Consider the following 898,182-nt stretch of genomic DNA (forward strand, 5'->3'; position numbering starts at 1 on the left):
GGCTGCTTTGGTAGGGGTAGATCCAGACTGCTGGTAAACAATCGGCAGAACATCCTCAAAGGTGAGAGGGTGGAGATGGAGGTCCCTCAGACCCAAATGGGAAGGATCTGCATGGGGGGGTGGGGGGGGGGGAGAACCTGGATTTACAAATCAGGATGGGAACCTGCAGGTGGCTGTAATCCCCTGCACTTGTCCGTCTAGTTGAGAGAGGTGATGTTGGAGCAAGTAACCACAGTGCATTTTGGAGACCGTGAATACCACACCACTGCAGTGGTGGAAGAGGTGCCGATCAAGTGGGCTGTTTTGTCCTGCATGGTTTTGAGAGAGTTGGAGACACACTCACCCAGGCAAATGGAGAATGTTCCATCACAGTTGGGGTGTCAGAGATGAGTTGCTCACCACAGGATCTCCAGCCTCTGACCTGCTGCACAAGGCACAGGATTTCCGTAGCTGGTCTAGCTGAGTTTCTGATCAGTGGTGACCCTCAGTATATTAATGCAGGGGGAAGGGGGAAATTACAGTGGCGATGCCATCCAATGTCAAGGGTAGGTGGGAAGATTCTCTATTGCTGGCATTTCTGTGATGCTAATATCACTTGTCACTTCCCAGCCCATGTTTGAATGTGGTCTTAGTCGTGCTATGTGCAGGCATAGGCTGCTTCTCTTGTTGAGGAACTGATCATTGTGGAATCATAAGTGAATACACCCTGTCTGACATAATGGGAGGATAAAGATGATTGGGCCCAGGAGGATGATTGGACATCTGGAGTTCAGCTCTTGGTCAAGTTCAGACTAAAGCCGTGTTGAGGCTGAGCCCTGTGGTCCTGCAGATATCCAAGTCAAAACTACAGGTGTTGGAAACCTAAAATAAAAACAGAAAATACTAGAAACACTCAGCACCTCAGGCAACTCCAGTGAAGTGCCTTCAATCGCTAACATTAACTGTTTTTCTCTCTCCACAGATGCTGCTTAACTTGATAAGTGTTTCCAGCATTTTCTGTGTTTGTATTGGTGAGTAGGTTACTGGCGGGTCAAGTGCTGCTTATACTATCTCTCACTGTGCTGATGTTTGAGTGGACTAGTTTAGGCAGTGATCAAGACTGACCTGGATAATTTTCTGCATTCTTGCCTGGGTACCGGTGTTGTAAATGTACTGGAACAGCTTGGTCAGAGGTGCAGGTAGATCTGGAGCACAGGTTCCCAGTAGTACAGCTGGGATGTTGTCAGGTCCCATAGACTTTTCTGTATCGAGTACACCAAGCTGTTTCTCTAAGGGAATTGCTAAGGGGTCTGTTTCTGCGAAACTGGGAACTCAGGAGATTGCTGAGACTCATCATCCACAGATCCTGGGCTGATGTTGGAATATGTCCACACCAAGTGGCCCCCATTTCTGCAGCCCTATGCCGCATGCCCACTCTGTCTACACTCACTGTCTTGATATGAAGAGTGCTATAGACTAAGGCCTTCCTCTCATTGTAATAATTGCTCTACTTGCTGGTTAATTTAATCAGCCATTCAACAGTCCGCTATCTGCTGGGATCGGGCAGTGTAGAATGAGGAACATGATGGGGAACTGGACTCTCCTCAACTAGTCAATGAAGGGTCAGTTCCACTGCAGGACAAGTGTGAGGTGAACATGTAGTGTTGATCATCAGGGACCACCGTTCTACTCCTGCAGGTATATGGGTCTGACTGTATGTGATTCATGTCCAATGACAGGGAAGTTTATGGCACTGGGCTCCACTGCATGTTAACAAATGCTCATGCACAGTACACACATTCACACCTGCTACACACACTCACACATGTTCACATACACTCACATACATGAATATACACACACACAAGTCCACAGACACTCACACAAATGTGCACACACACTCACACATCCCAGCACACACTCATATGCACTCATCTACACCCACACATATTCACGTACACTCATTCACACTCAGGCACTCATACACACATTCACACATGCCCATACACCCATGCACACGCATTCACACATGCTCACACATACACATCCACACGTGTGCACACAGACACATGCATACATGTGTGCACGTACACACTTGCACATACTTTCACACATTCAGTTCATTGTCTCCAAGGTGATCAGTGGTGGGAGGAGGGAAAGAAGAACATCGATATCAATCAAATATTTATCACAGAACAAAACTGTGAGAATGGCAGGAATTTCCCAGGGTCAACATTCAGGATCGCTGGATCATGGAAAAGACCATCTGGGAAAGATCCTCCTGCTGGAACTGACAGACTGTACTGGTGAGCCCCGATCATTATTTACTTCTTACCAAAACTGTTCCCAGTCATCCTGTGAATATATGTCTCATTTCCATATCTGTCACTTGATGGTTTGTAATCCCTACAGCACTTTGTTTCACAAGTGCTCAAAAATTAAATCTAGTCTCCCTTCGGGACCGCTAACATCGAAAGGCTGAAACCCATTCTTCCCAAACCACAAGATGACTGACAGCCAGGGTCCTGTGGCTCCCCCCAACCCCCCCACACAACCACCACCAGCCGCATCCCTCCCTCAGCCTGCATCTGCCTTTAGGATCTCCCTGGTTTAACAAGGCCAATCCGGGGTGGGGGGGGGGTGTCATGGGAGGAGAGAAGCATGGAAAAATAGCCAGAAAGAGCCCGCACTATCACCTGTATTTCAGTACCTTCCCTGCCACCGATGGGCCTTTTGTTCTCGTTGGTCACTGTCTACTTTATAAATAATGGGCTTCAATCACAGCTTTCCGATCAGTGGAAGATGTTTTACAATCTGTGGAATTCGAAAAGATGACAACTAGCATCCATTCTCTTCAACATCACCTCCTTCAAAAGATGCAGGTCATTAGTCCTGAGTTCATCATCTTCCAGATTCATCCATTTCCTCAGTACTGGTTTCCGCTGATCCTAATTCCCCAGTCACTCTTTGTCACTCCCCAGCTTTTCAGCATCTAAAAGATTTTATTTAATTCCTCCACTCTTTCTTGACTTCCGGATATATTTTACTCAGATCTCCATCTGTTAGGGACCCACATTCATTTTTGCCACTTTTCACTATTATAAACCCCCAGAGGCTCTCAGTTTGTCTTCTTGATTGTCACTCAGACTGGTTTGAATCCCACTTCTCAATTCCCGAAGTCCCAGTGTGGATCCCCATTCCAGGAGAACTAACTCACGCCACTTAATCCACATCTAATTTGCTTGGGCTTTCTTGCAGTACAGTACCACCAGTGTCCAACACAAGTCTCTACACATCGGATCCCTGAACTGGTGAAATGAACAGGGCTGGACTTCACTGTGCTGGGAAGGCGTCACTGAATGATGCAGGAATAACTGGGCTGGATTACCATGAGTGGATTACCAGCAATGACTGAGCTGCAGTGGTCCTGATGAAAGGCCATTGACCGGAAACATTAATCTGATTCTCTCTCCATAGATGTTACCCCACTAACTGAGTGTTTACAGAATAGTTATTCCTGTGCTGCAGTTGAATGGATAGGATGGCAGGAGTGGATAAGCAGAACTGGATTGCTCAGAGCTGGGGTGGCTTAAGGTCTGGGGCGAGTTAAGGACTGTGATGGGTTAAGGATTGGGATGGGTTAAGGTTGTGGCGGGTTCAGGACTATGGTGGGTTAGGGTCTACGGTGGATTAAGGACAGTGACGGGTTAAGGGCTGTGATGGGTTGAGGACTATGGTGGGTTAGAGTCTAGAGTAGATTAGGGACAAGAGTTGCCTGTTGATCAGGTTGGAGTAAGCCCTGGAATGGAATGGGATTATGCAGACAGGAATAGCTGCCATGAACTGCAGGAACTGACCCGAGACATTTTCCTGCATGCTGACAGTGTCCTGGAGAGGTGAGTAACTCTCAGTCAGACTGACGCCTTGCCATCGAATTCTGTCAGCAGCTCTGTGAGAGAGCAGTCTTTGCATTTGTTTCTTTGTCCCTTCACCAGACGGAGAATCCCCAGGATCAGACACACAATATCCCAGCCACCCAGGTTGTTGGACATGGTCTGTCAGCCAACTGTAATCACAGCCTCCACACTGCACTGCACTGTCCATGGTCTTGTGAGTTCCCCTTGCTGACGGTACTCAGGGAGCCTCACACTCTGGCCGTGGTGGTACTGAGAGAGCATTGTACTCTGTGAAGCTGGTACTGAGGGTATGCCACACTGTGGAAAGGGCCACAGCAGATGTCACTGCTTTTGGCACTGCCCCATCCACAGTGAGACCCTCCTTCAGTACTGCCGTTCTGCCAGCATGCTATTTCCTCTGTATTGCCCCTCCCAAGTGTGATACTCCCTCAGTACAGTCCCTCCCACAGTGTGACACTCCCTCAGTATCATCCATCCCATGGTGTGATGCTCCCTCAGTACCGTCCCTCCCACAGTGTGACACTTCCTCAGTACCGTCCATCCCACGGTGTTGGTCTCCCTCAGTACCGTCCCTCCTACAGTGTGACGCTCCGTCAGTACTGTCCCTCTCACGGTGTGACACTCCCTCAGTACTGTCCCTCTCACAGTGTGATGCTCCCTCGGTACCATCCCTCCCACAGTGTGACACTCCCTCAGTACCATCCCTCCCACGGTGTGACGCTCCCTCAGTACCGTCCTTCCAACTGAGGGAGCACTGCATTGTAAGAGGCGTAATACTAAGAGAGTGTCACGTTGTGGGTGGGGCAGTGCCAAAGGATGTAATGTCTGGTGTGGCCCATTCCTGCCTCTCAGTATTATTTGGGATTGATCATTATCATCAACTGATATTCACATAGCAGCTTTGTGTGATCTTGCTGTGCATGCAACGGCCATAAAGCTTTTATGGGAGGGTGGAATCACGCACCCTGTTTCACTAGCCCCCTTCATCCCAACCTGGTCCCAGCATCTGACAGTGTCTCTGCATTCCCCCTTTCCATTCCTAGGGCCCCTGTCACAAGGTTTCCTTCACCCAGTGATGTTCACATCAGCCGTCTGGTTAGATGCCCCAACGGAGAGCCTGATGTTTAGCTGATTCTGCAGAGTGAACCCCTCCCACCAACGTGGGTCGATGTGACCCCTTGCTCTGGTCTGATTTTAATGTGGAGTGTTCTGCTCCATCACCAGACCATATATGTTAACACTCAGTCTGAGAAGCAGCTTCCTTGCAGTGTAACACCCTCTTCAGTGAGACCCCTCACCTCTGAAAGCAGTGGGAGTGCAGCCATTCTTGAACTCAGAGAGAGAAGTTGGAAACACTCTCTGATGATGTAATCTGGAGCAATGCGCAAAACGACCTAGGAGCTCGCTGGGTCAGGCAGCATCTATGGAGGAAATGCTCAGTCTGAACTGAACGTGATAGGTTGGAGAGGGACAAGAGCTGGCCAGCAACTCACATAAAATTCTGGAGGAAATCGACAGGTCAGGTAGCATCCATCTATGGAGGGGAGAAAACAGTTGACTTTTCAGGCTGAGACCCTTTATCAGGACTGGAAAGGAAGAGGGCAGAAGTCAGAAGGTGGTGCAGGAGGGGAGGGAGTACAATTGCTCTGTCCTGTAATTTCAGATTCATAAGAACAACACGCTGTAAAAGAACAATGCAAAGCCTTTAACAGTAGAGAGATTTCAGCTTCAGTCTGGGTAGGCTCCATTGAGGGAGAAGAGGAGGGAGGACCAGAAGGCTGGAGTGGAATGGAGCAGACAGGAAGATGATGTGACAGATAGCCAGATAGCCTGATTACAGAAAGTTCAGTGAGGAAGTAAAAGAGTGTGTGTGTGTGAGAGAGAGAGAAGGCCAGCAGCAAGCGTAACATGGATTCAAAATTATCTCCCCTCCTCTCCCACAACCAACTCTTACTGCCTTCCCTGAGAATGGACTGTATGCTCTCCCCCTCTCTGCTGCATGAATGTTCACTACTCCCCTCCTGTCCTCCATCATTGCAGTCCTCAACTTTAAAACGGGAGCAGGTAGTTCTAGCTCTTGAGTCTTGACAGGTGGCAGGAGGAGCTGGCCTGCCACCTAGTGAGGAGACCTCAGCGCTAGGAGTAGGTGCTTGAAAAACATCTGTCAGGCTGGAGTGTGGGTAGGAGAGTTAGACAAAAGAAGAACACTTTTATAGGGCTGGCACATATGGACCCCTTTTGTAGCGTTCTTGTTTAATGTGTAACTATCTCAAGTTAAAACAATGGCTGCTAAAAAAGCAGCCAACAATCAGAGTCATTGATAAATCCAGCTGGGAATTCGGGAAGTTGGAGGAGTGAGTATCTAGCAGTGATTACTTGGGAATGGCTATGAGTAAATTCTGAGAAGTGATTTTCTAGTTTTGGATTGCTTGGTACAGACAGACTCCTAGAAATGGATTACTGACATCCGCCTCTCAAAACAGACCTTCTACTCCCAGCCCCACTATGTACAGACGTCAGGCAGAGGAAAACATCAGAGGTTTCCTTGGGAAGGGGAATGTTCACACATTCCTGTAGGAATCTCCAGAGCAGTGACCTAAGTGTGTTTGATGGGAGCCCAGAGTAATGGATAGAATATGAGTAAACCTTCCCATCAGGCCCCTTCTGTCCTCCACATTAGACGAAGTGTGGAGCTAAAGTAGTACAAGTCCTTCATACTTCCAATTGTCATAGAAAGAGGCCATTCAACCCATCAAGTTGATGCCAGCTCACACAGGAATCCTTTCTTCCACTAATTTTCCTTGTAACTTATTTTCCCCATATTCCCATGCTCTAATCTTTCCTTCCCCACATCCCTGCTTCCACAACTCACCAACATAATGTGGCCAGATACGGTGCCCACTTAACCCACTGATCTTTGGGATGTAGAAGGAAATTGGGGACCCCTGGAAAACCATGCAATCACAGGGAGAATGTGCAAACTCCACACCGACAGCACGCGATGTTGGAATGAACCCAGGTTACTGGAGCTGTGAAGCAGCAGTTCTCCAGCTGTCCGCACTGTGATGGACATTGAAAGAGAAGATATTGAGAGAGGGGTTGCTGGGGCTCACTTAAGTGGTGGGGTCAGAGACTTAAATCTGGAGTTTGTGGGTTTAAGGCCTGAATTGTAACTGGGGGAGAGGTACACACTGAATATCAGAGTTCCAGGGTTTGGGAATGAGCAGGATGTCCAGGGACCAGAGTATGGGACACTATGGTCAGAGATCAGATCTAAGGGTCAGAGCCAGAGCATAGATCACAACTAGGGGCTGGGTGGGGGTCATAAGTAGGAGGCTATGGGTTAGGAGTCAGAGCTGGGGGAGGGATGAAGGATCAGAACCAGGTGCCTGGGGGTTAGGGGACAGTGGTCAGAGCTAGTGGGACTGATGGTCGGAGCCTTGAATCTGGGAGCCAAGAGTCAAAAAGATGGGTCAGGAGTTGAAACTTTGAGCTTAGGGTAAGTGGTCAGAGTTATCAGTCTGAAGGTCCCGGGGTTCGAGACCTCAGATACCAACCCCAAGCCAGTGAGGGATATTCTGGTACACCCTGAGGGTCAGAGATGAGGGTGACAGTATTCACTGAGAATAAAATTAGGAAATGTTGTTGATAGTGAAGGTTACCTTAGATGACGGGGATCTTGACCAGGTAGAGAAGTGGGCAAAGGAGGAGTAAATGGATTTCAATACACATAATTGTGAGGTGATGCATTTTGGAAAGTGAATCCAGCATAGGACTGAAACCGTGAATGGTAGGGAATGAGGGAATGTAGTGGAACAGAGGGATCTAGGAGTACAAGAATGTGTAGTTGAAAGCAGCATCACAGGTAGACAGGGTGATGAAAAAGGTGTCAAACATTCTGATCTCCATCAGTCTGGGCACTGAGCATAGTAGCTAGGGCATATGTTGCAGTTGTACAAGTCATTGGTAAGGCTACACTTGGAGAACACTTCTGTTGGGGTAATCCATTGTATCTGATACTCCTGATGTGCCCACTTCTACATTGGTGACATCTAATGTAGATTGAGATCTGCTTTGTCGAGCACCTTCAATCCGTCCACAAAAAGCAGGATTTCCTGGTGCCCAACCATTTTAATTCCAAGCTTTATTCCCATTTTGACATGCTGCTTCTTTACAGCCATGATGAGGCCACTCACAGACTGAAGGAGCAACACCTCATATTCCAACTGGGTGGCCTCCAACCTGATGGCATGAACATTGATTTCTCTAAGTTCAGGTAATTTTCCCCCTTCTCCTTCCATTCCCCATTCTGGTTCCACTCTCACTTCTCCTCTTCTCATCTGCCTATGATCTCCCTCTATTGCCCCTCCTCTTTCCCTTTTTCCATTGTCAAGGTGGTCACTGGCCGGACTGGACCCAGGTGCAGAGGAATGACAGACTGTTACAGTGGGTGTTGCAACAATTCAACCCAAGTGCAGAGGAACAGTGGAGGAAACAAGAAGTTGTACATAGGAATACAAACAAAGCATTGGAGGCATGACTGAGCAACATCATGAGGCAAATTACTCTCCACAAACACAGTATTAAACGAGAGTCTCCTTCAAATAATCACAGCATGTGTGAAACCTGTGCCAGTCACAATTAACTTGACCAGATTAAACAGAAAGCACAAGGGCTTAATGATTCATGTTATAACACCAATTAGTAAACACAAGTGCTCGAGAAACCCAATGGTCCATGGCATGAAAGCTGTAGAGGCCTACAGGGCTCATGACAAACAAGAGAAAATCTGCAGATACTGGAAATCCAAGCAACATTCACAAAATGCTGGAGGAACTCAGCAGGCTGGGCAGCACTTATGCAAAAGAGTAGGGTCTTGGCCCAGATCTGTTCCATAGATGCTGCCTGGCCTGCTGAGTTCCTCCAGTATTTTGTGGGCTCATGACATCCACTCTCCTCTCCTATTAGATTATTTATTCTTCAGCCCTTTATCTTTTCTACTTATCACCTCCTATTTCTCCTTCCTGCACCCACCTGGCTTCACCTGTCACCTTCTAGCTGTACTCCTTCCCCTCCCCCTCTTCTTATTCAGGCTTTGTCTCCCCTCCTTTTCAGTTCTGATGAAGGGTCTCAGCCTGAAATGTTGACTGTTTATTCACTTCCATTGATGCTGCCTGACCTGAAGACCACCTGCAGCATTTTGTGTGTATGTTGTTTGCAGTACTGTGTACAGTTTTTGTTACCTTTTTATAGTGGTTAAAGTGGAAGGAGAGCAGAAAGGATTTACAGGGGTAGAAGATCTGAGGTGTAGGGGGAGGTTGGCCAGGCTGGGTTGTTATTTCTTGGAATGTTGAGGAATGACCCTTAAAATGATGAGAAGCATAGTTAAGATGGATGGATGGTAAGATGGATTTTTTCCCCCAGGGTAGGAAAGTCCAAAGTTCAGGTTTAAACTGAGAGGGAAAATATTTAAAAGTGACCTAAGGGGGCAACTTCTTCACCCAGAGGGTGGTGAGAATATTGAACAAGTTGCCAAAGGAAATGGTTGAAGCAGGTACAATAGTATGACCTAAGAAATACTTGGATACGTATGGAGGAGTGGGACTTAGAGGGAAATTGGTTCAATACAGGAGATTGGGACTGGCTGTGTAGACTATGGGTGGCATGGAGTGGTTGGGCTGAAGGGCAAGGATCTGTGCTGTATTGCTTTACAACTTACTGGTTGTGACTTGGTTACTCAGGGTGACTTACAAGGACTGTATTGCTCAGGGTGGGCTGTTAGAGGTCAGTTGGTTACTATAGGTGTTGCTTGAGGTGGGTTTGTTGCAGGGGGTGGGGTGAATATTGCTTGTGTATGTTGTTGGGAGCTGAGGGCTGGCTTTGGCAGAGTTTGAGTTGCCAGGGGTTTGTTGCTGGACTGCGCTGCACGCTCTGAACGTTGGGCGTGCGTGCTGTGAGCCTGGAGTACTTGCTGCGACCGCTGGTGTCACCTCTTGTCTGCATTGTGCCCTCCTCTCCTAGCGATGTTGCCGTGGTGACTGTGGCGGTTTCGGACTCAGGAGAGGAGTGCAGGGCTGGTGCCGCCGCTACGCTCGCCCGAGGCTCCGGCGCGGGCCTCGGCCTGGCCTGGCCTGCAGACAACCCTGGAATGGCGATGAAGATCCGCAGCGGCGGCAGGAGCAACCGAGGCCTGGCTGAGGAGCGGCAGCGCTGTCCGCCCGCCAAAACCAGGGTCTCGCAGAAAGGCACTAGCCCACGCCGAGACAGGCGGAGGGACTGCGCTGCCCCCGAGGCCAAGGCTGGCGGCTTGGGATTCTCCGGCAAATGGGTTTCCGGCATTGGGGAGCAGCTCGGCCTCCATGATGCAGCGATCAGCGGCCTGGGGACCACCATCCTACTCGGTGAGGGTTGGGAGTGAGAGGCAGCCTGAACAGGGGAGGATGAATGGGTGGAAGAGAGGGGAAGGGATTGTAGTGCAGAGGGTGGTGGGTTGATGCAGGTGAAATAGGAGGGGCTGGGGATCGAGGTATGGGAGAAGGAGGGGTGGGATAGAGAAAAGGGGACGGCAGGAGTTTGAAAAGGGAGATGAAGATAGGGAGGGAGGTGGTGGGGTCGAGAGGGATTGAAGAAAAAGCGACAGGATGGGAAAGAGGAGGAGGAAAGGGAAGTTAGTGAGATAGTGAGGAGGACAAGGTGGGTGGGGAGGAAGCAGGTAAAAGAAGCTGTGTTAGTTGGAGGGAATGCAGTTAGTTGAGGTGGAGTAGAAATGTAACGGAGTGAGCCGAGCAGGGTAGGAGGGGTAAATGCAGTTGCAGGGAGTGGTGGAAGGACAGACAGCGAGGGGATAGGTAACGAGAATTAACTCATTTTCATTCTGGTCTGTACAATCAGCTTTTATTGGGAAACAAAACTGGTGGTAAAATGTGGGATATTTAAAAAAAATCAGATCCTTATTGATCATTTGCATCCCTCTCTCATAGCTATCATCGTGGGAATTTTGCATTGGTGAGTATATTATGATTTGCTTAAAGTTATCAAAGCTGCTGTTTGAGTGCAGAATCCAGTGACATTTTAGTTTTGTCAAAATGCATTAATGTCAAACTGACTATAGCTATCCTTGTGAAAGAAAATAAAATGTTCGTCATTATATACCAATATTCAGTCTCCTTTAATAAGCTGGATAAGTGTCAAATTCTGTCACAAACAATGCCTGGGTAGTTTGGTACAATTGCATAGACAGTGTGGCCATTTTTTAGGTACAGGAGTGAAACTAAGTGTGGTCTGCTGTTGTATTTCATCCACTTCAGTGTTTTTCATGTTGTGCATTCAGAGATGATCTTCTGCACTCCACTGTTGTAACAGGTGGTTATTTGAGTTACTGTCTCCTTCCCATCTGTTTGAACCAATTTGGCCATTCTCCTTTGATTACTCTTATTAACTGCCACTCACTGGATTTTTTTGTTGTTTTTCGCACCTTTCTCTAAACTCTGTTAAAATCATAAGTTTGTGAGATACTCAAACCACCCTGTCTGACACGAACAATCATTCAATGATCAGAGTCATTTCCTCTCCATTCTGATATTTGGTCTGAACCACATGAACATGTTTACATTTTTTATGCAATGAGTTCTTGCCTCATTGGCTGATTAGATATTTGCTTTAACAAGCAGGTGTACCTAATAATGTGGCCACGGAGTGTATACAGGCAAGTGAATTGGAGATAAGAGGATGCAGAATATAATAAAAGGATGGTTTTATTACTTGGATTCAGATTCAGTTTATTGTCATTTAGAAACCACAAATGCAATGCAGTTAAAAAATGAGACAACGTTCCCCCAGAATGATATCACAAAAGCATATGACAAAACAGACTACACCAGAAATCCACGTAACATTTGGCAATCCCCAATCCAGAGTCCGGAGAGGCTGCTGCATATTAATATTGTGCTACCGTCTAGCGCGTTCCCCAGAAAGGAGCTCCAAATCCACCAGACAAAAACTAAAGCTACAAGACCTGCACAAAACCACATAATTACAACAGTGCAAACAATAGCATAATTGATTAAAAAAAAACAGACTATGGGCACAGTAAAAATAGTCCAAGATGTTAAAGGACTGTAAGTTCAAAAGAAATCACCACAGTTTCCACAAGTCCCCAGGGTCCTGACAGACTCGCCATCCCACGCCGGCGGCAGAAGGGAGTACCCCTGCTATGGACTTCCAAGGTGCTGCCGGACGCAGCCTCGCAGACGCAGCACACAATGGAAGCTCCGTCGAAACCAGCCTCGCAGACGTAGCACACACCAAAAGCGACCTGAGTCCGTCGAACCTCGGAGCCGCCGACCATCCCCTCCGGCACAGCTTCTCCGAGCTCCATCCTCTGCCGAATGTATTAAGACGGCCCTGCTAACGGCCATCGGCAACACGACTCCGAGGACTGGGTGCCTGTTCTTCCCAGCAGCGTCCCGGACCTCACAACAACAGCAGCAGCAATGATAAAAGTCTTCCTGGAATTTCCCGATGTTTCTCCGTGCTTCCACATACGTTTTCAATCGATTATGATTGCACAGGGCACCCCACTTCACAAAAAACAGATAATCAGTTCTGGATGACCTATTAGGTGAAAAAGATCTTTGGATTCAACATCAAATTTATTTTTCTGGGAGAAATTGGGAAACTTGAACTAGAGAGCTGAGCATATCATTTTCCCATCTTTCTCAATAATTTGCTGCAGTTTGTTATCAAATGAATTAGTGGCTTTTTTTTAGGAGATGCAGGGTTTTTAAAAGTAGGAACATTTATTTCCTCTGAATTTTGCTGAAATGTGTTCGGTCATATAATTTGAGTGCGATTGATTCCAGCAGGATACTGAGGGATATTTTAGTATTTATTTTGTACGAAGTTTGGTCAGATAAGAGAGCTAACAAATAATACCAAAGAGGTCAGATAAATGTTTGAGATGGTGGAAGGAGCTTTGCATTGAAAAAAATCAAAATACTTTCTAAACAGGAACAGTAGGAGGACTGGAGAGGGAGACTCAAAGTATAGAAGTTGAGTTAACCTTTATTGTTGGCTTGATCTTGGAGTCTATAATCGAAGAAACTTAACTGAATAAAGCCAAACTAAGTCAATATTAGTTTATTAGTGAAACTTGTATTTGATAATTTACCTGTGTTCCTTTGAGGATATGACAAGCAGATTTGATAGAAGGGAACCAGTGATAGTAGTGTATTTGGAATTTCCAAATGCATTCCATAAAGTGCCATCCAAAAGGCTGTTGCACACGATGAGTTGTAACACCGAAGGAAGTGTGGTTTGATGATTGGATATTTCATAGAAAGTGCAAAGTCAGAATAAATAGGTCTTTCTCAGGCCCCTACTTATTTAGTATGGAAGAGGGAGTGGTGTGTAAGGTATCCAAGTTTGCTGATGACATAGAGGCAGTGGAAGTATGTGCAATAATGAACTTATTTGAATTCTGCTGTAGGATGTAGAAGGCAAAAAAATTCAGCAGATGAAGTTTAATGTCGAAGGGCATTGACAGAGAATTTTCAAAACATAATTCTATTTAGTGCTGTATTATCAGGTAACTGAAGGAAAAGATTCAGAGTTGTTCCCAAAACTACTTTGGCAAAGTGTAGTATTCCCACTGACACCTCAGAATCTCTGGCCTGTGATTCTGAAAATGGAGACATTGCATTTTGGATGATGTTGAGCCCATTGACTGGGACACATAGAGCTTGGTGTAAATGACAGAAGGAGTATGCCTCCTCCCAACCGCCATTTCTCTCTGGCACTTCCTGATCCCCCTGCAACAAATGTCCTAGTTTATTAGCCATGCAATAAGCCACAGCACAGGGGTGGAATCAAATTGCCTTCAACTCCGCAGGAGTGCTGAGACTAAGGAACTGAAAGCTAGTTAGTCCTCTTCAGATTGCTTACATTGCAGTGTGCTCAGTGTCAAGGGCAGGGCTCTGTTGGTCATTCTTTAATATTTTCTTCTTTGTGCAGGATTATGGGTGATTTGCATCATTCTACTCTAATCCTGCAAGTTCAGAGACAACTGATGAGACTCGCAATCACTGCCACAGGCAATGGGTAGTTTGTGTGGTGAAGTCTCTGTCATTTATACTGGGCTCTGTTGGCTCCAGACAAATAATATCAGTCCTTGGTGCCATGCTGCGCACTACTTCTCAACTTCCAATGGTCATGTTACAGTTTTCACATGAGTTGGTAGTGTTATTAAATTTATTTCAAAGTGGCTTTGAAAATATCCTTGAATCCTTTTCACTGCCTAACTGGTAATCTTCTGACAGAACTCAGAATAAGGTGTCTGTTGGATGTCTGGAGTCAGGCACATGAAGGACTAGACCTGCTCCTCATTGTCAACTGTATGTAATTAGGGCCTAACTGCCAGGGATGTTGGCCTGGGAGAGATTCACTGATTCACTTGCTTGTTCATTGGATTTGGAAGGTTTTGTGGAGCTTGAGTTGGTGGAATCTCCTCTTCACTCATTTCTTCAGACAGCCAGTGATAGTCTTGGTACATTGGACTTCCTTGTCTTTGCCCTTCCTGAGGGCTGGAGATGAGTAGTGGACCATGCTTGCCAGGATCTTGCGGTGTAACTTTTTATGGAGGTTGCATTGTACAGTGGGGGCAGCTTTGTAGAGGACCATTGTTTTGAAGATGTTAATATGAGGTCCATCATCTCTGACACTTCACTGAAAGAGTTGGCAGTGTCTTTGAGCTGGGCTTCTGTGTCGATAATCTAAAGTCACAACTGGGTTGGTAGCATTGTTGAAAGAGACTTTCTGGTATAAATAAACCAGGTAACTTCAAACCTATTTAGACAGGCAGACAGCTTCTTAGCATCTTAATTCAAAATAATTTCCGAGACATTCAAAATGCGGAAAGTATTTTAGAAAAGTCATTACAAATCTGTCAAACGACTTGTGCAAGACAATTGTGTGTGCATGAGAGAAAGATTTGTGGCTGGTATTTCTGTGGGATATCAGAATCTCACCGTTAACAAAGCTTTGCAATCAATGAGGTATGCTTGATGTATAGTCACTCGTGTAGGGAATACAGAAGCTAATTTGGGCACCAAGGTCCAACAAAATCAGTATTATGATAATGTCCAGGTCATTTATTTTTAATATTGTTGATTCTTCAAATCAGGCTCAAAACTCTGAGAAGAATCTCCTTACCAGCTATAAAGCATTGCCTTTGGGCCTTCATAATTTTTGAAGTCTGTTTCAGTTTCCAAAATATGACTGCATTTTTTGAAGTGTCATGTGAAGCAAAGTTGTATTAAACTACACCAGAGATCTAGAGGAAGTCAGATCACCCCCCACCCCTCATACTTAGGGTCTCATATGTATATCAGATCTGTGGTTCTTCTGCTGTTAATATTCTTGCTTGAGCTCCGTGTAATTGTTTTCTATCCAGTGAGAGACAAATAGATTGAAGGAATTTCTAAATTGTTTGAAAGCTAGTATCCAACTGTTTATATTCACTGGTCATTTGGTGACAGAATTGTGTATGCCTGCTGAATAAACAGCTATTTTATAGACCTTTTTTCAATTGTTGAAGTAATGTTTAAACATTGTTCTAATTTATTTCAGGTACCACATAGCCAGCCTCTTTGAAAATAATCAACATTTCTCTCATCTTTCAACATTGGAACGTGAAATGGCCTTTCGAACTGAAATGGTAAGCGTTTGATTTAGCTTATTAGTGATTAAACTCAGAGTCCCAGTGTACTCAAAGACAACAGTATGGCAATTAATTGGTAGTTTGCCAGTAGCTTGTTTTCTATGTTAGTTGATTTCTGGTCAGCAACCTTCTTTTTGATAAAGTGCATCTGGTTTCTCAAAATGAGCTGCTTTGTCAAACCAAGTTGTAAGGCAAACACAATCCGCATAGCATTTCATACTACAGACAAAATTGAATTGTAAATACCTCAGATTTTACCAATTTAATTTTGCATTTACAATGATGGTTGGTCATTGGAAGAGATTGGATGATTGGAATATTCTGACATTTTGATACAGATGCCGTGGAGGAAACCAAATTAGAGAAAATAAAGAGGACTAGTTCTGCAGTTAGCACTTCATTCTGTTCCTTGAACATTAGGGCAATGGAAACCTTGTATTTGAGCATGAAAAGAGGATGGAGAATCATCATTTTTGTTTGCAAACAGAAAAACTATAGAAAATTGGCCTTATTGGCCTCAGAAAGACATGTTTTCTTTCAGGTTTGATGTGGTTCCATGGCACTATGTGGAGCTAGTCTGAGCTTTTCCTTCAACTGTGTTCTACATTTGATTGGTCAGAACTGAGTACCTTTATGGGATCAGATCTTGTTCCCACACTATATGTGGCGCATTGTGGTCTCACTATGACTGATCTCTGTTGTGTTTATTGGGATTTCTCATGTTCACCCAATGTCTTTCGTAATCCTTTCCAGTCTAAACAAAATTCAGCCGGTTTCCTTTAAGGTTATAATTCTATCCACATCCCACAGAACCTCCCCAAGTCTAACATGGAAATAAAGTAAGATGACAGAATGAGGAATTGAACTAAGACACTTGATCAATGACTGGTTAATTGTATTGTTCATCTTGGTCTTTCTCTCTATTAGATGTCATTGCAGGTAGTGTTAAGAAACAGTAACTGAGGTATTCAGCACATTGGCTCAGTGAATTTGGAACTGTTTAAGGATGAACAGATGAAATGGTAATTTGGTAGTTTAGTAATGTCTAAAGTAAATTTATTAACCTTGCCTACAAATCATCATTGTTCATTTAGAAATGAAAACTATTTATAATGTATGTATGTGGAGGGAGGTTGGAATAATCTTTGAATGAGAATAGTTAATCTGATATTTTAAAAATCTGGATATACAATCAATTGAAATATTGGTTACAATGCAGAATGAGTAGTTTTTAATACCGTTCTGTAATAGGAATAAACTTTAGCAAGCTAGAGTTGCATGAAGTATTCTTTCCACAATATGTTTGCACAGTGAGCTGGAGTTCATTGTTCCCTTGACATTTCTGGTTTGTTTTTCAAAGTCTGTTTTGGACATGTTGGAGTTTATCTTAGTTATATTGACATAATGCTTTAAAATATTTTCTCATTTTAGGGATTGTATTATTCGTTCTTTAAGACCATTATAGAGGCACCTTCATATTTTGAAGGTTTAATTTCCATAATGAACGATTGTTTGACTGAATATCCTTTGGTTATCAACACCTTGAAGCGGTTCAATCTTTATCCAGAGGTTGGTAATCTCCTGAAAGAATTTATTATTTTCATGACATCTGGTTCTGAATGACAATGCATCAAATTCTGTTTATTCATCAGTATAAAGATTAAAACAGGCAGAAAACTAGCTGACATTTAGGAAAGTTCTTTAATGTTCTCCCATCCTGCCCTGCTGTTGCACAAATTCCACATTATTTAAAACAGCATTCCCTAATGTAGGCTTGTCCATGATCCTGCACATGCAGCATCCTTACTCTTTCCTCATCAATCTCAACTCTAGTTTACTGTGTCTCCTATTCTTCCTGGGAACTTGATTCATGCATATTCCTGCTTGCCCATCAAATGGAATCTTAACATTTCCTGTGTCTCTGTTGCTCAATGCAGAGTTGGTTATTTTGTGACTTGCATTGGCTGCTGTAAGGTAGGTAGCAACAGTTTATTTGCCACAAGTGCCACAAGTGAATTTTTGCCAAGGGGTGAAATGTTGCAAGCAGTAATTAGAGTAGAAATATTGGTTGATAAACTCGTAGATGTCACTACACTTGAATTAATGCCTCCAGCTCCATAATATTTCCGTGCACTGACAGAAAAGCACCAAAGTCCTTATTTTGCATTGATATGGTATTGCTTCACTACTGTGGTGCCATGCACTTCAGTGTTTAAGTCTTGGGTGGGTTGCAAACCCTCAGCCTTCTGCCATACATTTGCTATTAACATGCATCATTATAATTGCTTTTTTCAAAAAAGTTGGATATTGTTGACAATAGTGATTTCCTCTCGTTTGCCAATTTTTGGGTGACTGTAGTCAGGTGCTATCAGGAATTTATTCAATGCTTGGGTGATGAACCCTATTACAGGGATTGGAAGGGGTAATGTTCTTGAGCCTGTTTAAGCTATTACTTCCAGCTATCACTTAGTGAAATCTATCTAAAGAGAAATAGTTTGCATAAAACTGAGCCCTGTGTAAAGGGTAAACCTGACTCTTTTGCTTTGGTAGGTAGTGTTGGCTAGCTGGTACCGCATTTACATTGCTTCTGCAGATTTTCTTGGCATTCCAACCAAAATATGTTGGCGTGTAGACAGAGGTCAGGGTTTCACTCCTGTGGAGAGCTGTGAAGGTAAGTCATTACGTGTACTTCAGAACCTGCTTTGGAGTATTTATGTGGTAATAAGCTTAAAATATGATTTTATTTTGTTCAACAGGAATGGGCGACCCTGCCTACTTTTATGTCACATTTGTTTTTATTTTAAATGGGTTCATGATGTCACTATTTTTCATCTATGGAACATACTTGAGGTAAGCATATATTCCAGTACCATTAATAGATGAATCTGCTACACGTTGTTCTGGGCCAGTGACTTGCTCTGCCCAACTAGAGGATTCAGTCATTTAGCAATGAACCAGTAACTGTGGGAATGTCATGGAAGAAATTACCTAAAATTTCCTTTGGGATCAACAGTATTTTTTTTTAATCAATGAAATTCTTGTTGATATATACATTTGTGTATTTAGGCTGCAATTAATATGTTAATAACTGTGTAAAGTATATTTTAGGAGGCTGCATTAGTTTGAAAAATCTCACATTTCCTTGGAAGTGTTGATGCAGTGAGATTGTGGCCAGTATTTTCCTATTTTCTGGTGAAATCCAGATGTCCAAATCACCTACAAAAATCTACTTCTTTGACTTATTATCTTCAGATCTGTATTGGTGCCAAATTTTGTGTGCTAATATTCCAGAGGAACACCTTGGGACATTTTATTGGGTTAAAGGTATTTTATCATCCTTCAGGATTATTCCAGAGAGGAAAATCTGACCTGGGAAGTTGAACCAACTGGTCTCTTTCATCACCAAACATGGACTTAGGCTAAAAGGTTGGCATCTGTGCTGCTCCTAACAGATGTGTCTTTCATTCCCTTTCTGCATCTCCTGTCAGTTCTAAACAAAGAAATAATCAGACATATTACTTATGAGAAAGTGCATTTCTTATAGGCCCTTACCCCCCCCCCCCCACAGACTTTACTGCTTCCCCCATTGAAAACTGAATCTCTACTGCAGTTTGTTGTTTTGTTGAGGAGAGATGGTTGGGGGGAGGGGGTGGGTAGGTAGCACAGTGGCATAGCTGTTGTTTCATAGTTTTGGTGATCCAGGTTCGATTCTGACCTCTGGCGCTATCTGTGTGAATTTTGCATGTTCTCCCTGTGAAAACAATGAAGTATTTACTAGTAAGTTAATTGGTAATGTGGTGGGTGATGGAATTGTTGGGAATATGGGGGGTGGTGGATGTCTCCCAAGTGTTAATGTAAAGGCCTGGCATTTGTCCTTATGTTCCTTTTTCTTTTTTGCATATGTAGTGAAGCTCCTTTTGTATATATTTTTTATATTCTGGTTTTATATTTCCTAATATTTGCTAACTGATATCTTCCATTATTTTATCAGTTTCTTTAGTCTTTGCCACATTTTAAAGTGCTCCCAGTCCCCATACTTCCTGCTATTTGTGGCAAATTTATAACCGTCTTTATTGAATATAGTTTTTAATTTCTCATATCGGCCAGAGATAGACTACATGTTTCTTTTTACAAATTGTATAGTATTTCTTTAGATGCCAGCCATTGCTGTCAAAACCTTTTAGTGTAGTTTCCGAGCCAACCATGTTCTTTTCGCCTCTTACGTTTTTGTTGTTCCTTTGGTTCAGAATGAAAACAAAAATTGTGTAAATCTTATTTCTCTATTTTGAATAATTCATTGCACCAAAAGGCAAACAGCTTGGGTAGGATGTGGAAGTGAAGGGAGAAGTAAACTGCCTGTGATGTATTAGCATCTCCTGTCTGTTCTGTAAGATGTACACAGTCCGAATCAGTTTGCATATCTAATTATCATGGCAATAACCACTCCTTGGAGTTCCTGCACTGCAGGCATTTCTCTTTTAAAATGTTAATCCATCTGGCAATTTTCTAATACCTCAAGTTTAGCAGAAGTGGTTTCTAATGGTTCAGTGTTTAAAATCTAGAGCTTTGGCATTTTTCAGCAACTGCAAGGAATCTTCCAATGGCTTTATTTAAAAGCTTTCACACTTTCACTCACTAATCAGAAGTAAATCTGGATTTTTCCACATTGTATGTAGGTCAAAACATATCCATATTTCATTTTTGGTCCTCAGAATTTGCATTTTCATTGAGCTTTTTTGTTTTTGGATTGTTTTAGTTTACTTTTAGAGCTGGTTTTGGTAATCTAACACAAGGAGTGGAAAATCCTCTTGGATTTAATTTCCTGTTAAGAATTCACTCTCTTTCAGTGTCTTTGCTCCCGGATCTTACAATCTCACTTCCTGAAGCGCTAATCAGTTTTTTAGATTGGAACTGTTGTTCGCATGGCACAGATTTTTAATCCTCTGAAGTAGTTCTTCTTTAAATAGTTTAATGAAATTCCTGGTATTTTACCAGGCAGAGAGGCAGTAGCATGGGAACTTCTGTCAATTTGTGAACTCACTTATATAATAAGCAAATGTAGTTTCATTTCATAGCTTGTAACACCAGTCAGCCATTCTTGTCTGGCGAGTAGTGTCAGGATTGGTCTCCTTTCGGATTAACCGGGTCACAGTATGAACGTTCCTGACTCGACTCTTGTTTTTTTTTAAGAGGCCGCATGGCTAGCTCGGTGCTCAACTTGGCACAGATGGAAAGCGTGCTCGGGGGATTGTAGTTGTTTGATGGGAATAGCTATGAAAAAATTAATAGTATTTGGTTGTCTCTTCCTTCTGACCTTCTCCATTCCCAATCATTCCTCAATGCTGTCAGGGAGGAGGAAGTATCAGATAGAATCAGTCTGTTAAATCTATAACAAATGGTGCAGAATGCATTGAGCATCATGTTAAATGTTATTTTAATCTCATTTGGCTTTGGATGTTATTGACAGGACTAGCATTCACTGCTGGTCCCCAATGGCTGTGAGAAGATGGTGTTTATCTGCTGGAATGTAAATCAAAAGAAGTGTAGATTCTGTACTTCTGAAATGAAACTAGAAAAGTTTGGAAGCACTCACCAGGTCAGGTGACATCTGCGGAGTGATATTGAGTTAACTTTTAGCTCATTGACCCATCATCAGATTGAACTTTGTCATTGTGCTTTCAGAACTGAATGGCTAACTGGGCCACCTTAGAGTAATTGTGAATCAAACAGATTCTGCCTGGAGATGTATTTATGCTAGATTGGTGAAGGGACAGCAACTGTCCTCCTTTGCCCATTAGTGAGTTAGATTAGTTTATAGAACCATAGAACATTACAGCACAGAAACAGGCCTTTTGGTCCTTCTTGGCTACGCCGAACCATTTTTCTGCCTAGTCCCACTGACCTGCACCTGGACCATATCCCTCCATACACCTCTCATCCATGTACCTGTTCAAGTCTTTCTTAAATGTTAAAAGTGAGCCTGCATTTACTACTTCATCTGGCAGCTCATTCCACACTCCTACCACTCTCTGTGTGAAGGGGTCCCCCCTAATGTTCCATTGAAACTTTCCCCCCTTCACCCTTAACCCATGTCCTCTGGTTTTTTTCTCCCCTAGCCTCAGTGGAAAAAGCCTGCTTGCATTCACTCTATCTATACCCATCATAATTTTATATACCTCTATCAAATCTCCCCTCATTCTTCTACGCTCCATGGAATAAAGTCCTAACCGATTCAACCTTTCTCTGTAACTCAGTTTCTCAAGTCCCAGCAACATCCTTGTAAACCTTCTCTGCACTCTTTCAACCTTATTAATATCCTTCCTGTAATTCAGTGACCAAAACTGCGCATAAACTTTGGTAGTTATGCTATTCTGCGGATATTCAGAATTTAAGTTGATGCATCCCTCCAATGTTATATGAACTTGTTCCTCCTGATTACTGATCTCTCTAGTAGACAGTCTACTGGTTTTGCAATTCTTTAGTGCTTTTCTTAGTCTTAAGATGGCACAAAGCTCTTTTCAATTGATGATGTGAGATCCCTGTTCCAGAGGAAAGATAGCAACCAAACCTATGCAGAAATGTGTTAAGAAGCAAGCAGTGTCTTTAGTTTTGTAACTTGATTGAGAGATCAAAATTGACTATAGAATAATTCACATTCTCTTCAAAATACTTCCTGTAATCTTACACTGGGTGGGCAGGTGAGACCCTCCTTTTTCTTATCTTTCTGCTGTGCTTTGGCAGCTTCATCCTAAAACTGTCAGCTTCCTTGTGCTGTTTGACAACTTGTCACCTTTAGGACCATCTCCTGGGTATTCGAGATTCAGTGCTAGTTGTGAAGAGATTTCCTCACACTAAGCTATTATTTAAAATTCTAGCCACATACTGAATTTCCCAACTACTGACTCTAATATCCTGGATATTGTCTGACGCCGATCCAGATTCATGATAATTCTTATAAAGGCTGACCTTGATGAGATCTAGACTGGTGATCCAATAATGTAGTTACCCTGCTAATCACCCTGTATGTTTAGACATGCATAAAAGAAGTCTGCATTTGGAAAGCCCTGTGAAGACTTGGTATTATATAAAATGTGAATTCCAGAATTGTAGAAAGTTACAACAGAGAAGAAGGCCATTTGGCCAATTGGAGAAACTCAGGTCAGGCAGCATCTGTCAGAACTTGCATCATACACTGGGGTGCTCTCTTCAGTTACCAGGTGAGGTAACTGTAGCCTTTGGCCAGGAGGAGATGCTGTCAGGTGTTCCTTATTTGAAAAAGGAGATATTGCTTTGGAGGCAGTGCAGAGGAGGTTCACCAGGTTGATTACAAAGAGGAAGGGGCTTAGATTATGAAGAGAGATTGAGTCGCCTGGGACCGTACTCGCTGGAATACAGAAGAATGAGAGGAGATCTTATAGAAACATATAAAATTATGAAAGAGATAGATAAGATAGAGGCAAGAAAGTTTTTTTCACTGGTAGATGAGACTAGGACTAGGGGACATCACCTCAAGATTCTGGGGAATAGATTTAGGATGGAGAAGAGGAGGAACTGCTTTTCCCAGAGAGTGGTGAATCTGGAATTCTCTGCCTAGTGAAGCAATGGAGGCTACCTCAGTAAATATATTTAAGACAGAGTTGGATAGATTTTTGCATAGTAGGGGAATTGAGGTTATGGGGAAGAGACAGGTAGGTGGAGATGAATCCATGGCCAGATCTTATTGAATGGCGGAGCAGGCTCGATGGGCCGGATAGCCTACTCCTCATGTTTTTATGAGCTGCTTGGTTCTTGCTCTTTTCATCAAGGCCCAACACAGACAGCAACCTCCATGCTGACCTTGCTGGGAACTCTCTATAGCCAGTCTCAACAGGGAATAGCTACGCCGGCCATCCTTTGTCCCTGCACTTCTGGACTAAGGACTGGAACTTCGGGGCCTTCCTCGCATGAGCCTCCTCGCATCCTTCCTCCCATGGTACTGTGAGCTCTACCAGGATGATTTTCTTGTCTTCAGCAGACCACAGTATGATGCTTGGTTGCAGTGTGGTTTGCACCATTTCCGAGAACTGCAGCTTCCTCCCCACATCAACCCTCATCTCCCACGATTTGGCAGTTTGCAGCGGATTGGATTTAAGCTTTTTTGATACATGGTCCTCTCCTTGATAAATAAAGACGACATTTCAGGCCAAGAACCTTCATCAGGTCTGGAAAGAATGTGGGTGTGTTATTTACACATTCTAATCTCACAGCTGTAACTCTGATGTCTTACAAGTTGTAGTTCGGGTTCTTATATGTGATGGGGTTTCACTACCTCTGTGTCTTCAGCCAGTGATTGAACCACGTCCTTATCTTCCAGTAAGCAAATGCTCCCAGGCCCCACCCCATCTTTTCTCATGGAGAAACAGGCCCTTCAGCTCGCCAAGTTTGTTCCAACCATCAGCCATACGCTTACATTAATCCCACATCCCCAGTTAGCTTTGCTAATAAGGGAAATGAATCTTCTCCATTCACCCTGTTTGGGCTGCTTGTTGTACATCTCAATTAAATATTCCAGCTGTTACCCTTGCTGTAAAGAAAACAACCCCACCCATCTCCAGTCTGTCCTTGTCGCACTTTACAGCACTTGTATCATTCTCTTGTTTAGTATGTCCTTCCTGTGGTGTAGTAACCAGAATTGATTGTACTACTCTAATTGTGATGTGATTAATGTCTTACACAGTTCCAACAATACCCCAAAACCCAATAATAGCAAATATCCCACATATTAATTTATCTTGAGTCATGGAGAAGTACAGCACAGAAACAGGCCCTTTGGCCCATCTAGTCCATGCCTGAAATGCGGATTGTGCTCTTTTCCATAGATGCTGCCTGGCCTGCTGAATTCCCTCAGTATTTTGTGTGTGCTGATTTATGATACGGAGAGAAAGCTGTTGCCCATATAGCAAGCACCCCATCTCCACACACCTGATGAATCCAAAGGAACGGCAAAGACCAGTACAATTTGGCACCAGCGTCGTTGCAGGAATTGCCCATCTATGTTGAACTCAAAGTAGGACTGCCTTGGGGACTCCAGCTCCAGATTTTTCCCTCTGGGTTTACTCTCCAGTCTTCCCCATGAGTGGTTATAGCTGCAAGGCAGCAGAGGTTTGAGATCAGAGTTTTCCTTTTTCTAGATGAGCTGCCAACCACAGCTTACGGGCCTTATCTGCCCAAAGTGACCAGTTTTAAGGCGCCAGTCACCCACCTTTTCCCCTTCTCCTGTCAATAGAAACGTGAAGGCCAGAAGGTGGACTTAGTTGTCAGAGGCTACTTGAGGCGAACGCCACTGGAAGCATTTAATAGGTAGTGGGAAGTTACCCTCACTATTACCCCCGCCTATAACAACTTTAGGGAACAGGTTGGTTCCTACCAAAATGCAAAACCTTGCACTTGTCTGCATTTAATTCCATCTGCCATTTTTCAGCCCATTTTTCCAGCTGATTCAGATATCCTGCAAGCCGTGAAAGCCTTCCTCACTGTCCACTACATCCCCAACCTGGTGTCATCTGCAAATTTGCTGACCCAGTTAACCACATTATCATCCAGGTCATTGATATAAATGACAAATAACAAAGGATCCAGCACTGATCCCTGCGGCACACTACTAGACACAGGCCTCCAGTGAGAGAGGCAACCCTCTACTACCACCCTCTGGGTTCTCCCACAAAGCTAATGTCTAATCCAATTTACTACCTCATCCTGAATGTGAGTGACTGAACCTTCTTGACCCACCACCATGCGGAACTTTGTCAAATGCCTTAAAGTCCATTTAGACAATATCCATTGGCTGAGCACCGAATGGTCTAGGGCCAAAATACATCTCCGATCTTGTGCGGCATTATGAACCTTCCCGAGCTCTCCAGGTCATCTGGGGCGGGTCTGCTTACTGTCCTTGGGGTCAAAACTAAATATGGTGAAGCAGCTTTTAGTTACTATTTTCCACATATCTGGAATAACCTTCCAGAGGATCTGAAGTCTGCCCCAAATTTAATCTCTTTTAAATTGATGCGTAAAACTTTTTGCTGTAGCTTTTAGTTAGAATCTCCTGCACTGTAACTTCCATTTATCATATCATTTTTAGTGGGATTTTATTCTCATATATTGTCTGAAATTTGATGTTTGTTTTTTATAACTTCTATGTAAAGCACTTTGAACTGCCATGTGTTTGAAAAGTGCAACACAAATAAACTGGCTTTCACTCTATTTGTATTGTGATTAAAGCAGTTTTGTTCTTTAAGTTGCCGAATGATTTAATTTTGTAGAGAGTTGAGGAATGAATCGTTTGATTGCAACACATACAATTCTAGAGGAATTCAGGAGGTCAGACAGCATCTATGGAAACAAATAAACAATCTGCAGATTTTTTCCTCTTGTTTGTAATTCTTTTTGGCCTGAGACCTTCAAGATTTTAATGGGCTGGTTGGGAGCGAATGCATTCCACTGGAGGGCGCTCCTGTTGAGCAAACTCAGTCTACAGGCATCTACTGATGATGTGGCTATTTTAATGTGTGCTTCCAGTTCATGGAAGGGTGATTTCCCCCCCCCCCCCATTTATCTCCCCGCCCCTGCCTCTTTAAAGAACCTGTGTTCTCTTCTCAATGTGGCATTTAATAATTTTTACCCACATATGTATTGTACCCTCAGTTTGCTCATTTCTGTTGAAATTCAGAATCAGTTTTATTATCATTGACATGCTGTAAAATTTGCATCAGCAGTACATTGAAAAAACTACTGTAAGTTACAATAAGCCTATATAAAAATGGTGTACAAAGAGAGCAAAATAGTAAGGTATTGTTCATTGGTTAATGGACCATTGAGATGTCTGATGGCAGAGAGGAAGAAGCTCTCCCTACGAAGTCGAGTGTGCCTTCAGGCTCCTGTACCACCACCTTGATGGTAGCAATGAGAAGAGGACATGTACTGGGTGATGGGGGTCCTTAATGATTGATGCCTCCTTTTTGAGGCATCACCTTATGTTCTCGATGCTCGGTAGGCTATTGCCCATGATGGAGCTGGCTGAGTTTACATCCATTTGCAGCTTTATTCAATCCTGTGCATTGTGCCTCCATACCAGTAATGATGCAACTGGTCAGAATGCTGTCCATGATACATCTGTAGCAATTTGCTGGAGTCTTAGGTGACATACTAAATCTCATATTCCTAATGAAGTATAGTGAGAAAAACAGATGGTTCTCTGTTTACAGATGAGTTATTGGGATACATTAACACAACCCAAGGTTGTGAAATTTTGAGGAATTGTATGTTGAAGTGGGGATGGGAAGGGGGCAGGTGGGGAACTAAATGAGTATGGGGATTGGCTAGACACATAAATCAGAATATTACTAACACAAAGGATAAACTAATATGGACAGCAATGACTGAATAGATTGTGCCCCTGCCCTAATTTCCGTATGTTTGAGATCCTATTATATTGAACAACCACCAATCTAGTCATTACATGTTTACCCATGCTGTGCCCAGCCATCCCTGTTTACTGATTGGGTCACTTTATCTAGTCTTAAGACTTGAGTGAAGATCTGATCACATTTCAGGTTATATTTATACAGAAATAGAGAAAATTTGAAAGGGCTCACTAACTCTCTAGCACCACTATATATCCTTCATAATTTTGTATAACTATCAAATAACCTCTCAGTCTTTTATGTTCTATAGAATAAAGTCCAAATCTATTTAACCGTTCTCAAGAACACAGGTCCTCAAATCCTGGCAACGTCCTTGTAAATTTTCTCTGCACTTTTTCAATCTTTATTTATATATTTTTTCTATAGGTAGGTGACCAAAACTCCATACAATACTCCAAATAAGGCCTCACCAATGTCTTATACAATTTCAACATTATATCCCAATTCCTGTACTCGGTACATTGATTTATGAAGGCCAGTGTGCCAAAAGTTTTCTTTATGACCCTATCTATCTATGATGCCACTTTCAAGAAATTATGGATCTGTATTCCCAGTTCCCTCTGTTCTACCACACTCCTCAGTACCCTGCTTCTCACTGTGTTAGACCTACTCTCACACTTGTCTGCATTAAATTCCATCTACCATTTTTCAGCCCACTCTTCCAGCCAGTTCAGATCACACTGCAAGCTTTGATTGTCTTCCTCACTTTCTACTATAGCCCCAGTCTTGGTGTCATCTATAAATTTGATGATCCAGTTTACCACATTATCCAGATTGTTAGTATAGATGACAAACAGCAATGGACCCCTGTGGCACAGTAGTAATCACAGACCTCAACTCAGAGAGGCAACCATCTACTACCCCCTCTCTGGCTTTTCAGACTTAATGAAAGCAGACTAAGCCTATGACTATGGTAGCTCATGGAAAGTTCCCAATGGCTCCTGTTCCTGCCAACTCTCAATCTTAAATGAAGCTAGCAATTCAACTAATTTATATTTTTATAGTGGCGGTATATAAAGGATGATCAACATAAAGTAAGTTTTCAACTCTTGAGTATATTTTCTCCCAAAGTGTTTTATACTGAACTACATAATTTTTATGTATAAATTTTATATTTGAATACTTAATTGTGTTTGGGGGACAATTTCTCTATCTTAATTTACCAATGTTCCATTTACTGCCTTTTATAAGCTATAGCCTGATACACCTATTTTATTGTATTTTGAGCCCAGTCCTGCACCTATAGGGTTTAGTCGTTCAGTGTCACTGTACTCAAGGTGGACATTCCCAGGCACTATTCTCCCAGTGTCCTAGCTAACATTTATCACTTTCCAACTTAACCAAAGAAGGTTATTCTTTGTTCTCACTTCTCATTGGATGTGGATTGCTGCTGAGACAGTAGTGGTAGAAACAAAATTCCAGGAAGAGGTGAGCGCAGTCAACGCTGACAGGTTGCATTTTGTTGAAGAGAAAATGGCTCTATACTAAGATGGTTAATGGGTATCAAACTGTGAAACTTAACTGAATATTGCAAAATGTTCAAGAAATTAGATTGTAAACAATATTTTTTTTCTTTTCCAGTGGGAGCAGGTTTGGTGGAATAGTCACTGTAGCTTGCTTTTTTTTTAATCATGGTGAGGTAAGTGTGAAAGTTGTTTCTTTTGAATATTTATTTATTTGTGATATTAGTATTTCAATGTTTAGCTTCAGAGTTGCTGTATTTGATCTTTTACCCTGTGTAAAAGATCATGGTTGTTCAAGACAAGAGCTGCTTTACTGTTGGATACACAATGTACGAAATTGAACATGGGAATCAGTAACACGCAAGCAACTAAACTCCTGTTGCAATGCAGGCATCAGTAAAGCCATGAAGGTTTTGCTGAACGTTTCTTCATCACCACTGTTTCCACTCTCCTCCATTCCCCTCATTCTTTGCCTACCTTGCCCACTGGGGCAGCAGTGACTATCCAAGTTCCAATGTATCAGTCTGAAAATTCACAGCTAATTTTCAAAAGAAGGCTTAACTGACACTTTCTGAAGGTTATTGAATCATGGCTAATGAATGTTGTTCATACCAAAGCATTTAAAATAGCATCTTGTTGACTATACAGATGGTGCAGATTTTAATTAAACTGTGATATGAGAAGAGTATTCACCTTTTAAATGCTGTTCAACAATAAGGTTAAAGTTCCTCTTTGGTACAGAACATGCTATTGTTATATCAGTGATTTTAAAAATCAGCATGTCAGGGGATAAAGCTTTCCATTAAAACTGAGGGTACAATCTACATTTTAACCTGTGAAACTCTGGTTAGGTTTTGAGAAATACACTGTATGATTATAATGGCTCTGTGCTTCCAAATTTTGTTTACTAGCTATAATGACATCTAGGTTAGTAGGCAGCCGTCGATCCCAGGGGATCATGGGTTTACGCCTCTGGTGGACTGTGTCCTCGACAGGGTGCAAGACTGGGTGGGAAGGTTTGAAGAAATGGCTGTTGCCCGTGCAGTGAGTTCTTCCTCTCCACATCACTAATGTAGTCCAAGGGAAGGGCAAATGCCGATACAGCTTGGCACCAGTGCCATCACAGAGGTTGACAGAGTGAAGCTGGAAATAACATCAAACTGCTCCAGATTTCTTCCTCGGGATTTACTCCTGAAGCCTTTCCCATGGGTGGGTATGGCCACAAGGCAGCGAAGGTTTAATATCGGAGTTTTCCTTCTTCTAGGCAGGCTGCCGTCCAAGGCTGATGAGCTCCTCTTGTCCGAAGCAACTGGTTTTGAGGTGCCATTGGTCTACCTTTGCCCCTTCTCTTGTCTGTAGAAACAGTTCCACTGGGCCTAGTAGCTAAGCCACACCTGATGGCCAAGAGTTGGACTTGGTTGTTAGAGACGTATGCCATTTGGAGCACTTCATAGGTAGTGGGAGCTTATCTCAGTGACAGCCTTAGAAACCATCTATTACAGGAAGAATCAGCACCGTCAGCACATCCTCTAAATGTTAGTGGATTAGAAATATTTGAAATGTGTTATTTTAAGGTTATTATTCATAAGCCCAATATCTGTAAGTGGTAGGTTGTAGTTGTAATTTTCTAAGTCGCTCATTCAATCCCACACACTATACCAAACTACCAGCAGAACAATACTGCTGTTCTCTGTAAAATCTGGTAACTGTGAGATTTAAAATGGCTGAACTTAACATAAATAGTACAGTACAGGCCCTTTAACCTATGCTGTTGACCTTTTAATCTACTCTTAAAATCAATCTGATCCTTCCCTCCCACATAGTCCTTCATTTTTCTTTCATCCATGTGCTTATCCAAGAGTGTCTTAAATGTCCCTAATGTATCTACCTCCATCCCCCCTAGCATGGTGCATGTTCCATGCATCAACCACTCTCTGTTTAAAATGAAACAACTGCTTCTAACATTCCCTCATACTTTCCTCCAATCATCTTAAAATTATGCCCCTTCATATTAGTCATTTCCACTTTGGGAAAAAGGTATCGGACTGTCCACTCTAGCTTTGCCTCTTATCACGTTATACACTCTATCAAGTCAGTGCTCATCTTCCTTTGCTCCAGAGATAAAAGCCCTAGCTCGCACAGCATATTCTCATAAGACATGCTCTCTAATCCAGATAGCATCCTTATAAAACTCTGCAACCTCTCTTAAAGTTTCCACATCCTTCCTATAATGAGGTGAACAGAACTGAACACGATACTCCATGTGGTCTAAGCACCAATTTTTTTGAGCTGCAAAAGAGCTCAAGAGCCTTGCGGCTCTTGAACTCTTAATCCCCCAACTAATGAAGGCCAAAACACCATATACCTTCTTAACCACCTTTTCAGCCTATGCAGCAACTTTGAGAAATCAGTGACATGGACCCCAGGATTCCTCTGTTCGTTCACACGGCTAAGAATCTTGCCATTAACTCTATACTCTGCCTTCAAGTTCGACCTTCTAAAGTGTACACACTTCTGGATTGAATTCTACCTGCTATTTCTCAGCCCAGCTCTGTATCCAAAAAAATGTCCCATTGTAACAAAGGACAGCCATCTACTCTATTCACAACACCACCAACCTTTATGTCATCTGCAAACTTCCTAAACCACCCTTTCAGTTCCTCATCCGAGTCATTTATAAAAATCATAAAGAGCAGGGATCCCAGAACAGATTGCTGCAGAACACTACTGATCATTGACCTCCAAGTAGAATACGTTCCATCTGCTATCATCCTCTGACTTCTGTATGCAAGCCAATTCTGAATCCATGTAGCTAAGTTTTTCTAGATCCCATGCCTCCTCGTTTTCTGAATGACCCTACCATGGGGAGCCTTGTCAAAGCCTTATTAAAATCCATTTACACCAAATCACCTACTCTACCTTCATCAATTTGTTTTGTCACTTCCTCAAAAAATTCGATCAAGCTATTGAGTCATGCCCTGTGCCTCAGTCATGCTGACTATCCTTAATCAGACTGCTTATTCAAATGCTCGTAGATCCTGCCCTTGTGAATGCTTTCCATAGTTTGTCCACCACTGATGTTAAACTCACTAGTTCTTAATTCTCAGGATTATCACTATTACCTTGCTTGAACAAAGGAATAACATTTGTCACTCTCCAATCTGGTACTGCTTCTTTAGCTAGTGAGGACTTAAAGATAATTGCCAAATGTGCAGCAATCTCTTCCCTGGCTTTCTGTGGTAGCCTGGGGTATTTCCTGTCAGTCCTGGGGACTTATTTGTCCGAATGTTTTTCAAAGGTTCCAGCACATCCTCCTTAATGGTGACATGTTCCAACATATTAACCTATCTATGCCGCCCTAACATTTATTAAAGTCCTTCTTACTGGTGAATACTGAAGCAAAATATTCATTAAGGAACTCCCCTACCTCCTTCAACTTCAGTTTCATGTTTCCTCTTTAATCTCTGATCAGTCCTACCTCACAATAGTTATCCTCCTGTTCTTCACAAACGTGTAGGATACCAAGGGGTTATCCTTAATTCTTTGTCAAAGCCTTTTCATGTGCTTTTCTAATTTGAAGGCCACCTTGTAACTCTTTGGAACCCTGTCTGATCCCTGCTTTCTAAACTTTTAAGCATTTTTCTTTCTTCCTCTTGACCAGAGATTCCACATGACTTGTCGAGCATAGTTCCTTCACCCTGCCAAGCTTTGCCTGTCTCAGCCAGACAAACCAACCCAGAATTGTTTTAACATGCTCTTGCTCTAACCTTCCTGCATCATCTTGGGGAGATGTTCAGAGGAGCCAGCCACTCTTTTTCATTTGTGTGAGCAACTATCAACATCAGGCTTTTTGGGAACAAGACTGTTTTTTCTGTGTTTTCCATTGCCAACCCCATTTGAGAAGTGTTGACTTCCTGATACAAAATGAATTCATTATTGACTATGATCGTTTGTTGGATTTAATCATTTTAATGTAACAGTGCTACATGTACTGAATGTTCTACGAATTAACTTTTTGACCATGCAGATATTTAGCAACAGGAATGTTAACTTGGTTCTGGAGTGCGTCCGTACAAACAAGTATTGCATAGTGATGCTGTTTTATCTGTACAAAAATAACCAGAGTTTTGATACTCATCTAAATCTTGAATCAGTGATTGGAAAATCATGGGTAACCACTTGGAGTGATGCCATCCTTCCTCAGCTTCGTACTTGCAATGAAGGGGTTGATGACAGTGCTGCTTTCAGTCAGAATCTGGCTGTTGAGAATCTAGCTGCAGAGAATCTGGGCACACAGCAGAAGTAGTGGATCCCTGGATCTGTCACTGTACTGAAAAGCTGAGTCATTGTTACCCAGTGATCGGTGGTTCTTCATTACCTTGAAGTAGGAAGAGGAATTTATGCTCATAGAGTGACTTTATCGTGCATACATACCTGACGTTCTCTATACATACCCCATTGCATTGTATCATCTGAAAGGCATCATATAAAAACAATTTGCTGAGTCCCTGGATGATCCCCTGATATTTTGCAGCGTGGCTTGAAAGCACAACTTCCCTAGCTGTTGGCCGTGAGTAAATATTTGCTTTTTCAACTTCATCGGTGCCCAAGTGAGAACAGTGAAGATGCATGGATCTGTCTAAGAGTGTTCCCAAGATCAGTTATCTTCTGTGTAATGGCCACTCTGGAGAGAAGAAAATTGGCAAGTAAAATGTACCAGGCTCAATAAAGGAGAGGCACTGTATGTAAATTGTAGTTTGTTTTGATTTTTTAAAATCCTTATCCTTACTCTCTGGCATGTCTGTCTGCTCTTGGCAATTTGACTGCTCATTAAATAATTGAGTGTTCTCTCAACACTTTTCCTCTGAGTGATAAGTCACTAATGTCAACTGAAACACTGGGTAGAGTATCAGGAGGGGTGGGGTTGAGGCTACCAAGTACTGATGTTGCAGTCCTTGTGCATGGGATGCAGCTGATAGTTTGATTGGTGAAATGGTTAGGTTGGAATAATATATTGGATTTACTTTACCAAAAATCTTTTAAATGTGTGCTTTCATTACAGTGCACAAGAGTCATGTGGACCCCACCTCTCCGTGAGAGCTTCTCTTACCCCTTCCTAATTCTACAGATGCTGCTTTTAACCCACATACTAAGGTACTAACCTCAGTCTCACTGCCTGAGAATTTCTCATGTTTATTGCTTGTGCAATGACAAGTGATTCCTCAATGAAAATATTTAATTTGTTTTTTTTCCTGAACAGAAGTGTCTGTGTAGAGAAGAAGACCTTGGCTGCATTTTGTATTGCAAATATCCTCTTCTTGCTTCCATGGCAATTTGCACAGTTTGTGCTGCTCACACAGGTGAGAGATGTTGGTGACAATGAAGATTCTGTTTAGAGATTTAATATTAAACTGATTATAAAGTTGATGTGACATAAAGAAGGAAGGTAGAAGGCAGGGAAGAACAGGCCAGTTAGTTTAACAGGCATTGTTGGCAAGATGTTAGGATCATTAATCAGAGAGGAAATAATTAATCATTTATGAAAGCTGAACATCGTTTACCTATAAACTCTTCTTTGGCTTCCAGCCAGCTGCAGGTATCTATTACAACTGATGTTTCGATGACAAACTCTGTCATCTTCTTCAGGGATGATGCCTGGGTATGTCTAGACTGGTGATATTTATACCCCTGTAATCAGTACCTCCTGATTGGTTAATCCTCATCCAATCAGGTTCTGCTCTCCCACCTTGTTTACAATCGAATTCCAGTTCTTTTCTTAGGACAAGACCTTTGTTTTTTGTTAAAGTTCTTTTCCTCTAGTTGTCTTTCAGTGGCTTCCTTTACCAGGCAGTCCAAAAGCCATTGCTGTGGCATAGTATTTTAGTGCAATCAAAGTCAACCTGTCCCATGTTCCCTAATGAGACTAAATGGTTTGGGCCTTTATTCTTTTATTCCTTGGAATTTAGTAAAATGAGGGGTGACCTTATTCAAACATTGAGGCTTTACATGGAGAGTTTGGAATGATTTTGGTAGTGGGAGTGTTTCAAGTATAACTACCGGGCAAGAAGCTATCATTTAAATATGAGGAATGTAGAAATGTCTTCTGGCATTGGGTGGTGAATCTCCGGAATTTTCAGCCTTAAAGGAAACGGAACCATTAGAGTATTTAAAATGGAGGCAGGTAAATATTTTACCATATAAAGCCTGTGTGTTTGAATAAGGTCACCCCTCATTCGACTAAACAAAGGAGTAAGTAAAGATAAATATTGATAGATCAAAGAATAGGAGATGGAGAACTGACACAGAAAAGGAGTTGATGCCAGCATAGATTAACCGTAAGCTTATTGAATGGTAGGGCAAGCTTGAAGGGCTGATGGTGTACTCCTAATATTTTCTTGTTCTTGTCACTTGCACATTCTTATCTATAGATCTTGGAAGCATAATTCAGGACATAAATGTTAGAAGTTGCCATTTCAGATAATTTTTTTAAAGACATTATCCTTCTATGCTTTTGTGCAATCTTCATACAACTTCATGGGGAGTTGGTGTTACTTTGTGGCTGCCTAATTTTACTGTACTAGCTCTCATTAATTCTCCAAGTGTTTTCGCACCGATTAATGGCTTGGGAGTAACACATTCAAGGCCACAGTTGTCGATGCTTTGCAGAATGTTCCCCTCCGATAATTAAAAATGTATTGTTTCTAATTGGTCTGAACACTGAGATTTATAAATTGTGCAGCCTATTTTAGTATGGTGGTGAATGTAATATCCGATGTGAGTTGATGAACCATGCTTAGAGGATTATCATGCAAAGCAAAAAGGTTGATGTACCAACTTCTTAAACTAACACATCAGATGTGCCTAGGGTGATGCCCATGACTCTGTTGCATGTTCCCTTAGTGGGACTAGACATGTTCTTGACATGCTGTCGTCCCTTAGTGGGACTAGTGGGAGCAAGGACCAAGGAATTAATGAAAAATGATGGTGTTGGTCTGCATGTTGACCCAGGAAGATAGTACTGAGATTTTGTTTTCCCACCTCCTGCCTGGGTCCTTCTTTCAATCTTTTGTTTTCATAAGACACAGGAGGAGAATTAAGCCATTTGGCCCATTGAGTCTGCTCCGCCATTCAATCATAGCTGATCATTTTTCCCCCTCTTAAGCCCTATTCCCTGGCTTTCTCCCCATAACCTTTGTTGCTGTGTCCCGTCAAGAACCTATCAAGCTCTGCCTTAAATACACCCAATAACCTGGCCTCCACAGCAGTCTGTGGTAACAAAGTCCATAAATTCATCACCCTCTGGCTAAAGAAATTTCAATGCATTTTGGTTTTAAATAGATGTCCCTCTATCCTGAGGCTGTATGCTCTTGTCCTAGACTCTCCCACCATGGGAAACATCCTTTCCACATTTACTCTTTCTAGGTCTTTCAACATTCAATGGGATTCCCCCCCACCATCCTTCTGAATTCCAGTGAGTACAAACCCAGAGTCATCAAACATTCCTCACATGATGACCCTTTTATTTCTGGATTCATGCTTGTGAACCTCCCCTGAGCTCTCTCCAATGCTAGCACATCTTTGCTTATATGAGGAGCCCAAAATTGTTCACAAATCTCAAGCTGAGACCTCACAAATGCCTTATAAAACCTCAGCATCACATTCCTGTTCTTGTATTCTAGACTTGTTGATTTTTGTGTTCCTCACCACCTACTTAACCTGCAAGTCAACGTTTAGGGTGTTCTGCACAAGGACTTCCAAGTTCCTTTGCATTTCAGATTTTTGGATTTTCTTCCCATTTGGAAAACAGACTGCACATTTATTTCTACTACCAAAGTACATGACCATGCATTTTCCAACATTGTATTTCATTTGCCAATTTTTTGCCCATTCTTTAGTACCCTTAGGTCTTTCAGCCTTTTGAGCACCTTCTCCCTTGTTATATTAACTGCGCTCACTTCTCTTCCTTCACACACTTCAACACCTGGCTCAATTCTGGTGTCTTCCACAGTGAAGACTGATGCAAAATACTCATTTAGTTCATCTGCCATCTCCTTGTCCTCTGTTGTTATTTCTCCATCCTCATTTTCTAGTGGTCCTATATCCACTCTCATCTCTCTTTTGTTTTTTTCATACTTGAAAAGCTTTTACTATTCACTTTGATATTGTTTGCAAGCTTGCTTTCATATTTCATCTCTTCCCTCCTAATGATTCTTTTAGTTGCTTTCTATAGGTTTTTAAAAGCCTCCCATTCCTTTATCTTACTGCTAATTTCTGCTTTGTTGCATTCCCCCTCTTTTGCTTTGACTTCCCTTGTCTGCCACAGTTGTACTATTTTTCCATTGGAGTATTTCTTCATGTTTGGAATACATCTATCCTGTACTTTCCTCATTTTTCCTGGTAACTCAAGGCATTGCTGTTCTGTTGTCATCCCTGCCAGCATCTCCTTCCAAACATAAACAAGAGAAAATCTACAGATGCTGGAAATCCAAGCAATACATTCAAAATGCCGGAGGAACTCAGCAGGTCAGGCAACATCTATGGAAAAGATTACAGTCAACATTTCAGGCTGAGATCCTTCAGCATGACTGGAGAAGAAAAGATGAGGAGTCAAGTTAGAAGATAGTGAGAGGGGAGGGAGAAACTCCAGGTGATAGGTGAAACTGGGAGTGGTGAAGTAGAGAGCTGGGAAGTTGATTGAAAGAGTTGAAAAAGATACAGGGCTGGAGAAGGGGGAATCTAATAGGAGAGGACAGAAGGCCTCTATCATTCAGCATCCTCAGTCTCACCTATTTGATCTGAATTAATATTTTGTGTGTGTGAAGTTAAAAGATAAAATTCATTCTTTTAAATAAATGCTTGGTCACAGAATTCTTTAAGTTACATGGTAATTCCTTAACACAACACTTCTTTATGTTGGTTCTTTTATAATTCTAATCAGGCTGTGATACTAAAGTTCTTTTTATTCTTCCCGTCAGGTTGCTTCACTCTTTGCAACATACGTTTTGGGTTATATTGATGCCTGTAAGCTGCTGGACATTGTATATGCACACATGGTAAAGTGAACTGTGTTCCCTGTTAATTTTATTATCCATTCGTGCCAATCTCTAAATGCCCCTACAGAAATGCTGATCAGCCACTAGCTTGAACTGATGCATTCTACGTGGAACACTACTCCCACAGTGTTGGTTCTTAGGGAGTTTCAGGATTTAGACCCAGAAATATTAGAGCTGCTGATATAGTTTCATAAGAGAGAGGTGTTTTGGAGGGGCTCCTGCAGGCGGTGGTGTTCTCATGCACCTATTGTCCTTGTTCTGTTTGACGATAGGAGTCACTGGTTTGGAATGTGAAATAGCCTTGGCAAGTGCATATGGTATGGCTGCAGACATTGTGTGACTACCACAAGTCACTGCCATAAAAGTTTTAAAAATAAGATGTTGTATAATTTTTAAAAAAAACAGGGCAGGACTGCACTTAAATGGTAAAGTCTTGGAAATTGTTGTAGAACAGGGAGACCTTGGAGTACAGGTGTGTAGTTCCTTGAAAATACCAACACAGGTAAATCAGGTGGCAGAGAAGTTGTTTAGCATGCTTGCGTTCATCAGTATGAATTGGGACATCAGCTGTACAAGACATCAGTGATTCCCTCTCTAGAGTACTGCATAGAGTTCTGTTTGCCTGCAAAGGTGTTATTAAACTGGAGATGGTGCAAAAAAAATGATTTAAGGATGTTACTAGGACTGGAGAGATTGAATAGGCTAGGCCTTTTTTCCCCTGGAATATAGGAGTTTGAAGGGTGACATTTGTAGACATAAAATCATGAGGGGCATAGATAAGGTGAATAGCCAAATTCTTTTTCAAGGGCTAGAGGGAAAAAAAAAGTCAGAGGGGAATGATTTAAAAGGGATCGAAGGGCCAGCCAGTGGTGAATATATGAAATGAGCTGCCAGAGAAAATTGTAGAGGTGGATACAGTTAAAATATTAAAAAGACATTTGTCAGGTGCAAGGTTTATGGGCCAAACACAGGCAAACTAGACTAGCTCAGTTAGGGAAATTGGTTGGCATGGGTCAGGTGTGAGCCCAAGAACAAGCTGATCTGAAGTTCCTCTGTTCAGCCCATAGCTTGCCAGGCCCTTAAAGGATAAAGGTTAGTGTAATGTACATTGAAAACACAGCATTTGTTTGAGTCAAATCAGCAAAGATTATTTTGGGCAGCCTACAAGTGTCTGATGGAATTATTTTGCTCTGCTAACAGCGGATTGATGAAAGGAATTGAATGAAATGTTGGGCAAGTTGCACTTGTATGTGTTGGTGTTTAGAAGAGTGAGATTGGACTTGATTGAAATGTACAGGTTGCTGAGGAATCTTAAAAGATGGATGAGGAGGGGATGTTTCCTCTTGTAAGAGAATCTAGGAATTAAATGCAATTGTTTAGAAATAATGGGTTGCCCATTTAAAAGTCTTTGAAATTCTCTTCCTCAAAAAGTGGTGTAAAGAAAGTTGGCTATGATTTTAAGGCAGGGGTAGATTTATTTTTCATGAACAAGGGAATCAATGGGACTGAAAGGTTACCATGTGATGACTACAGGTTGAGGTTATGATCAGATTAGCCATTAAATGATGGCAGGTAGTATTGGTGGAGAAAGAAATGGCAAACTGAATAAATATTTTGTTGAAGACACCAACAGCATGCCACAAATTTGAGTATATTAGCATGCAGAAGTGAGTGTAGCTGCTATTACTAAGGAGAATGTCCTTGGAAAGCTGCAAGGTTGAAAGTGGATAAGTGACCTGGACCAGATGGATAATTTTGGTCAGTATAGGAAACTGAGACTCTTCCAAATTCAGCACGAGCTGGCTGGGTAGGTGAGCAATTAGTTGGTGCACCCCTGCTGTTTACACGGGGTTTTTGTGTGCTTGCGATACATGGCCAATACCATTCTAAGTGCTTCTTTGCGCAGTCATGGAGGTTTCCAGGAATGAGTGGAATTTGCATTTCTTCAGGGAAAGTTTTGAACACTGTCTGAAATCTTTCCCTCTGTTCCTAGGTGATATCTTCTCTTTATATGAATGTGGTGTTGGGTATGTGCACAATGTTTCCTGCTCAGAAGAGCTGACTGAGTGTTATCATGGCTTAATTTGTGGTCTGGGGCCAGATGGTTCATGTTGTTCCAGTGAAGATGGATGACATTATGCAGACATAGATGGTAGAATATTTTCCAGTGCTTCAGATGCCCTCTGCAGAAAGTACAGGGCTCAGAAGCATAATGGAGGGCTAGGGGTCAAGACCTGAGATCTGGCAGTGAACTCTTGGTGTGCTGCACGATAGACCGTGAGTTCTACTGCCAAGTCTGAGGTCTTGATTTGCAAACACCCCTTTCCTCCATCAATCTAGCAAAGTTGAGGGAAGTCAAAGGCTTTGGTGAGGTTAAAGGAGGCCACTTGTTGTGGTTGGTGCTGCTCCCTGCATTTTATTAGTGGTGGTGCACAGTGAAGATCAAACCCATTGTGCTTTTGGATAGACAAAATCTGCAGTATGAATCATGGACTGGCTGTTCGGCTACTGGGGGCTAAATGGCACAAAGAGATCAGACTGTATATGCTCATGAATCCTTAAAGTTGGAGGGCACGTCAAGGGGTTATTTTCATAGCATCTAGGATCCCAGTGTTCATTAATAGAGGCATAGAGTACTAAAGCAGGGAATAATGTAAATTTTATAAAGCACCTGGTTAAGACATAATTGGAATATTGGTCTCTCGCTCTGGTCAGAAAGGATTTGAGGACCTAGATAGAATGTAGAGCAGAATTAATGGAAAGATTTTAGCTTTGAAGATGAACTAGAGTTAATGGGATTATGATCATTCTTCCCACCAGTGCACCACAACTACAAAGAGAATCTTTGGCATCTTCTACACTTGGGACCTGCAGCACTGAGTGAGAGGGTGAACTTTGCATGGGAACACCACCATTTACAAGTTCCCTTCTCAGTTAAACTCTAGTCATTTAGAAATATGTCACGGTTTCATCTTTACCCAGTGTTTTTCAAGGGAACAATAGATAATCTACTAGCAAACTCAATGCGTCAAGCAGCATCTGTGGTGGAGAAAAGAATTTTCATTATTTCAGTCCTTCAGTTTGTAGCAATTATGAATGGAGGCTTGGAAAAGAATAATCTAGTATGAGAAAGAACACTGAATGGCACTATAGTGCTGGGAGCTGGTACAGACTCATTGGAGTGAATGATCTTTTGTGCTGTTATGTTTAATGGTGTCTCCATTGAGATGGTCAGAAGAGCGGGGGGGGGGGGGGTAACATCTACTAATTACCCCTGTTTTTACTTTTGTTTTTCACAGATTTCCCTGTTGGTTTGTTTTGTGTTGATGTTCGGAAATGCCATGCTGTTAAGCTCCTATTATGCTGCCTCTCTGGCTGTTGTTTATGTAAGTAGATTGGACACAACAGGACCTAAATTATTATTCTGTTTTTGCTAGTGTTGTGAAATTGTGGTTTCTTTTGTTTCTCTGGTCTGAACGTATAACAGCTGTGTTAAGATCAGAGGGTTGGTTTCTAACCTCTATCACAGCCACAAGATCTGCAATGCCAACAAGCACCTCTTCTCCACTTTGCCCTGCTCTCCGTGAGAAGGCACTTCCTTTTTTACAGTGTTTTCTTTGTGCCGTAGACCAGATTTGATTCTCATCTGGGATGGAAAGCAGAAGCCTTTCCACAACACACTGAGAGCAAGGAAACAAACAATATGACTAGAGAGTAGATTTGGTCCATTTTTCAGCTCCTCTCTGTTTTTGGTTAGGTGAGAATAGCTCTCTCCACTCCCATCTCTGGAGAGCATGTGGATTAACATGGTTATCAGTGCTTGCTCTAAACAGGTACCTAACTCAAGGTTCAGATGGAGGTTTAGACTGAGTCAAAAGAATCAAGGTCTGGAAGTGTTTGATTCATTTGACTCATTCTAAACCTCCATCTGAAGTTGAGGGAGTAACAAAGAAACTAGTTTGAGAAGATCACTGGCAACCTTACTTTTCTAAGTCCAGCCTGTATCCAGAAGCAAATACAGCCAAGTAGAGATTGTAGGTGTATTTTCATAGAACAGTATTAAACTGACAGGGTGTGTTGTAACCAAAATGCAATGCATCCAGTTAAAAACGTTTATTTCATGCCAGGATCTTTCAACTCAGTGGTTGGTGATTTAAATAGAATTTATTCCTGCATGTGGGGGAGAAATAAATTAAAAATATATAATAATTACCAACTTAGAAATAAAGGCAAGTTTCATTTATAATGTATCTGGGTGATGGGTGAAGGTCAATGGGGAGGATGATCTGACAGAAGAGACTGTCAGAAGAAACAAGTTTTACAGCTTTGAGTTTAAAATGTGTTGGTTAGGTGGGGGGGGGGTGGAATTTAGGTGGAATGAAAAGTATGCGAGTATTAAACAATAGAAAAGCATAAATTACCAATAAATGATCAATTTACCAAATATCTCTAAATAATCCCACTCATTCTGTATTAAAATTAGCATATAGTATTCAGTAACCAATACCTAAGGATTATCTTTTTCCTTTTATTTAGGGAATGGTTGCCTTGAAATCGCATATTTCACAATTTTTGCCACGACATCTTCTGGGTTCATGGGTAGGTTGTTCTCTTTTTACAGCTATGTGTGATTTAATATTATAAAATGCATTATTGTGTAGCTGTATAATCTGTACATTCTCAAACCTCAGCTGCTTGTACGCTCTTCAGAACCTGTTTGTTTTAATGTTGTTGGTTTCTGCATAGATTATGGGAATTGAATTCTCTACCCTCGTTAACCTCAGTACCACGTAGTTCACAAAGCCTTTGGGACTGTGCTTCCTAGTCAACATGCCCCTCATGTAACTGGGATAGACCTGAGACCAGGTTGTCATGAGCTGGATTATTGGTTGTTAGTTCTGCTTAATAATGGGATAAGTAAGGGTTGTTCATGCCAATGTGCATGCAGCACAGGTTAGGATATGCTAATATCTACTTCTCCCAAAGTACAAGGTTGGAAGGCATCTTGTGGCTGTGATAGAGGTTACTGTTCTTCCCGAAGTGTCTACTTGAGAAAATGCCAAGACTAGAAGTGCAGTTTATTCCTCGGACATGCAATACAAGTTCAGATGTTGCCATTTAGGCAGCTGTGAACATTGCATAAACAAAATTTAATGCATTCTTCATCTGTGTTACGAAATGTAACATTTTATAAACGAAGCAGCAGCAATAGATTACACATGGAGTCTGGTTTTGATGTTAAAACCATTATCTTTATTATTAACTACTTATAGTAGCTTCAACAAAATAACTAGAAGTTAACAGTGTTATGTGTTTCAGGTTTCCCCTGCAATCTGAAGATAGAGTGTTCCTATGAAACCTTTCATAAGCCGAAATATCGTAAATTGAAGAAGCAATTACCATTAATTTATATGGGAAAATTTTTTGAGCATTCCCAGACCCAAAAAAAACCTACCAAATCATACCAATTAACACATAAAACCTAAAATAACACTAACACATAGTAAAAGCAGGAATGATATGATAAATTTACACCCTATATAAAGTAGAAATATTGTAGGTATGGTGTAGTTTCACTTACCAACTTGGGAAGGCTGCGAGCCAAAATCGATTTGGAGAAAAAAAATTGGCATGCACATGCATACACACATACACGCATGCGCAAACAACTGTCCGCACAAGGCTTCTCGGTCATTGTAGTCTTTCTCGGGTAAACACATGTATAAAGCGGGCGTCTTTTTTTCGTAAATGCGAAAATCTTCTTTGCTTAGCAAAAACAGGTACTAATGTACGTCTTTCATAACAGCGAGTTGTCGCAAAGCGAACATTCGAAAAGCAGGGGCCACCTGTATGTGTGTGTGTAAATATAACTCCCAAACTATTGAGCTTGGGGAGAAAAGGCTTAGAGTCTTGAGATGGTAAAGTAGGAAAGTTCAGTAAACCACAAAATAAATGTTGGGAGAAAGATACTTGTAATCCATGTTGTAATGGAGAAAGAAGGTAAGTACGAAGTATTCCACAGATTCCACGCTGGTAAAAACGAGTTAACAGTCGCCGTAGATCTTGTCTGTCGTGTCGTTCCAAATCCACATACAAATTATCACTGAAAGTGACCTGTCACAGGAATATTGTCTTCCAGTGGTTACCACACAACAGACCCAGGCAAGGGCTACACAAATGGTCCCACAAGATATCCCAAACTCCACTCCAATGGATTATACAAAGTGACACTCACACATTCGTTGTGCACTGTGTGCCGATGTTTAAACCCAATCTTTTGGGCATCGAAGAGTTCCAAACCTTAGCAGTGACAAGCTGAAGTTTCAGCTTCCCTATCCAGTCTCCTCTCTTTTGACTGAAGGTTGCTCTCTCTCTCGCTCTCTAAATCTGAAACAAACCATTTCAGCCTGAGATTGACGTCATAGTCCAGCCTCACGCAGACGCTTAAAGTCACAGTCCACAGTAAATGAAACCTGTGGGTTTGTAATGATCTGGCTGTCATGGGAACTGTGTAGGAACTCTTCTGACATGGGAAGAGTAATAGGAGCATCATACAACTTCAGCTTCGTGTAAGAACCATTTCTGTATAGTGCTAGAGTCTTTTTATATGTGTACGGATGTGGAATTCCTCTCTGGTCAGTTGTGGTCATTGAAGTAATTCCTTCAGACTGAATATAGGCTGATCTCATTGGTTGTCATCTTGTTACTATTTGGTGTCATAAAGTAATACAGCATAGATACAAGGCCCTTCAGCTCAATGAGCCCATGCAGACCATATTGTCAACCTAGCTAATCTCCAATTTCCTGCGTTCAGCACATATCACTTTATGCCCCACTCTTCCTTAAGACATACTTAGGAGCAGAATTAGGTCATTCTGCTCCATCATGTCTGATTTATTACCCCCCTCAACCCCATTCTCCTGCCTTCTCCCCATAACCTTTAATAATCTGATGAATATAAGTTGGCTTTATGGATAAAAAACATGCTTCAGTGAAATCTTGGTTATACTTTGCCATTTCATTTCTTTCACTTCAATGTAACCTTTGGAATGAATAAGTAAATGAAGTATAGATGGAGGTAACAATTGCAAGCAAGAGATTTAACGCAGAAAGCTCAATGAAGAATCAATGCTTCTTCCAAAGCAAAAATACTCAAATACATTTTGGAAATGACAATTTTAAACTTCTTAGGCCAGTGAACTGGCACATTCAAAAATACAAAATTGAATTACTTATTCAAGCAATGAATTTTGAGGTAGAATTTACTGTAACTGAAAATTTTGACAGAGTTTGCTCAAAAAACAGATAAGATTCCCCTCTAGCAACACATATGTCATTGTAAAGTATCTCATAAACATTAGACCATTTTCTTTTATTGCTATTCATGTTGTTGATTCTATTCTAATTTTCCCATTTTTGATGCTATCAAAGTTGTATAATTCCCAAATTAACAAAATTTTATATTTCATTTACCTATTTATATAATAATTGTTGCAGAACTGTAATTTGTCAAGGTATGAAGTCGTTTTTTCAGTTGTAAAGTGCCTTAAGCTTTGCTGAAAAAGGATAATTCCTTAGAGCCAAAGGTGTTGTTTGCTTTGCTCAGGGACAAAATTAGTTATCTCCTAAAATAATTATGAGCTTCATGGGACATCAGTAATTCCTGTATTATTTCTGATTTGGGAAGCACACCATATTTGTGTTTCTTGTTCAATTTATAATGATTTCTGAAACACTGTTCATTGTATGTTCATTTTCATACTACTTTCCTTAAAAGGAAGACACTTTGAAGTTAGATCAAGATTAAATTGAATAGAAAAATGGAGGGCTATGTAGGAGGGAAGGTTAAATTGATCTTAGAGTATGTTAAAAGGTTGGCACAACATTGTGGACCAAAGGGTCTGTACTGTGCTGTAACTTTACATGAATCAAGATCCTATCAACCACCACTTTAAATGTACCCAATGACTTGGCCTTCACAGCTGTCTGTGGCAATGAATTCCACAGATTCACTATCCTCTGGCTAAAGAAGTTCTACCTCATCTATATTCTAAATGGACATCTTTTTATTCTGAGCGCCACTTATAACACGCTGGAGAAACTCAGCAGGTCGGGCAGCATCTGTGGAAATGAGCAGTCAACATTTTGGGCTGAGACTCTTCATCAGACCTGCTGAGTTCCTCCAGCGTGTTGTATGTGTTGCTTTGACCCCAGCATCTGCAGTGTACTTTGTGTTTTGTATTCTGAGGCTGTGTCCTATGATTCTGGGCTTTCCCCATTAAAGGAAACATCCTTTCCATTTTTTCTCTCTCTGCTCTCCTCTCCCCTCCCCTCCCCCTCCCCTTCTCCCCTCCAAACTTGAGCACAACAACCCCAGAGCCCATTCATTCTTGTGAACTTCCTTTGGATCCTCCAATGCTAGCACATTCTTCCTTAAATAAGAGACTCTGAACTGCTCCTATTTCTCCAGACTTACAAGGCCTCAGCATTACATCGTTGTTTTTATATCCTGTTCCTCTCAAAGTGAATGTCAGAATATTCCAGTATCAGAATCAGGTTTAATATCACTAGCATATGTCATGAAATTTGTTAACTTTGCGGCAGCAGTACATTGCAATACGTAATAATAGAGAAAAAGACAACTGAATTGCAGTAAATACATATAGGAGATAGTTATGTTAAATAAGTAGTGCAAAAAATAGGAAATAAAAAACTAGTGAGGTAGTGTTCAGAACGTCTGTTCAGAAATCAGATTGCAGAGGGGAAGAAGCTGTTTCTGAATTGTTGAGTGTGTGCCTTCAGGCTTCTGTACCTCTTTCCAGATGGTGGCAATGAAGAGAGGGCATGTTCTGGTTGGTGGAGGTCCTTAATGATGGACACCGCCTTTCTGAGGCACCACTCCTTGAAGGTGACCTGGATACTATGGAGGCTAGTGCCCATGGTGGAGCTGGCTAATTTTACAACTCTCTGCTTTGAACTTGTGCAATAGCATTCCCCTGTCCCCCAACCAACCAGACAGTGATGCATCCTGTCTGGTACTCTCCATGGTCTATCTAGAAATTTGCGAGGGCATTGGCCTTCCTTACCACCAACTCAACCTGCAAGACTCCCTTGCAAGTGTCTTTAGGGAGCCCTGCACAAGGTTCTCCAAGTTCCTGTGAGCCCTTGTTCCTTTGTCAAAAATGTTGGAGTCAGCTGTTAGTTTTTGATGTACTTTAGACCATGGTCTTTTTGAGGGCTTTGCTGTTGCTGGCATGGTGGGTGGCAGGAATGCTGATGCTTTATGCTAGAATAACTGGCAGGTGGGGGAGGGTTGATGGTGCTTGTTTGTGGAGGGTGCAGAGGTATTGGGGTCCTTTGTCTTTTTTCATTCTTTGGGCGGCTTCTGTTTCGATGATGTCTGCAGAGAGTAAGAATTTCAGGTTGTATAATGTATATATTCTGTGATATTAAATGGAACTACTGAACCTCTGATTTTTGAATTTTCTGCCCATTTAGAAAATATATGCCTTTATTCCTTCTACCAAAGTGTATGACCGTGCACTTTGCTACAATATATTTTATCTGCCATTTCTTTGCCTATTCTCCTAATATGTCCTTCTGCAGACTCCCTGCTTCCTCAACGCTACCTGCCCCATAATCTACTATCGTATCATCTGCAAACCATGAATTCGATCATCTAAATCATTGACATATAACTTGAAATTAAGTGGTCTGATATCCAGTCTCGCCCCTCTCTCAGTCTTTATATATCTGAAAAAAACTATTTGTATTGCCTTTTATGTTATTGGCTAGCTTACTCTTTTTCATTTTTCTCTCCTTGTGGCTTTTCTAGTTGCCTTCTGTCTTTTCATAAGCTTCCCAATCCTCTAAGCTGCCACTGATTTTTGGCATATTATATAATCTCTGATTTGCTTTTGTTGTCTTTGACTTCCTTTGTCAACCATGGTTTCCTTATCCTCTCTATAGAATGCCTCTTCATCTTTGGGATATACCTATCCTGCGTCTTCCAAATTACTCCCAGAAACTCCAATCATTGCTGTTTTGCTGTCATCCCTGCTATTATCCCCTTCCAATCAATTTTGACCAGCTCCTCTCTCATGCCTTTGTAACTTCCTTTACTCCACTGTATCTTACTTTAGTTTTTCCCTGTCAGACTGCAGAGTGAAATCTATCTTATTATGATCGCTGGCTCCTAAGGGTTCCTTTACCTTGAACTCCTGGATCAAATCTGGTTTATTGCACAACACCCAATCCGGAATTCCTTTTTCCCTCGTGGGCTCAACCATCTCGTAAGCATTCTTCAAATTTCCTCTCTTGGGATCCAGCATCAACCTGATTTTCCTATCTTCCTGTATTTTGAAATACCCCAGGATTATCAAAATGTTGCCCTTTTTACATGCCTTCCTTGGACCTATCCAAGTCTTTCTTAAATGATGTTATCATACCAGATACAATCTTCTTCCTCAGGCAGATCATCTTATATACTTACCACCCTTTGCATGAAGGTCCCATCTAAATCATTCCCCTCTCAACCTAAATCTATCCCTACTCTGGGGAGAAGACTGTTATGTCCCACCTTATCCACACTTATAATTTGAAGCATATTATAAGGTTGCCCTCATTCTCCTATGATCCAAGGAGTAAAGACCTAACCTGGCCAACTTCTCCTCTAACTCAGGCCCTCTAGTCCTGGCAACATCTTTTAAAATCTGTTATTTTTCCAGCGTAACCTTTAAGAGAGTTACTTTCCTATAACAAGGTGACCAAAGCTATATACAATACTCCACTGTGGTCTCTGTGGTTCAGTGCTGCTGCAGTACTTTTTGCCCAAGGATATTGCATCTTCGGGCTGTCTGAACAGCAAGGATTCTGTTGCTTTCTGCTTGGCTACAATCCGTTAAGTTGTCCTGCAATCTCAAAATTTCTTTCCCTATGTAGAAATAGTAATGGGCTTTCTGCCCTTTTAAGAGCCATCTGTTTTCCCAAATGGGTACGCTTCCAATGGGTGCATGGATTTCATCCAGAAAATGTAATGACCGTGTTCTTCTAAAATAAGGCAGTACTGATGTTTCATTTCTTCTGGTTTAAATCAGAAATAAAAACTATATTATCTAGACTAATGGTTCTCAACCAGTTTCTGCACATGGCCCATTTATAGTCTCTGTTAGTTGCTGAAGTTTTTTTTTGGTTTAATTGTATTAATTATTCTAATATACAGTCAGTATTTAGGTTTTAACAGGTTACAAGTATTGTATGTTAAAGATAATGTTACAGGTGTATATGAGAAATAAAATGATTTCAAAGCTCTGAAAAGGATAATTATATTCTTCCAACCAGCAATGAAAATGCACTTAATATTATTAATTAGGGTGTTTAGTGAGATCTTTGCAATTATTGCAATTAATGCCAGACTATCTGGTTGCAACTTGGTTGAAGATATCAAAGATCACCCCTTTTCTCAACATCAAGATCGTTATGAGCTTTTGATAGCAGGTGAAGAACTTGTGTAAACCAGATTCAACTAGTTAAGAGGTAGGAAATCCAATTAAAAACAACTTCACTTTCTCCCAGAGCTGTGGAAACTTAATTTTGAACACCGCATATAATCCAGAAATTTTGCTTGCTGTGTTTGAAATTTGTTTGAGCTGTTATATATCATTCTACAGCTCAATAAGATGTTCTTGCAATGTGTTGTCAACGTCATTCACATCACCACAAATGGATTCACCATCCAATCTAGAAAATGCATCTCCAGCAGGTCTCTGAATCAAAATTCCATTTTCAGTGTGTGTTTGCTTCATATGATCAAGATATACAATCAAATCATCATCTTGGAGTTTTATTTCCACTGAAGGAAATTACATAAACTTGCATAGTCCAATAATGCTGCTGAAAAGTTTGAATTTTCCAAGGAAAGTGGTAATAACCTCTTTGCATGATTCGAGATTGTAGTTCCTTCCTTCTAACTGTTCAGTTTTTGAGATATACCTGACAGATAAAAAACATCAGATATAGCAGTGATAATTTGTTCTCCAAGCTGCTTATCACTTAGAAATGCTACAAAACTATCAAGAAAAACGATTTGAACTTCCTTTCAAAATATAATAATTACCAGGTGCAAACCTCTCACCTGGTTTGTATAAAAACTTGGCTTATTAGCTAACTCTGCTAATGGCCACGTGACTCAGCAGTGAGAAGACCTCCTTTCATAAGCAGGTGCTGCTCAACATCTTCAAGCTTCGCTGATCCAAACTGGACCTCTGTCACTAGCTATTCCTCCAGGACGTAACATGACAGGTTTAAACTGGGTGTAAAATACAGTTTCACGTTTATGCTCATCATACTGCTTAGGAGAAATTTGTACTTTCTCAAATGCAGCTCTGAACACTGGGTGAATAGACAAAGTTTTCAAAAAATTCTCCACTTCTTGCACACTTCTACGAGCCTTCTCACAGTGGGAGTATTTGTGTCCATATGCAAGGAAGTTTCATCTTTTTCAGACAGATTTGGGCAGACTGCCACTAGTGTATGAAGGGTCTCAGCTACTCCAGAATCTGCCTCTGAAAACTCCAGTTTCAATGACAAGTAGCAGGTAATCATCAGTACTATGGCCCCAAATTTCTAGGCCACTGAGTGGTTTCAAGGGTAAATGTGTCATATACTGGTTGTAAAAAGGATCTGTAAAGTAACTTGAGAACATGTGTCAAATTTGGCTCTAGCATAACTGTCCTCAATCTGTATGGATACATCGGAGCTTGGTCCCTCTAAACCTTAAGGAATAAGGTTTTGTACTTGCATATTTCCATTGGTACACTCATTAGACTGTATTCTCTCTGAGATGCCAGCCAGTTCCTTTACTGGGTCCCTCTGTAGTTTTGCTTCTTTTCTTTTCTGTTCGATTAACTGCTGACATTTTGAAGCTTTTCCTTTCCTAAACAGTCTCGCTTGAAATGTCCCTCTTCTCCACAGTTGTAGCAGAAAATACCAGTCGCCTCTCTGGTTAAAAGACCCTTTCAGCAACATTCCTCTGCTTAGTGAGTTCTACAGGTGGGTCAGGTTTTCCAACGGACATTGAAACATTAGCAGACATCCATTGAGTCAGCTCAATTCGGGCACTTCAGCTCATTCTTCAAAAGCTGTATTACTGTGGCATCAGGCATCACTTTAGCAGCAGAGGCTATCACTGAAGACCATACTCAGCTTTTAGAAATGTTCCGCTTCTCAGTCATAAGATCATAAGATATAGGAGCAGAAGTAGGCCATTTGGCCCAATGAGTCTGCTCTGCCATTCACTCATGGGCTGATCCAATTCTTCCAGTCATCCCCACTCCCCTGCCTTATCCCCATACCCTTTGATGCCCTGGCTTCTATGAGATGTTTCTATGAGATCCTCCCTCATTCTCCTGAACTATAGGGAATACAGCCCAAGAGCCGCCAGACGTTCCTCATATGTTAACCCTTTCATTCCTGGAATCATTCTTGTAAATCTTCTCTGAACCCTCTCCAATGTCAGTATATCCTATCTAAAATAAGGAGCCCAAAACGGAACACAGTACTCCAAATGTGGTATCACGAGTGCCTTATAGAACCTCAACATCACATCCCTGTTCTTATATTCTATACCTTCAGAAATGAATGCCAACATTGCATTCACCTTTTTTACCACCTACTCAACTTGGAGGTTAATCTTTAGGGTATTCTGCACAAGGACTCCCAAGTCCCTTTGCATCTCTGCATTTTGAATTCTCTCCCTATCTAAATAATAGTCTGCCCGCTTATTTCTTCCACCAAAGTGCATGAGCATACACTTTTCAATATCGTATTTCATTTGCCACTTCTTTGACCATTTCCCTAAACTATCTAAGTCTCTCTGCAGGCTCTCTGCTTCCTCAACACTACTTGCTCCTCCACCTGTCTTTGCATCATTGGCAAATTTAGCCACAAAATCCATTAATCATATAGTCCACATCATTAGCATACATTGTGAAAAGCAACGGTCCCAATACCGACCCCTGTGGAACTCCACTGGTAACCGGAAGCCAGCCTGAATAGGATCCCTTTATTTCCACTCTGTTTTCTGCTGATCAGCCAATGATCCACCCATGCTAGTAACTTCCCTGTAATTCCATGGACTCTTATCTTGGTAGGCAGCTTCATGTGCTGCACCTTGTCACAGGCCTTCTGAAAGACCAAGTACACCAGATCTATTGCATCACCTTTGTCTACCCTGCTTGTAATTTCCTCAAAAAAAAAAACTACAGTAGGTTAGTAAGGCAAGATTTTCCTTTCAGGAAACCATGCTGGTTTTGGCCCACCTCGTCATACTAAATGCCTCCAGCTACTCTGTAATCTCATCCTAACAATCATGTTTTTCTCCTCTAACTTTTCTGAGTAATTTGGTAAAATATGGAGGAGAATGCATCTTGTGGGTCATTTGAATACGTAGAGCAGTCATGTCATGTAACAATGCACCATTCCCAATTTGCTCCACCTTCAGGCATTTTCTCTCAGACAGTTGAATGCCCCCTTTGTGGCACAAACACTGCACAGTTTCTCCAGCCTGAAAAGATAGGCAGACAACTTCCTTCTTCCTCCTGGAAAGTGCGCCTAAACTTAATCATAAGATTGGCTGAACTTTCAGTAGTGCCAAAAGCATCTTCCAAAGCTAGCAGGTAATTAGCTGATGTGGCTATTGGGCTTTCTACCTTTAGGAACCTCACTCTATCAGCGACTGGACCCTTTCAACTTCCTACCAGTCTCTGTTTTTTTTTCATATTACCTGAGTGCTGCCATTCATCTAGTTACTGAGATTCTGGTTAGCCTAAGCCTTATATTCTCCTTCCCTACTGGGTGTGGGGGCTTAACTCCAGAGGATATTCTAAGCCTGCGTTAACTTTAGCTCTCCACAGGTACGCTTTGGCATTTATCAACCAGTGATGTAATAGCTGAAACCAGATCAGAACTTAAATCAATAGCTGAAAGACTTAAGACTTCTCACATCAAAAAACTCCTTTCCCTCAGTTTGCAGAAATGAGAACAGCTTGTCATTAAATTCTCCACCCTCATTAAATTCCTCCCTTCTCTAGAGATATGAACTGGCCATGGCACCACCTCTGCCTATCGGGAAGAGCGACTTTAGTCTTGTAACTGGTAGTTTGGACTAACATGACATTTATACCAGCAGATTGGTCAAAACGCCGTTCAGTCACTGTAACTTTACCTAACACTTTTACAGAACTTGGCACTCTAAGTAGCAGTTCGTCAGGAATTCAGACATCCACCCTGCTCAGAATACAAGCTTTACATGTGGATACGTGTATTGCACTAGACCTTAATCCCAGTGGCATCCGTAATAATGTACCTTAATTATGACGCACCTCACTTTCCACAAATAAGCCACTTAAGCAATCCTTATAAAGCATCCGAAGCCTGGTCAAGCCCCCACAAACCAACCCTCAAACTGAGCTCATATGCAAACTTGGCCTGTTAACTTACTCTGCTAACTGTCATGTGACTCAGCAGTGAGAAGGCCGCCTTTCATAAGCATAGCAGTAGAAATCTTACCCAGGGCATTACACAGGGATTTAATGGAAGTTGTAGTAGTGGATAGTGATGCACAGTTTCACCGTTTCTGACAGATGATCCCACTACAGTAGCTAGCCTTCATGTCATGTTTATAAAATGCATGGGTCAGTGAAAGGTAAACAGAACCAGCCTCCTGCAGCATAATGACTGACAGGCTTGCCCAATCTGCAGTTTGATTTGGGGGTAGATTTGGAGCAGGGCTATTCAGAATTCCAATTAAATTACACTTATTCATCTCTTTTTATTCATGTACATGTATTTTGGTGATATTTAATCAAAACAGTAAACTTATGGTCTATTCAGAAACTCCTGTAGCTCCCAGTCTATTTCTTTACTTGTGCTCTCCTGAGGTGCCATGTGGCCCATGTTAAGAACCATTGATCTAGGCAAATATGTTTACACTCTTGTCTGGCGTGGCAGCCTTGCTAATGCAAAGTACTTAAAGTGCTGCAAATTTGGAATAACATCCAAGTAGCAGGAGTGTTCAAGGACATTTTCAACTTCTCACTGCTACCGGCAGAAGTTCCCACTTGCCTCAAAAAGGCAACAATTATACCAGTGCCTAAGAAGAATAATGTGGGCTGCCTTAATGACTATTGCCTGGTAGCACTTACATCAACAGTGATGAAATGCTTTGAGAGGTTGCTTATGACCAGACTGAACTCCTGCCTCAGCAAGGACCTGGACCCATTGCAATTTGCCTATTGCCACAATAGGTCAATGACAGACACAATCTCAATGGCTCTCCACACAGCTTTACACCTAGACCACACAAGCAGCTATGTCAGGATGCTGTTCATCGACTATAACTCAGCATTTAATACCATTATTCCCACAATCCTGATTGAGAAGTTGCAGAGCCTGGGCCTCTGCACCTCTCTCTGTAATTGGATCCTGGACTTTTAACTGGAAGACCACAGTCTGTGCAGATTGGTGATGACATATCATCCTCGCTGACGATCAACACTAGTGCATCTCAGGGGTGTGTGCTTAGCCCACTGCTCTACTCTATACAAATGACTGTGTGGCTAAGCATAGCTCAAATACCATCCACAAATTTGCTGATGATATTATCATTGGTGGTAGAATTTCAGGTGATGACGAGAGGGCATACAGAAGTGAGATATGCCAACTAGTGGAATGGTGCCACAGCAACAACCTGGCACTCAACATCAATAAGATGAAAGAGCTGATTGTGGACTTCAGGAAGGGTAAGACGAAAGAGCACATACCAGTCCTCATAGAGGGATTAGAAGTGGAGAGAATGAGCAGCTTCAAGCTCCTGGGTGTTAAGGTCTTGGAGGATCTAACCTGGTCCCAACATAGCGATGTAGTCATAAAGAAGGCAAGACAGCAGCTATAGTTTATTAGGAATTTGAAGAGATTTGGTATGTCAATAAGCACACTCAAAAACTTCTATAGTTGTACCATGGAGAGCATTCTGAGAGGCTGCATCACTGTCTGGTATGGAAGGGCTACTGCACAGGACCAAACGTAGCTGCAGAAGGTAATAAATCTAGTCAGTTCCATCTTGAGCACTAGCCTACAAAATACCCAGGACATCTTTAGGGAGCAGAGTCTCAGAAAGGCAGCATCCATTGTTAAGGATGTTCAGCACCCAGGGCATGCCCTTTTCTCACTTTTACCATCAAGCAGGAGATACAGAAGCCTGAAGGTACACACTCAGCTATTCAGAAATAGCTTCTTCCCCTCTGACATCCAATCCCTACATGGATATTGAATCTTTGGACACACTTCACTTAAAAAAAAACAGTATGTTACATACCCTGTAACTGGGTGTCTTACCAGCAAAGATAGAAGTATCCGTTGGAGTCTGGTACTATTTTCAAAACAGTGTTTATTAGTAAAATATACAAATCAATATCAACAATGCAAATATACAGATAATACACGTTAGCAATACTAAACCTAAAAGTGTGGGTATAATAATAATAATAAAAAACAAGCTCTATCGATGTCTAGGGGATAATGAATTATCATATGTGAATATAAAGTTCAGTTCAGTTCATGTAGGCTGAGGTAGTTGTTGGTTCTTTTGTTGTACCCCTTTTTTGGGGGTGTGGAGGAGAGAGGGAGAGGGAGAAAAAAAACCAACAACAACACAACAGTGACAGCCAGTCAAACCTTCCTTTATCCTTGATCTGTCGATGTGTTGTTGTGGCCATTCAGGTATGACCCCTGCGTCCTTTAGCTAGACCGTTCTTCTATGGTGCACTTGTCACCCAGGCAAGGGTGGACACACACATAAACCCCCACCGGCCTCGCTATAAACACTGTGAGTTAAAATTGACCGATCCTTCGTTCGGTCACCGATGCCCCCACACATTCTCGTGGGTTCCAACACTTAAGCAGTGCTCACTAGTGTCTCTTGGTGCATCTCCTGGTGTGTCTGAGGGGTGTCTCCCCAGACCTCACTTTTATCCCTACTCACGGGGTCTCGGGTGTCAATCAGTTTTGAATGGCTTAGTCCATCAAATCAGCCCACTCCGGCCTTCACTGAGGAATTTTAATTAACAGAATTGTAACAAGTAAACAATCCTTCTCCGAAGCCATAAGTCTTTCAGGAGTCATAATATGGTGGAACAACGTCTCTCTTTCCCGGTGTTATCTCTCCCTTGTCTGAAGCAAATGTTCCAGTCCCAGTATGTTTTTGTTCCATCTCTTTCTCTCTCATTAGCAGCCTGGCAACAGTAATGGTTTGTAATTCTCCCAGGGGAGGGGGACATGGGCAACCCTGCACCCTTCTGCCCATCAGAGCTGTTCATCCTTCGTAACAAGTATTTCTGTATATTTTATTCAATACACGTAATTGGTTTATTTGTTTGTTTATTATTATATTTTATTTTATTATTATTTTTTCTCTCTCTGCTAGATTATGTATTGCATTGAACTGCTGCTGCTAAGTTAACAAATTTCACGTCACATGCCAGTGATAATAAACCTGATAATGATTCTGATAGTGGTCAAGTAGCCCAGTTGCATCCTGGAGAGAGAACAAGGGGAATGTTTAAGAAATGAAAATGAAAGGGGCCTTTCCTTCACTCCAAGATTCAAAAAGTGTTCTTTGTCTTCATTCTTCACCTTCTTCCTCGTGTCACATTGTCTCCTCCCTCCTTCTTTCAGCATTCTCAGTGTATTATTCCTTCCATGCACCTGATCCACTCTCCAGTTAGACCCTTCTTCTAACCACAGTTCCATTAGCAAAAGTCAAGTCAAGTCAACTTTCATTGTCATTTCAACCATAACTATTGGTACAGTGCATAGTAAAATGAGAATGTTTTTCAGGACCATGGTTTACATGACACAGTACAAAAAACTAGACTGAACTATGTAATAAAAAAAAACACAGAGAAAGCTACACTAGACTACAGACCTACACTGGACTGCATAAAGTGCACAAAACAGTGCAGACATTACAATAAATAATAAACAGGACAGTAGGTCGAGGTGTCAGTCCAGGCTTCGGGTATTGAGGAGTCTGATAGCTTGAGGGAAGAAACTGTTATATAGTCTGCTCGTAAGAGCCTTTTGCCAGATGTCAGGAGGGAGAAGAGATTGTAAGAGGGGTGCATGGGGTCCTTCATAATGCTGTTTCCTTTGCGGATGCAGCGTGTAGTGTAAATGTCCGTGATGGCGGGAAGAGTGACCCAGATGATCTTCTCAGCTAACCTCACTATCTGCTGCAGCAACTTGCAATCCGAGATGGTGCAATTTCTGAACCAGGTAGTGATGCAGTTGCTCAGGACGCTCTCAATACAACCCCTGTAGTGAGAGATGGGCTTTCCTCAACCTTCGCAAAAAGTAGAGACGCTGCTGGGCTTTCTTTGCTATGGAGCTGGTGTTGAGGGACCAGGTGAGATTCTCCGTCAGGTGAACACCAAGAAATTTGGTGCTCTTTACGATCTCTACCGAGGAGCCTTTGATGTTCAGCGGGGAGGGGTTGCTCTGTGCCCTCCTGAAGTCAACAACTATCTCTTTTGTTTTGTTCACATTATGAGACAGGTTGTTGACTCTGCACCAGTCTGTTAGCTGCTGCATCTCCTCTCTCTAAGCTGACTTGTCGTTCTTGCTGATGAGACCCACCACGGTGGTGTCATCGGTGAACTTGATGATATGGTTCGAGCTGTGTGTTGCAGCACAGTCGTGGGTCAGCAGAGTGAACAGCAGTGGACTGAGCACGCAACCCTCGGGAGCCCCCGTGCTCAGTATGATGGTGTTGGAGATGCTGCTCCCGATCTGGACTGACTGAGGTCTCCCAGTCAGGAAGTCTAGGATCCAGTTGCAGAGGGAGGTGTTCAGGCCCAATAGGCTCAGCTTTCCAATCAGTTTCTGAGGGATGATTGTGTTGAATGCTGAACTAAAGTCTATGAACAGCATCTGAATGTATGTGTCTTTTTTGTCCAGGAGGGTTAGGGCCAGGTGGAGGGTGGTGGCAATGGCATCATCTGTTGAGCGGTTGGGATGGTACGCAAACTGCAGGGGGGGGCGGGGCAGCAGGATCTTGATATGCTTCATGCTGAGCCTCTTGAAACACTTCATGATGATGGATGTAAATGCAATGGGACGGAAGTCATTTAGGCAGGGCACTGAAGACTTCTTTGGCACAGGGACAAAGGTGGCTGCCTTAAAGCATGTTGGAATGGTGGCGCTGCTCAGGGAGATGTTGAAGATGTCAGTGAGAACATCTGCAGGCTGGTCTGCACATCCTCTGAGCACTCTACCAGGGACGTCTGGTCCAGCAGCCTTCCGTGGGTTGACTCTGCACAGGGTTCTTTTCACGTCGGCCATGGAGAGACACAGCACCTGGTCATTCGCAGGAGGGGTGGACTTCCTCGCCGTCATGTCATTTTCTGCCTCAAACTGGGAGTAGAAGTTATTCAGTGCATTTGGGAGGGAGGCATTACCTGCACAGTCAGGTGATGTTGTCTTGTAATTGGTGATGTCCTGGATGCCCTTCCACATGCGCCGTGTGTCGGCACTGTCCTGGAAGTAACTGTGGATTAGCTGGGCATGTGCACACTTTGCCCCTCTGATGGCTCGGGACAGTTTGGCCCTTGCTGTTGTTAAAGCTGCCTTGTCGCCTGCTCTGAAGGCAGAGTCGTGGGACCTCAGCAGCGCACGCCCCTCTGCGGTCATCCATGGCTTCTGGTTGGCACGTGTACAATGTCCTGTGTATGTTACTCAAAATGGGTTTTTTTGGTTTGTTAAGAGTAGGAATGCTTCTTTGATAAGTGTTTCTCTCGCAGTTGTTTTGCTTTATACTTGTTGATATGGTAATTGTATTCATTTGTTAACCAATGGGGAATGTTATTTTGTCTTGTGAGACTGGGAACTTAGGGGAGAGGTTTCTCGCGGGCTTTTGGTAGAGAGCGGGAGGAAAACGTCGAGGAAGGTGGACGTGCGCTGCACTGCTTGGAAGACCACCGGGCATGGTCCTAGGTGCGAAGACGTGGAGAGTCGGGAGGAAGATGCCGAGGAAGGTGGATGTGCACTGCACTGCTTGGAAGACCACCGGGGGTGGTCCTAGGTGCGAAGACGTGGAGATCGGAGGCAAGCGACGAGGGGTCGAATGGTTCGATGTTTGAGCTCCAAAGATGTGCACTAAACTGACTGAACTTTGATAAGTTGGCGCCTTTTTGTTTTTTTCCCTTGCATATATATTGTATTGCCTAATACTCTTTTAATTTTAGTAAACTCTTTAAAATATTTCATAATGGTATTTGTTGTGGGTTTGATTCTGTGGGCGGGCACAAGGCATAAACTCGATTCTCACAGCACCTGCGTGTACGGGAGGTGGGATTGGTGTGTGGCTGGATCTCCTTTTCCCCTAGACATATACTAGCCTGTTGGGTAAGTGTTACATTCGTGGGGGCTCGTCCGGGATGGGATTGTCAGGGGCTGTGGAATCGTCCAGGCAGCAGAGCAGAGATGGACAGAGATAGATTGTTAGCTGGTGCGAATTTGAAGTTGTACCGGCGCAGTATGCCTGTGCAGTGAGCGGATTGAATTTTCGAGTTTCGGGAGACGCGATAGTGCGGGGCTTAAGTTCGGTGAAGGGTATTGGGCAGGTAGAATTGGTAGCTAGGCGGTGTGGTAAAGAGGTAGAGTCTAGCTGGGTGTTGGTTCGTACGAGTGCTGACGTCAGGACGTTAGAACTGCTGGCGACGGTCAGTGTTCCAGGGGAGGCGGGGCCGTGGGGCTCCACACCCTCTCCAAGGATGAAACTGAGAAGCCTGGGGTCTCAGTGGAGGAATGCATAGAAGTTTTGGAGGGAGCATTTGGGTTGTCAGGGGAACCCTGGCTGCTTTTAGCAGAGTTCCAACGCTTGGAACAACGGAGAGGGGAAAAGCTCTCCGAGTACATATTTCAGATGGAGGGGATGCTTACGGGATTGCAGCGCCAAGGGGTAGTGAAGGCGCCTGACGTGGCTAGCATGAGGATGAGTCAGCTATTCCGTGGCTCTCTGGAGGAGGACAAGGTGGCGTGAACTATCCGACAGGCTTATAGGAAAGGCCCCCCCTCCATCGTTCGGGCAACTGATTAGAGAGGTGCGGGAGGAAGAGAGAGCGTTGGGGCGGAAAAGGGGCGCGGGCCTATGGGAGCGATCTTCAGCGATACAGGAAGTGATGGCTGGGTGGAGGATTGACAACCCCCCGGGGAGGAGGGAACCCCCTCTAGAGGGGAGGGACAGGGGAGGTACCCACTCCCGGGGGCGACCAGTGCAGTGGGTTGGGAGCGGGAGCCGTCCTGGGAGAGGAGGGGCGGCAGTCAGCGTGTGCTTTAACTGTGGGAAAAAGGGGCATTTCAGGTGGGACTGTGGGTGGCCGAGGGTGTGCTATATCTGTGGAGAGGAGGGACACTTTAGGTGGGACTGTGAGAGACAAGGAGTCCCGCGGAGGACAAGCCCCCCTGCGACTAAGAAGGGAGAGGTGTCGGGAAACTTAGGAGAGGCTCAGTGGAACGGACTGGAGCCTCTGGAGGAACACGTTCCCAGAGATCAGCCAGAAGACCACCGGGTGCCCACGCCTCTATTCCGGATGGGCTGGTAGGACCCCGTGCCAGTGTGGATATCCAGTACGGATAGAGGGAGTTTACGCAAAAACCGTTCTTGATACGGGATCGCAGGTGACCTTATTGTACTGGTCTTTCTACAATCAATATCTAAAGCATTTGCCCATAACCCCCTTTGACGCCCTGCAGATTTGGGGTGTGAGCGAGGGTGACTACCCGTATGATGGGTACCAATCGGTGAGCTTGGAGTTCTCGGGAGGGTGATGTGGGAGTGTCTGAAGCTATTGAGATGTTGATGTTGGTGTGTCCTGACCCGGTGGAAACTGGTGGTGCTGCCCTCCTGGTGGGGACTAACTCCCCCGTTGTGCGACGGCTCCTGGGAGCTTGTAAGGAGAAGGGGGGGAAGTCTTTCTGGAGAGCCTCTTGGTGCATCCAGTGTTTCAAGCGGTGTTCGAAGAAGGGGTTGCCTCCCAAGGGCTGGACCCGGAGTGTAAACGAGGGACGGTATGGTGTACGCAGGCGAGGCCCAAGGTGATCCGACCAGGGGAGGTAGCACTAGTGATGGGGACCCCCAGATTCCCAGGAGTGCCAAAGGGCGAAGCCCTGTTAGTAGATGCCCCAGACGATCTTGAAGGGGAGACACGATTTCCGGCGGGGGCGCTGGTGAGGCCTGAAGTGCAGAGACCAGAGGTGGTACATGCGAGGCGTATAGCTATAAGTGTCAGGAACACCACGGCAAGAGAAATCACCTTTAAGAGGGGAATGCCGCTGGCTCATCTGTTCCCGGTGACGGTAATGTCTAGCGCACCAGTGAGGACCCCTAACGGGGAGGGATCGGAGCATCGAAGGGAGCTGACCGCTGAAGCCTTTAACTTCAGGGATTCCCGAGTGTCGCCGGAGTGGAAACACAGGCTAGTGGAGAAGATGCTGAAGATGGAAGCTGTTTTTTTCTCGGGGCGAGTTTGATGTTGGCTGCTCCAAAAGCACTCACCACACCATCCGGGTGACGGAGGACACCCCGAACTGAGAGAGATCCCGGCGGCTGGCTCTGGCAGATGTTGAGGATGTGCAGCAGCACTTGTGCAAGTTGAAGGAGGCCGGAATCATAGCTGAGTCTCGAAGTCCTTATGCGTCCCCAATAGTGGTGGCACAGAAGAAGAATGGGAGAGTGCGCATGTGTGTTGACTACAGGACTTTGAATCGGCGAACTGTCCCTGATCAATATACTGTCCCAAGAGTCGAGGATGCGTTGGCCTGTTTGAGCGGTGCGAAGTGGTTCAGTGTGCTGGATTTAAGAAGTGGGTATTACCAGATCCCGATGAGTGTGGCCGATAAAGAGAAGACAGCTTTTATCTGCCCGCTGGGGTTCTTTCAGTTTGAACGAATGCCCCAAGGCGTATCGGGAGCCCTAGCCACCTTCCAGAGGCTCATGGAGAGAACTGTGGGGGATATGAATCTGTTAGAGGTGCTGGTGTACCTGGACGATTTGATAGTGTTCGGATCGACTTTGGAGGAACATGAGGAGAGGCTGTTGAAGGTGTTGGGCCAGCTTAATGAAGAAGGGTTGAAGCTTTCCCTAGACAAGTGCCAGTTCTGCAGGTCATCAGTTAGCTATGTTGGCCATATCATTTCGCAAGAGGGAGTGGCTACTGATCCAACCATGATAGAGGCTGTGACCCCAGAAAGTGGGCGCTCTGCGCTCATTTTTGGGGTTCTGTGGGTATTACTGCCGATTTGTGAAAGGATACGCAAAAGTGTGTCATCCGTTGACTCAGCTGTTGTGTGGCTATCCCCCGGTGGTAAAGAAAAGGAAGGGGGACCAGAGACAGGACGCTGGAGGATACTGGAACCCAGCGGAACCTTTTGGCTCGAGATGAGATGATCAATGTGAAGAGGTGTTCCGATCTTTGAAAAGGGCTCGGACCCAGGCCCCGGTGTTGGCTTTTGCTGACTCCCAGAAGCCCTATGTGCTGCACACGGATGCCAGCCGAGAGGGTCTAGGGGCTGTTCTGTACCAGGAGCATGGCAAAGCATTGAGGCCGGTAGCCTTTGTCAGCCGAAGCTTGTCGCCATCTGAGAGACTATCCCACTCACAAGTTGGAGTTCCTGGCGCTGGTGGTGAACAGGCTGGGCGATTACCTGTACGGAGCCAAGTTTGAGGTGAGAACAGATAACAATCCCCTCACTTATATTTTGACTTCGGCGATGCTGGATGCCACATGACATCGGTGCTGGTGGCTTTGTCTGTATATGATTTCAGCCTGAGGTACCGCCCCGGAAGCAAGAATGTCGATGCGGATGCGTTGTCTCGTCGGGAGCCGGGGGGACAGGAGAAGGACGAGGAGTGGGAGAGTGTCCCTGCCCCTGGAGTGAAGGCGATGTGTTGTTTGCTATCACCGTGAAGGCCGAGGGAAGAGGGAGGATGGAAAGAGCCGTGGACCACTTGGGGGTTTTTGACGACGCCATACTCCTAGCTTACTGTGACCTGACTGCACTGCGGTCTAAACAGTTGCCGGAACTGAGTCCGGGGGAAGTGGCAGCTGCTCAGCAAAATGTCCCGGGCATTGGCATAGTGTGGAGAGCGGTCGAGAAGGGGGATGTGGCGTTGGCTGAGAAGGCGAAACACCCATTAGTGCCTCTGTTATTGAAGGAGTGGTCTTGGTTAAAGTTAAAGAACCAAATCTTGTACCGGGTAACGGCGCCTCCGGACCAACCCCGCGTTTGGCAACTGGTCCTACCGGAGGAGTATCGACAGGCTGTACTCCAGGCCTTACATGATGATTCTGGACAGTTGGGGGTGAAAAGACCTATGGATTTCTCAAAGACCGGTTCTACTGGCCCCGGATGAGGGGGGAAGTCGAAGAATACTGTAGGGGATGCAGTCGTTGCATCCGGAGGAAGACCCTGCCAGCGTCGGCGGCTCCACTGTCGCACTTGCAGAGTGTGGGACCTCTGGACTTGGTATGTATGGATCTCCTGTCGATTGAGCCTGACACCAGCAACACCGCGAATGTCTTAGTCATCACCGATCATTACACTCGCTATGCTCAGGCATTTCGCACTAAGGATCAGAAGGCGACGACAGTGGCAAAGGTGTTATGGGAGAAGTACTTTGTGCATTACGGCCTTCCCAGGCGAATCCATAGTGATCAGGGGCGGGACTTTGAGAGCTGCCTTATCCATGAATTACTGACTATGCTTGGGGTTGAGAAATCCAGGACTACCCCTTATCACCCACAGGGAGATCCTCAGCCAGAGAGGTTCAACAGGACCCTGTTGGATATGCTCGGGACGCTGGAGATTGGGCAAAAAGGTAGATGGAGTCGTCATATTGGACAATTGGTTCACTGTTACAATTGTAATCGCAATGATGCTACAGGGTACTCGCCCTATTATCTGATGTTCGGGCGGGAAGTGAGGTTGCCAATTGACTTATGTTTTGGGGGTGACGTGGGTGAATTACCCGGGAAGTCCTATCTAAAGTATGTGTCCGACATGAAGAGGGAGTTACAGTGGGCGTACGAGTTGGCCGAGGCGGCGGCTACCAAACAAAACCAGAGAAATAAGATGCGGTATGATCGAAAGGTGAAGTTTGTCCAATTATTGCCGGGCGACCGGGTCCTTTTACGGAATTTGGGACTCCCTGGTAAGCACAAGCTGGCCGATCGATGGGCGGCCAGCCCCTATGTAATAGAGAGCCAGATGCCGAACCTGCCAGTTTACTGGGTGAAACCTGAGGATGGGAAAGGGCCTGTCAAGGTACTCCGTCGGAATCACCTGCTGCCCCTGGGTCAAGCGGTGCAGTTGGATAAGGAGCCCGAGTGGGAGGTTGCGCCTAGTACAAGGACTCTGCGAGGGCGCGGAGAAAGGGAAGAGCCCGCTGCTGAAGAGCGGGGACGGGTCCCTCACCCGGGAATGGCTACCGATTCGGAAGAGGACGACTCAGATGAGTGGCCCCTGTTCCCATTCGCTGGCGCTCCAGTACCAGGAGAGGAGGCTCCTGGCCCTTCCCATACTGAGTTGGGTGAGAGGAGGGAAGGTCTTGAGGGTCAGATGGAGAGGCAGCTAACATTGGGAGGAGAGAGGGTGGAACCCGAGCGTGAGCTGGAGAGATTTCAGGTGAGGGAGGACCCCCGTGAAGAAGGGGGTGAGGGTCTGTCAGGTAGACCTGGAGAGTCTGAGACAGCGGGTTCGCAGGTGAAGAGGGAGCCCAGCGGGGCAGAAGGGGTATGGAGATCTCAGAGGATTAGGCGCCCCCCCAGAGCGGTTAACATATGTGGTGCCAGGAGAACCGAGTGTGATTTCTACTGCTCTGGGTAGTTATGTCACTGTTTTCTGCACCTGGGTTGGGTTTTGTGTGTTGCAAGAAGCGTTGGGGAACTCTGGTAATGCCATGAGGGCATGATATTTGCTGGTGGGGAGAGAATGTACAATGTCCTGTGTATGTTACTTAAAATGGGTTGTTTTGGTTTGTTAAGAGTAGGAATGCTTCTTTGATAAGTGTTTCTCTCGCAGTTGTTTTGCTTTATACTTGTTGATATGGTAATTGTATTCATTTGTTAACCAATGTGGAATGTTATTTTGTCTTGTGAGGCTGGGAACTTGGGGGAGGGGTTTTTCACGGCTTTTGGTAGAGAGTGGGAGGAAGACGTCAAGGAAGGTGGACGTGCACTGCATTGCTCGGAAGACCACCAGGCGTGGTCCTAGGTGCAAAGACGTGGAGGCCGGAGGCAAGCGACGAGGGGTCGAATGGTTCGATGTTTGAGCCCCAACGATGTGCACTAAACTGACTGAACTTTGATATGTTGGCGCCTTTTTGTTTTTTTCCCTTGCATATATATTGTATTGCCTAATACTCTTTTAATTTTAGTAAACTCTTTAAAGTGTATTTCATAATGGTATTTGTTGTGGGTTTGATTCTGTGGGCGGGCACGAGGCATAAACTCGATTCTCACAGCACCTGCGTGTACGGGTGGTGGGATTGGTGTGTGGCTGGATCTCCTTTTCCCCTAGACATATACCAGCCTGTTGGGTAAGTGTTACACACGTATAGTGATGGTCTTGGATAGAGTAACATCATCAATGCACTTGCTGATGTAGCCGGTCACTGATGCTATGTACTCCTCTAAGTTGGTAGAGTCGCCATCAGTTGCAGCCTCCCTGAACATTTGCCAGTTGGTGTTTTCAAAACAGTTTTGAAGAGCAGAGATGGCTCCTGCTGGCCAGGTTTTCACCTGCTTCTGAACTGGTCTGGAGCGCCTGGCGAGCGGTCTGTATGCTGGGATTAGCATTACAGAGATGTGGTCTGCGTATCCGAGGGGGGAGTGGGGCTCTGCCCAGTACGCGTCGGGAATGTTTGTGTAAACCAGGTCCAATGCGTTCTTCCCCCCCATTGCAAAGTCCATATACTGATGGAATTTGGGGAGCACTTTTATTTCCCATGGCAAATAAAATGGTCTGCATCGAACTGCCACAAACTCCACTAACATTGAGCAGTGTCTGGAAACCAGCACAGAGTTCTTGCATCATTCCGTGTCGATGTAAACACAGACACCGCCACCGCAAGCCTTACCAGAGACAGCTGCATCTCTGTCCGAACGAAACAAAGCTAGCCCGACTAGCTGGATGGCAGCATCCGAAATCCCATCAGTGAGCCATGTCTCTGTGAAGACATACGCGGAGCAAACTCTGTACTCACACTGAGTATTACATTGGAGTCGGATGTAGTCCATCTTATTGTCCAGGGAGTGGACATTGGAGAGCAGAATGGACGGGAGAGCCGGCCGGCTAGGGTTTGCTTTCAGCCTGGCACGGACCCCTGCCCGTTTGCCTCGCTTCTGCTTTCTTGCACATTGCTTTCGACATCTCCATCTCCGGCTCCCAGCATCAGGCAAGTCCGAGGATTGTAGGCCCGTTCCCCTCAGCAAGCCGACGTCATGTAATTCAGCCAGCAGATCTTTGTGGAGGTTTGTTTTTGGGCGATCTCTGTATTGTAGTAGTATCTGGCGATGGTAGATAGCCGCTCTGTTATCCATGTGCCCTAATCGAAAATTGTGTATCAAACTTAAAATAGAAAATTAAATTAAAGTAACACCAGGTCTGAAAGGCCGCTGCTGCCATGCCGCACCGCCTCATGGGAAAAGTACAGAATGTTGAACATTGACAATTTCTACCTACTGGCCAAGGCTCCACATGTTTTCAGGTGGAGCAGTAATTCAAATGCCTTACTTTTGAGTTTTGATGCAGTCTTTTCTCTGCTATAGCAAGAAACTTTTCTGATAAGCAGACTATTCTTAACCCAACATTGCATTCTGCAATTTTATATCAAAGCCTCTACTCCCATTATTGTGGGCAACAGTTTTTGGTAATAATTCTGTCTCTGACATTGTTGTTTTTTTCCCATTTGTTGTAAACTTCTGCACGTTCTTTAATCTTTTTGCTATTGTATTTCATGTTATTCCTTTTCTTCTTTCTCGATTCTTTTTGAACACAAACGCACAACTGATGCTATTTTAAAGCTGTTCACTCAAAACATGGTGTAGTGTCTAATGGCCACACAAGTGCACATGACTGATGTTAGTTAGAAACTGTTCATCAGCAGTTTTCTGTCTCAGCATAGTGTCCCAAATCCCAGCTATTTTTTGCTTAGTTTTTGTTCTTTAAGAGCTGTCCTAAATAGGTGGCTGCTCCAATTAACTGATGGCTCAATTAACTGGAATCCACTGTATTGTAAAATAACAAGTTCGCAAGAGTATTTCTCAAACTGAGATTTGCCGTGTGTATTAAATTTGTACTTTATGTGCAAGTAGAGTGAACTTATACAAATATAACCTCTTTAGTATTTCTGAATCTTTTGCAGATAGTTAAAGGAACTGTCTGGCTTGTTGGAACCATAATCCTCAAATTTGTGGCTTCTAAATTACTAGGAGTTACTGATGATGTAAGTATCCACATTATGAAAGAAACATACTGTATTAAACTTGCAAAAAAGGAAGTTCAAAGTAATTTTATTATCAAACATATAAATGGCTCCATATACTATCTTGAGATTCATTTTCTTGTGGACACTTACAGTAAATAAAAAGAAGCACAATAGAATCAATGTAAAATTGTACATTGCAAAGATGGACAAACAACCAGCATGCAAATATCAAGAATAAATATATTGAGAATATGAGATGTAGAGTCCTTGAAAATGAGTCCATAGTTTGTGGAATGTTTCTGATTTACAGTTCTGATTAGCCAGATGTGTACTGACTCGAATTCCCAAGCTGGTAGATGTGTGATGGTGCAATCTGGAGCAGCTGCTCTTTTGAGAGTGCTTTACATTATGCACCATGATACCACAACCTTTCTATATCTATTATTCAGGAACTACAGGTTCTGTCAAAAGCTAACAGCAACTGTTTATTTAGTACATTTAATGTGGCAAATGTCTCGTCATTTCATAGGGGTGAGATTCTTTTGTAGCTGCCTGTAAGGAGATGGATCTCAAGGTTGTATGATCTATATACATTGGTAATAAATGTACTTTGAACTTTGAAAGATTTTGTGTGAATACATTCCAACAAACCTCATTAGACATTAGTGCTGCTGACCTAGTGGTTGGATTTAAGGATCCAGAGGATAAGATAACAAAGCTCACAGAGGGAGACAGCTAATGGAGCTCTCATTGTGGAAAAGATTAAGGTTTAGAACTGGAGAAATGTGTGCAACACACACAAAATGCTGGAGGAACTCAGCAAGTCGGGCACTATTTATGGAGAGGAATAAACAGCCAGTGTTTTGAGCCAAGATTCTTTATCAGCATTGGAAAGGAAGGGGGCAGAAGACAGAATAAGAACATTAGGGGGTGGGGAAGGAGGAATGAAGTAAGTTGGGAGAGGATAGTTGGAAGAGATAAAGGGCTGAAGAAGGAATCTGATGGGAGTGGACAGGAAATCCGATAGAAGAGGACATGGAAAGGAAAGGGAGGGGGGGAACTAGAGGAAAATGATGGGCAGGTGAGGAGAAGAGAAGGGGTGAGAGGGTAACCATAATGGAATATGGAAAATGAAAGAAGGGTGAGGGGAGACTAGTTACCAGAAGTTAGAGAAATCAATGTTCACGCCATCAGGTTGGAGGCTATTCAGGCAGAATGAGGTGTTGCTCCTCCAACCTGAGTTTGGCCTCATCATGGCAGTAGAAGACCCATGGGCAAAGATGTCAGAATTGGAATGGGAAGTCAACTTGAAATAGTCATCAGGACGTTCTACCTTTTGCGGCGAACAGAGCAAAGGCACTGTTGGCATTGGGTCTCACCAATGTAGAGGAGGAGGCTGCACTGGGAACAATGGATACAATAAATGACCCCCAACAGACTACACTGCAGTGTCAACTGGAAGAACTATTTGGAATTCTGAATGGTGATGAGGGAGGAAGTGTAGGAGCAGGTGTAGCAATTGTCATGCTTGCAGGGGTAAGTACCAGGTGGGAGATCAGTGGGGAGGAATGAGTGGACAACGGAGTCATAAAGAGAGCAATTCCTCAGGAAAGCAGTGGTGTAGGAGGGAGGGGGAGGGAAAGATGTGCTTAGTGGTGAGATCCCATTTGAGATGACAGTTGTTATAGAGAATGATGTGCTGAATACAGAGGCCTGTGGGATGGCAGGCAATGAGAAGAGGAACCCTGCCTCTTACGATAGTGGGAGGATGGGATGAGGGCAGATGTGTGGGAAATGGAGGAGATAGGTGAGGCTAGCATCAATGGTGGTGGAAGGAAAACCCTATTCTTTGAAAATAGAATAGAAAGCCTCATCTTGAAAATAGATGCAGCTGAGACAGAGCAACTGAGATAAGACAATAACATTTTTATAAGTGAAGGGTATAGTTGAGTTAATTGAGAGTATGTTTGTAAAAGATGTCGGTAGGTTGTTTGTCTCCAGAGATGGAGTCAGAGAGTTTGAGAAAGGAAAGAGGGATGTCAAATATGGATGAAGTAAATTTGAGGGCAGGATGGAAGTTGAAAGCAAAGTTGAAATTGACAATCTCAGCTTGGGGTCAAGAAGCAGCACCAATGCAGTTATCCCTATAGCAGAGAAAAGTATGGGCATTTCAGATAGTTGGATATCTAGGTTGTTTAGATAGAAATCTGGATGATTGGTGTCAAGGGGGGATTGGACAACAAGAATTAAGAATTTAATATCAAGCCATTGCTTAATCCAGTAGAGATCTGGAAAGGCACTGGTGATAGTTCCTGGTGCCAGTTAGAACACAGGCAGCATGTTGAATGAAGGAGATTGACGAGATCAGGAGTAACTGAACCTTGAGATAACAATGGTGTTGACTGGGGGGGGGGGGGGGGTTCTGCAACAAGATGGCCTGTGTTATAGAAATACAGCAATGGCAGACGTTCTTATCTGCTCACTTATGATTTGGTAAGTGCTTGGCTAATTAAGCAAGGTGTTGCTGCAGCTGTGGAGTTGTTTTGTTTTTCTTTAGTCATGTTTTTCATCTAACTGTGTAATCTGTGGTCAATAACTGCAATGCTTTTCTCCACTGAAGATTAGGTGTTGCTTCAGAGATTTAACACTAACTCTAGCCTTACACATCTGGGTAAAATACTAAGGCAGTGCTGCACTGTCAGGAGCACAATTTTGAAAGATGTTAAATGAATGCTGCAAATCTGGACTGAAACGTAAAAGAATATGCAGCTTGGAGCCATGGATCATACTTATCCCAACAGAAATGGGAAGCATATGGAAGATTTAGTGAGCTGAAATGAAATGGGACCCTTGAGGAAAATGAAAGAACAAATAGGAAATCAAGAGGATTGAAAGGACCATGAAATGTTCTTTGAAAGGAGGATTAAAGTATCTCAAGGCATTTGTATTTCCATTAAAAACAAGAGAGTAACAGGCAGAGGGTAGAACCACTCAAGGACAAAGGAGGAAATTTATTTCAGGAGGTAGGAAATGGGTGAGGTACTAAATGTGTACTTCACATTGGTATTCATGAATGAAAAGGACATAGATGGCAGCAAGATCGAGGAGGAGTATACTTGTATTTTATGCTATGTTGATATCATGAAGGAAGAGGAAGGAGATCATAATTTTACAGCACAGAAACAGGCCCACTAAGTCTGTACTGACCATTAACCAGCCATTTTCACTAACTGCATTAATTTTTATTCACCTTGCATTCTTATTGACTACCCTTCCCCCCCTCCCCTCTCCCCATCCCTTGATTCTTCCAATCACCTTTGCACTACGGACAATTTACATATCTTTGGAATGTGAGGGAAACCCAGCACAACTGAGGGGAGGGGAGGGATCCACATGGTCACATGGAGAATGTGTAAACATCACAGATGCAGCATAAGAGGTTGTGATTGAACCCAAGGCTCTGGCACTGTGCTATAAAGAACATGGCTGTTTTCATGTTGTTGTTAGGGGCAGAGTGGCATAGTAACTACCTAGCTATGCCACTGTGCCCCTGATAACAACATGAAAACAGCCATGTCTTCATAGCAATTCAATTTCTAGTTCATATTAGTAACATATTTCGATATCTTAAACCCAAGGAGCTACGGCACAGCATCTGCAATGAAAAGAACAAACTTCTCTTCCTTCTCCCCCCCCCCCCCCCCCCGCCCCACACCCATGCACCTCCATACTAGCAACAATATGTGTAGGAACATAATGGTATGAAAATTTAGTTCCCATTTATGTTATGACCTTGACATTTCAGTTCATTCGGTTCTTTATATTTGAGAAAAATATTCTTTAAATTTGTGTAAATAAAAGCCATTAAGTAACATATTGCTGTGTCTCTTGAACTGCATTAAAAACTAGAAACATAGAAAACCTTTAGCACAATACAGGCCCTTTGGCCCACAACATCGTGCCGAACATGTACTTATTTTAGAAATTACCTAGGGCAGGGGTCAGCAACCTTTACCACTGAAAGAGCCACTTGGACCCGTTTCCCACAGAAAAGAAAACACTGGGAGCCGCAAAACCCGTTTGACATTTAAAATGAAATAACACTGCATACAACGTTTTTTTTGCCTTTATGCTATGTATAAACAAACTATAATGTGTTGCATTTATGAAATTGATGAACTCCTGCAGAGAAAACGAAATTACATTTCTGCATGCAACAAAAACATTTTGAACTCCGAAAAAAAGACGTTGAGTTGAAAGTTACTTTTAAGTAAAATACTCAATGTCTATTTGAGTCCTTCTTGTATTTATGAAAAACGCCGAACTTAAATTTTCCGCCAGCAGCAAACCAAAAATAACATCAGCCAGCTGTCAGCCTGAAAAATAAAAGGACTATTTCACTGAACAATGAAAAAATATGAATATACATAAAATAATAGGCAATTAAAATATTTATCATACTTGGTTAATGGGATTTCTGCTCCTGGACCTCAGCGCACAGCGTCTGCACATCAGGGCTGTATGACGTCACCTTCATCTTTACACAGGATCGCAAGCTGTCATCTGTGAGGCTTGCGCGATGTTTGTTTTTAATAAAGTTCATGTTGGAGAACACCTGCTCACATACATATGTGGATCCAAAGATCGACAGGACTCCAAGCGCATACTTTTTCATGTTTACATAAATGTCGGGCATAGCATTCCATGTTTTGAACACAAGTTTGTCCGGTTTTGGAAGGTTTTCAATATCACTCCATTTGTGATTCTGAGCAAGAACGGCCTTCTGACGGGCAACATCTTCAAGGTCTGCTGTCAAGCGTCTAAACTTGGACACCCATATGTCTTTGTCGGCTATGTCGGCCAGTTCCATCTCAAGATCAGGTTTACTCACACCTGCCAATGCAGTTGTATTCAGTAGGGAAGGATCGATGCTTAAGGGAGTGACCGGGAAGGATAATGTGTTTTTTTCCTCTCTGAACTCACAGAAGCGTTTCCCAAACGATGTTTGCATTGCGATGATTGCAGAATGTAAATACTCCGAAATTATCATGTCGTGACCTTGTTTGAACTCTCTCAAATTGGGGAAGTGAGACAAAGTGCCTTTCTGTAAATCTCTGGCAAGCACTGTCAACTTGCGCTCGAATGCTAAAACATCCTCCAACATGTGCAGGGCTGTGCGTCCTTTCCCCTGAAGAGCTGTGTTCAGCGTGTTCAGGTGCGCTGTCATGTCTACCATGAAGTGTAGCTTTTCCAGCCACTCTGGCTGTTCCAGCTCAGGAAAGGTGAGCCCTTTGCTGCCCAGGAAAGTTTTCACTTCTTCCAGACACGCGACAAAGCGTTTCAGCACCTCCCCTTTGGACAGCCACCGGACTTTGTTGTGCAGCAGGAGATCAGAATATGCGCTTTCCAGCTCGTCCAGTAACAAACGGAATTGACGGTGATTTAAACTTTTTGCCATTATTTTATTGACAATCTGAATGACAACATCCATTACTTCTGTGCATTCCGGAGGAAATGTTTGAGCGCACAGTGCCTCTTGGTGCAAGATGCAGTGAAAAGTCAGCAGCTTTCTGTCCAGCGACTTCTGCAGTAAAGCCACAAATCCCTTGTGCGTTCCCGTCATATTCGGTGCCCCATCAGTAGCTACTGACACCAGATGGGTGGTCTTTATTCCTTTGGCTCTTAAACAATTCAAGACAGCCTCACAGATGTCCTCCCCCCGTGTTTGGTCTTTTAGAGGTATCAACTCAATCAGTTCTTCCTGTGGCCCGGCAGAGTTTACATACCGGCAGAACAGCGCTATTTGTTCAATATCACCTTTGTCTTTAGACTCGTCACAGGCAATCGAGTAGGCCACAGCTGAATTGATGTCTTTAATTTGCTGTCTTGTGATGTCTTCTGCCATTTTTATGGTTCTGTCTTTGACAGTCTTTGCAGAGAGGGGCATATCCCTGATTTTCTGCACAATTTCACTCTTGTTTTTAAAGTCCGTGAATAGATGTTCTGAAATCTTAATGAAAGATTCTTTTATATATTCACCATCTGTAAACTGCTTCCCGTGCCTGACTATTTCCTGAGCGGCAATATAACTGGCGTATGTCGTTGATTTTCCAGACTTCATCCATTTCTGGAAATGATTTTTGCTCAGATCAACCTTCCGCATCAGTTCCGAAACGGCTTTTTTTCTCTCATCTCCATCCGGATATTTTTGAGCAAAGGCTGCGTGTTTATTCTGGAAATGCCTTGCGACATTTGACTTTTTGTTGTTTGCTAGTTTCTCATTGCATATTAAGCATACCGGTAAACCAGTCTCGTCAACAGTGAAAGCAAATGAATCTGTCCATGTATCATTAAACGTTCTGTTTTCTTCAGTCACTTTTCTTTTTTTAGAATTCTCCATAGTTGGCTTACCTTGGATCGAAAAATTAAAGAAATCACACACTGGCGGGTGTCAGGTATTGGCAGTGGTGACGTATATTAATAGCGATAAAAACACGTTGTAGCGGTGTGCTCACGCAGTCAGTAAACTGCAGTCGAATAACTTTATTCGAACTAAACAGCCTTGCTTTTAAGCCTCCCTCAACCCAGCCCCCATGGACGCGGATGCTGCAAAAGACGCGTACTCACAAACCCCCGTAGGCTATCTCCCTTAGCCGGAATGCTGGCTAATTGTGAGCCGTTTCGGATGTGCCAGGAAATGTGTCGCCACACTTAGATTGTACAAGATCACCATAATCTTCAAATTTAGAATTACATTTCAAAAGCTAACAAACTAACATAAAATACATTTTAATTAAATACTGACCAATTATTTCCCAAAGCCACAGGGAGCCGCAGCACAGAGGTGAAAGAGCCACAAGTGGCTCCGGAGCCGCGGGTTGCCGACCCCCGACCTAGGGTTACCCATAACCCTCTATTTCGCTAAGCTGCATGTATCTATCCAGTAGTCTCTTAAAAGACCCTATTGTATCTGCTTCTACCACTGTCACCGGCAGCCCATTCCACGCACTCGCCACCCTCTGAGTAAAAAAAAATCTTGCCCTGATATCTCCTTTGTACCTACTTCCATGCACCTTAAAACTGTGTTCTCTTGGTTAGCCATTTCAGCCCTGGGGAAAAAGCCTCTGACTATCCACATGAACAATGCCTTCCATCATATTATACACCTCTATCAGGTCACTGCACATCCTCCATTGCTCCAAGGAGAAAAGGCCAAGTCCACTCAACCTATTCTCATATGGCATGCTCCTCAATCCAGGCAACATCCTTGTAAATCTCCTCTGCACCCTTTCTATAGTTTCCACATCCTTCCTATAGTGAGGTGACCAGAAATGAGCACAGTACTCCAAGTGGGGTCTGACCAGAGTCCTATACAGCTGCAACACTATCTCTTGGCTCCTGAATTCAATCCCACAGTTGATAAAGGCCAATACGTTGTATGCCTTCTTAACCACAGAGTCCACCTGTGCAGCAGCTTTGAGTGTCCAATGGACTCAGACTCCAAGGACCCTCTGATCCTCCACACTGCCAAGAGTCTTACCATTACTACTATATTCTGCCATCATATTTGACCTACCAAAATGAGCCACCTCACCCTTATCTGTGTTGAACTCCATCTGCCACTTCTTAGCTCAGTTTTGCATCCTATCAGTGCCCTGCTGTAACCTCTGACAACCCTCCACACTATCCAAAACACCTCCAACCTTTGTGTCGTCAGCAAATTTACTAACCCATCCCTCCACTTCCTCATCCACATCATTTATAAAAATCAAGAAGAGAAGAGATCCAGAACAGATCCTTGAGGCACACCACTGGCCACCAACCTCCATGCAGAATATGACCCATCTACAGCCACTCTTCGCCTTCTGTGGACAAGCCAGATCTGGATCCACAAAGCAATATCCCCTTAGATCCCATGCCACCTTACTTTCTCAATTAGCCTTGCTAATGGGGTACCTTATCAAATGCCTTGCTGAAATCCATATACACTACGTCTACTGCTCTTCCTTCATCAATGTGTTTATTCACATCCTCAAAAAATTCAATCACTCTCATAAGGCACAACCTGCCTTTGACAAAGCCATGCTGACTATTCCTAATCATATTATGCCTCTCCAAATATTCATAAATGCTACCTCTCAGAATCTTTCTCCATCAACTTACCAACCACTGAAGTAAGAATCACTAGTCGATAATTTCCTGGGCTATCTCTACTCCCTGTCTTGTATAAGGGAACAACATTTGCAACCCTCCAATCCTCCAGAATCTCTCCTAGCCCCAATGATGATGCAAAGATCATTGCGGGCAAATCAGCAATCTCCTTTATTGCCTCCCACTGTAGCCTGGGGTATATCTCGTTTGGTCCCAGGGACTTATCCAATTTAATGCTTTCCAAAAGTTCCAGCTCATCCTCTTTCTTCTCTATATGTTCAAGCTTTTCAGTCCATTGTAAGTCATCCCTACAATTACCAGATTCCTTTTCCGTCGGGAATACTGAAGCAAAGTATTCAAGTACCTCTGGTATCTCCTCTGGTTCCATACACACTTTTCCATTGTCACATTTGATTGGTCATATTCTCTCACGCCTTATCATCTTGCTCTTCACATACTTGTAGAACACCTTGGGGTTTTCCTTAATTCTTCTCGTGGCCCCTTCTGGCTCTCCTAATTTTTCATTCTTAAGCTCCTTCCTGCTAGCCTTACAATTTTCTAGATCTCTATCATTACCTCGTTTTTTGAACCTTTTGTAAACTTTTCTTCTTGACTAGATTTTCAACAGCCTTTGTACACCATGGTTCCTGTAGCTTACCACCCTTTCCCTGTTTCATTGGAACGTACCTATGCAGAACGTCACACAAATATCCTCTGAACATTTGCCACATTTCTGCCGTACATTTCCCTGAGAACATCTGTTCCCAATTTATACTTCCAAGTTCCTGCCTGAAGCTTCATATTTCCCATTACTTCAATTAAACACTTTCCTAACTTGTCTGTTCCTATCCCTCTCCAATGCCATGGTAAAGGAGATAGAATTGTGATCAGTATCTCCTAAATGCTCTCCCACTGAGAGACCTGACACCTGACCAGGTTCATTTCCCAATACCAGATCAAGTACAGCCTTTCCTCTTGTAGGCTTATCTACATATTGTGTCAGGAAACCTTTCTGAACACACTTAACAAAACTCCACCGCATCTAAACCCCTTGCTCTAGGACGATGCCAATCAATATTTGGGAAATTCAAATCTCCCACCACGACGTCACTGTTGTTATTACACTTTTCCAGAATCTGTCTCCCTATTTGCTCCTTGATGTCCCTGTTACTATTGGAAGGTCTATAAAAGACACCTAATAGAGTTATTGACCCTTTCCTGTTCCTAACTTCAACCCACAGAGACTCAGTAGACAAATCACTCCATGACTTTCTCCTTTTCTGCAGCCATGACACTATCTCTGATCAACAATGCCATGCCCCACCTCTTTTGGTTAAGAAAGCACATGGCATACTCTCCTTTGGGTGTTGTGAATAAAACTTGCCAAATCATGTTGCAGCTGTATAAAGCATTTGGAGTGTTGTGTACAATTATGATTGTTGAATTACAGGAAGGATACAAAATCTTTTGGAGAGGATGCAGAAAATGTTCACCAAGAGGTTTTTTGGATTGGAGAGTATTACTTATAAGGAGAGGTTGGCTGAGTATCACTGGCTGAGGGATGAACTGATAGAAGGGTATAAAATTATAAGAGGATGTTTTAAAACATAATAGAGTGAGAGGGATAGCATTACTAGTCAGGGAAAATATCATGGCAGTGCTCAGGTCAGAGTAGAGAACTTGTCTACTAATGCAATATGGGTGGAACTGAGGAATGAGAAAGGGATCACAAATGAGAAAATCTGCAGGTGTTAGAAATCACACAAAATCCTGGAGGAACTCAGCTGGTCAGGCAGCATGTATGGAAAAGAGTATACAGTGAATATTTGGGGTTTCAATTGTGTTCAGGATCGTTTCCTTAATGAGTACATAGAGGTCCCAACTAGAGAAAGAGTGTGATACTAAATCTTTATTAGAGAATGAGATGGTGAGGGGACAGACACTTTTGTGTAGGGGAGCCCTTTGCAGCTAGAGATCATAATGCCATCGGTTTCAAGATAATTATGGAGGATAGGTCTGGTCCTTGGGTTGAGATTCTAAATTGGAGAAAGACCAATTTTGATGGCATCAGAAAGAATCTGGCAAGTGTGGTTTGGGACAGGTTGTTTTCTGGCAGAGGTGTACTTGGTAAATGGGAGGCCTTCAAAGGTGAAATTCTGGGAGTATAGAGTTTGTATGTTTGGAAGAATAAAAGATAAGCATAATAGCTTTAGGGAACATTGGTTTTCAAGAGATAGTGTGGCCCTGATTAAGGAAAAGAAGAAGGTGCTCAGCAGGTATAGGCACGAAGGAGCAAATGAGGTACCTGAGAGACTTATAAGAAATGCAAGTAAACACTTAAGAGGGAAATCAGGAGCACTAAAAGAAGACATGAGGTTGCTCAAGCAGGCAAGGTGAAGGAGAATCCTAAAGGCTTCTACAGATATATTAAGAGCAAAAAGTAGCAAGGGACAAAGTTCCTTTCAGATCATTCCGATCAGAAGAATGGTCAGAAGATCAGAATGGTCATCTATGCATGGAGCCAAATGAGATGAGGGAAATCTTAAAAGGATTTTTGCATCTGTATTTATTCAGGTGAACACAGTCGTGAGGCAAAGCAGCAGTGAGGACATGAATCGTATACAGATTCGAGGAGGAGTTGTTCGCTGTCTTGAGGCAAATTAGGGTAGCAGGGCCTGACATGTTGTTCCCTTGGACATTTACAGGATGCTGGTACAGAAATTGCAGGTGCCTTAGCAGAGATATTTTAGATGTTCTTAGCCAGGAATGAGCTGCCAGAGGATTGAAAGATAGCTAATGTTATTCTGTTTTTAGGGAAGGCTCTTAAAAATAAGGCAGGAAGTTATAGTTCGGTGAGCCTGACACTGGTAGTGTGTAAGTTATTGGAAGGTATATGTAAGTATTACTGGATATATAAGTAATAAACACTGGATATATAAGTATTCGGATGGACAGGGACTGATTAAGGATAGTCAGTGTGTAACCAATCTTACAGTGTTTTTCTAGGAAGTTGCCAGGAAAGTTGATAAAGGCAAAGCAGTGGATGTTGTCCACATGGGATTTAGCAAGACCTTTGACAAGGTCCTGCATGAGAGGTTGGTTGAGAAGGTTCAGGCACTTGATGTTCAAGATCAATTAGTAAATTGGATGAAAGATAAACTGTGCAGAAGAAGCCAGAGAGTGGTAATAGATTGATGCCTTGCTGACTGGAGCATGTGACTACTAGTGTGCTTCAGGGATTGTTGCTTGGTCCGATGTTTATCATCTTTATCAACAATCTGGATGAAAATGTAAACTGGATTAGCAAATTTGCGGATGACACCAAGGTTGGGATTGTAGTGGACAGCAAGGAAGACAATCAAATCTTGCAGCAGGATTTGGACCAGTTGAAAAAAATTGCCTTAAAAATGCCAGATGGAATTTAATGCAGTCAATATGAGAGTTTGCACTTTGGGAGGACAAACCAGTGAGGGACTTGCACTGTAAATGGTAGACCAATGAGGAGTGTGGTAGAACAGGGATCTGGGACTGGTCATTGTCCGGCCAGTGGTGAGAGTAGAAGTGACAGGCTTTGGCTCATTCAGGCTTCGGCGAGGTAAGTAGGTAGGTGGACTTTGTTTTTGGTTTTTCTTTGCATTTTTTTGAGGAATAGAGAACATGTCGGTAGGGTTAGTGTTTTGCTCTGGGTGTTAGATGTGGGAATCCTGGGAATCTTCCAGTCTCCCAGATGGCCACATCTGCACCGGGTACACTGAGATGCTGCTCCTGAGAGACCGTGTTAGGGATCTGGAGCTGCATCTCGATGACCTACTGCTTATTAGGGAGAGTGAACAGGAGATAGAGAGGAGCTACAGGAAGTCAGTCACTCCGAGTGGGTGATGGTCAGGGAAGTGAAGGGATGAGCTCAGATAGTAGAGAGTGCCCCTGTGGCCATCCCCCCTCAGTAATCATTACCTTGTTTTGGATGTAGTTGATGGGAATGACCTGACAGAGGACGACCACAGTGATCGGGTCTCTGGCCCTGAGCCTGGTTCCATGGTGCAGAAGGGAAAGAGGAAGATGAGGAATGCGGTAGTCATAGGGGATTCCATAGTGAGGGGAACAGACAGGAGGTTCTGTCAGCCTGACAGAGATACCCGCATGGTGTGTTGCCTCCCAGGTGCCGGGGTACGAGATGTCTCGGATCAGGTGCAGAGTATTCTGAAGAGAGAGGGTGAACAGCCAGAAATCTTGGTACACGTTGGTACCAATGACATAGGTAGGAAAAGGGAGGAGGTCCTGAAGAGAGAATTCAGGGAGTTAGGTAGGAAGCTGAAAAGCAGGACCTCAAGGGCAGTAATGTCAGGATTGCTGCTTGTGCCGCGTGCTGGCAAGTGCAAGAATAGCATGATCAGACATTAATGTGTGGCTGAGAGACTGGTGTAGGGGGCAGAGCTTCAGATTTCTCGAGCACTGGGGAGGTACAAGCTGTACAAAAAGGATGGGTTACACCTGAACCCAAAGGAGTCCAATATCATAGAGGGCACATTTAATAGACTTGCTAAGGTGGGTTTAAACTAATTTGGCAGGGGGATAGGAACCAGAGTGATAGGGTTGAGGAAGGGGAAAACAGAAATAAATCAGAGATAGCATTCCACAGAGATTATAGAAAGAACAGATAGGGGATGAGGCTTAATCACAGCAGTAGAGGCGTGGTGCAGTTAAAACAGAAAGCAGCAAATACTGGACTGAAAGTGTTGTTTGAATACATGCAGCATAAGGAATAAAATGGACAATCTTGAAATCCAGCTACAGATCGGCAAATATGACGTTGTGGCCATCTCTGAAACTTGGCTAAAGGATGGCTGCCATTGAGAGCTGAACGTCCAAGGATATACGGTGTATTGGAAAGATAGGTTAGTAGGCAGAGAGGGTGATGTGGCTCTGTGTATAAGAAATAATATTAATTCATTAGAAAGAGATGACATAGGATTGGAAGGTGTAGAATCTCTGGGTTGAGTTAAGAAATGGCAAGGGTAAAAGGACCCTAATGACAGTTGTATACAGGCCTCCAAACAGCAGCCAGGATGTGGATTACAAATAATGTGAAAGTGGATTGGGAAAAGCAGGTGAGTACTGGACCTCAAGAGATGGCTTTTTAGAACAGCTTGTTGCTAGGGGATCGGCTGTGCTGGATTGGGTGTTGTGCAGTGATCCAGAGGTGATATGAGAGTTTAAGATTAAGGAACCCTTAGGGAACAGTGTTCACAATGAAACTTGAGAGGGAAAAAATAAAATCCAATGTATCGGTATTTCACTGGAATAAAGGAAATTACAATGGCATGATGGGAACTGCTCAAAGTTGACTGGAAAGGGACATTTGCAAGAAGGACAGTAGAGGAGCGATGGCTGGAGTTTCTGCGAAAAATGAGGGAAGTTCAAGACGGATATATTCCAAATAAGAAGAAATTTTCAAAGGGAAGAAGGACACTACCATGGCTGACAAGTCAGAGCCAAAGTAAAAGCAAAAGAGAGGGCATACAAGGAAGCCAAAGCTAGTGGGAAGATAGAGGATTGGGAAGCTTTTAAAAAACTTGCAGAAGGAAACTAAGAAGGTCATTAGGAAGGAAAAGATGAATTATGAAAGGAAGTTGGCAACTAATATCAAAGAAGATACAAAAAGCTTTTTTAAGTATATAAAGGGTAAAAGAGAGTCGAGGGTAGATAAAGGACCAATACAAAATAATACTGGAAATATTGTAATGAGAGATACAGAGATGGCAGAGGAACTGAATGCATATTTTGCATCAGTCTTCACAATGGAAGATGTCTGCAGTATACCGTTCATTCAAGACTGTCAGGGAAGTGAAATTTGTACAGTGAAAATTATGACTGAGAAGGTGCTCAGGAAGCTTAATGGTCTGAGGGTGGATAAATTTCCTGGACCTGATGGAATGCACCCTTGGGTTCTGAAGGAAGTAGCTGCAGAGATTTTGGAGGCATTAACAATGATCTTTAAAGAATTGATAGATTTTGGCATTGTACCGGATGACTGGAAAATTACAAATGTTACTCCACTATTTAAGAAGGGTGGGAGGCAGCAGAAAGGAAACTATAGACCTGTTAGCCTCACATCGCTTGTTAGGGATGAGATTAACAAGTATCTGGAGGCACATGACAAGATAGGCTAAGACTGGTGGAGCATTGGCTAGTCAGAAAACAGAGAGTGTGAATAAAGGGATCCTATTCTGGCTGGCAGTGGAGTTCCACCGGGGTTGGTGTTGGGACCGCTGCTTTTTACGATGTATGTCAATGATTTGGACTGCGGTAATGGATTTGTGGCTAAATTTGCCAATGATACAAGGATAGATGGAGGAGCAGATAGTGTTGAGGGAACAGAGAGCCTGCAGAGAGACTTAGATAGTTTAGGGGAATGGACAGAAAGGTGGCAAATGAAATACAGTGTTGGAAAGTGTATGGTCATGCACTTTGGTGGAAGAAGTAAACGGGCAGACTATTATTTAGAAGAGGAGAGAATTCAAAATGTAGAGGTGCATAGGGACTTGGGAGTCCTTGTGCAAGATACCCTAAAGGTTAACTTCCACATTGAGTCGGTTGTGAAGAAGGCAAATGCAATGTTGGCATTCATTTCTAGAGGTATAGAATATAAGAACAGGGTTGTGATGTTGAGCCTCTATAAGGCACTTGTGAGACTACACTTGGAGTATTGTGTGCGGTTTTGGGCTCCTTATTTTAGGAAGGATATACTGACATTGGAGGAGGTTCAGAGAAGATTCATGAGAATGATTCCAGAAATGAAAGGGTTACTGTATGAGGAACATCCAGCAGCTCTTAGGCTGTATTCCCTGGAGTTCAGGAGAATGAGGGAGGATCTCATAGAAACATTCTGAATGTTAAAAGGCCTGAACAGATTGGATATGGCAAAGTTATTTCCCATGGTAGGGGATCTAGGACAAGAGGTCAAGACTTCAAGATTGAAGGATGTCCATTCTGAGTTGCAGAAAAATTACTTTAGTCAGAGGGTGGTAAATCTGTGGAATTTGTTGCCATGAGTGACTGTGGAGGCCAAGTCATTGGGTGTATAGGTTCTTGATTAGCTAGGTCCTCAAAGGGTATGGGGTGAAGACAGGAGTTGGGATGACTGGAAGAATTGGATCAGCCCATGATTGAATGGTGGAGCAGACTCAATGGGCCAAATGGCCTACTTCTGCTCCTATATCTTAGGGTCTTACGGTCTTATTAAAAGTGGCATCACAGGTAGTTAGGGTCATAAAGAAAGCTTTTGGCATAGTGGCCTTCATAAATTAATATATTGAGTACACAAGTTGGGATATTATGTTGCAGTTGTATAAGACGTTTGATGACATCTAATTTGTATTGTGTCCAGTTTTTGTCACCTGCCTACAGGAAAGATATCAAAAAGATAGAAAATTTGCAAGGTTTTCTTTTTACAGAGAATAGTGCTCTGCTGAGGGAAATGGTAGAAGCAGATGTAATGGATACACTTAAGACAGGCACATAAACAGGTCTGGAATAGAAGGATATAGATCATGTGTGGACAGATGTTTAAATTGGTATTGTGGTTGGCAGAGACATGATGGGCTGATGGGTCTGTTCTTGTGTTGCATTGTTTTATTTTATATTTAGATGACTATGTGGCTAGAGAGAGAATACAGGGAGGAAATATTAGGATTCCTGGGGCATGTTGACTCATTCTTGGGGTTGTTGGTTACATTTAGACCAGAGTAGAATCGATTGTTGCATCACAAATAGATTATAAATGGTTATGGTAGTGTTATTGGAGATCCACGGCTGTGGAGTAACCAACAGTGAGAACATAAGCGCATTAGAAAATGACCCATGTGTTCAAAAATGGTCATTATCATGCTGTATTTTATAGGAGTTGCTGTGGGCAAATTAGCTAGTGTGTTTCTTATATTACAGTAGCAACTACACTTTGAATGTGCTTCATCCATAACTAACTTAGTTTCTCTTTAATTCCAGGCACACATAAGTAATCTACTGAAATCCAAGTTCACCAACTACAAGGATTTTGACACTCTGATGTACACATGTGCTGTGGAGTTTGATTTCATGGAGATTGAGGTGATCTTTTATTGATGAATGAAAAATATGCAATGACAGAGCACTGGGAAACCCATGCTCAGTAAAGAATGTGGTTGTTCTCTCAAAAGAAGTTTGATCTTCACTCTTAAATTCTGCCATGAGTGTTGAGAGACAGAATGAATTAGAAGTATGCAAGGAGAAGGAATATTTTCTGGCTTTGCAAAGCACCTCGAGGAGACTGGCGGAGAGTCTGTGAACACCCAGTCTCTCGGCAGCAGTGGTGTAAGGCAAGGCAGACAGGCGGACAATGTATAACAGCAGCACAGAGAGTCAAGGTGCAAAATTAAGTTTAATAAGTGAATAAGTGGAATCTACTGTGTACATTTTTCTGGTGCCTAATCTTGAACGTGATTCCTCCCTTCATCTGCTGGGAGTTAGCAGCTTGATCTTAGCACTTGTTGTCTTTCTCCATTGTGTATGGCAGGACAGGGGCATCATATGTGATATCCCTACTGCTGTTCTGATTATGCCTTACCTTAGCTTCTTGGATAAACTGTTTAAACTTTCTATTATCAAAATGGTTGAATGAGAATTTGAGAGAATGCAGTCTTGCTTCAAGTCTAGTCTTGATTAGTATCCAGGCACTCTGCATTCCCTTGGCCTTTATCTTCTCAATTCAATCACCAACCATGTATAGTTTGCAGTGTCTTTTCAAAAGCAGAGCCATCTTTCCTTCATCTCTACTTAGTTTGATTCTTTATCTTTGGCTTCTTCAAATTAAGTATGTGAAACAAAAATCCCTCTTAAGAATCAAAATCAGGGTTAGTATCTCTGGCATACTGCATGTCATGAATTAGTTTTGCGGCAGCAGTCCAATGCAATACATGATACATAAAACTATAAATTACAGTTGTGTGTGTGCCTGTGTACACCCCCCCCCCCCGATAGAAGGATACAGTCCAAGTATAGGCAGGTGGGCAAATCAATTTGCATGAGTCGGGCGATTAATGCCTACTGCAACACAACCTTTCCCAGACTCATTCAATAGATCAGTATTATAAGTGTTAATCTGCCTTTTCATTGTTTTCAGACTCCTGTGAGATATACAAAAACTCTACTGCTCCCTGTGACTGCCTGTGTTTTAGCACTTATTGTTGCAAAGGTAAGTTCTGTCATTTTAGATTAGACCTTTCTTTAACTCTGAGTGAAATATTTCTCTAACCATGCTAACATAGTAAAAAAAACGCCTCAAGCCTCTTCGTTTCTGTAAAATCTTCCTGATTGGAAGGAAGTGCAATGGTCTTTTTCAGATGGATTGAAAATGGTGATTAGAAAAATAGTTCTTTTTATTAAATGTTGTGATTAATCTACATTGTATGGTGCATCAATATCAGGGTGAAAGTAGAGATTTCCTTTGCACCAAGTGCTGTAAAGGGATGGCACAGTAAATTTATAGCATCACTTTGTGAAGTTGAGAATTATTGTTATGAGGCACGAAAACGGTATGACTTATGATAGCTGTTTCTTTTCATGATCTTCTGCCAGACTTTGATCTGAGTCTATCCTCGGCATATGTTCTCGAAGGCATACCTTTAAGGTGATTTGCAAGGCAGTATTTTTTTTAAGGGAAGTAGTAGGTGTCTGCCGGAGTAGGTGGTGGAAGTGGACATAAGAACAACAATCAAGAGTCTTTAAAATATGCACATGAACAGTTAGAGAATAGATCATGTGAAGGCAGATGAGATTACTTTAAATTGGTATGGTTGGCACAGATGTCAAGGGTGCAAGAACCTGTTCCTTGTCTGTACTGTTCTATGATTTCTTTTCTCCAGTAAGTTGCATGTGCTTTCCAATGCCATCAAACATATTTGCTTTTCTTGTTATGCATTTTTTAACCTAAAGTTAAAGATCAAAGAGAAATATGAAAGTTGAGTAAATTCAAAGTGAACTTCAGAAGTGCTAATCTCAAGCTTTGAGCAGAAGACAGTAGTATCCTGCTGAAAATTGTCTGCTTTGCTGTGAAGAAATAATGCTTTACAGTGGTTTGAATTTTGATTGATCCATCCTGTTGTTCCACATCTTACCTTCCAAGAGGAAATGAAAGTTTACTTTCTGAAATACTCACCTTGTGAAGCAATGAGTGCTTGTCTGCAGCTCTGTAACATTTTCAATCAAAGTGCATATGTCACTATATATAATCCTGAGATTCACTTTCTTGTGGGCATTCACTGTAAATACAAAGAAACAATCGAATGAATGAAAGACAGCACACAAGATGGACGAACAATGTGCAAAACACAACAAGTCATGCAAATACAAAAAGAAAACAAAATAATAATTAATAAATAAGCAATAAATGATAAGAATGTTCGATAAAGAGCCCTTGAAATTTAGACCATAGGTTGTGGGAGCAGTTCATTGTTGGGCTGAGAGAAGTTATCTCCCTCAGTTCAAAAACATGATGGTTGAGGGATAATAATTTGGTGGTGGGGGTCCTGAGACTCCTGTACCTCCTTCCTGAAGACTGCTGTGAGAAGAGGGCATGGCCTGCATGATGGAAGTCCTTGGTGAATGGATGCTGCTTTCCTGCAACAGCACTCAATGTAGATTTGCTTACTGGTCAGGATGGCTTTACCCATGATGGACTGGACTGTATCCACTACGTTTTATAGGATTTTCCGTTTAAGGACATTGGTGTTTATATATCAGGCTGTGATCATCCAGTCAGTATGTTCTCCATTGCACAGCTGTGGAAATTTGGCAAAGTTTTAGTTATACCAAATTTTTCACAAACTTCTAAGAAAGTGGAGGTGCTGCCGTGCTTTGTGGGTAATGGCACTTATGTGTGGGCCCAGGGCAAGTCATCTGAAATGATAACACTGAGAAATTTAAAGTTGCTGATCATCTCCACCTCTGATCCCTCAATAAGAACTGGCTCATGAGCCTCTGGTTTCCTCATCTTGTAGTCAATAAACAGCTTCTTAGTCTTGCTGACATTGAGTGAGAGGCTGTTACTGTGGCACCACTCAGCCAGATTTTCCATCTCCCTCCTATATGCTGATTTGTCAATACCTTTGATTTGGCCTGTGGCAGTGGAGTCATTAACAAACTTGAATATGGCTTTGGAGCTGTGCTTAGTCACACAGACATGTGTAAAGTGAGTAAAGCAGGGGGCTAAGCACACAGCCTTGTGATGTACCTGTGCTCCTGGAGATTGTGGAGGAGATGTTGCCAATCCAAACTGACTGGGATCTGCAAGTGAGAAAATTGAGGATCCAATTGCACAAGGAGGTATTGAGACCAAGTCTTGAAAATTATTGATTAGCTTTGAGAGGATGTTAGTATTGAATGCCAAGCTGTAGTTGATAAAGAACATCCTGATGTATGAACATCTGTGCTGTCCAGATGTTCCAGAATTGTGTGAATAGCCAATGAGATAGCATCTGCTGTGGATCTGATGTGCTGGTATGCAATTTGAGTGGATCCAAGTTGCTTCTGAGGCAAAAGTTGATATGTTTTATCACCAACCTTTCAAAACACATAATCTCTGTGGATATAAGTGCAACTGGACAACGGTCTTTGAGGCAGTTTACCACATTCTTCTTGGGCACCGGTATAATTGAAGCCTGTTTGAAGCAGGTGGGTACATTAGACTGCCGAAATGAGAAGTTAAAGATCTCAGTGAACACTCCAGCCAGTTGATCAGTACAGGTCTTTAGTACTCGGCCAGGTACACCATCTGGGCCAGCTGCTTTCTGTGGGTTCACCTCCCTGAAGGTTGCTCTCACGTTGGCCTGTGACTGAAACGACAGGATCATCATGAACTCTGGGCTCATGGCCTCTGATCTGCCCCTCAGCAGATTGAGAATCTCATGGTTCACCCAGGGCTTCTGGTTGGGAAAGACTCTGAATGAAAGTCTGGAAAGGTCAACATTTGATGATCCTGAAATCCAGAGTTCAGTGAGTGGAAGCCAGTTATCAACTTGATGCAGCGTCCCAGTCTTCTGTCTGACTGAGAAGGTCATGAGTTTGAACACCAACCAGAATCTGAGAGCACCATATAGAGCCACTAGGTTTTGGAAGTCCAGTTAAATAAAACAATGCTTGAAACACTCAATAGGTCAAATAGCATTTATCAAAAGAGAAATGGTTAACGTTCCAAGTCATGCTCTTTCATTAGAATTTGGACTGTTGATCTGATGCTTTAACTCTGTTTCTCTCTCCGCCTGCTTTTAGTATTTACAACATTTTGTTACAGAACATAGAATATTGCAGTACTGTACTGTGCAGGCCCTTCAAGCCCACAATGTTGTGCTGACTTTTTAACGTACTCAAAATCAATATAACCCTTCCTTCCTACATAGCCCTGCATTGTTATATTATCCATGTGCCTATCTAAGAGTTTCTTAAAAGTTCCCCAGGTATCTGCCTCTACCATCACCTTTGATAGTACTTCCCACTCACCCACTACTGTGTAAAAATGTTCTGAAAAATGACAAAAACACACAACTTACCTCTGACATCATCCCTATACATTCCTCCAATCACTTTAAAATTATGACCCCTTGTATTAACTTTTTCCACCCTGGGAAAAAGCCTCTGGCTATCCACTCAATCTATACCATTTATCTTGTATGCTTTTGGCAAGTCGCTTCTTTGCTCCAAAGACAAAATCCCTAGCTTGCTCAGTCAATTCGCATAGAACATACTTCCTAATCCAGGCATCATCCCGGTAAATTTCCTCTGCACCATCTTTGAAGCTTCCACATCATTCTGGTGACCAGAAATGAACACACTATTCAAAGTGTGGTGTAATCAGGGTTTTATCGAGCTGTAACATTACTTCACCTTCACAGCCCTATCAACTTGCCTGTCTATGAACAAGATCCCTCAGTCCTCCACACTGCTAAGAATCCTACGATTAACCCTGTTTTTTGCCTCTAAATTCAATCCTCCAGTTTCCAGGTTGGATTTCATCAGTAAGTTTTCCAGCAGTTTGGTTTTGTTTGTAAAGGAGTTTGCACATTCTCCCTGTGACTGCTTGAGTTTCCTCCAGGTGCTCCTATTTCCTCCCACAGTCCAAAGGTGTAACAGAGGTGTAGGGTAATTGATCATTGTAAATTGTCCCGTGATTAGGCTGGTATTAAATAGGTGGGTTACTGGGAAGTGCGGCTCAGTGGGCTGGAAGGGCCTGATCCATGCTGTATCTCTAAATAAACAATTAAGTAAATAAATGCAGGTTGAGAACTCCTTAGCAGAAATTCCAAAATCCAGAAACCATCACAATCTGAAATCGTATTGTGTGCTGACATGATGTCACATGGAAAATTCCGCAAGGCGCTGAGAAGGTTCCACGTCCCTGCACATCCCAGACAGTTTTGAAAAATGATCTCACCTATGTAATGAACAGAAGTTAATGAAAAATAGAAAAACGCTGCATAAACAATAATGAAGATCTCGGCTGAAAATGGAATGTAATTGTGAAAATATAGCAAGCCAGTTGCAGAAATTTTTGAAAATTTTTAAAATTAAATTTCTCAATGTTTAAAATTTTTTAAAGATAACAGTGTCTGCTTATCACAAAGCAGCAAAGAAATTCATCAGTGAGATTGTGAAGACTGTCATTGATGAAAATCTAACAGAACAAGTCTACAATGCTGATTGTTTTTACACCTTACATTTTTAAAAATAGTAAAATATAAGTATGTACAGGGTACTGTAACTTTTTCATCAAAGCACGGCATCAGGGGTGGAGTCTGAAAGCCTACCATTGTTTGTTGTTGTTTAACAACTGATTCAGGTAATCTCCTGATTCTGCTGTGCTGTTTTTGTTATCCTGCACACATTATATTTTCATTATATTAATGGTATATAATAATTTGTACTGTTAAGTACATATGTGTGATGAACAAGTGTAAGATGAAGACTAGTTACTAGCACACTAAATTCAGAGTCAGAAGTGATGACGATCCCAAGCTATCTTATTATATATTCCAAAATCTGAAATACGTCCATCCCCAAGCATTTTAGATGAGGGATACACGACCTATATTAAACAAACTACCTCTGGTCAGTGTTGGGTTTACCCACCTTGGCAATATTGGTCTATTAGTAATTACCATTGTTTCTACTTCATTCCTGACAGACATGCTAATGTTATCCATTTTCTGCAGTACTAGCTCAAGTAGTTTAAAAAGTAATCCCTGTTAATGTTTAATGTCTCATTAATGTTCCATATGAATAAGCAGCCATATGAATGGGATGGAATCTGTAGTCATATAAAGAATATCAAAAGACTGCAGATGCTGGAAATATGAAGTAAAAACAAAATTTTCAGGAAAGCAGTTCAACCTTCACTCAATGAAAAAGAAACAAGTTAACGTCTCAGCTTGAAGACTGCATTTCTCTTCCACAGACACTGACTGAATTGTTGAATGTTCCTAGCACTTTCTATTTCTATCATAGATGTTCGACAGCTGAAATTAACTTTCTCAGTGCACTTTTAGCAGATGCAGGGCTATTTGACTGGGCCAGAAGCCATTGCTGTGGTTATATTTAAATCTTCGCTGCTGCTGTCATCACCAGTTAGTGGGTTAGGATACAGGTGATAGTGGAATATTGTCAACTTCAGCTCCCCACGGATAATCTATCTCCATTTTACATTGCTCCACCATGGCATACAATGGATCTGTAGTAGGACTGTAAAACCAGAAGATATAGGAGCAGAATTAGGCCATTTAGCCCATCATGTCTGCTCTGCCAATTTATCCTGGTTGATCCACTTTTCCTCTCAGCCCCATACTCCTCCCTTCTCCTACCTTCGTGCACTGACTAATCTATCGCTCTTTGCCTTAAATATACCCAATGACTTGGCCTCCACGAATTCTACAGGTCCACCACTCTCTGGGTGAAGTAATTCTTCATCTTCATTGTAAATAGATGCTCCTCTATTCTGAGGCTGTGACCTCTGATATTAGAGTCTCCCACTGTAGGAAACATCCTCTCCACATCCACTCCATTGAGGCCTTTCAGCATTCAATAAGTTTCAATGTGGTCACCCCTTATTCTTCTGAATTCCAGTGAGTAGAGACCCAGAGCCATCAAATGCTCCTCATATGACAAACCTTTCAATCTTGGAGTCTTTTTCATGAACCTCCTTTGAACCCTCTCCAATGTCAGCACATTCTTTCTAAGATAAGACAAAAACTGCTTACAATATTCCAAATAAGGCCTCACCAGTACCTTATAAAGCCTCTACATTACAACCTTGCCTTTATAGTCTAGTCCTCTCAAAATGAATGCTAACATCACATTTACTTTCCTCACCATTGACTCGACCTGCAAATTAACCTTTAGGGAATTCTGCATGAGGACTCCCAAGTCTCTTTGCGCTTCAGACTTTTGTATTTTCTCTCCACTTAGAAAATAGGCTACACATTCCTTCTACAAAGTACATGATCATACACTTCCTGAAACTGTATTCCATCTGCCACTTCTTTGATCCATTGTATCATGTGTCTCCAAGTACCTTGAAACCACATTCTTAAAAATCGACTACATCATCTTCCCAGTCACTGAGGTCAGACTAACTGGTCTTTAATTTTCTTTCTTCTTCCTCTGTCCCGTCCTGAAGAATAGAGTGACGTTTGAAATTTTCCATTTCTTCGGATCCATGCCAGGATCAGTTGATTCTTGAAAGGTCATTACTAATGCCTCCATAATCTCTTCAGCCACCTCTTTCAGAACCCTGGGGTGTACACTATCTGGTCCAGGTGTCTTATCTACCTTCAAACCTTTCAGTTTCCCAAGAACCTTCTCCATAGTAGTAGCAACTTCACACACTTCTGCCTGCTGACATTCTCAAACTTCTGGCATATTGCTAGTGTCTTCCACAGTGAAGACTAATGCAAAATATTTATTCAGTTTATTCTCCATTTCCTTCCCCTCACCCCATTACTCTTGCCTCTTTTTACATTTTATGTATCAAAGAAACTTTTGGTATCCTCTTTAATACTATTGGCTGTCAGTAGTATTAAAGGTTGTCAAGCTGAGGAGTGGTAGTGGGGACAAGCTCCCACTGCCTAAAAGTGCTCCTCACGGCATACGCCCCAAATAGCCTCTGACATCCAAGTCCAACTCCTGGCCTTCTCGTGTGGCTTAGCCTCTAGGCCCAGCGGAACTGACAGGAGAAGGGGCGAAGGTGGGTCCTGGTGCCTTAAAACCAGTGCTTTGGGTAGATGGAGCTCGTCAGCCTGGGAAGGCAGTCCAGCTAAGAGAGGGTAAACTCTGATTTCAAGCCTCCGCTGCCTTACAGCCATACCCACTCATGGGAAAGGCTTTGGGAGTAAACCCTGAGGACAAATCCGCAGCTGGAGTCCCTAAAGCAGTCCGATGTTGCCTTCAACCTCGTTCTAGCAACTCCTGCAGCGTCAATGGTGCCAAGCTGTCTCGGCCCGTGCCCTTCCCTTGGACAACATCAGTGTCGTGGAGAGGGGAGACTTGCTGCATAAGCAACTGCTGGTCTTCCATACAATCTTGCCCAGGCCTGCGCCCTGGAAACCATTCCAGGCGCAGATCCGTGGACTCACGAGACTAATGGATGCCACTATTGGCTAGCTTGCCTTTGTCTTCCATCTTTTCCTTCTTTATGGCAGTAAAGCCAAACTTAGTGAAGGCCTGTATTACATGAGGTTGCATCAAAATCCAACACTTTTCCTCATCATTCACTACACTGTTGCACCTCTTTTTTTTAAAAAAAAAACTTCCCTTGGGAATGAAGCTACTGAACTAAAGGGAACCTCTTCAGCCTATGACAACTATACATCAGAATCAAGGCCACCCTGGCCTGAGTAATGGAACTAATGATGTCTATAGTGTACAAACTCCATGGCAGACTCAGCTTGTTCACTGAAGCACATGAGAGGATGAAGCACACACCCACGATCTCGCAGGTCAACTTGGTCCCACATCACACTGCCCTCCAAGTCAAAGGTTTGCAGTGAGACTACCACTTGGTGAGGAAGGACATTGATGGTAACATTCATCCACCCCTTCCATGTCTTAGTTGATTTTTTAGTAAAAAGAATTTGAAGATGTGCACAAAGCTCATGGTTCAGTTGGTGGTTGTGATCCCTGCCATCGTATTTGCTTTGCAGCAGGATCCTCAAAGCACTGGAAAATTGTGAACCAATGTCAGCATCCTCTCCCAAAAGAGTACACACAATATTGCAGCCCTAGTTGGGTCCATTGGACAGGCCACATCATTCATGTACCTGACATTGGATTCCCAAAGCACACTCAGAAATATTAGGAGGATATTTCAGGAGAACATAAGTGATTAAAGGATGTGCTCAAAGCCTTATTAAAGAAATGCAACTCACCACTGACTTGGAAACTTCCATTTTATAGCTGCTCAAGGTGGAGAAAGAGCACTTGGGATGAGAGTGTAAATCTTGAGTTCATGTGTTGGGGATACACACAAAAGTGCAGTGTAAGGTGGCAGTAGAAATTCATCCACTCCCTTCTGGTACCAAAATTGGCCTCAGTAGCTAACCCCATCAAACAAGTGGAAGCAAATCATCTTTGATACCAAGTTGCTGGTGCAATCTGTTTCTGATGTCCTTCATCAGTTACTTATTTAGACTAATCTTGTCTCTTAAATTGATTCCTTTGTAAATCTAGTAGTTAGGCAGAGTAATAAAATAGCTGTTTTGTGAAGAATAAATTATAGGGAAAGTACCCACTTCATCAAGAATCCCAGGACCTTTAGATGTTGAAAAGGGAGTCGAAGGTTTTTTCAGTTTCTCTTGCATTGGTCAACTTCAGAGAATACCAGCGACTGAACTAAATGCAGATGAACCCTGCTGATCGTAAGAGTATTGTTAATCTTCCAATCAGGACTGAAATTGCAAACAACCATTACAATGACTTGAATCCATCAGTATAAACCAAAGGCATGCAAGACTGGAGATGGTGGAATGTGGAGCAAAAAACTAAACAGCTTAAGGATCTCAACCCGAAACATCGGTTATCTGTTTCCCTCTACAGGTGCTGCCTAACCTGCTGAGTTCCTTTACCAGATCGTATTTTGCTCCAGCAAACCATGTTCAAACGTTTCAGTGCTTCAGGGATGCTTCACTGTTACGAAGCCTCTGCACTTGTGAATGTTAGTTTTGAGAGCAAAACTTCCAGGGAGTGATGTTCTGCAAGTGTTCTTTTTGGAAACCCATATCTTTCAAGACAGCTTTATATGTGAAAAATTAAACTGAACTGGTCATTTTTCTAAAACTGTCATCACTTTTTCTATTTGTGGCATGATGCTTGGTAGTTTGGGCAGATGTACAGTAATGCCCTGTTAAATTTTAGAAGGCACTTTATCTCGTTGCCAAAATGAAAATGCATTCAGACTTTCTCTTGGTCAGAGCTGTACCAGAGCATCATTGGTGCTGCAGTCAGTCTGTCATGTGTCAATGCCTTCTCAGTATCTGATGCACAATGAAGAGCAGTGCAATGGGTGCTGCAGGTGGACCCTTCCTAAATGTATATGCAGGTCAACCTCAGCAAAGAATCATACCTTCTCTCTGATGCACTGTTGTATGTGAGTACTCAGTGCCCATCTTAGCTAACTGGCAACAATACTTCACACAAGGGTTGCATAAAGTTGCTGATAAGGCTGATAATGTCACCAACTGGAGGAATGGTTTCAAAGATGTTTTGCCTGTGAAATGAAGCAACCAGCAATAAAGAAACTGGTGATAGACGCCTCACCAACCCTCGTTTGGCTTTCTTGATCTCTTGAAGGTAAACAAACTCCTCACTATACCTCCCACTCCCACCTCATGTTACCTGATGAATTATTTAGATTTAATGTTCTAGCAGAAGAACCAACAGTACAAACAAATAAAACCTCTTCAAAACCATGAAATGCATAAAAACAAAGTTGTTTGCAACAAATTACCACATGGTTTTATGAAGGAAAGTGCCAATCATGTGCTGTTTGCTCTGGAAATACTGATTTAGTGAAACAAAATACTGATTTATGATTTGCAGGTCTGTCTAAAAGACATTAAGAGTTAGGAGCAGAATTAGGCCATTCAGCTCTGAATATGCTCTGCCATTCCATCATGGCTGATTTATTATCCCTCAACCCCATTTTCCTGCCTTCTCCCTGTAACCTTTTGGTGCCCTGACTAATCAAGCTCCATTTTAAATATGCTTGAGCAACACACAAAATGCTGGAAGAACTCAGCAGTCCAGGCAGTGTCTGTGGGAAAAAGTACAGTTGATGTTTTGGGCTGAAACCTTTTGGCAGGACTGGAGAGAAAAAGCCATTCTTCTAAACTCCTGTGAGTACAGGCCCAGAGCCGTCAAATGCTCCTCATATTTTAACCCTTCCATTCCTGGAATTATTCTTGTGAACCTCCTCTGCACCCTCCAATGCCAGCACATCTTAGATAAGGGCCTCTAAAACTGCTCACAATACCCTCATATGCAGATATGTTTTATATTACATCACAGCCAAAGGGAGCCACTGGTGCTGGATCACAGTGTAAAATACACCATACCTGAGTGTTCCTAGCCTGTCTCCCATCTTCCCATCTCTCCATTTCTCTGTTGCACCACGTCTTCCGCAAGAGCTCTTTGTGCTTTCACCCTATTCTTGTACTCACATCAGAATCAGAATCAGTCCAGCACTGAGTAGATGAATGGGGGCTTTTGTTTCCTTCTAACTCTGAAAGTCAAAGCTCACAAACTGAACTGTTAAATAGCAGCTGAAAGCAAATTCAGTGTACCTGTCAGATTGAGTATTTGATAAATTATAGTAGGGAGATAAAATTTCAGGCTCTGGGGAAAGTCGGACCGAGTGGAAGTTTCTTTGAAAGAGCCAGCCCAGGTGTTATGGACCAAATGGCTTCTGATCTCATGGTTAACCTGATGGTGTAGCAGGAAAAGCACAGTTTGTTGTACAGGGCAATTAACAAACAACAAAAGGATCTCCCTGAACTTCCAACTGCTTTTGGGAATTTGGAAGCTATTACAAAATTAATACTGTTGTTAATCCAGACAGCTAATTTCGCTAAATTATAAAGTGTTTAAGTTATTAGTACATTTGATTCAAATAAAACAAATTTGACCTCAAAGTAGAAGTATCTACATTGTCTTTTAGGTGAATAGGATAGGATGTCAAATCTCAACCTCCATCACGCGAGGCGCTTATTATAGTCACAACCTAAGATTGCCTGACCGATTCTGCAAAACTCGAATAGAGGTACACTCACCAGGTTCTATTTCTGTGACGTATAGGTTGGGACAAGGGCATCAGTATCTGATGTATAGGGGTAAGAACATTTATTTTTCTGTGATTACTTCTTGGACTTTTCTATAGTCTAATTAAATGTGTAGTGAGCCATGCCAGTAATACTAGTATATCTGGTTATGTCATTAGAAATGTATCTTCAGGAAGAGTTAAATTTGCAAATTATCATTATCACAGATTTCATGATTTCAAGCTTTTATACGAATTTACCGCTTCGGTATTGAAGTATATATTTTGTGCAGTGCACTCTGAAAATGCATTTGTCTCTCAGAAAGAGTAGATACAAAGATTCAGGCAACCTTTGTAGGAGCAAGTGCAAGGCCATTCCATTATCCGCTTCTTGCTGCATTTCCACACTTGGCATATTGTGTTCAATTCTGGTTGCCTCATTATAGGAAGGAAGTGAAAAGTTCAGAGAAGGTAGGAGGAGATTTACTAGGATGCTGCCTGGATTAAACAGCATGTCTTCTGAGGAAAGGTTGTGCAGCTGGGGTTTTTATCTTGAGCAGAGAATTGATAGAGGTGTATAAGATGATAAGAGGCTTGGATAGAGTGGACTCCTTTTTTACCAGGGTGCAAATGGCTAACACTAAGATGATTGGAGAAAAGTATGTGGGGAGGGGGAATGGCAGAAGCATTTCTTTTTCGCTGAGAGTGGTGGGTGCATGGAATGCACAGCCAGGGGTGGTGGTAGAGACCGATACATTAGGGACTTTTTAAGAAACATTTAGATAGGCACTCAGGCTATGTGGGAGTGAAGGGTTAGATGGTCCTTGGAATAGGTTAAAAGGTCAGTGCTGTGTAGTGGGACGATGGGCCTGTACTGTGCTGTGGTGTTTTATGTTCTACTGAGCATGCTGAGCTGCCAGCCGAGTTTAGCTGCAACTCAGATTAATATGTACTAAATAACAAAAATAATATGCTATAAACAGAGCTAAGTGGTCAAATCAAAGCTTTTCAGTTCTGCCATATAAATTCATTTATTCACAGTATGTTGGGGAATAACTAAACAAGTAATCATATAAAACTTTAGTTAGGCCGCACTTGGAACTATAATGGGCTACTTGGCTCAGTGAGTCTTTTCCCCATAACATTTTGTGCCCTTATTAATCAAGATCTTATCAATGCCTTTATTAATCAAGAACCAATCAACCTCTGCATTAAAAATACCCAATGACTTGATCTTCATAGCAATCTGTGGCAATGAATTCCACAGATTCACTATTCCGTGGCTAAAGAACTAACTCCTCATCCCTGTTCTAAATGGATATCCCTCAATTCTAAGGCTGTGCCCTCTGGTCCTAGACTCTCCCATTATAGGAAATATTTCTCCACGTCCACTCTATCTAGGCCTTTCAATATTTGATAGGTTTCAATGAATTTCCCTCCCTTCCTCATTTGGTGGCCCAGGGCAATCAAGTGCTTCTCATACGTTAATCCTTTCATTTGCAGAATCTTTCTTGTAACTTTCCTCTGGACCCTCTGTAATGCTAACACACTCTTTTTTTAAATAAGGGGCCCAAAATCTGTTCACAATACACTAAGTGTGGTCTGACCAATACCTTATAAAGCCTTAACATTACATGCCTTTAATATTCTAGTCCTCTTGAAAGGAATGCTGACGTTGCATTTGCCTTTCTTACTATGGTTTTAACCTAGAAGTTAGCCATTGGGAATCCAATACAAGGACTCCCAAGTCCTTTTGCACCTCTGAGAATTTTTGAATTTGATGTCCATTTAGAAAATAGTCTACTCCTTTATTCATTTTACCAAAATGCATGATCATTACTTCCCTCCACTGGATTCCATCTGCCACTTTTTTCATCCTCCTAATCAGTCTAAGTCCTTCTACAGACTCCTTGCTTCCTCAACATTCCCTGCCCTCCACCTACTTTTCTATCGTCTGCAAAATTGGCCACAAAGCCATCAATTCCATCATCCAAATCACTGACTTATAACATAAAAAGAAGCGTTCCCAACACCGAACCTATGGAACACCATTAGTTACTGGCAGCAACCAGAAAAGGCTTCTTTTATTCCACTCTTTGTCTCCTGCCAATCAGCCAATCTTTTATCCATCATTTTGTGTGTGTTGCTTTTATCCATGCTATATCTTTTCTGTAATACCATGGGTTCTTATATTGTTAAGCAGCCCCATGCATAACACCTTGTCAGAGGTCTTCTGGAAAAACTAGGTAAATAACCATTGACTCTCCTTTGTCTATCCTGTCAGTTACTTCCTCAAAAAATTCCAACAGAATTGTTAAATAAGATTTCCCCTTAAGGAAACGATGCTGTCTTCAGTCTATTTTACCATGTGTCTCCAAGTATAGTACCCTGAAACCTCACCATTAATAATGCACTCGAACATCTTACCAACCACTGAAGTCAGGCTAACTGGCGTGTAATTTCCTTTCTTAAGCCTCTCTCCGTTCTTAAAGAGTGCAATTTTTTAGTCTTACAGAACTATTAGCAGTGAAAGATTATTACTAATGCCTCCACAGTCTCTTCAGCTACCTCTTACAGAACCCTGAGATGTAGACCCATTTTCTACAGGTGACTTGCCTACCTTCATACCTTTCAGCTTTCTAAATACTTTCTCCTTAGTAAAAGTGACTACACTCAGTTCTGTCCTATGACACTCTTGAATTTCTGGCATACTGCTAATGTCTTCCACAGTGAAGGTGCAAAATACTATTGGGTTTACATAGAACATTGAACACTACAGCGCAGAAACAGGCCCTTCGGCCCAAAATGTTGTGCCAAACCAGCTAAAAAGTTCATCAAAAAATCTGAAAATCCCTCCTACCTACACAATGTCCATATCCCTGCATGTACTTTACATTTATGTGCCTATCTAAATTACTCTTAAAAGACTCTAATGTATTTGCTTGTATCACCATACCAGGCAACGCATTCCAGGCATCCACCACTCCGAGTAAAAAAAAACTTATCCCTTTGAACCTACCCCCTCTCACCTTCAATTCATGCCCTCTGGTATTAGTCATTTCTACTCTGGGAGAAAGATGATCCCTGTCTACTCACTCAATGCCTCTCATAATCTTATAAACCTCTGCAGATCTCCCCTCAGCCTCTGCTACTCCAAAGAAAAGAACCCAAGTTTAACCAGCTTCCCATGATAGCACATGCCCTCTAAACCAGGATCCTGGTAAAACCTCTTCTGCACCCTCTCCAAACTTCAACATCCTTCCTCTAGTGGGGGGACCAGAACTGTATGCAATACTCCAGACGTGGCCTAACCAGAGTTTTATAAAGTTGCAACATAACCTCTTGATTTTTCACCTCAATGCCTTGATTAATAAGGAAGCATTCCATAAGCCTTCCTAACCACTCTATTGACCTGTGTAGCCATTTTCACAGAATTATGAAGTTGGATCCCAAGATCTCTCTGCTCAGCAAGCAGTTAGAGCAGGGGTGGGCAAACTTTTTGACTTGTGGGCCACAAAGGGTTCTAAAATTTGACAGGGGGGCCAGACCAGGAGCAGATGGACGGAGTGTTTTGGTAATACACCTCATAAGAGAAAATAAAATATCATGGGATATGTAGAAAACATGTGCTTTAATTTCAATTGAAAATGAACAAATGCATTACAACAAAATATCTGTCTTTGAAGTCCCATGGTATTTAGCTATTTATTGAAATGACTTTTAAAACACTGAAAATTATGGTAAATGAATAAAATACAGCTTTTTTAATAGTAACAGTTATTATTTTAAAGCACTGAAAATTCTGTTATCCTTCCAAGATATTATCATCATCACTCTCCTCCTGACTGTCTTTATTTCAAAAACGGTAGGAGATGCAGGTCTACTTGTCCTGCTCCTTCTTATTCAATTGTCCCCTGTGCCAAAACTCAACAACGACCAGCACAAGGACAGAACACTGACAGCGCGCCAGTATGCGGAGCGCGTTATTTGATCTGGAGCGCATTTTTTATTTTGAGAACGTATCTGCACCTATGCACGACTCATGTCCTCATGTCCATCACTTAACAGAAATGACATGTAACATGTAAGGCTTATTGAAAAAAATACTTTCAAATGCATTTTTTACATAACACAACGAAGAAACTTATTTTTAATTTCAGTGGGAACATTGTTGTTGGTCTCCCTTTTTAGCCAGCGCATCAAAGTCTGGATTTAGTTTTGTTGTGGCGATTCTCAGGATGGATCTGAGGTGTTGGTCAGTTAACTTGGATCTGTGGCTGGCTTTGTTGATGTTCATGACGCTGAACGCCTGTTCACACAAATAGGTCGAGCCGAACAAAGAGTAAAGCGCAAATGTGGAGTAATACGCTGCACCTCAACAAAGGTCAATGTATATAGAGGGCGTCATCTATTGGGGAAAACGCCAGAATTGCGGGGAAAAAACGTTAACAAGGTTTATTAATATAATTTCATCAAGTTCTGTGGGCCGGATTAAAAAGCTTAACGGGCCACATATGGCCCCCAGGCCGTAGTTTGCCCATGCCTGAGTTAAAGTCTTACCCTTAACAATGTACTGATTCCTTGTGTTTGCCCTACTAAGGTGGAACACCTCACATTTATGTGAGGTAAATTCCCTTTGCCATTTCTCAGCCCATATCTGCAACTGGTCTGTATTGTGCTGTATTCTTTGCCAGTCTTCTACACTATCCATAACTCCACCAATCTTGCTATCACCCACAAACTTACTAACCCACCCCTTTACATTTTCGTCCAGGTCATTTATATACATCAGCGATCCCCGCACAGATCCCTGTGGAACACCACTAATTACAGATCTCCAGCTCTAATAAATCTTTCGTAACCTTAACAAAAAATAGAATCAAGTTGGTAAGACGTGACCTGCTTTCCTTCACAAAGCCATACCGGCCCTCCCTAATTAGTCCCTGGGTTTCCAAATGATCATATATCCTATCCCTAAGAATTTTCTCCAGCAATTTCCCTACAACTGACACCGGTCTATAGTTCCCAGGAATTTTCCTTGTTCCCCTCTTAAATAGAGCTACAACATTAGCCACTCACCAGTCCTCCAGGACCTTGCCTTTGCGTAAAGAGGACACAAAGATACTAGTCAAGAACCCAGCAATCTCATTCAGTAACCTGGGGTGAATCCCATCAGACCTTTGGGACTTATCCACCTTAATACTCATTAGGAGACCCCTCCTCCTTGACCTCTAAACATCATAACACATTTATACACTCATCACCGATCTCCTGGTCCTCCATGCCTTTTTCTTTGGTAAATACTGAAGCAAAATACTCATTAGGAACCTCACATACTCTGCATCCAAGCAAATGTTCCCCTCTTTATCCTTGAGTGGCCCTACCCTTTCCCTAGTTATCTTCTCGTTCTTGATGTATGTATAGAGTACCTTGGGATTCACCTTAATCCTACTTGACAAGGAAATTTCATGGCCCCTCCTGGCTTTCCTAATTCCCTTCTTGAGTTCTTTTCTGGCTTCTTTTTAATACTCACATGTTCCGTTCGATCTTGACTTCCTTTCCTTTTTCTCCTGGACTAAATTAATTGTCTCTCTGGACATCCAAGATTCTCTTATATTTCCATCCCTGTTCTTCCTTCTAGCGGGAACGTACCGTACCTTTTCTGTACTCTTTGTAAATGAACTTTTAAAACACTCCACAAGTGTACTTGCCAGAAAAATGGTGTTCCCAATTAATCATTGTTAGTTCCTGTCTAATGCTTTCAAAATTTACCCTACTTCAATTTAAAATTCTACCGCAAGGTCCATACCTATCCTTATCTATAGCTATCCTGAAAGTTAAGGAAATGTGGTCATTGTTCCCCAACTGCCCACCTACTGAGAGATCAGTCACCTGGCCAGTCTCATTACCCAACACCAGATCCAGTGCAGACCTTCCTCTCATTGGACAATCTATATATTGATTTAATAGACCCTCCTGGATACAGTTAACAAATTCTGCCCCATCTAAGCCCCTTGCACTAAGATCCAAGTTTATATTAGAGAAGTTGAAATCCCTCATAACAACAACCCTATTATTTTTACAAATTTCCTTAATCTGTTTACATATATGTTTCTCAATGTCCCTGACGGTCATTGGGGGGTCTGTAGCACAATCCCATCAGTATGATTGCACCCTTCCTATTCCTGAGTTCTACCCAAATGAGTTTTGTGTCTGAACCCTGCATTATGACTTCCTCGAGTGCAACTGATATTGTCCCTGATTAATAATACAACCATACCACCCTCCTCCCTTTTACCTCCTTCTCTATCTTTTATAAAACTTGGAAAACTTGGTACATTAATCATCCATTCCTGCCCCTCTCTCAACCAAGTTTCTGAAATGGCCACATCGTAGTTCCACATATTGATCCATGCTCTTAAGTTTATCACTTTTACCCATAATACTCACCCATAGCATTAAAATACACAATCATTTAAACTATCTGACCCATCATACCTGTTACTTGATTTTGCCTTTCATACTTTCCCTGGCATCTACTGTACCTTCCTGTCTGATCCTTCATTAACTGACCTGGTGCTGTAGTTCCCAGCCTTCTGCAAAACTTATTTAAGGTAGATAGATAGATACTGTATTGATCCGAAAAGAAGTTACAGTGTCATAGTAGCATTACAAGTGCACAGATATACAAATATTAGAAGAGGAGTAAGAAAGAATAAAAAATAAATTACCCCAAACAGTCCAACAGGAGGGGGTCATCGCTTCCCCAGTTTAAAGGTTGACTCATTGTAGAGCCTAATGGCCAAGGGTAAGAATGACCTCAAATAGCATTCTTTGGAGCAGCGCAGTTGTTTTAGTCTATTACTAAAAGTGCTCTTTTGTTCAGCCAAGATGGCATGCACAGGGTGAGAAACATTGTCCAGAATTGCCAGGATTTTCCGTAGGGTCCTTTGCTGCATCACAGCCTGTGTGTCCAGTTTGACTCCTATAACAGAGCCAGCTTTTCTAATCAGTTTATTGAGCCTGTTGGCATCACCCATGCTGATGCCATTGCCCCAGCTCACCACTGCTTAGAAGATTGTACTGGTGACAACAGACATGTAGAACATTTAAAGGAGAGGCCTGCATACTCCAAAGGACCTCAGTCTCCTCAAGAAGTAGAGGTGACCCTGGCCCTTCTTGTACATCGCCCCTGTGCTCCACTCAAGTCTGTCATCCAGGTACTTGTAGGTCCTTACCATCAATAATAATAGGGAGCAGTGCAGGCTTAGTTTTCTTAAAGTCTATCACCATCTCCTTTGTCTTACTGATGTTGAGCTGCAGATGATTCAGCTCATACCCTTTGACAAAGTCCTCCACCAAGGCCCTGTATTCATCCTCCTGTCCCCCCTTTATACATCAAACTATTGCTGAGTCATCAGAGAATTTCTGCAGATGATATGACTCAGTGTTGTATCTGAAGTACGAGGCATACAGAGTAAACAAGAAGGGAGCCCTGTGGGGCCCCAGTGTTGCTGATAGCCATGTCTGACACTCAGCTTTGAAGCCACACAGACTGTGGTCTCCTGAGTAGCATTAGCAAACCTCCCGGCCAGGATATTGGTTCCCCTCCAGTTCAGGTGCAACCCGTCGCTCTTGTACAGGTCACCTCTTCCCCAGAAAAGGTTACAATGACCCAAATGCCCACTGCACCATCTCCTCAGCCACTCATTCATGTGTGCTATCGTCCCATTCCTACCTGCACTAGCCCTCGGCACCAGGAGTAATCCAGAGATTCTTACCTTGAAGGTCCTTCTCTTCAGCCTCTTTTCTAACTCTGTATGCTCACTGTGTAGGACCGCTTCCCTTTTTCTGTCTATGTCATTGGTGCCAATGTGCACCACAACGTCTGGCTGTTCACTCTTCCGCTTGAGAATATCCTACAGCCGCACCAATACATCTTGGACCCTAGCATCTGGGACATCCTAGTGTCTCTGATTGTGGCCAGAGAATCTCTCCTATCTGTCTCCCTAATTATCGAGTCCAAAATCACTACCATGCTGCCTGACTTTACCCTTTCCTACTGAGCGTCAGAGCTGCCCACAGTGCCACCAGCCTGACTGCTGCTGTGCCCAGCAGTGTCCAAAGAGGTATACTTCACTGACTTCTTAATCCCCTTACCTGTCCTAGTGGTCATCCATTTACTGTCCAAAGCCTGTACTCACCTCTTCAAAAGTCTCATCTATAGTGTCTTCAGCCTCCTGGATGATCCTGAGTGCATCCAACTTCAGCTTCAACTCCCTGAGCTGGACAGTCCCCATTAGATCATCAGCCTGAGTTGTCAGTTCTGTTTCACTCATCATAGGTTTTACCTGACTTACTGAGTATTTCCAGAGTTTTCTGTTAATATTAGGACGTGGAGACTCTGAAGAGGGTACAGAAATGTTTAGCAGGATGCTGCCTGAATGTGAGGGCATGTGCTGCAAGGAGAGATTGGACAAACTTAGGTTGTTTTCTCTGAAGCATTAGAAGTTGAAAGGGGAACCTGATAGAAATTATAAAATTATGAAAGGCAGAGATAGTGTAAGCCAACAGTCTTCTTCCAAGAATAAAAATGAGGGCATATAAATATAATAAATATTAGAGAGCATGTACTTAAAGTGAGAGGGGAAGTTTTAAAGGAAATGTGCCAGCAATTATTTTTATACGGGCTGTTGGGTGGGGTAGTGTTGGAAGCAAATTTAATATTGGTGTTTAAGAGGCTGTTAGACACATAAACATGCAGGGAATGGATGGATATGGATGTACGGGCAGAAGAAAATCAGTTTAATTGGCATGGTGTTTGGCACAGACATGATGGGCTGAATGGCCTGTTCATATGCTGTACTGTTCTATGTAACCACAGGGAAGGATGGTCAGAATATCGCCATCCTCAGCTGTGGTTTAGTCTGATAGTGAGTTGGCTGAAACATTCAGAACCCCATTCAGCCAGAAGTGCTGGGTGCATAGTTCATCTTAGCTTTCTCCTGAGCACTCCATGGTCACAGGGTTAATTTCATTTGATTTCCCTTCCTCCACAGATGCTGCTTGACCCTCTGTGTTCTTCCAGCAATTTGTTTCTTTTGTTCCAGTTTCCAGCATCTACAGTCTCTTGTGTCTCGTAGTTTGTTCCATACGATATCAAAAAAAGGCTGAAGGTGTTGATTGTAGAAAACTATGGACCAAGCAACATGCTAGGTGTAATCCTAGAACCTTTCATCTCCCAGCCAGTAATAACTCCTGATCAACTGCTCCAGTTGCAACACTAGCATCTACCCAACAACAGGAAAACCTGACCAATCACAGATGTTTTTTACGAAACAGGACTAATCATTCCCAGCTTACTAGTTTGCTCTCCCATTGCAGTGTAGCCACAATATCTGTGACATGCTTTTCAGTGACTTGTTTAGGCTGTACTCACCAAATTTCAAAAGAGTACCTTACCTCCCAGTTTCGCACTTTCAGTACTGGATCAAGTTTTTCTATTCCTCTGTCACTCTTAGTTCAAAGTCCTAAAATGTGCTCTCCAGTAGTCTTACAGATGTACATTTACTACATGATTGCAGCAGTTAATGACAGTAGCTCACCACCACCACCACCACTTCAGGGGCATTGTTAGATTAGCTTTGGGAATCTGAGCATTGCCATCAAATGCACTATTTCTTGTCCATCCCTAGCTGACTCTAAAAAGGAACAGGAAGCTGCCTGTGTGCTTCCAAAGTGGTCATAAGGAATTCCAGAATCTCAACCCAGTCTTACTGAAGAAGTGGTGATATATTTTCAAGTCAGAATGTTTAACATGTGGAATAGAGTGCCAGTCAAACAGACTTTTATTTGTCCCAGATGGTGTCAAATTTCAGAATGACTAATACTGCACTCATCCCGAAAAGTGGATAATATTCCATTATAGTCATGACCATAGTCTTGGTGGAAAGACCTTGGGATATCAGGAGGTGAGTCACTCACCACAGGAGACCCAATTTCCAACCAGTCCTTGTACAAATATTATTTTTGTAGCTGGTCCAGTTAAAATTTTGATCAGTGATGACTCCCAGGATGGTGATAGTGGAGGACTAATGCTATTGAATTCTTAAATTCTTAAGGTGAGATGATTATTCTCTCTCATGTTGGAGATGATCATTGTCTGGCACTTTTAGGGTATACCTTTTATTTGTCACTTATTCAGTGTTGCTACTTACAGGCATGTTCTGCTTCACATCCTGAGGAGTTGTGAATGGAGTTAAACATTGTGCATTCATCACTTCTGAAGTCTTATGGGAAGAAGGTGAACAATGAAGTAGGTAAAGATGGTTGGGCCTAGAACAACATTCCCTTTTTTTTCTGCAGTCTCTGTTCCATCCACATCCTTGCTAGTAACCAGAGGCATTGGAGAGTCAACCACATTGGGTGGGACTGGAATCACATGTGGTAACCAGAGCTGTGCACAATACTGCATGCAAATTTATTGTTCACTCTTCATCCATTGACTTTGCTTTGAACAGGGGGCCTTGAAGTTAATAGCAATCACCTTCACCTTACCTCAGCTCTGGAATTCATCTCCTAGGACCATGTGTGCACCAGGTAGGGTAAGACTGAACCCAAATTGTACAGTAGTTAGTTGGTTTGGGCATCCTATATTTTCTGAACAGGACATATCCAAGCAATGTTGCACATTATTGGATGTGATGTAACTAATATAACAACTTGGCTAAAAGTGCAGCTCATTCTAGAGCTCAGCTCTTCAGTATTGCAGTGGAGATGTCTCATCACCCAGCTTTCTGAGGTGAATTAAATTGGTTGTTGGCTTTTGTGATAGTGATGATCTCAGGATGGTGAAATGTATCATCTGTTTGCCATTTCTGGCTAAACATATTTGTGAATGTAAGGTGCAAATCTGAGTACAGCTCTCTGAAGAAGATGCTTGCACTCTGTGGGATAGCTCTCACAATTTATTCTCTAGTCTCCACAGGTTTGTTAGGACAAGATCAACTGGGCGCGAGTGACTTTGCTGAGTCCATGTTGTGCCTAGGTACCAAGTGGTCTTTCTGGTTTTACTCTTCTATTTGAATGTACCAGTGATGGTAAAGCCACTTCAGAGGCATTGACGAATTCACCACATGGGGTGAGTCTGGAGTCACGTTAAAGGCAGCAGATTGCATTCCCTCAAGAACATCAGTTGACCAGATAGTTTTCCACATTATTACCAAGACTAGTTTGTGTTTGCTTCTCTAAATTGTTTCTGCTGCATCCCATCTACATCAAAGTTTGACGTGTGTTCAGAGATGCTGGTTCTGTACACCACTGTTGTAACGCATGGAGTTAGTGTCGCCTTCCTATCATCTTGAACCAGTCTGGCTATTCTCTGATTTCTGTCATTACCAAGGAACCTTCACCCACAGAACTGCTGCTCCCTGGATGTATTTGTTTTCAAGTTGAAGTTTATTGTCATTACACTATACGCATGTATACCAACAAATGAAACCATATTCCTCCGGACCAAGGAGCACAACACAGTACATATAACTCACACACAAAGATTAAGTAATATTACCAGAATTAAATTAACAAACAATCAGTTGCATCTATGACGCCATTTAAAAAGTAAACAGTATAATGCTACTGAAGTTTGATACTTGATGAGACCTGGTTGGTGGCAAGGAGTTCAGTAGTCTCACAACCTGGGGGAAGAAGCTGTTTCCCACCCTAACAGTCCTTGTGCTAATCCATTCTTTGTAAACTCTAGAGACTGTTGTGCATGAAAATCCCAGGAGATCAGCAGTTTCTGAAATAATCAAACCACCCCATCTGCCACCAATAATCATTCCTCGGTCAAAGTCACTTAGGCCATATTTCTTCCTCATTCTGATGTTTCTGAACAACAACTGGACCTCTTTACCATGTCTGCAAGCTTTTATGCACTGTATATCAAGGCAATGAGTATAGAAGTAAGGCATTGTGCTCCAGTTGTAGAAGCCGCTGGTTATGGCACAGTTGGAGTATTGTGTGTAGTTCTGTTATCAGACTTTAGGAAGGATATGAGTAAGTTAGAAATGGTGCAGCAAAGATTCTTAGGAATATATCCTGGACAGGAAGTATTATATTATCAAGAGAGATTGGATAGGCTGGAATTCTTTACTCTGAAATGAAGGAATTGAGATGTGACTTTATAAAGATTTATAAAATTATGCAGGGCATAGGAAGATGGTCTTTGTATCAAAGTAAAGGAGCCTCAAACTAAAGGGCATAAGTTTAAGGTAAGAGGGAAAAGATTTAAAAGGCGCTTGAGGGCAAGTTTTTCCACAGAGGGTGGTAGGTATTGAGCTTCCAGGGAAAGTAATAGAGCTGGGTACAGTTACACAATTTTTTAAAAAAATGGACAGGTACATGGATAGAAAAAGTTTAGGATCAAATGCAGGGAAATGGAATTAGTAGGCATCTTGGTCAAACTGAGCAAGTTGGGTTGAAAGCCCTGTCTAAGTACTGTATAACTCTATGAACTTCCGTTGATCAATGAGTTAGAACATTCATATAAATTTCCAGTTGGAGCAACACCATTTCTTCAGTGCCTCTCACCACTGCATTGCATCATGAGTGATCTTGTTGATATGAGGAAACACAGCAACCATTTTCTGAACAGCAGCTTTCAAAATTGTAGGCCTTTAGTGTTCACTTGTGAGGGCAGCAGGCGTCAGTTTAATGCCACGTGTGTAAGTAGGTTCCACCCACGGTGTGGTGCTCTCTCAGCACACTACTGGGAGAATAGTATGTAGGCTCAAACTCTCATTCTTCTGGCATCTTGACTGAAAGGAGCCAATCACCATTAGATCCTAGAACACTTCTGATGAAGGGGATTGTGGTATTTAAGGTGGGAGTGAGTGGTTGCGAACCAATTCTGTGGGCAAACCAGGGAATGAGATTCAGTCAGGTATATCTATTGACATAAGCAGATGTTAATGCCAAATAGCATAATAGTTTGTTTCTTGTCCTTTTAATTTTACAATAATAATTCCTATTTAGAAACATATTTCCCTTTATTATATTGGAGGCTGGCTTTATGACTTACTGAAATTTAATTACGTTGAGATCTAAATATTGAAATATACATCAAGATGTTCAGGATACTGGTAGTGTGCTTCACAGGGAGTGCACACGGAAATTTGGAGCCCACAGTTTTTCTGGTGCTGAGGCTTCATAGGCTAGAATTTTCCCCCATTTACTAGACCGCAGCTGGAAATTAACCGTGAGGTTGGCAGTGGATCCTGTGGAGATCATGGCTTCAGCTGGTACTTTCCTTATCTATTGATAGTTTAACAAATGAGTCACTGGGAATGACCCTATGCAGTTTCAGGTTGATGGCAGTTACACCAGCTGTCACTCTCACACTCCCTGTGTGCAGAGGACTTAGTTCAGCATCTTTGAGTCCCAGAGCCCTTTCTGAATATTTCTCACTCCTAAACTGCTATTCTGTGAACAATGAACTTGTCTAATCTGTTCTTTCAAACATACTGTAGAATGCAGTCTTTTATCAACTTCAAAAGTTTCTAAAAATAATCATCACGTGTTTTTATTTGCAGACTTTGAGGGAGCTGCTGTGTTTGTTAAAAGGAGGAAATTTACAAATCACAGAAGAGTAAGTGTATTGGAGGTTATCTCTGTGGGTTCAGAGTTTGAATTGCAACAGGTTGAGCTTTTTTCAGAGGTAAATAATGTAGAACCAATTGTTCCCAGAGCAGTGTTTGCTTTTTAAGTCTCATAATTTTGTAAAGACAATTGCTAAAACATCTAGGATCTCAGAACCCAATGCCACTTCTGGCTGCATGCATAGTGTTACACCACTGTCTTCCCCATGCTCTCTGCACTACTGACACTTCCCTGGGAAACTGATGTGGATGTATGCAGTTACCATTCTAGTGAGTTGGGTATAGGATAGGAGAAATGAATAGTAGGAGCTAGGTCACTTACATCAAGTTTCCTGTGGTGTGCGTGAGCTTGGTCTTGGAGGTGCCTAATGTGGTGAGTTGGCTCTGACTGAGCACTAAGTTGAGGGCAAGAATTTGGGAGTTGGCAAAGTGAGAGAAAGTAAATATATCATAGTTTTAGACCTTTGCTGAATTGTAAACAAATTCTAGCTCACCCTTGATGCGTGCTGTCATTTGTGTCAAACGTCTGCTTTAAAAGCAAGTGGTAGTTAGGTGTTGAAAATGTGTTTCAAACAGCAAATTTCTGGAGAAACAGCATATCCCATGACCTCCAGTTAAAGTGCATTTGTTTTTGTTTTTATTTATAGGAACAAGAGTGCAACCCAAGGAGAGGTAACGTACTTATCAATATTTTACAACAAAATGTTATGAATCATTACTAAACGTCTGGGGTTAGATTGCTGGAGAAAGGTAGCACTGAAGTCCTAATTCTAGACTCATAAAGCAGCAAGTAATTTAGAAGCCAGGCACCATTCTTATATTGGTTTTAAGTAGCACCTTTCTCTCCCTCTCCATTATCCAGGCTGCTGACCTTGAGGAGTTAATTGGATGTCAGTGTATTTATACTAGATATCTTCTGACCATTACCAACTGCACAAGTGCTTACATTATGAATTAAAGACTTATGTATTTAGAGCCCTGAAATCCCAACAGATGGAAGAATACAAAATAGGCAAAATCTCACTGTTCCTGAGAAACGTGGCTGGAATGGAAGTCTGCCCTATGTTACTCTAGATTGAGTGGCAGGTGGACCACTCTCTGTAGCTTCCTATCTCTGCCGGTTTGCTGTCATCAACTGTTTCTTGGCTAACTGGGAAAATGCAATCAGTTGATCACTTTGGACCCATTAGGAATAGGGATAGAGTCTATACTGATCTCTAACCAGAGAGGTCAGCATACAACAGATGCCAGGTATGGTTTCTGAAAACTCTCCTGCCATTTCAGGGATCCAGGAAGAGCTGACTAATTGGATACACAATTGGCTTAATGGTATGAAGAAGAGTGATGGTGGAAGATCGTTTCTCAAACTGGAGACCTGTGACTAGTGGTGTTCCCCAGGTATTGGTGCTGGGCCCAATATTAATAATATGGACAAGAATATAAAAGTAGTGGTTAGTAAGTTTGTAGGTGACACTAAAATAGGTGGTGGTGTCAGTTAAGAAAATTATCAAAAATTACAGGGGGATCTTGGTTAGCTGGATAAGTGAGCCAAGGAATGGCAAATGTTTAATTCAGTTAAGTGGAAAGTTTTGCATTTTGGAAGTCAAATCAAGGTAGGACTATCATAGTAAATGGTAAGGCCCTGGAAGGTGTTGTGAAACAGAGGGACCTTGAAGTTCAGGTATATGGTTCCCTGAAATTGGAGTCACAGATGGACAAGGTAGTGAAGAAAGCTTTTGACATGCTTTTTCAGTCAGAGCATTGAGGATAAAATTTGGGAGGTCATGGTGCAGTTGTACAGGATGCTGGTAAGTTCGCGCTTGGAGTATTCAGGTTTGGTCACCGTGATGTAGGAAGGATGTCATTAAAATGTAAAGAGTGTTGAAAAGATTTACAAGAATGTTGCCAGTACACTGAACTTTCAGGAGAGGTTGGACAAACTTTTTCTGACCTTGGAGTGTAAAGAGTTCACTTCATAGAGGTGTATAAAATCATGAGAGGCATAGATAGGGTGAATATACAAAGTCTTTTTGTGAGGGTTGGGAATCAAGAACTGCAAGACATAGATCCAAAGTAAGAGCGTAAATGTTTAATAGGATCCTGAGGGCCATTTTTTTCACATAGAGGATGGAACATATATGGAATGAACTGCCAAAGGAAGAGTCTGAGGCATGTTTCATTAATATCATTGCATGGATAAGAATTGTTCAGATGGATATGGGCCAAACATGGACAAATTGGGCTACTTTAAATGGGCATCATGGTCAGCATAGACAAGTTGGGCCAAAGGGCCTTTTGCTGTGGTAATTAACTTTATGACTATTCAGCTCCTAAAGAGTTCCTGCTGCTCATAGAGCAGCAAGAATTTTCTGACTGCCCCTAGATTAAAATGTCCTGGAGCTGAAGGGGTCACAGAGTCACAGAATTGTACAGCATGGCAGCAGGCCCTTTGGCCCAATATATCTATGCTACCAATCATATCACTCTATACAATTGTATAATTACATATCCTTATTTGCCCATCTTATTCAATACATGTCTTGATGCCTCTTCAATATTTTTTACTATTCCTGCCTCCACCACCACCTCTGGCAACTCATTCCGGAGACCAGTTACGCCCCAGATGCCCTTCAAATCTCCTCCCTTTCACCCAAAGCCTCTAGTTTTAGACACATCTGCCATGGGAGTGATTCTGGTTATCTACCCTGTCTATGCATCCCATAATTTTATATGCCTCTGCCACATTACCTCTCATCCTCTGTGGCTCCAGGGAAAACCAACCCAACTATCTGGTCTCTTCTTAACTTGTGTCCTGCAATCCAGGCAAAACCCTTGTGAATCTTTTCTGCATCCTCTCTAATTATATCCTTCCAATGATGTGGCAATCAGAACTGTTACAATACTCGCAGTCTAACCTACATTTGTACGACTGTGACTTGATGTCCTGACACTTATACTCAGTCAGTGAAAGTAAGGGTGCCATATGCTGCCTTTGCTACATTGCCACTGACAGGGAACTTTGTAGCTGTATGCTGAAACCTCTCTGTTTATCAACAATCCTCCAGGGTCCTGTCATTCACCGTGTATGTCCTGTTCAGGCTTAACTTCCTAAAATGCATAATCTGTATTTGTCAGAGTTAAGGTCCATGGCCCACTTTCCCATTTGATCAATATCTCATTGTAACCATAGCCAGCTTTCTTCACTGTTCACCACACTATGAATTTTGGATCCATCCATAAACTTACTAATTATGCTGCCTATTTCTTGACCAGATCAGTAATATATATGACAAACAGTAGAGGACCTGGCATCAATCTCTGTGGCACACTACTAGTGACAACCCTCCCATCGGAAAAGTTCTCCACTACTACCTCTGCCTTCTGCAGCCAAGTCAAATTTCTATCCATTTGACTAGCTCACCTTGCATCTGATGTTATCTAACCTGGATCAGTATACAGTATTGCTGAAGTCCATGTAGATAGTGCCTGCCACCGTGGCCTTATCAATCCACTTGGTCACCTCTTCAAACAACTGAGCTAAATTGGTGAGATATGATTTCCTGCACATAAAGCCTTGCTGACTAGGCATAATAAGCTGTTGCATTTCCTGTCTCACAGAATTCCTTCCATTAACTTTACCAGCACCACTGCAAGGCTGATCACTGGCCTGTGTTTCCCCAATTTACCTTAGCTTCCCTTCTTAAATAAATGAACAGTATTAGATATCCTCTGGTCACCTGTGGCTATCAAAATTACAAAATCGCTGGCAATCCCACCCCTCCCCCCATCCAGCAATCTCCTGCCGTGCTTCTGGCAACATCCATTGAAACAATTGGTCAGAGCCAAGGGATTTATACACCTCTATGCATTTTAGGGCCTCCAACACCTCCTGCTCCATATTACTGATATTCTCCATGGATCACTATTCCTTCCCCTGAAGTCATTGGCTTTTATGTCCTTCTTTGTAAATGCAGATGAGTAGTAAATACAGATGTACTGTTTCAGTTATAACCCATAGCTCCACATGTAGATTACTACACTAATCCGTAAGGGATCAACTTCCTCCCTAGTTATCCTTTTGCTCTTTATATACTCACAGAATCTTTCAGGATTATCCCTAATTTTATCTGACAGGGATATCTCATGTCCCCATTTAGCCCTTCTGGTTTTTGTTTTTAAGTCTACTCCTATTGTTACAAACCCCGTAACTGGGTAACTTACCAGCAAAGATAGAGACATCCGTTGAAGTCTGGTGATACTATTTTTAACAGTATTTATTAGTAAAACTAAACAAAAATAATATCAATGCAAATATACAGATAATATACGTCGTCAATACTAAACCTAAAAGTGCGGGTATAATAATAATCAATAAGAAATAAGCTCTATCATTGTCTAGGGGATAATGAATTGTCCGATGGAAATATAAAGTTCGCTGCAGTTCACACAGGCTGCCGCTGTTTGTTTGTCGCTGTGCTGCAATTGTTGGAGAGAGAGAGAAATAGGAGAATGGGAACAGTTACCGCTACGGGTTTTTCCAACCTTCCTTTATGATTTCGGTCCGTCGGTGTCTCATTGGTGTGGCCGTTCAAGTGTGACCTCTCCTTTAGCTAAACCGTTCTTCCGTGATGAGCCCGCCACCCAGGCAAGGGATGACGCACACAAGCTCTCACCCGATTTTGCTATAAAATGCTGACCCTGGATCTCTAGCGTTTCTCCTGGTGCGTCTAAAGGGGTGTTCTCCAGACCCCACTTTTATCCTCACTCACAGGGTCTCAGATGTCAGTCAGGTTGGGATGATGCAATCCCTCAACCAGACCACTCTGGTTGTCCCCTGAGGGGTTTCAATGAATAGTACAGTACTCAATACACAATTCCGTCTCCAAGAGACAATGGCAGTAATCAGTGGTTCTGTTCCGCTTATGTCAGGAGACATTCCACCTGGTTGTGCCTCTCTCTCATTACTGACATGATGTGTATCTCTCTCATTTCCTGGGTCTCAGACCCGAAATAATAGCGATCTTGCGATTCTCAAAAAGGAGGGGGCAATTTTGTTCCCTTCGGCTCCTCAGAGTTGCTCCACCTTCATAACACTGTATCTCTGAGCTCCTTGGGAAACTACTTGATTCCAGCTCCCTATACCTGACGTATGCTTCCCTTTTCCTGACCAAACTTTTGATGTCCCTCATCACTGAAGGTTCCCTAATCTTGCCAGCCTTGCCCTTCAGTCGTAACAGGCACATGTTGGCCCTGAATTCTCAATATCTCAGCTTTTAAATCCTTCCATTTGCCAGACATCACTTTATCTGTAAACAATCTCTCCCAATCAACTTTTGAGATTTTTTTGTCTGCTGTTATCAAAATTGACTTTGCCCCAATTTTAGATTTTAATTTGAGGACCAGTCCCATCTTTTCCATAACTATCTTGAAACTAATAGAATTATGGTCACTTCACTGGACCCAACATGTTCCCCCACTGACATATCAGCCTCCTTTTCCCAACGCGAGCTCAAGTGCAGCCCCCTTCTCTAGTAGGGCCGTCTTCATGTTTCTTCAGTAAACTTCCTGGCCACTGTTAGCACATTTAGCTCCATTCAATTCCTTAGTCCCAGTCAATGTTCAGGAAGTTAAAATTTCCAACTATTACAACCCCATTATTTCTACACCTATCTGTGATTTCCTGCATGTTTGAGCCAACTGTGGGTAATCCAAGTTGGGGTCTTGCAGCTTGGGACAATAATGATGGAGGGAGGACTTGAGGGTGTTGATATTGCCAGAGATGCCTCTGATTGGAACTGTATAATGCACATGTGTAATTTGTGTTTCTTTCCCCAGCTGGTCTATCACATTTTGCAGTTGGTAGCATTTGTATTGCTGGCCATTCTCATCATGAGGCTCAAACTTTTCCTCACACCTCACTTGTGTCTCATGGCTTCTCTGATTTGTTCCCGACAGGTAAGATAAGTTCTGGAGTGAAATTTAATCACGTGTGTCTACCACAGGGCCTGATATGTGACACTCAATTGAGATTTCCAACAAAAGTTGCTGCACTCTGTGGGACAAGTTTCAGTTTGTAGTGTTTTGGGGTTTTATTTAATCTTCCTCCAGAAATCCCTGCTTTCACAGAAGCCCGTCAGCAAGCAACATGAACATCACTGCAAGAGTTCCTCAGAGTTGTGACCTAGGCCCAACCACCTGTTTCATCAATGGCATTCCTTCCATCACAAGAAGTGGGAGATTTGCTGATGATTGCACAACATTCAAAATCATTTGCAAACTCAGCAAATACTGCATGCAGACACAAAACAACTAACATCTTCAAGAGGAGAAAGCTCAGCACCTGACTTTGAAAGCTGCAGATGTTAACATTTGCATTGAATGACCCTTCATCATCAGAATGGATCTGACGAAAGGTCACAAAATGTTAATTCTGTCTCTTTTGGGTAACCTGGGATAAGGGCAATCAAGCTAAAACCACTTTGTATTGACACTAGTTCAAGTGTGGCAGCTCAGAACCAACCTCCAGAACTCTGAGATGGATCAAGTTGACTTTCCCTTATCCAGGAGTACTGACTGCTCAGATTCAGACACATGCTCTGATTTCATGATGAGGTTCTGCATTCTCCCCTCTGGGACAGCTGCCTGATCTTTATCACTCATGATATCACTGGATAACAAAGACATTGCTTCCTGAATGCTTTTCAGTCCGTCTTATGAAGTTTGTGAAAATCACAATGACATTTCCATATCATGCACCATTTTTTAATAATCAAATATATTTGTTATTTCAATTCTTAATTCAAGTCAATTAAAATGTTGCCCACAATGTAAGTTGAGAAATTTTCTATTTTTTCTGGCAGGATGGACACTGCATGGAAGGACAGGTTTTGGAAAGGCTATAAAAGCATCACGCATACACTGTTCTATGCATTGCACTTATATGTATATCGGTTTGCGATCACGTTGATGCGTATGCTCTACACACGTAGCATGTGTGTACTCATGATAAAGTAATTGTTTTTTCAGGTGTACTTGTGATAGCAAATGCCTTGCTGATGTTGCAACAGCTGCAGAACTTTGTTATATTTATGATGAGTATATGCTTAAATCTCAAAGACAGAGCATGACTCCTCTTATTAAGAAAGCCCATGAGAGGTACTTTGGGTATAACATTGGTGACCAAGACAAAGCCTGGGATCCTCATATTAGTTGCGTTCCTGTTTAGACGACTTCCCTGCAAATCTTGGCACTGTCAGTGACGAGCATGGTGAAAGGTTTCATCCGGACATTGCGATCATGGAGAACTGGAATCCATCGATGCTGGCTGATTATTGTTGGACACTTTTAAGCAAGAAGATGCGGACACTGAGTACAAATGAAGATCATTAACAAAACATTTTTAGCTAGTTGAACTATTGCAAAGCATCAGCACCATTATGCAATTAAACACATAAAAGTTCATTTCTTGTTTCTCTAAATTCCTATGTGATACAAGTAGTCTTAAATTAAATTTGTGTTCAGCTTCAAGTGGTCTATTACAACCACAGAGAATTCCTGAAGGAGCAACAATTGAAAAAAATTGTTGTCCTGTGTGCTTTCCCATCATTAAAGTCTTGGAGTCTTCATTAATAAGAAACAGAATTAACCCGTTCCTGACAAAACACACAGTTGGGAGTGTGATAGAACTCTCTCCTCTTGCCTGGGTGAGCAAGTTCAACAATTCTCAGTTTTAGCATCACATTCACTTTGCAAGTCGATCAAAGTACTTACTCCTCTGACTTCAGTTCTCAACATGAGGAGAGCTGGAAGACTTGGGAAAAGTGTCCCTTGGTTAAGACTTCTCCTCTCTTCTGATAATTACTGCTCACCTTCCTGCACCTGTTTTAGAGGGAAATACTGAAAAACTAGGGTTGTCACTTTTGAAGAATGATAGGTGGGGAGAAATAATGCTTTTATACTTGAGAGATGTAGCTGAGAGGTTGTTCCCTCTGACAGAAAGAGCAGAGGGATTAAATTTAAAGTGATGGGCTAAAGAGCCAAAGGCTGCCTGAAAAGGAGCTTTGTTATGCAGTGAGTGGTTGCTTCTAGAGTTCATTTCCCGACGGCTTCAGCTGTGGCTTTGAGAGAAAATTGGATCAGTACTTGGAAGCAAAGCCACGACAAGATTACTTAAGAGAGGCTGAAGCAGGATCGCAGATGTGGGTTTGGGCAATGGTGGAATGAGTTGCTTTTTAGCGCTTACTGCTTGGTATTTTTATGAAGTCATCACTTAGTATCATTTTAAATGTGATGAAATTGGTCTTCGTCACCATTTCAGAAGTGAGATCTGGACAACTACTCTCCATGCAGAAAACATTCCTCCCATAATCCCCTACCACCTTCCCTCCAGACCCTCAGCAATTAAACAATCTTTCAATACTGATCTGTGCCATGGGAAAAGGGTTAATGTTGTACCTGTTGTCTAAGCTGCTGGTACTTTTCTGCACTCAGACTGTGGGAGTTATACAGCAGTAAGAGGTTGTAAAATCACTTATTTCCTCTTGAACCAGTTGCTGCTGTTTGTTAATGGTGGAGTTACTAGTCTTTGAATTTTCTATCCACACCAACCTGGGGCTTCCTTTGTTACATTGAAAATTTGTTCATGAGTTTTGATTTCCCTTCCTTTGTTGAAGCTCTTGTGGTGGATCAGGACTAAATCCCTCCACCAGATATTTGTGTGTGTGATACTGGCAGCAATGGCTGTACAAGGAGCCATGAACCTGAAGGAACAGTGGAGCATAATCGGAGAGTTCAGCAACTTTCCCCAGGAGGAGTTACTGGAGTGGATCAAAGAAAATACCAAGAAGGGTAAGTCACTCTTGAGATGTCTGTCATTACATATAGCCCCATACTAGTGAAAGGATCATTTCAAAATGTAAACCAGCAGGATATCACAGCACTAATTTATCAAAATTCATCTACACACCTGTTCCAAATGTGTCAAATTAAGTATGGTATTTCAGGTCTTCTTGTGGGGAATTTTTTTGCCAGATCCTGTCTCTGGGATTGTTGTTGTTCTGTTTTTTTGTTTATTTAGATTTAGGAGTGGTGTTGAGGGCATTTGGTGAATTCAGCTTTTAGTGGCTTTCAGTTGAAGGCAGTTATCCCATCTGTACCTCTTGCCACTACCTGGATCTGCAGACAGGCAGTTTATGGTCCCTCTGTCCCTCTACCTTTTAATTATGTTAACCATATGTTACATATGTTACTTTGGGTGTCATGGTGAAGATAAGTTCTCTACAAAAAGAGGTGTAAAGCTCTTCTTTCCTCCGCTAGCCTGTTGGTCACCCTTGGGTGAAGTGTAGCAGCTGCTTAGCCCCCTCCCCTACCCCTCTCCTGATCAGGGTCACGTGAAGTCATGGGAGCAGGTGGAAGATGGTCACTTGAGCAGCTGGTGTATATCACAAGTTCTGGTTATGACCATTGACACCAGGCAATCTCTTAAGAGTATTGATAATGGATGGGGGTCACCCACCTTATAAAGATACTGTCCAGAAGAAGGCAATGGCAACAAAACATTTCTGTAGAAAAATTTACCAAGAACAATCATGGTCAAAAACCCTGATTGCCCACATCATATGACACAGCACATAATAATGTTGATATGTTGCTAGCAAGGGGTTAAGATCATGGGCCAGTGATCCAGAGACTCGAGTTCAAGCTACACCTCCAGTACCCTATTAAAAAGAGTCTTGACAGCAAGGACCAAACCGTACCTGGTTCTATCCTGTACCAGTTGGTGTAGTTGTAATTGGCCCCTCAGTTCAATAGCTATGAGAATTGCACTAAATGATTGCCTAAATTCTATTGCTTAAAGTTATTATAAGACATTGGAGCAGAATTAGGCCATCTGGCCCATCGAGCCTGCTCCACCATTCAATCATGGCTGATATTTTTTTCTTCTCCTTCTCAAACCCAGATCCCAGCCTTCTCCCCGTATCCTTTGATGCCGTGTCCAATCAAGAACCTATCAATCTCTGCCTTTAATGCACCCAACAAGCTAGCCTCCATAGCTGCATGTGGTACCAAATTCCACAAATTCACCACCCTTTAGCTAAAGAAATTTTTCCACATCTCTGTTTTGAAAGGGCACCCCTCTATCCTGAGGCTGTGCCCTCTTGTCCTCGGCTCTCCCACCATGGGAAACATCCTTTCCACGTCTATTCTGTCTAGGCCTTTCAATGTTTGAAAGGTTTCAATGAGACCCTCCCTCATTTTTTTGAATTTCAGCAAGTACAGACCCAAAGCCATCAAACATTCCTTGTATGATAACCCTTTCATTCCTGGAATCATCCTTGCGAACCTCCTGTGGACCCTCTCCAATGCCAGCACATTTTTTCTAAGATGAGGGACTCAAAACTGTTCACAATACTCAAGGTGAGACCTCACCAGTGCCTTAAAGCCTCAACATCACATCCTTGCTCTTGTATTCTAGAGCTCTTGAAATGTACGCTAACATGACATTTACCTTCCTCACCACCGACTCAACCTGCAAGTTAACCTTCAGGGTGTTCTGCACAAGGACTCCCAAGTCCCTCTGCATCTCAGATTTTTGGATTTTCTCCCCACTTAGAAAATAGTCCACACATTTATTTCTACTACCAAAGTGCGTGACCATGCATTTTCCAACATTGTATTTCATGTCACTTTCTTGCCCATTCTCCTAATCTGTCTAAGTCCTTTTGCATCCTTATCTTTATCCTCAACACTACTGCTCTTCCACCAATCTTCATATCATCTGCAAACCTGGCAACAAAGCCATCTATTCCATCATCTACATCATTTATATACAGCATAAAGAGAAGTGGTCCCTGTGGAACACCACTAGTCACCAGCAGCCAACCAGAAAAGGATTCTTTTATTCCCACTCGCTGCCTCCTACCCATCAGCCAATGCTCTAATCATGTTAATAACTTTCCTGTAATAACATGGGCTCTTAACTTGGTAAGCAGCCTCATGTGACACCTTGTCAAAGGCCTTCTGAAAGTCCAAATATTCAATATCCACTGCATCACCTTTATCTATCCTACTTGTAATCTCCCCAAAGAATTCCAACAGGTTTGTCAGGCAAGATTTTTCCTTGAGGAAACCATGCTATCTTGTCCCGAGTCACAAGTACTCCAGAACCTCATCCTTAATAATTGACTCCAACAGTTTCCCAACCACTGAGGTCAGGCTAACTGGTCTATAATTTCCTTTCTGCTGCCTTCCTCCTTTCTTAAAGAGTTGAGTGACAGTAAACTGTCTGGCCTGATTTACTCATCCAAACACACTACCTCTTTATTTGAACTGAATTTTATTTCTCATTTCCCTGCCCACTGAGCTTTCCTTGAGAGCTTGGCCAGCAATAAACATTCTGTAATTATTAGCTCTCCCCTTAATCATTTTTTATTATGGGTGTAACTTCTGCAATCCTGCAGTACAACACTGGCCAGTGAGACTTTGTTAAATAAAAAATGAAATGCTGGAAGCACCTAGTCAGTCAGGGAAATGTTTAGAGTCAGTATATCTTCCTCAGGATAGATTTGTGTAATGTTGGTGGTTTAGCTGCCTTCAATATTGAATTTCTTTATTTATCATCTCCAGTATTTCATCATCTTCAATGCAATGTCTGCAATGCAAATGGATTTTCCTTCATCTTTCAGCCCAGGACTCAGGATGTACTGTGTGTTTAAAATATTCCCCTTTTTTGGCTTTAACTTTCTTTCCCCTTACATCAATGACAAGATAACTTCGGAAGCTTTGCAGAAATGGTATTTGATCTGAGTCTTCCTCGTAAACTTCACATAACCCTGACTATTTATTCCCCAATAACTGTTTGTAAATCACCATGTGCAACTGACTTAGCCCCATTTAAGAACTTCTGCTCCATTTTTCAAGTAGCAATGCAAAGTCTGCTATTGAAGTTCTCCTGATCACATCTCATCCAGCTGCCACCCAGTGAAATGGATCTCAGTATCGCATTACCAACTGCCACATAAGGTTCTGCTATAATGCACTAATGATCTTTTGCTCAGTTCTAGAGATTCCTTAATACACCAATGATTACTGTGTTTTGCTTTTGCCTTTAATATAGTCGCATGATATTTCCATTTCTCTGTAGTGGTGCTGGGTGAAATTAGTGATTTATCTGGCTGTTAAGGGTCCAAGCAAAAGAAGCTGCTCAGAAGTCAAAGGCAAATTATTTTAAGAGTAACACACAAAATGCTGGAGGAACTCAACAGGTCGGGCAGCATCTGTAGAAAGGAATATAGACTTGATACTTCCTCCCTTGCTTGCTGCATTCCTTCAGCATTTTGTGTGTGTGTTATTCTGTATTTCCAATGCCTGCAAAATCTCTTGTGCAAATTACTTTAAACATAGTTTTGCTGCTACTTGTTAATGCAGTCTTTGCGTACCCCAACCGGGGTGGAAAAAGGAAGCTGTGGAAATGTAGAAACTGGAATCTGGCTTAGATTCCAGTTTCTGAGTCTGGCTTAGTGCTTTAATCAGTCGTGTGGTCAGGGGTGCAAGATGGTCACTCAAAGCAGTGTTCCTGGGACGTTAGTGCAGAATACACAGGGAGAGCAGTCTGTAGCAGTAACAGAAATATCAGTTGTCATCTTTTTTTTTTCCAAGGCATCTGAAACACACATTCATGAGCCTGTGTGTTAGTTTATATGTGACTTAATTGTATTTTAAATGGAATAACTAGCCACCATTTACAGATATATAATTATAAAAAGATGGTCTTCTCATCAATAAAACATTCAATCTTCCCTCAGATGCTGTGTTTGCTGGGGCAATGCCCACGATGGCAAGCATCAAGTTATCTACTGGACGGCCCATTGTAAATCACCCACACTATGAAGATTCAGGTCTGAGGTGGGTGATAGCTCGGTTCACAGAGATGTCTACAGTGGGTTGGTTTAGGCAGCTTTTTCAATGTCTAGTGTTTTCAAATATTCATTGTTTAAAGGGCTATTTTAAATATCAACAATTTCAGTTATTAAGGGGAATAGAGAGATGGATAAACCCTTCAGAAAATACTTTGAACATTTTGTTAAAGAATAACACTTTGAAGGCAAATGGTCCTATTATATTTTCAGCTGAATGGTGACCTACAGAATTTTAACTACCTTGTATCTCCCTGATTCTCCCATGAAAGAGAAGCTGTTACCAAGGCAGCTAGTTAGCTGGCTATTGCCTTCCTTAGCCTAAACCCCTTCACTCATCTGAACCCCTTCTCTCTACCTGAGTCTGCCAGTCACCCTGACCTGATGCTGATCTCGGTAGCTGACTTGCTGCAGGAAATCTGGAGAACCTGGTGTTGACAGAAACATATTGTCACTTATTGTCCATTCATTGTTTATCCTTGCTCTCCTTACTGAATTACTGACACCCTCCCACTACACTGATGGCTCAGACTAGAATAATGTTTCTTCACACTACATAGTTGCACTACATCGATACTCATCCTACCTTCCGTTGCTGTCAGTAGGGTCACACTTTCTGACATGATAGTTGTTTCCTGAACCCTCCACCAGCCTCTTGCCCTCACCTCCCTCTCATGTAAAGCCTTGAATTCAAGTGTTTTCACGTGTTGGCAGAGTGTTATTAGTACTTTTCCTAACCTAGCAATCACTTAGCTGTCTCAGCCTCCTTGATTACTGTGGATCACTTATCTGCTGATATTTTGAGTGCCTTCCTTCTCTGCTTTCAACCATTTAATCCTAACCAGATTCTCATTCCTGAAGTATCCCCTCCCTAAACAGTTCCCCCCACTTCCCATCACTAAAGCCAAACCAACATCTTCATCTCTTCTCACACAGACAAAGAACAAAACAGGTGTATGCAATGTACAGTCGGAAGTCAGCAGAGGAGGTGAAGAACGGGCTGATTCGCATGGGAGTAGATTATTTTATTTTTGAAGATTCTTGGTGTTTGAGAAAAACAAGGTGCGTATGATTTTAAAGCTTTAATAGGACTCTGATCTGAGTTGCCATCAAGTCCTTCATACATGCTAATTGTTCCTCATTGCTTCAGTCTTTGTGTCATTGAGGAAAATCCTGGTTCAGTGCAGACTCAAACAGACTTCCTCCTCCGTCTTTATTTGAAACATCCAGATTAATGAATGATATCCCTTCTGTAATGCCAATGAAGTTTTTATTTAAGAATTCCATAGATAAGCCATTGTATTGCAGAATCCTTCAACTCTCTATGACCAGCGTGCCCTTGGGTATTATCCAGGCATCCCCAATATGTTGCTGGGTCTGTCTTTGTGTACTGAGTCAATCAGTGCTGGATCCCAGCCTCTGACTAGTCCGGTAGCTACTCAGTTGGTCCATTCGGACTGCTTCTCAGCGGTGGCTGCATTTCTGGGCAGCTGCCGGTTTGGCGTTCCCTGAAACGGATCGTCCAGAGGTGGTGATTATACTGAAACCAAGTCCCTTTAACTTGGTAGGTCTTTGCCATTTTTGTTTTGCTGACTTTAGAATTAGCAGGCATTTTTCAAAATAATTACTGTTAGGAGCAAGCTAAAAGCAGGCCAGGCAGTATCTGTGGAGGGAAACAAACAGGCAGCATTTCAGGTCAACACCCTTTATCTGCACTGAGTAGAGGGGAGGTAGCTGGTATAAAGAGGTGAGGTGAAAGGGTGGAGCGAGAGCTGAATCAAGTGAGGAGGAGTGATAGATGAGAGAGGGAAGTGGAAACAATGATAGAAGCTAGGAGGTGACAATGGGCTGAAGGTGATGGAACTTGAAACAAGTAGAGGTGGAGATGGAGGACCCTAGTGGAAGAGGTATGTGAACGCTGGGCAGATGAGTGGATAGAGAAGCAGAAAAAGTGAGGTGATGAGTACTGGGTTGGATGTAGGGTGAATCAGGAGGAGAGACACACAAGGGGAACAAGTTTACCTGAAATTGGAGAATTCAGTGTTCATACCACTCAGTTGTAGACTATCTGTGGAATATGAGGTGTGCATTATAGGAACAACACCTCATTCATCCTGAGTAGTCTATATACTGATGGTATATATATTGAATTCTCCAATTTCAAATAACCTGCTTCCCCTCTCTGTTCTTTCTGCAGTTGCCCCACCCACTCCATCTGCCCATCTCACCCCACTGGGTCCCCTCCTCCTACAGTTCCCATCTGCCTCTCCACCCTCCTTCATTTGGATCCATGCTTCACCTTCCTTTCCTATTAGATTCTGTCATCTGCAGCCCATGGTTTCATCTGCCTATCACCTCCCAGTCTCTGCTGCTATTCCCAATCATCACTCCTCCTCACCTAGATACACCAGTCACTTTCAAATTCTAGCTCCAAGGCTTCCCTCCACCTCTTTATATTGCCCGTCTCCCCTCTACCAGTCCAGTTTCTGATGAAACTGATACGAGCCTGTGCTTCAGCTTCATTGCACTGCTTCTTCTCACCCATAGAGAAGGCTGCAGTATGCCAGAAATTTGGGATGTGGAAGATGTGGAAAATGCGAAGAAGACTCCTTTGTGCTCCATGGTTTCTCAGTCGCCGACTCCACACTTCATCCCAGTCTTTCAGAATGATGTTTACAAAGTGTTAAAGATGAAGAAAACTGTCAACTGGACATAAAGGTCAGTGGATGGACAGAGATGGTTAAGCATTGCTGTGCTTAAAGGTCATCCAAATTTCTTCTATAGATGGCAACAGAAAGTATGATTGAACATGAGAACAAATGTAGAAATATGATCTTTGTAATAGTTCCTTTATAAGAGGTATTTTCATGTCTTTATGGAGTTAATGCATATGTGATTATTTTCAATAAAGATTTTGTGAATAAAAATTCAGCTTCAGTTATATTTTGAACTTTGAGAGTATTCCTAATTGTCCCATTTACATTGCTGCTGTTCTCTGATAGACAGTGGAGGCCTTGGGCAGGCGAGAACATCTATGTTCATAACATACTGGAAGAGGGCAGCTTCTTCCTAGGACTAATGCAGAGGACAACAGTATAAAGGAATAAAACTTGTTAGCTGTCGTGCGGGTGGGGGGGGAGAATACGCAACCTCAGCAGCTGTCTGGAATCATAAAGGTTACCCTGTTTGTTTGGAAACACCCAAGGGTGTTGGGTAGGAAGCAACCCTGGTCCAAAGGTGCAGCCATTCTGTGGGGCAGCAACTCTGGGGTAGCCCATAGTCCAAGCCGTACTTCCTGGTCATGTCTCCACCTGGAGCATCAAAGAGAACCAGTTCAATTGGCCCAAGGCCAGGCTCCTTTGCTTTTTGCTTCAGCTGAGAAAAAGAAATTGAATAACTTGTCCTGCAGATGAGGAAGAGGGTGACATTGGGAATCCTTGCTGAGTTCATCCGTTTACTCTTCAACCAGCAAACTCTTCAGCACACACACAGAAGCAGGGGAGGTGAGTACTAAAATGCATAAAATACTAAAATAAACCATTCCATTTGATCTTGTATTAATTTAAGGTTTTAGTTTTTGTGTACATGGCACACTTTTCACATATTCTGTCCAATGGCGTACTCTCTGTGTGCTCATTCCAGAAAAAAACAGCATGCTCCTTTGTTCCCTTCTTGTCTGTGTTGGAGATGCAGTGGGGGTTTCGGCTGCCCCAGATTTGCATTCTGATTACCTTATTCACCTTCTGGATCCTTGGGCTGTTCACCGGGGGCACAAGGATGGCTTGATGCACTGTCCTCTGTGAAGCAGCAAGTTTGCAGGGCAGTGGCAGCCTGCCACACATGGCTTATTGCAAGGGCCGATTTCATTCCAGTTTTCACAGGTCTTTGGACAGCCTGGTCCACATGTGTTGTACACAGCACCATGCTTACACTGAGTTGCTGCAAGGAGATAGAGCAAGGGTTAAAAAACAGTAAACACAATTATCCTGCAGCAAAGGCCCTGTCCCAATTTCTGCTGGCTGTATTCAGCAGTTACTCACCCGTTGGACGATGGTTATACTTGAGAATTAAAAACTCAGAGGACAATGAAGGGGGTTTATAGATAAGGGTGGCCCTTACACTTCTGCTTGTGTCCTTCAGTGGCAGCAGACAAGGGAGCAGGGGTCAGTGCAGTGGCTGAGCCTTAAATAGCACCCAACACTCCAGCACAGCCTACACCAGGGGTCGGCAACGTTTACCACTAAAAGAGCCAATATGGACCCATTTCCCACAGAAAAGAAAACACTGGGAGCCACAAAATGAAATAACACTGCATACAACGGGTTTTTTTTTTGCCTTTATGCTATGTATAAACAAACTATAATGTGTTGCATTTTTGAAATTGATGAACTCCTGCAGAGAAAACGAAATTACATTTCTGCATGCAACAAAAACATTTTGAACTCCGAAAAAAAGACGTCGGGTTGAAGGTTACTACATAGTTAGCCTACCTTGGATCGAAGAATTAAAAGAATGCGCGCACTGGCGGGTGTCAGGCATTGGCAGTGGTGATGTATATTAATAGCGATAAAAACACGTTGTAGCGGTGTAGCGCTACACGCAGCGCTAAAATAAAGACTGCAGTCAAAGGTAACTTTATTCGAACTAAACAGCCTTGCTTTAAAGCCTCGCTCAACCCGTCCCCGTGGGCGCGGATGCTCCAAAAGACACGTACTCACAAACCCCCGTAGGCTATCTCCCTTAGTCGGAACGGTGGCTAATTGTGAGCCGGTTCGGATGTGCCAGGAGATGAGGTCTCCGCAAAGTTTTCATATTGTACAAGATCACCATAATCTTCAAATTTCGAATTACTTTTCAAAAGCTAACAAACCACGGGGAGCCGCATCACAGAGATCAAAGAGCCGCACGTGGCTCTGGAGCCGCAGGTTGCCGACCTCTGGCCTACACCCACAGCAGCAGACAAGGCAATGGTAACTAACTAACTGATGGAATTTTCCTTTTGAATTCTGATTGGGCAAGGGTTTAAAATCGCACATTAGTGAGCAAGATACAAGATCAAAATAAATTGTCCTGTGATTAGGCTAATGTTAAATGGGTAGGTTGATGGTGGTGCTACTTGTTGGGCTGGAAGGGCCTTGTCCCACACTCTATCTGTTCATTAAGGAAGATACCTGAGCAGTGATGTGGAATTGGGTTGAACTGAAATCATGAGCATAAATTAGGAAATGATGGCATGTTTGAAGGTAACTACAATTATCATGGGAGATATTAATGTACATATAGATGGGATGACCCAAACTGACAATGGTATCATAGAAATTATTGGAACACATGAGCAATGCATTGTAGAGTCTATCTAATTCCAGATTTGTCTATGGAAAGAGGGAGGATTACTAAGGCATCTTGTGGGTAAAGATTCCCTTTGGGGCTAGTGAGCACAATATGACGGAATTCCAGGTACAGTCTGAGGATACACACCATAGGTCCATAACCAATGTCTTCAATCAAAATTAGGGTAATTATAATGGCATGAGGGAATTGTCTGAGGTAGACTGCGTAAACAAGTTATAAGAGGAACTGTGGCAGATAAACGAACAACTGGTCTATAATGCTCAGCAAGAGTTTATCCCCATCATAAAGACAGATTCTGCATGAAGTGCTGCAGGCAGTAGTTCCATAGAGACCATGTTAAGAAACTAGAACTGCAGCTCAATGACGTCAGCTCATAGGGGCAAATGCAGAGGCCATAGATAGGAGCTACATGGAGGTAGTTACCCCCAAGTTTCAGGAGGCAGATACCTGAGTGACTATCAAGAGATGAAATTAAATAGGCAGCAAAAGAAGAGCAACCCTGTAGCTGTTCCCTTCAATAGCAAGTGTACCACTTGGTACTGTTGGGGTGTGGGGGTGATGGAGAACCTATCAGAGGAAACCACAGTGACCGGGGTCTCTGGCAATGTGGTTCAGAAGAGAAGTTGGGAGAAGAAGAGTGCTGTGGTGATAGGGGATTCCATAATTAAAGGAGCAGAAAGCAGATAGTATGTTGCCTCCCAGGTGCTAAGCTCAGGATGTCTCAGAAAGGGTCCACGATATTCTAAAGGGAGAGGGTAAACAGCTGGAAGTCGTGGTACACAATGGTGCCAACAACACAGGTAGAAAAAGGCAAGAGCTACTTTAGACAGAAAATAGAGTGTTAGGTAGAAAGTTGAAAAGCAGGACCTCCAGGGTAGTGATCTCTTGACTGCTCCCTGTGCCAGTGAAGGCAGGAATAGGATGATTTGGCAAATGAATGTGTGGCTGAAGGATTGGTGTAGGGGGCAGGGTTTCATATTTATGGATCACTGGGATCTCTTCTGGGGAAGGTATGATCTGTAGAAAAGGACAGGTTACACCTCAACCCAAGAGAAACCAATATCCTTGCAGGCAGGTTTGCTAGAGCTGTTCGAGAAGGTTGAAACTAATTTGGCAAGGAGGTGGGAACCAGGGTGATAGGGCTGAGGATGGGACATTTGGTATACAACTAACAGCAGTGTGTAGTGAGACTGAGGAAGGACAAGCAAGTGACAGGGCATCAGTGGGATGAGCTGAAGTGTAACTTGGGGCAAAATCTAAAAAGGTGATGAACACAGGTCTGGAGGTATTATATTTAAATACACGCAGTATATGGAATAAGACGAATAATCCTGAGATGTACGTAGAGATTGGCAAGTATAATGTTGTGGGCATCTCTGAGTCATGGTTGAATGAGGAACATAGTTGGGAGCTTAACACCAAGAATACACACTGCATCGAAAGGACAGGAAGGTAGGCAGAGGGGTGGAGTGGCTCTTTAGGTAAAAATGAAATCAAATCTTTAGAAAGTGACATAGGATCAGAAGATGTAGAGTCCTTGTGGGTAGAGTTAAGAAACTGCAAGAGTAAAATAACCCTGATGGGAGTTACATACAGGCTTCCGAACAATAGCCAGGATGTGGGCTACAAATTACAATAGAAAGTAGAAAAAGAATGTAAAAAGCACAATATTGCAATAACGATGAAGATTTCAATATGCAGGTAAATTGGGAAAATTGGAATAGTGCTGGATCCCAAGAGAGGGCATTAGTAGAACACCTACAAGATGACTTTTTAAGAACAGCTTGAGGTGGAGTCCTCTAGGGGGAACAGCATTTCTTGATTGGGTGTTATGTAATGACCCAGATTTGATTAGGGAGCTTAAGGTGAGCAAACCCTTAGGAGCCAGTGATCCTAATATGATAGAACTCACCCAGCATTTTGAGAAGGAGAAGCTAAAATTGGATGTATCAGTAATACAGTATTAAAGGAAATTACAGAGGCATGAGAAAGGAGCTGGCTAAAGTTGATTGGAAGGGGACACTAGCAGAGATGATGGCAAAACAGCAGTGACTGGTCTGTCTGCGAGAAATTCAGAAGGCAAAGCAAAGATATGTCCAAAAGATGAAGAAGTATTCCTCCCTTGATGAGGAATCATGGCTGACAAGGGGAGTCAAAGACAGCATAAAAGCAAGAGAGAGGGCATTTAATATTGTAAAAATTAGTGGGAAGGTAGAGGTTTGGAAAGCTTTTAAAAACCAACTGAAGGCAATTTAAAAAGTCGTAAAGAGAGAAAAGATGTAACATGATGGTAAGTTAGTCTATAATATAAAAATAAGTTTTAGAAGTTTTTTTCAGATAGTGAAAGAGACAAGAGTGGATATCAGATCACTGGAAAATGAGACTGGAGGGATAGTAATGGTGGACAAACTTAATTAAGTATTTTGCATCAGTCTTCACTGGGAAATATACTAGCAAAATGCTAGAAATACAAGAGTGCTGGAGGACAGGAGTGAGTAGAGTTGCTTTTACTTAGGAGATGATGTTTGGGAAGCTAAAAGGTCAGGAGGTAGATAAATCACCTGGACCAGATGGACTATACCCCAGGGTTCTGAAAGAGGTAGCTGAGTGCATCGTGGAAGCATTAGAAATGGTATTTCAAGAATCACTGAATTCTGGAATGGTTCCGGAGGACTGAAAAACAGCAAATGTCATTTCATTCTTTCAGAAGGGAGGGAGGCAGAAGAAAGGAAATCATAGGCCAGTTAGCCTGACTTCAGTGGTTGGAAAGATGATGGGAGCCTATTATTAAGGATGAGGTTTTGGTTTATTTGGGGGCATGTGACAGAACAGGCAAAAGACAGCATGCTTTTCTAAAGACACAATTTTGCCTGATCAATCTGTTGGAATTCTTTGAGGAAATATCAGACAGGATAGACGAAGGAGAGACAGTGGATGTTATTTATTTGGTTGTTCAGAAGGCCTTTAACAAGGTGCTGCACATGAGGCTGCTTTACAAAATAAGAGCTCATGGTATTACAAGGAAGATACGAGCATGGATAGAAGATTGGCTGACTGGCAGGAATGGGAATAAAGTGGGTGTGTACTGTTTGGCTGCCAGTGACGTGGTGTGCCGCAGAGGTCAGTGTTGTGTCAATAATTTGGAAAGGAACAATGGTCTGAATGACAGAATTAGTGGTTTTGTGGCCAAGTTCGTGGACAACACTAAGATAAGTGGGGGTCAGGTAGTGTTGAGGGATCAGGGTGTCTGCAGAGGACTTAGGCAGATTGGGGGAATGGGCAAAGAAGTGGCAGGTGGAATATTGTGTAGGAAAGTGTATGGTTATGTTTAAACTTTGGTGGAAAGATTAAAGGCAAGGGTTATTTTCTGAATGTGAAGAAAATTCAAAGATCAGAGGTACAAAGGGGCTTGAGAGTTCTCATGCAGGATTCCCTAAAAGTTAACTTGCATGTTGAGCATGTTGGTGGTAAGGAAGGCAAATGCAATTTTACCACTCATTTTGAGAGGACTAGAGTATAAAAACAAGGATGTAATGCTGAGGCTTTATAAGGCAATGGTCAGACTTTACTTGGAGTATTGTGAGCAGTTTTGGGCCCCTATCTAAGAAAAGATGTGCTGGCATTGGAGAAAGTCCAAGGAGGTTGGTGGAATGATCCCAGGAGTGAAAGGGTTAACGTATGAGGTGCGTTTGATGACCCTAGGCCCATAATCACTGCAGTTTGTAAGATGGAGGGAGTGGGGATTTCATTGAAAACTATCAAATATTGAAAGGCCAAGTCAGGGTGGACGTGGAGACTATGTTTCCTATAGTGGGGGAGTCTAGGATCAGAGGCACAGCCTCAGAATTGAGGTAGGTCTATTTAGAACAGAGATGAGGACATTTTCTTTTTAATCAGAGGGTGGTGAATTACCACAGACAGCTCTGCAGACCAAGTCATTGGCTATATTTAAGGCAGAGGTTAATAGGTTCTTGATTATCAGGGCATCAAAGGTACAGGGAGAACACAGGAGAATGGGATTGAGAAGGATAATAAATCAGCCATGATGGAATGGCAGGGCAGACTCGATGGGTAGGATGGCCTAATTCTACTCCTACATCTTATGATCTTATTATTATCTAAATAGCCAGCCAGAGGTGCTTTAACATCAGCACCAGATTTTGAGGCGAGCAGTTCTGGGTTTGAATTGGGCCAGCTCCTTGTACATTTTACTTCTGTGCTGGGTTGATCGTTGAGCTAGCAACTCGGCCTCATAAAAAACATAAAAATACTAAAGAAACAGCAAGGTTGCCGCACAATGCGTCACAAAGTGCAAAGAGGAATAACAAAATGACAAAACATATCTAAATGGAGAGAGACTGCAAATGAGTGTTCAAGGGGATCTAGGTGTTGTGCATGAGTCACAAAAATATCAGGCAGGTCCAAAAGGTAATGAAGAAGGCAAACCATTTGGGCCTTTATTCCAAAAGAGTTTAAAAATAGGGAGCTTTTGTTCTAATTATCAGGGTGTTGGTGAGCTGGAATACTGTGTACGGTTTTGGTCCACTTACCTAAAAATTCTATGTAATAACATTGGAGGTGGTCCAAGGAGAATTGCCAAGCTGATTCCTGGGATGAGATGATTGTCCTATCAGCAAATACTGAAGACTCTGTATTTATTCCTTAGGGCTTACAAGAATGATTTTATTCAAACATATCAAATGCTAAGGGGAGGGGATTCACAGTCAAGGGAACATATCTACAAGAGGAAGGTCATTTAAAACTGAGATATGGGGAAAATTCTGATGGCAGTGACTCTCTGGGGTTCTCTGTCCCATTGAGTGGAGAAATCTGGATCATTTGAACTGGAGGTGGATAAATATTGGACAGATCAAAGAATACAGGGGAAGTGGCACAGGATTTGAAGGCAGTGTAAATCAGTCATGGTAATAGTAAATGTTGACTCAGGCTTGAAGGGCCAATTGGCCTACTCCTGATACTATTTTATTGTGGTTTAGGCTGAAGGAGACAATGTCTCCTGAAGAACGAGATGATCAGGATCAGTGGCACAGTTTAGAGCTGGTGTAGCTGTGTGTTAGCAGTAAACGTATGGAAGCTGCTGCAGTGCATGGGTGAGAAACAGCCAGGGTTGGTCACTAGATCCCTGGAGACTGAATGTTGTCTGAGGCTACTCTAGATCCATGCCACATAAGCAATGAAGGCCTTGTGACTAGTGAGCATTCCAGAGGCAGTTGCACCAAGTCCCCTGTGAATTCGAACACAAGGTGCCACAAGTGAACTCAGAAGACAGAAATTCCCAAAGCACTCCACACAGTCTTATCCCAGTACAAAGTGTGAGCTCTCATTGTGCAAACTTTGCTCACGAGTAACCAGATCAGGCTGGCTGCCTGTCCACTTACCCAGGCAGCTCATCTCTGGCTTCCAGTGCACATGCACACCTTCCCTCTGACAGGCCCGTGTGTAGGCAATTAGAGACTCGCAGTAACAATTCTTGTGCATGGGGCACTCACACATGTCAGTGACACAGGATCTGTGGGAAAGATAACAGAAGTAAAAGCAAAATGTCCACATCCATATCCACCATTCCCTGTCCACACCCAGCTCCGCCATTCCCACCTCACATTCACCATCCCTGTCCACATCTACTACTACAGTTCGATGTCCTTATCCATCATACCTTGTCCACATGTACAGCTACCATTCCCTATCCACTAACACTCTGCTGGTTACATCTTCAAATGCCTTTCTTAAATTTTCCTGCCTTTTGCTATGATGTTAAGCTCAGGCACCAATACCATCTCGGAGGATGTAAAAGAAGAGTTCATTGCTTCCTTTGTATCTGCCTGAGTGGTTGGATTTGGGCGGGAGGGGGGTAACTGGTGCTGGACTCAGAGTGACTCTCCCATTATCAGAACTAAAGTCAATAATTTGACAATTAATTTGCTGTTGGTGAGTTACTGCTATGCACAAGGTGCCCTGTCTTCCTGTGTCACAACTAAATACTTCTAAAACATTCAGTGATCGTGTGCCCTGCAGCCACTTCTTGCAGTAGAGATGCAAGTTGTCTCTGTGCAACCCCCTCCCCCTGTTCTGTGTCGAATGGGAAGTGGTTCACTGCTCCGAGAGTGACCAACTTTGTCCGAGTCACAGCAGGGTTCAGCATAAAGCATCTGACCCAACAGCAAGATTTTCACCTTTACTCCTGTTCCAAATACCACAATGTTTCTGACCAGCCTCATTGCACAATGCTCTGTTAGTCCAGATCTTTAATGACTAAACTGTCTGCCCTTCAATCTTCACTATTTTATAGAACAATGAACTCTGTCTTTCAATCAACTTAGTAATTCAGAGAACCAAAATATCTGTTTCCCACCCCCCACCTTTATAGGATGAAGTATCGTAATGCCCAGATGCCCCAGAACATAATGTGACCACAGACAGTTCAGACAGGAAAATCTCAGGCGCTGAGGAATTCAGTGATTTACTTTGTGAGCCAGTGACATTTCATGTGATGCTTTTGTGGTTTGCCAAGACTTCACCTTGGGTTTATGGAGCTTCAAGATCCCATGAACAAATCCAGTCATATTTGTACAGAAATTCTAAATCTCTGTAACAATTAGCAATGATACACACAGCAACAAAACCCTGAGTTCACACAAAGCCCCCAGTTAATGCCCAGACAAAAGTAAAGCACGGTTCTTCTGTGCCTGTAGAGATACCAATGTGGGCACAGTCTGCCATCTTGTGGTGAATCAGGACATAGCAGAATACAGTTCTTAAACCAGTAACTCCCAATGACCAGGTCAGATTCCCACTGTGTCTGCTCAAAGATGGTCCTGGACAATTTTGAGAACAGTGATGGGGAGGGTGATGGGATTTCACATTTCGCTGCCCTAACTCTCAGGGATGTACAAGTCAATATTGCTGTTACCTCTTTCCCCAAGTCATCCCAGAACCCATTCCCTGCCCCCCCCCCCCCCCCATCCATGGGTGTGATGCCAGACAAGTGAGACTGGAGTCTTATAGAAGCTGCAGCAGCTAAAGCAGTATCTTACCTCTCTCTGAGCCCCATTTTCAGAGCCCTTACAATCACTACTGACCCTTGGGTCACCCGACAATGACACTCTGGACACACACCTGTACCTCAATACCCAAATGATGATGCTTGGGACACACTTATACCCTCTGCTGACACAATACCTGCATCTCGACAGCCACTGGTGCCCCTTGGGACACACACCTGTACTCATACACCCACTAGAACACCCTAGTGACACTCACCTGTAGAACAAGACATAATCAACCTTGGAATGACAGTTCTTGAAGGGCCAGGATTTGAGTCTCTGGCACTCTCTGTGAGCACGGAACTTGACTTTCACAGTGCCGGAGCAGACGTGAGGCCAGAGCCTTCGCTGGGCCTGTTTACACACTTTGTTCCTCTCCACACGCCATGACTCAGCAAAAGCATCCACATCAAACTTGAAACTGCCGTCTCCACCGATCAGATCATCTCGTTTGTGTCCGTTGTAGTTTCCGCACAGACCGCAGAGTTTGCCCTTCAGTGAGGGAGCTGCCATAACCTCGACAAAACTGTCTCCATCCCACAAGATCTCAATACCTGTCAACACAAGATCTGTTACTGACCATAGTGTTCCCTCCCTTCACACCCGGGCCAACGACCGTTGTGCAGTACCGTGGGAGTGACACACCCTCAGTCTGGTCCTCACACCCCCACTACAGTACTTTTTCAGAAAAAAATATTTATTTATTAAATTTGAGAAAAATTACAAGAATAAATGTGATGATAAAATAGTAAGAAAAATAATATTAACCCTCCCCCCCCTTAACCCTAGTCTAAAGAAAGAAAAAAAAAGAAAAAAGAGAAAGATTGCCTGGATATCGGAGGATCCCCACATGCTCCACGGAGTTCAAAATAATTTTAATATTTATTTTTTCTTCCCCCAATTACCATATAATTTTATCTTCAAAGGACCTATGTATTTAATCCTATCTTTTGTAAGTATGGGAACCAAATTTTCAAAAATATATTCATTTCTTAGATTGTATGTAATTTTTTCAAGTGGAATACAACTATGTATTTCATTATTCCAACGATCCATAGTTAAATATAAATCAGATTTCCAAGTAACTGATAACTTTTTTGGCTACTGCCAATGCAATTTTTATAAATTTTTTCTGATACTTATTCAATTTAAGTTTCGGTATTGTCCCTTCAATGTCTCCTAATAAAAATAATACTGGACTATGTGGGAGTTGTACTCCAGTAATTTGTTCCAATAAAAGTCTTAGATTTATCCAAAATGGTTGAATTTTAAAACAAGTAAAAATGTACCAATTTCTTGATTACATCGAAAACATTGGTCAGACATATTTGAATTTAATCTATTTATTTTCTGTGGTGTTATATATAATTGATGTAAAAAATTATATTGTATTAATCTAAGTCGAACATTTATTGGATTTCTCATACTATCAGAACATAATCTTGACCAATTTTTTCCATCAATTTTAACATTCAAATCAGATTCCCATTTTTGTCTTGATTTATGAATTCCTGATTTATTTGTCTGTTTTTGAATCAAATTATACATACAAGATGTAAATTTTTTAACTTTTCTTTTCCAAATTAATATTTCTATTTCAATAGGTTTTGGCATCAACATTGTTTGACCCAGCTTTTCTCATAAATAAGCTTTTAATTGGAAATAACAAAAAAGTGTTATTTGATATTTTATATTTATTTTTTAATTGATCAAACGACATTAATATACCTCCTTTCAAAACAATCACCTATATATTTAATCCCCTTTTGGAACCAATTATGTAAAAGTTTATTATCCATTGTAAAAGGAATAAGCCTATTTTGAATTAAAGTTCTTTTTGCTAATAAAGATTTACCTTATTCCATAAATCAAGTGTCTTAATATAGGAGATTCTTTTTTTTCCCGTATCCATTTAGATTCCCATTTATATATAAAATCTTCTGGTATGTTTTCTCCTATCTTATCTAATTCTATCTAATCCATGCCGGTTTTTCTTCATCAAAAAAAGACGCAATAAATCTAAGTTGATTTGCTTTATAATAATTCTTAAAATTTGGAAGTTGTAACCCTCCTAAATCAAATTTACATGTCAATTTTTCCAATGATATTCTTGACATCTTTCCTTTCCAAAGAAATTTCCTTACATATTTATTCAATTCTTGAAAAAACTTCTGAGGTAATTGTATTGGTAAAGTTTGAAATAAATATTGCAATCTAGGAAATATATTCATTTTAACAGCATTAACTGTTATTGGTAACAATGTTATTGGTAATGTTATTGGTAACATCATCCATTTATCAAGATCCTCTTTTTTTTAATAATGGCAAATAATTTTGTTTGTATAAATTTTTTACATCATTATCAACTCTAGTACCTAAATATTTTATCCCATTTATTGACCATCGAAATTGAGTTATTAATTGACATTGATTATAATTTCCTTTGGTAAGGGGTAAAATTTCACTTTTATCCCAATTTACTTTATACCCTGATACTTTACCATATTCTTCCAATCTAAGAGATAATCTTTGCAAAGATTGCAATGGGTTTGTTAAATAAATCAAAACATCATCAGCAAATAAATTAATCTTTTATTCTTCTTGATTAACTCTAAAGTCCCCAATGTCTGAATCTGTTCTAATTAATTCAGCTAATGGTTCTATTCCAATACAAATAAAGCAGGTGATAATGGGCAGCCTTGTCTGGTTGACCTCGTTAAGCAAAATGGTGTTGAAATCTGACCATTTGTAACTACTTTAGCTTGAGGATTAGTACTTAAAGTTTTAATCCATTGTATAAAAAATTTTCCTAACTCATATTTTTCCAATACCTTAAATAAAAAATCCCATTCCAATCTATCAAATGCTTTTTCTGCATCCAAAGCAACTGCCACACTCATTTCCTCTCTTTTTGTGCCAAATGAATTATACTAAGTAACTGGGTTATATTATCCATTGATTGTCTGTTTTTAATAAAACCTGTTTGATCCATATGTATTAATTTTGGTAAATATTTAGATATTCTATTAGATAAAATTTTTGCTAGTATTTTATAATTTGTGTTCAACAAAGAAATAGGCCTATATGATGTTGGTTTTAAAGGATCTCTATCTTTTTTTGGCAATACAGTTATGATAGCTGTTAAAAAAGATTGTGGGAGTTTATGCATTCTTTCCGCTTGGTATATTAATTCCATAAAAGGAGGAATTAATAAATCTTTAAATTTTTTTATAAAATTCAGGAGGAAAACCATCTTCTCCTGGGGATTTATTACTCTGAAGTGATCCTAAAGCTTCTTCAACCTCTTTTAATGTAAAGGGCATATCTAATCCTTTCTGTTCTTCCAAATTTAATTTTGGAAGGGTTATTTGTGATAAAAATTTATCTATCTCAGCAACCTTATTTTGTGATTCTGATTGATATAGTTCAGTATAAAATTTTTTATAAGTTTCATTAATTTCTAAAGGTTTATAAGTAACCTTATTTACACTTGTTCTAATTGCATTTATTTTTAGAAGCCTGTTCTGTTTTCAACTGCCAAGCAAGAATTTTATGTGATCTTTCATCTAATTCATAATATTTCTGTTTAGTTCTCATAATTACTTTTTCTGCATGATATGTCTGGAGTGTATTATTTTGTAGTTTTTTATTAACAAGTTGTCTTTGTTTTTCTTCTGTCATATATCTTTGAGATTCTTTTTCTAACTTTATGATATCGTTTTCTAATTGATCTATTTCTGCTGTGTATTCCTTCTTAATTTTAGATTATAATCTGACCCCTTAAATATGCTTTCATCGCTTCCCATAATACAACTTTATCCTCAACTGAATGTAAATTTGTATCCAAAAAAAATTGAATTTGTTTTTTCATAAAATCACAAAAACCTTGACATTTTAATAAAATTGAATTAAATCTCCATCTATAGATCGATTCCTCCTTATCCATCATTATCATTGTCATTGTCAAGGGGGAATGATCTGACAGTATTCTTGCTTTATATTCCACACTTTTCACTCTATCTTGAATATTTTTTGATAATAAAAAAAACAATCCTTGAGTAATTTTTGTCTATTTGAATAAAATGAATAATCTCTTTCTCTTGGATAAATTTTTCTCCATATATCAATCAGGTTTAAATCTTTCATTAATGATAAAGTTAGTTTTATTACTTTTGATTTTGTAGCAACTTTAGTTGATTTATCCAAAACTGGATCTAAACAAAAATTAAAATCTCCACCTATTAATATTTTATCATGTGCATCAGCCAAGTTCAAAAAAACTTCTTGTATGAATTGTGCATCATTTTCATTTGGTGCATAAATGTTCATAAAAGTCCATAATTCTGAAAAAAATTGACAATGTATAATCACATATCTCCCCACAGAATCAATTATTACACTTTGTATTTTAATTGGTAAAGATTTATTAACCAAAATTGCAACTCCTCTCAATTTTGAATTAAATGAAGCTGCAATGACACTTCCAACCCAATCTCTCTTTAATTTCTTGTGTTCTGTTTCTGTTAAATGTGTTTCTTGTAAAAAAGCTATATCTCCTTTCATTTTCTTAATATATGTTGAAACTCTTTTTCTTTTCACAGGTCCATTAATTCCATTAACATTAAAACTTAAAAAATTAAGTAAATTAATCATTCATAATACCTTGGGAACTCTTTAAAATTCTCCATGTTGCTATGAGTCTCTCCCCAACCATCCAGGCAAAAAAGAAGAAAAATAGAAGAAAGATAACTAATATATAAGAAAAAAAAACAAAATACCCCCCCCCACTAATGTTGCGAATAAAAAGAACATATTACCCCCCCCCATTTTACGGGTCATGGCAATCGCCATGATTGTACACGTGAAACTTGCAGACATCAATCAGGAGCTCCTCCAGCTCCCCCGCAAAAAAAAGAAAATAATTAATGTCTTTACTCCCAATTAATACTCCTCGACTTTTTTTTTCTTATAAACGTCCGTCAAGTCCAACCTTGTTTCAGTCTTCATCATTAGTCCATTTCATTTCTATAATTCTTTACTCCTCTTCGTGGACATCAGGTAATTCTTGTACAAATTTCTCTGCTTTCCGGTAGTCAATGAAAAATCTTCTTTCTTCGTTATCCAGAAAAATTATAAATTTTGCTGGGTGGCTCAATAAAAATTTATCGTCCTTTTCCCTTAAAGATTTTTTCACTGGATTAAATTCCTTCCGCCTCTTCAGAAGATTGTAACTTATGTCTGGATTAAAAAAAAACTCTTTTCCCTTCTATTATCAATGGCCCATTTCTCTTTTTAGCACCTTGAGTAGCTGCCTTCAAGATCATTTCTTTATCTTGGTACCTTAAGCATTTTATCAAAATTGATCTTGGATTTTGATCTTGTTGAGGTCTTGGTCTTAAAGCTCTGTGTGCTCTTTCAATTTCAATTACTTGGCTTCCTTCTTTCATTTCCAAAATTTTTGGAATCCATTCTTGAAAGAATTTTATTGGATTTTCTCCCTCTGTACCTTCCATAAGACCAACAATTTTGATATTATTGCGTTTACTGGAGTTTTCAAGCGCATCTATTTTTTCCAACATCCGTTTTCTTTCTATTGTCCAGGCAAGATTATTGTCTTCTATCTTATCTATTCTTTCAGTGTTTTCTTCAACTTTTACTTCCTTAACTTTATTATCCATCTTCTTTTGTTTTTCCACCACATTATCGAGTGTATTCTGCATCTTTATTATATCTGTTTTTATAGCTTTTAATTCATTCGTCATATATATATCAGGATATCTTTTATGTTTCCTTTAATCTCCTCCTTCTTTTCCTCTTCTTCTTCCTCTGAATTTCCCAAAGAGTCTGATTCTACTTCCGATTCACTTCCAGTCATAGTTGGGATTTGTAGTTTTGTTAATATCTGTTCATGCATATTTCCGCGCATGCGTCGTTCTTGCCGTTTCTTCTTAGAGACCGCCGACATTGCTGCAACTTCCTGTCCCGCATCATCAGAAGTGCCATGCACTTCGCCGGGAGGAGATCCAACTTGAGTCCGAGGCTTCGCCGAGACGGTTAGGCCTTTTTCCCCGCCGATTTGCGCAGTCTTTGAAGTAGTAGCTTTCTTCTGTTTCGGTTTAGGAGCCATATCAAAAGATAATCCTGAGTTGCTTATAAATAGTTTCTAGTAGGTATTTGTTAACTCTTCTTCATTTAAACCTTATTTCATTACTTTTTACGAGGGAGCTGGATTCCCAACGTCTCGATCCTACGTCATCACATGATGCCCCCCCCCCACTACAGTACTGAGAGTCTTTCACATCATCGTTGGCCTGGTCTGCCCCTCACTGCAGTATTACTGGAGTGTCGTACAATCTCAGTATGGTTTATCCTCCCCCCGCCCCCCACTCCCCACTGCATCACTAAGGGAGAGTCACATTACCCTCGGTCTGGTCTGCCCTCTCAAAGCACTGGAACTGTCCTAGAGATCCCAGGAGCAGAGTGTAACCACCACCAACCCCAGCAAACTGATCCCTGCCAGCATCCCAGTGCTGCCCACACAACCTTCTCCGGACCAACTAATAATCTGCTGGAGGAGCTCAGTGGGCCAAGCAGCATCTGTGGGAGGAAAGAAATTGTTGATGGGAGGGGGGTGTGGGGCAGTTTGCAATTACAGGCCTGGATCTGAGGGGGGAGTGAAGGACAGTTGTCACCTCGGGTGGGAAGGTGAAGGGCAGATTTTACCTGGTGTGGAAAAGGAAGGGGTTCCACTGCTGCAACTCACCTACTGCTGTCGTTACTTTGAGTAAGTAGCCCTCCAGCTGAATGGAGAAGTTTTGACCCTGATGGGGCAGAGCGATCTTCACCCCATCCTTCTTCACAGTCAGGTGCTGAAGCAAGCTGACGGTCCCCGTGTTCAGCACCAGGTCGATTGACCGGGTCCAAGAGTAGGCCTGTGTGCGCCGAGCGTCGTTCTCCACAAGCACCTGGAAACTGGCAGCACGGGAGCAGTCCTTCACCAGAACATACTGGCACGTCCCTTGGAAGTTAAAGGCCCTTCCGTCAAAGGTGTTATAATGGGGGTCACCGAACACTGTACAGACGCCGGGTTCTGTGTGAACATAAACACACGGTCAGCCTGGTTCAGCGCCTCGACAGATCATTGTCCAGAGACAGGAATGATGGGACGGCACAGCAGCACATTGCTTTACAGTGTCAGCTTTTAATGATTGAGGGTTAATTCCCACTGCTGCCTATAAGGAGTTTGAGCTTTTCCTCCAGGTGCTCCAGTTTCCTCCCACATTCCAAAGACGTAGGGTTAGGGTTAGTGAGTTGTGGACATTGAATGTTGCCACTTGAAGCATGGGGACCCTTGTAGGCTGCCCAGCCCAATCCTCGCGGATTTAACGCAAATGATGCATTTCATTGTATGCTTCAATGTACATGTTAAACATCTGTGACCCCCTCTTTAATCCTTAATTATGGCCTCAGCACAGGTTGGACCCAGAGATTGGCCCATAACAGCCCAGCCTCAGTGACTGGGTGGGGCCAGAGGTTGAGATACAAAACACATCAATTGTTTTCAGTAGACATCATAAACGGAAATACTGAGTTGGTAATGAGGAAGTGATTGGTGGGAAAGTTTGGAACTAGTGTGTGTGATGTGGTTTCAGATGGTGCTCCATCTGGGGGATGTATAAACATGAATATGTGATCCTGAGGTATTTGTGGATTAAAAAGACAAGAAAAGGGAAACAAGTAAATGGGGTCTGTTTGGAGCAGTGGGTGGGAAGTGGAATTCTACAGGGATCTGTGCTGGCTGGCAGTCCAGATGTTCAGGGCTCATTTCATCTGTTCAGACTGTCAAAGTGTAGCACGTGGGGACTAGAAAGGGTTACAGTGTCCGGAAGCACTGTAGGGGCCAGTGGGGGTTACTGGGGGAGCATAGGGATCAGAGGGTTTATAGAAATGGGGAGAGGATTAGGGGCCGAAAGGGTTAGAGAGACCAGAAGGGGGATAAGGGCCAGAGATAGGAAGGGTGTAGGGGCTGGAAGGGATAACAGAGATGGGGGTGAGTCAGGTATGAAGTATAAAAGTGTTCATGTCCACGAGAGGTTTGCACTCACTTTCAGTACAAATTGCACAGCACCCATTCCTGTTGATGGTCTTTCCCTGTGGGTGAAACACATTGGTCAGTACATAGATCACAGTTAATTGTGGGATCTGCACTTTACCGGGGGAGACGGTACTTTCTGTCCAGCTTCGAGAACACGTCGACTAATTCACACGAGTGGATCAAGGACATAAAATCTGTCCGGAAGATCGTTCAGAGCTGTGCAGTCTGAGTGGAAACACAAGGGCTTTGATCTGACATTTTAACTGTCTCCACAGACACTGTCTAGCCTGCTGTGTGTCACCTTCAGGTTCAGATTTTGGCATTTTACATCGTCTACCTTGGCACTTTGTCTGTCATATTCAGGTCTCTGCCGGGGAGGGGTCATGACCACTGACTAGGCAGCTGGGGAACACCCGGAGTGGAACATTCACTGCGATGAGCATAAGCCCCAGCATGGAGCAGGTGTGTTGAAGGGCATGTTCCCTGCTGCACTCAGACTGTCCTGCACTCAAGTGCCAAGTACTGGAAGGAAATGTTTCTATGTCTGACTGGAAATCAAATCTTCACCTCTGGACAGGCAGTGCAGGGCTCAGCACCAGACACAGAACTGGGTGTCAGTGTGCGAAGGACAACTCAGATAGTCTGAGCGCAGCACTGCGTAAACACTAGATACAATGAGGAAGAAATGGTCTCATATACACACTGGACACAACGAACCCATACAGGGCACTGTGCACTGGATACACATTAAGCCCAGTGTGGTTAGGTGGCACTGTAAACATTACACTGGACACTGCACTCACTCACCACTGGACAATCCTTGACTGGGGGACACTCCTTCCTCCGACATTCTGTCACTCCCTTTTTACACACACACAGCGAGCAGTTAACTGCTGACCACATTTCTCCATCCTGCAGCAAAGGATCAGGAAAGACAGTGCTGGATTAGAACCACCTTCTCAGGATCAAACTTCTAAACCACATCACCACCTGTGCATGTTCCAATAAAGACAGCCCTTGGGTCCTGTAAAACCTTAGCCCATTTCTGTCACCTGTGGGTGCAGCAGGTGCTCCCCCTGAACAGGCTCACCCATCCAGCTGGTCAGGGTGTCCCACACCACAACCACAATTCTTTGCCCAACTGCTGGGTTCCACTGCTTAACTCTGTGTCCTGGGGCCAAGGCTGAGATCCAGAGATACAAGACCCAAGAAATCTTTGGGCTAAATACATCAGTTCCCTATTCCTTTCCAGAAACTCTACAATGTCAGAGTTCCAAAGAAAAAATAGGGACAGTGGTTCCCATTCTAGACCAGAATATGGAGAAAACAAGACGACCAGTGGAAAACAGGAAGCTCCATTGGGAAGAGTCTGGAGGTGTGGTTACCACATGCTTGGACAACACTAATGGATGATCAGGCTGTACCAACACTGATGGCGTCAGTCCACCTACAATATCACTGCTCTAATTGATTACTACCCCATGAGGGGTCCAGGGAGAGGTAGCACCTCTGGTGTAGGGCTTGTTGGGTCCACTCTGGGGTAGCTCACTAAGCTTTGGTCCCCACCGGTCACACAGATCTCACCTGTGGCTCCAAGTAGCTGTCTGCAGCAGCCACACCCCATTTCACCACTTTGACAGGTGATGGTAACCAATGGGCCTATTACACCAGTGAGATAGGGACATGCCTGTCCTAGCATGCAAAATCGGCTCCAGATCAGATCCAGTGGCTCTGCAACACCCTGTGGAATCGAAGCCATGACAAGGCATTACTGTCGTCATGGTCATCTACTACAACCAAGGAACACCTCAGTTGTGATGCTTGTTCATACCACTGGATCCAGACTTCTGGGGTCAAGCAAGTGGAACTGCCCCAGTACAACAGCTTTTCCACTTTAAAAACTCTCCCACACAGGTTTCCTGTCACCACCGGACACGAGAGACAACCACCACCCTATGGGGGTGAGTACTGGTGTCTGTGACAGCACTCACCTTGTAGACCCTGTTCCCAACTCGACAAAGTTTGAACTGCTCAGCGGAAATGTGGGACAGACATTCCTCACAGCACTGCCCTCGATCCCGGCAGGACCCGGGGGGAGAACAGTGCTTCCTGCAGATTACGCTGGAATCCTGTGTGAAAACAAGTGTGTCAACAAACTCCAGAATCAGAAACATGCCTCTGACTGTCACAGCAAAAAAATCTGCAAGATTTTATTAACAGGCACGTTAACTAAAGCAACAGCAGGGGTCACTCCACACTCAAAGACCAGCTACTCAACAGGATCACAGCTGGTCTTTGCTCAATCCCACTTCCCCACATGAAACTAACACCCCCAAAATCCACCAATCTGTGGTGCATGCTAGTCTGCACCATGAACACATCGAGTACCAACCCATGCCGTAAACACACAGACCGAATCTGCTGAACCTTCAGCTCCTGGGACACAGAGTTCTGAAGATTCACAGAAGAAGCTGTTTCAGATAACCAGTGTCTTTCTTGAGCATGGCCCCAGTCCTTGTTATCAGTCCAGATACACAGCCTCCTGGGATCAAGTCCAGCCATGAGCCACAGTGGCCCTGGGTGTTGGGTGCGGAGGTGCGTCGGGATTGAACCTGGCTCTCTGAAGTTGTGGCCTAACAAGTGCATGGTTGACTGTACCCTCTGCAAAAGCCAGCTGGACCTCTGCAGCACCCACCCCTCTCTTCCTTATACAGAGGCCAACTGTTCCAATATCCCTTAGATGTCTGGACACACCAAGGCAAAAAGTGGCCATGGTGTGTGGACTTGTTGGGTTTATAAGTCTTATCTCCTCTGAGTGTCAGTCAGGAAAACTGACCAGAGGACACCAGATCTAGGTCAAAGACTTAGTTCCCACCCTAACATGAATCCTCAGCACCCTTAGACTAAGATCACGGCTTCTCCCAATCCCATCTCTCCCACATCCCTTCTCTTGTCCTGATGCTATCTTTTCCGATCCAAATTCTCCCATTCACAATCACCTGTCTCCTGATCCCACCTCTCTCAATCTAATCTCTCAGATACTCATATCTCTCCCCCCAACACTCCTAACTCTCCCACCTGTCTTTCCTACCCCTATCTCTCTCCCCAGACACCTCCATCTCAGCCACCTTCAACTTTCAGCCCTCCACCATGTCCCTACTCCACCATCTAGTGATGCAGACACCAGGCTGTTTTCCATCTGCCCAGTGCTGACAGGGAGGATGTAACTGCAGCCACTCCACTCTCCATGCGATAGTATGCTTGTCTTCACTTACCTTGCACACACACGAGGTGCAGTTATCATAGGCAATCGAGGTTTGATGCTCGTAGACCTTACTGTGAAACAAGCAGCTCCTGGCACTCAGGTCAAACACCCGTCTCTGACCTGCAACAAGGCAAAAGCATGCAGCACGTTACAGGAAGGACTCACGCCCACCTTGCTTCCAGATTGAAGGGATGGCCCTCACAGAGACCAACTGCTTCTAGAGTATGTGGCACGGACTGTTCGGCTCGTCTGCTCTGTGCCGAGATTTCCTCTCCACCCAGGGTTTCTGCCCTGCCTTCATCTCCCCAATTAGAATCTTGCTCCTTGGTCCTCTAGAGAAGGCTGTTCTGTCTAACCTTCTCCTTGGTTACATCCTTAGTGTCTCCACGGAGTAATCAGTTGAACCACGCGTTGTGCCCTTGAGTTACCCAATGTTACTCAATAAATCTTTCCTTCAGCACAAGTGGACTTTACGCTGTGAAAATTGAATTCACTCACCAAAACACCGGGGGCAACACATTCCAGCTGGCACTCGGCTGAGGTGATGCGGGCAGGAGAGAATGGGACAGACCTCACGGACACAGTGCAATGCGCCACCCTGTACACAAACAGAGACCACAACATCAACACTTCTCCATACCGTCAGGGCCAGACTGTACAAGGTCAGTGAGAGGGATGACAGAATGACCTCTGGGCCTGGTGCATGGGCTGTGAGTTGAGACAGATGTACCAGTGCAGAAGAATCTGCTGGAACAGGACACAGAGCGGGGAGAGCACATCCCGTGAAGACAGCTGTCACAGCGGGAGCTTGCTGTGTGGCCTCGGGAGCCAGGAAGCTCAACCAACACGGGTTTAAGGTAGAACCAGGGAGGTGGGAAGGGTACGTTTCATGTTTCAGAAGGACAGACAGTAAAAGAAAGGAGGTAGGTAGCTATATTCATGAAGGATGAGATTGGTATTGAGGAATGATGGGGAACTACAGCATTAAAATTCCATCTGAAGCAGAATCAGTGTGAGCCAAAGGGGAAAATGGTGAGGGCGAGTGGGATATTGGCCACTGACAGGTCAGTGTCTGGTATGTAACACTGTGCCCTGTCCCACAGGGCAGTCAGGATGTAACCTAGCTTCCAGGACAGGATAATGTTCATCTGGAGCAGCAGACACGGGCTCACCGCTGGACTTAGAGGAGTTGCATGTTGCTCCATTACAGGGTGTGCCCACAGTAAAGCAACACAGGGCTTTGAGGCCCCGTGATCCCAGCTCTGTCTCAGGAACAGAGGACTGAGGGAAAGGTCAAACCTGCCGTAAAATGGTGCAACATTCCCACTGATTCCTGGTAACCCCGGCCTGTGACTATTCAGTGTGTGGAACCGTCTTTGGGATGGGATTGAGAGCATCAAGTCCCAATTGTGCATATACAGAGATCCTGGGTAAGGCACAGGAGAAGAGCACCAACCTCACAAACCCCTTCCCATAGGAGGCAGGCTATAGTGTAATGACATGGGGTACAGTGCAGCAACACGAGATACAATGCAATAAAATGGGGTACTGTGTAAAGAAAGATACAGTGTAAATGGAAAACAGTGCAATGACACAGGGTACAGCTTAGTGAAATGGGGTCAATGTCATGAAGTAGGGCACATTGCAATGAAATCGGATACAGATAATGAAGCAGGGAACAATGTAATGACATGGTATACAATGTAATAAAATGGGGTACAGTGTAATGACTTGTGGCACAATGTAATGAAATGGGGTGAAGTGTCATATAATAGGGTACAGTGTAATGAAACAAGAAACAGTTCAATGAAATGGGATACAGTGTAATGAAAGAGGTACATGTAATGAAATGAGAAACTGCAATGAAGTGGGGTACAGTGTATTGAAATGTGGTATGGTGTAATGAGAAGGGGTATAGTGTAATGAATGACATGGGGTTCAGTGTAATGTACAGTTTAGTGAAATGCAATGCAGTGCTATGTAATAGGGTACAGTGTAATACAAAGGGGTACATTAATGAGCCTGCAGTAATGGATTCCTCAAGGAGAAGCAATTATAGCTCACATGGCTTCAAACTCAGTTGTTAAGTTGGGCAGAGCAATGGCAGATGGAATTTAATCCAAATATGAGGTAATGCAGGGAACAGAGAGTTGGGGAAAATGGGGTGCTTGGAGGGAATAGGAGGTCAGGAGGAAGAGGTTCAGGTGGGATGGAGAGCTGGAGGCAGGAGCTAGAGATCTAACTTGGTTACTAATGCGAGCTTCTACCAATGCAACACTTGTCCACCTGTCCCCTGCAGCACTTTGCCAACTGTGTGTGGGTCAATAATCTTCCTCGGGGCTCCCGGGGAGCTGATGCGCTCGCCAGATTCCCCAGTCACACTCACCGTGCAGGAACATTTAATACAACGGTCTCCATCTGGATAGAATTGTTCCCCTTCCTGGTAGTGGTGTCCACCAAACTCACAACCTGGAGTCAAACAAAGAGTCATTGGGTCAGTCAGCAATCATCCCGAGTTGACCTAGTAACAACCTGGTAATGACCTGGAGATGACCCAGTTACGACCCAATGGGGAAGAGCTCAAGCTGAGGTTGCAGAGAGTGGGGCCATCTCACAGCCAGAACCCCAGACCCCACCTCCCCAGGTGGAATGGTGGTCACAGCAGAAACCTGTTCACTTTGCCCCACCACAGGACTAACCCTCTCGACAGCTCTTTCTGCAACAGGCCCTGCCCTCAGACCCACAGTTTCCTCCCTCTATTCTAAAGACCCTCTCCCACGGCCACAAGCTCCTCCCCCAGATACAAAAGCCAGCAGGGCCCTCCCATATACCATAAAACCCGCCCACTGATGCACGCTCCTCCCAGAACCCCTCCTCCAGACTTGAAGATACTGACACAAGCTGCCCTTTGCCTCCTGAAGTCTGCAAGCCAGACTTTCCCTCATACAGCAGCCACTCACCCGGACACACTGGGCAGCAGCCATGCCCGGGCTGGACGGGATGCTTGCAGTGGACCACACACAGCACTTCTGACTCAGTAATAACACCCTCCTGCAGGCGGAAATGACAAACAGAGCATCAGCTCAGCTCATGACAGTGGCAGGTCCCCACACTGGCACAGGCACTCCCTCAACACTCACTGAGTCCCTACGGTCAAATCCTGGTGACGGTGACTACAAGAGCATGTCAGGGGCTGCAGCTCCTCGATGAGTGACTCACCTTCACACTCCCCTTACCCCTTCCCACAGTTCGATGGCAACTGAATGGTACCAAGGAGGTCTCCATCCATGGCCACACCCTGACAGATCGGCTGAAGTGCTACAGGCACAGATCTAAAGCTCTGATTGCCCAGTCATATCTGCCTCCCTCACATTCCTGTGAGCCTAATGGATGCTGAGACGATGCATTAACAACCTTGGGCTTCAGTAACCTTGGAATTACGTCAGGTTAGTTAGTCTGGTACAGCTATGGCCATTTTGAACCCAGTCCCAGATGCTGGAGAGGCTGTGCAAGGCAGGCTGAACTGGGAACAGTTTCTTTAAACCTGGAGCCACAGTCAGTCCATTTTTATTCTTATTCTATTTTAAATCTAAGGTTTGGGCCAAATGTGGGTAAACGGAACTAGCCTAGGTGGGAATCTTGGCTGGCATGGACCAGTTGGGCCGAGGGACTGCCATATGTCTTGAACTTGTCAAAGGTCTTGACTCGCACACAGGCCAGGCCAGGGAGGGATGGCGGGTTTTCTATCCTCGATGACAGACAGGATGTTACAACATCCAGATGCTTTGTGGTTGCTATTATTCTTCTTTTAAGCTGCATATTTATTCATTCATGAAAGATACATTTCTCAGGAGCTGTGATGGATTTAAACACATCTCTGGGTTACCAATATCTTCACAACTCCACTACAGTCCCTTTCCCAGTCACCACAAACCCTGCATCTCCTATTTGATGTCAACATCCCAAGCTCCAAAGCTTGTTTCTTCCTGCATCATGAGCAGTACTGCAGGGGAGGGGCACACATCCTTCTGGGCACAACATCACTCCCAGATTCAGGAGCATTCGTGGAGGTCAAGAGTCTCCATGCTAATGGAAGGGGAGAAGAGGATGGTAAACTTTCAACAGACCATCTTTTGGGTTGATGGGTGTGTCACCTCCAGAAACTAAATGGACAAGGCCTCTACTCTCCATGGTAGAAAGTTGACCTCATGGAAGCCTGAGGGTTCAGAATAATCAGAATATGGTAAATAGAGGAGAAGGAGCCTCCCTGCTATTGTGGACCTTGGAAAAGCAGTGATTCAAAAGTAGGCAACCATCATTAAAGACCCTCACCACACAGGACATGTCCTCTTCTCATTATTACCATAAGAGATGATTACAAGAGCTTCAAGACTCACACATAACATTTTAGAAACAGCTTCCCCTCCTTCCATCAGAGCTTTGAGTTGTCCATGAACCCATCAACAGTACCTCGCTTTTCTTCTTCTGCACGTTTTAATTTAAACTTTTTGTAATTTTTTAAGTCTTGCGCTGTGCTACTGCCACACAAGAACTATGACATATGTCAATGATAATGATTCTGGTATTCCTCAGAGACTTCTCTCTGCACAAATGCCGCTTGACCTAGCAGTTTCTGTTTTATCTCATATCCTTGGACTCACTTTACACCGCATGCTGTCGGAGCAGTACTGCCAGGATAATCAGGGACACGACCCACCCAGCCAACACACTTTTTGTCCCTCTTCCCTCCGGGAGAAGGTTCAGGAGCTTGAAGATTTGTAAGGCCAGTTTTGGGAACAGCTTCTTTCCAACTGTGATAAGACTGCTGAACAGATCCTGACCCGGATCTGGGCCGTATCTTCCAAATATCCGGACCTGACTTGCACTACCTTACTTTCCCTTTTCTTTTTTCTAATTATGATTTATAATTTAATCTTTTATTATATTTACCTCGATTTGTACTCCAGGGAGCACGAAGCACAGAATCAAATATCGCTGTGATGATTGTACGCTCTATCAATTGTTTGGTGATAATAAAGTATTCTCAGTATCAGTAGGTATTTTGTCCAGCTTGTAGTCAGAACTAGGGCCTAGCCTCGGGATAGGGGAGCAGCAGTGTGGGGCTGGAAAGGGGGTCATGAAGTTTGGAAACTGTGGAGTCACTGAGTTCACTTAGAGATGTGTTGATTTCTGGATAGGGAGTGGAAGGATAGAGAATTAGTGCAGGAAGATGGGACTGAGATAGGCTACAAATGGAGGAGTGCGGTGAGGGGAACTCCTCCTGCTCTCCTGCTCAACTCCATAGTCACTCAATCCTTGATGACAACTGTTGAGTAGCACTCTGGATAGTGTAGAAGGTTGTCAAAGGATACAGTGGGATATAAATACTTTGCAAATATGGATGAAAAAATGGCAGGTAGAGTTTAATCCAGCCAAACGTAAGGTACTGCACTTTGGGAGATCAAATGTAATCAGACAGTACACAATTAATGGCAGAATCCTTAACAGTGTTGATGAGCAGAGGACCCTTCGTGTCCAATCCATAGCTCCATGGCTACATGGGCTGTTAAGGTGCTACCAAAGGGATATGCATGCTTGCCTTTATCAGTCAAGGCAATGAGTTCAAGAGCTGGGAAATTGTTTTGCAGCTTTATAAAACAATACTTTGAAGTATGGCATTCAATTCTGGTCACGCCATTATAGAGAAGATGTGGAGGCTTTGAAGAAGAGGCAGAGGATTCAGCTTGCTGCCTAGATTAGAGGGCATTCGCTATCAAGAGAGGCTGGACAAACTTGAGCTGTTATCTCTGCAGCAGTGGAGGTTGAAAGGAGACCAGACAGAGGTCTGTAAGATTATGAGAGGCATAGACAGAGTAGACAGCCTGTATCTTTTTTACCAGGGTCAAAACGTCTAATACCAAAGAGTAGGCATTTAAGGTGAGAGAGGGGAAGTGCAAAGGAGATGTGTGTAGGCAAGTTTTCCTTTTACACTGAGAGTGATTGAACCTAGAATGTGCTGCCAGAGGTGGTTGTGGAGGCAAACACTATAGATGCATTTACGAGAATAGAGGAATATTGAAATTGTGTAAGCAGAAGGGATTGTTTTAGTGAAGTGTATAATTACTAGATAATTTCGTTTGGCACATTGTAGGCCAAAGACCCCGTTCTGGTGCTGTACTAAGTCTATGTCTCACTGGGGAGGCAGCATTCTGACAAAACTTCTGCATTACGATTCACATTTCCTGGCCTGCGATCACCGGCAGGCCACAGACAGATTACGTACCTGACAGGTCCGGGTCAAGCAGGGTTTGGAGGGGACAAGCCAGTCTTCAGAGCTGTTGTACACCTTCCCATCCAAGACACACTCTGCAGAGAGACAAAGACTGGTGGAGGTGAAGATTGGTTGAGATCATAAGGTGATGACCCACCTTCCTCAGCACCTTCTAAGAACCATACCCAATGGGAGGCCATTCAGCCCACCTTAGAACTACTTAGGCTTACTCATAGCCCTCTATTTTTCTAAGCTCCATGTATCCATCCAGGAGTCTCTTAAAAAACCCTATCATTTCCACCTCCACCATCGGCAGCCCATTCCACGCACTCACCACTCTCTGAGTAAAAGGTTTACCACTGACATCTCCTCTGTATGTACTTCCAAGCACCTTAAAACTACGCCCTCTTTTATTGCTTCAATAAACTCCTGTCTCCTTATGCCCTTTGTCACCACCCTTCCCTCTACAGGACTGCCCTAGTCTCTCCTTAGATCTGCAGCTCTCATGCTGGGACCACTCCTGTAGATCTCACCTCCCCCCTACAGGACCATCTACTGGTGATATTTTCATCATCTGTGTCAATGTAAACATTTGGTGGCTTGATTTCTGCAAAGATGGACCAATGTCAGCAGGGACCAAAATCCAGAAGCCCTGTCAGTGGTTCTGTATCACTGGAGGTTGACTGGAAGGATAGCTGAAAACAAGGGGTTAAATTAGAGATAAGGCCAAGGGGTGATCTGAGCACAGTTTTCATGTTGTTGCACGCGCACGTGCGTGTGCGTGTGAGAGAGAGTCAATGCGCTTGCAAGAGTGACTAAATGAGTCTGTGCCTTTTTCAGAGAGAGACAGACAGCTGCTGCTTCAGGGTCTAGGTCTACATGCCTGACAGAGGTGAAAGGTGTTCAGTCCAGTCCCAACTCAGTGAGAGTTTGGGGACACAAATCATTCTCGGATAAATTGACGGACTACATCTTGAGCAAAAACACAGGCTTCAGACAAGCCCACAGATCATGTAACAGATGCATAGACAGGTGTACAGTCACACAGACAGGTACACGGACACAGAGACAGGTGTACAGACACACAGACAGACGCAGAGACACACAGGCAGCCGTACAGACACATAGGCATGCACTCAGATACACTGACAGGCAGACCGGGGCACAGACAACAGACAGACTGTAACCTGGGAGCACCTTTGCACTTCTCACAGCAGGCTCCGGTCTGTTTGATGACGAGCGCACAGTGTTTGGGCAGTGGGGGACACTTCTCTCTGGTACATCGCACCTCTTTGTTCTGCAAAGGAAATGAACAATGAACAGGGAACTCAGAGCAGAAGGAATGTATAACAGCAGCAGCACTGGAGGAGAGGCAGGAGTGGGGAGTCCTGGGGTGTGAGGATGGACCAGGAAAAGGGGAAAGGTGAGGTGAAAGAGGCCATGGAGGACAGTAGGAGGGTCAGTAGAATAAGGGGGTGACAATGGAGGGAGGGGTGGAAGCAGGAGGGGAATGGGGATGGGGGCAGGGGTGGGATTAGGGACAAAATGCAAGGCAAGTGCCTCTTTGTTCTCTTAGAGACATGTGGTTCTTTATATTCCAGCACAGACAAAGCCTACACGGCACAGGGATTAAATTATTGTCACTAAGATTGGTCAAAATTTGTAATTTGAAAATTAGAACCTGACCAATCTTCCTGCACTGAGAGCACTGGGGTTAAATGAGGGGGAGACGTTACACACCCCCACAAGCTACTGTAAATCCCAGGAAATCTCCTGTATTGACTCTACACAAGGAATTTATGGCCAATCTTCTGGCTTAAGTACTCCAGGTTTCAGATCACAACATCGAAGAGTATTGCACAGGAACAGACCCTGGGCTCACCATGTCTATACTGACCATGATGCCAATTTAAGCTAACACCATCTGCCTGCACTTGGTTGGTACGCTTCCATTCCCTGTCTGTCTAACCACCTCTTAAATGTTGCTGTCATTTCTTCTTCCCCCATTTCCCCTGGCAATGAATTCCAGGCATCCTCTAAATCTCTTTTAAACTATCCCCCTCTCACTTTAAATGCATGACCTCTGTATTTGACGTTTCCAGTCTTGGAAAAAGACTCTGGCTATCTGCCCCAGGGGTTCTCAACCTGTAGTCCACAGACTCCTTGCTTAATGGTATTGGTCCACGGCATCAGAAAGGTTGGAAACCTGATCTACCCTGTCTACGCCTCTCATATTGACTAGGTTGCTCCTTATCTCACAGCACTCCAGAGAAAATGCCCAAGTTTGTCCAATTTCTAATACACTCAGACAACATCCTGGTAAACCTCTTCTGAATCCACTGCATCCACATATAATTTGGCAACCAGAACTGCACACAATGCTACAAACTGAATTTTCACACAGCCGCAGCATGACTTTCCAACTTTTATACTCAACATCATGTCCGATGACGGCAAGTATGCAGGTACAGCATTACCACCCTCTCTACCTGTGTTGCCACCTTCAGAAAGCAATAGACTTTCACCCCAAGATCCTTGACAAATCAGAGGGCCTAAGGCTCCTGCCATCTACTGTGTACTTTCCTCTTACATTTGTCCTTCCAAATGAAACACTTCACACTTGCCAGAATTAAATTCCATTTGCCATTTCTTCACCCATACTGTATTTCCAAGTGATCTAAATCATGCTAAATCCTTTGACAACCTTCCTTACTATCCAGAATGCTACCAATGTTTGTGTGGCCTGCAAATCTACACCTTTTTGTCCAGTAGTTCGTATACTTCCATCCTCAGGTTAAACACACCAGGCACAGAGGAGTGATCGGACTGAGGTATCTCGGAAGGGGTTATCAAACATTCCTTCCTGCAGAGGCTTGTCGAGCTCTCTTTCACACACCACAGTTTTCAGGAACCAAATGACCTCGACATTTCATTCCTCAATCTTTACAACCCAAGGCCCGTCTGCAGAAAGTATAATACAGGTACTGATCACTTCACTTCCTGCAGACAAATTAATAAAGGCTGAGTGCAGTTGATCAAAATTCCTTTGTGGTGGCATAAACCAATACTTTGGTCTGCCATTCTGCATTCTATCTTTCATGAAATCAATAACATTTAAGTCACATCTGTGTCAAATTTAGTTAATGAAGTGGCCACGGGAGAGATGGAGTTCAATAATTATACCATCTAGAGCAAGGTTCAGTCACGTATTCTATTGATGGAAAGCCAATGATTAAAGTAACAAAGTAACATGCTCTGGATTAAGGACTACATATTGATAACCAGACTCCTTGCTCCGGTTTACTACTGAAGGACAACAGCCATGATTAAGTGTTTACTGAAAGAATGGTCAGGGATTGAAGTTACTTCTTGCAAAACAAAAAATACTGCAAGCTAGAAGATTGAGAGGTTTGGGCATGTTTAACCCAGGGAGGACATCGATCTGTGAAATCTATTTCTGTTAGTTAATCCAGTTTTACTGCAAAAGCCGGATCAGAATTCTCTGCCCAAACATGGATAGCCCGTTGCCTAGGCAACATAGACCAGAGGGCCCTGGAACTGACGACTGACCTCCACCCACCTCCTCCAGCTAACAGTAGCACAGTCTGATAATCAGGGGGAAGCTACTGTCTCTGACTTGGAGTTTCCTTCATGGTAACAAGTTTGAGCTAGCCTGCCTGACACCAGCCTCCACACAAAGTAGTGGGGCCCTTTACCACTGAATCCCAATTTCCAGCTCAGCAGAGACTGTGATGTGTGCCTCTCTCTCTATGTGCAACAATGTCACAATGGCTTGGCCAATTCCATTAGCTCATTCCTGACAACACATCCCAGAGGTTGCCAAGTAGCCTCACTGATAATTTTAGATACCCACCCTCCTGCAACCACCTCCCCCATCCCACAGGTAGTCAGCTCTCCATCTTGGTCTGAGCCTGGGACAGAGCTCCCTTCATCAGTGGTGACATCGTGACCCACGCCCATGTGTAAAACCACTCTGGCTCCCTTCAGTTCCTCCATTATCTGCAGCCACAATCTCACACCTCCAGGAAAGAATGGCTCCCTTACAGTGCAAGCACCAGGACCCTGGAGAGGTGTTAGGAGGGTGGGTTGGGGACCTCAAACATCTCACAAATACAAATTATAAGCAGGGTGCTCCAGGACACTGTTCCCTCAAACGTCTACCACTGTAGGTGGGTGGTACCTCCTCCCACCCCCTGGCTCATTTGGTTTATGATGGGAAGTTGCACAGAGGACCCTCACCCTGCTGGGAGTACTGAGACTAACTGAACCAGAGGTGGCTCTGTTATCTAATGACAGAGTGAAGGGAGGCCAGAAGCTCAGTGGGTGACCCTGCCGACATCACTCACCCAGCTCATTACCACTCCACTGTCCCCTGAGTGGCAGAAACCCTATCAGGCACGTTCACTGTGCACAAGGTTTCAGCCACACTAGGCTGTGGGGAGTGTAAGTTCCTGCCAGCCTGTGAGTGTGTGGTGTAGCTGGGAAGTGGAGTAGAGCTGCAGTAGATGGTGCTGCCACTGCATTGGTGATGGTGGTGACCTGGTGAGTAGTGAACCTGGCTGTGGCAGGGTAACACGGTCCAGCCACACACAGCACCAACCTCTGTGCAGGCCACCAAACACCTGGAGGGTCAATTCCTGTAGCAACATCAGATCGTCATGCAGTGAGAGATTCCCTCACTGGTGTTATCCTCACTATCGGTGATAGCTCACCCCAAACCTCTCCAAGGCATCAAGGAATGGCAATAAATACCATCCTGTCCAAACATGGCCAGATCCTGAAAGTGAACAGAACAAACCAACCAACAGGTTTGTTTGCGCCCCACTCTCACTATCAGCTGAACTCTCAGTCAGCTGAGAGAATGGGTCAGTTTGATACCTCACCCCATTCCCAAAGAAACATAGAAACACTGCATTGAAAAGGTTTGTTGTCATTGTTTTCCGTCTGATGTCTGGGTACAAATTTCACATACTGTGAGCCATGTGTGAAGCAACACTTTTCTCAGCAACCCTCATCCTGATTTGGTGTTTTCTCAACTGGATCACAGGTTGGATTACAAAATCACTTGCATTATGGCAACTAAAAATATTAACATCGGAAAACTGTCAAAACATTACCTGATCATATTCAAAAATTTAACCTGATCTTCAAAGATAACTTGGAAAGAGCCAGGAGGCCAGTGAAGCCAGTTAGGTCGGTCAGATAGTGTTTTTGATGCAGGGAGCTCTGTCTGTGACTCAAGTGTTCATGTGTGTGTGAGATGTGACCCTCTCTGCACCTTCATTCAGACCACAAATACATTATCACGCTGTGAATTGTGCACGAGGCACAGGTGAAATCATCTCCAATGCAACGAGCCACCAAACTTTTGATTTAATCTGGACAATGACAATGCACCAAATTATATCAAAACACATCAGCTAGATTTCATGTTTGGTTATAATATTAAAGCAAAATGCAGAAGATCCTCTGAAACTGGGCAACCCTTTATTGAAGAACATTTTCTCAGATTTCATTCATAGGTCCTTTGGACAGGTATCACTAGATCATGTGCTCCACAGATCTTAAAACTTACAAAGTTAGACAGGCTGAACACAGGGAGGAATTTTCCCTCTCACTAAGAGTCTATGACCTAGGATTAAGGAGGACAGTAGGGCTAAGATGAAGAGAAATCTCTTCACCCAAGGAATGGTGAACTTCAGAGTTCTCCACCGCAGAGGGCAGCAGAGACCAAGCCGCTGAATATTACATACAACATATAGCAGTTCGGGCTCTTTGATGTGCAGTGGTGTGCAGATCTTTTAATTTACTCCAAGATAAATCTTACTCACCCTCCCACACAGCCCTCCCGTTTTTCATCCCTATATAAGAATCTCTTAAATGTCCCCGATGTACCTGCCTCCAGCAGTACATTCACTCACCGCTCTGCAAAAACTTTACCTCTGAGATCCCACCCCCCATACTTCCAATCACCTTAAAATAATGCTCTCTCATATTAGTCATTTTGCACTGGGAAAATGGTACTGGCTATCCACTTAAGCACCTCTCTCAAGTCTCCTGTCATCCTCCTTTGCACCAAAGAGAAAAGCCCTAGTTTACTCAATTTTTCCTCATAAGACATGATCTCTAATCCAAGCAGTATCTTGGTAGATTTCCTCTGCACTCTCTCTAAAGCTCTCACACCATTCCTATAATGAGGTGACCAGAACTGAAAACAATATCTAAGTGTGGTCTGTCTAGAGTTTTACATCTTGAACTCAGTCCCCTGGCTAATAAAGGCAAACACACCATACACTTTCTTAACTACCTTATCAATATGCACTGTAACTTTGATGGATCTGTGGAAGGGGACCCCAGGTTCCCTGTTCCCTCTGCACGGCTAAAAATCCTGCCACTAACCCTGTACTATGGCTTCAAGTTCAACATTTCAAAGTGAATCACTCCACACTTTTCCAGATTGAACTCCATCTATCACGATTGAGCCCAGTTCTGCATTCTATCAATGCCCCATTATAACCTGTGACAACACTACCAATCTTTGTGTCATCTACAGACTTACTAACCCACCCATCCACTTCCTCATCCAAGTCATTTATAAAAATCACAAATAGCAGAGGTCCCAGAACAGCAACCTGCTGAACACCACTAGTCAGCGGACATCCAGGCAGAATACACTCCATCTACTATGACCCTCTTCCTTCCGTGTCACTTCCTCGAAGAATCCAATCAGGCTTGTGAGGCACAACTTGCTCCTCACAAAGCCATATTGACTATCCCTAATCAGACTATGCTTCTCCAAATGCACATAAATTATGTGTCTTCAACAATTTCCCCACCTCTGATGTAAGACTCACTTGTCTATAATTCCTAGGATTATTCTTATTACTTTTCTTGAACGGAAGAATAAATTTTAGCCGCCTTCCAGTTTTCTAGTCCTATTCCTGTAGTCCTGCTCTTAAGAAGCATAGGCGACAGAAAAAGTGAGGACAGAGGAAGGTCAACTGTGATGCACTACATGGAGGAGAAGACTTGGACACCATGGCCTTCTGCTCTTGTGAACCAGAAGTTAGCAAATGTCTCCCCTGACTGGAGGCTCTGGTGCCCCAAAAAGGATCAAATGGACATGAAGTCTGAATGGGTCTTTGTCCTCTCAACAACCCAGGTGCTCACACAACCAACCTCTCCAGCTGTGCCCACCTGAGCTCTCCAGGTGTCCAGAGAGTGAACGTAGAACAGTACAGCACAGGAAATCTTGGCCCACAACATCTGTGCTGAACACAATGCCAAATTAAACTCAATCTCTTCTATCTAGAGCTGATTGTGGACTTTAGGAAAGTACAGGCTAACCACTCCTCGTTGCAGATACATGGCTCCTCTGTGGAGAGAGTTAGGAGCACCAGATTTCTGGGAGTGTGATTTATGGACAATCTCACCTGGTTCCTCAACATCTCTTCGGTCAAGAAAGCGCAGCAGCAGCTCCAACTCTTAAGGAGATTGAGACAAGTGGGGCACCACTCCCCACCCCATTATAATCAATTTTTACAGGAGCACCATCAAGAGTGTCCTGACCAGCTGTACCACAATCTGGTACAGGAATTGCAAGGAATCTGACTACAAGTCCCTGCAAAGGATAGCAAGAACTGCTGAGAGGATCATTGGGGTCTCTCTTCCATCCATCAGAGATATTTATCAGGAATGCTGTGAATGCAGAGCTCTTAGCATTGTTGATGATCCCTCCCATCTGTTCAATGATGTCTCTTAACCCTTACCATCAGACAGGAGGTACTGTAGCATTAAGACAAGAACTATTAGGATGGAACAGCTTCTTACCCCAGGCTGTAAGAGTACCGAACTCCCTGCCACAGCCCAGGTCTCATCATTCATGAAGCCCCAGTAGCTTTATATTGTTTACTTTTAAATTTGTTTCATAAGTGCACCTTATTATTTGTTAATTTACTAGTGGTAATATTATCTTATGTCTTGTGTGTGTGAATTATGTGTACTGTCTTGTGCACCTTGGTCTGGAAGAACAGTGTTTCATTTGGCGAGATACATGTGTATGGATGAATGACAATAAACTGAACTTGAGCTTGATCTCCATCATTTCGTTCCTGCATATTCTGTCTGTGCTGCACTTTCTCTGTAACTGTGGCACTTTATTCTGCATTCTGTGATGGTTTTTCACTGCATTGATGTGATGAAGTGATTTGTATGGATGGCATGCAAAACAAGTTTTCCACTTTGGCTTGATGTATGTCATAGAGTCATGTTGATTGGAAAAAGGCCTTTCAACACAACTCGATCGTGCTGAGTTGCCCCGCAAGCTAGTCCCATCTGCCTGTGTTTAACTCACAGATCTCTAACCACCTCCTATCCATGTACTTATCTAGATGGCTTTTAAAATTTGCTAGTATGGCTGTCTCAACCACTATTTCTGGTTGCTCATTCCAAATATGCACCGCCCTTTGTGTAAAGTAGCTGTACCGAATGTCCCTCTTAAATCTCTCACCTCTGACTTTAAACTGATGCTCTCGTTTTTAGCTCCTCCTACCTGGAAAAAAGTCCATGTGCTTTCACCTTGTCTCCCTTGATCACCCCTTGATCTCTTACACTCCAGGGAATGAAGTCCCAGCCCATGGAACCTGCCCTTTTATCTCAGTGGACACTTCATTAGGTACACCTGCTTGTTAATGCAGACATCAAATCAGCCAATCATGTGGCAGCAACTCAATGCATAAAAGCATACAAACATGGTCAACTGGTTCAGTTATTGTTCAGACAGAACATTAGAATGGGAAAGAAATGGGATCTAAGAAGAGACCTGAAATGGATGGACTACAGCAGTAGAAGACCACACTGAGTGCAAGTTCTACTGTGTAAGTCTTATGTAGACTTGGCACTGCACTAGACACAGGCTTCCAGTTGGAGGAACAACCCTTGACCATTATCCTTTGTTTCCTACCACTGAACCAATCAGCTATTTCCCTCACCCCCACCCCTGCATCCCATGCAAGCCTAGACCACAGACAAATCTGCCATGAATGGCCCTGTCAAAGGCCTTTTTAAAGTCCACATGGACAACATACACTGCCCCATCCTCCTCTAACGTCTTGGTTACGTTCTTGAAGACCTCTAAGATTTGTCAGACATGACTTCCTATGCACAAAGCTGTGCTGACTGTTGCAAATCAGACCCATTTCTCCAAATGATGGTCTGATCCTTCACATTAGAATCCCTTGATGACCCACCATTGATGTCAGGTTCACTGTTCTGTAGTTTCCTGGCTTGTTTTTACCACCCTTTTTAAACAACCCAGTAACATGTCAGCCACTTTCCAGACTTCAGGTACTTCCAAAATTTCTGTAAGGCCTTCCAAAATTTATTCTCTAACTTCCATCAAGGTCTGGGAATGCACCAGGTCAGGCCCAGGGGAATTATCCACCATACTGCTGTTCTAGCCTCCATACTTCCTCCCTGCAAATTCTTCTATGGTCCAAGATGAATCCAATGATTTCATCCATTTCTTGATTTCCATCATTTTCCCCACAGTGAAAGTGGAAGAGAAATATGGGTCTGAGAGGAAAAATGGATCAGCTATGATAAAATAGTTAGCAGACTCAATGGGCCAAATGGCCTAATTCTGCTCCTACATCTTATGCTCTTAACTACACGTAGTCTAACATTCAACATTTTTATTCTCTTTTGTGAGTAAGGCATATGATGGGGAGCTAGAGGAGGAAAGAAGAAAGTTCATCTATTATATGCAGAGGCTGGATGAAATCAGAGGGACAGGGTCAGAATAAGCCAGGACATTATAGACCAGTGAGCCATCATTAGTGGAAAGTTATTGTAAGATAATCTAAGGGACTTGGATAGATGGGGACTGATTAGGGACAGTCAATGTGGTTTTGTGAGTGTAAGTTGTGTCTGACTAATCTTATCGAGCTTTTGAAGAAGTTACCAGGAAAGTTGAAGGCAAGGCAGTGCATGTTGTCTACATGGATTATAGCAAGGCCTTTGACAAGGTCCCATGTGGGAGGTTGGTCTAAAAGGTTCAGTCACTTGGCATTCAAGATGAGGTAATAAATTGGGTTAGACATGGAAGAAGCCAAAGAGTGGTTGTAGAGAGGTTCCAGCCTCTCTGACCGGAACCCTATGATTAGTGATGTGCGCAGGGATTGGTGCTGGGTCCCATGTTTTTTTATCTATATCAACTATATGGATAATGTGATAAATTGGATCAGCAAATTTACAGATGACACCAAGCTTGGGGGTGTAGTGGACAGTGAGGTACACTATCACAACTTGCAGTGGGATCTGTACCAGTTGGAAAAACAGGCTGATAAATGGTAGATGGAATTAAATACGGATAATTGTCAGGTGTACTTTGGGGGGACCAATCAGAGTAAGTCTTACATGGTGAGTGGTAGAGGACTGAGGAGGTGTGGTAGAACAGTAGGATCTGGAAATACAGATCCATAATTCCTTGAAAGTGGCATCACAGGCAGACAGGGTCATAAAGAAAGGTTTTGGCACATTGGTCTCATAAATCAATATATTGAGTGTAGGAGTTGGGAACTTTTGATGAAATTGTATAAGATGTTGCTGAGGCCTAATTTGGAGTACTACGTGAAGTTTTGGTCACCTACTTAGAGTTAGGTGTACAGTAAATAAGATTGAAAGAGTACAGAGAAAATTTACAAGGATGTTGCTGGGACTTGAGTACCTGAGTTATAGGAAAAGGTTAAATAGGCTATGACTTTCTTCCCTAGAATGTAGAAGACTGACCGGAGATTTAATAGAGGTATACAAAATTATGAGGGCTATTGACAGTGAGGTTGGGTGAGATTAAACTAGAGGTCATGAGTTAAGGGGTTGGGAGAGTGTGGAATGAGCTGCCAATGCAAATGGTGGATGCAGGGTCGATTTCAACATTTAATGGACATTTAGATAGGTACATGGCTGAGTCGGGTATTTCGGACTATGGTCTGGTTGACTAGGCAGATTAATGGTTTGGCACAGACTAGATGGGTCAAAAGGCCTGAATCTGAGCTGTAATGTTCCTTGACTTTTTTGTCTATGACTAGCTGGCAGTCACTACCTGGGATTTATTTACAGAAATAGGGTAGAAAGGCATGGAAGTTTTGATGAAACTTTATAAAACACTGGTTATGTCATAACTGAAATAACCGTGTCCAGTTCTGGGCCACAACTTAAGAAGACGTGAATGTTTTGGAGGATGCTGAGGAAATTTACAAAGTGATTCATCCCAGGGGTGAGAGGATTTGGAGTTTCCTCTTGGAACAGAGGAGGCTGTGAATGGATCTAATAGAGGAGAGAGAGAAAAAATATTTCCATTAATAGAGGCTCAAGAACTGGAGATATTGATACTAAAGATAGTGGTTGGTTGGTAAGTTGATGGAGCAGATCCTGAGAGGAAGGATTTACGAATATTTGGAGATGTATAATATGATTAGGAATAGTCAGCATGACTTTGTCAAAGGCAGTTCATGCCTTACAAGCCTAAATGAAATTTTTGAAGATGTGACTAAATACATTGATGAATGTAGAGCAGTAGATGTAGTGTATATGGATTTCAGCAAGGCATTTGATAAGGTACCCCATGCAAGGCTTATTGAGAAAGTAAGGAGGCATGGGATCCAAGGGGACCTTGCTTTGTGGATCCAGAACTGGCTTGCACACAGAAGGCTAAGAGTGGCTGTAGATGGGTCATATTCTGCATGGAGATTGGTGACCAGTGGTGTGCCTCAGGGATCTGTTCTGGGGCCCCCTTTTCTTCATGATTTTTATAAATGACCTGGATGAGGAAGTGGAGGGATGGGTTAGTAAATTTGCTGATGACACAAAGTTTGGGAGTGTTGTGGATAGTGTGGGGGGCTGTCAGAGATTACAATGGGACATTGATAAGATGCAAAACTGGGCTGAGAAGTGGCAGATGGAGTTCAACCCAGGTAAGTGTGAGGTAGTTCATCTTGGTAGGTCAAATATGATGGCAGGTTATAGTATTAATGGTAAGGCTCTTGGCAGTGTGGAGGATCAGAGGGATCTTGGGGTTCGAGTCCATAGGACACTCAAAGCTGCTGCGCAATTTGATTGTGTGGTTAAGGCAGCATACAATGCATTGGCCTTCATCAGTTGTGGGATTGAGTTGAAGAGCTGAGACGTATGAGAATAGGTTGAGTGGACTCGGCCTTTTCTCCTTGGAATGACGGAGGATGAGAGGTGACCTGATAGAGGTGTATAAGATGATGAGAGGCATTGATCATGTGGATAATCAGAGGTTTTTTCCCAGGGCTGAATTGGCTAACACAAGAGGCCACAGTTTTAAGGTGGTTGGAGGAGATGTCAGGGGTAAGCATTTTATGCAGAGAGTGGTGAGTGCGTGGAATGAACTGCCGGTGATGGTGGTGGAAGCGGAAACAATAGGGTCTTTAAAGAGACTACTGGATAGGTACATGGAGCTTAGACAAATAGAGGGCTCTTGGTAACCCGGGGTAATTTCTAAAGTAAGTACATGTTTGGCACAGCATTGTGGGCCAAAGGGCCTGTATTCTCATATAGGTTTTCTATGTTTCTGTGAATGAAGGTGATAAGCAAAATAACTAAAGCTGAAATGAATAGTGAAGTGATTTACACAGCAAGCAGTTGGGATTTGGGATACAAGACATTGGGGATGCCTTAACATCCCACAGGAGCTGCAGGGCTATGAGAGGATCAGAATGTGGGACTGGCTGGATTGAGCTTACATAGAGCTGGTTTAGACATGACTTGAATCTTTCTGTGCTATAACAATTTCCTTGATTCCAAGGTGTTACCTGACAATAGCCTTTGCAAACGACAGCTGTCAAACTGGTGACATCTTTTCTATCTGGTTTGTGGGTCATGTGGAGGGAGAAGTGTCCATGTGTGGGCGAGGTGGCCGTGCATGTCTTCTGTGAATCCGGTGAATAGTAAAGACAACACTAATAGTGCAGTGGTGACATTGCATTGATGGGTCCTGGGTTGCAGTGCCTATCAGGTGGCCTAAAACTTGCTGGATAAGCTGTAGTGAAGAAATGCCAGCTCCATCACCTCCAGATGCTACCTTCCAGAGAGGTCTTCAAGGGTCATAAGGTGATCCTTGCAACTGAAGACTGCAAATGTTCAGGAAACTGGCTAGTGTGATACAGTTTGGCACTGCACTTTACTCACAGGACTTGGTATCAAACTGAACCTCTCACCAACTGTAAAAGTTCGCATGGACTTTGACAAAGTGCACTGCACAAGCTGCCTGCGATCCAGCACAGACCGCAGCCAAATGAGTAGCTTTACTCAATGTGTTCAAACAGGAGCTGGACTTCCAAATGTAAACCAGTGTCTTGGCTCCAACCTGTGTTGATAAACATTTGCTCCCACTTCTCCACATACGAAGCTGTTAATCAAGCAAATAGGGCAGTGTGCCTGGTAAACATTCAGCGCACGCACACACATCCAGGAAAATAACCGATGTTGAAGCTGTACTGCATCGCTGAGGCAGCCAGCTTCTCGTACAGACACCTGCAGTCCCTAGGGGATAGGGCTACCCCAAGTGCTCAGCCGCAGTAATACAGAGGCCATGCTTCTTCTCCGGTCTCTCAGAGCCGTGACTAGGGAAGATATTCAGAGCTGCTCATGCACAGCCAACCCATCCAACAGAGCAACCAGGTTCAATCTCAAACCCCTTCCAATCCAAGATTTCCCCACTTTGTGGGAAAATATAAAGAATGGCAGAAGCTGTTGTGAGTCCCCAAAAATACTCAGGAGATTTTTTCCTGGACACAACAAAGGAAACAATAAAGCCCTGAATCCGTGTCACTGACAATCTTTGGGGTTCAGTATTGTGCATCTCACTCTGACTGTCAGTCATTGGACATCCTAAGCTAATGAGAGGGACTGTGGCGACAGCTCACTTTCTTTACACTGGAGACACGGTGTATGGGGGCTGAGTGAACGGAAGATCAATAATGAAAGGGCAAGATTCATGCAAACATACAACACAGAAACAGGCCCTTGGGCCCAACTGGTCCATTTGCCCAGATTGGTCTATATCCCTCCAAATCTTTCTATCCATGTACCTGTCCAAGTAGCTTTAAAATGTTGTTAATGTACATGGCTCAACCACTTCCTCCAGCATATCATCCCATATACTGACCACTCTCTGGGTGAAAAATGTGGCTCTTAGTCCCTTTAAATGTCTCTCTTTTCACCATAAACCCTTGCTTCCTAGTTCCTGGTTCCACAATTTTAGGAAAAAGACCACGTGCATTCACCCTATCTATACCCTTCATAATTTTATAAGTCCCTGTAAAATCATCCTTCATTCTCCTCACCACCTGCTCAACCTCTCTCCATAACTCAGTCCTGGCAGCATCCTTACTAAACTTCTATGCACTCTTTTCAGCTCAGTGGCACCTTTCTTATAGCAGGGTGACCAAATCTGTACACAATATTCCAAATGCAGCCTCACCAATCTCTGGTACAACTGCAACACAACATCCCAACTTTCACACTCAGTACCTTGACTGTTGAAAACCCAGCGTGCCAAATGCATTCTTCACGTAACACCATTTTCAGGGAAGAAGTACTTGTACTCCTAAATCCCTCTATTCCATAACACATATAGGTCCAGAGAAGTTACAATGGAGCAGGTTTCCTATGCAATTAGCCAATCCACCCAGAAATGTTGTAAGAGAAATGCCGAGGTCAGTTGTAGGGATGCTCCTAAGAGCAGATATATTCAGATTTTCTTTTACTTTCTATCAAGACAAGACCCCAGCCCAGAGTTATTATTCCCTGAGGCTTTCATACTTGCACCAGCCACAAACATTTCCTGATGCAAACCCACAATGATCCCAGCTCTGGACCACAGTGATTCAGCAGCCAGATATGCTCCAACAGGAGCCCCTTAGACACGCAGAGCGTCTCGTCTTCCGAACACAGCACCGGAGCTCACAGTGTGCAACTACCTGTCCCATTCACCCTGAGAGCAGAGGGTAACTGCTAAGAGAACACAGTGCCGAGAATTTTAGACAACCTACTGATCGGCTTTACACCGAAACTCCTTCGTGACGAGCTCGGCGTTTCAGAGAACGAATGCCAATAATAGTGAAAGTCTCGAACTGACCCAGTCCACTGAGTTCGGGTGTTCCACATGGAGAGGTGGCTGTGCGTTTTCGGAGCCCGGCAAACCTGCTGGTGTTACTGCACCCACACACATCGCACCTGCAGCCCCGACGCCGGCCACAGATCCGGGAGGTGCCCTGTACCATCAACACAGCCTAGTACCAAAGTTTCCTAAGTATGCTCCCTCTGACCGTCCCTACAATAATACTTTAGGCACCCCATCACCAACTGGACCGATAGACGCCCGGGTGACTTCTGTCCAAAGAATATAATCGCGCTCAGTCGGAGTTTGCAAATTATAGTCAGGAATGCAAGAAAACCAACAGCTAAACTGCAACCGGGGAGAATTAAACGAGAGTCCCGGGTGTCCGACAATGATAGACATGCGCTGACAAAGAATTGACAGCTGTCTGTGGGGCACAGGCCGGTGCAAGCGGCTGCCGGACACACACACACACACACACACACACACACGCAATCCCAATAGTGAAGCGGACAAAGCAGTAACAAAGTAACGAGCCGCACAGATTCATCCGCAAATGCAGAAGGAATGAACTCCAAGCACTGCACTCAGCACCAGAGACCAATGTGGGCACTGGTCCCTGACACCGAGATCATCAGAAATGCTTCTGAGAGACGCGGGGCCCAGGACAGAGTGCGCCGGGTGTATTAACAGCGCCTGGACACCGGTGGGGGAAGAGGCCGGGATAATGGTAGGGGAGGCGCATTTCCTTACCAGACACCGACAGGAGATGCAGGGGTTGTCTGTGATCAGTGGGATCTCTATCACGGCTCCTTCCTCCTCACAACCGGCCACGGAACCTGGAGCATAAACAGAGAGATCACAATGTGCAGTGACAGCGGGCCGCCGCCGTGTATTCTCGCCGGGCCACGACACTCCTTACCTGTCAGCAGTGACGGCGAGACGGCGAGCTGGGACAGAAGAACCAAGGCGAAGCAGAGCAGCTGACGGCCGCGGAGGCGAGGCCAGCGTGCGGCAGCGAGCCGCATATCCTCAGACGATGTCACTTCGGCAAGGGTTCAGGTTTGGGCAAGAAGCCGGCGAGGTATAGCGGGTGTCGGTATGTCCCAAGTCAGGAGCAGAAAGCAGAGGCAGCCCGAGCAAGTCATCACAGTGACTACAAACCGCTCACCCTGCTCTCAGCCCCATTCTCCCAGGCACCAGGCTCTCAGCGTCAGCGCGATCCGTGCGGTCCGCAGCCTCCCGCCTGATGCACTGAGCTGATCGCTGTAACAGAGTAAACATTAAACGGATCCACCTACAGCCCCGTTGCTGCAGACTTCGACACCCTACTAGACACGTGTCCCCCCTCTGTAAGGATCCAGCGACCCCACCCCCATCGAGACACAGACAGACAGATACACATACACAAACGGCTCCCCCGCTGCTCCAAACCCCCACGGGATCTCCAATCTGTGCATTGGTTGATTTTAAGGTTTATCCGCATCCTACCTGTATCCAGGAAATTCGTGTCCTAGCCCGATGGAGCGAGCGTTAATAACAGGCCCGCGGAATCTCCACACAGAACAGAAGAGAGAGAGAGATAATTCAACTTGAGCACGCTTGTGGAATATCGATGTGAGACTTCTGAATGAAACTGCCGCACTTGTAAGCATGCAGCAAAACCTCCTGCATTGAAATGTGAAGTTTGAGAGAAGTAGCAGTGAAACTTACAGAGAATGTGAAAGTTGCAATTAACTACCTCAGTGAAACTCGCAGGCAAAAGTGTTATAGTTAAACTGCAGCCGTGAACCGTGCAGTGACGTTAGTTTTTGCAAAAGATCCTTTACCAGTCTTCCAGATGCTTGGTTCAAATGCACTTAGTGAATCGCTGCTGATCGCAATTTTATTTAACCGCTGGGTGTTTCTTTATAGCTCCTGATGTATGGAGATGATTGCTGAGTTTACAATCAGCCCAAAATACGTAAAATAATTCGGCACCGTCTGTTTTTCATCTTCGCGTCTAACCGTTGGGAGCTGTGTTCGGAATGTTTCACAATGTGGCTGAAATATTTATATCACGGGCTTGAACTCAATAAATCCTGCACAGATCAGGAACAAATACCCTCAGATGGGGCTAACAAGGGTCTTTTGTCAGCAGTGCTTTGGCAACTGTTCAAGGTAATCTAACGTGTGACTCTTGACTGCGAGGTTAGTGTTAACCCACGGTCGGGAGTGCTGCCTACCTGCGCCGGTGAGTCGGAATATAGAGATTGGGTTACACACACACACCAATCAAAGCGGCCGGGCCCAGCCTCGCACGTCGCATTTGAACCAAGAGCAACGCTTGAGGGCGCCCCGTTCAGAATGAAGCGTCCCAGAGTGGGAATTCTCGCTGCCCGGTGTGTGTAGAGCGCGCAGTCTCGGCTGAATGGGGGCTCCTGTTCACTGCGTGCGGTGTCCGTGGGCGAAACTGGCTTCAGAAACATAAAACAAAACTGAGTCCAAGCCCCTCGGAGCAAGTTTTACCGTGTGATTTAAAGTTATGCGCATAATCTTTTAAATGTGGTCTGCATTCATCTCTGTTGGAGTCCCAATAGAAGTTTTAATGTCAAAAGCGAGTAGTCCGCTGGCCGAGGGCACGGAGGACGATACCGCAGGTCCAGTCTCCTGCGGCGCCCCGGGCAGTGGGCAAACGGTCCACAGGAAGGTCCCACAATGAGTTCTGCTCTGAGGATCACTGAGGAGCCCTGGTCGCGGGGATCACGAGGGGATACTCGCGCTCTTCTGAGAGCTCCGTGGGAACTCTGCTCAGTTTTACTGTCCTGCGCCCTGCGGCTCTGACGGGAGAGCCGAACGATCTTTAACTTCCTGAGACTGCTCACAGCTCAATCACACTGACATCAGGTAGCAGCAATTTATCATGAACGCACAGAAAAGGCTATAATGCATTGTTCTGCAATAGAGACTGGGATGCATCCGCGCCCCTGCCACATCATTTCAAACCTCTGAACATTTTAGCCCCGCATGCACACATGGACACGAGCACAGCAGTTCATACGCATTCAGTAGTGAACACAGATAAAGCTACACACACACACCAACGTATATACTCAGTGGCCTCTTTATTGGGTACCCTCTGTAGCTACTAAAGTGGCCACTGCCTGTGTTTGCGGTCTTCTGCGGTTGCAGCCCACTCACTTCAAGGTTCGATGTGTTGTGTGGTCTGACATGCTCTTCTGCACCCCACTATGGTAACGTGGGTATTTGAGGTACGGTCGCCTTCCTGTCAGCTTGAACCAGCCTGGCCATTCTCCTCTGACCTCTCTCATTAACAAGGCGCTTTTGCCCACAGAACTACACTATAGCTCACTGGATTTTTTTTTCATTTTCATGCCATTCTCTGTAAGCTCCAGAGACTGCTAAACGCGAAAATCCTCGGAGATCAGCAGTTTCTGAAATACTCAAACCACCCCTTCTGACACCAACAATTATTTTATGGTCAAAGCCACTTAGATCATATTTCTTCTCAATTCTGATGTTTGGTCTGAACAACAACTCAGCCTCTTGACATGATTTTATGCATTGAGATGCTGCCACATAATTGGATTTGCATTAATGAGCAGGTGTACAGGTGTTCCTACAATATGGCCACTGAGTGTACAAAGAATTGCACCCTTAAACATTTGCGTAAGTGCCTGGAGCTCACACACATGGCTACAATGTACTACAGACAACTCTACTTGACCTGAATAGATCACCACAAGTGGATCAACACACTGATTGTCAACTTTGGGGGAGGGAAGGAAAGTAGAGGTCCGTGAGCCAGTAATCACTGGAGGGTCAGTAACTTAAATTCATGGGAGTCACTATCTCAGAGGAACTGTTCCGGGCCCATCATATAAAGGTAAATGAATCAAAATCAGAATCAGAATCAGGTTTATTATCACTGTTATGTATCCTGAACTTTGTTAATAGCAGCAGCAGTTCAATGCAATACAATATAAATAAATAAATAAGTAGATCAATTGCACAAGTATACATATGTATATTGAATAGATTAAAAATAGTGCAAAACTGAAATAATATATATGTAAAAAGTGAGGTGGTGTTCATGGGTTCAATGCCTATTTAGGAATCAAATAGCAGAGGAGAAGAAACTGTTGCTGAATCACTGCATGTGTGCCTTCAGGCTTCTGTACCTCCTTCCTCATGGTAACAATGAGAAGAGGGCATGTCCTGGCTGTTGGAGGTCCTTAATAATGGACGTCACCTTTCTGAGGCAGTGCTCCTTGAAAGTGCCTTGGCTACTACAGAGGCTAGTACCCAAGATAGAGCTGTCTAATCTTACAACTTTCTGTAGTTTTTTTCAGTCCTGTGCAGTAGCCCCCCATACCAGACAGCGATGCAGCCTGTCAGAATGCTCTCCACAGTATATCTATAGAAGTTTTCAACTGTTTTTGTTGACAAACCAAATCTCTTCAACTCCTAATGAAGCATAGTTGCTGTCTTACCTTCTTTGTGCATCAATATTTTGGGACTAGGTTAGATCCTCAGAGATCTTGACACCCAGGAACTTGATTGAAATTGCTCACTCTCTCCACTCCTGATCCCTCTATAAGGATTGATTCATGTTCCCTTGTCTTACCCTTCCTGAATTCCACAATTAGCTCTTTCATCTTACTGACGTTGAGTGCAAGATTGTTGCTGCAAAACCATTCAACTAGCTGGTATATCTCACTCCTGTATGCCCTCTCGTCACCATCTGAGATTCTACCAACAATGGTTGTATTGTCAGCAAATTTATAGATGGTATTTGAGCTATGCCTAGCCACACAGTCATAGGGAAAGAGGGGGCAGAGCACACACTCCTGAGATGTGCCAGTGTTGATCGTCAGCGAGGAAGAGATATTATCACCAATCTGCACAGGTCTCCTGGTTAGGAAGACAAGGATCCAATTGCAGAGGGAGATACAGAGGCCCAGATTCTGTAACTCATTGATCAAGATTATGGAAATGATGATATTAATTGCAAAGACAGCACCTCTACTTCCTCAGGAGTTTGCAGAGGTTCAGCATTGTCATCAAAAACCTTGGCAATGTTCTATATAAGTGTGGTGGAAGGTGTGATGATTGGCTGTACTATGGCCTGGCATGGGAACACAATGCCTTTGAGCAGAAAATCCTACAAAAGGTAATGGATTCGGCCCAGTACATCATGGGTAAAACCCTCCCAACCATTGATCACATCTACGTGAAATGTTGCCATAGAAAAGCAGCAACCATCACCAAAGATCCTCAGCACCCAGACCATGCTATTTCCTCGCTGCTGCCATCAGGTAGAAGGCACAAGTGCCTCAGGACTCACACCGCCAGGTTCAAGAACAGTTACTACCCACAACCATCAGGCTCTTGAACAAAAGGGAATAACTACACTCACTCTACTTCTGGTGTTCCCACAACCAATGGTCTCACTTTAAGGACTTGTTATTTTATGCTTATTATTTATTGCTATTTATTTATATTTATATTTGCACAGATTTGTTGTCCTGTGAACTTCTCTACAGTTACTGTTTGAAGATTTGCTAAGTATGCCCACAGAAAAAGAATCTTGCGGTTGTATTTGGTGATATGTGTGTACTCTGATAATAAATTTTAATTTGAACTTTTCTCACAATATTCCAAGTTAGATGATGTGAACTGATTCAGAAATAAATTAAGAGGGCAAAAGGGGGCTTCAAGTATCCTTGGCGAGTCTCATTCAGGAGAACCCCATGACATTCCTTAAGTGTATTGCTGAAAGGAGGTAGGCAGGGATAGAGTACGTTTTCTATGTGGAGCCAAGGGGTGTGGGTAGATCCGAGATGAATGAGGAAAGCAAAAGGAATTGTAGAACTCAGTGTTTGGCTACAGTAAGCCCTTCCTCAGTCAAGTTCCTCAAGGGTTGGGCAAGTGACCTTGCTGTTCTGATGGATGTGTACAAACAGGCCAAACTTTGTATGACCATTAAGGAAAAAGGCTGTTGACAGGATCCCAAAGAGAGAGCACCACAGGATTTGAAACAAACAATGGCTTGGTGCTCTGTTTGTAAGTGAAAAATGAACGGCTGGGGCAGATCCATCACTGTGGAATGTAATAGCAGTCCTCTGCCAGGTTTCTGGGAAACCACTGGGACAGATCTCTGTAAATGGACAAGTATTCAATCTTTTACTTGAGATGAATCAGCTGACCATAGAAATGTCCATAGAAAGATCCAATCATGGTGCAGACAATGCTGGCTCCTTACCAGGTGAAAGGCTAGAGGTTATATTGGTTCTATTGATGACAGGTGCCTGCTGCCTGAAGGTTTCTTACTGCTTACCCAGTTGAGTCTTGTAAACTTACTTCCTGACTGAAACATTTTGAACATTCCCATTTTGGGGGAATTTGGAGACATCTCAGATTATGTGCAAATCCTCCAGACAACAAACTAACTTGAACAAAATTATTTATTTTGGCTCTGGAACACAGTCTTGCAGATGTCATAAAACATCTACCTCCACTCATAATTTATTGTTTTAAAACAACAGAACTGAACTTCCATTAATGTGTCTTGAAATAAGTTTAGATGTGGGTGACTTGCAGCATCCACAGATCATTGTAGCAGTTCTATGTTTGGTTTTATAAATCCACTGCACAGGTTGGACAAGGAGCACAGTGGTGATACACAAGGTTAGATCCAGATGGCTGAATTATTTAAAGTTAACTTGCATTTTTTATGAACTCCTAACAGATTAGGTACGGCACAAAAAGTTATTAGGTAAAGTAAATGGTAAGATGGCTAAGGTTAATGTAATAACATGAAGGACAGAAAACAGAATTGATAGGGTCTTTTTCTGATCTCCAGACCATTATCCACAAGTATCATTAGGACCTACAAATAACTTAGTATAATGCCTCCGTTTGTTGATTATGGAGTGGATGAAATAGTTAACTATAAAGTGGATAGCAAAAGGATGTGGACAGCTTTAGGAATAAAGTTAAGAAAAGTATAATGTGGGAAATGTGGGACTGTTATTCAGAAACAGATTTTTAAATACACATTATAAAAATGCTGGTAAGATATAGAAAGCAAGTGTTCAGGTACAACAAGCAGTCAGAAAGAGAAATACTGCACTACACATAGTGCTGCCCAAAGATGAGGATTTTTGACTGCAGTTATACGGGGCTTGGGAGTAACCAGCTTTGAGTTTTTGGCTTAAGGAAGGATGTACATGACTGGGTCCAGTATTCATTCGACTGATTACTGGGTGAAGGGGAATTACTTTACCCTTAGAAGAATGAACAGTGATCCCATTTAATAAACACAATTTTGTGGGTATTATATTTGCTCAGGCTGCAGGATCTTAGAACTGGGTGCAAAGCCTGACCAGGAGGAATTTCTTTACAAAGAAGGTTGTTTGGAGTATGCAGTTGTTCAGTTATTGATTATATTTAAGGACAAGGTTGTTAGAGGTTTGTGAGAATGGAGAGATGGGGATAAGAAACTGATGAGATGGAGGTTCAGCCATAACCCAATTGGATGTGGCACAGGCCTGATAGCTATGTGGACCCAATTAATCATCCACAGTGTCTTGTCCTTTAATCTGCCCATGCTGTCTTTTTACCCCTCATCCTTAACTGGTTACTTAATGCAGCAGATATTTGCACAGTAGATAGCCTGGTAGCAACTACGAACAAAATGTAAGCAGGTATGTAGATCCAACAACATCTTCAAGACATTGCTGTAGCTTCCTGTGCAGTTTAATTGTAAAGATTCTACCAATGTTCCCACAGTGGTCTCTGGCAACTGCAAACCACCCAACCTACTCTACTTCTCATATTCCAACGAGCTCCCCAAAAATATTCAACAAGCATTTGTGTTGAATGTCATTAAAATTTCTGTGCATCTCCATCTGTGAACATTAATGATCCTCATCATCCAGAACTTGCCATCTTCTTGTTAAACCATTAGGGAAGAAGGAACCTGAAGACCTACATCCAGCATTGCAGGAACGGCTTCCTCCTCTCTGCCATCTATCTGAACAATCCATGAATCCATGAATGCAACAAGCTTTTACTCAGCTTTTGGTCCTTAAAGTCTCCCTTTGTGGCTCATGGTTAAGTTTTATTAACCTCCAGTGTTGCAACCAGTTTTGAATTAGCTGCTGTAGAAGTGTGGTAATCTGTGCTTCATGTTAGAGCTTAATGTGGTGGGTTAACTGTGACATGGCTCTCAAGCACCACGGCATAGATAATAAGACTGTAAGACCATATGATATAGGAGCAGAAGTGGGCTATTCGGCCTATCAAGTCTGCTCGGCCATTCAATCATGGGCTGATCCAATTCTTCCAGTCATCCCCACTCCCCTGCCTTCTCCCCATACCCTTTGATGCCCTGGTTAGTCAGGAACATATCAATCTTTGCCTTAAATGCATTCAATGAGTTGGCCTCCACAGCCTCTTATGGCAATAAATTCCACAGATTTACTGCCCTCTGACTAAAGTAATTTCTCCGCATCTCTGTTCTGAATGGACAACCTTCAATCCTCAAGTCATGCCCTCTTGTCCTAGAATCCCCTACTATGGGAAATGACTTTGCCATGTCTAATCTGTTAAGGCCTTTTAACATCTGGAATGTTTCTGTGAGATCCTTCCTCATTCTCCTGAACTCCAGGGAATACAGCCCAAGAGCTGCCAGATGTTCCTCATACAGTAACCCTTTCATTCCTGGAATCATTCGTGTAAATCTTCTCTGAACCCTCTCCAATGTCAGTATACCAGTATCCTTTCGAAAATAAGGAGCCCAAAACTACACACAATACTCCAAGTGTGATCTCACAAGTGCCTTATAGAGCCTCAGCATCACATCCCTGCTCTTATATTCTATACCTCTAGAAATGAATGCCAACATTGCATTCGCCTTCTTCACCACCAACTCAACCTGGAGGTTAACATTTAGGGTATCCTGCACAAGCACTCCGAAGTCCCTTTGCATCTCTTCATTTTGAATTCTCTCCCCATCTAAATAATAGTCTGCCTGTTTATTTCTTACACCAATGTGCACGACCGTACACCTTCCAACATTGTATTTCATTTGCACTTCTTTGCCCAATCCCCTAAACTATCTAAGTCACTCTTCAGGCTCTCTGTTTCCTCAACACTACCCGCTCCTCCACCTATCTTTGTATCATTAAGTAACAAGTCCATTAATCCCATAGTCCAAATCATTGACATACATGAGAAAAAGCAAATGTCCCAACACTGACCCCTGTGGAACTCTACTGGTAACCAGCAGCCAGACAGAATTGGATCCCTTTATTCCCACTCTCTGTTTTCTATCTATCAGCCAATTCTCCACCCATGCTAGTAACTCCCCTGTAATTCCATGGGCTCTTATCTTGCTAAGCAGCCTCATGTGCAGCACCTTGTTAAAGGCCTTCTGAAAATACAAGTATACTATATCTACTGCATCTCCTTTGTCTACTCAGCTTGTAATTTCCTCAAAAAATTGCAGTAATTTAGTCAGGCAGGATTTTCGAAATCATGCTGGCTTGGGCCTATCTTGTTATGTGTCACCAGGTATTCCGTAATCTCATCCCTAACAATCGATTCCAACAACTTCCCAACCACTGATGTCAGGCTAACAGTTCTATAGTTTCCTTTCTGCTGCCTCCCACCCTTCTTAAATATTTGCAGTTTTCCAGTCATCTGGTACAATGCCAGAATCTATCAGTTCTTTAAGGATCATTGTTAGTGCCTCTGCAAACTCTCCAGCTACTTCCTCCAGAACCTGAGGGTGCATTCCATCAAGTCCAGGAGATTTATCCACCTTCAGACCATTAAGCTTCCTGGGCACCTTCTCAGTTGTAATTTTCACTGCACATACTTCACTTCCCTGACATTCCTGAACATTTGGTATACTGCAGATGTCTTCCACTCTGAAGACTAATACAAAATACGCATTCAGTTCCTCTGCCATCTCTGCATCTCTCATTACAATATCTCCAGCATCATTTTCTATTGGTTCTATATCTACCTTCAACTCTCTTTTACCCTTTATATACTTAAAAAAGCTTTTCGTATCTTCTTTAATATTAGTCGCCAGCTACACTTCATAGTTCAACTTTTCCTTTCTAATGACCTTCTTAGTTTCCTTCTGCAAGTTTTTAAAAGCTTCCCAATCCTCTATCTTCCCACGAGCTTTGGCTTCCTTGTATGCCCTCTCTTTTGCTTTTACTTTGGCTCTGACTTCACTTGACAGCCATGGTAGTGTCCTTCTTCCATTCAAAAATTTCTTCTTATTTGGAATATAACTGTCTTGCAACTTCCTTATTTTTTGCAGAAACTCCAGCCATTGCTGCTCTGCTGTCCTTCCTGCCAGTGTCCCTTTCCAATCAGCCTTGGCTAGTTCCCCTCTCATGTCATTGTAATTTCCTTTATTCCATTTGAATACTGACACACTGGAATTTAGTTTCTTTTTCAAATTTCAAAGTGAACTTCATCATATTATGATCACTGTTCCCCAAGGGTTCCTTAACCTTAAGCTCTCTTATCACCTCTGGATCATTGCATAACACCCAATCCAGCACAGCTAATCCCCTAGTGGGCTCAACAACAAGCTGTTCCCTTGTTGAAGAAGCCATCCGTTAGACATTCTACAAATCCTCTCTCCTGAGGTCCGTTGTTGATCAGGTTTTCCAAATCCACTTTCATGTTAAAATCCCCAATGAGTATCATGACTTGCCTTTTTGATCTCCTGCTGTAACTTGTAATCCACATCCCAGGTTTGGAGGCCTGTATACAACTGCCATTAGGGTACTTTTACTCTTGCCATTTCTTAACTCAACCCATAGAGTCTCTGCACCTTCTGATCCTATGTCATTCCTTTCTAATGATTTAATATTATTTCTTATACATAGGGCCACACTACCCCCTCTGCCTACTAACCTATCTTTCCAATACACTGTATATCCTTGGATATTCAACTCCCAATGGCAGCCATCCTTTAGCCAAGTCTCAGAGATGGCCACAGCATCATACTTGCCCATCTATAGCTGAATTTCAAGATAATCTATTTTATTTCTTCTGCTGCGTGCATTCAAATACAACACTCTCAAGTTCAGTATTTGTAGTTTTCTGTTTTAACTGCACCACACCTCTATTGCTCTGTAACTCATCCCACTGGCTATGATTAATGTGCAGAATATTTGATAGAGAGAAATATCCAAGGGACCTGGGGAAAGGCCCTGCTGTTATTGAGGGAGAAGAATAATGATGGAAGATTTTGTGTGGCCCAGCCTGATAGTGGGCTGCATTGTCAGTCACACATACACCCCACTGGTGATTTTAATTGGCATATTTCAGGACACTAACCTGATTGGAGAGATTCCAACTTAACAAGTGTATTTGGGAATGGGTATTGCTGGAGATAAGATTGTTGGAGAAAGGGTAAAAACTTAGGAGAATGATTAGTAGGGAGAAAAGCAGCCAAACCCATCTTCATGGAAGAACCATCCAGTGTCCTATTCTTCCTCAACACCACGGATTCTCTTACTTCAGTTATTATACAATTCCCTCATGAAATTTCCTGCAGAATTTGTTTCTGCCATAGTTCGGGCAGACAGGCAGAGTGCTGCTGATCACAGTAACCTGCTGGGCTAAAAGCTTTATCCACACTCTACTTCTTTTAGTCAGTTATCAGCTCATAGCAGCCCCCTTTTCAAAATAGCTTCTAAAGTTATTTGACTACACAAAAATTCATTCAGTTACACTTCTCCCCTACCTCATATTCCTTGATCTTGCCATGCTTCCCTCATGCAATGTTGTTACCAACCAGCGTTGGTTAGATGCAACTTTTTGAACAGAAGCAACATGCACACAATGCTGGACGAACTCAGCAAGTAGGGTCACATCTATGGAGAGATTATGTTTCAGGCCAAGAACCTTCATCAGGAATGGAAGTGGAAAGAAGCTAAAATGGTAAGGAAGGAGTACAATCTGGCAGTTATAGGTGAAACTAGGTGAAGGGAAGGTGGTGGATGGGGGAAGGAGGATGAAATGAGAAGTTGGGAGGTGAAAGGTGGAAGAGGTAAAGGACTGAAGAAGAAGGAATCTGACAGGAGAGGACCATGGGAGAAAGGAAAAGAGGGGCTCTAGATGGAGGTGATGGGCAGGTGAGGAAAAGATTTGGAGAAACCAGAAGAAGCTCAAGAAATCAATGTCAATCAGGCATCTCCCAGTCTCCATTCAGCTTACAGGATTCACCTGCTGACTCATTCCAGACTCATCACCTGCAGCCTATTTAATCCCAGTTCTCATCTACAATTCTTGTTCACTCATCAAACCAGCTAGCCTCAACCAGTCACTCCTAGATTTCACTCGTTGCCTCTTGTGTTTAGTTTTGTGGCCCTCTCGTGGCTTTATATGTTGCAGTCTATTATTAAAATTATTATTCACCAAAAAATTGTCTCTGATTTTCAGTCAAGCCTCCTCTATATCCCGTGACAGAATGAATAAACCCTTGATTGACCTAGCAGAGTATGCTCACTTGAAAGAAGTCATCCACCGACATGAGCACAAGATCCAGAAACAGCACGAAACCATTGACCATCTGTACAGCACTCTCAATCAACTCTCCACCTCAGTGCAGCAACTCCACACCAGTCAACCTCCTCCTTCTGTGCCCGAATGCTTTGATGGATTTCCAAACCGATGCCTCAACTTCCTGTCTCAGTGCATCTTACATTTCGAGCTCCAGCCATCTCTGTATTCTACAGACTGGGCCAGGATCACCTTACTCATCTCCTCCTTCACTGGGAAAACAAGGCCATCATTTTCAACATATACGAATTTCATCACTGAGATGCACTGGGGTTTTGAACACTCAAGAAGTGGAAGGGAAGCAGCGGATCTGATACTTCAAGGCTCACTCTTTGGACTGGATGACACCATGGAATTCAGAGCTTCACAGCGCAGTGTGCCTGGAATGCAGGCATGCTGCTGGCCTATTATCATTATGTATCCTCTGAGCTGAGTACCCAGTAGGTGCGGTCGTTAAAGCCTCATCACTCTAGCTCTTCATATTGACAAGCATCTTATGGAAGAATCCTCCAGATCATTAGTCAGATCCCTAATTCCATTCCCAGAAAGTGGAGAGTAGGGTGAGGGAAAGATGTGCTTAGTGGTAGGATCCCACTGTACGTAGTGGAATATACGGTGTGCTGGTGTGGAGGCTCAAGGAGTGGTAGGTAAGGACAAAGGGGACTCAAACCCTGTTATGGCAGTGGGAAAATAGGGTGAGGGTGGATGTCTGGAAAATGGAGGAGATATAGTTGAGAAATGATAGAGGAAAGAAAGCCCTGTTTTTTGTAGGAGAAAACTCAGATGTTCTGGGGTGGAAAGCCTCCTCCTGAAAACAGATATGGCAGAGACAGAGAAACTGAGAGAAGGCAATTGCATTTTTACAAGTGACAGGATAGGAAAAAAAGAGGTATAATCAAGATAGCTGCAGGAGTCAGTTAGTTTATAAAAGTTATCTGTAGACAGTCTGTCTCCGGAGATGAGACTGAGAGATCAGAGAGATCAAGAAAGGTCTGAGAAGTTAACTTTGTTTTGCACAGCTAATCGTCAGCTTTGGAGATATCAGGAATCAAGAATTAAATATGCTGACACCACCACTGTTGTTGGCCAAATCAAAGGTGGTGACTAATTAACATATGGGAAAGAGATTGAAAATCTAGTTGAATGGTGCACAACAACAACCTCTCACTCAATGCCAGCAAAAGCAAAGAGCTAATTATTGACTAAGGGAGGAAGAAATTTGTGGTCCATGAGGCAGTCCTCATTAGGGATCGGAGATGGAGAATGTCAGTAGCTTTAAATTCCTTGACACTTTCATATCAGAGTATCAGTCCCGGGACCAGCACATAAATGTCATCACAAAGGCGTCACAACAATGCCTCTACTTTCTTAGAAGTTTGCATAGATTTGGCAAGTCACCAGAAACTTTGACCAACTCTTATGGATGCACAGTAGTACACTAAGTGGCTGCATCATGTCCTGGTATGGAAACACCATGCTCAGGAATATAAAACTCTACAGAAAATGGCAGATACAGCCCAGTCCATCACAGGATAAGTCCTTCCCCAATCACCCGTCATCGAGCACATTTACATGGAGTGCTGCCTCAACAAAACAGAATCCATTATCAAGGAACTGCTCCTCTCTTGCTGCCACCATTGCACAGGAGATTCAGAAACCTTAGGTTGTACAAAAAAGCTAGATGAAATCAGCAGGTCGGGCAGCATCCGTCCTACACCACTGGGTTCAGGAAGTTAGTAAGCTACAGCCACCAGGCTCCTGAACTGGTGTGGATAACTTTATTCACCACAACTCTGAACTATTCTACAACTGTAGACTCACTTTTAAGGCTCTATAATTCAAGTTCTCTGTATTTTTGTACTTGCACAATTTGTCTGTTTTTGCATTGGTTATTTATCAATTCTAGTTTGTTTAGTTTTTTTTATAAATATTATTGTATTTCTTTATTTTCCAGTAAATGCTTGCCAGAAAATAAATTTCAAGGTAGTGGTAACATATATGTATTTAAATAATAATTTTTACTTAAGATGGATAAACTGGAAGTCTTTTATATTCAGTTGAACCACAACAATTTCAAACTTAGATCGCTTCCACTATTCTCTCCAACTGATGATCTCTGCTTTCCTGGTAAACCATTGCTTTGCCATTTCCAGACTTCTTTGTAACTAGAGCACTCTGTGCCTGAACCTATATTCTACAAAGCTAGGGAATTAAGCCCTTATTCGCTGTTGCTGGGGCAGGCTCTCTTCCTGTATCCATATACTGTAAATTTTGATTCTGAATGACCAAAGGGTATTTTATTTCCAGCTGTAGGAAAACTGAATGGTTCCAGCCAAAGAATTCTTAAAACATAAGAGAAAGTAGGATATGGATGAAGAATTTTCTTCCAGAGTTTTGGAACATACACGACTCATTTTCATAAAAAAATGATTAGGAAGAGGAAGTGACTGGTGAGGATAGAGAGCAGAATGTAAAGTCAATGACAAATCAAGCCAGTTATGGGTCAGCAGCTATGCCTTGCCATGGTGTAAGCTAAAGCCGAAACCTGGTGGAGATGGGGTTACTCTATAGACCATTTTGTCAACATCTCAGTATTAACTTGGCATGTATTAGAATTGTTGCACAACTTCAGTGAAATCACCATTTTTTACAAGGTACCAATAGCACTTTATGAAACACTGTGAAGGTCAATAATAACTACCGAACATTTATCTTGACCTGGAGCCATTGCATCCATGCCCCTGTTATAAAGATGAAATGTTTTTAAACTAGTGGAGGTGGAGGATACATACTGCTGTTTTGTTTTCAAGACTAGTAATTTTGCAAATTTAGTGTAAATCTTATTTAAAAGCCATTTTCCTGTATAAACTTTAGCAGATCCTGCAGTGTGCTGAGAAACCTACAACAGGTTAAGCCAAAATCATTTTAAAGAAATAGATCACTCGAGGAACGAATTGGAGTCTGGAATTCTGACTGAAGCAGAAAAGGGGTTTAAACTGCAGCCAAGGTAGAAATTAGAGAGCCAATAGTCTTACAGAACCATCCTGGTTACCTTGGTCCAGAGAGGCTGTGGTTCCTGACCTGTTGATATTGTTATTGCTACGGTCACACATCTAACCTGTGTAGAGAAAAACACGAGGTCATTAGGAATATCAGCAGAAAGACTACTTGGAAATAAACGATTGGGGGGTATTTATTTCTGCTACTGCTGGGTTCCAAGTAACATTACCACTATACACCCTCAAGCTGCTTTACTCCAGCTGTATAATGAAACAATGATCAGAGCACCCACACACCTTCAGAGGGGTAAATCCTTTCAGTAATTTTGCTGTTATATTCTAACTAAAACAAATCCTTTTGAGTTTTGCTTGATCCACTCTTCTGGTTTCCAGGGAGCATAAAAGTTGGGAACTTATGTTGTAGCTTTGGTCAGGCCATATTTGGAGTGCTGTGTGCAGTCTGGTCACCTATTACAGGAAGATGTGGAGGTTTGCAGAGGATGCAGAAGAGATTCACTAGAATGCTGCCTAGATTATAAAGTGTTAGCTACAAGGAGAATTTGGACAAACTTAGATTATTTTTTTTCTCTGGAGCTGAGTGATGACCAAATAGAAGTACAGTATGTAACTGTAAGCCTCTCTCAGTCGTCTAAGGGGAGCAACCGTTGGCCCCGCCAAACTGGGTAAGCAAGTTTGTGTGAATGGTGTGTAATGGCCCCAGAACAAACCCACAATGCAAAATATTAGACAGTACACAATGTATGATAAAGAATTACACTTTATAAATCTTACTGTGACTATGGGGTTAGTAGAGAAACAAAATATAAAATAAAAAGGCTCTGAGAATAATAATTAGACAGTTCGTGCACAACGTTGGAGCTCACGCAATATCCTCGGTCCACCATTCAATTTCCTCTGAACTCCGCAACCCTCAGACTGGGACCAACCACAGTGGTCTACCAGAGCGCTTCCAGCATGTCCTTCCTCTTCGCCGCTCCTCGCCGAAACTTCCCGTGCACTCCCTCAGGTTCCCACACATACAGGTAGAATAACATAACTTCCATTGGTTAATTCCCCGTTATCTACAATTATAACCCAAACATTTCAGCTACAACAAACATTACCTCATCAGTTAACATTACAGAGAAGCAATTTCATTATAACGCTTCAGAGAAGCCATTTTATTATTAGCAGTTAACAGTTAACATTACAGTTACTATGACTGAGAACCCTACATAACATTATGAGAAGCATACTTTGGGCAGATATTCAGTCTGATTCACCAGGCGGAAAAGGCAAATACTAAAGCCATATCTTTAAGCTGAGAGGGGGAAAGGAGATTTATCAGGAAAGTTCTTATAAACAGAGAATGATAGGCGTCTTGGACATGCTGTCAAGGGCAATGGTGGAAACAGATATGATATCACTTCCTATAAGGCGAAACCTAACAGCAAAAATGACAATAATATTTTACTTCCCAATGAGCTTGACATCCTTAATGCATACTTTGAAAGGCAGAATAACACTAAGCCTGTGCGAATTCCCACAGCATCTGGCAACTCAGCGATTTCTGTCTTGGGAGACCAATGTCAGAACATCCTTCAAGGGGGTGAATTCTTGCAAGAAATCAAGCCTAGGCTACTTGTCAGGTACTGAAAACCTGTGCTGACCAACTGGCTGGAGCATGCAAGGACATCTTCAAACCTAGTAGCACTCACATTAACTGTGAAGTGCCTTGAGAGGTTGGTCAGGGCTAAAATTAACTCCTACCTGAGGAAGGGCCCAGACCTGCTGTATTTTGTGTACCACCACAGCAGGTCTACAGTGGATGCAATCTCAATGGCTCTTCACTTGGATTTGGACCACCTGGACAGAATATGATTTAAAATCACTGGCATGCGTCATGAAATTTGTTGCTTTGCGGCAGCAGTACAGCGCAATACATAATAAAAACACTATAAAGTACAATGAGATATAGTATATATGATCTATTGGCAGAGGGAAGAAGCTGTCCCTAAAATGCTGAGTGTGTGTCTTCATACTCCTGTATCTCCTCTTTGATGGTAGTGATGAGAAGAGGATATGTCCTGGGTGATAGGGGTCCTTAATGACGGATGCCACCTTTTTGAGGCATTGTCTTTTGAAGATGACCTTGATGCTGGAAAGGCTAGTGCTCATGATGGACCTAGCTAAGTTTGCAACTTTCTGCAGCTTTTTCTGATCCTGTGCAGTGGCCACTTCATACTAGGTGGTGATGCAACCAGCTAGAATGTTCTCCATGGTACATTTATAGAAATTTGCTAGTATTTGGTGACATACCAAATCTCCTCAAACTGTTAATGAACATAACTACTTTTGTGTCTTCTTGTAATTACATCAATATTTTGACAACAACAATACCTACCATCAGGCTGCTGTCAACACCATCATCCCTTCAGTACTAACCACAAGCTTCAAAACCAGGGTCTTGAACTTCCCTCTGCAACTGAATCCCTGGCCTCATCAGGTGACCATAGTCGGTACAGATTAGTAATACCATTTCAATCTTGCTGGTAATCAATACAGCTGCTCATCAAGAATGTATGTTTAGTTCACTGCTCTCCATTGTCTACACTCGTGACTGCATGCTGAGGCACTGCTCAAATGCCATCTATAAATTTGTCAATGACATCACTGTTACTGGCAGAATTTCAGATGGCAACGATGAGGCAAATAGGAATGTGATAGATCAACAGTTTGAGTGGTGTCGCAACAACAATTTTACACTCAATGTCAGCAAAGCAAGGAATTGATTGTGGACTTCAGAAGGGGGAAATTGGGAGAACGTGCACACATTGATGCAATCAAGAAGATGGCAGACCAGAGGACTACTTCATTAGGAGTTGAGGGGATTTGGTATGTCAGCAAAGACTAGCAAATTTCTACAGAGCATTCTGACTGGTATGAAGGTTCCAATGTGCAGGATCGAAAGAGGCTGCAGAGAGTTACAGACTCAACCAACTTCATCATGGGCACAACCCTCCCCACCTTCGAGAACGTCTTCAAAAGGCAGTGCCCCAAGCAGGTGACAACCATCAATAAGGACTCTCATCATTTGGGACATGCCTACTTCTCTTTACTGCCATAACGGAGGAGATACAGGAGCCTGAAGACCCACACTCCTCATTTTAGAATCAGCTTCGTCTCCTCTGTTACCAGGTCCCTGAATAGTCCATGTACATTACCTTACTTTTCCTCTTTTGAACTATTCATTTATGTTTAACAATTTATTCTTATTTTACATCTTGCACTGCACTGTTGGTGCAAAACAGCAAATTTTACAGCATTTGTCAATGATAACAAACCTGATTCTGATACCAACTCTTTCAGGCATTTAGACAGGCAGAGGGAATGGAAGGATATAGACCAAGTGCAGGAAGATGGGATTAACTTAAATTGGCAGCATGATTGGCACAGACACAATTAGTGATATGGCCTGTTGCACTGATAAAAGACCTGCTGCCCACAAACTGCCTAACCTCTTCCAACATATATGATTCTGTTAACACCTTGATGACTTAAATACAGAAAGCACGAAGCCAGCATCAATGATTAATTGATATATTCTGTGTTAAAGAGTTGGAGCTGGAGCTGGAGCTGGATGAACTCCAGAACATTTGGGAGGTAGAGGGGGTAATTGAAGGGACATATATAGAGAGGTAGTTACACCCAAGGTGCAGGACACAGGGAACTGGGTGATAGTCAGGAAGGGGAAAAGGGTTAAACAAAAAGTTCAGAGTACCCCTGTGGCCACCCTCCTCAACAACAGGTATACCACTTTGGATACTGTCAGGGGGTGACCTACCAGAGGAAAATCACAGTGGTCAGGTCTCTGACACTGAGTCTGCCTCTGTGATTCAGATGGGAAGGGGGAAGAAGAGGCACATTGTAGTGATAGGAGACTTGTTAGTCAGGGGAACAAAGAGGAGGTTCTGTGGGCTAGAACAAGATTCCTGGGTGCCAGGGTCAAGGGATATCTCAGATTGGGTCCTCAGCATTCTGAAGTGGAAGGGTGAACAGCCAAAAGTTGTGCACCATGTAGGTAGCAATGACATGGGTAAGAAGAGCGACAAGGTTCTTCATAGGGAGTTCAGGGAGTTAGGTGCTAAGTTAAAGGGCAGGACCTCCAGGGTAGTGATCTCAGAATTGCTACCCATGTCATGTGCTAGTGAGGTGAGAACTAGGAAGATTATACGTGGCTAAAGAGTTGGTGTAGGAGGGAGGGCATAAGTTTTTGGGATCATTGGACTCTCTTCCAGGGTAGGTGTGTCCTGTACAGAAGGGACTGAAGGAGGACTAATATCCTAGCGGGAAGGTTTGTTAATGCTGCACAGTGGAGTTTAAACTAGAGTTGCAGGGGGATGGGAACCAGAGGACCAGAACAGTTAGTGGATTTCCTGAGCTGCCCATATTTCAATGCAATAAGTATCGTAGGAAAGGCAGATGATAGTGCTAAAGATGAGGTAGCTGGTTTACAAACTGAGGAAATGTGTAGTGAGGAGAGGCTGTTGATAGGACAAAATTGCAGTCAACAGGATGAGTTGCAATATAAAAGATGGAAAATATTGGAAAGGGTGAATACAGGACTGAAGGTGTAATATTGGATTGTGTGCAGGATACAGAATAAGATAGATTAACTTGCAGCACAGTTGCAGATTGTCAGGTTTGACATTGTGGGCATCATTGAATCATGGCTGAAAGAAGATTATAGCTGGGAGCTTAATGTCCAAGGATACACATTGTATCGAAAGGACAGGCAGGAAGGAAGGGGGGCAGCGATGTTCTGTTGGTAAAAATTGAAATCAAATCATTACAAAGAGGTGACATAGGGTTGGAAGGTGTTAAATCATTGTGGATAGAGCTAAGGAACTCTAAGAGTAAAAAGACCCTTGATGACAGTTGTAAGGATTTGGCCTACAAATTACAATGGGTGATAGAAAATGCATGCCAAAAGGCAATGTTACAATAGTCATAGGAGATTTCAATATGCAGGTAGATTGGGAAATTCAGGTTAGTGCTGGATTCCAGGAGGGGGGAGTTTCTAGAGTGAACACAAGATGGCTTTTTAGAGCAGCTCATGATTGAGCCCATGAGGGGACCAGCTATTCTGGATTGGGGGTTGTGCAATAAACCAGAATTAATTAGAAAGCTTAAGGTAAAAGAACCCTTATAGGTAAGTGATCATAATATGATCAAATTCACCCTGAAATTTGAGAAGGAGAAGCTTAAGGTCAGATGTATCAGTATATATATCAGGAATAAAGTGAATCACAGAAGCATGAGAGAGGAGTTGGCCAGAATTAATTGGAAAAGAACTTTGGCAGTGATGATGGCACAGCAGCAATGTCCAGAATTTCTGGAAGCAATTTGGAAGGCACAGGATGTATACATCCCAGAGAGGAAGAAGTATACAATAAGAAAGATGATACAACTATGGCCAACAAATGAAGTCAAAGCCAACATAAAAGCCAAAGAGAGGGCATACAATAGAACAAAAATTAGTGGGAAGTTAGAGAACCAGGAAGCTTTTAAAAACCAACAGAAAACAACCAAAAAAGTCATTAAGGTAAAGATGAAATACGTAAGTAAGTTAGCCAATAATATTAAAGAAGATATCAAAAGTTTCTTCAGATATATAAAGTATAAAAGAGAGGCAAGAGTGGATTTTGGACCACTGGAAAACATTGCTGGAGAGGTTGCAATGGAAGACAATGAAATTGCAGATAAACAAGAAGTATTTTGCATCACTGTGGAAGACACGAGCAGTATGGTGGAAGTTGCAGGTATTGGGGTCATGAAGTGTGTGATGAAAGGAAGAGGAAGATGGATAAGGAGAGGAAGTGAGGAGATGCAGCAAAGGGGGAAATGGAAGGAGGAGAGGGGGAAGGAGGGGGAGGGTGAGAAGGTGCAGGAGGGAGTGTGGAGAGCAATAGAGGGAGGTCAAAACAGAAAGGAAGTGTAGGGAGAGGAAATAGAGAAGGACAGAGTGAGTGAAAGGGAGAGAGGGTGAGGAGGAGAGAGAGAGAGGAAGGTAAGGTGAGAAAGAGGGAGAGGGAGAGGGGGAGAGCAGGAGGGGCAGATAGGAGAGTGAGAGGTAGAGAGGAGAGAGTGGGGAGAAGGGAGAAGGTAAAGTGGGGAGAGAGAGAAAGGGAGAGGAAATAGTGTGGTGCATTTAGGAAGAGGACAAGAGAGAAAAGGATGGGGAGAGGGAAAGAGGGGAGTGTTGTTATCTGCATCACAGCTGATGCAGACTACATTAGCCCAGAGTGTTTAAATAAACAGACAATACATCAAAAATAGTTGAAAGGAATCTCCTGACTTTGGAAATGTATGATGAATGCAATCCCAGGGATCAGTTTACCTGCAGGAGGGTGTACGTCAGTTCCTTTCAATCACAGCGAACCAAAAAGCTGCAAATGGACAATTGGGGATGAGGATGGGGGTCAATTATGGTGCTGCTGGGGGAAGTGTGTCGGGGGGGGGGGGGCTTGGCTGTAACTCATCCTCTTTGCTGAGTTTAGGAATTATCTAAGAACTTCAAACATGTCATTAACTTATTTTACAGCCAACTATCACGTGTTACTACATACGTCTGAAATTAGACTGTGGAATGTTACGAAGGTGTTCTAACAACACAGTGGGTGGTGATAATGCCTCTGGCGACAGTGAAATAGATTTGCTATTATCTAATCAGTGCCATTTATTTTTATCCTGGAGCTGAATGCTAAAAACAGCTTAAATCTGATCAGTGTAGCCAACAATTTTTGACTCCTATAGCATACCAGAACAACCCTTGGTACTGACTGCAACCTATAGGGTTGAAGCTCAGTGCAGATCTCCTCTATTAATGTAGGCCAAACGTCAATTTTCCATTCTAGAGCCAGCATCAATGTTGTTCAGTGTTGCAGACTGCACAGTAGGCACTTACCTCCCTGGATCTCTTCACTTGCTGCATTGCTGTGTTCCCTTGCTCTCTGCCCCTTAACTTCCCTTAACAGGAAGGAGTGGATGGCAGCACCATCAGCTACTAAACAAACCTCTGCTACCTTCCTTATAACTTCTGAAGATTCCAGAAGTTGTGTGAGGGAAGCCAAAGGAGTTTTTAAGTCAGCACTTACAATTCACATTTTTGTACAACGGCAAAGGACAATTTCATCCAAAGGGCCTGCATTTATATATCAATATTCACATCCTCAGTAAACAGCAGAGACCACAGCTGAAGTAATATTTGATGCAAAGTCACTATCACAATTAAGGTGTTGAGAAAATATGACAAAGTAGAGAATGGGTAAATTATGACCTCATCTCTTCTGAGATGTGCCTGGATGACTGACATTAACTTGGTAACCAGGGAAAACTCCCTGCTCCTCTTCAAGATAATCATTCAATCTTTTGTATTCACCTGAGAAGGCAGGTGGGATCATGGCTTAATAACTTCTTTCAGATAAGTTATTTCTAACAGAACTTCTTCACAGGTGTCAGTATAGGTTATACATTCAAATCCTTTAGCAGAAACTGAAACTATGTACTTTTGCTAAGATAGATTGATGGGCTGCAGGTGTCAGGGAAAGGACAGTGTGCATAGTCCACATCTAATCACCATTCACAGGAAGCAGGAGGGAATGCACATCATGAACGGCTTATGTCTGTGTGCTCTGGGAACTTGAGTTTAGTATGTAGCCCTGGTGATGATGAAGGGCCAGTAAAGTGATCACAATCAGGCTAGTGCGTAACTTGGATGGTGATTACTAACACAACAGCCTTGTCTCATGCACTCAGATCTGCTTTCCTCTGTCCTTGAGAGTGCTGATAACCACAAAACTTTTCCCTCTCACTGACTGTCTAATTGTCCACCATCTTTCAAGTTTGGATGTAGCTAACAGTTAATCTGTTGAACACAGGATTAAGGAGCTCGGTCTATTGCAGGTTGCTTTCACTGGTTAACTTGTGTGCTAACGTCGCTGCTGCAGTAGTCTGCTGTTATCAGGTCCGGTTCTTCTGCTCCCTTTGGCACTCCTCCTTTTCCTTCCTTAACTTGGGTTGGTCCCTGGTTTGATGTCAATTGCAGCGGAATGGAAACCCCTTTCTATGATCAGACCCAAATGATCCTGCAGGTCTGAAGCAATTTGCTCTCCAATTATTTGAATCTGAGGGAGATGCTAACTAGTCCAATAAAGCACACCTCCAATAACACATTGACAGGAAGTCAATTGAATTTAATAAAAATAAAAATAGGAAGTAGGTAGAACCAGTTGCCAAACCTCAGTCAAACATGTTACACCCACATACAACTAAGGGTCGTATCTCACTGCTGTTCCCATGTAGAACTCAGCTAATGAAGTAACCGGCTAAACAAAGTGACTGGAATGCCACATCAATCAAATGTGGAAACTACCAGTCTGACCAATGAAGATGAAGGCAGTGGAGAGCAATTACAAGATTCAGGGCCTGTTAACTTTTTAATATGTCCTTAGTGATCACTAATGTAACACCAATATAAATGTTAAACTTGTTTAGTTTATTTAATCATTTACTTTACATTTAATAAGAGATATAAAACAGTCTCTTATTTGCTTGAATAAGTATATAGAAACTGTAAAAAGGTGAGATTTGTCACACAACTCTGCAGCTTCTAAAAATGCACAAAAAGCCAGTTAACATTAACTAAGTATGTTGGGATCATATAACATGAATATTGTAACATTAACACAAATACCACATTGATGCTCTGTGCAATGTACGAAAGGAACACTATATTGGAGAGCTGGGTGTGCTGAAATAACATATGCAAATTGGGTAGTAGTCTTACTTACCCACACAGTTATCCCAGCAGCAACGCTTTACCACACTACAGTCATTTCAGCAGTGTCGCTGTATGTGTAGTGGACAGGGTCCATGTCTTCCCAGATGATTAAAGAAAGTGTGGTAAAATGGCTGGCCCCAGAATCTCCTTGAACATTTGAAACATCAAGTACTACAAACTCCCACTTTCCAAGCTGCTTTTACATAAGCTCCACGCTGGCCCAAGGTATGAGCTAGGGATATTACACAGCTGTTTTTGAGAAGCTATATCTGCATCTGTTTTGGCTCTGGCACCACTTGATGGAGTCACAAAAGGAACAGTTCTGGATAAGATCCAGCTATTGATCTGTTCTATCTGTCTTCGGGAATCATAGCATTTTCTTCTGTAGCACTCCGGGAAATATCTTGAAAAACATAAATGTTAGATAACATTACATATACAAATAAATTAGTTGTCAAGATTCTGACATGTAATTAAATCTGCTTCAGTTCTGTGATGTAACTTTGTTTGTAGACATTGTCATGATTAATAGGAGCAAATAACAAACTACTGCAGGAAGTCCGTGGGTCCAGCAGCATACATGGAGGGAAAGGAATTGTTGAAATTTCAGATCAAGAATTCTACACAAAATGCTTGAAGAACTCAGTAGGTCAGGCAGCATCCATGCAAATGAACAAATATTTGACATTCCAGACCAAGACCCTTCTTCAGGATGGAAAGGAGGAGAGAAGATGCCAGAATAAAAAGGTGGAGGAAGGGAAGAAGGATAGCTGGGTGATACGTGAAGCCAGGTGAGTGGGAAAGGGCTTGGAAATGAAGGAATCTAGTTGGAGAGGAGAGTGAACAATAGGGGAAAGGAAATGAGGAGGGTCACCAGGAGGAGGTGAAAAGCAGGTGTAGATCTAAATGGTATAGGCGAGAAGAATTTAGAAATGGAAAGGGAGTTGTAGCAGGTAAAGAGCTGGATTTTGAAAAGTTGAGTGTGAAAGGAAGGAGATAGTGTAGCAGAAAAGATTGCAGCTGCACATATGGCTGGGGTTGGGGGAAAGAAATTATTCAAAGCCTCTCCCTAATGGAGTAAAGAGAAATAAATAGGTATAATTCAGTGATCATTGGAGAGGTGGGGTTGCAAGGTAACAAAGTCTAGGAAGTAAATATTCAAGGTACAACATTTCAAAGGAGGATTGGAACTCTGAGAATAAAGGATGACATAAGCACAGGTTCGGAAAATCAAGATGCGGAGTCGATAGGGAGGACAGAAGTAGAAATGGAAAGGAGTCAATAGTGAGGCAACCCCTATTGTTTCTTAATTCATACCCTGTACCTCACAAAATATCTCTGCCTTATTCTCCCCAAAATGCTTTTCCAATAATTAAAAATTAGAGAACATTTCCATCCCATCATCGTATTGCAAATTATTATAAATCAGTAATATTAAAAATATAAATTACATACTGTAGCTTACATCAACAGTCTGGTCTGCCTGCTCTATTATGTAAATGGTTACCATAGTTTCAGGAATTTTATTTCTTCAGTTACAGTAATATCATTCTGAAAGGTCAGCCAACTCACAAACTTTTCAGCTACAATTAAACTTTCCATCACTCAAGTCCAGCAGTGCAGGATTCACGTGTAGCAGCAGCATCCCTCCCATAGTGATCCTACCCCTCACACAGTGACCCTGACTCCTTGCACGCGGGCCCACCCCACACAGTAGCTTCTAGTCCTCGCTGACATCCACCTCTCATTGCAGCCAACCCACACAGTGACCTGGCTCCCCACGTCACTCATCCCATACATTGACCAGTCTCTCACACAGCCACTTGCCCTCATACAGTAAGCCTCCTCATGCACCCACTATACAACAGTGGTGCACTTCACACTGATCCCACCCTCATATTGGAGACTAGTGCTCACAGACACCCACCCATACAAGAATCCCACTCTACACACACACAGACACCACCCAACCACAGTGACAAGGTGGAGAGCTCGTCTCTTCCCAATGCAAAACATCCACATTCCCATCCTACAGACTGAAAACCTTTGTTGCCTAAATTCTGGCCTAGTAGTGATGTAGAGTTTGGGGCAAAATGTGGGGTGATGGGAACTGGCCAAGAGTTCAGTGCTGGATAGATGGTTAGCTTATTCTCCATTTATATGGCACCCAACAGAATGCCCAACTTGGTTCACGGAAGCAAAGGTTGACAACCGCTAGGTCAGAGGAGGCTTCAAGCAGCAGCTTGATGTGTGAGGGGTAGAGATGCCTAGCGGTTTCAGAAGGCAGTCCTGAGCTTAGGACAGGGCAGATAGAAAGTATCACTACATGACTGTACCTTCTGTCATCCTGGGTTGCAAACACTGCCATTTGTTACCTGGGGGAACATAAACTGCCCTTCATCACCCTGGTGTGCGTATACACACACACACACACACACACACACACACACACACTCACTCTCTCACTCACTCTTTCATCCTGGGGAACACACACTGCCCTCAAACGGCGACAGGACAATTGCGTCCGTTCCTGGACATTTGTGTCCCAATATATGTATATTTCATAAAATATATAATAGTTTTATTAAATAAAAAAGGGATTATAGCATGCATTTTATTGATTAAAAATTTTAATTTTTAAGCCCAAACTTAAAAAGTATGCATGCTGTGGGCAACCCTTCGTAAGAAACTTAGTTTGTCCTCAGGATTGTAATTAATGATTGAAGGCACTTATTGATATTCTTATTTCTTGGTTGGACAATAATCCCTCTTTGGTAGTCAATTTTCTTCTTTTTGGCCATAGCTTCCTCTTTCTTCAATGCATCAATTAATTTCCAAACAGAGGGGTGTTGACAAGTAATTGAAATTTGGATAGCATTATGCCACCCCTCTAAACTATTGTTAGATCTAGGCAAGTCATTCATTGTTCGATCATGAACATTCCAAGATGCAATGGAAAAGATTGCTGCAATCCTGTGCCCACTTCTACCTCTTGCTTGGTCAATGTATGCAACTTCAAAGTATGTGATGAATTCGGGAGGTAAGTTGTGATCTTCACTCAGATCCAAAAAGCCTGCTACCATATCATTTACTGGAAGGAAAGCTAATGCAGAAAAATATCTAATTTTTAAATTGAATTCCTGATCTTCATTATATTATTGTCTTAAACAGAGGTTGCATATTTTCTTAAAGATGGATTTTGACAAATGGAAAATACACTAGCTTATTGTTGCATTAGGATATGCTTCTGCTACACTCTTTCTTGCTCCTAGTTCAAAATCCATCAGCACTAATTTGGAATTAAGTTGAGGGCGAGTCTGCAACAAAAGAGTGAATAGGCAGTCATATGTTTCTCTAGTCTTATTGGGTAGAAGAGCAAAAACACGGGGAATACTGAATGTACCATCTTGGACATGGATGCTGTACAGTTGATAATAGATTTGTGGGCAAATTTTAAAAGTGCCATCTGCTGCCCAATTCTGAAATCGTGTCAAGTCATCCAAACCCTCTTCAAAACAAAGATGAACATTCTATTTTCATCATTTATGCCAGTATCAATTGCAAGAAACCTTTGTTCAGTGGGGAGAATACAATATTCTTCTGGTATTTCGTAATTACATCTTTGGTTTGGTATAGATGGAGCATTTTGTGCTTCCTGTCTCCAACGACGAACTTTTCTCCCCATTGCTGAGACAGAGGGCATTTCTGCCATTGAAAATTCATCATGTTTTGACAAAGATGTTCCAGTGAGATGTGTTGTTGGTTCTTGTGAGGATATCGCACTTTCTTTCAACTCTAAAATTGATTGTCTTGCTCCAATTGCAGCAGCAGAACCGTGGTTATGCTCATTAAATCGTTTTGTTATTACATTGCTCTCAGTATGAATGCTTGCTTTGCAGGATCATACCACACATCTCCAGTAAGTTTTCGTGCCCGCAGCATTTTTCTTATGATAGTGATAGATATAATTTCTGTCATCAAGTATGTTTTCACCTTTGCTTGATTTCAAGAACTGTGGCACAGCTTAGTTTCTGGAAAAAAAAGTAAATTTAAAGCCAAATTGTAATAGGAAACATGTGGGGGTTTGTTTATAAGTAGCTCAGTTGCAAACGAGGCACCCCTCATTTGCCTACAATTACCCTAATTGATTAGACGGTTGCTTTTTGAGCTGAGATAAGAGGCTTAGCATATGTAACATGGGGTTTATTACTGTGGGATGCAAATAACTGGGACGCAAAAAAAACCAGATGCAAATGTCCAGGGACGCTAATGACCGGGACACAATCGTCCAGGACGGAAATAGCCTAGTACCCCCTCTGACACCATGGGGTGCACATACACGGCCCTCTGTCACCTAGGGGTGCAAGCACACACCTCCTCTGTCACCCAGGGGTACACACACACACCTCTGTCATCCTGGGGTGCACACACATTGCCCTCTGTCACCCTGGAATTACACAGGGCATTTCTTAACACAGTACTTCGTGAGTAGGCCATTTGTCGATGGAGAGCATCACTAATAAATCACATCCTGTTCTCAGTGCCCCAAAATATAAGATCAGAAGCCCAGACTAACTGTCCATGTGTAGTCCAGCCCGCAGTCCACAAAGTTCAAAGTAAACTTATTATAAAAGTAAATATATGTCACTATATACTACCCAGAAATTTATTTTCTTGTGCACATTCACAGAAAATAGAAAGAAACACAATAGAATCAATGGAAAAACACAAACCAATGTGCAAAAGACAACAAGCTATAAATATAAAAATATAAAAAAATTAAAAATTATAATAATAAGTAATAAATATTGAGAACATGAGTTGTAGAGTCCTTGTAAGTCAGTCCATAGGTTTAGGAAGCAGTTCATTGTTGGGGTGAGTGAAGTTATCTATGCTGGTTCAGGAGTCTGATGGTTGAGATGTAATAACGGTTCGTGAACCTGGTGATATGGGATCTGAGTCTCCTGTATCTTTAGTGGGTTCAGTGAGAAGAGAAAGTGGCCTGGATGGTGGGGGCCCTTGATAATGGAAAACCACCAACAAGAGAAAATCTGCAGATCCTGGAAATCTAAGCAACAAACACAAAATGCTGGAGGAACTCAGCAGGCCAGGCAGCATCTATGGAAAAGAGTACAGTCGATGTTTCAGGCTGAAACCCTTCGGCAGGACTGGAGAAAAAAAGCTGAGGAATAGATTGAAAAGGTGGGGGAAGGGGAGAGAGAAACACAAGGTGATAGGTGAAATCTGAAGGGGGAGGGATGAAGTAAAGAGCTGGTAAGTTGATTGGTGAAAGAGACAGAAGGCCATGGAAGAAAGAAAAGGGGGGAGGAGCACCAGAGGGAGGCAATGGGTGGGCAAGGAGATAAGGTGAGAGAGGGAAATGGGGATGGGAAATAGTGAAGGAGTGGTGGGCATTACTGGAATTTCAAGAAATCGATATTTATGCCATCAGTTTGGAGGCTACCCAAATGGAATACAAGGTGTTGTTTCTCCAATCTAAGTGTGGGCCATTGTCTCCCACACCATCACCAACCTTACTGACGCTGGGGATCTCCCATCCACCATTTCTAACCTCATAGTTTCTTCATCCCACACCCCACCCTGCCGTTTCTACCTCCTACCCAAGGTCCACAAACCCACTTATCCAGGTAGGTGCATTGTTTCAGCTTGTTCCTGCCCCACTGAACTCATATCGACATCGACTCTTATTTCCCCCTAGTTCAGTCCTTTCCTACCTACATCCATGACACTTCACACACTCTGGATATTTTCAATGATTTCAGGTTCCCTAGTCCCCATCATCTTACTTTTACTATGGATGTCCAGTTCCTATACATCTCCATCCACCACCAGGAAGGCATCAAAGCTCTTCATTTTTTCTGGACACCAGACCTAACCAGTTCCCCTCCACCACCACTCTCCTCCACCTAGTGGAACTTGACAAAATTTCCTGTTTGGCTCCTCCTACTTCCTTCAAACAAAAGGTGCAGCCATGGGCACTCGTATGGGTCCCAGCTATGCCTGCCTGTTTGTCGACTATGTGGAACAGTCTATGTGCCAAGCCTACGCTGGTGATCATCTTGCACTTCTACGTTACATCGACAACTGCATTGGTGCTGCTTCTTGTACCCATGCTGAACTCATCGACTTCATCCACTTTGCCTCCAACTTCCACCCTGCCCTCAAAGAGCATCCTCACTGGGTGCATCATTACCTGGTATGGCAACTGTATCTCCCTTAATCGCAGGGTTCTGCAGAGAGTGGTGTGGACAGCCCAGCCCATCTGTAGTTGTGAACTTCCCATGATTCAGGACATTTACAAAGACAGATGTGAGAAAAGGGCCCGAAGCATCATTGGAGACTTTAGTCACTCCAACCATGGTCTATTCTAGCTGCTACCATCCGGGAAACGGTACTGCAGCATAAAAGCGAGGACCAACAGGCTCCGGGACAGCTTCTTCCACCAGGCCATCAGACTGATTAACTCATGCTGATTTGAGTGTATTTCTATGTTACACTGACTGTTCTATTTATTGTAAATTACTATAAAGTACAATGATTACACATTGCACATTTAAATGCAGACATAACAAAGATTTTTACACCTCATGTATGTGAAGGATGTAAGAAATAAAGTCAATTCCATTCAATTCAAATTTACCTGGTGTATTTCCAATACCTCCCTCCCCTTTCTCGAACTCAATGTCTCTATCTCTGGAGACAGCTTATCCACTGATGTCTATTATAAACCCGTGGACTCTCACAACTACTTGGACTATACCTCTTTCCACCCTGTTACTTGTAAAAATGCCATCCCCTTCTCTCAATTCCTCCATCTCTACTGCATCTGCTCTCAGGATGAGGCTTTTCATTCTAGAACGAAGGAGATTAGTTTTTTTTTTCAAAGGAAGGGACTTCGCTTTCTCTATCATTAATGTTGCCCTTAACTTCATCTCTTCCATTTCAAGCACATCTGCTCTTACCCCATCCTCCCACCAACCAACTAGAGATACGGTTCCTCACCGACCACCCCATCAGCCTCTGCATCCAGCACATAATTCTCCGAAAGTTCCACGATCTCCAGCAGGATCCCACCACCAAACACATCTTTCCCTCCCCTCTACATTCTGCTTTCTGCAGGGATCTAAGCGACTACCTTGTCCATTTGTTCCTACCCACTGATCTCCCTCCTGGCACTTGCCCTTTCAAGAAGAACAAGTACTACACATACCCCTAACACCTCCTCCCTTACTACCATTCAGGACCCTAAACAGTCCATCCAGCTGAGGTGACACTTCACCTGTAAGTCTGGTTATATATTGTGTCTGGTGCTCCCGGTGTGGTCTCCTGTATATTGGTGAGACCTCACATAAATTGAGAGATTTATCCACCAGAAGAAGTGGGATCTCCCAGTGGCCACCTATTTTAATTCCACTTCCCAGTAATTCCAGTTCCCATTCCCATTCTGACATGTCAATCCATGGTTTCCTCCAATGTTGTGATGAGGCCACACTTGAGCTGGAGAAACAACACCTTATATTCTATTTGGGTAGCCAGCCTGATGGCATAAACATTGATTTCTTGAACTTCTGGTAATGCTTCCCAGTCCCCTTCTCCTTCACCATTTCCCATCCCCTTTTCCCTCTCTCACCTTATCTCCTTGCCCACCTATCGCCTCCCTCTGGTGATCCTCCCCCTTTTCTTTTTTCCATGGTCTTTTGTCTCTTTCACCAATTTCCCAATACTTTACTTCATCCCTCCCCCTTTAGGTTTCACTCATCACCTGGTGTTTCTCTCCCCTCCCCCCACCTTTCAAATCTACTCCTCAGCTTTTTCTCCAGTCCTGCCAAAGGGCTTTGGCTTGAAATGTCATCCATAGATGCTGCCTGGCCTTGATGATGGAAGTTGCTTTCCTGCAACAGTGCTCCTTGTAGATGTGCTTTATTGCAGGGAGGGCTTTACCTGTGATGGACTGACTGCATTCACCCCTTTTTGTAGGCTTTTCCATTCAAGGGCATTGGTGTTTCTATACCAGGCCACGATGCAATCAGTCAGTTACACTGTCCACCGTCCAGCTAAAGAAGTTTGTCAAAGTTCTCAGATGACATGCCAAATATTTGCAAACGACTAAGAAAGTAGGGGTGCTGCCATGTCTTCTTTATAATAGCACTTATGTATTGGACCTAGGACTGATCCTCTGAAATGATAATGCTGAGGGACTGACCCTCTCCAGCTCAGATCCCCTGATGACAACTGGCTCACTGATGACTGGTTTCCACCTCCTGTAGTTAATAATCAGCTCCTGGTTTTACTGAAATTGAGTGATAAGTTGTTCTTGTGGCACCATTCAGCCAGATTTTCCATCTCCCTACTATAAGCTGATCCATCAACATCTTTGATTCTGCCAATGACAGTGGTGTCATCATTAAACTAAAATGTGGCAGTACAGTTGTACTGAGCATGTGACTTTACTATACAGTGACCAGAGCAAGGAGCTAAGCACATAGCCTTGTGATGCACCTGTACTGAGGAAATTTGTGGAGGAGATGTTGTTGCCAATCCAAACTGACTGGGGTCTGCAAGTGAAGAAATTAAGGATCCAGTTGCACAAGGAGGTTTTGAGGCCAAGGCCTTGGAGCTTATTGTTTAGTTTTGAGGGGATGATAGTATGAATACAGAGGTGTAGTCAATGAAGAGCATTCTGATCTACGCATCTTCACTGTTCAGAAGTTCCAGGGTTGAATGAAGAGCCAATGACATGGCATCAGCTGGTGACCTGTTGTGACGGTAGGCAAATTGGAGTGGATCCAAGTCACTCCTTAGGCATCACCAACCTCTCAAAGCAATTCATCACAGTGAATGTAAGTGCCTCTGGACGATCATCATTGAGGTAGTTTTACCACATCCTTCTGGCATGACTGAAGCCTGCTTGAAGCAGGTGGGTTCCTCAGACTGCTGAAGCAAGAGTTTAAAGACATCAATTATCACTCCAGCCCATCATTAGCATAGATCTTCAGAACTCAGCCAAATACATTGTCTGGGCCAGATGCTTTCAATAGATTCATTCTACTGAAGGATGCTCTCATATCAGCCCCATAGCCTGAAATCATAGGGTCTTTGGGGGCTATTGATGTTCATGTTTTGTCAAGTCAAAGTGAGCAAGAAAGGCATTGAGCTCATCTGGGAGCAAAACTTTGTTTTCACCTATGTCACTTGGTATCATTTTGTAGGAGATGAAGGCGTTCAAGCCCACCACAGCTATTGAAAATCTTTCTGTGATTCAGGTTTGGTTTGGAATTGCCACTTCACATGTGAGATGGTCTTCCAGAGGTCATACCAGGACCTCTTATACTTTACTTGGTTGCTAGACCTGAATGCCATCGACCTCACCCTCAGATCTCTTGGTTCATCCAGGGCTTCTGTTCAGCAAGACTATGAATGATTTCATCTGTAGTCACGTGTGACTAACAGCATGGTGAATCACTCATTTAACAATCCAGTAGAAAATTAAGGCCAAGGCACAGGATAAAAGCGATAATTTACAAAATTGACACATCTTTGACCATTTCAGGGGGTACTCCCTCACATGGGTTTGGAGTCAAATATAGGCCAACCACATAAGATTTTCTTTCATCAGTGAACAAATAAGTCATGCAATAAACATTCTTGGATAATGTCCAACATTGAACCAGTCTCGGCTTCTTACACTGTCCCAGGCAGTTTAAATGGCTGTGTCCTCCAACCAAGGGCCTTGATTTCAGCAGAGTGCATTATAATCAATTTTTTAAAAAACATTTTAATTTGTCTCAAATGGTCTGGGTAACCTTTAGAACATATTTGAAAGCAACATTTGGCTCAGTTACCATTCTGTGGTGGAAGCTATACTTTATGAAGGGCTGGATAAATGGAATTAGATAGACAACTATCGACTGGTGGATGGAGAACCAATGCAAAGTGTTAATACATGCTGTTGATGCTGTAAGTTATGGCAGCAAAGCAAGAGTAGTTTGTCAATGTCACGAGAAATAGCAAATGAATTACATCTATGGCCACCACCAGCTATGCATTATTGTAAACACAATAAGGGTGACTGGGTTTGCTTCTACATTTGATAATGCTTGTTTTGCGCAATTGGTAAGGACATTCACCCTGAAGCAAAAGTCTTGATGCACATCAGCCATGTGGTTTGCAGTAATGGAACTGTTCATGGGCAACTGTTCATTGCAGAATGACAACCCTTTGATTTGAATCTTCTGTAAAGATGCAGACGGACACTTAAACAGGGGTTTCTTAATAGTGAAAGCAAGAGGTGCAGGACCAGCAAAGTTTCACCTTCAAATCAAAGACCATTCTAAGGACAAAAAAAAATTAACACAAGTTCAATCAAATGTTCACTATATCAAAGTTGTTCGATTAAAAATTGGTGATAAAAGCAAACAAGTTGTTCTAACTTTATTAAGATTAATACAAGGCCAGCTCAGAGAAGGATTAGTGCAAGCAGATTAAACATCACATTTTGGGAGCAATCAGTAGGAATAATTCCGTGAGTGAGCCAACTGAGAGACAGAGAAAGAGAAAAAAAGAGGGAGTGGAAGGGAAAGGGGGAGAGAGAGAGAGGGGGGAGAGGGGGTAGAGAGGGAAGGGAAAGGGGGGAGAGAAGGTGCGGAGTGAGAGGGATGGGGAGAGGGGGAGAGAGGTGGGAGAAGGGGAGAGGTGGAGAGGGAGGAGAGGGAGGGGAGGGGGAGAGGGAGTGATAGAGGGGTTGATAGTGGGGTAGGGAGGGGGTGGGGTAAGAGGTAGGGAGAGGGTAGTGAGGGGGAAGGGAGAGGCACTGGTGAGCAAAAACAAAGTAAAGTTAACCATAGAAGCAGTTGAATTGTAAGTCTAGGTGAGGTTGCTGAGGTAATTGATATTAACAATATGGACAGAATATAAGTGGGATGGAAATGGAGTGAAACATTGATGGGGTGGATTGCAGGCTAAATGCAGACATAGCTAATCTATCAGGAGTGTCTGTGTTCACTATAGCTCTCAGGGAATGCACAGTCCATGTGACCATGTGGGAGTTAGAAAACCACAGAACAAACTACTCAAATTGTCCCTGGTACCAAACAGGCCAAAGTAAAGGAGGATAGTTACTTGGTTAAGTAGCTGAAATTGAGAAATTAGGTTTAAACTTTACTGTAATCCTGTTGTGTTTAGTGATGTCAATGTAACATATGTGACCTTGTTTCTGACGGGGATTATTTTTGCTCAAACTATACTACTGATAAAATGTTAATTATTAAAAGAAAACAAGGTGAATGTTTCCAAGGAACCTGTCAGTGAAGCACAGTGGGAACAGGAGCCCATGGGTCTACTTCAGATTGTTTAACAATCCCACTGGGAGGGGCGGTAAAGAGACAGTATTGCACTGTGTGAGAGGTAGTATCGATGGGGTGTTGCACTGTGAGAGGGGCACTGCTGAGGGGGTGTTACACAGTCAGAAGGGCGGCGCTGAGGGGGTGTCACGCCGTGAGAAGGGCAGTGCTAGGGCGTGCTATACTACCATGTGCAGTACTCAGGACTACTGCACTGTCAGAAGATCCTTCCGTTAAACTAACTGGTGAAGATAATCTACACTGGGGTAGAAGACAACCTGAAGATGCCTCCCAGTAACCTGGCCAACCAATTCACTGGTTATTTCCTCACTGCCCACTGATCCATATGCTCAGTTTGGGCACCAATGTCTGTTCAACACTTTGGATCTGCCAATGAGTGAAGGTTGATTTAAAAATTGTTTCTTGAATCACACTTCTATATGGCAGCAAAACAAAGTTGTGAGACTGTGACATTTAGTATCTGTGAAATAGCTACTACAATGCATGTATACAAGTGTGTACTCTGGGTTATACCGAATTTGCCAATTCATATCTATTTCCACTTTCTGCGGTATCAAGTGGCTGTAAAATAAAAGTCCTTTTTACTTATAACTGGAGTTCCATAAAGAACAAATTCCCAAAACGATTTCAGTCAGTGGAAAGCTGTTGATGGATGTAACAGGGCTCAATACATCTTTTGAAGTCCACCCACCCTTTTCCTGTGTTGTTGCTTCTCTGATCCCTTAAATATTTTAAGTTAGCTTTCCTTAAATTTTCCTCATGATATGGAAGGGAATAAGGCAAAAGCAGGAGAGAGAAAGACAGGGAGACTGACATATTCCTCAAACTCTGAATAGGCATGAGTGGAGCTGATTTCATGTGAGGAATCTGTGAGCAAGGGAGAAGATTCTCTTGGAAGAAAGATGAGGGGTAAATGGAGATGTAATTCTTCCAGAGACACAAGAGGCTTGATACAAACAATCTCCCATTCCTTGCTGGTGCTTCTCACAATGCAGAAACCATCTGCTTCTTGCTGGGACTGAGTTGGGTAAATTACTCTACCAAAAGAGAAAAAAGATGGCAAGGGATCGAGAATAACACCCACAGAGCAGACCTCTGTACATTCATCCTTAATTTTGATGGATTGCTGAAAGAAAAGTAATCTCTCATGGCTCAACAAGGTTTATTTTTCATCTTTCATTTGACCATTGCAGGAGTACTCCTTACAGATAGAATTGAGTTATTCTCTTAATTCATTGCAGTTTCTCTCCAGATTTTTTGGATCTTTTCAGATGTTCAGAATCAGAATCAGAATCAGGTTTATTATCACCGGCATGTGACGTGAAATTTGTTAACTTAGCAGCAGCAGTTCAATGCAATACATAATCTGGCAGAGAGAAAATAATAAATAAGATAAAAATAATAAATAAACAAGTATATCAATTACGTATATTGAATAGATTTAAATATGCAAAAACTGAAATACTGTACATTAAAAAAAAGTGAGGTAGTGTCCAAAGATTCAATGACCATTTAAGAATCAGATGGCAGAGGGGAAGAAGCTGTCCTGAATCGCTGAGTATGTGCCTTTAGGCTTCTGTACTTCCTTCCTGTTGGTAACAATGAGAAAAGGGCATGCCCTGGGTACTGGAGGTCCTTAATAATGGACACTGCCTTTCTGAGACACCGCTCCCTAAAGATGTCCTGGGTACTTTGTAGGCTAGTACCCAAGATGGAGCTGACTAGATTTACAACCTTCTGCAGCTTCTTTTGGTCCTGTGCAGTAGCCCCTCCATACCAGACAGTGACGCAGCCTGTCAGCATGCTCTCCATGCTACAACTATTATAGTTTTTGAGTGTATTTGTTGACATGGCAAATCTTTTCAAACTCCTAATGAAATATAGCCACTGTCTTGCCTTCTTTATAACAACATTGATATGTTGGGACCAGGTTAGATCCTCAGAGATCTTGACACTCAGAAACCTGAAGCTGCTCACTCTCTCTACTTCTGATCCCTCTGTGAGGATTGGTATGTGTTCCTTCGTCTTACCCTTCCTTAAGTCCACAATCAGCTCTTTCATCTTATTGATGTTGAGTGCCAGGTTGTTGCTGTGGCACCATTCCACTAGCTGGCATATCTCACTTCTGTATGCTCTCTCATCACCACCTGAGAATCTACCAACAATGGTTGTATTTACAGCAAATCTATAGATGGTATTTGAGCTATACCTAGCCACAGTCATGTGTATATAGAGAGTACAGCAGTGGGCTAAGCACACACCCCTGAGGTGCACCAGTGTATGATCGTCAGCACCAATCTGCACAGATTGTGGTCTTCCGGTTAGGAAGTTGAGGATCCAATTGCAGAGGGAGGTACAGAGGCACAGGATCTGTAACTTCTCAATCAGGATTATGGGAATGATCTTATTAAATGCTGAACTATAGTCGATGAACAGCATCCTGACGTAGGTGGTTTTATTGTTCACGTGGTCTAAAGATAGGCTTGAAATGAACACAGTAAGTGATGTGGAGATTGGGTGGACAGAACTTTTCACAGTACAGCTCACGATTGGCATAGTGGCTGACCACTCTGACCACTCCTCTGACCACTCAGATTGCGCTGATATAGTGTACTCATTACCTGTTGTGTATTTCCCATATTCTGGAGCTCCAACATGTTTCAAAAGTGAAGCTGAGAGAAATGAAGCTTGCTGCTCTAGCCCTTTACTGAAAGTTTTGTTCTCCACCCCAACTAATTGTCCCGCTTGGTGGCACAATAATATCAGCGCTGGGCTCCAGAGCGAAGGTTCCCGAGTTCAAATCCAAGTCAGGTTGAGAGTTGAGCTAGTAACTTGGCCTCATAAAAATAAGAATAGCTTGCTACGGGATCACCGTCAAAAGATGGTGCCCCAATAACTCCACTGCCGAGTTAAGGGCTATTCTTCTTCTTCTTCTACCCCAACTAATGCTCTGACTAAATTAACATGAGAAGCATGGATTGCTGATGTGACACAATACTCTACTGGAGCAGCAGTAATCAGAAGTACTGACTCTAAAAAGCACAGGCCAAAGAAAGGTCAATGCATCAAAGTTAGTTAGGTAGTTGCTTGTAAAATTGGAATATTGAGGTTGTGGAGATTGAGCAGGAAGAATGAAACTTCAGAAGCTTAATGGCAACTTCACACAATTATGTCAACAAAAGTACCTTGTAAGAGTATTCCGCCCCCAACCCTTTGTTCACATAAATGAGTATCACAACCAGGGATTTTGATCGATTTAACTGAGAATTTTTATTTGTGAATCTCATGTTCCCTTCCTCCCTCACAGTACAGGGAAAATCGCAAAGCATGAATAACTAAAAATTTATAAATTGAGATGTCCACAGTTCAAAAGTATTCATCCCTCTTTGCTCAGTACTTAGTTGAACCACTTCTCTCAGCTATTACAGCCAGCAGACTTTTGGGGCAAGTCTCTATGGGCTTTGCTGAACATGATGGAGCAAGATTTGCCCATTCCTCCTTGCAAATTTGGTCAAGCTGTGCCAGGTTAGTTGGGGAGTGGCAGTGGAAGCAAAATTAGGGTCTTGCCAGAGATGTTCGATCGGGTTAAGGTCAGGTCTGACTGGGCCACTCCACCGTTGCTCTGGCACTGCGATTTGGGTTGTTGTCCTACTGAAAGACAGATTTCCTCCCAGCTTAACTTTTCTAGCAGAGGCTAGCAGGTTTTCATCCAGGATTTCTCTGTATTTAGCAGCATTCACTTTCCCATCAATTCTGACCAGATTTCCAGTCCCTGCTGATGAAAGAACATCTCCAGAGCATGATGCTACCCCCACCATACTTTATAGTAGGGATGGTGTTACCTGACTGATGCGTGATATTAGATTTACATTGCACGTACCACTTAGTGTTGAGCCCAGAAAGTTCCACTTTAGTCTCATCTCATCATAAGACCTTCTTCCACATCTTTACAGTCTCTTCTGGGTGACACTTTCCAAACTCTTTACAGGAAAAGGATATGCATTTTTTTAAGCCAGGGCTTCTTCCTTGCCATTCTTCCATACATACCCTTTTTGTGCAAGGCCTTGGAGGTTGTGGAGCCATGGATTTCATCTCCAGTTGCAGCCACATAGAGTGACTGTTGGTGTCACAGTAGCCTCTCTTCCAAGTGCCAATCTTCTCTGGTGTCTAAATTTAGAGGGTGTGGCCTGACCTCAGCAGTGTGGCTGTGGTTTCATATTTTTATCACTTTTTCCTGATCGACTGCACTGAGCTCTGAGATATGTTCAGTACCTTTGAGATGGTCTTGTCCTTCCCCAGATGTGTGCTTTTCTACTACCATTTCCCTGACTTGCCTTGAAAGCTCTTTTGTCTTAATTTGGGCTTGGTCTGTTGAAAATCTACCATATTGTTGGACCTTACAGGTAGAAGGGGTACTTATTCAGGTGATCCTCAAATTTTCTGCAATAACAAATTGGGTGTTTTGGTAAGGCAGTAAGTATTGCACCTGAGGAAAGTTAGCATAGTAATTACAAAGGGGATGAATAGTTCTTCAGCTTTACAATGTTGGATTTTTAACTTTTAGAAAATTGTTGACAGGTTGTGGAATTTTTCTTTTGATTTGACATGATGCAAAACATTTTACAGATTAGCTCACAAAATCCTACAATATATTTTAAATTATTTCACAGTAAAATGTGAAAAAATTTGTGGGGTCTGAATACTTTTTCAATACACAGTATTTAAGTGTTTAACTACTTTGAAACCTCTTCTATAATTCAAAAAATGCTGTGAAGGGATTGCTCATACTTTGAAAGAGTGGAAGCAGCTCATTACTGATGCATTAGTGGAATGTTGAACGATGTAAATGCTGCATTGGTTTCATTTCTAAACTGCTTAATTCCATCTGTAAATATCAATAAAAGGCACTCTCCTTTTAAGGCTGAAATCTACTGGCACACAGATAGAGCCATTTCATCTTTTGAAGTACTGCCCTGTACACACTACATGTGCCCCAAGGTGCCATGGGGAGTTTGTCTGATATCACTAGATCGGAAAAGCAATTTTCTAGCTTGCTTTTTTTTTGTGCTTCAAGATTTTGGCTTCACACCAAAAAATATTATATTCTCATTATGCTGAGTCATTTTAGTCCTAATGTTAATCCTAACAGTAAGACATATAGCTAATCTCAGCTGAGATTTTAAACTGCTTCATGATTGCTGCAATTACCATTTTTAAAAGAGATGCAACATTTCAAATGGACAATCTTAAATTATTAAACTTAAAATAAACTTCTATGCACAATCCAGAACTTTGTTATACCTTCTGAATGAAACAGTTGTTGAAAGCTTAACACTGAGCTCCCAGATGACTCAAGGATTCCATTTGCTGTTTACACACTGGCTCATACAGACCTGGATGGAGCCAGTCTAATTCCTGCTCTATGTCGAGTTAGCTTATCTCAACCAGGTTGGCAGTGGGATACTACAGCAAACCTCAAATGGGAATTGGGGAAACTGGTCTGATCTCTATCAGGATGAATCAGCAACAAGAGTGAGGCAGGATCTTAAAAGCCTGGTGTTTAACAAATTACAGCAGTCTTGTTATGCTCAAAAAAGATCAACTGCCAAATGAAAATTAGCCAGAGTTGAAATTTCTATTCTCTGCCAAACATGAGTTTTATCCAGGCATTTAGTAGTAAAGAGAGAATGTCAGTCAGGGAGTTTGTTTTTCCTCTGTAACTCCTTGACAACCTCTCAATACCTCAGGCTAAATGCTTCCATCACATACCTGTATTTCCATGCTTTCCTTTACAATAAAAACTTCCAACCACCCTGGTCAGGTGGTTACACTTGTGTTCAGTCAAAGTGCTGTGGTAAGACACTACACTGATATGGTGATACATCACAGTGGCTTTTAAGGATCTAACTGGTGGAACAGATGAGACTAATGCAAATTAACTTTAACATTTTTGATAAGACTAGTGATAAATTAAATGACATAGGATTGGATGTAATATATTCGATTGCATTGAAAATTGACAGATAGGAAATAGAGATTAGGGTAAATGGAACTGTTTCACAATGACTAGTGGAGGGTCAACAGGATCCAGGCTTGGGCTCCCAGCTTTTCACAGTAAGTGACTGGGGAGACTAAATACAATATCTACAATGGATCAAAGTTCAAACATTCTAAGTTCAATGTAAATTTACTATCAAAGTACATACATGTCACCATGAGAAAGACCACACAGGGCACTCAACCAATGAGCAAAAGACAACAAATTGTGCAAATACAAAAGGAAAGGAAAAAATAAATATTGTAATATTAATAATATGCTGAATTAAAAGAAATTGAAAGATTTTGGAACATGAACAAAGTATACATTGTCCATGTCTACAACTGGTATGATTTCAAAGGCACTAAACAATAGTATTAAACAATTAGGGCTACACAGCAATATCTATACAAATCTCCAGAATACTAAACACCACCAGAAAAGTTTGAAGGTTCCTAGCTATTGACAAATAAGCATGCTTGACTATGCCTATACCTCAGATTTTACAAGCTTGTGATAATAATAATAATAATGATAATAAACAAATAAGCAATAAATATTGAGAACATGAGACAAAGAGTCCTTGAAAATTAGTCCATAGGTTGAGGGAACACACACAAAATGCTGGTGGAATGCAGCAGGCCAGGCAGCATCTATAGGAAGAAGTACAGTCGATGTTTTGGGCCAAGACCCTTTGTCAGGACTAACTGAAAGAAAAGATAGTAAGAGATTTGAAAGTAGGAGGGAGAGGGGGAAATCCAAAATGATAGGAGAAGACCGGAGAGGGTGGGGTGAAGCTGAGAGCCAGAAAGGTGATTGGCAAAAGGAATACAGAGCTGGACAAGGGAAAGGATCATGGGATGGGAGGCCTAGGGAGAAAGAAAGGGGGAGGGGGCACCAGAGTGAGATGGAGAACAGACAAAGAGTCTGGATAGCCTCCAACCTGATGGCATGGACATTGATTTCTCTAACTTCTGTTAATGCCCCTCCTCCCCTTCTTACCCCATCCCTTATTTATTTATTTCCCTCCTCTCCTTTTTTACTCTCTCTGTCCCTCTCACAATCACTCTTTGCCTGTTCTCCATCTCCCTCTGGTGCTCCCCTCCCTCTTACTTTCTCCCTAGGCCTCCCGTCCCATGATTCTCCAGCTCTGTATTCCTTTTGCCAATCACCTTTCCAGCTCTTAGCTTCACCCCACCCCCTCTGGTCTTCTCCTATCATTTCGGACTTCCCCCTCTCCCTCCTAATTTCAAATCTCTTTCTATCTGTTCTTTCAGTTAGTCCTGATGAAGGGTCTCGGCCCGAAATGTCGACTGTGCTCCTTCCTATAGATGTCGCCTGGCCTGCTGCGTTCCTCCAGCATTTTGTGAATGTTGCTTGAATTTCCAGCATCTGCAGATTTCCTTTTTGTTTCCATAGGTTGTGGGAACAGTTCAGTGATGGGGCAAGTGAAGTTGCCCTGTAACTTACTCCTGATGGCAGCAGCAAGAAGAGAGAATGACCAGTGTGGGGGGGGGGGGGGGCTCCCTAATTATGGATGTTGCTTTCCTGAGACAGTGCTTTGTGTAGATGTGTTTAATGGTGGGGAGGGCTTTACCCATGATAGACTGGGCTGTATCCATGACTTTTTGTAACATTTTCTGTTCAAGGGCATTGGTGCTTCCATACCAGGAGGTGATGCAACCAGTCAGGATACTCTCCACTATGCATCTACTGAAGGGTCTCTAGACTTAGAAGAATGAAAGCAGATCACACCAAAATAGATGAAATTCCAACAAGCTAGATATAGGGCTAAAGATGAGGTAGCTGGTTTACAAACAGAGACAATGTGTAGTGAGGAGAGGCTGTGATAGGACAAAATTGCAGTCAACAGGATGAGCTTCAATGTAAAAGATAGCCAAAATTGAAAAGGGTACATACAGGACTGAAGGTGGAATAAGGTAGATAAGTTTGTAGCACAGTTGTAGAAAGGCATGTATGATGTTGTAGGCATCATTGAATCATGGCTGAAATAAGATTACAGCTGGCAGCTTAATGCCCATGCATACACATTGCATCAAAAGGACGGGCAGGAGGGCAGAGGGGGTGGTGTTGCTCTGTTGGTAAAAAAAAATGAAATCAAATCATTAGAAAGAGGTGACATAGGGTCAGAAGGTATTGAATCATTGTGGATGGAGCTAAGGAACTACAAGGGTAATGTTACATGGCCACAGTTTTGATTCTTGTAAGTGTCACGTGATTTTAGTTTTGTTTACTGAGTATGACATACCTATGGTCTTGTATTGTTGGAAGCTCTTAGTTTCAATTCCTGGGAATCCATGATTTTGTTTCTGTGAGCCTCACATGATGATATATCCCAATGGTATATAAGAGCAACACTAATTGTTTTGGGGCAGTTGTGTTGGAAGAAATTGCAGTCAGCGTGGACAGGAATCATTGAGTCAACGGGAAAAGAGTGAGAGTGAAGATTGCAATGAACCCAACAGGAGTGGGTTAGTTGGCAGCACGCTGTGCATTTCGAATTGTGGCTGACATTTCGAGAAATCCATATGTGGATTTGTGGCACCCACGTTTGGTTAACCCCTGCATGGTCTCGGGTGTTGTGCAGTGGCCATTCCGGCGAAAGGGACAGCCCTGTCAGTTATGCTGTGAAATCTCGCTCTTTGTGGACTCTTCAGGAACTCTTCAGAACATTATGTCACGGCTGGGAGTGGCTGCAACCACTACTTCATTTACCCAGTGTCCGAACTCTGTGGTCGTTGGGAAAGGTACTTTGCGCTGCTGTAAACTTCTCTAACGCATCTCAAATGCATCTTTCTCATTTCCCGCACATCTGTCCTCGCTCCATCCGCCTGCCACCCCACTCGGGATAGAGTTCACCTTGTCCTCACCTACCACCCCACCAGCCTCCAGGTCCAACGTATAATTCTCCGTAACTTCTGCCACCTCCAATGGGATCCCACTACCAAGCACATCTTTCCCTCCCCACCTCTTTCTGCTTTGCACAGGGATCGCTCCCTACGCAACTCCCTTGTCCACTCGTTCCCCCCATCCCTTCCCATCGATCTCCCTCCTGACACATATCCTTGAAAATGGAACAAGTGCTACACCTGCCCTTACACTTCCTCCCTCACCACCATTCAGGGCCCCAGACAGTCCTTCCAGGTGAGGCAACACTTCACCTGTGAGTCGGCTGGTGTGGTATACTGCGTCCATTGCTCCCGGTGTGTCCTTTTATGTATTGGTGAGACCCAACGCAGACTGGGAGACCGTTTCGCTGAACACCTATGCTCGGTTCGCCAGAGAAAGCAGGCTCTCCCAGTGGCCACACATTTTAATTCCACATCCCATTCCCATTCTGATATGTCTATCCATGGCCTCCTCTACTGTCAAAATGAATCCAAACTCAGGTTGGAGGAGCAACACCTTATATACTGGCTGGTTAGCCTCCAAACTGATGGCATGAACATTGACTTTTCTAACTTCCGTTAGTGCCCCTCCTCCCCTTACTACCCCATCCCTGACGTATTTAGTTGTTTGCCTGTTCTCCATCTCCCTCTGGTGCTCCCCCCCCACTTCCTTTCTTTCTCCTGAGGCCTCCCAGCCCATGATCCTTTCCCTTCTCCAGCTCTGTATCACTTTCGCCAATCACCTTTCCAGCTCTTAGCTTCATCCCACCCCCTCCGGTCTTCTCCTATCATTTTGCATTTCCCCCTCCCCCCACTACTTTCAAATCTCTTACTAGCTTTTCTTTCAGTTAATCCCGACGAAGGGTCTCGACATGAAACGTCGACACTGCTTCTCTTTATAGATGCTGCCTGGCCTGCTGTGTTCCACCAGCATTTTGTGTGTGTTGTTTGAACTTCTGTAACTGTTGCTTTGCCTCTGCAAGATTGCTTCTCCGGTGTATTTGTATACCTCTGCAAGACTGCCGTATTTGTGTAACTCTGCAAAATTGCTTCCCTGTGGTATTGTGTATCTCCAAGATCGCTTCTCCGCTGTATTTTGAATCTTCATTCCTTCAAGAATCACCTCTTTGCCACATTTTGAGTTTAAATGTCTCTCCTCTCAACTACCCCGTGAATTACTGAAACTTTTTGAACTGCCATTTTGAACCTGTACTTGAGTAAGACTTTGTTAAGAATTGTTTCTAAGTTTAACTGTTTAGGAGCTATAGACGCATAGTGTTGTTAACTTCTGTTTAAGTTAGTCGCTTGTTTAATTTTCTATGTTTCTGCGTGAGTGTTAATAAATTTTGTTGTTTTTCCATAATTTCCCGACTTCATTCCATATCTATTGTTGCTGGTTTTGTAACAGTAAAAAGACTGTGAAATGAGTTACATACAGACCCCCCCAAACACCTGCAAGGAAGTGGCCTCCAAATTACAATGGAAGATAGAAAATCCATGCCAAAAGTGCAATGTTACAATAGTCATGAGAGATTTCAATATGCAGGTAGATTGGGAAAATCAAGTTGGTGCTGGATTCCAAAAGAGAGAATTTCTAGAATGCTGATGAGATTACTTTTTAGAGCAGCTCATGGTTGAGCCCACTAAGGGATCAACTATTCTGGATTGGATGTTGTGCAATGAACCAGAATTAATTAGAAAGCTTAAGGTAAAAGAAACCTTCAGGGCAAGTGAACATAATATGATCGAATTCGCCCTGAAATTTGAGAATGAGAAGCTAAAGTCAGATGGATCAGTGAGACACAGGGAATTACAGAGGAGTTGGCTAGAATTGATTGGAAAAGGACACTGGCAGGGATGATGGCACAGCAGCAATGGCTGGAATTTCTGGAAGCTATTCAGAAGGCGCAGGAGATATACAAATGTACATCCCAAAAAGGAAGTTGTATTCTGAAGGCAAGATGAAACAACTGTGGTAGACAAAGGAAGTCAAAGCCAACATAAAAGCCAAAAGAGAGGGCATATAATAGAGCAAATGTTAGTGGGAAGTTAGAGGATGGTGAGTTTTTAAAACCCAACAGGAGGCAACTAAAAAAAACTCATTAAGAAGGTAAAGATGGAATACAGAAGAAAGCTAGCCAGTAATATTAAAGAGGGCACCAAAAGTTTTTCAGATACATAAAGTGTAAAAGTGAGAGAGGATATTGGACTGTTGGAAAATGATGCGGGAGAGGTAGTAATGGGGGAGAAGAAATGGCAGATGAACTGAATAAGTATTTTGCATCAGTCTTCACTGTGGAAGGCACTAGCAGTATGGTGGAAGTTCCAGGTGTCAGTGGTCATGAAGTGTGTGAAGTTACCATAACTAGAGAGAAAGTTCTGAGGAAACTGAAAGATCTGAAGGTAGATAAGTCACCTGGACCACATGGTGTACACCCCAGGGTTCTGAAAGAGGTGGCTGAAGAGATTGCGTAGGCATTAGTAATGATAGAATATAGAACAGTACAGCACATTACAGGCCCTTTGGCCCACAATGTTGTGCTGACCCTTAAACCCTGCCTCACATAACCCCCCCCCCCCACCTTAAATTCCTCCATATACCTGTCTAGTAGTATCTTAAATTTCACTAGTGTATCTGCCTCCACCACTGACTCAGGCAGTGCATTCCACGCACCAACCACTCTCTGAGTGAAAAACCTTCCTCTAATATCCTCCTCGAACTTCCCTCCCCTTAACTTAAAGCCATGTCCTCTTGTAAGGAGCAGTGGTGCCCTGGGGAAGAGGCGCTGGCTGTCCACTCTGTCTATTCTTCTTAATATCTTGTACACCTCTGTCATGTCTCCTCTCATCCTCCTTCTCTCCAAAGCGTAAAGCCCTAGCTCCCTTAATCTCTGATCATAATCCATACTCTCCAAACTAGGCAGCATCTTGGTAAATCTCATCTGTACACTTTCCAATCCTTCCACATCCTTCCTATAGCGAGGCAACCAGAACTGGACACAGTACTCCAAGTGTGGCCTAACTAGAGTTTTATAGAACTGCATCATTACATCGCGTCTCTTAAACTCTATCCCTCGACTTATGAAAGCTAACACCCCATAAGCTTTCTTAACTACCCTATCTACCTGTGAGGCAACTTTCAGGGATCTGTGGACATGTACCCCCAGATCCCTCTGCTCCTCCACACTACCAAGTATCCTGTCATTTACTTTGTACTCTGCCTTGGAGTTTGTCCTTCCAAAGTGTACCACCTCACACTTCTCAGGGTTGAACTCCATCTGCCACTGCTCAGCCACTTCTGCATCCTATCAATGTCTCTCTGCAATCTTCAACAATCCTCTACACTATCTACAACACCACCAACCTTTGTGTCGTCTGCAAACTTGCCAACCCACCCTTCTCCCCCACATCCAGGTCGTTAATAAAAATCACGAAAAGTAGAGGTCCCAGAACAGATCCTTGTGAGACACCACTTGTCACAACCCTCCAATCTGAATGTACTCCCTCCACCACAACCCTCTGCCTTCTGCAGGCAAACCAATTCTGAATCCACCTGGCCAAACCTCCCTGGATCCCCTGCCTTCTGACTTTCTGAATAAGCCTGCCATGTGGAACCTTGTCAAATGCCTTACTAAAATCCAGTAGATCACATCTACTGCACTACCCTCATCTATGTGCCTGGTCACCTCCTCAAAGAACTCTATCAGGCTTGTTAGGCACGATCTGCCCTTCACAAAGCCATGCTGACTGTCCCTGATCAGGCCCTGACTCTCTAAATGCCCATAGATCCTATCTCTAAGAATTTTTTCCAACAGCTTTCCCACCATTGACGTAAGGCTCACTGGTCTATAATTACCCGGACTGTCCCTACTACCTTTTTTGAACAAGGGGACAACATTCACCTCCCTCCAATCCTCCAGTACCATTCCTGTGGACAACGAGGACATAAAGATCCTAGCCAGAGGCTCAGCAATCTCTTCCCTCGCCTCATGGAGCAGCCTGGGGAATGTTCTGTCAGGCCCTGAGAATGCTCTTCCAAGAATCACTAGATTCTGAAAAATTGCAAATGTCATTCCATTCTTCAAGAAGGGAGAGAGGCAGAAGAAAGGAAACTATAGCCAAGTTATTCTGACCTCAGTGGTTTGGAAGATGTTGGAGTTGATTATTAAGGGGGAGGTCTCAGGGTACTTGGAGGCACGTGACAAATTGTCAGCATGGTTTCCTCAAGGGAAAATCTGTGTTGGGACCAATTCTCTTTATGTTATACGTCAATAATTTGGATGATGGAGTTGATGGCTTTGTTGCAAAGTTTGCAGACGATATGAAGATAGGTGGAGGGACAGATGGTTTTGAGGAAGTAGAAAGGCTACAGAAGAATTTGGACATATTGGGAGAATGGGTAAAGAAATGGCAGATGAAATTCAGTGTCGGGAAATGTAAGGATATGCACTTTGACAGAAGAAATGAAAGGGCTGACTATTCTCTAAATGGAGAGAAAATACAAAAACTGAGACTCATAGTATCTTGGGAGTCCTTGTGCAGGATTTTCTAAATGTTAATTTGCAGGTTGAGTCTGTGGTGAGGAAGGTAAATGTGATGTTAGCATTAATTTCAAAAGGACTAGAATATAAAAACAAGGATGTAATGTTGAGACTTCATAAAGCACTGGTGAGGTTTCACTTTGGCGTATTGTAAGCAGGTCTGTGCCCTTTATCTTAGAAAGTATATGCTAAAACTGGAGAGAGTTCAAAGGAGATTCACGAGAATGATGTCAGGACTGAATGGCTTGTCATATGAAGAACATTTGATGGCTCTGGGCCTATATACACTATAATTCAGATAGAATGAGGGCTGATGATGGCAGAGTCTGACCAGAGGACACAGTCTCAGAATAGAGGGGCATTCTTTTAGAACGGAGATGAGGAGGAACTTCTTTAGTCAGAAGGTGGTGAATCTGTAATATTCTTTGCCATAGGCAGTTGTTGAGGCCAAGTCTTTATGTATACTTAAGGCAGAGGTTGATAGATTCTTGGTTGGTCAGGGCATCAAGGAATACAGGGAGAAGGCAAGAGATCGGGGCTGAGAGGAAAAATGGATCAGCCATAATGAAATATTAGAGTAGATTTGACTGGCCAAACATCCTAGTTTTGCTCCTATTTTTAATCATCTATAGTCCTCTATGTTCTAGGTCATATGGTGAGACATACAGGTTTAAGATGAGAAGAAATATCTAAACCCTCAGTAGGTCAGGCAAGATTTCTGGAGAAAGAAGCAATCACTGGAGACTGAAAGTTTGGAGCAATTTTTTTTGAAAAGCTAATTCTGGGTTGGGAGCCTTTCTGGTATGTCCAGCTTTTACTGACTACCCCTAATGTCCTTCAGAAGATGGCTGGTGAACTCTCTCTTCAATGCTGTAGAGGGTGGTGTGAAGCTACTCCCACAATTTTGCTGAGGAGGGAGTTCTTGGGGACCAGCAATTTATTCCCAAATCAGAATATGTGTGGCTAAGAGAGGAACCCATAGCTTCCCAACCTTTTTTATGCCATGGACCTATCATTAACCAAGGGATCCGTAGGCCCTAAGTCGGGAAGCCCTGCTATACAGGGTGCTGGTATTTCCTGCACCTGATGTCTTGTCCTTCTTGTAGAAGTCCTAGACTTGTGAGGTGCTATCAGTAGCATGGGTGAGTAAATGCAGTGCATTCCGCAGATGCTGCACACTGTAGCCATTTGTATAATCACAGTCATAAATGTATAAACATCAGAAGTAAAACAAGCTGATAGATATGTAAGAAAAATAGTCTTCCCATGTAATCACAATACCAGCATTAACACAGCCAGAAAATAATTCAAAATAGCCATATAAATGCAGCCTACAAATAGAAAAAATAAGGGTGAAATTTCAGCTGGTTAATATTCAGAGTGAAATTGTAAAGGTATATGGTTTTATGATTTGATTATAGGGAATAATAGAACCAATACCTTCAAAAGCTGCAAGCCATAATGTCAGTTAAGAACAGGATGGAACACTGTAAATAATAAGAAAGTGAATGACAATGCACTTGATTCATAGCAGGCCAGGGACAGGAGTTAGATCCTCTTCACTTTGACTCAGCTGGGTTTTTCTATCAGTCCAAGAGTTATCATGGTGATGTTTATTTCAGTACAGGCCTATGTTACCCTTGATCAGCTGAATTTGGCAACAAATGATAGTGGGATTTTAATTCTTGATATCTGGATTACCAGAATTGCTGACCCATTAACTTACTGAACAAGTACTGGATTCTTTGCAACAAAACATGTTTATAATTGTGAAGAACTCCATGGTTAATTGTCCGTCAGATTATTTTTTTTAAACATGTATGAACTGCACACAGTTACTGTGGTAACAAACATTCTTTAGTCCCGTTATAAACTCTGGTGAAGTCGTAACTTCAAATGGCACGATCAATGAGATTTGTTAAAAAGGGAAGGAATTAACTCAGACAGGACACATGCACCCAAATGTGACCTATTTAGCTGCAGTTGTTGAACAACTGGTCAATTGGCTATACTCTGGTAATGCTGTAGGGAGGCATTATCATTATTTGGGGGAGTATTGAGAAAATGGGGCAGGATCAGTTTAGGCTTTTGCTAATATCCACAGGATTCAAGTTTTAAATTAAAAACATTCACCTTTTATTTAAATGCTTCATAACCTTATCCTCTCCTTGTTCTCTTCAGACTCCTCTAGCACTACAATGCTCTAATTCTGCCTTCACAATTGCCCACTATTTTAATCACCGTAACAGCTTCAAATTCTGAAATTTCCTCTCTCTCTCTTTGCCTGTAGCATTCTCCTAAACCTACCAAAATACTTCCTAATATGGTTCAGTGTCAACATTTTGCCTTATAAAGCTCCCATACAGAACCTTGTAGTGTTATTCTACATAACTGATATGAATTCAGCTCTGGATTTCTGCTGGGTGAGAGTACCCCAATTACCCACTTTTTTTTTGTGTACAGACATTCTCATAAAAGGAAGCAGACTCTACTCACATTATCACTTTCTGAGAAACAGGGGACAAGGATTAATAAAAATACAAATGCTATCTGCCACTTGCTTCTACATATAGAAGAGAAGGACTGAATCTTCACATGGTCAAACAGTATAAAGAAGCAGCATGCTACATGTTATTAACGTTCAGCCAAGTTCCTAGGATTGGGCATATGCTCAGTTTGATTCAAAATGTTCTTGAATCAGCAGAGATCTTTTCATCAATGTGGCTCATCCAAGTTTTAACAAGTCTCTTTTTCCTAGATTTAGATCTGTTCTGCATAATTTCATGCTGGTACTGAATGCCACTCTCAGAAGAAATATACTCTTCCAGCACATCTGTTTGGTGATCAACATTGGAAAAATCAAGATGCATCAGCTTGCCAGAACCTACAATAATTTTTTTAAAAAATCAATGTACTCTAGGAAACAATGGTGATCTAGTGGATTCTGAAAAACTGTCTCTACAGCATGAAGCAAATAGTCATATCAGTCCGTTCAGTGTAGAGTAGGTTTATCATATTTGTACAGAAATGTATATTCTTCAAATAAACTACAAAACACAAATGATCCAAACAGAACTCGCTGGTGAAAGGTACGGTCATCACTGCAGAAGGGACTTAAAAACTGATGATATCAAGTTTCCTCCAAGTCTTCAGAAGTGAACCAGCTTTTTAATAACGCACCTTCCCTTCACAGATTAAAAATCTTCCGTGCCTGTATACTCTTTAACTTTCCACTCTAAGTTCCAAAAGCAACATTTACAATGGAAGTTGCCAATATAAACGCACTAGGCTGTAATTACACTTGCCCACCAGGCGGGCAAATAACTACAGTATGCTGGTTCACAGGACTATTTTCCATTATAAAGGTGGACACAAAAATATAATAACAAAGTGGTAAATGAATTACATCTGTGTGCTCTATCTAAATTATCACCTGCCCTCTAACTCTGCTTACTTACACACAGCACATTGCGCATGCTGGACTCAAAGCAATGCCAAGGGGCACTGACTTGTCCTTCTATAAAGTGGATAACATCAGAGACAGAAATTAAGCATTCAAAATTGTGCAGCTCTTTAAAGTATACCTCATTGTCTTTCATAACTGATGATGCACATGAGACTAATTTTGCAACCTTAAGTCTGAATATGACTACAATATTAGTGACTCATAGAAAATATCAATGGTTTGTCAGAAGCCACACTACCATACACAAACTGCTAATGTTCTTACAGACTAACCAAAGTTTGAAATAATTATTTTATCTTTGCCATATCTGTGCACATTCCTGGTTGCTTGTGCAATGTCCCAAAGAATGTATCCTTAACTCTAACCTCAAAAAGGCATTCTCCCCCCTCAGCAGCCATCAATTTTCATTGCCCACTGTCAGCCAGAACTTGTCCACAGAAAGGTTTTTCTCTTGTTTACTCCTTCAGTCTGTCTGCCTAAAATGTGCTACAAACAGCTGTACTCTGCCAACTTTACTTCACTCAGGCTCAGTGACAGATTTCCATACATCATTTCTTCATCTGCATCAACATTTCCAACAAAAGTATCAAACACACACCGAAATCCACAGAAATATTCTGAATCAGGCTGGTGATGCCATCAATAAATGCAATTTTAGTAAAATGGTGGAATGTGGTGATAGGGCAAGTTTTTAAGCAGGGCTTCAACTTTAAATGTTGTCAATTCCTTTTCTTCCAAAGATGCTAATTGACCCCCTGAGTTTCTCCAGCTAATTGTAGTCTGAGCTTTGGTTCATTCCCACACACAGTCTTTCTATGGTAACAATCTAAAACCCATTATTAAAGCACATGACATTCTTTAATATGAAGAGAGAAAGGGGAGGGAAAATATTAATGGAAGGAAAAATCAATGTTCATGCCATCAGGCTGGAGGCTATCTAAATGAAACACGAGGTTCCACCCTGAGTGTGGCAGAATAGGAGCCATGGAGTGACATATCGGAATGGGAATGGGGTTAGGAATTAAAATGGTTGGGCACTGGGAAATACCACTTTTTATGGATGGAGCAGAAGTGCTCAACAAAGAGGTCCTCCATATTTACAGTATTTTGGATCTCACGTTGTAGAAGAGGCTGCATTGGGACCACTGGATACAATAGATGACCCCAACAGATTTGCAGGTGATGTTTTGCCTCATCTGCAAGGACTGTTCAAACTTCGTGCAGTCACTGAGGTGTAACAGGTTGGCTAAGTTGTTCACAGGCCCAACACCAGATTCCTAATCAGTCACAGTATGGGATCACTGAGAAGAATGAGGGAACATTTCAAGGATGTTCCCGATGCTCTTATGAGTTGATGGAACATCCTCATCAGCATGAGGATCCTTGGTCCTTGACTGCTCAAAATGATGGAGTAGAATATAAAAATAAGCTTGTCAGAAATACAAAACAAAAATCTTCTGCAACAAGAATTTGTAAGGTAATTAAATAAATAGTTTGGTTTTATTTGAGCGATTTAGACACAAATAACTTCCCAAAAATGCTGGAGCGGAGTGTCTATGAAAAGGAAGAATTAAAGGAAATTAGCAAAATAAAACTGGAGAAATTGAAGGGGGTGGAATGGGGGGAAATTGAAAGAACTGGAAAATGGGAAATCCTCAGACCTCATAATCTACATCTGTACAATTTCCTTATCATAAATCCATGCTGACTTTGTGCAATTTTGTCCATACTAACTAGTCTGTGGTACCCAGCCTCCTCCCTCCTTTTTTCCCGCATTGAGATTACATTGACCATCCCCCAATCTGCAGGAGCCATTCAATAATCTACAGAATGCTGCGAGATAACCATGACACATTAATTATTTCCATTGCTACTTCTCTCACTTCTCTGGGATGCAGATTATTAGAGCCCACCTACAGTGCAATACTCCTGCCCCTCCTACAATTCAGCATTCCCATGGTATTGCCCCTCGTACAGTGTGCTGCTCCTTCAGTACTGGCCCCACCCTCCCACAGTGTGGTGCTCCTTACCACCCTTCCTTCAGTACTGCTCATCTCATAGTGTGACAGCTCCATGGAATCTTCCCTCCCAGGATGAGGCTCCCTCAGTACAGTTTATCTCACAGTCTGATACTCCATTAGTACTGCCCCCCCCCCCCCACCCCACTGCAGCACTCTGTCTCTATCACAGTTGAATGTCGGTCTAGATTATCTGCTGAAATATCTGGAGTGTGGCTCTAACTTGTGAACTTTGGACTTGGAGATCGGCCTGGCTTTTAAATCTGTGACAAGAAGGCTATGAAACAGTGAAAAGCAAAAAACTGGAAACCGGAAATAAAGATGAAAATTTTTAGAACTGCTCAGCGGGTTAGGCAGCAACTTTTAAGAGAGAAAATGAGTTAATATTGTAGGTTATGAGCTTTCATTCAAATTAGAAACCAAACATGTTGCAGAGTGGTTAGGATGGAGGGAACAACATGAGTGCCTAACAGGATGGGAGTGGGAGGATCTGAATGACACAAGCAGTTCTGCTGCTGGCTGGGAGAGGGCAAAGATAGCTGGAGCACTCTAGCTGATCAGTAAATAGAAAGAGATGGGCAAGGATAGAGGAGAGAGCAAATTAAAGTTGGAACTGGGCAATCAAAACATGCACTCTAAGGAATTCATGTGATTACCTGGACTTCTATAAAATAACATCTATAATGTGTTGGTGTGGTGAACTACGTGTGCCTGTCTGGAAATGCCCCTGCTGACTGCTCCTGTGTCTCCTCCCACAGACCCCTGTATAAAGGCAATCTGAGGCCAATGCTCTCTCTCAGTCTCCAGGATGTAGTATGATGGTCATTCACTCCTGGTTCCTTCTTCCAGTCAATAAAAGCCGATATCTCGCCTTACGTCTCAGAGTGAGTTATTGATGGTGCATCAGTTGGCAATGCATAAAATGCCCTAGGGAAGCTTGTAGCAAGGAAAGCAGATGACACTTCGTATCACAGAGACAGGCAATGACCTGATAATTCGCAATGGGGATTTTAGAGAAGTTCACCTTCAATCAGTGCAGTCCTTTGGAACAAAAGAGTATAGGAGTATTAGTCTACCATATCTTCTCAGAATTGTTCTAGAAGTCAATAACTAACGAAGTCAAATTAACACCACATACCTTCTCTTCTATTTTACTGTAAATGCTAAAAATGGGGCAGCAACCTTCACGAGACTAGATGTGGCAACTGAGCAGACAGGTGGGCGAGTGTGAACAGTTCAGACACCACCTCTGACTGTAGACAGGAGTGGCAGCATAGTTAGGCTCTATCAACTTAATGCAACAATGCTGAACTGATTAACCTTCAATTGTTTGATCATTTAATTAAACTCAATCACTTTCATACATGTTACAGCATTGTGCAAAAGTCCCTCAGTGTCCTTCACATGGAATAATGTTCTGTTCAAGATCACTGCTGATCAGAACAAAGATTCTGATTCTTTAAAGATCTGTGATATTCTGACCTATCTTATTTCCAATGGAAAATCAGATCCAGGGAAAAACTGCTCAGGTTTTTACCACCATGGCAAGCTGGTTCTAAACCTCATTTGAGATCACAAGGAATATCAATATCCCAGCCCTTCCTTGTGTCATACCTACTGCTGGGAACAGGCAGGAAACCTTACAAGGAGATGTTGGATGGGCTGGGCTTGCATTCACTGGAGTTGAGAAAAGTGAGAAGGGAGTTGGTTGAGATGCCTAAGACGATGAGCTGTCTACACAGGGAAAATGTGGAAAGATTGGTTCCTCCTGTGGGGTAACTTAGAACCAGGGATCACTGTTTAAAACAAATGAGGTGGCTATTGCTGAAAGGGCAGTGGAAGCAGCGTCTCTATATACATTTCATCAGTGGACATGTACTTTACATCAGCCAACATAAAAACCAAAGAGAGGTAATATAATATTAAACTTACCATGTTCATACATATATTTTATGGCTTATGTCTTGGTAAACTCATTTAGATTCTAACTATTATGTATGTTTTTTTTCATATGTAATGGAATTTGTATGTTGGTAATTTCTTTATCAATATATCATTTGTATTCTGTCCATATTACTAATAATAATAAAAAGATTTAGAAAGAAAAGAGAGGTAATATAATAGAGTAAAAATTTGTGGCAAGTTAGTGGATTGGGAGGGTTTTAAAAACCAACAGAAGGCAACTAAAAAAGTAACTAAGGTAAAGATAGAATACGAAAGTAAGCTGGCCAAAATTAAAGAGGATACCAAAAGTTTTTTTAAGATACATGAAGTGTAAAAGAGAGGCTAGAGTGGTCATTGGACAGCTGGAAAACGATGCTGGAGATATAATAACGGGAGACAACAAAACGGTGGACAAACTGAATAAGTATTTTGCATCAGAATTCACTGTGGAAGATGCCAGCAGAAAGCTGGAAGTTCCAAGTGTCAAATGGCATGAAGTGTGTGAAGTTACCATAACAAGACAGAGTTCCTAGGGAAACTAAAGCGTCTGAGGGTAGATAAGTCACCTGTATCAGATGGTCTACACCCCAGAGTTCTGAAAGAAGTGGCAGAAGAGATTGTGGAAGCATTAGTGATGATCTTTCGAATCACTAGGTTCTGCAGCGGGTCTGGGAGACTGGAAAATTGCAAATTCCACTCTACTTTTCAGGAAGGGAGAGAGGCAAAAGAAACTATAGGCCAGTTAGTCTGACCTCAGTGGTTAAGATATTGGAATTGATTATTAAGGATGAGGTCTCAGGGTACTTGGAGGCACGTGATAAAATAAGCCATAGTCAGCATGGTTTCCTCAAGGGAAAATTTGTCGGAATTTTTTAAAGAATTAACATGCAGTGTAGAGAAAGGAGAATTGATTGATTTTGTGTACTTGGACTTTCAGAAGACCCTTGACAAGGTGTCATACATGAGGCTGCTTAACAAGCTATGAGCCCATGGTATTACAGGAAAGATTCTAGTATGAATAAAAACAGAGGATGGTTGGCAGGAGGCAAAAAGTGGGAATGAAGGAAGCCTTTACTGGCTGGCCTCTGATGACTAATGGTGTTCCACAGGAGTCTGTATTGGGACTGATTCTTTTTACATTATATATCAATGATTTGGATGATGGAATTGATAGCTTTGTTGCAGAATTTGCAGTCGATATGAAGATAGGTGGAGGGGCGGGTAGTTTTGAGAAGTAGAGAGGCTATTAAACCTATTGAATGGTGAAAGACCTTTTGATAGAGTGGATGTGGAGAGGATGCCTCCTATGATGGGAGAGTCAGAGGACACAGCCTCAGAAAAGAGGGGCATCCTTTTAGAACAGAGATGAGGAAGAATTTCTTTAACCACAGAGTGGTGAATCTGTGGAACTTTTTGCCACAGGCAGCTATGGAGGCCATACCTTTGTGTATATTTAAGGCACAGGTTGATAGATTCTTGATCAGTCAGGGCATGAAGGAACACAGGGAAAGGGCAGGAGATTGAGGCTAAGAGGAAAATTGGATCAGGCATGATGAAATGGCAGAGCAGATGCAATGGGCCAAATGGCCTAATTCTGCTCTTATATCTTAAGCTTTTATCGGGGGAGGTGAAAATACATAGCAAATCACCCATGAGTGGCTGAGAAGGCTCAAGGGACAGTGACTTCTGCTGGTCAATGGTTCCAACCGTCTCCCACACTATCAGCTCCCTACCATGTCCTATTCTGCCTACCTGAAAAATCTGCCAATATGTTAACAGGACTGAGCAGCATCACTGTGCCACATAATCTGGGTCTGAGCTTAGGGTCAGTGGCCTCTTGCTTGGCACATTCCACAAAGTGTCAACGTCAGAGTTTGGCAACTGTGACAATATCTGGGGGACCTCACCCACCCATCTTCATGGATTTGATGCCATATCGACAGACACATGCAGTATTGCTTTCCTCTGTTGATACTGTGCTTATTGTCCTTATCCTTTGTTAGCATTGTCCACCACTCCACTCACATCAGGTCAACTCTAAAGCCTGTCAAATATTGAAAACTCTGTGATTTTACTTAAATTTGAAACAATGCCATGTGGTCCCTTTCTTCCAGAGAGCACAAGCACCTTTTTTAATCTGCCAAGCAGACTTTGTGCTTTTCCATTTAGTTTGGTTCCCTCTGCATGAGCTAAGCCAGGCAGGCAGCTATAAATAACTCTTCACAGGAGGACCCGAGAATTGGCATCAGTGAAGTCACTGTGTGCTAGTGGAAGACTGCGAGCCAACAGACAGACAGATCCTGTCAGCTAAAACTGTGCCTGGAGCAGAAAACTGGCCCTTTCATTGAAGTCTAATAGAAGAACACGTGTTGACTGAAACAGGTTCTCTCCCCAATACTCTTTATTTATGAGATAAAAGATAAGCAACTTCCTAAGGCAGAGCCACACCACATAAATTGAGCCTTCTGTTTGGCAGCCTGAGCTATTAGACACAATATATTTTTGAGAACCTTTGGGTACACAAAGCTGCACAGTTTTGATGTGCTCATAATCTTAGATTCATTATAGAGACACGAAATAAGACAGCATATAAAGAGAAACACTTTACTTCCCTAGTACTTTAAAATGCTTTTGAGAAATTAAGAAATAATAAGCAAAGATAAAAATATCAAAATAAGTCCTTTAGCCAATGGAATTTAAGCACCTGGTTCCATGGCTTTGCATACAAAAACCTGCGTTTAAGGGTATGAACTAAACTTTGTAACAGTTATCACCTAAGGAGCAGTTCCTGTAGACAGACTATAAACTAAAGTGCTGATAGATTGTTGCATTCCATGTTGCTGAACACCAACAAAGGGTGCAACCTTATCCGAGCATCACTGGTGCACACACACACAGCACGCACCAGCCCAGCGTTAGTGAAACAAAGGGTATTTCTGATGCCTCTGTCTCTGTTGATATGATGATGTCTGTGAACCTGCATTCTAAAACACCTGCCTGATTGGAATCTAAAATAAAATTGCCATTATTCTTCAAAGGCGCCGTGATTTGATTATTGTTCAGAAGCTATCAGAAACATCTAAACATCAGGAGCAACTTTTAACTTGCAGCAACTTCAGAAGAGGTTTTGAACAAGTTCCATTCTCTTCTTTCCCCAAATAAAAACCCCTTTTCCAGACAGTAGTCAATTAAAATTGCTCTAAATCTACCACATCCAGACAGGCAGTTCCGAAGAAAGTAGATCACTGTTAACTTACTGCTGTGAACAGTCATTACATTGCTCCTACTTTCTCTCCCCTTACTCTGTATGTCCGTTCATTTTTCACCCTTGTAAGTGACCACTTTGTTAGCTTTCAAATTCACCTGCTGCCCTTGAAGCAGGACTTCCAGTGGATGTACGGAGTTTATACATCCCAGACGTCTCCTCACTGCTGGTGTTACTATAGTTCAAGCTAGACTCAGCAAACCTCACTCTGATCGAGCGTCAATCCCCCTGAACAAGTATTGCTCAAAGCTCCACCAGATCATAACTTAATTGCTCAACTTTGGTAGCTATGCCTTTAGTTGCAAAGCTTTTGAATTTCCTTTCTAGATCTCTTTGCTTCTCTCCCTCTTTCCTTAGGTAGTCATTCATGGTTTTCCTATTTCTACTCAAAAGCACAACTATTTTTGTGAAAGCAAAAAACTCTCCTCTTTAATATTTAGCTCTTTGGTCCAGCTTTCAAGTTCAAGTTTAATTGTCATTCAACCATACTTGAATACAGCCATACGAAACCGGGGCCAAGGTGCAAAACATAGTACCAACAGTCATACACAGAACAAGGCACATATAGCACAAGAAAATATAGTCCAAGTCCCTGAGTCCATGAATGTTGCAGCAGTCGGCAGTCAAACACAATAGAGCTAATCTTCTGGTAACCGAATAATGGAGAGCAACACCGAGGAGCACATTGACTCTGACACTTCCCCCCTGGATGGCTACAAACTGGCAACACCGCAGCTAGAGGCCTAATCCTCGCCACAACCAAGGTCACGTAGCTTCCCCGCCATCCACCCCTACTGCTCACCAATAAACCAGTGAATTGTACTTGCAGTATTCCACTTTACCAATGCCCAATGGATGTTGCGATCACAAGAAAAGCGACTAAGACTGTTAGACTGCACACTGCCTTTGCACTCTAATTCGGACATCAATCCGGCGCAGGCAGCAGCATGGTCCAGCTCCTTCAGTTTCTCTGCCAATGAGCAACTCTCTGGTGGGATAGTACTTCACATTCTTAATGCTCAGCAGGATCTCGCAATCAGTAAATATAAGTTTAAAAAAAACAATAACACAGTTGGTTGGCTCCACAGAAGCCACTGCAACTGAGGGCACCTCCATCTTACCAGAAGACCCTGTTCAGTCACCTGCTCTGTTATGTCTCCTCAAGTGGCTTGGTGGTGGATGCCATCTTACTTGCAATGTTTAATGTTCATGGTTTTTAAAAATACAAGTTGTTGCAGAACACATTATTGCTGATATTTTGTGCAACTACTCTCTTTGTTTTTAATTATGTTCTGCCAAATCAGATCATTTGGGAGTAAAGTTCAGTCCCTGTCATTTTGCTTTTGTCACCAATCTTGAATTGATTGACCAGACAGAAGTAAATAGGCATGATCTAATTGCCATATTGGAGTGTGGTCTCTTAGTGACCAAGACAAGGAGCAGGAATTTCAAGGGTATTTGGACCCTAGTCAGACCCCACTTGGGGTACTGCGCTCAGTTCTGGTCAACTCACTACAGGAAAGATGTGGAAACTATAGAAAAGGTGCAGAGGAGATTTACAAGGATGTTGCCTGGATCAGGGAGCATGCCTTAAGAGAATAGGTTGAGTGAACTCGGCCTTTTCTCCTTAGGGTGGCGGAGGATGAGAAGTCACCCGTAAGAGGTGTATGAGATGATAAGAGGCTTTGATTATGTGGATAGTCAGAGGCTTTTTCCAGGGCTGAAATGGCTAACTTGAGAGGGCATAGTTTTAAGGTGCTCAGAAGTAGGTACAGAGGAGATGTCAGGGCTAAGTTTTTTAATGCAGAGTGGTGAGTGCGTGGAATAGACTGCTGGCGATGGTGGTGGAGGCGGATACGATAGGGTCTTTTAAGAAATTCCTGGATAGGTACATGGAGCTTAGAAAAATGGAGGGCTAGGGGTAACCCTAGGTAATTTCTAAAGTAAGTATATGTTCAGCACAGCATTGTGGGCTGAAAGGCCTGTATTGTGTTCCAGGTTTTCTATGTTTCTATTTGACATTTAGCAGGGATAGTGCTGGTATTAAGAGATGAAGTCAATAGTGGACAATGATGTTGGAATTGGTATCAGGCTGGATGAAGAAACAGCAAGGGAGTAAGTATTTGGTAGAGTTAATTAGAGACTACTGAACAACACCCATGAACTTCCTCCAAGTTCTACCACTTACTTACACACTATGGTCACCAATTAGCACCTTGCGTATTTGGGATGTGTTGGGAATCAAAACAACAGAGGGAAGTCTATGTGGTAATGGAGAAAAAGTGCAAATTCCACACAGACAGAAGTGAACTTGGGTTGCTGGACTGAGGAGGGTTCACTAATGATCTGGTGGGTTACAAGGGCCTATAATGGTTTAGAATATGATAGAATTTTCCAATGAGCATGAACTTAACATAGTTCATCCTCCACAGTTTCAAAGATGGAAGGGTTCATAAAAGGCTGTTATAATCTGCCACTGGTGAGGGGGTATGATACAAGTTCAAAGTTCAATGTGAATTTATTATCAAAGTACATGGTAGCGTAGTGGTTAGTGCAGCACTATTGCAGCTTGGAGTATTGGAGTTCAGAATTCAATTCAAGTGCCATCTGTAAGGAATTAATATGTTCTCCCCATGACCATATGGGTTTCCTCCAAGTGCTCTGGTTTCCTTCCATGGTCCAAAGACAGACTAGTTAGTAGGCTAATTGGTCATTGTAAATTGTCCAGTGATTAGGCTAGTGTTAAATAGGTGGGTTGCTGGGTGGCACAGCTCATTGGGTAGGAAGGGTATGTTCTGCACTGCATCGCCACATAAATAAATGAACGAATAAATGTTATCATATACCACCATGATGTTACTTTCACTGCAAGCATTTACAGGTTGTAATTATTGGGAGCTGAATGATAGCATGTGCACAGAGGGATGAAAATCTTCCTCTACGCAAGCATTCCTGTGTAGTATCTGAATATGCCCACTTCATTATGTTATTTGATATGTGTGTGTATATATATAGAAATGAATGACCTGGAGCCTAAGATACTGTGACAAATGGACAGTAGGATCAACAAATGACCTAATTACACCTGGACAACAGAATCCACTGTCCCCACCTACATCAGGATAACAGGATTAATTATTCCCATGTAAATCTGGACAGAACTCTTGACTCACAATTTACCTTGTTATGGTCATGCACTTTATTGTCTACCCACATTGCACTTTCTCTGTAGTTATTACGCTTTATTCTGTATTGTTATTGTTTTACTTAGCACTACTTCAATGTAATGATTTGATCTGTATAAATAGTATGCAAGACAAGCTTTTTATTGTATCTCTATCTCAGTATTTCTGACAATAATAAACCAATTCCAATTCAACCTACACCTGGAGGGTAAGATCAATGACTGCCCCATCTTCATCTGGACAGCAGGATCATGTCATGATTTGTTCCACTTATCCCTGGACAGCAGGATCATCGACTGCCTTACCTACACTTGGACAGTATGATCAACGGTTTGTCTCACCTGTTCTTATACAGTAATGACTGATCCCACCTACACCTGGACAACATGATCAACGACTGTCCCACTGCTACAAACAGAGAATTTCACCAATGACTGCCTGTATTTGTATATGAAAGCAATTTATTTCTTACACTGACCATGTCTGGCATGAATCGAAGCAAAGGATTTAACACACCAGCTTGAAGTCTTATGTTACTGACAGTGTTGTACATTCCAATAAATGCACAGTGTCAGGGAGAAGAAACTAAGCACCAGATCATATACAGGGATGTGTTGCAGCATTGGTGTAACAGAGCCATTGCTGTCTCATCTTGTGCCTGACACACAAAATCTTTACACTATTCCTGTGGAGGTAAACAGCTTAACAATCTTATAGTACAAGTAAATATTATAAAGTAAAACTTCTATGTTTTGAATGGATTGTAGCAAATAAATTTGGTGATGGATTGATGTTAAATACTTGGCAACCACAATGCGTGCAAGGGTTCTTCACATGGAGCATTCACCCTGCTTAATGAAGATCTGGAGACTACAACTGTGGCCAAGGGATTCCAGTCCTGATGGGTGGTACAACACAAGGGTGGTTCTTCATCAGTGACTGGGAAGAGATCAGACGTTTTGGTTGGGGAGTGGCTCTGAGGGTTGGTCAGAGAAGACCCAGCTGTCTACAGCCTGTGTACACAAATAGATTGATGCAGACTCAACAAGCACAAACAACAACTTAAAGTGAAAAGCAACCATTCCTCCAGCCCACTCAATGCCAAGCAAGAGAAGGGGGAGGATGTCAGGATGGGGGAGGAGAACAGCAGAGGGGTGTAGATGCGAATGGACAGGGAAGAGGCGGGGTATGGGATAAAGGAGGGTGCCAGAACAGGGGAAGGTATCACAGGGATGAAGAAGGAGTTTGTAACTGAGAGGGTATGGAGATAGTGGCGGGGGCTGAGACAGGGATGGAAGAGGGGTGGAGAGATGGGGGAAGACTGTTTTCAGAATGGAGAAGTGGGTAGGGTAACATGGTATGACTATCTTCAGAACAGAGGAGAGGTGGAGGACAGAGGGGTGTCTCCAGAACAGGAGAGGGGTGGGTGATAGGGGAGGGTTATCTCCAGAACGTGGGGGTGGGTGTTGGGATGAGGGATGGAGGAAGAGTCAAGTGATGGGGAGGGATTGAGGAGGAGTAGGGAATGGAGTAATGGTAGAGTATGGAGGAGTGATGGGATGACTTGGTTCCAAGGATGGGGGAGGGATGAGGATCAGACAGCCAGTTTACCTTGTAAACACAAACAGGTCAGAGTGGACCTGTTCTCCAGGGTTTGAGACTGTATTCTCCATGGAAACTCAGAACATTGAAAGGGATTTAATAGGCTGAATCAGAGAGCAAGTTTCCCAAATGAGGACTTCAGAACCAGTTTAGGTTAAGGAAGAGGAGGAAATAGGAGTGGAAGCAGGACATTCAGTCCCTGAAACCTGTCCCACCATTTAGTATGATTGTGACTGATCTACACCTGCCTCAACTTCTCCTTTGTACTATTTCTCCACCGCCCTCTGTTCCACCACCTGTTCACGATAAGTGAGATAATGGTCTCTGTTGGGTCATGCCTTTGGTGTCTCTCACTTCTGGTGAAGACGGAATCCTTTTAAAAGCACAAGCTCTAATCTTTGGAAACCAAATGATGAATAAGGTGATGAGTAAGTCATTGAAAATTCTTAACTCATTTCAGATCCTGCTTTGTATTCTGTGATAATTGATGGGTGACTTCTGAAGTGCAAACTTCCAAGTCTAAAAGTCGATTAGTATACATGAAATGTGAAAATGTCCCTTTCAAACCATAGCAACGTTACCATTCAGCTTTAATGAGATGCCTTAGACACAGATGTACTTTAGAAAAAGTGTAATATACTGTTGCCTCACATGAATTTACTAGGAACATCTAGTAACTTAGGGTGGGCTGCTCTGTAAGAGATTCAATATACAGACACAGCAAACAATGAAGCTCACAGAGTGCTCCTAATGGACCCCTTTGTTTTAAAATGCATCCTTCTCCAATTACCTGGGACAACTGGATTCCAACAAATACAACACCATGTTATAGCCAAAGCCTTTTGTATGCAGGGCACACACACATAAACAAACCTGTGACAAGCTGAGGACAGCAAGTTGGAAAAGTGGTTGGATTGTGGACATGTGCCAACTCAGTTGGTGATGGTGGGCTGTGAAGGAAAACCAATGGTGCCCACACCCGGTCCTGAGTTTCTGTACAGCCTGTATTTTCAAAAAAATGGTCATAAAACAAGCACTTAGTTTGGAATAACAGCAAGAATCTAAACTTCAAGTGTTAATTGCTTGTCCTGAACAGATCTGCACCAGTCTCACAATATCAGACTGTTTGAGGATTTGCCATTTGCCTCATGTTTCAGTTTCTTCTGCCATCAGTGAAGTGGGAAATGACCAGTCTTGAATTTTCATTCTTTTCCTTTGAAGAATGATGCAATTTCCAGTCCAGGAGGACCTCACAACAGTGGGACAGTGGAACACCATCTCAAACTCACAGAAATTCATCACCATCTCACTGCTTTCTCCTCAACAGCTCGTGGCTGTAATATTAATCAATGGGTCTACAACAGAACCAGTCTCAGAGAAGACTGCAGCTCACGCTAATGAACTTCCTGTAAGAGTGGAGCTAACCTATTGAACTAAAGGAAAGCTGTTGAACCCACAGTACCTACACTGCAAAACCAAGCTCACCAAACTTCAGTGGTCCAGCTGCTACACTGAGACAGCCCTCTGTGCTGAGCTCCAAGACATCATTGTCACTTTCACTCTAGCCTATGAGAGAACGGGCCTGCATTCAATATCCACAAAAGAAAAGTCCTTGACCAACTTTTTCATTGTACCACACTACCTTTCAACAATAAATATTCACGTGACTCTGGAAAACATGGATATGTCAGAGGTGACCTCTTGGGACAGACATGTGTTATGAATGTACCACAGCTCTGAGGGGCCGAAGGGTGCGGGGTAGCCCCCTCCTTTGTGAGAATCGCAAGAGCGTTATTGGGTTGCGTCAGAGGACCCAGGAAATGAGAGAGAGAGAGAGCCATGGCCATTGTCTCCTGGAGACAACGTTTGTGGATTGGGGACTATGCTACGTGCAAGCCCTCGGGCAAAGTGGGCTGGTTGAGAAAGAGATTGCATCACCCTAACCTGATTGACATCTACTACCCCGTGAGGAAGTATAAAAGAGCGTCTGGGGAACAACCCCTTCAGACGCACCAGAAGAAACGTTAGCGATCCCATAATAGCGGGAAGCCATTTGAAGGAAGCCATGTGCGTATGGTTCCCTTGCCTGGGGGCTGGTGGCTGGTACCATGGAAAACGACTTGGAACTACTAATGGGGAAACCAACTCCCCCGACTCAACGGATTGGCCTCATAAAAGACCCGGGCAAGTTTAAAACTGTCTCTCTTAAACCCAAAGAGCTGCAGCTTGAAAGGACAGTGACTTTTATCTTTCCATCGGACAATACAGTAACCGCTAGACAACGATAGAGTTATTTCTTATCGGTTATTATGATACCCGCGCTTAGATTTAGTATTGACGACGTATATTATCTGTATGTTTGCATTAATCTTCTTTTTGTGCCCTTTATCAATAAATACTTTAAAAAATAGTACCATCAGACTTCAACGGACCTCTCTATCTTTGCTTGTAAGTGATTTAGTTACGGGAATTTCGTAACAAAATTGGGGGCTCATCTGGGATTTGAAACCAAATTGGGGAGCCAGTGAATTGGGCTTGTATGTCCAAACTTGGATCTGGTATGCGGGTAGCCAGACGGGAAACCAGCAAAGATGGACGTGGATGAATTTATAGAAAACCTGACTCTGGAGGCGCTAGAGGTGGCCACCAAATCAGACTTGGTAAATTTGGCGAAGGGGTTAAACCTCACAGATGGAGGTCGTCAATGAAAAAGTGGGAGGTGCGAAGGGCCATAACTCAGTATTACATCGAGAAGAATGTGTTTGCAGCTGAGGTATTGGAAAATATCCCTGAAAAGGTACCAGCTAGTGGGACGGCTCAGTTAGAGTTGGAGAAATTTAGGTTGGAACATGAAATTAAGTTAAAGCAGCTGGAAGCAGCTGAGAAAGAGAGAGAGAGAGAGAGAGAGAGAAAGGGCCGACAAACAAAGGAAGCATGTGCGCCAGCTAAGGGCGTTAGAGGTGAAAAGGGAGCAGGAAAGAGCTGAGAAGCAAAGAGAGCATGAACTTCAGTTAAAAAAGCTGGAAGCAGCTGAGAAGAAGGAAAGGGCCGAGAAGGAGAGGGAGGCAGAGAGACAGAGGAAACATGACTTGGAGATGGAGAAGTTAAAGCAAGAGCAACGCGATCAGGGGTCAGACCGAGAGGAGCGTTTCAATGTTAGTCGCGAATTGAGGCTAGTACCTCCGTTCGAGGAAACGGACGTCGATAGTTACTTCTTGCTTTTTGAAAAGGTAGCAGTGAATCAGAAGTGGCCCAAAGGTCAGTGGGTGGCGCTGTTACAAAGTGTGTTAAAGGGGAAGGCACAGCAGGCATATACAGCGTTGGCCATGGAGGAGGGAGAGGAGGAGAGTTATGACAAAGTAAAGGCGGCCATTCTCCGGGGTTATGAGCTCGTACCTGAGGTTTATAGACAAAAGTTTAGAAGTTTAAAGAAAGGGTGGAATCAGGCGCATACTGAGTTTGCCTATGAGAAGGGTGTGCTCTTGGACTGGTGGTGCACCGCAGAGAGAGTGGGAGAAGATTACGGGCGTCTCAGGGAGTTAATTCTGATTGAGGAATTTAAAGGGTGTGTTTCGGAGGATATCCGGACGTATCTGAATGAGAAGCCGGATAAGTCCATCTCCGAATTTGCTAGGTTCGCAGATGAATATGCCCTAACCCACAAGACAAAGTTTTCCTCGAATAAAAGTACCCAGAGAGACCGTGGGAACGATCGAGAAAGTCTGCCGGCTGAGGCAGAGGTCCCGCCGGGAGCTCGTGGTAAGGTCGAGGGGGAAAGGCCAGACGGCCAGGGATTTCAGGGCTAAGTTTGGGACACAGTGTTGATAAAATAATATCTAAGGAACAGGCGGGCGAGGGTGTATCTCGCCCCCTTACTCAAATTCCCGGGAACAGAGGTGACGATTAAGGGGGACGCCATTTTTAAATAGCAAAGCCGGTTGTACGGGATTTCGACAAAGCCTGTGAATAATAAAGACAACCCCCTTGGAAGCCTGCCTGTTCAGTTGAAAACGACCGAAATGATTAGTATTCAGATAAACTTTTGTGGATGCACATAAGCTAAGATCACAACTCCTTAGTTTTTGTTGCTGGAGAAAAAAAAATAGGTGGTTATTAAATTGAAGTCTGATGCTACAGGACTTTAGTAAGGTACAAGATGTTAAGATATTAAAGGAAGTGACGCTGTAATCGTTAACTGTCTAGATGCTGAATTGAATGTATCGCTGTATTACTCTGTAGAAAAAAAACCCTTTTGTATTGTGTTAGATTCTACAACCCTGTAAGACTCTGTACTACTTTGTTTCACCGCTGGTGAAAACGCTTTGCAGAAAGGGGGTGTTATGAATGTACCACAGCTCTGAGGGGCCGAAGGGTGCGGGGTAGCCCCCTCCTTTGTGAGAATTGCAAGAGCATTATTGGGTTGCGCCAGAGGACCCAGGAAATGTGAGAGAGAGAGCCATGGCCATTGTCTCCTGGAGACAACGTTTGTGGATTGGGGACTATGCTATGTGTAAGCCCTCGGGCAAAGTGGGCTGGTTGAGAGAGAGATTGCATCACCCCAACCTGACTGACATCTACTACCCCGTGAGGAAGTATAAAAGAGGGTCTGTGGAACAACCCCTTCAGACGCACCAGAAGAAACGCTAACGATCCCGTAATAGTGGGAAGCCATTTGAAGGAAGCCACGTGCGCTAGGTTCCCTTGCCTGGGTACTGGTGGCTGGTACCACAGAAGACGACTCGGAACTAACAACGGGGAACCAACTCCCCCGACTCAACGGATTGGCCTCATAAAAGACCCGGGCAAGTTTAAAACCGTCTCTCTTAAACCCAAAGAGCAGCAGCTTGAAAGGACAGTGACTTTTATCTTTCCATCGGACAATACAATAACAATAAGACAATAATACAGACAACAATAGAGTTACTTCTTATTGGTTATTATGATACCTGCGCTTAGATTTAGTATTGACGAAGTATATTATCTGTATGTTTGCATTAATCTTCTTTTTGTGCCCTTTATCAATAAATACTTTTAAAAAATAGTACCATCAGACTTCAACAGACCTCTCTATCTTTGCTGGTAAGTGATCCAGTTACGGGAATTTCGTAACACATGGAAGATGAAATTCACGACCAACTTCAACACACTAATACAGTCTTTGGTTGAATAAGGGAAGGAGTACTTGAAAATCAAGAACTTTGACTGAGCTCAAAATTCAGCTTACACTCAGCAGTGATCCCTGCCTCCTTTATGCATCTGAGACCTGGACTACCTACAGCAGGCATCTCAATCCACCAAGCTGTGCGTGGTGTTCATATGTCCAACAGCAGACATCTATTTTGAGCTCCTTCATGTCAGGAGATTGCCAGGGGGACAGACAGAAAGATTCAAGGGTGTGTTCAAATGCTCTTTGAGGATATGTGACATCCCACTGACACTGTGGAACCTCTGGTTGATGTGACCAATGTGGGAACTGTAGACTTTGCCACAGATAGGGCAGGAGGTACCTGATGGGTGAGTAGGGGAAGGAGTTCTTTAGAATGTTGAATATTCTTTCAGCTGTTTGTCCTCAAACTCCTGTTGTCAAGACACAAAATCTTGATGAAGGGTTTTCGTCCTGAAATATTCTCTGTTTGTCTTCCCACAGGTACGTGGCCTGACTTGTTGAATATTTCTAGAATTTTTTTTCTTTTCATTTTAGATTTCCAACATCTGCAGTTTTGATTTTCAATTTATTTCCATACCTTGCGAGTCACCTTTTAGTAAAGACAGACGTTGAATGATGAAAAATGCCAATTCTACCTGACTAAGGAAGAGTATTTGAAGACGACTTGAAACTCAGCACAGCTCACGATCAAGCTGATCAATGAAACAAGTGTGATCTCTACCCTCCTGCGTGCTTCACACAACTCACACCAAAGCACCTCACAGTATTCCAGCAGCACCCAAGAGGCAATTGAAACAGGAAGCCTTGACATCCCAATGATCTCAGTGACCTGGATCACCACTGCAGTTCAGGTAGCTGTATCAGGTGCAACCTCTGTATCTGACCCTTCCGGGCAGTGGGCACCATGAGAAATTGCTCATGATTGGAATTCCTTCATGACGATAAATGCACACTGATGACTAGTCCACACCTCATTGGACCTCTGTACTCTACAGTCTTTATACATAATTCTCTGAAAGTGCAGACAGAGAGGCCAGTGCAGAAGGTATATAGAATGGATAGGCATTGAGTACATGATTTGGAATGTCACATTGCTGCTGTACTAAACGTTGGTTGGGTTGTAACTTGGGAGTACTGTGTACAGTTCTAGTCGCCAGTTATAAGAAGGATGTGATGAAACAAAAGAAGATACAGAAAACATTCATATGGATGATGTCTAGATTGGAGAGCTTGAGATACAAATAAAGATTGGATGGGGTAGGCCTATTGTCTCTGCCTGCTCCTGTCCCACTGAACTAGTATCTGCACACTTCAGCTCATTTTATCCCCCTTGGTTCAGTCCCTTCCCACCTACAGCTGTGACACTCACATAGTCTCAATCTCCTCAACAACATTCAATTCCCTGGCACCAACTACCTCATTTTCATCATGGATGTCCAATCTCTATACACTTCTATCCCCATCAAGAAGGCTTTAAAACTCTATGCTTCCTTCTCAACCAAAGACCCTCCAGCACCACCCCCCTCTATCGGGCAGAACTGGTCCTCACCTTCAATAATTTCTCCTTTGGCTCCTCCCACTTTCTCCAGACTCAAAGTGTAGCCATGAGCACCTGCATGGGCCCCAGCTATGCCTGCTTTTTCATTGCCTATGTAGAACAATCCATATTCTAAGCCTTCACTGATAGTGTTCCCGAAATCTTCCTGCGCTACATTGATGACTGGATTGGTGCTGCTTCGTGCACCCATACTGAGCTTGTCGATTTCATCAACTTTGCCTCTAACTTCCACCCAGCCCTTAAATTCACTTGGCCCATTTCTGACACACATTGTCAATCTCTCTGCCTACATCTCTGGAGATAAATTGTCTACCGCCATCTTTTATAAACCTACCAATTTCCACGGTTATCTTGACTACACCTCTTCCAACCTTGTGTCCTGTAAAATTCTTTTTTCTTTTCTCAGTTCCTTTGTTTCTGCCACATTGGTTCCAGGATGAAGCTTTCCTTTCCAGGACATCAGAGATGTTCTTCTTCAAAGAACGGAGTTTAGCTCCCTTCACCATTGATGATGCCCTCACCTGCATCTCCTCCATTTCCCAGACAGCCGCATTCACCCCACCTTCCTGCCATCTTAACAGGGATAGAGTTCCTCTTATCCTCACCTATCATCCCATGAGACTGCATCCAACAGACCATTCCCTGCAATTTCAGCCATCTTCCATGGAATCCAATCACCAAACACATCTTTTCTTCCCCCAGTTCTCCACTTTCCGCAGAAATTGCTCCCTCCGTGATTCCCTTGTACATTTATCCTTTCCAATTATTTCCCTCCTCACACATATCCCTGCAAGCAAGAGATATGCTACACTTGCCAGTTTACTTCCTACTTTACCTCTATTCAGGACCCCAAACAATCCTTACAAGTGAGGTAACACTTCATCTGCAAATCTGTTAGGGTCCTCTATTGTATCCAGTGCTCCCAATGCAGCCTCCCGTACACTGGTGAGACCCAACATAAATTGGTGGATGGCTTTGGCAAGCACATCCACTCCATCCGCCAGAAGTGGTATTTTCTGGTGGCCAATCATCTTAATTCCTATCCCCATTCCCATTCCAACATGTTGGTCCATGGCCTCCTCTTTTGCCATTCTCAAGGTGGAGAAGCAACGTTTCATATTCCCTCTAGGTAGCCTCCAACCTAATGGCATGAACATCGATTTCCCCTTCTAGTAAAAAGTGTTAAAAAAATTCCCCTCCCATTCTCTCTGCTCTGATTCCGCACTATGGCAGCTTACCTCTTCTCCTAACCTGCCTGTCACCTCCCCCGGTCCCTCCTTTTTCCCAATGCCCACTCTCCTCTCACATCAGATTATTTCTTCTCCAGCCCTTCACCTTTCCCACCCATCTAGCTTCACCTATCACCTCCAGCTGGTCCTCTTTTCCCTCCCACTACATTTTTATTCTAGCATCTTCCCCCTTGCTTTCCAGTCCTAAAGAGGAGTCTCAGCTGAAATGTCAACTGTTTATTCATTTCCATAGATACTGCCTGACCTGCTGAGTTGTTTTAGCATTTTAGGTGTGTTGCTTTGGATGGGCTAGGGCTGTTTTCTTCGGAGCAAGGAAGGCTGAGAAGTGACCTTATAGTTTTATAAAATTATGGGATACATAGATAAGGAAGACAAACAATGGCATGGCATGGTGTCTAAAACTAGAGGGCACTGGTTTAAGGTGAGAGTGGTTAAGTTCAAAGGAGATATGAGGGGTAAAATATTACATAGAGTAGTTGGTATCTGAAATGTGATGCCAGAGCAGGTGGCAAAGGAAGGGGCAGAAACAACATTTAAGTCCTAGACAGAAAACGGAGTAACCAAGCTTATTGGGATGTGGAAATAATGCTGACAGGGGGGATTAGTGTATATAGGTATGATGGTCTGCATGGACATAGCAGGCTGAAGGGCCTGTGTCTATGATATCCTCTATGAATCATTTACCCCAACCAAAATTACTTAAGAGATATCCTGTTTCTTTCTCATTACTGCTCTTTGGAACTGCTATGCATAAATTGTTCATAAGTAATTCTTGGGGATTCAGAGGACCAAAAGGCATTGCAGAAATACAAGATCAGTTTCGTTACAAAATAACCTCTTGCTAATTTTGATCTATAGTGCAAACATGACACCTTCAACATATGCAATGAAATATGCAGATAATACCAAGGTTGGTCATGCGGACGAGAGTGAAGAGTAAAATCTAAATGACAGGAAGATCTGGATGATGTCACTGGCTAGACAATAAAATGGCAAATGGAATTTAATCCAGGGAAGTGTGATGTAATGTATTTGGAGAGAAAGTGCAATAAATAAGAAAATATTGAGAAGTCTAAAGGGATAGATGGTTGGGCCTTGGAGTGAAGATCCATGGATCCCAAAAAGAGCAGCATGTCAATGAAGTGCTTCGAAAGGTATGCCACACGAATAAGTAGGAAGAGTTTATTTCTTTTGGCTGAACTGGTAAATAGTCTATTATTGTTACATGTACTGAGATAAAGTGAAAAGCTTTTTTTTGCATGCCACACAGAAGTATATTGAGTATAAAAAAAAACAGAATGCAGAATACAGTTACAAGTGTGGGTAGACAAATAGACCATGATGAGATAGGTTGAAAAATCAAAAGTTCGTCTTTATCATATAAGAGAACCAATCAAAAGTTTGACAGTTGCAGGATAGAAGCTGTCCTTGAGCCTGGTGGTATGTGTTCTCAAACTTTTGCATCTCTTGCTCAATGGAAGGGGGAAGGAGGAAGCAGGGTAGTTGCTGTCCTCAGCTGTGATGTACTTGGCCCAAATGCCAGGAACACAGATTTACAGAAATTGGTAGAGGGATTGATAGGAAGATTAGGAGCTATCAGTGGCCAGCACAAATATGATAGGCTTATTGAACTGTCTCTGGATCACAAATCTTCCACAGTATATGTTCAGGCCAACCCTTTTATTGAGCAATACTGTCCATGTTCCCCTCCGCCATCAGATTTCTGAATGATCTATGAATCCATGAACACTACTTTATTATTCGACTTTTGCACTATTTATCTATTTGTGTAACTTGTAGTAATTTTAAAGTCTTACATTGTACCATTGCCACTAAAACAACAAATTCTTGACACATCAGTGATAATAAATCTGATTCAGATTCTGTGCCAGAGGAGCATATCAGACATTTCTGGGGGAATAGGAGTTGATCTTGAGCAATTTGCTGTTGTTGAGAGGTTTGCCAAGGAAGGTGCTGAGGACAGATTAGAACAAAATTTTGGTTTACTGTGAAATACTCTGCCTCTGACTACTCCAGACAAGCTCTGAAGGCAATAATTCTGCAATAGATATCATATTCAGGCCCAGACAATGACCATAATACTCTTACCTCACTAATGCAATGAAATATTTATGACACAAATAGGTTTCAAGTTTAAAGGAAACAGATCAGTAAGGAGCTGCATTTACAATGACTACTAATGCCATTGCTTGAGTAGGGAATACTGACCAAAATTTGACAGCATTAAGTGATGCATTATTTGCTCTCTGTATCTCATGGGAAGGTAAAGGATTCCCATAGCGCACACACATCAGTGATGAAATGGGCATCAACTCAGAAAGCTGGTTCCTGAGGATATAAGAGACCAAAATGAAATGGGATAGGTTAGTTAGAAAAACAACCAAGTATACAGTGAGGGGAAGATAAGAACACAGTTTGTAAAGATAATGAACCAGGTGAATTATTTCAGAAACAGCTTTACTTGTTGTATTGGGCAAGTGTAGGATGTTTTGGATGGTTGAATTGAGATTGCTCACATCTATAAGTATCTTCAAATGTTGTATCAGAAGTCTCCCATTCCTGACAGTACAGGTGAATTTTTCTCATGCTAAATGGAATACTATTAGTGACAGTCTCAGCATTGAAGATACAAACTTCCTTAACAGGATAGAAGTTATAAAGTTATCAGAGGCATAGACAAGGAAGACAGTCAGGACATTTTCCCCAGAGCAGAAATGTTAAATACAGCAGTACATTTATTTAAAGTAAGAGGGGAAAGTTTAAAAGAGATGTGCAGACAAGAGAGCGCGACTAGGTGCCTGAAATGAATGGGCTACCAGAGATAGTAATGGAAGCAGATACAATAGTGGCGTTTAGGAGGATTTCAGATAGACACATAGAGAATGGAGGTATATGGATCATATATAGGCAGAGGAGATTTGGTTTAATTTGGCATTATGTTAGGCACAGACACTGTGGGCTGAAGGGTCTGTTACTGTGTTGTATTGTTCTATGTTCTCAGGTAAGGTACAGAGTACCTGCCGTCTGGCAGGTGTGAACTAAAGATCCAAGAGATTTCTCTGCTGTTGTGGACACCATGTATCTCCAAAAGCAATGAGCAAACTAAAGAACTGCTTGTTACCTTTCTCCTGTTTGTGGGATATGAATGAGCAAAAAGCAGCTTCCATACCTGCCAACAGAAAACCACAGCGAATTTTTCATAGGTAATGAATCAATGAAATCTCCAATTCTGAGTAGGGGTTTTATATATTATCTACTTTCCCCTTCGAAATGGCACATCCCCACAATCTGCCACAGCCTCATTGTGTTTGTTAGCCAGACTCCGCACTCAAAATACAATCCAGACCCACCTGGCCTCAAGACACTATTTGGATCCACCTCTCAAGATGCCATTTGGATGCACACCACTCGAGATGCAGCCCAGTTCTCACCCCTCTCTGACAGTATGCTAGATAATGAATTATTTTCCACATTAACACATGTTGGCATCTCTACTGCTAGAGGACTGGGATTAAGGGAGCCATGTGTGTGCCATTTTGAAATACTGACCAGCACCCATGAGGGCAAAGGATGTAGACGAGACAAGTGACAATGAAAATTCACAGTCTGGAAATCACTGTCAGTGACATTAGCAGACAAATATTTCAACATTTCTAAATCATTCCTTGATCCACTAAAGTTAGAAATTAGCTTTAATCAAGAGGATTGGGTTAAAATGCACAAAAGACTCTTCATTTGTAACCACCACCAGCCAATCCAAACAAAGATTCATCCTAGCCTCCAAATAAATTTCAAAATTCATAAAAGCAGGAATTGTTATAGATGTCTTGAGGAACATTCATGCATTTCAAATAATTGGTGCTTTGTTGCACTGATGGTGCTAAATGGCCTTCAGTGGAAAACACTTCCAAGGTAGGAGGCTGTGGCTTTAAAACCCTCCAGAGACTTGACTGTAAGGATGGTGGATTCAGAAAGAGGTTGGTACTGAGGGAGCACCACACTGTGAGGGGGACAGCAGTGAAGGAGTGTCGCATTGCTAGAGGGATAGTACTGAAGGAGTGCCATATTATGGGAATGCTGTGCTGTGAGAAGGGAGGTACAATAGGAGTGTCACACTATAAGAAGGGTGGAGAGGGAGCACTGCACTGTGGGAGTACCAGTACTAAGGGACCTTTGTGCATTGGAGGTGTGGTACCGAGGAAGTTAACACTTTGCGGAGAGGGGATCAGTACTGTCAGAGAGGTGTTAACGGAGCACTGCACTGTTGGAGGGGTGATATTGAGGGAGTGCCACATTGTGGGAGAGGAATTACTCAGGGAGTGTTCTTACAGTAATAAAAACCAGTTGCCTTCCTAATTACTTGCTAAATTTCCATGTTGACAACCAGTGATCTTCGAATGAAGCTGTCCAGATTCCTGTGAACACACATTTGCTAAATTCAATTTCCTCACGGTTTCTCATGGAGTTACCCCTTTGGCTCATTACACCCACACTGACCTAATCTTCAAATACCTATCTATATTAATCCCGACTGCTACCACACAATCCTTCTCTGAGTAACAATTTAAGTCCAGCTGCAGCTCCTATCAGCCCGAGTTAGGGAGTTGGAGCGGGAGCTGGATGAACTACGGATCATTTGGGAGGCAGAGGCAGAGATAGATAGGAGTTATCAGGAGGTAGTCACACCAAAAATCCAAGAAGTAGGCAGATGGGTGACGGTCCAGAGAGGCAGGCGGAGCAGGCAGAGAGAGCAGAGCACCCCTGTGGCCATTCCCATTAACAATAAGTATACCGTACTGGTTACTGTTGATGGGGATGACCTACCAGGAATGAGTTGTAGTGGTCCTGCCTCTGGCACAGAGGTTGAACCCTCAAGTAGGAAGGGGAGGAGGGAAGAGAAGAGAGCGATAGTTTTAGGGGATTCTATAGACAGGGGGGCAGATAGGAGATTTTGTGGGGCAGATCGGGAGTCTCGGATGGTATGTTGCCTCCCTGGTGCCAGGGTCCGGGACATCTCAGATTGGGTGCAGGCTATTCTTGAGAACGAAGGCATGAACCCAGATGTCGTGGTCCATGTAGGGACCAACGATGTAGGTAAGGTGAGTAAGGGGGTCCTGCTTAGAGAGTTCAGGGAGTTAGGAGTGAAGCCGAAAGGCAGGACCTCCAGGGTGACAATCTCGGGATTGCTACCTGTGCCACGTGCGAGTGAGGCGAAGAATAGAATGATTATGCACATTAATACGAGGCTGAGAGCATGGTGCAGGAAGGAAGGGTTCAGGTTTTTGGATAATTGGTCTTTGTTCCAGGGACGTTGGGATCTGTTTCGAAGGGACGGTCTACATCTGAACTGGAGGGGTACTAACATTCTTGCAGGAATGTTTGCCAGTGCTACTCGGGGTGGGGGGGGGGGTTTAAACTAGATGTGCAGGGGGCAGGGATCCAGAATACGAGAGAAGATGATATGATGAAGGATAAGGGACAGGTGGGGAATAAATGTTTCCCAAATATTAATTGTGTAAAGGAGAAAGGTGAGACAGAACATGTGCTGGAAAAGTTACATGTACAGAGGGTTGGTCAGAAGGAGCATGGGGTTAAATGTGTAGAAGGTTTGGGTGATCTTGAGAAGGTCATCAAAATTCAAGGTGCAATTAGCCCGATGGAAGTTCAAGGAGCTGGGTTAGGTACAATAGACAGTGTTTTAAGCAAAGAGAGGAGGAATGGGCTAAGAATTCTATACTTGAATGCGCGTAGTGTCAGAAATAAGACAGATGAGCTTGAAGCTCAGATGAAAATGGGGAACTACGATATTGTTGGGATAACGGAGACATGGCTGCAAGGGGATCAGGCCTGGGAATTGAGTGTACCAGGGTATACGTGCTATCGTAGAGACAGAAATATGGGAAGAGGGGGTGGGGTGGCCCTGTTGGTGAGGAATGAAATTCAGTCCTTAGCAAGGGGTGACTTAGGATCAGGGGAAGTAGAGTCTGTGTGGATTGAGCTGAGGAACAGTAAGGGTAAAAAGACCCTAATGGGTGTTGTGTACAGGCCCCCAAACAGTAGCGTGGATATTGGGTACAAGTTGATTAGGGAGTTAACATTGGCGTGTGCTAAAGGTAATGCAGTCGTTATGGGAGATTTCAATATGCAAGTGAACTGGGAGAATCAGGTAGGTGCTGGACCCCAGGATAGGGAGTTTGTGGAGAGTCTAGGGGATGTATTTTTGGAACAGCTTGTGCTTGAGCCAACCAGGAATGAGGCTATTTTGGACTTGGTGATGTGTAATGAACAGGAATTGATAAGTGATCTTGAAGTAAAGGAGCCATTAGGAAGTAGTGATCATAACATGATAAGTTTTTATCTACAATTTGAGAGGGATAAGGGCAGATCAGAGGTGTCAGTGTTGCAATTAAATAAAGGAGACTACGGAGCCTTGAGGGAAGAGCTGGCCAAAGTTAAATGGGCGGATGCCCTGGCAGGAAAGACAGTGGATCAGCAGTGGCAGATATTCTTGGGGATAATACAAAAGATGCAAAAGCAGTTCATTCCAATGAGAAGGAAGGATTCAAAGAGGGGGAAGGGGCCACAGTGGTTGACAAAGGAAGTCAGAGATTGTATAGCATTAAAGAAAAAGAAGTATGACAGGGCTAAGATGAGTGGGAATACAGATGATTGGGGAAGTTTTAAGGAACAGCAGATCTTAACTAAAAAAGCAATACGGAGAGAAAAAATCAGGTATGAGCTCAGTCTAGCCAGGAATATAAAAGGGGATAGCAAAAGCTTTTTTAGCTATGTGAAGAGAAAGAAGATAGTTAAGAACAATGTTGGCCCCTTGAAGAATGAATTGGGAGAAATTGTTATAGGAAACAGGGAAATGGCAACAGAATTTAATGCGTACTTTAGATCTGCCTTCACCAGGGAGGACACAAGCAATCTCTCAGATGTATGGATGGGTCAGGGGTCATAAGATATCAGAGGAATTGAAACAGATTGACATTAGGAAAGAAACTATGATGAGTAGACTGATAGGACTGAAGGCTAATAAATCCCCGGGTCCAGATGGTCTGCATCTGAGAGTTCTAAAAGAGGTGACTCAGGAAATTGCGGATGCATTGGTAATCATTTTCCAATGTTCCTTAGATTCAGGATCAGTTCCTGAAGATTGGAGATTGGCTAATGTTATCCCACTTTTCAAGAAGGGAGGGAAGGAGAAAACAGAGAACTATCGCCCTGTTAGCCTAATGTCAGTCATGGGGAAGATGCTTGAGTCCATTATTAAGGATGAAATAGTGGCATATCTTGATGGCAGTAATAGGATTAGGCTGAGCCAGCATGGATTTACCAAGGGCAAATCATGCTTGACTAATCTGTTTGAGTTTTTTGAGGGTGTAACAAGGATGTTAGACGAGGGTAAGCCAGTGGATGTAGTGTACCTAGATTTTCAGAAGGCATTCGATAAGGTGCCACATGGGAGATTGGTGAGTAAAATCAGAGCTCATGGCATTGGGGGCAGGGTTTCAACATGAATAGAAAACTGGTTGGCAGATAGAAAGCAAGGGGTAGCAGTGAATGGGTGTTTCTCGGACTGGCTGGAGGTGACTAGTGGGGTACCACAGGGCTCTGTATTGGGACCACAGCTCTTTACGATTTATGTCAACGATTTAGATGAGGGCATTGAAAACTATATCAGCAAGTTTGCTGACGATACTAAACTGGGTGGCAGTGTGACATGCGAAGAGGACGTTAGGAGAATACAGGGAGACTTGGATAGGCTGGGTGAGTGGGCAGATACTTGGCAGATGTCATTCAATGTGAATAAATGTGAAGTTATCCACTTTGGAAGCAGGAACAAGAGGGCAGAGTATTGTCTGAACGGTGTAGAGTTAGGTAAGGGAGAAATGCAAAGAGACCTAGGAGTCCTAGTTCATCAGTCAAGGAAGGTGAATGAGCAAGTGCAACAGGCAGTGAAGAGGGCAAATGGAATGTTGGCCTTTATTACAAGGGGAATTGAGTACAAGAGCAAGGATGTCCTTTTGCATTTGTACAGGGCCCTGGTGAGACCACACCTGGAATATTGTGTACAGTTTTGGTCTCCAGGTTTAAGGAAGAACATTCTGGCAATTGAGGAAGTGCAGCGTAGATTCACTAGGTTGATTCCTGGGATGGCAGGGCTGTCTTACGCAGAGAGATTGGAGAGATTGGGCTCATACACACTGGAATTGAGGAGATTGAGAGGGGATCTGATTGAAACGTTTAAGATAATTAAAGGATTTGATAGGATTGAGGCAGGAAATATGTTCCAGATGTTGGAAGAGTCCAGTACCAGAGGGCATGGATTGAGAATAAGAGGTCAGTTATTTAAAAGAGTTGAGGAATAGCTTCTTCTCCCAGAGAGTTGTGGAGGTGTGGAATGCTCTGCCTCGGAAGACGGTGGAGGCCAATTCTCTGGATGCTTTCAAGAAGGAGCTAGATAGATATCTGACGGATAGGGGAATCAAGGGACAAGGCAGGGACTGGGTATTGATAGTGAATGATCAGCCAAGATCTCAGAATGGCGGTGCAGTCTCGAGGGGCCGAATGGTCTACTTCTGCACCTATTGTCTATTGTCTACTCATCTAGATATTTGTTAAGTTTTGGGAGAGTCTCTGCTTTCATCACCTCTCAGGTAAGTGTTACAGATTTCAATTCCCTCTGGTGAAAAAAAATCCTCCTTACATTAGGAATGACAAATTTTTCCTAATTCCCAAAGGCACTGTACTACTGCCACAAAACTACACATTTCATAACATATGTCAGTCATAATAAAACTGATTCCAAAACTGCTGAAGATACCTGGCTGGTTTCTGTGAAGAGAGTAACAGAGTCTCTAGGTTGATGACTTTTCCAGTTCGGAATTTCAATTTTTGTCACGTTTAGTGAATTTGAAGCTTGGTCAGCATTGTTCATTTTCAATTTGTCATAATGAAGGTTTGTTGCCAGTGTAAAATACCTGTAGTCCTGTTCTCATTGTGCTTACTGTAAGGTCCCAAGCCTAGATGTGAGTATTAGATCGCAGTTCAAATTGCAAGATTGCAAGAATCTGCTGCTAAATTCTGTGATGACCTCCCAAAACCAGTCAGTGCCTTCATGTGGATTTCAAACAATGAGCTAAAATTACCAACACGAAATGCTGGGGGAACTCAGCAGGTAAGGCAGCACCTATGTCAATGAATAAACAGTCAACGTTTTGACCCAAGACCCTTCACTGGGACTAGAAAGGAAGGGGGAAGACTCCAGATTAAAAAGGTTGGGGGGGGGGGGGAGGAAGACAAGCAAGAAGGTGATTGGTGAAGCCAGGTGGGTGGAAAAGATAAAGGGCTGGAGAAAAAGGAACCTTTATAGGAGAATAGAGTGGACCATGGGAGAAAGGAAAGGAGAAGGGATACCCAGGTAGGTGATTGGCAGGTGAGGAGAAGAGGTAAGAGGCTGGAGTGGAGAATAGAAGAGGGTAGCAGGAGGGAAAAAGGGAAAAAAAGAGGAAGTATTACTGGAAGGAGAAACTGATGATCATGCCATCAGGTTGGAGGCTACCCAGGCAGAACAAATTGTTTCTCCTCTACCCTGAGAGTGGCTTCTTCGTGGCTAAAAAGGAGGCCATGGATTGACATGTCGGAATGGGAATGGGGATAGGAATTAAACTGGTTGGCCACCAGGAAATTCCTCCATAGGGATGGACTGGAGGTGCTTGACAAAGCGGTTCCCCTATTTACGATGGGTCTCACCATTGCAGAGGAGGCTGCATTGGGATAAAATAAGACGACCCCAAAAGACTTGCAGATGAAATGTTGGCTCACCTGGAAGGAATATTTGGGGCCCTGAATGAAGGTAAAGGGGGAAGGTACATCGGCAAAAGCAGAATTTTCTGGTGGCCAACCATCTTAATTCCTATTCTCATTCCCATTCTGACATGTTGGTCCATGGCCATCTCTTTTGCCATGATGAGGCCACTCTCAGTCTAGAGGAGCAACACCTTATATTCCATCTAGATAGCCTCCAACCTGATGGCAAGAACCATTTGGCAGAAGTTTAATTTCCCAGTGGTCAACCATTTTAATTCCTATCCCCATTCTTGTTTGACATGTTGGTTCATGGCCTCTTCTTTTGCCACAATGATGCCACTCTCAGGGGAGAGAAGTAATGCCTCATTCTCTCTAGGTAACCTGCAACCTGAAGGCATGAACAACAATTTCTCTTTCTGGTATTATTTTTTTTCTCTCCTCCCACTTCCCTCTTCTATTTTTCACTCTGGCTTCTCACCTCTTCTCCTCACTTGCCTATCACTTCCCCGGTGCTCCTCCTCCTCCTCCCTTTACTCTCATGGTCCACTCTCCTCTCCCATCAGATTCCTTCTTCTCCATCCCTTTATCTTTTCCACCCACCTGGCTTCATCTATCTATCACCTTCTAGCTTGTCCTCCTTCCTCTCCCCCATCTTTTTACTCTGGCGTCTTCGCCCTTTCTTTCGAGTCCCGATGAAGGATCTGGGCCTGAAAACTCAATTGTTTACTAATTTCTGTTGATGCTGACTGACCTACTGAGTTCTCCCAGCATTTTGGTGTGTTGCTCTGGATTTTCAGCATCTGCAGAATCTCTTATGATTATGGCTATAATTAGCAAAGGTGTGGGAAAGGGAGGACTCGCAACAGCACCATAGGGTATGTTTTCTTGTGGTGCACCTAAGCATTTTTTCCTGCTGTGAAACAATTCTTTTGCATTCTTGAAATTTACACTTCAAACTTTAACAACTTATACAGTACAAACCCTTCTGCCATAACATGTAATCACAGACTTAGCCTTATCCAAATATAATCACTCTGCATTGCCAGGAAATTGTTTAGCAGTCAGCTTTAAGCTCATTCACACTTCATAAAAGAGTTCAATGCTCTCATAACCCTTTCACCTAAGCACACCTATAATTACAGCTGAACAAATTAAAACCTGCCAAGTACCAGCCAATGATGCAAGAGCTTCCCAGGTAACTGGACCTCAGCTGATATTTAAAAGGCACCTTTATAGATCTACATCAAATTTGACAACCCAACTATTTTGGAATTTATACCATTAGGGTAACACACAAACTAAATAACACCAATATTTAGGACTGCTCACAAACACGAGAAAATCTGCAGATGCTGGAAATCCAAGCCACACACACAAAATGCTGGAGGAACTCAGCAGGCCAGGCAGCATCAAAGGAAAACAGCAACCAGTCGACGTTTCAGGCCGAGACCCTTCATCAGCACTTCTAATTTTTAATCCCTTCAATGTGGTTGACAGATGCTTTTAAAATTACCATCAGTGAAAATCTTTCCAGGGTTAACCATATAACCATATAACAATCACAGCACGGAAACAGGCCATCTTGGCCCTCCTAGTCCGTGCCGAACACTTAATCTCACCTAGTCCCACCTACCCGCACTCAGCCCATAACCCTCCACTCCTTTCTTGTCCATATACCTATCCAATTTTACCTTAAATGACACAACTGAACTGGCCTCTACTACTTCTACAGGAAGCTCATTCCACACAGCTATCACTCTTTGAGTAAAGAAATACCCCCTCGTGTTTCCCTTAAACTTCTGCCCCCTAACTCTCAAATCATGTCCTCTAGTTTGAATCTCCCCTACTCTCAATGGAAACAGCCTGTTCACGTCAACTCTATCTATCCCTCTCAAAATTTTAAATACCTCGATCAAATCCCCCCTCAACCTTCTACGCTCCAATGAATAGAGACCTAACTTGTTCAACCTTTCTCTGTAACTTAAATGCTGAAACCCAGGTAACATCCTAGTAAATCGTCTCTGCACTCTCTCTAATTTATTGATATCTTTCCTATAATTCGGTGACCAGAACTGCACACAATATTCCAAATTTGGCCTTACCAATGCCTTGTACAACTTTAGCATTACATCCCAACTTCTGTACTCAATGCTTTGATTTATAAAGGCCAGCATTCCAAAAGCCCTCTTCACCACCCTATCTACATGAGACTCCACTTTCAGGGAACTATGCACAGTTATTCCTAGATCTCTCTGTTCCTCTGCATTCCTCAATGCCCTACCATTTACTCTGTATGTTCTATTTGGATTATTCCTGCCAAAATGTAGAACCTCACACTTCTCAGCATTAAACTCCATCTGCCAACGTTCAGCCCATTCTTCTAACCGGCATAAATCTCCCTGCAAGCTTTGAAAATCCACCTCATTATCCACAACACCTCCTACCTTAGTATCATAGGCATACTTACTAATCCAATTTACCACCCCATCATCCAGATCATTTATGTATATTATAAACAACATTGGGCCCAAAACAGATCCCTGAGGCACCCCGCTAGTCACCGGCCTCCATCCCGATAAACAATTATCCACCACTACTCTCTGGCATCTCCCATCTAGCCACTGTTGAATCCATTTTATTACTCCAGCATTAATACCTACGACTGAACCTTCTTAACTAACCTTCCATGTGGAACTTTGTCAAAGGCTTTGCTGAAGTCCATATAGACTACATCCACTGCCTTACCCTCATCAACATTCCTCACCCTCATCAACATTCCTTGTAACTTCTTCAAAAAATTCAATAAGGTTTGTCAAACATGACCTTCCACGCACAAATCCATGCTGGCTACTTCTAATCAGATCCCGTCTATCCAGATAATTATAAATACTATCTCTAAGAATACTTTCCATTAATTTACCCACCGCTGATGTCAAACTGATAGGTCTATAATTGCTAGGCTTCCTTCTAGAACCCTTTTTAAACAATGGAACCACATGAGCAATACGCCAATCCTCCGGCACAATCCCCGTTTCTAATGACATCTTAAAGATCTCCGTCAGAGCTCCTGCTATTTCTACACAAACTTCCCTCAAGGTCCTGGGGAATATCCTGTCAGGACCCAGAGATTTATCCACTTTTAAGTTTCTTAAAAGCGCCAGTACCTCCACCTCTTTAATTGTCATAGGTTCCATAACTTCCTTACTTGTTTCCCACACCTTAGACAATTCAATATCCTTCTCCTTAGTGAATACCGAAGAGAAGAAATCATTCAAAATCTCTCCCATCTCCTTTGGTTCCACACATAGCTGACCACTCTGATTCTCTAAGGGGCCAATTTTATCCCTCACTATCCTCTTGTTTTTAATATAACTGTAGAAACCTTTTGGATTTACTTTCATCTTATTTGCCAAACCAACCTCGTATCTTCTTTTAGCTTTTCTAATCTCTTTCTTAAGATTCCTTTTACATTCTTTATATTCCTTGAGCAATTCCTTTACTCCATGCTGCCTATATCTATTGTAGACATCCCTCTTTTTCTGAACCAAATTTCTAATATCCCTTGAAAACCATGGTGCTCTCAAACCTTTAACCTTTCCTTTCACCCTAACAGGAACATAAAGATTCTGTACCCTCATAATTTCACCCTTAAATGACCTCCATTTCTCTATTACATCCTTCCCATAAAACAACTTGACCCAATCCACTCTCTCTAAATCCCTTCGCATCCCTTCAAAGTTAGCCTTTCTCCAATCAAAAATCTCAACTCTAGGTCCAGTCCTGTCCCTCTCCATAATTATATTGAAGCTAATGCTATTGTGATCACTGGACCCGAAGTGCTCCCCAACACATACATCTGTCAGCTGACCTATCGCATTCACGAACAGGAGATCCAACACTGCCCCATCTCTAGTCGGTACTTCTATGTATTGTTGCAAAAAACTATCCTGCACACATTTCACAAACTCTAAACCATCCAGCCCTTTTACAGAATTAGCTTCCCCGTCTACGTGTGGAAAATTAAAATCTCCCACAATCACCACCTTGTGTTTACTACAAATATCTGCTATCTCCTTACACATTTGCTCTTCCAACTCACGCGCCCCATTAGGTGGCCTATAATACACTCCTATCAGTGTTACTGCACCTTTCCCATTCTTCAATTCCACCCAAATGGCCTCCCTAGAGGAGCTCTCTAATCTATCCTTCCAAAGCACCGCCATAAGATTTTCTCAGACAAGCAATGCAACACCTCCTCCTCTGGCCCCTCCTACTCTATCACACCTGAAGCAACTAAATCCAGGAATATTTAGTTGCCAATCAGACCCTTCCTGCAACCATGTTTCACTAATAGCTACAACATCATAATTCCAGGTATCAATCCACGCTTTAAGCTCATCCACCTTTCTTACAATGCTCCTAGCATTAAAATAGATACATTTAAGATTCTCTCCATCTCTTCCTCTCTTTCCATCCCTAACAATGCATTCAAATTTATTATCCTTTTCTTTCTTCTCCCCTACATCTTCGGGCTGAGCGCATCCCTTCTCCATCACCTGCCTTTCCTCCCTCACACACTATTTACTTGCTCCACTGGTGAACTAACCTCCTCTCCCATAGTCTCCTCAAATAGTCTCCCTCCCCCCCATCTTACTAGTTTAAAGTCCGCCCTGTAGCCCTAGCAAACCTCCCCGCTAGGATATTGGTCCCCCCACGATTCAAGTGTAACCCGTCCTTCTTGAACAGGTCACTCCTGCCCCAGAAGAGGTCCCAATGATCCAGAAACTTGAATCCCTGCCCCCTGCTCCAATCCCAGAGCCACGCATTCATCCTCCACCTAATTCTATTCCTACTCTCACTGTCGCATGGCACAGGCAGTAATCCCGAGATTACTACCTTTGCGGTCCTTCTTCTTAACTGCCTTCCTAACTCCCTATACTCTCGTTTCAGGACCTCTTCCCCTTTCCTTCCTATGTCATTGGTACCTACATGTACCACGACCTCTGGCTCTTCACCCTCCCACTTCAGGATATCTTGGACGCGATCAGAAACGTCCTGAACCCTGGCACCAGGGAGGCAAATTACCATCCGGGACTCCCGGTCACCTTCACAGAAACGCCTGTCTGAGCCCCTGACTATTGAGTCCCCTATTACTATGGACCTCTTTCTTCTAACCCTACCCTTCTGAGCTACAGGGCCGTCCTCTGTGCCGGAGGCTCGGCCACTGTCACTCCCACCAGGTAGGCTGTCCCCCCCAACAGTACTCAAACATGAGTACTTATTGTCAAGGGGTACAGCCACTGGGGTACTCTCTAGTACCTGCCTCTTCCCCTTCCTGACTGTAACCCACCTATCTGCCTCCCGTGGTCCCGGAGTGACCACCTGCCTGTAACTCCTCTCTATCACCTCCTCACTCTCCCTGACCAGGCGAAGGTCATCGAGCTGCAGCTCCAGTTCCCTAACTCGGTCCCTCAGGAGCTGCAGTTCGGCACAGATGTGGACATCCAGGAGGCTCGGAGACTCCAGGATCTCCCACATCCGACACCGAGAACAACAAGCTGCCCTCACACTCATACCTCCCAAATAACTGAAAATACAAGAACTAAAAGATAAGCCTACTGTGCCCTCTTCCACCCAAGCCCTACACTCTCCTCCCGGCGCACTCCGCTGCCCGCAAACGAAGCTGCCCGCTTCTTAAGGCGGCGTTCTTTATATATCTTCCCTCCTTCCCGGGCCTCCTTCACGCGCCTGCGCAGTCCCGCCTCTCAGAACTCCGATCTGAGAAGCAATTGGACAATTTGAAAATGGCCGCCGCCGCACTTCCTCTCAAGCCTCGCTGTCCTCTTCCAAAAGAGAACTACCTCACTCAGTATCTCCTTTATATATCTTCCCTCCTTCCCGGGCCTCCTTCACGCGTCTGCGCAGTCCCGCCTCTCAGAACTCCGATCTGAGAAGCAATTGGACAATTTGAAAATGGCCGCCGCCGCACTTCCTCTCAAGCCTCGCTGTCCTCTTCCAAAAGAGAACTACCTCACTCAGTATCTCCTTTATATATCTTCCCTCCTTCCCGGGCCTCCTTCACGCGTCTGCGCAGTCCCGCCTCTCAGAACTCCGATCTGAGAAGAAGCAATTGGACAATTTGGTTCTGGAGGAATTCCTTAGCCCGGCTCACCTGAAGGTTGGATCTACTCACCTGTACTCTGGAGCCAAAGTTGACAAGTGACCAGTCCATTAAACAACATGACGAAGGCCATCAGCCGAGTGACTGAGCATTCATCCACCATCTCCTTCCCCTCAGACTAACTACCCCATTTCACCCTGAGGCAGGGATCTGTTCATGGACAGAATTAAAGCACAATTTAAGCATGGCTAATTCAGACTCTACCTGAGCCGGAGGACAGGTAATCTTTAAATGCCTAGCCTGACCTGAACCAGACACATAGACCTGGTTCCTAATGGGATAAGGTTAGATAAAGGCTAATGCAGAAAAACAATAAAAAAAACAGCCAGTGCCACAGTTAGTCAGTAAGTCAACAATATCTAAATAGATGAAAGAGCACCAAACTGAAACAATAGCACTAGCTCTCATGTACAGAGACTTCCTGACCTGCCATGTAACTCTGAATCTTCCCTCCCCCCCAAGATTTTTATCATCTGCTCAAGGAGGAAGAGCTATCCCCCACACTCTGCTGGCTTTGTGAGGGACCTCAGGCCCCACAGGCCGAGTATCAGCGCCAGTAAGGGGGCAAGTGGGCTTGAAATCCCTGAGACAAATGTGACACGTCCCATCAGGTTGGGGGATTGGGCTTGGATCAGTTAGTCAGACCCCACACACAGGCATTGGATCAAGTGGTCAGACCCCACCCAGGGACACTGGATCAGTTTAGCTGGGATCAGATGGTCACACTCATACAAGGGCGCTGACCAGTGACCATCTTCAGTCATGATCACAGGAGAGCTGCTGCCAAATCCACAGCAAGGGCTGTCATGGTACAGCACAGCCTTGCACTTGGACAAAGCTGATCATCCAATGAACACTGGTCACTCTAACCAGATACTATATCTCACCCAAGCTACTACCATCAAAAACACCAGAATTCAACACCTTCTCAGATAGAGTTATAGAATACTACAGCAAAGAAACAGTCCCTTCTGCTCATGTAGTCCAAGCCGAACTATTAATCTGCCTTCTCCCATCAACCTGCCCCTGGACCAATGCCCTCCCATCCATGTACCTGTCCAAATTTCTCTTAAATGTTAAAATCGAACCTGAATCCCCCACTTCCGCAGGCAGCTTGTTCCACACTCTCACCACCTACTGAGTGAAGAAGTTCCCCCTCATGTTCCCCTTAAACATTTCATCTTTCACCATAACCCATTACCTCTAGTTCTACTCTCAACCAACCTCAGTGGGAAAGGCCTGCTTGCATTTGTCCCATCTTGTATATCTCTATCAAATCTCCCATCATTTTTCTTTGCTCTAGGGAATAAAGTCCTAACCTATTCAATCTTTCCCTGTAACTCAGGTCCTCAAATCCTGGCAACAACTGAGTAAATTTTCTCTGCACTCCTTCAATCTTAATATCTTTCCTGTGACCAGAACTGCACACAGTACTCAAAATTAGGCCTCACCAATGTCTTATACCATACAGCTTCAACATAATATCACAACTCCTGCCCAAAAGCCCTTTTTGTGACCTTATCTATTTACTGTATAACAACAACTTTCAAGGAATTATGCACCTATATTCCCAGGTCCACACTCCTCAGTGCCCTGCTGTTCACCATATACTTCCTACCCTGGCTTATCCTCCCAAAGTGTAACACCTCACACTTGTCTGCATTAAATTCCATGAAGATGAAGGACACTGCCTAATGCCATCAGCTGGGTAGCTTAAACTGTGCACCCTTTAACTGGATGTGGTGGGTGCCAAAATGAAAAGAAGACCAGCATTTCTACACCTTTCAAATCCTACTCAGAATGTCCTAAAGTTAGTGTGATACTTCTGAAGTGTTGTCACTGTAGTAATGTCGGAAACATGGCAATTAGTTTTATACAATAAGCTCTCAAAATCACAATATCAAAGTTCAAAATACATTTATTATCAAAGAACGTATGCAATATACAAACCCAAGATTTTTCTTCCCACAGACAGCCACGAAACAAAGAGAGCCCTAGAACCCGTAACATCTTCCTTCGGTAGCAGTGAGAGGCTGGTAGATGGTGCTGAACACCCTTGCCTTCTGCTCAATATAACTGACCAAATAATTCTCTCTTGTATTGTGAATTAGGGATAGATATTGAACCACAGGGAGAACTTGCTCTTTCAAACAGTGCCATGGGGCCTCTTCTGCCTATCTGAGAAGTTAATTTTGGGCTGGTCCATTGTACTGTGCTCATTCAGGCATCTTTGAGTGCTCAGGCATTACACATTCTCAATGAATTATTATTCATTTATACTAGTAACTCTGCAAGCACTTTCCTGTAATTTTCTAATACCAGGATTGTATTTTATATGGACTCAGGGGTGTGCTGATCAATGGAATGTACTGAGAACAAGTTATTTCCTAATATTTCTCCTTCTTCACTTCTGTTGCCTATGTTTTAATCCTGTCCCAACTTTTATGGACCTATTCTACTTCTTACTGTCCACTGTTTAGTTTGACACATCTGAGAAATATGCTTATTTTATGTTGCTTGATAATTTCACAATGCACTTCAATAACTATCTCTACCTTCAATCCCACTAGCAAACTTGGTTCATTACACAGTGCACAGAGAGGAAGACAGTTCCTTAGCATTGATTTGATTGCAAGAAATCTCATGGAATCAGGACAAATAAAACAGAGGACAGCTCCCATTGACCATCTCCTATAGCTCTCCCTTGGTTGGTGAACAGACAGACAGACATACTTTATTGATCCCGAGGGAAATTGGGTTTCATTACAGCCACACCAACCAAGAATAGTGAAGAAATATAGCAATATAAAACCATAAATAATTAAATAATAAGTTAATCATGCCAAGTGGAAACAAGTCTCTCCAGGGTCTTCATGATGTGGGAGGTCAATACCACTGGTCTGTAGTCATTGGAGCCACTGGGGCGCAGCGTCTTTGGTACAGGAATGAGGCAGGATGTCTTCCACAGCACAGGAACCCTCTGGAGACTCAGGCTCAGGTTGAAGACATGGTGAAGTACTCCACATAGCTGGGGGGCACAGGCTTTGAGCACCCTGGGGCTAACACCATCCGGGCCTGCAGCCTTGCTTGGGTGGAGATGTTTCAGCTGTCTTCTCACCTGTTCAGCTGTGAAGTCAGTTTGTGCTCCTTCACATTGAACATGATTTGGAAGATAAGGATCAGAATTAACTCAGGGTGGGGACATTCAGTATCTTTTACCAAAGATATTGACAGACTACATGGTCGGCAGCACCACACTGACCAACTACCCAATTCAGAAGACTGAGTCTGGAGCAGCTGGACAATGAACCAACACTGGCTTCCAATTCCCAACCAACCCACTTGTTACATAAGCATTTGAACATGCATTATCACAGTTTTTTGGTGCACTCTGCAAAACCCTGAAGATATTTCATCCTGCTTCTCAGAAGATTATGGGTTCAGTCTACAATGTGAAATTAGGTCAACACCTGACAAGCATTTAGAGAGAGTAGTATTGTATAGGTACTCATGAGGTGTTAAACAGAATTCTGATTCCTGCAGTTGTTTTACAACAGATATATCATTACATTCAAATCTGCAGCACATGATCTAAAGGACAAACAGTTCTGGGTCCTGAAATTCCCCATTGTCTTTCCATTCACCTAAGATGCAAAAGAACAGAGCACTTGGAGATTCCCAAAGGAAAGATCTAAAAAGCCATTTCCCCAAGGACCCCAAAAAACTCCTGCCTGGAGAATGGTGAGAGACATATTAGACTGAAACAATTTGCAACAAAGTTTATGTAACAGGTTCCTGGTATGAGTGCACAGACTCTGGTATTTCTGCAGTGAGTTTATCATCAAGTTACTTTAGGTGTTTCTGTTTGTTGCTCATGACATCCTTGATTTCCTGGGGGTATTCCCACAGACACTGCAACAGCACAGTAGCTCCTGAACACAACTCTCAAGTAGCGTCTGCTGAACCACTTAAAACCAGCAAAGAGACACAGTGGGATGCTACTACAGCTTGGGGTTCTGGAGTTCAATTCTAGCACTATTCTGTAAGGAGTCTCCCTATACTCTCCCTGGGGAATGCATGGGCTTTCACCAGGTCCTCCTGGTTTCCTCCCACAATCCAAAGATGTACCAGGTTGGTTAAAGGTCATTGTAAATTGTCCTCTGATTAGGCTAGGGTTACAGGGACATCCTATTAGGATGGTATAGCAACTTTGATCAAGACAATCTGACTAAGCTGTTGCCTCTGACACAAATCATGTATGTAGCTGCCTCCACAACTTAATTTCAAATGTGTTTTTTTTTGCAGTTTTATTTCCTATTACCAGCATCTGCAGCCTCCTTTATTCTTACTTTACTTTTGTAAACGTAAATGTTACTTTTAGCTTTAAAAGTTGACACATTGTTCACAATAATCATACTGGTGGAATTCTGAGAAAGCATTCTTGCCAATCCAAATGGCTTTTCTTTTATATATAAAAAAGCATCTTCACTAAAATACTTAAACAGCTTTGGAAATCTCAGAATTATCTTTCAGTTGGTGCCAAATTCTTGCCATCATTAGTTCAAATTTCAGTGAAATAAGTTGTCCTGGAGGCAAGCAGCTGCCTACTTTATCATGTCCCCTGAGTGCACTATCACAAACTGCACCATTAAAGGCTATACTTTGGTCAAAGGAATCTTCTGCGCTGGAATGAAACACTATTGCTGCAGAGCACCAGGCTGACAGAAGACAAATGAGCAGATGTATACAGAAAAACTGCATGTCTGTCTGTACTGTATATTCAAAAAAAATCTTCTGAACCCTTCCTGCCTGCTGGAAAGTAATGGAGCACGTACTTGTATCTGCAACAAACTTCATTTGATCTTTTTAAGGGAAACCTTGGGCTTTGATTACATTTTAGGTTACTTAATAAAAAAATACTTTAATTTACATTGCACCTTTGCAGTATATTATGTTAGTGGATCCTTCTCATGCAGACACATTGTAATTTACTTCATGCAGCAGCCAAATAAACAGCAGTAAACAAATGGTCGGGTGGGGGTGGGGAAGATGAGCCTTTGCTTATTGGAGCCCGCTTAAAAATGTAGGAGAGAAAATCGGACAGATTGTAATCCTACCACTTGGATTTCAGTCACATCTTCAGCATTACTGTTATTGCCCAGACTCCTAGTTCATATTCAGGCTAAGAGCAGACATTTTCTGGGCACTATCCATGGTGATAATTCTGGAGTGATGCACTGGATCATGCAGGTGTTCAATCTGTCCTCCTTTTATACTTTTTCTTCGGACAAGTTGCTTCCACTCCAGTCCTACACTCTGGAGGACTTATGAGGCTTATGACTTATGTGTCTTATGAGGCTGATATGGCAACTGCAGTCTTGGTTGTGGAATGGGGGGAGGCTCATGACAGTGGTAATTATCAAATGCTGTGTTCCTTCCATTGCATTTGCTGGGCTTCTGTGCGACCCTGACAAAAGGGTTCAAGCCATCACTGCCACACTGGGAAGGTACGAGCCAGAGGTCGCCAAAGGTTGCTGGTAATGTCAAGTGTTTTTCAAGAGTGCTTCGAAAATATCTTTGAACTATTTCCCTTGTCCACCTCCTGATCACATTCTGCTACAGCTGTTTCAAAAGTCTTTATCTGGGCACGTGAACAACATGGCTTGCTGAACAGACCATTACCGCTGGGGATATTGGCCTGAGAGAAGGTGCCGACCTTCAAATGGAGATGGTGTTGTAAGTGCCTTTAGCTGTCTGCTGTAGGTAATCCAAATGCTTGAAGCTGCTAGGTGGCTGAGGACAACCGAATCAGGGATATTGAGTGTCCTAATAAAGGGTCCCAGCTTGAAATGTTGACTCTCCATAGATACTGCTGAGTTCCTCTAGTACTTTGTGTGTTACAGCAATGATTTCTGTGCTTGATTTGAGAAAATGATTTTCAACCACTCCTATCTACTGTCAGGTAAAGAACCTGCTGAAAGCAGTGGTGCATTGCATCAAACAATGTCTGCCCTTGCTGAGAAGTAGCTCCCAGATGTGGGAAGTGTGTCATGTTTTCCAAGGTTTCACTATAAATCTTTATTGTCAGACAGAGGCATTATACAACAGAAGAAGTTGCTCAAGGACATTGAATGCAAGGCCCATTCGTAAGGCAAGTATGCCTCATTGCATGAGCTGATAAGAACTTGGAGCTCAGCCTCAATTGTGAAAAGGCAAATCCCGGAGTACTACAGCCTGACCGGTGTGGCTATGATGATCAGTGCTCTGAAATCAAACGCAGTAGGTTGAACAGTTTTCTAGAAGTCCTGTGCAGGTGCTTCAGTCTAAATGGAAATTTGTTGGAAGTGAGGTACAGGATTGAGGCAAGAAAGATTGGGGGAAATAAAGTGCAATGACACAGCCTTACTCCAATTCAGTCTGCACAAACATAGGCTCTTGTAGATTCACTGCATTATGGCTTGATTTCATTATGAAGCAAATTTACTTGCAGAGGTGCAGGCAACAGAGCATAACTTCTGCGTGGTGGAGTCAGTCTTTACTGAGATTGAAGAAGGTCACATGTTGGGATTAGTGCTACTCCCCACATTTCTCTTGGAGTTGTTCTGCTGTAAGGTTCAGATCTACTCTTGCAGTAGCTGGACGGATTTAGGGAGCACCACTTTTGGCCTCTGGAACAATACAGTTCAAGAGACCCAGGTGAGGGTAATCACTGTGCCAGAGATCAGGGAGAGCCCATCTATATTTATCACAGTCAGATACTGTATATTTCTTTTCCTGAAGATGGCCACAGATGTGGCACCTCTGAGATCTGACACAACCTCTTTGTATCAGGTGTGAAAGAAAGGTTGTGGCTTTTCACAGCCAAGTTTGATGACCTCAGCTTGTTCCCATGACAGCTCCTGATGACAATAGAACTGATAATTATCCATTTCCACCTTAACTGTACTTAATGATCTGGTCTCTACCACACTTGGGGGCAGAGAATCCCATAAACTCACCATCATTTTGTTTTTAAATGATTGACCCCCTACATTACAACTAGATCCTCTTGTTTGAGATTTTCCCACTAGTGAAAATATCTCAGCATCTACTCTGTCAAGCTTCCTTAAATTCTTAAGTTGTTTGCGTCACTGCCCAGTGTACTTGTGCTGTCATCTAACACATTAATGATTGAAAGTCCAGAATTCAAAGGCTGTTGGAGAATGGAGGCCTGTCCTGAAGCTGGAGTACTGTCTGTGTGTTTGGGCTGATGGGAGAGAGGTTGGGAGGAAGAAAGGGGACTGGTTTGCTGTTGTTGATTTGTTGCCTGTTGTGTTCTATGTTGTTCTGTCAAGCATTGTGGGCGTCAGAATGTGTAGCAACACTTGTGGGATGTTCCCGGCACATCCTTGGGAATTTTGGTTAATACAAACAACACATTTTACTGTATGTTTTGATGTACATATGGCAAAGAAATCTGAATCTGAAATTATTCCAACTTCATTACAATGAGGGAGGCCATCTGTGTCTAGTGTCACTACAGTGGGAAAGGAGTTAAATTCTTATATAAAGCATTTGATCCTTATTTCAATAACATGATTGCACCACCCTGCCAAATTCTCTAACCAGTTAATGTAATTTTACCTGGTCTAACAGACCTTCCCTTACACACCAAACTGAAGCCAACATTTTCTCACTTCCAAAAAAAGACTACTATATTATCTAAGAGCTGTTGGCTATGAAGTGTACAATTGATTGGAACAACTAATCTGTTGTCTCTGATAATGAAGATAATTGATTGAAGTGGAAGGACACATGATGCTACAACATGTTAGCCCCATGTCAATGACTCATTATCTTTGGCAAGAAAGTGTGGGTCCTATCCAAACATCATGCTTTAATCATTCAGCCAACAGGACACTATGCTGACCAGGCAGTGGAAGGATGCCTTGTAAAAAGAAACAGATGCACACTTTAAGATTAATAATAGACACAATCCTCACTGTGCTGTGTGTTGTTTAATGTGTTGAACTGAAAGCCTTCATATGAAAGAGAACTATCAACAAATAGTTCTAAAGTAATAGTAAAGTATGATACCAATAAGATAATTCACTATCTGGTTGTTAAGTAGTCTTTAAGTAACAGTGATCAAGATTTTGAGAATTTTCATAAAAAGACTGAAAACATTTAAGTTGAAATCAGAATGTTAAACCTTAATAATATTGTATTCACAACTTACTTATTACTATGTTATTTTTTTTTGTGTATATATGAAAATCAATAAAAAGATTGAAAAAGAAAGAAAGAAACCTTAATAAGAAAATTATGAAAGGATAAGGCACAAGTTGGCCATGGTAGATAGGGAAAATATATTAAAAGTTATGATGGTAAACTGGCAATGGTGAACACTTAAAGGATGTATGTGGTTTAAGAGTAATATTCCCTTAAGGTAAATGGAGTGGACAAACAGTGGCTATCATGAGATGTTGTAGGTAGCATAAGATCAATGAGAAAGGCCGATAATATTGCCAAAAAGCATTGGGAAATGGTCAAAATTTAGTTAAAAAAAATGCAGGAAGAAGAGAGTGGAATACAAGGTTTGGTAATTGAGCAAGAAAAAGATATGTTGCAATAGTTTCTAAAGGAAAAGATTCACAAACCACTAAAGTTTTATTTAAAACATGAGTTTTAAAGGAGGTAGTTGTGAGAATATAAATGTACTGGTTGGCAAAACTGCAAAATCCCATGGGTTCCAGAACGATTCTCTCAGGAATGTTCCAAGCATAACCTCACCATGAGGGAGAGAGAGAAGGGAGGGAAGTATAGACCAGATCTGCTCCACAATCTCCCTCAGCACAGATGCACCACAAGGCTGTGTGCTTACCCCACTACTCTGTTCATTTTATTCTTATGGCTGTGAGGCCTAGTATAGCTCCTCTGCCATATGTTAAGTTTGCTGATGACTCCTCTGTCGTTGGCCAAATCAAAGTTGGTGACGAATCAGCATAAAGAAGGGAGGTTGAAAATCTGGCTGAGGGGTGCCACAACAACAATCAATATTAGCAATTTCTGGAAAAACCTGAAAAAAAGAAGTAGATATGACCCAGTCCATCATGGGTAAAGGCCTCCCCACCATTGAGCACATGTACATGGAGTACTGTTGCAGGAAAACACCATCTGTCATCAAGGACCCTACCAGTTAGGCCATGCACTCTTCTCACTGCTGCCATCAGAAAGAAGGTAAAGGAGCCTCAGGATTCACACCACCAGGTTCAGAAACAGTTACTACCCATCAACCATAAGGCTTTTGAACCAGAAGGGATAACTTCACTCGCCCCATCACTGAACTGTTCCCACAACCTATGGACTTACTTTCAAGGACTCTTCATCTCATTTTCTCAATATTCATTGCTTATTTATTTATTGTTATTAGTTATATTTTTACTCTTGCTCTTTGTATTTGCAGAGTCTATTGTTTGCTTTGCACATTGGTTGTTACCTGTGCTATTGGGGGTGGGGGTCTTCCATTGATTCTATTGTGTTTCTTGTAGTTCTTGTAATTGCCTGCAAGAAAATGTTTAAGAAGGCAGACAAATAATGATCGTGCATTTATAAAAGGGAAATCACGTTTGACAAATCTGTCAAAACTTTTTAAAACTGCAAATAACAGAAAAGATATTGGCAAAGCAGTTGAGGAGTGGAATTTCAGAATGCTTTTGATTAAGTGTCAATTATTAAATGAAGTTATAGCATGTCGTATTGAACGTATTACACTGGACTTGCATGAGAATTGGTGAATGGAAGAAAATGATGAATAGGAATGAATGGCCCTTTTCAAGTTGGGAGACCGAGACCAGTGGGAATCACTGCTGGGGCCTCAACTGTTCACGACCCATTGCAATAGTTTACTGAGAAGATTAAGTATAATATATCCAAGTTTGTAGATATTTACAAACTTAGTAAACAATGTGGCTATAGTGAATGTAGATCATTTTAGTGGGTGAAGAGAGGCTAGATGAATGAGCAAAGAAAGATGAAATATGAAATGGAGAAATGACAGGACATCCACTTTGACAGAAAAAAAGTACAGAACAGGTGATATAATTTTTAAAACACTGAGAAGAGAAAGGAATTGTCTTTCAGTTGGATATGGATAGCCCTGAAAGTTCATATCCAAATTCAGCAAATAATTGCAAGAGATTTTGACCACAAAAGTAGAGATGTCTTACACCAAATACATAGGGGGAAGCTGAGAACCTCTGTGAAATTGTCTGCACGGGTCTGGATCCCTGAACTAGAACTTTTAGTAAAGGAGTGGAGGGAGTTTAGTGAAGGTTCAGTAGATTATAATACAGCTAAAATTAGTGGGAAGGTAGAGGATTGGGAAGCTTTAAAAATTAACAGATGGCAACTAAAAAGCCAAAAAACATGGAAGAATACTATCCAATAATATAAAGAGGACACAAAAAGTATTTTCAGGTATACAAGTAATAAAAGAGAGATGAAAGTGGATATTGGACCACTGAGAAACAACACTGGAGGTAGTAATGTGGGAGAAAGAAATGGCTGAAGAACTTAAGAGCATTTTGCATCTGTCTTCACCGTGGAAGATTCTAGCAGAATGCCGAAATGCAAGAATGTCAGGCAGAAGTGAATACCGTTGCTGTTACTAAGAATAAAGTGCTTGGAAAGCTGAAAAGTCTGAAGGTAGATAAGTCACCTGGACTACACCCCAGGGATCTGAAGGGGTAGCTGAAGAGATGCTGGAGGCATTAGTAATGATATTTCAAGAATCATTAGATTCTGGATGGTTCCCGAGGACTGGAAGATTGCAAATATCACTCCAATCTTCAAGGAGGAAGGGAGACAGAAGAAAGGAAATCATAGGCCCGCTTGCCTGACTTCAGTGGTTGGAAAAATAATGGAGTCTATTATTAAAGATGAGGTCCCAGAGTACTTGGAGGCACATGAAAAATAGGCCAATCAGCATGGTTTTTTAAAGGGGAAATCTTGCTTGACAAATCTATTTGAATTCTTTGAGGAACTATCAGACAGGATAGTCAAAGGAGAGTTAGTGTATGTTGTTTATTTGGATATTAAGAAGGCCTCTGACAAGCTGCTACACATGAGGATGCTTAATAAAATAAGAGCCCATGTATTATGAGAAAGGCACCACAAAGGGATAGAAGATTGGCTGATTGGCAGGAGGCAAAGAGTGGGAATAAAGGTGGCCTTTTCTGGTTGACAGCTGGTAACTAGTGGTGTGCCGCTGGGGTTGGTACTGGAACAATTTCTTTTCACATTGCATGCTAATGATTTGGATGAAGGAATTGATGGCTTTGTGGCCAAGTTGGCAGATGATACAAAGAAAGGTGGAAGGGCAGGTAGTGTTGAGGGATCAGGGTGTCTGCAGAAGGACTTAGACAAATTGAGGGAATGGGCAAAGAAGTGGCAGGTGGAATATAATGTATGGAAGTGCTTAGTCATGCACTTTGGCAGGAAGAATAAAGAGGTAGATGACTTTGTAAGTTGGGAGAAAATTCAAAAATCAGAGGTGCAAAGGGACTTGGGAGTTGTCAAGCAGGATTCCCTGCAGGTTGAGTTGGTGGTAAGGAAAGCAAATGCAATTTTTACCATTCATTTCGAGAGGACTAGAATACAAAAGCAAGAATGTAATGCCAAGGCTTTACAAGGCATTGGTCACACCACACTTGGAGTCTTGTGAGCAGTTTTGGGCCCCTTAACTAAGAAAGGATGTGCTAGCGTTGGAGAAAATCCAGAGTAGGTTCACATAAATGATCTCAGCAATGAAAGGATTAACATATGAGGAGCGACTGATGATGGCTCTGGGCTATTACTCGCTGGAGGTTAGAAGAATGAGAATGGATCACATTCAAATCTATCGAATATTGAAAGGTCTTGATAGAGTGGATGTAGAGAGGATGTTTCCTATGCTGGGTGGGTCCAAAACCAGAAGACACAGCCTTAGAACTTAGGGCCATCCATTTTAGAACACAGTGAGAAAAATTTCTTTAGCCAGATTGGGTGAAGTCATTCTGTATATTTAAGTTGGAGGTTGATAGGTCATTAATTAGGACATCAAAGGTTATGGGGAGAAGGCAGGATATTGCAGTTGTGAGGGATAATAAATCTGCCACAATGGAATGGCAGAACAGACTTGATGGGCTGAATGGCCTAATTCTGCTTCTAGGTCTTATTAATTCTGAGTTTTGGGGTGGCAGATGGAAAAGGGTTGCTATGCAGTGGATCAAATAGACTAGGCTTATGTGCTCTACACTATAGATAAAACATGATTTCATACAAACATAGAATAGTTAAAGCACATATAGAGGCCTTTACGCCTCTGTCTGTGTCAGCTCTCTGTCATAAATTCCATCAAATGGCCCTTTCTTCATAGCCTTGCAAATGTTTCTGTATTAGATAACTATCCAGTTCCTATTTGAAGGAATCTGTCTTCAAAGTTCAAAATACATTTATTATCAAAATATATATACATCACCTTATACTATCTTGAGATTCATTTTCTTGCAGGCATTCACAGTAGAACAGAGAAATACAACAGAATGAATGAAAAACTACACAAAAACTGATAAAACAACTGATGTGCAAAAGATGACAAACTGGCAAAAATAAAATAAATAAACAAACAATAAATAATACTGAGAACACGAGGAACTACTTCCTATTGATGAAAGACAGTGCTTCTTCCTATAGATGCTGCCTGGCCTGCTGTGTTCCACCAGCATTTTGTGTGTTGCAATAACACTAAGAATGTGAGTTGCAGAGTCCTTGAAAGTGTGTCCATAGATTGTTGAATCAGTTCAGAGTAGAGCTCAGTGAAATTATCCATGCTGGTTCAGAAGCCTGATGGTTGAAGGTTCTTAACTGTTCCTGAACCTAGTGGTGTGAGACCCAAGGCTTTCGCACCTCCTTTCTGATGGCAGCAGTGAGAGGACAACATGGCCTAGATTGTGTGTGTGTGTGTGTGTGTGGGGCGGGGGGGGGGGGGTGTCCTTGATGATGGATGCTGCTTTGCTGTGGCAGTGTACCTTATAACCTTATAAATGTGTTCAATGGTAGGGGGGTTTTGATCAGATTGACAGGCTGTGCATTCCAAATGCACACCCTCTGTAAAAGAATTTCCCCCATGTGTCTCATAAATTGCTTCTTCTTTGTTCTCCGAGTACTTGACCTGTCCACCAACAGGGCCAGCCTCCAAGCATCCTCTCTTGCTTTTATAACCATCTATCAGATATTCGCTCTCTAAAAACCAAATAATCTATCCTTGTAACCAATGTACCTCATCCCATTAACTGTGTACTCTGATGCCCTCAGTCCTTCCTTAAATGTGACACCAGAATTTTTGGCACAACACTCTGGTTGAACAGTGTTTTATAAGTTCAACATAACTTTTCCATTTTAAAATAAAAACGGAAATTGCTGTAAGTACTCAGCTGGTTAGGCAGTATCTGTGAAAGGAGAAAGAAAATTAACATTTCAAATCTACATCCCTTTCCACAGATGCTGCCTGATACACTGAGGGGTTCCAGCATTTTCTATTACTATTTGAGATTTCCAGCATCTGCAGTTTTTAAAAATTCTCATTCCCATAACCCTACTGAGAAAGGCCAGAATTGTGCAAATCTTATTTACATTTTCTCAACTTACCCTGCCATTTCCAATGACTTGTGCACTTACACCCAGTCCTGAGTGATTCACTCCTTCAATGAAGGACACCAACACCTTTGCCCCTTGCATTATTCTGCATATATACTGCCACAATGTCACAACTTTCTATGCATTCACATACAGCCAACTGGCACTAATACATCAAACTCCCAACTGGTTCAAGGGAATTGTAACCACGTACTAACGGAAGACTCACTCCTTTCCCACGTGGTGGAGAAATTAACAAGCCCTCTCTGTTTGCTAATGCCACAAAGACCAATGACAAGCCAAAAAAATCTGACAAAATGTGCACTGTGCTATTTTCACGTACGGAGCACTGGGCGTAAGAAATATAAATATTCATGGAACTACGGGCAGTACACAAAGTGGGACAGTTCGATTCACTACCAGACATAGGGACTACTTGCCCTTGGGTATGTTGGATGAAGGTATCTGTGAGGAAAAACCATTGCATTCTGATCAGCTGGGGTAGTGTTTCACTGAGTACAGTCTACGGCATGGCTCCTGTGATATTAGTATCCTGACTGGGACCAGTCTAAGCATCCAGCCTCTGTGTGCTTTCCCTACCTTCACTTCACTTTTTGCTGAAGCTCTCAGTCACACCTGCTTCTTCATAACTGACCATTCCAATCTTACCAAACTAATCTCCCATTTTCCATGGTCTGTAACCACAAACTCAGTCTTGTACTCAAACGCACCCAGCCCTCATAATCAGCGTTGAAGGCATGAGGAAATCACAATGTATAACTACCATCCTTTAAATCCCTTCTTCCTCTCACTTTTCTCTTGCTCTGCAATCTCCAGCAGCCTAACAACTTACTTCAAATTGGTTGTTCTCCTCCAGCTTTGTGTGTATCCTTTGACCCACAAGAGGGAACTTTTATTAGTTTGGGAAAATATTATTCTCTAATTTACTAATCAAACATCTCTCATCACATTGCATTCTAACTAGTCCATTCTCATCAACCTGTCCACTCCCTTTACCAGGTCCATACTGTTGGCAGTTAACCACACCATTCTCACAGTAATAAGAGTCATGCTCAACAATAGTCATGCTAACAGGAAACACAGAAAAATATATTTACAAATGGTTATGGTCCTTGTAAAAACAGCATAGTTGGTGAATGAAAAGGTAAATATAATCATTTAACAAATGGATACAAGAGCATTTCTCTAGGGTGCCATTTGCTACATTAAAAACATCAGTTCACTGAGCTGTAGCTGGTATTTAATGTTATATATTAAAAAAGCAAAAAAAGTTCTTATCAACAGGGACAATAACCTGGGACAGTTCTGGTTGAAGTTGAGTTGACTTTACAAGTGGAATTTACAATGCAGGAATGTGTAATCTCATTGATTTCTGCAGCCAAGAAAGCAAATAAATGGACCACTGAAGAATTTAAATCTTCCTTCAAGTGGTTTCTATTCACTGAAATGGTAATCTAGTGATCACAATCTACCCTTTCAAATAGATTCGTACTAAACCAGTTTTTAAATAGTTAATTAACCACCTAAAAGCTGGCTGCCAGTAAATATTTCATGTAGATCTTACAGATCTTTCTGGGAAGTATGAAGCTCAAAAATATAAAATGGAACACCACAACTGCCTGGAATTTTTTTTGTATACACTTAGAGAGCATCAAAACAAAAAAATAGCTCTCCGTAGATATTCATCTGGTGAGTTTTCCTACATGCTATATTGCAGATCAGATGTGTTTTTATCTATATATAGATAGATAAAGCACAGAAACAGGTCAAAGTACAAAGTAAAATTTATTAGTGTGGACTTCCAGCCCATCGAGTCCATACTAACCATCAACCACCTATTTATAGCGACTCTATGTTAATCTCCTAGTTCCCAGTTTTTTTTAATGCTCCCCACAATTCAATCATTCCTCCCAGATTCTACCACTAACATAATAGACACACACATCTTTAGGATGTGGGTGGAAACCCATTTAGCCACAGGGAGAACATGCAAGCTCAACATCTGAGTATCCAAGGTCAGGATTGAATCCAGGACTCAGGCATTATGATGCAGTGACCCTTCTGGTTGTGTCATTGTGCCACTTGCAGATTATTTGAAAGTTACTTTGATACTGCTCAACCACTTGCTTGTTCAAGTACATCCTTCTCTGAATTAAATAAATCGGCTTTCAACAACTCTACAACTTGTTACTTTATTTGGCATTGTGAGGAGTTTCAGAAATCAATCTGTAAAAGCAAAGTTTTAGAGTTACTTAAAAGCACAGTGTTAACGCAAGATGTTGCCATTTCCACATTCAGTGAACAATTCAGCAAAACTTGGCATTCACATTGTCTCTCACCAACAGCTTGGCCTCTTTCAGTTTAGAATCCCATCACAACTCATTCTTTCTCTGGACTTCTCCAGCCCTTGGTGTGGAAATCAAAACTAATGACAGGAACTTCCTGCAGCAAATCTGGAGAGCATCTGATGGTGATGTACTGAGGGCCTCTTTCTGTGTTGCACCATTCAATGACCACGCAGGCAGTTAATTAAACATACTGCCTTGGGCAACTGGCGTTCTCACTTGAATGGGTAACTTGCTGTATTCTCCTGTACATATCTGGATAGAAATTGATGGCAGTTAGAACAGAGCTAACCCAATTAGTTTCTGCAGGCCCCACCCTAGATAATTTTTCCCAGATTACATTTGCTTTACTTCCTATGGAAGACAAGGGCTAACATGACTTCAAAATTTCCAGTGGGCCCAGAATGTCATTTGCGATCATCCCAGGGCAAGCCTGACTTTGAGGATCCCATTTGCTAACCCTGCTTTACTCTATCCAGATGGTCCTGACATGCCAGGTATCTCCAGCATTGTGTTCTTAGTCTCGTTGTAATGAGTGACTGAGGTCTGTTCTCAGTCCCCATCTCAGTCCTGAGGTAAACTCCTCCTCATTGTTTTTCCTCTTCTTCATTAAGAAGAATACAGTGCTATGTTATGGCTGTGTGCAGCAAAGAACCTGTAGACCAGATATCTCCATCTACAGGGGACAAAACTAAACAAGTCCTCTGACATCTCTGCGCTTCCTAAGATCATGGTGAGATTCTATCTCAAATTACTTTCCTGCCTGTTCCTCCTACCCCTTTGTTGACCAATGCTCTAACATCAATTGATCTTAGCATTGAAAACTTAGGGAGAGAAGGCTGACAGCTCTGAAGAACTAAATTCCACAGAAACCCTATCTTCAGAGGATTAGTTTCTATATTTGCACCAGCATCATGACCACATGAAAAGGCCTGACATGACTCATTGCCAAAGCTGGGGAAATCACTCCCTCAGCCTGTGCTTCCTCCTACTGGCATTTACAAAACAAGTTTCTCAGATCTTGCTCCTTAGTTGCATAGCTGAGGCCTAGTACAAAGAGTATTAAGTGATGTTCAGAATAGAACAGCAAAGTATCCCCATCAATGTGCACTATTGTCTGACTTACTTCCTGCAGGATGAATGGTCAGGAATGATTAGATACTCACACCTTAGGCAACTCAGTCAGTATTGTTGGGTAGTTACAGACTGATAGTGATGCCAACTCACCCCCTCCAAGAGCACCATCCAGCAATGGGGGTAGGTTATGGGGGGTGATAATACATTTTAACCTTTACCTTCTCAACTCAACACTTCCCATGCCAAACAAGGGTTAATATTCTAAAGGAAGACGGGGGTGGGGAGGATTTCTTTTAATTTGATATCTGTGCATGACAGATGATTCCTGACATTGCTTCTGGAGAGACACGTAAAAAAAGAGCATCATTTATAAAATGGGAATGGCCAGCTTATCCATCAAATGAAACATTATAAAGAAAGCTGCACTAGGAGCCATTTCTACAGCAAATTCTGGATTCAACAGTGCAGCAGCAGAGGTTGCTGTCCAATTTCTGAGAACTTGTAGCACAGTTACAGAGTGGCACGTATAACATCATGGGCTTCACTGAATTGTGGCTGAAAGAAGATTATAGCCGGGAGAATATTCAAGGATGCACACTTATTGAAAGGACAGGAAGGTTGGCAGGAAAGGTGGGGTGGCTTTGTTGGTGGAAAAAAATGAAATCAATTCATTAGAAAAAGGCCTTTGACGAGGCACTACACATAAGGCGGCTTAACAAATTAAGAGCCCATGGTATTACAGGAAAGATACTAGCATGGATTGAGTACTGGCTGATTGGCAGCCAGCAAAGAGTGGAAAAAAAGGGAGTCTTTTCTGGTTGGCTACCGGTGACTAGTAGTGTTCTACAGGGACTGCTTCTTTTTATGTTAAATGTCAATGATTTGGATGACAGAATTGATGGCTTTGTGGCCAAATTTGCAGATGATATGAAGATAGGTGGAAGGGCAGGTAGTGTTGAGGAAGAAGAGAGGCTACAGAAAGACTTAGACAGATTAGGAGAATGGGCAAGTAAGTGGCAGATGGAATACAGTGTCTGGAAGTGTATGGTCATGCACTTTGATCAGAGAAATAAAAGCAGAGACTATTTTCTAAATGGAGAGAAAATTCAAATATCTGAGGGCAAAGTGAGTTGGGACGATTCCCAACACGCAGGATGCCGTTAATGTTAATTTGCAGGTTGAGTCAGTGGGAGGAAGGCAAATGCAAACAATTTGAAATAAATGTCAAGAGGAGTAGAATAGTCAGGGCATGACGGATTGCAGGGAGAAAGGAGGAGATTAGGGCCAGAAGGAAATGGATCAGCCATGATGAAATGGTGGAGCAGACTCGATGGGCCAAATGGTCTAATTCTGCTCCTACATCTTATGGGCTAACTTCAGGCACAGTGAAGAGAGATCACTGCTCATGCCTTCATACTGATCATTATGAATTATGGAATTTGTAAAGTTCTAAGGCTGTCCAGTTAAACAAATGACACTTTACAGAAATTTGCAAGTAGTTTTGAAAAAAATATTTGAAGTACTATTTAGAAATTCTTTTAACACTTATCAAAGAATTCAGAAACAAAGCAGTTTATATTGATAATTGATTTTACTTTGGTAGAGAGCCAAGGTCTACAGGTAGAAATAAAGAGGAAAGGATGAGACACCCAGATTGCGCAACATTAAAATAGAGAATCTGATTTAGCATCCCCCTCAGATCCAAACCACCTTACAGCCTACCCAGTAGGCTTAAAATAAAGTTGCAGACAGTTGTATCACTTTTTTATCTGTAGGCTTGTTGAGATAATCCCTTTCAGTAATAGAAAGGTAAATGTTATTTGCAGAACAATGAATTGAACAGTGTTGGTGGATCATCTATAACCTGAGATAACAAATTGGACTTCATGCAAAGAACAGTTTCTTCTGACAGTGGCATGCTGGTAATGTCTATCTTCATTGTGTGCCTGGCAGAGCCAACAGACATCCAGTTCAGAGACAACACCACCCCTCATTGAACTGTGGTTGAGCCTTAAATGCTCCTGATCTTGGAAGGAATGCATATCACTCATACTGTCAACAGAGTGAATGATCAGCGGACATCATTCTCTCCAGCACCCACTGACTGAATCCGCACCTCCCCCCCACCCCCCACTGACCCTTCTGAACATCCCGACCTTGAAATCAGGGTCCAAGTACATGATAAGTTCTTTATGCAAATTCTGTTCTTTGTTAGTACTAGCTCCTCACCTGTGGAGGGACTCTATGTGATGTCAGCCATCAGCAGCATTAGATTTGATTACACTGCATTTCAATACTTCTCTGCCCATAATCATGCACCTTCATGTCAGTTCTAAAACCCAGCACCCTTGATCTGGAATATACTTCATGACTGGGAGAAATCTAAACACAAGCATTATTGCAGGGCATCGCTGAATATGTAGTGACAGCAGGAACATTGGCTGCTATTCCTTCTCCACAGCCAAGAACACTCTGGGTGGCAGTCACTGCCTGGTACCCAGTGTTGGGTCCTCCCCGTTAGTCCACTGATGAGAGGAAGGAGGAGCAGGGAAATAAGGCCATGAGCCAGAGGAGCAGAATTAGGCCATTTGGCCCATCAAGTCTGCTCCACCATTCCATCATGGCTGGTTTATTATCCCTTTCAGCAACTTTCTCCTGCCTTCTCGCTGTAACTTTTGACACCCTGACTAATCAAGAACCATTATACTTTATACATTATACAAGAATAATTATACTTAAGGGCCTGGCCTCCATAGTCACCTGTGGCAATGAATTCCGAGATTCATTACCCTCTGGTGTCTGCTTATCTCTGTTCTAAATGGACATCTCTCTACTCTGAGGCTGTGCCCTCTAGTCCTAGACTCGCTCACTATAAGAAACATCCTCTCCACAGTCACTCTATCTAGGTCTTTCAATATTCTGTAGGTTTCACTGAGATCCCCCCCATTCTTCTAAAATTCTAGCAAGTTCAGGTCCAGAGCCATCAAATGCTCCTCATATATTAACCCTTTCATTTCTGACATCACTATCATGAATCTCTTCTGGACCTTTTCCAATGCTATCAGGGACTTGAGGATGCAATGGAGGACACTGAGGGAAGATATTTAATGATACTGCTTTTTGGACATCTGGAGGACTGTCATATCAATTTTAAGGGATACAGACTTGCAAAATTATTTCAGGAAGCTTTTTTTTCCTGGCAGAGGGAATGTTGAGTCAGATTTTTGCTGCCATCTTTCACTGCCTGGCCTGCTGTGTTCGCCCAGCATTTTGTGTGTGTTGGTTGAACTTCACTGTATCGTTGTTACATGACTGTGACGTGCTCCTAAATCACGGCCATCAATGTCCAAGAAGCTTCAGGATCATTACTGTAATTGTGTGGATTCCCCACCTTCTTTATGAGACAATACAGGCACCTTAACTGGATTTTAGAGTGAAATGCATTCAGTGAGCAGAATTAATTTCAAAAGCTACAGCTGAAAAAGGTTTTGGTGTTTTTCTGTGTGAATTCTGTTTGAAACAGTGTTGTCTCATAAGGCACCAACTGAAGTGAAATATAAGTGGAATTAATATTGATACAGTAATCAATTCCTCATGGAGAAAGCACATACTTCAGTGGGACAAAAGACCAAGGCTGCTGTGCTTCAAGGTCATGCTCTTAATTCCATTAAACCAGTCCTGAAGCAATCCAGTGATAAAGAGCAATTACGGAAGCTCATTACTTGGAGCTAAGCCAGGCAAGCCAGCTGTTGGATTGCTCTGACACACTTAAGAACACGTATACACACAAAACGTGGGACATTGCAACCCTGGGAAAAGGAGTGCAGTTACCACTGGGATATGGTTACCCTGGGGACAGGTGTATGTCTGATGCATTTATTATGGTGATGATATGTTGGGGGACATGGTTACTGTGGGTACAGGAATGTGTGGGACACTGTTATAGTGGGACATGAGTACATGGGACACAGTTATTGTGGGGACACAAGCCTGTGTAATGTGGTTACCATGGGGACAGGGGTTGGCATGACATGGTTACCATAGGAACAGGGGGTGCTTGAGATATGGTTACTGGGGCTACAGGAGTGAGTGGGACATGGTTGCTGTGGGGGTAGGTGTGTGTGTGGGTCATGGTTACCTTAGAGATAGGGGTATATGGGACACTATTACTGTGGGGACAAGAAATGTGGGATGTAACAGGTTATGTAGTCTGTGGAACAGTATGAGGTCATCCATTTGGCAAAATGGCAGGTTAAATCTGGGGGGACTTGGACATCCCTGTACTTGGATTACAAAAATCAATCTGCAGACTCAGCAAGTAATTAGGAAGGCAAATGGCACCAGTGAGGAGTAGTCCTGTTTCAATTACATGGGGCCCTGGTGAGACCACATCCAGAACACTGTGCACACGGCTGTGGAGGCTTCTGACCCTACAGTGGTTCCACTAACATTGTTGATATAACCTGTTTGCAATGACTGAACTGGTTACTCTTCTACTGGTATTTTGTAAAGACCTGCACCAATTTCTTTGCAGTGCTTCCCTGCACAGTATTGTTGCCACAAACAACAAATTTCACGTCATACAATCAGCATTAGTAAACCTGATTCTGATTCTTTCATTTTTATGTGCTCAAGTCAGCTTTCCCAATCAAAGGAAGGATAAACATAAGCGAGAGAGAATGCAGAGAAGGTGATTCAGATTGATTCCTGGGGTAGCTGGTTTGTCACATTAGGAAGAATTAAGCAGAGTTTAGCAGGAAAGTAAATTGAGAAGAGATGGAAGTGACTTCAAAGGAGTACAGCTAGGTAAGTGAATGAACAGAGAAAAGAAGTATAAAATGTGAAATCATCCATTATGGTATGAAAAATTAAAAGAAAATTAATTGGAAATGATAACAATATATTGCAGATGATTCCGTGAGGAACTGAATAGAAGAAAGAGGCAGGATATGCTTCATTCATATAGGGTATTGTAGAGATTACAACTAGAGTACTGTGCAGAGCATTTGCCTCCTTATTTATGTATGTTGGTATATTGGAAGCAATATAGCAAAAGTTTATTAGACTGATACCTGGAAGAGATGGATGTCTTCTGCAGCAAGTCTGGATTGGCTTGATGTATTTGCTGAAATTTAGCAGTGTGAGGGGGACTTTATAATAACATACATGATCTGAAAGGGAGGTGGTGCGTTCAAAAATTAGGTTGTCTATTTAATACAGAAATGAGACAACTTGTAAGTCTCTGGAACTCTCAAAAAGCAGTGGAAGCAGAGTTTTTGATTACATTAGTAGATGCAAGGGGGTGGTTGAGAATGTGAGGCTGAGATTCCAATCAAATCAGCTACTGATTCCTTTAAATGAGGAAGAGGTTTGAATGGCCTATTCCTGCTCCTTATTTATATGTTCCTAATGTTGTCCAGTGACTCTTTGTGGGTCAATATTTATAGCAATCTGCAGTGTGAGCAAAAGCACCCAAAACATTATCCATACAATCACATTTGTAAACCAGCTCCTAGCCCAGAAGCAAGAATTTAGCCGAATGAAATACCATTTCAGCACTCATTCTATTAAAGTAGATTTAAATATACAAGAGCACTGTCAAAATGAAGAATGCAACCAATAATTTCTAACTGAGTGCATAATGCCAAAGGAGACTGTGAAATTGGGAGGAAGGTGTGTGAAGATTTCTAGTGACGGACATACAGCAAAGTACAACAGTGAACAGAGCGGTGATTGGTTGATGAGGGTCACACTGCTGTGCTACTGAAAATTTTGTTGTTTTTCTCATTGTTAAGTGTGGTGATATCATGTGCAATGATGTACCAGTACATGATTGGACAGAGCACTGAGCATGCACGTGATTGCTAGAACATTCCAGCACATGGCGGAATTAAGACATGTTTGTTTATTACTGTAAATAAAAGTTCTCTAATTCTTCAAGAACATGATTCTTCACTGTTAACCCTCTGTACGTTTAAACAGAAGTAAGGGTTGTCAGGTGTGGTTCTGGAAGAATAATACGGGAGAATCAAGAATTGAAGATAATCGAAAAAAAAAGAAAAAATTCTTAATTGTAAACAGTAAAATGGAGGTTTACAACCCCCCACCAAAATTGCAGCTATCTGGCAATGTAGCTGAGAATTGGAGGATATTCAAGCAACAGCTTGAAATGTATTTATCGGCGATTCAAGCTGATAGAAAAGCGGACAAAACCAAAGCTGCAATCCTGCTCCATTTAATCAGGAATGATGCAGTGGAGTTATACAATAATTTTGTCTTTGAAGATGGAGATAATTTCAATTTAAAGTCAATAATGGGCAGATTTGAAGTTTTTTGTATACCTAAGCGTAATTTAACGTATGAGCGATTTAAATTCTTCACGTGCGCAGAGAGCTACGGGGTTGGATTGCTCACTGACTCTCTCATTAAAGATAGACTTGTTTGTGGCATTCGAGATAATGCTCTGAGAGAAAGGCTGTTGAGAGAGCAAGATTTAAATTTTGAAAAAGCTTTCGCACTCTGCAAAGCTTGAGACTGTAATGTCGCAGGCTGAAGAGCTTTTTGTTGAAAATTGCAATGTAAATGCTGTAAAAAGCATGACCATATCAAGAAATATAATAATATGTCGACAGAACTGACAGAGAGCAAGGTGGCATTTGAAAGAAAAAAGTCATGTGATTGCTGTGTGCGGGAACATCGCCCAAATCAGTGTTTCACATGTGGCAAACTTTGCTACAACTGTGGTAAGATTACTCATTTTTTGCACTGTTATAGAAGTAGAAAGAAGGAAAATGAAATGAAACAAGTAAATACAGTGATTGAAGATGAACGTGAGGAATTTTATATAGATGCACTTTATAAAAATTCTGACATGGAGAATATAAAAGCAGTAGCTGTAGTTTCTGAGACGACCAAACAGGAGGCAATTGATGATATGAAAAAGCAATGGGAGGAGGAGGCTGCTTCAATGCAAGCGATAATGAAAGAGACACTGAGAGAATATGAGATTCAGTCTAATCACAGGCTAAAGCTCAGAGTGGACACAATATAAGGAAGAAGTGAAAGCACAAGTGAAGGAATTGAGAAGTTGTATTGAAATGATGAAGTCTCAGCATAAAAAAAGAGATTACACAGTTAATGAATTAGATGAAGAAAAGAAGATTCGTATTTCATTACAAATGGAAGTGGAAGGAATTAGGAAAGATACAGTCCAAGCAGAAGCAGGGAAGCAGATTGCTGAGGAGGATAGCGTGAACTGCTAACCTAAAATTCCACATTCCAACCAGGAGGCATGTGAGAGTATACCAAAAAGTTTAGTTCAGATACATAAAGAAAAGCTTAAAGCAGAAAAGAAGGAAAAGCAGAAGCACAAGAAGAGTCATGGCTCAGATAGCGAAGAGCCAACTTCAGAGTTTCAGTTAGCTGATATAGATTTGTTTATTGGTTAATGTTGTTATTTATTTTTTCTTTTTAAGGAAAGGAAGATGTGGTGATATCACATGCAATGATGTGCCAATACATGATTGGACAGAGCACTGAGCATGCGCGGGATTGCTAGAACATTCCAACACGTGGCTGGGTTAAGACATGTTTGTTTATTACTATAAATAAATTTCTCTAATTCTTCCAGAATATGATTCTTCACTGTTAACCCATGGTACATTTAAACAGAAGTAACATAACACTAAGCTGTTGAACTACAGTCTGAACCTCGCTAGCACTAATATTACCAGGCACCTGAACAAATCACACACCTGGCACTTGAGTAAAAAAACTACAAGAAATTATAGGCAGGTAAGGGTTAAAGTGCCTCTCACGTGGTTATCAGAGTGAAGACAGCCCATGCAGTTGGACATTGGATGGGATTGAAGGACATTCTTGTCAGATTTGTGAAGAACATACTGGACAATCTGTTTATAATTGCATCTCCCCAATGGCTGTTCTTGTGCCTAGAAGTGAGGTGTACAACATTCTCACCAGGTGTCAGCAGAGCAAGCATCCTTGTAGAAATAACTTAAATGGATCAGCTGAGCCAATATTGTGACATGAATGCCAGCCTCCTTCATGAAATTTTTACATCAATGATAGATTCCTTGTTTCAAATAAATAACCTTTGTATGATTAACAAGGTCTGTTCTAAATGAGGTAAATCAGTAAATCACCACTCACTGCACACACACACCCATTCTGCCCAGCCCCATTTTATTACTGTTGTTACAGCTCAGGGTCTAAGACACAATCAAACAATGTGGAGAACACTTTAAGCCCTAATGTGATGTTGCAACTAAAATTATTTCAATGATGAGATTTCCACAAAGGATCTTTAGGACCTGTCCTGCAATAGCTCAAACAACAGAGTTAACTTTCACCCTACCAAGGGGTAGCTGTTGGATTTTGGATATTATAATCTACAGGGATGTCAAACTGATTTTGATGCCCATAATGATGCTGTGTATTTTATGTGAGACATTTATTTTTAACCTGATGCTCCCATCTAATTAAGTTTGGAAATGATGGTTGAACCACATTTTACAACAAAGATGAGGAATTTGCTAATAGGTACCTGAAATCCAAACTAAAAATACACCACCTGATGCATTTACTGTATTAACACACGGACAAAGGACTTTATTAACATCCAACTGTGCTTTCTTACGCCAACTAGTTATTATCCTAGTTACAACCCAGTTATTAATTTCAACATGGTGTGACTTGTTAAAAATGAGAATAATTTATATCAATGTCAGAAGCTTACAAAATGTGCTTTTTAAAAAAGTCGGTTTAAAAAGAGGTGCAAATATATCAAAGCTGACAACAATATAAAGGATATGGTTTATACTGTATGTGAACTGACATTCTGATATGAACACCATCTACTCAAAGCTAACAGTTCATTGAAATAAAACCATCATGAAACTAGACTCATGTTATTTTTCAGCTATCAAGAGAAACATGAGTTCAGTGGAATAACTAAATATCAGCTGGCTGCCTGCAGAATTTAAGTAAACACTGATATCAGAGTCTTTGATCAGGTCAAACGATTAATTTCAGTTCCCTGATCAAACTAAACCAGAATCCTTCATTTCCATTCTTTAAAAAAAGAGCTTACAATAGATAAAACTTTCCACAAATAAAAGTTTATCAATTAGACAACTAGAAGCTGAACAACAAACTCTATTGTCCAGAAGATGAAACCTTCCACTGTGGAACAGCTGCTTGGTCCTGGTACACAGCAGAGAGACTGCTCCACAAAAGAGGAAGAAAAGCCATTGTTTCCCTTCATCGACAACTGGTTGATGCTGGGGCCTGTACAAGTCACTCCAGAGACCCTTAGCATGCCTTCACAGTACCTGCCAATCTCAGAGGAATTCCCTATCCAGGTCTTACTCATATACCTCAGCTAAGTACTTCACAGCAAAATTCCAGGATAATAAACAAAAGACAGAAGTCCAAAGTCATTATGAAAATGCAACACTGCTAAGTTCTGTAAGAACATAAGTGATCTTCCACCTACCAGTTTCTGACTTCCTTATATGTGCGGGATTCTGGGACGTTCCTGAAGGAGAATGGTCTGCTGTTTTCTCCTCCAGTTCGGATTCTGGGATTGTTTGAAAGCCTGAATTGCAAACAGATATCCATGGTTATCAAACGGGGAGAAATCTATCAAAAGCAAAATGCAGTGTATACCTAAAAAAAAAACAAAGTGCTCGAAGTATTCATCGGTGAATCAGAAATGGAGTTTACATTTCAGTTGGTCACCTCCTAACAGAACAGGAGGAAGTTAGTAAGAAGACATAGCCTGTAATAGAAATGGAAAGATTGCAGCACACAAAACAAGATCACTTAGAATGATAACACTCCAAAAGATTCTGTTAATGAGAATAAACTGAACTAGAGTCAACAACATACTTCCATTGGTAATATTTTGAATGTTAGCTAAGCTACTTGGCATTGTGAACATGTATGTGAAGGAAACAATCAACTTTGTATGTAATACTGCTTAGAACTTGCAAGCAGGAACACCCAGAACTCAGAATTCATGGACTTCATATGTGTGCTCTGGAACTTGGGAGCCAGCAAAGTGGAGATTTTAGATGTGCTATAAATGAGTACATCCTCATGTACATATAGATGAGCCCAATTGCAGTACAGAATCTGTGATTCACTGGAAACCATCAGAATGAACTCAAGGAAAAGTTGTTCCCATACTTAAACAGGAGATTCAACCACACCTAAACACAATCAATGTGATCTTCAAATATCCATTACTGTCTCCTCCCAGTCCAACATCCCCAGCACTGAGACTCTAATGACCATCTGTCAGCCTGTTGGAGAGGCCACGATATTTGCATATCTGACACCAGATTCCAGGTAGACGTCTGCATATCTACCAGATTCCCAGGTAGACATCCCTTTCCGGGCTCTCTGCCAGTGGAGTTCAGTAATTGTCAGAGGTGAAAAGGTGTACAGCGAATAGAATTCAAAGTTGTTCTTAAAACCCTCTTACGAAATGCACATCTGACCTGACAACTTGTACTCCCTGGTCCATAATCACTCAGAGGAGGAGCATCACCCAGGATTGCATTGGGAATCTTGATTCACTGCGCCATGGAGCACACATAAATGTGGCAGGAACAGTGGAAGGAATGTACCACCTCACAAACTATACCACCATTCCTTCCAGCATTACTGTTCCATCTGTGGAAGAACCTGTAGTCCCAAATTGGACTCATCAGTACGTCAAAGCCAATAGAACTGGAGCAGAAGCAAGTTATTCTCAGTCACAAGGTACTTATAGGTGTTATCCTCAGTAAACTGATGAAACTCCAGGTCCTCTATAGGTTACTGATGGCTTTCATTTCTGTGAGCCTTTTGTAACTGAGTGGTTTGCTAGTCACAACATAGCCACTAAATGAAACTGCTGCAACTTCACAGCAGCTGGCAAATCCATCCTGCTAGTCTCCCAAAGGTTTAGTCATTTGTATGGCCTGTATATAGGCAAGGCATTTGTAGACTGAAATGTACTGGAAAAACAAAATGGAAACATTGCTACATGACAATCTAGTCATTAGTGGGGCCAAGACATGCTCTCATCTACTAACCTCTTAGTCAAGAAAAATGCCCATAGGACTCCATCCCTAACAGAATGGTAATAGAAAATTGTAGTTCATCACAATTTTCTCAAAATTCAAAGTAAATTTATTATCAAAGTACGTATCTGTTACCATATACAACACTGAAATTATTTTACTCGCGGGCATACACAGTAAGTCCAAGAAACACAATAGAATCAATGAAAGACCGCACCCAACAGGACAGACAACCAACTAATGTGGAAAGGACAACAAATTGTGCAGATATGGAAGAGAAATCATAATAATAATAAATATCAAGAACATGAGATGAAGAGTCCTCTCACGTTGATGAAGCTGTGGGAACAGTTCAGTGATGGGCAGGTGAAGTTGAATGAAGTTAGCCCCCCTGGTTTAAGAGCCTGATGTTGAGGGGTAATAACTGTTCTTGAACCTGGTGGTGTGTGTCCTGAATCTCCTGTACCTTCTTGGTGGCAGCAGTGAGAAGACATCATGGCCTGGATGGTGGGGGTCCTTAATGATCGATACTGTTTTCCTGTGACAGCGCTCTGTGTAGATGTGCTCAAAGAAGGGGAAGGCTGATGGAGTGGGCCATATCCACTACTTCTTGTAGGATTTTCCATACAAGGGAGTTGGTGTTTCCATTCCAGGCCAGGATGAAAGAAGTCAGTATACTCTCCACCACACATCTATAGAAGTTCGTTGAAGTTTTAGATATGATGTCGAATCTTCGCAAACTTCTAAGTAAGTTGAGGTGTTGCTCTGCTTTCTTCATAATTGCACTTGTGTGATAGGCTCAGGACAAGACAGATCCTCTGCAATTTAAAGTTACCGACCCTCTCTTCCTCTGATCCCCCAAATGAGGACTGGCTCATGGGCTACCAGTTTCCTTCTCTTGAAGTCAATAATCAGCTCTTTGGTGGTAGTGACACCCATAGTGGCAGCTACATAAAGAAATAGCAAACGGGCTGCTGCACAACTGAAGAAACACTTTGGAATAATCTTTCAGCCCAAGTTTTTATGAGGGGATATTTGACCAAGATAGAATGGTTTATATTGAGGCTGGTGCAGATGACACAAGAGCAGGAGGACCTGAGGTTTTGGATATAATATCAAAACCTTACCAAACCCAAACCCACCCGTCTAAACAAAGGCCTGCCCAAACTAAAGCAGACCCTGCCAGGTCTGAAATGAATAGCCAGTCTCCAGCCAAGACAGTTTTGAGCTTTTAACACAGGAAAAGAAAGAAGGTAGTAGCAGTAGCAAAGAGTGAAGCCATGGAGAAAGTTTAAAATGAACACAGAAGCTACTTGTGAATAGCTGGGGTAAGTGCCAAGTGTGTGGAGCTGTGTCAAATATGAATCATTACATTCTGAGTTAGTTTATAGAACTCTAGGTTTGATAATGAGCATGAAAGCCTTGAGATGATAAAAAAGCAAATTCTCAGAAGCTTGAGAGAATGTGGATGTAAGTAAGCAGTGCCTTAGTGCAGTAATCTCAAATTCAGGCTAGAGATTTGAGGCTCAAAAGTCAACAGAAATAGGTGACTTCTTTAGGGGACGGTGGACATGTGAGACTCTGCCCAATGAGGTAGCAGTTTGTGGAGGTGGCCAGGAAAGTAGGTGCAAAATGAATAAGGAGCTTTGAGGAAGGGTGACTAAGCCCAGAGAACAAAGCTTTTGGCAAGGGTCAAATACACTGTGTTTGCTCTTATATTGGGTGAGAGAAGACCAATTCAGTTAGAAATGAGTACAGCATTGGAAGGCGATGACAGATCTCGTTAACTAGTACAAGTCAACATTAAGTTTAGAAGTAATACCTCTAAAGGGTACCATGTAGGTCAGGAAAAACAGCAAGCAAAAACGAAGCCCTAGGCTTGTTGGAGGTAGAGAAGCAAGAATGGTGGGAAAGAACACTACAAAAGCCCCAAATACTCAGCACACAAAGAGGAATGGGCCACATGGGACAGACCCAGATGGTGGACAATGGGGGGTGCAGAAGATGAGAACTGATGCTGTGAGCGAGAATAGTGGAGGCCATGGCAAGTTCTGTACATTGACAATGGAGACTACTGTTTACCAGCTATATCAGGAGATGGAATAATTCCAAACAAGGGCAGCAGCAGAGACACAAAACTGAAACCTGTGGACATGTTTTGTGGCCTACAGGTTTCATTTATCATTAATTGTGAAATTTTCAGGGTATGGTAAAGAAGAGTTCAATTGGAATGATTGTATGTGGTGATATTCAGACTGAATATCAGCTTCCCAAAGCATACCAAAGGAAGAATCATAATCTCTTCCAAAAGAGTAATGCTATAATCAGAGAAGATAAATCTCCCTTTAGCAATTTCTAAATCAGCACTGCTGCTACATGTGTTTATGAACTGCAATGACTGGGAGTCTGGAGTTCTGACTATAACAAAACCCACATCACACTGAAGTTTCTAATTAACACTCCCTGCATGTTATGGAATCATATTTTCTGAGGTACCTTTTTGCATTTAGGGGATAGTCTGTAGTTCTCTTTGCTGACAGAATGTGAATTAGCAAGAGAGGCTTGCAGGAGCTGGTGTGAGGGAGCATTCCAAATTAGGGTTGGGGTACAACAACCATGCTCTTTTGTTAAGTATTTTAAAAAGAAAATGATTCAAGTAGTAAATGGTTTAGGGAGTGATAACTGAAAGCAAAACTTAAAAATTATAAATCTTAGAAAATCATCAACAGAAAGAGTGAAAATTCATAGCATGAGCGACAGGATCTGAAAATCACTTTTCTTTTTGAATCTGTTGTTAAAACAGGAAGTGAAAGTAGATCCTGTGTGCACTGATTCTTCAGTTTGCAACTAAAAATCATTTTTCTTATTTTATGCACTTAAGGGTCACTACAACCGGTAGAGGCTGAGTCTTGCCTGAATCTGGTCAATCTGTGGACCACCGGAGAAAGGGGGAGTGTCTAAAAAGGCTTTCATCAGATGCTGAAACAAATATTCCCCTCCCTCTGGAGACTGGAACATAGCCAGAGAAAGCAGATTTTCCAGATGTAAGCTAATAAACACTGTTAAAGAAGAGACAGTTTGTCCACTACTCTATTCTGGCATGCACAGATGCTGTGTTACCTAGGTTATTAATTCTGGTTTGTATAACACTGTTGAGCTGATCATTCCATACAAGAAGGTTAACTTCAGCAAGTGAACGTGGATGATAATTTTTTAACAATAGACAAAAATTAAGAAAAATATTTAATATTTTTCCTGAATTAAATAATGGATATTAGATTTTACATTGCTTATTTTTTCTGTGTCCTTGACTTAGTGAGATGTACATTGAAGTAAATGAAGTTTCGAGGGTATTGTTACAAAACTTTATAAAGAGTGGTTTTAAGGGCTGGCAAATTAATTTTCCTATTTTAAGACAGAATTTAAGACTGACATGAAATAAATACTAACAGTAATAAAAGCAAATGAGTACTGAAATGCAATGTAAAATATTTAGATGAATGAAACAATATTCTATCTGGAATTGTTATCCACGGTCGTGCTTGGTTATGAGGACAATTAAACATCCTATTGTTGTACAATTGTTGTACACAGGTAAAATACTACAGTTAGAATGAAAAACAATGTGTCCAAAATAAGGCAGTTGAAACTAGTGAAACAGTACATTATTCATAGTAAATAGTGGGGAAAGGCAGAAATATTACTCATTCTAGGCATGTTCTGAAACCAAGTTCCAAATGTAATCTGAATATGAACATGAGTAAAAAAATAGAAACAATTCAGCCTTCATGAGTGCGCTGTCACTCATTAAGATCTTTGACCTCAGTCCCTGTGCTGAAGTGCTTTGAGTAATAGATTATGTCTGGAGTTTAACTCTTGCTTGAGCAAGGACCTTGATCCACTGCAATTTGCTTACCACCACCATAGATCTACAATGGACAGAGACTCACTGGCTCTCACTGACCTTGGATTACTTGGATAATAGCAATAGTGACAACAAGCTGCTGTTTCTCGATTACAATTTGAACACCATCATTCCTTCAGTACTAATCAACAAGCTTCAGAACCTTGGATTCTGAATCTCCCTCTGCAACTGGATCCTTGACTTCCTCATTGGGAGACCATAGTTAAAATGTGGATCACAATAACACTCTACTCTTCGCGGACAACCAACAGAGTTGCAACTCAAAGTGAATTCTTAGCCCACTGCTCTATTCTCTCTACACTCATGACTGTGTGGCTAGCCACAGCTCAAACATTTATCAATGACACCACTATTGTTGGTAGGACCTCAGATGGTGGCAAGAAGGCACATATGTGTGACAGAGATCAACTGGTTTAGTTGTATTGCAACACCAACTTTGCACTCAAACCCAGAAAGACCAAGAAATTGCTGGACTTCATGAAGGGGAAGTTGAGAGAACACACACCAGTCCACATTGAGGGGTCAATGGGGGGAAAGGGTGAAAAGTTTTGGGTTCCTGGATGTCAACATCTCAGAGGATCTGTCCTGGGGCCAATATATTGCTGCAATCATGAAGAAGGCGTGCTAACAGCTATACTGCATTAGGACTTTGAGGAGATTTGGTATGTCATCAAAGACTAGCAAATTGCTACACATGTACCATTCAGAGAATTCTGACTGGTTGCATGACAGCCTGGCATGGAGGCTCCAGTGCACAGGAGCAATAGAGGCTGCAGAGGGTTGTAGACTCAGTGAGATCCATCATGGGTACAAGCCTCCTTACCATTAAGGGTATCTTCAAAAGGAGATATTTCATGAAGGGATCATGCATCATTAGGGACAGACTGTTCAGGAAATGCCTTCTCCTTACCACCAACAGAGAGGTGGTACAGCAGCCTGAAGACCTACACTCAAAAGTTTTAAGAACAGGTTCTTCCCCCTTGCCATCAGACTTCTGAACAGCCCATGAACTCTACCTCACTATTTCTTTTGCACTATTTATTTATTATGGTAACTTATAGTAATTTTTAATGTCTTGCAGTGTACACTGCCATAAATCTACAAAGTTCGATTTCCTTACAGAGTGGCAGCAGAACGAATTCCAAAGGTTCATTTGCTCGTGGTAAAACTCCCTTGTTCCCCGACCTCAATAGGTGACCTCTGATTATGAGATTTTAACCGCAAGCTTTAGATTCCTCAGTTCTGCACCTCTCCTACAGAATCCTGAGACCCTTTTGTATATTTCAGGGAGATCACACATCATTTTCTCAACTCAAAGGAGTACAGCTCCAGCATTCTTAACCACTCCTCATCAGGTTGAACTTGCAATCTAGGAACTAATCTGGAAAACTGTCACTACTCTCTGTTTCACCCTCTCCTTCTCCACTTCCTCTAACCCTCCCAACCCCTTCTTCTCCACCCCTTCCTCCAAACACTCCCCAGCCATCCTGTTTTAGTAGACCTCAACATTAAAAAAAATCTTTGATTTTTCTGAGCAGATGGATGACCTCATGTTTTCTGACATTACATTCCACTCATCTTGTCCATGGTCACTTGGAGATATGATTCCAGCCACACACCCAAACTATGTGGACTTCCTTTGGTTGAGGTCGACCATGGATGTTACATCCAAGCCATCTACGTTGTTGGTGCAGCACTGCCTGTGGCTGACGAAACCAATGAGAGAGTGGCAGTCTCTGTTGCAATGGTTGCATCTATAAGTGATCTCAGCTCTGCTGGAGATGCAGCTTTCCTTCCGTGGGCCCATTTGCCTTCTGCAGCTTTCAGGAATTTTTCCTCACCTGACTTAAAGTGTTGTTTCAGAGTACTTCTCCACCTAATGCAGTTGGCTACAAATTCCTCCCAGGACTCAGTGTTGATGTTCAGTGCCTTCAAATCCCGCTTGCAGACATCCTTGTAGTGCAGTCGCAGGCGCTCAGTGTTCTCTTGCCTGAAGCCAGCTCACCATGGAAGGTGTCTTTTGGGATGCAGCCATCCTTCATGTGGTAGACGTGGCCCAGCCAGCACAGCCTACGCTGCCTAAGCAGGGTGTACACCCAAACCACTGACTGGAATGATGAGCCACTGGGGTTTCAGTAGTAATCCTTGTGGCATTCCATTGAACTCACTATTCTAATCCAAAAGTGATACTTACCCTACAGTTCTCTGTCATTAGCCAATATTCAATCCATGCCAAAATACCCCAATATTAGGCGCTCTCAGTTTGTTCATGTTTCTTAAAGTCCAGATACACGAAAATATGAATAAGGAGTGGAAACAGATCTTCACCCTTCACAATTACCCAGCTTTAAATCAGATCATGGCTGATATGGTGGTAGCTTCCAAACCACAAACTATCTGCAGTAACCTTTCTGTTTATCAGGAACCTACAGCTACCTTAAAAGTATTCAGAGTTTCTTCTTCTCTATAAGGAAGACAGTTCCAAAGATTCACCTTCCACTGAAATAAAATAAATTACTTCATTTCTGTAAATGAGTAATCCTTTGAACAGTGAGCCCTGGTTCTAGATTTTCCCTACAAAGGAAACATCCCCCTTCACACTCACACTGCCAACACCCCTCAGGATCTTATATGTTTTATTCAAGTTCATTGTCACTCATCTCAAATCCTGCAAATACAAGCCTGGCCTGTCAAACCTCTCATCAGTCGACCCACCTGGTCTCAGTAGTACAATAGGAAATTTTCTCTGAACTGTTTTCAATACACAAACATCCATCCTTATTCAAAAAGACCATTTCTGTACAAAGTACTCCAAATATGGTCTTACCACTGCTCTGGATAACCAAATCCTTACCTCCCTACAGTTGTACCTAATTTCCCCAACATTAGAAATTTGCAATGGTTACCATTCCTAATTGCTATGCCCCTATATATGAGTGTTTAGAAAATCAGGCACTCAAATACTCGAACCCTCTGTATTTCACAGCTCAGCAATTACCCACTAATTATTTTCTGGTAAAAATAGATAATTTTCCTAGGGCAAGTATAGTGGTATTTGTCCAATTCATGATATTGTACTTCACAAAGATATGGCAATCCCAGGTAAAGTTGCATCATCTCCACAACTCAGAGAAAGATCAGAATCTAAAGTGAAGCATTTAGATGTAATAGAGCTGGCACAAAGTCAGAAACAGTTGTCTTGTGGAAAATATTAATATCTGTACATTCCATGTAGCTGAGGTATGAACAAAATTCAGAAAGTACTCATGGAGGGTGTGATTATTAGAAGAGCATAATTATCGTAAAGACAACAACATACACTTAATGGCTGAAATGACTGTGTAGGCAACTTCATGTAATCCTTGTGGTTTATCACAACCATTAGAATGGACAAACATATAATAACACAGTCTCAGAGCACTTACTATCTGATGAAAGATTGTACTGCAGCCAAAACCCCAGTTAAATAAACTATCTCAGTGAAGTGTCTGCACGTGGGAATGCTCATCTGCATTTCTTACGCCAGGGAGAGGCCTCACATTTAAGGCATTATCAAATCTTTTGTCTTCATGGGTATTGCTGGTTCAGTTGCACCTTCTCACAGTAACTGTTATTATAGATTTCTAGCTCTGACAGTTTGTTTTTCCTTTTGTAACCTGGCAATGCTCGTTGGTCCTGCTGAGGGATTGTTTTTTCATTTGTTTCTTCATATGAGCGGCTGGAAGTCTAAAATAAAAGCAAAAAGTCTGGAAGCACTCAGTAAATCAGACAGCATCTGTGGAAAGAGAAATGAGTTAACTAAATAGGTCAACAATCTTTAACTCTGACTAAGTGTCATTAACCTGAAATGTTAACTCTTATTTCCTTTCTGAAGATGCTGTCTGACCTAATGAGGGTTTCCTGCATTTTCTGTTTCATTTCAAAAACCCTGCAGACTAAGAAAATGTGGTATTGCAACTCTTGGGCTGATGGGGTGGTGCAGGGAACAGCAGCCTAGTATTTGGTGTCTACTGCCAGTTAGGAAAGTGTGCACACTACTCATTCTTCACTGTAATCCAATCCAGCAGATGGGAAGACACAGCCAGTAGCATCTACATATGGCAGTGCTTGCTGCATCTATCCTGGCACCAGACCTTGCATCTGACTCTTTGACAAGTCAGCCCAGTATACAACTTGCAGAAGATCAAGCTGGTGGTGGTGTTCTTAACTGTAGTGGTGATCATGGGTAGGAATATCAAGGGATGGAGCTTCCACCACCCTGCCCCATTCCGCACTGGATTGTGAAGGTTGTAGTTAAATATAACTTAGAAGTAGGCAATTCAGCCCACCATATTCATGCCAACCAGTGGGCACCCATCCACCTTAATCCCAATTTTCAGCACTTGGCCTGTAGGTATCTAGATGATTTAAGCACATATCTAGACACTTCTTAAGTGCTATTGGATGAAAAATTTCTCCCTCAGATCCCTTCTGAATATCTTACCCTTTACTCAAAATCTATGTCCTCTAGTTTTATTCACCTTTGAAAGGGAAAAGATTCCTGTAGACTACCCTTCAATTTTATATACTCCAATCATGTTCCCTCTTAACCTCTTCTGCTTCAGGGAGAGCAGACCAAGCCTCGCCAGTTTATCCTCATAATTAAATCACTTCATCCCATGCAACATCATGGTGACTCTCTTCCACACCCTTTGCAGCTCTATCACAACTTTCTTACAGTGTAATGACCCTACCATTTATGGTGTACAGTATGTCCCAGCCTCATTAGTACTTCCAAAGTACTTTACCTCACATTTACTGTATTAAACTCTATTTGCCATTTCGCTGCCCATTTCACAAACATTGATATCACCTTATAGCTGCAAACGACCCTCCACACTGTCAACAACTCTACCAATCTGTGTCATCTGTCTCTTACATTCACATCCAAGTAATCCACATATTACAAACAGGAAGGGTCCCAGCACCAAGAAACACCACTAGTTACAGGGATCCAATCACAAAAATAGCCCTCTTCCATCAATCACCCAGTCTCCTATTGTCAAGCCAACTTTGGTTCTAATCTGCTTTGGATCGCATGCACCCCATTCTTTTGGACCAGTATCCCATGCATGACCTTCTTGAAAGCTGTAATGAAGTCCATGTAAGCCACATCTAATATACTTTGTTATCTCTTCAAAAGATCCATTCTGAATAATCAGATAGGAACTTTTCGTGACAAAGTCATAGTGGCTATTTCTGATTAGACACCATCTTTCCAAGTGATCATTCATCCTGTCAGTCCTTTCTAGTATCCTCTCAGATGCTAACGTTAGGCCCACAAGTCTATACAGGTTTTCTCAGGTTACAAAGGGTTCCATTCCTATAAACTGTCAGAAAGTCAGAGATGCAGATGTGAACAGAATTCTCAAGCAGCAGCAGCAGATGCCTATAGCCCCACAACAGCCAGCAAATCCATCTTCCGCATACTTATTTCCTTTCTAAGAACCTACCTTCGCCTTTTATATTCTTGGCCTCCCACATATCCTGTGATACGTTTATTTTTTCATTTTTATTCAATTCTTGATTTCCCTTGACATGCAGGGTTCCCAGTTATTGCTAACCTTGACTTTCACCCTTACAGAAACACAATGGCCCCGAACTTACACAATTTATGTTTTGAATGCTTCTTAATGTGCAAATGTAGACTTATCCCAAGAAGATGATCCTAATCTACCTTTGCTAGGATCTGTTTTATTTTAATGAATCTGCCTCCCAGCTCAATTTAAGACTTTTACGTTCCTGGTCCATCTATTATTATTTCCATGACACGGAAAAGTAAGAACTTATGGTCACTATTTCCAACATGCTCTCCACCAACAGTCCCTCCACTTGACCAACTGCATTCATAAAATAATGTCTATTAGACCTCCTTTCTTTAATGGTCTACTACATACTGCGTCAAAAAGCTCTCCCAGACACACCTCAAAATTCCCCCAACCCCCACCTCCTCAATCCTCCAAACAATTTGCTGAAGCAATCCCAGTCAAAGTTTGGGAAATTAAAATCCCCCAGTACAATAATCCAATTTGCCCATAACACTAGGGGATGAAGGAGATTGAGTGTTAGTTCTTTGAAGCATTTGGGATTCTAAGGGTCTCAGGGAATTACAAAGCCTTTAAGTTCTCTCCCCCGTGGCTTTTTATAACGGAGGGTGTAATGAGTTAAAACAGTTTGAATTACTTCACTTACAGAGAATACAGCAAGGGAAGGTAGCCAGGAGTGCAATGGAATCAAGCTCAAGGGGGCAAAGCCACTGATGTCATATTTCTAAAAATGCTGACAAACAGTTAAAAAAGCCAATGGTATTTTAACTGAAAAACAAGGGAACAAGATATCTTGCTACAATTACACAGGGCTTCGTGAGACCACATCTAGAGTATAGTGTGAGGTTTACACAAGAATGGATGTTTTAGGTGGAGTGTACTGTGAAAGTTCACTGATCCAAGAATTCCAGGTCCAAGGTGACTGAAAGGAAGGAAAGAAACAAACAAGAGGCAAAAGTAAGGGAAACCATCAATCTGTGGATTACTGTATGAAGATACCAAATCAAGTTTTAATTATCATTCAATCCATACAGTTGAATGAGACAGCATTCCTCTGGGGCCAAGGTGCAAAACATTCAAAGTAGCAAGCAAACTTAAAAATAGTGAGTGACACTTAAAAAGCGAGTAGCATAATTCAAAATAGTGAGCAAAGAAGCATATTCACTTGAAATAAAAACATATACATAGTCCAAGACCCTGTGTGACAATGTCTTGCAATCAATGGTACAGTATCCCAGCAGGTGCATGCAATCCAACCTGTAATTCCACCACTCGAACATGGGAGGACAGCACCGATGGGAGAGGCCAGAACTTAGCTGCGTGTGGACACCATACTGTAGCGCCTCTGTGTCTCTCACCTGGTCTGCGGCAGCAGGCAAGCCCAAGGCTTAAGATCTAGTCCTTGCTACAACCAAAGCTACACAGCTCCCATGTCAACTGTTCCTTCTCCAGACAAGGATAACAGGCCTGTAGCAACTTACATTATCACTGTCCAACAGAATATTGCGATTGCAAGTGAAATGTCCAAGACAGTTTCCCTCGGTTATACTGCACCAACTTTGATAATTCCAAGTAGAGGCAGCAACACAGCCAGGTCAGCTCCTCCAAACCCAAACTGGCTCCTCTGACACTCTGGCAGGTTCCTCTGATATCCTGATCATCTCGTTCAACATTCCGGCAGGCTCCTTCTCCACATCCTGACCATTCCCTTCAACACCTCAGCCGCTCCGCCGACAGCAATCCAACTACTCTGATCAAAGAGCAGCTCACTGATGGACTATCCCTGAAGTACCAGAGGTTCGTGGAATAGAACTGTCTTTGGATCATAAGAAACAAAGTTTACAAAGAAAAAAGAATTTTCGGTTGGCCCTGAGAGGCAGCTGCATTTGCACATGCCACAATCTTACCAGAGGAGCCTTGGGAGCTTGTACTTTGCATGATTTGAAGTGAGTGAGTCTACTAACAGGTGTCTGTATCTGCACCTCTAGTCAGTAACTGATTTGGATCAAGCTTTGTCTTACCAGAAACAGGACTAAAGTACTGTTGCAAATGGTACTAAAGGCCAGTGCAGGTTATGACAGGTTACTACCGTTGGTATCCTAGATCATGTTATCATCCAAGCAGCTTCCAAACGCCCAGGGACGGAAAGATACTCTGATAACTGATGGCAAGGACCAATGAATTAAATGGTAAGATCGTAAAACAAAGTAAGAGCTTCCTGGGTTCATTATGAACAGGAATAGTTTACATTTCACTAATTATTGGGAACTCTTATTCCATAATACTTCCTTCAGGACATAATCACAACTCAGCATGTAAAGCCTGTTCAAAATGCAAAATGATTTAAAAATTAACTGAGGGATGGGCATAAAGAGAAAAAAAAACCACAGAAGGAGGACATTCAGCCCCTTGTGTTTGTTCTGCCTTTCAGTGAGATTCTGGCTGATCTTCACCTTCCTGCATTGACCCACATCTGTGGTTCCCTTAATATCTAAAAGTTTGTCCATCTGAATATAATCAGGACCTGAGCTCAAGGTCCCTTGAGTAGGGAATTCCCAATATTCACCACCCTCTAGGTGGAGAAATTTTGAAAGTGCTTTCCCAATCACATCTACTTACAGTAGTTACTGACTGAGGAAGCAGTGTGTTTTTTAGCTTCGTGGATTGTAAATATCAACATGTCTGCACCTTTTACACAGTTCAACAAACTGATCAGCAGCTTAAAGAGGTGTAAAATCCAAAAACACATCTGGCATACCTTCCATATGTAGTAAAATACCAATTCTTATTAATTTAGATTTAACAGTGAAATTGCAACCATTAACTAGAATGTTTAACATTCTGAGAATGAGATACCATAGACTGACACTAGTCCCTACAATGTAGAAGCAGAAGGAAGAAATATTGATCAAATGCTCCTGCAGAAAATACTTTCTTTATAATTCAGGCAATTAATTAAATGCCACACATTTTCAGCTTAAACAAAATTGAACTAGTTAATTAACTTGCATTGAAAAATATCAACTCTGAACACAAGAAAACAACAGTGATGATATTCAAAGTGAGAATAGCTTCAAAATAATGAGTGACATCATGGTATTTTAAAACCAGGTGAAAAAACAATAACAATACTGCACTAATACAACTGGTACAGTTTCATTTAACGTATGTGGAGGAAAAGGACTACTTGCAATTTACTGAGATTCCACATCCTAAATGCTGCTAGCAGGAAAACTTGGAGCAGCCCAGAACTGGGCACAGGAGAGAAATTCATTTCACAGAGTTATGGCATTGTTTTATGCAAATTAAAGTGGTCAGACAAGTGGAAAGGTGTAGACACTCCTGCAAGAAACATGCCCTGTTTTGAACCAATTGCTTCACCATTTGATATCCAGTTTGATTTTAGACCAGTTAATTTGGAGGAGCTGATTTGCAACAAACAAGCGTTCTGACCTATGGTACTACACCATCAAAGGTGGGAAGGGGAGAGAGCTATGCAAAAGTGAAAATAAAAATTAAACTTTTAAATTTGAAGCATTGCTGAATCAGAACCCATGTTGCTCAGCACAGTGAATAGAACAGTCAGAGTTAAAGCTAGGCAGTAGAGCTTTGGAAGACAGAAACAGAGAGCAGAAACAGGAGCAAGCCATTCAGAGCACTCCGCCATAGCCCATCAGGCTAAATCAATACCCTGCTCCTGCCTTCTCCTGACATCCAGAATCAGGTTTATTATCACTGATATATGTTATGAAATTTATTGTATTGCGGTAGCAGTATAGTACATATAAAAATTTCTAAAAGTTAAAAGAAATATAAAATAGTCCAAAAAAAGAGCAGAAGAGTGAGGTAGTTTTCATGGACCATTCAGAAATCTAAAATCCCTTCAAATTTACAGTCAAGGTAATAATGGAGAGCAGTCAGGTGCATTTTAGAATTGGTAGAGTTAAAGAAGTTAAGGATCGGGATGATGGGGATAAAGTTTCAGGCATGGCAGTGTGAAGTTAGATGTTACAGAGGTGGAAATGGATCAAAATTCATAGACATTAGGGATAGTCAAGGGAAAGATTAAAAGCAACCCAATGGAGAAAACCTTTTTACACAGGGGATGGTGGATATATGGAATGAGCTGTCAAAAGAAGATGTAGAGGTGGGTACAACTACAATATCTAAAAGACATTTAGACAGGTTCATGGATAGAAACGTTTAGAGGGTAATGGGACAAATGCAAATGGGACCAGGTTAAATGGGTTTAAGGTCAGAGATTTAAAAAGGAGATTAGGGAAGTCTGAAGGAGCTCGTTTCTTCACACAAAAGGCAATGTGTATTCGGAATGAGCTGCCAGAAATAGTAGATGACACATTAATAGCATTTAAAAGCCACTTATATAAGTACATAGATAGGAAAGGGTTAGTGGTCTATGGGTCAAATGTGGACAAGTGGGACTAGCTCATTGAGCAGCACAATCGGCATTGAGAAGTTGGATCAAAGGGCCTGTTCCTGTACTGCATAACTCTATGTTTTAATAGCTATGTGTGTGGGCATCATACCTATAAACTTCGCTGAGCTTTTTGAAGAGATGAGCAAAGATAATTGGTGAGGGCATGGCAGTAAATGTTTTCTACATGGACTTTAATGCTTTCTAAAAGGAACCTCATTGTAGGCTTATCTAGAAGATTAAGGGATATAGGATACATGGAAACTTGGTAGAATGGATTCAATATCAGCTTGGCCAAGATGACAGAGAGTAGTGATGGAGAGTTGTTATTCTGACTGGATGTCTGTGACTAGCTGTGCTTTGCAATGACTGAACCTGGGATCCCTGTTTTTGATGTACATAAACTATTTGGATGAAAATTTAGGTGGTTTACAGACAACACAAAAATTATTGAAGTTATGGATAGTGAAGAGGGTTTTTCAGCAGGATATACAGTAGGTAGGCTGGAAAAGTGGCAAATGGAGTTTAATCAGGACCAGTATGAGGTGTTGCACTCAGGGAAGTCAAGTGTAAGGAAATGGCAAGACTCTAAAGGAGCACTGATACACAGAGGGATCTTGGGGTCTAAGTCCACAGTTCCCTGAAAGTAGCAACACAAGTGGATAAGGCAGAAAAGATGATGGCGGCAGTAAAGATCAACATCATTGGTTTGGATATGGAGTAGAAGAGTCAGGAGGTCTTGTTACAGCTGTATATACAATTTTAGTCATGCCACATTTGGAATATTGGTTCTGGTTCTGTTTACTGTATTACAGATAGGGTGCTTTGGAGACAGGTGCCTATAAGATTGCCTGAATTACAGAGTATTAACTATAAGGAGTGGTTGGAGAAACTTGGATTGTTTCCTCTGAAGAGTCAGATGTTGAAAAGTGTACTTAAAATTATTAGAGGCATGGATAGGGTAGATAGTCCATGTTTATTCCCAGGGTGGAAATATCAAATATTAGAGGATATAGCTTTAAACTGAGACAGGGGGCATTTATAGATTTAATGCAAGCTTTTATTTTACAAAAAGAGTGAGAGATACCTGGTAAAAATAAATATGTTAGTACATTTAAGGGGTATTTAGACAGAAAAATAAACAGGAAGGGAATGGAGAGAGAGATCATTTATAGGCAGATGGGATTAGTTTCAACTGGCATTGTGGTCAGCAGAGATATCATGGTGTGAAGGTATTGTGTTTGCTGACTGCAAAGCTTCAAACCCTATCTGTTATAGAAAGCTACAGGTACCCTCACTAAAGCGAGATTATAATGTAACTACTTACTCTTCAAAGCTAGCTCGGTTTCCCCTCCATGGCATGTTTAGCTGCCAATATCCACTATTTGAACAGTGCCCCCCACCCCCACAAAGGAGGAGATACTTCCAGCTAACAAAGTTTAAATACAGTTCATTTATTTTTAGTGATACATGATTAAATCTAGAGAAAATTCTTAAACCACATAGAAAACCCTCTGAGTTTTAAGATCATAAAATAGATTTCCAAATATAAATGATTTCTAAAGTAGAAAAGATTTCCAAAACACAGATACAATTCCTATAAGTTAAAAAGACATACCCATGAGTCACAGATGAACAAATCATCAGTTGCAGAAATTGAAGGCAGCAGAATAGATTCTAGTTCACCCTGCGTTTTTGTCATTCTTGACGTTCCTGGGCCATGACTAATAAGCCTGCCAGCTCGCTACATTTATACTGTTTTTCTGCCACTTAGTTGACTTCACATGTATATGATAGCTTTTTCTGATACCATTTTACACAAACTGCCGAGAAGCTTCTGGAAATAAGAATTCCCAGATTCCTACAACTAATGCTGTGAAGCTGACTCTTTAAGCACTCAAACCTTTCAACTACTAACGGATCAGCCATTTGATGTGCTAAGTAATAAAATCAATCTGGTCAGCAAGCTTCCTTGAACTAAATAATTTAGCCATATTGTCTGGTTTGAAACAAGCTCAATTAAATAACTCCATTGCTTTACACTTCAAGTCTTGAGAAATTGGCCCAGGTGATATGAACCAGCATCTTGTGTTCTATAGACAGTGTACTTGTTCAGCTGTTCTTTTAACTTCAGATTGATTATTGCTTGCCATTTACATTAAGAACTGAAGTCTGGCTCCCATTTATGACAAGAAGCTAAACAAAGAATATTAGTTGGAAGTTTATCTTACTCAACACCACCCTCGACATTTCAGCTGCTATGTTGAAAAGCTGAGCTTGGCACAAAAGATAAGTCCCCTGGCCCCAGACAATGAATATCTATCACAATGGACCAAAGAGCCTGTTCCTGTGCAGTACTGTTCCATGTTCCAGGGCACAATCTACAGTTCGGTGCTCCTGCTACAAAGCCCTGGTCATCTGGCGTTGATTCTGGGAGTTCCAAGAAGTAAAATTCCCCAGTGGAGCTAAAAATGGAATCTGCATGGGAATCACAGGCACACAGTCCTATCAGGTGAAGTTTGAGGCAGATATGCTGTTTCCTTAAACAAATGCTATAAATCCAATGCTGTATGTGTTACTGGATCGCAAATTTCCTTATTTGTAGACCCCAGTCAGCTCGGAATGGTAACAACATGTCCTCCATGATGTCCATCAACATAGGTGGACCAGAGGGCTGTTTGCTGAGCCCCTGTTCTACTCACTTAACACCTAGGACTGTGCGGCTAAGCACACAAAAGCATATTCAAATTTGCTGATGACACCACTGTTGTGGGCCGAATCGAAGGTGGTGATGAATAAGCATACAGGAGAGAGATTGAAAAATTGTCTAAGTGGTGTCATAACAACCTCTCAATCAATGTCAGCAGACTAAGGAATTGATTATTGATTCCTGGGATGGCAGGACTTTCACATGAAGAAAGACTGGATCGACTGGGCTTATACTCGCTGGAATTTAGAAGATTGAGGGGGGATCTTATTGAAATGTATAAAATTCTAAAGGGATTGGACAGGCTAGATGCAGGAAGATTGTTCCCGATGTTGGGGAAGTCCAGAACGAGGGGTCACAGTTTAAGGATAAAGAGGAAGCCTTTTAGGACTGAGATGAGGAGAAACTTCTTCACACAGAGAATGATGAATCTGTAGAATTCTCTGCCACAGACAACAGTTGAGGCCAGTTTATTGGCTATATTTAAGAGGGAGTTAGATATGGCCCTTGGGGCTAAAGGGATCAGGGGGTATGGAGAGAAGGCACATACAGGGTTCTGAGTTGGATGATCAGCCATGATCATACTGAATGGTGGTGCTGGCTCGAAGGGCCGAATGGCCCACTCCTGCACCTATTTTCTATGTTTCTATTATAGACTTCAGAAGAAGGTACCCAGAGGTCCATGAGCCAGTCTTCATGGGAGGATCAGCGATGGAGAGGGTTAATAACTTTAAATTTCTGGGTCTTACTATTTCAGAGGACTTGTTCTGGACCCAGCATGCAAGTGCAATTCGGAAGAAAGAACAGCAGCACCTCTACTTCCTTTGGAATCCGCAAAGATTCGGCATGATATCTAAAACTTTGACAAACTTCTATAGAAGTGTAGTGGAGAGTATATTAAATGGCTGCCTCATGGCCTGGTATTGAAACACCAATGCCTTTGAACGGAAAATCCTACAAAAGGTACTGGATTCCACTTGTCCATCACAGGTAAGCCCTTCTAACCACTGAGCACATCTATATGAAACAATGTTATAGGAAAGCAGCGTTCGTTATCAGAGATCCCCACCACCTGGGCCATGCTCTCTTCTCTCTGCTGCCATTAGGTAGAAGGTACAAGAGCCTCAGGACTCTTGTCACCAACAGGTTCAAGAACAGTTACTACTCCTCAACCATCAGGCTCTTAAATAACAAGGGCTAACTGCACTCACTTTCCCCATCACTGAAATTTTCCTACAATAAATTCACATTAAGGACTCTTTATCTCATGTTCTTGTTATTTATAACTATTTATTTATATTTGCATTTGCACAGTTTGTTGTCTTCTGCACTCTGGTTGATCTTTCATTGATTCTGTCATAGTTATTATTCTATAGATTTGCTGAGCATGCCCACAAGAAAACAAACCTCAGAGCTGTATATGGTGACATATATGTAATTTGACAATAAACTTTACTTTGAACATTGAACTTTATTCAGTAATCACGTGATGCAGCATTTACAATGCATTTGAATGTATTCAATACATTGCAATAGGAGGTCACAGTGAGGACTGATAGGAGTAAATAAGTGGCTGTTTTGACCAGCTGTGAACTTCAAGACTTTAATTAGGGTTGTTCTACTTTGAATTTTAAAGCTGGAAAGCATAAGTATGACCCAACAACTTAGCAGTTCAGTGTTACTACATAAATTTTTGTGCTACCATAAATAAATAAAGGAAAAGCTATCAATTTGCATTACCAGCCACACTTTAACCCATTCCCAATTTACGACAGAAGTGGTAATCCTTCCAGCTATAAACATCAGATCAACACTTTGATCTCAACATAGTAAATTTGTGAGCTCATTAAGGGCTTGTAGAATTGCAGAGTACAACACAGCTGCTTATTGTTAAAATTACTCCAGTTATGTTATTAAAATAGAAATTCAATTAATACTCTACAAGACTGCTATTTACTAAAACTGCTCTTTGAAGTCATGGTAATTTTAGACATAATATTTTACAATAATCCTGTATTTTTTAACTAGAATAAGGCCTAACTGTTAAGAATATTAACAATTTTGACCAGAACTGCAAACACTAATCTGTCAGATTTCAGATCATCCACAATACTACCCTTCAAGTGTCTGACACAGGCACTAGTACAAATCACCATAGGACAGGGTCTCACTGGCAGCTTTTGTACCCAATTTACTTCAGCAACTAGCTGAACCGTTGGGAATTAGACTGCAATAAGCACAAAGTTCAGTTAACCAGTGAGGTACAAAGCATTGTATATTTTTTCCTCTTCATTGTCTTGTATAATTTATGTACAATTTACATTGTAAGTGTTGTCTGTACCTACATGCTGTGATGCTGCTGCAAGCAAGTTTTCCTTGTATTTGTACCTCATTGTACAGGACAATAAATGACTGGAATCATAGTTGGGGATCTTATCACAAAGATCAGGGATGGCAGTAGCATGAATGATCTCAATATACACTGAATTACAAAGGAGATCACTCCATTCCAGATCAGCTAATTACCGACCACTCTACTTGAAGGCTGATGCCTTCAAAATGAGATCATCAGATGGCTGAAGGGCAGCAGAATGAGGTGGTTTAAGGAGATCTCGTTGGTTGCAGCAGTCAGGAATGGCTGACCCTATTCTCTTAGTACTGCTGTTCAGGAACCAACTTTGCAGATGAAGGGAATTTTGCAGCTAGATAGAATATTTGATGAGTTAGAGGCAAGAGAAAACATTGTATCATTTTCTGATGTTATGTTCTCGATTCCAAGTTTCCAGTAGATCAGTGGAAGGGGACCTCAGATGGATAATCAGACAGTAAACACCACCCATTGCTCACAGTCAAGTGTCTCACACACAAAATATTGGCCACATAATTTGCTGATGTTGGCCAGGAAAATGGGAAAACTCCCTGCTCTTTGTTAGGTTATATCATTATAGCACCTTTTATTTTCCTATCCTATCCAAGGTTGGTTAACAAGCTCAGTCTACACCTGCCACCCAAATCCTTCTCAACTATCACTTCGATTCTTACCACCTTCAATAGCACTTCATACTAAACATTCTCAAATTGTTTAAATTCCTCCACAGCTTCACCTCATCCTCTTGTAAGCACCTCCTAATCTAATTGGTTCATGCTGGTAAAGGAATTTCATGGTGAAAAGTCTACTGAAAAAGCCCTTGATGTGTCCTTCCCCTTCTTCACACATCTGAAATGGACTGTGCCAAAGGACTGGATCAGTGGGTTCATACTGCACTCATGTGAGCACAAGCACTGCCAGCTCTGACACTGGGCTTGAAATCAAATCTCAGAATGGGAGAAGAACCATCCACTGATTATGGAAACCAAGGAGGTGATGGAATGAAGTACAACAAGCCTCACACAGCAGGACTTGTTTGAGAGTTTTCACATAGAAACAGGCTCACCAATAAAATGCTAATCATCAACCACCCATTTACACCAATCACTTTTATCTTTATTCTCCACATGGCCCCATCAACTCACTTGATAAGATTTTTTATGGGTTAGGGCACCAAAGGTTACGAGAAGAAGGGAGGAGAATGGGGTACTTGATGGTCAGCAATGCCTGTTGGGCCAAAGGGTCTGTTCCTTTTCCATTTCTACGTTTATAAAAATGACACTGAATTAATTGTGAACCACCTATCAGTAACTGAAAAGTCAAAATTACAGCTGCATGCATCTCCAGCTCAATGACTTATGCTCCCAGACCCACAAAACAAACACTGCCAACACTCCTGACTGCTGCTGTTTGGTAGCAAAGTGGCATAATGAGTAGAGCCATAGTCTCTTAGAATGAGAGACTCAGGTTCAATCCTGTCCTCTGGTACTGTCGGTGTAGAGCTTGCATGCTCTTTCTATGACCACATTAGGGGGACAAATCACTCCCTAACCAACACTGCAGGTACTGCCAACACTCCCTAACTACTTTGATGAGAGATCCCAGGCATAAGTTAATCATTTGACTTTCCATGCAGCCTGACCTACTAAGATTTTCAATAATGTTCTGATTTTATTTCATATTCTCAGCATTTTCAGTTTCCTTTTACTTTCAACACAACTACCACTGCAGCCAGCATGAGCACTTGGACCAAACAACACTGCAGCCAGTTCCAACTGTGCAGCCAACACCAGTGTTGATAGGAAGGGCACAGAGTAGCGGTTTTCAAGCTTTTTATGCCATGGTCTTCTACCATTAACCAAGGGGTCCATGGACCCCAGGCTGGGAACCCCTGGCTTAGAGGGAATAGGTCAAACACACTCAAATAGGTCAAGGGATCTGCTTCCATGTTATACAACTACTAAATGAAAAAACACTGCAGCCAGCTCCAGCACTGCGTAGATACTGTATGTCTGCTTTACTCATACATATATACCTTCTGTGATACACAATTTTAATTGTGGTTGCATCACCCTGATTCCAGGCTTTTGCTACTTTTGCAGGGAATGAACAGTGAGAAGACTGACAGTATCAGAACTCTGATGCCGCAGGGCAGATCCCCATCTGTGGAAGTCGGCCTTATGTTGGGATCAATGGGAGATGTACCATTAATAGTTGTCTCAAGGAGGACTATTATCTTTTAGGTGGCTGCTGGTTCTGTAGGTGCTGACAGTGGTGTGGAGTTGATCCTCCTTACACTGTACTTAAGGAACCAAAACAGGTCGGACAGCTCTGTCAGCGTTTATTCTTCAGTCAAACCTCATCACCCAATCTACAATTGGGGCTACACTTCAACAGTATAATATTGACTACAAAGCACTTTTTTCCCATTTATATATTGCCCATTACAATAGGTTGTTCCTAAACACTTTTTTCAGCTTGACATTGTCTTCTACTTCTCTTGGTTGTTCTGTTCCATTTGTATACATCTGTTCTATTCCCCTCAGAAGTTTCGAGTTCTCACCACTCTGTGGGTTCTGACATCCATTGTCAACCAACAATCACTGTCCAACAGCAACAGTTGGAGCAAGCTGGAGCAGAAAGCTTGCCCCTCCTTCGACAATGTGCATCCTTGTTAAGGACTAATGTTCAACATCCTAATCTGGGACCAGTGTTCCTTGTACAACTGAACTAATCTGTCCGCCAAAGGGCCTGCAGTTGTGCATTACAGTTCTAATGCAGTTGAACTCTGCTGAATGTCAGTGTACAGCATGCAAAGACTCTGTTGCTATGACATCAAAGCAGTGATGTTTAATATGGAAACCTCTAACATTAGTCATTTTACTTTTTCCAGCCAAAGTAAGCAAGGATTAAAATTGCAATAATACATTAACAAACATAATTGTCCTTTTCTTTTACTGTAAACAAATTGAAACTCTCAGGTGGAACATGGCCTGTACATAAATGTTTTGCTTCTGTGTTAGATATAGCCCATCTATAAATGCTAACAGCTGATTTTTCACACAGGAGACAGTGAGACTTAAAGGGTTAAAGACTGACTGCAGATTGCATAAACTTGGCTTGTACTCACAAGCAATCTGAAATAATTAATGGATTCAAAAGGGAATGTAAAGAAAACTACTTCCTCTGGTGGGAAAGTTCAAATTGAGGTGGCATAAGTCAGCCAGGCTGTTGGGGATGAAATTAGGATGCATTTCTTTACACAGTGATCATGGAAAACAGAAGCTTATTCCCCAAAATGTTGCAGATGCTGGGGGCCAATTCGTTGGCATGTATTTTCAGTGGTGAAAGAGGCACAGGGATTCAAAGGGCTTCCTGTGTTGAGGTAATAGGGAATTATATTGAGCCGCCTCAATTAACCCAAAATATCTTAATATGAAACACTGCTCTAAACATTAATTATGTTCTTTACATGTTATTGTTGCATTCCTGAATGATCTGAGATAACAATAATGCAACTTCAGGATTTTCACACATGGCTGCTGGCACATCCTGTGTGAAGTGGGTTAAGCAGCCTTGTTGGATAGGTTGCAGCAGGGCTGAGCCACAGAAACAATGAAATGCCTGTTCATTCACTTCAAATCACTGTGATATCGTTCAGATTCTACACTATTTTTTCATTACTAATTCAGAGTCATTTGGTAGTTCTTCATTTAACATGGAACTCTTTCCAAAATGTGGAGAGGCCAAATAATTCAAAAGCCCTGCAGGATTGGTTGAGTGTGTACATAACCACTTAATGGAGTGACAAATTCTAAATTTAGTTTCTTTTACAGTGTTCCATAAAAAGTTTGCAGCCAGGGATAGAACATGCTGTAGGTATCATTTCCTAACTTGAAAGGACTCTTGATGTTCTCAATTCCCTATCAGCCTGAAAGCCCACACAAGCTTATCCCTATTTTAATGCCATTGGTTTTCCCAGTATAGGGATGTTCAAATTTCAAAGTACATGTCACAGTATTCTACCCTGAGATTTATTTTCTTGCAGGCATTCACATAGAACAAAGACATTCAATAGAATCAATGAAAAACTGAACACAAAGACTGACAAACACCCAGTGTACAAAAGCAGACAAATGGTAAATAAAAAAATAAAGCAAATAAGTAATACTGCACATGAGCTATAGAGTCCTTCAAAATGAGATTGTGGAATCAAGAGCTGATGTGAGTGAAGTTATCCTTGCTAGTTCAGAAGCCTAATGGTTGAAGGGTAATTAATAACTGTTCTTGAACCTGGTGCTATGGGACTTAAGGCTCCTGTATCTCTATCCTGAGAGCAGCAGTGAGAAGAGAGCTTGAATGGTGAAAGGTCCTTGATGATGAATGCTGCTTTCTTTTGGCAGTGCTCCTTGTATTCAATGGTGAGGAGGGCTTTGCTTGTAATTACTGGGTTGTATCCACCACATTTTGTAGGTCTTTCCATTCTTGGGCATTGGTGTTTCCATACCAGATTGCGATGCAACCAGTCAGAATACACTCCACTATGCATCTATAGAGCTTTGTCAAAGTTTTAGATGACATGCTGAAACTGTGCAAACGTCTAAGGAAGTAGAGGTGCTCAAAATGTACAAGCAGTTCAGACTTCGTCCTCCCCAATTCTTTGGCTCCAAAACGTGCATGAACATTGCTTGTGGCAGCAAGCACTCTGACTAACAGCAACACCCTTAGGCCCATCATCATTCAAATCCCATGTGGAAAACTTATGAAAATTATAATTTTGAACCAGAAAAGTTATGGATAGTCACTAAAATCCAACTGTGTAATGGAAGGATCTGTCACCCCTGCCCAATCCTGCATGGGCGTCACACCAACATCTGCCAATGTGATTAATACCCAACTTTGGTAACTAACAGCTATACCACATACACAAAATAATGCTGATGTAGTATCCTCTTTTAAGCAGTTCAGACTTTCAACGTTGCTAACTGCGAAACAGAAGGTGACAAATTTTAGCCACCTCATTCACTTTAGCAGAAAGTACAACAAATATCATGGCCAAGGATGGCTCCAATTCAGTGGGCTGTGAGGTGCCTGAAGAGATTTTTATGGGAACAACAAATTTTTCCACAAGTGGGACAGAAGGATCATGAAAAGTGGGTAGGTGTGTAGCTGTAAGCTGACTTGCTCTTTCTGCCACTTCCATGTGTGCTCCTCATGCAATGCCATTTTGATGCTCCTTCTCCACAAGGTTATTGGCCTGAGATTGTCAAGAGTCAGTGGGAATGTTGCATTTCTTCAAGGAGACTTTGTGCTCATCTTTGAATCTTTCCCTGATTTCCTGTTAATCTTGCTCTCCAGATTTTCGGCACCTGAAGTCTCTCTTATGTCTTCATTTTGCAGTTCCACTGCAAAGTCTCTTTGAGGTATCCTACTTGAAGAAGTTTTCTTCCTCTCTTATACAGTAATTTTGTGAGGTCCTCTCTCATTGCTCCACCTCTGTGATCTCTGCTACTCTACAGTTTCTCAACTAACACCTGTTAACTTGCGCTCCTCCCTCTCCCCCACCCTTTTATTCCGGCCTCTACTCTCTTTCTTTCCAATCCTGATGAAGGTTGTCAGTCCCCAAAACCCCAACTGTTCAAATCCTTCCACCGATGCTGCCAAAAATTAATGAGTTCCTCCAATATTTTGTGTCTGCTCAGGTAAATTTCCAGCATCTAGACTCGTTTGTTTCTCCATTTAGGAACAGAGTGCCTGGTTTAGGGACCTGGTAGCACTCAGAAAGGAGAAAAATCACCTGTATAATTTCATTTTCTTCTCACTATTTAACATACCATGAGATCAACCTTGACATACACACACAGACAGAATGAGAACACAAGGTTCACGTCACCACACATTTATTCCTTACTTTTATTCACTCATCAAAAATGCAACTTCCTATATTTTCATTTGTCAAAAGTGGTTGCTGACAAATAATTTGGACAATGTTAACCTAGATCTCTTGAACTCATGGTGTAACCTGGATTATCAAGCACATAAATGACTGTCTAAACTGCCAAATATAATTGGAATGATGTTCCAATATTCTGAAGCTCAGACTCCTTATCTGGAGAGTTAAGTTCAAACTACTATGGAAATAAAATTCAACAGGACAAAAATTGGAATGAAGACCTATTATCAGTAATAGGGGACTACAGAAACTCAATGTAAAAAACCATCATGGGTCACAGGGAAGGAAAGTCTACCCCTCCCCTCCCCCACCTTAGTGAATGTTGCTCTAGGTCCACATGGGTGATTGACTTTTATCTGTATGTATCTACTTTCAGGGTATTTATAAGAAAGGGATAAAAGGTTGTCAGCAACTGGAGCGCTGCTGTAGTCTACACAGCAGAGTGTTTGTCTGATGTAGGATAGGGCTCATTAGAATTGAACACTTAAATTTCAAACCATTCTTGTGCCCACATCTACATTTTGATGTTTATGCTTTCCTAAATTTTATGCAATTAAATTGTAAATTACATCATGCTATATTATTAATGGAATAAATTAGGTTTTAAAACTTTAAGTAATTTTTTATTGACCTAAAATGTAGAACAGAAAAGCTAAATTTATGTTAAACCTCAGAAATTGGCATGAAAAAATGCCAATGTTCTATAGAGAAAGAAGTAACACTGGTAAAAGCAACAAGCTGGGTTTTACAGCAACTGTTTATCAAATGGTAAGAGGTAGTGAGATTTGTTTAATAAACGCTGCCCACATTTGCAACATCCCAGGAATGAATAAAGACCCATATTCCCTGAATATATGACATTCGACAACTTGGTAGGTAAGAAAGAGAAAGTAAATGCAGGTGCTTACTCCTCCACAACCTGAAAACTCTTTAGTCTGAGGATGGTGGTTCATTCTCATTTGTCTGACAAACCCAGAATGTGAACATTTCTTCCAGTTTCAAATGGACATCAAGGGCAGACTTTGTGGTAGATAAAATAAACTCCCTGTTGCAGCAATCTTTAACTCTGCAATAAAATGTGTATGTTGTGGATTGGTAAAAAATAATCATTCCTCGCAAAGTTTCCTATGAAAGGTTAAAGATAAAATCCAGCGTTCCAATGCTGTGAGGTTAAAAATGATTTATGTAAAGCCAACACAAATATTTGTTTGAGTGTATAGGAAGAATAAAATGCTTTGAAATGTCAAAGCTACCAGCAGTCCAATGGACTTAATGAAAATAGATTTTCCATAATGCACAGCTTTTTAATTTTAAGATTTCTTATCTTGCATTGTTATAATCCTTCACCAAATCTGTTCTCACAAATTACAGCACATTATCCATTAGTTGGTTAGCTTTGCGTAAACCATTATTCCTTTCACACAATGTGACTTATAGCAGATAAGCACACGTGTGTTTGAACTATAAACGTTTACTGTCTACTGCTGTGACTTTCACACTGAAACATACAGCCACATAAAACAATATTCACTCTTATTCCAACAGCAGTTCCTCTCCAAAGTCATCTTTACCTGGTACATTGATTGCATGCTGTGGGGCATCTGCAACTAAGGACAGCTGACCTCCTTTGCTCAGCCTGTCACACAAGAGGGTAATGTGTTTCTTTAACCTGCTGGTATCTTTTGGCATGCTGAGTTGGTTTGTGGGGTTCAATGCCTGGTCCTTAGACGTTCTTGAAAGACAGGTTCTGAGTAAGTGAACAACAGCCGCATCAACACACTCCTCCCAGCCCTGCAAGGTCAAGAGATGGAACAATCATCGATTAGATGGAAAATTGATCTACAAAAGTTGCAATTTCAAATCTGATTCAGATATTCAACCACAGAACCATTTATTTCATCTACTGCTGTTTAACAGAAACTATGGATCCTTGCTCTGGATTGTTCCCTGAACAAGCCAAAGAATCAGGTGCCAAATTTTGTTTGTGCCAGAGATTGAATAATCCAAGAATAATCCTATATATGGAGGACAAAATAACTAGCCTACTCAGGGATTACATTTTAAGTTAATAGACTGCAAATCGGTAAATATAGAAATACATAATTTTGCTTTGTGCATATTGTGCAATACCTTAATGACAACAGCTTCACGATTACATTTTCATTCTGTCTTCAAGGAAATCCATGTTCCATTAAAAAGACATTGAAATTTACTTACTAAATTGCTCTGCTTTTCCCTTCTTCAGAGTGATTCTGATAACATAGGTCTTACTAGGCCTTTGGCTAGCTGATCTAATATTTCACAATATGTGGAGCTAATAGGTCTACTTGCATCCCATTACATTCAGATTTGCTTTTGCTTATATGTGCCAAAATGCTTCGGAGAAAATGGACTGGTTTGATTCTTTAAGTGCAGTCTGTATACTTCTGTAGGTAAATACGTATGATCAGTGAACCTGATTTTCTGGCGCTGATGGGATAAGGTATCTTGCCGTGTGCAGCAACTTTCAGTTAGCAGTAGAACTCTCACCAAAGAGGGCTAACTCAATCCAAACCAAAATGTTAACTCTTCCATTTAATGAAAGCCAAGAGATTGGTATGTTTTGCTTTAAGTTACAGCAGCCACGATCTGCACAACATGCCTTGCGATTTTCTTTACCACAGCCAGGTTGTGGTGTGAGTGAACCATATGTAAACTCCATTTAAAGCCTGGCTGTAAGCCACTACATGAGCTGCAATACTCAGTGAACAGGAACACACTATAGAGCTGAGTTGTAACAATAACTGTCTCAGACAGTAGTCTACGTGGAGAGAAATAGAGAGATTTGCAGATGCTTTGCCATAATTTTCCATTGCAGCATAGGTCAATTTCTATAGGTCAATCAGGCTGGTAATGATGGTAATTGAGAAGGATAATAAACTTAAGAATTTACAATGTCTCTTTATTTAATTTAGAATAACATTGTTTGGATATTGGGCAAGTGAGCTGCTTTGCATGACTGTTTACGACTCAACATACTTTGTTTTATAAATGCTAATTTTAATAATCTTTTCTTAACTAAATAGAATGAAGAAAATAGATAAAGTAAACATCACTCCTAATTCAACCTTCCCAAACAATAGTTATGCTAGAATTCTACCAACTTAAAGATGTCTACTAGGATTCTTTAACCTAATAATAACTGCTAGCTAAATATAAGTTAAAACCTAAAACCAATAACAACTACTAACTATTTAAGTTGCTGTTTGAATTTTACTGTTGACTAATTTTTTAAAAATGTTTGTAACAGTTGGTGTAAAGGTGGAATTTAGATAGGAATTGATGTTCTGAAGATTCAAATAAATTGTTCGGTAGATTAACCTTCAAAAGGAAAGGATTACATGTTGCCATTTTAAAAGGTGATTGTTTACTGCTGTCCAAATTAAATGTATCAGTCATTAATTGAATCGCCAGCAACCATCAGGATTGTAAGGTTTGTTTAATATTTCAATTAAGCTCAGTTGGGTGGACAGGTTGAATAGAGTGGTCTGCCCAAAAAAAGTGCCAGTTGCCGCTGATGGATATGTAAATTAAAAGGGCAATTAAACAGGGATCTTAGCAAAAATGCTAGGGAGGGATGGAGGAGTTGGCTAAAAGAAATTTAAGTAGTTATTACCGATGCTGAGAAAACCCAGGGAAACTAAACATGTTATGTTGTTTCAGTTACATGATAACTTCTGCTAAGAATTTAGACTACTGGTCTAAATAACTAAACTATGTTGGTAATGGAGTGGTGTACATCTCTGATATTTGGTCAAAGCAATTTCAGGAAAGCTCCCAATTCTCATTATTTCAAGGAAGTGTGCAATGCAACTGAGAAACTGATCTTTCTCACAACTAAGAGAAAAATAAAATCTGCGTGTATTAAGATATGAATAGATCATGAAAGGTCATGTAATTGGAACAACATTGTGTGTTGCTCTAGATTTCCAACATATTCAGAGTCTCTTGTACTTATGTGGCAATATAACTAGTACTTGATCCATCAAACAGGCAGTGAGTGAGAGCCCAGGTCCTGCAGAAAATAAGCATGGCGCAGCATGAAAGGAAGGGGTGGAGAAGGGTGAAAGGGGAGGGGGGGTTGAGAAAGGGCTGGGACTGGAGTACAGTCGCCACAATGAGGTTTGTTGTGATTGTAGTTGGGACAGTCTTCTCAACATTCAGTAGGATCAGCCACCGTTTATTCCTAGAGTGCAGAACATCTGCTTCTAAGTGGGGAACAGGAGCTGCAAGTTGCAGGTATTCAAAAACTTTACTGCCTGTTGCAGAATGAAATGGCATTGAAGAGCAGCCCACTTTAAACATACTCCTTGTTACAAAATGGTAGATCTCATCTCTCAGGAAACTTGGTAAGAGTTGCTCAGGCAGAGAAGGGATTGGCGTAGAGCAGGGAAGAGAATGCTCCAGCGTCATGTCAAACTGCAACCTAACAACAAGCGATGTTAGGGCACTCAGCGAACACACTGGAGTGAATGAGAGCTCCAACCAAAAGGTAGCTTGTGTGGCAGAGGTAGAGGTGGAGAGGAATGTGAGATGGTATACACCAAGGAAGCACAGAATCTCTTGGTGGAAGTGATAGAGGGAGCACACCAATTCACCCACTACCCACCTGTGTGGGTAGCGTGCCACATCTGTGCAACCCATACTGAACTTATTAACCAGCACAAAAGCCAGAGGTCCAGACTGGAAAAAAAGTCACCCGCAGTTTTGATGTGGAACATGGTGGAATAAATGTTCTATTCCAAATTGCATCATGAAAATAGCAGACACACAGGAGAAAACATTCAAGGCTGTGTTTAATCTCTCTTTAAAAAGGTGTAACATTCTCCAACTCATAAGAATCCTTGGCCAATGATCACTTAGTGGAGGAGTATTGGATAGCATTAAGATCTGAATCTATACATCAAGAGCAAACAAAAGCCCTGATGGGTGGAGAGGGCCACCCAAAAAAAGTACTTACCCACATGGCCCACCAGTAGAAGAATTTGTAGTCCCCACTTCCTGTTATAGGAAGGATATGATTAAGTTAGAGAGTGGTCAGAAAAAAATTACAAAGTGATTGCTGGGACTGCAGGGTGAGTTACAAAGAAAAACAGGATTGGTTGGGACTGTTTTCCACTGGAGTAAAAGAGACTGAGGAGTGACCTTATGGAAGCTGGTAAAATGATGGGCATAGATACAGGATAGGTAAGAGACTTTTCCCAGGGTAGTGAAGTCTAAAGCTAGACAGCATAGCTTGAAAGTGAGAGGGTAAGTTTAAAGGAGACGTGCAGGGCCTACTCGGGGAAAGGCTATCTTAGATTGGCTGTTGTGTAATAACAATAATAATAATCTTATTAGGGAGCTTAATGTAAAGGAACCCTTAGGAGGCAGTGATTATAATATGACTGAATTCATACTGCAACTTGAGAGGGCAAAGCACAAGTCAGATGCATCAGTATTGCAATGGAATAAAGCAAATTGCAGAGGTTTGAGAGAGAAGCTTGCCCAGGTAGATTGGAAGAGGAAACTGGTGGGAATGACAGCAGAGCACAGATGGCCAAAGTTTCTGGGAATAGTTCACAAAGCACAGGATAGATATGTCCCATGGTAGAAGTTGTTCTCAAATGGTAGGGGTAGGCAACTTGGCTGACAAGGGAAGTTAAGGACTGCATAAGGGCCAAGGAATGGACATACAAGGTAGCAAAAGGTCAATGATTGGGAAATTTTTAAAATCCAACAAAAGGCAACTGAAAAAGCTATAAGAAGGGAAAAGATGAACTATGAGGACAAATTAGCCAATAATATAAAGCAGGATACGAAAAGCTTTTTCAGGTATATAAAGAGTAAAAGTGTGGTGAGAGTTGATATCGGACCACTGAAAAATTATGCTGGTGAGATAGTAATGGGGGAACAAAGAAACAGCAGATGAACTTAATGAGTACTTTGTATCAGTCTTCACTGTGGAGGAGGAAAAAGTGCTCGGCAAACAGAAAGGTCTTAAGATGGATAGATCACCTGGACCAGATGGACTACATCCTAGAGCCCTGACAGAAGTTGCTGAAGAGATAATGGATGCATTGGTCGTGATCTTTCAGGAATCACTTGATTCTGGCATGGAATCTATTGTTAAGGACGAGGTTTCGGGGTACTTGGAGACTAATGATAAAATAAGTCAAAGCCAGCATGGTTTCTTTAAAGGGAAATCTTGCCTGACAAATCTGTTAGAGTTCTTCAAGGAAGTAACAGGTAGGGTGGACAAAAGAGAGACAGACAGTGGATGTCATTTACTTGGATTTTCAGAAGGTATAGGTGCCACAAATGCGGCTGCTTAACAAGATAAAATTCTATGATGTTACAGGAAAGGTTCGGGCATGGACAGAGGAATTACTGACAGCCAGGAGGCAGTGAGTGAGAATAAAAGGTGCCTTTACTGGTTGGCTGCCAGTGACTTGTGGTGTTTCACAGGGGTCAGTATTAGGACTACTACTTTACACATTGTTTGTCAATAATTTGGACAATGGAATTGATAGCTTTATGGCAAAGTTTGCAGATGAAACAAAGATAGGTGGAGGGGTAGATAGTGCTGAGGAAGCAATACAATTGCAGCAGGACTTAGAAGAATTGGAAGAATGGGCAAAAAGTGGCAGATGGAATACAGCATTGGGAAATGTACGATAATGTATTTTGATAAAAGGATCAATAGGGCACACTATTATCTAAATGGGGGGAGGGAAGGTTCAAATATCAGAGGTGTAGAGGGATTTAGGAGTCCTTGTGCAAGACTCCCAGAAGGTTAATTTACAGGTTGAGTCTGTGGTAAAGAAGGAAAATGCAATATTGGCATTCCTTTCAAGGGGAATAAAATAAAATCTAAAAGCAATGAGATAATGGCGAGGCTTTATAAGACATTAGCCAGGCTGTACTTGGAATATTGCCAACAGTTTTGGGCTCTATATCTCAGAAAGGATGTGTTGTCACTAGAGAGAATCCAGAGGAGGTTCACGACGATGATTCTGGGAATGAAGGGGTTAACATGTGAGCAGTGTTTGGCAGCTTGGGCCTGTACTCACTGGAATTTAAAAGAATGTGGGGGGGGGGGGGATTTCATTGAAGCCTACAGAATGCTGAAGGAACTAGACAGGGTAGATGTGGAGAAGATGTTTCCTACGTTGAGAGTATCGAGAACAAGAGGGCACAGCCCCAAAACTGAAGGGCGACCTTTTAGTATAGAGGTAAGGAGGATTTTTTTTAGCCAGAGAACTGTGAATCTGTGGAATGCTCTGCCACAGACTGCAGTGCAGGCCGTCTGTGGGTATATTTAAGGCGGAAATTGATAGTTTCCTGGTCGACCAGGGCATCAAAGGATATGGAAAGGAGGCAATTGCATGGGGTTGAGTGGGATCTGGGATCAGCCATGATGGAATGGTGAAGCAGACTTGATGGCCTGAATGGCCTAATTCTGGTCTAAGATGCAAAAGCCTGAAAGTACATTCTGTCATGCTCAAGGACAGCTTATATCTCACTGTTAATAGATACTGAAAGATTCTATAATAGATACTGAAAGATTCTATAGTACAATTAGACAAACTCTTGAACTCACAATCCACCTTACGATCTCCCACCTTATTATCTACCTGCACTGCACTTTATGTGACAATAACACTTTAGTCTGTATTCTGTTACTGTTTTACCTTGAACTACCTCAAAGCACTTTGAATTGAATTGATCTGTATGAATGATATGCAAGACAAGTTTTTCCACTGTGTTTTGGTAATCAGTATGTTGAAGTTCCAACGAGACTTGATCTGCTATTAGGGAATGAGACAGAGCAGGTGACAGAAGTTTTTGTAGGGGAACTTCGTATCTAGTGATCATAATGGCATTAGTTTCAAAGTAAATGTTGAAAAGGATAGGAATGGTGCATGGGTTAAGATTCTAAATGGGAGAAAGGCAAATATTTATGGTATCAGAAAAGATCTGTTAAGTGTGGATTGGGACAGGCTGTTCGCTGCTAAAGGTGTGCTTGGTAAGTGGAGGCCTTCAAAAATGAAATTTTCAGAGTATAAACCCTGTCAAACAAAAAAGGCCAAGATAACAGGTTTAGGGAACCTTGATTTCAAAGAGAGATTCAGGCCCTGGTTTAGATAAAAAAAGGAGATGCATAGTGTGTATAAGCAGGTAGGAACAAATGAGGTACTTATGCAATAGAAGAAATGCAAGAACACACTTAAGAAAGAAATCAGGAGAGCTGAACGAAGGCATGAGTTGCCCTGTAGACAAGGGGAAGGAGAAACCCAAGGGATTTTACAAGTATGTCAAGAGAAAAAGGACTGCAAGGGACAAAATTGGTTCTCTGGAAGATAGAATGGTAACCCAAGCTTGCAGCCAAAAGAGATGGAGGACACCATAAATACAATTTTCATATCTGTACTTACTTGGGAGATGGACACAGAGCCTATAGAAGTGAGACAAAGCAGCGGTGAGGTCATGAACCCTATATACAGATTACAAAGGAGGAGGTGTTTGCTGTCTTGACGCAAATGGGGGGGGGGGTAACCCAGGGCCTGATAAAGTGCTCCCTCGGACCCCATGGGAGGCAATTACAGGGGCCCTAGTAGATATATTTAAATCATCCTTAGTGACAAAAGGGACTAGAGGATTGGAGGACAGCTAATCTTGCTCTGCTGTTTAAGAAAGGCTCTAAAAATAAACCACAAAATTATAGCCTGGTGAACCTGACATCAGTAGTGGTAAAGTTATGGAAAACTATTCTGAGGGACCAGATATATGAATATTTGGATAGACATGAACTGATTACAGATAGTCGGCATGGCTTTGTGCATGTAGGTTGTGTCTAACCAATCTTAGAAAGTTTTTGAAGGAAGCTACTAGGAAAGTTGATGAAGTTAAAGCAGTGGATATTGTCTACATGGACTTCAGCAAGGCATTTGACAAGGTCCCACATAGGAAGTTGGTCAAGAAGATTCAGTCGCTCTGAGTTCAAGATGAAGTAATAAACCGGATAAGACTTTGGCTTTGTGGGAAAAGCCAGTAAGTGGTAGTGGACAGTTGTCTCTTTAACTGGAGGCCTGTGGTAGAGAGTGTTGCAGGGATCAGTGCTGGGTCCATTGTTGTTTGTCATCTGTATCAATGATTTGGATGATAATGTGGTTAACTGGATCAGCAAAATTCTGGGGTGTAGTGGACTGCCAGGAGGACTATCAGAGCTTGCAGCAGGATCTAGATCAGCTGGAAAAAATGGGGTGAAAAGTGGCACATGGAACTTAATGCATACAAGTGTGAGATGTTGCACTTCAGTAGGGTCGACCAGGGTAGGTCTTACACATTGAATGGTAGGGTACCAAAGAGCGATGTAGAACAAAGGGATTTGGGAATGCAGGTCTATAATTCCTTAAAAGTGGCAAAATAGGGTAGTAAAGAAAGCTTTTGGCATATTGGCCTTCATAAAACAAAGTTTTGAGTACAGGAGATGGGATGTTGAAGTTGTATAAGACATTGGTGAGGCCTAATTTAGAGTATTGTGTGCAGTTTTGATCACCTACCTACAGGAAAGAGGTATATAAGGTTGAAAGAGTACAGAGAAAATTTAGAAGGATTTTGCCAGGTCTGGAGGACTTGAGTTATAAGGAAAGATTGAATAGATTAGGACTCTATTCCATGGAACATAGAAGATGAAGGGAAAATTTGATAGAAGTACACAAAACGAAAAGGCATAAGGGTCAGACAGATGATTCTATGGATGCAGGAAAGAAATACAGATGGCAGTTTGCCTCCCAGGTGTGAGGGTCCAGGATGTTTCTGATTGCGTCCAAGATATCCTGAAGTGGGAAGGAGAACAGCCAGAGGTTGTGGTACATATTGGTACCAACGACACAGGTGAGAAAAGGGAGGAGGTCCTAAAAACAGTCTACAGGGAGTTGGGAAGGAAGTTAAGAAGCAAGACCACAAAGGTGGTCATCTTGGGATTACTGCCTGTGCCACGTGATAGTGAGTATAGGAATAGAATGAGGTGGAGGATAAATGCATGGCTGAGGGATTGGAGCAAAAGGCAGGGATTCAAATTTCTGGATCATTGGGACCTCTTTTGGAGCAGGTGTGACCTATACAAAAAGGACGGGTTGCACTTGAATCCCAAGGGGACCAATATCCTGGTGGGGAGGTTTGCAAAGGCTTTTGGGGAGAGTTTAAACTAGAATTGCGGGGGATGGGAACTGAACTGAAGTGACGAGGGAAGAGGCGATGGTCTGAGATGTGTCTATTTTAATGCAGGGAGTATTATGAACTAAGGGGATGAGCTTAGAGCGTGGATCAGTACTTGGAGCTTGATGTTGTGGCCATTAGAGAGACTTGGATGGCTCAGGGGCAGGAATGGTTACTTCGAGTGCCAGGCTTTAGATGTTTCAGAAAGGATAGGGAGGGAGGCAAAAGAGGTGGGGGTGTGGCACTGTTGATCAGAGATAATATCAAGGCTACAGAAAAGGAGGGATTGTCTACAGAGTCTCTGTGCGTGGAAGTTAGGAACAGGAAGGGGTCAATAATTCTACTGTTTTTTTTATATAGACCACCCAATAGTAACAGGGCTATTGAGGAGCAGAGAGGGAGACAGATTCTGGAAAGGTGTAATAATAACAGGGTTGTTGTGGTGGGAGATTTTAATATCCCAAATATCGATTGGCATCTCCCTAGAGTGAGGGGTTTAGATGCGGTGAAGTTTGTTAGGTGTGTTCGAGAAGGTTTCTTGACACAATATGTAGATGAGCTTACAAGAGGAGAGGTTGTACTTGATGTGGTATTGGGAAATGAACCTGGTCAGGTGTCCGATCTCTTAGTAAGACAGCATTTTGGAGATAGTGATCACATTTTTATCTCCTTTACCATAGCATCGGAGAAGGATAAGAACAGACGAGTTAGGGAAGCATTTAATTGGAGTAAAGGGAATAAACCGGTGGAGATAGCAGAGGTACTTAATTAGTACTTTTCTTCAGTATTCACTACAGAAAAGGATCTTGGTGATTGAAGAGATGACTTACAGTGGACTGAAAAGCTTGAACATGTAGATATTCAGGAGGAGGATGTGTTTTTGGAAAACATCAAGTTGGATAAATCACTGGGACCGGATGAGATGTGCCCCAGGCTACTATGGGAGACAAGGGAGGAGATTGCTGATTGAATTTTTTGAGAATGTGACTACCTTCAACAATGTGTTTAGAGCAGTAGATGTAGTGTATATGGATTTCAGCAAGGCATTTGATAAGGTACCCTATGCAAGGCTTATTGAGAAAGTAAGAGGCATGGGTCATTGCTTTGTGGATCCAGAACTGATTTGCCCACAGAAGGCAAAGCATGATTGTAGATTCTGCATGGAGGTCAGTGACCAGTGGTGCACCTCAGGGATCTGTTCTGAGACCCCAACTCTTCGTGATCTTTATAAATGAGCTAGATGAAGAAGTGAGGGAGGGGTGTGTAAGTTTGCTGATGACACAAAGCTGGGGGGGTGTTGTGGATAGTGTGGAGGGCTGTCAGAGGTTACAGTGGGACATTGATAGGATGGGCAGAGAAGTGGCAGATGGAGTTCAACCCAGATAAGTGTGAGGTGGTTCATTTTGGTAGGTCAAATATGATGGCAGAATATAGTATTAATGGTAGGGCTCTTGGCAGTGTGGAAGATCAGAGGAATCTTGGGGTCTGAGTCCGTTGGACACTCAAAGCTGCTGTGCAGGTTGATTCTGTGGTTAAGAAGACATACTGTGCATTGGCCTTCACCAATCGTGGGATTGAGTTTAAGAGCCGAGTGGTAATGTTGCAGCTATATAGGACCCTAGTCAGACCCCACTTGGAGTACTGTTCTCAGTTTAGGTCGCCTCACTACAGGAAGGAAGTAGAAACAAGAGAAAGGGTGCAGAGGAGATTTACAAGGATGTTGCCTGGTTTGGGGAGCATGCTTTATGAGAATAGGTTGAGTGAACTCAGCCTTTTCTCCTTGGAGTGACGGAGGATGAGAGGTGACCTGATAGAGGTGTACAAGATGATGAGAGGCATTGATCATGTGGATAGTCAGAAGCTTTTTCCCAGGGCTGAAATGGCTAGCAGTAGAGGGCATAGTTTTAAGGTGCTTGGAAGTAGGTACAGAGGAGATGTCTGGGGTAAGTTTTTTTTAAATGCAGAGAGTGGTGAGAGTGTGGAATGGGCTGCCAGCAACGGTGGTGGAGGTGGAAACGATGGGGTCTTTTAAGAGACTCCTGGATAGGTACATGGAGCTTAGAAAAATAGAGGTAATTTCTAAGGTAAGGATTTGTTCAGGACAGCTTTGGGGGCCGAAGGGCCTGTATTGTGCTGTAGGTTTTCTATGTTTCTATATAGATAGGGTAAATGCAAGCAGGCTTTTTCCACTGAGATTGCGTGGGGCTACAACTAGAGGTCATTGGTTAAGGGTGAAACTTCTTCACTCAGAGGGTTTGGGAGTGTGGAATGAGTTGCCAGTACAAGTGGTGGATGTGAGCTGGATTTCAAAGTTTAAAAGAAGTTTTGATAAGTACATGGATGGTAGATGTATGGAGGGCTATTGGTGCAGGTCGATGGGAGTAGAGAGGAACTAAATAGGCCGCAAGATCTGTTTCTGTGCTATAGTCTTCTATGACTCTATGTGACAATAATAAATCAATCTACAAGTTTAATGTGGAATGGCCCCTTTTTGCACTGAAATTCATTGTTATGCTAATACACAAAGCACAATCTGATAAACTGGTTGCAAACGTCCATCAGAGTTCAATAGTGTTAGTGAGTATTGTCTGTTTCACAAATACTCACTGCTTCTGCATTGTGAACAGCATTAGTTTACACGAATCATTCATTTTCTCAATTGTAAGCATGAAACTAAGTAGGTGACACTGGCTTTCTTGAGGGAAACAAAATCTGTTAAATGCAGTATGGCAAATAAAGGAAAGAACCCTTCACACTGGGGATTACAGCATCTTGACAAGTTGGAAAGAGAACAGAAAAATATAAATGAAAACAAATGTTCCATTGTTCTTTAGTCCCCTGGTTTACCGATATGGAAAATTTAAAGAACAATACAAACACACACTTGTTTTGTTTGTACTTCTGAATATTGTCTCTTGTAAGTCTGCCTAAAGAACATGAACAGAGGAAACTAAAGCTTACAAATTCCATACCAGACTACTGGCAGTGGGCCTGATCTCCAAGAACCTGTGAAATTGTTTGTCCATCAGATTAACATGATCAAACTTTTAAAATGATGAACTCATCATGGAGACAATGTTGTACCCTTTGTCTCGTTATCAACAGAGCTTGTCTGTTCTGGAAGTTTGCCTAAAGGATATTTGAATGTTGATTTGTAACAAGGCATTGGTGTTTTACTTTGAGGTGTACACAACCACGAAATATTTTAAGGATAACGTGTTTTAATGGCAGACAAAAGTTTACAGCTATTCTTTCAGAAGAGCCCTACAGTATGCTTATGTAAAAGACTGGATTAGCTCATTAACTGTAGTCAGCTACAAGCAACATTCTTCAAAGCAACTGTGTATTTTAGTAAGTCTTAATCCCGAGGAACAGAAATCTTGCTACCTCCCTTTTTATTTTATGTTGATCGAAAATCTCATTGACTTCAACCTCCCAGAAACATAAAGTACAATTTGAAATTTTGACTTCACCAAATTACTCTTTGTATATACTAATAAATAAATAACAAACAAGCTAACCAAATAAATATTCTGCTAATCTTCATAGTCCATGAGTATAAGAGTTGGGAAGCTATATATAACTTTGTTCAGGCCACCTTTGTAGTATTGTGTGTAGTTGTGGTCACTCTATTAAAGAAAAGACGTGGAGGCTTTGGAGAGGGTGCAGAAGTTGTTCACAAGGATGTTGCCTGGATGGAGAATATTGGCTAAAGGGACAGGTTGGACAAACTCGGACATTGTGAAGCCCGACATGTCAAGTATAGTTAGCACTTAATTTTATTTCAGAATTCTACCATCTACAGTGTATTACCACAGAGAAGCGAGAGGCAACTCTGCTGGAGGGTGAGATCCTGGAGTGGTGAGTGGTTGTGGGACAAAGAGCTTTACTAGAAATACAACACAGACTATTCAGCCCAACCAATTCACGCTGGCATTTATACATGACAACACTTAGTCCAAGACAGTGCTTCCAATTACTCAGAGAGCAGGCTGGACCATCACCTTGATTGAAGGAAACGTGGAGATTTGGAATACACGCACCGTCTTATGTAGCTGTTGAGTGAGTGATAGTTTTGTGTAACAGAACAGTGACAGATTTGTCCTGAAAGAGAGAGTAACAAGTTTGAGTGATGAGTTGAAGACAGAAAGCTGACTCATGTGGAGCCTCCAGGGCTGTTAGCATCAGACAATTTACTGTTACCTATGAATGAAGGTCCTTATTCAGTAACCAAGAAAATATTGGTTATTAAATAAAGAAAGGAAACATAGAAGTATCCTTTTTCCATTTTTGTTTGATGTTAAAGTCCAAAGCTACCTGACCTGAATCACAGAAGGTAAGAGGAAGGTATGGAATATATTTGTCAAGAGGGCATTGCAGGGACACAACATCAATAGCAGCAGCAAGAGAACAGAAGCAACTTGAGCATTCATTTCACTCACTCAGCTTTCAATGAAGGAGGAGAAATTATCCAAAATAAAAGAAAACAAAAACTGCATTAATGTGTGCCTTAAATTTTTGGGAATATAGAGCTTTCAAAATGTAATTGAACTTTGGTATGTTCCAATGCATTCTGCACTCAATGAAATGTTGTGCTTCAAAACAGTTATTACTGCAATGAAGGGAACATTAACAATCTGTTTTGCAGTGGTGTGGGTTGGAAGAATGCTGGCCAGAATCAGACAGTCCCTCAGTCAGGATCAAGGAGCACAGAGCTATTGCTCGCCTCCAAGCTCCACGACAGGAAAATTCTGCACTAATATCTGCAAAGGGAACATGTTTCCTCAGCTTCCTCAGGCTTCTCACTGATGTTGGGAATTATGTTACCCGCTCACGATATCACTGCACTCCAACATTCCAGTCACTCACTCTGAGATGACAAGTTTGCAAAAATGATGAAAACAGTAAATTATGTAATTATTATTTCAGACTTCATTAATATTTTACACATTACCTTAATTCTTACGAATGGAATTGAAGATAACAGCCATGATCAAGCTGATAGTTGTTCACATCCCTCCATTGTAAAAATACGTAGAATTTTAGAAAGAAAGAAAATTGTACATAAAAGTAATCTTCCTTCCTAGCTTGTTTGGTTAGGGAGGATTGTAATCTGTACAAAAGTAGATTCAGGCAGAGTACCGGGAGGTGAAATGAACTGGAACAAGAGGTGTTTAAAAATAACACACACAAAATGCTGGTGGAACACAGCAGGCCAGGCAGCATCTATAGGGAGAAACGCTGTCGACGTTTTGGACCGAGACCCTTCGTCAGGACTAACTGAGACACACAAAATGCTGGTGGAACACAGCAGGCCAGGCAGCATATATAGGGAGAAACGTCGACAGCACTTTTCCCTATAGATGCTGCCTGGCCTGCTGTGTTCCACCAGCATTTTGTGTGTGTTGTTGTTTGAATTTCCAGCATCTGCAGATTTCCTCATGGTTTAAAAATGGTAGGTCTCAGGACTGCTGGTGAGCTTCACATATGACAGGAAGGAATAATGGGTGTGAGTGCTTAAAAGAGGTAGGTGTCACATTTCAAGAGATGGGATTTGGAATAAGAAGCACAAGCATTTAAAATAGGCCTCAAGGTTTGCTGGTGAGTTTCACTTAACAGGACTGTTTACCAGCTAACTGACAGCAACAATCAAAATAAATTGGGGTCAACCAGAGTGGCCATTTTGGTGTTGCCATTGTTGCAGTGGAGAGCCGAGGCTTTGGTGTGAAGCGGTTAGGTTAATAGCCAGATGTGGAGAGTGAGAGAACCCTTTTAAAAACAAAGGAACTTCAGTGAGAGGCAAAGGTAAAGCCAGGTAACATTTTATTTTGTTGTTGATCCTTAGTCCTTGATTTAGGCAGGATGGTAGACGAGTGGAATACTCATCCTGCAAGATGTAGAAAGTCAGAGTACCTCATGGTCTCGCTGCTACTACATCTATTGGAAGTGCACACAGATGCAGTTCCTGACAGACCAGTTCAAGGAACTTGAGCTGGAGTTAGGTATATGTAGAATCATCCAGGAAGCTGAGAGCTACTGAGGACGTCACAGCCAAGGTACAGGTTTCAGATAAATGGGTAAGGCAAGTAGGCAGCCTGTGCAGGGTTCTCCTGTGACTTTGTGCAGCTGTGAGTGGATCTGTGGCGGGCTCTGAGGCTCAGCAGGGCAAGGTAAAGTCAGGAACACCAATAATAATACAAGACTTGATAGTTAGGAGGACAAACAGTAGGACTGTGTGTTGCTTTCCCATGCTCAAGCCAAAGATATCTCTTAAGAAGCTGCAAAAATTTTCTCAAGGGGGAGGGTGAACAGCCAGAGGTCATTGTACATGTTGGTACAAACAACATAGGCATAACAAGGGATGAGGTCCTGTGAAATGAGTAGGGAAAGATAGGTAAGAAATTAAAATACAGGATGTCAAGGATGATGATCTCTTGATTACTCCTGATACCACATACAATCAGGAGTATGAGAGTCCAGGTCTAGAAAGATAGGCCGGATGATTCAATGGCTGAAGAGTTGGTGTAAATGTTCAGGCTCTTGGATCTCTAGGGTCTCAAGTAGGGTAGAGGCGATCTGTACAAAAGGTACAGGTTGTAATAGAACCAAAGGAAACTAATACCCTAGTGGGGGCATTTGCTTTTGCCACCAGGAGTATGGGACTTGAGGGAACAAACTCATTGAGAATACATGGGTACGTGCAGAAATCAAAGTATGCATGCCTAGCAATCAGGATAGCCATGCTTACAGTAAACAGCAGATAACACCAATGGTTTAACTTGCATCTATTTCAATGCACATAGCTCTACAAGTAACACAGTTAAATGAGGGCGGGGATTGCCTCTCGGGAATGGGATACTGTAGCCACAACAGAAACATGGCTGAGAGAAGGACAGGAATGGCAGTTCAATGTTCCAGGATCCTGATGCCTCAGGCATGTCAGAGGTACAGGTAGGACTGGAGGGAGTGTTGCCTTTTTAATAAAGGAGGATGTAGCAGCAGTGCTTAGTGAAGATACTTTTGAGGGATCATCTAACAAGGCCAGTTGGGCAGAACTTAAAAATAAGAAGGGGATATTCAACTTGCCAGGGATACATTAGACTCCCCAATGGTCAGTGGGAATTTGAGTAGCAGAGGTGTTGAGAAATTGCACATAGTTTTGACAATGGTAGTGTAATGCTACTGAGAGATTTCAATTAACCCAGTATAGACTGGGCTACCCAGAGAACCAACTGCCCGGAGGAGGTGGAATTTGTGTGGTGCGTCCAAGACAGTTTTCCCATGCAATAAATAAAGGAACCTACATGAGAAGGAGCAATACTGGACCTCCTCTTAGGGAATGAGGTGGGGCGAGTAACTTAAAATGGCAGTTGGGGAGCACTTTGGATCCACAATTCTATTAGTTTTAAAATAGTTATGAAAAAGGTAGAACAGGTCTACAGGCTCAACTTTGAGGTCATTGGGCAGGATCTAGCTGGCATTGACTATGTGACTCTATTTAAAGGCAAAGGGACAATTGGCAAGTTGGAAGCTTTGAAAAGGGTCATACCAAGAGTCGAGGGTATCTTCCTTGGGGTGAAGGGTGGAGATACCAAGCTTGGCCAACCCTTGCCATAAGAGACACAGAAGCTCTGGTCAGGAAAAACAAGAACGTCTACATTACTTTTAGGCAGCTGGGTACAAATGAATCCGTCAATGAAAATAAAGTTTAAGAACAGATTTAAGACAGAAATCAGGAGGGCAAAAAGAGGGTATGAGATGGAATTAGTGGAATGGGTTAAAGATAATTCCAAGAGGTTTTTCTGTCATATTAACAAGAAAAAGAATAACTAAGGAGAGACTGGGCCTTATTAAAGATGATCAGGACTTCCAATATGTGGAGCCGCAAGAAGTGGCTGATATGTTTAATGTTCATCTCTCCTTGGTATTTACTAAGAAGGATATCATGGATGCCAAAGAAATGAAGGAAATAGGTAGTAAGATCTTGGAACATGAAGCACATTGAGGTGGGCAAATTCCCAGGGCCTGACCAAGTACATCCCTGGACCTTATGAGAGGTCAGGGATGAAATTGCAGAGGTCCTTTTTGAAATATTTGCTTCTTTATTAGCCACTGGTAACCAGGGGGTGGCTCATGTTGTTCCATCATTTAAGAAGGGTAGCAAGGACAGGCCAAGGAACTAATTATCACTGAACCTAACTTCATTTATAGTTAAGTTACTGGAGGGAATTCTGAGGGATAAGATCTATCATCAGTTAGATAGTCAAGGCCTGGTCAGGAATAGCCAGTGCAGTTTTATTCATGGGAGGTCATGTTTGACAAATCTTTTGGAGTTCTTCGAAGAACTAACGATGGGATAGATGAAGGGAGGACAGCTGATGTTGTTTATAAGAACCTTAGTAAGACTTTTGACAAGGTCTCACATGGCAGGCTGATCTAAAGGGTTAGGTTACAGGGGACTCAGGAGGAGCTACTGAGATAGATTCACAATTGGTTCAATGATAGGAAGCAGAGGGTGATGGTTGTAGGTTGATTCTCTAACTGGAGGCCTGTGACGAATGAGGTTCCACTGGGGTCACCGTTGGAATCTCTGTTAGTCATTATTTATGTAAATAACTTGTATGTGAATACCCATAGCATGATCAGTGAGTTTAGCCAATGAAACTAAATTTATGGACTTGTTGACAGTAAACAAGGTTACAATAAATTACCAAGAGATCTTCATCATTTAGGGAGGTGGGCTGAGAAATGGTAAATGCATTTCAGCTTAGATAAGTGTGAGGTGATGCACTTTGGTCAAGCAAATCAGGACAGGATTTATACAAGGCATTGATGAGTGTCATGGAACAGAGGTAGCTGGAATACAAGATTTGCTGAAAGTGGCTGAGGAACTAGAGTGGTGAAGAAGGCATTAAGCATGCTGACCTTCATCAGTTAGGGCATTGAATTTAGGAGCTGGCACATTATGTTGCAGTTATGTGAGCCTTAAAACATGACATACAGCTTTTGTCACCTGTTAAAAGAAAGATATTGTCAAGTTGGAGGGGGTGCAGGAAAGGATGCTGCCTGGGCTAGAGAGCCTGAGTTATAGGGAGAGGTTGGCCACACTGGATCTATGTTCCTTGGAGTATAGGAAAATGAGGTGAGACCTCAGAAGCTTTTAAATTCATAAGGAATATGAAAAAGTTAGTGTGGGGACTCCAAAACTAGAGGCTATAGATACAAGGTGGGAGAGATTTAAAAGAGACGTGAGAGATAACTTCTTTAGACAAAAAGTACAGAGTAATTGGTATAATCTGCCAGAGAAGGTGGTTGAGATGTCTACATGGATACTTCTTTAAATCATAGCTTTTAGTGCACTGAGTGAGTTCTGAGGCTTCATGTGCAGAGAGCAGGTCTATCTCTGGATTTTATTTTGGATGGGTGTGGATGTGGGATAGACAGCTGACATTAATTAGTTCCATAATAAAAAGATATCTCAACATCGGCATCCAGAAACTGGAACACTGAAAAAATATTACCGGAGTAAGTACTGGCAGAGATTAGAAAGCCCAAGCACAGTGTGCTGTGCTTCTGGAACAGTGTATTACTTTCCTTGCAGGACAAAACACTCACCAGCTCCTGGCTGTCCTGGGTCAGGGGTAGAAATGCAGCTTCCAGGATGGTCATCTGATCCCTACTCAAATTCTGCCACAGACCAATCAACAGGATTGTCAGCTGTGTGGCACTCTTCACTCTGGTGAAGGCTTGGTACAGGTTGGCCTGGTTCTCCTCCATGGCATCAGCCAGAGCAATTATCTGAAGCAAATTAAAACAGATTTACTACAATAATAATCTATTTTAAACAGGCTCCTGTAGAAATGTAAAGATCTTTCAACAGGTCACAAGGGTCCCAGTAAAAACCTGGCAACTCTCCATGGCAAGAAGAAAATTAAACTTTACTGATAGTAACTAAAGAATGCACATTATATCATACTGGTTGTAAAAAGCTCACGGAAGCAAACATTATAAATGTATCCCCACATTCATGTTAGGTTAGAGATAAGCTGATCTGGAACATTTCAGCAGTGGTCTCACAGTCAGAATCTTCTAGCCAATTTCCTGAAGCAGTTAGAGATTCCTTCCATGATACTGACTGTTTTTCATTACTTTTCTGGTTACTGCTGCTCTTTATCTGCCTGGCTTCTGCTGTGACCTTGAACAGTGAAGGAGCTGGGTTACTGTCAACATATGGTATCAAGGTATTATTAAATAAAAAGAGAAACTAGAAACTCAGCAGGTCCAGCAGCATTTGTGGAAGAGAAACAAGGTCTATGAGTTTTTTGATTGTTCTTTACTTTGGTATGGTGCTCTCAGGACTGTCAATGGAAATCTTTTACTTGAATCCCTCGTTAGGACTCAACAAGCTTTTCACACATTTTGCACTTCACTGGAATTTCTTAAACATCATCCTCTACTGTAACTAAGCCAAGTACAGGGCCAAGAGGTTTACTCCTAGCAACACACACAAAATGCTGGTGGAATGCAGTAGGTCAGGCAGCATCTATAGGAAGAAACACTGTCGACGTTTCGGGCTGAGACCTTTCGTCAGGACTGACTGAAAGGAAAGATAGTAAGAGATTTGAACATAGGAGGGGGAGGGGGAAATGCAAAATGATAGGAGGAGACGGAAGGAGTGAGGTGAAGCTAAGAGCTGAAAAGGTGATTGGCAAAAGGGATACAGAGCTGGCGAAGGGAAAGGATCATGGGACGGGAGGCGTAAGGAGAAAGAAAGGGGAGCACCAGAGGGAGATGGAGAACAGGCAGAGTGATGGGCAGAGAGAAAAAAAAGGGGAGGGGGAAGAAAAACTAAATATATCAGGGATGGGATAAGAAGGAGAGGAGGGGCATTAACAGAAATTAGAGAAGTCAATGTTCATGCCATCAGATTGGAGGCTACCCAGATGGTATATAAGGCATTGTTCCTCCAACCTGAGTGTGGCTTCATCTCAACAGTAGAGGAGATTGACATGTCAGACTGCTATTTTGGTCCCTAGTCAGCCCCACTCTTTCTCTAGTTATCCTCTCAGACATGATATTTGCGATTTTTATCAGTCCGCTTTATCACTTTACTTGAACTACAATTGAATGTCACTCAAATACCACTTGCATACAAAACCCATGCAAGTCAAATAAATGTCAAAGCCATGCAGCTGATAGGTAGTATAATCACATCTGGTGCAAGGTGTTTGCTAGAATATTATTGGTACTATGTGGGACTTACTAAGTAATACTGAGAAATGACTGCAATCTATCTCTGTTCAAAGATGATATGGCAAATTCCTGAGCTAGGAAGGAGCAGATATTTGCAAATAGTGCCAGAGAAAGATAGGACTGAAAATTCTTTGGAATCTGTCACGTTACCATTTAAAGATAAAGCAAGATAAACAAACCTGAATTACCTTCCCTGGCTTCTATATTTACATTTAGCCCATAAATTTATAACAATGAAAATACTGCAAGTACTCAGCAGGACAGGCAGCATCCAGAGAGAGAAAAACAGTGTTAACATTTTCAATGTCAATGACCTTTCATCAGTGACCTAAAATGTTACCTCTTTCTCCAGAAATTTTGTCTATTTCCACCATTCTTCTACATTTCAGATCTTGAACATCTGTCATGCTGTGCTTTTGAATTATTTAAGGTAAATTTGGTTTAAGGAGAATGAAAGCTTCAAAATGAGTAGCGTGATTAAAATTGACCTAAAACACTGCACAAACACAGAAATCCATTTAACTTCAAAGAACATACAATTTACTGATTGAAACTTAATAGAAATAGCATAACTAAAACTTCACTTTATATCTTTTATGGTGTGAAGTTGATCTTTGATTTCTATTTGAAGACAAATGGACACAAGTGGCCCCTGTAGTTGATTCAAGTTTTCATATAAAAACAAGCATCAAAAGTAAGATTCAATTAAAAAGACAATTAAACCAGAGAACTATTATGTTCCAGATTTCCCAATACAGTGAGTACTTCCTAGTTAAAAAAATGCAGTTTCATGAAGAACACAAAGTTGTTAACAAAGCAATAAAGTCATCAAAACCACAGAGGATGAAACAGTTGCTATGGGAATCAATCAGTTGAGGTAAGACCTGGAACCTTGGTAAATCATGGAAGCTTGCAATGGTAAACAAAGATGTGTAATAAAGCTGAGCCTGTTTGGTGTTGTAAAAAGGCTCAGTGATAACATGCCATGAATAGTACTTCAGTTCACTCAGGCAGTGAGACAAACCCCATCAGAATCAGAATAAGGTATATTATTACTGACAAATGTCATGAAATGTGTTGTTTTGTGACAGCAGTATAGTACAAGACGTAAAAATTACAGTACAAAAAAGCTGGATGAATTCAGCAGGTCGGGCAGCATCCGTTGAAAGAAACAGTCAACGTTTTGGGTAGAGACCCTTCATCAGGTCCTGATTTGATTTGACCACAGCATCTGCAGTGTACTTTGTGCTTATAAAAATTACAGTTCTGTGCAAAAGTCTTAGGCACCCTAGCTCTATTTGAAGACTTTTGCACAGTACTGTATCATAAGTCAATAAACAACTAAATAAATATAGACAGGTAGTGTGAAAGAGAAATAGTGAGGTAGTGTTCATGTGTTCATAAATCATTCAGAAATCTGATGGCAGAGGGCAAGAAGCTCTCCCTAAAATTTGAGTGTGGAGCTCCTGGACCTCCTCCCCAATGATAATAATGAGAAGAGGACATGTCTTGGATGGTGATGGTCCTTAATGATGGATGTGCCTTCTTCTGGCACTGCCTTTTGAAGATGCCCTTCGATGGTAGGGAGGGTTGTGCTCAAGATGGCCTGAGTCCACAAACTTTTGATCCTGAACACTGCAGCCTCCATACCAGGTGGTGAGGCAAGTGGAAAGCTCTCTATCTACACCTATATAAAGTTGTAAGTCTTTGGTGTCATAACAAATCTCCTCAAACTCCTAATGAGGTATAGCTGCTTGCATGCATTCTTCACAGTTGCATTGATGTGCTGAGCCCAAGATAGATCCTCTAGATGTTGCTGCCAAGGAACTTGAAGCTGCTTATCCTTTCCACCACTGACCCCTCAATGAGGATTGGTGGGTGTTCTTCTGACTTCTTCTTCCACAATCAATTCCTTAGTTTTGTTGATGTTGAGTACAAGGTTGTTGATATGTCACCACTCAATCATTCAATGACACTTTCATGCTAAAAGCATTTGATCTTGAAGGGCAGGAAATGTAATCGTCAGTTCAGATCAGACCAGGGCAGGAAATCACTCCCCCATGGCAAAAACATAAGACCTGTCTCATCCTACATTTCCCAATAGGTTTAGAATTCACACATTGAGCCCAGCCTATAGTTTGGAGCAACTGATAAGCCACCAGGAATGTACATCCTGAGTAATGTTATAGAAAATACAATCCCCTTATTTAGATAACAAGCTAGCATCACTTGAGTTTTCCTCTTTAAGTTTTTGATCAGTCACTGATCTTATAACTCCCATACATATCACTTTGACTTGCCCATTGTTCTCTACTGCCTAAACTTCTGTACCGAAAATATTATTAAGGTCAAACTGAGTGCAAAGCCCCTCAAAATTGTTGACTACATTGTCAGTGAGACCTGCATTGTTCTCTAGGATTAAGAGTCAGTTACAGAATCTTTGAAGGAGGCTTATAGACATTCTAGCTGCCTGCCTGATCATTGAAACCTGTTTGCAAAAAAGGCAAACTTTAGTTCAAATGAAATGAAATAAATCTCTAAATTTTTGGCAAAAATGTAAATAAACTGTAGTACAATTAAACTAAACTAGTTGAAGGCAGGAGACTTATGACATTTCCATTAGTGTTCAGATATAACAAAATTATACATTATTGTTTCAAGGGATGGGCAGAGGTCCAACTTCGTATCACTGTCAGTGGCTGTACCAAGCGGTGCCAACCTAGTTTCATAAATACTCAGATCAAAGTCTGCAGTAGAAGAGAAGTCAAAAATTTGTTTGCAGAAGATCTCAGAATTAGACTCCTGTGAGAAACCAGCTCCTACAGAGTGAGTAAAAGAATCCTAATTCCAAATCAAATGATACCTTGGTCTAACATTCCTTTCCGTCTTTTAGAGCAATTTACTAATTATAATTCACAATTTACAAAACCTCCGTAACATGGCACATTGACAGACATTTTTTTTTGAAAGTCTGAAGGTTTGTTTGTATTTTTTTCATCTCCACCATCACTTGCTTTAACTCAGCTAATATGCTGTCTTGCTTTGTTCAACACTTTTCATGACCTCTGAATATCACTGAAGCACTTTGCAGTCTCTTAACTACTTGTCAAGAGCAGCCAATTGTTGTTTAGGAAAACAAACATCTAATTTACACACAACAAACTCCCCCAAGTAACAATGAAATATATGAACAGATCATCTAATTTTGGAAGCTGGTTGAAGCATAAATGTTGATCATCATTAAGGAATTCCTCCCACCATTCTTGGAACATTTTTCATTAACCTTAAGAACTGTAGTTTAACATCTCAAACTAAGATGACTGACGCATACCTGCATGTGTCTTGTAAAAATGAGACATTCTGGTGTGAAAAGTAGCCTGTTAATTTTCAAAACCAACCGACATGAATTTTGTCTTGTCAATAGGAAACCAGTCAGATTTTCAACTGGTGTCATTGATTATTAAAACTGTTTTATTTGCAATATTGGCAACAGCCAACACAAGGATCTTTCGGTAATCTTGAATTCAATGATACCAAGTTGGAAGATCCCAAACTGCAATGAAATTTGTCAGATTTTATTTTAATCCATTGTGTTTTGGCATTACATTGCTACAGGTTTTATATTACTTATTTAATAATTAATAAGTAACTCTCCCACAAAAAACATACTGCAACTTATATTCATCTTGCAGATTTTACAAATGCTTATTGAACAGCTGATGTACAAAATAACTTGACTCCTTTGGTGGGGAGCAAAATAAATATATCACATTATGTTATGCAAGTTCTACTATACCTGTAGGTTGGGGAGCAATCAGCACTAATGCACACCAATCCTACCCAGCCACTTTGTGGAAATTACCCTGGGCTCAGTTAAATAGTTGAACAGCTGGGAACATACAAGTATTGGCTCTGTAGATGTTGGTTCTCAAGGGGATTGAAATTTACCGAGCAAGAGTCATGCTTTCAGGTGATGTGGACTGAGAAAGAGAACTGCGATTTTTCCATTAACAATAATTATACTGTATCTGTGCACTGTGCTTCAACATCTTGTATAAAAGTTTAAGTAGTGACTTGGTTTTAGTTAATATTACAAACAATAATAAAATGTTCAGAGTTTTGAAACAGGCTATCAGTCCCGGTCCACACGGCTTTTGCCCAACACTCTCCTCCCACCTATCTCATTCCAGCATCATCACAGCTTTCACAAGAAGGCAAAAAGCCAGTAATTCCCCATGGATAGAATAGTAACAAAGGAGGCTATAAAATGGTGATGTATTATTCATAATTATAATGTATAATTCATAATTTATATCGAAACATACAGCAAAATCAGTTATTTCCATCAGTCCAAGGATGGACTTATGCAGGCTGCTAGTGTCACAATGATTCCTGCACCAACACAGCATGCCCACAACTTGCTCACCAGTATGCATTTGGAATGTGGGAGGAAACTGGAATTCTCTGAGGAAACCCATATCGTGTCAGGGAGAATGTACTGGCAGGAATTGAACCCTGATAGCTGACACTGTAAAGTGTTACTCTAGCTGCATTGATACAACATCTATGAGATTGCTTTTTAAAGTAGCTCATGATTGAGCCCACTAGGGGTCAGCTATTCTAAATTGGAAAGATCTGGAATTGATTATAGAGCTTAAAGTAAAGGAACCCTAAGGGGTCAGTGATTGCAATATGATAGAATTCATCCTGCAATTTGAGAAGGAGAAGCTAAAATCAGATGAATCAGTATTACAAAGGATTAAAGGGAATTGAGAGGAGTAAAGGCATGAGAGAGGAGCTGGCCAAAATTGATTTGAAAAAGATACTATCAGGGATGATGACAGAATAGCAAATTGTTGGAGTTTCTCAGAGGAATTCAAAAGGCGCAGGATCAATACATCCCAAAGCAGAAGTATTCTAAAGGCAGGATGATGCAACTGTGGTTAACAAGGGAAGTCAAAGCCAACATAAAAAATAAAGAGATGACACATAACAGACCAAAATTTGTGGGAATTTAGAGAATTGGGAAATTTCTAAAAACAAACAGAAGGGAACTGGGGAAAAGATGGAACGTGAAGGTAAGCTAGCCAAAAATATTAAACCGGATAACAGAAGTTTCTTCAGATATATAAAGGGTAAATGAAAGGAAAGAGTGGATAGCAGACTGCTGGAAAATGGTGCTGGAGAAGTGAGTGAAGTTGCCATTATTAGGGAGAAGGTACTTGGGAATGAAGTTGCCATTAGTAGGGAGATGGTGCTTGAGAAACTGAAAGGTCTGAAGGTAGATAAATCACCTGGATCAAATGGGTCTACACTCCAGGGTTCTGAAAAAGATGGCTGAAGAGATTGTGGAAGCATTAATAATGATCTTTCAAGAATCAATAGATTCTGACATGGTTCCAGAGGACTGGAAAATTACAAATGTCACTCCACTCTTCAAGAAGGGAGAGAGGCAGAAGGAAGGAAATTATAGGCCAGTTAGTCTGACCTCCATGGTTCAGAAGATGTTGGAGTTGACTGGGTTAAGGATGTGGTTTTGGTGTACTTGGAGGCACATGATAAAATAAGTTGAAGTCAGCATGGTTTCCTTAAGGGAAGATTTGTCTGAAAAATCTGTTGGAAGTTTTTGAAGAAATAACAAGCAGGGTAGATGAAGGAGAATCGGCGGATGATGTGCACTTGGAATTTCAGAAGACCTTCAAAGTACCACACAAGGCTGCTTAACAAGTTAAGAGCCCATGGTATTACAAGAAGGATACTAGCATGGTAGAGCATTGGCTGATTGGCAGGAGGCAAAGAGTGAGAATAAAGGGTGCCTTTCCTGATTGGCTGCCGGTAATCAGTGGTATTCTACAGGGGTCTGTGTTGGGTCAGCTCCTTTTTCTTATATTATATATCAATGATTTGGATGACTGAATTGATGGGTTTGTGGGCCAAGTTTACTGATGATAAGAAGACAGGCAGAGGGGCAGGTAGTGTTGACAAAACAAAGAGGCTGCAGAAGGACTTAGACAGATTAGGAGAAGGCACAAAGAAGTGACAGATGGAATACAGTGTTGGGAAGTATATGATCATGCACTTTGGTAGAATAAATAAAAGTGTAGACTATTTTCTAAATGGAAAGAAAATTCCAAAATCAGAGGTGCGAATTTGAAGGTTGAGTCAGTGGTGAGGAATGCAAATTCAATGTTACCATTCATTTCGAGAGGTCGAAAATATAAAAACAAGGAAGTAATGTTGAGGCTTTATAAGGTACTGGTGAGGCCTCACTTGGAGTATTGTGAGTAGTTTTGGGCCCTTTATCTAAAAAAAGATGAACTGACATTGGAGAGGGCTTAAAGGAGGTTCACAAAATGATTCTGGGATTGAAAGGCTTATCATATGAGGACTGTTTGACACTCTGAGCCCATACTCACTAGAGCTTATAAGAATGAGAGGGGTGGGCGGCACCTCAATGAAACTTCTGAATATTGAAAGGCCTAATAAAGTGTATATGCAGAGGATATTTCCAATAACAGGAGAGTCTAGGATCAGAGATTACAGCCTCAGAATAGAAGGACTTACCTTTAGAACAGAGATGAGAAGGAATTTCTTTAGCCAGAGGGTGGTGAATTTGCAAAATTTATTGCCACAGACAGCTGTGCAGGCCAAGTCACTGGGTATATTTAAATCAGATGTTCTTAAGTACTTAATTAGTAAGTGTGTCAAAGATTATGGAAAGAAGACAGGAGAATGGGGTTAAGAGGGAAAATAAATCAGCCATGATTGAATGGTCGAGCGGACTCAATGGGCAGAGTGGCCTAATACTGCTTCTTTGTCTTATTGTCTTCAAAGATCACTTAGACTGATTGAGTGGATGGTACAAATGTGGTAGATACAGTGTAATGTGGATAAATATGAAGTTGTGGCGGCTCATTTCCTAGCGTATGCGAACCGACTCACAATTAGATAGCCTACGGGGGTTTGCGAGCACAGAGCTTTGGAGCCTCTTCGCCATGGGGGGCCGGTTGACAGAGGCTTAAAAGTGAGGCTGAAGTTTTCGAATAAAGTTTTTCCTTCGACTGCAGTTACCGACTCCGTGTCGTAATTTTAGCGCTGTTTGTAGCACACCGCTACAATTGGTGACCCCGACGGTCCAAACGATTTTTGGACCAGAAATGACCGACGCCGCCTCTGTTCATGCGGTTTCGTTGAAACTGCCGGGTTTCTGGACACAGCGCCCGGACCTATGGTTCCAGCAAGCCGAAGCCCAATTCCACGTTCGCCGGATCACCTCAGAAGACACCCGCTACTACTACGTGGTGGGCTCCCTCGACCAGGACACAGCTGCCCAGGTCGCGGAGTTCGTACAGTCGCCCCCGGCAGACGGCAAGTACATGGAATTCAAAGCCCTGCTCCTCAGGACTTTCGGACTCTCACGGCGCGAGCGGGCTGCCCGTTTACTGCACCTGGATGGCTTGGGCGACAGACCTCCATCGGCTTTAATGAATGAGATGTTGTCTCTGGCCGAGGGACACACAGGCCTCATGTTTGAGCAGGCATTCCTGGAGCAGCTGCCCGAGGACATACGCCTGCTGCTGTCCGACGCGGATTTCAGTGACCCCCGGAAGGTGGCAGCCCGGGCGGACTTGCTGTGGAACGCCAAAAAGGTGAGCGGGGCGTCCATCGCACAGATCACCCAGCCACGCTCCCGGCAGCAAACCAGTCCAGGCCCGGCCGCAGAGCCCACTAACCCCCGGCCCAATGACCACTGGTGCTTCTACCACCAGCGGTGGGGCGCAGAAGCCCGCCGTTGCCGCCCGCCCTGCAAGTTCCCGGGAAACGCCAGGGCCAGCCGCCGCTGATGGCTACGGCGGCTGGCCATCGGGATAGCCTCCTGTATGTGTGGGATAGCAGGTCGGGACGCCGCTTTTTGGTCGATACTGGGGCTGAGGTCAGCGTTTTACCTCCGACAAGTTACGACACTCGCAGCAGGGCACCGGGTCCCCCCCTGAGGGCCGTGAATGGCAGCACAGTAAGGACCTATGGCACCCGTCAGGTGCAGCTACAGTTCGGCCCCAGCCAGTTCACGTGGGACTTCACACTGGCCGCCGTAGCCCAACCGCTTCTGGGTGCGGATTTTTTGCGAGCTCACAGCCTGCTGGTTGACCTGCCCAGGAAGAGACTGGTACACGCCGAGACCTTTCAGACGTTCTCCCTGGGCGCGGCCCAGTTGCCAGCCCCTCACCTCGGCTCCATCACGCTGTCCGACAACGACTTCACCAGGGTCCTGGCGGAGTTCCCATCGGTTCTGGCACCGCAGTTCACAGCAGCCATGCCCAGGCACGGCGTACAGCACCACATCCCGACACAGGGACCACCCCTCCATGCCCGTGCTCGGCGGCTTCCCCCGGACAAGCTCCGACTGGCGAAGGAGGAGTTCCAGAGAATGGAGGAATTGGGGATCATCCGGCGGTCCGACAGCCCCTGGGCTTCCCCCCTGCACATGGTGCCCAAAGCGACGGGGGGCTGGAGACCGTGCGGCGACTACCGCAGGCTGAACGAGGCTACCACACCGGACCGCTACCCTGTGCCGCACATTCAGGACTTTGCGGCAAACCTGCACGGCGCCCGGATCTTCTCCAAGGTCGACCTTGTCCGAGGGTACCATCAAATCCCGATGCATCCTGACGACGTCCCCAAGACGGCTCTCATCACCCCGTTTGGCCTCTTCGAGTTCCTCCGCATGCCGTTCGGCCTGAAGAATGCCGCACAGACGTTCCAGCGGTTAATGGACGCGGTGGGACGGGACCTGGACTTCGCGTTCATCTATTTGGATGACATCCTCATAGCCAGCGGCAGTCGTCAGGAGCATCTGTCCCACCTCCGTCAACTCTGCGCCCGACTGAGTGAGTACGGTCTTACAATTAACCCTGCCAAATGCCAGTTCGGACTTGATACCATTGACTTCCTGGGCCACAGGATTACTAAAGACGGGGCAACCCCTCTGCCCGCTAAGGTAGATGCGGTCCGCCACTTCCCCCGACCCACCACGGTCAAAGGCCTTCAGGAATTCGTAGGTATGGTCAATTTCTACCGCCGCTTCCTCCCTTCAGCTGCCCGGATCATGCGCCCCCTGTTCGCCCTGATGTCGGGTCCGAGCAAGGACATTACCTGGGACGAGGAGTCCGCCGCCGCTTTCGTTCAAACGAAGGAAGCTTTGGCTGACGCCGCAATGCTAGTACATCCCAGAATGGACACCCCTACCGCCCTCACAGTGGACGCATCAAACACGGCAGTCGGTGGGGTGCTGGAGCAGCTCATCGCAGGTCGCTGGCAACCCCTGGCGTTTTTCAGCAAACACCTGCGGCCACCCGAGCTCAAGTACAGTGCTTTTGACCGGGAACTGTTGGCGCTCTACCTGGCAATCCGGCATTTCAGGTACTTCCTAGAAGGTCGGCCCTTCACCGCGTTCACGGACCACAAACCGCTTACCTTTGCGTTTACGAAAGCATCCGACCCCTGGTCATCCCGCCAGCAACGCCACCTGTCCTACATCTCTGAATACACAACGGATGTCCGGCACGTCTCGGGTAAGGACAATGTCGTGGCGGATGCGCTCTCTCGCCCTACCGTTCATGCCCTTTCCCAAGGGGTAGACTTTGAGGCACTGGCAGAGGCACAGCAGGTAGATGAGGAGATTCCGAGTTACAGGACTGCAGTCTCTGGTTTGCAGCTCCAGGACTTCCCCGTGGGCCCAGGTGAGAGTACCCTACTCTGTGACGTCGCCACCAACCAGCCCCGTCCGGTCGTCCCCGCAGCCTGGCGGCGACGTGTTTTCGACTCCATTCATAACTTGGCGCATCCCTCCATCCGGACAACTGTCCGGATGGTTTCCAGCAGGTTCGTTTGGCACGGACTCCGCAAACAGGTCAGTGCATGGGCCAGGACGTGCATGCACTGCCAGACGGCCAAGGTGCAGCGGCACACCAAAGCTCCGCCGCAGCAGTTCCATCCCGCCCACCGGCGTTTCGACCACATTCATGTGGATATCGTGGGCCCCCTGCCAGTGTCGCGTGGAGCGCGTTACCTCCTGACTATCGTGGACCGGTTCACAAGATGGCCAGAGGCGGTCCCGCTCACCGACACCACCTCCGAATCTTGCGCCCGAGCCCTGATCGCCACCTGGATATCCCGCTTTGGTGTACCAGCCCACATTACCTCCGACAGAGGCGCCCAGTTCACCTCCAGCCTGTGGTCAGCTATGGCCAGCCTTTTGGGGACTCAGCTGCACCACACCACTGCCTACCACCCACAGTCGAACGGGCTAGTGGAGCGTTTCCACCGTCACCTGAAGTCGGCCCTCATGGCCCGCCTGCGAGGAGCCAACTGGGCGGACGAGCTTCCCTGGGTCCTTCTCGGCATCCGCACAGCGCCCAAGGACGACCTGCACGCCTCGTCGGCCGAGTTGGTATACGGCGCGCCCCTGGCCGTCCCCGGGGAGTTCCTACCAGCCCCGAGGGGGCAAGAGGAAGAACCCGCTGCAGTCCTGGGCAGACTTCGCGAGAAGCTCGGTAACCTGGCCCCCATACCCACTTCACAGCATGGGCGGCACCCGACCTGCGTACCCAAAGACCTACGGAACTGTAAGTTTGTGTTTGTACGAAGGGGCGGGCATCGGCCACCGCTGCAGCGGCCATACGAGGGGCCGTTTACGGTGCTCCGGAACAACGGGTCCACGTTCGTGCTGGACGTTGGGGGGAAGGAGGAGGTTTTCACGGTGGACCGCCTCAAGCCGGCCCATGTGGACCTGGCGCAACCGGCCGAGTTTCCGGCGCCTCGGCGCAGAGGCCGACCTCCCAAGCAGGTTCTGGCCCAGGCTGTGGACATTGGGGGGTGTATCGCCGGTTCTGGGGGGGGGTTATGTGGCGGCTCATTTCCTAGCGTATGCGAACCGACTCACAATTAGATAGCCTACGGGGGTTTGCGAGCACAGAGCTTTGGAGCCTCTTCGCCATGGGGGGCCGGTTGACAGAGGCTTAAAAGTGAGGCTGAAGTTTTCGAATAAAGTTTTTCCTTCGACTGCAGTTACCGACTCCGTGTCGTAATTTTAGCGCTGTTTGTAGCACACCGCTACAAAGTTATCAACTACAGCCGGAAAATTAGTAATATTATTTAGATGGAATTAGACTGGGGAAACAATTATTTACAGATAGACGTGGGAGTCTCTCTACACTAGTAACTGAAAGCAGGCAAATAAGAAGACAAATGGTACGTTGGTCTTCATTTCAAGAGTATTTTGAGCACAGAAGCAAGAATAACTTGTTAATTTGTATGGAGCTTCAGTGAGACCATATTTAAGTACTGTGTGCAGTTTCAGTACCCTACCCAAGAAAGGAGATATGTGCCATAGAGGGAGTGCAGTCAAGAGCAACTGATGGAATGGCAGTTCTGCACAAGGAGAGATTAAGTCGACTGGCCTTGTGTTCATTAGATTTTGAAAGACTGAGCAGAAACAGGCTAGATATTGGGAAAAATTTTTTCCCTTGTTGGGGTATCAAGACTGAAGGATATGAAACTCTTGTTATGAAAAAGATATTTAGGATTGAGAAAAGAATTTTTTCACAAGTAAGCCACAGAACAGAAATTATTCAATATTTTTTTAAAGATATATAGATAACTCTAGATTAAAAAAGCAAGGGGAGAGTAAGAATGTGGCTTTAAGATAGAGGATCAGCAATGATGGTAATGAGTAGTGAAGCACAATAAAATACTTCAATTTTTATCACATTTCTGAAAATCAAGGCATCTCAAGAGACATACAGTGCTGTCTGTTGTACTACAGGAAACAAGGCAGTCAATTTCAGCATAAAAATCTCTCATACAAGAGATTATCACCAGATCAGATACTTTTAAACGGTGAATGGAAAGATTTCTGCAGTTCTTGGATTTATGCCATATGATCATTTTCATTCTGAGGGAATGATCTCAAATCTCATCTGACAAACTCTTAAAATATTTTAAGCATTCCTTCTGGCCAGAGCAACAGTGATCACTCCTTTTTTGTTGTGCTTTCCTGGGACAAAATCTACAGTTTATGAGTTACAACAATTTAGTGAACTAAATTAGTAAATCTTTAATGTGAAGTAATTTTTTTATGTGTACTATTTCTGTATGACAGAGGGCTGAAAATGTGCTCAGCGTGATATAGGATTTGAGTAAGTTAACTCTCTTTATGTTTCTTCTTGAATTTACGGATGTAATTGAGAAATATATTGTTACTTCAAGGTCAGTGGAGGAAGTAAATGCAATGAGAGCAGGAAGTGTAATATATCTCAGTTGCTGGTGATATAGTAGTAGGTAAGAAAGTAAGCAGCAAGGACAGCACAAAGACAGGCAGACTTTCATTTCATTTCTTCAGCATGTCCTATAGCACATTACATCAAAGGAAGTACTTTAACTGCAGTCACTGTTACGTGGTGGGAAACACAGCAGTCAATTCATATTTAAGCAGCAGTACAAGTACAACGAGATCAGCTACTATCAAAGATGGTGAGCAGTTAGTAAAACTGAGAAAGTTCTTCCACTCTTTGAAATAGCACCATAAGTTCATTCATCAGTTACATACAGGTGCTAGGAGTTAGAGGTGCCAAGTATTAGTCTTCAGTTTATGCTCAAATTTTTTGTCTAGTCACACTCAAGAAAGAGTCAAAACTTGGCCCCCATTTAGCCATGACCATCTCCCATCTGGCTGCCCTTTGAATATAAGCAGGTTATGGGAGTGGACAAGAAATAGGCAGATATTCTGTTGAATAATAGGATTATTCACTATATGGTAAATAGAAATAGAATATGCTTTGCAAATAACAAGACAGTAAGAAATATTGAAATCCAGAGGGATTTGGGCATTCCTGTGCAGGGTTTACACAGACTGAACAAACAGATGTTACAATTAGGAAAGCACTTGGTATGTTGGCCTTTATTACAAGGTGATTTAAATTTAAGTAGCCCTGCTTCAGGCTGGGGCATCACCGTAGCATATCCATCAGCGTGTTGCTATTACAGTTGGAGTAAGGGGTGTTGGAGCTCGGAGTTTAATTCTGATATCACCTATAAGTTTGTATATTCTTCCCATGAGCGCATGGGTTTCCTCTTCGTGCTCCTATTTCCTACCATTGTAAATTGTCTCATGATTATGGTAGGGTAAAATAGGTGGGTTGTTGGGTGGTGCAGCCTGAAGGATCTGTTCTGCTCCGTATCTCTAAATAAATAAAAATAAATAAATAAACTATTATGGGTCTCAGTGAAACTACACCTGAAGTAGTGTAGACAGTTTTGATATTATCAATGGAAGGATATACTTATCTGAGAGACAGTTCAACAAGATTTGTAAGGCAGTTTTCTGCAATGAGGAGATTGTCATAACAGTGGGAATTGAGAGTTCCACAACTCAATGCCCCGGAATTCAACTATTCAAAACCAGAATGGGTTGGTCAGGTAGGGACACAAGAGACTGCAGATGCTAGAATATGCAGCAACAAACAATCTGCTAGAGGAACTCAGTGGGTCGAACAGCATCTGCAGGGAAAAGGAAATTAAACATTCTTGGGTCGAAACTGAAGGGTAGTATTTTGGCAGAGTAAGTAGTACTGGTACCTTACAGCTTCAAAGGTCCAGTTTTATTCTTGATCTCATGCTGTATTCTGAATTTGCGTGTTTTCCGTGATTACAGAGGTTTCTCTGGGTGCTCTCATTTCATTTTACATCCCAAGGGCATGCTGCTGGGTTTATTGGCTCCTAAAAATTGGTATGGGTCAATGACAAATTGAATTAGTGGTCAGTTGGTGAGCATAGATGGACTAAGTTACAGGGGTATAAGAAAATAAGGAAGGGAACAGGAGAAAAAAAGGATTGCTCTTCTGCAATGGGCCAAATGGCTACTTTCTGTGTCATTCTGATTATAAGACTTCCATAGGCAAGGAAGCCCATAGTCAGAAGTCTCTGCAGAGTTTGTTCCTTTAGGATAAAGTAGAATTTCTTCTCTGTTGCAAAAGGGGTGAGGGGGGTGGAGGCGAATGACCTATCAGGGCACAGCAGAAGCTGAAGCCAGGACTGTGGCACTGTGGCTGGTAGGGATGGGTAAAGTCAGGCAGAGTGACAGTGATAATGATAGAAGACTTGATAGAGGGATAGACAGCAGATTCTGTGTCAACGAAAGAGTAGGCAGGATAATGTGTTGCCTCACATGCTAGGGTCCAGGATGTATCAGACTGGCTGCAGAAGAATTTCAAGAGGGAGTTTGAACAGCCAGAAGTTCTGGTGCACATTAGCAACAATGACATAGGTAAAAAGGGGAAGAGGTTCTGCGCAGTGAGTATAGGGAGTTAGGCAAGAGGCTGAACAGCAAGAGCAGCGCCTCCAAGGTAGTAATCTCTGGATTACTGAGTACCATATGTTAGTGAGGGCAGAAGTAAGATGATAATACAGAGGAATGAGTGGCTGAGGAAGTGTTGTACCGATAGGATTTCTGATTTCTGAATCATTAGGATCTCTTGTGGGGAAGGTATGATCTGCACAACAAGGATGGATTAGACCTGAACCCCAGGAAAACCAATATCCTTGTGGGAAAGTTTGCTAGAGCTGTTGGAGAGGGTTGGACAGAGGCTGGGAACCAGAGTGACAGGGCTGAGAATGGGCAGCTGGAATATAAGTCAATGCACTGTGTAGTGAGACTGTGAGAAAGGACAGGCAGACGGTAGGGAAAATCTTACATCAGTGGGATGTGTTGAAGTGTAACATGGGGGCAAAGTAGAAAAAGGTTATGAATAAAGGACTAAAGGTGTTATGTTTGAATGCATACAATACACAGAATAAAGGAGATGAATTTGCATTGCAGTTGGAGATTGGCAAGTATCATGTTGTGGGCATCACTGAGTCATGGCTGAAAGAAGATCATTGTGAGAAACTTTACACCCAAGGATATACCTTGTAGCAAAAAGACAGGCAAGTAGGTAGAGGGGTGGGATGGTTCTGTTGGTAAAATTGAAATCAAATCCTTAGAAAGATGTGACGTAGTATTGGAGGATGTAGAACCTTGTGGGTAGAGTTAAGAAAATGTAAGGATAAAAAGACCCTGGTGGGAGTTAAATAAGGCCTCCAAGCAGTAGCTAGGATGTGGGATATAAATTTCTACAAGAAATAGAAAAGGCATGTTATAAGGGCAATGTTACAAAAGTTACGGGGGGATTTCAATATGCAGGTAGATTGTGAAAATCAGGTCGGAGCTGGTTCCCAAGAGAGGGAATTTGTAGAATGCCTACAAGATGGGTTTTTGGAGCAGCTTGTAATTAAGCCCACTAGGGAAAAGGCAATTCTGGATTGGGCGCTGTGTAGTGAACAAGATTTGATTTGGGAGCTTAAGGTAAAGGAACCCTGAGGTGCCAATGATAATAATATGATAGATTTCACCCTGTTGTTTGAGAAGGAGAAGGTAACAGTCAGATATTGCTGTATTATAGTGGAGTAAAGGGGATTACAGAGGCATGAGAGAAGAACTGCCAAAGTTAATTGGAAGGGGACACTATCAGGGATGATGGCAAAACAGCAGTAGCTGGCGTTTCTGGAGGCAACTTGGAAAGTGAAGGATAGATACATCCCAAAGAAGTATCCTAAAGGGAGGATGAGACAACCATGGCTGATGAGGCAAGTCAAATATAGCATTAAAGCAAAAGAGAAGGCATATACATAGCAAAAATTAGTAGGAAGTTGAAGGATTGGGAAGCTTTTAAAAACTAACAAAGAGCACCTAATAAAACCATAAGGAGAGAAAAGATGAAATATGAAAGTAAGCAAGCTAATAATATCAAAGAAGATAGCAGAGGTTTTATCAGATACATAAAGAGTAAAAGAGAGGCAAGGGTAGATATTGGATTAATGGAAAATGACGCTGGAGAGATAGTGGGGGGAGGCAAAGAAATAGAGGACGAACTTAATAAGTATTTTACGTCAATCTTCACTGGGGAAGACACAAGCAATATGCCAGAAATTCAAGAGTGTCAAGGGGCAGAAGTGAGTGCTATTGCTATTACTAAGGAAAAGGTTCTTGGGAAGCTGAAAAGTCTGAAGGTAACTTAACTCTGCTGGACTAGATGGACTGCACCCCAGGGTCCTGAAAGAGGTAGCTGAAGAGACTGTAGGGTCATTAGCAATGACTTTTCAAGAATCACTAGATTCTGGAATGGTTCTGGAGGACTGGAAAATTGTAAATGTCATTTCATTCTTTAAGAAGGGAGTGAAGCAGAAAAAAGAAAATTATAGGCCAGTTAGCCTGACTTCAGTAGTTAGGAAGATGTTGGAGTTCATCATTAAGGATGAGGTCTCAGGGTACTTGGAGGTGCATGATTTAAGTCCTGAAGGCCAAAGTCAGCATGGTTTCTTTAAGGGGTAATTTTGCCTGACAAATCCGTTGGAATTCTATGAATAAGTAACAAGCAGGATAGGCAAGGAGAGTTAGTGGATGTTGTTTACTTGGATTTTCAGAAAGCCTTTAACAAGTTGCTGCACATGAGAGTGCTTAACAAGATAAGAGCCAATGGTATTACAGGAAAAGTACTAGCATGGATAGAGGTTTGGCTGACTAGCAGGAGGTAACGAATCAGAATAAACAAGACCTAGTCTGGTTGGCTGCCAGTGACTGGTAGTACTCCGCAGGGGTTGGTACTTGGACGACTTCTTTTTACGTTATATGCCTACAATCTGGATGAAAGAATTGATGGTTTTATGGCCAAGTTTTCAGATGATACAAATATAAATGGATGGACAAATAGTGCTGAGGAAGCAGGGAGTCTACAGAAGGACTTGAACAGATTGCAAGAAACGGCAAAGAAGTGGCAGATGGAAAATAGTGTAGGCAGTGTACGGACATGCACTTTGGTAGAAGGAATAAAGGTGCAGACTATCTTCTAAACAGGGAGAAAATTTAAAAATCAGAGTGCAAAGGGACTTGAGAGTCTTTGTGCAGGATTCCCTAAAGGTTAACTTATAGGTTGAGCTGATGGTTAAGAAGGCAAATGCAGTGTTAGTATTCATTTTAAGAGGACTATAATACAAGAGCAAGAACGTGATGTTGAGGCTTTATAAGTATTTGGTTAGACCACAGTTGGAGTATTGTGAGCAATTTCGGCTCTTATTGAAGAAAAGATGTGCGAGCATTGGAGACGACCAAGAGGAGGTTCATGAGAATGATTCTGGGAATGAAAGAGTTAACGTATGAGGAGCATTTGATGACTCTGGACCTATACTTGCTGGCATTTAGAAGAAATAGATTGGATCTCATTGAAAGCTATCAAATATCAAATGTCCAAGGGAGAGTGGATGTGAAGAGGATGTTTCCTATAGAGGTTGAGTTCTAGGACTAGACAGCACACCCTTAAAATAGAAGGACATCTATTTTGACAGAAATGAGAGGAATTTCTTAAGCCATAGGGTAGTGAATCTGTGGAGTTTATTGCCATGGATGGCTGTGGAGGCCAAGGCATTGATTATATTTAAAACTTAGGTTGATAGGTCCTTGATTAGTCAAAGCAACAAAGGTTGTGATGAGAAGACCATAAGATATAGGAGCAGAAGTAGACCATTTGTCCCATTGAGTCTGCTCCGCCACTCAATCAAGGGCTGATCCAATTCCAATTCTTCCAGTTATCCTCACTCCCTTGCCTTCTCCCCATACCCTTTGATGCCCTGGCTAATCAAGAACCTACCTATCTCTGCCTTAAATGCACCCAATGACTTGGCCTTCACAGCTGCTCATGGCAACAAATTCCTCAGATTTGTCACCCTCTGACTAAAGTGATTTCTCTGCATCTCTGTTCTAAATGGACTTCCTTCAATTCTGAAGTCATGCCCTCTTATCCTAGACTCCCCTACCATGGAAAATAACTTTGCCATATCTAATCTGTTCAGGCCTTTTAACATTCAGAATGTTTCTAAGAGATCCCCCCTCATTCTCCTGAACTCCAGGGAATATAGCCCATGAGCTGCCAGACGTTCCTCATACGGCAACCCTTTCATTCCTCGAATCACTCTTGTGAATCTTCTCTGAACCCTCTCCAATGTCAGTATATCCTTTCTAAAATAAGGAGTCCAAAACTGCACACAATACTCCAAGTGTGGTCTCACAAGTGCCTTATATAGCCTCAACATCACATCTCTGCTCTTATATTCTGTATCTCTAGAAATAAACGCCAACATTGCATTCGCCTTCTGCACCAGCAACTCAACCTGGAGGTTAACCTTTAGAGTATCTTGCACACGCACTCCCAATCCCCTTTGCACCTCTGCATTTTGAATCCTCTCCCCATCTAAATAATAGTCTGCCTGTTCTTCCACCAATGTGCATGACCGTACACTTTGCAACACTGTATTTCATTTGCCGCTTCTTTGCTCAATCCCCCTAAACTTTCTAAGTCTGTCTACAGGCTCTGTTTCCTTAACACTATCTGCTTCTCCACCTTTCTTTGTATTATTAAGGCCACAAATCCATTAATCCCATAGTCCAAATCATTGACATACATCATAAAAAGCAGCTGCCCCAACACTGATCCCTGTGGAACTCTACTGGTAACCGGCAGCCAGCCTGAATAGGATCCCTTTATTCCCACTCTCTCATTTCTGCCAACCAGCCAATGCTCCACCTATGCTAGTGTAACATGCTGTAATGTTTCACTAATAATGTAATGGTTTCTCTGTAGCAACAATGTTTGGGTGACTGGAGATAACAGGGTTTGGAATGCTGTTGTTCTTTCTTGTGAGCTGGAAGAGAGATTTTTGCTGTCTTTTTGCTGGGGAAAGATGAGGAGAGAAGGTGCGAATGGAGAGAGCTGATAGACTGCCAGATGGGGTGGACCTGAAGGGCAGCGACAATCGGAGGAGGTCGATGGTGGACGATCGACTTATCAGTGAGCTCCAACATTGTGCAACAGACTGTTTAATAAGAATGGGCCCTTTTTTTCATTTCTTTACTAACCATATAGTCAAAGTAAGAATTATAAAGCTTAATCGTTTAATTGCAAATTATGTACTGTTTGTTATTTTGGGGTACTGATTTGTTACATGGGACACATCATGCAGCACCCTCCCAAATGAGATTTCTTAAGTTTGGCCGAGCCAGTGGCTATCACCCCCTATATTAAGCCGCTAGCTGAAGCAAGAGTTACACTGGTAACTCTTGTAATTCCTGTACACTGGTAACCTGTAATTCCAAGGGCTCTTATCTTGCTAAGTAGCCTCGTGTGCAGGACATTGTCAAAGGCCTTCTGAAAGTACAAGTACACCAAATCTACTGCATCACCTTTTTCTACCCTGCTTATAATTTCTTCAAAAATTTGCAGTAAGTTAGTCAGGTAGTATTTTCCTTACAGGAAACCATACTGGCTTTGGCCTATCTTGTCACGTGCCTCCAGGTACTCCATAATCTCACCCCTTAACAATCGATCCCAACAATTTCCCAAGCACTGATATCAGACTAACAGGTCTATAGTTTCCTTTCTGCTGCCTCCCACCCTTCTTAAATAGGGGAGTAACATTTGCAATTTTCCAGATATCCGGTACAATGCCAGAATCTATTGATTCTTGAAAGATCATTGTTAATGCCCCCGCAATCTCTCCAGCTACTTCCTTCAGAACCCGAGGATACATTCCATCAAGTCCAGATTTATCCACCCTCAGACCATTAAGCTTCCTGAGTACCTTCTAAGATGAAATTTTCAATGCACATACTTCACTCACAATGCAAATTCACAATGCACATGGCCCTCTTGAATGTCTGGTTTACTGCAGATGTTTTCCACTGTGAAGACTGATGCAAAATACGCATTCAGTTCTTCTGCCATCTCTGCGTCTCTCATTACAATATCTCCAGTGTAATTTTCTATTGGCCCAATATCTACTCTTAACTCTCTTTTACCCTTTATATACTTAAAAAAGCTTTTAGTATCTTCTTTGATATTAGTCGCCAGCTTCCTTTCAAAATTCATCTTTTCCTTCCTAATTTTCTTCTTAGTTTCTTTCTGCAAGTTTTTAGAAGCTTTGCAATCCTTCATCTTCCCACTAGCTGTGGCTTCCTTGTATGCCCTCTCTTTTGCTTTTACTTTGGCTCTGACTTCACTTGTCAGCACAGTTGTGTCCTTCTTCCATTTGAAAATTTCTTCTTATTTGGAATGTTTCTGTCTTGCACTTCCCTCATTTTTCACAGAAACTCCAGCCATTGCTGCTCTGCCGTCCTTTCTGCTGGAGTCCCTTTCTAGTCAACTTTAGCCAGTTCCCCTCTCATGCCATTGTAATCTCAATCGTGCATAACATGGGCAAGAGGTTTTTCAACCTCAACCAGTTCAAGGCCAAGAACAACATCAGCATCACCACTATCAAGGAGCTGCAATATGTGGATGACAACGTCATCACATCATACTCTGAAGAAGGCCTCCTATGCATCCTGAATGGATTTGCTAAGGCATATAAAGCCCTGGGTCTAATTTTGAATATAAAAAAAGTCACAGGTTCTATTCCAGCCACTGCTTAACTAGCCATTTATCCAGCCCTCCATAAAAAGTTGATGATACTGTTCTTGAAAATGTGAATCAATTTCCCTACCTTGGTAGCATTCCCTCCTCAAACGTAGAGATTGACTCAGAGATCAGTCAGTGCCTGAGTAGTGCTATTGGAGCTTATGCAAGATTAAGGAAAGAAGTCTTTGAAGATGGGACCTACAAGTCCAAACAAAACTTTTGGTCCATAGAGCGATCATCTTTCCTACATTACTGTATGGGGTTGAATCATGGACTACTTACAGTAAACACCTGAAAGACCTGGAACAATATCACCAAAGAATCTTACAAAAATTTTAGGGATCAGCTGGAAGTACAGATGCAATAACACCAGTGTACTGGAGGGGACCAACATGAATAGCATCTCCACCATGATAAAGCGAAGACAACTCCAAAGGATAGGTCATGCCATTCAGATACCTAACTTGCAACTCTCTAAACAGATAGTTCAAGTCAAGTCAACTTTTATTGTCACTTCAACCATAACTGCTGGTACAGTGCATAGTAAAAATGAGACAACATTTTTCAGGACCATGGTGTTACATGACACAATACAAAAAACTAGACTGAACTACGTAATAAAAAAAAACACACACAGAGAAAGCTACACTAGACTACAGACCTACACTGGACTGCATAAAGTGCACAAAAACAGTGCAGGCATTACAATAAATAATAAACAGGACAGTAGGGCAAGGTGTCAGTCCAGGCTTCGGGTATTGAGGAGTCTGATAGCTTGGGGGAAGAAACTGTTACATAGTCTGGTCATGAGAGCCCGAATGCTTTGGAGTCTTTTCCAAGACGGCAGGAGGGAGAAGAGATTGTATGAGGGGTGCATGGGGTCCTTGATAATGCTGTTTCCTTTGCGGATGCAGCTTGTAGTGTAAATGTCTGTGATGGCAGGAAGAAGTTGAGGAAAGGTCAGCATGCCCGTGGTAGGCAAAGGAAATGCTTCGAAGATAATGCTACAAAATCACACTGAAGAAATTCAACATTACATATAAAAACTGCGAACAGAAGCACCTGGAGGAAATCTGTTCACGAGGGTGCTGCACTACGCGAGCGACCTCCGCTGTGCTGCAGAGTGCAAGCGGCAGCTGTGAAAAAAGTGAACAACCAAAAGACCCACTAACCACAGCTGCCACTTATTCGTGTCCACACTGCACTCGTACATGTGAATCTGAGATCAGCCTCTCGAGCCATCTGAGGACTCACCAATAGACAACCCCTTAGAACATCTTACTCAAGTGGTCACACTACCTAACTCGTGGTGAAATCAGTGAGTACAGTGACAATACGGTAGTCAGAGGATTTTAACGCAAGTCAATAATTTTACTGTTGAGCAGGTCTAATCCCACTTAGGTGAAAGGAGTCTGGACATTGAAGGAGCTGCAGCAAAGAGCAGCCATATTAATATTTGGGAATAGGCAATTACTGTAAGTGAAAAGCTGAGCAATGCTGTGAACACTAACAGTGCAACAAGATAGCTCATGATGATGTTACTGAACATTCTATAGTGAAGACAAGATCAATATTAACATATTAAAAATGGGCATGGATCTTGCATAAGTGAAAAGACAACTTAGATTTAGTTTGGGTTGAATGATCTGTTTCCCTGCTGTGTGACTATGACTTGTGGAGAGAGGTTATTGCTTGGAATACCACTGCAGGGAAGTGGGGGAGGTGGGGAGCAGTGCAGACTGATTGCATCAGCCCATCAACAGTATGTTGCATATGTATCTGGTGAACATTTTAACAGAGAATACATGTGGTAAAAGTATATATTCCCTAGACACTGGGGGTAGGCAGGGTCTTGTCTGGCCTTCTACATTCCTACATTGGTGTGCAATAGTATAAGTATTTCAACTGTTACTGTGGTTATGTGATTTGAATTGCAGGAATAACATGTTAAACTATCGATTTTTCAAAGAAAAGTGTTAAAGATTTAATGATGAGGCAAAACATTTGGGCTCAAGAACTTCAGTAAAAACAAAAACTACACAAAGTTGCAGAAAACTGGTCAAGGAGATGGTAGATGGAAATGCAATGACTGCCACTTCCAGACAAAGATCACACTCTATGAGAATCAATTTAAGATGTTGTACTTTTGTGTTTTATCTCCTTTTCAGACAAACTGTTTAGGAAAAAGAGTTTAGCATTCACATGTTTGCATCTGCTTACCATCTTAAATATAGTTCACACAGATTTGTGATAAAAATGTGGACAAAAAAGATTAAACGGTAATCTAAAGATTTATCAATTAATTTATGATTAAATTACCAAGTTTTAAAGGCACCAGTCTACCAAAGTAGAGACTAAGGCTAAATTTCCAGAGAAAGTACAGATGTTAATGTGATTGCAGAGAGATTGAAGCCACTTAAACACTTCTATTATTTTACTTATTTCTTAACTTTATTTAAATTAAGGAAAACACACAAACAGATCAATTTATATGAAACCAGGACAGTGCCACACACATTTTGATGTACTGAGTACAAGTAGTAACAAGCAGGATGTTCTGACCAGCCCTTCTGTCCGTGTTATGATTAAAGAAAAGCAGTTGGCTGCCAAACTGTAGGACAAGCTCAATAGCCTAAGGAATCCTGGTGAGATGCTAATCTGGTATCACTACAAGCCAGAGTTGAAATCAGCTTTCTCTCTGAATCTTAAATCTCTTACCACCTGTGAGAAATTTTAATGCTAAAACGACCTCCAATCAGTATCGACCAACACCATGCTCACACCAACTTCTCCCATCCACGTCAACAGGAAATGAAGAATCCTATTATTTTCACAATGGCAGGATTTGGGGACCAAACTTGATGACTCCCTTAAGCACCATCTACCGTCCTCAAAATGAAGCCATGGCAGCTCAGGGTAATAAATTCCAGTTACACCTCATCAATCCCAACAAGAAACCTGAACATTACTTTTGTTAAGTACAACAGGCAAATAGATAAAAGCCACAATTAATGGTTCTATTTCCAACCTGAGAATTACCTAATATAGATTTTCATTTAGTTTTGATGCTCAGCAAAGAATCCAAATCTACTTCTGACATCATGTGCTAAGCATTCAGTTAACAAATCTTCCCTTTCAAATGCTAGCCTGTGGTTGTATTTCAACCAAACATACAAGCCTACAGAAACTGGAAAATGTTGAGTATGATATCCATTCCATTAAATAATTTTCTGATTCCTCTTGTAACTCAGCAAATTTGAGCAGTTGAATCATCAAACTACAACATTAATGGTTAAACAACAACTTGCATTTATATAGCAAATTCAATATAGAAAACAGGCCAGCTATATTTGGGTACGAGGTACAGATATTGACTCTCTGTAGAGACTCAAGAGAAGCAATTAAGTCAGAGATGAGTTTTCAGAGAAAAAATTAAAATTAAACAAAACACCCGTGAGATCAATTATTCATGGTGAATCTAGCTGGAAAAACCTGAAAATTTGTCACTGATGCCAAAATAACAGGAGAGAGTCAGTCACAGGAGTCTAAAGTAAGAGTATTGAGGAATCCATCATGGTAACAGTTGATCTGTATACACAGATGTACTAAAATGGTGCTACATTTCAGGTCAAACAAAGTCTTGAGTAGTGACTTTGCAAAGCAAGAAAGAAGTCAAGTGAATAAAAAGAGTATCAACCCAGAACATTTATTCTCCTCCAAATTGATGCTTTCTGACCTGATGAGTTCCTCCAGCATTTTGTGTGTGTTTTGCTTTAAGTGAAAACAGAAAATGCTGGAAAACTTAGGCAAGTCAGGCAGCAGCTGTAGATAAAGAAACAGTTACCCTTCTTCAGAACACTAAGTGTTAGAGAGAGTGAGCCTTCCCTCTGAAATAAAAGTTCTGTAGCTGCCTTCCTACAGTCCTTGGAGTCCCTCAAGTGTTTTTATAGTAGAACAGTAGATTACAAAGGAAGTCACTGCAGTCTTCAATTGATTTAAAGACAAAATAATAATGAAACTTTAACACAGCTGTAAAAACCAATGATGCTGATATCCCCCCTTAAATGTGGATTAAGGCTATGTGGTAACACATGGCCACTTCTTACATGAGGCTGGAACATTTCTAAATTATATACAAGGTTTGTAAGCTACCAAATGGACTTTCTGGGAAAGAATTTTCTCTCAAAGACAGTTGCATTGAATTGATTTTGAGGGCTGCTTGAAATATGTTACCACAGACACAGGCAAATGAGGGTTTGATTGAGAACCATTAAACTCAAGTTAATGATGGGGTGACATGTAACCTACACTGAAACCAGTGAAGAGGCAATTTCTGATAATTCCTTCATTGCACTTTGGATAGTCTCTGCTGTGTGTGCAACCATCTGATCTTTAAAAAGCTGAAGGCATTTGATCGGCAAATTCAGATAAAACATTAAATATCTTTGTCAATGGTATATTGCCGAAAAAGCAGCTTGTTTTCTGAAACGTCATTGTTGATCACTTTTTACTGCCATAATTTTGCTTTGAAGAGTGAAAGAGATCAGGCAAGTCCATTTCTTTAGAAAAAGTAACAGTGTTTACCAGCTGTGTAAGGAATGTCTGTTTGTAATGCATCATTAACTTGGCTTTATGGCCAAACTGAACAGCATCTCCAAAAGACAGTATGTAGTCACTATTGGCAGAAACTCCAAAATAGAAAAGGCTGGTACAACTCATTTCCTTTATTTCCTTCTTCTCTACCACCAGAAGTGATTAAATTTAAGCAACAAAAACAGATAAAACGATGAATAGAACAAAGTGAACTGACTGTTCTTTGTGTAAACTGCCCCTCCCACTCACACTGATACTAATAAGCAATATGCCAACATCTTTAAACTGCAAACAAAAGAGCTCTGTATGAAAAAGAGCATCATGTTTAGGAACAACTAATGAAGAGTCACCAGTTATCAGTACAGATCATCAAAAAAGCAGAGGGCATGAAGCATGACACTTCTTTCACTGCTATCACTCCTCAGCCCCCATCCTCAAAACTTTATTGCACTCTGCCGTTTTTTTTTGTGTTGCTGTTTTCCTCTTATCTTTCCAATTAATCATCAAACTTGGTGGCCTAATGCAGTCAAGACAAAGATATACTTTAGAAAGTGGTGGAAGTTAAGCCTAGCAATAACAAGTGACATTAAAGTCTTCTCAATTTTAAGAGCTCTGTCCACAGCAAAAATTTCAAATGAATACAGATTAGGTTACAAGTGTTGAATACAACAATTTACCCAATAATCACAATCTCTACTGGGAGCCATGCAACTTCTCCAGCTAAGTATGCCGATTGCCTTTATGTGAAATGTCCTTACCACACTTTTCTATGACAACATTACAATGTTTCAGCCAGTGTCCAAATTCTCTGAAGTGGTTCTTCCTTAGGTGCAAAGAATATACATGCATGGAAGAGTTGTTTGAAAATATCTTTAGTAATTATATTACAAACTGACACACAAGAATGGTGGAAAAACTTAGAAGGTTAGGCAGCATCAATGGAGGGAAGTTAACAGTCAACATTTTAGGTTGAGACACTTCATCAGGACTGGAAAGAAAGAGGGCAGAAACCAGAATAAAAGGATGGGAGGAGGGAGAAAAACACAAGTTGGCAGGTGATATGAAATTCTAGGTCAAGGGGAGAAGATGGGTAGGTGGGGGGAGGAAGAGCGGTGTAGCCCTGTCCCTACACCACCATCCAAGACCATAAATAGTCCTATCGAGTGAGGCAGCACTTCACATGCGAATCTACTGGCGTTTTATTTTGCATCTAATGCACTCGGTATGACCTCCTCTACTAATGTGAACCTCAATGAGGATTGGGGAACTGCATCTTCAAGCACCTTTACACCATCCACTGTATCAGCCGGGATCTCTTCGTGGCCAGCCATTAATTCCACTTCCCATTCCCACATTGATACAGCCTCTTGGCAGTTAAGGACAGACATGTCAGCGTGGAAATAGGATGCAGATTAAAGGGACAGCATCTCACATTTTGAGGAACACGCACAAAATGTTGGAGGAACTCAGCAGGTCAGGAAGCATTTATGGAAATGAATAAGCAACTGATATTTTAGGGAGAGGTAAATAGGAAAGGTAAAAGGATGGAGAGGAAGGAATCTGACAGGAGAGAAGAATGGACCATAGGAGAAAGGGAAGGAGGAGGGGATCCAGAGGGAGGTGAGTGGCAACTAACAAGAGATAAGAGGCAAGAATGGGGAGTAGAAGAGGGGAGGGGGAGGGATTGTTTTTAACCGGATAGAGGATTCAATATACATGACATCAGGTTACCCAGACAGAATATAAGGTTTTGTTCCTCCACCATGAGGGTGGCCTCATGGGGTAGTGATGGGAGTCAATGAAATGGTGTATGAACTGAATAAGTATTTTGCATCAGTCTTCACTGTGGAAGACACTAGCAGTATGGTGGAAGTTCCAGGTGTCAGGGGTCATGAAGTGTATGAAGTTACCATAACTAGAGAGTAGATTCTTGGGAAACTGAAAGGTCTTAAGATTGATAAATCACCTGGACCAGATGGTGTACACTCCAGAGTTCTAAAAGAGGTGGCTGAAGATATTGTGGAGGCATTAGTAACGACCTTTCAAGAATCACTAGATTCTGGAATGGTTCTGGAATACTGGAAGATTGCAAATATCACCCCACTCGGCAAGAAAGGAAACTATAGGCTATCTTGTCTGACCTCAGTGGTTAGGGAGATGTTGGAGTCGATTATTAAAGATGAGAGCTCGGGGTACTTGGAGCCACACGATAAAATAAGCCATAGTCAACATAGTTTCCTTAAGGGAAAACCTTCCCTGATAAATCTGTTGGATTCTTTTAAGATATAACAGCAGGATAGACAAAGTAGAATCAGTTGATCTTGTGTATTTGGGATTTTCAGACGGCCTTTGACAAGATGCCACACATGAGGCTGCTTAACAAGCTATAAGCCCATGGTATTATAGGAAAGATTCTAGCATGGATAAAGTAGTGGCTGATAGGCAGGAGGCAAAGAGTGGGAATAAATGAAGCCCTTTCTGGCTGGCTGTCAGTGACTAGTGGCATTCAAAAGGGATCTGAGTTGGGACAGATTATTTTTACATTATGCATTAATAATCTGGATGATGGAATTGATGACTGTTGCAAAGCTTGCAGATGATATGAAAATCGGTGGAGGGATAGGTAGTTTTGAGGAAACAGGAGGGCTACAGAAGCTCTTAGATAGATTTGGAGAATGGGCAAAGAAATGACAGATGGAATACAGTGTCGGTAAGTGTATGGTCATGTACTTTGGTAGAAGAAGTGAACAGGTTGACTATTTTCTAAATGGAGAAAAATACAAAAAACTGAGGTGCAAAGGGACTTGGGAGTCCTTGTGCAGGATTCCCTAAAGGTTAATTTGTAGGTTGAGTCTGTGGAGAGGAAGGCAAATACAACATTAGCATTCTTCTCAAGTAGATTAGGATATTGAAGGAAGGATGTAATGTTGAGACTTTATAAAGCACTGGTGAAGCCTCACTTGGGAGTATTGTGAGCAGTTTGAGCCCCTTATCTTGGAAAGGATGTGCTGAAACTAGACAGATGTGCACAAAAATAATTCCAGGATTGAAGAGTTGTATGAAGAGTAATTAATGGCTCTGGGCCTGTATTCACTAGAATTCAGAAGAATAAGGGGTGACCTCAATGAAACCTATTAAATGATGAATGGCCTTGATAGAGTAGATGTGGAGAGGATGTTAAACCAGAGGACATAGCCTCAGAAAAAGAGGGGTCTCCTTCTGGAATGGAGATGAGGAGAAATTTCTTTAGCCAGAAAATGATGAATCAGTGGAAATCTTTGCCACAAGCAGCTGTGGAGGCCAAGTCTTTATGCCAAGCCTTCTTTGTTGCTGCTGCTGCTGTGAGGTCCGGGACTCTGCTGGGAAGAAGTCTCCCAGTCCTTGGGGCCACGTTGTCAATGGCCATTGGCGGGGCTATCTTCATACGCTCGGCAGAGGATGGTGCTCGGAGAAGCTGTGCCGAAGGGGATGGTCGTCGGCTTGGAGGTTCAACGAACTCTGAGTCCTCTGCGGTCATGTCGCTTTCGGTGTGTGTCGCGTCTGCGAGGCTGAGTCGGGCAGCACCTTGGAAGTCCATAGCGGGGGTATTCCCTTCTGCCGCCGGCATGGGATGGCGAGTCTGTCGGGACCCTGGGGATTTGTGGAAACTGTGGTGATTTCTTTTGAACTTATAGTCCTTTAACATCTTGGACTATTTTTACTGTGCCCACGGTCTGTTTTTTTAAAATCAATTATGCTATTGTTTGCACTGTTGTAACTATATGTTGTAACTATGTAGCTTTGTGCAGGTCTTGTAGCTTTAGTTTTTGGTCTTGTTTGTCTGGTGGATTTGGAACTCTTTTCCGGGGAACGTGCTAAGACGGTAGCATGATATTAATATGCAGCAGCCTCTCTGGACTCTGGATTGGGGATTGCCAAACGTTGTGTGGATTTCCTGGTGTAGTCTGTTTTGTCATATGCTTTTGTGATATCATTCTGGAGGAACGTTGCCTCATTTTTTAACTGCATTGCATTTGTGGTTTCTAAATGACAATAAACTGAATCTGAATCTGATATTTAAGGCAGTGGTTGATAGATTCTTGATTGTTCAGGGCATGAAGGGATAAGGGAAGAAGGCAGGAGATTGGGACTGAGAGGAAAATTGGACATTCCATGATAAAATGGTGGAGCAGACTTGATGAGCCAAATGGCCTAATTCTGCTCCTATATCTTATGGTCATTGTGGCACATGGACTACTATGTCAGAACGGGAATGGGAATTAGGATGCTTGCCCACCAGGAAGTTCTGCTATAGGTAGATAGAGCAAAGGTGCTTGATTAAGCTGTCCCCAAATTTATGACAGATCTCTGCAGATTCGCAGGTGAAGGATTGTCTGGGGCCCTGAGTGGAGGTGAGGGAGGAGTTGAATGGGCAGTTGTCAGTTTGCCTCCGGAGAGACGGAGAGATCGAGAAAGGGGAGGGAGATGTCAGAAATGGACCAAGTGAATTTAAGGGCATGGTTAAAGTTTCTGTCATATTCTCTTGGTAATCCTCCAACCTCAAAGTATCAACAACGATTTCTCTAACTTCTGGTAATCTCTGCCTTTGTTCCCTATCCCCCATATTGTTTCCCTTATCCTCTGGCCTCATTATCCTTCTCTTTCCTCTCCCCTGCCCTCGTGACCTGCATATCACCCACACTTTCCTCCCTCCAGTTCCTCACCTCATTCACTTTGTTCAGGATCTATTGTCCTCTTCTATCATTTTTGATCTTTTTCAATTCTTTCCCTCTCCCACCCATCACCTTCCAGCTTCTCACATCATTTACAGTTCTCCTCAACCTACTTGCCCCGTCATCTAGATTCAGACATCAGCTGCCAGTTTGTGTTCCTCATCCAGCCTCACTCTTTAATTCTGCCTTTGTCTTCTTCCTTTCCTGTCTTCAGCAAGAAATGGTGACTGTTCATTTCCTTCCATAGTTATTGCTGACCTTCTGGGTTCCTCCAGCATTTTAAGGGTGTTGCTCCATTCCAGCAACTAGTCTCCCACGTCTACAAGCTGTTGACAGCTGCCAGACAATTGTTTTTTGTTTCAATTATTTCAGTCCTGAATGAATCTGCAGCAATAATTTTCACCCATATGAAATGGATGCACAGGAATAGTACTTTATGAGCTGTCTAGGAAGGAGCTGTGTGCATACAGCTTGAAGGGTTCATTCACCACTGTCTGGGATCAGTGGAGTCACTCCAAAACACCTTGCATTAGATAAAGACTCTCCAACAACTGCTAAATCCTGTGAGGAAGAACAAAAGGCACAAAGCCAACTCGCGGATGCCAAATGATAGCTGAGGAAAAGTTGGGACATGGTGTAGCAGTGTCCAATTTTCTATCAGTTGTGTCAGACAATTCCTTTTGTACACTGTCACAAGATAACCACACGTTTGAAGTTCAACTTTTAAACATTTTACCTCAACAGAAAAATTACAATGAACATATTACCTGTAAAATGCTTCAACTGATACCTTGTGGTGACATAGTAGATACACCCAGGTATCAGTTTACTAAGAATGGGTTCATGCACAGTGCCATTATCTGTGCCAGGCAGCTGGCATTTAAACACTGCATTATGTGCCTTGCAATTTGAGTTGCAAAATTACAATTTTCCTCATGGGTTATCAAGACTTTTAGTGGCTTGGGAAAATCAATGCAATTGGACTTGTTTCACTGACAGCTGGAGAATGTAAAATTTATCTTGCAAATTGTTGGATCAAATAGGACTGAGGAACGAGAGACTGCTATAACAAAGAAGGTCCAAACCTTTTTAAAGTATGTAATCAAAAATATCAGCAGAAGTTCATTTATTAAACTTACTTTGTTCTATTTCTTTAAAACTTCTGTTATTGTCTGGGGTTTAAATAGCAAATTCGAACTGTATCTGTGCATTTACTGAATTGTGAATTTTGATCCTGAAACACCATTAAAACTTCTGTATTTAATGTATTAAAGGAATGGAGTTTAAAACTTCTATATTTAATGTAGTAAAGGAATAGAGAAACTTAATTACCTTAATCACAGGCCTTTATTCTTGGAGGTTTTACTGATATACATCATTGGTTTTTGGTATATTGATGTGTAGTATGTGACAAATTCATTTAACAGAACTCACTTATTTTATCCACCAGGTATTAAGAAATTTGAAATCCCTTAGCAACTACCTTGTGCTAGAGCTGATGGAAATCAGAAGCAGCTTATAAATCTCAGGGAGCAGCTGCTTTGTGATTCATATTCAGGACAGATATTACATAGAAACATAGAAAACCTACAGTACAATACCGGCCCTTTGGCTCACAAAGCTGTGTCAAACATGCCCTTACCTGAGAAATTACCTAGGGTTACCCATAGCCCTCTATTTTTCTGAGCTCCATGTACCTGTCCAGGAGTCTTTTAAAAGACCCTATCATATCCGCCTCCACCACTGTGTCAGGCAGCCCATTCCATGCACCCGCCACTCTCTGCATAAAAAAAACTTACCCCTGATATCTCCTCTATACTACTATCAAGCACACAAGCACTGTGACTTCTCATACTAGCCACTTCAGCCCTGGGAAAAAGCCTCTGACTATCCGCACAATCAATGCCTCTCATCATCTTATACACCTCTACCAGGACACCTCCCATCCTCTGTCGCTCCAAGGAAAATAGGCCAGTTCACTCAACCTATTCTCATAAGGCATGTTCCCCAATCCAGGCAACATGCTTGTAAATCTCCTCTGCACCCGTTCTATGGTTTCCACATCCTTCCTGTAGTGAGGCAACCAGAACTGAACACAGTACTCCGAGTGAAGTCTGACTAGTGTCCTGTATAGCTGCAACATTACCTCTTGGCTCCTAAACTCAATCTCACAATTGATGAAGGCCAATGCACCATATGCCTTCTTAACTGCAGAGTCATCCTGCGCAGCAGCCTTGAGTGTCCTATGGACTTGGACCACAAGATTGTTAAAATTATATTCACTCTTCAAATTTTTAAGAGTACAAGCAATGTTTTTTTAAAAGAAATGGAAGAGGTTAACAATTTACCAGATATTCACAAAGAGCTGAGCACATAGGAACAGGTGAAGCTAATTTAGTCCCTTGGCTCAGGTCTACGTACTTTCCAGAGTACACAATACCCTTGGCCAGCAAAAAAAAAACTGGCCCCAAAATGATTAATTGAAGTAGCACACCGAACTTTTACCAGGGGAGTGCTTCACAGTTCCATAGGGAAGTTGCCCTAAACTTCTCAAAGCGGCCTGGCTCTGATGTTACGGTCATGTTCTTTTGCTCTATGCTCCTCTCACCCTAACTAGTGAGAAATATTCTTGAGGTCATCCTATCAATTCATTCAAAATCTTAAAAACCTCCACCTGGTCATCCCTTAAATCTTCGTATTCAGTGGTTTCCACAAAATATAAAGGACAGAAAAATATGGCCTCTCACTCCAATATGCCTATGCTGATATTAATGATAGCACAATAAACCTTGACCACCATAACACTCAGACACTTAAGTCTCTATTTAATCTTTAACAATTGTACCTTAATAATTTTCTCAAATATTCCTTGTGGTCTAACGTTCCATATCTCACCACTCCTCAAATTTCTTTTCAAGAGAAAGTAGTCAACGTCTGTTTATCCTTTCCCATCAATATAGCACATCATTTCTTGGCCTGTTGTAAATCCTGCCTATAATTCCTACAATCCCCAGACATCCCTTGCTATAACATAGCAACCAGATGTGTATATAGTGCTTCCAATGAGATCTAATCATGGTGCAATAAAGCTCAATACTGCTTCTCAGTTGTCTATCTGCCTCTGTTGATTAAAACATAACTTGTTTCGCTACTAGCTTTATTAGCCTGTTTCATGACAACAAATCCTGTCAGAATCTGAAAAACCTGTAAAGGTATTCTTTATCTTTTTCTATTCCAAGAAATACAAATGGTTCATATACTCCTTTCGTATGAGGTGGCATAATGGCACAGTTGGTAGAACTACTGCATCACAGCACCAAAGTTCAGGGTTTGAATCCTGACCTCGGCTGTTCCATGTGTGGAATATGCACACTGCTCTTGTGACTCTGTGGTTTTCCTCAAGCTGTTCTAGTTTCTCCTGTATCCTTGCAGCATACTTTCCTGAGAATATTACTAGAGTTCAAGACTCTAATTATCAACACCATGCAGGTTAGTTGGTTAATTGGCCCACTAAAATTACCCTTTGTAAGTGATATAGAGTACGGGGGGGGGGGGGGGGGGGTGGTGGTTGAAGAAAATTTAGAGAGAATCTAAACCTGGAATTAATATAGATTAGTACAAAATTGGTGGTTTATGGTTGGTATGCACTGAATGAACTGAAGTTCTATTCTGATAACCTGAGTCTTAAAGCCATGTTAAAATACTCAGGAAGCAGTGTTGCTGTACTTCCAAGGCCAGTTTGTCCTTTGTAAGCTGTGAAGCTGTGGTGCCCCAAACAAGCTGATCTCTCCAACAGTTGGGCCAGGAATGCAATTGTAAATTTACTTTATTACACTAAAGTGCGACAAAAACACCAGCATGGAGAACAACTCACAATTGCTTTTGAGGGTCTAGAATGAAACAGCAAAGTGAACCTACATTTTAACTTGTTTATACCCCTTATTCCATCATTTGAAATATCCAAGTAAATTTTTCAAACAACTGCTAAGCAGGACTATTAGGAACCATTCCTTAATCTAGGGTAACATACAGTATAACTGTCAATCAATAAGGAAATAGAGGACATCTAAAAAGTGCCTTATATTCCTGTGATATCCCAAAATGACTGACAACCCATGAATCACTTTGAAAATGTAGTTATCAATGAGTGGACAAAAATAGTCAATTTGGTCACAGTGGGAATGACAAAGACCAAAAGACTCTGTTCACAATTCTTGGCTGAGTTTGAAAAGTGATTGCTGCCCAGAACTATAAAAAAAATTCTTCGTGATTTTTATAAATGATGTGGATGAGGAAGTGGAGGGATGGGTTAGTAAATTTGCTGATGACACAAAGGTTGGGGGTGTTGTGGATAGTGTGGAGGGCTATCAGAGGTTACAGTGATAGGATGCAAAACTGGGCTGAGAAGTGGCAGATGAAGTTCAACCCAGTGTGAGGTGGTTCATTTTGGTAGGTCAAATATATTGGCAGAACATAGTATTAATGATAACTCTTGGCAGTGTGGAGGATCAGAGAGATCTTGGGGTCCGAGTCCATAGGACACTCAAAGCTGCTGCACAGGTTGACTCTGTGGTTAAGAAGGCATATGGTGCATTAGCTTTCATCAATCGTGGGATTGAGTTTAGGTAATGCTGCTGCTATATAGGACCCTGGTCAGACCCCATTTGAAATACTATGCTCAATTCTGATCACCTCCCTACAGGAAGGATGTGGAAGCCATAGAAAGGGTGCAGGGGAGATTTACAAGGATGTTGCCTGGATTGGGGAGCATGCCTTCTGAGAATAGGTTGAGTGAACTCGGCCTTTTTTCCTTGGAGTGACGAAGGGTGAGAGGTAACCTGATAGAGGTGTACAAGACAATGAGAGGCATTGATTGTGTGGATAGTCAGAGGCTTTTGCCCAGGGCTGAAATAGGTAGCACAAGAGGGCACAGCTTTAAGGTGCTTGGAAGTAGGTACAGAGGAAATGTCAGGGGTAAGTTATTTTTTTACGTAGAGAGTGGTGAGTGTGTGGAATGGGCTGCCAGTGACAGTGGTGGAGGCGGATATGATAGGATCTTTTAAGAGACTCCTGGATAGGTACATGGAGCTCAGAAAAATAGAGGGTTATGGGTAATCCTAGGTAATTTCTAAGGTAAGAACATGTTCAGCACAGTTTTGTGGGCCGAAGGGCCTATATTGAGTTGTAGGTTTTCTATGTTTCTGTTTTTCTAAGGGAACATTTTGTGCCAGATGACTGCCTCCATGTTCATTATTATAGTCCAATGATTACAACTCTAGCACTGCAGCCTTTTCTTTGAAGTGTCAGACTAGATTGCACCAAGTCCTATATCAAACCCAACCGTCCTTCCTTCCTATCATGGATTGAAGCAGACTGCAGATGTAGTTAGTTATTTTAGGACCCATATTGGATAGGGAATTTCATTTCAGTTCCCAGCATAAAACAACTGATACTAGGACCTGTAATCAAATGGGAACAAAATCATGTTTCAATGACACTATGCCACACATAAAGGATACATTCCCAATGTGGTTCAAGAATGGAGCTCGTATAATTAAAGATGGTGGTGCTGAGAGTGTCAGTGCTTTGTTTTGTCAGGCAGTTTTTGCAATGTGATGAGCTAGTATTTTATTGAATGTGAATGGACTAAATATTAATTTCTGAGTGATCTTTTGAGGGTAAAACTCTATTGACTGTTAATGTTGAAATGCACCACTTGTACAGTATTGCTGTCAGAGAACAACTTCAGACACCAGCTCCTCTTTGGAAATACAAGCAGCATTATTGTGGTGGAGAGAGAAAGTACATATTAAAAGGCAACTATATGTCCTCCTTCACAGTCCGGAGTTCCAAACATATGCCCAAAAGGCTCACAATCTTTCACAAGCTGTGAATCTAGAATATCTCCCCAAATACCTCCCTGCTTCACCTTTGTAGAAGAAAATCAGTCCTGATACATAAATGATGCACTATGAATATCATCACAACAGTAATCCATACATCCCATACATACGGTTAATAACAGAACATGTCAACAGGCAGGAAGTTATCAAAACACCACTCGGTTAAGAACATACTCAGACTAAGTATGTGATTTTCTATCACATGAGACCCTGCCCGTTTCCTATTTTCATTGAGTTTGATGTAATGGTAGTATTCATTTTTTTAAACAAAATATACTTCATTCAAAAATAAATTATATACAATAAACCATTCAATGACTTTCAATCCTTTACAACTGTTTCCATTGCTGTCTTTACATTTTCACCCTTTTTGCCACCCACGTGGCACTCTGTTATTCCATATTTACATACACGTTTAGGGGTATACACCCCGTCCCCCCCACCCCTCAACTCCCATGGGAGACCTGTGGTCCTTCCCCACCGGGCCCTTGTGGTGGCTGCACCAAGTTTGAGTGCGTCCCTCAGCACGGATCCCTGCAGCTGAGAATGTGCCAGTCGGCAGCATTCTGCCACAGACATCTCCGTGTGCTGGTAGACTATCAAATTTCGGGCCGACCAAAGAGCATCTTTCACCGAGTTGATGATCTGCCAGCAGCACCGGATGTTGGTCTCCATGTGCAACCTCGGGAATGAATACGGTAGTGTTCATTATTCCATTTAAACTAACCCTCGCAATGACAAAAAAGGAACTGGAAAAGCACCTAGCCAACTAGTCAACAACGTGGCCAACCACTCTTTAATTGACTTTGATAATTCAATTTAAAGGAATACTTTGAAAATAAATCAATACTGCAGATGCTAAAAACCAAAATAAAATCAGAAAATGCTCAAAAAACTCAGCTCCTGTGAAAAGAGAAACTTGAAGAATCTTGAGCCTAAAATGTTACCCTAAAAAACTCTTCGCCTGGGGACAAGGATTATTATTGTACTCTGCAGTCCTCCTATGCACACACCCTGATGGTTTCTTTATGGTGGCTAGTGATTTCAACCATGCAAACTTAAAAACAGCCCTGCCTAAATTCTATCAGCATGTTGACTTTGCTACGAAAAGTAAGAACGTATTAGACCTTGTTTATTCCTACATCCCTGGTACTCCCCGCCCCCATCTCGGATATTCTGACCATTGTTCTGTTATGTTAATTCCTGCACACAGACCAATGATTAAACAAGTTAAACCAGTTCAAAGGGAGATAAAAATCTGCCAGAAGGAGCAACCTCATCGTGGTGGGACTGTTTTGAAAATGTGGCCTGGAACATGTTCAGGAGGTGGCTACCTATGAACATCACAGTAACATTGATGAATATGCGAGATCTATGATTGGCTATATAGAGGAGTGCACTGAGGATGTCACCATTATTAAATCTATGTGAGGGAATATCAGAAGTCACGGCTGACAGCAGAGGTCCGTGCACAGCTAAGAGATAGGGATGCCGCTTTCAGATTGGGGGCTTAAACTGCTCTCAGGTCAACAAAAGCTGTGTTTTCCCATGCAACCAAGAAGACAAAACAGGATCATTCACCGAGAGTATACAGATATTTCTGTGACACCAGAGGTGCATGTGACAGGGAATTCAGACCATAATAGGCTACAAGTCCAGCCTGCGCATCAATGACAATGTCACCTCTCTTCCTGATAGGCGGATTGTCTTTTGCACTCAGTTTGATGCACAGAATGATGTGCCAGCAAGGACGGACCACACTCCCCCTAAGGAACAGGCACTCTGTCTTGATGCAGCGGATGTGAGGAAGATCCTAGCCAGGGCCAACCCATGTAAAGTTGAGGCCTGATATACCTGGTCAGGTGCTGAGGGACATATCAGACTAGATAAAAGAGGTTGTAATAAGTATCCTCAACATTGCTCTGGAACAGTCCACAGTCTACAAATGATTGTGAGGACTGCTGAGAGGATCATCAAGGTCTCTCTTGTACTCATCAGAGCGAATTATCTGCAGCATTGCATACCCAGGGCTCTTAACATTATCAATGATTCCTCCTATCCATCCAACAATATCTTTGACACTTTACCATTAGGAAAGAGATAGCATAGGATTAAGACAAGAACTGTTAAAATGGGGATAAGCTTTTTCTCCCAGACCTTAAAACTAATGAACTCCTTGCCACTTCCCAGGCCTCATCACAGATGAAGTGCTAGTACTGTTGAATATATAACTTGTGTCATAAATACACCATTTTATTTGTTAATTTATTTGTGGTAATATTACTTTAATGTGTTGAGTGTGTGAGTTAAGTGTGACTGTGCTGTAACACCTTGTTCTGGAGGAATTTTGTTTCCTTTGGCAGTATACATTTGTATACTTAAATGACAACTAATTGAACTTGAACTTGATCTGAGAATTTAGACTTAAATGGTTAAAAAGAATTCCGATGATCTCTACCCAAAATGGAGTTTGCTCATTTTGAACCAGCTCAGTGGCATCCAAGAGAAGAGGATATGACTGTGCCATCTAAGCTCTCAGCCCCAGCTGGAACTTTGTCATATTAACTGTGTCTAAATAAATACATTTAAGAAATAATTCCCCTTCCTATTAATAAACTAAGAATTATTTCTCTTTCCATTACATTTCTTTTGCACCGGTGAGGGAGAAATGGTTAGAATTTATTTTCTACTTCAACATTTCTCAGTTTACTCCCATCGTTTGAAGACAGAGACTCTGTATCACAATCCATGACACTATATCCGAAAAGAGCTGATAATTCTTCCACATGGCCAGTTTCACTGTATACTTAGTACTGACCACCATGATACTATCCTATCAGGGGAGAAAACCTTTGCTCAGATTTGGACAAAGTATGGTAACTGGACAAGCATCTAAAGCAAAAACCGTGACCGATTGTTATCACCTTCTACACCAGAAAACAGATGTAGCTGCAGCTGTAGCAAAGACCACCTATGGCTGTATGAGGGGAATAAGCATTTGAATGGTGTATTAAAAAATTAAATCATCCTAAATTTAAAGACTACAAGCTCCCATTTGTACAAATAATTTGCAATTACCATCAGACCATGTAGGTCTGCTGACTAGAATTTCTTCTATGGGGATCTACTCAGTCCTCTCCATCAGCACTGCAGTCTGTACTACTTACTGGAAGCACTGCAGCATCTCACCAAGTTTATACCCTCAAAACATCTACCACCAGGAGGACAGAAGCAGTGAGTCAAACAGAATGTTAACAAACAGGTCATCCACCTTCTAACACGCAAGGGTGCTGTTTTTCCTTTGCCGTTATCAAATTGCCTAAAGCTGCATCACCATGTTAGCCAATCAGTTCAAGGAAAAATGCCCCACAACATACTAATAGGGCATTGGAGCCATGTCGGAAAAGTTTGGTGTTACTCCTGCTAGACACTTCTTAAAAACAAGTAAAATAATGTGACAATTTTCACACTGCAGGAACCCCTTTATAAGACTAATGTAAAGATATCAATTTTTACTGCTGATTGGAGGAAGAATACTGTCTGCATAGCTCACTGCTGTGCCTTATCCTGTTGCATTCTTCAGAGTGTAACAAGAACATTGCAATAATCCAATGACGTGGATGAGGCCTTCTGCACAGTTAACAACTGTAACAGATTGAATAAAAGGATAAACAGGATTTGCGTAAGTTATGAAAGATAACTCTCTCCAAGGATGAAGAGGAAAATATGAGCTGACATTTTACAATAAAACTGCATTTATGAGAAGAATTTGGCTGAAGCTACTCCAGACTGATGAACGTGCCATGTATATCTGCAGAATTTATTTTCAAGCAAAGATGACAGAAGACAAGAACTTTGCAATAAGGAAGTGGAAAGATAGGGACTTCAATCCTAATCAGCAAGAATCTACTACTTCACTGACATGGATTAAATGTACAAGTGGCACATGTGGTCAAAACTTTGCAGAGATCAACCACTAATTGACAAATCTGTCCTGTGGAGAGACAACTAATTTAGAGTAAATGCTTTTGTGAAGGGACAAGTACAAAGGAGGAAACAAAATGTCCAATAGACTAGCACCAAACACTTGTTCAATACAATGAAAGCAAGATACTAATGTTGGCTAGAGATGGCACAGTGGTGCAGCTGGTCGATTCACTGCTTGATCTCAAGTTCTGTCTATGTGGAGATTGCACATTCCCCCTTTGGGAGCTCTGGTCTCCTCCTTAGATTCCACATAAGTGTAAAGGGGGTTTCTTCTTTTTTCTTTGTTACTGTGTATGTAATCAAAATGGCTTCTTTGTTTTGTTAAAAGCAGAAATGCTTCTTTGTTGCGAGAGAGTGCTGGAAGCTTGTTTGGGTTAAAATTTACTGATAACGAGAATTGTATTCCTTTGTAAACCAATTGGGATTAATGTTGTTCTTTCTTCTGAGTCTGTAAGCGATTGTTGGCGGGCTTTTGGGGTGATCGGCGCGAGGGGGTGAGAGAGAGAGGACGCGGTGCTGTAAACTGGGCGAGGAACGGACCCCAATCGGGGGTCCAAAGCCAGGAGGTACTCCAAGGAGAAGAGATGAAGTTAGATGTGCTTGGTTGACCACTTCGGATGGTTCTAAGCTGCGAGTCGAGGAGTTCGGAGGGGATCAAATGGTAGCCAGAAGACTTCAGTAATTGAGTTCCAATGGTTGTGCACGAATTGGTTTGGACTTTGATAAGTTTGGCGCCTTTTCTTTATTTTTTTTTCTTCATATAAACTGTATCGTTATTAATCACTTAGTTATAGTAACCTTTTATAAATTGTACTCATTTAATCGCATATGGTGTACTGTCTGTTTTTTGGGCGAGGCAGGGACAACACACAGCATCCACACCAGCTGATTACCCAGTTTGGCGGGGCCGAAGGCTGCTCCCCCTAGACGAGCTCAGCGAGCCTGAGGCGACCCAGGGCGTTACATAAGTGTGGGTTGTGGGGTAATTGTTGTAAATTGCCCCGTGTGTGCAGATGAGTTGTACAATTTGGGGAGGCAGTTAATGGAAATGTAGGGAAAATAAACACTGGGGTACGATGACAGCAAATGGCTGGCTGATGGTCAACAGGATCCAGTGGGCTAAAGAAACTGTTTTCATTTTGTATCTCTCTAGGACTGCATAGTGTATTGTCTACAGTTCTGGAAGAATTCTGCACTGGAGAGTGAAGAAGAGATTCATCATGATTTTGCCTGGAATGAAGGACTATAGTTATATAGAGAGAGACTGGATAGGTTGAGCTTGTTTACCCTGGAGTGAAAGAGGCTGCAAATGGTACTACAAGTAATATCAGCACACTGGTGTAATGTTGCTATCCAAGACAATTGGAGCTGCAAGCTAAAGTTTTTGTAAGTTGGATATGAACAGCAATGTTGTGTGGGAAAGAACCACACTAGCAGCTGTGAAGGGATAATGTGCAGACACGAGAAAAGAGGCCTCCAGCCAGCCTCATGGACTTAGTGAACAAGTGAATCTGCTCAACACTCCCAGCTCTTGGCTCAACCCGATTTCCTATAGTTACAGCTCAGGTGAGTAGAGGGAGGTGAGTAGAGGGAGGGAGGGCAGGAGTGGTTGCTGGAGAAGAGAAGGCATATGGAAATGCCTTGGCTCCTCCCGCAGCATCCAACAAATCCATCCCCATTCATCCCACTAGTCTCCCATATGCTCATATGTGCTGGGTATCTATAATACAGCTGTGCGTTATCTAGTAAAGATTTGTACAGCAAACTTTTGTGTTTTCAGTACTGTATTAATAACCCAAAGGTCAAGAGTTCAAATCTCACTATGGAATGTTATGGAAAAAATAATAAACTAATTGTAGGTTAACTGAAGGCTACCAGATGACATAAACATTCAACTGGTTCAGAAATGCAAACCTACCATTCCTACCTGAGTGATCGGAACATGATGCTAGCTCCAAATCATTTTGTGAATTAATGCTCTCAAGAAATGAACAGTAATTGCTACACATGCAATTTTCTAGAACAAATAAAAAGAACATCTTTTCAATCCAATTAAATTAAATTGGTAAAGGAGATCAGAGAAATTTAGTGTGACTGATTTTATGGAAAGCAGCAAATGCCCAAACCCATCCATCTTGCAATGCAAAATGATTTAGCAATAGATCTTCAGGTATAATTGCATTAGTGACTGCATGCAAGCAAACTGTTGCCAATCAACAGCAAACCTACTGGAGACTGAAGCAGCAAACAACAGATAATTAAAATCCAGTTGCAGACTATACCAAGAATAGTTAATGGCAGGGTACCACAGGGAAACTTAAATGTTAAAAGGGTAAATGATTTTTTAAATAAAAGTTTGGCATGATTCAATTGTCCGATTAGATGTAGATGAGTTGATGTGTTCTCCTGGTTGGAATAAATTAAATTCTTTGACTGAAGAGAATCTGAACCATAAGAACATAACCAATTCCAAGCAAGAAAATAATTCCAAACAGAATTCAAACATATCTGAATCACAAAAGTGGATGAATAATTGAAACCATACATTCCTAACAGCAACAACCCATCTACTTGGTGGATGTGATAGGTGTTGACTAGACATCAGACTTGCAGGTGAGGATTATTCTGTGAAGACAATCAAGTGAGGTGATTTTAGAAAGTTTTCACACCTATAAAAGACATCTGCAATGCCTTCCACAAAGTCTGCATTTACTATAGATAGATAGCACTGCTGAAAGAATTGTATAGAATGGTGAATTCTGACAACTAAAGTTGATTGAAAAATAGTTAACACCTACAGTTACTGGTTTAAACAAAATTTGTTTACTATAACTTCTATAAAATATTCACCTATGGTAACTGGTTTACAATATGATTTTTAGGACCTTTTGTAAAATATTGTGCAGTTGCAGAACTTTATTAGCTGCAGAAAATAACATTCCTTAATGCCAGAGCCCAAACCAAAAGAAAGCTCATAGTGTTATTTAATGATGCAACTTCAACCTCCCCATGTTGTCGCAATTAACAACTTCTTTCACCTCCTTTCCAGTTCTAACAAAGGATCTTCCACCTGAAACTGATGCAGCCTGACATACTAAATATTTCCAGCATTTTTTTTTTGTTTTTACTTGAGACTTCCGGTGTCTGTAATTTTTATTTATTTTCATTAAATCACAATTGGCTTATTTGCTAGACATTGTTATTTAACATTCTAAGTAGTTATTAAAATTTGCTTGCCATTATCATCTGTATAAAACACAATGTATCACATCAAAATATATGGCAACCAATGATAATATACAAACTGGACAGTCTTTCAAAAGGACTTAACACACCTTGAAAACACTCGCAAACTGAAAGCAAGTAACTCCTATTCACAAGTTCCTGCTATTTTGAGTTTTGACTCTAGATAGCAAAATGAACTTCATATTAAAGTTGATACTCTGCTGGCATTACATAAAATGGCACAATTCCAAATTATTGTATCAAGAATTTTTAAATTTATATCCGTAAGTATGCCAAGATATTATTAAACATCCATCATTGAAGTACAGTAGATTCTAGTTAATCGGGGCTATAGCTTATTTGAGATAACTCTTAAAGAACAAAAACTAATCAAAATATAGCTGTAATTCCCTTTGTTTATTTGGGACACTATGCCACTTAAATGGGACGGGAGACTTGCCAAATTTTCTAACCAGCAACAGTCGAGTGCACTTCTTGAGTGGCCATTAGACTATACAAAGTGCTTAGAGAAAACAGCTTTTAAATAGTGTCAGTTGCGCTTGTTTGTTTTAAAGAAAATGATTTTTGTCAATGATAGTTAGCAAGAAATAAGCAGTAAGATAACTCTGAATTGTTTTGCTCACTGTGGTTTCAAGCATTCAGGCTTGGAGATGCCAGAAACAGCTGGTAGTGAAAAAGAAATGAATTCATTACTTCAACAAATTAGGAACTACAAATAATTTGAAGGTATCAACAATCATATTGAATGTTACAATGAAGCTGTCCACCATCTGTACCAGATCTCTGCATGATTTTGTTCATTTACATTCAATCAAAAGAACACAGCAGCATACACTGAATGAATTTCTCTGTCAATTACTATTAGGGACCAATATACAGTTTTATAATATCATAGTAGTATAGTGTTCTAATTTGTTCTGTATTTCATTTTTTACTCAGTTAGATGATAGTCTGTCTTTTTAAAACTTTTTAACTATTTCCACAAAACTTTGGCTAATAGAGGCATGTATTGGCTCCAATGCGTCCCAATTAACCAGAATCCACTGTATAATAATTTAAAAATGAACTTATTTCAGCACATCTATCACAAACTCTGGATTGGTGTACAGGATGTGAACTCACAAACTATGAAGCGCTAAAAGCCAATGGAAACACTACAGTAGGCAAACTACACACACTTTCCCACATCTTTCAGGTACAGCATTTCTCAAATTATCACTCGAGGTAAGATATTTTCTAATTGTAGTCAGATGTGGTACATCGTAAGATCATCAGTTGGCAGCATTCAGTGCCAGCCAACAATGCATTCCACACAATGGTTTTAAAATGTACACTTCGTAAAAAAGGTAGCTCAGATTATGCAGGAGCACTGAAATTACCAGTGAATGCCTCCATTATACATTATATTATTAACAGCTAATACATGAATTTGTGCACGCACGGTGTTAAGAACTATTGAGAAATTATGGGATTATGTGAATATATCAGCTATTATTTCAGACAAGAACTAGCTTTGAATTCTCAATGTAAATTGCAAGCAGCAATCAGTTTGAAGTTAAAAGGACACCCTTGTAAATTATTTTTACAAAAACTAAACTTTGCATATTTAAGTTAGCTGACAACACCACTGCTGTTGTCAAATCAAAGCTGCTGACTAATGGGCATAATGTAGGGAGATTGAAAACCTGGTTGAAAGTGCCACATCAACCACTTCACACTTAACATCAGCAAAACCAAAGAGCTAATTATTGACAATAGGATGAAGAAACCGTAAGTCCTTGAGCCAGACCTCATTAGGGAATTGGAGGTGGAGAGGATCAGTAACCTTAAATTTCTTGGCACTGTAGCGGTGTGCTACACGCAGCGCTAAAATTACGACACGGAGTCGGTAACTGCAGTCGAAGGAAAAAACTTTATTCGAAAACTTCAGCCTCACTTTTAAGCCTCCCCATGGCGCAGAGGCTCCAAAGCTCTGTGCTCGCAAACCCCCGTAGGCTATCTAATTGTGAGTCGGTTCGGATGCGGCAGGAAATGGGTCGCCACAGCACTATCATTTCAGAGGATTTGTTTTAGGACCAGCATATAAGCACCATTATAAAGAAGGCATTGCAGTGTCTCTGCTTTCTTAAAAGATTCTACAAATTTGGCATGCCATCTACAACTTTGACAAATCTCTATAGATGTACAGTGGAGTGTATCCTGGCTGGTTATAAATTAAATTGGTTATATCCTCACAGGCATAGAAGCCTACAAAATGTAGTGGATACTGCCCAGTCTACCACAGGAAAAGCCCTCCCCACCATAGGAGCTCTGCCACAAGAAGCCGCATCCATCATCAAGGAACTCTACCATTCAGGCTATGTTATCACCTCACTGCTGTCACTGGGAAGAAGGTATCAGAGCCTTAGGACCCATTGTTATTACCCTTCAACTATCAAGCTCCTGAAGCAGCATGGATAATTTCACTCACATCAACACTGAACTGATTTCGTAACCCATGGACTCACTTTCAAGGACTCTACCACTCATTCTCTCAGTATTACTTATTTTATTATTATTATTACTAGTAGTAGTAGTAGTAGCAGTAGTAGTAATGATAGCATTTGACAGTTTTTCTTCCATTGTACATTGGTTGTTTGTCAGTCTTTGTGCGTAGTTTTTCAATGATTGTATTGTATTTCTTTGTTCTACCATGAATGTGTGGACGAAAATGAACCGTAGAGAAGTATTTGGTGACATACAGTAGATTGATGCATGGACTCTAATCATCGATCTTACATACTAGTAGGGCTGTTGACATTCCGTTCCTGCAGGTCAATAATAATCCATTACCAATGCAGATCATTACTCCCAACAAACACTGAAGTCCAGTGGCAAAAAGATCATGGCTGATCTTTTATCCAAAGGCCTCTTCCCTCTATTGACTCCATGTCCCTTGATTCTTTGCCCTGGACTGTGTGAAGGTTCTTTCAAGTTCGAGTTGGATTTGCATTCAACGAAGGAAAGCGCAGAATAGTCCATTATGTGCCTGACCTGTGCTTTGTAGACTGGGGAAAGGCTTTGAAAATTAAAATATTCATAATAAAAAGCCTTGATGTTCAACTTTAAATATAAAATAAACACTTCTTTTTAAATTTAATCATCTGCATTGTTTGAACTGCTGTACATGTCTAACTGTTCCTCATCTGAAGCACTTAAGACTCAACTGCCATGTTAGTCTGGAATCATATACAGCTGGACTGGGCAAGAACTGCAGATTTCAACCCCTTCAAGACACTGATTTTAGGCCTATCGCAAGCAGTGTTATAGAAGTGTCTTCTTTTAAATTGCAGATTTTATTCCTTGAAATTAACCCCCTCAGCTGTCATGGTGGGATCTGAATTCAAGTTATTTTATCAACAGACCATAACTGCAGTTGCTAATTAATCTAGCTGGCCTGAGCTATTTTATATTGAATTGAAATGGAAGCCACAGTGCAACAGGTCATTTAACAACCAGAGCAACGTGAATCATTTGGAAAGGGAAGCATCACCCGAACCATGTCCCAAAATTTTCATTTATCAATGACGCCAAACCAGTGACCAGTAGGAATTTAGTAGCCAAACTGATGAAAATCTGAAGCCAAAGGTAAAACCAATCTCAAGCAGCTGATTGTCAGCAGTATTGTACAGAACAGCTATTTAAAGCAGATAAAATACAGGACATTTATCCACAAAAATTTGGAACTGTTCCCAGCTACACCAAATTAAAGTCTTTTAAAAGTACTCTTTTAAAAATATGACCTAGCAGAATAGAAATTCAGTTCAAAGAATGACTGAACTTACAGAAAACTTGTTAATCTGAAATCTTAAAATGTTATACAAGAAGTTATTAAGCTAAATGCTTGAACTTTAAACAATACCTCTAAGAGGATCAAAACCTTGTTGTGGTTTGGAGGCTTGTGTGCCTCAATTACCTGGAGAGCTATTTTAGCTGGAGTCAGGGCTTTATGCTTTGGCTCTTGGTAGGGTCACACAAGCCAAACAGGTGAAAGGGTAGAGGCCAGACTAAAAGTGATCCACCATTCCTCCAGGTTCGGTGGCTCAGCTCAGGGCTAGTGACCCTGACTAACCCTGACAGGAAAACCTCCTGACGAAGGGTCTCGACCCAAAACGTTGACTGCTTCTTTCAACAGATGCTGCCTGACCTGCTGAGTTCATCCAACTTTTTTGTACGTCTTCATTTGACCACAGCATCTGCAGTGCACTTTGTGTTAGCATCTATAGGAAGAAGGGTCTCTTCGAAGGGTCTCGGCCTGAAACATCGACTGTACTTCTTCCTACAGATGTTACCTGGCCTGCTGTGTTCCGCCAGCATTTTGTGTGTGTTGCTTGAATTTCCAGCATCTGCAGATTTCCTTGTGTTGAAGTTTAAACAATATTTCCTTTGGAGCAGAGGTTAGCCCACAGAAGGGCTAGGAGCTGTGGTTTACAAACTGAAGTGACCATGAGACATTCTCGTGAATCAGCCAAATGTTAGACAATGGGGTTATGTTAATTGGCATGCATTAAAAAAGCTAAGTACTGGCTACTAAAATGCATCATTGTAACCAAGTTCAAGAAAGCTTTCAGAACTAATATTGTTACTTAAAACATCAAACATGATCACAGTCATGGAGCTATCAACAGCTGGGTTATTTGTGTACTCAGAGAGTCAGTTCTTATATAACAGTAATCTTGGGTGTCGGGGATTCACTGTATTCAGAAGCTTTCAGACTATGTGTGAATTAATTAAATTAATTAAAGGCGACTGAGCTTTCTGAGGTGTCTTATCAATTACAATGTGCTTCCATTGTAAAAACATACTTCAAAGGAACCATTTTTCAGACACAAAGTACTGAAGTAAACTATGGAAATTGTATTAATTGTCCTGACAAAGGGTCTCGGCCTGAAACGTCGACAGTGCTTCTCCCTATAGATGCTGCCTGGCCTGCTGTGTTCTACCAGCATTTTGTGTGTGTTGAAATTGTATTAAGTCACCTATTGTTTCTTTGATAGAAAAAGAAAATCTACAGCACATTACAGGTCCTTCAACCCACAATGTTGTGCCAACCATGTAACCTACTCCAGAAACTGCCCAGAATTTCCCTACCACATAGGTCCCTATTTTTCTAAGCTCAATCTAAGAGCACCTTAAAAAGACTCTTGATTTTAAGAGTATAAGAATATGATGTACTTTGAGTTTGGGAAACTTGACCAAGAGTCTCTCCAAGAGAATGTCTGTTTGTAATGAATAAATATTCACCAGCTTCTCCAGTGACTTGGTCACACTCACAACACATGATTTTATATAAAGGTCCTCAAGTTGCTGTCCTTCTTCCCAGGCTTTGATTTTGTAGCTTTCTCTATCGGAATAATGAGAAATCAAAAAATGTGCATAAAATCATATACTGTACATACATACACTAGCTGTGCTATAAAATATTTTACTGCAGGATATCAAAGCAATATTTTAATAAGCATTAACATGACAACTCCAAAAACCTGATTTTTTCACGTAGATTATAATTCTCTTCGGTATTTCAAACTCTAAAGGGTTTGAATGTATATTTTAAAATATGAAATTGTATTCCATTTAACTATAATCTTCCAAACTTTAATGTCTGTAAAATGTTGCAAATAATAGTTAAAAATTGCAGTAGTTCCTTCCTGATCCGCTATTCGTAAGAAATCTTCAATGTGACTGGCTGCTCAACTGCATGGTGACATAATTATTCTGGATGTTGTTATTCAAGCTTAATAATGAGTAGCAAAAATATTTTGATCTGTCTCACTGACTTCTCAGTCCCAGTTATGTGACATGTTATCACATTGCTCTACCCCAGCCCACTTGGAAAACAGGTGTGTATTCCACCTTGTAACCGACAATCAAGAAATGGGAGCACATAATTTGTCTTACTGGAATCTCACTTGTCTTCTCTTGCAAACACAAAGCACCCCAACAGAGAGAAAAGCAGGTTAACACCAATGAAAATATAGAACACCTCCAGAAAAGTGTAACTAGTCCCTCCCCAACATCTCCTGGAGGTAAATTCCATCTAAGCTATTTTCTCCCTAACCTAAAACAAAGCAATCAATGGCTGAATATATACATCGATGAATATTGTGTTGAGAATTTTAAGGGAGCTTAAAGACTTGACATAGAGTTAATGTTACTCCTGGCTGGGATGCTCAGAGCTGAGGAGTAAAGTCTCAAAAGCAGTCAATAATTCAGGAGTGAGGGACAGGGAACTTTTGTGAATTGGGGGCTTTCATGAATTGTAATCCTTTGCAATTCTTTTTTCAAGAGGGTTGTAAATGCTCACTCATTGAAGATGGATATGTTGAAATACTAAGGTAATCAAATTATGTGGGTTTAATGTAAGAAAATGCTACTGAGTTAAAAATCTGCCACGATGAATTTGTAAGATGAAGTATGAATAGTCATCTGCTTCTATCAGGTATGTTCTTATGAATTCTTTACACAAGAAGAGGGCTAATGGAATACAGAGTCTGTACAAAGAGAGCAGCTGCAGAAACCATCATAAACTTAATAGGAATAGTGGATGAATATTCAACAGGGGAAGATACAGGGCTATGGAATGCATAGGGCATAAATTAGAATCTGATATGCCTCTGGAAATATTGGTGAACAAACACACACACACACACACTGGCTGAAAGATTTCCTTGAGAGTAGAATTATTCACTAGTTTCTTGGATCACAATGTTTTAATGAATATATTTGAAAATAAAACTTTACAGAAATAATAATTTCATGTAGTAATCTCAGAGCAATTTTCCAGATTACAACAGGCCCATGGTTTATATCCTTCAATGTCACCTCTGATTAACCTGCATCAGGGCCTGGTCGTTTAGAGAATCCATATCACACACCTGATCATATTTAACACAAGCAAATTCATTGAAACTTAACAAAGCAGCAAAGAGATTTTATGACAAGAGAAAAGGTTATCAACTTTCACCTGAATAGATTGGCACAAAAGGTGTGAACAATGCACATCCAAGAAACGGTTTCTACTAATGCTGATTTTTTTTTTAAAGTCAAAAGACTTCATTTTTCATTTTTCTCACACTGCTTATATCCTTGTCCCATTCTTGCCTCGGGTCTATCCTTGCCAGAACAGTATAAACAATTTTGCAGAGAAACAGCTGAATGAATTATAAAATTCCCAAACTAAACCAATAGATTTGGTTCCAACCCCACTCAGTAGTTGACGCGTCCAGGAAGAAATGTGAACTGTTCCATTGTCTCAGATGAGTTTGAGAGGCTAAAAATCAGCAAAGATTCCTGCCTCTCATTGCTATTTAGTAACAGGGATGCACACTGGATGAAGATAGGAATGGACATTGTGCAACTGAAACAGCCTATCGATGGCCATGGCTCCAGTGCACAAGCAAGGGTTGGCAATGGTCCAAAAAGTATCCAGGGTGCAAATATCATGGAACTGTACCACAAGGACAGATCTGCCACTTCTGAGGCAGAGGGGGGTACATATTAAGAGTACAGTCAACATTTCGGGCTGAGACCCTTCATTAGGACCCCTTTGCTAGTTTTTCTACAAATCTTGTAAAAAGGAGTTTTCTGGCTCAGCAAGAAAGTTCGTGGAGGCAGTTGTGGGGCATTTCCAAGTGCTGGTTAACAGAGCACACAGTACAAGTGCTGATTTGTTGTCCAGTGGCCTGGCAGGCAACACTATGGCCATTACCTGCAGATGCAAGCTGTTGTGAAGTCCGGTTGATGCTCAAAATGAGTGTATAGTTACCCAACCTGAGCTTGAATACGTACAAGATTCATATTTGGTTTTTCTCAAACATTATCCGCTCTTGGGTGGGGTTCAGACTGACTGTGGCTAGGTCAGTTTAAAATTTATAGACAGTCAAACCTCTATATGGCACCATTGCTGCAGTGATTTAAGGAGGCAACATACTTTAGCTACATTCGGGGAAATAGGGATGGGCACTCTGGTGAACAGCCTGGTCTGTCACTCAGATCACAGACACAAAAAAGGCAGCAAATGCCTGATGAACCTTTCCTACCCTCCTCAATCACTAGGATCCTTTACCGCAGCCATACATTTTAGGAAATCTTCAATAACTTGCAGTTAATTACTTTCTTTCACACTGTGCCCATAACACCCACACTCCTCATGGGATGACAGAAATATACAATTAAGTCAGCAAGTCAAACAAAGAATGTCCTACAGTGAAGAAACAAAGGTAACAGTTTAGTTAATTAAAAAGATCAAGGCTGTCAATCACAAGCCAACATTATCTATTATTTTGGCGTAATTCCCTGCATAACTACAGCTCTAGAAGCAAAACTCCTGCAGCAATGTTTGGAGCCTCAGACTCAACTAGTGGTTAAATCATGGGGATAATCAGGCTGAAAACATTTAACAATTCAAAGTTCCACCAAATCAATGCTCCCTAAGTTACTTTTTGGGAGTTGCCCTGGGGCAAACACCTGTCCTTCACAAGTCATTACTTGCTACCCTGGCCCCTATCAGCCTTTAAATTTGCATGAACGGATCTCTTCATTTGGGACTGAATGCCTACTTCAGCCCACCCTTTAGTTCCAAACTCCAAAATTAATTGTAGCCTTCAATGGGTGATCACCTCTCTGCAGAGACTCAGTAATGTAACTGTAGCTTGTCATTGGGCATTGTAATTGCATCATTCCAGTCATCATGAAAAAGAAACAAAGCCTTAAATAAAGGCAAGTTTTGCCATGCCCCAGCAGCCACCCATTGCTGACATCTACAGACTTAACTCACACAAATACATGCTAAGATAATAGCAGTACAATGTAAATGTCATGCCCTTTCATGTCTTATCTACTAGGAGGATTGGGCCCCACAGCTACTGTAAGTGAATTACTGATTTTCCTACAACACTCTTATTGTGCAGATGCCCAGAGGCCAGGAGAAAAGCAATGCTCAAAAGTTCCAAATATTTGCTGACCCACATTCAAGCAGAACTAATTAGCTTCAGCACATATTCAAATACCTTGTGATCAGAAGCATAAGCCCAGTCCACTGGACCCTAACACATCATCTTCCTTCCTGCCTCCATAACAATATGCAATCCCTAAGCTGATCAAAAGGCAGAAAGAATTTCACAATGTGCAGAAGGAAATTACATTTGGGACTGTACACCAGAACATCTCATTTCTCTACCTGGTGTATACACAGATTAGAAAAGTTTATGACTGCTCAGTTTACAAACATCAGGTATGCTACATAAAAGTACAGTGGGCCACACCACATATGACAACCACAGGGGCAGGAAGTGAAAGATGACTGGTAGGCGAAGTCAAGGATGGTAGAATCTTCTGTCACTATCTCCCTCTCCAGCAGATCTGCTGTTCTAATGAGGGATGATGACTCCTCAGGACAATGTGGCAAGTGCCAAATCCATGGCATCAAGGCTGGATCAATGCACAGGAAGGAAGAATGAGACTTGAAGAGTACAGTGATGAGGATTCCAAGGCAAAGGGAACAGATTGCATTTCTGCAGTTATCTTTCTGATGCTCAGATCACATACATCATGGAAGAACAGCAAAGTATTCTTAAAGTTCAGTGTGGTGGTATACATTGATACCAATGACATGGGGGGGGGGGAAGAATGAGCCAATAGGATGAACTTGGGAGTTAGGAGATCAATTTAAAAATGAAACGTAGGAATCTCAGGATTACTTCTAGTGCCATGTGCCAGTGAGCATTATAACAGCAGAACAGACCAGGTGAATGCATGGTTGGAGATATGGTGCCCCAGGGAGGGAATTCAGATTCTTAGAACACCGGAACTAATTCTGGGGATGGTGAGACCTGTAGAAGCAGGGCCTCTTACACCCATGAATAAACCTCAATAGCAGGGGTATAGAAGGATGATTAGGTTGAGGTGTCTTTGGATTGAGTTAAGCTATCTAAATTCTGATCGAAACCAAACAGCTTTATTGTATTTGGTATCATCACTCAGTGGACTGAAATCAAAATGTGCCATTTACTAAGGATATGAAATCTGCAGTATGCTTGCAAATGAATGGCTTAACACAAGAAAGTAAGAGCATCAAAAAGGCCAGCTGCCCCATTAAAGATACCATGCCATTCAATTTGATGATGGCTGATGTGCCCCAGGTCTCAATACCACTCCACTATTCCAGTTGCCTAGGGTCCAGAGTTCAGAGATCAAAGTAAATGTTACATATATGTCCACCATATGCAACCCTGGGACTTATTTTCAGAGTTCCCTAATTGTTCAAAAATATGTCTACCTAACTTCCTCACAACCCTTAGGGAAGGTTTGAGGGAGTCGGGGGCAGAAGTGTGTGAATTTTCCATTACTTGGGAGAAAGTTTTTGGGAAACAGAAAGGTCTGAAGTCACCTGGACCAAATGGTGTACACCCCAGGTTTGTGAATGAGGTGGCTGAAGAGGTTGCTCTGGAGGACTGGAAAGTTGCAAATGTCACTCCATTCTTCAAGAAGACAGAGAGGCAGAAGAACACAAAAAAAAATAAGAAATAGGATCAGGAATAGGCCACTTGGCCCATCAAGCCTGCTCTGCCATCCAAAAAGATTATGGCTGATCTGGCCATTGTCTCATCTCCATCTATCTGACTTTTCCCTCCATAATTCTTCATTTCCCTACTATGCAAAAATCTATTCAACCTTGTCATAAATATATCTACTGAGGTGGCCTCCATTGCTTCATTGGGCAAATTCCACAAATTCAAAACTCTCTGAGAAAAGCAGTTCCTCCTCTTCTCCACCCTAAATCTACTCCCCCGAATCATGAAGCTATGTCCCCTAGTTCTAGTCTCACCCACCCATGGAAACAACTTTCCTGCTTCTATTTTATCTATCCCTTTTATAATTTTATATGTTTCTGTAAGATTTCCTCTCATCTGAATTCCAGCAAGTACTCTGGGGTGCTCTGCTGGGTCAGAAGCTGACAGTGATGCAGGTGGAGAGTTCAGAGGGGGCAGCGGAGTCCGTGGAAGCAGAGTCCTGGGCTTTGGCTAAATGGCCTTCGGCGTAAGGGGACTTCGGTAAGCCTGTGTGATTGCTCGCTGAGGGGAAGAAGGTAAGGTTGCTAGGTGCTTTTTAGACTTATTCTATCAATCCAGTTCAGGTATGGGGGAGACAGTCAGAGCAGTGGTGTGCTCCGTATGCAGTATGTGGGAAGTCAGGGTCAACACAGTTGTCCCTGATGACCACATCTACAGAAGGTGCATCCAGCTGCAGCTCCTATCAGCCCGAGTTAGGGAGTTGGAGCGGGAGCTGGATGAACTACGGATCATTTGGGAGGCAGAGGCAGAGATAGATAGGAGTTATCAGGAGGTAGTCACACCAAAAATCCAAGAAGGAGGCAGATGGGTGACGGTCCAGAGAGGCGGGGGAGCAGGCAGAGAGAGCAGAGCACCCCTGCGGCCATTCCCATGAACAATAAGTATACCGTACTGGATACTTTTGATGGGGATGACCTACCAGGAATGAGTTGTAGTGGTCCTGCCTCTGGCACAGAGGTTGAGCCCCCAACTAGGAAGGGGAGGAGGGAAGAGAAGAGAGCGATAGTTTTAGGGGATTCTATAGACAGGGGGGCAGATAGGAGATTTTGTGGGGCAGATCGGGAGTCTCGGATGGTATGTTGCCTCCCTGGTGCCAGGGTCCGGGACATCTCAGATTGGGGGCAGGCTATTCTTGAGAACGAGGGCATCAACCCAGATGTAGTGGTCCATGTAGGGACCAACGATGTAGGTAAGGTGAGTGAGGGGGTCCAGCTTAGAGAGTTCAGGGAGTTAGGAGTGAAGCTGAAAGGCAGGACCTCCAGGGTGACAATCTCGGGATTGCTACCTGTGCCACGTGCGAGTGAGGCGAAGAATAGAATGATTATGCACATTAATACGAGGCTGAGAGCATGGTGCAGGAAGGAAGGGTTCAGGTTTTTGGATAATTGGTCTTTGTTCCAGGGACGTTGGGATCTGTTTCGAAGGGACGGTCTACATCTGAACTGGAGGGGTACTAACATTCTTGCAGGAATGTTTGCCAGTGCTGCTCGGGGTGGGGGGGGGGGGTTTAAACTAGATGTGCAGGGGGCAGGGATCCAGAATACGAGAGAAGATGATATGATGAAGGATAAGGGACAGGTGGGGAATACACGTTTCCCAAATATTAATTGTTTGGGAATTGGAGAAAGGCAAGACAGAACATGTGTTGGAAAAGTTACATGTACAGAGGGTTGGTCAGAAGGAGCATGGGGTTAAATGTGTAGAAGGTTTGGGTGATCTTGAGAAAGTCATCAAAATTCAAGGTGCAATTAGCCCGATGGAAGTTCAAGGAGCTGGGTTAGGTACAATAGACAGTGTTTTAAGCAAAGAGAGGAGGAATGAGCTAAGAATTCTATACTTGAATGCGCGTAGTGTCAGAAATAAGACAGATGAGCTTGAAGCTCAGATGAAAATGGGGAACTACGATATTATAGACAATAGGTGCAGAAGTAGACCATTCGGCCCCTCGAGTCTGCACCGCCATTCTGAGATCATGGCTGATCATTCACTATCAATACCCAGTCCCTGCCTTGTCCCCATATCCCTTGATTCCCCTATCCATCAGAAAGCATCCAGAGAATTGGCCTCCACCGTCTTCCGAGGCAGTGCATTCCACACCTCCACAACTCTCTGGGAGAAGAATCTCTTCCTCAAGCTCTGTTTTAAATAACTGACCTCTTATTCTCAATCCATGCCCTCTGGTACTGGACTCTCCCAACATCTGGAACATATTTCCTGCCTCAATCCTATCAAATCCTTTAATTATCTTACACGTTTCAATCAGATTCCCTCTCAATCTCCTCAATTCCAGCGTGTACAAGCCCAATCTCTCCAATCTCTCTGCGTAAGACAGCCCTGCCATCCCAGGAATCAACCTAGTGAATCTACGCTGCACTTCCTCAATTGCCAGAATGTTCTTCCTTAAACCTGGAGACCAAAACTGTACACAATATTCCAGGTGTGGTCTCACCAGGGCCCTGTACAAATGCAAAAGAACATCCTTGCTCTTGTATTCAATTCCCCTTGTAACAAAGGCCAACATTCCATTTGCCCTCTTCACTGCCTGTTGCACTTGCTCATTCACCTTCATTGACTGGTGAACTAGGACTCCTAGGTCTCTGCATTTCTCCCTTACCTAACTCGACACCATTCAGACAATACTCTGCCCTCTTGTTCCAGCTTCCAAAGTGGATAACTTCACATTTATTCACATTGAATGACATCTGCCAAGTATTTGCCCACTCACTCAGCCTATCCAAGTCTCCCTGTATTCTCCTAACGTCCTCTTCGCATGTCACACTGCCACCCAGTTTAGTATCGTCAGCAAACTTGCTGATATAGTTTTCAATGCCCTCATCTAAATCATTGACATAAATCGTGAAGAGCTGTGGTCCCAATACAGAGCCCTGTGGTACCCCACTAGTCACCTCCAGCCAATCTGAGAAACACCCATTCACTGCTACCCTTTGCTTTCTATCTGCCAACCAGTTTTCTATCCATGTTGAAACCCTGCCCCCAATGCCATGAGCTCTGATTTTACTCACCAATCTCCTATGTGGCACCTTATCGAATGCCTTCTGAAAATCTAGGTACACAACATCTACTGGCTTACCCTCGTCTAACATCCTTGTTACACCCTCAAAAAACTCCAACAGATTAGTCAAGCATGATTTGCCCTTGGTAAATCCATGCTGGCTCGGCCTAATCCTATTTCTGCCATCTAGATGTGCCACTACTTCGTCCTTAATAATGGACTCAAGCATCTTCCCCACGACTGACGTTAGGCTAACAGGGCGACAGCGATAATATTGTTGGGATAACGGAGACATGGCTGCAAGGGGATTAGGCCTGGGAATTGAGTGTACCAGGGTATACGTGCTATCGTAGAGACAGAAATATGGGAAGAGGGGGTGGGGTGGCCCTGTTGATGAGGAATGAGATTCAGTCCTTAGCAAGGGGTGACTTAGGATCAGGGGAAGTAGAGTCTGTGTGGATTGAGCTGAGGAACAGTAAGGGTAAAAAGACCCTAATGGGTTTTGTGTACAGGCCCCCAAACAGTAGTGTGGATATTGGGTACAAGTTGATTAGGGTGTTAACATTGGCATGTGCTAAAGGTAATGCAGTCGTTATGGGAGATTTCAACATGCAGGTGAACTGGGAGAATCAGGTAGGTGCTGGACCCCAGGATAGGGAGTTTGTGGAGGGTCTAAGGGATGTATTTTTGGAACAGCTTGTGCTTGAGCCAACCAGGAACGAGGCTATTTTGGACTTGGTGATGTGTAATGAACAGGAATTAAGTGATCTTGAAGTAAAGGAGCCATTAGGAAGTAGTGATCATAACATGATAAGTTTTTATCTACAATTTGAGAGGGATAAGGGCAGATCAGAGGTGTCAGTGTTGCAATTAAACAAAGGAGACTACGGAGCCATGAGGGAAGAGCTGGCCAAAGTTAAATGGGCGGATGCCCTGGCAGGAAAGACAGTGGATCAGCAGTGGCAGATATTCTTGGGGATAATACAAAAGATGCAAAAGCAGTTCATTCCAATGAGAAGGAAGGATTCAAAGAGGGGGAAGGGGCCACAGTGGTTGACAAAGGAAGTCAGAGATTGTGTAGCATTAAAGAAAAAGAAGTAGGACAGGGCTAAGATGAGTGGGAATACAGAAGATTGGGAAAATTTTAAGGAACAGCAGATCTTAACTTTAAAAAAGCAATACGGAGAGAAAAAAATCAGGTATGAGCTCAGTCTAGCTTGGAATATAAAAGGGGATAGCAAAAGCTTTTTTAGCTATGTGAAGAGAAAGAAGATAGTTAAGAACAATGTCGGCCCCTTGAAGAATGAATTGGGAGAAATTGTTACGGGAAACAGGGAAATGGCAACAGAATTTAATGTGTACTTTAGATCTGTCTTCACCAGGGAGGACACAAGCAATCTCCCAGATGTATGGATGGGCTAGGGTCATAAGATATCAGAGGAATTGAAACAGATTGACATTAGGAAAGAAACTGTGATGAGTAGACTGATAGGACTGAAGGCTAATAAATCCTTGGGTCCAGATGGTCTGCATCCGAGGGTTCTAAAAGAGGTGGCTCAGGAAATTGCGGATGCATTGGTAATCATTTTCCAATGTTCCTTAGATTCAGGATCAGTTCCTGAAGATTAGAGAGTGGCTAATGTTATCCCACTTTTCAAGAAGGGAGGGAAGGAGAAAACGGAGAACTATCGCCCTGTTAGTCTAATGTACTCGTGGGGAAGATGCTTGAGTCCATTATTAAGGATGAAATAGTGGCATATCTTGATGGCAGTAATAGGATTAGGCCGAGCCAGCATGGATTTACCAAGGGCAAATCATGCTTGACTAATCTGTTGGAGTTTTTTGAGGGTGTAACAAGGATGTTAGACGAGGGTAAGCCAGTGGATGTAGTGTACCTAGATTTTCAGAAGGCATTCGATAAGGCGCCACAAAGGAGATTGGTGAGTAAAATCAGAGCTCATGGCATTGGGGGCAGGGTTTCATGGATAGAAAACTGGTTGGCAGATAGAAAGCAAAGGGTAGCAGTGAATGGGTGTTTCTCAGACTGGCTGGAGGTGACTAGTGGGGTACCACAGGGCACTGTATTGGGACCACAGCTCTTTACGATTTATGTCAAAGATTTAGATGAGGGCATTGAAAACTATACCAGCAAGTTTGCTGACGATACTAAACTGGGTGGCAGTGTGACATGCGAAGAGGACGTTAGGAGAATACAGGGAGACTTTGATAGGCTGGGTGAGTGGGCAGATCCTTGGCAGATGTCATTCAATGTGAATAAATGTGAAGTTATCCACTTTGGAAGCAGGAACAAGAGGGCAGAGTATTGTCTGAACGGTGTAGAGTTAGGTAAAGGAGAAATGCAAAGAGACCTAGGAGTCCTAGTTCATCAGTCAATGAAGGTGAATGAGCAAGTGCAACAGGCAGTGAAGAGGGCAAATGGAATGTTGGCCTTTATTACAAGGGGAATTGAGTACAAGAGCAAGGTTGTCCTTTTGCATTTGTACAGGGCCCTGGTGAGACCACATCTGGAATATTGTGTACAGTTTTGGTCTCCAGGTTTAAGGAAGGACATTCTGGCAATTGAGGAAGTGCAGCGTAGATTCACTAGGTTGATTCCTGGGATGGCAGGGCTGTCTTACACAGAGAGATTGGAGAGATTGGGCTTGTACACACTGGAATTGAGGAAATTGAGAGGGGATCTGATTGAAACGTTTAAGATAATTAAAGGATTTGATAGGATTGAGGCAGGAAATATGTTCCAGATGTTGGGAGAGTCCAGTACCAGAGGGCATGGATTGAGAATAAGAGGTCAGTTATTTAAAACAGAGTTGAGGAAAAACCTTCTCCCAGAGAGTTGTGGAGGTGTGGAATGCATTGCCTCGGAAGACGGTGGAGGCCAATTCTCTGGATCCTTTCAAGAAGGAGCTAGATAGATATCTGATGGATAGGGGAATCAAGGGATATGGGGACAAGGCAGGGACTGGGTATTGATAGTGAATGATCAGCCATGATCTCAGAATGGCGGTGCAGACTCGAGGGGCCGAATGGTCTACTTCTGCACCTATTGTCTATTCCCTGGTGTCATGGATTATTGATTACCTGACCGGCAGACCACAGTACGTACACTTGCAACACTGTGTCAGACAAAGTGGTCAGCAGCACTGGGGCTCCACAGGGGACAGTCCTGTCTCCCCTTCTCTTCACCATCTACACCTCGGACTTCAACTACTGCACAGAGTCTTGCCATCTTAAGTTTTCTGATGACTCTGCCATAGTTGGATGCATCAGTAAGGGAGATGAGGCGGAGTACAGGGCTATGGTGGGAAACTTTGTCACATGGTGTGAGCAGAATCATCTGAAACTTACATCTGTGAAAAAGACTAAGGAGCTGGTGGTGGACCTGAGGAGGGCTAAGGCACCGGTGACCCCTGTTTCCATCCAAGGGGTCAGTGTGGACATGGTGGAGGATTACACATACCTGGGGATACGAATTGACAATAAACTGGACTGGTCAAAGAACACTGAGGCTGTCTACAAGAATTCAGAGCCATCTCTACTTCCTGAGGAGACTGAGGTCCTTTAACATCTGCCGGACGATGCTGAGGATGTTCTATGAGGCTGTGGTGACCAGTGCTATCATGTTTGCTGTTGAGTGCTGGGGCAGTAAGCTGAGGGTAGCAGACACCATCAGAATCAACAAACTCATTTGTAAGGCCAGTGATGTTGTGGGGGTGGAACTGGACTCTCTGACAGTGGTGTCTGAAAAGAGGATGCTGTCCAAGTTGCATGCCATCTTGGACAATATCTCCCATCCACTCCATAATGTACTGGTTAGGCACAGGAGTACATTTAGCCAGAGACTCATTCCACCGAGATGCAACACTGAGCGTCATAGGAAGTCATTCCTCCCTGTGGCCATCAAACTTTATAACTCCTCCCTCGGAGTGTCAGACACCCTGAGCCAATAGGCTGGTCCTGGACTTATTTCCACTTGGCATAATTTACTTATCATTATTTAATTATTTATGGTTTTATATTGCTATATTTCTACACTATTCTTGATTGGTGCAACTGTCACGAAACCCAATTTCCCTCGGGATCAATAAAGTATGTCTGTCTGACTGTACAGTCCCAGGCAACTCAATCTCTCCTCACAGTCTAACCCCCTCATTTTTGGAATCAACCTGGTGAACTTCCGCAGCATTGCCTCCAAACCCAGAAAGGAAACTATAGGCCATTTAGTCTGACCGCAGTTGTTGGGCATGTGTTGGTATCGCTTCTTTTTATGATATATGTCAATAACTTGGATGATGGAACTGATGGCTCTGTGGTCAAGTTTGTAGATGATACGAAGATAGGTGAATGAGCAGGGAGTTTTGAGGAAGCACAGAGGCTACAGAAGGAGCTAGACAGATTAGGAGAATGGGCAAAGAAGTTGCAGATGGAATGTAGTGTCAGGAAGTGTATGGTCATGCACTTTGCTAGAAGAAATAAAAGCAAAGACTATTTTCTAAATGGAGAGAAAATTCAAAAATCTGAGGTGCAAAGGGACTTGAGAGTCATCATGTAGGATTCTCTAAAGGTACAATTGCAGATTGAGTCAGTAGTGAGGAAGGAAAATGTAATGTTAACATTCATTTCAAATGGACTAGAACATAAAAGTAAGAATGCAAGGTTGAGACTTTATAATGCACTGGTGAGGACTCACTTGGAGTATTGTGAGCAGTTTTGGGCCCTTTATCTAAGATAGGATGTGCTGACATTTAAGAAGGATCAAAGGAAGTTCAAGAAAATGATTCCAGAATTTAAAGTCTCATCAAATGAGGAGCATTTGATGGCTCTGGGCCTCTACTAACTGGAATTCAGAAGAATGAGGGGTGACCTCATTGAAACTTTTCGAATGTTGAAAGGCCTTAATATAGTGGATGTGGAAAGGATGTTTCCTATGGAGGGGAAGTCTAAGACCAGAGGACACAGCCTCAGAATAGAGAGACATACATCTAGAACAGAGATGAGGAGGAATCTCTTTAGCCAGAAAATGGTGAACCTGTGGAATTTGTTGCCAGAGGTGGCTGTAGAGGCCAAGTTATTAGATATATTTAAGGCAGAGGTTAATAGATTCCTGATTAGTCAGGGCATGAAGGGATACAGAGAGAATGCAGGAGATTGAGGCTGAGAGGGAAAATAGATCAGCCATTATGAAATGGTGGAGCAGATTCATTAGGTGAGATGGCTTAATTCTGCTCCTATGTTTTATTGTATTATTGTCTAAGTTCTGTGAGCTGCCGGCCAAACATCATCATGTATCACCTGTGCTTTTTACCGAGTTCTACCCGCTCACTCAATCTATCCTTTTCCAGCTGTAGAGCCCAAGTATCCTTATCACAACATGCCTATTCCACTACTTTTGTATCATTGGCAAACTTGAATCCTATGTACTCTATCCCTTTTTCCAAATCATTGACGTAGATAGTTAATATTTACTATGAAATGATCCTTGGGGCACTCCATCAAGATATCCTTATGGTTTGACCTGTTTAATTAGACAACGTGATAACCAGTTCTCAATCCATGCTAACACACAACTTCCCCAATACCATTAGCTCTAACTTGTACACCAGCTTTCTCTGTGACGCTTTGTCATGCGCTACCTGAAAATCCAAATGGACATCTACAGCTCTCTCTCTCTCTAATGACCTGTACAGCAGGATAGAGATAAAGCAAGTGAATGTGTTAAATATGATTTACCCTTCACCAAGTGTTACTGACTTGGCTGATTATTTTAAGCCTTTCTAAATAATTTAGCGATTTCTTCCTTGATCATTAACTTCAACATCTTTCCCACAATGTTAACCTATCTAGTTTATAGTTTCCTGCTTTTGTACACAAAGGGAATGAGTGAAGGAAGTTACACTTTCTAATTTCCAATGAGCTAGTATTTTTCTAGAACTATATGTTTTGTAACCAGTCACTCCACTATTAATATAAGAAGAAACTAAATTTATCACCATATATGTGCTCCAGTAATTAGGAAGAAAATGGACTTTGTTTAAAACAATCTCCTAATGTTAATTGCTAAAACATAGTGATTGTGTGTATATTTATCACACAGCAACTCTTTAGCCATTATTAATGAATAAGCCACTGAAATTTGACCAAATTTGGCAATTTTTCAAGCTGCGCACTTTGTAAAATTAGTTTTTGAATATCTCTACTACTGGAAATAAATAACTCTCATTTTCTTAGACATTTTACAAAAGGTTTCACATTTTTTATCTTTGAAAGCAGCATCAGCAACAGCTTCCTAACTATTGAAAATGCCAATGTTTTGGAGTTACAAATGACTCTCTAATGAAGTGGGGCAACTTGTTTTCATTAATCAGAGAGTTGGTAAATAAAGTACAGCAACATAGGAGAGGGAAGTGGCAGTGTGCCAACAGTGTGCATCATTAGGATATACAACAGGGAAAGAGCTGTATTGGAAGCAGGATCCAAAATAATTTTTATAAAGTAAGTGGACAATATTCCAAACAGAGGCAACTGGGGTAAAGATAAGGGTGATTAAATAATACTTTCATAGCCATATTGGGTCAACTAACCATCTTTGTAAATGAGGATGAAAATTTTTAAATTAAGAAATCGCCAACTCAGGAGTCACTAAGTGGGTAAGCAGAAGTGAAAGGTAAATGAGACTTGTTGCAAGTTAGGAATTAGCCAATTTGGACAAATCTTATTTTCAGAGCATGGAAAACAGAAAACCTGTTGGTAGACTGTAGAAATCATAAAGTCTTGAGTTAACAGAGGCACGGAACAGCTCAGTAAGGATTGAAGCATGAAATATTGAAGACAATCATTTCAGAGTCAAAACCAAAAGCTTCTGATATGGATTGCAGTATTTAAACCATTAACACAACAAAATCAAACCTTAGTTACTCACTGGAAAAGGCTATGAAAGTATTAGGAATACTATCAGTTGCATATTTTACAACACAACTGGCAATCCAGTCTGCTTCTATCACAGCTGAAATGGAAACACAAATTTCTATGGGCTAATCAGGTTCAACCAGTCATTGTTTTCCATTTCTTTAAAATGAAACATTTTATTTTGGACTACCAGACTTTGTAGTTTGTTGATTTACCAGAAACACTGGAAATCTAACATTGTGTTTCCACCAAATGTAACCTTTGTACTTTTGTGAAAATGTGACTTGATTTGAATATAGTACACAGAGTTGCTGTGGTTACAGGTACTTCAGTTTCCTGTTATAAAGGCATGCTGGTTGTTGGGTTAAGTTGTCTATTGGGAAAATCATGGGGATGTTAACGGACATCTGAAAGAGATTAGGTTGTAGGAAATAAATAGGGGAATAGGATTCATGGGATTTCTCTAAGATTTGGCAAAATTTCACTAGTTTAGTGTTTCCCTTCTATGCTTTAAAGAAATATGTAATAAAATATACACTATATAAGCACCAGATCATATTCAGATTTATATATTCATACATACACACATACCATTTTTGACTCCTTTGCTTACAAGTCCAAGCAGTTGGAATTAATCTCTTTTTATATTTGGTTTTGAAAAGCCAAACAATTCTTAAAATAAAGAGACCTATACTTACATTGTACTCCAAAAGCGGTCTCACCAAAATCATGTATTATTGAAGCATAATGTCCTTACTTTTATGTTCAATTTCATTAAATATTCTGTCATATACTCAAATGATTTGTATACTAGCTTTCTGGGAATCTGATAGGACACCAGGATCTTTCTGTATCATCTCACCATTTAGATATTCAGCTTATGTTTTTATTTTCCCCTGTAAATGCACAATTTCACATTTTCCCATATTAAGCACTATTTGCTCATTCTGTTAACCTATTTATCTGGTTCTGTATTTCTTTATCTCATCTTTACAAACATACTTCCCTATCTACCAACATTCCCTAATACTCAGTGGTAATCTCATCAATATCACAACAGGATGCAAGCGATTGCTCTGGAAAGGGTTCAGAGAAGAATCACCTGGACGTTGCCTGGTCTGGAGAAATGGGGAGAGATTAGATAAGTCAGGTTTGTTTTCCTTGGAATGGAGGAGACCAAATAGAGGTAGACAAAAATATGAGGGATATTGACAAGGTAAATAGCAAGAATGTCTTTTTTTCCTTATAGTGGGAGTATCTAAGACAAGAGGACATAGATTTAAGGTGGGAAGGGGTAGGAGATTTGGTGGAGATTTGAGGGTGGAGTATTTTCACACACAGAGGCGGGAATCTGGAGTGTGCTACCCAAAGAGATGGTGGAATCAGATTCCCTCAAAAACCCGAGGCATAATTTTGACAAGCACTTGAATCATCAATGTACAGATTACAAACCTAATGTGGATAACTGGAATTAGTATAGATCAGGGGTTCTCATCCATGAGAGGTTGCTAGGGGTTCCACAAGAGATTGTGATTAAAAAAACATAATTTTTTGAACTTCACGCAACATGCAATGCTAGCGCTTGCGGTAGCGTGCAGTGACTGAGCAGCCCATGAGAGAGTTTGCAATCACGTTAGAGGTCACTCAGCCCAATAGGGCAGTGCGCATTCAGACCACATTTATTTGGTTGAGTCCATTCTCAGTATTTTGATGCGAGATAGTGGAGGCAGTTGATAATCGGTGAGCACTATATTGCACGGAGGGGAGGACAGTAGGCTGATAATTGGGGAGCGCTGTATTTCATAGAGGGGAGGAAGGTAGGTTGATAGTGATCACTATATTATATGGAGGAGAGGATAGCAAGCTGATGGTGAGCATTGCATTGCACGGAGGGCAGGCACTAGGCTGATGATGAGCACTGTATTGCACAGAGGGGAGGCAGTAGGTTGATGATGAGTGCTGTATTGCATGGGGAGGGGGGAGAACGATAGGCTGTTGTGGACTGCAAAGTGCGTTTCCAAGCATTGAATGGACTCACCCAACTTGGACTGTGATGTCAGCCTCTCCTTCCTGAATTACCTCCCCCAACTTCCCTTTACACATTGCCGACCGACTTATGGGAGCAAACAAACTATCAGTGTCATAGAAAATTGGATGGAAATTTTCATTCTAAAGGAATTTTTACATTCCACAATTTATCTGCTGGCCTGTCACTTGGCTGTTATTGTAAATATTGCATAAGGTGGATTGTGTAGGTTAGAAGTGAATTGTATTGTTAAGTTTTCATATTTTCGCTGTTTTCTCGTTTAGTTATTTATTATGCCATTCTTTTTTTTATATTTTATTAACCCCTGTGTTTTACAGACATGTCTGACAGTACAACCTTCTGAGTCATTTCACTGCACTGGTGCACCAACAGATAAAAAAGGGGGTCTTTATAATGAAAGCTACTTATTAATGAGTTTTCTATGGACTGGTTATCCAAGTTCTCCTACTCCAACGTGTCTACTCTGTGACAAACAACTTACAATTGCAGCAATGGCTCCATCAAAATTGAAAAGACACTTAAAAATACAAATCACAGCCATATGACATATAAAACTGCTGATTATTTTAAATGGCTATTGGAATCTCAAAACAGAGTAAAATTTTTGTTAATGAAGCCACAGACAGCAAAATGACATCAAGAAGCAAGTTATTAGCAGAATTTATTACCCAGAAAAGGGAAAGTCACACAGCTGGGGAGAACCCAATAATGCTAGCATGTATAATTAAAGTGGGTAGAACGCTAGGACAAGCTGCAGTACGAAAAATTGAAAAGGTTTCACTCTCAAACAGTGTGATAAGTTGACATATTGATTGGTTTTGTGTGATAAACTTCTCTATCCAGGTTGATGAATCAACAGATTTCACTAATAAAATGTCATGTTGTAGCATTTGTAAATGATGCTGAAATTCAAGAAAACTTTTTCTGTTGTACAGAGCTGCCTGAAACAAACAAAGGCCAAGATATATTTAATGTTTTGTCTGGAAATAAAAGGTCTGTCTTGTAGGAACTGTGTTGCTTTGGTTTATGGTATTTAGTAACTTTGCTATTCAAACTTGTCAATAAATTTTCATGTTGCAAATAGCATTAATTAAAATCAATTTACAACCTTTTTTAAATTAAATCTACTAAGCCCACCTACCTTTAGAAAAATTAAATCTCATTTGGTTTAAGCTGATTACTTAACAGAAATTTATTATGTTTTCCTTGAGTTTTTAAAATTTATGAAAGGAAAAGAAAGATCAATTTCAAGAAAGGTAAGCTAAGCTTAACTACCTTTTCTCCCCCCACCCAATAAAGGTTAATATGTTGGCATGTGGCCAAGTGGTGAAGGTGTTGGTCTGGTGATCTGAAGGTTGCTAGTTCGAGCCTCAGCTAAGGCAGCATGTTGTGTCCTTGAGCAAGGCACTTAACCACACATTGCTCTGCGACGACACCGGTGCCAAGCTGTATCGGCCTTTGCCCTTCCCTTGGACAACATCGGTGGCGTGGAGAGGGGAGACTTGCAGCATGGGCAACTGCTGGTCACCACTCACCACTCAAAAGTGCTTGACAATTATTTTTGGATTATTATATCTAAAATTTACTGATCACCATGAGCTGTAGATATAATAATTTTTATGCAGGCGTTCCCTGAGACCTGAAAATTATTTCATGAGCAAAAAGGTTGAGAAAGGCTGGTACAGATGGATGTAATTCCTGGCACAGACAATGGGGGAAGAAGAGACTGTTTCTTTGCTGTACAACTCCATGATTCAATAAAAGAAATGCCCCAACATCTACACCCTGAGCACTATTGATCCATCACTCAACATACTTCTTTAGTCAACACTGGGATGAGTCACTAGGTGTCTGTGGCAGAAGAACTCATTTTCTACACCCTAATGCATCATGCATCTACAAGGCACAAACCACCATCCAGATCAGTATCTTATTAGAATTGGTATTGCTTTATTATTTGTCACATGTACTGTAATACAGTGAAAAGTTTTGTTGCATACCATCCAGACAGATCATGCCTTACACAAGTACACCAAGGTAGTAAAAAGGGAATACAGAATATAGTATTACAGTGACAGAGAAAGTGCAGTGCAGATAGACAAATAAAGTGCAAGGACAACAACAAAATAGATTGTGAGATCAAAAGTTCATCTTTATCATATAAATAAATGCTTTCAAAGGTCTCATAACAGCAGGACAGAAGCTGTCTTTGAGCCTGGTGGTAAGTGCTCTGAAGATTTTGTTTGTAACTTCTGCCTGATGAGTGGGGGGGGTAGAAGAGAGAATGATTATGTTACCTGCTTTCTTGAGGCAGCAAAAAAACCTAGAGTGTACTGCCATAAATATTATGCTCCTGCAGTATTTCACATCATCAGTATGGTCTATATCTTCTATAACATGCATTGATGCAGCACACAAAGACTTCTTCAAATTAATCCAAAACCCAGTATTTCTAGTTCCTGAGTCAACAAGGACTGCCAAGAACATCAATCACTACCACTTTAATGTCCCTTCTGTCACAACCCTCTCAACTGGAAACCTATCACTAATGCTGCTGTATTAAAATCCTGAGCTAATTTCTTAACAGCACAATGGTGCAACAACCAGAGGTATTCAAAGCAGTTGCTTAGCAGCAACTTCCCAAGGATAATTAGGTATGTGCAATAAATGTGGCCTTACCAAAAGAACCCATTTTATAAATGAATGAAGATCAGACTAGAGTTGCAGACCCCACCACTTCCTCTACAATTAAAGGTCATTTTCAAAAGGACAAAATCAGCACTACCTTTCATAACATTTTTAGTCATTACAGATTTGTAAAGCTAAATGGCTATAGCGAAATGGGCAGATACAATTTGGCAGCAAAGACAACATGAACATAAAAGTCAAAATTTCAGATGCCTTTAAAACGTTAGAGTTCTACACGCCAAACATTCCACTTTCAAACACACTGGAGAACAAAATTGAACCTTTAAAGTAGTGGTCACCAACCTTCTTAAGCTCAAGATCCCCTACCTCAGCCTTAGTGAATGGCAAGATCGACCCCAGATCAATTAGTTACACACATGCGCAACGGTGCAGAAAAGACCGGAAGTAAAACCCCGGAACCTGGAAGTAGAAATAATGTACAAAAACACCAGGGGTACCCACCCTTTTTTGCACCACGGACTTGTCTAATATTGACAATATTCTTGCGGACCAGCCGACGGGGGCGGGGGGGGGAGAGAGGGTGTTAAACACGACAGGAATACAGCGATACTCAAAGCAGGTTCCTTATGTCCAGTCTATTCCGCAATTTAGTTTTCGTGGCTCTCAGCACTTAGTTTCTGTCTCACTTGCTCATGTTTTTTCTGCTGAAAAAACTCAACGGGTTTGTCTTTATGTGCAGGGTTCTTGGACTCAAGGTACCGAAGCAATTTTGAGGGCTTCATTGCCTCATTAGACAGCCCCCGGGCCCGAACTCCAGCCTCCCGCCTGCCGCTAGACGCCTTGGCTAGGTGCGGCCGGTCATGGGTGGGGTGAGAAGACAAAGTGAGGGCCGGAGGTTCCCGTGCCTGGGCCGCAGTGGTCGCAGTCCAAAGAGAGCAACCGACAGAGCGAGGAGTGCGACAGGATGTGTGCTCCCTTGTAGGATCTATCGGCCGACAGAAGTTTGTTTCAGTAGATTACAGCGAGGTAGCTGCTCTGCTACTTACGAAACACTGAGCCCGAATTAGGTTGCCTGCCAATATTTTAGCACCGGGCTCCCCATGAACATTTGGTGTGGTAAACAGGTTCAGAGGCGGCGCTCCAGGCCAGTACCAACGGCACTTCCCGCCGGCCGTCCGAGCCAACCAGTGATCCCAAACATGAGGGTGTCACGGCATTTAGGCGACTGATGACCTCGCATGGGTTCAAGTTCAACAGTAGGCATGATAAGGAATGTAGAAAGGTGCAGCTGACTCATTGTTTCCTCGTGGCCCGGTGGTTAGGGACCACTGAAGTACACTGTGTAGTGCGAGGGAGCTACATGCATATGCACTGGGCAGAAAGAACGGAACTAAAACCCCGTAACCCGGAAACAATCTCTCAACAGTATTTGTGTATTTATTTTTCTTTTTTTTTGTGATCTACTGGGGAAGTCTCAAAGATCAACCAGTCCATCGCAATTGATGGGTTGGTGACCACTACTTTAAAGAAACAGCTTTGGCAGGATGAGTAAATTGGCCATTTCAGTTTAATCAGTTCAGCAGAATATAAACTTTGGCCCATTTAGAAAAGTGTCAATTAACTACTGTTCTATTCAGTACTTTTATATTGCTAATGCACAAGATTGTGTAATCTCAACACTGTTATTCACAATATTTGGTAAAATAACAATCGAAGGCCCTTACATTTGGGATATTTTTCCCCACAGATTTTTCCATCACAGCAAATGTAATAAAAAAAAAGCTATAATCAAACCTAAAAATATGGGCTTAAATTGTTAAATAATAAGAATGTAAGAAAAGTTTTCCTCAAGTCCCACTGCAAGGGCAGCATAGCCCTATTCAAGGCATCCTATGGCCTTACTAAACCTTTTGATTCCATCAACTAAGAGCGACTGGAGAACACCCTCCTTATTTGGCTGCTTATAGAAATTCAGCTCCACTTTACATTTGTTACATGGCAGCATGCTGAACACGATATGCAGCCAATATTTTAAAACAGAATTAATCTCAATGAAAATTGGTGATGAACAAGACAACATTACCCCAACACTTTTCTCTTTTTTTCTCACGACAATGTTGTACTTCATCTCCAATAAGTTTCCCGTAAGAGGAGAGCTACTTTATACAATTAAGGGGAAGCTAATCTTCCTATGGTACCTACATTCTAGAACCAAAGTCATTCAAACTACAAACCCCATTTCCAGAAAAGTTGTGATATTTTCCAAAATGCAATAAAAACAAAAATCTGTGATATGTTAATTCATGTGAACCCTTATCTAACTGACAAAAGTACAAAGAAAAGATTTTCAATTGTTTTATTGACCAACTTAATTGTATTTTGTAAATATACACAAATTTAGAATTTGATGGCTGCAACACACTCAACAAAAGTTGGGACAAAGTTAAAATAAGATTGAAAAGTGCACAGAATATTCAAGAAACACTGGTTTGGAAGACTCCACATTAAGCAGGCTAATTGGTAGCAGGTGAGGTATCATGACTGGGTATAAAAGTAGTGTCCATCAAAGGCTCAGTCTTTGCAAGCAAGGATGGGTCGTGGCTCACCCCTTTGTGCCAAAATTCGTGAGAGAATTGTTAGTCAGTTCAAAAGAAGCATTTCCCAACGTAAGATTGCAGAGAATTTAGGCCTTTCAACATCTACGGTACATAATATTGTGAAAAGATTCAGAGAATTCAGAGACTGTGACAATTATAGCCACCTGAGCTCGGGAGTACTTCGGAAAACCACTGCCACTTAACACAGTCCGTCGCTGCATCCAGAAATGCAACTTGAAACTGTATTACACAAGGAGGAAGTCATACATCAACTCTATGCAGAAATGCCAGCAAGTTCTCTGGGCCCGAGCTCATCTCAGATGGACCAAAAGACTGTGGAACCGTGTGCCATGGTCAGATGAGTCCACATTTCAGCTAGTTTTTGGAAAAAATGGGCGTCGAGTTCTCCGTGCCAAAGATGAAAACGACCATCCTGGATTGTTATCAGCAAAAGGTGCAAAAGCCAGCATCTGTGATGGTATGGGAGTGCATCAGTGCCCACGGCATGGGTGAGTTGCATGTATGTGAAGGTACCATTGACTCTGAGGTGAATATTAGGATTTTAAAGAGACATATGTTGCCATCAAGGCAACGTCTCTTCCCAGGACTTCCATGCTTATTTCAGCAGGACAATGGCAGACCACATTCTGCACGGGCTACAACAGTGTGGCTTTGTAGACACAGAGTGCGTGTGCTTGACTGGCCTGCTGCCAGTCCAGATCTATCTCCTATTGAAAATGTATGGCGCATCATGAAGAGGAGAATCAGACAACGGAGACCATGGACTGTTGAGCAGCTTAAGTCTTATATCAAGCAAGAATGGACAAAATTTCCAATTGCAAATCTACTACAATTAGTATCCTCAGTTCCAAAATGATTAAAAAGTGTTATTAAAAGGAAAGGCGATGTAACACAATGGTAAACATGCCTCTGTCCCAACTTTTGTTGAGTGTGTTGTAGCCATCAAATTCTAAATTTGGGTATATTTACAAAATACAATTAAGTTGGTCAGTAAAACTATTGAAAATCTTTTCTTTGTACTTTTGTCAGTTAAATAAAGGTTCACGTGAATTAACATATCACAGATTTTTGTTTTTATTGCATTTTGGAAAATATCACAACTTTTCTGGAAATGGGGTTTGTAGATATTTACAATATTATTAATAATATTTGAAAGGAATTTGAACAGGTACATGGATAGGAAAGGTTTAGAGTGCTATGGGTTAACTGTGAGGAAATAGGACCCGCTTTGAAGGGAATTTTAGCTGGCATACACAAGTTGGGCCAAGGGGTCTGTGTACACTTAACTCTGTGTGCACTTAAAGACTGAGCTTCAAGATACCATCTATTACTTCAACAAAGCACATGATGGACTGGGCCTAATGCTTAAAATCTTAACACCAAGACCCTCTACAAACTTACCCGATTGAACCAACTTAGCCTCTAGCAATAATGGTTCACAAAAAGACACTGAAAAATATGAAGCACTTCTCACATATCAGGAGACCAGAGTTGGTAAAGGCATATATCAGTTATGAAATTCACCACCACCTTCAATGTGTCTGTCATTGGTTAACTGAGTAACAAATACTTAAAGATCAAGATCTCTGACCTGGCAGAAAACTCAGCCATTAGGCAAAAGTGAACCCTGCCCTCTGATATACTTCTGAAAATTGGACTATCTAAAGCAGGCAAGTCAAAGTTTAAAGTAAATGTATTATCAAATTACATATATGTTATCATGTCACTATATACAATCCTGAAGTTTGGTTGCTTACAGGCATACACAGTCAATCCAAGAACACAACAGAATCAATAAAAGGCTGTAACCAACAGGATGGAAAAACAATGAGCAAAAGACAACAAATACAAAATTTTAAAAGTTATATAAATAAGTAATAAATATCAAGAACATGGAACATTTCAGGGAACATTTCAGTGATTGGGTGAGTGAAGTTAAATGAAGGTATCCACTCTGGTTCATAAGCCTGATGGTTGAGGTGTAATAACTGTTTCTGAACCTAGTGGTATAGCTCTTGAGGCTCCTGTACCTTCTTCCTGATGGCAGCAGTGAGAAGGCACGACTGGTTGTTGGGGGTCCCTGATGATGAATGATGTTTTCCTGCAACAGCACTCCATGTAAATGTACTCAATGGTGGGGAAGGCTTTACCCGTGATGGACTGGGCCTTATCCACTACTTTTTGTAGTATTTTCCATTCAATGGCATTCATGCTTCCATACCATGGCATGATGCAACTTGTCAATATACACCTATAGAAGTTTGTTAAAGTTTTAGATGTGATGCTGAATCTCAGACCGTAAAATATAGGAGCAGAATTTGGACCATCTAGTCTGTTCCGCCATTCAATCATGGCTGATCTTTTGTTTCCCATCCTCAGCCCCACTCTCTGGCCTTCTCCCCATAATCTTTGATGTCTAATCATGAACCTATTGAGCTCTGCCTTAAATACATCCAAAGACCCAGCCTTCACAGCTGTCTGGGGTAATAAATTCCACAAATTCACCACCCTAGGAGAAAGAAATTTCTCCGCTTCTGTTTTAAATGGGCGCCCCTCTATCTTGAAGCTGTCCCCTCTTGTCCTAGACTCTCCCACCATGGAAAACTTCCTTTCCACATCTTCTCTGTCTAGGCCTTTCAATATTCAAAAGGGATTAATGAGATCCACCCCCTGCCATCTGTCAAAGTTCCAATGAATACCAACCCAGAGCTATCAAATGTTCTTCATACGATGATTCTTTCATTCCTGGAATCAATCTTCTGAACCTCCTCTGAACCCTCTCCAATGCTAGCACATCTTTTCTTATATGAGGAGCCCAAAACTGTTCACAATACTCAAGGTGAGGCCTCACCAGTGTCTATTAAAGCCCTAGCATCAGGTCCCTGCTCTTGTATTCTAGACCTCTTGAAATGAATACTAACATTGCATTTGCCTTCCTCACTACCAACTCTACCTGCAACCCTGCCTTAGGGTGTTCTGCACAAGGATTTCCAAGTCCCTTCACATCGCATATTTTTGGATTTTCTCCCCATTTAGAAAATAGTCTGCACATTTCTTTCTTTCAGCAAAGTACATGACCATGCATTTCTAACATTGTATTTCATTTGCCACTCTCTTGCCAATTCTCCTGAACTGTCCAAATCCTTTTGTAGCCTGTTTCCTCAACACTACCTGCCCTTCCACCAATCTTTGTGTCATCTGCAAACTTAGCAACAAAGCCATCTACTCCATCATCTAAATCATTTTGATATACAGCATAAAAAGCAGTCCCAACACCAACCCCTACTGAACATCACTACTCACTGCCAGCCAACCAGAAAAGGATCCCTTTATTCCTCCTTGCTGCCTCCTACCAATCAGCCAATGCTCTAACCATTTCTTGTAATACCATGGGTTCTTAAGTTGGTAAGTAGCCCTATGTGTGGCAACTTATCAAAGGTGTTCTGAAAGTTGAAATATACAACATCCACTGAATCCTCTTTATCTATCCTATGTGTATTCTCCTCATAGACTTCCAACAGGCTCGTCAGGCAAGATTTTCCCTTCAGGAAACTTTGTCCTATCTTGTCATGTGTCCACACTGCTAATGTCTTCCACAAGTCTGCTAATGTCTTCCATAAAGTCTGATGCAAAGTACTCATTTAAGTAATCTGCCATCTCCTTGGCCCCCATTATTTCTTCTCCAGCTTCATTTTCTCGCAGTTCTATACCCATTATCATCTCTCTTATATTTTTTTTTTACATACTTGGAAAAAGCTTTTACTATTCCTTTTGATATTGTTTTCTGACTTGCTTTCATATTCATCTTTTCCCTCATAATATTTCTTTTATTTGCTCTTAGAAGGGTTTTAAAAGCTTCTCATCCTCTGTTTTCCCACTAATTTTTGCTTTGTTGCATACCCTCTCTTTTGCTTTTACATTAGCTCTGACTTCCCTTATCAGCTACGATTGTACTATTTTACCATTTGAGTATTTCTTCATTTTTGGAATACACATGTCCTGCACCTTCCTCATTTTTCTCAGAAATGTACACCATTGCTGCTCTGCTGACATCACTGCCAGCAGCTCCTTCCAATTTATTCTGGCCAACTCCTCTCTCATGCCACTGTGATTTCCCTTACTCCACTGAAATACTGCTATGTCAGACTTTACTTTCTCACTATCAAATTTCAAGTTAAACACAATCATATTGTGGTCACTGGTTCCCAAGGATTCTTTTACCTTCAGCTCCCTAATCACCTTTTGTTTATTACATAACACCCAATCCAATATTGCTGATCCCCTAGTAGGCTCAACGACAAACTGCTCTAAAAAGCCATCTCTTAGGAATTCAACAAACTCACTCTTGAGATCCATTACCAACATGATTTTCTCAATCAACCTGTATATTAAAATCTCCCATGACTATCATAACATTGCGCTTTTGACTCACCTTTTCTATTTCCCATGGTAATCTGTGGTCCACATCCCAGCTACTGTTGGGAGGCCTGTATGTAACTTGACTTTAGGGTCCTTTAACTCTTGCGGTTTAACTCAACCTACAAGAATTCAACATCTTCTGATCCTATGTCATATCTTTGTACTGATATGATGCCATTCTTTACCAGCAGAGCCATGCCACCCCTTCTGCCTACCTTCCTATCCCTTCAATACAACCTGTAACCTTGGACATTCAGCTCCCAACTACAACCATCTTTTAGCCACAATTTAATTGGTCATTATGAATGGTCCTATAATTAGGCTAGGATTAAATTGGTGGGTTGCTCATGGTGCAGCTCATGGGCCAGACAGGCCTATTTCAAACTACATCTCTAAATGATGTTAAGTTACTATAAAATATATCAATTCCATGTTCAGCTAGAGTTGTTATAAAGCAATTAATACATATTTGTATTTTGAAGGTCAGTTTTTCAAAGTGTTTTCTTTCCTGACTTAAACATATGCAGTATTTTATAACTTGAGATCGTACAAATTAATGTAGATTGTAGCTCATTGTATGGTCAGATTTATTTTCTTCAGTAAAGTTGTTTGTCGGCTGCATGTTGTAGGATCATATTTTATCCTCAACATTTCAAATACAATTTAACAACAACGTGTGAAAGTTTTTTTTTATCTGAGATAATAGATGCTCCACTGGTACAGGTAGTTCTGTTATAACATCTTTCCACAATGCAAAATTGGATATAATGTGGTTGTTCAAGAAGGGAATAATTAAAGGCATCTGTTAGATGCGTGAGCCTTGGAAGGTTTCTAGGGTGCAGGCCTGTATGGGAGACTGGCAGTTGCCCAAGCTGCAAGCCTTCCCAATTCCATGCCACTGATGTTGTCCAAGGGAAGGGCACCAGGACCCAAGAAGCTTGGCACTGGTGTCGTCGCAGAGCAATGTGTGTTAAGTGCCTTGCTCAAGGACACAACATGCTGCCTCAGCTGAGGCTCGAACCAGTGACCTTCAGATCACTAGACCAATGCCTTATCCACTAGGCCACGGACCAACACAAGAAGGGAATATGGTTTGTGTTAAGTGGGTCAAATTGGTAATGATGCATGTTAGATCAGGAACCAGAGAACCACTAAACAGTTACTTTGAAAATTGACAAGCAGGGGGAAAAAAGCCATCTTGGAAATTGAGGATCCAATTGCACAAGGAGGTATTGAAGCCAAGCTCTTAAAGTTTATTGATTAGTTTTGAAATTATGATGGTATCAAATATCAAGCTGTAGTTAATAAAGAGTATCTTGATGTAAGCATCTTTGCTATCCAGATGTTCCAGGATTGAGTGAAGAACAAATGAACTGGCATCTAACACAAACCTATTGTGCTGGGAGGCAAACTGGAGTGCATCCAAGTCATTTTTCAGGGAGCATTGATAGGTTTCATCGTTCTTCCCATTCTTCCTATCCTGAGTCCCTTCACTCTGGTTCCCACTCCCCTGCCAAATTAGATTAAATCCTCCACAAAAGCTCTAACAAACTTATCCATGAGAATATTGATTCCCCTCCGGTTCAAGTGCAACTCATCACTTTTGAACAGGTCATACATCCCCCACAAAAGATCCCAATGATGCAAGAACCTTCTCAGCCATGCATTAACTTGCCAAATCCTCCTGCTTCTACCTTCTCTGACGCATGGCACAGGAAGCAATTCATAAATCACTACCCGGGAAGTCCTGCTTCCCAGCTTTCTACTTAACTCTCTAAATTCTCTCCTCAGGACCCCTTTGCTTTGCCTATGTCACTGGTACCAATATGTATCAAGGCATCTGGCTGCTCCCTCCCTCTCCAAAATGTTGTCGACACGATCTGAAACAACCCTGACCCTTCTGCCCACAGATATTTACATACTTCTAAGGAAGTAGAGATGCCGCTGTGCTTCCTTCGTAATTCCACTTACTTGCTTGGCCCAGGACAGGTCTTCTGAAATAATAAGATCAAGGAATTTAAAGTTGTTGACCCTCTCCACCTTTGATCCCCTGAAGAAGATTGGCTCATGGACCTCTGGCTTCCTCCTCCTGAAGTCAATAATCAGCTTCTTTGTCTTGTTGACATTGAGAGCAAGGCTGTTGTTGTGGCACCACTCAACCAGATTTTCTGTTTCCCTCCTATATGCTGATTCGTCACCATCTTTAATTCAGCCAATAACAGTATTGTCACAGTCATAAGTGAGTTGAGCAGGGGGCTAAGCACACAGCTTTGTGGTTTACCTGTGCTGATGTAGATTGGGGAAAAAAATGTTGTTGTCAATCCGAACTAGCAGAAATTGAGGATCTAATTGCACAAGGAGGTATTGAAGCCAAGCTCTTGAAGTTTATTGATTAGTTTTGAAATTATGATGGTATCAAATATCAAGCTGTAGTTAATAAAGAGTATCTTGATGTAAGCATCTTTGCTATCTAGATGTTCCAGGATTGAGTGAAGAACAAATGAACTGGAATCTGACGCAAACCTAACGTGCTGGGAGGCAAACTGGAGTGCATCCAAGTCATTTTTCAGGCAGGAATTGATAGGTTTCATCACCAACCACTCATAGCACTTCATCACAGTGGATGAAGGAGGATGATAGTCATTTAGGCAGTCATCCCTCTGGAAAAATACCACAATGTTTTCTCTTCCAATTCCTCTAAATTCACTGTCAGGATAAGTGAACATTGTGCAACATGACGGAGGGTTACCAGCATTAAGGTAGGTCTAGGTAAGGTATTTCATTTTATTTTAAGTCTGATAGTTTATGAAAGGGTGAGTAATTGCAGTCAGTGGAGTAGCCTGCTCCTCGTTAAAGAGGTGGGAGGTCAAGTGCCCCTGACAACTTTGTCCACAGGAGGCATTCCAACTACAACTCCTGTCAGTTCAGATGGTTCCATCGGGGCAGCAGTTGGACTCACTGAGGAGCATATAGGAGGCCGAGAGTGTTATAGGCAGGAGTTTCAGGGAGGTGGTCACACCAAAGGTTCATTCTGATAGACAGGTCATCACTAGAGTGGCAGGTAGGTAGTGCAGGAATTTTCTGTATATCCTTTTGGATACTATTGCAATAGTGGGAGGGAGGAAGTGAGGGTGATCACTAGCAGCTGTAGGTAGATAGTTCAGGAATTTCCTGTGGTTATTCTCTTCCCAAAGTAGTACATCCTTTTGGATACTATTGCAATGGGGGGAGGGCAGGAGGGTAATTTCAGGATGCAATATTAGATAGATAATACTGTTGAATGTTTGCCTAAGATGCTGGTGCAGGAGGGAGTGCTTCTGGTACAGGGATGATTAGGCTCTCTTCCACTTCAGTTGAGACCTATACAAGGATGGCAGATTACCATAAAAGAACAGAATTAGGCTATTTGGCCCGTCAAGTCTGCTTCGCCATTTCATCATGGCTGATACATTTCCCTCTCAGCCCCAATTTCCTGCCATCTCCCTGTGTCCCTTCATGACCTGACTAATCAAGAATCTATCAACCTCTGTGTTAAATGTACCCAGTGACTTGACCTCCACAGCCACCATCTCAAGGAGTTCCACAGATTCATCACTTTTTTTTTTTTCTCTTTTTTTTTTCAGCCGGCTCCACTCGGCGCGGCGTGGGGGTCGCTCTCTTGCCGGGCGAGACACGGAAACTCCCTGGCTGATTGTTCGCACTCGGGCCCAGACGGGCGGCACTGCCTAGTGAACACTAACGAGAAAACGGCGACGGGTTCACGACCGCTTTCACGAAGGCACTGAGACGTCAACACTCTCCTACATTCACTACCCGCCGGCCCGAAGGTGCCGCGGCTCAATGGCGCCAAAGCACCCGGAAATCTCATTGGCTGCAACCCATCACTTTCTGGGTAAAGAAATTCCTCCTCATCTTTTTTCGAAATGGATGTCCCACTATTCTGAGGCTGTGCCCTCTGGCCTTAAGACTCCCCAACAATAGGAAACATCCTCTCCGCAGCCACTCTATTGAGACCTTTCAACATTCGATAGGTTTCAATGAGGCCACCCTTCATTCTTCTGAAATTCAGTGAGTAGAGGCCCAGAGCCATCAAATGTTTCCCTTATGATAAGTATTTCAATCCTGGAATCATTTTCATGAATGTCCTTTGAACCCTCTCCAATGTCAGCAGATCCTTTGTGAGATAAAGGGCCGAAAACACTCACAATGCTCCAAGTGAGGCCTCATCTGTGGCTTATAAAACCTCAACATAGCATCAAGCAACACACACAAAATGCTGGTGGAACACAACAGGTCAGGCAGCATCTATAAGGAGAAGCACTGTCGATGTTTCAGGCCTCGGCCCAAAACGTCGACAGTGCTTCTCCTTATAGATGTCCTGACCAAGGGTGTCGGCCCAAAACGTCGACAGTGCTTCTCCTTATAGATGTCCTGACGAAGGGTCTCGGCCTGAAATGTCGACAGTGCTTCTCCTTAGAGATGCTGCCTGACCTGCTGTGTTCCACCAGCATTTTGTGTGTGCTGCTTGAATTTCCAGCATCTCAAGTCAAGTCAAGTCAAGTCAACTTTTATTGTCATTTCGACCATAACTGCTGGTACAGTGCATAGTAAAAATGAGACAACGTTTTTCAGGACCATGGTTTATATGACACATTACAAAAACTAGACTGAACTACATAATAAAAAAAGCACAGAGAAAGCTATACTAGACTACAAACCCACACTGGACTGCATAAAGTGCACAAAAACAGTACCAGCATTACAATAAATAATAAACAGGACAGTAGGGCAAGGTGTCAGTCCAGGCTTCGGGTATCGAGGAGTCTGATAGCCTGGGGGAAGAAACTGTTATATAGTCTGGTCGTAAGAGTCCAAATGCTTCAGAGCCTTTTCCCAGACGGCAGGAGGGAGAAGAGATTCTATGACGGGTGCATGGGGTCCTTCATAATGCTGTTTCCTTTGCGGATGCAGCGTGTAGTGTAAGTGTCCATGATGGCGGGAAGAGAGACCCCGATGACCTTCTCAGCTGACCTTACTATCCACTGCAGGGTCTTGCGATCCGAGATGGTTCAATTTCCGAACCAGGCAGTGATGCAGTTGCTCAGGATGCTGTCAATGAAACTCCTGTAGAATGTGATGAGGATGTGGGGTGGAAGATGGACTTCCCTCAGCCTTGGCAAAAAGTAGAGACGCTGCTGGGCTTTCTTTGCTATGGAGCTGGTGTTGAGGGACCAGGTGAGATTCTCCATCAGGTGAACACCAAGAAATATGGTGCTCTTTACCATCTCTGCCGAGGAGCTGTCAATGTTCAGCGGGGAGTGGTCGCTCTGTGCTCTCCTGAAGTCAACAACCATCTCTTTTGTTTTGTTCACATTAAGAGACAGGTTGTTGGCTCTGCACCAGTCTGTTAGCCGCTGCACCTCCTCTCTGTAAGCTGACTCGTCATTCTTGCTGATGAGACCCACTGGTACGCAAACTGCAGGGGGTCCAGTGAGGGGGGCAGCAGGGTCTTGATATGCCTCATGACGAGCCTCTCGAAACATTTCATGATGATGGATGTAAGTGCGACCAGACGGTAGTCATTTAGGCAGGACACTGAAGACTTCTTCGGCACGGGGACGATGGTGGCGGCCTTGAAGCACGTTGGAATGGTGGCGCTGCTCAGGGAGATGTTGAAGATGTCAGTGAGAACATCTGCCAGCTGGTCTGCACATCCACTGAGCACTCTACCAGGGATGTTGTCTGGTCCAGCAGCCTTTCGTGGGTTGACCCTGCACAAGGTTCTTCTCACGTCGGCCATGGAGAAACACGGCACCTGGTCATTCGCAGGAGGTGTGGACTTCCTCGCTGCCACATCATTTTCCGCCTCAAACCGGGAGTAGAAGTTATTCAGTGCATTTGGGAGGGAGGCATTACCTGCACAGTCAGGTGATGTTTTCTTGTAATTGGTGATGTCCTGGATGCCCTTCCACATGCGCCGCGTGTTGCCGCTGTCCTGGACGTAACTGTGGATTCGCTGGGCGTGTGCACACTTTGCCCCTCTGATGGCTCGGGACAGTTTGGCCCTTGCTGTTGTTAAAGCTGCCTTGTCGCCTGATCTGAAGGCGGAGTCGCGGGTCCTCAGCAGCGCACGCACCTCTGCAGTCATCCATGGCTTCTGGTTGGCACGTATAGTGATGGTCTTGGACAGAGTAACATCATCAATGCACTTGCTGATGTTTCTGGTCACTGATGCTGTGTACTCCTCTAAGTTAGTAGAGTCGCCATCGGTTGCAGCCTCCCTGAACATGTGCCAGTCAGTGTGCTCAAAGCAGTCTTGAAGAGCAGAGATGGCTCCTGCTGGCCAGGTTTTCACCTGCTTCTGAACTGGTCTGGAGCGCCTGACGAGCGGTCTGTATGCTGGGATTAGCATAACAGAGATGTGGTCTGAGTATCCGAGGTGGGGGCAGGGCTCTGCCCGGTTCGTGTTGGGAATGTTTGTGTAGACCAAGACCAATGTGTTCTTCCCCCCTCGTTGCAAAGTCCACATACTGATGGAATTTGGGGAGCAGTGACTTAAGGTTCCCATGGTTAAAATCACCAGCGACAATAAACAGACCATCAGGATGTGCATTCTGCAGTTCGCTAATAGTACAGTTCACAGAGCGCCTCCTTAGCATTAGCGCTGGGGGGAATGTAGACACCGAATATAAGGACAGAGGTGAATTCCCGTGGCAAATAAAATGGTCTGCATCGAACTGCCACAAACTCCACTAACAATGAGCAGTGTCTGGAAACCAGCACAGAGTTCTTGCATCATTCCGTGTCGATACAAACACACACACCGCCACCGCGGACCTTACCGGAGACAGCTGCATCTCTGTCCGAACGAAACAAAGCTAGCCCGTCTAGCTGGATGGCAGCGTCCGAAATCCCATCAGTGAGCCATGTCTCTGTGAAGACATACGTGGAGCAAACTCTGTACTCCCGCCGAGTATTACATTGGAGTAGGATGTAGACCATTTTATTGTCTAGGGATCGGACATTGGAGAGCAGAGTGGATGGGAGAGCCGGCCGGATAGGGTTTGTTTTTAGCCTGGCATGGACCCCTGCCCGTTTGCCTCGCTTCTTCTTCCTTGCACATCGCTTTCGACGTCTCCATCTCCGGCTCCCAACATCAGGCAAGTCCGAGGATTGTAGGCCCGTTCCCCTCAGCAAGCTGATGTCACATAATTCAGCCAGCAGATCTTTGTGGAGGTTTGTTTTTGGGCAATCTGCAGATTTCCTCATATTTGCTTTTAAAATTTTAAATTTTAAAATTCAACATAACATCCATGCTTTTATAGTCTAGTCCTCTCGAAATAAATGCTAACATTGCATTTGCCTTCATCACCACTGACTCAACCTGCAAATTAACCTTTAGGTAATCCTGCATGAAAATTCCTAAGTCCCTTTACACCTCAGCTTTTTGAATTTTCTCTCCATTTAGAAAATAGTCTTCGCTTTTATTTTTTCTAGCAAAGTGCATAACCGTACTCTTCCTGACACTGTATTCCATTTGCCACTTCTTTGTACATTCTCCTAACCTAACTCCTTCTATAGCCTTTCTACCTTCTCAACAGTACCTGCCCCTCCACCTATCTTCATATCATATCAACTGCAAACTTGGCCATAAAGCCATCAATTTTGTCATCCAAATCATTGACATAGAACAAAAAGAATCAGTCCCAACACAGACCCATGTGGAACACCACTGGTCATCAGCAGCCAACCAGAAAAGGCTCCCTTTATTCCTACTCTTTGCCTCCTGCCAATCAGCCACTGCATTATCCATGCTAGAATCTTTCCTGTAATACCATGGGCTCGTAGCTTTCTAAGCAGTGTCATGTGCAGTACCTTGTCAAAGGCCTTCTGAAAATCCAAGTGCACGACATCATCTGATTCTCCTTTATCTATTCTTCTTCAAAGAATTCCAATAGATCAATCAAGCACAATTTTCCCTTAAGGAAACCCTGCTGACTTCAGGCTATTTTACCATGTGCCTCCAAGTACCCCAGAACAAAATCCTTAACAATCATCTTGAACACATTCTCAGCTACTGAGGTCGGACTAAGTGGGCTATAATTTCCTTTCTTCTGCCACTTTCCCTTCTTGAAGAGTGGAGAGACATTTCCAATTTTCCAGTCCTCTGGAACTATTGCAGAATCAACTGATTCTTGAATGATCACCATAATCTGTTTTTTCAGTTGTGTACAAATCCTATCTCTCAGCATCACCATCACCTCCAAGAATTTCCCTGCCACTGAATTAAGACACATTATCCCATCATTTCTGAGTTTGTCCATATTACCCTTCTAAAGCCAAGAAACTGAGAAACTGAGTTACAGAGAAAGGTTGGATAGGCCAGGACTTTATTCCCTGGAGTGTAGAAGAATGAGGGGAGATTTGATGGAGGTATATAAAATTATGATGGGTATAGATAGAGTGAATGCAAGCAGGCTTTTTCCACTGAGGCTAGGGGAGAAAAAGAAGAGGTCACAGGTTAAAGTGAAGGGGGAAAAGTTTAAAGGGAATATTAGGGGGGCTTCTTCACACAGATAGTGGTGGGAGTGTGGAATGAGCTGCCAGATTAAGAGGTAAATGTGGGCTCACTTCTAACATTTAAGAAAAACTTGGACCGGTACATAGATGAGAGGTGTATGGAGGGATATGGTCCAGGTACAGGTCAGTGGGACTAGGCAGAAAAATGGTTCAGCACAGACAAGAAGGCCTGTTTCTGTGCTGTAATGTTCTATGATTCTAAACAATACTGGCTACTCTCCAATCCTTTGGTAACTTGTCTGTGGTGAAAGATTACAAACATCTCTTGCCATCTCCATAACTTGGGAGAGAACCCAGCAGACCTTTGGAATTTAACCACCTTAATATTCCTCAAAGTGTGTGGCGCGTGGCCAAGTAGTAAAGGCATTTGACTAGCGATCTGAAGGTCATGAGTTCGAGCCCCAGCTGAGGCAGCGTGTTTGTGTCCTTGAGGTAGGCATTGCTCCAGTCCACCCAGCTGAAAATGGGTACCGGCAAACTGCTTCGTGTCAACCTCGCAATAGACTGGTGTCCTATCCGGGGAAGAGTCTTGTACTCTCAGTCACTTCACACCACAGAAACCAGTGTAAGCACCAGCCTGATGAGCCTAAAGGCTTGGGACAGACTTTTTAAAAAAAAATTCCTCAAAGACACAGCACCTCCATCTTCTTGATATCAATGTGTTTCTGCATATCCCTTCCAGACCTCACCATCCTGCAAGTATTTCCACTTGCTGAATACTGAGGTGTTCAGTACCTCACTCATTTCCTCAGGCTCCAGTTACAAATTCCTTATCTTTCTTTAAGCACCTTCTCCCTGACTTTTAAATGACTCCTACGTGTCAGATGTAGACTTACTAAAGAATAGCCACTTTGATTCTACTCTTCCAAGCTCCTGCCATTGTTATTAGCCTTCTCTGCTTTTCTCAAGTTATAGTGAGAAGTTGTGTGGGCCAGGATTTTATGCTTTGGAGAGTAGGAGACTGAGGCATGTGTAAAATCATAAAAGGGAATAGATAGACTGAATACAGACTTTTTCCAGGGAAGAGGAACTAAAACAGATTTAAGATAAGAGGAGAAACATTCAAAAGGAACTTGAGGGACAACTCCTTCACGATATATGGAATGAAGTGCCAAAGGAATGGGTTGAGGAAATTTTTAAAAGATATTTGGTTAAGTACATGATGTTGAGGGATATGGGCCAAATGTAGGCAAATAGAATTAGCTTCACGGGCACCATGATCAACACGGACAAGTTGGGCTGAATTACTCCATGACTCTGACAATCTGAAAATGTACTGAGTTATGATCTCCCACTGAATCTCTGATCACAGAGCCAGACTTATTTCCCAATCAAAAGTCTAGTATGGCCCCTATCCTGACTGGACTATTGATATACCCTGAAGGACAGGTGAATTGGATAAGTTTTACAAGTCTGTTAATTTTGAGATCATCATCAAAACTATTTTCTTTTACACATCGTTTACATATACAGATTCAAAGATCAGCCAAACAATGCAAATGCAAAGGCATCAAACATTATAATTTACTACTGTTGATACTTTCACTCCCCTAAGCGACAAATTATTAAAATTCGTAAACAAGACGGTAATCTAACTACTGATCATAAAGAAATCAATAACACTTTTCAAGATTTTTATAAATCTTTATATCAATCAGAATTTGATGGCGATCTGTCCATGATGGATAATTTTTTTAACAATTTGAATATTCCCAAACTGACAGATGAAGATCGTAGCTTATTTGATGCTCCTATCTCTATGGCCGAAATAGGAGAGGCTATCTCATCAATGAATTCAGGGAAAGCTCCTGGTCTTGATGGTTATATTATAGAATTTTTAAAAACTTTTTCTTCTTTGCTTTCCCCTTGGTTATGTGAAATCTTTAATGATGCATTTGCTAAGAAAAGATTACCTCAATCTTTTTATGAAGATACTATCTCTCTAATTCTTAAAAAAGATAAGGATCCTACTTTATGTGCATCTTATCGCCCTATATCACTATTAAATGTAGACTCTAAGATTCTTACAAAAATTTTAGCCATTAGGTTAGAAAAGGTACTATCACAGATTATTTCAGAAGACCAAACTGGTTTTATTAGGAATCGGTATTCCTTTTTTAATGTTAGAAAATTGATTAATATAATTTATACTCCATCACCCATAATCCCAGAATGTGTTATTTCATTAGATGCTGAAAAAGCTTTTGATAGAGTTGAATGGACATACTTATTTAACGCTTTGAGATATTTTAATTTTAGTCCTAATTTTATATCATGGATCAAACTAATATATTATAAACCTGTTGCTTCTGTTCTTACAAATAATTACAGATCCTCTTTTTTTCAATTATCTCGTGGTACGAGACAAGGTTGTCCCTTAAGTCCTTTATTATTTAATATCGCATTAGAACCTTTAGCCATTGCTATTCGTGAATCTCCTAATATTTTTGGTATTACCCGTAATGAGAAGTTATACAAGTTATCACTTTATGCTGATGACTTGTTGTTATGTATTTCTGATCCTGACAGGTCTATCCCCGCTATTTTATCCTTATTGGCTCAATTTGGTAGTTTTTCTGGTTATAAACTAAACTTGGATAAGAGTGATTTATTCCCTTTAAACGCGCAAACTTTATTGAATGATAGGATACCATTTAAAGTTGTTACTGATAACTTTATCTATTTAGGTATAAAAATTACCAAGAAATATAAAGATTTATTTAGACTGAATTTTTTACCTATGCTCCATCAAATTCAACAACTTACTATAAGATGGTCTCCCCTATCCTTATCATTAGTTGGTCGGATTAATGCTATTAAAATGATGATTTTACCGAAATTTTTATATTTATTTCAAACTTTACCAATTTTTATTCCTAAATCTTTTTTTGATAACATAGATTCAAAAATTTCCTCATTTGTGTGGCAAAATAAAAACCCCAGGTTAAGTAAAAGGCAATTACAAAAATCAAAAAAAAAAGATGGTGGTTTAGCTTTACCTAACTTTAGATTTTACTATTGGGCGAATAATATTCGTAACCTAATATATTGGAAATTAGATTTGGATTCACCATTGTGCCCACAGTGGGTAAATTTAGAATGCAATGAGGCACAAGGATATTCTCTATTCTCCGTTCTTGGTTCTTCTCTTCCTGCTGATTTAGTTAAATCAATAAACAGATATCCAATCCTGTTGTCAAACATACATTACGAATTTGGTTTCAATTTCCTAAGTTTTTTATTCTGAAAAACTTTGTTCTTGATAGCCCTATTTTACTTAATTTTTTTTTCAAACCTTCTTTGTCAGATCAAGCTTTTAGCATGTGGAAAAGGAAAGGTATAAAATGTTTTCATGATCTTTTTTTTGAAGGTAGTTTGATGTCTTTCGACCAACTTTCCAACAAATTTAAGTTAACTAAATCTAATTTTTGTAGATATCTACAAATCAGAAATTTTTTTACATAAAGTTCTACCATCTTTCCCCAATTCAACTTCAATGGATTTCTCAGATTTGATTTTTACCTTAAATCCTTGTCAGAAGGGATTAGTGGCTTTTATTTATAATATGATTATGAAGATACAACCAGAAATATCAGGTAGAATTAAACAAGAATGGGAAAAAGAACTTCAATATAATATATCAACAGAAAAATGGGAAAAAAATTTACAAATGGTTAATTCTTCTTCTATATGTGCTAAACATGCTTTAATACAATTTAAAATTGTACATAGAGCTCATACGTCTAAAGATAAGCTTGCTCGATTCTATTCTCATATTAACCCTCAATGTGACAGATATCATTCAGATGTGGCTTCATTGACCCACATGTTTTGGTCATGTCCCACTTTACATAACTATTGGAAGGACATATTTGCAACCATTTCCTCAATTTGGAATATCGATTTACAACCTCATTTTATTACTGCAATTTTTGGTATACCAAATGAGGATGGTAATCAGTTTTCCCCTTCAAATAGACGAATGATTGCTTTTGTAACATTAATGGCCAGAAGGTCTATATTACAAAATTGGAAAGAAGTAAATCCTCCTACCACGTTTCAGTGGTTCTCTCAAACTATTTCTTATCTGAGCTTGGAAAAAATTAGAAGCACTATTTTTGACTCATCAATTAAATTTGAAGAAACTTGGGGACCGTTCATTCGACATTTTCATATGAATTAATTTGGCCTCTTCCAGACCTTCTCTCTGCTTATTCTTGTTCAGGTATGGAGTTCCGGAGTCTTTGACACTATCATATACATATAAACTGTTATTATTGCCCATGTTAGTTTAGTTTAGTGTTTTTTTTTTCTCATTATATATTTTTTCTTGTATTTTTAAATTTTTTTTCTTTTGATGATTATTTTTATTTTTTTCATATATAATTATTATAGGCTTGATTGATTAATGTACTATTTTTTTTGTTGATATTCTAATAGGATAGTTATATTATTAATGTAATTTCAAGTCTATTGCACTTATAACCTATTCATTATTATGTTATGTTTTTTTTATATATGAAATTCAATAAAGAGATTGAAAAAGAAAGAAAGATACTTTCACTCCCAACAATGAACAGTTAAAAACTGCAAGCCCCATTGACAACCACCAAAGCATCAATATACTTATTGCACCTTTGTATGAAAGAAGAAAAAGACTTGATACTCAGTTGCAAACACAAACTGTTAAAATTCTCATTAATGAAATTATAATGCAATAAAACTCATTAGCAATTTGTGCAATATCATAAGTTGAATTTTCACTACTGACGTAAACACTGGATATTAATTTTGGAGAAAAAAAACTTTGCAAGCAGGCCATCAAGTAGTCAGGTATTTAGTTACCATGCCTAAACTAAAAGAACAGAAGGACTTTTGTTTCCATGTCTTTCCCTAACTGTCTCAGACAGTCACTGAAAGCAGATTTTAACAGACACTGGACTATCGTAATCTGATTAATATAATGAGGCTCAGGTATTCTGGCCATCCATCATATATGTCCACATAAAGATCTTAGAGAAATATCTTAGCATGCACAAGTTAGTCAGCTTCTTTTGCACAACAATGCAGACAAATGCTTTTCAAAACATCCACACCAATCAGTCTAATTACTGGACTTTGCATGTTTAGAGTAGACAGTTCTGTAATCACTAGGCACTCTTAATATGAAAAATGAAAAGACTCCTTGTCACAGATTTGAACCTTTTAATAAGCTACACAGAGCAAGAACAGAGAAATGTTTAAATTGCAGATGCTATCTTGGTATTCTGTCAAATGGTAGACTAGCTACAAATGACCTCTAAGAAGAGGGGAAAGAAATCCAGTTTTGATGGAATGCAGAACAAGTGAACATTTGAGTCCAAAAGAGAGTTCACTGAAACTTTTATTTGTCCTCTTCATGTGTTTTGAGGTTTCTCTTTGAATGTTATGTCATGGTTCAACATAGTGAAAATTAAGGAGCAGTGATGTATCTGCAAGTCAAGGTGGAATTTGAGCAAAAGTTCCTGTGCACTTAGTTGATGAATAACTGAAGGATGCCACTACAAATTAAGGCAATACCAAAGATGAACAACTTATTTACTACACATCAAACTATAACAAAGGATGGAGGCAAATCATTCCCTCTGGTGCGTAGTTTCCAGTAAATGTATCACACTGAGCAAGTTGACTAACTTACAATGAACAGAGTTTGGTTTGCCATGCATGTTCAAACTCAAGTACAAGCTATAGTGCCAAAAGGAATTCCAGACACAATATATTTCAGAAGATTAATTTACTTCACTTTTACAAACTCGCTGTTAGTAGGTTTGCAAATGATACAAAGATTGGTGGTGCTGTGGATAGTGTAGAAGACTGGCAAAAGATACAGCAGGATATAGATCAATTGCAGATATTGGCAGAGAAATAGCAGATGGAGTTTAGCCTGGCCAAATGTGTAGTGTTGTACATTGGTAGGCCAAGTGTAAGGAGAGTACATTGTTAAGGGCAAGACCCTTAAAAGTGTTGATAAGCAGAGGTATCTTGGGTCCATGCTCATGGCTCACTGAAAGTGGCCACAGAGCTGATAAGGTGGTTAAAAAGGGATATGGCCTGCTTGCCTTCATTAGTTGAAAACTTCAAAAGTCAGGAAGTTAAGTTGCAGCTTTATAAAATTCAGAATTATTGCATACAGTTCTGGTCACTCCATCATAGGGAGGATATCGCAGCTTTGGAGTGGGTGCAGAAGAAGTTGACCAGGATGCTGCCTGGATTAGTGGGCACATGCTATATTGAAAGGTTGGACAAACTTGGGTTGTTCACTGTGAAGTGGTGGAGACTGAGGGGAGATCTGATAAAGGTTTCTAAGATTATGAGAGGGTTAGGTAGAGTAGACAACATACAAGATCTTCACCCCCAACAGGGTTGAAATGTCTAATACCAGAGGGCATGCATTTAAGGTGAGAGGGAGTAAGTTCAAAGGAGAAGTGAGGGGCAAGTTTTTCTCTCCCAAGGAGAGTGATAGATGCCTGGAATGCACTGCATGGGGTGGTGATAGAGGCAAATACGTACATTAGAGACTTCAAAAAGATATTTAGATTGGCACATGAGTGTAAGGAAAATGGAGGGACATGGACATTGTGTAGGTAGAAAGGATTAGTTCAATTGGCCATTTGATTACTAACTTAATTAGTTCAGATTAACATTATGGACCAAGGGCCTGTTCATGTGCTGTACTGTTCTATGATCTATGTTCTACAACACAAATCCTGTAGATATAGATATATCCTGTATATGATATTTGGAATTTGCCATTTCTCCATGTCTCTAGAACAAGATATGTTTGTAATTTCATCAAGGAGACGAAATCAAAATAAATATACCCAAGGAAAAGTAAGTGTTTTGAGGAACAACCAATGGTTTGGTCAATTCATAGATGAGACGACGAGGGATGGGGCCATCATTGAAAATGCACACAGGGAATGCTACGATATGAGAAATAAAAGAAAAAATAAAGAGAATGTGGAGGATCATGGAACCAAGGGCAGAATGAGGAGGAGTGAGAGTTTGGAGAGAGGAGTTTGCAGGCATGGATGAGCCTGGCTGGGCAAACTTGTATGCATAGAGTCACACCCTACAGACAATGTGACAGGCTCTGTCTGGGAAGGCGCACCTTCATCTTCCCCAGAAGTAGCAGTGGTACATAGGTGGAAAAGAGTGGCCCTTAACTCCTCTAAAACTGACTTCAGATGTATTTTTGTGGGCTGGAGATCGAATAGTTCTCCCTGAGAACAACGTTCTCAGAGCACCTTCACCTTAGAAGAAGCACAAAGACACAAGCTGGAGTTCAGAAGGACATGGACATGTACAATCGCAGAATGGTTACACCATGGTGAGAGGATATTTGGCCCACTGAGTCGACACTTAGTGGCCACTTTATTAGGTACACCTGTTCGTTAATGCAAATATCTAGTCAGCCAATCATCTGGTAACAACTCAGTGCATAAAAGCATGCAGACATGGTCAAGAGGTTCAGTTGTTATTCAGATTAAATATCAGAATGGGGAAGAAATGTGATCTAAGTAACTTTTTGGTGCCAGACAGGGTGGTTTGAATATCGCAGAAACTGACAAACTCCAACAGTTATCACGCATAACCATCTCTAGAACTTAGAGAGAATGGAGTGAAAGACAAAACAACACAATAAGTGGCAGTTCTATGGGCAAAAACACCTTTTTAATAAGAGAGGTCAGAGGAGATGGCCAGACTAGTTCAAGCTGACAGGAAAATGACAGTTACAACAGTGGTGTGCAGAAGTGCACCTGTAAATTCAGTGTGTTAAGTTTTGAGACACTTATCCAGCTGTCTTTACAAATTAATATGTCTCCATTACTACCCCAAACAACCTATGTAGAAATAAAAGGTACAAACATAAAGATGTATAAAGACATCTAAAACTGGCAGAAACTGAATAGGCTGGTACTCTTTCCCTGGAGCAAAAGAGGCTGAGGGGTGAGTTATGAATCATGAGGGGCTTGTCACACCAGACAGTCAGCCATTCTTGTCTGGCACATAGTGTCAGGATTGGTCTCCTTTCAGATTAACCAGGCCACGGTATGAACGTTCCTGACTCGACCCTTGGTATTTTTTTTAATGAAGTCGAGTGGCTAGCTTGGCACTCAACCTGGCACAGATGGAAAGCGTGCCTGGGGGGGCCGACTAGGTTTGAAATTGAGAGCCTTCGCTTCTGAAGTCTGGCGCCGATGCCACTGCGTCACCAGCTGGCTATGAGGGGCATAGATAAGGTGGCTGGTTAAAACCGTTATCCCATTAAATGGGAATTTAAAATTAGAAGGAATACGTTTAAGGTGAGATGGAAAAGATTTCAGATTCAGGTTTACTTACCCCATGCACTTTGAAACACACGGTAAAATGTATCCTTGGTGTTAACAACCAACACACCCAAGGATGTGCTGGGGGCTTAAAGGGGACTTCAAGTACAGAAGGTTGTAGAGGAAAAAGCTGCTAGAGGAAGTAGTAGACATGGGTACAACTACAACATCTAAAATACATTTTGACAGGTTCATTTTGAAAATTATGTGTGATATGGGATAAATGTAGATAAATGGGCTAGCTCAGGAATGCACCATTGCCAGCATGGATGATGTGAGACAAATGGCTTGTTTCCATGCTGTACAACTAAGATTGAAATTAGAAATCACTAATTCCATTGACGAACTGGCTCTGGTACTATAGTTAACTGTCTGGTGACCAGTTCCAGAATGTCTTGAATTTTGTTCCCGTAGTCATGTTGAACAAAACAATTATAAAATGGAAACAGGTTGTGCAGCACAGTATGGTTGAAGGTACAACACAATTGTTAGATCTATTTCACCTCATCCTAATTAAATTCACCTGCAGCAGATGCATCTGCCAAAGAAAACACTAGGAGTAGGCTTAATCTTCTCACCAACATGCGCGGTGCTGTTATAGCCTTAAAATGGGTTATATTCACAACACCTCTGCCAGCTCAAAACTGCACATCCATAAGGCAACGTGCTCTCGGTAGCAGTGGAACTGCACAGCATCACAACATTTAACTTCACAGCTTGGCACATCCCTCATACCCATTTGTGCATACAGTACGGGCTGCTCTGTAAACATTCATGGTATAGAGGTTTATAGTATTTTCAGTCTCTGGATAACATCAGATCATTCTTGCACTCCAGGCTATTCTCATGTCCATAATCTACCTTTAATTTTCACCAGCAAAAATAAATCATGACTTGTTAATGTAATCTTATCATTCTGTGGAAATAAATGTTTAGAAGTCATGGTGAAGGTTTCTCACTGTATCAGAAAGAAGGGAAACCAGTATGAATTCTCTCACTGTGGATTATATACAAGATGTAGCCAATTCTGTAATAAAACTTCAGAAAGGAACTGTTATCCACGGCACTTCTAGGACTAGGCTTACAGAATTCACGGTAGTTGCATTTTTTTTTACTCAAATTAGAACTGCCAGCTTTTTAAAAATTTACCACCTATATTAGTTTATTTCCTCTTAAAATGCAACACGCAGAAATAATGAAAGCACTCAATTGCAAAATTACTCTCGGTTATATTGATCAAGTTTCTTCATATTCAGTAGCAGAAAGATGCTTATTGTTATATAATCCCTTACTTCAGTAACTCATCCAACAAAGCTGTTTTAAATATGTAGGAGCATACATCAGAGTAGTCTATACTGGCTCTTGAGCCTGGTTCAACACTTAGGATTTGGACTGGATCTACACTCATTACCCATTTTATTTGGTACCTTCTGTACCTAATAAAGTGGCCACTGAGTGTATGTTTGTAGTCTTCTGCCAATCCATCTCAAGGTTCAACAAGTTTGTGTTCAGAGATCCTCTTCTGCACACCACTGTTGTAATGCATGGATTACTCTCACGACCTGTTAGCACAAACCAGTCTGGCCATTCTCACCTGAACTCTCTCGTTAAATAATTTTTGCCCACAGTACTACTGCTTACTGGATGTTTTTTTTTATTTTTTTGCACCATCTCTGTAAGCTCTAGAGACTGTTGTGTGTGAAAATTTCAGATCAGCTGTTTCTAAGTTATTCAGACCACCCTGTCAGGCACCAACAAATATTCTACGGTCAAGGTCACTTAGGTTATATTTCTTCCCCATTCTGATGATTGCTCTGAACAACAACTGAATTTCTTGACCATGTCTGCATGGTTTTATGCATTGAGTTACCTTGACATGATTGGGATTAGCTATTTGCATTAACGAACAGGTGTGCAAGTACAGTATACCTAATAAAGTTGCCACTGTGTGTATACTTCAGGCCCATTCTCCGACTAAATCCATGTCCAAACATATCTTCATTTTTACCCTGAATCTACTTATTGGCCAAGCATCCAATTAAACACATTTCCATTGTGTAAAAACTTATGAGGGAACCTGACCCCAACCTTGACTCTCCCATCTTCAAATGTTTAAAGCAGAACTGTTGCAAGGATCATATTGTTTGCTGAGATACCAAAAAAGTTTTTTTTAAAGCTAGTGCTATCGGTAGCAATGGAACTGCACAGCATCACAATATTTAACTTCACAGCTTCACAGATATTTAAATATCTGGTCATTGCCTTGAGAGGTTTATTATCAAAAGTGACATCTACTGCTTGACATTACTGCACTATATTCAAAAAACACAAATTAATGCATCCTTGAATTGCAGGAATACTGCAATTGTTAAATGCCAAATAACAAGTTTTATAATGTACTGTAATCTATACCACAGAACTAAAAGTGAGCAGACAACTAAACATCATGGCTTTATTAATTAATTTCAGCAATATCAGGCAATTGGTCAAAAACATTTGTTTTTTTAAACTTTTTTTATTGAGTTTTCAAATAATTACAGAAAGAAAAGAAAATATATAAAAAAATATATACCCTTCCCCACTCCCCCCCTAACATCCCCATAGAGAAAAAAAGAAAAGAAAGAAAGAAAGAGTGCCTGGATATCGGAAGATCCCCACATGCTCCATGGAGTTCGTAATAACTTTAGTATATATATTTATTTCTTTCCCCAAATAACCAATTATTTCGTCTTCGGAGCACCTATATATTTAATCCTGTCTTTTGTAAATAAGGGCGCCAAATTTTCAAAAATGTTTCATATTTATCTCTTAAATTATAAGTAATTTTTTCAAGTGGAATACAACTTGTTGATCAAAATGCTTACCTCTGGCTATAATACAACACAAGTTTCAGGGACCGCAGATCAGATTTTTAAATAAAAGTCACTTTAAAATAAATTCAGAACTGTTCCAAATGAGAATACAAAATTGCTTAAGATAGATTGCAACATTCCTGCTTCTCTGATTACTGATTTCAAGAGGTGTACAAACACTGGAACATGTAAGCAGCAAAGGAAGATTCCACTTCATCACAAACAAAAACATAAACATAGGAATGATTGAACACTTTGAACATCCTGCATCTGAGGGCACAGTAGAATCAAACACGATCTGCACAAATGACCATACTGCACAAATGACCATACACACTTACTCTTACAAAGTAGAATTTCCTGTTTCTTTGTTAAAGTATCACTGCAGTTTCAAAGAGTAAGTATACATAATGGAGAATCAACACCAAAAGACATATAGAAACAAGTTCACCAGATGCAAGATTCTTTTTAATAAAAAGTGAAACAGCATAGAATTATTAGTGGTGTCACCAACAGCTGTTGTAAGGATAGGTTAGTGATCTACCCAAAAAGTCTGTGGGTTGCAGGGACTAGCCAAATGATGGAAAATAATGAATCAGATTATGGGGATAGACCTGGGACATATGCCAGGAAAGAGTGATGGAGTGCCAGGAATAACAAAATCAAAGCTGTGGTTTAAAACACTGAAAGTAAACAGGAAAGATCTTATCCAGAAACACTTAGCAGACTCCTATGTAAACTCATCATTTTGGAGCTGCACCCACTGGCTAATGGCTCTGGTATAGCACTTCCCAGATCCACAGCTGATCCAGATACAAGGACAACCCAAAACTCTCAGCCCACTAACTTCTGATTTATCTGGAAAAAACACTGGCTCCTTCCTACACCAGTAAGTGAAGTTAATAAGTGAGCAAGCAATCTAATCATTCAGAACAGTCAAAATGATTGTAAAATGGTGTTTCTCATTCATACGTGCCCTGTGTGTATTTAGGCTAATATAATTTGAAAATATTAAGACCTTCAAATGTAATTCACTGACCTGACTTCACAAAAATCTGTTGCTTACTAAACATGCAATGATCTTGCACTATGTTAACACCTGATGCAGTGAAAAATTGACATATTTGCACTAGAGACACAGTGACAGCAGGTGCAATCTGGAGCAAAAACAAACTGCAGTACTGTAGTTTGAGTAAGGAATGGTAGAGACCTGCAGGACGACTCTGATGAGGACTAGTGAGTTCCTCCAGCAGCTTTTGCAACTTACTTGCATTACTTTGGATTCAACCAACATGTTATCAAACTGTTCTAGTGATACCAGACAATACCTTTACTTTGTTACTTTGTGAGATAATAATTTTACTCAATATTTCAAATGGGATAAAGTGCCGGTAGATCACCTTTCAATTAAGTAGGTAAAGATAGCCATAGAAATGCATCATTCCGTGGGATAAACCCTTTAATTCAAATTAAATTTCCTATGTTCTGTGGAGAAACTGTGGCTAGATTCAAAATATAGCTGACGAATCGACAGAGGCAGACTGCATTGAGGGGCTATTGCAAGAATATTTTAAAGATTTTTCATCATATTTCTGGAATTAGTCCCCAAGAAAACTTTGTGGCATGTTTCTGATAATGCAATAATCAGTAAGGCACTTTTTTATTTCAAAAGTGATTGGCACCTGAACCTGGATTTCACAAGAAATGGTGTCCATTGTTGCTATTCTGCCATATCCAGCTTATTGGACTAAAATGGATCTTGGCATTCCCATTTTCACTTGAGTAAATCCATAGGACTTCCAGTTCTATCAGCCAACTGGCAGGGCATCAATAGAAAATTACACAATGTTCCCATTCAATAAGTAAACTCCAATTCAGACCAACATTAAAAATCACTTTAAAATGAAAAGAACTCAGCTCTCTTTAATTGGCCATCTTTATGAAAGTAGCAAGAGTAAACCTTGGATTCAATAAATGCAGTCAATGTTGGGAAATACCACAGCATCATTCAATTAGCCCTATTCAATGATCCCAAACATCACATATACAATCTAGAGTGATAGTCACCATTTCTGCATCTTTTGAGTGAAACTTTTAAAAATAGATGCCACAATCAAAACAATGTACATCACACACACATCAAAATATAGCTACTTTAAATAACAATTCAGTAACAAACCACATCTAATAAAAAAATTAGCAGGGTTTAGTCAAGAGTGTTGCCAAGCCAAAGCAGGTGATATTATAGGTTTCAACTGAAAAGTTGAACAGAGGTAGATTTTAAGGAATATTAGCAAAGATATGGAGGTGGAGAATATTTATTTCCAGTCAAGGTTCAGACAGGGAGAGCAGGATTGTCAATGGAGGAGAACATGTTAGGTTGGGGGAGGAATGACAGAAGGTAATAAACAAATGGGAGAAGTAAAGCCATAAATTTATTTAAAATCAAGGATAAGAGAACAATACAAATGTTCAAAATTGAATTCTAAAGCCTCATGGTATGACTTCCAGACCTACAGACAGTGTAAAGTTAATTTGATATCCAACAAACTAAGATTTAGAGTTAGAAATTAAAATCTGGAATTTATTTATGGTCAAAAGTGCTTGATTTCACTTTCAAAGTGCATGGACAATCCCTTGAGGCGTTGCACAAGGCGAATTGGCCAGGGTATGGCCTCAAGGAGAAACAAGGGTACACACTTCATCATACATTGTCAATCTAAATTCCTAGGTCCACAATGATCAAACTATGATTCATCAATCTAAAGATTGCTACCAGAGGGAAGGACCATTTTGCATTGATAATATAACTGTTTGTCTTGAGTTTATCTCCAGATGTTCAACATCATAATCAAACCCAAATCCTCAGACCAAGTTCGAGGTGGGGACTGCAAAAAAATAGATTTACTTTGTATTCATAATTCATTATGAGAAAAGAGGAATGCAGATTAAGCAAAAAGCTGGAAATAATTGTAACCATTACAAAATGACCGACAAAGGCAAAATGAGTTGGAGTTTTTGTATTGCAATTCTAACTTATGACAGAAATTGTCTCAATAAACTTGTGCAACAAACGGGCATATACTGTCTGCATTATGGACAAGTAAGTTAAATGAAAATTTCAGAGAATGTGGTGCTGAAATTAAGAATGGAAAATATGACTAATATATGTAGATGCAATTTTTTAAAAAACTACTGTAAAAAGAAGCCTGAACTTAAGCTACGTTTGCATGTCAATAGTATAGTATTTCAAACAGATCCCAACACTGAACAGACCAAACAAGAATCACTGAAAATACTGAACAGATCAAGCTGTGGCTCCAGAGAGAGAACAAGAGTCCATAGATTTTTGACAAGAAAATCTGCAAATGCTGGAAATCCAAGCAACACACACAAAATGCTTCACCATTCCCCTCTCTCACCTTATCTCCTTACCTGTGCATCACCTCCCTCTAATGCTTCTTCCCCTTTTCTTTCTTCCATGGTCTTCTACTCTCTATCAGTTTCTGCCCTCTCCAGTCCTTTATCTCTTCACCTATCAGCTTCCGAGCGCTCTACTCCATTGCTACCCCTCTTCCGGTTTCACCTACCACTTTGTACTTTTTCCTCCCCACCCCACACCTTCTTGCTCATCCTTTTTTTTTTACAGGCCTGATGAAAGGTCTCAACTCGAATTGACTGTTTATTCTTTTCCATCCATAGATGCTGCCTGGCTTGCTGAGTTCCTTCAGCATTTTGTATTTGTTCCACAAATTTTTTCCAGCCCTAATCAGTACTTCCAGTATGTTCTGATTTTATTTCAGGATTACAAGCACTAGTAATTTGCTTTACGACTTACATTTTAGATTAATGATCGCAGATTAACATTTTAGTTTAAACAATCAATTCTTTCCCAGCCTCCACACACTGTATGCTCTTGTATGTGTTGACTTTATCTTTTTCAATTTCTGCCTACAGCTAACTTGATGATTGCCCTTCATTCCAATTCCTTAGCAATATCTTTAGTGTCCAATGGGGCTACTTCATGATCCTGTACGCTTCAAGCCACTTATCAAAAAATTCCACTAAGTTCTGATTCATACATTGATTTCCATGACTAGATTAGGAATCTGGAACAATTAAGTGTAGGAAGCAGTCACCTAAATGTTTAATACAAAGTATGAAATGGCCTCCGGGGGATAACAAAACCAAATGAAGAAAGCCCAACAAAAAAGCAAATTTAAAGGACTGGTCCTTCTAAAATGCACTGTTATTACACAAAAATCAGAATTTTTACTGATCAGCAAGAGCTAGGGAAAAGCACACAGTTTCCAAGTTACAAATGTTAAATATGGTGAAAGACATACTACAGAAGTACTCAGAATTGTAAGCAAATAAACCAACATGCTATGCCACAATATAATTTAAATAACGTCTTTGAAATGGCAAAAAGTATCCAGGAAAAGATTAAAATATTGCATTGAACAATGATTTTTGAATCAGAAAGAACCACTCTTTAAAGGAGCTGAAATTATCATTTGATCCATTGTAATGATCAAGCTTTGTTTATAATTTATTTATGAATGCCTATACATTCACGAATGTGAGGCCAGAGTCTGCTCTAACTGTAATCTACAACTGTGTAGAAGACACCACCATAATGGGCTGAATCCCAAATAATGATGAGTTGGAGTACAGGAAGGAGATAGAGCCTAATTACATGGTGTCATTACTTTCCCTGCACATCAGCAAAACAAGAGCTGGTAATGGACTTCAGGACTGTAGAGGATACAGTACATTTGCTCCTGTTTACACAACCATGCTGAGGTTGACAGAATTAAAAGCTTAAATGTTCAAGGAGTGAACATCATCAATAGCTTATCCCTGGTCCAATCACATCGACAACAGTGCCAAGAAAGCACAGAAGGAATTTGTCAAAGAAACTGGGCATGTTCCCTTAGACCTTTACCTATTTTTGTCAATGCACCATACAAAGCATCCTAATAAGATTCATCAAGGCTTGGTACGATAACTGCTCTGCAATTTCTTGCAGACTCATGCAGAGCTGTGGACATAACTCAGCACATTATGGCAATCAGCCTCCACACCATGAACTCTGTCCATCCACTAACCCAACCCTACACACCACCAACCACCACAATTTTAAGGTTCGAGATCATTTAATGTAATTTCCAGCAGACAAGAGTAAATGAGACAAAATAATTGTTACTCTGGATCCGATGCAGTGCAGAAAAAAAACACAGTAAGATAAAGAATACACTAATAATAAGAAAGCGTAATAAACATAAACATATAAGATACTCTTACATACATAGATTGATTGTATGTCCTTAAAGTGACACTAAGCCCAGGAGAGTCTGTCCAGGAAATGTAACTGACAGGAAATGATGAAATAATGGTGGTTGGGGGTGTGTAGGGTTGGGTTAGTGGGTGGATCTGTTGATCAGCTTTACTACTTGGGGAAAGTAACTTTCTTTTTGAGTCTGGTGGTCCCGTCATGGATGCAATGTAGCCTCCTCCCTGATGGGAGTGGGAGGAACAGTCCATGAGCAGGGTGGGTGGGATCCTTAATGATGTTACTGCCCCTTTTTCTGCACCATTCTGTATACATGTCCTTGATGGCAGGTAGGCTGGTGCTGGTGCTGCATTGGGCAGTTTTGATAAAATGTTATAGATCCTTCCTGTCTGCTGCAGTGCAGTTTCCGTACCATGCAGTTATGCAACATGTTAGGATGCTGTCTACCATGCATCTGTAGAATGATGTGAGTACAGATACGCAAAGTCCATCTCTCTTCAGCCTCCTCAGAAAGTGGAGGTGTTGGTGAGCTTTTCTGATTGAGTAAAATCTGTTCTGGGATCATGAGAGGTTGTGCAAGATGTGCACTCCCATGAGTTTGAAACTACACGGTTTCTACTGCCATGCTGCCATTATAGAGGTGTGAGTTCTCAAGGTTGATAACTATCTTCTTTGGCTTGTTGACATTGAGGAAGAGGTTATTTGCCTGGCACCAGGCATGAAGCTCTTCTATCTCCTCTCTATAGGCCATATAATCATTGTTGGAGATGAGCCCCACCACTGTCGTGTCGTCAGTGAACTTGACAATGTGATTACTTGGGTGTTTCGCTGTGTAGTTACGCGTCAGCAGAGTGTACAGCAATGGGCTCAGCATACAGCTCTGGAGAGCATCCGTGTTAAAGATGATAGTAGGATGCACGATGTTCCTCCCTCCCTATCTCCAGTTGGTTAGTAAGTCTAATACACAATTCAAAAGTGGCATATCTAACACTACTCTGACCTTACCCCTCTACACACCAGGAGCAGCAGTAGGTTATCAAGCCCTTTAAGCCTGCTCTTATATTCATTAAGATCATGGCTGATTTGCCTCAGTGCAACATTAAATGAGAAAAGTGCCAAAATATATCAAATCCTATTTCTTTCTATAGCTGCTACCTGACCTAATGAGTGTTTGTAGCAATTTTGTCATTGTATTCTCTACCCAACATCCTGTATTCTCTTAATATCAACAAACATATATGAATATGCTTTAAATTAAAAGCCCTTAAGGGTAGAGAATTTCAAAGGTTCATCATCCTCTGAATGAAGAAATATTTCCTAATCTCTCTTCTACACAGCCTGTACACTCTTGTCAGAAACTCCCCAGCCAGGGGAAATGTCTCCACTGTATCTGGCCTGTCCAGCTACAGTTTTATATGTTTTGATGTAACAGGGTTGATTTCCTGGTTTAACATTAATTGCAGACTGAGGGATATGCTGGACCCTCACTCAGGGATATGTTACAAATTGTGATGATATACCTTTCTGCTGCTTATGCTGACAATTCACAGCGGTACATGGAAGCTCAGTTTCAGCAGTCGGATCTGTTGACACACACTGATTTAGAACATTTGTAGAGCCACACAATACAGTGGAAGAGGCTCTTGATGCAACTGGCATCGCCTGTCTAAGAACCTTGGGACCAGGTAAGCATGCCTTTGTCCCTACTCCAATTTTCTTTAATGCACATATCCAAATAACCCTGTAATATCAAAGCAAGAAATATGTCTGCATTATATCTAAACTTTCTCATTGGTACTTGGCACTTTTTAACAAAGTTGTTTATGTTGGAGAAATATACATAGTAAACATTTCATAGCTTAACAGAAATTCACAGACTGAATGGAGATTGAAAGTATCCAAAAACTTGCTAGAAACTTCATTATTATTGATTGCAATGGAAAACTACTCAATATCTACTGACACAATTGTTCTTCATTGACTCTGACCATTAAACTCTGATGCTAGGAAGTCAGACATCTGTTGACCACCATCTACCACCTTCCTCAACTGATGATTTAATCCTCTGTCAAGTTGGTCATCACTTGGAAGTTAACTGAGCTGGCCAAGTCATGGAGACAGCAACCACCATACTGGCCCTGCAGCAAATGGTGTGGGAACCAGCAATGGAAAAATCACTTAACCATGAGCTTATAAATCTATCAATTGAAGATGCATTGATCTTGATAATATTGCATTAAGTAACTGTTGCATTGTCATTGTGGAGAGAAAACTCCATGTTACTATTGAATTCTTCATGATTCATTCCTCATAACATTAAGTCTTGAAAATATGAACTGAAAATTTTGCTATTGTGTTGAACGTTTGCACTCCAGAAAAAGGCATATGCTTAGCTAATCTGCTTTAGTACATTAATAACTTTCGCATTTATTGGATATCTGACAAATGGCCCAGAAATGTCCTGGACATAAAAAAAGACAAATTAAATGCAATCATAGTTCATTAGTCTGTTTTCAGACACAACCAACATGGATGGCATCAGTAACAGTGGTTTCAAGCAGTAATGACTTAAGGACCAAGGCTCCTTTGTTCCAAAGGAAATAACTCTAGCCTATTACATGCCATCTTATAGCCCTCCAGCCCTGACTCACCCTTAATCATATCTGTACCTTCTCTAGTGCATCTACACCTTTCCTGTAATGTGGTGACCAACACCTTTCACTGTTCTACTGTGCAGGAACAGGGTCTTTGGCCCATAATAGTGAGGCGAACTAATTAGCTAGTAATTCAAAAGCTAACTAAACTAATCCCTTCAGCTTACACAACATCTATATCCCTCCTCTCCTTCATAATCATGTGGCTATCTTGGTTCAATCTATTTTTGCATTAGAATCTAAAGACCTACCAGCCAATTTCACTTAGAAAATCTCATTCAATTGTATCTGTACTGCCGGTATAAGAAAAGAGTTTGTGCAAAGTCACACAAAATGTATATTAATTAATATTGTGGGAAACAGCTCTAAAGAATTAAGATCTGAAAATAGCATTCAATATCAGTCCAATAGTATGTGAAGGCTTGACTTTTTTTTGGTCTTGGGGGTACAAGTTTTTCTTTGCATAGCTCAAATACCATCATTAAATTAATTAATGCTACCACTTCAGTTGGCAACTTCAAGAGGTGGTGCCTCAAGAAGGCAGCATCCACCCTAAGGACCCTCACCATCTGGGACATACCCTCTTCTTGTTACTACCATCAGGGAGGAGGCACTGGAGCCTGAAAACCCACAGGTCAATTGCTTACAAACAGCTTCTTCCCCTCAGCCATTAGTTATCTGAATGGTCCATGACCTTATGAACGTAATCTCCTGAATTCTTTCTTGTACTATTTATTTTTCTAATTTATAATTTGCACTGTACTGCTGCTGCAAAACAACAAATGTTGTGTCACATAATAATAAGTTTGATTCTAATGTATTACAAATACTGCTTAATCTGAAGCCAACAGAGAGGTCACATTCACCCTTTTGTTATAGTGGTTTATATGATCAATCTCAGTGAAATAATATCTTTCAATATGCTCAAATTCTATTTTAATTTGCTTTCTAATTCACAGTTCTTTTGGGACTGAGTTGTTGATACAATACTCAGTATCAGTTGATCATTTTTCAAAATGACTTAAGTCCAATAAATACTAAAAATGCCCAGGGAATCATTCCTCATTCTTAATAGCTTAAAAGGCCTCAAAAAGAATATCAGAAAGAAGGATAGTGTTACATTTTGCTGGACTCTATACTTTCAAAGCTAACAAGATGGTGAAATATACAAGCATTCAAATCCTCTATTGTAAGCAGTGTAATTATCAGTCATATTGAAGGTATCCTCAAGATAGTCATTTCCGCTTTTGTTGTGGAAAATGATTATATGGCAAATCAGTGTTAATGACTCTTTAAAAGTAACAGATTGGGTGTCATATTATAGCCACTAGGATTACCAGTATTGAATCACGTGTATTCAGAACTCCACACATAAAAGTCAGCACAAAAGAAATAATTACCCTGATCAAAATTAAACAGGAAGACTAATAACGAAGCCAAGAGAACCTTTCAAAACACATCTTTTTCCTTTCATCACTAAGGCTAACAGATAGGACCATGATTTCTTTCTAATGCTCCAAGTTAGCAGTTCTATTCTACAAGTGGATAATTATCAACTTTATAGAGATCTACAAGTTACTGACATCCATAACTCTAGTAGAAAATTAAATGTTACGTATGTCCAGAAGAAGTTAAATTTTGAGTGAGTTATATTCAGACAATTTTAAACAAAATTCAGTAAAAGACTGTAAGCATTAATAATATAATTCTAGAATCGCTGAGGTGTAGTTCCTACAAAACGTCATCATGGAAGTAACATCATTTGCAAGACTTAACAACCGATGAAGAAAGCTTAGCTATATCTGGTCAGAGTAACTTGGAAGAGCAACACATGAAGTCTTGCCAGTATTTAATTTAACCAGCATGATAAGCACATAAAAGCTATGGCATAGGTATCAGAAGCAATTGTTGTTTATAATAGCTAATAAATCTTAGAAAACATATTCAAGTATTTTGTTTAAAAAAGATATACTTTTATGAAAATATAAGACTATAAAACCATAACACACAGGAGCAGAATTAGCCCACTGAGTCTGCTCCGCCATTCTATCATGGCTGATCCTGGATCCCAATCCACTCCATACATCTGGCTTCTCGCCATATCCTTCAGTGCCCTGACCGATCAGGAAACTATCAACTTCCACCTTACACATATGCATGCACTTGGCCTCCACCGCAGTCTGTGGCAGAGTGTTCCAGAGTTATGACTCTGGCTAAAAAATTCCTCTTTACCTCTGTTCTAAAGGGTTGCCCCTCAATTTTGAGGTTGTGCCCTCTAGTTTTGGATACCCCAGCCATAGGAAATATCCTCTCCACATCCACCCTATCTAGTCCTTCAACATTCAGTAGGTTTCAATGAGATCCCCATAAGTCCTCCTTAATTCCAGTGAGTACAGGCCCAAAGCTGCCAAATGCTCTTCATGTGTTAACCCCTTCATTCCCGGAATCATCTTTGTGAACCTCCTCTGGACTCTCTCCAATGATAACACATCCTTTCTGATATATGGGGTCCAAAACTGTTGATAATACTCCAAGTACGACCTGACTAGTGTCTCATAAAGGCTCAGCATTATCTCCTTGTTTTTATATTCTATTCCCCTTGAAATAAATGCCAACATTGCATTTGCCTTCTTTACTATAGACTCAACCTGTAAATTAACTCTCTGGGAGTCTTGCATGAGGACTCCTAAGTCTCTCTGCTCCTCTGATATTTGAAGCTTCTCCCTATTTAGATAATAGTCTGCACTATTGTTCCTTTACATTATCATACATTTCCCAACACTGTATGCCATCTGCCACATTTTTTCCCCATTCTTCCAAATTGGTCTGAGTCCTGTGCAATTGCATCACATCCTCAGCATTACCTACCCCTCCACCTATCTTCGTATCCTCTGCAAACTTTGCCACAAAGACATCAATTCCATTATCAAAATCATTGACAAACAATGTGAAAAGCAGTGGTCCCAATACTGACCCAAGGAACACCACTAGTCGCTGGCAGCCAACCAGAAAAAGTCCCTTTTATTCCCAATTGCTGCCTCCTGCCTGTCAGCCATTCTACTATCCATGCCAATATCCTTTCTGTAACACCAAAGGATTTTTATCTTGTTAAGCAGCCTCATGTGTGGCACCTTATCAAATGCCTTCTGAAAATCCAAATAAATGACATCCACTGCCTCTCCTTTGTCCACCCTGCTTGTTACTTCTCTGAAGAACTCTAATAGAATTGTCAGGCAAGTTTTCCCTTGAAAGAAACCATACTGACTTTGAATCATTTTATCATTAATCTCCAAGTACATCAAAACCTCATCCTTCATAATAGACTGAACACTTCCCGAACCACTGAGGTTAGGCTAACTGGCCTACAATTTCCAAACAAGAGAAAACCTGCAGATGCTGGAAATCAGAGCAACACATACAAAATGCTGGAGGTACTCAGCAAGCCACACAGCATATGGAGAAAAGGACAGCTGACATTTCGGGCTGAAACGTTAACCGTCCTTTTTTCCATAGATGCTGCCTGGCCTGCTAAGTTTCTCCAGCATTTTGTGTGTGTGGCCTACAAGTTCCTTTCTTTTGCATTTCTCCAAAGGGTGGAGTGACAGTTGCAATCTTCCAGTCCTTCGGCACTATGCCAGGATCAAGTGATTCTTGAAAGATCATGACCAATGCATCCATCATCTCTTCAGCAACCACTCTCAGGACTCTTGGCTGTAGTCGTTCTGGGCCAGGTGACTTATCCACCTTAAAACCTTTGAGCTTGCCTGGCACTTTTTCCTTTCTAAAGGCAATGACACTTACTTTTGCTCCCTGACAATTACGGACCTCCGGTACACTGCTAGTGTCTTCCACAGTGAAGACAGATGCAAAGTAACCATTAAGTTCATATGCCATTACTTTGTCCCCCATTAGTATCTATCTCACCAGCATCATTTTCCAGTGATCCAATATCAATAAGCTCCCTTTTACTCTTTATATAACTGAAAAAACTTTTGTTATCCTGCATTATATTATTGGCTAGTCTGCCCTCATATTTCGTCTTTCCCCTTCTTATAGCTTTTTTTTTAAAGTTGCCTTTTGCTGGATTCTAAAAGCTTTCCAATCATCTAACTTCCCACTCACTTTTGTTACCTTATATGCCCTTTCCTTGGCTTCTATGCAGTCCTCAACTTCCCTCATCAGTCATGGTTGCCTATCCCTGCCATTTGAGAACTTCTTCCTCAGTGGGACATATCTATCCTGAGCCTTGTGAACTATTCCCAAAAACTTCAGTCATCTTTGCTGTGCTGTCATCCCCACCAGTATGCTCCTTCAATCCACCTGAGCAAACTCCTCTCTCATGCCTCTGCAACTCCCTTTATTCCATTGCAATACTTCTACTTGTGAGTTATGCTTCTCCCTCTCAAATTGCAGTATGAATTCAATCATATTATGATCACTGTCTGCTAAAGGTTCCTTTACATTTAAGCTTCCTAACAAGATTTGGGTTATTTTTCAACACCCAATCTAAGATAATCTTTCCCCGAGTAGGCTCAAGCTGCTCGAAAAAGCCATCTTGTATAACTGTAGAGAAAAAAAATGTCAAAATTCAGTGGAGCGTGACTGTTTCAGTTGTTGGCCCTTGTCTAGTCATGGTTTATATAAAAGGACAGAATAGAATCTTTATCTCTTCTGTAATTTCCAAACTAACTGTCTGGTTACTCTGCATTTCCTTTTCATTCATACAAGGAGTGGCTCAGCAGTGCAGCAGGTAGTGCTGTTGACTCACAGCTTCAGTGACCAAGGTTCAATCCTAAAGTGCTGGTACTGCCTGTGGAATTTGCATGTGCTTCTTGTGAGCACATGGACTTCCCCCAGGTGCACCCATTTCTTCCCACATCGCAAGGCCATCAAACTGCTAGTGGTAGGTTAATTGGCTGCTGTAAGTTATGGAATGGACTACAGTACACTTGGACTCTTCCAGTTTTATGTTTTTATATCCTGTGTTTTTGCCCGTTCTTTTGTTTGCCCACTTGTGTGATTTGGTTTTGTTTTGTACATGGGGGAGGGGTGATGTTCTCATTGCTATTTGCATAATTTGTCTTCTGCACAGGGAAGAGGGGCTTGATGTTCTTGTTGTCGTTTGCACGATTTGTTTTTTTTTGCAAGGGGGGATGGTTTGATGATTTTCTTTGAACGGCTTCCATGGTTTTCTTTGTTTTGTGGCTGTCTCGTGAAGATGAATCTCAGAGTTGTATACTCCATACATACTTTGATAATAAATGTTCCTTGAACCTAGTGTATAAGTGAGTGGGGATCAGGGAAGAGTTAGGGGAATAGGTTACCAGGGAATGCTCCAAGAGTCAACATAATCTCATCGGACAGAATAACCCTTTCTATAGCATACATAAACATACAAATAAGAAACTGTGCCTGCAATAATTCTACATCTGCTTTTATTTTTATATGTGCACAAATGCTCTATAAATTTAGCAGTGTGTGGTAAAGTGACATACAAATCAATGTTCTCATTTGGATCCCTGATACAGCCATAACCACCATAGCTGGAGCACAAAGGATGGATACTGAGGCAATGGAATATGAAGAAAATTTTGAGATAGTCTTCTGTTAGAACAGGGAGATGCCAGCTGATTTGACAGAGGTTGAAAATGATAAAGATGATAAGATGGAACAGACAATCCAGTGATTGTGGCATAGAAGAAGCAAAGCATGGGAGTCTATTTCTTCTAGTCTGTCCAGTGTGAATTGCAAAGTGGTGCAGGCAATCATTTTCCTCTGGCTGACAGGGAAAGATCTGGGTATTTAAAACAAGGCAATGTAAAATTAAAGCTAGGCAATTTTAGGGGTGAAATCAGGAAGCATTTCATGACTAAAAGGACAACAGAAATTTGAACTCTCCCCATGCAGATGCAGGGCATTCAATGCGATCCAGACTATGATGTAGATTTTTGTTACACAAAGGCACAGAAAGAATATGCTGATGAAAGGAGTCATGCTATTGAGATTCAGAACTCTCTGATGTTAGATCCATTTTAAATCTAAGATCATTAACTGAAGTACTAAGGAAAACAGAACAAAAGGAGATATATGGAGTTAGGACCAGATCAGCCGCTGTCTCACAGATAGTGGAGCCGAATAATCAATTCCTTTGTTTGGGATTTGCTGCTTGTGGAAGTTTACTGTCCAAAGTTGTTTGCTGTGTTTCCCTTCATTACCAAATTGACCTGACTTGAAAATACTTCGATGGGCGTAGTGTACTCTAAAATGGAACAAAAGGAGATATACCGAGTTAGGGCCAGATCAGCCACTGTCTCGCAGATAGTGGATCTGGTTTGTGGAGCTGAATTATCAATTTCTGTGTTTGGGATTTGCTGTTTGTGGAAGTTTACAGCCCAAAATTGGTTGCAGTGTTTCCCTTCATTACCAAATTGAATTGACTTGATTTTAAAATACCTCAATGGGCACAGTGTACTCTAAAATTCAAAGCTCAAAGTAAATTTTTATCGAAGTACATATATGTCACCATATATAACTTGGAAATTCATTTTATTGTGGGAATATTCAGCAAATCTATAGATTAGTAACTATAACAGGGTCAATGAAAGATCAACCAGAGTGCTGAAGACAATGAGCTGTGGAAATGCAAATATAAACAAATAGCAATAAACAATTAGAACTTGAGATTTTGAGATAAAGAGTCCTTAAAGTAAGATCATAGGCTGTAAGAACATTTCAATGATGGGGCAGGTGAGTATTGTTATCCCCTTTTATTCAAGAGCCTGATGGTTGAGGGGTGGTAACTTGAATATAACATTGGAGCTGTGATTAACCACACATTCAAAGGTGTAAAACAAGTAGAGCTAAACACACAGATTTGCGGTGCACCTGTGTTGATGGAGGAGATGTTGTTGCCAATCCGAATTCAATTCCGCAAGGTCTTGGAGGTTATTGATTAGTTTTGAGGGTTTGATGGTATTGAGTGCTGAGCTGCAGTCAATAAAGGGCATCTTTGCTGTCAAGACATTCCAGGATTGAGTGGAGAGTCAATGTCATAGCATCTGCTGTGGACCTGTTGCTCCGGTAGGCCAATATGAGTGGATCCAAGTCACCTCTCTTGCAGGAGCTGACCAACCTCTCTAAACACTTCATCGCTGTGGATGCAAATACAACTGGGCAATTGTCATTGAGGTAAGTCACCATGCTCTTCTTGGGCACCAGTTTCAGTACATTACTCATTGTTTTTGTCAAAATAGAATGCTGAATCCCACTTTTCCTGGGTGCTGCTTTGTACTCACTTGGGTTTAACCCAGTACTGAACTTTCTTGCACCTGGTCTATCCACAACCAACACAGTCTTCCTCTAGAAAAACTGCTAGTCTCCAACCCTACTTCAGGCCTAAAACATATCATCCCAAAACATGACTTCTCAAAGAATGATAAGTACTTCGAATAATCTAAATACTTAGAATACACTGACTACATTTCTGAAGTACCTCATTACAAAAGAAACACAAAAAGTCCTGTATTAATACAAATACAAAAAATACAAATGCTGGAAACATTCAGGTCAGGTATATATTATAGAGAACTTTTAATCAGAAATGGGTTATACTTTCTGAATGCAGAGAAGGGAGAATGGAAGGTCTGAAAAGGCAGAAAAGAGTAAACAAACAAAATGAACATGAAAGGATATACAGTTGGCCCTCCTTATCTGTGGATTCCACATGCACGAATTCAAACAACCGTGAATTGTAAAAACCCAGAAGTGCTCCTATAGCAGTTGTTGTTCGAGCATGTACAGACTTTTTTTTCTTGTCATTATTCCCTAAACAACCATTTTACATAGCATTTACATTGTATTAGGTATTATAAGTAATCTAGAGATGATTTAAAGTATACGGGAGGATTGCGTGGGTTATCGTGGATTGGGATCGAAAAAAATCGGAAATTCTCTTACTAAGTAAGTTGGAACAGGTACATCCGGTATTATTTAACGTCAGTTAGTCAAATGTTTGTCTTAGTATATAGTATATATTTTACCTTTCTATGCATATAAAACATTTAAGAACATATGTTTCAGTGCCCAGGCTCGGGAAGTTCCTGAGTTCAATCCAGTGACAGACCGCTTCTGAGCGCGCTGTCCACCGTGCCGGGTTGATGTGGAGAATCAAAAACCCAAAACCCCAATAATTAAACCACTGCGTTGCTTAGTAATAATTGTAGCTTTCATCCGGGCAGAGCCTTTCTCAATTATCCTTTAAAATTGTTCTGATTGTTGATTGACTGCAGCCTAATGCTTTATCAACGACCGATGGCGTTTCACCTCTTTCCGATTGCTTTATTATTTCCATTTTATTTTCAATTGTGATCGTGATTATTTTCGTGAACATAAACACTGCACATTTAGAGCTCTGGTGCCAGGTCCTAATGTCCAGCGCACTGAGACAGGTTAAGTAAGGTCTGAGGTTCCGCTGGATCCTAAGGTCCACCGCATTGAGATAGGTTGAATAAGGGACTTGAGCATCTTCAAATTTTGGTATCCGCGAGGGGTCCCAGAACCAATGCCCCGCAGATAAGGAGGGCCGACTGTAAATGCTAATAGGGTGGGTCCTGATTAAGGGTTTTGGCCCAGAATAACTGCTTATTCCCTTCCACAGAAGCTGCAAGACTGCCAAGTTCCTCCACCATTTTATTTGTGTTGCTTTTGATTTCCAGCATTTGCAGATTCCATTGTGTTTATAAACCAACACAGCAGAGGAAACTGCGAGCAGTTTCAAACTGTTTGGGAGTGCACATCTTGCACAAACTCTCATGGTCCCAGAACACATTCTCCAAGGTCAAGAAAGCTCACCAATGTCTCTACTTTCTGAGGATGCTGAAGAGAGCTGGATGATGCGCATCATACTCAATACTTTCTACAGATGCACAGTAGAGAGCATCCAACATGCTGCATTACTGGTGGTACATAACTGCACTGCAGCAGACAGGAGAGCTCTACAGCAAGTAGTTCAAAATGTCCAATACATCACCAGAACCAAGCTACATCAAGAACATAAATACAGAAAGGTGTCAGAAAAAGGCCAGTAATATTATTAAGGATCTCACCCACACGTCCTGCTTATGGATTGTTGTCCCACTCCCATCAGGAAAGAGGCTCCACAGCACCCACACCAGGACCACTAAACTCAAAAACATTTACTTCCCCCCCCCCAAGACATTAGACTGAAAAACACCTCCACCAATTAATCCACTCCGCCACCCTTGCATTCATATCAGCTAATCCTCTCTGCAGCCCCTCAGCGCCCTTTACTTCTGATGCACTCTATACTTCATACCTATACTGAGACTGCCACTGTCCTGCTGGGTTTTCATGTGCTTTGTTGATACCTAGAAGAGTTCCTCTTGCCAAGAGTCACTTGCCACATTATTTCCTGTAAGTCACTTTGTGTGCGGATACTCCTGCATCTTGCATTACTTTATGTACATGCAATTAGTCTACATATATAAGCTAATATTATGTATATACAGTCACACTCAAAGTTACTTGTACATTTTGTTTTAAAGGATTGTATTTACATTTATATCTATTGTGCATTTTATGTTTATTATGTTTTTTTATGCAGCATCGGATCCAGAATAATAATTTCATTCTACTTTACGCTCACATACTGAAGAATGACAATAAACAATCTTGAATGTTTGCAGGCTTTTTCTCCTTCAGATTGGACAAGTCTAGAAATAGAGGTAATTGGTTTTGAGTAAAAGATGGAAAATCTAAGTGGCATCTGAGGGCGATCTTCTTCACAGCAGGTAGTGTGAGTGTGGAGTGAGCTGCCAGTGGGAGTGTTAGATGCAAGTTCAATTATAACATTAAAAATAAGTCTGGATAGGTACATGGATAAGAGAAGTATGGAGGGCCATGGTCTGGGTGCAGGTAGACAGGACAAGGCAGAAGATCAGGCTGGCATGGACTAGTTGGGCTGAAGGGCCTGTTTCTGTGCAGTGGTGCTCTACGAAGCTGAAATAGACTGGTAAGGGACTGGTGTATACCATTGGCACAGAGGAAATGCAAATACGAGTTGATAATTAATTATGCAAACAGGAGGAAATCTGCAGGTGCACAAAATGCTTCCTATAGATGCCAGACAGCATCTATAGGAAGAAGCACAGTTGACGTTTCAGGTCGAGACCCTTTGTCAAGACTAACTGTATATCACACAGTACGTCACACCAGCCGACTCACAGGTGAAGTGTTGCCTCACCTGGAAGGACTGTCTGGGGCCCTGAATGGTGGTAAGGGAGGAAGTGTAAGGGGCAGGCGTAGCACTTGTTCTACTATATACTGCGTTGGGTGCTCCTGATGCGGCCTTTTATATATTGGTGAGACCCGATGCAGACTGAGAGACTGTTTCACTGAACATCTATGCTCGGTTTGCCAGAGAAAGCAGGATCTCCCAGTGGCCACACATTTTAATTCCATGTCTCATTCCCATTCTGATATGTCTATCCATGCCCTCCTCTACTGTCAAGATGAAGCTACTCTCGGGTTGGAGGTACAACACCTTATATACTGTCTGGGTAACCAACCTAATGGCATTAACACTGATTTCTCTAACTTCCGTTAATACCCCTCCTCCCCTTCTTACCCTATCCCTTATTTATTTATCCCCCCCCCTCTTTTTTTTTCCTTTCTCACTTTTTTCTCTCTCTGCCCTTCTACAATCACTCTGCCTGTTCTCCATCTCCCTCTGGTGCTCCCCTCCCCCTTTCTTTCTCCCTAGGTCCCATGATTCTTTCCCTTCTCCAGCTGTGTATCCCTTTTGCCAATCATCTTTCCAGCTCTTGGCTTCACCCCTCCCCCTCCTGTCTTCTCCTATCATTTCGGATTTCCCCCTCCCACTTTCATATCTTTTATTTTCTCTTCTTTCAGTTAGTCCTGACGAAGGGTCTCAGCTCAAAACGTCAACTGTATTTCTTCCTATAGATGCTGCCTGGCCTGCTGCATTCCACCAGCATTTTGTGTGTGTTCTTTGATAATTAATTACTTTACATAAGGGACAGGAAGACACAAGGACGGTAAAACATCCTAGTAATATGAAAAGTACTGAATTCAAATTTGAATCTGGAGACTGGATTCTGCCCAACCCAACCGTGGCCCAAAACATCAACTGCTTATTTTCCTTCATAAATACTGCCTGGACCACTGAGTTCCTCTAGCACCTATCATATGTCCAGATTTTCAGCATCTGCAGTCTCTCTTGTGTTTCAGGCTCAGGATGCGTACCTCAATCTTTGGAGAAATTGTATAGAGAAATTTCAATAGTTCAGCATGAGATTGTCAGAATTTTCCAGCAGGTTCCAAATCAATATAAAGAAACTGCCTAAGTACAGGACAGGGATAGTATTTCTTCAGTGGTTCTTTCAATAATCACTACAATGCATCTCATACCCATTTATTAGATCTCACTTGGCAAATTTTAATTACATCTCCAGGCTTTCAAACTTTTCAAATCAAAGACTAACACAAGAAATATACCTCCATGTGCTTTAAAGTTCATCGCATGGTAAATCAGATGACATTTTCATTGTTCAATAGATTTATTCCAGATTATTCTTTTCTTTTCAACATATTAAGTTGGCCAGAACAATAATGATGGTGTTACGCATATTTCTACATTGAATAACTGTAATTCAAGGCACATGATATTTACTGCGTGACTATACAGTAAATCTATATTGCTTGATAAATTCTGTGGAGTTTGACAAAACCCCGGGAAATATTTTGCAAAGACGTTCAGAAAAATTGCATGGAATCAAATAGAATCTATAATGAGGAGAAAATGAAAAATGTTTGTATTGTCCAAAATAAGAATGTTTTCCTACTGTTTAACATTTTTGAGTTTATATTTCACTGAGCATTGGGTCTTGACAGCAAAAGTCAGATGGAGGAGTTGGCATCAGCTGTGCCAAACCGGCTGGAGTGTTCAAGGACATTTTCAACCTCTCACTACAGTAGTTTAAGAGTTTCAGCTGCTTCAGAAGAGCAACAATCCTACCAGTGCCCAACAGCAGGGACAGCTGCCTCACATCCACCATAAGTAAATACTTTGGGAGGTTAGTAATGGCTAGAATTAACCCCTGCCTGAGCAAGGACCTGAACCCACTGTAATCCATTTACCATCACTATAGACCCACAGTGGATACAATTTCACTGGCTTTCCATTCTGCTTTGGAGCACCTAGACAACAGCAAAACATGTGCCAGGCTGCTGTTTACCTATTACAGCTTGGCATTCAATACCATTATCCCCTCAATATTAATCACCAAGCTTCTAAACTTGGGCTTCTGGATCTCCCTCTGCAACTGGATCCTTGACTTCCTCATCGGGAAACCACAGTCAATGCAAAACAAAGTTCAAAGTCAATTTCTTATCAAAGTACACATATGCCACCATATATCAATGAGATCATCATCTTGCAGGCATTTACAGGAAAATAAAGAAATACAATAAAATTTATGAAAATCTATAAAGACTGACAAACAACCAACGTGCAAAAGATGACAAATTGTACAAATAATTTTAAAAAGTAAATAAATAATGAGTTGTAAAGTCTCTGAAAGTGAGTCTATACATTGTGGAGTCAGTTCAGCATTGAGGTGACTGAAATTACCTACACTGGTTTGAGACTCATGATTGTAGGGTAATAACTTTTCCTGAACCTGGTGTTGTGGCAACTAAGGCTCCTGTACCTTCTGCCTGATGGGAATAGTGACAAAAGAACATGCCCTGGATGATGGGGGTTTTTGATGATGGATGCAGCTTCCTTGTGGCACTGCACCTAATAATGGGGAGAGCCTGTAATGGACTGAGATGTATTCAGCACTTTTTGTACACTTTTCCAATCATGGGCATCAGTGTTTCTGTACCAAGTATTGATGTAACCAGGCAGGATTCTCTCCACTGTGCATGTACAGATATTTGTCAAGATTGGTGTTAATAGCTCCTCTACGCTGACAGTTAACATATATGCCCTCAAGAATGTCTGCTTAGACCCCTGCTTTATTCTGTCTATGGGGTGTATGGGGTGTCAGGGTGGGATAGCACTTCTGGTGGGGGAACATGTTGTGTCCTTTTCAGGTGGTTTGTCCACCTTTGGTCCCACCTGGCACTCAGCTCTCACCTGTGGCTCCCCATAGCTGTTTGCATGCAACAGTGGCCACACCCCAGGCAACGGCTTCGACAAGCCGGCTAAACCAGGTGAGGGTAGCTGACGGGTCTCAAACCCTCGGTGATTTAGGGAGTTGTCTATCCCAGCACATGAAGACAGACTCTGGTGGATTGAGCGGATCAGACCAATGGAAGGTCCAACGGTCAAGAAGGCTGTCTTTGCAAGCATTGTGGAATGAGTAGAGCACAAGATACAGATGTCCTGGTCATCCACTGCGCCCAGTCCTATCTCCAGCCGTCTCGACTCTCATCTTGCCACTGGATCCAGATGGGAATTGGGAAGAGAGAGTGAGGCTGACACTGCGCAACTCTCCCTCACTTAAACCCAAATCAAGCGCTAGTCTTGACACCATCATGGTGTCGAGGTCTTCATTGACGATGATGAATGAACATGACTCTCTCTATACTCATAACTCTATGACTAAGCACAGCTCAAAGGCCATCTACAAGTTTGCAGGTGACATCACAATTGTTGGTAAAATCTCAAGTGGCAACAAGGAGGTATACAGCAGTGAGATAGATTAGCTGGTTCAAGTGATGTTGCAAAATCAACCTCACATTCAATGTCATCAAGAGCAATGAATTGATTATGGACTTCAAGAAGGTGAAGTTGGGAGAACATTTAGCAGTCTTCAAAGAGTTGTCAGCAGTGAAAAGGGTGAGCAGTTTTAAGTTCTTATGTGTCAACATCTTGGGGGATCTATCCTGGCCCAACACATTGATGCAATCATAAAGAAGGGGCGCTAGCTGCTCTATTTCAAGATTTGTTATGTACCAAAAACTCTTGTAGATTTCTATATATTTACAACAAAGAGTATCTGATTGGTTGCATTACAGTCTGTCATGGAGGCGTCAATGTATAGGATTGCAGCGCGTTGTTGACTTAGCCAGCTCCATCATGGGCACAATTTTCCCCATCATCAAAACAATCTTCAAGAGACTATGTCTCAAGAAGACAAGCATCTACTCTCAATATACCTTCTTCTCTTTGCTACCATCTGGCAGGATGTCCAGGAGCCTGAAGATGTACACAAAGTGACTCAAACAACAACCCCTTCCCTTCTGACATCAGATTTTTGAACAGTCAATGAACCCATGTACACTACCTCATTTCTTTTTCTGCACCAATTATTTTGTAATTTATAGTCATTTTTTGGCTCTACACTGTACTGCTGCCACACAATAAATTTCTGATCTATCAATCAGCTTCACCTAACTTTTCTACGGTCAAAGCATAAAAAGCCTCAACTGCAATGTTTCTTCCACATCAGGCATCACTTATATTGATAAGGTCATGTAAATTTTCAACAATACAGTACAATTAGCAAAGTGACACGGGCAGTTCAAGAAACAATGGACTAAGCAGTTTTCTGAATGGACTAACCTGTTGATACGTTCCATCCAGTAATGTATCCAGATTATGGAGAGGTGAGGGAGTTTTGTCCTTGAAATGTGTTAAAAGTCGCCTTTGGATAGCCCTGTACTGTAGAGCCCGTTGTGAAAGAAGCTCTTTATATTTCTCAGCATTTAGGCGCAGCTATACAAATAAAAAAAATATTTTATGCACAATTCTGCTTTTGAAAACTTAAGGAAATCATTTGAGTTCATATGTTCAAAATATAAATAAACTTCTTCAATTCACTTTATCTGAACCATTGCAGAAGTATAAAGGAAGGCCTCAATTTGGTGGACTGCGGCAAATAAATGCTTACTGCTGACCTCAAATGAAAATCCCTGTAAAGATTTAGTGATCAACACAATGTAGATTTCACTTTTCCTAATGTTTATTTCATTCTGGTAACAGTACTATCTGATCTCTGAAATTGCTTCAAGCAGACTTGATGTCAAACATCAATGACATCTGCATACCAGGCAGATGAGAACAAAAAGGCTGGTATACATACACATGATCAAAGTAGTAGCCAAAAAGTCAAATTGAATAACTAAAATAAATTAAATTTAACTAATCTTAGAAAGGTTAAATTTTGAAATTCAATGGATTCCATTTAATTGAAATGCATTGGAACCATAGATTTTGGCCCCATTAAGCGGCCGCACCAATCAGCTGAAACTTCTGGAAATAGTTCAGAAGGTTAAAAAAGCCAAACTACTATTTAACTGAGAAAAAATTATTTATTTTAATTAAATACAGAACAAATTAGAACACCATCAATACTACTACAATATTATAAAACTGTATTGGTTCCTAATAGCTACTGATGAAAGAATCCATCCACACTACTGTGTTCTTTTGATTGACTATAAATGAACAAAATCACACAGACATCCAGTGCAGATAATAGATGCCTTCATACAATCCTTTCAACAATTGCATCCTCCAAGTCTTTCTTTTCATTGTAACATTCAAGATCATTGTCAATCCCTTCAAATTCTTCATAGTGCCTAACTTGTTGAAGTAGTGAACTCATTTCATTTTCAGTCCCAGCCATTTGTGGCATCTCCAAGCCTGAATACTTAAAGCAAAACAGTTCAGAGTTGTCGTACTGCTTATTTCTCACCACCAGTGATAAAAATCACTGCTTTTTGAACACACACGTGCAACTGATACCATTTATAAACTTTGCTCCAAGCATGCTGTTGTGTCTAACTGCCATACAAGTGCACTCGGCTGATGCTAGTAAAACAAAAACAGTTCAGCAACAGTCTCCTGTCCAAATTAAGCTGTATAGTGTCACAAATAAAGGAAATCGCAACAATTTACTCAATTAATTTTTGCTCTTTAGGAGTTGTCCCAAATAGGCTGCTGCTTTGGTTGACTGATAGCCCAATTAACTGGAACTAATTTGTTTTAACTGTTACGAATGTGCCACAACTCTGAGGGGCTGAAGGGTACAAAGTAGCCCCCGCCTTTTTTGAGAATCGCACGATCACTATTAAGTCAGTTCAGGAGACCCAGGAAATGAGAGAAAGACATGCAGAATCCACAAAGAGTTTGGAATGTGTCCTGGCCTCCGAAAGGCGGAACCATTGATAATGGCTATTGTTTCTTGGAAACGGAATTGTGTATTGGATACTGTACGATTCATCGAAGCCCCCAGGCAATGAACCGAGGGGGGTAGGTGGAGGGATTGCATCATCCCAACCTGATTGACATCTGAGACCTGGTGAGTCAGGATAAAAGAGGGTCTGGGAAACAGCCCTTCAGATGCACCAGAAAAAATGCTAGAACCCCTGTAACAGCGTAATAGCGAAAGCTGGTGGAAAGCCCACGTGCGTCCTTTTCCATTTGCCTCGGAATCGGTGGGTCTTTACCACGGAAGCACGGCTTTAGCTAACCACAAAAGGGGAAATCAGTCCCCCAACGACTCTCGAAGGATTGACATCATAAAAGGAATGGGCAAGTTAAACCTCCGTCTTTCTCTCCAACCAAAAAGCTGCAGCTTGAATGAACTTGAGTGACTTTTATATTTCCATCGGACAATACATTATCCCCTAGACAACGATAGAGCTATTTCTTATTATTATTATACCTGCGCTTTTAGATTTAGTATTGAAGACGTATATTATCTGTATGTTTGCATTGATATTATTTTTGTGTATTTTTATCAATAAATACTGTTAAAAATAGTACCATCAGACTTCAACGGACCTTTCTATCTTTGCTGGTAAGTGACCCAGTTACGGGGTACGTAACATAACATACAAAATTAGTTTTGAGGTTAGAAACAGGAGAAAATCTGTAGAAGCTGGAAATCCAAGCAACACACAAAATGCTGGAGGAACTCAGCAGGCCATACTACATCTATGAAAAAGAGTACAGTCCATGTTTCAGACCGAGACCCTTCAACAGGACTGGAGGACAAAAAGATGGGTAGGTTGAAAAGGTGGGGGAGGAGAGGGGAGGGAGAAATAGAAGATGATAGGTGAAACTGGGAGGGGTGAAGTAAAGAGCTGGGAAATTGATAGTGGGAGAGATTCAGGGCTGCAGAAGGGGGAATCTAATAGGAGAGGACTGAAGGCTATTGAAGAAAGAAAGGGGGGGGGAGTAGCCAGTAGACCCATTGTTTCAGCTTGTTCCTGCCCCACTGAACTCATATCTGTGTACCTTGACTCTGTTTTATCCCCCTAGTTCAGTCCCTTCCTATCTACATTAGTGACACTTCACAGGTACTGGATCTTTTCAAAGATTTCAATCTCCCTGGCCCTCATCATCTTATTTTCACTATGAATACCCAGTCCCTATACACCACCATCCCCCACCAGGAAGGCCTCAATTTCCACTTCTTTCAGGACACCAGACCCAACCAGTTCCCCTCCACCACTCTCCTCCATCTGGCAAAACTTGTCCTCACCCTTAATAATTTCTCCTTTGGTTTCTCAAGGTGTAGCCATGAGCATTCTCGTGGGTCCCAGCTATGTTTGCCTTTTTGTCAGCTACGTGAAACAGTCTATGTCCCAAGCCTACTCTGGTATCCGTCCCCCACTTTTCCTATATGCTACATCGATGACTGCATTGGTGCTGCTTCCTGCACCCATGCAGAGCTCATCAACTTTGTTTCCAACTTCCACCCTGCCCTCAATTTACCTGGTCTATTTCTGACACCTCCCTCCCCTTTTTTGATCTCCATGTCTCTATCCCTGGAGATAGCTTATCTACTGATGTCTATTATAAACCCACGGACTCTCACAGCTACCTGGACTCTACCTCTTCCCATCCTGTTACTTGTAAAAACACCATCCCCTTCTCTAAATTCCTCTGTCTTCGCCACATCTGCTTTCAGGATGAGGATTTTCATTCCAGAATAAAGATGTCCTTTTTCAAAGAAAGGGGCTTCCCTTTCTCCACCATCAATGCTGCTCTCAACCGCATCTCTTCCATCTCATGCACATCTGCTCTCACCCAATCCTCCCGCCACCCTACCACAGATAAGGTTCCTCTTGTCCTCATCTACCACCCCACCAGCCTCTGAATCCAACACATAATTCTCCAGAACTTTCGCCATCTCCAACGTGATTCCACAACCAAGCACATCTTTCCCTCCCCTCCCACCTTCTAATTTTCACAAAGATCGTTCCCTATGCAACTCCCTTATCTATTCGTCCCTCCCCACCGATCTCCCACCTGGCACTTATCCTTGCAAGCAGAACAAGTGCTACACCTGCCCCTACACCACCTCTCTTACTACCATTCAGGGCCCCAAATAGTCCTTCCAGGTAAGGCGACTCTTCACCTGTGAGACTGTTAGGGTCATATACGTGTACAGTCTGGCCTCCTGTATAACGGTGAAACCTGACATAAATTGGGAGACTGCTTCGCTGAGAACCTACACTCCATCCACCAAAAGAAGCAGGATCTCCCAGTGGCCACCTATTTTAATTCCACTTCCCATTCCCATTCTGATAAGTCAATCCATGGCCTCCTCTATGTCACAATGAGGCCACACTGAATTTGGAGGAACAACACCTTATATTCCTTCTGGGTAGCCTCCAACCTGATGACATAAGCATTCTTTTCTTGAACTTCTGGTAATGTCCACCACCCTTCACTATTCCTCATCTCCTTTTCCCTCTCTCACCTCATCTCCTTGCCTGCCCATCACGTCCCTCTGGTGCTCCTCCATGGCCTTCTGTCCTCTTCTTTTAGATTCTCCCTTCTTCAGTTCTTTCACCTATCAATTTCCCAGCTCTTTACTTTACCACTCCCTCTCCCAGCATCACCTATCACCTTGTGTTTCTCTCTCCTCCCCCCCACTTTTTAAATCTAGTCATCATTTTTCTCTCTAGTCCTGTTGAAGGGTCTCAGCTTGAAAAGTCAACTGTACTCTTTTCCATAGATGCTGCCTGACCTGATGGGTTCTTCCAGCATTTTGTGTGTGTTTTCAGGGTTAAAGATTGCTTTAAAGTTCAAAGTGTGAAGTATATTTATTATCAAAGTACATATGTCACCATATACTACCATGAGATTCATTTCTTTGCAGCTATTCACAGGAAATAGAAGAAAAACTGCACGAGACAAACAACCAATGTGCAAAAGACAACAAAATATGCCAATACAAAAAGGAAAATAAAAAACAAATAAAAATAATAAATAAGCAATAAATATCAAGAACACGAGATGAAGAGTCCTTTAAAGTGAGTTCATAGGTTGTGGGAACGGTTCATTGTTAGGATGAGTGAATTTGAAAGTTGAATGAAGTTATCTCCACTGGTTCAAGAGCCTTATAGTTGAGGGGTAAAAACTGTTCCTGAACCTGGTGGCATGGGTCCTGAGGCTCCTCTACCTCCTTCCTGATGGCAGCAGCGAGAAAAGAGCATGGCCTTGATGGTGAGGATCCTTGATGATGTATTCTTCTTTCTTGCAACACTGCTCCTTGTAGATGTGCTCAATTGTGGGAAGGGCTTTTTCCGTGATGGACTGGGCTGCATCCACTACTTTTTTTTAGGCTTTTCTATTCCAGAGCATTGGTGTTTCCATATCAGACCATGATACAACCAGTCAGTATGCACATCCATGCACATCTAAAGAAGTTTGTCAAAGTTTTGGATGACAGGCCGAATCTTCACTAATTTCTAAGTAGAGGTGCTGTTGTGCTTTCTTTGCAATAGCACTTAGATGCTGGACCCAGGACAGATCCTCTGAAATGATAACACTGAAGAACTTACCACTTCTGATCCATCAATGAGGACTGGCTCACCGACCTCTGGTTTCCTGCTCATGTAGTCAATAATCAGCTCTTTAGGTCTTGCTGATATTGAGTGAGAGATGGTGTTGTGGCACCACACTGCTAGATTTTCAGTCTCCCTCCTATATGCTGATCTGTCACCATCTTTGATTCAGCCAATGGCAATGGTATTGTCAGCAAACTTAAATATGCCATTGGAGCTGTGCTTAGCCTCATAGTCTGAAGTATAAAGCATTAGAGCAGAGGACTAAGTACACAGCTTTATGGTGCACCTGTGCTGATGGTGACTGTGGAGGAAATTTTGTTGTCGATCCAAACAGATTAGGGTCTGCAAGTGTGGAAATCAAAGATCCAGTTGTACAAGGAGGTACTGAGCCCTAGGTCTTGCAGTTTATTGATTAGTTTTGAGGGGATGATAGTATTGAATGCAGAACAGTGATCAAGCTGCTTTTGTATAAGCTGCTTCACTATCTAGGTGCTCCAAGACTGAGTGAAGAACCAATGAAATGGCAGCTGCTGTTGACCTGTTGTGACAGTTGACAAACTGGAGAGGATCCAAGTTGTCTTTCAGACAAGAGTTGATATGTTTCATGACCAACCTCTCAAAGCACTACATTACAGTGGATTCAAGTGCTACTGGACGATAGTCTTTAAGGTAAGATACTATATTCTTTTTGAGTGCCAGTACAATTGAAGCCTGCTTGAAGCAGGTGGATACCTTAGACTGCCAAAGTGAAAAGTTAGAGAGCTCAGTGAATGCTCCAGCCAGTTGATCAGCATAAGTCTTCAGTACTCAGCCGAGTACCTCGCCTGGACCAGACGCTTTCCATGGGTTCACCCTCCTGAAGGATGCTCTCACATTGACCTCAGAGACTAAAATCACAGGGTTGGCAGGGATAATGGAAATTTGTGAAGGAGTCTCCATGTTTTGTCGGTCAACTCAAGCATAAGAGGAATTGAGCTCATCTGGGAGCAAAACCTTGCTGTCACGTATGTCACACATGTCAACCTTGGTTTACCTTGTAGGAGCTGATAACATTTAAGCCCTGCCTCAGAAGCTGAACATTCTTCTGCAATTCCAGTTTGATCCGGAATTGCCTCTTAGCATGTGAAATGACTTTCTAGATGTCACACCTGGATCTCTTGGACTTTATTTGATCACCTGAACTCATTCACAACCGACTTTATAAGGACCGTGACAATTGTAGCATATTCATTCAGATCCTTTGTTAAGTCCTTAAACATGGCCCAGTTTACCTACTCAAAACAGTCCCATAGACGCTTCTCTACCTCCCACGACCTCTTTATTGTGCTTAATTACGGTTAAGCTAAAGAGCAAGGCTCCAGAAGTGTGGTTTAGCATGCTAATAAAACCTCTGTAACACCTTGTTCTACTAAATTTCACATTTCCTGTTTACAGTGACAACACATGTAAAAGATTGAGAGATTTCCAGAGGATTTCTACCTTTCAGAATTTAAAATAGCCTAGGGTGTAACAGAGTATTTAACTGTTTTTGCATAATTCAAAAGTTGATGTCTGTTTATTAATTTAACACTTACAAAAGCTAATTTTGTTTAAAGAGGCAACTAAATTTGTTGATGAGGGAAGTGCAGTGGATGTGTGTTAAATGCACTCCGGTAAGCCTTATTGACAAAGTCCCATCACGAGAGACCGATCAAAAGGGTTCACGCAAGCTGAATCAAAAATTGGCTTGGCAACAGGAGACAGAAGGTGATGATAGAGGGCTGTGATTTTTACTGAATGTCTGTGACTCTGTGACTAGTGTTCCACAGGAATTGGTGCTGGGACCCCTGATGCCTATAATGTACTTGAACAATTAGAATATGAATAGATGGCATGATCAACAAATTTACAGATGACACTAAAGTGGAGATGTTGACAGTGTGGAGAGTATTTTAGAATAAGGGTTGATATTGATGTGTTGGTGAAATGGGTTGAGAAATGGCAGGTGGAATTCAATCCAGATAATTGTGAGGTGACAAACACAAAATGCTGGTGGAACACAGCAGGCCAGGCAGCATCTATAAGGAGAAGCACCGTCGACGTTTTGGGCCGAGACGTCAACAGTGCTTCTCCTTATAGATGCTGCCTGGCCTGCTGTGTTCCACCAGCATTTTGTGTGTGTTGTTTGAATTTCCAACATCTGCAGATTTCCTTGTATTTGCTTAATTGTGAGGTGATGCACTTTTGTTGTACTAATAAAGATAAGGCATACACCATTAATGGTAGGATTCTAGGGAGTAGGAGGGATAGAAAGACCTGAGAGTGCAAGTCTAGAAGATGCTTGAATCTGGGAGTAGAGATACTATGTTTTAAAAAGGAAAATAGGATATGACTTTCATGAGTCAGGGCAACAAATATAAAAGCAGGGAGGTCCTGGTACAACTTTATAAAATACTAGTCAGGCCTCAGCTGAAGAACAGTGGGCAACTCTGCTCACCCCACTGTAGGAAGGATGTGATAAGTCTTAAGAGTGGCTGCAGAGGAGATTCACCAAAATATTTCCTGGGAGGAGGTTATGAGCAGAGATTGGAGAAGTTAAATCTATTTTCCCTAGAACAGAGGAGGTTAAGAGGAGACATTACTTAAGTATATAAAATTATGATGTCTATAGATAGGCTAGATTGTTGGAATCCTTCCTCCATCAGTGGTGATTAAAATTAGAGACATAGATATAGAGTGAGAGTGAGAAGCAGGAGTTTTAGTTAGGATTTGAGCACCCTTCTCACCAGAGTAGTGAGTACCTGGAATATACCTCTGGAGAAAGTTGAAGCACACAACATTTAAGAGTGGCAACATGTACTACTATGGCTAACTGCTGGATGATAGGATTAGTTCAGATAAGTGCCCACTGGTGGATGTGTTGGGCAGAAGGGCCCTTTTCCATTCTATATGACTCCATGACGAAAAGGTTCATCAGTGTTATTCCACAAACTCTAGGCTACAGTGATTAAAAATGACAGACCTCAAAATGTCGATCAATCAATTGAAAGTACTCCTGCAAAGGAATGGGCCCTGAAAAGGTGCACACAAAGTCCTTGTGTTCTTCATTGGAAAATATCTCTTCCAAACGCTGAATAAGTCCTTTAGTGATTAGCCACAGATCTTCAAACTGGTCACATTGAACTCTGTACCGACCTGAGAAATTAAAAACATGAGTTATAGGATCATGCAGCAGTAAAATAGGCCATTCAGCTCAATTGGTCTATACTAACAAAGATGCCCTATAAACTAGTCCCATTTGCCTACATTTGGCTCATATGTATCTAAATTTATTCTATTCACATACTTAACCAAATGTCTTTTAAATGTTGGTGTTATTGTACCTGCATCAACCACTTTCTCTGTCAGTTCATGCTGCATATGTACTACCCTCTATGTGAAAAGGTTGCCCCTCAGGTTCCTTTTAAATCTCTCCCTTCCCATCTTAAAACCTATGTGCTCTAGTTTAGAGCACATAGTCTAGGGTGCTCTAGACTCCTGATGAAGGGTTTCGGCCCGAAACGTCGTTATTACCTCCTTCCATAGATGCTGTTTGGCCTGCTGAGTTCTGCCAGCATTTTGTGTTTTTTATTTATTTCCAGCATCTGCAGATTTACTCATGGTGCTCTATTTTTTGATGCCCCAACCATGGGGAAAAAGGGCTCTGTGCATTCACATTATCTATGCCCGTCATGATTTTATACAGCTCTACAAGATCATCCCTGTTTCCTGAACTTCAAGGATTGAAGTCCAAGCCTGTTTAACTTCTCCCTATAGTCCTAACAAAGTGTTTTTTTTTGCACTTGGTCTATCTTAATGGTTTAAAGTGAACATATTACTTCAAGTGTACACCACATCTTGCACAACTGCAACACAACATCCCACTTCCTAAACTCAGAGTCGTCCTGAATAATGAAGACCAGCCTTGTGCACCCTGTGTACCTGTCATGCCACAATCAGCAAATCTTTCAGAAAATGGATGAAAATAAGCACATGGATGAAAGATAAATGGAGTGCTATGTGGGAAGGAAGGGGTAGATTGCTCTTAGAGTAGGTTAAAAGGTTGGCACATCATGGGCCAAAGGGCCCGTACTGCTTTATGTTCTATATCTTATATTCATTAATATTTAGTAATTACTTATTAGATAATGTCATCCAGCATTTTCAACCTTTACCTACTTGCTTTTAAAGCAAAACCTTTACATATTTGCACCTTTTGCTTTTCCATCAAGTCCCAATGTAACCTTGAGGAAATACATTTTATCTATCACAATACATATTGCAGCCCTTGGGATCAAATATGAATTCAGCAGTCTTAGACAACCAGCCATTCTTTTTGTGTCAGGACTGGTCAGTTCTGATCCAAGGTTGCCCACCTGTAACAGTCTCTCTCCACATATGCTGACTGATCTGTTTTTTTTCCAGTATTCTCTTTCATTAGGTTTCTAGTTATGTTCTGTCTCTCACAGAGGCAGTAAATCCTTTTGTTTTATTTTGTCTAACTGTTCTTATTCATCCAATAACTAAGGTACGAAATGCTTTGTGACACTTGATCGATTTTTCCTCTCAAGTCCATCACAGCTCCTTCCCTTGTTATTTCCATCTATACCCATGACAAAATCACACTTATTTTAAGTCTGTACTCCACCTTTAGGTCACATACTCCAATCTTAACCTTGCCGAATTCACCCAGAGACAGCAAAGGTGCAAATTTGCTCAGTCAATCCAAAAAAGGAATTTATTGATGGGCATGCAATAGAGCAGAAATGTAACTGCCATGCACCAACTCTTTTGATCCCTCCCACTTTCTACAAATCAAGGATGTAGACACAGGCACTTATACAGACCCCAGTTATGCTCATTTTTGATGCCAAACCTACACTATGGACCATTCTCCAACTCCTTCTCCAGTACATCATTGACTGCATTGGTGCTGCTTCCTGCATGAGTGTACATCTCATCAATTTTTTTAAAAATCATCTTTGCCATCAACTTCCACCCTGCCTTCAAATTCATCTAGATCATCTCTGACACTTCCTTTTCTGGATCTTTCTGAGGGACATTATACTTTGTTTAGTCAATATGCGCTCATTACAGGAGCAGGCTGTCATCCTAGTGGATATGGTCTAAAATTCTAAGACCATATCCCACCATTTATAATTATGTTGTATTTTGAGAACCATTCCCCCACTTAAGTTATGCTTCACCTGTTTATTTATTTCCCACTAAAACACACATCCAAGGGAGTTCTTAAAACTTTGAACCTCACCTTCAGAACCCAGCTGCTAAGGTACAAATTCCAAGATGAAGGCACATATTAGGTCAGCTGAAGAAGCGGAGGCAAACCCAAATGGGATTACACATCGAGGCTAAGACTAAGAACTGATCTTGCTGCAGTGTTTTTTTTCCCTGCGGATCTCCTACTATAGTGAAAAGACAGAAGTCCAAACACCTTCAGCATTTCAGAATCAGAATCAGGTTTATTATCACTGGCATGTGTTGTGAAATTTGTTAACTTAACAGCAGTTCAATACAATATATAATAAAGAAAAATAAATAAATCAATTACAGTATATGTATATTGGATAGATTAAAACTAGTGCAAAAACAGAAATATATATTAAAAAAGTGAGGCAGTTCATGGAATCAATGTCATCTTGGAATCGGATGGCAGAGAGGAAGAAGCTGTTCCTGAATCACTGAGTGTGTGCCTTCAGGCTTCTGTACCTCCTACTGATGGTAACAATGTGAAAGTGGGTAATGGGGGTCTTTAATAATGGACGCTGCCTTTCTGAGACACCGCTCCTGGACACTGTAGGCTAGTACCCATGATGATGCCAATTAAACTTACAACCCTCTGCAGCTTCTTTCGGTCGTGTGCAGTAACCCCTGCCCTCCCCCATACCAGACAGCGATACAGCCTGTCAGAATGCTCTCAATAGAAAATTTTGAGTGTTTTTGTTGACATACCAAATCTCTTCAAGCTTCTAATGAAGTATAGTTACTGTCTTGACTTCTTTATAGCTGCACCAATATGTTGGGACCAGGTTAGGTCCTCAGAGATCTTGACACTCAGGAACTTGAAACTGCTCACTTTCTCCACTTCTGATCCCTCTGTGAGAATTGGGAGCTGTTCCTTCGTCTTGCCCTTCCTGAAGTCCACAATCAACTCTTTCATCTTACTGACATTGAGTGCAAGGTTGTTGCTGCAACACTACTCCACTATTTGGTACATCTCACTTCTTTATGGCCACTTATCTCCTTCTAAGATCTACCAACAATGGTTGTATCATCAGCAAATTTATAGATGACATTTCAGCTATGCCTAGCCACACAGTCATGGGTATAGAGAGTATAGCAGTGGGCTAAGCACACACCCGAGGTGCACCGGTGTTGATCATCAGCGAGGAGGAGATATTAACCTCAATCCGCACAGATTGAGGTTTTATGGTTAGGAAGTCAAGGATCCAATTGCAGAGGGAGGTACAGAGGACCAGGTTCTGTAACTTATCAATCAGGATTGTGGGAATGATGGTGTTAAACGCTGAGCTATAGTCCATGAACACCATCCTGACATAGATGTTTGTGTTGTCCAGGTGGTCTAAGGCATTGTGAAGAGCCATTGAGATTGCGTCTGCCTTTAACCTATTGTGTTGATAGGCAAATTGCAGTGGGTCCAGGTCCTTGCTGAGGTCAGTTTGGTCACGACCAACCTCTCAAAGCATTTCATCACTGTAGATGTGAGTGCTACCGGGCAATCGTCATTAAGGCAGGTCACATTATTCTTTTTAGGCAGTGGTATAATTGTTGCCTTTTTGAAGCAACTGGGAACTACTGCCCGTAGCAGTGAGAGGTTGAAAATGTCCTTGTATAACTCCTGGCAGCACATTTTCAGTACCTTACTAGGCAGTTCATTGGGGCCTCCCACCTTGTGAGGCCTCTGAGACAGAGATCGCAGGGTCACTGGGTGCAGCAAGGATCTTCACAGCTGTAGTTATATTCTCCCTTTCGAAGCAGGCATAGAAGGCATTGAGTTCATCTGGTAGTGAAGCATCACTGCCATTCATGCTATTGGGTTTCACTTTGTAGGAAGTAATGTCTGGCAAACCCTGCCAGAGTTGTTGTACTCCAACATCATTTGAAATTGTCTTTTCACCCTTGAAATAGCCCTCTGCAAATCATACCTGGTTTTCTGGTACAGACCTGGGTCGCCAGGCTTGAAAGCCACAGACCTAACCTTCAGCAGATGATTTATCTCCTGGTTCATCCACTGCAGCATAGTCATCCAGATTCGAAGATGAATCTCTGAATACAATCCAGACCACCCACTCAAAGCAGTCCTGTAAGGTTCCTGTGCCTCCCTTGTCCATACCTGTTTGGTCCTCACTACTGGTGCTGCAATCTTCAGTCTCTGCCTATGGTCAGGGAGGAGTAGTAGTAGTAGTATAGCCAGGTAATCAGACTTCCCAAAGTGAGGGCATGGAACAGCACGGTAGGCATTCTTGATGGTAGTGTAACATGGTTCGGTGTGTTGTTTCCTCTGGTATTGCAAGTGATCTGTTGACGTAATGGTTTAGTGATTCTTTTCAGACTGGCCTGGTTAAAATCCCCCAAATACGATGGTAAAGGTGTTAGGGTGCACTGTTTCATGCATGTTAATCCCTTTGATCAGAATATCTAAAGCCTGATTGACATTGCCCAAGGTGGAACGTACACGCTACCAAAATGATCATGGTAATCTCCCATGGTAGGTAAAATGGATGGTACTTAATTGTGAGATATTCCAGGTCTGGTGAGCAGAATTGGGACAGCACTCATATATCTGTGCACCAGGAGGAGTTGATTATGAGGCATACTCCTCCCCCTCCGCTTTTGAGAAACTCTATAGATCGATCCATCGATCTGAATCGTTGCATCCAGTACGGAAGGGGTTAACCAGGATTCCATGAAACAAAGCACACACATGGTCCTAATGTCCTTCTGATTCAGCACCCTAGCTCTGAGACCAGTCTCAGAATGTTCCCAAGTGATACAAAAGTATTTTGGGAAATTTAGATCCCAGTTTGGGGATAAAACTGATAGAGCAAGTTCCAACTCCCCTGCTCTTCAAAAGTATTTAGCCCACCAAAGAGCAGTGTTACAGCATTACATGTTGCAACATGAGCTTCTGTTGTGGGTTTGATTTCACTGCGTTTTTCCTCAGTGTTAAGAATACTGCCCACAACCACAAATTGAGCAGCATCAATGGGTCAGGTCACAGATTTGTCAGTGGGTGAGCATCTGGGGGACAGTGATCACCGCTCCCTGACCTTTAGCATTATCATGGAAAAGGTTAGAATCAGAGAGGACAGGAAAATTTTTAATTGGGGAAGGGCAAATTATGAGGCTATAAGGCTAGAACTTGTGGGTGTGAATTGGGATGATGTTTTTGGTATTCACCACTGAGAGGGAACTTGATGATGGTGAGTACAATATGAGTGAGGTTGATGTTCTTAGAGAATCATGGTCTGATCAGGGACAGTCAGCATGGCTTTGTGAAGGGCAGATTGTGACTAACAAGCCTGTTAGAGTTCTTTGAGGAGGTGACCAGGCATATAGATGAAGGTAGTGCAGTGGATGTGATCTCCATGGATTTTAGTAAGGCATTTGACAAGGTTCCACATGGTAAGCTTATTCAGAAGGTCAGAAGGCATGGGATCCAGGTTAGTTTGGCCAGGTGGATTCAGAATTGGCTTGCCTGCAGAAGGCAGAGGGTCGTGGTGGAGGGAGTACATTCAGATTGGAGGGTTGTGACTAGTGGTGTCCCACAAGGATCTGTTCTGGGACCTCTACTTCTTGTGATTTTTATTAACGACCTGGATGTGGGGGTAGAAGGGTGGGTTGGCAAGTTTGCAGACGACACAGAGGTTGGTGGTGCTGTAGATAGTGTAGAGGATTGCAGACAGACATTGATAGGTTGCAGAAGTGGGCTGGGAAGCGGCAGATGGAGTTCAACCCAGAGAAGTGTGAGGTGGTACACTTTGGAAGGACAAACTCCAAGCCAGAATACAAAGTAAATGGCAGGATACTTGGTAGTGTGGAGGAGCAGAGGGATCTGGGGGTACATGTCCACAGATCCCTGAAAGTTGCCTCACAGGTAGATAGGGTAGTTAAGAAAGCTTATGGGGTGTTAGCTTTCATAAGTTGAGGGATAGAGTTTAAGAGACGTGATGTAATGATGCAGCTCTATAAAACTCTAGTTAGGCCACACTTGGAGTACTGTGGCCAGTTCTGGTCGCCTCAGTATTAGGAAGGATGTGGAAGCATTGGAAAGGGTACAGAGGAGATTTACCAGGATGCTGCCTGGTTTAGAGAGTATGGATTATGATCAGAGATTAAGGGAGCTAGGGCTTTACTCTTTGGAGAGAAGGAGGATGAGAGGAGACATGATAGAGGTGTACAAGATATTAAGAGGAATAGACAGAGTGGACACCCAGCGCCTCTTCCCCAGGGCACCACTGCTCAGTACAAGAGGATGGCTTTAAGGTAAGGGGAGGGAAGTTCAAGGGGGATATTAGAGGAAGATTTTTCACTCAGAGAGTGGTTGGTGCGTGGAATGCACTGCCTGAGTCAGTGGTGAAGGCAGATACACTAATGAAGTTTAAGAGACTGCCAGACAGGTATATGGAGGAATTTAAGATGGGGGGTTATATGGGAGACAGGGTTTGAGGGTTGGCACAACATTATGGGCCGAAGGGCCTGTAATGTGCTGTACTATTCTATGTTCTATCTACCATACTTTCAGCCAGTGCACCCTTGGATCTTTTTATCAATCCCTTTAAAAGCAATCATGTCTGATTCTTGAACTCCCACCTCATTGCTAATTGAAAAGCTTCCTGTTGACCCTTTCTGAAGTTGACATAGCTTTGTAAATTTTGTCAAATCTCTTCTCTACCTTCCAGTTCCAAGGAGTACCCCAGATTCTTTAGACAGGGGTTATGAACACAAACTCAATTAAGATCAAAAAACTTTAAATTACTTTTTAAAAATCTCAAAACAAAATTCTCCTGCACTGTCTCTCATAGATGCTTTGTTTCTAATGTGCCCACTAACTGTCATAAGACAACTGAGTAAGTTAAACTCCTTAAAGTCCTCACACTGACAGTCCAAGTGTAACCAAATAAGATCTTCACATGTTACTGAAGTAGGTTCTCCATTGATTGGGGTCAACCATGGTAGTTGCATGCTAGCTGTCTACGCAAGCCAAGACAGTATGACATGGAGAGCAAGCTGTTGCCCATACAGCAAGCTCCCCCTCTCTGCAGAACTAATTTGAATCCAAAGGAATGCAGTTTGGCACCAGTTACATCGCAGGAGCTGCCAGACAGCGTTTAACTCAACACAGGACTACTCCAGGGTCTCGAGTTCTGGATTTTTCCTCTGAGTTTATCCCCAAAGCCTTCCCCTTGAGTGGGCATAGCCACAAGGCAGTGAAGGTCTGACATCAGAGTATTTGTTCTCCAACCATGGCTGGTGAGCCCCAACTGCTCAAAGTGAATGGTTTTAAAGTGCTGGTAACCTGCCTTTGCCCCTTCTCATGTCAGCAGAATTGGTTCCATTGGACCACATGTGATGGCCAGAAGCTGGACTTGGCTGTCAGAGGGTATTTGAGAAGAACACCTTTGGAAGCACTTAATAGGTGTTTGAGCTTATCTCCGCTACTTCCCCTGGCTATGACAACCTTAAGGAACCTGTTATTAAAGAGACCCCAGATAATGGTAGTGAATTTAGATGGAAAATTAACTTGTATAAGTGTCCAGCTAGTCACTGGATTTAATGTGGCCCCCATCCATACAAATACAATGCCTATATCTAGTACATAGCTCTGCATGTTTACAATGCAATGGATTCGCTTGGATTAGAATGAAATGGTTTGAACATTGTGTGTAGGACACCTCCCAAAAATTAAGCACTAATGCTGTTTGGTGATAAGTGTTCACCAACTTCTGTGGAGAAGTTGACATTGTGTTCATGATTATATCCTTGGAATTTAACTGGAGTACTTGCAGAAGACAGAGTTATCAATAAAGGAATTATGCCCTTGGCATCACCCTCATTCAAAAGAGAATAATATAAAACTTACAACACAGAGGAAGGCACAAGTCAATCATAAATGTTAGACTTTCAAGTTAAATTGGAAAAGAGTACATAAGTACACACAAGTTTTCTAGACTACTGACACACAAATAAAATCTGGAGCAGAGGAAGTATTTGGCACTGACTGCTATACTTGTCCCCAGGTTGAAACAAATATTTTACCATTAGTTCTTGATTTGCAAATTCAGTGTGAAAAACCTACTACTCCACATGCCACACACTTAACTAACTGGGAAGACTTACTTTTATTAACATTGTACTTCATTTCTGCTTGGAACAAGGAGAGCTACAAAGTCAAAAAACATCAGTCTTACATAACAATAAGAAATCTGGTATGAGAATTAATAAGCTCAGTAAGCAAAACACTATATTTCACACATCACTTCACCCAACCACAAGAATCAACAGTCTCCTTAAAGATATTCCTGGGAAGAAATAGATCATCCATAACCTGCAATTCTTTCCTGACTGCCAGAGACACAAGGTCAGTAAATGATCACAGAAGATCTCAAAACCCGCTGACAGAGTAAAGGGTTAAAGTGATACTTACAGTATCAAAAATTGAAAGCAGATATTTTTTCTCTCTATAAACAATGTATATCAAATTTTTAAAAATATTACAAAAGCACTTCTTAGGAGCTGATATTACCTTTCAAGGCTATTTATACAAAATGATGCTGCATTCTCCTGTTAAAAGAGGCAAGGGACAGAGCACAAAATTGGAAGTAGATTTAAAAGAATAACTATAATTCTTGAAATGAGATATGTGCCCTTACTGCATGCTGTACACTAGAAGTAGTTGTAGTTGATTAATTTGAAGGCAGTTAATGGGATAATCAAAGATCATACTCACTTGATGTCTTTGAGGCTAAAAATGTAATCGTTGACCCTGAGAGTAATTTAAATCCCAAAACATTTATCTGTTCATGATCTGACTCTCCAAGAAAATCTGTTTTTATAAACAAAAATTGAAAATGAACCTAAATGTGAGCATACAGCTTTTGCCAGAACACAGAAATTGCTCAAACTGGACTTTGTGAATACAATAAAATTACACACCTTTAATAAATAAATTGACTAAAATATTTAAATATTTGAAAATAAAAATTGGACTTCAAAAGGCAAAAATATTTTATTACAGTTCACAAAGACCTTGTCTTGTATTATGTAGGGAAATAACTGTGGTGCCATTTACTGTATAAAAGCATAGCTAAAGGGTAGAAAATTTAATTCTGTATTACATACACATGATAACAATTACATGTACTGAGCTTATTACAAGTTCCAAATAGAAGAGATCTACTGAGGTTCTGAGTCTCCATCTGCCCATTAAGATCTTGAGTCCGTTCTGCACTAAACCCAGCATAAAAGTGCTGCAGCTGAGCTTAATACCTGGGTTAATTGTTGCCTAGTACCTTTTGCAAGGCAAGAATGAAATAATTTCCAGCTGCAACACTCAATAATCAGGCTCATAAATGAACCTATAAAGTGCCACTAAAAAGTGTCATGCTCTTCACCAGAAAAAGTAAGACAACTGAGAAAATTAAGATGAATAAATTGCATTACATAAATATTAATTTTATATCCAGCCACTATTGACATGCCTTATTAATATTTGTTTTTCTATCGTAATTGGTAATGACACATACCAGCTTTACTGGTGTAAAGTGCTTACCTGGAAATAGAACTGCAATGTTTACTGGTGGCTTGTTTGTGTCAATTGTAATTTTATGAACAGCATTCTTACACGGTTGAACTGGTTGGCAAATTAACTTGAGAGGCAAACCAAATGTGCACTGTGCAATTCGAGGTACACCTGCAAGGCAAGATTACCGTTAACATTTCTGAATTAAGATTTGCATTATCCTGTTACAGTTTTTAAGCTATAATTGGGAAAAAAATTACTGCAGAAATATCACTGACTTCAAATATTAACTCCTTTCTCCACACAACTAAGTATTTCCAGCATTTTCTGTTTTTATCATCGTCTTTAATTTTATTTCAGAGTAATGCCTTGCTGTGTAATTGTTTCCCCATGATTGAAAACTCTCTACCTTTACCCTAACAAACTTTTGGCGATGAGACAAGAGGAATTTATTCCAATATTCTCTGCAATTACTAGTGGTTGTGCTCTGCAAGTTATCACAAGAACTATGGTTTCTGAGCCAGGATCAAGATTTGTTCTCTTCAAAGGTCTTTTAATTTCTCTGTCAGGAAATAAAAAAAAACTTTTGCAAAATTGGCTTAATGAAGAAACAAGCCATATTTAAAATCATAAGATATGCAAACAAACTATTAGTAGGATTCTGCTTCCATAACAATCTCATTTTCAGACTCTTCAAATACTCTGCTTCAAAGTTTACAGTGTTGTATACTGATCAGGATTTTGCTGTTGTGATAATACATTTGGTGTTCATTATAATAACCAAATATCCAAATAGTTACAATAAATTGCCAGCTATCATTGAGAACTGATCTACAGAATTGTATATTATCAAGTATGAGACTTAAACTCACATGTGCATAACACCTCTAAAGCATTCCAAGGTGTTAGCAAATATGAACATGTTGAATAGGAATACAAAATTCTCTTGAATCTGCTGCACTATTTCATATGATAGCTGGTCTCATTAGTAACCTCAAATTTGCATTCTTGTTTGGAAACATGGAGTATAGAAAAGTATAGCAGCCCACAAGGGTTGTGCCAAACTAATCAGTAATCAAATGCCAAATTACACTAATCCCATCTGCCTAATTGTCTAAGAGCCCTTTGAATGCCTCCACTGTACTTGCCTCCACCACCATCAAAGGCAGCACATTCCAGCCACCCATCATTCTCTAAGTGTGAAGACAAACTTGCTCCACATATTTCCTTTGAAAATACTCCCTCTCCCTTCAAATGTATGTCATCTAGTATCAGACATTTCAACCCTGGGTAAAGATAATGATCATCTATCTCCCCTGGTGTGATTCTGTAAACCTTAATCAGATTTCCCCTCAGCTTCACCACAGAAAACAACCTAAGTTTGTCCAACCACTCCTTACAAAACCTGTCTAATCTATGCAGCATCCTGATAAAGCGCTTTTTTTAAAAAAAAACACCCTTTCCAAAGCCTCCACATCCTTCAAATTATGTTCTTTCATGCCCTACTTTTCAAGGATATGCCTGTCTCTTCCATCATAATACTCAGAAGTCTTCCTTCCAGTGCCCTTTGAGGAAGGGATATCCAGAGATTCATGATCATCTAAAAACTTGCATTATCACACTTACAGAAGTGTCCCTTCATTTCTAAATAGAGATCCCTTAGTTCCAGAATATCCCACAAAAGAGAATATCTTTACATCAATTCTGTGATCTTTGTTTTAATCAAGAACTCTCGCACTCTTCTGAGCTCTAGTGTATATAAACTTATCTGTACAATGCTTCCTCAAATGTCTCATCACCTTTTCCAGATGCACAATACTCCAGAACTGTAGTAAACTCCCTGGTTTTGCATTTACTTTCCTACCAATAGGTGATAACAGGTTGTTAGCTTTCTTAACTAGTTATTGTACCTGCACATTAGCTTTTTGCAAATTGTGCACTAGGAGATTCAAATCCTTCTGCAGGTTCTCACTGGTTATAATATGACTTTTTTCATCCTGTCAAGATGGACAAGTTTACATTTTCCAATATTTTACTAGAGACATTTGCCAACTCACTTAACCTCTCTCTAGCAGCAACTCTTCCTCAAAGTATTTAAATGAGATTTTTTTTTGTATTTTATTTTTTTTTTATTGAAGTTCATCAGCAAACATTTCCATAAGATGTATTTCAGACATTGTACATATATATCACAAATCTCCACAAAGTATTTATCCGAGTGGAAAGAAAAAAACAAGCAAAAGGAAAGAACTATGTACAAGTCGGGAGTGATTTTTTTTACAACAGATTCATTGATTTGTGAGAATAAAATCAGGCCTATGAGGCATTATGTAGTTAATCCATTTTTCCCAGTATGAATCAAATTGTTCTAGCTTATGGTTAATAGATGCTGTTATCTTCTCCATTTTGTAAATGTCCATTGTAATTTCCATCTATGTATTTAAAGTTGGGCTCTCCTGTGATAACCATTTCCTAGTAAGAGTCTTTTTACCAGCCACCAACAGTATATTCATTAATTATTTATCTCTTTTCAACCGTTCTTGAGGTATATATCCAAAATATATTGTCTAACTCTCTAAGGGTATTTCACATTTAAAGATGTCTTGTAGGGCGTTGTATACCCCCCAATAGTTTTTGATAACAGGTCAGTCCCAGAAAAATTATAATGATTTGCATTTTGATTTCCACAATTTCTCCAGCAAACAGGGAGGTTACTATCATAATGGGATTTCTGAGAGAGTGTAATAAAATATCTTATCAAGTTTTTCCATCCGAACTCCCTCCATTTCTGTGAACTGGTACACTTCCGTTGATACCTCCATATTATTGTCCATTCTTCCTCAGATATAATTATCCCTCATTCCTTCTCCCATTTTGTTTTAATGTATGAAGTTGAATGTGTTTTAAGATTTGACAACCCCTTATACATGCTTGAAATTATTCTACTACCATTATCTGAATTATATGCTTTTCTAAAGCACTCTATCAAGGATGTATTTGCCTTGGTTACATTTTTAAGCATCTTATTAACATATTGTCGCATCTGTAAATACCGATAAAAATCTTATTTTTCTAATGTGTTTCTCTTTAAGCATTTCAAAACTGAATAGCGGTCCTTCTTTCATTATGTTGCAAAGAACTGTTATTCCTTTAGCTGTCCAGTTCTTAAATCTAGCATCCAATTTATTTGGTTTAAAATCAGAGTCATATGCACACCATTTAAGAATTGTAATATCTCCCTCTAGATTATATTCTTTTATAGTAGTTTTCCATATTTTAAGAGTCAATTTCACCCATGGGCTATCAATAGTATTTATGTACCTCTGCAGGTTGTTATCAGCCAAAATTGCTTGTATGGGGATGGGAAGTACCTGCTCCTCAATGTTTTTCCATTGAGCGTCATATGATGGGTTACACCAACATATCGCAGCTCTCAACTGTGCTGCAAAATAGTAATCTCTAAGAGAAGGTATGTCCCATCCCCCCCACCCCCTTTCCTTTGCTAACTGCAAAGTTTTGAGACGAACTCTAGGCCTTTTACCCTGCCAAATATACCTTGATAGCATCTTGTTCCATTCATTGAATTGATTTTGATTAATCGCTATTGGTAGGGTCTGAAAGAGATATAACAGTCTGGGCAGTATATTCATTTTAATAGACTCAATTCTTGAACTGAGACTGAAAAAAGGAATCAGATTCCATTTTGCGACATCTTCCTTAATTTTTTTTATGTAAAGGCTGATAATTACATTCTGATAATTTTGCCAAATCTTTTGGCACAGTGATGCCCAAATATTTGAAAGACTGTGTGCCATGCCCAGGGGTATCGACTTTCAATTTCTCTTGGTGGGCCATAGTAATATGAAAGTAATTGGGTTTTATCTATGTTGATCTTGTATCCTGATAATTGACCATATTGTTCAAAGGATTACATTGATTTAGGTAAAGAGTATGTTGGTTGCCCTAGGTAGATCAAAATGTCATCCGCATAACAAGCCAATTTATGCTCTATCCCTTTAATAGTAATTCCCCTGATATCTTCATTTTGTCTGATGTATTGAGTTAATGGTTCCAGATATAATGTGGAGTAGTGGTGACCATGCACAACCCTGTCTTGGGCCCCTTTCTAGGGTAAGACTATTTGATAACTATCCAGTGATTTTAATCCTAGCAGTCGGATTGTCATATAGTGTCTGTATAGTTTTAATAATTGTCTTGGAAACCAAATCTATGTAACACTTTAAAGAAAATTCCAATTAACCAAATCAAATGCTTTTTCAGTGTCCATGCTTATCACTACTGCTTCAATTTTATTTTTTTGTATACGATCCATAATGTGAAGTGTCCTTCGTATATTGTCTTGTGTCTGGCATTGTCGTATAAAACCTGTCTGATCATTACGTATCAATATGGGTAGAGACTCCTCTAATCGTTTGGCCATGATGGAGGTAAATAACCTATAATCTACATTAAGAATGGATATTGGTCTAAATGGCCCGCATTCATTTTATCCTTACCTTCTTTCGGTATAGCTGAGATTATTGGCTTCCTTCCAACTGGGTGGCATTTGTGCCTTTTTTAGAGCTCAGTTCAGTGTGGGGAGTAAAACAGGAATTAACTCATTTTTAAATTCTTTGTACCACTCTGCCGTATACCCATCTGATCCTGGTGACTTGCTTAATTTAAGCCTACTAATTGCAGCTTTTAATTCAACTTCAGTTATGTCAGCAGTCATTGTTCTATTTTGTTCTTCGCTTAAAGTGGGTAATTCTAGAAAATTCAAGGTGTCATTTTGGGTTATGCTTCCCCCTGGAACATTGGAATATAGAGTTTTGTAAAACACTTCAAAAGCTTCTTGAATTTCACTTAGCTTACTTTTTTTTTTAATCATTTTCGTTCTTGGGTCCCTAATTCTATGAATTGTATTTTCTGCTATCTTTTTTTCAGTTTCCACGCCAGTATTTTCATAGATTTCGATCCACTTTCATAATGTCTCTGTTTCAGAACCATTAAGTTTTTCCTGATTTCTTGAGTAGCCAAATTATTTATTTAATTCCTAATTCTTTTAAATTCCCCTAATGCATCCTGTGCCAAATTCAATTTGTGTTTTTTCTCTAGTTCCTTCAGCCTATTTTGTAATTCCTCTAATGTTTTATTCCTTTTTCTTTCTTATATGAAGATATCGCTATAATTTTCCTACTTAAAGACCACCTTCAGAGTATCCCATAAAATGGGAGGTGAAACCTCTCCATTATCATTAAATTCTAAGTAGAGAACAATTTCTTTTTTAATTTGTTCCTTAAAGTACGGATCATTGAGTAGACTTGAATTTAGTTTCCAAATAGTATTCTTTGGTTGTAGGTCAAAATCAACAGATAAATATATAGGTGCATGGTCACTTACATCTATTGTCCCAATTCCACAGGTGTTTATTTTGTCTTTGTCTGTTCCAAATGTTATGAAATAGTCTATTCTTGTATATACAGAATGGGGAGCAGAATAATGAGTGTAATCCCTTCTGTTAGGGAAAAGGTCCCCCCATATATCAATTAAACCAACATCCTCAAAAAGTGTACTAACTTTCTTACGTAAAGATTTTGTTTCATAGGTTTTTCTATTGGAAGAGTCTAAGTTTGGTTGTAATTGTAAATTTAAGTCTCCCCCACATATCAGGAGACCTTCTGTTTCTATTACCATAATATCAGTAATTTTCTGAAAGAAACCAATATCACTTCCCGGGGGTGCGTATATATTCAATAGAGTAACTGAATTGCCGTCTGTATTCCCCCTTACCAGAATACATCTGCCCTCTTTATCTCCCATTTCAAATACTTTTTCAAAATTTAGCTTACTTGAGATAAGAATAGCAACTCCTCTCCTATGTCCTGATTTATATAAGGAGAAAAGCAGATTAGTGAAGCTCATTCTCTTTAGTTTTTTATGCTCATTATCACTTAAATGAGTTTTCTGTAAATATATTACATGGGCTTGTTCTTTTTTCATTTTGGAAAAAATTCTCTTAAGTTTGATTACGAAATGAATTTTACCTTGTCCTTCGCCATCTGTATTTATCTGTCAATGTATCATTGAAATTAGAATAAAACTTAATCGATCTACTCCCTGAACAAATAAGAACCAAGAAATGCAAATAACAACAAAAATGGCAACGACTGTGTGATTCCAAGGCTGAGGTCTCTAGTAGTGAGCTAGAGGAAATGTCTAGCTGTGGGGAATAACCCCTCCTACTTGTGAGTTGAGGGCCCCCATTGCAGTATTCATAAAAGTCAGAGAACAAATCCATTACACAGAAAAGATTTCCCTCTGTACTCCTATATATACATATATGCACACACACAAACGTATATATACATACATGCATACATATACACATATATATATATATATATACACACACACATATATATATTCTCATTTTTGTGAGGAAAAAGGAGTAAGTGAGCAAATAAAGAATAACAAGTAATATAAAATCCACATTATAATAAGTATTTCTCGAGCTAGATATACCACCATGTACTTTTGCTTCCATTTAGCTTCTCAACATTTTTAAAGTGAGCCAAACCTTATGGCTCTTCTGAAAGGGGTGAGGACTGTCTTTGGGAAACTCCCGGTCTCTTCCTGATATATTTCTCTCGGCCTCCTCCCATCTCCTGCCTTCTCGATTCTCACATTATTTCCCAAGCGGAGCAGGATAATTCTTCAGTCAGGCTTTCCCTCGTTTTGGTCATGCTGACAGGCAACCCTCTGGCCTTCATGTCTGTAGTCGCCTCTTCCACTGTCTGGTACAACCACATCCCATTGTTATAAAACACTCGAAGTTTAGCAGGGTACGGAGTTTGAAATCTAATCTTATTTTGCTTTAGTAGTCGCTTTACTTCAGAGTATTCTTTGCATTTCTGGAGGACCACAGGGGGGTAATCTTGGTCGAAATATATTAATTTATCCTCTAAAAACTCTCTTCTTACCCCAGGCCTTTCGTAGAATCTCTGCCTTAGTGCTGTACTGAAGGAATTTAATTATTATTGAGCATGGCTTTCTATCCCGGGGAGGTTTTGGGACTAACGCGCAGTGGGCTCTTTCGACTTCCAGCTTCATAGCCAGGGGAAGATCCAGCGCGTCCCACAGTAACTTTCCAACAAACTCCGTCATCGACCAGCCCTCCACTCCTTCGGGAACGTTGTAGATTCTGATATTTTTCCGCCGTGATCTTCCCTCCAGGTCAAGCAGTTTACCTTCTTGGTGATGTATTAGTTTTATTGTCTTGCTCAGTATCTGCTCCACGTTTTAAACGTCATCTTCCACCTTCCCAATTTGAGTCTCTGTCACCGCTATTTTTTTGATTAATGCTGGCGAGCTCTGCCTTAATATCACGGAGCTGCTGCTCTATTTCTTTCTGGAACTCCCTTATCTCTTTTAGGATTTTGAAGATATTCGCCACTTCGACTGAGTGAGGCCCGGCGTCCGCCTTGCCAGCACGCGGTTGCTAAGGAGAGCCGCTCACTGCTCTCCTCTCGGACACAGGCTCCGCAGTGTCACTTTTTTTGTTTCCATTCCTTTTCCCCATTCTTGCCCCTCTTTTCAGTTCAAATATTTTTCGAAAAATATCATATTTGACAGGTTAATGGGGCTTAATATGCATTTTTCTGGAGGAGCTAGTGACTTAAGCTATCATTCTCAACGATGAATGACATCACCGGAAAAACCAATGAGATCTTTTTCATCTACCTGAAGATAATTACCATCAATTCCGGTGTATAAGCCCAGAATTTGGCCTTCAATTTTGGTCCTAAAATTAGGGGGTCGGCTTATACAGAGGGTGCCAAATTTGGAAAAACAAATACATGGGTCATATTTATTGGCTGTTTTTGAGTCAAATTGGTTCCACTCTCGACACATGAATTCTTTAGTTTGTTTAAACTCACATTTAGTGGCTGGAGCACGGACATCAAACCACCGGGAATGACTGCAATGTCCGTATTTTCAGCTTTCCGTGCTGTTTTTGTCTCACCTGACAAGTACGCTTTGAACATGTCCCAGCCAAGTAGCGACTTCTCCTTCCTGACACTTTCAGGACATCGACGCCACACTTCTTTAATCCACTTCAACCAACCCACTTCATCCATTCAGCAGCGTTCTTGAATATAAACAACACCCCGCGGGAATTTTCTGAGCAATCTTTATTTTTTGTCTCAGCACAAGATCACGTCTATTCATAAATTGGGTGCACCAACTTCAGGTAGCTTTGAAATTTTCGCTGACCTCATGATGTTTTTTGTCCCATTTCAACATTTGAACTCGAATCATTTCTCTGGTAACAAACAACATATCCTGATGATCGCTGGTGATTCACTCACTCTAAAATTTTTTCTTTGAATTCTGGTCACTGGCATGTTTTCCCGTGGTTTACACATTTCGTCTTTGGCATTTCCCTCAGTGTGTCCTCTGCTTTTCTCCATTCTTTCGTTTACACTAAACTTCTTAGCAGCTGCAGAATTATTTGTTCCTTTAGCAAAATCAACAACCTTCAGCTTGAAGCCAGCATCATATCGCATTTGTTTTAATCTTTTGTACATGGAGGTCGCAAACTCAATACCAAGTACACGTACTGATCCCGCCACCCCATGTTATGTTTTAACAAGATTACGATGGGTGCTAAATGGTTTCATGGGGGTTACATTTCAGAAGATTCTTTTCCATTGGAAACCTAATTCAAAATTTCTCCCCTGATTTATTTATTAAGAATTCATCTCTAACGCTCTACAATACGTAGGCCTGTTTTCTTAGCAGGTACTGGTTCACAAAATTTCCGGGGTCCGGATCCAGCACAACTGAGTACCGGCATGAGAGATCTTGTGATCTTTTCTGGTTAAATCAAAAATCTCTACAAAAGGGGTCAGCTTATACAAAGGTAACATGAAAAAAGTCACTTTTTTAACCTTGAAAATGAGGGGGGTTGGCTTATACTCCGGAATATACAGTAGTACTCAGCTTGTTGTAACATTGGAAAAATGGTGAAAAATCTCTCCAGTTGGTGTTCACTGGACATAACTCAGTGAATGAAAAGATAAGCAAAATTCAAAAATGCCTGCAATAAGGGATTTCTTTTCACATTTTCTATACAGTGTCTACTCTGATGTTCTCAATGCATTTGTGTATATTTAATGTAACCAGTTGTGGTGAGATATAATGTGACCATTACTGAGTTATTGGAAAGCAAAGGGAACATTGACAAAAACAACACACAAATGTATTATTTTGAAATATTATACCAAATGCAGTGTATATGGCACTAACATAAGTAAATATTTAATTTTGGTAGGAAGATGGAATAGTCCATGGTGATTTTTTTTCCCCAAAGCCTGGATGTTAAATTGCAAAACAGTATATTAGGAACTTTTGGCACATGCTGTTAAAAGACACAAGTACTGGAAAATAGAAAATACTGTAGAATTACATTAGGAAGTATGAAGCACATGACCTAGTGGTGGAGCTGTGCAACCTTCTTTGAGGTTTTGGAGAGATCAGAACTCATTTGCCATGTAGTAGATAATTTAAAAGGCATAGTGGAAGATTTTGTTCATTATTAAGTTACTTCATAAAAATGTTCCCAGAGTAGTTTAATTTCCAGGGTTCTAGTAAAAGGAAATTAGTAATTTGCACAGGCATTCTGTATATACATAATCATCTAAATACCACATACCAATCGAAAATAGTTGTAGCTATGGTTACCTGTACATGTATTTTCACCACCCTCTGGTTACAGCTAACAAGTTTGTTGATTTTGATCTAGTCTGTTGAACAGTTTTTAAGAAGATCGTTTCTAACCAGATCTTTAATTTTCCATTTAACCTCTACATAAAATGTAAATCCTTACCATTCCATGTGGATGACAAGACTACTTCAATTTATGTGTTACAGTAGAACTCTGAGAAACTGAAACAGAGCATTTTAATGCAGGAAATCATACTGTGAAGCATGTTTCCATTTCCTATCCAAGATTCCACTCAGAGATTTTACATTTTCCCGTTTACTGCGACATTTGACTGCATACTGGGTACATTTCTCTGACATTAAACGTACCTTTGAAACCCTTGAAACCTTTGAAACATAAAGCAGCTTTAATGCAAGGGACTTTGTAATACTGGTCCATTGGTTTGTAGTTATATTCCTTATGTTTTGTGGATAAACATTATAAATGGCCCTCAATAAGTGCTTGGAAACCATGCATTGTGCTTAAAAAAATACTAAGTTTCACTGAAGTCCAACTTATGAGAGGCTAAGTATGTTAAAAACAAAACCTGAAAAAGGGAAGAACTCAGCGGGTCAAGTAGCACCTATGGAGGCAAACAATGGAAGCTGACATTTTGGGTTGAGACCCTGCATCAGTATTGAGAAGAAATAAAAAGTTTCCAGTATATCACAGTACTTAAGGGGGTTGGATAAAAGCTGGTGGATGTTAGGTTGAGCCAGATGGAATGGGGTGGGGTGGGGGAGAGATGTAGGAGAGATGAACAAAGGAAAAAGAAAAGCAGGTGGACAGATGAGTGTGTATGGGAGCAGAGCACTAGGAGTGTGGGTTATCTGAAATTAGAAAATTTAATATTCACATTATTGTAAGCTACTCAAGCTATACACTAGCAATATTTTCTGTTCCCTTTCATACTGATGTAGGGCTTTGACCCAAAATGTACACCTTCCTTTCACAGATGCTACTTTACTATGTGCACTTTAGGCATCGTTTTTTTTTACCCTAAATGCCAGCATCTGCAGACTCTTTTTCATTTTCACAAATATCTAAGATATTTGTATGTTTATATTTATACTTGGACTAACCCACAAAGAGTAACTAAAACTAAACAGGTATAAAGTGAAAACATGAGGAAATCAGTAGATGCTGGAAATTCAAACAACACACACAAAATGCTGGTGGAACACAGCAGGCCAGGCAGCATTTATAAGAGAAACACTGTCAACGTTTTGGGCCGAGACCCTTCATCAGGACTAACTGAAAGGAGAGATACTAAGAGATTTGAAAGTAGGAGGGGGAGGGGGAAATGGGAAATGATAGGAGAAGGCTGGAGGGGGTGGGATGAAGCTGAGAGCTGGAAAGGTGACTGGCGAAAGTGAAACAGAGCTGGAGAAGGGAAAGGATCATGGGACGGGAGGCCTCGGGAGAAAGAAAGGGGGAGGGGGAGAACTAGAGGGAGATGGAGAACAGGCAGGGTGATGGGCAGAGAGAAAAAAAACAAACTAAATATATCAGGGATGGGGTAAGAAGGGGAAGAGGGGCATTAACAGAAGTTAGATAAGTCGATGTTCATGCCATCAGCTTGGAGGCTACCCAGCCAGTATATAAGGTGTTGTTTCTCAAACCTGAGTGTGGATTCATCTTGACAGTAGTTGAGGCCATGGATAGACATATCAGAATGGGAATGGGACATGGAATTAAAATTTGTGGCCACTGGGAGATCCTGATTTCTCTGGCGGACTGAGCGTAGGTGTTTAGCGAAATGGTTTCCCAGTCTGCATCGGGTCTCACCAATATATAAAAGGCCACACCGGGAGCACCGGACACAGTATACCACACCAGCCGACTCACAGGTGAAGTGTTGCCTCACCTGAAAGGACTGTTTGAGGCCCTGAATGGTGGTGAGGGAGGAAGTGTAAGGGTAGGTGTAGCACTTGTTCCGCTTAGAAGGATAAGTGCCAGGAGGGAGATCGGTGGGAAGGAATGGGGGAGACGAGTGGACAAGGGAGTCATGTATGGAGCAATCCCTGCGGAAAGCAGAAAGGGCGGGGGGGGGGTGGGGGAGATGTGCTTGGTAGTGGGATCCCATTGGAGGTGGCAGAAGTTACGCAGAATTATACGTTGGACCTGGAGGCTGGTGGGGTGGTAGGTGAGGTCAAGGGGAACCCTATCCTGAGTGGGATGGCGGGCGGATGGGATGAGGGCAGATGTGCGGGAAATGGGAGAGATGCGTTTGAGAGCAGAGTTGATGGTGGACGAAGGGAAGCCAAGGTCCCCCCCACCCCTTCTCACTGATCTCCCTCCTGCCACTTATCCTTCTAAGCGGAACAAGTGCTACACCTGCCCTTACACTTCCTCCCTCACCACTATTCAGAGCCCCAGACAGTCCTTCCAGGTGAGGTGACACTTCACCTGTGAGTCGGCTGGTGTGGTATATTGTGTCCAGTGCTCCCGGTGTGGCCTTTTATATATTGGTGAGACCCAACGCAGACTGGGAGACCATTTCGCTGAACACCTACACTCTGTCCGCCAGAGAAAGCAGGACCTCCCAGTGGCCACACATTTTAATTCCACGTCCCATTCCCGTTCTGATATGTCTATCCATGGCCTCCTCTACTGTCAAGATGAATCCACACTCAGGTTGGAGGAACAACACCTTATAGCCTCCAACCTGATGGCATGAACATTGACTTCTCTAATTTCTGTTAATGCCCCTCCTCCCCTTCTTACCCCATTCCCTGGCATATTTAGTTGTTTGTTTTTTCTCTCTCTCTCTCTGACCATCACCCTGCCTGTTCTCCATCTCCCTCTAGTGCTCTCCCCTCCCCCTTTCTTTCTCCTGAGGCCTCCCGTCCCGTGATCCTTTCCCTTCTCCAGCTCTATCACTTTCGCCAATCACCTTTCCAGCTCTTAGCTTCATCCCACCTCCTCCGATCTTCTCCTATCATTTCCCCCTCCCCCCACTACTTTCAAATCTCTTAGTATCTCTCCTTTCAGTTAGTCCTGACGAAGGGTCTCGGCCCGAAACGTCGACAGTGCTGCTCCTATAGATGCTGCCTGGCCTGCTGTGTTCCACCAGCATTTTGTGTGAGGTATAAAGTGATGAGAGGTGGGGGATGCCAGGGGCAAGGCACGCAGTGAGATGGTAACTACACCTCAATTTTATAGTAGAATACATCACAAACTACTGCTGATGAACTAACAAGTTTTATTTATTTCTGAAATTCAATGTTCAGTTAAGAATTGAAATGGGATTACTGAATTATGAAAATGGGTAATGTTCTCAGAAATGGAACATACCGTGAGAAATTGTAAAATTGTCAGCCACAGAGGGGAAAAAAGAACATTACATGAGTAGTGTGAAATTGCAGAAATTTTTGAAGAGGAATCTGGATGTCCAAGGCACGATTCACAAAAGGCTAGCATGCATGTACAGCAAATAATTACGAAAGATAACAGAATGCTATTGGTTATTGTCAATGGAAAAGAATAAACATAGTGAGGTTGCTCTTCAATTTAATCATGCACTGGTGAGACCACATCTTGAGTACCATGTAGAGTACTGGTCGACTTATTTAAGGAAGGGTACTAATACACTGGAAATAGTTTGGTGACTATCTGGTAAAGGCAGGTTGTCTGAGGAGGAAGATTTAGAAAAACTACTTACTTTTCTAGCCTCCTGCAGATACAACGGAACTGACAGTGTAGGTTTGCAAAGTAATAAACAAATTGCTGAAAAAAATCAGCAGTTCAAGCAACATCTGTTGAGGGAAAATTATGATCGACATTTCAGGTTGAGAGAGAGTCATAGAGTCAAAGAAAAGGACAGTACAGAAACAGTCACTTTGGACCATTTATTCCATGCCAAGCCCTTTAATCTGTCTACTCCCATCAATCTGTAATGGGGCCACAGCCCTCCACACCTCTACCATCCATGTATCTATCCAAATTTTTCTTAAATTTTGAATTGAGCTCACATGCATTGCTTGTACTGGTAGCTCGTTCCACACTCTCATGACTCTCTGAATGAAGACGTTTCCCCTCATGTTCCCCTTAAACTTTTCACCTTTCATCCTTAATCCATGACCTCTAGTTGTAATCTCACCCAAACTCAGTGGAAAAATCCTGTTTGCATTTACCCTATCAATAACCGTTATAATTCTGTATAAAATCTTCCCCTTGGTCTTATACATTCTTGGGAATAATGTCCTAACCAATTCTACCTTTCCCGATATCTCAGGTACTCAAGTCCCGGCAACATCCTTGTAAGTTTTCCCTGTACTCTTTCAACCTTATTTACATCTTTCCTGTAGGTAGGTGACCAAAACTGCACAAACTACTCCAAATTAGACCTTACCAACATCTTGTACAACTTCGACAGAACATCCCAACTCCTATACTCAATTCTACGATTTATGAAGACCAATCTGCCAGAAGCTTTTTTTTAAAAAAAAATATGACCCTACCTACCAGTGACACTACTTTCAATGAATTATGGACCTATATTCCCAGATCCTTTGATTCTTCAGTGCCCTACTATTCACTGTGTAAGAACTACCCTGGTTGGTCCTACTGAAATGCAACACCTCACACTTGTCTCCACTACATTCCATCTGCAATGTTTCAGCCCATTTTTCCAGCTGGTCCAGATTCCGCTGCAAGCCATGATAGCCTTCCTTGCTGTCCACTACACCCCCAATCTTGGAATCATCCACAAATTTACTGATCTAGTTAATGTTATCATCCCGATCGTTGATATAGATGACAAACAACACGGACCCAGCACCAATCCCTGCGGCACTTCACTAGCCACAGGTGGAGAGTCAGAGGCAACTATCCACTACCACTCTCTGGCTTCTCCCACAAAGCCAATGTCAAATCCAATTTACTACCTCATCTTGAATGCTGAGCGACTGAATCTTCTTGACTAACTTCCCATGCAGAACCTTATCAAATGTCTTGCTAAAGTTCATGTAGACAACATCCACTGCCTTGCCTTCATCATCTTTCCTGGTAGCTTCCTCGAAAAACTTTACGAAATTGGTTATACATGATCTACTACATGCAAAGCCACACTGACTATCCCTAATCTGTCCCCATCTATCCAAATACTCATATCCAGTCACTTAGAATGCTTTCCAATAATTTGGTATTGTAAGGTGAAATGTTACTGTGGGAAAATTGGAGTGATGCGTTGTGAATACAATCAGATAAGCCACGACCTTGTTGAATGATCGATCAGAATAGAAAGGCTCCCTATTTGTATATCCATAACTGATTTACCTTAGCTGGCATCATCAATTTTGCTTTTAAGTTGAACCTTTAGATGCTACAAATTCAATCTTATTGTAATAGTTGAAAAATATGGGAATGAGCAGCTTAGATTCATGAAATAGAAGGGCTTAATTACTTGTCAATCTCAGCACTGACTCAACCATCATTCCTGACATTTGTTTATAAGTAACTATTACAAAAATCATTTAATGTTACGCACAAAGGAAATGAAAAAGAATGCGTAGATTTAATTCTAGACAGAGATAAATTGCAGAGGAAATGGGTAAAAATCTATTTGACCTAAAGTGAGCATACGTCAATGTTGAGTTCTTTAAGAAATAAAAGGTTCATGTCACCTCTGTGGATTCTGGTATAAGCAATGATGCTTTAACCTCAAATAGTTTTTCCATATAAAATACTTGCTGTTTCTAGCAAATCTTGTTTTTTTTAGTATATCTCGCATTTCATACTCATTTTTAAAAAACTGTATTATGTCATTGAATGCACAATACTAAAATGGACTAAACAAATACATGATAATTTTAAATCTGGAAAACTGATTTCAATGACTGATACAAACATTTAAACCAGAGATTTTCACAATTTTACTCCCTCAGTACACAGCACTTAATCCTGATGAGGCCTCCTGTTGCCCAAGCTTGATATTTTCTAAGACTTTCAGTGCAATAATGTCAGGTGGACATTGATCACTATTAACCTTATTGGTGATATAAGGGTTATAGTATCTACAGCTTTCATTTTGAGTACTGCAAGGAATGTCACACATCTTTGTATCAGAAGATGCTCATTGTTCCAAATACATTAAGTGTTGAAGATACAGATACCTGCTGTTAGATGATGTATCTGGCATCCCAAAACCTAAACGTGATTTCAAAGAGATGGCTTGAAGAATGTTAGGTACAGAGAGGATGGGTAAGGAATTCAAGAGCACCAGATTAAATGGTTGTGTCAATGATTCAGTAATTGAAAGGATTTTGCTGAAGGTGTAAGTATTCAGTAGATAGTTCTCCAGGTTGCACAGAGAGAGAATATTACAGATGTAGAGAGAACTTAAATTGTGAAAGAAATTAAATATGGCCAAATGTTTGAAGCTCATCACTTGAAAAGACTGAGCATGAATGGTGAGCATGAGCACTGTTGATATTGAAGTGTACCTTGGTGAGCTAGAGTTCAGAGAATGTAAACAATGGGAAACAGCAAAGGTAATAAATACTCAGACGAGGGTGACAACAATATAATGAATGATTTTGGGATGGGATAAACTGGCTGAGGTATGGATGCAGACAGATTATTTCTGTGACATAGACAACACAAAATACCATGAGCGGAGCAGGACCCTACCAGATGCTAAAAAAAATTGTTTGTATCCCCTCTAAAGCTAATCTGTCTCTTTCACTCCTTTTATATCAACATACAGTACAAGGCACCATGTAGTTTGATGGCTTTACTCTGATTGTTCTAAGATGAAGAATAAGATGAACCATATCTGGAACTCGCTGCTAGAGGAGTGAATAATTATTTTTAGACAGTTAAAGAGGCACTTGAACGGACAAGGTATAGAAGGACAAGGATCGGATGCAGGCAGTTGGTGATTAGTGCAAATGGGCAATAAGATCAGCGTGGATGTGTTGGGCTAAAGAGTCAGTTTCTGTGTTGTACAAGGGACTCCAAGCAGTTACAATCTTGTTCACCAGGTCAGAGACAAACAAAAGTTTCTTCATTTAGAATAATACCATGACATTCTCTACCACAAAGTGGTACAAGTCAAGTTGCTGAATATATTTTAAGGGAATAGATACATTTTTATATACTGAAATAATCAAGTGATACGAGGAGTGTGAGAATATTGGATAGAAACAGATTAGATCGCCAATTAAACTTATTTTGCTTCTACTTTTCCATGAACTACCTTCAGGAAACTGACTCCTATCTGATCAGCAAGGACATACTAGATTGTAAATTCCACATCCTTCTCCATTCAGTCATCTAAATCCTCCTGAACCTTCTCTGTTTCCTTTACACAGTTTGTACTGCCATCTGGCTTTATAATACCGGTAAGATCTGGATAGATTACACTTGATAACTTCATCCAAATCACTGAAAATGATTATGAACAGCTTGGGGTCTCCACTACGCACAGCCTGCAACCTGAAAATAACTTGTGTACCCTTGTTCTATATTTTCTGTCCATTCCACAGGGTATTAGCTCCAACGCCTTGAGTGGCACTTTTTTGAAGACCTCCTAAAAGGTCCAAATACTCGACATCACTGATTAATCTTCATTTATTCTGCAGCCTCCTCCAGCCCTACATTCTAATCTCTAGTCTCTGGATCCTGCTCCATCTGCCTATGATCCACATTTAGCTCTACCACTGATAGCAAGAAAATGAGTGACTCTGCCTTTAGGAGCCCCTAGAATTTCCTTTCAGTTGCATTTTTCCTCATCTCTCTAAAATTTTGCACTCTGTATGTTGCTTTTAAACTTTTGCTGATGTTTAAAAAACTGTAAGAAATTAAAATGGAAGAAACTGTTGTGAAGGGCTGAAGTAGTCACCACAGGTCAAGTCAATCCTTTGACAGGGAAATGAAATATGGGCCAAAAGCACTGGTGTGAAGCTGGTCGCCAGAACTTCCTTAATCCTTTCCTGTTTTGTCTAGTGGGTCACTCTATTTGATTCACTGTATTGTTCCAGTTAGCTGATAATGTTAAACATTTAGGCAAACACGGGAAATTACATGCTGCATGCAACAGCAGGAAGTGTCCTTTACAAATTATTTTGTTGACTGAACGTTACAACACAATAATTAAACATAGGGAAAAGGAAAGCATTTAAGTCACATAATGTTCATAGAATCATAGCACACAGAAACAAGCCCTACATCTCACTATGTTCCCCTGTAAGTAACCTGTCAAACAGAGCTACTTTTTAACTTCTTTCATTGACTAAGGTTTTCTAGTTGCCTGCCCCTTTAATTCTCTATCCCACTCTGACCTTGCTGCCTTTAAAACTCTATCCTGTTTTGAAACTGCAAAGACAATTACAAATAACAGCATCTGGTCTTCCATCTAGGCACATTACAGTCCTCAAGAATACATCAGATTGCCAGTTTGTGTTCAACCCTGGAGTTCTGATAAAAAGTCATCAACCTGCAATATTAACAGTATTTTTCTCTCCAACTATGCTGCCCTACCCTCTATTTTCATCATTCCTTTGAGCATCAGATTTTCAATAATTCCAGTTTTGTTTTTTTTTACTTCCTGTTCTCATTCACCTCTTTCAACCTGTACTTTTATTCAAATGACCTGCAAAAAGCAAGCATTCACCAACTTCCTTCAGCATACACCACCTGTCTCTGTCGACCCCCATCCTACTACATAAAGGACTTCTCCGCTTCCCTTCCCTAATCCTCTAACTTGACTTGAACATGCTTGAATCCAAACCTTTCCTATTCGTAATGAAAAGTTATCATCCTAAAAAGTGAATGTTAAGAATTCTCGCTGTAGATGCTACCTGTCCTGTGAAATAATTCCAGTATGTTGTTTTTAATTTCAATTTGTCATAGTGCCATGAAGTGCCTGGCTATTTCCATGGATCAGGAGTTGTTAACGAGTCTCAGAATCCCAGTGCTGTGGTCTACAACACACATGTATGAATGTACAATTGCATGATAATACAAACAATTATATCCATGCCAACTTTCATCCCACAGATTACTCAATTAATAGCATTAAGATTCAAATTCACAAGCCAGGAAAAGCCTAACATCAGACATCTCCTTATGAGACTACAAAAATCAAGCTTATTTGGAGCCACAAGAAGCAAACATCATCAATTGTAGAGTGGACAGATAAATGTGTCACAAGACTCAGTTTACATCTATTGAGAGAGAATTTGTTGATTTAAACATCTTGATTGAATTCATTGAAATATATATTCACATTTCTCAATACACAAGTAGTGGAAAGTATTTAACCTACCTTCAGGATTTTGCTCTGATTATCAAAGAAAGAACAAAGGAAAACAGAACTCAGTAAACAACATGCCAGTCATGTGGTTAAAACCCAAAACCTGGGTATCTTTTCTCAATATCTATTCATACCTTACACTTGTCTTTCCTTTTTGTTTATACGCAATATCACATAATAGTTTGCGATGAAAAGAACTTAAAGCCTACACAATTTCACCTATCCAAAATAATCTGTAATACTTATTAGTCACATTAACAAACTTAAATTTAAATGTTACGTGTGTTTTGTTTTCTCTATTTTGCTTCAGTACCAACACTTGACTCAATTTTGCAATTTCTATGGATATTTTATTTATATCTACATTTTCAAATGCTTTTCCCTGAGATCTTTCATTTTTGATATTATACTTTCTTATAAGAGGTGGTTTGACCCCTCAAGTCTATGCCAGCTCTCAGAGAATTCTAATCCTCCACTTGTTTCTCTCTCACTACTCTCACATATACCTATTAATTTTTGTCTGATTCTCCCACTATCTACTTACTCCAGGAATAAATTTCAACAGCTAACTAAACTGTCAACCAACAAGACTTTGCGATGCTGAGGCTTTTATAAGGCAATGGTGTATACTCACTTGGAGTACTGTGAGCAGTTTGGGACCCTTAAGGATGTGCTGACATTGGAGAGATTTTAAAAGAGGTTCATGAAAGTGATTTAAAATCAGAATAAGGTTTAATATCACCAGCATATGATGTGAAATTTGTTGTTTTTGCAGCAGCAGTACAATGCAATATTTAATAAAAACTGAATTACAATGAGTAGTGATATATATAAAATAGTTAAATTAAATAAGTTGTGCAATAAATGCTATCAGAAATCTGATAGCAGAGGGCAAGATGCTATTCCTAAATTGTTGAGTTGTGCCTTCAGGCTCCTGTAATTCTCCCTGTGGGTGACAATGTGGAGAGGGCACGTCCTGGGTGATGGGGGTCCTTAATGATGGATGATGCCTTTTGAAGCTTTGGTCCTTGAAGGTGTTCTGATGCTGGGAAAGCCTGTGCCTTTGAGGAAGCTTTCAACTTTCTGCTTCTTGTTTTGATCTTGTGGAGCGGCCACTCCCCCATACTAGCCAGTTAGAATGCTCTCCACGGAACATCTGTAGAAATTTGCGAATGTCTTTGCTGACATACCAAATCTCCTCAAACTCCTAATGAAATATAGCCACTATAATGGATTCTTTATAACTGCATCGATATGTTGAGCCCAAATAGATCCTCAGAGATGTTGACACACAGGAACTTGAAATTGCCCACTCTTTCTATTTCTGATCCCCCTATGAGGACTGGTGTGTGTTCCTTTCTTAAGTCTACAATCAGTTCTTCAGTATTACTGATGCTGACTGCAAGGTTGTTGCTGCAACACCACTCAACTAGTTGATATATTTCGCACCTGTACACCTTCTCATTACTATCTGAAATTCTGCCAATAATAGTTGTCTCATCAGCATATTTATAGATGACATTTGAGCTGTGCCTAGCCACCCAGTCATGGGTGTAGAGAGAGTAGAGCAGTGGGCTAATCACACATCCTGGAGGTACACCAGTGTTGATTATCAGTGAGGTGGAGGTGTTATTTCCAATTCGCACTGACACTGGTCTTCTGGTAAAGAAGTCAAGGGTCCAGTTGCAGAGGGAGGTATGAAGGCCCAGATTTTGGGGCTTTTCAATCAGAACAGTAGGAATGATTGTGTTAAATTCTGAGCTGTAGTCAATAAACAGCATCCTTACATAAGTATTAGTATTCGGGTTCAGGATTAAAAGGCTTATCATAAGAGGAGCGTTTGTTGGCTCTGGGTTTGTACTCTGTGTAATTCGGAGGGATGGAGAGGAGGGGTGATATCTCATTGAAACCTATCAAATGTTGAAAGGCTTTGATAGGGTGGATGTGGAAAGGACGTTTCCTATCCTGGGGGAGTCTAAGACTTTATGTCACAGCCTCAGAATAGAGGGGCATCCATTTAGTACAGCGATGAGGAGGAATTTCTTTAGCCAGAGAGTGGTGAATCTATGAAATCCATTGACACAGGCAGCTGTGAGGCCAAGTCATTGGGTATTTAAAGGCAGAAGTTGATGGATTCTTGATTAGTCAGGGCATGAAAGGATAGAGGAAGAAGGCAGGAGAATGGAGCTGACTGGGAAATGGATCAGTCATGATGGAATGGTGGAACAGATGTGATGGGCCAAATTGTCTAATTCTGCTCCTACGTCTTATGGGCTTATGGACATGTACTGATGTCATTGTTTATGTGGGAGGAAAACATAGCACCGAGGTAAAATCTACACATCCACAGGAGGAATTTTCAAACTCCATACAGACAGCACCAGAGACGGGAATTGAACCCATGTCATTGAGCAACAGCTGTATCAGCTGCAGCAACTCTCTGCTCTGCTACTGCTGAGTAGTAAGGGTAGTACCTATTAAATACCTGCACTAGATTTGTAGTTTGTGGCTGTACTTACAAATGTACTCAAGTCAGTTTGCCAATCTCTGTATTGCACTAGGATTTCTGCAGCTTTAAGATAGTATTTACCTTAATAAGTAGATGAAATCTGGGGGGCAGTCGGTGAGAATACAGGGATAGTAACTTGCAGAGAAAATCAATGGACAATTGAATTGCTCTGAAAAATCAACATAAGAGGGTTGGGCTGTAACGGCCTCTTTTGTTATAAGGAAATATGGAATATAGTGTCCTTTACAAGGACAATAATGAACCAGATGAGTTTTTAAATGCCAAACCAGTAGCGTACTGTACTATATCCTATTGCACAACTTAAATTCAAATTCAGGTTACCCTGTCCACCTGCTGCAATGGCCATTGAACTCTGGATCAATGGTCTAGCTATCTTGATGTCAAACCACTAACTTAATCACATAGCTGTCTTACTTTTAAATTAAATAACACTGCAAACCAATGAGCCATCGGATCAAACAAATCATCTTTTGAATAAGACTTAATTCTGATCTTTCAGCAAATGTAGGATAATGCAGTTTAGTTGCAGCTCCTTGTTAAAATCCATTATAGATTTATTCCACCAGTATCTGTTACCTTCTAATAGCAAGATTGTATCATGACATTCACTTGATTATTCTTTTAACAGTAATACATAAGTTTTTGCAGCAACAATCAGATCATGCAAATGCAGGCATTTTGAACTTCCTGCTGCTGTCATCCCAATTATTTTTCAACTTTGGAATAGGCATTTGACTAAAAATTTACCTCCAAGTTCCTGCAATACCCTGAAGTTACACCAGTAGGTCTAAGTATTGGAACTGTGTCAATCAGACCTGCAGATGGTTTAATGATTCCAAGCATTTCAATGGTGTGGTCCCAGACACACAAGCATCTTTCAGGAAATTTACAGTATATTAAAAAATAACAGAGTGGACTTAATCATATGCAATTTTTTTCATGTTTTCTAGCATTTTATTTTTACATTAGGTTGTTATTTTGGTTGATAACCTTGAGATTTGTCTCCTTACAGGCAGTCACAAAACAAAGAAACTGAATAGAACCCATTAAAACAAAAGACTATCAAACACCCAATGTGCAAAAAAATACACAAATCACACAAACAATAAAAGTAAGAAAATAGCATTCAGAACTAAAGTTCACAAAAGTGAGTCATAGACACCGAAGCCAGGCATCACTACAGCCAATACAGAAGCCCATTAGTTGCAGGTCACAGCCTCAGTTCAGCATAGAGACAAGTAAACCTCGTGAAGCAGCAAGCTGAACTGGCTTGTCCCTCATCTCTAACCCTGACACCCTGACCTTTTCAATCTGGCCCGGTGCTTAAATCGTCCAAACTTCAGGTTGTTCCTCGCTCTTGGACCTGGGTACTACTGCTTTGTTAAGCTCTCAGGCCTATGCCTCACTGCCTTGATACACTGTACCCAACCTTTTCAATTCAGCTCAGTGCTCAGATCTGGTCTTTTCTCGCTTTTGGGCTCGGTCTCCATCTAAACCGTGCCTCATCTCCACTCGCCTCCTTACAACCTCATCAAATTGCCTCCAAGGTGGCTCATTCCCCACTCTCTGGTCTGGACCCCACCACCTCCATTTCGCCCACATATACTACACTGCAACTGTCCTGCTCCTCCAAGATCAGTTCACACCGCAAAAATGTCAGTCATTCAGGCGATTCAAAAGTTCATCTCCAAAAGTGGAAGTTACAGGCTGTTGTTTGCAGTGATGTCTACCAGAAAAAGTATGATTAATAAAGATATTAGTTGTTTTCTGTTTTATTGGCCACAAGCAGGTAGTTGCTGATCTTCTAAATGACACTCTTCTCCCTCCTGCCATCTAGCAAAAGGTACCGAAGCATTTGGGCTCTGACGTCCAGACTATGCAACAGTTTCTTCCCCCAAGCCATCAGACTCCTCAATACCCAGAGTCTAGACTGACATCTACATCATTTATTATTATATTGTAACTTGTCCCCTACTGTGCCTATTGTTTTGTTTATTAAGTATTGTACTCCCCTGCACTGTTTTGTGCACTTTATATAGTCCTGTGCAAGTCTGTAGTCTAGTGCAGTTTTTATGTTGTTTTACATAGTGTAGTGTAGCCTTGTGCTGTCTCACATAGTCTAGGGTAGTTTTGTGTTATTTCATGTAGCACCAGGGTCTTGGAGGAACGTTGTTTCGTTTTTACTGTGTACTGTACCAGCAGTCTCTGGTTGAAATGACAATAAACTTGACTTGACCTGAACAACAAAATGGTTTAAAAAGAAGAAAATTTGTGTTTTGGAATGGCCAAGTAAAGTCTGGACCTCAATCCAATAGAAATGTTGTGGAAGGACCTGATGCAAACAGTTCATGTAAGGAAGCCCACCAACACCCCAGAGCTGAAGCAGTTTTGTCAGGAGGAATGGTCTAAAATTCCTCCAAGCCAATGTGCAGAACTGATCAACAGTTACCAGACACTTTTGGTTGAAGTTATAGCTATACAAGGGGGTCAAACCAGTTACTGAAAGCAAAGGTTTACATAATTCTTCCAAAAAATACACGTGATATTGGACCTTTTTTCTCACTAAATAAATTAAAAAGTATAATTTTAAAAAATTTAATTGGGTTCTCTTTATCTAGTTTTAGCACTTATGTGAGGACCAGATCATATTTTAAGACACATTTATGTAGAACTAGAGAAAATTCTACAGGGTTCACAAACTTTTTAGCACTAGTGTAAATAACGCTGTAAAGAACCAGGTGAATTACTGATTCCTGAAGAACATGATCTAAGTCTAAAACGTTCAAAGTTCAATGCCATAACCGCCTTCTCCCCCCCACCCATTGAAACTCATCACTGAGCGTCAAGATCTGGGTCTTGCTACTTCCTTTTGCAACTGGATCATTGATTTGCTCACTGGCAGAAGTCAACTACTATGGATTGGCAACAACATCTTGCACCAAAATCAAGAATCCCCCACCATCCAGGTCATGTTCTCTTCTCACTGCTGCCATCAGGAAGGAAGTACAGATGCCTTGGGTCCCACACCACAAGATTCAGGAATAGTTATTACCCTTCAACCATCAGGCTCCTGAACCATTCATGGATAACTTCACTCACCTCAACACTGTACTGATTTGCCAACCTATTGCCTCAAACTGTACAACTCATGTTCTTAGTATTATTAATTTACTTATATACTATTATTTGTTTTAATGTATTTTCCCAATTTATCTTCTTTTGCACATTGGTTGCTTGTCAGTTTTTGTATGTAGCTTTTCACTGACTCTTGTATTTCTTTGTTCTACTGTGAATACCCACAAGAAAATGAATCTCATGGCAGCATATGATGACATATACACACTTTGATAAGATTTACTTCGAACCATCAGACCAGGTGCACCACATGGTTATGCACTGTAAGTGCTCTACTCACTTTATACTTGTGATTACATGGCTATGGATAGCCCTAATGCCGCATTCACGTTTGCTGACGACACCACCGTTGTTGGCTGAGTCAAAAGTGGTGACAAATAGGCATACAAGGGGACAACTGAAAATCTAGTTCAGTGGTGCCACAACAACCAACTCTCAGTCAAGGTCAGCAAAACCAAAGAGGTGAATATTGACAAGAGGAAGAAGCCAAAGTTCTATGAACCAGGCCTCAATAGGGGAATACAGACGGAAAGGTTCATTAGTTTGAAATTCTTTGGCATCAGTATATCAGAGGACTGTCCTGGGCACAGCATGTAAATGCAATTACAAAAATACACAATTACGACAGCACCTCTGCTTTCTTATAAGTTTGCACAGACCACAGTAGAGTGTATCATAACTGGCTGCATCATGGCCTGGTATGGAAAAGCAATGCCTAGGAATGGAAAAGGCTATAGGAAGTGGTGATTCAGACCAGTTCAGCACAGGCAAAGCCCTCCCACCACCGAATACATTTACATGGAGCATTGCCACAAGAAAGCAGAATCCATCATCAAAGACTTCCACCACCCAAGCCATGCCCTCTACTTGCTACTACCATTAGACAGGAAGTACTACACCAAGTTCTGAAACAGTTATTACCTTATAATCATCAGGCTCCTGAAATGATGTGAATAACTTCATTCAGCACAACTACAGACTGATTCTATGACCTACAGATTCACTATGAACAAATATTTACCACTCATGTGCTCACTATTATTATTTGTAGTTCGTCTTCTTCTGCACATTGGTATTTGGCAATCTTTGACTATTTACGTACAATTTTCTGTTAAATTCTGTTGTATTTCTTTATTTCCTCTAAATGCCTGCAAGAAAATGAATCTCAAAGTAGTATATGATAACTTATAGGTGCTTTGATGAAAGATTTACTTGGTGTTTTGAAGAGCTTTTAAACACTGGCAATCACCCACATCAGCGCCAATCTCCCAAATGACCTGATAGGTGGATGCTGTCTCACTTGTATTACATTCAGCTCTGGATCAACAATAAGAATGCACAAGTCAGAATGCTACTGACTACAGCTCAGCATTCAACACCATAGTATCAAATAAGTTAATCTCTAATCTCCTTGACTTGGCCTTAGGGCTTCCATCTGCAATGGCTTTTAGATTTTCTGACTGGCAAACCTCAGACAGTTAGAATAGGTCATAACATTTCATCCACCCGATACTCACCAGGGTTGGGTGCTGAATACCCTGCTCCCTGTGTGCCTTGTGCTATGGCGTCAGAACAACATCAGGACAACCATGTCCTCAGCAGAGCTGCCATAGAGATGGTCAACAGGTGCAAAGGCACTTGAGAGTCCTACTGCAGGACTCCCTGCAGTTTAACTTGAAGATTGAGCCAGTAGTAAGGAAGACAAATATAATGTTAGCATTCATTTCGTGGGCTAGAATAAAAAAGCAAGGATGAAATGCCAAGGCTTCATCAGGCATTGGTCAGACTACACTCAGAGGATTTTGAGCAGTTTTGGGTTCCTTATCTATGAAAGAGTGTGCTGGCATAGAGAGGGTTGAGAGGAGGTTTACATGAATGATCCTATGAATGAAGGGATTAACATATGAAGAGCATTTGATGGTTTAGAAAAATGAAGGGGAATCTCATTGAAAGCTACTGAATCTTGAAAGGCCTAGAGTGGACACGGAAGGGATGTTTCCAATAGTGGACACCCTTTTAGAACAGAGGGGAGGTTGATTTTTTTTTAAAGCCAGAGGTGGTGAAGCTGTGAAATTCATTGCCAGGTAGCTGTAGAGGCCAAGAAATTAGGTATATTTTAAAGCAGAGGTTAATATTAAGGGTATCGAATGTTATGGTGAGAAGGCAGGAGAATGGAGTTCTGAGGGAAAATAAATCAGCCATGATTGAATGGTCTAATTCTGTTCCTACATCTTATGATCATATATGGTCTTACCCTGCCTGACCAACTGAAGGGGTTATTTGTTGTTCCAGATTCCAGCATCTGCAGTCTCATGTCTCCATATGATTAAATTCATTCATTGGATAGGGAATAGAATATCAAGCAACATACATAAAATGCTGGAGAAACTCAGCAGGCCAGGTAGCATCTATGGAAAAGAGTAAACAGTTGATGTTTCAGGCTGAGAGTTAATAGGACTGGACTGGAAAGGAAGGGAAGAAGTCAGAGTAAGAAGGTGGGGGAGGGGCACTGGGAAGTTGATTGATGAAAGATAAATGGCTGGTGTAGGGGGAAATCTGATAGGAGAAGATAGAAACCATAGGGAAAAAAAAGAGATACCACTTTTTCTGGAAGAAGGAGCTTAGTGCTTGGCGAAGCAGGCTCCCACTCTATGTCGGGTCTCCCTGATACACTATATGTCACACCAGGAGCATCAGGTACTGTAGATGACCCGAACAGACTAATAGGTGAAGGATTGTTTGGGCCCTGATGGAGGAGGTGCTTCTGACTGCAAGGACGGAATAGGAGGGAGATCAGTGGGGCATGATGAGAGGATAAGGGAATTGCGTAGGGAACAATCCCTGTGGAGGGTTGAAAGCGGGAGGGGGGGTGAGGGAAAGATGCGCTTGATGGATTCTGTTGGAGATGGCAGAAGAAATGGAAAATAATGTGCTGGACACAGAGGCTGTTGGGGTGGTAGGTGATGACAAGAGGAACACTACGGTGTGGTAACAAGAGGATGACATGAGGACATGTATGAAATGGAAGAGATGCAGATGAGGGCAGCATTGATGGTGGGGGAAGAGAAGCCCCTTTCTTTGAAGAAGGAGGGCATCTTTTTAGTTCGAGAATGAAAAGCCCCATCCTGAGAGTAGATGTGGAGGAACTGTGAGAAAGGGATGGGCATTTTCACAAATAGGGTGGGAAGAGTTATAGTCCAGATACCCATTTCAATTCTACTTTCCATTCCGACGTCAGTCCATAGCCACTTCTACTGCCACCATGAGGCCACACTCAAGTTGGAGGAGCAATACCTTATATTTCATCTGGGTAGCCTCCAACCTGATGGCATGAAGATCGATTCTTTGAACATCTGGAATTGCCCCTCCCCCTTTCCCCATTCCTGTTTTCCTCTTCAACCTTATCTCCTTAGCTGCCCATCACCTCTCTCTGGTGCTCCGCCCCCTTCCCTTTCTTCCATCGTCTTCTATCCTCTCCTAGTAGATACTCCCTCCTCCAGCCCTTTCTCTCTTTCACCAATCGACTTCCCAGCTCTTTACTTCATCCCCTCCCCCTCTCTTGGTTTCACCTTTCACCTGCCACTTCGTACTTCCTCCCATCCCCCTACCTTTTTACTCTGACTTCTCCCCTTCCTTTCTAGTACTAATGAAGGGTCTTGGACCGAAACATCAGCTATTTACTATTTTCCATAAATGCTGTCTGGCCTGCTAACTTCCTCCAGCATTTTGTGTGTTGCTTTGGATTTCCAGCATCTGCAGATTTTCTTGTGTTCTTGAGAACATCAAGCAGTCTGTCAGGCTCAAAATATATGAAAGTTTATTTGAGCAACAGCAAAACTATGTCTAAATTTAATCATGTATAAAACTACAAGGGGCTACACAAGGAGAGTGGATTTCCCTTTGCAGAATATCAAGGTTGCATATATCAAAGACACATGCTGAAAGGATCTGAATTCACTCATTTGAGATGTTCTGGGACTTACTATCAGAATTCCCTACTCCAGAGGACTGTGACACTGCTTGTCACTCAGTAGATTCTTAAAAGAGATCAATATGTTTTACATATTAAAGAAATAAGGCAAGAAGAAGATTGGTTGTAATTTAATTGAAATACTTTTCTCGAGATTATAATTTCAATGTTCAAGTATTTTATTTTGCCTATTCTACTTTTTATAAAATTTAAAGACATTAAATATTTAAATTATAGATGCAGTTAATTCTAACTAACCCAAATTTACTTTGCAAGCTCATTAAAGAATCAGAGCTAATAAGCAGTTCAAGACTGGCACTTAAGTTACTAGTCAGGATTACACCAGTATGACAGTGAAACAACAGAACTTGTGGGTACCTGTTGATGTACAATAAGAAACTGCAACATCTCCCCCGAGTGTGGCAGGTGGGAAGCTTTCCTTTAAGAACACCGACAGCAATACACTCTTTGATGTCCCAGGTTCTGAGAAACAATACAGCATCATTACCTTCTTCCTCAAGCTCAATGCAAGAACAATTAAATCCTCTGCACTCACTGAGTGCGGACTTTGAGAGAAGTTATTAAAAGTTGTACCTCTACTAATATGAAGTTTTGAATATTTGCTGGAACTATATTATCTTGCGGGGGGAGCAAAAAACTATTTAAATGTCAGAACTTCTGAAATTTCAGGTAACCTCAAAATTCTCTCAGGTCTTCTGCTTAAACGAATCGCCAAATCCATTTCAATCAGTTTAGTTATGTGCAAAGCTAATTCAGGGTTATAATGACATAATCGAATTTACTCAATTGTTACTGGATCATACATTTTTCTAATATTTCAAAGATTAGACATCAACACCAGTTTGCATTACAGAAATCAAAAATCAGGAATTAAAATTTTGAAATATATTATTTCACTATTAATATGCTTTAGGAAATTTTTGTATTTAGATAATCCTTCAGGATTATGACTTGCTTCCACTCCAGTCCAGAGGTGAACATTTACCAAAAAAAATCTATTTTTATTTTAGATACAATCAATTTGACCTTACACAAATTTAACTTGCAAGCTTTATTAAAAATATATTGGCTCTGTGGTGTTAAGAATATAGAAACCAACAGATCTGATTAGAATTAAACAGCCACAAAAATAAACCAGTGTAGCGATGTACTACATACAGAGCTAGAGACAACGACACACAGTTTGTAAGTTGTTTCGAGACAAGTTTATTCAAACTTCGCGGCGCTGGCATTTAATCCTTAGCGCCTGCCCTCTCTGGGTAGAAGTTACGTCGGTCCACCATGAAAACCTCCTCTTCCCCCCCCAATGTCCAGAACGTATGTGGACCCGTTGTTGTTGATCACCTTGAACGGCCCCTCATATGGCCACTGTAGTGGTGCCCGGTGTCCACCCCTTCGTACAAACCAAACTTACAGTTCTGCAGGTCTTTGGGTACGTGGGTCGGGGTCCATCCGTGCTGTGAAGTCGGTACGGGGGCCAGGTTGCCGAGCCTTTTGCGTAGTCTGTCCAGGACTGTTGTGGGTTCTTCCTCTTGCCTCCTTGGGGCTGGTATGAACTCTCCCGGGACAGCCAGGGGTGTGCCATACACCAACTCGGCGGACGAAGCATGCTGATCCTCTTTGGGTGCTGTGCGAATTCCAAACAGGACCCAGGGAAGCTCGTCCACCCAGTTAGGGTCCTCAAAGGCGGGCCATGAGAGCCGACTTCAAGTGGCGGTGGAAGCGTTCCACTAGTCCATTCGACTGTGGGTGGTTGGCAGTTGTGAGGTGTAGCTGTGTTCCCAACAGGCTGGCCACAGCCGACCACAGGCATCTCTGTCGGGGGTAATGTGGGCCGGTACCCTGAAGTGTGCTACCCAGGTTGCGATCTGTGCTCGGGCGCAGGAATCGGCAGATGCGTCAGTGAGCGGGACCACCTCTGGCCACCTTGTGAACTGGTCTACCATAGTTAGGAGGTACCGCGCTCCTCGGGACACTAGTAGTGGACCCACGATATCCACATGAATGTGGTCGAACCTCCGGTGGGTGGGTTCGAACTGCTGCGGTGGGGCTTTAGTGTGCCGCTGCACCTTGGCTGTTTGGCACCGCACGCATGTTCTGGCCCATTCACTGATCTGCTTGCAAAGTCCGTGCCACGCGAACTTGCTGGAGACCAGCCGGACAGTTGTCCTGATAGATGGGTGTGCCAAACCGTGTATGGAGTTGAAAACTCGCCACCTCCAGGCTGCCGGGATGATAGGGCGAGGTTGGCCGGTAGCCATGTCGCACAGGAGGGTCCTCTCACCTGGGCCTAAAAGAAAGTCTTGCAGTTGCAAACCCAAGACTGCAGTCCTGTAGCTGGGCATCTTGTCGTCTGCCTGCTGCGCCTCTGCCAGTGCTGCATAGTCCACCCCCAGGGACAGGGCCTAGATAGCTGGTCAGGAGAGTGCATCCGCCACGACGTTGTCCTTTCCCGAGTTATGCTGGATGTCCATCGTGTACTCGGAGATGTAGGACAGATGTTGCTGCTGGCGAGCCGACCAGGGTTCAGAGACCTTCGTTAACACGAAGGTCAACGGTTTGTGGTCCATGAACGCGGTGAACGACTTCTAAGAAGTACCTGAAATGCTGGATCGCCAGATACAATGCCAACTGCTCCTGGTCGAAAGCACTGTACTTGAATTCGGGTGGTCGTAGGTGTTTGCTGAAGAACGCCAAGGGTTGCCAGCGTCCCTCGATGAGCTGCTCCAGCACCCCACCAACTGCTGTGTTGGATGCATCCACTGTGAGGGCAGTCGGAATGTCCGTTCTGGGTGCACCAGCATCGCGGCATCTGCCAAGGCTTCCTTGGCTTTAACGAAAGTGGCCGTAGCCTCCCCGTCCCAAGTAATGTCCTTGCCTTTACCAGACATCAGGGTGTACAAAGAGCACGCGATAGGGGCTGCTGAGGGGAGGAAACGGTGGTAGAAGTTCACCATACCAACGAACTTCTGCAGGCCTTTGACCATGTTGGGACGGGCAAAGTGGCAGATCGCGTCTACCTTGGCGGGCAGAGGTATTGCCCCGTCTTTGTTAATCCTGTGGCCCAGGAAGTCGATGGTACCGAGACCGAACTGGCATTTGGCCGGGTTGATCGTAAGGCCGAAAGCACTCAGGCGGGAGTAGAGCTGGCGGAGGTGGGACAGATGCTCCTGACGACTACTGCTGGCTAAAAGGATGTCGTCCAAATAGATGAACGCGAAGTCCAGGTCGCATCCCACCAGATCCATTAGCCGCTGGAATGTCTGTGCGGCATTCTTCAGGCCAAACGGCATTCAGAGGAACTCGAACAGGCCGAACGGGGTGATGAGTGCTGTTTTGGGGATGTCTTCAAGGTGCACCGGGATTTGATGGTATCCCTGGACGAGGTCTACTTTGGAAAATATTCTTGCCCCATGCAGGTTTGCTGCAAAGTTCTGTATGTGCGGCACGGGGTAGCGGTTTGGAGTTGTATCCTTGTTCAGTCTGCAGTAGTCGCCGCATGGTCTCCAACCCCCAGCTGCTTTGGGCACCATGTGCAGGGGGTAGGCCCATGGGCTGTCGGACCTCCGTACGATCCCCAATTCCTCCATCCTCTTGAACTCCTCCTTCGCCAGGAGGAGCTTTTCTGGGGGGAGCCTTCGTGTGCAGGTGTGGAGGGGTGGTCCCTGGGTCGGGATGTGGTGCTGTACCCAGTGTCTGGGCATGACTGCTGTGAACTGCAGTGCCAGAATCGATGGAAAGTCTGCCAGGATTCTAGTGAATTTGTTGTCCGACAGCGAGATGGAGTCCAGGTGTGGGGCCGGCAACTTGGCTTCACCCAGGCAGAACTTCTGAAAAGTCTCGGCATGTACCAGTCTTTTCCATTGCAAGTCGACCAGCAGGCTGTGAGCTCGCAAGAAGTCCGCCCCCAGGAGTGGTTGGGCCACCGTGGCCAGTGTGAAGTCCCACGTGAACCGGCAGCTGCACTGTGCGGGTGCCGTAGGTCCGTATCGTGCTGTCGTTTGCGGCCCTCAGGGTGGGTCCTGGCATCCTGTTGCAGCTGTCGTACCCCGTTGGGGGCAAGACGCTGATTTCCGCTCCAGTGTGGACCAAGAAGCGGCATCTCGACTGTTTGTCCCAGATGTACAAGAGGCTGTCCTGGTGGCCAGCCGCCATAGTCATTAGCGGCAACTGGCCCTGGCCCTGGCCCAGGTCCTTGCAGGGTGGGTGACAACGGCAGGCTTCTGTGCCCCATCGCTGGTGGTAGAAATACCACTGTTCACTGTCCTCCTTACTCCTGCCTCTGTGTTGTGTGTGTCCCCCTGCCGGGCCTGGTCTGGTCTGCTGTTGGGTGCATGGCCTGGTAATCTGACCAACGGATGCCACGCTCTCCCTCTTGGCTTTCCACAGCACGTCTGCCCGGGCCGCCACCTTCCAGGGGTCGCTGAAATCTGCGTCGGCCAGCAGCATATGTATGTCCTCGGGCAGTTGCTCTAGGAATGCTTCCTCGAACATGAGGCAGGGCTTGTGTCTGTCAGCCAGGGCCAGCATCTCGTTCATCAATGCTGACGGCAGCCTTTCTCCCAAACCATCCAGGTGAAGCAGGCTGGCACCCCGCTCACACCGTGAGAGACCAAAGGTCCCAATGAGCAGCGCTTTGAATGCTTCATATTTGCCTTCTTCCAGGGTGACTGTATGAAATCCGCAACCTGGGTGGCCGTCTCCTGGTCAAGGGCGCTCACCACGTGATAGTAATGCGTGGAATCAGAAGATATCTGCCGAATCTGGAACTCGTCTTTTGCTTGGCTAAACCACACGCGTGGTCACAGCGTCCAGAAAGTCGGCAGTTTTAGCGAAACTGCATGAACAGATGAAGAGTCGATCATCTTTGGTCCAAATCCCGTTTGGACCGTCGGGGTCACCAATGTAGCGATGTACTACATACACAGCTGGAGACAACGACAGGCAGTCGATAAGTTGTTTCGAGACTAGTTTATTCAAACTTCACGGTGCTGGTATTTAATCCCTAGCGCCTGCCCTCTCCGGGCAGAAATGACGTCAGATGTGCATTACCAAAGTCTCTCCCCGCGCACTGGCTATTTGTGAGCCAGTTTGCCTGCGCAGAAAGTGGGTCGCCACACCAGTTCTAATACTTCCATTAATAGCTAAAAATTGAAGAGAAGCCAACCTCACACTTCTCATATTAACAGCTTCAGCGCAGTCGATCCAGAACTAATGTGACTAGGGCACCCAATCATATAATCATATAACATATAACCATATAACAATCACCGCACGGAAACAGGCCATCTCGGCCCTCCTAGTCCGTGCCGAACTCTTAATCTCACCTAGTCCCACCTACCCGCACTCAGCCCATAACCCTCCACTCCTTTCCTGTCCATATACCTATCCAATTTTACCTTAAATGACACCACTGAACTGGCCTCTACTACTTCTACAGGAAGCTCATTCCACACAGCTAGCACTCTCTGAGTAAAGAAATACCCCCTCGTGTTTCCCTTAAACTTCTGCCCCCTAACTCTCAAATCATGTCCTCTCGTTTGAATCTCCCCTACTCTCAATGGAAACAGCCTATTCACGTCAACTCTATCTATCCCTCTCAAAATTTTAAATACCTCGATCAAATCCCCTCTCAACCTTCTACGCTCCAATGAATAGAGACCTAACTTGTTCAACCTTTCTCTGTAACTTAAGTGCTGAAACCCAGGTAACATCCTAGTAAATCGTCTCTGCACTCTCTCTAATTTATTGATATCTTTCCTATAATTCGGTGACCAGAACTGTACACAATATTCCAAATTTGGCCTTACCAATGCCTTGTACAATTTTAACATTACATCCCAACTTCTGTACTCAATGCTTTGATTTATAAAGGCCAGCGTTCCAAAAGCCTTCTTCACCACCCTATCTATATGAGACTCCACCTTCAGGGAACTATGCACTGTTATTCCTAGATCTCTCTGTTCCACTGCATTCCTCAATGCCCTACCATTTACCCTGTATGTTCTATTTGGATTATTCCTGCCAAAATGTAGAACCTCACACTTCTCAGCAATAAACTCCATCTGCCAATGTTCAGCCCATTCTTCTAACCAGCATAAATCTCCCTGCAAGCTTTGAAAACCCACCTCATTATCCACAACACCTCTTACCTTAGTATCATCGGCATACTTACTAATCCAATTTACCACCCCATCATCCAGATCATTTATGTATACTACAAACAACATTGGGCCCAAAACAGATCCCTGAGGCACCCCGCTAGTCACTGGCCTCCATCCCGATAAACAATTATCCACCACTACTCTCTGGCATCTCCCATCTAGCCACTGTTGAATCCATTTTATTACTCCAGCATTAATACCTAACAACTGAACCTTCTTAACTAACCTTCCATGTGGAACTTTGTCAAAGGCCTTGCTGAAGTCCATATAGACTACATCCACTGCCTTACCCTCGTCAACATTCCTCGTAACTTCTTTAAAAAATTCAATAAGGTTTGTCAAACTTACAAACTTTCAACTTCTCCACTTACCTATAGAAGAAAAGCCCAGTTGGTCCTGAGTTACTGCTAGTGGAGACTGCACACACACTGACAGTTTCACATCCTGAACAGCTAGTCGGCTCCAAACCGTCACCTACGTTTTAAAATTAATACAGAATTATTGCAGTTTTTTCAGATATCTAATCATTTGCTAACTAAAAATGATAGCGTCCATTTGGGCTATCACCATGCAATATTTAAAGGTTATAAACCATGCTTCAAGGTTATAGACCAAGATCAGCATCTCAGCTTTTTTAAGCCTCAACAGACTGAGTTAGAGCATAAATTCATTGTCGAACAATGACACATAGGACACAGCTGCAGGGAAGCTCAACCAGGGAGAGCCTCAGCAGCTACAGAAAGGAACAAAGGTGATGGAGTGAAGCGAGAAGAGGCTCATTAGAGAGTTAACAAAGGGTCAAGTGTCTCCTTTTCTGCTGTAATCCCTATATAATGCCAAAAGGCACTTAAAAATTTAGCTGTCAAGGTGTAGTAGCAATGCCTCATTAATGCTTGTAACTTATAGCATATGTGAAAACCCTTCTCACATTAAGATTTGCAATGTTGGGAAATGCATTCCTTCCCTCATCTGTGGCACCACAGCTTCCTAGCACTTTAAGGTATGGCATAAGAAAGTAAAGCTTCATTGCAAATATAAATCACAAAGATCTATGTTATGGGAGTCAGTTAGAAAACAGAGAAATGGAGTAGGTGGAGATTGCAGATGTGCTGCTGGAGAATCAAAGACAAATCCAGGGTAGGGAAGTATTCCAACACTGCAACATGGCCAAACTAGGTCAAAGGAACAAAATTACATTAAATGCTTCTAAGACAGCTGTGCGACAGGAGGCAAACGAGGCTATCACTGGGGCCTTGACAATCTATTTAAATCTTCTCTGGCCACAATTGAGAGATCCAATTTGCTGGAGGACTGCAAAAATGGTACATTAATTCAGAAAGGGCAGAAGGGAAAAACAGGTAACAGACCAGATCAGTGGTAATGAAGACATTAGGGGAAAAAAATTGAGGGACTGGAATAATCTTCACTTGGAGAAGCAGTACTTGACCAGGAATGGTGAATATAATTTTGTTAAGGAATATCCTGTCTAATTTGATTGAATGGTTTGAGGTGCTGGGAAACTGAGACAAGTTAAAACAATACAACTTAGTACCAAAATACACTAGTCCAATAGGCAAGTTATGATCAAAGGGTATGGAAACAGGCTTTCTAGGCCAACTCATCTAGGCCAGCCAAGGTGCCATCTCAGCTTGTTCTGTGTTTGGCCTACATCCCTCTAAACCTTTCCTACCCATAGACCTTTTAAATGTTATTGCTGTATCTGTTTCAAACTACATTTTCCTGTCACCTTTGTCCATATACTTCATATACATCACTATCTCCATGAAGTTGTTGGTCCTCAAGTCCCTTTTAAATCTTTCCTCTCTCATTTAAGCCAATGCCTCTTATGTTAAGTTCTTTTCCCCTGGAAAAGAGACCGTGCATTCAGCTATGCTATGTCCCTCATGATTTTATAAGCTTCTATCGGTCACCCCTCAATTTCCTTTGTATCAAGGAATAAAGTTCTACATTGCCCATCCTCTCCCTATTACACAGGCCCTAAAGTCCTAGCAACACTTCTTTGTACTCTTTCCTGCTTAACGATGTTGTTCTAATAAGAGGGTGACAAAAACTGTAAACAATACTCCAATAAAGGCCTCAAGCACATTTTGCATAACTGTAGCATCCAAACTTCTATTCTGAGTGCCCTGACTGATAAAGACCTTTGTGCCAAATGGCTCCTTCACCACCATGTCTACCTATGACGACACTTCAGAGAATCATGTACTTGCACTCTTAGGTTTCTCTGTTCTAAAAGAAAATCACCCCAAGGCCCTATCATTCACTGTACAAGCCCTTATGTTTACTGTACAAGCCGTAACGTTCACTATACAAGCCCTACCCAAATTTTGACTTCAGTTTGCAACCACTTGCACTGATCTGAATTGAAAACCATTTGCAAATTAAGATTCCCCTATAAATTTTGATAACATTCTTTGCTGTCTATGAAATAATCTATTTTAGTATCATTTGCAGGTTCACTAGCCATGCCTGTACATTCTCACACAAATAATTTATTTAAATAATGAACAACAAAGGTCCCACCACTGATTTCTGAGGCACACAAGTTAGTTAGTTAATGTTTTAATAAACCTTAAGTACTTAAGAAAACATTTTGTTAGCAACCTGGGAAGTAGTTATCCTTAGCACTTGAAATAAACTGGCACTGGAATAGAGTCAGACAATTAATTTCCATAACCACTAACTGGTCTCCAACTCTACAATTCCTCACTGCACATGATGTCTTGCAATAACATTATACCAAGTTTAAATGGTCTAATCCCTTACTTGTCTTTAGTCATACAAAACTAATTTTATTATAAGTAATGATTCCCAAGTAAATATAAACAACTGTACAATACCTTCAATGAGATAGAAGGAACAGGTACATCAAAGTTGTCAGGTGCTTGCTGTTTTTTTTAAAAAGGAAAATAATGTTCATTATGGTTAATTACTTTAAATCCCAATGTTAGCAACCAGTACTTTAATAAGCAACAATTGTACACCATTTATAAAATACAAAACAATCCATCCTTGCAAAATAATAATGGGCTCTGGTCTTACACCAACGTACACCTTAAAAGCATAGGGTACACAGAACCAACATGAACCTGATATACTATTGCTTACATCGCATACCCACATCCCTCTTTCTAAGATGCTTGTTCATCTTTTCTGGTATGAACAGATGTCCTATTTATGACAATAAATTTTAATACCAATTTTCTTTTGCTTATTTTTAAATGCCACACAAGATGGAGGCTTCAAATGAAAAATTATACAGGTAGGATCTACTTGTCCTTAATTAAGATGTTGTCTTTCTTCACCAGCTGCTGAACAAAAATTCAACCACAAAGCATCCATGGGAAATTGCAGTTTATAATTCATGTGTTAACAATGGATTTTTGTTTTCACTACCCATCTCATAACATGGCCAGTCAGTTCCTCAACTGGTTAAAAGAAATATTATAACAAATACTTATTAGCTGCACCTACAGAAGCTACATCCAGACTGGGGGAGACGACAACAGTCACGTTCAAATCATCATTGCTCTCCATTTTAGGCAGAATATCTAGTGAATAAAAGGTACAATTTAAATTAAGATGTGGAAAACTAATATTTAACAATGAAATTTAATCACATTATCAGAGATGAAGCTAATTTTCTTTCATCCAGAGTAAAAGGGACTCATGGATCTAATCAGTCACAACATTTGTATTTTTCACCATGAAATGATATCATTATGTGTAAAAATGGACCAGAACTGGGAGTCAGGACATCCATTACTGTCTAAAGAGAAGAAAGTTGATGAACTGTACATTTAAATGTGACTTAGGAAAATAGCTCCAGAAATGATATTTTGCATTGTGCTCTTACCAGATAGAAAGGCAAAATAAATTGTTTAATTCATCTTTTTAAATTCATCCACAAAAATTGAAAAACAGATGTAACCAGCAGGGCTGGTGTCTCTATCTCAGGCTTGTTACACTATTTCAGGTGACAATTAATTACAGAGATCTGGGGTTACACATATACCAGACTGGGTGAGAACTGCAGATTTACTTCTTTCCAGCAAAACAAACCAAGATTCTGATTCTGATTCCAATTCTGATTCTACAAACATATTTCAAATCATAATTTAATAACTTCTAACTTCCAGAAATGAGGGGTTATAGAAGTTACAGCTATTTGCAAAAATACTGTAATTTGTGATTTGGATTAGCCATATAATACCACTGCTCTTCTTTGGCTTTTCCCTCAATTTGCCTCTGACTCTCCTACCTCTTCTGGCAGTGACTTCCAGATATCAACTACTTGCTGCTTAAAAAAAAAATTACCCCTCAGATCCCTTTTAAAATTCCTCCTTCTCATCTTAAATTTAGGCCCTCTTATTTTTGATATCAAAGTTCGAAGTAAATTTTATTATCAAATTACATATATACCATATATAATCTTAAGATGCATTTACTTGTGCGCATGCTCAATAAATCTATACAATAATAAACATAATAGAATTAATGAAAGGCCATCCAGCAACGGTGTTCAACCAGAGAGCAGAAGAGAACAAACTGTGCAAATACAAAAAGAAAATAAACAATAAATATTGAGAACATGAGATGAAGAATTCTTGAGAGTGAGCCAGTTGGTTATGAATTCACTACCATGTCGCTATCATATTGCTACTATGGAAAAGAGATTCTGACTACATGCCCTACTTGTGCCTTTGTAATTTTATTAATGTTTGTTAATTCACCTAGCAGCTTCCTTCACTGCAGGAAAGCTAAGACCCTTTTCCAATTTCTCCCTTTAACCAAGGTCTTCTAATCTTGGCAACAACTTTGTGCTTCCCCTTTGAACTCTCTCCATCACAAACATAGCCTTCTAATAGTACAATGACCAGAAATGTACACAGTACTCCGTGTGGTCTAACCAATGATTCGTAAAGATGCAACATAACATCCCAATATTTCTATTCTGTGCTCTGACCAATGAGGACCAGCATGCCATATGCTTCCTTCACTATTCTATCGGCTCACATTGACACGTTCAAAGAATTATGTCCTTGTAACAGAAAGTCCCTCTGTTCAATAAACATTCATTCGTGTCTACCATTTACTAGTATGAGACCCATCCCTTTTTGGCACTCCAAAAGGCATCACGTTGTATTTGTTGAGATTAAATTCCATTCAGCAACACACTACTCAATTTTCCATCTGATCTATGTCTTGCTGTACTCTTAGCAATCTTCATTACTCATAACACTACCAAATGTCATGTCAAGTACAAACTTATGATTTATACTCCCTACATTCATACCAAAGTCATTGATTTACATTGTAAGAGCTCCAGCACTAATTCCTGCATTACACCTCAGGTCACACAGACCTCCAATCAGAAAAGGATCCTTCCCTCACAATCCTTTAGTCATATCACCAAGCTAATTTTGGATCCAATTGGCCAGTTCATCTTGGATCCCATGTGCCTAATCTTCTGAACCAGCCTAAGATCCAAGACCTTGAGTACTTTATTAAAGTCAATACAGACAACATCTAATGTCTACCTTCATCAATCTTCTTAGTTATTGCCTCAAAAATTCACCAAATTATTAAGGCCGGATTTCACTGATCAGCTCCTGCTATCCACATTCCAAATTTAAAAAAATCTTGTCCTCTGGGATTTTCGCTAATAATTTCCTGACCACTGATTCAAAGATCATTGGCCTGAGTCCTGATGAAGGGTCTCAGCCCAAAACATGGACTGTTTACTCTTTTCCATAGATGCTATCTGGCCTGCTGAGTTCCTTCAACATTGTGTGTATTGCTTTGGCCTGAAGTTACCCGGTATGTCCCTGCTGTCCTTCTAGCACCTCACCTGTAGCTAACAATAACGCAAAAATCTCTATCAGGGCCGTAGTTGTCTCATCTTTTACCTAGGATAGATCTCATCTGGATCTGGGGATGTATCAGTTCTTGTGTTTTCTGTGATAACTAATTGTTCTGCCTCCTTAATATTGACTTGCTTCAGATTATCCCCGAACTCATTATCTTCTACCTCTTCAGTGGAAGGTCATGACTTATGAACTTAAACAGTCAAAGAAATCACCAAAAAGGTCAATGAGGGCAGGGTGATAGATAGGTCACAGGGGATCCAGGGAGAGCTACCTCACTGAATATGCAAGTGGACTAATATTGGGAAGTGGATGGTGGAAGGTTGTTTTTCTGATTGGAGAACTGTGATTAGTGATGTCCGTCAGGCACTGGTGCTGGACTAATTGCTGTTTCTCATTTACATCAATGACTTTGATGATAATGTACAAGCAATATTTAGAATGGTTGCAGTTGACATTAAAAGGTGTGGTTTCTGAGATGGTGAAGATGTTTCTCAGGACAGAGGTATCGTACAGAGAAAGTTACAAAGAGAAGTGCAGACAGACAATGATGGTGATGTTCAAAATAGATTGCAGGAGTTCATCTTATTATACAAGGAGATGGTTCAATAGTCTCATAACAGGATGAAAACTGCTCTTGAGCTTGGTGGTGCAAGTTTTCAGGCTTTTGTATCATCTGCATGATGGGAGAAGGGAGGAGAAAATGTCCTCTGAATACATTGGCTGCTTTACTGAGGCAGTGAGTCCATGGAGAAGAGTTGCTTTCAATGATGGACTGAGCTGCATCCACAACTATTTGCAGTTTCTTGTGGTCACTCACAGAGCTGTAATGCATATGAATGGGATGCTTTCTATGGTGCATGGATAAAAATTGGTAAGGATCAAAGGGAATATGCCAAATTTCTTCAACATCCTGAGGAAGAAGAGATGCTAGTGTGATTTCTTAGCTACGTGGTTAGACCAGTACAGGGTATTGGTGATTTTAAACCAAGGAACTTGAAGCGTTCAATCCTTTCAGCCACAGCATTGTTAATGTAAAAAAATGAGAAGTCAGAGCTTCAATCAGAATGTGAAGGGCTACTTTTCACTCAAAGAGTGGTCAGTATATGGAATGACTGCCAAAGGAAATGAACAAGGAGGCACATTAACAACATTTAAAATGAACTGGGACAGGTACAAGGACAGGAAAGGTTTAGAGCAGATGTAGATGAATGGGAATCTGTCATCGTGGACCAAGTTGACTGAAGGGCCTGTTTCCATGCTGTATGCCTCTATACAGCTCTGACACTGGGGGAAAATAAACAGCCAAGACTGAAGAAAGAGGCAAAGCGTGACAAAGCTACAAAACAAAAGACTAGCACACATCTTGGTAAAGGGCAGATATACAGAGACCATCAAAAATTGAAGTGCTACAAAAATAATGTTTATACCTTTTGGCTCTAAATAACACACTTTTTACAATTATATTTTAGGAACGAGTTCAAGAACAATGTGGGGCCCATAAAAATAAGGTAAATGAAAAATAAGGAAATTAGCAACACCAAGCACCAGAAAGTAATAGCATTCTACATACACAGAGTAAAAAAAATTGAATTAGTGGTAAGTAATCACCAGAATCACCATGTAAATAATGTTAATTAAGAAAATAAAAGCACTAAAAGAGGAATAAATCTGCATGACGACACAGCTTCCATTCCAGTGATTAAAAGGATTAAATGAGAATACAATGGAGGCCCATGTTATATTCTGGCAAAGTTCTCTCAATAAAAGAATTGTGTCTTTAGGTTAAAAAGTTATGCATGTCACTCTGCAATTTAGGAAAGGTGGAAAGGCAGATCAAGAAATACTAGACCAGGTAGCTTATATCTGTTGTCAGGGAACTACTATGTTAGGACAAAACATTTTGAAAAATTAGTTCTTCAGACAGAGATAGCACTGATTTGTAGTCCATGCCCGGTAAGCCTGAATGAACATCTTGAAGAGGTGACTGTAGTAGTGCACTAGGTTGTTACTGATAGGGACTACCAGAGATAATTTGATTGTTTTTCTCTTAAAAAGACTGTCAGTTAAAGCATTTAGCTAAAAGCAAATTATTGACGGTTTAGAAAACTGGCTAAATGGCAAGGGACAGAGATTAGAGGTAATGGAAAGGTCATCAAATTGGGAGGTTATGACTTATGGTGTCTACAAGGATTTGCATTGGAAACACAGTTATTTATAATTGATGATTAAAAAGCCATACGGCCAAGTTTGCCAATTACATAACAATGGATGATATCACAAGCTACCCAAGATGGAAGTATTTATTTTCTTTTAAATCACCTTTCAGTATTTTAAGTAAATGTTCCGATCCATAATTTCAGTGTTAACAAATGTAAGACTTCTACATTAGAGTCAACATGGCTAGAGTCTTTTCCAAGTGGTGAAAATTTCTAACGAATGGAAATCCAAAGATACTTTTTGTGAGGAAAGAACATCAGATCTACCACTTGCGGCTGACCCCATGCCTCATCAATTATGTGTGTTTCCTGTATGGCCATTGCATCCCACAAATCCTTGCATGTCCAAACATTTATTGCCCTCAGTCTGAAATGTACCCATAACCTATAAGAACAGTATTCCAATTATATATAACAATGAGAAATTTCTCTCAACCTAGTCCAAAATGGTCGACCCCCTTGGTAAGTGACCAACTTATCTCTAAATTCTTCAGCTAGAAGATAGAGCTCTTTAGCTTCAATCTCAGCCGAAGTCTCAGTATCAAAATTCAACTGAATTACCCTCCCTACTGAATTCAACTGGGTAAAAAAAAAACACTTGAATATCTCCTCATACAACAACTGTTTTCCCCAGGAATTGTCCAAGTTTATCTATGCTGCATTAACTCCAAGGAATGGATATAATAAGTCATAGTACCAGGTTATTCAGCCTCTCCTTATTTCCCAATATAATTTCACTTTTGTCAATTTGCAAGGACCCAAATGAACTTCAGCCACACTTTCATGTTTACATCTTCATTAAATATTTTAGTCCATTGTTATGCTTCTTGCTATTTTCATTTACTTTAGCAACATCTTGATCACTCTTCACTGAATTTTGAACTATTCTCATTTCTCAGCTTTCTGCCCTTTTCCACAAGGCTTATTCTTTAATCCGTACACTCTTCAATTTTATTTGCCAGTGTTACGAATGTGCCGTAACTCTGAGGGGCCGAAGGGTACAAAGTCGCCCCCTCCTTTTTGAGAATCGCAAGATCGCTATTAATTCGGGTCTGGGACCCAGGAGATGAGAGAATCCACAAGGTTTGGAATGTGTCCTGGCCTCAGCGAAACAAAACCATTGATAATGGCTATTGTCTCTTGGAGATGGAATTGTGTATTGAGTACTGTACTATTCATTGAAGCCCATTAGGGGACGACCAGAGTGGGCTGGTTGAGGGACTGCATCATCCCAACCTGATTGACATCTGAGACCCCGTGAGTAAGGATAAAAGAGGGTCTGGGGAACAACCTCTTTAGATGCACCAGGAGAAACGCTAGAAAACTCGTGACAGCGTTCAATAGCGACAGCTGGTGGGGGGCTCGTGTGCGTCCTTCCCTTTGCCTGGGATTGGCGGGCTCACCACGGAAGAACGGCTTAGCTAAAGGAGAGGCCACAACCAACGAAACTCTGCAGGATCAAAATCATAAAAGGTAAGCCGGCAAGTTTCTCAAAATCTCTCTCTCTCCAACCATTGCAAACCCAGCAGTCCCCAAAGGCTGCAGCCTGCATGAACTGAGTGACTTTTATATTTCCATCGGACAATACATTGTCCCCTAGACAACGATAGAGCTTATTTCTTATTGGTTATTATTATACCCGCACTTCTAGATTTAGTATTGATGATGTATATTATCTGTATGTTTGCATTGATATTATTTTTGTGCATTTTTAATAATAAATACTGTTAAAAATCGTATCATCAGGCTTCAACGGACCTCTCTATCTTTGCTGGTAAGTGACCCAGTTACGGGGTTCGTAACACTAGTCATAGTTGGACTATGACAGCCTGTTGGGATTTTCTCCCTTAAAGGGATATGGATTGTTGTAACTATGCATTAGTTCTTTAAACATTAGCCATTGCATATCATACTTAGGCGTAGTCACCCAATCTGCTAAAGCCAATTCATTGCTCATACCTTTGTAGGTTATTTTGTTGAGATTTAAATCACTGATTTCCAATTGAATTAGTTCACATTTAATCTTTACCTAACAGGAGTTCAATGTCATATTTGTATACATTGTCACATTGACAGAATCAAGTTATTTTTACATCTATTTTGGTGCATGCAATATTATCACCATGTCATTTAACTTTCTACACTCACTCACAGGATCTTTCCCGTCCCTTCTCACGAGTGGTCCCACCAAAGACCTGGTGCCAGTTCAGCACTACTTCCTTATGTTTGTCTACACGCAACAAGTCCTTTTCCCTTCCTAATTGCCTGTGGTACCTACATGGAATCATTATAAAGCAAAGGCCAATTAGTCCACCTGCCTTCCACACAGCAATCTATTCATTCCTATTCCCTTACTCTTTACCTTTAGCCTTGTAAATTATTTTCCTTAGGCCTACTGAATGCCTTATTTATTGTTTGCACTGCCCTTTCAAGCTATCCATCCAAATCACTGTTTAATAAAGGTTTTCCTCCTTTGCCTTTTGTGTCCCCCCACCTTTACTTTAAATTTGTCCTCAGTTATTGAACCATCTGCAAATAAGAACAAATTTAACTTTGTTTACAATCTACCAAATCTCTTTCAATATTCCCTATCCACAGAAAACTACCACAACTCCTCCAGTCTAACCCCGCAATTTAAATCCCTCACACAGCACCCCTAAACTATTCCAATAAATTTTGTCTACACCCTGTCCAAGATCTTCATTTTCTTCATAGACTGTGTTGTTTTACCAAGACCCAACTTGCCTCTGTTTATGAAGACCAGGGTTCCATAGGTTTTATTAATTTTGCTCTTAGAAGATTTACTCACATAAGCACAACGCCTCCAAGTTTCGTATCACATAGAATGAACAGAATAGTGCAGTACAGGAACTGGCACACATGTCAACCGTGGTGCAAAATGAAACTAATACTATCTGCTTGCACATGATCCATATCCCTCCATTCCCTGCATATTCAAGCAAAGATGAGCGGGAGACCAGAGGACTGGGAAGCTTTTAAAGAGCAACAGAAGATAACAAAAAAGGCAATACACCAAGAAAAAATGAGGTACGAAGGTAAACTAGCCAAGAATATAAAGGAGGATAATAAAAGGGTCTTTAGGTATGCGAATAGCAAAAAAATAGTTAAGACCAAAATTGGGCCATTGAAGACAGAAACGGGTGGATTTATTATGGGGTACAAGGAAATGGCAGATGAGTTGAACAGGTACTTTGGATCTGTCTTCACTAGGGAAGACACAAACAATCTCCCAGATATAATAGTGGCCAAAGGAACTAGGGTAAAGGATGAACTGAAGGAAATTTATACTAGGCAAGAAACGGTGTTGGATAGACTGTTGAGTCTGAAGGCTGGTAAGTCCCCGGGACCTGATGGTCTGCATCCCAGGGTACTTAAAGAGGTGGCTCTAGAAATCATGGATGCATTGGTAATCATTTTCCAATGTTCTATAGATTCAGGAACAGTTCCTGCTGATTGGAGGGTGGCTAATGTTGTCCCACTTTTCAAGAAAGGAGGGAGAGAGAAAACAGGGAATTATAGACCGGTTAGCCTGACGTCAGTGGTGGAAAAAATGCTGGAGTCAATTATAAAAGAGGAAATTACAACACACTTGGATAGCAGTAGAAGGATCAGTCCAAGTCAGCATGGATTTATGAAGGGAAAATCATGCTTAACTAATCTTCTGGAGTTTTTTGAGGATGTAACTATGAAAATGGACAAGGGAGAGCCAGTGGATGTAGTATACCTGGACTTACAGAAAGCTTTTGATAAAGTCCCACATAAGAGATTAGTGGGCAAAATTAGGGCACGTGGTATTGGGGGCAGAGTACTGACATGGATTGAAAATTGGCTGGCTAACAGGAAACAAAGAGTAGCAATTAATGGGTCCCTTTCGGAATGGCAGGCTGTGACCAGTGGGGTACCGCAAGGTTCGGTGCTGGGACCGCAGCTGTTTACAATATACAATAATGATTTAGATGAAGGGATTAAAAGTAACATTAGCAAATTTGCTGATGACACAAAGCTGGGTGGCAGTGTGAAATGTCGGGAGGATGTTATGAGAATGCAGGGTAACTTGGACAGCTTGGGTGAGTGGGCAAATGCATGGCAGATGCAGTTTAATGTGGATAAATGTGAGGTTCTCCACTTTGGTGGCAAGAACAGGAAGGCAGATTACTATCTAAATGGAGTCAGGTTAGGAAAGATCTAGGTGTTCTTGAACATCAGTTAATGAAAGCAAGCATGCAGGTACAGCAGGCAGTGAAGAAAGCTAATGACATGCCGGCTTTTATAACAAGAGGAATTGATATAGGAGTAAATGGTCCTTCTGCAGCTGTATAGGGCCCTGGTGAGACCTCACCTGGAGTATTGTGTGCAGTTTTGGTCTCCAAATTTGAGGAAGGACATTCTTGCTATTGAAGGAGTGCAGCATAGGTTTACAAGGTTAATTCCCGGAATGGCGGGACTGTCATATGTTGAAAGATTGGAGCGACTGGGCTTGTATACACTGGAATTTAGAAGGATGAGAGGGGATCTGATTGAAACATATAAGATTATTAAGGGATTGGACACACTGGAGGCAGGAAGCATGTTCCCGCTGATGGGTGAGTCCAGAACTAGAGGCCACAGTTTAAGAATAAGGGGTAGGCCATTTAGAACAGAGATGCGGAAAAGCTTTTTCACCCTAAGAGTGAAAAAGACCCCAGAAGGCAAGTCTCTGGATGCATTCAAGAGAGAGTTAGATAGAGCTCTTATAGATAGCAGGGTCAAGAGATATGGGGAGAGGGCAGGAACGGGGTACTGATTGTGTATGATCAGCCATGATCACAGTGAATGGCGGTGCTGGCTAGAAGGGCCGAATGGCCTACTCCTGCACCTACTGTCTATTGTCTATTGCTTGTCTAAATGCCTCTTAAACATCACTACTGTACCATTTCCACAAATCCCCTACAGATATTCTAGTCACCTACCACCTTATATGTATATAAAAAAAAATTTGCTTCACACATCTGCTTTAAACTTTCCCCTTCTCACCTGAAACCTATGCCCTCTGTCATCTGACATCTCCATCCTGTGAAAAAGACCCCCGACTAGGTGCCCTGTCCATGACTCTCATAATTGTATACTCTTCTATCAAGCCTCCCCTCAGCCTCTGACACTCTAGAAAAACCAATCTAAGTTTGTCCAATTTATCCTTAAAGCTAATAATCACTAATCTAGGCAACATCTTGGTGAACCTCTTCTACATCCTTTACAAAGCCTCATCCGTTCTGTAATGTGGCAACCAGAACTGTACTCAAATATGGGTTAGATGCACGAGGCACCTATTATTTAGAAGTCAGAAGATCCTTCATCAGTGCCTCCAAGGATTTGCCATTTACTGTATACTTCCCCCTTATTTTGGAGTTGCCACAGTGCTCCAGTCAGAATACATCCATAATCACCACCCTCTGTATTCTATGACAAAGCAAATTGTCAAATCTAAAGTTGTCTGCAAATCTTCACATTTTACTTTGCACATCCATGTACAGTTCCTTTATTTAAAAATACAGTGATGATCCCTGTAGAACACAACTGCCTACCATCCTGAGTAACAACTATTTCCTACAGCTTACAGCTTTGTCTGAGAGACCATCTTTTTCTGCTGTGTCTCTGATCTCTGTATTTCACAACCCACAGATTTGCCTGCCAGTTTTTCCATGCAAATTGAAAGCCTAAGACCAGGAATGTTGTTATGTATAATTAATGATTTGGATAACAATGCTGTTGATGTGGTAAGTTGAAGATGACACAAAAATTGGTGGTGCTGTGGACAGTGAAGATGACTATCTAAGTTTACAATAGGGTCTAGAACAACTAGGGAATTGGACCAAGGAGTGATAGATGAAATTTAACTCTGACATGTACAAGATGTTGCATCTTGAGGAGTTAAAGCAGGACTTAAGCAATAAACGGCAGGGTCCCTGTTCTGTGTTCTATCCTAGTACATCTATTTCAAAAAAATTAGTGACATTTGTCAAACTTGATCCTTCTTGAAACCCTGAAGACTTTGCCTAATCACATCAAGGCTCTTTAAGTGCTTAATGGATTCTAGTATTTTGCAAAAGATGTACATACAGCACTGTATTTATTCCATTTTCATAAATAGTGATATTGTACATTGATATCTTACATTGTGCTAGGATTATTTCAGAACTTTTGGAAAACTATGAACAAGAGGGACAGAAAATCATGAAACTGAACATAATGACAACTATACGATTGTAATACAACAATGGCTAGATCTATTCTGGGAGTACTTGTGGGCACTGCACTCAAATTGAAAGAGCAGAAACATATTGGGGCTTAAAATCTGGAACCAGTATGTCAATTATAAAGAGATTTCAATAAAGAACTAGGGTTAAAAAGGTATAGATTTTAGCAGGTAGAAATTTTAAAGATATTAAAGGAGCTGATAAGGCAGATAGTGAGATTAGGTGGTGGTTGTGAGTGGTGGGGAATGGGGGCAGAGGCATAGTAGGATTCATTCATTCATAGCTTGTCACACCAGACAGCCAGCCACTCTAGTGTTGTTTGGTTGATGTTAAGCAGGTCAGTGTCAGCTAAATCAGGTGAGAGTGGGCAGTTGTGCAGAACATGTTCAATGCTCTGCACCCTTTCGCCACACTCACAGGATTCACTGGTCTTTAAACCCCACTTCACCATATTGTCTCCCATCCTACGAACTCCTGCTCTCACTCTGTTGAGAGTGCACCACTTCTGTCTGTCAAGCAGTGCCCCGTCGGACAACGTTTCTGTGGGGTCTTGCACTGTATTGTTTGGTGGGGTTCTGGCTTCTGTTTGTTGCCAGAGGTCAATCCTGTATGTTTGGAGGGGGATGTTCCATTGGGTATTCCTCCACTGTAGCAAAAGCTTTTCCTCGATTTTAGGCGATTGGAAACTGGCACATGATGATGTAGTGGGTGCTGTGGATCCAAGTTCTGTTTACCTTTTTCAATTTTTGTTTTAGTGTTTTTTTGGATCTCTGGGGGAGCAATGCCTGCAAGTCTGTAAATGATGTTAGTGGGTGTGGGGCGCAGTGTGCCCGTGATTTGTTAAGGCTTTGTTAAGCAATGGGTCTATTTCCTTTGCATGGGCTGATCTGCCCCACACTGGTGCACTAGTACTCTGCAGGTGCATAGCAGAGTGCTAGGGCAGTTGATCTAAGTGTGAGCACTAGCCTGCTAATTTTTTCCAAGAGAGAATTGTGACAGCCAACTTTCCCTTGGAGTTCTTGGATGTCGGTGACAAATGAAAGCGTCCTATCCAGTGTCACGCCCAGGTAAATTGGAGTCAGATGGTGTTCGAGCTCCCTTTGTCAAAGATCTTCTAACACCAGACCAAGCCAGGTTCAGGCCAGGCTGCTCTTGCTGCTGTCAAATCTTGAACTTAACCCAGTATATCAAGGATGGCTTTGAAATGTGATAAATTAAAGAAGCAGTATTCGTTGACTTAACAGCCGCATATGACACTGTGAATCACAAAGGCCTTCTAATGAAATTATCTAAAATGTTAAAGAACGAAACCACAGTCAAAGTAATAAGAAGCCTCCTAGAAAATCACAGATTTTATGTAGAAATGAATGGAATTAAGAGTAGGTGGCGTCCACAAAAGAATGGACTACCACAGGGATCAGTCCTGGCACCTCTACTATTTAATGTTTACACAAATGACCAACCAACCTTTCCTAATACATGCAGGTTTACCTATGCAGTCGACCTATGCATAGCAACACAAGCTAACTCCTTCCAAGAAGTTGAAGTATGACTTACAGCAGTCCTCGAAGCAATGAAGCAGTATTATGAAAAATGGTCTCTGAACCCAAATCGATCAAAAACTCGTGTGTGCATTCCGCCTGAGGAATCAAGAAGCAGCCAAGAAACTCAACATCTTCTGGTGTGGGCATAATAGGATAGGGTGAGGGTAGTGGTCATAGTCTTTCAGAGGCAGGATTAGCTAGGTAATACTTCCACTTGCAGAGGGTGCTAGAACTTGGAGTTCTTCCAAAATATGGTAGCTAATGTTTGGTTAGCTATTTTTAAAAACAGAGAGAGATTTTTATTCATTAAAAGGGAAAAAGCAAAGTAAATGAGATGAAAATCTCAATCAACTGTGATCTTAACAGATAGTACAATAGATCAAGAGACTGCACACGCTTCTCAACTTCCTACATACTTGGAGCCTCATCAGAAATATTGTATTTGCATCTACTCTATCAAAACATGAGGATTTTTTTGCAATAAAAACAGTATTATATGGTAAAGGTACATTTACAATGCTGTTTCTGCCCTTTAAACGAGACTAATATGCTTAGATAGGAGTTCACACATTTGCAGACTCAGGGTTTCTCTCCATCAATAAAGTACCTTGTGTTTTTGTAGCTTCCCTGATGACCTTGTTAAGTTCTTTCATTTCTGAATCCATTTCATCATAGTTCAGTTCCCTAGACTCTACTTTTGGAGCCTGGAAGAAGGAAGGATCTGTCCCGAGGTATGAACACTGTAAGTGGCCACTGTCGCTTAAAGTCATAACCACTCCTTTCAAATGTCTGCATGTGAAAAAGATTAAAACATTCTGACATTAAATAAGGTTTTATACAGACAAGGTATTTAATATTATAAAATTGCTCTACTTGTTCCATTTAGACACTATGGCCAAGAAAGCACACAGCACCTCTACTTCATTAGAAGACCAAGGAAATGACGCAAGCAAAAACCAAGCAGAATGATGAGTCAGCTTACAGAGAGGAGGTGCAGTGGCTAACAGACTGGTGCAGAGCCAACAACCTGTCTCTTAACGTGAACAAAACAGAAGAGATAGTTGTTGACTTCAGGAGGGCACAGAGCAACCACTCCCCACTGAACATCGATGGCTCCTTGGTAGAGATCGTAAAGAGCACCAAATTTCTTGGTGTTTACCTGATGCAGAATCTCACCTGGTCCCTCAACACCAGCTCCATAGCAAAGAAAGCCTAGCAGCGTCTCTACTTTTTACGAAGGCTGAGGGAAGTTCATCGCCCCCCCCGCCCCCCATCCTCATCACATTCTACAGGGGTTGTATTGAGAGCATCCTGAGCAGCTGCATCACTGCCTGGTTTGGAAATTGCACCATCTCGGATCGCAAGACCCTGCAGCAGATAGTGAGGTCAACTGAGAAGATCATCGGGGTCTCTCTTCCTGCCATCATGGACATTTACACTACACGCTGCATCCGCAAAGGAAACAGCATTATGAAGGACCTCGTGCACCCATCATACAATCTCTTCTCCCTCCTGCCGTCTTGGAAAAGACTCCAAAGCATTCGGGCTCTCATGACCAGACTATGTAACAGTTTCTTCCCCCAAGCTATCAGACTCCTCAATACCCGAAGCCTGGACTGACACCTTGCCCTACTGTCCTGTTTATTATTTATTGTAATGCCTGCACTGTTTTTGTGCACTTTATGCAGTCCAGTGTAGGTCTGTAGTCTAGTGTAGCTTTCTCTGTGTGTGTGTTTTTTTTTATTACGTAGTTCAGTCTAGTTTTTTGTACTGTGTCATGTAACACCATGGTCCTGAGTAACATTGTCTCATTTTTACTATGCACTGTACCAGCAGTTATGGTCAAAATGACAATAAAAGTTGACTTGACTTGAAACGCAGCATGTCCTTGTTAAGCCTTGCAACTTCTTACAGGTAAACCATAGAAAATTCCTATCCAGATGTTTCATAGCTGTCATGGTAACCGGTCTTCACAAGATCTTGAAGAATTGAGAGTGGTAGGTCCATCACAAAAGCTAGCCATTGACTGACTACATTTCTGCTGCCTCGGGAAAGCAGCCAACATAATCAAAGACACCTCTCACCCTAGTCATTCCTTCTCTTCTCCCTCACCTTTCATCAGATAGAAGATGAAGATGTACCTCCAGATTCAAGGACAGCTTCTATCCAGCTCTTGCAAGACTCTTAGAAAACCTCTACTACAAATAAAGATGATCTCTTGATTTCTCAATCTATCTTATCATAGTCTTTGCAACTTCTTTGACTACCTGCACCACACTTCCTCTAACTGCAATGCTGTACTCTGTATTCTGTTATTTTCTCTTTTGTACTAGCTTGACGCAGTTACGTATGAAATTAATGATCTTTCTGGATGATACACAAAAATATCATTTCAATACATGTGCCAATAATAAACCAATTATCAATTTAAAAAGGAAGACATGCAAATAGAGCAACCATACAAATGCTAATTTACGTATAAGTTTCTTGGCTGCCATATATACTGTTGCAAGAAAAGGTTTGTGAACCCTTTGCAATTACTTGGTTTTCTGTATTAATTACTAATGTTATGATCCCAGTCCCCTCCTTTGTGAGAATCACAAGAGCACCCACTGGGGGGGGGGGGGGGGGGCCGTAGACCCAGGAAGTGAGAAAGAGAGAGAGAGAGAGAAATGTGCCAAATTGCACGTCCCACCCAGGATACAGAATAAGATGCCAGCGACTATTGTCTCATAGAGACCACGTGAAAAGCCCTCGGGCAAGGTGGGCTGGTTGAGAGAGAGATTGCATCATCCCAACCTGATGGACACCTGCGACCCTGTGAGGAAGTATAAAGGAGAGTCTCAGGGGGACAGCCCCTCAGACGCACCCAGAAGACACGAGAGAGTGATCCCGCAGCAGCGGGAAGCCATTCTGAAGGAAGCCACGTGCGTTAGATTCCGGGATTGGCATTTGTGGCTGGAATCACAGAAAACCGCTTTTAACTAACATCGGGGAGAGGGAACCAACGCTCCCCCGATTTCACGGAAGATTCATCAAGACTCGGCAAGTTCTTTCTCTTCTTCCCCAATCTCTCTCTCTCGGTCGCCCCATGTAAAACCCAGCGATTTTCAAAGGGCTGAGGCCAGCAGACTTTCTGAGTGACTTTTATATTTCCAACGGACAATCTATTAACCCCTAGACACCAGCAGAGCTCACTTCTTAATGATGATTATTACTATACCCGCGCTTTAGATTGAGTGTTGACGATGTGCATTATCTGAATGTATGTATTAACCCTACTTTTGTGTCCCTTTATAAATAAAACGTTTTAAAATAGTGACATCAGACTTCAACAGACCTCTGTATCTTTGCTGGTAAGTTCCCCAGTTGCGGGATTCATAACAGTTGGGGGTTCGTCCGGGATTTGACACCAAATTGGGAGGCCAGTGAATCGGGCTTGTTATTCAAAAACTTGAATCTGGTTACGCGGGTAGCCAGATGGGAAACCAGCAAAAATGGGTGAATTTATGGAAAACCTGACGGTGGGGGCGCTAGAGGCGGCCACAAAATCAGACTTGTTAAATTTAGCGAAGGGTTGAACCTCACAGAACTGAGGTCGTTCATGAAAAAGCGGGAGGTACGAAGGGCCATAACCCAGTATTACATTGGGAAGAAGGTGTTTGAAGCTGAGGTATTGGGAGATATCCCTGAAGAGGTACCACCAAGTGGGATGGTTCAGTTAGAGGTGGAGAAATTGAAGTTGGAACGTGAAATTAAGTTAAAAGAGCTGGAAGCGGCTGAGAGAGAGAGAGGGGGAAAGGCAAAAGCAGCATGAAATTCATCTAAAGAAGCTAGAAGCAGAAGAGAAAGAGAAGGAACGGGCCGAGAAAGAGAAACAGAGGCAACATGACTGGGAAATTGAGAAGATGAAGAACGAGCGAAGAGATCAAGGGTTAGACCAAGCAGAGCGGTTTAATGTTAGTAGGGAATTGAGATTGGTGCCCCCATTCGAGGAGGCAGATGTCGATAGTTATTTCTTGCTTTTTGAAAAGGTGGCAGTAAATCAGAAGTGGCCAAAAGAGCAGTGGGTGGCGTTGTTACAAAGTGTGTTAAAGGGGAAGGCCCAACGAGCATATGCGGCCTTGTCCCTGGAGGAGGGAGGAATGGAGAATTATGATGAGGTAAAAAAGGTCATTCTCCGGACTTACGAATTGGTACCTGAGGCCTATAGACAAAAGTTTAGAAATTTAAGGAAAGGGTGGAATCAAACGTATACCGAGCTAGCCCATGAGAAGGGGGTGCTCTTGGACCGTTGGTGCACCGCGGAAAGAGTGGGCAAGGATTATGGGTGTCTCAGGGAGTTGTTTTTGATTGAGGAATTTAAAAGTTGTGTTCTGGAGGAGAATCCGGGTGTATTTGAATGAGAAGCTGGATAAGAATTTCAGAATTTGCCAGGTTGGCAGACGAATATGCCCTAACCCACAAGACAAAGACTCCCTCGAATAAAGGTCCCCAGAGAGACCGTGGGAACGATCGAGAAAGTCTGACGAGTGAGGCGGAGGTCCCACCAGGAGCTAGCAGTGAGGTTGAGGGGGAAAGGCAAGACGGCCAGAGGGTTCCGGGTTTGACCTGTTTTAATTGTAGAAAGGAGGGACACATTGCATCTCGATGCTTTGCTCCGAGGAAGGAGGTAGGAAGAGGGGAAGCCGCAGTCCCTATCAGGTGTGCCGTGGTAATCAGCAAATCGACCAGAGAGCCGAGGGTAGACAGAGTACGAGAAGGCTCTGGGAGTTGTCTGTCACACGGAACCGTGTCTGTGGCGGAGGGAGACACACCAGTTCCCGTACGAATTTGGAGGGATATGGGTGCTGAACTATCCCTGGTTAGCCGTAAGGTACTAGAATTTGGTAGGGAAACGGGCATGGTAAAGGTGGAAGGAATAAATAAACGCATAGAAATGGTGCCCTTATATAAGGTCATTCTAGATTGTGAGCTGGTGTATGGATCAGTTGAAATAGGGATGCCCTCAGAATTCCCGAGAGCTGACGTGGACATCCTGCTGGGAAACGACTTAGCAGGGGGTAAGGTTTGGTCAGCCATGCTGCCGACCTGGCGACCGGCGAGTATGGTGGCCCCATCCCTAGCGCCCAAGGACGATCTCGCCGGCGCGGTCACTCGCAGCCTGTCGAGAGAGAGAGCTGTGAACGAGAGCAGTTTAAATCTGGCCAGTTTTGATTTGGCTGAGACGTCTTTGCTGACCCTGTGCCATGTGGGTTTAGAGGGTGGTAAGACGAAGAGTAGTAAAGTGAAAGGGCGTAAGGGAAAGGAGATAGATCTGCCTTTAGCGAAGAGAAAGGTCCTAAAGGTAGGAAATAACGATGAGAAACAGATAAAGCTGTTAAAAGGTCCAGAGTTGGACATGGATGATCTGTCTGGTTTGGCAGAGTTGTTTGAAGAATTTGAGAGTTCTAAAGGTGTTCCCGATAATGAGAGGAGGGCAGTCCTAGATGGAAAGGATACCCTTGCCTCGAAGGGGTCCGCTGAAAGGGCCGAGGAGGTTGTTTCAGCTCGCAGGGTTGCGCCTTCCCCGGGTGGGAGCTGCCCAGAGAGTAACTGGGAGGATCGGGGGAAGTTAGAATTTGAAAAAGGTACGGGTGTTGAAAGCCTGGAAGAGGCCAATGTCCCGTTTGGGTGTGTCCGAGATGGGGATGCACGAGGTGCTGAACCTGGTAACGGAGCTCAGAAGAAGTCTGAGATATCTGATCCAGTGGAACGGGGCGGCCGTCCTTGTGGGTCAGATGGACTTGGTTTAGTGGGAAAGGGGTTAATCTTGGTAACCGGGGGAAGTGCGAGTTCCCTGGTGTTTGTACTCGAAGGTGGGTTCAAAGTTAACGCCGAATTTAAGAATGGGGGGGCTCGCTGAAAAAGGCAACGGTTAATGGGGATGCCATTGTTAGACAGCCAAGCAGGTTGAACGGGTTTGTGCCAAAGCCTGTGAATAATAAAGCCAGCCCTTTGGAGACCTGCCGGTTAAGTTAAACGACTGAAACTATTAGTATTCGCATAAACTTTTGTAAAAGCTCCTAAGCTAAGGTCACACCTCCTTAGTTTTGTTGCTTAGGAGAAAAAAATAAATAGGTGGTTATGGAATTGAAGTCTGATGTACGGTTCGCAATGTAAGATATTAAAGAAAGGGACACTGTAATTGTTAACTATTTAGATACCAACTTGAATGTATAACGGTAGTACTCTGTGAAAAGAAAAACTTGTGTATTGTGTTAGATTCAATACTCTTGTAAGACTGTGTACCACTCCGTTTTAACCGCTGGTAAAAACATTTTAAGAGGGGAGGTGTTATGATCCCAGCCCCCCTCCTTTGTGAGAATCGCAAGAGCACCTGTTGGGGGGGGGGGGTCAGTAGACCCAGGAAGTGAGAGAGAGAGAAATGTACCAAATTGCACGTCCCACCTGGGATACAGAATAAGATGCCAGCGACTATTGTCTCATGGAGACCACGTGAAAAGCCCTCGGGCAAGGTGGGCTGGTTGAGAGAGAGATTGCATCATCCCAACCTGATGGACACCTGCGACCCCGTGAGGAAGTATAAAGGAGAGTCTCAGGGGGACAGCATCTCAGACGCACCCAGAAGACACGAGAGAGTGATCCCGCAGCAGCGGGAAGCCATTCTGAAGGAAGCCACGTGCGTTAGATTCCGGGAATGGAATTTGTGGCTGGAATCACAGAAAACCGCTTTTAACTAACATCGGGGAGAGGGAACCAACGCTCCCCCGATTTCACGGAAGATTCATCAAGACTCGGCAAGTTCTTTCTCTTCTTCCCCAATCTCTCTCTCTCTGTCGCCCCACGTAAAACCCAGCGATTTTCAAAGGGCTGAGGCCAGCAGACTTTCTGAGTGACTTTTATATTTCCAACGGACAATCTATTAACCCCTAGACACCAGCAGAGCTCACTTCTTAATGATGATTATTACTATACCCGCGCTTTAGATTGAGTGTTGACGATGTGCATTATCTGAATGTATGTATTAACCCTACTTTTGTGTCCCTTTATAAATAAAACGTTTGAAAATAGTGACATCAGACTTCAACGGACCTCTCTATCTTTGCTGGTAAGTTCCCCAGTTGCGGGATTCATAACACTAATAAAATGTGGTCTGCCCTTCATCTAAGTCAAAATAATAAATACAATCTGTCTAAACTAATAACATGAACAATTGTACTTTACATGTCTTTATTGAACACATTGTTTAATCATTCACAGTCTAGGCTGGAAAAATCAGAACCCTCGTGCTGCCATTCTTTTCTTTCTTGGTTTCATAGCTATCTGGAGAAGAAGAATTTCAGAGTTATAATAAATGAACATTTGAACCATTGTATTTGCAGTTCAAGATCTCTCTCTAGATCAGTGGAAAGTGGCAGGAATGTCTGCCTTTGGGCCTTGGAGAGCTGTGGGTCTAACCCTTCATACCTAACCTGGTGGTCATGGGCCAGTGAATCTGGACCAGTGAGACCCAGTGCATACTTCATATTGCTATGAAATAATTGTCTAGGCAGTCTGGGATGTACACTGCAGTCCTCTTTGGAGATGTGTTTCTGTGTGCACCCCATTCTCCACTCTAATTATAAACACTAACTATAAATGTTTTCACTATATAATCTGTTCTCTGCATTTAGTTTCAACTCACCCATTGGAGAAAATGTAATTCAGACTCAGTAAACAGTTGTACACCCACTCACTGGGCTTGTAAGCAAACTTGGCTGGTTAGCTTGCTCTGCTAACAGCCATGAGACTCAACAGTGAGAAGGCCACCTTTTATAAACAATTTACGTCTTGGGTCAGTATGATTTGGGGTTCAACCAAACAGGAACATCATGATATGCTAATTAAAGAAACCTCAACTGGTGTGAATGCTGTGTAAATCTTGCCCATACACAATTATTGGTTGGCAAGAAATAACACATCGTACACCACATAAAATTATAAAGACAGTCATTTACTAATTTCAGCTTTATTAAGCAATTAGAAGAAAAAAAACCAAAAGGGCCAATTACAGTTAAACCAGTTCAATGTGCACAATGACCATTGGAGCCCAAACTGCAGTTGCCATTTACTCATGTGCTGGACACACGGTTTGCATGAAAACACATGCTGCATTCCGAACTTCACTCGAAATCCTTAAACTGGCTCTCCCTCAGGAACATCAGTCTTTCCTCCTTGGAGCTATTCATCTGCACAAAAGGACTTTGTTGAACATGGACTCTCTTTCCAATGGCATTCTGTGGCATCTTCCTCTCTCTCCTCCCACCAAAAGACGTGCGACCTAGACTACTGTCCAACACCAAACACTCTCCCCCCTGCTCTCTCTAGAATGTTCCCCGATCCCACCATCCTGATTGGCTGGCACAGCATTTCCAAGTTGAACAACATGGCATCTTATCTCAAGCCAAAACCAAAACATTCTACCAACATAACACACTGCTTTTGCAGAAAACTGCTGAAATGCAGCAGTAGAAATCTTAACCAGGGAATTACACACAGCTTTGCCCAAATAGTTTAATTATGTAAACACCACAAGTAATGTACAAGGGGTGATTGATAAGTTTGTGGCCTAAAGGTAGCAGTCAATTTTAGAAAACCTAGCACATTTATTTTTCAACATAGTCCCCTCCTATATTTACACACTTAGTCCAGTGGTCGTGGAGCATACGGATCTTGGACCTCCAGAAAGTGTCCACAGATGGGTGATTGATAAGTTTGTGGCCTAAGGAAGAAGGAGATGAGTTATACAGCTCTAGTTACATGCACATGCAGGTCAACTTTTTGCGTGATTATGCAGAAAGTTTGAAGTTAATAACTCACCTCCTTCTACCCAAGGCCATGAACTTATCAATCACTCCAATCAGTTACATACATTTCTCCCCATCATTGACTCTGAAAGCCTCACAGCCCAGTGATCACTCACAGGAGCTCCTTGCCCAGTCTACAGGAGATCATCAGTGTCCCTCATGAGTTATTCTAAGATATCTAGAGATGCTTTGCTGATTTAAAAATGAAGCAGTATTTTTGCTGAAGTTGGCTCAGATTTTACAGCTGACAGCTTGTTTTATAACTAACATATCATTGAATGCTTCTAAATTTACTTCCTGAATCAAGTTTTGCATGTTATTATTGTTTACTTGATGCAGCTATTTTCACAAGAATTTTTGTTAATCAGCCCAAGCTTTGAATTTTGAAAGAAGTTACTTATATTTCAAATTTCTTTCAGGTATTTTTAAGTTCTAGTGAGCAGAAAACTAATCTACCTTACCTAGTAAGTAAAGAAATCTGTGGCATCAAATTTCAGTTTATTTATCATCACTCAGCTTCGGAGGTTGGTGCCTAAAAGTGCTGTCTGCATTAAGAACAGTGAAAGTGGAGATAGAGTCTGAGAAAATAAACAGCGGCCAACAGACTTAAAACAGCATCACATCTCTTGACTTAATTATGGCACTGTGATAAAAGAATATTTGTCTCTTGAATTAGCTTTGCCAAATATTTCTAAAGTTCATATAGTATGGCATCAGTTTTATGGGACATCTTTGCGACAAAGTCAACTACAGTATATTCAATGCAATGCAAAAACTAAACTGACATCATATCTTGTGTGAAGCTATACTACCCTATTTTTAAAGCTATTAAAAGAAATAATTGAATGTTACATGGATTGAAATAATAGTTCAGTGAAGATCAGTTTAAGAAAAAGATTTGCATTCAATGTATTTACAGTCTACTGTACACAAAAGGAATTGTAGAACAAAGGACAACTCATTTAAGCACTGTTGACAGATTGTCTCTAATGTAAGGACAATATTGTAGGTAAGGCAAACAAAAAGTAGAAAGGAATCAAATGATCCATAACAGACAACAATGGAAAGAAAGCTGTTTGTCAAAGCTTTGGCTTTGGTTGCTGCAGAGTTTTTTTGTTAGATTTGAGTGAATCATTAGGTTGTGCTAAGAGAAAATAAATCAGCTGTAACATCTCTAATGGACAAGATGGTCCAACATTCTTATTGCTAATAAAATAACCCACTTAATGTTCAACTCCAAACACTGATAAAGTAGCAGTCTCTCTGCCATTAAATCACTTACCAAATTAAGCTGAATACTAAAAAAACAGAAACACACAAATAAGAAACTGGATAACATTAGAGAACAAAATGATTAAATTATTTAATTTGAAACAAGTTATTTATTTATAATTTGTCTGAACAAAATTAAATGGTTCAGATTTGTACCTTTGAGCTGTGCTGCATTGACTATACCTTCTAGTTGTCAACTAGATTTTTCCAGTTTGCTACCTCAAAATCTTGCAAATTTTTAACTTTTTCTACCAAATCTCTTAACTTCTTGGTTATAAAAAGAAAAACAAGTTTCTCCATTCTCCTCTTCTAACAAAAGAAAGACAGTAATCTTCAGTGTTGTTCAGTTCTCCTAATGTACCCAAAACTGGACAGCAAAAGTATTCATCAATTGAGAAGATCCACTGCCACATCTAAGCTATTTTTCCTTCCTGAAATAAAGACAGGGATTAGGACAACCAAGAATCACAGAAAGTCTTAAAGGTGAAGATGGAGGCGGGGATACTAAGACGTTTCAGGAAGATAATATTAGGAATCAGATTTTAGCCACTAATAGTAAAGAAAGTAAACTGGGGATGTACTCTAAGCTAGAATTGGAGAGGAGCACATAACTTGGAGTGTTACTGGCACAGGAGGTTATAAAGAAACAATGTAATTTGAAGCCAAGGATGGAATATGTAAATCTGGAGCTTTGCTGGGCATGAAACCAAAGGAAGTAAAAAAAAATTGAGGATGGGTAGACAACGTCAACTAACATGCTAGAAATATAAATCCATGGATCTAGCGTGAATGAAATGAAGAAATAAATATTAGTCAAGATAGTACGTCAGAAGCTGATGAACTTAAAAGTCAGTAAAATTAGTAAATTTGTTTCTTATTGCCACGTAAGAGGTACAATGAAAAACTTGCCTTGCATACCATTCATATAGATCAATTCATTACATCAGGGCATTGAAGTAATACAAAGTAAAACAACAACAGAACGCAGAATAAAGTGTTATAGCTACAGATTGAGGTCAAGAATCCATCTTATCCTACTAGGGAACCATTCAATAGTCACATAACAGCATGATAAAAGCTGTCCTTGAGCCTAGTGTATTTTCTGCCCAATGGAAAAGGAAGGAAGAGAGAACGTCTGGGTGGGTGGTATCTTTGATTATGCAAGTAGCTTTACCAGCAGCAAGAAATGTAGACAGCATCCATGGAAAAGAGGTTGGTTTCCATGACATTACGAGTTGTGTCTGTATCTCTCTGCAATTTCTTCCGGTCACAGGTAGAGCAATTTCCAAGCTAAGGTGTGAAAGCATAAGACATAGAAATAGAATTGCCACTCGGCCCATTGCCTCTGCACCACAATTCCATCATGCTGATTTATTATCCCTCTCAAGCCCATTCCCCTGCCTTCTCCCCATAACCTTTGATGCCCTGACTAATTAACAGACCATCAATCTTCACTTTAAATATACTCAATGACTTGTCTGCCACAACCATCCTTGGCAATAAATTCCACAGATTCAGAACTCCCTGGCAAAAGAAATTCCTCCTCACCCCTGTTCTAAATGGACTTCCCTCTATTCTGAGGCTGTAACCCCTAGTCCTAGACTCACCTATTAAAAGAAATATCCTTTCCATATCCACTAGATCTTTCAATATTCGATAGGTTTCAGTGAGATCACACTTCATTCTTCTAAACTTCAGCGAGTACAGGACCAGAGCCCTGAAAAGCTCCTCATGTGTTAACCTTTTCATTCTGAAATCATTCTCTAGAAACACCTCTGGAGCATCTCCGATGCCAGCATAAATTTTCTTAGATAAAAAGGCCCCAACCTGCGCACAATATTCCAAGAGCAGTCTGCCCAATGCCTTATAAAGCCTCATAATCACACCCTTGCTCTTATATTCTAGTCCTCTCAAAATGAATGCAAACATTGCATTGCTTTACTTCCAAAACAACCTGCAAGTTAGCCTTCAGGGAATGCTGCACAAGAACTTCCAAGTCCCTTTGCACCTCTCATTTTTTAATTTCCCCCCCCATTTTGAAAATAGTCTACACCTTTATTCCTTCTACTAAAGTGTATGACCATACATTTCTCTATATTATATTCCATCTGCCACTTCCTTGCCCATTATCCCAATCTGTCCAAGTCCTTCTGCAGACTGTTTCCTCAATACTACCTACTCCTCCACTACTATCTGCAAACTTAGCCACAAAGTCATCAATTCCATCATCCAGAACATTGGCATATAACATAAGCTACCAAACCCTGCAGAACACCACTTGTCACCAGTGGTCAGCCAAATTAGGCCCACTTTGTTTCTACTTTGTCTCCTATTAGTTAGCCAATCTTCTATCCCGGCTAGCATCTGGATAAAATGCTTTCGATGATGCATGTTAAAAATTGGTGAGGGTCAAAGGAGTCATGCCAAGTTTATTTAGTGTCCTGAGGAACGAGAGTGACTAGTGAGCACAGCATCTACACGATTGGACCAGGATGGGCTACTGGTGAGGTCAGCTCCAAAGAATTTGAAACTCTTAACCCTCTCAACATTAGCATTGTTGATGTGCCCCCCCCACCCCCAAAGTCAAATACCAACTCTTCTACTGCTATTGAGGGAAAGGTGTTGTCATGACACCATGTCACTAGGCCATGTCCTTTCTGTATCCTGACTCACTGTCAAGATACAGCCCATTATGGATTCTCAAGGACCGCATGATCTACATCCCCAGAGTTTTCTGAGGCAGTCGATGTGCCTGTTCTGTTTTTATTCATTTTATTGAGCAGGAAGAAGGATTTGAGGGTTGATGATTGCACTGTCATTCTTTTCTTTCTTGGTTTTGTGGCTAACTGGAGAAGAAGAATCTCAGAGTTGTATACTTTGAGAATAAATGAACCTTTGATTGTGTCCAGATATGCCTAGGGATGTTTAGGCAGGCTTGATACTGCATGGCAGGACAGGCTTTGAAAGGCTATAAAAACATCACACAGTGTTCTATGTATTGCATTTACATGTACATCGGTTTGTGATCACATTGATGTGCATGTTCTAAGCAAATAGCATATTATGTGCACTCATTATAATAAAGTAATTGTATCTTCAGGAGTATCTGTGATAGCAAAATGTCTCACCAATGTTGCAACAGCCATGTTACTTCCTGTTATATTTGTGGCAAGTATATACTTAAATCTCAAGATAGAGCATGACTCTTCTTATTAAGATCTACAAGCTCAACTTTGGCTGTAAAATTGGCGACCAAGACGAAGCCTGGGTTCCTCACACAGTTGCGCAATATGCATTTCAATCTTAGAACTTGGCTCAGAGGTGCTCTGAAGTCAATGCCATTTGCTGTCCCAATGATATGACGAGAGCCGAAGGTTCACATAAAAGACTGCTACTTCTGACCAGTGGGTCTGATTTCTCTACTAAAAACATGAAATCCATTGAATACCCCAAACTCCCTTCAGCCATGAGATGTGTGCCACATGATGATAGTCTTCCAGTACAGAAGCCACCAGAGACATGGAGTCTAGAGAAGGCAGGCGAAGATGCTGTAATGCATGAGCCAGAAATGGAAAACAACACTGATACAGATTTTGAACCCTTTATGTCAAGTAAGCCTCATATGATAACTCAATCAGAGTTAAATGACCTAGTCAGAGTCTTTGGTTTGTCAAAGACAAAAGCAGAATTACTGGGTTCAAGACTGCAAGGATAGAATCTGCTGTCACCAGGCAGAAAAATTTCCATGAAGGATTTTGATATTTGAGACAAATGTTTCCCCTGAATAACTGATGCTAAGTTCAAGGAAGGCATTTTTGTTGGTCCACAAATCAAACAGATCATCAATGACATGCAGTTTGAAGACCTTCTAGTGTAACTGGAGAAAAATCGCATGGAATGCATTCAAGGATGTAGAAATTTTTCTTAACTGCAGAGCACCAATCTACAAGCAGCTGGTTGACAACATGCTTCAAGCATACGAAACCATGAAGTGCAACATGTCAAAGATTCATTTTCTGCACTCCCATTTAGACTTGTTCCATGCAAATCTTGGCACAGTCAGTGACGGGCATGCTCAAAGTTTTCACCAGGACAGTGTGGTCTTGGAGAAATGGTATCAGGGTAACTGGAATTCATCCATGCTGACTGATTATTGTTGGACACATAAGCGAGAAGCCTCAGACATTGCATAAATGATAATCAAACATTTTTAGCTTTGTTGAACTATTGCAAAGCATTAGCATCATTATGCAATTAAATGCATTATACTCGATAAGAGTTAATTTCATGTTTTTCCAAATTCCTATGCGATACAAGTAGTCTAAATTTCTGTTCAGCTTTAAGCTATCATAACCACAAAAAAATTCTGAGGAAGCAGCAACTTTGAAAAAACTTGGTTGTCCAGTGTTTAGAGAACTTTCTATAAAGTCCTACACAGGAGGCTGATCAACAAATAAGAATAACAAAAAAATAAGGGCAACATACTGACGTGGATTGAGGATTAATAACTGAACCAAAAAGCAAGTGAGAATAAATAGGAAATGGTTTATTATTGTCACATGTAGATACAGTGAAAAGCTTGACTTGAATATTGTTCATACAGATCAATTCATTACACAGTGTATTGAGGTAGAACAAGGCAAAACAAATAATTATTTTACATTAAGTGTAATAGCTGCAGAGAAAGTGCAGTGTGGGAGAACAATAATATGCAAGACCACAACAAGTTATAATATAATGTCAAGAGTCCATCTTATCATACTAGAGACCCATTTAATAGTCTACGACAACAGGGTAGAAGCGGTCCTTGAGCCTGGTGGAACATGCTTATAGGTTTCTTTTTTTCCCTACTTGTTGGGAGAGAGGAGAAGAGAGAATGACAGGGATGGGTGGGGTCCTTTGTTATGCTGCTTTCCTACACTGAGCCAGCAAGAAGTATAGATAAAGTGCATAGAGCAGAGGCTGGTGTCCATGATATGCTAAGCTGCGTCCTCAACTCTACAGTTTCTTGTAGTCACATGCAGAGCAGTTGCAATACCAAACTTATGCATTCAGATAGGATGTTTTCTATGATGCATTGATAAAAGGGGACATGTCAAATTTCTTCTGCCTCCTGAGGAAGTACAGGTGTCAATCAGCTTTATTTACTGAGGCATCAACATGTTTGGACCAAGACAGGCTATCAGCAACTTTCACTCCAACCATCTCGAAGCCCACAACGCCCATTCCAATGTAAACTGGAGTATGTGCAGAGCCCACCATTTCCTGAAATCATTAACCAGCTCTTCTGTTGTCATTGAGTGAAAGGTTGTTGCCTTGACATCATATTCTACAATCTCTCCTTTCTGTATTCTGAGGATCTCGTTCAGGTTGGCAAGTTATGACTAGTGGGATATTACAGGAATTGGTGCTGAATTAGTTTACTGATTCCAGACTAGATGGGATTGAGAGTACAGAGGAGGATATAAACAGCCTTTAAAGAAATACAATCAGGCTGAGTGAGTACAGAAGAATATACTGAAAAGTGAGGTCATCCACTTAGGAACACACTGTCCTGAAATGGTTTCTGTGCAACATGGAGACTTTAAAAAAAGAGATAAAATTATGAGGAGCCACGATAAATAGGAGGAACCCCTTTTCATTATCTGGTTTTTAAAAATCTGATGGCACAAATTTACAGTAATTAATAGAAGGATTAGGGAGGAGATGGGGAGATGCTATTTCATACAGAGGGTGCATGGAATTCACTACCAGAAAGCTCAGTATCTTTGAACCAGAAATTGACAGTGTACTTAAGGAGCTATGACCCACAAAACTGGAAGATGGAACCAGATAGGCACCCCAGTTCTACACAAATAACCTCCTTCCTCATACATTTTCTTTCATTCCATGATATAACTTGATAACAATGTAAATGATTGCGCCAGGAAAAAAAGACTGAGTAGAGAGCACTTTTATTAATATCTACAGGAATTTTACATGCACAAAGAGTTCTGTACAAATAACACTATGTGTAGTTAATTATTTTTGTGACTGTATAAACTGAAGAGAAAAACTGAGCAAGAGACAGAACTAACTTTAATAGCTTAAAGATTAACTGTCTTAATACTATACAGAAAAACTGATTTTTCACTAGAGATCAAAAATCAAGATGAATGCAATTTTTGCTTAGAATACCAATATATTAAAACATTATGACCAATTTATCAGTCCTGTCTAAACTTTCATTATGTATTTCTAGAAATTAAACTATTCAGGATCAGTCATCCTTTTAAAAATGGAGCAGAGTTAATTAGAAATAATTCATTCTGCAATATAGAAAACAATTGATTTTGAAAATATTCATCATTGCTGTTCTTCACCATGAACTACAATAAAAGTAATCTAGATAAAAATTCTGAACTACGATGTAACTACAAGCAGCTGGAAAATTGAGAAACTATCGTTAGGTATAGACAACATACATATATTCTGCTGTACAGCACAGTCATTGATAGGTTATTGAAGACTGGGATACTCACTGGAAGTTGGCAACTTGTACACACACAGGAAGATGGGGAAGCTGTGCAACCCATTTCAGAGTAGCGTCCTGATATACAAGTAGCTTGTTATTATGGTTTCCAATCAGAATGTTTATTGTTCCTTCCAACACTACAAGGTAAACAACGGAAGAAATAAATTACTTGTTTCCTCAACCAAATAAACACCATACACAATGTAGTATTTCACATTCCTACTTTAGTTCACTGGTGATCATAACAATTTATGCAAGACAATACAAAGGTTACAATATCTTACACTTCAAAAACTGAAACAAAATCCTTCAAAAGCATGAAGTTTGAATTAATTTCTCAACATAAAGTGCCAGCTTAATAGGGACATGCATGAACATGCTTGTGTATGCGCTGCAAACTAGCTGTAATTTCCTCATTTCCTTACTGATCCTTCAAAGAATATTTTTGGTATTTTAAATTAGAGTTCTTGCCAGATTCTAAGTATACAACATTTATATGCAGTCTGATATTGGACAATACATTTACAGCTATTATGACAAAAGATGACAAAGTAATTTGGCCTGGTAAATCTTCCAGACAAAAACCATTTACATTTGAACCATTTTTTAACCACCATCCCAATACCAAGATTCAGAGGTACACCAGGTTCCAAACAGAAACATTTCTTCAATGGAACATAAATCAAATAACTAAAAGACATCCAAGAACATTAGAATAGGAACAACAATGAATGCCATGCAGGTAGAATATGGCGAAATACAACAAACCTTATTGTGAAGAAATACAATAAATGCAAATATTAAAGTAATAAGTACTAAAATGCTACAGCAACAAATGCATCTTCACTAGTCACCCTATTGGCCTTTCATTTTCTCGGATTCAGAGCACACTGGGTTGATTCTACAGGGAACAGGGTTGCCACCTTGTGGATGTGATGCAGAATTGAAATCTACTGTGCTCATAATGCCTTATAAAAAAACTGATGAATGCAGTTAAATAATTGCAATGTGCTTTGGGACTTTCTGATGAAATGCAAGGTGTTACACAAGCTCAGGTTCTCTCTGGCTGTCACTCTTGATGTCATAATCTACTTCATTTTGACCTTGTTGAAACTGTAATACTTTATTCTGCATTCTGTTATTGTTTTCCCTTGTACTACCTCAATGCACTGATGTGATGAAATGATCTGTACATAGTATTCAAGACAAAAGTTTTCTCTGTACCTTGATACATTGAGAATAATAAACTAATTTATAACAATCTACATCCAGCTATACTACCACATACCCCAAGATTGTGGCATAACTCTCCACACTTCACACCACCTTACTAAAAACCTTTCCAAAAGCCATCTCTTCAGAGCTTTGCTTCACCACTTGCAGATCACCTTACAGCATTAATGTCACTGTGTACTTCCCTTTAGAACATAAGGGGAATTTGAGAGAATTGCACAAAATTATGAAGGGCGTAGACAGGGTAGGCTGCAGTAAACTTTTCCACCAACATAAGAGTCTATATATCAGATGGAATCAGTTTAGGAAAAGGACTAAGAGGTTTAAAAGGGATACAAGGGTTTCTTTTTCCCCAAGCGAGATAGTGGCCAATATTTAACAATGTAAGTACTTTAGTGGTTCAATATAGACCAAGTGTTGGCAAACAGGATTAATATAATTGGTAAACACAAGAGATTCAACATTTGTTGAAAATCCAGAACACACACAAAATGGTAGAGAAACTTAGCAGGTCAGGCAGCATCTATGGAGAAGAATAAACAGTCACTGTTTCTGGTCGAGACCCTTCATCAGGTTAATATACATAAATAGGTACTTGATAGGACCATTAATGGGAGGCCCTTTTCTGTACATCATGACAAGAAGGTCCATAAGTGTGTTTCTTCAAAACTGTCAAACATACATATCGAAAAGCAGAACCATTAGCACCAATTCTGACCATCAGAATCCTTTCCAGTCTAATGGCCCAAGTCCAAACTTTCCAGCCAGTCAGTTTGCAGACTAACCTCTGCTGCTCAGATATCAAAGGAGCAATAATTCATATTGATAATAGTATTGGTTTGTTATTCTGACATGTACCAGAGAACAGTGAAAAGCCCATTTATACAAATCAAATCATTACATAGTGCATTAAGCCAGAAAAAGATAAAACAATAACAATGCAGAATAAAGTGTAAAAGCTACCCAAAAAGTGCAGTGCAGATAAATGATAAAAGTGCAAGATCATGAGGCCAAGAGTCCATATTATTGTACAAGGTCTCTTCAAGGGTCTGACAACAGAGGGATAGAAGCTGACCTTGAGCCTGTGATGCACGTTTTCAGACTTTGAAACTTCTGCCCAATGGGAGAAGGGAGAAGAGAGAATGTCTTGATTGCGTGAGGCCTTTGATTATGCTGGCTGCTTAACACTTGAGTACTATGCTGAGTTGTGTCCACACCTCTCTGCAGCTTCCTGCAGTCATGTGCATACCAAGCTGCTACACACCCAGACAGAATGCATCTTCATAATAGAACACAGAACTGTACAGCAGAAGAGCAGGCCTTTCAGCCAGTGTTGCTCCAAATTAAACTACTAATTAAATGTCTAACTAAACTAAGCCCTTCTGCCTACATGATGTTCATATCCCTCCATTCTCTGCCCATTCCATGCAAAAGCTTCTTAAATCCATTTGTTATATTGGCCTTAATTTCCACTTCTGCCTGTTGCTTCACTTTTGGACATCAGGTCATGAATGATAAACACAAGATACTCAGTATTTATAATGACAAATCTGTTTGAAATTCTGGACAATAGTGACTCATGGGAGTTTGATGGCAAGGAACTTGGCAATGGCATTGCACCTGAATGTGAAATGTAAGTGAATGTTATTTTGTTAATTTATCAGCCCATATTTAAATATTGTCTCGAGCCTATTGCTTGCAGACACTCCCTACTTTAATTTCTGAGGAGTTGCAAATGGAATTGCAATCAAGGAATATTCCAATGAAAGGTCTTTGAATAAACCATTTGATTGATGGATGTTGAACACTATTAACCAACTGCAATGCACTAATCAGAAATATAATGGAATACTCTATATTGCTTGGTTGAGCTTATCCCTAGCAGAATAAGTGAAGCAACAACTTTTGCATCAAGCTTCACTTTCAAAGACTCTTCATGTTCTTGATATTTATTGCTTATTGTTATTATTTTGTTTTTGTATTTGCAGAGTTTGTCGTCTTTTGCAGTGGTTGTCCACCCTGTTAGTGCAGAAGCCTTTCAATGGGGGGGGGGGTGGGTGGTGGTGGGTGTGTGTGTGTTTATATATAAATATAAAATACATACGCGCACACACACTTTGATAACAAATTTACTTTGAACTTCGAAGAGAGAAAACCTAAAATTTCCTCTTCCATAACTATGCTTGGTAAAGTGGTGATAACAGAATTAATTGCTTGTATTGTCTGCTTCAGAAATACTGATTAAACACGAGGTTCATTCTTGCCATCAGATGAGATCTTCAGAGTCTGGAATGCAATTTATCTGTGTCTGTGATTTCCTGGCACTAAAAGTCATTGTGTGCTTTTCATTCAAAGCAGAAAACCTTCCCTAATATTATTAATTCTTGAATGCTGTGGTCTCTCTCATTGTGGCCTCTTTCCCTGGGAACATGCAAAACTCTTTGTTCAATCTCAAAAATGGAGGTACATATTGGAAACAACAGAAAATACATTAGCTGACATAATGCTTGTTTGAGGAGTTGCAACAGCACTTTATGTTGGAGCAATTTACATCAAAGAGGCAGAAGTTACAAAGCCGAAAGAACAGCCAACGAATCATAAACCAGCAGGGTGTCGGTAAGGGTTGGGACAGATAACAGCACTGGAAATTTGGGGTTACACCTCCATACTGAAGTAATCTACACTAAAGTAAATAGACGTTCAGCAACTGATATGATATATTAAACTGAGTGTACTAGCATATACTCCCTTAGTACTCCAGATCCTGGACTTCTGGTAAGATGGCGATTGCTTAGCTGCTCCGAACTTTTGTTCCGTTATTTTCGCTATCTTTGCACTAAATGTCTCCATTTTTTTAAACCTTAATTAGGAACTTTATTTGGTTTCTCTCACTTGCCTGTGAACACATCTGCCTTACAATGTCTAACAAGAGTTCTAAATCCGGAAGAAAGGAAGTTTTGGCTCTGCCTCCTGAGACCCTCGCTGCACTGGAACAACACCGAGATGATATTTTAAAGGAATTTAGAACCACTTTCAAACAGCTGGAATCCAAACTGGATCGGATCAACAATAGAGTGGACGAACATGTTGAACACTTATCTCGCATCGATTCGACCTCTGAAGATTTAGAAAGTCGTGTTCGATACTTGGAGACTCTCTGTTCCAGCCTAGAGAGGAAATATAACAAAATCCTTTCCAAAATGGCGGATCTCGAAAATCGGAGCAGATGCTGTAACCTTCGAATTCTTAGGTTGCCAGAGGCCACTGAACAGGGATCAACTGTGAAGTTTTTCGCCGAGTTTCTCTGTGAGATATTCGGGAAAGATTTGCTTCCGAACCCGCCTGAGCTCAAAAGGGCACACAGGGTCTACGTTCCCCCCGGAATTCTGGGCTCCCGCCCGCAACCGGTAATTTTGTGCTTTCATCAATACCAGGTAAAACACAGTCTGATTATGGAGGCACGTCACAGAGGTACTTTTACTTTCCAAAATATAGTCATTCGCTTTGTGGAGGATTTTGCACCCCAGATCTTAAAGATGTGCGCTGAGTTTAAAGGCGTAATGAAAGTGCTTTTTGATCGTGGTTTTAAACCCTCTCTTCGCAATCCTGCTGATTTACGAATTACGCTTAATACTGGAAAATATAAGTGGTTTAAGTCAGTGAAGGAGGCTGAGGCATTTGTTGCAAGTCTTCCGGCTATCCAGCCATCTTCAGAACCCGATCGGAACTCCTAAAATGATGGATGTACTTCTCGTAGTAAAATTACTTTTTCCGGACTCAGACTTTACTTGAATCACTCAGACACTATTTATTGAAACTTTAAGGGCTGTTGACAATCTCTCCCTGGATTTGGTGTGTCTTTTTTAAATAGACATTCTGTGCTTAATGTTTCTCTATGGATGTTTAAATAGTACTTGTGTAATCTATCTTATTCTTGTACTTGTGTAATCTATCTTATTCTTGTATAACTTTATCTATAGAGTTCTACAATTGACTAACTTGTTTTGGAGGTTTGAAGTCTTTATTGAAGGCCTCCCTGTATGTTGGTTCACTGTTTAACTGCTGATTATTTTTATTTATTTATTATTTTTTTCCCACCTTTTTTTTTAATTTTAGATTTTTTTTCCTCTCTGTAAATGATTGATAAGTACTCTTCTTGAATCTATAATTTTCCCCTTCCTCCCTTTTTTTCCCTTTCTCTTCCTTTATTCTTCCATAATTTTTCGCGGGTAGGTTAGTTTTGGTTTTCTTCCGATTTTCTCTGTATTAAGTTTTATATTTCTGCAGAAGATGTTCCAATTTGTAGTTATGTTTTCTAGTGCATAAACTAGTTACTATTTGCTATAGTATTTATACAGAACTGCTGTTAATGACACAGATCTGGAAGTTATATTTGGGTTAATTTTTTTGGTAGAGCTAGCTGCTTTTTTTGGTAGCCATCTAGTTTTGGGTTGTGTGAGTGGGATGGGTTTTCCAGTTCCATCATCACTCACTGTATTTATTGTTTTTCTCTATTGCTCAGGACAGGTTTATGTTTTGATTTTACGAATCTATGTTTACATTTTTGCTCCTAGACTGCTATTGTATTGCTTGACTTTTTATATGCCTGCTGCCTTTATGCATTAGTAATTGATAATGGCTAGTGCACTTAAATTCGTGAGCTGGAATGTAAAGGGATTGAATCACCCTGTTAAAAGGAGGAAAGTATTCTCACATATTAAACAACTCAAAGCTGACATTGCTTTCCTTCAAGAAACTCATATTCGTTGTTTTGATAACTCACGGCTTCTGTCAAAGTGGGCGGGTCAGCATTTTCATTCATCCTTTGCCGCTAAAGCTAGGGGAGTCTCCATTCTTATTAACTCAAATATTCCTTTTGAACTCCATAATAAAATACCTGATACAAATGGCCGTTTTATTATTGTTTATGGTAAACTATATAACACTAAAGTTGTACTAGCAAACTGTATGCCCCCAACTTTGATGATGTTAACTTTTTTGAACGTTTTTTTTCCTCACTACCAGACTTAAACTCATACTCTCTTATACTGGGTGGTGACTTCAACTGTTGGTTAGATCCTAATCTGGATCGATCGTCCTCTGTTACCAGATCACCTACTAAATCTGCCTTAGTTATCCAATCGTTTCTCTCTAATTTTGGTATCTCTGATATATGGCGTTTCCTTCATCCTACTGAGAGAGATTATTCTTTTTTTTCCCCCCCACATGTTCACTATACCTTCACTAGAATTAACTATTTCTTACTTGATAACCAACTTATTCCATTGCCTACTCTTGTGACTATCAGAGTATACCGATTTCTGACCATGCTCCAATTACTCTCTCTTTAAACTTTCCTGGTCTCCCTCAGAGGAATAAACACTGGCGGTTTGATTCAACTTTATTATCGGATGATGATTTTTAAAAATTTATTAAGGATCAGATAACCTTTTATTTTAACACTAATACATCACCTGAAGTGTCATCCCAGACTGTCTGGGATGCCATGAAAGCATTTTTGAGGGGTCAAATAATCTCTTACACAGCAAATCTCAACAGAAGATCCTGTGCAGATCGATTAGACCTCATTAACCAGATTAAAGAATTGGATCAACTGTATGCTCAAACTAAGAACCCTGAACTATACAAGAAGCATGTAGAACTCCAAACTAAATTTAATCTTCTGACTACTCAACCTGTCGAACGCCAACTTCTTGAAAGCAAGAGTCGCTTTTACATTCATGGGGATAAGTCTGGTAAATTTCTAGCCAATCAGCTGAGGCGTTCCAAAGCCAAACAACATATTACAAAGATCTGGAAGGAGAACAGAGACTTTACATCGGATCATTTAGAAATTAATGACGCATTTAAACATTTTTATTCTCGGCTTTATTCCTCTGAATCTTTGAATGACAATATCTCTGTTGATCAATTTTTAAATAATCTGAATATTCCTTCACTTTCATCTGATTTTAAAGCCAAACTTAATGCATCTATGTCATCAGAAAAAATATCTTTTGCAATTTCTGCACTGTCCTCAGGGAAATCTCCTGGACCTGATGGGTTCCCTGTAGAATTTTATAAATCATTCTCTTCACTTCTTTCTCCTCAGTTACTTTCAGCATTATCTGACTCATTTAATTACAGCAAATTGCCACCCTCTTTTAATGAGGCATCTATTATTCTTCTATTAAAAAAGGGTAAAGACCCAACAGAGTGTTCCTCGTATAGGCTGACTTCTTTGCTCAATGTTGATGTAAAGATCTTAGCTAAAGTTTTGGCTTATAGATTAGAAACCATTATTCCCTCTATTATCTCTGATGACCAATCAGGTTTTATTAAAAACCGTCTCACTTTTTTTAAGCATTCGGCGTTTATTTAATATTTTATATTCACCTCCAACTGGATTCCTGAATGTGTTATTTCCCTCGATGTGGAGAAAGCATTTGATCGTATAGAGTGGAACTACCTTTTTGCAGTCTTAGAAAAATTTGACCTCAGTCAAAGTTTCATCTCTTGGATCAAATTGCTGTACCTGTGTCCTTACTGCTTCTGTTTTAACTAATTTTCAGAAATCCCAGGTATTTAATCTCAAACGTGGCACCCGTCAGGGATGCCCCTTAAGTCCCTTTCTCTTTGATTTGGCTATAGAACCTTTGGCGATAGCATTTCGAAATTGTCCTGAATTGACTGGGATTTGGAGAGGGGGTGTTGAGCATAAAGTTAATCTTTATGCTGATAACTTATTAGTCTTTCTCTTAAATCCATCTGCATCCTTACCTCCAATGTTTTCACTTCTTGACCAGTTTAGCCAGATCTCTGGCTATAAACTTAATTTACATAAGAGTGAACTTTTCCCAATTAATAAAGAAGCACAAGAATTAACATTTCGTGATCTCCCTTTTAAAGTAGTCCATAATCAATTTACTTATCTTGGAATTACAGTCACAAGGAAGTTTAAAGATCTCTTTCGTGAAAACTTTGCCAATCTTTCATATACTATAAAACAGAGTCTGGTACAATGGTCACCTCTATGTCTTTGGTAGGTCGTATTAATGTTGTTAAAATGTATGTTCTCCCCAAATTTTTATACTTATTTCAATCTACCCCAATTTTTATTCCTAAATTTTTTTTGATTCCTTAGACTATTATTTTGTCATATCTGTGGAAGAATAAGCGCTCTAGAATTAATAAAATCCATCTCCAAAAACCTAAAAAAAGAGGGTGGCATGGCTTTACCTAACTTTCATTTATATTATTGGACAGCTAATATACGTTGTGCTACCTTTTGGTCTTTCTTCCATGGCCAACCCGAGTGCCCTAATTGGGTGGCAATGGAGTTGAGCTCCACTAAAGAATTATCTATCTCTGCACTCCCTAGTAGTCTGTCCAGATTAATAGCTAATCCTCTTGTTAGACACACTTTGCGTATATGGGCTCAGTTTAGGAAATGCTATGGTTTCCATGGTTTTTCCGTTTCCAGCCCTGTCGTACATAATCACCTTTTTTTTTTTACCTACTACGTACGATTCAGCATTCCATGTTTGGTATAGGAAGGGCATTAGACATTTTGAAGATCTTTTCATTGATAATCACTTCGCTTCTTTTCAGCAGCTCTCTGTTAAGTTCAATTTGCCCAATGCTCATTTTTTTAGATATCTCCAAATTATTGCTCCTTTAATTCCTAACTTTCCTGAAATGCCCGCAAAAAATGCTATGGACTTATTTCTTTCCATTATTCCACTAGGTAAAGGTTTAATATCAATTATTTGAGATAAATTAGCAGCCTTACGACAGGCCCCTGTGGATAAAATTAAAATGGCATGGGAGCAGGATTTAAATACCTCCTTATCTGATGAGAGTTGGGACTCTATTCTCAAATCGGTTAACTCAACCTCTCTTTGTGCTCACCATTGCCTTTTACAGTTTAAGATTGTTCATAGAACCCATATGTCTAAATCTAAACTATCATGATTCTACCCTAACATTAGCCCGCTTTGTGATAAATGCAAGAGGGGCGAGGCCTCTCTCATTCATATGTACTGGTTCTGTCCTAGCTTGGAGAAATTTTGGAAAGATGTCTTCACTACGTTACCGTATATTTTGAATCAGCACCTAGAACCAAACCCCTCAATTACTTTGTTCTGGGGCGAGACAGATTTACGTCTGAGTCCGACCAAATGCCGAATATTATCCTTTGCCTCTCTCCTGGCTAGACACTTGATCCTCCTTAGATGGAGAGATGTTGCCCCACCCACTCATGCTCAATGGCTTAACGACATTATGGCCTGCTTGGACCTCAAAAAAATTCATTATTCAGTTCTTAATTCAGATTTAAAGTTCCATAAGGACCTTTTATCGAGTACTTTCATAACCTTCCTCTTGACTAGGGTTTTTTTTCCCCCGGTCCCTTGCTCCCCTTTTTTTCTGGTAGTAGGCATTATTATCCTCTGTTGCTAAGTGTATTCACAGTCTGGGAGTTTGATTGTCCTGATTTATATTCTCTATATTGTGTTGTGGTTGGTCTGGAGTTTTTTTTTGTGTTGTGGGGCTTGGGGAGGACACTAAGTTTACTTGTCTTCAATTTAGGTGCTTTTTTTAAAAATTCTCTTTCTCTGTATCATACTGTCATTGTATGCTTAATTTTGCACTGTATTAATGTTCCTCATCTTGATTTGGGGCTGTTTAATTTGTAAAATGTATAAAAAAAATAAAAAATAAAATTTAAAAAAAGTACTTCAGATCCTGTACAACAGAAATGAGGTAAAATAACTTGCATTGAATCAAAATGAAAGTAGACTTCATATCTACTCAAGCAAACAAAATGTAATTACAACAGTGACTACACTCAATATTTAATTCAGCACAAAGCACTTTGGATGCTCAAACTCATGAAGACACTATAGAAATGAAAACCCCTTTCTTCTTTGCTCCATGCATCAGCAACACATTTTACACTCCCCACTTCAATCAGAGACTCCCACCTGTTTTAAAAAGATCACTATTATCCCAGTACCTAAGAAAAACAAGTTAATATGCTTTAATGGCTACTGTTCAGTTGTTCTGACATTTAACATTGTGAAGTACTTTGTATGGCTGGTTATTACATGGATAAAATCCAGATTCCCAGATTACCTCATCCCTTTGCAATTCACCTACCACCATTTCCCTGACCCTACACTCATCTCTAGAGCATCTGGACAATAACGACATCCACACCAGACTATTGTTTATCAACTAAAGCTCTGCATTTAGTACTATAAATCCAAACAAACATCATCAAATCCTGGGCGTCAACACTTTCCTCTGCAATTAGATCTTCAGCTACCTGAACAGAAGGCTATAATTAGCAAGGATAGGCAGCAACAGCTCTACCATGATCATTAAACTTTGGTGCTCCATCTGATTAGCGACCCAACCCCCCCCCCCCCCGACTTTACAGCCTGCACGCACATGACAGCACGGCCAGATCGTGCTGCAACACCATAAGTTTGCAGATTATACCATCACAGAGAGCCACATCTCAAATTGCAATGAGTCAGAGTACAGGAAGAAATTAATAACATGGAGTCGTGACAACAACCTTTCCTTCAATTTTGGCAAAATAAAAGTCCTGCTTATTGAATTCAGGAAGAGGGACAATGCAAATACTCATGCTTTCATCCATAGCGCTGAGGTTAAGAGCTTCAAGTATCACCAATAGCCTGTGCTGGTCCAACTACGTAGATGTCACAACCAAGAAAGATTGCTGACACCTCTACTTCCTCAGCAGACTAAAGGAATTTGGGCTATTCCCACTGACCCTTGCTTATTCTTAATTGATGCACCATTGAAAGCATCCTATCCAAATGCATCACCGCTTGTTATGGTAACTGCTCTGCCACAACCGCAAGAAACTACAGAGTTATGGACACAGCTCAGCACATCACAGAAACTAGCCTCCCCATCCTTGGACTCTGTCTATACTTCTTTCTGCCTAAGTGGACAGTATGACCAGACACCCCACCAGTTCTCACATTAAACCAGGATTTCCCAACCTTTTTGATGCCATGGACCCCTACCATAACCAGAGGGATCTGTGGACCCCAGGTTGGGAACCCCTGCATCAGACAGAAGATAAAAAACGCTTGAAAGCACATCCTAGCAGGCTCAAGGACAGCTTCCACCCCATTGTTATAAGACTATTTAATGGTTCCCTAGTACAATAATAGACTCCTAACTTCACAATCTATCACAATCTGATCTTGTACCTTATTGCTGATCTCTACTTTCTCTGTAGATGTTGCACATCATTCTGCATTATGTTACTGTTTCACCTTATACCACCAGCTCAATGCACTGCATAACAATTTGATCTGTATGAACTGTATGCAAGCCCAACTTATAACTGTTCATTGGTCAGTTCATGTGCCATTAAGAAATGAATTCCAAATATTTAGCCCTCTCAAACACAAGAGCATAGATTCTAGTCACTAAAGTATTCATACTTTTGTGGATTAGTAATCCATCTGCCACTACCTTGGAATTGAATTAGCTTTAGATACCTGAAGTGTAAGGCAAAAAGCAGCTTGGGTTGTACTCCAGTTTTTTCATGAAGCGAAGCTGTCCATTTTCTTTGAAGCAGTAAAGGTTTCTCTCACCAAGTACCAATATGGAAGAAGGAGCTTGGTGAAATGTTGTTATGTGTATGTCTAAAGCTTGTTCACCAATGTTCACTGTCCAATCCTTCTGTAAATGCAAAAGATGCATACTTGGTCAAAACAGGTCAAATTTGCATCAACTCAAATGCAACCATTCACGGGCTTGGCGACACTGATATTTTCTACCACCTGTGCATTTTTTTTTGAAACCGAAGACTATATTATTAAATAACCCTGTTAGCAATAAAATTGTTAAATTTCTAACATAAATTTATTGTTCAAATTTCACAATGGAAATCATGCAAATGTTCTCCCAATACAGACTGACCAAATGCTATCAAATGTATACTCAGTAACAAAATATCACAGAGAGTCAATAACTTGCACATTAAGTTAAAATAAATTTTGCCCTGAACTGCAAGAATATCTAAGCATTGTGTGCCTCTTGGTAAAGATGAAACAGAAGCCAAAAATTTCTCCTGGCTTGCAACATACTTCCAATGGAGTTTTGCAAACCACAGGACATTCATCCACCATCAATACATTCAAAACTGCCTCTCCCTACCGCTTTTAACTTTTCCCTTGTCCTTCATGTTGGGCTCTTTAAAGCTGTAAGTGACACACACAAAATGCTGGAGGAACTCAGCAGGTCAGGCAGCATCTATGGAAGAGTACAGTTGACTTTTCAGGCCAAGACACTTCAGGAGGACTAGAGAAAAAAAGATGACTATATTTAAAAGGTGGGGGGGGGGGGGGGGAGGGGAGAGGGGAACTAGAAGTGATAGATGAAGCTGGGAGGGGATGAAGTAAAGAGCTGGGAAGTTGATTAGTGTAAGAGATACAGATCAAGAGAAGGAGTCGTCTAATAGGAGAGAACACAAGGCCATGGAAGAAGTGGGGGGGGGGGGGGAAGGGAAGAGAGGAGCACCCAAGGGAGACGATGGGCAGGTGAGAGGGGGAAAAGGGGATAGAGAATGGTGAAGGTTGGGGGGGCCATAACCGGAAGTTCGGGAAATCTATGTTCGTTCTATCAAACTGGAGGCTACCCTGATGGAATACAAGGTGTTGTTCCTCCAACCCGAGTGTGGCCTCATCATGATAGTAGAGGAGCCCATGGGTTGACATATCAGAACAGGAATAGGAAGTGGAATTAAAAAGGCTGGCCACTGGGAGATCCTGCTTCTTCTAGCAAACGGAACGTAGATGCTCGGCGAAACAGTTTCCCAATCTATGTCGGGTTTCACCGATAAACAGGGAGCATCGATCACATTACAGGACCCCAACAGACTCACAGGTGAAGTGTCACCTCACCTGGAAGAACCGTTTGATGTCTTGATGGTCGTAAGGGAGGAGGTGTGGGAGCAGGTATAGAACTTGTTCTGCCTGTAAGGATAAGTGCCAGGTGGGAGATCAGTGGGGAGAGCAAATGGACAAGTAGTCACATAGGGAGCAATCCCCCTGTGATCAAAAGCAAAAAGTGGATGGGGAGGGGTAAACGTGCTTAGCGGTGGGATCCTGTTGGGAGATGGCAGAAATTCCAGAGAATGATGAATTATGTGCTGGACGCAGAGGCTGGTGGGGTGGTAGGTGAGAAAAAGAGGAACCCTATCACTGGTAGGGAGGTGGGAGTATAGGGCAAGAGCAGATGTGCATGAAATGGAAGCGATGTGGATGAGGGCAGCATGGATAATGGAGGAAAGGGAGCCCCTTTCTTTGAAAGGAGGACATCTCCTTTGTTCAGGAATGAAAATCCTCATCCTGAGAGCAGATGCTGCGGAGATGGAGGACTTGAGAGACGGAGATGGTGTTTTTACAAGTAACATAGTGGGAAGAGGTAGTCCAGGTAACTATGAGAGTCCGTGGGTTTATAATAAACATCAGTAGATAAGCTGTCTCCAGAGTTAAAGACAACGAGATCGAAAAAGGGGAGGGAGGTGTCTGAAATGGACCAGGTAAATTTGAGGGCAGGATGGAATTTGGAGGCAAAGTTGATGAAGTTGACAAGCTCCGCATGGGTGCAGGAAGCAACATTAAAGTTGTTGATGTAGAGTAGAAAAAGCAGGGGTATGGTCACCAGTGTAGGCCGGAAATAGACTGTTCCATGTAGCTGACAAAAAGGCAGGCATAGCTGGGACCCATGCGAGTGCCTATGGCTGTACTGGAGTATAAAAATATTATGGAGTATAAAAGTTGTAATATTTGCTGTGTAACCAAAACTATGTAGTCAGTTTGCTATGCAAGTATCCAAAATGAAATCCTAGGAATGTAGAAGTCAATGGTGTGTTAAAGGTAGCTAAAGAGATGTAGTCAGCTTTGAAACTTGCTATTTGCTATGCATGTACCCAATTTAGCAGGAGAATGAAATATTAAGAATGTTAATGAAAGGTAGCTAAGAGATGTAGATTAGAACATGATTAAGTCACGAAGTATTAAGAATGTAAACTTGCTATTGCTAGAGAATGAAATCTTAGGAATGTAAAAGACAATGGTGTGTTAATGAGAGGTAGCTAAGAGATGTAGATTAGAACATGATTAAGTCAATGGGACGTACGTGTGAAACTGGACCAAGAGATTGATATAAAAAAATGTTGTGTCCAGGGATCGGTGGACAATCAGTGACTAGCTCAATGACTGTCTCAGCTTTGATTTGCAAATTAAAGTTTAACCCTTCTTGAAGAATCTTCTGCATCTCCTGGTCATTTGTGGGGCACGAGAAACCACGACAGCTGCAGCTTTTGTTTGAAGTGGGAGGAGCCAAAGAGAAATTATTAAGAGTGAGTGAGGACAAGTTCGACTAGATGGAGGAGATTGGTGGAGGGGAACTGGTTGGGTCTGGTGTCCAGAAAGAAATGGAGAGCTTTAAGGCCTTCTTGGTGGTGGAGGGAGCTACAAGTATTTCTGTTAAACTCATGATCAGTTTGCATTTAATCACAGCTTATCACCACCACCTCAAGGTGACAAATCCTGCTCAACAGAGACTGCTCAGTACAACAGACAAAATGGATATATTTAAAAGCAGCAAGACAAAAAGCTCACCGTGAGTCTTTTCCCAGACCCCAATTTCTGTTGCTCAGAATCATGCCTGCTTTCTGCATCTGTGGCAACTGCCAACACCTGGTACCTAATCAGAGAAAAAACAGAGTTTACTAATTGTGCTTCCAAATTGCTTTAACAACATTTAAAGAACAATGCTATTTAAATGCACATTGCTTAGGTTACTCAGGACTAAGAGCCGAAGTTATTTTTCAATAATAGTAAATGCACCATATACTCAGGCATCAGGAACACATAATTAATGACACAGATATGTGCAACAGAGAAAAAGCAGAATGATTTTGGCAAATGATTTCTGTTCTCATTCCTAGATCAATTAAAATTATTCCCAATATTCTTCACCCTCATTAAGTGTTACTTTCTCAACTTTAATATCCATGAAATTTATTCTGCATGTAGCAACATTCCAACATCAAAATTCCATTATCCTCTTCTCAAACTCTACAAATTTTTTTTTATTTTTTTAAATCAATAATTTCTTATTGTTAATTCTTAGCAGAAGATAGAACAGTACAGCACAATACAGGCCCCTCAGCCCATGGCATGTATAAATTGACTCCATGATCAATGGCTCATAGCATCCTCATACAGATGTATTGAGGATCTGCAGATACTTCTATGCTGCATAGCCTCCCAGAACTTCCTGTCCTCTATCATGGAGGTCTTTCACAACAGCAAGCAGGAGAGTCTGGACCAGCCACCGAGCCTAGAGTAACTGACTGGCTCCATCCATTCCTTCAACTTGAATAAAACTTCCAGAAGCGACAGCTTACCAGGCAAGTTGTACTCTGCTCTGTGAGACTGGTTGGGCCCAGACCAGCTGGAAGAGTACTATATACAACAAGACATTATGCACAATTACACCATTCAGCCCATCCAGTCTGCCTCACCATTGGATCAAGATTGATTTATTATCCCTCTCAACCCCATTCTCCTCCCTTCTCCACGAAACCTTTGATGCCCTTACTAATCAAGAGCCTATCATCTGTGCTTTACATATACCCAATGATTGGGCCTCTACAGATGTCTATGGCAATAAATTCCACAGACACACCACCCTGGTAAAAAAACCTTCCCTCTTACTCAACCTGACTTTTTTCTTACATTTATATGCCTATCTAAGAGTCTCTTAAATGTTCTGATTCTATTAATCTCTCACACCACCCCTGGCAATAGATTCTAGGTACCCATTTCTCTGGGTTAAAAAAAAACACCTCTGATATCGCCCCTAAATTTTGCTCCGCTCACCTTAAATGGACATCCTCTGGTATTGGCCATTGCCACCCTGTGAAAAGGGTGCTGCCTGTTCACTCTATCTATGGCTCTCATAATCTTATATCCCTATATCAATTCACCCTTCATCTCCCTTTGCTCCAAACAGAAAAGCCCTAGTTCGCTCAGCCTACCCTCATAAGACATGCTCTCTAATCTAGGCACCATTCTGTTAAATCTCATCTGCACCCCCTCTATAGTTATCACATCCTTTCTATAATGAGATGACCAAAAATGAACACAATACTTCAATTGGTATACACAAAGTTTTATACGGGTACAATATTACTTCATGGCACTTGAACTCAATTCCCTGACTAAGGAAGGCCAGCACACTATACACTTTCTTAACCATCCTATCAACTTGTACAGCAAAACAGAGGAATCTATATGGATCTGGACTCCAGAATCTAAAAGCAGCTGTAATAATGTAATGTAGTAACAACTTTTGGGACCACTACTGAGAAAGCAAATATTGTCACTGGAGTGTTGCAGCACAGGTTCTCTAGAAAGGTGCTTATATTTAAAGGATTACACAAAAACTCAAGTTTGCCCCTTACACCATGGAGTTGGTAGAGACAATATAATTGACGTGTTTCAACTTATACTAAGATGTGTAAACAACAGGTATTGACAATGGAATCCACATCAGTAGGGGCACCATCACAAGTTCAGAACTAGTCTATGAGAAGTAAAACCAGGTAGAATCTTCGAAGTTAAATTCTAAATTCCTTTTCCCAAAAGGCAGGGGGCTGTAAAATACATGGATCAAATAAAATGCACAGATGAAATAATTTCTGGCTGAAATTACAGAGCTCATAATCAGTCCAGTTTTGTATTACTAATGAACATGCACGTCAATTCTACTGAGAAAAACAAAAGTGACATTAATGTCTAATAGATTAGAATGACAGAATAAAAACATGCAGTTGCATGTCACTACCTAATCTTTCAAGTAAAGTTGATTGTCTGGATGACACAACAAGCAAATTTCTGAATATATTTCTTGGAAAGAAAAAAAAATGATTAAGTGACTGCCTGTTTTATTCTCACAGAAATACCAGAGGTGAGTGGGCTTAAAAGTGCTTCTGTTAGGTGGCCAGGAACAGGTTCTATTCATCCTTTGAGTTATACAGAAGAAAGCGAAAGTCAAAATAGACAATAATTATGCACCTTAATACCATATTCAATTACATCAAACATCTTACAATTGCAGTTGTTATACTTATTTCGGGATCAAATACATAATGCACTTGTTACCTTTGTCAATGTTCTAATTTGTTTACTGTTCACTAGGTTTCTTATCAGAGTACAAAATTTGAGCATGTTTAAAAAATCATTTTTATAGTCTTAAAATATTATAGGTTATTTAGAGAGAGATGCCACTAATGACATGAGCAACAGATCTTGCCAGCATTTTTCAGATAAATAACCAAATCAAAATAGATTCAGTAATAAGCTTTCTAATTACATCAACAATCCAATCCAAAATAATTACACACATTGAAATATTATGCTTTGGCTGTTATTTCCTAAACATAACTACAGATTAAGGTAGAAGGAATGTTTACTTGGAGTTAATTATTTTTCCATTCACTCTATCAAAACATGATAGACAAGAAATAAATACTCACTTGTAGCTTTCAACATGTCGACTTGAGGAGACAGTAATGAAGGAATCTGTCCTGGTGCAATATTTCAATGGGCCTGGCAAAAGGCAATTAGGCAAGAAACGCCTAAAAGCAAAGCTTTCCTGTTCGAAGAACATCAGCATCCCATCCATGGACTGAATGCAAATTAAGTCACGAGCTATGTTTAAAAAAAAGTAAAGTGTTATTTCAAAACAAAACTGCCACAAATTGCTAAATTATCACACAACCTGCCTTCAGAACTTCTCTCTCTGCCTCCCTCAAGTGTTAAAAGTCACTTGTTGACAGGAGTATAAATATGACAGCAGGCACTGCAAAAGTGCAGATGAATTCAGGGAATGAAAAGAAATTAGAAGTAACATGAGAATATGTGCATGAGCAGAAAAGGAAAAAGACAATGAAAAAACTGTAAAGAATCAACTGCTTTAAAAGCAAACAATTACGGTTTTTCCACAAATCTGGAGCTAGAAATGAATTATCAGCTCCAAAGTGAATATATGGAAAGCCCAGCAGTACCACAACATTTGGTAATAGTACCAAAGTTTTGATACAGGGACTTTCTCCTGTATGGAGAAGTCAGTGTGAGAAGCAAAAGGGAACTAAAAACAGCATACAGCTAGAAGACCTAGCTACATCTGTCTAGTTGGCTATGTGGAACAGTTGTGCTCCAAATCTTCTTCAGTACCACTCTCCATTGTACTGACAGCTGCTTGCTACACCCATGTGGAACTCCTCAATTTTATCTCTTTCACTACTAATTTCCACCTTGTTTTCAACTTCACTTGGACCATTTCTGGTGCTTCTCTCTCTTTTCTAGATCTGTGTCCAGCTCAGGAGATAAACAATCTATTGACATTTACTATATCCACCAACTCCCACAGCTACATAAACTACACCTCTTCCCATCCTGTTCCTTGTAAAGATGCTATCTTTCTCCAAATTACTCTATCCACATCTGCTGCCAAAATGAGGCCTTCCATTCCAGAGCACTGGAAGTGTCCTTTTATCTTTATTAATTTGTTTATTTTTTTTAAAAAAAAGGAAAAAATGGCTTCCCTTGTGATGTGGTTGATGGAGACCTTATATTTCTTGTGTCTTAGACTTCTGCTCTCTTCCCAACTACCTTCATATAGAAGAGGGATAAAGATCCCTTCTACCACACTAGCCTCTGCATCAAGCACATCATCCTCAGTCATTTCCACAAGCTTCAATGAGGTTCTACTACTAGCTACATCTTCTCCTCAACCTTGTTCCATCTTACACAGGGACCTCCCTCTTCCAACCCATCAGCCCAGCCACTTTCACTTGCAATCATAGAAAGTACAACACTTGTACATACACCACTTCCCTCCCACTATCTGGCCCTTCCAGGTGAGGCAAGTTTCATGTGCACCTCCTCCAATCTCACCTGCTGCATTCAGTGTTCCCAAAGTGGCAAAACCAATCGTATACCAGGTGACTGTTTTGCAGAGTATCTGCACCATTCATAATCACCATCATAAGCTTCCAGTTGCATGCCATTTTAATTCCCCTTCCCATTCCCACACCAACCTCTCCATCCTTGGCTTTCCACTGCCACACTGAGGCCCTACACAAAGCAGAGGAAAAACACCACCTCATTTTTTTCATTGGTTATCTACAACTCAATGGTATGAATAATGAATTTTCCTATTTCTGGTAACCATCACCTCAGGTTTTCTTCCACCAGTCCTTCCCCCCCCCCCCCCCGCCCTCCTTCAGTCCTCTATTTTCTTCCCTGTTCACATACCCTCCACCCCTACAGCCACCATTCATGCATTTTTGTCCTCCCAGTTCCACCCATATGCTACCTATATATTTCACCCAACGCCATCCCATATCTTTCCCCCACCCACATCCCATGTAGTCTAGTTCCATCTACCATTCACCCTTCCCCTAATAGTTCCCATTAACACCATCTTTCCTTCATCAGATTCCTGCACTGGTAGTCTCTGTGTTAGACTACAAGACAGAGGAGCAGAATTAGGCCATTTACACTTTTCACCCTCACATTTAAAAGTTTCCACTTATCGTGCTCCAGAATCTACCCTCAACCCCCTCCCTCCACTTGGCTCCATTTGTCTCAATATTTCATCTATCTGCCTTTTCCCCCCAACTCCACCCACACTTTCCCCCATCCGGCTCCAATTGCCCAACATTCTTCACTCTTCCACTAGACCGCAAATAAAAAATAAAATCCAAATATAGCTTTATTTTAATCAGTTGATAAACTAATTTCAACTTAGACACAAATTAACAGTTTAGACTTAATTAAATTTATTTTCCCACCAAGTCAAAAACAAATTATCAACTGTTACACAATTACCACAACTATTTAGAAACATAGAAAAGCTACAAGCATAGAAAACCTACAGCACAATACAGGCCCTTCTTACAATATGATATTCATTAAACAAAAGCACATTTCCTATATTCTGATTCTTCTACCCTCATCCATCTTCCAGACAGATCAGCAGTCCCATTCCTCTTAGAGATGGAACAATTTTTGACTCCATCTGGCACAGCCATTCCCTTTGTTCTCTTCACCCCTCACCTTTCTCCAGCTTAAAGTAATGCAATATTGACGGGCAAGGATAATACTTGCTTGTTTTGTCAACTGAACTCTAAAATAATAGTCAATTTCATGAAGGTTAACCAAATTAGAACATAACCAAAAAAAAAAAAAGAAATTGCTAATTGCTCATCTTGGGACACTGTTTCTCAAGGGTGCCAAGATGACATGATGTCACCATTATTCCAACCAAGGAACTAACCAAGGTAACTGCCAAAAATAGATAAAAGTCATGGATGTGACTTCTGTTTCAGTTTTATCTTGGGTGCTATCTTTGTGCACTATCTCTTAACCAGAAATGATAAGAGCTTTGTAGGCATTTTTACTAAAAATCTTTTTGACCCAATTTGAGACCCACAAAAGAATTTGCCTGCCATCAACTTTTTGCTCTTTTCTATTTGTTGCTGTCAACACAGTGGAAATCAAATTGCACAAACAATCCACTTGAAATCCTATGACTATCCAAATTAGTGCCAAGAATTTTTATTTGGAGCAGGAAACTAAGAACTTTTAACTCTGAATCCGTACAGTCTACTGGTTCTGTGGAGCTGCAGAGATTTCACACATTTGTACAAAACCAAGCTGATCCTGTGATGGATAAATCCACTTACAAATAAATACTGGAAAAAATGCTTCAAACTTGTATTGGTAAAGAAATGATTGGCTGCAACTATAGTCAATAATGTCTGATTTCATTTACCTTGCAAGAAAAGTTACAAGAACCACTTGCCAACTACTAGGAAACTATAAATACTCACCAATTTTCGTTACTTTTCTGCATGAAGTAAATGGTGGGGCTGGTGGGGGGGGGGTAGATTTCTAGCCACAAACTCAACATATTTTGCTCAAATCTAGCTTCCCAAGAGAAAGTGCTGCAAGATCTAGCTTCCTTGTACTTTTATAGTAATATAGCATCGCCTGTCATAGTTACCTAAAGTACTAGGAGGCAGAGTAAATGATCGTCATAATTTACTGTGTTCTGCCTGCTGAGAACAAGCAGCTATTTCAGTATTTAAATGAATACTCATAGGTAAAGTTATCTATAAAGGAGCAGTAGCATGCTACAAGATTACCTAGAGTAAAACAAAGGCAACAAATGTTTATATCGCATCCTGAGTGGACCAACATATCGTGCAGGCTTCATTCACTGTATCATTGAAGAGCAAGGCTTAGGGCTAGATGATTAAAAAAATGAAAAAGCAAAAAGTTTGTTACAGACACATGGATGTAGATTTTCCACTTGCCCTGCAAACATTACTGTTGTTATCGTCTGACCTCTGTAGGAAGCGACATTGATCATAATTCAACTTCCACAAATGTCTTGTAAGCAAGGGAAGATAACTACAAAACATTTCTCACCTTTCACACCACCAAAACCTCCAAATGTTAAGTTGCAAGCTGTCCCTTGAAGATTGTGTTCATAAATTAGTTTCAGCTGGTACTGATTTCCATGTTCAACTGTACCCATAGTTCCTGTCAACCAATAAAAAGTAAATGGAAGATGAAAAAAGGCCATCTGCTTCAAAGAAAAACAAATTCATCTCTAACTAAGGCCAATGAACCTTTGAACCTTTCCCATGCATTAAAATACAATTGTGTATTAGCGTTAGCGTCACCAAAATGAGGGAAAGCCTGACTGAGGAACTATCCCGCTCCGCTTGGGAAATTGTGCGAGAATTGAGAAGGCAGGAGACGGGAGGAGGCCTAGAGAAATATATCAGGAAGAGACTGGGAGTTTCCCCAAAGACAGTCCTCACCCCCTTCACAAGAGCCATAAGGTTTGGCTAACTTTAAAAATGTTGAGAAGCTAAACGGAAACAAAAGTACAGGGTGATATACCTATCTCGAGAAATACTTATGTGGATTTTATATTACTTAGTTGTTTTTATTCTCTCACTTACTCCTTTTTCCCCCACCAAAATGAGTGTGTGTGTGTATATATATATATATATATATATATATATATATACACACACACACTCATTATATATATATATATATATATATATATATATATATATATATATATATATACACACACACACACTCATTATATATATATAGAGAGAGAGAGATAGGCGGTTTCCTCTAGCCTATAGCATTTCCTCTAGCTCAACACAGGGTCATCTACTAGAAACCTCAGCCTTGGAATTACACGTTCATTGCCATTTTTGTTGTTATTTGCATTTCTTGGTTCTTATTCGTTCAGGAAGTAGATCGATCAAGTTTTATTCTAATTTCAATGGTACATTGACAGATAAATACAGATGGCAAAGGACAAAGTAAAATTAATTTCTTTTAATGTCAATGGGCTATTAAATCCAATCAAACATAAGAGAGTTTTATCCAATTTGGAAAAATTTGATTCATACTGGGAAAAATGGTTTAACTACATAATGCCTCATAGGCCCGATTTTATTTTCACAAATCAATGAATCTGTTGTTAAAAAAAAAATCACTCCCTACTTGTACATAGTCCTTTCCTTTTGCTTGTTTTTTCTTTCCACTCAGAAAAATTTGTGGAGATTTGTGATATATGATTATATGACATATATGTACAATGTCTGAAATACATCTTATGGAAATGTTTGTTTGATGATGAATTTAATTTAAAAAAATACAATTGCGTAACTGCTTGAAAAATAGAAAAAATCCAAATTATAGAATATCTGGCTCAAAATACAAGAGACAGATTCCATCACAAAGCATGTGAAAGAGTTTACTCTGATAACAATGGGAAAGACATCAGTTCTCACCTAATGTGAAGAGGTTATTTCATGCATTTCATTATGTAGATACCACATATTAACAGACAACAAGAAAATTCTATGGCTGCTGGAAATCTGACTGATGAAAACAAAGTGAAACTAATCAAACGGCACAGTTGCTCCTGCACTGCCATTCTACAGACAATTTACGCTTGTGTGCGTGTCTGAGAACTAATTTTAACTTCAGCATCATTTCCCCATACCAACCCTACATTGCTTAATTCTCTCAATATTTCAAAACATATTAGGCTATCTTAAATATAGTTAGCAACTCAGCTTTGTTTTCATTTTTAAATTTCTCCTTCCTTTCAGAGAGTGAAACTTCCACCTAATCTGCATGTGATTCAACAAGACATAAGCCAACTTTGCGAAGTATTCTCCCACGTCAGACACAGAATGTCCAGCATCTATCTCATCGTAAATGCAATAATTCAATATTTGTTTATTTAATGGCTTAACATTTATTTTTTATCCACACAAACCTCAATACTGCAGCTAAACAATTGAGTCGTCATGATTAAATACAAAACTTTTGCTTGGCACATTCATATTGCCAGCTCTAACAGCATACTAAGCTTTGAATTATATTGACCATATATCTCCAAAGACTTCCTGAAATTCCAAATAAAATTTAGAAGGCTCATTCATGTAGACAGCCACTGCTACAAACTCCTCTTGTTCAATATTTACACCTTTAAACTACAGAAAGGCAGTTTAAATTTATGTTTTATTCACCTGAAGATTAAATTTCCAGTTTATGTCCAGACATGTATAATTAGGGCATAAAGAAAATACCTGCCATAAAAAGCTAAAGATATTTAGGCTGAAGCACACTCATACATAATTACAATGTCCTCAAAAGTCCTGGCTCTTTTATGCTGTCCATCAGGCCTAGCCCCCAATAAGATTGTCACTTATTTTTAAAACTCCATCTCAGGGCCAAGGAACCATACATAAAAACTACCCATAATTAAACAACCCAAAACAGTGTAAGGTAAAGGTTGGTATTTTAAGCACAACAAGACCAAATCTGCAGCTTTATAACTTTTAAGAAATTTCTTTGAGTTCTTTCCACAAAGGCTTGCTCCATAATTTCCAGCTACTAGAACGCAATTCAATCTATACGAGATTCAGAAACTTGCTCTTCAAACTTCTCAAGCTGGTGGCTGAGAAGGCAGAGGATTTTTTGTAACTTGAGTTTAAATAGTGGTATCAATATCATCAATTTTGGATAAAATCAATACTTGAACCTGGCTGGAAGCCCAAGGAGAGTCTATTCGTCATATACACCAGGAAAACACTAGATCCTTTTTCACAACAACATAATTCCAAACTTCTAAATTCTGTATTAAACTCATCACTTTCACAAGTTAATGATCAGATCCTCACCAAATACCATTAAACTTATTAGTGTGCAAATAAGAAACTCAAAACATTTTGATCTTTAGCTTAAGACCAGAAAAATAAAAGCACAAGCAAGGTACAAATTTGTAAGCATATACGTTACCTGAGACAGCATGAACAGATAGTTTTCTTGGATGTAAAACTGCCATGTGAAGGAGTTCTGTACCTCTGCAAGAATAAACCAAATAATTTAACTGCAAATCATCTTAAGGCAGCTGCAAAATCAAACTCATAGTTGGCTTTTAAATAAATATTTCTAAAAACAAATTTGAATTAAACATCAAGCTGATGAACAATGAACTTGCTTCTGTAAATCATGATCAGATTTTTTTTTAGAAATTCAGTGCTGCTCAACTATATAATTTCAAATCATTGAAGTGTTAATAGCTTTTTACTTGCAAATCAGGAAGTTATTTTTGATTAGGACTTTGAGAAAATCCATTACACATAATGCAAGAACTTAACATAGCGAATTTGAAAATAACCGAATTAAAAACCAAAAAGCCATCTAAACATCACTCCTTAGTCACCAAGCAGGTTTAAAAAAACTACAAATCCTTCCATGTTTGGTATTTATTCCATTAAAAAAAAAACAAGTTTAATTGAACTATGCACATGAATACAGCCAAACAAAACAGCATTCCTTTGCAGTCAAGGTGCAAAACACAGTATCAAGAGTCTCACACACACACACAGCACATACAATTATGACAGTAGAAATACAGTTACCAAAAAAAACAGCCCAAGTCTGAGCGTCAAGGCCCATATGCAATCTAGCTCGTCTTCCACCAAGCAAACACTGGAGAGCAGCATCGACAGGAGGTGTCCCAGCAGCCAACCTGGTACAGAATCCAGTGGCACACACCATCTCCTGTGTCTCCTTCCCCAGCAGCCACAACAAGCAATCCTGAGGGACGAGGGCTTGGTTCACACAGCAACCGAAGCAACTCTGCCTCCCAAGCATCACTCTTGCCAATGAACCAGTTAATGAGACTCTCAGTATTCTACATTACCAATGTCCAACAGGGTCTTGCAAATATATTATATATCCATGGGACTAATACCAGAAAAACAGATTACAAGACTTATTACATTTCTGTCTCCCCCCCCCCCCCCCCAACTGCACTCAACAAATCTTGAAGGTTCCATCTGAAAATTGGAAACTTGGTAAATTGGGTACCTGAAAAATGAGAACATACAGCTAGAGGGAGAGAAATATTACCAATTATGTAGGGAATTATTGATTTTTGTAATAATTATCCTTATGAATTATTGGGAAAACTGCCCACATTATTGAAGACATTCCCACCTGTTGATGGTACAATCTGAAATGCACTGTTGGAAGGATGGCAAAAGCAAACTTAACATCAAATTTCAAAAGGGATTTGGCTAACTATTTTAATACTTTGGAGGATTGTTGGGAGAGAGCAACAGAATGCGACCAAGTGGATAATAATTAGATGGCAAAGAGCCTAAAGGGCTTTCCATTATAATTAGTCAATAATCACTTCCCTACTACAAAATGTAGAAGAGGTAACCTAACATCAGTTCATTTTATTCAAGAGAAATCTGAAAATATGCTCTGCACTTTGTAACGGACTGATGGCCCGGAACTACCTTCTATTGTCTGTTAGATTGAGGATACTTGCTTCCATTGCTGTTTGGTGGGTTCAGAGGTGGAGGTCTCTGAAGTCACTTGTTTATCATTCCAGACAATTTGAAGGATTTTGTAAAAACATTTCTGGTATTTTTTCAGATCCCTAGAGCCACTTCTTTTCCTTTGAATGAAGGTAGAGCTTCCATTTCAAGAATGCCTTGCATCTATAGTTAATATGCTCTTTGATCTCATCATCATCATCAAACCAGACCTGGGTGGCTCTCGGTAGAGAAACCAAGAGCCTCTTCACTGCATCTGTGATGTGAGGACCTGCCTGAGACAAGATGACTTTGTTGGGTCCTTGATAGCTTCAATTTTGATATTGTATTATTGCTCTGTGAGGCTGATATTTGGGACTAAATTGATGAATGCAACAGAGTGGTTTAAATAATGGTCAGTGCAGCATTGATGTCAGATTTGCTGTTGCCTCCCCAGATGAAGCAATCCAACATATATAGAACATTACAGCACAGAACAGACCCTTCGGCTCATGATGTTGTGCCCATCTTTTAACCTACTCCAAAATCAGTCTTACCCTTCTCTCCTACCCATAGCCCTCCATTTTTTTTAAACCAACAATGTGCCTATCCAGGAGTTTTTAAAAAAAAATGTCCCCAATGTATCTGCCTCTACAACCACCACTTGCAGTATATGCCATGCATCCATCACTTGCTATGTGAAGAATTTACCTCCAATTCCCCTCCAATCATTTTAAAATTAAGCCCCTTCATATCAGCTATTTCTACCCTGGGAAAAAAGGTCTCTGGCTACCCACTCTATCAATGCCTCTTGTACACCTCTATCAAGTCGCTTCTCATCCTCTGCACTCTGATGAATGATTCACTCTCTTCAGCTTCATTGCCTTTCATTAATTTGCTAACTGCAAGATGTTTCAATACCTTTTCTTTTGTAAATGGAAAACTCTCTGCCAGAAGGCCTGTAGCCACTAATCCAAAAGTAAAATGCTAAGACTATGTCATTAACTATGTAAAAAATAACCTCATCGTGTTTAGTCAGAGTCTAACATGACAGGAAGAGTCTCTTCAGCTATCCACACCCATACCAATTATCAAGCATCCAGTCAACTAATTCCATTTTCCCCTCCTGTTTAACTATCTCCATCCTCCACCCACCTGTCTCAATTCTCCTTTTAACAACCTATGAGGGGCAGTTTACAGAAGCAAATGAACCTACCAACCAGTACATCCTTGGAACATGGGAGGAAAATGGAATATTTGGAGGATATAAAGAGAACCTAAAAACTTCAAAGGCAGCACTAAAGAACAGGAACATAAGACAGTAAAATGATTGATAGTTAATAAGAGTTTATTCAAAAGGTGGTCATGTCTGAGCTTATTTGTACTGTAAGCAAACTTAAAATAGTATTACTCAAATCTTGAATACTAACTACAAAAGATTCAGCAGAAACTGGAAATCCAGAGCAGAGAAAATAATGAAGGAACTCAACAGGTCAGGCAGCATCAATGGAGAGATATGAACAATCAATGCTTCAGGGCAAGTTCTGATGAAGGGTTTCAACCAGACACTGACCGTTTATTCGTATCCATTGATGTTGGCTGACCTGTTGAATTCCTCTGGCATTTTGTGATGTTAAATCAAGATCCCTGGAAATTTGAGGCAGTAGCACCAAGCACTGTGCGTCCAAGTTCAAAGACATCAACATAAATTTTGAGGTTACACTGTTCTCCAGCAGCTGAATAATTTAGATTCCTAATAACTATTGCACAACTGTACTTTGTTACTTCTGGTAGCCAAAGGCCTGGACTATTGATCTGAAGGTACAAATTCATTCTAGCATGCCCGCAGAAGAATTTCATTTCAAGTAGTTAGTTAACAAAATTAGCATCAGATAGAACAAACAAATTGACTAAAACAAAATCAGGTTTACTACTGTTCTTTAGGAAAAGATATTTGCCATCTTAAGCAAATCTGGCTTAGCGCATGGTTCAGAGGAGTTGCAGAGTATTCATTACGACAAGGCTACTCTCTTAAATATTTATCAAGGAAAGTATCTCACTAGAGTTGGCTTTCTCTACACCTTCCCTGCCACAGTGTTACATCTCTACTATCCTAGCACTGGAATTTACCAAGATGATCTCTTTATATCTCTTGATATGCTACAATATGTATTTTTCAATATGACATTTGTCACAGACAACTAGTAAACAAAGGGAGGAACAAAAAGTCCTTTCAGAGAGAGGCATATATTCCATATCAAGATAAGGTACCCAAGATCATCAACAGCTGCTAAATCTAAATAATAACAGGTAAAGGAGTAATACTCCTAGTATCTCTTTCACAATTCTGAATGCAGCCTATTTTTAAACTGCTACACTAATATCTTCATAAGCTAATGGCAGTACAAACACAGTAGAGGAATTGACCAATAAAGGCTGCTCTATTGAATTTTACTACAATTCCTTTGTTAATGAAGTGACCAAACCCCCCATACAACAAGACCTTAAGCCTCAGTATTTTAATTTGGGGAACTTAGGGAGTCAACTGATCTATTTGGGGCAGAAACTTTGGGGAATAGAACATGGACCACTAATTTACAGATGAACATTGACATAGCCTTGCCTCCACTCTGTGTGTGCTTCCCCCATCCTTAGAATCTCATTTTCTCCAATTCTGGCCTCAAGCATTTCCTCTCTTTTCCCTACAAGAAGTATCAAGGCTAGGATCTTAAAACTTTCCTTAATCCTCCACTTCCACCTCTTTTTGATACACCTTGAACCAAATTTTAAATATCTATCCTTCAAGTTGTTATCCATTTTTGGCTAACAAACTTTGAGTACTTCGGGGCATTTTTATACATTAAAATTGTTACACGAATTTGTTCTTGTTAACTATTTTTCAGAGTCTGAATACCAAAGTAAAGGCCAGCAGTTAATGGCCCATCCCAAAATGTCTTCAAGAGGGTGGTGGTGAGTAGACTTCGAAGGCCACCGCTGTTCTTCTGTTAAAAGTGTTGCTGCTCGTGGGAAGTTCCTGAATTTAGATTCAAAGATTTAGGAATATATTTTCAGGTTATAATAATATTTATCTTGCAGGGTATCTAAGGGTAGTGGAATTCCATGTGCCTGCTGCCCTTCTACTTGGTGGTGATATAGGAGATGCTGTCAGAGTAGCAGTTTGTCCAGTAGATGGTGCAGGGAATGAATGTTTAAAATGGAAGATGTTGTACCAATCAAGCAAGTTAGTAGGTGCTAAAATTATTTATCTAGGCAAGTGGAGAATACTCCACTGTGTATCTGAATTGTGGCTTCTTGATGGTGGAAAAGCTTTGATGTGTCAGTAGATGAAGTCATTCAAGGCTGGATACCCAGACTCTGACCTGGTTTTGCAGACATTGTATTTATAATCACCTGGCTGATTCAGGTGAGGCTTTGGTCAAATGCAACCTGGAGGGTGGTGATAGCAAACAACTCAGTAACAGTAATGCTAATGATACATTAGACTTCCACTGCCATTGGATGGTACTTCTGTGGTGCAAATCTTTCTTGTCACTTATCAACCAATGCTTGAACATCTCAGTCTTGCTGCATGTAAGCAGGTATTCATAAGCCTCAGCAAATAAGTCATTGCATAATTAAACATCCCCACTTCTCACCTCATGTTGAAAGGAAGTGTTACATTGGGGTATAGAATTGTTCTTTTTCTTGTTAGAATTCTTGTATAATCACCTCATACATGTTCAGTGAGTTTTCCAGTGATTACAGATGCTTCCATATTTTTCTGGAAACTTCTTGGTTTCAGTAGTGTCACATTACGTGAACCTGGCTATCTTATTGGTTAACTGTTATCAATGGAATTTCTGTCATCTCTAGTGTAGTACAAGACGACCATACTAATTTTTCTTTAGTCTGCTTTCCTCTTCTTTGTCTCTCATCATGCTTCTGCTGCTTCTCTCTCCTTCTTTGCACTTGTAACACCATAAGCACTTGTAACAACCATAAGCAACAAGTTTTAGGCCTGATTGTTGACTTCCAAAGAAAATTTGGATCGCAAATGCATCAGGATCCACCAGGTGGTCATTGATGAAGGAACTGATAAACTGCCAAAATACATTCCCATGTCCAATAGTAATAAATCCAACTGAGTACAGCCATTTCTGTCAGCAGAGACCCACAAGTTCTTTACATGGTGACTCATTACAAGGTAGCCAATTAAGATTCTATATTAGCACTGGCATATTCTAATAATCCCTCTGCATGAGCTTCACCACAGAGATGGGAACATGCAGGTAAAGACATACAATGTTTCAGACATGAGGCATGTCTAAGAGACTTTTCAGATATACAGTTATAACCATTCAAGTTTTGTCTTTTTTGGGTTATTTCAATGTTATTCTTATTTTCAATCATTTATACAACTAGGCATTCTAAAAATGATAACTACAAGGAATAAAATTAATTACAGAAGCATCAATTATTGAAATTGGCAACTTTCCATTGGCTGCCGTTTAGGAGGATTTATTGAGCTAAATGCTATTGACATCAGATAATGAAATACATGCAACTATACGTCTTAAACTGTTGACCAATCTGAATGTGCAGGAACCGTGCAAAGATTAATGGTAGGTTAGCTGGGAGAATAACAAACTGCATCTGTCATCATTTTGGGTTTATTCATGTGAAATGGCTCCCTCTGCTGACCAAAGGTACAGGGCACATTACACTTTATTAAGCACTTCCTGCCCAATGCAAATTACAGCAAGTCTCACCCATTAACAAAATCAACACCATCCAAACAACAGTAGAGCCTACTATCTCTTAGGCTCACAGCAGTCTGACTTTGGTGCACCTCAACCAGAAAATATTAATATGAAAATCAAGTTAGCAGTCTGAGCCTATGTGGTTGCTTTGTGGGTTCAGAGTAGTAATTCTCATCTCCACACAACTTAGCAGTATTCAGAAGTAACAAGCAATTGAAAGTGAACAAAAACAAAAATGCTGGAAGAACCTTACTGGTCGAACAACATCTGTGGAAAGAGAAACTGGTCAGTGTTTTGGGTCAGTGACCCTTACTTAGAACTGGGAGAAAGTGAACTGTGCAAAATGTGAAACAAAAATCTTTACCAAGATAGGTTAAATCAGATCAAGCAATGAGGAGCAGGAGTACTGTCAGTAGCAAGAGCATGGGAAATGAAGAGAGCTGTTTAAGATGTTCTTCAAATTTACCTTGGAACTCACTATAACACAAAGGAGGACACAGAAAGACAGATCAGAATAGCAGTGAGATTGGGGGATTAAAGTAGCATGCAACAGGAAAATCAGGAACACCCCTCTATACAAAGTGCAGATATTCTGCAAAGTGATTACCCAATCTACTTTGATTTCTTTAGAGAAAATTACATTGTGAACACCGAATGCAGTACACTACATTGAATAAAGCGCAAGTGAATTGCTGCTTCAACCAGGGAGATTGCTTGGACTAAAAGATGGAGGTGAATGGGCAGGTCCTGCATTTCCTCATGTTTGACGCAGAAGTACCATGGAATAATGAGTAGGGGGTGGGGGTGATTTTGAAAAACAGTCAGTTACAAAGGGATTGGGCCCTGCAAAATGCACATAAAGGAGAAGAGGGGATGCTGTGACTGGAGGATGGGATAACATTGGAGCTGACAGAAATTGCAAAGGGTAATGTAAATTTAACAAGGACAAAGGTAAGTACCAAGAGGACTTTGTTCTGAGATGGTGAAAATGGGGTTAGAGGGTCCCATCACTCGTTGCTCAGTGGCACGTTTGCATCAAACCAAAGAAGATGCAATACCTGTCCATTCATCTCTTCCCATCTGTATCCAGAGATATCGGCCACGTGACAGACACACTGCCACCTGGCTGGTCGGAGGACACACCACATGCCAATCAACATTTGGTCCCTCCCAACTAATCAATGCACACCTAATTGGATTATCTCGCCCAGCCCCATGCTTTAAAAGGTGAGACATGTGCCTGGCTTGCTCTCTCTTACAGACCACTTCATTGAAGGTAAGTGCATTGATTTATGTTTGGGAAGGTCTATCATTTGTCCTGGTAAGGGAGCCGCAGCTACCCAAAGTCAAGGGGGATAGCTGTTGTAGTGCTTTTCCCTTGTTCTTTGTTTGTGTAACCATACCCTGTCCCCACACCACTTCCTGTGTACTGTAGTTGATTGTGTTGACTCGACTTCCTCTTGTAAATAAATTCCTTATTATTAAAACTGTGTGTCCAGGCCTCTACTGTTGAGACTCAAAGAACCAGTTATTTCCATCACAACATTTGGCGCTGTGAGCAGGGTCTTATAGGTTTTGGCTGGACACAAGCACGGGGGACAATGTTCTGGAATAAGGGGAAGAAAGCCAGTGCAGGCACCCAGGATAAGATCCCCAGGTGGGCTGATGAAAGGGAGGGATTTGAGAGTCTAGCCAGCATGCTGGCAGACCACAGAAAACTAGTGGACTGTAATGTATTATGTGAGTATTCGTAGGTCAGAGTGCGTATGACATCAGAACGGGGGTTTTGTAAAATGGAAGTCTGGTGAATAAACGTTTGTGTTTAATACTGCAGTGTCCGAGTCACATTAACACTACATGGTGTCAGAAGAAAGCAGAAAGGAAAGGAAGAGAAGACATATAAAAAGGTGTCACAGTTACAGCCACCGTCGAGTTTAAGTCTACAAGGTAATATTGCTGAGAATTGGAAGGTATAGCTCCTGCAGTTTGAGCTGTTTTGCACCGCTAGTGGCGTAGATGACAAGACAGAGAAAGTGCAATGTGCTACGTTTCTGCATGTGGCAGGAGCAGAGGCAATAAAGGTTTGCAATACGTTTGTCTTCCAAGAGGGTGAGCGAGATAAAATTGAAGTGTTGAAGGAAAAGGTTTCAAGATTATTGCGAGCCAAGAAAAAAACCTACTGTACATTCGACACTTCTTTTTTTTTTAAATTGCAGGAGCAAGGAAAATGCATGCTGTGGAACAGAGTGAGTGCAACAGTGACATGTTCATTCGCACAATTGAAGTGGAACAGGAGGTATGCATCAAGAATATTGATAATGCAGAGATGGATGTTGAGGATGAATGGACTCAACATCTGATAATAAACAGGAGGAATGTGAGATTTAAGCTTGACACTGGGGTGAAGTGCAATGTAATGTCAGCAGAAACATTCAACTCACTGGACATCAGAGGAAAACTTGGAAAATCCACCTGCAAGCTTGTTGGATATTTTGGCCACAAGACAGCATCATTGGGAAAGAAAACACTCACCTGTGTATAAAGGACAGAAACACAAGATAGAGTGCGAGATTGTGCAACAGCATTTTTCGACAATACTAGGCAGAGCAACATGCATAGAGCTAGGCCTGGTGAAGCAAACCTATGGTGTTGAGAAAGAAAATGACTTTCTCAAAGACTTTGCTGACTTGTTTTCTGGACTAGGATGTTTACCAGAGAAACACCATATCCAGATTGATCCAACTGTTGCACCAGTCGTGCATGCCCTGAGAAAGATTCCAGTAGCTCTCAGGGATCGAGTAGTGGAGGAGCTACACAGAATGGAACAGATGGGAGTCATAACGAGAGAAATAGAACCGACCGACTGGGTGAATAGTATGGTGACAGTGGTCACAGAGAAAAAGATTAGGATTTGCATGGATCCACAAGATCTCAACCGAGCCATCAAAAGAGAGCACTATCGCTGCTCACAGTTGAAGAGGTTGTCTCCCACATGCCTAATGCAAAATACTTTTCAGTATTGGATGCAAATCAAGGTTTCTGGCAGACCAAGCTGGATGAAGAAAGTTCCAAATTATGCACTTTCAACACGCCCATAGGGAGATATCGTTTCCTGCGTCTACCCTTTGGGATTTCTTCTGCATCAGAGGTATTCCAGAGGTCAGTGGCACAAGTGATTGAAGGCCTGGATGGAGTGGTCAGTTTCATTGATGATTTGCTGATATGGGGCGACACCATTGAAGAGCATGATCAGAGATTGAGGAAGCTTCTGGAGAGAGCACGTGAGTACAACCTAAAACTGAACAAAAGTAAATGTAGGATCAGAACTACAGAGATCAAATACATAGGTCACGTACTCAGCGCTGATGGGCTAAAACCAGATAATGAAAAGGTCAGGGCTGTGGTACAGCTACCACCACCTGAAGACAAGCAAAGACCTTTGAGGTTCATGGGCATGATACAGTATCTTGCCAAGTTCATTTCCAACTTATCGGAGGTCAGTCCTCCATTTCGAAAGCTACTAGAGAGCAACACTGAATGGCATTGGGAAGATGAACAAAAGTTTTGACACATTGAAGCAGTTGGTTACCAATGCACCAGCACTCAAGTTCTATGATGTCAATAAACCGGTGACAATGTCTATGGATGCCAGTTCGGAAGGAATAGGAGCTGTTATACTGCAGCATGGGAGGCCTGTGGCATATGGATCACGAGCACTTACAGACTGTCAACACCGATATGCTCAAATCGAGAAGGAATTACTTGCCATAGTTTATGGGTGTGAGAAGTTCCACCAGTATGTATATGGCAAAGAAATCCAGGTTGAGAGTGATCATAAACCACTTGAGAGCATCTTCAAAAAGCCACTTCATCAAGCTCCTATGAGGCTGCAAAGGATGCTTCTCAGGCTACAGAGGTACACCTCAGTCACCTATAAGCCAGGAAAAGAACTGCACATCGCTGATGCTTTGAGCCGTGCTTACCTCAGAGCAAAAGGAAGAGTTGCTGGGAAGAGAGCTAGAGGTCAGCTGGATTACACTTCAGCTACCTATTTCTGAGGAGAAGTTGAACATGTTCAGGAAAGTGACTGCAGAAGATCCTGAAATGCAAATGCTAAGAGACATTCCAATGAATGGATGGCCAACAGAAAGATGTTCCTAAAGAAATACAGAAATACTGGACATTTAAAGAGGAAATTAGCTATGCATCAGGACTAATGTTCAAAGCGGCAAAACTCATAGTACCAAATCAAATGAGACAGGAAATGCTCAACAGAATTCATGAGTCACACCTGGGGATAGTGAAATGTAAAGAAAGAGCAAGGGACATTCTCTATTGGCCAGGTATGTCAGATAGAAAACATTGTGTCTCAGTGTGCTGTTTGTAATGAAAATAAAAACAGCAATCCAAGAGAGCCTTTGCTTCCCCATCCACTACCAGGAAGACCATGGGAGAAGCTTGGTACAGATCTCTTTCACTACAATGGTGCAGAATATCTGCTTTGTGTGGACTACTAATCAAAATATCCAGAAATCACCAAGTTAAGTGACACGTCCAGTCAAGGTGTCATTACTGCAATGAAGTCGACATTTGCAAGACATGGTATTTCAGATATTGTCGTCAGTGACAATGGTCCACAATATGCCAGTGGTGAGTTTAGAGAGTTTTCAGAAAGCTGGGAACTTCAACATGTTACTTCCAGTCCTGGGCACGCTCAGCCTAATGGACAAGCAGAGAGAACTGTACAAACTGTGAAGAACATGCTCAAGAAGGCACAAAGCAGCACCAGTGACCCGTACATTGCTCTGCTTAAATACCGCATCACACCGATTGAGGGTGTGGTGTTCTCTCCTGCACAGCTGTTGATGCGACGTCGTCTGAAGTCCAAGCTGCCAACATCCACAACTCTACTGACTCCTGAAAGTAATGCTCAAGTACACGACAAGCTAAAGTACAAGCGAATAAAGCAAAAGAGCTACTATGACAGACATACAAGACAGTTACCAGATCTGCATATAGGTGAAAATGTCAGAATACAGAGAGGAGACACTTGGCAGCCAGCTGTGGTTGTGAACAGGCATCAGCAACCAAGATCCTTCATAGTTCGTACGCTGGATGGAAGAGTCTACAGGAGGAACAGGAAGCATCCGCTGAAGACAGGTGAGAGGGTGTTTCCACGTACAGATACACAGGACATTTCCACGGATACATACATGGAAACAAACGACACCAATAGTGAGGGGTGTGATGAAACCCCACAACACAATGATGGTGAAAGTTCAGTGCAGACAGACCGAGGTTACTCAAGAAACTGACTCTGAAGGACAAGCACAGTCACAGTTCTATCACACAAGCTCTAGGAGACAAGTCAAACTTCCAGCTAGATACAGAGACTAGATCTACCTACAGTCTCACATAGTTTGAGACAAAATCACACGTTATAAGTTCCAAGGTGTGAAATAAAAGGTTTATTAGTCTATGTTAGTAAAATATACTGCTGTTAGTATTGTAAGATACAATGTAGAATACAGTATAAGTTAAGATTTTTATTAGTGTATGTCATGGCTGTTGTAATGTTACAAAGTTATACCTAGAGGCATTGTTTTGGTAATTCACAGTATTGTAAAAAAAACTTGAGAAGGGGGATGTATTGTATTATGTGAGTATTCATAAGTCAGACTGCGTATGATGTCAGAACTGGGGGTTTGTAAAATGGAAGTCTGGTGAATAAACGTGTGTGTTTAATACTGCGGTGTCCGAGTCACATTAATGCTACATGGCCTGGTCTGAGCAGTTAGAGCCCCGTGGAGAGAAGCTGGGCCATCATGTGGCCTCCCTCCTGAAGGAATCAGGGTTCCCCAAAGCCAAGGGGAGTCAAAGGGGTGCCTTCTGGTTGTTTGCGCCCTTGCTGAGACACCAGGTTATAATTACTGATCACCTGCAGCACTTGTGTGGTCAGACAGGGAAATTGAAGACCTCAGTCAGCATTGTTGCACGCTGAAGGAAGCAGCACAGGCTGTTCAGGTCCGAGCCAATGACCTTCAAGTTAGGGGAACTGAACTTGCCTGTCGCCACATAAAACTTCAGCAAGCCAGGGCAGCCCGTTGGTCTGGCTGGCAGCCGGACCCATTAAAGATTCGAGCCTTATCCAGTGCGGCGACAAGCTGGACGCGTGGCTGGGGGATGGGGACATCTGGCTGGATAGTGACGACGAGGGGGTGCCCGAGGAGCCAAGGTCCCACAACCACCCTTCCCCCTTCTCACCTGAGCTCCAACATGCCCGACCCGTCACCACACAGTCCCAGGTTCACCACAGGGAGGAAGTGAACAAGTGGGAGACGCTCGGACCTTCCCCTAGTCACTCCGAGACCACGGAGACCAAGGACTTCTCCCCCAAGGAGCTGACCCAACTGGCGGATCAGTACTGCCAATGACCAGGCAAGCACCTGGCCGCCTGGCTGCTCCAGCTGTGGGACATGGGGGGCCCCAACCTCAGCCCCTACCATCAGGGGGCAAGTGCCCTGGGAAGCCTCTCTAACCATCAGAGCATAAACAATGTGCTGCTGGCACCACAAGCAGAAATCAGCGACGGCACAACCCTGTGGGATCGGGTAGTGACCACGGTACGAGCTCGCTATCCCACACTTCTGGAGTGGGATCTACACGGGCGCCTGCAATGGGGTACCGTCAGTGAGGGCACCCAGGTTATCAGGGAATGGGCACTGGTCAACGGCATCTATCAAGGTGCCTGCGATCGTAACTTCCTTGAAAACACACGAGTGACCGGTGCCCTAGCAGGATACTTGGTCATGACCGCGTGCCCCGATCTGAAGTCAGTAATCCTGCCCCTCATGGCACCAGCCAGCGGTAGGACCGTAAAGGATGCCATTACCCTCCTGGAGGGATCAGAATATATGCAGAGGGGGCACCTACACAGGTCCGGAAGACCGAGTCAAGAGCCCTAGACACTATCCCTCTCAGATATACACGCAGGCAGCTGTACACGGACCTGCTGCACGCAGGGGTGGATCACAACAATATAGGTGGCATCCCCACCCCCAACCTATATGCCCTGTGGAAGGAGCATTGCAGGGGTAGACTAGTTACAAAAAGACCACCCACACTGAGCCACCCTCTGCGCCTCCCCTACCTGAAACTGTCTCGAAGGCCCTCGAAGCAGAACTCAGACAACTCGTCAGGCAGGAAATGTCCCACCTCCACCAGCAAAGTGCCTCACCCCCGGCGTGGCAGCCCTCTTCCCCCCTCCCATAGGATGAAGGCCAGGGCCCCCTGCACATTTGCTCTCTCGCCCTTTCCCGCCCGGGGGACCTGAGGCCACATATACCCGTCGCAGTACATTGGGGAAAGGGGAACACACAGAGGTGGACCTGAGGCCACATATACCCGTTGCAGTACACTGGGGAAAGGGGAACACACAGAGGTGGATGGCGCTTGTCGACACAGGCGCCCTGCACACGATTATCCCAGGCAATCCTGCCTTATGGAGGGGTATGGACATGCAGATAGAGGGATTGGAGGGGCACCCTCTTACCCGTCAGGGAGGTCCCACTTCGCCTAGCCATAGGCAACCATTCCCCCAGGCGTGTACAAGTCCTTATTACCGCCTCCCCGGCATGTATCCTCGGGATCAATGTTTTAAAGGGACAATCACTTGAAACAAACAGGGGCAAGTTCACCTTCGGCATCGCGCGAGCCACTATTGTCATCGGGGCGGCTAAGTGGGAGCCAATTGTTATTCTCCTCCCCCCTCCCCCCAAATCATCTGCAACAGTCAATACAGAGTGCCGGGGGGCGCCAAGAAATCGCAGACTCCATCCAAGCCCTGTTACGGGTGGGAATTATTAGAACCGCTGCCTCGCCTTTCAACAGCCCCATTTGGCCCGTCCGTAAGAAGAACGGCTCCTGAGAGATGACCATTGATTATAGGCAATTGAACAAGGCTGCACCCCACCTCGCTGCCGCTGTACCCAACATTGTCACCCTTACTGAAGACATCGCAGGCCGTCCCCATAAACCCTGATACGCTGTTGTCGATTTAGCGAATGCATTTTTCTCGATTCCCCTGCACTCAGATAGCCAAGACCAGTTTGTCTTTTCTTGGGATAGCCGACAATACACATTTAATCGCCTACCCCAAGGCTACATTCACAGCCCCACTATCTGCTACGGCCTTGTCTCCCGCGATTTACACAACATCCAATTCCCACTGGAGATTTCGATTGCACATTGTATAGATGATGTTCTTCTCCAAGGTCCTTCTGAGACCATTGTGTCAAAGGCCCTTCACATGCTAATCGAATCCCTCAGGGGATGGGGCTGGGCCACTAATATGGAAAAGATACAGGGCCCCAGCCAAGGTGTCATTTTCCTCGGAGTACATTGGAACTCCGGGGACAGAAGCATACCCGATGCCACTAAAAATAAAATTTTAAATTTTGCTGTCCCCTCGAATAAAACTGACACACAGAGATTCATAGGGCTCCTGGGCTATTGGCAGTAGCATATACCCCACTTGACCATGCTTCTCCGGCCACTCTATAGGGTCTCCAGGAAAAAATTCACATTTCTCTGGGGGCCAGTGGAACAGGCTGCCTTTGATACAGCGAAACTAGCGGTGGAACAAGCCATGCCACTTTCTTCCCGCCAGGCGGGTCTGCCTTTTGAGTTACAGGTCTGAGCAAGTGAGATAGTCACCGAGTGGAGCCTCTGGCAGAAGACCCCAGGGCGTAGAGACCCCTCGGTTTCTGGACTAAGTCCCTACCTGAAGCGACAGTGCACTACAGCCCCTTCGAGTGCCAGCTACTAGCCTGCTACCTGGTGCTCCTCGCCACAGAACACCAAACAGGCATCGACCCTGTCGTCCTTCACCCCCATCTCCCCATAATACGATGGGTCAAGTTCCCCAATTCTACCCACAAGGAGGGTCGTGCCCAGAGGTCCTCCATTGTCAAGTGGAAGTGGTACATTGCCGACTGGGCTAAGCCCAGTCCTGAAGGGGTCAGCCACCTCCATGAACAAGTCATGCCCCGGACATCCCTGAGGTACAACCCTCCCCAGCATGTTGGGGTCAACCCTTCGATTCCCTCGACCCTGACAGCAAACTGCACGCCTGGTTCACAGATGGCTCCAGCCGCTGGAAAGGGGGTAAACAATTTTGGAAAGCGGCAGCACTCCATCCCGTCACGGGTAAAATTTTAACCACAGAGGGGGAGAGGGGTTCCAGTCAACCTGCCGAGCTGGCAGCAGTAGCCCTCACCCTTCAAAACACTACCGGACCGGTCCACATCTGTACTGACTCCTGGGCAGTAGCTAAAGGCATTGCAGTGTGGATGGCCCAGTGGCAAGACATGGGGTGGGAAATACACAGACGTCCCCTCTGGGGACAGCACCACTAGCGTTTCATTTGGGACCAGGCTACCCACAGAAAAATTTCTGTCCACCATATGGATACCCATACCCGGAAAGATAATGAAGAGGCAACATTTAACGCTGCTGTGGACCAGGCTGCCCAAATATCATCTACCACCACTTCCACCCTGACATAGACCCCAGTGCACTAGCTGCATGGGCACACCGCAAAGGTGGCCACTTAGGGGCCAATGGCACACAGCACTGGGCTGAACAATTCGGTGTCGCCTTGACACTCGATCAATGTGAAACCTCTGTAGATAACTACCCCATCTGCCAGCAAGTCAAGCCACCGGACTGGCCAATAGGGCCACCAGGCCACATTTGTCGCGGCACGGGAGCGGATCTGGTATGGCAAATGGGCTATATTGGACCACTCCCGCCACAGAATAAGAAGAAGTATGTCTTCACGATGGTGGACACATACTCGGGTATCCTGTGGCGGTGCTCTGTGAGAGGGCCGACCAGAACGGCATCATCAGAGGATTACAGCACCTCTCCTCTCTCTATGGGGTCCCATGGGAGGTACAACCCGATCAGGGCTCACACTTTACTGGGACCAAAGCCCAGACCTGGGCAGCTGAGGCGGGGATCTCGTGGCAGTTCCATATACCCCACCACCCCCAGGCATCAGGCTTAATTAAAAGAATGAACGGCCTGCTCAAAGAAAAAATTCACACTCTGACACCCTCTTGCACGCTGCAGGGGTGGCTAAGTGTCCTTCAGCAGGCCGTTGACCAGTTAAATACACGGCCCACTAGCCAAGGGGGATCCCCACTGGCCCACCACCTGGCACAGTCTGCACTTAATCTGCAGAAGTGACACTGAATATCCTGCTTTATACTATTTCCATTTAGGCTTTTGTCTTGCATCTCACATCTCCCCACTATTTTCATTCTAAAATCTCACCACTCTTCCTCCAGTTCTGATCAAACCATCAACTACAGCATGTGCATTTTAGTTGTTTTCTGAGCAATGGAACATGGCCAATTTCCCCTACATTAGTTCAGGACACTGCAACTAATTAGGATTTTCCTTACCCTCGTAAATAATCAGACATGGCAATGAGCTTAAATACCCCTCTGTGGAAATTATGTTTTAGAAATCCATATTCCCAAGTTCTTAAAAAAGAACACTATTACACTTGTTTTCAACATTGGCTATAAATGTAACCCTTCCCACTCTACTCAGTGATGTATCTACTTACGAGACAAATTTGCCAACCTCCACCTGTAATATTGGATCCTGTAGCTGAACTTCTAGAATTAATTCTTCTGGTTGAAGTGCTGCTCCAGGTTTGGAAGGTTCTGGAGAATAGATGCGTAGAATTCCTTGATAACTGCCAATGATGATTTTATCTGGAGAACCAAGCAGAACAAAATTAGAGTGCATTATTTGTTCCCTTAAATACATTAAAGTAGGGAACTGGTTATTGTTCCCAAAATCATTGATCATTATTGTAATACTGATTTTCAAAATGCTCAAGATTCAGGTACTCCTGGGCAACAGAACAAAGAACCCAGATTTAGCTGCCTCTAATCACCAACTAGCACGTTAAGATTAAATGGCCTTTTTTAAATGTTTAATTTGTGATTGGGAAAGGTCAATCACAAAAATGAAGCAATTAAGTCTGGAGTGTCTTTCGTTTACCTTTTCTCCAAAGAAACCAGGAGGATTCATAAGGCCCACTATATAGATTTAACTGACACAATAAATACAAAAAGATTGTTTGCGGGTAAAGGGAGAGTCACTCAGCATGTAGAGTTTGCCCACTTACCCACAATCAAAATGGGATAGGGGAAGGAAGAATTTATTAGAAAGGTCAACTACAAGAAGAATCTACAGCCAGCAAATACCTCTACTTTAATTATAATACTCAATTTCATTTGCTGACAAAACTCTAGTGAAGTGAACTTCTTTCACACTTACCACTTTCAGTGTTGTCAACATTAGCAACACATAAACATCCCTGGTCAAATTCCTCCTGCTCGCCCACAGATGTGGACCACCAATCTCGAGCTTTAAACAAAGACATCTTCTACAACCTGAAATCACCAAAGCAAAGAACTCAGATAGCTGAAGCGCATGATTGTTAGAACTGACACAGGAACACAACTGAACTTGCACATAGTCAACATAAAGACAATCAAAATTATGAAATTATTATGAAATTATTAGGCCATTCGGCCCTCCAGGGCCACTCAATCATTAAATATGATCATCCACTTCAGTACCCTGGTCATACTTTCTCCTTACATTCCCTTTAGTATTACCAAATTTATCTACCTCTTTTTGGAATATATTTGATGACTTGGTCTCCATCTCTTTCTGACATTGAAAAACCTTCTGGATGACATTTCTCCTGACTCCTGGTCTAAACATTATAGTCCATATTCTGAATGAGCTCAAAGCCATCTATTTTTGCTTTCACCATCAAAACAAAGAGGAACTATCATAGCTTCCCACATTCCACAATGATACTATGATTTCAGTCTCTGAAGACAAAGGGTGAGCAACGTTCATGAGGGCAAACCCACGACTAGCGTCAGCCCAGATGGGATACCTGGCCAAGTACTAAAGACCTCTGCTGACCAACTCGCTGGTGTGTTCATGGAGATCTTTAATCTCTCACTTTAGCAGTGTGTAGTACCCACCTGCTTCAAGTAGGCTTCAATTATACCAGTGCCTATGAAGAGCATGGTGATCTGCCTCAATGACCATCAGCCAGTAACATTACATTTACAATGAAGCATTTTGAGAAGTTGGTGATGAAACATAACAACTGTTGCCTGAGAAACGACTTAATCTGCTCCCAAATTGCCTACCGAAGCAACAGGTCCACAGTAGATGCAATCTCACTGGCTCTTCGCTGAACCATGTGACATCTAGACAGCAAAGATGCATACATCAGGAAGCTCTTTTATCGACTACAGCTCAGCATTCAATACTATCATCCCCTCAAAGCTAATACCTTCTCCCAGTGTAGAGTGCCTTCTGCTTCAAAATATTCACCATTGTTCCAGTACCAAAAAAGAGCAAGGGAACATGTCTGAACAACTGATGTCCAAATTATTTGGCTTCTTGTACTTTGGCTTTTTGTTTTGGGGGAGTTGGGAGAGAATGGTCTATTTCAGCCTGAAGGGACTTGACCCTTATAACCCCTTGTAGAGTAAGGGCTCGAAGGGTTGGTATTTCCCTCTGGAAGGTCCTGACTCTTAGATTGACTTCCGCACTTGACAGAGAATGTTGGTGTAGATGGTATGATCAGTAATAAACAAATGCTTTGATAGGCTGGTCAAAGACTACATCTGCAGCATGCTACCACCCACACTGGAACGCCTACAATTCGGCTACCGACACAACCGATTGACAGATGACACATTAGCCACAGCTCTACACACCGTCCTTAAGCATCCTTTTTCTCCAGATGTGTATGTGAGAATGCTGTTCTAGGACTACAGTTCAGCATTCAACACCATAATTCCCTCCAGGCTCCACAAGCTCAGAGAACTCAGCCTTCATCCTGCCTTGTATAGCTGGATCCTGGACTTCCTGTCAGATTGCTGGCAGCTGGTAAGAGTGGGCTGCCTCATCTCTGCCCCTCAACACAGTTGTCCCTCAGGGCTGAGTACTAAGCCCCCTCCTTTACTCTCTATATACCCAAGACTGTGTCGCCACCCATGGCTCCAAGCTGCTAATTAATTTTATTGACAACACTGCACTGATTGGCCTAATCTCAAATAATAATGAGGCAGCCTATAGAGAAGTCATCAGCCTGACACAGTGGTGTCAAGAAAACAACCTCTCCCTCAAAGTCGCAAAAACAAAGGAGTTGGTTGTGGATTACAGGAGGAATGGAGACAGGCTGCCCCCTATTGACATCAATGGATCTGGGGTCGAGAGGGTGAACAGCTTTAAGTTCCTCAGCATAAACATCACCAAAGATTTCACGTGGTCTGTACCTACCAGCTGTATGGTGAAAAAGGCACAACAGCACCTCTTTCACCTCAGACAGTTGAAGTAGTTTGGTGTGGGGCCCCCAAATCCTAAGAACATTCTATTGGAGCACAATTGAGAGCATCCTGACTGGCTGCGTCACTACCTGGTATGGGAACTTCAATCGCAGAACTCTGCGGAGAGTGGTGCAGACAGCCCAGCACATTTGCAGATGTGAACTTCCCACTATTTAGGACATTTACAAGTTGAAATGTAAAACAGGTGTGTAAAAAGGGCCCAAAGAATTATTGGGGACACGAGTCACTCCAACCAAAAACTGTTCCAGCTGCTACCATCCAGGAAACAGTACGGCAGCATTAAATCCAGGACCAACAGACTCCAAGGACAGCTTCTTCCACCAGGCCATCAGACTGATTAATTCATGCTGAAACAATTGTGTTTCTATTATCGACTGTCCTGTTGTACATGCTATTTATTATAAATTACTAAAAATTGCACATTTAGATGGAGATGTAACTAAAGATTTTTACTCAAATATATGAAGTACGCAAGTAATAAAGTTATAGAAACATAGAAAACCTACAGCACAATACAGGCCCTTCGGCCCACAAAGCTGTGCTGAACATGTCCCTACCTTAGAACTTCCTAGGCTTTACACATAGCCCTCTATTTTTCTAAGCTCCATGTAGCCATTCAGGAGTCTCTTAAAAGACCCTATCGTTTCCGCCTCTGCCGCCGACAGCCCATTCCACACACTCACCACTCTGCATAAAAAAAAACTTACCCCTGACATCTCCTCTGTATCAAATTCAATCTACAAGTTTCAAGACCTTGGCCTCAATACCTCCTTCTGCAATTGAATGCTGGATTTGCTCAATTGCAGACCCTGTCTGTTCGGATTGCCAACAACGTCGCCTCCACAACCTCCATTAGCACTTGTGGCTTAGCAGAGCTCCAATGTGTGGCTTAGCAGAGCTCCAATGCCATATTTAAGGTTGCTGATGACACTGTTGTTGTAGGCCATATCAAAGGTGGTGATGAATCAGCATACAGGAGGGAGATTGAAAATCTAAGTGGGGTCATAATAACAACCTCTTAATGACAGCAAGACCAAGGAGCTGATTATAGACTTCTGGAGAAGGAAATCAGAGGTCCATGAGCCAGTCTTCATCGGAGCATCATGACTTTAAATTCCTCTGTGTTATTATTTTGGAGGACTCATCCTGGGCACAACACAAATACAAAGAAATCACAGCAGCACCTCTACTTCCTTAGGAGTTTGCAGAGATTTGGCTTACTTCTAGAACTTTGACAAACTTCTATAGATGTGTAGTGCAGAGTATATTGACAGGATGCAGCTTAGCCTGGTATGGAAACAATGCCCTTGAACTGAAAATCCTACAAAAAGTAGTGAAACAGCCCAGACCTTCATAGATAAAACCCTCCGAACCATTGAGGGCATCTATATGAAATGCTGACACAAGAAAGCAGCATCCATCATCAGGGACCACCAGCACCCAGGAAATGCTCTCTTCTTACTGCTGCCATCAGGAAAAAGATACAAGAGCCTCGGGACTCATACCACCAGGTTTAGTAACAGTTACAACCCCTCAACCATCAGGCAAAGGGGATTACATCACTCAAATTCATTGTGCCCCATCATTAAAAATGTTCCTACAACCAATGAACTCACTTTCAAGGACTCTTCATTTCATGTTTTCAATATTTATTACATATTTCTTATTCTATTTGCACAGTTTGTTGTTTTCTACACTCTGGTTGGATGCCCTAGTTGGGCAGTCTTTCATTGATTCTGATATGGTTATTATTCTATAGCATGCTCACAAGAAAATGATTCTTAGAGTTGTATATAGTAGCATATATGTACTTTGATAATAAATTTACTCTGAACTTTGATATTATGAAGGTGAGTCTCTTGGTTCTGGAGTCCCTACTGACTGGGAACAATTTTGTCATTTAGAGTTCAATTTTCTTTAATACACACAAGGTAGACTGTTACAGTCTTTTACTAGGGTAGTGGAATCTAAAACATGAAGGCACAGGTTTGAGAGGGGAGGGATTTAATGGGGATTTGAAGGACAATTTTTCCCCCACACTGAATGTACCAGGTATATGGAATGAGCACCTGAAGGAAATGGCAAAGTACAAATACAATGCTTACAAGACATTGAACATCTGCACGTATAGGGAAGGTTTAAGGAGTCAGGGACAAAATGCAAGCACATGGTACAAGCTCAGCAAGGCACCTTAATTGGCACAGACAAGTTGGGTCAAAGGGCCTGTTTCAATGCTGAATGCTAACTATGATTTTATGATTCTAACTCACCAAAATTTCTTTGACACAATCTTCCAAATCCACAATCTTTAACTGCAAGAAGGACCAAAGCAACAAAAGCATGGAAATGTTGTCTCTTGGAAGTTGCTCTCCAAGCTACACACCATTCTAACTTGGAAACATATTGCTGTTTCTTCACCATCACTGGGTCAAAATCCTGGAATGCCCTACCTACAGCCACCCCCCAGCCTCTTATTCCATTCTCCTCACCTGCCTATCACCTTTCCCCTGGTGCCCCCCTCTTCCCTTTCACCCATAGTCCACTTTCCTATCAGATTTCTCCTTTTCTAGCCCTATGCCTTTTCCACCTATCACCTCCCAGCTTTTAGCTTCATCTCTCCGCCCCCCCACCCACCTGGCTTCACCTGTCACCTTCTAGTTTGTCATCCTTCCCCTACCCCACCTTTTTATTTTGGCACCGTCCCCCTTCTTTTCCAGTCCTAATAGCATCTCGGCCCAAAACTTCAACTGTTTACAGTATTCATTTCCTTAGATGAGGCCTGACCTGCTGAGTTCCTCCAGCATTGTGTGTGTAATTTATTTCAGACTCAGATTTACTTATTACATAGTGTATTCAAACAAACAGTGAAGTGTTGTTTGCATTAACCATCACACCCCCACAAACTGCTGGAGGCAGCCCACAAGTTCCTCCACGCATTCCAGAGCCAACACAACATGCCTACAATGTTCAGCAGAACACAAGCAATAACAACAGAACAAACTCATTCAGGGCAAAGAGACTCAGCCCAAAACATCAACTGTACTCTTTTCCACAGATGCTGCCTGGCCTACTGAGTTCCTCCAGCATTTTGTGAGCATTGCTATAAGAAACTCCTTTCCAACCTATCCCATCACACACAGACAGGCCTCCAACCCCAGGACAGACCACCTCTGGGCCTCCCTCCATATGAGGTTCTCAGAATTTTTTACTTTACCTTAAGCACCAATATAAATGTAAAACACAAAATATAAGAGAAATGATATACCTCTGTGCTAACAACTGAACAGGCTACACATTTTATGAATAAAACTAGCAGCTGAAGCTTATCAGAACATTGAAGTTTATGAAGCCCAAGTATCAAACTATGTTTGATAGCACAACTTGAGAAATTTAATAATTTTATACAAATATAAAGTACAATATTAAAATATTCATTGATTTTCTCTAACAAATATAAAATACTTTCATCTGATTCAGAGCATTATTAGCATTACCTGCTTGAGTTAGTCTTCAACCACTTTTCCATTTTTGTAAAAAGCAACAGTAACTATCTATAACACCAAAATCTGACATAAACCCATTAAACAATGCCCATGACATTTAAAAACCTCCATGCTACACACCAACACATTCCTCAAGCTTTTATACAAATACCTAACAAACATCAGTCTGTCCTGAATATACTGAACAAATTAGACACTGAGGTAGACAACTCTGAAGCTTTCCAACCATCTGGGGAAAGAACTCTCTCTTAGCCTTAGATCAAATGAGATAACCTATTGTTCTTCTGCCCAAACATCTTCAAATTGGTCTTGAAATACTGCAAACCTAAGTTACACTAACTCCAAATCTTCCTCAGACAGGGAAACTTAAATTGTACAAAATATGTTATATCATAACTCCTGTACTACCTCAGCAGAACTCCCATGGTCCCTCCTGGTATTCATAATTTCCTTCTTGAGTTCTTTCCTGGCTCCTTTATAACCTTCAGAGGCTCTGTTCAAACCTAGCTTCCCTAGCTTTACTTACTGGCCCTTCTTCTTCTTGACTAAATTCATCACCTCCCAAGGTTCTTATACCTTGCCAGCCTTGTCCTTCCTTTTGACTGAAACATACCTGCCCTGTTCCCTATGCAGTTGGTCTTTAAACACCCTCTACATCAGGTGTGGATTTGCCCAAAAGCAGCTGTTCCCAATTAACTCTCCCTAATTCCTACCTAATGGTCTCATAATTTGTCCTGGTCCAATTTAATACTCTCCTGCAAGGTCAATACTTATCCTATCTTAAACCTTAAGGAGTTGTTGTAGCCATCCCCGAACTGCTCACCCACTGAAAGATCAGTCACCTGACCAGACTCATTACCCAACACCAGGCCCAGTATAGCTCCATCCCCACTGCTCTTGTTAGACTATCTACATATTGATTTAAGAAATCCTCCTGGATGAAACTAACAAATTCTGTCTTATTTAAACTTTCTGCACTAAGTCCCAGTGACAACAACCCTATTGTTTACACACTTTTCCTTAATCTACCTGTATATCTGTTCCTCAGTGTCCCAGTAGCTGAGGGGAGGGGATCTGTAGTACAATCCCAGAGTGATTGTACCCTTCCTATTTTTGAGTTCGACCCATATAGCATGTGAATGAACCCTCCATTTTGTCCCATTTGGGTGCAACTGTGATACTGTCCCTAATTAGTAGTACCACTCCCTCACCCCCTCTTTTACCTATCTTTTCTATACCATCAAAATCCCAAGATATTAAGCACCCATTTCTGTCCCTCTTTCAACCACGTCTCTGCAATGGTCACAACATAGTTCCATGTACTGGTCCATGCTCTAAGTTAATCACTTTTACCTGTAATATACCTAGCAATAAAATACACACTTCAAACTACCCTTTCCATCATATCTGTTACTTTGCTCCTTCCTGGTTTTACTGGCCCTAACATCTACCTTCCTCTCCATCCCTCTACTTTCTGACCTAGAGCTCTGGTTCCCATCCCCCTGCCAAACGAGTTTAAACCTTCCCATGTGTAACCCCTGGGTCGCCTCAGGCTCGCTCAGCTCATTCTCGTCTAGGGGGAGCAGCCTTCGGCCCCGCCAAACTGGGTAATCAGCTGGTGTGGATGCTGTGTGATGTCCCCGCCTTGCCCAAAAACAGACAGTACACCATATGCGATTAAATGAGTACAATTTATAAAGGTTACTATAACTAAGTGATTAATAACGATACAGTATATATGAAGAGAAAATTAAAGAAAAGGCGCCAAACTTATCAAAGTCCAAACCACTTCGTGCACAGCCGTAGGAGCTCAATTTCTGAAGTCTTCTGGCCACCATTCGATCCCCTCCGAACTCCTCGACTCGCAGCTCAGGACCCTCCGAACTCCTCGGACTCTCCAAACAGTTCAGGACCCTCCGAGTGGTCAACCAAGCACATCTAGCTTCATTCCCCCCACCCCTCCTCGGAGAATCTCCCGGCCTCGGACCCCCCTTTGGGGTCCGATCCTCGCCCAGCTTAGAGCATTGCGTCCTCTCTCTCGACCCTCTCGCGCCGATCTGCCCAAAAGCCCGTCAACAAAAGCTTACAGACTCAGAAGAAAGAACATTAATCCCCATTTGGTTTACAAAGGAATACCATTCTCGTTATCAGTAAATTAGCATTCCTGCTAGTTAACAAAAAGAAGAAACCCTCTTTACACATGTAACATGAGCGAACCTCCCGGCCAGGACATTTTATGTGCAACCCACCTCTCTTGTACAGGTCACCTCTGCCTCAGAAGAGGTTTCATTGATTCAAGAACCTGAAACCCTATCCCCTGCAACAGTTCTTCAGCCACTCATTCATCTGTATTGTTATCCTATTTCTGTCCTGGCTAACATATGACACTGAGAATAATAGATAACACCCTTGGAAATCCTGTTCTTCAGTCTCTTGCCTAATTCACTTATACCCACTACGCAGGGCCTCTTCTCCTTTTCAACCTATGCCATTGGTGTCAATGTGCATCACAATTGCTGTCTGCTCATCCTCCCCCTTAAGAACATTCCTGGACCCTAATTCCTAGGAGGCAACACACCTTCTTGGGGTCTCTATTGCTGCCACAGAATCTCCTGTGTGTCTCCCATCACTATCACACTGCCTGATGTTACCCTTCCCTGCTGTGCCTCAGAGCTAACCCCTGTGCCTCTGGCCTGGCTGCTACTGCAGTGCCCTGATTGGTTATCCCCACCAGCAGTATCCAAAGGTGAATACTTGTTGCTGATGGGAACCTCACACTAACTGCTTACTCCCCTTACTTCTCCTGGTTATCAGCAATCTACTACCTGAAGCTGCACTCTGGATGTGACCACCTCAATAAAAATTTCATCTATGAGGTTTTCAGCCTCCTGGATGGTCCGAGTACATCCAGCTCCAGTTTCTTGACCTGGTTAGTCAGAAGCTGAAGTTGGGGGCATTTCCCACAGATGTAGTCATCAGAGAAACTATTAGGTACACTGCAATCCCACATCTTACAAGAGGAATATTCCACCACCTTAACTATCATCCTGTCTGCAGTGAGTCAAGATCCAACGATTTACAGACAACAAAAAAGGCTTACCTGTTCTCACCTGTGCCTCTTCTCTGAACCCTTTGGGTTTTGCACTCACCTAGGTCAGCCTCTTCTCGCCAAGCTTGTTACACCTTTGGCTCTTACTTCTCAAGCCTAGTTCTACAATCAATTGAAATGATACCAAACAAAACAGCACCTTTAATCTCCATTCCCATTCTGACACACATCTTAATTTCACATCCCATTCTGATATGTCTATCCATGGCCTCCTCTACTGTCCACACTCAGGTTGGAGGAACAACACCTTATATACCGGCTGGGTAGCCTCCAACCTGATGGCAAGAACACTGACTTCTCTAAATTCTGTTGATGCCCCTCCTCCCCTTCTTACCCCATCCCTGATATATTTAATTGTTTTTTTCCCCTCCCTTTTTTTTCTTTCTCTTTCTGCCTGTTCTTCTTCCTCTGGTGCTCCCCTCCCCCTTTCTTTCTCCCTCAGCCTCCCGTCCCATGATCCTTTCCCTTCTCTAGCTCTGTATCACTTTCGCCAATCACCTTTCTGGCTCTCAGCTTAACCCCACCCCCTCCAGTCTTCTCCTATCATTTCGCATTTTCTCCTCCTATGTTCAAATCTCTTACTATCTTTCCTTTCAGTTAGTCCTGACGGAGGGTCTCAGCCCGAAACGTCGACAGCACTTCTCCCTATAGATGCTGCCTGGCCTGCTGTGTTCCTCCAGCATTTTGTGAGTGTTACCCTCTGCCTGTTCTTGCCCAAGCCTGCTGAGCCAAAGCTTGAAAACTCTAACACTGGCCTACTCCAACAATGGGTGCTCCGCTTACACCCCAACTCTTTTTATTGGCCTTTGCCAAATGCCTGATAGACCACCACAATCGAACACCACCTAAAGGCCCCAAGCTCTTTTTAAACCAAGTCTGCCTCTCCCACAAGCGAGTGCTCATGATGATTGAAGGCCGCTGTGAGCTTTGTTTTAACTTTAATATTGGTTTATTATTATTGTACCAAGATTTGGTTCCTTAAGGTTGTTATAACTGGGAGTGGACAAGCTCCCACTACCTATTAAATGCTCCCAATGACGTGCCCTTCAGATAGTCTCTGTCAACTAAGTCCAGCTTCTAGGCTTCACATGTGGCTTAGTACTAAGCCTGGTGCAACTTTGACTGACAGGAGAGTAGAAGAAGGGGCAAAGGTGGGTTACTGATGCTTTAAAACTTTGGGCAGATGGGACTCGTCAGCCGTGATTGGCAGCTCATCAAGAAGGAAAACTCTGATCTCAAGCCTCTGCTGCCTTGTGCCTATATCATGGGGAAGGATTTGAGAGTAAACCCCAAGGAAAAATCCTAAGGCTGTCATGCATTGAGTTCAACACTGACTGGCAACTCCTGTGACACTGCTGATACCAAACTGTACCTATCAGTTTCTGCTGATTCTTTGGTTTCATCAGATGCATGGAGAGGGTGAGCTTGCTACATGGACAAAAGCTTGCTCTTCATATCATACTGCCCAGGCTTGTGTATCTAGACAACCAGGACACAATATCCGGGGTCAATTCTGACCAACGGAGGCCTTTGACCTCAACCAAGATATAATGAAAACTTGTCAAACAGAATGCAAGACAAGCTTTTAATTTCTTCCAAGAACTAATGTTAGGTTACCTGGTCTGTAGTTCCCCATTTTGCTCACTCTCATTTCTTAATTGTAAGCTATTTTCTATCTTCCAGAATTAACAAATATTGAGAAATAGTCACTAACACATCCATGTCCTCCACATCCACCTCTGAAAAAACTTGATGATGTAGGCTATTGGGTCAGGGAGTGTCAACTTTCATCCCCTTGATTTTCCAGCATCTCCCTTCTTGGGACATCAATCATGTTCCAAATTGTTACTTGAATTACTGCTCTATTTATTATGTCCTCCACAGCTATGGAATTGAACTTCAGTTAATACTCTGAAATTTGGAAAGAAAAACGTGATCTTAATAAGGATGACTACAAAACGACTGGAATGTCATATAAAGCCATCTAGTTCCCTCCTGTTAGTTTCTTTCTTGAAGGACATTAGACCATGCAAAATCCCTTGATCTATTTTCTGCAGACTTTGCAAATGAAAACAGAGACGATCATGTCCCAACATGCAAAAAGTCCTCTTCACCATCACCCCAGCTATCAAGCTAGATTTGGATAACTAATGACTCAGTACCAAGGGGTCCTTCCCTCAACTACTCCTCTCACTATGCTCCTCGAGGTTTTAGCCATCTGGCCAAATTTCTCCTTGCAACTTGACTTTCTAATGAAATGCCTCACCATATTTTCCTTCATTCAACATGGGATCCAAACAGAGCTTGTTGTGCTGCTGCTCCACACATTTAATCTTGCAAACATTACCGCTAAGATTTTAAAATCTAAACTATAATTTATTTTTGTAATGTAAATAAATATCTTTACAAAATATCCTTGACTGAGCGGGAATAATCGCCTTCCATATCTGTATAACTGTAGATGTGTGACGTGATACCAAATGCAGAGTAGTTATGCTGATCCTTTGTCATAAATGTATAAGATGTGCCCAGGATTTGTGCAACGCAAAATCAGCTTTGCATTTTGTAAATCCAAAGCCTGAAACAGGCTGGATCTCTGCTCGGACTGTTAAAGTAAAAGCCTTGTCCAGCAGCCCATAATGGGCTAAGCCAAACTTAATTAGCTGGATGTTGAGGTTATTCCAGACCACGGGAGGGTGGTAAACCTGCCGCGATGAAGAAGCCCCCTGAGTATGAGGATTGTTGTTCCATTGCGACACCGTCACCCAGCTCTAAAATCCCAACAGCCCCACGGCTGTTTTGTTCCCAAAACTTTTGAGAAGGAAAGTGGAGGGGTCGTTGTCAGGTGCCAACCCGATTCTGGGAGGGGTAAGGAACACGTCCTGGTTCTGTGCAGGACTGGGTCCCATCCTGGCTCTGTGATGGGTCGGCATTCCGTCCCGTCTCGGTAGGGGGCGAGGCCCCATCCAGTCCCAGCTCGGTAAAGGTTCGCAGATCTACCCGTGTGGGTCCGCGATACAGAGAACTACCCCCCCCCCCCCCCCAGGCTGGACTAACAGTGAAAAATTATTAAATACAAACCGGTGCCGGTGTCCACCGCCGCCCGCCGTTCCACTCATTAATCCGCCAGCCGCTCCACTGTTGTCATAGCGCCTCCACGAGCCGACGCTTCAGTAGTGCGCAGGGCCGGAAATAGCCCCACTGCCTTGTAGGAATTGTAGTGTTTGTTGGGTTTACCTAATTTTTTTTGCTCAGTCCAATCAAATGAAAATCAAAATTGATCAAGATGAAGATTGATTGTATATCAGTGATACAACTGGTTCAGCAATATATATAAGAAAGATATTATGGGTTCTTACATATCTAAACAGAGAGTTCAAAAGATCCAGTTCAGGTCGTTCAGATGTTTGTGTTCATGTTCCAAAGTTTCAGGTGACTATTAAGAAAAGATGATCAAAGTATCAGTATTCACATCTGAGATGGTTGCTATCTTTTTAGCCTTGGAATAGATCGGAGAAGTATACCCTGCTTTGTACTTCTGTGCTCTGATTCATTCTCAGTTTTGACATCTAATAGGAATTCAGATTGTAGGACAGACATTCTTTTGGACTATAGAATGTAGAGTTTAGACACCTTCTGAGGCTGCAGAGTCTAGGCTTACGTATCCATATAAGAATTACGTTCCTGTCCATATAGGGGTTGTCGGAAACAAGATGATAGATATTCTCGGCAAGCAATCACTTAAAATCGAGGATGAAAATGTAATGGTGTCTTTGTATAAAGCCATAATTAAAAAGTTTATTTGATCAGCTTGATAACAAAGTTGGGATAAGGAAAAGAAAGGACGGCGTTTACAGTATATAAAATTCAGAAGATGGTGGGAGCTCAACTGGGAGATGGATATAACAGTAGGGAAGAAGCTATACTTACACGTTTGCGTATTGGACATACTATGTTGAATAATTCCTTGTTCAGAACTAATATGCATGATACGGGCATTTGTAGGGAGTGCACTTGTCATGAAAATGGTGGAGCATATATTGTACGAAAGTAGATCCTTTGAGGCGCAAAGGAAACATCTAGTTGCCAAATTGAGATATCTGGGACAGATTCAATTTAACATGGATAGTAGTAGTAATAGTAGGCAGCCGTCGATCCCAGGTGATCTTGGGTTTGCGCCACTGGTGGACTGTTTCCTCTCCAGGGCGCAAGCCTGAGCGGGACCGTGGGAAGGTTTGAAGAACCGGCTGTTGCCCATGCAACGGGTTCTCCCTCTCCACGTCACTGACGTGGTCCAAGGGAAAGGCAAGCTCAGCACCAGTATCATCACAGTGGTTGCCAGAGTGAAGTTGTAAACACCATTAAACTGCCTTAGGGACCCCGGCTCGGGATTTCTTCCTGGAGATTTACTCCCGAAGCCTTTCCCATGGGTGGGCATGGCTACAAGGCAGCGGAGGTTTAAAATCAATACAGTATTCCTTTTCCTAGGCGGGCTGCCGTCCAGGGCTGACGAATCCCACTAGCCCGAAAGTTTGCTGGAATATTACTGCATTCGTAATGTACATAAACGTGTATTTGACTTTCTGAAAAGCATTCGGCTTTTTAATATTATTAGAGTTTTTTTGAGGGGGGGATTAAAGTGGCTGTACTTCCTGTCTCTTTGCTCCATAGGAGCTGGCGGTAATGCACATGTGCTGGTCTGCCAACCGCCATTAAACTTTACTAAAAGAAAATCAAAAGTCTGGATCTAAGCAGGAAAGTTTGAAAACATTCAGCAGACCAGCTGTCAAACGTGGAAGCAGAAGTTAAATTTTCAGGTAGAGGTGGACGCTTTCCGAAGGTCCTCGACGTGAAAAGTTTATAGTGTTTCTCTTTCCACAAAATATGCCTGTTTTTCCAGCATGACCAAACGTGCTGAATATTTGTAAGATGTTTTATTGTGTCCACCCATTCTAGAAATAACATGTTGTGCTGGGATATGTTGGAAATCTCCCCTCTTACAGTTCTTTAGATTTTCAGCAGGGTGATGGGGATAATTTTTCTTCCTATAATAGCAGTTAGTTTCTTGCGAGCAATTAACCCCTAATCAATGGAATACGCGGAGGTTTCTGAAAAAATTACTGGTGAATGGACTGTTGAAACAATATGTGCCATTTAGTTTTAGGAACATAACGTGATTAACAATAAAGTGTAAAATCGACTTTATTGTCATATGCACAAGTACGACATATCATAGGTGCAGATCCTATGGACGTGGAGGTGAGGCCCAGATGGTATGTTGCCTCCCAGTTTCCAGGGTCAGGGATGTCTCAGATCGCATCTACAGTACTTTGGAGAGGAAGGGAGAACAGCCGGGAGTCTTGGTACATATTGGTACCAATGACATAGGAAGGAAAAGCAGAGGTCCTGAGAAAAGATTTTAGAGAGCTAAGTAGAAAGCTGTGAAGCAGGACCTCCAGGGTAGTAATTTCTGGATTGCTGTCTGTTCCACACGTGAGTGAGGGTAGAAACAGAACAATATGGCAGGTAAAAGTGTGGCTGAGAAGCTGGTGCTGGGGCCAAGGCTTCAGGTTCTTGGATCATTGGGATCTCTTCTGGGGGATGTATGACCTGTTCAAAAGTGACGGGTTTCACCTAAACCCGAAGGGGACCAATATTCTTGTGCACAGGTTTGTTACAGCATTTGGGGAGGGTTTAAACTAATTTGGCGAGGTGGGGGTGGAAACCAGATTGATGGGACTCAGGATAAGACAGGTGGTAAAAAAGTAAAGATAGTGTGCAGACTGTCAGGAAGGGCAGGGTGAGTATCAGTACATTAGGGATGCAAAATCAAAAAGGGTAGCAAGTATGGTGCTCAAAGAGTTGTATCTCAATGCGTGGAGTATAAGAAATAAGGTGGATGATCTTGTTGCACTATTACAGATGGCCAGGCATGATGTTGTGGCCGTCACTGAATCATTGCTGAAGGATGGCTGTAGTTTTGGAGCTGAATGTCCAAGGTTACACTCTGTATCGTAGGGACAGGAAAGTAGGCAGAGTGGGTGACGTGACTCTACTGTTAAAGAATGGCATCAAATCAGTAAAAAGATGTGACATAGGATTGGAAGATGTTGAATAATTGTGGGTTGATTAAGAAACTGCAAGGGTAAAAGGACCCTGATGGCAGTTACATACAGGCCTCCCAACAGTGGCTGGGAGGTGGACCACAGATTACAGCAAGAAATAGAAAAGGTGTGTCAAAAGGGCAATGTTATGGTAGCCATGGGAGATTTTAACATACAGGTTGATTAAGGAAAATCAGATTGGTAATGAATCTCAAGACAGCGAGTTTGTTGAATTCCTAAGAGATGGCTTTTTAGAGCAGTTTGTCATTGAGCCTACTAGGGGATCAGCTATACTGGATTGGGTGTTATGTAATGAACTGGAGATGATTGGAGGCTTAAGGTAAAAGAATCCTTGGGAACCAGTGACCACAATATAATTGTATTCAACTTGAAATTTGATAGGGAGAAAGTAAAGTCTGACGTAGCTGTATTTCAGAATCAGAATCAGGTTTATTATCACCGGCATATGATGTGAAATTTGTTAACTTAGCTGTAGCAGTTCAATGCAATACATAATCCAGCAGAGAGAGAGAAAAAAAAACATAATAAATTAACAAGTAAATCAATTACGTGTATTGAATAGATTTTTTAAAATGTGCAAAAAACAGAAGTACCGTATATTTTTAAAAAAGTGAGGTTGTGTCCAAAGCTTCAATGTCCATTTAGGAATCAGATGGCAGAGGGGAAGAAGTTGTTCCTGAATCGCTGAGTGTGTGCCTTCAGGCCTCTGTATCTCCTACCTGATGGTAAAAGTGAGAAAAGGGCATGCCCTGGGTGCTGGACGTCCTTAATAATGAACTCTGCCTTTCTGAGACACCGCTCCCTAAAGATGTCCTGGGTACTTTGTAGGCTAGTGCCCAAGATGGAGCTGACTAGATTTACAACCTTCTGCAGCTTCTTTCAGTCCTGTGCAGTAGCCCCTCCATACCAGACAGTGATGTAGCCTGTCAGAATGCTCTCCACGGTACAACTATAGAAGTTTATGAGTGTATTTGTTCACATGCCAAATCTAATAAAGTATAGCCGCTGTCTTGCCTCCTTTATGACTACATCGATATGTTGGGACCAGGTTAGATCCTCAGAGATCTTGACACTGAGAAACTTGAAGTTGCTCATTCTCTCCACTTCTGATCCCTCTATGAGGATTGGTATGTGTTCCTTTGTCTTACCCTTCCTTAAATCCACAATCAGCTCTTTCGTCTTACTGATGTTGAAGGCAAGGTTGTTGCTGCGGCACCACTTCACTAGTGGCATATCTCAGTTGTCTGAGTTAAATTCTGTCAATCATTCCTTTGCCCTCTTTCAAGCTAATTATCTCACTCCGGTACGCCCTCTCGTCACACCTGTTACTTGAGCTATGCCTAGCCACACAGTCATGTGTATACAGAGAGTAGAGCAGTGGAATAAGGGACATTACAATGGTATGACAGGGGAATTGGCCTAAGTAAATTGGAAGGAGCTGCCGGCAGGGATGTCAGCAGAGCAGCAATGGTGTGCGTTTCTGAGAAAAATGAAGGTGTTGCAGGATATGCGTATTCCAAAAGTGAAGACATACTCAAATGGCAAAATAGTACAACCATGGCTGACAAGGGAAGACAAAGTTAATGTAAAAACAAAAGAGAGGCATACAACAAAGCAAATTAGTGGGAAAATAGAGGATTGGGAAATTTTTAAAAGCCTACAGAGAGCAACTAAAAGAATCATTAGAAGGGAAAAGATGCAATATAAAAGCAAGCTAGCAAATAGTATCAAAGTCAATAATAAAAGCTTTTTCAAGTATGTAAAAATAAAAGAGAGATGAATGAGAGTGGTTATGGGACCACTAGAAAATGAGGCAGGAGAAGTAATAAGGGCGGATAAGGAGATGACAGATGAACTAAATGAGTATCTTGCATCAGTCTTCACTGTGGAAGACACTAGTAATGTACCAGATGTTGTCATGTTGTTGTGTGTTAAGAAAGAGAAGTGGGTACAGTTACTATTACAAGGGAGAAGGTGCTCAAAAAGCTGAAAGACCGAAAAGTACATAAGTCACCAGGACCAGATGAAGTTCTGAAAGAGGTAGCATTAGGGATTGTAGTGGCATTAGCAATGATCTTTCAAAAATCGTTGGACACTGGCATGGTGTCAGAGGACTGCAAAATTGCAAATGTCACCCCACTCTTTAAGAAAGGAGGAAGGCAGCAGAACTATAGACCAGTTAGCCTGACCTCAGTGGTTGGGAAGATGGTAGAGTCAATTGTTAAGGATGGGTGATGGAGTACTTAGTGATACAGGACAAGATAGGACAAAGCCAGCATGGTTACCTTAAGGGAAAATCCTGCCTGATGGACCTGTTGGAATTCTTTGAGGAGTTTACAAGTAGGACAGATAAAGGGGATGCAGAGGATGTTGTATATTTGGACTTTCAGAAGGCTTTTGACAAGGTGCCACACATGAGGCTGCTGAACAAGTTAAGAGCTTGTGGTATTACAGTAAAGTTTCTGAAATGGTTACAGCATTGGCTGATTGGAAGAAAGCAGTGAGTGGGAATAAAAGGATCCATGTCTGGTTGGCTGCCAGTGCCAGTGGAGGGGCAGGTAGTGTTGAGGAAACAGGTAGGATGCAGAAGGACCCTAAAGGTTAACTTGTAGGTTGAAGTGGTGGTGAGGAGGTAAATGCCATGTTAGCATTCATTTCAGGAAGTCTAGAATACAAGAGCAAGGATGTGATGCTGAGGCTTTATAAGGCACTGGTGAGGCCTCACCTTGAGTATTGTGAACACTTTTGGGCCCCTCATCTTAGAAAAGATGTGCTGGCATTGGAGAGGGTCCGTAGGAGATTCACAAGGATGATTCCAGGAATGAAAGGGTTATCATACAAGGAATGTTTGATGGCTCTGGGTCTATATTTGCTGGAATTTAGAAGGATGAGGGAGAATCTCATTGAAACCTTTCGAATGTTGAAAGGCCTAGACAGGAGTAGATGTGGAAAGGATGTTTCCCATGACAGGAGAGTCTAGGACAAGAGGTCAGGATAGAGGGGCACCATTCGAAACAGAGATGCGGATAAATTTCTTCAGCCAGAGGCTGGTGAATTTGTGGAATTTATTGCCATATGCAGCTGTGCAGGCCAGGTCATTGGGTGTATTTAAGGTAGAGATTGATAGGTTCTTGATTGGACGTGGCATCAAAGGTTACGGGGGGGGGGGGGGAGCTGGGAAATGGGATTGAAGAGGAGAAAAAAAAGGATCAGCCATGATTGAATGGCGAAGCAGACTCGATGGGCCAAATGGCCTAATTCTGCTCCTATGTCTTATGGTCTTATATGAAAAACTTACTTGCAGCAAATTTATAGGCTTCATATAAGTATTAACAAGAACATAAATTAAGCATAATTTATACACAATTTTAAGTATGAATAAAAATATTGTGTTTGGCCAAACTTCCTCTTTGGAAATGCCACCATTTTCAGCAACTGGTTTACTCAATGTACTGTCACCGCTATACTTTGTGACTCAGTCACAGAGATTCAGGATCAGAAATAACATCTCCACCTCACCGATACTGGCATACCTCAAGGGTGTATGCTTAGAACACTGCTCTACTCTTTCTACACCCATGACAGTATGGCTAGGCACAGCTCAAATGCCATCTATAAATTTGTTGGCAATGCAACTATGGTTAGCAGAATTTCAGATGGTGACGAGAAGATGTACAAGTGTGAGGTATGTAAGCTAGTTGAGTGGTGACATAGCAATAAGCTTGCATTCATCATCAGTAAGACCAAAGAATTGATTGTGGTCTTCAGAAAGGGTAAGAGGTAGGAACATTCACCAGTGTTCGTAGAGGGATCGTTAGAGGAAATAGTAAGCAATTTCAAGTTCTTGTGTGTCAATAGTTCTGAGGATCTATCCTGGGCCCAACATATCAATGTACTTACAAAGAAGGCACTATAAACAGCTAAATTTCATTAGGGAGTTTAAGGAGATTTGGTATGTCACCAAAGACACTCGAAAATTTCTACAGATGTACAATGGAGAACATTCTAAATGGCTGCATCACCGCCCGATATGAGGGCGGCACCCCCACAGGATCGAAATAAGCTTTTGAAAGCTGTGAGTCAGCTCTATTATGGACACTAGCTTCCCCAGCATCATAACACCTTCAAGGTGAATTGTCTTAGAAAGGCAGCATCCATCATTAAGGACCCCATTACCCGGAACGTACTCTCTTCTCATTTCTACCATTAGGGAGGTGGTACAGGAACCGGAACCGGAAGGCACCACTTAAAGAGTTGAGAATAGCCTCTGCTATCAAATATCAGATTCCAGAATGGAGATTGAACCTATGAACACTACCTCACGACCTTTTTTGCACTACTTATTTTATTTAACTTATAAATAATATACCTACTGTAATGCCGTTTATATTATGTATTAAAATGTACTGCTGTCGCATAACAACAAATTTCACGGCATATACTAGTGATATTAAACCCAATTCAAGTTAATGTATTATTGTAATTGCAATATACGGAATAATAATTTGTACATAAGTGGAGGATCCAAGATTATGAAGATTGCAAAATTGGCTGTGTCTGATAAAATAAAAAATAGGCTGCAGAAAGACGATAATAGTTTGGAAAGATGTATACACAAGGGACTACATAATAAATGGTAGGAAACACCTTACTACAGCAAATGACTTCCTTTCATCCTGTAAGTAGTTTTGACTACGAGAACTTTTGAGACGCTGCTATTTAATAAAAATTAAGAAACAAACTCCCCTGAACTCGACATTCCTCCACCTCCTTGCAAACACTCCCTTCAATACTCCCAGAGCAGGGGTTTGCGCATGCTCCCCATCGGACGCAGGCGCAGTTGTGAGGCGTGCATGGAGCGGGCGGCAGTGACGCGCCTGGGCGTGGTGGTGGGCTCTGTAGTGTGTGCAGCGATCGGTGGCGCCCTGCTGACCCAGTACATCTTCACCATGAAGAAGAAAGCCGGCCGGAAGACTAAGATCATCGAGATGGTGAGTAAACCAATGAGAGGGGAATGAGGCAGGATGGTGGCCGGGCTAGCTAGCTAGCCGGCCGGCGGCCAGGAATTGAAGGCACAGCCTGAAATGCAGTACAGTATCCACTCGAGGTGATCAAGTCTGCTTGAAGTGCCAGTGTAAAGCAAACTTCCTGTTCTTACAAGCAAGAAATGCAGGAAACACTTAGTATCCAAAGGAGAAAGAGAGACAGACTTTTCAGCATTTCTAATTATTCAGATTTCTAGCTTTCCTTTATGATCCCAGGACTTGCTCGAATTGACCGTTGTGTAAGGCCACTTTACTCTAACCCTGGTGGGTGTATCAAACCCTGTCTTTTTAATTTAGATCAGAATCAGCCTTATTATCGCTGACATATGTTGTGAAATTTGTTTTTTTGCAGCAACAATACATTATAGGGCATTAAATGAGTGTAAGTTACAAAACAAAAACAGTGCAAACAAGGATTAACAAGCTAGTGTTCATGGACTGTTCAGAAATTAGGGGAAGACGTACCTAAAACATTGGTTAAAGGTCTTCAGGCTCTTGTATTTCCTCCCTGGTAATAGTAAAAGAAGAGGGCATGTCCCAGATGGTGAGGGCCCTTTATGATGGATGCTTTCTTCTTGAGGCACTGCCCCTTGAAGATGTCTTCTGGTGGGGAGGATTGTACCTCTGATGGAACTGGCCAAATCTACAGCCCTCTGCAGCTTCATGTGATCCTGTCAATTGAAGCCTTCATACCAATCTATGATACAACTAGCCAAAATGCTCTCCATCATATGTCTATTAAAATTTACAAAAGAGTCATGGTGGCATACAAAGCTCCTTGAACTCCTAATGAAGTAGAGCTGTTTATATGCATTTTTCTTGCCTGCATCAGTTACGTTGGGCCCAGGATAGATTCTGTTGAGCTGTTGATGCCCAGGAACAATCCTCTTGAATTGTTGATGCCCAGGATCCTGAAGCTGCTCATCCCATTCACCTTTGACCCTTCAATAAGGATTAGTGTGTGTTCTCCTGACTTCCCCTTCCCAAAGTCCACAGTCAGTTGCTTGGTCCTGCTGGCATTGTGTGCAAGATTGTTGAGTGACACCACCATTGTTCCAGTACCTAAAAAGACCATGTCTGAACAACTGGCGTCCTATCGCACTCGCCTCAATAATAAGCAAATGCTTTGAGGGCTGATCAAGAACCATCCACACTGGACTCCTTACAGTTCACCTACCAACACAACCAATTGACAGATGACGCAATAGCCAGAGCTCTACACACCATCCTTACGCATCTGAAGAAGAAGGATGCTAACGTGAAAATGCTGTTCTTGGACTAGTATTCAACACCATAGTTCACTCCAGGCTTGACAAGAAGCTCAGAGACCTCGGCCTTCACCTTGCCTTGTGTAGCTGGATCCTAGACTTCCATGTCAGATCGCCAGCAGGTGGTAAGTAAGAGTGGATTCCCTCACCTCTGCCCCTCTGACTCTCAACACAGGTGCACCTCAGGGCTGTATACGAAGTCCCCTCCTTTAGTCTCTGTGTGTTGCCACCCACCACATTAATCTGCTAATTAAATTTGCTGATGACTCTACACTGATTGGCCTAATTCCAAATAATAATAAGTCAGCCTACAGAGAAATTGTCACCACCCTAACACAGTGGTGTCAAGAAACCAACCTCTCCCTCAATGTTGCAGAAATAAAGGAGCTGGGTGTGGACTACAGGGGAATGGAGACAGGCTAGCCCTTATTGACATCAATGTTTCTGGGGTTGAGAGGGTGAACAGCTTTAAGTTCCTTGGCATAAACATCACCGAGGATCTCGCGGTCTGTACGCACCAGCTGTGTGGTGAAAAAGGCATAACAGCAGCTCTTTCACCTCAGACGGTTGAAGAAGTTTGGTATGGGCCTCCAAATACTAAGAACTTTCAGTAGGGGCACAATTGAGAGCATCCTGACTGGCTGCATCACTGCCTGGTATGGAACTGTACTTCCCTCAATCGCAGGACTCTGCAGAGAGTGGTGTGGACAGCCCAGCCCAAGTGTAGATGTGAACTTCCCACTATTCAAAGACAGGTGTTTAAAAAGGGCCTGAATGATCATTGGGGACCCAAATCACCCCAACCACAAATTGTTACAGCTACTACTATCCGGGAAATGGTGCTGCAGCATAAAAGCCAGGACCAACAGACTCCAGGACAGCTTCTTCCACTAGGCCATCAGACTGCTGACACAACTGTATTTCTATGTTATATTGACTCTTCTGTTGTACATACTTTTTATTAAAAATTACTATAAATTGCACATTGCACTTTTAGACAGAGACATAACGTAAAGATTTTTACTTATGAAGGATGTAATAAAGTCAATTCAATTCAACTCAACCACCCAATCTGTCTCACAACTGTACTTGTCTGAGATTCTGCCAACAACAATGGTAATTTTTACAAATTTCTAGACAGTATTTGAGCTGTGCCCAGCCACACAGACCTGAAGTAGTGAGCAGTGGGCTAAACACATTCTTGAGATGTGCCTGTGTTGATTGTCGGCAATGAAGAGGCATTGTTACCAATCTGCTTTGACTGTGATCTCCCATTAAGGAAGTTGAAGATCCGTTTTTTTGAGGGAAGTACAGTAACCCAGGTTTTGAAGCTTGTTGATTAGTACAGAGGGGATGATGGTTTTTGAATGCCCAGTGCCAAGCTGTAATCAATAGCCGACATGCATGTTTGCTGTTGGCTAGGTGCTCCAAAGCTGAGTAGAGAGCTAATGAGATTACATACTGTTGTGGTAGGAGACAAACTGCAACCAGGCAATCGCCTTGAGTATGTTCACCCTGCTCTTCTTAGCCATAAATATGACTGATGCCAGGACATCAGCAACAGCGGCTAGGCTTTCCGTTTTTTTTTGAATGGGTACCTTGGATGTCCACCTCTCAAGATGTCAGGTGTTGTCCTCTGTAATATCAGATAAAACTTTGGCAGCAGTTTCTAAGTGGCCTGATGACATCCAGTTATGCCTCATCAGCACTTCCCTTGATCCCTACACTGCCTCTTAAAATCTGATTGTTTGCACACCATTGAACAGAAATTTCTCAAATCTGCGCTAGACTTTGGTTTTTTATTTGATGTTATCACCAACATGGTTTGTTTCTTGGTGTATGGCATCACCTGAAATCAGCTCATCTCAGAATTTAAAATATGCAATGATCTACCCCACTTAATTTTCTCTCACCCCTCTTACCCCTCTGTCTCCCACCCACTCATCTGCTAGAGGCCTGTTGCAGGCTACTGCAGGTCCTATTCGGGCTGTGTTGGTCATTGATGCAAATCAGTGGTCGCCAACCTGTCGGTTACGATCAACTGGTTGATCTTTGAGACCTTCCTAGTAGATCCCGAAAAAAAAGAAGAAAAATAAATACACAAATACTGTTAAGAGATTGTTTCCGGGTTGCGGGGTTTTAGTTCCGTTCTCTCTGCCCAGTGTGCATATGTGTAGCTCCCCCGCCACGCACTATAGAGTGTACTTCAGTGGTCCCCAACCACCAGGCCGTGAGTTAACGATATTGTGGTAACTTCTACTTTACAAAAAGACCACTCGGCAATTTGATGGCCAAAAGAACATCTTTATCTGGGATGGCAAATGATATTTACAGTACAGAGGCTTCCAGGTACCTCGTGTGGCATGGGTGGAGGAACTATATACAATGTACACCGGGAGTAAAAAAAGAGCGACAGTAAAAACCCCGCCAACCCAGAACCCGCCTCTTGTTACCAACAGCTTCCTGATTAGTATTTAATACTCACATTACAACAGACATGATTTGGCGATATGAGTCAGCTACACCTTTTCTCATTCCCTGTCACGCCCACTGTTGAACTTGAACGCAGGCGAGGTCATCAGTCACTTAAACGCAGTAATACCCTCGCACCAGGGATCACTGGTTGGCCTTGGGTAACCGGCCACTTCGCACGTCTGGCAGGAAGTGCTATTGATACTGGCCTGGAACGCAGACAGATGGGCGCCACCTCTGAACCTGTTTAGCACAGTGAATGTTCGTGGGGAACCCGGTGCTAAAATATTCGCAGACGACTTAAGTAGCAGAGTAGCTACCTCACTGCGATCGACCCTCGAGCCAAACTTTTGTCGGCCAATAGATCCTACAAGAGGGGCGGGTGGGTATCCTGTCGCACTCCTCGCTCGGTTGGTCACTCTCTCCGGACTGCGACCACCGCGGCCCCGGTACAGGGATCTCCAGCCCTCACCTTGTCCTCTCACCCCACCCATGACCAGTCGCACCTGGCTAAGGCGTCTGGCGGCGGGCGGGCGGGAGGCTGGATTTCGAGCCCCGAGGCAATGAGGCAATGAAGCACTCAAGTCTGCTTCGGCACCTTGAGTCCAAGCAACATGCGCTTAAAGAATAACTCACTGAGTTTTTTCAGCGGAAAAAACGGGAGCAAGCAGGACAGAAGCTAAGTGCTGAGAGCCATGAAAACTAAATTGTGGAATAGAATGGACATAAGGAACGTGCTTCGAGTATCGCTGTATTCCAGTCATGTTTAACTCCCCCTGTCGGCCGGTCCGCAAGAATATTGTCAATATTAAACAGGTCCGCGGTGCAAAAAAGGGTGGGTACCCCTGGTGTTTATACATTATTTCTATTTCCGGGTTGTGGGGTTTTCCTTCCTGTCTTTTCTGCCCCGGGGCACATGCGTGTGACTAACCGATTTGGTCGATCTTGCCTTTCACTAAGGCCGAGGTAGGGGATCGTGGGCTTAAAAAGATTGGTGACCACTAATATAAATGATGCATTTCATTGTATGTTTTGATGTACATATGACAAACAAGCCCAATTTTTAATCTTTACACTTACTTGGGTTTCTAGTCTACTGTAAAAATTGTTGTCAAATCCCTACTTGTCTTTAACCTAATCTAACCCTACAATCCAGCGATTTTCTATTTGTATAAAATCTGCACTTTTACAATTCTGAACTCTTCATTTTCCCTACTTTTAATAGGTGCTATAGCCTCACTTGCAAGTGCCCTACTTTCAAGGTATCTTTATGTCTGTCCATCCATCATGGCATTTCCTCATGGGATTCTTTGTCACATATTGCTTACTAATGTTCCCATGAAGTACTCTACATATGGTACTACACCAAATGCTGTAGAAATGCAAGTTTTGAAAACCATGTCTTAAGCAAAGCCAAACATAGCTCTCATTTGAGGTGATGTTTGTGGCTTTTACTAAAAGGTTGAAAATCAGATTGTTTGCATATTCCAGAATAGTGCAATTAGAACAATACAACATGGGAAGGTCCCTCATCCTGGGATGTTGCACTGAACTAATTAAGATAATGAACCTAATTCCTTCTGCTTGCTCATGGTCTGTTTTACACCATCCCTGCATTTTATTGTACGTATCTTTAAGAGCCTCTTAAACACCTTTATTGCACCTGTCTCCAACAAACAACCTGGCATCAATTTGATCATTGTACATGGGGCAAGAAATGGACTAGAAGTGGATCTAGGTGACCAAAGTTCAGGCTCTGAATTTATAAGGTAAGGAGAATGAGTAAAGTTAATATTTCTTTGCAATTAATTTGTTATCACAACCTCTGCACAGCTATGTCTGTTTTAATTCTTGTATCAGCAACAAGTTTACAATTGATTTATTATAAAATAATTGGCTTTATAATGGGCTCTGCCCACCTCTCTCTTGTTGGTTGAGGAGAGTGTGTTGCCTATTTTCAATTCGGAGAACTGGGGGAAAATGCGATGCAGCAGACTTTAACACCGTAAATCAGCAAGTTGTTTTGTGTATGTCTTCCCTCTTGGTGAGTGACACCTCTCTGCCCCTTTATTTGGGAGCCAGAGAGAGCCTGTGGTATTTTGAATTGTTGGTTGAGTTGTACTGCAGATATTGGTCCTGCTTGCAGGCTTTGCTGTTGCTTGCTTGGTGGGTAGAGGGTGCTGAAGCTTTTTGGCTGAGGTAAGTGGTGGGGATGGTGGCGTTGCTTTGCTGCTGCTTGTACGTGGGAGAGGGAAGTAGGAGAACTTTGGGGTTCTAATGTTTTTTACTGACACCCATTCTTTGGTGCACTTATGTTTTTGTGGATGTCTGCAAAGAATAATAAGTATTTCAGGTTATAAATTGTATACATTCTCTGATATTAAATGGAACTATTGAGTAAAGCTTGAACATCTCAGCATGAAGGCTGACACTATTAATTTTTATTTTAATTTTATTTTATTTAATTTTATTTTATTTTAATTTTATTTCAATTTTGGCAGATATACTCTCACTTTTGTTTAGCTTTTGAAAGTTTAGCCTTTGAAATTTTGTCAGTGTTCTTGCCGGTATTACCCTATTGCGAGTGTGCTATACCATAGAATATATTTGGAGTAACAAAATAGATTGTTACCTTCAGTCAAGAGTTGATTGTTCCCAGATCTGCTCCGTTGAAATGGTGTGATATGTATGAAAGGAACAATTTGGTTTGACAGGAAGTACAAAGTACACAGTTGCAGTGAAATTCTGTGTAGACTTTTCTCAAATGAGTTATTTAAGTCAAATGCTATTCAGAAGCTGTTTTTACGATATATAAAGAGGAAATTCCAGTTATATTATGCCTTTGAAGCACCAGAAATTTCACTCTACAGAAATTCAATCAGACAAGGTAAATTAATTATTGAGGCGGACAACTAAAAGCTTTAATGAAAGGGCTTGTTTTATGTGGTATTCTAAAGGATGAATTTGAGATAGTGTTTCTGGGAAGGGATTTCAGAACTTGGGCCTTTGCTACTGAAGACACTCCTGTAAACGGAACATTTAAATATGGTGTTTATCCAGAAGCGCAAATTGCAGGAGTGCAAGAAAACACCATATAGATGAAGAAGATTCAAAGCTGAAGAGAAGGGGAAAAACCATGAAGGTATTTAGAAACAATAAGAATTTTGAACCAGAGTATTACATAACAGGATAGCAGCCAGCACAATAGTGAAGAGTAAATTAAATTATTAATTCATGGTTTGAATTACATTTTACCAGAGTTGAGCTCAAGTTTACAGACTTGAATATCCAGCCAGAAGTGATGAATGACCAAGTCTAAATGTCATAGTGACATGAGTAAGAGCTTCTGCAGAATGCATTTATGACAGGGTGGAGCTAATGTTTCAGAGGTAGAAGTAGGTGTGTTAATGAAATAAGAGTGAGTCCAAAGGTTAGCTCTTATTCAAATGTAACATCAGAGGTGATGGTGTTGAGTGCTGGGCAATAGAGGTTATGGCATGAGCTGAACCCTTTGGCATTTGTCTTACCAGTATTTAGTTGGAAGAAATCCCTTGTTATCCATTGTTAGGTGACAGACATGAAGGATAGTGTAGTCAAAGCTGGGTGCCACTATCATGTGTGGCAACTGCCACAGTGCTTTATGATGATGTTTGAAAAAGGGTTGCATATTAACGTGAAGTAGGGAGCAAAAGTTGGATCTTCTAATGAGAAGGATAGGGTGCCAGTCGTGCCGATGAAGGAATCAGTTGCTGGGGTGAGTGCGGTCTCAGGTAACCGGATAATAATGGAGAGGTATGGCAGGAAGGTCATGTAGCTGACACTGTAATTAACATTTTTATAAAGGTATTTTAGTTTCCCCAGGTCTCGCTGTGTTCATGGAGTAAGTAATATCAGAGATATTGTCTCTGACCAAGAGAACTGATCAACCGGCTGTGCACTGAGATCTTTAACCTCTCGCTTCAGCACGCTGAGGTACCCACCTGTTTCAAGCAGGTTTCAGTTATACTGGTGCCTAAGAAGACCATGGTAACCTGCCTCAAAGACTATTGCCCAGTAGGACTTGCATCCACAGTGATGAAGTATTTTGAGATGTGGTGATGAAACATCAATCCTGCTTGAGAAGCAACTTGGATTTGCTTCTCAGCAACAACAGATCCACAGAAGATGCCATTTCGTTGGCTCTTCACTCAACCTTGGAACAGCTGGACAGCAAAGATGTGTATATCAGGATGCTCTTTGTCAACTACAGCTCGGCATTCAGTACTATCATACCCTCAAAACTAATCAATAAGCCTCAAGCCCTTGGCCTCATTACCTCTTTGTGCAATTAGATCCTTGATTTCCTCACTTGTAGACCGTGGTAGTTTGGACTGGCAACAACATCTCTTCCACAATCTCCGGCAGCACAGGTGCACCAAAAGACTGTGTACTTAGTCCCCTACTCTACTTGCTTTATACTTATGACTGGGTGGCTAAGCACAACTCTAATGGCATATTTATGTTTGCTGATGACACCATTGTAGTAGGCCAAATCAAAGGTGGTGAAGAATCACAGTATAAGGAGATTGAAAATCTGGCTGAGTGGTGCCACAACAACGGACTCTTACTCGATCTCAGCAAGACTAAGTGGCTGATTACTAACTTCAGGAGGAGGAAACCAGAGGTCCATGAGCCAGTCTTCTTTGGGTGATCAGAGGTGGAGAGGGTCAACAACTTCAAATTCATTGGTGTTATCATTTCAGAGGACCTGTCCTGGGCCCAGCTTGCAAGTGCAATTACACAGAATGCACAGTAGTGCCTTTGCTTCCTTAGAAGTTTGTGAATGTTCGGCATGAGATGTGTGTTGGAGAGTATATTGACTGGCTGCATCACAGCCTGGTATAGAAACATCAATACCCTTGAACGGAAAAACCTAAAAAATGTAGTGGATTCGGCCTAGTCCATCACGGGTAAAGCCCTCCCCACCAGTGAGTACATCTACATAGAATGCTTTCCCAGGAAAGCAGTATCCATAATCAGTGAGCCTCACCAACCTTGTCATGCTTTCTTCTTGCTGCTGTCATCAAGACTCACACTACCAGATTCAGAAACAGCTCAACCAAAGAGGGTAACTTCACTGAAATGTTCCTATATCTGTGGACTCATTTTCAAGGATTCTTCATCTTATGTTATCGATATTTATAGTTTATTTATTTGTTATTCAAAAAAGTTCAAAAGTTCATTATTTAATCAAAGTTGAGATTATATACGAAGTTGAGAGTATGTACAAACTTGAGATTCATCTCCTTACAGGCAGCCACAGAACAAAGAAACACAATAGAACCATCAAAGAGAAGACCATCAGACACCCAATGTGCAGAAAAAAATATCGAGCAAGCAATAAAAGTAAGCAGATTACATTCAAAACTGAAGTTCACAAAATTAGTCCACAGCCATGAGGCGCATCATCACTGCAGCAGATCGGGGAGCCTGTTAGTCATTGCTATAGGCACAGTTAAACCCAGAGGTGAATAAACCTCATGGAGCAGAGCCCTGTCACTTCAATATGCCCTCGGGCTTGGGCCCAGGCCCTGCCACCTGAATTCAATCTGTACCTGCCCTTGGATTGTTCCTTGCTCTTGGACCCAGGCCCTGCTGCTTCAATACATTCTCCAGCCTGGGCCCTGCCAGCTGGTATCCGACCTTTCCAATCTGGCGTGGCACTTAAATTGGTCAAACAGCAGGTGGTTCGGGCCTAGCCCTCGAATCTGCCTCACCTCAGTGTTGCCACTTTAAATTGCCTCTAAGTCTTCTCCAGCAATGGCCAAACTATGGCTCATTCCCCACTCTTGGGCATAGGCCCTGCTGTTTCAGTTTGGCCCGTACATGCTGCGCCACGCCACATCATCTTGCATCTTCGAGACTGTAGTTCACACCACAAAAAATACCGGGTCATATAGGCGGTTCAAAAGCTCAACTCCAGAAGCAAAGTTACAGGCTGTTGATTACAGTGGTCGTTTCCAAGAAAATGTGTGATTAATATAGTAGTTAACACAAAGTACACTGCAGATGTTGTGGTCAAATCAATATGTAGAAACAAACTGGATGAACTCAGCAGGTCGGGCAGCATCAGTTGAAATGAGCAGTCAATGTTTCCCTCTCCCTTCCACTATCCCACTTTCACTCTGCCTCCTCTTCTAGCTGCCTGTCACCTCTGTCATGATTCTGTCTTCTACTATCCATAGTGCTTTCCCCTTACATTCCTTCTTCACCTCTCCGGCCTATCCCCTCTCTGCTTCCCCTCCGCCACCCATTGATCTTTCCTCTGATTGGTTTTTCACCTGGCACCTTCCACTCTCCCTTCCACCTTCTTTATAAGGCTCCTGCCCCCTCCTTCTTCAGTCCTGACGAAGGGTCTCAGCCCGAAACGTTGACTGCTCATTTCAACGGATGCTGCCCAACCTGCTGAGTTGATCCAGCTTGTTTGTACGTCTTAATATAGTAGTTAGTAGTTTTGTTTGCTGACAGCAAGTTGTCGTTGTGCATCACCAGCGCCATCGTAAACCAGAAGATGTAATATTATTGTATCATAATTATTAAAGTATTTTTTCTTTTGTTTTGCATTTGCATGCTTTGTTGTCCTTTGCACACTGGTTGTCACCCTGCTGGTGCAGCCTTTCACTGATTCTGTTATGGTTATTAGATTTATTGGATATGCCCACAAGAAAATGACTCTGAGTTGTATATGGTGACATGCATGTACTTTGATAAAAAATTACTTTGAATTTGACTTAACTATTCATTTATGATATTATTTTAAACATTGAAGTGCTATGGTAGAATTATTAATTTTGTAGAAAATCTATCTAATATATGCACTCTGGTACAAATTAATGGGATATATTATTTCCATGATATTATTGTTCCATTAAAAGCATGCTCTGTTCTCCTGGTTTGCTTTCCTCTAGGATCACCAATTATAGGACTTCTCTAGACATTTATCAATTTGCTGTTTCTGCCACATTTTTCAAGCCAGTCATTGTGTTCCAAGGTCAAGAAAAGTGTTACATCAATACAACTGTGAGACTCCCTTTTGTATTTAGCATCTCCAGGGGTGAAAAATCCAGCTTGGTTGTGTTGTAGTAGAAATTAGGTCAAATTGAGCTTTTAAACAATTTGATAAAATTTTATAGCTGTATAAATTTTAAAAGGTAACTTCTACTTTTAAATAAAACTTGGTATGTATTTTTTATGGCTTGTAGGGCTGGAGGGGCCTCTTCTGCACTGGAGCTCAATGTATATAGAAAGCAACATCCATGATTTGTAACCCATGCACCATTGTAACATTCATTCCTCCACCATCACTGTGATGTGTTTGCAGTATGCTTCATCTATTAAATGTAGTTTTTCCAACAGTTTCTCCCAATTGTTAGAGGTCGCAAAGGCAGAAACACATGGAAGTACCACAGCTTGAAGGTTTCCACCAAACCACACCCTGACCTAGAAATAAGTCATCTTTTGCTCATTGTCATTGGTTGCAAGTTAAATTCCTGCCTAACAATCCTGTAAAAGCATTTTCACCAGAACTGCACTAGTTCTAGAAATTGACCTGCCATATTCTCTGACAGTTTAGGAAAGGCAATAAATGCCAGTCATGCCAACAACCCAGATCCTGAAAATTGAATTGGCTTCTTCTCTGTCCCTTTCCAGCCCTAATGAAGGGTCTTGGCCCGAAATGTCAACTGTTTATTCCCTTCTGTAGATGATGCCTGATCTGCTGCTTTCCTCCAGCATTTAATGTGTTGCTCTAAATTTACTGTATATTTGATTTTTCTAATACATAGATTTGTTCTTGCAACTTCTATGCCAATCTGTGTAAGTTTACCTATTGTGACATTATGACAAGCAATGAATCTCAGTTCAGAGATCTTAAACAATGAATTACCTATTCTGCAAAAGAAGTATCCTCTCTCTCTCTCTCTCTCTCTCTCTCTCTCTCGTAATAATTAACATTGTATTCCAATGTTTTCATTTTCAGTCTTTTTATTGATATATAATCTTCAACAGCTATAAAATGATACAAAACTTCAACAGATTAATATGTATACAATTAATAAAGCTGAAGAAAAAACTGATCTTAAAATATAAAAATGGAAAAAAAAATTATATATAGGAAAAAGAAGGAAAAAATAACCCCATCTAACTAGGAAAAAAACTCACTAACTACAAAAAAAACACCCATTAGGAATCAACCCCCTGGAGCAATACATTTAACCATCATCTTGTTCTCCATATCTTGAGCACTAAAACAGTTGTCTGATAAGGGTTAATTAATTACTTCAATCCATTTTAAAATAAGTGAAAAACAGGGCAGAATCAAAGAACAACCAGGAGAAACTACATTATGTAATGTTCTATCCTTGAAAGAAGATCTTAACAAATGGAAAAAACTACACTTTTTTCTCCTTTTAGTTCCATATAAAGTGAAGTACTATTTGTATGTGCAGAATGGCTTTTTCAATACTGTAGTGTCAAATGAAGCAGCATGCTCACCTGTAATTTTCTTTCCTCCAGTTTATTTACAACCCTTCTATAATCAAACTAAATATTCTGTTCATATACATTCAAATTTTCTGACCCTTTCCCAAAGGCCAGAATTATCCACCTAAAAGGTCATGAGGTATTCAGGCACAGCCCTATGGACAGAAACACTTACTGGGCTGTTTGCAAGTCCTTCTGTTTATTGCATCATGGCACTGCTTTAAAATGATTGGTTCTGCTATTTTGGGCTGAGTCCTATATTGTACCCTTATATAAGGACTCTGTTGATGAACAATTTTTTTTATCACTTGTGCAGATTGTAGCAAGACTAGCTTGAGATCCGCACAACTTGTAGCACTTTATGCAGGTAAACCATGTGCAGGAATAAGCACTACAGCACAGAGTTAGAAATATTTATCAGTACTTTGAACTCAGACCAGAAAGGCTATTTAAAATGTAGTTTTGCTGGTTATTTCTTCATTAGTTGCTGTATGTATTTATTGTGATTCTGAATATTATCGGGCACCACTATTGTGATTACAAGGCAGTCCAGTAATAAAGGGAGGGATTGCGTTACATGCATAAGCAATAGAATGAAATAAGATCCATAATTTCTGATAGAACCAACTTTGGTTACTCACGGGAGTATTTAGTAAATGTTAATTAATATTTTTCTAGAATTTGAAAATATTGCAAAGTCTATCCTTTTATAATGTTACCTAATCTTTTTGTGGCTGCCTTCTTGTATCTTATCCTCTTCAGACAAACCTCCGTAATTACAAAACCAGCTGAATGCTTTAGAGATTGCGAAAGATCACCGTGCCGACGTAGATCAGCTTCCTGCTTTTAGCTTTCTCCCCCTCCCCACCAGAGCACTGTACAGTAAGCAAGATGGTGGATAAAGAGAGTTTGCAGATGTTAGAGGTATGCTTTCTGGAAATTTGAGCTTGAGTAATTTATAACAAAAATGCAGCCAGTCACATTCTTTAGAGAGATGCTTCTACATGCAGAGATGATTAAAACTGCTGCATAACTCTGTTAGTTTAAAATTCAGGATTTATTTTAAAAGCTTGCATATTTTCCTAGAAAAGTAATTTTGCTTTGTTCTAGTTTTAGTAAGCTGTAGCCAACGCTTAAACCTGTAATCACACTGATAATCAAAGTGAATTTTAAAAGCACTAACAACAGGTAAACTGGAATTCTGACTGCCCAAACAAGTGTTGCTGGAGTACTGGGTTGCAGTGTGATCTTTATATAATTACTGGACTTAAACCCATTACTTCAGAACATTGGTACCTTTAGACTATTTGACCCAGTCGTGAACATTACAAAGCATAATTATTCTGACATTGTGGTGAAGGCCTCTGTACTAACATAACTTTGAATATAGTGGCCTTTTCTTATGCTTTGTCAGCAGCCTCTCTTTATCTGCCGATCTGAGATACAAAGGATGATTTTTAAGTTGTTCCTCAGTTCTGATTAATACAAATATCTTGCAGTGCCTTTATTTTCTGTTCTGTGAATTTTGATACAGCAACCTTGAATTTATTATATGGAAATTTTATTTTACATATACCTGGTAAGAACACCAACAAAAGTTGTATTGTGCTTCTATTTGTACTGCATTTATTGTTGGTAGTGAGTTGATTTCTAATAGGAGCAATAAGGTTTATGGTAGAAACAGTTAATAGTCACCCTTCAGACATTGCCTCCACTGGACATGCAAGCTTGAGCCACCAGCTGTATTGTCTAGCACCTTTGCGTGTATAGTGAGACTCCACATGCGGTAAATTGAAATGGCACATAGTGTGCAAATAGCTTAAAGGAGTTGCTTAAGTAGAAAAGGAACTAAATATTGCATATTTTCTTCTACTTATTACAGGAACAGGCCCAAAAGCTACCACGGTTTAATAATGTGTCATTTTAGCTTCAAGTATAATTGTGTAATAAATGTAGATGCATTCTACTTTTAACTATTATTATTATCACTAATCATTCAAATCTTCACCCTCCTACGGGTTGTTGAAGAGTGAGGATATGAATAATCAGAGATATAATAATACACAGTTAAAAGTAGATTGACATCTTAAGCATGAAATATGGCTTAGCCCTGCTGGATTATCCTGTCAACCTTGAAAACACAGTAAAATTCTCCATTTATACAAATAAAGTACTTTGGCTGCACTTGCAACATGGTGAGGCCCAGCTACAGAAACCACATTTTCAGATATAAATGATGATGGTACAAGCATTTCCTCAGTCCCCTGCCTCAAACTTCTCATTCTCTCCTTTTATTTCCTCTCTCTCAGCCACTTATTTTCCCTCCCTTTCTCTGCCCCACCATACCCTGGTGGTCCAGGTAGCCCCTCCACTCTCTCCTGTCACAGATGTCATTTCAGCATACCCCACAGTCACACTAACTTAAATACAAGAAGCCATGTGTTTGGGAAGGGGCTGAGTTATATTCCTGGAAAGCAGTTTGTTTCGTGATATTCTTTTGTGTGAAGCTACATGGTCTCTGCATGCATCAAGAAGGGGAAAGCAACACAAAAAATTCTGGAGGAACTTAGCAAGTCAGGGCATATACCTATTATTTGTCAGATGGGGTCATCCACATTGAAGAATTGGTCAGTTGAGTGCGGCATGAGAATGTGAATACAAATAAGGTGGGATAGTACTGAAGAAATCTCAAGACTGTACATAACTGACAGATGAAAAGTTCTTGTAAATTAAGTAATACAGTTGTTACGTATTCAGGCAACAATAAATATATGAGATCGGCAAGGGTTTCTTATAACAAACAACACGTTTATTAAACACCGAAAACAAACCCCCCAAAAGTAAACAAACACTACCGTAACCGGAAACAGCTGCTGAGCGGCTGTTCAAACAGTTCGTAAAGTGATATTCCAAAACAGTTCTTTAAAGTGGTATTGCCAAAAGTTCGATATGCTCACAGTCCATTTAAAAGGAGAGACTTTATAGGACGATTTAGGTTCTCTTTCACGTCGCTTGCTTCGATCCCCGACATCGAACTTCCCACGAAGAATTCACAAAACAGAATGGCTTAAAGGCACTGACCTTTCCTTCTCCACTACCTTCAATCCTTTCTGGTTACCCAGGGATTAACACGAAGATAGTCAACAAAATCCTTCCGAATAAGGATCAAACAAAGGTTGCCCCCGTTTCACCGTAGAAAGCGATTCTCCTCGATCTTTAACTTCCAACTTCCAATCTTCACTCTCCAGTAATTCTCAAACTAACAGAATCATAAAGAACCTGCTGGCAATAACCTTTTAAACTTTAGGCATTAAATAAAAACTTCATCCTTCAACTAAACTGCGTCATCACTTCAAACACGCAGTGGCATGAAGTCAACTTGGCAAATCCAGCCACGAACTGCCCCTCCTCACATGGTGGGGTCTACCTTTTATAACCTGTTAAAAAAAAACCCGTCACATGATCTCTACTGGCGGGAAAATGACATCATTCCACCATCACAAGACCATCACCTCAAGTCCAGTACAGCTTCAACCCCAGTCACATGACAAGGGCTCCACTGTCATGTGTCACGAGTACGTAACACAGTACACTAAAATGCAAGGATATAAAGGTCGTACCTATACACCCTGTGAGCCTCTGGCCGATTCCCGTGAATCGGTCCTCCAAACTCCCACCAACTTGTGGGGGCACAATGCTCTCTTCAGGGTCTTGTGGAGTGTCTGTCTGTGTCTTAGCAAACCCACTATTTTATCCCCCCCATGGGGTATCGCCTGTCCGTCAAACTTCACCACTTCCTGTTGCTCAGCAGGAATGTTAATGAACAGTTCATGTTCAAAGCAAATGTCCATGGCAGTATCAGTGCAGACACCAAAATACTGAATTATGTGTGTCTCTTTCTCGTTATCTCTCTCTTATTAGCATTTTGAATGGCTTTCCTCTCTCTCTCTCTCTCTCTCTCTCTCTCTCTCTCTCTCTCTCTCTCATATTAGCATTTTGAATGGCTCTCCCTTATCTCTCTCTTATCAGCAGCATCCTTCTGCACCTCTGCTTGGCTTCACACATAACACCCCCACCCTTGAAAGAATTTTTTACTGGGGGGGGGGAAATTAAGGACATGAATGCACATTACAAAATACACTCTAATATACAGGTAGTCACATTTTCGATTCCTTTTACATGTTTTATCTTTATATCAAATTCCTGTAATATCAGACTCCAACTTAACAAGCGTTTGTTTTTATCCTTCATGGTGGTCAAAAACACTAATGGATTGTGATCAGTGGAAACTATCAGTGGCTTCTGTGCCGGACAAATATAAACCTCAAAATGTTGTAACACCCGAATAAGTGACAGTAATTCTTTTCCTACAGTGGAGTTAATTCTTAGCTTAGGTGTATATTGCAAAGTGTGAACCAATACACCTGTGATTATAATGTGGTACATTACAGAGGTGTATGCAAACTCTAATCTCCAATTAACTTTTAAACCTAATTCAAACAGTCAGTCTTCCATGATGTTTTTATCTTTCACATGCTTTGTTACAAACAAAAAAAAGTCAAATTCCTGCAAAATCAGATCCTGTTATTCAAAAATGGTGTTTGCTCACCCTTGGCTTTTTTTCCACTCTGAAACAGAACATTTAACCCTTGTGTGGTCAGCTGGCTTATCAAATTGGATACGGCTTTCAGAGACCCCCTTCACAGGTGTTAGCTTATCACCAATGTTGTCCAGACTAAGCCCATTTGCTAAACTTCCAAACAACTCATTATTTTCAAGCAAGTCATTAATTTTATCTTCAGGATCTTTAATTTGATTAGTTTCCTTAATGACACTAGCAGATGGTCTTTCTGGGTCAAAACAACACTTCAAGTTTTTCCTCTCCAAATCACATACTTGAACAACATCACCAAGTCGTTTATCTTTATTTTTCAAAATAAACTGTAATTGATTAGCAGACATCTTGTTAACAAACCATTGTTTAGTTAATGGTCCCGTCACTTTGATCAACAGTCCTGGAACCAAACCCGACTTTACTTTATTCAAAAGTCCAGTAACACTTTTCCCCTCAATATCTTCAATAGTATCCATCTCACCAGCTTTCATCTCATCACTAACTTTTAACACAAGTGACTGAGAATCCTCACTTTCTACTGGTGCCAGGGTTAACCCTTTCTTCACTGAACCAAGTCCACCTGACCCAAAAGGACTGCATTCCTTTTCAACTAAGTCAGACTCCTCAGACTTTTCCTGAGCTTCAACACTAGGTTCAGTACCCTGTGCATCCACAGGTACTTCCTCAACCTGCATGCAGGCCAATGGGACAGCTGCCTCTCCTAGGCTTTCAATACCAGTCCCCCTTTCAAATTCCAAGTTCCCCTGATCCTCCCAGGTACTTACTCTCTGGGCAACTCCCCTCCGGAGTAAACTCAACCTTGCGGGTTAAGACAACCTCGTCTGCCAACCCAGCAGGCTCCCTCAAGGTAGCGGCATCCTTTTCATCTAGGACTGCCCTCACATCATTGGGAACACACTTAAATTCTTCAACTGCAAACAGCTCTGTCAAGCTAGGTAGATCATCCGTGTCCAACCCTGGATCTTCTAGCTGCCACATCTGTTTCTTATCTTGGCTCTGCCTCCATAAATTCCTTCCTCACTCCAAAATGTCCACCTGGGGGCAAGGCTCAAAATCTCGTTCCTTGACAACCCTAAATTTGCCTCGTCTCTCTTACTTTCCGTAGCTCCACTATTTTCCTTTTTACCTCCCTCTAACCCCTCTTGGTACAGGGCTGGTAAAAATGCCTCAGCTAAATCAACGCTGGACTTATTTAAACTGACGCCTGTCTCTGCCGCTTTTCTGGCCAAGCTTCGAGTTACTGCGCAGGCGGGATTAACTTCAGAAACTATGGGCAGGTCCTCAGTCCTGGCAGGCTTGCTAGTCAGCTTCACTGCTGGGTACACATCCCCACCTGCCAGGTCGTTCCCAAGCAAGACATCTATGGGGGGACGTCACGTGATGACGTAGGATCGAGACATGGAAATCCAGCTGTCCCGTAAAAAAACAGTAAAATAATGTTTAAGTGAAGAAAAGTCAGTAACTACTTTTAAAAAATTACTTATAAACTACTCAGGATTGTCTTAAGATATGCCTCCTAAACAGAAGCAGAAGAAAACTACTACTTTGAAGACAACACAAGTTTGAAAAGAATCAAGGCCGGCCGCCATGAAAGAGCCTCGGGCTCAAGTACAATTTACCTCCGGCGAAAAAGCAACAGGAATGGGCATGCGTGAAGGAAGGGGCATGTGCAAACACGAGCAACCCAAGCTATAAATCCCAGCTATGATCGGAACTGAAAGTGAAAGTGAATATGAGGTGGAATCAGATTCTCTGGATAAATCAGATGAAGATGAAGAGAGAAACAAAGAAGAGCAACAGGAAGAGGTTGGAGGTGATATTGGAGACATAAAAAAACTTTGGTGCAAATAATGCATGAATTAAAAGCATCAAAAGTAATAAAAAAAGATATTAACAATATGAAGATTATGTTTGATAAAATGATGAAAAGACAGGACAAAATGCACAAGAAAATTAAAAACTTGGAAGAAACAACCAGAGACACCATTGATAGAGTGAATAAAATGGAAGATAATATTTCTGCCTGGACGTCAGAAAGAAAACGGTTGTTGGAAAAAGTGGATGTACTTGAAAATTTTAGCAGACGAAATAATATTAAGATTGTTGGACTTAAAGAAGGTATAGAGGGAGAGGATCCAATAAATATTTTTCAAAAATGGATTCCAGAAATTTTGGAAATGGAAGGAACCCAATTAATTGAAATTGAAAGGGCTCATGGAGCCTTAAGATCAAGACCTCAAGTTGATCAAAACCCACGATCAATCTTGATAAAATGCTTAAGATATCAAGATAAAGAAAAGATCCTGAAGGCGGCTGCCCAATGTGCCAGAAAGAGAAACGGGCCATTGATGATAGAAGGGAAAATAGTTCTTTTCTATCCTGATATAAGTTATGACCTTTTGAACAGAAACAACGAATTTAACCCAGCGAGAAAGGTTTTTTGGGAAAAAGGTTATAAATTTATATTGCGCCACCCGGCAACCCTGATAATTTTTTTGGATGACGGAAAAAGAAGATCTTTTACTGATTATCGGGATGCGGAAGAATTTGCACAAGAACTCCCAAATATTCGCTAACCACAGCCAAAGATTTAAAAGTGAAATGGATTAAAGATGAAGACAGGGACAGTGAATGGAGTTGATGGATGTTTAAAGACAGAAGAATATTTAAATATATTATTAATTATATGATACGGGGGGAGAAAGGAAAAATTTGAGAAATATTAATCGAGAGTAGTGATATTTTTTCCTTTCTTATATATACTTTTTTATGTTATGGGGGAGCTGGGGGAACTTCAGATCGATTGCTACGGGACTCACGTGTGTAATCATGGTGATTGCCATGACCCGTACAACAGAGGGGGGTAATGTGTTTTTTTTTATTCACAACATTAGTAGGGGAGTATTTTGTTACTTTTTTCTGTATAATCTATTTTTCTTTTATCCTTCTTTCTTTCTTTGCCTGGACAATCGGGGGGAGACACATAGCAACATGGAGAATTTTAAAAAGATTCCCCAAGGTACTACAAAAGTTGAAAGGTTAGGTATTACTGTAGATTGGAGTAACCCTGTTAAAAATAATGACTAATTTACTGAATTTTTAATGTTAATGGGCTTAATGGACTGGTGAAAAGAAAAAAGAATTTTAACATACATTAAGAAAATGAAAATAGATATAGTTTTTTTTTACAAGAAACACACTTAACAGAGATAGAACATCAGAAATTAAAGAGAGATTGGGTAGGAAATGTTATTGCAGCTTCATTTAATTCAAAGATGAGGGGAGTTGCAATTTTGGTTAAAAAAATTTACCAATTAAAATACAAAATGTATTAATTGATTCTGCGGGGAGATATGTAATTATACATTGTCAAATTTTTTCAGAACTATGGACTTATGAATATTTACGCACCAAATGAAAATGATATAAAATTTATAAGAGGCCTTTTTGAATTTGGCTGACGCACATGACAAAATATTAATAGGTGGAGATTTTAATTTTTGTCTAGACCCAGTTTTAGATAGGTCAACAAAGGTTGTTACAAAATCAAAAGTAGCAAAATTAACTTTATCATTGATGAAAGATTTAAATTTGATTGATATATGGAGAAGAATTAATCCAAAAGAAAGAGATTACTCATTTTATTCAAATAGACATAAAACTTATTCAAGGATAGATTTTTTCCTATTATCAACGAATATTCAAGACAGAGTGAAAAATATGGAATATAAAGCAAGAATATTGTCAGATCATTTCCCCTTGACAATGACAATGATAATGATGGATAAAGAGGAATCGATTTACAGATGGAGATTTAATTCAATACTATCAAGATTTTTGTGATTTCATGAAAAAGCAGATTCAGTTTTTTTTACTTAAAAGATAAATACGAAATATTTCTGAAAATTTGACGCCCTTATTTACAAAAGATAGGATTAAGTATATAGGTGCTCCGAAGATAAAATTATTGGTTATCTGGGGAAAGAAATAAATATATATACTAAAGCTATTATGAACTCCATGGAGCATGTGGGCATCTTCCGATATCCAGGCATTCTTTCTTTCTTTCTTTTTTCTTCTTTTTTTTCTCTTTCTACAGGGATATGTTAGGGGGGAGGGCTTAAGGGGGGGGGAAGGGTTGATAATTTTTTTTCCTTCTGTAACCTATTTGAAAATTCAATAAAAAAATTAAGACATCTACATTGGGTATCGGGAGTGCAGGCGGTACCCCTATTGTGACTGTTCCGGATACCAAATCACACGTCAGAAATACTTTATGTAACAGTACGGCCTTGGTCCCTTTTCCAACCCCTTCTATCACGTTCACGTCACTAGTATCTGTCTCACTATTGAATTCCAACACTCTGCTTAGGATTAAGGACTGAAAAGCCCCGTTGTCTCTCCAGATTCTTACTGGCACAGGGGGTGACCCCTCCTTCACAGATACCAACCCGGTTGAAAGGAATTTCTCACATCCCTCCTGAACTCGGTTTAGCTCCTCCTCTTTTAACGGCATTTCAACCGGCTTAACACAGCCCGTCAGCGCGGTTGCCTTTCCTTTCCCCGTCTCCTTCCTCGGAGCAAAGCACCTAGACGCAATATGACCGGCTTTCCCGCAATTAAAGCACCCAAAACCAGGAGACTTCCTACCAGAATGCTTCCCGTCTTCCTTACCCGTCTCACTAGTCCCCGGCATACTCTCTGACTTAGCCTGCGGACTTCCTCTGCCCTCTCTACTATCCTTCTGGTAGCTCTTACTCGGGGTAAACTTTGTTTTGTGTGTTAACGTGTACTCATCCGCTAACTTAGCAGTCATGACTAAGGTTTCTGCCTCTTTCTCATCTAGATAGGTCCGCATACCTTCAGGGACACAACCTTTAAACTGCTCAATCAGCAGTGGTTGTAGTAGTTTGTTATAATCCCCAGTGACCCCCTTCGAGGCGCACCAACACTCACAATACATTTGCATCTCACGGGCAAACTCCAAATACATGCTTCCTCACGTTCCAGAACCTTTGCTGGTATGCCTCCGGGACTAACTCATAGATCCTTAGTATAGCCTCTTTTACCATATCATACTTCTTTGCACCTTCTGCTGACAATGCTGAGTAAGCTTGCTGAGCTTTCCCCTTAAGCACATTCTGGAGTAAAACAGCCCACTTATCCCTCGGCCAGACCTGACTTACAGCGACTTTTTAGAAATGTAGAAAGTACCGATCAACATCGGTCTCCTCAAGTGGGGAACCAACTTTACCTCCTGGGTCGCCTTGAACCCTCCACCTAAGTCCGGCATTCGGCCCCCCTCTCGCATTCTCTTTAACTTCTCCAGCTCAAACTCCCTTTCTCACACCTTCTATCTCTCTCTCTTTCCTCCCTTTCTCGCTCCCTCTCTCTCTCTCTTTCCTCCCTTTCTAGTTGCTTCTCTTTCTCTTTCCTCCCTTTCTTGTTCCTTCTCTCTTTCCTCCCTTTCTTGCTGCTTCTCTCTCTCTCCTCCTTTTCTAGCTGTTTTACTCGTAACTCATGCTCAAGCCTTGATCTTCCCATCTGCAGCTGAATCGCAGCGCCACCAGGTTTGCTCTCAGACACCACTTCCAGGTCCCCTTCAGGAAACACATCTTTAGATACATAATACTCAACGATGGTTCTTTGTATCTCTGCTCTCCTCATTTCCTGCTTCCCCTTCCAAAGATTCAACCGTTTTGCAACATTCACCAAGTCTGATTCTTGGCATCCTTTAATGCCTCCAAGGTTGGCATCTTTAGAAATTCCTGTATCTCCATTTCTGCTGTTGGCCCTTTTGGTTTTTTCTCCTTGTTTTTTTTTCCATGACCAAATCAGATACGGGAATTTAACCCAATCAATTCAACCAATCCCAATTTTGGCGTTCAAGATCCCGGACAGAGGCCCCACTTATGTACCCCATAACTTGGTTGTCAAACCAGCAGAAATGGAACACCCGTTGGAGTCTGTACTTACTAGAAACTAATAAAGTTTATTAGCAAATTAAGTAATACAGTACTCAAAATGCAAGGATATAAATGTAACAGGTTAGCAATGATAATATACACATATACACAGAAATATAGGAATAGAAATCAGCCAAGCTCTATCGAAGTCTAGGGGTAAATGATCAATCTTCAAGTGAAGTAGAGTTCAGTTCAGTTTAGTGTAGTTTGAGGTAGTTGTTGTGGTACCGTTGGAGAGAGAGAGAGTGAGAGATACAGCTGAAATTTCAGGCAAACCTTCCGTTGTCTTCTTGTCCCGTTGTGGTCACCGACTGTGACCCCTCCATTCCAGATGCGACCTTCCTTCGGTGGTGAACCCGTCACCCAGCCAAGGGTGGACACACAACAGGTCCCCACCGGTCGTACCTTTACACCCTGAGAGCCTCTGGCTGATTTCCGTGAATTGGTCCTCCAAACTCCCACCAACTTGTGAGGGCACAATGCTCTCTTCAGGGTCTCGTGGCGTGTCTGCCTGTGTCTTAGCAAACTCACTATTTTATCCCCCCCAATGGGGTATCACCTGTCCATCAAACTTCACCACTTCCTGTTGCTCAGCAGGAGTGTTAACAAACAGTTCATGTTCAAAGCAAATGTCCGTGGCAGTATCAGTGCAGACGCCAAAATACTGAATTATGTGTCTCTCTCTTGTTATCTGTCTCTTATTAGCATTTTGAATGGCTCTCCATTATCTCTCTCTTATTAGCAGCATCCATTCTGCTCGTGATTGGAGGCTAGAGTAGACCACTCTACTCCAATAGTCCATGCAGTAATTACATAGTAGAATCCCAGCCGTGTCACAGTGGAAATCTTCATAAGTCGAGCCTCTGAGTAGCCAACAGTTCCTTCCACAGATGCCTTGTGGATTGTACATGCAAGAGGCACAACAGACATGATGTTAACCATGCAAAAAGAAATCCAAGAAAAATGCATCCATCTTTTTCATCTCTTTAAAAGCCTTTTCCTCAATGTGAAGGATTATGAAAGATTTTTGTCAGATTTGGCTACCCCTAACAATTTTCATCGTACTGCACCTCACCTTGGCACTGAAGTTGTTATTTCACAGGACAAGCCAAAATGGTTCAACTTTCATCCCCTCGACTCTGAAACCAAAATTACCCAATGTTGGCAAGTTACATTGTGCAGATGTTTGTTTCATTTACTAAACCACTGCTGAGTTCCTGTATCACTTTGAGCAACTCAGGAACCACTTTTTGTCAACATGAAACACTAATTATGAGATCCATTATTGGATGCATTGACACACCTTTTTGAAGCAAGTCCAATATCTAAGCACAGCACAAATCTAATGGTCTACTCAGCAGTCATCCTGCAGTGCTTTACATGTTATAGACATTGTACTTTGTGCACTTCAGAGCATTGGTGATGTACCATCAATGCTGTTGACACAAAATCTTACAGTATACTATTAAAATAAGCAAACCAGTATCATTGTCCTGTCCTCGACCAACCTTGCCATGTATAACATTTTAGATACACAACCTGCTCTGATACCTTTATTCCTGATCGTAGGCTCCTGAAACAAGCATACAACCTTTAGCTCCATTACTGCCTGCCAAGGGAGCAGAAGAAAACCATATATAGACAATAGGTGCAGAAGTAAACCATTCGGCCCCTCGAGTCTGCACCACCATTCTTTAATGATTCATTAATAACCTTTCAATACTCAATATATAGGTGGCCCTACTAGAATATTAAAGGAAAGCTAAGGGGCAACTTTTTCACTCAGAGGGTGGACTATATATGGGACAAGCTGTTAGAGAAAACATGTTTAAAATAAATCTGGACAGGTATCTAGGTAGAAAAAGTTCTAGAGGGATATGGGCCAACCACAGGCAAATGGAAAAGGTCATGTAGCCACCATGGGAAGTGAGGACAAGATGGGCTTTAGGGCCTGTTTCTGTGCTGCCTAACTATGATTCTGAGCATAACTAGTTCAAGGGTAATAAAGATTTTGTCAGTTGATGATGCATATATGAAGGCACCAAGCACCATGTCCCAGTGAGGACCAAGTGCAACCTGGATACTAGCGAAAAAGCAATCCACCTGTTCACAGCTCCAACTGTACTACTGAGGGAAGAAAATTGCAGATATCACATAAAACTTATTAGTCACTTTAGAACCTGCAGAACAGTGGTAGAAGTAAATCTTCCTTAACCCCAAGCAAACACCTAAAATTACCAGGCTACATTCTTTGATGAATCAACTGTAATGGTTTATTAAAGGATAATTAATTGATCAATAATTCCTTTAGCCCTTAATCCAACTGATTTTGTGTGGATTCAATCTGTCGAATAAATACTTAAAACCAAATATATTTACTTTGTTCTGTGTTTTTAATATTTCACCATTCTTCCATAATATTTCAGTATTTATATAGCACTTTACAAACTGTGATTTTGTTAAATCAATACAGCACGTTTATTTTTAAAATTTGGCACCTGTTGAAGTTCAGTGTGATTTGCTGTTCATCTAGCGTGATGACAATGGTTAGGATATGCTAGAACCCCCAGTAGAATTGACAATGACTGATATTAGCAAGGAGATCCTAAGAATTACAAAGCACAGAAAAGGACCCTTTGTCCCAACTTGTCTATCCATGAACCTAACTGAATGTTTATTTTAATGTTGTAATTTCACCCACTCCTACCACCACATCTAGCAGCTTTTTCCATATATACATCACACTCTGTGTGGGAATACTTACCCTTCAATCCTCTTTAAATCTCTCCCATCTCTTCTTAAACCTGTGCCCTCAAGTTTTAGACTGTACTGGGGCAAAGATCATGGCTGGCTACCTAACAGCCCCTAAACAGTTCATAATTTTATAAACCTTTATAAAGGTTTATCAACCTCCTCTGGCTGCAGTGGTAAACATTCCCAACCTATCCAATCTCTCCTTTAAAACTCAGCACTTCAGCCTTTCTTAGTTGAGACATTAAGTTCATGAGTCAGGAAGGTATGTTGCAGCTTCATAAAGCTCTGGTTAGGCTGCATCCGGAATATTGCATTTGGTTTCGGTCATCCCATTATAGGAAATATGTGGAGACATTGGTAAGGGTGAAGAAGAAGATTAAACAGATATTCCTTGGATTGGGGGTATGTGCTATAAGGAAAGGTTGGATAAACTTGGGTTGTTTTCTCTGAATGATGCAAGTTGAGGGGTGACCTGCTAAATGTTCATAAGATTATGAGAGACATAGATAGAGTAGTTATTCAGTATATTTTTTTCCTCGGGGTTAAAGGGTCTGGTGTTGGGACAGTCCAGCACAGTACAGGCCCTTTGACCCACTATGTTTTGTTGACCTAATCTAACTTTGCATTCCTATATGACCCATAACCCTCCTTTTTTGTTGTATCCATATGTTTATCTAAGGGTGTGGTTCTCAACACCCTCCATTTTGTGTTTGGGAAAAAAAGATATTTTAAAAAACCTTCCTCGGCTTTCTCTGACATCTGTCCTAAGCTTTCTTGCACTCACTTCAAACACATGTCCTCTGGTATAGGCCATTGCTGCTCTGGGAAAAAGGTATTGTCTGTATGCTCTGTCTTCACATCTCATAATCGTAAACACCTCTGTCGTTGAATTGAATTGCCTTTATTTCTTACATCCTTTGCATACATGAGGAGTAAAAATCTTTACATTATGTCTCCTGAATGTGCAATTTATAGTAATTTGTAATAAATGGTATGTTCAACGGGACAGTCAATATAACAGAAATAGAATTGTATCAGCATGAATTAATCAGTCTGATGGCCTAGTGGAAGAAGCTGTCCCGGAGCCTGTTGGTCCTGGCTTTAATGCTGTGGTACTGTTCCCCGGATGATAGCAGCTGGAACAGTTTGTGTAGGAGTGACTCGCGTCACCATTGATCCTTCTGGCCCTTTTCACATGCCTGTCTCCATTCCTCCAGTAGTATACAACCAGCTTGTTTGTTTTTGCCAAATCTTTTCAAATTCCTAATAAAGTATAGCCACTGCCTTGCCTTTTTTATAACTACATAGATATGTTGGGACCAGGTTAGATCCTCAGATATCTTGACACCCAGGAACTTGAAGCTGCTCACTCTGTCCACGTCTGATCACTGTATGAGGACTGGTATGAGTTCCTTCGTCTTACCCTTCCTGAAATCCACAATCAGCTCTTTCGTCTTACTGATGTTGAGTACCAGGTCGTTGCTGCAGCACCACTCCACTAGTTAGCATATCTCACTTGTCTGAGTTAAATTTTGTCAGTCATTCTTTTGTCCTCTTTCAAGCCAATTCTAGCTGGGAAAAAAATACGTATTCCAAAATGAAGCAAACTTGCACTTCTTGTGGAGTGAACAAAATATATGTTGCCTTGTGTAGTAATTATAACAGATCATCTGTGATGTGTTGGTGTGAAAACTGGAGCACCATGGTGTATCCTGAACAATCAAAAGCATTCTGTAGTAAGGGAATTTTAATGTTGTTTCCTGAATATATGAGGCATATTTTAACCATTAGAAGCTGCTGACAAATGTTAAAAAGTATATCGGATTGTCAACTGCCTTGGAACCTGAATTGTTTTTATCTAGAAATAATTGGTTCTAAAAAAGAGTTGGAGAATCCTCTGTCCACTATAATTATCTTTGATTTTCAGCCTTTATTTTAAACCTGTTTGCTGCTTTTTCTTGTAATTTGCTAGGAGCAAGAATTCCATAAAGTAGTTTAACATTTTAATTTGGTGCACTTCGGTTAAATTTTGACTATGAAATAATTTTATTTAATATTTAAGGACCGTGTGTCTCGCAAGATGATCTGGGTATTCCCTAACCAGAAACCTTGGATGAATTATGAGGTCCAGTCCCTTTTGAAGGCTAGAGCTGCGGCTTTTAGGTCCGGGAATACCAGTCGCTACATGGAATCCAGGCGTGAACTCCGGAAAGCCATTGAGGGTGCCAAGAAGCAATATCGAGCCAAGTTGGAAGCCCAGGCTAACCAGAGGGATGCCACTAGACTATGGCAGGGTCTAAATGAGATCACTGGGTGCAAAGAAAAGGCTGGGAATATCAATAACTGTAGCGCTTCTCTTCCTGACGAACTTAACGTATCCTACTCAAGATTCAAATAGCAGAGGAGTGTCCCGCCCCCTCCGGATGAACCGGACCTAGTGGCATCAAGATTCATCGTCACTGAGGAAGACGTTAGAAGAGTCTTCCTGAAGATAAATCTAAGGAAGGCGACGGGCCCAGATGCGTCCCCGGAAGGGTTCTCCGGGCCTGTGCAAGCGAGCTAGCTGGAGTGTTTGCTGACATCTTCAACTGCTCCCTGCTTCAGTCTAAGATCCCCTCGTGTTTTAAGAAGGCAACAATAATCCTGGTGCCGGAGAAAAGCAAGGTGGCATGCCTGAATGACTATCGACCTGTGGCTCTGACATCAATTGCTATGAAGTGCTTCGAGCGATTGATTATGGCACACATCAACCATAACCTACCGGTCAACCTCAATGCTTTGCAATTCGCCTACCAGAGCAACAGGTCAACAGCAGATGCCATCTCTCTGGCACTACATTCCTCCTCAGAGCACCTGGAGAATAAAGATGCATATGTAAGGCTCCTTTTCATTGACTACAGCTCTGCCTTTAGTACCATCATTCCAAATAAACTGATTCCTAAGCTCCGGAACCTGGGTCTTAGCACTCAGATCTGCAGCTGGATCTTCAACTTCCTCACAGACAGGACGCAGGCTGTAAAAATAGGGGACAAGCTCTCCTCTACAATCACTGAGCACTGGTGCCCCACAAGGCTGTGTACTCAGTCCCCTGCTGTACTCACTGTACACCTATGATTGTGTAGCCAGGTTTCCATGGAACTCAATATAAAAGTTTGCTGATGACACCACAATTGTAGGCAGTATCTTGGGTAATGATGAGTCTGAATACAGAGAGGAAATTAAGAACCTGGTGGCATGGTGCGAAGACAATAACCTATCCCTCAATGTCAGCAAGACAAAGGAATTGGTTGTTGACTTCAGAAGGAGTAGTGGACCACATAACCCCATCTACATCAGTGGTGCGCAGGTGAAACAGGTCAAAACCTTTAAGTTCCTCGGGGTGAATATTGCTTCCTGAGAAAGCTGAAGAAATTTGGCCTGTCCCCTAAAACCTTCACTAATTTTTATAGGTGCACCATAGAAAGCATTCTTCTAGGGTGCATCACAACCTGGTATGGAAGTTGTCCTGTCCAAGACCGGAAGAAGCTGCAGAAGATCGTGAACATAGCCCAGCGCATCACACAAACCAATCTTCCATCCTTGGACTCACTTTACACTGCACGCTGTCAGAGCAGTGCTGCCAGGATAATCAAGGACACGACCCACCCAGCCATCACAGTTTTTGTCCCTCTTCCCTCTGGGAGAAGGTTCAGGAGCTTGAAGATTCGTACGGCCAGATTTGGGAACAGCTTCTTTCCAACTGTGATAAGACTGCTGAACGGATCCTGACCTGGATCTGGGCCGTACCTTCCAAATATCCGGACCTGACTTGCACTTCCTTACTTTCCCTTTTCTATTTTCTAATTATGATTTATAATTTAAATTGTTATTATATTTACTTCGATTTGTACTTCAGGAGCGCGAAGCGCAGAATCAAATATCGCTGTGATGATTGTACGCTCTAGTATCAATTGTTTGATGACAATAAAAATAAAGTAATTTCCTGAAATTAAAGGGAACTTGAATATGGATGCTTTTGCAAAGCTGCATAGAAATATAGTAGTATACAAGAGATTCTGCGGGTGCGGGAATTCCAAAATAACCCACGCCTCATCCTGGAGGAACTCTGCAGGTCAGGAAACATATTTGGAGAGGAATAAACAGTTTCGGGCCAAGAACCTTCATCAGGACTGGAAAGGAAGGGAGAGGGAACCAGAATGAGAAGGTGGGGGGAGGTGATATGTGAAGCCAGGTGAGGGGGAAGATGGGAGGGAGGGTGGGGTAGTGGGATAAAGTGAGAAGCTGGGGGGGGGGGGGTGATAGGTAGAAAAGGTAAAAGGCTAAAGAAAAATGAGTCAGATAGGAGAGGAGTGTGGATCATGGGAGAAAGGGAAGGAGGAGGGGCACCCAGAGGGAGGTGAGAAAAAGTGGGGTAAGAGGGGATCTTAAATTGAGAATGGAAAAAAGGTAGAAGGAGAATCGGGAAGAAATTACCAGAAGTTTGAAAAAATTGATGTTCATCCCGTCAGGTTGGAGGCTACCCAGACAGAATATGAAGTGTTGCTCCTCCAACCTGAGAGTAGAGGAGGCCATGGACTGAAATGTCAGAATGGAAGTTGGAAGTAGAACTAACATGGGTGGCTACGGGGTAACCTGGCCTGTTGCGGATGGAGTGAAGGTAGATTTAAGTTTCATTGAGTTCCTAATTTCTTCACATATTATTTAGCAGTCTTATCTGCTATGATTTAATCATGTGACACATTGTTATATTCCACATGTGAGATATCTAATGAGTAGTGTAAAACTGCATAAAAGAAGATGATTTAAGACATTCTTATCTAAGCTACTTCTTCCTGTGTGACCAATGTACCCACTGTAATTTTGCTTCTCACAGATGCCAGAGTTCCAGAAGAAAACAGTCCATATTCGGAATCCTGAAAAGGTAGAGGAAATCATTTGTGGTCTCATTAAAGGAGGTGCATCAAAACTTCAGGTAAGCAATTTATCTACCAGCTAAGATTAAAGAGTTACAGAGCAGAGTTAGAAATGGGTTTTCCTTTGAGCAGAGAAGAATTTAATAGAACAGATCAAAATAGTGTGGGTTTTTGATACAATATATTGGGGAAAGTGTCTCCACTGGCAGAAGGATTGGTGGGTGCTTCATTTGAAGTATCAGGTATTTATATTTCATATTTTAAAATCAAACCGAAGTTTAACAGCTATAATTTGTCTATATTTTCAGTCTTCATCACCCAGGCTTTCGTGTAGTGTGTTGGGAATTTTGATTGTTAAATTTTGAGATACTGTATTCAGCGTCATGGTAACTTGAGTAACATAGAATATCTAGAATGTCCATGCCCCAGGTCTGACTGTATCTGTAGAACAAGGAAGAGGGTCATTGACCTTGCCAGATCTGATATGTAGTGGCTTGCAAAAGTTTGGGCACCCCTGGTCAAAATTTCTGTTACTGTGAATAGTTAAGTGAGTAGAAGATGAACTGATCTCCAAAAGTCATAAAGTTAAAAGTGGATCATTCTTTTTAACACTTTAAGCAAGATTAGTGTATTATTTTTGTTTTGTACAATTTTAGAGTGGAAAAAAAGGAAAGGAGCACCATGCAAAAGTTTGGGCACCCCAAGAGATTTGAGATCTCAGATAACTTTTACCAAGCTCTCAGACCTTAATTAGTTTGTTAGGGCTATTGCTTGTTCACAGTCATCATTAGGAAAGCCCAGGTGATGCAAATTTCAAAGCTTTATGAATGCCCTGACTCCTCAAACCTAGTCCCAACAATCAGCAGCCATGGGCTCCTCTGAGCAGCTGCCTAGCACTCTGAAAATTAAAATAAATGATGCCCATAAAGCAGCAGAAGGCTATAAGAAGATAGCAAAGCGTGTTCAGGTAGCTGTTTCCTCAGTTCGTAATGTTACTTAGAAATGGCAGTTAACAGGAATGGTGGAGGTCAAGTTGAGGTCTGGAAGACCAGGAAAACTGCTTGTAGGATTGCTAGAAAGGCAAATCAAAACCCCCGTTTGATTGCAAAAGACCTTCAGGAAGATTTAGCAGACTCTGGAGTGGTGGTGCACTGTTCTACTGTGCAGCGACATCTGCACAAATACAACCTTCATGGAAGACTCATTAGAAGAAAACCTTTCTTGCGTCCTCACCACAAAATTCAGTGTCAGCAGTTTGCAAAGCAACATCTAAATGAGCCTAATGCATTTTGTAAACAAGTCCCGTGGACTGATGAAGTTAAGTAGAACCTTTTGGCTACAGTGAGCAAAGATATGTTTGGAGAAAAAAGGGTGCAGAATTTCATGAAAAGAACCCGTCCAACTGTTAAGCACAGGGGTGGATCGATCATGCTTGTGGTGCAGCCAGTGGCACGGGGAACATTTCACTGGTAGAGGGAAGAATGAAATTCAATTAAATATCAGCAAATTCTGGAAGCAAACATCACACCGTCTGTAAAACAGCTGAAGATGAAAGAGGATAGCTTCTACAATTGGATAATGATCCTAAACACACCTCAAAATCCACAATAGACTACCTCAAGAGGCACAAGCTGAAGGTTTTGCCATGGCCCTCACAGTCCCCCGACCTAAATGTTATCGAAAATCTGTGGTTAGACCTCAAATGAGCAGTGCATGCAAGACGGCCCAAGAATTGCACAACACTAAAAGTCTTTTGCAAGGAAGAATGGGTGAAAATGCCACAAACAAGAATTGAAAGATCCTTAGCTGGCTACGAAAACGTTTACAAGATGTGATACTTGCCAAAGGGAGTGTTACTAAGTATTGACCATGCAGGGTGCCCAAACTTTTGCTTCAGGCCCTTTTCCTTTTTTGTTACTTTGAAACTGTAAAAAATGGAAATTTTAAAAAGTAATCTTGCTTAAAATATTAAAGAAATGCGTCATCTTTCACTTTATGCCTTTTGGAAATCAGGTCACCTTTTACACTTATTCACAGTGACAGAAATTTTGAGCAGGGGTGCCCAAATTTTTGCATGACACTGTAAGGTACTTTCTGTAATTTAGGACTCAAATGATTAAGCCCTGATGAAGGATCTCGGCCTGAAACGTCAGCTGCTTACTCTTCCATGGATGCTGCCTGGCCTGCTAAGTTCCTCCAGCATTTTGTGTGTGTTGCTTCTGTAATTCTTGTTAGCTTGGTGTATTTTTGTTATGCTTTATGCCCATTTGTATGAACAATATAACATGTGATGTGATTATTTTTTTTAATAATTTTGAGCAGATAATCACGGATTTTGATATGACGCTGAGCAAGTTTTTACATAACGGAAAAAGATGTTCAACCTGTCACAGTAGGTATTTTTGTATATTAGTCACATTGGTGGAAAACGCCTGCAACCATAATTCTAGAGCCGTCAACTTATTGATGCCAACTTTTTACTGAATGGCGGTATTCATTCATCATCCAGAAATTTGTTGATTCATTTTCAAAATCTGTTTCCTGATACTGTTGCATCACGGTTCTCAAGTCTTGTCAATGTTGTGTGGCAAATGCCATACATCGTAACTATTTGTTGAAACTCTTAATCAGTTTTATTTTATTTTCATATTTCTTTAGAACGTAAGAGGCCATTAGGCCCATTGAGTCTGTACCAACTCCCAAAGAAACCCTACCAGTCATATTCCCCCACTCACTTATAATAATCTCTTTTTTCTCATGTGCCTGATTACTCCCAGCAATTCTCCTACCACCCCCTTCCACTAGAGGAAAATTCCAGTAGTCAATTAATCCACCAGCATTTCTTTGGGATATGGGAGGGAGAACAGATTACAATCACAGGAACTGCAGAGTTTCAAAGGTCAGGATTAAACCCAGGTCACTGGAGCTGGGTAATAGGAGCCATTGCTGTTAAATCACTACATCACACATGCTGACGTGCAGTAATTTACTTTGTATTATGAAGTGTGTTGAGTTTTACCTCATTTTAAACTTTTCAGATTAATGGTTATTTTTTCCATCTGTCTGAAAACTTCAATATCCACCTATGCAGATGTGTCCCTGAATGGATCGAATGTTTTTCATCAATACGCAGGTATAGACAATGATGACATTGCTGGGGATACTTATCAACCTTCCTCCAGCTTTATGTCATTTGACCACTGCTATTTTGCATCATTGGCCAAGGAGGGGGCTGAGCACGTCATCACACAGCCTCTCTGTGACCACTGCTCTCAGATATATGGATTTTTGTACATTGATATTAAAGATACTGGTGACCTGTGATCACATGACAGCTGGGCATTTTGACCTTATAAAACAAGATTATTTTGCCATACAACTAATAGTTGGTAAAGGCACAGTAGTACAGTTGCAACTCTTATCAACTTGAGTACATTTCTGACCTTTATTGGTGTCTGACTGGAGTTTACCCAGGTCCTACAGTGTCCTCCCACGTCACAAAGACATGGAGGCTGGTAGCAGTAAACTGCCTCTATGTAGACTGATGGTAGAATCCTCCAGATTGTACCACTCACCAACTCACTAAGGGCTGATGACAAAAGTGTGGACAGAATGGCTTATAGAGAAAATTAGTGAGCAAAGGAGATGTGAGCCAAATGTTCTAAGGAAATTATTATTTGAATTATGCAATTTTTGCTACATACTGCTAAACAATAATATTTCTTCTTTCATTTTCAAAATTTTGACAGATGTCATTGACAACTGCAAGTTAATCTCAGAGGAATGTAGGAAGAAGGTACTCCTTTCAACCAAAAACATCATTTTCTTTTCCATTGGGTTTATTTTTCAAATGTTATTTATGTTTTTTTTTCATTTTTGCAGTTGCTGCAGATTAGAAACAAATACTATCCAATTGAAGTTGATCCCGGCATTAGCACTGAGGAAAAATACCCTTTCATGGTGGAATGGTAAGTGCTCAGTTTTCATTCTATATGAGTTGAATCTGAGAATGTTATATTTTCAACTGATACTAATTCTGATAAACGCCCATCCTGATAAATGATGACTCTGGATTAGAACAAACTACACAAAACAGTATCTCTGCGTGGCATTTTCTGTCATTTACTTTTGGCATTTGGGTAATGCTGGTAAGGTTACAGTTACGGTTTTCACCCTGATTTGTCAGTCTTATTCTAAAGATGTGGTGGTCTTTACTGATAGTGAATGACCAGCCAGGATACGTTGGAGTATTACTAGTTCATGGAATTTTACAAAGATAACCTCACCTCAACCTTAATCCGAGCTACAAGTTTTTACCAACATCTTAAGTAACCACACCTTGTATGACAATGCAGTTTTGGTCTAAGTAGAGATATCAGTGGAAAGTTGTACTTCACATATTATAATATAGTTGTCTGTATTATCAATCTCTTTGATTTCTTTTCCTTGTAAAAAGCTGAGATTTATTGGAAGTAAATTCTGCTTTATGTATTTCTCTTCAGCTGTCCCAACTTACTCTAGCTAGCAGATTTTTGGTCAGTGTTTCTGTACGGTGTCTCTAAACTTAACAGGATACTATCTTGGGAATGTCTGACTATCTCCTCCTTGCCCCAGGCAATGATCAGTAGCAACCTGCTGCCTTTGAGGGATGGGGGTTCCCTTTGGGAGGATTGGAATCCAAATCTGATCACTGTATTCATGACCCAGTAATAACAATGGATATACAATTAAATCATTGAAGGAAGATGTGTATTTTGTTTGGATCCTGTTTTGAGCAGGTAGTATTGAATTGAATGATCTTTATTGTCATTATACATAGGTACAATGAAACTCTGTTTGGCTTCCTCTCAGTCAATTAAATAAAGCAGTAGATAAAAACAAGGCAGTCGTAGAAAAACAGTATTAAATAGATAAATAGCAGAAAATAAGTTGTAGCAGCACCAGAATATCACAGTAATGCACAAAGTGCCGTTAAGTGCAAGTATTTGAGTCCTTGTGTGTGTTCATGTGTGTACTCACAGTTTCAGTCATTGTTCTGTGGGAGTGGTGATGGAGGCTACAGCTCTGGGGTAGAAGCTGTTCCTCAGTCTGTTTCCTAAGTACTGGAAAGCTCAGCACTTATTGGTTTACTGGACATTGTGAAGGGCTGATAAGAGTTGGCCATATTTGTGTGTATGGATTCACTGGCAAATCAGACAAGTACAGTGCCCCATAAGTTAATATTAATTCAGTTCCATGTGTTGATTTTCTTATGCTCATTTTCAGTGAGAGCTCCATTTAATAACTGGATTGGAAACCAGTGTTTGTATGTTGAACTTATTGGCCACACAAGGTGTATATAATCTTTAATATCCTCAACATCAAAGATTGTATCAGTTTTTTAATGTATGAAAAGAAGATTGCAATAATATTTAAATTAATTTTTGAATACTAATCTATGTTATGAGCCAATTAAATAAATATCTTGAGGTTCATTATTTACACTTTTATGTGGAAAAGAGTATCCTTATAAAAAGGCAAAAGTAATTCCTCTCTTGAGTTTTCTGGTTTTTATGTATTTCTGGTAATGAACATCTGACTGAAAATTTTCTGTGTATAGGTGGACAAAAGCTCACACCTTATTGGTTGAACAAGGAATTCAGAAAGAGAAACTGGCTGCGGTGGTGAGGGAGTCGGATGTGATTCTGAGGTACTTGGGGGGGGTGGTGGTTTGGATTAAGTACAGGGTATACTCTGTGATTTTCATAGAGGTAAATAACAGGACTTGTTCAACAACACACACAAATAGCTGGAGGAACTCAGCAGACCAGGCAGCATCTATGGAAAAAAGTACAGTTGATGTTTCGGACTGAGACCCTTCATCAAGACTAAAGAAAAACGGATGAGTAATTTAAAATGTGGGAGGAGAGGAGAGAGAAACACAAGATGATAGGTGAAACTGGGAGGGGGGTGGAGGTGAAGTAAATAGCTGGGAAGTTGATTGGTGAAAGAGATACAGGGCTGGAGAAGGGGCAGTCTAATTGGAGAGGACAGAAGGCCATGGAAGAAAGAAAAAGGGGGAGTGGCATCAGAGGGAGACGATGGGCAGGCAAGGAGGGAAAAGGAGATGGGGAATGGTGAAGGATAGGTGAAAGGGTATTGCCTGAAGTTCGAGAAATCGATGTTTATGCCATCAGGATGAAGCTACCCAGATGGAATAAAGGTGTTGCTCCTCCAACCTGAGTGTGGCCTCATCGCGACAGTAGAGGAGGCCATGGATTGACAAATTAGAATGGGAATAGTAAGCAGAATTAAAATGGGTGGCCACTGAGAGGTTCCATTTCTTGTGGTGGACAGAGCACGGGTGCTTGGCATAGTGGTCTCCCAATCTACGTCGGGTCTAACCGGGAGCACCAGACACAGTATATGACCCCCAACAGACTCTAAGGTGAAGTGTTACCTCACCTGGAAGGACTGTTTGGGGCGCTAAATGGTAGTGAGGGAGGAGGTATAGGGGCAGGTGTAGCACCTGTTCCGCTTGCAATGATAAGTGCCAGGAGGAAGATCAGTGGGGAGGGGCGAATGGACAAGGGAGTCGATTAGGGAGCGATCCCTGTGGAAAGCAGAAAGTGGGGGTGGGGTGGGGGGAGGGAAAGATATGCTTGGGATGGGATCCCTTTGGAGATGGCGGAAGTTCCAGAGAATTATGTGCTGGACGAGGAGGCTGCTGGGGTGGTAGGTGAGGGCAGGAGGAACCCTATCCCTGGTAGGGTAGCAGGAGAATGTGAATGAAATTGAAGAAATGTGGTTGGGGGCAGCATTGATGATGAAGGAAGGGAAGCCCCTTTGGAAAAGGATAACATCTCCAGCATTTTGTGTGTGTTGCTTGGATTTCCAGCATTTGCAGCTTTTCTCCTGTTTGTGATAATTTGAATTAAACTTGGTTTGAGATCTATAATGTAAAAAGTATTGTGGTTTTGCAGGGATGGTTATGAGTTGTTCTTCGACAAACTGAATGAACACAGCATTCCAGTGTTCATTTTTTCAGCTGGTATTGGTGATGTGCTGGAAGAGGTGATTTCTCAGGGCGGGGTCTTCCACTCCAATGTGAAAGTAGTCTCCAACTTCATGGATTTTGATGAGAAGGTATGTTGTTGACCTTGAGATTTCATTGACACAACTCTCATGTTGAAGGAGGAGCTGGGTTTCTAGAAAACAGTGTATCACAATTTCCCATAACATGTGGCCGCATAATTTATGCATGCATCAAGAAATACAAGTTGAAGAAAAAGTATTTTCATTTTTTCCTGTAAATTTCATAATACTGGTACTTGCCCTGCCCCAAACTTGTGGACAGATTTCTTTTAAAAGAATTGTCATAACACCAGAGTCTCCTGTGTTGGCAAATTAATAATTTAGGAAAACTAGATGTTTGAATCTGATCAACTGAATTATAATGTTAATTGACCATGGTATCTTCTAGTTGGTAACAGCATGGATATTTTGCTACATATGAGGTCAAGATAAGTGAAATTTTTGATGTCACCTGCAAAAGAACCACTTAAATGGGGGTAACCACAGTAACTTATCATTTATGTTTCAGGGAGTCCTGAAAGGCTTTAAAGGTGAACTCATCCATGTTTATAATAAACATGATGGAGCCTTGAGGAGCTCTGAGTACTTCAACAAACTAAAGGACAATTGTAACATCATTCTTTTGGGAGATTCGTTGGGTGACTTGAATATGGCAGATGGCGTTCAAAATATTGAGAGTATACTCAAGATTGGATTCTTGAATGATAAGGTAATAAAATTTTTGATGTTGTTAGGATTGTAGAGATCTGTAGAATTTTACCATGCATGTGCCTTTTGCATTAATTAAGCGACCCAAGCAGCTGGTATCAGTGAAATGCCATTGAACCACTGATTCTAATGTTTAATGTGGCAATTTTAGACATAATTTCATTACCATTTACGTTGTGTGCTTTGAGCAAGGTGGACTATCACTAGAAATATTCAGAAGCCATTTTCTTTGGGAGATAAGCTCATTGTAAAGCAAATTGCCAAGTACTACTTCTTTAGATTGTTATTTATTGCCGTTTATGTCACATGGTAATTTAGTAGCACCTGAATGACCCTAAACTAAACTCTTTTTCAACATGCATAGGTGGAAGAAAGTTTAGAAAAGTACATGGACTCCTATGATATTGTACTGGTGGGCGACGAAACATTGGATCTAGTCAACGCTATCCTTCAGAAGATTCTGTGAATGGAGGACTAAAGTTTCCAGGGAGTTCAGAGCTGAAATACTCTTCTAACTTTTTGTTTCATCGCTAAAACTATTTATTGAAAGTGCCCCTGTTCTTTAACACACTGAACTGAACAATGTTTGTATTTTTAAAATCTCAGCATGGCAAATGAATGTGTCCTCCAATGAATGAAGAGAATTTTAGCATTTCTTTAGTCAGTTAGCCACTCATGGAATCGGGTCAGTATAAGCCTGCTTCAGAGATTTAGACTACCTCCAGGCTTCTTGGTATATATTCTTCTCTAGCATTTGAAAAAGATTACATTGATGAGTATTGTGTGCTTGGCTTATTGAACTCCAAATTGACCAGGTGTAACTATCACAAATTATTCTGTCTGTACGATGAGTATTAGACTTTTAATTGTTTTCAAAACATTTTGTAGCTGTAGATAATTCTGAGGATACTTTGTTTATTTGGCCAGACCGGTTTATTATTTTTAAACAAATTAAACTAGTGAAAAGTACTACTGATCGAGTTTCTTAATGTTGTTATTGGACTCCTGTAAATTCCAGCACTCTATCATATTTCTACTTTTCATCCAAGCTTCTTTTGGAGCTGACGAACTCCTTGCTTTGTATGATGAGGCCAAAACTCCATTTTAATTAGCAGGTGATGTGCATGTGTGTTTGAAAGCAATGGGACAAGAATGATGCTAACAAGAGTGAATACAATGGTGCTAGAAAGTTTGTGAATCCTTTAGAATTGTCTCTATTTCTACACAAATATGACCTAAAATGTGATTAGATCTTCACATAAGTCCTAAAAGTAGATAAAGAAAACCCGATTAAACAAATAACACAAAAACATTATCCTTATTTATTTATTGAGAAAAATGATCCAATATTACATGTATTTGTTGGAAAAAGTATGTGAACCTTTGCTTTCGGTAACTGGTGTTGACCCCCTTGTACAGCAATAACTTTAACCAAACATTTCCTGTCACTGTTGATCAGTTCTGCACATCGGTTGGAGGAATTTTAGACCATTCCTCCTTATAAATCTGCTTCAATTCTGGGATGTTGGTGGGCTTCCTTGCATGAACTGCTTGCTTCGGGTCCTTTCATAACATTTCTGTAGGATTAAGGTCAGGACTTTGACTCAGATATTCCAAAATGTGTAATTTCTTCTGCTTTAACCATGCTTTGCTAGACTGACTTGTGTGTTCAGGGTCATTGTCTTTGCTGCATGATCCACTTTCTCTTGAGCTTCAGTTCACAGATGGATACCCTGACATTTTCCTGTAGAATTTGCTGGTACAATTCAGAATTCATAGTTCCATCAATGATGGCAAGGTGTCCTGGTCCTGAGGCAGCAAAGTAGGACCTAACCGTGACACTGCCACCACCATATTTCACAGGTGGGATGAGGTTCTTATACTGGAATGCAGTGTTTGCCTTTTTGCCAAACATAACGCTTCTCAATTTAAGCCAAAAAGTTCGATTTTGGACTCCTTCATCCACAGAACATTTTTCCAACAGCCTTCTGGCTTACCCACATAGTATTTAGCAAACTTTAGACAGGCAACAAAGTTCTTGGAGAGTAGTGGTTTTCTTCTTGCAGTCTTGCCAATCACACCATTGTTCAGTGTTTGCCTGATGGTAGACTCATGAACACTGACATTAGCCAATGCAAGAGAGGCCTGTAGCTCCTTAGATCTTACCCTGAGGTTCTTTGTGACCTCCTGGAGTATTACACGCCTTACTTTTGGAGTGATTTTTGTTGGTCGGTCACTTCTGGGGAAAGTAACAACGGGGTTGAATTTCCTCCATTTGTACACCATCCGTCTGACTGTGGACTGGTGGAGCCCAAGCTCTTTAGAAATGGTTTTGTATCCTTTTCCAGCCTGGTGAGCATCAAGAATTTTTTTCCTAAGGCCTTCAGAAATCTCCTTTAATTGAGGCATGGCACACTTCCAGAAACCTGCCTGGTGAAGATCAAACTTCGAATAGTAAATACCCAGGTGTATGTACTTAAAGTAGGGCAGGGTCTCCCACATTCACAACTGATTGTCATCCTATTGACTGAAACACTTGACTCTAATTTCCCCTTTAGATGAACTGATAATCGTAGAGGTTCACATACTTCTTCGAACAAATACATGTAATATTAGATCAAATTTCTCAATATATCATGCCAATACAGTGTCACCAGCAGCAAAGTGGGCAGTACTTTTGGCCATGGACCAAGAAGTACAGGTGTCACAATTAGCAAAGCTACTGCTATGCCACCCTAGAAACCCAGGTTCAATTCTGACCTAGGGTGTCTGTGCAGTGTTTCCTCATTCTCCCTGTGACTGCATGGTTTCTTTTGCTCTGAAGTTTCCTCCTGTGTCCCAAGATATACATACTGGTTGGTTAATTGGCCATGTAAGTTGACTCCGGTATAGTTGGATCTGGGGAAGGTTGATGAGAACATCTGGAACAGAAGTGATGGTGCAGGCAGATATGTTTAAGAGGTATATGGTTCTCCAGATCTCAAAGCAAAACTGAATGAGCCATTATCACTAGAAGAAATATCCTCAGCTATTTTTGTACTGCAGTCTTGTAAATCTCCTGGACCTGATGGGTTCTCTGCAGAATTCCGTAAATCATTCTCCTCACTGCTTTTGCTTCAACTAATTTTAGTTTTATCCGACACGTTTAAAAATGGTAAATCACCAGCATCACTTAATGAGGCATGTATTATTCTTTTAGCGAAAAGAGGCAAAGATCCAACAGAGTGTTCTTCGTACAGGCCGATTTCTTTGCTAAATGTTGATGTAAAAATTTTGGCTAAAGTTTTGGCCCACAGATTGGAGAACATTCTACCCGTAATTATTTTTGAAGACAAAACTTGGTTTTATTAAGATTCATCTCCCTTTTCTTAATATACGGCATCTATTTAATACCTTATACTCACCTTCAGCTGGGATTCCTGAATGTGTCATTTCACTAGACGTGGAGAAAACGTTTGATCGTGTGGAGTGGAATTATCTTGTCACTCTTTTAGAAAAATTTGATTTTGGACAAAGTTTTATTACGTGGATTAAATTGTTATATTCACACCCCACTGCTTCTGTCTTGACCAACTCTCAGCAATCCCAACCTTCCAACCTTAAATGAGGCACCCGGCAAGGGTCCCTTTTAAGTCCCTTACTTTTTGATCTGGCCATAGAGCCATTGGCAATTGCGTTTCGTAGCTGTGCTGAGTTGATGGGGATTTGGTGGGGGGATGTTGAGCACAAAGTCTCTCCTTATGCTGATGATCTTTTACTTATATCACATCTTACTACCTCCTTATCCCCAATGTTTTCACTCCTTAACAAATTTAGCCAGCTTTCCAGATACAAACTTAATTTACATAAGAGCGAACTCTTTCCAATAAACAGAAAAGCACAAATATTAGAATTTCATAAACCCCCCCTTTTAAAGTAGTAAATAATCAATTTACTTACTGTGGCATTACAAGTAAGAAGGAATTTTAAATACCTTTTTGGAGAAAATTTCACTAATCTTTTAAATCATACAAAACAGAGTCTAGTACAGTGGCCACCCCTGCCCCTGTCTGTGATAGGTTGAATTAATGTTGTTAAAATGTATATCCTTCCTAAATTTTTATACTTATTTCAATCTTTACCAATCTTTATTTCTGAAGCTTTTTCTGACTTGTTAGATTCTATTATTTCGTACTATCTATGGAAGAGCAAATGTCCCAGACTAAATAAAGCTAACCTTCAAAAACCTAAAAGGATAGGTGGTATGGCCTCATCTATTACTGGGCATCCAACATACGTTGTCTTATCTTTTGGTCTTACTTTTATAATCGGTCTGACTGCCCAATATGGGTGGCAATGGAGTTGAACTCTAATAAGAATTTTTCCATTTCTGCACTTCCTTGCCATCTGCCTAAATCAATTGTTAATCCTGTCATCAGACACACTCTGAGAATATGGGCTCAGTTCAGAAAATATAATGGGCTTCAGGGTTTCTCTCTCTCATGTCCTATTCTATATAATCATCTTTTTCAGTTTTCTATGCAGGATTTAACATTTCAAGACTGGCACAGAAAGGGCATTAGGTGTTTTGAAGATCTTTTCATAGACAATCGCTTTGCAACTTTTGAACAATTCTCCCCTAATAAAGTTAACAAAAGTTGGATCCTGTAACAATACGGGATTCAGTCTCCACTGTGACATTTTCAAAAATCTATCGGAAAGCTTAAGAGTTAACTTTAAAGGCGTGTGATCTGAGAACGCTATGATGTCATACACACAATCAACAATGGAGTTTAACAGATGTGTATCTAAAAAAAAGTAATCAATTCGAGAATACTTGTGATGAACGTGTGAGAAAAAAGAGAAATCTTTATCATTGGGGTGTTTATATCTCCAAATATTGATGAGGCCATATTCTAATAAAAAAGAGTTAATACAAGTTGCTGCTTTATTAGGAAGCGACGGATTGGTTGATGGCCTGTCAATCGCCAGATTTAAATAACAAAGTCACCACCCATGATCAGCTTATATTCATTGAGATTCGGTAACTCAGAGAAAAGTTTCTTTAAAAAATCAGAATTATCTACATTAGGTGCGTATACACACACCAGAGCTACCTTTTACTCGCATAATAAACCAGTAACAATTAAATATCTTCCAATCGAATCAGTAGCAATATTAAAGTGTACAAAAGGGATTTTGGTAAGAAATAAAGAAATGCCTCTTATTTTACTATCCGACAGCGAGTGGAACAGAGGCCCTTTCCAGAAACGGAAAAACCTGTCCTCATCCTGTTTTCATATGATTTTCTTGCGCAAAAATAATATATGCATTAAGTGTTTTTAATTTCTTAAAAATCTTTTTACGCTTAATGGGGTGATTGACACCATTCCAATTCCAAGATATTATATTGATTTTATTAACATCCATGTTTAAAATTGAATTTAATATTATATAAAAGAAATGTTATGCAAGTTCAGATTAAAACCAAAGGTGCGGGTACAACCAGAAGGAGTGATGCATTTACAAAAGAGAAATCCATCAAAAGAACTGCCCAATCAAGAAAAAAACCTACTCTAATAGACCCCTCCCCCCTCCCAAAAGATAAGAATTAAGGAACCGATAGGCTGGTCTCATGCTAACTAATAACTCTTAACCCTGTTCTCCATCTTGCAGCTCCGTATATTAAAATAAAGCAAAGATCCCACGGAAAATAGCCATAATAAAAGACACAAGCAAAATTCAACTACTATAATGTTATGTCTAACAGTAATAAAAACATTATCAATGATTTTGTATTTTTTGAATTTAACACAACTGAAGGAATGTCAAATCTGGTTCTATGGGACACGTTGAAATCTTTTCTTAGGGGACAGATAATCTCATTCAGCAGCCTTGAGAAAGAAAACTCCAGCGGAATTGTCAGTGCTTATCAATAAAATTAAACAGATAGATAAAGCATATTCAGTTAAACCTACTGAAGACCTATATAAAGAAAGGGTCGAACTTCAATCACAGTATGATTTGCTTCTGACCTTTCCCATTGAACAGCAAATTTTTAAAACTTGAAGTTTATTTTATATACATGGGGAATAATCTGCTAAGCTTTTAGCGGGTCAGTTAAAGGCTGAGATGGTCAGAAGACAGATTTTAAAAATTCGTCGACCAGATAGAACAGAAACTTTAGATTCTTATGAAATTAATAAGATATTTATGGACTTCTATTCTAATCTTTATAAATCTGAATTCTCTGATAGCACTATTATTATGAATAGATTTTTGCAAAGGTTAAACATACCTCAAATTTCAATTCAAGATGTTGATATGTTAGATGCACCTATTAAACAAGAGGAGATAGCCAAGGCTATATCCTCTATGCAATTAGGTAAAGCTCCGGGACCTGATGTTTATACGGTAGAATTTTACAAGACTTTTCATGAAATGCTTATACCACATCTTCATCAAAAGTTTACCAATTCTACATCCTCTGGGAACCTTCCTAAAACTTTTTATGAGGCACTAATTTCATTGATTCCAAAAAAAAGGAAAAGACTCACAGGATTGTGTATCCTATAGACCTATTTCTTTATTGAATGTAGATTTTAAAATCCTCTCTAAGATTCTAGCAAATAGGCTTGAGAATATCTTGCCTAATGTTATCTCAAATGATCAAACAGGATTTATAAAAAAAGATACTCACATTTTAATATTTGAAGATTGTTAAATATCATTTATTCCCCCTCAGCCAAATAATCTGAATGTATCGTATCATTGGATGCAGAGAAAGCCTTTGATAGGGTGGAGTGGCCTTATCTATTTCAGATTTTGAAAAGGTTTAATTTTGGTCCAGGATTTATTTCCTCGATTAAATTGATTTATCATGCCCCGGTAGCTGCGGTTATAACTAATAATCAAGTTTCCTTATTTTAGATTATATAGAGGTACCCGTCAGGGTTGTCCCCTTAGTCCTTTATTATTTAATTTGGCTTTAGAACCACTTGCTATTGCTCTTAGGGATTCTAATTATGTGCAGGGTATTAAGAGAGGGGATAAATTACATAAGGTTTTGTTATATGCGGCTGATTTATCAGTTTACATTTCAAATCCTAGGAAATCTATTCCTTTTAGGTTATCTATATTTATGGAACTTGGTATTTTTTCTGGATATAAACTTAATCTACGTAAAAGTGAATTATTTCCTATTAATAATTATTCTGATTATTATGATCATATACCTTTTAATATTGCTAAAAACCATTTCACTTACCTTGGTATCAAAATTACTAAAAATTTTGAAGACCTATATAGGTATAATTTCTCCCCTTTAGTTGAATATACTCAACAGGTGCTTTCTAAATGGTCATCTATGTCAATGTCATTGATAGGTCGAATAAATGCTATAAAAATGGTTATTCTACCGAAATTTTTAAATATATTTCAAGCAATTCCCTCTTTTGTTCCAAAAACATTTTTTTATAAAATAGATTCTCTGATTTTGTCTTATGTTTGGAATAACAAAAGCTCTAGAGTGAATAAACTTCAATTGCAAAAACAAAAAAAAAAGAGGACTGGCCTTACCAAACTTCAGATTTTATTACTGGGCAATTAATATTCGTTACATTACTTGCTGGACTTATGATATAGATGACCAAGATCGCCCTTCATGGTTACAGTTGGAGGAAAATTCAGTAATGGGGTTTTCGTTAGCTTCTTTATTAGGAGCTCCTCTTTCATTTTCACTCTCCAGAATAAGTAGACAAGCTCTCAACCCTATTGTTAAACATACTTTAAAAATTTGGTTTCAGTTTTGTAGATTTTTTGAATTAAATGTTTTTCTACTTTCTAGTAATATTTATTCTTAATTTCTTTTTTAAACCATCAACTTTGGATAAGGCTTTTTTAACATGGAAAATTAAGGGAATAAAAACTTTTTTAGATTTGTTTTTACAGGACTGTTTAATGTCTTTTTCACAGTTAATGGATAAATATGATATCTCTAATACACAATTTTTCAGATATTTACAGGTTAGGAATTTTTTACGTGGTTTTTTTACCAAATTACCCCTTGGCCTGCTCTTTAAATTTGGCTTATGCTATTCTTCAGCTTAAACCTTTTCAAAAATGATTAATAGCAATCATTTATAAACAGCTAATGAATGCTCGTATGTCGCCTAATGATAAGGTTCAACGCATCTGGGAAGTAGAACTTCAACACACACATTCAGACAATCAATGGAGTAAAATTTTTTATCTAGTCAATAATTCATCTATCTGCGCACGCCATATCTTAATTCAGTTTAAGATAGTACACAGGCCCTATACGTACGAACATAAATTGGCACATATTTTTCCTAATATAAGCCCTATTTGTGACAGATATAACACAGAAGTGGCTACTCTAACTCATATGTTTTGGTCATGTGTAAGCTTAAACAATTTTTGGAGGGATGTGTTTGGAATATTATCTGAAGTTATAGATGTGGATGTTCAACCTAATTCACCTACAGCAATTTTTGGGATTATTCCAGAGGAAGCAAGCAAAGTGTCTGCTTCCGCTCAACATATGATAGCCTTTTCAACTTTACTGGCTAGGAGAGCTATTTTGCTACACTGGAAAGAATCTAATCCACCTACTGTTTTTTATTGGCTCTCCTCCATTATGTCATGACTAAGCTTGGAGAAAATTAGAAGCCGGACAGTTGATACATTCTTTAATTTTGAACAAGTCTGGTGACCCTTTATTCAATATTTTCACATGAATTAATTTATTTTTATTAACTTATTTTTCTTTACTCTTTTGGGAAAATCCTTAACCGTGAAGGTTCGGAGATGACTGGAAAGATGTTTTTTCTCCCCCTCTCTCTTTTTTAAATTTTATCCTCAATTGGACTGCCCAATCTTCCTTTTTTCTTTCCCTTTTTTTCGTTTTAGTTAGTGGGTTTTTTCCTTTATCAAATAAAATTTCCAATCTGTTTTTTCTGATTGCTATGACGAGTTGCAGTTTTTTTTTAACCATTGTATATATAACAGTGTAACATTTTACTTATCTGATTTTGACATTATATATTTTCTGTTGTTTTATTGCTGTTTATATGTCTCATAATATCTGTTTGCTAAATTCCTCTTCTGATCTGTATATTCTTTATTTGAAAATCAATAAAAAGATTGAAAAATGAAATGAAATTGAACAATTGTCTAAAGTTCAACCTACCCAACACTCATTTCTTTAGATATCTCCAAATCAGACATTTTATCAACCCTTTAATACCAAACTTTCCCGAGGTACCCGACTAAAAACTTTGTGGACTTGTTTCTTCGTATGAACCCTCTGGGTAAAGGTTTAATATCTACTATTCGAGATATGTTAGTGATTTTGAGGTGAGCCCCCTTTGACAAAATTATAACTATGAGGTCTCGGATTCAATTCTCAGGTCAGCTAATTCAACTGCTCTACGTGCTCACCACTGCCTTTTACAGTTCAAGGTTGTACACAGGGCTCATATGTCTAAAACTAAATTATCACGGTTCTATCCTAATATTAGTCCCTGTTGTGACAAGTGTAAAGGGGACAAGGCTTCCCTTATTCATGTGTATTGGGCTTGTCCTAGCTTGAAGGAATTCTGGAGAGGTGTTTTTTTTTAACTTTATCCCATATACTTAATTACTACTTGGAACCTAACCTTCTGATTGTTCTTTTCAGCACCTCGGGAGAAGTTGACATGCATCTGAGTCCTACTAAATGTCGCATATTGTCTTTTGTCTCTCTTTTGGCCAGACGTGCAGTCCGTCTTAGGTGGAGAGATGCTGCCCCACCCACTCATGCTCATTGGCTCAGAGACATTATGTCCTGCTTAGATCTTGAAAAGATTCATTATTCACTTCTTAATTTGGACATAAAGTTCCAAAAGGCATGGGGACCTTTTCTTGAATATTTTCATAATTCATGTTTAGATTAAAGGGTCATCCCTCCTTTTTTCTTTTGCATTTAAATCCCTTACTTCTAGCTTCTTTTGGTTAAGATTTAGGGGTTTTTTTACATGTAAACATGTTATAGTTCAGGTAGTAGACAATATACTTTTTTTTACAAATACAGCTCTGGGGTGATAAAAGTTCTGATTAACCTTTCTGTATATCATAAGGTTGGCTTGGAGTTGGGTGGTAACTATATATGATTCTACTATGGGTGCTTTTCCTTAACTGTACATTTGATACATTTGTTTTGCACTGTTTAAACCTCTTTTTTAACTGTATTTTTAGTGCATTGTAGAAACTGATTTGAAAAAAGAGGAATATGGATGATATACGGGCAGAAGAGATTTAGTTAATTTGGCATCATGTTCAGCACAGACTTGGGCTGAAGAGCCTGTTCTACGTAGAGTATGTGGGAAGACTAACAAAAAACATAAAATTGGTGGTTGATGATCAACATAGACTGATTGGGTTGAGGAATCTGTGTCCTTGCTGTCTCTCTCTGACTCTTTGGATCTGGGTATCAATCTCACTGCAGCTCTGGAGAAGTGCTCTGTTGTCAAAGTTGATATTTTCCAGAATAAAGCTAAAGCTAACATACTATCCCCACTCTCAAGTGGGTGTAAATAGTCCTCTAGTACTGTTTTGAAGAGCAGTATCAGAGTTCTTTGCAGTATTCTGGCCAATATTTATACACCAACAAAGATGTATAGAATAGCGTGGGTGAGATTAGCTCGTGTAGTATCTATAGTAGATATTAGGTTGACATCTATATTTTATGATGGTAACTTAATGATTAGGAATCAAAGACAAGCGGTCTTATCCTGCCATAGCATCGGTGGTGTGGAGAGGGGAAGGCTGGCAGCTTGGGCAACTGCCGGTCTCCCATACAACCCTGCCCAGGCCAGCGCCCTGGAAACCTGACAAGGTGCAAATCCACAGTCTCACGAGACTAACTTGTGTGTTTAAATTCAGTTAAATAAATTACATGTGTTAGTGTTCATAAACATATCAGAAGGTTCTTTTTAATAAGAATCCAGTTCTGTAACATTCATCAGCACATTTGAATGCCTGTTCTGCTATTTGATGGTATCATGGTTGATGTTTTACATCAACACTTTCCTAACCCTAAAACCTTGGTGGAATTTTGGTCCTCAATGTACTTTTGCATCTTCCTTAAGTTGGGAATTCCAAAGGGTGCCAGCCTCTGGGGCAAGACATTTTGTTAGCTCAGCTCTGAATGGCTGAGCCTGTGATCTGTAGTTTCAGGCATCCCAGCCAAGTGAAATCTCATCCTCCACTTAACCTCTCAAGCCCAGTAAGAAGTTTACATGGTTCAATGAGATCACTGTACACTCCTCAAAACTAACGAGGCCTGGCCTGTTTATTTTCTCTTCTTAGAATATTTATTTATTTATAGATTTAGGATATTTTACCTTGCCTGCATTCAAGGAATTAAACTTTGCATTTCCCCTTGGTATTGAATAGCATGTAACTGGGCCCATTTGCCATTCCTGTCCCTACCACCATCTACACTAATCCTTTTTTTTACCAACACTTAGCCTTTCTCTGCGCTGATGATTCTGCAACCTGAGAGATCAAATATGTATACCTTATTCCAGATATGGTCTCACCAGTAAAATACCTGCACACTTTAATTCAGATCCTCTAACAATCAAGGCAATCATTGCCTTTTTCTTTTGTAAATACATATATATATAAATTAATACAACCTTACCAAGAGAGAGAGCTTGCATTATTAACAATTGGTGAGGTTTCTCCTGGGTTGACTACTAGGATAGGTAAGTGGTCTGTGCCCAGAATCTTTGATTAAGAGGGTATTGAATGATATGTGCTCTAAGCTCAGCTTCATTAAAATATCACATGCCAGAGCAAATATACCTTCCCTAGCCAATCACACATACTGCCTCTGTATGACTTTCTTGTTTAAGGGATAATGTCCTCCAAACGGATGTACTGTTCAATGAATTAATTCAGAGTATTGTTACACCTGTGCCCAACTCTGAGGGGCCGAAGGGTCCAAAGTAGCCCTCTCCTTTTTGAGAATCGCAAGATCGCTATTAATTCAGTTCAGGAGACCCAGGAAATGAGAGAGAGACGTTTGGAATGTCCTGGCCCCCAGCGATACAAAGCCACGGAAAACGGCCATTGTCTCTTGGAGGCGGAATTGTGCATTGAGTACTGTACTTCATGGAAGTCCTCAGGGAATGATCAGAGGGGGTTGGTTGAGGGATTGCATCATCCCGACCTGATTGACATCTGAGACCCTGTGAGTCAGGATAAAAGAGGGTCTGGGGAACAGCCCCTTTAGACGCACCAGAAGAAACGCTAGAAATCCTGTAACAGCATAATAGCGACAGCTGGTGGAAAGCCCACGTGTGTCCTTTTCCATTTGCCTTGGAATTGGTGGGCCTTACCATGGAAGAACGGCTTTAGGTAAAACAAAGGAGAAATCAGCCCCAATGACTCTCGAAGGATCGACATCATAAAAGGAATGGGCAAGTTTTAAACTCTCTCTCTTGACTCCAACCAAAGGCTGCAGCCTGCATGAACTTGAGTGACTTTTATATTTCCATCGGACATTATCCCCTAGACAACGATAGAGCTATTTCTTAGTGATTATTATTATACCCACGCTTTTAGATTTAGCATGGATGACGTATATTATCTGTATGTTTGCATTGATATTATTTTTGTGTATTTTTATCAATAAATACTGTTAAAAATAGTACCATCAGACTTCAACGGACCTCTCTATCTTTGCTGGTAAGTGACCCAGTTGCGGGGTATGTAACAGTATAAACAGTGAATAAAGCATTCTTTGAACATAAGAAATGCCATAATATAATTTACAAAAACCCAAATATTTAATGAAAATACCACCACAGACGAAACACAGGGTTCTGTCTCTTTCAACACCTGAACACACTGTTGTTTGAATGCATACAGAAAAATCATTTGTACCTTTAAAGCAAATAAACTTTTTCAGTGTTTACCAAGAGCAAAAATTCTACATAAAAACAAATTTGATAAAGAACCTTCCTAACCCCAGTATATAACTTGTACCCAAAAAAAAAGCAGTTTCACCACAATTCTGGTGAGTCAATTTCTAAGTTTAAAAGTGAAACTGATTAGTAAAATATCAAAGGTTGGATTTTTAAGGAAATGTGTCATGGTGAATTAAAGTCTCTAAATTATTAAATGGATATTATGATGAAAGATCCTGAAGCAGATACCACCTTCATTGGGTGACATGAAACACTAAGTAATTACTACATTTTCAAGGGGTTGCCTTTGGGGTGCTTTGAAGTCAAAGACTCATCAAAAAGATTAAAAAACCTTAAATGCTTCTTGGACTTGAACAGGGAGTAAGTTTTCTTTGAGTCCCATTTGGATCAAGTTGGAAAATTGAGTTCTGAGCTTTGAATACTGGGGTGAAAATAAGGCCCCTGCGGAAAGTGTATTCAGCAGTATTCACTGTATCCCAGGGTTTCGGCAGTGGAATCAATTCTGAAAATCAGTTACACGGGTTTCGCATATTCCTGAGGTGATGAGAATGTTAGAAATTTGATAGCATTATTGAAATTATTTCCTCTGGTGGTTGGAATCCATAAAAGTAGAAAATCTTTACATGAAATAGTTGTATAACATAAGTCACTACTCTTTCAAAGTTCACACGAGGAAATCTGCAGATGCTGGAAATTCAAGCAACACACACAAAATGCTGGTGGAACACAGCAGGCCAGGCAGTATCTACAAGAAGAAGCACTGTCGACGTTTCGGGCCAAGACCCTTCGTCAGTCCTGATGCTGACTGGACTGCTGTGTTCCACCAGCATTTTGTGTGCGTCGCTTGTTCTTTCAAAGTTTTCCCAGTTTAGGAATCGTTCACTTAGAGTAGAAAATTGCGTATATGACTCTGCTATTTCAAGAAAAGTGAGAGGCAGACAAGGTAATTATAGAGCAGTCAGAAAATTGCTGGGTGGCTGTAATTAAGAAAAGTGACTCAAGACATTTTTAGTTGATCAGAGAGATAGTATGGAACAGAGTGTTGTCACAGAAAAGCAGCATCCATCATCAGGTGCCCCCACCACCCAGATAATGTTCTCTTCTCGCTGCTGTCATCAGGAAGAAGGTACAGGAGCCTCAGAATTCACTCCAGCAGGTTCAAGAACAATTCTTACCCCTCAACCATCAGACTCTTGAACCGGAGGGGATAACTTCACTCGTCCCATCACCAAACTGTTCCTACAGCCTATGGACTCACTTTCAAGTATTCTTCATCTCATGTTCTTGATATCTATTGCTTATTTATTATTATTACTATTTCTTATTTGCTTTCTTTTTGTTCTTGCACAATTTGTTGTCTTTTGCACACTGGTTATCACCCTTCTGGTGTAGTCTTCCACTGATTCTATTATGGTTTGAGTATGCCTGCAAGAAAATGAATTTCAGGGTTGTATATGGTGATTATGTACTTTGATAATAAATTGACTTGGAACTTTAAAGTTAAAACATGCAGGTTATGTCTGATGTAACTAAAATAGCAGTGTACCATCTAATATTATCAATCTAAACAGTTGAACAGCTGGCACAAATTGAAGCTTGAGGAGTTTACTGACTATGTTGTAGGAGTCGAAGTAGGTAGGTGCTCACTGCATAGATGCGTGGTAAACTATGTATACCTGTCTGGACACGCCCCTCTGCTGACTGCTCCTGTGGCTCCTCCCACAGACCCTCTGTATAAAGGCAATTGGGGCACTGCTCCTCCCTCAGTCTTCGAGATGTTGTGCTCCCTTTTCGCTGTTAATAAAAGCCTATCGTTCACTTCCAGTCTCCTAGAGTTATTGTTGGTGCATCAAGATGTGACCTGTGGTCTCCCCAAGTATCTGTGATACAGCTATAACTACTAACATTTATTAACAAAACTCAATTGATGGAATAGAATACTATATTTCTAGCTTTGTGATGATACAAAGGGCCATATATTACTAAAGTAAGCATAAAAAATTGAACAAATGGCCAGAATTCCAACAAATTGAAATCTGCTGATTTTACATGCAAACTGTTTGAAGAAAGTGCTTGAAAATGGAGAAGTGTATAGTTTGGTCACAGGATAGTGATAGCACTGAGAGTTGCAGATGAAACTGGCTGAGCTGTAAACTCTGGCTATGGAGAGAGAGTGTTTGCTTTGGATTGGAGAAGATCAAGGAGAAATTGTAAGCTAGAGCAGAGCTGGGAGGCATAGATTTATAATAGCTGGTTAGAACTATGGGAAAGAGGTTTTTTATCAATGTGCTGTTTTGGGGATTTAGTGAGGAGAACTCACTACTCAGAATGATAGGCAAGGGAGAAACTCTCCCTCCATTTAAAAAGTACTGGACAGCACTTGTCCTAATTGGAGTGTCCAAATAATCAGGGTTCCAGACTAAGAACTCAAAGTGCGATTGTGCTAGGGTAAACCTTTGACCAGCATCGTCACAATGGCCCAAGTAACCCCGTGCATAAATGTATTAATGTAACAGGGTCAGTATTTCTTTAATTTCCCCATTTTCATTTCACACCAGTCCCAGAGAAGTAAAAGCATTGTCAGGATTAAAAGACGGTGAGAAACCATAGAAGCTCCTCTGACCATAGACTGCACTTGTCAGTCAGCACCACATGCAAGCTCACAAACAAGTTCAAGCCCTGGATACCAATTATCCACAATGGTACAAAAGTAGAGACCAGGGTATTAAATCTCAAACAAGAGGAAGTCTGTAGATGCTGGAAATCTGAGCAACACACACAAAATGCTGGAGGAACTCAGCAGGCCAGGCAGCATCTATGGGAAAAAGTACAGACGACATTTCGGGCCGAAACCCTTCGCAGGACTGGAGGAAAAAAAGCTGAGGAGTAAATTTGAAAGGTGAGTGGAGAGAGAAAGAAGCACCAGCTGATAGGTGAAACTTGGAAGGGGAGAGATGAAGCAAAGAGCTAGAAAGTTGATTGGTGAAAGAGACAGAAGGCCATGGAAGAAAAGAAAGGGTGGGGGGGAGCACCAGAGGAAGGTGATGGCTAGACAAGAGTTAATATGAGAGAGGGACAAGGGGATCGGAAATGGTGGAGGGGGAGAGAGGTGGTGGAGGCATTACTGGAAGTTTGAGAAATTGATGTTCATGCCATCAGGTTGATGGCTACACAGATGGAATACAAGGTGTTGTTCCTCTAACCTAAGCGTGGCCTAATCCTGACAGTGGAGGAGACATATCAGAATGGGAATGATAATAACTCAGGAAGGCTTTGGGTCTTTGTTCCTTGTACTGTGATATGTATCACCTTTATCTCTAGAGCTGAGCAGGGCAGGAAGTAAAATGGTTAGGCAATTTGGAATTTGTTAGAAACAGACACAGCTTCAACCTAGCTGCAATCTCTCCAAAGGCAAAAAAAACTGCATGTGATAAAAATCTGAACTAGAAATGCTGGCAATGTAAGGCACATTGGGCAGCATCTTTGAAAAGAAAATCCATACTTTAAAGTTTCAGACTTTAAATAATCAAGCTGAATTTTAAAGGTACTACCTGACCTGCTCGGTTTTTAAAAAATTTTCTCTTTTGATTTCTATCTCACAGGTCCTGATTTGACATTTGCAGATAAAACCCTGGGGGGAAGGTGTGGTGAGGTTCTCCTGTAGAAAGTGTAAATCGTAGTTCCAATCCATTAAATGTTATGATGGTGAATGTATCCCCATAACCTGGAGCAAAATCACACAAATAGAAAGTGCTCAGGAACTCTATTCATTTTAAGCTCTGAAGTTACTTCTCCCTTTGTGGAAAAAAGGTTGATGCACAATTACTGCACTGGGTGATGCTTTTGCATCTCCTGTTTGCAGTTGTAGTATTCTCGTCTAACTGAGTCACCCAGATACAACTTTGCTAAATATGAGTAATTCTCAAGCAATGTATAACATACAAGTTAGAAGGAATTCCACTTGCATGTGAAAACATTGTTTGGTGTTCTTGAGCATAAGGCTGACAGTCGTTGATATTCTTGATGTAAATTTAGATCTTAAAAAGGACTAATCTGGAGTGTATGAAATGAGGGGTCGGGGGAAGATGAATTTCCTGAAACACTAACAAAAATAAAATGTGGAAAGAAAAAGCTACAAAAGATGTACATTCTCTGTGAATTAACTGTTCTCAGGAGCTGAATGAACATTGTATTGACTCCAGTCATGGATGAACAATTGGGAATTGATGTTTAAAGATAACTGTTATCCATAATGCTGTAGTTGAGAAATATGGACAGGAACCCATCAGTTAACCCTTTACTCTCCACTCAACAGCAGCACTGTTATGCAACCTTGGCTTTACAGCTCATCATGTTTGGATCTCTCCTGATCCTTCAACTTGAATTCGTCAATTGTTATCTTGCCATCCCCGTTCCGGTCTTGGTTGGAGAACATGTTCTCAATTATCTTATCTGGAGAAAAGCCGGGGGCTAGTTTCCCACGACCATTGTCCACTTGGGCCTGGATATACTTCGAAAACTGTAACAAAAAGGAAGTAAAGACATGAGAGGTTAGACTAAAACCAGAAAAGTAGCTCCCTAGGCTGGAGACAGAGCAAGACCTTATGTGTATTTGTGACCCAGTGGATTACACACCCTCATCTGACTCACGGCATCAATTCCCACTCAAGAAAATAAACCAGAAATCGAGAGCTGCTGGAAAACAAAACGTTGGAAACACTCAGCAGGCCAGGCAGCATCTTTGGAAAGAGAAACAGGGCTAATGCGTCAAGTTGAAGATACAGCGTGTTTCCACAATTTTCTATCTTCCTCCAGGTCATCCTTGAGACTAAACCTGGAGTTAGACCCAGAGGTGATTAAGCATCAGCAGTATATTAACAAACTGGAGTGGGAGGAGAGGCCGCCTGTTTTGGCGTTCTGATCCTGGCGGTGTTAAGTTCGGGAGGTGCTGCCAGAGTAGTTTGGCATTTTATGTTGCACCAGTTCTGGAGGGAATGACTGTTTAGAGAGAAACACCACTGGTTATTAAATGCTTTGAAATATCTTGACCTGATAGAGGATCTAATAAATCCATTCTGTCCCTTTACCATTACCACTGGGACAGAACATAAATGGAAAATAATTCCCTCCCAAAGTGAAATATTGCAGGAACTGAAAATCTATTTTAAAAAAAAGTCTGGTTCATGTGCTGAGTGTTAACAGCATTTTCCATTCTTGTAACCTCTCCCTGTCTGGAGCAGTAGCAGCAGGATTCATTGTAATTATGTCACATGATTTACTCTACATAACCCACCTCCGCTGATGTCGATACAGCAAACGTTGCACAGCTAACCTATCCCACAACTCCTTACTGTTACAGATCTACCGTGAAGGCAGATAGAGGAGGGGTTCTTTAATCTTCATATTGTAAATATTAGTTATTATTACATCCAAGGCCAAGGCTTATAAAAATAGGACACCCAGGATTTGTGGATTAGGCAGAAAGTGACAGTAAGAATCAGCAATGGTCTTGCTGTATCAGAGTTGAGTTCTTGTCTGCCTGCTGCTGCTTCCACATTGTTACATAACAGGCTCATAAATCACAGAGTGACACCACATAGAAACCGGGCCTTTGACTCAGTTCATCCATGCCAATCAAGTGGTCTACCTGAGTTAGCCCCATGTGTCTGTATCTGCCCATATCCCACTAAACCTGTCCTTTCCCTGTTCCTGTCCAAGTGCCTATAATACATTGTAATAACCAATGTCCCTACCACTTCCTCTGGCAGCTCATTTCATATATTGTCTTCCTCTGCATATAAAATCTACCCCTCAGGTGCCCTTTAAATCTATCCCATCTCACCTTAAACCCTCTAGATTTAGGACACCCCTGGAGAAAGGACTTGGCTATTACTTTACCTATGCCCCTCTAGATTTTATAAATCACCAGTATTTAAAAAACTCCTATGAATGTTAAAGAGTGGTTTAGGGCACTATGTTTCCAGAGATAAACCACTACCAGCTGAAATTGTAAACTGGTGGGCCACATGAACATCAAGTAAACCCACAAACTCCTAAAAAAATGATTCCACTGTTTTGACTGCCCTCCATCCCCATCCCTCTTCTACCCAACCACCACCCTATCTCCAACATCCCCATCCTATGGTCACACGTACTTCTACCATTATTTCCAATCCAACCCTAATACCACTCCACCATCATCCCCTCCCCATCCTCTCTATTCAATCCTCACCAATCCCACCCGCAACTATCCCACATCTCTCCAAACCCCACTGCTCACCCCTCCCCATCCACCCCAGCCCATCCCTCATCCTCTCCAAACCTCACCCCCTTCCCCATCTGCTCCAAATCTCACTCCTCCCCCCCTACCCCACCCTCTCCATATCCCACCCCTCCTCATCATCTCCAAACCCCCATCCCTCCCCAACCCCCAACGCTCCCCACCCCTCCCCATCCACTCTAACTCCCACACCTCCCCCATCCTCCCCAAACCCCACCCTGTCCACAACCCTCTTCCTTCGTCCCCAATCCCCACTTCTCCCACATTTCAGTGATTGATAACTTTACCTCCTCTGAACTGATTTCGTTGTTTCCATCTTTGTCTATTTCCTGGAAGACGTCCGGTGACACCTCTTCATTCCAAACAAACAAGTACCCCTCTGGGAGACCAGTGACCAATTCTACAAGCTCCACATTGAAGACAAGTACTGCACTGCCAGGAACCTCTCCTGCTGTAGGATAAGAGACAGAGGGAATGGAAACAGGCCATTCAGCCCACAGAGTCCATGCTGGCCATTAGGCACTCATGTTAGCACTCCCGCAACTTCCATCCCAACAACAGATCATCTCACTCTCCTTCTCTGTCACTCCTGCAAACACACACCCAGGAAGCTGGGGGAAGATCAGAGTCACTACCTCCAGATTCTTGTACTGGTAACATTCAGAAATCACAGCCTTTCAGTGTCTCTACATCCTAGAGCTGAATGTTCTCTTCAATGTGACCCGTGAATTCATAGTTTCCACAGTATAAATAAACAGTGTTTCACTAATAGCCTGGGAAGAAATGGGTGAATTGAGTAAACTCTTGGTGGAGCGACTGCAGGAATATAGAGGAACATTAACCACGTCAACTTGAGAGGCCAAATGGCCTCCTGTGCAGTACCAATGCCATTGTTAATCATTTAGAGAGTTACTGGGCAACAGTGGAGCTTTGACATCGCAAATCAAGTCAATCACAGTTGAGATTTACCCAAACTTGATTATGCTTGTGACCAATTATCAAGCTGCATTGTCACAACTTAAAAGTTTTTGACCAAACCATAGTACATACCAAGCCCTTTCTCTCCATAGCCCAGGTGAGGTGGGACTATGATAGTCCGTCTCTCTTCAACACACATTCCTGTGAGACCCATGTCCATCCCAATGACCACTTGACCAGATCCCAGAACAACGTTGTACGTTTTTCCATAGATGTGACTGAAAAGAATTGGCACATAAATGGAGACATTGTAGAATCATAGTGATACAGCATATAAATGGGCCCTTAAGCCCTTCGAGTCTGCTCCAACCATCAGGCACTCGTTTAACTATTTTATTTTATTCTCTGCACATTCCTATAATCTTCTAAAGATCAGTGGCAGAGAAATAAAAACGCGGGCACACAAACGATACAGCTGGCCAGCAATATATTGTATGTCACTTCCATCACCATCGAAGGGTATGCAACAAACTGCCGCTGATAGCTGTAACACGCAGCCTGCACACAGGCACCAAGGTCAGGATTAATTTATCTTCCATAGAGAGGGGAGAGGGGACAGGAAAATGGAAAAGCAGAGTGATAGAGAGGATGGAGGGAGGGAGAAACAGAGGAGAGGAACAAAAGTAAGAAGGACTTGACGAAGAGAAAGAGGAGAGAGAGAAGAATGAAGGGGCAAATCTCTGAAATAGCTTGACCCAGAGATCAGAAAACCATGAAGTTAGTTATTCCAGGACAGAATCACGTGTCAGGTATGGCAGACCGGGCATCTGGTGCCATAGACCAGGGTCAGGTATCACAAACCGCGAGTCTGTTAATCAGCTACAATTGCTAGTGTGCATACACAGGGTTAATAGTCTGAAGCTGAGGGAACGCCCATTGGGTTATGTGATTATCTCAACATCTGTTTTTTAAATGGTAACAGATTTCTGGATTTCCACATCAGCATTCAGCAGAGAAATGTAGGATTGAAGGCAGAGGCAGCATCGAATGCGAACCTTCCTGACTGCTTCTGAACGACAGTGAGCCAGCTCACACCACAGACATACAAAAGACCAACTAGCAATCCAGAGGAAGTGCAGCCCATCTCCCAGAAACAACATCAGTTATTCCACCAGCAAGCAGGTCATTCAGTCACTCGACCCCGCTGTACTTCATCCTCTGTCAAAGCATCACCCCAGTTCTGTAGAGACTGTGTTTATAGGGCTGACTGTCTATCTGTCCCTGACACCAGCACTGCCCTCCCTCAGTCACTGCATCAGAGTAAGAATCAGAATCAGGTTTCATCACTGGCATATGTCACGAAATTCGTTGCTATGTAGCAGCGGTACATTGCAATACACAATAAAAACGATCAATTACAGTAAATATATATTTTAAAATTAAATAAGTAGTGCAAAAAGTGAACAAAAAGTAGTGAGGTAGTGCTCATGGGTTCAATGTCCATTTAGAAATTTGATGGCAGAGGGGAAGAAGCTGTTCCTGAACCGTTAAGGCTATTCATACATAGGCCATTCATTACATTGTCTCACACCCTGAGCAGAATCCTATCGGTAATATTCTCATCGTTCTCCCCATCCTCCCCCGCTCTTTCTGCATCTGTTGCATTGGGATGTCCTTGGAGCAGCCCACAAATGTTGGCATGTTTCCAGCACCGACACAGCACAGCCACTACTCTCTAACACGAACCCCTCACCTTTGGAATGTGGGAGGAAACTGGTGCGCTCAGAGGAAGCGCACAGGGCCACAGGGAGAACATACACAGTCTTCACAGACAGTGTGGGAATTGAATCCCGAGCTTACAGATTGTTGCTCTAAATGCAACTCTACTGTGCCGCCCTGATATTACCATGCCGACCTCTATGCCTTTTCCCAACATTGCAGAATCTCTGATTATGAAAAATCTGATCAACCTCATTCTACCCACCATAAGCTGCTGATGTTTGTGGGAGAGAGTTCTGACCTTTTCCAACCCCTTTGCAGACGTGTTTCCTAACCCCATTACTGAAGCATGCTCTCTACTCCCTAGTCACGGGCTCTGCCCAATAGGAAGACATTCTCTCCATCTGGCCTCTCAGATTATCTCCCCTAATATCCAGAAAACTTCAACCAAATATATCTCAACCTTTGACATTCCAGGTGCCATCCTTTACATCAAGGCTGCACTCCCTAAAAGCTAGGATATCAATACTCACTGAGGCATCCAGTACCGTCCTGTGTATCCCTGTGGCAAAGCTTATAGCCCTCAACAGGTCAACATCCTGTTAGCTGTTGTCATTACTTTCTATTGCACATAACATTTTGATCAAAAATCAAGATATTGTAGAAATTATTTTGTTTAGCCAAAGCATTAAACACGTCCTTTCTGACTAAATGTTCTATGAGAACAGGGTAGGTCTCCATAGTGTGCTGGCCAATACTTATAACTCACCCAACATCACCACAGACAGGTCATCTCAGGAAAGTGAGCATTTATACTGTGCAGCACCATTCACTGCCTCAGTATGTACCACAGCATTCCGACAGCTAATGAAATACAATCACTAACAGTGACAGAGACTGTGCCATTATTTTTAATGACATTTTGCTGTATGTAATTTGACTGCAGCATGTCTGATTTCATGGTAGTGAACACAGGTGCTGGATTGGTTGGAGATAATGTTGGGAGGAGTTGAAGGTTAAATAGGTTTTGGTTTTATACATTTTCTTTATCAAGTCATAGACTTCATTTGTGCTTCAACCAAAGCTTTGGCTCAGGTACCATTATCTGTGCAGGGGTCAGCAAGAAAAGCGATACTTACGTCGATTCTATTTGCGTCCCATCCATTAGAGTTGCGTTGAAGTGATACTTGATGTAGTCCCCTTTCTTGGTTCGGGCAGTGCAGTTTCTTGGCTTGTGGTTAGTTTTGATCTCAATTTTATCAGATGGATTGTGGACATCAACCAAATGGATGTGAAAAACAAGGACAGCAGAGCCAGGGATGCTATCGCCTATTCCGAAAGGAAACAGCATATCAGAATAACACCAGTCGTGGGGTCACGCTCCTCAAGGCTATGGCTGACATGTTCAATCGTAACTAGGTCTGTTGGGTCTGAAGACCTCCACTGGTTCCCAGTGAACCTGGAGAAATCAAGGTATGATTTCTATAGAGATGCCAGAACATTGGGAGTTCTAGCAACAATACTAATTTTGTCAATAATAACTCAATATTGTAAAAACCCAAAATTTGGTTGTTTGATAATTTGGAAATCCTGAGGGTTTGGCATTTGGATGACCACTTTTTGATTCAGCACTACCTTTGTAAATGCACTAGGGCCCCATTTCACATCATCCCTTTAAATACACTGGGCCCACTGGAAAAAAATGTTACACTATTGTGCATGATTTTAAGAAAACGACATTAAAATTTGTCCTGTATTAATAGGAGCAACATTCAATATGGTGGAAAATCTGCAAGTGTGGCATCATTAGGGTGATTATCAGTGTTACTGCAAAAAATTAATAAATTGTGCATAGTATGGTAATAAGAAGAAAATATAAATCAAGTCAAAACCCAGCTGAAACCAATAATTAACTTGTATAAACCAAAGAGGTCAGGTGCACTAATACTTACTTACACCTTCTTCACCGTATCCCAGATGTGGAGGGATTATAATGGTCCTCCGCTCTCCAACACACACACCCAACAATCCTTCTTCCATCCCAGCAATCACCTGGCCCATCCCAATGTAGGTGTCATAAGTATGATTACGAGAATAGCTGGAAAAGAACCAAACAATGTGGAACTGCTTCCAGAGATGTACAACTAGATGAGAATAAGTGTCCATACCCTATTCTGCCAACCAGTCCACATCAAAATTCACTCCCAACCACATCTGAACTGCTCCATCCCACTCAGTCAACATCTGTATCTTCCTACCTAGTCACATCTGTAATCCTCGATTTCACCTGGTCCACATCCTTCTCCTGTCCACACCTGTATCTTTCCCCCCCAGTCCATAAATGTGTCCATGCTCCCCAACAGTCTACATCCAGATCTAAGATTCTCAGTGCAGAAAATGGATCTTTCTAAACATAGGTATAGGGAGCCTTCAAAATGCCCGCATATCAGCTGGATCGCAGAATGAGTGACATGGGGTTAAAATGTGTTCAGACGTTACCTGGAATCAAACAAAGTGCCATCCATAAATGTGCCGTTGTAATGATATCTCACAAAATCTCCTGCCTTAGTCTTCCTGGGACAGGGATCGGGCACAAATTCCTGCTCAATGGTCACACTATCTTTAGGATTATGGAAGTCAATCAGAGACACATGAAAGACTAGAGTAGCTTGTGCAGGAATATCTCTTCCTGGAATATTAAAAACAGAAATTACCTATACCACGAAATGCAAATATACCATTTACAACACATCAAAACTCTGTCTATTCCTCCACGCTCACATACTCTGTACTGTGACTAGCTCCCAACCTTAAATTCACACCAGTCCTGATAATGCTGATCTGCTACACACACAGTCTAGTTAAAAAAAAAGTTTAACAGAATTCTTTGGTAAACTTCGTTCACCAAAGGGGAAGGGGCTGGCGTAGTTAGCCCTCCCTAGAATTCCTCCTCATCCAGCCCTACTAGTTTAAAAAGGTGTTGTCAGTAGGTCGCATCTGGAATTTCCAGTTGATGGATGATTTCCCTCCAGGCCGCTCCGATATATTGGGAAATCATGTACGTGGCAAGTTACAGCAGTGGTTTGCCTTTGCCTTCTGCTGGATGAGGTTTTTTTAAAGAGATCACCAGCTCTTAACCCAGCACGGATGGAGAGCATGCAAGGTAGCTGGCCAGATTCGAACTCGTGACCTCTCGCCCTGAAGTCCAGCGCTGATGCCACCAAGCCACCAGCCGGCCTAAAAAGGTGTTACCTACGCCTATTTTTGTAACCCCCTCTAACTCCTACACCCTTTTCCATCTCCTGCCTCTATACACCTTGGATCCTCTGGGCCCTTCCCATCCTGGCCATCCTATCCACTCCTCTGCCTTTTTTCACCAAATCTACTAACTCCTCATTGTGCTGTCCCCTTGCTAACTGGGTCCCAAGCTCTGGAGTCTCTCTCTAAATCTCTCGGTCTCTCTCTTTTGCTCATGTTGAGAGAAGTCTGTCAATCTACCCCAATTGTTCAGATGTGAATCATTATTTCTGGATTGATATGAAAACCTGTAAGGTGACATTGGATGTATTTCCATGTTAAAGATGCTACAGAAAAGCCTGCTGTTATCACATCAATGCTACATGTTACAGAAAGATACAAGTGAGAAGGTAATCAAATCCATCACAGTTGTTAAGTTGAATTTCAAGACAAGGCTCCACCTGAAGTCTAAGTTTCATGCAGAGTGTTAAGTCATTGTCTGAAGCCATTGTCGGGCTCACCATCTCCTCGATCTCCATAGCCCAGGAAAGGGGGAACGGTGATCGTCCTTCTTTCCCCAATGCACATGCCCAACAACCCTTCATCCATGCCTGGTATCAGCCAGCCAATTCCAATATAAGTATCAAAGGTCCGCTGGCGAGTGTGGCTACAGAGACAAGACCTGGATGTGAGGACAAGTGGACCAAACCCAGGAAAGGTAGCCCCAACAAGTCAGCAGTTTGATGATTAATAGAAACGACACAAGGCCCACTGAGGTAAAAAAAAATGCTGCATGTAAATACCTGGAGTCAAAGAGGGTGCCATCGAGGAGGGTTCCATTGTAGTGGTAACGCACAAAGTCGGACACCTGCACAATGCGGTTACAGTTCTCAGGTTTATAATGAACGTCAATCTTCACTTTATCTTCAGGATTCCAGATATCAAGCATCAACACATCAAAGAACAAGGTGGCATCAGGTGGGATCATATCAGCTGCACATTAAAAATAACAGGATTAGTCCCAACACACACCAGGAATACAAGCTTCTAAGATGAGCTGGTTGATGAAATAGAGGAAAAGACCTTACCATATAATATTATAATAATAATGGTTCAGATCCATACTTTAATAACAGTTCAAAGGTTATGAAAATAACTCAGGAAGGGTCCCCATAACATTAGAAAAATATGTTTAGAATCAGAAATCGAACAATAATTCTTCTCTAGATCAAGGCACTACATAACTTCAGATGGCCATTGAACATGAGTGGGCGTAGATCTTGGTAGTGGGGGGTAGATTTTTTTAACAAAATACAATTATTCTATTTTATTTCATTTCATAATTCAGTCTTTTTTTCTACATGACTGATTTGGAATTTGGGATACTGTGATCACATTACTGTGATTTAAATGTAACGTAATTCGTATTATTTGTATTCCTAGGAATTTTGTATTTGTAATCATGCAATTTATATAATATTAATAAAATATTGAAAGAGGAAATACCAACTTCAATGATTGTATAGTGTAGAATCACAGAGTGATACCAGAACTTGGAACGTTAGGTAGCAAAGTCAGGTCACAGAAATAATGCCTGCGTTTCTTGGTATAGGAGATTAAATGGGGCAGGAAAGGGGAATTTAATCAAGACATTTAAAATTATAGAAGACTTACATCAGAATTATACTGAAACTATTTCCATTAATGGCAAATCTCTAGAACCAGGGAACAGAACTTTGGAACAATTTTTCACTGACAAGTGGCCAGCCAGATATCACATCCCAAAAAGGTTTCCTAGAGTAAGATCTGTGGATCCTTAATGACTAGAAAAGTTAAGAAATATGGAAAAAGGACAGGAAGCTGTAGTAAGTGCAAATAATCTTAATGAATTTAAGGCATGCTCAAATCACCTCCTTCTCGTCCTATGTTCCAAGGGAAACAGGTTGAAGGTCCAAACCAAGAGCTCCTCCAATTTGCTATTGCAGCCAAGATAAGAAATTGAGCTTTCACCAGCAATCAGTCCAGACATCAGAAGTCTGAAAGGAGGGAATTTCACTCAGGTCTTCTCTCCGAGTAGAAAAAGGCAGCAGCGGATCACTTCAGCATAATTGAACTCTGACCAGTGACCAATCAGACCATGTTTCAGATTGATTAGCAAGAACAAATTAAAGGAAGACAGGGACAAGTACTGCAGCCATCGTCTGGACAGTCAGAGTGGTGATCTTGAGGTTTAGGTATTCAAGACTGCAGCAAAGTGAGGCTTTAGTCAAAGAAAGCAAAAAATAGAAAACCTCTAGGTAAAGTTTTCTCCCCCTCCCTTCTTCATATCTGCTCAGTTAGGACAGTAAAGATGCCAGGCAGGACAGTTGAATACTCCTGTTGCAGGATGTGGGAAGGCAGGGAGACCTCTAGTGTACCTGACAACTACAACTGTGAGAAATGCATCCAGCTGCAGCTTCTAACAAGCCTCATTAAGAATTGGAGCTGGAACTGGATGAACTCTGGATCATTTGGGAGGCTGAGGGGCTGATAGGCCATACAGAGAAGCAGACAAAGTGTTCCCTTGGCAAATGCAGAAATTGCCAGGACCCAAGCAGGGACATTTAAAATATCCTTAGCCACAGGAGAGGTAGCAGAGGATTGGAGGATAGCCAATGTTGTTCTGCTGTTCAAAAAAGGATCTAAACATAAACCAGGAAACTATAGGCAGATAAGTCTGACATCAGTTGTGGGAAAATTATTGGAAGATATTCTAAGGGACCAGATATATAGTATTTGGGTAGACAAGGACTGATTAAGAATAGTTAGCCTGGCTTTGTGCGTGGTAGGTCATGACTAACCAATGTTATAGAGTTTTTCTAGGAAATTACCAGGTGTTACGAATGAGGAGCAAATCTGATGGGCAGAAGGGTACAGAATCGCCAATGCCTGCCCCCCCCCCACAACTTTTTGATAATCGCAAGATCGCTATTATTTCGGGTCTGATACCCAGGAAATGAGAGAGATACACATCATGTCAGTAATGAGAGAGAGAGAGACGCAGGATCACAGCAAAGGCAGTTGTTATAGACCACGCAGAATACACAAGGTGGAATGTCTCCTATTGACAAAGGGAGAGATTACTGCTATTGTATGAAGGAGGAATTGTGTATTGAGTACTGTTCTATTCATTGAAACCCCTCAGGGGACAGCCAGAGTGGTCTGGTTGAGGGACTGCATCATCCCAACCTGACTGACATCTGAGACCCTGTGAGTAGGGATAAAAGTCGGGTCTGGGGAACACCCCTCAGACGCACCAGGAGAAACGCTACGAGATCGGTGAGGGGGCTTGTGTGTGTGTCCACCCTTGCCTGGGTGACAAATCCTCCACAGAACAGTCTCACTAAAGGATGGATACGGATCAAGATCGTAACAAGGAAAGTCGGCAAGTTAATAGCTGTTACTGCTTTCTCTCTCTCTCTCTCCAACAATTGCAACACAGCGATCAACGACTGCAGCCTGTATGAATGAACTGAACTTTATATTTCCATCGGACAATTCATTATCCCCCAGACAACGATAGAGCTTATTTCTTATTGATTATTATTATACCCGCACTTTTAGGTTTAGTATTGATGATGTATATTATCCGTATATTTGCATTGATATTATTTTTGTGTATATTTACTAATAAATACTGTTAAAAATAGTATCATCAGACTTCAACGGCTACTCCTATCTTTGCTGGTAAGACACCCAGTTACGGGGTTCGTAACACAGGAAAGTGGATGAAGGCAGTGGATGCTGTCTACATGGACTTTAGTAAGGAATTTGACAAGGTCCAGCATGGGAGTTTTGGTCAAGACGGTTCAGTCGCTTGGTATTCAGGATAAGGTAGTAAATTGGATTAGACTAGTGGTCACCAACCTTTTTAAGCCTAAGATCCCCTCAGTGAAAGGCAAGATCGACCCCAAATCAATTAAATACACGCATGCACACCGGGGCAGAAAAGACCGGAAGGAAAACCCCTGCAACCTGGAAGTAGAAATAATGTATGTATGGACACCAGGGGTCACAACCCTTTTTTGCGGACCAGTTTAATATTGACGATATTCTTGCAGACCGGCCAACTGGGGGGGGGGGGGGGGCCTTAAACACGACTGGAATACAGCGATACTCCAAGCAGGTACCTTATGTCCAGTCTATTCCGCAATTTAGTTTACGTGGTTCTCAGCTCTTAGCTGCTGACCAGCTTGCTCACATTTTTTCCGCTGGAAAAACCTCAACAGGTTTGTCTTTAAGTGCAGGGTGCATGGACTCAGGGTACTGAAGCAGCTTTGAGTGTTTCGTTGCCTCATTAGACAGCCTCCGGGCCCGAACTCCAGCCTCCCACCCGCCTTTGCCAGGTGCGGCGTTTCCCGTATCAGGGCCGCGCCGGTCACAGTCCAGAGAGAGCGACCCACCGAGCAAAGAGTGCGACAGGACGCGTGACCCCCTCATAGTCAGGTTGGATCTATCGGCTGACAAAAGTTTGGCTGGAAGGATGACTTTCAGTAGATCGCAGTGAGGTAGCTGTTCTACTTATGAAACCCTGAGCCTGAATTAGGTTGTCTGTGAATATTTTAGCACCAGGTTCCCCACGAACATTCCGTGTGCTAAACAGGTTTAGAAGCAGCGCCCATCTGTCCGCGCTCCAGGCCAGTACCAACGGCACTTCCCGCCGGCCGACAGAGACCAACCAGTGATCTCTGGCATGAGGATGTTACTGCGTTTAGGCGACTGATGACCTCAAATGGGTTCAAGTTCAACAGTGGCCGTGACAGGGAATGAGGAAAGGTGCAGCTGACTTGTATCATTTCCTTGCGGCCCGGTGGTTGGGGGACCACTGAAGTACACTGTGTAATGTGGGGCGGGGAGCTACATGCATGCGCACTGGGCAGAAAGAACAGAACTAAAACCCCGCAACCAGGAAACATTCTCTCAACAGTATTTGTGTATTTATTTTTCTTTTTTTTTCCAGGATCTACTGGGAAAGTCTCAAAGATTGACCAGTCAATCGCGATCGACAGGTTGGCGACCACTGGATTAGACATTGGCTTTTAGGAGAAGTGGTAGTAGAGGGTTGCCTCTCTGACTGGAGGCCCGTGACTAGTGGAGTGCTGCAGGGATCAGTGCTGGGCCCTATATCAATGATCTGGATAATAATAATTGTTAACTGGATCAGCAAATTTGTGAATGACACCAAGATTGGGGATGTACAGGACAGCAAGGAAGAATATCATGGCTTGCAGAGGGACCTGCATCAGCTGGAAAAAAGGATTGAAAAAATGGCAGTTGAAATATAATGCAGGCAAGAGTGAGGTTTTGCACTTTGGTAGGACCAACCAGGGTAAGTCTTACACAGTAAACAGTAGGGCACTGAGGTGTCTGGTGGAACAGTGAGATCTGGGAATACAGGTCCGTAATTCATTGAAAGTGGCATCACTGATAGATAGGGTTGTAAAGCTTTCTTATGCTTAAGTTGTATAAGTGGCCTGATTTGGAGAACTGTGTGCAACTTTGGTCACCTACCTACAGGAAAGACATAAATAAGATTCAAAGAGTGCAGAGAAAATTTACAAGGACATTGCTGGGTCTGGAAGACCTGAGTTATAAGGAAATATTGAATAGGTTAGGGCTGTACTCTTTAGAACGTAGAAGACTGAGGGGAGATTTGATAAAGGTACACAAAATTATGAGGGGTTAGATAGGGTAAATACAAGCAGTCTTTTTCCTCTGAGGTTTGGTTGAGACTACAACCAGAGGTCATGTGTTAAGGATGAATAGTAAAAAGTTCAAGGGGAACACGAGGGGAAACTTCTTCACTGAGTAAGTCATGAGAGTGTGGAATGAGATGCCAGCACAAGTGGTGCTTGCAAGCTCAATTTCAACATTTAAGAAAAGTTTGTATGGGTATATGGACAGAAGGGATATGGAGGGTTACGGTCCCAGTGCAAGTTGACAGGAGTAGGCAGTTTAAATGGTTTTGGTACGGGCTAGATGGGCCAAAGGGCCTCTTCCTGGTCTGTACTTCTCCATGAGTTTAGGCCAAAAAGTAAAAAGTACTTACGCAGTCCTTCACTGCCATAGGCCAGGTCAGGTGGCACTTTGATGAAGCGCCTTTCATTTACACACATCCCTATCAGAGCTTTGTCCATGCCGGCAATCAGTCGGCCTTTGCCCACAAACACATTATGAGTGGAACCTCGATCGTAGCTGGAAGAGAAAGACCAAATCAGGGGAACTTCAAACTCAACCCAACAAGAGTTCAGAGATTCTTAAACCTGAGCACAGTCAAAGCATCTAACGAGTCCTGAAGGATAAGAAAGTCACTTTACCTAATTTAATTATCTCATTCTTGAACCCCAGGTGGTTACTTTTGCATCCTAATTAACCTTGAAAAAGATGGTGGTGAGCTCCCTACCTGCAATGTTGCAGAACAAGGAACTCCTGCAATACTGACAGTATTCCGGGACAGACCAGAGATGAAGAAGAAATGGCAATACATTTCCAAGTCAAGATGGTGTGTGACTGACAGAGGAACCTGTGAGCTGAGGCGACCCCAGGTGGCACATGACTTGACACCTCAGTGAATCGTGAGCTGTGTAGTATTTTGTTTAGATGTCTCAGAAGGTATCAAGTTCTTGGAGAGTTGCTTGTTATTTAAATGAGTGGATAAAATTCTATCATACTCCTAACCTCTGCCTTGCAGATAGTGGACAGACTTTGGATGTCAGGTAGTCACTCACTACGGGATTCCAGCTCCTCACCTGTTGTCATTGAGTTCATACGGCTGATCCAGCTGACTTTCATGTCAGTGGTGCCCTTCCATTCGGCCAACAGCAGTGGTATCGTCGGCAAACTTAACTATGGCATTAGAGCTGCGCTTAGCCTCACTGTCATAAGAATAAAGCGAGTAGAGCAGGGGGCTGAGCAAACAGCTTTGTGGTTAATGGACTGGGGCCTGCAAGTGAGGGACTTGAAGATCCAATTGCACAAAGAGGTAGTGAGGCCAATGTCTTAAAGCTTATTGATTAGTTTTGAGGGGATGATAGTATTCAATGCTGATCTATATTCAATGAAGAGCATCCTGATGTATGGATCTTCACTGTCCAGATATTCCAGGGTTGCAGTTATTTACTGTATCCAGTGCTCCTGGTGTGGCCTGCTCCACATCAGTGAGACACAACATAAATTGGGGACCACTTCACCAAGCAACTTCATTCTGTCTGCCACAAATGGTGGGACTTCCTTGTGGCCACCCACTTCAATTCAACTTCCCTTTCCCATTCCAATATGTCAACCATGGCCTCCTCTACTGCCATGATGAGGCCACATTCAATCCGAAGAAACAACATCTCATATTCCACTTGGGTAGACTCCAAACTGATGGCATGAACCTCAAATTCTGTAACTTCTGGTAAATTTCTCCCCATCCCCCTACTCTCTTTGTTCATTCCCTATTTTGGTTCCACTCACCCCTTCTCTCCTCACTTGCACATCACCCTCCCACTGCCCCTCTTCTTATCCTTTCTCCACTCTCCTATCAGATTTTGTCTTCTTCAGCCCATTACTTCTTCCACCTATCACCTCCCAGCTTCTTACTTCATCCCCTCTCCTTCAACCACCCACCTACCACCCCCAACCTGGTTTCACCTATCACCTGCCAGCTTGTACTCTTCCCCCCACCCCATTTTCTTTTTTTGGTTTCTGCCCCCTTCATTTCCAGTCTTGAATAAGGATCTCAACCCAAAACGTTGACTGGGTATTCCACTCCACAGATGCTATGTGACTTGCTGAGTTCCTCAATCATTTTGTACACGTCATAAAAAATGCTTTAATTTAATAGTAAGATCTTCAAATCCACAGTGACTTAGCTGGTTGAATTCAGAATTGGCTTGTCCATAGAAGGCAGAGGGTAGTGTGTGTGGGACTTATTCTGGCTGGAAGTCTGTGACTAATAGTGTTCCACAGGGATCCATACTGGCACTTCTGCTATTTATTATAAACTCAGTGGTCACTTTATTAGGTTCAATTGTGGAACCATCTGAGCAACTGAGAGAAGGAATATAATTATTACAAGTGACATGGTGGGAAGAGGGTAGAATTTGCTTTTGCACACTACTGTTGTAATGCGGTGATATTTGATTTACTGTCTCCTTCCTGTCAGCTGGAACCAGTTTGGCCATTCTCCCACAGAACTGCTGCTCACTTTTTTATTTTTTGCACCATTCTCTGTTAACACTAGAGACCGTTATGTGTAAAAATCCCAATAGATCTGCAGCTTCTGAAATACTCAAACCATTCCATCTGGTACCAACAATCATTCCACGGTCAAAGTCACTTAGATCACATTTCTTCCACATTCTGATGTTTGGTCTGGACAGTGACCGAATCTCTTGACCATGTCTGTGTGTTTCTATGCACCTGATTGGCTAATTAGATATTTGTATTAATGAGCTGGTGTACATAATAAAGTGTCCACTGACCTGGATGAAATTATAGATGAGGGGTTAGTAAGTTTGCAGATGACACAAAAGTAAGTGATGTTGCAGCTGACATAGAAGACCAGCAGTTTTGCACCCTGAATCTAAGAAAGCACTTTCTGTATTGGAAAGGTTCTGGGGAGATTTACGGAAATGGGCCCAGGAATGAAGAGGTTGATGTGTGGGCAGCATTTGATGGCTCTGGGCCTGTATTCACTGGAGTATGGGGGAATGAGGGAGAAATCTCACTGGCGTCAGTCAAATGCTGAGACCTGGACGATGGGGTGGATGTGGCGAGAGTGTTTTCTATTCGGGGGGGGGGCGGTCTGGGACCAGGAGGGCATGGGTTCAGAGTGGAGGGACGCCACTTTGAAACAGAGGTGAGGAGGAATTTCACCATTTGCCAGATGGTGGCAAATCTGTGGAATTCATTGTCACAGATGGCTATGGAGGTCAAGTCAGCGAGTGTTTACTTAAAGCGGAGGTTGATAGGTCCTTGATTAGTCAGGGTGTGAAATGTTACAGAGAGAAGGCAGGAGAATAATGTTGAGAGGGATAATAAATTGGCCATGATGAAATGGCGGAGCAGACATGATGGACCCAATGGCCTAATTCTGCTCCTATGTCTCATGGTCTAGGACCGGCAAAGGATACAGAAAATAGGTCATTGCAAAGGGTCCACTAACTTTTACTTGCAACTGCATATATGGCAAAAAAAAATTGCAGATGGAGCTTACCTTGGCCAATGTGAAGAGCTGCACTTTAAGATTAAAGGAACAGACACACACTACACTTTTATCGATAAGACCTTTAACAGTGTTGATGTTCAAAGAGATGTTGGGGGTGGTAAAGAAGGCAGAAGGCATTATTTGAGGAACTTAGTTCAAGAGTCAGGACACAATATTACATCTTTCTAAAACTCTGGTTAGGCTGAAGCTGGAGCATTATATTCATTTCTGATTGTATTATTACTGGAAGGATGTAGAGGGTTTTGGTGAGGGTGCAGGAGGTTTTTTTTTAAAATCAGGATGCTCCCTGGATTAAAGGGCATGTCCTCCAAGGGTAGGTTAGTCAAACTTCTTAGGTTGTTTTCTCTGGAGCGGCAAAAGCTGAGTGGATCTGATAGACGTTTATAAGATTGTGAGTAACATGGATAGAATACCAGTATCTTTTTTCCAGAGTTGCAATGTCCAGTACCAAAAGGCATTAATTTAAGGTGAGAGGGGGTAAGTTCAAAGGAGATGTATGGGAGCTTGGAATGCTCTGCCAGGGGTGGTGATGGAGGCAAAAATGATAGTGATGTTCAAGGGGCCCTTAGAAAGGCCCATGAATGTGCCGGAAATGGAAGGATATCGACATTGTGTTGGCAGAAAGGAATCAGAATCTCATTTATTATCACCAGCATGTGACGTGAAATTTGTTAACTTAGCAGCAGTTCAATGCAATAAATCATATAGAAAAATATAACAATAATAATAAATAAGTAAATCTTATTCAGTATACTTATATCGAATAGATTAAAATTGTGCAAAAAAACAGAAATACTATGTATTAAACAAAAATGAGTTAGTGTCCAAGGGTTCAATGTCCATTTAGGAATCAGATGGCAGAGGGGAAGAAGCTGTTCCTGATTCACTGAGTATGTGCCTTCAGGCTTCTGTACCTCCTACCTGATGGTAACAGTGAGAAAAGGGCATGCCCTGGGTGCTGGAGGTCCTTAATAATGGATGCTGCCTTTCTGAGACATTGCTCCTGAAGATTAGGTTAGTTGAGCATTTGGTTACTAATTTAATTAGCTTGGCACAACATTGCGGGCTGAAGGGCTTGTTCCTGTGCTGTAATGCTCCATGTTCTCCCTGTGACCATCTGGTGATGCAGTTTTCTTCCACAACAGCAGGTCATTAATTCAATTGTCTCCAGTCTGAGACTGTGCTGAGATCACAGAAAGGCAGAATGTGAAAAGTGAGAGAAAGGGTTAGAGCAAAATGAGTGAAGGTTTGGGAAAGTTGAGACTGTTACAGAATGTTGTTTGGAATATGGACGACTAAGCAAGGAAGCTTATTAATGAAGCAAAGATGGTTGACACCGTCCTAAGGATCTCCTGCAGATGCCCCGTGGCTGGAATGATTAACTAACAACCACAACTACTTTCTTTTGTGTAAGGCGACTCCAACCACCGGGGCGTTTTCCCTTCGATACCCAGTGACGTCAAAAATACTGGGGCTCCTGAATCCCACTCTGTCAAATGTTGCCCTCAAGTCAAGGGAGATGTAAATAGGACAAAATTTGCAAAGCTGGAGAACGTAATTCAACTACAACATCAAGCAGCTCCCCAGAGAGTCAAATTCAGTTCCCGCCCCCTAATAACTGAAAGCTGCCGCGTGGACACGGCTCAATCAATCGCGCTACCTTCAAATCCACATCACCGTTCTTCGGGGAGGAGACCAGGATTTTGTAAGGCTTGGGCCCCGGGTCTCCTCACCCCTGGGATCTGCGCAACCCCGGGTTCCCCTCAGCCGGATCTCCACGACCCCGGAATCCACTCACCGCCCCCACCCCGATCTCAGTGGTCTCCCGGGTCCCGCGACCGCTAAACGTGGGAACACAAATGTGGAATCTCGCCCTATCCAATCCCGGTCCCAGGATCAACAACTCCGATGATCTTAGCTGTCCCGAGATCTCCAAACCCTGGGCCACCACACAAGATACCACGATCTCCAGACCAACAGACCCGGCACCTCCCCTCCCTCAGTATCTCCTGGACCTGGGATCACCCTGGTATCATAACCATCTCCGGGGCGCCTTGATCTCCAGAATCATCAGTTAATCCCGCCCCACACCCATCATTGGAGTACAAGGCGCGGAACAGATATCCCTTTTCGATCTTTGTATCATCAGACCGGGACACCTTCCCTCCCACTACAATCCCAGGATCAGCAGACACGGTTCTCCCGGCCCGGGTGGGTGCGAAGGCGGTACCTGGAGTCGAAACCCTTTCCCCCGGCCAGGGTGCCCAGGTAGTGGTAGCGGATGAAATCCCCTGGCTGCACCGCCCGTAGGCACTCCCGTGGCTCGAACCGCTTCTCCACCACTACATCATCCACCGGCACCGGGGGCGCCTTTCCCGCTACCCCGAGCAGCAACGCCACCACCAGTGTCAACCGCATCCCACCACCCATCATCAACCCGGCCCGACACGACCGAGACTGACGACGTGGGCTGGAGAAGGGAGCCATCCGGGGCGGAGGTACTGTAACCCCGCCCAGCACTTCACATTGGACACAGCTTATCCAAGTGATGGATAGGAGCAGCGATGTTCGTGCTGATTGGTGATCGGGATGTCAATTATCCTGCGTGGTCGTCGGGATAGAATCCCAAAAAGGCCAGGATATCGGCCGTCGGGCGGCGGAGTGAGGCTGTAGTGGGGGTCCATTTGTGCAAGGGGGATCAATTGGCAGACGGGGTCCAGTGCGACGAGACAGAGATCTCGTGACTGAAGAGGGATAGAGAGGAATTAGAGCGAGAACTGAGTGGTGGAGCGGAAATCTTGTGTGAGAGGGAACCAGTCCGGACATCCACCAAAACTAGAATAGTGATCTAGTAGCTCAGCGGAGATCTAGTAGGGGCCTAGTGGCGTTGGCAGAGCGGATTAGGGATCAAACGGGGATACAACGGCCATCGAGCAGTGATTAAGCGGCAAGGCGGGGATCAGACGCGATGCGGCTGGACGCTATTCTGACCCTGCTCCTGGTGTGCTGTGGCGCGGGGCTCGCCCAGTATGAGAAGTATAGTTTCCGCAGCTTCCCGCGGGACGAGCTGATGCCGCTGGAATCGGCTTATCGGCACGCACTGGATCAGTACACGGCAGAGAACTGGCAGGAGTGCGTGGACTTCCTGGAGATGAGCCTGAGACTCCACCGCTTGCTCCGAGACAGTGAGGCTTTTTGCAACCTCAACTGCAGCACGGTGCGATCCCAAGAACCCTCCCACTTCGGCCGCTTCACCGAGCTGCATCTCTTCAGCAACATCATGAGCCGAGCCCAGTGCCTGAAGAGATGCAAGCAAGGTCTGCCCGCCTTTCGCCAGTCCCAGCCCAGCCGGGAGACGCTGGAGGAGTTCGAGAAGCGCCAGGTCTACAAGTTCCTCCAGTTTGCCTACTTTAAGGTGAGAGAATGAGTTAGAACTCAAAACTCAACGGTGTTTGCAGAGATCTGTGACCAAGTGTAGAAAGAAGGTTGGGGCTGGGTGGGGGTGGGGGGGTGGGGGAGAAGAAGGCGTACCCAGCGGGCCTCCCCCCACCCCCATAGATACCTTTGTGCATGTCTGCATGGACTGTAAGTGAACCCTTGGATAGAGACACCAGATGGCACTGAGCATTTTACAAGAAAAAGTTTGTGAACCCTTTACAATTACCTGGTTTTCTCCAATAATTACTCATAAAATGTGGTCTTATCTTCATCTATGTCAAAATAATAGAGAAACACAATCTGCCTAAACTAATAAAAAGCAATTGTATTTTCAGCTCTTTGTTGAATACATTGTTTCATCATTCATAGTCCAGACTGGATGAATATGTGAACCTTTGTATTTAGTAACTGGTAGAACCTCCTTTAACAGCAATGACCTCCAACAAACGTTTCCTGTCACTGCTGATCAGATTTGCACAACAGCGGGGAAGAATTTTAGACCATTCCTCTAGACCAAACTGTTTCAGAGATACCTCGCATGAACAGCCTTCTTTAGGTCATGCCACATTATCTCAATTAGATCTCAATTGGACTCTGACTTGGCCTTCCAGAACATGCATTTTCTCTTTTTTAAACTATTCTGCTGTTGATTTACTTGTGTTTCAGATCATTGCCTTGTTGCATTATCCAGCTTCAGGTGACAGACCACTACCCTGACATTCTCCTGTAAAATGTCTTGATACGATTTTTAAATTCATTGTTCCCGCAACGATTGCAAGCTGTCCAAGCCCAAGGCAGCAAAGCAGCCCCAAACCACAATGCTTCATCTACCATGCTTCACAGTTAGGATGTGATTTTGCTGTTGGTGTGCAGAGCCCTTTCTCCTCCAAATATTTTTGCCAAAAAGTTAAACTTTTTCTCATCCCAGAAGCTATGTCATCACTATGTCCCAGAAGCACTCTGGAACACCCAGGTGGTCTTTTACAAACTTGAGATGTGTAGCACGGTATGTTTCTGGAGAGCAGTGGTTTCCTCCATGGTGTCCTTCCATGAACACCTTTCTTGTTCAGTGTTTTACATAGTGCAGACACATGATCAGAGACTTTAGCAAGTTCTAGATATTTCTGCAGGTCTTTTAATCTTACCCTTAGGTTCTTTTTCACCATCACATGTTGTGCTCTTTGCAGGATGCCCACTCCTAGGGAGAGTAGCAATGATACTGAACTTCCTCCATTTGTCGACAGTCTTTCTTGCGATAGACTGATGAACACTCAGGTCTTTAGAAAGCATTTATAGCCTTTTCCAGCTTCGTGCATCTGTACAATTCTTCTAAGGTCCTCTGACTTTAGAAGATTGGAGGCTTCCAATCCCATCTCCTTGATTGGAATACTTGACCCCAAGTATCTTTTGTGGAAGGCATTACCCCAGAAGCTTACATACCTTTTTTGAACCTAGACTGAGATTGTTTAAGTTGTGCATTCAGTATTAGTGACAAGTACAATTGTTTGTCATTAGATCAGGCAGATTGGGTTAGTTTATTATTGGGATGGGTGAAAATAAGACCACATTATGAGTAATTAATGCAGAAAACTAGATAATTGCAAAGAGTTCACAGACTTTTTCTTGCAATTCAATGCTCTCTCTGTCCCTAGCATTGTGAAGACTGGAGCTGGCCACATTGGCAAGAAACACTCCACTCAGCAGGATCCTGTTAGATATTGCTTGGCTGATGGTGAGATGGGTCCTCATCAGGACCTTTACACACAACCCGAGACTCTGTACCACCACAGCAGTTCTTGAATATGTCATGGGGTGAGACTGTCACCCTGATTCTTCTGTGTTTGCTAAGGTGGTTAGGAAGGTTATATAGAAGTGTGTTGAGGTAAATTTTGAGTGGCTACATAACACAGAGCTGTGGTCTGTTCCATGGACACACTGAAATAAACATCACTACTGCTTGAAGATGATCAATTCAGCAAAAGATGCACTTTGTTCTGCCAAAACTTATTGGTGTTCTAGTGAAAGGAACTGTTCACAGTTACAAAAGCTGGTTCTTTGGTCTACTATGATCAAGCTGGCCATCAGATACCTGTTCATACTAATCCAGTTTTCAGATACTAATTCAGATACCTGTTCATACTAATCCAGTTTTCAGATACCTGTTCATACTAATCCAGTTTTCAGATACCTGTTTTCAGATACTAATTCAGATACCTGTTCATACTAATCCAGTTTTCAGATACTAATTCAGATACCTGTTCATACTAATCCAGTTTTCAGATACCTGTTCATACTAATCCACTTGGCCTTAGATTTCTGTGCCACAGAGTGTCCCACCACCCTTTTCACACTTTGTGTTCCTGATTTCAATCTCTTGTATGAAAAAAATTCTTCCTCGTCCGCCTCCCCTTTTTTCCCCTCTGCTTAACATCATTTTCCTGCCACAGCAAATTGCTACATTCCATTGATATACAAAATCCATCAGTTTCTATATGGAAGGAACTCAATGAATGGGATTCTAAAATAGGGAACTTCAGAGGCATTTCCCCCTTGCCCCACTACTTTCAAATCTCGTAGTATCTCTCCTTTCAGTTAATCCTGACGAAGGGTCTTGGCCTGAAACGTCGACAGTGCTTCTCCCTAGAGATGCTGCCTGACCTGCTGTGTTCCACCAGCATTTTGTATGTGTTGTTTGAATTTCCAGCATCTGCAGATTTCCTTGTGTTTGAATTTCAGAGGTTTACTGCATCTTGAGTTCAAATTTCAAAGTAAGTTTATCAAAGTTCATATAGTATATGTCACCATATTCCATGAGATTCATTTCCTTGCAGCCATTCACATTTGGCTCTGTTCCTCTGGAACAGTGCCTCTGTTCTAAAGGGTTGTCCCTCAATTTTGAGGCTGTGCCCTCTAATTCTGAACACCCACACAACAGGAAACATCGTCTCCACATCAACCTTAACTAGTCCTTTCAACGGGTTTCAAATACAGAGAAACGTAATAGAAACACACGAAGGTGGACAAACAACCAATGGCAAGAGACAAGCTGTGCAAACAAAAGAACAACACAATAATAATAAATAATTAATAACTATTGAGAATGTAATTGAAGAGTCCTTGAAAACAAATCCACAGGTTGTGGGATCTGTGAAGAAACTTACAATTTCAGTCCTAACTGAATTACCCTTTATTTTGAGATAATGACCACTTTCTGCATTTGGAAGCCTTAGCCGGGGAAATATCCACAGTTTACATACTCTGTCAAGCACATTAAGATATTTGTTTCCATAAGGTCACTGATTGTTGTTAAACTGTAAATAGAGACCTAGCCTGCTCAATCTCTCTCTCTCTCTCTCTCTCTCTCAACTAAAAGACCCATGATACCAGGGAACAGAACAACGAATATTCCAGGACACAAATTCTCTAGCAAAGTGCATCATTATTCGGCAAGGAAACCAAAGTTCTATAGGGCTTCAGGAGTCTGTTTTCACCAGGGTGCCTGAGAATTTCAATGATCCAAGGTTTTCTACATAGGAAAACAAAGGATTGACAGTAAAATGGCTACGTTCAGTGCAACCTGGGTTACTTGTACACCCAAGGAAAACTGTACTCTTATACTCAGGTATGTTTTATTGTATTAAAGGGCAACATGGCATTGGCTTTCTAGTTGTACTAGAAACCCAAGTTCCTCTTAACATCATAATTTCCCAATTGTTCACCAACTAACAGTCTATTGTTATGATGAAGTAGAAAGTCTCACATTTTTCCATGTTCTCTTCCGTTGCTCTGTGATGACCATTTTACACTCATCCTTTTCACCTTGAATCGCAATTAGTTCCTCCATGAAACTGTAGATACCTGTGACTAAATCCACTGTTGCATGTAATGTACCTCCTCTGCTTTTAGATAATTGAAAAAAAGGGGATTTGAAGATCAGTACCTTAGAGCACATGGTGTACATAGCAGCAGTGATCGTAAGGAGCAGAATTAGCCCATTTGGCCCATCCAGTCTGCTCCGCCATTAAGTCATGGTTGATCCTTTTATTTCCCCTCCTCACCCCTTCTCTCCTTAACCTTTGATGCAGTGGCCAATCAAAAACCCAGTCTCTGCCTCAAGTGCACGCAATTACCTGGCCTCAACAGCTGCCTGTGGTAACAAATTTACCATCCTCTAACTAAACAAATTTCTCCTTATCTGTCTTAAATGGATGCCATTCTATCTTGAGGCTGTGCCTTCTTGTCCTAGATTCCCCCACCATGCGAAACATCCTTTCCACAACTTCTGCCTAGGCCTTTCAACATTCAAAAAGTTTCAATGAGGCTCCCCACCACCCCCCATTCTTCCAAGTTCCAGTGAGTACAGGCCCAGAGCCATCAAGTGTTTCTCATATGATAACCCTTTCATTCGCAGAATCAACCCTTCTCTGAAACTTCTCCAATACCAGCACATCTTTTCTTAGATAGGAAGCCCAAAACTGTTCACAATACTCAAGGTGAAGCCGCACCAGTGCCTTTTAAAGCCTCAGCATCACATTCCTGCTATTATATTCTAGACCTCTTGATACGAATGCTAATATTGCATTTGCCTCCTCAACACTGATTCAACCTGCAAGTGAACCTTTAAGGTGTTCTGCACAAGAACTTTCAGGTCCCTTTGCCTCTCAGATTTTTGGATTTTCTTGTCATACTCCGGATTGGGTTCCTTTAAATTTACCTTGTTTGTTACGATCCGGACCATTGACTCCTTGTTTCCCTTTAATTCCCTGTTTTCCCGTGTCCCTCGGGCTTGGTGATTAATGGCAACTTACTCTCGACTGAACCGGCAGTTTATAAGTCTCCAGCTTCACCGAAGCTAGTGCAAGCCTAAGTCATCTAGCTAAAGCCAACTAAGTTTCTTGCCGGAGCATGCGAAGTCTCCTCCTGAAGCAAGTGCCAGCAAGCCACCTTCGCCTGCCAGTGCATGTCCAGCAAAGTTAAACTGCTGGTGTGAGTCAGGAGCTCACCGCTGCATGGAGCAAACGTGCCTAGTTATAGTAATGTCTATCGTTGTGTGGTCTCTGTATCCATGTCCTGTGTCTAAAAGGGGTCCCGGCCCTGTACCCTAGAAGGGTCCTGACCCTCTGTCAAGAAGAGACCGGACTCCATCCTGTGTCTAAGGAGGATTCCTGGTTCAGTGTTTTATGTCTTGTGTCTGAGTCTGTCCCATGAATAAGAAGAGTCCCGGCTCAGTGTTATATGTCCTGTGTTTGAGTATCAAGTCCAAGCTCTGAGTCCAAGTCCAAGTCAAGTATCAAGACCTGAATCCAAGGTTCCAGTATCAAGTCCCAGCTCCAGGGTCCCAGTATCAAGACCTGGCTCCGGGGTTCCAGTATCAAGTCCAGGCTCCGGGTTCCAAGTATCAAGTCCTGGCTCCGAGGTTCCAGTATCAAGTTCTGACTCCGGTGTTCCAGTATCAAGTCGTGGCTCCGGGTTCCAAGTATCAAGTCCTGGCTCCGGGGTTCCAGTATCAAGCCCAGGCTCCGGGTTCCAAGTATCAAGTCCTGGCTCCGGGGTTCCAGTATCAAGTCCTGACTCCGGGGTCCCAGTATCAAGACCTGGCTCCGGGGTTCCAGTATCAAGTCCAGGCTCCGGGTTCCAAGTATCAAGTCCTGGCTCCGAGGTTCCAATATCAAGTCCTGGCTCCGGTGTTCCAGTATCAAGTCCAGGCTCCGGGGTCCCAGTATCAAGTCCAGGCTCCGGGGTCCCAGTATCAAGTCCAGGCTCCGGGGTTCCAGTATCAAGTCCTGGCTCCGGGGTTCCAGTATCAAGTCCAGGCTCCAGAGTCCCAGTATCAAGTCCAGGCTCCGGGGTCCCAGTATCAAGTCCTGGCTCCGGGGTCCCAGTATCAAGTCCTGGCTCCGGGGTTCCAGTATCAAGTCCAGGCTCCGGGTTCCAAGTATCAAGTCCTGGCTCCGGGGTTCCAGTATCAAGTCCAGGCTCCGGGGTTCCATTATCAAGTCCTGGCTCCGGGGTTCCATTATCAAGTCCAGGCTCCGGGTTCCAAGTATCAAGTCCTGGCTCCGGGGTTCCAGTATCAAGTCCTGACTCCGGGGTCCCAAGATCAAGACCTGGCTCCGGGTTCCAAGTATCAAGTCCTGGCTCCGGGGTTCCAGTATCAAGTCCAGGCTCCGGGGTCCCAGTATCAAGTCCAGGCTCCGGGGTCACAGAATCAAGTCCAGGCTCCGGGGTTACAGTATCAAGTCCAGGCTCCGGGGTTACAGTATCAAGTCCAGGCTCCGGGGTCCCAGTATCAAGTCCTGACTCCGGGGTCCCAGTATCAAGACCTGGCTCCGGGGTCCCAGTATCAAGTCGTGGCTCCGGGTTCCCAGTATCAAGTCGTGGCTCCGGGGTCCCAGTATCAAGTCGTGGCTCCGGGGTCCCAGTATCAAGTCGTGGCTCCGGTGTCCCAGTATCAAGTCCTGGCTCTGGGGTCCCAGTATCAAGTCCTGGCTCCGGGGTCCCAGTATCAAGTCCTGGCTCCGGGGTCCCAGTATCAAGTCCTGGCTCCGGGGTCCCAGTATCAAGACCTGGCTCCGGGGTTCCAGTATCAAGTCCAGGCTCCGGGTTCCAAGTATCAAGTCCTGGCTCCGGTGTTCCAGTATCAAGTCCTGGCTCCGGTGTTCCAGTATCAAGTCCAGGCTCCGGGGTCCCAGTATCAAGTCCAGGCTCCGGGGTCCCAGTATCAAGTCCAGGCTCCGGGGTTCCAGTATCAAGTCCTGGCTCCGGGGTTCCAGTATCAAGTCCAGGCTCCAGCGTCCCAGTATCAAGTCGTGGCTCCGGGGTCCCAGTATCAAGTCGTGGCTCCGGGGTCCCAGTATCAAGTCCTGGCTCCGGGGTCCCAGTATCAAGTCCTGGCTCCGGGTTCCAAGTATCAAGTCCTGGCTCCGGGGTTCCAGTATCAAGTCCAGGCTCCGGGGTTCCATTATCAAGTCCTGGCTCCGGGGTTCCATTATCAAGTCCTGGCTCCGGGGTTCCAGTATCAAGTCCAGGCTCCGGGTTCCAAGTATCAAGTCCTGGCTCCGGGGTTCCAGTATCAAGTCCAGGCTCCGGGTTCCAAGTATCAAGTCCTGGCTCCGGGGTTCCAGTATCAAGTCCTGACTCCGGGGTCCCAAGATCAAGACCTGGCTCCGGGGTTCCAGTATCAAGTCCAGGCTCCGGGGTTCCAGTATCAAGTCCTGGCTCCGGGGTTCCAGTATCAAGTCCTGGCTCCGAGGTTCCAGTATCAAGTTCTGACTCCGGTGTTCCAGTATCAAGTCGTGGCTCCGGGGTCCCAGTATCAAGTCCTGGCTCCGGGGTTCCAGTATCAAGTCCAGGCTCCGGGTTCCAAGTATCAAGTCCTGGCTCCGGGGTTCCAGTATCAAGTCCAGGCTCCGGGGTTCCATTATCAAGTCCTGGCTCCGGGGTTCCAGTATCAAGTCCTGGCTCCGGGTTCCAAGTATCAAGTCCAGGCTCCGGGGTTCCAGTATCAAGTCCTGGCTCCGGGTTCCAAGTATCAAGTCCAGGCTCCGGGGTTCCAGTATCAAGTCCTGGCTCCGGGGTTCCAGTATCAAGTCCAGGCTCCGGGGTCCCAGTATCAAGTCCAGGCTCCGGGGTTACAGTATCAAGTCCAGGCTCCGGGGTCCCAGTATCAAGTCCTGACTCCGGGGTCCCAGTATCAAGACCTGGCTCCGGGGTCCCAGTATCAAGTCCAGGCTCCGGGTTCCCAGTATCAAGTCGTGGCTCCGGGGTCCCAGTATCAAGTCGTGGCTCCGGGGTCCCAGTATCAAGTCGTGGCTCCGGTGTCCCAGTATCAAGTCCTGGCTCTGGGGTCCCAGTATCAAGTCCTGGCTCCGGGGTCCCAGTATCAAGTCCTGGCTCCGGGGTCCCAGTATCAAGTCCTGGCTCCGGGGTCCCAGTATCAAGTCCTGGCTCCGGGGTCCCAGTATCAAGTCCTGGCTCCGGGGTCCCAGTATCAAGTCCTGGCTCCGGGGTCCCGGTATCAAGTCCTGGCTCCGGGGTCCCGGTATCAAGACCTGGCTCCGGGGTCCCGGTATCAAGACCTGGCTCCGGGGTTCCGGTATCAAGTCCAGGCTCCGGGTTCCAAGTATCAATTCCTGGCTCCGAGGTTCCAGTATCAATTCCTGGCTCCGGGGTTCCTGTATCAATTCCTGGCTCCGGGGTTCCAGTATCAAGTCCTGGCTCCGGTGTTCCAGTATCAAGTCCTGGCTCCGGGGTCCCAGTATCAAGTCCTGACTCCGGGGTCCCAGTATCAAGACCTGGCTCCGGGGTCCCAGTATCAAGTCGTGGCTCCGGGTTCCCAGTATCAAGTCGTGGCTCCGGGGTCCCAGTATCAAGTCGTGGCTCCGGGGTCCCAGTATCAAGTCGTGGCTCCGGTGTCCCAGTATCAAGTCCTGGCTCTGGGGTCCCAGTATCAAGTCCTGGCTCCGGGGTCCCAGTATCAAGTCCTGGCTCCGGGGTCCCAGTATCAAGTCCTGGCTCCGGGGTCCCAGTATCAAGACCTGGCTCCGGGGTTCCAGTATCAAGTCCAGGCTCCGGGTTCCAAGTATCAAGTCCTGGCTCCGGTGTTCCAGTATCAAGTCCTGGCTCCGGTGTTCCAGTATCAAGTCCAGGCTCCGGGGTCCCAGTATCAAGTCCAGGCTCCGGGGTCCCAGTATCAAGTCCAGGCTCCGGGGTTCCAGTATCAAGTCCTGGCTCCGGGGTTCCAGTATCAAGTCCAGGCTCCAGCGTCCCAGTATCAAGTCGTGGCTCCGGGGTCCCAGTATCAAGTCGTGGCTCCGGGGTCCCAGTATCAAGTCCTGGCTCCGGGGTCCCAGTATCAAGTCCTGGCTCCGGGTTCCAAGTATCAAGTCCTGGCTCCGGGGTTCCAGTATCAAGTCCAGGCTCCGGGGTTCCATTATCAAGTCCTGGCTCCGGGGTTCCATTATCAAGTCCTGGCTCCGGGGTTCCAGTATCAAGTCCAGGCTCCGGGTTCCAAGTATCAAGTCCTGGCTCCGGGGTTCCAGTATCAAGTCCAGGCTCCGGGTTCCAAGTATCAAGTCCTGGCTCCGGGGTTCCAGTATCAAGTCCTGACTCCGGGGTCCCAAGATCAAGACCTGGCTCCGGGGTTCCAGTATCAAGTCCAGGCTCCGGGGTTCCAGTATCAAGTCCTGGCTCCGGGGTTCCAGTATCAAGTCCTGGCTCCGAGGTTCCAGTATCAAGTTCTGACTCCGGTGTTCCAGTATCAAGTCGTGGCTCCGGGGTCCCAGTATCAAGTCCTGGCTCCGGGGTTCCAGTATCAAGTCCAGGCTCCGGGTTCCAAGTATCAAGTCCTGGCTCCGGGGTTCCAGTATCAAGTCCAGGCTCCGGGGTTCCATTATCAAGTCCTGGCTCCGGGGTTCCAGTATCAAGTCCTGGCTCCGGGTTCCAAGTATCAAGTCCAGGCTCCGGGGTTCCAGTATCAAGTCCTGGCTCCGGGTTCCAAGTATCAAGTCCAGGCTCCGGGGTTCCAGTATCAAGTCCTGGCTCCGGGGTTCCAGTATCAAGTCCAGGCTCCGGGGTCCCAGTATCAAGTCCAGGCTCCGGGGTTACAGTATCAAGTCCAGGCTCCGGGGTCCCAGTATCAAGTCCTGACTCCGGGGTCCCAGTATCAAGACCTGGCTCCGGGGTCCCAGTATCAAGTCCAGGCTCCGGGTTCCCAGTATCAAGTCGTGGCTCCGGGGTCCCAGTATCAAGTCGTGGCTCCGGGGTCCCAGTATCAAGTCGTGGCTCCGGTGTCCCAGTATCAAGTCCTGGCTCTGGGGTCCCAGTATCAAGTCCTGGCTCCGGGGTCCCAGTATCAAGTCCTGGCTCCGGGGTCCCAGTATCAAGTCCTGGCTCCGGGGTCCCAGTATCAAGTCCTGGCTCCGGGGTCCCAGTATCAAGTCCTGGCTCCGGGGTCCCAGTATCAAGTCCTGGCTCCGGGGTCCCGGTATCAAGTCCTGGCTCCGGGGTCCCGGTATCAAGACCTGGCTCCGGGGTCCCGGTATCAAGACCTGGCTCCGGGGTTCCGGTATCAAGTCCAGGCTCCGGGTTCCAAGTATCAATTCCTGGCTCCGAGGTTCCAGTATCAATTCCTGGCTCCGGGGTTCCTGTATCAATTCCTGGCTCCGGGGTTCCAGTATCAAGTCCTGGCTCCGGTGTTCCAGTATCAAGTCCTGGCTCCGGTGTTCCAGTATCAAGTCCTGACTCCGGTGTTCCAGTATCAAGTCCTGGCTCCGGGGTTCCAGTATCAAGTCCAGGCTCCGGGGTGCCAGTATCAAGTCGTGGCTCCGGGGTCCCAGTATCAAGTCCAGGCTCCGGGGTCCCAGTATCAAGTCCAGGCTCCGGGGTCCCAGTATCAAGTCCAGGCTCCGGGGTCCCAGTATCAAGTCCAGGCTCCGGGGTCCCAGTATCAAGTCCAGGCTCCGGGGTCCCAGTATCAAGTCCTGGCTCCGGGGTTCCAGTATCAATTCCTGGCTCCGGGGTTCCAGTATCAATTCCTGGCTCCGGGGTTACAGTATCAAGACCAGGTTCCGGGGTCACAGTATCAAATCCTGGCTCCGGGGTCACAGTATCAAATCCTGGCTTCGGGGTCCCAGTATCAAGTCGTGGCTCCGGGGTCCCAGTATCAAGTCCTGGCTCCGGGGTCCCAGTATCAAGTCCTGGCTCCGGGGTCCCAGTATCAAGTCCTGGCTCCGGGGTCCCAGTATCAAGTCCTGGCTCCGGGGTCCCAGTATCAAGTCCTGGCTCCGGGGTTCCAGTATCAAGTCCTGGCTCCGGGGTTCCAGTATCAAGACCTGGCTCCGGGGTTCCAGTATCAAGACCTGGCTCCGGGGTCCCAGTATCAAGACCTGGCTCCGGGGTTCCAGTATCAAGTCCAGGCTCCGGGTTCCAGTATCAAGTCCAGGCTCCGGGTTCCAAGTATCAATTCCTGGCTCCGAGGTTCCAGTATCAATTCCTGGCTCCGAGGTTCCAGTATCAATTCCTGGCTCCGGGGTTCCAGTATCAAGTCCTGGCTCCGGGGTTCCAGTATCAAGTCCTGGCTCCGGGGTTCCAGTATCAAGTCCTGGCTCCGCTGTTCCAGTATCAAGTCCTGACTCCGGGGTTCCAGTATCAAGTCCTGACTCCGGGGTTCCAGTATCAAGTCCAGGCTCCGGGGTTCCAGTATCAAGTCCAGGCTCCGGGGTTCCAGTATCAAGTCGTGGCTCCGGGGTTCCAGTATCAAGTCGTGGCTCCGGGGTGCCAGTATCAAGTCCTGGCTCCGGGGTCCCAGTATCAAGTCCTGGCTCCGGGGTCCCAGTATCAAGTCCAGGCTCCGGGGTCCCAGTATCAAGTCCTGGCTCCGGGGTTCCATTATCAAGTCCTGGCTCCGGGGTTCCATTATCAAGTCCAGGCTCCGGGGTTCCATTATCAAGTCCAGGCTCCGGGTTCCAAGTATCAAGTCCAGGCTCCGGGGTTCCAGTATCAAGTCCAGGCTCCGGGTTCCAAGTATCAAGTCCTGGCTCCGGGGTTCCAGTATCAAGTCCTGGCTCCGAGGTTCCATTATCAAGTCCTGGCTCCGGGGTTCCATTATCAAGTCCTGGCTCCGGTGTTCCAGTATCAAGTCCTGGCTCCGGGTTCCAAGTATCAAGTCCTGGCTCCGGGGTCCCAGTATCAAGTCCTGGCTCCGGGGTCCCAGTATCAAGTCGTGGCTCCGGGGTCCCAGTATCAAGTCCTGGCTCCGGGGTCCCAGTATCAAGTCCTGGCTCCGGGGTTCCAGTATCAAGTCCTGCCTCCGGGGTCCCAGTATCAAGTCCTGACTCCGGGGTCCCAGTATCAAGTCCAGGCTCCGGTGTTCCAGTATCAAGTCCTGACTCCGGGGTTCCAGTATCAAGTCCTGACTCCGGGGTTCCAGTATCAAGTCCTGACTCCGGGGTTCCAGTATCAAGTCCAGGCTCCGGGGTCCCAGTATCAATTCCTGGCTCCGGGGTTCCAGTATCAAGTCCAGGCTCCGGGGTTACAGTATCAAGTCCAGGCTCCGGGGTCCCAGTATCTAGTCCTGGCTCCGGGGTCCCAGTATCAAGTCCTGGCTCCGGGGTCCCAGTATCAAGTCCTGGCTCCGGGGTCCCAGTATCAATTCCTGGCTCCGGGGTTCCAGTATCAAGTCCAGGCTCTGGGGTTACAGTATCAAGTCCAGGCTCCGGGTTACAGTATCAAGTCCAGGCTCCGGGTTACAGTATCAAGACCTGGCTCCGGTGTTCCAGTATCAAGTCGTGGCTCCGGGGTCCCAGTATCAAGTCGTGGCTCCGGGGTCCCAGTATCAAGTCGTGGCTCCGGGGTCCCAGTATCAAGTCGTGGCTCCGGGGTCCCAGTATCAAGTCGTGGCTCCGGGGTCCCAGTATCAAGTCCTGGCTCCGGGGTCCCAGTATCAAGTCCTGGCTCCGGGGTCCCAGTATCAAGTCCTGGCTCCGGGGTCCCAGTATCAAGTCCTGGCTCCGGGGTCCCAGTATCAAGTCCTGGCTCCGGGGTCCCAGTATCAAGTCCTGGCTCCGGAGTTCCAGTATCAAGTCCAGGCTCCGGAGTTCCAGTATCAAGTCCAGGCTCCGGGTTCCAAGTATCAAGTCCTGACTCCGAGGTTCCAGTATCAAGTCCTGACTCCGGGGTTCCAGTATCAATTCCTGGCTCCGGGGTTCCAGTATCAATTCCTGGCTCCGGGGTTCCAGTATCAAATCCAGGCTCCGGGGTTCCAGTATCAAGTCCAGGCTCCGGGGTTCCAGTATCAAGTCCAGGCTCCGGGGTTCCAGTATCAAGTCCTGGCTCCGGGGTTCCAGTATCAAGTCCTGGCTCCGGTGTTCCAGTATCAAGTCCTGGCTCCGGTGTTCCAGTATCAAGTCCAGGCTCCGGGGTTCCAGTATCAAGTCCAGGCTCCGGGGTCCCAGTATCAAGTCCAGGCTCCGGGGTCCCAGTATCAAGTCCTGGCTCCGGGGTCCCAGTATCAAGTCCTGACTCCGGGGTCCCCGTATCAAGACCTGACTCCGGGGTCCCCGTATCAAGACCTGGCTCCGGGGTTCCAGTATCAAGTCCAGGCTCCGGGGTTCCAGTATCAAGTCCAGGATCCGGGTTCCAAGTATCAAGTCGTGGCTCCGGGGTCCCGGTATCAAGTCCTGGCTCCGGGGTCCCGGTATCAAGTCGTGGCTCCGGGGTCCCGGTATCAAGTCCTGGCTCCGGGGCTCCAGTATCAAGTCCTGGCTCCGGGGTCCCAGTATCAAGTCCTGGCTCCGGGGTCCCAGTATCAAGACCTGGCTCCGGGGTCCCAGTATCAAGTCCTGGCTCCGGGGTCCCAGTATCAAGTCCTGACTCCGGGGTCCCAGTATCAAGACCTGGCTCCGGGGTCCCAGTATCAAGTCCAGGCTCCGGGTTCCAAGTATCAAGTCCAGGCTCCGGGTTCCAAGTATCAAGTCCAGGCTCCGGGGTTCCAGTATCAATTCCTGGCTCCGGGGTTCCAGTATCAAGTCCAGGCTCCGGGGTTACAGTATCAAGTCCAGGCTCCGGGGTTCCAGTATCAAGTCCTGGCTCCGCGGTTCCAGTATCAAGTCCTGGCTCCGGTGTTCCAGTATCAAGTCCAGGCTCCGGGGTCCCAGTATCAAGTCCAGGCTCCGGGGTCCCAGTATGAAGTCCAGGCTCCGGGGTTACAGTATCTAGTCCAGGCTCCGGGGTTCCAGTATCAAATCCAGGCTCCGTGGTTCCAGTATCAAGTCCTGACTCCGGGGTCCCAGTATCAATTCCTGGCTCCGGGGTTCCAATATCAAGTCCTGGCTCCGGGGTTCCAGTATCAATTCCTGGCTCTGGGGTTCCAGTATCAAGACCAGGTTCCGGGGTTACAGTATCAAATCCTGGCTCCGGTGTCCCAGTATCAAGTCGTGGCTCCGGGGTCCCAGTATCAAGTCCTGGCTCCGGGGTCCCAGTATCAAGTCCTGGCTCCGGGGTCCCAGTATCAAGTCCTGGCTCCGGGGTCCCAGTATCAAGTCCTGGCTCCGGGGTTCCAGTATCAAGTCCTGGCTCCGGGGTCCCAGTATCAAGTCCTGGCTCCGGGGTCCCAGTATCAAGACCTGGCTCCGGGGTCCCAGTATCAAGACCTGGCTCCGGGGTTCCAGTATCAAGTCCAGGCTCCGGGTTCCAAGTATCAAGTCCTGGCTCCGAGGTTCCAGTATCAATTCCTGGCTCCGGGGTTCCAGTATCAAGTCCAGGCTCCGGGGTTCCAGTATCAAGTCCTGGCTCCGGGGTTCCAGTATCAAGTCCTCACTCCGGTGTTCCAGTATCAAGTCCTGACTCCGGGGTTCCAGTATCAAGTCCTGGCTCCGGGGTTCCAGTATCAAGTCCAGGCTCCGGGGTTCCAGTATCAAGTCCAGGCTCCAGAGTCCGAGTATCAAGTCGTGGCTCCGGGGTTCCAGTATCAAGTCGTGGCTCCGGGGTCCCAGTATCAAGTCCTGGCTCCGGGGTCCCAGTATCAAGTCCAGGCTCCGGGGTCCCAGTATCAAGTCCAGGCTCCGGGGTCCCAGTATCAAGTCCTGGCTCTGAGGTTCCAGTATCAAGTCCAGGCTCCGGGGTCCCAGTATCAAGTCCTGGCTCCGGGGTTCCAATATCAAGTCCTGGCTCCGGGGTTCCAGTATCAATTCCTGGCTCTGGGGTTCCAGTATCAAGACCAGGTTCCGGGGTTACAGTATCAAATCCTGGCTCCGGGGTTCCAGTATCAAATCCAGGCTCCGGGGTTCCAGTGTCAAGTCCTGGTCCGGGGTTCCAGTATCAAGTCCAGGCTCCGGGGTCCGTTTTCTGAGTCCTGGCTCTGATCCCCGAGCTTCCAGTCCCTGAGTCCCAGCCTTGTCCAGGGCCTGAGTCCTTATCCGTTATGCCTATTCCTGCTTCCACTGCTCTCCTTGATTTCTCTCTATTCTATCCTTGCGTCACGGCTCTACTGGTAACCAGTAATAAACTCTATTTAGTTAATGCTATGAAACTTGTTTGTGTCCTGCATTTGGGTCCTTCCCCAGCACCCTTGTCCGCACATTGTGACATTTCTTGCCTTTTAGAAAATAGTCTGCACATTTATTTCTACTACCAAAATGCATTTGCCACTTTCTCCAAGTCCTTCTGCAGCCATCTTGTTTCCTAGAAACTACCTGCTGTTCTATCAATCTTCGTACCCTCTACAAACTTGGCAACAAAGCCATCTATTCCATCATCTAAATCATTGATATACAGAATAAAAACGAGTCCCAACAACAACCTCTGCAAACACCACTAGTCACTGGCAGCCAACCAGAAAAAGATCCTTTTATTCACACTTGCTGCCTCCTACCAATCAGCCAATGCTCTAATCATGCTAGTAACTTTCCTGTAATATCATGGGCTTTATAAGCTGCCGCACATGTGGCACCTTGCCAATGGCCTTCTGAAAATCCAAATATGCAACATCACTGCATCCCCTTTATCTGTCCTACTTGTAATCTTCTCAAAAACTTGCAACAGGTTTGTCAGGCAAGATTTTCCCTCAAGGAAACCATGCTGACTTTGTCCTATCTTGTTCCATCTCACCAAGTACTCCATAACCTCATGCTAATAATTGACTCCTTCCCAACCACTGATGCAAGGTTAACTGATCTATAATTTCCTTTCTGCTGCCTCCCTCCTTTCTTAGAGTAGAGTGAGGTCTGCAATTTTCCAGTCCTCCGGAACCTTGTCTGAGTCCAATTATTATTGAAATATCTTTACTAATGCATCCACAATCTCTATCACTGCTTCTTTCAGAGCCCTAATGTGCAATTCATCTGGTCCGGGCGACTTTTGTACCCTTAAGTCTTTCAGTTTTTTGAGCGCCTTCTAAGTTATAATAGTAACTGCATTCACTTCTCTTCCCTCACATCCTGCAACATCTGATACACTGCTAGTGTCTTCCATACATGTATATACATACTTGAAAAAGCTTCCTTTACCCACCTTGATATTGTTTGCTAATTTGTTTTCGTATTTCATCTTTTCCCTCCTAATGATTCTTTTAGTTGCTCTCTGTAGGGTTTTAAAAGCTTCCCAATCCTCTTCCTTCCCACTAATTTTTACTTATCTACTCTCTTTCACTTTTACATTAGCTATGACTCCCCATGTCAGCCACAGTTGTACTATTTTGTCATTTCAGTATTTCTTTGTTTTTGGGATACAAAATCTCCTTCCAATTTACTTTGGCCAACTCCTCTCTCATACCGCTGTTTTTTTCCTTTACTCCACTGAAATACTGCTATGTCAGACTTTACTTTCTTCCTATCAAATTTCAAATTGAGCTCAATCCTATTTTGATCAATGCCTCTTAAGGGTTCCTTTATCTTACTCCATGGAGCATGTGGGGATCTTCTGATATCCAGGCATTCTTTCTTTTTTCTTCTCTCTTTTTTTACTACAGGGATATGTTAGGGGGGAGGGGTTCAGGGGAGGGGGGAAGTGTTGATAATTTGTTTTCTTTCTGTAACCTATTTGAAAATTCAATAAATTTTTTTTAAAAATGGGTTCCTTTATCTTAAGCTCCCCAATCACCTCTGGTTCTTTACATAACACCCAATCCTGTATAACTAATAGTAGGCTCAAAGACAACTGCTCTAAAGAGCCATCTCTTGGGCATTCAACAAATTCACTCTTGAGATTCACTACCAAACTGATTCTCCCAATCGACCTGCATTTTAAAATCTCCCATGACTATCATAACATTCTCTTTTGACCTACCTTTTTCTATTTACTGTGGTAATCTGTAGTCTATATCCCAGCTACTGTTTGGAGGCCTGTTTATAACTGCTATCAGGTCCCATTGCAGTTTCTTAACTCAACCCACAGGGATTCAACATCTTCTAATCCTATGTCACAACTTTCTGATGATTTGATACCATTCTTTACCAGCAGAGCCACCTCACCCCCTCTGCCTATCCCTCCAATACAATGTGCAACCTTGGACATTCAGCTCCCATCCGTCCTTCAGCCACAATTCAGTGATGGCCACAACATCATACCCGACATTTTGTAAAAGTTCCACACGACTATGCATGTTATTTCTTATACTCCTTGCATTGAAATACAACTCTTTGAGTACTGTATTTGCTACCCTTTTTGATTCTGCATCCCTAATGCACTGAAACTCACCCTGCTAGCTGCAACTTTGCCCCATCATCTGCCTTCTCTTCTTGACAGTCGGACTGCATGCTATATTTTTTGTAAACCATCCATCCTATCCCGAGTACTTTCACTCCAGTTCCCACCCCCCTGCCAAATTAGGTTAAACCCTCTTCACAGCTCTAACAACCTGCCCACCAGAATATTTGTCACACCTCAGGTTCAGGTGCAACCTGTCCCTATTGTATAGGTCATACCTTCTCCAGAAGAGATCCCAACGATCCAAGAAGCTGAAGCCATGCCCCCTGCACTGGCTTCTCAGCCATGTATTGATCTGCTGGATCATCCTGTTTCTACCCTCACTGGCACTTTGCACAAGTAGCAGTCCAGAAATAACCTCACTGGAGGTCCTGCTTCTCAGCTTTCTGAGTAGCTCTCCAAATTCTCTCTACCAAGACCTCATTTCTTTTCCTTCCTACGTCATTGGTACCAATATGTATCAAGACATCTGGCTGCTCTCCCTCCCTCTCCAAAATGCTGAGGATGTGGTCCAAGATATCACTGACCCTGGTCCCTTGGAGGCAATACAAGACATAGGAGCAGAATTAGGCCATTCAGTCCATTGAGTCTGCACCACCATTCTGTCATGGCTGATCCTGGATCGTCTTCAACCCCACACATCTGCTTTCTCACCATAACATAGTTTTCTGATTGGTCAGAAAATCAATCAATTATCGCTTTAAACATATCCACGCTCTTGGCCTCCACAGCTGTCTAATAGAGCATTCCACAGGTTCTCTACTCTGTGGCTCCAAAAGAAGAAAATAAAATCCTCTTTGCCTCTGTTCTAAAGGGTTGTCCCTCAATTTTGAGGCTGTGCCCGGTAGTTCTGAACACCCACACAACAGGAATTATCGTCTCCACATCAACCTTATCTAGCCCTTTCAACAAGTTTCAATAAGATCTAACCCCACTCCCCCCAACATTCTTTGAAATTACAGTGAATACAGGCACAAAGCAGCCAAACACTCCTCATATGTTAACCCTTTCATCTTCAGGAAACTCCTCTGGACTCTCCAATGACAACACATCCTTTCTGAGATATAGGCCCCAAAACTGTTTACGATATGCCAAGTGCAGCCCGACTAGTGCCTTATAAAGCATCAGCATTATCTCTTTGTTTTATATTCTATTCCCCTTGAAATGAATGCCAACATTGCATTTGCCTTCTTCACCACAGACTCAACCTGTAAATTAACTTATAGGAATCTTGCACAAGGACTCCCAAGACCCTTTGCACCTCTGAAGTTTGAATTTTCTCTCCATTTAGATAATAGTCTGCACTATTGTTCCATTTATCAAAATGCAACATCATTCATTTCCCAACACTGTATTCCATCTGCCACTTTTTTTGCCCATTCTTCCAATTTGTCCAAATCCTGCTAAAATTGCATTGCTTCCTCAGCATTGCCTATCCCTCCACCTGTCTTCATATCATCTTTGCCACAAAGCCATCAATTCCATTATCTAAATCACTGACAATGTGAAAAGCAGCAGTCCCAATACTGATACCTGTGGAACACCACTAGTCACAGGCAGTCGACTAGAAAAGGTCCCCTTTATTTTTGCTCGCTGCCTCCTGCCTGTCAGCCATTATTCTATCCATGCCAGTATCTCTCCTATAATGCCAAGAGATTTTATCTTGTTAAGCAGCCTCGTGTGGCACCTTATCAAATGCCTTCTGAAAATCCAAGTAAATGACATCTACTGCTTCTCTTTTGTCCGCCATGCTTGTTACTTTCTCGAAGAACTCCCAACAGATTTGTCAGACAAGATTTCCCTTTACAGAAACCATGTTGACTTTGACTTATTTTATCATTAGTTTCCAGGTATCCCAAAACCTCGTCATTAATAACCTCGTCATAAACCACTTCCCCAACCACTGATATTAAGCTAAATGGCCTGCAATTTCTTTTGCCTTCCTCACTTCTTCACCATATCATCAAAAACCTTGGCAAACTTCTGTAGATGTGTGCTGAAAGTCTGCTGACTGGCTGCATTACAGCTTGGTATGAGAATACCAACGCCTTTGAGCAGAAAATCCTACGAAAGGTTGTGGACTTGACACAGTACATCACAAGTAAAACCCTCCCAAACATTGAGCACATCTACATGAAATGTTGCCTTAGAAAAGCAACATCCATCATCAAAGATCCTCACAACCCAGGCCATGCTCTTTTCTCACTGCTGCTATCAGGTAGAAGGTACAGGAGCCTGAGGACTCAGAGCACAATGTTCATGAACAGATACTGGCCCTTAACCATCAGGGTCTTGAACAAAAGGTGATAACTACACTCATTTAAGGACTCTTTTATCTTGTTATTTTATGTTCGTTATTGCTTTTCATTTATTATGTGCATTTGCACAGTTTGTTTACAGTTACTGTTCTATAGATTTGCTAAGTATGCAGTTTCAAGTTCCTGGGCATCAAGATCTCTGAGGACCTAAACTGGTCCCAACATATCAATGCAGTTATAAAGAAGGCAAGACAGCAACTATATTTCATTAGGAGTTTGAAGAGATTTGATGTGTCTGATATGGAGGGGCTACTGCACAGGACTGAAAGAAGCTACAGAAGGTTGTAAATCTAGTCAGCTCCATCTTGGGTACTAGCCTACAAGGTACCCAGGACATCTTCAGGGAGTGGTGTCTCAGAAAGGCAGCATCCATTACTAAGGATCTCCAGCACCCAGGGCATGACCTTTTCTCACTGTTACCATCAGGCAGGAGGTACAGAAGCCTGAAGGCACATAGTGAATCAGGAACAGCTTCTTCCCCTGTGCTGTCCAATTCCTAAATTGACATTGAAGCTTTGGACACTACCTCACTTTTAAAAAATATATGGTATTTCTGTTTTTGCACATTTAAAAAGATCTATTCAATATGTATAAAATTGATTTACTTATTTATTTATTTATTATTATGTTTTATTTTATTATAATTTTTTCTCTCCCTCTGCTAGATTATGTATTGTATTGAACTGCTGCTGCTAAGTTAACAAATTTCATGTCACATGCTGGTGATAATAAACCTGATTCTGATTCTGAAATCTTGAGCCATGATTATCAATTAGTGGAACCATCCTGAACCTTCAAAGGGGCTACATCAGCTATCCAAACTCCAGGGAGTTTAGGCATCTAAATCCCAGAAGCTGGTGCAGTTGGGGGCATCTCATAACAGGACGCCTCCCCTACGGCTGACTCCTGACGGCCCCGGCTGCTGGGAGAGGCAGTGATGGTAATCGCTGATGAGAGCTGGATTCAGGATGTCTCTTTGGGGCACCCAGCACCTTTCGTCAGGTCGGAATCCTCATGGCAGCCACGAATCTCTGACCTGCATTCCCAAAGCGCAGTGGCCCAGGTCAGAGCTTTTCCAGTCAGAAGAGAGATAATGAAAGCCATCGTTTCACACTCCAGAGGGAACCAGGACAATCGAAGTTCAGAAACTAACGGGCACCGGAGGAGGAAGCCACAGCAAGAGCCCAGGCCACTGTCAAATCTCTCTGGGGTCAGAAGATGGACTGGCTCCGCAGAGCGACCGACAACCTCACCTGACCAACTTTGGCTACCCTCCTGCAATAGTTGGCAAACGGCAACCTGGCGGTTGTGTCTCTCCAGGCTCTGTCTTGAAACTTACTTGCTGTGGCGGGCCACAGCAGACAAAAGGCCCCGTCACCCCACTGGGTCCATGTTGGCTCAATCGTACTGTGACAAGAGTCCTTGACGAGGATGGCTTGGACCCAAATGCTGGAGTATTCGAAGCGAGGATTGAGCAAGTGGCGCGGTTAGGGGTGTCTCGTAACAAAGGTTTTCTGAAAATCCAAATACACTGCATCTAGTCATAAAGTTATACAGAAAGGAAACAGTTCCTCCAGGTCAACATATCAGTGCCGACCAGGTGCATACACGATCAATTCCCGCTTGGCTGTGTTTAACCCATATCTTTCTAAAGCTTTCCTATCCATGTACAAACCTGTCTAAATGTCTTTTGACTGCTATAATCCTACCCACCTCTACTGCTTACTCTGGCAGCTGGTTTTACATACCCACCACTCCCTGCGTGAAAAAATACTCCTCCTGAGGTCCCCTTTAAATCTTCCTCTCTTATTAAACTCATGTCCAGTTTTATAATCTCTCCACCCTTTGAAAAAGACTGATCATTCACCTTGTGTATGCCACTCATGATTTTATAAACATCACCACTCAGCCTCCTACCCTTTGGAGAAACAGTCCTATCTTATCCAATACATCCTTATAACTCAAGCACTCAGTCCCACTAATATCCTTCTAAATCTTTTTCTGCACACTTTTCAGTTTAATGACATACTTTCTTCAACTAGGTGACCAGATTTGTGCACAATATTCCAAGTGTTGTCTCTCTAAAGTCTTGTACAGCTGAAACATGACGTCCCAACACTTGTACCCATTACACTGACCAATGAAGGACAGCATGCCGAATACCGTCATCACCATCCTGTCTACCTGTGGCATCCTTTTCATGGATTGTTGTATCAGCACTTATGAGCTTTCTGTTCGATAGCACTTCCCAGGATCCTGTCATTTTCTGTGAATGTCTTGCCTCGGTTTAACTTGCGTATGTCTGAGGTAAATTCTGTTTGCTATTCCTTGGCATGCTTCCCCAGTTGTCCTAGATCCACCAATACCTCCTATTTCATACTGCAGATATGTTCCAAGTTAGCACTATTCCCTGGCTTCCAACATCTACTGGGTGCATCTTACCTGTTGATAATTCTCACCATACGTTTGTCTCTCATAATTATCTCAGTGTTGGGATTCGAGCGTTAGCCAAAACAATTGAGGAAAAAAAGGATTTGTCCTTCTGCAGACATTTACAGGCCACCCAGTAGTTTCTTGCTCCCAAAACAACAGATATGGGGAACTTATTTTCACAATTGGTGCTCTGAGATATAGACTGGTTGGCTCTGTTTAAGCACTCATCTCCTTTAGTCTTTCCCCTCAGCTCTGTCAATTTGATCCCTATAATTTACTTAGATGCCTAAATTATTCAGTTAGACTGCTTCTGTGGCTACTGTGAATATTATCACAAGTAGTGTTCTGGGGTTGGTGGTTTAAAAACCATAGCAAAGATGACACTGGAAGCTATTGCAATATTCCGTTTCTCAGTCCCACATTTGAATTGTTGCTTCAGAAAGTGTCATTTACCATTTAACTTGGGGCCTTCACTTCCTTCAGCTAGTCACTCAGTAATTTTCCTCTGGTGGAAATTGAAGCAAAGTGATTTGCAGTGAGTAAATGTGGAGGGAGGCTGTGCTCAGTGACACCTGGCATTTCCTGTTGCAATGTGTGCTTCGTGGGATGAATTCAGGTTACCCCCTGTAAAAAGTTGGGGATCTCTCATTTTTAGACCCTGTGGGTTTCTGCTTTTACTCTCTGAAAGGAAGTTTAGAATATTTCCTGCTGCCTCCACAGTAATTCATCAATATGTAGGAATAGATATTGAGAAGATCATAAAGTAGTGGCTGATTATGATGACCATTCCACCTGTTTAAATCTGCTGTCCTCCGCTAATATTTCCATTTCTGTAGAAGCACATTATGTCCCAATAAACAATAAAAAAGTTCCCTTCTTTCACTTTGCATTAATTCTAACAGACAGGCAGTGACAGTGTGCGGAATTACATCATACTGATGGACTCCAAATAGCAATCCTCCTCTAAACTCTTAACAGGAAGTTCCTCTCTCCGACACAAAACTCAAAAAACAGCTTAAGATCAGGCAGGTAGATAGAGGGGTATGGTATGTACATTACTGATGTGGCTGCTGAGGCACCAGGTCATGTGGAGCATTATACCAATAGTAGATCTGCACAAAATGCATTGAGGAAGAGTCAGGGTGTTTGAATTCTGACAAGAGCTCTGTCCAGATCTCATCAAGGAAATATCAGCTTATTGGGAAGTTCTTTCCACTTTGATGGTGCTAGTTTCTGATTGATTATATTGCAGCCTAACGGAGCTCTTTGTCCTTTTGTATCAGGTCAATAACATTCCTAAGGCCATCTCAGCAGCACATACCTTCCTCCAGAAGCACCCGGATGATACAATGATGCAGCAGAACATGGATTATTACAGCAGCTTACCTGGCTCTGATGAGTTCATCAATGATCTGGAAGTGAAAAGCTATGAGGTGAGTGGAAGGCCTCAGAGTGTTCCTGGCTGGGACCTCTTCCAGCTGTTGGCGCCGATTAACTGGACTCTTGACAGCTTGCACTCATTCCTCAAACACGCTCTATGTACTTGTGCACGTGCAGAATAGCATGACCCCTTTCAGCACGCTACTCTGAAATCTGAACAAAGAAATGCCATTTTTATACAGAACTTGACCAGTTATATGCAAATATTGATCCAATAGGAACTTAGTGCACTTCTGAATCCCATCATTCCCATATTTAATTGCCAAATGTAATGGATATTTCTTTACCATTCTTCACCAATTAAATCCATGCATTAAAGGGCAGTATTTGAATATTAAGATAATGGTTCAATGGTAAGTGTTGCCCTAGAATCCTCGCTTGCATCTTTATCTTGTCTTGGTGTACTCAGTGCCCTTGGTTCCCGGGCTTGTACAGAAAGGCTATACAAAGTTCATGTTCAGCCTGGGTCTGCACACTGTCTCTGACAGATTATCATCTTGACTGTTGCCTCAGTGAGCTTTCACCAAAATACTGTACAAAGCGTCTGCTCTATTCGGTTAGCACATATTTTAACATTTACTTTGCTGCAAATTCCACACAGTCACTGTTGCTTTCCCGTGTGTCCGAACTGAATGGAGGAACAGAGCAAAGATTGTCACTAAAATGGCACGTATGAGCAGAGAGATAAGTGAGGGAAAATGTAGAGATCCAGAGGACCTAGTGTGAGTGGAGAGACCAGTGACTAATGATGCAGAGATCCAGTGGACCTAGTTTCAGTGGAGAAACCAGTGACTGGTTTGAGATCCAGTGAACCCACTGTAAGTGGGTGCTGAGATGCAGAGATCCAGTGGATCCAGTGTGAGTGGAGAAACCAGTGACTAGGTGCAGACATCCAGTGGAACCACTAACCAGTGGTACAGAGTGCCTGTTCTGTGTCCACCCACACCGCAATGCTCCAGATTTATTGAAGGTGTGAGACCAGCCAAGACAACATTAGAACAGTCACAACCAGGGCTTATTAAAAAGCTTCAGCAACATGAGCTGATGCACCTGTACAGACAATTGATGGAGCCTATCAAAATATGGATTACAGACCTCACTGATCCAGTAAAGTCTGGCTGCCTTGCCACTATCAGCCAATCCATGTTGATGATGATCGTCTAACCACAAAGATGGCAGATGAAGGCAAGTGCTGAAAAGGATTGATGTGGGTTTGGTTTGTGGGGTGGGCCGTGAATGGATGTTGACATAGGAGGCTGAAACAATCTTTGTGTAAAGCCTTCTTCTACCAATTTGGATAGAGTCATACCAAAGTACAGCACAGAAACAGGCCCTTCAGCCACTCTAGTCCACGCCAAACCATTAAAACTGCCAGCTTAATCTTAATCTGTCTTCCAGGGTGCAGCAAGGGATTGTTAGTCTTGTGAGCTGATTTTAATTATGCTGAAATTAAACCCCACTACTTGTGGAGACACAAGGGGCTGCAGATGTTGAAATCTGGCGTAAAACAAACAGCTGGAAGAACTCAATAGTTCTAGCAGCATCTGCGGAGGCAGAGGGATAGGGGCAGCCATCATTTTGTGTGACCCTGCATCAGGACCATGAGCCCTGAGATGGCCAGGGCTTGAGGGCCTGGGTTATAGGGGAGGTTGGACAAGCTAGGAGTTGATTCCTTATGGCAGAGGAAACTGAGGGGAGATTTTATAGGTGTGTATAAAATCATGAGTGGACCTCATCTTTTTCCCAGGGAAGGAAATCTATATTATTTAGATGTCATAGGCTTAAGATGAGACGGGGATATTTAGAAGGGACCAGAGGGGCTTCACTAGATGGAACAAGCTGTCCAAAGAAGTGGAGGCAGGTACAATATCAACATTTAAAAGGCACTTGGACAGGCACACAGATAGGAAAAGTTTAGAGGGATATGGGTCAAATGCTGGCAAACAGGCCTAGTTTGGACAGACATATTGGTTGGCATGGAAAAGTTGGGACAAAGGGTCTGTTTCCATGCTGTAAGTCTCTACATCTTGTGTGCAGAACATCTCCATGCAATCTGGACAGATGATGCAGTTGTTGGTGACTTAAACTTTTCACTACTGCCATTATGACTTCTACAGTCTCCAACAAAACCCATTATAAACATGACATCCAGCATCTCATCTTCCATCTGGGCATATTGCAGCTCAGGGGACTCAACAGTGAATTCAGCAACTTCAGATAACCAGTCTTTCCTATTTGTGTCAGATTCAGGACATTGACCTTTAATATTAATTTTGTTTCTCTTTGCACTATTGCTGCCTGGTCTGCTGTGATTTTCTAGTTTTCTCTTTTGTTTCACATTCAGGCGACTACTGTTGTGCCTTTCACAGAACCCTCTCCTGCATGTTCATTTGTTTATGATTCCCTCTGGCCATTCTCTGTCATCTGTTAACAAGGCAGCTCTGAAAGCACAGTGTCATCTAGACGTCCTTGGTCTCCACGCTATCACAGACATTCATCCTATTCTCAACGCTCCTGCTCTCTACAACTTCAAACATTTCTTTACAAACAGACAGTGCTGACTAGGGCTGTTGTGGAATTTCAGACTCTCTTCCTTCGAGCAGTGAAAGCCTACAATGCTGAGAACTACCCAGTGTCTGTTACTGAAATGGAGTTGGCCATCCCTGACTACCTCAAGGCTTTCGATGAGTGTATTGCTACCTGTGAGAGCTCTCGGGAAGTGAGAGAGTTTAAAGATTTCTATCCATCCATAGCAGGTTTGTGCATATTTTCTGAAAGTTTTGTTCTAGTTGGGCGATAAAATTAAGGAAGAATTATACAGAAGCTATTTCCTCTCCCCCTTCCTCCCTTCCCACCTTTCTTTCCAGTTCCTGCTTTCCTCATCTCTCTAAGCCTCATTCCATGATCAATTGTTTTTTTTTGGAGTTGATAAGATAAAGCATAGCTCCTATTGCTTTTAATTTGGCCAGGCAGTTAATGACACTGATATTTGGTTTTAAATTGGTAAAGGGTCTTTAATTATCAACACTTTTTAAATTAAAGTCAGAATAATCCGATTCATAACTATGTTAATTCATTTATATCTTGTAATGTTTGTTGAGGTGGTGGGTATGACTGTCTTTTGATGGTTTGTTGCTGGAATAATTTTACCAAGTGAAGAGACTTTTTGTTTGCTTCCAGACCATTATGCTGAGGTTCTACAGTGCAAGGTGAAGTGTGAACCTGATTTAACACCTGTTGTTGGAGGCTTTCTTGTGGAGAAGTTCCTGGCTACAATGTACCACTACTTGCAGTTTGCTTATTATAAACGTGAGTAAACTGGGTTTGAGGGGCAGTACTGATTTAAAGAAAATAGTGAACTGCAAACTTTCTCTCGATCCCATGCTGCAGGACAGTCAGTCTGTAATGAGCTTGTAGAAGGATAATTAAATAACAGCGGAAGGGCTGCCTTGAACAAAACCAGGGAAAGCTGATGGAAATGATCACATCTTTCAGTAACATTCTGGGATTTCTCAGGTACAAGCTTCCTGTAGGTCTGGGATGTGGGAAGCAAAGAGACTCACCTTTAGATCTATGTGTGCATGAAATGCCTCAATTCTTCACACACTGAGTGTGCATCCTGCTATTGCCTGAAAGAGTCATTGGGAGATGGATGATTGATAGGGATGAGTGACTATCTGCCCACTGGGAAATCAGTGACCAACTCTTGCTGGGAGATGGGGTGATTACCTGCCCTTTGGGTGATGCCACTTAATTTCTAATGTATAAGGCAGAGGTTGAGTTGTTTGCAACAGCACTATCCCAGATTTCGCACTCCCAGCTTTAAATGCTAACCTGACCATAGTTTACTCAAGGATTGGGCCCAGTGCTCCAAAAAGTCTGTTGGAGCTAGTATGTTGGTTATGCACTGATGTATCCTCCTTGGAAAGTGCAAGTAGTTTATAGCTGAGTGTGGCATGGGAGCAATGATAACCCTGCAGTCCCTCTAGCGGAAATGTTACCTTGACTTTTTTTTCTTACTGATATCTTGCAGTCAACAACATGAAGAATGCAGCCCCGTGTGTGGCAACCTACCTATTGTTTGATCCAGAGGATTCGGTGATGAAGCAGAATTTGGTTTACTACCAGTACCACAGGGAGAAGTGGGGCTTGACCGATGAAGATTTTGCACCTAGGCCAGTATGTAGCCAGAGGGTTCTGTGGGGAATTTGGCAGGGTGGATTTGGCAGGGTGGGGGGGGGGGGGTGGATAGGGTAGGAATCAAAAGGGATGGAATTTTTTTGTTAGTTTGTGGATATAGAAGTGTTGGGCAGAGACTCCCAGCACCCACTCAGTCAAATCATACAATTGCCCTCCCTGTCCAACATTAGCTCCTCTAGCCCTCACCTTCAACAGCTCCCCTCCCTGCCCTTCACAGCTTCTATTCCTGCCATCACCCTTCAGAGCTCACATACTTGTCTCTGCTATTCAGCAGCTGCATAAAACAAAACTGGCACCAAGGTTCTTCCACACCACCTTGTGTCTCAGGCATCTCAGTTGGCAACTGAGCCTTCATCTGGTAAAGCGAGGGAATCGGTAGAGTACCAGGAAATTGCAAGGGAAATTCTTCATCAGCTCCACTGGATGAGGGGAGTTCCTCCAAGAGAACTTTGACCCCAGTAACTGCTGTTCAACCCCTAGTTCCTTGGGTGAGCCGGGACCAGATCTCACCTGAGATAAATGAGAAGATCATGCAATCCAAATGAAGGGCCTTGACCCAAAACATGGACTGTGCATTTCTCTGCTCCAGTACCCACTGCTCTCTGACCTAGTCCAGACCTGGGGATTTCTCTGTCCCCAACACCATTGAAACAAGTTGCCCTCATCTAGTAAACAGCACTTAAGCTTTTTCCCCTGATGTGTTATGTCCCAGTGCTGGTGGTCTACACTCTGAATCGGTTAGTGTCTATCCTTCACCTACTGTTTCAAGCCCTATCATTACCAGTTGCCATAAATAGACACAATATCTAACCAAAGGAACCAGCCTTAGAGGATAATCATTCCTATGCAGTCTGCACCCTTTTGATCTATCAATCCGTATCTCCCCGACATGATGAAACTTTGACTGAAGCTGATATGCACTCTTAGGAGCTAGTGATTTGAAAATCAGCACATGGTCTGCAGGTACAGAAGGCACGTGCCCATGCAATCCATTTGTGTTTGGAAACAAGTAACAAAACCATTAGTTGCTGTGATGGTGGGATTTCAGAGAGGGAAGTACAAGGCAGACCTAGAGAGGAGACTGAATGTGGGAAGAGATTTGGAAGGGTGGATAGAGAAGGATGGTAGTGATTGATAAACAAGAGGGATACAGTGGGGAGAAAAAGTATTGTGCATTTTTATGTACACCAAAGGATGTGCTTTAACACAGTGATGTCATATCCCATCACAATATCAATGAATTATTTCAGGAGTTTGGTGACTGCTGTTGTTGAGATTGATCAATGCATGGATATTTAGTCATTGAACAAATATACCAGCTCTTAAATGATCTTTCACTGTGGTTAATTTCCAGGAAGCTTTGCGATATTACAACCAAACCAAATTTCAGCTTCAGATGCATGAGTTTGCCCAGCAACATTTAATGGATGATGATGAGGTGAGTGGAGTCCACTCTGTGTTGAACCCTGCGATCTCTATTGGCCATCAGTGGAGAAAGTGGTAAAGCAGAAAACACGTTACACAGAAATGAAATCTCTTCACTGTACTTCAGTGCATGGGACAATGATAAACTGTTTCCCAGTGATACTGCAAGCCGTGGTGATCAGGTAGGCATTGTAGTCAAAAGTAAAAGTATTCTGCAAGGTCTGGGATCTTGGTGTATCCACATCTGGACAGGTATGATTTTAACTTCACTCTGTGAGATAGACACATTTATTACTAGCGGCAGTGAAATCTCAGGAGCAATGGGAATTATCCTGTGGACAACTCACATGGATATGGATTACATCGAACGCTAAACATTCTAGTGCATGATTCACACAAAGTTAATAGGCAGATCCATCAAGTAGTGAAGAAGGCAAATGGTGTTTTGGCCTTTATTGCAAAAGGTGTGGAGATTTGTTGCAATTGTACAGAGTGAGTTCTTGTCGAAATACTGTGTATGGTTTTAATTCCCTTACCTAAAACAAGATCAGAGAAACATTGGAGGGCATCCAAAGGAGTTTTACCAGGCAAATTCCTGGGCTGAGAAGGTTGTCCTATCAAGAGAAGCTAAACGGGTTTACAGCCTTATTTAGAACAGAATATGGGGTGATTTTATTGAACATCTCACATCCTGAGGGGAGCATGGCAGGGTAAGTATTGAAATGTTTATGTTGGGAGAGTTTTGAGAATGAATATAATTTCAAGGTAAGGACTCATCATTTAAAACAAAGGTATGTCAAAATTTCTTCTCAAAAAGTGTGCTGAATCCCTCAGAGATTTGTGGAGGACAGTTCATTAACTGTATTTAAAGTAGAGGTAGATAACTTTTAAAATAGAGGATTGTAGGCTATGGGGATCTGGCAGAGAAGAGGTGATGAGATCTGAAATAGAACAGGCATAATTTTATTGAATGATGGGGCAGGGGCTTGCTTGAGGAGCTAAGTGGCCTATATTTACTGTTAGGATCTTTGCTGGGTATCAGTGTTCAGTCTGTGCTCCGAGCCCCTTAAGTTTAGGAGGTAGTTTGGCAGAGTTAGTAGCTGAGATGTGAGATTGTCCCTGCCGCTCATTTCCTGCTGGCTACTCCCAGGAACTATGCCAACTCTGGAACCAGGAGTGGAAGAACCTGGGGAATCCCACAGGACAAAGACCCATAAAATGGTCAGCTTTGAACAGGCAGATTTTAAATTGCCCCCTGAGAGTTGATGTAGGTAATTCATTATTTCAAGAAATGATTCAACTAGCATACATGTTGTCCATAAGCCTGGACCAGTAATCCAAGGAAGTGAGATCAAATCAGTTAATTAAATAGTCGAACTGTTTTGTTTTCAAAATGGTCTTGGTAATCAGGAGGGTCCACGAAAATACTGAACTGCGGTAAAACTTCCTTGGATCATTAAGTCCTTTGGGAGGGAATATGTTGCCCTTACTGAGCCTGGCCATTAGTTGATTCCCAAAGCACTAGTGTGCACTTGCGATTTTCTTCTTACAGTAAATTCTGTACTTAACGGGGTATGCAAACAGAATGGAGAAGTAGAGGCAGAATTATGCCTCTATTGTAGCTACAACATTAGACCCCGCAATAAGCTGGTCTGGGTATTATTTATAACTGTTCGTGGTTCAGACTTTGTGAGGATGAATTGTTTTTTGAATTCTCTTTTCTTGAGCACCACCAGTAAATAGTAATAAACTGCAGCATGTCATTGACAGAACTCACCTGCAGGGGGTGATAGACACCACATTTTGGAAGTTTTCCTGATTCTAAGTCCTTGGTGCTTCCAAACTTACTGAGTGCAAAGCTTCTAAGTTTATGCTGCTTATAAGTTCATCATTCTGATCCAAGTTTGTCTGTGGCTAAAGACAGCAATTCATGCATGTGAAGCTTTGTTTGAAACAGGTTTTATATTTTGGTTTCTCGTAAGGGACAGGAGGATATGACTAAGTGAGGCAGGTAGGTGGGGGGAATGGAGCCTCAGCCCTTGTACAGACAATTGTGGGGGCTGTAGGAAGGATGAGCAACCTAACCTGCATGGCATCATGGTTTAGGGAGACATTAAAGAGAAGAGAAATATAGTTGTAATAGGGGATAATATATCTAGGGCATTAGACACAATTCTCCATTGCAGGGATCGAGAGACCTGAAAGTTGTATTGTCTGCCTGATGGTTCAGGACATAGCATCTGATCTGCAGAGGAATTTGGAGTTGGAAGGAAAGGATCCAGTTGTTGTGGTCCATGTGTGTACATAGATAGAACGAGGACAGAGGTTCTGTTGAAGAAATTTGAATAGTTTGGGATAGAATTAGAAAGCAGAACCAAAAAGTAAATAATTTCTGAGTAAAGGTGACTGTATAGGAGAAGGCCAAAGTAGATTAGAAGGGGACCTAGCAGGGATGATTGTAGGATAAAAACAAAAGAGAGGGCAGAATTGCAAAAGTTACAATATTGCAAAAGTTAGCAGGAAGGTAGAAGATTGGGATACCTTTGAAAAACAACAGAAGGCAACCAAAAACCAATAAAGGGAGAAAAGATGAAATATGAAGCATGATAGAATGGGAGGGGTGGAATTACTAGCAAGTAAAATGACACAGCAGTGCTCAGTCAGGACAGTTCCTGTACTGAAGTTTTATAGGTAGAACTGAGAAGTAAGAGAAGTTTGATCATGTGAATAGGATTATGTTATAGATCACTCAAAAGTCTGTGATTTCTTAATCAGTACATAGAAGACCAACTAGAGAGAGTGCAATACTTGATCTCCTATTAAGGAATGAGACAGAAATTTGTGTAGAGGAACACTTTGTATTTATTGAGCATGATGCCTTTAGTTTTGAGGTAATCATGGAGAAGGATCAGTCTAGTCCTTGAGTTGAGAATTAAAATTGGAGAAAGGCCAATTTTGACAGTATCAGTAAGGATCTGGCAAGTGTGGATTGGGACAGGTGGTTTTCTGACAAAGGTTTACTTGGTAAGTGAATGGTCTTCCAAGGTGAAATTTTGAGAGTACAGAGTTCATATGTTCCTGTCAAAATAAAAGGCAAGGATAACAGGTTAGGAGCTTTTGAGAGATATGGAGGTCCTAGTTAAGTAAAAGAAGGAGGTGCATTATAAGTACAGGCAGGCAGGAACAAAGGAGGTACTTGAGGTGTATAAGAAATGCAAGAGAACATTTAAGAAGGAAATTAGGAGGGCTTAAAGAAGACATGAGGTTGCTCAAGCAGACAAGGTGAAGGAGAATTATGAGGATTTCTACAGGTACCTATATAAAGAACAAAAATGGTCCTCTGGAAGATCAGAGTGGTAATCTGTGCATGGAGTTGAAAGAGTTGGGGGAGATCTTAAATGGATTTTTTGCAGATGTATTGACTCAGGAGATGGACACAGAGTCTATAGATATGAGGCAATGCAGTACAAAGGCATGGACCCTGTACAGATTACAGGGGAGGAGGTGTTTGCTGTCTTGAAGCAAATTAGTGTGAATCAATCCCCAGGTCCTGACAAGGTGTCCCCTTTGACCCTGTGAGAGGCTAGTGCAGAAATTGCAGGGGCCTGAGCAAACATGTTTAAAACATCTTTAGTCACAGGTGAGGTGCTGGGGGATTGGAGGATAGGTAATGTTATTCTGTTGTTTAACAAAGGCTCTAATAATTAACCAGGAAATTCTAGGCCGGTGAGGCTGACAACATTAGCGGGAAAGTTATTGGAAGGTATTCTAAGGGACTGGGTACATGTATTTGTATAGACAGGGATTGATTAAGGATAGTTAACATGGCTTTGTATGTGATAAGTCGTGTCTAACCAATCTTAGACTTTTTCAAGGAAGTTACAAGGAAATTAGATGAAGGCAAGGCAGTGGATTGTGCGTACATAGATTTTATCAAGGCCTTTGACAAGGTCCCGCATGGGATTTTGGTTCAGTTGCTTGCCGTTTAAGATGAGGTAGTAAACTGGATTAGACATTGGCTTTGAGGGAGAAGCTAGAGAGTTGTATTAGATGGTTGCCTCTCTGACTGGAGGCCTGTGACCAGTGGAGTGCCATGGGGATCGGTGCTGGGTCCATTCTTGTTTGTCATCTGTAGCTATAATCGGTAATAATGTGGTAAACCAGATCTGCAAATTTGTGGATAACACCAAGATTGGGGGTATAGTGGACAGTGAGGAAGATTATCAAAACTTGCAATAGGATTTGGATCAGCTGGAATAATGGGCTGAAAAATGATAGACGGAGTTTAATGTAGACAAGTGTGAGATGTCGCACATTGGGAGAACCAACCAGGGTAGGTCCTACATGGTGAGTGGTGGGGTACTGAGGATTGCAGTAGAACAGACGGATCTGGGAATACGGATCCATAGCACATGTAGATAGGTTCGCAAAGAAAGCTTTTAGCGCATCGTCTTTCATACATAAATCAATGGATTGAGCACAGGAGATGGGATGTTATGCTGAAATGGTAAAAGACAATGGTAAGGCCTAATTTGGTATATTGTGTCCGGTTTTGGTCACCTCCCTATAGGAAGGATGTAAACAAGATTGAAAGAGTGCAGAGAAACTTTACAAGCATGTTGCCAGGACTTGAGGACCTGAGTTATAGGGAAAGGTTGAATAGGTTAGGACTTTAATCCCTAGAATGTAAAAGCTTGGGGGAGATTTAATAGAGGTATACAGAATTATGAGGGGTATAGATAGGGTAAACACAAGCAGACTTTTTCCACTGAGCTTGGGTGAAACTACAACTAGAGGTCATGAGTTAATGATGAAAGGTGAAATGTTTCAGGGGAACATGAGGGGCAACTTCTTCACTCAGAAGGTGGTGAGAGAGTCTAACAAGCTGACTGCAGAAGTGGTGGATTTGGGGTCAATTTCAAAACTTAAGAGAAATTTGGGTAGCTATATAGATGGGAGGGGTAAGGAGGGCTCTGGTCTGGGTGCAGGTCGATGGGACTAGGCAGATTAATGGTTCAGCATGGACCAGATGGGCCACAAGGCTTGTTTCAATGTTGTAACATTCTATGGATCTATAGCTCTGTGAAGATAAGCTAGCTAGTAATGTAAAAGAGGGCACCAATTGTTTTTTCAGTTATTTAAAGAGAAAGGCAAGAATGGACGTTGGACTTCTAGAAAATGACACTTGGGAAGCAGTAATGGGGAACAAATAAATGGCTGATGAATTGGTGTTTTGCATCATTCCTCACTGTGGAAGACACGAGTAGTATGCCATAAATACAACTGAGAGCGGAGGGGGCAAAAGTGAATGTAGTTGCTATTACTGAGAAGATGCTTGGGAAGCTGAAGAATTTGAAGGCAAGTGTCACTTGAGCCAGATGGACTACACCAGGGTTCTGAAAGAGGCGGCTGAAGCGATCGTGGAGACATCAGTGGTCGTCCTTCAAGAATCACTAGTGTTAGCGACGGTTCCAGAGGACTGGAAAATTGCAAATGTCAGTCCACTCTTTAAGAAGGGAAAGAGACAGAAGACAGGAAAGTATCGGTGGATTATCAACATGTACAACACGTTGGAGGAACTCAGCAGTGTTTTGGGCCAAGAGCCTTCATCAGGACCGAAGAGGGAGGGGGCAGGGGCCCTATAAAGAAGTTGGGGGGAGGGGGGAAGGAGAAGGCTGGTGGGTGTCAGGTGAAAAACCAATCAGAGGAAAAATCAAAGGGTGGGGGAAGGGATAGGCAGGAAAGGTGAAGAAGGAATGTAAGGTGAAAGCACTGTGTAGTAGAAGAAGGCAGAATCATGAGAGAGGTGATAGGCAGCTGGAGGAGGAGGCAGAGTGAAACTGGGATGGGTGAAGAGAGAGGGAGGGAATTACCGGAAGTTGGAGAATTCAATGTTCAAGCCAAGGGACTGAAGACTACCCAGACAGTATATGAGGTGTTGCTCCTCCAACCTGAGTTTGGCCTCATCATGGCAGTAGAGGAGGCCATGTATGGACATATCCAAATGAGAATGTAAAGCAGAGTTGAAATTGGTGGCAACTGGGAGATCCTGTCTGTTGTGGCGGACAGAGCTCGACGAAGCGGTCCCCCAGTCTACGTCGGGTCTCGCTGATGTAGAGGAGGCTGTACCGGGAGCACCGGATGCAATAGATGACCCCAACAGACTCACAAGTGAAGTGTTGCCTCACCTGGAAGGACTGTTTGGGGCCCTGAATGGTGGTAAGAGAGGAGGTGTAGGGACAGGTGTAGCAATTATGCTTGCAGGGATAAGTACCAGGTGGGAGATCTGTGGGGAGCGACGTGTGGACCAGGGATTCACAGAGGGAACGATCCCTGTGGAAAGCAGAGGGGGTAGAGAGGGAAAGATGTCCTTCGTGGTGGGGTCTGTTGAAGGTGGCAGAAGTTGCGGAGGATAATATGCTGGATCCGGAGGCTGGTAGGGTGGTAGGTGAGGTCAAGGGGAACTTGGTCCCTGTTGTGACGGGAGGATGCGGTGAAGGCCAAAGTGCGGGAAATGGAGGAGATGCGGGTGAGGGCATCATTGATGATGGCAGAAGGGAAACCACGATCCTTAAAGAAAGAGGACAATTGAATTCTCCAACTTCCGGTAATTCCCTCCCTCTCCTTTCACCCATCCCAGTTTCACTCTGCCTCCTCCTCCAGCTGCCTATCACCTCTCTCATGATTCTGCCTTCTTCTACTACCCATAGTGCTTTCACTTTACATTACTTCTTCACCTTTCCTGCCTATCCCCTCCCCCACCCTTTGATCTTTCCTCTGATTGGTTTTTACCCACCAGCCTTCTCCTTCCCCCCTCCCTCCGCCTTTATAGGGCCTCTGCCCCCTCTCTCTTCAGTCCTGATGAAGGGTCTCGGCCCGAGACGTTGACTGCTCATTTCCATGGATGCTGCCCGGCCTGCTGAGTTCCTCCAGCGTGTTGTACGTATTGATTTGACCCCAGCATCTGCAGTATACTTTGTGTTTGTTATAGGTGAGTTAGTCTGACTTCAGTGGTTGGTAATATTGTAGTCAGTTATTAAGGATGAGTTTTGGGATATTTGTGCTTGGAAGCACATGATAAAATAGGCCAAGGTCAAGGGAGACCTTGCTTGACAAATCCATTGGGATTCTGAGGAAGCAACAGGCAGGATAGACAGAGGGGATATTGTCTACTGGGTTTTCAGAAGGCTTTTGACAAGGTGCTGCATTTGAGCCTGCTAAACAAGATAAGAGCCCACAGGAAAGGTACTAGCATGGGAGAATATTTGCTGACTGGCCACAAGCAAAGAGAGGGAGTAAAGGAACCTTTTCCTGGTTGACTCCCATGACTATTAATATTCCTCAGTGGTTGGTGTTAGACATGTCAATGATTTGGGTGATCGAATTGATGGATTTGTGACCAGGTTTGTGGATAATACAAAGATAAGTGGAAGGGCAGCCAGTGTTGAGGAAGGAGAGCCAGCAGGAGAGATTCGACAGATTAGGGGAACGGGCAAAGAAGTGGTAGATGGAATATAGTGGTGGAAAGTGTATGGTCATGCACTTTAGTAGAAGGAATAAAGGCCAAAGACTGTTTTTGAAATGGGGAGAGAATTCATAAATCAGAAGTGCAATGGCATGTGGGAGACCTAGTGCAGGGTTCCCTAACTTCCTGGTTGAGTACGTAGTAAGGAAGGCAAATGCATTTTGAGAGAGTGAAAAAAATAAAAGCAAGTACATAGTAATGAGGCTTCATGTGGCATTGGTATGACTACATCTGGAGTATTCTGAGCTGTTTTAGGCCCCCTGTCTAAGGAAGAATGTGTTTGCATTGGCGAAGTTACAGAGGAGAATCACAAGAATGATCCTAGGAGTCGAAGGGTTAACATATGAGGACTGTTTGATGGCTCTAGGCCAGTACTCACTGGAATTTAGAAGGACGGCAGGGATCTCATTGAAACCTACTGAATATTGAAAGGTGTGGTTAGGATGGATGTGGAGAGGTTGTTTCCAGTTGTGGGAGAGTCTAGGACTAGAGGATTCAGCCTCAGAATAAAAGGACATCACTTTTAGGCAGAGATGAGGAGGAATTTCTTTAGCCAGAGGGTGGCGAATCTGTGGAATTCATTGCCGGAAATGGTTGTGGAGGCCAAATCATTGGGTATATTTAAAGCAGCAGTTGATACTTTCTTGATTAGTAAGCCTGTCAAAGGTTACAGGGAGAAGGGTGGAGGGGTTAAGGGAGATAACAAATCAGTCATGATAGAATGGTAGTTCATACTCGATGGACTGAATGGTGTTCTGCTCCTGTATCATGCAAATCTGTGGAATTTGTTGCTATGGAGGCCAAATCATTTATGTATTTAAGGCAAAGATTGATAAGGTTTTGATTGGTAAGAGGAGAGGGTGGGAGAATGGGACAGAAAAATATCAACCATGGTTGATTGCCAGAGCAGACTCGATGTACCAAATGGCCTAATTCTGCTCTTATGTCTTGTAATCTAATATTGAACCAGACATTCTAAGTTTTGAAGAGCTTAGCTTTCAAAGACCCTACTTATTTTTTTTGTATTTTGTGTGCTTGTGCTCTTTTGGTGTGGATGTGTGTTTGTGCGTGTGAATGAGAGTCTGTGTGGTAGTTGCCTGTCAGGAACTTCGGTTCACTACACTTGCTCTTAAGTGTCACTCCCTCCTCTCCCTGCACAGAGGGAATATTCTTAGGGAACACTGTTCAAGAATTTTGCAGTGAATTCCTGATCATTTGTATTGAAACACAAAGTCTTCATAATGAAATGGATGTATTTAAATCATTTAAACCAACTTCGTTGGTTCAGAATCAGGTTTAATATCACTGGCATGTGTTGTGAAATATGTTGTTTTTCAGCAGTAGTACATTGCAATCATTAATAAAATACTATAAATTGCAATAATGTACTAAAAATAAATTAAGTCATGCAAAAAGGAAGCAAAAAAGATTGTGAGGTTCATTGTCTATTCAGAAATCTGATGGTGGTGGGGAAGAAGCTGTTCCTAAAATGTTCAGCGTGTGTCTTCAGGCTCTTTATCTCCTCTTTGATGGTAGCAATGAGAAGAAGGCATGTCCTGGGTGGTGGGGGGTCCTGAAAGATGGATGCCACTTTTTGAGATATTGCCTTTTGAAGATATCCTTGATGCTGAGGAGGCTAGTGCCCATGATGGAACTGGCTGAGTTTTGCAACTTTCTGCAGCTATTTCCAATCTTGTGCAGTCACCTCTCCACAGCAGACAGTGATGCAACCAGTTAGGATGCTCTCCACAGTACATCTGTAGAAATTTGCAAGTCTTTGGTTGCATACTAAGTCTCCTCAAACTCCTAATGAAATATAGCCACTGTCATGCCTTCTTTGTAATTATATCGATATGTTGAGTCGAGGATAGATCCTCAGAAATGTTGACATCCAGGAATTTGAAACTGCTCACCCTGTCCACTGCTGATCCTTTGATGAAGACTGGTGTGTGTTCCCTCGACTTCCCCTTCCTGAATCCCACAATAAATTCCTTGGTCTTATGTTGAGTGCAAGGTTGTTGTTGCAACACCACTCAACCAGCTGATCTGTCTCACTCCTGTTCACCTCCTTGTTACCATCTGAATAAATGTCCATAATGGTTGTGTCATCAGTAAATTTGTAGATGGCATTTGAGCTGTGCCTACCCACACAGTTGTGGGAGTAGAGAGAGTAGAGCAGTGAACTAAGCAACCTTGAGCAGTGCCAGTATTGATTGTCAGCAGGGAGGAGAGTTTCTTCCCTTTGATTATGTTGACAGAGGTAAGTCTGGGATGTGACAATGCTTGTCATAATGAGAGTTAGGGGTCAGGGTGCTTCCTGATTCCCAAGAGAATACTGCATTCTGGGGTCACAAAGATCTCCAAGGGCAGTCATCAAGCCACCTGTTCAAACCAGTGCAATCGGGTTCTCAGCACCATTTTGTAATGTGTGACACAGGAGTGTTTTTGTTCCTCAGCGTAGCCAGCAGCTATGCAGAACTCCTGAAGTTACTTCCATAAAGCATGAAAGTTACAATGATTGTGTTTCTAAATTTAACAAGCATCATATGCCTGTATATGCAGGGAGAAGTGCTGGAATATATGGACGATCTTCTGGAAGCTTCAGACAGCTGACATGTGCAACAGATCAAAATCCACGGGGAAGGTGAAAAAGTTGCATTACCCTTTTTAATTGCCTTATTATTTCTTCAGTGTTGACCATGACCCTCTGACTTTCTTTCAAAGATGTAACACAGATCTAATGTCTCACACCCCATCCCCTCCCACAACACACATTCCCTCCCTCCACACCACATCCTTGTCCTATTCCCTCCACCCCAACCCTCCTTCCCTATCCTCTCCCCTCCGTCTTCCACCCATTCCATTCTCAACCACAACCCTGTCTACCCCATCTGTCTGCCTTCACCTCCATACCTTGCACCATACGTTTGACTTGTGAGCCCAGGTCTGGCCAGTGATGCTTTAGTGGTGCGGAAGCCAAAGGGCATCGTTCCCACTGCCTTCTTCGGAACCACTATGTTGACATAGTGCTCCGTCCTCCTTTTCCCTACTCAGTCTGGGTGATGATTGACAACACTTTTCACACAGTCTGCCTATAATACATTGAAATGGTATCCTGTGTTTTCTTTCGGCGTAATTAATTGGTTTCACTCAGTGGTGTTGTCCTGGGTCACACTCATGGTCACATTGTATTTGGTGCTGTAGCACTGAGGAGTCACTCTACACATCAATTTTGGTCACCAACAGCTACTTATGCTTTTCACCCAGGGAGACCCTTGGGAGTAGGATCACGGTGAAACCTGTTATGGGAATGGGAATCATCAAGTGTCAAAATAGAAGATATTGAAATTTGTCAGAATCTCAAACAGCAAAGGGGAAATCTGCAAGTTATTGGAGCAAGTTTGAAATAGATCTGAAAGAACTGTTGAACGTTGATGTACGGAGAGCTTAAACCTGACTCTTGTTTCATTCGCTGTCTCAAGCTCCTACTAGCTAACGTACCTCAATGCCAGGGAAAACATTGACTCATTTATTAATGTTTGAACATAGACCCTTGATGCCGTTTTAGCAAGTCAGTGTGAAAAACCCAGAACCAATCTTTCACTGCAGCTGCCTGGGCTGGACACTTGGTTGTGAGCCATACCTCAAACAGCAGTTCCTTTTACATGTTTGGCCTGTGGTTTGAATAACCCAGTGAAGCACTCCCTTTAAGTCTTTACACTCACTGAATGATCAATTGTTGCTTTGATAGCCTACATAATCTACAATATTTATAGCTCTGAAGTTGTTTTCTTTAGGAAAATCTAAATCAGATGTCATTGCAAATGATGAGAAGGCGTGTGTTGCTGGGGACACAATGCAAACCTTTGTTGGTCACTTTCAACCTCTTCTACCAAAAATATCCCACAAAGGTTGCCCTGAAATTCTTTCCATGTTTACACCAAGCAGCAAACTGTCTTTTCACATACAACCCAAATGGGCTGAACAAAGAGACACAAGGTATATTTAACTTTTTGGATTTATTTTTGAAAATTAAAAGCATTTTGTCAGATAAATTTTAACTTGGTATTTGAGTAAATTATCTCTTGTGCCCCAACATAATCCCGAATCTCTGCTTGTTAGCCCAGCCAATGCAGAGTGTGCCACAGTATCTTACAGAGAATCTTGGTTTTCATGATTACACAAATGCAACATTATTAATCTTTATACACTACAGCCATTGTGTTCAAAATTTAAAATATGTTTTAAGAACTGTACAACCAAGTTGGTGCCTTAAGCCTAATAAAAAACATTTTTATCTTGCTTAAAAGATTATATTTATTTATTTCTGTATGCAGCCTCATATAAGCCGACGACACTTTACACATGGAAAAATCATTGCCTTGAAATTTTTCAGAGCAGAGTGTAATGTCATTGAACAAAGATGTGTGTATACAAAATGTAGTGCTGGAAAATCTATCAAAGGCCAGTAAATGTTTCGTGTGGCTGGAATATAGTGGCTTGAAACCCCATCTATCTTCGGCATTGGGTAAGGAAACCTTCACTTAATACGATCCTGTGTGTCAGACACAATGAATGACCTTGTTGCCTTTGGTTTTTGAAGGAAAGATTGATAGTTACTGTGGTGTTAACTAAACCCTGCAAGCCAATTAAATTTCTTGGCTTGTTGCAGGCAGCAGCCACTTTAAGTCACACCCTCCCCCCCCCCCAACCCTCCCTTTTGCCAGACTCCTACTGTACATGGAATGTCTGAGCTTGTTTCTACCAATCCCCTTACCAAATCAGTGAGGCCGCCCCTACGGAGAGATGCAGACATCTCCTCTCCACCTGTGGTGCAAGTTTGAGTGACCCGCTCACTTTTCTTTTTAAATTTTCCACATATTGAAAGCATACTTCTGTGTAATATTAACTTATTTCTAATAGTGCTTTGAATATTCAATGTGTGCAGTGTTGCAGTGAGATGCCGGCTGTGAATGTCCCTGTGAGTGTGGATCTCCCTTCAAAAAAACACTTACACTCTCTGCTGCATTTCAATGTGTTGCCTATGCCTGACCATTCAGCTCATACACAGATGTTTTCTGGTGCCTGTGCCTGTAGCACCATGTTGCCAAGATAACAGCCAGGGTGAGCAGACCGATCACCGCGACAATCGTGGCAATCAGGGGGCCCTGGTGGGAGCTGGGGCAGTTCTCCCCCCTGCAGCTCTCGACTGTCGGCAGCAACTTAGCCTCAGCCCTATCACTGAAATTCCTACTTCTGGTGAAGTGATCAATCGTGTCAAAGGCTGAAAAATCTGTCAGAGTCTGAGCACTTGCTTCAGGTGTGGCTGGACTGTAAAGTGTTGAAACACCAGCTACTGGTGTAGATACTGCAGCTCTGTCTACAGGGTGCACATCCTCACTTACTGTTTCTCTGGCGTTTGTGAGAAGCAGAGAGGAGTCAGTAGTAGGATCAGAGAATTTCCACAATTCTTCAGTGACTTGACCCCACAATGTAGTTGTGGGGATCTCACTGTCTCTACTGACACTGATTATTTCAGGTACTGGTGTCTGAACATCTAGGTCCAAGTGCCCTGTTGGTGCAGTCATGAGTCGAGTGTGATGATTGGCCAAGGTGTTGCTTGAAGCACCTGTCCTGATTTCCATATGGTTGGAATGGTCTGTAGTGGCAAGAGCTTCCTCCTGTGTTTCCATGGATCCAGTAACCTTACTTTCTTCTGTTTCTGATATAATGGGGTAACCATCCACCTGGTGAAGTGACCTGTTTGTCTTAGCCACTGTTTCCTTGCTAATTTTAGTCTCATTCTGCACAATGGATGGTCCAATGGACAAGTCTTCATCTTCTCCCGTTCGGTCTCCCTCATCATTTTCAGCCTTTGCTGCAATTTGATTGTCATTTGCAGGGATTAAAATTCTTGACTCCACATCTGCTTTCCTGGTACTGGGCTGCTTAACATTTGGGAATTCTGAGGGGAACCAAGGTAGTTGCCTCTGGCTGAGGAAAGAGACTGGTGACTCAGTTGGTTGCATGATTTCTCTGCTGCTTTCTCTTAATGACCTGTCAGCTGCCTCATCTAATCCACCCTCAGGACCTTCCACATCATCTTCAGCAGGGAGGGCTCGGTCGTGTTTTCCAGTAGGGTCTGAAAATGGCGGTGAGTCTGCATTGGAGAATTTGTCTTCATAGTCAATGTGGCCTTCAGCTTCATCTGTAAAACAAACAGCTTCACTGGATGAGCTTGAATTGAACATTCAATGGTACTTTAATACAATATGGAAGATTACTGATTTACAGGTCTTAGTTTTTTAGAATTGTCTTTCACAACTGTAGCTAATTCTCAGCCCAAATGCCACTGAAGTTTGTTTGGGGCTTAGATTATGGAGGAAGGTGTTAATTTGCAATGTTGGTTTGGGCCTTTCTTCCTTAGATAATGCCAGGCTCAATGCCCTTGGGTAAAGACCAGAACCTCTCCATCCCAAAGCTCCCATTCTATCACTTTCTCCACTTTTATCCCAAGTATCCCTGAGCCTACATCACCCAGCCTATCCTGTACTAGATACAGTCCCTCAACATTCTGGCCTTGCATTACAGGCTTGCTAGAACTGGTGAGGGCAAAGGGGTAGTGATGATACTGGATTGACGTTGGTCTTCCCTGTCCTCGGGGTTAGGGCGAGGTCCAACTAAAGGTAATTAACATTAGCAAAGTGGCATCACTGTCTCGCTGCTCCTGGCTTGATGCCCCCACTCTAGTCCATCCCTGAAGATCCATCTGATGCTGGGAGTGAGGGAGACCATGGATCACTGTAACTGAAGCTGTAACGCCAAGTGAAATAGAACAAAGAATGGTGAAAAGAATCAAGAGATCAGGCAAAAGAGAAGCAGGATTAAAGGTTCAAATCAATGACCTTACAACATCTCTGAAGCTGGGCTACGCAGATGTTTTCAACGAGTGGACAGCCGCAAGGCTGTGGGTCCAGATGGCATCCCAGGGTGAGTGCTCAGGATGTGCACAGTACAACTGGCAGGTGTATTTACTGATATTTTTAATCTCTCCCTCTTCCAGTGTAGGGTGCCCTCCTGCTTCAAATTATCCACCATTGTCCCTGTACCAAAAAAGACCAAGGTGATATGCCTGAACTACTGGCATCCTGTCATACTCACCTCAAAAATTGCAAATGCTTTGAGAGGTTGGTCAAAGATTACATCTGCAGCTTGCTACCACCCAAAATGGACCCCCTACACAACCAATTGACAGATGACGCAATAGCCACTGCTCTACGTACCGTTCTTACACATCTGGAGAAGAAGGATGCTTATGTGAGAATGCTGTTCTTGGACTACAGTTCAGCGTTCAACACCATAGTTCCATCCAGGCTTGACAAGAAGCTCAGAGACCTCGGTCTTCACCCTGCCTTGTGCAGCCGGATCCTGGATCCAGCTGGATCGCCAGCAGGTTGTAAGAGTGGGCTCCCTCACCTCCAACACTCTGACTCTCAATACAGGAGCCGCCAGGGCTGTGTACTGAGTCCCCTCCTTTACACCCTGTATACCCATGACTGTGTCGCCACCCACAGCTCCAATCTGCTAATTAAATTTGCTGACGATACTACATTAATTGGCCTTATCTCAGACAATAACAAGGTGGCCTACAGGGAAGAAGTCATCTTTCTGAAACAGTGGTGTCAAGAAAACGACCTCTCCCTCAATGTTGCAAAAACAAAGTAGCTGTTTGTGGATTACAGGAGGAATGGAGACGGTTTAACCCCTATTGACATCAGTGGATCCGAGGTTGAGAAGGTAAACAGCTTCAGGTTCCTCGGCTTCCACATCACCGAGGACCTCACGTGGTCTGTACGCTCCAGCTGTGGTGAAAAAGGCACAACAGCGCCTCATTCACCTCAGACGGTTGAGGAAGTTTGGTATGGGCCCCCAAATCCTAAGAACTTTCTACAGGGGCACAATTTAGAACATCTTGACTGGCTGCATCACTGCCTGGTGTGGGAACTACCTCCCTTAGTCGCAACTCTCTGCAGAGAGTGGTGCTGACAGCCCAGCACATCTGTAGCTGTGAACTTGCCATGATTCAGGACATTTACAAGGACAGATGTGTAAAAAGGGCCCATAGGATCATTGGGGACCCCAAGCACAATCTATTCCAGCTGCTACCATCTGGGAAACGGTACCGCAGCATAAAAGAACAGGTCCAACAGGCTCCAGACAGCTTCTTCCACCAGGCCATCAGACTGATGAACTCGTGCTGATTTGGGTGTACTCTATATTACATTGATTGTTCTATTTACTACAAATTATTAATTCCTATGATTGCACATTGCACATTTAGATGGAGATGTAAAGATTTTTACTCCTCATGTATGTGAAGGATGTTAGACATAAAGTTGATTCAATTGAATTCAGTGTAGTAACTCACTGATCCACCTTGGTACATTGTGATATTTGGTAGTACGGCTCTCTCTGATATATGGAGACAAATGGTGATGGACCATGATACATTGTGTCACACTGATAATCAATGGCACCTTGATATACTGTGATCCATCATAATATACCATGGCACACTGACTCACTGTGACAAATTATGTTATACCCTGACACACTGTGATCCATTATAATATACCATGGTACACTTTCATACACTGATGTATTGTGATACTACAGCCAAGTGGGGAGGCAACCCATGGATGTTCTTAACCATATATCATTGGTCATCTTGGATGTTAGTGTTTGAGGATCAGTACATCTCTCACCTTTTACACAAGCTTGCACAAACCCATACCACTCTCCACAGCTATTACACAACAAGCTGAAGGCTTTCTCTCCACTGGCCATGATATAGCCCTGTGCACAGATGTACAGCGGCTCATCGCCCATTTCAGTTCCAATGTAGTCCTGAAGTACAATGTTGGGAAAGGAGGGAGGGTCTCCACAAGGTTTACCTGCAGATAAAAAAAGGAGATGATTTTACAAAATTAATGAAATATTCATAGGTCATTTTTATCCCAATGTCAGGTTTCGGCCAAATTTTCTCAAGGAATGTTATCTGCCATGCCTCACTGTAAGTGACTACTCAGTAACCTATAGTTTAATCAGTGGTAGTGAAACTCAGACATGCGAGATACCACTGTGAAAATCATAAACCAACATTATAAATGAATTTACCTCAAATGAAATCATCTGTACAAAGATTACCTATTGTAGGTAGGAACTCATAGAGCTGAGCGGGCTCCTTTCTGGAGTATGGAAATGAGAAATATACTCTATAAACTAATCTTCTCTCTTTGTCTGAGTGTTTGCGAGGAATTTATCCTCTCAATGTTCAGCAAATATGTTGTTTTGCCTCACATTTTATTTCTGGCAGTAAGTCCCTTCCTCAAATGACATCATTGTCAGTGGCATAGCAAACTTCATTTGCAGTGAAACATTCAGCTTCACTGATCTGAAAATTGAAGTTTTTACTTAGTGACAAAACAGTCAGCTTTTACAAACCCTGGTTCCCAGAAACCGATGCTTAAAGAGCCAACAGTCAATAGTTTTGTTAAGTGAGATTTACAGGTTGTCACTACCTCAAATACAGCTTCACACATGTTGGTTTTACACTTCTGCCCATGGTGACAGTTATCAGATCCCCAGCTTCAGGATCACTCCAGGCTGCACCTGATCACTGCCACATCTCAGTTTGATGCTCACTACTGCTGGATTACGGGAGGTCACCCAAACCTCAAACAATGAAAGCCAAATTCCTGTACTTTTCTTTCATTTCACATAATGGGAATGGGAATTCTACATTACAGACTTCCCTGAGATGTCCTAATGGCTCCCTGCTACTCAGCTTCCCAGTTACCTAGTGATGGGCCTGTGAGGTTTTTGTGATGCCCTCACACAAGGAATCCTGCAGGTATTGATCTTTAACAGCCCATCCAGGAATACTCACCTACCTCCTCCCATTGTTTCACCATTTGTAACTTGTTGGCATCACTCTCAGTGTCTGGAAGAATGCTGTTGAACAGCAGAATGGCCCTTCTTGAACTGTCTGGAATGATTGCACTTGCTTTGTTTCACAGTAAAATTGACACAACGTAAATCAGTGTTAGACAGTTAAACCTGAAGTGCAGATGTGTGCCTCACTTATAATTATCAGTCTTTGTGTGACTGCAGCAGCAGAGTGACCCCCAGTACTAGTCTAACACACTGCAAATAGGCAAACACATTTCTCTGCCAAAATTTCTACCAATAAGTTATTTTCTTTTTATTTCTTTTCTGTATTGAAATTTTATCTCTGATGAAGTATTGGGTGTGAATTTTGTGTATACTATTCCCTCACTTTAATAAAGCAATACACCAGTGATCTGAGACATTTTCCAATTCACTGGCAACAGGAGACCTTGGGACATCATTGTGAGAACAATTTCAAACAAGCAAATTGAGAAGTTCAGCACAATACAGCACAAAGTTAACCATTTGTTCGGCACCCATTCACTGGTCTGAGTGTTTATTTTCTCCGCCAGTACATCATGTTGGCAATGTGTACCAACTTCAGTCAATCACCTCCCAAACATCAGCAGCACTTCCCAAAGTTGTGATCTCGAACACCAGGATGGACAAGAGCAGAAGGTGTATGAGGGCATTCCCCCTATTAGTTCACCTCCTAGGTGCACACCATTTTCACTTGGACATGTGTCCCAGGTATGCTCTGTATTTATTAGATCTGGCGCATGGCCTAGTGGGCAAGGCATCACTGAAGGTCACTGGTTTGAGCCTCAGCTGAGGCAGCGTGTTTGTGTCCTTGAGTAAGGCACTTAACAACACATTGCTCTGCCACGTCACCGGTGCCAAGCTGCATGGGTCCTATTGCCCTTGGACAACATCGGTGGCGTGGAGAGGGGAAGGCCTGCAGCTTGGGCAACTGCCGGTCTCCCATACAACCCTGCCCAGGCCTGCGCCCTGGAAACTCCAGGCACAGATCCGTGGTCTCTCGAGACCGACGGATGCCACTTTTTTTTTATTAGATCTGGACATCGCTGCATCCAGGTCCATGCAAACAACCATTTTCATAAATTCTCCAGCTCTGATCCAACAAAACCTGTAATTTTCAGAATGAAATCGCCAACAAATTCCCAGCTTTAATGGCCTTTGGAGTGAAGGAGTTCTCCATCATGTGTGACCATTGCTTCCGATTTCACAGACAAACAGCCTGGCTCTAAACTTATCATATACCCACCACTCTGCTGCAAAACCCAACCCCTACCAACATTCCTTCCTGAGATGAAATGCCGCAACTGTCCTGCTGTTTGTAATGAACTTTGTCTCATCTGTATTCTGAAATCTTATCCACAGAGGCCTTGAATATATTTTGGCATTCTGTAGCCTCCCACCATTGAACAATAGTCTCTGTTCTTTCTTCTCTACCTACCATATCGAACCTTTTAGCATTAAAGCATCTTAATTGAACTCAGTAAGTTTGTATCACCTGCCCTTTCTTTTTAACTCTGAAGTCCACTGATTCTGTGCTGCTTGTTATGAAGGTTAATTGTTTCTCCTAAGACCCAGTCCCATATCAGCAGGGACTCCATACAACCTTCCACAGCACTAAACTGAATCCCTGTTGGTTTAACTGAAACGTATCAGTAAGGCACATTTGAAGTAAAAGTGAGATCTAGTTCATTTACAGAAAACATTTTAGTTAATGGAATTAATTTAAAACCCTAATATTTTCCACTAAAGCCTCACATGGCAGCTCAAGTAGACACTTGCTCTCAGATTTTGTCTTATTTCTAACCAGCCTTAGGCTTGTCAGCTTTGAGGTCTGAGAGCACAGAAGTTCTACCTCAATCCTAGTACAGGACAAGTGCTGGTAGCTCAGAACTTCCTGGATTCATTTGTAGCGCTCTGTGTTCCCCCTGTCCATTTCAATTTAAACACCCTCATCAAAGTAACTGACATGCACATCCTTTCTATTAACACAATGATTCAAAATATCCCCTGGAAATATAGAAGCTGTTCCCAATTAAATGTAGCACTAACCTTTGTCTTTAATGCAGAAGGCATCATATTGACCGCCTGAAGAAGCTGGTTCAGTTTTCACACGGACACTTTGGGTTTCTTGTTGAACAAAGCCCATGTTACTGCACATAATTGTCCTGAGTGAAACAGAATGACATTTCATCAGTGATCTGTTCCACTTTGAAATGGAAAATGAGCACTGACTTGCATTAAAATATATATATATATATTTTTATTTTAAAGTTGTCTTTGACAGGCCCCATGCAACTATGAAGTGACTTGGTACAGTAGCAGTTAGCGTAATGCTATTGCAGTACCAGTGATCCAGGTTCAATTCCAGTCTCTGTCTATAAGGAGTTTGTATGTTCTCCCCATTGCCATGTGGATTTCCTCCACTTGCTCTGGTTTCTTCCCGCATTCTGAAGATGTAAGGGATTGTAGGTTAATTGGTCACATGGGTGTAATTGGGCACTGTGGGCTCATTGGACCAGAAGGGCCTGTTACTGTGCTGTATCGGTAAATAAAAAATAAATAAAAATAAACTTCAACTAATTCCTCACCTTCCCACATCCCAAAGCCATCCTAGTGGCTGCTGTAAAATGTTCTTGGTGTAGGTAGGTGGCAACAGAGTCAAAGAGAAGGTGAGGGACATGTGGGAGAGATACAGGGAAGCAAGGTGGGAATAGTACTACACACAAAATGCTGGAGGAACTCAGCAGGCCAGGTGGCATCTATGGAAAAGAGTAAACAGTTGACATTTCAGGTGGAGACTCTTCATCAGAACCTTTCCATCCTCCATCATGCGCTACAGCAGAGAATCCCAGATATCCATCAGTCTGCATGTACGAGATGAGTCGAGGGACTTTCTTTCTGGGTTAAGGGGTATGGCTTTCCAGAGATGAATACGGAAAGTCCTTGAAGTTCACTGTTCCAAAATTGTTTTGTCATCTTCAGATTTCTCAGGACTTGTCAGATATAAGAATAAATTTTTCAGCTTATTCCTGCTCCTGCATAACCACAACCACTTGGCTGCCAGTCCCACCACCAATGGATAGACCCTCATCTTGACTGACCATGTTCTTTGCTAACCTCATGGTGAGCAGTTACCATCCCAGCATCTCCAAGCCCCTGGTGTTTAGTTCAGCTGTTTGTATTTTTCATTCCTTGTTGATTTTCTTCCCAAGAAACTATTCAGCTATTCAGTCTGACTGGACCTGACACAACTGGCAGGAGTGAAGGGCCATCAGATTTATTCACTGCCACTCTCGAACTTTCACTACACAATCCAGTTCAAAATCTGGGATTGTTTCCATGGAATGAACAAGCAACAATGTTTCTTTTGGCAGAAACGTACGTCACAAGAGAACTGAAGTTATTTCTAAAAGAAGCAAAGGCAAGTTGAAGAGACCTAAAATGTGACTGAGATGAGAATCAGCTTGGCCCCTGAAAACAAAGGCACTTCATCCATTGTGGAATGAGACTGGCTGACCAGAGATGGGTCAGACTGGATGCACTCACACACAGCCCAGAGTCACTTATAGCCTGACAAAAAGATATTGTCAGGTAGCCAGGTAATAACTGAAATGCTTTCAGGATATTGGGGCTGAGAAGTTAGATATTCCTTCAGTCATCTTCTACATCTGCTTTCCTGGAGTCTTTCAATGCTTGACAGTTAAAGAAAATGTCCAATCAGCTTTAGAGCCTTGAGAAGATCTTTCCAGCCATGACAGAATAAAAAGTCACCGCTTTATTTTTCACTAAAGATAGTCAATTAATCACAAGTTAACAAAAATAAAAAAGTAATTTTGGCAAGGCAAGAACACAACCTGTGATAAATAATGCAAACTACAATTATGCTCTGATTTGAATTTGATTCCATTTTATATTGATACTGCTTCTGGGAGAACAAAATTGTTTACATCCAGTACTCTAGCTGTAACTGTAACTGTCCCATTACTTAAATAACACGTCTGGACTGAAGACATAATGATTGACATGTTACAGGAATATATGAGATGGAACTAACATGTCAGTGAGTCACTTTAACAGTCACAGGATCAATAAAATGTCAGTGTTGTTTTATGCTTCAGAATATCTTCAGATGGCATCTAAATACTAATGAGCAAATTGACACTTCTCTGATGAACTGTTGAATGTTGACTCATTGGGCTGAGACTGAATTTCAAGCAGCTCCTTTCTCCCTTTCAGCACTTACTAATCCACAACTAGTCAGCTTTGTAATGTGAACAATGATACAGTGTCTCTTCAATTAACTCTGCTTCCTCACACCTCAGCCAGCACATGGTTACAGCACATATTCATTCTTATGCATAGTTCACACACTGGGAAATTATCAGGCCTCATTACTGGTGGTGCATTAATGCAACCACCTCATGCACTGCTATGCATTAATGTACAGCCATCGCACATCACCACTGCTTTATTTGAAGAGGAGTTGTGAATGGAATTGAAGACTGTGTAATCATCAGTGGGCATCCCATTTTTGACTGTCTGACGAAGTGGCTGAAAATGGATGGGCTGAGGAGTGTGCTCTGGGGAACTTGTACAGTACACTCCTGCAACTGTCATGACCTTTGATGATCATTAATTTTACCAGGGCTCCTTGATGCCACACTTGTTTAAATGTTGCTTAAAAGGCTGTCACTCTCCACTCAGCTCTGAAACTCAGATCTTTGGTTACCATTTGGACCAAGGTTGTGATGAGGTCTGGACACGAGTGAGCAAATGCTGCTTGATATCACTGTCCATTACACTTTCCATCACTGCTGATGATAAAATAGACTGATTGGGTTCAGATTTTTTTATGTGAACAGGATATTTCTTTGCAACTTTCCATGTTGTTAGATAAATAAGCATACAGGAACAATTTGGACAGAGATGCAGCTAGTTCTGGTGCACCTGTGATGTCGTATGTTCACATAACTTTTGCTGTATCCAGTGTTTTGAGCTGCTTGCTGACATTACTTGGTAACTGGAATTGGCTGGAGTCTGTTTGTTATGATGCTGGGATCTCAGGAGGAAGCCAAAATCATGTGACTCTTGACTTTACATGAACACATCAGTGATGGATGGACTGAAGCTCTTCAGAGACCACACGTCCAAGCCCTTGGATTCCCCACAATCCTTGTACCATTGACTGGATATGACCTAGCTCTTTCTCCACCCCTGGTCACTCCCCACCCACTTCCGACTAAACCTTTGAGACAAGTGTTATTTGGGGTCAAGGTAACTGATCTGAAAGTTCGAGATCTTACCCGATCTGGTTGCCTGCGATCCAGCCAGTGGTACATTCCATGAACGCACACTCCTCCACAGCTCTCTGCAGCTCTTCGGCCGTGGCCAGATGTGCTCCCTGTTCCATGCACAAGCCCTCGGCTGTAGACATGTCCCACTGCATGTTCTCATCCCTTGCATGGAGCACAAACATTCTCCCTGTGACACAAGAAATGCAAAGTTATGTCCCTTTACACATCCATGACTTTACTGAGATTAGTTCCCAAGTTCCAACCCCAACCCTTCTGCCCAAATTCAAACCTCTTTCTAACTGCAACCCCTCTGTTCAGCACCAGCCTTCTTCCTAACTCCAACATCTTAGTCCAGCTCCAGCCCCTCTGCCCATCTCCAACCCTCTGTGTAGTTCCAACCCTTTACCCAACACTGACCCTTCTGACCTTTTCCAAGCTCTCTCTATAAATCCCAGTTCTCTCTCTTCATTCACAAGAAGCTTTGCCATTGGCTTGTTCCATTGCTTTAGAAGAACATAAGATGTTCAAAATAAAAGCAGTGATGGGTTAAGGTCAAGTGACTCCTATTCCTAATCACAGTCAGGAGCTGAAGTCCTATGAAGGGACTCGTGTTCATTTCTGATCCTCAGTCAGGCATCACTTTTCCTCACGGTCATTCTGCGTGAAAATTTCCAAGGAAAGGGAGCCAGAAGCTAGAGGGCACGAGGGGAAGACAAGACCTAGTTCAAGTTTGTTGTTGTGGGCATACATGCCTATGGTTAAAAAAAATGCCACGAAAATTAACTCTATAAGGTTCTTGATGGTCAACTTTGTCAAGCAGGGGGTAGTGCGTACATGGAACGAACTCCCAGAGGTCGTAGTTAAAATATGCACATTAACAATATTTAAAAAGCTCTTAGACAGCTACGTGGATAGGAAAAGTTTGGAGGGATCTGGGGTAAATGTGGTGGACAAATGGGACTAGCATAGTTGGGGCATATCAGTCAGCATGAACAAGTTGGGGAAGAAGTTGTTTCCATGCTGTGTTTCTACTCTCACGTCTCTGTCTTCCTGCTGCGAAGATATTTCGTTTTGGAAAACTGACATTGCAGCCAAGAACAAATCATTGGCCCAACCTTCTCCAGGGTGGATTCGTCCCCATGCAGTGTCCCGGTCCCCCTGCTCATCCTCATTATGTTCCTCTCTGATTTTAGCACCTTTTCACGGTTTGCGTGTCTGACTCAGCAACCAGCGGGCCAATCAAAATGTAATCATCAAATAATCGTGTTTGCTTTAACAATTTTTATTCATTAAAAAAAGATATTTTCAGCCTTTATCTAATTTTGTGATTCAGAGGTTCGGTCCTACAGTGTATTAGTTCAGGACGTTTACTGCAGTCCCCGCAGCACGGAGAGCACGGGTGTGCTCTGCTGCGCTGTTGGACAACGGGCTACAGCACGGCCTTGTGTGGCCTCTCAGGCCCACATAAAGCGACTTCCCGCCGCACTTTTCAGATTAAATTAAGCCACACAACACCAGAACACAAGTGCTCAGATCACAGAAAAATAGTACACATCACTGACCCTTTGGCCATGAAAGATGCCGAAAATCCTTTTAGTTCACTGGCAAAGCTTATCCCTCGCCTGTAATTTTGTAATTTACAAAAGGTCCAAAATAACACCGTGACAAGGAGTTAACAGCACAGTACGATGCCATGCACACGGAATGGACTGAATCAAACTCGGTGGTGATACGAGTCACCAACAGGTTAGAGATCTCCAAGTTCTTTATTAAATTTGCTTTTTTTCCTAATTAAGGAATACCCGGAACTTAGCATAATTTATTCTGACCAGAAAGATTTGAAATTTATCCCTACCTTGTTCTGATTTGTGACAAAAGTTTGCCTTAAAACACAAACATGATCTGAAAGACCTGTCTACACATTCTGGGAATAAAAGATTAAGTTATGGGTTCAGGGCAGTCCTCCAGGTCTGGAACCCCCTGACAAAGGACTACGACTAGCTGAACGTTGTGCTGTGTGGATGAGATGACAGGGAGGAGACAGGGGGACGGTGAGATCAGAAAGGACAGCTCACGGCTGACGTCAGGAAACTCCTGAGTTCTAGGGTAGAAGGATGTTAAAATCCGGGCGGGGGAGGGGTGTGGGGGGGGGGTACTTAAATGAAAAAGCAGACTGGGAGATTGCTGATGGGCGAGAACTAGGCTTGGATTTCAGGGGATCACTTCACAGGCCAAGGCTCGGGAATGACGGTACAGTCTTAAAAGCAGGAAAGGCGGTGGGGTTTCCGAGGTCTGGGCGATATGCGTCCTAGGATCTGAATTGTCAACATCAGCAGGAATCGAAGAGGATGCTCAGGGGCTGGTGAAATACTCCGGGACTGTTTGTAGGGAGAGAAGCAGAGACAGCAGGGTCAGCACTGTATCTGTAGTTTTGTGTTTGTTTCCCGGTTGGATTTTATCCAAGGAATGGATATTGGGATGAATATAACGATGTTGGGAAATAGGAGAAGCTGCCGTTACTCGGGGGGGGGGGGGGGTTGGCTGAGAACGCACGTTGAATTTCTTTCCTGCGACGGTTGTACCGCCAACACTGCCCATGAGTGTGACGATCGGTTTCCGGACCCCATAAACCGTTCACTCCCGGAGAGGTGACGGAACAGAAGCAGTCTGAACCATTGGGGTTCTGGGTCGAGAACCTGTTTCCAGCGAGTGAAAGACACCGAGTCAAAAGAGCGGCCGGCGAGCCGGCGGGGAGAGGAGGCAAAGGACCCACGGCAACTTACGGGCTCTCAGTACCTGTGCAGCGATAACCGATCTGTCTGACCCACCCCACGGCCAAGCTCCCACTGCCCAGACACTGCTGAGTGCCATGTCATTTGTCAGCATGCAGCGAGTTAGCTGCTCACAAACGCACTGTGCTCGATAAAGGCGCGGACTGACCGTGCGCTCGGACCCTGGCGCCGCAGACGAGGAGAAAACAGACCACAGTAAGCGAGGGAGAGTGCGAGCGTGGAGCCATCGACGAGAGCCCGGCGGGCAGAGAGCAAGTCCCGGTCACACTCTGCAGGCGGGCGGCGAGAGACAGAGTGCGGGTGGGGCGGGGAGGCTGCTTTATCCACAGGAACTGTTGTGAAAACTCGCACCAGCGCGTCAACAAACAGGCAGCGCGGGAGGTGCCGAGGGCAGAGAACCCACCGGAACCGCAACCGAGACCCTTCGTCTAGGCAAACCCGTCCTGTCCACGGCTCTCTCTATCCAGACAGATCCCCATCCGCAACCGTCTACCTTCCCAACTCATGAAACCTGGAGATTGCAGGAATATGATGGCAGTTACATTTTTGCAGCACCCCGACGGGGGCAGGGAGCCAGGAAACAATCCTTGTAAAGCGAAACCGGGCCCAGTTGTCTAAGGTTGGGTTGTTTTGAGCTCTTTGCTTCTGATAAACCGGTAAAGACTTCCACTCGAGGTTATCAGTTATGCTTTCATCAATATTTAACAAAAAGCGCGACCCGGACATCTCCACCCAGTTGTAACTCCCAGCCTCCTCGCAATCATACAGAGATTTACAGCCAAAATTAATAAACGTGTTTATGAATTATTACATTTGCGTTCGGGGTTGAATTATGCCTGAGCGTGATGTGATCCTAATCGGACCGGGTTTAAAATCAGGCACAGATAGTTCATAACCCACTGATATTCTCTAATTTAAATATATCGAATGATCCGGGCTCCACTACCCTCAGAGGAAAAGAACTTCATAGATTTACTATCGTTTAAGAGAGAGAATTCTACAGAACTCAATTTTAAGTGGCCGTTCCCCTCCGTTATAACTTATGGGGCTTTGTGACTCTCCTGCTAGCGGCAACACCTAAGCATTTGCCCCATTGATCTCCCTTGGATCTTACATGGTTGAATAAGGCCACCCTTCATTCTCCAAGGAATGGAGACCCGAACTGTTTAGTCTTTCTTGGTAGGACACGCTTGGTGAACCTCCAGTGGATGTCCTACAATGTGTCTATGTTTTCTTAGGTAAAGGAACCAAACCCGTACGCATTACTCCAGATGAGGTATCACCAACACCATATACAGTACAACAAACCCTCCATGTTTTTAAGCGCTAGGCGCTATTAATTTACCTATATCTGCAGTGTTCTCCACGGTGACACTGCAGGTGACACTCCACGGTGAAAGCTGATGCAAAAATTAATTTAACATATCTGTATTTGTCAATAACATGAACTTCTAAACAAGAACCTATTTATATAGATTCTTGTTTTAAAATTCACCAACCTCATTTCTAAAACGTCCAGCCACCTTCTAAATACGTGTATATCCCACACTCACGTGAGCCACCTCCTTCCTATTTATATAGCAAATCTAATCCCTGTTTGTTTTGAAATCACATGCATGTTTTTCTCTCAAAATCAAATTTCTCCTTTCCTGTGAACTTTAAAAGCTCGTTGCTACTGAATCCAAAAAAGTCCCAACCCTCCGGCCCACCACCTGGGGAAGAAGGGGAAATTGTTGGTAACAAATTTGTTTTATCGTGGAAATTTCGATGAACATTTAGACTTCCAGAGGGCGTTTGCCAAGGTGACTCACAAAAGATTAATTCACAAGAGTTCATGATGGAAGTAATATATTGGCATTGATAAGAGACTGACGCAAAGGCAGGAAGCAGCGAATAGGGTGACAAGGAAGGGGTCTCTGACAGAATATCAGAGATCAGGGAAAGGTATCGTGAACAGGATTACAGGGAAAGGATATTAGTTTTGCATTAAGGTATCAGAGACATTGTGTTAGGGGCAGGTTATCAGAGACAACGTGTCAAGAACAGGGTACCAAGGACAAATACTGACATTTGTTAACTACTATTATGAACAATATTGGGATGCCTCAGTATACAGAGAATATTACAGCGTTGACAGTCACGAGACATTCATTTACTAGGATACTCCCTTTAGAGAAACAGATCTAAGAGGAGATATGCATTGGAACCGGATTCTTTCTCACAGGAAGTACATTAATCAAGGTGCTTCATTGTTGGAGAATGGTCATCCCCTCTGCTGAGATATTAACGTCAGCGAGCCTTTAACATAAAATTCTTACCTGAGTGGTGGAAGGAGGGGCGACATGGGGATTGTATTTACGGAAGAATTCTACACGCTCAGGAATATTGATGCACTGAATTTATTATTAGAGAGAGTGGTTGAGGCAGAGACTGTTGTATCTGTAGATGGAAAATAGGATTAACAGCTGACGCCAAAGTAGATACAAGGCCTCAAGGAGAGTGTCGGGCAGAGGGGCAGCCTGTGACAATAGCACCTTCCACAGTGATCTAAATATGGAGCTATACTAAGGATTTCCACGACGAACTGTGAAAATTCTGTCATCTAAATTTTGCATCTGCTATTCTGACCATGCTGAATGTAATGATGACTTTCTTTACAGAATATTTCTGCTGAGATTTATTTAACTACTGATATGATTAATTCCTTCTCTCTGTACCCACTTGTTGCATGACTTGCGCACGAAGTAAAGGAGGTAAAGGTAAAGGAGCCATGAGGAGGTAGTGACCATAATATGATATGTTTTAACCTACAATTTGAGAAGTAAAAAGGGAAAATTGGATGTGTCAGTATTACAGTTGAACAAAGGGAACTATGGGGCTATGCGGGAGGAGCTGGCCAAAGTTCAATGGAACAATACCCTAGCAGGGAAGACAGTGGAACAACAATGGCAGGTATTTCTTGGAAAAATGCAGAAGGTGCAGGATCGGTTCATTTCAAAGAGGGAGAAAGATCCTAAGGGGAGTAAGGGGCGGCCGTGGCTGACGAGGGAAGTAAAGGGCAGTATAATAATAAAAGAGAAGAAGTATAACATAGCAAAGATGACCGGGAAACCAGAGGACTGGGAAGCTTTTAAAGAGCAACAGAAGATAACAAAAAAGTCAATACGCCAAGAAAAAATGAGGTATGAAGGTAAACTAGCCAAGAATATAAAGGAGGATAATAAAAGCTTCTTTAGGTATGTGAATAGCAAAAAAATAGTTAAGACCAAAATTGGGCCATTGAAGACAGAAACGGGTGAATTTATTATGGGGAACAAGGAAATGGCAGATGAGTTGAACAGGTACTTTGGATCTGTCTTCACTAGGGAGGACATAAACAATCTCCTAGATGTAATAGTGGTCAAAGGAACTAGGGTAAAGGATGAACTGAAGGAAATTTATGTTAGGCAAGAAACGGTGTTAGATAGACTGTTGAGTCTGAAGGCTGATAAGTCCCCGGGACCTGATGGTCTGCATCCCAGGGTACTTAAAGAGGTGGCTCTAGAAATCATGGATGCATTGGTAATCATTTTCCAATGTTCTATAGATTCATGAACAGTTCCTGCTGATTGGAGGGTGGCTACTGTTGTCCCACTTTTCAAGAAAGGAGGGAGAGAGAAAACAGGGAATTATAGACTGGTTAGCCTAAGATCAGTGGTGGGAAAGATGATGGAGTCAATTATAAAAGATGAAATTACGACACATTTGGATAGCAGTAAGAGGATCAGTCCGAGTCAGCATGGATTTATGAAGGGAAAATCATGCTTGACTAATCTTCTGGAGTTTTTTGAGGATGTAACTATGAAAATGGACAAGGGAGAGCCAGTGGATGTAGTGTACCTGGACTTCCAGAAAGCTTTTGATAAAGTCCCACATAGGAGATTAGTGGGCAAAATTAGGGCACATGGTATTGGGGGCAGAGTATTGACATGGATTGAAAATTGGCTGGCTGACAGGAAACAAAGAGTAGCGATTAACGGGTCCCTTTTGGAATGGCAGGCTGTGACCAGTGGGGTATCACAAGGTTTGGTGCTGGGACCTAAGCTGTTTACAATATACATTAATGATTTAGATGAAGGGATTAAAAGTAACATTAGCAAATTTGCTGATGACACAAAGCTGGGTGGCAGTGTGAAATGTCAGGAAGATGTTATGAGAATGCAGGGTGACTTGGACAGGTTGGGTGGGTGGGCAAATGTATGGCAGATGCAGTTTAATGTGGACAAATGTGAGGTTATCCTCTTTGGTGGCAAGAACAGGGAGGCAAATTATCTAAATGGAGTCAAGTTAGGAAAAGGGGAAGTACAACGAGATCTAGGTGTTCTTGTACCTCAGTCAATGAAAGCAAGCATGCAAGTACAGCAAGCAGTGAAGAAAGCTAATGGCATGCTGTCCTTTATAACAAGAGGAATTGAGTATAGGAGTAAAGAGGTCCTTCTGCAGCTGTACAGGGTCCTGGTGAGACCCCACCTGGAGTATTGTGTTCAGTTTTGGTCTTCAAATTTGAAGAAGGACATTCTTGCTATTGAGGGAGTGCAGCGTAGGTTTACAAGGTTAATTCCTGGAATGGCTGGACTGTCATATGTTGAAAGATTGGAGCGACTGGGCTAGTATACACTGGAAGTTAGAAGGATAAGAGAGGATCTGATTGAGACATATAAGATTATTGAGGGATTGGACACACTGGAGGCAGGAAGCATGTTTCCGCTGATAGGAGAGTCCAGAACTAGAGGCCACAGTTTAAGAATAAGGGGTAGGCCATTTAGAACTGAGATGCGGAAAAACTTTTTCACCCAGAGAGTGGTGGATATGTGGAATGCTCTGCTCCAGAAGGCAGTGGAGGCCAAGTCTCTGGATGCATTCAAGAGAGAGTTAGATAGAGCTCTTATAGATAGCGGGGTGAAGGGATATGGGGAGAGGGCAGGAACGGGGTACTGATTTTGTATGATCAGCCATGATCACGGTGAATGGTGGTGCTGTCTTGAAGGGCCGAATGGCCTACTCTTGCACCTATTGTCTATTGTCTATTGAAGTCTTGAGCAAAGCACACAACATGCTGGAGGAACTCAGCAGGCCAGGCAGTGTGTTGCTCGGATTTCTAGCATCTGCAGATTTTCTCTTGTGCATGAAGTCATGTTTTGTTCTCAGGGCACTTGTTTCAGTATCTCCTTGTGCTGATAGGAGAGGTCTTGCTGTGCTGCGACCACTCAGTAAGATGGACCCTGATGGAGCTATTGCACACTTCACTTCCAAATCCTAACATCCACTCAAACAGTCCTTACCCCTGTGGAAATGAAGTCATATGCGAAATTTTAATTATTGATAGTGATTAATTGACACTGTGTACCTGAACTAAATTTGAAGATTTTCTGCATTATGATTTGAACAATGAATATACCAATGATCTCCAGTACCTCTCAAACAGACCCTAAGGATCAAGAATATCTCACTTACACTCTAGTTTTGTGGGTTTTGATGTGGGATGTGCAAATTCTGTCATGGATGATGTGGGAGGTGACTGAATGGGCAGGCAGGTGGGTAGATACTGAAGTCGATTTCTTCTACTGCTTACATGGAGTCTCTGAGTACAAACAGAACACAGCCCTAAGGTATGGTGCTGCTGCAAGTACGTTTTTCATTGCACCTGTGCAATTGACAATAAACTCGACTGGAACTTTGACCATCCCAAATACCCTACCCCACTTTGAATAGTGTGGAGGACAGATTAAGCGTGAGTACTAAGGGTTAACAGAATCATGGAGGATAGCATGATAAGAAGCAGAATGGGTCTATATTACATGTACTAACTAACTAAGATCATGTCATTAATGAGGGACCGTTGACCCTCATCTGAGAGGCAACATGATTAACGGCTTGTTTTGTACTCTGATCAATGAGGAACTGATTGTGTCGGTGCTAATTTTGTGTAAGTTCCAGAAATGGAGTCTTGAGACCTGTTGACCTAGTGCGATTAGATTTGCTGCATAAGTTTGAACTGTAACCTTGCATTGTTGTTTCTTGGAGGGATGGCTCTTGTGACCTCGCGAAGTAAAGGCGTAACTAGTTTCGAGGTCTTTGCCTACTTTGTGTTTGATCAGTACTAAATTCTCTAACAATAGTCATGGACTAGAGACTTGCAGACATCAGTGGGGCTGTTGTGTACTTTTTAATGGATTCTATAACTGCATCCTTAAATCTTCTCCTCTGTCCACTTAGTAATTTCTTCCTATGACAGAGTTTGGAATCAACAGGAATATGTTTCCTGACATTTGAACACCGTGGCTGGCCTACGGAGATGACTAAGTAAATCCTGGGCTTTATTTCTGTGATGTTGGCCTGGGGCAAAAAAAGCAATGTCATCGGTCACTTGATTATCCAGTCCATTTAAAAGATATTGTAGAGAAGATTTCGCTTTAATTGTTCCAGTGCCGTGAATTGTCTGCTGTAGCCAATAGATGTCTAATGAGCTGGGTCTCTTTCTCTTCAAAAGCCCTTTTCCTCAATCCATCAAAAGCTACAATGACGCATCGGAGGTAATGGTGACGTTAACATCAATGCTTGTCAATACACTAATAACCGACTGCTCAACGTTGTGAGCACAAAATAGGTACTGGTATCAGTCAGGATTTAATTTCAGCTAAACAAAACAATCCAGAGGAGGCAGAAGGGTCAGCCAACATTCCTAATAGTGCCCTGTTATTTTTAAGTATTCTTTAGATATTGGTGTTTCTGGCAAAAGCAGCATTTATTGTCTGCTCCTCTGTCCTTGAGAATGTGGTGGCAAGCACTCTTTTTGAACTATTGTCCTAATGAAAATGCTCCCACAGTGATGTTGAACTGGGGTTTCCAGGATAGCAACAGTAAAGGAATAGTAATATACTTCCAAATCTAGATGGTCTATGACTCAAAAACCCGCAGATAGTGGTGTTCACATCTGCCTACCACCTTGTCTTTCTATGTTGTAAAAGTGACAGATTTGGAATGTGCTACTGGAGCAGCCTGGGCAAGTAATTGCTGGGCATTTTTTAGTGCCCCAAACATAGGGTTAATTGGTGAATGGTAACTGATCTATATTAGGACCTGGAGAAGGGTTTTTGATTGTCTCAAGTCTGCAGATGGTAGAATGGGAAAACAGAGGCAGCAGATTCTGTGAGGCTTGGGTTTAGTTAAGCAGCACTATGTTTAACTAATCCCTACCCCTGCACTATATTAATGGAAATAAATGATCTTGTATGAAGTGGGTGTGGGTGCCAGATGGGGAGACTGGTTCAGTATCAATCAATCACCAGAGATGGGATGGGATTTGTCCAGGATCCAAATCTGCAGCTTTTATCTTCCCTATACTGTACTTAGTTTAGAAACTTCTGCTCAATCATTACTGATTGTTTGACATGCAATTTGATAGACTTTTAAAAATTCAAAGTAAATTTAATATTAAAGTACATTTATGTCATCATATATTTATTTTCTCATGGGCATTCACAGTAAATACAAAGGGAGGCAATAGAGTCAATTAAAATACACACAAATGTACTTGCTGAGTTCCTCCAGCACTCTGGGCATGTTGCTCGGATTTCCTGCACCTGGAGATCTTCTCTTGTTTGTGCATCCCTCCCCACTCCTGACACTTATCTTGCAAGCAGAACAAGAGCTACACCTGCCCCTACACCTCCTCCCTCACTAACAATCAGGACCCTAAACAGTTGAGGTGATACTTCACCTGTGAGTCTTTTGGAGTCATTTACTATGTTCGGTGCTCTCGGTGTGGCCTCCTGTATATCAGTGAGACCTGGCGTAGATTGGGAGACCACTTTGCAGACCATCTACTCACCATCTGCCAGAAAAAGCGGGATCTCCCAGAGGCCACCCATTTTAATTCCACTTCCCATTCCCATTCTGAAATGTCCATCCATGGCCTCCTCCGCTGCTGTGATGAGGTCACACTTGGGTTGGAGGAACAACATCTTATATTCCGTTTGGGTAGCCTTCAGACTGATGGCACGAACATCGATTTCTCAAACTTTGAGTAATCCCTCCCATCCCCCACTTCACCATTTCCCATCCTCCTTTCCCTCCATCACCTTCATCACCTTATCTCCTCACCCACCCATCGCCTCCCTCTGGTGTCCCCCCTTTTCTTTTTCCCATGGCCTTCTGCCTCTTTCACCAAACAACTTACCAGCTCTTTACTTCATCCCCACCCCCCCCCCCCACCCGGTTTCACCTATCACCTTGTGTTTCTCTCTCCCTTCTCCCACCTTTTAAATCTACTCCTCAGCTTTTTTTCTCCAGTTCTGCCGAAGTGTTTCAGCCTGAAATGTCAACTGTACTGTTTCCATAGATGCTGCCTGGCCTGCTGAGTTCCTCCAGCATTCTGTGTGTGATGCTCGGATTCCCAGCATCTGCAGATTTTCTTTTGTTTGTGATTTAAAATACACACAGAGACAAACAAGCAAACAATGTCCAAAATGGAACAAATAATGCATATATACACAAAAAAGCATAACAATAATAATCTATAAATAAATAATATGGAGAACAGTTTTACAGTTTTTGAAAGTGAGTCCATCGGTTGTAGAACCTGTTCAGAGCTGGGGTGAGTGAAGTTATCCACTCTAGATTAGGTTGAAGTTATAATTGTTTGTGAACTTCTTGGTGTGGGACCTAAGGCTCCTGTACCTCCTTCCTGATATCATCATTGAGAAGAGAGCATGGCCTGGATGGTGGGGCCCTTGATGATGGAAGATTGGGATGTAATGATGTGGAGGTGAACTGACTTAGTGTTCATGCACAAACAATGCAGAACCTAGAGAACAGGAATGGATCCAACCCTGACCTTTAGCCCTGTCTGCATGGCCTTCAAAGATTCTTTTCTGGGACAGTTCAGGGGAATGCCATACTGGATCTAGTATTAGGTAACAAACCGGATCTGGTCACAGATCTCTCAGTGGGTGAGCATCTGGGGGACAGTGACCGGTGCTCCCTGGCCTTTTGCATTATCATGGAAAAGGATAGAATCAGAGGGGACAGGAAAATTTTAAATTATGAGGCTATAAGGCTAGAACTTGTGGGTGTGAATTGGGATGATGTTTTTGCAGGGGAATGTACTATGGACATGTGGTCAATGTTTAGGGATCTCTTGCAGAATGTTAGGGATAAATTTGTCCCGGTGAGGAAGATGAAAAATGGTAGGGTGAAGGAACCATGGGCGACGAGGTGGAAAATCTAGTCAGGTGGAAGAAGGCAGCATACATGAGGTTTCGGAAACAAGGATCAGATGGGGCTATTGAGGAATATAGGGTAGCAAAAAAGGATCTTAAGAAGGGGCTGAGGAAAGCAAGAATGGGGCATGAGAAGGCCTTGGCAAGTAGGGTAAAGGAAAACCCCAAGGTATTCTTCAATATGTGAAGAACAAAAGGATAATAGGAGTGAAGGTAGGACCAATTAGTGATAAAGGTGGGAAGATGTGCCTGGAGGCTGTGGAAGTGAGCGAAGTCCTCAATGAATACTTCTCTTCGGTATTCACCAATGAGAAGGAACTTGATGACGGTGAGGACAATAGGAGTGAGGTTGAAGTTCTGAAGCATGTTGAAATTAAGGGAGAGGAGGTGCTGGAGTTGTTAAAATACATTAGGACGGATAAGTCCCAGGGGCCTGATGGAATATTCCCAGGCTGCTTCATGAGGCAAGGGAAGAGGTTGCTGAGCCTTTGGCTAGGATCTTTATGTCCTCATTGTCCACGAGAATGGTACCGGTGGATTGGAGGGAGGCGAATGTTGTCCCTTGGTTCAAAAAAGGTAGTAGGGATAGTTTGGGTAATTATAGACCAGTGAGCCTTACATCTGTGGTGGGAAAGCTGTTGGAAAAGATTCATAGAGATAAGATCTATGGGCACTGAGAAAATCATGGTCTGATCAGGGACAGTCAGCATGGCTTTGTTAAGGGCAGATCGTGTCTAACAAGCCTGTTAGATTTCTTTGAGGAGGTGACCACGTATATAGATGAAGGTAGTGCAGTGGATGTGATCTACATGGATTTTAGTAAGGCATTTGACAAGGTTCCACACGGTAGGCTTATTCAGAAAGTCAGAAGGCATGGGATCCAGGGAAGTTTGGCCAGGTGGATTCAGAATTGGCTTGCCTTGCGAAAGCAGAGGGTCATGGTAGAGGGAGAACATTCGGATTGGAGGGTTGTGACTAGTGGTGTCCCACCAGGATTGGTTCTGGGACCCCTACTTTTTGTGATTTTTATTAATGACCTGGATGTGGGGGTAGAAGGGTGGGTTGGCAAGTTTGCAGACAACACAAAGGTTGGTGGTGTTCTGGATAGTGTAGAGGATTGTTAAAGATTGCAGAGAGACATTGACAGGATGCAGAAGTGGGATGAGAAGTGGCAGATGGAGTTCAACCCAGAGAAGTGTGAGGTGGTACACTTTGGAAGGACAAACTCCAAGGCAGAGTACAAAGTAAATGGCAGGATGTTTGGTAGTGTGGAGGAGCGGAGGGATCTGTGGGTATATGTCTACAGATCTCTGAAAGTTGCCTCACAGGTAGATAGGGTAGTTAAGAAAGCTTATAGGGGGTTAGCTTTCATAAGTCGAGGGATAGAGTTTAAGAGTCATGAGGTAATGATGCAGCAATATAAAACACTGGTTAGGCCACACTTGGAGTACTGTGTCCAGTTCTGGTCGCCTCACTGTAGGAAGGATGTGGAAGCATTGGAAAGGGTACAGTGGAGATTTACCAGGATGCTGCCTGGTTTAGAGAGTATGCATTATGATCAGAGATTAGGGGAGCTAGGGCTTTACTCTTTGGAGAGAAGGAGAATGACAGGAGACATGATAGAGGTGTACAAGATATTAAGGGGAGTAGATAGAGTGGACAGCCTGCGCCTCTTCTCCAGAGCACCACTGCTCAACACAAGAGGACATGGCTTTAAGGTAAGGGGTGGAAAGTTCACAGGGGATATTAGAGGAAGGTTTTTCATTCAGAGAGTGGTTGGTGCATTGAATTCACTGCCTATGTCTGTGGTGAAGGCAGATACACTAGTGAAATTTAAGAGACTACTAGACAGGTATATGGAGGAATTTAAGGTGGGGGGGGGGAATATATGGTAGTCAGGGTTTAAGGGTCAGCACAACATTGTGGGCTGAAGGGCCTGTACTGTGCTATACTATTCTATGTTCTATGTTCTTCCAGGTGATCCAATTTCACATTTCAGGGGCTACTAAATTGCCACTAATGTAGATGAGTGACAGAAAAAACTGGGCCGTTTTGATCTCTTGAGACAAAATAGGTACAGGAAATTAAGTCAATGAATGCAACTGTTAGGATATATTTGATAGATCAAAGGATAAGGAGAGGGCAAGGATAAGCCACTCATGGGCATCAGAGTTGGGCGTGGCATCATTGCATGTTCCTTGATTGAAACTGGATACTGTATGTCCTGTCCACCCAGTATTCAAAGTTGTAGAGATGGTGGGAGAGTTGGAGAAGGATGCAGTGGTCACTGTGCCATTGACTGCAGACAGCTTGAGGAGGATGAGGACAGAAGAAGTACCCTTGGGACAGAACCATTAGATTTATTTGCAACTCTAATAGAAGGTTGTTTGGTACAGAAATTTAATCAGGAATTTAAAATAAAAACAGGAAGTTGTGGTTTGGAACTCTGAAAAATGTTGGGAACTTTGGGGCCATCAGAAAGGATGAAGAAGAGACAGGAGTTTGCAAATGCCCACAATTCAAGGTCCAGCATTAAGAAGAGAGGACAGGTGGTAGGAAACGTAAAGTGGATTCATTATCAGCTACTGGAGGCAATAAGGGAGTGTTGCCAGAAAGTGGAGACTGGTGGAGGAGCACAGAGAGTGATGTGGGAGAGTGGAGTCTGTTGGAGGTTGGGGAGTGGGGAATGGTGAGGGAGAGTGGAGACAGATGGGGGATTGTGGAGACTGATAGAGAGAATGGAGACTAATAGGGTAAAGTGGAGATTGATGAGAAGGAATGGAAATTGATGGGGGAAGAGTACGTCTTGATGGTGGAGAGTGGAAACTAATGGAGAGAATGGGAATTGATGAGAGAGAATGCAGATTGATGGGGAGAGTGAGGACATGGTGGGGAGCGGAGTGATGGGAAGAGAGAGGACTGATGGGGGGAGTGGAAACTGATGAGCGAGAGAGGGGAGAGGGATTGTTTCGAGAGTTTGCATGGATTCAGTGCAATGAACGGTGTGAATCATATGAATAGAGGACTGACAGGAGGGGCCGAATGGTTTATTCAAGCGGTATTCTAACCGGCAATATGAGAGCCGGGTACTGTAACAGCTATGCCGCCACTTCACAGCTTCGTCACACACAGGGTCACAGGCGGCCGATTGTCAGCTGCCGCACCGGGGCAGCGGCACTGCACAGTGACCCTTCTATCTCAGAGCTTTGTCGAACTTTCGAGACATTTCACCAGTGGGAAGAGGTGCGACGGACTAAGACTAAGGTCCGAAACGTCTTTAAAGCTTGTTAAGTGAAAATTCTATCATTGCGTTTTGGATAGACCTCCCAGCCATGGATGTGAGAGTCCCTCCGAGTGATTCTGAAATATGGTCTCTCCTCAGTCTCGGCCTGAGGGGAGGGCCTGGAGTTATTGACAGTGAGCCGTACTGAAGAAAACGTTGTGATAATTTTAAACACCGCATTCTTGCTGCCAGTCGCACCAGCTTTAACCGGAGATACAATTAGACTGCTTTTTTTTCCACGAGGAAGCTTTTTACACAGCCTGGTGGCAGTTCTCGGGGCAGTGAAGTCGGCCGTAGTGTCGGCTCAGGAACCGGGTCCGGTAGTCAGTCAGGCTTTCTGAGAGATCGGGCCGGGAAGCGACAAATAAATCCCAAGGTAGGCGGCAGTCTGGTGCCTGTGGACCAGAGAAATATTTCTATAAATCTGCTACTATTCTTAAACTTACAGTGAAATAAATCTCATCCTAGAACAGTTATAAACTATTAACTCAATTAAACTGGCGAATGTACAAATAAATGGAGCAGAGTCTCGCGTACAGGATGGTCAAACGAGATCCCCCTGACACGAATCACAGGACAGTAGGCTCTTACTTGCCCCCCCCCCCCCCCCACCGTTTCTCCATAAAGCTCCATTCTGCTCCAGAAAGTATAGCTGCCTTTAATCCGAGGTTCCTCCAGCAGGACAGTGCGAAACCTTCACATGTTTCGGGCCATTTCCACAGTCACCGAACACAGAGGGGAACTCCCACAGTCACAACTGAACGGTTGAGTCCCGAGGGAATTGCCCCAAAATGCAATCAGGCCAACCGGCAAGGCTGCCTTCATATTTCGCTTTCCTGCGAAAGAACTTTAATACCCGAAGCTTGAATATACCATTCGGCCCCTCTTGTCAGTCCTCTATTCATATGATTCACACCGTTCATTGCACTGAATCCATGCAAACTCTTGGAGCAATCCCTCCCACCCCGCCCCCGATTATTTTCCTCCCTCACATGCCTAATCTTTCTACGACCACCGATCGACATCGAGACCATTTGCACAAGTAATTAGCTACGAACCAGAACGTTGTCACAAATAGGATGAAAGGGGCACCTCTTTTTATCTTATTAGGGAGAATGAGCGCCTGTGGTATGTCGAATACCGGGTGAACGTGCAACCTTTTGGGGTGCTGCAGTCTGCGTCTTTTCTGATGCTTTGGTGCACGCTTGCCTGCTCGGTGGGGGGGGGGGTGCCGATGCTTTTTTGTTGGTGGGGGGGTGCCGTTGCTTTTTTTGTTGGTGGGGGGGGGTGGGGGTCGTTGTTTTGCTGCTGCTTATGCGTGGGACGGGGAAGTTGGGGGTGCTTTGGGGTTCTAACATTTAACTGTTAGTCACTTTTTTGGGGCACTCCTCCGTTTTCGTGGATTGCTGCGGGAAAAAAAGAACATCAGGATGGATATTGTACACATTTCTCTGACATTAACTGTACCCATTGAAACCGGAGCACCCACGGGAATCTCACCGTGCGTCTGTCAGGAATGTGCGCCAGTTCCTCATCCATCCAGAGGTGGAGGGCAGAAACTGGAAGGAGAGATGTGGAGGAGAGAGGAGAATGGGAGAAGGGGAGATGGGAGACGGGGACCTTTTAATCGGGAAGGAGTGAGAGGGAATGCCGGAAGGGGAACGAAAACTTTTGAGAAGGTGGATACAGTGAAATGGAATCGAGAGGGAGATGGGAAGATGTCTACTGGAGGTACGGAGGGTGTTGGATAGGGGAGAGAGGAAATGGGCAAGGGGAGACGGCTACCGAGGGGAGTTGTCGAATTACGATTGGTAAACATATCCTGCCATCTAGCGGCGTCACCTTGTTCCAGCTACCGTACAGATGCGAACACACGGGACCTCAGAAGGAGTAGACCACTTGACCCCACAAATCCACTCTGCCGATCACGGACGAATGCTCCACATCTCCCCGAGCCGACGATAAGCAACCGATTACTCGACCGTGGCCTTGTTCAGCCAGTTCTTACACTACCTCTCTTTGTCACATCTGCTCGATAGTAGCTCTCAGGGAAGAGGGAATAGTGAAAGGATGTGGAGGCTTTGCACTCGGTCAGTTTACTTTATAACATTATTTTATTTTATCGGAATATTTTAATATCGGTATATTATACACATCCGATCATATGTGCTAAACAGACAGATCCTAATCATACTCATTTACTGAATGCCATTATCCTGCCGGAGCATTGGCCCTCGACATTGGCCAGTCTTTCAAGTTGTCCCAAGTGTAGCCCATATCATTGAGGACTGGTGATATACAGTATATTCCATTTCTGGACATAATATAAATAGGAACATAAACGTTTGTGCTTCCTGCACCCTTTCGTCTATAGGAGTAGCGTAGCCGGGTGCATTTTGTTGATTTCCGCACCCACAGTGAGACTTCGGGAGATTGAAGTTTTGGATGTTTGATAGGTGTCGGTCACAAGGATCACTTCCCCCTGGAGATAGAGAACTGCTGAAGCTGCACTATCCAGACAGGTAGAGAGCATTCCATCACACGTGTGTGCCCGAAGGCCTATTTCTGCTCTGTAAAACTCTCTATCATTCTCCCGGCAGAAATGCTTCGGCACGTCGCAAATGACCCCTAACACCCGTGTAGGCAAGGTCATTAATCTGAAGCAATCTGACCCCAAACGTTAACCTTGTCTTAACACGAGGAATTCTGGAGATGCTGGAAATCCAAAGCAACACACACAAAATGCTGGAGGAACTCGCCAGGTCAGATGTCAGATAGAATCGATGGAAGTGAATAAACAGTCGAAGTTTCGGGCTGCGACCCTTCTTCACGACTGGAAAGGAAGGGGGAAGATGACAGAATAAAAAGATGGCAGGGGCGGAGGGGGGGGGGGAAGGGGACGGACGATAGTTAGAAGGTGGTAGGTGAAGCCAAGTGGTAGGAAGGGTAAAAGGCGGGAGAAAAAAGAATCTAATAGGAGAGTAGAGTAGGTCAGAGGAGACAGGGAAGGAGGAGGGGACCCAGGGTGAGGTTTTAGGCTGGTGAGAAGCGGTAAGAGATCAGAGTGGGAAATAGAAGTGGGGAGGGGGATAGAATATATATTTTTTACCGGCAGAAGAGATCGATGTTTATGCCATCGGGTTGGAGGCTACCCAGACGGAATATAGGACGTTGCTCCTCCACTCTAAGGGTGGCCTCATCTTGGCACAAGAGGAAGTCATGGGCTGACCTGACAGAACTGCAGTGGAAATCAGAATTAAAATGTTTGGTCAGCCGCAAGTTCCGCTTTCGACAGATGGAGAGGAAGTGCTCGACGGAAGCGGTCCCCCAATTTACGACCAGACTCAGCAATGTAGAGGAGGCTGCATCGGGAGCACCGGACACAATAGACGACCCCAACAGATTCGCAGGTGAATGCTGCCTTATCTTTAAGGACTGTATCGAGGACTTCACACATTTTATCGAAAGGACAAGCAAGTAGGCAGGGAGGTGGGTGCCTCTTTGGTGAAAACTGAAATCAAATCATTCGGTAGAGATGACATAGGATTGGAAATATGGAATCCTTCTGGATAGAGCTAAGAAACTACAAGAGTAAAAAGATACAGGTGGAAATATATACAGACATCCGAACTGTGGTGGGCTGCAAATTACAAAAGGCGATCGAAAAGGCATGTCAAAAAGGAAATGTCACAATAGTCACGGGGGATTTCAATATGCAGGTAGATTGGGAAAATCAAGTTGATGCTGGATCCCAAGGCTGGATATTTGAAGAATGCCTTCAAGATGTCTTTTCAGTGCAGCTCATAGTAGAGCTTACCAGGGAATCAGCTATTCTGGATTGGGTGTTGTGAAATGAATTGGAATTGCTTAGAGAGCTTAAGAGCCAGTTAGGAGCCAGTGCTCATAATATGATAGACTTCATCCTACTTTTTAAATGGAAGAACCTTTGGAGTAAAGGGAATTACAGAGGCATGGGAGAGCAGCTGGCCAATGTTGATTGGAAGAGGACACAAGCAGTGATGATGGAAGAGCAGCAACGGCTGGAATTTCTGAGAGCAATTCAGAAGGCAAAGGATAGATAAATCCTAAAGAAGAATAAGGATCCCAAAGGCAGGAAGACACAACCGTGGCTGACAATGGAAGTCAAAGCCAACATAAAAGCCAAAGAGAAGCTATTTAATGGAACAAAAGTTTGTGGGAAGTTAGTATTGGAAAGCTTTTAAAAACTAACAGAAAGCCACTAAAAAGTCATAAAGAGGGAAAAGATTGAATATAAAGGTAAGCTAACCAATGATGTTAAAGAGGATGCCAAAAGTTTCTTCAGATATATAAAGAGTAAATGAGAGCTGGGAGTAGATATTGACCTGCTGGAAAATTATGCTAAAGAGGTAGTAATGGGGTATAAGGAAATGTTGGATGAATTGAATAAGTATTTTTCACCAGTCATCTATGTGGAAGACACTGACAGAATGCTGCAAGTGCAAAAGTGTCCTGGGGCAGAAGTGAGTGAAGTCACCATTACCAGGGAAAAGGTGCATAGGAAACTGAAAGGTCTGAAGGTAAATAAATCACCTGGTCGAAATAGTCTACACTCTAGGGTTCTGAAAGAGGTGGCTGAAGTCATTGTGGAGTCAATTATATTGACCTTTCAAGAATCAATAGGTCTTGACATAGTTCTGGAGGACTGTAAAATTGCAAAAGTCACTCCACTCTTCAAAAGGAAGAGAAGCAGAAGAAAGGAAATTATAGGCCAGTTAGTTTAATCTCAGTGGTTGGGAAGTCATTGGAGTCAATTGTTAAGCGAGTGCTTTCGGGGTACTTGGAGGCATGTGATGAAATAGGCTGACATGAGGGTGGTTTCCTTAAGGGAAAGTCTTGCCTGAAAAAGCTGTTGGAATTCTTTGAAGAAATAACAAGCAGGATAGACAAGGGAGAATCGATGGATGTAGTGTACTTGGATCTTCAGAAGGCCTTTGTCAAAGTGCTGCTCATCAGGCTACTTAACAAGTTAAAACCCAATGATATTATTGGAAAGATACTAGCATCGACAGAGCATTAGCTGATTTGCAGGAGTCAAAGAATGGGAATAAAAGGAACCTTTCCTGGTTGACTTGTGGTGTTCTCCGTCAATGATTTTAATGATAGAATTGATGGCCGGTGGACAAGTTTGTGGTTCAAAGATAGGTGGATGGGTAGGCAGCATTGAGGAAGCAGGAAGGCTGCAGAATGACTTAGACAGATTAGAAGAATGGCAAAGAAATGGCAGATGGAATACAATATCAGAAATGTACAGTCATGCACTTTGGTAGAAGAAATAAAACCGTGGTCTATTTCCTAAATGAAGAGAAAATTCAAAAATCTGAGGCTCAGAGGGACTTAGGAGTCCTCGTGCAGGATTCCCTAAATGTTAATTTGCAGGTTGAGATGGTGGTGAGGAAGGCAAATGCAACATTAGCATTCATTCAAGGGGAGTAGAGTATAAAAACAAGGATGTATAGTTTGGGCTTTATAAGACACTGGTAAGGCTTCACTAGGAAAATTGTGAGCAGTTTTGGGCCCCTTATCTAAGAAAAGATGTGCTGACATCAAAGGGGGTTCACAGGAGGTTCACAAAGATTATTCTTGGAATGAAAGGGTTACCATACGAGGACTGATTGTTGGCTCTGGGCCTGTGTTCCCTGGAATTCAGAAAAATGAGGAGGGATCTTACTGAAAACCTATCAAATGCTGAAAGCCTCAATAGAGTGGATGTGGATGAAGGGCAGTCCATTTAGAATGGAGATGAGGAGGAATTTATTTAACCAGAGAGTGATGAATCTGTAGAATTCATCGCTACATGTGTCTGTAGAGTCCAGGTCATCGGGCAGAGGTTGATATATTCTTGGTTAGTCAGGGCATGAAGGGTTATGGGGAGAAGGCAGGAGATTGGGGCTGAGAGGGAAATGGATCAGCCATGATGAAATGTCACAGCATAACTGATGGGCCAAATGGCCTAATTATCTCCTATATATTATGGTCATATGGACTGAATGGAGGTGAGGGAGGAAGTGAATGGGCAGGTGACCACTTTGGCCACTTGCAGGGAGGGAGATTAGTGGGGAGGGATGAATGGACAAAGAAACCATGGAGGGGGTGATCACTGTGGAAAGTGGAGAATGCTGGGGGGTGGGGTTGGTGGAAAGGTAAAAATATGTTTGGTGTTGGATCATTTAGGAGATAGTGGAAGTTATGGAGAATGGTGTGTTGGATGTGGAGGCTCATGGGTTGGTAGGTAAGAACAAGAAGAACTCTACCATTGTTTAGGCAAAGGGAAGATGGGGTGAGCACGGGGTGGAAATTGAGGAGATGCAGGTGACGATAGCATTGGTGTTGGAGGAAGGGAAACCCCATTTCTCTGCCTAAGACTTCCACTGTTTTTTTTCCATTTCCAGAGATGCTGCCTGACCTGCTGAGTTACTCCAGCATTTTGTGTGTGTTGCTTCTGTGCATCTTTCCTGAGCAGCATATTGTTTTTGATTTAAAACAGAGCTTCTCATCTCCTGGTGTTGGATTACAATGTGTAATTGTTATTTCTTTGCAGTTTAACTCTCTTATACCGGCTAGTATTTTACATAATTCCCTATTATTATGTAATTGTACAGTGTGTTTCCTAGTGGTTACATTTGTTTGTATTGTTTTGGAATCATGCTGGCTCACCATCTTAAACATAGAAACATGGAAACCTACAGCACAATACAGGCCCTTCGGCCTGCAAGGTTGTGCCGAACATGTCCCTACCTAGAAATTACTAGGCTTACCTATAGCGCTCTATTTTTCTAAGCTCCATGTACCTATCCAAAAGTCTCTTAAAAGTTCCTATTGTATCTGCCTTCACCACCTTTGCTGGCAGCCCATTCCATTCACCGCTCTCTGAGTAAAAAACCTACCCCTGACATCTCCTCTGTACCTACTCCCCAGCACCTTAAACCTACGTCCTCTTGTGGCAACCATTTAAAGCCCTTGGAAAAAGCCTCTGACTAACCACACGATCAATGCCTCTCAACATCTTATACACTTCTATCAGGTCACACCTCATCCTCCATCACTCCAAGGAGAAAAGGCCGAGTTCACTCAACCTATCCTCATAAGACATGCTCCCCAATCCAGGCAACATCCTTGTGAATTTCCCCTGCAGCCTTTCAATGGCTTCCACATCCTTCCTGTAGTGAGGTGATCAGAAATGAGCACAGTGCTCCAACTGGGGTCTGACCAGGGTCCTATATAGCTGCAACACCACCTCTCAACTCCTAAATTCAATTCCACAATTGATGAAGGCCAATAAACCATACACCTTCTTAACCACTGAATCAACCTGCGCAGCTTCTTTGAGCGTCCTATGGACTCGGATCCCAAGATCCCTCTGATCCTCTATACTATCAAGAGTCTTGCCATTAATACCATATTCTACCATCATATTTGACCTACCAAAATGAACCACTTCACATTTATCTGCGTTGAACTCCATCTGCCACTTCTCAGCCCAGGTTTGCATCCTATCAATGTCCCGCTGTAACCTTTGACAGCCCTCCACACTATCCACAACACATCCAACCTTAGTGTCATCAGCAAACTTACTAACTCATCCCTCCACTTCCTCATCCAGGTCATTTATAAAATTCACGAAGAGTAAGGGTCCCAGAACAGATCCCTGAGGCACTCCACTGGTGACTGACCTCCATGTAGAATATGACCCATCTACACCCACTCTTTGCCTTCTGTGGGCAAGCCAGTTCTTGATCCACAAAGCAATGTCCCCTTGGATCCCATGCCTCCTTACTTTCACAATTAGCCTTGCAAGGGGTACCTTATCAAATGCCTTGCTAAAATCCATATACACTACATCTACTGCTCTTCCTTCATCAATATGTTTAGTCACATTCTCTAAAAGTTCAATTAGGCTTGTAAGGCACGACCTGCCCTTGACAAAGTTGTGCTGACTAGTATTAATCATATTATACCTCCTGAAATGTTCATAAATCCTGCCTCTCAGGATCTTCATCAACTTACCATCCCCTGAGGTAACACTCACTGGTCTATAATTACCTGGGCTATCTCCACTCCCTTTCTTGAATAAAGGAACGACATCCGCAACCTTCCAATCCTCCAGAACCTCTCCCATTCTCATTGATGATGCAAAGATCATAGCCAGAGGCTCAGCAATCTCCTCCCTCGCCTCCCACAGTAGCCTGGGGTACATCTCATCCTGTCCCGGTGACTTATCCAACTTGATGCTTTCCAAAAGCTCCAGCACAGCCTCTTTCTTAATATCTACATGCTCAAGCTTTTCAATCTGCTGCCAGTCATCACTATTATCACCAAGAGCCTTTTCCATAGTGAATACTTAAGTAAAGTATTCATTAAGTACCTCTGCTATTTCCTCTGGTTCCATAAACACTTCCCCACTGTCACATTTGATTGGTCCTATTCTTTCACATCTTACCCTCCTGCCCTTCACATACTGGCAGAATGCCTTGGGATTTTCCTGCCCACCAAGGCCTTCTCATGGCCCCTTCTGGCTCTCCTAATTTAAGCTTCCTTTTAACCTTTTAATCTTCTAGATCTCTATCATTACCTACCTCTCTGAGCTTATCTTATTTCCCTTCTCTTTCTTCTTTGTTTTTCGACTTCTGCTGCTCTCCCTTTCCAATTCCTTTATTCTCCTGGAGCTTATTGCAATGATCATGGAGCCACATGTTTTATGCCTTGTTTCTGACTTCTGAAAGAGCCTTGGATCATAAACATTAGAATCCAACACTGCTGTCTCTCCACCAATACTGAACATTTTAAGGCTGTGCGTTTTATTGACATTCGATGAAGGAGAAGTAAAATAAAAGAAAAGTCATGAACAGTGATCCTAGTAAATAAGAACATTAGAATGTTAAATGTTTAATGTTAAACTTTATTTCACCACATGTATTAAGAATTTGCTGTGGTGTGTTGGTCAGGGTACAACATGCAACACAAAACAACACAATTTAATAATTATAAAAAATTAAGTTAGAAGTTAAAGGACGGATATGGAATAAACTGTGCCCAAATACATTGTGTACATACCAACATGCATTTACGATGTAAGCATCATTATAAAAATGGTTTACAGTATCTACAGTGCAGTGATTGGTTAAGTACAACAGTTGATCCGATTAACAGCCTGGGTGAAGAAACTTTTAAGATGATGTGAAGTGTTTGTTGTTTAGCCCCATAGTGCTGTCCAGAAGCGAGCTTGTGGAAGGAACCATTAGCAAATGTGCTTGTCTGTGGAGGGTTTGAACCCTTTCTGTTTTGGTCAGTCTGCATTGAGTGAGGGGGAAAACTATGGCAAATGAATGTGGAGAGAATAAGATCAGGAGCTTCATTAAGAGCAATCAAAAATAGATTATTGTCTAAATAGAGAGATACTGCAAACGAGTGAAGTACAGAGGGACTGAGATGTTTATGTTCATGTACTGCAAAACATTATGAAGCAGTCGTATTGCAGAATCTTACCATAAAGTCAAGAAAGCAAATTACATTTTATAAGGGAGGTCTTGTTGCAGTTGTCCAGGGCCTGGAATACTTTGCATGTTTTTTGCCCCCTTACCTGCAAAAGGATGTAGTATGAAGGAGATCCAGAGGGGTTTCAACCTCCATTCCTCCCTCCAACCATGTATATACATTCTTTGAATTCCAGGACTCTCCATATTCTTCAGCCTCCAGTCTCCAGAAGACTCAGAATCAGATTCGGATGCATAGACATCGGGCCTTTGACCCAAGTGATCACCCAGAGATTTACATATTCAGGACTCCAGCTAATGGGCTTTGACTCCAGGCTTTCGATTCGACCCTTGAGCTTTGATTCTCAGTATCAATAACAGATGTAATTAAGTTATAGATAGATACATATTTCAAAGACCAAGAAGTTGTGAGTAATTGGGAATTGACAGAGAAGTGGAGTTGAGACCAACACTTGGGTCAAAACAGATATTCATTCAACACAGGGGAAGAAGGATAGCTCGAAGATGGTAGTTGAAGGCATATTGAGGTTTTTGATGTAAAGAGCCTTTACTTCACAATGTCATCATGTCACCACTCTGTCTCCCCTTTACTTATTCTCTTCTCCTGACCTACCTATCACCTACCCCAGGTGCCCCTTTATCTTCCTTCTGTCCTTCCTACCTCTCAGATTCCTTCCTTTCTAGCCTTCATCTTCCCGCCCACCTGCTTTCACCTATCACCTTCTAGCAATCCTTCTTCCAGCACCCTGCACCTTCACCTTTAAATTGTGGCATTTTCCTTCTCCCTTTGCAGTCCTGAAGAAGGGTGTTGACTCAAAATATTGACTGTTTATTCATTTGCACAAATGCTGCCTGACCTGCTGAGTACCTCCAGCATTTTGTGTGTGTTGCTTTGGATATCCAGCATCCACAGAATTTCTTGTGGTCCTCATTTCATAGAGGTGCTTACTAAGAGAAAAGATGCTGACACACACTGGTTTAAGTCAGGATGGCAGGAGCAAAGGGCAGGGGGAATATTTATTGGAAGGACATTCTGGAAAGGCAGGGAATGCTGGAAGTGGATAAGACACCTGGTCCAGATGGCTTGCATCCAGAATTACTGAGGAAAGTTGGGTCAGACAATACAGAGAGTTGTGATCATCTTCCATTTCCCCAGGGTAAGGGGGCCAGAGGAACATGACAGCTCTGTTTAGGAAAAAGTTGATGCATATTCTGAGAAACCATTGACCAATCAGTCTGATAGGAACATCAGTAAAATTTTGAAATCAAGTTAATTGAAGTAAATCAACAGGCACTTAGAGAGGATAACTCAGGAGAGCAAGCATGGGCTTGTAAAATGCAAATTGGATTTCATGAATATAATTATATTTTTTAATAAAGTAATAGAAAAGCTGATGTAAGTCCATTGAACTAAAAAGTTAGCCCTGTCTCTCTGCGCTAATATAATCTAATCAGCTGAATTGTTCTCACAACTTTGAGCAGAGGTCAATCATCATGAGAAGACAAAGCTCACTTGGGTTCGCCAATTGAGTATATAAGGCATCGATTCATGGCAGTTTGGTTTTTGAACAGTGGCAATCAGCAATCAAGATTGATTGGGAAGAACAAATTAAAAGCAAGTCAAAACCAAGCAGAGTGGCTATTACTGGTGTGGACAGTGTTATTTGAGGCTTTAGCTCTTAGAGGCTTGAGTGAGAAAAGGTGAAAAAGCTGTAGGTAGATTTTATTTTCGGATTATCTAGAGTTTCCTTCTTTATATTTACACAGCTAGAACAGTAATGATGCCATGTGGGATGGTTGAGTGCTCCTGTTGCGGGATGTGGGAAGGCAGGGAGACCTCCACTGTCTGTGATGACTTCACCAGTGAGAAGTGCATCCAGCTGCACCATGGAACACTCTACATTCAGGAGTTGGAGCTGGAACTGTGATGATAGGGGATTTATTTGTTCAGGGAAAATAAAGGAAGTTCTGTAGATGAGAACAATATTCACATGTACTATGTTGCATCCTGGGTGCCAAGGTCTGCGACATCTCAAATTGGGTCCTCAGCATTCTTAAACGGGAGGGCGAGCAGCGAGAGGCTGTGGTCCATATGGATACCAATGACATAAGTAGGAAGATTGAAGAGGTTCTGGAAAGGTATTTCAGGGCAATGGGTGCGAAGTTAAAGGACAGTACCTCGAGGCATGTAATCTCAGGATTGCTACCCATGCCACATGTGTTAGTGAGGCCAGGAATAGAAGGATAACACAGTTTAACACATGGCTAATGACTTAGTGTAGTTGGCAGGGTGTCAGAATTTGGTTTGTTGGGCTCTCTTCCAGGGAATGTGGGATTTGTACCTCAGAGATTAATACCCTCCCAGGAAGGTTTGCTAGTGCAGCATGGTTGGGGGAGTGGGTGGAGGGGTGTGTGTGTTCAAGCTAGAGTTTCAGGGGGATGGGAACCAGAGTACCAGAACAGATAGTGGAGAGCTTGTGGAGACAGATGTTGTTAAGATCTCAGACAATTTCAGGAATCAAAAGGTTGGGCATGGTGTAGCTAATGTTCTGAACTGCATATAGTTCAATGCAAGAAATACTATAGGAAAGGCTGATGAGTTCAGGGCATGGATCAACGCATGGAATCATGATATAGTAGCCATTAGTGAGACTTGGTTGGAGGAGAGGCTGGACTGGCAGCTCAATATTCTGGTTCCTGTTGTTTTAGATGCAGCAGAGCAGGAGGGATTAAAGGAGGAGGGGTGGTGTTACTGGAAACGGAAATCACACAGCTCTGCTCAGTCAGGGGCAGACGGGAGAACTTGTCAGGTGAAGCTTTATGGGTGGTACTGTGGAATAAAAATGTATGGGCAGGTTAATGGGGCTATATTATAGACCACCCAGCAGTACGCAGGATTTAGAGAACAAATCTGTAGAGAGGTTACAGAATGATGAAAGAAACATTAATTGTAGGTTACTTTAACTTTCCACTATTGAACTGGGATTCCCATACTCGAAAAGGAAGGGATGGGATAGAATTTGCCAAATGTGTTCAGGAAAGTTTCTGAATCAGTACATAGAATTCCCAGTGAGAGGTTGTGCAGTATTTGATCTTCTTTTTAGGAATAGCACAGGGCAGGTGACAGAAGTTTGTGTTGGGGAACACTTTTGACCTGGTGATCACAATGTCATTCATTTCAAAGAAAGTATGCAAAAAGATAGATCTAGACTGTAGGTTGATAATCTGAATTGGAGAAAGGCTAATTTTAATTATCAGGATGTTGTCAGGACAATAGATTAGGAAAAGAAAACGGAAAAAATCACTGGTTTGGAAGTCATTCAATGGCAAAAGGTTTAAATGCACAGGCACTTATATTCACTTCTCCAGATTTCCTCGACACACCAGGGCACAAGGAAATGGGATTGGAAGAGGAGAAGAAGGATGTGGTATTCAGGCCCAGAGTGCTGCCCCAACATTCAATATGATCATTGCTAACATGCCCCAGGCCTCAGCATCTCCTCCATATGAGATCATCATGGCCCTCAGTTGTCCGATTCGTACATTTGTCATACTGCACTGATACAAACCGTTCAGCCCTACTCGTCCAAACTTCTAACGGCCAATGGGAGGGAAGCAAATTTATTGTTTCAGGTGGAAATTTCAGACAAGTAACTATCAACCTTCAATGGCCCAGGGTCCAGAAATACATTGAGATTCCAAAGAATTGCTTCTCCCTGCCAGAAGTTGTAAATGACTCCCATTTCTGTCTTATTGAAACTTTGTCTTCTGAGCAGTAAGAGATCGTGATATCAATGAACGAGATATTTGAAGTGGATGGAAACGTTGTCTGGGTGCGGGTCCGCATTCCATCAGGGAGAATTTTGGCAACTCTGTGGACATTGTGAGGGATCATTGACAGCAATGGTGCAGAGGTAGGAAATCAGCGGAGAGGGTGAAACAGGGCGAGAGGAAACGCAAGCATTCTATCAGGGACATGTTAGAGAGAACTCCTCCAAACCGAATGCGTTCCGCACTCTGTACTACTGAGTGACATAGTGAAACCGCAGGCGTCATTACTTCATTCGGAGTTTGAGATTTGGTGTGTCAGTAGAGACTCCTGCAATAGTTTTACAGATACACCACGGAGAATATGCAGCTTGTATCGATCCTGTAACGCAAGGGACAGACAGACAGACATACTTTATTGATCCTGAGGGAAATTGGGTTTTGTTACAGTTGCACCAACCAAGAATAGTGTAGAAATATAGCAATATAAAACTATAAATAATTAAATAATAATAAGTAAATTATTCTAATTGGAAATATGTGCAGGACCAGCCTATTGGCTCAGGGTGTCTGACACTCCGAAGGAGGAGTTGTAAAGTTTGATGGCCACAGGCAGGAATGACTTCTTATGAAGCTCAGTGTTGCTTCTCGGTGGAATGAGTCTCTGGCTGAATGTACTCCTGTGCCTAACCAGTACATTATGGAGTGGATGGGAGATTGTCCAAGATTGTCTTGGAGTGGATTGTCCAAGATGGCATGCAACTTGTTCAGCATCCTGTTTTCAGACACCACTGTCAGAGAGTTTGGTTCCACCCCAACAACATCACTGGCCTTACGAATGAGTTTGTTGATTCTGTTGGTGTCTGCTACCCACAGCCTGCTGCCCCAGCACAGAACAGCAAACATGATAGCACTGGCCACCACAGCCTCATAGAACATCCTCAACATCGTCCGGCAGATGTTAAAGGACCTCAGTCTCCTCAGGAAGTAGAGACGGCTCTGATCCTTCTTGTAGACAGCCTCAGTGTTCTTTGACCAGTCCAGTTTATTGTCAATTCATATCCCCAAGTATTTGTAATCCTCCACCATGTCCACACTGACCTCCTGGATGGAAACAGGGGTCACTGGTGCCTTAGCCCTCCTCAGGTCCACCACCAGCTCCTTAGTCTTTTTCACATTAAGCTGCAGATGATTCTGCTCGCACCATGTGACAAAGTTTTCCACCGTAGCCCTGTACTCAGTCTGATCTCCCTTGCTGATGCATCCAACTATGGCAGAGTCATCAGAAAACTTCTGAAGATGGCAAGACTCTGTGCAGTAGTTGAAGTCTGAGGTGTAGCTGGTGAAGAGAAAGGGAGACAGGACAGTCACCTGTGGAGCCCCTGTGCTGCTGACCACTCTGTCTGACACAGTATTGCAAGCACACGTACTGTGGTCTGCCAGTCAGGTAATCAATAATCCATGACACCAGGGAAGCATCCACCTGCATCACTGTCAGCTTCTCACCCAGCAGAGCAGGGTGGATGGTGTTGAATGCACTGGAGAAGTCAAAAAACATGACCCTCCCAGTGCTCGCCAGCTTGTCCAGGTGCGTGTAGACATGATTCAGCAGGTAGACGATGGCATCCTCAACTCTTAGTCAGGGCTGATAGGCAAACTGGAGGGGGTCTAAGTGTGACCTAACCATAGGCCGGAGCTGCTCTAGAACAAGTCTGTCCACTGTCTTCATGATGTGGGAGGTCAATGCCACCTGTCTGTAGTCATTGGAGCCACTGGGGCACGGCATCTTCGGTACAGGGACGAGGCAGGACGTCTTCCACAGAACAGGAACCCTCTGGAGACTCAGGCTCCGGTTGAAGACATGGTGAAGTACTCCACATAGCTGGGGGGCACAGGCTTTGAGCACCCTGGGGCTGACACCATGCGGGCCTGCAGCCTTGCTTGGGTGGAGACGTTTCAGGGTTGTCGACTCAACCAGCTCCTTCACGGCACAACCAGCTCCGCCATCGCGGACATTGCAAGAGGCAGTGCTTCAAGAAGGCGGCATCCATTATTAAAGACCCTCACCATCCGGGACACCATACGAGTCCAAAGACCAACACTCAACATTGTAACAACCGTTTATTCCCCTCCGCCATCAGATCTCCGAAAGGCCCATGAAGACAATCATCTTGTTTTCATTTATTAGCTTTGTAACTGACACTAATATTTCTGTCTTGCACTGTACTACTGTCGCAAAGCAACACATTTCGCGACTTACGTCAGTGGTAATAAGCCTGATTCTCATTCTGATTCACCAACAGGGCGCAGAGCGGAACAAACATTGTCATGAAGGCGGCGCTCGGGATCCAGTGACCACGCAAAAGAGAAAGTTGAGGGATTGACACTGAGCGGTTTCGACAAGAGATAGAAGGGCTTTGCTGACAGTGAGGATCGAGGAGGTGGAATGAGATTAGGATCTGCGCCGCTGTACTAATATTGCCCGGATTGCTGAGAGTTTCAACAATATTCTGGTCTTGTTTAGGTTAAAGATCAGTTTTGATCGGAACCAAATTATGGAAACGGGACCAAGGGGCCGAGTGGCATTGTGGGATATTCAAGTAAACTTCTCGAAATTATGAAAGGACAACATAAACCGGGGCATGCCCCGCCCCTGACACCCGTCCCCGAAGAAAGGCGGCGCTACTAGTAAAGAAGTGATTTGGACACGGCGGGGTAGGAGCTGAGGCGGGTTCAGCCCCGACAACAAAAGCTGATAAACTGCGCTTCCTTTCAGATTCCAAACACTGATCCGGCGCAACAAGCATGTGGCAGGGTGCCTGGTTCGTGGTGCTGTTTTTCAGCTGTGCGTTACCAACATCCCTTCAAGTTTCATTGCTCCTTCCCGCCGCGCAGATTCTTTTACCGTTTTCTGCTCTTTTTGCAGGTGGAAGTGTGGCTCTTACCCTGATCCAGCCCAAACCATCGATTACAGCACCTGTTGGGGAAAGCGTGCGCGTACGGTGTCAAGTGAATGGAGGCTCGGTTAGCAACAGTAATCCCCTTCACTGGTACCAACAGAAACCCGGCAAGCCGCTCGAAAGGATACTCCACTATGGAGATAGCGTAACGCGGGATTCGGGATTCGGGACATCCTTCAGCGCGGCAAAAATTACAGATTCCAATCTCTATCTGTCAATCAAAGTTAACGCTGACAGCGCTGCCACCTATTACTGCGCCTACTGGGTTTACACAGTATGTAATAGATAACAAACTCAACACAAAAACCTCGACGAGCAGCCAGTCAAACGGAGCCGCTGATCCGGAGGCTGCAGCGACCCCCCTCTGCTAGGCTTGCGTTTACTCCTATCTGCCGGGCAGGATGTTGGGGTCTGCGCAAGAGGCAGGGACAAAGGGGTTCTGTCACCAGAAAGACGCAGCGTGGCCTGGAAGCTGTTGTGGCAGGGGGGTTTTGGAGGAAACCAGACCAGCCGGAGGAATAGGAGAAAGTCCAAACTCGTTAAGGCAGGGGTGGGAATTGAACCCCGTGCTACCATAACGCCCCACTTTTGGGTGGGGCATGTTATTTGAAAAAAATGTCTCAGATCCATTTACCCATGGCATAACATATATGATATGTCTATCGGAACAGTAGCTATAGCTGCCTTAATCTTTCTTGGTGATAGACTGTGATTTGGGAGGTGCTGTCAGATAAACCTGGGTAGGTAATTGCAGTGCAATAGTAGCCTGGATGTTTACAAATATTCAGTGTAGCTGGTCACAAGAATAAATATTCTGGGCAGTTGGTTGTTCTTAGTGAAAGGAGCAGATTTATTCAGGATGGCGTTCAGCTTCTTAATGTTCCTTGAGATAAATTCCTGCACCTAAATGTTTCGACATAACACCCCTAATTTCATTTACAGATAATGGGAAGGCTTTGAAATATCAGAAAGTGTGTATGCTCCAGGATACCAGCCATATTCGAAGTTCAAAGTTCAGAGTAAACTTTATTATCGAAGTGCACACATGTCACCATATTTAGACTGAGATTCACTTTCTGCGGGCATACTTGTTGTCCCACTGTTTGTGTGGCTGGTCCGATTGTATTTCTGGTCGATGAACATCAAGGATTGGTAATTGGAAACACTTGTCAGGCATTTTCATTACCTGTACACGTGTGGCAAGTTTGTAAATTTATTGGTGATGTATCTGAAAATATACAGGTCGGGGAAGAGGCCTCAAACCACGCTCCTTTTTCCAAGTTATTACTCCAGCCCTTGGAGCGAACCCCACTTAATGCCCATTGACTTGAATTTTTGTCAGGGGTACTGTGAGCTACAGTACACCAAATACTGTCCTGTTATCAAATCCTCTCGCCTCATCCCTGGAACTCAGTTCTCTGGTCCCAGTTTTGTGCTGTAAATAGCCAGATCAGATTTGCTCGGCTTTAAAAGAACAGGACATCACTAGGCAATTTTATTTCTTTATTTAGCGATACATTGCAGATTAGGCCCTTCCGGACTTCAGGTCACCCCTACCCAGCAACCCCCGACAACCTCGATGAAGCCTAACCTAATCACAATTTACAATGATCAGCTAACCTGCCCGGTTCGTCTTTGGACAGTGAGAGGAAACCGGAGAACCCTGGGAAAACCCAGACATTCCACAGAGAGGAACCACAGAGACTCCTTACAGATAGCGCCAGAACTGAACTCCAAACTCCGACGCGCCTGAGCTGCAATAGCGTCGTGCTAACCGCTACGTTCTCGTGGCACATATTGATCCCCCAATGGGTCAATGCTGTAACTATATGAAAGCAGTTCGAGTAAAGACAGTCAGGATATTGACTTATCTCAAAGCGTTTGCTGAATACAGTTATCTCGATCAGTTAGTAATGCCACGTGAAGAAATTCAAAACCGCATTCTTTTGCAACCTGTACGATGCCCATGACAGTGCGGCAGGTTCTTGCAATGTTCATGATGAGTGCACTCCAGCATGCATTCCAGGTCAACTTGGTCCACATTTCCTGCGGTATGTGAATCATATTGCTCCGGTGCCAATTGGGGAAGTGTCTAGTCAACTTACGTTACTTACAGTCAAACGCCAGGTTCCTCTATCACAATGTGTGTGTACCTCATACCTCACAGACGCAGTTAGCATAGAATGGTGTAACTATGAGTGTCCTCCACGTTGGCTCCAGGTCCCACATGTCTCCACGTCTGAGGTCAAACTGTCGAGGAAACACTTTCCTGATTGCCAGCTACCATCGCCCATTGGCTGATAAAGCGCTGGTTCTCCATGTTGTACAACTCTGGAGGACTTGCCGAGAATAGGAAGAGCACGAAAAGTTCTCTCGGTGAGGACATCTGTTGTTATAGAACAGAGAACCACACGGCACAGTAGAGGTCCTTCGGCCCATAATTTTGTGCTGACTCAGTAAATGTGATAAATAAATCTGACACTGAATCGAAAATTGCGTGCAATCCGTACCAAGAGTGAATTGGGACCAAGATGCATATGTCAGCCAGACTGCGTGTCGCAAGTAATTCCCGTTTTGAGTAGCGGGTTCAGGATCGGGAGGCTGTGGTTAACGCTCAGCTTCCCGCATCGGGAGATCAGTATCTTTCGGAGACTGGCAATCCCAGTTCCCCTGTCGCAACAGCTGCCAGGCCACGCTGCGTGTTTCTGGTGACAGAACACCTTTGTCCCTGCCTCTTGCGCAGACCCCAACATCCTGCCCGGCAGATAGGAGTCAACGCAAGCCTAGCAGAGGGGGGTCGCTGCAGCCTCCGGATCAGCGGCCCCGTTTGACTGGCTGCTCGTCGAGGTTTTTGTGTTGAGTTTGTTATCTATTACATACTGTGTAAACCCAGTAGGCGCAGTAATAGGTGGCAGCGCTGTCAGCGTTAACTTCGATTGACAGATGGAGATTGGAATCTGTAATTTTTGCCGCGCTGAAGGATGTCCCGAATCCCGAATCCCGCGTTACGCTATCTCCATAGTAGAGTATCCTTTCGAGCGGCTTGCCGGGTTTCTGTTGGTACCAGTGAAGGGGATTACTGTTGCTAACTGAGCCTCCATTCACTTGACACCGTACTCGTATGATTTCCCCAACAGATGCTGTAATCGATGGTTTGGGCTGGATCAGGGTAAGAGCCACACTTCCACCTGCAAAAAGAGCAGAAAAACGGTAAAAGAATCTGCGCGGCGGGAAGGAGCAATAAAAGTTGAAGAGGAGTTGGTAACGCACAGCTGAAAAGCAGCACCAGTAACCAGGCACCCTGCCTCATGCTTATTGCGCCGGATCAGTGTTTGGAATCTGAGAGGAAGCGCAGTTTATCAGCTTTTGTTGTCGGGGCTGAACCCGCCTCAGCTCCTACCACGGCCCGTGTCCAAATCACTTCTTTATATGAGACTAGTAGCGCCGCCTTTCTTAGGGGAAGGGTGTCAGGGGCGGGGCATGCCCCGGTGTATGTTGTCCCTTCATAATTTGGAGAAGTTTACTTGAATATCCCACAATGCCACTCGGCCCCTCGGACCCGTTTCCATAATTTGCTTTCAATTAAAACTCCAGAACATTCCAGAATATTATGGAAACTCTCAGCAATCCGGGCAACATTAGTGCAGCGACGCAGATCCCAATCTCGTTCCACCTCCTCGACCCTCACTGTCAGCAAGACCTTCTGTCTCTTGTCGAAACTCCTCAATGTGAATCCCTCAACTTTCTCTTTTGCGTGGTCACTGGATCCCGAACGCCCCCTTCAAGTCAATGTTTGTTCAGCTCAGCGCCCTGTTGGTGAATCAGAATGAGAATCAGGCTTATTACCACTGACGGAAGTCGCGAAATGTGTTGCTTTGCGACAGTAGTACAGTGCAAGACAGAAACATTAGTATCAGTAACCAAATTAATAAATGAAAAGAAAACGATTGTTTTCATGGGCCCTTCTGAAATCTGATGGCGGAGGGGAATAAACGGTCGTTACAACGTTGAGTGTTGGTCTTTAGACTCGTATGTTGTCCCGGATGGTGAGGGTCTTTAATAATGGATGCTGCCTTCTTGAAGCACTGCCTCTTGAAAAGTCCGCGATGGCGGAGATGGTTTTGCCGTGAAGGAGCTGGTTGAGTCTCCAACTCTCTACAACCTCTTGCATTACAGGATCTATATAAGCTGAATATTCTCCGTGGTATATCTGTAAAACTATTGCAGGAGTCTCTGCTGACACACCAAATCTCAAACTCCGAAAGAAGTAGTGACGCCTGCGGTTTCACCATGTCACTCAGTAGTACAGAGTGCGGAACGCATTCGGTTTGGAGGAGTTCTCTCTAACATGTCCCTGATAGAATGCTTGCGTTTCCCCTCGCCCTGTTTCACCCTCTCCGCTGATTTCCTACCTCTGCACCATTGCTGTCAATGATCCCTCACAATGTCCACAGAGTTGCCAGAAATCTCCCTGATGGAATGCGGACCCGCGCCCAGACAACGTTTCCATCCACTTCAAATATCTCGTTTATTGATATCACGATTTCTCACAGCCCAGACGACAAAATTTCAATAAAACGGAAATGGGAGTCGTTTACAACTTCTGGCAGGGAGAAGCGATTCTTTGGAATCTCAATGTATTTCTGGACCCTGGGCCATTGAAGGTTGATAGTTACTTGTCTGAAATTTCCACCTGAAACAATAAATTTGCTTCCCTCCCATTGGCCGTTAGAAGTTTGGACGAGTAGGGCTGAACGGTTTGTATCAGTGCAGTATGACGGATGTTCGAATCAGACAACTGAGAGCCATGATGGTCTCATATGGAGGAGATGCTGAGGCCTGGGGCATGTTAGTAATGATCATATTGAATGTTGGGGCAGGACTGCGGGCCTGGATACCACATCCTTCTCCTCTTCCGATCCCATTTCTTGTGTCCTGGTGTGTCGAGGAAATCTGGAGAAGTGAATATAAGTGCCTGTGCATTTAAACCTTTAGCCATTGAATAACTTCCAAACCAGTGATTTTTTTCCGTTTACGTTTCCTAATCTATTGTCCTGACAACTTCCTGGTAATTTTTCTCTGCATTGATTCAAATTTATTACATCTTTCCTGTCGGTAGCTGACCAAAACCGAACACAATACTCCAAATTTGGCTTCACCAACATCTTATACGGCATCAACTTAATATCCCAAGTCCTGCACTTCATACTTTGATTCATGAAGGCCAATGTACCAAATGTTTTCGTTATAGTCCTAAGTACCTCTGACGCCACTCTCAATGAATTATGGACCTGTATTCCCAAATCCCTTTGTCTACAACACTCCTCAGTGCCCCTGCATTTCTGCACCTGCCTCCCACTGGGTTCAAAGGAACACTTTGTCAGGCTCTGGGGATTTATCCACCCTAATTTGCCTCAAGACAGCAAGGACCTCCACCTCTGTCATCTGTATAGGGTCCATGACCTCGTCGCTGCTTTGCCTGACTTCTAAGACTCTGTGTCCATCTCCTCCATAAATAAAGATGTGAACAGAAAATCTGCTTAAGGTCTCCTCCATCTCTTTTGGCTCCACTCATAGATTTCCATTCTGATCTTCCAGAGGACCAATTTTCTCCCTTGCAATCCTTTTGCTCTTAACGTATCTTGTAGAATCCTTAAGGATACTCCTTCAGCTTGTCTGCTAAGGCAACCTCTTGCCTACTTTTAACTTTCCTGTTTATTTCTCAAGTACTCTCTTGCATTTCTTATACTCCATAAGTATCTAATCTGTTCCTACCTACAATGCATCTCCTTTAATTCTTAACCAGGGCACCCATACCTCTTGAAAGACAAAGTTTCCTACATTTGTTATTTTTACCTTTTATACTGAAGGGCACATATGAGCTTTGTAATCTTAGAATTTCACTTCTGGAGGCCGCCGACTTAACTGCCCCAATTCATAGCAGCCAGATCCTTTCTGCTACCATCAAAATTAGCCTTTCTGCAATTCAGAATCTCAACCTACGGTTTAGACCTATCCTTTTGCATACTTTCTTGAAATGAATGACATTGTGATCACCATGTCAAGTGTTCCCCAACACAAACTTCTGTCACCTGCCCTGTGTCATTCCCAAAAAGAAGATTAAGTACTACACAATCTTTCATTGGGACTTCTATGTACTGATTCAGAAACTTTCCTGAGCACATTTGGGAAATTCTATCCCGTCCTTTTAGAGTATGGGAACCCCAGTTGAATAGTGGAAAGTTAAAGTCACCTACAATTTATGTTTCTTGCATCAGTCTGTAATCTCTCTTTTTAGGTGGTCTGTAATATAGCCCTATTAACATGCTCAAACCTTCCTTGTTCCTCAGTCCCATCCATAAAGCCTCACCTGACAAGTTCTCCCGTCTGCCCCTGACTGAGCACAGCTGTGTGATTTCCGTTTCCAGTAACACCACCCCTCCTCCTTTAATCCCTCCTGCTCTGCTGCATCTAAAACAACAGGAACTGGAATATTGAGCTGCCAGTCCAGCCTCTCCTCCAACCAAGTCTCACTAATGGCTACTATATCATGATTCCATGCGTTGATCCATGTTCTGAACTCATCAGCCTTTCCTATAGTATTTCTTCCATTGAACTATATGCAGCTCAGAACATTAGCTACACCATGCCCAACCTTTTGATTCCTGAAATTGTCTGAGATCTTAACAACATCCGTCTCCACAAGCTCTCCACTATCTGTTCTGGTACTCTGGTTTCCATTCCCCTGAAATTCTAGATTAAACACATACACCCCTCCACCCACTCCCCCAACATGCAACCTTCCTGGGAGGGTATTAATCTCTTCAGTACAAATCCCACATTCCCTGGAAGACAGCCCAACGAGCCAAATTCTGACACCCTGCCAACTACACTAAGTCATTAGCCATGTGTTAAACTGTGTTATCTTTCTATTCCTAGCCTCACTAACACATGTGGCATGGGTAGCAATCCTGAGATTACATCCCTCGAGGTCCTGTCCTTTAACTTCGCACCCATTGCCCTGAAATACCTTTCCAGAACCTCTTCAATCTTCCTACTTATGTCATTGGTATCCCTATGGACCACAGCCTCTCGCTGCTCGCCCTCCCGTTTAAGAATGCTGAGGACCCAATTTGAGATGTCGCAGACCTTGGCACCCAGGATGCAACATAGTACATGTGAATATTGTTCTCATCTACAGAACTTCCTTTCTTTTCCCTGAACAAATAAATCCCCTATCATCACAGTTCCAGCTCCAACTCCTTGATGCAGAGTGTTCCGTGGTGCTGCTGGATGCACTTCTCACTGGTGAAGTCATCAGAGACAGTGGAGGTCTCCCTGCCTTTACAGGTCCCGCAAGAGGAGCATTCAACCATCCCACATGAGAGGCAAGGCTAACTTTCTGGTTCAATGTACTTACATCAGCTTTTCTATTGCTTTATTAAAAAATATAATTATATTCATGAAATCCAATTTGCATTTTACAAGTCCATGCTTGCTCTCCTGAGTTATCCTCTCTAAAAGCCTGTTGATTTACTTCATTAACGATTTCAAAATTTTACTGATGTTCCTATCAGATTGATTGGTCAATGGTTTCTCGGAATATGCATCCACTTTTTCCTAAACAGAGCTGTCATGTTCCTCTGGCCCCCTTATCCTGGGGAAATGGAAGATGATCACAACTCTCTGTATTGTCTGACCCAACTTTCCTCAGTAATTCTGGATGGAAGCCATCTGGACCAGGTGTCTTATCCACTTCCAGCATTCCCTGCCTTTCCAAAATGCCCTTCCAATAAATATTCCCCCAGCCCATTGCTCCTGCTGTCCTGACTTAAACCAGTGTGTGTCAGCATCTTTTCTCTTAGTAAGCACCTCTATGAAATGAGGACCACAAGAAATTCTGTGTAGGCTGAAAATCCAAAGCAACACACACAAAATGCTGCAGGTAGACAGCAGGTCAGGCAGCATCTGTGCAAATGAATAAACAGTCAATATTTTGAGTCAACACCCTTCTTCAGGACTGCAAAGGAAGGAGGAAGATGCCACAATTTAAAGGTGAAGGTGCGGGGTGCTGGAAGACGGATTGCTAGAAGGTGATAGGTGAATTCAGGTGGGTGGGAAAGATAAAGTCTGGAGAGGAAGGAAGGTGAGAGAGAAGACAAAGGGGCACCAGGGATAGGTGATAGGTAGGTCAGGAGAAGAGAATAAGTAAAGGGGAGACAGAGTGGTGACGTGATGACATTGTGAAGTAAAGGCTCTTTACTTGGAAAACCTCAAGATGCCTTCACCTATCATCTTCGAGCTATCCTTCTTCCCCTGTGTTGGATGAATAATTGGCTTGACTCAAGTGTTGGTCGCAGCTCCCCTTCTGTGCCAATTCCCAATAACTCACAATTTCTTGATCTTTGAAATATGTATCTATCTATAACTTAATTACTTCTGTTGTTGATACTGAGAATCAAAGCTTAAGGGTCGAATTGAAAGCCTGGAGTCAAAGCCCATTAGCTGGAGTCCTGAATATGTAAATCTCTGGGCGATCACTTGGGTCAAAGGCCCGATGTCTATGCATCCGAATCTGATTCTGAGTCTTCTGGAGACTGGAGGCTGAAGAATATGGAGAGTCCTGGAATTCAAAGAATGTATATACATGGTGGGAGGGAGGAATGAAGCTTGGTTGCTGTTGTGGATTTGTTGCTTGTTGTGTTCTGTTTTGCTGTGTTCTGCTGAGCATTGTGGACATGCTACATTGGTAACGGCTTGTGTGGTAACACTTGTGGGCTGTCCCCAGCACTGAAACTGTCTCAATATCTATCCCACTTTATATGCTTCAATAAGGTTACTCCAGCTTTTTTCAAACTCTAAGGAATACACACACAAAATACTTGGCTCTTGAAAAGACAATACTCTCATCTCATGAATGTTGAAACCCCTCTGGATCACCTTCAATGTGAATATATCCTTTTAAGGTAAGGGGGCAAAACAATGGATAGTATTCCAGGCCCTGGACAACTGCCACAAGACCTCTCTTCTAAGATGTAATTTGCTTTTTTGACTGTCTGATAACATTCTGCAATATGACTGCTTCATAATGTTTTGCAGTACATGAACATAAACATCTCAGTCCCTCTGTACTTCACTCGTTTGCAGTATCTCTCTATTTAGACAATAATCTATTTTTGATTGCTCGGAATGAAGCTCATGATCTTATTCTCTCCACATTCATTTGCCATAGTTTTCCCCCTCACTTAATGCAGACTGACCAAAACAGAAAGGGTTCAAACCATCCACAGACAAGCACATTTGCTAATGGTTCCTTCCACAAGCTCGCTTCTGGACAGCACTATGGGGCTAAACAACAAACACTTCACATCATCTTAAAAGTTTCTTCACCCAGGCTGTTAATCGGATCAACTGTTGCACTTAACCAATCATTGCACTGTAGACACTGTAAACCATTTTTCTAATGATGCTTACATCGTAAATGCATGTTGGTATGTACACAATGTATCTGGGCACAGTTTATTCCATATCCGTCCTTTAACTTCTAACTTAATTTTTTATAATTATTAAATTGTGTTGTTTTGTGTTGCATGTTGTACCCCGACCAACACAACGCAGTAAATTCTTAATACATGTAAATGTATACGGTGAATAAAGTTAATCCTTGGTCCTAGATTGTTCTTAATTTCCTCATGTCTTGTCTCTGCTTCTGATAATACCCTTGGTATTAGCAAGTCAGCATCCTCCCTAAAACATTGCTGCTTCAGCTCAGACTAACAGAAATCACATTCCGAAGTTTCTTTTTCCAAAATGTTATAAAATCCAGTAGTAAGTGAACTAAAAACTAACGTAAGTTGTTTTTTTAAGAATTCTTCCTAGCATTTTCCCAAACTATTTATTTTTCTATGCTAGATTATAGAGAAAATTACTCAGATACTGAGCACTTTGCAACAACCATGTGATAATTTTAATATCATTAAATCAATTAGCATTCACATTCAGATTCATTTATTTATCATTTGTACAACAGAACACACAGTTGTTGCAAGGGAGAGACTGGGGAAGAACCCTTGTGCAGGACACAGGCACGGAGGCAGGGTCGAGAGGCGCTAGAACAGTAGCAAACGTGGAACAGGTAACCAGGGGAATCTTGGAGATAAGGTTTACGTAGAATATCCAGGGAATGGACCGAAGATTAGAACTAACAGTCTTAAGGGATCAGGAAACGAGGTTTACACACACTAGAGTCGACCAATGAACTGGCGACCCATGGTTGTGACGTCAGAGTTCTTATCCTATATTCTCTAATGGGAAACACCATCAGCCTGCAGCAATTACTTACTTAATGATGTGGGGCAGGGGAAGGAAGGGGGGAGTCAAAAGCTACACTGATAGAGGTAGGGAGTAGAGTCAGCGAATGTTGGGGTCATGGGACTTTCTGCCAGGGAATCATAGAGGAAATCTAAAGACATGAAGTCAGTGAAAGATGAAAGTGATGGAAATGCACTGAGTTGGTGGTGTTGAGTCAGAGTTAAGAGTGAATTAGTAGAAACGCTGAATTTAAAATTGATGGAACCATGAAATGCTTCCAGACAGTTGAGGGGGAGTAGATTACAACCTGAGACCCCATGGTGCTTACTTTTAGACATTAAATGCTTCTGGTCTGTGCTGAATAAGGTTTATACTTGTTAAAGAAACTTCCGAATGAAGTAAAAATTGCAAATAGTGATTGATATAGGACAGTTCTAGAAAAGAAACATTGAAACAATGATGGGATGTTTGGAGAGGACTGGGATTTATCCCGAGAGTGCTAGAGGCTTTGAGATTTAGAGGTATATAAAATCAGCTGGGGCACACGTATAGCGAAGGGTCACTATGAATGACGTTTCCGTGCTAGATAACACTGTGAAAGGCGAGCAGGTAGGATAAATGCAGGAGGGAAAATAGTCTGAAAGACTTGTTTACGTATTGTACAGCTTCTTAGCCCTAGATCAGAGCAGGGATAATTGGATTAGAGGTGTAGTTCATTGAGATCACGCGACCAGGTTTTCTGTGAGCATTAGTAGGTACTTATGCTCTTGGCTCGTATTCATTCATGCAATTTTGATCCACGTTAATAGTCCATCGCAAATTTATCGAACCAGCTTTGTTCAACGAAGCTATAAAGTGAAATGCAAATTGCACCGCGGTTAAAAACAGCGAAGAGAATTCGTTAAACACGGGTGTTCGCGAAGATCGTGAGAGACAACACCTGTTACTTGGTCTCCAATCGGTGAATACGTTATGCACATGGTACCCGTTGGGTTTATGTACTGGCTTCCCTTCGCATTTCATCACTGTGTAGCCAGTAAGCGCAGTAGTAGGTGCCAGCATCATCCTCGCGGATATTCATCAAGAGCAGAACGCACGATTGAGTCTCAGGTACTTTGCTCGCAATTAATCGTTCGTCAGACACATCCTTCTGAGAGTCGGGTGAATTCTTAAAATACAATAGCCGCTGCAGGCCTTCACCGGGCCTCTCCCGGTACCAATGTATAATAGCTACCGCAAAGTCGATTTGTTGAACATCACAGTGAAAGTGAACAGGTTTTGTCGGAGCCCTGGTGATCGATAATTGAGCCTGTGTCAATATCTGAAGCGACACTTTACCTGTGGGAGAAAATAATACAATGTGATTGCATTATTCCACAGTGTGGCGATGAAGACCGAAGGACAACAGGGATTAAAATGCAGAAACACTGACCGAGAAAGGAGGTCAATAAAATGCCGGTCAGAAACACCTTCATGTTGGGGAGATAGAGCGTCGCGTTTATCCGGATGACTGAGATCCCGCCGACCGCTTCACTCCTTTTTGTTGCCGGAAACTGCGGATTCCTTCTGGCTCTGTGACGTCACGACCTCTCCTTCACCATTCGGACACGGCGCTGAACTTCAATCCGGATCTCACCCCACCACGTGGCCCTGAAGCCCAACCCAGCCGCTGTGCGCAGGAGGTCGAATGTGATCCCAAGGTGAATTCTTGTCCACGCACACCGGGCATCTCTGCCTGAAGTCACCCGTCGCTGCAGCTTTCTGTTATGCCTCGGAGAGATCCACACTCAATTCCTCAGTTAGACTGCTCACGGCAAACTTTCACGCTCTTGCTTATCTATAAATAATCTTCCCCTGCCTTCAAATTATACAAAGTCCCTGCTTACTCGAGAGCTTCCGGGAGTCACAGACGAGAGAAACCCTTTTCTTCATCCCACTCTCGTTAATGTACAACAGCCATTCAATGCTGACTCCTATTCTAGGTTCTCCCACGAATGGAAACATCCTCTCTTCACGCCTCACTGTTAATATTCATCAGCGAACAGTACGATTTAATTAAGATCCTCTTACTATTAAAACATCCAGTGGATGTGAATCTAGCCTGTCCATCCTTTTTCCGGTCGTTCCCATGTACCCTCTCTGAAATGCTTCCAAATAATTGAATTGAATTGACTTTATTTCTTACACCCTTTAGACACGAGGAGTAAACATATTTACGTTACGCCTCAATCTAAACGTGTCATGTGCAATCATAGTAATTTATAATAAGTAGAACAGTCAAAGTATTGACATCCTTAAATAACTGGACCAATATTCCAGGTGTGGCTCCGTACACAGAGCATAACTTCGCTAACGTTGCAGTAAATTATCTTCCATTAGCTGTTCTGAAGACATGCCGCACCTGTGTATTCTGCACCACGTGTACCTTCCCGCTTCAGCACTGCATCCCTGAATAGAATAACACTCCTCTTATTTAGTGGGAACGCTGCCTACATCTCCGGTCATTGACATGAAGTTTCCTTTCCCCGGCGGAGCAGTCGAACGGCAGGAGAGACGGAGGGTTTTTGTATCGCCTTTCTGGGCACAGTAACAGATGGGGGCATCTGTCAGGGCAATCTTGTCAATCACAAGAGAGAAGAAAGAGTTACTGCCCTCGGCTGAGAACTTGGCGGACACTCCCGGATCCCGCTCCATCCGCCCTTTGCTAAAGCGCAGGATCCTTCTGGGTGCCTGGTTGGCGAGTTGGTAATACCAGTGGATGTCATCGAGTGCCCCTGCCTCGCACAGTATCTTCACCGTCGTCGTCTCTGGCTTCGTGATCGAAATCTGAGGCATCTTCAATTCCTCGGCCAGACATCCAGCTGCAAATAAAAGACACTGAAGCCACGCTGTCTTGAAGGAAAAAGCTGGTGCGGTGGTGGACATACTTGCGAGGGAAAGCGCCAGGGTGGTAAGCAGTGAACAGAGCGACGTGATATAGCGGTGAAATTTCCGGGGGACTGGCTCCTCTCATAGCATAGTGAGATGTAATCAGCAAGTGCCCGGATACAGGCAGGTTGTTTCACGGCTGCACAGTGTATCCTTCATCGTCATCTTCATTTACACTTTCATTGTCCGCCCTTTACCTTGGAGAGAGGGGCGAACAACAGTGGTTTCTGTCGCCAGTTTGCGGGTGTAGAACTTTGGAATACATAAGGTATCGCTTTAAAGATTACTCAACCTCTGTCCCTCAAGTTCCCATCCACGAGGATGCAGGATGCACCAGGAGAAAGGAAAATTTAGCCGTTCATCGGTTCTTTACTTGCCTTCCTGGCCTCATTCTGCCTCCGGCATTCCACTCCTATTGACCTGTCACTTACTTTCTCCCTCATTAGTGCCGAATATTCAAAATCTAAATCTCTGGAGCGAAGGATGCGTGAAGCGTGACCCGCTGAGTGATTTCAGCGATCTCGCTTCAGATGCTGAAGGTTCAAACGGCACGCCACAGAGATGAGAGCATAAACGGAGGGGAAATCGAAGCAGGTGGGACTATCCTTGCTCGCGTTCCTGGTTCATCAATATCATGTTTGACCTTTAAGTCTGGAGCCGCTTTCCCGTCTATCGGCATCCCTCATCTTCAAATGAATTTATTTACCTGGGATAGACTAGCTGAATTCACAGCACGGAAACGGACAACTCTTCCAAACTGACCAACCCAGTTTTGCATCCTATCAATGTCCCGCCTTAACCACTGACAGCTCTCCACACCATCCACAACACCTCCAACCTTTGTGTCATCAGCAAATTTACTAACACATCCCTCCTCTTCCTCATCCAGGTCATTTATAAAAATCACGAAGAGTAAGGGTCCCAGAACAGATCCCTGAGGAACACTACTGGTCACCGACCTCCACGCAGAATATGACCTATCTACAACCACTCTTTGCCTGCTGTGGATAAGCCAATTCTGGACCGACAAAGCAATGTCCACTTGGATCTCATCCCTCCCCTTATCAAATGCCTTGCTGAAATATATATACACTACTTCTACTGTTCTACCCTCATCAATGTGTCTAGTCATATCCTCAAAAAATTCAATCACTCTCGTAAGGCACGACCTGCCTTTGACAAAGCCATGCTGACTATTCCTAATCACATTATGCCTCTACAAATGTTCATAATTCCTGCATCTTAGGATCTTTTCAATCAACTTACCAACCACTGAAGTAAGACTCGCTGATCTATAACTTCCTGGGCTATCTCTACTCACTTTCTTGAATAAGGGAACAACATCCGAAAGCCTCCAATCCTGTGGAACTTCTCCCTCCCTATTGATCATGTAAAGATCATCGCCAGAGGCTCAGCCATTTCCTCCCTCACCTCCCACAGTAGCCTAGGGTTCATCCCGTCCAGTCCCGGTGACTTACCCAACTTGATACTTTCCACAAGCTCTAGTACATCCTCTTTCTAAATATCTATATGCTCAAGCTTTTCAGTCCACTGTAAGTCATCCCTACAATCGCCAGGAGCCTTTTCTGTAGAGAGTATTGAAGCAAAGTATTCATTAAGTACCTCTGCTATCTTCTCTGTTTCCATACACCCTTTTCCACTGTCACATTTGATTGGTCCTATTCTCTCACATCTTATCCTCTTGCTCCTCACATACTTGTAGAATGCCTTGCGATCTTCCTTAATCCTGTCTGCCAAGGCCATTTCTAGCTCTCCTAATTTCAATCTTAAACTCCTTCCTGCTAGCCTTATAATCTTCAAGATCTCTATTATTACCTAGCTTTTTGATCCTTTCGTCAACTTTTCTTTTCTTCTTGACTAGATTTACAACTGGCTTTGTACACCAATGTTCCTGGACTCTACCATCCTTTCCCTGTCTCATTGGAACGTACCTATGCAAAACTCCACACAAAATGTCCCCTGAACGTTTGCCACATTTCTGCCGTAAACAGGACGGTCTGCACCTGGGCTGGACTGGAACCAATGTCCTAGGGGGAGCGTTTGCTACTGCTGTTCAGGAGGATTTTAACTAATGTGGCAGGGGGATGGGAACAAGTGCAGAGAGACAGAGGGGTGTAAAATGAGGGTAGACGCAAAAAGTAGTAAGGTGAAAAGTAAAAGTGGCAGGCAGGCAAATCCAGGGCAAAAAGCAAAAAGAGCCACTTTTCAACACAATTGTATAAGGGCTAAGAGTGTTGTAAAAACAAGCCTGAAAGCTTTGTTTGTCAATGCGAGGAGCATTCGTAACAAGGTGGATGAATTGAATGTGCAGATAGTTATTAATGAATATGATATAGTTAGGATCACAGAGACATGGCTCCAGGGTGACCAAGGATGGGAGCTCAGCATCCAGGGATATTCAATATTTAGGAGGGATAGACAGGAAGGAGAAGGAGGTGGGCTAGCATTGTTGGTTATAGAGGAGATTAACGCAGTATAAAGGAAGGACATTAGCCTGGAGGATGTGGAATCGATATGGGTAGAGCTGCATAACACTAAGGAGCAGAAAACGCTGGTGGGAGTTGTGTACAGGCCACCTAACTGTGGTAGTCAGGTTGGGGATGGCATTAAACAGGAAATTAGAAATGCGTGCAATAAAGGAACAGTAGTTATAATGTGTGACTTCTTCAATCTACATATAGATTGGGTGAACCAAATTGGTAGGGGTGCTGAGGAAGAGGATTTCTTGGAATGTATGCGGAATGGTTTTCTGAACCAACATGTCGAGGAACCAACTAGAGAGCAGGCCATTCTAGATTGGGTATTGAGCAATGAGGAAGGGTTAGTTAGCAATCTCGTCGTGTGAGGCCCCTTGGGTAAGAGTGACCATAATATGGTGGAGTTCTTCATTAAGATGGAGAGTGACATAGTTAATTCTGAAACAAAGGTTCTGAACTTAACGAAGGGTAACTTTGAAGGTATGAGTCGTGAATTAGCTAAGGTAGACTGGCAAATAATACTTAAAGGCTTGACGGTGGAGATGCAATGGCAAGCATTTAAAGATCGCATGGATGAACTACAACAATTGTTCATCCCAGTTTGGCAAAAGAATATACCAGGGAAGGTAGTGCACCCATGGCTGACAAGGGAAATTAGGGATAGTATCAAGTCCAAAGAAGAAGCGTATAAATAAGCAAAAAAAAAAAAAAGCGGCACACCTGAGGACTGGGAGAAATTCAGAGACCAGCAGAGGAGGACAAAGGGCTTAATTAGGAAAGGGAAAATGATTATGAGAGAAAGCTGGCAGGGAACATAAAAACTGACTGTAAAAGCTTTTATAGATATGTGAAAAGGAGAAGATTGGTCAAGACAATTGTAGGTCCTTTACAGTCAGAAACAGGTGAATTGATCAGAGGGAACAAAGACATGGCAGACCAATTGAATAACTACTTTAGTTCTGTCTTCACTAAGGAGGACATAAGTAATCTTCCAGGAATAGTAAGGGACCGAGGGTCTAGTCAGGAACTGAGGGAAATACATGTTAATAGGGAAGTGGTGTTAGGTGAATTGAAGGGATTAAAGGCAGATAAATCCCCAGGGCCAGATGGTCTGCATCCAAGAGTGCTTAAGGAAGAAGCCCAAGAAATAGTGGATGCATTAGTGATAATTCTTCAAAACTCCGTAGATCCTAGATTAGTTCCTGAGGATTGGAGGGTGGTTAATGTAACCCTACTTTTTAAAAAAGGAGAGAGAAACCGGGGAATTATAGACCGGTTAGTCTGACATTGGTGGTGGAGAAAATGCTAGAGTCGGTTATCAAAGATGTAATAACAGCACACTTGGAAAGAGGTGAAATCAGTTTCAGTGCTGGGGGCAGCCCGCAAGTGTTACCACACAAGCTGTTGTCAATGTACCATGCCCACAATGCTCAGCAGAACACAGTAAAACAGAACACAACAAGCAACAAATCAACAACAGCAACCAAGCTCCATTCCTCCCTCCCACCATGTATATACATTAATCGAATTCCAGGACTCTCCATATTCTTCAGCCTCCAGTCTCCAGAAAACTCAGAATCAGATTCGGATGCATAGACATTGGGCCTTTGACCCAAGTGATCGCCCAGAGATTTACATATTCAGGACTCCAGCTAATGGGCTTTGACTCCAGGCTTTCAATTCGACCCTTGAGCTTTGATTCTCAGTATCAATAACAGATGTAATTAAGTTATAGATAGATTCAAAGTTCAAGCATTTGTGAGTAATTGGGAATTGACACAGAAGGGGAGTTGAAACCAACACTTGAGTCAAGCCAATTATTCATCCAACACAGGGGAAGAAGGATAGCTCGAAGATGATAGGTGAAGGCATCTTGAGGTTTTCCATGTAAAGAGCCTTTACTTGACAATGTCATCATGTCACCACTCTGTCTCCCCTTTACTTATTCTCTTCTCCTGACATATCTATCACCTACCCCTGGTGCCCCTTTGTCTTCTCTCTCACCTTCCTTCCTCTCCAGACTTTATCTTTCCCGCACACCTGCTTTCACCTATCAGCTTCTAGCAATTCTCCTTCCAGCACCCCGCACCTTCACCTTTAAATTGTGGCATTTTCCTCCATCCTTTGCAGTCCTGAAGAAGGGTGTTCACTCAAAATATTGACTGTTTATTCATTTGTACAGATGCTGTCTGACCTGCTGTCTACCTGCAGCATTTTGTGTGTGTTGCTTTGGATTTTCAGCCAACATAGAATTTCTTGTGGTCCTCATTTCATAGAGGAGCTTACTAAGAGAAAAGATGCTGACACACACTGGTTTAAGTCAGGACAGCAGGAGCAATGGGCTGGGGGAATATTTATTGGAAGGACATTCTGGAAAGGCAGGGAATGCTGGAAGTGGATAAGACACCTGGTCCAGATGGCTTGCATCCAGAATTACTGAGGAAAGTTGGGTCAGACAATACAGAGAGTTGTGATCATCTTCCATTTCCCCAGGGTAAGGGGGCCAGAGGAACATGACAGCTCTGTTTAGGAAAAAGTGGATGCATATTCCGAGAAACGATTGACCAATCAATCTGATAGGAACATCAGTAAAATTTTGAAATCAAGTTAATGAAGTAAATCAACAGGCTTTTAGAGAGGATAACTCAGGAGAGCAAGCATGAACTTGTAAAATGCAAATTGGATTTCATGAATATAATTATACTTTTTAATAAAGCAATAGAAAAGCTGATGTAAGTACATTGAACCAGAAAGTTAGCCTTGCCTCTCTGTCTCTCATGTGGGATGGTTGAATGCTGCTCTTGCGGGACGTGTGAAGGCAGGGAGACCTCCACTGTCTCTGATGACTTCACCAGTGAGAAGTGCATCCAGCAGCACCACGGAACACTCTACATCAAGGAGTTGGAGCTGGAACTGTGATGATAGGGGATTTATTTGTTCAGGGAAAAGAAAGGAAGTTCTGTGGATGAGAACGATATTCACGTGTGGTATGTTGCATCCTGGGTGCCGAGGTCTGGCACTTCTCAAATCTAGTCCTCAGCATTCTGAAATGGGAGAGTCAGTAGCTGTGGTCCATATGGATACCAATGACATAAGTAGGAAGATTGAAGAGGTTCTGGAAAGGTATTTCAGGGCAACAGGTGCGAAGTTAAAGGACAGGACCTCGAGGGATGTAATCTCAGGATTGCTACCCATGCCACATGTGTTAGTGAGGCTAGGAATAGAAAGATAACACAGTTTAACACATGGCTAATGACTTAGTGTAGTTGGCAGGGTGTCAGAATTTGGCTCGTTGGGCTGTCTTCCAGGGAATGTGGGATTTGTACTGAAGAGATTAATACCCTCCCAGGAAGGTTTGCTGGTGCTGCATGGTTGGGGGAGTGGGTGGAGGGGTGTATGTGTTTAATCTAGAGTTTCAGGGGAATGGAAACCAGAGTACCAGAACAGATAGTGGAGAGCTTGTGGAGACAGATGTTGTTAAGATCTCAGACAATTTCAGGAATCCAAAGGTTGGGCATGGTGTAACTAATGTTCTGAGCTGCATATAGTTCAATGGAAGAAATACTATAGGAAAGGCTGATGCGTTCAGAACATGGATCAACGCATGGAATCATGATATAGTAGCCATTAGTGAGACTTGGTTGGAGGAGAGGCTGGACTGGCAGCTCAATATTCCAGTTCCTGTTGTTTTAGATGCAGCAGAGCAGGAGGGATTAAAGGAGGAGGGGTGGTGTTACTGGAAACGGAAATCACACAGCTGTGCTCAGTCAGGGGCAGACGGGAGAACTTGTCAGGTGAGGCTTTATGGGTGGTACTGAGGAATAAGAACGGTATGGGCAGGTTAATGGGGCTATATTATAGACCACCCAGCAGTCCGCAGGATTTAGAGAACAAATCTGTAGAGAGGTTACAGAATGATGCCAGAAACATTAATTGTAGGTTACTTTAACCTTCCACTATTGAACTGGGATTCCCATACTCGAAAAGGACGGGATGGGATAGAATTTGCAAATGTGTTCAGGAAAGTTTCTGAATCAGTACATAGAATTCCCAGTGAGAGGTTGTGCAGTATTTGATCTTCTTTTTAGGAATAGCACAGGGCAGGTGACAGAAGTTTGTGTTGGGGAACACTTTTGACCTGGTGATCACAATGTCATTCATTTCAAAGAAAGTATGCAAAAAGATAGGTCTAGACTGTAGGTTGATAATCTGAATTGGAGAAAGGCTAATTTTAATTACCAGGATGTTGTCAGGACAATAGATTAGGAAAAGAAAAGGGGAAAAAAATCGCTGGTTTGGAAGTCATTCAATGGCAAAAGGTTTAAATGCACAGGCACTTATATTCACTTCTCCAGATTTCCTCGACACACCAGGGCACAAGGAAATGGGATCGGAAGAGGAGAAGAAGGATGTGGTATTCAGGCCCAGAGTGCTGCCCCAACATTCAATATGATAATTGCTAACATGCCCCAGGCCTCAGCATCTCCTCCATATGAGACCATCATGGCCCTCAGTTGTCTGATTCATACATTCATCATACTGCACTGATACAGGCCGTTCAGCCCTACTCGTCCAAACTTCTAACGGCCAATGGAAGGGAAGCAAATTTATTGTTTCAGGTGGAAATTTCAGACAAGTAACAATCAACCTTCAATGGCCCAAGGTCCAGAAATATATTGAGATTCCAAAGAATCGCTTCTCCCTGCCAGAAGTTGTAAACGACTCCCATTTCCGTTTTATTGAAATTTTGTCGTCTGGGTTGTGAGAAATCGTGATATCAATAAACGAGATATTTGAAGTGCATGGAAACGTTGTCTGGGCGCGGGTCCGCATTCCATCAGGGTGACTTTTGGCAACTCTGTGGACATTGTGAGGGATCATTGACAGCAATGGTGCAGAGGTAGGAAATCAGCGGAGAGGGTGAAACAGGGCGAGGGGAAACGCAAGCGTTCTATCAGGGACATGTTAGAGAGAACTCCAAACCGAATGCGTTCCGCACTCTGTACTACTGAGTGACATAGTGAAACCGCAGGCGTCACTACTTCTTTCGGAGTTTGAGATTTGGTGTGTCAGCAGAGACTCCTGCAATAGTTTTACAGATATACCACGGAGAATATTCAGCTTATATAGATCCTGTAATGCAAGAGGTTGTAGAGAGTTGGAGACTCAACCAGCTCCTTCACGGCAAAACCATCTCCGCCATCGCGGACTTTTCAAGAGGCAGTGCTTCAAGAAGGCAGCATCCATTATTAAAGACCCTCACCATCCGGGACACCATACGAGTCTAAAGACCAACACTCAACATTGTAACGACCGTTTATTCCCCTCCGCCATCAGATTTCTGAAGGGCCCATGAAAACAATCGTCTTCTTTTCATTTATTAGTTTGGTTACTGATACTAATGTTTCTGTCTTGCACTGTACTACTGTCGCAAAGCAACACATTTCGCGACTTACGTCAGTGGTAATAAGCCTGATTCTCATTCTGATTCACCAACAGGGCGCTGAGCTAAACAAACATTGTCATGAAGGCGGCGCTCGGGATCCAGTGACCACGCAAAAGAGAAAGTTGAGGGATTGACACTGAGAGGTTTCGACAAGAGACAGAAGGTCTTGCTGACAGTGAGGGGTGAGGAGGTGGAACGAGATTGGGATCTGCGTCGCTGCACTAATGTTGCCCGGATTGCTGAGATTTTCCATAATATTCTGGAATGTTCTGGAGTTTTAATTGAAAGCAAATTATGGAAACGGGACCGAGGGGCCGAGTGGCATTGTGGGATATTCAAGTAAACCTCTCCAATTTATGAAAGGAATATATACACCTGGACATGCCCCGCCCCTGACACCCGTCCCCTAAGAAAGGCGGCGCTACCAGTCTCATATAAAGAAGTGATTTGGACACGGACCGTGGTAGGAGTTGAGGCGGGTTCAGCCCCGACAATAAAAGCTGTTAAACTGCGCTTCCTCTCAGATTCCAAACACTGACCCGGCGCAACAAGCATGTGGCAGGGTGCCTGGTTCCTGGTGCTGCTTTTCAGCTGTGCGTTACCAACTCCTCTTCAACTTTTATTGCTCCTTCCCGCCGCGCAGATTCTTTTACCGTTTTCTGCTCTTTTTGCAGGTGGAAGTGTGGCTCTTACCCTGATCCAGTCCAAACCATGGATTACAGCACCTGTTGGGGAAAGCGTGCGTGTATGGTGTCAAGTGAATGGAGGTTCCGTAAACAGCTATTATCCCCTTCACTGGTACCAACAGAAACCCGGCAAGCCGCTCGAAAGGATACTCCACTATGGAGATAGCGTAACGCGGGATTCGGGATTCGGGACATCCTTCAGCGCGGCAAAAATTACAGATTCCAATCTCTATCTGTCAATCGAAGTTAACGCTGACAGCGCTGCCACCTATTACTGCGCCTACTGGGTTTACACAGTATGTAATAGATAACAAACTCAACACAAAAACCTCGACGAGCAGCCAGTCAAACGGAGCCGCTGATCCGGAGGCTGCAGCGATCCCCCTCTGCTAGGCTTGCGTTGACTCCTATCTGCCGGGCAGGATGTTGGGGTCTGCGCAAGAGGCAGGGACAAAGGGGTTCTGTCACCAGAAACACGCAGCGTGGCCTGGCAGCTGTTGCGGCAGGGGAACTGGGATTGCCAGTCTCCGAAAGATACTGATCTCCCGATGCGGGAAGCTGAGCGTTAACCACAGCCTCCCGATCCTGAACCCGCTGCTCAAAACGGGAATTACTTGCGACACGCAGTCTGGCTGACATATGCATCTTGGTCCCAATTCACTCTTGGTACGGATTGCACGCAATTTTCGATTCAGTTTCAGATTTATCACATTTAAAGAGTCAGCAAAACATTATGGGCCGAAGGACCTCTACTGTGCCGTGTGGTTCTCTGTTCTATAACAACAGATGTCCTCACCGAGAGAACTTTTCGTGCTCTTCCTATTCTCGGCAAGTCCTCCAGAGTTGTACAACTTGGAGAACCAGCGCTTTATCAGCCAATGGGCGATGGTAGCTGGCAATCAAGAAAGTGTTTCCTCGACAGTTTGACCTCAGACGTGGAGACATGTGGGACCTGGAGCCAACGTAGAGGACACTCACATTTACACCATTCTATGCTAACTGCGTCTGTGAGGTTTGAGGTACACACACATTGTGTTAGAGGAACCTGGCGTTTGACTGTAAGTAACGTAAGTTGACTAGACACTTCCCCAATTGGCACCGGAGCAATATGATTCACATACCGCAGGAAATGTTGACCTGGGATGCATGCTGGAGTGCACTCATCACGAACATTGCAAGAACCTGCCGCACTGTCATGGGCATCGTACAGTTTGCAAAAGAATGCGGTTTTAAATTTCTTCACGTGGCATTACTAACTGATCGAGATAACTGTATTCAGCAAACGCTTTGAGATAAGTCAATATCTTGACTGTCTTTAGTCGAACTGCTTTCATATAGTTACAGCATTGACCCATTGGGGTGACAATATGTGCCACGAGAACGTAGCGGTTAGCACGACGCTATTGCAGCTCAGGCGCGTCGGAGTTTGGAGTTCAGTTCTGGCGCTATCTGTAAGGAGTCTCTGTGGTTCCTCTCTGTGGACTGTCTGGGTTTTCCCCGGGTTCTCCGGTTTCCTCTCACTGTCCAAAGACGAACCGGGCAGGTTAGCTGATCATTGTAAATTGTGATTAGGTTAGGCTTCATCGAGGTTGTCGGGGAGGGGTGACCTTAAGTCCGGAAGGGCCTAATCTGCAATGTATCGCTAAATAAAGAAATAAAATTGCCTAGTGATGTCCTGTTCTTTTAAAACCGAGCAAATCTGATCTGGCTATTTACAGCACAAAACTGGGACCAGAGATCTGAGTTCCAGGGATGAGGCGAGAGGATTTGATAACAGGACAGTATTTGGTTTACTGTAGCTCACAGTAACCCTGACAAAAATTCAAGTCAATGGGCATTAAGTGGTGTTCGCTCCAAGGACTGGAGTAATAACTTGGAACAAGGAGCGTGGATTGAAGACTCTTCCCCGACCCGTACATTTTCAGTTACTTCACCAATAAATTTACAAACTTGCCACACGTGTACAGGTAATGAAAATGCCTGACAAGTGTTTCCAATTACCAATCCTTGATGTTCATCGACCAGAAATACAATCGGACCAGCCACACAAACAGTGGGACAACAAGTATGCCCACAGAAAGTGAATCTCAGTCTAAATATGGTGACATGTGTGCACTTCGATAATAAAGTTTACCCTGAACTTTGAACTTTGAATATGGCTGGTATCCTGGGGCATACACACTTTCTGATATTTCAAAGCCTTCCCATTATCTGTAAATGAAATTAGGGGTGTTATGTCGAAACATTTAGGTGCAGGAATTCATCTCAAGGAACATTAAAGAAGCTGAACGCCATCCTGAATAAATCTGCTCCTTTCACTAAGAACAACCAACTGCCCAGAATATTCATTCTTGTGACCAGCTACTCTGAATATTTGTAAACATCCAGGCTACTAATGCACTGCAATTACCTACCCAGGTTTATTTGACAGCACCTCCCAACTCACAGTCTATCACCAAGAAAGATTAAGGCAGATATAGCTACTGTTCCGATTGAAATACCATATATGTTATGCCATGGGTAAATGGGTCTGAGACATTTTTTTCAAATAACATGCCCCACCCAGAAGTGGGGAGTTATGGTAGCACGGGGTTCAATTCCCACCAGTACCTTAAGGAGTTTGTACTTTCTCCTATTCCGGCTGGTCTGGTTTCCTCCGACTGTCCAAAATGTACTGGTTGGTAGGTTAATTGGTCATTGTAAATTGTCCCGTGATAGGTTTAAATTGGGTATTGCTCAAAGTGCCAGAAGGGCCTTGTAGTGTTCTCGCTCGGCGTCTTAAGATAACGCTGAGCTAAACACCGAATTAAACCTTTGTCAATGACGACAGGATCCCAGTAAGATTAACCATTTACTGTTCACTCTTCCACATTAACGTATGGTGAAAACTGTTGATAAAACAATACAAGATTTGTACAGCATTTGTTTCCTTCTTGATATTACAATGACATCGTAAATACTTGCAAAAGTAAAACTACACCAACTACATTACATTAAAGTGCAGCATACAGTCAGAATCTACTTACGCCATTGACTGCTTTAAATACATTTCAACGCAAGCTATCCGCAACTCTTTAACTAACGAAAACATAAACATTATCGACCGTCGTTACTTTTAACAGGATCGGCGTTAACATTTCAATTCAACATATCGATTATCTCATAACTCACAGCGTTGCCTTCACTATGTTTCCGGTGCGTAAAGAGAAAACGTTGCTGCTGCTTGCGCTCGCACATGTCTCGACCCCCACCTTCCCGTTTCTCCAAACCGGTATTTTCCCACAGGACGCGGCGAAACCGGATGAGACGTCATCGCACACCGCGCTATCTCACAGACAACTTTAAACAAGCCTAACTTTAACTAGAACGCTAACAAACGAATTACTAAGCGAAAATATTATAAACTAAATAACTGCCATAAAGGCAACACAGGCCTATTCCGCGCTATATCACAATGAATAAAAAAGTGAGAGGAAAATGCTTGATGTTCTGTTGAAAAATTAGACAGAGTAAGTGATGTTGTGGGGGGAGGGGAATGTAGAACATAGCGATCACTGACTATCAGTTTTTACATGATTTTAGTAAAAGCTAAGGCTGGCCATCAAGTTAAATTCCTAGCATGGTGAAAGGCTAATTTTGAAAGTATTAGACAGGATTCTGCAAAAGTTGATTAGAAGAAGGTGTTTTGCTGGTATGGGCAGTGGCAAGCATCTGAAATGTGGATAGGAAGAGTTCAGGGGGTAACATAAGACCATAAGAAATAGTAGGTACAGGATTATGCCATTTGGCCCATCGAGGCCGCTGCCCAATCCCTCGTGGTTGATTTATTACCCTTCTCAATGCCACTTTCCTGATTTCTCCCAGTAACCTTTGATGCACTCAGACTCCTCACTAATCAAGAAGCTATCAACCGTTGCTTTAAGTATACCTTGTTAGATTGAAGGCCAAGGCTGGTGGGAATATGGAACCCTTGTCGTTGAGGGACGTTGAGTATTTCTTCAGGAAAAAGGAGGCAGATGTGAAGTACTGTCAGTTGGGATCAAGTGAATCCCATGAGCCGTAAACAGACAGAGGAGTACATTTGAGGAAAGTCGGGAGGACAAATATATCAGGTCGTTTTGGCAGATAAGGCAAAGGGGAATCCTAAGATATCCTTTAAGTATAAGTATATCAAGCGCCAGAAGAGTAACCAGGACAAATGTGGAGTCAGAATTGTGCCTGATTGAATTCTTTGAGGATGTGGGGAGTGGTCAGACCCCACTTGGTTCTGTGTTCAGTTCTGGTCATTTCACGACAGGAAGGATGTGGATACTATAGAAAGAGTGCAGAGAGGATTTACGAGGATGTTGCCCGGATTGGAGAGTGTGCCTTATGAGAATAGGTTAAGGGAACTTGGCCTTTTCTCCTCGGAGTGACGGAGTATGCGAGGAGACCTAACAGAGGTGTATAAGATGAGGAGAGGCATTGATCTTGTGGATAGCCAGAGGCTTTTTCCCAGGGCTGAAAATGCTAACACGAGGGGGCACAGTGTTAAGGTGCTTGGAAGTAGGCACAGAGGGAATGTCAGGGGTAAGTTTTGATGGATTCGATAGGATCTTATAAGAGACTCTTAGATAGGTATATGGAGCTTAGAAAAGTAGAGGGCTATGCGGTAGGGTATTTCTAGGCAGTTTCTGGAGTAGGTTACACGGTTGGGACAACATTGTGGACCGAAAGGCCTAAAATGTGTCAAGATTTCTATGTTTTATGTCTTATGTTTACAGTAGATAAGGCGTGATCTTAAATGAATATATATTACCTGTAATTACTGTAGAGAAGATCAGGAGACTAAGAAGTTCATAATAGAGAATATGATGTCTTGAAATATATCCACATTACTAAAGGGAAGGTGCCGACAGTCTTAAAATACATCAAAGTGGATACATTCCCAGGGCAATGATATTTCCATAACTGTCAGCTACATGCGTGGTAACAGAAGTGTATAAGGCAGCTACTGATGTGTTTGTTTGAGAAGTGGTGTAAGGACAAAATAGGAATCTACAGGGAGGCAAACCTAAAATCAGAGCCGGGAAATTTACAAGAAGATATGAGATATACCAGCAATTGGGATTGAATAGCCTCATCAAGAATAATCAGCATGATATTGTAGGTGGGAAATCATGCCAAGGAATTAATATTTTTGGAGAGGTAACCAAGGGGATCAATGAAAGCAGGGTGGTAAATGTTGACAACATTAATTTTAGCAAGCTTTAACAAAGTTCCACATGGCAAAATGAGCAGTGTAAGAGGCTCTTGGAGATTACAACAGGATACATGTAGATCATAACATTGGAGAGGTACAGGAACAGACAAGTTAGGAAAGTGTTTAATTGGAGTAAGAGGAAATATGAGGGTACCAGGCAGGAAATATAGAGACACAGAAAACATACAGCACAATATAGGGCATTCGGTCCCTGTACATACTTCGAAGCACCTTAAAACTATGCCCTCTCATGCTAGTCATTTCAGCGCTGGGGAAAAGCCTCTGAGTATTCACACGATCAATGCCTTTCGTTATCTTGTACATCTCTATCAGGTCGCCTCTCATGCTCTGTCGCTCCGAGGAGAAAGGGCCAAGTTCACCCAATCTATTTTCATAAGGCATGTTCCCCAATCCAGGCAACATCCTTATAAATCTCCTCTGCACCCGTTTTATGGTTTCCACGCCTTTCTGGTAGCGAGGCGACCAGAACTGAGCACAGTACTCCAAGAGGGGTCTGACCAGGGTCCTATATAGCCGTAACATTACCTCTCAGCTCTTAAACTCAACCCCACGATTAATGAAGGCCAAAGCACCAAATGAACTTGGAAGGAAAAATTGGGAACAGATGTTTTCAGGGCGTTTATGACAGAAATGTGGCAAACATTCAGGGGACATTTGCGTGGAGTTTTGCATAGGTACGTTCCAATGAGACAGGGAAAGGATGGTAGAGTCCAGGAACATTGGTGTACAAAGGCAGTTGTAAATCTAGTCAAGAAGAAAAGAAAAGTTTACGAAAGGGTCAAAAAAGCTAGGTAATAATAGAGATCTTGAAGATTATAAGGCTAGCAGGAAGGAGTTTAAGATTGAAATTAGGAGAGCTAGAAATGGCTATTAGAAGGCCTTGGCAGACAGGATTAAGGAAAACCTCAAGGCATTCTACAAGTATGTGAAGAGCAAGAGGATAAGATGTGAGAGAATAGGACCAATCATGTGTGTCTGTGGGAAAGGGTGTATGGAACCAGAGGAGATTGCAGAGGTACTTAATGAATACTTTCACTATGGAAAAGGCTCCTGGCGTTTGTAGGGATGACTTACAGTGGACTGAAAAGCTTGAGCATATAAATATTTAGAAAGAGGATGTACTAGAGCTTGTGGAAAGTATCAAGTTGGATCAGTCACCGGGACTGGACGGGATGTACCCCAGGCTACTGTGGGAGGCGAGGGAGGAAATAGCTGAGCCTCTGGCGATGATCTTTACATGATCAATAGGGACGGGAAAAGTTCCACAGGATTGGAGGCTTTCGGATGTTGTTCCCTTATTCAAGAAAGTGAGTAGAGATAGCCCAGGAAATTATAGATCAGCGAATCTTACTTCAGTGGTTGGTAAGTTGATTGAAAAGATCCTGAGAGGCAGGATTTATGAACATTTGGAGAGACATAATGTGATTCGGAATAGTCAGCATGGCTTTGTCAAAGGCAGGTCGTGCCTTACGAGAGTGATTGAATTTTTTGAGGATATGACTAGACACATTGATGAGGGTAGAACAGTAGACTTAGTGTATATATATTTCAGCAAGGCATTTGATAAGGGGAGGGATGAGATCCAAGTGGACATTGCTTTGTCGGTCCAGAATTGGCTTATCCATAGCAGGCAAAGAGTGGTTGTAGATGGGTCATATTCTGCGTGGAGGTCGGTGACCAGTAGTGTGCCTCAGGGATCTGTTCTGGGACCCTTACTCTTCGTGATTTTTATAAATGACCTGGATGAGGAAGAGGAGGGATGGGTTAGTAAATTTGCTGATGACACAAAGGTTGGAGGTGTTGTGGATAGTGTGGAGGGCTGTCAGTGGTTAAGGCGGGACATTGATAGGATGCAAAACTGGGTTGGTCAGTTTGGACGAGTTGTCCGTTTCCGTGCTGTGAATTCAGCTAGTCTATCCCGGGTAAATAAATTCATTTGAAGATGAGGGATGCCGATAGACGGGAAAGCGGCGCCAGACTTAAAGGTCAAACATGATATTGATGAACCAGGAACGCGAGCAAGGATAGTCCCACCTGCTTCGATTTCCCCTCCGTTTATGCTCTCATCTCTGTGGCGTGCCGTTTGAACCTTCAGCATCTGAAGCGAGATCACTGAAATCACTCAGCGGGTCACGCTTCACGCATCCTTCGCTCCAGAGATTTAGATTTTGAATAATCGGCACTAATGAGGGAGAAAATGAGTAACAGGATAATAGGAGTGGAATGCCGGAGGCAGAATGAGGCCAGGAAGGCAAGTAAAGAACCGATGAACGGCTAAATTTGCCCCTCTCCTTTTGCATCCTGCATCCTCGTGGATGGGAACTTGAGGGACAGAGGTTGAGTAACGTTTAAAGTGATGCCTTATGTATTCTAAAGTTCCACACCCGCAAACTGGCAACAGAAACCACTGCTGTTCGCCCCTCTCTCCAGGGTAAAGGGCGGACAATGAAAGTGTAAATGAAGATGATGGTGAAGGATACACTGCGCAGCCGGTGAAACGACCAGCCTGTATCCGGGTACTTGCTGATTACATCTCACTATGCTATGAGAGGAGCCAGCCCCTGAAAATTTCACCGCTATATCACGTCGCTCTGTTCACTGCTTACCACCCTTGCGCTTTCCCTCGCAAGTATGTCCACCACCGCTCCAGCTTTTTCCTTCAAGACAGCGTGGCTTCAGTGTCTTTTATTTGCAGCTGGATGTCTGGCCGAGGAATTGAAGATGCCTCAGATTTTCGATGACATCCACTAGTATTACTAACTCGCCAACCAGGCATCCAGAATGATCCTGCAAAGGGCGAACGGAGCGGGATCTGGGAGTGTCTGCCAAGTTCTCAGCCGAGGGCAGTAACTCTTCATTCTCTCTTGTGATTGACAACATTGCCCTGACAGATGCCGCTATCTATTACCGTGCCCGCTGGGTAGGCACAGAATGAAACGGTGGGAGAAGGGCGATACAAAAACCCCGAGTCTCTCCTGCCGCTCGGTGGTCCGCCGGGGAAAGGAAACTTCATGTCAATGACCGGAGATGTAGGCAGCGTTCCCACTAAATAAGAGGAGTGTTATTCTATTCAGGGATGCAGTGCTGAAGCGGGAAGGTACACGTGGTGCAGAATACACAGGTGCGGCATGTCTTCAGAACAGCTAATGGAAGATAATTTACTGCAACGTTAGCGAAATTATGCTCTGTGTACGGAGCCACACCTGGAATATCGCGTCCAGCATTGGTCCAGTTATTTAAGGATGTCAATACTTTGACTGTTCTACATACTATAAATTACGATGATTGCACATGACACGTTTAGACAGACGTAACGTAAATATGTTTACTCCTCGTGTCTAAAGGGTGTAAGAAATAAAGTCAATTCAATTCAATTCAATTATTTGGAAGCATTTCAGAGAGGGTACATGGGAACGACGGGTAAAAGGATGGACAGGCTGGATTCACATCCACTGGATGTTTTAATAGTAGGAGGATCTTAATTAAATCGTATTGTTCGCTGATGAATGTTGACAGTGAGGCGTGAAGAGAGGATGTTTCCATTCGTGGGAGAACCCAGAATGGGAGTCAGTGTTGAATGGTTGCTGCCCATTAACGAGAGAGATGAATAGAGGGGTTTCTCTCGAACGTCTGTGACTCCCGGAAGCTCTCGAGTAAGCAGGGACTTTGTATAATTTGAAGGCAGAGGAAGATTAATTATAGATAAGCAAGAGCGTGAAAGTTTGCCGTGAGCAGTCTAACTGAGGAATTGAGTGTGGATCTCTCCGAGGCATAACAGAAAGCTGCAGCGACGGGTGACTTCAGGCAGAGATGCCCGGTGTGCGTGGACAAGAATTCACCTTGGGATCACATTCGACCTCCTGCGCACAGCGGCTGGGTTGGGCTTCAGGGCCACGTGGTGGGGTGAGATCCGGATTGAAGTTCAGAGCCGAGTCCGAATGGTGAAGGAGAGGTCGTGACGTCACAGAGCCAGAAGGAATCCGCAGTTTCCGGCAACAAAAAGGAGTGAAGCGGTCGGCGGGATCTCAGTCATCCGGATAAACGCGACGCTCTATCTCCCCAACATGAAGGTGTTTCTGACCGGCATTTTATTGACCTCCTTTCTCGGTCAGTGTTTCTGCATTTTAATCCCTGTTGTCCTTCGGTCTTCATCGCCACACTGTGGAATAATTCAATCATATTGTATTATTTTCTCCCACAGGTAAAGTGTCGCTTCAGATATTGACACAGGCTCAATTATCGATCACCAGGGCTCCGACAAAACCTGTTCACTTTCACTGTGATGTTCAACAAATCGACTTTGCGGAAGCTGTTATACATTGGTACCGGGAGAGGCCCGGTGAAGGCCTGCAGCGGCTATTGTATTTTAAGAATTCACCCGACACTCAGAAGGATGTGTCTGACGAACGGTTAATTGCGAGCAAAGTACCTGAGACTCAATCGTGCGTTCTGCTCTTGATGAATATCCGCGAGGATGATGCTGGCACCTACTACTGCGCTTACTGGCTACACAGTGATGAAATGCGAAGGGAAGCCAGTACAGAAACCCAACGGGTACCATGTGCATAACGTATTCACCGATTGGAGACCAAGTAACAGGTGTTGGGCCTCACGATCTTCGCGAACATCTGCGTTTAAGGAACGCTATTCGTTGTTTTAAACCACGGTGCAATTTGCATTTTACTTTGTAGCTTCGCTGAATAAAGCTATTTTAAATAAATTTGCGATGGACTATTAAACTGGATCCAAATTGCAAGAATGAGTAAGTGTCAAGAGCCCAAGTACCTGCTGACACACACAGAAAACCTGGTCGCGTGATCTCAATGAACCACACCTCAAATCCAATTATCGCTGTTCTGATCTAGGGCTATGGAGTTGTACAATATGTAAGCAGGTCTTTCGGGCCATTTTCCCTCCTACATTTATCCTACTTGCTCACCTTTCACAGTGTTATCCAGCACGGAAACGTCATTCATAGTGACCCTTCGCTATACGTGTGCCCCACCTGATTTCATATACCTCTCTATCTCAAAGCCTCGAACTCTCTCAGGATAAATCCCAGTTCTCTTCACATTCCCCATAAACAAGTCTTTCTGTCCAGTTAACATTTGCGAATCTTCTCTGCATCATAACGGAATCCTTCCTAAAGCTAGCCGATCAGAAATGACCACCGTACTCCAAGACATGAGAAAATTCTCAGATCCTGGAAATTCAAAGCCACCAGGACGATCTCGTCCAAAAACGGCTGTGTATCTATCCTGCTGAGTTCCTCCAGTATTTTGAGTATGTTACTATACTTCAATTGAGTTTTTACCAATGTTTTACACATCAGTAACGTGATATCCTTAGAGTTTTAATCAATGAACTACTGGTGAAAGACTGCGAGCCAAACGAAGACTTCCGTGTCTCCGCCTCGATCTCTCAGCTTTACATCCGTTACTGTGTAAATCCTGTCCTGGTTTAAGTTACCAAAAGGCAACACTTAAGATATCTCCGAGTTAAATTCCATCTGCTATATCTTGGCCTATTACCCGAGTTCATCGAGATCCTCTTGTAATCTTACACAACTTTCTAAGCTGACCGATGACAATTTTTGAGGTAGTCTGCAAGCTTACCAGCCATGTCATCTACATTCCGATTCATTTTTTTTTTTGCAGACGAGGAATAATAGTATCCCTGGCATCCCCGAGGAACTCCTTTGCCGTTTTTCCAAAGTAATACTCTGTGATTATTTGCCGCACATTCTCATAATCAGAACAATTGTCGAAGCGACTGAATGTGCATTGTTTATGGCGGTGTACCACGGAATGAACAAGGCTAAAGCTGATACTAAAGTAGAAATCCCACTGTTGTAATCAATACTGAAATCCTTCTGTTCTAAGAAATCCTACTACAAGGCAATTCGGTATCGTTATGATTCACTCATCCTGGATCCCGGGTAATCTTACACTGCAGATCAAACTGCCATGAGGATTCGTCTACAAGGTCTTGCTAAAGTCCATGTAAACAAAACCCCTACTCTCATTCATTCTTTTAGTCACTTCTTTAATAATGTCAATTAAGTTCAAGACACGAGGCACTCCCAGATACTGGCTATGCTGACAGACCCCAGGGGAAAGCCACGGAAACAAGATTACTGGCACTGAGTATGGATGCGTGGTGCTGAAGTGAAAGAGGGAGAAGAGGGAAGCAGTAGTGAGATGGGACTCGGTAGTAAGAGGAACATACAGGAGGTTCTGTGGACGTGAACGGATTACTCGGATGGTACGTTGCTTCCCAGGTGGTAGTGTCGGGGACGTCTCGCATCGGGCCCACAGCATTTTGGAGAGGAAGGGAAAGCAGTCAGATGTCTTGGTACATATTGGCACCAATGAAATAGGAAGGTAAAGAAAAGAGGTCCTGAACAGAGAATTTAGAGAAATAGGCAGAAAGCTGAGAAGCAGAACGCCTAGAGCGGTAATTTCTGGACTGCCTCCTGTGCCACGCGCCAGTGAGGGTAGAAGCAGGAAATGCGTGGCTGAGAAGATGGTACGGGGGCAGGGCTTCAGGGTCTTGGATCACTGCGATCTCTTATGGGGGAGGTATGACCTGTGCAAAAGTGAAGGGTTGCAGCTACATACGACGGGGACCAATATTTTCGCAGGCAGGTTTGTTAGAGCTGTTGGGATGGGTTTGAACTAATTTGGCAGACGGGTGGGAACCGGAGTGAAGAGATTCAACATAGGTCGGATGGTAAGAAAGGAAAGATAGCGTGCAGTTAGACTGTCAGGAAGAGCAGGCAGATGGTAGGACAAAATTGCAGCCAGTGCATTAGTGATGCAGAATCAAAAAAGCTAATAACTGTAGTACTCAGTTTTCTATCACAATGCACGGACTATACGAAACTATTTCAGAATGTCAGGTATGATGTGGCCATCTCTGGATTGTGGTTGAAGGATGGTTGTAGTTGCGAGCTGAATCTCCAAGCTTACACGTTGTAGCAGAAGGTTAGGGAGGTTGGCAGAGGGGGTGGCATGGCTCTGCTGGTAAAGACTGGCATTAACTCAGAAGAAAGATGTGACATAGGATTGGAAGATGTTGAATCCTTGTGGGTTGAGTTACAAACTGCAAGGGTAAAAGGACCCTGATGTCAGTTCAGTACAGGCTACCCAGCAGTAGCTGGGATGTGGACCACAGATTACAGCAGGGAAATAGAAAAGCCTTGTTAAAAAGTCAGTGTTTTGATAGTCATGGGAAATTTTAACATGTAGGTCTGTTAGGGAAATCAAGTTGGTAATGGATCCCAAGAGAGTGAGTTTGTTGCATGCCTACAAGATGGTCTTTGAGAGCAGTTTGCTGTTGAGCATACGAAAGAATCAGCTATACTGGATTGGTGTTATGTTAATGAACCAGAGGCAATTAGGAAGCTTAAGGTTAAAGAAAAACCCTTAGGTGACAGTGATCTTAATATGATTGAGTTCAACTTGCAATTTGATAGGGAGAAGTAAAGTCTAACGTAGCAGTATTTCAGTGGAGTAAAATAAAATACAGTGGTATAAGAGAGGGGCTGGCCAAAGTAAATTGGAAGTTGCTGACAGGGATGTCAGCAGAGCAGCAATGACGTGGGTTTCTTGGAATAATGAGGAAGGTGACTTTTAGATGAATTTGAAAAACAAAGAAATACTCAAATGGCAAAATAGTACAATCCAGGCTGACAAGGGAAGTCAAAGCAAATGTAAAAGCAGAAGAGAGAGCACACAATAAAGCAAAAATTAGTGGGAAGGTAAAGTATTGGGAAGCTTTTAAAAACCGACAGAGAGCAACTGAAATAAACAGTAGGAGGGGAAGGACACGATAGGACAAAATCAGCATGGCTTTCTTAAGGGAAAGTCTTGTCTGACGAACCGAGTGGAATTCTTTGAGGAGATTACAAAGGGGGAGCAGTGGATGCTGTATATTTGGACGTTCCGAAGGCCTTTGACAAGGTGACACACATGAGGCTGCATACCAAGTTAAGAGCCCATGATACACGTACAGGGAAGTTTTTGGCATGGCTAGAGAATTAGTTGATTGGTTGGTGGCAGCGAGTGAGAATAAAACGATCCTTTTCTGATTGACTGCTAGTGATTAGTGGTGTTCAGTAGGGGTCAGTGCTTTTTTGTTATGCCGTATATCAATAACATAGATGATGGAATAGGTGGCTTTCTTGTCAGGTTTCTAGATGATATGAAGATTGGTGGAGAAAACAGGTAGGTTGGAAAGGACTTAGACAGATGAAGAGAATGGGAAAGAAAGTGGCAAATGAAATGCAATGCTGGAAAATGCATTGTAAAGCACTTCGGTAGTGGAAATAAAAGCACGGACTATTTTCTGAATGGGCAGAAAATCCAAAAACCTGAGATGCAAAGGCACTTGGGAGTCCTTGTGCAGTACACCCCAAAGGTTACCTTGCTGGTTGAGTCGGTGGTGAGGAAGGCAAATGCGATGTTAGCATTCATTTCAGGGGGTCTAGAATACAAGAGCAAGGATGCGATGTTGAGGCTTTATAAGGCACTGGTGAGGCCTCACCTTAGGTATAGTAAACAGTTATTTGTTCCTCATCTAAGAAAAGACGCGCTGATATTGTAGTGGATTCAGAGGAGGTTCGCAAGGAAGATTCCGGGAATGAAAAGACTAACGTACGAGGCTTTAGGACTGTACTCACTAGAACTTAGAAGGACGGGTTGCATCTCATTGAAACCTGTCGAATGTTGAAAGGCCTAGACAGAGTGGATGTGGATAGAATATTTCCCATGGAGGGGGAGTCTAGAACAAGAGGGCATAGCCTTAGGAAAGAGGGGCATCCATTTAAATCAGAGGTACAGAGAAATTTATTCAGACAGAGGTCAGTAAATTTGTTGAATCTGTTACCACAGGCAAGTCGTTGGGCGGATTGAAGGAAGAGATTAATAGATTCTATATTGGAGATGGCATCAAAGGTTACAGGGAGAAGGCTGGGCAGTGGGGCTGAGGAAAGGAAAAAAAGGATTAGCCATGAGTGAATGGTGGAGCAGACTCGATGGGCCAAATAGCCTAATTATACTCCTATGTCTTATGGTCCTATGGTCCTAACAGTCTTGTCTTTCCAAGTGCTCTGAACTCTCGACCCACAGAAATTGGTCCAGCAATTAGTCTGTATTTTGACCCATTGACAGTAGATGCTGAACGAAGAGGTCCCCCAATTTACCAATGTAGAAAAGGCCGCATTGGGATCAGCGGCAAGATTCCGGGAATGAAAGGGTTACAATACGAGGAATGAATCATGGCTCTGGACGTGTGTTCCCTGCAACAGAGAAAACTGGGGTGTGGGGGGAATTACACTGAAACTTATCAAATGCTGAAAGGCCTCGATGGAGTGTAGGTAGGGAGGATGTTTCCGATGGTGGGGCATCCAGAACCAGAGGGCAGGGCCTCAGAATGGAGGGCAGTCCATTTAGAATGGAGATGAGGAAGTATTTATGTTGCCAGAGAGTAATGAACCTGTGGAGGTCATTGCCACACGTGGCTGTGGAGTCCAAGTCATTGGGTATATTTAAGGCAGAGGTTGATAGGTTCTTGATTGGTCAGGGCATGAAGGGTTTCGGGAAGAAGGCAGGAGATCAAGGCTGAGAGGAAAATGGGTCAGCCATGATGAAATGTCGGAGCAAACTCGATGGGTCAAATGGCCTACTCTGCTCCTATATGTTATGGTCTGAATGTAGGTGAGGGAGCAGGTGAATAGGCAGGTGTAGCACTTTAGCAGCTTGTAGAGATAAATGCAGGGTGGGAGATTAGTGGGGAGGGACGAATGGGCAAGGGAACCACGGAGAGAGCGATGGCTGTGAAAAGCGGAAAGTGCTGGTGGGGAGGGGAACGGAATCGGGAGAGGTAATGATATGTGTAACCCTCTAGTTCGGCGGACGGCGTTAGTCTAGAGGAAAACGGTCTCAGGCCCCGCCAAACTTGTGAAATCTCATTTGTGTGGATGCTGCATGATGTTTCCCCCTGTTACAAATCATTACCACGAAATTACAAACAGTACACCACATGCAATTAAACGATTTTGCTTTATAATTCTAAATTTAACTAGAGTGTTGGTAAAGACAACAAAAAGAAAAAGGGCCCATTGTAATGAAACAGTCTGATGTGCACGTTGGAGCTCACAGTTTTCCTGTCCGTTCGTTCTCCATCGATTTCCCCTGGGCGTCGTCGACTCCCGACTCCATTCCTAGTCCACTCTGTCCTGCAATCCAAAACCTCTCCGTTCTGGCATCTTCTCTCTCCATCTTCTGCGGCACGAAAGCCCGCGAATACCTCACTCTCGCGTACATACGAAGGTAAAAAACACTCCCTCATTGGACGCCGCACATTTCAAAGCCCCCGGTATCTCTAGTCATGACGCAAACACTGCTGCTACAGAGAAACCATTAAATTAGCAGTGAAATCTTTCCCAGGGCGTTACACGTTTGGTGGAAGAGTCCCTTTGGAGATGGCGGAAGTTGTGGAGAATGATGTGTTGGATGTGGAGGCTCATGGGGTGGTAGGTAAGAGCAAGAGGAACATTATCACTGTTTAGACGAAGGGAGGACGAGGTGAGCGCGGCTGTTAGGGAATTGGAGGAGATGGGGGTGAGCGCAGCATTAATGTTGGAGGGAAGGAAACTCAGCTTCTCCGCCCAAAACCTCCGCTGTTTTTTCATTTCTCCAGATGTTGCCTGACCGGCTGAGTTCCTGAAGATTCTTGTGTATTTTCCTTCTGTTTATTTTTCCTGAGCAGTGTATTTTTGATTTAAGGCAGAGCTTCCCAATCCCTGGTGTTGGATTACGCGGTGTAATTGTTATTCCTTTGCAGTTTAACTTTGTTATGCCTGCTAGTATTTTGTATAATTATCTATGTATATGTAAATATGCAGTGTGTCCCTAGCGGTTACCGTTATATGTATTATTTTGGAATCATATTGGCTCATCATTTTTTCTCTTTCTTCATTATTATTAGACTTTTGCAGCGCTCTCTTTCCAATTCCCTTATTCTCTTTGAGCTTATTGGGACGATCACGTCTTATGACTCGCCCTTGACTTCTGAAAGAACCTTGGATCAAAAACATCAGCATCAAACACTGCCGTCTCTCCACCAATAGCGAACATTTTGTGGTTGTCCATTTAATGACATTCAATGCAGGAGAAGTAAAAAATAAAGTGAAGTTGCGAGCAGCGATCCTAATAAATAAGAACGTAAGAACATAAGAAATGGGAGTAGGAGGAGTCCATCTGACCTGTCAATCCCGCTGCACCATTCGATAAAACCATGGCTGATCTGGCCGTGGGCTCAGCGCCTCTTACCTGCATTTTCTCTACAACCGCCATTTTCCTACTAACCACAGTAGTCCCAGGCGTCTTGATCTCTTCTCACAGGCTAACCCTCTCATCTTCGGAATCAACCGAGTAACCTGCCTCTGTATCGCCTACAAAGGAGTATATATTTTCTCAAAATGGCAAGGTCAGAATTGTACCCCGTACAGTTGCAGTCCTCGATCTATGATAATACATGACCCACAGCTCCATGTATCCTTATCTGTGGATGTCTTTTATGCGGCACCTTATCGAACACATTCTGGAAATCCAGGAATACAACAGGCCTTATTCCCCGCTAACTATTGCACTCGTTATCTTCTCAAAGAACTCTAGTAAGTTTGCCAGATGGACCTGCCTTCCTGAATCCATGCTCAGTCTGCCTAATGGAACCATTTCAGGGATATAAACTCCTACCAGGCTTCCAGCCGGATACAAGCGTCAGTTATAACAGAAGTTTCGATGACAAATGCGTGGAACGAAGCAGAGTATGCCGTGGAAACCGCGTATTGAGGTGGTAGTCAAGTAGGGGAAAGGGATTAAATAGACAGTGTGTGTGTGTGTGTGTGGGGGGGGGGGGAGATGATGTAGCAGGGGAAAGTCACCGCATTCAGGTCTCTGGCACCAAGCCTGGCTCTGTGACTCAGAAGGCAAGGGGGAGAAGAAGCGAGATGTGCTGATGGAGGATTCGTTTTTAAGTGGAACAGAAACGAGATTTCTGTGGACGAGAACGAGATTCCAGTTTGGTATGTTGCTTCCCGGGTGCAAAGGTCCGGGACATCTCAAATCGAGTCCTTAGCATTCTTAAGTCGGAGGGTGAACAGCCACAGGCCGTATTCCATATAGGTGCCAATGACTTGGGTAGGAAGAGTGATGAGGTTCTGCATAGTGTGTTGAGGGATTTAGGTGCTAAGTTAAAGGAAAGGACCTCTAGGGTTGCAATATCCGGATTGCTACCCGTGCCACGTGTTGATGTGGCCGGAAATAGGAGGATAATACAGTTTTACACGTAGCTAACGACTTCGTGTAGTAGGGTGGGTGTCAGATGTTTAGCTCATTGGGCTGTCTTCCAGGGAACGTGGGATCTGTACTGAAAAGACTGTTTGCACGTTAACTGGAGGGAGTCTAATATCCTTGCAGGAAGGTTTGCTAATGTTGCATGACGGGGTGGGGCGGGGCGAGGGTGGGCGGGTTTGATCTGGAGCTGCAGGGGCATGGGAACCATACTACCAGAACAGATGGTAGAGAGATCCTGAAGACAGATGTTAAGACCTCAGAAAAATTCAGGAACACAGGTTGAGCACAGTGCAACTATTGTGCATATATTGCAATGCAAGAAGTATTGTAAGAAGGACAGATGAGCACAGGGCTTGGATCAACATATGGAATTATGATATCGTAGCCATTACTGAGGGTTGCAGGAGGGGCAGGACTTGCAGCTCAGTATTCCGGGGTTCCGTTGTTTTGGACACGACAGAGAGGGATGGATTTAACAATGGAGGGATGGCGTTGCTAGTCATGGGAAATGTCGGGGAAGACCAGAGAACCTATCAAGTGAGGCGTTATGGATGAAAGTGAGGAATGAGAAAGGCACCGACACGTTAAGGAGACTATCTTATAGACCACCAACAGTCCGCGGGATTTAGAAGAGCACATCTATAGCGAGATCGCAGACTGTTGCAAGAAACATAAGGTTGTTATAGTAGCTGATTGTAATTTTCCACATATTGACTCGGTCTCTCACACTGTAGAAGGACGAGATGGGATAGAGTTTGTCAAATGTGGTCAGGGAAGATTCCTGAATCAGTACGCGGAAGTCCCAATGAGAGGTTGCGCGATCCCTGATCTTCTTTTATGGAACAAGACAGGAAATTTGTGTAGCGGAACACTTCGCATCTAGTGATCACAATTCCATTAGTTTAAATAAATTATGGAAACGGATAGGTCTAGCCCCTGGGTTGCGATTCTACAATGGAGAAAGGCAAATTTTGATATTATCAGAAAGGATCTGGCAGGGATGGATTGGGACAGGCTGTTTTCTGGCAAAACTGTTCCAGGTAAATCGGTGGCCTTCAAAAGTGAAATTCTTAGATTACAAAGCCCATACGTGCCTGTCAGAATACAAGGTAAAGATAACAGATATACGATTCCTTGGTTTTCAAGAAATATGGCAACCCTAGTTAAGAAAAAAGAGGTGCATTGCAGGTAGGAACAGATGAAGTAATTATGGAGTATAGGAAATTGCAAGAGAATACTTATGAAGAAAACAGGAAGGCTAGAAGAAGGTGTGAGGAGTCTTAGCAGACAAGCTAAAGTGTATCCCAAGGGATTCTATACATAATCTAAGAGCAAAAAGATTGTAAGGGACAAAATTGGTCCTCTGGAAGATCAGAATGGAAATCTATGAGTGGATCTAAAAGAGATGGAGGAGATCTTAAGCAGATTTTCTGTTTGCATCTATATTTATGGAGGACATGGACACAGAGTCTTAGAAGTCAGGCAAAGCAGCGGCGAGTTCATGGACCTTATACAGATTACAGAGGTGGTTCTTGCTGTCTTGAGGCAAACTAGGGTGAATAAATCCCCAGAACCGGACAAGGTGTTCCTTTGAATCCTGTGGGAAGTAAGTGCAGAAATTGCAGGGGCCCTAGCAGAGATATTTATATCGTCCTTAGTGACAGGCGACATACTGGAAGATTAGAGGATAAATAATGTTCCACTTTTTAAGAAAGGTTTTAAGTATGAACTAGGAAATATAAAATGGTGAGCCTGACATTAGTAATGGGAACTTTATTGGAAAGTATTCTAAGTGACTGAATATTTGAGAATTTGGATAGATATGTTCTGATCAGGCATTAGGGTTTTTGCGTGGTAGGTTTCTGCCGAACTAAACTTGTAGATTTTTTTTAGAGGAGGTTTCCAGCAAAGTTGATAAAAGCTAGACAGTGGATGTTGCCTACATGGACTTTAGAAAGACATTTGACAAGGTCCCACATGGGAGATAGTTCATGAAGTTTCAGTTGTTAGGCATTCAAAGTGAGATAGTAAATTGGTTTAGGCACTGGCTTTGTGGCAGAAGCCAGAGAATAGCAGTAAATTGTTGCCTCTCTGACTGGAGATCTTTGACTTGTAACGAGCCACAGGGGTCGATGCTGTGTCGCTTAATTGTCATCTATAGCAACGGTATGGATGATAATGTGGTTAACGGGATCAACAAATTTGCAGATGACACCAAGATTGGGAGTGTCATGAACAGTGAGAAATACTATTAGTTCATATTTGGATCTGAATCAACTGGAATGGGGCTGAAAAATGGAATTTAATTCAGACAAGTGTGAGGTGCTGCACTTCAGTAGAAGCAACCAAGGCGGGTCTTACAGAGTGAGTAGTAGGGCACCGAGGAGTGTGGTAGACAAATGGATCTGGGAATACAGGCCCATAATTCAGTGAAGGTGACGTCACAGGTATACAGGACTATAATGAAAGTGCTTGGTACATTGGCCTTCATTAATCGAATTATTAAGATGTTGGTATGTGCAGTTTTGGTCACCTACCGACTGGAAAGATGTAATAAAGTTGAATCACTGCAGAGAAAAATTACCAGGAAGTTGCCAGGACGAGAGATTAGGAATAGTAAAGTTTGAAAAATCACTGGTCTGGAAGTTTTTCAATGTCAAAAGGCATAAATACGCAGGCACTTATATTCACTTCTTCGGATTTCCACGACACACTAGGAGACAAGGAAACGGCATCTGAAGAAGAACGGAAGGACGAGGCCACCAGGTCCAGAGTCCTGCCCCAGCTTTCAATATGATCATTGCTAATTTGCCTCAGACCTCAGCACCTCCTCTATATCAGAGCTTCATGGCCCACTGTTCTCCGATTCCTGCATTCATTATATTGCACAGATGCAAGCCATTAAGCCCTACTCGTCAAACATTTCAATGGCCAGGGTGAGAGAAACATATTTATTTCAGGTCGAAATTTCAGACAAGCATCTACCAACGTTCAATGACCCAGGGATCAGAAATCCATTGAGATGCCGAAGAATCTCTTCCCTCAGCCAGAAGTTGTAAATGACTCCCACCTCCTTTTTATTGAAATCATGTCTTCTGGGCTGTAAGAGATCGTGATATAAGTGAACGAGATATTCGAAATGAAGGGGCGGATGGAAACGTTGACTGGACGCTTGGCAACCCTGTGGACGTTGTGGAGTTCATTGATATCAATGGCAGTGACGCGGGAAATTTGCGGAGAGGATGGAGCAGGGCGAGGGAACTCTCAGCGTTCTATCAGGGACAAGTTAGAGAGCACTCCTCCAAACCGAATGTGTTCCACACACCGTACTATTCTGGAACATGGCGAAATCGCAGACGTCACTATTTGATTCGGAGTTTCAGGAACTTTAGTGTGTCAGCGGAGACCCCTGCAATATTTTTACAGATACTGTAACGTTCTCCTTCGGGTGTAACGAAACGCCGAATTTAACGTCCGGATAAACCACAGTCAATGAAACCAGATCGCAGTAAGATTAACCATTTACTGTTCACTCTTCACATTAACATATGGTGAAAACTGTTGATAAAACAATACAAGATTGATACAGTATTTGTTCCTTCCTTAATATCACATTTCAAGTGTAAATACTTGCAAAGGTGACTATAACTACATTACACTAAGGTGCAGTATACAGGGAGAGTTTACCTGCTCCATTGACTACTTTAAATACACTTCCATGCAAACTATCCGCGACTCTTTAACTAACGAAAGCATAAACGTTATCTACCGTCGTTACTTCTAACAGGATCGGCATTAACATCTTAGTTCAATATATCGATTATCTATTAACTTACAGCGTTGCTCTCACTGTGATTTCTCATGCCTGCAAAACTGCTTGTGCTCAGGTGTGCCTCGTGGAAAGCCCCCACCCTCGCGCTAATTTCAAACCGGTGTTTTCCCACAAGACGCGGCGAAACCGGATGTGACGTCATCACATGCAGATATATTTTACATGCAATGAATATACTTCAAACACTTCTAATTCTAGCTAGAAAATACTATTGAATGAATTACTAAGCAAAAATATTATAAACTAAATAACTGTCGTAAAGACAGCACAGATACACTACGAAGATTATTCTGACTGATTACAACACAGCCTTGCATGGAGCCTGCAATGCAAAGGGTTGTAGACTCAACGAGATCCCTCACGGGCACAACCATCTCCGCCATCGAAGGCATTTTAAGAGGCAGTACTTCAAAAAGGAGGCATTCACTATTAAAGACCCGCACCAGAGGGGACACATTTCGCGTTCATACCATCGGGAAGAGGCATAAGGGTCTAAATATCCACATTCCACATTTTAACAACTGTTTCTTCCTCTCCGCCATTAGATTCCTGAAAGGTGCACGATAGCAAGAATCTTCTTTTTATTTATTAGTTTTGTAACTGATACTAATGTTTCTATCTTGCACTGTCTTACTGTCGCAAAGCAACACATTTCGCGACTTACGTCAGCGGTAATAAGCCTGATTTTCATTCTGATTCACCAACGGGGCGCAGAGCTGAACAAACAAATGTTCACCTGGAGGCGGCGCTCGGGATCCAGTGAACACTCAATTGAGAAAGATCAACAATGTCCTGGTCTTGTTTAGGATAAAGATCAATTTTAATCGGAATAAAATGAGCAAACAGGACCGAGCGGTTGAGTGGCATTGAGGTACAGTCAAGCAAACCTCTTCAATTTTATGAAAGGAAGAAATGAACTGTGGCATGCCCCGCCCCTGACACTCGTCCCCTAAGAAAGGCGGCGCTACCAGTCTCATGTAAAGAAGTGATTTGGACACGGTTCGGGATAGGAGTTGAGGCGGGTTCAGCCCCGACAACAAAAGCTGATATACAGTACTGCGCTTCCTCTCAGATTCCAATTATTGACCCGGCGCAACAAGCATGTGGCAGGGTCCCTGGTTCGTGGTGCTGCTTTTCAGCTGTGCGTTACCAACTCCTCTTCAACTTTTATTGCTCCTTCCCGCTGCGCAGACTCTTAACGTTTTCTGCCCTTTTTGCAGGTAGAAGTGTGGCTCTGACCCTGATCCAGCCCGAAGCATCGATTACAGCACCTGTCGGGAAAGTCGTGCCAGTATGGTGTCAAGTGAATGGAGGCTCCGTCAGCAGTAGTAATCCCCTTCACTGGTATCAGCAGAAACCCGGCAAGCCGCTCCAAAGGATACTCTACCATGGAGATGACGTAACGCGGGATTCGGGAGCCGCATCCTTCGGCGTGGGAAAAGTCTCAAATTCCAAACTCTATCTGTCAGTCAAAGTTAGTGCTGAAGCCGCTGCCACCTATTACTGCGCCTACTGGGTTTACACAGTATTTAATAGAAAGCAAACTCCGCACAAAAAGCTCGACGAGCAGCCAGTCAAAGGGAACCGTCAATCTGGAGGCTGCAGCGACCCCCAGCTAGAATTGCACTTACCCATATCCGCCGGGCAGGAGTTGGGGCTCTGCTGAAGAGGCAGGGACAAAGGGTTTCTGTCTCCAGAAACGCGCCGCGTGGCCTGGCCGCAGGTGCGGCAGGATTACTCGCATTGCCTGCCTCCGACAGATACTGATCTCCCGGCACGGGGAGCTGAGCATTAACCACGGACTTCGCAAATCCCGAATCCGCTCCTCACAAACGGGAACTACTTGCGACAGGCAGTCTGGCTGACATGTGCTTCTTGGTCCCAATTCACTCATGGTGTGGATTCCAGGAGTTGCGATTCAGTTTTTCAGACAGTGAGTGGTGGGTGCGTCGAACACACTGCCGTCGACAGTGGTGGAAGCGGATACAATAGGCTCTTTTATGACACTCTCAGATAGGTACATGGAGCTTAGAGAAATAGAGGGCTATGCGCTAGGGTAATTCTAGCCAATGTCTAGAGTAGGTTACCTGGTCGGCACAACATTGTGGGCCGAAAGGGCTGTAATGTGCCGTAAATTTCTATGTTCTATATTCACAGGAGATAAGGCGAGATATAAAATGAATATAATTTATATGTTATTGCTGTAGAGATGATCAAGAAAAATAAGAAAATCGCGATAGAGAATATGATGTCTTGAAATATATCCGCAGTACAAAAGGGAAGCTGCTGACAGTCTTAAAACGCACCAAGGTGTAGACATTCCCAGGGCCAGAACAAGTGCTTTCTCCCTGGAAAGGCAGAGAGAGGCAGTGAAGTGTAGTAGTTAGAACAGTACAGGTGATCCTGTAAGGAGTTTGTACCCTCCCCGGGTGCTCCGCTTTCCTCCCACATTCCAAAGACCTACTGCTGGTAGGTGAATTGGCCGTTGTAAATCCCCTCGTGATGAGGCCAAGAATAGATCGGGGATTGTCGGGCGACGTGGCCCGAATGGCTGGAAGGGCCTGTTCTGTGTTGCATCTCAATAAACAAATAAATAACCAAATTGTCGTGGACCCGGCAGAGATATTTCTATAACTGTTAGCCACGGGTGAGCTAACAGAAGAGTATAAGGCGGACACTGTTGTGTTGGTGTCAGGACAAACTAGGGAACTATAGGGAGGCAAACCTAAAATCAGAGCTGGGGAAATTACAAGAAGGAATGAGATAAACCAGCAATTGGGATTGAAGCGACTCATCAAATAATCAGCATGATATTTGTGTGTGGGAAAACATGTCAAGAAGTTAATATTTTTGAAGAGGTAACCAAGAGGATCAAGGAGAGCAGGGTGGTAATAATTGACAATATTGATTTTAGCACGTTTAACAAGGTTCCGCATGGTAAAATGGTCCAGAAGATCAGATCATATGGGATTAAGAATAGGCGAGCCGATGCATACGGACTTAGCCTGGTGTTAAGAGTCTTAAGTGTGGTCGTGGAATTTGTGATCATTGGTGTTCCACAGGGATCATGCTGGGTCCGCTATTCTTCATTACCCACATACCTACATTAATAACATGGATGATAATATTTTCAGCATGGTTAGCAAGCTTGAGAATGAAGTCAACGCAGTGGTGTGGTGGACAGTGAAGAAGGCGCCTTGAGATTACAACAGGATCCTTCTGGAGGCGGAGCAGAGTAATGATGGCGCTGAACGGCGACTCCTTTCCTGGCATCTTCGGAAACAGCTCTATTTCCATCTTTAATATCTTTATTTTTCTCTTTCAGGGTTCTTTTGAAGATCCTGACCTGGAGTTACACGTTGACTTCGGTAGAAATCCTACTGTTGTAATTAATATTGAAATCCTTCTGTTGTATTAAATCCTACTACAAGGCAATTCGGTATCGTTATGACTCACTCACCCTGGATCCCGGGTAATCTTACACTGCAGATCAGAGTGCCATGAGAATTCTTCTACAAGGTCTTGCTAAAGTCCATGTAAACACAACCCCTACCCTCATTCATTCTCTTAGTCACTTCTTTAATAATATCAATCAAGTTCAAGGCACGTGGCACTCCCAGACACTAACTATGCTGACAGTCCTCAGGGGAAAGCCACGGAGACAAGATTACTGGCATTGAGCATGGATGCGTGGTGCTTAAGTGAAAGAGGCAGAAGAGGGAAGCAATAGTGAGATGGGACTCAGTAGTCAGAGGAACATACAGGAGATTCTGTGGACGTGAACGGGTCACTCGGATGGTACGTTGCTTCCCAGGTGCTAGTCTCAAGGACATGTCGAATCGCGTTCACAGCATTTTGAAGGGGGGAGGGAGAGCAGCCAGATATCTTGGTACACATTGGCACCAATGAAATTAGAAGGAAAAGCAAAGAGGTCCTGAAAAGAGAATTTAGAGAAATAGGCAGAAAGCTGAGAAGCAGAACCCCAGAGTGGTAATTTCTGTATTGCTGCCTGTGCCATGCGCCATTGAGGGTAGAAGTGGAATGACATGGCAGAAAAATGCATCGCTGAGAAGAAGGTACAGGGGGCAGGGCTTCAGGTTCTTTTTTTTTGTAATTATTTTATTGAAGTTCATCAAACAAACATTTCCATAAGATGTACTTCAGACATTGTACATATACATCATATAATCATTTATATCACAAAATCTCCACAAAGTATTTATCTGGGGTATACACATATAGAAAAGAGTGGAAAGAAAAAAAAAACAAGCAAAAGGAAAGAACTATGTACAAGTAGGGAGTGAATTTTTTTTACAACAGATTCATTGATTTGTGTGAATAAAATCAGGCCTATTAGGCATTGTGTAGTTAAACCATTTTTGCCAGTATGAATCAAATTGTTCCAGCTTATGATTAACAGATGCTGTTATCTTCTCCATTTTGTAAATGTCCATTATAATTTCCATCCATGTATTTCTAGTTGGGCTCTCCTGTGACAACGATTTCCTAGTAAGAGTCTTTTTACCAGCCACCAACAGTATATTCATTAAATATTTATCTTTTTTCAACCATTCTTGAGGTATATATCCAAAATATATGGTCTTACTCTCTCCAAGGGTATTTCACATTTAACGATGTCTTGTAGGGCATTGTGTATCCCCCTCCAATAGTTTTTGATAACAGGGCAGTTCCTATCATAATGGGATTTCTGAGAGGGTGTAATAAAAATATCATCACGTTTTTCCATCCAAACTCCCTCCATTTCCGTGAATTGGTACACTTCCATTGATACCTTCATATTGTTGTGCATTCTTCCTCAGATAGAATTATCCCTCCTTCCTTTTCCCATTTTGTTTTAATGTATGAAGTCGAATGTGTTTTAAGATTTGATAACCCCTAATGCATGCTTGAAATTATTCTCCTACCATTATCTGAATTATATGCTTTTCTAAAGAGCTCTATCAAGCACGTATTTGCCTTGGTTACATTTTTAAGTGTCTTATTAACATATTGTCGCATCTGTAAATACGAATAAAAATCTTGTTTTTCTAATAAGTGTTTCTCTTTAAGCATTTCAAAACTGAACAGTGTTCCTTCTTTCATTATGTTGCAAAGAACTGTTATTCCTTTAGCTGTCCAGTCCTTAAATATAGCATCCAATTTATTTGGTGTAAAATCAGTGTCATATGCACACCATTTAAGAATTGCAATATCTCCCTCTAGATTATATTCTTTTATGGTTGTTTTCCATATTTTAAGAGTAAATTTCACCCATGGGCTATCAATAGTATTTATGTACCTTTGCAGGTTGTTATCAGCCAAAATTACTTGTATGGGGATGGGAAGTACCCACTCCTCAATGTTTTTCCATTGAGCGTCATATGATGGGTTATACCAACATATCACAGCTCTCAACTGTGCTGGAAAATAATAATCTGTAACAGAAGGCAAGCCCCATCCCTCCTTTTCCTTTGCTAATTGCAAAGTTTTGAGATGAACTCTAGTCCTTTTACCATGCCAAATATACCTTGACAGCATCTTGTTCCATTCATTGAATTGATTTTGATTAATCTCTATTGGTAGGGTGTGAAAGAGATATAACAGTCTGGGCAGTATATTCATTTTAATAGACTCAATCCTTGAACTTAGACTGAAAAAAGGAATCAGGCTCCATTTCACCACATCTTCCTTAATTTTTTATATAGAGGCTGATAATTACATTCTGATAATTTTGCCAAATCTATTGGCATAATGATGCCCAAATATTTGAAAGACTCTGTGTGCCATGCGCAGGGGTATCAACTTTCAATTTTTCTTGGTGGGCTATAGTAATATGAAAGTAATTGGGTTTTATCTATGTTGGTCTTGTATCCTGACAATTGACTGATTTGTTCAAAGGATTGCATCAATTTAGATAAAGAGTATGTTGGTTGCCCTAGATAGATCAAAACGTCATCCGCATAACAAGCCAATTTATGCTCTGTCCCTTTTATAGTAATTCCCGATATCTTCATTTTGTCTGATGTATTGAGCTAATTGTTCCAGATATAGCGTGAAGAGTAGTGGTGACCATGCACAACCCTGTCTTGTGCCCCTTTCTAGGGTAAGAATATTTGATAAATATCCATTGATTTTAATCCTAGCAGTAGAATTGTCATATACTGTTTGTATAGTTTTAATAATTATGTCTTGGAAACCAAATCTATGTAGAACTGTGTAAAGAAAATTCCAATTAACCAGATCAAATGCTTTTTCAGCGTCCATACTTATCACTATTGCTTTGATTTTATTTTTTTGTATATAATCCATAATGTGAAGTGTCCTTCGTATATTGTCTTGAGTCTGGCATTGTCGTATAAAACCTGTCTGATCATTGCGTATCAATATGGGTAGAAACTCCTCTAATCATTTGGCCATGATGGAGGTAAATAACCAATAATCTACATTAAGAATGGATATTGGTCTAAATGACCTGCATTCCATTTTATCCTTGCCTTCTTTCAGTATAGCTGAGATTATTGCTTCCTTCCAACTGGGTGGCATTTGTGCCTTTTTCAGAGCCCAGTTCAGTGTGGGGAGTAAAACAGGAATTAACTCATTTTTAAATTCTTTGTACCACTCTGCCATATACCCATCTGATCCTGGTGACTTGCTTAATTTAAGTCTACTAATTGCAGCTTTTAATTAAACTTCAGTTATGTCAGTAGTCATCCTTCTATTTTGTTCTTCACTTAAAGTGGGTAACTCTAGAGAATTCAAGAAGGTGTCAATTTGGGTTATGCTTCCCCCTGGAACTTTGGAATATAGCGTTTTGTAAAACACTTCAAAAGCTTCTTGAATTTCACTTAGCTTGTTTTTTATCATTTTCGTTCCTGGGTCCCTAATTCTATGAACTGTATTTTCTATCTCTTTTTTTTGTTTCCACACCAGTATTTTCATAGATTTCGATCCACTTTCATAATATCTCTGTTTCAGAACCATTAAGTGTTTCCTGATTTCTTGTGTAGCCAAATTATTTATTTCATTCCAAATTCTTTCAATTTCCCCTAATGTATCCTGTGCCAAATTCAATTCATGTTTTTTCTCTAGTTCCTTCTGCCTATTTTGTAATTCCTCTAATGTTTTATTCCTTTTTATTCTTATATAAAGATATCACTATAATTTTCCCTCTTAAGACTGCCTTCAGATTATCTCATAAAATGGGAGGTGAAACCTCTCCATTATCATTAATTTCTAAGTAGAGACCAATTTCTTTTTTAATTTGTTCCTTAAAGTATGGATCATTGAGTAGACTTGAATTTAGTTTCCAAATAGTATTCTTTGGTTGTAGGTCAAAATCAACAGATAAATATATAGATGCATGGTCACTTACATCTACTGTCCGAATTTCACAGGTATTTATTTTGTCTTTGTCTTTTCCAAATGTTATGAAATAGTCTATTCTTGTATATACAGAACGTGGAGCAGAATAATGAGTGTAATCCCTTCTGTCAGGGAAAAGGTCCCTCCATATATCAATTAAACCAACATCCTCAAAATGTGTATTAACTTTCTTATGTAAAGATTTTGTTTCATAGGTTTTTCTATTGGAAGAGTCTAAGTTTGGTTGTAATTGTAAATTTAAGTCTCCCACACATATCAGGAGACCTTCTGTTTCCGTTACCATAATATCAGTAATTTTCTGAAAGAAACCAACATTTCTTCCCGGGGGTGCATATATATTCAATAAAGTAACTGAATTGCCGTCTATATTCCCCCTTAGCAGAATATATCTGCCTTCTTTATTTCCCATTTCGAATATTTTTTCAAAATTTAGCTTACTTGAGATAAGAACAGCAACTCCTCTCCTATGTCCTGATTGATATGAGGAGAAAAACAGATTAGCGAAGCCCATTCTCTTTAGTTTTTTATGCTCATTATCACTTAAATGAGTTTCCTGTAAATATACTACATGGGCTTGTTCTTTTTTCATTTTGGATAAAATTCTCTTATGTCTGATTGGATTTAATAGCCCATTTACATTAAAAGAAATTAATTTTACCTTGTCCTTAGCCATTTGTATTTATCTGTCAATGTATCATTGAAATTAGAATAAAACTTAATCGATCTACTCCCTGAACAAATAAGAACCAAGTAACTCAAATAATAACAAAAATGCCAACGAACGTGTGATTCCAAGGCTGAGGTCTCTAGTAAATGACCCTCTGTTGAGCTAGAGGAAATGTCTATCTGTTGGGGGTAACCCCTCCTACTTGTGGGTTGAGGGCCCCCATTGCAGTATTCATAAAAGTCAGTGAACAAATCCATTACACAGAAAATATTTCCGTGTACTCCTCCTCCTATATATAAATACACACACACACACACACACACACACACACACACACACCACACACACACACACAAATATATATACTCATTTTGGTGGGGAAAAAGGAGTAAGTGTGCGAATAAAGAATAACAAATAAGTAATATAATATCCACATTGTAATAAGTATTTCTTGAGATAGGCATACCACCATGTACTTTTGCTCCTGTTTAGCTTCTCAGCATTTTTAATGTTAGCCAAACCTTATGGCTCTTCTGAAAGGGGTGAGGACTGTCTTTGGGGAACTCCCAGTCTCTTCCTGATACGTTTCTCTCGGCCTCCTCCCGTCTCCTGCCTTCTCAATTCTCGCACTATTTCCCAAGCCGAGCGAGACAATTCCTCAGCCAGGCTTTCTTTCGTTTTGCTCATGCTGACGGGCAGCCCTCTGGCCTTCATGTCTGTAGTCGCTTCTTCCACTGTCTGGTACAACTGCATCCCGTTGTCATAAACGCTCGAAGTTTAGCAGGGTACAGAGTTTGAAATCTAATCTTATTTTGCTTTAGTACTCGCTTTACTTCAGAGTATTCTTTGCGTTTCTGGAGGACCGCGGGTGGGGGGGGGGTAATCTTGGTCGAAATATATTAATTTATCCTCTAAAAACACTCTCTTCTTACCCCAGGCCCTTCGTAGAATCTCCGCCTTGGTGCTGTACCGAAGGAATTTAATTATAATTGATAGTGGCTTTCTGTCCTGGGTAGGTTTTGGGACAGCTTTCGACTTCAGCTCCATAGCAGGGGGAAGATCTAGCGCGTCCCGCAGTAACTTTCCGACAAACTCCGTCATAGACGGGCCTATAACTCCGATATATGACGGCCTATAACCCCGTCATAGACGTTCCTTCGGGAACGTTGTAGATTCTGATATTTTTCCGCCGTGCTCTTCCCTCCAGGTCAAACAGTTTACCTTCTTGGTGATGTATGATTTTTATTGTCAGTTTATCCGTTCCACGTTTTGAACGCGATCTTCCACCTTCTCAATGCGAGTCTCTGCCACCGCTATTTTTTGATTAACGCTGGCGAGCTCAGCCCTCATATCATGGAGCTGCTGCTTTATATCTTTCTGGACCTCCATTATTTCTTTTCGGATTTCGAAGGCATCCGCCGCTTCTCCTGAAAGAAGCCCGGCGGCCGCCTCGCTCGCACGTGGTCGGGTAGGAGAGCCGCCCGCTGCACTCCTCTCGGACGCAGGCTCCGCAGAGTCGCTTTTTTTTATTTCCATTTCTTTTCCCCATTCATGCCCCTCTTTTCAGTTCAAATATTTTTCGAAAAATATTATATTTGACGCGTTAATGGGGCTTAATACGCGTTTTTCCGGAGGAGCTTGTGACTTAAGCTGCCGTTCTCGGCGATGACGTCACCGGAAAACCCAGGGCTTCAGGTTAGAGCCGTTTGTAGTTGAACATACTAGAGGATCAGTTATACAGGATTAGATATTATGTAATGAACCAGAGGCAATTAGGAGGCTTAAAAAAACCCTTAGGAGGCAGTGATCCTAATATGATTGTGTTTAACTTGTAATTTGATAGGTTGAAAGTAAAGTCTAACATAGCAGTATTTCAGTGCAGTAGAAAAAAATACAGTGGTATAAGAGTGGAGCTGGTCAAAGTAAATTGGAAGTTGCTGACAGGGATGTCAGCAGAGCAGCAATGCCGTGGGTTTCTTGGAATAATGAGGAAGGTGCCTTATTGATGAATTCCAAATACAAAGAAATACTCAAATGGCAAAATAGTACAACCCGGGCTGACAAGGGAATTCAAAGTTAATGCAAAGGAAAAAGAGATAGCATACAATAAAGCAAAAATCAGTGGGAAGGTAAAGAATTGTGAAGCTTTTAAAAACCTATAGAGAGCAACTAAAATAATCATTAGGAAGGCAAATATAAAAAATGAAAGCAAGTTAGCAAACAATAATAAAGTGGATATTTAAAGCTTTTTCAAGTGTGAAAAAATAAAAGAGATGAGAGTGGATATACGACAGCTATAAAATGAGGCCAGAGAAGTAATAACGGGGGACAAAGAGATGGCAGAGGAACTAAACGAGTATCTTGTAGCAGTCTTCACTGTGGAAGACACTAGATGTTGAAGGATGTGAGGTAAGAGAAGTGAGTGGAGTTGCTATTACAAGAAAGGAAGTACACAAAAAGCTGAGTTACCTAACGGTACTAAAGTTACTTGGGAGAGATGAACTGCACCCCATGGTTCTGAAAAAGGCAGTGGTAGAGATTATGGAGGCATAACTAATGATCTTTCAAAAATCATTGGACTCTGGCATGGTGCCAGAGAACTGGAAAAATGTAAATGTTACCCCATTCTTTACGAAAGGGGGAAGGCAGCAGAAAAGAAATTATAGACCGGTCAGCCTTACCTCAGTGGTTGGGAAGATGTTGTATTCAATTGTTGAGGATGACGTTATGGAGTACTTGGTGACAAAGGTCACGATAGGACAAACTCATCATGGTTTCCTTAAGGGAAAGTCTTGTCTGATGAACTGGTTAGAATTATTTGAGAAAATTACAAGGATATAGAAAAAGGGAGTGCAGTGGATGTTGTATATTTGGACATTGAGAAGGCCTTTGACACGGTGCCACACATGAGACTGTTAAGAGCCCATGGTACACAGGGAAGTTATTGGCATAGTTAGAAAATTGGTTGATTGGTATGTGTCAGCGTGAGAGAATAAACAGATCAATTTCTGTGTTGATTGCCAGTAACTAGTGGTGCTCCACAGGGGTCGGTATTGGGTCCACATCCTTTAATGCATAGAAACATAGAAACATGGAAAACTTACAGCACACTACAGGCCCTTTGGCCCACAAAGTTCTGCCGAACATGTCCTTACCTTAGAAATTACTAGGGTTACCCACAGTCCTTTATTTTTCTAAGCTGCATGTACTTACCCAAAAGTCTCTTGAAAGACCCCATTGTATCCGCCTCCACCACCGTTGCCGGCAGCCCATTCCATGCACTCACCACTCTCCGCATAAAAAAACTTACTCCTAACATCTTCTCTGTACCTTCTCCCCAGTACCTTAAACCTGTGTCCTCCTGTGGCAGCCATTTCAACCCTGGGAAAAAGCATCTGACTTTCAATGCCTTTCATCACCTTATACACCTCTATTAGGTCTCCTCTCATTCTCCGTCGCTCCAAGGAGAAAAGGCCCTGGGAAAAAGCATCTGACTTTCAATGCCTTTCATCACCTTATACACCTCTATTAGGTCTCCTCTCATTCTCCGTCGCTCCAAGGAGAAAAGGCCGAGTTCACTCAACCTTTTTTCATTAGGTATGCTCCCCAATCCAGGCAACATCCTTGTAAATCTCCTCTGCACCCTTTCTATGGTTTCTACATCCTTCCTATACTGAGGCGACCAGAACCGAGTACAGTACTCCAAATGGGGTCTGACAAGGGTCCTATATACCTGCAACATTATCTCTTGGCTCCTAAGTTCAATTCCACAATTGATGATGGCCAATACACCATATGTCTTATTAACCACAGAGTCAATCTACGCAGCTGCTTTGAGCATCCTATGGACTCGGACCCCTCAGATCCTCCACACTGCCAAGAGTCTTACCATTAATACTATATTCTGTCATCATATTTGACCTACCAAAATGAACCACCTCACACCTATCTGGGTTGAACTCCATCTGCCACTTCTCAGCCTAGTTTTGCATCCTATCAATGTCTCTCTGCAACCTCTGACAGTCCTCCACACTATCCACAACACCCCCAACCATTGTGACATCATCAAACTGACTAAACCATTCCTCCACTTCTGCATCCAGGTCATTTATAACAAGTACAAAGAGTAAGGATCCCAGAACAGATCCCTGAGGCAGACCGCTGGTCACCAACTACCATGCAGAATATCACCAGTCTACAACCACTCTGCCTTCTATGGCCAAGCCAGCTCGGGATCCACAAGGAAATGTCCCCTTGGATCCCATGCCTCCTTACTTTTCAATAAGCTTTGCGTTGGGTAACTTACCAAATGCCTTGCTGAAATCCATATACACTATATCTACTGCTCTTCCGTAATCAATGCGCTTAGTCACATCCTTAAAAAGTTTAAAGATGCTCGTAAGGCAGGACCTGCCCTTGATAAAGCCATACTGACTGTTACTAATCATACTACACCTCTCCAAATGTTCATAAATCCTGCCTCTCAGGAACTTCTCCATCAGCTTACCAACCACTGAAATAAGAGTCACTGGTCTATAATTTCCTGGGCTATCTCTACTCCCTTTTTTGAATAAAGGAGTAACATCTGCAACCCTCCAATCCTATGGACGATCTCCTGTCCCCATTGATGATGCAAAGATCATTGCCAGAGGCTCAGCAATCTCCTCCTTCGCCTCCTACAGTAGCCTGGGGTACATTTCATCCGATCCCAGCGACTTATCCAATTTGATGCTTTCAAAAAGCTCCAGCACATCCTCCTTCTTAATATCTACATGCTCAAGCTTTTCAGTCCGCTGCAACACATCACTACTATCACCAAGATCCCTTCCCATAGTGAATACTGAAGTGTTCATTAAGTACCTCCGCTATGTCCTCCAGTTCCATACACACTTTCCCACTGTCAAACTTGATTGGTCCTATTTTTTCACGTCTTATCCTCTTGCTCTTCACATACTTGTAGAATGCTTTGGAGTTTTCCTTAATCCTGCCCGCCAAGGCCTTCCCTTGGTCCCTTCTGGCTCTCATAATTTCCTTCTTAAGCTCCTTCCTGTTAGACTTATAATCCTCCAGATCTCGAACATTACCTAGCTCTCTGAACCTTTCGTAAGTTTTTCTTTTCTTCTTGACTAGATTTACTACAGCCTTTGTACACCACGGTTCCTATACCCTACCATAACTTCCCTGTCTCATTGGAAAATACCTATGCAGAACTCCACACAAATATCCCTGAACATTTGCCACATTTCTTCTGTACCTTTTCCTGAGAACATCTTTTCCCAATTTAAGCTTCCAAGTTCCTGCCTGATAGCCTCATAATTCCCTACTGCAATTTAATGCTCTTCTAACTTGTTATTGTAAAGGAGTTAGAATTACGATCACTATCTCCAAAATGCTCTCCTACTGAGAGATCTGACACCTGAGCAGGTTCATTTCCCAATACCAGATCAAGTACAGCCTCTCCTCTTGCAGGTTTATCTATAGATTGTGTCAAGAAACCTTGCTGCACACTCCTAACAAACTCCACCCCATCTAAACTCCTTGCTCTAGGGAGATGCCAATCGATATTTGGGAAATTAAAATCTCCCACCCCGACAACGCTGTTATTATTACACGTTTCCAGGATCTGTTTCCCTATCTGCTCCTTGATATCTCTGTTACTATTGGGCGGCCTATAAAAACATCCAGTAGAGTTATTGACCCCTTCCTGTTCCTAACCTCCATCCACAGAGACTCCGTAGACAATCCTACCACGGCGTCCGCTTTTTCTGCAGCCGCGACACTATCTCTGATCAACAGTGCCATGCCCCCACCTCCTTTGCCTCCCTCCCTGTCCTTTCTGAAACATCTAAGACCTGGCACTTGAAGTAACCATTTCTGTCCCTGAGCCATCCAAGTCTCCGCGGTGGCCAGCGCATCATAGCTCCAAGTACTGATCCACGCTCCAAGCTTATCCGTTTCGTTCACAATACTCCTTGCGTTAAAATTGACACATCACAAAGCCACCATTCACATGGAAGACCTCTAAACAGCTGTTTCAACCGTTCCACAAAGGAAATCATCACTGATGTTCAGGAAATCAACACAATCAAAGCTTTATTTCTTCAGAGCCAATTCATTTTTGTTCACTTACATGTTCAAAATCGCAATATATTTTAATAGCAAGTTGCGTTCTATTCCAAAACATTACGATTTTGTGCATTTTACATTGACTTTGTGTATGATCAGCATTCATTTAGGATTACAATAATGAAAATTGCATAAGTGATAAGAACATTCCAAAACTTTACAAAACGTATTGTAATAGAAAAAAATCAACGCCTGGACTGATAGCCTGCCATTTCTAGATATTAAAGTGACTCAGAGGAAAATATTTTAAATCATTATGCTATTCATTTATGACATGAGAATAATAATTGACATGTTAGAGGTTAACTGTGAAGAACATGCCATCAACAAGCAATATTGCAAACAACAACTTAGGTGAAAAAAATTCATGGTAATATAAGATGGCAGGAAATATTCATTTCATATATATATTCTATCCGTGGAATTTCACAAATTAGAAAGATGAAGACGTTTGAAGAGGCCTACTTCATTGCAGTTAGACTAATGTCTTATGGTTAGCAGTTCCTGCAGAATGACAGGACAAACATACAGAGGGGAGATGATACTATGTAGACACCTGGAAATGCAATTGTGCAATTGTTGCCAGTTATTTGGAATGAAGTAATCTGTAAATTTCTGCATTTTACTGAAACTAAAATATGATTATGAGGATGCAGCTTAGTTGTAGTTGAAGAAAAGATGCAGTTCATAATTCCATGACTCTCTTCTTGCTTTTACTTTTGTTGGCTTACCTGACGTTGCCAAAAATTGATTAGGTTCCAACAGATTGGCTTTGGGTCATAACTTCGATCTCTATACCCCGTGATACCCTTTTTCATGGTACAATACATTTCTACTGCAGCTGGTTTTATCTTCACAGTGCTAATGAAGACGCACAAGAAAATGCATACACAGATTGAATATAGAAATGGGAATTTTGCGTTATGTTTGCTCAGCCTGCAAAGTCCATATCCTGAAATAACCTGTGACTAAATTTCACTCAATAAAGTCACTATCTCTCATTATTTGAAACTTTTAACCTTTCCACAACAACTTCTATTTATAAAGCACTTACAAAAGGACCAAGTAAACAGATGCGTAATCAAACAAAAAATGGAGAAATGAAGGATCCAATTTTGACGAAAGCAATTGGTCTTAATGATTAGCCCAAGGGAAAGATGATAGGTGGCAAGATAGGAAACTTCAGGGTGACGTTCCGGGGCGAAGGAGTTCACTATTCGAAGGCTACCAGTTGTTCAGCAACTAATTTCAAGGATGAACGAGAGCAAGAAATGTTGGAAACAGGTGTACGAAAAGACTTCCGTGCAAGGGAAATGGAGAGATTTGAATATTAGATTCAAATTTTATAACAAGATGCTATTCATCATCTCTCTTCATCAGTAGGAGGAGGCACGGAAGGATCAATGTGTAGGTGAAACAGATGGATACTTCACTCTTTATCTTACACCTGTGCGCTTCGGTTTTCTCCATGCCAGCTACGAAGGTCAAGTTTCCTACCGTCTATCCCGTGCTTGTCCCTCTTAGTTCTGTTTATCGCAGTTTCTTCGGAATTCAGACGCTCCAGTATCTTCTCATCACCGAAACTCTCCATCACAGGCAACCTCGTGATGAATATCCTCTTCACCCTCTTTCGTGCAATCGCATCCTCCCCATAGTTAGTAACCAGAACAGAACACAGCACTCCGGCTTTGGCCCTGTAAAATAACATTGTGTCACAGACTCGCTGTTCTTATATTCTAAGCCCTGGATAAAGAGCGCACGTATCTCACATGCTTTCCTCTCCACCCTTTCTGCCGGCGATTCTACCTTTAGGGATCCTTGGACATGCACTCAAAGCTTGGTCAGTCATTTTCCCTGGGGCCCGACTGTGCAACGTGCATGATTTGACCTTATTAGTCGGCCTAGAAACGCCTTGAATCACATTTAGGATTAAATTTCATTTGCCAATACTCTGCTTCACTTCCCAATTGATCACCATCGTCTTGTACCTACGATTCCTTTGTGACATCCCTGGGTATCTTCTTTGTTTGCGGGTAAATTGATCAATCCGGAAAATGAATCAAACCAACACCGTACACACATAAGGCGCTAGGTCGATGCTCGTCACCAATTAATGTTTAAATCAGGCACTGACGGACCTATTTCAATCAAAGTCATTAAAGGATGTATAATTGGGTCCAAAAGCGGTTGGGCTTGGTTTTCTGGATATTTTTGCCTGTGTATGGTACCATTAAAATACAATTCATTTATCGTGTTGAGATCGGGAAATTCGGCGTATTTTTCGGTGGGATGCGTTCATTGAAATCTGACGAACTGTCTTAACAATAAAGCACTCAAAAGGCAGGAAGCGTAGGCATCTGGAGCAATAAAAAGCAACGTGTTGAAGCCACGTAGTCAGGTAACAAAAATAGGGGAAGAAGGACGTAGACTTTTCTGCATCTGGATCCTATGATAGGAAACCCACTTCCAGCTCGCGCTCTAATAGATTCACGTTTCCACGTGCGGCGAGCAGGTGAAGTGGCAGGAGCGGCGCGGGGAGTGGGGTCTAGCAATCTCTGCCACATTATAATAATCAGTAAGTGGGGCAGACCACCACCACCGCTGAGCTCAGAGCTGAACAAAGTAGAGTTTAAATTTAATGTCGCGACTCGGTTCCAGTGACTACGCAAACAATACATTGATTTCTGCTACTTATCCAAGCCCCTGGGACCCACCATCTGCAGTGAAACAGGGCGCTGGAGAGGTTAACGCAAGTAGCCTCCATCCTTGCTCAGTCAGTTCTCTCTTTGTCACATCTGCTCGATAGCAGCTCTCAGGGATATAGGGCAGAGTGGAAGGTTGTGGAAGGTTTTCGAAGGCTTCTTTCACTCGACTAGTTTAACACGGATCACGTGTACCAAACAGACAGATCCCAATCATACTCCCTTTGCTGAAGGCCATTACCCTCAAAGCAGCATTGGCCGCGACAGCAGCTCGCTATATTCCGCTGTCCTGGGCCAGCCTTTTAAGTTCTGCCAAGGTGTAGCCCATCTCCTTGGCCTATCCTTCCTCTCCCAGAGAGCTTCTGTAGGCTTTTCTGTAGTTCTGAAGTTTTACTCGATGGGGTTGCTAACCCCATATCCAACCCATCCTCCTTTCGCAGCTGGGCTTGTGACCGTCCGTGGCGGAGTTAGATCCCGATCATGATTAGTGTTGTTGGGCGACCAGCACCAGCCTTGACGCAGTGATTGAAATAATAAATTTACATAATGAATTTAACTGGTTCCACTAAATTCTTTAACTCACAGTTTGGGAATCGGGTGTCCTCGTCGAAATCGTCGTTTATTGCCCACCCGCTACCTCGGAGAACACATAACAGTGCCTACAGGAGCAGGTGAGGGGTTGCGGGGGGGGGGGGGCGTACTCGCAGCCTGACATCCCGAAGCATTTCTGCCACCTTATACAGAAGGTGGAAATGAGCTACCTCGTCGGACGCTGCAATCGTTCTTGTGAAGGTGCTCTCTCAGGGCTGTGAGGGAGCTCCCGGATTTCGATTCAGTGATAATTGAGGAGCGATGATGTACAGTATATTTCATTTCTGGACATTATATAAATAAGAACATGAACATTTTTGCTTCCTGCACCCTTTCGTCTATAGGAGTAGCGTAGCCGGGTGCATTTTGTTGTTTTCTGCACCCACAGTGAGACTTTGGGAGATTGAAGTTTTGTGTGTTTGATAGGTGTCGGTCACAAGGATCACTTCCCCCTGGAGATAGAGAACTGCTGAAGTTGCACTATCCAGACAGGTAGAGAGCATTCCATCACACGTGTGTGCCCGAAGGCCTATTTCTGCTCTGTAAAACTCTCTATCATTCTCCCTGGCAGAAATGCTTCGGCACGTCGCAAATGGCCCCTAACACCCGTGTAGGCAAGGTCATTAATCTGAAGCAATCTGACCCCAAACGTTAACTTTGTCTTAACACGAGGAATTCTGCAGACGTTGGAAATCCAAAGCAACACACACAAAATGCTGGAGGACCTCGGCAGGTCACATAACATCTTTGGAAATGAATAAACAGTCGGGTGTCGGGATGAGACCCTTTTTCACGACTGGAAAGGAAGAAGAAAGACGCCAGAATAAAAAGATGAGGAGTCTGGGATGGAAGATAGCTGGAAGCTGATAGGTGAAGAGAGATGGGTAGGAATGATAAACGGTGGGAGAAAAAGGAATCTAATAGGAGCGTTGATTGCTCTATTGGAGGCAGGGATCAAGGAGGTGACGCAGGGTGAGGTGATAGGCAGGTGGGAAATAGAAGAAGTGGGGGGGGGAATATAATTTTTTTACCGGAAGGAGAAATCAATATTCATGCCATCAGGTTGGCGTCTCCCCGAACGGAATGTGGGTTATTGTTTCTTCACCCCGAGGTACAAGAGGAGGCCATAGGCGGATATTTCATAACTGTAATGACAAACAGAATGAAAGTGTTTGCCCACCAGCAAGTTCCGGTTTTGACCGATGGAGAACAGATGCTCGACGAAGCAGTCCCCCAATTTACGACAGGCCTTACCAATTCGAGGACTGAATCATGACTCTGGGCCTGTGTTCCCTGCAATTGTGAAAAATGGGGAGGGGTGCGGATCTTTTTGAAACCAATCAAATGCTGAAAGGCCGCGACAGAGCGGACTTGAAGAGGTTGTTTCCCATGGTGAGGAATCTAGGACCAGAGGGCATAGCCTCAGAATGGAGGACAGTCCATTTAGAATGGAGATGAGGAAAAATTTATGTTGCCAGAGAGTAATGAATCTGTGGAGGTCATTGCCACAGATGGCTGTGGAGTCCAAGCATTGGGTATATTTAAGGCAGAGTTTGATAGGTTCTTGATTGGTCAGGGCATGAAGGGTTTCGGGGAGAAGGCCGGAGATCAAGGCTGAGAGGGAAATGGGTCAGCCATGATGAAATGTCGGAGCAGACTCGATTAGCGAAATGGTCTGATTTTGCTCTTAGATGTTATGGTCTGAATGTAGGTGACGGAGCAGGTGAATAGGCAGGGGTATGGAGGGCTGTGGGCCTGGTGCAGGTCGATGGAACTAGCCAACTTAAATCTTTCCGCGGAGACTAGGTAGGTTGAAGGGCCAGCTTCCGTGATGTACTTTGCTATGTCTCTCTGACCGATCAATTTAATTTTCTTTCGATCAGGCCTTAGGTTTGTCCATGACCGGAGATACACAGGGTGTGCGAAGGGTGGACTGTAATCTAACAAATGACAAGGGATGCTCGGTTTCAATTTGACTTTGATCGTCTTGATAGAACAATGGAGGGAATGATAGGTAACAGCCTGGAGTGGGTGAAGGTGTCGCCAGAATCCTCTCTTAGAAAACCAGAACCTGGATCAGAAATAAACGTCACTCTGCGGACTTCAGTCACCAGTCGGTGGCGAGACCACTGCCGACATAAGCCGGGTGTAGTTCTCAACAAAAGCAGAATCTTTGCTATAAATGAGTAGCTCCAAACCTAGTGACCACATAAATAATACATTTATAGAACTATGTTTATATGATGCCCATGATGCAGTAAGATTCCAATTGCGGTTTCACGGGAATGCAACTTAATATATGTGAAGAAGTCAGTAAAATGAGACTCTGCGTCAATTTCGTGCTTCAACGTAAAATAAATTAAGGTCTGGGAGCTATTCAATGACGAAAGGGTTAAATGCACAAGCAGTTGTATCCGCTTCTTCAGATTTCCTGGACACACCACAAGACAAGGAAACGGCACCGGAAGAAGAACGGAAAGACGAGGCCACCAGGCCCAGAGTCCTGCCTCAGCATGATTATTGCTATTATGCCCCAGGCCTCGGCACTTCTTCCATACAAGAGCCCTATTGCCTCCTGTTCTCCGATTCCTATATTCGTTATACTGCACAGATACAGGCACTTCAGCCCTTCTCGTCCAAACTTTCCAATGGCCTGTGGGAGAGAAGCAAATTTATTGTTTCAGGTCGAAATTTCAGATAAGTATCTAACAAGGGCCCAGAGACCAGAGATCCATTAAGATTCCGAAGAATCGCTTCCCTCTGCTAGAAGTTGTAAATGGCCCCCTATTCATTTAAGTGAGATCATGTCCTCTGGGCTGTAAGAGATCGTGATATAAGTGAACGCGATATTCGAAGCGAAGAGTTGGATGGAGAAGTTGTCCGGGCGCGGGTCCACTTTCCATCAGGGAGACGTTTGGCAGCTCTGTGGATATTGTGGGGGAGCATTGAAAGCAATGGCACTGAGGTAGGAAAGCAGCTGTGAGGGTGAAATAGGTTGAGGGGAAACGCAGTGTTCCATTAGAGGGCACTCCTCCAAACCGAAAGTGTTCCGCACCCTGTACCATTGAGTGACAGGGTGAAAACACAGGCGTCACTATTTCCTTCGGAGTTTGAGGAGATTTGGTGTGTCAGCAGAGACTACTGTAATACTTTTACAGATATGAAAATGGAGGTCAGAATAATAGAGTGCTATGGGTAACCCTAGGTAATTTCTAAGTTAAGGACACGTTCGGCCTAGCTTTGTGGCCTGAAGAGCCTGTACTGTGCCGTAGGTTTTCTATGTTTCTGTGTTTCCTCATTCCACGGAGAATATTCAGCTTCTATAGATCCTCCTATGTAGGAGTTTTTAGAGGTTTGTAGATTGAAACAGATTCCTCACGGGCAGAACCATCCCTGCCATCGAAAGTATTTTAAGAAGCAGTGCTTTAATGACATTCATTATTAAAGACCCTCACCTTAGAGGACATCTTTCGTGTTCTTACTGTCGGGAAGAGGCTTAAGATTCTAAATACCCACAGTCAACATTTTAACAACCGTTTCTTTCCCTCCACCATCAGATTTTGAAAGCCGATAGGCTTCTTATTATTTATTAGTTTAGTGACTGGTACTAATGTTTCTGTCTTGCACTGTACTACTGTCGCAAAGCAGCACATTTTCGCGCCTTACGTCAGTGGTAATAAGCCTGATTCTCATCTGATTCACCAACAGGTTCAGCAGAGCTGAACAATAAACGCGGAGCTCGGGATCCAGTGACCAGGAACAAGGGAAAGTTGAGGGGTTCATATTGACAGGTTTCGGTAAGAGACAAAGGGGTCTTGCTGACAGTGAGGGTCGAGGAGCTGCAACGAGTTTGGCAAGCACCAGAGGATTAAGTCAGGTAGATATATTTCTGTAATTTTGGCCTGATACTTTAAATCTTCTTCACTCCACTAATATTGCCTACCTTGCTAAGTGTTTCCATAATTTCATAGTCTTATTTAGGATAAAGATCAGTTTTAATCGAAATAAATTGTGGAAACAGGACTGAGAGGTCAAGTGGCATTGTGGGATATTCAAGTAAACCTCTCCCATTTATGAATGGAAGAAATAAACCGGGGCATGTACCGCCCCCTGACCGCCATCTCCTAAGAAAGGCGGCGCTACCAGTCTACTGTAAAGAAGTCATTTGGACACGGGCCGGTGTAGGAGCTGAGGCCGGTCCAACCCCGACACCAAGAGCTGATAAACTGCGGTTCCTTTCAGATTCCAAACACTGACCCGGCGCAACAAGCATGTGGCAGGGTGCCTGGTTCGTGGTGCTGCTTTTCAGCTGTGCGTTACCAACTCCTCTTCAACTTTTATTACTCCTTCCCGCCGCGCAGATTCTTTTACCGTTTTTCTGCTCTTTTTGCAGGTGGAAGTGCGGCTCTTACCCTGATCCAGCCCAAACAATCGATTACAGTATCTGTCGAGAACACTGCGCTAATTCGGTGTCAAGTGAACGGAGACACCATCAGCGACAGCAAACCCCTTCACTGGTACCAACAGAAACCCGGCAAACCTCTCCAAAGGATACTCTACTATGGAGATAGAGTAACGCGGGATTCGGGATTCGGGACATCCTTCGACGTGATAAAAAGTGCAAATAACGAAGTCTATCTCACAATCGAAGTTGACGCTGACAGCGCTGCCACCTATTACTGCGCCTACTGGTCCTACTGGGTTTACACAGTGTGTAATAGAAAGCAAACTCAGCACAAAAAGCTCGACGAGCAGCCAGTCAACGGGAACCGCTGATCCGGCGACTGCAGCGACCCCCAGCTAGAATTGCGCTTACCTATATATGCCGTGCAGGAGTTGGTGTGTGCTCAGAAGGCAGGAACAGAAGCGCTTCGGCATGTCCGCAATTCCATTAGAAGGAAGGAAAGTCTTCCGCTTTAGCGACGAGGGTGCAGCCGTGGGCTCTTCCCCCGTGGAAACTAAGGGAAAGGGGTTCTATCACGAGAAACACGCCGCGTGACCTGGCGGTGGTGCGGCAGGGAGACTCGCATTGTCCGTCTCCGGGAGTTTCTCACCATCCTTTGTTCCTGCGAGATTTACAAACTCACTCTCCGTTCCTCGTTTGAAAAATACTGTGGCTGCTAAAGTCACCGAATACATGCCTAAGACTTTTGCACAGTACTGTACATTAGGTATACGGGCCCCAATCTGCAGAACAGCCCTCCATTGATATCCTCTGGCTTCTACTACAAGGCAATTTGGTGTCCTTATAACCTGCTCACCCTGATCCCATGTAACCTCCACCCCCCCCCCCATCCCGCAGATCAGAATGCCATGCGGATTCTTCTACAAGGCCTTGCTAAAGTCCATGAAGACAAAACCGTACCCGCATTAATGATCACTTCTCCAATAATGTCAGTCAAGTCCAAGGCACGTGGCATTCCCATCCACTGAATATCCTGACTATCCCCAATTAGTCTTGCATTTCCAAATGCTCTGAAATCTCGACCCTCAGAATTCCCTCCAGCGACTAGTCTGTATTTTGCTGACTTGTCCTAGCCTGGCTATGCTCCGTCTGCTCAAATATCTGTCGAAACGTGTTTCAAAAATAGTGATTGTGTCTGAATCCACAAACTGCTTTGACAGCATGTTCCAGAAATCATTCACTCCTTTTGTAACGATCCTCTGAAGTCCCACTCTCCTTCCCTGAAATTTCGAGTGTTGGATTTGTACCAAGCCACTACTGTATTTTGGTGGGCGAAGTAATATTATTCCATTACAGCAAACTCTTCTTCATTTTATTCAGAATAATATGACATTAAATCAGGATTAGAATAAGGATGGGATAGGATTGGACTGGAGTGGAATCAGTTTGCAGTAGAACGGGAAACTTCATCACTTCTATTCAAGAAACAATTAATTTCAAATTCTAACACTTGTGTCCACATTCAGAACTCTAAATTCAACCTACTGTCTACTTGTGCAATGAAGGGTATTAAGCTCGGACTTAGTCTTGAACCTCCAGATGAACAAAATTCCACCAACTAGATTTAACAATATATTCATAAATGGAGAGCTTCCTTTAATCTTTTCTCAATTAATTGTCATGAAGGTCTTTCCCTGTACTGTACTTCCATGGTAAAGGTTTATTCTTATTGGCTGCACTTTTTCAAAACTAGAACAGTTGTCGAAGGTACTCAAGGTGTATTGTTTAGTGGCATTGTTCCATGGAATGGACAAGGCTAATTCCGCTATTAACGTTTATTTCATATTTCTGTATCTAGAAATGTTGAATAGTAATATAGAAAAACTCAACATTCACGCATTAAACCATATCACTCATCTGTGCAAAGCCACTGGTGGTTCCTTCTTTGGTCGTAAAAAGGGAACCTTCAAGACCTCTAAACAGCGCTCCCACGATGCAAATCATAACTGATACTAAGGGATTCACCACAATGAAAACTTCTTTCCTTCAGAGCCATTTCATTTTCAAAACTACACTTTCAAACTCACAATATACTTCGATAGTAAGTTATATCTCAGTCCGAATTTTTTTGTTATTAATTTATGCATTTTACATTGATTTAATGTATGATTAGAATCCATTCAGGAGGCGAATTACGTCAATGAACATTGTTTAAGTGATGTGAAAATTTCAAAACTTTGCAAAGTGTATTCTGATATTAAAAAAAAACTACATTGAACTGATCGCCTACCATTAAACTGACTCGTAGGACTCAGAATAGGACGGATGGTAAAAAAAAACCCAAAGATAATGTGCAGTCAGATTGTCAGGAAGGGCAGGGAGGTGATGGGACTTAGTTGCAGCCAACAGGCTGAATACCAAATCATTAGGGGTGTAGAATCAGAAAGGATAGCAAATACGGTACTCAAGGTGTTTTATATAAATGTACATAGAATAACAAATAAGGTGGACGATCTTGTTGCACTATTACAGATTACCTGGTATGATGTTGTGGCCATCACTGAAGCATGGTTGTAGCCGGAGCTGAATGTCCAAGGTTGCACGTTATATATCAGAGGGATTGGATTCTAGGCAAAGGGGTTGGTGTGGCTCTACTAGTAACGTATGGCATCAAGTCAATGGAAAGAAGTGACATAGGATAAGAAGATGTTGAATTCTTGTGGGTTGAGTTCAGAAACTGCAAAGGAAAAAAGAAGTTGATGGCAGTTATATACAGACTCCCAACAGTGGCTGGGAGGTAGACCGCAGGTTACAACAGGAGGGAGAAAAGGTGAGTGAAAAGGGCAATGTTATGGTAGTCATGGGAGATTTTAACATGCAGGTTGGGAAAATTAGGTTGGGAAAATTAGGTTGGGAATGGATCTTAAGAGAGTTAGTTTGTTGAATGCCTAAGAGATAGCTTTTTAGAGCAGTTTTTCATTGAGTGTACGAGCAGGTCAGCTATACTGGATTGGGTGTTAAGTAAATAACTGTAGGAAATTAGGGCGCTTAAGGTAAAATAACCCTTAGGAACCAATGAACACAATATGGTTGTGTTCAACTTGAAATTTGATAGGGAGAAAAGAAGTCTGATGCAGCAGTATTTCAGTGGAGTAAAGGAAATTATATTGGTATGAGAGAGGAGTTGGCCAAAATAAATCGGAAGGATTTTGCTAGCAGGAATGTCAGCAGAGCAGCAATGCCGTCTGTTTCTGGGAAAAATGAGGAAGGCGCAGGACATGTGTATTCCAAAAAATGAAAAAAATACTCAAATGGTAAAATAGTACAACCGTGGCTACAGGGGAAGTCAACGCTATTGTAAAGCAAAAGAAAGGGCATTCAACAAAGCAAAATTAGTGGGAATATAGAGGATTGTCAAGTTTGAAAAAACCTACAGAGCAACTAAAATCATTAGCAGCAAAAAGATGGAATATGAAAGCAAGCTTTCAAATAATATCAAAGCAGATAGTAAAACATTTTTTAATTATGTTAAAATAAAAGAGACATGAGAGTGGATATAGGACCGCTAAGAATGCCATACTTTACTAGTAGAGCCACACCACCTCCTTTGCCTAAAATCCAATCCCTCTGATATAATGTGTAACCTTGGACATTCAGCTCCCGCTACAACCATGCTTCAGTGATGGCCACAACATCATACCAGGTAAAATGTAATAGTGCAACAAGATTGTCCACCTTATTTGTTATTCTATGTACATTTATATAAAACACCTTGAGTACCGTATTTATGAGAAATAATAACGGGGGACAAGGAGATGGTTAATGAGTATTTTGCTTCAGTCTTCACCATTGAAGACACTAACAGTATGCCGGATGTTGTAGTGTGTGAAGGAAGAGAAGTCGGTGCAGTTACTGTTACAAGAGAGAAGGTGCTGAAAAACCTGAAAGACCTAAAGACACATAAGTCACCTGGACCAGAGGAACTGCACCCTAGGGTTCTGAAATGGGTAGCGTTACGGTTTATATAAGGATTCCCAAGTCCCTCTGCATCTCAGATTTTTGGATTTTCTCCCTGTTTAGAAAATAGTCTGCACATTTATTTCTAATGGTCTAACTGTTAGACCATTGTGGAGGAATTAGAAATGATCTTTTAAAAACCATTGGACTCTGGAATGGTGCCAGATGACTGGAAAATTGCAAATGTCTCTCCACTCTTTAAGAAAGGAGGAAGGCAACAGAAAGGAAACTATTGACCAGTTAGCCTGACCTCACTGGTTGGGAAATATGCTAGATTTAATTGTTAAGGATGAGCTGATGGAGTACTTGGCAACACAGGACAAGATAGTACAAAGTCAGCATAGTTTCCTTCAGAGAAAATCCTGCCTGACGAAGTTGTTGAAATTCTTGGAGGAGATTACAAGTAAGGTAGATAAAGGGGATGCAGTGGATGTCGTATACTTGGACTTTCAGAAGGCCTTTGACAAAATGCCACACGTGAGGTTGCTTACGAAATCAATTGCCCATGGTATTACAGAAAAGTTACTAACGTGGTTAGAGAATTAGCTGATTGGTAGTAGGCGGCGAGTGGGAATAAAAGGATCCTTGTCTGGTTGGCTGCCAGTGACGAGTCGTGTTCCACTGGGGTCGGTGTTGAAACCACTTCTTTTTATGCTGTATATAAATGATTTAGATCATGGAATAGATGGCTTTGTTGTCAGGTTTTCAGATGATATGAAGATTGGTGGAGGGGCAGGTAGTGTTGAGGAAACAGGTAGGATGCAGAAGGACTTAGACAGATTAGGAGAATGGGCAAAAAGTGGCAATGAAATGCAATGTTGGAAAATGCATGATCATGCACTTTGGTAGTAGAAATAAATGTGCAGACTATTTTCTAAACGGGGAGAAAATCCAAAAATCTGAGATGCAGAGGGACTTCTTGTGCAGAACACCCTGAATGTTAAATTGCAGGTTGAGTCGGTGGTGAGGAAGGCAAATGTCATGTTAGCATTCATTTCAAGAGGTCTAGAATACAAGAGCAAGGATGTGAAGCTGAGGCTTTATAAGGCACTGGTGAGGCCTCACCTTGAGTATTGTGAACGGTTTGGGGCACCTCATCTTAGAAAAGATGTGATGGCATTGGCGAGGGTCTAGAGGAGGATCATGACAATGATTCCAGGGATGAAGGGGTTATCATATGAGGAACGTTTTATGGCTCCGGGTCTGTACTTGCTGGAATTCAGAATGATAAAGGGGATCTCATGGAAACCTTTCGAATGTTGAAAGGCCTGGAGACAGAGTAGTTGTGGAAAGGATGTTTCCCATGGTGGGAGAGTCTAGGACAAGAGAGCACAGCCTCTGGATAGACGGGCGCCCTTTCAAGACAGTGATGCAGAGAAATTCTTCAGCTGAAGGGTCGTGAATTTGTGGAATCTGTTGCCACATGAAGCTGTGACGGCCTTTTCCTTGGGTGTATTTAAGGCAGAAATTGGGAGGTTCTTGATTGGACATGGCATGAAAGGTTATGGGGAGAAGGCCGGGAACTGGGGTTGAGGAGGGGATTAAAAAAAAAGGATCAGCCATGATTGGATGGCGGAGCAGACCCAATGGCTAGATGACCTCATTCTGCTCCCATGTCTTATGGTTATGGTCCAAAATATTTTAAATCAATGCAATTCATTTATGAAATGAGAATAATAATTGACAAGTTTGAGGTTAACTGTAAAGAACATACTATCAACAAACAATATAGAAAAAAAAACAAACAGTACTAAGGTGAGAAAACTGATAGTAATATGAGATGGCAGAAATTATTCATGCCATATAAATTCTATCTGTGGAATGTGACAAATTAGAAACATTCAAAGATACTGTACAGTATCTACTGCATTGTAGTTAGTCTGATGACTTATGGATAGCAGTTTCTGCAGTATGAAAAAACAAACAAGAGGGCAAATGATACTACGGAGGCACCTGGAAATGCAGTTGTGCAATTGTCACCAGTGGTATTTGGACTGAAGTAATCTGCAAATTGCTGCAGAACACTGAAAATTAATTATGATTACCGGAATGCCGGTTAGCTGTACATGTAGAAAAGCTGCAGTTCACTTGCTTTTATTTTTGTAGAATTACCTGATGTTGCCAGAAATTTGATTAGGTTCCGAGAGATTGGCTTTCGATTATAATTTCAGTCGTTATGCCCTGCTTTTCGTTTCTTCATGGAGTAATATATTTCCACTGTACTGATTTTATTTTCACAGCGCTAATGCACACGCACAAGAAAATGTACACATAGTTTGAAACTAGAACCGGTAAATTTATGGAATGTTGCCCCAGCCTGCAAAGTCCATATTCCTTGATGAATGAAACAATCCGTGACTAAATTTCGCTCAAAAAAGCCATTATCTCTAATTTTTCGAAACTTTTAATCTTTACACATCAAGGTCCATTAATAAAACACCTACAAAAATGACAATGAATACAGAAGCATTACCAAACAGAAAAATGGGGAAATGAGGCATCCAATTTTGATGAAAATGTTAGGTTTTAATGTCGGTCCCAAGGGAACGATGGTAGGTGGCAAAGCAGGGAGGTTCAGCATGACGTTCCGGAGATCAGGAGTCCACTATTTGAAGGCTACCAGTTGTTCAGTAATTAATTTCAAGGATTAACAAGAACAAGAAACGTGGGAACTAGTTATACTAAAACTGCCAAAAAAAGACAACGAAAAAGTTTGAAAATTAGATTGAATTTTTTAGATTGAATTTGTTCATCATCTGTCTTATCAGTAGAAAGAGGCAGCGAAGGATCAAGGTGTAGGTGAACTCGACAGATACTTCACTTTTTACCTTAAACCACTGCACTTCGGTTTTCTCCATCCCAGTTAAGAGGAACAGGTCATTACCGTCTATCCTATCTATGCCCCTCTTGGTTCTGTTTACTGCGGTTTCCTCAGAACCCAGACCCTCCAGTGTCTTCTCATCACTGAAACTCTCCACCACAGGCAACATCATGATGAATGTCATCTGCACCCTCTCCCGTGCAATCGCAACCTTCACATAGTTAGTAACCAGAACAGAACACATTCTCCATCTTTGGCTCCATACAAGTAAAATTGTGTCATAGATTCGCTGTTCTTATATTTAGCGATCCTTGGACTTGTAGTCAAAGCTTTGTTCGTCGCATTTCCTGGTGTCCGACCGTGTAATGTGTATGATTCGGTCTTGTTAGTCCTCCCATAAATGCCTCCAAACACACTTATTAGGATTAAATTGCAGTTGCCAATTTTCTGGCCCTCTTCCCTATTGTCACTATCGTCCTGTTCCCGAGATTCCTTTGTGACACCCCTGGGTACTTTCTTTGACTGAGGGTAAATTGATACATTCGGAAAATCGAACACTCGTGAAAACGAATCAAACCAACAGTGTACACATGGAAGGCGTTGGAAGGAAGAATTCTGGTCCATAAATGCGATGGATGCTCGTCATCAATTCATGTTTAAATCAGGTATTGACGGACCTATCTCAACCAAAGTCATTAAAGGATGTATTATGGGATCCAAAAGCGGTTGGGCTTGGTTTTCTGGATATCTTTGCCTGCATGCGGTTGTTTTAAAATATTATTCGTTTTAAAAGATAATTCGTTTTAAAGTGTTCTCTGTTTTCAAATCGGGAAATTCTGTGTATTTTCTGTTGGGGTGCGTTCATGGAAATCTAATGAACTATCTTAACAATAAAACACTCATGTGACAGGAAGTGCGGCCGTGTGCAGCAATAAAACTGCAATGTGCTGAAGCCACGTAGTCAGACAGCGTCAACAGGGGAGAAACTCATTGACGTGTCTGTATCAGGATCCGCCAAAATGAATCCCTCTTTCCGCCCTGAACCCGTAGATTCAGGATTCCACGAGCGGCGTGCGGGTGAAGCGGCGGGGGCGCTTCGAGGGGCTAGGGGAGGGGATGGTGGGCAGGGTGGTTTGTGTCCAGCATTCCGTGTCCCAGAACAGGAACCAACTTCGGAAGTGAACCGCATTCCACATATTTTAATAAGTAGTAACTGGGAAAGACCGCAACCACTAGTGAGCGCAGGGCAGACCAAATTAGAAATTTTAACTTTAAAATGGCGAATCGGTTCCAGTGACAACGTAAACAATACATTAAAACCACGTAAGTAGAGGCTCGCGGTAAACAAGCCGCTGTTTCGTTTCAGTTGTGCTATGATTTATAGTAAAAGGAATACTTCAACTCTCGCCGATATATAAAAAAAATTAATGGTTAAAACGAGGTCCGTTTTAAATCACGGTTTGTATTCTGTTTGTAATCTCCCTCGACCGCATGAAGTTGAGTTGAAAGCGATATATGGGTGGACTGAGGGATTTCTCCGCCGTTCCGTACGGATTTCCGCAGTCGGTCAGCTGATAGTAGCCACGCGGTGGTTGTGGGGATGCGATGCAACAACCGTGCTGAGGGAGACCCGTCGTCATCTTGACGAATAGAAGGATGAAAGGGCTTGATAGCCTGCTTCTATTGCCACCTCCTCCAAAGATACTGGGTGCGGGGGGGGGGGCGAGTTGGTTAGCGCAAGTAACCTACGACAAGTAACGATTACTCGACCGTGGCCTTGTTCAGCCAGTTTTTACACCACCCCTCATTGTCAGATCTGCTGGTTTATACCTCCCAGCGAAAAGGGCGGAGGGAAAAGATGTGGAGGCTCCCCGGAAGGCTTTGTCACTCGATTAGTTTAAAATAAAGTTTAAAAAAAATCCAAATATTAATATACAATTCATCCTGTATACTAATTAGATCCCAATCATCCTGACGAAGGGTCTCAGCCCGAAACGTCGACACCGCTTCTCCCTATAGATGCTGCCTAGCCTGCTGTGTTCCACCAGCATTTTGTGTGTGTTGTTGTCCCAATCATACTTACGTTATTGAAGGCCATTTTTCCGAATGGGGTTTTGGTTGCGGACAGCAGCTTGCCAGAATCCTTTATCCTGGGCCAGTCTTTCAAGTTGTCGCAAGATGTAGCCCATCTCCTTCGGGTATCCTTCCTCTCCCGGGGAGCTTCCGTTGGCGTTTCTGCAGTTCTGAGGTTTTATGCGATGGGGTTGCCAATCCCAGGCCCAACCATCATCCTTTCGCTGCCGGGCTTGGGTCAGTTCATGGTTATTATTTAACTTAATAATAAAGTTAAATAATGAATTTTACATACCTTCACGCACACTTTGGGATTCGCGTGTCCTTGTCGAGGTCAGCGTTTACAACCCATTCTTTACATTATATAAATGGGAACATAAACAGATGTGCTTCCTGAACCCTTCCGTTCTGTAGCAACAGCGCAGATGGGTGCATTTTGTTGATTTCTGCACCCACAGTGAGACTTTGGGAGACTGAAGTTTTGGATGTTTGATAGGTGTCAGTCACAAGACCACCTCCTCCTGGAGCTAGGGAACTGCTGAAGCTGCACTATCCAGACAGTTAGAGAGCATTCCAGCTCACGAACTCTCTGTTATGTGCTTTGCCGATGCTGGAAGTGCTTCGGCACGTCGCAAATAACCTCTGTCGAATGCATACCCGTGTAGGCAAGGTCATTAATCTGAAGCAATCTGACCCCAAGCGAAAACTCTTTTTATCTTAACACGAGGAATTCCGTAGATGTTGGAAATCCAGAGCAACACACACACACACAATGCTGGAGGAACTTGGCAGTACAGATAGCATCTATGGAAATGAATAAACAGTGGACTTATCGAGCCTAGACTCTTCTTCACAATTGGAAAGGAAGGGGGAGACTACAGAATAAAAAAAAAGATGAGAGGGGAAGCTACGAAGGATGGCGAGCAGGTATTAGGTGAGGCCAAGTAGGTAGGAAAGGTAAACGGCGGGACAAGAAGGAATCTAATACGGGAGTAGTGTGGACCACAAGAGACAGGGAAGGAGAAGGGGACCCAGGGTGGGGTGATAGGCTGGTGAGAAGAGGTAAGAGGATAGAGTGGAGAATAGAAGAAGAGAGGAAGGGGATGATTTGTTTTTAACCGGATTCATGCCACCAGATTGGAGGTTCCCCAGACGGAATATAGGGTGCTGTTCCTCCATGCTAAGGGACGGCTCATAGTGGCACAAGAGGAGGTCATACACCAACATGTCAGAACTGCAGTGGAAATCAGAATTAAATCGTTTGGCCACCGGGAAGTTTCGATTTTGACAGAGGGAGAGGAGATGCTCGACGAAGCGCTCCCCCGAGTCTCAACAATATAGAGAAGGCCGCATCGGGAGCACCGGAGACAATAGACGACCACAGCAGATTGCCTCATCTGTAAGGGCTGTATCAAGGATTTACGTATTTTATAGAAAGGTTAGGCAGGTAGACAGAGGGGGCGGGGAAGAGTGGCTCTTTGGTAAAAACTGAAATCGAATCATTAGGAAGAGCTGATATAGAGTTGGAAGATCTAGAATCCTTGTGAGTAGAGCTAAGAAACTACAGGGGTAAAAAGACCTTGATGGGAATTGCAGCAAATATGTGGGCTACAAATTACAAAAGGAGTTAGAAAAGGTATGTCTAAAAGGTAAGGTAACCATAGACACGAGGGATTTCAATATGCAAGTAAATTGAGAAAATCAAGTTGATGTTGGACCCCTAAAGGGTACATTTGCAGAATGCCTATTGTATGGCTTTTAAGGGCAGCACATAGTTGAGCCCACCAGGGGATCCGTTATTTTCTGGATTGGGAATTGTTGAATCAACCGGAATTGATTAGAGACCTTAAGCTAAAGGAGCCCTTCAGAGCCTGTAATCATAACATCCTCCAATCTGAGCAGAAGAACCCAAGGTCAAGGAATTGGCGGATGAATCGTATAAGTATTTTTAAACAGTCTTCACTTTGAGAGACACCAGCAGCATGCTGCAGCACGAGTGAGTGAATTTGTCATTACAAGGGAGAAGGTGCTGAGGAAATTAAAAATCTAAAGGTAGATAAATCACCTGGACCAGATGATCTACATCCCAGAGTTCTGAACGAGGTGGCTGAAGTTATTCTGGAAGCATTAGTAATGATCTTTCAAGAATCAATAGATTCTGACATGGTTCTGGAGGACTGGCAAACTGCGAATGGCACTCCACTCTTCAAGAAGGTAGAAAAATAGAAGAAAGGAAATCATAGGTCAGTTAGCCTGGCTTCAGTGGTAGGGAAGTTGTTGGAGTCGATTGCTAAGAATGTGTTTTCGAGGTACTTGAAGGCACATGATAAAGTAGGCTGAAGGTAGGGTGGTTTCCTTACGAGAGAACCTTGAGCGATAAAGCTGGTGGAAATCTTGGAAGAAATAACAAGCAGGATAGACAAAGGGGACTCAATGGATGTAGTGTACTTGGATTTTCAGGCCTTTGACAAAGTGCTGCACATCAGGCTGCTTAACAAGTTTAAAGCCGCTGATATTATAGGAAGGATACTAGCATGGATAGAGCATTGGCTGATTGGTAGGAGGCAAAGAACGAGAATAAAGGGAGCCTTTCCTGGTTGGCTGACAGTGATAAATGGTGTTTCACAAGGGTCTGTGTTGGGCCCACTTCTTTTATGTTCTATGTCAATGATTTGAATGACAGAATTGATAGCGTGGTGGTCAAGCTTGTGGACAGTAGGAAGATAGTTGGAGGAGCATGTAGGTTTGAGGAAACAGGAAGGCTGTAGAATGCCTTAGACAGATTAGAAGAATAGGAAAAGATTGGCAAATGAAATTCAATGTCAGGGAATTCTACAGTCATGCACTTTGGTAGTGTCATTGTCCAGTCCGTGAAATGCGCATTCCAGTTCATGGTCCGATCCAGTTCCTTATTCCAGGTTTTCCTATTTTCCCCTGTTTCTGCTGAGGCAGCTGATTCTCGTTGGGGCTGACTTCATAAATAGCTTCAGGATTCAGCCTCTGGCGGCTGGATTGTTCCTGTCCAAACCCTCTGTCTGTATCCCTTCCCTTCACCTTCCTCCTGGAGGCTCACCTCGCCTCGCCTCACCTGTAACCCTTGCCTTCACTGCTGTCAAGTTCAACTACCGGATCAAGATAAGGAACTGTCTTGCTTTGTTTTGAACTGTCTCTGAGTCCATGCCATCGCTAGCTAGGTCAAGCTGTTTAGCGCTACCTAGTGTTGGAAACTGTCTGTGTCCACGCCTTTGTTAGGTAGGTCCGGCCGTCTGCCACTACCTTGTGTTGGGAACCATCTCGTCGTCTTCTGCATTCTTTGTAATGAGTCCCGGCCCTACATCCTGTACCCAAGGAGCGGTCTGAGATCTGTGTTCTGTGTAATGAGTCCCGGCCCTACGTCCTGTACCCAAGCAGGGGACCCAGCTTTGTGTTCCATGTTCCTGCCTCTTCCTCGATCAAGTCAAGGCTTCGGAGTCTCGTCCAGCCCTAGCCACGTCCTAGAACCTTGTCCTGTCCAAGCCACAACTTTGTGTTCTCGTCTTGCCCAGCCCGGGAATACCTTGCTCAGCCAGTGATGGGCTTCCCTCGTCCTATACTGGGGTTCCCTTGTCCTGTCCAGGAGTCTCACGACCAGTCCTTTTGCCTCTCCTCGTCCTGTAGCCGCGTCCTGTCCTCGCCTAGATCCGGAGTCCAAGCCTGAGTCAAGACACAGGTTCCGGGTCCCTGTCCAGTCTCTGGCTCGGAGTTCTTGTCCAGGTTCCAAGTTCCTAGCTCTCAGTTCGTTGTTCCTCTTCCAGGTTCCGCTCTCCTAGTCAAGTCCTAGCCCAGGCCTGGAATCCTTGTCTCGTCCAGGGCCTGTGTCATGTCCAGCGTCTTTTCTTCCCCACTTTCCTTGCTTCCAGTCTGATGCCTACTCCTGTCCCTAGTAGTTCAGTGTCTGTTTCTTGCATTTGGGTCCATTCCCAACGCCCACCCTATGACAGGTAGAAGATGTAAAAGTGTGGACTATTTTCTAAATGGAGAGAAAAATTTAAAAAAGGTTAATTTGCAAATTGAATCGTTCGTGAGGAAGGCAAATGCAAAGTTTGCATTCATTTTTTAAAAAAATACAATGAGTTTATTAATAAATGGAGTAATTCATCCACGATACTGAACACATTCACATCACAAAGTATAATGCATTACGTTTCTCACAATTATATTTGAACAGGGGTAATAAAAGGCAATACTTCTACAATTGTTTGTAAATCATCTGTAGTGTTGGAAAATAGCATTAATAGAAACATTAAATATTGTATTCACATTTTTCCGCTCAAAATGAATATGCTTAAAGAGAAAGTCAATTTTGAAACAAAGGTTAAACCAAGCATACAGAAACTAGGTTTAATGCATAATGGCAAATACAGAATAAATGAAAATACAACACAATTTGGGCTTCCTGGTTCACATCATACTAGATTAAGAGTTTAGAAAAGACAATATGTCTTGTTTTACTGTACTGAGTTTTGATCAAAGATGGAAATAGATAGTAATTCGGAGGCATAAAATAAACATTAGAAACGTGCAGCATTGGGTGCTATGGCAATAGACTCAAAGTGAAAAGCAGCCCCCATGCATGACTTCAATTAGACCCAAATTATATGCCCTCCTTGATAGATAAATGCTCGATTTATGCACAGTGGTCTTGATGAACAGTTCTTAGATTATGTAGCTTGTTATAATCTGGAGTGGACTTGCATACAAAAAAGACTCTTTACATCTCACATGCAAGTGAAAATATTAATTATGCATTCTATTGAGTTCTCTCAAATACTGTGTGCCAGCAAGGGAGGGGCTGGGAAATGGTGTATTCAGCTGTATTCAATTATATGAAGTGGTTCAAATCACTAAGATGCTCTTCAACTGTTTTTCTTCAGTGTTTGTCTTACATTTGGATTAGGAAGTAATTATTCATTGCATTAGCAAATGTTTCTTGGGGGCCTTTGCATCTGCACTTACTTTTGTTTGTCTACCTTCAAATCTCCCATCTTCACATTGATTATAAGTGGAATAGACCTATCTGTGATTCATTGTCCGTAATGCAAAGTATAGTGCTTTCAAAGTCTGTAACTTTTTTTGCTAACATTGCTTTTGCATAAGATACTGCTATCTAATGATTTTCGCATTGATAAAAGTGACCAGGAGGATCAGGTGTGCAGCACATATCTCTGGGTTTTCTGTTGAATAGATTATTAACCTTTTGCATTGAGGGAAGAATATATTAAAGAGGGAAAATTGCGCAGCAATGATAAATTGAACTTTATATGTCCTGGCGTGCAGGAAAAGACACAGAAATTAGGATTGCATACAAGACTATCTTAACAATTTCAAAGCTTTATTTGTGTTCATGTTGAATGAAAAGCTTAATGGCCAGATACTGTTGCCCTTATTGTCAAATTTACATTGATTTGATTTTATATTAGATGCTTTATGTTTTTAAAAAAATTGCAAGAAAATGAAAAATAAGGGGAAGAAAACTTGGGGATGCAGTAAGTTGAGTTTATCCACTGAAATGTGAGTGTGAATCCAGCTCAGGCTGATTGTTTGTTTGTTTTGGAGTGATTGCAGTCTAGTTCAGTCAGCACCAGCAAAGTCATTTCAAAATTGAGAATGTTTAATTTGAATCCTGGATCCCAGTATAATTGCATTCATTTCAAGAGGTCTGCAATGCAAAAGCAGGGATGAGATGTTGAGCTTTAAAAGGAACAGGTAAGACCTCACTTGGAGTATTGTGAGCAGTTTATCAAAGAAAGGCTGGAGAGTAGACGTGGGTAAACCCCACTGGGCAGCCAAGCCGGTATCGATAAAACACCCCTCCGCACCAGAATCAATCAAGACAGAGACGTTGGACGCCCCACTCTAGAGAAGCAGGTATGAGAGTGAGTGGTGTCGAGGAGGGCCGGACAGGGGTCACGTTCACCAGTGCTCCTCGTCCTCCTGGTGAGCGCTTGGCTTTTGCTGGGCAGGTGGAGCTGAAGTGGCCTGGTTGGCCACGGTACAGACAGGAGCGGATGCCGATCCTCCTGTCTTTCAGTCGGCGTCAGGCGGGTACGGTTAACATGCATAGCTTCGGGCTCTGAAACGGGAGTTGTAGATGGAGGCGAACGGCAGGGTAATGCAGATTGACGAGGGATGGGCACAGAGTTAAGAAGCCAGTAAAATGGGACTTTGCGTCAATTTCGTGCTATAACGTAAAATAAATTAAGGTCTGGAATTATTCAATGGCGAAAGGGTTAAATGCACATGCAGTTGTATTCACTTCTCCAGATTTCCTCGACACACCAGGAGACAAGGAAACGGCATCGGAAGAAGAATAAAAGGTCCAGGCCACCAGACCCAGAGTCCTGCCCCAGCTTTCAATACGATCATTGCTATTATGCCCCAGGCCTCAGCACCTCCTCTATGCCAGAGCATCATGGCCCTCAGGTCTCCGACTCCTCCGTTCATTATACTGCACAGATGCAGCTCCACTTCAGCTCCACTCGTCAAAAGTTTCAATGGCCAGTGGGAGAGAAGCAACTTTTGGTCGAAATTTCAGACATGTTTCTAACAACCTTCAGTAGCCCAGGGTCCAGAAATCCATTGAGATTTCGAAGTATCGCTTCCCTCTGCCAGAAGTTTCTCCCACTTCAATTTTATTGGAATTTTGTCTTCTAGGCTGTAAGATATCGTGATATAAATGAACAAGATATTCGAAATGAAGAAGTGGATGGAAACGTTGACCGGGGGCGAGTCCACATTCCATCAGGGAAGCGTTCGGCAGCTCTGTGGACATTGTAAGCGGTCAGTGATAGCAATGGCGCTGAGGTAGTAAATCAGCGGAGAGGGTGGGGGGAAGGTGAGGGGAAAACTCAGCGCTCCATCAGGCACATGTTGGAGAGCACTTCTCCAAACCGAATGTATTCCGCACTCTGTACTACTGAGTAACATGGCGAAACCGCTGACGTCACTATTTCATTCGGAGTTTGAGGAGATGTGGTGTGTCAGCAGATACTCTTGCAATATTTTTACAGATATATCACGGAGAATATTCAGCTTATATAGATCCTGTAATGCAAGAGTTTGTAGAGGGTTGTCGATTCAACCAGCTCCCTCACGGGCACAGCCATCCCCGCCATCGGAGACATTTTAAGAGGCAGTGCTTGAAGAAATAGGCATTCATCAGGAAGAGGCAGAAGAGTCTAAGTATCCACATTCCACATTTTAACAAACTTCTTCCCCTCCGCCATCAAATTTCCGAGGGACCGTGAAGACAATCGTCTTCTTTTCATTTATTACTTTGGTTACTGATACTAATGTTTCTGTCTTGCACTGTACTACTGTCGCAAAGCAACACATTTCGCGACTTACGTCAGTGGTAATAAGCCTGATTCTCATTCTGATTCACCAACAGGGCGCAGAGCTGAACAAACATTGACTTGAAGGGGGCGTTCGGGATCCGGTGACCACGCAAAAGAGAAAGTTGAGGGATTGACACTGAGCGGTTTCGACAAGAGATAGAAGGGCCTTGCTGACAGTGAGGGTCGAGGAGGTTGGGATCAGCGTCGCTCCACTAATATTGCTCGGATTGCTGAGAGTTTCCATAATATTCTGGTCTTATTTACGATTAAGATCAATTTTAATCGGAATAAAACAAACGGGACCAAAGAGCCGAGTGGCATTGTGGGATATTCAAGTAAACCTCTCCAAAAAAACTGGAGCATGCCCCGCCCCTAACACCCTCCCCCTGAGAAAGGCGGAGCTATCAGCCTCAGGTAAAGAAGTGATTTAGACACGCGCCGTGGTGGGAGCTGAGGCGGGTTCAGCCCGAACAACAAAAGCTGATAAATTGCGTTTCCTCTCAGATTCGAAACACTGATCCGGCGCAACAAGCATGTGGCAGGGTGTCCGGTTCCTGGTGCTGCTTTTCAGCTGTGCGTAACCAACACCTCTTCAACTTTTATTGCTCCTTCCCGCCGTGCAGATTCTTTTACCGTTTTCTGCTCCTTTTGTAGGTAGAAGTGTGGCTCAGACCCTGATCCAGCCCAAAGCATCGATGACGAAGTCTGTCGGGAAAACAGCGCTAATTGAGTGTCAATTGAATGGAGACTCCATAAGCAGCAGTAAACCCCTTCACTGGTACCAGCAGAAACCCGGAGAGCCGCTCCAAAGGATACTCTACTATGGAGATAGCGTAACGCGGGATTCGGGATTCGGGACATCCTTCAATGCAGTAAAGAGAACAGAATCGCTAATGTATCTCAGAATCGTGGTTAGCACTGACAGCGCTGCCACCTATTACTGCGCCTACTGGGTTTACACAGTATGTAATAGAAAGCAAACTCAGCACAAAAAGCTCGACGAGCAGCCAGTCAAAGGGAACCGTCAATCCGGAGGCTGCAGCGACCCCCAGCTAGAATTGCACTTACCCATACCTGACGGGCCGGAGTTGGTGTATGCTCAAGAGGCTGGGACAGAAGCAACTGCTTCTGTCTCCGTCTCCGGGAGATGCTGATCTCCTGGCGTGGTGAGCTGAGAGCATTAACCGCTTCCCAATCCCCGAACTTCTGCTCACAAACGGGAACTATTTGCGACAGACAGTCTGGCTGACAAGTGCATCTTGTTACCAATTCACTCTCGGTGCGGATTGCACGCAATTTCCGATTCAGTTTCAGATTCATTTAACACATTCTAAAGAGTCATCACAACATCACGGGCCGAAGGGCCTATATTGTGCTATATTTTTTTCTTTTCTATAACATGGAAGGCCCTCACCGAGATTACTTTTTGTACTCTTGATACTCTCGGCAATTCTTCCAGAGTTTTAGAATACGGAGAACCAGTGCTTTATCAGCCAATGGAAGATGGTAGGTGGCAATCAAGAAGACGCTTCCTCGACAGTTTGACTTCAGACAAAACGACATTGTGGTAGCTGGAGACAAAGTGGACGACACTCACATTTACACCACTCTGCTGCTAACTGAGTCTGTGAGGTATGAGGTACCCAAGCATTGTGATAGAGGACCCTGGCGCTTGGCTGTAAGTAACGTAAGTTGACTAGACACTTCCACATATGGCACCGGAGCGATATGATTCACATATCGCAGGATACGTGGGCCAAGTTGACCTGGGATGCATGCTGGATTGCACTCATCACGAACATTGCAGGAACCTGCCGCACTCTCATGGGCATCGTGCAGGTTGCGTAAGAACGCGGATTTGAATTTCTTCACGTGGTATTAATAAATGATCAAGAGAACTGGATTCAGCAAACACTTTGAGACAAGACAATGTCCTTACTGCTGTAATGAACACCTGTGGTGAAGAACCGGCTTTGTCTTTAGCCAAGCTGCTTTCATGCAGTTACAGCATTAACCCATTGATTAGAAAGGTTCGTGCCAGGAGAACGTAGTGATTCACACTGCGCAATTCCACTCAGGGCGTCGGAGTTTGGAGTTGAATACTGGCGCTGTACGCATGGTGTCGCTGTAGTTCATCCCCGTGGAATGCATCGGTTTCCCTCGGTGCCCCGGTTTCCTCTCACAGTCTAAAGATGTACCGAGTTGGTTAACTGATCATTTTAAATTGTCCCATGTTTACATTAGGCTTCATCGAGGATGTCGGGGGTCGTTGCGGCGGCGTGACGTGAAGGGCCGGAAGGGCCTAATCTGCACTGTATCGCTAAATAAATAAATAAAATTGCCTAGTGAAGTCCTGTTCATATAAAGCCGAGCAAATCAAATCTGACTAATTACAACACAGAACAGGAACCGAAGAACTGTACTCTAGGGATGAGGTGAGAGACACTGCTTTTGATATTAGGACATTATTTCGTTTACTGTAGTTCACAGGAGCCCTGAGAAAAACTCGAGTCAATGGGCATTAAGTGGAGAACACTTCAAGGACTGGAGTATTAAATCGCAGAAAGGAGGGAGGTTGGAAGTCCTTTCCTAGACCTGTACATTTTCAGTTGCTTCATTAATAAACTTTCTACATTATCACCAGTGTACAGACAATGACAATCTCCAGCAAGTGTTTCCATTTAGCTACCCTTGATATTCAATTACCAGAAATACAGTTTGACCTGCCACACAAACACTGGGACAACACGTATGACTGCAGAAAAAGTAATTTCAGTGTTTTATGTGGTGACACTGATTATAAATTTTACTTCGAAATTTGGGCTTTGAATGTGGCCGGGTATTCTGGGGCAAACAGCACACTTCCTGACATTTCAAAGACTTTCCATTGTCTGTAAAGCTACTTCGGGTGTTATGACGTTCTATCCATTAGGTGCTTGAGTTTGGTTCAACGCCATCCAAAACAATGAAATTAGTAACAACTCACTGTCCTGAATATTCATTCTTTTTAGCAGCTACACTGAATATTTGTAAACATCCAGGCTACTGATGCACGGCAATTACTTACCCAGGTTCATCTGACAGCACCTCCTAAACTCACAGTCTATCAGCAAGAAAGAGAAGACCAGCTATTGCTGCTGTTGCGTTTCACACATGTTATGCCATTGTTAAATGTGTCTATAACAATTTTCTCAAATAACATATATATTGCCTCACTAACGAGTGGGGCAGCATGGTAACGTAGTGCTTGGCACTCTGTTTTATTCCCGCAGCTGCCTGTAAGGACTTTATAATTTCTCCGCTTTCCTGCCACTTTCCAACACGTACCTGTTGGTAGGTTAATTGTTCACTGTAAGTGGTCCCGTGATTAGCAAAGGATTAAATCGGAGATTGCTCGAAGTGCCGGAAGGTCTATTCCGCGCTCTATCTCAATAAATAACAAAGCGAGGGATCTCCTGCTCGAAAACTGGGCGGAGCAAATGACTGTTGTAGCGTGGGGGGCTGTGTCACATTGCAATCACTGACCATCAGTTTTTATAAGACTTTAGAAAAAGATAGGACTGGCCATCAAGTTAAACTCCTAAATCGGTGTGAGGCTAACTTTGAAGGCATTAGACGGGATTCTGTAGAAGTTGATTGGGTGAAGCTGTTTGCAGGTATGGGAAGCGGCAGGAGTCTGAAAGTGTAAGAGGGAGGGTTCAGAAACACTATAAAACCATAAGACATGAGGCTTGCTGAGTGTTTCCATAATATTCTGGTCCTGTTTAAGATAAACATAAGTTTTAATTGGAATAAATTATGGAAACGTGACCGAGGGGCCGAGTGGCATTGTGGGATATTCAAGTAAACCTCTGCAAATAAACTGGAGTATGCCCCGCCCCGACACCCGCCCCCTGAGAAAGGTGGCGCTACCAGTCTTATGTAAAGAAGTAATTTGGACACGGCGGGGTAGGAGCTGAGGCGGATTCAGCCCCGACAACAAAAGCTGAAAAACTGCGTTTCCTTTCAGAATCCAGGCACTGACCCTGGGCAACAAGCATGTGGCAGGGTGCCTGGTTCGTGGTGCTGCTTTTCAGCTGTGCGTTACCAACTACTCTTCAACTTTTATTGCTCGTTCCCGCCGTGCAGATTATTTTACCGTTTTCTGCTCTTTTTGCAGGTAGAGCTGTGGCTCAGACTCTGATCCAGCCCGAAGCATCAATTACGGTACCTGTCGGGAAAAACACGCTAATTAAGTGTCAAGTGAATGGAGGTTCGGTTAGCAACAGTAATCCCCTTCACTGGTACCAACAGAAACCCGGCAAGCCGCTCCAAAGGATACTCTACTATGGAGATAGCATAATGCGGGATTCGGGATTCGGGGAATCCTTCAATGCAGTAAAGGGAACAGAATCGCTAATGTATCTCAGAATCGTGGTTAGCACTGACAGCGCTGCCACCTATTACTGCGCCTACTGGGTTTACACAGTATTTAATAGAAAGCAAACTCCGCACAAAAAGCTCGACGAGCAGCCAGTCAAAGGGAACCGTCAATCCGGAGGCTGCAGCGACCCCCAGCTAGAATTGCTGCCGGGCCGGAGTTGGTGTGTGCTCAAGAGGCGGGGACAGAAGCAGCCGCTTCTGCACTTCCGCAATTACATTAGAAAGAAGGAAAGTTTTCCGTTGTAGTTATGAGGTTGCAGCCGTGTTGCAGCTCGTTCCTGGGTGTCCCTCCTGTGGAAGCAAAGTTAAGGGATTCTGTCATCAGAAACACGCGGCGTGGCCTGGCCGCTGATGCGGCAGGGACACCCGCATCGTCCGTCTCCAGGAGATGCTGATATCCTGGCGTGGTGAGCTGAGAGCATTAACCGCTTCCCAATCCCCGAACTTTTGCTCACAAACGGGAACTACTTGCGACAGACAGTCTGGCTGACAAGTGCATCTTGCTACCAATTCACTCCCGGTGCGGATTGCACGCAATTCCCGATTCAGTTTCAGATTCATTTAACACATATTAAAGAGTCAGCACAACATCATGGGCCAAAGGGCCTATATTGTGGTATATTTTTCTCTGTTCTATAACATGGAAGGTCATCACCGAGATTACTTTTTGTACTCTTGATACTCTCGGAAATTCTTCCAGAGTTTTACAATATGGAGAGGCGTTGCTTTATCAGCCAATGGAAGATGGTAGGTGGCAATCAAAAGGATGTTTCTCGACAGTTTGACCTTAGACAAAGAACCTTTGCGGGATCTGGAGCCAACGTAGGGGACACAAACATTTACCACACTCTGATGCTAGCTGTCTCTGTAGGTATGAGGTACCCACGCATTGTGATAGAGGAACCTGGCGCTTGACTGTAAGTAACGTAAGTTGACTAGGCACTTCCCCATATGGCACCGGAGCGATATGATTCACATACCGCAGGAAATGTGGACCAAGTTGACCTGGAATGCATGCTGGAGTGCACTCATCACGAACATTGCAAGAACCTGCCGCACTGTCTTGGGCACCGTACAGGTTCCATAAGAATACGGTTTTGAATTTCTTCACGTGGTATTACTAAATGATCAAGAGAACTGGATTCAGCAAACGCTTTGAGACAAGACAATATCCTTACTGCTGTAATGAACACCTGTGGTGAAGAACCGGCTTTGTCTTTAGCCAAGCTGCTTTCATGCAGTTACAGCATTGACCCATTGATTAGAAAGGTTCGTGCAAGGAGAACGTAGTGATTCACACCGCGCAATTACACTCAGGGCGTCGGAGTTTGGAGTTGAATTCCAAAGACGTACCGAGTTGGTTAACTGATCATTTTAAACTGTCCCATGTTTACGTTAGTGTTCATCGAGGATGTCGGGGGTCGTTGCGGCGGCGTGACGTGAAGGGCCGGAAGGGCCTAATCTGCACTGTATCGCTAAATAAATAAATAAAATTGCCTAGTGAAGTCCTGTTCATGTAAAGCCGGGCAAATCAAATCTGGCTAATTACAACACAGAACAGGAACCGAAGAACTGTACTCTAGGGATGAGGTGAGAGACACTGCTTTTGATATTAGGACAGTATTTCGTTTACTGTAGTTCACAGGAGCCCTGAGAAAGACTCGAGTCAATGGGCATTAAGTGGAGGACACTTCAAGGACTGGAGTATTAAATCGCAGAAAGGAGGGAGGTTGGAAGTCCTTTCCTAGACCTGTACATTTTCAGTTGCTTCATTAATATATTTTCTACATTATCACTAGCGTATAGACAATGAGAGTCTCCAGCAAGTGTTTCCATTTAACTTCCCTTGATATTCAATTACCAGAAATACACATGGACCAGCCACACAAACACTGGGACAACACGTATGGCTGCAGAAAAAATAATTTCAGTGTTTTATGTGGTGAGACTGATTATAAATTTTACTTTGAAATTTGGGCTTTGAATGTGGCCGGGTATTCTGGGGCAAACAACACACTTCCTGACATTTCAAAGACTTTCCATTGTCTGTAAAGCTACTTCGGGTGTTATGACGTTCTATCCATTAGGTGCTTGAGTTTGGCTCAACGCCAACCAAAACAATGAAATTAGTAACAACTCACTGTCCTGAATATTCATTCTTTTTAGCAGCTACACTGAATATTTGTAAACATCCAGGCTACTGATGCACGGCAATTACTTACCCAGGTTCATCTGACAGCACCTCCTAAACTCACAGTCTATCAGCAAGAAAGAGATGACCAGCTATTGCTGTTGTTGCGGTTCACACATGTTATGCCGTGGTTAAATGTGTCTATAACAATTTTCTCAAATAACATATAGATTGCCTCACTAACGAGTGGGGCAGCATGGTAACGTAGTGCTTGGCACTCTGTTTTATTCCCGCAGCTGCCTGTAAGGACTTTATAATTTCTCCGCTTTCCTGCCACTTTCCAACACGTACCTGTTGGTAGGTTAGTTGTTCACTGTAAGTTGTCCCGTGATTAGCAAAGGATTAAATCGTGGATTGCTCGAAGTGTCGGAAGGTGTATTCCGCGCTATATCTAAATAAATATCAGAGAGGGAGCTCATAGAACCATTGAACACTACAGCACAGTACAGGCCCTTCAGCCTTCCACGTTGTGCCGAACCATATAATCCTTAAAAAAAGTACTAAACCCAAATTAACCCATAACCTTCCACTTTTTATTTCATCTATGTGCCGGTCCAACAGGCTCTTAAATACCCCTAATGTTTTAGCCTTCACCACCATCCCTGCCAAGTCATTCCAGGTACTCACAATCGTCTGTGTAAAGAACATACCCTTGATGTCTCCTCTAAACTTCCCTCCCTTAATTTTGTACATATGCCCTTTGGCGTTTGCTATTGGTGCCCTGGGAAACAGGTACTGACTATCCACCGTATCTATGCCTATCATAATCTTGTAGACCTCTATCAAGTCCCTTCTCATTCTTCTACACTCCAAAGAGAAAAGTCCCAGCTCTGCTAACCTTGCTTCATATGACTTGTTCTCCAAATCAGGCAACATCCTGGTAAATCTCCTCTGCACCCTCTCCATAGCTTCCACGTCCTTCCTATAATGACCACAATGGAACACAATACTCTAAGTGCAGTCTCACCAGAGATTTGTAGAGTTGCAACATGACCTCTCTACTCTTGAACTCAATCCCCCGTTTATGAAGCCTAACATTCCATAGGCCTTCTTAACTACCTTATCAACCTGTGCAGCGACCTTGAAGGATGTATGGATTTGAACCCCAACTTCCCTTTGTTCATCCACACTCTTAAGTAACTGACCATTAATCCTGTACTCAGTCTTCTGGTTTGCCCTTCCAAATTGCATCACCTCACACTTGTCCGAATTGAACTCCATCTGCCATTTTTCTGCCCAACTCTGCAGCCTATGTCCTCTTGTAAACTTCGACAACCTACAGCTCCATCCACAACTCCTTCAGTCTTCGTGTCATCCGCAAACTTATGATCCAGAAATCTGAATCCCTGCCCCTTGCTCCAATGCCTCAGCCACGCATTTATCCTACACCTCATTCTATTCCTATTCTCACTGTCGCGTGGCACAGGCAGTAATCCCGAGATTACTACCTTTGAAGTTCTGCTTTTCAACTTCCTTCCTAACTCCCTGTAGTCTTCTTTCAGGACCTCTGCCCCTTTCCTACCTATATTATTGGTACCACGACCTCTGGCTGATCTCCTTCCCACCGCAGGATATCTTGGACACGGTCAGAAACATCCCGGACCCTGGCACCTGGGAGGCAACCTGCCGTCCGAGTTTCTTTCCAGCGTCCATAGATTCGCCTGTCTGAACCCCTGACTATAGAGATCCCCTATCACTACTGCCTTCCTCTCACTTTCCCTACCCCTCTGAGCCACCGGGCCAGACTCTGTGCCAGAGGCACGGCCAGTGTCACTTCCCCCAGGTAGGCTGTCCCCACAACAGTACTCAAACAACAGTACTTATTCTCAAGGGGTACAGCCACATGGGTACTCTCTAGTACCTGACTCTTCCACTTCCCTTTCCTCACTGTGACCCATTTCTCTGTCCCCCGTGGCCACCTGTCTGTAACCCCTCTCTATCACCTGCTCACTCTCCTTGACCAGACGAAGGTCATCGAGCTGCAGCTCCAGCTTCCTAACACGGTCCCTTAGGAGTTGCATATAGATGCACCAGGTGCAGATGTGGTTATCCGGGACGCCAGGAGACCCCAGGACCTCCCACACCTGACACCGACCACGGAAAACTGGCCTCACACACACTGCCTCCTTTTGCAATCAACAACTGCCTCACCTCGTCCCGTTACCGCCGAAGCCCGTGGAGCCAAAGCCCTTTCACTCTGCTGCCTCTCACTCCGCTGCCCGCTGGATATGGCTGCCTTCTTTTTAAACTGTTCGCGCTCAACTGGCTGATGTCACACGCCTGCGCAATCTGGCTTCTCTTTCTCCCCGAGGACTCAAAATGTCTTCCCGCTGGAAAGCCCTAGGCGCTCTCCCGCTGCCTTCTTATTCCGAAACTCCTGTTCGAAAGTTGGGCAGAGCAAATGACTGTTGCAGAGTGGGGGGTCTGTGGCACATTGCAATCACTAGCTATCAGTTTTTATACGACTTTAGAAAAGGATAGGATAGGCCATCAAGTTAAACTCCTAAATCAGTGTAAGGCTAATTTTGAAGGCATTAGACGGGATTCTGTAAAAGTTGATTGGGTGAAGCTGTTTGCAGGTATGGGAAGCGGCAGGAGTCTGAAAGTGTAACAGGGAGGGTTCAGAGACAGTATAAGGCCATAAGACATGAAAGTAAAATTAGGCCATTTAGCCCACTGAGTCTGCTCCCTATTACATTATGGTTGATATATTATCCCTTCCCAATGCATTTTCCTGACTTCTCCCCGCAACCTTTGATATCCTTTCTAATCAAGAACGTATCAACCAACTATTGCTTTAAATATACCCAGCAAGATTGATGGCCAAGGCTGGCAGGATTATGGAACCTTAGCTGATGAGGAAAATTGAGTGTTTCTTCAGGAATAAAGAGACATATGTCGTGTATTATCATTTGGAATCAAGTGAATCTTTTGTGCCGGGTATCAGACATACGAGTACACTTAAGAGGAAAATCAGAAGGACAAATGCATCAGATCGTTTTGGCAGACGAGGCAAGGGGGAATCCTAAGATATTCTATAACTAGATCAAGAGCAAAACGGTAACAGAACAATAGCAGATTCACAGGAGATGGGGCGGGATGTTAAATGAATACTTCTTATCTGAAATTCCTGTCTTGAAATATATCGGCATTACAAAAAGGAAGGGGCTGACAGTCTTAAAATGCATCAAGGTGGATACATTCCCAGGGCCAGACAAACTGCATTCTATGACACCGTAGAAATGTAGGGACAGCCAGGGTGGCCTGGTAGTTAACACAACGCTTTACAGTACAGGTGATCCTGTAAGAAGTCTGCACGCTCTCTGGATGTCCGATTTCCTCCCAAATTCCGAAAATCTAGCTTAAGTGGTCGTTGCAAATTGTCTTGTGATTTGGCTAAGAATAAATCGGAAGATTGCTGGAGGACGTGTCTCAATAAACAAACAAGAAAACAACTTGCTGAGGACCTGGCAAAGTTATTTCTATAACTGTTAGCCACAGGTGTGGCAACAAGAGTATCAGGTGGCTACTGTCGTGTTTGTTTGAGAAGTGTTGTAAGGACAAACTTGGGAACTACAGGGTTGTGGGGTGGGGAGGGTGAGTCTAAAATCGGTGGCGGGAAATTTACAGGAAGATATGGGATACCCCAGCAATTGGGATTGAAACGGCTCATCAGAAATAATCAGCGTGAGATTGTGCTTGGGGCAATGTGTCACTAATTACATTTTTTTAAGGAGGAGACCAAGACGATCATCATACAAAATGAGTACGTTGATTTCAGCAGATCTAACAAGGTTCCGCACGGTAAACAGGTCCAGAAGATGAGATCGCATGGGATTAATAATAGGCGAGCCACTTGCATGCAGACTTAGCTTGGCGTTAAGAGTCAAAGTATGGTCGTGGAGTCTGTGATCATTGGTGTTCCACAGGGATCATGCTGGGTCCACTGCAGTTCATCACTTACATATCTGCATTAATAACATGGATGATAATATAGTCAGCATGCTTAGTAAGTTTGTGAATGAAATCAAGCTCAGCGGTGTAGTGGACAGTGAAGAAGGCTCCGTGAGATTACAATAGGATTTATGTAGATCATCTGGGATACATGGCCAGGGAATAGCAGATGCAGTAACAAAGTTTAAAAACGTTTAGACAGGTTACAATAGGAAGGTTTAGAGAGCAACATCGGTCTAACGCAGGCGAATGGGACTACCACTGGTCAATATGGACTAGTTGTGCAGAGGGGCCCCCTTCCGTGCTTTGAATTCCGTGCTATGACTCTATCCTGGGAAAATAAATTTATTTGGAGATTAGGGGAATTGAAAGACAGGAAAGCGGCGCTGGACTTGAAGATCAGCCACTATCTTTGTGAACCAGGAACACGAGGAAGGACAGACTGATCCGCTTCCATTTCCCCTTATTTAATGTTCCATCCCTGTGGTGTGCCGCGTCGATCCTCAGAATCCGAAGCGAGAACGCTGTAATCACCCAGCGGGTCAAACATCACGTACCCTTCGCTCAGGAGATCTCAGAGCTTTGAAGGATCTGGCACAAATGAGGGAGAAAATGAGTGACAGGATAATGCGGGAGGAACGCCGGAGGCAGAGCGAAGTCAGGAAGGCAAGAAAAGAACGGCGAACGGCGAAATTTACTTCTCTCCTGGTTACTTCCATCCTCATCTATGGGAAGTCGAGAGACGGAGGTTGCATAATTTTTAATGTGGCACCTTACATAATCTAAAGTTCTACATTTGCAGACTGGCGACAGAAACCACTGCTGTTCGTCCCTCTCTCCAGGGTAAAGGACGGACGAATGAAAGTGCAAATGAAGGTGACGGTGAAGGACACACTACGCAGCCGCGAAACAACCAGCCTGTATCCGGACACTTGCTGATTACATCTCACTATGCTATGAGAGGAGCCAGTCCCCCGGAAATTTCACCGCTATATCACGTCGCTCTGTTCATTGCTTACCACCCTGGCGCTTTCCCTCGCAAGTATGTCCACCACCGCACCAGCTTTTTCCTTCAAGACAGCGTGGCTTCAGTGTCTTTTACTTGCAGCTGGATGTCTGGCCGAGGAATTGAAGATGCCTCAGATTTCGATCACGAAGCCAGAGACGACGACGGTGAAGATACTGTGCGAGGCAGGGGTACTCGATGACATCCACTGGTACCAGCAACTCGCCAACCAGGCACCCAGAAAGATCCTGCGCTTTAGCAAAGGGCGAATGGAGCGCGATCCGGGAGTGTCCTCCAAGTTCTCAGCCGAGGGCAGTAACTCTTTCGTCTCTCTTGTGATTGACAACATTGCCCTGACAGATGCCGCTATCTTTTACTGTGCCTGTTAAGATGGCACAGAATGAAACGGTGGCAGAAGGACGATACAAAAACCACCCAGTCTTTCCTGCCGCTCGACTGCTTCACCGGGGAAAGGAAACCTCGTGTCATTGACCGGAGATGTAGGCAGCGTTCCCACCAAACAAAAGGAATGTTATTCTGTTCAGGGATCCAGTGCTGAAGCGGGAAGAGGCACGTGGTTCAGAATACACAGGTGCGGCAGGTCTTCAGAACAACTGACGGAAGATAGTTGTTTATTACAAGCGCAATTTACTGTAAAGTTAGCGAAGTTATACTCTGCGTACGGAGCCACACCTGGAATTTCGTGTCCAGCATTTGTCCGGTCATTTAAGGATGTCAGTTATCTCGAAGCAGTTCAGAGAAGGTTCATTGGAACGATGAAAAAAGGGATGGACAGGCCAGACTCACATCCACTAAATGTTTTAATAGTAAGAGGGATCTTAATTAAAAAGTACTGCTTGCTGATGAATGTTAACAGCGAGGCGTGTGGAGAGGACGTTTGCATTCGTGCGAGAACCTAGAATGGCAGTGTTGAATGGTTGTTGTCCATTAACGAGAGAGATAAAGAGAGGGTTTCTCTCGAAAGTCTATTACTCCTGGGAGATCTTGGGTACGCAAGGTCCTTGAATAATTTGAAGGCAGAGGGAGATTAATTATAGATAAACGAGAGCGTGTAAGTTTAGCGCGAGCAGTCTAACTGAGGAATTGAGTGTGGATCTCTCCGAGGCATAACGGAAGGCTGCAGCGACGGGTGACTTCAGGCCCAGATGCTCGGTGTGAGTGGACAAGAATTCACCACCGGCTCAGAGGCGACATCCTGCGCACAGCGGCTGGGTTGACCTTCAAGGCCACGTGGTAGGGTGAGATCCGGATTGAAATTCAGCGCCGGGTCTGAATATTAAAGGAGAGGACGTGACATCATCGCGCCATTGAGTTTCCGGCATTGAGAAAGAGTGAAGCCGTCTGCGGCATCTCAGTCACCTGGATAAGCGCGACGCTCTACCTCCCCAACATGAAGGTGCTGCTGACCGTCATTTTATTGACCTCCTTTCTCGGTCAGCATTTTAATCCCTGTTTTCGTTCGGCCTTCATCGCCACACTGTGGAATAATTCAATCACATTGTATTATTTTCTCCCACAGGTAAAGCGGCGCTTCAGATATTGACACAGGCTCAAATATCGATCACCAGGGCTCCGACAAAACCTGTGCACTTTTACTGTGATGTTCAACAAATCGACTTTGCGGAAGCTGTTATACATTGGTACCGGCAGAGGCCGGGTGAAGGCCTGCAGCAGCTATTGTATTTTAAGAATTCATCCGACACGCAGAAGGATGTGGCTGACGAACGATTAATTGCGAGCAAAGTACCTGAGACTCAATCGTGCACTCTATTCTTGCCGAATGTAAGCGAGGATGATGCTGGCACCTACTACTGCGCTTACTGGCTACATAGTGGAGAAATGCGAAGGGAAGCCAGTACATAAACCCAAAGGGTACCTTGTGCATAACGTGTTCACCGATTGGAGAGCAAGTAACAGGTGTTGTGCCTCACGGTCTTCACGAACACCTGCGTTTAACGAATGCTATTCGTTGTTTTATACCGCGGTGCAATTTGCATTTTACTTTATAGCTTGGTTGAATAAAGCCATTTGACATAAATTTGCGATGGACTATTAACGTGGATCCAATTTTCACGAATGAATACAAGCCAAGAGCCTAAAATGCTACTGACGCTCACAGAAAACCTGGTCGCGCGATCACAATGAGCCAAAAACTGCAATCCAATTTCCTTGACTTGAGCTAGGGTTATGGAATTGTACAGCACGCAAACCGGTCATTCGGGCCATTTTCTAACCTGCATTTATCCCATTCGCCCGCTTTTCAGAGTTATCTAGCACGAAAACATCCTTCCAACTCATTCATTGTGACCATCTCTGTTGCTGTGCGCACATGATTTTCTATACAGCTATATCTCTGCCAAAGCCTCCTACACTCTCCGGGCTAAATCCCAAATCTATCAGAAATGGACACCATACTCTAAAGTACAGGAGGAAATCTTCAGATGCTGGAATTCCAAACCAATCAGGACCGAAACCTCAACTGTTTACTCTTTTGCTTAGATGCTGTCTGATCTTTTCAGCTCCTCCAGCATTTTGCGTGTCTTATCATACTTTATGTGTGGTTTCATCAATATTTTGTAAAGCAATATTTTATCGCAACTGTTGTAATCAATGAACTAGCTAGTGAAAGAGTGCGTGCCAAACGAAGACTTCGGAACCCTATCCTTCCGTGTTTCCGCCTTCAGGGAACTATACGGTTGTGCCCCTCGACCCATCTGCTTTGCATTCGTTATTGTGTAAATCCTGTCCTGCTTTAAGTTACCAGAATGCAACATTTTAAATCTCCTCAAGTTAAATTCGATCTGCTATACCTTAGCATATTTCCCGAGCTGGATTGAGATCCCCGTGTAATCTTTCACAACTTTCTAAGATGACCGATTACAATTTTGATGTAGTCTGCAAACTTACTAATCACGCCATCTGCATTCTGACCCAATTTCCTTATTGCACACAATGAATAACAGTATCCCTAACATCCCTGGGGAACTCTTTTCCTGTGCTTCCAAGATAATACTTTGTGCTTATTTGCTGCACATTCTCGTAACCTGAACAATTGTCCAAGAGACTTGAGGTGTATTGTTTGTGGCGGTGTTCCATGGAATGAAAAAGGTTAAGAGTGCTATTAAAGGAAATTTCATATTTTTATAGAGAAACATATTATATAGTTAGACAGAAACTGCAATCGACTCATTAGCAATGACCTTTCAAGAACCAATAGATTCTCACATGGTTCTGAAGGACTAAAATTTCGCAGATGTCTCTCTACTATTCAGGAAGTGAGAGAAGCTGATGAAACGAACTTATTGGCCAGCTAGACTGAACTCAGTGTTTGGGAAGTTTTTGGAGTCAATTGTTAAGGATGTGCTTTTGGGGTACTTGGAGGCAATAATAAAATAGGCTGAAGTCGGGGTGGTTCCCTTAAAGAAAATTCTGCCTGATAAAGTTGTTGGAATTAATTGAATAAATTGCAAGAGGATACACAAAGGAGAATTGATGGATGTTGTGTACTTGGATTTTCAGATGGCCTTTTTCAAGTCGCTGCGCATTAGGCTGCTTGACACGTTCAAAGCCGATAATATTACTGGAAAGATACTAACATGGATAGAGATGGCTGACTTTGGCTAGTGATGTTCCACAAGGCTCTGTGTTGCGGCCACTTCTATTTACTTTGTATGCCATTGTTTTGAATGACGGAATTGATGGCATGGTGGCCAGATTTGTGAATGTTATGAAGATAGATAGGGACAGGTAGTATTGAGGAAGCGGGAAAAGGCCAGTCATTCATTTTGGTAAATGAACTAAAAGATTGGACTGTTTTCTACATGGAGAAAAATTCAAAAATCCAAGAGCAAAGTGATTTGTGAGTCTTCGTGCAGGATTCCTTAAGTGTTAATTTGCAAGTTGAGTCAGTGGCTAGGAAGGCAAACGCGATGTAAGCATTCATTTCAAGGGGGCTAGAACATAAAAACAAGGATGTAATTTTGAAGCTTTATAAGGCAATGAAAAGGCCTCACTTGGAGTACTATGAGCGGTTTTGGACCCCTTATGTAAGAAAAGATATGCTGACATTGGAGTGGGTTCAGAGGAAGTTCACGAGGATGATTCTTGGATTGAAAGGACTGATTGATGGCTATGGGCCTGTGTTCTCTGGAATTCACAAAATGAGGGGGATCTCACTGAAACCTATCAAATGTTGAGAGGCCTCGATAGAGTGGATGTGGAGATGTTGTTTCCTATGACAAGTGAATCTAGGACCAGAGGGCACAGCCTCGGAATGGAGGGCAGTCCATTTAGAATGGAGATGAGGAAGAATTTATTAAGCCAGAGAATGATGAATCTGTGGAATTCATTGCCAGAGGTGGCTGTAGAGTCCAATTCATTGTGTATATTTAAGGCAGATGTTGATAGATTCTTCATTAGTCAGGGCATGAAGGGTTTCGGGGTGAAGGGAAGAGATTGAAGCTGAGAGGGAAATGGAACAGCCATGATGAAATGTCGGAGCAGACTCGATGGGCCAAATAACCTAATTCTTCTCCTCTATGTTATGGGCTTATGGACTGAATGGAGGTGAGGGAGGAGTTGAATGGGCAGGTGCATTCGCTTGCAGGGACAAATGCAGGGAGGGTGATTAGTTGGGAGGGACAAATTGGCAAAGAAAAGAAGGAGGGAGCTATCTCTTCGGAATGCGGAAAGAGCCGTGGGCGGGGTCGGGGGGTAAAGATAAAGTAATGTTTGGTAGTGGATCCCTTTGAAGGTGGCGGAAGTTGTGGAGAATGAGGCGTTGGATGAGGAGGCTCACTGGTTGATATGTAAGAACAAGAGGAACACTATCACTATTTAGGCGACGGGAAAATGGGGCGAACACGCCTGTTAGGGAAATTGAGGAGATGCGGATTGGAGAAGCATGAATGGTGGAGGAAGAGAAACCCCGTTTCTCAGTCCAAAACATCCATTGTTTATTCATTTCCAGAGATGCTGTCTGACATGCTGTGTTCCTCCAGCATTTTGTGCTTGTTGCTCCTGCTTATTTTTTTCTGATTTAAATCGGAGCTTCTCAGTTCCTGGTGTTGGATTAGACTGTGTAATTGTTATTTCTTTGCAGTTTAACTTTCTTGTGCCTGCCAGTATTTTCTATAACTACCTATATATATATATATGTCATTGTTCATTGTGTCCCCTAGTGGTTACAGCTCTTTGTATTATTTTGAAAGGATGATGGCTCACCATCTTCTTTTCCTTCTCTTTCTTCTTTGTTTTTAGTCTTTTGCTACTTCCATTTCCAATTGTTTTGTTCTCCTGGAGCTTATTGCAATGATTATGGACCCACACGCTTTACACCTCGTTCTTAACTTCTGAAACAACGTTGGATCAAAAACATCAAAATCCTACACTGCTGTCTCTCCACCAATAGTGACCATTTTAAGGCTGTGCATTTTATTGACAACCAATGAAGGAGAAGTTAAAAAGAAAGAGAAGTCAGGAACAACGATTCTTAGTAAATCAGAACGTAAGAACTTAAGAAATGGGAGTAACTGTAGTCCCTCTGATCCATCAACCCTGCTGCACCATTTGATAAAATCATGGCTGATCTGGTCGTGGGCTCAGCTCCCCCTCCTGCCTTTTCTCCAAAACCATTACATTCTCTAGTAATCAGAACTCTATCTTATGTATTAACTAGATTTTACGAAGTCTGCCTCCCAAGGCAGAAAACTCCAGATTCACAACAGCTGCAGGTGACTCTATTTCTTCTCATAGGCTAACCCTCTCATCTTTGGAATCAACCTGGTAAGCTGCCTCGGTGTCTCCTACAAAGTGTATGTTTTCTCATGATGCGAGATTAGAATTGAACGCAGTACTCCAGATTTGACCATAGCAATAACCCGTACTGTTGCAGTCCTCCATCCTTGTCAATACATGTCCCCCAACTTATCTTTGAATAAATTTTTATGTGGCACCTTATCGAACAATTTCTGGAAATCCAAGAATAAAACATCCGCCTGTTCTCCTCTGTCTGCTACACTTGTTATATTCTCAAACAACTCCAGAAAGCTAGCTTGCCTTTACTGAATCCATGCTGTACCTGCCTGATAGAACCACTTCACAAGAACAGGCCATTCAGCCTATATATTCTTGTAATTGTGTCTTGTTATTCTTGTTATTATTGTCATTGTGCTTGTTATTGTGTCTATTGCTGCGATACCTGCTTCCACCTCCACCACAGCCATCCCAGGCAGCGTTTTCAAGACTTAGCACTTTCTGTGTAAAAAAGACATAGATTTCTATTAAACTTCCTCTAATCTTAAATCAATATTTTCTGGTATTGGATATTTCCATCCTCTGAAAAAGATTCTGACAGTCTATCCACGCTTCTCATAGTTCATCAGTCCACCTCCAGCCTCTGATGCTCCAAACAAAACACTCCAAGTTTGTCAACCTGTTCTTATAGCTAATACTCTCTACACCAGCGATCATCCTGGTGATTCTATTCTGCATCCTTTCCAAAGCCCCCACTCCTTTCCAGCATTGCACATGACTAAAACTGCACATGATACACGGAACATGGCCTAACTACACTTTAATGCAAATTTTAATACAACATGACTCCCAACGTTCATACTCAACGCCTTAACCAATAAATGCAAGTATGCTATAGCATTCTTTACTATCTTGTCCACTTGTGTCCCTGAGAGACCTTGAGAGTTAGTCAATTCTTTCCAGGCTTTATATTTGTAGTCTTTACAGATTCTTTACTCTTTTAAAAGGGAACTGAATGGGCGAAAGAAAACCGTGGATGGCAGAAAGGGAGAAACTGCTCAATCAGCATGGCTTGACAGACTGAATGGCCTCTAATGCTGTAATCGGTAAGAAATTCTAATAACACAGGAAGAGGCTTTTCACACCATTCATCCATGCTGGCTCCCAGTGGAACAACAACATCAGCCCCATTTCCTTTCTTCACTTCCCTGTAGGCCTACAACATATTCTCTCTCTCATGCCCATCAATCCTTGGAATCCGTCGGTGTTCATATTACTGAGGGGTAATTTACTGTGGCCACGTAACTCACTGCCATGATCCAATCTACACAGGCCGGGTACCATTGGCTGGAAGAGATGAAAATGAAAGCAACTGTTAATGGTGCTGGTTTTGCGTTTTTTGCTTGTGGTCTATGGAACATGGTGGGCATGTGGACTACCCCCAGCACAACTGCTGATGGTTAATGCGAGCAACAGTTCCACTGTCCTTTTTGTTGTAAATGTGATAAATACATCAATCTGAATTTGACTGCTGCCTGTTTGTTCAAGTGGCCGAAATATTCAAGGATGTGTCACTGCAGACATGATTAGACAAAAAAAAACCCTAAATAATACCTACGAAAATAATCATATACCTACATGGCATTAAATCATCACATGGTTGTTGGGAAGTACTCAGTACCCGAGTAATTTCCCCTCTAATAAAGCATGGAAAAATAGGGATTGAGTTTGGGAGAATACTCGGAACAACCTTGCTGCTGGATATTATAATGTGTATGTTGCAGTTCCGACACAAATAAGGTGTTCTTCAGCAAACGATCTCCCAAGACTAGGATGTGGAGAATAGATGGAAGGACATCTCGTGTTGAGTATTATTACCATTCTGCAAAGTATAGACATGCGTTGAGTGAGGGGGCAAAAATCTGGCAGATGAAATGTGGACAGGATTAGGTCATGAGCTTTATTAAGAAGAATCAAACGACAGATTATTGTCTAAATAGCGAGATACCGCAAATGAGTGAAGAACAGAGGGACTGAGATGTTCATGTGCATGTATTGCAAAATGCTACGCAGTATTCGTATTACAGAATGTTACTAGCCAGTCAAGAAAGCAAATGAAATTTTGGAAGGGAAGTTTTCTTGCGGTTGTCCAGGGCCACACCTGGAATACTGTGCATGGCTTTTGCTCCTTTACCTGCAAAAGTAGATACGAGAATTGAAGGAGATCCAGAGGGGTTTCACCAAACTAATTCCTGAGATGAGAGAATTGTCTTTCCGAGAGCCAGACATTTTAGGTCTGTTTTCCGTAGAGTTCTGAAAAAGTGAGAAGTGACTTTATTGAGACGTACAAGATAGGACAGATATTGAGAGAGTTTCACTACTGGGGGCAGCCCGCAAGTGTTACCACACAGCCGTTGCCAACGTAGCATGCCCACAATGCTCAGCAGAACACAACAAGCAACAAATCAACAACAGCAACCAAGCTCCATTCCTCCCTCCCACCATCTTCATATACAGTCTTCTAACCCCAAGACCCTCCATATGCTTCAGCCTCCAGACTCCAGAAGACACAAAATCATACTCGGACACATAGACATTGGCCATTCGACAACCCATGTGGACTCACGGACATCTACACACCCAGGGCATCAGCCAACGGGCCTTCTCCAGACTTCTGGGAACTGGCACAGAAGAGGAGTTAAGACTAGCACTCGGGTCAAAACAGTTAAACATTCAGTACAGCGGAAGAAGGATAGCTCGAAGGTGATTTATGCTCATTAAAGAGAATATTGAGTCTTTCCGTGTAAAGAGCCTTTACTTCCGAATGTCGTCATGGCACCACTCTGTCTCCCCTTTACGTATTTTCCTCAACTACCTGCCACCTTCCTCTGGCGCCCTCCTTCTTCCCTCTCTCCTTCCTTCCTCTCCCGTCCTTTACTTTTCCAATCCACCTGCCTTTATCTATCACCTTCTAGCAATCCTCCTTCCACGTACCATCTTTACATTCTGGAGTCTTCCCACTTCCTTTTCTGTTCCAAAGAAGGATGTCAGCCCGAAACATCGACTGTTCATTCATTTTTCATAGATGCTACCTGACCTGCCAAGTACTTCCATCATTCTGCGTGTGTTGCTTTGGATTTCCAGCATCCGCAGAATTTCTCATTCCATAGAGACGCCTAGTAAGATCAAAGATGGTGTCACAAACTGGTGGAGGTCAGGATGGTAAGAGCAATGGGTGGCGTGAATATTTATTAGTAGAATGTGCTGGAAAGGCAGGGAATGCTGGAAGTGGATAAGACACCTGGTCCAGATGAAACCGAGGAAACCGGAGTCAGACAATACAGAGGGGTACCCTCATCTTCCAATACCCCAGGGTAACGGAGCTAGAGAAATGTGACGCCTTTGATTAGGAAAAAGTGGATGCATATTCCTAGAAACCATTGACCAATCAGTCTGACAGCAACATCGGTAAAAATTAGCAACGAAGTTAAAGAAGAAAATCAACAGGCACTTGCGGAGGAGAATGCAGGTGAGCGAGCACTGGCCTGAAAAATGCAAAGTGGATTTAATTAATATAGCTGATTTTTTATAAAGTAATAGAGAAGCTGATGTAAGTCCATTGAACTAAAAAGTTAGCTCTATTTCTCTGCGCTAATATAATCTAATCAGCTGAATTGTTCTCACAACTTTGAGCAGAGGCCAATCAGCGTGAGAAGACAAAGCTCACTCGGGTTCGCCAATTGAGTACATAAGGCATCGATTCGTGGCTGTTTGTTTTCTGAACAGTGGCCAGTTAGCGATTGAGATTGATTGGCAAGAACAAATTAAAATAAGACAGGGGCAAGCGGATGGGAACCAGAGCACCCGAGTGGTTAGTGGAGAGGATGTGGAGACAGATTGTTAAGACCTCAGACGAATTCAGGGATTAAAAAGTTAAGCATAGAGAAACTAATATTCTGAGCTGCATATATTTCAATGCAAGTTGTATTGTAGGAAAGGTAGATGAGCTCAGCGCTTGGATCAACACATGCAATTATGATATCATAGCCATTAGTGAGACTTGGTTGCAGAAGTTGCAGGACTGGCAGCTCAGCATTTCGGGTTCCGTTGTTTTAGACGTGAAAGGACGGGAGGCATTAAAGAGCGAGGGATGTCTAGTCAGGGGAAATGTCACGGCATGCTCAGTCAAGAAAGACGGGAAAACTTGTCAAGTGAAGCTTTATGGGTGGAACTGAAGAACACAAAAGCTATGAACCTGTTACCTGGTCTACATTATTGACGACCCAACAGTCCGCGGGGTTTAGATGAGCTAATCTGTAGAGAGATCGCAGACTGTTGGAAGAACCATAACGTAATAGTATTTGATTTTAAGTTCCCATATATTGACTATAACTCCCGTACAGTAAAAGGATGAGCTGGAATACAGTTTGTTATATGTGTTCAGGAAAGTGCCCTGAATCAGTACATAGACGATTGTGCGATGAGAGATTATGCGATATTTGATCTTGGCGCGTGATCTAAGTTTGCGTCCGGGAACACTTTGCATCTAGCGATCATAATGCTACTAGTTTCAACGTAAATATGGAAAAAGATAGGCGCTTCGTGTGTCGAGTTTCTAAATTGGACCAAGGCCAATTTTGATGGCATCAGAAAGGACCTGGCAAGTAGGGATTCGGACAGGTTGATTAGGCAAAGGTGTTCCAGGTAAGTCGGTGATCTTCACAAGTGAAATTCTGAGAGTACAAAGTTCGTATGAGCCTGTCAGAATAAAAGGTAAAGCTAACAGATATAAGGAACCTTGGTTTTTAAGAGATATGGAAGGCCTGGTTCAGAAAAAAAAGCGCATTGCAGGTAGGAACAGACGATGTACGTATGGACTATCAGAAATGCAAGAGAATACTTAACAATAAAATAGGAAGGCAAAAGAAGGCATGAATGTGGCTTAGCAGACAAGTTGAAGGAGAATCCCAAGGGATTCTACAGATATGTTGCGAGCAAAAGGATTGCATGGGACAAAATTGATCCACTGGAAGATCAGAATGATGATCTATCCGTGCAGCCAAACGAGAGGGGAGAGATCTTAAACGGATTTTGTTTTTGCATCTGTATTTACTCGGGAGGAGGACACAGAGTCTTTAGGGGTGTGGCAAATCAGCGGCGAGGTCATGGACCCTGAACAGATGACAGAAGAGGCGGTGTTTGCTGTCCTGAGGCAAATTAGGGTGGATAAATCCCCAGGGACTGACAAAGAATTCCTTTGAACCCTGGTGGAAGCAAGTGCAGAAATTGCAGGGGATCCGAGCAGAGATATTTAGATCATCCTTCGTGACAGGTGACGTACTGCAATGTTGGAAACAGCTAATGTGGTTCCACTGTTTAAGAAAGGCTCTAAGTAGAAACTAGGAAATATAGACTGGTGAGCCTGACATTAGTAGTGGGAAATTTATTGTAAAGTATTCTAAGGGTTCGGATATATGAGTATTTGGATAGATATGGACTGATTAGGCACAGTCAGCGTGGCTTTTTGCGTTGTAAATTGTGCCTAGCCAATCTTGTAGAACTGTTTTAGGAGGGTACCAGGAATGTTGATGAAAGCAAGGCAGTGGATGTTGTCTACATGAAGCTTAATGAGCTATTTGACAAGGTTCTGCATGGAAGGTTGGTCATGCAGGATCAGTTTTTCGGCATTCAAGATGAGGTAGTGAATTATCTTAGACATTGGTTTTGTGGGAGAAGCCACAGAAAAGTAGTAGATGGTTTCCTCTCTGACTGGAGACATTTGTCTAGTGGCGTGCCGCAGGGATCGATACAAGCCCTGTTCATTGTCATTTCTAGCGAGGATCTGGATGATAATGTGATTAACTGGGTCAGCAAATTTGCGAATGACACCAAGATTGTGAGTGTTGTGAACAGTGAGGAAGAATATTAGAACTTGTAGCAGGATCCGGATCAGCTGGAAAATGGGCTGAACACTTGCAAGTAGAATTTAATTCAGACAACTGCGGGGTGTTGACTTCTTTAGGACCAACCACGGTAGGTCTGAGGAGTGTAGTAGACAAAGGGATCTGGGGATTCAGGTCCGTAATTGATTGAAAGTGGCGTCACAGGTAGATATGGCTATAACGAAAAAAATTAGTACATTGACCTCCGTACATCAAAGAACTGAGTACAGGAGATGGGATGTTATGTTGAAGTTGAGTAAGATGTTCCCCAGGCCTAATATAGAGTATTGAGTGCAGGTTTGGTCACCTACCTACAGCAAAGGTGTAATAAGGCTGAAGGAATAAAAATAAAAATACCAGGATATTGCCAGTACTAGAGAACCTGAGTTTTAAGGAAAGATTGAATAGTTTAGGACTTTATTCCTTGGAACATAGAAGGTGGAGGGGAGATTTGATAAGAGGTATACAAAATTATGAAGGGTATAGATAGGATTTTCCCACTGAGGTTGGGTTGGTCTATAACTAGAGGTGATTGGTTAAGAATGAAAGGTGAATTTTAAGAGGAACATGAAGGGAAACCTCTCCTCTCAGAGATTCATGAGGGTGTTGAACGAACTGCCCGCGCTACTGGTACATGTGAACTCGATTTCGATGTCCCATCAGGAAGGCGTTTGGCAGCTCTGTGGACACTGCCAGGCTCATTAATATCAATGACACTGAGGTAGGAAATCAGCTGAGAGGGTGGAGAACAGGGCGAGGGGACCGTCAGCGTTCCATTAGGGTCAAGTTGGAGAGCACTCCTCCAAACCGAATGTAGTCCGCACCCTGTACGATTCAGGAACATGGCGAAACCACAAGACTTCACTATTTCATTCGGAGTTTGAGGGGATGTGGTGTGTCAGCAGAGACTCCTGCAATACATTTACATATACACCACGGAGAATATTCAGCTTGTATGGAGTCTGCAATTCAAGAGGCAGTAGAGGGTTATTGACTCAACCAGCTCTCTCACGAGCACAACCATCCCCGCCATCGCAGACGTTTTAGAGGCCACTGCTTCAACAGGGCGCAGAGCTGAACAAACAAACGTTGACATGAAGGCGGCGCTCCGGATCCAGTGCCCAAGCAAACGAGAAAGTTGAGGGGTTCATACTGAGTGGTTTCGGCAAGAGGCAGGAGAGTCTTACTGACAGTGGGAATCGAGGAGGTGGAACGAGATTGGAAAACTCCAAAGAATAACATTGGTAGATATATTTCTGAAATTTCGACCGGAAACTTTAAATCTGCATCACTGCACTCATATTGCCTGCTTGCTGAGAGTTTCCATAATTTCCTCGTATTGTTTAGGATAAACATCAGTTTTAATTGGAATGAATTGAGCAAACAGGACCGAGGGGTCGAGTGACATTGAGAGATAATCCAGCCAACCTCCCCAAATTATGAAAGGAAGAAATGAACTGTGACATGCCCCGCCCCTGGCAGCCGTCCCCTAAGAAAGGCGGCGCTAGCAGTCTCATGTAAAGAAGTGATTTGGACACGGGCCGGGTTAGGAACTGAGGCGGGTTCAGCCCCGACAACAAAAGCTGATAAACTGCGCTTCCTCTCAGATTCCAAGCTCTGATCCGGCGCAACAAGCATGAGGCAGGGTGCCTGGTTCGTGGTGCTGCTTTTCAGCTGTGCGTTACCAACTCCTCTTCAACTTTTATTGCTCCGTCCCGCCGCGCAGATTCTTTTACCATTTTCTGCTCTGTTTTGCAGGTAGAAGTGTGGCTCAGACCCTGACCCAGCCCAAAGCATCGATGACGAAGCCTGTCGGGAAAGCTGTGCTAGTTCGGTGTCTAATGAATGGAGGCTCCGTAAACAGCTATTATCCCCTTCACTGGTACCAACAGAAACCCGGCAAGCCGCTCGAAAGGATACTCTACTATGGAGATAGCGTAACGCGGGATTCGGGATTCGGGACATCCTTCAATGCGGGAAAAACATCAGATTCCGAATTCTATCTCTCAATCGAAGTTGACGCCGAAAGTGCTGCCACCTATTACTGCGCCTACTGGGTTAGCACAGCATGTAATAGATAACAAATTCAGCACAAAAACCTCGACGAACAGCCAGCCAAAGGGAACCGCCGGTCCGGATGCTGCACCTTACCTAGATCTGCCGGGCAGGAGTTGGGACCTGCTGAAGAGGCAGGGACAGAAGCTGAAGTGTCCGCAATTCCATTAAAAAGAAGGAAACTTTTCTGCTCAACGAAATACCAAATAAAACAACCCCTATCATTAACAGCCACCAACTGTCCTGAAGATTCATTCTTGTTACCAGCTACGCTGAATATTTGTAAGAAATCCAGGCTACTAAGGCAATTTCTGACAGCACCTCTGAAACCCACTGTCTACTGTTCACAAATAATATGTAGATTGCCTCACCAAAGCGTGTGGCGGCATGCTATCGTAGTGGGCTAATTCCCGCCGCTGCCTGTTCCGTCCCACATTCTAAAGACATACCAGGTGGTAGGTTACTTGGACATTGTAAATTGTCCCGTGATTAGTATAGGATTAAATCGGGGAATTGCTCGATGTGCCGGAAGGGCCGGTTGTGTGCTAACTCTCAGTAAATAAATTAAAAAGAGAGGAAACGCTTGATCTGCTGTTGGAAAATTGGGCAGAGCAAGTGACTTTTGGGAGAGGGGCACACTGCGATCACTGACTACCTGTCTTTATATGAATTTAGAAGAAGATGGGACTGGCCATCACGTTGAAGTCCTAGATTGGTGAAAGGCTAATTTTCAAGGCATTAGACGGGATTCTGCAAAAGCTGACTGGGAGAAGCTGTTTGCAGGTAAGGGGAGTGGCAGGAGTCCGGAAGTGTGATAGGGAGGGTTCAGGGACCGTATAAGACCATAAGACATAGGAATTTGGCCCAGAGAGTCTGTCTTCCATTCCGTCATCGCTGATTTTTACCCCCTCTCAATGCCATTTTCCTGATTAGTCCCCGTAACCTTTGATACCCTTAGCAATCAAGAGCCTACCTGATTTAAGTATACCATTAGATTGAAGGCCAATGCTGGCAGGATTATGGAACCCTAGCTGACAAGTGGTATTGAGGTTTTCTACAGCGAAAAAGGAGAATATATGTCAAGTAAACAATATCAGTCATCTGTGGAAACTCACTATTTCCATTGGTGGTTCCTTCTCTGATCGTAAAAAGGGAACCTGAAGATCAGCAAACAGCTGCTTCACCGGTCCACGAAGCAAATCATCACTGGTGCTAAGAAGATCAGCACAATGAAACCTTCTTTTCTGCAGAGCCATTCCATTTTTTACTTGCACTTGCAAGTTCACAATGTAAGGTACATTCCTTTCCGAAACGTTTCTGTTATTGTTTTATGCATTTTACATTGACTTTATGAAACAATAGCCTTCACTGAGGACACGAATTACGATAATGAAAATTGTGTAAGTGATGTGAATATTTCCAAACTTTGGAAAGCGCATTCTAATATAAACAAAACCATCGCCGGGACTGTTAGCCTGCCATTTCAAGATATTAAACTGACTCGTTGGAAAATATTTTAAATCTATGAAAATCATTTATGATACAAGAATAATAATCGACGTGATAGAGGTTAATTGTAAAGAACATACCATCAACAAACAACATAGCAAATAACAAACTACTAAATTTAGAAAACTCATGGTAATATGAGATGGCAGAAACTATTCATGCCATATAAATTCTATCTGTTCATGCCATATAACTTTTGCCATATAATTCATGCCATATGAATTAGAAAGCTGAAGACATTCAAAGATGCCCACTGCTTTGTAGACTAATAAACTGTGGATAGCAGTTCCTGCAGTTTGAAACGACAAACACACAGAGGATAGATACTACGTAGACACCTAGAAATGCAGTGATGCCAGTTGTTACAAGTGTTACTTGGATTGAAATAATCTGCAAATAGCTGCGTATCACTGAAGCTGAAATATGATTATCAGAATGCAGGTTAGCTGTACTTGTAAAAAAGCAACAGTTCATAATCCCTTGACTTTCTTCTTGCTTTTATTTTTGTTGAATTACCTGACGTTGTCAGGTATTTGATTAGGTTCCGAGAGATTGGCTTTCTGACATAGTTTCAGTCATTATAACCTGCCTATCGTTTCTTCATGGAGTAACACATTTCCACTGTAGCGCATTTCATCTTGACAGCGCTGATGAACATGCACAAGAAAATTTACCACAGTTTGAAAATAGAATTGGGAATTTTGTGTCATGTTGGCTCAGCCTGCAAAGTCCATATTCCTTGGGTGAATTAAACAATCTGTGAGTGATTTCGCTCGATAAAGTCTTTACCTCTCATTATTTGAAACCTTTTATCTTTCCACAACAACTTCCTTTAATGAAACACTTTCAAAAGCAACAATGAAGGCAATAGCATTACCAAACTGAAAAAAACGGGGAAATAAAAGATCCAATTTTGATGGAAATGTTAAGTTTCAATGATTTATCCTAAAAGAAAAATGATAGGTGGTAAGGCAGGAAGGTTCCGGGTGACGTCCCGAAGTTTAGGAATCCACCATCGGAAGAATGAACAAGAGAAAGAAACGTGGCAACTAGTTACACTGCCGAGAAAAGGCAATGGAGGAATGTGAAAATTAGATTGAATTTTTTTAAACGAGACGCTGTTCATCATCTCTCTTCATCAGTAGAAGGAGGCAGCCAAGAATCAACACGTCGGTGAACTCGATAGATACTTCACTCTTTACCTTATATCTGTGCACGTCGGTTTTCTCCATCCCAGTTAAGAGGAATAGTTCATTACCATCTATCCTGTCTATGCCCCTCTTAGTTTTGTTTACCTCAGTTTCCTCAGAACCCAGACCCTCCAGTGTCTTCTCATCACTGAAACTCTCCACCATAGGGAACATCGTGATGAATGTGCACCCTGTCTTGTGCGATCGCATCCTTCACATAGTTAGTAACCAGAACAGAACACAGCATTCTATCTTTGACCCTATAAAAGTAGAATTGTCTCATAGACTCGCTGTTCTTATATTCTGAGCCCTGCCTAACGAGCGCACGTATCTCATGCCTCCGTCTCCGCCCTATCTGCCGGTGATTCTACTTTTAGAGATCCTTGTAGGTACTCAAAGCTTCTGTCCGTCATATTCCCTGGGACCCGACTGTGTAATATGTATGATTTAGCATTATTAATCCTCCAATAAATGCCTCGAATCACATTTATTAGGATTTGCTGACGCTGTGCCCCTTGAACCAAATGATCACTATCGTCCTGTACCTGAGATTCCTTTGTGACATCTCTGGGTACTTTCTTCGATTGAGGGTAAATTAATTCAGTCAGAAAATATTGGGGGGACGTCACGTGATGACGTAGGATCGAGACGCTGGAACCCAGCCCTCCCGTAAAAAAATCAGTAAGTTAAATGTTTAAGTGAAGAAAAGTTAGTCAATACTTTCTTAAGGTTACTTATAAACTACTCCGGATTGTTTTAAGCTATGCCATGAAGAAAACTACTACCACGAAGACAGCTCAAGTTAGAACAGAATCAAGGCCTACTTCTACCGAAGAACCGCGGATTCAGGTACAATACATCACCGGCGAAACAGAACAGGAAACTGCGGCAGCATCGGCCATTTCTAAAGGAAAAGATCAACGAGAATTGCGCAAACGTAAAGGAACGAGCATGCGCAAACGAGAGCAACCAGAACTACAAATCTCAGCTGCGACTGAAACCGAAAGTGAAAGTGAATCTGAGAGAGAGTCAGATTCTGGAAAAATCAGACGAAGATGGAGATAAAAGTTCCTCTGAAAATATAAAAAAGACTTTGAGGCAAATAATACATAAATTAGAAAAATTAAATGCATTAAAAGTAACCAAAAAGTAATTAAAGAAAAAAAATGATAAATATGGAGACTACGTTTGATAAAATGACAAACGAACAGGAAAAAATGAAAAAGAAAATTACAGATTTGGAAATTAAAATGGAAGATATGGGTGGAAGAATGAATAAAATGGACGATGATAATAATGCCTGGACATCAGAAAGAAAACAACTCGTGGAAAAAATTGATAAGCTTGAAAATTTTAGTAGACCCAATAATATTAAAATTGTTAGACTTAAAGAAGATACTGAAGGATAAGACCCAATAAATGTTTTTCAAAAATGGATCCCTGAAAAATTGAAAATGGGAGATTGACAGGGTGCACAGAGCCTTAAGGCCAAGATCTCAAAATGACCAAAATCCGCGATCAATTTTCATAAGATGTTTAAGATACCAGGATAAAAAAAAGATTCTGAGGGCGGCTGCCCAAGGTGCCAAAAGAAGAAATGGACCATTGATGATAGCAGAGAAACAAATTCTTTTTTATCCTGATATACGTTATAACCTTTTGAAGAGAAAGTGAAGAATTTAATTCAGCTAAAAATGTCTTATGGGAAAAAGGTTATAAATTTTTAATGCGTCACCCAACAACACTGATAATGTTTTTGGAGGAGGGAAAATTATTTTTTTCCAATTATTGAGATGCGGAGGTGTTCGCACAAAAACTTCCATCTATTTGCTAATTAAACGTAGAGACTTCTAAACGTAATGGTTAAAGGCGAAGACAGAGATAGCGAATGGAACTGATGGACATTTAAGGATGATACAAGGGAGAAAAGTAAAATTTTAGAAATATTAATTGAGAATAGTATTTTTTTCTTTTCTTATATATATACTTTTTATGTTGCGGGGGGCTGGGGAGCTTTGAATCAGTTACTACGGGATTCACGTGTGTAATCATGGCGATTGCCATGACCCGTACAACAGAGGGGGGTAATGTTGTGTTTTTTTTCTTTCACAACGTTAGTAGGGGGGTATTTTGTTTTTTACTTTATACTCTATTTTTCTTCTAATCTTTTGCCTGGATGATTGGTGGGGACACACATAGCAACATGGAGACTTCTAAAAAGATTTCCCAGGATACCACAAATGTTGAAAGATTTGGCATTATTATAGATTGGAGTAACATAATTAAAAACAATGACTAATTTATTGAATTTTTAAAGTTTTAATGTTAATAGGCTTAATGGACCAGTAAAAAGAAAAAGAATTTTAACATATATTAAAAAATGAATATAGATATAGCTTTCTTACAAGAAACTCATTTAACAGACATAGAACATCAGAAATTAAAAAGAGACTGGGTTGGAAATGTTATTGCAGCTTCATTTAACTCAAAGGCGAGAGGAGTTGCAATTTTGGTTATGAAAATTTACCAATTAAATTCAAAATGTATTAATTGATTCGGCAGGAAGATATTTAATTATACATTGTCAAACGTTTTCAGAACTATGGACTCTTATGAATATTTATGCACCAAATGAAAATGATGTAAAATTTATACAGGAGGTCTTTTTGAATTTGGCTAACACACATGATAAAATATTAATAGGTGGAGATTTTAATTTTTGTCTAGATCCAGTTTTAGATAGATCAACAAAGGCTGTTACAAAACCAGAAGTAGTAAAATTAACTCTATCATTGATGAAAGAATTAAATTTGATTGATATATGGAGAAGAATCAATCCAAAAGAAAGAGATTATTCATTTTATTCAAATAGACATAAAACATACTCAAGGATAGATTTTTTTCCTATTATCAACGAATATTGAAGATAGAGTGAAAAATGTGGAATATAAAGCAAGAATATTGTCTGATCACTCTCCTTTAATAATGACAATGATAATGATAGATAAAGAGGAATCAATTTATAGACGGAGATTTAATTCAATACTACTAAAACGTCAAGATTTTTGTGATTTTATGAAAAAGCAGATTCAGTTCTTTTTAGATACAAATTTACATTCAGTTGATGATAAATTTATATTATGGGAAGCAATGAAGGCATATTTGAGAGGTCAGATAATAAGTTATACTTCTAAAATTAAGAAGGAATATATAATAGAAATAGATCAATTGGAAAAAGAGATTATAAAATTAGAAAAAGAATCTCAAAGAAATATGACAGAAGAGAAACGAAGAGAACTTATTAATAAGAAGTTAAAATATAATACACTCCAGACACATCGAACAGAAAAAGCAATTATGTGAACTAAACAGAGATATTATGATTCTAGGTGAAAGATCACATAAGGTCCTTGCATGGCAGTTAAAAACAGATCAGACTTCTAAAACAATAAATGCAATTCGAACAAAAGTAAATAAAATTACTTATAAGCCTCTAGAAATTAGTGAAGCTTTTAAGAATTTTTATTCTGAGTTGTATAAATCAGAATCAAAAAATGGTGACCTCAAGATTGAAAGATTTTGATCACAAATAACTCTTCCAAAATTAAATATGGAAGAACAGAAGGGAGTAGGTATGCCTTTTACATTGAAGGAGATTGAAGAAGCTCTGGGATCACTTCAAAGTAATACATCTCCAGGAGAAGATGGTTTTCCGCCTGAATTTTATAAAAACTTTAAAGATTTATTAATTCCTCCTCTTATGGAGTTAATACATCAAGCGGAAAGAACGCATAAACTTCCAGAATCTTTTTCAACAGCTATTTTAATAGTATTGCCAAAAAAAGATAGAGACCTTTTAAAACCAGCATCACATAGACCCATTTCTTTATTAAACACTGATTATAAAATAATAGCAAAAATCTTATCTAATAGATTATCTAAATACTTACCAAAATTAGTGCATATGGATCAAACAGGATTTATTAAAAATAGACAATCGGCAGATAATGTAACTCGGTTATTTAGTATAATCCATTTAGCGCAAAAGAGGGAGGAAACGACTGTGGCAGTTGCTTTAGATGCAGAAAAAGCATTTGATAGATTGGATTGGGATTTTTTATTTAAGGTATTGGAAAAATATGGATTAGGAACATCATATATAAAATGGATTAAAACTTTAAATACTAATCCCAAAGCTAAAGTAGTGACAAATGGCCAAATTTCAACATCATTTCAGTTAACAAGATCAACTAGGCAAGGTTGTCCATTATCACCTGCTTTATTTGTGTTGGCAATAGAGCCATTAACTGAATTAATTAGAATGGACCCAGATATTAAGGGTTTCAGAATTAATCAAGAAGAATACAAGATTAACTTATTTGCTGATGATGTTCTACTTTATTTAACAGATCCATTACATTCATTACGCAAATTATCTTATAGATTAGAAGAATATGGGAAAATATCAGGTTATAAAATAAATTGGGATAAAAGTGAAATTTTACCTCTTTCTAATGGAGACTATAGTCAATGTCGATTAATAACTCAATTTAGATGGCCGGCAAATGGTATAAAGTATTTAGGTATAAGAGTTGATAATGACATAAAAACTTATACAAATTAAATTATTTACCACTTTTGAAAAAAATTCAGGAAGATCTTGATAAATGGATGGCATTACCAATAACATTAGTAGGTAGAGTAAAGACTATAAAAATGAATATATTCCCCAGACTATAATATTTATTTCAATCATTACCAATACAATTACCCCAGAAGTTTTTTCAAGAGTTAAACAAATATGTGAGGAAGTTTCTCTGGAAAGGTAAGATGTCAAGAATATCGTTGGAAAAATTGACATGGAAATTTGATCTAGGAGGGTTACAACTTCCAAATTTTAAGAATTATTATAAAGCAAATCAACTTAGATTTATTGCATCTTTTTTCGAGAAAGATAAACCGGCATGGATTAGAATAGAACTAGATAAAATAGGAGAAAACGTACCAGAAGATTTAATATATAAATGGGAATCTAAATGGATACGGGAAAAGAAAGAATCTCCTATATTAAAACATTTGATTGACTTATGGAATAAGATAAATGTTGATGATGAGACAAAAAAATCTTTATTAGCAAAGAGATCTTTAATTCAAAATAGACTTATTCCTTTTACAATGGACAATCAACTTTTATTTAATTGGTTTCAAAAAGGGATTAGATCTATAGGAGATTGTTTTGAAGGAGGTATATTAATGTCATTTGATCAATTAAAGAATAAATATAAAGTATCAAATAACACTTCTTTTTGTTACTTTCAACTGAGGGCTTATTTAAGAGAAAAATTAGGTCAAACAATGTTATTGCCGAAATCTAATGAAATAGAAATTTTAATTCCAAAAGGAAAGATTAAAAAATTTATATCTTGTATGTATAATTTGATTCAAAAACAGACAATTTAACAAGGAGTCCATAAGTCAAGACAAAATTGGGAAAGTGATTTGAATATTAAAATTGAAGAAACAAATTGGTCAAGACTATGTCTTGATAGTATGACAAATACAATAAATGTTTGGTTAAGATTAGTGCAATATAATTTTCTACATCAATTATATATTACACCACAAAAATAAAAAAAATTAAATCCAAATTTATCTGATCAGTGTTTCCGATGTAACCAAGAAACTGGTACTTTTTTACATTCTACATGGTCTTGTTCTAAAATTCAACCTTTTTGGACAAATTTAAGACTTTTACTGGAACAAATTACAGGAACACAACTTCCTCATAATCCAATATTAGTCTTACTAGGTGATATTGAAGGGATAAAACCGAAACTCAAACTAAATAAATATCAGAAAGAAGTCATAAAAATTGCACTGGCAGTAGAAAAAATTACTTATAATTTAAGAGATAAATATGAAACATTTCTGAAAATTTGGTGCCCTTTTTTACAAAAGACAGGACTAAATATATAGGTGCTCTGAAGATGAAACAATTGGTTACTTGGGGAAAGAAATAAATATATATACTAAAGTTATTACGAACTCCATGGAGTATGTGGAGATCTTCCAACAACCAGGCACTCTTTCTTTTTTTTCTTTTTTTCTTTTCTATAGGGAAGTTCGGGGGGAGGGGTTAAGGGGAGGGGGGAAGAGTTATATACATTTTTTTCCATACTTTACTCTGTAATCACTTAAAAACGCAATAAAAAAGTTTTCAAAAAAATATTACACGCGGGAAAATGAATTAAAGCAACACCATACACACAGGGGGCATTGGAAGGACGAGTTCTTGTCGATGAATGTGATGGATGCTCGTCATCAATTAATGTTTAAAACAGGCACAACGGACCTATTTCAACCGAAATCATTAAATGATATATAATTGGGTCTAAAAGCGGCTAGGCTTGCTGTTCTGGATACTCTTGACTGTATGTGGTTGTTTTAAAATCAAATTCGCTTTAAAGTGTTCGCTACTTTCAAATCGGGAAATACTGAGCATTTTCCAGAGGGGTGCGTTCATGGAAGTCTGAAGAACTACCGTAACAAGACGACACTCAAGAGACGGTAGGTGCTGTCACCTGGAGCAATAAAAAGCATCACGTTGAAGCCACGTGGTCAGGTAGCATCAGTGCGGGAAGAAGAGCGATGTCATTTCAGCATCAGCATCCTACGAATGGAAGCCCACTCCCACCCTGCCCTAATAGATTCAGGTTTCCACATGCGGCGAGAGGGTGAAGTGGCGGGAGCTGCGTGCGTTGTGGCTGTCTAAGATTCCCTGTCACGGAACTAGAACCAAGGTCGGAAATGAACGGCATTCTACACAGGAGTTGGGGCAGTCCGCAACCATAGCTGAGCGCAGGGCTGAACGAACTAGAGAGTTTAACTTTAATGCAGTGATTCGGTTCCTTTGACTACACAAACAATGCAGTCCAATTGTCTTCCGCAGTGGTGACTTCAGTACGAGTTTCGGAGCAGAAAGTCTTTAAAACCATGTGACTAGAAGCCGGCGGGTAATTAGCCGCTCTTTCGATTGCCGTTGTACTAACATGCAGAGCAAAATTACTTCTTCAGCAGTTACCGATTAAAAAAAGAAATGATTAAAAACGAGGTCCGCTTTTAATCACGGTTTGTATTCTGTTCGTTATCTCCCTCGACCGCATGAAGTTGAGTTGAAAGTGATGTATGGGTGGACTGAAGGATTTCTCCGCCGTAGGGTACATATCTCCGCAATCGGCCAGCTGTTTGTCGCCACGAGGTGGTTGTGGGGATGCGCTGCAATAGCGCTGAGGGAGACCTATCGTCATCTTGACGAATAGTAAAAAGGATGGAAGGGCGGGGTGGCCTGTTTCTGCTGCCACTTCTTAACCCCCACCACCTGTTCATATTCTACACCTTCACAGTATGGTCCAGGTTAATTTTGACCTGGCCCAAGAATCCCCTCATAACAAGTGTCTATACCAAATTTTGAACCACGGATCTATTTAGAACGTATAAAGAGCCTATCTGACATTAATAAATGGGTGATTAATCCTTAATTAATGTTGCAGAGATCTAAAATCCATTTCAATAGATAAGGGTCAAATCTGACCCGAAACAGCCTCAATGTACAAAAATTTGTAGCTCCTCCAAAAAAGTATAAAAAATTTAATTATTTTTTATTTCTGCGCATTTTGGGTCACTTTAAGAAAAGTCATCAAATTTCGGGTAAAAATGATATTTAGGATATTTTTACTGCTGTCAAATGTCAAAATGGGTCAAATTTGACCCGAACAGTATGTAAGGATTAAGCTCTGCTGCATATCTCCGCCCCTGGCATCCAGCTCCTGCAAAAAAAAAACGGGGCGCGGGATGGGTTAGCGTATGTGGCCTACTACAAGAAATGGCATACTCGACCGTGGCTTTGTTCACCGGGTTCCTTCACCAAATCTCTTTGTCACAACTGTTCGATAGCAGCTCTCAGCGAAAAGGACAGAGTGAAAGGATGTGGAGGCCTTTCGAAGGCTTCTTTCATTCGTTAAGTTTAAAATAATGTTTTTATCGGAATATTTTAATATTGGAATTTAAATACACATCCCATCGTGTGTACTAAACAAACAGATGCCAATCATACTTCCTTTACTGAAAGCCAGTACCCCTATCGGGGCATTGGCCGCCGACAGCAGCTCGCCAGAGATCTCAGTCCAGGGCCAGTCTTTCAAGTTTTCCCAAAGTGTAGCCTGTTCTCTTGGCCTATCCTTCCTCTCCCGGGGAGCTTCTTTTGTCGTTTCCGTAGTTCTGAGGTTTTACGCGATGGGGTTGCTAACCCCACGCCCACCCATCCTCCTTTCGCAGCCGAACTTCTGTCCGTCCGTGGCGGAGTTAGATCCCGATCATGCATTAGCGTTATTGGGATACCAGCACCAGCTATACTGTAATGATTGAAATAATAAATTAAAATAATTAATTTAACTGTTTGCACTATATTCCTTCGCTAACAGTTTGGGATCCGGGTGTCCTTGTCGATATCGCCTGTGCTGTCTTTACGACAGTTATTTAGTTTATAATATTTTCGCTTAGTAATTCATTCAATAGTATTTTCTAGTTAGAATTAGAAGTGTTTAAAGTATATTCATTGCATGTAAAATATATCGGCATGCGATGACGTCACATCCGGTTTCGCCGCGTCTTGTGGGAAAATACCGGTTTGAAATTAGCGCGAGGGTGGGGGCTTTCCACGAGGCTCACCTGAGCAGAAGTAGTTTTGCAGGCATGAGAAATCACAGTGAGAGCAACGCTGTAAGTTAATAGATAATCGATATATTGAACTAAGATGTTAATGCCGATCCTGTTAGAAGTAACGACGGTAGATAATGTTTATGCTTTCGTTAGTTAAAGAGTCGCGGATAGTTTGCATGGAAGTGTATTTAAAGTAGTCAATGGAGCAGGTAAACTCTCCCTGTATACTGCACCTTAGTGTAATGTAGTTATAGTCACCTTTGCAAGTACTTACACTTGAAATGTGATATTAAGGAAGGAACAAATACTGTATCAATCTTGTATTGTTTTATCAACAGTTTTCACCATATGTTAATGTGAAGAGTGAACAGTAAATGGTTAATCTTACTGCGATCTGGTTTCATTGACTGTGGTTTATCCGGACGTTGAATTCGGCGTTATTAGTACACCCGAAGGAGAACGTTACAGTGAAAAAGCGGCATTATCAGGTGTTTCAAGTGCTGCAATGTCAGCTCGATCCAGCATCAAGTCGACGCCGCCCAGCGACAAGGGCGGTAAACCGACATCAAGTAAGTCCACCCAGGCAAGAGCCAAGGCAGAAGCCGCCAAGGTGCGACTGCGTTACGCCAGACAAGAAGCAGTTTTGAAAATGAAACAGGCTACCCGAGAAGCCGAAATCCAGAAAGAAAAGGCTGCTAGAGAAGCCGAAAGGGCCATCAGAGAAGCCGAAATCCAAAAAGAACAGGCCATCAGAGAAGCCGAAATCCAGAAAGAACAGGCCATCAGAGAAGCCGAAATCCAGAAAGAACAGGCCATCAGAGAAGCCGAAATCCAGAAAGAAAAGGCTGCCAGGGCCATCAGAGAAGCCGAAATCCAGAAAGAAAAGGCTGCCAGAGAAGCCGAAACCCAGTTGGAAATGGCAAAAATATCGACAGAGTTGCAAGTGCTGCAGCTAGAAAGAGAAGAAGAAGCTGCCATGGTGGAAGCAAAGTACATAAAAGAAGCCGAAGGGTCGCGTGATCTGACCGAAGCAAGATCTACTTTAGAAAGGACCAGACTGGAACGCACAAGCGACTATGTACAATCTCAAATAGACAGGCAGGCTCGTCTCCCCTCTCCATACGTATTCGATAACTTCCCCAGCTATGAGGAACCTCAGAGAGTCACGATTGCATCACATCCATACGAGGAAGGAAATTTACCCTCACGGCTCCGTGATGAAGTCAAGAATGAAAGAACCGTCAACGCTCCTTCACCCCCACAACAAGACGGCGGGGAGGGAGAGGTTCACTCCAGGACAACAATTGTCAGCTCGAACTGTACAGAAGTTTGCGGTCAAACTCAGTCAAGCCGTTCTTGTTCCGAGATCTGCCTCACTGAGGTGTACCCTAAAGAAGCACAACAAGACATTACCAAGTGTAAAGCAACCGATGAGACGCTAGGTCAGTCAGTTTTTGTTCAAACCGAGCACGGAAACAAACTTGCACAATCAGCTCAAGATACCATTTCTTTAAAACCCAAAGACACCAAGGTCTTCAGAGATGAAGCAAATAATGGGGTTGCCCCATTGCCTTTCAGAGAACCACGTCAGCGCTCACCAGATAACAAAGAGCAGGCAGTCAAACGGTTCACATCCTTCCGGAAAACCCAGAAAAGGAAACCTGAGATGCAGCAACGCACCTGATTGGCCCACGAGGTACTGTGCACCCTAATGGCAGAGGTCACAGCCATTATAAACGCACAATCATTCCTACCTGTGTCTTCTGACCCAGAAAACCCCTTTATACTTTCGCCATCAACGCTCCTTACGCAGAAGGCAGGAGCACCTCCTCCACCAGGAGACTTCTCAGACAAGGATTTGTACACAAAGCAATGGAGACAAGTCCAGGCTCTGGCAAATCAGTTCTGGCCTCGCTGGAGACAAAAATATCTACCTTTGTTGCAACAGAGACGAAAGTGGACAGAACCCCGCAGGAATCTTCAAGTTGGAGACCTAGTCCTGCTCAGGGACAAGCAGATCACCCGCAACAGCTGGCCAATGGCCAGAATCACTGCTACATTCCCTAGCGAGGATGGACATGTCAGGAAGATCGAATTGAAGACTACCGACCAAGGCGATGTGAAAATTTACCAAAGGCCAGTTACAGAAGTTATTCTACTTCTACCCAATGACTGATTAAGAGACTAAGTTTTGTACTCTGCTCATTGTGACCTTACGAAGGTCAAGCGGGGAGTGTGCTGTCTTTACGACAGTTATTTAGTTTATAATATTTTCGCTTAGTAATTCATTCAATAGTATTTTCTAGTTAGAATTAGAAGTGTTTAAAGTATATTCATTGCTTGTAAAATATATCGGCATGCGATGACGTCACATCCGGTTTCGCCGCGTCTTGTGGGAAAATACCGGTTTGAAATTAGCGCGAGGGTGGGGGCTTTCCACGAGGCTCACCTGAGCAGAAGTAGTTTTGCAGGCATGAGAAATCACAGTGAGAGCAACGCTGTAAGATAATAGATAATCGATATATTGAACTAAGATGTTAATGCCGATCCTGTTAGAAGTAACGACGGTAGATAATGTTTATGCTTTCGTTAGTTAAAGAGTCGCGGATAGTTTGCATGGAAGTGTATTTAAAGTAGTCAATGGAGCAGGTAAACTCTCCCTGTATACTGCACCTTAGTGTAATGTAGTTATAGTCACCTTTGCAAGTATTTACACTTGAAATGTGATATTAAGGAAGGAACAAATACTGTATCAATCTTGTATTGTTTTATCAACAGTTTTCACCATATGTTAATGTGAAGAGTGAACAGTAAATGGTTAATCTTACTGCGATCTGGTTTCATTGACTGTGGTTTATCCGGACGTTGAATTCGGCGTTATTAGTACACCCGAAGGAGAACGTTACATCGCCATTTATTGCCAACTCCGCTATCCCTGAGAAGACATAACAGTGGCCAGAGGAGCAGGTGACGGGTTGGAGACCCTACTCGCAGCCTGACATCCCAAAGCATTTCTGCCATCGGCAAGGCACATGATAGAGAGTAATACAGAAGGTGGAGATAAGCTACCTCTTCGGACGCTGCAACCCTTCTTGTGAAGGTGCGCTCTCAGTGCTGCGAAGGGGCACCAAGGTTTCGATTCATTGATAACTGAGGATCGGTGATGTATAGTATGTTCTATTTCTGGACAAATATAAACGGGAACAAAATCATTTATGTTTCCTGCACCCTTCCGCTCTGTAGCAGTAGCCTAGCAGGGTGCATTTTGTAGATTTCTGCAACCACAGTGAGCCTTTGGGCGTTTGAAATTTCGGGTGAAAAGCAAACCTTTATCCTGGAGACTGAGAAATGTTGACTCTATTTATCGTAATATGAGGAATTCTGCAAATGCTGGAAGTCTAAAGCAACACACCCAAACTGCTGGAGGAACTCGGCAGGTCAGATAGCATCCATAGAAATGGATAAACTGTCGGCGTTTCCGGCTGAAACCCTTCTTCACGACTGGAAAGGAAGGAAGAATGAGAAGGTGGGGGAGGGTGAAGTTTAGCTAGAATGTGATAGGTGAAGCCATGTGGGTAGTAAAGGTAAATTGCGGGCGAAGGATCAATTTTATAGGAGAGTAGAGTGGACGATAGGAGACAAGAAAGGAGGCGGAGACACAGGGTGAGGGGAAAGGCAGGAAGAAGTAAGAGGACGGAATGAGAAATGGAAGAAGAGGGGAGGGGGTAGATTTTTTTTACCGGAAGAAGAAATCAATAATTATGCCGACAGGTTGCAGTTTTCCCGTACGGAATATAAGGTGATGTTCCTCGACCCTGAGGGTGGCCTCAAAAGGAACCTATGAGCTAACATGACAGAACTGCAGTGGGAATAAGAATTAAATTGTTTGGCCACCGGGAAGTGCCGCTTTTGTCCGATGGAGTGCTAGTGACAGACAAAGTGGTCCCCCAATTTATGACATATCGGGGGCTGCAACGGGGGCACCGGACACAATAGATGATCCCAGCAGATTCGCAGGTGAATTGTTGCCTCATCTGTAAGGACCGAATCGAGAACTTTACACAGTTTATAGCAAAGACAGGCAGGTGGAAATATAAGGGTGGGTGGCTCTTTCGTAAGTCCTGAAATCGAATAACCAAGAAGATGTAGAATCCGTGTAGGTAAAGCTAAGATATTACAAGGGAGTTACAGTATAGGGCAGCTCGTGGTTGAGCCCACGAGGAGATCGGCTATTCCGTATTGGGCTTGGTGCTATGAACCGCAATTGATTAGTGAGCTTAGGGTAAAGGAACTCTTAGGAGACAGCGGTCATAATTTGATAGACTTCATCCTACAATCTGAGTGGGAGAACCTAATGTCAGACGTATCAGAATTACATTGGAGTAAAAGGAATTAAAGAGTCTCGAGAGAGGAGCTGACCAAGAGGACACAAGCAGGGATGATGGAAGAGCAGCAACGACTAGAATTTCTGAGAGCATTTCAAAAGGCGCAGGATAGGAAGAATAAGTATTCTAACGACAAGATGACACAACTGTGGCTGACAAGAGATATCAAAGCCAACATAAAAGCTAAAGAGAAGGAATATAAAAGCAAATGAAAGGGCATGTAATAGAGCAAAGATTTGTGGGAAGTTTGGTGATTGAGAAGCTTTTAAAGTCCTAACAGATAGCAACTAAAAAAAATCATAAAGATGGAATACGAAGGTACGCTAAACTATAATATTAAAGAGGATACTTAAAGTTTCTTCAGAGAAGTAAAGGGTAAACGAGAATCGGAAATACATGTTGGACTGCTGGAAATTTTTGCTAGAGGGGTAGTAATGGGATGCAAAGAAATGGAAGGTGAATCGATAAAGTATTTTCCACCGGTCTTTACTATGGAAGACATTAACAGTGTGCCATGGGGCAGAAGTGACTGAAGTTGACATGCTTAGGAAACTGAAAGGACTGACGTTAGATAAATCAGCTGGACCAGATTGTCTGCACTCCAGGGTTCTGAAAGAGGTGGCTGAAGTTATTGTGGAGGCTTTAGAAATGACCTTTCAATAATCAATAGATTCTGTTATGATTCTGGAGGGCTGGAACATTGCTAATGTCAATCCACTCTTCACAAGGGAAGAAAGGAAAATATAGCCTAGTTAGTCTGACCTCAGTGGTTGGGAAGTTGTTGGAGTAAATTGTTAATGATGTGCTTTCGTGGTAATTGGAGACACATAATAAAATAGTCCGAAGTAAGATTGGTTTATTCAGGGAAAATCTTGCCTGGTAAAGCTGTTAGAAAGCCTTAAAGCAATAATAAGCAGATTAGACAAAAGAGAATCAATGGATGTTGTGTACTTGTTTTCTCAAAAACCTTTGACAAAGTGCTGCACATCATGCTGCTTAACTAGTTAAGCAGATACAGGACAGATCCTGGCATCGACAGAGTTTTGGCTGATTGGCAGGAGGCATAAAGTGGGAATAAAGGGAATTGTTTCTGATCGGCTGCCAGTGACTGGCAGTGTTTCACAAGGGCCTGTGTTGGGACCACTTCTTTTTATGTTCTATGTCAATGATTTAAATGATGGCATAGAGGCCACGTTTCTGGACAATAGGAAGATAGATGGAGGAACAGGTAGTTATGAGGAAGTAGGAAAACTGCAGAAGGACTTAGAGAGATGAGAAGAATGGCAAAAAATTGGCAGATGGAATTCAGTGTCAGGGAAATGTACAGTCATGAACTTTGGTAGAAGCAATCAAAGCATGGACTGTTTTCGAAATGGAAAGAAAATTCAAAATTCCGAGTTGGAAAAGGACTTGGGCGTCCTCGTGCAGGATTCCCTAAAGGGTAACTCGCAAGTTGAGTCCGTGGCGAGGAGGGCAAATATAGTGTTAACTTCCATTTCAAGGGGACTAGAATATAAAAACAAGGATGTAATGTTGAGGCTTTATAAGGCACTGGTAAGGCCTCATTTGGAGTATTGAGAGCAGTTTTGGGCTCCTTATCTAAGAAAAGATGTGCTGAAATTGGAGGGGTTTAGATGAGGTTCACGAGGATGATTTTGGGAATGAATGGTTACCATCCGAGGACTGATTGATGGCTTTGTACCCGTGTTCCCTGGAATTCAGATAAATGAGGAGAACTCATGAAAACCTATCAAAGGTTGAGTGGCCTCTACAGAGTCGATGTGGAGAGGATGCTTCCTATTGTGGAGGCACGAATCTAAGACCAAAGGGCACAGAATGGAGAGCACCCATTTAGAATGGAGATGATGACGAATTAATTTTGCTGGAGAGGGATGAGTCTGTGGAATTCATTGGCATATGTGGCTGTGGAGTCCAAGTCATTGTTCTGAGGTTGAAAAATTCTTGTTTTGTCAAGGAATGAAGGGTTTCGGGGGAGAAGGCTGGAGACTGGGCTGAGAGGAAGATGGAGCAGACTCGAAGGGTTAAGTGGCCTAATTTTTGTCCTATATGTTATGATCTTATGGATTCAATACAGGTGAGGTAGAAGGTGAATGGGCAGGTGTAGTACTTTGGCTGCTTGCAGGGGTAAATGCAGGGAAGGCCGAATGGACAAGCGGACCACAAAAGGAATGATTGCTGTGGAAAGCGGAGAGTGCTGGGGGGAGGGTGCAGAAGAGGTAAAGGTATGTTTAGTGGTGGATTCCTTTAGAGATAGCAGAAGTTCTGAAGAATAATGTTTTGGAAGCGAAGGCCCATCCGGTGTAGGTGAGGACAAGAGGGACATTATCACTGTTTAGGCGACGGGAAGACCTGGTGAGCACGGTGGTTCGGGAAATTGTGCAAATGTGGATGCCTGCAGCGTCGGTGGTGGGGGCAGGGAAGCCACATATCTCAGCTTAAAATGCTTACTGTTTTTTTTTTCCCAGAGATATTGCCTGACCTGCTGAGTTTCCAGCATTTTGCGTGCTTTGCTTCTGTTTACCTTCAATGACCAGGGTATTATTTTTGATTTAAAGCAGAGCCTCCCAGTTCCTAGTGTTGGATTAGACTATGTAATTGCTATTTCTTTGCAGTTTAACTTTTACATGCCTGCTAGTATTTTATATAATTACCTGTGTATGCAATTGTGCAGTGTCTCCCCTAGTGGTTACAGTTCTTTGTATTATTTTGGAATCATATTGGCTCATCATCTTCTTTCCCTTCTCTTTCTTCATTGTTGTTAGACTTTTGCAACGCTCCATTTTCAATTCCTTTATTCTCTTGGAACTTAAGGTAACGATCATGGAGTCACGCATTTTATATTTCATTCTTGACTTCTGAAAGAACCTTGGATCAAAATAATCAGAATCCAGCACTGCTGTCTCTCCACCAATAGTGACCATTTTAAGGCTGTGCGTTTTTTTGACATTCAATGAAGGAGAAGTAAGAGAAAAGAGAAGTCACGAACAGTGATCCTAGTAAATAAGGACGATAGAACTTCAGAAATGGGAGAAGGAGTAGTCCGTCTAACCCTGCTGCACCAATTGATGAAACCATGACTCAGCTCCATCTATCTGTCTTTTCTAACCTCAATTCCTCGACTAATCAAAACTGTGTTTATGTATTTGCTCTACTTAATGAGATAGCATCTACTGCCTTCCTAGACAAAGAATTCTACAGCAGACACTCTCTTCTCATAGGCTAATCCCTCCCCCCACGCCATCTTCAGAATTAACCGAGTAACCCGCTTCTGTATCGCCTACAAAGCGAGTATATATTTTCTAAAGTACGAGATCCAAACTGCAGGCTGTACTCCAGATATGTCCTCACCAGCACCCGTACAGTTGCTGTCCTCTATCCATGCTAATACATGACCCCCAACTCCATGCATCCATCTATAGTTAAATCTGTTATAGAAACATAGAAACACTACAGCATAATACAGGCCCTTCGGCCCACAATGCTTTACCGAACATGTACTTACTTTCGAAATTACTTAGGGTTACCCATAGCCCTCTATTTTTCTAAGTTCCATGTACCTATCCAGGAGTCTCTTAAAAAGACCCTATCGTATCCACCGCCATCACCGTCGCCGGCAGCTCATTCCACGCACTCACCACTGTCTGTGTAAAAAAACTTAACACTGACATCTCCGCTATACCTGTTTCCAAGCACCTTAAAACTATGCCCTCTCGTGTTAGCCATTTCAGCCCTGGAAAAAGCCTCTAAGACTCTGACCATCCACACGATCAATGCCCTTCATCATCTTTTACACTATCAGTTCACCTCTCATCCTCCGTCGTTCCAAGGAGAAAAGGCCGAGTTCACTCAACCTATTCTCATAAGGCATGCTCCACAATCCAGGCAACATCCTTGGGAATCTCCTCTGCACACTTTCTATGGTCTCCACATCCTTCCTGTAGTGAGGCGACCAGAACGGAGCACAGTACTCCAGGTGGGGTCTAACCACGGCCCTATACAGCTGCAACATTACCTCTCGCAGTTAAACTCAATCCCACGATTGATGAAGGCCATGCACCGTATGCCTTCTTAACCACAGAGTCAACCTGCATAGCAGCTTTGAGTCCCCTATGGACTCTGACCACAATATCCTTCTAACCCTCCACACTGCCAAGAGTCTTAACATTAATACTATATTCTGCCATCATATTTGACCTACCAAAATGAACCACCTGACACTTATCTTGGTTGAACTCCATCTGCCATTTCTCAGCCCAGTTTTGCATCCTATCAATGTCCCACTGTAACCTCTGACAGCCCTCCACACTATCCACAACACCCCCAACCTTTGTGTCATCAGCAGATCTACTAACCCCTCCCGCCACTTCCTCATCCAGGTCATTTATAAAAATCACGATGAGTAAGGGCACCAGAGCAGATCCCTGAGGCACACCATTGGTTACCGACCTCCATGCAGAATGTGACCAGTCTACAAATACTCTTTGCCTTCTGTTGCCAAGCCAGCTCTGGATCCACAAAGCGAAGTTTCCTTGGATCCCATGCCTCCTTACTTTCTCAATAAGCTTTGCATTGGGTATCTTATCAAATGCTTTGCTGAAATCCATATACACCACATCTACTGCTCTACCTTCATCCATGTATTTAGTCACAACTTCAAAAAATTCAATCAGGCTCGTAAGGCACGATCTGCCTTTGACAAAGCCATGCTGACTATTCCTAATCATATTATGTTTCTCCAAATGTTCATGAATCCTGTCTCTCAGGACCTTTTCCATTATCTTACCAACCACTGAAGTAGGTCTCACTGGTCTATACTTTCTCGGCTATCTCTTCTCCCTTTCTTGAATAAAGGAACAACATCTGCAACCCTCCAATCATCTGGAACCTCTCCCATTTTCATTGATAATGCAAAGATAATCGCCAGAGGCTCAGTAATCTCCTCGCGTGCCTCCCACAGTAGCCTGTGGTACATCTCGTCTGCTCTCGTGACTTATCCAACTTGATGCTTTCTAAGAGCTCCAGTACATCCTTTATCTGATCTGTTCTTGCCTGATAGCTTCATATTTCCCCTTACTCCAATTAAACGCTTTCCTAACTTATCTGTTCCTATTTCTCTCCAATGCTGTGGTAAAGGAGATAGAATTGTGATCACTATCTCCAAAATGATCTCCCACTGAGAGACCTGACACCTGACCAGGTTCATTTCCCAATACCAAATCAAGTACAGCCTCTACTCTTGTAGGCTTATCTACACATTGTGTCAAGAAACCTTCCTGAACACATCTAACAAACTCCACCTCATCTAACCCCCTTGCTCTAGGGAGCTGCCAATCAATATATGGGAAATTAAAATCTCCCACCACGACAACCCTGTTATTATTACACCTTTCCAGAATCTGTCTCCCTATCTGCTCCTCTATGTCCCTGTTCCTATTGGGTGGTCTATAAAAACACCCAGTTGGTTATTGACACCTTGTTGTTCCTAATTTCCATCCACAGAGACTCGGTAGACAATCCCTCCATGGCGTCCTCCTTTTCTGCAGCCATGACACTATCTCTGATTAGCAGTGCCACGCCCCCACTTCTTTTACCTCCCTCCCTGTCCTTTCTGAAACATCTAAAGCCTGTCACCATTCCTGCCCCTGAGCCATCCAAATCTCTGTAATGGCCACATCAAGTACTGATCTACGCTCTAAGCTCATCCTTTTTAATCATAATACTCCTTGCATTAAAATAGACACATCTCAAACCATCGGTCTGAACGCGTCCCTTCTCTATCACCTGCCTATCCTCCCTCTCGCACTGTCTATAAGCTTTTTCTATTTGTGAGCCAACCACCTCTTCCTCCGTCCTTTCAGTTCGGGTACCACCCCCAGCAATTCTAGTTTAAACTTACCCCAATAGCCTTAGCAAACCTCCCCGCCAGGATATTGGTCCCCCTTGGATTCAAGTGCAACCTGCCCTTTTTTTCTACAGGACACACCTGCCCGGAAAAAGATTCCAATGGTCCAGAAATCTGAATCCCTGTCCCATGTTCCACTTCCTCAGCCACAAATTCATCCTCCAACTCATCTATTCCTATATTCAATGTCACGTGGCACAGGCAGTAATCCCGAGATTACTACCTTTGAGGTCCTGCTTCTGAACTTCGTTCCTAACTCCCTGTAGTTTGTTTTCAGGACCCCGTCCCTTTTCCTACCTATGTCGTTGGTACCAATATGTACCACGACCTCTGGCTGTTCTCCTTCCCACTTCAGGATATCTTGGACGCGACCAGAAACATCCCTGCACCCTGACAACCTGGGAGGCAAACTACCATCCGTTTTTCTTTCTTGCGTCCACAGGATAGTCTGTCTGACCCCCCCTAACTATAGAGTCCCCTATCACTGCTGCCATCCTCTTCCTTTCCCTACCTTTCTAAGCCACAGGGCCAGAGGTGCGGCCACTGTTGCTTCTCCTAGGTAGGCCGTCTCTCCCAACAGTACTCAAGCAGGAGTACCTATTGTTGAGGGGGACAGCCACATGGTACTCTCTTGGCCTTCCCTCTCCTGACTGTTACCCACTTATCTGTCTTCTGAGGCCCCGGTGGAACGACTTACATATAGCTCCTATCCAACACCTCCTCATCCTTCCTGACCAGAAGAAGGTCATCGAGCTGCAGCTCCAGTTCCCCAACGCGGTCATTAAGGAGCTGCAGCTCGATGCACCTGACGCATATGTGGCCGTTCGGGAGGCTGGGATTCTCCAGGACTTCCCATAACTGACACCGAGCACAGAAAACCGGCGTCACACATATACTTCCTGTCCGTATTCTGCACAAGTAACGTACCTCGCCTCGACCCGTTATCGTCGACGCCCCGTGAGCCAAAGCCCTCGTACTCTGTCTCCCTCTATTCTGTCGCCCGCTCCTCTGATGCCTGCTCTATACAGCTGTCTCCTTTAAACTCATTTCGCTGTTATGAGGCACCTTATCGAACACTTTACGTAAATCCAGCAATTCAACATCCGCCTATTCCTCTCTATCTCCTGCGCTCGTTATATTCGCAAAAAAACTCCGGTAAGTTTGCCAGCAGGATCTTTGTCTGCGCGATGGATCAACTTAATGGAAATAAAGTCTTGTCTGGCTTCCAGCCGGGTACAGTTATCGATTATAACCGACGTTTCGATGACGAACTCTTCTATCTTCATCATGGAAAATGGCAGACTGGTCGTCGTAACTTCGGTTAATATCGAAACTTGTACTCGGCTGGGAGCCCGGGAACAGATTATTCGTCATAAACTCTGGGAAACACTGCTCCTTTTCACCTTAGGGGAAGTTTATCAGAGGGAGAATACAAAGTGTACAACACATCCACAGACTTTCCAGGTGTTTCACAGCAGTGGTCTCACGTTCAAACAGACAGCAGACCTAGCGTGTGGGTGGAAAGGCGGGTGTAGTGGGTCTGGTAGCGGAGAGATTTATTTGGATAGTGAGGTGATGATGCCAGTGTCCACGGAGCGGAGGATCAGCCACCTATGAAATAAAGGAAATTTTGGTTTAGTAATTTCAACCGGCTTTAGTTAATCGGACTAGTTAGGGGGAAAGAACGCTGTTTGTGTTAAATCTTCACGTAGAATAATTCACAGGGAACAAGGGATCCGTGGTTTTATTGAAACAACCACTGCAATAATCACCAACTAATGCATTTCGTCCTTTCACTCATCAATGCTTGCGGATTCTTGCTGTGCGCCAATTGGAAACAGCTGCCTTGCTTTTCAACGGTCACCCAAGGAACTCAGCTGGGTCGGGCAGCATCTGCATCGGAGGGAACTGTCGCCGTTTCAGCTTGAAACCCTGCATCAAGAGGCCTGTTGACTCTTGACTGTTCATTTCCCTCCATCGATGCTTCCTGGCCAGCTGAGTTCCACTGCGTTGATTAAGATACACAGAATTGTATCTTTGCTTTTTGCAGCAGCGTTTAGAACCGAAAAGAAACTCGTTCTCCGTGCACTGAGATATTTCAGCCAATCGCAGTCGCTCGAAAGCTGACACAACTGGTGAAGACGACGAGGAGCGGAAACCCGCTTCATTTCCCCGAGCGACCCATTTCATCTTGTCCATTTCGCCAAGCGCCAGAGTTTGGCCATGGGAGTGGGGACTGCGGCGCTGCCGGTGTTCCTGGCATGCTTCTGTGAGTACTTTCAGTTTGGTTCATTTTAAGGTTCATTTTCTCTCAGAGCCCCAAAGTAACTGTGATCTTCATTAAACAGGTGGCTGCCTTTCCCAGTCTGTGTTCCAGTCCAAGATATCCATCACCAGAGGCGTAGGCAAGACGGCTCGCTTTCGCTGCAACATTAACACGGACGACTTTAGAAACACTTTAGTACATTGGTACCGAGACGTCAGGAGCCTCGGCTTACACCGCATCCTGTATGTCCAAGCCAACTCAAAAGCAGTTTGGGACAAGGGTTCAACAGACAGATTCGTTGCCGAAAATTTGGAAAAGGATAAGGCAAGCGTGCTGGACATAAGGGACATCGAGAAAGGGGACGCGGGGGTTTACTACTGTGCGATCTGGGACAGCACGGCGAAGCGGCACCACAGGAGCCCAGAACAAATACCCTGTGCCCAGGTGAGAGTGACTCCAGGTCGCGGCAGATTAAAGCAGCAGATCCGCTTCGACCCGAACAGGCTTAATGCCGCCTGGACACATGATCAGCGCTGCGGCTAATGGGTCCGGGCGCAGCGGGAGTAAGGGAGACCGGAGACACAGAAAGTGCAGACTCTAGTATCTGGAGCAACAAACTATCTACAAGAGGAACTCAGCAGGTTGAGCAGCATCTGTGGCCGAAATGCACTGGGTCAAAACATTGCCTCAAGACTCATTCCCTCCCCCTCTGTTCCTCCAGCAGATTATTTGGTCTTGGGAGAAACAGTGAGATGTACTTCGCTGGGAACACCTGCTCGGCGCTTGTGGTTGCCCGCACTTTCGTTTACGAAACTCTCTACACCTTGCTTTCAATTGTTCCAAGAGCATCAGAAATCCCGGGGCTGAGGATGCCCCTCACAAAGAGTGAATTCATTGACTAAAACCACGGGAGAAAACCTATCGCAGCATCTCACCTACATTTAGATTGCACAAGAAGGGTGAAGTTCCCTGATCAGCTTTGAGAACTGTTTGCATAGAATTGTGTCGGATGGCTGTTAGCAGGGCAGGCAGCCTCTGTGGAGCAAGACTCAAATGGAGGGCTGAGCAAAGAGGATATCTCTGGGGGTGAAGTCGAGGTTGCATGGTGATGAAGTTATCTCGCACATCTCGCGCCAGCACCAGTTGAAAGACACGGTTTCTTACAACTCCGATGTGTCCTTCGCTGTTTTCGTCGTGATCTGCCTCTCTAATCTCCATCTTTAACTTTAAACTAAATGTGCTTGTCAACACGTGCACATGTATCCCCCTGCCCCACCTTATGAGATGAGGGAGTAGTTTGTTACACAGCATGTGGTCGCATCTAGGACCTAAAGCTTGTGGGTGTGACGAAGGCAGGTTCCACTGTGGCTTCAACAATAATGGGATAAATAAATGCAGGCGAAAAATGCAAAAAAAAAGCATGGGGCAGGAGGTGCAATTAGCTAAATGTTCTGGTGGAGAATTGGCATTGACACTGACACTTTACGTTGAATGATCCCCTCTCTGTAATTCTTCTATAACACTACCAGAGGTATTCCCTTTGCTTGATCTACTCACAACTTTGCCATTGTTCCCATTGAAATATCTTTAACTTGAAACATTAACAGCTTCTCATTCCATAGTTGTCACCTGACCTGATGACACACACAAACACATTCTCTCTCTCCCCCCCCCCATTAATCTTTAAACTCCTTTATCTGTACTGACGGTTAATTTACAGTGTCCACATTACTCACTGGTATGGCTTTAGGCTGTGAGGGAAATCCACTTACGCAGTGGGAAACAACACAGTTACAGGGAGAATATGCTAAATCCACACAGACTGGAGGTCAAGGTCGAAACTGAAACTGTGAAGCAGCTATACTATCTGCTACATAGCCTAAAAATGATTCTCTAATTTTGGTACATTTAGCACAATTCACATTCAGCTTTCGTCTTAACTAGTTGACAAAATAAAACAATGATTGAAGTTTGCTATGTTCAGTTTAGCTGATAGATGGCACTCCATAATCATTATTTCAATGTTTCTTTCTCCAGAACTGCCCTGCACCAGTCATTATTTGTAATTTTTACTTCATTCAGAAGTTAGTTGTAATAAGTATGACTTTTTTCAGCACAGACCAGAAGCACTTAATGGCTAAAGGTGAGTACTATGTGGTTTACAGGTTGCCATCTACCCACCCTCAACCGTCTGGGAGCTTTCCATGGTCCCATCAATTTTAAATTCAGCTTTTCTGCTAATTCAGTTCCGTATTAATACAGTCCAGAACTTCACACTTAACTCTGACTCAGCACCACCAACTCAGTGCATTTCCATCACTTTCATCTTTCACTGTCTTCATGTCTTTAGATTTCCTCTATGATTCCCTGGCAGAAAGTCCCGTGACCGCAGCATTCACTGACTCCACTCCCTGCTTCTACCAGTGCAGCTTTTGACTCCCCCCTTCCTTCTCCTGCCTCACATTATTCGGTGGCAGTTCCTGCAGTAAGTAATTGCTACAGGCTGATGGTGTTTCAGCTAAATGGTTGATAGTATGCATGTTACCCACTGGGCTCTGCTCAACTGACTGTAATATGAAAAACACCAATCATTGTTTAGCATCATCTGGCTGCTGCAGTTGCAATTTAAATCAAAGATCTACGTTCAGGCCTGGGACCACCAACATCCGACCTGGTCTGGAAATATAAATGAATTGCTTCCACACTGAGAAAGAAGTGACTTCTCAAAACAAGTCAAGTGATCTTTTTTATGCAGTTTCTGAAAATCTGAAACAAAATCTGGAAATGCTGAAAATACCTTCGGAGAGAAATAGTCAATGTTCAACGCAAGATTTTACATGGACATAAGAGCCCAATGAAATATGATTCCTTTTCACTTATACAAAAGAAAACACCATCAAAGCTCTTAAACTTGTAACATTAGTACCAGAGTTCACCAGAGCCTGACTTCAGATTGTAGTAGGCACGTGTTCCTGTTGAATGCTAGTTTGGGGTAACAAATAGAATATAAGTTGAAAATTAGGTTTTTGGATGGGACTGTATGTTTTCAGCATGGATGTTTCAAATATTGTGCAAAGGTCCAATTAATTTAATGTGGTCTGCCAGAGTCGTGGCATATGTAACACATTGCCAAAAACATGCAACTAAATGCTGTTCAGAGCAGATATAGCCTCAACTATTCAGAAAGAAAATTACACACGTTAAAGGTGATTATGGAATCATACATGCTGGGCATTAGATCCAATCTACACATGCCCAGTGCCATTGGTTGGAAGAGATTAAATTGAAAGCAATTGTCAGTGTTGTTGTTGCTGTTGCTTGTGTTCAACTGAATATGGTGGGCATGCCATATTGGCTGAGGAATGTGTGGCAAGTTTTGCGGGCGTTCCAGTACATCCTTAAATTTTGTGAATGGTTAACGCAAACAACAGGTGTCACTGTATGTTTTGCTGTACATGTGATAAAGAAATGAATCTGAATTTGAATGCTAATAGTTTTAATGGCAGAAATATTCAAGGATGGATCACTACAGGCATGATTAGACTCAAAAATATCTAAATAAAACCTACTAAAATAGCCAAATGTTCACATGGCATTATATCATGGTTGCTGGGAAGTACACAGTACCTGAGTATTTTTTCTTCTAATCTAGTATAGCAAAATAGGGATTGAGTTTGGAAGAATACTTGGAAAATGTCAGAAAAAAACTTATGATAGTCTTACGTGCACTTGCTGCTGGATATCATAATCTTTTGGAAAAAAAAACAACTTTAGAATGTGATTTGTCTCAGTCTGACTCGAAGCAACAATGGTTTAGGAAGGATGTTGACTTGCCAATACAAGAGTATTATCAGAAGCAGAGGCAAGAATTGCAGAAATTGGAGATAATCGAGGGCCAAGGATTAACTTTATTCACCATATACATTTGCATGTATTAGGAATTTGCTGTTGGTCGAGGTACAACATGCAACAAAAACAACATTTAATAATTACAAAAAATAAAGCTAGAGGTTAAAAGACGAATATGGAATAAACTGTGCACAAATATATAGTGTACATACCAACATTCATCTGCGATGTAAGCATCATTATAAAATGTGGCTTAAAGCATCTACAGTGCAGTGCAGTGATCGGCTATGTACAATGGTTGATCCGATTAACAGCCTGGAGGAAGAAACTTTTAAGATGATGTGCAGTCTTTGTTGTTTAGCTCCAGAGCACCAGCCATTAGCAAATGTGTTTGTCTGTGGAGGGTTTGAACCCTTTCTATTTTGGATAGGACATGGTGAATATAGAAGTGCCTCCTCAGATGCAAAATATTGATGCTCTCAACCCAACAAATACTGTATCCAATAGGCTTCAGAGATGATGCTGAGATTGCCAGTTTATATTTTAAAAGAGGTGTTGAGAAAAGAAGAAACATGTTGATTTTGCAGATGCTGTCACAAAAATTATCTGCCTGGTGTCAGCATCTGGACTTTTACACATGAGCAGAACTCAGTGCTTGAGGAACAGCTTCTTTCCCTTCACTATCAGATTTCTGAATGGATAATGAACCCATGAACACTGTCTCAGTATTTTCCCTTTTTTTGCAATAGTTATTTAATTTAGTTTATCTTTTTTATATGTAGTTCTTATTGTAATTTATAGTTCTTATTATGTATTTCAATGTACTGCTCCCACAAACCAACACATTTCATGACATATGCCTGTGATAGTAAACCCAATTCTGATTCTCAGATGGATCAATGTGAAATAATTTCCATGGAGATAAAGGTCGGGGTTTGATTAATGCAGATGTTGCAGTTCCGATACAAATAGGAGGTGTTGTTCAGAAAAGATCTCCGAACAACAGGGTGTGGAGAATACACGGAAGGACATATTGTGTTTGTACATTGTCATTCTGTAAAGGAAAGGGATATAGGGAGTAAGGGGGAAAAGTTCTGGCAAATGGAATATGGGGAGTTTAAGATCGTGAGGTTCATTAAGAGGAATCAAAAGATAGATCACTGCCTAAATAGAGAGATACTGCAACTGAGATGTTTATGTGTATGTTTTGCAAAATGTTACAAAACAGTGGCATTGCAGAATGTTACTAGACAGCCGAGAAATCAAATTATGTATTAGAAGGGAGGTCTTGTTGCAGTTGTCCAGGGCCACACCTGGAATGCTGTGCATGGTTTTTGCCTCCTTACCAGCAAATGGATATATAGCATTGAAGAACATCCAGAGGGGTTTCACCAGGGCTAATTCCTGGGATGAGAGTTTTATCTTTTTGCAAGCCAGGCATTTTAGGTCTGTTTTCCTTAGAGTTTGGAAAAAATGAGGAGTGACTTTATTGAGGCAAGATAGGACAGATATTGAGAGAGTTTCACTACTGGGGGCAGCCTGCAGTTGTTACCACACAGCTTTTGCCAACGTAGCATGCCCACAATGCTCAGCAGAACAAAGTAAGACAGAACACAACAAGCAACAAATCAACAACAGCAGCCAAGCTCCATTCCTCCCTCCGACCATCTTCATATACAGTCTTCTAACCCCAAGACACTCCATATGCTTCAGACTCCAGACTCCAGGAGACTCAGAATCAGTCTCGGATACATAGACATTGGCCCTTCAACAACCCAAGTAGACTTGTAGAGATTTACAGGCTCAGGCTCCGACTAATGGGCCTTGACAAGGCTTCTGATTCGACCCTTGAGCTTTGATTCTCAGTATTAATATTAGATATAATTAAGTTATAGATAGATTCATATTTCAAAGATCAAGAAATTGTGAGTTATTGGGAACTGGCGCAGAAGGGGAGTTGAGACTAGCACTAGGGTCAAGCCAATTATTCATTCAACACAGGGGAAGAAGGATAGCTCAAAGATGATAGGTGAAGGCATATTGAGGTTTTCCATGGAAAGAGCCTTTACTTCAGAATGTCAACTCTCTGTCTCCCCTTTTTCTTATTCTCTTCTACATACCTGCCTAGCACCTTCCCCTGCTGCCCCCTTTTGCCATTTCCTTCCTTTCTCTTCAGCCCTTTACCTTTCCCACCCACCTGCCTTCACCTATCACCTTCTAGCAACCCTCCTTCCACCACCCCCACCTTTAAATTCTGGTATTTCCCTCCTTGCTTTCCAGTCCTGAAGGCTGTCAGCCTGAAATGAGTTCAGGGCATGGATCAACACATCGAATTATGATATCGTAGCCATTAGTGAGACTTGTTTGCAGGAGGTGCAGGACTGGCAGCTCAATATTCTGGATTGCACTGCTTTAGAGCAGACAGAGTGGAAGGGATTAAAGGGGGAGGGGTGGTCTTACTAGTCCTAGAAAATTCACGGCAGTGCTCAGTCTGGCGAGAGTGGAGAACTTGTAAAGGAAAGTTTTATGTGTGGAACTGAGGAAGAAGAAAGGTATGAACACATTAATGCGAACATATTAGTAACCACCCACCAGTCCTCGAGATTTAGATGAACAAATCTCAGGCTGTTGCAAGAAACATAAGGTTGTTAGAGTAGGTGATTTTAACTTTCCATATATTGACTGGGGCTCTCATACTGTAAAAGGATGAGATGGGATAGAGTTTGTCAAATGAGGCCAGGAAAGTTGGGTGAATCAGTACTTAAAAGATCCAATGAGTCTAGTCAAGTCAACTTTTATTGTCATTTCGACTATAACTGCTGGTACAGTGCATTGTAAAAATGAGACAACGTTTTTCAGGACCATGGTGTTACATGACACAGTACAAAAAACTAGACTGAACTACGTAAAAAAAAATAAAAAAGGATCATGTGATGCTTGATCTTCTTTTAGGAATGAGACAGGGTGGGTGATTGAAGTTTATGTCGGGGAACACTTTGCATCAAGTGATCATAATGCTATTAATTTCAAAGTAAATATTTGAAAAGATGGGTCTGGTCCGTGGGTCGAGATTATAAATTGGTGAAAGACCAATTTTGATGATATCAGAAAGGATCTGGCAAGTGTGAATTCGGACAGGCTGTTTTCTGGTAAAGGAGTTCCAGAAGTTTCTGTGGAAGCTTACATAATTCTGTGGCATTCAGAACTGAAATTCTTAAATACAAAGCTCCCATGTGCCTTTCCTAAGAGAAGGGTAAGATAACAGTTATAGGGAACTTGATTTTCAAGCAATATGGAGGCCCTGGTAAAGGAAAAAAAGGAGCTGTGTTGCAGGTAGGAGCAGATGAGGGACTTATGGAGTGCAAGACTGGAGAGTTCTTAAGAAATAAACAGAAAAGCTAAAAGAAGGCATGAGGTTGTCTTAGCAGACAGGTTGAAGGTGAGTCTTAAGGGATTACAGATAAGTTAAAAGCAAAAGGATTGCAAGGGACAAAATTGGTTCTCTGGAAAATCAGAAAGGTAATCTATGCATGGAGCCAAAAGAGATGGGAGAGGACTTAAATTGATCTTTTTTGCATTTTTCATCTGTATTTACTCGGGAGCTGGATACAAAGTCGATGGAAGTGAGGAAAGGCAGCAGCGAGGTCATGGACCCTATACAGATTACAAAGGAGGAGGTGTTTGCTGTCCTGAGGCAAATTAGGGTCGATAAGTCCCCGGGGTCTGACAGGGTGTTCCTCTGAATCCTGTGAGAGGCAAGTGCAGAAATTTCAGGGGCCCTAGCAGAGATCATCTTAGTGACTGGCGACTTATCAGAAGATTAGAGGATAGCTAATGTTGTTTCCGCTGTTCAAGAAAGGCTCTAAGAATAAACCAGGAAATTGTAGACTGGCAAGCCTGACATTAGAGGTGGGATATTTAATGGAAAGCATTCGAAGGACCCGGATAAATGAGCATTTGGATATATAGGCACTGATTTGGCATAGTCAACGTGGCTTTCTGCATGGTGGGTCATGCCTAACAAATCTTGTAGAGGTTTTCAAGGAGGTTACCAGGAAAGTTGATAAAGTTGATAGAAACATTGAAAACCTGCAGCACAATGCAGGCTCTTCAGCCCACAAAGTTGTGCCAAACACATCCATTTCTTAGAAATTACTAGGCTTACCTATAGCTCTCTATTTTACTAAGCTCCATGTACCTATCTCAAAGCCTCTTAAAAGACCCTATCGTGTCCGCCTCCACCACCATTGGCGGCAGCCCATTCCACGCACTCACCACTCTCTGAGTAAAAAACTTACCCCTGACATCTCCTCTGTACCTACTTGCAAGCACCTTAAACCTGTGTCCCCTTGTAACAACCATTTCAGCCCTAGGAAAAAGCCTCTGACTATCTACACGATCAATATCTTTCATCATCTTGTACACCTCTATCAGGTCACCTCTCATTCTCCCTCACTCCAAGGAGAATAGACTGAGTTCACTCAACCTATTCTCATAAGGAATGCTCCCAATCGAGGCAACATCCCTGTAAATCTGCAATTTCCTGCCTGATAGCCTCATAATTCCCCTTACTCCAATTAACCGTTTTTCTAAGTTGAGCAACACACACAAAATGCTGGTGGAACACAGCAGGCCAGGCAGCATCTATAAGGAGAAGCACTGTCGATGTTTCGGGCCGAGACCCTTTGTCAGGACTAACTGAAAGGAAAGATAGTAAGAAATTTGAAAGTAGGAAGGGGAGGGGGAAATGCAAAATGATAGGAGAAGACCGCAGGGGATTGGGTGGGGTGAAGCTAAGAGCTGGAAAGGTGATTGCCAAAAGGGAAGTGATGGGAGGGATGAATGGACAAGGGAGACGCGTAGGGAGCAATCCCTGCGGAAAGCAGAAGGGGGGAGGAAAAGATATGCTTGGTAAAGGGATTCCGTTGGAGGTGGCAGAAGTTACGGAGAATGATACGTTGGACCCGGAGGCTGGTAGGGTGGTAGGTGATGACAAGGGGAACCCTATCCCGAGTAGGGTGGCGGGCAGATGGGGTGAGGGCAGATGGTGGAAGAAGGAAAGCCCCTTTGTTTAAAAAAGGAAGACATCTCCTTCGCCCTGGAATGAAAACCCTCATCCTGAGAGCAGACCCTTCCCACCGATATCCCTCCTGGCACTTATCCTTGTAAACGGAACAAATGCTACAGCTGCCCTTACACTTCCTCCCTCAGACCCCAGACAGTCCTTCCAGGTGAGGCGACACTTAACCTGTGAGTCGGCTGGTGTGGTATACTGCGTCCAGTGCTCCCGGTATGGCCTTTTATATATTGGTGAGACCCGACGCAGACTGGGAGACCGTTTCGCTGAACACCTATGCTCGGTCCACCAGAGAAAGCAGGATCTCCCAATGGCCACACATTTTAATTCTACATCCCATTCCCATTCTGATATGTCTATCCATGGCCTCCTCTACTGTCAAAAGGAATCCAAACTCAGGCTGGAGTTTTTCTCCCACCTCCCCCTTTTTTCTCTCTCTCTGCCCATCACTCTGCCTGTTCTCCATCTCCCTCTGGTGCTCCCCTCCTCCTTTTCTTTCTCCCTAGGCCTCCCGTCCCATGATCCTTTCCCATCTCCAGTTCTGCATCCCTTTTGCCAATCACCTTTCCAGCTCTTAGCTTCACGCTACCCCCTGCGGTCTTCCCCTATCATTTCGGATTTCCCCCTTCCCCCTACTTTCAAATCTCTTACTATCTTTCCTTTCAGTTAGTCCTGATGAAGGGCCTCGGCCTGAAACATCGACAGTCCTTCTTCCTATAGATGCTGCCTGGCCTGCTGCGTGTTGCTTGAATTTCCAGCATCTGCAGATTTCCTCATGTTTGCTTTTCTAACTTGTCTGTTCCTATCTCTCTCCAAAGCTATTGTAAAGGAGATAGAATTGTGATCACTATCTCCAAAATGCTCTCCGACTGAGAGATCTGACACCTGACCAGGTTAATTTCCCAATACCAAATAAAGTACAGCTTCTCCTCTTGTAGGCTTACCTATGTACTGTGTCAAGAAATCTTCCTGAACACACATAATAAACTCTACCCTATATAAACCCCTCGCTGTAGTCCCAGTCGATATTTGGGAAGTTAAAATCTCTCACCACGACAACTCTGTTATTATTACACCGTTCCAGGATCTGTTTCCCTATCTGCTCCTCGATATCCCTGTTACTATTAGGCGGCCTATAAAACACCCAGTAAAGTTATTGACCCCTTCCCATTCCTAAACTTCACCCACAGAGACTCTGTAGACAATCCTTCCATGGCGTCAACCTTTTCTGCAGCTGTGACACTATCTGTGCCACACCTCCCCCTCTTTGGCCTCCCTCCCTGTCCTTTCCGAAACATCTGAAACCCAGCACTTGAAGTAACCAGTCCTGTCCCGGAGCCATCCAAGTCTCCGTAATGGCCACCACATCATATCTTCAAGTACTGATCCATGCTCTAACTCATCCGCTTTGTTCACAACACTCCTTGCATTAAAATAGACACATCTCAAGCCTTTGGTCTGAGGGCGTCCCTTCTCTATCACCTGCCTATCCTCCCTCTCACACTGTCTACAAGCTTTCTGTATTTGTGAGCTAACCTCCTCTTCCACAGTCTCTTCAGTTCAGTTACCACCCCCCCCCCCCAACAATTCTAGTTTAAACTCTCCCCAGTAGCCTTAGCAGACCTCCCGCCAGGATATTGGTCTCCCTGGGATTCAAGTGCAACCCGTCCTTTTTGTACAGGTCACATCTGCCCCAGAAGAGGTCCCAATGATCCAGGAATCTGAATCCCTGCCCCCTGCTCCAATCCCTCAAGCAGTAAACTGGATTACAAATTAGGTTTGTGGGAGAGGCCTGAATGCCGTAGTAGATGGTTGCCTCTCTGACTGGAGATCTATGACTAGTGGTGTGCCACAGGGATCAATGCTGAGTCAGCTGATTGGCATCTATAGCAATGATCTGGATGATAATGTGGTTAACGGAATCAGCGAATTTGCGGGTGACACCAAGACTGGGAGCATTGTCAACAGTAAGGAAAACTATTTAAACTTGTAGCGGGATCTAGAACAGCTGGAAAATGGACGGAAAAATGGAAGGTGGAAGTTAGTACAGTCAAGGGAGTGGTATCGATAAAAGCAGGTTTTTCAGAGTGAGTGGCTGGGCACCAAGGAGTGTGGCCCATATGGGGATACAGGTTCATAATTCATTTAAAGTGGTGTCACAGCTAGATATGGCTATAACGAATTTTTTCGGTACTTTATTGTCGCCTAACAATTAATACTAGAGCATACAATCATCACAACGATATTAGATTTTGGCCTTCATAAATCAAAATATTGAGTACAAGAGATGGGATGTTATGTTGAAGTTGTATAAGCTGTTGATGAGGCTTAATTTGAAGTATTGTGTGCAGATTTGGTCACCTACCCTGCGGGAAAGATGTAATAAGGTTGAAGGAATGCAGAGAAAAATCACCAGCATGTTGCCAGGACTACAGAAACTGAGTTATAAGGAAAATTTGAAAAGGTTAGGACTTTAATTCTTGGAACGGTGAGTATGGAGGAGAGATTTTATAGAGCTATACAAGATTATGAATAGTATACTTAGGCCTTTTTCACTGAGGTTGGGTGGGACTAAAACGAGAGATGATGGATTAAGGGCAAAAGGTGAAAAGGAAACTCCTTCATTCAGAATTTCATGAGGTTGTGGAATGATCTGCCAGCGCAAGTGGTGCATCTCAGCTCGATTTCAAAGTTTAAGAGATTGGTACATGGTTTTCAGCGGTATGAAGGGCGAT

At 42.4% G+C, this 898,182-nt stretch overlaps 7 protein-coding genes and 9 gene segments (V, D, J or C); 11 read left to right on the plus strand and 5 right to left on the minus strand.

Moving 5' to 3' along the window:
* Positions 1–8,131: 8,131 nt before the first annotated feature.
* dpy19l1l (dpy-19-like 1, like (H. sapiens)) lies at positions 8,132–125,920 on the plus strand. Of its 10 annotated transcripts, XM_059973461.1 has the most exons (24): positions 8,132–8,172; positions 9,918–10,297; positions 10,877–10,901; positions 15,522–15,609; positions 17,044–17,181; positions 18,163–18,283; positions 18,369–18,462; positions 28,653–28,710; positions 33,597–33,688; positions 33,795–33,894; positions 37,510–37,587; positions 40,887–40,973; positions 42,124–42,186; positions 67,067–67,147; positions 83,285–83,386; positions 84,438–84,509; positions 95,514–95,615; positions 109,205–109,260; positions 109,918–109,942; positions 115,106–115,225; positions 117,943–118,117; positions 122,074–122,173; positions 123,121–123,246; positions 124,732–125,920. In XM_059973461.1, the coding sequence occupies exons 1-24, from the start codon at positions 8,147–8,149 to the stop codon at positions 124,898–124,900; spliced, it is 2,478 nt and encodes an 825-aa protein (XP_059829444.1). In that variant the 5' UTR covers positions 8,132–8,146; the 3' UTR covers positions 124,901–125,920. The 10 variants fall into 10 exon arrangements, with proteins under 10 accessions (XP_059829444.1, XP_059829452.1, XP_059829517.1 ...); XM_059973469.1 differs by lacking the exon at positions 95,514–95,615 and having other exon boundaries at positions 124,732–125,919; XM_059973534.1 differs by lacking the exons at positions 122,074–122,173; positions 123,121–123,246; positions 124,732–125,920 and adding an exon at positions 106,133–106,211 and having other exon boundaries at positions 117,943–118,105.
* bmper (BMP binding endothelial regulator) lies at positions 123,253–185,032 on the minus strand. Of its 3 annotated transcripts, none has more exons than XM_059973549.1 (18): positions 184,767–185,032; positions 183,050–183,115; positions 168,320–168,663; positions 168,151–168,236; positions 153,429–153,528; positions 152,244–152,326; positions 148,921–149,011; positions 148,347–148,429; positions 146,459–146,558; positions 145,971–146,080; positions 144,687–144,824; positions 143,503–143,607; positions 142,706–142,751; positions 141,364–141,690; positions 134,818–135,154; positions 132,936–133,066; positions 125,916–126,123; positions 123,253–123,847 (listed from the first exon to the last, which is right to left on the minus strand). In XM_059973549.1, the coding sequence occupies exons 3-17, from the start codon at positions 168,423–168,425 to the stop codon at positions 125,945–125,947; spliced, it is 2,022 nt and encodes a 673-aa protein (XP_059829532.1). In that variant the 5' UTR covers positions 168,426–168,663; positions 183,050–183,115; positions 184,767–185,032; the 3' UTR covers positions 123,253–123,847; positions 125,916–125,944. The 3 variants fall into 3 exon arrangements, with proteins under 3 accessions (XP_059829532.1, XP_059829551.1, XP_059829543.1); XM_059973568.1 differs by lacking the exon at positions 184,767–185,032 and adding an exon at positions 183,881–183,900; XM_059973560.1 differs by lacking the exons at positions 183,050–183,115; positions 184,767–185,032 and adding an exon at positions 168,889–171,347.
* A 6,511-nt stretch (positions 185,033–191,543) lies between these two features.
* Positions 191,544–588,162, minus strand: bbs9 (Bardet-Biedl syndrome 9). Of its 5 annotated transcripts, XM_059973585.1 has the most exons (24): positions 588,054–588,146; positions 584,964–585,074; positions 576,256–576,371; positions 575,534–575,684; positions 558,606–558,670; positions 555,690–555,803; positions 551,726–551,900; positions 548,802–548,886; positions 545,670–545,853; positions 533,900–534,029; positions 517,865–518,046; positions 504,848–504,924; positions 504,214–504,261; positions 501,724–501,826; positions 495,546–495,650; positions 466,535–466,675; positions 465,713–465,808; positions 456,707–456,879; positions 448,460–448,612; positions 329,199–329,381; positions 310,913–311,132; positions 282,793–282,894; positions 265,658–265,722; positions 191,544–192,241 (listed from the first exon to the last, which is right to left on the minus strand). In XM_059973585.1, the coding sequence occupies exons 3-24, from the start codon at positions 576,359–576,361 to the stop codon at positions 192,206–192,208; spliced, it is 2,694 nt and encodes an 897-aa protein (XP_059829568.1). In that variant the 5' UTR covers positions 576,362–576,371; positions 584,964–585,074; positions 588,054–588,146; the 3' UTR covers positions 191,544–192,205. The 5 variants fall into 5 exon arrangements, with proteins under 5 accessions (XP_059829568.1, XP_059829564.1, XP_059829576.1 ...); XM_059973581.1 differs by lacking the exon at positions 584,964–585,074 and having other exon boundaries at positions 588,054–588,162; XM_059973593.1 differs by lacking the exons at positions 584,964–585,074; positions 588,054–588,146 and adding an exon at positions 584,113–584,185.
* Positions 588,163–595,936: 7,774 nt separating this feature from the next.
* On the plus strand, positions 595,937–635,422 carry nt5c3a (5'-nucleotidase, cytosolic IIIA). Of its 6 annotated transcripts, none has more exons than XM_059973665.1 (11): positions 595,956–596,088; positions 606,830–606,941; positions 609,165–609,326; positions 626,632–626,730; positions 628,994–629,063; positions 630,421–630,467; positions 630,554–630,639; positions 632,271–632,360; positions 633,634–633,796; positions 634,254–634,454; positions 634,818–635,422. In XM_059973665.1, the coding sequence occupies exons 3-11, from the start codon at positions 609,294–609,296 to the stop codon at positions 634,917–634,919; spliced, it is 891 nt and encodes a 296-aa protein (XP_059829648.1). In that variant the 5' UTR covers positions 595,956–596,088; positions 606,830–606,941; positions 609,165–609,293; the 3' UTR covers positions 634,920–635,422. The 6 variants fall into 6 exon arrangements, with proteins under 6 accessions (XP_059829608.1, XP_059829618.1, XP_059829637.1 ...); XM_059973645.1 differs by lacking the exon at positions 595,956–596,088 and adding an exon at positions 605,223–605,267; XM_059973625.1 differs by lacking the exons at positions 606,830–606,941; positions 609,165–609,326 and adding an exon at positions 605,175–605,267 and having other exon boundaries at positions 595,937–596,088.
* Positions 635,423–647,270: 11,848 nt separating this feature from the next.
* On the minus strand, positions 647,271–671,335 carry fkbp9 (FKBP prolyl isomerase 9). 3 transcript variants are annotated; one of them, XM_059973692.1, is made up of 10 exons: positions 671,068–671,335; positions 665,673–665,818; positions 660,388–660,577; positions 660,106–660,251; positions 658,847–659,036; positions 658,300–658,445; positions 657,487–657,676; positions 654,761–654,906; positions 653,998–654,158; positions 647,271–651,949 (listed from the first exon to the last, which is right to left on the minus strand). In XM_059973692.1, the coding sequence occupies exons 1-10, from the start codon at positions 671,322–671,324 to the stop codon at positions 651,770–651,772; spliced, it is 1,752 nt and encodes a 583-aa protein (XP_059829675.1). In that variant the 5' UTR covers positions 671,325–671,335; the 3' UTR covers positions 647,271–651,769. The 3 variants fall into 3 exon arrangements, with proteins under 3 accessions (XP_059829675.1, XP_059829669.1, XP_059829684.1); XM_059973686.1 differs by having other exon boundaries at positions 653,998–654,161; XM_059973701.1 differs by lacking the exons at positions 658,847–659,036; positions 660,106–660,251 and having other exon boundaries at positions 653,998–654,161.
* A 90-nt stretch (positions 671,336–671,425) lies between these two features.
* On the plus strand, positions 671,426–713,127 carry crtap (cartilage associated protein). Of its 2 annotated transcripts, XM_059973730.1 has the most exons (8): positions 671,426–672,252; positions 695,512–695,661; positions 698,253–698,424; positions 698,849–698,977; positions 699,702–699,847; positions 701,223–701,306; positions 711,381–711,462; positions 712,086–713,127. In XM_059973730.1, the coding sequence occupies exons 1-7, from the start codon at positions 671,806–671,808 to the stop codon at positions 711,429–711,431; spliced, it is 1,179 nt and encodes a 392-aa protein (XP_059829713.1). In that variant the 5' UTR covers positions 671,426–671,805; the 3' UTR covers positions 711,432–711,462; positions 712,086–713,127. The 2 variants fall into 2 exon arrangements, with proteins under 2 accessions (XP_059829713.1, XP_059829704.1); XM_059973721.1 differs by having other exon boundaries at positions 671,427–672,252; positions 711,381–713,127.
* A 125-nt stretch (positions 713,128–713,252) lies between these two features.
* Positions 713,253–727,661, minus strand: susd5 (sushi domain containing 5). The gene is made up of 5 exons (XM_059973709.1): positions 727,043–727,661; positions 724,112–724,289; positions 720,858–720,973; positions 717,584–717,772; positions 713,253–715,026 (listed from the first exon to the last, which is right to left on the minus strand). Exons 1-5 carry the CDS (start codon positions 727,119–727,121, stop codon positions 713,861–713,863), a joined length of 1,728 nt encoding a protein of 575 aa, XP_059829692.1. The 5' UTR covers positions 727,122–727,661; the 3' UTR covers positions 713,253–713,860.
* A 27,798-nt stretch (positions 727,662–755,459) lies between these two features.
* Positions 755,460–755,987, plus strand: LOC132403075 (Ig kappa chain V region 3381-like). The segment is given in 2 exon segments: positions 755,460–755,583; positions 755,665–755,987. Coding segments are annotated over 2 exon segments (363 nt in total).
* A 10,941-nt stretch (positions 755,988–766,928) lies between these two features.
* LOC132377558 (T cell receptor gamma variable 9-like) lies at positions 766,929–767,498 on the minus strand. The segment is given in 2 exon segments: positions 766,929–767,347; positions 767,442–767,498. Coding segments are annotated over 2 exon segments (387 nt in total).
* Positions 767,499–786,835: 19,337 nt separating this feature from the next.
* LOC132403142 (T cell receptor gamma variable 9-like) lies at positions 786,836–787,399 on the plus strand. The segment is given in 2 exon segments: positions 786,836–786,937; positions 787,032–787,399. Coding segments are annotated over 2 exon segments (411 nt in total).
* Positions 787,400–800,053: 12,654 nt separating this feature from the next.
* Positions 800,054–800,690, plus strand: LOC132403201 (Ig kappa chain V region 3381-like). The segment is given in 2 exon segments: positions 800,054–800,165; positions 800,245–800,690. Coding segments are annotated over 2 exon segments (486 nt in total).
* A 20,007-nt stretch (positions 800,691–820,697) lies between these two features.
* On the plus strand, positions 820,698–821,269 carry LOC132403265 (Ig kappa chain V region K-25-like). The segment is given in 2 exon segments: positions 820,698–820,804; positions 820,887–821,269. Coding segments are annotated over 2 exon segments (423 nt in total).
* Positions 821,270–848,796: 27,527 nt separating this feature from the next.
* Positions 848,797–849,147, plus strand: LOC132403350 (Ig kappa chain V region 3381-like). The segment is given in 1 exon segment: positions 848,797–849,147. A coding segment is annotated over 1 exon segment (351 nt).
* Positions 849,148–849,158: 11 nt separating this feature from the next.
* Positions 849,159–850,642, plus strand: LOC132403456 (T cell receptor gamma variable 9-like). The segment is given in 2 exon segments: positions 849,159–849,258; positions 850,299–850,642. Coding segments are annotated over 2 exon segments (444 nt in total).
* An 11,401-nt stretch (positions 850,643–862,043) lies between these two features.
* Positions 862,044–885,113, plus strand: LOC132403538 (Ig kappa chain V-III region PC 2485/PC 4039-like). The segment is given in 3 exon segments: positions 862,044–862,151; positions 862,234–862,532; positions 884,994–885,113. Coding segments are annotated over 3 exon segments (459 nt in total).
* A 1,356-nt stretch (positions 885,114–886,469) lies between these two features.
* On the plus strand, positions 886,470–887,064 carry LOC132403658 (immunoglobulin lambda variable 3-9-like). The segment is given in 2 exon segments: positions 886,470–886,524; positions 886,604–887,064. Coding segments are annotated over 2 exon segments (507 nt in total).
* Positions 887,065–898,182: the final 11,118 nt, after the last annotated feature.

This window comes from Hypanus sabinus, chromosome 1 (genome assembly GCF_030144855.1).
Source record: "Hypanus sabinus isolate sHypSab1 chromosome 1, sHypSab1.hap1, whole genome shotgun sequence".
Classification (NCBI taxonomy): Eukaryota; Metazoa; Chordata; class Chondrichthyes; order Myliobatiformes; family Dasyatidae; genus Hypanus; species Hypanus sabinus.

What these genes read in the sequence shown, in the direction of transcription:
- dpy19l1l (XM_059973461.1), top strand. Translation starts at nt 8,147, where the DNA reads ATGAACATTGATTTCTCTAAGTTCAG. An exon ending in TACTAGGAGTTACTGATGAT is followed by an intron (nt 67,148 to 83,284) that starts GTAAGTATCCAC and finishes CTTTAATTCCAG; the next exon opens with GCACACATAAGTAATCTACT. An exon ending in AATTTACAAATCACAGAAGA is followed by an intron (nt 109,261 to 109,917) that starts GTAAGTGTATTG and finishes TTTTATTTATAG; the next exon opens with GAACAAGAGTGCAACCCAAG.
- bmper (XM_059973549.1), bottom strand. Translation starts at nt 168,425, where the DNA reads ATGCGGCTCGCTGCCGCACGCTGGCCTCGCCTCCGCGGCCGTCAGCTG. An exon ending in TTGGGAACAGGGTCTACAAG is followed by an intron (nt 143,608 to 144,686) that starts GTGAGTGCTGTC and finishes CCTTTGCTGCAG; the next exon opens with GATGGAGAAATGTGGTCAGC. An exon ending in GATTATGTCTTGTTCTACAG is followed by an intron (nt 133,067 to 134,817) that starts GTGAGTGTCACT and finishes TCTTTCCCACAG; the next exon opens with ATCCTGTGTCACTGACATGT.
- bbs9 (XM_059973581.1), bottom strand. Translation starts at nt 576,361, where the DNA reads ATGTCTTTGTTTAAAGCTCGAGATTGGTGGTCCACATCTGTGGGCGAG. An exon ending in GAGGTTGGCAAATTTGTCTC is followed by an intron (nt 558,671 to 575,533) that starts GTAAGTAGATAC and finishes TTATTCTTGCAG; the next exon opens with AGGTACAGAACTCCTTCACA. An exon ending in TTCCTTCTATCTCATTGAAG is followed by an intron (nt 501,827 to 504,213) that starts GTATTGTACAGT and finishes TTTAAAACGTAG; the next exon opens with GTGACGGTTTGGAGCCGACT.
- nt5c3a (XM_059973625.1), top strand. Translation starts at nt 595,951, where the DNA reads ATGGAGCGGGCGGCAGTGACGCGCCTGGGCGTGGTGGTGGGCTCTGTA. An exon ending in GAGTCGGATGTGATTCTGAG is followed by an intron (nt 632,361 to 633,633) that starts GTACTTGGGGGG and finishes GTGGTTTTGCAG; the next exon opens with GGATGGTTATGAGTTGTTCT. An exon ending in TTGGATTCTTGAATGATAAG is followed by an intron (nt 634,455 to 634,817) that starts GTAATAAAATTT and finishes CAACATGCATAG; the next exon opens with GTGGAAGAAAGTTTAGAAAA.
- fkbp9 (XM_059973686.1), bottom strand. Translation starts at nt 671,324, where the DNA reads ATGGCTCCCTTCTCCAGCCCACGTCGTCAGTCTCGGTCGTGTCGGGCC. An exon ending in GGCACTTTGTTTGATTCCAG is followed by an intron (nt 658,446 to 658,846) that starts GTAACGTCTGAA and finishes GTTCTTTTCCAG; the next exon opens with CTATTCTCGTAATCATACTT. An exon ending in ATACGGTGAAGAAGGTGTAA is followed by an intron (nt 657,677 to 658,299) that starts GTAAGTATTAGT and finishes CTTTCGGAATAG; the next exon opens with GCGATAGCATCCCTGGCTCT.
- crtap (XM_059973730.1), top strand. Translation starts at nt 671,806, where the DNA reads ATGCGGCTGGACGCTATTCTGACCCTGCTCCTGGTGTGCTGTGGCGCG. An exon ending in TCCAGTTTGCCTACTTTAAG is followed by an intron (nt 672,253 to 695,511) that starts GTGAGAGAATGA and finishes CTTTTGTATCAG; the next exon opens with GTCAATAACATTCCTAAGGC. An exon ending in GCAGTTTGCTTATTATAAAC is followed by an intron (nt 698,978 to 699,701) that starts GTGAGTAAACTG and finishes GATATCTTGCAG; the next exon opens with TCAACAACATGAAGAATGCA.
- susd5 (XM_059973709.1), bottom strand. Translation starts at nt 727,121, where the DNA reads ATGGCTCCACGCTCGCACTCTCCCTCGCTTACTGTGGTCTGTTTTCTC. An exon ending in ATCGCAGGCAACCAGATCGG is followed by an intron (nt 720,974 to 724,111) that starts GTAAGATCTCGA and finishes TGTTTCACTCAG; the next exon opens with GACAATTATGTGCAGTAACA. An exon ending in TGTGCAAGCTTGTGTAAAAG is followed by an intron (nt 715,027 to 717,583) that starts GTGAGAGATGTA and finishes TTTGTTTTACAG; the next exon opens with ATGAAGCTGAAGGCCACATT.